General features: G+C 46.1%; 3 protein-coding genes, 3 non-coding genes and 1 pseudogene across 7 annotated transcripts; 2 read left to right on the top strand and 5 right to left on the bottom strand.

Moving 5' to 3' along the window:
* Window positions 1-185,377: 185,377 nt before the first annotated feature.
* RPL18A (ribosomal protein L18a) lies at window positions 185,378-194,935 on the bottom strand. Its single transcript, XM_078676064.1, has 5 exons — window positions 194,780-194,935; window positions 189,881-190,060; window positions 188,272-188,401; window positions 186,585-186,694; window positions 185,378-185,518 (listed from the first exon to the last, which is right to left on the bottom strand). The coding sequence occupies exons 1-5, from the start codon at window positions 194,795-194,797 to the stop codon at window positions 185,426-185,428; spliced, it is 531 nt and encodes a 176-aa protein (XP_078532190.1). The 5' UTR covers window positions 194,798-194,935; the 3' UTR covers window positions 185,378-185,425.
* LOC144780848 (small nucleolar RNA SNORA68) lies at window positions 185,750-185,882 on the bottom strand. The gene has a single exon (XR_013600807.1). It is a non-coding gene; the product is annotated as a small nucleolar RNA SNORA68 (small nucleolar RNA).
* Window positions 189,150-189,278, bottom strand: LOC144780846 (small nucleolar RNA SNORA68). The gene has a single exon (XR_013600795.1). It is a non-coding gene; the product is annotated as a small nucleolar RNA SNORA68 (small nucleolar RNA).
* Window positions 191,880-192,008, bottom strand: LOC144780833 (small nucleolar RNA SNORA68). Its single transcript, XR_013600785.1, has one exon. It is a non-coding gene; the product is annotated as a small nucleolar RNA SNORA68 (small nucleolar RNA).
* Window positions 194,936-195,411: 476 nt separating the features above from the next.
* On the top strand, window positions 195,412-329,315 carry HEMK2 (HemK methyltransferase 2, ETF1 glutamine and histone H4 lysine). The gene is made up of 7 exons (XM_078655871.1): window positions 195,412-195,492; window positions 249,058-249,187; window positions 257,690-257,776; window positions 260,447-260,537; window positions 277,449-277,532; window positions 302,227-302,368; window positions 328,837-329,315. Exons 2-7 carry the CDS (start codon window positions 249,063-249,065, stop codon window positions 328,944-328,946), a joined length of 639 nt encoding a protein of 212 aa, XP_078511997.1. The 5' UTR covers window positions 195,412-195,492; window positions 249,058-249,062; the 3' UTR covers window positions 328,947-329,315.
* A 101,087-nt stretch (window positions 329,316-430,402) lies between these two features.
* Window positions 430,403-968,775, top strand: XPOT (exportin for tRNA). 2 transcript variants are annotated; one of them, XM_078676087.1, is made up of 25 exons: window positions 430,403-430,579; window positions 498,915-499,054; window positions 512,333-512,415; window positions 515,574-515,630; window positions 541,389-541,458; window positions 573,907-574,125; window positions 653,672-653,856; window positions 660,879-661,047; window positions 661,840-662,076; window positions 676,025-676,063; window positions 679,458-679,520; window positions 688,726-688,850; window positions 700,029-700,173; window positions 743,718-743,837; window positions 744,559-744,653; window positions 777,719-777,788; window positions 804,798-805,036; window positions 817,159-817,444; window positions 823,228-823,417; window positions 864,389-864,505; window positions 878,108-878,223; window positions 887,985-888,032; window positions 921,000-921,071; window positions 938,185-938,241; window positions 968,126-968,775. In XM_078676087.1, exons 2-25 carry the CDS (start codon window positions 498,995-498,997, stop codon window positions 968,150-968,152), a joined length of 2,889 nt encoding a protein of 962 aa, XP_078532213.1. In that variant the 5' UTR covers window positions 430,403-430,579; window positions 498,915-498,994; the 3' UTR covers window positions 968,153-968,775. The 2 variants fall into 2 exon arrangements, with proteins under 2 accessions (XP_078532213.1, XP_078532221.1); XM_078676095.1 differs by having other exon boundaries at window positions 430,416-430,579; window positions 777,722-777,788.
* A 77,718-nt stretch (window positions 968,776-1,046,493) lies between these two features.
* On the bottom strand, window positions 1,046,494-1,047,215 carry LOC144771366 (homeobox protein Hox-D13 pseudogene; annotated as a pseudogene).
* Window positions 1,047,216-1,096,450: the final 49,235 nt, after the last annotated feature.

Consider the following 1,096,450-nt stretch of genomic DNA (forward strand, 5'->3'; position numbering starts at 1 on the left):
TATGTTAAAAAAAACATAAATAAAAATAATGTCAAGAGCAATGCCAATAGCTCTACTTTAACAAAGGCAAAACCATTGCATTGTAAATGCTTGTTTGAAAGCTGGGAATTCACCCTGACTCCTTAACAAGAGCGGGAGGGAGTTCCAGAGTCTGGCGGCCGCAAAACTGAACGACCGCCCTCCCATCCTTACCCTCTGTACTCTGGGGACCGTCACCAGACATGCAGAAGAGGAGCGTAGGCTCCGAGATGTAGAGTACCAGGAGAAAAGGTTCTGTACCAAAACTGGGCCCTGCCCATGTACAGCTCTAAAAACCAGACAAGATGCTTTAAAAAGGATCCGCTGATGAACCGGCAGCCAGTGTAAATCCTGTAGTGCCATGGTAGAAGAAGCAGCGTGCGGTCGAGAAAGTGCCAGCTTGGCTGCCATATTTTGGACCCTCTGCAGCCTGCCCACCAGCGTTCTAGGCGCCTCCAGGAGCAGTGCGTTGCAGTAGTCCAATCTGCTCAAGATCAGACCCCGCACTACCTCTGGCCTAGCCTGCGCTGGGAGTAGTGGTAGAACCTTCCGCAACATCCGAAGCAACATCATACAAGTGGCTACGGTTTTGTTCACGAAAAGGTCCAGTTGAAGGTTCGGGCCAAACATGACCCCCAGATTTCGAGCAGACTCTGCAGCAGTCACTGTCCCGGAGAAGGAAGGGGGCCAGAAATCATCTGGTAGTGCACGCAGTACACGGTCATTGGAGCAGTAGAGCCCCTCCGTCTTAGATCCATTAAACTGGAGGGAGTTGGAGCGCAACCAGTTCGATGTAGCAGTCAAACAGCGGTGGAATGTCTCTAAAGAGACAGCGTCTTTGCCCTCCAAAGAAAAGACCAATTGGGTATCGTCGGCGTAATTAAACACCGAGATACCGAAAGATTTTATCAATTGGATCAGAGGGCGGAGGTACAGATTGAATAATATGGGGCTGATGGCCGAGCCCTGCGGTACCCCCTGCCCAACTTTCCGCACGTCCGACTTAAAAGGCGGCAGAGTCACCACCTGCTGTCTGTTGCTAAGGTAAGAGACTAACCAGTCCCTGGCCGCCCCCATAACCCCGATCTCCTCCAGTCTCTCAATGAGGGTGGAGTGGCTGACCGTGTCGAACGCGGCCGACATGTCGAGCAGCACTAAAAAGGCTGCCCGACCTGTGTCGACCCGCGAACGAAGATTGTCTAGCACGGCCACCAGCGCAGATTCCGTCCCATGCGCTGGTCGAAACCCAAACTGGGCCACATCCAGCCAGGTGTTATCCTCTAGGAAACTGGATAGGGAGCGGGTAACCAACTTCTCCAAGATCTTAACCCGAAAAGGGAGCAGGGAAATAGGCCTATAGTTTGACAAACAGGTAGGGTCAAGTGTGGGTTTTTTCAGGAGGGGGGAAACCACCGCCAGCTTCCAACTCTCCGGAACAGTCGCAGTAACAAGCGACTGATGGCAGATGGAATACAGAGGGTGGAAGAGTTCGTCCTGAAATAATTTCCAGAATTTATGCGGAAGAGGATCCAGCGGAGAGCCTGATGATACAGTCTGTGCCAGTTTACAAAACTCCTCAAAAAAAGGAAGAGAGAAACAACTCAGCTGAGGATGATTGGGAGGTTCACCCGGGGTTCCCAGACTGAGGGGAGGACAGTTCTGCCGGGGTTGGCTAGGAAATTTCTCCGAGACCTCCAGACTAGAGGGAGGGCAGCTCAACAGGGGACCATTGAATGGTGCTCCCGGCGCTACCAGGCCAGGAGGAGGATAATTCAGTTGGGAAGAACTGAAAAGATAAAATGGCCAAAAAAGAAATATGGATAAATACAGACCAAAATGTTAAAAAAATAAATACCATAAAACCGGGAGCCCTAATTGTGACCCCGACAGTTGATTCACCAAGACCTTAGTCAATACCTTAGGTTCCATGTTGAGCAGAGATATAGGATGGTAGGAGCTGCAGTCCGTCGCCAGTTTACCCTTCTTTGGGATTACTACTATTGTGGCTGTCCTCTGGTCTTCTGGGAGAGCCCCCGTGTCTCTACCAGCCAGAAACATATTAAGGAGATAAGGAGCGATCCTGTGAGCTACGCTTTTAAACAGCTCGGGGGGGAGGCCATTAGGCCCCGGAGCCTTGTCCGATTGCTTCCCGAGTGCCCCTTCTATTTCCACAACCAACTGTCAAGTCCTCTTCCAGAGCATCTAGTGCCTCCCCTGGGAGGACACTTAGGGCCTCATTAAGATGCCAGTCGGAAAGCATTCCGACCAACTCCTTGTCAGAATCGGTTTTGACCGACTCACGTTCCGTGAGTCTGACCGACCGACCGATTACAATGCTACCGAACACCGTTTATAAAGTCTCCCATTGACTTTAATGGAAGCCTGTGTTCCGACTGACAGCACAGAGTCCCATTATAAAAAGCAGTGGTTGCGGAAAACCTTGCACCCTGTCGCAAGCACCCATGGTGCCTGCCACACTGTTCATGGGTTTAAATGGGGGGTCTCTTGGGTATCCCCACGGGCCCCAACCGGAGGCCTCCAGGTGAAGGGGGGGGCCTGCTCGGGGTCCCAAAGTCAGTTTCGAACAGCTTTTCTGTGTTGGGCAGACCTATTTGGAAAGGCTGTCCGAATCCGACATCGTAATACGTCAGTCGGAAACGCAGACCATAGAGCTGTCCGATAAATGCCAGTCAGAACCGAGTTGGAAAGACAGAATGGTTACCTTCTATCGTAAGTGGTCAGTCTGCAATGTTTCTGAGTCAGTCAGAAACATGGGTTTCAGCACGGGTTAGGAAAATCCAAATGCCGTTCGGAGCCTTTCTGACTGACATCGTAATCAGGCCCTAAATGTCATTGTTTCCAGGAGCTCTGCACACTCTGCCCTGGACTTACATGATTGTATATGTTTTTGTAGTAAGCTGCGAATATCTCAGCTATTTCCCCACGAAGTCATAGTAGACGTACCAAGTCCACCCCCTGATCTCCTCCCTTTTGTATCTAGATCTCTAGAAATTTGATCTGTCATTCCATGGTCTGGTATCTCATCATGTCTTCTTTTTGCTTTGCCCCAATTAGAGCCTGCAACTGCCCCTGTATCACCGCTTTGTATGCCTCCCAGAGGGTGCAGTTCGAAGCTACCAACCCATCATTATTTTGGAAGTATTGTTCTGTCTTCCTCTAGTTGGTCTTTTAGTTTTCTATCTTTCAGGTGCCACCCTGCTATTCGAGGTGGTAGGACATTGTCCACCACCTATCCTATGAACCAGGTGACCAGCGGGGAGATACAACTTATTTTCATAAATGTGTGTTGGATTTTTTTATTGTGTTGCAATTTCTTTTTATTCAGCTGTTATGGTACTTCTTAATGCTTTGCACTTATTCCTTTGATAAAGTCTGGCTGTTTTGAGCCACAGCTTTCGTGCCTGCCAGCCCAGCTGATCTCGCCGTGATTAGCGTGCGCGCCTCAGCAGAGGAGTAGTATACATCTCCCCTGCTCCCATACTAGAGCACTTTGTGTTCTAATATTTCAGGAGTTCTAGGACCCCTGCTTCCGGGCTACTCACCATTGCGTTTCTGGTTCACTGCGGGCTCTCTGAGTCTTTTCATTCATCACAGGTTTGGCGGTATCTCCTCCACAGCTTCCTGCCTCCCGGTCTCTGTCTGTTTCCTGTCCTCGACGCGGCTCCTGCTCCACTCCTCGTTCTGGTCCACGCTGCAGTTCCTCATCTGGTTTCCAGTAACCTAGAATGGAAAAAAGAAAGAAACCAAACAACCAGTGAATCAGCATTTACGGTAACGGTGCATCCCGCACCTGTGAACAGTTATTTTAAAAGGCAGATAAAGGAACACTTATCTGAGTACTGGTCTTTCATCACTGGAGATCTGTCTCTTCTTAATTTTTTAATTATATGAATGTCCCTGTGAAGATAAAAAATAGAATACCTCGTCACTCTTCCTGAAGTTAAGTATAAAACAAGGTGTTCACATTTAATCTAGCTAAAGTTGTTAAGTTGCTAAAGATGCTCTTTTGCTTACCTGATCACCGAGGGTTTCTCCCAGCTTAACTTAGCTGGGTACTATCCACGTAGGGGCAACACATATATAAGCCCTTGCCCAATGGACCCCCGGGCTCATGCATGGATAGCCCTACAACTGCGCTAGGCCCCCACTTCCAGTACGCCTTAGGAGTGTACCTCCTCACACGCGCCACCGATCCCCCCGTACAGATATACCCACTGCTGAGTATAGGAATCAGAGATATGGGCTACTGTACCACGGTAGACCCCTGCCTAAATACTAAAGAAAGACGCACTGCTACAGCCTGGGGAGGGATGCCCACTCCGCCAGATGCTGTCAAATAACAATAGAAGTTTGTACGCTTGGTTTTGGTTTCAGAAAATTGAAAACAAAAAAGTAGTATGTAATTACGGGATGCAATTGCAAATGGGCAATCATGATGCTGGTATATAAAGGGTCCCCAGAAAGTTATACCAGCAAAATAGACACGGTTGTACTGTAAAACCTATTCCTGTATGACACCTCCTACGGGAAGCGCTCCACGTTGTGGGAACGGCGCCAAGCCGGGCAACAACATATTGCATTATTGCTTATAATATAATGTCAGTACATTTATCCTTATATGCATACTACCAATAAAAACATTAAAAGTAAATAAAAAAATAAAAAACTTAGCTGGGTACTATTCCATGTCTTGTTTTATATTTTATTATAATCTTCGGGCATAGTTCTCATTGGTATTTTTTCCTTTCTCCAAAGCGAGAATAAATTGAGCTTTTCCCAGACACTTTAAGTTGCTACATAAAGGAAGAGGGGAACCACTCAGGTAGTAAGAGAGTCAAAACACTGTTGAAACATTACCGTCTCTTTTTACCTTATCATATACTCATATGCACCCTTTTATTTTGTTACATTTACGAAACTTCTCTGATTCACTGGCCCTATGTTTAACAAAGAGACATTGTGGGACAATTGTTTTCTTTGCCCTTATTTTTTCCCCTATTCCCCTGTTTACCATTGATCCGTTGATATTGTTGGGCACAACTGGTGATTAGGGGAAGTTGAGTACTTTTATCTTGCATGTTGCTCCTTGGGAAACATAGGTAAGAGCTTGACAACAGCTACCCAGGAATGAGCTTAGATTTGCAAACAAACATGATTGGGCCTGATACGGATTTGTGTGTTTATTACACGGTGAGGTCGCCCAACCACACTATATACTAAACTATATACTAATAAGCTATCATTGTAGTGTAGTATGTTTGCGCTCTGGAATCGGCAATGTTCTATCAGGTGGTATTAGCTTCCAGTCTTATCTTTCTTTCACCCTTTATCAAGGCTGTTGGTTTTCCGGTCTTCCTAGGTTTCGTTTTCTTCTTTTTCCTATTTTTGTGCCGTGACATTTTCCAGTCTATTCCCATTCCTGGTGCTGTCCTGTTTTTCTCCCAGTCTCATGCTACCATCCTATCAGTAAAAACCAAAGGGTTTCTGTTCCATCCAAAATACACGTTGGAACTACAGCTGCTGATTTGTAATCTGGGTATATTAGAACCTTGCTATTCCCAAGTGGTCCATTAAGGCTTGTTCAAAGAAGTTTCATACCGTGGACCTCAATCTTTTCTGGCAGTCGCACTATCCTAAGGTTATTTCTTCTCAGTCAACCAACAGAGTCCTCATGCCCAATAATTAAGGAATCTCACCATTCCTGCACATTTGTGACATGTTCTTTGACCTGTGAGATGCACTGAAACTAGTGTAGACTGTTTTTGCTTCTCTCCCAGAATGCACTGGTTGGCAACAATGGAGACATTCGTATTGCTCTTACAGTGCCACCCTTTACCCCATTTCTCTACCACCATGCACAAAAACACTTACAGAGCTCTTATGGCATACATATAACCTGTAAACCACAATAAATAGTTCAAGAGGGAACACATCCAACAGGTCGCCCTCCCCTCACAAATGACAAAATACAAAAAAGACCTGATTGAAGAGGGCAATAACAAAAAAATTGTGTGAAGGTGAGAGAGTCCCTCACGTGCACTTCACCAAAGGAGCTGCTGGTAGGTTCTCACCAGTTTGCCCACGTTTCTCATCATTGGTAACTCTCTCACCAGTGAGAAAAGGAAAAAGAACAATGGGTGTCCAGTCAAAGGAAAAGAGGTGAAGACAGTGATATACGTATGTCTAAAAAAGACCCCATAATGTGCATAAGAATAACGTTTTATCCCAAAATATAAATTGAGTTAGAACTCATGTGAATCAGGTTCCAATTTTATTTGCGATTGTGAGCCTACTCAAATTTTAAAAACAAGTTGCACGTTGTAGACCACTTAAAGATGGGCCAACATGTTTCATTGCCGGTCCACTGTTGCGGCAATTTTGTCAGGGCTCGAGGTCACAAATCACCTCACTGGACTCCAACTTTATACAGAGGGTGACTGATAAACACAAACCAAGAACATTAGTTAAAACCCCCCCAAGCGGATAGGCCATCCTCCATTACATTTACTAGATGTTAAAATTTATATAGCACCATTATTTATTTATTTATTTGAAAGGTTTTATATAGCGCTGGCTAGACCCGGAGGTATCAGAGTGCTTTCCATGAGTATAAGATAAATCGATTACAAAGGTTACACAGTTGTTGGAGGATAGCTACATAGTTACGTGTTAGGTAGAGAAACAATAAGGAAATATGCGTAAGGGAAAAAGCAGGCAAGGGGAGAGATTCAAGGGAGAGAGGGTAGGAACAGGAAAGTAGACCGCGAGGGAAAGAGGAGGTGGAGGGTGAGGGTGAGAAACACAGCATGAAAGTAGAGGGGAAGGGTGACGGGGTCACAAACCGGTAGACGAGTAATAGTTCCGTCCAAAGTCCAGTAAGATTATTAAAGTATAGTTACTATGTGGTAGCCAAGAGCAGTCACACCGGCTCCCACCGTGTCAGGGGGTATTGCCTTCAAAAGTAAGTCCCCCATCGGCACCTGCGATTGCCGTTAGTGTGCCTGCAAAGATGTACATCCCAAGTTCAGTGGCTTCTAATGGGGAATACCAGCTAGTCAGTAAGACCCATTAGGGTGTATCAAAACACAATAAGCAAAACAAGTTTCCATCGTCCTGCCACAACTCGCTTTTAGTATATCAAAGCCCGTCATACTTCCCAAAAGCACACACAGCTAACAAGGCAGAGTTACATCGTCCTGCCATGTCAGCCCATCCCCTTTAGGTTTTTTTAAAATCATGCTAGTCACTCACTTTTTGCTGGCCAAAGTACCACCCACATATTTAGGATTCCATTGAAGGGAGAATTCACTCATCATTCATCATGACCACAAGCACACCCTTACCAAGTCTACCCAATTGGTAGACTTTTCCTCATTCCAGCGTGCTTGTCCTCTGGTCCCGCTCTGTTTACAATTGTGCGTACTTGAAGGGAAATGCCACGTGACCTCATCACCTGGCACATCACCTTGGAGCCCCGATGTGGGCACCATCTTTGAATGGTATTGTTTCCTATTTAAAATCCCCATGATGTACAAAGCACATTGTTAACAAAGTGAGTGAATACCGCTGCACTCCAAATGTATATAAAGTACTGGGGGTTAAACCAATAGTCAAGTCTTATAGGTACTTCAGGTGTTCACCTCCTGGATCCCGAGGTGCTATGAACAAATAATACAGAAAATCTTACAGTGAGTAAGAATAACCTGGAGTACTCTTGAGCATGTTGATGCTGTATATTGTTAGGCGCAATTAATCCAAAATGAATCCAAAATGAATTGTAGATCTTACTCCATAAAGTTAATGATTGTTTCAACAGTTTATTTGTTAATCATCATATTCTATTCATATGACTGGATGATCACAACGTATATTCCATAATTAGTTCTCCATAAACAGTGTGTTAATGGTCCACATTATTTAGAATCCCCAATGCATTTCGCACAAAAGTGCGCTTCCTCAGGGGGTCTGTAAGTAAAATAGAAATGACACAAATGGGTACACTAGCAGGTATCCAGGAGCAAGGCAATACATGTGTGCACAAACCTATTCGGAAGGTGAATGAGGGTTGGTATCTAAAAAGTAAATAGGTCCCGCTCTGTTTTCAATTGTGCGTACTTGAAGGGAAATGCCACGTGACCTCATCACCTGGCACATCACCTTGGAGCCCCGATGTGGGCACCATCTTTGAATGGTATTGTTTCCTATTTAAAATCCCCATGATGTACAAAGCACATTGTTCACATCTACGGAAGGATTTCAGTTCGGCATAGATAAAGGTGATATTTCCTAGTTCATGCGTAGTAAGTAGCTCAACGCTGCATGACCTCATCACCTGGCCCAAACGAGAGCCCCATATTTTAATGGTGTTGTTTCTTCTTTAAAAATCCCCACGATATACATAGCACATTGTTCATATCTACGGAAGGGTTTCATTTCAACATAGATGAATGTGGTATTTCCTAATTCACGCGTAATCAGTCGTTCAATTACACAGCGATTTCCTAGAGGTTTTTAAATATGGAACACAGGCCCCTGCTATAGAGTCCACCACCTCAGCCAGTAAGCATCTACCCGTACATCCAAATCTTTACGCTCCCAATTCATAGTGCATTACCTTTTGACTGCAACTTACTGATATGTAGTCACGCAGGCCAAATGGTTTTACATGCATTTCTTACTATGCCTACAACCATACCTCAATGAACTCATATGTTCATATAAACACCTTGTATATGATTGTATAGAGTAACACGTTCAAATCAAGTACAGCGGGTATTCTCGCCGAGACCAGGGTTGCGGCCAGCATCTCTCAGGTGCAGTATTAGATGGACACGTTCCTCGACTATACTGGTTCATCTACTGATCTTGTTCCACTTATTAAAATCATTCATGCCGACCTGGTCCGCCCTCTCAGAATAAATCCAACTGGCCTCCTTTCTCGCTAGGCTCCCTTCTATATTGTGTGCCTCACAGATTACTCGTTCAAGCACAGTCCATTTAAAAGCTCCCTGAGCATGGCGTTGTACATTGAAATAACGTACCAAACGCGTTGTCAATTTTCCTGCCTTTATTGTACTCAGATGTTCTTGAATTCATACCTTGATTTTGCGTGTGGTTAAACCTATATACTGTAAACCACACTCTCAGGTAAGTCTATATACCACGTTGGTAGTGTTGCAGTTGCTGAATTTGTTCTGATGCCACATTTTACCACTCAGCAACTGCACACTGCTGCTTTTTCAGTCAAATCACAAACCGAACACAGCCACAAGGGTAGTGTCTGGGCGGGATAGTTGAGGTTTTTATGTGCTGCCTCGGACGAGTGTGGACCAATTTATCTTTTAGATTAATGGCTCGCTTGAAGGCAAAACTGGGTGTTGGCATCTTCAATTCAGTTGTAGATAGAAATGACCAGTGCTTCCTAATGACTTGTCGTACTCGAGTAGACAAGGGGTCATAAGTCATGACCACTGGCAGACAATCACTTCTCTGTCTGGTATTTCTTTGAAGATGAGCATTTCGAGGTGTATTTAAAGCCCTTTCATTGGCTCTCTTCACCATCTTAGTTGGATATGCCCTCTGTACCAACTTGTCAGCCAGATTCCTAGATTGCTCCAAATATGCATCCGTAGAGGAACAGTTCTTGTGGTATCCCAGTAACTGACTCACCGGGAGATTGTCCCTAGGACCTCGGACGGAAAGATTGATAGTGGAGCAATGAGTTTCTGTCTGTGGGCTTCTGATGGACAGTGGTATATAGTTTATTATTAACCACTGAGATGTCCAGATCCAAATATACTGCCACCTGATTGCTACATGTCCAGGTAAACTTAAGACAACTGTCTAATTCATTAAGCCAGTTAAGGAATTCCAAAAGGCCATCTCAGATCCAGACCAGATGCAAAGCACATTATCAATATACCTCTTCCAGAGGCAAATATTCCTCTGGAAGGGGTTTGATGCGTGGTAGATATAATTTTCCTGAAACTGGCCTACAGAAATGCAGGCCAGTCTAGGCACAAATGTAGCACCAATCGATATTCCGGACACTTGGAGAAATAGCTGGTTCTTAAAACTTAAATTATTTCTTGTCAGAGCCAACTCTTTAAATTGCACAACAAATGACTGGGTTGTATCATAAAACCAGTCTTGAGCCCCAAGAGCTTGCGCTGCTGCCACCAGCGTGGCATCTTGGGGTATGCTGGTGTAAAGTGACTCAATATCTATGGTCACCAAGATATTATTTGTGGGATCAAACTCTACTTCATCCAGGATTTTTTAAATGTCAGTTGTATCTTGGACATAAGAGGGCTGTTTTAACACTGACTCCGTCAAGGACAGACTGTACCCCCGAGACTATCGGGCGACCTGGAGGTGGTCATTTCTCCTTAGGAATTTTTGGCAATATGTAAAAAGCAGGTGTCCTGGGTTTAGGATTTATAAAAAATTCTGCCTCTTTACTGGTGATCCACTTCCTCTCTTTGCTTTTACCACAAGTCTTTTAATAAGAGATTTTAGTTCACTCACTGGGTCCCTCGGGAGCGTTTGATAGTTTTCACATGCCCCAAGTAGTCTTTGGACTTCAGTCTGTCTCGTAGTCGCTGGTATTCATTACAACCACTGCCCCGCCCTTATTGGTTGTTTTTATAGTAATTGCCTCATTATCCTGCAGAGACTTAACTGCCTGCCAGTCATCACGGCTCTTGTTGTTAAATGTACGTTGGTTCTTAGATTGCTCTTGTCTGCGCCATCAGACACCGCGAGAGTCTGCGACTGCGAACACATCATTCACCACCGCAAGAGAGAGCGTGCAATTGCGAACTCGTAATTTGGACGAGCCATCCGACATCCGGCGGAAGTGTGGTGACGCTTGCAATCCCGAACACGCAAAAATTTAAATCTGGAGAAGAATAATATCTCGAGCAGCATAAAACCTTCTGTAAATGATGATATGGATTAAAAAAACTCATCACATTGACATTTGGCTGTCTTGTTTTGTGAAAGGAGTCCTTTAAAAAAAAAAAAGAAAACTTTTTGGGGGGAGAGGGAGGAAGTGCCACAGAGTCTTCAACTTCCTGTTCCTGTCCAGAAGGCTCCTCCCAGTGCTTTGTCCATCTCCTGTTCATTCTGCCTTTGGATTTTGAGCTGGAAGGATCACTCTTTGTGTCTGTTGCATCATTATCATTGGATTTGAGGACTTTTGAATTTGATATTTTACAAGTAAGTTGGTGCTGTTGTTTGTTTGATTGGGGCATTGCAGTTGCTGCAACTACAATTTTGGTACTAATCATTATTATTTTTTTAAGTGTTGTGGGTTGCCCGTAGGCCCAGAGCAAGTCATGGGTGGGTGCATGATGTAGAAACTGTTCCTTTGGTGTGTGTTGAATTTATTTCAGACATCATTTAGGGCATGGATGTCATTGGATTGAATTGCAAAATGTGTTTTTTGTGGGGTATTTCTCTTTTTGGGTGTGTGTTAAATAAATGCCTTTGTTAGAGGGTGATTCAGAGCCGACCCGGAGCAGGCAAGGCCCTCGCCCCGAACCCACGACCCCATGCGGCGTTGCAACACAGTACCTGCTAATCCGCAGAGCACCAGGGCAGTCTGCTCCAACAGGAGTAGCGGGTATGGGCCCCATTGTTAGTGTCATTCGTTAAATAGTCCATCCGCCGTCTGTGGGGTGACCGCCGCCCCCCCCCCGAGCTGTCAGCGTCTGAAATATCTCCTCCAGATTTTCCTCCGTCCCCTCCAGAGTCCGAGCCTATCGGTGCCCTCTCCTGTTGTGAGCCCGTAATGATCGCCGTCGCGGCCAGTGCTCCTTTTCTGTCCGCCGCCATCTGGTCGTCCCGCAGCGCTCTCTTGAGTTTATTCTTCTTGCGGATGCGCTGTGACTTTCGCACCTGGACCGGTTTTTGTCTCTCCTTTCCCCCTTTACCCTTACGGTCCGTACCAGCACGATATAACTCGAGCCATGACCACACTTCATCAGGGGTCTGAAAGAAATGGGTCGTTCCATTCAGGATCACTCGCAGCTTTGCCGGAAAGAGCAAGGAATATTGTATGCCCTCATCTCTCAGTTCTTTTTTCACGGTCAGATAAGAGGCCCTGCTTTTTTGGACCTCCTGCGTGTAATCGGGGAAAACCGTGACCGAGCTGTTGCCAACCTGAAAGGTGCCCACTGAGCGTGCCCTTCGTATCAATAGTTCTTGGTCCCTGAAATGCAATAGTCTGACCACCATCGGTCTGGGTGGGCGGCCCTGCATGGGCGGGCAGGCCGGGACCCTGTGCGCTCGTTCCAGGGAGAAGAAGGGGTAGAGACCCTCTGGGGCCACAACCATTTTAAACCAGGTCTCCATGTAGGCTACTGCGTCATCCCCTTCAACTTTCTCCGGCAGGCCCACCACCCTCACGTTGTTCCTCCTATTGCGGCTTTCGGAGTCCTCTGCTCGCTTCTCAAGCGTCCCCAAGCGACCGAGGATATCAGACAGTTTGTGTTCTGCGGTCACCACTGCCGGCTTGAGCTCTCGAAGCAGTAGTTCATTTTCTTTCACTCTGTCAGTGAGTTTAGCATGATCCGCCTTCAAGAGGCCCAGCCCCGTGGCGACCTGCGCTATGTCTTGATGCAGGGACTCCTTGGTCACGGTTATCGCCTCCAGTATACCATCTAGTCGTATATTCAACCGCCGTTCCTGCGCCGAGCTTTCCGGGTCAATATGGGTCCCGCCATCCGTGTCTGGCACTTTCGCCTGGTCCTGCCCTTGTTGCAGTGTCAGTTCACGACCACTAGCAGTCATCTTGCTCGCCGCGAGCGCTGTTTCAGGTTCGCCTCTGGGGGACGTTCCGGTCCCAACTTCCATCTGCCAAGTGGAGGTGGCCCCCCAATCCCTCTGGCCGCACAGTAGCACAGTGTTCCCCTCAAGCAGTGATCACCACCTCGAGGAGTCAATTCGTCTGTAGCTCTTGGGCCCCACTCCCGTGTTCAAAAGGGCCGCCCACTGTCCAGCACACCCCACTCCGGATGGGCAGCTACCACCCCTGATAGCACTCCAGCAAACACCTCGTGGCCCAGGGGCCTCGCTTCACACCGTCTATTGTTGCTCTCAGCGAGGGCGCCCCATGTCCCCACAACAGAGTCGAGGGAGGTTCACTCCAGGAGCGTGGGGAAGCCAAGAGCATGCACCAGGCCAATCAGGCAAGCGCCGTGTGGAGCTGGGTAAGCTGTCTGTGCGGGGGCGCCGCTCCGTATCAATCCAGCCCACCGATCCTCAGTGGCACCCGACCTCCGCCCTACCGTCTCCTCTACGATCATGCAGCGCCAGTGGGCCGCTGCCAGTTGCGGATCACTCGCCGCCTCGGCCGACCCACGGAGCTTGCCCGGGTCCACTCCCCATGCAGCCCAGTGGTCGACTTCAGAGGCGGTCGCCCTGTACAGGGAGCCACGCCTTGCCGGGTCTCTTGCACTGGGCGAGCGACCAATCCCAAGGTCGGGTGCAAATTCCACCAACCTTCCGTCCTGCTCCGTCCTCGGTGTGTATGTCCTCACCGGCTCTCCGTGGTTCGGGGTTGTCAGGCACTCAACAGCAGCGGATGTCTCGGGCCGCAGTCAGGGAGCGAGACCTTTCTCGCAGGGCCGCCATGTTAGGCGACGGGGGAAGGGCGCCTCGATCGCAAGTCTCCGAGGTGGCGGAGATCGCTCCTCACCGCTGCCACAGCCGTCAAGCCGCGCGCGACAGGGACTTTGTTCCGCTCACTTCTTCAGGCGGCAGTCACCTCTATGCCCCAGCTGCAGTCCGTCACACCTCGGGGCTCAGCCTTCGCAGTCCGAGGCCGCCGGCCTCTTACTTCCCAAGACGCAGTTCCTCCAAGGTCCGAGATCGGGTCTTATCACCCCACACGGCCTCCCGCCGGCCCGTAACTACGCTCCTCTGCCACCCTGGTGCTCCGTGCAGGGCGCCCGCGCCGCGAGCAGCGCGTACGCTAAGATTTCCAGGATAATTTACGGAGCTACAGGCTCACGCCGCCATCCTGATCGGCGTCCAAGCCACGCCCACCAAGCCACGTCCCTTAATGACAATGATAGGGCCTCATTAGACCTACTCCTCATGGCTGCTGTGAAAGTTGTTCTCAATAACTGGAAAGATACCCGAAAATCTAACTTTGCCTGCTGGCTGAATTGAGTAATCAATCTTAGAGGCGCTGACAATATTTCACTTCACCACTCACCATGGAGACCCTCTCGGAGACGTCTGTGGGTCACTCTTGACAACTATTTTAGCGCCCACAAACCACCATGAGCCACCTACACGCACCCTCAGCCCCGGTCACCTTATCTGCATTTTAGATCGGCCTGTGCTCCGCTTTCTACATAGCTGGTTAACTATACTGTCTCTACAGAAACCTCAATAACCTGTGGACCAACTCACAGATACTACTGCTCCTATTGTCACGATTTGTACATTCAATTTTATGTTTATCTTAGTTACGTTGTGTTATTTTCATTAGGCTCCTGATTATTTGTACTTACTGGCTCCCATTCAATTGCCAATGTTATAGCCACTACTTTAATCCCATGTACCACAGCCGTTTCTTTATTGCTTTATGTACCCAATGTATGCATTGCTCGGCATTTTCTTCCTTTTGTTTATTTTGAAACTACCAATAAAAACTTTTGAAATCGAAAAACACAATACCATAACCTATTGGAAACAAATGTTAAGAATGGATATAGACATGGAGCATCTTACTGCAGGATAATAATTCCAGTGTTGAGAGAAATTATCATCATTAGTGGTAGAATTGCCTCATGTCCTTTTTATCATGTTTATGTCTATCTGGCCTTTCTTATTGTACATTGTATAATATAGGTCTTTTTCGAAAAACCTTGCATAAATTTATATATATAATTTTTGGATAGTTTCTATAATGTTTTTTCTAACTGTTTTACAGCCCTATTAGTCTTGTACAGGGAGAGTCTAGACAGAGGGAGCTTGCCTAAAGACCAGAGACTCGCCACCATAGTGGCAATACATAAGCCCGGTAAGCCGCCACATGAGTGTACGCACACAACAAAGGCATCCTATAGACCGATCTCCCTCCTGAATGCCGAGACTAAAATACTAGCCAAGACGCTTGCAACCAGGCTGCAACCACACTTATCAGTGGTGATCCATCCGGGTCAGTCCGGCTTTATGTCCCACCGCAACACAGTGCTAAATCTCAGAAAGCTACATGGCGTGATAGAATGTAAATCGACCATTGCGGAAGATGCAGCTATACTCTCCCTGGATGCACGGATGGCAAATGACTTGGTGGAAAGGCCTTTCTTTTCCGCAGTGCTTTGGGGTATGGGATTCGGACCTAAGTTCTGTGCATGGGTCCAACTATTATATACGAAGCCAGTGACAGGTAGTGGTGAACGGCTATTTATCGACAGAATTCCTTGAGGTAGAGGGACACGGCAAGGCTATCCTTTATCGCCACTTTTATTTGCGATAGTAATTGAACCACTGGCGGCATGGATCAGGCAAGACCTGACTATTCGAGGGCTGAAATGGACCGGCGGATGGGAAGACCGCATCTCATAAAGAAAAGGGTAATCTCTGGATACTAACGGCATAGCCCAGTTTCCTGTGTCTCCACCCAAATAGGACAAAACAAAGGCTACTCTGGACTGGGCATCTGGAAATAAAGTGGGGCGACACATAAAATGTAAGGAACATTGAGTTAAAAATAACTGGGCTTTCTGAGGATCTCCTTGAAACGTATCGGGAGCTGCTAAAGGTAATATTGGGGAGAATTAATGAATTATCTACGCTACGGTTCTGGGATCAGTATCAGGTGAAATTTTACTGGGTGCAGGAGTGCTATTGACTGGATCTCCCATGGCTAACCCATCAACCTTTTGTGATAATAGCCTGGTTTAAAATTTTTATTTTCTTCCCTGACCGCACCAATCTCACGCTGAATCCCAGCGAGCATTTCACCTAACGCCTTAAGATTAAACCCTTCTGCCATTCTGCTTGGGCAAAGTGACTTCTTGGGCACTTCAATCGGTCAAGAACCCTTCAGCCTTTGCAGAAGCAGAACAGACGCTGTTCCCTATGCCCGCCCACCGGTGCCGCAGCTTTGCAGATCAAGCAACAACACCAATAGGGGGGAAAAGGGGAATGCGAGAGATAGAAGAGACACTCCGTCAACAACTACCACCCTCTCAGTACTGCAGGATTCTTCTGTAGCAATGTTCCCGGTTGTGCCGTGGGGGTGCCTAATATGCAGATGGGAGAGAACATAAACACTATTTCCACTATTCAGTCAGAATATCTATTTAACTCTAAGTTAGATTTTCTCCTACCAGCTGTCTTTGAAGTTTTAGCCTCTCTTCAATATTGTGTGCCTATTGTGGTGGTGCGTTGAAGTAACTCAGCTATCTGTGAAGGAAATAACAGAATTAGAAAGGAATTATAACTATTTGACTCTATGTGGTGCGCACTATCTGGTTAATACCTTTCAGCTCCACAATACTCCGTTGTATTCTAATCCTTTATAATTCTTGGATAGACTTGCTATTTTCATGAAATGCAGAACAGTCTTTTGCCAGTTATTCTAATCTTCTCCTGAAGTGCGCAAAAGGGGACAGGGTAGGAGTGTGTGGGAATGGGGGTCGGGGGAAGGAGAGCCGTCACAAATATAGAGGTGTCTTTAACCGGGTTTTTATTCAGAGTTTCTCTACCACCGGTTGGGTTTACAGCAAAACAAGGGTAAAGTACAATGAACATAGGTCGTGAGTCCCTTTAGCGGCGAACTGTCGAGGTCATCACTTCCAGTCTGTGCCTCGAGGAGAGAGAAGGCCGGCTTGCTCCAGGGATGGTTACTCGAAAGAGAAAACAAAACAGAAAAGAGCCACGTTAGGGCCGAGATCCGATATATACAAAGAATGAGAGGGGGGTAGGGTAGTGAGGGAACACCTGGGTTCTACCACCATCTGTAGCTGTCTATTTGCGCAGGATGACAGGGTACGGCAAGAGTGTCCACCCTCAGGCTACCCGGTCCCACCCCGTGAGGAAAACAACCCTTGAAAACGCCCTCGTACCTTGTGTAGCCACACTTCTCCCTTGGAAGTGTGGCGGGGCGGCTCATGGAAACGTTGGCCTCCTGGCTTGTCGACTCTCGGCTCCAGGGGGCTCAACAGCGGTTCGACGACGGTTCCTCCTTCTTCTTCCTTGGCGGCGTCTTCCTCGTCTACTCGCTCCGTTTCCGAAGGATCCGCGCTGCAGTAGAGAAACGGGGTTTCCTTAAACGGCCCCAGTTCCCCTGATTGGCCATCGGAGGATGACGTCCAGGCGCCGGATTGGTCGGGTGCAGATGTAGTCGGCGGGAACGCCCCCAGCGTCATGGAGGCTGGATACTGAAGCTGACGAGCTGGAGGCAGGGCCGGGGAAGCCCATGAGACGTCAGAGGGATCCTGCGGACGGGGTGTAAAGGAAGAGACGTTAGCAGACACACCCCGTCCGACAGCGTCAGGGAGCTCGTCCAGGTCAGGAAGCCCGGCTCCGTGACACATCCCACCCCCAGGATTGACCCGATCGGGGGGAATCGGATACCGGGAGAGAAAGTCCACATTGCCCTGCAGGGAACCTTTCCTGTGACGGACCTCAATCCGGTAAGGCTGTAGGGCCAGGAACCAACGCAGGATGCGGTCATTGTTCCCACGGTTGCGTTGGAGCCAAGTCAAGGGAGCATGATCAGTATATAACACAAAGGGCCTCCCCTCGAGATAGTACCTCAACTTTTCCACTCCCCAGCGGACAGCCAGGCATTCCTTCTCGATAGTGGAATAAGCTTGCTCTCTAGAAAACAGTTTGCGACTGATAAAGAGCACAGGTCGCTCGTCTCCGTTCACATCCTCCTGGGACAGTACTGCACCAATACCCACTCCAGAGGCATCCGTCTGGAGTATGAATGGTTTGAGGAAATCAGGAGACACCAGAACAGAGGAGGAAGTCAAGGCGTCCTTCAAAGCCTGGAAGGCTGAAGACTGCGCAATAGAAGGAGAGGGGAGTGTAGCAGATTTAGTGGTTTTCCCAAGCAGGTCAGTGAGGGGTCCTGCCAGTCCTGCGAACTGGGCAATGAAGCGACGGTAGTAACCCACCAACCCCAAAAAGGCCCTGAGTTCTTTCTTCGTAGAGGGATAGGGTATTGCTCTGATCGCTTCCAATTTCTCAGTCTGAGGTTTAATCTTTCCATCCCCCAAGAGATACCCGAGATACTTGACCTGCTGGAAAGCAAATCGGGACTTCTTTGCGTTGATATGGAGATTGGCCTCCTTCAGACCGGTTAATATGTTCCCAAGATGTTGTAAGTGGTCCTCCCATGTCTTACTGAACACCACAATATCGTCCAGGTAGGCTGACGCATATTGTAAGTGAGGTGCCAGCAGTGTATCCATGGCCCTCTGAAATGTTGCCGGCGCTCCATGCAGCCCAAAGGGGAGTACCGTGAAATGAAAGTGTCCAGAAGGGGTGGAGAACGCCGTTTTCTCCCTATCCTGAGGAGCGAGAGGTATTTGCCAATACCCCTTGGTGAGATCGATGGTGGTTATATACCTAGCCTCACCAAGGCGTTCCAGCAGCTCATCGACTCTAGGCAAAGGGTAGGCATCTTGTTTAGACACCCGATTAACCGCCCTAAAGTCGATGCAAAATCTGATACTGCCGTCAGGTTTTGGCACCAGGACCACCGGAGAGCACCAATTGCTGTGGGAAGGCACTATGATCCCGGATTTCAGCATGCTGTCAACCTCGTCCTGGAATGCTTTGCGTCTCGCCTCGGGGATGCGGTAGGGCTTTTGTTTTACCACCACATTGGGAAGAGTAGGTATACAGTGTTCTGCCAAGTGTGTATGGCCCGGCTGATCAGAGAAGACCGCTGCATGAGACATGAGTAAGGCGGTCACTTCTTCTTGTTGGGTAGTGGATAACTCAGGATTGATAGGAGCATCACCAACGGTGTGACTTGTAATGGAAACGGGAGACGCCACATGGACATCCTGAGGAGGTGTACCTAACCATTTTTTTAATAAATTGATGTGATACATCTGGGTTTTACCTCTTCCCGTTTGTACTAAGTATGTCGTGCGTCCTATTTTTCTCAAAACCTTAAAGGGCCCCTGCCACTCCTTCCTCATTTTGTGGGTAGAGGAAGGCAAGAGGATTAACACCCAATCGCCTATGTCCAATACTCTCCACTTTGTACCCCGATCATAGATGGTTTTCTGTTTGGTTTGTGCCACTGCTAAGTGGTCGTGAGCCAGGGTCCGTAGTTTATGGAGCCTGCTCTGTAACTGCCTAGTGTAATCTAACAGGGCCTCGGCTTCCTGTGCTCCCACAGACTCCCAGCTGTCTTTAGTGATTTCCAGAAGAGTTCTGGGGGGTCTCCCGAACAGCAGTTCAAACGGTGAAGTCCCTAAACTGGATTGTTTCTGGCTGCGAAGGACAAAGAGAGCCAGAGGCAACAATTGGTCCCAGTTCTTCCCGTCACCTGACAACAGTTTTTTTAATGTCAACTTAAGGGAGCCGTTGTAGCGCTCAACCAACCCGTCTGTTTGTGGGTGATACACAGACGTTTTGATGTGTTTGATGTTTAACTGTTTGCACACCTGTTGCATTAACCGTGAAACAAAAGGAGTGCCCTGATCGGTAATGATCTCCTTCGGAAAACCCATACGAGAGAAGACCTCAACCAACCTCTGGGCTATTGTGGTGGTCGTAGCAGCCTTAAGCGGAAAAGCCTCGGGATATCTCGTGGCGTAATCCACTAGGACTAAGGCGTACTGATGTCCTCGGGAGGATTTCGGCAAAGGGCCGATCAGATCCATCCCTATTCGGTCGAAGGGAACACCTATAATAGGCATGGGCATCAGAGGGACAGGTGGAGGAGTGTACGGATTACGTTTCTGACAAATCCTGCACTCCTGGCAATATTTCTGGACTTGGCCATAAATGCCTGGCCAAAAAAAATGGCGTAAGATGGACTGACCAGTTTTTTCTGCCCCTGAGTGGCCAGCTAACAGATGCGCATGACCAAAGAACAGGATTTGATCACGAAAGCTATGCGGGACCAACAATTGGGGTTCGGCGTCCGCCTTAGCGAGTCTATACAGTAGACCATTTTTCTCAACAAAGGTGGGATAACTCCGGGTGGTCGGATCTTGTCTGTTTTGGGCAACCTGCCATGCATTGCTAAGGCTGGCGTCATTTAACTGGGCTGTTCTGAAATGAGTGTCCATGGCCCATGGCTCTACGGCTAACAAGGCTTCGCTAGGAAGGGAGAGGTGGTGAAGAGCCTCTAACAACAGAGTACTAAAGGTGGGGTTATCTGTCCCTATGATTACAGGTTCTGGTAAACTAGACATAACCCCCACCACTACGTCCATTGGTGTCCCTGAGGGCGTTGTCAACGTGACCTTTGCCACAGGATACTCCTTGACGTCCCCATGGACACAACGGATACTGACCCTTCTCCCAGGAAGGAGAGAGGCCTGTTCTACCAACTCCTTTCGTATAACAGATTGTTTGCAGCCGGAGTCCAACAACGCTCTTACTTTGGCACCGTTCAATAAGACACGTACGTAGAAAGTGGTTCCGGTTTCTTGTGCGTACAGGATGGATCTGGGGGCATAGCTCACGTCCATAGGTTCTTCTTCTCTTTCTTTTTTTTTCCTACAAAAGCGAGCGATATGGCCCCATTCACCGCAATCATAACATTGAGGGCCGGTGTTAGGCAGTTCAGGTCGTTGGAACCGTGTTTTCACAGGTTCAGGAATGGGTTTTTGGAATGTCTTTTTTTCAGGTTTGATGGGAGGCAACAGCTTGGTGTTCTTCTCTGGTTCCCTCGTATAAGGCCTACCCTGGGCTCTTGCATAACAAGTCGCCATTTCTATAGCGTGATCTAGGGTTAAACCGGCATGTTGTTTAAGCCACCTCTGGGTGCTATAGGGAAGGGACTCAATGAACTGTTCAAGATAGATCTTGTTCATTATGGCATCGACGTTTCCTTCCTGGGGTTTGAGCCACAAGTCTGCTGATTCTTTTAGTTTGAAAAACAGAGTTTTGGGTAAATCCCCGGGTGTACCCTTTTCGTGACGGAACCTGAGTCTATGGGTTTCTTCGTCCACCCCCAACCTGTCGAGGATATACTGTTTCACGACAGCATAAGCCGTTGTTCCATCACGGTTCACAGATTGATAAGCTGCCTGGGCCTCGCCAATCAACAAGGGCGCCAAGTAGAAGGGCCACCTATCCCCAGGCCAGGAACTGGCTCTTGCCGCTCTTTCAAAGTTCAAAAAGAAAGCCAGTGGGTCCTCGCCTGGACTGAATTTTTGTAGTGGTACAACAGTGCCTGGAGGGGGAGCTGAAGTCCTTCCCTGTCCTATCACAGTCATCAATTGTGTTTGTCCTTCCGCTAGTTTCATAAGGTTGTCGGACTGGGTCTGAATAGCTTGAGTAAACGCGGCTCTGTCAGCCTCCATTTGGGTCAACAGAGTCTCCATTCTGTTTCGAATGGGGGGGTTCACTGAGGGATCCGAGTCACGGCACCACTTGTGGGAATGGGGGTCGGGGGAAGGAGAGCCGTCACAAATATAGAGGTGTCTTTAACCGGGTTTTTATTCAGAGTTTCTCTACCACCGGTTGGGTTTACAGCAAAACAAGGGTAAAGTACAATGAACATAGGTCGTGAGTCCCTTTAGCGGCGAACTGTCGAGGTCATCACTTCCAGTCTGTGCCTCGAGGAGAGAGAAGGCCGGCTTGCTCCAGGGATGGTTACTCGAAAGAGAAAACAAAACAGAAAAGAGCCACGTTAGGGCCGAGATCCGATATATACAAAGAATGAGAGGGGGGTAGGGTAGTGAGGGAACACCAGGGTTCTACCACCATCTGTAGCTGTCTATTTGCGCAGGATGCCAGGGTACGGCAAGAGTGTCCACCCTCAGGCTACCCGGTCCCACCCCGTGAGGAAAACAACCCTTGAAAACGCCCTCGTACCTTGTGTAGCCACACTTCTCCCTTGGAAGTGTGGCGGGGCGGCTCATGGAAACGTTGGCCTCCTGGCTTGTCGACTCTCGGCTCCAGGGGGCTCAACAGCGGTTCGACGACGGTTCCTCCTTCTTCTTCCTTGGCGGCGTCTTCCTCGTCTACTCGCTCCGTTTCCGAAGGATCCGCGCTGCAGTAGAGAAACGGGGTTTCCTTAAACGGCCCCAGTTCCCCTGATTGGCCATCGGAGGATGACGTCCAGGCGCCGGATTGGTCGGGTGCAGATGTAGTCGGCGGGAACGCCCCCAGCGTCATGGAGGCTGGATACTGAAGCTGACGAGCTGGAGGCAGGGCCGGGGAAGCCCATGAGACGTCAGAGGGATCCTGCGGACGGGGTGTAAAGGAAGAGACGTTAGCAGACACACCCCGTCCGACAGCGTCAGGGAGCTCGTCCAGGTCAGGAAGCCCGGCTCCGTGACAGAGTGAAAGGGAAGGAAAGAAATTGGAAAAGCGCCAAGAGGGAAATTGCAATTCCAAGGTTGCTAAAGTTTTACTGGCACTGAATATTATTACTTTCTTCAGAAAGTCTTACTGTAACGTCGTTCAAATTCCTTATCTCGTTGCTCTGGTGTGCCGGTTTGAGGGATGACTGACAGCTTCTGTCCTTTTTATTAGCTGCTCCGTAATCTCCCTCTATGACTTCTTTGAACTGCTGCAATAGCGATTGAGTGACAAAGACGACTTCACTCATGAACTTCGGTTCTCCACAAACCTCTCTACTCAGAACGGAGGTCTTTTAAACTATGAAAAGCGGGTAAACTATTCCGCTTCCAAAACTCGGGTTTAATAACTGAAACTCCTGTTCAACATAAATGCGGAGAAACGGTTTCTCAAAGCTCACTGACTCACAACTCAGTTGAAGTGCGCAGTTAAAATCATGCGCGCTTCACTCAACAACTAGACTGTGTAGACATGTTCAAAATGTGCCCAAACTACCGCAAACGCAGCGGTCATCTTGGAATTCGTAATTGTCTATAGGATATTGTACCAGTGATTTACCACACTGGGTTTGATGATCACTCGTGTCTTTTTCTGTGAGGTATGTAACTGCTGGTGTAAAACTGAGGCTATAGTGTGTTTCCTGACCGTACCCCCTCTCAAAGACCAATTTATCGGTCTAGGTTTAGATGGGTGTTGTAAATGAAATCGTTTTAGTAACTGTGTGGCATGGATATTCTCTGCTGGCTCCCAAGACCTCTCTTCTGGACCATAGCCCTTCCAATCAACCAAACAATGGAGTTTCCCTTTTCGAAATCTAGAGTCCAAAATTCCTTTCACTTCATATTCTGGATGGCCTTGAATCTCAAGGGGTTCTGGGGGCCTTGCTATCCGAATCTGTGGTACAGTCTTTTTCAAAAGAGAAGCATGAAAGACAGGATGAATACCTAGTCTAGCAGGCAACTTTAATTTTACGGTGACAGGTCCCAAAACCTTTTCAATGGTATATGGACCGTCATAGCGAGCCTGAAACTTCCTATTCCCTTTCAAATGTAAGTTGCAAGAAGACAACCAAACCTGATCTCCCACCTGATATCTTGGTGCTGGTCTACGGTGTCTGTCAGCACATTTTTTATAACTCATCTTTACTTTAATCAAATTAACCTCTGCAGATTTATGGAGGAGGGCTAAATATCTTATTAAATTATCCACTGCGGGAACTTTCAAGTTTTCTTGAGTTTGAAAAGGATTAGGATGGCGACCATAATGGAGAGTAGCCTGTAGATCCACTCTTCGCATTATTACATGCAAATTCTGCCATCCACAAAATTTCTGACCAATTTCTGCCCCGATCAATGAAGAACAAACAAAGATATTGTTCCAATTCCTGGTTAACTCTCTCCGTCTGACCATCAGTCTCGGGATGGTAACTGGTAGAAAACCTAACCTCCACTCCAAGTCCCTGCAAAAAAGCCTTTCAAAAATGGGATACAAACTGAGAGCCCCGGTCTGATATTACCACCTTGGGAATTCCATGTATCTTCACTATGTGTGCACTAAATAGTTTTGCTAATTATTTTGCTGTGGGTAACCCAGATAACGGAATAAAGTGGCTCATCTTAGTGAAGGTGTCTACAATTACTAGAATGGTATTGTATCCTTTACTTAAATCTACAATTAGGTCCATTGAAATGGTATGCCAGGGATGAGTCGGGGTGGGGAGTGGCTGTAACATTCCCTGAGGGGTCTGTCGACTAGGTTTACTACGGGAACATAACTCACATGTCTGGACATACTGTTTGACATGAGAGGACAAACCAGGCCACCAAAAATAAAGTTGTAACAAATCCATTGTCTTGGATATTCCTTTATGTCCGGCTAACGGCAGATCATGACAAACTCGAAGAGCTTTCTGTTGTAAGGTTTTAGTGGGAAGATATAATGCTTCTTTGTAGTAAGGTAACTGTTCGTGAATCTTTCATTCGGCTCCTTGAGATACCCAAGCCTTCATCTCTTCTGTCGTAAGACTTTTCCGAACTTCTTCTTGGAAGTTGTCAACAGAGATGGTACAAATGATTTTAGATTCTGGAATTATTGGTCGTGAGTCCACAGGATGTTCAAATTCTTCAGTGTGTATTCGAGATAGTGCATCTGCCTTACCGTTCTTGTTTCCTGGACGATATGTAATAACAAAATCAAAATCTGCGAAGTATAAGGACCAACGCAATTGCCTTGAAGTTAAAGACTTTGCCGTCTTCAGAAATTGGAGATTTTTATGATTAGATAATATGGTGACAGTGTGTTTTGCGCCTAACAAAAAATGTCTCCAATCTTCAAAAGCATCCTTCACTGCCAGAAGCTCTTTCTCCGCTATAGTATAATTCATTTCAGTGGGACTCAATTTTCGAGAGCAATAGACTACGGGATGGGATTGTCCAGTGTCACGATGTCTTTGTGAAAGCACCCCTCCTATGGCTTGATCGGAAGCATCTGCTTCCACAAAGAGTGGTTCCATGGGATCGGCATGCAACAAGATGGGGGCTGAGATTAATTTTTTCGTAAGGCTTAAGAAGGCTTGTTCCGCTTCTGACGTCCACTGAAACTTCACTCCTTTCTTCAGTAAGCGAGTGATTGGAACAATCAATTGAGAAAATCCTTGAATGAACTGCCCATAAAAGTTTGCAAATCCAAGGAACCTTTGAATTTCCTTAACATCTTTTGGAGCCGGCCAATTTTCCACTGCCTGTACTTTCCCAGGATTCATAGTAAAGCCTTGTGGAGACAAGACAAACCCCAAAAACTCTACTCTTATGAACTGAACACACATTTTTCAAGTTTAACAAACAATCGATGGGTACGTAGTCGTTCTAACACCGTTCTGACATGTCCTGGATGGTCTCTTGGGTCTTTTGAATATATTAGAATGTCATGCAGATAAATGATTGCAATCTTGTCACTGCTGCAATAGCAATTGAGTGGCGAAGACGACTTCACTCATGAACTCCGGTTCTCCACAAACCTCTCTACTCAGAACGGAGGTCTTTTAAACTATGAATAGCGGGTAAACTATTCCGCTTCCAAAACTCTGGTTTAATAACCAAAACTCCTGTTCAACATAAACGCGGAGAAACGTTTTCTCGATGCTCACTGACTCACAACTCAGTTGAAGTGCGCAGTTAATGTCACACGCGCTTCACTCAACAACTAGACTGTGTAGACATGTTCTAAATGTGCCAAAACTATCGCAAACGCAGCGGCCATCTTGGAATGGGTAATTGTCTATAAGATATTGTATCAGTGATTTACCAGACTGGGTTTGATGATCACTTGTGTCTTTTTCTGTGAGGTATGTAACTGCTGGTGTAAAACTGAGGCTATAGTGTGTTTCCTGACACCCCTATCGCGATTCAAAAACGATGTCAAGCACTGGTGCACACTACCTCTGACACTACTGGGGAGAGCCATCCTCTTTAAGATGATGGCACTCCCACGGTTCTTATACGCACTACAGAATACACCGTTCTCTGTCCCCGCTGCCTATTTCGCTGCGATCAATGTGGAAGTGACAACCTTACTATGGGATGGGAAAGCGCCCCGCATAGCTCTACACAAACAAACCAGAAGATGGTATGATGGAGGAATAGCTCGTCCCGACATCAAAGTATACTATTGGGCATCCCAGCTTGTGGCTATTAATCAATGGCTTCACATCCCCCAAGAGGATCCAGCGTTTAGATTAGACAGACACCTACTAGCCCCATCAGGGATCATGGGGGCACTATACAATAAAAAGAATAGACACAACTTAACAGGTCCAACGTCACCCACAAAACGCAAATGGTTTGAGATGCAGAGAGCATTGGGCTGGGAGGGAGTAGTGACACAAGCGATGCCGCTATGGGGCACAAAGAGACTTGGGATGCTGGGCAATACCAAGGGTTTCCGCAATTGGGACCTAATAGGTATATCCACAGTTGGAGACCTATGGCAGAAGGGGGAAATGGTCACCTTTGCTCATCTACAGGCCACCTATGGCCTAGCACAGACAGAACTGTTTAGTTATTTGCAAATTAAGCATGCACTCCAATCCCTCCTACCGCCAGAGACAAGACCTGAAGAATCCTCACCACTGGAGGATAGGCTCTTAACGGATCATCTACACAAAAAAGCGATCCCACTGACCTACCGTAAGATAATTAATAATTCGGATCCCACAGCAACACTGAAGGCTACATGGGAACGCGACCTAGGAGACATTGATGAGGCTGATTGGCGGGAAGCACTTGCGGCCCCCAGAGACGATGCAATCCCATCGTGGCTAAGGCTAGTGCAGCTTAAAATTTTACACCACACATATTACACTAGGACACTCCTCCATAATACACCGTACAGACACACCACTCTGTCTCAGACAATGCGGAGAAGTGGGTACATTCTTCCATACTATTTGGCAGTGCCCCAGGATTGTCTCTTAATGGATGGTGGTGATGCGAACACTTTCACACGTCACACGTGTTACAGTATTGCCAGACCCGAGATGCTGCTTACTCAACATCTGAGAGCCTACAGACCTCAATGGGATTGCCCAGGATTGGGTAACTCTGGGCATGACAATAGCAAAACGTAACATCGCATAACGCTGGGGCTCCAGGGTTGGCCCTACTCTATGCCTATGGTGTAAAGATATGGACACTGCAATGTTGGCAGAAAAATCACTGAGGATGTCCGAAAAAGTGGGCGAAGGTCTGGGGAGGCTGGAATGTTTATAGGGGTAATATATGTGAACCCCCCCAGGTGGAGGAATCCAAGTCTGATACTACTAATATATGAACAGAGGGTGTCAAGGGTTCCTTTCCGAATGTATGGTTTCTGCAAAAGAGATGTACACAATAATGATAATAGTACTGAATAATCTGTCTTTTGAAGATTATGAGAAGGACCCTGAACATAATGCTGGATATATATCTGTATGCCATGTACAACTAGTGTCAATGCAATACCATGAGAAATGTTCAATAAAATTGATTTTAAAAAAAAAGAAAGTTGTCAGTGAGAAGAAGGAACAGAAAAAGGAAGCGACACTTACCAAGACTGATGTGCCGCCCCATGTGTTTTATGGGGAAAAAAATATTACGTGTGCAGCAGCGTTGTCTGAGGACCAAGATGGGAGCAGCACCTCTGCATCAGCAGGCCAGCCCCACCAACCTAGGCCCAAGCCTATGAGTGTCACAGAGGTAGCCAGTCTACTAATGAGCCGCAAAGTTGAAATGTCATTATCGCAAAGTAGTACACAATCAACGCAGGGGGAAACTCAGCAGATAAGTGTCCAGCAGCAGGCGCAGCAGCCGCTAGAACAGCAGCAGCCTCAAGAACAGCAGCAGCCGCAAGAACAGCCGCAGCTGCAAGAACAGCCGCAGCTGCAAGAACAGCCGCAAGAACAGCAGCAAGAACAGCCACAACAACAGCCCACACAAGTAGTTGTTCCTCCTGAAGAAGGGGCATTTCAGGAAATCGAGCTTCCTGCAGACAAAGTGGAGCAAGCCACTGTTTCAGAAGATCCATTGTCTTCCAGACCCCCAGCAAGGAAAAAGAGGGTTAGTCCATCATCTTCTTCTTCAAGCCCCGCTTCTGATTATCGAGATGCCACTTGGAAGCCACCAGCTCAGTCTGAGAGTGATGCACACCACAAGACAAGGCTAGTGAAAAGGAAGGTTCCAGAAAGCCTTAGAGTTATGGAGGTAGATGTACAAGAGAGGGATGATGATGATGATGATCCAGTCATCACGAACATCACTCCCGGCCCAGAGGAGATGGAGACCAACATTATTACCCTATCGAAAATGGCTGTGAGGGATGTAGCACGGATATCACCAACACAGGTAACACCACCACGACCTCCAGCTTCCATATTTGCATTTGCAAAGGCCCGGCAGGGTCCTACATCCAGCTCAACCACCACCTCAGTAGGTAGTGGTGGTGTAGCTGCACAGAATCACATTCCAAGCCCACCCTCCAGTTCATCTGGTATTGAAAGTGGCACATCAGCAGCGTCAGAAAGTTCTCCTCCCCAGTTTGGGACTTCTTTTTGGTTAGCAGTAAGGAGGAGAACATTGCTATATGCTCAATTTGTCGACATGCTGTTAGGCGGAGTAAGCTTGGTACAAACTATGGTACTGGAGGCCAAACAAGTCATCTCAAAATACACCACAGTATCCAGTGGGAGGCTCACCTACTTTGCTTAGAAAAAAATAAAACTCAATCCATTGCTGTTGTTGGGGATGAAGTATTAGGGGAAGATATGATCGCGGTGGAAGGTAAACAAGAGGAAGAAATTTCTAGCCCTGTCCCTAGCAGTGTAGTGGTATTGCCCACATCATCAGCAACAACTCAGTGGCATCGCAGAAAGAGCCATACTCAGAGTCAGACTGAGACACCAAGGCGACAGAGTACTGCAATGAAAAAAAGTGTGTTGTTGAGCCTAACTAGGTTCAAGAAAACAGCTGCACCACAAAGGCAAATAATCCAGCCTACCATTGAGCGCATGCTAACTGGAAGGTTCCCAGCCAGTCCTATTTTGCCAGAGTTACTATTGCAGCACCACATCACGATGTGCTGGAATTGGTTGGACAAGCTTTGCAGCAGAGTGCTATTCACAATATCCACCTGACGACAGACATGTGGACCAGTTACCAAGCCACTGATTACATGTGCATCACTGCACACTGGATCTATTTTGTGGGGGTTAGAGATAAGCTATCTGAAGTAGGTGCTGTTGACACAGCTGAGATTTTTAATGCTACTCAGAAACATGCAACTGTAGTCATGTTCACCATGGGGAAATTTCATACTGCTGTAAACATTTTGGAAGAGTTTCACAGCAAGGTTATTGAATGGCTGCGCCCAAGAGGGCTTAAGATTGGTTTTGTTTCCACACATAATGACTGTAATGCACTTAAAGCCATGGAGCCTAGTTCCTATTTCAGGGTCCCGTGTTTGGCACACTGCATTAACACTATAGTTCAAGACTTTCTGAAGAAAAGAAGCCATAGTCAGCAACTTACAGACCACCTGCCGAAGAATATGCAACCATTTCAGCCATTCTTTTAAAGCTCGGAAGAAGCTGAGGATCATGCAATGTGACTATAAAATGCCAGTCAAAGCACTCATCCAGGAAGTGGCAACACGTTGGAACTCAACTTATTACATGCTTGACCGTCTGTTTGAGCAGTACAGACCAATCAAAGAATATGTCATGCGAAGAGGGGATGCTACTGTGAAAGGCATGACCCTTCAGATGGACCAATGGTGCCTAGTTAAATGCCTGACTGAGATGCTTCTTCTTTTCAAGGTCTTCACACTTGAAGTCAGCAAGACGGACTGTACTATGGGCCAAGCTATCCCATTGTTGCACATGCTAGATCATAAGCTGAAGGAGGTGTCTGAAGCGTACAAAGGTGTAGAGGGAAAAAAAGAAGCATATGAGTTGGTGGAGAGCTTATCCCGTCGCTTAGCTGACAATACAAGGGTGTAAAATAAGATTTTGGCACAAGAACATTACATTTGTGCCACAATTCTGGATCCACGGTCCAAATCAGCACCGAAAAGTAAGACATTAATTCCTTTTTCAGAAGTGGATGTTGCCTGTTACAAAACTTGGATAGCTGAGGCAGCCAGTAAGTTGAAAAATGAACGTCTGGTAATTAAAAGCCTGCTACATAAACCCACAACAAGTACTTCAGCAGGGCATCTGGCGTCAAGTTCAACTTCGGAGCCTGAGGGCAGTGCGTTAGGCTCAGAACACTCACCAACACTATCGACAACAGCAAGAACCGGATCATCAGTCCCAGTAAAATCGTTAAAGGATTGGTTTTTACAGCAAGGACTTGCTAGGTCCAATGCTGATGCAAAGACAAAAGAGGCCCTGAGCATTGAGCGGATGGTCCAGGCCTATCAGGATGACCCAACAGAGGTGTACATTGATCAAAACCCATTGCTGTCTTGGTATGGGAAAAGGGGCCAACGGCCACTGCTCAGCAGGCTGGCGATAAACTATCTGGCGTGCCCTGCCGCAAGTGTCTCTTCTGAACGTGTTTTCAGTTCTGCTGGTTCCATTTTAAGAGTGAGAAGGACCAGTCTCTCGCTCAAAAACGTGGAGAGGTGAACCATGGTCAAAATGAATCAGCACTTTATACCACCGAATTACAGAATACATGAATCAACGCAGGAAGATGAGGACAGCGGCTCAGGTGACGGAAGTAACATGTTAGATGATGGTTACCTACTTCTGGTTGAACCCTCAGAGTTTGAAGACAAGCTATACTTCCCTGACAACTAGACTTCCACTTCTTACTGTCTTCCTCCCTTATTTACTTTTATTTGTGTGTCTGTCTTTCTGGTTGGAAACTTTGAATCACAACAAATCCATCACCACCGTATTCTAGTCTTTTATTGCCATATATGAGTTTCAGCTTTCTGCATTTCAGTCCTCTCCTCCGAGTCCTGCTCCACCATCCTCCTGAATCACCCTAAATATATTGCCCTCAAGCCAGATGATTAGCATAATAGAAGAAAAACGAAAATCTTGCCTCGTTGAGTCTCTCCAAAAGAAGTGGAACATGATGATGACAACTATAGCTATCCTCTTTTCTGAGCCAAGAGAGACTGCCCATTAACTGAAGATGAGAAGGAACAGGTAATGAATGATGACATGCATTGGACGCTGACTGAGTGATTTGTGTTGCTGTTGTTTGTAGTGCATGACAACATTGTGTACTATTATCAAATCTACACACTAAAAGTAACTCAAGGCAATGTTTGTTTCCCTTTTTGTTTTTTAATAACAAATTTGTACTTCTACTGCAGGCCGATTCATTGCATTTTGAATATGGAAAGGGGACTCAATCTGTACAATGCACATTGAGTTGGTCAACACCATGTTGATGACCACAGTGACATAATATCTTCGCAGACACTCAGTATGATTCAAGATGATAAATGAAATAACTCAGGGCGTTTCATGAGTGGCATAAAAGGTTAAAAAAAGTCAACAACAACCACTGCAGACCTACATGTCTGTGCAGTGGTGGAGTCGCGTTTGGTGGTATGACTGAGAGCGGTGCATTGATTTAGTCACTTAATTTCTAAAATGGCATGTTGCTGTATATTATGTGCTTTGTCTGCCTCTGTCCCAATAAAAAAGTACGCTAAATGGAGGATGGGTCACAGTGGGTGCCATGGGGCTGCTCTGTCCTGTTGTTGTTGGAGGTTAATGCTGGAAACAGACTAGAGTAGACATGATGTATCCATGCCACCACTGAAAGTGTTCTTGTTGCACTCCACCATAATTAATGCATTTTTTTTCTACCTGATTTTTCAATATCCCTTTTATTTTTCCATCTACAATTACAGACCGGCACTTACCCTGTGTTAAACTAGGAAAAATTACTCACACTTACCTTACCAATGAATCTACATCTGCCATGGAAGGGAGGACCAAGGGAATGCCGAGATGCAACTCTCAATTTTGACCAGGATAACATACAGTAAAAGTATCAACTTTCATCATATTTTAAATAATTTGATTAATTTTTTGTCTTCAATCATTACTACTGTGTGTTGTTGTTATTAGTATGTTTGCTCTCTGCTCATAATTCAGTTAATCCCTACAGCTATTTTTTAATGTTCTTTGCTATCTTTAATAGTAAGCCCAGGTCGGTACAACAGAACAGAAACTGTATGTAATTCGGGTCTCTCGGAGGGCAGACAGACAATGCAAATTGTATAATATACTGCTGCCCTGTACTGTCTAATTGTTTAGTAGTAGTTAGTTAGTACTTCATTAACCATCAAGTTATCATCATGCATGCATTTCCTTTTTCTCCCTTAACAAATTTATGGATATGGTTGTCTGCCAAGATTGTTTTTTCTTTTGTTGTTGTCCATGCGTACTGTTTTTCTTTGTCAAACCTTTCCCCAAACCCTCCTTCCCAACCATTCATCAAACCCTAACACCCCTCTTCCCCCAGGCTGTGGACTTATTGAGGTGTGACTACATTAAATGGACACCAATAATTTATTACACGCTTGCTGGGGCGGATGTGGCAAAAGCAACACTAATTAAATTTCAAGGCACGGCGAGGATCTTCTTCTGCTTGCCCACCCCTGAGCAGTATATTTGCAAGGTAATTTTTTTACCAAAGGAATCTAATCCATCAGCATTAATTGCTGGCATCGATTGGATTTGTTGTCATCTTCCTACACAGCACTTGTGTCGAACGTAATGTAGGCCGAGTCGAGTGACTCGACACAACTAGAGTTTGTTACTCTATGTACTAGGCTATCCCCGCCACCGTTATGTTTTATTGTATTTTTGCATATTATTGTTTGGCAGTAAGTTATGTACTGTACTGCGTTCTACTACTCCTCCAACAGTCTCTCTCAGGCGACTGACTGTCTCATTTTCTTTTTTTGCAAATGCTACTGCCAGTGTCTACTACTACCACCACAACCATGGCATGCTGGGAAAGAAAACCATCATCGCCATGCAACATCAAGCACAGGTAAGAGAAGCAGTTTGGGGGAGGCATCATTAATAATGGAAATGTTTTCTTTAATTCAATTTCACACACCCCTTTGAGTCCAGTTGCACAATGCATAGACTATGAGGAGAGACTGACAGTACTAGTAGGACAAGTCACTCAGTGAGGTGTACCACATCTATCTGTTTGTGTCTTACAAAGTCAGCCAATTACTTAAATCAAACACTGTCTGTGGCCCTTCACCAGCAAGGAAACAGTGTGACGTAAAACAGTAAACCCACCCACAAAACTTTAACAGCATTGTATGTAAAGTATAAAAATATAATTTAATCCCCTAACATAAATAAACTATGTAAAAAATCCCACAACACCTGACCCACCTCTCTCCCTAACCCCAGCCAATGTCTGGAACAAAAAAAAGTCCAACAAATTAAATGTCCATATGTTCAAATAAAATGAACCCCAACACCCGATTCCCACCCACCAAAAGAAGAAATTAAAAAGGGGCAATTAACAGGGTCTCCAGGAGGACACAAACGTGCTCCTCTAGACGGGCCAAGCGGCGGTTTAATGCGCGGCAATTGCATCCATGGGGGGGCAGCAGTGCTATTGAAAAAAGGGGTGGGGCGGCGGGCGGCTGCCAGACGGAGGCGCCGTAACACTGGAGTGGCCCGGCTGTGGCCCGGGGCATCAGATTAGGCTGCAGCTGCTGCCGTCCGCATTCTCCTCCTCCTCCGCCAGAACCACCAGCCGCCGGTATTCCCTTGGCTGCCAACTCCTTCCTGTCCGGTTTCCCTTTGGAAGGAGTAGCTATATCAAGAAGAAAAAACAAGACTATTGTAAAATATTCTCTTAGCAAAGCAGGAAGACACATTAATTCTACACATAGGGGCACGATAGCATTAGCAAGCTCAGTACATAACATTTGTGGTATGTATCTATCCTCCCACTTCCTCGGCCTCTAACAGTTGTGGGAGTTTCAGGCATTCAACCACCCAGGCATCTGATTCCTATAAGCCACCTATGCATGCATGCATCCCACTTATCCTTCTCTGCCAGTCATATATATTGAATCTCGCCCATCCTTCTTCCTTCCATCCTTCTTTCCCTTTTCGTTCAACCCATCCATCAAAGTCATCTGATCTGACTTTTAGATTTCTCCATACAACTTTCATAGCTGCGTTGAAGTCAGATAGAAGAGGTCATTGGTTATTCAACACTCCCGCCACTAATGCTTTTGCTAATCTATACTACTATAATAAAGGAAGAACTTTCAGCCTTTGAGGTGGGTAAACTCGGGAACCACAGCACCAATCCACACACCGATACACAGTTGGAATCGTCAGGGTGTGTAGATGGTTATAGGCTATATAAATTTAAAAAAAACGTTATTTAAAAAATTTTAAGTAAAAAAAGTAGTCCCTCCGTAGTAGCGCCGGCCGCGACGTGCGTGCTCACGTCAGGAGCGCGGGGAGGAGCGGCGTCCAGGAGCGCGACGAGGAGCGGCGGACATGGCGCGGGAGAGGAGCGGTGACGTGAGGAGCAGCGGACAGCCAGCGGCGGTGCGAGCAGCGGACAGGCGGCAGGAGTGGCGGCTCAGGTAAGGGGAACCATGTAGGGGCAGGCGGGGGTTGGGGCAGGCAGGGGAAAGGCCGGGCGGGGGCCCGGGCTGCTGCACAATGTCGGGGCGGGCGGGGATCGGGGAAACCTATTGCACCCGGACAAGGTCGGGATGGGCTGCTAGTGCTAAATAAAGGGTGTCTTCTTCAACCGTTCACAACAACCTCTTTCTTAATAAGTCTCAACAGTACAGTATACAGTACACCCTTGCAGTGAGTGTAATGTCAATAAGTAAGGATTAGGAATATAACTTACCACCGCTCGCCACTGCTGATGGCTCACCCCCTGCAGCTCCTCCTGCAACAGCCGCATCTTCTCCTTCCTCAGCAGCTGCGTCGCCTTAGCCACTGGCCCCGGCACTGGTAGTCGGTAGTACGCCTAGAAAAAACATTACATAGTTTTTAGATGCCATATACACCTCCCCATATTTCTCACCAGCAAGATTGAAAAAAAAGTTAATACATACATATACAACATGCATCACTAGTCCAAATCAGGTAGTAAAGTAGGCTCTAGTAATGTTATATGGTCCCTAGGGCCATTCTAGTCTTTGCTTAGTTAGCCCGAGCCATGCAACCATTTAAGCTTTGTGTCTTTTATTTTTGCGCACATTACCTCACAGCTTGTTGTGTAAGACGCCTTTGAGCCCACATGAGTTCATACTGCTACTGCCTGAGCACTGCGTACAAGGTCGAAAAACAAGTCACTTTGTTATGGAGTTCTGGTGTCAGTCCATATTGTTTATCCATAAAAATGCTACACGTTTTGGCACGACTGAGAAATGCTTGCAAAATACTAACACACACCATTTTCTCATAACAGACAGAAGATTCCCATCTACGAACCAGAGCTTTGCAGAGCTTATTATGTAACCAGTACTAGGTTCTTCTAAGGTGAGCGGTCCCCAGAATTCGCTCAGAGATCTTCATTTATAATTTTATATAAACTATATTACTACCAAGGGGAGGGTGGTGCTTCCGCCACTGTTCAGTTATCATGATTTTGCCTTTTGTCTTCTATGGACATGTAGTTGTTGTAAGTGTAGGTAAGTGTAACAATGTTTATTATTTTAATCTTATGCATTTTGCTGTTGGTGCGGCATTATAGAACAACGTATAGAGCTTGTCAGTTGAAAATAAACCTTTTGAACTTACATAGACATGGTAGTATTTGGTGTGGACTTACACGACTGAGTGAGCGAAAGGGTGTGCATTGCTTCCGCGACTGAGAGGTCGGGTGTGTTATGTTCTGGGTTGTCTACTCATTGGGTATCTTGGGGGGGTTCGGAGTGCTAATAGTAATGAGACACTATAACTAGTCAGGGGATTGTGGTGGGTTCTGATTGAGGTGTGAGGAAAGTCCAACCTCCCATCACCAATGTCCTATTTTCTTGTGCAAAGTTCTATAAGTGCAGAATCCCTACAACAGTGGTTGGGCATTTTGTTGGTGGGAATTGTCGTAAAGCCCCAAGATTAAGAGGACTAGAAGTAGTAGAAGAGGACAACCCAAAGGACTGGACTCAATGGCTAGAGCTATTGGTGAATCTGAGTTTTATTTAAAACCTTTTAAATAAAGAGTGGCCAACTGGGCAAAAGCTTAGCTACAGACAGATTAATAGTAGTAGTACAGAGAGTCATAGCAGAGTCAGTTAGAGGCAATGATTACAAGAATTTAGAAACAGAAAGTCTAGATCGAAGAAGAATTGGTAAAAAATAGCAATAGAAAACAGAAACAATAGCTTGAAAAAAATAAGGTGCAGTAAAAGTTAGGGAATAATAATTATTAATATTAACAACAGGAAGACTTACTGGGGCCAGCAGCAGAGCCCTCGATAGAGGAACGGTCCTGGTCCTGTCCTGTCCCTGGTGTTATCCAGCTGCTCACGCCGACTCCGACCCCATGTGGAGAAGTGTGGCTCACAGATTAGAGCGGTACAAAAGGGGGTGGTGATGGACGGAGCATCTGAATCAATCAAACACTCACACCCAGTCAAAAGATCTGGGTTTAATCCATCACCGTTCTTTAGCCCACTCTGCCACCCCAGTTCAGACATGGCTATATGCAAATCAGTCTGACCCTGTGCCTCATGGGAACAGTCCAGTCCGAACTGCCAAGCCATGTCTTCCCTGGACCGGAAACAAGCTTCCGAGGACCGGTTTCTGGCATTCCAGCCGTCTTCAGCCCGGCTTGCTTGAATCCAGTGGCAAAGTGAGCAAGGGACTCACGTCTGAGCATACCCTGCCAACTTATGGCGAACAAAGTGGCAGACCCTGAGGCAGAGGTCTGGCCCGGGACCAGGGTACAATTCCCGCCGCGGCAGGATCTTGGGCTTAATGTCCACGGACTTGATAATTCTCGCCTCGGTGCCTACTCTAATCATGGGTCCCACTCTGCAACTCTGGGCAATAGCTTGCTTAATCTCCACAACGGCCCCGAAAGCGCTAGGATGCCTGGCTTCACCTTGGGGGTGCCTTGTAGGGGGCATCTCACAGGGAAAGCCAGGAAGGGCTCCTCAGCGGTATACAGCGCCAGGATGCCTGTAAGGTGATAGTGCGCTTTACAAGTATACATACATTTACATTTACATTTACACATTTTCTTGCCTCTGGATGCTGATCATGACAGATATAAGAAAGAAAGAGACAAACATTCATGATTGATGTAAAACAAATAAAATATTTTTTAAAACGGTCAAAAAACATTTATGGAAACAACAATTGCAATAAAATTGACCTATCTAATCAGGTCGATTAGTAGTATTAGGGGATTTGCGGACCGACTAGTTATTTATTAACACCTAATCCAGTGTTCCATTCTGATTCCAGAATGCTAACTAAGCCTAAGTACCACCTGACCTAGCCCACCTATTCCAGACAGGCCAATTGTTCACTAAGTCTGCATTTGCATTTATTTTAGTCTTCAAAAATGCATAGATGGAGGACACATGCCTAAATTTTTGCATACACCAAATTGTTGGTTGGTTGCTGCTGATGTTCTGCTAGTGCTAAGCCTATTACCACACACTAAACAAACTCCTTCTACTAAGGACTGGGGTAAGCATCACTTAGAAAGACGTGACGTAACAGAGGGTGAGTCACGCAGACCACTAAAAAATTACCAACTCATACTAATAAGTAACTAAACCTATCAATCTACCACTATCTCTTAGTGACAGGAGGACAAAGGAAGAACTAGAGTCTCCCTAGCATTACCTAACTTAAGTTCTCTAAAAGAAACTCTCGTTGAAGCTGAAATAATAAAGGATAAATAATAACACAGAAACAATTCTCTCTCAGCACACAAGTTTGCAAGATTTATTGGGAACCCAATCAGAATGCAAAATAAACATGCAGCATGGAGACCTCAGCAAAGCTTACTGAGTGCCCAATTGGTATGACAGTGCAGAGACATTTTATGGATTCCAGCCCCGGAGGACGGGCATGACAAAATACGTAACACAGATCAGACTATGTCCTGCTGGACCAATCAGTGATGGCCAGTCCTGGTGTGATACCTTTTAAGGGCCGATATATGTCTACGACCTGGTGTTCCTGCTCACGTGTGATCGACAAAAGCAGATTTGGGGTTTTCCCGAAAAGGGGAGGTATGTGTTTCTGGTATACGTGGACATCGACATGGACGTGACCGGTCAGGTCATGTCGACACTATTATGAAATGTGAGGTTTCTGCAATAGCTAGCTGGAAGCTGGCACGCTTATTCTTGGAAAGCCTTGCGTTGTTTTGCACGTTGCAGCTGGCTGACACAGAAAATGGAACGTGTGACCATTTTGTGCATTCTTGCTGGTGTCAATTTTTAAGTAGATCAAAGAAAGCTACAGGCCTTAAAGCAAAGGCATTTGGTATCATAAAATATCAGCTTCTACATTGCCACATCTGATACCAAATCATATGCTAATCAGAAATCCTCTTAGTTCATCATCTCTTGTCCCTCATCCTCATGGGTGTGGTGTGGTGTAATACCATCCCTGGGTATGCAGCGGGCACAGGAGTTGGAAATGACTGTACAACAGGCTGGGCAGATTTTGACCAGGAGGCATAGTGTCAAAAGGACTGCTACCACTATTATAATGGCCTTTAGTATCCAAGAACCCCAGTCTGCAAACCAGTTCATCATGTCTACCCACAGGCCTCCCGTGTGTATACCATGGGCCTCATCTCTAATATCCTTGATCTTATCTATTGCTTTATTTATATTCCCACTGTTGTCTGGTATGAATATACAGCACTGAGAAGGTAACTGGTGGATGACGTTGCAGACTACGCCCTCTTTGGCCAGAATGATGTCTAGAGCAATTTATTCTGGATTACGACGGCCCTCATGGAGGTGAGTTCTTCTGTTATATTCCCTAAGGCGCCAGTGGTAGAGTCCGCTAGATCTTCAATCATTCTGGATAGCTGGTGTACCCTTACTGAGGTATAGACACTGCCTACCACTGGGATCATTGCCCCGAAACCTGTTAACATGTTGTCTACCCATGCTGCTGTTCTCTTGGCCCTAACCAGTGCCAACACTCTCTCTTCTGCTAGCGCTAATTTGGTGAAGTGGGCCATCTGTGGAATGATGAATGCTAGGTAGCAGCTTCCATACCATCCTGGGGGCAGATAGAAGTATGCCCATGGGCCACAGACAAAGAAAAGGCCCTTGTAACCTACCAGATCTGGTGACGACTCGTCACGGCTCCTGAGTCGTATCAGTCTCGTGGTGTGGTACAGCTGCTAGTGCCCATATATATTTGTTGAACTGTCTTTGCTGGTTGTATACCTTTTATCCTGCTTATCCTTCGCAGTCAAACAATCCCTGCTGACCCTGAACCAGTTCTTCTAAGGTGCATGAAAATGAGATGCATTCTTTCCAGACGTTTTTGTCCAGTAATTCTGCAAAACTGCATGCTCTACCTTTTTTCGGCAAAACTGGTATTCTTTTGGGTGTTATCCTTTGATCATAGAGGATGCAGGAGGGGGCGACACTTCACCTACCCTGAACCTTGGCACTTTCATGTTGCCTGTCTGCTCTGTCCCTATGTCATCCCAGCCTGCTCGGCCTTTCCACTCATCATTCCTTGATGTCCTGTCAAATCCTTTTAACATCTCTAGGTCTCCGTTAGTTGGCTGCATATGTGTGCAAGGGACCCTTTTAGGTATGGAAGGAGGCCTATTGCTTGCTTGCTATCGCTGGGAAGGGCCAGTACTTCAGATATAGTCACACCTACAGACATGCTGTGTTGGCTTAGTACCATGTCACGCATTAAGACACAGCCTACATACTTGGACACTGGCAGTATGTGGTACTTCAAACTATGTGTGGCATCTGTTGGCAGATATGTGCAAACATAGCAATCCGATATATTCAAAATTGTCACATATAGTTTTATCATCTCAACATATTGATTTCCTTCATATGTTTCCCACAATCCTCCTTTGTCCCCTTTATTCACATCCACCCCCATTTCATCATTCTTTGTGGTCATATTCAGTGGATGGCATGGCTCCAGACAAACCTGTCCCTTCTCTATGCTTTTTAATCTTCTTGTAAATGAGCCCTAAGTTTATTCTTGGTCCACTCGGGCTGGGGAATAGGCCCTAATTTTATTCTTCTGCCTCTTGGCGCTATGCTAACTAACCCTCAGAACCAGGTATTTTACCCATTGTTTTCATGTTCTATTCAATGTCTCAGATAAGTCTAGGACCAGTGTCCTCTATTGCAAAAACGGCACAATGGAGAATGTTCAAGGTCTTGGATGAGGCTAGAACCAGTGTTCTCTATCGCAAAAATCGCACAATTGAGAATGTCAAAACGTACATTTGTTAATTCTTGCTCAGGTACTTGTGCTGAACACGTTGGAAATGAAATGTCATGTAAAATCAGTCTTATTAGTTCACTGATCAACAGGGGATTTGGCACTAGTAATGTTAGTGTTGCATTTATTTCTATTCCTGGGCACAAAAGAGTTACTTGAATTCTCGACCATTGTTCACCGGCTTGTATTGACACAGATCGAAGTCTTGCAGTTCTGAATCATTGTATTAGACAGCGGTTAGTAAATCATCAATTTACATCTGCAGCTTTCTGTTTGTGGGAGTGAAGGTTATATCCACGACATACTTCTGATGTTGGTATTGGCATTGGTGGAATCTGTCCTTTGCTGTCCTCCGGCGTTGCCTTCTTCGTGTGTGTGGCGTGTATCCACGACGTTAGTCCATCACACTTCACCGCTGTGGCTGTAGTCAAAATAATCTGCAGAGATCCCTTCCACCTCTGCTGTAAGCAGTTACTTCTTGTATGGGCTTTTACCCACACCCAATCTCCGGGCTGTAGATTATGGGCTGGCGGAGTTGCTGCTTCAGGGAGGGATTTCAGCACCTGACAATGGAGGTAGCGTAAAATGTCTGTTAATTTCTTACAATAACAAAGCAACAGATCATCAGTTATTGACAGGGGGGCCATCGACATAAGTCCTGGAATATGCATTGGCCTGCCAAACACGATGTCGTGTGGGCTCAGCTTCGTTACCCTGTCTGGTGTACTTCTCATTGCCAGTAGTGCTAAGGGCAGTGCATCTACCCAGGAGAGGTCTGTTGACGCACAAATCTTCGCTATTTTATTTTTCAACACCCCATTCTTTCTCTCAACAGCGCCTGCGGCTGGTGGGTGATAAGCAAAGTGTAGTTTCTGTGTTATCCCAAGCCCCTTACATAGTCCTTTTATCACATGGGAGATGAACGCAGGCCCATTGTCGGACGCAAGGATGGAGGGTACCCCAAATCTTGGCAGTAGTTCTTTCAGCAGGCACTTGGCCACACTCTGTGTATCACAATGTTTAGTGGGGTAGGCCTCTGTCCATTTACTGAACATTCATACGACTACCAATACATACTTGTATTTCTGGGTGGGGGGCATGTCGATAAAATCAAGCTGAAGGCTTTCAAATAGTCCATGAGGGGGGGGGGAGTGGCCAGGTGCAGTTGGTGTACCTTTTCCTGTGTTATATTGGGCACAGACAGAACATTGCTTGCAACGTCTTTCTGCTGTCTGAAGAAATTTGGAGTTGTACCAACATTGGGAAAACAATCTGATCATGCCATCACGGAGGCCTCATGCTGGTGCTTCACGCAACCCTCTTTGCAGTTCATTGAAAGCTTTCTCACATTCCTGTGACCAAGGTACAGTGTTAGGTATGTCTTTGTGTGTGAGTGCCTGCAAGGGTTTCGCAAGGAGAGAGAAATTGGGTATCCAGTGATGACAGTATCCTGCTACTCCTAAGAATGCTCTAACCTCCTTCTGAGTGCGGGGTCTGGGAAAATGGGTGATGGTCGATATTCTGTCAGGCAGTAATTTCCTGGTGCCTTCTGTTAGTTCATGGCCTAGATACTTCACAGAGGTGAGGCAAAACTGTAGCTTCTTGGGGGAGACTTTGTATCCCTTTAGTGCTAAGTGGCACAGGACAGCGATGGTGTCCTTTACACAAGCCTCCCTCGAAGGCGAGGCCAATAATAAATAGTCAATATCCTGGATAAGTGTGGATCCCTTCTTAAGTACCAGGGAGTCTAAATCCATTTTTAAGGCATGTGTGAAGATAGAAGGTGACTCTGTATAGCCCTGCACAAGCCTCGTCCAACAAAATCTCTTCTGTCTGAAACTAAAGGAGAAGAAATGTTGGCTGTCAGGGTGCAAGGGGATGGTAAAGAAGGCGGAGCTAAGATCCATCACTGTAAAGGTGGTGGCTGTCACTGGGATGTTGAATAATATTGTTGCTGGGTTTGGGACCACGGGGAAAGAGGGCAACACTATTTTGTTCAATTCTCTCAGATCCTGTGTGAATCTATAGACAGGGGCCCCATCCGGGTCCTTCGTAGCTGTTTTCACCGGAAGTATGGGTGTGTTACATTGACTGTATTGAATCTCCCTTAGAATTCCTTGCTTCAAGAGGTCCTGTATGACTGGTGCAATGCCTCCCTCCCCCACTTTGGAAATCTTGTACTGTTGCACCCTTTGGAGAATTGCTCCTGGCTTTAGTTTTATCTGTACTGGTGGGTAGTTTAATACTCGCCCTACGTCATTGGCACTGGTGGCCCAGACTTCAGGCGTCACACAGTGGTGTAGTTCTGGCGTTATTGTAGGGTCAGTGCATGTCATGAAGGCTTGTAACATTAGGCCATTGGTCTTGCTCTCTAGAAAGACCCCTGTTGGTGAACAGTGTATGGTGCATTGCAATTTGCATAACAAATCTCTACCCAGCAAATTCACGGGGCAAAATCTGCTAAGGATAAACTTATGGTGCACTGTTATCGTACCTACTACAAACTGTAGTGGCTCAGTAAGGAATTCTGTAATGGGTTGTCTGGTCATGCCTACTGCGGTTACCGTAATCCTAGAAAGTGGAGCCTCGGGCGTGGTTAGTGCCTTCAGCATTGATCTTTGAGCCCCGTATCAATTAGGAATGGAACAACCCTACCCAAGATTTTTCCCTCTACATAGGGTCCGGATTGATCCACTGCTATTGCTGGGGCTATTATGCAGTTTTCCACTTTCAGGCACCCCTAGAATGAGATTGGAGGCGGTGGTTCGGGCCAGTCATTGCCTACTGGTGTCCATCCCTCCCCCCCTGTGCATTGTTTCTGGTGTTGAGGCTCGTGTTCTTGTTGCGCATGGTTCCGGTACCCTGTGGGCCGAGTGTAATTGGTGTGCTGGTGTCGGCCCTCCTGCCCGCTGTTCTGTGTGTACCTAGTGTCCTCATTCCTTTTCTTCAGTATTGGGCAATCTGCTTTCCAATTGTTTGGGTCCTTACAATAGAAACATGCTGTTCCTTGTGGTGGCAGGGAGGCTGATCTGCAGGGTAAGGAAGGTGTCGGGCTGGACTGTTCCCATGAGGCCTCGGGTGGTGTGCAGTGCAAAATAACGATGGATTTAGGCCCAGATCTCTGTACTGGGGTGAATGTATGACATTGTTCTGCATTCTGTCCATCAATTGTTGTTTTTGCATTTGTCACCCGAGTGGGATGGGTATGCTCAGACGTGAGTCCCATGCTCTCCACACCACTGGAGTCAAGCTATCCAGGCTGATGAAGGCTGATAGCCAGAAACCGGTCCTTGGATGCTTGATTCCGGTCCAGGAAAGACATGGCTTGGCAGTTCGTGCTGGACTGTTCCCATGAGGCACAGGGTCGAGGCTGATTTGCATATAGCCATGTCTGACCTGGGGTGGTGTGGAGTGCAAAAAAACGATGGATTTAGGCCCAGATCTCTGTACTGGGGTGAATGTATGACATCGTTCTGCATTCTGTCCATCAATTGTTGTTTTTACATTTGTCATCCCGAGTGGGATGGGTATGCTCAGACGTGAGTCCCATGCTCTCCACACCACTGGAGTCAAGCTATCCAGGCTGATGAAGGCTGATAGCCAGAAACCGGTCCTTGGATGCTTGATTCCGGTCCAGGAAAGACATAGCTTGGCAGTTCGGGCTGGACTGTTCCCATGAGGCACAGGGTCGAGGCTGATTTGCATATAGCCATGTCTGACCTGGGGTGGTGTGGAGTGCAAAAAAACGATGGATTTAGGCCCAGATCTCTGTACTGGGGTGAATGTATGACATTGTTCTGCATTCTGTCCATCAATTGTTGTTTTTGCATTTGTCACCCCGAGTGGGATCGGTATGCTCAGACGTGAGTCCCATGCTCTCCACACCACTGGAGTCAAGCTATCCAGGCTGATGAAGGCTGATAGCCAGAAACCGGTCCTTGGATGCTTGATTCCGGTCCAGGAAAGACATGGCTTGGCAGTTCGGGCTGGACTGTTCCCATGAGGCACAGGGTCGAGGCTGATTTGCATATAGCCATGTCTGACCTGGGGTGGTGTGGAGTGCAAAAAGCGATGGATTTAGGCCCAGATCTCTGTACTGGGGTGAATGTATGACATTGTTCTGCATTCTGTCCATCAATTGTTGTTTTTGCATTTGTCACCCCGAGTGGGATGGGTATGCTCAGACGTGAGTCCCATGCTCTCCACACCACTGGAGTCAAGCTATCCAGGCTGATGAAGGCTGATAGCCAGAAACCGGTCCTTGGATGCTTGATTCCGCTCCAGGAAAGACATGGCTTGACAGTTCGGGCTGGACTGTTCCCATGAGGCACAGGGTCGAGGCTGATTTGCATATAGCCATGTCTGACCTGGGGTGGTGTGGAGTGCAAAAATCGATGGATTTAGGGCCAGATCTCTGTACTGGTGTGAATGTATGACATTGTTCTGCATTCTGTCCATCAATTGTTGTTTTTGCATTTGTCACCCAGAGTGGGATGGGTATGCTCAGACGTGAGTCCCATGCTCTCCACACCACTGGAGTCAAGCTATCCAGGCTGATGAAGGCTGATATCCAGAAACCGGTCCTTGGATGCTTGATTCCGGTCCAGGAAAGACATGGCTTGGCAGTTCGGGCTGGACTGTTCCCATGAGGCACAGGGTCGAGGCTGATTTGCATATAGCCATGTCTGACCTGGGGTGGTGTGGAGTGCAAAAAGCGATGGATTTAGGCCCAGATCTCTGTACTGGGGTGAATGTATGACATTGTTCTGCATTCTGTCCATCAATTGTTGTTTTTGCATTTGTCACCCCGAGTGGGATGGGTATGCTCAGACGTGAGTCCCATGCTCTCCACACCACTGGAGTCAAGCTATCCAGGCTGATGAAGGCTGATAGCCAGAAACCGGTCCTTGGATGCTTGATTCCGGTCCAGGAAAGACATGGCTTGACAGTTCGGGCTGGACTGTTCCCATGAGGCACAGGGTCGAGGCTGATTTGCATATAGCCATGTCTGACCTGGGGTGGTGTGGAGTGCAAAAATCGATGGATTTAGGCCCAGATCTCTGTACTGGTGTGAATGTATGACATTGTTCTGCATTCTGTCCATCAATTGTTGTTTTTGCATTTGTCACCCCGAGTGGGATGGGTATGCTCAGACGTGAGTCCCATGCTCTCCACACCACTGGAGTCAAGCTATCCAGGCTGATGAAGGCTGATAGCCAGAAACCGGTCCTTGGATGCTTGATTTCGGTCCAGGAAAGACATGGCTTGGCAGTTCGGGCTGGACTGTTCCCATGAGGCACAGGGTCGAGGCTGATTTGCATATAGCCATGTCTGACCTGGGGTGGTGTGCAGAGCAAAAAAAAATGATGGATTTAGGCCCAGATCTCTGTACTGGTATGAATGTATGACATTGTTCTGCATTCTGTCCATCAATTGTTGTTTTTGCATTTGTCACCCCGAGTGGGATGGGTATGTTCAGACGTGAGTCCCATGCTCTCCACACCACTGGAGTCAAGCTATCCAGGCTGATGAAGGCTGATAGCCAGAAACCGGTCCTTGGATGCTTGATTCCAGTCCAGGAAAGACATGGCTTGGCAGTTCGGGCTGGACTGTTCCCATGAGGCACAGGGTTGAGGCTGATTTGCATATAGCCATGTCTGACCTGGGGTGGTGTGCAGTGCAAAAAAACGATGGATTTAGGCCCAGATCTCTGTACTGGTGTGAATGTATGACATTGTTCTGCATTCTGTCCATCAATTGTTGTTTTTGCATTTGTCACCCCGAGTGGGATGGGTATGCTCAGACGTGAGTCCCATGCTCTCCACACCACTGGAGTCAAGCTATCCAGGCTGATGAAGGCTGATAGCCAGAAACCGGTCCTTGGATGCTTGATTCCAGTCCAGGAAAGACATGGCTTGGCAGTTCGGGCTGGACTGTTCCCATGAGGCACAGGGTCGAGGCTGATTTGCACATAGCCATGTCTGACCTGGGGTGGTGTGCAGTGCAAAAAAACGATGGATTTAGGCCCAGATCTCTGTACTGGTGTGAATGTATGACATTGTTCTGCATTCTGTCCATCAATTGTTGTTTTTGCATTTGTCACCCCGAGTGGGATGGGTATCCTCAGACGTGAGTCCCATGCTCTCCACACCACTGGAGTCAAGCTATCCAGGCTGATGAAGGCTATAGCCAGAAACCGGTCCTTGGATGCTTGATTCCGGTCCAGGAAAGACATGGCTTGGTAGTTCGGGCTGGACTGTTCCCATGAGGCACAGGGTCGAGGCTGATATGTATATAGCCATGTCTGACCTGGGGTGGTGTGGAGTGCAAAAAAACGATGGATTTAGGCCCAGATCTCTGTACTGGGGTGAATGTATGACATTGTTCTGCATTCTGTCCATCAATTGTTGTTTTTGCATAAGGAAGGTGTCCTACTGTTCTGTTGCCTTCCTGTGCCTCGTGCCCCCCCTCTGCTCCTTTCCCTTCCTCTGTTATTGCTGTATACTCGTTCTTGTGCTACCATTAGCCTCACTTTTTTCTTCTTTAATTTTTCTGTCACCATTGCCTGCGTACTAGACTGAAAATCTGAGCAGTACCTGGCTGCTGCCAACACCTTTTCTATTGGCTCTTGCTGCCAGCAGACAAGAGAAGTTTGTAAGTGTGTTTTGATAGGTTGTGTGAGACCATGTACAAATGTGGTTACCAGGGCCGGCATCGCATCCCCCATAGGGTTTTTCAATCCACTGTTGTGCCTATATACTTGCAGGAGGCGGTCGAAGTATGTATTCACACTTTCGTCCTTCTCCTGTTTAGTACTCGTGATCTTACTCCAATCAACCCTATCTTCCAGCACCTTCTCCTTCAAATGTTCTACCACCTTCATGTATAATTCATCTATTTCTGGACCTGGCATCCCGCCCTTGCCCCTTGTTGGCTCCACATCTGGCCACCCAACCTTCCGTTTACAGTCTTCCCAAAGGTCCTTTGGTACAATTATATTACACAATGTGTCAAAATCCCTCCATAATAATACACCCAAGGCAGCCATCCGCTTTAATTCTTCGTACCACTTCCGTGGCTCATCCCTAAGCTTGGGAAAATCTTTAGTAAAACAATTAATGTCCTGCCTGGACCATGGGACATAAACATATGCTAGATCATTTGGCGCACTGCCAGGTGGTGGCGGTATTTCCAGTAGGGGCATGATAAGCGATGGAACTTCTGTTGTGTTGGCTGCGGTGGTAAAGTGGGCAAGGGTCTGGGCTACATCGATCACTGCACATGTGTGTATTAACTGTTTCCATTGTTGCAATTTGTCTACCGCATATCTAAGCGTGTCCTGCAACTTAGACTACCCCCATGTTATTAAATCTGAGTCTGTGAATCCGGACTTCCCTACTTCCCAGTCATATTGTGCTGGTAGTGGGGTATTGTTACCCGTGGATGTCTGGGTGTTGGCTTCCTTAGCAAATGCCAAATGAGCTTGTGGTGCCTTGTTTATTACCTCTGCTCGTGCTAAGGACAACGTTTTATCTACATACCTGCTACTCTGTGTTTGTATAAAGGAGTCCACTGTGAGTGAGCCCTCAATGAGCCGTTGTAGTAGTGCTTGACAATTTAAAGAATCGCTCTTCAGCATCAATTTTGATGAATTTGGAGTGGATGCGGAAGCGCCTCCCCCCCACACCCCATGCTGCCTCGTCTTTTGTTCTCTGGAGCTGCCAAACATTGCTCTAAAGTCGAAATGTCGTGTTCTGTGCAGTGGACATATTTAAATGCATCCCATATTAGTGAATGCCACTGTGACTGTCTGAGTGATTCATCCTGTGATTTATCTTCAAATAATTGCTGCCACTGTCTGTCAATTAATTTTGGTATTTTAACCTTTTTCTGAACACATTCTTTTAGAATGTTTTGTTTCTTATCGTTGTATTCTGAAGCTGCTTGGACAGCCGTTTCCCTCATTACTTTCATAGAAACCAGGTCTTGGACAGCGTCCAATTCCAATCACATAACCTTATCTTTGAGCGCTCTGTGTACAAAAGTTACTGCTGCCTCCCGCTCCTCGGGAGTTAGCTCAGTGTGTTCTGGCTCAGGCGCAGGTAGCGGTGAATTGCATCCCAAGCACCCTAAGAGAATATCTTCTAGGAATTGGTCCTCCACCCCTGCCTCACCCTCTACCTTCTTTTCTTCTGTAACTGGAACGCCTGGGAACACGCCCACTACGTCTAGCTAATATATTCTCCAATTGCCCTCCAGTTTGCCTGTAATACCCTTTTCTTAATATCCATGATCTCACTGTGGACCTTTGACTTGACCGCGTTGGTTGAACGCATGTCACTGAGAACCCAATCCCAATCATAAAACGCTTCCCATTCGACCCCCCTAACCTTCTTTCCCTTCAAATTCAACATCTAGTGCAAATATGATAATTTTGCCATGTCGTATGTGCCATTACATGGGAACTGCAGGTTCGGGTTCTTAGATGTGAGATCGTGCCATTTGTGGGTGTTCATAATTGAGCTTAAGCCTCTTTTTAAACCCACGATATAGGCAGGTGAGTTCTTGAGTGGGGCCGGCTGAGATGTATTTAAATTCTTTTTACTATTGCTGTTTCCCATGGTTGAGTTGTGTGTAGTGCAGCAGCTAGTCCTAAACGCCTCACAAATTACTGTTGAAATATACCAGACGGATGGGTTGCAGGGTGGACTACAAGACGGTAACATGTGATACAATAGGTTGACAAAAATACTTCATATATATTTCACCCACACACCAGTATTTGCAAGAGAGTAAGAAGAAAGCCACCCACCAGTCACCCCAACAGGTCACTTGATGCCAATTCACCAAAGCTTTTTCACAAGGAAGAAAGAAGCCAGATCCCGGTTGCTGTTGAGCCTTGATGGACCGTGAAATAAGTACGATAGGAAAAGAGACCCTGTCTGTGGCTGTGCCACAGGGTCCCGGCATCCAAAATAGAGCAAGAGTGGTGAATTGCTTCGTACAGTTCAAACAATCACATAAAACACTTAGGACAAGTTCTGGGGTTCCTACACGGCAGCGCTGTAGAAAAAACCCTATGTGCTGAGAATGTGTGTGGGTCTGCTGTACTAATCCCAAAAGAGTAAGGGGAGTAACAGAAATTCTTTTTAGCCATGGAAATTTAGAGAAATGCACATTAATAAATCTTTATAGCCAGTCCTTTGTAGAGGCAAGAGAGTATTAGGGATGTACGTACTAGTTGGTAACGTTGGTAAATGGGTGTTTCAGGTAAAGGTCCTTTAGCAGATCTCGGTCAAGTAACGTTCTAATACCCAGGGTAAATGAATAAGCTGACAAAGGAATTTCTCAGAACCTGACACCAAGTGAAAACACTCCACATACCTAACAGTATTTGGCCACTACATAGGCCAAGCACATCACAAGAACACAATAAAAAAAATGCAATGAAACCTACAATGATTGAGAAAAGAAATACCGGTGCACCAAGCGTCACCCCCCCCCCTCTTCGTGCCGAGAAGTATCCCGAATTTTCAAACAACAGTGGTCCCCAAGAATATGTAGAATCAGGTTTTCAAAATAAAACATAGTCCACAATGGAAGCTACATTGGCCACTGTCCAGCCGGACAGGGTATTTTATTTTCTTACAATGGAAAAAATATAACGGAATACGAAAACAGGCACAGTCCTGTACCGTGTTGGGAACAAACAGGGAAGGGGAATTTTAGGCAAGAAGGAGCATTATTGGCCACTTGTAATTCAGTAGAGGTTGAAAGTAATGCCAAACAAGTGCTAGACACAGCATAAATCAAACATACTAGTTGGGCTGTGAAAACACTTCAAACAAGTCGACGTTTCGATCCCGTATGCTCAATAATGTGGGATCATCATCAGGACTAACAATACATACATTTGCTTGCCTGGTATATACATTTTAACACACAACCGCCTGTTGGAGGAAAAATAGGGAGGAAGGTTGGGAAACAGAAAAAAGGAAATAATCCCACTGTATTAGACTCTGAATAATATTGGCACTGCACTTTATTCGTGTGACGGGGTGGACGCGGGTCCACCTGGCTTACCTGTCTCACCTCTCTTTGAACAGCATACAGGGGCCTGGCGGGGAGCTGAGGAACAGGACGACTCAGACTCGGACGATACTGGTGGACCCTGTTACTTTAACTGGGCGGAGCTGGACAAAGACATCGTCATTGGACACGCCCCCTCGACTCAGGTAAAGGACGCCCAGGAACACACTCAGGTGTGTTATGCACTCGGAGGAGGCGGAAGTGGGAGCGACGGAGAGAGCAGAGGAGAAGAGGACGAGCGGAGATTGAGGACGGCGACGGAGGAGAGGCGGGAGCGGAGGAAAGAAGAGGAGGCAGGAGGAGAGATGAGAGACCATCGGAGGCAGGAGGCAGGAGAGGAGACGAGAGAACATCAGAGGCAGGAGGCCGGAGAGGAGACGAGAGAACACCGGAGGCAGGAGGACGAGTTGGGACTGGAGGAGAGAGGACGACGGGGAAAGCCAGGAGGCCATCAGGAAGGCTCTTCGCCCAGCCACACTTCATCGAGGGAAGTGTGGCTACCAGAGGTACGGTCACGGCTTGCGGGCTGGGCGGGCTTTAAGTGGGCGAAACCACCGTAGCCTTATCACACTCACATCCTATGCACTACCCCCACCCTCACTACCCAGCACCCTAGAGCCGAGTTGTGCACGTGTGAGTCCTCACTCCCTTTCCCTGTGCTAACGGTCCGACCAGGAGCCTAAAACGCTGTTGTTTTTTTCTTCACCCCCTGACGAGACGGCCCGACACCGTGGAGGAGAAGGACCGGACTCCCAGTCCCAGAAGACACCGGGACGAGAGGAAAACAGCGTCGGAGAAACGCCTACAAAGACTGACGGAAGAGGCAGAGTCAGCACTTCCCTATTACCGGAAAACCATAAACCGCAAACGCACTTTCAAGTTAATAAAGCCAGCGTTACCCAGAATCCCGGTGTCTGTGAGTCTCCTTGAGGGGATATTACCCAGCGCTGCAGCCCCGACCACTCCCATACCTAAGGTACAAGTCCAGGGCGACCCCGAAGTGCCACAATTCGGAACCGACTTATCGTGCTGTCTAATTGCGTGCAAGTAGTGTCTGTAGACTTGAATCACGCGAGCAGTGAAGTACGTGACATGTGCTTGAAAAAGATATTACTCGACTTTTTGTTCCACACTTAATTGGAATTATTAAAACTTTAAGATTGAAAATTAGACCTCACTATGTACTACTCGGAAGGAGAGCTCCTCACACGACTGTTCAGAAAACCCACCGAGAGAAACACTCTCTTAAGTTACAAAAGTAACCACCCCAGGGCCCTGAGGGACTCGTTACCTTACTCACAATTTCTCAGGATCAGAAGAAACTGCTCCTGTAGAAAAGACTATTTCAGGGAATCTGCCACCCTTTCAAACAAACTGAAGGACAGGGGCTACCCCAAAAGGATCATAAAACAATCCTTGAAACGTGCATGGTACTGCCCGAGGGAAGTCCTACTATCCCCAAAGGATAAAACCCAAAAAGAGATAATTGCATGTGTAACAACTTTCTCACCAATCTCCAACAAAATCAGGAAGTCAGTCCTAAAACATTGGCCAACGCTAAATGTAGGTATCCTGAACATTGAAAAGCCCCTATTCGCTTTCAAAAAGAGTAAAAATTTAAGAGACCACCTTGTACGAGCGGCATTGCCACCCCCCGCTCAAAACCCAACCATTGACTTAATGTGGGGCTTGCCCCCAATTACAGGACATGTTAAATGTGGTTGTTGTAACGTCTGTGACTTCACGGTGGAGGGCAAAGATTTCACACACAATAGTATCACGTATGAAAGGCGCTCATTTTCCAACTGTAATACACATAATGTGATTTACGCTATTGAATGCCCATGTCCAAAACTGTATGTAGGGCAGACGACGCAAAAAGCAAAGACCCGAATCTGCCAACATCAAAGCAGAATCAGGTGCCGCACAATCAATGCCCCACTGGTGGACCACTACAATGCAGCAGGGCACAATGAAAATGACATTAAATGGACGATTCTGAAAGTCGTAAAGCCTCCACCAAGAGGCGGAAACTTACCACAGATGCTCAACAGAGAAGAGCTGAGAATCATGATCCAATTCAACACTATTCGTAATGGCCTAAACCGCGCTGAGGATTGGGCCGCATTACTATGAAAGGATCAATCTGAAATGAAATGAACAATTTAAAATGAAATATTGATGAACTATAAGCTGTGCAAATAACATTGAGAGACTGGGTCTGCTCCACCGGCTACCAATCTATTCCGTGTACAGGAGTATGCAAGCTAATGTTGTGTATATATTCGAACAATGTCTTGCTCACGCCTTTAATTGTATTCACAATCACACTGTCACTGCGCCGCTACACCTTAGCACAATCCCACCACCCGCTCCTTTTGTTCTGAAAGATTCCCTTAGTATTGAATATCACCCCATTCAAAGATGGCGCCCAAACACGCCTAGTCCTACCTCTCTTTCCCTGGTTGCACGCTTATGTGGCGTTCTCACCACGGTTCTACAGTGACTGCGATCGGGCAGAGCACCCAGGGATAACATACACCACGGAGGATCCACACTCCCAAGGTAAGCGTGCAAGCGAACCGAGCTAGTTTGGCCCCCTTTTTTAGTACAAACTTATTCTAAAACGAAGTATTTTTTACAGACTCGTTTGAGCCACCACTGGACCTCGTAGGCCATTCTCCCCTCAAGGTAAGCCCGAGCAACCGCTCTTAAAACTCGAGAGACAATTAATTTAACAAAATCCTCTCTGATACCTCCTTTTGTAACCCGCAGCAATTTTCCGACTGAAAACGAGGCGGAGCAAATGTGACAACCTGTAATTTTAAACAGGTAATAGCCTTACTCGCCACCAGAAACCTTGCACAATAAGCATAAAAGAACCCTTTATTGATCGCTTTCTCCCATTTTTCAGGAGACACTTAAATCCAGGTGTCTATTCCTATACTAACTATTCCCTGAACCCCACCGACCCACATGGGTAAGCATCTACCCTGAGAGGCACTGAATGAATGAGCACGTATGTGCACGTTACACGAGTGGATGTGAATGCCCACGAATGATGACTATATGCGTACTATGCATGAAAATGGTTAGTTATACCAAACGCCCTCTGTGTGTATTTTAATTTTCAATCTTAAAGTTTTAATAATTCCAATTAAGTGTGGAACAAAAAGTCGAGTAATATCTTTTTCAAGCACATGTCACGTACTTCACTGCTCGCGTGATTCAAGTCTACAGACACTACTTGCACGCAATTAGACAGCACGATAAGTCGGTTCCGAATAAAGTGCAGTGCCAATATTATTCAGAGTCTAATACAGTGGGATTATTTCCTTTTTTCTGTTTCCCAACCTTCCTCCCTATTTTTACTCCAACAGGCGGTTGTGTGTTAAAATGTATATACCAGGCAAGCAAATGTATGTATTGTTAGTCCTGATGATGATCCCACATTATTGAGCATACGGGATCGAAACGTCGACTTGTTTGAAGTGTTTTCACAGCCCAACTACTATGTTTGATTTATGCTGTGTCTAGCACTTGTTTGGCATTACTTTCAACCTCTACTGAATTACAAGTGGCCAATAATGCTCCTTCTTGCCTAAAATTCCCCTTCCCTGTTTGTTCCCAACACGGTACAGGACTGTGCCTGTTTTCGTATTCCGTTATATTTTTTCCATTGTAAGAAAATAAAATACCCTGTCCGGCTGGACAGTGGCCAATGTAGCTCCCATTGTGGACTATGTTTTATTTTGAAAACCTGATTCTACATATTCTTGGGGACCACTGTTGTTTGAAAATTATAGCTACCCACGGTCCCTGGATAACCGAATGGGTTCCCTTGTTGTTTAAAACAGAGAAGTATCCCGAGGCACGAACCTAGAACCACCCTGGCGCCTAGAAGGATATCTCCAGGGGGAGGGTGGAGGCGGAATCCAGGCAGGGCGACAGGCGCTAGCCAAAGAGCCAGTAGCGCCCGGAGCGTTCCTCCTAAAAGCCCAGAACTGAGGCCAGCGGCGTGGAGGCGAAAGTGCTGGACCCAGATCAAAGCTCATGAGAACAAACAAACCAAACACACCAAGGATCGAGAGATACACAGTAGAAAACGAACTCCGGCAGCCTACCTGGCCACCCGTATCGCGATACCTAACAGGCACAAACACTATGTGCCAATCTGGGGAGCAAAACTGCCACGCCCTAAAACGGGGGGCTACCTGATACCACCCACAGGGGAGCAAAAACCACCACATCCCAACAACGATGGGCTAACAGCTACAACCCAATACCGGAGGATCTGAATCCCCCCCAAGTGTACTCACCGGGCCCCGTCCCGTCTGTCAGAGCATACCGACGTCCGCTGCAACCAGTGGAAACGGTCTGGCAAGGGTGTCCTCCACTCCCAACGGCCGGCGACTCTCTGTTGGCGGGGAAAGGGTGCAGAACTTCGCCCTCAATGGCAGGCTAAGGGTCTTCCGATACCGAAATCACCAAAGAGTTACTGCCAGCCAGGAATCCTGCAGAAACTTGCTGTCACCAGCCAGGGAATGTCGAAGACCCGGGCCAGACCCTACAGGGCAAAAATTGTACGTGAGAAAAGGCAGCGGACAGCAGGCAGCAATGACAGAGGTGAACACACGCCCATGGCACAGAAACGAAGAAAAGCCAATATCGCAGAGAGCGAGAAAATCGGCTGAACAGGAGTGACCTCCTGGGCATCGTGATGGCAGAAGCAAAAATAAACCATCAGAGCCAACAACAGGAGAACAAAGAAAGTAACCAGAAAAGGGACCATGAAAGACATGGGGTCACAAGCAGTATAAATATCCCTAGGACATAAGCACACTGTCCCATACATAGGAAGCCAAGAACAAGAGGCAGAAAACAACACCAGCGCGCTGAGAGGGGAAAGAGCAGAACCAGCCCAAAGACAACAGAGAGGCAACAACCAGACCATCCACTGGCATCGACCCTCCACTAACCAGAGAGATCGGAGAGAGATAAACAAATGGAACATTATCTCCTCAAATCCCCTCCCTCAGAGGGTGCCGAAGAGGCCAAGCACCAGTGTCCGTCAATGGAGCTCGTCAGTTGTGATGGGACCGCATTCTTCACCAAAGGTTGAAGCTGAAATAATAAAGGATAAATAATAACACAGAAACAATTCTCTCTCAGCACACAAGTTTGCAAGATTTATTGGGAACCCAATCAGAATGCAGAATAAATGTACAGCACGGAGACCTCAGAAAAGCTTACTGAGTGCCCAATTGGTATGGCAGTGCAGAGACATTTTATAGATACCAGCCCCAGAGGACGGGCATCACAAACTACGTAACACAGATCAGACTATGTCCTGCTGGACCAATCAGTGAAGGCCAGTCCTGGTGTGATACCTTTTAAGGGCCGATATATGTCTACGACCTGGTGTTGCTGCCCACGTGTCATCAACAAAAGCAGATTTGAGGTTTTCCCGAAAAGGTGAGCTATGTGTTTCTGGTATACGTGGACATGACACGGACGTGAGCGGTCAGGTCATGCCGACACTATTATGAAATGTGAGGTTTCTGCAATAGCTAGCTGGAAGCTGGCACACTTATTCTCAGAAAGCCTTGCGTTGCTTTGCACGTTGCAGCTGGCTGACACAGAAAATGGAACGTGTGACCATTTTGTGCATTCTTGCTGGTGTCAATTTTTAAGTAGATCAAAGAAAGCTACAGGCCTTAAAGCAAAGGCATTTGGTATAATAAAATATCAGCTTCGACACTCTTACATAATCACGCTAAGCGAGCGCAAAGATGCAAACAAGTAAGATTAGTAGTGCCGAGCACCTGTGTCATAACAATCACAGAAGATTTTTAAACATAATTTACCTGCAATGTAAGCAGCAGCATTCTTGCTGGTAGGAAAAAATATATATTCCAAATATATAACACAGAGCAGAAGAACACAAAGTAATAATATTAAATAGCTACTCTCCAAGCCCCGGGGCCTCCACTCCTAGCAGGTCCAGCAGGTCCTGCTCCCAGTCCAAGATATCAGACCAATGGTGCGTCAACTGGTTATGGGTGCACTGGACACCGGAGCAGCGAAACACTGCCCTGCGCACCTTTCCCCATTGCTGCTGACGCTCCCGGAGCCCGTAACCGGACCCAGGCCTGCCACCAGCTGCCAGGGTTAAGTGGAGGTGGCGCTGCACCAAAAAAAACAGTGCGGCCACCTCCACCTCACCAAATAAGGCCTGTGGCTGCAGCCCGTGTTAGCGCCGATTTCCGCAAGGAAGGCGGTCGCGGCTCTGTCTACAAGCCCTGTGGCCCTTTGCCATGGTTCTGGGTAGGCGAGGGGGCCAGAAAGAAAAGGTAGGAATGAAAAAAGTAAGTAAAAGAAATGAAAAAAGCAGGTAATAGAAAAAGAGTGAAAAATACACAAAAAGTAGAAAAAACTCAAAATATAGAATCAGGAAAATAGAGATAGATAATAAATAAAAAGATTAACGGCTTTGGGCCAGTTTCTTTGGGCTGGTGGGCGGCGAGAGTGGCGCTCCGCACCAGCTTCCTCTCCACGTATTGTGGGGGCCTGGCGACTTCCGACATTTTATCCTACTATCAGGCGTCCCACCTGTTGGTACTGAATGAATGGTGGTATGGGGACCGAGATGACCCGGCCTATGCCCTTGAGAGGTACCTGATGGATCCAGATATGCTGCACACTATCCTATACTCGGCAGGTATAAGGAAGAGGCTCCCAGTGGTTACCCAAGTGGTTTTCAGAGTGTGGCGTGGAGCCCTACGCCGTATGGGGTAGAACAGGCGGCTACCGGCACTGGCGTCCTTACAGGGATTCCGAGGCTGGGATGCCATTGGTATATCAGCGCTAGGCCACGTCATGAAAGGCACGACCCTCAAATCGTTCCAAGCCCTGAGAGACGAATATGATATGCCTCGAACCCAATTTTTTAAATACCTACAGTTCCGGCACGCCCTGTCCCCCTCCTTGATAGGCCTAGACTCGTTGCCTGAATTTAGTCCCCTTGAGGCCAAGGTGTTTATGGGAGCATTGGGAAATAAGAAAATATCCAATATATATCAAACCCTGGTCACGCACTGCTCTTCTCCACTAGATAAGCTACGCACTGTGTGGGAGGGAGACATAGGTACCTTGGAGGAGGAAGACTGGAGGGAGGCCCTCGAGGCTCCGAGAGGTGCAGCAATTGCGGTGCGCCTGCGTTTCATTCAGTTCAAATACCTGCATCGAGCCTATTATACTAGAGATCGATTGTGGAGAGCTGGTCTGATTGCCTCCCCCGAGTGCCTGCGGTGTGGAAGCGCAGTGGGCACGTTTATACATACAGTGTGGTTGTGTGTGAAGCTGGCAAGGTTCTGGACTGGTGTATGGAATTGCTTGTCTGAGGTGTTGGGCTGGGACCTCCCCCGCTCGCCGAAACTAGGCCTCCTTCATGTTTTGGAACAGGTCAGAGGAAATATATACAAACGTCATCTGCTGCTTTTAGGCCTCACAGTGGCCAAAAGAGATGTAGCTCGGGCCTGGAAAGACCCCAGGGCTCCCTTGCTTGAGGTGTGGAAGAGGGGCTTGGACTACTGTATGGGGCTGGAACGTCTGATTTTCGAGGCCAGGGGCTGCCCCCGGAAACATTTTAAAATATGGAAGCGATGGGCGGACTATAGAGGGCTGTGGCTGGAACCACCAGCGCCACGGGATTTTGATGTAGAACACTTACTGGTTGACCCTTGGTGAAAAGGGGTACACACTGATTGTGATTTCATAAGCTTCTACGTTTGGACCGTGTAGACACTGTGCGGGGAGGGGGGCGGGACCCGGGAGGGAAGGTAAAGGAAGGGCGTGGGGGGAAGGGAGTTGGGGTGTATTCTTTTATCTCAAAATGTTGATTGCAATGCTAGTATGTGATGTCTATATATTTGCTCACCGGTCCTCCGGTTTATGGGGGGCAGTCTCCTTATTGTAATGCTTCATCGACATAATAAAATATGTTCTGAAAAAAATAAAAAAAAAGATCAAAAAAAAGTTTCCAGAAACAAAGGATTAAAAAGATAGAGGGAGGATTGAAAAGCAGGCCCAGAACCATAGTAATAGAGTGAAAAACAAAATTGCGACTGCATGGGCAAGTTTGTGCAATTTCCCCCCCCGAGCACGCAAAAAGCGGCGCGAACACGTAATACACGTTCCCTAACAGGAACTACTTATCGTGAATGGGCGGGAGCTTGCAATACGCAACCAGGAAAAGGAAATAAGTATCACGAGCGGGCGCGAGCATGCAATACGCGCCCCAGAACAGGAAATAACCATCGCAAGCAAGCAGGACAAGTAAAAAAACAAGATGGCCACGCCCATTAGCGACCGCATGGGCAAGTTAGCAATATATTTTCCCGCAAGCATGCAAAAACACATCACGAATGGGTGGGACAAGCATCTCCGCGTCTTCACAGAGATTCTGCGTGCTCGCTGAGATTTGTTACAATTTCGCAGAGATTTGCATAACGCGACTACGGAAATTCCACCCACCCCTAGTAAATTTGTTTAAAATAGTGAAGAGAGATCACAGTTCCTATTTGCAAAGAATTCTTTAAGCATGATCTTCCTCAAAACTTCTTGAAATTCCATCCTTAAAAGAGTCATGTTGAGGAGTGGGTACATATGTCTAACCTTTATTCAAAATGCGCAGTTCACTACAAGTTAATACATGGTCAGATATATTAGCCACTATATTATTCATAGTGGAGTTCTGCACCGGCTGCGAGTTATTCGTGCTGAATTTATTTATTTATTTTCTTATATAGCGCAGGATTCGATACCCAAAGGGGTATCTCCGCGCTTGCGCATAGGTACAAATGATAGACTGACAGCTGAATAGTAGAACTACCAGCAAACTATGAGGTCGAGTAAAGATGAGTTTTAAGGAGTTTCCTAAAGGATTGGAAATTTGAATTGGTCTTTAGGGCAAGTGGAAGTGAGTTCCACAGAATGGGACCTTTGTAGGAGAGGGCACGCCCTCCCTGTCTTGCCCTCTTAATCCTGGGGACCTGAAGCAGTTGCTAGTTACTTGAACGCAGGGAACGTCCAGGACTATAGGGGATGAACTTGTCTGTTAGGTATTTAGGGCCTGTACCAAAGAGGCATTTGTGTATGGTACAACAAATGTTGTATTTGACCCGCTGCCGAACAGGCAGCCAGTGAAGGCTGTCCAAAAGCGGGCGTCAAGGGGTCCTGGGCAGAACATTGAATACCAGTTTTGCTGCGGTGTTCTGGACCACTTGCAGACGACTAAGTTGTTCCTCATTGGCCGAGATGAGCAGGCCATTGCAGTAGTCCAGTCTACTGACCACCAACGTCTGGACCAGATTCTTGCGATGATAGTCAGGCAGGAGTGGAAAAACACGTCGCAGAAGTCCGATGGTGTGGAAGCATAGACCAGCAACTTGATTGGCATGTCCTTTAAGCACCAGTGTCTGATCCAAACGTACTCCGAGGTTTTTAACGGTCTGTTTTGGACTTGCCACTGGCCCAAGGTCTAGAGGCCACCATTCTGGGGACCACAGGAGCGGGGCCTCTCCGAATAACATCACCTCTGTTTTGCCTACATTGCATTGAAGGCAATTTGTAGCCATCCAGTTTGAGACTGCCCTCATACCATCCGCAAAAGATTTCCTTATTGCTGGAGTAAGGGACTGGAAAGGGAACAGAAGCTGGGTGTCATCAGCGTAGGATACCGGGGTGAACCCATATTCTCTCACAATGCCAGCCAAGGGTGCCACATACACATTAAATAGTGTAGGGCTTAAACATGAGCCTTGTGGCACTCCCTTGGTGAGCTCCCTAGAGATGGATTGTAGGGAGCCCAATCTGACACCTTGTGAGCGGACTGTGAGAAAACTCTCTACCCAGGACAGCACCACACCCCCTATGCCCACCTCCCGCAGGCGGCCGAGAAGAATCTCATGTGACACTGTTTCGAAGGCCGCGGACAAATCTAACAGCACCAGAATCATTGAGCCCCCTCCATCTAGTGCCATCCTGATCGTATCGGTCGCTGAGAGGAGGGCAGATTCGGTGCTGTGATTGGTTCTGAACCCCGATTGCGAGGGGTCCAGACCTCCCGCGGTCTCGATGTATTTTGACAGACAGGTGTTCACATGCTTCTTGGCCATCTTGCTAAAGTAAGGCAAGAGGGAGATGGGTCGGAGGTTGGAAAGATCCGTCCATGGGTGTGCCGTGTTTTTACGAATAGGGTTCACCACCGCTCTCTTCCATTCCATAGGTACCCGCCCTTCCTTGAGTGAAAGATTTAATACAAATTTGACCCCAGGTCCAATCAGAGTACTCAAGGGGGCGATCATTTTGGCGGGTAGAAAATCATCCGGAGACCCAGATTTTATGTGACTGATAAGATTGAGAAAATCAGTATCATTAATAGATGGAAAGGTGGTAAATGAATGGTCCCCAAGAATGGATGATTTAGATGGATTAGGAGAGCTGTTCATGTTGCTGGAGGCTATCATGATTTTATCATGGATCGTATTTATTTTGTTCTCGAAAAACAGAGTGACGTCGTCACAGAGAGGCTGAGAAAAATCATCCGAGCTTTCACAGGCCATCGGTTTTACAAAGGTCTGTAGTATTTTGTAAAGTTCTTTAGAGGAATTGCCTGCTTTATTAAGTTGCTGGATAAGACTGTTTTTCCTAGCCAACCTTATGTTTTTATAATAATTCGATTGAGCCTCTTGATATGCCCTTTTATTCACCTCCGTTCGAGTTTTCCTCCATTTCTTCTCTATCTTTCTACATCCGTTTCTCTACTCTAAGTGCTTCAGTGTACCATATTTCTTGCTTAGAGGTGGAATGTTGTTTATGCAATTTTAGCGGTGCTAGTATATCTACTGCCTTTATAAGCGAATAGGTTTACCATTGCTGAACCTGACTCTGACAGGCCCAACTTCTGCCTCTCTGTCCTCCCCCTCTGTTGCCTCTCTGAGTCTGTCCTAAAAAAAGACCTCAACTGAGCTCCTAGATCTTCGTTGGACCTATTCTGGCAATCAAATCTCACTTGGTTCTTATTTGAGGACTGTGCAGTTGTCTCTTCTTCCTCGCTACTGGTGTTATCAAATGTCCAGTTTTGAGGAGTTCTTCTAGCCTGTTGGCATCCACCCCTTTGATAGTTAGATTGTTGTGGTTGCTCGCTGCCTGGTTGGTAATATTTGTCTTCCATATAGGGGAATGCCCACTCTTGGGAGAATCGATTTAAATTGCATTTTAAGCCCCTTAATTTTTTGATTGACCATATCATTCTTATAGTCTGCAAAGGCCCCTGGAATGCGCAACACCTGGTCCTTGGTATCAGTGAAAGTAGTATCCCAATTGATCGCTTCCTCAAGTTCCAAAATCTCTTTTAATAGGTCCTCACTAAGTGTTTTAGCTGTGTTTATAATTAAAATGAGCCAGTATCGAGTACATTTATTTGTGATGTAACTCCAATCCACCCAGAACTGTTTGTCCTCCAGGAATATTTTGGGCTCAATTCTAACTATAAGACTAGATGGAGCGGCGCCTACTCGAAGGTACTCTGTCATTTCGCCCCATGTAGGGTGACCCATACTTGTCTTTTTTTTGTGTTACTCAACTTTTCCCACTCCTCTCTAGCTGATGTTGTACTAATCAGTGGGGAATCTGGGAAATTGCGAGACCTGTTGCATTGCAAATCCTTGTTTTTAGAGTGCCCGGGCCTATTTTTTATCCCAATCAACCCTGGTGTGCTGATGACTGCTGGCGCGCAATAGGTTGCACCACACAGTACGCACTGTATTACTTTGGACCAATGCTAAGGCCCTTCCACCGGCGACCGCTCTGAAGAGACGGAACTGGTGCAGGGGACCCTTCCCACACAAGCAGGAACATCTCAAATCACGCGTAAAACCCCGTAGGACTAGTGCCTTATAAAAAACGCATCACAGTCAGCACTATGTGAACATCCTAGCAAAGCCGCACCCCAGAGCTACCATTGGCAGCAATGAAGCCCTCCCCGCCACCCCACTCCTTAATCACAATTAGCAGCATTTCGCACTGCCCACCAACCGCAACCTTCGCAATCTATGTAGTGGCGCCTGCATCTCACACTACTTAAAGTGCTCCCACACTGCCCATCTACTACTAGTTTCCATACTGTCAACCCGTGCCAGCGCCTCACACTGCCCACTTACGACTAGTTACTCATGCTGCCTACCGGTGCCAGCTTCTCACACTGTCCATCGCTACCAGCGCCATGCGCGCACGACAGCCATGCATACCAGCATTTTAAAACAGGAAAATCAGAGACGGGGGAAGGAGGGAGAAGCGAAAGCACGCTGCCATGCGCGCACATTTGCACATCTCTTGTCCATACGCACGCCGCCATGCGCAAGCTATAAGACACATTGTGAGTGTGCACATCGGCTGTCCGGGCGCTTAGGTATACACAGAGATTCTCATTGAAAGTTTCTTATTCTCACATAGGTCATCTCTGTAGAACTGAGCATTTGTGGAGCATGCAGCATGAAGAACATGTACTACTTTTCAGCAAATGACTTGTGCAAGTAATACAGCATCACAGAGCTGTAATAAATGGAGTACCACCAATTTAAATAGCAGTAACACTTATTATCTATAGCAATGCAAACAACACAGAATCCTAGTACACCTTAACAAGCTACATAAAAATACAATATTTCGAAGGTTAGGATCATTGAGATTTAAGCCAGCCTTACAGTTAACAACATACTGTGCATTTTTGCTCGTTTCCATTTGCACCGTGGTTTGAACGGCGACAAACATATTATGCCGAGTATAAGGCAAGTTTAACCTGCACCCACCTTTTTTATTTTAAGAGGATCTGGTGCTAGAACTGTTTTACTGTGTTCTGATGAGATTCTGTATTGTTCACGGCCAATGTACAGCTACGTATGGATCCCCCGGTGCCTCCTTCCGCAGCCCTTCCCTCCCGGTACTGTAAAATATTCAGCCCATGGAGCTGTCACGAGTGCAGGGGGTGCATTGTTGAGCGCGCGAAACTGAAAGCGCGGTGGGAGCGCACAAGGCGCGGTGAGCATGCACATCGGCTGTCCGGTCGCAAGCTCAGGATCGCCAGAGAAGACATGCCGTGAGCGTGCACATCGCCTGTTTGGGCAAGGGCACATCTACTGTCCCCCTTCCGAGCCCAAGTCGACAACAATAGATCTCGCTAGCGATGGTGCTGCGTGCTGCGCCGCTAGGTGAGCCCTAAAATAAACAACCGGATAGGCCATCCTCCATTACATCTACTTGATGTTAAAATTTATATAGCACCATGATTAATGTACAGTTACCACGTGGTAGCCAAGGTCAATCATACCGGCTCACCACCGTGTCAGAGGCTATTGCCTTCAAAAGTAAGGACCCCACCGGCACCTGCGGTTGCCGTTAGTGTGCCTGCATAGATAAAAATTCCAAGTTCAGTGGCTTCTAATGGGGAATACCAGCTGGTCAGTATGACCCATTATGGTGTATTAAAACACAAAAAGCAAAACAAGTTTATATCGTCCTGACACAACTCGTTTTTAGTAAATCAAATCGCGTCATACTTCCTAAAAGCGCACACAGCTAACAAGGCAAAGTTACATCGTACTGTCATGTCAGCCTATCCTCTCTGGGATTAAAAACAAATCATGCTATTCACACACTTTTTGCTGGCCGGTATGACTGCCCTTGGCTACCACTTGGTAACTATACATTAATAATGGTGCTATCCAGTAAATGTAACGGAGAATGGCCTATCCGGTAGGCTCACAATCTCAAATAAAATTGGAACCTGATGCCCGTGAGTCCTAGCTTAATTTTATTTTTGGAGTAAATCTTTATTCTTATGCACATTACGAGGTCTTTTTTAGACATATGTATATCACTGTTTTCTCTTTTCCTTTGACTGGACACCCATTGTTCTTTTTTCCCCTTGCTGTGCCTCTATATTGATCGGCACAGTGCACCACTATCTACAGATAGCTGGCTGTTTTAACCCTTTAACCGCGGCGGAAATTCCGCCGCGGTGCGGGCGAAATAAAAGGTGGGCGTGGTTCAGACGGCCCCCGGCCGTCCTCCGCAAACGCCCACCGTAACGTCAGACGGCCCCCGGCCGTCCGACGCATCCAAGGGGTTAAAGATTATGCTATGCAGAAAGGTGTGTGACTGTAACGACTTGTAGTGTTCTTAACAGTTCTGGTGGGTTGGAGAGATTCTTGACTTCGGTTCTTGAGGGTTCTGGTCTGTCCAAGGTAAGGAAGACCCCTTCTGGCAGCTACGGTACTGCAGACAAGAAAAAAGGTCAATGCAGACCGAGCCTTCCAAAATGAGTCCCAAGAACAAAAAATCCAGTAGGGGAAAAACCTCTGATGGAAGCGGGACTCCAGGAATGAAAAGGAATGAAAGAAGCTACCAGTAAGGAGGAAACAGAAGGCAAGGAATTCAAACCGGAACAAAAGACTATAATCAGGAACAAGGAACACCAGCAGGAATCACAGATACACCAGGCAGGAGCACAGGATACCAACAGGGGCAAGGACACAACAGCAGGAGCAAAGAGTGTTGCAACGCAAGGAATTGGAGGATTCAGCCCTTTAAATACCCATGAATAGGAAGTGCCCAAACAGGAACAGGAAGTGACCAAACAGGAAAAGGAAGTGACCGAACAGGAAGTAAGTAACCACCATCTTGGATAAGGAAAAGGATAGTGGATGGAATAGGAAGGTATCCATCTTGAATTGGTAGAGCAGATACTTCCCAAGGCCTTCTGGGAAGAAGACTATGGATTCATGGGAAGGCAAGATGGCCCCAAGAAGAAATGAAGAAAGAAATATGTATCCAGTGAAAGGAAGGTAAGAATATCGTGCCCCAACATGTGAAAATAGGAAGTCGCAGTTCCAAACAGGACCTGCAGCATTGCTGTCATGCAAATTGTCAGATAATAGGCTGCCACGTAGGTATGTGGCGTACCCGATACAGAAACAGAGCAGGCGCCACGGGACATACCCGTGCAGCCAAAAGGCAACAGTGGGCCACTGCGCAGAACCGAGATGCGCCCGAAGAAAAGAGGGAGGTGCTGCCGACTGTATCGCGGCCTGTGAGGAAGAAGCGGGCAGCACTGTGGGCCGAATCACGGTCCGAGGTGCAACAGTTGGACCCCTCCCAAAGCCCAGAATTTGTTAGGGAAAAGCCAAAAAAACAGGGACAAGTACAGGGGCGTGGATTGAGTCAGTATCATCCTAGGAGCTATTACTGGGAGGATAGCCTTTTCAATGGATAAGGAATTGCAGGCGGTTTCTAAAAAACCGGGAGTCACAGATCTCCTGGACCTCGTATTCTGGAACACTGTTGAACAAAACAGGAGGTGGTCGAGAAGAAACCCTTGTGTACAATCCGAAACATAGGGTTTTAGCTGTGAAGTATAACAAGAAGGGTGTATCTTCTATGCAAGTGGTAGCTGTAGGTGGAAAGACACAGGGTTCACCACTTGAGTGATTACAATATGGTCCATAAACGTGTGGTTTGAATTTGCTACGTGACAAGTGGTGAGGCAAGAACTTTGAGGAAAGCCAAACTTTAATATCAGCCTGGTATGATGGAGACTAACATCAAAGAACGTCAGCGGTCTTTTTGGCTTGCTTGAAGATTAACATGTACTTTTTCTCTGATCTCTCATATATGTAGTATAAAAGTGGCTGCTGCAGGAATTGAAGTAACATCATGTAAAACAGATGGAAAGGTCCTAGGATGGTAATCATACAAGAAGAAAAATGGGGTGGTCTTGGAGGCACTAGGGACTGTGTTGTTATAGGAATATTCTGCTGATGGTAGATATGAGGCCCAACCACTTTAGGTAGAGTTGCAAAAATAACGGAGGTATTCGGTTTGACTGTTAGTCTGGGGATAAATACCTGAGGATAAGGCTACGTCAATATGAAGGGATTTGCAAAAATCTTTCCAAAACTGTGATATATATACTGAGGATCTCGGTCGGATATAATGATCCGTGGAAGACCATGAAGACAGTAAATTCTATTATCACACTAGTCAACTCCTTTAAAATTTACACAGGCTTGATTGCTTACGCAGTTACTGAAGTTGACATGAACCTCATCTCATGAACAAGATAACAATGACCATGTGGCTTAACATGAAAGGAAAACTCAGCAACTAGAACAAGAATCCTAAAATAACTTTTGGGGTCAGAGCTCAAACCCAGAAGGTAATAGTACTTTCTAATTTTCATGTTCATAGTTTTAAAGCACAACATACTTAACTGTAAATAATTCATTTGAGAATTGTAATTTACTTTTCCATGTCAGAAAGTAAATATTTTGGACTAGCAGATTCCACCCAATATGGTTTTTGGTTACCAATAGTATTTGTTCTTTTGATTATTTGTTACTGAACTTTGTTGATGATTCACATAGGTTTTGAAACACCTTTAACATCTTAGGAATTTTGACTTGAAACATTTTCTGTTTAGTTGAACTGTTTGGAAGAATTATATTTTGTTTTACTGCAACCTTTGTACAATTTGGTGTCCTTTACCAGTCTTTGTATTTACAAATGTTCACTTATTGCTTTATCTTGTGTGATCACCAGAACACTTTTATTCTAAGCATTGGTTTAAATGCCTACTAATGGAAATATAGCTATATAGTTTCATTTTCATGGGAAAGAAGAACATTCACTGTTAATTTGGGCTATTCATGAATCCAACCACATTTGTTAAGAATTGCATTACACTATTTTCTTGACACCACAGTAAACAATTGTTGTAGCCTTACAAGCTGATACAAGTTTTTGGGTGGATCTACCGGGTATCTCCTTTTGCATAATACCTGTGGGTTGGTCAAATGAATAGTTATGGGAAAAACTGATTTTGTGTATTTGTTTTTGGAACCCCTGGCAGATTTATTTGTATATACGTGTTCCTAACCGAATGTGATACACTGTTGCAACTTCAGTACAACAGTACACACGTGGTTTGTTACATTAGCTACTCGAAGAAGAGCTAGGGTGTTGGCCATCCTGGACAAGGATTTTTTGCATTTTTGCTTGCAGATCGAGATATCCCTAATTTCATAATCTCTTTCAAATTTGGCCAACATGGAAGCGGACCAGAACTCTACCTAGGCATTAAGGGCCATGACTGATACTGGGCAGGAGCATACTTCAGCATTTGGTAGTAGTACTCATGGGTTCTTTTCAAAGAGACCTGTTTGTGTCCCCACTTAAATCATCACTGGAATGCTCTCTCTGCTGCTGTCCGAATTCAGAGTAGTAAGCCATTGACACTTTCCATAAGGACCGGACATCAAGGGACAATTATACTTTCCCCCCTTTTTTTATTGATTATTGCAAGTGTGATCTCATAGATGAGAAGACAGATGTCATCTCAGGTATTGGCAACATTTTGAATATACCAAACAGGTTTTCTGACCCAGTCGGAATTTTCCTGAGATTCTTCCTTCCCACACCCTGTTTGTTTGATGCGTAAGACCTACTACCAAAGCAGGCTTTAGGACATGTTGGATTTTTTACACATGTTGGGTATGTCCATGTACTTTTGGAATGGGCTGCACATCTCACCCTGGAGCTTTGAGCCCCTGGAACATACAAGAGATTTTGGTGGGAATGATTAACTGGTGCCAGGAACAGAATTTTCTCTGGCTAAGCGCTTTTATTTGTATTTGTAATTTCCAGTGGTTAATTGGCATAGGTCAGCTATTTTAGACTGTCATGGTTCCATTGAGAGGTTTTCTTCAATATAATCCATTCTCACCTGCAAAACAAATTCCTACCCATCAGTTTGGAATGCGACCCAAGTCTGGCCTTGCATTCTCACACTACATGTCTAGCATATGAGCATTTGGTCCACAATACCTTTTAGTGTGAATTGTGAATTTCTCTTAAAAAATATGACAGCTGAATTTTACCATCAAATCATTTTGGGAAGTCACACCTGCCAATATTTACAGGGTGAAAAAGGCCAAGTAAATACCATTTGATGCAGATTTTGGTGCAGTAAGACCAAAATCTGCATGTTATACCTCATTTTTATGGGAAAAGTGGAAATTAATACTGATAGCCAGGTTTATCATTATTTATCTGATGTAATAAATAAGTCACAATATTGAAGGACTCATAATCAAGAGTTTTTGTGCTTGTTTTCGTCAAAGGTGTGTGGCTGGTGGGTCTCAGATGGAGTTACATGAATCATTTCTTGAAGCACCTTCATTAACACTGGGACCAAGAGCTCACCAAATGTTTTTTAAAATGCATAGTTGGGGAGGCGTGGTAAAGATGGCGGTGAGGTAGGACGCTTGTTTTCAGGCTCCCGCCCGTCGTCCGCCTAAGACAGCACAGCACGGCTCCGCAGAGGCCCGTTTAGCCTGGTTCCAGCTCCGTGTGTCGTGGTGCACCTGCCGACCTACCCGGGACTCGTGTTTCGACTTCTGGGGGCGACGGCGGCGAGGGTTCGGAGAGGCAGCCCCGGCCGCCCTCGTGGGTGCAGCCGCGACAACATGGTGTCTTCGCTCTGGGACATCGAGGCCAGCTTCCTTCCTCTCCAGCCACCCTACCGGTCTCTGCTCCCCCTGTGAGGCTGACGGAGGATTCCCGGGGACTGGAACTGTGACCCGACCCGGTTGCGATGATCGTTTGCAGCCTGCGGCGCCTTGGCGCGGGGGCGCTGGGCCTACCTGGCGTGCTAGGCCGCTTGGATGACCGGCCTCACCTACCCGCGTGCCGACCTGTGGCGCAGCAGAGACACCGGTGGACTACCCAAGCCCCGAGGTCAGTGGTGCGGTTCAGCGCCCGGATTGGACTGTAGCTGGGGGGGCCCTGCCATATGGGAGAGACTTCGCCCGCCCCGCTGCAACCCCTGCATATCCTGGGGCCCTGAAGGTGCAGTAACTTCACCTACCCACGCGCCGACCGGGGGCGCAGCAGAGACGGTGGTGGACTAACCACGCCCCGAGGTCAGTGGGGTGGTCTAGGCGGCAGCGCGGGTCAGCCCCCGGATCGGACTGTAGCTGTGAGGGCCCCGCCATATGGGAGAGAGCTCGCCCGCCCCGCTGCAGCCCCTGCACATCCCGGGGCCCTGAAGCTGCGGTAGTGGTTTGGCGCCAGAGGGCTGTGATGAAGCCGGGAGCGGCTAGGATCGGTGCTTGGCGGGCGGCGGCGGCCCTTGGCTGGCGGGGCTGACATGCGGTCCCGGGCCCGCTGGTGCACTGAGACGCCTTACTGCTGCGGTCCCCCTGAAGAGGTTGTGGGCCACGCCGCATGGGTGCACGAAGGTGCCTTCATGTTGAGGACCCCCTGGGGTGCTTGTAGTCCACGCTGTGTTGGGGCCCGTGTTCCCCCCATCTCCTCGTGGTGTGGCGGAGGCATCGCGGTCGGCCCGGTCCCCGGTGTGGGTCTACGTCTGCTGCGAGCTGAGAGACAGAAGCTTTGTATCCACCGCTGCAAGTGAAGGGCCCTTCCATGGCCTGATGAGGAGTGGAGCATGGGCGCCATTACCAGTGGCGGTCCCTTTGGTGTTGGAGAGGGTCGGGGTCGCCCCCTAGACCTGCTTGGTGGAGACGACTGCTTGGAGCAGCGGCGGCAGCCCTGTGGCCCCGACGAAGAGTCCCCACGGCCCCCCCGCCGGGCGCAGGTCGAGTGCTGCTTGCGGCCCGGCCCCACGAGTCACCGGGACGGGCCAGGCAGATCCCTGGCTTAGTGTGGGGGTGCCCCCTACAGCTCCACACATTGCGCAGGGGCACCGCCGGTGAGTCTGTGGTGTTAGGGGTGGCCGCTTCTGCCCTCCCGGGCTGCGAAGGAGAGGGCATTGTACAGTGGGCCTACCTGGCTCCCCTACAACTTTGAGGAGAGGCTTCCCTGAGCCCCCACCCCCCACAGACGGCTTGAGTGCTGCTTGTGGCCGGCCCGCTGCATTACTAGGCCGGGCCGCGCAGATCCCCGGCACTGGGTGGTAACGGACCCGTCAACGCAACACTACAGGTGAGGCCGGTGTCAAGGGGATAGCTGGAGAAGGTGCTGCTCCCCCGGGCCGGACATACCATCAAATCTGCCTAGACTTGTGGTCCACTCTCTTCTATCTGGTGCCCGCTCACTTGCCCGACACCGCATCCACGGGGTCGTACCCAGACTTGCCGCGGACCTGTGTCTTGCCTCAGTAGTATTCAGCACAGCGTGACTCAGGGTGGGTCACTGTGAGGACTCTTGAGGCCTGACCAACCACGACATAAGGTTCTGAGCTGTTCCCGGGTGCAGCGCTACGGGGTACGTCTGGGTCTCCCACGGACGCTAGATGGAGTACCCCCCAGGTCGGATGTGCCCAAGGAGCAGTGGCCCTCAGGAGTTTCGCGTCCACACTTTGGTTGCCAGGGCGACTCCAGTTCTAGTACCCGCCTCTAACGTTCAGTAGCACACTCTGGGACATATCTACTGGACCTCCACCGTCTGCTGTGGGCCCTCAGTTGACAGCGGGCCCCCTGCTGACGGTCCCGTGCCCATCAGGGCTACAGCTTCTGCCTTCCCAGACGCTTGTGGAGAGATAATGAGCACATCTAAAGCTAGAAACGGCAAGGTGAAACCAACGAAAGACCCAGACATGACGATGGCGGCACCGGCTGCCCAGGCGTCCAAGCAGCCTCCGGCCCCCGAGGATTGAGCCCATCACGAAGGCCTTCTTGGAGTCCCTATTCCACACACTACAGAAGGACATCCAGTTGGTGAAAGCCAAATTCGCCACAGAACTTAAAGACGTGCGCCGGGACGTTGACAGCATCGGGGAACGCGTGGCCATGCTCGAAGGGACAAGCGACACCACAGTTACGGATTTGACGACACTGCAGCAAGAAACCCTCCGGCTGCAGGACCAACATATGGATATGCAGATGCATCTGGAAGACATCGAAAACTGATCCTGTAGGCACAACATTCGCATCCGGGGAGTGCGGCACACCGACGACACTAGAGACTTGTTTGCTTTCACCACCAGCCTCTTCCGGCATATCCTGGGCGATTCCCACACGGCAGAAGTGGTCCTTGACAGAGCACACAGGATAGGCCAGCCCCGCGGCCCCCAGGCACCACCGGCGGATACCTTAGTGTGTGTGCAGGACTTCAAGACTAAGAAGCCATCCTAGCCAAGGCAAGGACCCTGCACCTGATCTCTTTCCAAGGGCCACTCTCCAGTATTGTACCAAGACTTGGCGTTGATCACGCTGCAGAGGCGTAGGCAGTTCCACCCAGTGACCGATCATCTGAGGCAACAAGGGATCTCATACTCCTGGGGACACCCATTCCACCTTATCTTCTGATTTGATAATAAACTACACCAGGTACGCTCGCTGATGGATGCCTGCGCTTACTAGGCCTGACGCCTCCAAGTGAGGAAGATGACGCCGACGGCCTAAGCATTGGGCCTGCTATCTCTCCGTTGGGTTGGCAGCAACCAACCAGGAGACGACGTCCTCGGAGATTGCCCGGAACCAACGAGATGCTCTGGCCATGGCTACAGAGGCCCTCGCTGGAGAGGGCGCGGAAGACAACTGACGATCCTGTGAACATATCCATGCTGGAGCCGCATCTTTGCTGGGTTCGGGCGGGCGGGGGAGGGGATGTTCCTTCTCACTGACCGACTATGGACCCCTCATGGTTGTCATTCCAGTTGTCTTGGGACGATGGACAATGTCTAGCGATTGTTTTCGCTCATACTGTGTGTGGGTTAGGGTGGGCTGGGTACTTTCATAGGTGGGGTTCTGGGACTTCCTTCTTTTCATTTTGGGGGTTTTCCTCTCTTCTCTTTTTGCATTTTGTTGGGTGGGTCCCCCTATCCACATTCCCCCTTGTTTGCTAGCGGGCACCGCCTCCAGGGCCACCACCGCTGCCTTCCCTATGCACCACTCCCGCACCAGGCCGGCTGGGCATCTAAGTCAGCCTCCTCTCTCTCCCCCACTTGATGGCACACAGTCCATTTAAAGTACTAACCCTCAATGTCTGAAGGCTAAATAACCCAGTTAAACAGCAAGCCATCCTGAATTTCCTAGAACAATCAACGGCCGATACTTAAGGACCATCATAGGATGAAATCCCGAGCTTTCCCCATACAACTGTTCTCCTCACTCTCTACCAAGTCAGCTGGGGTGGCAATCTTGGTTTCTCGCTCCTTCCCCGGTTGGGTGGTCCAGAAGGAGGCGGAGATCAGAGGCTGCCTGCTCACCTACAGATTCATGGTGGCAGGTATGTCCTTCATATTAGGTCAGTATATGCTCCCAACGAGGGTCAGGACAAGTTCTTACACAATGCCCTTGTAAATGCCACAGCCAACTCAGAGAGACACTTGCCGCTGGGGGGTGACTTGAATCTTGTCTTTGACAACCTCACTGACCGCTCTTGCCAACGCTCTAGCCAGGTGGGGGCCCTCTCACGGGCTGGGTTAACGCACATCCAAGATTTGGGTCTGTACGGGATCGGGAGCAGGAGGGGTAGAAGGGACTGAGTCCGACACGTGTAGTAAGGATTTCAAAGAAGGTTTTATTTTCATATAGGCTTTTCTTCTTCTACTAGTGAGTCTCAATCGTGCAAACTCGTCCGGCTCCGTCCTTACGCCCTTGGGGAACGCTGGTAGTTCCAGGGTGCTTCTACGACACAAGGGGTGAATATCCGCCAGACCGGAGGTTCAGATGTGTCCGTCGGAGGCGGTGTCCTCAGTAGGGGTCGGAAAGGCAAAGAAATGAGAAAGAAAACAGTCACGCTGATGTTCCGCGTAGGGCATTTGGGGCCGGGGAGTGAGGGACACCAAGTGCGGAAGTGTATTTACAAATGAGCGCTACTGTGCCTTTCGTGCTTGTGAGGGTAAAGGGATAAGGAGTCTGTACACTTATACACACTGGCTGTTAGATGTTCGGCTGGCCACTACGAGTTACCCAACCCGCCACTCTGCCCCGTACCTTTGTGAGCCACGCTCCTCCCGCGGGAACATGGCGGGGCAAAGCACCGGTACGTTGGCCTCCTGGCTTGAAGTCCACAGCTGGGCTCGTCAGGGTTTCTTCCTCGCCGCACTTCGGTTCCGCTCTCACTCTCCAGTCTCTCACGCCTTCTTCCTCCGGGGAAACGCCGTCCGCGGTCTTCCTGGTTCCACCTTCTTTTAGCTCCGTGACGAGCCAGGGGGCGAAGTTTCGTCTTCCTCAACAGCAGATTTAAAGGTGCCGTGTCTTTTCTCGTCTTCGTCTCCCCACCGGTGCTCAGTGTCCGCCAGAGGCCACTCCTCCGGCCAAGGGGAAGCAGGCTGTTTGACGGGAACAGAAAGGGGTGAAAAGGGAATAGCTGACCACCAGTCTTGTGAAACATCAAGTTCGTCACTGTAGGCGTCACAGTGGTGCTCCGCCCCGTCACAGGATCTCATTGACTTATGGCGACATTTTCATCCCCATAGCCAGTCCTACACCTATTACTCAGGGGCCCACAAGACCTACGCTAGGTTGGACTATTTCAGGTGCTCCACACCGTTAGTGGCCTTAGCTACAGACGCTGACGTTCTCACTGCGTCGTTATCAGATCACTCCCCAGTCACGGCTTCCTTTTCCCTCCCGTACACTAAGACGCCGCAGCGACATTGGCGCCTCCGCGACTCGCTCTTACACCAAGCCTCTAACACTGATCAAATTAAGGCCTCCATCTCCAACTATTTAGCCCTCAACGCCAACGCGGGCACTTCGTTGGTGACGTAATGGACCGCGCTCAAAGCCGTCTGTAATGATGTGCAGGACACCGGGTTTGTAGTAGAATATTTATTGGGAAGGAGAGAGCCACCGAAGCTGGCACAGCTTAGGCATCAGGGAATAACTGTCTCTTCAGAACATCAGAACATCAGTCACAAGACATTTCGAGTGACATCAGTATGACACATCACCACACCGTCCTAAGGGGAGAATTCATAGCCATTTCCACGGCCATCAATAGGGAGCAGAGTCAGAAGAGAGCCGAGCTCACACGTCGAATGGCGGAGCTGGAGCAGATGCATCAGCGCACTGGCGCGATTAGGGCCTGGCGTCAGCTCTGCATGGAGCGGAAATAGCTTGCGGCGCTAGATCAGGATAAAGCCGAGTATGCCGCCCTCCGCCTCCGCCACTCCTACTACACTGGGGGGGACAGATGCGGTTGCCTGCTAGCGCACAAACTACGGGAAATGCGGCAACGGCGGGGGGTGCAACATCTACGCACATATGGAGGCGCTCTCGTCTCGAATGATGTGGCAATAGCGGAAGCCTTCCGGGACTTCTACGCTAGCTTATACTCAGGCGACTCTCTTGATTCGCTCCATAGTCGGGACTACCTTGACGGCGCGCGGCTTTCCCCACTGAACCCGGCTCAGGCTGCGCACTTGGATAGGGCTATTGGACTGGAGGAGGTCAAGGGCTATTGGACTGGAGGAGGTCATCGCGGCCATCTTGCGCCTCCGTCTTGGGAAATCCACTTCCGAGCCTTCTATAAGACCTTCTGCCCCCAGGTGGCCCCTGTGCTGCGTGACCTTTTTAACACATTTGCCCAACTGGATGATATCCCGGAGGAGATGCTGGAAGCTTCCATCATAGTTAACCCGAAGCCCGGGAAAGACGCCAGCAGCTGTATCAATCAATCAATCAGAGTACTTGTAAAGTGCGCTACTTACCCGTGAGGGTCTCAAGGCGCTGAGGGGAGGGGGGTGCCGCTACTGCTCAAAGAGCCAGGTCTTGAGGAGTCTTCTGAAGGCGAGTAGGTCTTGGGTCTGCCGTAGGTGGGTAGGGAGGGTGTTCCAGGTCTTGGCGGCGAGGTAGGAGAAGGATCTGCCGCCGTAGTGCATACCGGCCGATTTCCCTTCTCAACATTGACATCAAACTGTACACGAGTATCGTCGCGACGCGCTTAGCCCCTTGTATGCCTCAATTGACCGGTTTTATCACGCAGCGCCAAACCAGTGACAACACAAAGAGGGTGCTATATCTTATAGAAACAGCGTCGTGCATCCACAGGGAATGCATGTTGTTGGCTATTGACGCGGAAAAGGCCTTCGACAGGGTCCATTGGCCCTACTTAGAAAGTGTTCTACAGCGATTCGGCTTTGGGGAGGTCCTGTGTACCCGCATCCTCAATTGTTATCGCTCGCCTCAAGCCACGGTGCGGGTCAATGGCCAGACGTCCTCCGGCTTTATCATAGGTAGGGGTACCCAGCAATGGTGCCCTCTCTCACCATTCTCTTTGCGCTCTACATGGAGCCACTCGCACAGAAGATCCGGCACCACTTCCTAATCACAGGGATCAAATTCAGGGGGATGTCCACAAAATCAGCCTATATGCGGATGATATTTTGCTCTCCATCACTGACCCGGCCCAGTCCCTCCGAGCCCTCTTTATTGAATTGCATAACTTTGCGCAGGCCTCGTAGTTCAAGGTCAATACGGACAAGTCAGTTGCCCTTAATATCTCATTGTCTGAGTCCACGCTGGCCCATCTGCGGGAAGAACATCCAATTCAGTGGTCGTATACCACGGTTCCCTATCTTGGAGTGCAACTAGGCCCTATCAATCAATCAATCAATCAATCATAGCATTTGTATAGCGCGCTACTCACCCGTAAGGGTCTCAAGGCGCTTGGGGGAGGGTCCCGCTACTGCTCGAACAGCCAGGTTTTGAGTTGTTTCCTGAAGGCGAGATGGTCCTGTGTCAGCCAGAGGTGGATGGGGAGGGAGTTCCACGTCTTGGCTGCCAGGTAGGAGAATGGATCTTCCTCCGGCGGTGGCTCTTCGGATGTGTGGTACGGCGGCGAGGGCGAGGCTCGTAGAACGTAGCTGGCGGGTGGGCCTGTAGAAGGTTAGGTGGTCGTTGAGGTACTTGGGGCCCAAGTCGTGGAGAGATTTGTGACCGTGGGTAAGGAGCCTTAACGTGATCCTTTTGCTGATGGGGAGCCAGTGCAGGTCCCTCAGATGGCCGGAGATGTGGCTGCGTCGGGGGATGTCCAAGATGAGTCGGGCGGAGGTGTTCTGTATGCGCTGGAGTCTTTTCTGTAGTTTGGCTGTGGTTCCCGCGTAGAGGGTGTTCCCGTAGTCCAGTAAGCTGGTGAAGAGTGCCTGGGTGACCGTCTTCCTGGTTTCGGTCGGGATCCATCGGAAGATCTTTCGGAGCATGCGCAGGGTGTTGAAGCACGATGAGGAGACGGCGTTGACTTGTCTGGTCATCGAGAGGGAAGAGTCCAGGATGAAGCCTAGGTTGCGTGCGTGGTCTGTTGGCTTGGGAGTGGTGCCCAGGGCGGGAGGCCACCAGGAGTCATCCCAGGCGGAGTGCCATGGTCCCAGGATGAGGACTTCCGTCTTGTCTGAGTTCAGTTTCAGGCGGCTGTTCTTCATCCACTCGGCGACGTCTTTCATCCCTTCGTGTAGGCTCGTTCTGGCGGTGGCGGGGTCTCTGGTGAGGGAGAGGATCAGTTGGGTGTCGTCGGCGTAGGAGATGATGTTGAAGTTGTGTTGGCGTGCGATGGCTGCAAGAGGTCTCATGTAGACGTTGAAGAGGGTGGGGCTGAGGGATGATCCTTGCGGTACGCCGCAGATGACTTCGGTGGCCTCGGATCGGAACGGGGGAGGCGGACTCTTTGTGTTCTTCCGGCGAGGAACGAGATGATCCACTCCAGTGCCTTTTCTTGGATACCGGTGTTGCTGAGGCGTTGAACTAGGGTGCGGTGGTAGACGGTGTCGAACGCTGCAGAGAGGTCCAGGAGGATGAGGGCCGCTGTTTCCCCGTTGTCAAGCAGGGCTCAGATGTCGAGGGATCCGTTCGTCTCGAGGAAGGCTGCAAGCTGTCTGTTGACGGTCTTCTCGATGACTTTGGCAGGAAAAGGGAGGAGCGAGATGGGGCGGAAGTTCTTGAGGTCGGTGGGGTCCGCTGTTGGTTTCTTCAGTAGGGCGTTGAGCTCGGCATGCTTCCAGCTCTCCAGGAAGGTGGCGGTGTTGAAGGAGGAGTTGATGACATCCCGGAGTTGGGGTGCGATGATGGAGTCGGCCTTGTTGAAGACGTGGTGGGGGCAGGGGTCGGTTGGAGATTCGGAGTGGATGGTGTTCATCGTGCGGGCTGTGTCTTCGGTGGTCACCGTGGTCCAGGTGCGGAGGGTGGCGGTGGGGGGCGTTGGTTCGGCGGTTGGGTGCGTGGATGGTGCGCCGAATCTGTTGTGGATGTCGGCGATCTTGCGGTGGAAGTACGTGGCGAGAGAGTCGCAGAGATCTTGTGAAGGAGTGATGTTGTTGTTGCCGGTGCTGGGGTTGGAGAACTCCTTGACGATGCTGAAGAGTTCCTTGCTGTCGTGGGCGTTGTTGTCCAGTCCTTCCTTCAGTGATTTCTTCTTGGTGGTGCGGATGAGCTGGTGGGGCTTGCGGGTGGCGTCTTTGAGGGCGGTCATGTTGTCTGTGGTCTGGTCGAGGAGCCAGGCTTTCTCGAGGGTGCGGCAGTTCTTCTTGGAGTCCTTGAGTTCGTCGGTGAACCAGGAGGCTTTCTTGCTTCTGGGTCTGCTGGGAGGGTTCTTTAGTGGCACCAGGTCATCGGCGCAGGCGGTCAGCCACTGCGTGAGGTTGCGTGCTGCTTCGTTGGGGTTCGTTGTGCTGGCGGGTGGGTTCTGGCTGAGGGAGGTGGTGAGCTGCTCGGCGGTGATCTTGCTCCAGCTTCTATGAGGGACCTGTTGCGGGTGGCGGTGGGTTGTGGTTCTTCTGAAGCTGAAGTGGACGCAGCTGTGGTCGGTCCAGTGAAGTCCGGTGGAGTGGCTGAAGGTGATGTGCTTGCTGGATGAGAAGACGGGGTCAAGCGTGTGGCCGGCGTAGTGGGTGGGGGTGTTGACCAGTTGCTTGAGTCCGAGGTTGGCGAGGTTGTCCAGCAGGGCGGCGGTGTTGCGGTCCTTGTTGTTCTCCAGGTGGAAGTTGAGGTCCCCTAGGAGGATGTAGTCAGCGGAGCGGAGGGCATGCGGGCTGATGAAGTCCGTGATGTCTTCGCTGAATTGTGTACGTGGTCCCGGGGGTCTGTAGACGAGGGTGCCTCTGAGGGTCGTCTTTGGGTCGGTGTGTATCTGGAAGTGGAGATACTCGGCGGCGGCGAAGGTGTCGTTGGAGTCGGTCGTGATGTGGATGGTGTTCTTGTGTACGATGGCGATGCCTCCTCCAGTCTGGTTGACGCGGTCTCTCCGGATGATCTTGTATCCGTCTGGGATGGCGATGGCGATGTCGGGTGCTGAGGAGGCGTTCATCCAGGTTTCTGTGAGGAAGGCGACGTCTGGTGAGGTTGTGTCGAGCAGGTTCCAAAGTTCGATGGCGTGTCTGTGGATGGAGCGGGTGTTGAGCAGGATGCACTTGAGGTGGCTGTTGTTGGTGCTCGGCTTGGTAGCTGTGGTGCAGTTCCGGAGGCAGGTGAACTTGCAGGCTTGACAGGTGAAGGGTCCGTGGGTGCGTCTCGGGGTGGCTCGGTGGCAGGCTCTTGGTCGGTCGGGTTTGAGTGCGATAAGGGTGGCGGCGGCGTAGGTCCGTCGGGGGCCAGGGGTCCTGGCACTGGGCGCGGTCCAGGCGCGGACGGGCGCAGACGGGCTTGCCTTTGGCGCGCCTTTGGCGCGCCCGCTGCGTGTCAACGCTGCGCGTGGGAGTGGGCATCATAAGTAAGGAGCCGGGAGGGCGGGTCAGCTGGGTGGTGGGAGCGGGGCGGCGAATGGACGGCGAATGGGCGGCGAATGGGCGGCGGGGGGCGGGGCCGCAGGGAGGCAGCGGCGGGAAGTAGGATCGAGCGGCCGGCTCAGCGGTGGCTGGGTCGCTCAAAAAATGGCAGTCGGCGTCAGCGGGAGCAGGAGGGGGCGACCAGGCCTAGGAAAGGCGCAGTGGTCACTCCAGAAGGCTGTCCGCAGGGAGGCAGCGGCGGGAAGTAGGATCGAGCGGCCGGCTCAGCGGTGGCTCAGTGGTGGCTGGGTCGCTCAAAAAATGGCAGTCGGCGTCAGCGGGAGCAGGAGGGGGCGACCAGGCCTAGGAAAGGCGCAGTGGTCACTACCACTCCCCTACCATCCCCGCTACCATCACGGCTAACTATGATAGGCTCCGCACCTAAATTCGCGGGGAATTGCGCAGATGGCAACGCCACTCCTTTTCCTGGTTAGGCAGAATAGCTGCCGTCAAAATGACAATCCTTCCCCAGATCCTTTATCTTTTCCAAACTCTCCCCTTGCGTCTTCCGACAGACCCAGTCGAAGCTAGCTCACATCATTTGGCGTGGTCGTCGGCCACGGTTTAAGCAGACGATTGCGGTCCTATTGCGGTCCTCCCCCAGAACAGAGCGGAGTCGGTATACCAGATCTGCAGCTCTACTTCTACGCAGCGCAGCTTCGCTATCTGGCAGAGTGGAGCCGCCTGGAATCCAAAAAGCACTGGCTGTTCACGGACCAGGCGGTCGCAGGCATGCCCTTGCAGGGTATCCCCTTTCTCTGGAAGAAACATAGACCACTCAACCTCTACGCTTCCCATATCACCAGTACACTCCTAGAGGTCTGGGGCTGCATGGCTCTCACGCACGGGTTGTCATCCTTTCCCTCTCCTATGACTCCATTGTTCAATAACCCTGACTTCACCCCTGGCATGGACCCCAAAGCGTTCATGCATTGGCGCCTCTCCCCTTGTCGATCACTTGGACACCTATTTGATTTAATGGGCATCATTCCGTTCCCGCAAATCAGAGCAGACTATGGCATTCCAACGACAGACAGACTGAATTACTTACAACTTCGACACTGGGCTCTCCAACCCCAAATTAAACCTGGAGCTCAGCGATTTCTAACCCCCTATGAGAAACGGCTGGTTACGAGAACATCAGATAAAAAATTAATCTCAAACCTGTATAAACATCTACTAGCGGCCAACACCCACATTTACAATGCAGGTCGGGCACGTTGGGAGCGGGACTTGGGTAGAGCACTTTCTCACAAAGAGTGGAGTGGCGTATATTACAGAGCACGTCACTCCGCTTATCACGCAGGACTACCGGAGACGCTGACTAAAATCGCTACTTATTGGTACCACACACCGGATCGCCTTCATTACTTTGACCCTCGAATCAGCGATCAGTTTTGGAGGGGGTGTGGGGAACTGGGCATTTTAGAGCATCTATTGTGGAGCTGTGATAGAATCCAACCACATTGGTCTACCATCCTAGACATTAACTCTCATCTTGACACACAACTCCCCCAATTCCCAGCTGACATCCTCCTAGGGTTGCCCAACTCGCTGACATACCCCCTGAAATCCAGGAGGGGCCGCCTGATTGCCATCGCTCTGGGGGCTGCTACCCAGAACATACTTGCTCATTGGCGCTCTCCCCAGGCTACTCCACACACAGGCTGGTTACACAGGCTATGGATGGTGTTAGGTATGGAGAAACTGTCTCTCACTTTGGCGGGAAGGGGAGCCAAATTCCCGGAGCTGTGGCGGCCTTTCCTGACCCTGCTCACGGCGAAATTTAGAGAACTGACCTGCCCTCAATACCTTTTGCTCCTCCGCTTAGCAGACACACACATACCTGGGAAGCGCGTTCTCCGGAGAGTACGGTAACTTATGCAACACTGGCATTACTTCTTCCCTTTATTGGTCTTCCCTTTTTAGTTTGTGGACAGGGGGGTGGGGGGAGGGAAGGGTTGGTTGTTTCACTTTCTCATTTGTTCCCTCGGTGCTGTTCATTGTTTACCCACTCACAGCGATTACTTTATAAGCTCAACAGCGCTGACAATCGTTTTCTGTATTGCACTGTCTTGATGGAGCACAAGGTCCTGTTTTCTTGTGTCATGTTTTGAAAGCAATAAAAGATTTAAACCATAAAATGCATAGTTGTGGGTGGTCACAGGCCTCAATTCACATGAGGTTACAACCAAAACATAAAGTACAATTCATCTCCCCACCTGTTCGTTTCCACTAGAAAACCTTTCAATTTAATGGATATTTTCGATTACCTAGGAGGCCGGCATCAAAACCTTTTGTTTTGCGGCACATTTGCTCATGTGTTCCAGGCCTTCTAAAGTAAACCTTATTTAAATAGATTGGAAGATAATCTACACCAATTTGGTTCTAACTTGATGGTTCAAAGGTTCTACTTTAGGTGGATTTTTTTTTGATAGGCAATCAGCGAACCAGATGGAATAAGCTATATGCATACTTCAGCAATTATAAACTTAGAACTGGTGAAAGCAAATCCATTAAACTCAAGTAGAACTTCCACTGTCTGACAAGGTATTCACTGGGTAGGTACACTCATAACAGTCTCAATACTAGCAGAGAGAGTACCAGAAAAGTGAAAGCAGAGTCACAAACGAAAATCAATCACTAAAGGAGATACTCAATCTAAAAACCTCACCATCTCTCTGGAAGTGACTTCCCCAGTCTGCGCATCAAGGAGCACCGCAATTCACATACCCTGGTCCAGTAAAGTTCATTCACTTCAGAGCGCAGTCCAGATTATCCAAGAACACTTGTCAGAGTGCACCTGGAAAAGAGACATGACTTTTCTTGATACTCCACTCTTAGTCTCACTGGGTACACCACATCATTTGTAAATCCTCTGCTAGTTCCTGCCAGACAGATATTAGTAGTTTTTTGTTTGCCAAGGGGGTTGTGGGCTCAGGTCCACAAAAATCAATACCCCGATTCTACCCAATTTTAATGTACTGCTGTGCTCAGGGCCATCCAGTGAGACAAATCCATCTCAACAATCCCTATTGTACCACAGTGGGCCAAGTACTCTAACCAATCATATATATATAGGTACCCAAAGTATTGTGAGATGCTGATTCACTCCTGCTCACCCACAGACCCACTGGTCTCGTCTATGGAGCTGAATTATACCAGCAAGGGACCAGATATGCCAACAGGGTTCAGACACTACATGGGTGCAAGTCACACCCCAGCCTCTTGACTGATACAGCAGCTCCTCCATTAGTGCTGACGAGTGTCACCCTCAGCTGCGAGCGCAGCAAAGATGAAAAATAAAATGGTAATAAAATAACTTTCTTACCATTTTCTGTTTCATGTTGACAGCCCAAGCCGAGTCTGAGGGTGGGGTGGGAGTAGGACCAGCCTGCCCCAACCAATCCTGGCATTTCTCTCATGCTGGTTAGTAATATTAACAGCATAAAGGCAGCTTCTGGATTGGTTAGGGAAGTTGACTCAGGTCACAGACTTAGTCCACCGCAGGCCACGGATGATCCTCAAAGCTGTGGAGCAGAGAAGAGTGAGGGGAGCCCGGCACAGCGTTCTAGAAAAATGCAGTCATATTGCTGGCCCCAAATATTCTACTTTAAAGGATTGGCAATAATTTGTGATGATGAATAAGCTTTGATCAGGCATAATAATTGATTTCTATTCCTGACATTCAATGGAGGTTTCCCTAACTATTGAAAAAAAAATGTTTTATTCTTTTTATTAGGCTCAAAGAGGCAAGGGTTGTTAGACCTCTAGAAAATATGAATTTTAACTTCATGTTATGGAATGTATACGTTGTAATAATTTTGTTTACAAGATTGCTTTTCTCTATATTTCTTTTTTAGGCAGTAACAGCGTCTTTATTTAACTTTAATACCTAATAAATGTGATATTTCAGTATTTTTTAAACTGAGTGATGTAGAAGGTAGATGGCTAATCTCAGATATAAAAAAATATAATATTGTTCTATTTGAAATTAACATATATGCACCAAAAATTATATCTCTGAATTCTTGCCCAACCACAATGCGTCTATGTTAAATCTTCAAATATATGATGAACTTATAATGGCCGGTGACTTTAACCTCCCTAGAGATGACACAGTTGACAGAACTTCATTCCAAATATAGGCAGAACAGATCATGTGCAAATATTACAATTATATAAATCATGTTACACAATCCATCAGATAGAGACTATTCATTGCACTCTTGATCATACAACACCTTCACTAGAATTGGTTACATTCTAACAGATTGATCACTGTCGGACTATCTCTCACGCTACCCCAATTCAGGTAGTGCCTCAAGACCTGGCTCTTCCAATGACCCAAGCACTTAGACGGATCTGCTCCCCACCTCCTTCCAGCACCTTGAAACCCTCACAGGTGTATAATTGTACTTTACCAACCCTTGATTGATTGATTACAGTCCTCCAAAGCAGTCAATCCTAAAATTGAACCAATAACTATTTTGAAGCATGCTTATATCTCAAGTGAACACAACTTGGTCAACAATGATTTTAAATATAAAGAATGGTCGATGAATGTCTGCCTTATGGATGACGTAGAATGTAGGAAGAATAAAGACACCTTCTTTTTCCTTGAGGAATATCAAAAGGATGGAACTCTCCAGAGCTCATATGGGACGCACTTAAAGCAAAAATTAGGCGATATTTAATTAATATCAAGGCCACAAAATTGAAAAGACAACTAAAAGCCCAATGAACTAGAAAACGGAATCAAACCCCTGAATATAAACTACCTCGCACTGAAGTATCAGATATACTACAAGAATTGATCAACCTCAAATACAAATATAACAAAATATTAAGGGAAAAAGCTAACAAATGGTTACTAGAAAACAAAGTGAGGAGGTTTTGCAAACTACTAATCCAGCCTCAACATCGTAGTGACAGTTCTTGTAGATTGTGGAGCCTCCAATATCAATATGATCATAAAATTTCAGTCTTTAAGAATGAAGTTCCAGTTGCTGGAGAAACGGAGGATGGAACTTTTGCAGCTTCTGGCCTAGTTAATAATGAAACTCAACCTTTATCTCTTCGGATTGCTGCTCATTATGAAAAACGTACCTTTGATTTAATTTCCTCCCCTTGTTATCCTTTTATGTGGGCATTAAATGGGAGCTTAAATCTAATGACTGTCAAGAACCCTTATACCTTTCCCCTCATTTCTGATATTCTAGAGGCTGTTCAATTGGCTAAAGTATTCACAAATTGAATAAATTGAATTTGAGGACAGTCTATCACTTGATCAGGATCTGATCAGGTGATGCTGTGGAAATCGCAGAAATTACAGTTAGCATTAGCTGAAGCCATTTTGATTGTGGCAGCCATTTTAGTTAGCCATGTGCACGCCATATGCTTCTCCCGTCTTCACTGTTGCCTGCCCTTGTATTCTGCTTCAGTCATCAGTTACAGTTAACCCCTTCCACGCTCATGACGAGCTGGGCTCGTCATGAGGTAGCCTCCTCGCACGCTCATGACGAGCCCAGCTCGTCATGAAACATGGGAATAAGTAAATCCCAGCACAGGAGGGGAAAATGCATAGCATCGATCTGGTTAATTCCTTCAGCACTGAGCCTGAGAAATGTATGATCAGAAAGGCCTGTAGCTGCCAGAATGCACCTGTTACAGACTTAACTGTCAGGCTATTTTAACTGATGTCAGAAACTATGTAACTCCTCCCACTCTGTTGGCTAAGTGATTCCCATGTACCCTTATAAATAAAATGCTATTTGTGTGTACACTCATCGCGCCAGGATACTTTGTAGTAGCAGAGCGCGTAATAAAATATTTTATAACATAACATAACTTGTATCACCTCTTTTTGAACCTCCATGCTTACACTGCAACTATTACAGTACATAAGCACCATGGTTTCTGTACTCTTTGGACTACCTCATTCAGTGGCCTGAGGGTACCATTTTGATGTAGTCTCCCTCATGAGAAGTTAATACATGTATCTTCTTTAATATTACAGCTTACGTGCCGATCTCTATTTTGTTAGTCTAAGGCACAGCTTTCCAAACTTTTCATGTTGGTGACACACTTTTTAGACATTCATAATTTTGCGACACGGTAATGCGAGCAAGCGTAGTGCGGAAGAACATTTTGAAAAAATAGTGGTCAAATGGTGTATTTTCAAGCAAATTTGAGAAAGCAGGGCGCTGCACATCCTTCGTCTCTCAGAGCCATGGCAGTGCCCTCCCATGAATTCTCTGGCTTGGCCACCTCTACAATTATGGCCAGGTAGACTCAGGTAGAGGATAGCTGACGGATCACTGGTGCATGGTGACTGTTTCGTGAGCCCCCTCCTCTGTACAATGGTTATCTGCTTCCTGCAGATGGGCGACTGGAATGCCAACTTGTGACTCAGATGAGGACTAGATCGGTAACCAGTGGGGAAGTGTGCAGCAGCCAATGAGGAGTGACCTGCCTAGACCGGCCCTTTCCACTCAAACAGTGTGTAATCACAATGCTGCGGTAGGCCAGAGGGTCTTCTAAACAGTAAGATGCAGATTTAAAATAAACTGCAAGCCAAACGTTCCCTCCCTACACAACCCCAAAATTGTATACAGGGAACCTAAGTAAGGCTGACAACCACTTTTTCTCCATTAAGCACTCAGTTTATCACCACTCAAAATTGTCTACCTTCTTTCAGCAGTTGTCTCTGCTTAATTATAATTTTTCTCTCACCAATCTTATCTCTTCCTCATCTGTTTCTGTCAGTATCACAGCTTCCATATTGACGTCACCTTTCACTGGTACTCTCCTTTGTCTGACGCTTGGCTGTGTCTTTGTCACCCATGTGTGTCTCTATCACCTAGTACTCTCACCTGAAGTGTGGCTAATCACGAAAACACCAGCAGGTTGTTCAATGAGTAATTCTGGAGTAATTGAATAAGTATAAGTTAAACAGATAATCTGCCCAGAAGTGCACATCCAGGTCCGTCCTACTTGAAATTCACAGCGTTGCAGCGATCAATTCAGCTCTGAGGCCGGTAATGGCAATCACTATATACCGGGAATGCACTTCCTGGAATTTCTTCCTAGCTTTGGTCTGATGTAATGTACACAGTGGCAGCAGCAACTGCAGTATCACCTTCTGGAGAGGACCTGACCCTAGCCACAGACCTGCCGACTCTAGCACCTTAGAACAAAATTGGAGTCTCTGAGCCCGCACAACATCCTGGGATTCTGGCCTAATCACATAATCTTCTCGTGCCTAAAAACACGAATGTGAACGTGTGTAATATAACATGTTAAAGCAATCTAATACATTTGGATCGAGTTCGCGCTATATAAAAGTGCAAAGTTAGAGCAGCTCTGTACCTGTGGTCTCGCTGCACGGTGCAATATCTCAGCTTGTGAAAAGAAGGTGATTTGGCAACAGTAACCTCAGACTGACCCTGTTAATTAAAATTCACGTCCGTTTTTTCTTCAGGCAAGAAATTACACTTTGGGTGCGTAGAGACGCTTAGAGCAGTGAAGGGCAGCAGGGATGATACGGGCAGTTGTAAAGGGAGAGAGGAGTAGGGGAAGGGGCAGGGCACGGGTGAAGGGCAGTAGTGAAACTGCAAGAAAGCCCGGGAGATGCTGGTGAGCCACGCAGAGACTGAAGATCAAAGAAGTGCATGCAAATTGGGGGCAGAGCAGTTAAGACACCGAATCTCAGCGACACACCCACACATGGCAGGCGACACAGTACCGTGTCGCGACACAGAGTGTGGAAAGCTCTAGTCTAAGGACTTAAGGACAAAGAAGCGAACCCCTACACCAGTGGGCCCATGAAAAGGCTTACTACCACAAATTGGCTCCCAACGTAGGAGACGCGGTCGCCCAAAAGAGTGGTGTCGATGGAGGATTGGAATCTTGCTGAGGAAGCACGCTGCACGATGAGACCCATGTCCATGCAGACCAAAGTGCTTTTCGGATTTTCCAAATTTGACCCTCCAGGTGGTGACCTGTCCCTGACTGAGATCCCTTTGGTGTTCGTCTCAAAGTGACCATTAGGTCGATTCAGAACTTGGCAATTGGAAGCTGGAGACTTTTGTTTGGTAAGGTCGCGATACAACACTTGTTTTGGAATAAGCTTGGCCAAGATTTTGGTTTGGTTGTTTGTTTGCTGCAGCAAATAAAGGCAGGTAATAAGGAGATTTTTCTCTACTGTTGGATAATTCTTAGGAAAAATACGCTTTGATTATAATATTAAATCACATTGTAATATTTTTGGCATGCCTGCTCCTAGCACACTTCGTAGAATGTGGTGCTGTCTTGATGGTACCAATATGGATTTAGAAAGTACTCAGCTGGCTCCCCTACAGGGGATACCTAATAGGTTTATGTACATTAAATATGGTATTTCTTCCATAATGTATAGTACACTGTGCAACAAATACACAAAAAAGGATCCTGATCCACGCACTTAGTAAAATTCATAAATGGTGATACAGAGCACTTTTGAGTGTTCCGCCAGCTCCATTGGTAATTCGGTGTATTTTGGAAAAGATTTGGGGCTAGAGCCTGTCTTTTTGAACATGGCACAGTCTTTCGGCTGTCTACTTGTCTTGGTGTATTCTGTGTACTATTTTTTTTTAGAGTCCTTTCGTTTGTAAATATGATTTACAATTGGTATATGAAAATGGTTTGGTTTGAGTACAGTCTGTGGTCTGCCTCTTGCTTTTGTCCTAAGTGTTGATTTGTGGGTTGATTGTTTTTTTTTTAGTGTCTATGTGGTTTGTGGACTGACACCGGAAGTGATGCTTGTGAAGTACTTGTTTGAGTGAGTAGCGATTGTGTTTTTTTTGTGTAAGAATGGCTTGCCTTAGCAATCAGTGTTGTGTGTTCTGAGTGTGTGGCCCCCTTCTTGAAAATGTCTGGAATGAGCTCAATTTGGTTTGTTGTCGTCATTGTGTTCTGCAGATGTCATTGAAAGAATTACACTTTAAAATGCAAAGAATAAATTATATAACATATGTTAAATTACTGCACGCTACCATTAAAAGTTAAGCAGTAACAAGTATAGATGTGTGAATATTGCCACAAGGGTAAAGAAACATTAGAATTAACACTCAATAGGGAATAAAATAGGCCTCACGGAAAGAAAAAATAAATACATTTGTGTGCTTTACACAACTAGGAAAATATACAAAATGTTGCAGCATTATCCTTAGATACATTATATTAAATATTAAAAAGCATTCACATTATCTAAGTAATTAGCTGCTGCTAAAATAAAAGCGCCTCTTTTATCACATTGCAAAATGATAAGATTTTGAATGGTTTGGAATGCCTGGGTTTTAAACAATCTGAACTGTGCTCTTTCCCGGCGCTAGAAAGAGAGCTTTTAAACAGCCGTTCAAAGCTGTCTGTCCAAAGGAAGCAGTCTGTCAGAACAGATGGAGGTAATCAATGGTTTACAAACTTTTTGAGGACATTAGAAAACAGCAAAGGGTTTTTCTCGTTAAAAAGCATAAAAGTTGACACCTCCTGGTTGTGAAACACAGCTGAGTAAATAACACATGGCTCACAAGCTACACTCCAACTAGTTAAAATATGTTGTTGCACCAAATTAAAAAGGTGAATATTAGTGTCTCTAGCAATGACAATATCACTGAATCTTAAGGACAAATTTTAAAACATGATTCTTGGTATGGCCTTCTGGTTGCAGTCTGAAATGCACTTACAAGTCATACATAGAGTAGCTGTTCAGACATGAGGATTACATTGCGCGCCTTAATGCGCGATAGTTCTGAGCGAACTATGGCATTCAGAAAACTTAAATTTTGAGCAAGTTCTTTAGGTGTTGGAACGCACATTTCACAGGAATAAAAACAAAAATAAGACAGCAAAGTGCATCCTACCTTTAAATTATCAGCACACAGGCATGGAGCAGGACTGCTTTTCAGCTGTGCTTCTCCAGAGTTACTTTGAATTGTAAAGGCCGCATGGAATAGCCTTGCTCCGACAGGGGACAACAGGTTTAAGGGTCAGAGGCCAAGTTCTATATTTAGAACTAACCAGCACAACTGAATGTAAAATGTCCACGCAGGAAGCCACTGTGACTGTGTATGATTTTCACATTACACTGTGAAACCTTGCAATGAGTTGTTTAATAAACTGATTTCTTTGTATTAATTACATTTCCTGGTAATGTAAATTTTGCTCTAATGATGTCTGAGGCTATAATGTGCCTAGGGAAATTAGGGTCAAAATTAATTCTCAAATCATGTTAATAATATTTAGGATATCATCATTAGTAATTTAACAACATTTAAAAAATGGAAGAATTTACTTAGTTGTTTCAATAAACTTATGGCCTTGATTAAGCCTTCCTGGAACCCGATTGGACACCACAGATCTGTTTTAGGTAACATTGATTTAGGTAACATACTGCATATTCTGTTAGGAATACAGGGGGATATCACTGTTTTCTTGAGAAATAATACAAGTGCAAGAGATATGCAGGTGGAGTTTATCCTATTGAATAACATTATCAAGGGGGTAGCAGTGTCTGTAGGCCATGTGCAGAGAATAGCTCTGCCACGCATACAGAAATACTGGTTTATATAATTGTTGCAATCCTTTTTTTCCGCTGCCTTTTTATTTAATGTGACCCAATTCTCTGTTCCCCATGTATTTCTACTTGTATCTCACCAGTTAAACGAAATGTTCAAAATGTAAATGGCCACCTATCAATGGATCAGGATATTAATAGATTTATGAGGATTGATGTGCGGGATAACTTCCATGCTTCTATTGATTCATAGCGGATGTCTTCAGTTAATGCTAAAACGGCCATCTGTGGAAATCGCAGAAATTACAGTTAGCATAACGGAGGGAACATATCGATGGGCAGTACTACAAGCTGTCAGTACTACAAGCTGCTAGACAGTTTAAGGAAGATGGAGAAGAGCGTGCGAGTGAAGTTTTAGATAGACAGCGTTGTATGGCCATAGATAAATGTTATCCGGCCTTGCCGTCTTCTCCTCCAAAAGTGATTGAAGACCTTGAAAAAGATCCTTTGATCTCTCATCTACTGAGATTGCCACCTCCCTATGTTCAGGGTACTACTGCGCCTCTATTACCCCCGGTTGTTCCACCCTTTGTTGTTCAACCTCCTGCTGTTGTTCAGCCACCCGGTACTCCACAGATGGTTTTGCCTCCTCCTGCGCAACCTATTCTAGGGTCGCAAGCTTTGCTACCAGCTTTGCCACAAACTCCTTTGCCTTCCGCTTCTGCATCTGAGACTTCTACTGTTCTTGTCCCTACACCTTCTTTGCCTCAAAATACTTATTCTCCTGTTCTTATGTCTGCTTCTTCTCCTTCTGTTCAAAAACGAATGACAGAAACGGTTTCTAATTTGTTGTCACCATTGTTTGGGTCACTGAATATGACCCCTGTTTCGGAGCGTAAGCAGAGTCGTAGTCAGCTTCCTGGTTCTGAGGAACGGGCTGTGTTGGATTTGTTGGCTCGTAAATGGATTATAAATGCCTCGAGGTATAGTTTGCCAGTGGTTATGGATGTTTTCTTTCAGTGGGAGCCGCTTAAGCAAAGGTATGTTTTTAATGTGATGTGTATGTTTTTGCGTCAGGAATGGGAAGATAATGATATGGGTTTGATCCCGCAGGAACTACTTGATGTTCAGTCGGATTTTGCTAAAGGGATGATAGTGGAATCTGATATTACAGATGCCGTAGAGACGATACTGGCTTTTAGATCTAGCCTTCCGCCTCAGACATTGTACGAACCTGATTCTTCTGTTAGAAGAAAAGCGAGACAGTATCCAATGAGAGAAGTTCCCCCAATTTGGAAGGAAGGGGACCCAAACGTTAATCCAGTTATTCTGCCGCATTTTCAGCGAGTATGGGTACATGTCCCTTGGAAGAGAGCAGAGGTCTTGGCTCTTAAGCAGACCTTACCTGACCCTCGTAAGAATCCTGCTGGTTATTACAAGGAGTTGTCCCAGACAGTTGAAGCGTGTATTATGAATTTAGCTGACATCGATATGTTGATGGGTAATGTAGTCCCTCAACCTTTGAGGGCGAAGATTCGTCATGAGAATCATGCTGCTAAATTAGGTGAAACCTGGGCGAATATTGTTGCAGCAGATGGTAGACAGGAGGGAGGTGCTAAACCTGAACTTCTAGTTTCAGAATTACCAGGTAGAATTATTAATCTGATGAAAACGATGATGCCTGCTTTACGAGTAAATTGGGATAAGTTAGCAGCATGTAAGCAGAAGAAAGACGAGAGTGTATCTGATTTCTTCACTAGGTTTGAAGAGACGTTTATTGATCATAGAGGTCAGGATATGAGTACGGAGGGTGGTCAAAGGTTGTTTGTGGATAAATTTGTCTTTAATATGCTTCCCGAACTTTCTAATAAGTTAAAGGACTCTGAGAGTTCATGGGCTGTCTCTTCGTCGGCCCCAGATATTGGCTACTGCACAATATTACGAGAATAGGGATAAAGATGAGAAGGATAAAGTGGAGAAGAAAACTAAAGAGTTAAAGACGAAAGTTCTTTTGCAGCAAGCTTATCCGCCTCGTCAGAATCAGCCTAAGTTTCAGCAACCTCCACAATTTCAGAGATTGTTACAGAAGCCTGAGCCTTATGTTCAGCGATTCTTTCCTGGCCCTAATCAGTGTGCTTATTGCAGAGAGGAAGGTCATTACAAGAATAGTTGCCCGGCTTTGTTACAGCGTGCGAATGGTGTATCTGGTCAGAGAGGTCGTGGTAGTTTTCAGCAAGCTCCTAGGGGTAGGGGACGTGGTGTGATCCCTCAGAATGAGCGTTCCTCTTCCCTACAGAATTCTGCGAATTATTTTGACAGACTGAATGTTCCGAGTGGTCAGTCTGCCCAGTACTATGTTGAGGATTACTATGTCGAAGGTGAGTGTTCAGGTTATAATGATAACTAGGACAGCCAAGGAAAAAGAGAGGGAGTAGTGTCAGTTCCAGTAGACCAGAGTGGACCTTATGTTGAAGTGATTACATCAGGTGTGGTAGAACCTTTTCTTTTGGATACTGGTGCGATGAAGAGTTCTATTATGCACTCTAAACTTCCTGGCGCACCTTTGTCTGGCTTGACCAATGTTTCAGTAGGATTTTCAGGCACCCCAGTTCGTAATCCGGTTTCTAGCCCTTTGTCCCTTTCCATTGGCCCTTGTGAATTGGAAGCTCCACTTATTTTAACGACTGGTTGTGGTGAGAATCTGTTGGGTTTGGACTTGCTGAAAAGATTATATGCGACATTACATTGTTCTCCTTCAGGAGTACAACTTACCCTTGGTAAGAAAGTGATTTCTCCAATGTATTTGTCTAAGGATTGTTTGCCACTGGCATTGCGTTCGCTTCCTGATACACTTTGGGCTACAGGTCCAAATGATGTTGGTCTTTTGCAGATTCCTCCGTATGTTGTTACCCTTAAGTCGAATGCTAGGCTACCTCGTATTCCCCAATACAAGATCTCGAGTGATGGTGAGAGAGCTCTTTTAGCGACTATCTATGATCTGGTTGAGAAGGGTGTAGTTGAGGAAACGAGAGGTAATGTGTGTAACAGTCCTGTTTTGCCTGTCCTTAAACGTACTGATGCTTCTCAGCCACCTGTGTACAGGTTTGTGATCGACCTTCGAGAGGTCAATAAGATAGTAGTGCCACAGTTTCCTGTGGTACCTGATATCACTGCTTTGTTGACTTTGATTCCTGCTTCGGCAGCTTGGTTTTCTGTCATCGATTTGAAGAATGCTTTCTTCAGTATTCCTATTGCTGAGGAGAGCAGGGATATTTTTGGCTTCTCATTAGGAGGCCGAAGCTTCCGGTTTAAGAGAGCTCCCCAAGGTTATTGTGAAAGTCCCTCCATCTATAGTCAAGCATAGAAAACTCAGCTTGACGGTTTTGTGTTACCTGTTGGTGCTACTCTTATTCAGTACGTCGATGATTTGTTGATTACTGCTGATGATGAAAAGATTTGTAAAGAGGCTACTCTTTCTTTGTTGCGGTATTTGTCTGACCTTCATCATAAAGTGTCACCTTCAAAGTTGCAATATTGTCGCCAAGAAGTGATCTACTTAGGTCATCTCTTGTAAAATACGTGGATGTTTTCTTTCAGTGGGAGCCGCTTAAGCAAAGGTATGTTTTTAATGTGATGTGTATGTTTTTGCGTCAGGAATGGGAAGATAATGATATGGGTTTGATCCCGCAGGAACTACTTGATGTTCAGTCGGATTTTGCTAAAGGGATGATAGTGGAATCTGATATTACAGATGCCGTAGAGACGATACTGGCTTTTAGATCTAGCCTTCCGCCTCAGACATTGTACGAACCTGATTCTTCTGTTAGAAGAAAAGCGAGACAGTATCCAATGAGAGAAGTTCCCCCAATTTGGAAGGAAGGGGACCCAAACGTTAATCCAGTTATTCTGCCGCATTTTCAGCGAGTATGGGTACATGTCCCTTGGAAGAGAGCAGAGGTCTTGGCTCTTAAGCAGACCTTACCTGACCCTCGACGATATTTTTCAGCAACGTTAGACCCAGTTGCTAAGGCATTGCCGAGTTGTCTGAGAGCTACAGCTGCAGCGGCTGTTTCTATCCGACAGTCTGCTGGTTTGGTATTGGACAATACGTTGATTGTGATGGGCCCACATGCAGTGGATACCTTATTAAGCAGGACTAAAACACAGCACCTTACTAGTGCACGTCTGTCAGGTTACGAGTTGACATTGTTGGCTAGTCATGTTCACATTAAACGATGTAATGTGCTGAATCCAGCTACGCTGTTACCGATCTCTACAGAGACGGATCCTCAGGAACAGCATGATTGTTTTCTTCGTACAGAGGAAGAAACGAAAGCTAGAGTCGATCTAAGGGATACTCCCCTTACGGATGTTGATGGTACCCTATGGGTAGATGGTTCGTGTTTTAAGCTTCCGAATGGTGAAACGACTGCAGCGTATGCTATTACAACTTTACATACAGTTGTTGAGACAGCACGCATACCACAGAATTCTGCGCAAGCAGCAGAGTTGATTGCACTGACTAGAGCGTGTGTGTTGTCAGAAGGAAAGCGAGTGAATGTTTATACCGATAGTCAGTATGCGTTTGGAGTTGCCCATAGTTTTGGGCGTTTGTGGAGAGAGCGTGGGTTCCTTACTTCGCACGGAACCAAAATACAGCATGGGCAGTTGGTGAATGAACTTTTGGAATCTCTCACTCTCCCAAAGCAGATTGCAATTGTGAAGTGTAGTGCGCATAAGAAAGTTGTGGACGATGTTGGTCGAGGGAATGCGTTTGCAGATGAAGTTGCGAAGGAAACGGCGAAAGACATGATGAGCCGTATGTATGTTGCAGGCCCAGCTAATTGGGTTATGGCTGGTGGAATGTGTGAAGACACAATAGAAAGTGTGAAAATGATTCAGGCTGAAGCGACTGAGAAAGAAGTGAGTGTTTGGAGAGAAACTACGGGGATGTTGGATTCGACAGGTTGTTGGATTGAGTTGTCAGAACACCAGCGATGGTTGTTGCCTGATGCGTATGTGCTCCCAGTGGTTACAATGGCTCATGGAATGGCTCACATAAGTTCGAAGGGAATATGCAAGTTGTTGGCTCCAGTTTGGCAGAATGCTGGAATTACGTTTATGCATCCAGAACTTCTCCACCGTTTGTGCCAGCTAAAGGTACATATTTTGTTTGTCACGACAGAGCCTACACTTGGTTGCCACCTGATTTTTCAGGAACGTGTTATGTGGCGTTTCTGCTTCCCCCGACATATACTGCCTCCTCAGACTATCATAGAACAAGATATGGTAGAGGTGTCTTCGATCAGGAAGATACTGCTGCACAGGAAGTAGGAGACTTCTTTAAGGATTTCCTGCCCTTTTGGGGTCCTATAATGAATAGTAGGCATATTCGACAGCTTGTCCGCGTAGTTGAAGCTACCATTAACGAAACAGCTGTAGCGTTGAGTAATATTACAGCGGAGCTTCAAGCGGACCGCCTTATGACTTTGCAGAACCGTATGGTTTTAGATATTATACTTGCAGATTGAGGAGGAGTATGCAAATTGATCGGATCCAGTTGCTGTATATACATACCAGATAATGCCCCGACAGTGTACCAGGCCATCTCTAGATTGCACAAGATCTCTGAGTCTATTCACGTAGACGATGGAGATTGGTCATTGACAGGATGGTTTTGGGGACTACTGTCCACATGGGGATGGAAGATCTTGACGTTCCTTGGTATGGTTTTGGCTATTCTCTTCTCTTGTTGCCTTTGCATCCAGTGTGGTCCCGCCATTTGTAGTCTTTGTGCTACAATCTGTGTGAGAAGACCCGTCCCGAGAGAAGTGAAGGCTAATAAGATGATGTTACAGCAACACCTTGATGACCTGATGAGAATAGATATAGACCTAGATTCAGATTGACATGAGTTTAGGTTATTGCCTACGTAATGGCAAAAGGAGGGACTGTGGTTCTGTAATTCTCAAACCTGACTCCATTTTAGTCTTGCCCTCACGTAGGCCTGTGAAGTAGGCCCAACGAACAAGTGGTCTGCCCTCCTGAGTTCGTGCATATATTAACTTGGGTTTTTCTGACTCTGAATGAACTGCAGAGAGAGTAACCCTTTTCACCTGAAACTGACCTTTTGCAAAACCAGTTTCACTAGCTGATCGTTGTCTGAGTTTTTCAATCACTGTTCAGGACCTCGTTAACCTTTATTTTCCTTGCACATATCTTATCCTAAACAATATCTAAATTGTTTCTTTCCTTACGACTTTCTTTTCTAAACATGGGTTTTTGCCATGCGTCGTGACTGACATCTGGTGTTGCCTTTTACTAGGCCTCAGAAGTTAGTCTGCGAGCAAAGCAGTCTGACCTTTTGTGGATCATATATACATTAACTAAGGTTTTGTTCGTGCACTGGAGTTAATTTCAGAAGCTGGCCTTTCACCTGGAATTGACCCTGCCAAGCCAATTTCCCTGCAAGATCGTTATCCACTTTCTCAATCACCATTCAGGACATTTGTTAACTTTTAAGTTTCTTTACGTTTCTGTTATCTTGCACATTATCTGAAACTACTTTTCTTTACTGTTCTTCATTTCATGGGTTACGCTTTCAATTAAGGGTTTGTCCGGGCCTTCCAGATTATTATTTAGATATGCCTAAATATTAACTTGTGGGTTGGGACACTGTAAAATGAGCTTTACTATATGATGCTGTGTGATGTCATGTATTTTCTATTGGTTGAATTTTGGTGCAGGGGCGTGCATTTTAAATGTACTTTTTTGTGTATAAATAGGGATGTCTCGCCTTAGTAAAATTGAGCAGTTTCTTGAGTTGTACACCGTGCTGTATTACGGGGATTTCTGCTACTAGCTGCAGCTAATAAATTTGATCTCTGACGCCACCTAGAAGTATTCCGTGTCTCTGTATACCAAGGCAAGGGAACCCAGAGGACTTTGGGCGTGTCCCTGGCGCCGCTGGGTACTTGAAAACCCAGTTCTTCAATCCTTCTCATTACAAGCAAAACCAGCAGCATCTGAGAGAAAACAAATTGCTGCCACACCCAAAAAGTGTCTGAAAAGAATTCTAAAGACTCTTTGGGTTATATTTTTTCCAATGAAGGAATTAACCATGGACACTCGGAAGGTTCAAGCCATTCTAGATTGGCCCACTACTACTTTGATAAAATAAAAGGAAGACAGAGCATTTTAGGCCTAGCAAATTATTATAAATACATTCTAAAAGAAATTTTCCAAGCTTATCTCAACGCTTACTGATCTGCTCAATGATATCAACTGCTTTCAATGGAAGAAAGTTCTTTCAGGCGCCCATATTACAACAATGTGATGACTCCAAGTCTTTTATTCTTGAAATGGATGCATCAGATCTAGCAAGGGAAGCAGTCTTGATCCAGCTCTGTCAAGATACATATGAACATCTAATCACCTTTTACTAAAAACAAAAATCTCTCCAGCAGAAAGGAACTTTTCCGTTTTACAGAAAGAACTTTTGGCTATAAAGGCAGCATTTTTCAATGGAGGCACTTTGTACTGTGAGCTTCATTTCATGTAATGGTTCACTTAGACCACAGACCTCTTTAAGTTCTCCAATAAGCAGAATGTTGGAATAGTAGGGAGGCCTGCTGGGCATTCTTTTTTCAAAATTGGATTTTTTCATTTCCTACATTACCAGCTCTAAAAATGTTATCACTCATTCACTGTCTAGGTGATATCCTGAACTAAAAGATTCTAGGGCCATTGAGAAAATTCATGCTCTACAAGCATTACGTTCTGTAACCACCTCCACATTTCTTAATCTCCAAAACCTGGAAAAACATTTTTGTTTTCAGATAAAGAATACAATGGTTTGCTTTTTGTTCAAAACAACCTCATTATTCCTTCAAAACATTCACAAACACATACTTCAACTTCAATAATCTATGGACACAGAGGTCGAAGAATTACAGAAGATCTCATCAAAAAGAAATTCTGGTTGTCTTCTCTTCACTGTGATGTCACAGTTAGCAAGTTTTGTTAAATCTGCGTTAAAAATAAATCTGAAACACAAGGAAAAGGCAAACTATTATTCTCAACCAAAATTCCCTCCAACCCCTAGGAAATAATTTCTTCTGACTTTACATTAGATTTGCCTCCCTCTGAGAATTTCACCATAAAAATGGTTACAAGTAAACTCATATACTAAGATGGCTTACTTTACTGCGTTTCCCAGGTTGCCACCTGCGTTAGTGATGGCTGAGATTTTCTACTCTGACATATTTCGTCTTCACGGTCTCCCATTAAAAATCATTTCTGATCATGGAACTTGAAGTCTAAAAATTGTGGCAATCCCAATGTCATAAACATGGCATCCAAATGGCACTAACGTTTTGCTTCCACTCTCAAACTAATGGGCAAACTGAAAGATGTAATCAAACTCCTGAAGAGGGTTTAAGGTGCTAACTTTCCACTACCCAAGGTTATTGGAAAACTTTTACCCGCAGCTGAGTTCACCTACAATACCTTAATACATATACCCAGAGGCTTCTCTCTCTTCTTGCCCTGACAGGACTCCATTCTTGAACTTCTCCAGATTCATTGTGTGAGAAAAGTGGTTTATCACATGGTGTGGGTGAGTGACCTCATCACGTATTAAAGGCACAATTCCGTTTCAGGCCCAGTCAGGTTCGTTTGTAAAACCTTACTTCAGTCCTGGGTAGCTGTGGCTCAGGGCAGTCAGGCTTTATCAAAAGAACAGGTGTAAAGCATTAAGAAGTGCCAACACAGTTGAATAAGAGGAAAACACAAAACAGTAAAAGTCTGACATCAATTTATAAAATAGGTTGCAGATGTATCTTTAAATAGACACCTCAGCAACAAAAACCCAGAGGAGGGTGATGGATATATGAATTTTTAAAGAAACAATAAATCACAGCTTTTCACGTACCACAATAAATCATTGTAATCTACTGCAACTCACTGTTTATGGTTAACTATGGCAAGTGACTTCAAAACTTCCACGAGGACATCATTTCAGGGACCAACTCCACAGGGAGTTAGTCACAGGGACCAGTAAGGTCCAGCTGAACATGTACCTTGTTATTAAAGCCGTCTCGAATCCCATTCCAGGATCTATTTGGTGAACCACAGTAGGAATCATTGAGGTGGTTCTGATGGACGAAATGCAGGATGATAAAGATACTCAAGGGTGCTGAGGATGCTCAGCTGGTGTTAAGGGTTCTCCTGTTGGCACCCCTTGGTCCAGGAATATGGAGGGGGGACTTTGGCCTGAGGCGCCGATGTCCCACTGAGTCTGAGTGAAGAGCAGCCCAAAACCAGTTGCACTGGTCTACTGGACTCTGGTAACAGCAAAACCATCCTTTCCCTTTAACTGGTATACACACAGAGAATTGAAAGGGGCAAAAAGAAACATTTATTCTTATGAATTTATTGTCCAAGCACAAATCTGCTGTTACATTTTTCATGATTAAAAATGCTTCAACTGGGCCTATATAACAGCTCCAGTAGTCCAGTAAATAACTAAAAACAACATTTAAAAAATGTGTCACCAATCAAACATATACAAAATCCAATAAAGTAATGGAAAGTCCTAAAATGTAAAAGAGATTAAAACACTCCTTGCTTCCTCAACAATATATAAATATAATTCCAAAGCACCCATCTAAAACTAAAGCTACGCAAAATATACAAGCACAGCACAAGCGCTGATCAATTCAACAAGACTGTTAAAAAGACTAAACACATAGTTGAAAACCAATGAGGTCTCTCCTATCTAAACTAATGTATGGCATTCAGAAAATATGCCTAACAAAAAATTCACACACCTCAAAAGTTTCCTTTAAGAATGTTCTTTCTATTAATTACATTTACTTTGATCAGTTATCACAGTACATTTAAATTATTCTACAACATTCTTTAAATAAATTTCATTTTTATCCATCAAATATCACAGTATAAGTCACAGTTGTATATAAGGTAATAAAACACATCAGTACATAGCCATTACACCAGAATACTTCCTCTAAAGACACATGTATAGTTACACACATGCCACAGTTAAAAACCATATTACATAAAATATAACATTCTGCCTTCCATTAAATATCACTCAAACACACCACAATATGTAATACAATAATTACCTCAATTTGTATTTTCAAAGAAGGATCCCTTTTTGCAGTGATGTACTCAAGTTTCAAATTATAGGCAGTTCTAAGATCAAAAAAAATTTAAGAAATAGTAACCATAACCATTCTAAGTGCTGACTGGAAGGAATTTACATAACACCTAAAACTACACCCTTTCCCCAAGAGACTGCGCCTCACCTAGTATAGCGAGAAGAGTAACCGGCATAGTGCAGTTCCACAATCAGTGTATCAGCAAATTAATTCCTGACAAAGTGGCTACTTTAGATAGTCTGACACTGCCAAAATGGAGGCCATCTCGCTTCCTACCACTCTATGGCTGAAAAAAAGACTATATGATCCCACACAGCATTAAATAACAAGAAAAAGGAATATAACCAAATAAACATAAAAATGACAACATTCAAGCCTAAACAGTGAACAATTAAAAACTCAATAAAACATAATGAACAAAGACTTTGAAACTAACATCTAAATACAAGTTCCACAATCATTTCAAGTCAAAATAAAAGCAAAGCATTGCCCATTCTTGAACCTACATCTTCATTCATTGCATAAGGCTTACTTAACCATTACTCTACCCTTTTTGTTACTGCACAACATAATCCTATAAAGTAAATATAAGAATGGCAAAATTCAACCATATACACCACAAACAATTAAAAACTCAGTGAAGCATAATGAACAAGTAGGTTTAATGTAACATCTAAATTCAAATTGATAAATCATGTCAAAGTAAAAAAAAAAAAGCAAAGCAACAGTCAGTCTTGAACATACATCTTTATTTATCGGATAAGACTTACTTAACCATTACTCTACCCATTCGCTACTGTTCAATAATAATCCTGTAACGTGTATAACAAGGGTTCCAAAGATCAATTTAACTAAATCCATAATATCAAAACAGCTAAACAACACATAATAATAAATCAGTAAAAAAGAAAAGATACCATACTAATTAATAATATACCACAAAAGATATATAGCTAAATAATATACCATTTACAGTATAGATGTATAGAGCTCAAGAAATACTTATTTCAGAGAGTAAGAACTACAGATTGTCTTGAACCCTAATCAACCACAAAGACTGTAGTAAATTGAACTCAATAAAGCATGATGCACAAGTAGGTCAACCTAATATGTGCATTCTAATTAATAAATCATGCCAGAGATGAACTAAAATGAAAGCAAAGCACGGTCAGTCTTGAACATAAACCTTCATTCATTGCATAAAACTTACTTAGCCATTACCCTACTCTATATGTTGCTGCTCAAACATAATTCTATGAGGTGTACAGCAAGGTTCTGAAAGATAAATGTAGCTAACTCCATAAAATAAAAACATCTAAAAAACTAATATACTAGTAAACCAGTTAAAATGAAAAGATACCATAAAAATTTATTACATCCCACCAAAGATATATAATGAGTAATAAAGAAAAGATTCCATAAAAATTGGTCACATCCCACCAAAGATATATAGGTAAATGATGTAGCATATAAAGAATAACTGTATAGATCTAAAGCAATACTAATCACAGAGAGTCACAACTACAAATAGTCTTGAACCCTATGGAGTTATTAAGGACACCTATGTAATGACCTAACATTTTATATGCTTATCATCTTGGCAAATTTTATCTTAAATACACTTGCAACTCTTCATCTATATTAATACCTTCCAGTACAGTCTGTAACTTATGGATCCAAAAGGACTTTACTTTATGGAGCTTCAATATTCTAGCTCCCTCCATTCGATGAGATTGCACAATGAGATCCCTATGGATTTTAAATCTGATAAGTTCTCTAGGGTATGTTCTTTCCAAAAATGTACTGCAATCGGAACCGATCTTTTTGGGGTAAGGAGAGAGATACTCTTATCGAGTGACGTCCTTGATGGATACACCCTCAAATGAGGCTAAAACGAAAATAGCCATTCCCGTATGGATACACAGGAAGAGACCACCGGGAGGCCACAGGATCACCTCCCCTCTGTGTGCTACCGGCCAGGACATTGTCTTCTAAACCCATGGTTCTTGGACTGACGCTGGAGGTCCTTTGCGGCAGACCATCTTTCTTATCCTACTGCGTGGCTGTTCTCCGCTTTCACCACATATTGGGACATCTTTTCGCTTTATACCTGGATGTCCCTGGATCCGTATTGCGTTAGATTGCCTTTGTGTAAACTCAGGCTCTCCTACTTTTCTCACCTTGTCATCATACTTTACTGCGCCCTGAAGAAGGTGAGACCTACCAATTGGGGTCGCACACCGAAATGCGCGTCGGCGTTGGAGTCCTCTGTTCTCTATGTCTCCCCCAAGATTATCTATCTGTGGCATTCATTGAAATGTTTAAACAAATTGAGTCAATAATTTTGCCTCATCCAATGAAATGATATTATGCCAGATTTAGTTGACGGTATTGCCATTATACCACATAGTACATTGTGGTTTAAAATAGGTACCATGTTGTCATTAGCTTTCTATGGGGGTGACCAACAGATGGGATTTGGAGACTGTAGGACATGTGTGATTTTTATGTATGTGTGAATGAATAAGTATGAATTGTTCTGAAAGAATGAGTGGTTTTTAGAATGAGGGTGCGCCTGGGTTTTTCTTGCATGGTATTGTATATTATTGAATATTTATCAGCTTTTTGTATTGTGGCTTTTCTAAGATTTGTTACAATAAATTTGATATAACTGTTTTTAAAAAACATGGTTGAAGTTTGTTAGTACCTTGCAACACATGTGGCCTCCTTGGCCTCTAGCACACTATACTGTCTATCCTGAGGGGGTGTGACATTGCTCTTTTTGTGTTGTATCAATGACGATTAGCATTTTTTTCTTAATACTTTTCAGGCAGTGAGGTTCTTGCTAGGTGTATTATATGTTTCTACCCTTGCTTCCCCTGCCTGTGTATTTGTTCAGGGACCCCCCTTCTGTGTGATTTTACTGTTTCCAGAGATAGTAGGTCATTCCTGTGCTCGAAGAAGACATATCAACCAAGACCTGCTGTTGACAAAAAGGACATCACATTATTAAAGATTTAGGCTCCAATGAGAAGCTAATTAGATATGCTGACTTGCAACTTCAAAATGACCTATCCAATTTAAGCTTCAACAACTTTCATAAACTTATGGGCTTTTTAAGTAAAATAAGAAACATGCTCTAGGAAGCTGGCTTTATATATATTATACCAAAAAGACGTATAGTGAGCACAGAGTCCAGTAAGTCCCCAAAAGTATAGCAAAGGATAAAGTAGATAATACCATACTCTCAATTTAGTGGTAGCTAGGCTGAGCAGTTAGGCTTATCAGAGGGTAGTGTGAATGCATTTGTTGTATATACTCATCCAAGGCAAGAACTCAATGACTAACTCCAGGCCAATGTTTGTAAAATATTACTTTAGTTACTTTCATTTTAGGAACCAAGTAATTGAAAAGGAGAAAGGCGCTAAGAAGGATCGAGAAAAAGAAAGCCCGGAAAACAAGGTTCCTGAACATTTCCCCTACCCCAACCCGATTACTAGAAAAAGAGGAAAGGTTAGAAATGGTTCCGAACCCAAAGGTAAAAGAGCAGAATTCGCCAGTTAAATACAAAGAGTCAATTCTAACCACCGTAACAAACTTAACCCATAGGCGACAAGTTTCTCATTAGTAGATCACGGACCGATGACCCCGGCATTTAGGGATATCCCAAAAAGAACTTTCACCATCGGTAAAAAGAACCCACATGTTGAGGAGATTAGGCCAAGCCATTTGGAAATAACAGATCTATTCCCTTCAGGTGATGATCCACTTAACCGTGACCGAATTATCAGCCTGTTACAAAAGATACAGCCGTTACACTCCCTAGCAAGAAATGAAATAAAACTAGTAACGTTTCGGAAAAAACTAAAACTACGACAGCAATTGTAGATTTCTGGTCTCCGGTAATACCAGGAATTATATTAAAGGAGAGTGAGATTCTCCACAAATACGGCTATGATTTGACTCCAGTATTAAATTGTGAAGTCCAAAAGATAGAATCAACAGAAGAATCTTTTAAAAGGCAGCTACTGAATCAAAGCATGTATGCCACGAACAACCCCCTAGACACCTATGTAGAAAAATTATTTGTCTCCATAAAGAATGGGGAAAGAGGAAATTGGAGTAAAAATACTCCTAAGAGGGAAATAAAAAAGAAAGATTATTCATGGGCCTGGATCTCGGAGAACCTGAACAGTAACAAACAACTCAAGGAAAATAAATCTTCTGTTTAACAAAGGCTTGACTATCTCTTCTTTGAATATTTCCGGAAAAACTCAAGATAAGATGGCTGAAATAACAAAAGACTGTCCAGTGGTAGTGGCCCTACAAGAAACCTGATCTACATCAAATTTTGATCAAGACAAATACTACGTATCTGATATCCCCGCAGAGCAGGTTGATCGGGACACGCGAAAGGTGGGATAGCAATTTTACTTGATGAAGACTACACGTGGGCTCAAGAAATAATCCCAACTAATTCAAAGAATTTTCAATGTATCAAGATTAAGTTTGGGATAGACCCACTAGAAACCCTAAAAGATCTTCTTATTTGTAATGTTTATATCCCACCTGGAGCAAAAATGGACGTACTTGCTATAGAAATCCTCGAGGATATCGAAAAGACAGTAGAAAGACAAGGTTATCCATCACTCTTCGTCACGGGCGACTTCAATGGGAAAATATCAAATGAGCTACTTCAAATTTGGGCAAACTGGGACAAAGATGAGGCCTGGCAATCTCCACTCCACTATTTCCCAAAGAAAACAAAGCTGATGAAAGAGGAACAATTCTATTAGCCTCACTTCCATTGTTAAGCGGAATAATACTAAATGTCAATGTAGAAGGAGACATTCCCGCATCAAATACAAGGAAAGGGACTTGTAGCTCCTCAATCCTGAACCACATGATTTGTAGCTCGGATCTGTTCGGAACAGTTTCACACCTCAAAATTAATTTTGTACATGGCAGTGACCATGCTATTCTGCAAGCAGATACAGAGTGGAAGATACAACGTTCTGTTTCAAGCCTTATCATGTACATCCATAGCACAGTTTTGGTAAATCAGGCTCAAAGACGGATTCAATGGAATTCAGTAGCAGGAAAAGCTAAAACAACGGAGTCCAACAAAGAATCAATACGAAGAACCAAATTTTGTTACAAATACAAAACAATTCAATAAATTGATGAGGTCGCAGTTTCTTGAATACTCTGCATCAAAACAGCTAGAAATTAACAAATTGAAAAATCAGCGAGGGAGAGAAAAGGCAAAAAACAAGGGAATAACCCAGGATAAAAACTGAGTACACATTCAGATAGCAGCAAAACAAAATAACCAACGCGCCAACTGGAATATAATTGATGAAGAAACAGGCACGAAAAAAGCATTACAAGCTATCCCGATGCCTCCAGCAGAATTTAAATCATACCTAGCCAATCTATATAAACTAAATACTAGTTCAGAAATGTCTAATAATCTGGCTAGAATTCCTTGAGGGGAAAACATGGCGGCCGCCGGTTAAGCGGTCGCAGTGCTCCGTGACCGGCTCCCCGGGAAAACGCCTTAAGCACAAGAATTCGTAAGAAAACTTTTTGCGCGATGTACCTAAAATCAAGGTGAGCGTTGGCGGTATCTATCCTCTGCCTCTCTGGGTTTGTTGGAGTTTTTTGGATTCGGGAGGTCCCTGTTTGTTTGCTCCTCGGTGATGCAGTGGAGCCGCCCAGCTTCTGACCTGGCGGCTCAGGCAGTCCGCTTTCTCTGTTCCTCCAGGGCTGCAGCGGTGATCGAGGAGAGCGCTCTAGACAGCAGAACAGAGCGGAGTGGCTTCCTAGCCTCTCCTGTCAGCTACGGTGGGCTCGGTTTGCAGAGGCAAGGCGGAGGTCGGTGTCAGCCGTTCTTTCTTTGTCACCCCCCGCAGTTAGAGCAAAGTGAGTCGATATTTTGCTGCAGGGGTGACGCGGCTCTCAGAAAAATTAGCCCCACCAGTCCCATAGTCAAAGTTAAAGGCCGGGGCCTGTACACTTTTTACATTCGGAGGTTCCCTAATTCTGAGCATCAAAGTCCTTACAACTTGCACGATCTTATCCACGGGTCGGGGCCAGAAAGTAGCAAACCACCACAATTGCCTCTCTGGGCAGCCGCGCTGGAGCTGAGGAGAGGGAGACTTTTGAGGGGCCTGGGGCTTCCCTATCAAGCTGTCTCTTCACCCGTTATATCTCGAGCTGCCCCAGTGGATTTAATCCCCCAGGAAAGACTTGAAAATACAGAAATAAACACAGAAGAAACAGAAGATTTTCTGAAGAAAGCTTCGCCTGCTGCATCCTCAGGTCAGGAAAAAGCAAAGCAGTTAATACCATCCCCTGAAGCAGCAGGAAGGGTCCCATCTTCCCATAGTAAGACTCACGCCAAAAGCTACGCCAAAAGAGGACGGAAGAAGCAAGCTAAGGTGCAAGAGCGAAAGGGTGTCACTCCAGATTTGGATAGTAGAGGCCCCGATCAATTTACAGCAGTGGAAGGAAAAAAATCATCCTCCTACCTTAACACAGAGATTAAAAGTAGAGGTACTAAGCATACCGCAAAATCAAAATCCAAAGCTAAAACTAAAATACAGGTATCAGCGATAGAGAAAGGCTCTAAAATCACGCCATCTCTACGATCCTATTTCAAAGCCATCCCCCAGATATTACATCTTTCAGGGGACCAAACAACATTATCTGGAATAGAACCGGAGCCCTCTCCTCTACCACAAGTCCGCAATATGGCCTCCTCTCTTCCTGAAATCGAGCCAGAGCATGAAGCTATTGAAGAGGGGGTCATTGAACGCGAAGATTCTATGTGCGATTCAGGAGGTGGGGGAAAAAATCAGCCTCTTCAACCAGATAAGGAAAAGGAGATTATTTCACAGGTTTCTTCCGGCCAGGCGGTCTCAGAGCGGGGGGCTTTACTGAACACAGCTCCAGGAGTCTCTGTCTCAGATCTCCAGGTTCTCACTATAAGTCCAGTCAGTGGATCTGGTGAAACAGCAATGGCCTGTGGGGGAGATCTCATTGATCAGATTGAATGCCCGGCTATATCTCATTTGGATCAAACTTTATTAACACCTAATGACGATATTACTTCAGCCTCTATTCTAAACATGTTCTCAGCACTCATGATGGAAATAAGGAAGGGGTTTGCGGAGTCATCAGCTAACCAAGCAGAAATAAGAAGCTATTGCGAATCCCTGGACAACAAAATTGATGGGCTCACAATTAGAACTGGAGTTCTTGAAGAGACAACATCGTCACTATCGGTTCATTTAGACCAGGCAAAATTAGATATTCAGAGGCTTACTAGAGACGAACAAGCACTCTCCGATAGAATGGAGTCGTTAGAAAATAACGCGAGGAGGGGGAACCTTCACATTTTGAATGTACCAGAGGGCTCTGAGGGGTCAGACATAAAGCAATACATAGCACTATTGCTCAAAGAATCCTTGAACTTGGACTATACATTGGAGGAGCTTGTTACCGATATCCAGAGAGTACACAGAGATCCCTTTAAACATAACGCTCAGAGAGTTAAACCGCGTAAGATCTTGGTTAACTTTCACACATACGTCCTAAAGGAGAAAATCCTGAACTTAGCACTTAGCAGAAATCCTTGCCTGGAAAGGGGTTTTCTTTCATAATAAGATCAGATCTCTCAAGAATCACTTTGGAGAAACAGTGGGAGTTTGGGAGGCGCCTTGAGGCCTTTAGAGCACTGGGAGCTACAGCTCAACTTGTATTCCCATCATGTACAACAATAAGATGACTAACATTAGATCAGTTCAGGCAGCAGATGATCTTTTGATGCAGATGGGTAGTAAAAATAAAATTTAATCATTAGCTGAATAATGTAATTAGAGACAGACCTTAACTCCTATGCTCCCTTATTCTTATCCTGATCTAAAAGTCTCTAACCAGAAAGAAGGAAAGAAGGAGAGGAAAGGGAAAAAATAAATAAATAAATAAATACATTTTTTTTTAAAAAAAGAAAGAAAGGAAAAAAAAAAAAAAAAAATAAAGATATATAAATATAATTTGGACAAGAAAATCTTAAAACCCCAAAAAGGTAGAAAGGAGACCAATATGATTAGTTCTTTATAGGTATTGTTTTGTATCTTTTTCTTTTTTTTTTTTTTTTTTTTTACACTTTGAGGTTGGCGTTCTTCCCGGGAGCTTGCGGAGGGGCGCTATCAACCGGACATTGTTCCGGTTAGATATCGCAAGGGTTTTCCAAGGGGTGGGAGGAGGAATAGGGCGGGGCACTTGCTAGGGAAGGTGTTGGGGGGTGAAAAATGTGTCAAAAAGTCCTCAGTAAGCCAAGACACGTTGAAATCTTATGGAAAGCTTTTCGGTAAAATGGGGTTCCATTACCAGGATATGATTGTATCTCTGTTATCTATGAACAGTTATGACAAAGATGGTTAACATAAAATACTTCTCCTGGAATATCAATGGCCTGCGCACCAAACCTAGGGCAAATAAAATCTTACAATACCTGCGAGATATCGATGCGCAGGTCATTATACTCCAGGAGACTCATCTCACATATTCAGAAATGGCTGACTTGACCAAGAAAAACAGATGGATTGATTTTGCAGTTTCCACCACTCAGACGTCAAATACAAGAGGTGTCTCCATAATTTTAAAAAAAGGGGCCAAAGCCAGACTAATATCTCAACAGGTCGACCCAGGTGGCAGATGGGCCATCGCATCCGTGGTGATCGCGGGATCTCAAATTACAATTTTGGGCTATTACGGGCCGAACCAGGACGATCCATCTACACTCGAGTCCATGTTTTCACAGTTGCTGTCTTTTTCAGAACCAACTATTATAGCGGGCGATTTCAATGTGGTACTGGACCCAATCTTGGATAAATCCCCCAATAGTAGATCCTTAGTTTTGTCAAAATCTAGGGTTTTACTACAATCGATAATGAAAACATATGGATACCTGGATATATGGAGAGAGAAGTCTGGGAATCAACAAGGGGTGTCTTTTCGGAATTATAAGTATAAACACCAGTCAAGGATAGACTTTATTTTAATTAGTCGGAGGTTGGCTGAGTATGTTAGATCCATTGTATATCTCCCAATACACCTTTCAGATCATTCCGCAGTGGTAATGGATCTAGCACAAGGAAAGGAGGGAGCGCTGCAAAGATGGTCCTTCGATCGTTCACTTCTCTCTTCATCTGAGGACACTGTACATCTCAATCTTGAAGCACACAATTTTTTTGGGATAACAATAACTCTGCATCTACTAGGATCATCTGGGATTCATTTAAAGCTTTTTTGAGGGGGGTCATAACAAAGACGGTCTCATATAAAAGGAAGCAGTACAGAGAGCAAATCATTTCAATTGAAGAAAATATAGTTAACCTTCAAAATCTCCTGGATGCTAGTAGAGGGGCAGATGAATCCATCATTGATACACAAAGAAAGGAAATGGCATCTCTGAAGGCTAATCTTAGAACAGTATTAGATCTTAGATTGCAGAAGACATGGCAGGCAAGGAAGCTAGCTCATTTTGAATACAGTGAAGGGGCAGGCAAAATGCTTGCTTGGAAAACCAAAACAGATCAGACCCGGAACAATGTAGCTAACATTAATGTGGGGGACAAATCTTTAACATCAGATGCTGAAATAAGGAAGGCCTTTAAAGATTTCTTTGAAACCATCTATAGGGAAGAAATTGCAACTCGCCCCGAGGAGGTTACGGAATGGTTATCGCAAATAGATCTACCTAGATTAACGAACGAACAATCTCTCTTTCTGGATAGCGCTATAACCGAAGGAGAAGTAAGGATCGCTATAAACAGAAGTAGGAAGGCTAAAGCCGCAGGGTCTGACGGCCTTCCTGCCGAAATATATAAAATTTTAGAAGTTGAGATAGTTCCCTTTCTTACCAAGATGTTTAATCAAATCCTCCTAGAAGGTTACTCCCCGCCGGCATCATGGGACAATGCATCAATCACGCTTATCTTGAAACCCGGAAAACCTAAAGATGCTTGCGAATCATACAGGCCAATTTCAATCTTGAACGTGGACTACAGGATCTTTACCACAGTATTGGCCTCGAGACTGGCCAAGGTAGCTCCATCAGTTTTACACTCAGATCAAAAGGGATTTGTAAAAGGCCGTCAACTGTATGAACTGACGTACGAGCTAATAGGGGCAATAGATACAGCGGTTTCACAGAACCTGCCCCTGTCTGTCCTCGCGCTGGACGCGACCAAGGCCTTCGACAGGGTCAATTGGGTTTACCTGTCGGGGGCCTTGGCTAAATTCGGCGTGGGTGAGGCTTTTCGTCGTACAGTCGGTCTGCTGTATCGAAGTCCGAGGGCAAGCCTTTTGATCAATGGAGAGCTATCGGATCCCTTTGATATAACTAGAGGGACACGGCAGGGCTGCCCGCTCTCCCCACTTTTGTTTGACCTCTATATTGAGCCTCTCGCACAACAACTTAGGAGAGAGAATACCATCAGACCTTTTTGTTATAATGGGTGGGAGAGAAAGGTGGCTCCATATGCCGATGACTTGCTTATCTTTACACCAGATGTCACTATAGCCCTTCCTGTAATATTCGAAATTGCTCACCGTTTTGGTCAGATATCGGGGTACCAGATCAACACTGCTAAGACCGAGATGTTGGTTTGGAATGAGGATGTCAGGGCTTTGGAAGTGCAACCGGGCCAGTCAATGCGCTATCTGGGTTTAAACATTGTAAAAGATCTTAATAAACTCACTATGGTAAACTTTACAGCAGTTGCCAAAGATTGTAAAAAGTTGATGCAATCGTGGTCCCATCTGCAATTATCCCTAATTGGGAGAGTTAATTTGGTTAAAATGTCCATCTTGCCCAAAATATCATTTCTGTTTAATACCATCCCTCTTCATTTTGAACAGACACACATATCCAAATTACAATCAGATATCATTTCTTTTATCTGGAACAAAAAACTTCCAAGAATTGCCTGGAAAAAGCTCAGAAGGCGATGGAATAAGGGGGGATTGGCTGCCCCAGATTTAAAACTATACGCTTGGGCATTTCAGCTGTCGCACACTCGAATGCTGTTAAAAGAACCAACAGACCATGGGGTGGGCCTGATGTTTTCAGCTATGTTGGAGGGGGGAAGGCCTTAGTCAGTTGGGGTACCTACTCAAATTTGGCAATCCGAAATTTTTTAAAAAGATTAAATTGAAGATCTTATTTGGATTAGCGAAAATGTGGAATGAGTTAACAAACTTCATAAAACAAGGGTATTTTTGTGAAAAGACACCGCTCTGGGGGCTACCTGAAAGTCCGGCCTGGTTAGAAGACACGCTAGCCATACCTTTGAAAGAGGCTGGCCGTAAAGTTTGGGGAGATCTCTTCCATGAGGGAGATCTACTCTTGTGGGAGTATCTCCAGAATAGGACAGGGTCAACAATATCGAGGTTTAAATATCTACAAATGACTAGTTGGTCACAGGCCTATAACTCTAAACCTTTAAAAAGAAATAGGTTCTCTCTTGGAGGGTACAGTCAAATAATAACGAACTTGGTGAATACTGGTCCCATAAAAAAGGAGGTCTCAAAATGGTATAATTTCCTGCTGGAGGAATCAGATGGCGAATTCAAATTACCAGTCCATCTGTGGGGAACCTTGATTGTGGGACAAGATCCACTAAACCTTTGGTCATCCTCTTTTGACCTCCTAAAAAATTTTGTAAAACCCTCATGGCTCCGTAGGAATCACTTATTTACCCTACATAGAGCATATTTCTCTCCTCAGAGATTATCTAAATTTTCTTTAGACAACCCAGTGGCATGCCCTAGGTGTGGATTCCAGGCAGCACCAGACACCCATATGTTTTTTGAATGCCCTCGTCTCGCTACATTTTGGGAAGCAATAGGGAAGACCCTTACAACATCATTGGGTTTCCCAGTTACCATCGATTTATCTTCAGTAATTTTTGGAATCCTGACAAGTGCACAAGGAGCAGCAAGAAGTCTTGCCTTCTACACTATTCTCTTGGCAAGGAGGGAGATTTGTAGAAAGTGGAAGGACCCTCTACCCCCCTCACATGGGGACTGGCTGGCATCTATTCTACAGACGGCCAGAATGGATCTAGCTAGATTGGGAAATAAGAATAAAAGAGCCTTTTGGCACATGTTGGTTTGGGCACAATAAAGATCCGTTTTTTTTTTGTTTTGTTTTTTTTCCCCGGGTCCAATGATTACACTACTATGGTGCCCATGCTTCAGCCTTTGATCCTGTAGATAACTGGTCAAGCCCGGTATAGGACAAGCTAAGGGTTTTCCTAGTGGCAGCCAAACACGACACTCAGCCATTAACAGCTGTGGGATCTCGGCCCCTCCCCCTCGTGGTATGATCCCATCCAGTAGAATACTGAGACATCAGTTCTTGGGCTTGTTTCTAGATGGCTTTCTTTTACCATGGTGGATATGAGGACAAAAAATAAATAAATAAATAAATAATCTGGCTAGAATTCCAGAAGTAAACTCATCAAATATCGGAGCACCAAGTCCCTTTTCAATTGAGCTATACATAAAAAAGGCGAGAACGACAGGAGGAACGAGTCCTGACCAAATCCCGATCAAGGTCCTCCAATGTAATCCTAAAGTATGGAGCAAGTTTTTATCTTCCCTTTTTAGCCATATCTTTATTACCAGGGAAATCCCTAAATCTTGGAAGGGGAGCATTGTAATACCTATACACAACAAGCATTGGCATAGCCAATAGGTCTAGCTTTTAGGACCTTATAAGTATTTAGTTATGCAGCACAATATCCTTGGTGCAATATCATCAACTGTTGCATGGCTAAAAACGTATAAAGTCCCAAAGGCGAGACCTATTGGCTATGCCAATGCTTGTTTTTAGAAACCTGGCAAGCAGTTTTAAATGTAGGCTGGTAAGAAAGGTGCCAACCAGAGGGGCAAGGTCTAGAGAGAAATAAGATAGGAAGAGGGGCACGTTATAATGAGATAGCACAAATAGAAAGGTGTTTCGCCTGGTTTTCTCAAACATTTTGGTTGTGCTACTGACCTCATGAAGATAGGGACTCTCACTCTTTTTATTTATACTCACTTGATTTGTTTGGCACTTTCCATTTATTTCAACTATTTGTAATGGAAAATAAAAAAGTGTGATTTGCATTTTAACTGTGCTACTGTAGTAACTTGAAATTAGTACCTTTGAATTTTCTATGAGTAACGTTTCACTGGGCCCCATATAGGACTATGTGGCATCGAAATTCCTTTCACAAAGTTGTGAAAAATTCACAACTGCATGAAGATGCTGTGTTTGGGGTTTGCTACACTGCCACCGCAAGTAAAAACGTTTGTGTAGGAGAATACTTCCATTAAAAAAAAATGATTGACAAAATGTACTATCATTTGTTTTTCTATAGCGCAGATGTTCAGAAAGGCTTTACAGAAAACAATAGTAATACTGGGGTGAATGTAGAGAATTCAATGGTGATTCGTAAACTGTGAGAAGGTAACGTTAAGTGATAAAATATGTGTAAAAGCTTAAGGGTTCAAAAACTAGTTGAATTGTAGATGAAAGAGATAATGTATCACTACTTTTCTGAAGTGCAGCAGGCTCGGCTGTGTTCTTATTTGAGGTCTAAGGGCTCCCACCTGTTGGGTGCAGGATCCACGAATGACTGATTCGGGGCCAGAAAATATGTAAAGGATGAGCCTTTGAGCCTCACCACCAAGTGTTGCTGTTTCTGTAAGGGGGAGGTGAGACCACAAAGGCTTTCACCCCATGAGGTCAGAAACCTGTCTGGTGGTGGCTGGCTGGCAGGAACCGGTCAACCAATACACTAGAAGTTGGTCATTTTTCAGGGGGCATCTCTAAAATAATCTCTAAATGCATTTTATAATAAATCCAACACTGGCATCAGTGTGGGTTTATTATGCTGAGAAGTGTCTTCGGTAAAGCCATCATGGAGCTGTGGAGTTTGTGTGGAGAAACTCCCAGCACATGTTCTTAAAATGGCTTCACTGCATTTACAGTGTCTCAGACATGCAGCTATGCCGTCACCTGTGGTATAGTGCACCCTGCCTTAGGGGTGACTTACCTATACCACAGGCAGAGGTTTGTAGGCATTTCACTTCGGATTAGAGGCCTGTCCATTGAAATAAGGTGATAAAAAGGAAAAACAGAACATCAAACGGAGTAAGATCTTCTGTTATATTTGGTAATGGGCGCGCATATATGTATATATATATTTCAAGGGACAGGTCTCTGCTTTGGCTTTATGACGACAAGTCCCGCCAAGACTTCACTCCAGCATGACTATTGCGTGCTTGAATATGAGATATTGTTCACAGCTCAATACATGCCCGATCCGAAATAGTTGGTGCACCTACCGTCAACAAGATAAATTTCAACTCAAAGGTATTTTTTAACTGCATTTACAAGTGAGTGAAGCGCTACTGTTGGTTGTTTGAACCCAATGCTTTTCCTGCTGCTACGCACATTTAAACTTTAACATTTTCACTCGCTTTTAATTTTCCTAAACTTACTGTGTTTTTAACCTGCCTGAATTTGACTGTTTTAAAAATATCGAACACACTGATTTCTCTTATGTTGCTTCTGTCCTCTTCCGGTGGTGTCCGTCTGTCAGATCGGGCCCACCTTGTTTCTGGGTTAGCGCTCTAGCGCTAATTAACTTTTGTGCTTAAATATTCACTCTGGGGTGACCGTGCAGCTGACTTGCGCAGCAGGCATGCCGGTGGCGTGCCGAAGGCGCTCCAAAGGCAAGCCCGTCTGCGCCCGTCAGCATCCCGGAAGCGTATGGTGCAGGAAATGCTGCTAGAGGGTTTGCAAATACTACCCTCTGACGGTTCTTCACCACAGAGAAGCTTTGGGAACTGCACAAGGGGGTGAGCTGCTGCTCCCCCTTTCCCCCTCACAGGGTATCTAAGGTAACGCTTTGTCCTCACTGCAGCTCGGCGACAATTATTCCCTCAGAACCTATCGGCAATCTTTTGATTCCGGCCTTACCAGCGCTATCTAAACCAAATAAGGCTACGGCGGACAGCAAACTGCTTTGCTTGCTCCTTAAAACTAGATCTATGTGTAAGCACGCCCTCAATATATTTGAGTTACTGGAAGAGGTTATCCCTGATTTTCTGTTTTTAACAGAGACATGGTTCTGTGACTCTTCAAATCCTTCAGTTGCCACAGCCATCCCCAAGGGCTACCAAATGGTTAGGAAAGACCGCCCGAGTGGCAAGGGTGGAGGTAGAGCCATTATTTTCAAAAGCCTTTATTCCTGCTCGTTTCCTCGTACGGAAGACGTTGCGGGTGCTGAAACCTTAGGGTTTCATCTGGTAGTATCCCCCCATCAATCCATGGCCGTCATACTTGTGTACAGACCTCCTGGGCCTCCCAGGCTGTTTCATGAAGCTATTAGTAATGCCGCGGCCCCCATTGTGCTAAAACACTGTCTCATATTAGGGGACTTTAATGTCCACATGGATAAAATCAACGATCAGAATGCTACCAGCTTAACGGACGCTCTGAATATTTTTAAACGGACTCCTTTTTTTCAGGCTCCGACCCACAAAAAGAGCCATATTCTCGACCAGGTGTTCTCCACATGGTACATAGATGCCCCCCCCCCGACCTCTGGTGTGGTCAGACCATTTTCTCCTGAAGTTTAGAGTCCACTTAGAGACCGTGCCCTCTGAAACCCAGGGCAAGACCCATATGGGCAGTTTTAGACCTCATCATTGCATCACTCCTGAAGCGGTGATGGGGGCTCTTGATTCCCACCCACTTGTTTTGAGTGGTAAAGCAGGAGTATTTGTAAAATACTCGAGAGAGCATGGCGGAAAAACTTCGAGATTAGGGAGAAAACTGTGTATAAAACAAGCACTTAAGTCGCATCACAAACTTATCCTCACTGAGAATCTTTTTTTCTTCTCATCAAGAATAGAGGCAGCCGGGAATACCAATAAAGAGATTTTTAAAATAGTAAAGGAATTCTCATCCCCCAAGGCAGTGATTAGGACATTCTCCCCCTCAGCACTTTAGGTGGATCAGATGGCTGCTTTTTTTGCTGAAAAAATCAGAAAGATCCAGGATACATTCCCTATCTTCCTTTGGGCTAACAATGTGGACCGGGTCCCCTCCCATCCTTCCCCTCAGGTCGTTGTGCCTTTCTTTACGGTGTTCCCTCCTCTTCCGCTGGTAACCTCATTAGGTATTCTGAAGAATCTGAAATCAGGCGCTCCATCTGATCCCTGTCCTGCGTCCATTTTGGAAGCAATAGCTACGCCCACTAACCCCAATGTCAATCAGATATTGGATACCTCCTTGCAGTAGGGGTTTGTCCCTGGCAGGTGGAAGGAAGCACACATACTTCCCCTCCTGAAAAAAGCCTAACTTGGATCCTGAGACACCCGCTAACTATAGGCCCATATCCCTCCTGCCTTCTTTTTCCAAAGTATTGGAAATATACGTTCACTCAGTCACCTCTGCTTTTCTAGAGACAAACAACATCTTGCATCAAAGTCAATCTGGGTTTCGCCCAAATTTTAGTACCGAAACGGCACTCCTGGAAATCTCTGTGTCTATCAAGGACGTTTTGGACAAGGGCGGCAAGGCTATGCTGATACTATTAGATCGTTTGGCAGCCTTTGATACCGTCCCCATAGCCGACTCCTAATGAGACTCCAGGAGTCTGGTTTTGGAGGGACGATCCTCAAATGGTTTGCCTCTTTTCTGTCAGGGCACAAACAAACTGTCTGGGCTCCCCCTATTTCAGCACTAATCCCCCCTTTGGAGGTGGGAGTAACTCAGGGCTTGGTTCTCAGCCCTACCTTATTTAATCTGTACATGTCTTCACTGGCTAGTCTCGCTGAGTCGCATGGAGCAGAAATAGTGTCGTATGCTGACGACACCCAATTACTTTTTACATGCGACAAAGATTCCAGAGTTTAAAGGGGAAGCGAATAAGACCTGTCTGTCGGCTGTGTTTTCTAGGCTCCAACAGAATCAACTTAAATGTAATTCCGACAAGTCGGAAATCATTTTCTTTGGCTGCCCATCTAACAACCTGTGGCAGAGCTGGTGGCCTCAGGATATGCACCCTCCGGCTAATGCGGTGTTGTCCGTAAAAAATATAGGTGTAAAGCTGGACAATTCCCTATGAAGCTACAGGTTCAGACTGTGGCCGGTCAGTGCTTTGGTTTTTTGAAAATGCTTAAACAATTTCTACCGCTATTTCAGATCTCACACAGCAAAACTGTGGTCCAGGCCCTGATTGGCTCTAGGCTGGACTATGTGAACATTCTTTATCTTGGCCTCGCAGAGTATCTGCTTACCCGCCTCCGAGTAGTGCAAAATGCTGCGGCCAGGGCTATTCTATCTCTTGGCCCCAGGACTCGGGTGTTTGTTCATCTGAACTCACTCCACTGGCTACCGATCCTTAAGCGGATACAGTTTAAGGCCCTTATGTTGGCTTTCAAGGCCTTACATGGCTCTGGGGCCCCCTACCTGAGGAAGAGAGAGTTCAATTTTACCATCCTCAACGCTCTCTTCGTTCCGCCTCCTTGGCGTTAGTCTGCACTCTGGTGGTGAAGCACTCTCGAATAGGAGGGCGCTCCTTTCAGCTTCAAGTGGCTAAACTATGGAATAACCTACCGCTTGCTTTGAGACTACTTCAGGATCTGCTTCCCTTCAGAAAAGCCCTTAAGACATGACTGTTTCAGTAATAACTTAGCACTATGCTTTCCTGCATACTATCCCTTCCCTTTTATGTTAGTCTTCACTCGCCCAGGGCCGGGACACTCAGTAGAGTAGCTGTGCGCTTCATAAAACCCCTGTTAACATAACATAACAAGTCAGTCTCTTGACACTTTCAGACTATCTTTAGTATTCTTATTATCTTAGTTTGACGTTCACAATCTGCTCCGTGGTTTTAGGGAGTGCTTCCAGGAATGCGGATTCGCCCCCTAAGGATCATCTATAGAACATGGTAACAGGTCTTAAAGACAGACCTTGTTTCAGGCTATATATTTTTTGAGCTAACTACGGTCTACTTTTGGATAAATCTTACCCACTCATTGCTACTTATCTTACTTTTTAGCTCATATTTGGACCATCATATGTCCCTTAGGCAGATTCATGAAGTAATCAACCTCCCTTTTCTTTCACTCTTGGTAAGCATTTCCACAATATTTACTATACAGGTTACTGGTGTTCTTGTGCCTCTTTGGCTGGGGGTGATATGCAAATATCACATCTATCTTCAGCTCAGAGATGAATAAGTTTTTAAATCTGTCGCTATTTCTTTTATGAAAATTAATTAAAAAAAATAATTGTTCTTTCTATAACAGTACTCTTTCCCTACTTAAAGCACAGACTGGGCTGTCGGAATCTGAGTTTTATATTTCGGTGGAGGTGCACCATTAAACTTATGTCTTCTTTTAAGATGTGTTTCAGTTAATGTACCTTGTATTTTATTTTTTGTGGTTTCCTGACAAAGGAGGCACATTCGCTGAAAGAAGCATAAATACCTCCGAGAATCAGTTCCGCATTTTTTATATTTAGAATACATGTATATAATCCTATTTTTCCAGTGTGGCAAAGCATTTGTTTGCAGACATTGTGTCCATGTTCTGTGAAATGTTTCATAGTGTATTGAACGTGGTACTGCATAGTAACTGGAGTTTAAGTTTACAAGACCATCTTGAGAACACAAAAATTACTCTCAGGCCTATAGGCCATGGTAATAGCCAGCAACACAATCATTTATTGTGGTTAAATGTGTAAGAATGTTATTTGATACTTTGCCACCTTTTTAAATATTTTTGCATAAATAATAAAGAGAGATATATTTCTACTTCTGACTGGTACATTAAGTAGTTTTCTCATCATGTTTTCAGTTTAGGTCTGAATATATTCGTATCTGACCAATTTGTTGCCTAGTGAATTTGTATTGCCAATTACAGTTTGGGGAAGAACACAGGCCCTGGGAACCTGATTGGCAGGGACCCAGGGCACACTCAGTCAAAGTGCATCAGGTATCAGGCATAAAGTTAGGGGGTAACCATGCAAAAAAGGGGCACTTTCCTACACATGAATAAACCAGACTTACCAAATCTGTTTAACAAATTTGCAAAGACAGGCCACACAGCATATAAGATATATTAAACCCCTGCAGTAGGGGTTTGTCCCTGGCAGGTGGAAGGAAGCACACATACTTCCCCTCCTGAAAAAAGCCTAACTTGGATCCTGAGACACCCGCTAACTATAGGCCCATATCCCTCCTGCCTTCTTTTTCCAAAGTATTGGAAATATACGTTCACTCAGTCACCTCTGCTTTTCTAGAGACAAACAACATCTTGCATCAAAGTCAATCTGGGTTTCGCCCAAATTTTAGTACCGAAACGGCACTCCTGGAAATCTCTGTGTCTATCAAGGACGTTTTGGACAAGGGCGGCAAGGCTATGCTGATACTATTAGATCGTTTGGCAGCCTTTGATACCGTCCCCATAGCCGACTCCTAATGAGACTCCAGGAGTCTGGTTTTGGAGGGACGATCCTCAAATGGTTTGCCTCTTTTCTGTCAGGGCACAAACAAACTGTCTGGGCTCCCCCTATTTCAGCACTAATCCCCCCTTTGGAGGTGGGAGTAACTCAGGGCTTGGTTCTCAGCCCTACCTTATTTAATCTGTACATGTCTTCACTGGCTAGTCTCGCTGAGTCGCATGGAGCAGAAATAGTGTCGTATGCTGACGACACCCAATTACTTTTTACATGCGACAAAGATTCCAGAGTTTAAAGGGGAAGCGATTAAGACCTGTCTGTCGGCTGTGTTTTCTAGGCTCCAACAGAATCAACTTAAATGTAATTCCGACAAGTCGGAAATCATTTTCTTTGGCTGCCCATCTAACAACCTGTGGCAGAGCTGGTGGCCTCAGGATATGCACCCTCCGGCTAATGCGGTGTTGTCCGTAAAAAATATAGGTGTAAAGCTGGACAATTCCCTATGAAGCTACAGGTTCAGACTGTGGCCGGTCAGTGCTTTGGTTTTTTGAAAATGCTTAAACAATTTCTACCGCTATTTCAGATCTCACACAGCAAAACTGTGGTCCAGGCCCTGATTGGCTCTAGGCTGGACTATGTGAACATTCTTTATCTTGGCCTCGCAGAGTATCTGCTTACCCGCCTCCGAGTAGTGCAAAATGCTGCGGCCAGGGCTATTCTATCTCTTGGCCCCAGGACTCGGGTGTTTGTTCATCTGAACTCACTCCACTGGCTACCGATCCTTAAGCGGATACAGTTTAAGGCCCTTATGTTGGCTTTCAAGGCCTTACATGACTCTGGGGCCCCCTACCTGAGGAAGAGAGAGTTCAATTTTACCATCCTCAACGCTCTCTTCGTTCCGCCTCCTTGGCGTTAGTCTGCACTCTGGTGGTGAAGCACTCTCGAATAGGAGGGCGCTCCTTTCAGCTTCAAGTGGCTAAACTATGGAATAACCTACCGCTTGCTTTGAGACTACTTCAGGATCTGCTTCCCTTCAGAAAAGCCCTTAAGACATGACTGTTTCAGTAATAACTTAGCACTATGCTTTCCTGCATACTATCCCTTCCCTTTTATGTTAGTCTTCACTCGCCCAGGGCCGGGACACTCAGTAGAGTAGCTGTGCGCTTCATAAAACCCCTGTTAACATAACATAACAAGTCAGTCTCTTGACACTTTCAGACTATCTTTAGTATTCTTATTATCTTAGTTTGACGTTCACAATCTGCTCCGTGGTTTTAGGGAGTGCTTCCAGGAATGCGGATTCGCCCCCTAAGGATCATCTATAGAACATGGTAACAGGTCTTAAAGACAGACCTTGTTTCAGGCTATATATTTTTTGAGCTAACTACGGTCTACTTTTGGATAAATCTTACCCACTCATTGCTATTTATCTTACTTTTTAGCTCATATTTGGACCATCATATGTCCCTTAGGCAGATTCATGAAGTAATCAACCTCCCTTTTCTTTCACTCTTGGTAAGCATTTCCACAATATTTACTATACAGGTTACTGGTGTTCTTGTGCCTCTTTGGCTGGGGGTGATATGCAAATATCACATCTATCTTCAGCTCAGAGATGAATACGTTTTTAAATCTGTCGCTATTTCTTTTATGAAAATTAATTTAAAAAAAAAATTTTTCTTTCTATAACAGTACTCTTTCCCTACTTAAAGCACAGACTGGGCTGTCGGAATCTGAGTTTTATATTTCGGTGGAGGTGCACCATTAAACTTATGTCTTCTTTTAAGATGTGTTTCAGTTAATGTACCTTGTATTTTATTTTTTGTGGTTTCCTGACAAAGGAGGCACATTCGCTGAAAGAAGCATAAATACCTCCGAGAATCAGCTCCGCATTTTTTATATTTAGAATACATGTATATAATCCTATTTTTCCAGTGTGGCAAAGCATTTCTTTGCAGACATTGTGTCCATGTTCTGTGAAATGTTTCATAGTGTATTGAACATTGTACTGCATAGTAACTGGAGTTTAAGTTTACAAGACCATCTTGAGAACACAAAAATTACTCTCAGGCCTATAGGCCATGGTAATAGCCAGCAACACAATCATTTATTGTGGTTAAATGTGTAAGAATGTTATTTGATACTTTGCCACCTTTTTAAATATTTTTGCATAAATAATAAAGAGAGATATATTTCTACTTCTGACTGGTACATTAAGTAGTTTTCTCATCATGTTTTCAGTTTAGGTCTGAATATATTCGTATCTGACCAATGTGTTGCCTAGTGAATTTGTATTGCCAATTACAGTTTGGGGAAGAACACAGGCCCTGGGAACCTGATTGGCAGGGACCCAGGGCACACTCAGTCAAAGTGCATCAGGTATCAGGCATAAAGTTAGGGGGTAACCATGCAAAAAAGGGGCACTTTCCTACACATGAATAAACCAGACTTACCAAATCTGTTTAACAAATTTGCAAAGACAGGCCACACAGCATATAAGATATATTAAACCCCTGCAGTAGCCAAAACTGCAATAAGCAGAACTAGGATAAATAAATAGAAAAGACACAGCTACAATTATATACCTCAGCCCATAACACCTGACAATTGATTCAGAATATGTAAATGTCCTTGTTTAGCTAGAATTGCCCCACCCATTTCAGAAGTTAAACTCTGGGCAACTTACAATACTTACTGGTTCCAAAACAAATTACATAAACTATGTCTACTAAGTAATAACCAATGCTGGAGTTGCTTGGAAGAAAAAGGTGATTTAAATCACACATTGTTATTACCGCTCTGTTTTTTCCCTCCAGGGACCTTCTATTTGATATGAAACGTTTGTTGGACACATATTAAAAAAATTAACAACTATGATTTCATCAAATATACATTCTGAATATGGTTTTTAATATTCAACTGTTTCATGCAAATAACTTATAATCAAACTTATGCAAAAACATTCATGTTACTTAATTATTTCTTTTGAAGCATATCATTATTATTTGTTACTGAAGGTTAGTGATTACGTGCTACACTTTATTTTCTCTCATAGAGCATTATTTTATCATTTAGAATAGCTGAAAGGTCATTGCATCACTTTGTGTTGATTTCTTATTCCAACAGTTGTTAAGGATCCTCCAAATAAGAACTATACAAATGTGTGCAGAAGTCTAAATGTTAGAGAGTAGATCTTTACACCAGTGCTATAGAGCCAGGGCGGGCACAATTTCAGCACCCACTTTAATTCAAAGTTGCTGTGGTGTGGCAAGCAGACTTCACCCGCTTTCCGAGCAACTGTGTTTGTTCTTTGATACACACAGCTGCTCTGCAACATAATTAGCAGGGTTATTCAGACAGAAGAATACGTCTTTTATGTATAAATCATGTATGGCGTGTGTACTACCTTTGAAACTCAAGACAGGATAGTTACTCACTAATCTCCTAGAGTTAGCGTAGTTCCTAGAAGTAGCAAATGAGGGAATTAAATGCTAGAAATATAATAATCATGTTTGAATATATTTGCTGTTTACAGTATTGACTTATTTCCTCACTGGTTTATTGTTTCTATTCTGTGTGGGTACAATTCATATCCAATGCACTAGTGTGGGCTTTTAAAATAAACATTTTAAAATGCACATTCTCTTTCTTAGTACTCCTTAAGTGTGCAATTCATTTATGAAAAAGGATTCAGGTTTCCACTATAGTGTCCAAGTCATGGGACTGATCATGAATTTGCTCAGTGGGTTGTGTATTGGTTGCAGACCAACTGATCTTGTGGTTCAGATTGGCAAATTGACTTGAGTCTTTAGTGGCAGGGGGGAAGAATATTGAATCCTGTTGTTCTAGAAGGCTATAGAAAATATATGAACATTCTATAGTTGCAAATATGTCAAATCATATTGGAATGAGATTCAAATCCTGATACAAAAAATATGTAATATACACTTACAGCTAAACTACCCCCACCACGACTATAGGTATTTAGCCAGTAACTCCAAATTCTCCATTTCAACAATCTGAATTTATGATACTCAACCTGCTCTGACATCTTGATATTAAAAGAATACCTGCAGAATAGAAATCACAAAACACCTTTCTTTCAAAACATAGTGGACATACATTTGATTCACAAGGAGTGTGGATAACATGCTTTACTCAAAAAAGGACAATATCTATTTTTCCAAACAACCTTGTTAACATTGATCTTTACCTACAAAAGAACAAACCACCGTGAACACAAAGTAGTTGTTACCTACTGTCATATATCATTGAGACAAACCCACCCTTATAAGTGAAAACCGTTATCCACTTTTCCATTCAACCTTGCCTAGACATCAACAAGCATGCTCTTGTCTTCTTTCTCAGATAGTATGGCAGTCTTCCAGCAGCAGGACAGGTCTTCTGCAATGTCCTTGGGAACAGGAGTGTTCTGATGAGTACCTCCGCTAATCCAATATTTATACCTGGTGTCAACCTCCTTTGGGTAGGAGGATTCCATCTCTTACCTCCACATCTGGTTCTGGAAAGTTCAGCCCCTTCCAAGGATCCAAACTGTCTGGGTGCGACAAAATTGCAAAAAACACAGTTGATGGACAGAATGTAGAACAATGTCATACATTCACCCCAGTACAAGGATCTGGGCCTAAATCCATCGTTTTTTTGCACTCCACACCACCCTGGGTTAGACACTGGCTATATGCAAATCAGCTCTGACCCTGTGCCTCATGGGAACAGTCCAGTCCGAACTACCAAGCCATGTCTTTCCCAGACCGGAATCAAGCATCCAAGGACCGGTTTCTGGCTATCAGCCTTCATCAGCCTGGATAGCTTGACTCCAGTGGTGTGGAGAGCCTGGGACTCACGTCTGAGCATACCCAGCCCACTCGGGGTGAAAATTGCAAAAAACACAGTGTATGCTCAGACGTGAGTCCCTTGCTCACTTTGCCACTGGATTCAAGCAAGCCGGGCAGAAGACGGCTGGAATGCCAGAAACCGGTTCTCGGAAGCTTGTGTCCGGTCCAGGGAAGGCATGGCTTGGCAGTTCGGGCTGGACTGTTCCCATGGGGCACAGGATCAGACTGATTTGCATATAGCCATGTCTGAACTGGGGTGGCAGAGTGGGCTAAAGAACGGTGATGGATCAAACCCAGATCTTTTGACTGGGTGTGAGTGTTTGATTGGTTCTGATGCTCCGTCCATCACCACCCCCCTTTTGTACTGGGTGCGACAAAAGGCAGGCCTGGAAGTGGAAAGGTGTGTGTGTGCGTGTCTCAGTCAGTCCTTTAGAGTATAAGTGCAGCTGGGGAGCTGAGTACAGCTCCTTCCACTCATCCTGCGAGGATGTCCCATCCTGTCCAAACCTAAACCCCCTTTGTGATACTGTTTGGAAGCAATACACAAATCCAGCAGAGCAATTCACAGTCTTGGGACCCAGGATACAGGCAAAAGACACAAATGGTTGTAACAAGAAAATGCCAACTTTCTAAAAGTGCAATTTTCAGAACTGTGACTTAAATTTTCATAACAGTGACTTAAAATTCCACTTTACCATTGAAAAGGCTTTACAATTACAATTTTTAGTCTAATTAGCATAAATCTATCTGCTCCCAATACCAGAATAGACTGAATTAAATTACTGGTTGGGTAGTGAAGTAGCAGCACCAAGAGACATGTGGGTCTTAGTAGGGTCATTGGTTGAGGTTTTTTTTTTTGAGGGGGGTACTAGCTGGTGAGTGGTGATGGGGGAGGGGTGCGACTGACGCAATCCAGAAACGGTCACATATAGGTCATTTGTTACCTATTTGCCTGTAGTGGGGTGGGACACAGAGGGGGAGGGCAAGGCAAGGGAGGGGGCTGGGGGTTTTAAACATGGTTAAAATTGTTGGTTTTTCGGGTGTAATAACACACATTTTCACCTAGTATCGGCTACAGTATAGGCAGTACAGGCAACGCATAAAGAAAGCAGAATATTGTTTTCATATTTTTTATATTTTTTCTGCTGTAGGATGGTTTATGAGCAGAGAGATGTTTGATGTTTCTTAATGTCTTGTAAGATTGCTTCAATTAATGTATGCGGCCTCAATGATTCTAATAAGAGATTGAAAGTTGCGGGATTGTTGAGAGCTCTCCATCTAGACCTGGTATGTCTCCAGGAGACCCATATTGAGACAACGCAGGTATACCTTTTGGATCAGTTGGGGTTTGTATTATTAGCAGCCAGTAAACAAGGAACTAGGATTAGAGGGGTGGCAATTTTGGGGAGGAATAGAGATGTGGTGGTTCATAGGAAGAAGGAGGATCAATGGGGTAGGTGGGTTATAGTGGAAATATGTTTTAAAGGGGTGAGGTTTACTTTGGTTACAATATATGGTTCCAACGATGACGATCCTGATGTTTGGCAGTTTATGGATACGGAACTTGCCCAGTGGCCAGAGCGCATTGTATGTTGTGGGGATTTCAACATTCATGACCCAGAAAGTTCTTTTACAATACCGGGGGGTAGATATGTAGGGAGAAAGAAAAAGACTCACAGGGCATTAGCCAACATGGTACAGCACAACTCTTTATCTGACCCGTGGGTGAAGCACCATCCTTTTTTGGATGGTAGTACTTTATTTTCTGCCCCTCGCTAAATTTTGGTCAGATTGGACTACTTTTTAGTTTCTAATTCTTTAATCCCTGGTGTGCAAGTGGAAAACCAACCTAGGATTATCTCAGACCACAGCCCCCTGGTGTTAACATTTAATATGCCTATGGTTCAGAGCAGGAACACACAGTGGACTTTTGAACGTGTTCTACTAAAAGATGGGGCTTATCAGAAGCATATGGAAGCTTGGATAAAGTTTTTCTGGGATATAAATAGAGGCTCGGCATCTCCAGGGGCGGTTTGGGACTGCTTCAAAGCGGGCATAAGAGGGGAGACGATGAGTTATGTGTTGGCAAGACGAAAGAGGGAAAGAAATAAAATTGAAGAAATTCGACAAAGGCTAACTGTAGAGGAAGAAAAATTAGCTACAGCTATAAGACAGAATATCTCAGTGGAGCCCTTCTTGCTTAAAATTATAGCCCTCAAAGGGGATGCTATAGAAGATTGTCAGCAGGAAAGCAGCTGAGAATTATTTGGTTAAAAAACAGGATGCGTACGAACTGAGTGAGAGAGTTGGTCACATCCTGGCAGTGCGAACCAGGCAGCGTACAGCTGCAACCGATATAAAGGAGATCCTAGATTCACAGGGGGCTTCTGTTACAGATCCAGACCTGATAAGGGAAGTTTTTAGGAAATGTTATGATGATCTATACTCCTTGGGTGATGCAACGAGCCAGAACGAGATAGATAGTTATCTTAGTGATATTCTTTCCCCTTCTTTGTCTCCTGAGGAAAAGGAGATATTAGATGCCCCACTGCGTTTGGAGGAGCTTACTGGGGCTTTGGGTAGCCTCCCCTCAGGGAAAGCAGCTGGGCCAGAGCAAATCCCGGTTGAATTTTATAAAGTGTTTCAAAATGTTTTGTTGGTCGACATGTTTGATATTATGCTACATACACAACGGGGTGGGTTACCTCCAGAGTCCTGGGGCGGTACGGATATTCTTGTCATCGCAAAAAAAGTGAAACCTGCAACACTTCCTGGTTCATACAGACCTATTACTCTGATGAATTCAGACGTTAAAATATATTCAAAAATGTTGGCAAAAAGGCTTGCAGGGAGTATTGAACATCTGGTAAGCACATCACAACACGGCTTCATACCTGGGAAGGGCACGACCCAGCATGTTGGAATGGTTGTCACTATGTTCGATACTGCAGGGGGCCTGGGCGACCCTATCGCGGCACTCTTCCTAGACGCCGAGAAGGCCTTTGATAGGGTCGCCTGGGAATTCCTATGGGCAGTTTTGAGGTGGAGTGGTATTGGTGAAGGTTTTATAATAGCCATACAAGCCCTATATAATGATCCTACCGCAAAGATCAGAGTGAACAGGGGGCACTCAGAGGCAGTTAAAATTTTAAGGGGGACGAGGCAAGGGTGCCCGTCATCCCCACTGCTCTTTGCACTATATCTGGAGCCATTACTACGAAGACTAGAAAGAAATGAAGGGATTCCACCAATGAAACTGAATGGCTTCACAGTCAAATCTTTAGCTTACGCTGACGGTGTGGCTATACTATCCCCGGACCCAGACACTGCTATCAGGGGGGTGGAAACAGAAGTCCATCTGTTTGGCCAAGTCTCGGGCTATAGTCTAAATAAATCCAAGACGCAAATCGTTATGAACCATTTCACTAGGAGTTTTGACAGTAGGGTGGTTAGTTCAGCAACATATCTTGGGATTTTAATTTCCGCGAACTTGGATACTGTGGTCGAGATCAATATGGCTCCGTTACTGGCTAAAGTTAAAAAAGACTTAGAGAGGATGAATAATTTGCATCTTTCTTTGGTGGGGTGCACTAATGTTCTAAAAATGATGATTCTACCTGAGTTTCTTTATTTATTTAGATCGATTCCCCTTTTTTTTTAGGCCAAATGGTTTAATATGTTGGAAGGCACCTTAAATAGGTTTATATGGGCTCATGGAAGAACTCGAAGGGCGTATAGATTTATGTCTCTACCAAGAGAAAGAGGGGGTTGGGGCGCGCCAGATTTTAGGCTGTACTATTTGGCGGCTGCACTGCAATATATGCAGGGATTTATTGGAGGGGGTGGTCTGCTACAGAAAATAACAACTATGTCCACAGAAATATATGCAGTAGTGTTAGGGCAAGAGAAAGAAAATTGTTTCTTATATCACACTGAGTTAGGTTACTTTAGAAGGAAACAATCAAAGACTATCAGTGCTGCCCATAAAATATGGAATGCCTTTCTGAAGAAGTCGGGCCTGGGTAGATACAATAGGTATATTAAAGTATATAATAATAAATCATTTCCTCCAGAAATATTTTCTGACTCAGTAATGGCTGCTTGGGAGGTTAAAGGAATTAGACAGATAGGCGACTTAAGGAATCATGAGGAAATAATGAGGGAATAATACAGTTTGGGGACCTTGTAAGTAAATATAGAGTAGACAGAAGAGATTTTTTTAAGTATCTACAGGTCAGGAGTTTCTTGGGTAACAAACAGGGGGGTCCAGCAGGGTATAATTGTAATGATTTTATGGAGAATATAATTAGCGGTGGTGAGCCTAAGGTTAGGTCAGTATATGCGTTTTTAGTAAGTGGAAACCGGACGATATGGTTAAGTATAGAGGTAAGTGGATAGAGAAACTAGGGGCTGATCCTGAAGCCTTTAAGGAGTCATTGGATCTGGGCCGCACTATCCTGTGTTCAGCTCCCCTGCAATCCCAGCTCTATAAGACCTTATATTCACTCTACCACACGCCAGCTAGGATTGCTAAATGGGGGGCTCTGAGGGGACCACTTGCCCCAGGTGTAATTCCCCTGATGCAGACATTGTTCACATGTTTGCTACCTGTCCACAACTTCACACTTTAATTAAAGACATAGAGGGTTTCCTGGATAGGTCATTAGGGATACAGATAATTTTAACCCCCATCTGGATTCTGTTGGGAATTGGACCAGAAGGAAGTAATTTTGCACAGGCCGACTTACTGTTTTTTGTTATGGCAGTCTACAGATTAACGCTAGCAAGGGCTTGGCTTGACAAGACCCCCCCACTGATACAAATTTGGTTGGCGAATTTAATAGCTGCATACAATCTGGAGAAACCTATATATGCTAGGAAGGGAAGGGTAGGGAGAGCCCGAGGAGTAAGAATTTGGGAGCCTTTAGCTCGATGGAGGGATGGGATAGGGTAACATGTCTATGATTAGGATTCTGTTTAATTTCGGATTTTGGTTTAAAATATGGGGATCTATGAATAATGAAAAGTACAATGGTGTGGTCATAATTTTGTTTTCCATTTCTTTTTATTTTCTTTCTGTAAATTGCTTATGCTGTAATACTATAAGGCAACCTTTGTTTGTGGTGTAAACAAACTGCTGAATGTATAATGTGTGTGATCAGAAGTATAATAAAAAAAATAAAAAAAAATTATAATACAAAGTCAGTACTAAATAAATGTAATAAGGTAATCCAGTGTTAACCAATGGGAGAGATAGGCATTACAATACTGAAAAACAACGTTATGTTTTTTTCACTACCAGGACAAGTAAAACTTAACCCCACATGTCCTACTTTTTAAATTCCATGAACTCTGCCCTTTGAGCATGTGGTAAATAAATAATTAAATACCGGTACTATTTTTCTATTCATTAACTAAAACAGATAGCTCAATAAATAAGAGGCAGGATCCGTGATATCTGAGTCAGAATGGGCTTTAATCAGATGGCTCGAGCCAATGGACCATCGGGTTCCATCACCTGCAAAGGCTCAGGAAGGGACAGACACAAGGGGAAGAAAATGGCAGCTGCAACGTCTCATTAACATCATACAGTATATATAGTAAAATAGTATAATTGCATTGCATACAGTAGGCGTAACAAGTGACAAACGAAAGATAAGAACATATGGGCGTACAAAGAAGGCGTGCACAGGGCGTGCACGGAGACATGTGATGTAAACGTCACAGAAGTGTCATAAATGGGTGGATACATGGAGGGGGCTACCTGAGCAGCTGGAACCTTTAACCTACTGGTGCGCGCAAACGGGCCATGACGTGTAACTAGGGAGAGCTGGGGGCTCTGACTTCTGGCACTAGAAGAGGAGACTAAAGTCTGGGATGTCAGGACGACATGTACCTATAGCATATCTGGTATCTTGTGTTTGGAGTACATGTTGCTTGAATCTAAATGTCATCAGGGCAAAGGCTACTTGACACTAAGGCTGGTGCATGCATATATTCTACATGTATTGCGTGTGCTATGAATCTTCTATGGATATTAATTCAGTAATTCTCTTGCATGGAGACAGGAAGACTAGACTATAGCTGAAGATGTTTATGCGGTTCGTTAGCTTAGGAATGTGAAGCCGGGGAGCTGAACTGATAACTAGAGGCATAACATATTCTTGGCAGACAGGCAGGCAGGCCAGGCCGGGCACCGCGCTGCTTGGCAGAGAGTAAGTGAAGGGTCAGGGATGCGGGAGGGGCTGCATCGCTCGCTCCTCGAAGTGGTGTCAGGAGACTGAAGCTCGAATCTGGTGTCCGGGCCCTACGAGGCCTAGAAACGGGGACAACTCGATGAATTAACGTGCACAATGTAAAACGTTGGCAACATAGGCCTAATACTCGTTGCTTTCACGAGGACTGGATAACTAGCATACTAACGTTGGACACAACTATAATTGCGTCTTTATTCGGTCAAGGGGGAACATATGTGTAGGAAGGTGGCTACCTGACTATGGATACCCCTGATTTTTTGCCTGTGTTTAGCTGGTTTTTTGACTTAGTTGACCTGGTTCCCTGCTAATCAGGGCCCCAGGCCATCTGCTCTCTCTGTAAAATGGATTCCATGTACCCTAGGTACATACCACAATTGGAAATGGACTCCTTGTCAGCCCCTGTATAATGCACTATAGGTGCCCAGGGCATAGGGGCCACCAAGGCCTACCAGGGGCTGCAGAATATCTTTTGCCACCCCTGGCTGGTTCTTAAATTGACACAACTGGCTGATCACTCAGCTGGGGTAAGGTGGTGTAATCACCCCTTACTTAGATATAGTATACCTATATCTAAACCTATATCTGGACACATATAAACCTGTGAGCCACTCCTATGGAAGTCTCATCAATCCTGGAGGCAGAGTGCGTGGTTTAATGTGAGATGGAGCTCTAGCATGAGCTGAGCCTGTCTGCAGCTGTCGGGAACAACTCCCTAAGCTGTTTCAGGATAATGCCATACCATATACTCTTAAGTGCCTTATAATCCTTGCGGTTATATAGCAACTTTGGTTTGGCTTTATCAAAACATGTCGTGTAAGGTGTCATACGATTTGGAATACTATCCCCTCGCCAGTTCTGGCGACGGGGATAGCATTCCACCCCTCTAGAGGGGTAAGACATGTTACTTTACTTAAATGCGGTTAATTTCTAAAAGGACCTTAGATCCACAAAATGGATGCCTCTGCCACAGACAAGAGTCTGGCCCCCTGCAGCTGACCGAAACTCAGCCAAATGGGGCCTGGACAAAGGGTTTCCTGTCGCAGGAGGGTGTTACCACCCCCCAGACAGGAGATAGTGGATTGTAGCAGGGAGGTTTGAAAGAAACCAGACACTGCTTGGGGCGCACAAGGCTGCCCCTTGCATAATCCGGCCAAACCGGTTCTGGGGCACTCCAGCCCTCGTGCCAGGGCGCCTGGATCAAAGGAAGGGGGTGTATCCACCCACTTCCTGGGTCCCACCCATAGGGGGGGACCTAGCAGGTAATCACGCCCCCCAGATTCGAATAAGAGTGGGAGCAGTGCCAATGCACTTTAGATCATCCTGAAATCACCTTTAAACTAAGAAGACGACTGGACTTCGACATTCTGATGAACAGAAGACTGAAGAGCATCTCCCTTGTGGCCTAGGAGGGGCCACCCTGTGAACACAGGCACTACCCAGCACCTCGACATCTGCTTTGCCGCCGCCTCCCGCCAGAGCCCGAGTGCAGAGCCTGACAAGACCCAGCTTCCCAGACTTCTCCCAGCCCGATCCACAGTCCCTGAAAAGAAGGGACCCGTGGAGGCACCGAGAGACGTGGGAGCGGACATCTTGAAAGACCCCCGAGACGCTGACTGCGCAGCACCCGAGGCACCCTTGACTTTGTGCTTTGGGGTTTAAGAAGCCCCACAATCGAGCAGCATTTGCACCAAAGATCAGCCCTCCAGCATCTCCACGATCTGCGTGGGGCCCTTTTGCTTTGTGCCACTCGACTCGCCATACCGGCCGCTTGTCACGTGGTCAGCGGCCATCTTGGCGACGCAACCTACAATTTACACTGTGGGTCTGGTTGCTCCAGACCTGCCCTCGCTCCTGTAGAAAGGAGTACCCGCTCTGACCTTGCTGGTCCGAGTAATAAGCCTTTTTCACTTTCCCCGTGGCTTGCATTAGCCAAGGCTTGTTTGCTTCAATCGAGTTGCCGACACCGCCATCAGCTAGAACCTTTAAGGGACAGCTCGTGATCGACTTCTGGACGTCCTTGACCTCTTCGTGTCCACGTGGCTGCAGAGAGAAGCAACACCTCATCACCTGTTTGCACCCGACTTTGCCTGGTTCCAATCTGGTTCCACGGTGGTCACTGGTCAGTGACTTTGAACACTGTCCCCTCTGCTTTCAGGTCTTCACCACTTCAGATCCACCCTTGGATCCACCGGACACTTCTCCTTCACATCGCCTGCAGCATCTTCAGCTTCAAGCGCCAAGAACCTGCGTGTCAAAACCCGACGCCACTTCGACCCTGTGCACCCGCTTCCTGTGGGTGAGGTAACTTTGCTCCGCCGGTGTTCCCACACTGGTACACATCTCTAGGGTCTGTGTCTTAAGTTTTGCTCCTCTAGGTTCAGCGGAAGTGTCCTTAAACTTAAACTTTACAACTTTTACGCACCATTGGTTAACATTGGTGCATGCATGCGCTTTCCGCACTGCACCCGAATCCCGCGGGCTTTTCCCGACTTCAGCACTGCTTGTCCTGACTGCTCCCAGCGATTCCCTAGGCCCTAGGCCTAACCACTGTTCGATTGGTATCTCTTATACCACTTGTTTAGTATATGGTTTGAGTGGCCCCCCGCCCTCATCCATAATTGTGCAACTTTGTATGTTTAAACTGTGCTTTTGATTTAACGCTTGTGCCCCTTTATTCATAAAGAATACTGGGGATTGTGTTTAGTAATAAATACATATATTTTTATAATATATACTTGTGTGGTGTCCTTTCATTTGATATTACAGGATTGTATGTGGTAAAACAGCTCGCTTAACACGACCTCTTAAGTTAAGCCTTTAGGCTGCTTAGTCCATGCTACCCCTAGGATAGCTTGTCTAATAAGGTTGACTTACAACCAGACACCATAAGGGATTGTTTGGTCTGATAACAGGTGGTTCCAGAATTGGAAACATCCCCTATCAGGCCAGCGGTGGTGAGCCTAAGGTTAGGTCAGTATATGCGTTTTTAGTAAGTGGAAAACCGGACGATATGGTTAAGTATAGCAGTAAGTGGATAGAGAAACTAGGGGCTGATCCTGAAGCCTTTAAGGAGTCATTGGATCTGGGCCGCACTATCCTGTGTTTAGCTCCCCTGCAATCCCAGCTCTATAAGACCTTATATTCACTCTACCACACGCCAGCTAGGATTGCTAAATGGGGGGCTCTGAGGGGACCACTTGCCCCAGGTGTAATTCCCCTGATGCAGACATTGTTCACATGTTTGCTACCTGTCCACAACTTCACACTTTAATTAAAGACATAGAGGGTTTCCTGGATAGGTCATTAGGGATACAGATAATTTTAACCCCCATCTGGATTCTGTTGGGAATTGGACCAGAAGGAAGTAATTTTGCACAGGCCGACTTACTGTTTTTTGTTATGGCAGTCTACAGATTAACGCTAGCAAGGGCTTGGCTTGACAAGACCCCCCCACTGATACAAATTTGGTTGGCGAATTTAATAGCTGCATACAATCTGGAGAAACCTATATATGCTAGGAAGGGAAGGGTAGGGAGAGCCCGAGGAGTAAGAATTTGGGAGCCTTTAGCTCGATGGAGGGATGGGATAGGGTAACATGTCTATGATTAGGATTCTGTTTAATTTCGGATTTTGGTTTAAAATATGGGGATCTATGAATAATGAAAAGTACAATGGTGTGGTCATAATTTTGTTTTCCATTTCTTTTTATTTTCTTTCTGTAAATTGCTTATGCTGTAATACTATAAGGCAACCTTTGTTTGTGGTGTAAACAAACTGCTGAATGTATAATGTGTGTGATCAGAAGTATAATAAAAAAAAAAAAAAATAATAATAATACAAAGTCAGTACTAAATAAATGTAATAAGGTAATCCAGTGTTAACCAATGGGAGAGATAGGCATTACAATACTGAAAAACAACGTTATGTTTTTTTCACTACCAGGACAAGTAAAACTTAACCCCACATGTCCTACTTTTTAAATTCCATGAACTCTGCCCTTTGAGCATGTGGTAAATAAATAATTAAATACCGGTACTATTTTTCTATGCATTAACTAAAACAGATAGCTCAATAAATAAGAGGCAGGATCCGTGATATCTGAGTCAGAATGGGCTTTAATCAGATGGCTCGAGCCAATGGACCATCGGGTTCCATCACCTGCAAAGGCTCAGGAAGGGACAGACACAAGGGGAAGAAAATGGCAGCTGCAACGTCTCATTAACATCATACAGTATATATAGTAAAATAGTATAATTGCATTGCATACAGTAGGCGTAACAAGTGACAAACGAAAGATAAGAACATATGCACAAAGAGGCGTGCACAGGGCGTGCACGGAGACATGTGATGTAAACGTCACAGAAGTGTCATAAATTGGTGGATACATGGAGGGGGCTACCTGGGCAGCTGGAACCTTTAACCTACTGGTGCGCGCAAACGGGCCATGACGTGTAACTAGGGAGAGCTGGGGGCTCTGACTTCTGGCACTAGAAGAGGAGACTAAAGTCTGGGATGTCAGGACGACATGTACCTATAGCATATCTGGTATCTTGTGTTTGGAGTACATGTTGCTTGAATCTAAATGTCATCAGGGCAAAGGCTACTTGACACTAAGGCTGGTGCATGCATATATTCTACATGTATTGCGTGTGCTATGAATCTTCTATGGATATTAATTCAGTAATTCTCTTGCATGGAGACAGGAAGACTAGACTATAGCTGAAGATGTTTATGCGGTTCGTTAGCTTAGGAATGTGAAGCCGGGGAGCTGAACTGATAACTAGAGGCATAACATATTCTTGGCAGACAGGCAGGCAGGCAAGGCCGGGCACCGCGCTGCTTGGCAGAGAGTAAGTGAAGGGTCAGGGATGCGGGAGGGGCTGCATCGCTCGCTCCTCGAAGTGGTGTCAGGAGACTGAAGCTCGAATCTGGTGTCCGGGCCCTACGAGGCCTAGAAACGGGGACAACTCGATGAATTAACATGCACAATGTAAAACGTTGGCAACATAGGCCTAATACTCGTTGCTTTCACGAGGACTGGATAACTAGCATACTAACGTTGGACACAACTATAATTGCGTCTTTATTCGGTCAAGGGGGAACATATGCATATCGATCATGCACATATAACATATAATGGGGAACACGTAGGGACACATGACAAGGCAAAATTCAATTTTCCTCATTCCCTCCTTGTTCCCTACGTTTCCTTCAGGAAACATCAATATTCATGATACCATCTATCTGTTCATATAGCATCATTTGCTCGTCTCGAATCTTCTTGGAACGGGACTTAGGACTTGGAATACAAGAGGTAGCGCACAAGCCGCAAATCGCAGGGCCACATTGTAAACATAGACAACAGCTGAATATGATCATTACTACTATTCCTAGGAATGACAATACTTTCCATCCCCAGGCAGATATTATACTCCAGAGCCAACCAGACCATGTCCAGGTGCCTGGATTCTGGTGTAACTGATGGGCTATTTTGTGAAGTCTGGTTATAGCTGAATAAACAGACGGTGCGTTATTAGGAATGAAAATGCAACAACTAGATCCGATGACTCTACAAGCTCCGCCCCTATCGGCCAGTATGACGTCAAGAACAAGGCGGTTTTGAAGGACAACAAATCTCATAGCAGATTGTTCTTCGGTTAAGTTACCTAGAGCGGAAGTAGTCTCATTCACTACTGCTTCAAGGGTTCTGGTTAGCCTACGTATTAGCTTACTATTCTGGACAGGACCTATGAAGAAGAAGAAACCTTTATTGAAGTCTGTATACTGTTCTAATGCAGTTTCAGTTTGATCGACAATTGGGGACTCGATCTCCCTTCTATGTCTAACGTGTACTAGATGTGTGTTTCTGTGATAATCGGATGGGGCTAGGAAAACTGGTGGCAGTAGGAAGGCAATGTAACATGTTCCATCCCAATCTAGGGGCAGACGTACATATGCGGTCTGACCACATACAAAATACGAATGACGTGAGGCTTTGAAATTAGATTTCCCACTGTCACTATACTCGACCACAGTAGTACAATCACTATGTCCTAGATGTATTGAACCATTCTTTCTGACACATAATTCGCCTTTCACTGGTAGGACTGTAATAGCAGGCAAGTCTGGAGTAGTCTCGGACTGAACATTCAAAACCATGAAATTCGAGGAATAATTACCTAGATCATATACTTCATTCTCTAGATCTAACCCTGTTCTATGGGAAAGACCTTCCTTGTCTGGGAAACATGTTCTATCGTCTGAGGATGATGTTATCGTAAACCATGCTCCACACGAACCATTGTGTGAAAACGGATAGGGAAAGAGTGGCAGAACTCCCTTCGGTGTCTGGAAAGGGGGGAGTCGACCACACACCCAACAATTAGTGGCATTGCTAGTCTGGTGTGAATAGTGTAACATTCGGATAAAAGTATTGTTGCGCATGGCAAGTCTGTAGGATAACTCGTGAGGAGGTAGTTCACTAAAAGTGTGCTCTACTGTATCATTAGATGAAAAATGTACATGTGAATCAATAGGAGGAAAATATACATGTAAAACATAACTTATGCATGTAACCATAAGACTCAGAAATAACATAAACATTAACGTGATTATACATCTGCTGCGCAGATTTTTACAATAACGTATTTTCTTAGAGTTTCGTCTAACTCTCTCACTATGGGGGTCTATCTCATACATGTCAGGAACCTGTCTAACCGCTTGACCCGAGAGGGACTTAGACAATTAAACTGTCTGACTTACTAGACCGAAGCTTAAGTTTATACTCCTGCTGCGGAGTTTTCTCTAACAAGGGGAGTTTAGAGTCAGTATCTGGGCAGTCCTTGAAAAAAGTCTTTGGACGGAGTCCATGAAAACGTTTGACGTGACTGGAGTGGATCCATCCCTTGCGGCCCTCCACTTTCACTGCTGTCCTTGTGGTCATCAGAACTAGTTTCGGCTCTTTCCAGCGGGGCTCCAGCGGACTTGAACGATCAAAGTTCCTTATGAGTACGAGGTCGCCTGGTATGACCTCGTGCGGTTTTACTTGGGTGTTGTCTGGAAAGGCAGCCGCGACCTGTGAACGACAAGAGAGTAGTGCAGACATCAAGGAAGCTAGGTAATCTGTCAGCATATTACTGTCAACATCAGTTATTTTACGTGGCATAGGTGTACCCCACATGTTCGGGGGACGACCGAAAACAACCTCGAAAGGTGACAGACCTGAACGGGAGTGAGCGAGCATTCTCATGTAAAAAAGGGCGACTGGCAGTGCTACCATCCAATCTACGCCTTTCTCGGCACAAACCTTTGCAATGCGGATTTTCAGAGTCTGATTATGTCTCTCGACGAGGCCAGCTGCCTCGGGATGTCGCACACAGTGGAACTTCCACTGGTACCCTAACAGAAGAGATACTTGTTTCATGAGTTCGGATGAGAATGGCTGGCCATTATCTGAATACACGACCCTGGGTAAACCATAGCGCGGGAAATACTCATGAACCAACTGCCTGGCAGTGGTCGCGGCAGTGTAATCTGGGACTGGATATGCTTCTGTCCTTCTGGACAAAGCGCATACTACTACGAGGACATACTTGAAACCTCGACATCGATCCATCTGAAAATAATCCATCTGGAGGACTTCAAAAGGGTGGTCAGGAGGATGGAATCCACCTTGTTCCACCGGAACACCTTTACCTGGATTGAACTGACAACATATCATGCAGGTACGTACTTTCTGTTTAGCTGCTGCTCGTAAATGCTTGTTAAACCAAATGTTCTGGATGCTGTCTACCATGGCTTTCTCTCCTAAATGTGCTGGACTATGTGCGGTGTTAATAATGACTTGAACCATAGAGTCGGGGAGAAACCATGTGGCTTTTCCCTTCGTCAACCATCCTTGATCTGTCTGGACCCCTCCTTGTTCAGACCATTTCTTGATTTCGTCTGGGGTAGCATGTGTCTGTATGTCTAGTACATCTCGTGTAGGGTCTTTAACTGTCATACAAGTAGTCTGATCGAGAACATCTGTCTTGATCGTGTTAACTGGGATATCTGGAGTCTGAGCTGTAAGCTTGGCTGTTCGATCTGCTAGATCGTTACCTTGGGAAATGGTGTCAGTGGCTTTCGTGTGTGCTTTGCACTTCATAATGGCAATAGCTTTCGGTAAATGTATTGCTTCTAACAGAGCTTGAATGAGGGGGCCATGCTGAATCTTGGCTCCATGAGAGGTCATGAAACCTCTTTCTTGCCAGAGTACTCCAAAGTCGTGAACGACTCCGAATGCATAACGTGAATCTGTATATATGTTGACTTTCAGGTTCTTGGCTCGTATGCAGGCTTGGGTCAGAGCGATGAGCTCTGCTGTTTGAGCAGACAGGGTGTCAATACGATGTGTTTCTATAACTTTAGTTTCAGTAGTCACTGCATACGCGGCTACTAGTTCTCCTGTACTTGTTCTCATACATCAACCATCCACGTAAAGTGTCAGGTCGGGATCAGGTAATGCAATGTCCGTCAAGTCTTGTCTTGGCTTTGTCATGGTGTTAATAACTTCCACACAGTCATGTGTGGCAGGATTCGATGTAATCGAGGGTAACAGTGTAGCAGGATTTAAAATGTTGCAGCGTCTGATTTCTATGTGTGGCTGAAACAGTGTCAGTTCATATCCTGTTAATCGTGCAATTGTCAAGTGCTGAGTCTGTGTTCGGTTTAAAAGAACTTCCACGGACTGTGGAACTTGTACTGTCAGGGAGTGTCCTAACACTATAGAATCACTTTGTCTGATAGCTAGAGCTGTGGCTGCAACTGACTTGAGGCACGCAGGCAGAGCCTGGGCTACTGGATCTAATGTGCTAGAAAAATAAGCACAGGGCTTGTGCTGTCCTGCTTGATCTTGTGTGAGAACAGATAATGCTGTACCATCACGTTCAGTGACAAAAAGTGTAAAAGACTTACTGTAGTTCGGTGTCGCTAATACAGGTGCATTACATAAAGCTTTCTTTAACTCATTAAAAACAAGTGTATGTTCCTGGGTCCAAGGGAGGACAGTCGATGTGGCTGCCTCCTGTGTCGTTAACTGTATCAGTGGTTTAGCTAGATATGCATACTGAGGAATCCATTGTCTGCAGTAAGAAGTGAGGCCGATAAAAGCTCGTACCTCCTTCTGTGTCTTGGGCTGTGGAAGATGTGCTATTAACTGGATACGGTCAGGTGTCAACTGTCTACCCCACTTGGACAGCAAGTGTCCAAGGTATACCACTTGCTGGACACAGAATTGCAGTTTGGAAGGGGACACCTTGTGCCCCATGTCTGCCAGAAAATACAGGACTGTCAGTGACGCACGTTCGCAGTCACGTTCTGTACGGGCTGTGATTAATAGATCATCGACATACTGGAGCAGGGCAGTGTCAGTTGGCATGTGAATACTGTCTAGTTGTCTTTTAAGTGCTTGACTGTAAATACTAGGACTTTCTGTGAAACCTTGAGGAGCTCGTGTGAATTTATAGCTTCTTCCATTTAAACAGAATCCGAAAAGGAACTGGCTGTCTGGATGAATGGGGACACTAAAGAATGCGTTCTTGAGATCAATAACAGTAAAGAACGTGGCTTCAGAATCAATGGCAGTCAGTAGGGAAGAGATATCTGGAACCACAGGGTACTGGGGTATGATACATTTATTAAGTTCTCGAAGATCAATCACTAATCGATAAACTGGAGGTGCATTTGGATCAGTACGTTTAAGAATCGGAATGATAGGAGAATTACATACATTGGAGTCAGTTTCTACAACCACTCCTTGAGCAATGAGCTCGTCAATAATTTTCGATAAGGCTGCTACAGCCTCAGGTGGCAATTTGTACTGTCGGATTCGTGGTAATACAACACCTTGTTTCAGAGTGACACGATATGGTGTAATGTGCATACAACCTACATCAGTTGGACCTTGCGCCCATAAATGCTGTGGTACATTCAGTAATCTTGGATCGAAATCTCGTAACACATAATGACCTTTAAAATCACGTAAAAACAATCTCACTCCTTCTGGAGAGCAGCATATTACCGCTCCTAATTCTTTCAATGTTTTAATACCAAGTAAATTTTCGGGACATGATTTCGTAAGTAATAAGTCTGTAGTTCGGGACAATGGACCAACTTCTAGGGAAACTGGTTTCGATATTTCATTAACAATAGGCTTTCCTGAAAATCCCAGGGAAACGTTTTTAGAGCCTGAGAGTGGAGCCCCTGGAACCTCGTCATGACTGATGGTAGTCCTACTTGCCCCTGTATCAATCAGAAACTTTCTGTCTTTCCCTAATACTTGACTGTGTACATAGGGACCCTCTTGATCTACAGGAACCTCGATGAGAGGCAAGCCAACCTCCCTCTCTAGGCTGTTTCATGAATACTGCTGATATTCTGGATAATCTGACTGTGCGTACTGGTACATCTGTTGTGTAACGTGTTGTGTGGCAGCTATAGGCTGCGGTACTGTAACTGTCTGTTGTGCGTTCTGCGGTGGCTGGGCATTCTGCGGAACATGTTCTTGTCTAGGAGGACGTGGTCTCTCTTTCGTCTTGCCTGTAGCTATGTTGTGTTTCAGAACTGCACATTCGTTTATATAATGACCTGGCTGTTTACAGTAATTGCAGGTCCCTTTAACAGGAGCTGCAGAATGACTAGTCTGGTTCGGACCCCTTTTCTGACTATCTGGTTGAACGGACTGTGCAACTAGTACTTTCATTTTCGTGTCTTTCATACGTCTCCTTTCGTGTTCTTGCTCTTCCCTGATTCTGTTCTGGTGATATTGTAACATCTGGAGCATTTGGGACGGGGTATTAGCTTGCCAAGTACTTTCGACTTTCAATACTCTATTCTTAACTTGCGGTAAAGAATTCTCAACTAGTTTGGTAACGAAAAGATGTGGATACGATTCACTACTTGTTTTCAGACCGCTATTTATAATGAAACATTTCTCAAATCTGGAATAAAAGTCACTAGTGTCTTCGTCTTGTTTCTGTTTACAGGCTGAGATGGCATCCCAATCTTCCTTTTTCGTGGCTAGCAATCTTGGCAAGACTTGTATTAACAGTTCGGGCAACTCTTTGGCTTTATCCCCAAGACCAGTACCTGGGACTCGTGCATTATCTTCGGTCTCTAACGTGGTCCAGTCAATCTTTTTCTCTCCCACCTCCCATTCTTTTTCTTTAAGTTTTTCATATATGCCCGCAGGCAACAGGACCTTTAACATTTTGATGATATCAGGATACGTGTATTCTCCCATACGGAGCATGTCTTTTAATTCACGGTGGAACCCTGCTGGATCCTTATCGTGACAGGGTATTAACTTTTTCATTTCTAGTAGTTCTATTTTCGTGATAGGGGTGTAAACAAATACTCGTTCGAGATTACCCCCCGCTCCCTTAACTGGATGCACTTCTCGTAACGGATTCTGTCTGTCTATGTAGAACGGAGGTGAAACAGGAACAAAATGTGGAGTCAGGAACGTTCTGTATTTGTGGCGCTGTTCTAAAATAACGCTAATTAGATCGGTACCTAGACCTTTCCATCTGTTTAGTAGTAATTCGTTCAATACATTATATAACGGACCTGGATCAGAATGCTGACTCTCGTACAGTGTGATGAGGTGCTGGATCATGTACATACCCACCAGTCGCTGCTCGGCTGGGGGCAGTTTCAGAAACATTTGGGCCACTACTTCGTCTGGAAACGTGGCAGAATCACTAACCCATCGGACTGCTGATCGGGCTAGTTCTTGTTCATGCATGGTACTAAGCTCACTGTAACCTATTCGTAGTTTCAGAACTTTATCGGTAGCCTGGAATACTTGTTCAAGAGAACACTGTTCTGGTACGGGAGGAGGAAAAACTTTCTTGTAATCTAGGCGTGAATGTCTATCAGAAGGTCTTGTTCTACCTACATACGCTATTCTGGTGGGATTCTCGCTGTCTACCTCTTCGTCTGAAGAGTCATTCTCTTTCTCGGCTACTCTCTTTTCTTCCTCCTTTTGGTGTATACTTATAATTTCTTTACGAATCTTTTTGTACATGGATTCTATACAATTTTGTGTTCTGTGTTTTCCTTCTGTTATATTGTCACTCCATCTTGTCAGGACTTTCATATCTTCCTTGTTTTTATCAGGATAATCTTGTTCTCTTATTAAACAATTTATCAGAAATTGCAAAATCATGCCTTGAATCTCGACTTTCCTGTGTGCCATAGCTTCGTGAATACTTTCTGGATTCTCCCCTGTTTGAATAAAGTGATATATTCTGTCTAGATGTTGTTCCATATTCGATATGGTAACCAAGAAGCTTGCAACTCGACGTAAACGTATGGAATATATTAACATGCTATCTTCGCCTGGTACTGGGTCATATCTACAATCAGGTCCGCACTCTGTAAGATACTTTCTGAGGGCGTCATACGTAGCCAGTTTTGGCGTACGCTGTAACGCTACATCTCTCAGCGTCCGTCGCCTTGTTTGAGGCGGGGTGATAGGAGTACCTCCCCCTGCTCCTCCTGAACTGGAATCGTCAGTTAATACTGAATGTGCGGGTGCTGGTAACGTGACTGGTACAGTAGGGGTACGTAATGTGGGTTGATCCTGGGGAACTGGCACATGAACAGGATTCCCGGGACCCACAACTGGAGGCACAGGAATTACATTATTAACAGGGGGCTGGACTTGAACTTGGACTGGCGGGGTAGGATCTGTATTAGCATATTCGGGAACAGTGTTGTCTAAATAGGAAGAAAGAAAAATTTCGGCTGCAGTCGGTTTATGACGCAGCTTAGTCGGGACCAATGGTGGCGGTAAATTACGGGATATTTCCGGGGTCGCCTTCGGCAAACCCTCGGCGAGAACGGGATACATACCTTTAATAAGGGCATTTCTCTGTCTGTCTGACTGTTCTGCTCTAACTCGTTCACCTTCTTCGATTAATTCCCTTTATTGGGCTTTTTCTGAGGATTCCCTACTTAATTCTGCTTTTCTGAATTCTTTCTCGGTTCTTTTATGGGATTCTTTACGCCATAACTCTATGGCATCCTTCTGGGACTGTCTGGCTTTCTTTTTCCATAATGCTTCTTCTACTCTCATGATGCACTCGGCATCCCATGTTCCTGAAACAGGCCATCTATATTTCTCTTCAAGATGCTTGGTATAATCAACCCATAAATCTAGATACAGTATGGCATCTAAGCCATGCTTATGGTACATGAAATGTCCAGGACTGTCCCTAGGAGGGACAGGAACTGATTCTTCGAGTAACCCTTTTCTGGTTTTTATCTGACGTAGTTTCGAAAACAGCGGCATATTTGAACCGTACTTGAACTTGAACACAATACACAATGAACACAGTAATGACTAGCAAAACAATCATTCATACCACGACATCAAGAACACATTAATAACAGTTCGAACAGAATACTACCGGGTACATCGAGAACATAATACTTGAATTTCTCTAGAGCGGACTTACTAGAATTACTGGATGCACTGCTAAAACAGTACAGAACATACCGGTCTCCTAAAGAGACACGTCATACCGTATCCACCTAGGTGAACACGTCGGACCGGATCTGTGTACCCAAACCCGTCGGACCGGGCACAAATTAATGAACACCCGTCTAGATACCCCCCAGCAACGGTACTCACCGGGAAGCAAAATTGAAGGCCTCGGACTGCACTGGACTGCTACGACGTCTGGTTACTGCTACGTACTACGCATGCGCTTCGGGCTTCGGTTACAGGTGGGCCTCCGGATACCTCGGACCTTGCTCTCTCGGCTTGGGCTCTGGTCGGAACGACCCGCCTTCCTCACCGCCTCGTCTGGATGCCGGACCGCAGTCTCCGTCTCCTCCGTGGGCCTGAGGGAGACTTGAGCAGAAATATCTGCAGGTGCGCAGTAGAGGTCCGTCACGGCTGTAGAAGGGTCAGGGGGCCTGCGTTACATCGCCGGCGCGTAGGGAAGGGGCTCGTTCCTGTTCGGGCGCCATTCTATGTGGTAAATAAATAATTAAATACCGGTACTATTTTTCTATGCATTAACTAAAACAGATAGCTCAATAAATAAGAGGCAGGATCCGTGATATCTGAGTCAGAATGGGCTTTAATCAGATGGCTCGAGCCAATGGACCATCGGGTTCCATCACCTGCAAAGGCTCAGGAAGGGACAGACACAAGGGGAAGAAAATGGCAGCTGCAACGTCTCATTAACATCATACAGTATATATAGTAAAATAGTATAATTGCATTGCATACAGTAGGCGTAACAAGTGACAAACGAAAGATAAGAACATATGGGCGTACAAAGAAGGCGTGCACAGGGCGTGCACGGAGACATGTGATGTAAACGTCACAGAAGTGTCATAAATGGGTGGATACATGGAGGGGGCTACCTGGGCAGCTGGAACCTTTAACCTACTGGTGCGCGCAAACGGGCCATGACGTGTAACTAGGGAGAGCTGGGGGCTCTGACTTCTGGCACTAGAAGAGGAGACTAAAGTCTGGGATGTCAGGACGACATGTACCTATAGCATATCTGGTATCTTGTGTTTGGAGTACATGTTGCTTGAATCTAAATGTCATCAGGGCAAAGGCTACTTGACACTAAGGCTGGTGCATGCATATATTCTACATGTATTGCGTGTGCTATGAATCTTCTATGGATATTAATTCAGTAATTCTCTTGCATGGAGACAGGAAGACTAGACTATAGCTGAAGATGTTTATGCGGTTCGTTAGCTTAGGAATGTGAAGCCGGGGAGCTGAACTGATAACTAGAGGCATAACATATTCTTGGCAGACAGGCAGGCAGGCCAGGCCGGGCACCGCGCTGCTTGGCAGAGAGTAAGTGAAGGGTCAGGGATGCGGGAGGGGCTGCATCGCTCGCTCCTCGAAGTGGTGTCAGGAGACTGAAGCTCGAATCTGGTGTCCGGGCCCTACGAGGCCTAGAAACGGGGACAACTCGATGAATTAACGTGCACAATGTAAAACGTTGGCAACATAGGCCTAATACTCGTTGCTTTCACGAGGACTGGATAACTAGCATACTAACGTTGGACACAACTATAATTGCGTCTTTATTCGGTCAAGGGGGAACATATGCATATCGATCATGCACATATAACATATAATGGGGAACACGTAGGGACACATGACAAGGCAAAATTCAATTTTCCTCAAGCATTTAGAGCCTAACCTAGGGGTCACTGATAAGTATTAAAAGGAAAGGTTTGGGCCTGACAAAGGATTACTTTGCCAGGTCAAAATGGCAGTTTGAAACAGCACTACAGGCTACAATAACAGGCTTGAGACTTGTTTTAATGTAATACATTAGTGGGTTGCAAAGTGAGTGTTGCAGGCCCACTAGTGGCATTTAATTTACAGGCCTTGGGTACATGTAGTACCATATATACGAGAGACTTACGAGAAAATTAAATATCCCAATCAGGTGTGTGCCATTTTACCATGTATTAGGGAGAAAGCATAAGCACTTTAGCAATGGTTAGCAGTGGTGAAATGAGTTAAAAATGTCAACAAAAAGGAAATCAGCAATACAGAAGTGAAGGCAAAAGGTTTGGGCAAATACCACGTCAATGATGTCAGGTTTAACAGCATGCTTGATTATACAGAGCTCAACCAGTTTCAAAATTATTGTTTGTCCCTAAAAGCAAAGCTACACAATGCCTCACAGAGCCAACAGTGTAGAGGATTTTGCAGTGAGGCAGATAAATAGAAAACTATTTTAATCTGCTGGTTTTGCAGAGTAACCATCCCAATAGTAAATGGAAAGACAGCAAATCTAATTTAAGAATAAATTGCATACAAGATCCACTCGAAGATTAAAGTCTGTCCTAGATTTGAGAGTGCACTGTGCTAAATATGCCTCCAACAAACAATGACCCACTTTAAAAGGCAAAGTGACGAAAAAAAGATTGTGTTCATGAGTTCTGTTATGTTTTAGTGAAGTCCCTGGCACCAGTTTGAGCCAATCAGGTGTTTTTCTGTGCTTGAGGCAGTGAATACCAGTGCATGTGCTGACCACTCAGAGACGTTCTCCTGAATGGTAAAGTAACAGCCAAGAAGTGTGAAGACCTTAGACCACACTTTGGTAATGAGGTTAAAAAGTGCAGTCTACCGCATCCATAACGTTTTTACAAGAGAACATGACTGTAGTATTTTCATTTTAAAAAGTTAGACTCAGAACCACATGTATATTGCAGTGGAAGTAAAACGCATAGTTGAAAAAAAGCTGGGGAACACTTTTAATGACTTTGGTACTGCAACATGCTCACTGCGGAGTGTTTGCCACTTGAAAGGCAAGAAGTGTAGATGATAAGTTCTGGACTTTTAAGCAAAAATTCCTGACAAATGACTAGCTATGATGTGTTACAATGTCCCCTCAAGTATGTTATTTGATTTTGATAGAGTGTTTTGTAATGTTTACATTTTAAATAATGATTGTTTAGCTGTTTTTAGGTTAGCATAACTAGGCTGCAAATGAACATTACTGGGTCTCGAGCTGCTTTAACTGATATCCATTTTAAAGATTTTGTTTCTCATGAATAAACTTTCACATTTCTCCCTAGTGTTTTCCTCTATCAGAAATTAAAACAAAAAATTTCATTTTCGCAGTACTGTAGAAATTGCAAATAAAATGAATGTATTTGTTCCTCTGAAGGCAGCTATGCTCAGGGGATGTGCCGCGCAATGTACATTTATAAGGCTTGCTGCCGTCCACGCCACAGTGTCATTTCCCTTGTTTGTTTGTTAAAGGGTGTGCAATAAATATTAATAATGTTGGTATTTTCGTCGATACTGTACACCCTACAGGGTGACACCCCAACCGCACCACGAAATTGCCCCATCGCGATGACCACTGAGGGGTTCCGCTATCTTGGGATCTTCATATCCAAGGATAAGACCACCAGATACGAGAGGAATCTCCTGCCGCCCCTGCAACGATTTAGAAGGGACTCTGCCTCCTGGCGACGGCTCCCACTGTCCCTCCTCGGGCGGGCGGGCGGCGCTCTTCAAAATGATGGTGTTGCCGAGATTCTTATATGCACTACAGAACCACCCAGACTTAGTTCCGCACTCGTATTTTAAGGCTATTGAAGCCACACACAGAGAACTGCTGTGGTATGGTACACCTCGTACATCCCTCCAGAAACTGACCTTGGGGTGCTATGACGGAGGCATAGCACTCCCGGACATCCGCAAGTACTACTGGGCTGCCCACCTAGCGGCCATCAACCAGGGTACGTATTGTGCTGGTGACGACCCGGGATACGGCATGGACCGCTGGCTCCTGCCCTGAGGAAATTTCGAGGCGGCGCTTTACTCTAAGCCAGGTAGATACCACCTTACTGGGCCTACGCAGCACTCGGTGCAGCTGTGGCACATTGTACAAAGGAAGTTGGGATGGGCCGACACCCTTACAAAGGCCACTCCCCTGTGGGTCTCGGAGAGGTTGGGGACGCTGAACCGCACCAAAGGGTTCCGCAGCTGGGACCTTATAGGCATCTCCCGGATTCGGGACTTGTGGGGCCCGGAGGGAGTGGTACCCTTTGCCTCACTCCAGAGCACCTACGAGCTGGCTCATACAGAATACTTCAGGTACTTACAGATTAGACACTCCCTCCAGAAGAATATCCCTGCGGGTACACAACTCCCTGACTACTCCCCCCTGGAGGACAGACTCCTCGATGGTCATCTTCCTGAACATGCCATCTCGCTTACATACAAAAAAATCATTAACAACTCTCCTGACCTCCTGCTCCCCCTTAAAAGGAAATGGGAAGCCGTCGGCCTAGATATGGATGAGGAAGAATGGGGAAATGCTCTTGCCTCCGCTAAGGAGGTGGCTTTATCGGCAAGGCTCCGATTGATTCAGCTGAAAATTCTGCATCGGGCATACTTCTCAGTAACCAGACTGCAAAACATGGGACGAAATGAGGACGGGCTTTGTCGGAGGGGTTGCGGGGAGGTGGGGACATACTTCCATATGCTGTGGGAATGCCCGCTGATCAGGAATTACTGGGTCAGAGTGACCCACTGTATGCAGGAGGTGTGGGGGGTGGAGCTTCGAGTGGAAGCTAAGAGGTGCCTCTTAAACATCTGGGAGCCAACGGATCTGCCGCCCCGGGGGAGGCTTTGGGCAACACTGGGATTCGCCATCGCCAAACGTAATATAGCTAGGCAATGGGGGGCGACTACTACTCCTAGACTGGGTCCCTGGAAGGCTGATGTTGATTGGTGCATGCTCCAAGAAAAAACGGTGTATGTGGCCCGTGGCTGCCCACGGAAATGGATAGAAGTATGGTCCAGATGGAATGAGTACAGGGGCAACATTTGCAAACCCCCCCTGACTGCCCAAATTGACGAACCACTCGAACTTTAATGACATTGTGATGCATTATACTGAATGTTTTTGTACAAAACTATACTGTATGTACTGCGACTGCCCTAGATGCAAATGTGACTGATCTCTGTCTAAACTGTGATGACTGCCATTTATTCTTGTTTTTCCAACAAAATAAAAAGATTTAAAAAAAAAATAATGTTGGTATTTTCTAAAAGTATCTTATTTTATGTTGCACAATTTCTACAATTTTGATTGGCTCATGTCATGCATCCTTGTTAATAGAGCCTTATGATGACAAATCTCACCATGTAAAGTGTGGTTTTTCACTGTCTAAAATCAATAACATTTTCTCGTTCTGCTAGGTGTGCCAGACTTTCTCGAAGACAGACTCCACAATAGTCTGTTGGCAAATGTATACTTCGAGGCTTTATCTGCCTTTCAAATCTGCTGATTTATACTTATACCTATTGGCTCTTTCCTCTTCATGTCGTTCTTGCTGATTTATATTTAGACTCTCCCTTGACTTACGAACTGAGTACACCATCTCACAATGGACTTAATCTAACACTAGGATGGTAGTCTACCCAGCTTTCCCAGACAACCCGAGATTCAGCCCTGCCAAATATCACACATCAGGCGTTAGCCTAACGCATTTTGGTGTGGTGATCCGCATCACCACACCAAAATGAGAAGTCACACATTTATAGCACCTCATGAAGTTGCTGACTAAACGAGATGGGAGCGCCGCTATTGGCGCTCATTGAACAAATCATGGACCGGACCGCAGGCGCGCACAGCTCTTGCAGCCCACAGTGTGTTAAAGACTGCACTGCTCTGTGCAGTGCAAATACTGCACTGTTCTGCTCCGGTGTATCTTCATTTGCCAGAAGGTGATTACGGTTGGGCCGGCCAGGCTGGCTCAGCTGTGCTCTCACTGGCTGCAGCACTGCGCATTTGCAACTTTGTCAATTTCCCGCTGAGTCAGAACTTAGGTATTAAGGGTACGCAAAGCTGCCAAGGTTTCAGATTGCTATGTGTGACATTTTTATAATATCAGTATAATTATGAGTGACATTCAAAGACCATGAGTGACATTTTACCACCGCAAGCAAAATCAAGCAATGAAGACGAGGGAAACATAAATATCAGAAATTAGACCCATTTGAGCAACAAGAAACTCTGAGATCATCTTAAAACAGCTACAAATCACCAGAAAGGGGAGGGTGCTAGCCAACTTGATACACAGAGAGTCTGTCCAGGCTCTGCACGTGGGATCTGACTGTCCCGAGACTGAGTCAGTCTATTGTGGGATATATGACGTTACAACGCATACTTTTACCACGCATACCTTTACAACGCGGTTTTTACATCGCAAACCTTTACAACGCATAGCGCTTAGAGGTGCTGGATAGTGGTAAGTATAATTTTCTATTCCAACTCCAGTCCCCGTGGACACTAGGGAAGGTGTTGGATAGAAAATTAAACGTATTCCCTATCCTAGAGCGCCCCCCAGCGCAATGCGTTGTAATGGTATGCGTTGTAATGGTAGTGTGTGGTAAAAGTTTCGTTGTAAACGTTGTATACCCTATTGTGGCTACTAATTTTCATAATTTATTAGCAGGCTGAGGCAGCAGGGGATTCAGGATGCGAGAGGCCTCCCACCCCAAAAAAAAGTACAGAGATCTTTGCTGCCTCAGCCTGCTAATAATTTATGATAATTACTAGTCACAAGACGTTAGAGCAGGTTGCAGCACCGGTAACGTGTAAGGAGGATAAACAGGTATGAAGGACACAGGATGGGGTTCTTACTTAAGAGCAAAGGATGTCCGACAGGCAGTCCATTATCCGGCAGAACTGTTTCAGCTCCCAGGCAGGAAGGTCCAGTAGCAGCTGGGGTGGGGGTCTTGAACTCCCCTGCCCATGACAGGGGCTAATTCCATTTGAGGTCTCTTGGCGCTGCCAATAAACACAACAGCCCATTCAAAGGGTTCAAGTCTGTTATTATTGTGTCCTCCCTGTCACATATTCCAGCATTGTGAGCACATCCACAATGCTAGAAGGGTTTGTTATCTGACAGTGGAGTAATGCCAAGTAACTCTGGCCCCACACACATGTGGGATCTGTGTCAACCTGGGGATTCTGTCATGCGAGGTCCAGCTGCCCACCCTTAGACACGCAGCCCCGAACGCCAAATAAAAAACTCAGTTTTACTGATCCTGACCATTACAACAAATTACCTATTCAAGTCACATGAAAACTGCACAGGTGTCATAATTTTAAAAAAAAGTAATATAATACGATAATGTTGGTAATTTTATTGAGAGAAGGGACTGCGATGGTAGAAAGTGAACGAGGAATAACTCGCAAACATTGGCAGAAGTTGTGTTACACTGTTTTAAAGCATTTCTTAGCTGAAAGGCACTGTTCAGAAAGTGAGTTTTGCAGTCTTTTCTATAGTGCCACAGGGCTCTTCCCTGAGCCCGACATTATTTAATGTCTACATGGCCCCACTGGAGGACGTGGTGGCCCCTTATAACATCAAGATCATCAGCTACGCTGATGATACTCAGCTGGTGGTCGCCCTTCCTCAACTTGTAGACAACCCTGACTTGCTGCACTCATGCCTGGTGGACGTCCACACCTGGATGGGCAGTTCAGCTCTTAAGCTGAACGGCTCTAAAACAGAGATCATGTTGCTAGGGAACAAAGCTCCCCCATTGCCTTTAACATGCTGGCCGAGCTGTATGGGCGATCTCCCCACCATGAAAGAGTAGATTAAGAGCTTGGGAATCTGGCTGGAACAAGATCTCTCCTTCAGAACTCAAGCCAAAAAAACTGCAGGAGTGTGTTTTGCCCTGCTGCGGGCCGCTCGTAAAATCTTCCCGCTTCTTCCTCTTCCATCGAGGAAGCTGTTGATTCAGGGTCTTATAACATCTCGCCTTGACTATAGTAATGGTCTTTTCCTGGGTGCCCCTGAATCTACCCTTAACAAATTACAGCAGGTCCAAAATGCGGCGGCCAGATTACTCATGGGCATCCCCAGAACAGAATCAGCTAGACCCGCCCTTAAGGCCCTGCACTGGTTACCGGTGCGGGAGAGAGTAAAGTTCAAGGCACTCTGCATCGCCCACAAAATTCTTCAGGGTAACGGACCATCTATCCTAGGAAATCTGGCAGTGCCTTACAAAGCGAACAGAGCGCTGAGGTCCGATCAGAAATGCCTGCTCCGTGTCCCGAGAGTAAAAAGATCACGCACGGGCGGGAGACGTTTTTCTGTGCACACAGCAACGCTTTGGAACTCTCTGCCCCTAAAACTTCGTGCCGAGACCTGCATCCTGCGCTTTCGAAAAGGTCTGAAAACACACCTGTTTCCTGCGTGAGTTGACCTAACTATCTCATGGTTTTAACTGTTGATGCTCTGTTCAAAGCGCCGGGATGCCCCAGGGTAGCTGTGCGCTATATACAATTTTAATAATAATAATAATAATAACATTGGTGGTAAGCCTTAAAACAAGCGTAATCCATCCTCAGGTCCGGACACAGAATGGAACATTTCTTAGCTAGCTTGAGGGAAAATTTAAATTCAATTAAGGACACCGAGGCACAGATTTCTCTCTGTATTCCTTACAGTACCCTCCCAAGGTCCGAAGAGGATGCAGGACCCACACTGGGTACAAGTATCTTAACATTATATTGTGTCTTATTTGTATTTGAATTGTTCAATTTCTGCCCATGTCATGGTATTTACTGCTTATTTTAAGGCCCTTGTTTAGGCACAGCTTTAATGTTGTTCCTTTCTAGTTACAGAGGATAAACAATGGCAGTTATTGTAGCTCTATTTAACCTCCTAAAATCACTACTCGAATGCAGCACAGCCCATCCCATCCAGGACATTAAAATAATGGTAATATGTCCTCACCTAAAGACAGAGTAAGACATAGATGAAAGATGACATTCTCTAGGCAGAGTTCTTCCATCTGTGGGGCACCCCCCCACCCCCGCCCCGGGTGGTGGGGCACGACACCATCTCAGGGGGGACGGACACTTCACCCTAAAATCTCACCTTTCATTGTTGTCCACTCCTACATGGCAAGTACGTTTGCTTCCTGTATTCAATCAGCACATAGGAACATCACCACTGACGTTCCACCAATGAGAGGGACAGCATCATATAAGGCAGGAGGTGATGCAAAATTTGCGTGCGTAAAGCTCCTGCACACTACTACCTTTTGGTAGTGTGGCGCTACTTCACTCCTGCCATTCTCCTCCTGCTTGCGGCCTTTTCCTCTTTGGATGCTGTCGAGCCTATCCTGCGTTTTACTGCCTCACTGAGAAGGATTCCGCTACTAGTGTTCAACGGGAAACATCATTAACAACGAAGGCAGTACTACGCGTAACGTTTACAACGAGGCACTTACCACGTAAACGTCTTTCCAACGCGTATGCCTTCAACGATCGTATTTACCACGAAAAAAAAAAAACGAAGGATTAAAAAGGGGGGTTGGGAAGGGTCTCCCCCCCCATAAAAAAACGATCCCGCCGTGCCGAAAAAAACAGTGTCATAAGAGAGGAAGCGGAATAAACTTCCGCTTCCTCTTTATGACGTAAGAACGACGTGGCAAAGAAGATGAGGGGAAAACGAATTCCGTGGTAACGCATGCGTGGAAAAGGCATGCGTTGCAACGGAATTCGTGGTAACAACATATAACCGTTCAACGGGAAACATCATTAACAACGAAGGCAGTACTACGCGTAACGTTTACAACGAGGCACTTACCACGTAAACGTCTTTCCAACGCGTATGCCTTCAACGATCGTATTTACCACGAAAAAAAAAAAACGAAGGATTAAAAAGGGGGGTTGGGGGGGGTCTCCCCCCCCATAAAAAAACGATCCCGCCGTGCCGAAAAAAACAGTGTCATAAGAGAGGAAGCGGAATAAACTTCCGCTTCCTCTTTATGACGTAAGAACGACGTGGCAAAGAAGATGAGGGGAAAACGAATTCCGTGGTAACGCATGCGTGGAAAAGGCATGCGTTGCAACGGAATTCGTGGTAACAACATATAACCGTGTTCAACTGCTGGACTCTTTACACCTCTGAACATTTAACATCGCCACCAGGTAAGTGAAAAGGGCTTTTTTACTAGAATTTTGCCGTGTTTACAGTCTTCGAGGCACACATTCAGTGCTGCTCAGTTTTCAAAGTCGGGGGGGGGGGGGGGCATGCAGGGGAAGGGAGGAGAAACCGATGGGGCACGACGTGCCCATACTTCAGTAATTTTGAAACAAAACCGTGATAAGCACGGCATGCCCATAATTTAATCATAATCTTGGTGTCCTTTCTGTTGAAAAGCGGTGCAAGTTCAGTGAACATTAAACACCAGAATGCTGCCATCTAGTGTATTCCTGAATAATGACTGACTCAAACCTTTATCGTGCTTATTTACAAGCAGGCCGAGTTTTAAGACTGCTGCTTTCTAGGAATAAGGCAGATATGATTTATAGAGGTGTTAGAAATTCGGGTAATTTGTTTTCGTGAACACGTTCGTGGTAGGGCACGAGACTCGGCCCAGAGCAAAGGCCTACAAGGGCAACGGAAGTGGCGCGAGGGTGAAGAAACATTTAGAAAACACCTATCGAACTTTTATCAGAACGCTACTTCTGCAGGTGAGGTGAATGAATTAAAATATTGGCTCTCAATTAATCCACCATCGATCGAAAAGTGAGACTTGTGATATGTGCCACATCAATCGAAATAATAAACTGGGGCAACACCACTTTTTCGGAGGGAAAGTACATTTTAACTAACAGTATTCGTCCGAAATTAAGCAGGTAAGATAAAAGAATAGATGTAGCAATTGTTTCAAGGGGAATGTTAAGGGCTGAGGTAGGCCTCTATTTTTATATGTTGCCATTAATAATTCGAACCCTTTCAAGGACACGTAGACCATCCATGAGGCAAAGGAAAGTTAGGCAGAAGAGCACAGTTGATTAACAAGATCATGATGTCTGCACGTCAGTCAGAAATGTGTTTATATTTTCCTGAAGTTGAAGAGTAGACTATGGGCTACGTTAATTTCTACAAGTGACTCCAATTTTACAACCCCTACAAACAGCATGTGACCCACTGCTCCAGTCTAGCGCTCATACAGTGTATTTAATATTATTTTGATAAATGCACATCTGATTTGCTGCTGCGAGTTAATATTCTGGGTACTGTACTGCGCCTGGCCGGAGTATTGTAGCATTTCACAGCTCTTTTATTGGAGCTTTCTGTAGAACCTGTATATCTTTAACCAAAGTATTTGTATAGTTGCACCTCGAAGTGCCTAGTATCTCATGAAATATGAAGCCCCTTGTTTGGAGGGGGGTCCTGGAGCAGATTTAAGCAGCTGGTATTAAAACAGATTCCTAGGATGTGTTTACTATGGGTGCCTTGCAACCCAGAAGCCTTTCAGAGGCACTACCCTGACTTGTGACTGATTCTGCCCCAGCCCAGCAGTCTTTCAGAATCACTGGGCAGACATGTAACTATGCTGACAACCTGTATTTCAGAGGTACTGACCTGACTTGGCTGACTGCTCCGACCCTTTACTCTTTCAGGAAGCCTAGCATGTGACTGCCTCTGGCCCAGCAGTTTTTCAGAAACATTGGGCAGATATGTAAATGGCTGTGCTGCCACCTGTATTTCAGAGGTACTGACCGGACATGGTTGACTTCACCAACACTTCACTCTTTCAGGTCTGGCCTGACATGCGACTGCCTCTGCCCCAGATCAGCAGTCTTCAGCTGCAGTGGCATTTCGTAACCAGTCCATATTTTTCCTAGATCACATGTCCAGGAATTAACTGTGTTAGAGAAACAAAACCAAACTTACCATCAACTATTTTCAATGTGTTTTAATAGGGAGTTATTAACCAATTACACGATGCAACATTCTAAAGAATAGAGTGCCAGGTTTCATATAATTCTGGAAACCTTTATCATTTGTCAAAAACAATAAGGCAATCAGCAGGGCACGACTCAGGCAAAAGCACAAGCAAGGGAAGGGCCCAGCGGAGGTAGGTGTGTTGTTTATCCTTTGCACAATTATTCAAAGTTTTACAACAGCTGCTCACTGCCCCATGTTGTGCACTCCCACGTGCAGCGCACGCATGTTTGTGAACATTATCAGCCGTTTGATCAGTGATAAGCATAGCTCACAAATTGTCCAGAAGCCTTGTGTTTATGTAGCGTTTACTGCACCTAGGCATTGCCTTCATAAATCACCAGAAACCTGTGGAAAAGTAAATTTTGTCATGTTCTGTGTCCCTACGTGTCATCCATCATATGTTATATGTGCATGATTAAATATGCATATGCATTCCCTATGTTTGTTTATAGACGCAATTACAGTTGTGTCCACTTCTAGTATGCCAGTTTCCAGTTCTCGTGAATACTACGAATATCAGGCCTATGTAAAGTTACGTTGCCACGTTTCTCAGTGTGCACGTTATTTCATTGTAAAGTCCCCGTTTCTAGGCCTCAGAAGGGCCTGGACACCAGATTCAGCTCCTGTCTCCTGAAGCCTCGCTGAGGAGCGATACAGCCCCCACCTGTATCCTCGACCCTTCACTTACTTCCTGCCTCGCAGTGCCCGACTCAGCCTGGCTCTGCCTCTGAGTCTGCCAAGAGTATGTTATGATTCCAGTTATCAGTTCAGTCCTCCTTCTCTGCATTCCTAAAAGCTACTGAATCGCATCAATAGTTTCCGTCATTTGTCTAGCCTTCACGTCTCCATGTAAGAGAAATACTGCATTTAATGGTCATTTAATATTCTTCCTCACGCACTACATGTAGAATAATGCATGGTCCAGTCATAGTGTCTGTTAGCCTTTCCCCTCCTGACTTCTAGTTTATATCAACATGTTCTCTAAACATCAGATACTAGATACTGTTTAGGTACATGTCGCCCTGACTCTCCAGACTTCAGTCTCTGCTCCTAGCACAGAGTTCGAAGCCCCCAGCTTCTCCTAGTAACACGTCATTGCTAGTTTGCGCGCACCATCAGGTTAGAGGTCCCGGCTCCTCAGGTAGCCCCCTCCATGGTTTCCGCCCCATTCATGACATATTCTGTTACGTTTGCATCACATGTCTATGTATACGCCCTGTTACACCTCTTTTCACCCTTATCTTTCGCGACTGCTACGCATCACGCCTATTGCTCCACCCACTGCTACGCCTATTGCAATGTAATGCTATGTGTTTGCGTTATGTATATATGATCGTGCACTGTTATTAAAAAGTTATCCTTCCTTAGCGCGCTCATCCCAGATCCAGCCCCAGCAGCTGCTGGGCCCTGCCTTCCTATTCCTGTGCAGGTCGTCCTGTTCCTGTCCTTATGCTGTATTAAACCTGCAAAACTCCTACTACCTCGAATCTTGACTCTTATTTATTGAGCTATCTGTTATTCATTTATTCATTCAAAAATAGGGTATTATTTATTTATTTACCACATAATGGCGCCCGAATAGGGACTTGCCCTTTCCCCACGCGTCGGTGAAGCCACGCCGACCCCCTGACCCTCTGCAGTCGTGACGGAACTCTTCTGCGCACCGGCAGATATTTCTGCTTCAAGTATCCCTCAGGCCCACGGAGGAGACGGAGGAGGCGGTCCAGCATCCAGACGAGACGGTGGAGGAACGCGGCGAGTCCCGACCAGAGCCCAAGCCGAGAGTCCAAGGTTCGAGGTATCCGGAGGCCCACCCGTAACAGAAGTCCGAAGTTCGTCCGTCCGACGTCGAGGCAGTCCAGTCCAGTCTGAGGCCTTCCGTTCTTGCTGCCCGGTGAGTACCGTTACTGGGGTAGTATCTAGACAGGGTCAATCTGATTGACTCTGGTCCGTGGGTTGGTGGTACACAGACCCACAAACGAAGTGTCCACTTCGGTGGATGCGGGTCCTGACGTGTCTCTTTATGAGACCGGTAAGTTTCGTACTGTTTCAGCAGTGCATCTAGTTTCTGTTCCAGTCAGTTCTGTTCTCGAGAAAATTCATGTATTCTGTGTTCCGTATTCCAGGTAGTATTCTGTTCGAACTGTTATTTTTAAATATTCTTCATGTATTTTAATGTCGTGGTATGAATGGGGAATAAGTATCGTGTTCATTGTGTATTGTATTGTGTCTAGATTACAGTCCAGTCATGCCCTTGTTTTCTAAGTTACGTCAGTTAAAAACTAGAAAGGGTCTGCTGGAAGCAGTAGTTCCAGTTCCGCCTAGGGACAGTCCAGGTCATTTTATGTATCAGAAACATGGCATAAGTGCCATACTATATCTAGATTTATGGGTAGAGTATACCAAACAGTTAGAAGAAAAGTATAGATGGCCCGTATCGGGTACATGGGATGCCGAGTGCATCATGCGAGTAGAAGAGGCATTATGGAAAAAGAAAGCCAGACAGTCACAGAAAGATGCCATCGAGTTATGGCGCAAAGAAGCTCATAAAAGAACCGAAAAAGAAATCAGAAAGTCAGAATTAAGTAGAGAATCCTTAGAACGAGCACAAGAAAAAGAATTAATCGAGATAGGTGAACAGGTTAAAGCCGAACAGTCAGACAGACAGAGGCATGCTCTTATTAAGGGTATGTATCCTCTTCTTGCCGAGGGCTTGCCAAAAGCGACCCCAGAGGCATCCAGTAATTTCCCGCCACCATTAGTTCCGACCAAGCTACGTCACAAACCGACCGCAGCTGATATTTTTATTTCGTCCTATTTGGACGACACAGTCCCAGAATATGCAAATCCTGTCCCCGCTCCACCAGTCCCTGTAAATCAGGCACTTCCCGTTCCTCCAGACACCGGGGTACCCCTTGCAGTACCTGCTACGGTCCCCCAGGTCCAGCCCGCCATACCAGTTCAGCCCGCATTTCAATTTCCTGCCACACTAGTACGAAGAGGATCAGTCGACGACTCTAGTTTAGGGGCCGCAGGGGGAGGTACTCCTCAAACCCCGCCGCCACACAAGCGTTTAACGACAGCCGAATTACATATGCAAGCGTCACAGCGTACGCCCAGACATCAGTCTGTAGCAGAAATAAGAAAAGCCCTTAATGAATGTGGCTATGATCCAGTCCCAGGAGAGGATAATATGGTTTTATATTCATTACGTGTAAGAAGGGTGGCCGAGTATCTAGTCACCCTACCGAATATGAAAGAAGATCTAGACAGAATATATCGTTTCATCCGTACAGGGGATGATCCAGAAAGCATTGGCGAAGTCATGTCTCAAAGAAAAGCTGAAGTCCAGCTCATGCTATTAAAGTTTCTGATTAATTGTCTAATACGAGAACAAGATTATCCGACCAAAGATCAAGCCGAAATGAGAACCCTGACAAAGTGGAGTGATAATATAGCCGAGGGTAAGCACAGAATCATCAGTGCTATGGAAAGTATGTACAAGAAAATTCGTAAAGAAATAATAAGAATACACGAACAACGTAAAGCAGCACAAGTAAGCGAGAAAGAAAGTAACTCTGATCCTGAAGAGGTTGAGGACGAGAATCCCGACAGAATAGCGTATGTAGGAAAATCTAGATTTCCAGATCGCCATTTACGCCTAGAACACAAGTCTATTTTTCATCATCCAGCACCAGAACAAGGTTCTCTAGAACAAGTGTTTCAAGCTACCGATCACATTCTGAAATCACGAATCGGTTACAGTGAGTTAAGTACCATGCATGAACAAGAACTAGTCCGATCAGCAGTCCGATGGACTACTGATTCTACCACTTTTCCAGATGAAATAGTGGCACAAATGTTTCTAAAAATGCCCCCAGCCGAGCAACGACTGGCGGGTATGTATATGATCCAGCACCTCATTACATTGTATGAGGGTCAGCACTCTGATCCAGGTCCGTTACACGATGTCCTGAACGAGTTACTCCAGTATAAATGGAAAGGTTTAGGTACCGATTTAATTAGTGTCATTCTAGAACAGCGTCACAAATATAGAACGTTTCTGAACCCGCATTTTGTTCATGTCTCACCCCCAGAAAGTAAACCATTTTACATGGAGAGACAGAATCCGTTACGAGAAGTCCACCCAGTTAGAGGAACGGGTGGCGAACTAGAACGAGTGTTTGTTTACACTCCGATTACAAAGATGGAACTCCTAGAGATGAAGAAATTAATCCCCTGTCATGATAAAGATCCAGCAGGGTTCCATAGAGAATTAAAAGACATGCTCCGTATGGGAGAATACACGTATCCAGATATAATTAAAATGTTAAAGGTTCTGTTGCCCGCAGGGGTGTATGAAAAGCTCAAGGAAAAAGAATGGGAGGTGGGAGAGAAAAAGATCGATTGGGCAGTTCTAGAAGCCGAAGACAAGGCACGAGTACCAGGTACCGGTCTTGGAGCGAAATGTAAAATATTACCGGAATTATTAATACAAGTTTTGCCTAGGTTATTGACAACTAGAAAAGAAGACTGGGATGCAATCTCAGCCTGTAAACAGAAACAAGACGAAGACATTAGTGATTTTTATTCTAGATTTGAGAAATGTTTTAGCATCAACAGTGGCCTCAAGACAAGTAGTGAGTCATACCCTCATCTTTTTGTTACTAAATTAGTCGAGAATTCAAGTCCACAAATTAAAAATCGAGTTTTGAAAGTCGAAAGTACCTGGCAAGCTAATACCCCGTCCCAGATGTTGCAGATGCTCCAATACCACCAGAATAGGATCAGGGAAGAACAAGAACACGAGAGAAAGCGTATGAAAGACACGAAAATGAAAGTACTAGTTGCACAATCTGTTCCTCAAGACAGTCAGAAGAGGGGTCCGAATCAAGCCAGTCATCCTGCAGCTCCCGTTAAAGGGAACTGCAATTATTGTAAACAGCCAGGTCATTTTATAAACGAGTGTGCAGTTCTGAAACACAACATAGCCACTGGTAAGACTAAAGAAAGACCACGTCCGCCTAGACAAGAACAAGTTTCACAGACTCCTCAGCCACAGAATGCACCACAGACAGTTACAGCTCCGCAGCCTATTGCTGCAACACAGCACGTTACACAGCAGATGTACCAGTATGCACAGTCTGAGTATCCAGAGTACCAGCCATATTCATGAAACAGCCTAGAGAGGGAGGTAGGCTTGCCTCTCATCGAGATACCTGTAGATCAAGAAGGTCCCTATGTTCACAGTCAAGTATTAGGGAAAGACAGAAAGTTTTTGATTGATACAGGGGCAAGTAGGACCACTATAAGTCACGCCGAAGTTCCAGGGGCTCCGCTCTCAGGCTCAAGAAATGTTTCCCTTGGATTTTCAGGAAAACCCATTGTAAATGAAATATCAAAGCCAGTTACTCTAGAAGTAGGTCCATTGTCCCGTACTACTGATTTGTTACTTACTAAGTCCTGTCCAGAAAACCTATTAGGCATTAAAACACTGAAAGAATTAGGTGCAGTTATATGCTGTTCCCCAGAGGGAATACGTCTGTTCCTACGTGACTTTAAGGGTCACTATGTATTACGAGATTTTGATCCCAGATTGTCCAATGTTCCGCAGCATCTATGGGCGCAAGGTCCAACTGATGTTGGTTATATGCAAATCACACCCCATCGTGTGACTCTCAAGCCAGGTGTGGTGTTACCACGAATCAGACAGTACAGATTGCCACCTGAGGCTGTAGCAGCCTTATCCAAAATTATTGACGAGCTCATGGCTCAAGGAGTGGTTGTAGAAACTGACTCCAATGTATGCAATTCTCCGATCATTCCAGTCATGAAACGTACTGATCCAAATGCACCCCCAGTATATCGGTTAGTGATTGACCTACGAGAACTTAATAAATGTATTATTCCTCAGTACCCAGTCGTTCCAGATATCTCTTCCCTATTGACAGCCATTGATTCCGAAGCCACGTTCTTTACTGTAATCGACCTCAAGAACGCGTTTTTCAGTGTCCCTATTCATCCAGACAGCCAGTTCCTTTTCGGATTCTGTTTAAATGGAAGGAGCTATATGTTCACACGAGCTCCTCAAGGTTTCACAGAAAGCCCTAGCATTTACAGTCAAGCACTTAAGAGACAACTAGACAACATTCACATGCCAACTGACACTGCCCTGCTCCAGTATGTCGATGATCTACTGATCACAGCCCGTTCTGAACGTGCTTGCGAGCGAGCATCCCTTACAGTCTTGTATTTCCTAGCCGAGATGGGGCACAAGGTGTCCCCTTCGAAGCTTCAATTCTGTGTCCAGCAAGTGGTCTACTTAGGACACTTACTGTCCAAGAGGGGTAGGCAGTTGACACCTGACCGTATCCAGTTAATAGCGAGTCTTCCTCAGCCTAGGACCCAGAAGGAGGTACGTGCCTTTATCGGCCTCACTTCTTACTGCCGACAATGGATTCCTCAGTATGCATTTCTAGCCAAGCCACTGATACAGTTAACGACACAGGAGGCAGCCGTACCGACTGTCCTCCCTTGGACATCTGAACATACACTCAGTTTCAATGAGTTAAAGAAAGCCCTATGTCAAGCTCCAGTTCTAGCGACACCGAACTACAGTAAGCCTTTTACACTTTTCATCACAGAACGTGAAGGTACAGCATTATCTGTTCTCACACAAGATCAAGCAGGACAATACAAGCCATGTGCTTATTTTTCGAGCACATTAGATCCTGTAGCCCAGGCTCTGCCTGCGTGCCTCAAGTCAGTTGCAGCCACAGCACTAGCTATCAGACAAAGTGATTCCATAGTCTTAGGACACTCCCTGACAGTACAAGTTCCACACTCCGTGGAAGTTCTTTTAAACCGAACACAGACTCAGCACTTGACAATTGCACGTTTAACAGGTTATGAATTGACACTGTTCCAGCCACACATAGAAATCAGACGCTGCAACGTTTTAAATCCTGCTACATTGTTACCATCAGTTACTTCGAATTCTGCCAAGACAAGATCTGACAGATATTCCGTTATCAGACCCCGACCTGACACTTTATGTGGATGGTTCATGCATGAGAACAAGTACAGGAGAACTAGTCGCCGCGTATGCAGTGACTACCGACACCGAAGTTATTGAGACACACCGTATTGACACCCTGTCCGCTCAAGCAGCAGAGCTAGTTGCTCTGACACAAGCCTGCATACACGCCAAGAACTTGAAAGTTAATGTTTACACAGATTCACGTTACGCATTTGGAGTTGTACACGACTTCGGAGTGCTCTGGCAGGAGAGAGGTTTCATGACTTCTCATGGAACCAAGAGTCAGCATGGTCTCCTTATTCAAGCTCTGTTAGATGCCATACATTTACCGACATCTATCGCTATCATGAAGTGCAAAGCACATACGAAAGTTACTGACATTATTTCCCAGGGTAATGATCTAGCAGATCGCACAGCCAAGCTCACAGCTCAGACACCAGACATTCCAGTAAATAAGACACCGACACACACTCCAGATCCGACTACATGTATGACAGTTAAAGACCCTACTCAAGATGTCATAGACATACAGTTACATGCTACTCCCGAAGAAATCAAGAAATGGTCCGAACAAGGAGGGGTCCAGACAGATCAAGGATGGTTAACGAAGGGTAGAGCCACATGGTTTCTCCCCGACTCTATGGTTCAAGTCATTATTAATACTGCACATAGTCCAGCACATTTAGGAGAAAAAGCTATGTTAGACAGTATCCAGAACATTTGGTTCAACAAGCATTTACGAGCTGCAGCCAAGCAGAAAGTCCGTACCTGTATGATATGTTGTCAGTTTAATCCAGGTAAAAGTGTCCCGGTGGAACAAGGTGGATTCCAGCCCCCTGACCACCCTTTTGAAGTCCTCCAGATGGATTATATTCAGATGGAGCGATGTCGAGGTTTCAAGTATGTCCTTGTAGTTGTATGCGCTTTGTCCAGGTGGACAGAAGCATATCCAGTCCCAGATTACACCGCCGCGACCACTGCCAAGCAGTTGGTTCGTGAGTTCTTCCCCCGCTATGGACTCCCTAGAGTCGTATATTCTGACAACGGCCAGCCATTCTCATCTGAGTTGATGAAGCACGTTTCCCTATTGTTAGGGTACCAGTGGAAGTTTCATTGTGTACGCCATCCTGAAGCAGCCGGTCTCGTAGAGAGACATAACCAGACTCTGAAAATCCGTATTGCAAAAGTATGTAAAGAGAAAGGTGTGGACTGGCTAGTAGCTCTGCCAGTCGCTTTGTTCTATATGCGCATGGTCGCACATTCCAGATCAGGTCTGTCCCCGTATGAGGTCGTATTCGGCCGCCCCCCTAACATGTGGGGTACTCCTAGACCCCGAAGTATTACCGATGTTTCAAGTAATATGCTGACAGATTACCTAGCTTCCTTGATGTCTGCCCTCAACTCTTGTCGTTCACAGGTTGCCGCCGCATTTCCAGACAATACCGAGGTGGCACCGCATGAAATCGTTCCAGGATCCATGGTTCTTGTCCGCAATTTTGACCGCTCAAGTCCGCTGGAGCCACGCTGGAAGGAGCCCCGACAGGTCCTCCTCGCCACCCGTACAGCCGTGAAGTTGGAGGGTCGCAAAGGCTGGGTGCACCTTTCGCACGTAAAGAAGTTTTATGGACTGAAACCCGTCTCAAAGAACATTTCCCAGGATTTGAAGGATTGCCAAAATATTGTTCTCAAGGACTGTCCCGCAAAAGACATTGCTACAAACCCTCCCCTGTTAGAGAAAACTCCGCAACAGGAGTATAAGTTGAAACTCCGGTCTAGTAAAATAAGTCAGCCAGTTTGATTGTCTAAGTCCTCCCCTAGGTGAAACGGTTAGACTGTTTCTGACATGTATAAAATAGACCCCCATAGTGAGAGAGTTAGTCAAAACTCAATTCGATGTATTGTTTTTCTATGTTTCATATTATTTCTCAGCATTATGATTTCCTGCACCAGTTACGCATTTTACCTGTATTTCCCAGTTCTTCATGTAAATAAGTCTGCTAATGCTACAGTAGAGCATACGTTTAGTGATCTACCTCCTCATGAGCTCTCTTACCGCCTCGCTATGCGAAATAATTCTTTCATCCGCATGTTACATTATTCACACCAGACCAGCAATGCCACTAATTGTTGGGTGTGTGGTCGACTCCCCCCTTTCCAGACACCGAAGGGAGTTCTGCCACTTTTTCCTTATCCTTTTTCACATAATGGTTCGTGTGGAGCATGGTCCACGTTAACGTCATCCTCAACAGATATGTCTTTTCTTAACAGTACATGTTTTCCAGACAAGCAAGGTCTCCCCCACAGAACCGGGTTAGATCTAGAAAATGAAGTGTATAAATTAGGTAACTATTCTTCGAATTTCATGGTCCTGAATGTTCAGTCTGATTCCACTCCAGACTTACCTGCTATTTCAGTACTACCAGTTAAAGGCGAATTATGTGTCCGAAATAATGGTTCCATACATGTAGGACATAGTGATTGTACTACTATTGTCAAGTATAGTGACAGTGGGAAATCTATTTTCAAAGCTTCACGTCATTCTTATTTTATTTGTGGTCAAACTGCATATGTTCGTCTGCCCCTCGATTGGGAGGGAACCTGTTACATTGCCTTCCTACTGCCACCAGTTTTCCTAGCCCCACCCGACTACCATAGGAATTCCCACCTAGTACATACTAGACACAAGAGAAACCTCCCGATTGTCGATTATACTGAAACTACTCTAGAACAATATATAGATATCAATAAAGGTGTCTTTCCTTATTTAGGTACAGTTGTGAATAGTAAACTGATACGTAGATTAACCAGAACACTCGAAGCAGTAGTAATTGAGACTACTTCTGCTCTAAGTAATTTAACCGAAGAACAATCCTTTATGAGAATTGTCGTGCTCCAGAATCGTCTCGTCCTTGACGTCATACTGGCCGATAGGGGCGGGGCCTGTAGAGTCATCGGATCTAGTTGCTGCATTTTCATTCCAAATAACGCGCCGTCTGTTTATTCAGCTATAACCAGACTCCATAAAATTGCCCATCTGTTACACCAAGATCCAGGCACCTGGACATGGTCCGGTTGGTTCTGGAATATAATTTCCGCCTGGGGATGGAAAGTATTGTCCTTTCTAGGTATTGCAGTAGCGATCATATTCAGCTGCTGCCTCTGTATACAATGTGGCCCTGCGATTTGCGGCATTTGTGCTACATCATGTATTCCTAGTCCCAAGCCCCGTTCTAAATCCCGTTCCAGGATAATTCGAGACGAGCAAATGATACTGTATGAAATGATAGATGGTATCATGAATATTGATGTTTCCTGATGGAAACGTAGTGACAAGGAGGGAATGTGGAAAAGTAAATTTTGTCATGTTCTGTGTCCCTACGTGTCATCCATCATATGTTATATGTGCATGATTAAATATGCATATGCATTCCCTATGTTTGTTTATAGACGCAATTACAGTTGTGTCCACTTCTAGTATGCCAGTTTCCAGTTCTCGTGAATACTACGAATATCAGGCCTATGTAAAGTTACGTTGCCACGTTTCTCAGTGTGCACGTTATTTCATTGTAAAGTCCCCGTTTCTAGGCCTCAGAAGGGCCTGGACACCAGATTCAGCTCCTGTCTCCTGAAGCCTCGCTGAGGAGCGATACAGCCCCCACCTGTATCCTCGACCCTTCACTTACTTCCTGCCTCACAGTGCCCGACTCAGCCTGGCTCTGCCTCTGAGTCTGCCAAGAGTATGTTATGATTCCAGTTATCAGTTCAGTCCTCCTTCTCTGCATTCCTAAAAGCTACTGAATCGCATCAATAGTTTCCGTCATTTGTCTAGCCTTCACGTCTCCATGTAAGAGAAATACTGCATTTAATGGTCATTTAATATTCTTCCTCACGCACTACATGTAGAATAATGCATGGTCCAGTCATAGTGTCTGTTAGCCTTTCCCCTCCTGACTTCTAGTTTATATCAACATGTTCTCTAAACATCAGATACTAGATACTGTTTAGGTACATGTCGCCCTGACTCTCCAGACTTCAGTCTCTGCTCCTAGCACAGAGTTCGAAGCCCCCAGCTTCTCCTAGTAACACGTCATTGCTAGTTTGCGCGCACCATCAGGTTAGAGGTCCCGGCTCCTCAGGTAGCCCCCTCCATGGTTTCCGCCCCATTCATGACATATTCTGTTACGTTTGCATCACATGTCTATGTATACGCCCTGTTACACCTCTTTTCACCCTTATCTTTCGCGACTGCTACGCATCACGCCTATTGCTCCACCCACTGCTACGCCTATTGCAATGTAATGCTATGTGTTTGCGTTATGTATATATGATCGTGCACTGTTATTAAAAAGTTATCCTTCCTTAGCGCGCTCATCCCAGATCCAGCCCCAGCAGCTGCTGGGCCCTGCCTTCCTATTCCTGTGCAGGTCGTCCTGTTCCTGTCCTTATGCTGTATTAAACCTGCAAAACTCCTACTACCTCGAATCTTGACTCTTATTTATTGAGCTATCTGTTATTCATTTATTCATTCAAAAATAGGGTATTATTTATTTATTTACCACAAACCCATTCCTCATTAATGTGAATGTCCAAGCCTGCCCTTAAGTTTCCGAGTAAGAAGAATAAACAAACATGCACAGAAAAAACACAAGCATTTGCAAAGTAATAGGTTTCGCATTTACGAGAGTTTGCGTTATCGGCATTATAAATGACAATGCCTTTTATTTGAGTGTTGTTTTTAAAACAAATCAAGAAATGGCATTGTTATTTACAATGCCAAAAGCTTAAACTTTCGCAAATGTGAGACCTATTGCATTGCAAATGTATTTTGATGCCCATGCTTTAAAGGTAAAAAAAAAAAAGCACGCGCATGCTGTGCCCCATCGCATTTTCTTTCCAAATTACAAAAGTGTACATTTAAATGCAATGCTGCCAGTTCACTGTGCAGCTGGACCCAGATCCTTTTGATCACCACAGAGTCTAACAGACAACATTGCTCTGAAGTACAATATGCAACATCATTCAGTTTTTATTAGTTTCATTTTTTAAACATAAGCCAGTCTTGTGTCCCAAAGCCCCACTGCTTCATGCAGGTACCTCATCATACCACTAAGGAATTCTCAATGAGGTGGAGAGCCCTCTCTGTGGACTTTCATCTTTGTCTTCTTATCCATAACTGGTAGGTGGGCAATTATCCCATTATAATGCTGCCTAGAAAGTTTGTTCAGGATTTCTACCAAAGTAGTGTACCAGATTCTAAGCATTTTCACTTCAACAAGACTCTGCAGATTCTTAAATAACTCCAACGAAAAAACAACCCTTTCAAGAGTTGAATTTCAATCTTGAGTGAACAGTTGCTGGGTCCTACGCAATTATGTTAAAATTGATTAAAATGCCTTTCCTTTAAAACCAGAGCCTCTGGTGTTGATGGCAAAACCCCAAGAAACTTTTGTACGTTAGTTAACATTAAACAAGCCGGACATTATTTCTCAAAACTTTATGTAAGTTTGTAAGTGCCAAAAGATATATAGAATGTTTTTTCCAGTTTTTGAGACTGCTGGTGCCACATAGGTAACTACATCACTTGCTTGTGCAGCTGTATTCCCCTATGTACTGTTCTCCCCAAGTCCCTATATTTTGGGGTTCTTGTTATCAATGAGCAGGTCTTTTAGGTATCACATGGTTTAAAGTATCACTGGGATTGACTTTGGGGTTGTAGGCTTTTTTGGAAGAAGGCAAATCTGTGATTATACCCGAGGAATACCTGGTCAGTAAAATGCACCATTTATAAAACCTCTCTTATTTAGTAAGTTCTCAAAATTTATGCTGTACAATGCATCTTCTGAACTCTTTTTTTCATTAGATAATGACACTTCGCAAATCTAACCCCTCTTAGTTTGCGCTCGTTCGCACACTGTACTTGGAATGATGCTTTCCGCCCCATCACATTTACCACGAGTTTGTTATGGTTTCACAGGTGGGGGGAAGGGTAACAGAGCCCATGTCAATAAATTCAATTGGAAATGTAACAACCTGGTATTTGTTAAGTTTGCTTAAAATACACCAGAGCTGCCAACTTATAACTGGGCAGCCAGGTTCCAGTCTCTGTGCTGGCTCAACATGCTGTCATTCTGAGCAAATCATTTAATCACCCTGTGATTAAGGACATGTGTCCTTCTGTAATGCAAGTAACTAGTGTTTGAGTAAAGTGCTCCAATATCTCGGGGTCATGTTTACACAAAATTGCAAAAAGAATAGAATACATAAAAATATATTTAGGGAGTATCTCGCCAAGCTAGTGGAAAATGATGAGGCATCCATTTCTTAAAACACCAATCCATGGGCTATAACGGTGCCTCCAACTGTGCCAAATGTTACTGCACACTTTTTGCAAACCTTAAAACTGAAGTTCAGTTTGCTGGAAGGAGTGACAGGCTATTGCCCACCTGATTGTGATTGAGCACCACATAGAAAAGATTAGCAGGTATTGCTATTGGTGCAACAGGTGTAGTGGCACCAGGGGGCAAAACACCGAGGGCCCCACTCATCCTTTGTAATTGCTCTATTGCACTACCCAAATAGCAGTCAACATTTCCCTTGCCTGCATCTTGCTATGCTTCAGGGTACTGCGGTCTCTGTGAGGACTCAGAGAGAAACTAAGCAGTTAGAAGGTGCAGACATTCTGCACAGGTCACCTCAGTAAGATAGTCCAGCAACAAATCTCTACACTGCCTGTTTGACACTGTCCATTCCATCCTGGGATTAGCAGTATTGGACTACATTTGGGCTACTTTTTGGTAATCATTTTCCCCAATTTTAGCAAGGTGGTGCCTTAACCAATGGAATCTAAGCATAGGAAATATTTATATTTTGAATACATTTTTTAAAAGGTACTGTGTGGTGGTACGAAGTATCCCAGGAGCCCTCCTTGTTCCTTTCCAAATGCCGTTCAGCAGCACATGAACCCTTTTTGATGCTGTAAAATGTTTTTCCCCAGTGCTTTTTTTGCCCTGGCCTTCAGTCTAATATGGCACAGGCCTATGCGCAAAGGCCAGGCCCCCATGAAACATATGTACACCCTCTTGAGTCTGTCGGGACTATCTTACCAGCCATTAGGACTCGAAACTAACAACTTCTACATCATAGCATATTTTATTTGCCCTTAAGATAAGGCAGCAGGTAACTTCTAGACAGGTCATTCACTGCCTTGCCCATCACTAGGATTTTGATCTCAGGGGAGCTTTCATGTCTCATGCGAAAGATACTGAGAACATGCAAGTAAGATTGCCTAAACATTTCCTCTTCATTGCAAGGAAGAAAGAAAAAAACCACTTGATCGCTAGGCAGGACTGCTTTTCAAGCAGCAGGAACATCAGGGGAAGGTACACATTTGTTTTTGAGTGATGGGTGAAGGGGCACTGCTGACGTTTGCACTCACTAACATTTGAACGATTACCTTGCAGCGCCTCATTGGTGGCATACAGCATATACATACTGCAGCAATTTTGGGAGCACCTACTTAAAGCCTGGATTTATCCATGTACCACGAAATTATTATTTTATCCAAATGTATTCATAAGATTTTTCAAAGGTTTTTTAGAAACTACAAAGTTAAAAACCTGCTGTACCTCACGCAGCTGTAAAATTGCATCCATGTACTATTCATTAACATGCAGCTACGGAATTTTGTATCTTCGGTTAAGCACACATTTCACATGGATCATTTCTTCCTGCCAAAAGATGGTAGAGTGCTCAAGCAAAAGGCTGAAAAAGAAACAGATGGAGAGAAAAGCTGCAAAAAGAAGGAAATATGCTGCCTCCTATTTGGACTTTGGCTTCACCTGCATTGTTAGTGGAGAAAGTAGACCGCAGTGTGTTTTGTGGTGTGATGTTAGCCAACGACAGCTTGAAGCCAACCAAACTATGGCGTTACTTTGAAGCAAAACATGGGTCTCTAAAAGGAAAAATATTTTTTTCCAGGAAGTTGCAGAGCGAAGCAGTAAAACAAGTGGCAAATACTAGAGCAAATGCATTAAAATCATATCAAGTAGCATTTAACATTGTCAAAACAAAAAGGCCTTTGGAGAGTGAGAAAAGGGAATTCGCCCAGCATTGCTCAACGTGGCTAGGACAATGCTCGGTGAAAAAGCAGCAGAGGTTCAAAAGTATACCCATCTCAGACAAATGTTTGCCGTCACATCTGCCATGCCAGAAGATATTCAGGGACATAAAAGTTTGTTTGCTTTGCAGTTGGATCAAGCAACTGATGCGTCAAAGAATGCCAATTTAATTGCATATGTTCGATGCTGTTATGAAACACTTATAGAATTGTTTTATTTTGCAAGCCAATCAAGGGGCGAGCAACAGGATCACATTTGATAAGACATTAATGACTTCCTGAGCATCCATGGCTTAAAATGTGAAAACTGTTGGAATCTGCACAGATGGTGCACCTTCAATGTGTGGTGCTAGGGCTGGCCTAAAAGCTACCTTGTTGAATTGGCTCCACATATACTGTGGACCCACTGTATGATTCAATACAAAGGTATATACCCAGGCCTAAAATTATACAAGCGCAACCAAAGGCTATTCAATGAATACAGTATATATAAGCCAACACACAAAATACTAGACTTTACTGGTATATAACAATTTAATTATATTGATAAAACAATTAATCAAATACATATAGGCATACACAACTAATGCATTAGATACACATGATACAATAAAAAACGTGTTCTCTTTTGTTTCCAGATCAGTTTTTTAAAAGGGACATTTGTTCTGATAAAAATGCAGGATTACAAATATGATCATCCCAGATTCTATTGGGAGGGCTGTTAGTCGACGCGTTTCGACACGTATTTGTGTCTTCATCAGGACAAATATTATACAGCCGGATATCTAAAAGGAACAAAACAGGTTTTAAATTCTTAAAACATCCAGTATTGTGTGTTACGGGCACAAGAATGTACATTTACATAGCCAGGTTACAAGATAAAACATGTCTGATGTTGCTGAAGTTTAGATTTTTATTGACATTAGTTCAGGATACAACTATCTGTCTAAAACCTTGTCATTAGTACATGGTTTTGCGATATATATGTCTTTCAGATATATTTAATAAATCCATTCAATCGCGTGTTAACATTATTCTATTTGAAAGCATCCTTATATGAAAAGAGGAGAGAGAAGCAAAAGGTAGAAGGGTGAAGAGTTTTAGGGTTTTGCAAGACCTACATTATTTCAGTTGCCAGTGCAGCCAATGTGAGTTTTAGTGTTCTCTGCATATTGTCTATTTCTATATTTTTAAAGTTTTTTAGCGCACCCACTCCAATGGCATTCCCTAGTATTAATCTCATACACTTATCTATCCATTTTCAACATTTCAAAGGACTCAAAAGGAGTCACTCATATTTCTTGGTGAAATAAGAATAGTTTCATACAGAGACGATATGAGCGGCTATATTTTTTAATATACTCGCACATTTATTTCAAGGCACATTTATTCATTTTTTTGATTATATTTAAGCTATTGTATCTATTTTTTCCTTCCGTGCCCTTTTCCTTATATTTTGAACAATCAGACTGAGGCTAATTCGGAGCATGTATCAGTGTTTTCACAATATTCGCAGTTCAAGTTGATGTAACCGAATATAACATGCAATTACTTTGATAGACTAGTTTCTTTTTCATCGTCTAACATCGAGTATAAGATGTCTTACCTAGACTATCCTTCTCAGCATTTTGAAAAATTCAGAACGGAAGAAGCGGAGAGTGAGGCACCTTTCTTTTCTTTCACTTTCAGTCTTGGTATGTGAAACCTATAAAAGGGACAGGATTCCTAGCTTTTAGTTACTCATTGCCAATGGTTTAGTGTAAAAGCCCTAATTTGCATAAACTCGTTCTATAATCTCATTCTATGATCAGCATAGTATCGCGTTACCTGTAGCTGACGGTTTCACTGCAAACATCCCACTCTTCGTTTCAGAAAATCTAAAACATGATGTGTTCTTTAAAAACAGATATTCTGCAACAAATGTAAATGTACAAGATTAACTGTGTAACCTTTGTTTTTATGCTTGAAACTTTTGTACTGTCTCTGAGTATGCTTACAGATTTCTCATGCCACTTCAGAATATAACTATCGTTCTTTTAAATGATCTATTTACTCGTAGCCCCATTGTGAAACGCTAACTAGGGAGGTCGAGTAACACTAAGATTTCTTATATACAACTAAAGATATCCACAATGAGAAATCCATTGCCCCTGAGAGCCATTTATATACATGCGGCGTGTATTACCTTAATGACTTATGCTCTCGGTGCTAATTTTTCCTCAGCTACCAAAGCTTTAGCAAACTGGAGACGCCAGCTTGAAACGTCGTGTGTGGATTAAGTTTGTTTCTCTAGATAACAAAAATCATGAGAAAACATAATTACGATGCAAAATAGTTTAGGATAATATTGTTGTTTTTCAGGGCATTTAATGAACACAGCAAGTTTGTACCTATATCGCTTCGTGGTTTAAAAACCTTGTTTGTTCGGCTCCACTAGCACGATAAAAATGGAAAGAGTAGTTTCTTGCTCTGTGGTCACAAAGTCTTCTTGGCTTCCCAATAGTTCAGGGCGTTTTTCAAAATGGGAATTCCAAGCTACAAGATAAAAGAGTGCAGCCGGGCTGTTAACAGGCTACCCTAGGGTCAATACTATTAAACAATGGAAGGGAAATAAGTATTTTAGCTCTCCTATTCTCAGAATCATAATATGACACTGAAGCTGCTTGGTATAAATACCAATGAGAAGGCCACTTACAACCCCTTCCTTTTCCTGTACACCAGCCGAGACGCCGTGAAGTACGAGCCAGTCATAAACCCTATCGGTAAGATTCTGAGAATAGGAGAGTTAAAATACTTATTTCCCTTCCATTGTTTCCATCTTATACTCGATGTTAGACGATGAAAAAGAAACTAGTCTATCAAAGTAATTGCATGTTATATTCGGTTACATCAACTTGAACTGCGAATATTGTGAAAACACTGATACATGCTCAGAATTAGCCTCAGTCTGATTGTTCAAAATATAAGGAAAAGGGCACGGAAGGAAAAAATAGATACAACAGCTTAAATATAATCAAAAAAATGAATAAATGTGCCTTGAAATAAATGTGCGAGTATATTAAAAAATATAGCCGCTCATATCGTCTCTGTATGAAACTATTCTTATTTCACCAAGAAATACGAGTGACTCCTTTTGAGTCCTTTGAAATGTTGAAAATGGATAGATAAGTGTATGAGATTAATACTAGGGAATGCCATTGGAGTGGGTGCGCTAAAAAACTTTAAAAATATAGAAATAGACAATATGCAGAGAACACTAAAACTCACATTGGCTGCACTGGCAACTGAAATAATGTAGGTCTTGCAAAACCCTAAAACTCTTCACCCTTCTACCTTTTGCTTCTCTCTCCTCTCCTTTTTTCATATAAGGATGCTTTCAAATAGAATAATGTTAACACGCGATTGAATGGATTTATTAAATATATCTGAAAGACATATATATCGCAAAACCATGTACTAATGACAAGGTTTTAGACAGATAGTTGTATCCTGAACTAATGTCAATAAAAATCTAAACTTCAGCAACATCAGACATGTTTTATCTTGTAACCTGGCTATGTAAATGTACATTCTTGTGCCCGTAACACACAATACTGGATGTTTTAAGAATTTAAAATATGTTTTGATCCTTTTAGATATCCGGCTGTATAATATTTGTCCTGATGAAGACACAAATACGTGTCGAAACGCGTCGACTAACAGCCCTCCCAATAGAATCTGGGATGATCATATTTGTAATCCTGCATTTTTATCAGAACAAATGTCCCTTTTAAAAAACTGATCTGGAAAAAAAAGAGAAAACGTTTTTTATTGTATCATGTGTATCTAATGCATTAGTTGTGTATGCCTATATGTATTTGATTAATTGTTTTATCAATATAATTACATTTTTATATACCAGTAAAGTCTATTATTTTGTGTGTTGGCTTATATATACTGTATTCATTGAATAGCCTTTGGTTGCTCTTGTATAATTTTAGGCCTGGGTATATACCTTTGTATTGAACTTTTTCCCTGACCCAGGATTCTTATCCTTACCAGGGGTCCCTGATACACTACATAACCCACTGTATGATTCACCGGGAAACCCTTGCTGTTCGAAACATGGCCATTGAACTAGAGGATGTGCTGAATTCTGTTTTAAAAATCGTACATTCCATAAAGACCCATCCCACAAGAGCTAGTCCATTTACAATTTCATGAGCAGAAATATGAGCGGAGCATCCTGGGGGAAAAGTGCAGACACATCTTTGAATTAAGGAATGAAATACGGCAGTTTCTTCTGTGTTTGGACCCCTGCAAAGCAAAACTATGCAATTCCTGCCGGCTTGTGCTTTTAGCATTCCTTGCTGACATTTGGGAAATTAAATTCTCTGACTTGGTCTCTGCAAGGAGCGGAAATCACTTCTTTTACCATGAATAAAATAACTGCATTCAAGAACCTGGAATTATGGAGAATAGTTAAAGATGGCCTGTTTGATCCATTTCCATGTATAGCAGATGCGAGGAGACTGAATATGAACTTCAAGAGAAACGATCAAAATTCTCTTGCCTTTCAGCTCGTCGTGCGAGATTGGGTTCTCAGCACTTGCGGCATAAAAGACTAAGTACCATTCAAGACTTGATATGGAGCACAATCTGAGGATGGCAGTAGCAGAATCCATCCAGATAGTCTGTGGCGAAAAACAGGCACACCTTCATTCATTTTGGTGGTGTTCTTATCAATCCATGTCAAATTAGGTGTTGTGTATAACAAAGTTTTCTATTAAAAAAGATTTCCGCACATTTTATCTTGGAACATTGTGTTAACTGTGTAATAAGCCTGTCATTTAACCACACCCACTCACAAACCTGCACTTTACGAAACCGTGTATTTAACATTTGCCTGATATGGCCTGGGATATGCGAATGGCGTCGATTATGTACTGTACAAGGTTCCAGAAATTTCTGTCAGGTGGTGGGTAGGCACAGACATCAAAAATAATTCAGCGGGGGAGCCTCAAGCTTACAAAGTTTGGAATCCTCTGCTCTAGGCACATGCATTGGCTACAACAATTAACAGTTTATCAGTAAATAAGTAGTCAAGCGGGGCGTGAGGTGATCCAAATGTTCGGATATAATTTAAGATATGGGTGCAGCTGCCTACTCATGAGGAATGGGTGTGGCTTGAGCTACATCATCTTTCATCAGCATTCAAAGCACTCCAAGTTTACTTTTGTGCATACTCTAGGTGGGAAACAAGAATTCTTGTACAGTGGTTCTCAAAGCAAAGAGAAAATGTTAGGGTTCTCCTGCAGTATCAAATTAAGGGTAGAAATTGTAAATAGTATAATGCAGAGCACAGAACTGCCAACTAGTGTCCGCTACTCAAAATATATTATTGCCAATTATCAGCAAGAGGGCGACTTGTATTGAGAATTTCAGGGCACTACATGGCCTCAGAAAAATAAAAGATTGAACATGTGGGAGCACAGGAGCAAATAAAAATGCAAAATTAAGTCCCAGGTAAGTGTGTGGTATAAGAAATGGGCATGCAAAGCCATGGTTCCAACAAAATATTGTGAAGATGAGAAACTTTTCAACGCTGGTCTCCTTCACAAAACGGCATGCAGGTGCAATATCTCAACAAAATTTGGCGTTGCAAGGTTTTACAAGCAAAACCATGTCACCCACTTTAAACATTACTGTACTGGCAACTTCAATGTCACATGCCCCTAGCTAGTTTTTACAGCAAAGGCATGGATGAGAGGGTATAAGTGAATTTTTTTAAAGCAGTAGACTTTCGATCTAGATCATAAAAAAATATATAAGCAAATGCAGGATCCTATGGTCACTACACTATGTTCAAACTGAACTGCAACATAACCATCTACTAAAAGACAGGCCACCAAATTATATTTGCTTACAAAACGGCACCCTGTGCCTAACCACTAACCCCGAATATGTTAGGGCGGGAGTTAGAAAAGCAAACTAACCCAGTCCTAATAAAAGGAATTTTATTCTACTCTATTCGGATTTATACACATGGCTACCAGAAGGATTCTCAGTGCTAGCATCCAAAACACTGACATCAGGGGATCTTTATCAGATGAAGACTAAACTACATAGAGCCATGCTTTTAGGTGCTTCATAAAAGTAAGTTAATTCACCATCAGACGCAGCCTAATGGTCATAGAATTACGGTCGGGAAACTAGATAAGAGAAAGAGCGCCCATCACATCTTGCATACTTGAGGTACTTTCATGAGTCGTGCATTTGTTGACCTCCGGGCCCTACTTGGAATGCAAGGCAACCCAAAAGACCTGTAACGAAGGAGGACCTTAAGCATGAAGTCATCTATCTGCCATACATAGAGCCTTAAACTTCACCCACGGATAAATGGCAAGCCAGTGAAGAGTAACCAGGGCATTCTTATCAGAAAGGGGTCCTGGAATGTTAAGCACAGCCGCATTTTGAACAACTTGTAACCTTCTGGTCACATATCAAGGTGCCCCCACGTTTAGGGCATTCCCATAGTCCAGACGTGAAAGTATCAAGGTCTGTACAATACCCCCTAACTCTCTCCACCCCCGAAGAGTTTGGGTGGCTTTAAAAATGCAGCTATTTTCTACATTTCAGTGCACTTTGCTACAATGTTTTTGCATATAACTTGGGATAACCCAATATTTTGCAAAGTGCACAATGCAGACACTAAAACGTAGTGCGTAGGAAGATGGCCGCCAGGTAGGAGCTCTTGGTAAGAGCTCCGAGTGCTGGAGATCCCAATTTGGACTATATCTCCGCTAGCACCCAGCTGCATCCCCCAGCATCCTTTGCAAAGCAATTACAAGTAACTGGAGTACGAGTAACTGGATTTAAAGGAACTTTAAGCTTCTTACCAGTCTGACGGAGGACGAAGCCTGCGGATGATCCCCGTCCTGCCCGGGGGCGACACATCGCGGGAGAAGACTGAGACACCCCCTCCTTCCTCATCGGACCCTGGGCCCCCCCTGGCCTGAGACGAAGGACGTCGACTCGGATGATTGCTGCCTGGATCCCGCGGCGGATGACGGATGCACGTTGTGGTTGCCCGTGACTGCCTGCAAGAAGAGCTGGCTGGCGGTGCATCGGAGGTGTCCGACCCACCGGCGAACACTGCTGCCGGTAACGGTCTGACCATCAGAGGCATCCGGTACGCCTGTGGGTGCCACCACCGGCAACGGCGGCAGAAGTGGGTTGACTGCCACGGAGGCGCCGAACGATCCCGGAGGTAGGCTTGAAAGACGACACAGGGTCCAGGAGTTGAACGGAGGCGTGTTGGCGCTGCCACAGGAGCAGCTGAGTGGAGCCCTGAGACGCGCGGGACCCGGAGGAACAGCGACGCATAACAGGAGCCTGCACTGCCTGCGACAGGAGTCGGAGGTGGGGCGCCGCCGCCCAGAGAGCAGCAGGAATGGAGCCATGAGGCGGTCGGGATAATGGGAGACAACGGAAAACGGTCCGACCAGAGCCTGCCCCGTCTGCACAGGGAACTGAGGTGACGGTAGTGTTTGCGCTACTGACGGAGGAGTTGGCGGTCTCCTGAGCCCTGAGGCAGACGGGAAAACACACGCCGCGCACACACATCAACCTGCCAGAAGGTGGTGCAGTAGCGGTGTGCGTTCTTTCCTTATGTCTAGAACAGATAAAGGCTTCACTTTGCACCACTTCGCTGGCAACATCTTGGGTCCGGATGGGCAGAACTACAAGAAGGTATTTATCGACCCTGCACACATTTCCTTTTTTCCTTTGTTCCTTTATTCAAAATGGCTGTGGCCATAAAACAGTAGTAATAAATCGCCTCCTGCATCCAAGAGGCCCACGAGGCTCCCAGGTCTGACTCCCCCACACAAGACCAAATTACAGATAAGACTCCCTCCAAGCAAGAGAGGATCTGGGCTTGCTCAAACAAACTAGAATCTGACTGCCCTTCCCTGTGCCTAAAGCAACAGCAACTAACTGGACTGCCGTAGCTATCTCCCCTACTTTGTCGGCCATTCTGGAGTGGTCTGACCCTCTCTCTCCTTGGTGGCCATCATGGACTTGTCTTTCACAATATATGACCATACCCTAAGAACTGGCCTCCTTAGGCTAATCTCAAGTACCGAGTGTCTGCAGTTTATTGCAGTATTATACCTCTACGTGTACTTAATGCACTGACTAATATCTCATTTATTTCTGGCTGCTCACTAGGGTCATTGTTGACTCATGCTGCTTTTGTTTGCAAATGTATTCTGTATATATACTTTGGCCCGGTATATCATTAATATTATACTTCTATGTGTATATTACACCCTTCGCACTTTCAATCTAGTATTGCACCGATAGCTACCTCATATTTCTATATCTCCATATCTCTTCACTCTGCACACCTGTATCTTGTTCTAGTGTATCACTAGTATTACACTTCTAGACTGTTCACTGTTATAAGCTGCACCCTTTTTCCTCTATTTCTGTATTGCACCGACTGCTACCTCATACTTTTATTATTACTATTTTTATGTTTATTTTATTTCCCTATATATCTTTGTCTCTTTTTCTTTGTTGTAAGCTGAACCCATTCCACTCTTCTCCTTGGACTGCACCAATTACCACCTCCTATATTCTGTTATTGTTGTATTTTGATTCTGATTATTGTATTTTGATTTTGACTATGTTTATATCGACTGCTCAATAGTATCACGTTTGGCTCCATGTAACGTACTGTTTGCATATGTTTTCTTTTGCACACGTGTACCACTTTAGTTCATCCTCGCCATCCTAACATGGATCCCATCGGCGAGCACACATAAAATAAACTACCCACCCACACTCACCAAAAAAGCCGCTAAACGCTATAAACACAACTTCCTGAGATCTCACCCTGAAACACCCTTTGCCGACACCTACTTCTCACCGGTCAATGGATCCCTGAACACTGACATCTTCCACACCACACGCAGAGCTCAATGGAGAAAAACGTTCCACACCTTACTCACAGTCTCCACCACCAGAAAATCCGCTCATGGCCTAACTCTCTCCATCACACCTTCACTACTCTTCCCAGGTAGAGCCACCATTACTATTTACAATAACGGGATGGTCCTATCTCAAGCCACAGACAGGAACTTGGAACTACTAGACAACCTGTTCCCCACTTTCACAGATCACCTCTCCAACCCGCGGTCAGACATTCACATTTCCCTCAGTTCCACCACTCCTGACCCCATAGCTCCCACCACACACAACACTTCTAACCTAGCACAGCACCAGGTAGCTGCTACACACTCTGCATTCAATGACACCAACCACCCCAGACTTCTCAGCTCCCACCCATAACACCTCTCTCCCAGTTCAGCACCAGGTAACAATCACTCACGCCTCAAACACAGACACAGTTCCTTCCAACTCACAACACTCACACCCCCACCCCTCCTTCCGGACCTAGGACCTCCACACATACCATTAACACGCCTCTCTCCCAGAACATCACAGCCAACATTAACACAGCTAACCTAGTTCCGCACCAAAATGACACGCACAAAGACAAATCCCACCCTCTATCCCCCCCATGCTCAGCCCCCACCCCCCTCTAACTACGCAGAACACATCTCTTCTCTTATTCTAACTCCCCCCCCCCCCTCACAACAGGACCATCCCCAATACCATTTCCCCACCCACTCTCAGCCCCCATTATCCTTCCTGCATCCCCAGCTCCACTAACATACACCCATCCTCCACTTTGATCTCTCCGCCTACCAACAACGCCCACACTCACGACCACACTCATACCACCAACCTCCTACCCACCTCATCCACACCCAACACACCCATACACTCTCCCCCTCCTAATACCATCTCGTACACTAACATAACGGAGTCCTGCACCAACATCAGCCCACTACACCGCCTGCACGACAACTCCTTGGTCAGTCAGCCACCCTCGACCTCCACCCCCACCTCCATCACTCACCCCACATTGGACTTGATTATGGCCACCCTCATCCAAATCAAAGGAGACATACACAGCATCAAAGATCTACTCTCCACACACCCCATACACCCCTCACTCACCTCCACCTCCACCCCAAAGATGTCCCCTACCCTACCGGCTGACACTCTCACTCAGCACTCCAGACCTCAATGCCTGTTCGTAATCGCTACAACCGCCCCCATCGCCCCTGCAACCCTTCACCCACCTCCACCTCCCCTCCCAACGAGTCCCCCACCTCTTCGGGTAACTCTCTCACTCGACACTCCCCACACTGGACTTCAATCCCTGCCAGCAATCGCAACAACCGCCCTCGTCGCCCCTGCAATGCTCTTTCGGACCTCGACACACTCACTCTCCTACGTGAGTATGACCCAACCCCCCAAAACAACACATCCACCACACACCTCACCATTCCTACGATACACTCAAATGCCCTTAGACCCCCCTCACTAAACAGCAGAACCTCCAACCCCAATAACCTTAGAAAAGTCCCTCTCTCTCTTGAACCCTCTACCGCCCCCAACACACCCCGTCTCAAATGCACTCTCCTCAACTGCAGATCGGCCTCGAAACATTCCGCCGCCATCGCTGATCTCCTCTTATCGCTGGACCTTGACCTAATCATTCTGACTGAAACATGGCTAACTGAAGCCTCATCACCTATAATGGACATTCTGGTTCCACCTAATTACCACATAATTAGACTGGACAGGCCAGGCAAAATAGGTGGTTGAATCGCATGCATCCACAGGAACAACCTCTCCGTTCTGAAAGGCAAGTCCACCTCTATAACATCCACAACATCCTTTGAATACATTTGCCTAGACATTATCAGTGGGGACAAACCGATATGCTCTCTACACTGCATTTACCACCCACCCAGAGACAACCTCACCTTTTCTCAACAATCATGGATTTGATCTCAACCAACTCCGGACGCCAGCTCACCCAAATATACCTTGGCGACTTCAACATCCACGGGAACGATCACAATGACGCAGTGGTAAAGTCTTAAAAGTTTCCTCAATGCCCTTGACCTCACCCAAATATGCAACAGCCCGACCCACGAGAAAGGCTCCACCCTCGACCTTATCTCCAAAGAGGACTCTATCCAACTAGAGTCTATCCAACCTTGTGACTGGTCAGATCACCATATTGTCACAGTCTTCATCAATGCAAAAGTTAAATCCAACCCAGCTCAATCCTCCAAGCCCAAAGTCTGGAAAAGAGACCTGAAAAAACTCAACCCAAGCTCTCTGTCTCCTAACAGCTGCAATCTCCTACCACCGCCCGGCGTGGAGGACGTTCAATCATTGACTGACCACTACCTCAATGCTATGTCCACAATAATAAATGAGGCGGCACCTATGCAGTTAAAAAGAGCCTCAACTAAAATGTCCAACCCATGGTATGACGGAAGTCTCAATGAGGACAGACGCGACATGCGAATGGCAGAACGCACCTGGAGATCAGCTCCCTCTGCAATGCACCTAAAAACTCTGAAGAAAAAGAGAAACGCCTATTTCAGGAAAATAAAACGCTCAAAACTAGACTTCAGCCTCCAGCTTGACCAAGCAAAAAACCGTCCGAGAAAACTGTTTGAGCTAATCAAAACACAATCCAAGGAACAACCCCAACCACTCAGCACTGTGCGCGAAGCTCCCTCCTGTGAAGACTTCTCCGCTTTCTTTATCCAAAAAACTGACAACATAAAGAGCGATCTCCTCGCGGACGCAAGCCTCTATTCCAAACCTCACTGCATAGCACCCATTGAACCAAAAAACAATGCTACATGGTCAGGGTGGTGTGGAGTGCAAAAAAACGATGGATTTAGGCCCAGATCATTGTACTGGGGTGAATGTATGACATTGTTCTACATTCTGTCCATCAACTGTGTTTTTTTGCAATTTTCACCCTAAGTGTGCTGGGTATGCTCAGACGCGAGTCCCAGGCTCTCCACACCACGGGAGTCAAGCTATCCAGGCTGATAGCCAGAAACCGGTCCTTGGATGCTTGATTCCGGTCTGGGAAAGACATGGCTTGGTAGTTCGGACTGGACTGTTCCCATGAAGCACAGGGTCAGAGCTGATTTGCATATAGCCAGTGTCTAACCCAGGGTGGTGTGGAGTGCAAAAAAACGATGGATTTAGGCCCAGATCATTGTACTGGGATTAATGTATGACATTGTTCTACATTCTGTCCATCAACTGTTTTTTGCAACATGGTCATCCTTTGGCACATACTCTGAAGAGGAAATTGGCAAACTGCTCAGCACCTTGAAACCATCCAATCACCTAACAGATCCCCTTCCTGCTAACGCTGTAAAAGACTTTGCCCCTTTGCTTCTCCCACTCTGGACTAGAATTATCAACGGCTCACTTCAACAAGGAACCATACCAGACTCCCTCAAAGTTGGACAAGTCACACCCTTACTAAAGAAACCTACAGCCGACCCCTCTGATCTGAACAATTATCGTCCCATCACTAATATCCCCACTCTCGCCAAACTGCTGGAAAAATGCGTACAACTACAATTGACTAAACACATTGAACAATTTGATCTCCTCAATCCTCATCAATCAGGTTTCCGAGCAGGACACAGTACAGAAACTGCTGACTCACATAATTGACGACGCACTTCAAATGCTAGACCAAAACGACACCTGCCTCCTCATCCTTCTTGATCTCTCTTCAGCATTCGACACCGTTAAACATGAGAACTTACTCGAACTATTAAGCACTAGAATGGGATTATCTGGAACTGTTCTCAAGTGGTTCACTTCCTTTCTTCACAACAGATCGCAGAAGTTCAAGAGCAACAATCTGATGTCATCGCCAATACCGGTAACGCTGGGCGTCCCCCAAGGATCCTCACTATCCCCAACTTTGTTCAACTTAGTGATGGAACCTCTCACACCTTGCTACAAGCATCCAACTTACACTTTCACATGTACGCCGATGACACCCAACTATATCTCAAATTACAATCCCCCAAAGACATTCTGCTCCTGAACTCAACGATCAGAAGCACCCAATCCTAGCCGGCCGATAATCATCTCAAACTCAACGCTCTGAAAACAGAGTTCCTTCTGATATCTCCTCCAGCGAAGATCTCCACCACTCAAAGTTGGCTTAAATACCGTACTCCACTCAATGTCCAACCCACCATCGTGGATTCAGCAAAATCTCTAGGCATAACCCTCGACACCAATCTCAACATGCAGCAACACATCAACAAGGCTACTAAGGGAGCGAATTTCCAAATCAATACCCTGAGGAAACTTAAAGCATTCCTCCCAGCCAATGACTTCCAAACCGCAGTACAAGCACTAGTCATCCCTCGAATGGAATATGGCAGCGTCGCCCTCTGCGGACTCCCGCTAACTACTACCGCACCTCTAAGAGCTTCTCTAAACGCTGCAGCGAGGCTCATAACTGGGTCAAAAAAAGCACTCTCATATTACCCCTGACTTGAAATCCCTGAACTGGCTGCCTTTTGAAGCCAGAATACTTCTGAAAATCGCCTGCATGACACACAAGGCGATACACCTGAACTCTCCTGGCTACCTCAGAAGTTGACAATTTCTGGCGGCGCTAGAAAAACTAGAGGCACAAACAATCTTCTGCTCAAACCTCGTTGATTCCGGAAGGAAAAAACATGAACGCTCCTTCTCAGGAATGGCACCCAGAATCTGGAACTCACTCCCCCCCGAAACTAGGCTCATCTCGTCCACTACACTATTTAAGAGAGAAGTAAAAGCTATCCTCATGGCAAAATACACCTGAACTGTTAAGTAGGTCACCTTAAGAATAGGCACCGATCTGTATTATTTGTTTGACCCCGTTGCACATTTGCATTATTTGTATTAGTGATTCACTGATTTACGTGTTTGGCTTGCCCTCATTTATTTGTACTGTATGCTCCCCTGACTTAATTGTTTTGACTATGTTCCCTCATGTACCCTTTCTGTGTAAAGCGCTCTGATATCTGCAAAGATTTTGTCCGCGCTATATAAAACTTTCAAAATAAAAAATAAATAAAACAATCCTTTACAAATCTTTAAGAATGGGGAGAATGATAAAAGCCCAAAACAAAAACTCTTTCCAACTAGAATTTTATTATACAGCTCCAATAGAAGTTTTCCTTTAGAAGAATGTATTTGGTCTCTTGGTGGTAAAACGTGGTTTGTGCTGGCGGCGTAGAACTCTGTGAGGCAGAGGGAACTTGATTTTAGAGTCCTGTAAAGGTTAAAAAAAAAAAAAAGAAAAGTTATTCTTGCAAAAGCATAAGGTTAAAGTTTATCACCCAGTCCATTGTTGCCTTTTACATAGCACCTACCCCTTGGTTCAGAGCTACTGAACAAATGATCACTGAATTACTGTATGAATAATTTATTATTTGGACGGTCCATCTAAAGCTTTAAATTAATACAAAAAGATCTGGTGAGAACCAAATTTCCATTTCTCAATTCTTGTAGCACCTTCTGTTTCACTTTCATGAGCACATCAGCCCATAAAAGGCGACAAGGTACAGTTTCAATTTATGCAACCCAGACAAGAACATTACAGGACGTAGTAATATTCTTTGGGTTTTGGGTGCAATGTTAAACAAAATTACACTTGTAAGCCAAGTACACAGAATATTCTACATCAAACAGACATGCTGGACTCTTTTTTTAAGAGTCATCAGTTGGATGTCATTGTTTTCTAGCCTAGCTTTCCCTTGTACAAGTCATTAAGTCAAAGTAGTTCAACTGATTTGGATCAAAGCTAGAACTCAGAATGCATTCAATTGTCAAAATCCAGGATAACATACCACCCACTAGCAGCCACCTGGTTACTATAAGCGTATGTGACAGTTAATCAAGAGTAACCCAAAAAGAAACTGCAGTCTTCATACATTTAAGTGCTTTGCAGCATTGCTGTCAGACTATCCGCCCTGTACCAGTGATTTTTATACCAAAGTACCTACCAATCGACAACTAAAGACAGTCATGACCAGTAACTGTATCCCCCCCCCCCCGAGTATTATGTGCATATCCCTAAAATGGTAAGCAAACTGGTGGCTTTCCAAGTTCAAGGTTAAAAGTATTTAAGACTCCCTTTTAGGACATGGACGAACCACAATATAGAGAAAAGTAAAGTTACAAATAGGTAATTTGTGTACTCTGTTGCAGATATGATTACGTCATTGCAATTTTCACTGCTGTACTAACCAAATACAGGACAATTGTGTGCATACTCCTTGGCTGCAGACCACAGCCAAGTTCTGATGACAGTCTTATCAAAATACAGTACTACTTACATGGAACTGTTTGACTGCAGGCCTACGGCACTTGCTCGCCGCAATCTCCTCAACCTTCATAATCTGAATAGAATGGGCTCTGGCACGATGGCGAGCTCCCATATCCCGATCTAAAGTAAAGATAATTTGTTAGCCTACTATCACTAACCACAAGTTTTCAAATCTAGTAATACCCAGTACTCCATGGGCTAGCCCCTTAGCGCCCCCCCCCCAAAAAAAAGCTTTTCACATGGATTACTCTACCAAACAAGTTGCAAAATTGGAAACCAATATTAGCTAGATTTATTATTCATCTAGACATGTGAAAAGTGCTACTAGATGTGGCAAACCATAAACTAAAGAGGAAATGTGCAAGTTTATCTATCCAATGGCAACAGTTACTCACATTTGATTTAGTGATTTTGGTTACGAGTACTATGGCTTCTAGTGAAGGTAATAGATTTGTCTTGAATGGTTTTATACCATATAAGGGCATTTCAAAATGGTGCGTCTGACCAATTCAGAGAAAGTTGAAAGCACGCAACTGAATAGAATATCAAGAGAGGCTATATAATACTAGAGCACTGGAATGGTGGGAGCCCCATTGAAGACAATGAATGGCTCAGGGCCAATAATGGCGGATGTAAACCACCTGCTCCAATATTCTATTGTTTGTCTTTCCATTGTTTCCCTTTTAGTTTAGAATACCCTACCCTCTGGGTGGTGGAATGTTCTTAAAGCCTTATGAATATTCTTAAAGCCTTATGGTCTCTGGCTATACTGGTTAAATGCCTTCACTTGCGCCTACGGCCTGCAACTCTGGTTCAGATACTTTTAGCCCATTAACAGCAGGCTATAGTAAAGTCCAAGGCTGAAAGCCGCTCAACGATCACAGCTATTTTATAAGGAGATCTAGGCTAGAGGGTCAGTGTTAAAACAGAAGAGAGCTTCCAAGCACACCATCTCTTCTGGGTGCCTCACATAAATGAACAGGCAGAGGCCGAATATGACGATTTACTAATAGTTATACTCCATAATGCTTTAAGTTGCATCCCTCACTGCATGTGTCAAATTACATTCAGATGGACAGGCACTAAGCGAGTTAGGCAAGGCTAGGAGAATGAAATGGATGGGAAATTCTTTGTGTTCATGCAGGATGAAGTTAAATTAAACAAGTAATCATGGAGTCGCATTTAAGTGCAATGCCTGAATAAGTATTGCGATTTTATCTCAGTATGGCGTATTAAACCAAAATACAAAAACAAAAAAAGGGGGGGGGGGATTGTGACGAGGCCATCCTGGAGATAAACACCTTTAAAGCAACCACAATGAGAAGACTCAAATATTTTGCTCATTCAAAACACACTATTTGCATTCATTGCAACGCTCTGGAATTTTTGTTCAGGATTTCCTTTTCAGATTATGGAGTTTGTTGCTTGGTGCATACACTGCCAACAATGTAGAAAACTTAAACACTACAAGGATATTTTGAAAGCCATTTTTATGTAATTTAAGTCAATTCCTTGGTTATGAATGCAAGCAATTCATAAACACATTACAGGTTGGGTGGTTAGAATTATATAAGATAGGTAAAATGGATATTAAGTCATTTCTTGTCAAATAAGTATAGGTGGCATTACATGTAAAAACTATCCATTTACATCCATAATTTGCACAACTAACTGAATGGTACACAAAATTATCTTACAGCATTGTGTCACAGCATTGGCAGTTGTTAAGTCTCTGTACTCCCTGTACATGTTGTGGGTGCCACTGCGGGAATCGTAACGCAGCCAAATACCAAAGTTCTTAACCTTCAACGGAGACTTATCAAACACCTATAAGACAGAAAGCAGGCAGTGAAATGTTTTAGTAATTGGACATCAACCATCTTTATTCTTCATGTCTGAATCTCTCTAGTCAAAACCTTAGTCACATTTAATTGTTCATAATTACTCCTGTGTGATTCCTTTTTTTCAAACAATCATTAACAGGCGATAGTTTATGTAGTCTCCCCTTACCCTGAAATGAGTAATGTAGTGCTGGTTACATCTGCAGATGAGGTTAAATTACTTTTCAAATCAGGTAAGGAGACCATATTCCTGACCTGTTACCACACCAAAAAAGTATGCCCTGCATGGCAACAAATAATTTTCCAGTGCATACTATCTAGACACTGTAGAATGATAAACCTGTTAATTTGACCTGTACTACAAACATACTAATGTTACATATAACCTGAATTAGCAGTCCTATCCGATTACATACATGAAACAAAACTGAATGATGCTGGGTCAGCAGATGGTACCATGATCACTTTTGTACGGGTAACCGTTACAACGCATGCATTTACCCTGCATGCAATTACAAGGAAAATGGCTTGCTGTAGGGGGTATAAGGTGTTGGTATGAACTCCATAACCTTCCCTATTGTTGCACAGACTGGAGTTGGAATAGTAAATTATACTATTCCAAACTCCAGCGCACCCTGACAGCAAGTGGAGGTAAAAAAATGCGTTGCAACTGCATGCGGGGTAAAAGCATGCTTTGTAACGTCATATAACCCTTTTAAACACCCTTAAATAAAACGTGTAGCACCTTCTGTTTCACTTTCAGGAGCACATCAGCAATTGAAAGGCGACAAGGTACAATTAATGTCTGCACAACAGACAAGAACATTACAATGAATTAATGCTCTTTGGGTTTTGTGTGCAGTTCCCTAAAATTCAGAAACATTTTGTGAGTGATAAAAAATAAATGGAAAAAAAAACAATCAAATAAGGAGGTAGTCATGTTAAAATCTGATAAATAGAAAAAGTAAATGATAATTGACTGCTCAGCACAACTGGACTGGGGGTTGGCAAGCCTTGCAACTAAGTAAATTATGTTAGAATGGTTCCTGCATATCTATGTGGTTCATAAATAGAAAAACTATAATAGATGAAACAGGATTACTCCTGCCCACAGACACGTTAGTATTTAAATGAGGATTCCTGAAAACCCATATTTTAAAGTATTCAGAATTTGAAATAAAAAAAAATATAACAGTGAATTATTAAAAGCATCCTGATTTCAAAAGTGTGGCATTCAATACTGCTGGTCATAGAGTAATGGGGATGTACCATTGGGACAGTGTTTGGAACTATAGTAGTCTATGTGACAAATTAGCACGTCTAATGAGCAATATCAAGATCTAGCTAAGGGAATCAGGTCATCTTTATAATGTAATCCAACTAGCTAAACTATACAAGGAAACACCAATACAGATTTTTACCTACGCAATAAAAAAGATGCACCAGTTACAGTAGGAAAAGTTACCTGGCCACAGTACACAATTTCTCCGGAAGCCTTCTTCATCTTCTTAAGTTGAGAAACGAAATACCAAAATCGTGACTTGGCAACAACATGGTTGGGGGCAAAAATCCGCATGCGGTACAGGGGAGGGACTTTAGTTTTCACTGTAGGCAAAGCCCGCCCAACAACCTTGTACTCCCGAAGCTGGAAAGAAAGGATTTTAACAATTTAAGTTTGTATATGAACCAGGGCATGCACCGTTTAACAAGTCCCTTTCAATCCTGCACTAATGGCAGGATAATGTGCTCTACATTGTGACAACCAATAGTATGCAGCTTCTAACGTGCACCAATATTAAATATGCTCTAGTTTGTGCAAAACTATAGTAGACCCATCAGAATCACTTCCATGAGCATGCTAGCACATCAGACCACGAAATTACAGTGGAACACAATTGTCTTTGGGGTGCATTTTATGGGAATGATTCCCTCAGTTGTCCATTACGCTGTAGACCATGTTTTTTTCTATACTAAAATATTTAACATTCCCTTCAGTTAATTATGTTAAACATGTTAAAACAAATTACACTTACATCACTGCAAAAGGAGTAAAATTAATCCCACACAGACATTCTTTAACACACCATAAAACAGGAGTTCTCTCCAAAAGTGTCTATTGGAACGTAGGCCAATTTGACAGCCAGGTTTCTGGAGAGCTCCAACTTTAATGGTCACCTGGAATACAGGGACAGAAATGGCTATTGCAACTATACTGCACGAACTTAACAACGCTTGGATCAGTGGTGCAAGACTTAATAGAACCCACACTGTTTTCAATAAAAAAAGGCATGTCAGAGACTCATCATGTGGCCCCAATCACTTCATCCAGCATACCATACCAACACCAAATCACATTGGCAGCTCAATGCGCAAAATAAAAAAATACAAATCTGCAGTACATATGCGGTGCAATGCCCGCAAGTCACACTAAAGACATGCAGGAAGTCGGAGCACCTTTTATTTTACTCATCAATGTAAAATAATGTAATTAAGATGTTCAACCTGTCGCCGTTTAGTGTCTTGTATGGGATGGCATTGATATGGACAGTAGATAGTCACATGTCACCCCTTACATTTAACATTATTCAATAAAGACATCCTATAACCTCATCAGCTAGAATTAACATGTGAATTGTATTTATCGAACATTGACTAAAAATCTGTAAAATTATTAGACACAAAGAACGGTCATTTGGTAATAACGAAGATGGCATTCAAATCCCAGCGTTCACACTACAAAATTGTGCACCCCTACATAAGCCACCACTTCAATATTCATTGTTTAAATAAAGCGTCAAATCAAAGACCAGCTTGGAATAGATTCAGCTCGGTGAATGTAGTATATAAAAACCTAATTTAGCAATGTATAGTAGACAACAATGTTGCTCCACTTACTACAACATTGCCTACATAAACAGCGCAAAATAAGCTGACATCTCTTGGCTAAAACATGGCAGTCAAAATACAGAGTGGGGAAATGTTTAAAAGTTATTATATGTAATATATATAATGTGGTGCAATAAAGTAAAATAAAACATTCACAAGTATGTGACTACGTGGATGAGTAAGGATGAATAAGAGTGCAACAGTCTGTGAGTGACTAACTGAGCGAGCATGCGAGTCAGAAACAAGCGAGTGGGTACAAGATGAAATTAATAAATAAAAGGAGTCAAAATGTGTAAGTGACTAAATGTATAAGACAGTGAGTCCGAAGTAATGAGTTTGAGCAAGAATGAGTGAACGCAAATGAATGTAAGAAAGCGGTGTTATGCTTGAGAGAGTCATTGGCCAAGGAACACTTACAGTAATTCTAGGTTTATATAATCACCCATGACCTGTACTACAACATCTATCAATGTGACATATAACCTGAATTAGAAGTCATCAGATTACATACTTCAAACAAAACTGAATGATGCCGAGTCGGCAGCTGGACCACGGTCACTTTTAAACACTCGGGTAAAATATGTAGTACCTTCCGTTTCACTTTCAGAAGCACATGAGCAATTGAAAGGCGACAAGGTACAATTAATGTCTGCACAACAGACAAGAACATTACAATGAAGTAATGCTCTTTGGGTTTTGTGTGCAATTCCCTAAAATTCAGAAACACAAACTTTATGAGGGATTAAAAAAAAGGCTAAACAAATATGGAGGTAGTCATTTTAAAATCAGTTTGAATAGAAAAAGTACATCTGCAAGAGGCATGTCCTAGATACAATTCATTAGAACATCCCACCACTTTCAAAGACCATCAGCACCCTAAAATGTGATAACTAGAATACACATTTGTTTTGTGTAGTTTATTAGTCATTCAGCTTACCTAGTATGGCACTTCAGCAATGCCTATTACGGTGATGTCAGAGTTAAAGTCAAGTGATATTACTGCCTGGGAAGATTCAGGGTCATAGGTCACCTCCTCCATCGATATCATTAGGTATTTGTAAAGTCCCATTATTTATCCTCCGTTTTGGAAGACATCTTGGACCCCCCATAATATGGTTTTCTGGCCCCTCATAGTACCGAATCGGCGCTAATATGGCCATGGAAGAGTTTAGGCAGACTCGATGGGAGGAGGGGGGGGGGGGGGGGGGGGGGGAGTCAACGCTGCTCATATCCTGTTAGATCTCTCAGCGGCATTTGACATGGCCAACCATGAGGAGTTGACGGTCTTGCCGGGGGATCAGAGATAAAGCGCTCCTCCGTTTGTTGGATAGATTTCAAACGGTGGCTCGCGATAAATTGGTCTCCCAGGCTTTTTCACTCCCATGTAGAGTCCCGCAGGGTTTCTTCGTGGAGCCCTACCCTTAACTTAGATGTCACCCCCCCTGGGTTTTCTCGCTATCATTCAGTTTCCTGGGCTCTCATGGAGCTACATTGGCTGCCCATCTCTAAACACATTAAATTCAAAGCCTTATGCATTCATCTAAAATCTAGACATGGCCTTGGACCGTGGCAACTGTCACAATTCTTTAAATCTTACATTACAGCCAGATCACTCAGATTTTCAGACAGTGGTAATCTGATCATTCCCAAGGCACGTAAAATTGGGAGGAAAAAGTTTTGGGAATGCAAATGCATTCGTGCGCCACCAAACATGGCTGGCAGAGAATCACCTTAAATTGAATGCCTCAAAAACAGAATTCCTCCTAATTGCCCAACCTGCCAAAGTCCCCATAATGCATGCGTGGATCAAACACCTTACTGCATTCAACGTTCAACCAACTATGGTGGACTCGGCAAAATCACTGGGCATAACACTGGACTGCAACCTCAACATGCAGAAACATATTAGTAACACTACTAAGGGAGCAAACTTTCAGATTAACACACTGAGGAAACAAACCCGTCCTACCGGCCAATGAATTCAAGATGGCAGTGCAAGCTCCAGTTCTACCTCGGTTGGACTATGGAAGTGTCCCGCTTTGCGGTCTCCCTACAGCTACAACGGCCCCCTTAAGAGCCTCTACCAATGCAGCAGCGAGACTCATCACTGGCTCGAAAAGAAGGGCCCACATCTCCCCTGACCATAAATCTCTAAACTGGCTGCCTCTTGAAGCCAGAACTCACCTGAACATAGCGTGCATGACACATAAGGCCATACACCACAATGCACCCAGCTATCTCACACAGAAACTTACAATATCCGGCAGAATAAGATCCACGAGAAGTTCAGAAAACCTATTGAAGCCACAAAGATTCAACAAGAAAAAAAAACATACAAACGCTCCTTCTCCAGAATGGCGGCCAGGATTTGGAATGCCTCCCCCCTGTACATGGTATCAATCTAGCCCACCTAAGCAATCTGTCGTTACCATGTCCCCTCAGCTCGTTATTGTCTGTCATCTTATGGCTCGGCTTTTTGTCACTCAATGATGTTATTTTTACTTGCGTACCTGTACTATATTACCATCACTCATCAGGTCACTTCCTACTGCCCTATGGCTTTATGTACTCTTCTTGGACTTATGTTACTGTTATTCCCATGTACTGTAAAGCGCTCCGAAACCCGCAAGGGTCTTGTCCACGCTCTATAAAACTCTGAAAATAAATAAGTTAAACGTTTAAGCCCTATTTACCAGCAAGGTTATGCCCTCGTATGTGCCAATGCGATCATTCGCTCATGTATTCTACATTGCAATGAAAAAAAGTGCACTTCTATTGGCCAAAAATTGTCTTACTTCAACCTTGTGGGAGAATTAGCACGTTGGGTTGTGTGAAGCTGTACAAACCGGTGACCAAACCGAGTAAAAATTCGGGGAGTGCTATGCACTACAGGCTCATAAATCATGGTTTCCACATTTCAGTAGCATAGGTCAAAAACAGATTCGAAATTTTAACTACGAATTCCAAGTACCAAGAAAGTTAAAGTCATCTATCCACATCATTAACCAAGGCTGCCGGTGCCAGAACATTCATCTCATTTAATGACAATCAGGAACAAGTTAAACTGGGACAAGCATCATCTCAATGACATTCATCCTAGTCAGCCACGTAGAACTGAGCCGGGGCACCAGAAACCCACCGAGCTGCCATACGATTAAACGTAGTTGGGCTAGCGGATGCATTGGATCACCAGATCAACTAGTGGACTGGTTTTCAGCAGCCAGTGCCGCAGTGTGTCGTAGTGAAGGCCACACAACATACAAGGCCAGTAGCTGATGAGAGACGCTACCACACCTGGCCCTCTCATGGTACGCCGCCATGCTGCAGACTTCTCGCCCGTGCACACAGCGTGGTCTGACGCCTTCCCTCCCCGGCATCTGAGAGAACACTCCGAGCAGCATAAAAGTTAGTCCACGCTCAAAGATACACTAATCGACCCTCAGCATTCGCAACACCATCAAAATAAAATCGCCCTTACGTTCCCCGATGCCTTCATGATGCCTCGTCCGCAGCCAGCGAGGAAAAGGAAGCGCGAGGCCCGACGGCGGCTAGACGTCACCCGAACGCAGGAAGCACACACCCAGCTTCTAGATCAAGAGCACCCATAGGTTGAGAGTCAACGATCATTGGCTAGCCTTTCTATCACTCAAGTTTTACGTCGGCAGGGCTACTGTTCTCTTACCAGTGAAGGGTGTAAGTTGCCTATTGTGGGGAAAGTGGGAAATAGAAACAGGACAGTAAAGCAGTCTCCTAGTTAAACGGAAGGACTTTCTAATGACATAGCCGCAGACATCTTCGAACGAAGTAAAACTTTTATCGCAAAGTATACTGGAAAGAAAACGCTATAATTCATTGCCTTAATTAATCTTTAGACTTCAACCGCTAATATAAGTTCTAAACCAATTTAGCTTATGTGGAGGTAGCACAAATTGAGCACAAAGAACATTGTTTCAGAATTGTAAAACGTCGCGAGTTATAATATATATATATTTTGTCAGTGGAATCCATTCTGTCAATTTCTTTTCCCCTGGTAGTCGTCACAGTTTTAGGTGGTATCTAGCCATGTGTACACACGCTCCTCCCCTCTGTCTAAGAACTCCAGCAGCATGTGACACAACTAACACACGGCCGATGAGCTCGAATCTGAATTGGCTGGGCAGCTGTTAACGCATCCATTCCTGTGTAAAGAGAGTAAGAGGAGCAGAATGGGAGGAGGCGCTGAACGAGGGGGGAGCTGCATGTATTGATATTTATGTATTAGAAATTAGTATTATGCTTTATTTTATTTATTATGTTTACTTTGGTACAGCCTAGCTCATTTCTCACATAATGATGTGTATAGCGTATTTTTGCTGAAGGGGCTGCTGCTAAACCATACATCTTGTGCACCGTGTTTCAGCTGACAGGCCACGCTGGTTGGCGTTTTCATATGAAATTAATACATACATGCCAACTGACCTGATCCAGACGGAAAACTCCCGATTTTTTAAGCCAACATTCGCTTTTTAGGTCTCGCCCTGCGATTGCAGGCCAAAGGCCTGCTGTCGCAGAGCGAGACTATTGTTATCATTCCGGCTTTCAAGGACTCAAAGGGAGCCGGAGAGGACAACAGACTGTCACGCGCACGCAGCAGCAGCAGCAGCAGCCTGCCGGGATCAGGTCGCGCGCATCAACAGGCTCTTCACAACACATGCACAACACACATACAGCCCCCCCACGCATACACACACACATACATACATACATACAGAACCCCCCCGCATACACACACGCACGCACGCACACACATACACAGAGAACCCCCGGCGCTTACACACACATCCCTTACCTCGTCTCGGCGTCTTCGCGCTCCCTTGCCCCCGCTCCTCTGGTGCGCGCGCACCACTAGTTTCGATTCCCGCGTCGGCTCCTCAGCCAATCAGGAGGCAGTACTCCTTTTAGACATGCTCCCTCTCTGGTCCGCTATCATTTCTAACTGCAGGGTGCGTCGTGGCCCCAGCAAAAACGGCAGCATGGGCCAATCACCTTTTTTCAAAACGTGACTGATATGCATCCCAGGGGTCTCTAACCTTTTCAGTAATGAGAGCTTCTTATGGCTAATGAAAATCATTCCAAGCTACTAATAATACCGCTGTAATTTTCGACGTAGACCCCAAGCGCCCAGATATGTCGAGAGGTGCTGCTCTCTATAAATTAATGTTTCACCTATTGGTGTGCTCAATGTTTTTTTAAAGATGTTGCACAGCAGCATTAACCGTGCCATGGTGCTTTTTTCTATGCACATTTTCCATCGTGTACACTGGGTCTGCAGCGAGTAATCTTTATCCCTCCTCCCGACAGGACCGTCGTGCCGTGATGCAAATGCGTGGAAGCCCCAGCACCGGTTTGCGCGCCTCGATGAGTCATGCCGGCTCCCTACGTGCTCAATTACTCTCCCCCAGGGACGGGCAGAGAGCAGTGGAAGACGCAGGCAAATGCACAGTACTGCACGTCCGTGCCGAGGCACTGGACTCGAACAAGGAAAAACACCAAAGCTGCCACGCCTCAGTTATTTCACGCTACACAGCTGCAACACAAACATATACATTGAAATGCCCTTAATATATTTTGCATTTTTGATGACAAAATGCCGGAAGTACTACCCGTGATCATTATTTGTTATGAAACCTAGCCGATGCTTGGCTAAACTTAGCGTTTAGAAGAAAATAGTAACTCAGAAAATGTAATTTGGAATTATGCCTTTGTTACAGAATTTACCTTGCAATTATCTACGATGCTCAATATGTTGTCTTTTGTAATGTGAATGCACATAAATGCACGCAGTAAACAGACACACGTTATCATGAAGTCTAGCAAAAATGCAGTCATCCGTGCACACAGTGCAGCAGAGATACAGCCAACAATGAACACAGCCAGGTATCCACCACACAGGGCACCAGAAGGTAAAGGGTTATGGACACAAGCTGAGCATCAGATGATTCATAGTGGAGTGCACAAGGTGATGTACAAGATGATGTGCATCAGGTGGTTCATGGCATGACAATATTACTCATGCATCTAAGGGACCCATCCGGCTGATATGTGACAGGGGAGTTCTGGCTGATGCACCTCATGAGAGCTCTGGGTACGTGCATCGGGGAACACTGGGTGTTGAATACGAGATGCGAACTGGGTGATGTGCAGTTAAGAAGTGCAGGAATGTGTGCATTATATGGAAACATGCTGATACGCAACATGGAACCAGGGTACAATGGTTTCACATGGTGTTGTGCAACAGGCGAGACACATTAATGTGCAATTGTTGGCAAATGGTGATGTCACACTGGATCAGGGTGTCCCTCATCAGGCATGAGCAGGTCATCCAGTCCTACTTTGTCTCTGTGTTTTAAGACTGGTAGTGTTATTCTCAAAAAACAAATTCTGAACTACTGCGGCCTAGCCCTGCATCTAACCCCCTGCAGGCAGCCTCCCCCACGCCAAGTTTCACACAGCCTTTCTACTATTAACGGCGAGGGGTTGGCTGCTTGCACCCCACCCCCCACGGACAGCCAGTCCCCCGGCAGTAGACAGCATGGGGTTGGGCTACAGGCAGCCAATGCATCACCACATATGGCTGCAGGCAATCAATCCCTTGGCATGCATGGTCTTTGGTCGTGTGCAGCGTGAGGTTGGCTGCAGAGCCTGACCTGCGCTCATCTCCCCTTCCGGGCACAGCCTTGGGCCATGAGCGGCATGTGATTGGTTACAGGCAGCCAATGCCTCAGATGGCTGAACCAACAAGCATTGGCATAGCCAATAGGTCTAGCCTTTGGGACCTTATAAGTGTTTAGCTATGCAACAGGTGATGTTGTTGCACCAAGGATATTATGCTGCATAACTAAATACTTATAAAGTCCCAAAAGCGAGACCTATTGGCTATGCCAATGCTTGTTTTTAGCTGTCTCCTGCCTAAATTGGCCTCTGCAATAATAGAAGTTAATGGGAAAAATACCTTTTCCCGATTTTCATTTCAAAATATCCCACTTGCCAGTTGTAAAATGTTGCAAAAAGAACAATAGATGGACAAAATGCTGCACAATGTCAAACATTCTCCCCAGTACAGAGATGTGGGTCTAAATCCCATCTTTTTTTCACTCCCCATGCCTTTCCAGTTCCGACCCAGCCATATGCAAATCGGTTTTGACCCTGTTCCTGATGGGAACAGACCAGCCCGAACTGCCAGGCCAGGTCCTCCCTGGACTGGCAACAAGCATCCTGGGACCGTTTTTTTTTGGGGCAAAGACTTTTATTAAGTGCTTAAAAGTTGTGATGCATAGTTTTTAAGGAAGTAGTACCTCCCCCTTAGGGAAGGCAGTCCACTTAACTTTTCAATCAATGCATTTAAAAATGTACAAGTCATCAGTTTGGGGTTCAGAAATGTTTGCAGATAGGGTTTGTGGTTTTAATGGGGCCGCCACTTTAAAGAGTACAGAGGGGAAGGAGGGTTTTGTTACTGCTCTTCTTCTTCCTCACTTTCCTTCTTGTCCATGGCTGCATAGACTCTAAGCAGGCTGAGCACCATCCTGTGGCACCTTTCTCTGTTCACCACCTCTCCATTGGTCACCAGGCGGGTCCTGGCGAACTGGAGAATGTCCTTAATACAGCAGAGGAGCCTCCAGCACCCCTGGATAGCTTCCTCTGTGTGTGTCCCTGGAAACAGCCCGCACAGCATGGACTGTCCAGTAATGTTCCCGTAGGGGATGAGGGCTACCAGTTCTTGTCGTAAGGCAGCCCTTAGTCTCTGGGCAAAGGGGCAGGCCCAGAAGAGATGGTGTGCAGATTCCTCTGCGGGGCATCCCCTTGGGCAGTTCCTGTGTGGGCAGGGCCGGACTGGCTATAGCGGGCACCGGGCAATCCCCCGGTGCGCCACATGGGAGGGGGCCGGTTTTGGGGCCCTGGGTGCCGTTTTTGTTACAGGGCCGTTTTTGCAGCATAGCTGCAAAATTGGCCCTGTACCAAAATCGGCCGAAAACCGGCCAGGCAAAGAGCTCGGCGGCACCTCCAACTCCCCCCGAGTGGGGGGGGGGGCGGCCGAGCACTTTGCCAGGGCCGGTTGTGGTTCCCAGTCCGGCCCTGTGTGTGGGCACAGGCCTCTGCTGTGCAGGAAGGACCTCACTGGCAAGCCCCCCTTCACAGTCATCCATGCTATGTCCTCGTGTCTGTGGGCCATCTTGGGACTGGTTTCTGGGCACCACACCTCACCAGCCAAGCTAGCTTGACTCCAGTGGCATGGAGAGCACGGGACCCACGTCTGGGCATACCCGCTCCACTCGGGGTGACAAATGCAAAAAGAACAATTGATGGACAGAAGGCTGCACTATGTCAAACAATCTCCCCAGTACAGAGATCTGGGCCTAAATCCATTGTTTTTTTGCTCCTCATGCCTTCCTAGTACAGACCCAGCCATATGCAAATCAGTCTTGACCCTGTTCCCCATGGGAACAGTCCAGCCCGAACTGCCAGGCCAGGTCCTCCCTGGACTGGAAACAAGCATCCTGATACCGGTTTCGGCTGGGGAGGACCTGGCTTGGCAGTTCGGTCTGGACTGTTCCCATGAGGCACAGGGTCAAGAAGAATGTAGCCTCTGGGACAGGTCAGTTGCACAAAGGAGTAAAAGGGCTTGTCATAGAGAATAATGCCAACGTAGACCCATATTGGGGTAGAGCTGTGATGAGAGTGGCTATGATAGCAAAATGCTATCCGCATCAGTGAGAGAATGACTATAAGATAAGTAGCTTGTACTGAAGCGTACCTGAGAGGATAGAGCAAGATAAAGGGGGTAGGAAAAAACACACCAGCAGTGGCTTGGTGAAAGAGAAGATGAACACGCAGCATGGAGGGTCGTGGGAGGGTTGGTAAAACAGGCATAGAAAGGGCTCGAGAGATTTGCAAGTTGATCTCATAGATATATTGAGGAATGTCTTGAGAAATCAGGTGTTTGGCTTCAGTACTGGAAGGCAGCCCGAGAAATTCCTCCCATCATATTTTTTTATTTTGTTTTTCTCAGTGGTATAGGGCTAGGACACAGAAGTAGGGATGACATATGAATCTCAGTAAAAAGTTAAGTGCAGTATTAAGGGCTGAGGCAGAAGTACTAGAGGGTTCCATAAATCCCTGCCGAGGTGTATGATAGCATGATTTAGGGTTATTTAATGTCCAAAGAGCTGTGCAGCTGCCTGGAGGGGACCAAATACAGCAGCCTTAGCCAGTGCCAAGATGTCCAGAAATGGGATGCTGAAAAGTCAGATCCAACACCAATTGGATTGAGATGCTTTATTCGCAAAAACGAAACACTGGACAGTAGAGCACAAGGATATGTACCTTCACTCGTCCAGCCCTCACGTCGTCTAACAAAACTCTAGAATCGAATGTAAGATGTGGTGCAGGCGCTGACTCAGAAAACATAATATACACAACACATGTTCCCCCTTCTAAAAAAATATATATATACAACTAGGCTTACCATAATATGTCTTCACAAATAAAATCCGACATTCATTTAGGTCTTGAACACAAACGCCTGTCGCAACCTTCTTTATCCTTATCTTCATTAACAACCATAGACTCTGAACATCCCTCAACTGCAAGATCTTCCATTAAACTTCCATCACCACAACCATCTCCTTCTACATCATCACTCCTTACAATCTCCAACTCTCTGTTATCATTGTTATTCGCATCATTCAAAAAATCACCAGTGTGGATGCCTGTTTTATCAACAGAACCATCCACACACTCATCAAAATCCATACTTGCACCTAAAGTAACATCATTGCAATTACCTTCACTTTTGACATCCACAATGGAATCAAATCCCTTGTGAAAGATCTCAATACGTCTTAAATTCCTAACATTAAAATCGCTTAGCTGAACAGCATTGCGTAACATGTTCGTCACCTTCAAGGGCTCAATACATTGACTTTCTCTCTTCTTTACCTTCCAGGTTTTTTGAACTTTAACCCAACAACCCTCCTGAATCTACACCTTGTGAACCATGTTTAACTTCATCCATTTCCTTATATTTCTAGTACTTATTTACAATTCAGGATCTCACTACCTCCACGTGAACCATGCTTTTTGACGTTGCCAACATCCACTTAGGGTTACATTTGGTTCTCGCACCACAACCCCTCGTAACCTCAAACGGAGATACTTCCATCACTTCATAAGTTGTAGTTCTGTACTTCCACAAGGTTTTACAATTTTAAGATCTCAATCACTGCCATTCTTGACAGCTATTTGTATGGAATTTTTTAGTACTCTGTTGAACCTTTCTATTATTACATTACCGCTTGGATTATACACAGAGGTAGTTCTGTGTTTAATTACCACCCAATTAAAATACTCCTTAGAAACATTCGACAGGAACTGAACACCATTGCTGGGTACAATTTGTACTGGTAACCCTTTCTCAATAAATACTTTATGCAAAAATTTCAAAACTTCTTCAAAAGTTATTTTGTTCACAATCTTCAAAACAGGCCATTTTGAAAACACATAAATGAGTTCGATAATATATTTAGCTTCCTCACCAATGGGTCCCATAATATCCACTGCTACTGTACGCACGGTTTGCTGTAAATGATTGGCTCACACATATTAGGTCTTAAGTTGACTCGTGATTTGTCCGAATTGGCACACCATATGCAATTCTGCAATGCTCGCCATGACACAACTTGACAATGTTAATTCTTAAAGAAGAGGGAGGTACTTTTCCGTCACCTTTATGAGCAAAACCATTCACCACAGATAGCTCATGACGTATTTCCAAAAAGGATCTAAATTCTTTCTGAATTCAAGATTTCCCAGGTCAGTTACGTTCCACCAACCCTATTAGTTGTTGCAATACTTTGTCTAAACTGTATTGTCTCTCCCAATCTTTTTCATTGATGTTATGTAAACCTTGATCATGTATTAACACGATCTGCACATCATCCTAATCGTGATCATAACAGTCTTGCAAATCTGTTGGCATTTGTGACAAACAATCAGCAATGACATTCTTCTTTCCAGGTACATATACAACCTTATAAATGAAATCTTGTACCTGCATTGCCATCCTTGCAATTCTTGCAGATGCTTTAAAAAGCCCTTCGGTATTCAAAAGTTTGACCAATGGTTTGTGATCTCTATGCACCACACACAGCTTCCCCCACAGAAATGAATGGAAATGCTCCAGAGCCCAGACACAGGCTAAAGTTTCTTTCTAAATTGCAGGGAATTCTCCTTCTGTGGGAGACAAAGCACGCAAAACGTACACTATTATGTTCTCTTTACCATCCACATTGATTTGAGATAGCACATCTCTAAGCCCCTTATAACTGGCATCCACAGTGACAATGTTGTCTAGTTCAGGGTCAAAACCCTAAAGAGCAGGTGCCTCAGCAAAAGCTTTCTTAATGTCCACAAATTCTTCGTGACACTTCTTACCCCACAAAACTCGTACTTTATTCTTGAGTAATTGCCTTATACAAAAAACTCTACTTGAAAAATAATTCACCAATTTGGAATAAAAATCGACCAACCCAAGGAATGATCTAACTTCTTCAATATTCTCTGGACTACGGGCATTCTGTATCGCATCCACTAACGAAGGTTTAGGAGAAACTCCGTCACCACAAAGTACCCAAAAATGTAATGGACTTCACAGTAAACTTAAATTTTCAATGCTCAACTGTTAAACCTTTTGCTTCCAAGACACCTAAAACTTCTTCCAATATATTCTCATGTTCTTGTCTATCTTCTCCAAAAATTAGGGTATCATCCTGGAAATACCTTACTTTCTTGTACTTGCCAAATAACTGGTGCATAAGCCTTTGGAAAATTGCAGCCTCAGAAGCTAAACTAAACGGTAATCTTTTATACTGAAAACACCCATAAGGCCTCAGAGTAACTCACAAGGAGATTTGGGATACCCGGCAAGATGGCGGCCGAGCGCTCGGTCGAGTGAGCTGGCGTCTCCCACCCGGATGAATCTCCCCCTCAAAATGCTTCAGTTACAGAATACCCTCAACAGTGATAACTGACAAAGTGAGTGGCATGATTAGAATCATTATGTGCTCACCGACCACTGAATCTGGCAGCACGTACAGGCTTTGGCATTCCCCGGTCCTGTATCTGCCGGCAGCTTATCGGTACGCTGCTCTCCTCAGCGCATTCAGCTCCTGGAGGCATTCGTCTAGCACCATGGCCCCGAAGATCGCAGCCAAGGCAGCGGCAGCAAGGGCTCGGTCTGCCGTCATTGCAGCCCAAACCAACAGTCCAGGAGAATCGGGTGATGCAGTGAAAGCCCCGCAGGCAGCACGAGGGGGAGAAGCGGCCGGAGAAGGAGGCATGTACTGCAACCGGACCGCCTCTAAAAGCAGCGGTAAGACTAAGCAGACAGTACCGGCTCTTTTCAAAAATGCAACTGTCAAATCCAAAATATCAGCTGATATTGAAGTGAGCAAGCAAACATATTTGGGCCCCATAAAAACTTTTGAAGGTGTGCAAACAGCAGGGGATGTGTTAGCCACACCAGGTCCCATGAGAGTGGTTAATGCGCTTTCTATTAATGGGGGGCCCGTGCAGGTATCCCTGACTGATCAAGGTCATCCTCTGCAACAGTGTTTTGGTATGGAATGCCCAGTGGTTATTGCCCACGGAGATGATTTGTAGACTAGAATCCTGCAACCCGCGTCTAACGGCCAGGTGAATGGGACTATGGGAGATGTAGTGCAGCCAATGGAAAATACTGCAATTCCTGTGTATCCCCTCCCAGCTGTAAATATTCCTGAGTCCAAGGCTACTAAGGTTACTACTATTCGTCCTGTCGATGGTAATGAATCCTCTAGGGAGCAGGAAGGGGTTACATTTTTTTCCCTATCGCAATACACTGGTTTGTCAATGGATGAAGAGGATGATCATGACCCAGAAAGGACTGACGATGGTAGTGACATTGGAGATTGGCGGCTAAAAGAAGTCCTCAGTGAGGTGTTATCGCCCCGTGGCCCCCGTAAAGAACGTAAGCAAATGGATTAAAGGCTCATGGTGCATTAAGAGAGTGGGCACATGTTCCTGGATTACCGTTTAGCGATAACTGTGAAGCAAGGCTCGGGGGGGGGTATGTTAGCTGGGGGCTCTATTACACCACATAGTCAGTCTGATCTGCGACCCGGAGAAATTACACTTGCTGGTATCTACCAGACTATCATGGCGCATCGTGAGGAGTCACGTCAGGAGAGCGTCCGTACACAGGGGGTGTGCCGTAAAGTCCAAAACTCAATTCGCAGAGTCGCTAAGACCTGTACGGACATTGCAGCAAGAATTGGAGAGGCCAAGGAGAGGATTTCTAAATTGGAGGATGCCCTAGCAGTACAGAAGGGTATAACGGATATGATTGGTGTACAAAAAGAAGACATCCTTTGGAAGCTGACCGACTTAGAAAATAGGGCCAGAAGGAACAATCTTAGGATCCTAGGGATCCCGGAAGGCCGTGAAGGAGGCGATGTGAGGCAATTTGTTGTCGAACTCTTTGCCGAGGCATTCCCTGACGTAAAGCAGTGGGATTGGCATCTCGAGGTGCTGCGAGCGCATCGATTTCCCTTCAAGCAGAGGCAAAAGGCTGAAACATCCGGGGACAAACCTCGTGCTATTTTGTTATGCCTCACTAACTTTTTGGCGAGGGAGAAGATCTATGATTTGGCAAGACCTGACAGAAAGAGGCGGGGCAAAGAGTGTGAATTCTTTGTCCGGCCGGATTTCTGTCCAGCCACAGTTGAGCGGAGGTGTCAGCACCGTCAGCTGATATCCTCTTTTCAGGCAAAGGGTGCCCAAGCTTTTTTGCTCTTTCCCTCCAAACTGAAAATTATTTATCAGGGACCGACAAGATTTTTCCTGTCTGCAATTCAGGCCATGGTACTGTATAGCTAAGGAGGGGGTAGCTTTCCTTTCCTTTCCTTTCCTTTCCTTATATGTCTCTATCTCTAGTTCTATGGGGTCCTACGGCCAGAGATGGGGTGAGTTCGATTGCATGGAGTATATACCCCTATCTTCTTTTTATTTTTTCTTTGTTAGATGTTTTATGAAAGCAATTGTCTCTAGCGTCCAGCCATTATTTATGAGGGGATGAGGGGATCCAGGGGAGAATGGGTAACCAGCTCATCCATCACAAGGACCTCGGTCCTGTTGCCAGATAAGGGTGTTGTAAGGGAGGGGTGGGTGGGGGGGGGATCTCCAGGGGGAAGAGGGGGACTGGTGAGGAGGGAGGGTTCACGTTCACGTTGGCTTGGGATATTTGTGGCAGTTGTGGCTTAAATTTTTTATCAATATTGCTATATATTGGCTCTCATGTCTAAAAATTTGGAAAATGCACAGTAGAGATTAAAGGATTTTCTTGGTACTGATGGGGCAGGGTAAACTTACTTTAAGTTCATGGAACATTTGTGGACTCAACGACGCTAAAAAGTGGGCACTATTCTCCAAAGTCGTACACGCTATGCAATTAGATGTATTATATATACAGCAGACACATGTACCTTGGGGGAAGCGCGAGTGTTTGAAGCTGCCCGGGTATGATCTAATAGCTTGTTCCAGACAGGCCTCCATGATTAGAGGTGTAGCCATCTTAATGAAGCGAGGAGTTGGTTTCTGTACAAAGGTCTGAGACGACAGAATGGGCAGATGGATCATAGCAGAAATATTAGTTGATAAGAAGCCGCTAACTATATGTACTATCTATGGGCCAAATACAGATGACCCGGAAGTATTTACATATTTGAATGTAGAACTAGCTACCTGGTCTTATCCACTGTTTGTTTGTGGGGATATGACTATCAACTTATCCAGTAATTTCAACTTGGCAGGGGATCATAACTATTGTGGTAGGAAACCCAGTGCTTAAGGCGCTTCAGACTTTAGTACAAGAACATGGAGTGATAGATTTGTGGCATCGGCATAATAAAGTGGATGATGGGTACACATACTATTCTGCTCCCCACAACAAACTGGTCCGGCTTGATTATTTTTTGGTCTCGTATCAGATGGCAGAAACATCCTCTATTTCTGCTCCTACTAGGATCCTATTGGATCATTATTCGTTGATTGTAGAATGTCCCTGGTCTCGTCTAAGCAGAGCTCCTAGGATGTGGACTTTTGAAAGGAAGCTTTTGTCGGATGAGGCTTATCAAACTCATATGAAAAAATGGCTTGTTTAATTCTTAGACATTAACAGGGGAACCGCATCTGATCATATGATTTGGATGCCCTAAAGTCTGCAGTTCGTGGAGAGACTAAGAGCTTTTTCTCCTTTCGTTCGAAAACAGGACAAGAGCTGGTGAAGGGCCTATTGAGGAACTTAGGCTCGCAGAGCTAGAATTAACCTCTAAAATTAAAAACGCCTTTAACATAGAGGAGTGTCAGCAGGTCATTGCTATAAAAAAGTCTAAACTCTTGGAGTCTTTTGGGCAGGACCTCGCCATCAAGTACCTTCTATATTGCACAATGATGTTTGAATATGGGGACAATTCGGGCAGGGTACTGGCAAAGAGGCTCCAACAAAAAAGTGTGCAGAGTTGTGTCACTAAAATTCAGGATGAAAATGGGATGGTTCAGGATACTCAGGGTGGAGTGAATGATGTGTTTCAAAGGTATTATGCCGCGCTTTATATTGAAGATATTGGGAGTACTCAAGGGGAGTCAGAGATTGAGGCTTTTTTATTGGGTTTGGATACTTCCAAGGTCTCATTTGAGCAGACTGAATTGCTATCTGCCCCTATCTCTTGGGAGACAGTTGAGTTAGCTGTTGAAGCCTTAGCCAATGGTAAGGCCACTGGCCCAGATGCCGTGCCTTTGGAGTTTTATAAGATATTTTTAGGGGACATTCGACAGGATCTTTTAACTGTTCTTAGGGCCGCACAGAGAGGTATTATTCCCGATTGATGGCGTCAGACTATAATTGTTTTGTTTTTAAAAAAAAGGAAAGCTTGAGTTGAGTCCATCATCTTTTCGACTAATTTCCCTTATTAACAGCGATTCTAAAATATTTTAAAAAATCTTAGCGTCTAGGTTGGCTGAGGTGATTGTTCCATTGGTCTCCCTGCGTCAACATGGGTTTATCCCGGGTTGAGACACAGCGGACCATGTCCGTCGTGTCATTGCTTTACTGGATTGGGCCCAGGTCACGGCCTCTCCCCTCGGGGTGATCCTGTTGGACGCCGAGAAGGCGTTCGACAGGGTCTCCTGGGGGTTCTTGTGGGCCGTGCTCCAGTGGAAGGGCTTCAGCACTGAATATATTCAGGCAATCCGGGCACTCTATACCTCTCCAGAAGCAGCATTGCGCATTTCGGGCCAGGAGTCTGGGTATTTTAAAATCAGTAGAGTACAAGGGTGTCCTTGTTCACCCTTGCTTTTTGCTCTATACATCGACCCGTTCTTGAGCAAAATCGAGGGGCACTCGAGTATCTTACCGATAAGGATCGATGATACAGAGAACCGGGCCCTGGCCTACGTGGATGACATCGTCGTGTTAACATCAGACGTTTCTTCTGCATTCCGGGCACTCAAGGCTTCTGCTGAACATTTTGGTCAGTATCGGGATACAAGCTAAATGTGGCTAAAACTCAGGTTGTACAAACATCAAATATGTTATACTCTGAGGCCCCAGTTGTCAGTGAGTACAAAGAGGAAGGGGTCCCAGCTTAAGAGTAGCAAAGTGTAAGTAATTCAAAAAAATTATTAAAGAAACACTGAATGTGTCCACATTGTTTTATTCACACTGGGACTCGGTATATTAGATATACTATGCATTGATTACATATCATAATCGGTAGTGCAGTGCCCGAGGGGGAAGGAGGAAGTGATTAGGTGAGGATGGTGTGATGGAAGGGAATTTTGTGACAGTAAAATCGACCAATTATCAAAAAATGCATTGATGAATTAATTATTATACACAAAAATATAAGACCGATGGTTCAATGCATAATTACACAAAAATCATACTTCACTAAACACATTCAATGTCAAGATATTGGCGTGAAGTTGACAATAAAGAGGACTGTTGTCGACGTTTCGACCCTCGGACATTCGCAGGATTTAATAGTGACCTTGCTGTGGGGTCAGTGAAGCAACTTATCTGGGAGTTAAGATCACGGCGGTGGTAGAAACTATTCCGGACTTGAACATTCTTCCGGTAGTGGACGCGGTAAACACCAAGTTAGAACGGCTAGATCATCTACATCTCTCTCTTTATGGTCGTTGCAGTGTCCTTAACATGTTGGTGCTCCCGAATTTTTTAAATCTTTTCAGAAAAATCCCTTTAGAACTTTCACAAAGCAGTTTGGTAAAGGCTGATAGGATTTGTCATAGTTTTCTTTGGGGGTATCGCCGCTCTCGCAAGGCTGCTAAGTGGATGTGCCTTCCTCGGAATCGGGGTGGCTGGGCGGCACCCAATCTGTTACTATATTACATCTGTGATGGTGCAATTTCTGGGAGTGCCACTTTTGGGGGATAGTGTTGGGGTGCCACCATGCAATAGACCTACTATTTTTAGGTCTCGCCTGTCGATGCGCATGCGCATCGAGCAAGCGAGACTATAGGGGCTCATCCAGACTTTATCTAACTTGCAAGGAATCGTGGCGATTCCTTGCAGTGCCCGTGACTTTTAAGCTCAATGCGCATGTGCATTGAGCTTAAAAGCGCGTGCACATGCCCCCAGCCGCCTGCCTTGCCTACTCTCTCACACAGCCTCCCCCAGCTCCGCCCCCTCACTACTTGATTGCACGGCCGCTAGGCCGTGCCTCCCCTACTCTCCTCCCCCCTCCTCCTCTCCTCCCCTGCCTGCCTGCCGCTAGGCCGTGCCTCCCCTACTCTCCTCCCCCCTCCTCCTCCTACTGCCGTGTCGCACCTCTCCCCTCTCCGCCCCCTCCCCTGCCAGCCGTGTTACGGTGAAAGGCTTGTTTGTTTATTTTACCCGCCGTGTCTCTGCTGCTTCCCCCTGTCCTGTCTCTCCTCCTCTCCCTCTCTATACCCTCCCCCTCCCCCCCACCACTCCCATCAAGTCCCTCTGGCCCTTCCCTCCTCCCCGGACCCCTCCTCCCCTGCCCCCTCCTCCCCTGCCCCCTCCACCCTTTCTTGTCTATTGCACTTCTCTGCCATCTGTCTTTTCTTGCGGAGTGATGCTGGCTTTCACAGCATGCCGAGCTGCTGCGTGCGTCCCTTCTACATTAACTGGCTCCTCTCTCTTCACCGACCACTTTGGCGATCGGCGTCCTGAAGCAGCAGGTAGAACAGTGTGAAACAAGCAACAGGGACCGATGCTGGGGATTAACCTTCCGCAGACCAAAGCCACCCGACCTGTATAACTCTGTGTCAGTGGTGCGTAGTGTCCTGTGGCCGCATCCAACACTTCCTGTGCAGTGCATATCTGCCCTGGTGAAAATACTTTCTCTGGGGAGTTTCCAGCAGTTTAATGGCTTCACTGGTATTTCCTAGGGAATGGGGCATTGCACAGGAGAGTGTGCCGTCGCCTTTCGGTATCTTTTTATGCGTCGTCCCGCCATGTACTATACTGTCCCCTTGCACACGTACAGTTATATGAGAAGGTGCTCAGCAGGGGTAGGCTGCATACATCCTTTTGCTGCCACTGCTCCGAATGCTAGTCTTCGTTCTCCCTGCTCCTCAGTTGCGGGGCTGTGCTCACACCGCAAACAGTGGTCATTAGAGCTCGGCCATACGTGTCAACGTTTGGGAGTAAGCGAGAGGGAACTTAAAGTTGTCCCAAATTGGTTTGCACGTTAACCTGCATTTAGCTAAATTCTTTGTTTCTTTATGGAATGCATTAAAATCGCCAATCAAAAGGATACACTTCTTTTCAACGTGCAGGCTTCAAGACAAACGAGCATTGGCCAGGTGATTATTTATGCAGCCCCTCACCCTCCAGGCTCATGCTGTGACAGCACACTCCTCCATCCCTATGGGCGCCCAATACTCTCCCCCTCCAGGCTTGTACTGCAACATTACACCCCTCCACTCAAAGACACTCCCACGCCCCTCCCCCCACGCACCCCCCATGAACATACTGTACCATTGCACTCTTCCATCCCAGGACACTCCCAGGTCTTCACCCTCAAGACTCATGTTGTGCATCACGCTCCGCCGTCTCTGGAGGTGCCCAAGCATCTCACCCTCCAATATGGCACTACGACGTCACACCCACCTTCCTCAGAAACTCCCTGGCCCCTGACCCTCCAGACTCTTACTGTGACTTCGTACTTCACCATCCTTGCAGGCGCTAAAGCTCCCCACACTGTGCCACCCCACGCCTCTATCCTAAGATACTTTCAGGCCCCAACTCTCCATTCTCATACAGTGTCATCATTCCCTCCAACACTGGACACTCCCAGTCCCCCAACCTCCAGTCTCATGCTGTGCCATCACACCCCTCCATCCACAGGTACTCACACGCCCCCCCACCCTCCAGTCTAATACCGGTGCAGTCACACACCTCCGTCCCCAGGCACTCACAGACCCCTCATCCTCCAGTCTCATGCTGTGCCATCACACCCCTCCATCCACAGGTACTCACACGCCCCCCCACCCTCCAGTCTAATACCGGTGCAGTCACACACCTCCGTCCCCAGGCACTCACAGACCCCTCATCCTCCAGTCTCATGCTGTGCCATTTCACTTCTAAATTCTCATTCAACTCTTGTATTGCATCCTCTTACTCCCTGGCCCTGTAATCTCCAGTCTCGTATTGTGACATCATACTGCTCTATCCCCAACCACTCACATCCCCCCCACCCTACAGTCTGATTTTGTGCAGTCATGCTACTCCTTCCCCAGGCACTCCCAGGCTGCCTACCCTCCAGTCTCATACTGTGCAGTAACGCTTCTCCTTCCCCAGACACTCACAGCCCCCCACACTCCAGTGCCAATCTGTGCAGTCACACTTCTCCTTCCCCAGAAACTCACAGCCACCACACTCCTCCTTCCCCAGACTCTCACAGCCCCCACACTCCAGTGCCAATCTATGCAGTCACGCTCCTCCTTCCCCAGACTCTCACAGCCCCCACACTCCAGTGCCAATGTATGCAGTCACGCTCCTCCTTCCCCAGACTCTCACAGCCCCCACACTCCAGTGCCAATCTATGCAGTCACGCTCCTCCTTCCCCAGACTCTCACAGCCCCCACACTCCAGTGCCAATCTAGGTGGTCATGCTCCTCCTTCCCCAGACTCTCACAGCCCCCACACTCCAGGGCCAATCTATGCAGTCACGCTCCTCCTTCCCCAGACTCTCAAAGCCCCCACACTCCAGTGCCAATCTAGGTGGTCACGCTCCTCCTTCCCCAGACTCCCACAGCCCCCACACTCCAGGGCCAATCTATGCAGTCACGCTCCTCCTTCCCCAGACTCTCACAGCCCCCACACTCCAGTGCCAATCTAGGTGGTCATGCTCCTCCTTCCCCAGACTCTCACAGCCCCCACACTCCAGGGCCAATCTATGCAGTCACGCTCCTCCTTCCCCAGACTCTCAAAGCCCCCACACTCCAGTGCCAATCTAGGTGGTCACGCTCCTCCTTCCCCAGACTCCCACAGCCCCCACACTCCAGGGCCAATCTATGCAGTCACGCTCCTCCTTCCCCAGACTCTCACAGCCCCCACACTCCAGTGCCAATCTAGGTGGTCATGCTCCTCCTTCCCCAGACTCTCACAGCCCCCACACTCCAGGGCCAATCTATGCACATACATATAAAACAACGCTTTTTTCCTTCCTCATTACCATCCAAAGTCAATATTTCCTTCCACTCCATAACTTTCTAAAAAACGCAGGGATTTCACACAAGCTTTTCGCCGTTCAGCACTTTTTACACCTGGATCAGCCCAGTATACATTTAAAAATATGTGAAACCGAGGGGAAGAAATTGAAAATGTTCATGCACATTGTGGGTGTTTACGGCCCCCTCAGTTTCACCCTCACACCCCCTCACCCTTACCCTCACACCCCCTCACCCTCACACCCCCTTACCCTTACCCTCACACCCCCTCACCCTTATGCTCACCCTCACACCCCCTCACCCTCTCTCACCCTCACACACTCACCCCTCTCACCCTCACACCCCCTCTCACCCTCACACCCCCTCTCACCCTCACACAACCTCTCACCCCTCACAAACCCACTCACCTTCACACAACCTCTCACCCCACACCCACCCTCTCACCCTCACTTACCCTCTCACCCTCACACACCCTCTCACCCTCTTACCCTCTCACTCTCACACACCCTCTCACCCCCTCACCTTCACACCCCCTCACCCTTACCCTCACACCCCCTCACCCTTACCCTCACCCTCACACACCCTCAACCCTCACACACCCTCACCCTCTCTCACCCTCTCACCCTCACACACACTCTCACCCCCTCTCACCCTCACACCCCCTCTCACCCTCACACCCCTTCCCACCCTCACACAACCTCCCACCCCTCACACACCCACTCACCCTCACACAACCTCTCACTGATGCGCACAGCAGCTCCATGCTTTCTTGCAGACTCGCACAGCAGTGCCCAGTGCAGACTTTTACGTTCTTTCGCTGACACGCAGAGCACTTTTGTACAAGTATTTGGTCGTCTACCCTGCAATCTTTTCGCTGATACGCACATCTTGATTTTAAAACTGCGTGTCTAGTTTACAGTTCACTCGCTGATGCGCACAGCAACTCTGCTGACGCGTTTAGCTGGATTTTAAATTGCGCGCCTACAGTACAATCGCACAACACTTTAGTACAAGTATTGCGTGTCTACTCTGCAATCTTTTCGCTGATGCGCACAGCAACTCTGAGTGCAGTCTCTTTCAATCGCTGACACACACAGCACGTTCCCATCTAATTGTGTGTATACAGTACAACATATTATATCCTATGTCTTCATTAACAATATAGTGTATCTGTACTGAATATATATCCAGCATTTCAGACTGCATTTCAGAGCTTTTAGAAATGTTTATGGCTTTTTTTTTTTGAAATTCTTTAGCATTGGCTACAGGAAACAAAAATGCTAAAGATTTACAAAAAAAAACCATAAACAATTCTAAAAGCACTAACTCTAATGCTGCGAGACCTATTGCATTTTCAATGCTTGTTGAGATTGGTCTGGGCACAGCGGCTAAGGGCATTGTGCTGGACGTTTTGAAGCCGAGTTACTTTAAGAGAACTAGATTTAAGGTGATTATAGCTATGTTTCTAATTTGGCAGAAAATTCGGCGGAAACTATCTATTCCCAATGTTAACATACATACTCCATTCAAAGCTGCCCGACTTCTACCCTCTATTTTTCAGGACCAGACTATGTTTAAATGGCAGGCACATGGAATGCATGTAATAGGGGATTTAGTGGGGGGTGGACAAATATCTTCTTTTGCGTTCCTGAGGGATACATTTCAGTTGAATATTCATGATTTTCTAAAATATCTTCAGGTTAGAAGTTTTATTTATAAACGCCTTATTGAAACTTCCTCAATGTTAGATAAACTAGTCATATTTAAATTGATTCAAAAGAAAGCCAGAATAGGGACGGTTTACCAGCATTTACTGTCCAGCCTTCCGGATGACTTGGAGGCACAAAATCTTAAGTGGGAAGGTACATTTGGGAAGACTGGGGTTGATCTAAGGCCTGTATTGGAGTTAGCCAGTGAGGTTCTGGTCTCTGGTAGCCTTCGGACCCAAAGCTACATGGCAGTGTTCGACCTTTATTATACGACTGCAAGAATAGCGAAATGTGGTTATAGAAAGGGTGATCACTACGCAAGGTGCGGGCTGTATGCAGCTGACTCTATTCATATGTTTTACTCTTGACCTAGATTGCCTTACTTTTTATCTGATGTGGAGCGTTTTATTAATTGTACGCTTAATATCCCGTGCACATTGAACTCAGAGATGGTGATAATGGGTTTCGAAGGCTCAGGGGCAATTATAAATTCGAGGTATGTCTCCGCATTTCTGTTTATAGCCATGTCTATGATTCGGCTGTGTATAACCTCACAATGGCTATCCCCTGAAGCACCTACATTTATGAATTGGAGAGCTAGGTTGCTAGCTATTTATAATTTGGAATTCTCAGCATTTACATTGAAGGGTAGGCAGAGGCGGAAGATGGCCTCTAAGATCTGGGCCCCGGACGAGGAATGGATAAAATAGTATGGATGTCCATTTTGTTTAAGGTGTTTACTGTAAGGTGCCGTAGTGCTATGATCTGTTCTTTTTACGTTCCTTCCTTCGCTCTCTTTTTCATTTATGTATTTTTCTGCCCTATCACATTGTAGATTCTGTTGTATTATTTTAATTTTGCTGTTTTTCTTTTTTTTGCTGTATATGAAATTTGATGTATAATTGTACTGATTGCCACAACTGTACTGCTTTATCTAAAAAATATTTATAAAGGAAAAAAAAAAGAAAACGCCCATAAGGTGTAATGAAAGCCGTATAAGGCTTACTCTCAGCACTTAAGGAAATCTGATGGTAAGCAGCAGATAGATCGGTAGACGAAAACCATTTAGCATTTTTGACAAGGGACAACAGCTCTAATATTTTAGGAAGAGGAAATCTATCCACAATGATGTTGTTATTAAGATGCCTCAGGTCAATGTACAACCTAAGTTTTCCAATATTATGTCTGGCCACTACGATCGGAGAAATCCATTCAGCAGATTCAATATGTTCAATGATATCTGCTTCCACCAATCTCTCCAATTTTTTTCCGCATCCTTCCTCAGTAAAACTGTACTATGTCTCACTTTATGGACCTTGGGGCATGCGTCAGATTTTAAAATAATGCGATGCTCAAAATCATTCAGATTGCCAATTCCATCATTAAAATCCTTAGGAAATGTCTTTAAAATTTCAGCACAAAGTATTTCACTGTCATTTAAAACCATGACAGGATCTGCGCTATTGGTATTCAAAATGATATCTCAATTCTCTTGGTCCCTCCATCCTAAGACTCAAACTATCTTCCATATCATCCATGAACGTGGCTCTCCTGCCCCCCTTTTTAGGTTTCGCCTCGCCGAAAGCTGCGCAGCAGACTTTCGCGCAGGGCGAAAACTTTTGAGAATAATATGTGGCTTGTGTCCCGCCTCTGTCTTCCATTGGCTAGCTCCATAAATGGAGGCTAGCCATTGGAAGATGGAGGCGTCCGTCATTCTGCGAGGCGACTCGTGGGCGTTCCTGAGATTTTTTCTCATCCAGCCCCTTGTAGCACGTCAGTGCGGCAGTGGGCGGGGTTTATTTTTTTGGTCGTCCATGTTTCTTTTGGTCATTCCGCGGCCGACCGCCGCCGGAGGAAGTCCAGGTCCAGGTTAGTGCTTTTGATTGTGGCCGTTCCCGCCGCCCCCCTCCCGCTGTCCGTGTGCCCGTTCCCGCCCCCCCCTCCCACTGTCCGTGCCTTTCCCGCCCCCCCCCCCCGCTGTCCGTGCCTTTCCCGCCCCCCCTCCCGCTGTCCGTGCCTTTCCCGCCCCCCTCCCGCGGTCTGTGCCTTTCCCGCCCCCCTCCCGCTGTCCGTGCCTTTCCTGCCCTCCCTCCCGCTGTCCGTGCCTTTCCCGCCCCCCTCCCGCTGTCCGTGCCTTTCCTGCCCTCCCTCCCGCTGTCCGTGCCTTTCCTTGTTCCTTAAGTCAGGCGGGGAGTGGTTTCCGAAAAGAAGGCCTGGCCGGGAATGGCTTCAGGCGCCATTATCCTTTCACATACAGCCTGGGGGAGTATACACATAGCGCCTTGAAGAAAGACAAATGCACACAGTGACAGACATCACACCTCCCGCTGTCCGTGCCTTTCTCGCCCCCCCTCCCGCTGTCCGTGTCTTTCCTGCCCTCCCTTCCGCTGTCCGTGCCTTTCCCGCCCCCTCCCGCTGTCCGTGCCTTTCCTGCCCTCCCTCTCGCTGTCCGTGCCTTTCCTTGTTCCTTAAGTCAGACGGGGAGTGGTTTCCGAAAAGAAGGCCTGGTCGAGAATGGCTTCAGGCGCCATTATCCTTTCACATACTGCCTGGGGGAGTATTATTATTATTATTATTATTAAAAAAGATTTGGTACCGCGCACATACACCAATTGGTTTCTTGGTGCTCGAGACCAGGTGGGAGGAGAACATTCAGGGACAGGGCCGCTAGCCGTGCGCCAGACGGAACAAGTAAGTTTTCAAGGAATTGCGAAAGCAACGATAGTCGGTGGACAGACGAATGGCAAGAGGAAGGGAGTTCCAGGTAACAGGGGCAAGGAAGGAGAAGCAGGCTCCTCCATGTTTCTTGCGGTTGAACCTAGGGGTGATCAGAAGGTTATGAGCCGAAGATCTGAGGTGACGGGAAGGGATATAGGCGTGCAAACAGGAAGAAATGAAGGCAGGGGCACATGAAAACAAAGATTTGAAAATGGTGCAGGCCATTTTAAAAACACACCGCTGTGCAACTGGGAGCCAGTGTAAAGTTTTCAGCAAAGGGGTGACATGCTGATGTTTAGGTTGCTGAAAAATTAGTCTGGCTGCCTGGTTCTGGACCAGTTGGAGTCGGGAAAGATGGCAGGCAGGGACCCCCACGTATAGACAGTTGGCATAATCTAGACGTGAGGTGATGAGGGCAAGGATAACAAGAATAAGGGCCTCTTGGGATAAGAACCTGCGAATCTTCCCGATTCGGCGAAGGTGAAAGAAACAAGCCGAAGTGACGGTGTTAATGTGTGGCCGCATTGAGAGGTCACTAGAAATGGTGACCCCCAGGCTCTTCACAGTATTCACTGGACAAGGAGGGGAACCCAAAGCTGCAGGCCAGAAGTTGGGAGACCAGGGAGTAAGAGAGCCACTGGTCACCACCAGCTCCGTTTTGCTTGGGTTGAGCTTGAGTTGACTAAGGTTCATCCACTCGTAGATGAAGAGCATGGCATTTTGAAAATTAGAACAGGAGGAGGGAGAAGAATTGAGAGGAAAAATAAGCTGCAGATCATCTGCATAGTTAAAAGCAGTAAGTGAGAACTGACGAAGAGAGACAAGAAGGGGCTGTATATAAAGATTGAACAAAAGCGGGGACAAAGCAGAACCCTGGGGAACACCACAAGAAAGAGAGGATAGAGGGGCAGAAAAAGAGGAGAGCCGGACAGATTGAGAACGGGAATGAAGAAAAGATACCACCCATGACAGGGCTAAGCCAGAAATGCCAGCATTTCTGACACGGTCGACCAAGATATCATGGTCGACCGTGTCGAAAGCGGCTGAGAGGTCTAGAAGTACAAGGGCCTGGGCCAAGTTCCTGTCAGCTCCCTGTTTCAGCGTGTCCATAACTGCCATACACATATACACATAGCGCCTTGAAGAAAGACAAATGCACACAGTGACAGACATCACACCATCCCGGGACAGTATACAACCAGCTCCTTTAGCAAGACACGTGCACAGTGACAGCCCTGAATGTGCACACTGATACTGACGTCAGACAGGGAGAAGGTTTACCAATCCTTGCAACGAAACACTCCTACATACGGGTGTGCTTCTTAACTGTGGAAAATGTTTCCAAGTGTACACCTTACTTTAAATGTGAAATGTAGTCATCGGCTCGCTCTGGCTGGTTCCTAATAATTATAACTGTTTTAACACAAAGCACCTATGTGGTAGCGTGGTGGGTGAATGCATTAGCTGCACTTACGTCGATGGAAAGAGCTGCAGGCGTCACTAATTACAATGGGGTCGTTGATCCTGTATCGATAACCGGCTCCGTTGTGTATTCCACAGGGCTAACAGATCGGGCGCAAACTCTGGCCAATGCAGGAGGTCGCCCTCTCAATACGCGCCCGGTGAAAAGTGGCGCAAATGAGAAGTGAGCGCAATTCTACTTTGCACCCCCTCGCCTTCCCGGGACCTTGCGAGGGGGTGTAACGCAGCACAGAAGGTGCCCAGTTAATACTGCTTCCTGGAGCTATGGTAATTAGCAGGTGCGCGGTTTGCATCAGTTATTTGCATTTGAATTGTAATCAGGGCTCCGTGATGGGCATTTGTAAGGCTTCAGTGAAGGCCTGTCTTCTAGAGCAGGGGTGAAGTTCAGGTCATGACTGCTGACTCCACTATCCTTCTGATGCGTGTTTCTCAGAGACCATTAACCAGTGCTTTAAGTGTGCCGGGTCTCGCCGGTGCTCAGACCCGGAAGTATTTATAAACAGACATCGACGCGAGTACTAGTCTGGCCCTATGTTGATGTCCATAGCATAAACGTCAAAAACTTTGATCGATTTCTGAACGAATGTAAATGTCATCGTCTATTGGTTCCTGTGTATTTTCAGGTCCTGTGTATACACGTGGGTGCAACTCAGTTTCAAGTGTGCACGATACAGGAATAGTATACTACACACACATACACAAAATACAGAACACAACATCCTGGAAATAGCTACTACTTTGTTCATCCCACGTATAGCCGTGCCATTAAAATTAGTAATTGCACCTCCTGCCAGTTACTGTTAGAAATGTCAGAAGCGTCGTATGAAGCATATGTACAACTATTTCTTATTTTTACCTGTTGGTTCAGCCTTACAAACCGGGGCCAGTGTGTCTGCTAGTTTTTGCAGTATTATCCTTCTACCTGTGTTTGATACTCGTTTGTAACATACACAAGCCACTTTTCTCTTGTAACACACTGTGTGCTACCTCTTACATTTTGTTTGCTTTAGATACTTGCACAAGTGCCACCATTGCCTACGTAACGTTTGTTCTTGTGCTTGAGTGTCATACCTCTACTTGTACTTTGGACGCTTTTGTAACCTGCACACATGTCACTTTCTCCTCCTGTAATGCACGGGCCCTGCGCTTAATGTCCGTCATCATTTTCCTACTGCCACTGCTCCTGCTCCCTTTGCCGTCACTCCCAGAGCAAGGTGAGACTTTTCATTAAAAATTGGTCAAAAGGCCGGGGGGATCTCTGAAAGCTGCCTACAATATAGCACTGCAGTAGTCTAACCTTAAAATAAACGTGCACAACTGAATTCCATGTAGTGAATTTATGTATCTCATGCAGTGTGGCAAGTTCTCAGTGCTAAGCGTTTCAGCTGTCAATGTCTGAAATGTCATTATTTTTAGCTTCCTGTAATTTTGCCATTTAATATGAGGTTACAGGAGGGAGCACTAGCTTCTTGGAGTTTCTTGTTGCTCAAATGGCTGTAATTTCTGATATTTTTAAGTTTCCCTCGTCCTCATTGCATGATTTTTGTTCATGAGAAAGTGTCACTCATAGTCGCTGAAATGTCACTCATAAATTCGCTGAAATTATGAAAATGTCACACATGGCAATCCGAAACCTTGGCAGCTATGCGTCCCCCACTCCCGCTGTCCGTGTCATTATTTTTTGCTTCCTGTAATTTTGCCATTTAATATGAGGTTACAGGAGGGAGCACTAGCTTCTTGGAGTTTCTTGTTGCTCAAGTGGCTGTAATTTCTGATATTTTGAAGTTTCCCTCGTCTTCATTGCATGATTTTTGTTCGTGAGTAATTGCTGTCTGCTGAGCTCGTCCGTAGGGTACAATAGGTCTCACATTTGCGAGAGATTAAGCTAATGGCAATGTAAATGACAATGCCATTTATTTATCTGTTTTCAAAACCAACACATAAATACAAATTTTGTCATTTAAAATGCCAATAGCTCTAACTTTTCTAAAGGCGAAACCATTGCATTGTAAATGCTTGTTCCTACTTACTTTGGCAAAATGACCAACTACCCCACAAATAGAACACTTTTGCTTGATAGCAGGACAGGACTTGCTGGGTGCTAAATGTGAGGCACTATCACAACGATAGCATCCGAAATTTCCCTTTTTGATGAACTCTTGGCTTCTAACAATTTCTTTCTTAGGTTTAACCAAGCTTTTAGCTTTGATTTTGCTAATGACTTCTTCTGTCCCAGCTTTAGCATCCTGTTTAAGAACTTTGACACTACGGCTAGCCATTTCAGCTTTTCTTATAGTGGCCAAAATATCCTTTAAGTCAGCGTCCAACATTGACCCATAACTTTCAGGAATGGCAGGGTCCCTAGCATGAATTACTACCTGATCCCTGATAAATTGATCCTGAAGGTAATCAAATTTGCAAACTCATCCGAAGTCTCATTTGGTTCTTGCTTCCTGTGAAAGAACTTGTACTTAACAATTCCAATACACACCTTGGGCGCACAGTAGTTCTCAAAATCATTTACGATGGCATCAAAAACATTGACATCACCCAAGAGCTTTTGTCAAATCTTCATAAGCCTTAAGACCACACAGACCCACAGAGTGCAATAACATCCTTTTCTTCCTTTCTGGTGTCATCTTTCCATCTTCATCGATATTGTATATGAAATTTAAAAAGTAAGCTTTCCACTCAATCCATTTCATACAAGGGTTCCCTCCGGCAGGGCAAAAGGTTTGGGGTGGCTGTAATGAAAAGTTCTGACTGGCCATACTGAAAGTCTGAAAGCTTAAACAATGTCCTTACTTCACCCAGGGAAGGGAGTAATTCACTGTTAAAACAGCGAGCAGTAAAATTAATGTAACCATCTAGAATGTACCTAACTAAATACAGGGTTCTTTCTTCACCAAAGAAGGACTAGTTCACGGTATATAGGCTTGATGAACAGTGAATCAATAACAAATTACTTAAGGTATATTCTGTAAAATATTCTGAAAATCATTCAGTAAATAATAAATTCCTTTAAAGCTTATTGAATACGTTAGGGATGATGATAGTGAGGAGTGTGCGTCACTGCGTGCTGTCGTTGAATCTCACAAACAAAACTAGTGTGTGAATGCAACACACTAGAAATCTCCAGACGAAATGCACACTAAAAATGTGCTTCAATATGGCTGCATGCAAAGGTTGTGCAACATTACCGTACCGCAATACAAATTTGCCCCAGTTTGCTGTGCGATCTAGAGGAACTGGATGGAGAACGTGTAAGAATTTGGAGACTTTTAAAATTCTGACTTTCCTATTCTATGTCCTGGACTTATGCGGTGTTGGACTGTAAGACTGTTGTAAGTTCTTTATTTTGTCAATCAATAAACACAAAAATCTGTTCATCGAAAAAAAAAAAATTCTGACAATCCCAATGCCAGAATGCCTGCGATGCTCACGGAATGCTGTAGATGCGATAATGCGTGCCCTGAGAACGAATAGAAACTGCATTCAAAACACGCCAAGAGTAACAGTCAACAGTGAAATGTGTAATTTATATTCCTAGGGGTCTGGTTAAATTGGACCTAAAGACGTAGAAATGCATAGATCCAATATGCACTGGGGCTGCTCCAATAGTTATACCGCTGCTATCCAGAAGTAAAAAGAAAAAAATCTTGTTCAGTAGACTTCTTTCAACTTCGAAACAACTCAAAATCCAGATAATGCGTAGTTCCTCCAGTGTTTCACAACTCGTTGCCACTTGAAAAGTCAGATCCAACACCAATTGGATTGAGATGCTTTATTCACAAAAATTAAGCACTGGAAAGTAGAGCACAAGGATTTGAATCTCCGCTCGTCCCTCGCTCATGTTGTCTCACAAAGCTCTAGAATCAAATATAAGACGTGGTGCAGGTGCTGACTCGTGCAGGTCCATAGAACATATGTAAAATACAAATTAAACACAAGGCATATGAAACAAAGAAAACAAAATATACACAACAGATGCCTCTATGTGAGACGGCTATACCTGCTCACAAGGATAAGATCCCAATCTGCAAATTGCACAGATCACTTCACAGGTATAAGTAGGGGATACTCTCCGTTCAATGTGATGCATGTATAGGTTCCGAAAGAAGCAGAGGAAGTTGAAAAACAAAAGCTAGGTACTTGAGCCAAGTGGATGGACTGGGGAAGAGAAGTGCTTGAAAAGGTCAGGCAAAGACTGCAGGCAGATGTGGATCAAGAATTCAAAGCACAGTGCACAAGTGCTTTTCGGCTAGAGAGCTGTGGATATGGAATAAAATCAGATCTTTCCCGGCTGGCAGGGAAGGACATTTAGACTAGGAGAATATACAGAGGAGAAGGCAAATGAAATACTGGGAGCTCAGATCACTGCTGACTAGCTCCCTGTGAATGAATTAGAGAGCACATTCAGTGCTTGTAAAGTTCAGCAAAGAAGATGTTTCATGCGTGCTGCCTGACTGTTTGGTTAAGTATTTCCGCTCCATCGATGTTGTAATCTTACCTGTGTGCTTGTTGTTATAATTACAACAAGCATTGTATTTTCCGTTTTCTAAATCTGCTACCAAATAAATATAGAAATGATCATCCAATTTCAACTTGCGGTGCAGGATCAGGAATAGCTACTCTCCGCAACTCAGCCTAGGGTGTAGCTATCCGTCACTAAAAAGCACAAAAAGACAAGCATTTACAATGCAATGGTCTCGGCATCATTAAAGGTAGAGCTATTGGCATTGCTCATGACATTTTTTTTTTTAAATCATAAATAAATGGCATTGTCATTTACATTGCCAATAGCTTAATCGTTAAATAAATGGCATTGTCATTTACAATGCCAATAGCTTAATCGCTCGCAAATGCATGACCTATTGCATTTACACCCACACAGAGCCACACACACAAAGCCACCCACACACACATACAGAGCCACCCACACAGAGCCACCCACACAGAGCCACTCACACAGAGCCACTCACACAGAGTCATTCACATAGAGTCATTCACATAGAGCCCCTACACAGAGCTACCCTCACACAGAGCCACCCACACATAGAGCCACCTACAAAAAAAGCTATCAACACAGAGACACACACACACACACACAGAGCCACACACACAGAGCCACAGCCACACACACACACACACACACACAGAGCCCCACACCCAGAGCCCACACACACACCCAGAGCCCCACACACACACCCAGAGCCCCACACACACACCCAGAGCCCCACACACACACCCAGAGCCCCCCACACACACCCAGAGCCCCACACACACCCAGAGCCCCACACACACCCAGAGCCCCACACACACCCAGAGCCCCACACACACCCAGAGTCCCACACACACACAGAGCCACACACACACAGAGCCACACACACACACAGAGCCACACACACACACAGAGCCACACACACACACAGAGCCACATACACACACAGGAGAGGAAGCACAGCGAGGGGGCAGGGAAGCAAGCACAGTGAGGGGGCAGGGGAGCAAGCACAGCCAGGGGGCAGGGGAGCAAGCACAGCCAGGGGGCAGGGGAGCAAGCACAGCCAGGGGGCAGGGGAGCAAGCACAGCCAGGGGCAGGGGAGCAAGCACAGCCAGGGGTCGTAACGCAGCACAAGCACTAACTATCATTACACCACCTTATCAAAAGGAAAAGGCAACGGGGGGGGTGAGGAGCTCACACACACACAAGCAATGAGGGGGGGTGGAGGAGCTCACGCACGCAGAAGCCACGAGGGGGGTGAGGAGCTCACGCATGCAGAAGCCACGAGTGGGGAGGGCGGTGAGGAGCTTACGCACACAAGCAACGAGGGGGGAGGGGGTGAGGAGCTCACGCACACAAGCAACGAGGGGGGAGAGCGGGTTGAGGAGCTCACGCACGCAGAAGCCACGAGGGGGGTGAGGAGCTCACGCACACAAGCAACGAGGGGGGGGGGTGAGGAGCTCACGCACACAAGCAACGAGGAGGGGAGGGGGGTGAGGAGCTCATGCACAAAAGCAACGAGGGGGAAGGGGGAGGGGGGAGGAGCTCACGCACACACAAGCAACGAGGGGGGAGGGGTTGAGGAGCTCACGCACACAAGCAAGGAGGGGGGAGTGGGGTGAGGAGCTCACGCATGCAGAAGCCACTTAAATGCAGCACTTTTAGTTTCTTATTCATCCAGAAGATGATTTTCATCTTAATGCTTAATATATGCCTTTCACTCTGAAGCTATGGCCCAAATGCTGTTATGACAATACCAGCCCAGTGTGCTGAGCAATAATTTTCACTGCATGTCCCTGTATGTCTCCCGAGAGGTGCACCTCTATGGCACAAAACATGTCATCGTTTAGCAACAGCCCTTACTAAGAGGCCTATAATTGTAGGAGCATGACCCTGCTCACTTTTGTGTGCCGATTTGAAGTGCGCAGTCAGAGAGCTTATGTTGCTGCACAAGACTTCAGATTCCAGTGTTCCCAATCTGTCACCTTTCAGGCACACCGAGAGTAAATGCAGCATATGAGCCTTGAGGGGAATCGTTAAACCTGCGCACTAAACAATCCCCCACATCCCCACCCACAAAGGCATCTGGGACAGTGTGCAGTCAAACGCCTGCCTGTCTGGGTAATCAATGTAATAGCCTCTTATAGTTGGCTAACAATAAACATCTGTTATTCAGCATCAAGATGCCCTTTTGGGGCTGAACGTGTAATTTACAAATGCACATGTTATGTTATGATCAGGTAAGTCGCTTAAATCATGCGCTATTTGCCCTGGCCTAACCTGCAGTAATTACCACTGCCCATAACTCATAATCAATGGCTCAGATGACTGAGTTATTAGAGAGTCCGCGTGACAGGCTCAACGTGACATTCATTCTTTTCGGTGAACACGCCTCCGTTTGTTGTCGGGAGCGGCGCGTTATTCCTCGCGTTCTACACAAGGATTAACAGGTGACAAGAGCTGGAGCGCAGAAGAAATACATTTTAAAGAAATATTTAAAATAAAGCTTTGTATTAATAAAGAATCGAATAAACACATGTGGGCGCAATTATTTACACACTTGACACTTCGCCACCCACACTTAATGCCTTCTCTCCACAATCTGCCGAGGGGCTGCAGCTTTTCACAAGTGTCACAAGAGGCCTCGCCTAGTCTGCTGGGGCAGGTCTGAGTGAGTGTGTGAGGGGTGAGTGAGTGCACTTCTGAAGCCCCCTTGCTGACTGTGTGTTGGTAACAGAGTGTATGTGAGGGGTGAGTGAGTGCACTTTTGAAGCACACCCACCATTAGTGCATGGTATTAAGCCATGTCCTGACCTCACTTTGGCCGCTCACACTGTGTTTTAGTGGGGAGCCCCCTGGCTGACAGTGTGTGGAGAGAGTCCCTACTGAGGTCAGCGTGAGGGTAAAGACCCCACAGTCCTGTGGAAATCACCCTGTGAGAAACCTCAAGAAAGCACTGGCACGGGAGGAAACTTGCCATTTCAATCAGGCAAAATTATAAGAAAACTCGACAGATGTCTTCTAAAACCTGTTTTTTTGGGAACAAAGGACGGGGAATTTGTAAATTGACTTCTGCCTCCTGCTTTTCAAATGCAGGCTTTCAGTTTTCATAACAGGCGCGCACTTTTAACACTAGCACCCATGCTCGTTTTGCTTTTAAACAGAAGGTCGTGCCCCTGGTTATGCTGTGAGTGCTGTCTCCATCCTGGATTTAAGGGTACCTAGCTATTAAGCCACAATACCCGCATGCACAACACTCTCCCCGTGCCATATGCTGTGCAATTACAGGGTGTGCGTGCCGTGCCTGGAAAGCAGCAGAACAGGGGACATGCACTTCTCCATCCCAGAGTCCAAGAGTCCAAGACCCATAACGGGGAGGGCGGCGCCGCCTACGTGGTGAGTGATTCGGTGCCCAATGTCTCTCACCCTCTACTTACTCCTTTCTCATCCTCATTGTACCCTTCATGCCCTTCTCACCTGACGCATCTCTTGAAGATACTATTATAGCGCTTTCGGACCCCTCCCACCTCCCAACTCAGCATGGCGAAGCGCCTTTATTTAATTAATATCACCAGCGCTTTCATACCCCTCTCGCCTCCAAACTCAGCATGTCAAAGCACCTTAATTTATTTAACATCACTGGTGATTTCAGACCACTCCCAACACAGCACATTAAAGCCCCTTTAGTTAATGAATATCACCAGCGTTTTTAGACCCCTCCCGCCTCCCAACACAATACGGCAATGCGCCTTTATTTATTTAACATCACTGGTGATTTCAGACCACTCCCAACACAGCACATTAAAGCCCCTTTAGTTAATGAATATCACCAGCGTTTTTAGACCCCTCCCGCCTCCCAACACAATACGGCAATGCGCCTTTATTTATTTAATGACACAGCGCTTTCAGACCCTTCCTGCCTCCCGAAAGCATGGTGGAGCGCCTTTATTGATGTACCATAACCAGCACTTTCAGATCTTTCCCGTCTCCCAACACAGCATGTCGAAGCACCTTTATTAATTTAACATCAACTGCACTGTCAGACCCCTCCCACCTCCCAAGACCGCACGGCGAAGCAACTTTATTTATTTAACATCACCAGTTTTCCCTATAGTTTACAAAACTGCGAGAAAAGGAGAAACTCAAGACAGGAGGAAGAAAACAAATGTCGTTATTCAATGGCAGAGAGCATGGGCTACAAAGAAGAGCAAAAGTGAGATACAGAGACATGAGGTGCAGAGTGGTGGAAGGAAAAAAGCTTGTGGTGGAATCAATGATGCAGAGTTTTCCTAAGAAACAACTTTAGGCCTCTGGAGTTTGTTTTTTTACAAGTTAGGCCCTGCTGACTTCTTCCCACTGACATGCCCGTCTGCCTCCGAGGATTCTGCTAGCGGTGCCCGGGCTGGCTCGAGGCCGGGGTGAACCTATTGCTGGGAGACGTGCCCAGGATTCAGGCCTCGGTGAACATCCAAGAATGAAACTGTGCTCTTGTGCAAAACTTGAACATGTGCTTCCTTGGCGTGTTGGAAACCCCTGTTGGAAATATAGGGATTGGCCGTTGAGTGACTGAGAAATCGCAAGGTTCCCTTTTGTTCTGTTCAGGGAACCGGAACAGCGACAGGGCAGGGCGTCCTCGGCACCATCGCATCATCGCTCCCTCGCGTATCAGTGGAACGGGCAACAAGAGCATCATCACTCCGGACACCGCGCGCGACTTTATGTCGGGGAGATTAGGACCGTTTCGTAAGGCGGACTTGTACCCCAACACTTAAACGCTCAACCATCCCGAGATTGAAAATAAAAAAACATGAGTCAAGTCAGACTAAACTGAAATCCCATCTGCAAGTGCAGATACGATATCTACATTCCACACTCCAGCCGTGCCACCAGCAGCCATTCTTCCTAGAAGGATCCCGCTCTCACCTTGGCTTGCAGCAGCAGGATTTCCAGCGCAGAGTCTGTGGGACTACGATCTGGCAGAGGTACGATTACGAATGCGGGAGGGAGGGGTGGGGGCCGGGGAGCGGCAGAGCACAACGGAGGAGAGCTGCAGCAGAGGGAGGGGGGGGCGAGAGGGCGACGGAGGAGGGAAGGGGGAGGCGAGCGGAGCCGAGCAGCTCCTAAAAGCAGAAGGGAAGGGAGGCGAGCAGCTCCGAAAACACCACCACGTTTCTCCGAGGCAAGGAGAAAATGCCTCGGAGAAACGCACGGCCATTTTCGGATTCGGGGGCGTGTTTTTCTGTTTTGAGTGACAGACAACGTCACTGTCTAAAGAACAGCAAAACTTACGCCCCCAAATCCGAAAAAGACGGAGCCTATTCGGAGGGATGGCACTCTCCTCTAATGGCTGGCCTCTGTTTAGGAAGCCAGCCAATGGGAGAGAGCCAAAAACAGAGGCGGGACAAATAGTCCACTCTAAGAAACATAAAATCTCGGCAGACCGGATATTACCTCGACCTAAAAAAGCAGTGGTGGCTACAATCCAACGCACCGGGTAGCAGTCCCAAGATTATCAAAAATATGGTGCTCACACCCCTGAGGTCCCACTGCCAACATATCCCATGGAATTCAACAAATACATACAACAACAAGCATTGGAAATGCAATAGGTCTCGCATTAGGAAAGTTTGAGCGATTGGTATTGTAAATGACACTTTTTTTATTTATGTGTTGGTTTTGAAAATAGCAAAATTAATAGCTTTGTCAGTTACAATGTCAATAGTTTTAACTTTCGCAAATGTGACACCTATAGCATTTGTAATGTAATGTGTGTTGTATTTACGTGACTTACATGTATTGACATTACAAATAACAATGGCTTTTAATTTTGTAAATAATTAATACTTAAATAAAATGTATTGTAATTTATTATGGCAATAGCTTAAACGTTTGTAAATACATTTTGTGAAGATTATGTTCAGTGTATTTTATTGTGACGAAAATCCAAGAACATTGCATTTGCACCTACACACACACAGAGCCACACACACACACACACACACACACACACACATATAGATGTGGTGGTGGATCTGGGGGATATGGTGGTGGTGGATGTGGTGGTGGTGGTGATGGTGGTGATGGTGGATGTGGTGGTGATGGTGGTGGATGTGGTGGTGGATGTGGTGGTGGTGGTGGATGTGGTGGTGGTGGAGGTGGTGGTGGATGTGGTGGAGGTGGTGGTGGATGTGGTGGAGGTGGTGGATGTGGTGGTGGTGGGTGTGGTGGATGTGGTGGATGTGGTGGTGGATGAGGTGGTGGATATGGTGGTGGTGGATGCGGTGGTGGTGGATGCGGTGGTGGTGGTGCATGCGGTGGTGGTGGAAGTGGTGGTGGATGTGTTGGATGTGGTGGTGGATGTGGTGGTGGTGGGTGTGGTGGATGCGGTGGTGGTGCATGTGGTGGATGTGGTGGTGGTGCATGTGGTGGTGGTGCATGTGGTGGTGGTGCATGTGGTGATGGTGCATGTGGTGGTGGTGCATGTGATGGTGGTGCATGTGGTGGTGGTGCATGTGGTGGTGGTGGATGCGGGGGATGTGGTGGTGGTGGACGCGGTGGTGGATGTGTTGGATGTGGTGGTGGATGTGGTGGATGCGGTGGATGCGGTGGTGGTGGTGGATGCGGTGGTGGTGGATGCGGTGGTGGTGGATGGGGTGGTGGATGTAGTGGTGGTGGGGGTGGTGGATGTGGTGGTGGTGGGTGTGGTGGATGTGGCGGTGGATGTGGCGGTGGATGTGATGGTGGATGTGGCGGTGGATGTGGTGGTGGATGTGGTGGTGGTGGATGCGGTGGTGGATGTGGTGAATGTGGTGGTGGATGTGGTGAATGTGGTGGTGGATGTGGTGGATGTGGTGGTGGTGGATGCGGTGGATGTGGTGGTGGTGGATGCGGTGGATGTGGTGGTGGTGGATGTGGCGGTGGATGTGGTGGTGGTGGATGTGGTGGTGGTGGATGTGGTGGTGGTGGATGTGGTGGTGGATGCGGTGGTGGTGCATGTGGTGGTGGTGGTGGATGTGGCGGTGGATGTGGCGGTGGATGTGGATGTGGAGGTGGATGTGGAGGTGGATGTGGAGGTGGATGTGGAGGTGATGGTGGATGTGATGGTGGATGTGGTGGTGGTGGATGCGGTGGATGTGGTGGAAGTGGTGGTGGAAGTGGTGGTTGATGTGGATGTGGTGGTGGATGTGGTGGTGGATGTGGTGGATGTGGTGGATGTGGTGGATGTGGTGGTGGTGGGTGTGGTGGTGGGTGTGGTGGATGTGGTGGTGGATGCGGTGGTGGTGCATGTGGTGGATGTGGTGGTGGTGGATGTGGCGGTGGATGTCATGGTGGATGTGGAGGTGATGGTGGATGTGGTGGTGGATGTGGATGCGGTGGTGGTGGAAGTGGTGGTGGATGTGTTGGATGTGGTGGTGGATGTGGTGGATGTGGTGGTGGTGGATGTGGGGGATGGTGGATGCGGTGGTGGTTGTGGATGCGGTGGTGGTTGTGGATGTCGTGGTGGATGGGGTGGTGGATGTAGTGGTGGTGCATGTGGTGGATGTGGTGGGGCAGCAGCAACCACATACCAACCTTTCAATACCTGGCTGCGCAAGTTAAGAGAGCACAACAATAGTCAACATTTAATAAAATCCAGTTAGTTGCGACTGAAGTGGCGCCGGACGTTAACGTGTGTTAAGAATGTTTTTATTCCTTTTAAATCACGGAGAAAGAAGAGACTTCGCATAACTAAAACATTGAAATACTCGCATTTTTAAGCAAGGATGCAAAAATTGTAAACATTGCACACACAAAACAAGATGCAGCGCCTGGAATCCAGAAAGTATGAGACGGGGGTGTGTTTCTGAAAGTTGTTGAAGGTATAGAAGTCTGATGCCCTGTCAGTTGGTGGCGATGCTTTAAGTCCCCCGGCCCTGGAAGTACAGAGGCTGCAAGGTAACTGGGCAGCAAGTTACTGGCTCTAAATATTATGGGATAAACTGTTCATTGTCAAGATCACACACATTTTCCAGCTGCACATACTGTAAGCTATATAGATAATTCGGTCAATGTTTATTTGTTTTGAATGCCAACTATGAAATGATGAAAATAGAAGTGGGTGAGGGGGCTGGGCACGAAGGAAGGAGAAATGCGAGTCACGGCCAGAGGCCGGCCGTGAAAGCCTTTGATGCCGCAGGGGGTGGAGCGGCAAACTGAAAGCACGGCCGGCCGGCCGTGAAAGCCTTTGATGCCGCAGGGGGTGGAGCGACACCAAGCTGGGCAACAGATGGCTGACGATTTGATGCTGTGCACGCGCATTTTAGGTCAATGCGCTTGCGCATTGACCTAAAAGCGCACGGGCACAGTATCAAATCGCCAGTTAGGTAAACTCTCGATAAGCCCCTATATATATCTCGCTCCCGCTGATAGGTCGCTCGACCTAAAAAGGACAAAACAGGTTCTAGGTTCCTTGTGTTCTGTTTCATGGAGGTCCTGGCCTGGCAGTCGGGCTGGACTGTTCCCATTGGAGCAGGTTCAAGACAGATTTGCATATGGCTGGGTCCAAACCGAAGTGGCACAGTGGCCGAAAAATGATTGACTGGGATGCGGCCCGAATGATTGACAGTGACCTGGATTAATTCATGCATTCCACCCATTATCTTGTTGTTTTTGTAGGTGACAACCTGTGTGTGTCGGGTATGCTTAGACATGGGTCCCGTGCTCACTGTGCACCTGGAATCAAGCTATACCTGGTTGATAAACCCTGATCAGGGAAAAACTGGTCCTAGGTTGCTTGCTTTCTTGTTCAGTGAGGACCTTGCCTGGCAGTTTGGGTTGGACTGTTTTCATTAGAGCAGGCTCAAGACTGATTTGCTGGGTCCAAACTGAGGTGGCATAGTGGAGAAAAATAATTGACTGTGGTCGAGGCCCTGTGCCAGTGTGCTGAGATTAATTCAAGCATTCCACCCTTCACCTGGTTGTTGTTGTTGCAATGAATCCTGACTGGAGGCACAGTGTGTATCAAAACACACCTTAACTGTAGTAGGGGTGAGGAATCCAGGGGCCAGATCTACAAATACATTTATAATGGCCGCAATGCTGCGATTCTTTAATCACCGGATTATCAACCATTAAATGCCTTTTTAGTATATATTAACTCCATTCTGCTATTACAGAGCTCTCGACTGTTGAACTGGGGAACCAGGTTTGAGTCTTAGCATCAGCTCAACTTCCTGTTATTCTGGGCAAGTCACTTAATCACCCCGTGCCAAAAAACAAAACAAAAAATGAATGTGCCTTTCTGTAATGTAACTGGTGCTCATGAAAAGTACTACAATACATTTAAGTCCAGTTTGGGCTATATAAAACTGCAAATAACTAAGTAAATATGTGCACAGCGAATCGCAAAAAAGGTTTTAGAAGTACCAAATAATTCGGAAGGGGTGTGTTTAGATTAGAACATCCCTTCCAAACTGCAATGGTTTGCGACCACAAATTCAGTCGCAAAACCTTGCTAGGCTAAAGACTCCTGAAAGGAGGTGGTAACTGATTCACAAAGGGCAAGGATTCCGCAGGGACACCTACTTTGTGAATGTAAAAAATTAAGTTTGTTAGCGAGTAGGTAGTGGTCCAGGGGACCACACCCACCTCTTGAACAAACTTTTTATTTAAATGCATGCCAGTTTCCTCTAAAACAAAAGAGCTGCATTAAAAAAAATAAGTTTATTGAAAATAAATGACAGACATGGTGGCATGCTGATTCTTGGAGGCCACTATCCGTGTGCTTGTGGTCAATTGAACTGAGCTGCAATTTGAATATTACTTAATTATAATTAATGAATATTAAGTAGGTCAAATTAGGAGGCAATCCAGTTTTTTCTTTTTACAATCCGACCTAATGGTACATAGATCGGTTCATAAAAATATTTACTGGTTACAAATTACTGCCAGTATTTCGCAAGCAGTGCACACACATTTGGCCCTGGATGTTTTTGCACACAGACTGCACGTACATTCACCACTTTTTGCCACCGCCTGCACTTTACTGAAAATCGTGTTTCATTTGCAAGTAGGGTTTGTTATTTGTTTATTTTTTACATGTGAATTGCATTATATACCACGTGCTCTCACGGCCCGCATAGTACTTGAAATGGTCCTATTACCCAACCTAAAAGAGTTATGTTTTATTTATCATGAAAGTATAGAAATTTGCGTTGGCGATCCCAGAAGTTAAACCATTAACCTATAGATTCTTTCAACAGGTAAATATATCCCACTGACGCATCTGGCCGCCTTCAATAAATTATAGAAAAGAAGCAGCTGTGCTGAGTAGGCCCCTCGAAGCGCTGGCTCAGTGTTGAGAAACGCCCACGTATAGCGCTCCAGGCCACACATTTACAGGTCCCACCTGTGTCAACAATCCCACCGCACCCATGGGGAGAGGCAGGACGTGCACATTCTAAAGTATCCTTAGACAGAGCACCCCGCCCCCACACTTTACAAATTCAAGGTCACAGGGGGCACTTCCGCCTGGAAACGCTTCTCTTGCATCTCTCTGAAAAAGTATGAATAGCCACAACACAGACGTGCATATGGAGCTCAGGAAGAGGGTTATTTTATACCCCAAGGCGCTGCCAGGGAAACCTAAAAGGGACAAGTTCAAGAACGTGTTTACATTATGATAATTCCCTCCACAACACCGAAATGTTGGCATATAGGAGAAACGGAGGCGGGGGGGTGGGGTTTATACAGTGGTTTCCCAGGATCACACCTGTAAGGCACCTCATGAAATGACATGTATGAAGATTGGGATTCTGTCGAGCACGTATGGCACAGAGATACTGAAAGAGTACCACAAATGTAAGTCGCAAAAAGCAAGGACATGTATAAACACTGAGTTATTGCTAAGAATGTAGGGCCTAACAAGCAAGGACATGTGCGCACTGAGATACGGCTACACCACGCATGTGTAGCAAAACATACAAAGACTTGCACAAACACTGAAAATGGTCAAAAATATAAACCACAAAATGAAAGTACATGTCTAAAATTCAGACACAACTAATACCGTGAGGCACAACATGCAAAAATATGGGTAAACGCTGAGATACTGACACGTATGTGAGACAGAACATGAAAATACATACATAAACTGAGATTATGCCAGAAATGTAAGCCACTACGTGAAAAAGACATGTATAAACATTGACATACTGTCACAGAAGTTAAGTATGCCGTACAAGATGTGTGTACCATGCACGTAAGGCAGAACATACAAGGACATTTCCACAAATATACGGTCATGGTATAAAACGTTATGTAGAAATCCTGGCATACTGCCATGTTAGCATTGTAGAACATGCAAGTACAATAAAAACCTCGATATCTTAGCCCAAACCAAAAGTAAAGCATACCAAACAACAACATATATAGGTGCTGAAGTACTACCAGGGGTGTAAGGCACAGCATGCCAGGATAAGTATAAAAATGCATAAATAACTAACTAAATACATACCGCAAATCACTGCCGTCACTCTGCCGGCCTGCGACCAGGAAGTCAGGCAGGCCGGCGCGACAACAGGAAACAGGAAGTAGGAGGGCGGGAGCCTACCCCGCCTCCCACGGAAGAGCCGCGATTGGACGGAGCCGCCGTGTTTGGAGCACCGGAGCAGGCAGGAGCCTACCCTGCGCCCCGGTGCAGAAGGAGGTAAGAAGAGTCCTGCTGCCGGGCCCTGCAGCTGAGGAGAGCCGCCGCACGAAAGAAGCCGGTGAGTGCGTTGCTGAGCGGGGAAGGGGGAGGCGGGGGGAGCGGGGAAGGGGGAGGCGGGGGGCGCGGGGGAGGCGGGGGCCGCGGGGAAAGCATGTGCGGGCGGGCGGGCTTTGTATGTATGTGTGCGTGCGTGTGACTGTGGGGGAGGGGGGTGTGTGTGTGTGAGCGAGTGTCTGTGTGCCTGTATGTGTGTGCCTGCGTGTGCATGCGCTCGCCTGTGTGTGCGTGCATGCAGAGGGGTGGGGGCTGCCTGCGTCTGTAAAAGCAAGGGCTGTGAGTTACTCTGCGCATGCGCGGGGGCAAGCCTGTTCATTCCAAGCCAGCCTCAGCCAGCCTCGGGAAAAACGAAAGTAATAAAAAAGCGAAACTGACACTGCCACTGCAGACAATGCTGCGCGCTCCCGAGGTGAAATCCGGCACTGAAAACGCTCGTAACACTTTGGTGTCCACTCTCCTAAAAACGGATCACATTAGTTGTCGAGCTGACAGCATTCATGCTTCGCATGAATGCTAACGTCAGCTCGACCTAAAAAAGGGGAGCAGTCTAAGAAGTAATAGTGAAAAAACACAAATTATTGATATCTAAAATAGAAAATATTTTTTAAAGTCCAAATATATTATTTGTTTCTCTGTTCAGTCTATTGGTTCAAATAGACTGGTGAATGGTGAACAATATTTCATTGTTATTCTTTCATCTTCGGACAGATAGGTTTTCAGCCCAGTGAACATGCTTCTTCCTATACAACAGGACTTCCTCAGGGCTGTAAGATGACATACATAAACACTACTGACAAAATAAAAAGGATTAATAAAATGCAATTACTTAAAAACATGTTCCCTGTATATACCTTCATATTAATAAAAAATGTATCCTATTTAATGGACTGTACAGTACAATATAACTTCACATATTTACAAATACATAGTATTCATGCTAGTTTCACCATGTTATCTAATTAATTATTATCATAACCACAAATTACATCATTTTCAGTTTATATACTATAATGCCCAAATATGTGTATCATCCTATACAATTCACAAATCATTCCCTTCATGGTGAAATTTTCATTTCTAATTGTCTTTGGGAGGTGTTTTATTAATTTGTGTTACTTGTTTCTCATTATTGTGTCCAAAAAGCTCCTTCGCCAATTTCTCATGATTAGCGTCAATGATAGACATATTTTGATAGTGTTTCCAACACACCATGCAGGTGAAGCCATACCAAGACAAAATCACAAAAAGAAAAAACAATGATGGCTACAATCCACTGCAATAAATACATACAAATATCTAATGCTCTAACAAGAGATAGTTGTGTAATTGAAGCTAAACACAACTAAGGTAATTAAATATTATCATCCTAATCGAGAAACAACTTAAACGCATTGATATCCTATAAAGACGTATACTAATGGGGAGTAAGGTTGGAAAAACATACTTCATTTAACAGTTGACAGATGAGATGGTGCTCACCTAGAGGTTTTCAATCGAATCAAATGTGTTTGACAGATATTGCCTCTCAATGCTTCTTTAAAACTTACCTTGACTTGCAAGGGAAGACAGAAAATTGAGAAGACGAGTTACATATACTGAAATGGGATCTGATAACCTTCCCACACACCAGCTAACCCATATTGACAATATGGATTGGTAAACTTTCAAAATACCTGTGAAATAGGATTTCTAAATGTATTTGGCAGCCCCTGACGATATGCCCGAGGTTCTCCAGCTCCCTCGAAACTCTCCAAGCTGTGATTGAGCATTTAATTGTGGAGTAGGCATTGGGGATTAGTTAAAGATAGGATGTGTTGGTATTAGTACTCGAAAATTGGACATCCAATAGAATTATAAACCACTGCTGAGAGTACCAAGGAGTAGTTATCCATGCTTGTTGATAGTGTGCTTGGATAAGGACTCTGAATATCTTTATGAAAGGGAAATAGCATAATTTATGTTTTGTGAGCAATCCTGTAGGAAGACACACCTGGCACTAGCTAACAGACCTGCTCTCCAACTGTAAAAGGAAGGGAAATGGGAATTTACATGATAAGCCAAAGGATCCAAAAAGTGTCGACACAGAGAAGAATAGTTTTTGAATATATTAGGATGGAGTCACCAATCACTGGAGTTTAGAAGATGTCTGGAATACCAATAAGCTATGGGCTTAAGATTTCTCCAGCAGGAATTCTGCTTTGACAGACATATATAATTGAATACAAAGCTCCCAAAGACCCTTTGCAAGCTTTGCTGAAGGTTTGATTTTTTACTGATATATCTAATAGCCATCAGGTATTGCATCATTAAAAAGATAACATAGTTAACTATGCACTTTGCAAAGGTCTGATTTGTAAATGAACTGGCAGGCTGTCAAGGGTAGGTCTTCTACGAGACGGTTCAATCTTTTCTTGGAACATAGAAATGGCTAACCTCCTTCTGAGGCTACCTCATTTTGCAACAGAAAGTCGTGAGGTGCAACCAGAGGTGGAATTTAGGAGAAAGGAAATAATATACTGGGAACAGTAAAAAAACAACTTTCCACCAAAATAGGCCAAGCAACAAGATGAGCAGAGAAGGGTGTCGAGGTAAATATCTGGAATCCCACGAGTGCAACGAGCAAGCAATACTGTAAAGCCTAATTGGGACACAGATTGAAACTAGTTTCAACTCCTTAAACAGTCCAAATTCAGAAAGTGAACCGGCGAAGAAACAGGCAGGAAAAAAACACATTCTTGCCTTGGGTATTATAAGAACTTCCTGTCAAACAAAATGAACACTACAAGTTTCCCAAAATATATATATCTAATGTGTGGCTCAGTATTCCTTAGTCTCAAAATATTTAATGTGTAGTGTTTTCGAAACCTGCAGCATTACAAAGACACTGAAGGCATATATTTTCCTGGCCGACAGCGTTTCAGAAACACTGTCACCAGGAACTAGGCTCGCCCCAGAATGCAATGCGCCAGGCCGCACAGAAGGTAAAGACAAAGAAGCAGTACAGCATTGATTGACCTGGAGAGTGAAGCGCAGACTCAGCACCCGCAATGAAGTAAGCTTAAAATTAGTATCTGTAAACGTATGTGCAGAGATGACTCCTGTGCTGCCCATGAAGCCACCAGTCAAGGCTCCACCACATCGAACACCACAACCTGTCAGACTTCCATCTGATTCTAATACAATACGAGGGTTAAGCGAAGATTGTATTCGTGTTCTAACACTCCAATTGGTCTAACCACCACTGGAGTTCTAGAAGTTCCAAAGAAATTGCATCAGTATAAGAAAGGTCTTTTTGAAGATGACACATTTTCGGTCTTTAAAGCACTTGGTAATGAAGGGGGACTAGAAAAGGAGCTTAGATTAGGGATGACATAAAGCAGACAATGTGAGCTAAGGTCCTCAGAAATAAAAGACTTGCAAAGGAGTAGTTGATATTTCCTGTGGTGCTCATGATTTGGTACTGTAGACCCAGGCAAATTATCCACCAACCACTAAGGAAAGAATATTTCAGATGCAAGATTGTTTTCATCTTTAAATGATAGTAGATTACAAAACAACTGATCTGTTTGAGGTTTATTACTGGTGACGTTATTGTTTTGCTTTTGAATCAGAAACCTATTGCTTAAAAAACCTGAGGGATTTGGAGGGCTTGCAAGAAAGCGCCTTTCTAGAGCAGGGTCCTGATCTGTTGATGTGTCCAGTGAGAAACCAAGAGGTTGCCAAATAAAAAATCTATATGGAATCACCTTGAACCATGGATAGCATCCATGGGTCTATTGTAATTGTCTCTAAACAATTAGATATTGTTGTAGACGTCCCTCTAAAATAAGAGTTCCAGAATACACACATACCAGCAATAGGGATTCCACTTTGAGCTCTTGAACCTCTGTTCCTGAAACCTCTTCCCTGTTGGGAAAAGAACTGTTGAAAATACTTTGGGGCTTAAAATTGAAACCTATGAAGGAGTTGCACTTGCTGTTGAATGGGCTGGAAAATGGTAACTACGTCTACCGGTCTTATTAAAAACCAGTTGCCCGAAGTCTCTTGTGAGAAAAGACAGCTTTGTCTTTGTCTTGGAAAGAGAATGTAATGACCTATTTTCTCAGTTCCTTTACGAGTTACTAAACAATAAGTCTTTGGCATGGGAACCCTCTTCTGTACTTGTAATAAACCATAACTTGGGGTCAGTTTTGAGTACGAGTCCTCTGCATCATTTGTGGGATATAGCGGCATTACAATTGACCAGTAAACAGATTGCTTTCTGGTTTCAATGTGTTGGTTCATTGGGATCATAATGTGTATCTTCCAATACTGCCTCTTTAGCAATATCCCGGATATTGGTGAAAAAAACAATAACATCAAGAATTGTATCCTAGCACATTGACTAAGCTCTAGTCACACCCTTGTTATGATTGTTTTGGAATTTGGAAAAGAAAGCTAACATATTTGGGTCAATGGAAGGAGTAGTTGTAACATTATCTGGAACAGATGGATGTGGACACTCTGAACGTAAACAAGACCTGGTGTGTTTGTCTAACTCTGTTTTGATTTTTGTTAGCACATATTGGACTATGTGGTCTGCAGAGGCCCACTCAATATTTTTAGTGTGGTAAATTAAGGCAGGATCAAACATTGGAAAACCTATGGTTGATTTATCACCACATTAAACATTCGGTGACAATGGCTTACACTTTTTCGAGGGAGGACCAAACCATTTGATAGTACTGGATAACAGATTATCCTTTTTATCAATATTTCCGTCCGTATCAGAAGCCTGGCTGCTCAGAGGTGAAATTCTCCCACCACTGTGCAAAACTACCTCCTAGCAAACACTGTTGCTCTAAGACAGCGTTGTCTACCCGTTGGTAGCATACGCCTGAGATGAAAGGCAACTTGAGAAAATGTGTGTTAAGGGTTAACAATACCAGCACAAGACTTGCATCAAGAAACTTCTCAGAAAAGCTCCCATAATAATTTAGTAAAATCAAAACGTATTTAAGGATTAAAATAAGGCATAAATGAGAACATTTGAATGGGTCACTTGAAAGTTATAGCTTTTTACAGTGACAGTTGCATTCCACGTGGTGTCGCCATTCTGCATGTGCAGTCAGTGTTCCTGCCCAGTACTCATAAGTGACCCCTGGAGGCTGCTCCCCCTTCCAGTCACCCACCATGACTCCCAGACTGCCTAAACCTTCAGTTAGGCCGGGGTAGCTGGATGAGAGTCAGCCGTCTTGTCCAAGTAGACATACTCCATAGCTTTAGAAGTTCACAGAGATCATGAGAGGTTGTCTCTGGCTTGTGTCTCTGCGGCTCACTGAGTTTCTGGTCTTTACGAGTCTGCCTAAGCCAGTAGAGAGCACACCCTCCTCCTCAGCTCCTAGCCCAGTGCTTAGTGTTGACTCTCAAGTCGCTTGGAGAGTTCTCGTCCCAGATAGCGGTTCACTGTGAGTGTAAGATAGCTTTGCCTCTCACATTCAAGTTCCAAAAAGGAATCTCTACTTTTCCAGTGCTGGACCAGTTACAACTGGTCGGCTGGTCTGCTTTACAGGAAGGGTCCTTCAGTGCTTTTTGGTGGTCCGGATGAGGCAACCTTACCTGCTCACATCAAAAGGTCTGTCTTGCCGAGTCTCTTTAGCAAACAACAGGTAGCAGTAGCGGCACTGCTCGCTCCAGTCTAATCGGACGCTTCTCACTGAAACGCCAGCAAATATAGCCTCTATCAGAGGTTGACGGAACAACACTATTGTGACTCCCAATACCTACAATATTCGACAATCCCTACTTTATGGTAAAGACACAGCCTATGAATGGTCAGTTTAAAAAAATCTAGAAGTTTACATCAATATTGTTGAATAACTAGCCCATTTACATTGGTTCCTTCCGTTGACTGCCAAGGCATGACTCCCTAAAACATGCTTGCTAACCTCTGATCTTATGCTTTAATTGAAGGCTGAAAATATAGTTTTTCTCCTCTTCTATCCCAGTCCTGCAAGTTATTTTGAAGATCGGGTAAGGTGGCTATCCCCCTCCTTTCCTCTTCTTTAGATACCTGTGAGGTGGTGCAAAGCAAAACCAGCAAGTCTGCAGTTCTCTCCTGCAAACAACAGCCAGGTTGTGCACCTGTGACTAACTAAATACAATCAGGTTATATACCATAATGGAAAAAATGCCTTTAATAAACAGCGATTTCTCAATGCATAGAATCAAAATACCAGCAGTGCCCACTAGAGTAAGAGGATGGAAACCAATGCGAAAAAGCAGATTTTCTATATATCCTCCATAAACGTCATCATGTGTATGAAATATCTGGTGCACTACAAATTGAGCGTGGAGTAAAATGTCCAGCCAAAAGTGATGAATCTTTCCCGGCCTGAATTGGTCTGCCACAAGAAATATCATTACTGCAAATTGAATGCCACTGAGGTTCGAACTAGGCTAATTTAAGCTATTTTGCTCAATCTCTGGCTTTTTGAGTCATGCAAGTGTCTGTTTTCTCATAATAGTTAATGTGTCCAGATTAAAACATCGTCTGGTCTATGAGAAGGAGTCCTCAGTGCTTCCTGTCAGAACTTAATTGGTTGAATACTCATGCTACTCCCATTCACAGACTGGCCTCCTTAAAATGTAATAAAACATTTCTTCTGAAGGTAAACCACATTCCAATGAATCCATGTGCTTGCTTACAATAAAAGAACGCTTTGCACTCTTATATTGAAAGGTCGAAAGACTTGGACATGGTATATTTCAAAGAAGGAAGCACTTCTTTCACATGTTAACATAGTTGGACCTTCACAGACAGTAGTTTGTACAAAAGCTACAGTATGTAATGTCCTTTGTAAAAACCTTAAATGCAGTCTCTAGGTTCTTCTTCACCTAGATTGCGGCTCTTCATGAAGTGATGAAAATCTTCTTACTGTGCTTGTGACTGGTGTGCAGACAGACTGGCTGCAGTAAGAATGGCGTCCTAAAAGAAGACATATTGTTTGCACCGCTAGATGATCGCTTCCAGTATGGATCTGCCACTGGGGCTGTTACGAGACTTCATCAGTTTCTCCCTTGTTTGCCTGAAGACACAAGAATGCCCTAAACATTTTTGGCCAACCAGACGAATCATCTGTAAAACTACCTGGGGAAAATATGCTGTGCTCATTTTTGCAGAGTTCCCATTCAGTGACTCTGCAATGCGTGCCTAGGTATCAATACTTGTTGACCAAGTAATACATGCCTTTCCCATCCATTGTGAAAGCCTATGAAGAAAATCTGTGAAGATGCTGTCCACTTAGATTGCCTGAAATGTTTTTACTTTTAGCTTGGCGCCCAACCTGATTGGGCCTGGATTATGGCTAGTCTCCCAGTTTTTAACAAAAATCTGCTGTCCTTCATATAGTAACTTGTTCTCGTTGGGACGTATGGATAAACTTTGGTGTACCAGCACCGAGTGAGTTCTAACAAGGAACAGTCCTTTAGAAATTGTTCTTTTCTCCAAGTCTGGGAACAAAGGATAGGACTTTCAATGAAGACCTGCTACTATGATCTATCCCAGAAGGAATGGAACCAGCACTACTTTCAGCGTGTAAGTGAGCTGCCTACAGATCATAGGGACAAGGCTCTAGGCCTGGCTCTTTGAAACCTGGCTGTGGAATCTTGCCATTCTGGAGCCACAATAACCTTGCAGCCTAACACTGTAAAAACTGAATGAAGGCATCTGGCTTGCATAAAAAATGTAGGACCTGCAAATGACATTCCAGGACTGCATGTCTGAAGAACCTGGACTGGCTTAACCCTCCCTGTGCAATCCAAGGCTTTGTGGGATTCCTTTTAACACATGTTTTAGCCTGAGAGGAAAATGTGAGATGTTTTTCCTTCTACTCCCCTACCCATCAGTTTGGCATCCCAATGGCAGAGACCAGTCACCCTCATTCCAGATTCATTTAAAACTTTTGTTTAACTCCATGCGATTTTGAAGATACAGCTTTTCAAATATAAACAGAACCCATTAAACTAAATCCACTTTCCAAGTTGCTGGTGGAACTGTTAAGTCCACCCAGTGCCCCAGATCACTTTGGTGTCTTCATCTTCTAATAATTAATGCAACAACCGGTAAACAAGACAAGGCGCCCAAAACCTGTGGGGAATTTCTGTGGAGACCAGCCAATTTCCAGCAGCAGAAGACTCTCCTCTTTTAAATTACTTTGGAGACAAATTAAAGCAATAACCGGGTATCTGCCGAACTATGTCAGTATCCCCTCCACAGTGATCGCGTAGCCCCAGTCTCATTAATTAAATACTGGAACTTTAACTTCAAATCAGTAATTTTAGACATTCAATAACCATGTATTTTTGAGTCTGGAAATCCCAGTTCACATTTTTTGGGGTGCGAGTTTTGGCTGTTTAAAATTTTTTAATGCTTTTTACAGGATGTGTTCTGCTCTCTTTTTTTAAAGTCAAACTGTGCTGCACTGATGCTGATCAGCAGTCATTTCTCATCGTGGCTCAGTACTGCGCCATTCCCCCCCAAATGAGATTCTAAGATTTCTAAGATTTCCTGTTTATTCCTGACAGAGACTTGGTTATCTGATTTGTCTGCCCCTGATTTGGCAAATGCCATACCCCCTGCCTATAATATATTTAGAAAAGACAGACCGTCTGGTAGAGGCGGTGGAGTGGCGATTATAGTAAATAAGAGCATACCATGTCGCACCTTTCCGGTTGATAATATTCAGGGCAGTGAAGCCCTTGGCTTCACCCTCCAGCTCTCGTCCTCCCAGGCTTGTACAGGGATTCTTGTCTATAGACCACCAGGCTCGACGGGGTCTTTTTTAGATGAATTACAGACAGCCCTCTCGATTCCTTGTCTCAGATCTAATCACTGCCTCCTGTTAGGCGATCTAAACATTCACATGGATGTCAGTTCAGACCCGGATACCCTAAAATTATTTGATATTACTTCTGTGCTCTGATTAGTTCCTTATGTGCTGGGACCATCCCATAAGAAGGGCCACACGCTGGACCAGATCTTTTCTACTCTCCCTATCGAGATAGATCTCCCTAAGCCAGTTTTGTGGTCGGACCACTTTCTTATTTCCTTTTCCCTCCCTAATATGGTACCAACTCGGTCCAAATTTGTGGGCACGTCAAACCATCGGTCTAAATCTTTCCATCTGTTTACCAGAGAGATGTTATTAAATACCCTAACTAACTTTCCTTGTCCTACATCTGATAATGTTGAGGACTATATTGCCTCCTTCCACCAATGGCTCTTAGAGTGTCTTGAGAGTTCGATTCCGACCAAGTCACAGAACTCGGCCAATAAAAGGACATCTGCCCCATGGTTTACTCCGCAGCTAAAAAAAGCCAGACAAGATCTAAAAAAAGCTGAAAGAGCTTGGAGACGATCTTATGATTTTTCGGAAAAACAGAATTTTAAGACACTGACGAGAGCTTACCATAAGTCAATCTGGGCGGGGAAAAAAGCCTATTTAGAATCTAGAATAAATGAGGCGGAGCATTCCAGTAAAGAACTTTTTAGGGTGGTAAAAGACTTTACTTCTCCCTCTGCGTACACCCCCATCCACACGCACTCTGAACCCTGGTTGAGGGATCTGGCTGTATATTTTGTACAGAAAATTATTACTATTCAAGATTCCCTCTCTTCCTCTTTCCAGCGGCAACCTGTGAGTCTGGGGTGTCCCATGTCAGTTCATGGTCCTTTGTTGTGTGAGTTTCCTCCACTGGACAATGCAAGTTCTCTTGACATTTTGTCCAACCTTAAATCGGGATCTCCACAGGATCCGTGCCCAGCCAAGTGTTTAGCGAACTTGGCACCTGTGCTAAATGACTTGGTCAACCCCATTTTAAATATGTCACTCTTATCTGGGGTAGTTCCTAAGGCTTGGAAGAGCGCCATGATCCTGCCACTCCTGAAAAAACCAGCACTCGACCCTCTGGTCCATGCCAACTACAGACCTATCTCCTTACTCCCGGCTCTAGCGAAAGTGACTGAGAGGTTTGTTCACAGATCGATATCTAATTTCATCGAGGAAAACGATCTGTTACATAACACCCAATCCGGTTTCCGTGCGAATTTTAGCACGGAAACTGCGCTCCTCGAAGTCACAGACGCTATCCGGGAGGAGCTGGATGCTGGAAGAAAGGCGGTATTGGTCATGCTTGATCTGTCGGCGGCATTCGACACCGTTCCCCATGCGCTTCTCCTTGCTAGACTCTGGGATTTTGGTTTGCAGGGAACGGTGTGGAGATGGCTTCAATCCTTCTTAGCCGACCGCCGACAGACAATCTGGGCTCCTCCGTACTCCGCTGAGATGCCGCTGCTAGAAGTGGGGGTTCCTCAAGGTTCCATCTTGAGCCCCCTCCTTTTCAACATCTTTATGGCTCCTCTGGCAGCGGTCGCGGAGTCTTTCGGTGCCCGGATTGTCACCTACGCTGACGATACCCAGCTCCTGTTTGTGAGCAACAGGAATGGCCTGTTTAATGACGAGCAGATCAGAGGTTGTCTGAGTGCGGTTTTCGAGTGGTTAGGATACCATGGACTGAAATGCAACTCCGACAAGTCGGAGCTGCTCTTTTTCGGGTGCACCTCCGAGCCAGATTGGAAACCCTGGTGGCCGCAGGAGATGTCTCCCCCAGTTAGCACATCCCAGAAGGCCAAAAATTTGGGAGTAATCATTGATAATGACCTTTCTTTTGGTCCACATATTTCCTCTCTCACGGGGAAATGTTTTGGCATTCTACGGATGCTACGTAAATTTCTACCTTTAGTATCCATTGAGCACAGGAAAATTATTGTCCAGGCACTGGTGGGATCCAGACTGGATTACGCCAATGTCTTATTTCTGGGGCTTCCCAAATACCTGGTCAGGCGTCTTCAAGTCACTCAGAATTCTGCAGCCCGAGCGGTCTTTGGTCTCCCAAGAAGAGCTAGAGCCACTGGTCTTCTTTCGACCTTACATTGGCTCCCGGTTGATAAAAGGATTCTTTTTAAAACTTTGACTACGACCTACAAGGCCTTACATGGCATTGGTCCAAAATATATTTCCAATCGTGTGTCTTGGTACCAGCCTTCCAGATCTCTTAGATCTGCCGCGCTATCCAAAGTGAAGGTTCCCATCATTAAGCGCGCCAGAGCAGGAGGTCGGTCTTTCCGCTATCTAGCTCCTCGTGCCTGGAATGACCTTCCGATTTCTCTAAGACAGGCTTCTAGCCTGATGTCCTTCCGAAAGGCCCTTAAAACATGGCTTTTCCCTTAGACCGCTGCTGTTTTTTTCTTTATGCGTATGTTGCGATTCCCTTCAGTGTTATGTTTCTCCCTCACTTAGTGGGTACCTTCGAAAAAGCGCCGGGATGCTCCAACTGGAGTGGCCGCGCGCTATAGAAGCACAAATATAACATAACATAACATATATTAAATTTACCTCTTCAACCTAATCTTCACGAAAACCGTCTAGATAAAGTTTGCTCCCTCCATGTCCACAGCAAAATTATTTTTAAGTCCTTGTGCATCGTACACGATGCTCTAGCTGAGTTGTTTCAAGCTACATTTGTTCTAGCTTTAGTTTCTAAATCCCTGGTCATCATCTATGATCTATCGCACCTAGGCCTTGATGAAATAACATAACACAAGGCAGATTGTTTTCTTAGTTGGGCTCTAATCCCTGGAACTATCTTTCTCGTGATCTGTGCCATCTGTCTGATCACCTAGAATTTACCTACAGCAGTAGACTCTGAAGCTGAGTTTCCTACACTCTGGTTTTTTCCCATGCCTTTAGGCCATAGCATTGTGAAAGGAGGGAGCAACAATACTCAGTGCTTAGGCACATCATGAAAATGGATTATTTTGAATGCATTGACTGCTTATAAACAGCAACAATAAGAGGCGTGAGGAATGAGAGCTCTCCTGGAGCCAATGGAGGTTACTGCCCACTGTTTGTTGAACCTGCTTAAGACCATCCAGAGCTCAAGGCCACTCTTTGGAAACTAGATTAATTCAATATATGTGGAGTGGAATCTGCTTCAAGCCAACATCAGGAAAGTTTCACACATGCTGCAAGAGAATGAAGCTGCAGTGGGACATAGGGCTCAGAGTCTGGAAGAAGCACAGACCTTTTATAAACAATTTCTGCACACTGGGAGGAGATTTGAGGCCTAGGGATTAAAGGGTACCTGAAAACGTTAAGGGTTAATTTGTGGAGCCTTTCCTCGAGAAATATATTAAACCATCTCGTCGACCTGGAGGCCTGTCTTCCTTTTTCTCTATTGGGAAAGTCCACAGGGCCATGGCATCTTATCCTATGTCGACTGAAGGCTATTGTAGTCATACTTCTCCACTTTCAGTATAGGGGTACTGTTTTGCCACTGGGCAAATAATCAAGACAGTTTCGTTTGAGGGCAGCACTCTCATGATCTTTGCAGTTTACATTCAGAAAGTGAAAGGGCAAAAAATGCTATCATGTTTTGCAGCTGTTGAAAGAAACTGAGAGAATATATGATGCAGTACATTACTATATATGTCCAAACTTCGGGTAATCAAGGATACAAAGATACACTTATTCATAAGATGGTAATCAGTCATGCACAGGATTGAAAAATGGGAAACGTTACGCATAGGAGCACCTGAGATATAATGTCAGTCCAGTTAAAAGCTGAAGATAAAAAATATTTGGTGGATGGGCGACCTGAGCCAATAAGCCTGAAAGTGATAGTATAAGAGGAAGGAACAGACTTTATGATCAAGGAAGTTAAATGCCAATGTAATTATTGAAGATATGTGGTGGCGGGTTAATTGAACCGAGTCAGCAATGACACACAAGTATACTTAATATCTCAAGTGATATGAGAATTAGGCAAGAGTCTTCTTCAGGTTGAATACGGCTGGTATCTAGTATGGGGTCTAGATTCATGTTGGTCAATGACTTTCCGAGCCTCAATACTAGGACAAATTTGTCCAGGTACTCCACCTAAATTGTAGGGAATTAGACACACTTGGTACAAGATAGGCATACCGACTGAGTGGCTGACATGTGAGGTGCCAATGCCCACTAACTAGAACACTGGTGGGGATTACTGATGTAATGTTAGTTGCTTCCACTGTTTAGGTGGGGCAAACTTTCATTGTTGAAAAAGGAAGATTTTAGTTTACTATTCAAAGGTGGGGTGGTGCATATACAGGGATATTTCACACATCGAGGCTCCCTCTCTTCTAACAGGTGGACATTTTTTTGATTGCCCAGTTGATAGTGGGTAGTAAAGGATTTGTTCTTTATTGAATCTTAAGTGTGGATGGAGATAACAAAACAATTATATTTGGATGGAACGTTGTGTGCTGGGGTGCCCGTTAGTACGCTATGCTTTATGGGATTTTCAGCAGCCAATTTGAGTATTTACCAAATATAAAGGAGTGTTTGTACATATTCATTTAATGGCGTGTAATGTCTGAGGCCTTAATGATTACCATAAGCTCCGTAGAGCCTACGCATTCCTTTACTGACACAAAGTGGGATTCGTTTTGGAATTGTACAGGTAGTTAGAGAATAGGGCTCGAAGGGGCTGGCCAGTTGGGTCTCACCTGGGTCACCACTATTAGTAAAATATACTTTCCAAGAAGTAGAAATTAGATATGTTCTGATTGATGGGATTCAGGATGGTCAAGATTCAGAGATTTGTCTTTCTAACATTGATACTTCTAACATTGAGGTCCTTCCCTTTATTGATGAACTGCTTCAGGTGTTGGCTACATCCCTGGCTGTGATGATAGTCCGGGCGAGCCACCTAAACTGTATACTTGACAGTGTATGGAACTGACTCTTGCTGAGTACCAGTGCTTTGTGTGCTGCTCTATCGGAGGTCCTCCGCAACACACATGTAGGATGTAGCAGAGAGGCCACACTGATATCAGGGTATAATTATTTTCCATTCTTCAGTTTGATCCTTTAAATTTATGTTTTTTTAATTTGACATTTTCAGCAAAAGTACTAATTTTGTACTTACCTTAAAAGTCGAAGTCTGGATGCAGTTGGGTAAGTAATAGTATGCCTAAGCAATAAAAGTTGGAATAATGGTAGGTAGAAGCAATGGGGGCTGAGGTAATGATCCGCTGAAGGCAATCAATTCCACTGTGTTAGCAAGTTTTCTGCTGCTCACACAGGCCACTCCCCACGGTGCTTATATACTTGACAGAAAGAGTAGAAAGCAAGTAAGCAAGTACAATTATTCAAGCAATCTACCTTACAATCTTGCCTGATAGGCAGACGGAAGCAGGAAAGATTTGAAATACTGAACTAAATTAAGCTGCCCTTCCGACGTGGGTTCTGGTTACCAAGTGGAGAACTATCTTCACACACCGGGAATTGTTAAGATAAAATTCTCATCATTGAAGAGGGTAAGGAGAAAGAAAAAAGCAAGAGATAATGAAGTTGTACCAAAGTGAGAGATGGTCTGTTCAGATCCGTATTAAACCAGGTGCCTAGGTAGGATTTCCAGATGGAATATGATGTGTGTGATGCAGTGGTTATAAATTGGTTAATTTAGGAAGATTTCTATGGAGCATGGATCTAACTGTGTTACAAAACTAAAGGTTCTGACTATTCAGATAGACCTTGAGTAGAGTTTTTGTTTTGTGCGTTTATTTAATTGAATCCTGGAAAACGTCCAATATCTCTTTTATGTATACAGTTATCTAACAAAGTCACTGTGAATGTTTTCCCTCATGGGCTAAAAGCATGTTCAACATGATCACAAACTGTTGCACCTATTACACTATCATCATATTTTCTCCTTCTATTCACAGGTACCATGTACCCTACTCCACTATATTCACATGTTGGAGAAGAACCTTTCGGTAATGTGTATGTGCCTTCTGAGGACACCTTTATCCTAATAGACGCTCTTGAAAAAGACGCAAAAGATCTACAGCACAGGTACTGAATGACATGGAATGGTTAAAATAAATAGTTACTTCTAGATGTGAAAATAAATCAATTTTTGCCCATTTCTATTTAAAGCAGGTAGACTGTAATGACAATGCACTAAATCATAAATCGTCAGGAACTACTATGTTGTGAGTTTTGACACCATACTCTTTCAAGCAAGTGCCTTCTAATGGCTGAGCTGAAATGCATTACAAATGCGGAAGTGTTCACTGAGACTCATCTCCAAATAAAATAAGGATGCTTTCTAGTAGGCATTTTTTTCAAATGCTGCCAGCAAATATTTAGAAGGACAAGTGAATACCATTAGATTTGCTTGTTGTAATGAATTTTTCTTCGGAGAGCACAATCCTAAATCCCCCATTTACTATGCTTAGCAGTGAAGAGTTGTTGTATTAACATTATGTTAAATTATTTCAAGTACAAATAAGCTGAGATTCTCTAACAACATTTCGTAGATTTAGGATACGTTGGCGTTGGGTGCAGACTCGTGGATTTGGCGGAGTCAGAGTCTATTTGGTGAGCTCACCGGAGACAAAGTCTGGTTGGGGAAGGCAGGGCAGGTCCTCCGAGTTCTGGGGGTCTGCTGGCTGCAGGACACTCCGGGATTCCGCTGGAGCAGGTTGAGGTCGGGACAGGCTGGTAGGGCTGGGATCAAGTCAGTTGGTGTCCTCCTCTTCTTCCTTCTGCATGGCTCTTCAGTCCTTCTTGTTTATTCTTGTCTGAGGAGGCAAGGGTCAGGGCTGCCCCAAAATACTAAATTTAGGGGCGTTCCATGGTATAGGTCAGGTCCCATCCTTGGGGTGGGTACACCCCCTATTAAGCCACTCTCCAGTGGGAGGGGAGTATAAGCCTCACTCAGGTTGGCTGGGTCTCCCCATCTCCAAGATGGCTTTACCTCGCCTCCCCCACCTGAGGGGTGGGGTTGGCAAAGGTGGGCTCCCATCTTTGTATTCCCGCCAATTCTCCCGACCAGAGTAGGGGTCAGAACCGGTGGGGCCAGTTGCTGGGAGCAGCAAAGGGCTGGGTCAGCTTACAAATGTGGCAAGCCTTTGCAGCTTTCAGTTTGTGGACCCTGCCCATCCTGGGGGAAGAGGCTTGGCACCTCGACCCAGGATGTACTTTGTTTCAGGACCCTGAGAGTGGCAGGCTCTCAACTCAGGTGTCCAGAAACATGTCTGGTGGTGGCAGCTGGCAAACAGCCACGACACTAGAGTCAGGTTGTTTTTCAGGGGCAACAATCACCCCCTCAACCTGACTTTACCTATCATCATTGCACTTTACTGTGGCTGCCTTCTTTGTGTTACCCTCCCTGCACTTTGAACTACCCGTCTGGGTGATGATACTGCTTTTCTAGTTTATTGCATCGTTTTTGCTACTATCCAGTATAGGAGTGGATTATTATGATTGTTTTGTTTTACCATATACTGTTTCTATTTGTTCCTTTATCCCAGGACTCCCCTTCCCCCTTGTTATATATTCCCCTGATTCTACTGTAAAGCGCTCGGATACCCTCATGGGTCTGGTTCGCGCTCTATAAAACATAAAATAAATAAATAAATAAATAAATCTCTAAGATGCCCTCTGAGTGCTATTTTCATGAAATCTCACCCTGGCATCAGTGTGGATTTAATGTGCAGAGAAGTTTGATATCAAACTTTCCAGTTTTCAGTAAAGCCATTATGATGCTTTGGAATTCATAATAACAAACTTCCATACCATAAACTTTTTATGGCTTTACTGCACTTATACTGTCTAAGAATCGACTTAGGCACTGTAGGTGTACAGGGCTCTTGCACCTGTATCCTCACCAGTGGTATAGTGCACCCAGCTAGAGGGGTGGCTTACCTATGCAATGGCAGTTGGTTGCAGGCATGGCACACAGGGGTGTGTGCTATGTCGACTCTTCACTTTGTTTTGCACCAAAACACACAGCCTGTACTGGCAGTGTGTGTGTGGCAGGGTACAGGGCCTCTAAGGGTGACACAATAAGTGCTGCAGCCCTTGGAGACCTTTCCTGGTCACAGTGCCCTTGGTAGACATGGTACCTTTTAAAAGGGTCTTGCATGTGGCCAGAGAGTTGCCAATTGGATCTGCAACAGTACAGTTTTAGTGAAAGAACATAGGCTCTGTGGACCTGGTTGTCAGGAACCCAGGGCACACTCGGTCAAAGAGCATCAACATTATGCAAAAAGTGTGTGTGAAGGGGGGGCAACCATTCAAAAAGAGGCCCTTTCCTACACTACTTTACTAGTTTGGTACTCAAGTGAGAGGGCCGAGTTGAAGAAGAGTCCCAAGTTTCTTACAGATTGGGCGCAAACAATCTGTAGCCAGTTGATGTTATTCCACTGTTCTAATTTCTCAGAAAACCCATTTTGCTGGAGTCAGCATTAGGAAACGGTTGGACATCCACCAGTGTCGTACTGGCCTACAGGGGAGTCTGGCAGTGTCAGGAGGCTGGTTGGACAGGTCAGTGAGTGGGCCATATCATGACTATTTGTGTGCCTCTTTTATGGTCTGGTCTTTACTGTTTACAAATATTGCCAGATGAATGCTGTTTCTCATAACTTGCAATACACCTATACAGCACATCTTTAGAAGTTCAAAACGGACCCAGTTTGCAAACGTGGGCCCATTTTTAGCTATCACATTTATTTTGTCGCTTGGGCCTATTTTCTGTCATACTACAGCCCAGACGTCCACCAACAGATGATTCCTAAGCAGTTGTTCTATCTGGTTTTATTAACCCCAAAGGAAGAGCTGTTGTGGGAACATTGAGTAGTGTTAAAATAAAGTTAATTTCTAAAGTGCATAGTTAATTAAAACACTTACAGCTTCAAACAATAAAATGAGAAATATGGGAACAGCCGATAACAAATGCATAATAATTGATCATTTATTTGAATTAAAAAATAATAAAATACAATTTAAAATGCAACATATTCTCGTTACACAGTGAGTCGTCGCCTGGCTGTGGAAATTGTATTTAGTTGTCAGTGCTCGGGCCGTAGGCAGCATAGCTGTGCAAAATTTATTGGAGGGCAATGCTCAGCCACTGCAGCCTATGCAGATTACAGCACAACTGACGGCCTCAAGCGTCAATAAAAGGACATCGGCCTGGCAGTGCCAGGATTATTACATTGGCAGTAATCGGCCATAAACGTGGCTATGCGGAATTTGGTAAGTGTCAATGTCCAACCACAGCAACCTTTGTTTCCCACAGCGCCACTGTTAGTCCCCTTGCAACAAATAGACAGAGAAGCAGATGCAGAGGAGAACATGCTCTTGTTAGAGTTTTAGTCATGAGTGTGGCTATACAAAGTATTTTATAGTGACCGTGCTCCACCGTGGGCCTGTCTGTGCAAAATTTATAAAAGTATCACAGCTCATCCACAGCGTCCTTTACTAACCACAGCACAACTATCACACTCCAGCATCAATGATGGGACGTAGGGCATGTCTGTGCCAGTTTTGTTAAAGTGACCGTGCTCAACTATGGGCGTAGCTGTGCAAAAATTTGTTAAAGTGTCAGTTTTCAGCAGCAACAATCCTTGCTGACTTCAGCATGACTATTAGCCTCATGGCGTCGAATGAACCGATAAGTGATGATCGACTGCATCGTTCTTTGCTGGCTGCTCCTGCCATACCCCTGTCAGTCTCCAAGAGAGTAGGTGTGGCCGTGGCAGCTGCTGTGCAAATTTTGCTAAGATACCATTGCTTGTGGTAGCCCCCAATATCCTGACTGTATGGCAGTGCTGAGAGGAGCCTTTCTGTTTTATAATTTCCCCTTGATTCCCCTTGATTGCCTTTGTTCTTGCTTTCCAATATTTCTAGAAACTTTGCCACCCAAATAAACTTGCACGCTATGTTTTCGGTGCTGAATAGTCTCCCTGACAATAAACAAAACAAATGCCAGTGCTGCAAGGTTATTTTTGCTAATACTGAAAAGCAATGATTGAAACAATTGCCTTCAAGAAACCACTTTTTCCGTTTCATACAAAAATCCAAAACTTTATTTGTTTTTGTTTCTTTTCTCTTTACTTTGAGATAATTTTTTTATAAAAGTCTATATTGTTCTAGTAACCGTCAATTTTTTACTTTTTGTTTTTTGGAAGCCCCTTTATATACACTACGAACCCATTCACTCTCTAAAGCCTCTGTGATCAATATACATCATACATACTGTCAGAATCATTCACCTATTCGCCTTATCCTCACATCCATCCATACACCTTATCACACTACACTCAAACATTGCCCACCCTGGTGTCCCTTTTTGAAAACAATTCTTACTTATGGTGAGACATACACAATTTCAACACGATATACAAAATCTATATACAAGAAAAACAGGTCATCTAGGCAATATACTGCGTTTAAAAAGCAAAGAGCAAATTCTATAAACACAGATTGGCCTAAACAACAAAACGGTCTACGCGTTTCGAATCACCCCTAATGCGGGGATTCTCCTCAGGATCAAGAATATTTCTTGTTATTCACACAGGAACACACTGTAAATGTTTTTGAATTGATTGTGAGGAATTCACGGGTGTATTATTCCAGAAAGAATGTCAACTGTATCTGAATACTTCTGGTTTTATCCTCTCTTTTCAAGATTCGTTTAAGAAGGTCATAGGGGCCCAGACCCTGTCTAACACGAAAAGCAGGGGCTTCCGACTTAATCCTCGCGGTTCGCAGTCCCGATTCAGACGCTTGTTTAATCGCGTGAATAGTCTCCCTGAGCATATCTGCTGCTGACGTTCTCCTGGATGCAGAGAAGGCCTTTGACTCCTTGGAGTGGCCCTTCCTGTGTTTGATACTGCAGACTGGGGCTACCATGTGGCATCATTGCGCTGGTAACGCATTCGGCCAGTCGTTCTGTTACCTCCTCCTTTCACATTGCCAGTGAGATGGGACCAAGCAAGGTTGCCCCTTATCCCTGCTACTCTTTGTCATTGCTATGGACCCATGGTACATGAGGGCCATTCATTGGTACTGCCGCAGGTGGTGGTTCCAGCATGAACGAGACATTTGGGACTCCATTGTGATCTTCTCGATCGCTTTGGCAGAACTGGCTTGGGGGGGTTAGGGGGGGTTAGAAACCAGGCGAACCTGACTCGCTGAATGGCCTTCACTGCCCCACCGACCATGAATATGGTAGTGACGTATACCTCCACCCTATGGTGGGGTGCCCTTCTAGAGGATCTGGAGATCAGGGGCCTCCGGTCTCCGGAAGAGCAGGTACGTCACATCACTGGAACTGTGGGCAATTCGGCAGCCTCTCAAGGACTTCTTCCCTCCATCATGAGTCAGTCTGTCCAGATCTTGACTACTGACCTCATTTGACTGCAAGGGTTGAGACTGTGGTCTTTGGGCCACTGCCAATGGATTTGGCTCACCGCCCATCACCTAGCAGGGCCTCTGAACGTCAGAGCCGACTGCCTGAGTCGCAATTATCTTGCATGTCGTGAGTGGCATCTTCTACTTGAGGTAGTCAAGGACATGTTCGCAGAGATGCATGCAGGGCGGCACGTGTTGTGCCCCTGTGGGCATGTACCTCCTTTCCTGCATGGCATGGACTTCAGAGCCCATGCCATGCATGAACAGGCTTTGGCTCTCCCACTGCGGTGCCTTTTTCAAAGGACTGCCCACCAGACAATATGAAAACTCGTAATCGGCTGGGTGGCAGGGGGCTTTGGTGGTGTAGGAGCAGGGAGGCGGCCCCACTCCCACACCACCAAAGTCATAATTAGGCCCTAAGTACTTGAACGAGGCATTAAATGACATAGTTGCCATACTCTATAAAAAGATACTGATGCTACCAGCATACATAGGTCTTGGGGTTGAGGATAGCGTTTACTATCTTCTGCAGTCACAGAGGGTTAAGCTGATGCCGATTCTCCTGTGTGCGGCTAAGCAAGTGATTCTGGAAGGTTGGGGAACCGCTAACCCGCGGGGCCACCGTCAATGGTTATGTAAGATATGGGACCTAATGGGAATGTAAATAATCTCTGTGACAATTGAGCAAAAGGGTAGTGACTTTGCAAAGCGCTGGAGACTTTGTCTGGAATTTCTCTCGTTTTAGTTTTGAGAACTAACCTGCCCCGTTCCCTTAGAGTTCTCCGATTAACCACACATGGGGATGTGGGAACACACTGCTGATAAGCTAGAACGTGACTAAACCGATGAGACCAATTTGGATCGCAAATATCTCCGAGATGGGCTGGGTGATAGGACTGCTTGTTAGGGGAGGATTGGATTGGGGGGGGAGGGGGGAGTTAAGTTTACAAATTTCTCATGTTTTTTAATCTCTTTTTTATGTATTTTCATTGACCCGATGGTTGTAAGAGGTGTATGTTGTATCTTTATTGCAGCATAAACTAAATTTGATTTTAAGTAGAAGGACAATCCCAACATTGCCGTGAATATTCTAGCAGTTTCAAATGGGTCATGTCTGCCCATTCATGTCAGCCTATTGTTTGCGCCTGGAAGCAGATTACACCTTACCACAGGGGAACCATCAGCTGCCAGGTGACAGTTCGAAGGCACTGACAGGCCTTACTTAGAAGCTTTAGTCAGACAAAAGTATCTTTTCCAATGTATATTTTCTATAATAGACAAAATTCAACTTTACCATTAAATTTGATTTTGTCTAGCTAATACAAAGAATCCTTGACAATTTCTCTCGACGTTTCCTAGGCAGAGATAACATTTATTAAATGTAACATTGTATACCAATGCTATCCTATAGTACAGCTAACCCTGCTGCAGTGAAAATTGCCCTTAGGGGATGTTTTACTGTAAGGACATGTTTAACATTAAACTTTTACTTGTCCTCCCCTTACCTACCATGCACCCTGCCTTAACCCCTTCGGGCTGATGACGAGCTCAGCTCGTCATGGGCATAACCTGCGCTACGCTGATGACGAGCTGTGCTCGTCACGTAACGCGGGTTTTTGTAAATCGCAGCGCGCAGCGGGAAAACCGCTAGAGCGCATGCGGTTAATGTGCAGTGAGGCCTACAAGGGGTTATTTTGACATTGAAAACTTGCACAACTGTGCTACACATGACGGACCTGCAGTCATGTTTGTACTGTCACTGCATTGGATGCCACAATATGTGCTGCAGCCCACTTTTGATATTTAACTTACAGGCCCTGGGTACACTTTAGGTAAAATGTACTAGGGACTTATAGTTAAGTTAAATATGCCAATCAGGAGTATACCAGAGTTACCATGTTGAAAGAAGGAGCACCTCTTGTTCGCAGTGGAAAAGTGCTGAGTTCTTTAGCCTGCGAAAATAGTGTTTAGCAAAAAGGCAAAAAATCGAAGTGACCCTGCAGAAAGGGCAATTTTCCAACAGCTCTCGCCTATGTAATCGTGACAGCACATCCTTTAGTAATCAATTTAATAGTGGAATATGTATTTAGGATAAGTGTAGGCCTATAAAGCACACTAATACCCAGTTTGGGTGTTCTGTCTCTAGCAGGGAGAACCAAAGAAGGCAAGATGGGTCCCCTAGCAGTTCTACAAAAGGGCCACATTATTAGTTGTTTGAGGAAAAAAGGCATGTTTGGTGCACTTACACAGACAAGAGAAGATCGTTCAAGAATTGTGGAGTAAGATAAGAGAACGATGTGCTCTCAATACAAGTGTGATGACATTTTTCAAATGAATAGAAAAGCTTGAAAGGCGGTTTTGTTCGCAGTGAAGCTCACTTATTACATAGCCTCACAGGTTGTAGTGTCTACTATGTATATTTCTTTTGTAGCCCTCTATGTGTTTTCCTTGTATGTATTCTATAAAATGTAAGTAATGGCTAATCATTTTCTACATATCAGTTTCTCTTTGGTGCAGATATGTGTACAGAGAGAAAACTCTGACTGTGATAAAGTGCCTTTGAAATTGTAAAAATGTCTTGGTACCTATAACATCATTTTGTGCAACAGGTACTTGCTATGATACATAATGTCAGATACTTGCTGCGACTGGTAAGATGGAATTATTTATTATTTTGCCTTTAATATTCTCCACCTTCAAAGAAACTATTTTGCAAGTAATGGGCTTACATTGACCTCAAATACAGACTTGCTTTACAGTCCTCATCTGTTTTTCCTTTACTGCTGGATAATTTCATAAATACTGAAAAACGCAGACTGCAAAACAATGTTGTACTATTATTGAATTGAAAAGTTTATTTATACTGTTTTGAACCTATGCAGTTTCTCTCCATTCTAATGGTCGTTTTGTGTTTTTAAATGCTACTTAAACTTTTGTATCTTGAAAGGCATATTTTCCACTGGTATGCTATTTATTCTTCTATTGCGTACACGTTCCTGCCTGCTAATAAAGTGCCCAGATACAGCTGAAGCTACCCTTTGTTGGCTTTTAGTTCCAAAGTGATTGGAAATGATTTTATAAGTTGAATACTAAAGTGTACCAGTTACAATTCTTATTATCGTCTGTTATAACAGCACATTGATTCTTTTTTAGTGTTGAAATCTGTCTTGAAGTTGGATCAGGATCAGGTCTGGTGTCTACCTTTCTAGCTACAGTTGTTGGACCTACTGCATTCTATCTGTAAGTCCTATTGCATGATTGTGCCTTATTTCAAAATGCAACAACAGTGTATGGTCAAAGGTCCAGTGCACAAATGCATTTCTGTTTTTAAATGTGTGTTATACATGTCTACAATTGCCCTTAAGTTACTGTCGAAACAGCGGGACTCCGTTGGTGAGGACAGACCAGCTAGTGTCTCCTATCACTATGTTGATTCGCTCAGAGACTGACATGGAATAGAAAGAAGAAAGGAAAACAATATCGGCAGACACAGTTATTACTCAGTTACTTTACTTGGAACCCTCGTTGCAAATAAATCAGCGTGTCGCAAATTAGATGCTACTGCTTGTGCCTTAATTCTAGATGAAATGTATCATTTGCAGTGTGTTACGTGTTTATGTTGTTATTCGTCATAGCATTGGGTTTTAAAAACACCAAATATAGACGACTTTCTAATAGCGAAAATAAAAATCCCACACAAATAAATTACACAATCTTCATTGAATAAATTGTCAATCCTAAGGCTAGCACTGACTGCGATTACCATATTAAGCTATAATGCATTGGCACCTTTCATTCATGAAAGGCATCATTGTTTGTAATAAAGATGAATGTGGGTGATGTTCCCAGATAAATATACAATTTGGGAAGACAGAGGTGTCAGACCGAATCCTACTGGAGGTCCTATGCTCACATTAAACCAACAGTAAAAAAGGTGCATAATCAGCAATTCTTAACAACTGGAGATGAATGCCATCATTCTGTTTAGAAGAAAGGTTCCACACCAGTGGAGATTGATATAGCTACACTCAAACACAGAATCCGTATACTTAAACAGCAAAACTGACTAGCGTGTGAAATGTTCACTTGGCCTCACACCTTTTCACTCAGCAAGGTATTAAATAGGAAAGTATGTTGGCGTGTGTGTGGCTTTACTTTGAAATTGGAGTAATTGATTCACCTGCACTACTTAAACAAACTGTGTTATATCCTGGATACTATGTGGCAGTTTCATATCCATAGGGAGCAACTAGAATTCCAGCTGGTGCTGTCATCTGCTGTAATGAGCCTAGGGAAAAAGAAGCTAAAAAAAATCGCAAGCTAAAGCTTCTGCATAATTAGTAAGCCTTGAATAAGTATATTTTGGCCAGAAAGGAAGGCAGTAAGTGTAGGGCTCTGTACCTGATGAAAACACAACATACGACTACTGTGATGTTCAAGAGATTTCAGTAGTTTACACAGTGGACATTTAGGGACTTGTGTAGACATACTCTGGTTTGTGCTTTGAATAATAAATATGAGCCCTCTTCTATTAGAAGATATCCACATGGACAGTTAGTGGTCAGAACATGTAGTGCTTAGCTTCCTGAAATATTATTTGAGGACATAATGTCTCTTAACCTGTAAGGAGTTAGAACTCTAAAGTATGCAAGAGAAATAATCTTAGTTCATCACCAGATTTGAACTTCATGGCAAGTTAGAAAAGATGGCTCTTTTGTGGTACTGTGCCTTAAAGGGAGCACAATGAGAATATATAGAAATGACAAATTTCCTAGATAGCATGAAGGAAAATGTTAATTTCATGAATGACTCGAAGGCAAGGATTATGCCTTCATCCTTTGCGTTTCATTTTTCACAATATTATGGAAAATGTGACAATATTGTGTTGTTGTTGGTTTAACTTCTGCTATTCAAAGTAAAGTGAAGGAAGAGGGCACAACCCTCATCTCTGGTCCCGAGAAGAATTCAACGACACTGTAGAGAAATATTTGTAGACATCTGTCAGTTAACTAACAGCGACAACAGATAGTGCAACATTTTGCAAGTGCCATGTTTAGAGGTGGTACACTCTGATAAATATCTAGCCAGTGAAGAATGCTCCCGTGATGGCCACTGCAAAGTGCTTAATTGGTTGTTCCAACTAGTAGGATCTTGACAGGGTGGAATGATACAAATTTCACGTATACATTGAGGGGCTTATGGGGGGCTGGCCTTAATTATGAACAACATTTTGACAGGAGGTAGTTGTGTGAATATTTAATTCTGAGCAGACATCATTTCTTGAAAGCATTGTATACTGAACACAATTTACAGAGAACACTTGAGGACACATAAAATGGCATTTCCAACAGACAAGGTATTACCCGTACTACATATAGTCATACACAGTAGGAAATTATAGTAAAAGGTCTATTGATCATGAATGGTAAAGACTTCTGGTACTATATTGATCTCGACAAATCCCTATCACATTGTCCCATAATAAGAATAGAAAATATCATCGAGATGCCCCTACTTAATTAAAAGTGTGAAAATGAAATAGTGACATTCTTAAGCACATGAAAACGGCATGTCTTCAGAATATAAGCCTTGGGAGGGAGGGAAGAGTAATATGTGCCCAGCATTCTAAAGATGCCCTCTGGATAGCTTCAATTTCGAAATGGCGTGGGCCATTGTTTCAATTCCTCGGTATTTAACACCATTAAAATGAGGAGCAATTATTACTTCAAGTGCAAAATACTTTTTGAAAGGTCTGATCAGGATGACTTACGTTGACATTTTCCTGTTTCTTTACTGATTTGAGTACTTATTTACTGATCCGGTCTTAAAAGGTGCTTGAGATGAATTATGAAATACTGATCCCATCTTACTGTGACTATGAAGTAAATAAATATTATTTTGCTCCTCTAGGTGCACCGACATCAACACCGAAGCAACAGCCTGTGTTGTAGAAACTGCGCTGCATAACAAGGTCCACGTTGAGCCAGTAGTAACTGATTTGGTGAGAAGCAAGACTATTTCATAAATGAGCTAATTCACAAGAAAATCTAAATTAGCAGCAAAGCTATATATCATGTGTATCTACAGTGCTAATATAAATCCTCTTTGCAGTTATTGTATCCCCTGTTAATGCCATGCTCAGCCATTCCTGGCATTTCAGGGCATTCGAGCCATGAAGAAGAATGGTCTCAACGGAATCACTTCTATAAAACTGCCATAAAGAAAGCTGAGGCAGCGTCTTTTCTAGCAACATTTTCAGTGCCTCAAATATGAATCAAGCCATTTTCTCTGTTGTTAATGAATTCAAACACTCTTACACCATTACAGTCCTAAACGCTTCAGAGGAGAATGCAATGCATTTTTTGATTGTTTTGTTAATATATTCTTCTCAAGACTTTCAGAAACATTTGAAACTAAGTCGCCGGACTGTCCTTGCCTTATTGCCTCACCTAAAGCCATGCTGACTGAGCAGTCTATCCCTGTACGAAGATTGTTTTCACTCTCCATAGCAGTATGGGTACTGGCTCACCTTTTGAACTACTTCGAATTAAACTGTACAGGAGCTGCTGCTTTCTAAACACTCCTTTCATTTGCCCGCCATTTTTAATGATTTTTTATCATCATATTTCCAATGCAGACCATTATTTTAAACTTACTTCAGATCCCACAAGAGAAATACAAAATATCATTCCGAGGGTAAAGATGACACAGAACAAATTTCTTTATCGCAATGTCAAGAATCCATGCAAACCTGTGATATTCCTTTTTCCCCAGGTACACAAGAATTTGGACTCTACTCCGGCAGACCAATTATGTCTAGTTGTGGTTCCATCATGAAACCCATGGACATACATTCATTTTTTTTCATAATATTTTTTTTCATAAAAGACTTTGTCCCACTGATCACAAGCTATGTCAAACATTGGATGGGCTTAGTTAATATAACTGATAATTCGTACTTTGACCCTGCAGCGTCCCTGTTGAGGACTCTAGACACTGAGGGGTCAATTAGGATGGCGGACGGACAAAGTCCATCCGCCATCCTGTCGGAGGACGGGACCATCCGCCACAGGGGCGAAGGTCCCGTGCCTCGAATTAGGATGCACCCGCCACAGCGGCGGGTGCATCCCGCATTTTTTTATTTTTATTTTCATTATCAGTGTGCAATCACAAATAAAACAGCACAACGAGCGACATCTCTGAATCAGAGTCTACACATGGGCAACGTACTTTTAGGAAAAGGGTTCAACAGCAGTGCATCATGGTTAGATCAAAGTCGGAGTCCAATCTAGGAGGCCAGCCGGAGCCGAGCCAGCAGTCTCGTGCACTAAAGGTTGAGCCCGTTGAAGGGTGCCATGATCGTCGCAGAACAGAAACGAACCTCCCTCCCATCCCTCCCCTCCCCCCCCCCTGTGGTGATGACAGCCATTCATTCATACAAACACACTACTCTCAATTAAAGTTGAAATAGGTGGAGCGCGCGCACCGAAGAAGGACAGACCGCCGAGGGCAATCCTCGTGAAAGGAATCGGACCAGAGGGCCCCAGCGAAAGATGAAGTTCTTAAAGTTCCCCAGAAAGATGTCCGCCACTCTCTCCACACTCAGGAATCCCCACAGCCTCGCGTGCCAGAGGGAGATCGCTGGAGCGGCCGGCTTCTTCCATGCAGCTGCAAGGGTAAGTTTAGCCGCCCCAAGACAGAGCCAGAGAATTTGCTTGTCGGCTCTCGTTTGGTGCTCAAGGCTTGGGTCCCGAAGCCCAAGTAGGACATGTTCTATTGAGGTAGCTATCGGGTAGCCCAGGATATCCTTAAGGTGGGACAAGATCTCCTCCCAATAAGGGCGAATGATCGGACAGTCCCACCAGATATGGCGGAAATCCCCCAAGAACCTGCAACCTCTCCAACAACGGTCGGAAGCAGATGGAAAGATGCGATGCAGCTTGGATGGGCATAAGTACCAGTCCATCATCGTCTTGAGGTGGGCCTCTCGCAGCGCTACCGAGCGGTTATGCGCTGAGACGTCCCGCCAGAGACCTGCCCAATCGGCATCGGAGATGTCTCTCCCGATCGCTTCCTCCCAACGTCCCATATAGCGTGGGTGGGTCGATGCTGCCGTAGTGAGCAGCAATTTATAGAGAAAGGAGATAGCCCCCTTCATGGTGGTAGTGCGCAGAAGGAAGGCCTCGAAGGCGGAAGGTGGTCTCGTAGCAGCATCCCCCGTCTCTGGGGAGGTAGCCCAGTGGAGGAGCTGGAGATGGTGGAACCTTTCAGACGTGGGAACCCCGTAGTCTCTCATGCAATTAGTGAAGGTGAGCGCAACGGTACCGTGGAAGAGGTGGGTAAGTGCTCGACAGCCTCCCTCACGCCACAACCGAAAAGGACCCTCCTGCATCGCGGGGGGAAGGCCGGGTTGAAATGAATGGGGGTAAAGGGCGACGGGAACGTCGTCCAATGATCATCGCTTGAGACTGTATCCCACACCTTGAGCACCGTGCTAGTAGGGGTACTGATATAGGCATTCCTGGGCCTAGCACTCTTGGGCTTCCAAGCGAGATCCCATATGGACCGACCGGCAACACTCCTGTCCATATGCAGCCAGTGTTTCTCCGAGAGTTGCTGGGACCATTCCACTATAACTCGCAGTTGCGCCGCTTTATAATACAGGTGCATGTCGGGAAGACCCACTCCTCCATCAGACCTCAAACGGCGCAATGTAAAGGAGAAGCGGGCACGCCCACCCTGCCAGATGAAGCGGAGCATCAGGGTTTTGAGGCATCTAAAAAAAGCAAGGTCCAGCGGGATCGGAAGAGCCTGGAAAAGGTAGAGGAACTTAGGGAGGAGAACCATCTTAATGGCCTGTATCCTGCCTAGCCAAGAGATGTACTTGGGCTGCCAGCGGGCTAAATCAGCACGGATGGACGACAGCAGCGGAGGGAAATTCGCCGCAAATAGGCCCCCCACAGTGGGCGTCAAACGGACCCCAGATACAAGAGGGAGCCGGACGCCCAGGCCAGGGGGGTCAAAGGCCGTACCCGCTCCACCTCAGTAGGTGATAGCGTGAGATTCAGGATGTATGACTTCCCAAAGTTCACCTTGTAGCCGGCTACCTCCTCAAATTCGGACAGGACTGTCTGGACGTTTGGGAGCGAGCGAGCGAGCAGGATCTCCTATGGACAGCAGGACATCATCAGCGAAGAGCGAGATTTTATGTTGCTCTCCCGAGAAGGGAAGGCCTCGTATCCCCTCCTGCTGCCGCACCACCAACGCCAGCGGTTCAATGCTAAGCGCAAAGAGCAGAGGGGAGAGAGGACAGCCCTGTCTGGTTCCGCGGGAGTGGGAGAAGAAGGGCGACAGATGGCCATTAACGGATACCCGGGAGCGGGGAGAGCTGTAGTTCGCCCGGATCATCGTGATGAATTTATCCGAGAAACCGAAGGCCTTCAGGGTGCTAAACTAAAACCCCCAGTCCACCCGATCGAAGGCCTTCTTCGCGTCCAACCCCACTAGCACTGCTGGGATGCGGAATCTATCGGCCTTTTTGATCAAATGGATCACCCGGCGTAAATTATCGTGGGTCTGGCGTCCCGAGATAAAACCCGACTGGTCCGGGTGGACGAGGGCCGGCATCAGCTCCTGGAGGCGTCGTGCAATAATAGACGAATACATTTTCGCGTCGATGTTCAAAAGGGCGATCGGCCGGTAGGAAGAGCAGTGAGCAGGATCCTTCCCGGGTTTAGGAATGACTGAAACCACCGCCTCAGCCATAGAGCCAGAGATGCCGCCAGACGCCGCCATCGCATTGAAGAGATCCGTAAGATGGTCGCAGATCTCGGTGGCGAAAGCCTGATAAAAAAGGGCGGTATAACCGTCAGGTCCCGGCGCTTTGTGAGGCTTCAGGGCCTTGATGGCATCCAGAATTTCCTCCCGGGAGAAAGGGGCCGTTAAGCGTTCGTTGCTTACAACAGAGACTTGAGCCAGCGACAGGTCGGCCAGGTATCGCCGTTGCTTATCGGGATCGGGAGCGTTACCTCTATAGAGATCGGCGTAAAAGCGGCCAAACAGGGCAGCCTTTTCCACGTCCCGGTGAAGGGGGTCCCCCGCTCTGTTCCGCAAGCCCCCAATGTATTCCCTCTCCCGTTTGTCTCGGAGTTGACGGGCTAAATGCTTCCCCACCTTGTTACCCTGGGCGTAGGAAGCGTGGCGCAACCGCAGCAGAGTAAATTCCGCTCTATTGTTGTAGTGGGCCCTCAGTTTCCCCCGCACCGCAGTTAGAGGGCGGAGGGTGAGCCGAGAGGGGTTCAATTTATGCGCCGCTTCCAGATCGTTCAGTTCAGCCTCCAGTTTCTCACGTTCTGCTCTCTGCAATTTGTTAAGATTGGCGTTGAGGGCGAGGCACGTGCCTCTCAATGAGGCCTTGCAGGCGTCCCAGGTTGTGAAAATGGAGGTGTCCGAGACTGGATTCATCGCCCAGAAGTCACGAATAGCCGTTCGTAACGCTTTGCAAGAAGTGTCATCTCGGAGTAAGGCAGCAGGGAAGTACCATTTGCGTACTCCGTCGCCTTTCGCCGACCAGCGCAACCTAAGGACCAGTAAGCTGTGATCAGAGACAGAGAGTGGGAAGATGTTGGAGTCGCGGACATCGCCCCGAAGAGCTTGGCTCAAAAAAACTTGATCGAGTCTGGAGTAAGAGCGATGGACAGCAGAAAAAAAGTGTAGTCTCGGGAGTGGGGATGCAGTGCGCGCCAACCATCAATCAGACCCATTTCACTCATCTTACGCTGCGTGGTGGAGGAGAATGTGCCGGCATCGGCTCTAAGGGTGCCTGAGGTATCCAAGGCTTTATCCCATACCATGTTGAAGTCGCCAAGAAGAATCAGATGACCCTCCACAAAGTCCCCAATTTTCTGTAGCAGCCCCTGGAGAAAACTATTCTGCCCTGAGTTGGGAGCATACACCACCACAAACGTACAAGTCCTCTCATACAGCAACCCCTTGACGAGCAACCATCGGCCCTCTCTGTCACTCTGCGTCTCTAGTGGCTGGAAGTGAAGGGCCGCTCGAAATAGAAGGGCCACTCCCCTGTGCTTGGTGGAAGCCGAGGACCTATAGATAAGCGGGAAGTGCCTATGCCTAAGGCGGAGCTCATCTTTACGCGCCAGGTGGGTTTCCTGCAGACCCACCACATCAAGATGATGGTCTATCAAGTATTTCCATATTTTTTGACGTTTCTGTGGCGAGTTCAAGCCCTTCACATTCCAAGTGGCAATATTAAGTGACATAGAGGTAAGGGAAAGTCACCCGCTCTGAGGACGAGACCCCCATCCGCCTCCCCGAACCAGTCAGTACATCAGTCCCACCCCCCCCCGCCTTACAGCTAACAGCGACCCACACATCCAAAGCAGTACGTACAATCATCCAGGCATTCCTGTCATCACCACCCCAACGAACAACCCCCCCAAACTCCCCAACCCCCCACCCCTCCGTTCCCCCAACAGTCCCCCCCGCCCGCCACACTTCCGAGCCTCCAGAATCCAACAGGCCCCCCCCCACAGAACCCCGCCATGTCCCACCCCGCCCCAACCCAAAAACAAACAAGAACAGAGAAATTGTACTTAGCAGTCCCATCGGGGAACAGTTCGGAGTGGTCCTCTCGGGCCAGGGGAGTGGCATCCAGTGCAGGATCCCACAGGCCACGGTACGGGGTGTCTTCTCCAAAAGTACACTGAAACCCTCAGTACCCGGTATCGGGAGCCCCCCCGGCACCAGCCCGCAGACGGCTCAAGGTTCAAGCGGCACCGGAGCTTTGATGAGACGACGCCAAAGTCGCCGAGGCCACAGAAGCTACTGCATCCCCTCTTTCTTGAAGGAGACCTGCAGGGTCAGGCCGCCCATGATCCGAGGCCGGGCCCACTCTCTGCCACGAGGAGGAACGTCTGCGCCGACGTTGCTGTGATCTGCCAGACCCCTGTGAAGGAGTTTCATCGTCCAGTCCCAACAGATCTTTGGCCGCCTGGAGAGATCGAATCTGTGCAAGTCTGTTCTCCCAACGGAAGATGATGCGGAAGGGATGACCCCACGAGTAGGAGATGTTGCGTTCTCGGAGGAAGGCGGTCACCGGGCGGAATTCCCGCCGCTTCTGAAGGGTCGTCACTGCTAAGTCCTGGTATAGCTGCGGATGATGCTCTCTGAATTGCAGGAGCGAGAGAGTCCGTGCCTTCCGTAAGATCTGCTCCTTCAGCTGGAAATCGTGCACACAGGCCAGGATGTCTGGAGGCGGCCCACCTCCCCGTCTAGGGAGACCGACCCTGTGCACTCTGTCCATCTTGATTTCCTGAACATCAGCGTCATCCAGAACGTGTAAGAAAAGTGCTTGGACATAGCCCCGCAGATCACCCGCTTCTCCGTCCCAGGGTACCGCCCGAATGCGGATGTTGTTCCGGCGGGAACGGTTTTCCAGATCCTCCTTATGGGCCTGAAGATCCAAGTTCTGCTCCGTGAGCCTAATTATGTCCTGCTGCAGCTGGTGGATGTCATTTGCCCCGTTTAGGTCATGGTCTTCCAGCGTGGCCACTCTCTCTCCGAGGTCATCCACGTCCCTCCGTACCTCCCGGAGCTCCGACGCTAGTTGGGCGCGAAGTTCAGAGATGTCTTCCTTGATGGAGGCGAAGAGCTCCGTCATGAAGGCCTTGGTGGCAGGGGCCTCATCGTCCGAGTTCTCCTGGGCGAGGCGCTTGGTCCAGGGGACCTTGGTTGCTGCGAAGACTTTGCCGCGCCATCCTTTCCGGCCTTCCCCTTGCGCAGCGAGGAGGACATCGCGACTCCTCCGGGGAGGGTAACCGTCACCCCTCCGGTATTCACAAGGGTGCCTCAGGACCCGCTTCGGGGAGCAGGACGTGTACCGGCCTCTTCTACGTCGGTGCTCCGCAAAAAAGAGGTCTCAGTCCGTAGTCCAGGCGTCTGCCACTAGCACTCCGCCCTAGGGGGCAGCGCCGTCGGTGATGCTTCCAGGGTCCCAGGAGCACGGCTCCCCAGCTCCCGGTCCCGGCCTCTGTGTGGCCTCACCACTGTCACCCTTCGCCGGACGGCACTCTCCACTCTCCACTCGGGCCTCGTGGTTCACTAGTCGGGCCCCCGCCGGAGGCACCTCACTACCTCTCAGCACTCCAGAGGCCCAGGCGTGGCACAAGCAGGGGGGCACCGGGTCTCCCCAGGGGGCTCCTTCCAGGCGGTCAAGTCTCAGGGGGCCCGCTCCCAGGAAGATGTCCCAGCCTCCCACACTCTTCAGGGACGGGGCCGGTGAAAGATAGCTCCGCTGCCGGGGCCCCCAGTGCTACTGGTCCCCCACCACTGTTCTCCCGCTCCACCTGTCGTGCTCCTCAACCTCTCGTGCAGAGCCGCACCCCAACGCCACGGGGGGCAGCGCAAGTCCAACAGGCCGGCGCACTCCCTACGCCGCAGCTGCACCACCACGATCTCGGCTGATCCCAGCAGAGCCCAGGGCCCGCGCCCGCCAAGTGCTTAGGGCTCGGGAGCACGAATCACCAGCCGCAGGTACTCCGGGGCCCTCTCCCAGGCCCCTCCCGACCGAAGGTGGTCAACGATGTCCCCACTCTAATGCAGGGCGCCCTCAGGAGCGGGTGCAGAGGGGGGAGGCCGCGGCCGGGCCGCCGCTCAGGTCCGTTGAAGCGTGGCCGGGGGGAGGGGAAGCAGCGAGGGCGCCGCACTCACCCGGGCCAGCCGGTCCTCCCGAGCGACGCTACGCTCCAAGCTTAGCCCCCGGTGGGGTGAAGGGGAGAAGCGCCGCAGGCCAAGGGCCGATCGCCTATCTCCGTTGCGGTTCCGGCAGTGCTAGCGTCTCGCACCGCGGATCGCAGACCGGAAGTCCGGAGCTCCTCCCTACGCAATGCCGGGGATTGCTGGGCCCCAGGTCGTTATCGCGGCAATGTCCTCCTCTGGGCTTCCACGGCCACAGCCGAAGCACCGGGCCGGAACCTTCAGTGCCAGGAGTCACAGCAGTCTCAAGCGGGTGGAAGAGCAGGCCGCCTCAGGTGCTATAACAACGCGTAGCTGGGCTCAGCGCCGGAGGGACACGAGAAAGCGTCTCACTCCGTCGCCATCTTCGCATCCCGCATTTTTAACATTGCGGCGGGCGGTGCTGAAAGTACCGCCCGCCGCAATGCTAAAAATGCATGTTGTGCGTTTCAAAGCACAACATGACAGGCACTGCGCGGTGACTGCCATGTTGTATTTTGAAACGCAGGGGGGTACCTATGTGCATCCTCCACCCCCCCCCCCCCCCCTTCACCCTGGGGGGCCTGCAACGGGCCCCCAGAGCAAAGACCGTATGCCTTTTCGTGGCGGCATTGCCGCCACGGAAAGGCATTGCCCACAGCACATCCTAATATGGCTGGCAGTGTCTGATAGACGCCGCCACCATATTAGACCTTTCGCGCGGCGGTCGCCCCCCCCCCCCGCCCTTGTAATATGGCGGGGGGGAAATAGGTGGCACGGGCACGGATGGCGGACGGATCGGATCCGTCCGCCATCCTAATCGGCCCCTGAGTCATTGTATACAAATATTTCCTAAAGGGAAAGGATAAAAGTTATCCATGACATACTTGTTCCAAAAACTAGGCCACACCAGCTTCCAACCTATTTAATTATCATTCTTCTGCATTTGACTCTTTCAAAAAAGATTTTTGCCTTTGAGAATGAATTCCACCAGCAAATTGAAGGGACACGTACAGGAGCTGTCTTTGCATCCAATTTTGCCATTTTGCTTATGGATAATATGAAACAGAGTATAATTCTGACAATATTTTACTCTGGAATCGAAACATTGATGATATGTTTTATAATTTGGCATGGCCCAGAGGTCTCCCTACATGATTTTCACAAATGGCTAAAGTTTAAAATAAATTCACACTCCAATGTGATAGGTCATAAATCATATTCTTAGACTTGAAAACTAAAACAGAAAATGACCTACTATACACTAGTTCCGAAAACCTATGGAAAGGAACACATTACTATTTTATTTTAGTTATCATCCACCAACCTTCAGGAACTCCCTTCCATATAGCCAATTTTTGAGGATTAGAAGTAACTCCAAATTCTGGACTTCATTTCTCTTATAGTTCCAGATAAGTTTCTTGAATGACCTTAAAATTATAATTGTGAGATTTAATTGTTGCTCTCTTTGTTCGATGTGTCAAACTTTACCTGTCACATCTGGGAAAATATAATATTATTATACCTAGTTCCTTCTGTCAGTAATAAGAATTTGAATGCTTAAAATGTATTGAACTCCTCCAACTATACAATGTATATTTTCTAGAAAGCATATATTTTTTTATGACCTTTTTTTGAGCTGGTTACTAAGTATACACTCCCTTTTAAAATAGCCGTCACGGTCTGACAAGAATGATGACTTCAGTGTCCTCTTTCTATTACCCCTGTTTATGTTTGGTCAGGTAAAATGGCTTCCTAAACGCTGTTATCTGGTTTATGCTCTTCACCGGGTGCTGCATGGAATACAGTTAATACAGCAAACACAAGGAGATGATGGACGCAGCGCTGAAACTTTTTAGACACTCGCCCCTAGTCACAGAATTGAGTCTAATCCATCGTTGTTCTTTAGCCCACTCTGCCACCCCAATTCAGATCCAGCCACATGCAAATCAGTCTTGACCCTGTTCCTCATGGGAACAGTCCAGCCTGAACTGCCAAGCCAGGCCTTCCATGGACCGTAAACTAGCATCCTAGGACCAGGACATGCCTGGACAAAAACAGGAGGGATGGCAACAAAACGTCACTGTTAGGTGAATGATAAGGGGGCTCGAGGTCCGAGCCAAAAATGATGGAACGGTGAGATCCCTGAGCCGGAAGAATATAATGTAATATCATGGTCCTCACAAACAGGACCCAGGTAGTGCACTGGAGAGCCTGAGGGTGGAGTGATCCCTCATAAGGGCCACTGATCCTCTCCAGAGTAGGACCCATGATTTGCATGCCTAATAGTCCTTGATTAGAAGAACAATGGACCTCATAGGATGACTACTATAAGTTCCCGTCCAATATCTCCTGCTAATACGGACCTCAGACGGGATAACAGGATAACGGCAGGATTCCAACATACTTGAGTGAGCAAGGGACCCATGTATGGGCATACCCTGCCAACTTATGGCGAACAAACCAAACACAAGGACATAGACGAAGCACTGAAACTTTTCAGACACTCACCCCCAGTCACAGATCTGGGTTTAATCTATCATCGTTCTTTAGCTCACTTTGACACCCCAGTTCAGACCCAGCCATGTGCTAATCAGTCTTGACCCTGTTCCTCATGGGAACAGACCAGCCCGAGCTGCCAAGCCAAGCCTTCCCTGGACCTGAAACAAGCATCCTAGAACCGGGAACACCCCATTGTGGATGTCCCACACAAGCAGGCTTCAAGGTTAGTTTGACACCCATTTCCGCCCTTTTTGGACCTCTATATCTTGCAGTTGTCTTTTAGGCCTCTTTGACAACTCGACATTTTCAATTTTTTCCACTCGGGAGCCTCTGTTGTCTGTTTCTACTTCCCCGCTCAATTTCTTTGAATATTGAGACACGCCACATTCTCATCTGCGTAGTTCCCCATACGCTCCGTCCAGAGAAGCAATTATTGATAAGCCAGGCCTTTGATTCCCTTGTTGCCTCTATTGTACAATATTTTAATTTCCCTGGCAGTGCACTGGGTTTGCAGCGGTGCTTTCTTCTTTCCCATCCGCTACCTTTTAGCATCACCTCGCTATCGGTAAAGTTACTTCGTGTTACTAATATAGCCTTCTGGTGTGGAATATCAGCATCATGACCTTACTTTCAGTTTAGTTTTCATGTTTTATTTTGTCATTTTAATTTCATTTTCATGTTTCCTTTTTTGTTTGTTTAATTAATTTAGCTCTGTCCCGCCCGTATTGTCTTGAGTCCTGATGATGATCCCATAATTGTGATGGGATCAAAATGCAGTTGACACTTGGCTCTTGACCTGTGTTGATTATACTTTTTAAATGGGCAGTTTCCATAATTGATCGTTCGTGTATTATGCGCTATGCGCCATTGTATCACTGTTTGGACACCTAGCACGTCCTCACCTCACTGAATATTAATTATTGTATTTGTTTTGATTATTTACAAAAAAAAATGTTATTAAATATTATGAATGTTTTGAAAAAGAAAATTATTTTCACTTCTTTGTCATCATTGTTTATCATAGGGATCACTGTTTCTAATAACACAACACACCCCAGGCCCCTACAGAACCTAGGGTTTTCCTTGCCTTGCACAGCACATAGGTTTCTTTTCAGGGGTCTGTTCCTGGTAATATGAAGTTCAGAACTTGTTCTGTGACCTGGAGGGGCAAACCAAGCATAAAGCCATATGGTGTATAAGAATATAGAGACCTGGGTGGAATATACAGAGTTTTTGTGAACTATTAGTTGTGAATTTTGTCTGTTTGAATTATTAGCTGTTTTTCTCTTTGTCACAGAGAATGTGGTCTTCTGACCACCCTCATGTAATAAAGTTCCTCTGTTATGTGAAACCCCAGACCCTTGTGCTGACATTCCAATCGCATGTTGAGTGCATGCAAGTGAATTGTGTATGTGACATATATAATACTAGGTCCCTGCATGTGGTGATAATCTGAGTAGTAGCAACAATCGGATCCATGGTGGATAACCCCAAGTTTAGCATGGCACAAGTAGGGGTGTGCAAACAGGTGAATGTATTGGATGCATTCCTGTAGCTGGAGCCAGACCCTGGATGGAAACAGGGTTACCTATAAAAATATAGTGTTCAAATCCACCTAATATTATGACATTGTGCTACTTCTCTCCTCCTTGCCCATGTCTCCTTGCCGCCTTCTAACTTTTCTGGTTTACTTTCTGGCTTTTTCGCAATTTTTGTTGTCAGTTCTTCTTCCTCCTGCTCTGTTGCCCTCCATGTAATCTGTCGCTTTTCCCTACTTCTCTAGCCCTCCACTTGGTTGTGACGTCCCTGCTCCTCATCTGCTGTCCTCCATGTTTAGCACTTATACCTACTCTCTTTATTCCTGGCTAACTCTTTAGTTAAAATATATATTTTTAATATTTAGTATTATTTCACCAAAAGTATTTATAGATTCATGATTTACGCAAAGTTGGCACCTCTGCTTAGAAAAGGATTTGCTAGTTCCCCTTGGGGTTGGTCTTTTTTCACATATTGTTGTAGCACTAAAGAGGTGTCTCTCCCCTAAAAGGTTGTTGCCAATTCCATCAAAGCTCCGGTAGCTACTGTTTATCCCCCAACGCCTCAGGTTGTAAAGTGTGTATAGTAGAGTTTCTAGACTTGAAACCATCTGCTGCATCATACACATTGGCAGGCCAAGTAGGGCCGCTGGGCCACATTCCTTTGGACAGTTCCTAAAATGCTAAAACATAAACCCTCGGTACTTAATAAAAGCAGAGTTGATGCAGGGAAAAGCTCGGATTGTGAAAGAGTGCTGTTCTCAAGGATTTGTAGGCCTGTCAGACTGAGGTTCTCCGAGGTGGCATTGGAGGCTGAGAGGCTGATTGAGAGATCTAGTGGCTGAGGGCACCAGCAATTCAAGGTCATGAATGGCAGTGCCTGCAAAAGAAAGTTGGCTGATGTAGGTCACTGGCAGAAAGGCGGCTGCCCTTCAGGTGATATATAAGCGCTTCTTTTCTAGACTGCGACTGCCATCTGTGAACAAGTAAAAAGTAAACAGTAAACTTTAGCTCTAGAGAGCATTTATCGCTTGGGACAGATCCTTGCTCTGTATTTGACGTGGCCCCTGAGGAGAGCTTCTATACTACATTCACTGCTTAAGTAGGGTAACGTGTAGAGATTACCAAGAGTGCTATACTGGATTTTGGCACCTACTACTCAAGAAGGACTCTCTGATCCTGTGGTACGTGTTGGAGACTTTCATCTAAATTGTTTTTGTAAGCCCCTGCTTACTCTGGTGGCTCTTTTGTGGTCAAGAAGTCTGACTGACTAGTGCCAGTGCCAGTGCCCTCATCATATATGGTGAAGGCATCACAACAGATAAAGCTTTATTCCTTTGTACTTCCTAAAGACACACATGCCTAGCATGCTTCGAAAGGAAGGACATGGAATTGGGGTCGATAGGGCCTTATCCGAGGGTCTTCTGAAGGTATGGCCATATCTGCCAATGGTATCATTGATCTCAGTAAAGACACGCAGAGACTGGGCTCAGTAGCAATCCTACATTCAATGTCGCGCTCTATCATGCGGTACTACCTCTGTTGTAACTGTAGAGACAAAGAAGCATATGTTAAAAGCCTGTAGAACACAGTCTCAATTACTGTTGCAAGGTAGCCAGGTAGCTCTTTATCACGATTTGGTAGCATTCACATTGTTGAGAAAGAGCCTGTATCATCCTGAGGCAAAGGTATTCTAATCCAAGCAAATTTAATATCGCAGACAGTCTGCAGCTTTGCCGGAAAGATAATGAAACAACTGTGTAATCAGTGGAAGAAGCAACAGAGCCATTGAAGATTCAATACGAGGAAGAGAAGTTCCATGAGCTGAACTTTAAAAAACAACAGATGGGAGTGCAAACATAACCAGTGCAAGAGCACAACGGAATAGGGATACACAGGCTAAATGATTTCCTTTTTTTCCCTAAGCTATGGAGGAGCTGGGGCAGGAGTGCTGATGATGGTGAAAACCAATTTAAGTATCGCTCGTTGACCATACGTGCATAAGAGCTTGTAAAGGCTGAGTTGTGTCCGAACCACATTTTAACACTCATTACAGTTTTCTTATTATCTACTTATTTCCCTCCTTTTGTCCTGACTTGTCAAATGGTACACTGGGGAGTGTCATAACTGGTACTGTTCAAGTGGGTGGCCAACTTAGGTCTTCATCTACTGGGGGAGAGGGAGGAAGATGACAAAGCCCCAATCTAGGTGTAAGTGGATTGTTCAGTACGGGAAGCTTTGAGGTAGAGGAGAAAAAGAGATCATGCATTCGGACACCTTAGCTATGACAGTTAAATGTGGTAGTGATCTTTAGAGTTATTCAATAGTTTTTCAAGCTAATTTCCCTAAACGTAAGAGAACTTAACTCGCCAAATAAATGTCAAGGAGCATGTTATTATCTGAGACAGCAGCTACAGACATAGACTTCCTGTTGGTATAGAGTACACCTTCTTCGACTTTTTGCATCAGATGCCTCTAAATCAGGAGGAAAAGCTATTTTTACAAACAGGGTGGCAGCTTCGTATGTAGTTTCTGTCCCAAAAGGATCTAGGTGTCAGTTTAAGTGCTCAAGCAGTGATTTCCAGTGCTTTTTCTAAATGTCCCTAATACAGCATAGGATAGGTTCCTTAATGACATTGTGCATTCTTTGTCCCATCTCTTGGATGATAAGGTCATAATGGTGGTGCTACAATGCGGCAGATTGCAGATATCAACAAGCCTAGACATCCTGGATGTATGTCCAGAGCTGCAAGCAAAGAGTTAAAGATAATGTTCAGTGATTTCGGTGTTCTAGATATTCTGTGACATTTCCATCCCACAGACGGGACATTTTCCTACGTTTTGTCGGTGCACAGTAGGTACACACACCTAGATTACACTTTTGTCTACAGCAATATGGTCTGGGTGCAGGAAACAGAGATTGGGAACATAGAACTTTGGAGGAAGACATATCTAAACAGGATGCCTCATAGATGGCAGATCTAGGATTACTTTTTGAGAGACTCTGTCTGGATGCAGGAGGTGAGGGAACACAAACTGAACTTTTTAGATAGACATAAATATAGCCCCATCTGTTATGGTACTAACGGGAGATGTACAAGGCAACTGTCTACGGTACCTTGATAGCCTTTGGTGCACATACAAATAGAGAAAGAAGATTGTAGACCGACAAACTACAAAACTGATTGCAGGAACAAAAAAAGGCTAATAAGGAATGTACAGCAGTGACAAACATCAGGAAAATTGGTAGGCTAGGGGACAGCTGAATCTTTTACAAGCTAACAAAGCGGAAATACATCTCCTAAGACTGACAAACAATTTAGACTTGGTCAATATGGACAACAAGCTACTTACTAGCTTATTGCCTTAAAGCAAAATAGAGTAAATCATACATATTTGAAATAAAGGATGAGTGGGGGGTCACCTGTCCTTAGAGATCATCTTGAACGATATAGGAGGGAGGCAGAATTAAAAATCCAAATTGATAATTCCGAGATTCTGAATCTGAATTTAGCAGACACCCACATTCGCTCCTCACAAGATAGGTGACCATTTCAATGGGCTTTGGGGTCATTCGGTACCTTAGCATTGACTTCAGAAACTCCCTCGCCATTCTTTTTAAAGCGCACTGGCTGTCTCTTAAGATGAGTGTTCAAGCAGTCTTGCCCAAATGACGCTCTATCTTGTAAACACGGCTATTGTACCTGTTCCAGAGTTGTCTATTCGAATCCCATTGAAGAAATATTTAGTGTGAAGAAAAAGATACCTTTGTCTGGTGGGGGGACAACAGAGAGGTCAAGGGGTGGAGAGTACGATTGTCCAGCAAAATTGTGATTGATCTTCTGCTTTGGGGGTTTGCTGTTTCCAGACATTTGGCGGAATTACTAGGCTGCGCACCTGTGCTGATTTGAGTTATGAAAGGCCTGAGAGTAGGTCAAGAAATGGTTATATATGGACCGTACAGTTGCAGGAAGAGCTGCCTGGGATCTGCTATGGCGCCCTAACCATTTGAGGCCCCATATAGAATATGTTTGTTCCGTCACAAGCTCACTACTTTACATGAGGGACAGCACGTCTACACAGTTCAAATTAGGTATAGTTCCTTTGCCCCTTACATCAATCCACTAGAACCTCGAATGTAAGCCAGCATTGCACATTTTAGCATGTTAGAAGTGGTGAGAGGGTGATTTTCATCTCTTGCAGGATGTTTGTCAAGGGCCAGATTAAGTAATTTTAAAAGTGTATTATTTAGCAAGACATTTGTTATACAATGCAGTGTACGTTAAATATGTAAATGTAAATTGATACTTGTATAGCGCACTACTCACCCGCAAGGGTCTCAAGGCGCTTGTACGAATACCGCTGTGGAACCCATCCTGGCTTTCCCTGTGAGGTGTCCACTCCTGGGCACCCCCAAGGTGGAGGCCAGGCATCCTTAGCGTTGTGGGGGCCGTTGTGGAGATTAAGCAAGCTATTGCCCAGAGTTGCAGAGTGGGACTCCATGATTGGAATAGGCACCGAGGCGAGAATGATCAGGTCCGTGGAATTTTTGAGCCCAAGACCCGCCGAGGTGGGGAATTGAACCCTGGTCCCGGGCTAGACCTTTGCATCAGGGTCTGCCGCTCCAACCATTGAGCCACACTTCTCCACTCCACTCCAATATAAAATATTTGTTCATAAAAGTACATATAATATAAACTCCATGCTTTAAGTACCAGTCATAACAGCAACTTTTTAATAAACGTTTCAAAAATGTTCAACAGTAATTTCTATATAAGGGTATGATGTGTGAAAAAAATTGTAGGAGGTCTAGTAATAGAATGTTATTTATTAAATATGGTCCCCAAAATATGTTTCTACTGACCTACAATAATCTAATAAAAGGTGTATCATATTACACTTAATTGCAGTATCTGTGTTTACTAAAACGTCAATAAAATACTTTAATCATAAAAATGTATGCTTATTCCAGTTAGAAAGGCATAATTTAAATTTGAATTGGATATCACTGGTCATTGTAAGCCAACAGTAACCTACCAGCAGTCCACTGTTTAACTCCATTTATTTCGCTGGCATTAATAATGTGCTGCTTCATTGTTCAATATTAAAAGTGTAAGAACATGGGTCTTCTCTTTTGCTCCTAGGTCAAAGGGTTATTGCCACGGTTACATGGACTTGTTGATCTGTTGGTTTTTAATCCACCTTATGTGACGACTCCCCCTGAAGAGGTAAGGCTGTGAACTTCGTGGGCATGCAGTTGAAAGGTATGTGCTACTTATATATTTAGGCTGTGGAGAATAATTTCAAGGCATGATACAAGGGCATTTTAGAGAATCTCACATTGGTTGTAACTCAGTTAAAACCAGGGGCCACTCATCAATGTACTTTGCAGGAGATTCCACAGTAAGTATCTGGCAGATGGAATACATGAATGTGTGCACCCGCTCGGTCTCCACACAATATACACTATGGCACAATGGTGTCAATTGTTTGCATACTTTTACATATGCTTTTTATTTCACTTGTATTGCATGTACTGAATGACATGATCAAAAGAGTACAGCAAGATCCTGCCACGACCTACCATTCCTGCCAATACGCATCGACACTTGACCTCCTCGCATCAGTTCCCATAATTTAATCAGAAATATTGGATGAATTTATGGTCTCTCAAGCTCGTACTTTCTCTCACAATCCCCAGGTCCAGGGAGGACATCACTATCACAAGTGTCCATCAACAGGAATGCCGAACTCCTCCCACAAGGAGGACGAGCCCAAGTATTGTAACAAGTCCCAAAAATATCTAAAACCGTCAACGGGGGCATTAACAAACCACACCTCCGATGTTTCAACTGAGAACCAGTTACTCCCCCAAAATGAGCACGTCCAGGACCCTCCTCTAACAATCCCATGAAGTCCCCTCTCAAAGAGGGAATGTAAGCGACTTAGAAAAGCAAGGAGAAACAGAGCAGAACGTCCCAACCCTTCGCAAAACCAAGTCCATCATAACAACCTCAAAAATAAAGATGGACCCGGCCGACATTAGGACGAAATCCTAATCCTCATTTAATCCGATATTTCCGCTGCCAGATGGCCATATTAAAGCTACCGAGCTGGTTAGGGCCCGCTGGAATAAAGCTATGTTTGTACCACAAGATCTAGTAATGTCCGAGCAACAGGAACACCTACAGGAGGCTTTTGCGTACAGAGCAACATCACCAGCACCTTTCTGGAATACAGCAACATCACAATTAGCCAGAGTCACGTGTGTCATCTTCAACGCTGAAACCTCGTATTCCCCTTACCTGAATGATCATCAATCCAGCAATCCACCTACCCCCTTGGGAAACAGTGCTCACAGATCATTGACCCTGGTGCTTCACCACCCACCAAATGAAAGAGTCCTCCGGGTCACTACTGCCACCACTCAAGGCACTGAGAGGCAAAATCTTTGTGCATCCACCACAAATTCAGCCACAGAACTGTTACCTGGGGTCAGTGGCTAGAACCAGGAGAATGGAAGGCTGGAGTTGAGTCCCCGTTACAAATCCAGGCAGCACCATGGCATTTTAAACAGGAGTGCAGTCCTAAGGCTGATTGGTGCACTATAACACCTGAACCACATAAGATCTAACAGCATAGAAGTGGTTTTATTTAAACCCATCACCTGGATGCATGAAAGTATTGCTGCTCTGCTTTGGCAGTATAGAGAACCATCTGCAGCATGCAGCACTGACATGAAGAAACTTGAACCGGTTAGTTATCCAAGTCCTGATTTTGCCTACACCGCTAGAGACATCCAGCTTACACTGGGGTATGTTAAAGAGGGCAATTGGTCCTGCACATCCAACAGCAGCCAGGGAGGATTTACAAATAACCAGATCGTGACTGTCAGATTATGGAGTACAACTCATAGTAAATCCCGGCATCCAGCCGCCAGTGCCTCATTCCAGCACGGGGGCCATCAGGGTCTCATGAGATATGCCATATGGAGCCTCCTCCTTGGTTCACCTTTTTATATTCTGCTCTTGGAATGTGAAAGGTTTTAGCAGAAAGGTGGGAAATGACAAATTCTTAAGCTTCCTACGAGAATTAGATCTCCTGTTGTTACAGGTAACCTGGACGCAGGTAATGACCCCCATTGTAGGCTTTAAAGAATATCACATTGAAGCCACAAAATAACCCAGGTTGGGGAGGGCGAAAGGGGGGCTTTCACTCTGTATTACCATGATATTCTGTGGAATCACGAACACCTGGACCTGGGCATATCTTGGATACAATGTGTCAAACTCTCCGCCTCATCCCACAAAGAGCAGCATCTGACATTATTCATCTTGAATCTATACATCAATACAGGCAAGAAGAACAAACATGCAAAGATCGAGACCATGACTGGCCCAGTTAAAATCCACCAATCCATTTGCTCACAAGCCCACATAATGCTGTCTGGAGACTTCAACATGAATCTACTCAAAGGCTCATATGTCAAGCCTCTCATCCAAATTCCACAAATAGTTTGCAATCATGTCAGGACAGTCCAGCTTGGCAAGACGTGCATCATTGCACTTGAAGCCTTGGGTTTTTACACACTAAACGGGCATCCTCTTCCGGGTCAGCCAGCAGCGTTTACCAGACTGGCAGATAGTGCTAATCCCATCTTGGATTGCATCCTGGTAGACTCCGACCTATTCGTGGGAGTCACCAATTTTTCCAAAGAGCGTCCATTCTGCCCAAACATTTGCACTCAAGATCACCCCCCTAAAGGCCCCAGTGACAAACGGTCTATGTTTACCCCCACCGTTGTTCAGTCGGAGGCGTCTCATGTGGAAAGACACAACGGCAGCTAGGATTATGGTCTTTGTCACCCTCTACTTTGAAATGGAGCCATTGAGTGCGTCTACCATCAATACGCCTTTACAGGCCTGGGAGGGCTTCATCAAAACTCTTATAATTGCATTTCCAACCATACCTCTTCTCAAGAACGGCCGAGGCCCGATTGGGGCTGAATGGGTTGCGCCACAGTTGCTGAAAATGAAAAGGCAACTCAACAGGGAGATCAGACGAGCGCTCCCGTTGGACTGTCATTTCAATAATGAAACAAAACTAAATTGCTAAAATGAAACAAGCCGATAAAATAGCGGTGTGGATGGCCATATCCAACGTCATGACGGGCATTTGGAGTAAATTGCTCCATGCAAGCAAACCAAAAGATTTCAAACCTTTCTGGGCCAAAATCAACACATTAGTAAATGGCCCCCACTGACATTACAACGCCGACATTAAGGAGTCTGCCTGGTCAACACACATAGCTGCTGTTTACACCCATGCCGATCTGGGCCAGCCACTAAGGCCACAAGTGGACGTCCATTGGCATAATTCTCAAACTCTACAGCCAACAGAGGTGTCTTACCCTATGCTGAACCACGCACAGGTAGCACATATTTTAGAAAAGGCTCAGGTCAGAGGGGGTGCCAGGGCCTAATGCCCTTCCAGATGTGCTAATTAAAAAAGATCCCACATTCTGGGCCACCTATTTAATGCCGTTATTCAACCACACGCATTTAACAAATGCCATCTGTGGCAGCATACTACAGCCAATTTATAAATCAGGCACACACTCAAATCCTTCAAACTACATAGTAATCACCCTAATCGATGTAGAAACAAAGCTTTGTGCCTTCACACCATTGGCTCCTGGCATCTATGGAGGGGGAGTGATGCAGGTGTAAAATAGTATAAAAAAATAAAACTTAATCTTCCGACAAGAAACTGGTTTCCGACTTATATATGCAAAAACAACAGTTGATGGACAGAATGCAGAACAATGTCATACATTGTGGAGAAGTGTGGCTCACTGGTTAGAGGAGGCAGACCTGGAAGCAGACGTCAGCCAGGGACCAGGGTTCAATTCCCGGCTCGGCGGGGTCTTGAGTCCTAAAAATGGTCATGGACTCGACAATTCTCGCTCCGGTGCCTACTCGATTCACGGGTTCACACTCTGCGACTCTGGGCAATAGCTTGCTTAATCTCCACAACGGCCCCTCGCGGCGGGATGCCTGGCTTTCACCTTGCGGATACCCTACCGGGGTTATCTCACAGGGGAATACCAGGACGGGTTCCCTAAGCAAGCGCTTAGAAACCGCTCGGTGATTTGCGCTATATAAATTCCTGTACATTTACATTCACCCCAGTACAGAGATCTGGGCCTAAATCCATCGGTTTTTTTTGCACTCCACACTACCCCAGTTCAGACATGGCCATATGCAAATCCGCCTTGACCCTGTGCCTACTGTACTGGGGTGAATGTATGACATTGTTCTGCATTCTGTCCATCAACTGTTGTTTTTACATTTCCGACTTATATAAGCATCTCCTTGCGGCGCCCACACACACCTAGAACGCCGGCATCGTTCGCTGGGAACGGGAACTGGGGAGAACTCTTTCCCATAAAGAATAGAGCGGTATATACTACAGGGCCCGGCACTCAGCCTACCATGCAGGCCTTACCGAAACACTGACCAAAGTAGCCACTTATTGGTATCATACACCGGAGCGTCTCCACAGGTTCGACCCTCACATCAGTGACAGATGCTGGTTGGGATGTGGGGAACTAGGCACACTAGAACACCTACTTTGGAGCTGTAATAGACTGCACTCATACTGGGCCACAATTCTTGAAGATATCGACTCACACCTGGACACCAAACTCCCACGCTTCCCAGCGTATATCCTGTTAGGGCTTCCCAATGCACTGATGTACCCTTTGAAATCTAGGAGAGGCCGCCTCATAGCCATCGCCCTGGGGGCAGCTACTCAGAACATTCTCGCACACTGGCGATCCCGTCAGGGCCCTCCTCACTCGGGTTGGCTGCACAGGCTGTGGATGGTGCTGGGTATGGAGAAAATAGCTCTCACACAGGCAGGTAGAGGTAGCGAGTTTCCGGAGTTGTGACGACTCTTCTTGACCCTTCTCACTGGGGAATTCCGGGAACTGAGCTGCCCCCGGTATTTACGGCTCCTTCGCTTGGCAGACACGCCAATCCCCAGACAGCGCGGGCCCAGGCGCTCTCAGTTCTCCAGACCACGCTAGCTTCCTTGATACTACCATCGTTATAATTTGTGGACGGGGGGGTTTATTGTTTAATTCACCACATGTTTCTGTGGGTTGTTCTTGGTTGACCAGCTCCTAGCAATTCCTTGGTAAATCATATTTGCTGACTTGCGAAGTCTGTATTGCACTGTCCTGAAGGAGCAGGAGGTCCTGTTCACTTTTGTTATATCTGAAATGCCAATAAAAGATTTAAACCATAAAGAAATAAAACTTACTGAGCTCAGCAATGTCCTTGCTCCGGACCTCTTCTTTCGCCGGCACAGGAACCGGATGGTGGAAATCCCTTGGCCAATCCTGGAGCTGCTCTCACCAGCATGAGAGCAGCACTAAGATTTTTGGGAGCGGCTTCATTTGGCACTCCACAGTGCTTTGGAGGCTTTGGCTTCCTCTAACCCTGCGGTCTCAAGAGAGCTGGGTTAGAGATGTTTAAAGTGCACGTGCCAGCCAAAAAGACATGCGCACTTTAAACAATTCAATACCAGCCCACCCTCCCCCTGCTGCTGTCACTTACCCCACCCCCGTCCTGACACTTGGATCAGGACAGGGGTAGTAAAAATAAAATGGTAAATAAGTGCCATTTTATTTTTTATCTTTAGGGCGATTTTTAAGTGGGGTAACGCTCCTCCGCTCAAACGGAAGAGCTGTCCCTGCTCCAAATTGATTCTAGATCTGGAGGCAAGTGTCAATCATTCAAACATCATTTCGCAAAAACACAAACCAGCTTCAGAGCAGGCAGGAGCACAATAACTAATCTGCTGGCGGTAAGTCTTTTTTTGCAGAAAAAGCAAAAGCCATCAAGCTGTATGCCTGATTTGTTGACTTCAAGGCAGCCTTCTACAAGGTCTTTTACAGCTTTGAGGAAAAATGGCTCTCTGGGAGGGTGCCACCAAGACTTTTGGATGCAATCATCAACCTCTATACTAACTACAAATTAAGATCCATGACAGCCGAAGAACTACATGAAAAATCAGCACCGACACAGGCCTGAAACAGGGGCGCGTTCCGCCCCCTGTCTATTCAACTCCTACATGGCCGACCTTAACAGTCATCTGGCCTAAGTGTTGAACGACATCCCCCTCCCCTTTCCCGGCTGGGCCAGGAAGTACTCCGATGCCTTCAATATGCAGGCGATATTGGTGGTCTGTTTCCCGGGCCCCTTCAACCAATTGCAGCTAAATTCTTATGGCGGGCAAATGGCAGTGCCTTAGAATCTGTGAAATCTAATAAGTTCCTTGGCATTTTCATGGATTCGCACTGAATCTTTAAAACTGGTCTTTCCTCCAGAAGAGTAATAACGAACGCGCTTTTGTTCACATTAAAAACGTTACAGCAAAAGACTCTTAACACTTTGACACACCATCTCCTCCAGGTCACTTGAGCAAAATTCATGCCATCATTACCTTACTGCTCTGAATTACTAATAGGGAAAGGTGTGTCGGTCTTAAATTCACTTCAGTCGAGCCTCTGCAAAAAGCTCTTTGTATTACAACTGTATGTCTAGCAAGCTCAAATTAGGTTAGAGTTTGGCCTTCACCACCAGGGCACAGTAAGGAACTGGGCCTTAGTCAAATTGTGTTGGAGGCTGAGATCGGCCGCATTGGACACAATCTCCCACCAGGATTGGCTGGAAATTGAAAAACAGGCCCACAATAAGATGTCATGGCACTTTGCCATCCATCAGTCAATTAAGTCCCTGCAACTTGAGGATGCATGGAAACCACTATGAAATACGCCACCTTCAAGCAGATCACCAACAGAGAAGTCAAGCTTTCATCACGAACCTTAGACAAGGTTGAATTTTCTTGCAAATGCCATGGATCAGTAGTAATGCCAGCATAAGCGGTCTGGGCGCCACAGCACTTACTGACTTCTTTTCCTTTCCGGTCAGGAAACACACTCTGCTGCTCAACCACCTTGATGTTTTCCCATTAAAGGAACTTGTCCCCTCTAGGAAGCAGTCTTGGTCCAACAACCAGTGCGTATATATCCACAAAACCCTGCTCCATCTACTGTGTGTGTGGACTATGTGTGTAACCCATAGGCGTAAACTCTTACGATCAGCTCTATTAACTGTGCAAGTTAGGTCATATCACCTAGCAGTAATAGCTCTACTAAGCGGTAACCCAGTACAATTATCCTGCAAGGCAGTGAGGTTCCTGACTTATGCTTCCAAAGAAGCTGGAAGGGATTGAAACTGAACTGCTGAGGCTCTCAACATGGACTTTTGGACAGAGGGATCTTTCACATTGGCCACTTTCATATTGCACTTGCAGCACTTCTGTCTAGCCCTAGTCTACTCCTAGATGTCATGGTCACATTAATGCACCAGCACTTTATTACTGGACTGGGTCACTATTCTCTGCATTCAACGCCTCAAAGAGACGTTTATCCTTTTATTGATTTTCATTCAGTTCAATACTGTATATTGTAATGATTTTAATTAATCAAACACTAAATTTACTCACACAAAAATACACCCACGATTCCCATTAACATTGCAACAGAAGCACTGAGGCCATAATTCTTATCCTCGAACTGTTGCTGCCTGAGTCCAGGGAGACCGTATTTTGAAATATTTCTTGTGTAAACCCCCCACCCCCGGTTTTATATAACAATTCCTAAATGGCCCCCCATTGGTTCATTTGATTTGTCTATTCCGAGATTGAGGGGCATGAGCCTTTCGCCAATGAATATGGCCACGAAGTATCCCATGGCTACCAGTGAGTGAGCCTCCCCGGGTCTCCCCAATAAATCCATCACACTCAGCGGGGCCACCCTGAGGTCTGGCTCTATCAGTTTAATTGGCACATTTCACAGTACGTCATTAATGACGTTCCAATATTGTGCAATCACTGGGCACTCCCAAACTGCATGAAAAGAGGCCCCGGGGCATGCCACACTTCCCCCATGCCAGAGTCTATGTGGACAGTAGTATAATTGATGTAGGTACTTAACCTGTATTAAGCGTAATCGCATTGATATCGCCATCTGACTGGGCACCATCTTGGCTTCAACCCATTCCTCATCCTAAGGGACCCCCAATTCTGCCTTCCATTGTGCCCTTAGCTTGAACAAGAGGTCTCGGAGATTTGCGTGCCCCCTTTCCCACGTGTATCGAGGATGAGGTAGCGTTGCAGAGGATTACTCCATGGGAGGGAGGCAAGTTTGTCTCGATGTATGTCCAAAGCGTGTCGTAGCTGTAGGTAACGATAAAATTGTGACCTAGGGAGGAGAAAATCTGCTGCCTGCTCCTTGAAGACATAATGACACCACCCCTCCACACATCTCCCAATGGGAATTGTCCTATTAAATCCTATTTGGTGAAGCCAGCTAGTCCTGCTGTTTCGGACAACCAAGTGCCCTGCTACAGCGGGGTCACCGCTGTCAATCTCCCATGCCAATGCATGTGCTTTATCTCTGTGTGCCAACAAAGGAAGGGAAGGCGAGTAACAAGAGGGAGTGCATATGGTGGTGAATTACCAAACAGTCAGTTAAGGATTCCATAGAGGTCAAAGAGTTCATGCTCTAGGCGATTGGCCGGGTCGTTTCTATCCCCATGTAGCCAGTCACCTACCGGCACCAGATGGGCCGCCCAGTATTATAATTTAACATCTGCCCATCCCAGTCCCACCTGATATGGGGACATTTGGCACTTAGTAAACAATACACACTGAGTTTTGTTGACCCCGAAAAAGGCCCCAATATGGGCTGAGAGGTTCGAGAAAAAAGTTGGAGGGAGAATGTATGTATAATGTTGGTGGAAGAAAAGGAAATGTGGGAGTAAAAATATTTTGAGAAGTGCTCCCCTGCCCACCATGGTCCGTGACAATGTTGCCCACTTCTCAAAGTCATGTAACATCCCACTAATTAAAGGTGCCACATTTAAGTCCCAATACCTCTTGAGTGAAAGCCTCATTCATATCCAGGTGGCAGAAGTGTCTCTCGCCAGCTTGAGTCCAGCGTCAATCCACCCCCTCGCAACTCCTCTCACTGGCACCAATACTACTTCCTCCAGTTCACCCAAAGCCCTGACTCATTATTACTATGAAAGATTTATAGAGCTCATGGCTACCCAGATAGGGTTTCCCAGTGTGAAGTACTTCAAGGTATATAGATTTGAACTGATGCCACGCACATCTGAAAATGATTGGCGTGATCCTTTAGAGGTAGGCAAAGTGTTCAACACCCGAGGACCCGGGTAGTAGAAGGACCGGCCCCATCACCGTAAAGCCGGAAAATTTCCATCAGGCAGGGGATATTGGTCTCAGGGCGCTGAACAAATAGGAGCATATCATCTGCATAAAGGAAGATCCTTTCTTCCAGTCTACTATGCCACCATACACACTGCACCCTAGTATCTACCCTAAGTACCTTCGCTAGGGGCTCCACCATAAGAGCCCCTAGCTCATAACATATTTTCCAGAAACAATTGAAAACCTGGCTCTTTGACCAATGACTTCCTTCAGCATGATATATGTCATTTGACAATCCTCTGCGCCGAGACACCTTCGGGTATTTGTGACAATACAAATCCAATAAACATAAGAGCAAAGAACAATGGGTATAGCGGGCATCCCTGTCAAGTGCCCCCCTCTATCTGGAAGGGAAAGAAGAAAATTCAGTTGAACCTGACCTGGGCCCATAGGTCCCTGTAATTGGTTTCTACCCAGCCAAATTATGTGGTGCCCAACTGCATTTTATATAGGGCTGCTAACAGGAAGAACCAGTGGACTCAGTTGAATGCTTTCTCCACATCTAACAGCAGAGTGCTGTCTTCATGCAGTTCGTCTCTCCCTGCCAGTGCCAGATGAAGGCGGCGAAGGAAATGTCTAGTGACAGGTGTAATGATGGTATTGTTGCCATGCATCAACTAAGCCTAGGCCTACTGCCCAGTCCGACAGGTGATGTGACAGCTGGCCACCGTTGACGAGTCTGTGTAGGACTCAGGGTGCATAAGGGCATTAAGGTCCCCCCCCAATAACTGTGAACCCGGGGGAGGTGGGGGCTTTGGGGGGAGGTTGCCAAATGTTGTGAGACCTTTTTCAAAGTTGAGTCCAGCAACCGGGGTGGGGAATACATGCTAAGAAATATCTACAGGCTGCCTTTCCAATAATCTTGTGAGCAAGACATAGGAGCCAAAGAGGTTAGTAGAGATTTGCTGCGCCACCATGGAAAATGATTTCCGTAGTAATATAGCCACCCCTGAGAGCCTTGTGTGAAGCCTGAGTGATATACCCTACTGTAACCATGTCTGCCTAAAAAGGAGCAGTTCATTGGTCAGGTGGTGTGTTTCTTGGAGTAAAAGAATGGCTGGTTGGAGCCGCTTCACTTACAGCATAACACCCCAGTTAAATTGATCATTTAGTACACTGACATTACATGAGAGGATGGTGTGTCTCCTGGTGGCTTTATGGGTGGGTGTAGTACGATTGAAGGAGTTAAAAGGTAGTTGAGGAGCCTGGCACCTTGAGGGAACACAAATGTACAGAACCTGTGAACAAAAAACAATGTGAACGAATAGTCCCCCTTCACTCTCTCCCACCCTACACTTCTCCGCACAAAGAATCTGCCACCCAAACAAGGACTCTAAGTGAGAGCCCCAACAATTACCCAAACAAAAGAAGGAGGTGCCCGGTCTGGCATCGACATTACAGTCATGTGTTTGGATCAGCAGCAGACTCCCGGCCACCGCCAGAAGCCCCAGATCCAGACCCAGTGTCAGGGACTGTCCGGGACTATATGCGGAACACAGTCAGGGACTTGGGCAAGGACTGGGAACTGGGTAGAAAACTTACACTGGAAGAGGAGTGCAGCGCTGCCCAGGATCCTACAGGGAGTCAGAGGAGAAAGAGGGATCCAAAGGAGAAGCCTGTACAAGTGAACAAGATGGGTAAGACTCAGAAAGGATGGGCACTCACAAGGCAATTTAGCATTCAGACTAACTACACCCAGGACGGACGTGCAAGACATATATATATAATACAACATTAACAATAAAAGGGGGTGTGGGGTAAAGCACTCAGGAGCTCCACATGGTAAGACTGAAGCTCAGTAAGTTTCTTACCCGCAATTGCTGTTACAGATACGGACTGCAAATACCCTCATGTAGGATATGCATGCAAAGGCAGGGTCTGTGGAGCTTATACCTATAGTGATGTTCTAAATGTAACTCAAAGACAAAACTCACAGTGAACAAGAGACACCACCTAGGTAGTCAGCTGAGCCCATGGATCCTGGCGATCAAACAGGAATGCGCAAGGCAGTAACAGCAAAGGGGAAGAACTAAACACAAGCACAATAGACAAGGAGCTAGCAAGGAGGAGTGCTTAACAGGAAAGGAAGGAAATGACAGGGCACACTTGGCACCCTAAGCGTGGAAGGGTATACTCAGACATGAGTCCCTTGCTCATTGCACCATCAGGATTCAAGCAAGCCGGGCCGAAGACGGCTGTAATGCCAGAAACCGGTCCCCGGAAGCTTGTTTCCTTCCCAGTGTAAGAATTGGCTTTTGTAGTCTGGTCTGCCCTGTTCCCATGATGCACTGGGCAAGGGACAGACCAATTTGCATACAGCCAGGTTCTGAAACTGGGATGGTGCAATGAGCTAAAAACCGGTGTTGGATCTAGCCCTGATCTCTTGACTGGGTGAGAGTATTCTGCTTAATTCAGAGACTCTGTCCCTCACCACCCCTTGTTGTAAATATTTGTGTCCACCCTAAGCGTGGAAGGGTATACTCAGACATGAGTCCCTTGCTCATTGCACCATCAGGATTCAAGCAAGCCGGGCCGAAGACGGCTGTAATGCCAGAAACCGGTCCCCGGAAGCTTGTTTCCTTCCCAGTGTAAGAATTGGCTTTTGTAGTCTGGTCTGCCCTGTTCCCATGATGCACTGGGCCAGGGACAGACTAATTTGCATACAGCCATGTTCTGAAACTGGGATGGTGCAATGAGCTAAAAAACGGTGTTGGATCTAGCCCTGATCTCTTGACTGGGTGAGAGTATTCTGCTTAATTCAGAGACTCTGTCCCTCACCACCCCTTGTTGTAAATATATATATATACACTTGGCAGAAAGCAGGTAACAAACATACAAGGTAACAGAAGTAAGACAGCAGAATAGAAAGGCAGCAAACTAGAACTGGAACCAAGGACATGGAAAGCAAGGCTGGAAACGGATCTACAGAAGGGGAGGCTACAAGGGTATACTAGAATAGTGCAGGTTAAGGAATCAAGAAAACAAAGTAGCAGAGAAGGCAGTGCTGGGGCAGGAACAAGAAGTGAGCTAAGGCTCAGGAGTCAAGGCAGCACTGCAGACAGTGCTGGTTCAGGAACAGGGAACTACCAAAGCTTTAGGAGTCAAGGTAGCACTGCAGGCAATACTGGTTCAAGGAAACAGGACATAGCTACAGCTCGGGAAACAAGGAGTCAAGAGAGCACTGCAAGCAGTGCAAATCAGGAACAAGAAATAGCTAAGCCCAGGAACAAAGAATAACTATAGCTCAGGAACTCAGGAAAAAAGGTAGCACTGCAGGCAGTGCTAATTCAGGTACAGGGAATAGCTATAGTGCAGGAAGAAAGAATAACTATAGCTCAGGAACTCAGGAAACAAAGTAGCACTGCAAGCAGTGCTAATTCAGGAGAAGGGAAACTGCTGCAGTTCAGGAACAAGGAATACTAAGGCTATGGGGTCAGGGTAGCACTGCAGGCAGTGCTAATTCAGGAACAGGGAAAATAGCAGCAGGTCAGGAACAAGGCATAATAAAAGCTCAGGGAACTCTGGAACCAAGGATTGGTCTCACCAGTAAACAGCTACTATGACCAACCTTTGCCTGAAGGGAGCTGGGGCTTAAAAGAGCTCACAGTAATCACATGCAGCTGGTGTGAGCAGGCTAGCAGCAGCCAGCCACAGGTGAGCTGAATTCCTCCACCCATCCTTGGCCTGCAGGGGTGGAGACAAAGCAGTGAGCAGGGAATTCTGGGTAATGGAGTTTCAGACATGAGTAGGCTGGCTTTAAGTCTAAGCAGACTGGCTTTCACAAAAACCGACATGGATTGCGAATGGATGTCAATTCCCAAATAGTGTCCAAATGGCTGGAAGTCAAGATATGCATGCAGGGGAGTGTCAGAAAGCATATTAGAACACTGTAGAGTCCCACAGTTCAGCCCCCTGGGGGTGGACACAAGAACATAGGGAGCGAATCGTGACACCCAGACCCAGAGAGGGCCTCCACAACCCCACTGCACCGCTGCTTCAACACCTGGACAGTCTTTGTCTCCGAGTCGTGCCTTTGGTCCGATGGGGTAACTGCCTCCAAGACACAGGCCTGTCCCCCCTAACTCACACGCAGCGGGGTCAACATCGACTGGCAATAACCAAAATCCAAGTGCTCCTCAAGCTAGGCCAAGGCACTTTTGAGCGTATCAATAAAGACGGTTTTTCCCTTACAAATCACTTTGAGCCAGGAACTGTAGAATATGTTGAATTTGTAACACCCTAAGTATTTCTTTAACAGCCAAGAAGGAGCAGCGCTGTTGTCGTACTCTTGAGTGTATAATCAGGGAAGAGCATACTTTCACAAGTCAACAAGCTTTGCGGAGAATGATGTCCTGGTCCACGCAGTTGAAGAGCTGGGCTATCAACCGGTGCAGAGGGGCCTCAGGTGGCAGCTGAGCTGCCAAGGATCATGACAAAGCCTGTGGAGAGCAGCTTTGCGGGGAACCAAGAGGCCAGCCATTTAGCAACTAATTGCGTTAGTCACCCTTCCTTTTTCCCCTTGGGGATCCCCACAATGCAGATGTCACTTAGTCTGCTCCTTCCCTCTGCATCCTCGGGCTCTAGCCGGCCCACCCTACTTTGGAGGGCTGTTATGATAGACTGAAGGGTGCGGATATTATCCTCCACTCTGGACAGGCAGCCCTCCTCCTAGGTAACCCAGTTCACCACATTTCTACGGTCTTGGAGAAGCAGCGAAAGATGCAGGCTGAGCTCACTATATTCCCCTCAAGGTAAGTTCTGGAATATTTGATTGCCTGCAGGATTTATGTTATTGAGTCGTTCATAGGCACAGCTCCAGCGGTGCCAGTTCCAGATCCTCTCGCTTGCTCCCCTCTGAGAGGTTAAATGAACTATTTTGCTCTGAGCAGTGGGATTAGCACACTTTCACATACCCTTGCTGGCCATGTAGGGCACATCGGCTTCCAAAAAGTTGGTCCACACAGAATACAGGACCGAGTTGCCCGAACACCAAAATGGGTCTATGAAAGTCAGCATGGGTGGCAGGGAGAGAAGGGCCACCAGTTACACAACTCACTCGGCAGCCAGCAATCACTACCCAGGTGTCCGGTCCTGGTCCTGCCCTGTCCACCTGCTGAAGCGCCCCGACGGCTCCCAGTCTGAGTAGTCCCGGGCACTGTCAAGTAGCAGTTATGGTGGACGCCTCCACTCAGGTTCTTCAGTGAGGGGACTTCACAGCTAGTCCATAAGGAGGGGCTGTTTCTGGCATCTCCCAGCACACCTCAAGCAGCTGTCAGCACAACATGCCCACCCCAATCCGAACCTGCGTCAGCTGCTCTCAGTTCTCAACACCCACTGGGGGGGGGGCCTGAGTCTTGCCCATGTACAAGTGCACTTTTAAAGGCTTGTAGTGGTGACATCCCCTGTGGGGCTCCGCGCTCTCTCCTCAGGTGTCAGGACAGGGCAGGTTCTTGTCCACCCACCATCGACCTCGAATGGTCCACATCTAGCCTGACAGCCCCAGGCCCAATGTCCTGAAAGGCCCTCCCACCGCGTCACGCAGGCAGCTGCCACTCCCAACAAGCGGAGCCTCTCCCCCATGATCATCCCAGCAGGAACACACCCGGATCAGGACTCCACCACCATCTGCTTCCAGGCCCGCAGCTCAACTAGGCAATGCCTGAAAAGTCACTCCAGTGGCACCACTGCTGGCAACAATCACAGTGGGGCTGCCCTGATGGCCCCTCTCCTGTCCATTCAATGTGGCAAACCCCAGAAGCATGGAAGGCCTCTCTATACTCCCCAGCATGTGTCTGTGCAAGTGAGAGTGCCAAGTCAGAGATTCGCCACGGCCCATCCCCACGTAGCACCATCAGTTCTGCCAGGCTGCGCCTGGCCCACCACACCTACGTAGTACAGCTCCACTCACCAATTCCTTCACTGGGGGAGACAGGGTGTTAGGACACCCATCTCAACCGCTCCTTGGTTTACTTGTGTTCTGGTTCAGGGAGGACCTGACCTGTCAGTTTTGGCTGGAAACTGATGTACGTATGGCTGGGTTCAAACTGAGGTGACGTGGTGTACGGAATAACGATGGATTGGGATTCGGCCCGAGTAATTACCAGTGGCTGAGATTAATTCAAGCATTCCATCCATCACTTCTTTGTATACTTAAATGTTTGCATTTAGCATATTTTGTAAATCAAAGACACGTGAGATGGCACAAAGTTAAATATATGGGTGTGTGTCCTCATCCTTGTCGCCATGAAATGGTGTCATAATGAAGGGAGTCCAGGCAGCAGAAGTACAGAAGAGATCCAATTTATTCAGGATATTATAAGACCGAACCAACTCAGTGCAGCTCAGCTCAGTCCCCCTAACCACGTACTGGAACATGCTTCTGGGTTCTATTATGGAATGCTACTTACACATTCTACAGTAAGGTTACATAGAGTGGTAAAACAATTCAGTAGACAATACACCTTAATGAAATCTACCTTGATATCACTACAGTTTTCAATAATTTCCCTCCATTATATAGTAAAGCAATACAAAGATGCAATATTCCTGTGTTTTGTTATTTATATATTTTTATTTTTAAATTGCTGGCGTCTTCTCTTTAATGCAGCTCTCTCTGTCCTGCCTGAAGCTGGTCTATGTGCAAGCAACACCTTCCCTGACAAACCAGTGTGAATTGTACCTGAACTAGTTTTTGTGCCCGTTTATGCCCTCCGAAACAGAAGCCACGCTTACGCTCGGCCTCCCATTAAAACAGTTCCAAACCATTACTCTTTTCTTATAGAACTACATCTTCCCTGTCCCAACTATACCTCAATCGCCTACTCCTTCCTGAATCTACACTAAGCTAGTTCATCTTGACTTAACTGTACACTTGAGCTTTTTAACATGTGTTTTTCCTCCTCTCTTCTATTTTAAAAAAAAATATGTTTATACATTATTCTTGTGTAAAACCTGAGGATTGCATGCAACAGTAAATGCTGAAACGAAAAATACTTGCTGGGACAATTTGACAAATGTCAGAAAGAGTCATGCATAGATGTGTGCACAGTACAAACGTGGAAGGTAATTATTACTTAAGAACTCTTAATATCTAGATTATGCATATATATATATATCAGTACAAACGGGAAGGTAATTATTACTTAAGAACTCTTAATATCTAGATTATGCATATATATATCAGTACAAACGGGAAGGTAATTATTACTTAACTCTTAATATCTAGATTATACATATATATATATATATATATATATATATATATATATATATATATATATATATATATATATATATATATATGCATAATCTAGATATTAAGAGTTCTTAAGTAATAATTACCTTCCGCGTTTGTACTGTGCACAGTACAAACGTGGAAGGTAATTATTACTGAAGAACTCTTAATAACTAGATTATGCATATATATATATATATATATATATATTTCAGCAAAAAATTGTTTCAATCAAGAAACACGCCGCACACTACTCCATAGGTTCAAATCTTAAGTTTATTTTCTGTAGGATCCCCACCTACGCGTTTCGGACAACAATCTGTCCCTGGTCACGGTACACTGGTTTGTACCGTGACCAGGGACAGATTGTTGTCCGAAACGCGTAGGTGGGGATCCTACAGAAAATAAACTTAAGATTTGAACCTATGGAGTAGTGTGCGGCGTGTTTCTTGATTGAAACAATTTTTTGCTGAAAAGTATCCTGCGAGGGTGTCCTGAACCTCGCCGCCGGCACCAGCTACAGAGCTCCTCTCGCTATTTGGGACATTTGCTCATACATATATATATATATATATATATATATATATATATATATATATATATATATATGCATAATCCGGATATTAAACTCTTAATATCTAGATTATGCATATAAATATATATATATATATATATATATATATATGCATATGCATAATCTAGATATTAAGAGTTCTTAAGTAAAAATTACCTTCCACGTTTGTACTGTGCATGACTCTTTCTGACATATATATATATGTTATTTCTATAGTTCAAACCTAGCCAAAAGGCAAAGTAGCGCCATACAATGTCAAATGACAAGCATACAGTAAACAAGTTAAAAGATAGGTAGCCAGTGTTTGGATTGTTAATGCATTATGATGTAGTGCTCTTGAAAGAGAAGTGTCTTCATTATTTTCATAAATTAGAACAGTGTTTGGACGGTCCTGATGAATATGGCGATGTTGCTCCAGATCCAGGGTGCATAAATGGAAATGTCCTGTTGCCTTGTTTTTCTTCTTTTTTTGACTTTCCTAGCCTGCAGTCTGAAGGTGTCCTGGCCAAGAATGTGTAATGTGTATAGAACCACTAGAGAGGCTGAGTTTGTCTGAAATATAAGAGGGAGTGCTGGTTATGATGGCTTCTTAAACAAGAAAACTGGTTTTAAAGATGGTGCAGGGCGGCAAGGAGAGCCAGTGGCTTTCCATAAGGCTACGGGTCATGTAATCCTATTTATTCAGGACTAGCAGCCCGTCCTGACGTTGTCCGGGTATGAATTGCTGCCGGCCAGTAGTATATTGTTTTGTAGGATTTCGTTTTGATAGCATTTCTTATCTGTGACAGGCCTGTGAAACGCTCCGATTCACAGTGTACTGCTGATGCACTTAAGAGTGCGCGTTCAGTAGTGTGTGAACTCGAGTTTCCCTACTTTATTTTTGCTTGCAATATTATATAGCGCAAACTCGACAACATGGCATAAGCACAATTTACATTACAGAAGAACACATTCATTTGTGGTAGGCACGGGGAGGCAAAGCGATTTGCCTGGAATCACAGGAAGTTGAGCTGATGCCGAGATTCGAACGTAGCTCTCCAGCTCTAAAGTTCGCAATTCTAGAACTTGTGGCGGGAGGTGTGTCTAAAAGTGTATGTCGGTGCTGGCCATCAACGAGAGAGACCTGTGCCTTTTTCAAATGGGTGGTGAAAAAATATGCGTATGTTGCTGGAGATGTGGGCCGCCGTGCCACCAAAGTACTTACCGGGGGAGGGTAAACACCCATTATTCCGCAACTTTCTTTCCGCATACCATCACTCTGCATACTTTCATTACGAAAGTACCATGACTCCGCAATGCCATTATAACGCATGGCATTACATTTTATATGCTTTTACCACGCATACATTTACAACGAAATTCGTTGTAGATGCATGAATGGTAAAAGCATGCTTTTTTTAAGGTTTGCATAAGGTTAGTATGGGTATAGGGGTATATGTTTTGGGGTACTGAGGTATATGTTTTGGGGTGTTTAGGTATTTTAAGGGTTCAGATATAGTTTTGGGTTATGGTGTACAGGGGTAGTTTTAGGGTTTAGGGATAGGTATGGGTTTTGGGGTACAGGGGTATTTTTAGGGTTCAGGGCTAGGTTTGGGTTTGGGGTATAGGGGCATTTTTAGGGTTCAGGGGTAGGTTTGGGTTTTGTGGTAAAGGGGTATTTTAAAGGTTCAGGTCTAGGTTTGGGGTACAGGGGTATTTTTAGGGTTCAGGGCTAGGTTTGGGTTTTGGGGTATAGGGGTATTTTTAGGGTTCAGGGGTAGGTCTGGGTTTTGGGGTACAGGGGTATTTTAAGGGTTCAGGGCTAGGTTTAGGTTTTGGGGTACAGGGGTATTTTAGGGTTCAGGGGTAGGCTTGGGTTTTGGAATACAGGGTTATTTTTAGGGCTCAGGGCTAGGTTTGGGTTTTGGGGTACAGGGGTATTTTTAGGGTTCAGGGGTAGGTTTGGGTTTTGGGGTACAGGGGTATTTTAAGGGTTCAGGGCTAGGTTTGGGTTTTGGGGTACAGGGGTATTTTTAGGGTTCAGGGGTAGGTTTGGGGTACAGGGGTATTTTAAGGGTTCAGGGCTATGTTTGGGTTTTGGGGCACAAGGGTATTTTAGGGTTCAGGGGTGGTTTTGGGGTACAGTGGTATTTTTAGGGTTCAGGGCTAGGTTTGGGTTTTGGGATACAGGGGTATTTTTAGGGTTCAGGGGTAGGTTTGGGTTTTGAGGTACAGGGGTATTCATAGGGTTCAGGGCTAGGTTTGGGTTTTGGGGTACAGGGGTATTTTTAGGGTTTAGGGATAGGTTTGGGTTTTGGGGTACAGGGTATATTTATAGGGTTAAGATGGGTTAGTGTTTAAGGGTGTTGGGGTATTTTAAGGAGTACGGGTGGGTTATGATTATGGGGTGCAGGGGTATTTAAAGGGAGCAGGGTGGGATTAGCACACGATATGAGACATGGCATGAAGGGCGGAACGTACCACACGCCCCCAGCGTTTGTCACGCCCCCAGCACACGCCCACAGCACAACGCAGACACGCCCACAAGGGACTACTGTGCTGGCACGGTTCTTTGACCTTTTAAATGTATATGGTGGGCGTCTGCATAGCCTATATCCTTCTGCTGCAACTGCCCTGTCCAACGCTGTATTGGGTGTTGTGATTGGTGCTCTGGTTCCTGAGATTACCCGCCTCAAAGGTTTAGGCTCTCTCTTTATTATATTAGTATAGATGAGAGGTGCCGTGGCATGTATGGTGCCCCTAAGGAGTGCATTATGTAGTCTGAGAGGCCATGGAGCATAGCATCATCACATCCAGATGCAACTAGCAGTTTTGAAGTCGGTTTCTGGAAGAAACGGTTTCATTTTCTTTAGAAGGGAGACCTGTTACCAGTCTGCCTTTTTTGTGGCAGTTTTTTAGTGTTTCTTGAGGGTGAGGTTGGTGTCCAGGTTGAATCCAAGTGACTTGACGCTCATTGAAAGTGGGATTCGAAGATGTCAAGTTTGAACTCATTGAGCCAGGGTTGTTCTGTTTCCTGTTTTTGGTGAATTATAGGAATTCTGTATTGATTTGGTTAATCTTCAGGTCGATGCTGAATGATGCTGAGGTCTGGATGTTGTGTAGACAGCGTTTGAGACATTGAATGTCTGAAGCAGGGGAGACTTTTAAGTAGAGTTATGTATCATCTGCATATTGGTGAATCTTGATACTATTGTCTGTGAGTAGAGCACCAAGGTGTTCCATGTTAAGGTTGAAGATGACTAGGGACAGTATGGAACCAGGGAGGACTCCATAGGTAATAGGGATCTTTTTTGACATGGAGTTGCTTGTGTGAACAAACCACTGTTGGTTGGAAAAGCCACTTGGTATACATGGAGAGACCATGCTAGTGGAACGTGTTCAACAAGAGTGGAAATTCAGCAATTCTATATCTGGACTACGAGAGAAAAGGTAAGTGTGCCCAGCAGATATGCTACCAAATGGGGACTCCCATAATGAAAATGGAACTTTAAAAGAAGTAGGAAGAGAAATGCAATAAAGGCTTCGCAAATGAGTTAGCAAAACCACAAATTAGTACATTACTCAACAGTCCTGATTGAATAAACCGTAGGAGGATCTATGCTCACACAGTGCTTCGGCCAGAGTGTTCGCATGTCACTCAATGAATGACAGCCATCCTGCACTGCCAAAAGTGCTCTGTTATCCAAAGTGAAAACAGATACATCTTCAAGTGCTTCAGTCAGTCCCCTAATGTGCACATGTGGGTCATTAACTCTTTATCGGCGTTGCCCAGACTTCACTCTCCACTAGTATTCTCTCTAACACTGGTCACTGCTTAAGCTAAATGTTATTTTGCACCCTCTGCAGCACAAACATGAATAGACAAGGAATATGGTTGATTATGCAAGGGTTTAAAGTGGGAATTTTTTTTCTACTAATGTAATTTGCTGTTGCCAAAATCCTTATCCTCCCTTAGAAAACAAGCTAGCATGGGGCTTAATTGCTCTCCTGGCTTTCCATGTAGCCAGAACTATTCCCTCAAAACCTCCTGCTTATGAGTGTGTTAAAACACTACATGAACTGGATGGCCTTGGCTCAGGGGATTGTAGGAGCCTGTGCTTGAGTAACAGCTTGTGATTAAAAATAGGTCTTAAACGTGGCCACCTGCAGTTGTTTAAAGTGTCAATGTCTTGGTATCTCTTTAAAAAGTTAATACAATATGTCCCTTGTCAGCAGTGATGGTCGGAATTGGCTCCAGGTATGCCAGTATGGCAGCGCTTGCTTTTATGGAATACATTCTCTTATTAGTTTTCACAGCAACATAACATGTTACATGCCTGCAGCCAATGGCCGGCAACGGATTTCAAATGCAACAGTAAAGACACAGCAATGTGCCTACAACTCGGAGGCCGGCTGCAAAAATATTGAATGGCAAAAGTCCACATATCAAATTACATGCGTATGCATAGCATATTGTTACACCATTCCTGATAAACGTAGAAGGGAAAATAAACAACATCAAAATGGGCTCGTAACCGGAAACAAAGGCCCATGACTCCAACGAAGGGCAACACCCCCTCTCCCTTCTCTCTTATCCCGTCTCCTCCGCACCCGGGAATGCTCATGTATTCCATCTGAAGTGTTGTCTCTAGTATGTTCCATGTCAACTCCTTTGGGTGTCAGTACTTTGAGTGTTAGAAGTGTGGCGCAAGATTTGTAGGAGCTTGGGGCAGGTTATCTCCCCAAATTCCTTGCTTAGAATTGAGAACCCACAGTTCCGTGTATGCTTCAGCTTTGTTGTCTGCCAGCATAGATAGGCGTTCCATTCCCAATACTGACCACAACCGCCTTAACCATGCTGCATGGTCTGGGACACCCTCAGAACCCCAATGGGCAAGTAGCTCTAATCTTGCGGTGTTAAGGGCTAAGGCTATCTGCCTCCCTCTCAGGGAGCGTAAGGGAAATGTAAACGGGTTGGGGAGACCCAATAGTGTGTAACTAGGAAAACGCGGGATATCCGTATTGAAGGCTACATTTTTTCTCGGAGTATAATGTCCAAGTATCTTACCAGTTTGGGGCAATGCCAGAGCAAATGTACTAAGGAGCCTGTCTGTTCGCAACCATGCTAGCAATAGACCGGGTGGTCTCTATTCCAGTGGTTCAGTCGGGCCGGTGTTAAGTACCAGTAGGAAGCTACCTTATTTGCTGCTTCAGTACCTGGAATGTCGTGGACCGTATGATGGGCTCTGAAATAGAATACTTGCCAGTCTTTGTCTGTGAGGAGCCTGCCTATTTCCTCCTCCCACCGTAGCTGACCCTTGGATTTCTTAGGTGAGGTGTAGAGTTCTGATATAAGTCGCTTGTCGTCACTTTTCATGATGAGCCATTTTTCAAGCTGAGTTAATTTGCGATAAGCACCTGCTCTCATCCTCGAAAAGGTTAACCAATTACATACTTGTCTATAAATATATTGGTCAGAAGTGGGTGCGTAGTCCTCCTGAAGTTGCTTGAAAGGGATAATTCCTTCCTGCTCCCCTTTTGCAGCCCTTCTCTCGCCACAGCTGAAATGGTTCTGATTTACATCCGGGCGGAAAGTCAGGGTTGCCCACCCACGGGGTCAGCCGGGAGGGGAATGAGGTAAAACCATGGCGGATCGCCATGGCATCCTAGACTTTTACAGAAGTCGCTGTGATCAGGGAGGAATAGAGCCCCCATGCCCTATGCCTACGTGGGAGCCAGATCTCACGCCAAATATTTATTCCTGCTATAGCTTGGTCCATGAACAACCAGTATTTCTCTTGAGAGGGGACCATTCCACTCCTGAATAAAGCATAGCTGGGATGCTTGAAAGTATCTAGACACCACTCGGATGCTCATCCCCCTCCCATTCTAGGCTTAGAAATCTGCGAGAAACTGAGTCCTGGTTGTTCCTCCCCACCATAGAAAGCGGTTGATGGCATGCTGCAGGTTCCGTAATGTGGTAGAGGGGAAGAGGAATAGTTTGGAAAATATAAAGTATGCGCGGCATGATCGTCATCTTGACTGCGGCAATGGGACCCGCCCAAGAGAGGCCCGACCGAGCCCATATGGATACGGTTTTGTTAGTCTGGTCCAAGAGCGGGCCGTAATTGGCTTTTAGTGTTTTGTCAGGGGTTCGCGCCAGGAGAATCCCCAGGTATATAGTATGTGGTTGCTGGCCCAGTTAAATGGAAATTTTCTAGATAGGGTCTCTACCGTATCCGGGCGGGTGAAAAGGTTCAATATTTGAGACTTGGGAAGGTTTACTTTAAATCCCGATACCTCACTGAAGCAGGAGAACTCGTCCACTAAGGCCAGGAGGTAGATTCCGGGATTCGTCAAGGACAGGACAATGTCATCGGCGTACAAGCTTATAGTGTGGGTGTCCGCCCCAGGCGGATCCTGAAATCATTAGGTTGTCTCTAACTCTCTGGGCCATCGGCTCCATATGCAGGGTGAATAGTAATGGGGATAGATGGCTTCCCTGGTGGGTTCCTCTGTATATAGGGAAGTGTCCGGAGGAGCATCCGTTGACTCTAACAGAAGCCCTAGGTGCGTTGTAAATGCACCTCTTCTAGCCAAGGAACCTCTCCCCAAAGCCGGGGCAGCAAAGTGTTTCAAATAGAAATGGCCAGCAAACCCTATTGAAGGCCTTCTCTGCATCGACAGAGAGCAGGAGGGCCTCCTTTCGGGAGCTGTCAATGAGATCTGTGAGGTGTATATACGGTTTGGTATTGCCCCCACTTTATCTTGTAGATATAAATCCGGCTTGGTCTGGGTCAGTGAGACCCGCCATATATGAGTTAATGCGCGCTGCCAGTATGCTCGTGAATATTTTAGCATCGATGTTGAACAATGGGATGGAACGATGAGGAGCGCATTCCATGGGGTCCTTGGAGGGTTTGAGGATCACTGATATAGAGGCCTCAGAGAGAGAATCAGGCAGCGCTCTGGTATCAATAAATGAGTTAAAAAGCCGAGCCAATATTGGTACCAATTGCTGACAGAATTTCTTGTAAAACAGAGGGGTAAAGCCATCCGGGCCCGTAGATTTAGATGTTTTGAGGCGGGCGAATGCTTCCCCTTGTTGACATGGATAGGACGATCGATGTGAGATGCGGTGTCAGTTGGCAGCGTAGTCAGCTGCATGTCATGGAGATAGCCAGCCAAGTCTGCGTGTGGAGAGTCTCCCCCACATAGAGTCTGGCATGGAAAGCATGGAAGGCCTCTGCTATTTCTGAGTCTGCATAGACAATTACCCCGGATGGAGCTTTAATTGCCAGCACAGTTCCGGATACCTCCCTCTGACGTAGTTTGTGGGCCAGCATGCGGCCTGTGCGGTTGCCGCTAAGGACAAATGTGTGCTGAAGGCATAGCAAAGCATATTCTACTCTATCCAGGTCCAGACAGCGGAGGATTAGACGTTTCTTTACTAATTCCCTCCAGATACGAGGAGCACCGGTGCGTTCGTGTATTGACTCTAGTTCTGCTACCGCTACCTCTATCTGCTTCCTCTGCTCCTTTCAGAGTCTGTTTTCGCCTGCTGATGTTGCTATTAGTTCACCCCTTATGACTAGTTTTAAAGCACAAAGAGTCAGGGCAGACCGCTTCGCAGTCGTTTGTAGCGCTTGCTTTTCAAATGGCTGCTTTTCTTCATGTATTCCTGCAAAAATATTTGGTGTGATGCTTTTGCTGAGGTGTTTATGAAAATAATGTTCTTACCAAGTAAGTACTACCCTCCTTTCCATCACAGCTTGGAATCTCCGGTTTAACGGCGGCCTGGGCTGGAGGCAAAAATGGAAGAGAAGTAATGGACAGGTTCTTTCCCTTTGTGCCAGAGCTACTTTCCGACCGAGGGTTATTCTACTTGGTAACTCTTGAAGAGAACAATCCAGGTAAGAATCGCATCACAGATACTGACTATATAATACATACATTTTGGTTTGTAGCAGTCTCGAAAATGTTGTAAGACATGCTGTTCATTCAAACGAAATTTGCATACACTTGTGCATTACATTGTCTTGGTAACTTGTAGGACAATCATAAACTGTGTGTGCAGCTTACACTGAGTGCTGTGCCCTGCACTAAGGAGTTTGTGTGCATCACTGGATATCTGTTGTGTAATGCAGCATAGATTGTGTGTGCAGCATATCTGTGCAACAAAAAGTGCTGTGTAACGTGACAGTGTGTGTGTGCACAAACTACAGAGCAGTTCAGGAAAAGATGTTAACAGCAGAGCGCAGTGCTTAATTTGAGTGGGTGGTTGCAGGTGGGGCCGATCAACACTTCTTTTTGGGGACCAGCTATTATTTTTCCTCATCGGACTTTGGCCCAGAGCAAAAGAGAGATGAAAAACACTCAAGGAGGGAAAAACGGATGGAAAGATCGTAACAAAGGGAGAAAACTGGAACCTAGAAGATTGAGATATAGAGGTAGGCAGTGTCTAGTGGATAAGGTGTAATCAAAACTACACAACTTTAGTATTTGGCATGCCGACATTCAATAGTGCTGGGCGCAGGTTACTAAACAAAACGTATTCTTCCACAGAATTAAGCTGCAGCTGTTCCTTATTCAGGGATTTCAGTGAGCAGCCCCTTTGCCTCCTGTGAGGCCTCTGCACATTTTTCAATGTAGCAGTGTTCATGAAAATATGAAACTCATGTTTGCTTGAAAACCACAGTTGCAAAGATCAGCCCTCTCTGCTTCGTCCCCAAGCTCCTGATCACAGGAGAAGATGAAGCTGAAGGCACCATACAAGATATGAGGAAAGGTATGGCAGAGCTTCAATCGTCCCATAAACAGCTATTGTGGAAAGTGGATGATGCCGAAAATAGGGCAAGGCGCAACAATCTCCGCTTTGTTGATTTTAGAGAGGGAACCGAAGGAACAAACATGGCGGAGTTTCTGCACGCTTGGTTACTGCGCATTTCCCCAAAGGATAAATTCTCTAACTGCTACATTATAGAAAGGGCCATTTCAGCGTTGCTGGCCAAACCACCGGCAGGAGCGAGATCTCGGCCAGTAATAGCTCGTTTCTTGAATTTTCTAGGCAGAGACATGATTCTCCGAGAAGCTAGAAAACTCAGGGAGATCCGACAAGACAATGCCCAAATAATGATCTTCCCTGATTATAGCCAGGAAGTGCAGAGGCAGAGACGCTCCTATGACTCGATAAAAGCCAAACTGAGAGCCCTCCAAATCCAGTACATGCTACTGTTCCCGGACAAACTAAAAGTAATATTCAAGGATAAAACCCACTTTTTTCAAAATCCAGGAGAGGCGTGGCAATGGCTGGAGGAGCGCCCTTCGTTGATGAGGCCCACGACCAGTACCCAAAAGATGGATGCTGCAGAGAGACCCATGGTGAGGTCCAAGGGGGCACCAAAACCACAAAGAACGCGGCAACGGCGCGGGGAGCGACTTCCAGGGGCAACTCCATACCCCAAAACTGGACCTGACAGAAGGAGGCGTCAGAGTGGTGGTTCCCTCGACTCTAACTTGCCGACGGGTTCGATTCCTTTGCCTCACAGAGAAATCGCGTTCGGATGTGGAGGAGGAGCCTCAGCTTTCCTCCTCGGAGTCGTACAGACAGTCGCTGCATCCTTTGGCGGTTGAGATAAATGCGATGGAGCACAAGGCTTCACCAGACACCATGGCGACCCAGGGGGAACCCCTGAACTCTAACTCCTGATGCAGGGACTGGTATGGCTGACCAATAATCTGTAGAGTTCGCTTGGAGCAAGCCAGTTGGACGCCCCTCTTTCATTGTTCGTTTGTTCTGTCTTTATTCTTTCTCGTTCTTGCTTGCTCTTGTTCACACCTTTATATGCTGTCACTTTAAAGGTTCAGAGCTGGTTTCTCCTATTTTGTGAGTTTGGGACTGGGTGGGCGACAGACCTCCATCACCCGAAAAGCTCATTCTCTACCATTCGGCCGGAGATGGGACAGCGGGGGGGAGGGAGGTGGGGTATGGGGAGGTTGGTGGGGGGGATTCAACTGTTTCCTGGGGGGGAGGGACTTGTTACATGTTTGACGAGGTTTATCGTTACGTTTTTAAAGCATACCAGATATGGGATCATTCCACACACCTGCATACTAGTCACCCGACTACTGGTACCACACATGCATTTCACAACTGATGTCTCTTGCGACAGAAGTTAGTTGCCAGCCTGCTTCACAAGGAGTGGCTGTTTCAAGATCCTTACGTGGAACGTGAATGGCCTGGGCAACAAAATAAAGAGGGGGTTGGTCCTGTCCTGCATAAAGAGGGTAGGTCCGGATATTGTCGTATAAAGATTTGGCGCATGCAGGATACACGACAGGCTCCAGAGGCGTTGCCATTTTGATTAAGGAATCCCCCCCCCCCCTTTGTAGCTACTCGGACATGGCGGACCCACAGGGGATGTACGTGGAAATAACGGGAACATGGGGACGACAAAAGATCACGATAGCCTTGATATATGCATCACCAAAACTTCAAGCCAGAACTCTTACTGGACTAGCTGATATCCTTCTGGACACACCAGACACACTACACGTGGTGGGCTGGAACTTTAACGACGTTATGTCTTCACATGTAGATGTGATTGCTTTAGCTGCCTCGTGCTTAACACATTTGATGGAAAGATCTGTTTTTGTCTAGCCCTAGTTTTGACTTAAAGTAGCTTATATGGTTAATGTGCCTCCTGCAAAGCACATCATGTTATATGAAGATGACAGATTTTATTTTATGTGGATAGGTAAGTAGGTTACTGCGTTGAACAAAGAGATCCTTTTGGGGACTCAGGGCAGATACGAAGGTATACTTCGCAGAAAATATAGGGTCGGTCCATTCGGGTGTAATACTCTGGGAAGCCTTTAAGACGGTTCTGTGCGACAGGGCCTAAAATAGAATAGCGTGGGAGAAAAGGAAGGCACAGGAAGAGCTTCACGCTCTGGAAACTCACATCATGGAGCTAGAACAAAGGCATATGTTAGAACGGGACCCACAGATACTTCGACTTCTAGTGGACAAACAACAACAATACAAGGCCCTAGTGACAGATGAAGCCAAAGCTCAAGCACAGGCGACCCCTCATAGATTATATGATGTAGGGCAGTGGTTCCCAAAGTTTTGGCTCCTGAGGACCCCCATTGAGTCAGCACTGAAAGCCGGGGACCCCTAGCAATCTGTATAATTTAAATTTTAAACAGTAATCCGAAAAAAATAAACACAGGTGTGAACACAAAACAAATAGTCGAATTACTAAGGATTTTAGTATTTTATATTGAAACAATCTGCAAAAAACAAAAAACTTTATTGGGAGGGTTGGTGCTGCATCTCCATGACTAACTTTTAAATGGTTGGATTTATTTAACACTGCAAGGCTCCTGCTCCTGCCAGGGCCAGTCTGGAAACCCAAAGCAGCCCTGGCAAATGTTTTCAGACCAGTCCCCACAGGGTGCACACCAAGTGCAGTGAGTGAGTCAAACCACTACAAAGGGGACTTTGGGAGGTTCTCCCCCCAAGACAATTTAGGAAACAATAGTGCATTCTACAACACATTTATCATTATATATTGAATTGTATTAGCTTTAAAAGAATAGTAAATGCTGACTTTACTATGCACCAGGATACAATAATCTTTGTTCGGGTTCTTCAGTGATTCCCTTTTTATCACACTCCAACAGTGCCTCTCGTCTCTCCTAAGTCCCTCTGTCACATGTATTTCATTTGTTTTATAGCATCTCTCATACCATTGTAGGATGTCAGAGCACTTTACAACACACACACATATAGGGCAGATTTACAAGACCCTTGCGCAACCGGTGCGTCACAAAAAGTGACGCTCCTGCGGCGCATTGTAGTGCCCCATATTTATAAGAACCGGAAAAGCCACCCTACGTGACTTTTCCTGTTCTTTTAAATATGGCCCCTTTGCACGCAGGACTTTGCGTGAAAGGTGCGTTTCATGGGTTTTGCTGTGAGTGTTCCCAAGCAACACCCATGAAACCAGATACATTTCCAGATTTACGAGAAATCATGAATCTGGAAATGCGTCCGAATGCTACACCTCCCCAAGGGAGGCGTAGGGAGGTGCAACAAGAAGAAATGTATTCATTTCTCCTCGTTGTTTAAGAAGATGAAATCCCCTCTAGTGATTGTTTATGTGCAGAAAGGGAATCCTACCTGAACATAAACAATCTCCCCACAACGCAGGCATCCTTGCACCATGGTACAAGGGTGCCTGTGCTGGCGCATGGCAGCAGTTTGTGCACTAGCGCAGGGAGAGCACTGAGATGCAACAAACTATGGTAAATATGTTGTATCCCTGTGCTTTGAAAGTGACTAAGAGCAGCACAGCCAAATGTCTTGCAGCACTCACTGAGTCACTTTCCTTGTAAATCTGCCCCATAGAGACAATGAATCATACATGTAATAAAATAAGGCAAAGGTGACTACTAGTTGTAGGATTCACATCATTCATACTGGTAGGCATAACACAGTGTTTTGCATTGACTTTAACAATGAAACTTTATTTCCATTCAAATAAACCTTTTTAGCAGCATCAGGACAATGAAAGACTGGGGAGAAACTTAAGTTACTATCTTGTACCATGCAGTTTGCAAACATCTTTTTGATGCCAGTTTATACGTCTCTGTGCTAGATCACAATTGTCACTTATAAACTGTACAGTAACTAAGGAATCTCTGTGACAAAAGCAGTAACCCATTGACCTATGCAGATCAAACACAGTTAAAAAAATAAATATAGGCACACTTTCTTTGCAAGAGGCATATTAACCCTCTGTGCTACATTAAATAAGTCAAGCTGCCACTGGACAAAACTCATCTCTCTCCAGCAGGAACATTAATCACTGGTGTTATCTTGGTCTTGACACTTTTATTGTTGCTCGAAAACTTCTAATTATACTTGGAACATTTGCAGTGCTTTTAAAACAGCTGCCTGCGGACCCCATGGGAATGTGTCACGGACCCCTAGGGGTCCGCGACCACAGTTTGGGAAACACTGATGTAGGGGATAAGTCTGGAAAGCTCCTTGTGTGGTTAAGCTGTAGAGAGCAGGATGCCCGCTGGGTAGAACAGGTGATTGATGGTCAGGGACAAACCTGGCAGAAAGATGTCCAAATAGTCCAGGTATTCGCCGCCTACTATAAGGATTTCTACAAGGCTAGAGACCTGGGCACAATAGAAGATATACTGCCGTACATAGACAGCATTGAGACTCCCACCTTAACTGAGGAGGATAAGCTAAGCCTTGAAGTGGACATGACGATCACTGAGATCAAAGAGGCCCTAACCAGACTCCGTCTGGGGAAATCCCCAGGCCCAAACGGATTTCCCGCTGAATTCTTTAAAAAAGCAGCGGATCTACTGAGTGGCCACCTCTTGGCCCTATTCACAGAGGCAGCCCAAGAGGGCATTCTACCACCTGATCTCCGTATGGCCACAATTATCCCTGTTCGAGGCATGTGGGCTGCTAAATTCATATCTGATGCATAGATCGCCGCCTAGTGTTGGGTCCGGATGATTGCACATTGTTGTCCTGGAAGAAGTCTTCGAAGTATCACGAGATAGGTGGCTCCTCCCCTGGACTACAGTGCGCATGGGCATCGGCTCCATCCCCAGATTGTTTTTTTCCGCCATTGGGTTCGGATGTGTTTTCGACGGCTCCTTGTCGGAATCGAAAAACCTTACTTCTTAAGGCCAAAAGGCCTTCGGTATTCGCGTCGGTATTGTATGCGAACGGTCCCGAGCATCGTCTGACTCTTCCGGTCAGACTTCGGCGGAGTGGTTTACCCTTCGCGCATCGAGGCCCTGTACTCGCAGCAAGACCCCGACGGCTTCATCATGGAACGGAGCCCGTTCAAGCGCTGCCCCGTCTGTGAGTCCAAATACCCACACATCGACGTGCATCCAGTTTGTAATAGATGTCTATCGCCGGACCACGGCGAAGACAACTGCATGGCCTGCTCAAAATTCAGGTCAAAGAAGACGCTCAAGCATCGGCGCGCGGCGCGACTTGAAGCCTTCCACGCAGCCCCGGCACCCGACGACATATTCGACGACCCCACAGAAGAAGGCCACAGCCATCATCTTCAGATCTCACCACCATCGACGGAGGTCGAGGCAGATCCAGAGGAATACATCGAAGGACAGAGCCAAGACCAAGAATACGTCGAGGAGGTAGGGGACGACGAAGAAGTCTATGGGGCCGCGGAAGATAGCTCAGAGAAGGAGCTATGCCCCGACAGTTACTCGACTCAGGCTCAGGTCACGGGATCGCCACACGGCCTTACCCACGACCCTGCACCGATATCCCCAGCCCCGCCTTCGGGCCCGGCTACGGATACACCGGAGGAGCCACCGTTGCGCGTATCGAAACCGAAACCGCAACTATTGCTGTCGACGACACCTAAAATGGCCGACATCACGCCAAAAACGAAACCGAAACCTTTGGTCTCCACGGCTCCGAAAATGGCCGCAGACTCAGCAAAAGCGAAACCGAAACTTATGGCTTCGACAACATCTAAAATGGCCGACGTCCCGTCCAAGCCAACAAAGCCGGCTCCGTCTTCAACTCCGTCGGCTTCAAGCCACACGAAGTCCAAGAAGACTGTCGACACACCGGCGCCACAAACGGTGGCTAAGGACAAGTCCTCAAAGAAGGTCGTCCATCCCACCTCGGCGTCTGAGGCCCAAGATCCGACGACCGGAGCCACTACTCATCGGCACAAGGATGCCGGATCGGCATCAACGGCGTCGGCGCCTACACCTACCGCAAGGCAGCGTCCCGTGGGAGGCCAAGAATCATCGGTGGCCACTTCTGCTACGCCGAAGTCCTCCGAAGCGGACAAACATGAAGCATCGGTTACCAAACCCTCGGCTTCCTTTACAAAACAGGTCACCGACTCCCTCAAGAGAATTCGGGAGAAAGCACAGACGTCAGCGTCTAACGCACCGTCGGATCCGAGACCGGTGGACATACCTGCGAAGTCGTCCTCCAAGCTTCTCTACGTCCTACCACCAAAGGTGGCGCCCAAAGCGTTTGTGGCCAAAACGGTGTCAAAGAACACCGAAACGCCGGAATATTCGACGCCCAGTCCCAATTTGCAGCGGCCAAAGGCGTCAGAGGACAATTTAGAGCATTACATCGATGCCAACACAGGGAAATTGACACTTTATAAAAGAAAGATCACTTCCCAACCTTTGGAAGCATTTGTTATTCCACTGAAAAAGAAAAAACAAGCACAGGACATACCTCCACTTGTTGAACCTCTTCTGCCTCCACCAAGGAGGAGTCCAACACCTTCCCCCCACCACTCAGGGGGTGAGGATGAAGAACAAGATGACCAATATAATTTCCCTACTGGCAATGACCCTGATGTACACCAGGACCCATATGATGACGCTGGGGACCAGGACAGCCATCAAGTAGTACAGGACCCTCAGGTTTTTGGAACACGTACATCACCTACTGAGGACTCAGCAGCATTCACTGCTTTAATAGAACAGGCAGCTGCAACTCATAATGTGGACATGCACTCTGACCCGGTGGAGGAAGATTTCCTGTTTGACACTTTCTCTGTCTCCGAAAGAACAGTCAAAACACTCCCCATGCTGAAAGGTGTCCTTAAACATGCACCAGAGATCTTTAAGGAACCGACAAGAGCAAGAGTGGTAAACCCACGTATTGAGAAAAAATACAGGCCAGCACCTGGAGACCCTGCTTATATTCGGGGACAGTTGCCTTTGGACTCATTGGTGGTCGCGAACGCCCGCAAAAGGGCCAACTCCCAAACGACGGGTGAAGCTCCTCCCCCAGACAAAGAGTCGAAAGTGCTTGAGGCTTCTGGCAAGCGGGTGGCTGCGCAGGCTGCCAATGTATGGCGTATAGCAAACACACAAGCACTACTGGCGCGTTACGATAGGGCGCATTACGACACCCTAGAACAGCTCCTTCAACATCTACCTGATGAGTATAAAGAAGCTGGCGAAATGCTCATTCAGGAGGGGAAGCTTATATCAAATGCTGCGATTAAGTGTGCACTTGATGTCGCGGACACAGCGGCTAGGGGAATTAACACTAGCGTCATGCTAAGGCGCCAAGCCTGGCTTCGTATATCTGGGTTTAAGCAGGACATCCAGACTACAATCCTCAACCAGCCCGTCAATCCTGACAGACTGTTTGGCCCTGATGTAGACACCACCCTCGAAAAGATTAAAAAAGACAACGAAACAGCTAAGTCTATGGGGGCCCTTCAGTCACAACAATTCCGGGGTAACACTTTTCGTCGCTCAGGTGCACGTGGTGTTACCCGAGGACAGATGGGTCAACAATCACAGTTCACTAGAGGCGGAGCACAGTCCTCGTACCCCAAGCAGAATAAAGGGGGTTATCGAGGAAACAGCACCAGGGGACGTGGCAGAGGAAACAACAACTCCCGTTCCTCTGCCCCGAACAAACAGTGACTCTCTGTCACTGCCCCCCGACCATTTAACACCTGTCGGGGGGGAGACTCCAGCAGTTCCTGCCAGTCTGGACCAACATCACCACAGACAGGTGGGTAAGACAACTTATCGAGTACGGTTATTGTCTAGAGTTAACGTCCACTCCACCCAACATTCCACCAAGGCAACGTCCTATGTCCGCAGAGCACTTGCACTTATTGCAGCAAGAAGTAGTGGTGATGCTGCAAAAAGGCGCAATCGAGCTCGTGCCAGTGGAGGAGGAAGGAACAGGGGTCTATTCCCTGTACTTCCTCATCCCAAAAAAGGACGGATCCCTCAGACCCATTCTGGATCTACGCCCTCTCAACATGTATATACTGTCAGAACACTTTCACATGCTGACACTGCAACAGATCCTTCCCCTTCTAAACCAAGGGGACTTCCTGGCAACCTTAGACCTCAAGGATGCTTACTTCCACATCCCACTCCACCCATCCCACAGAAAATACCTCAGGTTCACCATTCTCAACAAGCACTATCAGTTCAAAGTCCTACCCTTCGGGGTGACTACTGCCCCCAGAGTGTTTACGAAGTGTCTAGCGACAGTGGCGGCGCACCTCAGGAGACAAAACATACATGTCTATCCGTACCTCGACGACTGGCTCGTTCAAGCAAAGTCGGAATGACAGTGCGCCTCACACATGTCCCACACTATTCACCTCCTTCACAGCCTGGGGTTCTCACTAAACTACCCAAAGTCGCACCTTCAGCCAGCCCATGTGCAGCAGTATCTGGGCGCGACAATAAACACCCTGACTGCTATAGCTCAACCAAACACAGTCAGAATCAACAACATTCAGTCGCTGATCCAGAGGTTCAGACCGCAACACTCCCTGCCAGCGAGAGTGTTCATGCAGTTGATAGGCATGATGGCCTCCTGCATCTTCATAGTCCCGCACGCAAGGTTGCACATGCGTCCCCTCCAAGAATGCTTGGCAAATCAATGGACACAGGCTCAAGGACAACTGACAGACCTAGTGTTGGTGACCGGTCGGGCATACAACTCTCTGCATTGGTGGAATCCACACAACCTTTGCAAGGGACGACCGTTCCAGGAGCCTGTGCCACAGATTGTCCTGACGACGGACGCATCTCTCCAAGGGTGGGGAGCGCATGTGCTCCACTACACAGTGCAGGGACTATGGTCAACCCAGCAACAAAGGTTGCACATCAACTACCTGGAATTGATGGCAATCTTAATGGCGCTCAAGTCCTTCAAAGTGCATTTGTGCAACAAGGTCGTGTTGATCCGGACGGACAACATGACAGCCATGTACTACATCCAAAACTTCCTACTAGACTCTCAAAACATCCTACCTCCCTCAACTGCACTCCCCACAACAGGTCCTCCTCCCCGCCGATTCCGAGTCCCCACTACCTTACCTGCGTCCCAGCCACCCCTAGCCCTCTCCCATCCAGCAACTTCTCCCCCCCCACTCTCAGTCCCCACTACCACACCTGCATCCTAGACACCCCTAGCCCTCACTCATCCCTCAACGTCTCCCCCCCACTCTTAGTCCCCACTACCACACCTGCACCCCCGCAACACCCAGATCACACTCACCCCTCAACATCCCTCCCCCTCCCAACTCAACCACACCCATCACACCCAACCTACCTACCCTCCCGAACACTAACCCATACTAATACCACCAACATCTGCAGCAACACCACCCCCCGCTCCAATAACATTGATACCTACACATCCTCAGTACCCATTACCACCTCCATTCCCAATCCCACACTAGACATGATTATGTCCACCCTCCTTCAAATGAAATAAGATCTCCACACTCTCAAAGAGTTACTCCTCACACCACACAGACACGCCCTACGGACCACCACTTCCCCCCCAACATATCCCCCACCCATCCTAATCTTCCTCGCACACAAAACCGCCCACACTGGAACTCAATCCCTGCTCGCAATCCCATCATCCGCTTCAGACGCACCGTCACTCCACTCTCTGACCCTTCTCAGCTCATATGACCCACTTCCCCAAAACCACTTAACCACCACACACCTTTCAATCCCCACGATTCACCCAAACCCCCTTAGGCACCCCACTCAAAACAACAGAGGCTCCGTCCCAATTAACCTTAAAAAAGTCCCCCTCACCCTAGAACACTCTACCACCCCTTACACCCCAAAGCTCAAATGCATGCTTCTCAACTGCAGGTCGGCACCTAGACACTCCTCAGACATCGCTGATCTCATTATTACACTGGACCTTGATCTAACCATTCTGACTGAAACTTGGTTAACTGAATCTAGTACACCCATCATGGATATTCTAGTGCCCCCTAATTACAACATCATTAGACTTGACAGGACCAACAAGACAGGCGGTGGAATCGCATGTATTTATAGGAGCAACCTCTCCGTTACTAGAGTCACCTCCCCCTCGCTCACCTCATTTGAATACTTCTGCCTATATGTCATCAGCGAGAGCAAACCTGTATGCTCTCTGCACATCATCTATCACCCACCTGGGGACAACCTCATCTTCACCCAACAACTCATGGACACAATATCAACCAATTCCGGTCGGCAAAACACTCAAATTTTCCTTGGTAACTTCAACCTCCACTGGAACGATCACAATGACGCAGTGGTAAACAGCCTCAAAAACTACCTCAACGCTCTTGACCTCATCCAAATCTGCAACAGCCCGACCCACGATAAAGGCTCTATCCTCGACCTTATCATCTCCAAAGAGAACTCTACCCAACTTGGTTCAATCCAACCATGTGACTGGTCAGACCACCACATTATCACATTCTTTATCAATGAAAAAGTTAAATTTAACCCGGTTCAACCCACCAAATCCAAGGTCTGGAAAAGGGACCTGAAGAAACTCAACCCAAACTCTCTACCCTCCCACAGCTGCAATCTCCTCCTTCCCCCTACCGGTGCTCTAGACGTTCAATCCTTGACCGACCACTACCTCAATTCTATGACCTCCATAATCAATGAGACTGCCCCATTGCAACTGAAAAGAGTCTCCTCCAAAAACTCCAACCCATGGTACGATGGCAGACTCAAGGAAGAAAGACGGGCTATGCGTATGGCAGAGCGCACATGGAGATCAGCCCCTTCGGCACTGCACCTTAAAACTCTGAAGAAAAAGAGAAACGCCTACTTCAGGAAAATCAAGCGCACAAAATCAGATTTCTTCAGCCTCCAGCTTGACCAAGCTAAAAACCGACCAAGAAAACTGTTTGAACTAATCAATACACAATCCAAGGAACATCCCCAACCATCGCATAGCACTACTGGTGATACACCATCCTGTGAAGACTTCTCTGCCTTCTTTAATCTAAAGACTGATAACATAAGGAACGATCTTCTCAATGACATAAGCCTTTACTCCAGCCCCCACAGCATAACACCCTATGAACCAAAGAACCATGCCACATGGTCATCCTTTGACACCTATTCTGAAGAAACAATTAACAAACTGCTCACCACGCTGAAACCCTCTAACCACCTCACAGACCCCCTTCCTGCTAACGCTGTAAAAGACTTCATCCCACTACTTCTACCACTCTGGACCAAAATTATCAACAGTTCACTTCAACAAGGACGCATCCCCGACTCCCTCAAAGTTGGACAAGTCACACCTATACTCAAGAAACCAACAGCTGACCCTACTGACCTAAACAATTATCGCCCTATTACCAACCTTCCCACCCTTGCCAAACTGTTGGAAAAATGCATCCAACTCCAATTAACGAAACACATTGATCGGATTGACCTCCTCAACCCTCATCAATCAGGCTTCCGAGCAGGACACAGTACTGAAACTGCTATGACACACATAATTGATGACGCCCTTCAAATCCTAGATCAGAACGATTCCTGCCTCCTCATCCTTCTTGATCTCTCCTCAGCATTTGACACTGTCAAACACGAGAACTTACTGGAGCTATTAAACAACATAATGGGTCTATCTGGGACTGTTCTCAAATGGTTCACCTCCTTTCTGCAGAACAGGACTCAGAAATTCAAGAGCAACACCCTGATGTCTTCACCAGTGCCTGTAACATTAGGCGTCCCTCAAGGATCTTCCCTATCGCCAACATTGTTCAACCTGGTCATGGAACCTCTCACCACCTTGTTACAAGCATCTAATGTACACTTTCACATGTACGCTGACGACACCCAACTATATTTGAAATTACAATCCCCCAAAGACATCAAACTGCTAAACTCAACGCTCAGAAACACCCAATCATGGCTTGCCAATAATCACCTCAAACTCAATGCACTGAAAACTGAGTTCCTCCTGATCTCACCTCCCGCGAAAAGCTCCACCACTCAAACCTGGCTTAAGCACCTAACTACACTCAATATCCAACCTACCATTGTGGACTCAGCGAAATCTTTAGGCATAACACTTGACGCAAATCTCAACATGCAACAGCATATCAGCAAGGCAACTAAGGGAGCTAACTTCCAAATCAATACTTTGAGGAAACTTAAACCTTTTCTCCCAGCCAAGGACCTCCAAACTGCAGTACAAGTCCTAGTCATGCCGCGCTTAGACTACGGTAGCGTCGCCCTCTGCGGACTCCCTCTTTCTACAACTGCGCCTCTGAGAGCCTCTTTGAACGCTGCAGCGAGACTTATCACTGGATCAAAAAAACACTCGCATATTTCACCTGACCTAAAATCCTTAAACTGGCTCCCTTTTGAGGCCAGAATACATCTGAAAATTGCGTGCATGACTCAAAGGGCTATACACCACAGCTCACCTGGCTACCTCACTCAGAAACTGACAATTTCAGGTGGCTCAAGAAACACAAGAAGCACAAAGAATCTTCTTCTGAAACCTCGTAGATTCCGGAAGGAAAAAACATATAAGCGCTCCTTTTCAGGAATGCCACCCAGGATCTGGAACTCTCTCCCTCCAGAAACCAGACTTATCACCTCCACTACGTTTTTTAAGAAAGAAGTGAAAGCTATCCTCATGGCTAAATTCACCTGAACTTGTACTTCATTTTGGAACTATTTGAGACTCCTCACCTTTGTATTATTCGTTTTATCTGATTGTCTACTTGTATTATTGCTTTAGCTGATTGACTATGCTCCCACATGTGTATACCCTATTTTGCTACTCATCTATTCCTATATGTATTCTTTGCTCAAAAGCTTGTTAATCACTCTCTTGTTTTTCCTACCCCCTGTTTTTGTGTTTTTTGTAAAGCGCTCTGATATCTGCAAAGATCTTGTTCGCGCTATATAAAACCTTCAACACATAAAAGCAGGGCGGTACTCACTCACCACAGCTGTCTCATCTGGCTCAGAGCATGTGGAAGTGGGCCATTCAGAGGAACATCTTCCTCATGGCAGAACACATCCCGGGCAAGGACAATCAGATGGCGGATCTGCTCAGCAGATACAGCCATCAAATGCACGAGTGGGAGATACATCCATCAGTACTCCACCCGTACTTCCAGCAGTGGGGTCATCCAGAGATAGACCTGTTTGCCACAAGGGAAAACGCAAAATGCCAAAGCTTTGCCGCCAGGTTCCCTCACCCGGAATCGCAAGGGAATGCGATATGGATGAACTGGTCAGGCAAATTTGCGTACGCTTTTCCCCCAGCGCCTCTCATTCCGCTGGTGGCAAGAAAGCTAAAGCAACACTCGATGACTCTCATCCTGGTTGCTCCAACATGGGCACGCCAACCATGGTACACCACGTTTCTAGAACTTTCCGTGGTACCGCATCAAAGACTGCATCTCACACCCAGGCTCTTGACGCAGAACCATGGCGACATTCAGCATCCAGATCCGCAACAGCTCAATCTGGCGATCTGGCTCCTGAGGTCTTAGAATTTGGCTACCTCAACCTGCCTCCGGAATGCATGGACATTATCCGAGAGGCAAGAAAGCCCACAACCAGAGCTTGCTATGCAGCAAAATGGAAGCGGTTTGTCATTTACTGTACTGACAACAATATCAACCCGCTAGATGCATCCATCCCTAACATTATTTGCTATTTGTTACATCTTTACAAATGCAATCTAGCGTACGCTTCCATTCGGATACATCTATCCGCCATAGCAGCTTATCTCCAGAATAGGCAGCACCTCTCTGTTTTCAGGGTGCCTGCCATTAAAGCCTTCCTGGAAGGACTGAAGCGAGTCATTCCTCCAAGAACACCACCAGCTCCAGTGTGGAACCTCAATGTAGTCCTCACTAGGCTGATGGGCCCACCTTTCGAGCCACTGCACTCCTGCGAAATTCAATTTCTGACGTGGAAAGTGGCTTTTCTCATTGCTATCACATCGCTCAGACGTGTTAGCGAGCTGCAAGCGCTCACAATCCAAGAGCCCTTCATCCAAATACATTCTAACAGGGTAGTGCTCCGCACTAACCCCAAATTCCTTCCAAAGGTGGTGTCACAGTTTCATATCAACCAAACTATTGACCTGCCTGCATTCTTTCAAAACCCACAAACCGTGGCGGAAAGAATGCTTCATACACTAGACTTTAGGAGGGCGCTAATGTACTACATTGACAGAACTCAACACTTTAGAAAGACACAACAACTTTTTGTTGCCTTCTCACCACAGCACAAAGGCAACCCCATTTCCAAAGCAGGGATAGCCAGATGGATAGTTAAGTGCATTCAAATCTGTTACCAAAAAGCTAAACGCACTTTATCAATACCCCCAAAGGCGCACTCCACACGCAAATTGGGGGCATCCATGGCGTTCCTAGGGAACATTCCCTTAGAAGACATTTGTAGAGCAGCCACTTGGGCTACACCACACACGTTTACCAAACATTACTGTGTGGATGTGCATTCCAAACAGCAAGCAGCTGTAGGACAGGCTGTTCTCAAAACACTTTTTCAAGCTTCTGCAGCTGGCACGAGCAACCGCCGTTAATGGAGGGACTGCTATGTATTCTATGCATCAGATATGAATTTAGCAGCCCACATGCCTCGAACTGAATATGCTACTTACCAGTATGCATCTGTTCTTGGCATGTAGGGCTGCTAACATTCATATCGCCCGCCCTCCTCCCCGGTGCCCGTAGCGGCTGCAGACACTCTCTTGCATTCATCATTAGCATGGACATCATTTACACTATTTAACTCCATCTCTGCCACAATGGCTAAAAACAATCTGGGGATGGAGCCGATGCCCATGCGCACTGTAGTCCAGGGGAGGAGCCACCTATCTCGTGATACTTCGAAGACTTCTTCCAGGACAACAATGTGCAATCATCCGGACCCAACACTAGGCGGCGATCTATGCATCAGATATGAATGTTAGCAGCCCTACATGCCAAGAACAGATGCATACTGGTAAGTAGCATATTCAATTCATAAGCAGGAGGAATGCGCATCCTACCGCCCCATTTCTCTCTTGAATGTGGAGGTCAAGCTCCTGACGACGAATCTGGCACTCCGACTGCGCTGAGTAATCTCCAGCCTGGTCCACTTGGATCAGATAGGCTTCCTGCCAGACAGGGCGACCAGATTAAATCTTAGGAGAACCCATAACTGGCTGATGGAGGTACAAGACCGTCAGGAACCACATATGTTCCTGTCCTTAGATGCTGAAAAAGCGTTTGACGCAGTACATTGGCCCTTCCTTGAGGTAGTGTTAACCAAATTCGGCTTCGGTCCCATATTCCGGAATTGGGTGAGACTCCTTTATACAGACCCGAGAGCTAGGGTTAAATTGAACGGGGTTTTTTCAGACGATTTCCCCATAAGGAGAGGGACCCAACAGGGTTGTCCCTTATCCCTGTTACTATTCGCCCTTACCAGTGAAGTAGTGGCCTGTGAGATTCTACAGGAAAAAAAGATACAGGGGTTTAAATTCAAGCAGACGGATACGTCCGAGGAGAAAATATCGCTCTACGCGGACGATGTCACCACAATCCCAGTGCTGTTTACCCTTTTGGGCCTCTATGGCTCATATTCAGGCTATATGATAAATTGGCACAAGTCGACCCTATACAGCCCCAGGCAGGGAGAGGTTTGGCCCCTCTTGCCCGGTGCCCTTTGGGTTACAGGAACAGGGTTTACATATCTGGGGATATTTGTAACCACGGATAGAAATCTCTCCTACCAGAGAAACATCCAGCGAGTGCTCACAAACTTTGTTAATGACCCCATTAGATGGAAAACTTTCCCCCTCATGATTTTAGGCTGCGCCGCAATGTTCAAAATAATTACTTTGCCGCGCTTTCTCTATGCCCTACAAAATGAATATTTCCCCCTCTCCCAACAGGTTTTTAAAGATATAAATGCCAAGCTTCGGTCATTACTTTGGCTGGGGAAACAACCCAGGATAGCCCTAGATACACTGCAAAGGAATCAATACAACGGGGGATCTCCCTGTCAGATATTGAAGCATATTACTAGGCAGAACACTTATAGCCAATAAATGAATGGCTTCACGCTCCGGCCGATCACCCCACGTATAGACTAGAGAGAGATGCAATGGCGCACCGCACCTGTTTGCACTATATAAACAGGGGTAGGGGGAAAGAAAGACTGTACCCAACAACGCGGGTTACTATAGAGGTCTGGGAGAGAGCGACTAAGACGATTGGCTGGACGCACAAACCAACAAAACAGACCCCGATATGGGCCTGTTCTTGGTTAAAGGAGCTCCACAAGCTAAAGAGGTTTAAAGGGTGGGACGATATTGGAGTCTCTACATTGGGGACCTGCTACAGAGGGGAGACCTAAAGTCCTTCCAGACACTACGGTTAGAGTACGGATTGCACCACACTCAGTACTTGAAATATGCGCAGCTGCACCATGCATGGAGGGCGGAGACGGCGCTCTCCTCTCCCCTACCGGAGTACGCCCCGCTCAAGGGCCGCTTACTACAGGAGCAAATCCCATGCAAAATAGTATCCCTGATGTATAAAACTTTGATTAATAATATGCCTGACAGACTAGGGAAGCTTAGAGAAACGTGGGAACAAAACCTGGGAAAGATGGACACGGTAGACAGCCCTGATGAATCATAGAGAAGTCGCAATTAAGTCCCATCTCCGGCTTATTCAGTATAACATTTTCCATTGGGTATATTATGACAGTCTACGGCTGCATCGTATAGGGCGGGCTAGTGACACCAACTGTCTGCGGTGTGGGCATGCTCAGGGGGACTTTTATCATATTCTCTGGGAGTGCCATATAATTCAGGAATACTGGGGTGAGATACTGAGGTAACTTGGTAGGGTACTGGAGGTGGCCCTTCCGGTGCAGCCAAAACTGGTGCTGCTGGGAATAACCAATAAAGTCGACCTGAATCGCCCACTCCTGATTTTCGTAGCACTAGCCTTAGTGGTGGCTAAAAGAGACATGGCCCGAGCGTGGGGCGCTCCCATACCCCCTCATATAGGAGACTGGAGAAGAGGCATGGATATGTATATGGCAGCAGAGAGCGTCACATACAAAGCTCGGGGATGCCCCAAGAAGTTCAATAGAGTGTGGGGAAATGGAGGCGATGTCATGGCCTGGACGGAGGACTGTGAAAAGGGAAGAAGGGATAACCTTGTGCCTATAATGCAGACGGGGAGACAGTCACATGAACCTTGCAATGTAGAGACTTTTGGGGAACGATTTTTCAGATCTGTCGTTTTACTTGTTAGATTGATGGTCTGGTGGGAGGAGGGAGGAGGCTGGAGGGGTACCGGGGAATGGGGGATGATTACATATGTCATGCCTGCTATGTTGAACTTTAAAAAGCAAATACAAATATTTTAAAAAAAGGGCGGCCAAATGGGTCCTTAAGTTTGGCCTTTGTTATGGCCCAGCTGGAGTCTCAAATAAGAAAGAAAAACTCCCCATTTGCACATTGCTACTCGGAAGGAAAGCAGATGACGAGCGGGTGCTACAGAATGAATCCCAGTGTCTCAAACTTACACCAGGACGAGTTCAGCATAGTTTAGAATGGGAGAAACACAATGACCCGCACAAAGGCAATTATACACAAATTGTAATTTGTTGCTAAGTTGTGTAACAGTATTTTTCAAACATGTAACATAAACACTTTCCAACAAAAATGTAAGATGAAAGTCTTGAAAGTTGTGAAGAAAATCTTTTTATTTAAGAAAATTCGAAATTCAAACAATTGCTAGCTGCCAACGCGTTTCGTCACCAACGTGACTTCTTCAGGGCTCTAAAGTCGATAGAACTGTAATCAATAGAGCTTGCGTCATTTGATCAAAGGTACACCATAAAAGGGGATAATTAAAAACGTGTTTCCTAGTCCCCCTCGAGTTCGATATGGTTTTCAGATTTGTTCTTTTTTTATATAGTAGTTTTCAATATTTATCCTCCGCATCAAAAAAGGATATTGTCACAGGTAATATGGTATATCCCCAATGATATCTCTCTCTTTTACATATGTAGTGTAGAAGTATTGTATGGCCCATCAAGGTATCTTCAGTAAATAGCGGGCATTTTTAGCGTGCCGCCGACGTGTCGCACAGGGTCCTTTCCAAACAGTTTAGAATGGGGCTCAACTTCTTGGCAGGGTGGACGGCGTCCACCCTGTGAAAAGAGTGAGTGGACGCCGTCCACCCACGTGTACCCCCCGAAAGGCGATCTCTGTATGCATAATTACTACTGTGGGATAACATTATACCTCTGGTGTGTGCGGCAGAAGCAGTGCTTAATTTGAGCTGTGATTTCCGGTGCTCGACTCTGGCCTTAATTGCTAACACCGGGTCTTATGATAGTCTGCCACATGGTTGCGGTTTGTGTTTTTTAGAAATGAGCACAACAGTCGCTTATTAAATTAATATACATTAAAATGACTAATACCGGCACCCCAAGCCATTCATACAGCTTTGAGGGCCTGACATAGTCTGAAGTGCCAGACGTGAAGGAGTTTGATGTTCGTAAGTGTGTTTGTACTTAACTGGCAGCGCTGGCCGGGGCAATGGGTGGTGCAAGCGGCAGAGGCCTCCTGACGAGAGCCCTGCCACGTATTTTTTTTTACACATTTTTACACATTTTGCAATGGACAGAAGGCATCCACTGATGACAGTTAGTGAAAGCAATCAAGGCACCACTGTTTCAACACTATTTCACTTGTAGATACAAACAGCAGTCCACAGTAATGCCAAACTCTGCATTCTTTGTCAGATCTCATGTATGCTGCAGTGTTGCAGTTTCATTTTATCTGTTCAGCAACATGACTGTAGAATTTCTACAACTCAACGGGCAGCTAGAAGCCCTTACTTCAGTCAGAGTGTGCCTGAGTGCATTATCAACTCCTACCATTGTGACTGATGTCATCTTTTTATGTAGTTGTTATCTGTGGAAGTTGTTTATTGTCAATGCTGGGCTGTTCTGAACATAGCAGTTCCTTAAATTTTGTTCAGGGTTCATCATTTCAACTTGACAGTATTAGTTTGAGGAGTGAAAATGAAGTGTCTGCAAGGGGTTGAAAATGAGAGGTGGTGTGTGGAATGTAACAGCAGCATACACTGATTGTTCTATGTTCTGGGGGTGAGGTTCACTCTCTCAGATACTTCTTGAAGTGTTTTCAAGCAGTAATGTGGTATGCAACAGCTCACTGTTACCGCCACACAATCTCGTGAGATGGTTCTCAGAGGTCTATCTTGAAGGAGGATGAAGAGCAGAGATGGCGTCTGCTAATAATGTCCTCGTTAACAACCTCAGCTAATGCACTCCCCTGTCTGGCTCCTGCTGCGTTTCTCCTTTCTAGTATGTTAGACACTAGGACTTCTATGTCACACAGCTCAGCATCCCCAGGGCTGCCCTTTGCCAACCTATGCTGCGGCCAGACCTGGCTTGTGCCAACAACCTTTGCTGTTGACATGTATACATTTTTTATCGTAAAGTTACTTTTATATTTCCTATTCCGGTGTTTGATGTGAAACGTAGAAAATTGTGAAATATGCTAGTGAGAATGTGATGTACTGAAATGATATTATGGACTGATGGATATTAAGAAAGGGCAGAGTGCAAGGTCTCGTCGACGAAGACACCTACGACGCTCTTGTCGACGAAGGACGCGTCGACCAAGACTCCATCGACGGCCTCGTCGACGAGTCCTTCGTCGACGAGGCCGTCGATGGAGTCTTGGTCGACGGCCTCGTCGAAGAAGGACTCGACGTCGAAGACACCATCGACGGCCTCGTCGACGAAGGACTCGCCGACGAAGGACTCGTCGACGAAGACACCATCTTCAGCCTCGTCGACGAAGGACTCGTCGACGAAGACACCATCGACGGCCTCGTCGACGAAGGACTCGTCGACGAAGACCCCGTCGACGGCGAAATCATTAGTTCTATCAGCGTCGACGGTTCCGTCGACGGACATTCCAAATACAATGGCTTCGTCGTCATCGACGACAGCAGTGGCAGCTGCTCATCATTTACCCAGTGCTGCTCCTACGAAAATTCAGTATACACATTTTCAAATGAAAACGTATCAGCGAGATTATTCCCATATTTCTCCACTCTTACCATCACATCTATTGGAGACATATGTGGAGGATGAGTCAGATGATGGTGAAGAGGATGAGGGTCCTTTTGGGGTTGCCCGTCACCCATCACAATTGAATATTAAATGTCAGGAGGATGATGATGAGGATGATGACTATGGCCATTATGGGCAGGAGGATTTCTCGACACCATATCAATCACCCCATGCCAGACCTCAACAATCTGAGCATACTGCTCAATTGCCATCCACTTTAATTCAGGATTTACAAGCAATGTTGGCCGACTATCGCCAGAGGTTTCCTCCGACACCAATTGCACCTGTAGTGCCAGTAACTCCAGTTAACTTGCCAAGGCCTCCGTCGCCGCGAGCATCATTGTCTCCAAGACAGGATGCTGGTCCGGCACCTCAGCATGACACAGATTCTTCTTCTCATGAGGACGATGATGGCAGAGAAGAGGGCGAATTGCCAGATACTACACCTGTAGATCCATGGGAGGATTATGTCATTCCCATGCCTTCACCGCCTGCACCCCGCCCTTCAGATTCTCCACCTGAGGATATCGGCGGATTTCATAACATTATGCAACGTGCAGCAAATAGATTTGAGTTGACTGTCACAGTGGAACAATCTGACTGTTTTTTGCATGACTTTAAAGAGGGATATCGCAGAGTGACCAGAGCTATCCCCATTATTGAATACATATGGAAGGAAGGCCTCAACATTATGAAACCGCCTGCTTCCATTCCTGCAGTCCTTCCACGCATAGAGAAAAAGTATCGAGCACCATCGGATACTCCATCTTGCTTAATAGGTCACCCTCGGCCAGACTCTGTCATATCCCAGGCTGCACAACAGAAATCCAAGAATCCTTCTGTTCCCATTTCTACTCCACCTGACAAGGAGGGTAGGAGGCTGGATGCCATTGGCAAGAAGTTTTCTGCAAATGCAGCGGCCTCCATTAAAGCTGCTAATTCGTTAGCTATCTTGGCCCGTTACGATAGGCAGATGTGGTCCGATCTGTCTGAATACCTCGAATTGATCCCTGAAGATCAGCAACCAGAGGTGCGCAGGATTGTACTGGAGGGAGAAAGGGCGGCATCGGAGATCATTGATTGCGCCCTGGATATTTCGAACACCAACTTCAGACAATTGGCAGGAGCAGCAGTACTTAGGCGTCAAGGTTGGCTCCGGGCAACTACTTTCAGGCCTGAGGTCCAAACAAAAATCTTGGACATGGCATATGATGGAGATTCACTTTTTGGAAAGCACGTTGATGACGCTTTACTGGCTATCAAGACAGACACAGAAACAGCTAAATCCCTTGGTACCCTACAATACAAGAGGGGATCCTTTAGGGGAGCAAGAGGCCGTGGTTATTCCTCTAGAGGGAACTATTCCAATCAGCAAAACCGCCAATACCAATCTCAATACAAGCAGCCATACTATCAAGGCTCTTACAGACAGCCTGCCTCTGGATCTTTCTCTCGTCAGGGAGGGAAACGACGCTCAAACAATCAAGGGCGCGATTCCAACAAGCGCCAATGAGCTTTGCCGGACGTCAGCCGTTCATTCTCCCCTTCCCGTGGGCGCCAAAATTTCCGCCTTTTACCAACAATGGCGGACAATAACCTCGGATCAGTGGGTCCTAGATCTTGTCAAGATCGGACATACTCTGGAATTTATACAGAAGCCACCAACAACGCCGCCCAGGGGTCCCCCTCCCCCTCGTCTTCACTTACTCTTCAAAGAAGCCTTAAAGATGCTCCACAAGAATGCGATAGAACGAGTTCCTCTTTCTCAGAAAGGGAAAGGGTTTTATTCTCGTTTTTTCCTCGTAGAGAAAACTTCAGAGGAATGGCGTCCAATACTAGATCTGCGCAAACTAAACAAATATCTAAAGAAACAGAGTTTTCGCATGGTAACGTTGACGGACATTCTGAATTGTCTCAACAAAGGGGACTTTATGGCTTCTCTGGATCTGCAAGACGCCTACTTCCACATCCCTATTCCCCCAAAACACCACAAATACCTAAGGTTTCAGGTGGCTGGCGTCCACTTTCAGCACAGGGTTCTTCCATTTGGCCTCAAATCGGCCCCCAGAATCTTCACCAAATGTTTGGCCCCAGTGGCAGCAATGTTGAGGTCCCAGGGAATACAAGTTTTCCCTTACCTCGACGACTGGCTGTTAAAAGGACCATCGAGGGGCTCCGCAAAGGAAGCGGTTAGGAGTTCCCTATCCCTTTTTTCGAATCTGGGTCTGACTCTCAATGCAAACAAATCTCAGCTTCAACCTCGTCAGCAGTTGACCTTTCTGGGAGCGGTCTTGAACACTTGCCAGTGCAAGGCGTTCTTGACTCAGGAACGGCAGAACAAACTGCTGAAACTGGCAAAACAAATATTTGCAAGAAGGTCACTTTCAGTTCGGACATTTGCTTCCCTTCTAGGGATGTGCTCCTCTGCCATCAGCCTCATCCCTATGGCGAGACTCAGAATGAGACCATTGCAGGAGGAGTTACTTCGTCAGTGGAGGCAAGTCGACGGATCGTTCGACGACCGCATCAAAGTAACTGCCAAAATGAAACAAGCCCTTCTTTGGTGGTCAAAGGCGCCAAATTTGTCACCAGGCCTCACCTTTCTGCAAGACATTCCAGAGTTCACCCTGACTACAGACGCCTCCATGGAAGGTTGGGGAGGTCACCTCCAGGACCTTCAGATCCAGGGACGATGGCCTTGTCGGTACTGACAGAAACACATCAACAGCCTAGAGCTGAGGGCCATTTTTCTTTCCCTGCAAGCCTTCCTTCCCAGGATTGCAAATTTGTCAGTGCTGGTGCGTACGGACAATACCACCAGCATGTACTATATCAACAAACAGGGAGGAACAAAATCTCTCACCCTGTCACTGGAGGCTCAGGAGATGTGGGAATGGGCTATACGCCACGGCATATCCCTCAGAGCAGAACATGTGCAAGGAGTCCAGAACTCTCTAGCCGACAACCTCAGCAGAGCTTTCACGGGCTGTCACGAATGGGAGCTCGAACAACATCAAGTAGAAAGGATCTTTCGGACGTGGGGAACACCGGCGCTGGATTTGTTCGCCACGCAGCAGAACAGCAAATGCCGGTTTTATGCCAGCAGGTTTCCTCAACAGGGGTCAAGGGGAAATGCCCTTTTGATGAGATGGTCCGGAATATTTGCGTACGCTTATCCTCCGATTCCGCTCATTCCAAGAGTACTGCAGAAGATGAAGAGGGAGCATTGCACTCTCATCCTCATTGCTCCCCGTTGGCCGAGACAGTTTTGGTTCCAGGAACTTCTTCTGCTCTCTCAGCAGCCTCCACCTCGTCTCAAACCGACAGTGTCCATGTTGACGAGAGAGGGAGGCCAGGTCCAACATCCGGATCCTCAATCGCTGCACTTGCACGCTTGGCTCCTGACTTCCTAGAGTTCAAGGATCTTAATATCTCCTCAGACTGCAGGGCGATCTTATCACAGGCCCGTGCGCAAAGTACCATCAAAACATATCGTCTTAAGTGGAAACGATTTTGCGTATGGTGTGGAGAACATAATATCCATCCACTTCAAGCTCCTCCAGAAGACATCATTCCATATCTGCTGTCTTTAGCCAGGGCTGGACTCGTTTTTTCGTCCATTAAAGTGCACCTGGCGGCGATATCCAGGTTCAGGAAGAGTTCCAACAAACCATCCTTATGCTCATCGTCTCTGGCCAAACAATTCCTTAAGGGGCTATTTCGAGCTTTTCCACCAGTTCGTCCTCCTCCCCCGGAGTGGGATCTTAATATTGTTCTGTCTCAACTTCTCAAAAGGCCTTTTGAACCTATTCACAAAGCGGAGCTAAAGTTTTTAACTTGGAAAGTGGCTATCTTACTGGCTCTCACTTCAGCCCGCAGAGTCAGTGAGATACAGGCCTTCACTATTGCCCAGCCTTTCTTTCAATTCTCTAAAGACTTTGTGACGCTTAGAACTAACCCAAGATTCATTCCAAAAGTACCAACTCAGTTCCATATCAATCAACCGGTCAAACTCAAAACTTTTTTCTCGGATCCTAAAACTTCAGTGGAGAAGGTTTTACATTCTCTGGATGTGAAACGGTGCCTGAAGTTTTATCTTCAAAAACAAAGGACATCCGCAAATCCAATCAACTTTTTGTTGCTTATGGTCAAGCCACCTTGGGGCAAGCTGTAACGAAAGCAACTATAGCTAGATGGTTGTCTTCTACGATTATTTTCTGTCATGACAAAGCCAACAAACCTTTAACAAGAAAGGTTAAAGCGCATTCTACCAGAACAATGTCAGCGTCAACGGCCCTGTTCGCTGGAGTGACGCTGGAGAACATTTGCCGAGCTGCTACGTGGAAAAGTGTGCACACTTTTACCAAACATTACTGTCTGCAGTCAGCAGTTCATGATGATACAGCAGTTGGAGAAGCGGTTCTGCAGCATCTTCTGCAATAAGGTTAGACTTTTTACAGTCTTTTATTCTTTATTTGCCTGTTTAAAGCATATCTTTTCATTATCATGTTTTTGCATTATCAAATACTGTCATATGTCTAATGTACTTATGAAGGTTTAGATGCATATGTTGTGTTAATAAGTTTGTGCTCTATTACCTTCCTGGTTGTGTGGGGATGTATATGGTTTATTTTGTCTCCCACCTTCCTCTAACGACAGACATGATGTCACTGCTTGCTACTCTGATTCAGGCATGTGAATCTATGAAAGATACCCCAATACCGGATAAGAAAACAAGTTACTTACCTGTAACTACGGTTATCCAGTATTGGTATCTTTCATAGATTCACATGCACCCACCATCCTCCCCGGCAGGGCAGTTCTGTTTTATGGATACTCATTCTCACTTGTGCTGGGAAAATCTGAGGAGAACTGCCTGGGCTAGGAAGGTTCTAGAGGGTGAGGACAGCTGATTGGCTGAGGCTACTATTTCAGGTCTTTTTACATAATGATGTAGATAGGCTGCTAAGTTTTGAGGCCTAGTTAGGCCTTTAGGCTTTTCCAGCCTACTACAAGAAATTTTTAGGCACTGCTATTGTATATATTTTTACCGTGGGACTCCCGCCTCGACGACGGGGAATGATTCAGGCATGTGAATCTATGAAAGATACCAATACTGGATAACCGTAGTTACAGGTAAGTAACTTGTTTTCTTCCCATTCGTATGGACTTTCACCACTTGTGCATGAGCAGGCTATTCCCCATAGCATACTTTCAATTTCCTGATGTTTCTTGATGTTCTTAAGTGTAATTAGGCAGCAGAGAAACATAAGTGCATAGAGCTTGATACAGGGGAGTGCTGTTTTGCTATTGATGGATTGTACAGTGTTTACTAACTCATCTTCATTTATTGCAGGTGATGTTATGAAATGTATGAAGAAACTTGGGCTGCAGGGAACAGTGGTGCTCTGTCGACAAGCAGGAAGAGAACGACTTAGCGTACTGAAGTTTTCCAGATCCTCCTAACCCTAGTGAAGTTTCTGCATGTGGAAGATGCAAGAAAAGACTTTAACTTCATTGAACGATAAACAGAATCGCATAGAACCTATTCTGGCACATTACTGACATCTGAGTATAAAATACTCCTAAGCCAACCCAAAACCAGAACACTTGAGGTGCCCTATACACTGTTTTTGTTACTGTTCACCTGAAGCTAAATGTGCATTTGGTCTCAGTGCATATAAGGAACTCAGCCTTAACCTTTTTCATTTCTAGAAAACTAGGCTGGAAGGCAAACCGCCTAAACTGACATTTCAAATAGACAAAAGAACACATTTTGGATCAAGGAACATATCTTCTGAATAAATCTTTAATAGACACCATTGTTATAACTAAGGAAACAAGCCATTTAAATACTTCCTTAGGCTTAAAAAGAAACAAAATGAGGGACATTTCTGCTCTGCTTAACATATCTTCCTCGGTTCAATCCCATGCTTTGTGTCCCTACACCTGATGGTAATCTATATTTTTTCCTCTTGTAAACAATTGCCTCTTTCAGATTATTTATTCTCACTCTCTGGTGACTAACCTCTTTACTGGGTGTGAATGACCTATAATTTCTCCTCTGCCAACTTTGCCATTGTGTTTTGTTCAATATTCGGCAACTCATGCTTGGTAGCATGTCTGGTCCGAGGATCAAAGAACCCCAAATGCATCCTGCTTTTCTTTTACTTTTTGGAGACCTCTAGGGAAACCAGTTGGGGGGCATGCAGGTGATCCACTAACTAAAGTATACTGCTCTTCTGGCAGTGTCCATGCAGTTTAAATGTAAGAGCAAGTTCAAGTTTGGCATTTATATAGCGCACTACTCACCCATAGGGTCTCAAGGCGCTTGAGGGAGGGGGGAAATTACTAGTCGAATAACCAGGTCTTGAGTTGTTTTCTGAAGGAGAGGTGGTTCTGAGTGAGTCGGAGGTAGGAGGGGAGGGAGTTCCAGGTTTTGGCCGCTAAGTAGGAGAAGGATCTTCCCCCCCATGGTGGACCTGTGGATGCGTGGGATCGCGGCGAGGGCTTGATCGGATGATCGAAGATTGCGGGTGGGGGTGTAAAAGTTAAGGCGCGTGTTGAGGCATTCAGGTCCTTTATCGTATAGGGCTTTGTGTGCGTGGGTAAGGAGTCGGAATGTGAATTCTCTTGCTGACGGGCAGCCAGTGGAGGTCTTTCAAGTGACTGGAAATGTGAGCTCTGTGGGGGACATCTAGGATGAGTCTGGCTGAGGCGTTTTGGATACGTTGGAGTTTTTTCTGTAGTTTGGCGGTGGTTCCCGCATAGAGGGTGTTTCCGTAATCCAGTCGGCTAGTAACCAGAGCGTGGGTGACTGTCTTTCTAGTTTCGGTGGGGATCCAGCGGAAGATCTTTTTGAGCATACGTAGTATGTTGAAGCAAGAGGAGGAGACGGCGTTGACTTGTCTGGTCATCGATAGGGAAGAGTCTAGGATGAAGCCCAGATTGCGTGCGTGGTCCGTAGGAGTGGGGGCGTTTCCTAGCGCCGGTGGCCACCATGAGTTATCCCAGGCGGAGGGGGATGATCCTAAAATGAGGACTTCCGTTTTGTCCGAATTCAGTTTTAGGCGGCTGTTCCTCATCCATTCTGCCACTTCTTTCATCCCTTCGTGTAGGTTGGTTTTGGAGGTGTTTGGGTCTTTGGTGAGGGAAAGGATTAGCTGGGTGTCGTCTGCGTAGGAGATGATATTGAGGTTGTGTTGGCGTGCGATGGTCGCGAGGGGGCTCATGTATACGTTGAAGAGGGTAGGACTGAGTGATGATCCTTGAGGTACGCCGCAGATGACTTCGGTGGCCTCTGATTTGAAAGGGGGAGGTGGACTCTTTGCGTTCTTCCGGCGAGGAACGAGATGATCCAGTTCAGTGCTAATCCTTGAATTCCGATGTTGCTGAGTCGTTGTATAAGGGTGCTATGAGAGACAGTGTCGAAAGCTGCGGAGAGGTCAAGTAGGATGAGAGCAACTGTTTCACCATTGTCCAATAGTTTTCGAATGTCGTCTGTTGCTGCGATGAGGGCGGTCTCTGTGCTGTGTTTGGCTCGGAAGCCAGACTGTGAGGGGTCGAGGGATTTGTTGGATTCGAGGAATGCGGCGAGTTGACTGTTGACGGCTTTCTCAATGACTTTGGCAGGGAATGGGAGGAGCGAGATAGGGCGGTAGTTCTTAAGTTCAGTGGGGTCTGCTGTGGGTTTCTTCAGGAGGGCGCTGAGTTCGGCGAGTTTCCAGCTTTCCGGGAAGGTGGCGGATTTGAAGGAGCAGTTGATGACGTCTCGAAGGTGGGGAGCGATGATGGAGTCTGCTTTGTTGAAGATGTGGTGGGGACATGGGTCCGTTGGTGATCCTGAGTGGATGGAGTTCAGCAGGCGGATGGTGTCTTCAGTGGTGACTGGGTTCCAGGTGTAGAGGATGTTGGGAGGGGGGTTTGGTTCGGAGGTGGGTGGGGAGGACTGGTCTCCGGACTGGATAACGAAGCTGTTGTGTATGTCGGCGATTTTGTTGTGGAAGAATGAGGCTAGGGAGTCGCAGAGGTTTTGGGAGGGAGAGATGTCGGTGCCTGCTGGGGGGTTGGTGAATTCTTTTACGATGTTGAACAGTTCCTTGCTGCTGTGGGCGTTTTCGTCGAGTCGATCCTTGAATGCTGTTTTCTTGGTGGATCGGATCAGTTGATGGTGTTTACGGGTGGCGTTCTTGAAAGTGGCAAGGTTTTCTGTGGTTGGGTTTTTTTTCCATGCTTTCTCAAGGGTGCGGCATGTCTTTTTCGATTTCTTAAGTTCATCACTGAACCAGGGGGCTTTTTTGTGACCTTGTTTGTTGGGATTGTTTTTCAAGGGCGCTAATTCGTCGGCGCTGCAGGTGATCCATTGTGCAAGGTTGGTGGCTGCTTGGTTTGGGTCTGATGAGTAGGCAGGAGGGTATTGGTGTAGTGATGAGAAAAGCTGGTCGGTGGTGATTTTGTTCCAGTTTCTGCGTGGAATAGGTTGTGGTTGGTTGTGGGTCGTGGCCTTTTTGTAGTTGAAGTGAACACAGCTGTGGTCTGTCCAATGGAGAGCTGAGGTATGATTGAAGGAAATGTGTTTGCTGGATGTGAAGATTGGGTCTAGCGTGTGTCCGGCGCAGTGGGTAGGGGTGTTTACCAGTTGTTTGAGTCCGAGATTTGCGAGGTTGTCCAGGAGGGTGGTGGTATTGTTGTCGTTATCCTTTTCCAGGTGGAAGTTGAGGTCTCCTAGTAGAATGTAGTCCACGGAAGGGAGGGCGTGTGGGCTGATGAAGTCCGCGATGTCTTCGCCAAATTGTGTGCGTGGTCCTGGTGGTCTGTAGATGAGGGTGCCTCTGAGAGTGGTCTTGGGGTAGATGTGGATCTGGAAGTGGAGGTGTTCGGCGGTTGCGAGGTTGTCGTCGGAACTGGTCGTGATGCGGATGGTGTTCTTATGAACAATGGCAATGCCTCCACCTATTTGGTTGGTGCGGTCTTTACGGATAATCTTGTAGCTGTCGGGGATGGCTATGGCGATGTCTGGTGTTGATGAGGCGTTCATCCAGGTTTCTGTTAGAAAGGCGACGTCCGGCGATGTGGAGTCGAGTAGATTCCAAAGTTGAATGGCGTGTCTGTGGACTGAGCGGGTGTTAAGAAGGATACATTTCAGGTGGTTGGTGTCTGGACTCTGTTTGGTGTTTTTGGATTTGGTGAGGGTTCTGATGCAGTCAAACTTGCAGGAGTTGCTGGTGAATGGTCCATGGGTGTGTCCTGGGGCGGCTTGGTAGCAGTTTGGGAGTCGGCCGGGGTTAAGTGCTGAGAGGGTGGCGGCGTCGTATGTAATGCGGGCGAGTGGATTTTGCGGGGGATAGGGGGTCTGGCGCTGGGCGCGGTCCAGGCGCGGACGGGCGTAGACGGGCTTACCTTTGGCGCACCTTCGGCGCGACCGCTGCGCGTGAACACTGCGGGTAGGTCCATCTGTCTTAAATGGAGAGTGGAGGGGGCGGAGCGTGGGAGGGTCAGCTGGGAGGCGGGAGCGAGGTGGAGGGAGGGTCTGGGACAACAAACAAAATGGCAGCAACAATAACAAATGCTGCAAGGCAGGGCGAGATTGGGGCACAAAGCAGTGAGAGCAATGGAGCGCTATGGGGGAGAATAAAGTTTATGCAGCAGAGGCTAGCGGTTGAAAGCGCAATAGCAAAGTCAGAGCGCTACGATATTTGGCAGCAGTCGAGACAAAATGCACTCAGCAATAAATATTTAACCAATAAGCAGTCGAGACAAAATGCACTCAGCAATAAATATTTAACATTCAATACAATGCCCAGCAGAGCGCGAAATAACAGCAGTGGTTAGCGGTTGAAAGCGCAGTGGCAGAGTCAAAGCGCTTTACCTTTCCTTTGGTTGAACAGGTGTGTAGGGGTGCCCGACCTTCTCGCTTTCTTACCACATTCTTAAATATGGAACTTGCAGGAAGCATGCAGAGGCAACTTGAGAGGCCCACCCCTCAGCCATGGGTCCTGTTTCTTCTTTCAGCAGTTTTCCATCCATGCTTTCTTCCATATCCACCCCCTCTACTGCACTAGGGGCATACTGCGAGGGCCCTATCACAAACAACACTTATGATCCAAAGCCATGTGTGTCACTCACTCTGGGAAGTCCTTCTGTGCTCTCAAGTGCATTGTTAGCCGATAGAGGGAGTGCTTCAATCTGAGCATACGCAGGTGGGAGATGTGGTCCTTCGATTCTCTCAGACACAACATCAAATCCTTCTAGTGGCGAGCTCTCCCAACATACCTCCATGACTGCAGGACTTTGCCACCCTAAAACATGAGCCTGCAAATGGAGACCAGGCGGGAGCTACTTACTACAGGGCATAGCGGCCATCTTGGGCCGGAAAAGATGAGCCACTATATCAAAGCTATATTCTTGATTGCGTTTGAGAAAGGCAAATTACATATTCTGGCATTTCCATTGCTTTCTATCAGTGAAAGTAGTTTTTTTCTGGAGTTTTATATAGCACGAACTTGACCCGAAGGTATCGGGTATCAGAGCACTTTACATTAGCACCAGTTGCGTTACATAAGGACACATTCATTTTTGTTAGGCACAGGGAGATTGTTATCTGTCCAGAATCACAGGAGGTTGAGCGTTGTTGCCGAGACTCGAACCCGGTTCCCCAGATTTTAGGTCAACCGCCCTAGTCATTAGGCACATGTGGTAGGGTTGTGGTAGGGACTTGCATATGTCATGAAGTGGTGGAGTGAACAGCCAAATGGGAGACCAGGATAACAGAAGAAGGCTGAAATGGCAGTACAGCATGGCTATGGAATTTCAACACCTGAAATGTCAGCTAGAAGCCTTTACTTCAATCAGAGTGTGTCGGGGTGCATTATCAACTCTGCTATTATTACAAATTTCATCTTTTTATGTATTTGGGGTCTGCAGGAATGTGGAAGTTGCTGATTGTCAAAGCTGGGGTGTTTCTGAACACAGCAGTCACTTAAATGTTATGCAGGGTTCACCCCAGTCTCCTAAGTGACTTAGGAAGGGGGTAGCAGACATACGAAAAGGTGTTTTGTTCCAGTCCTGTGGTTAACCTAGGGGCGGAAGAGGGCACCAGCCCTTTAGATGATCGGGAGCCAAAAGAGAAAATCTTTGTATCTTATTTGCGTGTGACTCAGTAGAAGAAGGGTGTTTGTTGGCACCACAAGTGTCTCAGGACGAGGTGAGGACAGACCTTTTCTGCCCTGGTCAGGTGAACAGAGGGAGGGGCGTGCATTGACCATACCGGTAACAAAAGGAATTAGTGGTGTGTGTTACACTGAGTGCGACTAATTAATGAGAGGTGTTTCTCCATCCCACTGCTAAGATTAACTGCCTGCACTGTGGGCAAGTAGAAGGGGAACTAGACTTCTTATACAAACAAAAAGTTCTACCATTAGAAGAGAATGACCTTCCTTCTCCAGGCTTGTATGCTGCCCAGGGAATGTCCACTGAGCATGCCAAGGGAGTACCATGATGTGTGAACGTCTGCTGGAAAACCTGCATTGTTGTAGTGTGAGCAACAGGGCATAGTGACGGATGCAAGCTTCCTACTATAGCACTTAATTATTTGGTTTGTGGAACACAAAAAATAAGCTACATATGAATACAGATGACGGCTGGTGTATCCCATTCCCCACCTACCATGAACTCCAGTAAATATATTCTAATTTAGGAACACTTGTGGCATCCTCCAGTACCCCATGCTCATAGCAAATGTAATCAAGCACAATGTGGAACCATTGTCATTACAAGGTTACCATGGGCCCCAATGCAAGCTAGCAAATAAAATGGGACCATTACTTCATCTCCATGGCAAGCCCTGGGTGCTGCCTTCTTCAGCATTACTCCTCAGCATCCACAGCAAAGACTGCTCCCATCACTTTATCACCCACCACCACTACCAGTCAAGTACCCTCATTTCTTTGTGTAGTGAATTAAAAGCAGGTAACAGAAGGGATTCATGCTTTAAGTGACGCCACATGCATGAAAAGAGTTGCATGCTTATTGTGTCCTGCATTGTTTATATGGAGCTCTGTTACAAAAGTGACCCTCACATATTGACAGGACCTGTATTACTATAGGAATGACCTGCCTGACACATTCAGACTTTATCTTTATCACTGCAGTTGCATTGTTGTAGCCAACAGCCCTGCACAGAAGACAAGTGGCTGATTGAATGGCTGAGCCAGTGACGATATCAAAGGCCTAGTCTGATATGTGAGGTGTACTGAGTCCTGCTTCCTTTGCTTTTTGGAATTTGTAGAATCGGGTTTAGGTTTAAAAAACAAACAAAACAAAACCACAAGTCCCACTAGGCAAAGGAAAATAAGAGAGGAGCAGCTAATAGTAACACATTTCAGACTACTTCAGATATTTTAGCGAGTAACTCAATTCCAAATCTATTATACAAGTCAGTCCCTAGGACCTGTAGACAGTATAGAAAAGAGGGCTGATGATTGTTTGTGATCCTCTTAGGTGCAGAGACGGGCATAATGGTGATACAATCAATTCTATACACAAAGGAGGGTAATATTAGGGGAATATTTAATGACCTAGCATAGCTGTGGTCCCTACATGTAATACAAAAACTTTACACAGACAATGGGTCAGGGTTACTGGAAGCTAACTTGTAAACTGTACAATAATTGGGATACAATCTAGGAATCCATGGTTTTCGTAGTGAAAAAAGTGTATTCCCATCAGATACCCATCCTGTTCCGCCCTACATCATTTGGGATCCTTCACCCGAAGGAAGTGGAAACTTGTCCACTATAGATTGGGTAGATTGTAGCCCAATCCTTGTAGAGGATACTGAAATATGATGGTTGGAAAATGGTAACAGGTGGTAAATGACTAGCAGTGCAAAGAAAAAGTGACGAGTTCAAAGGAACTATGTGATGTAAGTTAATATTGGGTTGTGGGAATGGAAAAAAACTTTTAATGAGATCCTACCCACACCCAAAGAAATAAAAACAGTGCAAGTAGTGTAACAAATAACTACTTAGATGTTAAGAGGTCGACATGTTTCTGCAGTGTAATGGGGTCAAATGATCCCCGTCTGCTTCTTCAGGACCTTATTAATAAATGCTACTGCTTATGTGTTAAACAATGATTTGTAAATAAAATTCATATCACCCATTATTTGGGGAATGAACTCTCCACCTCACCCGGCTACAGCTCAGGTATAAATGGAGCACCGCTCTGTCCGTCGGTACTCCTGACATCCGTCTAGGCTGTCTAGTGGGAGATACAATCAATTCCCACTCCGGAGTTCCCAGATTATCAAGGCTTCTTTTCTTCACAGGTGGTGCCTGAATCCTCGCTGTGCTCAAAGCACAGCCACCTTGCCGGAAATCATGTTGTGTAAAGATAGACGGTTATCACTTTGAAGAGGCCTGGATGCCAAGCTGGTCAATGCTATTTGTGAGATAGTCAATCAAAAGTGTGTGTTTCTAGGCAACAGCACTTTGCGTTCTGGGATTTCCACTTATGTTTGAGCAACAAAAAAAACAGCCTTGAAAGTGCTGTTGGTTTTAAAACCTTTAGGTGGTTAAACGTATCACACATCACATGGGTCCACTTGCTAAAGGTCGTAGAGTCACTTGGCAAATATGAAACAAACGTGTGAGTTTGCCCTCAAGGTTTAATAACTATCCTGATTGTTTTGCTTCCCACTTTCCATAAGATGTTTATGTATCAGGATGTGATGACCAGAAGGTAGCAGAGAGAAAAGCCCACTTCCTGTATGGTTCACCAACACCACTTCTAAACGTGTCTTTAGGAGAACATATCTCTGTCTAGGACCTCAAAATATCTGTTTTTACATTTTAAACATAACATAAGCCCTGATGTTTTCAGAAGTTGGCAGTTTAGACACATTCATTAAGGGATCTCTTCGTTCTAGGATGCCTGGTCTCGGATCCAGTCCTCCAGTAGCACTGGGAGTGCAGCTGGGATCAGCCATTTTAGTGTTACCACCTCTGGCCTCTGTTTGTCATTCGTTTGGAGTCCTGTTCTTTATGTATGTGGAAAACAGTTAGGGCTTTCTTGCTTTAAATGATCAGTCGATTTGGTTCACTCTGGTATCTGCTCCCCCTTCCTGTGTAATCACTTAGTGGATGTGTGCGAATTAGTTAAACTAAGCATCAAAATATGAAATCCTCAGGTCGCCAACTTATTACTATAGGGGGAGGGAAAAGAAGATTTTTTTTATATACTTAGCCAGAATATACATATGTGTTGGACTTGGGCCTTAGGGCAGGTTCACCCCTAATCTTTTTGCCTTTATTTGTGACCCTGTGTAGTGATTTTTGGGTCTTGGCGCACTTTTTCCCTGTGTCCCAGAGTGAAAGTGCGTGCGTGTAGTATGGCTGGCCTGCCCTCCCATAGGAATGCATGGGGAATGTGTGTGCCCTGGTAGTTCCTGATGTGTGGGGAGTGCAGGCTCGAGTTTAGTATGTATGAACTCGTGAGAGTGAATGCTGCAAGATGGTGTCTGCGGCATGTATGTGTCTAGAAGGGAAGTGCTACTTCTGGACATTGATGTGTGTGTGCAGTGAGGATACTGGAGCGTGATTGGCTGGAGCTGGCTGGCATGCCAGGCTCCAGGAAGTCTGGATGGGTCTGCCCGGTGATGAGTGTGAGATCAGCATGAGTAATGTGTGGGAGGAGTGCACCTGGGTCCTGGATGGGCTGGGGTTTTCCCCACACAATGCTGGCTCCGCCCCCCTGTGGTTTGTCTAATGACCCTAGCCTCCCCAGTGAATGAAAGGGGTGGTTGGGCCATCAAGGGTACTCCCAAGCCAGCTGCAACTGGTTTCCCCCCACCCTGCACCTCCTAACAAAGGATTTCTCTGTATAAAAATGGGGCTGTGTCCCCACAGAAATTGTTCTACTTGTGGATCCTTGCCAGAGGGGGCTGTTGCTGCTGCTGGGGCCAGGAGGACCGCCACTTGGCTTGTCTCCCTGCCTGGAGACCCAGTGTGCTGGCTCTGGCCATGCCTTGCCCCCCTGCCTGCCTCCAGCCCTTGCTGGAGCCTTCTTTGACTTACAGCGCCTGGGAGCGCTGCCTTTCGTTGTTAGCGCTGGAAGCGCTTTATTTTTCCTCCTAGCGCTGAAGAGCGCTTTATTTTACCCCTAAGCGCTGGGTGCGCTTTATTTCTATTGGAGCGCTTTGCCTGGCATAGCGAGTGCCTACCTCGCTTTATCTGTAATTTGGAAGCCGGTGCCCACCCGGCATTGCCCCGTCCGTGGATATTTAAATCATCACGAGGGAGCCCACTCCTCGGATGCTGAGAGCCCGCCTGCCTGCCTGAGACGAGCCGCCGCGCTGCCCGCGGCGACCCGGAAGTATTGGGCCGGCCGGCCACTCACAGCGCGGCCCGGAGAGGCCGACCGGAAGTCCCGCCTCCCACCGAGCCGCGAGACGAAGGAAGCAGCCGGCGTGTCCTGCCCGAGGCTCCCGATCGAAGGGAGAGCCCCGGGACAAGAGAGACGAGCCGCCGCAGCGCCAGACAGCCAGTGAGTGTGGCAGTGCCGGTAGCGCGAGATCGCGCTAAGTGACAGAGTGAAGCCACGAGGGCTTCGTGCTGGAAGCCGCCTGGTTGGGTGAGCGGCCCCGAGGGGCAGCGGGCCGCTCCCACGCTTGCAGGGGCAGTTTCCTTTTGCCTTGAGCGGCCCCAGTGGCAGAGGGCCGCTCCAACGAGCGACGAGGCATTTTCTTGGTGGGAGCCACGAGGGCTCCAGAGGCCTCACCATTCCCGAGCCTGCGAGGCTCGAGGCGCCCACATTGATTGCGAGCCCACAGGAGGCTCTGGGGGCAGTTTGTGATTTACGAGCCAGAGAGGCTCCTGAGCCCTTTCATTGTTAAAGAGCGCTGAAGCTCTTTAGTGCCAGCATATCTGCTTTGTGAGCCCTGAGAGGCTCTGAGGGTGCCAGTTCCTTTGCGAGCCCTGAGAGGCTCGAGTGCCCATTCCTTGTTCCTGAGCCCACGAGGCTCCAACGTTTGCCTTGTGGTAAATAAATAAATTATTACCGGATCTATTTTTGACTATAATTAATAAACAGGTAGCTCAATAAATAAGAGTCAAGATACGAGGTAGCTGAAGTTGACAGGCTTTAATCAAGCATAAAGGACAGGAACAGGACAGCCTGTACAGGGATAGGATGCAGGGCCCGGCAGCTGCCGGGGGAATGATGCGCATAACTTTTAATAACAGAACATTAGTATAAATAGTTAAACAAAATACATTGCATTCAATACAGTAGGCGTAGCAGTAGGCGGGGTTTGTAGCAGTCGCGAAAGATAAGGGTAAAATGAAGTAACAAGAAGGCGTGTACAGGGCGTATACATAGACATGTGATACAAACGTAACAGAATATGTCATAAACGGGGCGGAAACATGGAGGGGGCTACCTGAGCAGCTGGGACCTCTAACCTAGTGGTGCGCGCAAACTGACAATGACGTGTCACTAGGGAGAACTGGGGGGCTATGACTTCTGCGCTAGAAGAGGAGACTAAAGTCTGGAGTGTCAGAGCGACATGTACCCAGAGCCTATCTAGTATCTAGTGTTTAGAGTACATGTTGATAGAATCCAAAAGTTATCAGGACAAAGGCTAACAGACTCTAAGACTGGTGCATGCATAATTCTTCATGTAGTGCGTGTGCGAGGAATATTCTATGAATATTAATACAGTATTTCTCTTACATGGAGACATAAAGGCTAGACCATGACGGAAACTATTGATGCGATTCAGTAGCTTAGGAATGCAGAGAAGGAGGGCTGGACTGATAACTAGAATCATAACATACTCTTGGCAGACTGGGAGGCAGAGCCAGGGCGAGCCGGACACTGCGAGGCATGAAAGTAAGCTAAGGGTCAGGGATACAGGTGGGGGCTGTATCGCTCCTCGGAGAGGGTTCAGGAAACAGGAGCTGAATCTGAGTCCGGGCCCTTTTGAGGCCTAGAAACGGGGATAATTCAATGAATTAACGTGCACACTGTAAAACGTGGCAACGTAGTTTTACATAGGCCTAATATTCGTTGTATTCACGAGAACTGGAAACTGACATACTAGAGATGGACACAACTGTAATTGCGTCTTTAATCGATCAGAAGGGGAATACATGCATATCGATCATGCACATATAACATAAAATGGGGAACACGTAGGCACATATAACATGGCAAAATTTACTTTTCCACATTCCCTCCTTGTGCCCTACGTTTCCATCAGGAAACATCTATATTCATGATACCATCTATCATTTCATATAGCATCATTTGCTCGTCTCGAATTGTCTTGGAACGGGACTTAGGACTAGGAATACAAGAGGTAGCACACATGCTGCAAATCGCAGGGCCACATTGTATACAGAGGCAGCAACTGAATATGATCATTACTGCAATACCTAGGAATGACAATACTTTCCATCCCCAAGCAGATATAATACTCCAGAGCCAACCGGACCATGTCCAGGTGCCTGGATTCTGGTGTAACTGATGGGCAATTTTATGAAGTCTGGTTATAGCTGAATAAACAGACGGCGCGTTATTAGGAATGAAAATGCAGCAACTAGATCCGATGACTCTACATGCTCCTCCTCTATCGGCCAGTATGACGTCAAGAACGAGACGATTTTGGAGCACGACAAATCTCATAGCAGATTGCTCTTCGGTTAAGTTACCTAGAGCAGAAGTAGTCTCATTCACTACTGCTTCAAGGGTTCTGGTTAATCTACGTATTAACTTACTATTCTGGATAGGTCCTATAAAGAAGAAGAAACCTTTATTGAAATCTGTATACTGTTCTAGAGTAGTTTCAGTTTGATCGACTATTGGGGACTCAATCTCCCTTCTATGTCTGACGTGTACTAGATGTGTGTTTCTGTGATAGTCAGATGGGGCTAGAAAAACTGGTGGCAGTAGGAAGGCAATGTAACATGTTCCATCCCAATCGAGGGGCAGACGAACATATGCGGTCTGACCACACACAAAATAAGAATGACGTGAGGCTTTGAAAATAGATTTCCCACTGTCACTATACTCGACAGTAGTAGTACAATCACTATGTCCTACATGTGCGGAACCATTATTTCTGACACATAATTCGCCTTTGACTGGTAGTACTGAAATAGCAGGTAAGTCTGGAGTAGTATCAGACTGAACATTCAGGACCATAAAATTCGAAGAATAATTACCTAAATTATAAACTTCATTTTCTAGATCTAACCCTGTTCTATGGGAGAGACCTTGCTTGTCTGGAAAACATGTTCTATTCAGAAGGGACATATCATTCGAAGATGACGTTAACGTGGACCATGCTCCACACGAACCATTATGTGAAAACGGATAAGGAAAGAGTGGCAGAACTCCCTTCGGTGTCTGGAAAGGGGGGAGTCGACCACACACCCAACAATTTGTGGCATTGCTGGTCTGGTGTGAATAGTGTAACATTCTTATAAATGTATTATTTCTCATAGCAAGACGATAGGATAACTCGTGAGGAGGCAGATCACTAAATGTGTGCTCTACTGTAGTATTAGAAAACTTATTTACATGAGAAATTGGAAAACATAAATGTAATGCATAACTTGTGCAGGTAACCATCAAACTTAGAAACAATAAGAAACTTAGAAAAACGATACATCTTATAGAGTTTTGACTAACTCTCTCACTATGGGGGTCTATCTCATACATGTCAGATACCTGTCTAACCGTTTCACCCGAGAGGGACTTAGACAATTAAACTGGCTGACTTATTTTACTAGACCGGAGCTTTAACTTATACTCCTGTTGCGGAGTTTTCTCTAACAGAGGAACTTTCAGTTCAGGATTCAGATCAGTGTCTTGTTTCAGGCAGTCTTTAGAAATGGAACAGTCCTTAAAAATGTTCTTTGCAAATGTTTTTTCTCGAAGTCCATGGAATTTCTTGATATGGGACAGATGGACCCACCCCTTGCGGCCTTCCAACTTCACGGCCGTGCGGGTGGTCAGAAGGACAAGTCGCGGCTCTTTCCAACGAGGCTCCAGCGGACTTGAACGATCAAAGTTCCTTACAAGGACGAGGTCGCCTGGAATGACCTCATGCGGTTTCACTTCGGTATTGTCTGGAAATGCGGCGGCAACCTGTGAACGACAAGAGTGTAGGGCAGACATCAAGGAAGCTAGGTAATCTGTCAGCATATTACTGGAAACATCTGTAATACTGCGGGGTCTAGGTGTACCCCACATGTTTGGGGGGCGGCCGAATACGACCTCATAAGGGGACAGACCTGATCTGGAATGTGCAACCATTCGCATAAAGAATAAAGCAACTGGCAGGGCAACTAGCCAGTCTACACCTTTCTCTTTACATGTCTTGGCAATACGGATTTTCAGGGTCTGATTATGTCTCTCTACGAGACCGGCTGCTTCAGGATGGCGCACACAATGGAACTTCCACTGGTACCCTAACAAAAGGGAAACATGCTTCATTAACTCAGATGAGAATGGCTGGCCGTTATCAGAATACACGACCCTAGGGAGTCCGTAACGGGGAAAGAATTCACGAACCAGCTGCTTGGCAGTGGTCGCTGCTGTGTAATCTGGGACTGGATATGCTTCTGTCCACCTGGACAAAGCGCATACAACTACAAGAACATACTTGAAACCTCGACATCGCTCCATCTGAATATAATCCATCTGGAGGACTTCAAAAGGGTGGTCAGAAGGTTGGAATCCACCTTGTTCCACCGGGACACTTTTACCTGGATTGAATTGACAACATATCATACAAGTACGGACTTTCTGCTTGGCTGCAGCTCGTAAATGCTTGTTGAACCAAAGGTTCTGAATACTGTCTAACATAGCTTTTTCTCCTAGATGTGCTGGACTATGTGCGGTATGGATAATGACTTGAACCATAGAGTCGGGGAGAAACCATGTGGCTTTTCCCTTCGTCAACCATCCCTGATCTGTCTGGACCCCTCCTTGTTCGGACCATTTCTTGATTTCTTCAGGAGTAGCATGTAACTGTATGTCTATGACATCTTGTGTAGGGTCCTTAACTGTCATACAAGTAGTCTGTTCTGGAATGAATGTCTGTGTCTTGTTAACTGGAATGTCTGGAGTCTGAGCTGTAAGCTTGGCTGTTCGATCTGCTAGATCGTTACCTTGGGAAATGATGTCAGTAACTTTCGTATGTGCCTTGCACTTCATGATAGCGATAGCTGTCGGTAAATGTATTGCATCTAACAGAGCTTGAATGAGGAGACCATGCTGAATCTTGGTTCCATGAGAAGTCATGAAACCTCTCTCCTGCCAGAGTGCTCCGAAGTCGTGTACAACTCCGAATGCGTAACGTGAATCTGTGTATATGTTTACTTTCAGGTTCTTGGCACGTATACAGGCTTGGGTCAGAGCAACTAGCTCTGCTGCTTGAGCAGACAGGGTGTCAATACGGTGTGTTTCAATAACTTCAGTGTCAGTAGTCACTGCATACGCGGCTACTAGTTCTCCTGTACTTGTTCTCATACATGAACCGTCCACATAAAGTGTCAGGTCGGGATTAGGTAATGCAATGTCTGTCAGGTCTTGTCTTGGCTTGGTCATAGTGTTAACAACTTCCACACAGTCATGTGTGGCGGGATTTGAAGTAACTGACGGTAACAATGTAGCAGGATTTAAAACGTTGCAGCGTCTGATTTCTATGTGTGGCTGGAACAGTGTCAGTTCATAACCTGTTAAACGTGCAATGGTCAAGTGCTGTGTCTGTGTTCGGTTTAAAAGAACTTCCACGGAGTGTGGGACTTGTACTGTCAAGGAGTGTCCTAATACTATGGAATCACTTTGTCTGATTGCTAGAGCTGTAGCTGCAACTGACTTGAGGCACGCAGGCAGAGCCTGGGCTACTGGATCTAATGTACTAGAAAAATAAGCACAGGGCTTGTACTGTCCTGCTTGATCTTGTGTGAGAACAGATAATGCAGTACCATCACGTTCTGTGACAAAAAGTGTAAAAGGCTTACTGTAGTTCGGTGTAGCTAGAACAGGTGCTTGGCATAAGGCTTTCTTTAATTCATTAAAAACAAGTGTATGTTCCTGGGTCCAAGGGAGGACAGTCGATACGGCTGCCTCCTGTGTCGTTAACTGTATCAGTGGCTTGGCTAGAAATGCATACTGAGGAATCCATTGTCTGCAGTAAGAAGTGAGGCCAATAAAAGCACGTACCTCCTTCTGTGTCTTGGGCTGTGGAAGACTCGCTATTAACTGGATACGATCTGGTGTCAACTGCCTACCCCACTTGGACAGTAAGTGGCCTAAGTAGATCACTTGCTGGACACAGAATTGAAGCTTCGAAGGGGACACCTTGTGCCCCATCTCGGCTAGGAAATACAGAACTGTAAGTGACGCACGTTCGCAGTCACGTTCAAAACGGGCTGTGATCAGTAGATCATCGACATACTGGAGCAGGGCAGTGTCAGTTGGCATGTGAATATTGTCTAGTTGTCTCTTAAGTGCTTGACTGTAAATACTAGGACTTTCTGTGAAACCTTGAGGAGCTCGTGTGAATTTATAGCTCCTTCCATTTAAACAAAAACCAGAAAGGTACTGGCTGTCTGGATGAATGGGAACACTGAAAAATGCATTCTTGAGGTCTATAACAGTGAAAAATGTAGCTTCAGAATCTATAGCTGTCAATAAGGATGAAATATCTGGGACTACTGGATACTGGGGTATGATACATTTATTAAGTTCTCGAAGGTCAATCACTAATCGATATACTGGTGGTGCATTTGGATCAGTACGTTTCATGACTGGAATGATAGGGGAATTACATACATTGGAGTCAGTTTCTACAACCACTCCTTGAGCAATAAGCTCGTCAATAATTTTGGATAAGGCTGCTACAGCCTCAGGTGGCAATCTGTACTGTCTGATTCGTGGCAAGACTATACCTTGCTTGAGAGTCACACGATGGGGTGTGATTTGCATAAAACCTACATCAGTTGGACCTTGCGCCCATAAATGCTGCGGTACATTGGATAATCTTGGATCAAAATCGCGTAATACATAGTGACCTTTAAAGTCTCTTAAAAACAATCGGATTCCTTCTGGGGAGCAGCAAATTACTGCACCTAATTCTTTCAATGTTTTAATGCCTAACAAATTTTCTGGGCATGACTTCGTAAGTAACAAATCAGTAGTTCGGGACAATGGACCAACTTCTAGAGTAACTGGCTTTGAAATCTCGTTAACAATAGGCTTTCCTGAAAATCCAAGGGAAACATTTTTAGAGCCTGAGAGCGGAGCCCCTGGAACCTCGTCATGACTGATAGTAGTCCTACTTGCCCCTGTATCGATCAAAAACTTTCTGTCTTTCCCTAATACTTGACTGTGTACATAGGGACCCTCTTGATCTACAGGTATCTCGATGAGAGGCAAGCCTACCTCCCTCTCTAGGCTGTTTCATGAATACTGTTGATACTCTGGATACTCTGTCTGGGCATACTGGTACATCTGCTGTGTAACATGCTGTGTTGCAGCGATAGGCTGCGGTGCTGGAACTGTCTGTTGTGCATTCTGTGGTGACTGAGAAGTCTGTGAAACTTGTTCTTGTCTAGGCGGACGTGGTCTTTCTTTAGTTTTACCAGTAGCTATGTTGTGTTTCAGAACTGCACACTCGTTTATAAAAGGACCTGGCTGTTTACAATAATTGCATGTCCCTTTAACGGGAGCTGCAGGATGACTGGCTTGATTCGGACCCCTCTTCTGACTGTCTTGTGGAACAGATTGTGCAACTAGTACTTTCATTTTCGTGTCTTTCATACGTCTCCTTTCGTGTTCTTGCTCTTCCCTAATTCTATTCTGGTGATACTGGAGCATTTGGAGCATTTGTGACGGGGTACTAGCTTGCCAGGTACTTTCGACTTTCAAAACTCGATTTTTAACTTGTGGACTTGAATTCTCGACTAGTTTAGTAACAAAAAGATGAGGGTATGACTCGCTACTCGTCTTCAAACCACTGTTGATAATAAAACATTTTTCAAATCTAGAATAGAAATCACTAGTATCTTCATCCTGTTTCTGTTTGCATGCTGAGATTGCATCCCAATCTTCCTTTTTCGTGGCTAGTAACCTTGGCAAAACTTGTATCAATAACTCGGGCAATTCTTTACATTTGTCCCCAAGACCGGTACCTGGTACTCGTATTTTATCTTCAGCTTCTAGAACTGTCCAATCTATCTTTTTCTCTCCCACCTCCCATTCTTTTTCCTTGAGTTTTTCATATACCCCTGCGGGCAACAGGACCTTTAACATTTTAATAATATCTGGATACGTGTATTCTCCCATACGGAGCATGTCTTTTAATTCTCGATGGAACCCTGCTGGGTCTTTGTCGTGACAGGGAATTAATTTCTTCATCTCTAAGAGTTCCATCTTTGTGATAGGGGTGTAAACAAATACTCGTTGCATTTCACCACCCGGTGTCCTAACTGGGTGTACTTCTCGTAACGGATTCTGTCTATCCATATAGAATGGTTTACTTTCTGGAGGTGAGACATGAACAAAATGCGGATTCAGAAACGTTCTATATTTGTGGCGCTGTTCTAGAATAACACCAATTAAATCGGTACCTAAACCTCTCCATTTACACTGGAGTAACTCGTTCAAAATATCATGTAACGGACCTGGATCAGAATGCTGACCCTCATACAGTGTAATGAGGTGCTGGATCATATACATACCCACCAGTCGCTGCTCGGCTGGGGGCAGTTTCAGAAACATTTGTGCCACTATTTCATCTGGAAAAGTGGTAGAATCAGTAATCCATCGGACTGCTGATCGGGCTAGTTCTTGTTCATGCATGGTACTAAGTTCAATATAACCGATTCGTGATTTCAGAATGTGATCGGTAGCTTGAAATATTTGTTCCAGAGAACCTTGTTCTGGTGCTGGAAGGTGAAAAACTTTCTTGTGTTCTAGGCGTGAATGTCGGTCTGGAAGTCTAGATTTACCTACATACGCTATTCTGGCGGTATTCTCGTCTTCTACTTCTTCAGTATCAGTGTTGTCTTCTTTCTCGGACACTTGCGCTGCTATACGTTGCTCGTGTAACCTTATTATTTCCTTACGAATTTTCTTGTACATACTCTCTATACTACTGAGTGTCTTGTGTCTTCCCTCGGCTATATTATCACTCCACTTTGTCAGGATTCTCATTTCGATCGGATCTTTAGTCGGACAATCTTGTTCCCTTACTAAACAATTAATTAGAAATTTTAATAGCATGAGCTGGGTCTCAGCTTTCCTTAGAGACATGATTTCGCCAATACTTTCTGGATCGTCTCCTGTACGGATGAAACGATATATTCTGTCTAGATCTTCTTTCATATTCGGTAGGGTGTCCAAATACTCGGTCACCCGTCTTACACGCAATGAATATATAACCATATTATCATCGCCTGGGACTGGATCATAACGGCATTCGGTGAGAGCTCGTCTGATATCTGCAACGGACTGATATTTGGGCGTACGCTGTAACGCACGTTCATGTAACTCGACTAATGTTACACGTTTGTGTGGCGGCGGGGTACCAGGAGGACCTCCCCCCGCGGCTCCTAAACTGGAATCGTCGACTGATACTCTTCGTGCTGGCAGAGTGACCGATGTAGCGGGAACTTGTACTGTGGGCTGGACCGGGGGTACCGTAACAGGGACTGTCTAGATTTCTTTTTCCATAATACTTCTTCTACTCGCATGATGCACTCGGCATCCCACGTACCTGATACGGGCCATCTATACTTTTCCTCTAATTCTTTGGTGTATTCCACCCATAAATCTAGATATAATATGGCACTTATGCCATGCTTTTGATACATAAAATGACCTGGACTGTCCCTAGGCGGGACAGGAACTGCTTCCTCGAGCAGACCTTTTCTAGTTTTTAACTGACGTAACTTCGTGAACAAAGGCATAACTTAGACTGGAATCTGGACACAATACAATACACGATAAACACAATAATAATTGCAAAACGAATCATTCATACCACGACATTGAAAACACATGAAATAACATTTATAATAACGGTTTCGGACAGAATACTACCTGAAATACTGAAAACAGAACACATGAATTTCTCGAGAACAGAACTTACTGGAACAGAAACTTTACTAGAATGACTGGATGCACTGCTAAAACAGTACGAAACTTACCGGTCCCATAAAGAGACACGTCAGGACCCGCGCCTACCTAGGTGAACACTTCGTGTTGGATCTGTGTACCCAAACCCACGGACCAGAGACAAATTAATTGACCCTGTCTAGATACTACCCCAGCAACGGTACTCACCGGGCAGCAAGAACGGAAGGCCTCGGACTGGACTGGACTGCTACGACGACGGATGGACGAACTTCGGACTTCAGTTACAGGTGGGCCTCCGGATACCTCGGACCTTGGACTCTCGGCTTGGGCTCTGGTCGGGACTCGCCGCGTTCCTCACCGCCTCGTCTGGACGCTGGACCGCAACCTCCGTCTCCTCCGTGGGCCTGAGGGATACTTGAAGCAGAAATATCTGCACGTGCACGGTATGGTTCCGTCACGGCTGCAGAGGATCAGGGGGCCTGCGTGGCTTCTCCGGCGCGTGGGGAAAGGGCAAGTCCCTATTCGGGCGCCATTATGTGGTAAATAAATAAATTATTACCGGATCTATTTTTGACTATAATTAATAAACAGGTAGCTCAATAAATAAGAGTCAAGATACGAGGTAGCTGAAGTTGACAGGCTTTAATCAAGCATAAAGGACAGGAACAGGACAGCCTGTACAGGGATAGGATGGCAGGGCCCGGCAGCTGCCGGGGGAATGATGCGCATAACTTTTAATAACAGAACATTAGTATATATAGTTAAACAAAATACATTGCATTCAATACAGTAGGCGTAGCAGTAGGCGGGGTTTGTAGCAGTCGCGAAAGATAAGGGTAAAATGAAGTAACAAGAAGGCGTGTACAGGGCGTATACATAGACATGTGATACAAACGTAACAGAATATGTCATAAACGGGGCGGAAACATGGAGGGGGCTACCTGAGCAGCTGGGACCTCTAACCTAGTGGTGCGCGCAAACTGACAATGACGTGTCACTAGGGAGAACTGGGGGGCTATGACTTCTGCGCTAGAAGAGGAGACTAAAGTCTGGAGTGTCAGAGCGACCAGTACCCAGAGCCTATCTAGTATCTAGTGTTTAGAGTACATGTTGATAGAATCCAAAAGTTATCAGGACAAAGGCTAACAGACTCTAAGACTGGTGCATGCATAATTCTTCATGTAGTGCGTGTGCGAGGAATATTCTATGAATATTAATACAGTATTTCTCTTACATGGAGACATAAAGGCTAGACCATGACGGAAACTATTGATGCGATTCAGTAGCTTAGGAATGCAGAGAAGGAGGGCTGGACTGATAACTAGAATCATAACATACTCTTGGCAGACTGGGAGGCAGAGCCAGGGCGAGCCGGACACTGCGAGGCATGAAAGTAAGCTAAGGGTCAGGGATACAGGTGGGGGCTGTATCGCTCCTCGGAGAGGGTTCAGGAAACAGGAGCTGAATCTGAGTCCGGGCCCTTTTGAGGCCTAGAAACGGGGATAATTCAATGAATTAACGTGCACACTGTAAAACGTGGCAACGTAGTTTTACATAGGCCTAATATTCGTTGTATTCACGAGAACTGGAAACTGACATACTAGAGATGGACACAACTGTAATTGCGTCTTTAATCGATCAGAAGGGGAATACATGCATATCGATCATGCACATATAACATAAAATGGGGAACACGTAGGCACATATAACATGGCAAAATTTACTTTTCCACAGCCTACCTGCTATTTACAACTGTCCAGCACTTAGTGGACAAGTTGCTACGTTTAGGCTTTTGTGTGCTGGCTGCCTGTGCAGCCTTCCCTGACTTTGAGACTCAGGGCATTCCAGCCCCTTTCGAGGCCAGTCGGCCTGAGGGACCATTCTAGTGTGGTGCTACGTGCACCCTGCGCATTGTGATTTACTTGTGAATACTGATTCCTGCGCAAATGTTCTACCTGCACCTCTGAATGTGTTTTAATGTTTCATGTGCCCTTGTTTGTTATTACCTTTGCTAAAAGTGACCTGCTTAGGTAATTCTTTGTTCTTTTATTCCCCTTTGCTAAAAGTGACCTGCTTAGAGGAATGTTTGTTTTTACCTTTGCTAAAAGTGACCTGCTTAGGTAATTCTTTATGTTTTTATCCCCTTTGCTAAAAGTGACCTGCTTAGAGGATTGTTTGTGTCATTACCTTTGCTAAAAGTGACCTGCTTAGGTAATGCCTTGTGCTTTTATTTCCCTTTGCTAAAAGTGACCCGCTTAGAGGAATGTTGATGTTTTATTGCCTTTGCTAAATGTTACTTGCCTAGGTGATTATTTTAGGTTTCCTTCCCTTTGCTAAAAGTGACCTGCTTAGGTGATAGGTTTTCCTTCCATAGGTCCTGATGATAAGGTCCTAGTTCCCTGCGTGATTTCCCTACAGTGTTTAGGGTGGCGTAGGAGGTATTTCCCCTTTACCAGTAGTTACTGGTTGTATGCTACATTAACTATTTTCTGTGTTACAGTCATTATATGTTTATGTGCCAAGTGTTATTTCTAAAAAGTGCATACCCCTGACAGTGGTCCAGGTGGCCCTGTCCTGTACATAATCCCTTGTAAATCTTGCCCGTGCCTGTTGGCACATTGTAAAGTGTGTGTGTTATCTAATGTGTTTTTATTATTATAATACAAAGGCTATTTTTGATATAACCTTGTGTGGAGTTTCCTTTGTGGTGGGCCTTTGGTTGTTGTCGCTGGGGTGCGCGCGCAAACACGTTACACATCGCCTCCGAGATTAGCCTTGCTGCTCGCGCCACGTTACCTAGAGGGTGAGCGGGGGTTATCTTGGTGTGTGACTCCCTTGCCCTGACCTTGGAAATGGTGGTCTCTGACTGACCTTGGCGCAAGCCTTGGCCAGCCAGAGGTCCCGTTTCTAACAATATGCATATCAGACCATCTAAATATTGCTGCTTCTATGTGCACATGTGTTTATGTATATATACATATATATTACCTACTGGTGATCACTAGTAGGTATTTATATTTAGGATCTAGTTTCCACTGAAATGTTTGTTTTGTTTTGTTAATAACTTTGGCACCATTTGCCGAATCTTCGTGAAATTCTCAAAACTAGTTTGCCAGCCATGCAAGCCGCAACACAGCATGTCCTGTCCTTGTGGGGCTCCACTACCAGACCCTCACATACGGGTTGGCTACATAAAATATGGTTTGTCCTGGGCATGGAACGCATTCACGCCACGCTCACACACTCCACTGCGGCCTATCAGAAAGTGTGGCTCCCACTGCTCTCCCTCCTGTCCAAGGAATTCAACGAGATCATGTGCCCCAAGTACCTGCGCATTTTACGGCTTACTGAGACTCCGAAAGAACCTGCGAACACATCTGACTGATGATATCGACCACCATAGGCCTATGACATTGTATGTCCCCTTTGTTCGGCACACTGGGTGGGGGCGGGATGGGGGGAGGGGTTGGGGCTAACGTTGGGGGGGTTTTCTTCCTATGATTTCATTTTCATATCAAATGGAGTGTTTTAACTCCCAGCACTGCGCTATGGCCTTACTGAATACAGGCAACCGCATAAGGGACTGCTGGATACTGCATAACCTCCTGCCTGATTGCTGTATTTGCCTGACACGTATTTCATGCAATGTTGTGTATATTGTTCCTAATGAAACCAATAAAACAAATTTAAAATTAAAACTAGTTTGCCAGTCACTTCAGCTACTGTCTGTGAAGTTTGAGGGTGATCCGTTAAGAGGGAGTTGAGAAAAAGGTGAGTTCCAAAACACTATTTCACCATGCAATTTCCTATAGGATTTATAAGCCCTAACCATTGAACAGAATTAAACCAAATCAGGCAGAAAGCTAGATCTTTTTCCAGAGAGAGTGCTTTTTGTAATTTAGTGTAAATCTGTTCAGTATGTTTCGAGTTAATAAAGAAAAAAATATGTATATCTAGAGACATTGATCCGACAGATCTCGAAATGAGATCTGATTGACTGCCACCATCAACAAGGAAGGTGGTGGCAGCCATCTTAGGGCTCAGGACCCAGTACAGAGCCCTAAAAAAAAAAAAGAGCAAAAAATAGACAAGGGGCCAGGATGGGGATACCCTGGCCCCGTAGGCCTGGTGGTGGGGTCCCCCCAAATTTTTTTTTGTTTGAATTTTGCCGCAAATTTGCTAATTATCCATGGCAAAATCATATATATTGTGGGGGTGGGAGGAGAGCGTGGCCCCCTCCCGGGCATATTTTGGCCCCAGGGACCCCAACCCCGGGACCCGGCCTTCTTATAATAGGGGGCCCAGAAGGTTAAAAGCAGTGCATGGTGCGGGCACAAGTTATATGTTGCTCTGCTACTACTACTGGTGAATTTCTTTTTTTATTTTTTGTTCAAACCATTAAGTTGACACTTACATATTCATCTAACTATAACATCACTTTAACCTTTGTTTGTTTTCAATGATTTTGTAAGGTAATGCAAAGTAAAATATAACAACAATTCCTAACAATAATGTTATCTTAACCTTTGTTTTTTTCCAGTGAATATATACGACACTTGGCAGGCGATTTTGATTTCGGACAGACCTGAGTTGGTACTGGGACAGACTGACCTCCTGTTGGTGGCCCCAAACCAGCAATTAGGATGCGGCCGAACACTGCTCGGTCGCACTCCTATTCTTTACAAAGGGAGCAAGCATTCCAAACTAAATGCATGCTCTCATTGTAAAGAGAAGTGGTGCAGTTTATCCATGCACCCCGTGGCAGGCACCTCAAGGTGCTTTCCACGGGGTGCAGGTATAAACAGGGGGGACCATAAGTGCCCCCTCGGCCTCCAACCGGAAGCTGTGCATCCATGAGAGCCCTGCTGGTGGCCCCAAAGTCGACTTGTGACAGCAAGGCTGACAGAATCTGACATTGTAATCCCTTGGGCAGAAAGAACTACCCATGGGATTACTGGAGGCTTTCCGAAGTGCAGATGAGCTCTCTGAAGACCGTCTGAAGCCATTCGGAAATCCGGTTCGGATTCCTTTCCAACCAACTCCATCCAAATGGGTTGGTCAGAAAGGAATCCGAACAGCCGATTACGATACCGCAGGAAAGGCTCCAATCAATGGTCGGAGCTGTTTCCTACGGCATGGTAATCGATGCATATTCATACATATCAGTACATATTAGATATGTGTGTATGTATCTCTATATATGTGTTAGTTTGTCATTTAAACACTATCTTCAAACCTTTATCCAATCCCTTTTCTCTCTGATTCAGCCCAAACCTTTTTGGCTACAATCACTTTCAAACTTTTCCATTTCATTCAGCACAAGCAAATAAATAAATAAATAGGCGCACATCTCGACTACTGCCAATTACAACAACCAACTTCCCTTTTCAAATCCACTTCCATTATCCCTACTCAAAACACTTCTAAACACATAAGCTTTCAGGAGCACAAGCCTACCACAACTAATCTACAAGGAAAAAAAGAAGCACATGTTAGTAATCTACCAAATATTTAACTGTAATCTTGGTCAATAGAGTAGTATGCTACTCTCAGCAAAGCTATTCAATGCCTCAATAGGGGTAGTAAGTGCTATATAAAAACCAGTTTACAACTTGTTCTGGGTTAGGCGTGAGTCCTCTCATCCAGTTCTGGGGTTTACTTTGCATATTGGTACCTAAATGTTCCGTTGCTTACTATGAAGGGAAAACTACAAGTGCCAAAAGCAAGTAAAAACTAGGACTGTCTGAGAGTTGTGTGCTCCTCCAAAATCTAATATTGAACCATTTTGCCCGGCCCCAGTATTTTCTTGTTTTCGTTTTTTATATTCAGATAACACAAATAATTACAGCGTGTTCATCAAAAGGTATAAGAGTGGTGAGATCACAAAATTTACATGAACAGATGATTGCAAATTACCAAATTCACCGCTGCTGATTGGATGTATGCCATGTGCGACACCAACCAGCATTGACTTTATAACCAGCATCACTTTGCAAGACTAGATTTTTAACCCTCATTGATGCCATGGATGAGCAGTTCACATTCATTCTGTAATGTAGTGGATGCGCATGGTACATTCTCCACACTAAAGCAGAAAATTCTTCTGGTGCGAGCAGCTTCCATCACATCCCAACATTTATTTTTCCAATTAGTGTGATGTGCTTTTTAATCGATACACAGGGGCATATCTCAGCTCTCTGAGTACTAATACAGTTGAGAGGGGTGCCTCTAGAAAGGGGAACATTTTATTTTTCCAAGGGTACCTCTCCCTAGTGGATTTTGGCTATGCACTAGACACCTCCAAACGGCCTTCTCCCACCTCTGGGGGCCAAAAGCCCACTAGTAATCAGGAAGACCAGGGGGAAAAAAAGGGATGGTGCAGTCCACTAGTCATCCGTTAACGCACCTACCCCAAAACAAGCCCAGCAGTCTTCCTGTCCCCCTCCCCCAATGGGGTACTGTTTTTTAGGGAGAAGTGTTGGAACACTGGATGGAAGGAATTTTGTGGAATACCACAGATTTTCGCACTTTCAATCACAGAAATGTGAGAAAATACATGATTTTAGCCAGTGTTTGCAGGAAACTCTGGGTGAGAAAATATTGTAGTATCCACACAAATCGCACTACCCTGCATACTACTGGATCTCTAGTTTTCAGAAATGTCTGGGTTTAGTAGGTTTCCTTGGGTGACAGCCAAGTCTAGGCCTAAATACTGCAGCTATCCACATTGCAAAATGGGTGAATTTGCAAGGGAAAATTTGTTTCATCCATTTTGCATTTTGAATCCTTTCCTGCAGCTGGCTTTAGGCCCATTTTCACAAGTGGGGTACCATTTTTATCACAAAAGGTTTGGAAATACAGAATAGTAGTACACCTTTTGTTGTCAATCGAATTTCTCTCCCATTTTATGGCTTCTAACTAGATGCCCATGTGCAAGAAAGAACATATTTTGCAAAGTGCCATCTGAATCACAAGATAGTATAGGTATCAACATTCAGAGTTGTACAAGTTACCACTATTCCTAAACCCAGTATCTTCGGTTCATTTAAAAAACGCCTAGGTTTTTTCATGCTGGTTTTATTCTTTATATTTTATCATAAGAATTGCTGCATAGTCAATGGCAATAAAATATAATTATAAATTGCAGCACAGCTTTTGGCTCTGGCTATAGCTTGTTTTGAACTACCTATACACACTATGTATCTCTCTGAACAGCAGGCTCTGACCGACTTTACAGTGTATTATGTTTGTAAAATAACCTTAGAGACACAAATATACAGATAAAATCATTATCGGCTACTTCTGTGTTTCCTACCTATCGGCATTATTTTTTTTGGTTTCAGTGATTAAATTCTTTGGGAAAAAACATTAGCTATGCACCCAAATGACCCTCTGCTGAATTTGGAATTTTGTCTACCTTTCAGAAATGTATAGCTGCCTGGGTAACCAATAGGCTTCACACCCCACCTGCTTCCACCACGCAGTGCAAGCATGTAAAAATCACAAAAAACAGGAAAATCATGTTCCATTTATAACAATTCATTAACTGTATTTGTTTTTTGTTTTTACAACTCTTCGTGTTCCTTAAAGCTAGGAAGAAGGTGATCTTCATTAAAAAAACATTTTCTATATTTTGGCTACATTCTCAGTTCCCTCCAGGGGAATCCGCAGACCTGGGAACCTCTAAAATCCACAACATGTGGGTTAAAAGGCACAAATTTGGCCATGATACCTTTTGTGTAAAAAAAAGTCATGGCGACTTAAATACCAACTGGCCCAAACATCAAAAAGGCTTTGTACTTGGCTGGGAAAAGCCTTAGGAGATTAACCTCACACTTCTTATTGTAAAAATAACACTACAAATCCCTGAAAGAAAAATGTACTCTGCTACACTACCGGAACTGACTGAAGGTATCCAAATCCAAATCCAAAAGTAACTTTATTCGATTGAGTTTACAATCATAAAAGTACAAATATAAATCATACAGTACATATACAATTATTTACAACAATTTGTTTTTCATATAGGAGTTGATTGCTATGTACAATAAAACGTCAGTTTAAGCATAAAATCAGTTTGCTTTATGTTGATACCCAGAATGACAGCAGTATAAAAATAAATATTTACTGTGCGGGGGCCGCAAGTTGGGAGCGGATTTTTATACAAGCTTTTAAATAGTAAGCGACTGTTTTTGCAACAAAAGGGGTGTCTAGGCATTGTAATGCCAGAAGGGCAGGTCTGCATCTTCTCAGTCTTAATGATCTAAGCAGAGGGATCAACCAACGTTTGCGAGGAATTTCATAAAAGGTACAAAATAAAGTTACATGTAGTGTAGACTGGGGAGTACAGTCGTCACAAGGACATTTGATCAATTCGCGTGACCAGTCAGAGGGCATAGGAAATGAAACAAGACGATAAAAAGAATTAAATCTAAATCGGGTTAAAACATATCTATCGTAATTAGACAAGTAGAAAGACAGATAAGGTTGCAGGCCATATGAGGATTGAATCATTGTTAGATGGATAGTCGACTGTTTGCCGATTTCAGAGCATAAACGTAAATCACTCAAATGCGAGACACATAGGTTCTTTAAAGACTTTCTTGATATGGTAGTGAGTGACATAGGGTTTGTAAAAAACTCAAGGCAGTTCAAGTCTTTCAGAAATTTAAAAATGTACAATAGCCAAGGAATCCTTTTCCAATGGGTCAGAGTCAGACAATCTGTTATTAGCGACCGGGTTAGGAGACATTGCTCCTTAGTCCATATACGGTGCCAGAGGAGAATCGGTTGGTACCTTATGATGTCAGATAGGTAGTCCCAACCGAGCTCTATATGGCTACCGTAATTGGAGGCACTTCTGGGGAGAGCTAATATGTACTTCAAGAAATCATTTTCAACTACTTGGAGCTCATGGACAGGGGCGTAGCCCCATACACCTGCTCCGTAGGTAGCCACACTCATGCACTTGGCTTGATAGACTTGCAATATTACTGCAGGAGCGGGCTTGCCCAGCTTCCTTGAGAATGAGGTCAGTGCTGATGTTGTGCGCTGGAACTGCAATTTCCTGCTAGATATAGCAGGTTTCCATGACATTTGGTGGTCAATGAGGATTCCTAAATACGGATAGTTCCTAGCGCTATCTAACCTGGTATTCTCAATGTAGAAAGGTTTACATTTCTGGGCTTTCTTGCCAATATGCATGACAAAAGTCTTGGATTTGTTGACTTTAAGACCAAGAGAGAGCATGTATTGGCAGTACTTATCAAGTTGCAACTGGAGCTGATTAGGAGTCCTTGCTAAAATTACCGAATCATCGGCATAAAGCAATGCTGGAATCGGGCGGGCTTTTATACAGGGGAGGTCCTTATTCCCTATCAGCATCGCTTGCTCCAAACCATTAGTATAGATGTTAAATAGGAATGGAGCAAGGACGCACCCCTGTCTAACTCCTTTTGTAATTCCAAATGAATCCGTTAGCTCTCCGTTGATGCCATACCTCACACAGGCTTTGGCATCCGAGTAAAGCTCTCGGAGAAACTTCAGGATTGGGGGGTCTACTCCCAGTCTACTTAGGATCTCCCATAGCTTAGAGTGAATTACGCAATCAAATGCGGAACTTAGATCCACATAGACCAGGTAGAGATTACCACCTTTAGCTCAGGCGTATTTCCCCATAAGTAAGGTGAGGTTAAGAGCCTGTTCCACCGTACCCAATCCCTCTTGGAACCCAAACTGGAGGTCTGTGATGATCTTATTCTCCTTTGCCCAGTCCTGGAGGCGTTCCAGGAGGAGTCTCCCAGCGACCTTACCCAGCGAGTCCAAGAGGGAGATTGGTCGGTAACAAGCTGGATTATCTCGGTCTCCCTTTTTAAAAATAGGGAGAAGCACAGAGGTAGACCAGGAGTCGATTAAACCGACCTGAGAGACTGCGGACATGACTTGGGTGACTATTGGGGACCATAATTCAAGGTTATTCACAAAGATGTCAAGTGGAACCCCGTCAGGACCAGGGGCTTTCCCAGTCTTGGAAGACGTTAGTGCTGTGTTCACGTCTCCAAGATCAAAGTGAATACCAATTGGGTAGATGTTATCACTATTGGTACGGGCCTCCCCAAGAGTAATATCATCAGTAGATGATGTTGGATCCCCAAATATCTGCGAGAAATGAGTTACCCATTTTTCAGCAGGTACCGCCACATCTAGATGGGGAGGAGCGGCGTCATCTGCCAAAAATGGAGACTTGACTGTTCGCCAAAATAGCGTGCTGTCCTTTGATTTTATGCTCTCATGGAGTTGGGCCCAAAGGTTGTTTTTTATTTCCCGTTTGCGGGATTTTAGGGCCAATTTATATTGTTTTCTTAAAAGTGAGATTAGGGCTACATCCCTGTCTTGGCTATGAAGGGCTCGTTTGAGTGCACTATGGGCCCTACGACAATCGGAGTCAAACCACCCTCGACTGTCTTTGTCTTCTTTCTTGTTGTGGTGGCAAGTAAGCTCCTGCCGCATGATTTCTAAAATCCTAGCAAAACTAGACAGGATCAGCTGGGGGGATGAGGTCTCCTCTAAGCAGGTATATATTTGAGGGAGGGATTGTTGGATGACCCTTTCGGTAACCTCTTTGGGGTTAATCTTGGACCACTTTACTGTATATCCGTTAGTTCTACCCATCTCCAGGGATTGCTGTGTTAGGGTACTGGACTTAGTACGAGATAAGGGAACAGAAGTAAGAGTAATAGAAATGCTGTTGGGAAAATGGTCACTAGAAGGGTCTGTGCCAGTAGAAAAGTTTTTCAATCTGGTTCCTAGAAACTGCGAGCACAAAATAAAGTCGATTGTGGACAACAATCCTCTACCATGGAATGTTGGCTTAAAGTCGACAGCAGGTATCACAAGTTCATTCGCAAATTCGAGTTCCAGTGAAAATAAACAGGCATTAAAAGCAGACCCTAGGCTAGAATGGACAAAGTGGGTAATGGGGGAGTCATGCTCATCTTGAAGGGCACATAAACCTTTGTTGTAGTTACTACATAAGTAGACATTAAAATCCCCACCCCACACAAAGTAACATTGCAACTGTGCATTTTTAGCTTTCTGATCCTGCAGAAATAAGGTGATTTCCGTCAATGACTTTACACAGTCAACAGGTGGCACATTATTATACATGTTTATGACATAATAAACGGAGCTTTTAACGGTAAACTTGAGGATTTGAAAAATTGCAGACACCTGGGATATTTCGGTCATAGTAAATGGAATTTGGTTGGAAACGTAGGTAGCCAGGCCACCCTTATGTCTTCCTTGAACAGATGGAATAGCGGCCATATGAAAGGTTTTAAAGCCCTGGATATGAATCGGCTCAATGGCCCAGGTTTCCTGGAGACAGACTATGTCATGTCTGTTAACCAGGTCGATCCAAGACTGAAGATGTGTTTTAGATCTAAGGCCCGCTACGTTCCAATACATGATTGTAAAATCCCTGGTTGGGGGTAAAAGGGGGGATGAGGTCGACAAGGTATCAGGGGGTATTGGAACACAGATACGGGGGGACGGGATAAAGGAGAAGGCAGTGTTATTAGATAGTCCAGGTGGTGAAAATAAACTATTTTGTTGCCTTTTATGTGACTCCTCAAAAATAATAAGAGGAGCAGAACTAAGAGCACAAACCTGTAAAAATGGCAGATGTGAAGAAGTCTTTGGCAAAGGAGAGAGAAACTCAATGCCAACACCGGGCGAGGGAAAATGGTTAGGCGTAGCCACACAACTTTTGCTGGAAGAATAAGAAGTAAGGGTCTGAGTTCCAGTAGTGTCTTGGGTGATGTCGGAGGGGACTGATGGTCAGTCAACCATGTCCAGACATTCATATCTGTTGGATAATGGTGGTCCTCTCCAATTGGAAAGATGACCGGAGGCAGAGTTGGAAAAGCCATAACCTGCCCAATGACCATGGTCTCTGTTCCCATCCCAATTGCCCACTCTCATCCAACTCCAGGGGGGACCGGTGTTGTGACGGGGAGCCGGGGGGTAGAAGTATGACAGGTTATGGGTGGCTATCCCTTCAGTGGAAGTACGGTCGCCCCAGGAGCAGATGTGCTCAACCGTATTGGGGTCGTCGAAATTCACTATAATGCAGTCGCCCTGGATGTTTTTGGGCACAGTGCCGAGCCATGGCACTCTGCGGACGGTGGTAACTCTGTTGTCCAAAAAAGGTGGTAAAGGTCTGTTATTGGACAACCAGTATATAACTTTATTTTTTAGTGACCAGATTGGCTCATCTTGACTGGGGGGAAGTTCCGGGACCCCTGTCATGATTACCACATAAGGGGATGCCTCAGGTGGAAGATGTACGGGACGACCCCCTCTCTTTCGGTTTCTCGGGATGTTGTTAAAGCCGACCGATTGTTGCTTCGGGAGGGAGGGGGCTGGAGTGGGAAGGGAAGGCAGAGGAAGGGTTTTTTGTTGGTTGGGCAGCTGTTCGTTTGGAGTGGTCAGAGGTTGGAGTGATAAATGCTTTAACGTCTTCGGTGGGGCTTGGGGCTTAGGCTGAACTGATGGTGGGTGATTTTGAATGGGTTTCGGCGGGGCCTTTTGGTTAGTGTTATTATTGGGTAAAATAGTTTTTGGCAAGCTAGGCTTACTGGTTTTAGTGTTATTTGGTAAGGGTTTACCATGAACTAAATTGGGATTTTTTGTATTGCCCTTACTTAGATCAAGAGCTGAGGAAAGTTGGGTTAATTGAGCTATTTGAGATTGCACCTGATGTAGTACCTTTTCGATGGGGGTTAGATATGACTTGAATAGTTCACCTATCTTGTTGAGCAATAGATTATCATTACCACAAATATTATTAGTTAAGTTACCATTATCATCAAGGCTACTGTCACTATCATAGCTACTAGAGCTGCTAAGATTTAGATGATCATCAGTAAGAATCGTTGCAGATGCTAGCGCGGGAGAGAGTGGTTGGTGGGAAGTTAAAACAAGATTAGTGGATTGGGAGGGGAGATGCGTATTAGAAGGGGTTTTAGGGATAGTCGTAGATGGAGAAGTAGCGATGTGCTGTAGGTGAACAGTTTTCCTTCTTTTAGACTTTCTTTTTGGAATGGCACCTTCGCGTATAGCCCTATCTGTAAGTGGAGAGGGATCAGGGGCACTGTGGGAAGCAAATATAAGTGGGGATTTTTCAAGTGATAAGTGAGTATCTGATAAATTCAAAGTTGCCGAGAGGTCCACCATGCTGGGGACCGTGTGTACCTCTGCGTGCGCTGTCACTGGTAGGGGTAAATCTACTGAACGTTGAGGAGTTACTGCGGTGGCCAATAGGCCCATAGAAGAGCGTCTCGCTATTGCCAGGTCCTGGGAAACTCGACGATTCAGTAGAATAATACCCTGATCGATGGCATCATTGGCCTTAGTTATAAATTGGTCTATCGGGCCGATGACCTCGGCCGAGGCCAGGGCCTGCTTTTTGACAGTGTTTCTAGTATTTCTAGGAGACATGCTGAACGTAAATTAAATGCCTCACTACTGTTGGTGAAATAGAAAGGAGCAAATTCAGGGTTATAAATTAAAATACTGTTATAGAAGCATTAAATAGGAGGAGAGTAGTAAAAACCAACCAGAAATAAAATGGCCCAGTCCTGTCTTGCACAGGCTTGAACGGGCTTAAACGGGCCCGCCCTTTGCCCGGGCTTCGCCCCGCGCTGCGTCCCGCGCTGCGGGAGGGACAGAACTAGTTCTTATGTTGTACCAAGGGAGCGTGGCCGCCGGGGGAAGAGGCACCAGCTGTAAGAGCTAGAGGCTGCTGGTCCTCGCAGTCCCCCCGGTGTGGTCAGCGGTAGTTTTTCAACAGTCAAGCGCACGCTGGGAGCATGCAGAGTATCCGCCGAATGCGGTACTGCTCCCACCAGCAGCGCAACCTGCCAGAAATCCCTTGTGGTCCGTAGTTCCTCCGTAGGCAGCAAACAGCTTTCCTCAGCTAAAATTCAATGCGGGTAAGAGCAAGTGAGCGCCACCCGCGGAGCGGGTGTCGCGAAAAGTAAGTAGCCGGTAATGAGGGGGCGTGGCCGCCGGGGGAAGAGGCACCAGCTGTAAGAGCTAGAGGCTGCTGGTCCTCGCAGTCCCCCGGTGTGGTCAGCGGTAGTTTTTCAACAGTCAAGCGCACGCTGGGAGCATGCAGAGTATCCGCCGAATGCGGTACTGCTCCCACCAGCAGCGCAACCTGCCAGAAATCCCCTGTGGTCCGTAGTTCCTCCGTGGGCAGCAAACAGCTTTCCTCAGCTAAAATTCAATACGGGTAAGAGCAAGTGAGCGGCACCCGCGGAGCGGGTGTCGCGAAAAGTAAGTAGCCGGTAATGAGGGGGCGTGGCCGCCGGGGGAAGAGGCACCAGCTGTAAGAGCTAGAGGCTGCTGGTCCTCGCAGTCCCCCGGTGTGGTCAGCGGTAGTTTTTCAACAGTCAAGCGCACGCTGGGAGCATGCAGAGTATCCGCCGAATGCGGTACTGCTCCCACCAGCAGCGCAACCTGCGAGAAATCCCCTGTGGTCCGTAGTTCCTCCGTGGGCAGCAAACAGCTTTCCTCAGCTAAAATTCAATGCGGGTAAGAGCAAGTGAGCGGCACCCGCGGAGCGGGTGTCGCGAAAAGTAAGTAGCCGGTAATGAGGGGGCGTGGCCGCCGGGGGAAGAGGCACCAGCTGTAAGAGCCAGAGGCTGCTGGTCCTCGCAGTCCCCCGGTGTGGTCAGCGGTAGTTTTTCAACAGTCAAGCGCACGCTGGGAGCATGCAGAGTATCCGCCGAATGCGGTACTGCTCCCACCAGCAGCGCAACCTGCCAGAAATCCCCTGTGGTCCGTAGTTCCTCCGTGGGCAGCAAACAGCTTTCCTCAGCTAAAATTCAATGCGGGTAAGAGCAAGTGAGGTGCACCAGAAATGACATGAGCTGTTTGTGTGCTTGGGACATTATGTAAATGGCGACAATATATATTTCTTTCTCTATGGGGAGATGTAAACACAGGTGTTTTGTACATAAAAAATGCCATTTGGCTTTAACAGAACTTCTAGTACCTGCTGCAGTGCTTGTGAGACTGTTACGGATAGAACTAGGCAAGTATTAAAGAGCACTTCTGCTAAACAGCTTCATATCATGCATGACCCCTTCAATTACCCTTGGATTTTTAGCCAATGGTACTTTTCAGTCAGTTCTTACAATGTTAAAATGACACTACAAGTATCATAATGCAATGTTTTATTAGTTGTGTCTTTTAACACTGGCAGATGTCATATGTGGCTTGCGGCTACCTGGCAGCAGTAAAAACGAGTGAAACATTGCAGCGCCTCTTGTCATCTATTTGGCTATTCCTCGATCACCAAAACCAATCGGAATCTCTTGGGAGTACTTTCATTACAGCTAACCCAGGCATATTTTTTAATTGTCAATGTATATTGTTGTAGGATTGAGGCAGAAAACCTCAGTCTTGCTTGCTTTTTAAATAAACTCTTCGATCTCATGCTGCACATTGTCACAGGTGTGCAATCCTGGACTGCGTGAAATGAATGCCCCTTGAGAGAGTGTATTTTTATGAACAGGCAGCCATACATAGTTCCAGCACTTTCCTTTGCCCTGTAAAGTGAGCACCTTGCTGTGCTATTTTTTTCATAAATCAATGTGTATTAGAATGTGCTTCTTTCTTTCTTGGCAACTTCCTTAGTAGAATCCCTGGCCTGTTTTTCCGATTAACTAACCGAATACACTCTTCTTTCCTTAGCTAAGGGCAGTGTTTGCAACAATGCTCCAGACAAACCTTATGTCACCAGCCTATATATGCTACTGACCCACATATCCTCGGGTTATGTGCTTGGAATGTGTATTGGATTCTATTCTGTATTGAACCGCTCTTGATGCGTGGAGTGATCTGTGGAAGCACAGAATACTGCAGGCTGAGAATCTGTTAAGACGTACCATCCATTCGTATGATGCTTAATAAATACTGGAAGTTATATGCTGTGTAGCCCAGTATTTTACACAGCATCTACGTATCTCCTCTTAAAGAAACAGTCATCTGGTCCACAACTTTATTACTTGTACTCCGATGGTGCAGGGTCCCTTTTGAATCATCAGCCAGACCAGAACAGAAGATGGTGAATATCATCATTAGGAAGACGAGTCAAGTAACATTAGGAATGGGGTAAGTACAACCATTTTTCTCGATTTGGTCTGTTGTGCCAGGGTATTTCTTGTTGTGTTCTGTCTGTAGACCTGAAAAGATGCGCTGGACACTGGAAATGTTCATAGGAGTTTATTCCATAGAAGAGAGCCGCCACAGCTGGCACAGCCCAGGCATCCCAACAGTAACTGACTCTCACAGAACACGTCCCCAGCAACATTCTAGATGACATCACTGACTGATGTCATTCAACATATCACCACACCTCCCCCTCAATAACTAAAAAAAAAAAATAGGAATGACAAAATAAAAAAGAGAATACAACATTGCATAAACTTCAATCAAATCTTCATAGAATCAATACATTTGACTAAACATAGTCTCTTAAATACTGTGGTCTGTTATGTACTCTTGTGCTCATTCTTGTGTTACTACTACTTTTCACATCCTTGTTATTACTTTTAACAACCTCAGAAGGAAGACCTGGATCTCTAGCAACACGAAAAGTGCTCCACCAATTTCCATTTGACAATTTGACTGCATTTTTACGAATATCCACAATCTGTTGAGAATCTAGAAATTTTGACAACCCTTTTCTAACAGAAACAGGATTCTTGATTTTAACCCAGTCACCAATACAAAGTTTGTGGGGTATCTTCCTTGAAATGGACTCACAATTTTTCGAACACATTTCAGTAGACTTTATATTGGCAGAATCCCACATACACTTCATATCGCAATCCTGATGGAATGATTTCACCATCCAGAAAGGGTAAACTTTTGATGGAGCTTTTCTTCCCCTCATAAGTTCAAATGGACTAAACTTAGTACTGACATGAGGTGAAGTGCGATACGACCATATTAAATCTTTAACAGCCTGAAATACACAGCATCCTGACCTATAAGCTGCTTGTACACATTCCACCACAACTCTATTAAACCTTTCTGTTTTACCATTGATCTGTGCGTCGTATAGAGGAGTTCTAGTGTGCTTTATTCCGCAAGCACGTAGAAAAGAATTCATTTCTTCTGAAACGAATTGCACACCGTTGTCAGTAAGAATCTCTTCGGGATAACCTTCCCTGAGAAAAATTGAGTTCAAACAGTTAATAACACTTTTAGAATTAGGAATGTTAATAGGTTCTACTTCAACCCATCTAGACAAATGATCTATCAGGACTAGAAAATACTTAGAGTTTGAAGGTAGAACATGAAATGGTCCCAAAAAATCCATACCTAATTTCTGCCAGGCTCTTTCAGGAGGAGGAACAGGAGAACTGGTCACACCTTCAAGTACCAGTACCTTATCACTGGTATTACATCGTGAACATTGTTTCACTAAATCATCTATCTGTGAATCCATTTTAGGCCACCAAAAGTCAGTTCTAACTTTTCTCTTGGTAATGGTGGAACCAAGATGACCAGAATGTGCAGCTAACACAATTCTTTCATGATAACATGAGGGTGGTACAAGTTTATTACCCCTGACAACTTTTCCACCTTCTACTGAAAGTTCATCATTCACTTTCCAAAACATTTGTAGATCTGGTGAAAGGCATTTTTCTTTTTGCAATCCTTTTTTAATTAGAAAAACAACTTCTTTGAGTATAGGATCTTTATCAACCTCTAGTACCCAGCTATCCTCTGCAAAATATAAACTATCCTGACTTATATGAGCTACAAAACATTCTTCAATTTCATTCTCCCATTCCTGCTCTTCTGCATCTTCAACTGGCAGTCTAGATAAACAGTCAGCCCTAGTATTTCTTCCACCAGGAATGTATTCTACACTGAATGTATATTCTAAAGGTTTTGTAGATAATCTAGCTAAACGAGCCGTAGTGTGTTTCGCATTCTTTCCAGACAGAATGTCAACTAGGGGTCGATGATCAGTCTTAAGAATAAATGACCTGCCCCATAGATAAGACTTACATTTTTCAATGCTCCAGACACAGGCTAGAAGCTCTTTCTCGATAACAGAGTATTTTCGTTCAACAGGACAAAGTGTCCTGGATGCAAAACCTATTGTATGTTCTCTTCCTTCAGAATACTGTGATAAAACTGCACCCAATCCGTATTCACAAGCGTCGACAGTGACCACCGTCTGTTTACCTTCCACAAAAGCTTGTAAAGCAGGAGCTTTGACAATATGCTCTTTGATGGACCGAAAACCTTCCTCACATTTCTCAGACCATATGTATGCACTTCCCTTTTTTAGTAACTCCCTGAAGCATTCTGTGGTCTTTGCAAAATCTTTCATGAATTTCGCATAAAACTCACAGAGACCCAGAAAGGACATGAGTTGTTCTTTGTTTTGCGGGGCAGGCGCCTCTACAATGCTTCTGATTAAACCTGGTCTTGGTTTGATGCCTTCCTCAGAAATAACGTGACCTAGATATTCAATCTCCTTTACTTTAAAAATACATTTGCTTTTCTGTAAGGTAACTCCTCTATTTTCTAAAGTGTTAAAAACTTGGTTGATTGCAATATCATGATCACTTTCAGTCTTTGTAAAAATAAGGATATCGTCTTGAAAGACTACCACATTGGGATTGTCATTAAACATTTTGGTCATAAGTCTCTGAAAAACGGCGGCTGCCGAAGCAAGCCCAAAAGGAAGCCTGAAGAACCGAAAAACTCCATCAGGGGTGACAAAAGCAGTCAGGTGTCTGGACTGAGGATGCAGCTCAACCTGATGATAGGCTGCTTTGAGATCTAATTTTGTGAATCACGAAGATGACCCGACTTTGGCAATGAGTTCTTCAATGCGAGGAAGAGGAAAACCATCAACCCAGATGGCTTCGTTGAGGCTCCTCAAGTCCACACACATTCTCAAATCTCCTGCCCTCTTTAAGGCTAACACAATGGGACTAAGCCAGAGAGTGGACTCCACTTTTTCAATAATTCCCTGATCACACAACATTCGTAAATGTTTCTAAAAATCATTCCTGATGCTTAAAAGAACATTGCGTAATTTATGTTTAACAGGGCAGACATTCTTTTTTACTTTAATAAAATGTTGAAAATTGGTTATTTTACCCAGGCGATCCTCAAAACATTTGCTAAATTTGTGCTCCAAAACACTAGAGATATGTGATTTGGATATTACATTGACGTTTTTCTGGTAAATCATAACTGGATTAGCCTGACCAGGTTTAATGGTCAAGGGAAACTCAGCTTGATGCAAAAGACCCAGAACATTTATACCCTTTTATGCTACATATACTTTCCCTTTGATAGTTACTCCAAATACTGTAATGCTATCCCAGAAATAACCTAGCAACTCAATTCTGCTGCCTTCGAAAGCTACAGTAAGAACATCTGGTGGTAATAGACTTTTGTCTTTCCAAAGTTTAAAAAACTTTTCTAGAGACACAATAGTAATGCGTGCCCCAGTGTCAACAAGAAGCTGAATATGACTATTGCCAATACAAACATCAACTTCAGGATCAGGAGCATGGGATGTTTCTTCTTTGTTAGATTGTTGTTTGACTACAACAACATAATCTTAATTAGTGACATCTTGTTCATTATCATTAAGCTAATCACTTTTATTAATAACACATCTTACATTATTTTTCCTACCACTCATACAAATCTTTGCAAAATGGCCCATTTTTCCACATTGTCCACATTGCTGATTAGAAGCCGGACAGTTCTTGAAAGAAGAAACATTCTTTAATTGAATTGTTGTCTACTTTGCACGAAATTTCTGCCACCTCTAAACCCATACGGTCTTCTGACAAAACCTCGAGTGGTATTCTCATTTAAAGGAGTAGGAAGCTTGGTATTAGAAACTTGTTGCTTAGAAGAGACAGCGCCAGAAGCAGTAGAATTAGAAAATGCAGTTTCAAGTTGTTTGACATCATCCATTGAAGTCTCAATACTTTTCGCAATATCCACAGCCTTATCTAGTGTAGGATCTTTGCATGTAAACAGTCTTTGTTGTGTCTTCTTACAATAACACCGTGCAACAAGCTGATCCCTTATAAGTTGTGATGTGAAATTTTCGAACTCACATTTCAAAGCCAGAACTTTTAAAGCTGTAATAAAAGTGTCAATATTCTCATCAGGTTTTTGCATTCTTGTAAAGAACTTGTACCTATGTACTACCAAGTTCTTAGTTTTAGTAAAGTACTTATCTAACTGCGCAACAGCTTGCTCAAATTCATCCGGGTTCTGACCTTCAGGTGGTACATATGGAGGTAGGTGATCAAAAATATTTTGTCCTTCCACACCTAAGTGATAATACATAAGGTTCTTTTTTCTTTCCGGTCTATATCTTAGTCCGTCAATAGCGCCTAAATATGCATTAAAGGATCTAAACCACAATTTCCATTCCAGAGGTGGATCACCTGGTTCTTGTAGAAAAGGTGCTGGGGGTATATCACTCTGCATTTTAATTTTTACACTATTAGCACCTGTAGATTGAAAAACTCCAAATGTTTAAACATTGAAGAATATTCCTAGAAGTTGGAAAGTTATAAAATGTAAAATTGAGAATAGAATGAAAAAGAGAAGGAGAGAGAAAAAGAAAGAAGAAAAAGATAAATAATGTAGAAGAGCTATTACTCCAAAATATCCAAAATGTTGGTCAATTAATAAATCAACTGTGTTTTACATACATGTAAGTCTTTGAACATAGATATCTTTTAATCTTATGCTTAATGGTGTACAGTCATAATATCGAGTCAATTATTTCGACTGGACAGAATATCGAGTAAAAAATATAGAATGGACATAATATCGACTAGACATAATATAGACAACAAAAATATCGACTAGAGAAAATTAATATCGAATAGAATGGACATAATATCGAATCAAAAATATAGAATGGACATAATATCGACTAGACATAATATAGACAACAAAAATATCGAATTTAAGGTAAGTTAATAATAATTTTTATTTTTTGTGTAATATAAGTCTGTAGCGGGTTGTGGGTTTATAGGGGAATAGGGTGGGAAGTAATTTAATTCTAATTAATTAAATATGTTAATTTATTTATTGATATATATTTAGAATTAATTGTTAATTAATTATTAATTGGTAATTAATTAAAATATAATTGGTAATTAATTATAATTGATTAATTGATAAATATTTTAATTTTAGTAATTTATTTTCTGTAGCGGGTTGTGGGTTTATAGGGGAATAGGGTGGGAAGTAATTTAATTATAATTAATTAAATATGTTAATTTATTTATTGATAATAATTTAGAATTAATTGTTAATTAATTATTAATTGGTAATTAATTAAAATATAATTGGTAATTAATTATAATTGATTAATTGATAAATATTTTAATTTTAGTAATTTATTTTCTGTAGCGGTTGTGGGTTTATAGGGGAATAGGGTGGGAAGTAATTTAATTATAATTAATTAAATATGTTAATTTATTTATTGATATTTTTTAAAAATTAATTGTTAATTAATTATTAATTGGTAATTAATTAAAATATAATTGGTAATTAATTATAATTGATTAATTGATAAATATTTTAATTTTAGGGTTCAGGGTCAGTTTTCAGTTTTTGGGTAAAGGGGTATTTTTAGGGTTCAGGGTCAGTTTTCAGTTTTTGGGTAAAGGGGTATTTTTAGGGTTCAGGGTCAGTTTTCAGTTTTTGGGGTAAAGGGGTATTTTTAGGGTTCAGGGTCAGTTTTCAGTTTGTAGGTAAAGGGGTATTTTTAGGGTTCAGGGTCAGTTTTCAGTTTTTGGGTAAAGGGGTATTTTTAGGGTTCAGGGTCAGTTTTCAGTTTTTGGGTAAAGGGGTATTTTTAGGGTTCAGGGTCAGTTTTCAGTTTTTGGGGTAAAGGGGTATTTTTAGGGTTCAGGGTCAGTTTTCAGTTTGTAGGTAAAGGGGTATTTTTAGGGTTCAGGGTCAGTTTTCAGTTTTTGGGTAAAGGGGTATTTTTAGGGTTCAGGGTCAGTTTTCAGTTTTTGGGGTAAAGGGGTATTTTTAGGGTTCAGGGTCAGTTTTCAGTTTGTAGGTAAAGGGGTATTTTTAGGGTTCAGGGTCAGTTTTCAGTTTTTGGGTAAAGGGGTATTTTTAGGGTTCAGGGTCAGTTTTCAGTTTTCGGGTAAAGGGGTATTTTTAGGGTTCAGGGTCAGTTTTCAGTTTATGGGTAAAGGGGTATTTTTAGGGTTCAGGGTCAGTTTTGGGTTTTTGGGGTACAGGGGTACTTTGTAAAAATAAAGTAAAATTACATTTAAATTACATTTATTTAATAAAATAAAATTATATTAAATTATATTATAATATTTTTTATTAATTTATATTCAAAAAATTATTATATACTTACCAATACTTATGTTGTAATGGTATGCGTTGTAAAGGTATATGCGTTGTAAAATCTTGCGTTGTAAATGTATGCGTTGTAAAAGTTTTTGCGTTGTAAAAGTTTTGTTGTAATGGTAGGCGTTGTAAAAGTATGCGTTGTAACGTCATACATCCCTGGAGTGGGAATAGTAATTTTAACCTCTACGCTATCCAGCGCTTTCCCTACTGTTGCACCCACTGGAGTGGGAGTAGTAAATTTTACCTCTACGCTATCCAACACTTTTGCTAATGTTGAACTCACTATAGTTGTAACAATAAATTTTAAACATTTTCTAAAATGTTATATATGTTTATTTAATAATATGTTTAAATATATATATATATATATATATATATATATATATATATATATATATATATGTGTGTGTAATTTTTGGTGATATAATTTTTTTAATTAGATAAATTATTTATTAAAATTATATTTTTTTAATAATTATTTCTAAGTTTATATTAAATATATTTATTACTATATTAGTTTTAACTTACTTTTAAGACATTTTAAAAAATCGATATTTTGACAGTCTATATTTTTGTAAGTCGATATTTTGGAGTCGATATTTTGGTACTTACCTGTTTGAAGATAGGGAGTCGATATTTTGTCAATCGATATTTTTGACTCGATATTTGTGTATCTCGATATTTGTGTCGTCGATATTATGTCAGTGATCCATGCTTAATATAAACTTCATTCACTAGATGGCACTGTAGGATAAACAAGCTTCCTTTTTAAATAGAAAATTGCATGCTAAACAAAAACAATATGAAAGAATGTGACTTGTAACTGCTGTGTATGTCAGCGCGGTATATGTAGAGATAATAAAGTAATGCTAGACAAACACTTGTAGCTGCTGTGTGTGTGAGCGCGATGTTTGATAAATGCTTGGCAAACACTTGTAGTTGCTGTGTGTGTCAGCGTGATGTCTGTTAATATGCCAATTGTGATGAACAAACTGCTAGAGAAAGCGATCGGTAATCTCTGAATGCTTCTAATACACTGTGCAGAACAATGGCGAATATCTTTATAAAATCCGCAGCGTTGTTATGACAACCTGCTCGACGACTAAGCCAGTGCGCGTGTGCGTCAGCGTTGCTAATAAAACGAAAGTTGTGTGCATCAGCGCTAATTGGACGAAAGCAAAGCTGTGCGCATCACCGTTAATTGAACTAAAGCTGTGCGTGTTAGAACAACGAGAATCTCTGAAGCGTCTGGAGAACGGAATGACGCATGCGTGTTGGCTTCCACTGAGTAAGAAGTAAGATTCCACTGCGTCATCAAATGTGTCGGGAAGCCAAGGTAAAAGGTGCTCGTAACAGCGCAGCAGCAGGGGAGCGTTGGGCACAACAAGGCAGAACAGGTTGAGCAAGGCAGCACAAGTTGAAGAAGGAATCTCACAACGCCTCTCACAGTGCAGGTAGCAATCCTATAACGCTTCTGACAATGCAGGGAACGCTTCAGAGGAGTAAGGATGCGGTACAGATGAGTGTGAGAAATACTAGCCAATGCGTTAAATGGCTGGCAGCACAAGTAAATGAAAGTGGCGGCTCTCTTTCAAATCAGCGCATCGGCACATGAATAAAATAAATGTACTCACTTGAGTGTCGAGCATAGTAATATCAACAGTCACAAGAGGGTAAAACGCGAGTTTCTTTAAACAGAGATAACACCTCTGAATTTCAGTGACTATTTAAAGTTGAAAGATGAGCCAAGCATCCTCCGTCACCAGTGAAAAGATGCGCTGGACACTGGAAATGTTCATAGGAGTTTATTCCATAGAAGAGAGCCGCTGCAGCTGGCAGAGCCCAGGCATCCCAACAGTAACTGACTCTCGCAGAACACGTCCCCAGCAACATTCTAGATGAGATCACTGACTGATGTCATTCAACATATCACCACAAGGGCTCCCTAGAGGGATCTCCGACCACTCCCCCCTTACGGTGTAATTCACACATCACCGCCAACAGACACGCGGCCCCATAATAATCGCGCCCTGGCTCCTAAAACTCCCTGACATACACAATAGCTTGCTTGAACACACCGAATATTACTTTGCCGAAAATGTAGGGTCAGTGACTTCGGCCATAACAATATGGGAGGCATACAAAGCCGTAATCAAGGGTAAGGCGATAGCTCTCAAGACAGGTTACATCCATAAACAGAGTGAACTCTTGTTACAAGTGGAAACAGATGTACTTAACCTGGAATCCCTCCACAACACGAACCCCACGGATGAGACAACGACCCGCCTTCAAGCGAAACAAATAGAATATAGGGCACTGGCGTTGGAAAAGGCGCAAGCCAAGCTCTTGAAAACCCGCCACCGTGTCTACGAGTTGGGGGACAGGGCGGGCAAGATGTTCACGCGGCTCGAAAAACGGGAGCAGGGTTCCCGCTGGATTGCGGAATTAACCCTTCCAGATCAATCTACTGTCACAGATCCGGGCGATATAGCGGAGGCCTTCGCCACCCACCTGGAGGGGGTCTATTCCGCCAGAGCCCACTACAACGCAGAAGAATCCAAACTGCTCTTAGCCGAAATGAGGCTCCCTTCTCTCTCAGAGACCGAGAGACAGGAGCTGGAGGCGGACCTCACAATGGAGGAAGTGAGAAGCGCCTTATTCGCCATTCAATCTGGCAAGGCAATGGGCCCTAATGGCATCCCTATTGAGTTCCTGAAGGGCATGGTGGGTGAGATCCTCCCACATCTCAAGGCGATGTTCGAGGAAAGCTTCGAAGTCGGCTGCTTGCCACCGGACCAGCGACTGGCTTCGATCGTGGTTCTCCATAAACCCAATAAGCCAACTGCTGACTGCGGCTCCTACCGACCTATTTCTCTCATTAACACTGAAGTAAAAGTCCTTGCCAAGCTCCTAGCCACCAGACTCATGACAGTTCTCCCAGCCCTGATACACGAAGATCAATCGGGCTTCCTGCCGGGCCGCAACACTGCGCTCAATCTCCGCCGTGTCCATAATATCATGAGTAGGATACCGCACCTCCGAGAGGACGCGGCCATCCTGTCCCTTGACGGGACACTAGCCTTCGACTCTATCGAATGGTCCTATCTCTTCGAGGTGCTCCTCCGCTTTGGCTTTGGCCCCAGATTTGTACAATGGGTTCGCTTACTCTACACTGACCTTTGGGGACAGGTTTGTGTCAACGGGCATACGTCCAGGCGCTTTCCCCTACATAGGGGCACACGGCAAGGCTGCCCGCTGTCCCCCCTGTTATTCACCCTCACTCTCGAACCGCTAGCCCACTGGATACGAACCGACAACTCCATCCGAGGCCTCCGATGGAACGCTGACACGGTCGACAAGATTTCACTGTATGCGGATGACATCCTAGTATATCTCTCCTCCCCTAGATCCTCCCTTAACAGTTTGCTGCACGTGATCACCAATTTTGGTAAATACTCGGGCTTCATCATCAATTGGTCCAAATCGGTGCTGTATGTTCTCCGTGGTCCACCCCCGCCTCTCCCGAGAGGCTACTCCGTTGAAATTGCTCAAGGCGGTTTTAAATATTTGGGAATCTTTGTCACTCCTGACCCCCAGCTGTTCCATGACCGCAACCTTCAAGGCCCACTCCAGACACTCCATGCCGACGTCTCACACTGGAGAACGCTCCCCCTCTCTCTCCCTGGCAGAGCGGCCCTGTTTAAAATGCTTGCGCTCCCTCGGTTCCTGTATGCCCTTCAGAACTGCCCATTCCCCGTACCTGACTCCTACTTCAATTTAATCGATGGAGATCTCCGCCTCCTCCTATGGGATGGCGGCTCTCCGCGCATTGCTCTCCTCTCTCTCACGCAAGGGTGGTACGACGGAGGTATCGCCCTCCCCAACATCCGCCTCTATTATTGGGCAACCCAATTGGTCGCCACCAACTCATGGATCTATGGCACACCCACAAACCCTGCCTTCCACTTGGAGAAATACCAGACGAGCTGTGGCGGCTATCTCAAAGCTCTTTACGGCAAACACTCCCGAGCTCGGTATATAGGCCCAATGTCTCACACACTGTCAATATGGCACCGCGCGAACAAACGACCCGGATGGGCCGACACCCTCACACTCTCCACCCCACTCTGGACCTCATACAGGCTAGGTACCCTATGCCATTACAGAGGCTTTGATAAATGGGTCACATTGGGCATCTCCACTATTGGCGACTTGCTCCACAAGGGCAAACTACTGACATTCACAGAACTGCAAGACACGTACAATTTGGCTCAATCTGAGACCTTCCGATACCTCCAAATTAAACACGCCATACTCACCAATGTCCCAGATCTCGCCTCCCTTCCACAATCCTCGCCCCTCAAGGACAGACTCTTTTCTGAACCCCTTCAAGCCAAGGCGATATCTTACACATACCGCAAATTGTGCAACAATATGCCAAACACTTTTCATCTCCTACGGGATAAATAGCAAACTGACGTTGGCACTCTAGATGATGTGGAATGGCAGTCAGCGCTGATGTCCCCGCGCGAATCAGCCATTAATCACAGGTTCTGGTTAATACAGTTGAAAATACTACACAGGACGTACATGTCAGGCTCCCTTTTAGCCAAGATAGGCCGACGCACCTCTGACCTTTGCCTCCGTCACTGTGGCTTAATAGGTACTTTCTATCATATCCTGTGGGAATGCCCAGTGGTCCAAGACCTTTGGAACCGGGCCGTCCTGAAAATGACTGACGCCCTGGGGAAGCCGGTCCCTCTGACTCCCAAATGTGCGCTCCTCAATATATGGGACCCTACGGACTTAACTGCAATAGAGCAACGCTGGGCGGACCTAAGCTTCCTTCTATTGAAGCGTGAAATAGCCATGCAATGGGGTTCACCGCACAAACCGCTCCTGATTAGGTGGGTGGCCGCAATGGACGTGTGCATGCTGTCCGAAAAATCCGTTTACAAAACCAGGGGATGTCCCGGAGTCTGGGATAAGAAATGGGGTCGAAGGAATGCCTATAGGGGCGAATTATGTACTTCCCCAACGGCTGATATGCATATGACCAGGCGTATCATCCCTCAGGGAGTGGGATTGTGCTTGCTTCTGAACCGCGCGCGCTATATGGCGAGAAGGCTGTCTGCTATTGTTCAGATTAATGTTTCCTCTGCTTCGAACAACCACGTTTTGTTTAAAATAGAAAATACCATAGACCTATGGATTATCCGGAATAAGACTTTGGCTGCTCTATGCATACCTTGATATCACGCCGCCGGACCTCCGGGGTGTCGGCTGAATGGCTGTGTTTACTCTGGAATTGTTGCTTGGTACCTGTACATACCGCAGCCGGCCCTCGGGGTTGTAGGCTCTATGCTGTGTCAATTCATGATTGTGTAATAAAGGTCTTGGAAAAAAAAACAAAAAAAAAACATATCACCACAAGACCCAACTTGACAAGGCCCAGCCATCTCTTCGTGCCGCCTCCATCCATTTAGTTGAGCCTAGTTCCAGCTTGGTGCAGGAGCCTTCTAGTAAGGTACATCTTCTGAGTCCATCAGTAAGAAGTATTGTTGCAAAAAAGAAATAAAAGAGGATTGCGTTGTCTAATGCTTCTGTGAAATCTTGCTCCCCTCAAGGCACAAAAGGAAGCACAGTTATCAACAGACACAGGCCCTAGTCAGGTTGCCCCTCTGGTTGCCCAAGTTTCCATGTCCTGTTGGAAGGTTACTACAAAACTGGAGTAGCACCACACTAGTAGTATGTGACACCACTCTCATCAACCTCATTCCAGATCTAGGAAAGACAAGAGTTCATGTTGTAGTTTTAGGTCCCAACCCAGGTTTTACGCTTTTATAGGTTGCAGTTTTTTTTAATTGGCATTCTGTTTACAATATAGGCTGGCTTTTTATGTATTATCGACATGACAACCGTTGTGAAAGACCTTCTCAACAATTCACTGTGGTATTGAGAGATTTACCTGGTAGGTTTTCATAAAATTTATTCATTTGCGATTACATTTCCATTTCTGTGTAAGCCTGCGCCCAAGGAAGCATCAAATATAGTGTGACCAAAGGAGTGAACTTAATATCAAAAGTAATAAACCATTTGAACAACCCCCAAGAAGTTCAGACAAATGAAGAATAGGGGATACTTAGAGCATAGAAAGCAACTAGGCATTTGTAGGGTAGAGGGGGTCAAATCTCTGAGGATTGTGATATCTCAAACCGACCTGTTGGAGTGACTTGGAATCATCAGGTGCAGAGGGATTGTGGTGGGGATTACCTTTTTAGGTCAGAATTGATTTTCTCCAGGTTATTTGTTTCTGAGAGTTCTGAAAATCAAGAAAAGACCCACATTTCTTGTGGCCACAATCAAGGTTTACAGAGTCTTGATGCCAGGCATTTTACACCTTCATCACAAGATACTTATCCACTTCCCCAAGGGATCTGTAACTCAGGGAAGGAATAGTCCTACTCCCATTCCTACCATGGCTCACTAAAGTGCACAATTTCTAAGGCGCCAATGTTTGTCTATCTTGGTTTTGCTAAAGATAAAGTCAACATTCTGATGGCTGCCAGGAAGCCACCATCGCAAGTGACTAAGACACTGGGCATTGCCAGCGAATACCAACCTGATGGTTGACCTTATCTAGACATCTGGTGCCCTGGTGATAGCTGCAAGATTTATATGGAGGTCAATACAAACAACGCAGAACAAGCAAAGGGGATCTTTCTCCATAGTCAATATGGGTATCTGACAACATCCGATTAGCCTTTCATGGTTGATCCCTCCGGAACCAGAAACATTTGTGATTTTAACCTATTTTAACCAATCGCTGCACATAGCAGATACTCAAACCAGTGTCTGAGCACATGCCACCTAAAGGTAAGGCACCTTAGTTTTAGTTCTCTGACATGTACCTGTCAGAGAAATATGTTAGGCTGCAAAGGGACTACCACACACTGCTCGCCTGAGGCTTTCGCCCATTGTATTGTACAATTTGGACAGGAATGACTATGGAACCTTTTTTGACTTAGTATTTTATACTCTAAAGACTTTTTCTAGTTGAAAATTAGAGGATGTGTAGGATTAGGAAAATGTTAACTGTATGGTGATCCTGTTCATCTTAGGCCCACTTTACGAGTAGCCTCTTAACTACTACTACATAACTATGCATGGCTGCAAAGGGACTACCACACACTGCTCGCCTGAGGCTTTCTTCCATTGTATTGTAAAATTTGGACAGGAATGACTATGGAACCTTTTTTGCCTTAGTATTTTATACTCTGAAGACTTTTTCTAGTTGAAAATTAGAGGATGTGTAGGATTAGGAAAATGTTAACTGTATGGTGATTCTGTTCATCTTTACGAGTAGCCTCTTAACTACTACTACATAACTACTGTTACCAGCCCTATCAGAATTACGAGGTCACCTATAATGTGGGCCTTAGAGTAACTGAATCAGAATTAGTCATGTGTTACTTTAACACATACATTTCAGCTGCTTACAACAGCAGAAATCTCTGAACATCCAGGGGAAACGAGGCAATTCCAGGGGAATCAGACCATGAATTACCAGTCCCCCATCCAGGTAATTCCTATTTTCTTATTGGACCCTCAGAGTCCAATTCATAATTGACCAACTTTTGCCAAGGAATTGCTAGTAACCCTGGTATTGCAACTATCAGGGTTGGCGAAGTACAAGACATTATTTAGGACACTTCTTATGAGTGCCTTAGACTGTCTCCATTACCAACAAATTCACTCCAACACCACTGTCAAAGGACACACATAAAATAATAATTGTCTCTTTTGTAGATCAAGCGTACATGAAATGTTTGATCTACAAGCAAAAGACTTATTGTAGGCATACCAAGATTTTAGAGCGGGCTTACTACTTTTGGCAAGCTTTATTGTCACTTCCTTGGTTCTTATTCGATAACTTGCATTACCCCAGCTTGCTGTTGTCCCTTACCTGAAGCATAGCCTTTTACTTGTTTGCTTCCACTACTAACCTGTAGGGAGCTACGTTTTTGTTTTAACACTCAGTGAGAGTTCATGTATTTTTTGCGATTTGCTTTCCTTCCTCACCATATCCTACTTTTTCTCCATCCATTATCCACGTTTCTCTCCCTGCACCGCCTTCATTGTGTTATTTTCTTTTGTGTTCCTTATTTTGTACAAACCTCTCCACTACCTGTCATTTCTTTCCACCATTTATTAACACTATATTATTTAACTTTTGCCCCTATGTGCTCTGTTGCTTTATTTTGCTGCCTCACTCACTCCCTTAGTTTACCTTTTCCTTTGTGACCTATGTTGTTGTACAGATGCTCCTTATACACTTGTATGTGCCAAGGTCCGTCAAAAATCTATAATTGCACATATGTCTGTATGACTGAATTTATATCTAAAAATATTTCATTTAAAAATAACTTTGTCTCTATTGCTATATCTGCCATTTAACATATTTACCTTTTTTCTTTAATCATACTAAACCTTCCTGTAATTCCATAGCTATGTATTTAAGTCTCACATTATCAAATTGTTTATCATCTAATTCCCTTTTTACTACTCTACATATTTTTATAGTCTCCTTGAAATTCTTTACTCATATATTTAATATCTCACTAGCTAGATCTCAAATCAGTATAACACCTTATTCTACAGAACTATTCAGTGTCACAATTGCAATATTTATGTATGCTTTATGTATTCTCACTATCCTTTGTACTTCCATTTTTTTCTATTGCACTCAATTATTCAATGTTTACAAATATATTTACATATCCAAAAAGTAATGTACATATACGTACACACCAGTGTAATCTTGAAAGTACAACTTGCATACAAATTAAGGCATTCTATCTATCTAATGCATTTCACTATTTAACAACATGTAAGCTAAATCATTCTGACAGCTATACAGGCAAACTATCACCAGAGTTATGAAACTTTTTCAGAAATGTATATGGTCCAAATGGTACTTTTGTTATATTGCATAGTTAATATTAGCTTGGTAATACTTGGAAGAAGGTTTATATTAGGGATATAGGAGATCACCGCTATACAAAAATGCATTCTCTGTAATAGCACTGGCATAACGTAAATTGAGGGGGCCCACCTGCAAGGTACGGTGAGGGGCCCGCTCTGGACTAATTCGGGAGCTCTCTGGCCAGAGTTTTTGTGCTAAGGGGGCCCCCTGGAGCTTAGGCCCCCCTGCACCACGGGGGCCTGTGTTATACCACTGCCCACTAGTGAAGCTTATATGCATTCAGAGGATTTGCCGCCATTTGTTCAACATTATAACAACACAGATTATTTGATACTTAGAAACCCTCAATATGGTGATATACTAAAATCTATTGGCTCTTTGTAACCAGATGTTAAAACTGCCTTATACATAACAATAAATCTTCAGGCAGGCATAATAATAAATGGCGGTTGGTATTTTTCCTGCCTTGCTCCCCTCCGCTGGAACAAGTTCCCCTCCAAATTCGCTTCCATTCTGAGTTTGATAGGTTCAAACAACTTCTGAAGGCTTGGCTATTTTGACTGGTCATCTTGTCTTAATTTTGTGGAGTGCCAAAATACCCCTTCTGGACTAAGTCATATGCGCTATATTAAGTTCTGGTAACATAACATAATAATATGTATGAAATCATACACTATTTCATGTATTAAAAATAACCCTTTTTACTATATTCTTGATTCACACAGGCTAGATAAAAAAAATCCTCATTCAAATGGAACCTCTGTTATACTTGTAGTATACTTTTTCAGGTGAACTAATTAACTTTGTACAACAACAAGGCTAACAAAGTAATAAAAGAGCATTATGTTTCTCACAAATTAACTCTGAATAAATTTAACAACATTTTAAAAAATTGCAACCTGCTATGCTAAAATGCAAAAACAAATGTCTAATACTACTATAATAAACATGCTTTTTCTATTTGAAATACATACCACAATTAATAAAACACTGTTGGCCTTATTACCCTCTCACCATTATTTGTAACATTCAAAATTAGCTTTCAACATAGAAAAACATTACAAGCAACATTACAAACACCATTTACAAACTACACATCAATCCAAAGTCACAAACATAACATACACTTAAAAGCAATGTTACTCAGTTATACATATAAAAGAAAAGGTAGTAGTATTTTAACAGAACCTGTCAACAAAAAACATGTCAGAACAATTAATCTATACATTAACAACTGGAATACTTCAAAAACACATCAACAAACACTAATAATAAAAGTAATTAAATAACTACACATGTACCTAAGCAGATTTTACAAAACGAGTACGTGTACTATTTGCAATCAATAATGGCATGAATAATCCTTAAACTATTAAACACCAATTCAAGAACATTCCATTGGTTTTTTTTTTTGTCCTCATATTCGCCCTTGGTAACCATGTAATGACGAAGGAGTGTTGAAGATGACTGAGGCACTGGCCCAGATAAACTGGGGGGGATTTAGATGGTACCTAGGAGCGTATCCCACAATGCCACGCCTCCAACTTTATCCTCATCCAATGGTACCGACAGGGTTAGTAAACTGCTATGTACAACCCACTTTATAGCTGGAGTCGCATATATAGGGTATGTAAAGCAAAAAGACGAAAAAGGGATCAAGAAAACAAATGATCCATCCAAGCAGCATAATCATAGGACTTGAGGGAAAAAAAAAACCCTCAATGTTCTGGCCTGTTACCAGTTCAAAAGTAGCCAAAATCTCCTTTTATGTTGGTTGCCTCCTCTAGCCAGATCTAGTTTAGACATCTGTAACATCGCTGCTCGCCAATCTGTATAAAGAGGAGGGATCTTGTCTTTCCAGCGTTTACAAATTTCTCTTCTAGCTAATAGACAACTATAGAAGACCAGCTTTTTACTTAAATGTAAATGTAAATGTACAGGAATTTATATAGCGCAAATCACCGAGCGGTTTCTAAGCGCTTGCTTAGGGAACCCGTCCTGGTATTCCCCTGTGAGATAACCCCGGCAGGGTATCCGCAAGGTGAAAGCCAGGCATCCCACCGCGAGGGGCCGTTGTGGAGATTAAGCAAGCTATTGCCCAGAGTCGCAGAGTGTGAACCCGTGAATCGAGTAGGCACCGGAGCGAGAATTGTCAAGTCCATGGACATTTTAGGACTCAAGACCCCGCCGAGCCTGGAATTGAACCCTGGTCCCGGGCTGACCTCTGCTTCCAGGTCTGCCTCCTCTAACCAGTGAGCCACACTTCTCCACTTATACCTTCGATCCCGGGTATAATACCAAAGAAAACTAACGTGGGGCAGAGACTTACTTGTAGTTCAATTGCTAGTGAAAGGGAGGCACAAATTTCATTCCAAAAAGATGTTATATAGGGACACTCCAAGAACATGTGTGTATCTGATGCTGCTACTAAACCGCATCTGGGGCATACGACCTGAGCATTATTGGAGAATTTTGATAGACGTAGTGGTGAGTAATACGCTCTATGCAGTGTCACCAAATGGTTCCGACGAAGCCAGGAAGGCTTTACAGTTTCGCCTAGAGTCTTGAACGATTTAAGCCATAGGCCCTCTACATCAGTATTTGGTATGTTTCCCAAAGGGATTGGGGTAGCAGGAATTCGCCATCAATCTCATCTAGTATAAGGTTATACCAAAATGTTATCTCTTTTTTAAATGGGGGTCTGTCCATCATATAGGATACTAGGTTGTGATCAGCTCCTAATTTATGCCTACCCCTTCCAAGGCTGTAAGCTTGGGACCAACTCTGGATTTGAAGATATTTGAAGCGTGAAAAGCGAGTTCCTATTATTGAGCTCAAGGTCTCCCATGGAAGTAATACTCCATCAACAAACAAGTCCCCCCATGCTGAGATCCCGGCCTCTCTAACTGGGAGGGCTAAACTGTCCAAAAGCCAAGATGGGGCACCTGGCGAGTCCCATAACGGGGCCCGACTCTGATAATAATCCAAATTAAGAGTGCGTCTTAAGTTTGTCCATGTTCTAGCTAAATCCCTTAGCACCTTTAGCTTGACCTTCTTAAAGTATTTTGGGTCCCCAAATTTTAGCAAAAAGTTTGTTGGCCCAATTCTTTCCCCTTTGAGAAGTGCTACAAATAGTTTTCCGCTCCCTACGTTATTAGGGGTCTTTAAAAGCATCCTAATGTGAGAAAATTGAAACGCCCACCCATATATCTGGAGGTCTGGTGCTGCGAGGCCTCCTTTTTCTCGGCGCCGTCTGATCTTCTTCCAAGATAACCTGGGCGTACGGCTATTCCAAATAAATCTATTTAATTCCGTTTGAAGTTTGGCAGTCGAGGATGGATCAAAAAAAAGAGGAATAGTGTTAAACAAAAACATAATCTTGGGTAAGATGGTCATTTTGACCAAATTAGATCTACCAATCAGGGAAATAGGAAGAGCTGACCATGATCTCAACAACCTTCGGGCTTCCTTAGCCACACGGGCAAAATTTAACGGAGCGATCTTATTAATATCCGTATAGATATGTAACCCGAGATATCTAAGGGTGGCGCTCGGCTGTACTCCTATAACCGGAGCAGATTGATTCCAAACCATGATGTCGGTTTTTGATGCATTTACTTCGTAACCAGATATTGCCCCAAACTCTTGTGCAATAGATATAACCGTAGGGAAGGCTGAGCTTAACTCTGATGAAAAAATAAGAACGTCGTCCGCATATAGTGCGACTTTCCGCTCCCAACCTTCAAAAATAAAAGGTTTTATATTAATATTGTCCCGAATTAGTTGAGCGAAAGGTTCGATATATAAATCAAATAAAAGTGGTGAGAGGGGACACCCTTGACGGGTTCCTCGTGTAATATCAAATGGCTCCGTAAGTTCTCCGTTAACCAGTAATGAAGCAGAAGGATTTTTATATAGTAGTTTTTCAGGTGAACTAATTAACTTTGTACAACAACAAGGCTAACAAAGTAATAAAAGAGCATTATGTTTCTCACAAATTAACTCTGAATAAATTTAACAACATTTTAAAAAATTGCAACCTGCTATGCTAAAATGCAAAAACAAATGTCTAATACTACTATAATAAACATGCTTTTTCTATTTGAAATACATACCACAATTAATAAAACACTGTTGGCCTTATTACCCTCTCACCATTATTTGTAACATTCAAAATTAGCTTTCAACATAGAAAAACATTACAAGCAACATTACAAACACCATTTACAAACTACACATCAATCCAAAGTCACAAACATAACATACACTTAAAAGCAATGTTACTCAGTTATACATATAAAAGAAAAGGTAGTAGTATTTTAACAGAACCTGTCAACAAAAAACATGTCAGAACAATTAATCTATACATTAACAACTGGAATACTTCAAAAACACATCAACAAACACTAATAATAAAAGTAATTAAATAACTACACATGTACATAAGCAGATTTTACAAAACGAGTACGTGTACTATTTGCTATCAATTATGGCATGAATAATCCTTAAACTATTAAACACCAATTCAAGAACATTCCATTGTTATACAATGTCATTTGGCACCAAATACTACAAAATATATATGCAGTACTTATTTTACATCCGTTCTTTTGTAAATAAAATGTATTTCCATTAATTGCACCAAAAATGCCATTTATACAAATGAAACGATTACTACAAGTTTCTCAGTTATCATTGTGTGATGCAGTAGTTAATATACCTGTTAATGTTATGACGACTGTTAAACTTTTACCTAGACAAATAACATATCAAATGACTAATCTTATTAAGTTAAAAAGAAAAGTGGCATTCGAATCCGATACACACTTCCAAAATGTTACACCAAAGTAAGTTAAACATGGTGCTCAGTGGTTACCCCTATGTAGTAAACTTTCAGGAGTATGAAATTACAGTCAGTCCTTACTGGATGTATAGTCTACAAAAATTCAGATGATAGTAAAACTTTACAAACATCAGACTGTTTTGATATTTCAGCAGGAAATGTAGGCATCATGTTGGCAAATGAAACTATTACTACTGATAGTCGCAATATATCCTGCACAGCACCTGTAGAATATAATACACCAAGAGGTTTATATGAAGACAAAAACTCTGAATTTCTAGCTTTTCCGACAATATGCTATTGAGAATGCTGAGCTAATAATGAAGAAAGGCATACACTGATAGATTACAGTACAATATACCGATGGGAATTAAAAAGCTGTAATAGAGGAGTTGGAAATTTTATTCCAACATTTTCTTTAACCTAAAAAAAATGACAAATGAAGAAATTAACATTTCATTATTTGAGCATTTTACCTGTGTAAAAATAATACAGAAGATATTATACACAATTTAGAAATCATCCTCAATTACAATGAATTATACTAAATACTTAAAGCAAGTCACAGTTCTCCATCACAAAGGGAATATTATTAAAAAAATATATTTTTGCATTGTTAAGGCAAATTGGAATATAAACATGTTTCTACATTTATCTGCAGAAACCAAATGGCACAATTTCTTAAATATATTACTAATACACCAAGACTTTGTTAGGCATTTTGATTTCCAATTCTTTAATTTCATTTAACTACACAACAGTAATCCCATTGGAAAAATTATTGACTTATTTTTCCGTGTTGAATGTCAACAAAGAGGGACACCACATATATATGCATTATTTTGGATTGAAAGTACTCCACTAAATAGAAAAATAAACCTTAAAGACGCCATAAGATTTATTGATAAATATGTTGATTGTTAAGTGATCAAATTTTGAAAGTTTAATGTCTTTACAAAAACACATACACAAAAATATGGTGCCAAAAATATAAAAAAATGTGCAGCTGTCTGGAGGGATGGGTGGAAATAATGTTTAGGAGGCGTGTCTGGTAAGGTTTTTATGAATGATGGTTGTAATATAAGCAACAAAAAAAACATTATGATTGCAGGTTTTTAACAGTTGTTCTCTCACATTCCATTTCTCAGCGCCTATGTCTAGTAACTCTTTCCGCTTTTCATTTTGTTTTAGTATCTTCGTAGTGTTGCCACTTAAATTCCAAGGTAGCCTAGCTCACCGGGGTTGAGGCAGACTGGGACTCACCCATCAGGTGATGGCATACGCCACTGTTCCATCCACCCCTCTTTCTCCTCATCATCCTCGTCCTCTATGGTTCCAGACTCACTGTCTCCACTGGTTACACCACTGCTCTTTCTTCTCCAAAGTTTGCAGACTCCTCTGCCATCTCCACCCTCTTCTTTCACTCCCGCAACTCTTTTCTGCGTCAACTCCTCCTCCGCCAAGTCCCGCTCTGCACCGTCCTCCGTCTGGCTTTTCCCTTCTGGTGCTCTGTACTTTCCTGCCACAGCAAGTCTCTTTTCAGTTTTTCCTCCTCTTGTTAATGTTGTGTCCGCCCTTTCCCTTCCCCAGCATTGCTTACTTGTCTTCTTTTCTCTTTTCAGGTTGCCTGGAGCGTCCGTGACCAGCATTGTGGGAACCCTCCACTTTAACCCAGACAAGTCCTGCTCCCTGGTTCCTGATCCTCTACAACATGAATGAATGATGAAAATTAATTAATAGCGCGCAATGGCTGTTTTGAAAAAAATGTCCCGGCGCTGTACAGAAAATAGAAAGCAGGACTAAAATTACATCTTTCCAAGGTCATCAAAATGCTTTGCTTAGAGATTAACCGGAGACAGTCCAATAAACTGTTCCAGAGACTAGATGCTGGAAAGGTAAACGATCTGCTTCCTGCTCTGGTTTTATGCACTTTAGGGTTGCTCAAAAAATTTTGATTTGCAGAGCCCTACCAAAGAAATTTTTTTTGACTTTTTCCTGAATATGCCGAGGTCGGTTACTATGAAATGCGCTATGAGAAATCATCGGTGCTTTAAATGTAATTCTCGGCTTGATAGGCAACCATTGCAATTGTTTCAGACCTTGCCGAAGAGATTGTCTTTTAGGAATGTTGAAAACAAAGCGAGCCGCTGCATTCTGCCGCTAAAGCCAGATTACCAGCATCCATGGGGCTCCCACATAATGTACATTGGCATAATCTAGTCTGAATGTTACTAATGCATTTACAATCCTTAAGGATTTGTGGAGCAAAAAACAGGTGGTGGCAGTAGTTGCACCTGTGGTTTAAATGATAACGATGTATCCAGTTTTACCCCAAGATTCTTAACAATTGTTGTCGGGGAGGGGGCAAACCCCAACTCCATAGGCCATAGTCTTGTGGTGCGGTAGAAGCATCAAAGACTAACATTTCCAATCAGACAAAGTTTAGCTTTAAGCAGCTTCTATGTATCCAAGTGGCGACTGGAGAGACACCCCCTCAGAAGTTATCGAACTTCGTATTGTCAAGCTGTTGGAATGATAGCATAAGTTGTGTATTGTCTGCATATAAAACGATATTAAAACCCCAGCATTGGACTATGGAGGGTAGAGGGGCCACATAGATGTTGAACAGAGTTGGGCTTAATGCCGAACTTTGTGGGACCCCATAGTGCATCTCCCTAAACCGTGAGGTAAAAGGTGATTGAACAACTGCTTGGTGCCTGTCTGGGAGATAGGACCTGAACCAGTTCCACGCTTTACCCACTATCCCTGCCTTCTCCAGTCTCTGTAGTAGTATTGCCTGGACACCGTATCAAAGGTGTCAGACAGATCTTAAAGAATGACCACTGTTTTTCCCAAGATCAAGATTACAACTGATACTCTCAGTAACCTCTAAGAGCGATGACTGATGACTCTGTACTAAAATCCAAGCGAAACCCAGATTGAGACAAGTGGAGAATGTTGTTCCTTTCAATGTGACTGGAAATCCGGACCTTCACCAGAGTTTTCAGCATATTCCTCAGCACAGGGAGTAATGAGATAGGCCTATTGATGCTCGGAATTGAAGGGTCAGCATTATTTCTTTTCAAAAGTGGGACCACCAATACCTTTTTCCAAACTGCTGGCAAAACCCCTACTGCCAAAGATAAATTGAATAAGGAGGTGAGTCTGTTGGTCAATAGAGGCAACTGTCCAAGTCCAAATGTGTGGGGACAAACATCAAAGGGGGAGCCAGATCTAACTTTATGAATAATTAGTTCAGACTCAGCTAAAGTAATCCTCTCAAAGAATGTTAGCAAGGGTCCCTCCTTCTAGGGCTTCAAGTCGTGGCTTGCCCTTAAATAAGGAAGCTACCTGGGCCGTTTGAAAATTAGAATAAATGTATGCACTTTATCATGAAAAACATAAATAATCCTGTCTCTTTGTTTGCCTCAGGATTCAGATACGTTTTAACAATTTTAAAATGTGTTCTTGGAACATTCTCAGCAGCAGCAATTTGTTTGGCAAATTGATGTTTTAGCTTTTTTAATATTTTTGCGGAACTGCTTTAGAGCAGCTTTGTAGGCCCTCTTTTCTTCTGCATCATAATTCCGCCTCCATTTTCTTTCAAGCTGTTTGCATCTATGTTTATTCTCCTGCACTGCAGGTTATGTGAAAACCATGCAGCATAGAGCACATCTCTTTTCCTTGTATCTCTGTTTAAGTGGTGCCAAATATTTAAAAACCTTGCAACAAGGAGGAATTGAAGGAATTAACAGCTTCATCTATTCCCTCGGACATGTTTGCAACAACTTGCGAACACCTCTCACGTCAGGGATAGACTGCCATGGCTAGAATCTCCACCTGACCTAGCTGGAACAGTCTGAGCTGCATTACAAGACAAATGATCTATCCAAACTAACTGGAGGGGTTTTTCTGTGGACCAGAAAAAGAAAATTAGAGAAGATAAAGTCACCTTAATTAGAGAAGATTAGCTTGTGGCCTCCTTCACCATCACTATCCAGAGTACCCCATACAATGATGCTTGGCCCATTGCTTGTTGAACCAACATGCAATGAATTTCAAAACCATATTAAAAAAAAATAAACCAATATGAACCCAAACTTTAACACTTTTACTTATGAACAATTCTAAATATAAAGATTACGGGGGTATCCCCCCCCCCCCCGTCGGAGGGGAAATGGAGGAAGGAACTTGACAGATGCATGGGCGCAGATCTGGCAGTATTCCAGGCGCGTGGCTGCCCCTGGAAAAACAGGAAAATATGGTCCCGATGAGCTACATACCGGGGTGTCGACCTTCCCTCCCTCCCTTCTCAGACCCCCTGATGGGTGTAGTTACCGGCACTCCCCTAACCATGCCGGGCCGCACACTACGTATCATTGCTGCATGTTTGAGTACCCACCTACACTTCCTTAAATGTATGGGGTTTGTAACTGTCTGCACAAAGTTCTTGTTGTTTATATGTCAATTGCAGTTACTAATATATACCAGCTCTGTACATCCGGACTATCTCGGTGCCCATGTATGTATGTAGGGCTACGGCCCAGCTGGTATCACAAAAATTCAATAAAATGTGTTGTTATAAAAAATACAGATTATATGAAGAACAATATATTGCATGTCTCAGTTTACTTATAGAAAATCCAGCTATTTTTCTAAAAAGACATCCATTTAATTATTTTATTAGCTGTAATTCTTTACTTTTGCAAGCTTGGAAAGCAAACTGTAACTTACAATTTATTTTAGATGATAATGCGTGTGCAGTGTACATAATATCTTGCATCAGTGTAACAGTTCGATGGAGCAGACACCACCACAGGGCTCACGTTTTTAACTACATTTATTTTCCCATATGCTGAAAATAGAGAATAATAGTGTGCAGCAGTAGAGGACACTGTAAATTAAGTCCCTTCCTTGAGTTCTTCAGTTGGATTTCATACTTTCTAACCTTGGCACGATGATCCTTGGGACAAAATTAGAGGACAGGCCTTTGATTTGTCTGTAGGTTAGTACCTTCACCCACTGGTGCTCAGTTTTTAACAAGGACTTCCACTCTACACACTGTGTTTGTGGTACACGTATAACTTAACCCCATGTGCCATTGTGTAGTCTCTCTTCAATAGTATGCTTGGAGAGTGCCCCAATTGTGCCTTCAAACAAGTAGACAGCCGAAGCGCTATAACCACAGTCGAATTTTGCTTGCTATCTCCCACCACCATATAGTGCCCCAATCCCTGTGGGTCATGTGCCTGGTGCCACAGCTCTGTGGTTGAGCTGCTGCGCTCTCATCTGTAGTGCATCTCTCCTGTGCCAATGCCTCCTTCTCCAGTGTCTCCGCTATTGCCAATTCACACCAGCTCCTTTCATGACAGGGTTCTCCCGCTTCTCCTGCTGACATCCTTCGGACCTCTGTCTCCTTTCCTGATTCTCCTGTTCCCACCGGAGTCCTTTAGTTCTCTGCCTTCCCATCTTTCATCGACATTACTTGCTTCCATTGCCCTCTCTCGTCTACTACGTCTCCTTCCTCTTCTGGGTTTTCATTGCCATCACTGTCATCTCTTTCCCTCTTATTCTGATTGGCTCCCGCTGCATGTACCCAGGGGCGGCTCTAGGCTCATGGCGGCCCTGGGCAGGGAGCGTAGGTAGGGGCCCCTGAAGAGGGGGTCCGGGCGGGGTGGAGCGTGGAGGCCAGTGAAGAGGGGGGTTCAGGGTGTTTGGAAGTGGAACAGAGCCGGAGGCCGCCAAATCCCTGCCAGGGGCCGCCACGCAAATATGTATCCATCCTCAGAGGATTATTTTATTTAGGATATATATTGGCATGGTGGCCCCTGGGGTTTGGTGGCCCTGTGCAGGTGCACAGCTTGCACATGCCTAAGGCCGGCCCTGATGTACCACTAGAATGCTCACTGGTTGTTCTTTGGTGCCCCTGGGGTCCTGGAGAGTCTGTGATGCGGTTTGTTTTTGTTCGGCTGTTCATGATTTCTTTCATATTGCCCCCCCCTCCCCCCAAGTATGGCAGACCAGGCCATGAAGAGGTACCAGTACACAAAAGGTAATCAGCAGTCCCTTGCATTTTCCCCGGAAGGTGATGAGCCTGAAAGGCAAAAGATTGAATGTCTAGAAACCATTGAAGGACCATGGCATTAGTGTCTTTATGTCTAGAGAACAAGACCAGAGGTGCTTAATCGGTGAGCAACAGAAAAGATCAACCAAGTAAGCAATATTGGAGGTACTTTATTACCCATTTGATGGCTAAACGCTCCTTTTCAATTGTATGATAGTAAAGTTCACGCAGCAGTAGTTTCCTACTAATGAAAACAACAGGGCGTAAACACTCGTTCTCATCAGGTTGGGACAGAACAGCACCTATGCTGCTATCAGAGGCATCTGTTTGGAGTACAAACAGGAGTTTCAAAATTGGGACAGATGAGAACTGTGTCAGAACACAAGGCCTATTTTAGATGATCAAAACTATCCTCGTCGAACTTAAGTTTGAGGCCTTTTCTAGCTTGGGAACCGGGGCCTCGAGTGCTGGCATAGCCGGGTTCGAATTGAACAATATCGGCCATGAGGGTTCGATAGGGTCCGGCCCACCGTTGTGGAGGTTGGTTCATGCCCGATTTAGACGGCAGTCTCCTGAGTTTATCTCATCGAAGGAGTGGCGACGATGCAAGACTGAAGCTGCGGGCGGAGGCCCTTTCCCGGGGACGCTGTCTGCCCCCTCCGGTGTTCGCTGGGTTGGGGTCTTAGCCCGCGGTAGCGAGTGCGCATAGCTGCAGTGATAATTGACAAGTCGCCCTTCATAGATGTCCGTACCTCCTTGAGTACCCAGAGGGACCAAGCTCTCTTGGGGAAGTACCCATGGTCGACATCGTGTGCGGAGAGATGGGACGGGCCGAAAGTGAACCATCGCTGAGAACTGTAATGGCGGCCATCAGGGGCGGCTCTAGGCTCATGGTGGCCCTGGGCAGGGAGCGTAGGTAGGGGGCCCCGGAAGAGGGGGTCCATGTGGGGCGAAGCCCCCCGGAGCTCATGAAGGGAGTCAGGGTGTTTGGAAGTGGAACAGAGCTGGAGGCCGCCTAATCCCTGCCACTGGGGCCGCCACGCAAATATGTATCCATCCTCAGAGGATTATTATATTAAGGATATATATTGGCATGGTGGCCCCTGGGGTTTGGCGGCCCTATGCAGGTGCACAGCTTGCACATGCCTAAGGCCGGCCCTGCGGCCATCGGGGCACTCCAATCGTATGTGGAGGCCATTATGCATAAAATGATTGATATCACTTTTGAGAAAGGGCAAGTTGGACCGGACTCTACTCCAGTGGAAGACCTATTGAGTGCTGTACCATCCGCACTGGCCATGCCATCGGAAGAGGATGGTCTTGTGCAGCGTGAAGTGTCGCAACTACTATGTGTTGTGGCAGCCGACAACTGTGCGCTTGATGCTCCGATCGGATCGTTGTACATATCATCGCCTTTTATTGTGGACCGATCAGTCGGTGCTCCCTTCCCGGAAACCCCAGTCTGGAATAATCATGGACTTGAGACAGTGTCTATCCCCTCACCGGCAGTCTTATTACGATTGCGATGGAACCAACGTTGGGATCTGAGGTCGGTGAGGGGTATTCTTAATGGAGATGGGGTTCTCAATGCATTCACACTATTGATTCGTCTCCAGATGTACTTTGTGGAACTCTATGCACACTTTAACTCTTCTGTGGAGGTGACTGTTCAACTGGAGGGGTTTCGCACGACTGATCGTACGGGCCAAGGCTGAAACTGATGGACTAGACCTTGAATTGTGGTGCCGGTGAAAGTGGGACTTGCTACTATTGTACCTACAGGAGGGTGGGCGCTGTTTCTTTGAGCTTCCCCAGTGTTCAACTGAAAATTTTTATTCGTAAAATGTAAATACTGGTATAGGAGTTGCTCAGCTCTGGTGGGGGGAGGGGGGACCGGGGGCCCTGACGGGAATGCTCCTCCTCCATTTTCTACGTTTAGAAACTTAGTTTAGATGGGGCGACAGGCACACTGCTAGTTGGGGTTAGGCGAAAGCTACATGCAGGGGTGCAGGGTGGGGGGAAGGGGTGTTCGTAATGTGTGTTTTTTTGTTTTTTTAGGTTCTTACAATCCTATCAGAATCCTGGAGTCGGGTGCCTTATCGAAACATATTTTTGTAATGTGGATAGACGGGATCTGAGTTCCGTACTGATTGAACTGCCCCTAGCAAGGAGTTGAGTTTTATATTGTTGCGAATTTATTTCAGTCGTTGCCGAGCTCCGTTGAATTGCTGCACTTCAATCTCCCCCCCATTCGAACTATCTCCCAATGATAATCCTGCTTTCTTGGGGGGTGGAGTAAGTGGACTTTAATGCTCGCACTGGGCTTTGGCGAACGTTCACACTTTACACAGCCGCGAAGTTTTTACAATACATGACAGTTCTGATCTGTTTGATTTTCCGTTTATTCTGCTTTATATATTCGTATAATATCCTGTTGTTTCATGATGTATGGCACCTGATGGTGATCCTTGCTTTATGTTTTTTCACTTAATAAAAAGAAATATAAAAAAAAGGTAGAGATTTCTAAAATGTAGTGACTTTGTAAATAAAAATGCATACCGATATTTAAAGATTGCTTTCTATGGTGTCTCTATCAAAAGTACGCAGCACACAACTGTTATAGCATACATACAGTAAGATAATTACTCTAACATTCTGTACTAACACATACATTCCCTTATACTCATTCAATCACTCAATCATTACCAGAATAAATTAAATTTAATTAAATATCTATATATTACCTTGAAAAAATATGAAAATTGCTCAAACTATAAATAATTGCCTTAAAATACCTTTCTTTTATTTACTAGATTCAAAAAAAGTTATATAAAACAAAATGTTTAAGGTGTGACCTATTGGCTTTGCCAATTCTTGTTTAAGAATGAACTGGTGACAATACCCATCCACCTGGGGGAAGATGCGCATGTCTTTGTGTGATGTACACCTGTGTGTGAGACAGAGGGTATGCAAAGCTCTAGTGAACAGTTTTAAAAGTCCTGTCATTAGATGGTACCATTACAGTCATGATAATAATATAATAATAATAATAAGAAGAACAACAGAAGAGAGCATAGGTCCTGTTCGTTACAGAGTCAATGTAAAGGGTTATATGTTGAAATATAGCACAAATACCATCTGCCAGAAACATTGTGTCACTTAGCAAAATATTGTCTCATTGGGTATATATTTTCTTAGCAAAATATTGTCTCATTGGGTATATATCTTCTGTTATTAACTCCAATTGGGTGATTTTTTTTTCACCCCGCCCCCATCCCTGGAGAACCCTCCCTACTGTCATTGGACAACCTAGTTGTCCGTTTGAGTTCCGTTGTCATGAGATTTGTATATTACTACCTCTCTGGCCCTTATTTTTTAGATTTCCTTCGTTCTAATAGTGACTCCACTTCCTTTGGTTCCCTGCTGTTATATGTTTGAATATTCCACATTAACCTCAATGTAGCAGGGAACTTCATTTGGACCGTGGCTCCTAAGGATCTCAATTCTTGCATGTAACTCCCTAGAGCCCATTGTCTAGTGTTGTCCTAGATCTGTCGGAACAATTTTAAAATTATGATCGCCTTTGGAGAGAGTACCTGCCTTTAGAGCCTTGCTTATTATATTTTCTTTTACGGTATAAGTTTTAAAATGAACAAGAATCCTCTGTGCATTTTTCTTTAAATTGTTCATCCTGAAAGGCTCTCTGTGTACTCTTTGAATGTCTTTATTTAAAGTGTTTTCTACTACCTCCGGAAAGGTTTCTTTTAACAATTTGACTACAAAGTCCTTTATATTACGACCTTCCACTCCTTCCAGGATATTCAATATTCGTATGCTGTTTCTCCTTGAATTATTCTCCAAAGTCTCGATCTTGTCTCTGAGGTCCTTTTCGCTTTATCTTAATTCGGTGATATCATTCCGACAAGATTTCACTTCTTCCTTGGTCTGTCCACCGTACCTTCCATGGCAGATACTCGATCCATTAAAGTGTTGACCTTGAACTCCAAAGCTTCACAAGTTGCTTGTATCCACTCAGTTTCATTTCTTTCATTAATGATCCCATCAGGTCCCAAATTCACCTTGCACCGATGGTTCTAAGCCTGAACCTGGTTCAGGTTCAGGTTTAGAATTGGGTGATATTTTTGTATGCAATACATAGAGTACAATACTTCTGTCAGTCGATAGGTTGGTTAGGATGTTCGGGTACCTTATCCATTAAAGGTAACTTTATCCTTCCGACCTCACCATCGGTGCCAGGTCCCCTGGTTTGTACGCAGACGTCTACGTGTGCATCAAGGACTGTTTTAAGGAGAAACTCACACAACCTGGTTCTACATAAGCGCTATTTAAAGAGTATAACCCTTCCTGTCTCCCAGCAACTTCAATTACACCATCCTAGAGTTTGTTATACTCCACATTGACGGTGCTAAATACCCTCAATGGTGTTTTATAAGCTTCCCCCTGAAAGATACATCCTGCTGTCTGAGTAATAAACACAGGAAAGTGTATCCGATCGCATTTACATTAAAAGTCACTTCATTGGTTTTCCTTTCTAGCGCATATCGTATTTACACCCTCTTGTGAGATCTAAAAGGCCAGTCATACAAAGAGTAACTGTCACTCAATCAAGCTCTGCATACTTTGTAGATCTGCACTGCTCACATCTCTTCTCTTGTTCTGAAGACCCAAAAATAATACATGAGTAAATCCTCCTCCTTTGCCCATGGCCCACAACTCTGGAACAAGGCTCACTTGTATCTTAAATTCTCCTCATTGTCCTGTTTCATTAACGAGACAAAGGCTAACCTCTTTGTCATAGTTAGGCTGTGGGGTTTTAGGTATAAACCTATAATAACCGATAAAACCCCACTGAAAGAAAAATAGCCCTCACCGGTGAAAACATATAAACACTGAAAAAACACCTGCACGACCACAAACTAAGTGCCATTCAAAGAAAGGAAAAAGAAAGGGAAAGAGTAATTTTGTTCTTACTGAAGGGGTCAATAAAATGTAACTTTGTTATACAAGCTAGCAGTAAGAAAGACTGGCTAACATTATTCTGCTTGAGTTTTGTTCTTTAGGGATGTCACTAAAATATTGTTTCTTCTTCCTTTTACTTTTTTCAGTTTTATGGTCTTTGGTCTAAAGATGCAGGGTTTAGTCTCACGTTTTAGGTTTAGTTTAATTATGTTATAAACTGTAGAGAATCAGGACATATCAAACTCACATTTGATATTTTGGCTGCATTTGATTCTTTCACTGATATGTAAAATGGCTAGTTTCATAAAAATCTTTTCTAATATATGTCATCACATTTACCCACAGAGAATGGGTAAAACCCCTTAATACATCAGACCATAGTTTCTAGTGGGTCATTATTGATAGTAGGTGAATTGCCAACACCTCAGGCTTTAAACATTAAATGCAAGGTATAGTGACAAGTGTATATATATCACCAAGCATCTGGGATAGTGGTGAAAACGTGACACCAGACTTTTGGAAAACATGGAACGCAGCGTCACTTGTTATGCTCTGCAAAAAAGGTTCTTTCCCAAGTTCAACAAAGATTGGAGTGATATTTTTGCATTTGTAGTGATTCAGATACGTATATAAAAAATTTGTGTGGTAACCTGTCAAAATTGATACCCGAGCTGAAGTGATTCCCTGTAGGAGATCCTTGCCACTTGTTAGATGGTATGCTGAAAGCATCTTTACAATCTTCAGAGTTAATGAGGGATGCTATTGACTTTTTAGTCCATTCTGGTGCACTGTTTTCTTATGCCCAGGAACTAAAACGCAAATATTTATCATTTCATGCTTTATGTGGCATCAAAGAAGGAGTCATCCCAACTATGTCCCTTAGCTGACGGTTCTCAGCCCAAGGGGCTATGAATGCTGAGAGGGTCTTTTCACAGAAGTTTACATGGGAAGGAAAGCACGAGTGCACATGACCAAAGACTCACTGAAGAAGTATTGTATGGTGTACTACAATAAGATTAATTTGCAAAAATCTATTTGGACCTCATATACACTATACGTACACTGTCTATATACCATGTTCTTTCAGTGCAGAAAGCAAGCAATGATAAAAGCAAAACGTTCCATAAACATTGGAAAAACACTTTTTCTGTTGTTTTTAGTGGCGTGAAAATGTGTAACCACTGATAACAACTGTTTTTTAAGATATTGAAAACACTGAAAAAACCCCACCAGAATTTACCAAAAATAGAAACTGAAAACAGGACAGCCTAGTCATAGTCCTACAACCCACTGGCTGACGCAGTCCTACAGACCTTCCAGTCTCAACGTACAACGACTTCATAATAATATTCCCTTATACATAGGCTATATGAGCCTTCTTGCTTTTGTATTACACAGGAAACATAATGTACAACACGCCATTGCCCCTGCGTTAGGCCAGCTTAATGAATACCTCAAATGAAACAAAAGCACAAAGTAAATTGACATTGTTATGCCTTAGACATTTCACCAAAGCACCTGCTTTTCCCTCTCCCATTATTCATTTTGGTGCCAAATGAGTGCTGGACAGTTGAAGCTTGCTCTGCCACAGAAGAATTGCACTTAAATGACTTATGTATCTGTCGCACTCTGTTTATTAAGGTACCTACTTTGCCTTCAGACAGTGAGTGCAGCTTCAAAAACTAAAATAATGTTTGAGGCTGCTGCAGTCCTATTGCATAGTGTGCTACCGGCTAAGCTTGAAAGGTTTGTATTATTGTAAAATCAAAATGTTATAGGCTAAATGTGTACAAGTCAGAATTAGGAAGATGAATAACAATATGGGTAATTAGTATTATTGCATGGTACACTACATAATATTTGTCATTTTCTGTACTGTGTATGTAAAACTGGTACTGCACATTAGCCACACTTAATTGATTTTAGGTTAATACTGTGTTATTTTATAAAGTAGGGAGAAAAAGCTGACATGTCTTTGAAATTTAGCTACCAAGTATTAGAGTGTTTTAATAATGGAGGTATGAAAATGTGTAATCCAGCTATATCCATATAGCTTCTTATGTTATGCAGCAAACACCATAAATCTCACTGCCTGCCGTGGACAGTTTAACTTTTCTGTCCTAATCCCCCATTCACTAAAGTGCACTCTCTGGAGAGTACCATGAAACTCGGATTTTTTCCCCCATAACACCGCAATTCTTTCATGAATAGAACTCTATTGCTTAACAGTGTCGGTTAGAGACTCACAAAAATGGTGGGTAGACAAAAATACAATTTAAATACATAAAAATAAACATTTACATTTAAACATTTAAAAAAAAGTTTCACTTACCTTCTTAGCCTGCAGCACGTCCTCTGTGTTCTCAGTTTACTGACTCCAGACTCCTCCGAGCGGGAGGTCCTACAGCTCACACAGGTTCATATCCAATCAAGACACTTCTCTCATTCTGTATGAGTGATGTGTCTGGATTGGCTGGAGCAGGCTACCTCAGCACTCAGAAGAGCACCGAAGGCCTGTGACTGCTCTCTAATCCGACTGTCTAAAACAGCCGGGTTGGAGAGTTTGGATTGTGCATGTGGGTTTGGCCCTAGCAAGGTAGCCGGCCAAACCAACATGCACAATTCGTAATGAAGGGGCCACTCTTCATTGCTGCCAATCAGCAGCAATGACACACTGGTCCCACCCTGCCCTCTCAGTTCGGCAGAAAGCCGGAAAAACAAAACGGCGACAAAATCATTTTATTTTTTCAGCTTTCTGCACAGCAGTGTTGGGGGGAGTGGGGCGGCGCTCCTCCATTCCCATGGAGGAACGGCTGCTGTTACTTCATTATCTTGTCATGCAATATGAGCTTCTCAGTGTAAGCATTTAGAATTCTGGAGATATTTTGGTGATTAAAGACATGATGACTACCTTTGGATAGATATTGTAAATAAACCGTAATTCTCTTGGGAGGTCATGACTGTTGGGTTGGGCCAGTGGTGTGCAATATTATTTATTGTCTTACCATCATTTACACCATCAGAGTGCTTAAAATGGCCACCCAATTGTGAGGTAGGGGTGGTAGTGATATTTCTGTTTTGCTGAAAATTTCATGACAAATTCTATCCTCGCCATTGGTAACCTCATTCTTATCCAACCATCCTGTTCTCCGGATGACAAATCTGCTAATTGTTTACATTATCATATGTAATCTTATCCAACACTGTAGGTAAAAACAAAGATTTTTGTAGCAGTAATTGTTTCCTGGTTCTTTGTTAGATTATTTCTTATGAAGCCCCTCCCTTCCAGTGATTTTATCAGCTCCTTAGGTTTGACAGCTTCAAAAGCCATGATTCAGCATGTTCACCCAGTTTTTGGAGCTACTTCAGTGGAAGACTTTTATGTAATATATGGGTGTGATTTTAACTGAATGATTTCTTGAGCTTTCGCATTTGCCTCTTTTACCTCGTTGACACTGGTGTGAGCAGACTTGATTCATGAAGTTACCTAGCTTGGTGTCTATCAAAATTGTGTAGAAAGCTAATGTTTGTAGTATGTCCACTTGTGAATCACGTCTGATAGACTGCCAGTTTAAGGTGTTTCCATAGGCTTCAATGCTTTACGTAATATCTGTAAATCTTTGGGTGCCAAGGAAGGTCCGGGTTTGAATGTATACATTCTCATAGATCATGCAATTCAGACTGTTTAGGTGGGTATCTCTAGCAGCCTTTTATCAGAGAATTCTCAGGCTTCTCCCCTCCTCAACTTGGCCACTCTGAGGCACCCTTGTGCAGGCTTTCAGGGGTTAATTGCTGGTGTTTTCAGTATTACAAAGCTCCCAGGAATCTTTTGGTGATGTTGCAGTACAGGGTATGTGTACAAACATGATTCATTTGGGGCCTCCATGTTCTGCTTAGGGACTATTTCTTCTTGCAACTGTAGGTGTAAAATTCTCGATGGTCAAAGGTCTTGCATAGCTGAAGTATGAGATATCAATTGTGGTGAAAGTGATTATTGCTGATCACCACTTGATTTTACAAACACAGCCTCATAAGTACCCACCAATAACCTTTGCTACATCTAGAAATGAACCTCAATAGGGTGTTCTGTGCTAGGTCTGCCTCGTTCTGAAAAGATCCCATATGAACAAATACTTAGTGAAACATTTCTCACAAGCTGGTACTTCCAAGCCAGCATCACCTGCTCCCAGCGGTCAAGATGAAACTCCACTAGCTCTCATTGGCAACCTGCACCACCTTCAAAACCATATGAATCATCCGAAACCATCACAACTATTGCCTGTGTCTAAGACCCTCACCATCTCTGGTGGCTCTTGACACACTTGCAGCCAGCCAGTACACCATCCGACTGGAGACAAATATGTGCAAAAAGGAAAAAAAAGGTCTTGCTTAATTTGTAAAAGAATAAGTGCTGGGGCTCTCGTTGGGAGGCCACTTCAGGTTGCACCACACATTGCCCCTGCCAGCTGCCAATGACAGTACAAAAACAGCCACTAACCATCACACTCTTATAAATGTGACCGTTCATACTATTCCAGCCCCCCCAAAGCTATAAGAATGGGTTGGGAGGCAGGTATCAGTCATTGAAAATGTAAATTGAACTAATAAACTGCTGTTGTTGTGCTCATACCTAAATTAGCAAGACAGCAACACCATGTAGCAGACTGTCATAAGCCCCGGTGCTGGTAATTAGGTGCCGGTCCTGAGCCCCGGAAACCACTGGCTCAAATTAAACACTGACCTAATGCTGTTTTAAACAGCGGGTCTGAAAGGGCCTCCGATGGGAACCACAACATTGGTACATGTGGGCATTACTGACACTAGGTAAATAGTAAATTGAAAGGGATGTGGTCAGATAGCATGTGACCTGAATATTCTACATCTACCACCTGCAGTCCAGCCTCATCAATACATTAAAACAGGTCTATTCTGGTAAGGTGAGTGTGCAGTTCTGAGTAAAATTAGCATTCCCTATTTAGTGGGTGTAACCTTCTCCATAGCTCCGTCACCTGATTATTATACTGCCCATTGCCTTAAGCACTGAGGCCCTAATTTGGATGTCAGTTGGAGTTGCCTCCGACTGACTTCTCTGCGGTTTCAGAACCGACTGATCTCGGGTCAGAGAGACCCCAAGTGGAGGCTGTGGAAGAATGGAGGCCCTGCTAGGGGCCCACAAAGTCGCTTAACCGACAGGCTTTCCATGTCGGAATGCTCTACAGGGAAAGCCTGTTGGGAAGCAACATCATAATCCCGAAAGCGTAAAAACATTGTCTGTCAGGGATTATGTTGTGGTTTGGATTGGCCGATGTGCTCGTTGAGCCCGCTGCAAACCAGCTGGATTGACCGACTGGTTTGAATTCCAACCGTTTACGGCAGTCAAGATTCAAACCAAGGATGTCGTTGGAAAGCCTCTGACCTGCGGACAGAGGCTTTCCGACCGACATCCAAATTAGGGCTTCAGTGTCTATTATTGAGTGTGCTCCTGGAAGTGTTGGAGTGGAACTAGCAAGATTAATGTCTGGGGCACTATTGAAATCTCCACCCGAGATAAAAGCTGCATGTGCATTTTTTAACAGTGTTGGGGTCATAAAGGCCAAAAAAGCAGCCAAATTGGTATTAGAAGTATATACCACTATTAATGATAATGGATTCCCATCTAGTGCACACTTGGCAACCAAATATATCACCTTCTGGTCTACCTGAGAGTACTGAATCATGAATGGAATCCCTGGGTCAATCCACACCAACACCCGATAGAAAATCCACAATATGTAGTCCCCACTATGGTACCCCTCCGCTTTTTCGAAGTTTAGTCAGCTCCGGGGCCGTGAGGTGGGTCTCTTGTAAGAATGCATAATGAGTGGGATGACGCTTCAGGTAAGCTTGGATACTGTATCTTTTAGTGTTTGCTGCCATTTTCCGTGCATTCTAAGTTAATACATTATATTGAACGGGAGCCATTTTGAGGTTAGTGTCAAGTGGTATCGGGCACATTTGCTACTACTACATAGTGTAATTGTCATGAAGTCAGTATTGTCCCTGAACTGCCCTGGCATTAACTCCGTCTCCCTGGCTAAGGCATTCAAGAAACCTTAGCCAATAACTTAGCATTGCAAACTTGTGCAAGCAACACTTCCACCTAGGGGAAGCCAACTTGTTACTCATTCTTATTTGCTGAATTACGTAATATTGGTACTGGCCTGCCATTCCATACCCAAACTATCCACCCCCAGAATTCACATTCTTTCTGTGAGCGCATTTTCCCTCCTATCCACCCCACCCAGCAAGAAGCAAGACAACAAAAAGGATATATGGACGTGGAGTCATATTATACAGTCTGAGGTCATTGGGGTAGATTCTGGACCATCCTTAAGCCTCAGAGGCATGTCCTAATTCTTAGCTCTTACGTAGTCTGACATGGGGGAGCTCCTGAAAAAGACATCCTGCTATTCCAGATCAGCTACTGCGTTGGCCCTTTCTCCAGCTGCCTTTTCCTTCATAGGCCTAGCCTGGTATGTTGCGTAACCATATTCAGGCCTTTTTGGGGTCCGAAGGAATCTTGTCGTCTCGCTGTCTGATATGTTTAATTTAGCTGGGAACATAAGGGCATATCGGTAATCTAATTGTCTATGTACTTTTTTCACCTCTAGAAAAAATTCATGCTACATGTGCACTTCCGACATGTAATCTGGGTAGACAGTAACTTTATTGTTCTGGACTACCCAAGGGCCTTAAGTTGTAGCAACCAGCAAGATATGATCCCTTTCCCAATAATTGGACAGTCTGCCCACTAATACCACATTCTCCAGTGATTCCTCAATGAACAAGTCCATACTTGGGCCCTCTGTTCGTTCCAGAAGGCCTACAATTCTCGCATTGCTACGGTGTGAATAACCCATAGCACCATCCATCTTCTATTTCAAAAAACAAACTTCTTGCAGGTCTTTATGCTGTGAATGCAGTCCTTCACCGAAGGTTATATTGACAACAGGAAACACTTGTTAGTGTCCATTCGCTCTTTGAGCTTCTTTTGATCAGTCCAAAGTAATCCCACATCGATCGCCAGGGCATCCATCTTAGGTTCGAGGGCAGATCTGATATATTTTACAGATTGTACAGCCAGATTACATGTATTTGTATGCTCTTGCAAGGTTTTCTCCACGTTGTTACCTTGCACTCATGTGCCCACAGACTTGCCAATCTTGGCCGTTGGTTTGCCAGGGGGATTCCTAGCTTTCGATTCCTTAGGCTTCACCATGTTCCCACCTCAGAATTCGATACGTGGACCTCCCAGCCACCCCCACTGGCTTGATTAGTAGAGAAATGTAAGGGGTTGATTTGAAATGTATAGTAACTAATTGCTGCTGCTGGTCTAGATCCTCTTGTGGGTAGTCAAGCTGTTATCCAGTTACGGTGCCTCCATGTCAAAATACACACTTTGTGTGAGACACAAGAATTACAGTGCCAATAGTAAACTCAATTTGGAAAAACAGGGGTGACCCCCCCACTCTCTTTAATGCGGCCCAAATGGTGCCAAAAGCTGTAATGCAACAAAACAATGATCTGTGATGTTGCGGTTTAAGAGCCACAAGGCATGCTTGTTATGTCCACTGGGATGTGGGATTTGGGGATTCCTGAAAAATTTCACAAAGTCATTAGTTCGGACATCTAGCCCTTTCCCAATCCAAAGTGAACATCAAAGACTGCAAATCAGGTGAGAGTAAAGGGGGTGCCCTCGTACCTATTCACTGTGTCCAAGTCGCCGGCCAGCAGTCAGGGATGCCTCAACATGAACCGTTAGCCACACAGCCAAGGTCAGCCCCTGTATGCATCCACCAGGCTCTACTGCAGAGCTGCTCATTTGAAGCTCCCAATAACAAGGCACTCCTATTCTCCATTTTCGCCACGTCAGGATCCGGTCCACAGGCACTGAGGGTCTGAAAGGGCGATGCACCCCAAGCCTGCAAGTGCTCTCCAAAACGCTGTGGCTTTCCAATCAATTCAACCTCTTCAGTCTAGGCTGTCACACGCGCCAGTAGTCCACAGAGTGTGAGCTAGTGCTAGTGAAGGTGCCACATCTTCTTCCTTCCACTAGAACCTGTCACCAACTGGGGGGGGATGGGGTCAGTGCTTTATCTCTAGGCTTCAGAGGGTGCTTGCTTCCCATCCAACCAGTGTGGCTGCCCCCATCCAGGTCACCCAGTATGTCACTAGGCCACGTGGCTGGCATTCCCTCCACTGGAGTTGGAGCATCTTCTTCCTTTCAGTCCTTGCCAGGGCAGGATGGTCCCATGCCTTGCCTAGTGCACACCAAGCTCCCCTTCATTTGTGGAACAGGGCACTGTTTGGGTTATTGCTGTACTGCAATGAGTGTGGCTGCCTCGATCCAACCTTTCAACTCATCAGCAGGGAGCGCAGCACGAGCTCTTTGCAGTGGGCGGCTTCGTCCGCCTTATCTCCAACCAACGAAGTCGGTCATCAACCGGTGTGGCGTCATCAGCACACTTCTTGCGGTTGCCGATGGGGCTCATATTTGACACATAATCATTACAAGGGGGGCATCTGCAGCAGAGCTCATTAACGTGCAGCTTATTCCGCCACCATCTTGGCCATGCCCCTCTTTTTCTAGCCATCTGAGATTGATAACACACACTAATCCGGGACATACTATGGCTAAAAATACGTTTGTGTGTAAACTGAATGAAGCAGACAGTGAATTTATTAGAAAATATTATAAAAAAGAGTGACATTTGTAGATATTTCAAAGTCGCAAGGAAGTCTAGAATGCAAGAAGAGGTTGAAGAGAAATGAAGGTATTCGAAAGGACATTCTAAGCTGAAAGTTAGCAAGAGCAGAAAGAAGCGTCGTGCATGGTGCATGAAAAAGCTCAGAATGACGAGCTAATAGAAAAGGTTGGAAAGATTGAGTGTGATCAGGATATGTGGTTGAAGATGAGTTTTTTACTGGTGAAGAACCAATATTTAGAGGAATTTATTATGTTTGTGGTAAAACTACTTATTTTAACATCCCACATGACTGGGCAAGGAGGTGGTATCTTGCTTTAGTTGTTCCTTGTGTGTATCATGTGACAACAGAAAGAATATATGGACGTGGAGTCATATTATACAGTCTGAGGTCATTGGGGTAGATTCTGGACCCTCCTTAACCCTCAGAGGCATGTCCTAATTCTTAGCTCTTACGTAGTCTGACATGGGGGAGCTCCTGAAAAAGACAACCTGCTATTCCAGACCAGCTACTGCTTTGGCCCTTTCTCCAGCTGTCTTTTCCTTCATAGGCCTAGCCTGGTATGTTGCGTAACCATATTCAGGCTTTTTTGGGGTCCGAAGGAATCTTGTTGTCTCGCTGTCTGATATGTTTAATTTAGCTGGGAACATAAGGGCATATCGGTAATCTAATTGTCTATGTACTTTTTTCACCTCTAGAAAAAATTCATGCTACATGTGCACTTCCGACATGTAATCTGGGTAGACAGTAACTTTATTGTTCTGGACTACCCAAGGGCCTTAAGTTGTAGCAACCTGCAAGATATGATCCCTTTCCCAATAATTGGACAGTCTGCGTCCTCCCCACTCAAAAGAATGTTGTGGTTTTACCCACTAATACCACATTCTCCAGTGATTCCTCAATGAACAAGTCCATACTTGGGCCCTCTGTTCGTTCCAGAAGGCCTACAATTCTCGCATTGCTACGGTGTGAATAACCCATAGCACCATCCAGCTTCTATTTCAAAAAACAAACTTCTTGCAGGTCTTTATGCTGTGAATGCAGTCCTTCACCGAAGGTTATATTGACAACAGGAAACACTTGTTAGTGTCCATTCGCTCTTTGAGCTTCTTTTGATCAGTCCAAAGTAATCCCACATCGATCGCCAGGGCATCCATCTTAGGTTCGAGGGCAGATCTGATATATTTTACAGATTGTACAGCCAGATTACATGTATTTGTATGCTCTTGCAAGGTTTTCTCCACGTTGTTACCTTGCACTCCTGTGCCCACAGACTTGCCAATCTTGGCCGTTGGTTTGCCAGGGGGATTCCTAGCTTTCGATCCCTTAGGCTTCACCATGTTCCCACCTCAGAATTCGATACGTGGACCTCCCAGCCACCCCCACTGGCTTGATTAGTAGAGAAATGTAAGGGGTTGATTTGAAATGTATAGTAACTAATTGCTGCTGCTGGTCTAGATCCTCTTGTGGGTAGTCAAGCTGTTATCCAGTTACGGTGCCTCCATGCCACAATACACACTTTGTGTGAGACACAAGAATTACAGTGCCAATAGTAAACTCAATTTGGAAAAACAGGGGTGAAGCCCCCACTCTCTTTAATGCGGCCCAAATGGTGCCAAAAGCTGTAATGCAACAAAACAATGATCTGTGATGTTGCGGTTTAAGAGCCGCAAAGCATGCTTGTTATGTCCACTGGGATGTGGGATTTGGGGATTCCTGAAAAATTTCACAAAGTCATTAGTTCGGACATCTAGCCCTTTCCCAATCCAAAGTGAACATCAAAGACTGCAAATCAGGTGAGAGTAAAGGGGGTGCCCTCGTACCTATTCACTGTGTCCAAGTCGCCGGCCAGCAGTCAGGGATGCCTCAACATGAACCGTTAGCCACACAGCCAAGGTCAGCCCCTGTATGCATCCACCAGGCTCTACTGCAGAGCTGCTCATTTGAAGCCCCCAATAACAAGGCACTCCTATTCTCCATTTTCGCCACTTCAGGATCCGGTCCACAGGCACTGAGGGTCTGAAAGGGCGATGCACCCCAAGCCTGCAAGTGCTCTCCAAAACGCTGTGGCTTTCCAATCAATTCAACCTCTTCAGTCTAGGCTGTCACACGCGCCAGTAGTCCACAGAGTGTGAGCTAGTGCTAGTGAAGGTGCCACATCTTCTTCCTTCCACTAGAACCTGTCACCAACTGGGGGGGGATGGGGTCAGTGCTTTATCTCTAGGCTTCAGAGGGTGCTTGCTTCCCATCCAACCAGTGTGGCTGCCCCCATCCAGGTCACCCAGTATGTCACTAGGCCACGTGGCTGGCATTCCCTCCACTGGAGTTGGAGCATCTTCTTCCTTTCAGTCCTTGCCAGGGCAGGATGGTCCCATGCCTTGCCTAGTGCACACCAAGCTCCCCTTCATTTGTGGAACAGGGCACTGTTTGGGTTATTGCTGTACTGCAATGAGTGTGGCTGCCTCGATCCAACCTTTCAACTCATCAGCAGGGAGCGCAGCACGAGCTCTTTGCAGTGGGCGGCTTCGTCCGCCTTATCTCCAACCAACGAAGTCGGTCATCGACCGGTGTGGCGTCATCAGCACACTTCTTGCGGTTGCCGATGGGGCTCATATTTGACACATAATCATTACAAGGGGGGCATCTGCAGCAGAGCTCATTAACGTGCAGCTTATTCCGCCACCATCTTGGCCATGCCCCTCTTTTTCTAGCCATCTGAGATTGATAACACACACTAATCCGGGACATACTATGGCTAAAAATACGTTTGTGTGTAAACTGAATGAAGCAGACAGTGAATTTATTAGAAAATATTATAAAAAAGAGTGACATTTGTAGATATTTCAAAGTCACAAGGAAGTCTAGAATGCAAGAAGAGGTTGAAGAGAAATGAAGGTATTCGAAAGGACATTCTAAGCTGAAAGTTAGCAAGAGCAGAAAGAAGCGTCGTGCATGGTGCATGAAAAAGCTCAGAATGACGAGCTAATAGAAAAGGTTGGAAAGATTGAGTGTGATCAGGATATGTGGTTGAAGATGAGTTTTTTACTGGTGAAGAATCAATATTTAGAGGAATTTATTATGTTTGTGGTAAAACTACTTATTTTAACATCCCACATGACTGGGCAAGGAGCTGGTATCTTGCTTTAGTTGTTCCTTGTGTGTATCATGTGAATGAAATAACTGAAAGGCTTGATACTAGTTTCAGAGGAGTATAACTTGGTTTTGGATGAGTGATAATGGATATTTTAGATGCTTTTTAGGTCTCGCTGAACCAACGCGCATGCGTTATTCTGCGAGATTATAGTGGGCAAAACAGCTCTTGAAACCAGCGAGGATTTGCCACAATGCATGTGAGTTACTCAAGCGCGACGCTTCCCCAGCCCGCGCTTGAGCTCACTTCTTAATCACACCCCATATGGTGTTCCCTCCCACTCGCTCGCACATCAAAGGCTGCTGCTCCCCCGCCAATGCGCTCCCGCCCCCCCACAGCAATGCCAAGAGCTTGTTTTTTTTTTATTGCTGCGTTGCGCTAATGCTTGTTTTTTATTCACGGTCAGCCTGCAGTTTCGTTTTCAACGCCCCATGTCCATCTCGTGAAGGACAGAAACTACTTAGGTTGAAGTGGGCATACGATACCAACCAGCACAACAGATTTACTAAGCCGCGGCCACGTACAAACACACACACAAACTGTCAGAGCAGCACATTCCAGACTCATGTCTACAATGGCGATGAGAACAGGTTGGAGCAGCTTGAGCGTCGAAACCAGTTACCAAAGGTGCACTCTGCAAGGAGGCGGAGTAAGTAGGAGCAGGCATCTGCACAAAAGACAGTCTTTTACAAACGTGTGAAAAGCTGCACACCCTGCTTAGCGCAGATTACTGACCAATATACCTTTATGCACAAGACAAGAACAGACATCAAGTTTCCAACCGGGCGATGCCACCTACATAGACAAACAGACGAAATGCAGGAGCAGGGAAGTAGCTAAAAAGCTGACGTCATTTATATTTTTCTCCATTGTTAGGAGTCAATCACGCAACGGTCCCTTCTCTTTAGGGCGAGCGGTAGTGCCTCTTAAGGGTTCAGATGGTCGCATGTCTTCAGAGGCACCAGTCTGACTTCAATAGAAATCTGGAGGATTCAAGACCATCACATCAACTCGGATCCCACGATAGTTTAAAACAGAAGACACAAGAAATCATTTGGCAAATCCTATCTCAATTTTAGTTGAACTAACTCCTTACAAAAGTAGGCATTACATTATGGTAAAAGCAGACCACCACATAACGATCTGTATTCGCATCAGACCCGCCACAGCAATGCCGAGAGCTTCACACTTCAAAGGAATGCTCTCCCCCACCCCCATGCCTCTTCTCTCACCCTTTCGCTATCTCCCCCGCCCTCCCACCTTCAGCCTCTTCCTCTGCAGTCTCCGCTGGACGTCTGTCTTGTTTTCGTCTGTCAGATTCCTTCTGACAGTGGTGAGTTTTTTTGGATACCGAGGCAGTAGCCTCATTACTCCACATTCATTTTGAATTTTTTTTTAAGTCGCTGTTTAGGTTGTCTTATTGATGTGTGACGCTTTGTCACAGTTGAGGTTGTATCACATGGTCAGCTCAGTGATGGGCCACGGGTAGCGGTCAATTGAGTATGCAGAATTGTCAGCATGTTTTCTCAGAGAGTCTCGTCTTTGTCTATTTAGTGCCTTCTGATAGTGTTGAGTTTTGGGTGCCTGCCGCGGCGATTATGCCATCAGACAGTGAAAGGGTTTTGGTTGCTTGCCAAGGCGATTATGCCGTCTGGCAGCGGTGAGTTTTGCGTACCTGCCGGCATTTGCCTTCAAGCAGTGATGAGTTTTTGGATGCTGCGTTACTGTTTCAGTTTTGCAAGGTTAGCGCTTCAATGGGACGCGGGTAGCGGTCAAATGGGTTTGTAGAGATGTCTGCGAGTTTCCTGATCAGTGGGTTTTCCTTTTGATCTAATCCTTTGTAGAATTTCCTGTTGAGTTTGAGGAGATGGTCGTACAACATCTCAATGCCCAGGTCTCTGTGGAGGTCTGCTGTTCGTATGAACATAGGTGCACCTGCTGCAATCCGTAAGGCCTTGTTCTGTAGTCTCTGTAGGTCTTCCCGAAGCTGCGGACGGCAGCCACTCCAAACTGGTGAAGCGTATGTCATAGTTGGTCGAATTATTGCGGTGATTGCTCGCACCTTGCTCTGCATGGGCATTGACTTGGTCTTCAGGAGTGGGTATAGTGCAGCCAGTTTGGCTGCTGCTTTCTGGCAGGTCTTCTCTATTGGGTTTCTCCAGCTGAGTTTAGAGTCCAGAGTCACCCCTAGGTAGGAGCTGCTGTTTTCCCATTTGATCTCATCCCCATTGAGGAGGATCTGTGGATGTTTCCTGTTCAGCTTCCTGGTGAATAATGTTGCTGTGGTTTTGCTTTTGTTCAGGGTGATCTGCCTCAAGGTTCTTAGCCACTTTTATTTCGCTGAAGGATTGAGAAATGACTGCAACATCATCAGCGTAAAGAGCCAGATCAGTCTTCTTTAAGTCTGTGGGGATATCGTTGGTAAATATATTAAAGAGAAAAGGTCCGAGAATTGATCCCTGAGGCACTCCAGCGAGTATAGGGTGTGTTGACGGGCATTCCTCCCGTACCGTCACGTGGAAGGTCCGTCCTGACAAGTAGTTGGAGAGCAGTTTAACCAGGTAGCTTGGGAACTTGAGTTTGATGAGTTTGTAAATCAGTCCCTTGTGCCATACTCGGTCGAACGCTTTAGGGAAGACAATGACTCTTGCCTCTTTCCAGGCTTTGGGGAAGTACTGCTGCTGCATACACGCATTGAATATCTCTGTAAGTTGATCCACTGCAGCATCTGGGAGCATCTTGATGGCTTGGTTTGTTATTCCATCCTTTCCTGTAGCCTTGCCATTTTTTAGTTTCTTTATTAGGGCTAGGACTTCACCTGTTGAGCATTCCTCAATGGTTGAAGCTTCGGTTTCTGGCGGGTGCTCCAGGTGGTGCTTTGTGACCTCTTGTTCGACTTCTGCTGCTATTTTGCTTGCCTGGTTGGGCCTGAAGGATGCCTCCAGTGTCTCGGCGAGGACCTCTGCCTTGTCTGTTGCTGCATGCTAGGTGCATCTTTCCTTGTATGGGTGGGTTTTGTTCTTTCTTTCCAGTCAAGCGTCGGGTCATTCTCCATAGAGAGTTGTCCGAGTCCTTCACGTTGGCTGTTGCTGCTTCCCAATTCTCACCTCTGTGCTGGCTTATTTGCATCTTCAGCTGTCTTGTCAGTTCGTTGTATTTTTTCAGCAGGTCAGGGGTGCGGTACTTTTGCCACTCTCTCCGGGCTTTGTTTTTGACAGCTATTGACTTCTTGATGCTATTCGGAAGGTCGTAGATGGAGCAACGTTTGGGCTTTTGCTGGGGGATGCTGCGTTCGATAGTAGTATGGACTGTAACTGTGAAATGGTGGACCGCCTGATCAATTTCTTCAATGCAGCGTTTGGGGCCAGGGGCCAGTGTCTCCTCCAGGCTTCTCTTGTAGAGACTCCAGTCCGCCTTCTTGTAGTTGTGCCTGGTGCCCTGTTGTTAGTTTTCAATCACATCTCCAACTGTGATCAATACTGGGTTGTGATCAGATGTCAGCGCTGTCAAAGTCTCAAGCTCCATAGATTGTGATAGGTTCTTCATGACAACTATGTCCAGGACGTCGGGATTGTACCGTGCAGCACCCGGGTAGTGTGTTGGGCAAGTTGGGCCTGCCACTACAAAGTCCTTCTTCCTGGAGTGGGCAGAGGAACCTGATGCTGGTGTCTGGATCTGTATGCCAGTTGCTTCAATGCTCCCCACTGGTGGTAGTACAATCTCGTGGTGCTTCACTTTTGTGCTGACAAGGACTGCTGTTCCTCCGCCCTTGGCTCCATTGGGGCGATCTGTGCTGTACACCCTGTGGTTTGCTAGGTTAAGCTTCTGGCTTCCTTGGAGATGAGTCTCAGAGATAAGAGCAACACTCACATCCTTAGTTTCCATCAGGTGTAGGAGTTCATCTGTTTTCTTCTGAATGTTGTTAGCATTCCACATCAAGAAGAGAGAGTTTCTTTTAGTTTTTGCTGCCATGGGAGTTGCTTTCTTCACCTGGGAAAAGTCCGGCGATGATATTCGCCACCATTGTCACCACGGGGTGGATGTCCATGTCTGCGACTACTTGGCAAATTTCACAATGAGTTCCTGCCAGTTGATGGTTGAGCCTATTCCACAGGATGGTCCCGGTGTGGTTGTTGGAGGTGGGCTGACTTGCTTAGGTGCCGTGACGTCCGCGTATGTCCTTGCATCCACGTGTGCATCACTACTGCTGTCGGTTGTATTGGGGGTTGGGATCCGGTGTGCCAATGCCGGTCTGCGGTTGTAGGTCTTCCTTTGATGCTGGTCTGTTGCTGGTGAGTGTTGGGAAGACCTTGGTGGTTGTGGGAGTGGCTTGCGTTGTTCAACCTTCTTTGCCTTCTGCAGGTAGGGACAGCCGCGATAGCTCGCTGGGTAAGGTCCTGTGCAGTTGGCACATATTGCTGGTTCGGTTGCCCGGTTCCTGGTGCATTGGTTAGAGGTGTGTTCGCCTCCACAGCGTACACACTTTGGCTTCTGTTGGCAGAAAGCAGAGGTGTGCCCCAAGCGCTGGCAGTTGTAGCACATGACTGGTCCTCGTTTCCCTCTAGGTGCTTCTGTGGTAACGATGCAGCTGCAGAGCCGTGTGACTGCTGAGAGGTCTGCTGGCTTCCCATCCTGGCTTGGGGACAGGGTTACAACAAAGAGGGGAAATCTCTTGTTCTTGTCCGCTGGAGAGGCAATCTGTGCAATATTTTTGACTGGGAGACCAAGTTCAGCTAAGTCCCCAGTGATGTGCCCAAGTGATGCATTAGCTGGGAGCCCCCGTATTACAAATCGCTGGGCTTTTGCCGTGGTCATTGAAAAGGTGTGGTACTCCATTTTCTGTTCCGTAAGTATGGTGGTCACAATCCTGTAGTCATCTGGGGTGGTGAGCATAATCTTGGAGTGGTCTTGCCTGGGCTTGATTGTGTAGGAGGAGTTGCAATGTTCATCCAGTAGATCCACAAGGTCCTTGTGAGTGGCTAAGTTCTTCAGGATGATGGGGGGGATCCGTAATCTTTTTGTGGGACCTGAAGAGGTCCCTGGTTCGGCTGCCCCGTGGTCCTGAGTGTTGGCGTCGCAGTCCTGGGTATGTTGGAGAACCTGATAGCGGTTTGCGGTTGCAATTGTAGGGCTAATGAGAGGTGCGCGGGCAAGCTTTGTATGTTTTTCCGGTGAGCTTGGAATTGAGTCGCGCCCCTTTCACTTTGACTGAAGGCGCCATTCCATGTCGTCTCCGGTGTTGCTGGGTTGAGCCCCGGCGTCTGCATCCATGGTTGATGCTGCTTGGTATGGGGGCTGTGGGTCGCCTTGGGCAGACATAGGGTAGTAGCTATGGGGCTTCTACGGATATAGTAGCACTCAGTTTTTGCTGAGAAAAACCTGAAAATCACAAACAGTTTGCCAGGGGAGTCGCAAGATCCAGAGTATCACAAAGTCAATTGATACAAAACCACAGAATCAGCTGATGTAAAAGTCTCCGCTGGACCTGCCCTCCCTCGCCATTTGTATGCACAGCACACTCTCTCCCCCCTCCCTCCTCCTCACAGCGCTACACGAAGGTTGGCACCCCGGCTTATTGGAGAAGGGTGCTTTACACTGACATCTCCAAACTTAAGTTAAGCGCCCCTAGACTGTACTTCCCATGCTGCGGATGTTTATATTGATTTGTTTGTACTTTGTAAAGTAAGCACGTGTCTTTCTATATGTAAGAAAACCCCTTGAATACCAGGTACTTCTTCAATCTGCACCCGAACAAGAGTTTCGTAAGTTAATATTAAAAAAATAAACTCCAGAGTGTTGTAAGAGAAAGGAATTGCAGGCACAGCTAAACATTTTAAAATATTTAGCAGCACTTTATCAAACAAAGTTGGCTGCCGTGAAACATTTTGTAGTTGAACGCATAGTAAATGTGCTTCAGGACAAAAAAATTAAGGTGTTTTCATTATTAATTTTACATCTGAACGCCATCAAGGATTTATAGGGGTGGGGGCTGCAGCACATCCGTCTCCCCTACTTCCAGTGCATCTGCTTTCAGACCCACAATCCCTTCATGAGATCTAGACACGCACACAATTTTTTTTTTAAAAGTCTCTGACTCTTGGACAGCTGATAGCGACCTTTCATTCTCCTCTTGCATCCCCCCTTACTTAGTTTCACTTCCTTTCTAACAATACTATAACATCTCCTCTCCTCTCTCTCCTGACTCTCCTCTCCCCTCAGTCTCTCCACTCTCCTCTCTCCCCTCCCCCCTCCGCTCTCCTTTCTTCTCCTCTCTCCTTTCTCCCCTCTCCCCTCTCCTCACTCTCCCCACTCTCCCCTCTCACCACTCTCCCGTCTCTCACCACTCTCCCCTCCCTCTCTCACCTCCCTCTCACTTCAATCTCCCCTCTCCTCACTATCCTCACTCTCCCCACTCTCTCCTCTCACACCACTCTCTCCTCTCTCTCCACTCTTCCTCTATTTCTGTCTCACTCTCTCCTGCCCCTTCACTGTCTTGGCCTCTCCACTCTTCCTCTATTTCTGTCTCACTCTCTCCTGCCCCTTCACTGTCTTGGCCTCTCCACTCTTCCTCTATTTCTGTCTCACTCTCTCCTGCCCCTTCACTGTCTTGGCCTCTCCACTCTTCCTCTATTTCTGTCTCACTCTCTCCTGCCCCTTCACTGTCTTGGCCTCTCCACTCTTCCTCTATTTCTGTCTCACTCTCTCCTGCCCCTTCACTGTCTTGGCCTCTCCACTCTTCCTCTATTTCTGTCTCACTCTCTCCTGCCCCTTCACTGTCTTGGCCTCTCCACTCTTCCTCAGTTTCCAGCTCACTCTCTCCTGCCCCTTCACTGTCTTGGCCTCTCCACTCTTCCTCTGTTTCCGTTTCACTCTCTCCTGCCCCTTCACTGTCTTGGCCTCTCCACTCTTCCTCAGTTTCCGTTTCACTCTCTACTGCCCCTTCACTGTCCTGGCCTCTCCACTCTTCCTCTATTTCTGTCTCACTCTCTCCTGCCCCTTCACTGTCTTGGCCTCTCTACTCTTCCTCAGTTTCCGTTTCACTCTCTCCTGCCCCTTCACTGTCCTGGCCTCTCCACTCTTCCTCTATTTCTGTCTCACTCTCTCCTGCCCCTTCACTGTCTTGGCCTCTCCACTCTTCCTCAGTTTCCGCCTCACTCTCTCCTGCCCCTTCCTTGTCTTGGCCTCTCCACTCTTCCTCAGTTTCCAGCTCACTCTCTCCTGCCCCTTCACCGTCTTGGCCTCTCCACTCTTCCTCTATTTCTGCCTCACTCTCTCCTGCCCCTTCACTGTCTTGGCCTCTCCACTCTTCCTCTATTTCTGTCTCACTCTCTCCTGCCCCTTCAATGTCTTGGCCTCTGCACTCTTCCTCTGTTTCCATTTCACTCTCTCCTGCCCCTTCACTGTCTTGTCCTCTCCACTCTTCCTCAGTTTCCGTTTCACTCTCTCCTGCCCCTTCACTGTCTTGGCCTCTCCACTCTCCCTCTATTTATGTCTCACTCACTCCTGCCCCTTCACTGTCTTGGCCTCTCCACTCTTCCTCAGTTTCCGTTTCACTCTCTCCTGCCCCTTCACTGTCCTGGCCTCTCCACTCTTCCTCTATTTCTGTCTCACTCTCTCCTGCCCCTTCACTGTCTTGGCCTCTCCACTCTTCCTCTATTTCTGTCTCACTCTCTCCTGCCCCTTCATTGTCTTGGCCTTTCCACTCTTCCTCTGTTTCCGTATTACTCTCTCCTGCCCCTTCACTGTCTTGGCCTCTACAATCTTCCTCAGTTTCCGTTTCACTCTCTCCTGCCCCTTCACTGTCTTGGCCTCCCCACTCTTCCTCTATTTCTGTCTCACTCTCTCCTGCCCCTTCACTGTCTTGGCCTCTCCACTCTTCCTCTATTTATGTCTCACTCACTCCTGCCCCTTCACTGTCTTGGCCTCTCCACTCTTCCTCAGTTTCCGTTTCACTCTCTCCTGCCCCTTCACTGTCCTGGCCTCTCCACTCTTCCTCTATTTCTGTCTCACTCTCTCCTGCCCCTTCACTGTCTTGGCCTCTCCACTCTTCCTCTGTTTCCGTATTACTCTCTCCTGCCCCTTCACTGTCTTGGCCTCTACAATCTTCCTCAGTTTCCGTATTACTCTCTCCTGCCCCTTCACTGTCTTGGCCTCTACAATCTTCCTCAGTTTCCGTTTCACTCTCTCCTGCCCCTTCACTGTCTTGGCCTCCCCACTCTTCCTCTATTTCTGTCTCACTCTCTCCTGCCCCTTCACTGTCTTGGCCTCTCCACTCTTCCTCAGTTTCCGTTTCACTCTCTCCTGCCCCTTCACTGTCTTGGCCTCTCCACTCTTCTTCTGTTTCTGTTTCACTCTCTCCTGCCCCTTCACTATCTTGGCCTCTCCACTCTTCCTCAGTTTCCGCCTCACTATCTCCTGCCCCTTCACTGTCTTGGCCTCTCCACTCTTCCTCAGTTTCCGCCTCACTCTCTCCTGTCCCTTCACTGTCTTGGCCTCTCCACTCTTCCTCAGTTTGCGTCTAACTCTCTCCTGCCCCTTCACTGTCTTGGCCTCTCCACTCCTCCTCTATTTCCGTCCCACTCTCTCCTGCCCCTTCACTGTCTTGGCCTCTCCACTCTTCCTCTATTTCCGTCTCACTCTCTCCTGCCCCTTCACTGTCTTGCTACTGTTTATTGTATTTGCACAAATCTAATATCTTGGTCTATTCCTTTTCAATAATCAGGCATTTTTGTTTATCAGGTGTTTATGTTTTTGATTGGTTTATTTATAGGCACTTTCTATCTATCTATCTATCGCCCTCACTCTATCTATTTATCGCCCTCACTCTATCTATTTATCGCCCTCACTCTATCTATCTATCGCCCTCACTCTATCTATCTATTGCCCTCACTCTGTTTATCTATCGCCCTCACTCTATTTATCTATCGCACTCTATCTATCTATCGCCCTCACTTGATCTATTGCCCTCACTCTATCTATCTATCGCACTCACTCAGCACCACCACTCAGGGGCACCACAGCATCAATCTGTGCAGCCATTCAACAACAACAGTTTCAAATATGTTCTCTCAATGTCTCAAACTTTATTACAAATGTCACAAAAAGTTATTTACAAAAGTTTAAGCTATTGCTATTATAAATTACAATAACTTTTATTTAAGTATTAATTATTCAAAAAAATTAAAAGCCATTGTTATTTGTAATAGCAATACATCTAAGTCACGTAAATACAACACATATTGCATTACAAATGCTATAGGTGTCACATTTGCGAATGTTATAACTATTGGCATTGTAAATGACAAAGCTATTAATTTAGCTATTTTCAAAACCAACACAGAAATAAAAAAATTGTCATTTACAATACCAATAGCTCAAAATTTCCTAAAGCGAGACCTATTGCATTGCAAATGCTTGTTTACATCCTATTTGTGTAGCTTTGAATGATGTGAAAATAAGATAGCTGTCTACTTTGTTGGACCGTTTGGCTACTAACACTGCAAGTGCGTTAACCCATATTAATCAAGAGACAATGACTGTGCGTGCTGTGGTGATGCAAAATTGTCTTGCTTTGGACATTTTTCTAGGTTAAAGAGTCTGTCATGTTTTGAGGCTCCAACAGTACAGCACTTTTATACCCGACAATGGCCGGCAAATTTGTAATTATATTAACAAAATTACTAATGTTTTGTGTGAGACAGAAGTTCTTGTAGAGTATGGTTTGTGGTAGACAGTTAGTTCATGGTTTAGTGTGATTGGAAATTGGACTGCAAAGGTAGGAGAATGGTTTGGTGCTATGGGTGGAAGCATAATTTGTAAAATTCTACCCCCACTAATAATTATTCTTCATCGTATAATCAGTCTCATTCTTTTAATTAATTTCTAGAAATAGTTTGTTTTAAGAGGGTTCTAAATTGTGGGTGAGCACACAGCTCACAGGTCAGCATAGGTGCTGACAACAAAAAAAAAGGAAGAGAGGTGATACTGAAATGGAGAACATTAAAGCATGTGCCTATGAAGAGATCAACATTTTAGAAGAATCGAGATGCAAGAAGCTGAAGGTGATGGAAACTGTGTTATAAATTGATTTAGTGGGAATCGTGTGAATGGTGATGATTTGTTCATTATCAGAGGGTGGACTTGTTAGAGCAAATTCTTAATTAATAATTAATGATAACATGAATGATTTACATATTGAATACATTTTTCTCCAAAGAACTGTGTTTCCCTTAAATATGCCAAACTATCCCATTCTCCGTTTTTTTAAATTGTAAATAGAATTGTTTTCATTATTATTTTCTCCAAACACAGCAACATTTGCACTGAAACATTATTAATCCAAAATGTTTTGTTATGCTGTCATTTCCTTTCAAATGAAGTGCTATGGTGAGCTCTGGAATAAGCTCGCCTCTCAAAATGTTACTATTCAAGATTCTTCCAGCTTGAAGCTCAGTGAGCCCATTCATTTCATGTCCGTCATTGTTATATTTGTAACAAGATTTGTACTATCACATCCGATGACATTAGGGAAAATGGGGACTAATTGTTATTAATTTGGGAGATGGTTTTGGATATTGTTGCATTTTATTTTGTTTTGTGATTTGCTGAGTCTATGTATCTTTTTGCTCACTTTATGCTGACTGTATGATTTTACTGTGCGTTTTGCTAAATAGAGGGTTGATTTTGGAGCTGAACCTTGTGGAGTTTCCTTATTCTTAGAGAGCTACACATGCAAGTCTGTCTCATGTTTAGACCTTAAAATAATGTTCATATTTTTCATGCAAATATCCATGTCAGACCTCTTGCTGCATCCATTAGCTTCATGACAGACCATATTAGGTTTTTATGTTTGACGGAACTTTATGCTAAGTCCTTGTAGTTGAGATTATTAAAACTTTGACCGACAATATTTTTGCCTTAACTTATATCCTGTCTCAAGAAGGCTTGGTTAATTGATTGTTACTTTATTTGTTGAATGAACGCCAATCTGTTAATGTGCACACTACTAAAGAAGTCCTTCACTGCCCCAGATTCTCTGTAGGCACTTAGGGCCACATGTACATACCTTTCTTCATGATGCAAACTGAATCGGGCTGTTTGCTACCGGAAAAAAAAAATTCAATGTACAAAGGCCCATTTTTCAATTCAGTAACCTATTACCGAATTGCAAAATGGGTTAGCGATTCGGTTTTAGGAAGGGGCGTGTTAAGGGCATCCCAAACTAATAGCGACTCGCAGTGGTATGTACCAATGATTTGCACCCGAAAAGCGATTGCTAAACATTCACATTTTACCGCCAACCCATTCACAAAAAGAAAGTGCTCCGCAAGGAACCATTGCCTAGTCTTAAACAAGCATTGGCATAGCCAATAGGTCTCGCCTTTGTGGCCTTATAAGTATTTAGTTATGCAGCACAATATCCTTCCTGCAACAACATCAACTGTTGCATGGCCAAACACTTATAAGGTCCCAATGGCGAGACCTATTGGCTATGCCAATGCTTGTTGCTTTATTTCGGCATCAAAGTAGCACTGACGAGGTGAAACATTTGCATCATTACCATGGGTAAAAATGACAAAATAATTAATTAATACTATTACAAAATATGCAACGTCACGCCGCATAATTTGCCTTTTCTTGCCGTATAATGTAGTCATCCCTGCAGCATGATTTGGTCCTCTCGTGCCTCATAGACCCAGTGGCCCTAGACTAAGGGCACGCATCACGTGAACTGTTTCTTTCAATGCAGACCCTTCCAAAGCAGTGATGGCCGGCACTTCGAACATAGACGAGAAGTACAGACTAAAAGGAAAAGGTTTCGTTTTTGGTCTTGGACCGCTTTTACATATTAACTGCTTGTTCGCTAGAGGGGCACTAGAGGGGCACTAGAGGGCGCGCTGCGGGATGGCTGCTTTCTGAGGCAGCTTCGCAGTTCAGAAACTTATATTTTAATACCACTCTGCAGGTGTTAAAATATAATCATTTTCATTTCGTCTTTATTTCGACAAAAAAGATGTCATAAAAGAATACACAGTAAAATTCATCATACATCATTACAATTGTTAAAAAGAGTACAGAAGTACACAGACCATAAAAGTCATTCTAAATAAAAACATTGTCTAAAATTTAAAGGCCAATCAGCCAGGAGAGCCTCTGGTCACCACAACCCCCGAAACACCTGAGCAAATTGCGTAATTACATTTCATCTCATTTTGCCACATATTTTCTTCTGGTGTTCCACATGGCAGCCAGGAATTTCGTAACCGCAAAAACAATTATTGGCGATAAATCTGTTTTTAATATTCGGTAGGAGTGAAAACACTGCCTAATGCCCAGGTTTTTGCAGATAGGGATGATCCACTTCTTCCTTGAAATCTTGTAGGAAGGGCAGAAAAAGACCATGTGTAACTCAGTCTCTAATTCAGCACTACACGCAGGGCAGTTTCTGGGGGCATTGGGGTGCCAACGAGTGGTCAAGGCTCTTATTGGTAGGGAATCATATCTCCATTGGAGATACAGCTTCCTATGGCCATTAGGGCTGATGATATCAAAAGCCGACTCAAGTTTGTAGTGATCTTTTAGACCCAGGAATGATCTCGTCCCTGTCCCAATTTGGGCATTATAATATATAATCAAACAACTGTCTGGAACGTCGGAACAAGGCTGCAGCAGGTATAAATGACTGTACTCGCTGATTAAAGCACCGAAACCGAGAAAATCGCAAGTTACACCAGACACACGAAACCGAGCAGAGACACTTATAATGGCGGGTCCCTATCTCCCGATCACCCGGTATGGAGGAGGCTCGTACCGCCACAAACCATAGGATATAGCAGCAGACACTGGGCGGCATGTCGCAAAGGATAGGCTGAACATAAGAAGGCTTGAATATTGTGGTGAGTTGGGAGCTGCAAACTGCTGTTTCAGATTGTTCCCCACACGGAGGAGGCCGAGACCCGAGGTAAATGAAATGGCAGACTGAGGCAATGTGCGCGGAGCGGCGGGGAATATTAAGCGAGGCAGACAACTGTGCTGGCTGGCGATGAGACGAGATGGAGGGGTCTTCATGAGAGAATTTGGCAGTATGTGGTGAAATACGAACATGTAAACTGTCGAAGTGCCCTGTGTCCGCGGTATGAGCTGTATAAAAGACGCACTGTAACAGACGCCTGCAGATAAATTGCCTGAGCATTTGTACTCAGGCTGCCACTTGTGGATCTCGGGGAGAAGTTATTAGGAAGCACCAAGAGACGTCAAAACGGGAGAATGCGCTGCTGCCAAATGAGTGAAGACAGTCTGGCGTTAACACGCAAAACTGCCACATTACATGGTGCATGCTGACAATGCTGATCTCCTGCAAATGGTGCTTCTGCCGCTTTGAGCTGACAGCGCTTGTTCTCATACTCACATGCTGTGACTCTGGATGGTGCGCTGAACGGAAAAGTGCCAAAAACGAGATGTGCTCCTAAGAGGTAAATTTGCAGACCAAGAATGAAGAACACGCAAAAGGGCACGATGATGTTTATCCACTGCATTGCAAAGAGACACTTAAATACTGACAGGGAGAGCTTTTAAAAGTGCCATGATCCTGATACAGTGGCTGCCCTCCTAAAGACTGTAAACGCTTGCAAATAGATCTATTGCACTACTTATGGGCGGGCAGATGTAGATATAGATCCCAACTAATATACGAACAACAGGACATTGACATAACATTACATTGTAGGGGCAAGTAGGCTCTGCTGGACGACGTGAATAAGCCCAGGGAACTTCCTGTGCACAACTGGGCGATATCGGATAGGCCTCAAAATTCCAGCCATAATGGGAAAACCTGATAGACAACAGCCTAAGTTAGCTTTTGAGATTAAACGCAGCAGTAAGGGCGCGACTGCGCATTTGGACACAGAAGTGGAGGAAGAACACACATTGGGCAAGGCCATGGAGAACGCCCTCCAAGCTATACAGCAAAGTCTCCAGGCTATAGATGGTAAGCTGGACTCGCTCGCACAAAGAGTAGATAACATATCTGCTAAATTAGATAAACAGGGTGAACGGCTAGATGCAGCTGAAGAACGCATAACAGCAGTGGAAGATAAATCGCAGGGCACAACATAAAATGCAATGATATGGAAAAGATTCTAGAGGTCATAAAGAGGATTTGGAGGCGGGGTCACGCCGAAATAATGTTATAATTGCGGGAATTCCGGAAAGCACGAACACGGGAAAGATGGAAACATATGTGGAGGACATATTGCGAGATCTCTTTGGTGCCAACAATTTTTCATCTGTACTGAGGGGCCAATTAGGATGGCGACCCCAGAGGTGGAGGGACCGTCCGCAGGGGCAGCGGCGGTCCCTTCGTGCAAATTAGGATGTGACCGCCACCCTGGCGGTCACATCCTGTATGTTTTAACATTGCGGCGGGTGCTGCTTGAAGCAGCACCCGCCGCAATGTTAAAACTGCATGTGTTACATTTACATGCACGAAGCGGCAGGCACCGCGTGGTGCCTGCCGCTTTGTGCATGTAAATGTTGGGGGGTACCATAGGTACCCCCCATGTGCACCCCCACCCCCCGACACCCTGGGGGCCCGCAACGGGCCCTCAAAAGCCAAAGTCCACATGCTTTTCCACGGCGGAAAAGCCGCCGCGGAAAAGCATGTGTTCGTGCAATTCCTAATTTGGCTGACGGTGTCTTGCAGACACTGTCACCAAATATCCCTCCTCACACCGCGGAACAGCGGCGGACGGACCTGCCGTACGCCGCTGGTCCAACCACACTCCCACCGCCATCCTGATCTGGCGGTGGGTCTTCTATTTCACTGCGGCGGATAATCCGCATACTCCGGGCCGGCGGTAGCTTCCGCGGGCCCGGAGTATGCGGATTATCCGCAATCATAATGAGGCCCTGATTGTAGAGCGGGCGCATAGATCATTGGCCCCCAAACCTCCACCGGGTGCACCCCCGAGGCCCATCATCGCCAGGGTTTTAAACTACAGAGATCGGGATGCAATCCTGAGGATGGCTAGGGAAAAACAGCAGATCACTTACCAAGGGAACAGCCTGGCATTCTACCCGGATTTTACAATAAAGGTGCAAAATGTACGCAAAGACTTTAACCTGGCCAAAAAGAAACTCCGCGAGATGGGTATTGAATATGCAATGGTATACATGGTTCGGTTGCGGGTGTCACATGACGGACGTGCCACGATACTGCAGACACCAAAAGCGGCACAAGACTTCATAAAAAAGATGACCACTAAACGGAAAGAGTAGAAACACACCGAGGCGGCCCAAGACTCTGAATAAATACAGCGGACTCATCCTCTTCTTGAACTAACTCTGTTACCGGATGCAGAAATGGACGGACTATCTCAAAGACACTGGTCTGTGCCATGAGCACCATGTTCGGTATATCGAATAGGACGTGACTGGCGCAACGCTGTACAGAGCGAGACAGATCATCTTTGATACCGACATGGAGATGAACTCTTTTGCACAGACCTCCATTACTGAAGATCCATTCATGTTAGCCTAGTTGCTAGAACGGAATGAAAGCTGCACGACACTGGTGGTAATGTATGAAACAAGCATGTATAACAGCGTCCCTTAAAAGAGATAATGACATTGGATACGCAGGCAAACAGGACTGAGTATTATTACTGTTTGCATGTTTATAGTGTATGATAAGTTGGTGATGGGATGTAGCGATATTTCTCTTCAGATACCGCTGGCAAGTGACTCTGTGTGAAAACTGTAGGGTTGCAGCCACATCACAGTAAAGAGTTAGATCTAGATGGTCATGCAACCTGGATGTTGATATGACGGACGTAAATGTGCTATGATGGAAACTACACGATGTATTGATTTATGATGTACATAGGCCACTATTATATGGTACGTTACATAACAGATTGAACTGCATGGGGACTGTGTATGATGCATTGGACTTAAGTTATAGAGTGAACTGTACACCTGCGCGCATACTGTTAATTTCGACCACATCCATTTAGATGGATGGAATGACGCGCACTTGGCGGATCCCCCCAGACGGGTGCTCCCCAATACGGATTTAGTTATGTTGGCATTTTTGTTAAGGGTATGTCTTTGGCGTGGTTGGGATGCCAAAGTGGGTGGGGGGTGGGTGGAAAGGTGTTGGGGTTTGTTTTACAGATTACTGTATTTGAACAACATTGCAGACATCCAGATTGCCACTAGCCAAGTTGTTTTTATTAGATCACCAATAACTGTTGTGATGAAGCACACTGAAGGCAAGGGACAGCAACACATCATGGGTATAACTTGCACCGAATATTATGGATAGAGTACAGCCAGCACAACTCAATTTATTAACATGGAATGTTAGAGGGATTAATAACCCGAAAAAGATATGCCAGGTCTTTGATTATCTAGACAGACTACAGGCCGATATTGCCCTGCTTCAAGAATCCCATTTAGCTCCTACACATATGAGTAATATAGGGAAAAGATGGGCAGAAACAGTGTTGAGCTCTTCATACTCTTTTTATTCCAGAGGTGTGTTAATCTTAGTAAAGAAAGGAACACAATTCCATATAGATAGCACCATTACGGATGATCTGGGTCACTATGTGATTGTAACAGGACATATCAGAGGTCACCGTCTAGCCTTGGTAAACACTTACAGCCCGAATGTGGATGACCCTAACTTTTATAAACTGATATGGCGTAAAATCATGGAACTACCTGAAATGGCGCTACTCTGGGTGGGGATTTGAATCTCTCCTTAAACAATAGACTGGACAGATCAGGCGTTTCCAGGGAACCTCATAAATGGGCGGTGGGGGTGATGCAAGATATTTTGAATGAATGTCACTTAGTTGATATCTGGAGGCTGCGAAATCCTCAAACTATGGAGGCCACACACACTTCTATGATCCATAACAGTTGGTCTCATATGAACTATTGACTGGGGACGGAAGAGATAGCCACCTGGACACGAAACATAAGACATCTGCCCAAAACTTTCTCGGACCACAACCCAGTACTATTAACGATAGAACTCCTCCATTACACAGCTCCACCGTATATGTGGAGATTCAATGCAAAAGCACTACTAGATGCCACTTACACTGACACTATCAGCCATGCCATTACGGACTACTTTATGTTGAATGAATGATCTACTGATGACCCTTGTTTACTATGGGAGGCTTTTAAAGCCGACATATGAGGAATCTGTATCAGCACACATGCTGGCATATTGAAGGATATTCATAACCAACTCGCAGCACGAGAAGCCACATTGCGCGCACTGGAGAGCGAATACGAAAGAACGCAAAATGCGGCTCTATTAGGTGATATTCGTAAGGTTGTATCGGAGTATCAGACATTTGCAGATGACGAACTTAAATATTTAATTAAACGCCAAACTGCCCGGTCCTATGGGGAGGGGGGTAGACCAGGTCGAACCTAAGCGAACAAAATATGCTCTAGCTTTCCATAAAGGATGATAAAGGAAAACCCCACTACAATATGGAGCACATATTGCGTGCATTCATGGACACATACAGAGACCTGTACAAGTCACATGATACTGCTGAATCAACTGAAATATTGACATATCTGGAAGATGTGGCAATAGCATGGTTATCGGATGCATAGAGAGAATATCTATCACTGCCGGTAACGGTGGAAGAAGATATTGAAGTAGTTAAATCACTTCCGAATGGTAAGGCACCGGGCCCAGACAACTTCACATGTGAATTTGATAAGGCATTTATTGAACAACTAGCACCTCATCTTGTTGAAATGTATGTGGACGCTCATGATAAACAAATATTACCACCCTCGTTACGGTAAGCCATGATCATTGCTTTATTAAAACCAAATAAGGACCCTGAACAGTGTGAATCATGTAGACCGTTATCCTTAATAAATACTGATACTAAAATTCTGGCCAAGATTCTCGCAAGTCGGCTGCAGCCATTGATGGCTAATATTGTCCTCCCGGATCAATCGGGGTTTATACCTGGGCGATCAACAGCTCAAAACACCAGAACACTGTTTGCACTCTCACACTACCTTACCCCCAAAACAAAGGCTGCTGCAGTCCTCTTAGACGCAGCTAAAGCCTTTGATTCAATCGAATGGCCCTATCTCCACATTACACTACAACTAATGGGATTTCCCCCAATCTTCCTACAATGGGTTCGGATATTATATACAGCACCGACGGCACGAATTAGAGTTATTAAATATGTCTCTGATGTCATACCAATAGCAAGAGGCACAAGACAGGGATGTCCATTGTCCCCTCTACTATTCGCGATAGCTCTTGAACCATTGGCATGCAAAATTCGACAAAGTCATAAATATACTGCGCTCCAATTCCCACAACGGCCTTTAAATATATCACTCTATGCAGATGATATGGTGCTATACATGCGTGACCCTGATGTAAACCTGTCCCCACTTCTGAGAGAATACATTAAATTTGGTCATCACTCCGGACTCCAAATTAACTGGTCTAAATCTATCATCCTTCCCTTGACAGATGGCACACGCCCGCACCCAGCAGCAGAGTTCCCGCTTGAATGGCAGACTGACCCCGTCAAATATCTTGGGATCTGGTATCATCGAGATCCAGACATATTAATTCGCACAAACTATGGGAGGGCAATCAGTGCTATTGAGGACAAAATAGAGCGCTGGATCCATCTCCCATTAACATTGGCGGATCGATTGGCCATTGTCAAGATGGTCATTTTACCTAAATTTCTATACCTTTTTAATAATATTCCTATCACACCTCCGGCAACTGTATTTAAAAGGATAAAGACTATGGTGACTCAACTAATATGGGCAGGTAAACAAGCCCGCATCAAGCTACGTGTACTTACATTACCTTTCTCCGGGGAGGGGGGGGGGTTTAAGGTCCCAGATTTTCTACTATACTTTTTGTGTGCTCAAGCACAATATGCGCATCACTGGTACCACCATGTTCCTTACCTACCACATGTAGCGATTGAGGAAGGGAATGCGCACCCATCCCGCTAAATGCTATATTACCACATCAGCGACCCCTGCTTCACTTTCAAGACATTAATACAATTGACACCACGAATGCCGCATGGCGGAAGATGGGCAAACTGGCACGCAAATTACTGCTTTATGCACCTGTGTTGCCTTTGCAACATCACCCAGAACTGTCAGTAACCCAAGAAAAAGTGGGTGCAGGGCTGTTGAGACAAGTGGGTATCACTACAATGGGGGGTTTGTATAATAATGGCACTTCATAGAACCTAAAGAACTGTCATATATCAGCAATCAGACACTACTCTTCCAGTTCACATATTATAGATTACAAGGGGCCATCACAAAACTCTACCCCTCTTACCCTAATGAACCGACACAGCTAGACGCATTACAACTGATACTCACCGAACCTCGAAATACACATATGGTATTGAAACTATACATTAAACTGCAGGCAGACATTGATGACAACGCGCACAAAGCACTAGAGGGATGGAATAACACATTGGAGAACCACCTCACAGAGGAAGAATGGGCAACATGTGGCACCATAACCAGCATGCTTACACCGAATGGCAACCTACGCATCTTGCACTATAAATACCTGCATCAAACGTATCATACTCCTGCCAGACTCCACAAATATGGTCTCCATTCGGACGCAAGGTGTAAACGCTGTGGGGCAGAAGGTGCACATTTTATACATCTTGCCTGGGAGTGTGAGTCGGTTCACATCTACTGGGAAGAGGTTGTGCGGATGCTGGGTGAAATGGTGGGTGTTCAGGTTGAATGCACGATACGCACCTGTCTGCTCGGTCTCATCAACAATGTACGAGCTACCAAGCGTAAATTCTGTTTGATTGCACTACTCCTGGCCAAACGGAGGGTCTCATTATGTTGGGGTAGAAGGGAAGCTCCAAACACCAAACAATGGCTTAAGGATATGATCTATTGCAAAAACACTTTACAGACGTATGAGGAGGAGCTACCCACAGGTTCCAAACCAAGAGATTACTGGATATACCTGGTTACCTATCTGCCAGTAACTCAAACTGCCTAAATGTGCATTGAGATGTAAAATGTAATTGCACGTTTAAAGGTGACACTAAACGTTATGCAATCTACTGGATGATGGACATAACTGTACTGTAATATATATGTGGCTAATATGTTTTTGACCATTGTAAGACTTGACAAAATGTTAATAAATGTTTTTTCTTTTTTTTTTAAAACTGCTTGTTCGCTCATGCATGGTTCCCGACCATGCCTTCCTAATCTAGCTGCAAATTGAAAACAAATGTTTTCTTAAGCATGGTCATGACATCTTTCAACAAGCATTTTAATAAGTTAAATTAGGAATTATAAACAAGGCCTTCCTGTTTTGACTACTGCCAGTGCCGTACGGGAAGGAAGGAATGCCGGAGACCTGTTTCGATTAGCGCCCAGTATCCCGCACGACATGTGGTGAAGCCGATGAGTTCACCTTGGAAGTGCGCCGATGCGCCAGCAATAACGCTGATTTACAAACCAGTAGAGGGCTTCCAATAAACGATTGCCATAGCAATGGATCAACTTTCTTTGTTTATTCATATAAAAGAGCACTTACCTTTCAACGAGGAATTGTCCACTCTCAGGCACACTCTATAAAGACGCCACATTTATGAAGACACCAGGCAAGGGGCTGAAGGGAGAGAGTTCATGATAGCTGCGGGCTGTTTTGCGCTTTGCCATCTCGCGCACTTGCTGTGCATTGTTACTGCCATTTTATGGGCAGATCATAACTCACCAGGCATTTTTCTGAAAAACCATACTGGGTGGGAAGCATTGTTGAACAAAACGTTGATAAAAGCCGCAGCGCGGGAGGAGGAATATCTGTCTACAAGACGTGTTCCTTTCATTCCACGTCTCCAAAATGTGACGTATGCAGAAACTGTCTGAAACAAGCACGCGAGTGGTGTGCGCCACAGCGAGCCATCTGATTTGAATTATCGAGCACGCGTCTGGGCACGATAATTCAAACCAGATGGCGCTCATGCGGGTAACCGCAAGCCTTAGGCCGTGGGCGGAGCAAAGCCGCCTTTGCCCAATTGCGTGCTGTCTTTCTTAGAAAGACGTACGCAAAGGTCAATAGCCTGTGGCCAAATCAAAAATACACGCAGCGTGTGGTCAGATTTATTAAGCCCTTACATAAAGCCTCGCAGGCCAACGCATGAGCGATGGCTCAGGCTCGACCTAAAAAGGAAAAGCAAACTTTTCAATTTTGTTTTTTAAATGCATCCTGTTTTCCTTTAAGGAAAAATGGCTGCATTTAAAAAAAAAAAGTTGCTTTATTTAAAAGCAAACACAGACATGGTGGTCTGCTGTCCCTATCCCCGTGTTTTTAGCTATTACCAATAGGTTGCAAGTTGCGACCTATCTCATGAATATTAAGGAGGTATGTCAATTGGGACCCCATTAGGAATCTCTAACTGTGTCAAAGGCACATTAGTACATAGGTGTTTGCGATTACCTAGTAGCGCATCACAAACATTTGCCATTAAGTAATCGCAAAATTAAACTTATGTACACGCGGCCTTTTATCTTTAATTTATCTTAATAAAAAGGTGTGATCGCTACTGTAATCTTTGAACATTCCTTATAACAAAATATTTAATACGCAATTAAAGGATCTATTATCTTTAACGTGCTTTACAAAGAGAAGACATAAATAGATGACAGATACATTAAACCAAAATACAAAATGTAACTTTAAGCCTGTCTTCTAAACAATGTGTTTGGGTGTTATGGGTAAAAATAAAAAATAACAATGTACTTCACCAGCAGTTTAGTCTGTTCATTTGCATACGTTGTTTGTGCTGTCAATAAAAGTATATTCCTTCTTCCAGAACTAGAGGGCCAGTTGGATCCCCGGAAGAATTCCTCATAGTAGATCTAACTGTCTCTGTTAAAATATTTCCTTTCATCAACAGATTTCTTTATTCCATAAAGTTTCAATTACATCATATTTTTAAATGAATGTTGCCTAACAGGCAGAAGGGATTATGTCAGATGTGAAGTCACTACTTATACACTGATCAATACGTACAATATGGCAGCTACCGAGATGCTGATTCGAATTACGTTGCCGCAGCATCGGTATCGGTTGCAGCAAAAGAGCTTCCTATCAAGAGGTCCCAACCAACGTAGCGTCAGCAACTGCCGTACACCCGGCCGCCATTTTGAACAAGACTATTTTAGAGTGAGAAGTTGAATACCATACACACATCTTAACACACCTATGAACTTTCTGGTGGATTAGATGCATGAAATATAATTAGAGTAATTGCAAGGGCGATTCTTTTTAAACTGTTTTCTAATAGTTGTGCAATATTAGAGCTATAATTATTTTAGTATCGTTCACAAAACCTTACATACGCTTATTCGTCTGATCATTTATTAGGTATGACAACCTAATTTTTGTTTTAAAGCTATCCAGAACAGTATTGGATCTCGCTATGGCTGATCGCATGCTGCCCGTGTAGTCCTTCTTCTGTGTTGGTAGATGGGTCGTGGCCGTGTGGTGAGAGGTGGCGGACCTGAAGCTGCTGCTGCTTCTTTACCACACGCTGTTCTCTTTGCCTACTGCCCTTTCAAGCTGGCAGATCGCCCCGTTCTCGTTCGTGAAGGTGCACGATCTAGAAATGGAGTAAAGGAGAAGGTAAGATGCGGCTGGGGAGTCAGGGCTGGCAGCAGTCGGTGACAAGCACGTGAAGCCGGGCAGGCTGCTTTGAGAAGACTGTCTGTGCAGGTAGCGCACCTTGAGACTCATAAAACCTTCTGGTTGAAGAGCCTACTCACCCTTGAACATGAGAGTGCTGTCTTTTTATCTTTCCAGATGCACTGTGTTGCCAGGTACCATGAATTCCAGACCAGTGCTTTTCGTTCAACTGCTAGATGTATTGGGAGTTGTAGGCTTGGTTTATTTTATTTGGAAATAATGGCTAAACATTCCTGAAACCAATGATTTGTAAAAGTAAAATCCAAGGTAAAGCGCATGGTTCTTGGATTTATGGGGTACCTGGAACAGGGTGTGATTCCCTAAAACACAGACAAGACAATGGGTTATTTTCTGCTGCTCTACATTGGAGGGCATCAGAATGATCATGGGGAAGGCAACCCTACTTTTCAGGATTGAGAGGTCAGGCACATCAAAGCACTAAGAGATGACTGACTTTCAAGGAGTAAGGTAGTACCCATATTCAATATAGTCTGACAAAGTCTGTGACTTTATTTCTAGGACCAACCGTTTGATCCTTTGTATGTGATAAGGGCAGGTATGGGGAAATACTGTGTCAATACTATCTGTCGCTTCAGTCTTCAGATTGGACAGGTGGTATCATACTACGGAAAATGTCAAGTTTTGTGCTTTGGGAATATTTAAGGTGTTCTGAAGAAAGGATTTTGGAGTAAGAACTCAGATAAAATGCAATAACCGTCAATGTCCGCCAAGTTCCAGCCTACAACTGAATATGAAATAAAAGCATTGAAGTTCCCCATGGCATAAAACTAACTTTGTGATCGACCGAACTCTGGGGGCAAAACGCAGGTTATTGCGGTCGGGAAATAGGATAAAATAGGCGTTTGTACACTCAGTCTTTTAAAAGTACCAGCCATTGGTCACTAGAGAGATACAGTTTACTTCTTGTAAACAGATAGTCCTCGTTCCCTGTTTAGCCCTTGTTCTGAATTAGCGGGGTGAGGGAGAGCGGGGAAAAAGAGGCATATTCCTGCTTTACTATTGTTTACTGGTCTTCATGAACAGCCACCAGCAAAGGAAATCATTGCAACCTAAGCCCATGGTTAATGGGTGCGTGAAGATTGGCATAAGCGTTCAAGCCACTTTCCCGGCATGGCTATGGAGCTTAAATTCTTCATTGAGCCATGTCTTAAAACTGGTCAAACACAGCCGGGCGATCAAAGGATCCCCTGACTGCAAGGGACACCCTCCCGAGTATGGGTTTCTCAAATAATGGGCTGCTGCAATCATCATCTCTCACCACCCCTTTTAGCTGAGGTGATGTTAAGATCCGGTTTACCACATAGTTGTGGTTAACATGTATGTTTATTAAAATGACTTCGATGTATCATATTTTTGACTTAGGCAGTACCACTCTCACTCAGGGCACAAGAAACATGAACTCGCAGTTGCTGCTTTAGGACACAATTATTACTGAAACAGGAAAGATGGCAGTCTTGCTAAAAGCACATACTAACCAATACTACCTGAGACAAAGGTGCTTCATTCGGTTTATTTGCTCTGCAAACCCCAGACTTAAGAAGAAAAATATCTTACAGTACTCTGATGTACTAGGAACAAGGCAGCACCAGGAATCTAGCATTTACATTTTTGGCCTTGATAATATCTAGCTATTAGTGATTTCTTTTGGCTGGTCTGCTCCTTAAATTGAAAGGGGAACCGAAGAATAGCTGCACGGCAGTAGCATTTATCTCACATTGGAGAAAAGGATCTCTCCGGTTTGACTAGGAAGGACTGGGATATTCCTAGCAGCCCATATTGAAGTATATCTTTGTCCGGGTGTTTCCTCTCCCTACCAGTTTTCTGTAGGGAAAGTTGGCAGGAGAAAGAAACAAAGGGCATATTATGATTCTGCGGACTACAATGTCACAGAGGTAGGGTGCTTGGCTATCTTGCAACAACCAACCTAACTACTACTACCCGTGCTACTAGAAATATGTGCAGCGGCTCAGATGAGATCTCTAGAACATTGACTACTGTTTTATTTTATTATCCCAGAAATCTACTGAACATCAAGAGAGACATTCTGCTCTCAAGCTAGTTGATGGACTAATATTTACTATTTATTCATTGGGGAAGATGGCTGGATCCAATTACCATTCTTCCATTTTTGATCGTGCGAGGGATGAATATGTTTTTGTGGTAGGATAAGCTTGATTTATATCAGGCTTGAACACTACCATCAGCTTGTGCAAGGTGTTGGTAATGAGCGAAGCCACAAAAAAACCTAAACAGACAGAGACTGAAATTTAGATGGTGAAAAAAAAACACAGAATGCTTTGCCCAGCTATGTATACATCAGTTTGCTTCAGAGGTCTAGAGGTATGGTCGTGACTTGGAAAATGGTTTGTCATCTACATTAATCTGCAGGCACAAATTATAACCGATGTGAGTGTTGGTATATATGGGGTGGGAGAAGGCACACAAGTAGACCTATCAAACACAGACAACCAACTATCATTATTGTATTATATGTGGGTGACGTGTTGATAAATTAGACATGTAGTGATGTATGTTATCCCATCCTCGGTTGTAAATGTTGGTTATGACTGAAGAAATTTAAGACTTTCTGAATTGGCAGATAACACGTTGGTGAAATCTATTCTCTTCGACTGGCTACACAGCTCTTTTGTTCAGCTTATTCGGTGTAGCTAGTGGGTATCTTGGTGTACCAAGTAAACTTGGAAGTGAAGACAGTCCATACATTAAATATAATGAACCTTCTGTGACATTTGGTTTTTATTTCCATTGGAATTGTTAGAAAGGATTGCATTAGCAAAGATGAAGATTCTCCTGATGGTGCTTTATCATTTCGGTATGATAGAATGTCTGATCATGAAGGGTGATCTAGACAATTGAACAAGGTAATTGTTATGCCATACTGGAAAACACGTTTGCTTACGATTGCGCTTCAGACATTGATGCTCCCATACTAGCACAATGAATTGGGGATCCAGAGTTCGTATGTATTCTTGTGCTACAAAGCTATCAACATGTAATACAGTGAGTGATAAGAGTCGTATCTTGCTGACAGTGACCGCGTCAAGCGCATATGTTATGACCTTCCAAATGCTGTGCCCCAGCCAAACACCATTGACTTTTATTTAGAGTGTTGGGAATAATCTAGGGCAAAACAGCCTTCTGGGTAAATTTGCTTACTCTGATGGTGTGCCACTGGTGGACAATAAGATCTATAAAGTCTCCTGACAAGCCAATGGTTGCAGCGAATAACAGGAAAACGGCTGCTTCACATTTCGGGATCTATATCTGAATCAATGTCTTTTTACATTTAAACAGTTCCTCAAGATTTGGGGATTGGGATGGACTGGGGTCAAGGCTGGGAAATATCTACATTCGTAGGACCATTTGCTGGTGACTAATATGGTAATCTGAGCTTTGGCTCTGAAGAAGAAGATATGAGGACATACTCTGCAGATATTTATAATTTGATTTCAGTCCGGGCTGGTATTTCCCACTCTCTGAAGTTACTTATACCAGTAACTCCAGGGGATGAGGAAAAGCCGTCCCATTATGAGTTGGACTGTGAGGGTCCACTAAACAATGCAGAATTAATCGGTGAATCTAATTATGGATCTGATTTCCCCCTTCCCCCGTTTCGACCAATTTCTCAAACAGAGATTTTTGCTGCTTATAGCAGCTAAAGTCTCTGGTTGAAAGTAAATGGATATGTGGTGTTTCTCCACATCTCATAATTCTGATGGGTCTGGTATCTGCTTTTACCAGCCATAATGGAATTATTTGCCCAATAGTAATGTTTGCCTCAGGCATGGAATTGATCGATGCTAAAGGGAAGATGATGTACACTCACGTGAAACTGGAATTCTCCTTTCAAACCAATACATTTCAATTTAAATCCTGTCCTTATAATACACCTAGCATTACTTGTAAAATGAAAGATGACGCAAAAGGAAAATACTTTATGCGTGAGCTCCGTGGGGATGGTTTTCTAAATATGGTGCAAGCATGCCTAATGATAATGCATGCATTTATGTGAGGGGAATATCACATCACAATGCTATAACAGGTTGGACTATTGTGACCGCTTGCAAAGTCTACCTTTTATTAATTTCTACATTTTTAAAAGCGCATGGGAACTTTCAAGCTTATACACATAAGTTTGATCTTATGGTTGAAATATCTTTATTATTTTCAGTAGACAGAAAAGGAAACCTAGGCTCCCTGCTCCATAACAGTGCTTGTAAGCCCAGCTGGGCGCTAGGAGATGTATTACCAAAGGCAAATAGCAAGGAGCGGGCCTTCAAACAAAAGACAGTAAAAGACCACCCTAATAAGTTTGATCTTAAAAGAGAGACTGATAGCTGTAGGAAATGCCAGTCTCATCGACAGGACCATATGCAAGACACACATAATGGGATGGTTGGCAGGTGAATGAGTTATGTAGATGAAAGATCAGAATAGAAAAATGGGCTTCTAAAAAATGCCTGATCCAAGTTCGCATTGCAATAGGGATTTTGCCTCATGAGAAACCATCCAGAGATCTTAGTGAGATAGATATTGACATTTGTATACGAAAGTCTACACTAGTGAGCAGTGTGTTAAAGTTAAATAAAGGCATGTTAGCCTGTAATCAGAGGCATATGCATTCAGATATTTTGTACTGTTCTTGCACTTTTGGAGGGTGTCATCTGTTTCAGTCACTTTCTACAACTCTTATCTTATAGAGACCTTTACAGTTTCATTACAGAGGATTTAATGGAGTTGCTGGGTGGACAATATCCCACCTCAAGTATCATAAGAGTATGGAAATTGATTACATTATATTATAGTGTGGTATTGTTTGACAGAAATTATACATCAGGATAAGGAGATAGTTGTTTGCAATTAACTATTGATCCTTCATTGAAAAATAAATAATAAGAAACAGTAACTGACCTGACTTTAGTTCTCTGTATGTAGCTTTGGACATGACTGACGTATGCAGGATAGGTTTAATCTTATCCGTCTAGGCAACCAGCTTCATCCAACCAGTGAGGTGTATCCTGTTCCCTTTGAGCTTTGCCCTACCTCATCTTTACACTTTTCACCACTTGGTTATGGAGCGAGTGCTTCTCCATCTTTCATTTCTCCTTTTGTGCAGTTGATAGGATGTTTAACTTTTTCCACCAAGAGCTAACAGGGTGGCTCCACAGAAAGCATGTGGCATTTGCTTGGCTTTAGACCCGAGGTTAAATCTCTTAGGTCAAGGTCGGGTACCCAAAGTGACCACTCTTTGAGACAGTGCTCTCTCAACCTTGGCCTTGTGTGCCTGATGGATGTGGCAACATAATACATAGTGAAGGGTTTTTAAGGGCTCTTTACCGGAGGCCTACCAGTCTCCCCCTTTTAAAAGGTTCTGCCAGTCTCTCTTAATCTAGATCTATTACTTCATCTGTGTGGGTAATAACCAGAGCGCATATATGCAGTGTGCTTGTGTTCATGTATAGCTGGGTGCAAGGGTATACAGGTCACTTCTAACCTGTGAACCTTCACCACCATTCATTCATTCCTTTCCGCAGTGTCCTGCTCTAGAGGGTTGCAGTGTCCTGTGTTGTGGGGCGGTTCATCCCTTACTAGTTTGTCTGTAGTTAGATATCTTGCCATAGTGCTCTCTGATCTGCCTTAAAAATGTTTTGATCTATTCTCAGCGCCGTCACACACATCTGCACCTGAACTGGTTGGAGCCAGCTAAGGAACACCTTTGAGTGTCTGTATCCCTTGCATGGGCTGATCATGCAGTTGGCCCTATAATCTCTGATTGACGAAGCCTTCTAAAATAAAAAAAAACTCCTCAGGAGCTGGCTTGTCAGCTCTGCAGCTACAAATTGGTGCCCATGGTCAGTTCAATGTTCCAGGATCCATCACTGGTCAAGGAAGGCGCTGTACACCAGTACATTTGATTTGTTAACGAATTACAAGGCCAGAGGCTGCTGACTGATGTACCTCTTTTCAGACCGGGGTTAAGTTTGGATCAAGACACCTGGTAGAAGCACTGCTTGAAGAAAGGAAAAGTATCCTGCCGGAGGTAGAAAGAGGCACTTGACTGCACCCTACAGAAGAGAGCCTGCATGAAAGGAGTTAATCAACCTAGCTACCAGTGATCTTTGTAAGTTGTGTTGGAAGGAAAGTGTCACCTGCCATCTACACTACTTATAGTATACTTGGAAAGACTGTTTCCTGCAACATTTCATGATACCTACTCCCCACACCCAGTCTTGACTCTGAAATTTTGAATGAGTCATTGAGGATCACCTCATTGTACTCTCCTGTACAGGATATTTTAAGATAGTTAGCTAGAGAAGGCTTTGCTCTTTGTGGAGATATCAGTTTTTGAATTCGTGGGTTATGAGAGCCTATGTGGTCCCTGCCTTTGTCCATAGAGCTGTGGCAGTGGTGCAGGAAAAATCCTACTGAACCCCAAGGTTTTGCAATGTTGGATCCTTTTTTGAAAATCCAACTACAGTTGGCTAGTATTGTGTTTTTAGTATGATCGTTGAAAGCACAGCATCCTGTAGGTATGGACATGATATTCATTTTTAGGCTTGGGGCTCTGGGTGTTGCGAATTGTCATGGTCCGACAGATAATGAATGGATCTCAGATACTCCTATACTTTAGACCTTGGATCGACAAGATCCCTACAATACCTTTTTAGGTTCTTGATTGTGAGTGTCAGGCAGGTACTATATAATTGTCTCTGCTACTCATGACTGAAGATTGGCCACCAGCTCTTGAAGTAGAGTATGATAGGAGCAGCGAGAGAGGAGGACTGTAGAGATGTTTGAACAGTAAGAGGAATAGACGGAGAACACGGACACTCACCGCCTAGATCCGGAGGATGAGAAGGAGAGTATGTCAAGAGATTAATGCTCACTCTTCACTGAATTCTTTGTCATGGCCACTCCAAGAAATTGGAAATGCCAACCAGTAACCCCCTTGCTCTTGAAGTATGTCACATAGAAGAACTAGTTAGCTAAGAAGTTATCACTGACTATGAGGATGGGTGGAGATTTTCTTATGCCACTGGGCATAAATAAATCTCCTGATAAGATCTTGATTGTAGAATGGCAGTAAGTAGGTTTCTGGCTTCAGGCCCAGTATCAATCAATCAATTAATCTGGATTTATATAGTGCGGCTAATTACCCAAGAGGATATCCAGGCGCTGTTAGTAATGCTGCAAGGGATTCAGTTAAACATCCAGTTCTTGATTAATTTTCTGAATTCCAGCAGGGATGATGTGGTCCATAAGTGAAATTGAGGGCGGGGGTGAGGGGTAGGTCGTTTCTGGCTTTTGCAGCGAGGTAGGAGAAGGAACGTCCTTCCCTGTTGCTGCAGCATATGCTGGGGTTGCTAGCCAGGTCTGGGGAGGCAGAGCACAGGTGTCTGGTTGGAAGGTGGAAGTTCAATCAGTGTTTGATGTATGCTGGTTCCTGATTGGGGAGGGGTTTGAAGGAGTAGATCAACATCTTGAACTGGCATCTATCCTGTATTGGTGGCCAGTAGAAATCCTTGAGGTGGGGGGTTGATGTCTGTCCTTTTAGGGAGGTTTAGGACGAGTCTGGCCGCTACGTTCCGAATCGTTTGCAGTCTCTTAAGAAGGTACGAGGTGATTCCTACATAAAATGTGTTGCTGTAGCCCAGTTGGCTGGTGACCTGGGCTTGTGTAACAATACATCTGGTGGCGATGGTGAGACACTTGAATCTAATGCAAAGAGTGAGGTAGAAGGCAGAAAAAACTGCCTTGACCTGTCTTCTCATGGTGAATTTACTGTCCAGGATGATGCTGAGAATGCGGGCATGGTCAGTTGCAGTGGATGAGGGTCCATGCTCGGGGGGGGGGGGCACCAGGCGCAGTTCTGTAGTGAGGAGTTGTTTGTGAAGATCAGCCCTTTCTTCTTGTTTGTGATGAGTTGTAGGTAGTGGTCTCTCATTCAATCCGCAATGTTCATCATACACCTGCGAAAGTTGGTTACCGTAGCGCAGGGGTCTTCCGATAGTGAGAGGATCAGCTGGGTATCGTTTGCATTGGATATAATGTGAAGTCCAGGCGATCTGACGACATTAGCCCAGGTAGTCATCTAGGTGTTGAACGGGATGGGGTTGAGGGACGAACTTTGAGGGACGCCTCAGATGGTGTGCCTGGGTTCCAAGGTAAAGGGCGGAAAGTGGATTCTTTGGGTTCTGCCTGTGACGAAGAAGGCGATCCACTTGAGGGTATCTCTTTGGATTCCAATGTTGTGATATCTTTTGATCAGTGTGTGGTGTGATACTGTGTCCGACGTTGCTGAGAGGTCGAGGAGGATTAGGGCCTCTCTTTTTCCTTGGTCGAGGAGGGATCTGAAATTGTCTGTGGCTGCAATCAAGACATTTTCGGTGCAGTGGTTGGTGCAGAATCGGATTGGGAAGTGTGCAGTAGATTGTTCGCCTGGTGTTCTGTGAGTTTTCAGTTTGATGGCCTTCTTGAGGACTTTAGCAGGAAAGGGGGGCAGAGAAATGTGGCGGTAGTTCTTGAGTTTATTGGATTCAGCGGAAGTTTTCATGAGGAGGGCTTGACTTTTGCGTGTTTCCATTGTTCGAGAATATGGCCGTGGTGATAGATGTGGCGAGGATGGTGATGAGCTCGCTGCTGATGGTCTTGCTTCCAAGGTTGAAGACGTGGTGGGGGCAGTTGTCAGAGGGTGCTCACAAGTGGAGGAGATTATGATGACTGTGCTGTCTTGAGTGGTGAGCTCGTCCCAGGTGGTGAGTGGGTGATAGTGTTCCTCATACGTGGTTTTGAGGAGGCTGAGGGGGTTTGTAGGTTGAGGTTCGAAGGTTTTGTAGATGTGGAAATCTTGTCTTGGAAGAAGTTTGCCAGGGAGTCACAGAGTTTCTGTTAAGGTGTGATGACGTTTTTCGGTGGCTGCAGGGCTGGAACACTCTTAGACAATATTGAAGAGTTCCTTGCTGTGGTTGGAGCTTACTTCGATGCGGTTGGCCGGGGTGCATTTCTTAGTCTTTTTCAGGAGTTGATGGTATTAGTTGAGGGCTGTTTTGAAAGTTGTTCCACCCGGGGGCTCCCTGCTGGTGAGCCATTCCTTTCAAGTCATGAGGTATTGAGGCCGTTTGTCCATTGGCTCTCAGAGATCTTGTTCAAACTGTGATGTGACATGTTGGGTGGTTTGGGGATGATGAAGGGGAATCCCGAGATGGTGAAGTAGATGATGACGTTGTTGTTGTTGCAGGTGAGTTTGGTGATATGGCCGTACTTGACTCTGTCACTGACCGCGAAGATCGCGTTGAGTGTGTGTCCTGCGATGTGCGTGGGGTTTTGACCATTTGGGTGAGGCTGATGTTTCTCATGCTTTTGAGTAGGTTGGCGGTGTTAGTATCATTGGGATCATCGAGGTGAAAGTTGAACTCACCGAGGAAGATGTAATTTTCGGAGTTGATGCAGAACAAAGCAATGAAATCTGGAATGGCGTTGCAGAAACTTGGGTGAGGTAGAGGCGGTCTGTAGGTGAGGGTGCCTCTGATGGTGGTTTTGCTGTCCGTTCAGAGTTGGAAGTTGCGATGTTCCATGATTGGGGTGACTACATCTACTGTGGAGGTTCAGTGGATGGTTTCTGTGTGAATGACGGCGATTCTACCTCCGTGCGTGCTGATGCGGTCTCGGTCTGCAATCTTGTAGCCATTAGGCATGGTTGAGGCGATGTCGGGTGCAGATGCAGGTTTGAGTCAGGTCTCTGTGATGGGAGGTGATGGTGTTCCAAATCTCGGTAGTGTGCTTGCAGAGAGATCGTGCGTTGAGCAGGAGACAGTGGAGATGGTCTGGAGTGGTTGTGGTGGGCGTGGTGGTGGTCGAATTGCATGCTGGAGCTTCGGTGTAGCTGGAGAAGAGGCAGAGCTGGCAGGTGAAAGGTGCTACTAGGGAAAGGGGAGAGGTGTGGCAGCAGTTTTTGTTTCGCATCCTCGGTCCAGAGCTTGAAGCTATGCGGTGGTGTGTCTTCGGGAGGTGGTCGGGTCAGGGTTCCAGGCGCTGGGTGTGGTCTAGCCGCAGGTAGGCTCAGGTAGGCTTGCCTTTTGCGCACCCGCTGCAATCTCCATATATTATCCTGGGAGGTGGGAAGGGCTGCAGAAGGGCATGAAGTGGGAAAAAAATGTCAGGCGTGTTGAATAAAAAATTTGCTAGCATTCGCGCCAAGAATTTTCAATTCTATTAAGGACACGGAGGCGAAGATTATGCTTTTTCTTTCTTTACTACAAATTAACAGCAGCCAATAGGAACATCTTTAACATATTGAAAAAACTACATTCCCAGAAAGTTTAGCGTAACCATACCAACAACCATAGAGACTAGCCCTATATATGACTCCACACAGGAACGCTCCTCTTTCTTTGCCCAATGAGCAGTGTCCCAACTTGAATAGTCCTTAGTCCAAATAACACCAACAAACATAACCAGATCACAACAGACCATTGGAAAAAAAAGGAACTGTAGATCTTGAACGTGAAGGCCGTAGACAACACCGTCCTAGGGGACCACCACAATGGCTTATTCACTTTTTTGGTCTGCGCCTGAAACAGAAATTGTACTCTAATAACTGACATAGACCTGTTATCCAGGGAGGGTAAACATGTCAAATTATGAATCATAAAATGCACTTTGGGTCGGATAATCTTCGCCTCTATGTCCTTAATAGAATAGAAAATTCTCGATGCGAATGCTAGCAATTTTTTTTTTTTTACAGAACCGGAGTGTAACACTTATCCAAAACTACAGAAACAACATCGCCCACAGGTTTATAGTAAAACTGTTCGAAAGTAGAGCTGGAAGATCAATCAGCAGCTTTCATGATATCATGTATACTGGTACCCAACATTAATGATTTTGAGGCCATATTACCTCTGACTGAGTGCGCTCCAAATAACTCTGTGTCAATGCCCGCCTCTGACATTACATATCTAAGCCACCTGGCAATTGTAGCAGAGGTAACGGGTCTGAAAGGTTTCTGCAATGCAATTAGTAACCTTGAGCAACCGGCCGGCCTAAGAGGCCATGCACACTCTTCATACACCTTAAGAATGGAAAGGCATTGTAGTCAATAGATTTAGAAAAGGTTTTAGTTCGAGCTGTAATCACAAACGACACACCTTCAAGGTAAAATATTCTACCCTCCAACATCAGACACCCTGTGACAGGTAGATAAACACAGCAACATGGCTAACTTGGCAGACCATTGTGTTCTGGATAATAAGTCATTATTAGGCCAGTTCTCAAACAAATTCAGCACTTTAGAAACATCCCATAAAGAGGAATACTTAGCCTTAGGAGGGTTCGCTATACCTATACATTTTAAACGTTTACACACCACCGGATGCCTACATACTTGTCTTCTATCCAGGTGCGCATGACCCGCCGGGATGGCTGATCGGAAACTATTCACTGATCTATATGTTAAACAATTTGAGAGAGCTCTGCTTCCACGGGATCCAGGTGTTTCTCCAAGCACCAACCCAACCATGCCCTCCATGCGGAGCCATATCGCTTCCTGGTAGAGGGGGCCCAGGCTTGCTGGATGAAACTGGAAGCCTGCTCCGAAATTCCTGGTAACAACCATTGCTGCCGGAAAGCCTCCAGGCCATCAGGGATAGCTGCCCCGCGAGGACCAGCGGATGCTACTTTCCCTGAGGGCCTTGGAGCATCATTGGAAAGCACAGGAAATGAATCGGAAAGTCGCACGCCATCTCCAGCAGAACTGGAAACCATGGTTGAGACTTCCAAATTGGGTTGATTAACACAATATCCGTTCCCTGCTGAACCACCTGATTTGCCACTCTGGATATCAGGACAAACTGGGGAAATGCATAATGGAGATTCTGTGACCAGTCCTGTGTGAAGGCGTCTGTCGCTCTTGCCAGGGGATCTGGTCTCCAGCTGAAGAAAGACTCCAGCTGATGATTCAACCTGGAGGTAAAGAGGTCTTTGTGTAACGGAACCCACAGAGACTGAAGCTTATGAAACCGGGACGGATGCAGTTTCCAGTCGCTGTAGTCCTTCAGATGGCTGGACTGCCAGTCCGCTACCGCATTGTCTCGACCCGGAAGGTATTCTGCAATCACTGTGATTTGATGTGCTAGGCAGTAATGCCAGAAGTCCTTGGCGATCACCGCCAACATCGGGGATCTGGTGCCCCCCAGATTGTTTATATACCTCACAGCGGAAATATTGTCCATCCTTAATAGAATGCAACACAACACTTTCCTGGGAGAGAGTGTGCGAATCGCAAATGACCCTGCCAGGAGTTCGAGACAATTGATCTGCAATTCCAACTCCTGAAGAGACCATCTGTCCCCTGTGGTAACCTCCTCGCAGCGGGCTCCCCAACCTGACCTGCTGGCATCGAACTCTATGATCAACTCTGGGCGAGATCCGATGATTGCTCTTTCATTCCTGGCATCTACGTGGGTTAACCACCATTGGATCTCTACCTGGACTTCGCCTGTAAGAGGAACCTGATCCGAGTACGAGAGGCCCTTCTGGAGATGTCTGATCTTGAGCCGCTGAAGGGCTCGATAATGCAACGGTCCCGGAAATATCGCCTGTATGGAGGAGGCTAACAGGCCTACCAAACGCGCAATCGCCTGTAAGGACATCAACTGCGTGTCCAAAGTCCTCCTCAATTCTTTTTTCAAATCCCTCAGCTTCTGTTTGGGCAACTGGATCTGGGCTGTCTGGATGTTGATCACAAACCCCAAGAATTCCAACTATTGCGTTGGGACCAAAACCGACTTCGCTTTGTTTATGACGAACCCCAGACTCTCCAACAAAGTCATCATTATCTGCAGATGAGGAGCTGCTAGGGGAGCAGAAGGAGCCATGATCAGGATGTCGTCGAGCTAAATTATTAAGCGCATACCCTGCTCTCTGTGGTGTGCGATTTCCAGCTTCAATAACTTGGGGAAAAACCAAGGAACAAAGGAAAGACCAAAAGGCACGACCAAATATTCCAGGCGCCTGCCTTGTCGTTGTAACTGCAGGAACCTGTGATGAGGAGGGTAAATGGGGACCGCCAGATATGTGTCTTTGAGGTCGAGACGGACCAACCAGTCCGCTTGTCTCAGGACGTCTGCTAGAAGATGGATCCTCTCCATCTTGAAGTGACGGTAGAGTACAAAGTAGTTGAAGTCTTTAAGGTTCAGCACTAGCCTGTAACCCCCACCCCTCTTTTGTACCGGAAAGACGTAGCTGCAGAAACCCACAGGCCCTTCGTCTCAATAGGCAACGCGTGCTTCTCCAGCAAGTCTTCAATTTTGTGATCTATAAAAGCCCGTCTTGTTGGGAAAAATATAGAGGAGGCAGGGGGACATTCTGCCAAGGAGTTTGAAAGAAATTGATTTGAAATCCCTGTACTGTTTGCAGGACCCAGGCGTCCTGAGTTATGGTTTGCCAGTTGTGAAGGAAATGACTAATGCGACCTCCCCAGAGGACAGAGAAACAGAGGGCTTACCTGCTGTGATCTGAGGCTGGTAGTTCCCCCTCTGACCACCTCGGGGGGGTAGCGGCGACGGCTATAGCGTCTCGTGGGGTAGAATGTGCTGCCTCTGGTGGGGTCCTGATAGTCTCCTCGACCTCGGCCGTAACCACCTCTCAGAGGGCCTTGCTTATAGTGGCGGCCTGGCGAGCGGCCACTGCCTCGCCCGACTTATCCAAAAGGCCTGTGTGGAACACACGCTTGATGTTTGATTGAGCCTTATCCAGAGAGGTGAAAGTTTCCACATATTTGGAGATGTTTTTGACAAACCTCTCCCCGAACAACAAACCGTCCGACAAGGGACCTGGTTCCGCGGACGCCAGTTTGGTCAAGTTACTGTCCATCCCCATCAGGAGGGATTTCCGGCGCTCAGATGAGATGGCACAGTTCGCAGTACCCAAGAAAATGTTGGCACGATGTGTCAACCCAGCGAGGATATCAGGATCAATTGGATCTCCAGTCTTTCTGGCTACTAAGGTCAATTCCAAGATTTTGGCATGGGGCCGATGGTATCTAACAATTTATCTTGGCACCCGCGCCAGGCTCAATCTATACCTTTTTTGGGGTCTTTCAGATTTTTTTTCAAGAATGCCAACCTATTAGGGTCTATGAAGCCTCCGGTCCTGTAATAGAATTACTGGAAAGTCCAAGCAACAGTGAAAAAAATGAAATAGTACAGTAGCGCAGATAGTTACAGTAGCAAGTGGGGGACTGTGGTAGTCCCAGATCCACACAAGCGGTCCGCATTAGCGGGTGAGCTGCAATTAACCAAGAGGAGCCACTTTGCGGCCTTCATATATAGTCCTGGGAGGTGGGACTGGCAGGAGGGCACGGAGCGGGGAAAACACGACGGGAGCAGCAAGAAGAATACGAAAGTGCAACCTACAGTGAAAAAAAACAAAAAACAACCAGTACAATGGTGCAGATAATTGCAAGAACACGTGGGGGACTATGGTAGTCCCAGATGAACATAAGAGGTCCGCAGCAGCGGGGAACGGCAATTGACCAAGAGGTCGGGATTATCACAGAAGAAAGGGCTAGAGTACAGGAACAACTGGAGCAAGGACCAATATGAACTCGCAAAGAGATTTTGACTGCATTAAGATGCAAGACATGGACTATTTTGCAGCCTTCACCATCTGAAAAGATTGGAAATTGCCCATCTGAACATGAAATAATTTGCCACCATGTTGGATTTTCAAAGTTTTAAAATATATTCGTTAGGCCCCATCTTAGGTTGGTTAAACTGGAGAAATTAAAAATCTGGCACAGAAGAATATCGGAAGTCAGTAACACCTCAAGACCTAATTCTGATGGGTTTTAGGAAATTTCCAGGAAAAGCCAGTCGGCAGAGGCGTGCTGCCAGCCAGCTTGGAGGTGCAGTGCTGGGCCACAGGAAACCATAATCTGTGCCACATAGCAGTTCTTCGATGCCTGAAGATAAGAAGAGAGCCTGTGGAATGAAGACCATCTGAGATGACTAACTGCTCGCACCCACATGCCCTGGACAGAGGATACGCTGTGTCTGAAACTAGACCTGACAAACTGGTAAACTCCTGCTGGCCATGAGTGACCACAGAAGTGCAGTTGTGACTTAGATTTGCTAGGTCTCTAACAAGAAAAGCTGATAGACCTGGCTCCTATAAGAGCCAAGACCCTGGTCACTGATTTCCTTGGAACAGCTGCAGTCTCAGGCAAGTGTTTACTCTGTGATAGGGAAAACTACAGACCCCTAGAAAAGGGAAAGTATCGGTGAAGTCAAAGTAGCATGCTCTGCTTATCCCTCGCTCTTTGGTACACCTCCATCCTTGCTATCACTAACAGAGGTTATTAACTCAATGATATTCCTGAAACCATCACCTGTGGTGTGGCGGGGATGATTTCATTTTTTTTAAAACAGATTTTATTTGTCTGGACACACATATGATGCACTGCCCCAGACACCGGAGACTACTGCAAGCAATAACATAGCAAAAATACAATAGACAGACTTTTGATAGAAAACTTCACCCCAACCCCCCCTCCCATCCCTCCCCCCCAAATGCGCAGCTGTTGAAATAAGGACAACATAATTGTACAGAAAACATACGGAGTCGAAACAGGACACAGCACAATGTTATCAAATGTCTGGGTGTCAAGGTGACGGGAGTGTGGCTCCATCAGGCGGAGGGTCCAAATCCAGCCCTCGATAATCGGCCCACCTTTTCCAAATCTTAAAATGCTTGCCCGGGCAACCCCTGGCCAAAAATACAGGCTGCTCCAGACCCATACAAAAGTCCATACCATTCCTCCAGGCAGCCAGAGGTGGGGGCTGGGGCGCCTTCCAGGCTCGTGCAATGTCTCGTTTGGCCAAGGTGAGGCCCAGCAGCAACAAGTGATGTTTATACCTGTTACCCCCAAACCCCTCCATGACATGCAGCAGCGCCAACCTGGGATCCCGAGGAAGCACCCAAGCCAGCACCTCCGACAGGCCCCAGAACACTCCCCCCCCCCCCCCCCCCCCCAGAACATCTGCAGTGCTGAACAGCTCCAGACAGTATGTAAGAGTGTGCCAACCTCTGAGCCACACCTGAGGCATTCCGGGGAGCCCACCATTCCCGCCCGCCACAGGCGCTGCCGTGTGACGTATGTGCAATGTAAATATTTAAATTGGATCAGGCGCAGACGAGTGCATATTGCGGCAGTCCGCGGACTTGCCAGGGCTTCGTTCCAGTCCTCCTCCTCTAGGTCCACAACGTCCTCCTCCCATGCAGTCTTAAGTTTAGATAAGTCAGATGAGCAGTAGTGGACCAGTGTCTGATAGATGCGCGAGAGTTTCTTGTCTGGTAACTCACCCATAAAAGTCGGGGAGCTGCTCCAGGGCAGCTAAATAGGGCGTCAGGGCGTGCCGAATTTGAAGATATTTAAAAAAATTGGGAACGGGGCATTCCGAACTCCTCTTGCAAGTCTTGGAACGACTTCAAGGAGCAACCTGACATCACATCCCCCAGCAAGGAGATGCCGATGGCGTCCCAGCCCCGGAAGCCCAGGAGCGCAGACAGGTGGGGCAGGCGACCATTATGCCACAGAGGGGTTTCCTGGGTAAGCACGTTCCACCAACCCATTCTGCATAGCGTCTGCCTCCAGACATAGAATACCACCTGAGTGGCCGAGGGAAGGCAGCGCCGGAGTGCGGCTGAATACAGCAGCGTAAGGACCGAAGCCGGGCCCATGAGAAGTCGTTCAACCGCATATGCAGGGTCTCTCCGGTCCCCGTACCACCAGTCGTTTAGGACCAGTAAATGTGCAGCCTGATAATACGAGAGAACATTAGACGTGGCCAGTCCCCCCGTGTAGGTAGAGCGGAAGCAGGTCCGCAATGCCACGCGCGCGATCCCACCCTCCCACAAGAACCCACTCAGCGCCGAGTTGACTAATTGGAACCAGCGCGGCGGAATCTGATAAGGATGGTTTTGTAGCTGGTACACTATACGAGGGAGAGCCACCATCTTAAAGATGGCCGATCTGCCATAGATGGTCAATGGCATGCGGGACCACACCTTCATGTCCTCACGCGCACAATCCCAGACAGGGGTTAAGTTGCGCTCCCGGGAGACCACTGCCTCCTCCGACAGGTACACCCCCAAGTATTTCACTCCGCCCGACGCAATCTGGAGGCCAGAGGCCCACTCCCCGACCCGTGCCCGCCAAGCACCCACAGCTTTGACATTGCAGGATTCATATAGAGACCCGAGGTTTCACCAAAAATTTGCAAAATGCGCAGCAGACGCGGCCCCGAACGATCTAAGTCAGTGAGAAAAAACAACACATCTGCGTAGAGCGCTATTTTGTCCGCAAGGCCCACTGACCATCGGAATCCCTTGAGTTGGGCATCTATGCGCACCCAAGCCACGAGAGGCTCCATAGCGAGCGCGAACAAGTAGGGGGACGGGGGGCAACCCTGACGCGTCCCCCGTCTAACGGCGAAGGGGTGTGAAATCGCTCCCCCGACACGCACCGAGGCCGTAAGGTCCGTGTAAAGAAGCTGCACATACGCCAAGAAGCGCGGACCCAGGTTAAGGCGTCGCAATAGGGCAAACAGTTAGACCCAGCTCAGGGAGTCAAAGGCGCGGTTCATATCTGCAAGGAATATCGCCGCCGGCTCCCCCAGGGTCCTCCATGCAGAGACCGCAACATGAGCGCGCCGGATATTATGGCGGGTAGCCCTCTGGGGCATGAAGCCCGCCTGATCCAGGTGGACTAGCTCCGTGATGTGAGGCTTAAGGCGATTGGCTAGGACCTTGGCTAGAACCTTAGCCTCGGTGTTTAACAACGATATCGGACGGTAGGACGCATGACTCTCCGGGGGCCGGCCGGGCTTCAAAAAGACCAGCACTTCCGCATGACGCCAATCCGCCGGGAGCGCTCCCCACTCCCGCGGCGCGTACAGCTCCTCTGTAGTATCCGCGATTGCCGGGGGCTCGAGTATAGGCCCGCCCCCAGGGTCTACTATTCGAGGCAATGGCTGGGCGTGTAGTGTGCCCTGACATAGGCGATGTAGCATTTTACACGATTTGTCTCCCCACTGGTACACCCGACTATGAGTGGCCAGCCAAGCCTGTCGCGCCTCGTCCATCAGCATTGCAGCATATTGTTGCTGGGCCAGGAGCAGTTGTCGCCTGTTAAGGCCCCCGCCCGCTTCCCGACAACTGCGCTCTAGGCCCTCCAGCTCCGCCTCGCGCCGCACAAGTTCTTTCCGCCGCTCCCTGCGGGCAGCGGTGCACCAGGAAATATCCACGCCCTGCATAGTGGGTTTTAAGGCCTCCCAAATGCTAGTCTGAGAGTCAACCGAGCCTACATTGGACTCTAGATATCGATCCAGTTCTAGGGCCATGTGATCCCTATATTTTTCCTGCATCAAGTGCCATCCCGACAAACGCCATCTAAACGGCTGCCTGGCCGGACCTATATGAAAAGTGAGGGCTACTGGTGAGTGATCAGACAAGGCTCTCGGCAGAATGTCCACCGACCGAATTCTAGACGTCAGTCCCCGTGGAACAAATATATAATCGAGTCTAGAGAACGAGTCATGTACAGCAGAGAAATAGGTGTACTCCCTCCCCGAGCCATGCATGTATCGCCATGTATCTGTCCAGTCCTGTCGCCAAGGCGTGTAATTTGGTGGTGGAGACTCCCGCAACATCCCTCCCAGCAGCTGCCCCACTACGCTACCTGTCACCGCTTAAGTCCATAACATCATTCCAGTCCCAGCCCACAATGGAAAGGGTATCTGGCATATCGCCCCAAAGGGACATAAGCTTCTCAACCAGGTACCACTGTAAAGGTGGCGGGGCGTAGACGCTACCCAGGGTCACCATGTCGCCCCCATCCTACCCTGCACGAAAACATACCTGCCCTGTGTGTCTGTCCAAAGTCGCCCATGTATGTATGAAACCCTGAGGTGTATCAGGATGGCAGCCCCCCTAGAGCCCCTTGTGAAGCCTGAATGGTATACATGTGTGAATCCAAACCGTTGGAGGCACAGTATCTTCGTGCCCAGCAAATGTGTATCCTGAAGAAGTAGGACGTCCGCCCCCACCCTCTTAGCATACTGGAGAACAGCTCCCCTCTTCACCTTGTCTAGCAACCCACGCACATTCCAGCTCACTATGCGCAAGGAGCCAAGGCCTACTCGTCCCTCCCTACCCCGCGCAGACATAAGACCAAAACATTACATAAATTACGAATGTCCCGATGACCCAACATGTACCGTATGCCACCAACAAACAACAACATAGCTAGCGCAAACAACCCCCTCAACCCCAACCCCCATCTCCCCAGCCCCTCACCCCCCACCCTGCACCTCCCAAACATGGAAGCACCTATTGCGGCCGGACCGCGGCCCGGGCCCCAACAGGGGACCCTGGACTGCCCCCTCCAATGGATCCCCGAGTGGCATCCCATAATAACGAGAACCCCACTCCCCCCAACCCCTCCCTCAACTAGGGCAGACTACCAGCCCACGATACCTGAGCACCTGAGCGTCCATAGTGTTCATCAGCAATATCCCAGGTGAAATGTCAATCGTTCAAGTCCCCTCTCCGCTGTCGATCCGGCGCTGGACACCCCTGGCGCCGTAAAGAGCCCGATCTCGAGCCCCTGCCAGAATGCGATCTCCTGCGGCGCTGCTGACTACGGAGGTCCCCCCGGGCCATCCCACTCGATGATGAATCCGATTCCCCCCTGGGGCCGTGGTGACGCGGAGTTTCACTGTTTCATCTGTCCACTGGAAGACCTCCTCGGGGGAATCGAAGAACAGCATGCGGGACTGAAAAATGACACACAGCCGTGCCGGGTACAACAAGGCATGCTGGATATTGAGGCCCCGAAGGCGGCCCTTGGCAGCGAGGAAGGATTGACACTGCTGCTGTACGAGGCGCGTGTAATCTGGGAAAATGAGAATGGTGGCATTATCGTGCGTGAGAGATTCCTTCGCCCTTGCCTGCCGCAAGATAGTGTCTCGGTCGGCGTAATTCAGAAATCTGGCAATAAAGGGCTGTGGGCGCGCTCCGGCAGGGGGCTTCTGCATAAGAGCCCGGTGGGCCCGCTCCACCACAAAGCAACGAGATAGAGCGTCCAAGGGAAGCCAGCTTTCCAGCCACTGGGCCAAAAAGTGCTCCGCATTGTTGCCCTCGCATCCCTCCGGAAATCCCACAAAGCGCAGGTTGTTCTGCTGAGCGCGCCCTTCAGCATCTTCGACCCTCATGGCGAGGTCCTTTTGTGTGTTTTCCATGGCTGCTACTTTCTTCTTGAGCACCGACACATCGTCTTCTACCTCGGATATACGTGTTTCCGCGCCAGTGATCCTCTCCACCGCATTCCTTAAATCTTGATGGAGCAGCATCGCGTCGGAGCCGACAGCCCCAATCTTGGCATCCAACACGTCCCTCGATTGTGTTATGGCTCGACAGTAGCGCCGCGTTGTCCGGCACTGAAGTTTGCGGCCCTCCAACGCCACCCGCCGCTTGGCCCACCTCCGTAAACTTGTTCAGAGTCCCTTGTTTAGTATGGCCGCCCGAGTCATCGTGGCTGCGAAGGATATATTAGGCGGCTGAGCCCTGCACACCAACACCAATAAGCACCGGCCAACCAGGGAGCGGGCGGGCGGGCCATGAGGTGGGCCCCAGACCTGGTTTCCCCCTTCAGCAAATGTCCCACTTACGTGAAACTCCGGCTGCCCTTCAGCGTCCTCATTGGCGTAGCAAACTGTCCACGGCGCTAAGAAATGGCCGCCGTCTCCTTTGGCAACACTACGGCGCTGTCTGCTCCCTGCCGTCACCACCTCCAATCCGCCAAGACAGGGGCCCACAGCGAAGTTACACAGGATCGGCAGCGCCGTTCCCTGCGCTCAGCCAGGTCCAACCTGTGTGCCGCCGGGATCAGAGCCAACAGCCCAGGGCACCGAAAATGGCCACCGTCCCTCCAGGGCCGGCTATCAGCTCGCGCCCTTGCTCGCGCGGCACCTCCCGGCCCACACAGTCACTCACGGACACTGCCGCCTCACCAGGGGTCACAGCCGTCTGTCTCACACTCCCGGCTGCACAGCCCCCCTCCGGTCCGGGGATGTGTAGGTGAGGCGCTCGGCTCCAACCGGATCTCGCCCGCCGGTCCGAGGTCCACCGCACCGGCCAGGCCAATCAGGCGAGGCCCGGCTCCGGATTTTCAGGAGAACACAGGCCGCCCGCTCACCACCAGGCGCTCCGCAATGCTCCGGGAGCCCCCGCCGGTCTCCGGGGGCAGCAATCGATGGCGGCAGGTCTCTACACACCGGACAGCGGCAGGATTTGCACAAGGATAATTGCCGGCTGGCCGGAGCAAGCATAACACACAGCCGCCATCGCTGCCGGCCAAGCCACGCCCCGTGGCTGGGATGATTTTTAATATTATTATTTGTCTGCTGAGTCCTGATTTTTGTTTTTGCCCTTTTGTTGGGCCGTTATATTATCTTCTCAGCGAAGGCAGAAGTACCAGAGTGAAGAATAAAGAAGAAACTTGAACAGAGGAAAAGGACAGGACTATCTACTACCTAATTGAGTATTTAGTTTCTGTTTACCACTTCATCATTGTGAATTAACAAAGAATAAAAGCTCAAGGCACAAGCTCTTAATTGTGATTACTTGTCTTCCTAAGTATCGGCCTGTGACCGGTCCGAAGTTTGTGTGGAGGACTGTCAGACCTGGTATTCACATTCACCAATATAAAAGCATTGTCATTGACCGAATATTGTGATCTCTTTAGCTGTGTAAAGACATTTGGAATGCGACCTTTGGACAAAATGGTCTGTTTTTCTGTGGTAACATTCATTTTATGCACAGTATTTAGTTTTGTGTGCAATAAAGTAGTTTACTTATAAAAACAAAAGCACAAAGAGTCCCTGTCACAAAAGTGGTTTAGCGGGCTACAGAGGGTCTGAAGGATTCCAGGCGTAATTCCTATTACATCCCCCTGATGACTTGAAACTTTTTAGAAGGCCCTAGTTTGTCATGTAACATTTACTCATTTGTATTGGTTTTGCAATTCTGTTTGATGGCCTACATGATACATCATGTTTAAATATTTTACTATACATATTAGGAAGATAATCCTCCATAGAGTCTTCCCCTGATACTGTTAGAAAATCTTGCTTGTAAAGTTCCATTAGCCATTTTTGTCCTCCTGCAGTAAACTCAGTGGTATGTCCAGAAGGCCTGTTAAGCAGTTTAATCATTCCCTTTTACGTTTTTTTAAACTTGCTTTTATTGTATTTTTTGACAAATTAGACAGAAAAAAGTAGTACTTTGTTCTCATAATGTGGATTACATGAAGCACAAATTGACAGGTATTGATAAAGAATTATTCACGCAGAGCGGTAATAAGTCCAGCGTCATTAAATATAAAGACAACAATACAGGTTCTTGTAATAAAGACATTTTTACAATCCCGATCCACAGGACCGATTTGCTGATCCAATAGTTACTTCATTCTATGTAATACTTCAATCAGTAAGTTGCGGATGTGACAACAAATAGGAGCGGAGTGGCTGCCAGACGTTTTTTGGGGTGCGAGGTTCGTGGTAGTAGGGACGCATAAACATCACTAGTCTTATCACAATACATCATATCCTCGAGCCATGCCCCCACCAAGGGCGGTGCAGTTCCTCCCCAATTCAGAGAGAACTGTCTTTTATCCAGCAGTAACTCAATGGCAGTAACGCGCCTAATCCCTCCACTCAACGGAAGTACATATCCCAGTAGAGCAAGCAAGGGTGTGTCTGAGAGCTCGATCTCAACCATTTGTTCAAGATGTCCAAACACCGCTTCCCAGTAAGCCAGCACTGCAGGGCAGCTCCATGCCGAATAGATAAAATCAGCCTGCTTCATCGCGCATCTCTGACATTGGTCTGGTTTCGAATGGTCCATCTTTGCGAGTAACACTGGAGTAACATTAACTCTAAGTAAGTATTTAAAATGTTGAAGTTTGTGTTTATAGTTTTTGGACATTAGATGTGTCTATTCATAACAATATGCCCACATCTTGTCAGTCATAGGGTGTGCTAGATTCCTCTCCCAGGCTGCGCGGACCACACCCCCCCTTCATCGGTCGCATTGCTTGTGCCTGTTGGTATAGGCTGGAGACTAAATGCGTGCCATTTGTCGCCGCAATAATTGTTAGGTAATGGGGGGGAGGTCCACAGGTTCACCAGTCTCGGGGCGAAGAACAGCAGCCAGTGTGGTCCGTGTTCTATGCACCAGAAAGCGGTCAATCGTGTTTACTTCTCGATCCGCCGTTATATCTGCCACCGTACGAAGTTGACCGTTTTTGAACATGCCACCCATATTGTACACTTGACAGTGGCTAAGTACCCGCTGCGTCAATGCTCAGTCATGGGTGCTATCCAGGGATTATTTAAAATAGGTAAATGTGGAGAATACAGGTGTTCAGTCCCCAGGTACATCGGCAGGTGCTCCCAGGCTCAACTCATAGTTTGTAGGGTGTGGATTTCGGCCGCAGTTCTCCTAAGCCCTCGCGGAAGGATAGTGGAAAGTGTATAAGGACGAGCTTGTGTGTGCTCTGGTTTCAGATACTGAAGGCGTGCATCTGGGTGATAGCAAAAACAGGCATAGTGCTCCTGTGCCACTAAATAGTACAAGTAAAAATCAGGTTTCCCCAACCCCCCTCTCCCGAAGGGTTGAATGAGTGTTCTCCAGCCCTCTCGCGTTGGTCTCCCTGCCCAAATCAACCGGGTCAGCATCCCTCGAAGGGTTTTTAAAAAAGTGACAATGAGTGGGAAAGGAATGTTAAAAAAATACAAAAACCTGGGCAGCACAACCATCTTAATTAATGCAATGCGCCCCGCTATCGATAAAGGCAATGCAATCCGGCAATCTACCTGTCCATAAAGTCTTATCAATAGCCGGACCATAAGTTAGACGCACTACCTCCGAGGCGACGCGATGTATAGTTACCCCAAGGTATTTGAGGGGGTTTATCGCACCATCGCAACAGGAACTCCAGCGTGAAAGGCGTGGTGGCGCCCGTCAATGGAAATATTTTTGGATTTTTTCCAATTGATGACCAGCCCAGAGAAGACCTCAAACCGCACCACCTCTCTCATGATAGGAGGGAGATTTTGAGCTGGCTCGCGGACGAACAAAAGAATGTCGTCCGCATATAGTAATGCTAGTACGGGACCCTGATGAAACCCTATCCCCCTCTGTTAGTACCGTTCTTACAAATGCCGCACTAGTGGGTCCATTGCGATATTAAAAAGTAAGGGTGATAATGGACATCACTGCTGGGTGCCCCTCAACAGCTCAAATCTATTAGACAATACCCCTTTTATACGTAGTTGTGCGACTGGGCACATGTACAGAAGGTGGACCAGTGACCGAAAATTTTGAGGGAAGCCAAGTTTACTCCATGTCGCATGAAAGAAATCCCACTCCAAGGAATCAAATGCTTTTTCAGCATCTAACAAAATCGCCGCTGCAGGGAGATCAGGATTAATCTGGTTAATGACTGCGAATAACGTACGTAAATTTACTAATGTGGACCCGTTTGACATAAAACCCAACTGGAAGAGGCATTTGATCTGCCCGATTATAAGCGAAATACGCGTGGCCAGTACTTTAGCTAATATTTTGTAATCCTGGTTTAGGAGGAACAATAACCTGTATGAGGCACAGTTGGTTTACTCGATTTTAATAGTGGAGTTACTATCGCCTCGCGCATAATGGGAGGAAGTTTACCCAAGTCCAACACCGCTGCATAAACCTCTAGTAACTGCGGGATCAGTTACTCCTTGTAGGACTTATAAAACGCACCAGTGAGGCCATCCGTGCCAGAGTGCGCCCTGGCCTTTCTCCCTCTCCATATACCCAGGCGCAAGCATATTTCCCCAAGTATGTCGTGTCCCGCTGCACCAGCTCCTGGAATTCTCCCAGTAGCCTGGCGCGCTGATGCAATGTAGTGGGGCCCGTAAGCGACTGGGCATACAAATCCCTTAGCTCCCACTCAGTTGCATCAAGCTTCAGGCAAATCGCGAGAAGCACCCCGGATTGTTTGGCAATGCAAATACCCCTGATGTACAACTTAAAAGCCTCCCACAGGGTGGCATAACAAGGCACCGAACCAGTATTTGTCTAAAAGTATTCTACTATTGAGTCTTTTTTTTTTTTTTTTGCAGAGTTTTATATAGCGCGAACTAGACCCGAACCGAATCGGGTATCGAAGCGCTTTACATAGCACCAGTTACGTTATATGAGGACACACATTCATGTTAGGCACGGGGAGATTAAGTGATTTGCCCAGAATCACAGGAGGTTTTTGGCGTCGTTACCGAGACTCGAACCCAGCTTCCGAGGCCGAGCGCCCTAGCCGTTAGGCCAACTCCTCTCCCCTAAGTGAAGTGCGTCTTGCACTTCACTCCTAAAAACGGTATCCAGAAGTGCTTCATGTGGCTGGTGGTCCACTTCCTGTATGTTGATGAGCAAATCAGGGGTAACATAACATCGATCTATGCAGGACCAGCTACTGCGTGGCGCCGAATAAAATGAATACCCCAAGGATACGGGCACCGGCCAGAAAGTATAAGTGTAAGTGTGTGTCTGAAGCTCCCCCGTGGAGCATTGTTTAGTGTTGTGCCCAGTGCCCGTGGTGTCCGTCCAAGGTTGTAGAGTAATGTTAAAGTCCCCACAATATATTATATAGTCTATTGGTATGGAAGTGATGTTGGTTGAAATGCTGGCGAAAAAGTCCAGAGCATCTACATTAGGGGCGTAGACATTTATAACAAGCATTGGCATAGCCAATAGATCTCGCCTTTGGGACCTTATAAGTGTTTCGCCATGCAACAGTCCATGTTGTTGCACCAAGGATATTGTGCTGCATATAAGGTCCCAAAAGCTAGATCTATTGGCTATGCAATGCTTGTTTTATTTTGCACCTGAATGTTTCTGTTATAATTACCGAGATCTTTGCCTAATATTTTCATCTTTTTTTTCGAGGCCACATAACAAGGACCCCCTCTTTGCGTTGTAAGCACATGCACAAGGTGACAATGTGATTCATATATGTGTTTTATGGTCACAGTTTGTGATTGAAGTGAGTAAGCACACGCACAAGGTGATGATGTGATTCCAATGTTTGATGGTCACGGTTTTTGATTGATGTGAGGAAACACATGCATAAGTGAAGCAATGATACATGTGCATTATATTGTCACGGTTTGTGATTGATATGGGGAAGCCTCACACAAAAATGTGAGAATGTGATTCATATGTGTTATAAGGTCATGGTTTGTGACTGTTGTGAGGAAGCTCTCATTGACTTGGAATGTGAGGCCACTGGGGCACAGTTGAGTGCCAACTTCACACATATATTTGCCCCCTGATGCCAAATATTAAAGAATGAATGATCAGCTTTGTGGCACTGCTTGTCACCTTCTGGTCTCCCCAGTACTAATGCTGCTGCAAATCGTGGTAGTTCGCTTCCGGTTTGCAAAATACGTCACCTGCTGTTTCACATTGCAGGTCACTTGACTGTGCACGAGACGGGTGCAGTGTGTAAAGATCAGCAGAGCAGCACGGACTGGGAAGGAGCAGACACTGAGGCAGCTTAGAATGACCCGGGGAGCTGTGTTCAGACCAACAAATGTGTCTATTTGTACATCTCGCAAGAAGCCAATAATAGGCGCTACCGAGCACTGGGCTCAGATCCAGGACACGTGGGGATGGTTTAGTGAGGCAGGACGATACAGAGCTCTCGAACGGAGAGGTGCCACTGTTACCATGGCAAAGCTGTTTCCACAGCCAATTGTGAATCACTAGCTTTGCTACGTCATGGAGAACACTAAAGAGATTAACAAACAAAATGTGCCACTAAATCAAAGCATGCGCTGTAGGTGACATTGGCGGCCACACGTTAGCCATGGGCAGTCACAGCCACGAAGAACCACGTTTGAACCATAACATACATGTACACAGAGCTTAATTGTGGTCTTTCATTGTTTTTTATGAGGGAAATAGTACTTGCCAGGCAATAGGGGTTTGTCAAATGCAAACGGAAAATGGTTTGCATTTTCTTGATTGTATAAGAAGAAAGGAATAACCGCTAGCAAGATACTGAAAGTGACCGCGAGCAGGCAAATGTAAAAAGCGCACGAGGCCACGCTAATTGGAAACAGATGGCCCCTGCGAGCTCCCGCAAGGTGGATGCCGCCACAAGCACGAGTGTTTCAAAAGTGCAGACCGATTCTAAAAGGTCATCACCTAGAGCAGCGCTTGCGCACTGCTCTAGGCTTGACCTAAAAAGCAGTCGCTGTACACCTATAGATCCTGCCACTAGCTGATAGCGGCCCTTTGATCGCAGTCTGAGCAGCGAACAGGAGTGTTTTATGAATCAGTAGACAGACTCCCCCGGAATAAGTATTCTATCTGGTAAAAAATTGGTCGTCTCCCCAGGCGGATGCAAACCTATTGTCTGATTTTGAGGTGTAAGGGGTCTCCTGCAACAATGCAACATGTATGTTATGCTTTGCTAGGTTTGCAAGCAACTGTCGACCCTTACGCTGGTTTGATAACCTTTCGACATTCCGTGTCATACACTGTAATTCAAACCCTCCAGGCCGCCCCACCCAAACCACTTCAGGCGTATTGCTATGTAGATCAACGTAACATTATGGTTATGATTGGATAGCCACTTATCGGACCTGTCAATGACATGCGCACAAAAAACCAAAACATAAAACATCAACCGGAACTCCCTCCCACCGGATATCCACCCAACCTATATCCGGTGAATCCCAGCACATTTCAATTTAATAGAACCAACAAATCAAAGAAATAACCAAGTGTGAGTCGTAGGAGGTCTCCTAGGGGGACAGCAATGCCTAGAGCGAACGACTAATTATTATAACAATACACCATCAGTTATATGCAGCTGCATTCATGTAGAAATAATATAACCATTGTGTCACTAGTGGAAGACAAGAAAACAAGGAGAAAAGGCATCACATCGGCCAATTTGTTGAATATGTCTGAGTTTGTGCCGAAGACAATGTTACCTCAAAGGAGTGGACAACACTCGGCTGCTCATCCCATACCTCCAGTCCATGCGCGCTTCTCTTTTTCCAGGGGAGGTGAGTCAACCCAACCGATGGCGTTTCCAGTGTTACCTCTGCTGGAGTGTCGAAAAACGAAGGTTTTACCTCCGAACTGTACACATAGGCATGCCCGATACAACATAGCGTAGCGGACATTTTCGTTTCTCAAAGTTCGCTTGATATCTTGAAACTTGCTCCCAGCCTCCCGCACCATAGGCGTGAAGTCCACGCAAAACGAGAGAGTCATTCCCTGGAATTGCAGATTTTCCATCTCCCAGGCCTTTCTGAGCGCAACGTCTCTGATGTGGTAATTCAACAGTTGCGCAATGACAAGACGGGGAGGTGCCACAGGAGCAGACCTGAGGGCCAGGGAACAGGGAACACTCTCCACCGCAAATTTTGGTTGAGAAACTATCTCTGCCGAAGAGATCAGTCAGAGCCAGCTCCACAAATGCTTCCATGGGACCAGTATTGGTGGATTCTGCGATCCCCGCAATTCGCAAAGTATTGCAGCACGATCGCGCTTCAAGATCCTCCGCCTTTGCCGCTGTCATTTTCAGAAGGTGCTCTTCGCGCTGTAGTCGTTAGTTCATTGCGGCGTGTTTGTCCTCATTATCAGAAATGCACTTCTCAGCAGCATCTAGGCAGGACTCGTGTTCCTCCAGGCGGCCGTGCATGCCATCCATCAGCGTGCCCTGCTAATCAAAACAGGCCTTAAACCCAGCACGCAGTTCAGCCATAATGCTGCGGTTCCCTCCACCATAGCACCACCCTCTACCGGTGGATCTTCGCACTCAGATGGTCCTCCTGCAGCACGCCATCTCCACCAATCTATCTTGGGGTCTTGTAGGCCTCAAATGTGAGCTGCCTCTGTTTAAGGCCACTCCGACCCATGCTGCTTGATTATTTGCAGTGGCAAGGTAGGGAACCTGTTATCAAATCCAAGCAATATCGTGAGGCACAGAGTACAGGGCGGGGGGAAGCTACAGCAATTCCTTCATGCCCCAGACCAAGATTCTGGGCATAGGCCGCAAGTGTCTCCACCACCTCTCCACACAGGCCACTTCAGCCACAGGTGCAACAGCTTTCCGGGCACATATTGCTGCGTGCTGCATTGATTTTATCGACCACAGGAAGTATGGGGGTTCATATCATCGCATCGCTTCTCAACTAGTTTCCATAAATTTCAGGTGCTACCCCCAGTACGAGATGGACCGCCGGCCCCAGCCATTATTCATTCAGCCCTCCGCTCTTATCTAAGGTGCTTATTTAATCTTTGGGGGGGAGGGAGGGGCCCCCATACCCCAGCGCGAAGCTCACCAAGCCATCCGATGCCAGGATCCAACAGACGCAAGTCCCTCTCGGCCAGGTCGTGGTAGGCTACAGCTCCACGGGCCCCACCCTCAGGTACACCTGACGTCACGTTGCCTCTGAAGGGTGCATCAGGCCGCAGCCACGAGGAAGCTGCTCCGGGTGCCTCAGGGCCTTCTCACCGTCCCCGCAGCTCTCCCTGCATGCCAGTCAGTCTCCGCTCGCTGATGCCACTAATCAAGACTTCGCACTTCCTGTTAGTGCGCATGTAGCTTTATCGGTGCGGCCGCTTGGGAGCTTCACGGTCAAGCCACCATCTTGGTGCTTGACCAGGCCACGCCACCTATTCCCTTTTACGTTTAACATTTGCAGCCTTATCTGGTATCTGTGTTCCACACTCTTCTCTCTCTTCTCTCTCTTCTTCTCCTCATCCAGTTGAACCTTAATGCTGCTTGAAGTCTCAGCTAGGAAAGGTGTTATTGCATGACTCCAATCTGACCTCATTAAACCAAAAACTTTATTAGATCAACGTTTGCTATTGTTAGCCTGGTTGGATGCCCAATGAGCCACTCAGATTTTGGGGGGGAAATGGGAAGCTGTGGGTGACCTGAGCTTCTGAAAGGTATGGGGCTGGGTCACCCCTCATTGGCCTTTAGGTTCTGCCCGTCGACTTTCTTTACCATGATATTAGCAGTGCCGAGGTGTCGGTTGTTGATATCAGTTTATTTGCCTGTTTCGTGTTTGTTGATATCTTAGGCCCAACCATGAGGCTGATATGGATCTGGGCATCTCGCTGTGGGAATTGTTTTCCCTCTCCCTGTTCTTCTTTGATACAAAACAGTTCTGCGACCCCTGAATCTTTGTCGCAGAACACTTGCAATATATCAACAGTAGACCTTAGACTTGTGTCCTGGCATCATCATCTGCACAGCCGGCCTCTAAGCGAATCCTTTAGTATAGTGTTTACCACTTCAATAACACATTCAGATCTGGCAATAGTTACATACTGCCCAATAAACAGAGTAAACATTAGACCCATATCCTGTCACATTCCTACACACAGCACAACTCCAAGCCATAATGTTGGCTAAATGCGTTCTTTCTCAACATGCAGCTATAATCCTATATCACATTCCAGCAATGATGTACTTTAGACAACTCCTGCTATCAGCATGCACACAACACAGCATTATATTATGCATCTTCAGTGGTACATTTATTCAGGTTATACTGACACACCTATACTTTCTCACAAGTCTACATATTACCCATTCTGAATAAGTTAATTTATACCTACCACACCCTCTTCAACATAAGATATCAACGATCCTTCCAAACATAACCCCAACCTAAACCTGAAGAACCTTACACTATAGTATACTAGCACAAATGGAAATTTCATTTGTCAAACACATCCACTCTCATAATGCCTCTGATTTCTAACCTGGTCAAGCTGGCTACTATGCGGTGTAATTTAAATTTTCGTAGCTTTAGTAATGGTAAGTTTCAGTTCTGGTAAGGACACTGAGGCAAGAATTATGCTTATCCTTTTTTCCCTTTGTCAACAGTAGCCTTTTAACAGTAAAAACACCCATTCCTGTGAGACCCTTGGGAAGGGTAGACCAACAACAGCAAATCATAGTCCTTGCTCCTGAACATAGTCCATCTTAGATATCTACGCTCTCTCTTTCTTCATGTAACAAGCTTCTCCAGTTATCTTTTGTACATTCTTGTTTAGAAGTGTCATTCCCCGCAATAAAAGGAGATCCTCGTAACTCATCTGTCCAAGTACCAACTGAAAACATAACCCTGCACCGAAGCAATACAAACAGAATAAAATCATCTGATAAATAGCAGAGTTCGCCACTCCAAATGAATCCAGAAAGGCTTTATACTTTACCATACGAATCTCAGATGCTGACCTTCCATCATTTCCATACAAGGGGAGGAAAAAACATGATCACTCCGACTCGGTGGGAATAATCCTTGCCTCTGTGTTCTTAGAATTAAAACTTTCCATCACTAAAGCGAGGAAATGTTCTATTCTATAGCAATACCTGAGGCGAGGATTATGCTAGTTCAAAACTTACTGATAACCAATGTAGCCACATTGACTACAGCTTTGTAGTAGCACATCTTGAATGTAGAGTCTGACGACCAATCTGCAGCATTCAAAATGTCTTCAAGTCTAGCTCCCAAAGATAAATCTTTGGAAGCCACAGCATCTCTCGCTGTGTGTATGATAAAAACCGCTGTATTTATGTTAGCCTGATGCATGACATACCTTACCCATCTGGCAATGGCGGGAGAAGACACCTCTTCAAATGACTTGCACAAGGCAATTAGGAGCTTAAGCTCCCCCAGCTGGACGAGCATCTTCCGTCATGGCTTCGTAGGCCGTACTTAATGCATCTCACCATGCACAGTTTAGGTGTCTCGTAGAAAGCAGGATAAGAGACCACACTGGAATTACACTTTGTCCTTCTAGAAATGTAAAAAAGTAAACCTGGGATGAATATCCTACTTGTAACATCCAGGGGCACTAGTTTACAAGAGATTGGGCATATCAGCATGGTCAATTTACCTAATAAGAGAGAAAGAGGTTAAGGACCACCTAATTCCCCTCATCAGTTTCCTAATCAAAAGGTTTTCTCCCACCGGGGAGCTGGAAGTAGGAAGGTGCCCTGCGATAAAGTAGACCTAAAGGTTTTTATCGACCTATAATCCAGCTCATCCGACACCAAGGACTTTAAAAATGTTTGGATGCGAACCACGTTGGACTCCACAGGATCTTTAATCCTCTGTACATACAAACGTAACCATCGTCCCCAAGCAGATCTATGCCTCTTTGTTATGTTATTCACTCATGCCTTTGACAAGAGACGCTCAGCCTCCTCCGAAAATCCTCTGATCATCCATCAGCTCCTGTAATCCTCCATGCTATTAGGTGGAGTGACCCGTCCTGGATCATGTAGTGGGGATTCCCCAGATTGTCTTGGAGAAGATTCAGCCTGTGGGGTAGACCAATTCAAAAATCCCAAGAAAGTTCCATCTTCACTGAAAATTATTCCTGAGATTGCCAGAACGGAGTGATGACCACCAGATCTGAGTTCTGACCCTCATGATCATGATGAATGGAAAAAGGAATACCCTTTTTCTACACTCCATTCCTGAAGAAAGGTATCCATAGCCACCGTTTGCGGATCCAGCCTTCAGCTGAAGAACCTGTCCACTTAATGGTCCAGGCGAGAGGCTAACAAGTCAACTGTTAATGACGCCAGTATTTCGTTAATAGTGTGAAGACCTGCGGTGCAGTTTCCATGCGCTGAGGTCCCGTAGATGCTGAGCATGCTAATCAGCCACCTCATTGGATTTCCCTGGGAGGTACTCTGCTGTCACAGAAATGTGATGATGATGATGATCCAGGAAATACTTCTTTGCGAGCTCTGCCAACATCTCAGACCAGGAACCTCCCAGACCATTGATGTAGCGGACTGCCGAGACATTGTTCATCTTCAGCACCACGCAACAACTTGCCTTTTCCTTTGTCCAGCAATGAACCGCAAAGGAGCCCACCAGAAGTTCCAGGCAATTTATATCCATACTCTGTTCTTCAAATGACTACTTACTCCTGTGGACATATTTACACATCTGGCTCCCTAGCCTGTTTTGCTGGCATCTGATTCTATCATCAAATCGAGCCTTGAACTTAAGATTGCTCTCTAGTTCAGGCCTCCATGTGTGTGAGCCACCACCGCATCTCCTCCTGGACTTCCTGTGTCAGAGGAAAAACCTCTGAGTACTTCAGGCCTCTGCGTAGCTGGAAAGCTTTGAAGCGTTGAAGCGCCCTGTAATGAAGAGGGCCAGGAAAATTGCCAGTATTGACGATGCCAATAGGCCTACTCAACTGGCTAGTTGTCTGAGGGGCGTGTTCTGCTGTGACAGGGTCTTTCTGAGCTTATGTCGGATCTTGGCCTTCTTTTTGAAGGGTGGACTTGGAGTCGATTCTGTAGAGTCTATGACAAAACCCAGAAACGTCTGTTATGCTATGACCAGTTAAGACTTGTTCTCATTGATCATGAAGCCAGTTGTTCAAACAAGTCGACTGCTGTGTGAAGCTGATGATAGTGCATGTGGACACTGCTTCATCAGTAGGATGTCGTCCAATTAAGCACTCGGGCGAACCCTGCGGCTGAGAAAGAGCTCCACCGCCGGTTTGAGAACCTTGGTAAAGCAGGATAGGGCGGTGAGACCCATGGGAATGGTCTGAAACTGGAACATGTGATCCCGCCAGAGGAAGTGTAGGAATCGGCCGTGCGAAGGAAAATGTGGGACCATCAGGTAAACATCCTTGAGGTCCAACCTTGTCAACCAAACCTCCGAACTCAACAGATCTCGCAACTGAAGGATTCCTTCCATCTGGAAGTGATGATACACCAGCCACTCGGAGAATTTCAAAGGTTTATGACCTAGCAGTGTTCTCCATCCCTTTTTTCCACCAGGTATAGATTGCTCACAAACCCGAACGGGGTAATACCATATAGATAATTGCCCCTTTGTTCAACTGTTCCAGCACTTCTCGATCCACAAAACAGAGTCCTTTTGGAAAAAGATGAGAGGTTGAGATCTGGAAGTGTGGGTTGGCATGCCCTAGAATTCTATATGAACTCCTCAACTGTCTGCAGCACCCACGCATCAGACATCTGAGCTCGCCAGTTCCCCAGAAACAGTGCCAACAACCTTCCCACTCTTAGTTGGGAAGAAAGTAGAGTTCTCACCTTGGGAAGATCTCTGGGTACCACAACCTAAACCTCTGGCCCTGCAGTTCTGTTGGAAGCGTCTACATGGGAAGAATCTACCGCACTTTTACTGATCTACGAAAACCTTAGTGGAGAAAATCTTCTTGATAGCGGCCTGTGCCTAGTCAAGGGAATTAAAAGTGGCAAGGAATTTGCCCACCTCCTTAATGAATAGGTCACCAAACAACCCGTCTTGTGCCATGGGGCCAGCTTCTGATGATGCCAGTCCACCCAATTTCAGGTCAACTTTGAGGAGTAGGGAACGGCGCCACTCCATTGACAATGTGCAGTTCGCATTGCTTAGAAAAATGACTGCCCTTTGCACCCCACCTTAATGGACCTCCAAGGCGATTTGAGATCCAGACTGTTTCGCCTCCTCTGCCATGTCTAAGATCTTGGTAAGGGGCCCTGTAATATCTGACAGTATTTCCTGAAACTACAGCCAGGAGCTCTCAGTGCCCTTCCTAGGGTCCTTTATATATGAGGGTCAATGTCTGGAGTCATAGCAACCTTCCCTCCAAGGATGGGCAAGGGCATTCCACCCGTGACCAAGCTCAAATCTCCTTCTCTAGGGTTTTTTGAAGCTGATCCGCCATGTAAGCTGCTACCTTGTCACTAGGGGACCACATGGAAGCCCTGGGACTCTATCAGAGAAAAGAGTGCAGTCCGGGTTTTTCAAAGCTGTCTGAGTTAGACAATTTGCTTTTCTTTCCTAATCGATCCCCTAGTATTTGATAATCCGATTGCTTCCTTTGTCTTAGGAATCAAGATCCTACAACCTTTTGAATAGGTGAGTGCAACACTCACCTTGGATGCTATTTAGTACTGCATGCTTTTCACTAATGGAGTGATGCCGGGGCAGTGCATTATTGACGTCCTGACGAAAGCCCTGGACCTAGGAGGCCTGAGCATAGGGACTGAAGCATGTCAACGATGAATTAGGGTCATATGTCCATAATATTCTTACCCCGACTATGATAGTTTTAACCCATACCCAAACAACTGCAAATAAAGGAGAACCTGTGGTTCATTTGAGGTATTTTTTTATCTTTTTTAGGTAACCCAGTCACAGTGATATTTAAAGTACTCCCTGGAATATGGTCGAGCGCATCCTGTTTTTTAGGGACCAGGCTGAAACCTGGTGATGAAACATGCCTCTACTAGAGTGGGTGAGGGTCTAACATATGAAAAAGATTTATTTCTCTTAGAAATATCAGACAGGGTATCTAGTTGGGAAATGTTCTTTAAGGGAAGGGGATACCCTTTTGTTGCCAGTGACTGTCATCTGAACAACAATCAAACAGAACGTCTTACAATAGGGACAGACTGTTTTAACTTTGTCAATGAGAATAACTGGACAATATGGAACATTCAGATTCCGAGCACTCTTCAAGACGTTAGAAATGTTGGTAATGGGCTATACAAATACATGTATCATGTCATTAGCTTGCTTTGGTGCTTTTCTGCTACCATCTGCATGTTTAACAAATCTGCAGCCAAGCCTATTTCCCACCCAAACAACCCTTGCTATCAAGGTATATAGTTGAGAAATGTGATTTACTGTATGTCTATTGCAAGTGAAGTAATTCATTGCTGGTACATGGTTCTTTATTTAATGGAAAAGAACAATTATCACCATTTTGTTAGTTTGCCATACATGGAACTACATTCTCTTGCAGAAAAATGGGGCAACTGAAATTTTTTCGCACAATCTTATTGAGCCTTGGCACATATTTGTTTCTCAGCAACCTTACTGGCCACAGGCTTTATTTTGTCTCCCACTCCTGTAAAGTTTTCTTTGTAATCCACTACAAATACAATTTTTACACTGGATCTCTTCCTCTGAACCACCTAAATAGAATTAGGGCGAGATGTACGAAGCACTGGTTGCAAAATACTGATCGCAATTTGCGACCAGTGTGCTCTTTTTGCAAAGTGACCTATGTACTAATAGGTTAGTTTTTAAAATACTGATTTGTTGTGTGTCGTAATATGACCTACCTCATGAATATTAATGAAGTAGGTCACAAATTGTGACCCTCCCTCTATGAACTGCAGGCATTCATGCTATGGAGGCCTGCTGAGGACAACAGACCAATTGTATATATTTTCTTTTAAATAAAGCAGGTTTTTAACGCTATCTTTTTCCTTATGTGATAGGTCTGAAGTTAAAAAAAGAAAAATTGTAACTAACATTTTTTAAGAGTAGGCAGTGGTTCTTGGGACAGCTGCCTATTCTTCAAAGATATTTCTTTAAATATTCTCAAGGACAATGGGTTCCATGGTGACCACTTCCATTTTCCGAATGGCTTACCACTACATTTGTGTAGTCGGTAAAGCATTAATGTTTTGCGATGGGATTTCGCTTCCAAAACATTAATACATACCATTCCGAATTAGTATTTGGAAGGAATGTCTTAAACATGCCCCTTCGAAATAATGATTTGGTATTTGATCTTAAACACAAATCGCAATTTTGGTTTCATACACACCAAAAGGCATTTTTTTGCTGTCACAAACAGCCCAATTCTGCGAGTCGGACCTTTGGCGAACACAAATAATCTTTGTACATCTGGCCCTCACTAGTACTATGGGGAGTGACTCTATACGACCACAAGTTAGACCTAAGTAAATCCTTCCAATCAACTCCTTTTAACCTCAGCCAGTAAATACCATCTTTGGTAATGGTATTAATGTTAATGTGTATCTTAAAGGTCTGTAGTAACATGCTTGATGCCAAATATTCTTCCATCAGGCAGGTAACTACACACTGTTGGTTGTCAGTTACTAACCTATAAGTTTCTCTTCTCCCGATTAAAAACCTCCTCAAGGAACTCTATCACAGGGATGTAGAACATGACTTCCAAGCCTTACCTCAGGTAATTTTCGAGTGGTAATCGACCAGGACCAAAGCAAAGCGTGAGTTTGTGATATGCTTGATACTTCGGTGCATATCACAGAACTGCAGCTTTTTAAATTTGATAAGATGGTCAGCATGCTTAGTATGTGTCTGTATCACAGATCAGTAGGTAGATATCGAACAAGTAGTAGTCTCTGAGTAGTGTCACTTGTGGCAAGAAAATAACCTGCAATTTCCCTCACAATATCAGCAACACAGTACAGTGTAAAGCGAAGTTACTGGTAAAGTACAAATGTACTGTACTATACCACTTTTTGGACAGCAGTGTTTGATTCCTGTGGAGGCTGTTTCTCACAAAGTGGAAGATCCATTCTCCAATCTGAGGCAGTGTGCATGTTGAAGGACATACACCACTTCCAATATTCCCCACAAACTGTTGCTCCCACACTGCAGACGCAGTAGACTCTATTTCCAATTGGAGGAATTTTGCATGTGCAAATGGCTTCTCGATGCTCAAAAAAGCTCCTCAATGTACTTCGTTGGCTAAAAAGCACTTCTCCGTTGGGATGCTCCTATGACTTAGAAGTTCTCGATGTCTATATGGTGGCAAGGAGGTGGTTCTGGGAGGCGTATCAGGGGTTGGTTAGGGAGCTAGCACGAAGAAAGACCAGGAACGAAGGAAGTGGGTTCAAAGTAGTCCATACCCCTGGCCGTGCACACTTGAGTGTATAAAGGTACTGAGTGTGTTTGTCGCCAAAAACTTGAAGGAACTTCAATGAAGTAAGCAAAAGCAGCAGGAACGGGAGAAGCTGGTATGTACTTAATTCAGCATGGTGTACGCTGCAGTAACAGTGACACCTTTCTGTCCAGATAGAAAAAAGTCATTACATATATAACATTCTACCTTTAGAATAATGCAGAAAGGTGCTTCCAGCCAGTCCTTTTCATCCATTGGTCTGGTGTTCTGTCATTCACATTTTTCTTTCTCACAAATACTGCAGCCTACAACATGGGACAGTGGAACAGCACAGTCCAGCCATTGGCTATCTTTACTGTGAATTATAGCTTTCTGCTCTTTCACAAGGAGCGCATCCTCACGCAAAGCAGTTCCATACCAATGCTTAATTTGGAGTGGCCCCCCCCCCTCCCAAAAAAACCCAACATATCTAAGTCTATATCCAGTCAGGCACAGAAAGTACACAGAAGTTCTAACATTGCTGGATATCAAGGTGTAATGTCTGATTTATTTACATAACAGTGTATTTTATATGTAGGAGAGACATTTAGATTTTTATGTAAAACACTACGTAACATAACTTGTAAACAGTATTGACTTGGGCTCTTTGTAAGCAACCTAACACAGAATCAGGAGCCATAATACATGAGTCTTCCTAGGTAAGTTGTCTAGTGTTCCATTAATGAAAGCTAGATATCATACATTTTTTGTGAAATCAATATGTAGCATTGAGGGACATCCGTGTACAGGCATCTAAATATCTAAAATGGCTCAATTACCAAGTAGGTTTATTGAATTGCATACTAATAGTACGTCTAATAGTCAGAAATGACAAAACAAGCATTAACGAAGCCAAAAGGCTGTTAACGAACAGAAGATCTATTGGTTTTCTCAATGTTTATTATGTCTTGTATTCAGTTTATTGAGGCCCTGTTGGACCTGGCCCTTTTCTGGCAGGTTCACCCCGAAACTTTTTGCTTTTTCCTAGCCTGTTGCTGGAACCCGGTGTTGGTGATTTTAGGCCTTTGCGCACTTTTTCACTGTGGTACAGTGTAAAGTGCGTGAGCTCTCTGTGTATGTGTGATGAGTGACCTGCCCTCCCATAGGAATGAATGGGGAATATGTATGCCCATGGTAGTTCCTGATGTGTGGGGAGTGCAGGGTCGAGTTTGGTATGTGCGAACTCGTGAGATTGAATGCTGCGTAATGATGTATGCGGCATGATTGTGTCTAGTGTAGAAGTGCCACTTCTAGAAGTTGGCATATCTGTGTAATTTGTGCCTGGCGTGTGATTGGCTGGAGCCTGGCTCCCGGAGTGCCTGGGCCAGCTTGTGGATTGACTGTCTGGTTTGAGGGTGACAGGGGCTGAGGAGCCCCAGGAGGTTGTCTGAGTCAGCCCTTGGTTGAATGACTGCATCTGCAACTAGGGAAGTGGGAAGAGGTAGCACGTAGGAGTGAATAGGGCTGTGCCTGCCTGCCACAATGCTGGCTCCACCTCCTGCTGGGCGGCTGTCGCCTCTGCCCCTCACACTGAAAGGAGTTCCCTATAACCAGTTGTAGCTGGTTCTCGCACTGCCTGGACCCTGCTAGACAAAGGTTCTTGTTTCTGACTTGAATCCTGCCAGGGGCGTGCTGCTGCTTGGGCCCAGGGGAAGGCTTGCCTCCCTGGGCCCTGCCCAGCCCCTGGATGCCCTAGAGGACTCTTTGGGACCCTGCTACCCTTCCTAGGAGGATGGGGGACTTATCTTTGCCCTGGAACCCCCCTTTTTTTTGGCTTTGTCCCTGGGAATCTCTGGGACCTTTGGCAGCATGGAGAAGCTGCATTTTACTTCAGAGATATTGGCCCCCAGCGCTTAATAGCGCTTTAGTCGGTCCACTGGCGCTTGGGAGGCGCTGTAATTGTCCCTAGCGCTTGGGAGCGCTTTGTTGCCTGTTGGCGCTCAGAGCGCTTTGCTTGTACTTTCGCAGCTGCCCACGCCGCATTTTGCCGCTGGTTGCCGATTATTGAAGACCCTGGCAGGTGCCCACCCCGCCAGGGACCTGGTGCCGTTTGTGACCCCGAGCGAGTGCCCACCTCGCTTTATTGTGAATTGCAAAGGAGCCGGTGTCCACCCAGCATCGCCCCGGAGTCCCACCGTAGGAGCTGCACCACGGGCCGCCGCGCTGCCTGCGGCGACCCGGAAGTCCTTGCACGAAGGACCGGAAGTCCCGCCCCCTCGGCCGCCGAATGAGAAGGAACCTGCGCGGCGTGTGCATCCAGCGAGGCTCCCATGGTGTAGGAGAGACCCGGCCCGCTGGCTGAAAGGCGGGAGGAGAGGGAACCGCCTGTCCCGCAGCGAGGCTCCCTAGTGAAGGGAGAGCCTCGGACCCCTCGCCAGCACCAGAGGAGGACGGGAGCCCACCCCGCCTCCACAAGCAACTGCCAGCGTCCCCCAGAAGGTGAAGAGAGCCCACGCAGGCCGCCGCCGCCCCAGGAGCAGCCGGTGAGTGGGGCTCCGTCTTTGTTGCTGTGCTGGGGGCATCGTTAAAGGGCAGAGCGGCCCCGGCTGACAGCGGGCCGCTCCCCCAGTGCTGAGGGCATTTTGTTTCTTGCCCACGAGGGCTCAGGGGGCATTTGGCCATTTAGAGCCTAGGGCGCAGTCTGCAGTGCGAGCCCAGAGAGGCTCAGGGGCACAGTTGTTTTGGTTGTGAGAGCCTGCGAGGCTCCCCCCTTGCCCCACCATTTGCGTTTAGAGCCCAGAGAGGCTCCCTGCCCACATTGTTGGTGTGCGAGCCCAGAGAGGGCTCTTAGGGGGCAAAGTTATTTACAGAGCCTGTGTGGCTCCAGCTTGGCACAGATTTTGTTCTAGGGCCAGTGAGGGCCCTGGCGCAGTTTTGTTGATTCACAGCTGCCCAGCAATTAGTGGGCAGCTGCCACGTTTAGGCCCCTGACATTGGGACACAGGGCGTCCTAGCCCCAACAAGGCCAGTTGGCCTAGGGACTGCCACAGGTGGTGGCTTATGTGTCTTTGCGCTATTGAGTTGTGTTCTGGCACCTCTGAATGTTTTGATGCATCATGTGTCTTCCTTGTCCTTACACCTCTGAATGTTTTATGCATCATGTGTAACGTGTTCTTGCTGATACCCCTAAATGTATTCTATTCTTATGTGGTTGTTCTTTCCAGTACAGGTGGTCCTAGTGAGGTCCTGGTCCCCTGCGTGACATTCTCCCAAGGTGGTTAGGGTTGCGTAGGTGGTACTTACCTGTTACCAGTAGTTACTGGTTGTGTGCTGTATTTGCGCTACAGTGATTTTATATCCTATATTCTAAGTTCTAGAAGTACTATTTTTAAAAGTGTTGATTCTGAAAGTGGCCCATGTGGCCCTGTCCTGTAAATAATCCCTTGTGAATATTGCCCTTGCCAGTTGGCACAATGTACATGTGTGACTTCTATCTGATGTGTTTTGACAATACAGAAGTTATTTTTATATAACCTTGTGTGGAGTTCCTTTTGTGGTGTGCCTAGGATGTTGTTGCTGTTGTGTGCTGGCGCAAATGCTTTACACATTGCCTCCGGGATAAGCCTGTCTGCTCGTGCCAAGCTACCAAGGGGGTGAGCAGGGGTTATCTTGGCGTGTGACTCCCTTGCCCTGACTAGAATGGTGGTTTCTGCCTGGCTTTGGCGTCAGCCTTAGCCTACCAGAAATAGCCAGTTCTAACATTGTTCGTCAGCAGTGCGGATTAGGACTTGTGTTTGCGCAGTGCCACAGCGACAGCTGGCTACATTACAAAACTCTGCATTTTATAGATAGTCACATGTTTGGGATTATTGTTTGTGATTTTGTTTTTCCTCGAGTGTCATTTTCAGATGGTGTTCCTGCGCTTTTATGTTTAGTGGCAGAAGAGAGAAAATGACAGGGCGGGACAACAGTAGAGGGGGAGGTTCCCATAGATTAGGAATCCCTTGCTGGGTCCAGTGCCCAATCCCTGTTCCTGTCCCTGTCCCTGTGTGGGTAGATGGAAGAGAGGGAGTGTGGAGGAGGAATGGCTTGCTCGGGAGGGTGGTTATCCCCTGAGTGCAGTGTGTGTGTCTGGATTCCCCAGAATGGTAGGATCCAGTGGTGGCAGCTAAAATGTGTCCAGTGCGTGAAGTCCCATTCCCAGTTCCCAGAGTATGGTGCCTGGTGCTCAGTAAGAGGGGTACAGGTTGAGAGTCAGGGGCAGTGAGGAACTGTCTCACCAGTCTGGAGGGGGAGTGTGTGGATGAGTGGTGTGTTGAACTGGAGGAGTTTGTGTGAGTTTTTTTTGTGTGATCAAAGAAGCTTGCATGGGAGGTGTACCTCTGGTGGTGTGCAGGAGGTCCTGCAGAGGCACTGGACAAGAAGGTGGATGTCTGGCAGTGTGCTAGATGTCTTGCAGAGGCATTAGGGAGTGATTCTAAAAGTAGTGGCTTGTGTATCTGATGATCCTGTGTAGGGGAAGAGGTTCATGTGTAACCCAGCTGGGTCCCAGTAGGATGGTAGGGGTGTAGGGGCTCACGTCCTGTCTCAGTGGAGGCGGAGTGAGTGTGGGACGGTGTGTCCCACGTTGGCCCGAAACCCTGTCTCAGGGCCTGGAGGGTTCCCTAAGGGAGCGCCAGGTCAGGGGCCTAGGCTGTACTTACACGTCATTTGAGGAGGATCTTCCTGTGTCTAGAGGACGGGGAGTGTCTGTAACCAGAACTCCGGCGGTCCTGGTGTTGGATAGTACCGCTCCTAAGTCGAGGGTGCAGAAGTCCTGGTTCGCTGGGCATTTGACCGTCTAGAGTGCTTGACCATTTGTGGGGCCTCTGGAGGTTGTTCCCCGAGGAGGGGGGAGGCCAGGTTCAGGTTCAGCCTGACCTGGAGGGAAGGGCATCTGTAATCAGTGTCCTGACCGGTGTTGGCTTCCAGGGGTACCGCTCCAAGGTGGGAGGGTGCAGAACTCTGGAAGGGGGTGCAGAGGGACGGTGTCCTTACCTCTGACCCCGGTGCAACCTGAGGGTTTAGATCCTAGGTTGGGAGATTAAGAAACTTCCAGGTCAAGAAGGAATCTCTGCCAAAGTAGATCAGCTGAAGAGACTGAGGGGGCTGCCCTTGCTGTGTGATCTGGGGCTCACCTGCAGTTTGCTGTTTCCACTAAGGTAGAGGAAGGGGATTTTGCTGTGTGCTGTGTCCCCCCACCTGCTTGAAGAGGGACTGTGCTGTGTGGTTTGTACCTCAGAAGTGAAATAGTTTCCAGATCACAGGTGGTAGACCAGTGATGGAGTGAGGTCCTGATCTGGTGGGAGAGTTGTGTTCTGGTGGGTGCTTCCCTGGGAGGGTGCGGGACCCCAGAAGTAGAGGTAGGGTGGGGCATGCTTGCCCGTGACCTCTGGTCAGCCTGAGGGTATGGTCCCCAGGTTGAAGGATCAGTGGTAGTTGTAGCTACACTGAGAGGGAGAGTGGAGAATGGCTATTGTGTGCCAGGGGTTACTGCCCCCCACTCTGTGAAGTGGTCAGGACCTGTGACATTTGGATGGCCTAGGGCCTGGTCCTGGCCGTGGATGACTAGAAAGTACCAGTGGGGTATCCTAGTTGTGCCAGAGAGCTCTTGTTGAGAGAAATACATGTCGGTTCAGAGTGGCAAAAAACCGGAGGGTGTTCCTGCCGTGCGGGCCCGTGTCCGTGTTTTGTCGCCCAAAGCAGGGAAGCCCATCAGTGGAGTGATTGGTCTACCCTGCGTTTTGGCTGGAAGGGGGTTGTGTTGGACCTGGCCCTTTTCTGGCAGGTTCACCCCGAAACTTTTTGCTTTTTCTTAGCCTGTTGCTGGAACCTGGTGTTGGTGATTTTAGGCCTTTGCGCACTTTTTCACTGTGGTACAGTGTAAAGTGTGTGAGCTCTCTGTGTATGTGGGATGAGTGACCTGCCCTCCCATAGGAATGAATGGGGAATATGTATGCCCATGGTAGTTCCTGATGTGTGGGGAGTGCAGGGTCGAGTTTGGTATGTGCGAACTCGTGAGATTGAATGCTGCATAATGATGTATGCGGCATGATTGTGTCTAGTGTAGAAGTGCCACTTCTAGAAGTTGGCATATCTGTGTAATTTGTGCCTGGCGTGTGATTGGCTGGAGCCTGGCTCCCGGAGTGCCTGGGCCTGCTTGTGGATTGACTGTCTGGTTTGAGGGTGACAGGGGCTGAGGAGCGCCAGGAGGTTGCCTGAGTCAGCCCTTGGTTGAATGACTGCATCTGCAACTAGGGAAGTGGGAGGAGGTAGCACCTGGGAGTGAATAGGGCTGTGCCTGCCTGCCACAATGCTGGCTCCACCTCCTGCTGGGCGGCTGTCGCCTCTGCCCCTCACACTGAAAGGAGTTCCCTATAACCAGTTGTAGCTGGTTCTCACACTGCCTGGACCCTGCTAGACAAAGGTTCTTGTTTCTGACTTGAATCCTGCCAGGGGCGTGCTGCTGCTTGGGCCCAGGGGAAGGCTTGCCTCCCTGGGCCCTGCCCAGCCCCTGGATGCCCTAGAGGACTCTTTGGGACCCTGCCGCCTTTCCTAGGAGGATGGGGGACTTTGCTTTGCCCTGCAACCCCCCTTTTTTTGGCTTTGTCCCTGGGAATCTCTGGGACCTTTGGCAGCATGGAGAAGCTGCATTTTACTTCAGAGATATTGGCCCCCAGCGCTTAATAGCGCTTTAGTCGGTCCACTGGCGCTTGGGAGGCGCTGTAATTGTCCCTAGCGCTTGGGAGCGCTTTGTTGCCTGTTGGCGCTCAGAGCGCTTTGCTTGTACTTTCGCAGCTGCCCACGCCGAATTTTCCCGCTGGTTGCCGATTATTGAAGACCCTGGCAGGTGCCCACCCGGCCAGGGACCTGGTGCCCTTTGTGACCCCGAGCGAGTGCCCACCGCGCTTTATTGTGAATTGCAAAGGAGCCGGTGCCCACCCGGCATCGCCCCGGAGTACCACCGTAGGAGCTGCACCACGGGCCGCCGCGCTGCCTGCGGCGACCCGGAAGTCCTTGCACGAAGGACCGGAAGTCCCGCCCCCTCGACCACGGAGTGAGAAGGAACCTGCGCGGCGTGTGCATCCAGCGAGGCTCCCATGGTGTAGGAGAGACCCGGCCCGCTGGCTGAAAGGCGGGAGGAGAGGAAGCCGCCTGTCCCGCAGCAAGGCTCCCAAGTGAAGGGAGCGCCTCGGACCCCTCGCCAGCACCAGAGGAGGACGGGAGCCCACCTCGCCTCCACAAGCAACTGCCAGCGGCCCGCAGAAGATGAAGAGAGCCCGCGCAGGCTGCCGCCGCCCATGGAGCAGCCGGTGAGTGGGGCTCCGTCTTTGTTGCTGTGCTGGGGGCATCGTTAAAGGGCAGAGCGGCCCCGGCTGACAGCGAGCCGCTCCCCCAGTGCTGAGGGCATTTTGTTTCTTGCCCACGAGGGCTCAGGGGGCACTTGGCCATTTAGAGCCTACGAGGCTCAGAGGGCGCAGTCTGCAGTGCGAGCCCAGAGAAGCTCAGGGGCACAGTTGTTTTGGTTGTGAGAGCCTGCGAGGCTCCCCCCTTGCCCCACCATTTGCGTTTAGAGCCCAGAGAGGCTCCCTGCCCACCTTGTTGGTTTGCGAGCCCAGAGAGGGCTCTTAGGGGGCAAAGTTATTTACAGAGCCTGTGTGGCTCCAGCTTGGCGCAGCTTTTGTTCTAGGGCCAGTGAGGGCCCTGGCGCAGATTTGTTGATTCACAGCTGCCCAGCAATTAGTGGGCAGTTGCCATGTTTAGGCCCCTGACATTGGGACACAGGGCGTCCTAGCCCCAACAAGGCCAGTTGGCCTAGGGACTGCCACAGGTGGTGGCTTATGTGTCTTTGCGCTATTGAGTTGTGTTCTGGCACCTCTGAATGTTTTGATGCATCATGTGTCTTCCTTGTCCTTACACCTCTGAATGTTTTACGATCATGTGTCTTCCCTTGTTCCTACACCTCTGAATGTTTTTATGCATCATGTGTTCTTCCTTGTTCTTACACCTCTGAATGTTTTTATGCATCATGTGTTTTCTTTCCTTACACCTCTGAATGTGTTTTGATGCATCATGTGTAATGTGTTCTTGCTGATACCCCTAAATGTATTCTGTTCTTAGGTGGTTGTTCTTTCCAGTACAGGTGGTCCTAGTGAGGTCCTGGTCCCCTGCGTGACATTCTCCTAAGGTGGTTAGGGTTTGCGTAGGTGGTACGTACCTGTTACCAGTAGTTACTGGTTGTGTGCTATATTTGCTAATTTGTGCTACAGTGATTTTATATCCTATATTCTAAGTTCTAGAAGTACTATTTCTAAAAGTGTTGATTCTGACAGTGGCCCATGTGGCCCTGTCCTGTAAATAATCCCTTGTGAATATTGCCCGTGCCAGTTGGCACAATGTACATGTGTGACTTCTATCTGATGTGTTTTGACAATACAGAAGTTATTTCCATATAACCTTGTGTGGAGTTCCTTTTGTGGTGTGCCTAGGATGTTGTTGCTGTTGTGTGCTGGCGCAAATGCTTTACACATTGCCTCCGGGATAAGCCTGTCTGCTCGTGCCAAGCTACCAAGGGGGTGAGCAGGGGTTATCTTGGCGTGTGACTCCCTTGCCCTGACTAGAATGGTGGTTTCTGCCTGGCTTTGGCGTCAGCCTTAGCCTACCAGAAATAGCCAGTTCTAACATGCCCTTTCCTCTAGTTATATGTATGTAATTATATGGTATTTCTATAGTGCTGTACATGGTCACAAAAAAGCATAAAATCAACAAGTAATAGAAGAGGAAGCTGGATTGTATACAATTAATGCATTTTGATTTAGTGTTCTTTAAAGAAGTGAGTCTTCAATTCGAGCTGCGCTGGGGCAGTCTTGATGGACACAGGGATGTTTTTCCAGATCCGGAGCCCATAGATAGAAAGGGCCTGCTGTCTTGTTTTTAAATTTTTATACTTCTTATTCTGTAATCGGATGGTGGTCTGGCTGCTGGTGTGATGACAACCACCAGAGATAGTAAGCATGTCTTCAAGATAAGCCTGGAGTGCTGTTTGTGATGGCTTTGTGAATGACGCAGCTGGTTCTGAAGACGGTGCAGGCAGCAGGAGGAGCCAATTGTGTTCCTGTAGAATGGTGGTGATGTGGATGTATTTCTTCAGGCCCTGGATGAGATGTGCTGTAGGATGCCCCCAAGTGGTGCCAGTGTGGATTGTGGAGACCATAAAGTAGGGCTTTACCATCATCCAGATTCAAGAGTATGAGGGGTTCAACAGAAGCCGCTTTCTGGAAGAAACTGTTTGAGTTTCTATAGAAGACATTGTTGCTATCCAGCTGTCTGTGTTTTTTGGCAGTGTATTCCTTAAGGGTGAGTTTGGTGTCCAGGGTGAATCCAAGTGTATCTACAGAAGTAAAAGGCTTGGAGTAGGAACATATGGAGCAGGTGTGTGGGGTTACAAAGCCCCGGAGAGACTACAGGCAACCAAAAAGGAGTTTCTCTGTAGGCACACATCGAACTGCTGGGCATGGACTTTTTGGAAGACCTTTTAAAAATGGCTCCTCTTTTTCACTTTGCGTCAAAATATAGAGTACCCCTGAGGCTGGTTTATCCAGGTGAGTCCTGAAGGATTTTCTAAATTTAAGTAATAATAGTTCCATCCCATATTTTGGCAAAGTTAGTAACACTTTTTATGGATCCGGAACTAAGAACACTTATTAATTCCCCAGACAGTATTGGACGACAAACTAAGGTCTTAGTAAAGCAAAAATCCCTCTCACATAGAGAGGAGGCTAGACTAGAGAGAGCTTTAGATATGACCTCAGTCCTTCACTATCTCTACCAGCTCTGGGATGGAACCTTATCCAACATGGGTCGAAAATCCGGAATATAGATTGTCTAACAAGGCTAAGAATAAACACTATTAATTTTTTTGTCTTCTTTAACTTTTCAGACTCTGGTTTACATCTCTACCACGCTGCCCAGGTGACGGTACCCCCCCCCCATACATGGTGCACTTTATGCTATTTTACACTTTGTATCTCACTTTGAGAGGCCGTTTCTTATGTCCAATTTTAAAGTATGAGCACTTTCCATCTTACCAAGAAGGGATTTTTAGGTCTCGCCTGTCGATGCGCATGCGCATCGAGCAAGCGAGACTATAGGGGCTCATCCACACTTTATCTAACTTGCAAGGAATCGTGGCGATTCCTTGCAGTGCCCGTGACTTTTAAGCTCAATGCGCATGTGCATTGAGCTTAAAAGCGCGTGCACAGCCGCCCGCATTCCTCCGACACCTTTGAAGTGAAGCTTAGCTTCACTTCAAAGGCCCGGCTTGTTCACACCCACATGCCGCTCTGCCCCGCTCCGCCCCCTCCCCTGAGTCATCCTGCCTGCCCTCGACGTTCCCCCCGCCCCCTCCCGCCACGCAATGCCGAGAGCTTGTTGTCACTTTGATTCCGGCTTAATGCTGAGGCTGCTGCCCAACGCGTGACGCATTTGTTAAATGAACCTTGATTGAATGCGAGTTATATTTAATTTAATTTGCAGTGTATTGGTTTAATTAAAGTGACTGTCAGAAGAGAAGGGCGCACACACACGGTGTGCCTAAACTGGTCTCTGCCCTCGCGGCCCTGGCGTCTCTTTTAGGATGTTACCTCGCTGGATTAGTCTTTACACTGATCATGCTTCGAGGCGCCCCTCTCTACCTCATGTCTTAAATTTGGCGCCAGTCCTCGTCCTGTTCTACAAATATTATGACTGCTGCAATTTATACCACACTCTACTGTCTTTACTTTATATGTAGGAACATTTTAGGAATATGTAATATGTATGTCTTCTGTAAAGCGCTTTGGAACCTTTGGCTAATGTCCGCGCTATATAAAAATGCTGTGCGGTTGACTCTCCACCATCCCCGCCATTTCTTTTATGAGAGGCGTACTTGGCCCGCCCCGGGGTCCATTCTCTGCTGGAAGAGGCCCACCTTCTTCAAGTATGGCAGCGCGCCTTTCTTTTGTCATGGACATCGAGGCTTGCCTTCAAACACACTTTTACTCTCAGCGCGGTGCTCAGCAACGTTTATGTGACACTTAATACACTTGAGGAGTTATTGTAGCAATTTACATCCGGCAGTATACTTAACTACATGCAGCCCTTCAGCATCAAGAAATGTGACTGGCTCTGCGGCAGAGCCTCTGCCCCAGTCCATTAAGCCTCATAGAGACACCAACCTGACCCGTGACTGTTTATGCTCCAGGCCAGAACCTCCATTGAGATGTCAGTCATGAGACTACCTTCCCCACAGCCCCTCAAGCCCCATGGAGACATGAGACTGACGTGACTTACTCTGTCCGGGCCCTAACGCAACAAACTAACATACAAGTCTTGAAGCGTTCCCGTTTTCCGGACTATACTGCAGTTCAGCTGCTCAGCAAACCGAAGGATCCTATCTTGCACACTTGTATTTTGCAGGTTTTTTTTTTTTGCAGTTTTGATATAGCGCAAATTCAACTCTAAGCTATTGATTGGAACGGTTAACATGGTACCCGTTACATTGCACAAGGACAAATTTGGTTTTTGTAGGTACGGATAATGATGCGATTTCCCCAGGATCACTGGATGTCGAGCCAACCCCAAGATTAGAACCTGGTTCCCCCGCTCAGAAGTGGTTAGCCCAGACTGATGTCACATTCTCTCCCCATGGCCTAATCTTCACAAACCCGTGTGAAATCTCGAGGGGAGCTGCGAGGTTTAAAGGACCCGCTTTATCTTTCTGTAAAACGCGCTCATTCATCTTCTGTTTGAGCTGTAATTGTTTTGTACGATTCTTTCCTTTTAATAGTAGCTTCTCCTCTTTCTTAGTGACCTTTGGAATTGTAAATGTATGCCAAGGTATCTATTGCTGTTAGCGTGGGTAATACAAGCAATCTCATTTATTCATTCATTCAAATATAATATTGCGCATCCCCAACTTGCTGACCCGTCCTGTGTTTAATGGCTGTAGAGCATCCCCAACCGGCTGAACACGTCCTGTGTTTAATGGCTGTGGAACTATTGATCTCTGTGTTACACATATAGCCCCTGCATCCAGGTACATGGTACATTCTACAAATATTATGACTGCTGCAATTTATACCACACTCTACTGTCTTTACTTTATTTATATGTAGGAACATTTTAGGAATATGTAATATGTATGTCTTCTGTAAAGCGCTTTGGAACCTTTGGCTAATGTCCGCGCTATATAAAAATGCATACATGCATAAACTTATAAACAACTCGCACTATGTATTAATGCCTAAATAAACATACTCCATGTCGGACAAACTGGTACATGACAGAAGAACGGAGCAAAGCAAGGCAAAGCCCGGACTAGCACCCTGACACCGCCCGGAGTGTATCGTACGCTACAAGTGCCTTAAAGAAGAACAACCATTCGTAATAGTATTGTAATTCAACCCAGCGCATCGATGACAGCGCTCCTCAGCAGAGAATTACAGAAGAGACAGTAAGAACATTCATAAAAAGCCATAAACACAGCAGCTTGCCTGTTAATTAGATTGCTTTCTTATAACAGCTGCTAACTATCCATGCTTTGCAAAACATTAAAAGGTACCTCCCACTGTTAGTTCAGCCGACCGTCTCTAAAAACCGGGACATGACCTTAATTTCCTGAAATCTGCAGGGAAGGCTGGAGAAAAACCGGGACTGTCCGGGCAAATCCGCGACGCCTGGTCACCCTATGCTATTGAACGAGGCTATTCTTTGTAAATTGCATAAAACTGAGCTTTCTCTTTCAGTGCGTGCGTTTACTCCACATAGGTATCAGTAGGTGCCACTGTGGAGGAACTGTGCATAGATGCCTGTCAGACCCCGTCCGTGTACATTGTGTGTGCTTGTCAGTTTTTGACTCGAATGGTGTGTTCTGGGTGTGCATTAAGTGCACTTGTACATGTTGGCTGTGCCCCAATCTGTGCGTGCGCTCCTTATGCGCGGGCGTCTCAATATACTTTATTTGTGAGTGCGCATTTTGCATTTGAACGTAAGCACGTGTTTGTGACTGACGCTCGCAATCATCTAGCCCTGGAAGTGCCCCTGCGTGACTGGTGTCAGCACAAGCCCTTCCCGAATCCTTCTGTTTCTGTGTTTATATCTCCTGCGTGTGTGGTGTTACTAGGCCCTGGCGGCTGCGTGTACTTCAAGCTACCTGCGCCCTGGCACATCTGAGGTATGCAAGTACAATTTCTTGATTGAATTTAGGGCAACCCTTCTTGACCGTCACACCAATGGCGAATCCATCCTCACCCTCCACTCCTCACCCTCCACTCCTCACCCTCCACTCCTCACCCTCCACTCCTCACCCTCCACTCCTCTCCTCACCCTCACTCATCCTCACCCTCCACTCCTCACCCTCCACTCCTCACCCTCCACTCCTCACCCTCCACTCCTCACCCTCCACTCCTCACCCTCCACTCCTCTCCTCACCCTCACTCATCCTCACCCTCCACTCCTCACCCTCCACTCCTCACCCTCCACTCCTCTCCTCACCCTCACTCATCCTCACCCTCACTCATCCTCACCCTCAACTCCTCATCCTCACCCTCACTCATCCTCACCCACCCTCACTCACCCTCACTCATCCTCACCCTCACTCATCCTCACCCTCAACTCCTCATCCTCACCCTCACTCATCCTCACCCACCCTCACTCACCCTCACTCATCCTCACCCTCACTCATCCTCACCCTCACTCATCCTCACCCTCACTCATCCTCACCCTCAACTCCTCACCCTCACCCTCACTCATCCTCACCCTCACTCATCCTCACCCTCAACTCCTCACCCTCACCCTCACTCATCCTCACCCTCACTCATCCTCACCCTCAACTCCTCATCCTCACCCTCACTCATCCTCACCCTCACTCATCCTCACCCTCAACTCCTCATCCTCACCCTCACTCATCCTCACCCTCACTCATCCTCACCCTCAACTCATCCTCACCCTCAACTCCTCACCCTCAACTCCTCATCCTCACCCTCACTCATCCTCACCCTCACTCATCCTCACCCACCCTCACTCACCCTCACTCACCCTCACACAGTGCAATAGGTCTCGGAGCATTTGAGTTAGAGCTTTTAGAATTGTTTATGGCTTTTTTTATTTGTAATTCTTTAGCATTGGCTACAGGAAACAAAAATGCTAAAGATTTACAAAAAAAACCCATAAACAATTCTAAAAGCACTAACTCTAATGCTGCGAGACCTATTGCATTTCCAATGCTTGTTTTTTTAAAGTGTTTATCTTCTCCCAAAACTTGTTTTGCCATTCTTAATTATATTTCTGCTGCTATTAAACTGAGAAGGCGATATGCTTTATAAAAATGGCAACCATTTTGCTTGCACATTTGAAAATGTTTTTTCTTTTGAATGAGACTGGAATTTATCAGCATTAAAAAGATTCACAATTGGTAACCAGGTATAATGCTGGGCGCTCAACTCTCATCTCGGGTAGAGTACACAACTTGTTATAATATATGTATTGCTCTAAAGGTGGAAAGATTGGTTACCACTTTAATCTTGAATATACCCTCGTAAGGAGAGTAAAAAAGCAATCAAATTCTACCTTGATCACACTAATGTAATATCAATAGTACATACAATATCATTAGTCCTCGTACTACTGTAAGAGTCCAATCGTTTAAGATTTAATGTCCATAAATGTATTCAGTCTTAACTCAAATTTACAATTTCTGGTAATTCTTCTCTAGGCACAGCTAGATACCCAGTTCATAGGAAGCACAGTGCAGGTTCCTTAGATCACCTTATCCTTTCATAGAATATGTTTTCTTTTTTTCTGCCAAACTATTCCAATACCGGGTATCTATAGCAGATGTTTGTGCCCTGGCATCAATATTGTCATCTAGATTAGAGTCTGTTGCCCTTCACATAATCAGTGGTGACTTTTACACACCTCGATTTCAAACAATCTCTCATTTGATGCGAACTTCAGTTGCTCTGCCATGTGACTTCACTATGCCAGAAGCACTTGTTCTGAAACCAGAATATGTCTACATTCAACATGTTTTCAACAGCCATTGACATGACGTCTTGTCCTAGTGACACTCTGAGGTACAACTTGTCTTTGACTGCTTTTAAGAATAACATGAAAGAGACGGCTGGAAAAAACATGCACTCTGATTGAGTGCTTAACTAAAAGGAAAAAAGTAATGCTTGAAAAGCAAGCAGTGAAAGCATAGAAGCCAGCCAATCAAAAGTAATGGCAAAGAGGAAATGCTCCATTAGAGGGACAAATACCAAATTGACAAGCTGGGACACTAATATGAAGCGGGCAAATGAGTTACAGGAAAGCCAACCAATGGTTAACATTGAGTGGGTTTAAAGCCTCTATTTTTCGTAAGCCCATAATATATCTCTGAGCAGAGAGTGCTTGCCTTATTTTTAGGTCTCGCCTCTCAATGCGCATGCGCATTGAGCGCAGCGAGACTATAGGGGCTTAAACAGAGGTTTAACTAAACTGGCGATTTGATGCTGTGCCCGTGCGCTTTTAGGTCAATGCGCAAGCGCATTGACCTAAAATGCGTGTGCACAGCATCAAATCGCCAGCCATCTGTTCCCCAGCAGCTCTTCCGCTCCGCCCCACAAGCTTCCCCCGCATGCGCTCTGCCTCAGCCGCACTCCTCCCACACCTTTGAAGTGAAGCTTAGCTTCACTTCAAAGGCCCCTGCTGCTTCACACTATTCACGGCCGCCAGGCGTGTCTCTCCCTCATCGCCGCTCTCCCCGCCCCGCCCCCTGCTGCGGCCGTGTCGCATTTCTCCTCGCCCCTCCCCACAGCAATGCCCTCTGTCTTGTTTGTTTAATAGCACTGCGCACTCTTAACAATGGCACCTGCCATACACACACCCCCTCCAGCGCCTTGCTTTTATGCAGCGCTCTGTTTCTTCACTAGACTCCCAGTCCCCCCACCAAGGTCTGTACACCGTTCCACCCTCTTGTGTTGTGTACACAGCGTCTGCTTGCCACTTGTTATTGAGGGGGCATCAGTTTCTTTTAACCCGAAGCTGGTGGAGGCTTGTGGGTGTCCGTATTGTCACCTCGGGCTCAGCAGACGGTCGTGCAGAGCAGCCTTGGGGCATTTAAAACTGTCCACATTACTAGTTCCAAGCACTGTCGGGTTTGCAAAGGGTGGAGCTTACGGGATGACACTAGCATGAAAGACCCCTGCTTAAGTTTAGGAACAGACACCCATTAGGGAATAGTAGGCGTTCGGTTTCCCAACAACAGAGATCGGCATTAAAAACAGTAATTCCTTATGGCATGTTTCTTACAAACCTGGCATTTTCAATGTGAACTATTTACAGTTCATAAACACAAAAAAGTAGACGATGAACTATTCCAGCTTGCCTGTATCCCCGATTATTTCGATAAGTGATTTCATTCGAAAACTGCCCATTTTCAGGAGCGGTCTGTTCAACTAACAAAACAACGATTTCCTAGATTAATGTGGCAGCAGTTTTATTTCTAATTTCCTAAATGTTTAGAGTAACATTTGATGTACATCTTTGAAAGAAATGCGGATAACTTCCAATATCAGGTTTAACGCATGATGTGTGATGACCGTTTTAATAATAACTTCTCGCCGTAAACCTGATCTGTTCTTGTTCAGTGATGACCATGAGGTTAGTGGCGCTGCGAGCCGGAAAGCAACCGGCTGCTCTGACCGGATTAGTATTAGATCTATTTCAGTGTAGCTGTTTGTATTCAAATGCTGGTGCAAAGAAACCGAGGCTTGAAACAACATTTTTAGAAGAGGCTTTTAGCAAACATTATAGACTTGCAGACTTTACCTTGCATGGTAGGAATGATGCCGCATGCGTACTAGATACAAGGCGTTAGCACACCTATAAACTACACATTTACCCGGTGGCCTAATGGATTAGGCATCGGTCTTCTGAGCTGGGGATTGTGGGTTCGAGTCCCAACTGGGTAGTATGTCTCACATGTTTTGGATCATATAAGGAAGATTTACAATACTGCAAGCCCTTTCGTATTAGCGCTGCTATGCGGAAGAAATAAGGATGAAAGCTAAAGATGAAAGTTATCATCTTTTATTTGGTGTAGATGTTGCGAAACACATTTTGTGGATCTTGCATTTGCATAAAATAAAGTAACTTTATTTTTCTAACATGGAATGCCGTGTACGTATATACTAAAGGCCACAACCCCTTCGAGCACTGTTATCTTAACATTTGTGTTTCTCTCTGTCTTATGATGTCTGCCTGGCCACCATTTACTTCGGACCCTCACACACCCTCACCCTCACACCTCCTCACCCACCCGCACACCCCCTCAACCTCACACCCTCACACCCCCACACCCCCTCTCACCCTCACACACCCTCTCACCCTCACACCTCCTCACCCTCACACACCCTCACCCCCCTCACCCTCTCACCCTCACACACCCTCTCACCCTCACACACCCTCTCACCCTCACACACCCTCTCACCCTCACACACCCTCTCACCCACCCTCTCACCCTCACACACCCTCTCACCCTCACACACCCTCTCACCTTCACACACCCTCTCACCTTCACACACCCTCTCACCCTCACACACCCTCTCACCCTCACCCACCCTCACCCTCACTCACCCTCACTCACCCTCACCCCTGTCACCCTCACCCCTGTCACCCTCACCCCATCAACCTCATACCCCCTCACCCTCACACCCCCTCACCCTCACACCCCCTCACCCTCACACCCCCTCACCCTCACACCCCCTCACCCCCTCACCCTCACAAACCCGCTCACCCTCACAACCCCACACCCTCACCCTTACACACCCTCACCCTTACACACCCTCACCCTTACACACCCTCACCCTTACACACTCTCACCCTCACACCCCCTCACCCTCACACCCCCTCACCCTCACACCCCCTCACCCTCACACCCCCTCACCCACCCTCACCATCACACACCCTCACTCTCACACACCCTCACTCACTCTCCCTCACTCACCCTCCCTCACTCACCCTCACACACCCTCACCAGCTAAGCATAACAAAACAAAGCATAGCATAACAAAACACAGCATAGCATAACAAAAGAAAGCATAGGATAGCAAAACAAAACATAGCGAAACAAAACAAAACATAGCATAGCAAAACACAATACAACATAGCATAGCATAACAAAACATAGCATAACATACCAAAACATAGCATAACATACCAAAACATAGCATAACATACCAAAACATAGCATAACATAACAAAACATAGCATAACATAACAAAACATAGCATAACATAACAAAACATAGCATAACAAAACACAACAAAACATAGCATAGCATAACAAAACACAACAAAGCATAGCATAGCATAGCATAACAAAACAAAGCATAGGATAGCAAAACTTAACATAGCATATCATAACAAAACAAAGCTTAGGATAGCAAAACAAAACATATAATAGCATAGCATAGCATACCAAACACAACAAAAAATAGCATAGCATAACAAAACATAACATAGCAAAACAAAGCATAGCATAATAAAACACAGCGTAGCATAGCAAAGCATAGCATAACAAAACATAGGATAGCAAAAAAAACACAGCATAGCATAGCATAACAAATCAAAGCATAGGATAGCAAAACATAGCATAGCATAACAAAACAAAACATAGGAAAGCAAAACAAAACATAGCATAGCATACAGCATCACTCAGCACCACCACAGCATCACTCAGGTGCACCACAACATCACTATGCGCTACCACAGCATCACTGAACGCCACAGCATCACTCGTTCGCCATCACATCACTCAACGCCACCACAGCATCAATCTGTGCAACCATTCAACAACAACTGGTTCAAATATGTTCTCTCAATGTTTCAAGCTTCATTACAAATGTAACAAAAAAGATGTTAATATTTCACTTCTGTTCTTGGATTTTCCTCACAATAAAATACATTGAACATAATCTTCACAAAAGTTATTTACAAAAGTTTAAGCTATCTCCATTATAAATTACAATAACTTTTATTTAAGTATTAATTATTTAAAAATGAAAAGCCATTGTTATTTGTAATATCAATACATGTACGTCACGTAAATACAACACATATTGCATTACAAATGCTATAGGTGTCACATTTGCGAAAGTTATAACTATTGGCATTGTAAATGACAAAGCTATTAATTTTGCTACTTTCAAAAAGAAAACATAAATAAAAAATGTGTGATTTACAATACCAATAGCTCAAACTTTCCTAATGCGAGACCTATTGCATTGCAAATGCTTGTTCTAAGGTGGAGGCATTTTTAGCCAAAAATGTAAGCACTTTGTATTGCATAAATCTGGACTTTTCCTTTCAGTGTGAATGTGTGTTGAAAGATTCTGCTTGTTGTGTTTCCCTATAATTTTCTTGCTTGCTTCCTTTCACTTCCGGGTATTTACGATGTGCTACTGGTGAAGATATATGGTCTGAAGGACATTTATACTTTGGTACCGGAGGTCTGACTTAATTGATTGATTGAATTTGATTTTACATATGCCACCAGTGGCTTCTTGGTACTAAACGACCTGGCTTCATAATGAGTAAGAGCAAAAGAAAATAACTAAATTGTCAGAACAGGAAAGTTTTGATGGCCGTCCAAAAAGTGAGAAGTCGTCAGTTTTACAGATCTGCAGTTGGTGGCACTATTATGCCGCTCTCTCGATTGTAGAAGGAATGATGATGAACCTAAAAGCCTTTTCCGACCTGTGGCTCTACCCAGAAAAGTTGATGACTTTTATCTGATAAACTTCTAGCTGCTGATCCTTTACCTTAGAAAAATCCCCAGGCGTTAAACTGGATACGGAAATGTTCGAGCAGTACCCCTGTGCACCGGTAGGTGGCATTGTTCTGCTTCATGTCAGTGTTGTCCGCGCTGGAAGTGAAGTGCACGGTACCTATATAGGCACCACCCCAGCGCTCTGATCTCAGTTCTTTTCTTTCAGTGCAGGAACCGAGAGAGCTACCCCTGGTCATTTTTTAACTGACTTCTTCTTGACTTTTGTCTAAAAGCAAACTGGCTATAAACCATGTGGTGCTTGTTACAGGAAGACTCCTGTGACACTGTAATCTGGTTTGCCTTTAGTGTTTGGAGTGGGACCACAAGTTCAAGACCTGGAGGACTGCTGCGCCATGAACCGAAGCCTCTGAGGGAACGTTTCCTGAAGCTCCTCGCCACCTGACGACAGATGATCCTACAACGCTCATGATCCCGATTGCGTGGAAGATCCCAGGACTGCTCATGGAGTCACTCCAGACTGTCATCGTCGCACTCCAAGTACTCGGGTAGGTCCAGCAAGAGAAAGAAGTCAGAAGTCTTCAACTTCTCTGCGCTGGTCGAAGACATCAGACGAGGCATGGGACGCTGCACATTAGGCCTCTCTCTGCTGTGGAGCATGTGTCGGGGTCAACTCCATGTCTCCGGAGTTTTCCAGAGCTACCCTTTCACCCAACGCAAGAAATTCTATGAGGTCCTGCACTTCATATTTGGGTGACCCAACCCCTGTGGAGCGCCGTAGGAGCCCCAAGATGTTCAGGAGGGGCAGATCTGCCCTTGGCACCACTCGGCCCCTTGATTCTATTGTGGAATCTGAAGCGGCATTGCCCCAGAGACTGCCACCTTCCTTGGCACCTGCTCCAGTGCCGTCGCTCCCGGCGCTCATACCCAACTCTTACATGGTGCTGGGCAGGCATCGTACAACGCAGACTCCAGCCTGACAGGTACTATGCCCTCCAAGTTGAAGCCACTGCCTTTGACAGACCAAGATAGTGTGACAGTTGGGAGGGGTTTGAGGACCCTTATGGTTACCAGTATCCCCTAGATGAATATGAGGGACAGCTCATATGAGGAATTAGTGGAGCTAGTGCTTTGGACACCTCACCAGACGCTGGCCTAGTCTCTTCCCCCTACCGTGGCTCTGGGGGAGGGTGCCTCTTTCGCAGTGGTTGTACATAGGGGGACTGCTGTATTGGACCTTCTGTTGTCTTCGGAGACAGTCAAGACAAATGTTTTGACAGAGGTGTTTCAGCTGGGAGTCCCTCTCTCTTAACCCTTGCTCCCAATCAATGAAATCCTTATAGATGTTCTGTGTGGGGCCTGGTCTAAGCCCTGCACAAGGGTTTCTGTGCATAGGGCATTGCCCACTGCCACCCCCCCATTCCTAGGGACCTCAGTTTCCTCACCCAGCCCCCCACCCCAAAGAGCTTGGTCCAAGCCTCCCCTATAAAACCCAACGCATTTCCAACCATTCAACCGGACTGGGAATCCAGACGGCTGGATACCTGTGGTAAGAGAATGTTGTCTTCTGCCGGCCTCGCACTGTGGTTGGTGAAACCTGCATGCCTTTTGGGCCTATACACCCACACTGTGTGGGATTCGGTTGTGCAGGTGCTGCCCATGGTCTCCGAGGAGGCCCAAGCCATTCTCTTCCAAGCTATTGCTGGCAGGCGAGATGCAACAAAGTTCACCATTAGATGTGGACTAGACATGACTGACTCGCTGGACAGATCGATTGCATCATCGGTAGCCATTAAATGCTACACCAGCTGAGAACCACTTGCTTTTCAGGGGATGTCCTAGCTTTGCTCATGGGCATGAACTATGATGGCTGTCGTCTTTTTGGCGAGAAGACAGAATCTGCGCAGGAGCACTTTAAGAAAATCAGAGCTACAGCCTGATCCTAGGGTCTATTCATGGCGCCTCACCAATACTAGTCTACCTTTCGCCCCTCCTGTGGCTACTAGAGGGGCTACCAACCACGTCTGTTCTGTCCAGGCACCAGGCTTCCCAGCATTTTCGTGACCGTGTACGTGTCTCCCACAAACCATGTCGGAAAACCAGCCAGAGGTCGGGCCAGTCAGCCACAGCCTCCTAAACCCCTTAGTTTGTCGTTATACCAGCATGGACACCCAGTGGGAGGCAGAATTCGCTATTACTTGGACCACTGGAAGTCTATAACATTGAACAAGCGGGATTTGTAAATTGTACAGAGGGGCTACTCCATCTACTTTCTGGAAATCCATGGCACTCACATGCGACCGGCTGACGGAGGACCATCTGTCTTTAGTGTTTGCTTTTTTTGCCCAAAGGAGGCATCGATTTATGCCGGTATCAGAAGTAGTACACGGTTGCTTTTCCTGCTACTGTTTGGTGCCCAAAAGGATGGAGTCCTTCGTCCTATTCTACTCCTGTGCCTCCTCAACTTTTTCTTGAAAAGGAACTAATTCACGATGCTCACCTTAGCTAAGGTTCTGTCTGCCCTTGACCCTGCAGATCAAATCATAGCAGTGGACTTGCATTGCCCATATTTACACATTTCTGCCCTGCCTTCCGACAGCCGTTATCTGTGGTTCACTGTAGACCAAGAGCACTTTCAGTTTGTCGTGCTCCCTTGTAGCTTAACCAGTGCCCCTCGGTTGTTCACCAAAGTGATGGAAGTGGTCAACATACTTGCTAACGTTGAGGGTCCCAGTTGTAGGAAAGTGCTCTTTTGGAATGGTCATCCCCCCTCACTTTTTGCCCCAATGCTGATGGTTATAATAACTCTGAAAGTGCCCTGGAGCCTACTAACCAGGCCCAGTGCCGGTGCGCTCTCCCTGAATCTGATACATGTGAATTGGTAAACCCAATTGGCAAGGACTTTAACCCCTTATACTATCCTGGTAAATGGTACCAGTGGTACCTAGAGCATGGCAGTTAATGGGGTTACCAGGGCCTGAAGCACTGTTTGTGCGACCCTGAGTGACTTGCAACAAAGGACAAAGAAGAGACCAGAGTCTGCAACCTCAGGGCCCGCACAAAACAAGACACAATACTCTCCACCTGTGGCAACCCCCACTGCAACTGCATGACTGTGGCTTGTCCTGGACCAAATGCTGGATCCCCCAGAGAGAAGGATCTCTTTAAGATGCAAAGGCGACTCCAGACTCCCTTGGACTAGTGGCACTAGTCCCCTGCAGCCCGCCGGTAAATGCACGCTCCTGGAACCAAAGAATCGCTGGTCATCGGTCCTTCTGAGGGATCGCTCAAAAGTGGATGTACTAGTGCAGTGGTTCCCTAACTGTGCGCTGCGGCACCCCAGTGCGCCGTAAAGAGGTGCCAGGAGCGCCGCGCGCATGATCTAGTCAATTGCATGCTAGCGAGTAATGGGCAGGAGTGAGTGGGTACGTATGAAAACGCAGTGCTGGGAGAGTGAATGTAACTGGCTGGTCGAGCGTTGTGTTGGTCAGGCAACTGCTGCTAAAATCTGCGTGCAGTGTGAATGGTTCTCATTTCGGAGAAAGAGAAGACTGAGCCACAGTATCAGTTGGTAATGGCGGTACTTGTGATTTATAGCTGTACAAAGCTCCAAAGTGTGACTGTGGGGTAGAAAGCGCTTCATGATAAAGTGCGTTGATATTTATTTGAGAGGTCGTCTTCATGAATTTTAAGAGTACAAACAAATGCAAGCGAATGGCAGAATTACGAGGTTGGGGTCAAGCTGAGTGTACATTGCAAGGTTTAGAGGCAGAAGTCTGACTACTCTAGGCCGCAGGGGTCAGGGTGGTTGCTAGAATTCAGGCTTTAGATGTAAATGTAAATGTACATGTAAATGTAGTATACTTGTAAAGCGCACAGCTGTCCCAGCAACGGGGCGTCCCGGCGCTGTATAACTCTGGGGAACCCGTCCTGGCTTTCCCTGTGGGATGGTCCCTTGCTGGGAGTCCCCAAGGTGGAGCCAGGCATCCCCGGAATTGGTGGGGCCGTTGTGGAGATTAGGCAAGCTAATGCCCAGAGTTGCCGAGTGGAACCCCTGATTAGAGTAAGCACCGAAGCGAGAATTATCGAGTCCGCTGACCAAGGTCCACGACCCTGCCGCGTCGGGAATTGAACCCTGGTCCCGGGCTGACTTCTGCTCTCAGGCCTGCCGCCTCTAACCAGTGAGCCACACTACTCCACAGATGTGTGCAGGGGCCCGGCTGCGGGCTCCACAGTGCCCAGGGGCCATGCTGGACGCACCGAGCTGCCGGAGTTAGAAGCCTGCAGGAGTCACGCTGAAGTGCTACAGCCTGCAGGAATTTGATGACGCGGGGGTCAGGCCAGGCAATCCAAGCTGCATGAGTTATATTTATATTTGTCAGAAGCATAGGTTCCAGAAGCTTCGAGCAGTCCTGGGCTGTGTACACAGTCTGTCCCCGGTGGGAGGGAGGTAGGGGGGCAGCAACCGGCAGTCATTTGACCGTGATGGGGATTCTACTGGAATTGTTAAGGGTCGCCTCTCAAGCAACTATTCATGGATTCTCCTGAGAATGAGATTCAAGTTCTAAAAGGCCACACTGCGGTGATGGGCCTGTGGTCTTTGCGCTTGTAGAAAGCTGCCATGGACCCTAGCTCAAGCACGGAAAACGGTCCTGATACCTTGGGTTGGCAGTTAAAGAGCACCTACAGTTGGGGTCGGAGAGCAGTGGGTCCCTCAGAACTCTGGGCCCTGGTGCCCCTGCCCCGGCTGCACTATTGAACGTTATGCCCCTGCCGTGGCATCTGAAGGGCAGGAGGAAGGACACATTGCCTCAGCTCCTCGAAACAAAGCCAGGAATACAGAGAACCTGGAAGGTGAATTAACTCACTAAACAAAAGTCAGAAATGAGAACTGATGTACACATTCGACGTTGTTCTACAACATGGTGATAGTGGCAGCACATTATAAAGCGCGGGAGGGCTGGGGTTACCACAGACACCAGAGGCCTCTTCGTACGAATGGAGGGGTTTAACCAGTGTTTTAAGTGGGATCCAGAGGGTGGCTGTGGATTGTGGGGGGAGTCTCTTATAGGGGCGTGGTAAGAAAATGGTGGGGCATCACGGCCAACTGCCGATTAGGTCAAGGGAGCCACAGGTCAAAAAGGTTTGGGAACCACTGGTCTAGTGCCTTGTGGGAAACGTAGTCCTGAACTACAGCAAGTTTCAGGTGGCTACCGTTTTCCCACAGTCCACTGGATGTTGAAATAACTTCACACTGACCTTACCGCTGCCAAGGCTTGTTGGTGGCCAGTCCGGCTACCACTACCTTAATTCGAAGCTGCAACCGAAGGATACTTCGCAGCACCTTCAACCGACCACCTCAGTAGCAGTTGTTGACTTTTAGTATCCTTTTCCTCACCAGCACCGTCTAATTGGTAAGACCAGCTCCCCTGCTGCTCCTGTTTCAGCACCGGGGACAGCCAGTGGAACTCTGCACCCGGGACCTATGAGCCAGGTCAAATTCAACCGGCTGTCATAAACTGGTCCTGGGACCTGCATCACCTTACCCGCTAGTGTGTTCCACGCAACTCGACCTGCCAGTGACTGATTTTCACTTGTACTTTTTAGCATTGACTGCAATGCTAAGGTTCTGCAGAATTGAACTACACTGGTTTATTTTTCCTTCTAAAATCCATAACTCTGGTTATACTCATGCTTTATTTTTGCAAATTGGTGTCCGATTTCTATAGAGCTATGCCAGTTACTTATCGTTCATGTTGGTACTCTGAAATGCTAAATGCATGTTCCTCTAGTAAACTTTACCTCTGCATTTAAAAACCCAAAACCGCGTAGCTCTTTTTCGGAAATCCCGTAAAATCTGGCTATTTTCACATTTTTAGTCTCAAGTGATATCCTACTATGCCTCGGTCCTATTTCCGTTTATTGCAGTCTAATATCTTCACTGTCTCAATAGTGCCAAGACGTCTACTGTAATTTGCGCGCTTTATAACATTTTCATTCATTCAAAGCCTGACTGCTCTCTGCCACACTACCAGGACTGAGCTATGGATTTATTAGTGTGAATCCAAAGGACCTCCTTTGGGGCATTGTGAGAGTATTGCATAGTCAAGCCTAACCAGCATCACTGCATAATATTCCACTTTCCTACACCAGTCTCTCGCCCACCTTGATGATTTGTTGTTGAATGCTTCCTCATTCCAGGGAGTCATCTTCTACCTCCAGACTATGGCAGACCTCCTGCTTTCGCTGGTGTTCACTATCAGCATGCAGACATCACACACAAATCTCAGACGCTCCCTGTAATCAGAGTTGTTGTGGGCACAGTTCAGTTTTGGGACTATCCTCCCAAATGGTGAGTCCAGGATATTCAGGCTATGATACCATTGTTTCAGGCTGTATCCTGGATTTTGCCGAGACTGACTCTGGGGCATTTAGGCCTCATGGCCTCCTGCATCCTGCTAGAGACACGTGCCTGTTGGCATGTGTGGACTTTGCAGTTTGACCTGAAGTACCAGTGGGTACACCATCAGGGAAATCTCTTCGATATGATCCAGATCTCGGAGGGAACTGCAAAAGACCTGCAGTGTTGGCTGGCAAACCACGATTGGGTCTGCGGCAGATCCCTTTCCCTCTCCGTTCTCCAGCCCAAGCTGACTGTAGTAACAGGTGCATCACTCTTGGGCTGAAGTGGCCACCTGAGAAAGGTGGAAATCAGAGGACTCTGGTCTCTGATGGAGTTTGGAATCCTCATCAACATGTTGGAGCTTCGGGCGATCTGATTGGCATTGAAAGCTTTCCTTCTTTTTTTCTGTTAGAGGAACGGTGGTGCAGTTGTTCACACAACATCACCGCCATGTGGTACTGCAACAAACCTTATGGGGTGGGGGGCGGGGGGGGTCGTACACCCTTTCTCAATAGGATCTGCATCTCTGGACATGGCTGGGACGTCAGGACATTTCCCTGGTCGTTTAACATCTGGCGGACTCCCTGAACGCCTAAGTAGATAAACTCAGCCGTCAGTGTCTAGTGGATCACAAAAGGCTGCCTTGAGATGGTGCAAAGTCTCTTTCAGGAGTGGTAGAACCCTGATTAAGTCGGTTTGCCATCACCAATATCACACAATGACAGTAGTTCTTCATGCTGGAGTTTTTTCAAGGCAGCTCTCTTTTTCTCTGTCGGAGATGCTTTTCTTCTCAAGTGGAGCTCTGGCCTCCTATACGCCTTTCCGTCGATACCACTCCTGCCCATAGTTCTCTAGAAAACCAGGAAATACCCTGTCCAAGTTATTCTTGTGGCTCCAGATTGGGCACAGAGCGTCTGGTATCCTCAACTTCCGAATATGAGCATCGGTCCTCTTATCAGGCAACAGGAGAGGGATATATATATATATATATCAAAATCGACCTGAAGGTATTGGAGCGCTTTACATGAGCACCGGTTACGTTACACAAGGGCACATTCAGGCACGGGGAGATTAAGTGATTTGCCCAGAATCCCAGGATGTGGACGCAACCCAGAGGCTCTAACCTTGGTTTCCCGGAACAAAGTCGTCAATCTAGCTGTCTGACCACATCCTCTCTCTCTAGGTTCCGAACCCAAACCTGTGCAGCCTCCGCCTTCATGCCTGGAGATTGAGTGGCAACAATTGACTGCTTTCAACCTTCCGCCCGAAGTCTGAGTTTATTCTGGCAGTCAGATGTCCCTCCATCAAGACACTATACACCTACCAGTGTTATAAATGTGTAGCATGGTGTGCATCTAGAAATGTTAGCCCTCTTCCTGCACCTCTAGCCCAGGTTTTACTGTTAGTTCTTTTTGTGGCCCAGCAGGGCGCAACTCTTGGCACGGTTAAAGGTTATCTGTCTACCATTTCAGCATTCTTGCGGTTGCCAGACCATTGTTCTTTGTTCTCAAGTCACCCGTTGTGATTAGGTGCCTGAAAATACAACAACTTATGTCCCGCCTCCCCCCAAGTCACCCATCATGCCTGAGTGTGATCTTAACCTGGTCCTCATCTTCCACATGTGCATGCCCTTTGAGCTGCCGCACAACTGCCCACTTCACTTGCTTACTATCAAGATGGCTTTTCTAGTGCCCCACAACATTGCCAAGAGGGTCAGTGAACCGCATGCGCACTCTGTGCACCCTCCTTTCACCCAAACAAGCTAGTTCTTAGGACCTGTGCGTCCTTCCTTCCAAAGGTTGTGACACAGTTTCAAGTATGGCAAAACAACACCTTGCCTACTTTCTTTGAGACTCCACTGCATCGACCCAAAAAGAGTGCTGCTGTTCTTCCTTGATCACACACAAGAGTTCCAAATGGACGACCAGCTCTTGTTAGGGTATGGTGGATCTAAGAAAGGGAAGGAAGTGTAGAAACTGACCTTCACATGATGGATAGTGCTCTGCATTAAGATCTGCTATGTATTGGTTGAGAGTAACCCCTTGAGGGTTTGCATTCTTATTCCAACAGAGTCAAGACTGCGACAACTGCATTAACTCGCGGAGTCCCTGTCCTGGACATCTGTCAGACAGCAACATGGGCTTTTTCACAAGCAGTCACAAAGCATTTGCACTTTGCTCATTCAGTTCTGAAGAACTCTATTTAGTTTAATCCATTACTCAGACCCACCTCCACGGAGGTATTGTCTGGGTATCTTTTCTAAGGTAAGGAATCTGCAGCTAGAACTTTCTATCAGATGAATGAGTTACTTACCTTCAGTAACACCTTATCTGGTAGAGAGACTGGTCTCTACAGATTCCGTACCGACCCTCCCATTCTCTCTGCTCTGTGAACGGAATCATTAGGGTCACCCTTCTGAGGGGCTTAACAATACACACACGTGTATCAGCATTCTTCGGGGCTAGGCACTCCTGGCATGGAAAGTCATGAAAAGAAACATGTAATCGTACTGGGGTGGTGCCAATATAGGCAGTGCGGAGCTGAACACCGACACCTCACGGCATGCAGTGGTATTGCTCGAACATTTCTGGATCCAGTCTGACACCTGGGGATTATTTTAAGGTAAGGAATCTGGCTAGATAGGGTCTCTACCAGAAAAGGCGTTACAGTAGGTAAGTAATTTGTTCTTCACTGCCCTGTGTCAGTATTTCACCTTGCGCTGCCAACAAACTCCTCACTGCCCAACACTGCATACTCCTATTTCATGAATCATTCTGCATATTCATGCAGACTCTAACATTGCTTACTTGTGCTGCCTCCTTCATAATAACTGCAAGTGTCAACTCCTTAATGTGCCCATCGGTACCTCTTATAGTACGCCCTATATAGCTATTTCCTAACACTACCCAAGTATGCAAACTCCTTAGACTGCTGTCCACTTTGGCTAGGTTCTTTCACTGGCCACAAGTGGCATCTTCTCTCCCAGTCCATCAATGCCGGCACCTCTACCTGTTCACCAGTACAATTTTCTCACATTCCCCTCATGTGTGCATCAGGTCTTCTGCCTCTCACGTTTTCTGCCCTCTTTCATTTCATTCTTTTATCCTCGCTTTCCTTTCACTCGCCCTCCTTTTCCTCCCTGCCCCGATCCCTGTTCTGCCCGGCGCCCATCCTCTTTCATCAGCAGAAGGGCATCTATTGATGTTGTTTACCAGCCAGAGAAGCAACCAGTGTGGAGGGATGAAGTGAGTTGATATCGCTAAGCCCTTAAGCATCCCCTGCATCTCTTGGAACTGTGTAGGACAGACTCTATTATGAGAGAACTAGAGTGTACTGTACTGACACCCCTCTATCTGTATTCTCTATTGAGTCTTAACCTTATTACCACATCTATACTTTGAGAATGCCCATTTCCTACCTTAATGCGCATCTAGCCAGCCAGTGCATGTTAATGTACGGGAATCATGGCGAATTCGGCAACAGAACACTGTACATGATGTGCCTAGAAGTAGTTTGTATCCTATTCTTTATGAATAAACTGTGAATAGATGTTTTAGATTTATATTGGGTCTTTGGGTGCTGGCTATTTACTGGGTTCCGAGTATGTGCTGAAGGACAATCATAATTATCCCTCCTTACGCAAAATAGTTATTTTCAGGGCTAGGATGAGTACGACTGTTTGGAGTATTTTGGCAAATAAAAACAATGGGAATATATATTAGCAGTATTCATTCTAATTCGACCAGCTACCATATTATATAGCATTGGAAGTGTCTACAGTTGTTGTGCTTTTTTGTGTCCTGATCTTGATACTCAAAAGCTTTTTGTCTAAACTCTTCACAAAGAACCCTATAAAGAGTGCGCCCACTGCTTAAATTTAATTATGAATGCACGATTGTTAGGCCCTATTTGTCTGCTCCTCGTACACTTACCAATGCTTATTTGGATGACCCTCGGGATTTAGAAGGTTAAATACCAATCATTTCTTATCTGTGTGTGCATTTTAGTAATACTGGCATATTTGCTTGATTCACTTCACCCTGCCTGCGTATTTTCATGTGGACAGGCTCGCGCACACGTCGGTAAGCGCGACCGCGTGCGGCCTGTTTCTGCTGACCTGCATCGTCATTGTGCTAAACAGAGATTGTATTTCTCCTAACGTTGCTTTTCTGCTTCTTTTGTTGGCAGATGTCCACAGTCCATGCAGTGAGAGAATGGGGAGACGCTGTTGAGAAAAATAGGAAACTTGAACTCTAGCAGTTGCAGCTATGGATGAACAAGCCCTTCTGGGGCTAAACCCAAATGCTGATGCGGATCTGCGGCAAAGAGTAGGTTTTCCCTTATTTCATAATCCGGCTATGGTCATCCAGTAGCACCCCTCTCTGGCCACCATTTCCTGTGAATATTTGTACGAAAAGTAGCTGTTCTTTTGCTTTGAAAGATAGTTATCCTTATCCCCGCAACTAATCCTAATGGTCCGCTTAATCTAATAAATGCTCATTTTGTGGCAGTTTAAGGGCAAGTCTGGCAGACAGAAAGTGAAGGTGTGTTCTTCCATTTTCCTTGGCCCTCTTTCCAGCAGGTTGTGGGGATGTGCTTAAACTTGCTTTGTTGTACAAAGACATAACCCAGACTAAAAGGCCAGTATTCTGCATTGAGACTTTCAGGCAATACAGATGTGTTTAAATTATAAAACAATATGTATTTGATGGTGCTTTGTTGGGTAAGTGATCTAGCATGCTATCGTGTTTAAGTGTTTCAGGAGAATTCTGCAATACTTGTAGGTGTTGGTCAGTTCCACTGAGACTTAAGCAGAAATTGTTGCATTAGTGAATTCTGATCATTGGGGCTTGTGCATGAAATTGTTTGATAGTGACGTAAATGCTTGTTTCTGAAGTAGCTTAATGGGCAAAACGAAAAGCCTTCAGAGTAGGCATGAGAGGTGAATCGTGTATAGTTCCTGGGTTGTGTTTTCATAACCACCCTGCTTTCTATTGTGACTACTGGAAACACACTTGTAGGGTCATTTGGGCAGAGCTATTTATAAAAAAATAATTTTTTAGATATTGGTTTGACAATTAGCCAACATGTGCATGGCTTTGGAGCCTTTAGTTAAATTAGAGACACTGAGGAGAAACAAGGGCAAGAAACACTTGGACTCCCACTGATGGTTAATAGTAAAAGGTTGACATTGTAGGAGAGCATGGATCCAGCCTGGCACTGGACTCTATGGACCTGTTCTTAATCACATATATCAGAATGGCTAACAGAATGCTGGTTGGACCAGTGCAACCACTCCAATAACCTAGTTGTGTCAACAGACATTCTTCTGTAGCATTTCAGGGCGCAATCGACGATCTCAAGGGGTTGGAGTTCGAAAAACAAGGGGTATGTTTAGACTTTTGGGAGTATTGCTCATAGCTACAAAAATGGTATGGAGTGGATGTTTGATCATTCTAGGCAGAAAGCAGATTGCCAGGGCCTATTATTCATTGTGGTGCAGTGACAGTTCGTGCATCTTTGACTAAGAGTTGGAGCTTCTGACTAGAACACACTTAATGTTTTGCCAGTGGCTAAGGCTACAGATTTTTTGGTTGAGGTGAAATGAAATGAAAGGTAAGCAAATTGGTAGGAAGGTCAATGGCTACTCAATAAACTGATCAATCAAATGATGCAGATTGAAGGTGATTTTATTGATTTTTAGAACTTGAGAAGCTCCTCTCTCTTCTGATATAAATGTATAAACCATTTTTAGGTCGAGCCTATCAGCGAGCATGCGCTGCTCTGCGAAGCATGGTCTATTTAGTTAGTACATGGGCTTCAAGCCGGCCCATGATTTGTCATTGGTTGTTCTGGGTGCCTTTCTAAATTCCTTACTTTTGAATGGTAAATCATGCCCATTTGTCCCTCCATTTGGCCTATCTTTCCCTCCCATAGCGACTGGCACTGTTACAGGGCTTATTTCAATTCTGTCCATTTCAGTTCATTTTGCACACAATTTTTTCTGATTGTCTGTTTTGTGTTCTCTAAATGTTGCAAACGCGAGCAGCTGAGCAGTGTTACTGGTTTCCCCTCCCACCCACCATTTCTCTGTGTATTCTCCCCTTTGCACCTCAGCTTTCGCTTATGATCTACAGAGTCTGGATCACTGAAGATCGAGTTGAGCAGTCACAAAGTTAGAATGTTAGAAATTTGACTTTACTCGCTAGCTTGCCTTTACCCAATCTTTCGTTTTTAGCATTAATTATGTTTCGCTCACTTGGAGCTCCGTGTCTGTAAACAAGGATGTAAATCTTGCTCTTTATCTGGTCGTAAATGGGACAGCTGTATCTCTGTTCCCAGTGGTAATTCCTCAATCTTAGTTCTCTGCGCAGTGCCGCAGCTGTGCCTCTGTTCTCAGTGGTGATTTCGTATTCTAAGTCCTCTAGACAGTGCTGCTAGCTCCTTCTCTGTTCTCCTTAGTAATTCCTCATTGTAACTCTACACAGTGCTGCTTCTTCCTCTATTCTGAGCCCGCTAGACAGTGTTGCTGCTGCGTCTCTGTACCCAGTGTTAATTCCCCCTTCGTAGTCCTCTAGGCACTGCTGCAGCTGCGTCTCTGTCCCCAGTGGTAATTCCTCATTCTAAGTCCTCTAGCCAGGGCTGCTAGCTGCTTCTGTGGTCCAAGTGGTAAGTCCTCATTCTCAGTCCTCTAGACAGTGCTGCTAGCTGCTTCTCTGGTCCCGTCTCTAATTCCGCATTCAAAGTCCTCTAGACAGTGCTGCTAGCTGCTATTCTGGTCCTGTCAGTAATTCCTCATTCTAAGTTTTAACAATAGTGTGGCTGGCTGCTTCTCTGGTCTCATCGGTAATTCCTCATGCTAAGTCTTCTAGACAGTGCTGTAGCTGCTTCTTTGGTCCCATTGGTAATTCCTAATTTTAAGTCCTCTAGGCAGTGCTGCAGCACTGTTCATACATCCACTACACTCCAAACCAAAACACATAGATAAAAGACATTGTCATTTACAACACCGATAGCTCCAACTCTGACAAATGCTGGACCTCTTGCATTGCAAATGCTAGTATTGATATTGTTCTCTACCCTTTTCATTGTAGGAGGAAGGAGACACAGTGTGGTCAGGGGACTTAATCCATTTAACAGTGTGGCTGCTCATTGTGGGCTGGCATAGATCTTGTGTGCAGGTGCAAGGGAAGTCTGTTAACAACCCAACTCGTTTCCAAGTCTTTTCTTAGTGACATGTAGTTCTGGGTCATCATCTCATGTGAATTCCTTGGGGGTGTCAAACATTAGGGACCCATGTCTTTGATAGTGGCAGTCAACTTCTTTAGGTAATGGTGCCCCTATGGGAAACCTGGTTGCTCATTGATACACACTATCTGACTCATAACACCACCAGCATGCTCCACTCTCCATCCTCCTCTGGAGTCTTCTACTGTGATTGCTGCTTTTGTTGAAAGAATAACATAAAGCTGGTTGACAGAGTTTAACCAAGCTATGCAGAGTACTTCTGTCCCTATGCCTTTGTATTGTGCGCATGATATATGTGGGTCAGCATACACTTGCAGATAAAATGTAATCGTATATGTAGTTGTGTTTTTTGTAATGCTGTGCAACATATGAGAGAGAGGGCTAGATTAATGTGTTTTTCTTAACTTTTTTATATATTGCAGCTGTGTAAAATCTAGTCCCTTGTGGTAATCCATTATAGAAATTGTAGTGTTGTGTATTATCAGGCACATTGCTGTATTTCCTTTCGTAATATGAACTTTGTTTTCTTTGAGTATTTCATGTACATTTTAAAGCTGCTGAATTGTTCAATCAATCAGTTGGGGATTTCTAAGCACGCTACTCACCCCTGAGGGTCTCGAGGCGCTGTTGGGTGGGGGTGTGGGGGTACGCAGATCAGTTTCAGCCGAAGAACCAGGTCTTGAGGGGCTTTCTGAAGGTGTTCAGGGAGGGGGCGGGGCGCGTCTGATGTCTGTTGGTAGTCCATTCCAGGTTTTTGCCGCAATGTTGGAGAACAATCTTCTGCCTGCCCTGTGGATGCGCGGGGTTTCAGCTAATGCGAGGTTGGCAGATTAGAGGTTTCTTTTGGGTACGTAGAAGTTTATTCTCTCGTTGAGGTATTTGGGTCCGCTGTTGTGAAGGCATTTGTAGGCATGGGTGAGGATCTTGCGCTGATTCTCTTCTCCACGGAGAGCCAGTGGAGTTTCTGCAGGTGTTGGCTGTAGTGTTCGTGCCGGGGATTGTTAGGCTGCGAATTATGCAGTAGAAGTAAAACAAATTGAAGGGAACGAGAAGAATTTTCAGTTAATCAAACTTTCTCCCTTATTATATCATACATGAAATAGCATGAAGTTCTGCAAAAATATGTTACAATCAGGCAAGGTTCTTCAAGTCGTTCTGTCAAACTGCATGGGGTATGCTTTTTAGGTTGCCCCCCCTCTAAGGTGGCATCCTTCATCATCAGGTTGTGCTCCTTGTTTTGAGGGCGGTGCAGTGCCCAACAGGCTTTAAGAATGGGCACTTTGATAGAGAACTTTCCTCCATGTTTTGTAGTCCAGCCAGGCCACAACTCTATGCCCTTGCTTGTCTTTAGCAGGTTGGTGTAGGGTATATTGGGAAGAGTTTAAAATTGGCTGTGGGTTTCCTCAGTATTATTTATTCCTGGAAGTAATCCATGTCAAGGGTAAAAACAGAAGCGTCAACTCGTATGACAAAAACTGTCCCTGAGTTTCATTTTGTGGACAACCTGATTCTTGCCTTTATAGCCGAAGAAGGGTCATTGGCTATTCATCAGGACCTATATAACCCTAATCTACTGGAGTGGGCACAAAGTGCTGTCAATGTGGGTCATATTCCCCATAATTGGGAACTTAATTGTAGTGGCCTGAAAAAGAAATGACACAAAAATACAAACAGACATTTAGCTATCCATGAAATTCAACACGTAAAGCGTGCACTCGGGGATTTCAAATGGCATAATCGCAGAACATCACAGGGCTGGTGGCTTCAACTTATCTCACTACGTCTCATACAGAAATGACATTGTGTTAGCTCACCGTTAATAAGGTTGGTAGCACTGCTTGTGATAGAAAGACATGAAGCACCCCTTGCGGCTTCTTGACTGATAAAAAGAAATACATAGGTGTATATAGGTAGCCGTTTAAGAGGAAGTGCGTCGGTTGTCTTACCAGTCAGTATGTGGATGACCAATAATCACCTCCTTACCAGATGAAGATGTCCCTGTGATTTGTCTACTTGTGAAAGTATGACGTTAAGCCTGGCTTATGAATGGTTAGTTAATGCCTAAATCTTAGCTTATTGTTAACAAGTATGCAGTTGCCAAGCTAGGTACCCTACATTTGGCTATTATGGATTTACACTCAACATCCTATAGTCACTAGGGAGAAGTTATGGGGAACTATGATGCGTGTGGGAGTTGAGGACAGGATGTCGAATTATGCGAGATATGCACATCAATCTGTCAACCTCAGTCAGGTATATGATAAACGGGTAGTTCATTTCGCACTATAACCTAAAGCGGGGAGTGCGACAAGGCTGTATTTTTGCACCTTTTTAATTTCACTCTATATATCAATCATCTGGAAATGGCACTTTTTAATGGAAGGATATATGCCCCGGATCGGGTTCCGCATGTTTATGGTCCTGCTCTACGTCAATGATTCTGTCTTAATGTCTAGGACAGCATTTGGGCTTGAGCTTCTAATAAATTGCTTTGTGTGCTTCAGGGATAGTTAAAACCTTAGTACCAACTTTGATAAATCTCATGTAATGGTCGTTGGCCAAAACTAGGACCTTTTGTGTCGTAGGCAATACCATCAGCCTTGTGGTAACTTTCACATACCTAGGAGTATTGTTCGACTATGCCATGACCTGGTCTTCTTTGGTGGCTTTTAGGCACAACATCTGTGCTAGCAATTTTTCCGGAAAGCTGGGTTGAACATCCATTGAGGCCATGTTGAATGTTTATACGGTCAAATGTGTCTACGTTGCCGCCTACGCCAGCGAGATCTGTGGTTATATTAATGTTTCTACCTTATCTGTTACTGAGAATAAGGTTTTAAGGAGACTCTTATGCCTTCCTCAAAGTTCACCTTTATTAAATTTGTTTTTTTTTGTCTGACACTTTGCAGTTGAGGCCTTTGTTACTGTGGCTGTCTCTGGCTGAGACCTGATTAGGGCCTTAATCTTAAGGGACTGTATGTCCCTTTACCAAGCCCATAGAAATGCCTGACTAAAGTACTTTAAAACATGTAAGTTGGAACCTTCCGAGATCTTTGACCATCCAGAAGCCATTGTTAGAAGCTATGTCGCATGACCTGGACGTTCATTGAGAGAGACAAATGTGAAATTAATAAATCTTCAGTAAGATATTGTTGATAAAAACATTTCCATCCATAGAACCTTATTTGTTAATTCAAATGCCTAACTATCATTGTTCTCTGCTGACTTGGTTTAGACTTAACATGATTCAGTTTTAGTTGGCTATTCCCAAGGGGAGTACATTTGATTCTTTCACTGTACAATGCAGATGTGATGGCTTTCTGACCTATAACATGATGTACCTAGATTTGTTCCTTTTACAAAAATTACAGAAATCTTTTATCTTTCCTTTGTTGGTTGTCAAATATTTTAAACTGGTACATCTCGCCCTGTTGCATTTACAGTGATGGTTTTACATACATAATCTGTTTTCATATGACTTGTTTTTTTTATCTGGGGTTGTCAGACTAAGGAAACCTTTACTATGTGATTGATTATATTGCATTTTGTTACTACTTATGTCTTCTATGGTTTTAACTTATTGAAACTGAATAAGGAACGAACTTGGACTTGGGCCGACCAGTGTCCATGTTCCCGGATATTAATTTGTAGGGCTAACCGGGCTTCATTTATATCCGCATCCATGCTTGCGTCGAACGTGCATAGTGCACGTTTGATTAGACATCCCCAGATGTATGCAGAGGTGACCGCCATCTTGTGTGATGTTTTTTTTTATTATTTTAAATATCTTTTTATTAGCAACTTAGAAAAGGTGGTGGTCAGCACAAGTATAGGACATAGTAATCACATTGCACCGTAGGAAAACACAGAGCATACATTAACTGTTCAGTTGTAGAGTTTTCATGGGCAGCATGTAAACAAATGCAGGTCACAAATCAGGCAGCTTATCAATGTGGGAGATTTGAGGGGGTTCACATATGGTACCTCTATATTCGTTCCAATTTGACCATACCGCTACCCATTTCCGTGGGCACCCTCGCTCCACATACAGCCTTCTCCTGGAGCATGCACCAATCCATGTCCGTCTTCCAGGAGCTGAGTTTCCGAGGCGCTACTGCCCCCCATAGCCTAGCGATGTTTCGCTTCGCGATTGCCAAACCTAGCGTCACCCAAAGCCTCCCTTTAGCTGGCAGATCTGTAGGCTCCCAGATATTCAAAAGGCATCTCTTAGCCTCCATACGCAGCTCCACCCCCCACACTTCTTGCATACATCGGAGTACCTGTTTCTAGTAGATCTGCAGCTCAGGACATTCCCATAATATGTGGAAGAAAGTCCCTACCTCACCGCACCCCCTCCTGCAGGTTCCGTCCTCACTACGGCCCATCAGCTTCAGTCTAGTGCCCGAGGTGTATACCCGGTGGAGAATTTTAAGTTGGATCAGTCTAAGTCTGGCTGATATGGCTACTTCCTATGGGGAGGCAAGCGCACTTCTCCACTCCTCTTCTTCTATTTCGAGTCCGTCAGCCTCCCACTTTCCTTTGAGAGTTAATAACGGGTCTGGAGAGTTGTTAATTAGTTTTCTGTATGTGAGGGAGGTGGCCTGTTCCGGGAGGTGTCCATCTAACAGTCTATCCTCCAGGGGGGAGGATTCTGGGGGCTGGGTCCCTGGGGGGGGGAATATTCTTCTGAAGGGAGTGCCTGACCTGCAAGTATCGGAAGTATTCTGTCTGCGCGAGGTCGTAGGTGCGCTGCAGTGAGGCAAATGGCATGACTCCATTCGGACCCCATAGGTCTTTAACATCAGGAAGGAGCCACCGATCCATTCCATATCCCGGATCGTTCCCGTCGCAGTATGTGCCCTGATTGATGGCCGAAAGGTGTGCAGCCCAGTAATACTTACGGATGTCTGGGAGCGCTATGCCCCCATCAAACCATCCCAGTGTCAGTTTCTGTAGAGATATTGGGGGTTTTCCTGACCACAGTAGATCTCTCTGTGTGGCTTCGACGGACGCAAAGTATGACTGCGGGACCAAGTCAGGGTAGTTTTGTAGGGCGTATAGGAATCTTGGTAGTGCCATCATTTTAAAAAGCGCTGCCCGGCCCAAAAGGGACAGCGGGAGCTTCTGCCAGGTGGCGGAGTCTCGCTTGAATCGCTGTAAGGGCGGCAGAAGATTTCTCTCGTACATAATGGCTTTATCTTTAGATATGAAGATTCCCAAGTATCTAAACCCTTCTGTGGCCACCTTAATCGGGCAATCTCGAGGGACGGCTGGGGGGTCGCCATGGAGGACATAGAGGAGGGACTTACTCCAGTTGATGCTATACCCTGAGTTCCTCCCGAAACTGGTGACGATGTCCAAGGCTACCATGAGAGACCTTCGAGGTCTCATAAGGTAGAGGAGGATGTCGTCCTCGTAAAGCGAAATCCTGTCCTCCCAGCTATCAGCCCACCTGATCCCCTTCAGAGATAGATCCTGTCTGATCCAGGCAGCGAGTGGTTCCAGAGAAAGGGCAAATAGCAATGGTGAGAGGGGACACCCCTGTCACGTCCCTCTTCCTAGGGCAAAAGCCTCCGAGGTTTTATTATTAACTGTGGCTTGGGCCAGGGGCTCGGAATAAAGGAGACTCACCCATGCAGTAAAGCTAGGGCCAAAGCCCAATTTCTGAATGACTGCCATCATATAGGGCCACTCAAGCGTGTTGAATGCCATTGTGGCATCGAGTGACACCACAACCGCATCTTCTTGGATAGTGTGACAGCGTCCCATCACTCCGTGAAGACGGCGGAGGTTGAGCGCTGTGTTACCGTGGGGCATAAAGCCTGATTGATCCGGGTGGACCAGTGTGTGTAAGACTGGCTTGAGCCTGTTGGCGAGGACCTTGGCCAGGATTTTGAGCTCTGCATTCAGTAAAGATATGGGCCTGTAGGAGTCACAGGAATCCCACGGCTTTCCTTCTTTTGGGATGGTCACGATTGTGGCTATACGTTGGTCTCGTGGTAGAACACCCCTCTCCCTACTTTCCTCAAACATACGTTTTAGGTAAGAGCTCAGGCCATCTGGTTTGAGCTTGTATAGCCATTGGGCCCGAGGGCTTTTCCCGGTCGAAGATCCCTAATAGCCCGACCCAGCTCCTCGAGTGAGTGGCGCCTCCAAAGTGTGTCGTTCAGCCTCAGAGAGAGTAGGCAGCCGAATGTCGGCCAATAAGGCAACAGAGTCCTCCTCCGACCGGTCAGACCCTCTACTGTAGACCCTCTGGAAGTGCAGTGCAAATTCCCTGACTATCTCGCGGGGTTCCGTAATTACGGCCCCTGACTCAATCTTGAGCTCGGCTACCACTCTCTGCGCCTGCTGTTTTCTATCGAGCCAGGCTATGAGCTTTCCCGCCTTATCGCCCTGGTCATAAATTCTGCCCTCCCTGTCTTTGGCTAGAGTCTTAGCGGCGTCAGTAGCCAAGGCCCTGTATTCCGCCGTTTTGAGTTGCATCCGGTGAATAGCCCCTGGGTCACCGTCAGTCTGCGCCGCATTTTCCAGCACAATAAGATCTCTCTCAACAGTTACCATCTGCGCCTCCCGTTCCTTGCGACGGCCAGCGATCGCCGATAGGGCCTCCCCCCTGAGCACAGTCTTGAAGGCCTCCCACAGTACTACCGATGATTCAACAGAACCGTCATTTCTCTCGAAGTAACAGTCAATTGAGAGAGTCAGAGTCTTCCTAATTTCTTCGCTACGAAGGTACCAGGCGTTGATCGGCGCAATACACCCTTCTCATCGATCACCGATTGTGAGGTGGCCAATAGCGGGGAGTGGTCCGAGATGCCCCTTGCTAAGTGTGTGACTTCCTGAATTGTAGTGTCCTGGCGCCTAGGTGCTAAATTATAATCTATACGTGAGTAAGAGCGATGTGGGCCTGAGAAGAAGGTGTATTGTTTGTCCGTCAGGTGGCGGAGACGCCAGAGATCAGTCAGGCCAAACGCCTCAATGAAATCAGTTAGAAACAGGCGTCCCAACGGTACGTCCCTAGATGGCTTCCTGCTTCCCTGCTCCGTAGGTTTTGAACAATTCACATCCCCAATTAGCAGAGCGCCTTTCGCCCCAACCTAGAATGGGAAGAAAACTAACAACAACCTCCCTCCTTCCCTCCTGATAGTTCCTTCTCTATGAGGAGCGTGCACCAGCCCCAACTCCAGCCACCACCCATCCCCACCCCATTCATAATCACGTTGTACTAAAAAAGCCTACACTCCATTAGGATTAAGTCCCTTCCATTTAGAGTCAGAGCCGTGTCCTGGGCAGCCAATGTTGCAGCCCGCCGCGGGCCCGTGCGGGTAGCCTCATCAATTAAGAGAGGAGGGGATCAACCGCCATCAATGCCAGTCTGGACTTGGGCCCCCCTCCCTTTTAGGAGGCATCATTCCCCCCCCCCCTCCATCTCCTGAGTAAATAGACAAGGCATACATTTCCCGCCCTCCAGCACAATGTCCCGCAATACGTTACATTAAGTAGAAGTTCACGTCGGCAGTTCTGTCGCCTTCAATGTTCGGCCACCTCTCGAAGGGTCCCCCGTCGAGGACTCACAGATCTCAATCTCCAGGAGCGTTGACTATCCATCCACTTCTGACCTCCTGTCCGTAGATGCTGGCGACTCAGCCTGATTGTCTCTCCAGTTCTCACCGCCAGTCCGGTCCCGAGCTCTTGCTGATTCCCGATCAATCCAATCTTGCACGTCTGATGGTGAGGTGAAAAACAAGGATTTGCCCCCGGCAATGACTTAGAGTTTGCGGGAAAAAACATCATGTATTTGGCTCCTCTCTCCCTCAGTGCTGCCTTGACACCTGCGAAAGAGCGCCTCTCCCTCTGCACTTGAAGGGTGAAGTCCGGGAAAAACCGAATTGTGGCATTTTCGTACCGTAGGTCCCCCGCCTGCCTGGCTGTCTGTAAGATGGCGTCTTTATCCATGTAGTTTAGCAATTATTGTCCTGGCCGGAGCCCCTGGTTTGGGTTTAGGGATAGGCGCACGTTCAACGGTGAAGATTTTCGACAGCCGTTTAGGCTTTAGGTGGTTTAGGATCAGGTCTTCCCGGAAGAGTTCCACACTGGGCCCCTCCAAATCCTCCGGCACACCCACCACGCGAATGTTACTTCTGCGGGCTCTCCCTTCCTGGTCCTCAAGTCGCATGGCCGTCTGTCGGTGTTGGAGCACTAGTTCGTTCACCCGTTGTTCCATGGCCTTTGTAGATGTTTGGAGCTCCCGGATATCTGCTTAGTTGGTTTTTGCTTTTTCCGAGGTTTTACTGAGGTCAGCGCATAGGAGGTTGACCTCGATAGAGACCTTGTCGATCTTAGTCTCCAGATAAACGCCTAGTGTTTGTATTGCTGCCACGATGGAGGCCAGCGACGGTTCTTTTTGTCCGGCCGTGTCCCCCGTCGCTCCCTCGGCCTGCTGTGTCCCCATCTGTACCGTATATTTATCCAGTTTGTTGGACTGCGAGTTGGTATTCTGTTTGGGCCTCATAGCAGCAGTGCACGACCGCCCTCTCGCAGCGGGGGACCCTCGTGCGACACTACTGTGCTTCGGCGCACCACGGGGGTCTGACACTCTCCCTCCGCGTCGTCGACCACGCCGCCAAGCCAACCGGGCAGGCCAGTCAGTGTAAGTGGAGCTCCCAGTGTTATCTCTGCCGTCTATTAATTTATGTATCCTGCAGCTGCCTCCACCAGCCACTACTTTCAATCGACCGTCTAAAAGGAGATACGCAGTTCCCGCGTCAGCCAGCATGTAATCGGCCCAGTACTCAGAGTGGGCTCCCAGCCTGTTCACAGTTCTGGTAAATGGCTGCAGGCGCCCCCAGCTCAGAGGTCCAGACAGGACCTCCAGGGGTCTGCGATGACCTCCGTTTCCGTCTGCTTCCCCTGGCCCTCCTCCGTATCACCAATGAGCTCCCGAGGTGCAGTTGGCTCCCGGCAGGAGCGAGCACAGCGCCCCCGCTTTGCCCGTCGCTTCTGTCTCCACTGGGCTCTCAGCCGCAGGCCGCTACAGTTTTCAAGGCCCTCCGCCGGTCTCACCTCCACTGGGCCGCGCTCCACACCCCACACCCGGCAGGGCTCCTCGTCGGCTCCAACAACTGGTACTGGGAGCCAGGGGCAAGATTGGCCCGAGTCATTGGCCCATCCGATGTCGAGCCTCACCTCAGAGGCTCCGCATTTGCGGCACCTGCACAAGCGCAGCCCCGCCCGAGCGCCGCCCCGACTAGGCCTCGAAGCCGGGGCCTCTTGTGGCGCCGGGGCCGCTCGCCAAGCACCAGCGCTCCTCTCCGGTGCCCGGCCCCAGTCAACAGGCACGTAGCGCGGCCCCGGAAGCAGGCAGCGAGACTGGAGTGGGCTCGCTCAGCTCCGCTCCGTCTCAGCGATGCAGGTGGAGTGTAGCCCCAGTGGATTATTCCGGATTTAAGTGGGGTGGAGGGTTTAGGCACCGAGGAGCTCCCGGGCTAAGCGGCCATCTTCGTCGGCGCCTGGCCCATCTTGTGTGATGTTAATCTTTCATAAGCCTGAACCAAGCTGCTCTTCAACATTTCCCGGCATCATCTTTAAACTGATTTAAGTGCAATTTTGAAGTTATTTTATTCACAAATTATTGCTGTTGCATATTTTAGTTGGGGGTCAGAGTCGATTGTGTGCTCACATCTTTAGTTTAAGACTGGGTATTCCATATGTTAAGATTTCATTTCAGGATCATAACATTGTTTGAATTACTTTATTGATAAGAGTCTATGGGATTTCTTCATTGAGACTTTTATCGTATGTTCTCTGTAGATTAATCTGTGATTTTTTTTTGTAAAGGAGCTCTTTTGTTTGCTTGTTCATTTCAGAACTGTGTCCAAGACCATCCATGCCATAATATAAGGTTTATGATTTTCTCCAGGTGATGGGTAACTAGTTTAGTAGTGATAGTGTTTGCATCGTATTGCCCTCCTATGTTTGATAATTTGAACCTTAATGGGCTTCGTAGTCATGCCAGCATACCCTATATGGCACAACCAGTTGATTCTGTAAATACTATTCTATGTATTCTAGTTGGTGTGTTTAAGCAGTATCCACTTGAAGAAAAAAATGGATCAATAAACTGAACATATAATGAAGGCCTCAGTGATAAAATCCTGTGGATCCCATTTTGAACAAAGTAATTCCTAAGGGAAGTAACTTTCTTGTACTCATTTTCAAAAACACTTTTCTTTTATCAGAGAAATACCTTTTAAATTACGGAGTATAAACTTTAAAGGTGAATGTTTCTGCGTGATTGTATTGTATTCTTCTGTTAATCACCTTTTGTTAATGATTTTGTTTTAAAATTTCTTTAGGCATTAACCTATTTCGAACAACTGAAGGTTTCCCAGGATGCTTGGCAAGTGTGTGCAGAAGCTTTGGCAAAAGGTGTTTACAGGTAACAGTAATTTGCTAAGCATTTCAAACATTTGACTATGTGTTTGTTTTGGCAAAAGCCTGTTTTTTTATGGCCGGATCATCATTGACAGTCATAAATGTTAGAATATTTTCCCAATTCATTCCGTTATTTTGAAACACTTTTTAGCCAATGTGTAACTTGGAGAGGGTAAAGAGTCCAGCATGTCCAAATATGTTATTCTATTCACCGGTATTTGTAGAGCGCATGGCGACCCATCCGGGCTTCCCAGCGCTGTAATAACTTGCAGATATCCTTCCTGTCCAGTAATTTAGTTAAATAGGGCAGTGTTTAGCAGTTTGCGAAATTGAAGTTCTGACTGTCTTCCTTATTTGGAAGGAAAGGGATTCCAAGGTTTTAGGGCCAGATATACAAAAGAGCGTCCTCCACTCCTAGATCTCTTTATTTTTGGGTACTGTGAAAAGTCGCTGGGTAGTAGAGCACAGTATTCTTCTAGGATTATAGACTATAAGTAGTCTATGGATTACCTTTGGGCCCTTCTTGTACATAATGTAGTGCGCAATACATAGTCTTAAGCTGAATTCTCTTGACTATTGGGAACTAGTGCAGGGTTACCAGAGCCTTTGTTACAGACAGATATTCAGAGATTTTCAGTAATATACACTAAGAGGTGTTTTGAATGACTTGGAGTCTGTGGGGGACTGTTTTGGTATACAGTGTTTCCATAGTCGAGATGTTAGAGGACTAAACCTTGCACTACTGCTCTGCAAGATGGTTCAGGTAACCATTTCAGAAGCTTTCTCAATGACGAAATCAAGTGGCGGATAGGTATTTTGCCTTTGTCATAATTGAGAGCTTGTTATCTAGCCAAAAGCCTAGGTTCTTGACCTCCTCTCTAGGCACGGGTTACTCACCCATAAAAATTGGCCAATTTAGCTCCATCCACCTGACAGTATTATTTTGGACCACCAAGACCACTATTTTCTCCCCATTAAGTTTACGACTGCTCGATACCATCCTGTCTAAAACTTATTTTAGGCAGTTGTTGAGCTGATTGGGGGCTCCACACGCGTGTTGAGAAAGGGAGAAGATAATCTGGGTGTCATCCCCCTAGGATACTGAGGAAATGCCAGGGGCCATTAAAATTTCTGCCAATGGACGGACATCAAAATTGAACAATGTGAGGCTCAAGACGGACCGATTGTGGTACCCCAGCATCATAGAGTAATACGCCGAGAATTAAGTTGCCTCACATACTTGGAAGGTTCTATTCTGGAGGGGCAAGGTAATGTCTTTTTTTTCTTTTTAGCAGTGGCTTAACAAACGCATGTTTCCATGTTGGTAGGACTATTCCAGTTTTAACTGCATTATATCTGCCATCCAAATTTAAAGCTCAAGTCATTAACTTTTGTTCAGCTCAGTATATGCTCATAGGTCCATTATTTTGTGAGCCAATTACCAGTACAAGGCATAATGGAATTTGCAAATACCTGGGCTTTTTTTAAAACTAATACTAAGGGCTTGTAGGCTGTGCTTTCCTTCATGGTTTAGACACATTAGATGCAGAGTGTCTTGAAGGTAATGCCGTGAAATTTTGGGAGGGCTTTTTTTTTTTTTTTAAGAGACTTTCAATTTGAGAAAATCTTGCCTCTGATGGAAAGGGTAAACAACTGTATTTGGACATGCTGGACTGTTCACCGGTTCTGGGTTATGTGTTTGGGTAAACAAATGTTCCAGCGTCCTCACATGAATACTTAATCTAAATTTTATGACTTCACTGTAGGGTCCTACAATGGAGAGTTACGACACGTATTTAACCATTTTGTTTATGGTAATCATTGCAAATTATTATTACTGGGCATAATGATGTGTGATTTTTCCAAATGGCAGAATGCTTCACCCTAATTTGGAAAATTAACATGTGAACTGGGTAGTCTCTTGTTTTGATTAATCCCACCGCCATTAGCAACTGCAAATTGAGGTCCCTACCATTATGTCTGGAGGGAATCTCTGGGGTTGGGTGCTCCAATCTTGACAAAGCAGCAGATTCACTTTTGCTGCTCACTTCAGAAGAAGGATCCTGGATCTTTTTAAACCAGTGCACAGATAATTCTGTGAAGTTATAGGCTTAAATCTTGCTGGAGCTATATGGATGCATCAATAGGAGGTTGTTCGGATGTGGTTGTTTGGAAGTCTGTGCCAGGGCCTCTTGCATGTGGCTCTTTGTTGAGGAGTGGACAGTGTTTGAAATGGGAGCCTGTCCTATTCAAATTGGTTATGCTTCCTATGAACATTCATGGTTTGATATCATGGACACACGTGAGCCCTCTCCGAATACCACATATTGTATAGTTTCAGCAATGGATAGCAATCAGGGATATCCTGTGGTGACAATTTGAAACACATAACCACCGTCCTTGATTATTTCAAATTGCTTCCTTAAATAACATCTGTGAACCTATGTCCAAGGTCACTTTAACCTATGCTACACATTGTTTGTGTGACATGTTGACCATTTGTATGACCTGGCACTGTGGGTAATGTTTAGGAGCATGGCCACACATGCTGGGGACATATAAGTAGATTTATTGTGGCCATGCAGGACTTTTCGGCACATATGTAATTCTTGTGACATTTTAAACGTGTTTGCAAGATTACTATCCTCCTGCAGAATTGAGATTCTCTTCGTTAGTAATGTAAGAGCATCTGATTTGGGATTGATAACCAATCACAATTCTTCTGAAACGGCTGTTAAAGTCCAGAATTCTTTGCAGTGTTCATTATTTTATTTTGATACTCTTTTAGGGGAATTCATTGTATCTGAAAACACTAACTTTCTTGCAGCTGATTGGAGCACTAAGCCAATTTTGGCATTTAATTGATCTGATCGTTTTGCATATGGTAATGTTAAGACACTACAAAAATAAATTATTAAACTGTGCATGATTACCTTGTAACAAATCTTGACTGCTAGGGTAAGAGCAGCATAAACTGAATGGATGGATCTCCTATAGGTAAGCAAAAATGTATTCCAGTCAGAAATCTAAACAAAAGATGTTAGAAAAATATGTGCTTGATTAAAACCGAGTTACATAAAGCTGATTTCAATTTTGGGCAGTTAGATGAAAGGATTATATATTCAGAATCTTTCATTGACTTGACATATTGCTCTATTTCAGTGATGATCACGCGAAGTTCTTCTGTTTTCAAGTTCTGGAACATCAAATTAAATTCAAGTAAGTTCATTCAAACATTGATTTCGTCTCATAATGCTTCTATTTTAGAAAAGGTAGGAACTTCATAGAGAAGACGCTTTCGATCTCCTATGTAAATGATGGTAACCGACAGCACAGGTAAGAGGTTGATATGCCATCCAAGCAAATCTTTTAGAGCTGGTATTATTAAATGTAGCAACATTTGGCAACCTTATTATACTTAATAGAAGACTTTCTTAAGAACTGATCAATAGTTCCTAATTGGCCGGAAACGTGCCTGATCTCTTGCCTGACCATTTATAAGAAACTGCTTTGTCTGGCATTTGTCCATAGCAAATAAAAATAGTGAATTGTGGGATGCTTACATTATTTTCACCCACTAGTAAGTATCCAGCGCTGCATCCAAGTCCATTGTTATTTTGCCAACAATGCCACCTCAGATTACGCCTAATCCTATGCAAATCAACCTTGATCCTGCCCTAATAAGAACAGTCCAACATGAACGGCCAACTCAGATCCTCCCTGAACCGTGGCACAAGTAACCCAAGATCGGTTTCACCCTAGTCGGGGCTTCAGTTGGGTGAAACTTGGTTTGCGTGACACAGTGAGCACAAGACCCAGGTTTCGCTGGGCTGCATCCTAATCCATTGTTTTATGCCCCCCATGCCATCTCATATTAGACCTAGCCATTTGTAAATCAGCTTTGACTTTGGTTAAGTAGGAACAGTCCAGTCTGAACTTCCAAGTCAGGTTCTCCTTGAACGGAACACAAGCAACCCAATTCTGGGGTCACCCTACCTTCAGTTGGATGCAGCTTGGTTCCAGTGGCACAGTGAGCATGGGACAAATGTCTTGGCTTGCCCATCACACCTACAGGGCTGCACTGAAGTAAATAAATAAACAAGCATTGGAAATGCAATAGGTCTCGCATTAGAAAAGTTGTAGTTATTGGTCTTGTAAATGACATCTTTTATTTATTTGTTGGTTTTTAAAATTGCTAAATTGATGGCTTTGTCATTTACAATGCCAATAGTTATAACTTTCGCGAATGTGACACCTATAGCATTTGGAATGCAACATGTTTTGTATTTACGTCACTTAGATGGCAGCTCTGGTCGTTAGGCCACATCTCTAGAGAGCGGGAGAGAAGCACAGCAATGCAATAGGTCTCGCATTAGGAAAGTTTGAGCTATTGGTATTGTAAAGGACACATTTTTTATTTATGTGCTTGTTTTGAAAATAGCGAAATTAATAGCTTTGTTATTTACAATGGCAATAGTTTTATCTTTCGCAAATGTGACACCTATTGTAACACAATATGTGTTGTGAGGGGTTGAGGGTGAGGGGTTGAGGGTGAGTGAGGGTGAGGGGTTGAGGGTGAGTGAGGGTGAGGGTGAGTGAGGGTGAGGGGTTGAGGGTGAGTGAGGGTGAGGGTGAGGGGTTGAGGGTGAGTGAGGGCGAGGGGTTGAGGTTGAGGGTGAGTGAGGGTGAGGGTGAGGGTGAGTGAGGGTGAGGGTGAGTGAGGGTGAGGGGTTGAGGGTGAGTGAGGGTGAGTGAGGGTGAGGGGTTGAGGGTGAGGGTGAGTGAGGGGTTGAGGGTGAGTGAGGGGTTGAGGGTGAGTGAGGGGTTGAGGGTGAGTGGGGGTTGAGGGTGAGTGGGGGTTGAGGGTGAGTGAGGGTGAGTGGGGGTTGAGGGTGAGTGAGGGTGAGGGGGTGAGGGTGAGGGGTTGAGGGTGAGTGAGGGGTTGAGGGTGAGTGAGGGTGGGTGAGGGTGGGTGAGGGTGAGGGTGGGTGAGGGTAGGTGAGGGTGGGTGAGGGTGAGGGTGGGTGAGGGTGAGGGTGAGTGAAGGTGAGGGTGAGTGAGGGTGAGGGTGGGTGAGGGTGAGTGAGGGTGAGTGAGGGTGGGTGAGGGTGGGTGAGGGTGGGTGAGGGTGGGTGAGTGAGGGTGAGTGAGGGTGAGTGAGGGTGAGGGGTTGAGGGTGAGTGAGGGTGAGGGTGAGTGAGGGTGAGGGTGAGTGAGGGTGAGGGTGAGTGAGGGTGAGGGGTTGAGGGTGAGGGTGAGTGAGGGGTTGAGGGTGAGTGAGGGTGAGGGTGGGTGAGAGTGAGGGTGAGGGGTTGAGGGTGAGTGAGGGTGAGGGTGGGTGAGAGTGAGGGTGAGGGGTTGAGGGTGAGTGAGGGTGAGGGTGGGTGAGAGTGAGGGTGAGGGGTTGAGGGTGAGTGAGGGTGAGTGAGGGTGAGGGTGAGTGAGGGGTTGAGGGTGAGGGGTTGAGGGTGAGGGGTTGAGGGTGAGGGGGTGAGGGGTTGAGGGTGAGGGGTTGAGGGTGAGTGAGGGTGAGGGTGAGGGGTTGAGGGTGAGTGAGGGTGAGTGAGGGTGAGTGAGGGTGAGTGAGGGTGAGTGAGGGTGAGGGTGAGTGAGGGTGAGGGTGAGTGAGGGTGAGTGAGGGTGAGTGAGGGTGAGTGAGGGTGAGTGAGGGTGAGTGAGGGTGAGTGAGGGTGAGTGAGGGTGAGGGTGAGTGAGGGTGAGGGTGAGGGTGAGTGAGGGTGAGGGGTTGAGGGTGAGTGAGGGTGAGGGTGAGTGAGGGTGAGGGGTTGAGGGTGAGTGAGGGTGAGGGTGAGGGGTTGAGGGTGAGGGGTTGAGGGTGAGGGGTTGAGGGTGAGGGGTTGAGGGTGAGGGGTTGAGGGTGAGGGGTTGAGGGTGAGTGAGGGTGAGGGGTTGAGGGTGAGGGGTTGAGGGTGAGGGGTTGAGGGTGAGTGAGGGTGAGGGGTTGAGTGAGGGTGAGGGTGAGTGAGGGTGAGGGTGAGTGAGGGTGAGGGTGAGTGAGGGTGAGGGGTTGAGGGTGAGGGTGAGTGAGGGGTTGAGGGTGAGTGAGGGTGAGGGTGGGTGAGAGTGAGGGTGAGGGGTTGAGGGTGAGTGAGGGTGAGGGTGGGTGAGAGTGAGGGTGAGGGGTTGAGGGTGAGTGAGGGTGAGGGTGGGTGAGAGTGAGGGTGAGGGGTTGAGGGTGAGTGAGGGTGAGGGTGAGTGAGGGGTTGAGGGTGAGGGGTTGAGGGTGAGGGGTTGAGGGTGAGGGGGTGAGGGGTTGAGGGTGAGGGGTTGAGGGTGAGTGAGGGTGAGGGTGAGGGGTTGAGGGTGAGTGAGGGTGAGTGAGGGTGAGTGAGGGTGAGTGAGGGTGAGTGAGGGTGAGTGAGGGTGAGGGTGAGTGAGGGTGAGTGAGGGTGAGTGAGGGTGAGGGTGAGTGAGGGTGAGTGAGGGTGAGTGAGGGTGAGTGAGGGTGAGTGAGGGTGAGGGTGAGTGAGGGTGAGTGAGGGCGAGGGTGAGGGTGAGTGAGGGTGAGGGGTTGAGGGTGAGTGAGGGTGAGGGTGAGTGAGGGTGAGGGGTTGAGGGTGAGTGAGGGTGAGGGTGAGGGGTTGAGGGTGAGGGGTTGAGGGTGAGGGGGTGAGGGGTTGAGGGTGAGGGGTTGAGGGTGAGGGGTTGAGGGTGAGGGGTTGAGGGTGAGGGGTTGAGGGTGAGGGGTTGAGGGTGAGGGGTTGAGGGGTTGAGGGTGAGGGGTTGAGGGTGAGTGAGGGTGGGTGAGTGAGGGTGAGGGTGAGTGAGGGTGAGGGGTTGAGGGTGAGTGAGGGTGAGGGTGAGTGAGGGTGAGGGGTTGAGGGTGAGTGAGGGTGAGGGGTTGAGGGTGAGTGAGGGTGAGGGATTGAGGGTGAGTGAGGGTGAGTGGGGTTGAGGGTGAGTGAGGGTGAGGGGTTGAGGGTGAGGGGTTGAGGGTGAGTGAGGGGTTGAGGGTGAGTGAGGGTGAGGGTGAGGGTGAGTGAGGGTGAGGGGTTGAGGGTGAGTGAGGGTGAGGGGTTGAGGGTGAGTGAGGGTGAGGGTGAGGGTGAGGGGTTGAGGGTAAGTGAGGGTGAGGGGTTGAGGGTGAGACAGACAGAGCAGACGGCGCAAACACACACAGGAGGCTACACGTACGGCAATCGCAGAAGGCTCACGCACACAGCGTGCATAAGGTATACCTACATAGCAGATGACGAAGTGAATGTACACACAAACTGTGCCTACAACAGTAAATGCATTCCTTTAGAGAACACACACTTAGAGTATACAAAACATGGCGCACGCCTGCGGGCATAGTCACAAATAGGCACCCATACAGTCTGCGAGTACAGCAGACGCATGCACACAGCAGAAGGCAGCCTGCATAGAAAGACACGAGTGGAGCGCACACGCAGGGACATTCACAGCGTCCACATGCACAGAGCGGGGTCACAGCTGACGCGGCGCTCGTGCAGGATACAACACACATGATTGAAGAGAGAGACAACTTGGAGGAATGCTTGTAGGTGTGTGTGTAGACGATGAGGGTGTGAAGCAGCAGGAATTTAATCTCCTATTTTTTTATATGAAATGTTGAGTTGCCCATAAAACCGTGTCTTGTTAAAAGGGTTATAAAAATAGTTATGATTAAAATCCGTGACTCGCTCAGTTTTCTGATTGACATTGTATCAGCTGGGATAGATAGTCAAAGCTGTCTAGTAGAAACTTCCAGTAAATTAGTATCGGGAGAGGCGGCATAACATGATTATTCGCTCTGCATAGGAGCTCTTTAGATGATGCAGTCTAATAAAAAAAATAGAGGTTTGCCAATGACATTTTGCTCCAAATTCAAAGATACAGCTAACTGCTGATTTACCTTAATCAGTGACACGGTGAAGCATGAACGCATGCGGTAATGACGGAGATGCAGTTCTTGACCCGAGTTACAGTTTCACGTTTCTTACTGGGGGTTGTTTTGCAACTTTACAGATTGGAATAATAATAATCCACTTTGCTGAACAATATAACATGTGAATTCACCACGAACCTATTGCAACTCGGTGTAAAAAGATAAAATCCCAAATCAAGACACAAGTATTGTTGCAAAAGGTGGTGTGAAGCAGCATTAAAAGACAGCACCAACCCTAACGAAAACGAGTCAAAAGAAACACGAGAGACGGCGGAGGGCATTGCTGTGGGGAGGGGGGAGGAGAAATGCGACACGGCGGGCAGGGGAGGGGGCGGAGCGGGTAAAAAAAAAAACAAGACGGAGAGAAGGCAGAGAAGGGGAGGGGGGAGGAGAAATGCGACACGGCGGGCAGGGGAGGGGGCGGAGCGGGTAGAGCGGCATGTGGGTGTGCAGCAGCTGGGGCCTTTGAAGTGAAGCTAAGCTTCACTTCAAAAGGTGTGGGAGGAATGCGGCTGAGGGAACAGATGGCGATTTGGTGATGTGCACGCGCATTTTAGGTCAATGCGCAAGCGCATTGACCTAAAAGCCACGGGCACAGCACCAAATCGCCGCAGTTAGGTAAACTTTGTTTAAAGCCCTATAGTCTCGCCTGTCAATGCGCATGCGCATTGACAGGCGAGACCTAAAAATGATGGGTGGAATGCTTGAATTAATCTCAGCCAATGATAAATACTCGGGCTGCATCCCAGTACCTTTTTTTTACCCACCATGCCACTTTAGTTCAGACCTAAACATATGTAAATCACCCTTGATCCTTCTCCAACAGGAGCAGTCCTGTCCTGATTGCAAAGTCCGTTACTCTCTGAACTGGTCTTGGGTTGCTTGTTCTGTTGCAGAGAGGACGTGGCTAGGTATTTGGGACAGGACTATTCCTATTGGAGCAGGAACAAAGCTGATGTGCATACAGCTGTGTCTAATCGGAGGTGGCATTGTGAGCAAAATAATGATGGACTGAGATGTGGTCCGAGTAATTACCAGTGACTAAGATTAATTCAAGCATTCCACACATCGCTGTTTTGTTTAGAACATTTGTTGCTAGGGCAGACCACTTATTTAGGCATGTTAACAATGCTTATGCAAGGTTTCGTGTGTGCTTGGAAATTGAATGGCGGCATTGAGGCGTCTTTCCCCAAAATCAGTGTATTCCAGTTTTTGGGACAAATGTGGTGATTGGTGCAACTCACCAGACAAATCGATCTATTGCGAGCAAAGTTTTCTCAAGTTTTGATGTTTGTTTTGTTCCTGGTCCAGCAAGTACTTCCTTTAGGCACTATTAAGGGATACTTATTGGCTCTTTTGTTTTTAAAGTTTGCAGCATTTATTTTCTCTAAAACCCTTTGTGATCTTACATTGGGACTTGAACTTAGTCCTCACTTTTTTGATGTGCGCTTTTGAGCTGCTGCACAGTTGTCCATTGAGACTTCTGACGTTGTTTCCCATCACCATAATAGCGGCTAGACTTGTAAGCAAGCTGCAGTCTCTACCTATCAACCTATCTTATACAACTTTCTTTCTGGTTAAAGTGGTGTTTTTCACCTGAGTTTCCTTTCTGCCTAAAGTGGTCACTCCTTTTCATGTTGGGCTTTCTTTGCTCCACCTCACCTCTCTAAGGGGAAAGAGAGACCATCATTTGGACTCTAAGAAAGCACTAAGCTTTTTTTTATTTGCAACATTTCTTTATTGATAAAATAATATACATGAATGTCATCATCATATAGAGCAAACATAAAAGCTTTTATATGTCACGAGGTTTTACAGGGCTCTACACTTTTATATTGATGGCATCAAAGAGCATCGGGTTGACGATCATCTCTTTGTAGGGTTTTCCAGGGGAAAGAAGGGCCACGCAGTACAAAAAGTTACCATCTATATTGATCTGTATAGAGATCTGCTATTTGCTGGCTAAAAAGTAGCCCCCTAGTAGGCTTATTGGCTCATTCCATCAGAGCTAAAGCTGCTACCACTGCAGTAGAACATGGAATGCCGATCCTGGACATTTGTCATGCGGCCACATGGACGTTGGTACACACGTCAACAAAGTACTTCACCCTTGACAGTCAAGTCTGTTGAGATGGTCATTTTGCCCACCCTGTCCTGCAGGACTTTTTGGTAACAAATCCACCACCTGGGAGGTATAGCTATGGTATCTAGTAACAAGGTGAGGAATCTGCGATTAGAAGTATCCATCAGAAGAACAAGTTGCGTATATTCGGAAACTATCTTTCTGGTGGATACCCTGTCTTACTGCCGATTCCTCCCTGACCCACCTGCCTCCCCATTCTGTATACTGGACTCTTTTCCTTCTAAAAAAAAGCTCCCAATCTAGAGTTTTGCTTACTAGCAATGCCAGTCTGAGGGCGCAAACAGTCCAAGCAAGCAACATACATCAGAATGCATGGATGCCCCTTACGGCTGCCCTTGTCACTTCTGGAGCGGAACAAGACCATTGTGAAACCACAATGCCACTTGCCGACACCTTGAAGTGCTGCTTTAAAGTTTCTGGATCTAGGTGGTGTCTGTTGAATAATCACAAGGTGTGGAATATGCAATTGGATCGAATATCCACCAGAAAGATCATTCCCCAAGTAACTCGTTCTTCAAAAGAAACAAGTCCAAGACTGTTGGAAGGTGTTTGTCATTTGGCTGAAGTGCCATTTAATCTTTCTTTTCCCTCTACGTAAATGAAGATTAGATAGACATTTTCTCCAAGGGCATTATTTCTTTAAAAAAAAAACAGTGGATCAGTATCTACAACAGATACAATTCTCTGCAACATGGCATCTTCAAGTTGTATGACCTTAATTTATTCTCTAGTTTTCATCCGTATAACATAATGCACATATTTGTTGACCCCAAATAACTTGCTGCCCAAATAAGCAGTGAGTATGCTTAACTCTGTGTCTGTATATGCTTGTAATCCCTCTGCTTGACGATGCCCTCGGTAGTGAGATGCACTTCTCAGAATAATCTCAACCATTGATTTATACATTGAACCTGAATTCACTACCTCTGTGGCTGCATTCTGCTTGGATACAGATTGTTTTTTTTTTTTAGTAGCCAGATATGATCACTAGACAGTGGTATCTACTTTGTCAGCAGAAAGAGAAAAAGTGGCTTGTATCGATACTAAGCAAATGTAAAGGGTGTTTTGTGTAGCAGTTTGAGCACTTTAATACATTTAATACTGTGTTGTGATGGTATTGTGCTGATTTGGCTTGCTATTGAGGTTAATGTATATTTGTTTTGAGGAATTATTCCCGTCTGTTTAGCAGTGTTTTGCTCGATCTTGTACAGGAGGATAGTGGTTAATTGAGCAGTGTTTCTTATTTTATAACTCATAACAATCTTATTTATTTATTTTGAAAGTTTTATAGAGCAAGAAACATGATCCTGACGGATATCAGAGCGCTATAAGTTACTTATGCATGAAATGTAACATATCCACACACATGTACAAAACATATTGTAAAAACGGCATAGTAAGATGTAACATCCAAAAAATGTCTTGTGGTTGAGTGCGCGTGTGTATCTCGGCACAGGGTTTCAAAAGGCCATACTCGTGTGAATTTGGCCATGAGGATGGATTTTACTTCCTTTTTTTTTTTAAGGGTTTTATTGAAGAAAACAAGAGAAATTTACATATATCGGGTGTCATACATAGAATACAATATTGCGATAGGTGAGCAAATAAATCAATGTGGAAAATTCAATTCAAAGGAGTATGCAATGTCAACTTAGTTCTGTACATCAATAAGGATAAGTACGATCAACAATCCAGCGAAGTAGCCGCCAGCAGGGCTCACCCACCCATAGTTCAGGATAATGAAGACAAATCGGACACCCCGATACATAAGAAATCAATACAGGATAAACAACCCGTCTCTCGTAAAAGAAAAAAGGAAAGAAAAAGAAAAAAAAGAAGAAAAAAAAAAGGCCATAGAACTAAACTAAGGCAAAATAACAAACCCCTCCCCTATCCCCCCACCCTGCACCCCTGTAATGGCTACGGACCATCCCCACTAGCAGTGTGCCTGTCGCCCCGGAACTGGGCCTAAAAGAAGGAAAAAGAAAGAGTGGAGGAGGAAATATCAAACAGGCCCCCGGTCTCCCTTACCCCCCGCCAGCAGCAACCCGCCCCTACACGTATCCAGAATAATAAAGTGCAACAATTAAAATCAGACGGGGGGAGCTTGTAAGAACCACCCAACTCCCGCGCTAGTTTAGGTTACAAATCCCGTATCAAATGAAGTCATTGTTCAAACCCATCCAGTCAGTCAACCCTGGCCACTGCGATTTTTCATGCAAGCCCCGTCTGCTCGATCCGCCATCCCAATGAGAGTATCAAAATGTTGAGAAAGTTCAAAGTCAGTACGGAAGGATTGAGGCCAGGATAATAGTACACAAAGTCTAAGAGACAAACGATGTCCGCTGTCCACCAAAGATAAATCGCTAGAGCGTATTTGAACCATCCAGGAGAAAAAGGGTGAGGTAACAATCCTACAGTCACTGGAGAACTCGCTCTGAAATATAAGATCATCCATGTCCATCTGGGGCGGTATTGACACAGGGCATGATGTAGATTCGATAGTCTGGGGCTTGCTAGCAGTCGTTCGGGGGTCGATAAAAGATACCAAGTCTGGCTTCAGCGCGGGGCCCTCCGTCTCAGACGCTTCTTGCTCCTCGGGTAAAACAGCTTGTTCCAGGACCAACAAAGGGTCGGTGTCCGGTCTCCGGCAGATGATATCGACCGTTACGACCATCCTCCGGATGATGGCGGTGACCTGTGAATGGAGCTCCCCAATGGCGGCCATTACAGTGTGCAGCGACGGTATACATTCCACCCGCTCCATCACCCCTCACGAAGCGACCAAGCAGGTCTCTGAACCCCGGAGGTCGACTACTCCGGGGCACCAGGCACAGGCAAATCCGATGACAACTGTGGGCACTCTCAAAAGCGCGATCTCAACACCGTCGCCGCCAGCGAGGAAACAAGCCCATCGACCCCGGGATCTCAACGGGGCCTCCGGGCAGCGGCCCCCCGACCACAGCAACCGATGTGTCACGCCGCCGTAGCTGCGAGAGAAAACTGCCACCGATCCACCATCAAAATCGGACAAGAAACACTCCACTTCGGGAGACTGGACGCCACCCACGTCCTGCGGCCGATGTTATTCAACTCCAACCCGGCTGGGTTAGAAATCGAGGCCCCGGCTTCAACTCTGGGTTAGGCCGAGAATGGAACACGGCGTATCTTCGTTATTCAAGCAGCTAGAAATTCCGGGATTGCACCTTTAGAGTCAGGAACACATCAGCTGCGCGAGAGGCCAGTGAGAAATCAGGATAATCGTCAGGATTTGTGAGCAACTGGCGGAGGTCGGCGGAGCCGGGAGCTTATGCGGCCATCTTGGTTGCTAGCGTAGCTCCTCCTCCATACTTCCTTTTTAAAAGAGGTAGTGGACGGGTTAAGTCTGGTTTCTGGGGGTAAGGCATTCCATATTCTGGGCGCCATCCCAGAGAAGCATCTGTTATAAGTTTTTTTTCTTATGGAATTTTTGTGGTTTCAGTAGTAATTTTTCTGCATTTCTTGAGGATCTGGATCCACCCAAGGTCGTCAATTTCTGTGCCAGGTAGCTGGGTGTCTTGTGATGCATGGCTCTGTGCGTCATGCACGCAATTTTCAGTTGAATTCTAGCCTCCAGGGGTAGCCAGTTCATGGATTGTAGGTCCGGGGAGATGTGGGAGCTGCGTTTAGACCCAGTAATGAGTCTTGCTGCGGCGTTGATAGACGCCCTTAGTGGTGCAGTTGATGCTTTGGAAACCAGAAACCAGAGGTGTTGTAATCTAAAGAACTGTTGAAAGATAATTATTATATATAATCCTTTATAAAACATAAAAATAAGTGACATGAATACTTCTGAAACCAGAATAATGACCATCACAGGCCTACCTGTTTCTCTCCAAGAGGCATCAAGGCACAGAGTCTCATGTCTTGAGTTTCTTGCTAGAGTGATTTTGGCAGAGTTGGGAGAAAGCATACATTTGCTGTTCAGTAGAACCCACAAATAATTTCACATGAATAATCAGTCGATTATTGTCAAAATAAGTTCATAAGAGATATATAAGATAGTTTAAAATAGTCTTTCCAGGTTGTGTCCTGTGGAATACTGCATTTGTATATTTTACTTGCCTTTTGGGGTGACCGGCACAACTTACTTTACTATGCTTGCCTGACTGAAACATGTAACCCTTGCCTCACATAGCTCCCAGTCTCCATAACACCCTGCCCAGTAGCACATAGATAGGTTTACTGTTAGTCACATTTCTACTTCCTCTTTCAATTGAAGCCCCACTCACCCAATGCTATGAATTCTGTTCACCTCTCACTGAATGTTAATGGAGGTAAGCTTTCTGCCTAGACCTACAGTTCCTTGTGTCATGGCTGGTGAACTTCTGCAGATACAGGTGAACCTTCCTATACACTACAATGTCAATTGGTGTAAGCTGTGCTGGGGTTTACTTGGAAATAGTATTTCATTGTTATGAGTGTCAGCAGGAGTAAGGTTAGAGGAGGACTCCTCGTATATGCCTCAGAAGGTCACACTAGGAAGTAAAGTTTACAGTTGTAAGGTGATGGTGTGATCTGTAACAGTGTTTGTATTGCAGGAATTTCTGAATTAAAGACCTGCAAGCACTACTTTTTTTTTTACAAACATTTCATTGCAAATTCCCACTTACAATATAATTCATTAAGACAGGGCACATTTACCTAATCAAATTCTCTAGTATAACTGAGTTAATTTATTCCACCATAAAATACTGGTCCTTTTTGTTGGAACCCTGCTGCTGTTTTCATGCCACCGATGAATATTGAATATACTCAATCCATATCACTTTTACATTACTCACACTATTTTCCTCATATCTTGTCTAGCTTGTCTAAGCAACCTTTTTGTTGTGTACCTCTCTTTCAAGCACCATTTACCTATGCATTCTGTAGGCTGGTTAAGGATTTTTTATTGTCGCGCAATGACTTTCTTTGATGTCACTAATGTGATGAATGCCAAAGAGTTACCTACTTTTTACATCTCGAACATCGATTCTATCACTATAGGTTGGATTGCTTGGACTTCACTCTGATATTGGACTAGACTTGATCCTCTTCTGGATACTTCTGACTTGAGTTCCTTGCCTTTTGAATTGTTCCATGTCCCAGATTTGATCCTAAAACTTACACAGTGGGTCCCATGCCAATAGCTGGCGCTTTCATCCTCTGAGCAGACTGCACACTGCCTCTGGATATGACAACAGGAGCCGCTCTTGTGCACTGACATAGCTTCCTCTTTCGCCACACCTTTTGTTGTTAATCCAAAGTTCTGCTTCTGATTGCAGCTCTTGCCATTTTTCACTCTAAAAAATATTTTCCAAGAATGCGGATGAGATGTCTTCCCAGAAAGCTTGGGTTTCAATTTGTACTGTGACTGCTCGAAGCACATGTCTGTCATGGATCTGCTCAAAGTTTGCCTTTGGTGTCTCAGAAGTAAGTGTGACTTGAAGTCATGCGCTAAATTCTCCCTAATGCACCTAAAGGCCATCAAGGAATGTGAAGCTAAACTCACATTGATGAGCATAAGAAGAGGGGCTGATCCTGAGGTCACTGCCGTTGCCGGCCCAGTTTGCTGTCATCTGGGAAGTCTAGGATTAGGTCAAAAGAAAGGTTGAGCTATAAGCAGAAGATGTCCATGCAGAGTGTATTTCCTTGCTGCTGTTCCGCTTCCTGTGAGAAGTTGTACGCTCGGGGCTCTGGTCTCGAGCCAATGTGACCTGAGTTTTTTGGTCTTTCTTCGACTTTGGTGCATATTGAATCCTTCAAAGGACCATGCTGCAGTTGAGATGCAGTCAAGATGGTTCTGGGTCACTCTAATGTGCTATTGGCCCACGTTTCCTCTGAGCCCTATGGTTGAAATCTGTAGGGAAGTGCCTCTTTTTGACATGAGCACTCCCACTTTTTGCTTGTTAATTGGTGCAATTTTGACTGAAGTGCACTGGTAATATGCTAACCAGTTCCCCAGTGCCAGTGATCTTTCGCTAAAGCACGGTAACTGTTCAATTATACCCCAGTTGGCAAGACCTTTAGCACCTCTGTGAGTCCATTGTAAATGGTAACCCTGGTACCTAAGGAAAGGGTACTAAAGAGAGTCTCTAAGGGCTGCAGCATATATTGCGCCACCCTAAGGGACCCACCACCAAACCAAGCAGACTGCCATTGCAGGCTGCGTGAAATGGTGCAAACAAATGTAAAAACATAACATGACTCTGTGTGCCATACCCACATACACTTCATGCATTATATGTAAGTCACCCCATATAGCAGGCAGTACATTCCTAAGGCAGGGTGTATCATATTACATGTGAGGGCATATCTGCATGAGCAGATACACCCTTGTGCTGTCTGGTTCAATTACTAGATATCACAAGTGAACAGTGAAGCCTTCTTAAGTATTTGTACTTGTCATTACAAGTTCCCCAGCAACACGACGGCTTTTCTGAAACCCATGGTGTCTGTTATCAAACACCTTGTCTTAATCAATCCATACTGATGCCAGCCATGGATGTATTAAAGCATGCTCCCCGGGAGCACCTTTGAGGTGCCCCCTGAAAACCTACCAGCCTCTTAGTGTGCTTACTGACTGTTCTCACCCAGCCTGGCACCAAAGAGATGTTTCTGACCCCCTGCAGGTGAGAGCCCACGCTCTGAGGTGCAAAACAATGCCTTCTCCGGAGGAAGGTGTTCACGCCTCCTCCAGCAGTATGCCTAGTAATTTAGCATATCAAGACCAGGAGCTTCAAAGCCCCTGCCGCATTTGATATGCGACCCTGATTTTCCCTCTAACCTGGGAAATGCCACCCTCTGCCCTTAGGCCCATGTGGCACCAGGAAATGTGGGAAATTAGCTATGCAAGTAGGCGTGTTGCACCACAAGGCTACTTACACCAATAAGGTTGGCTGCCTGATGTACTCCATGAAGGAAGGATTCCACCATCTTGATTTTGGTGGAATTGGGAACTCTGGGACAGGGTTTACCCACTCCCCATAGGAAGTAGTCATATAGGGGGTGTAGTGACCCCAAGGGTAAGTAGCCCACTGGCTATCAACCTACACCCCCCTTAATGCCCCTAAATTCAGTATTTAGGTGGCCCCTTGACACTAGGAACTCCGATTCAACTGACTCCAGAAGAAGGAGGACAAAGAAGAGCTGAAGAACATGAGAACAGAGGACTAGCTGTGGACTATGACGCCAAACCCTGCCTGTCTAATCCTGTACTGAAAATCACAAAGAACTTGCTCGTCCTGCAGCTGTGCATCCTCTAAAAGCCTCAGAAGGCTGTCAGCACTTTGTCCACGAGCCAGCGACTCCCTTGAAGTGGAGGACCCACTTCCCTGCAGGCACTGACTGCGATGTATGGTGCACCAATCTGCTGACCACCAGGTCCAATGACACAGCAGCCACCCAGGAAGAGGATGCCGTCAGATCTGTCTCCCCTCCAAGTTCTGAGTCGCCAGGACCTTTCCAACATCAATACCTGAGTTACTGGAACCTGTTGCAAGCACCATGGCATGTTTGTGTTCAGTCTGAACACCACCACCGCCAAAACCAACCTGCACATCAAGGGACTTCACCTGAGACACCAGAATCCTTACAGGTACCAAGTCCAGATGCTCGGCCAAACCGGCTCTCAGAAGTCTCCACTGGCTCCCGATCAAAGAAAGGGTCACTTTCAAGGACTTATGCATTACACATAAGCTAATGCAAGGCAAAGGCCCGCCAATCCTGAAATCCCTAATCAAACCCTACCACCCTAACAGACAACTCAGGTCTGACTCTCTCTCCCTTGCCTGCATTCCAAGAATAAACAGAGCATGATCAGGGGGAAGATTGTTTTCCTACAATGCCCCTAAACTGTGGAACTCTCTTCCGCTGTCCATTCGAAGAGAATACAACTTACTCACTTTCCGCAGGCAACTAAAAACTTGGCTCTTTCCATAAATCTAGCTCTCCCCCTCTGGAATAATAGGTTGTATGTCAGCGCTGGGACACCCCAGGGTAGCTACGCGCTTTAGAAATCTAAAAATAAATAAATAATAAATAAATAGACCAGCTCCACGGCAAAAGTCGCCTTGTTGATTTTCTTCTTCCTCCTCTGCAGGTGCACCGTGAACTGTGGGAGCCTCAAACTCAACGACCCACTGGGCAAAACGCCTATGCACCCGAGCCCCCCAGTCCAAATCTATTGATACCAATGGTTTCTTTGTGGCCCTGAAACCCCTAAAAGTGGAACCTCCCTTTGAGTTCTGCCAGAATGGTCTCCCAGTCCTACCTTGCAGCCTCTTTTCTACAGGTACATTTCTCATTGACTACAGTGCTTCGCATCTGAGGCTACCATCGCTGAAAGCCCCTCTGCACCCGGACACCCCAGGGCAGGTAAAACTGAGCTATTTGTGCTTTCTTGGATCTTGGCCCCTACTTACCTTAAGTTCAGTAGATAAGTCCTGTAAGTCATTTGCAAGTGATCCTATACAGTGAATGTTTATCCCAAAGGGTAACATTACCGCGTTCGAGTCTCAAGCCTCAAATCTGACCGCTGTCAGTTTCTACTGTTTCTACTGTAAAATTTGATTACGTCTAAAGTCCTTACCAGATTATGAAGTTCTTGGTGTTGAAAAAATCTTTAAAAATGTTATTTTTCTAAATTGGTCCTGAGTTTCTTCTTGAGCGTGTCTCATTTATTGACTGTGTACAACAAATGCTTATCATAAACCTAAACTGCTATCCCACATTACCACAAAAGAGGGAATGTTTGATTATTAATTTAAGCCCTGTACGCTAATAAGAGTCATCTGAATCCTACAGTCGGGTCCCTCCACAGCAGTGCTTTACCCCTTCCTGCCTGCACCTTGTCACCTCTGCCACAAGCTGTGTCACTTGTGCCCAGTTCTGGGCCAGTTCTAGACTCCACATTTGTTCGAATGTCAGATCCGGAGTTGATTTCATCCCAATCCGTCATATGTTCCAAATAAAATTTAAAAAAAGCCCAACCTGTGTTTTTGTATGATTTCACTGTTGCTTTCCTGCTTAAAGAGCGATATTACCAAAAGTAGTAGGCCTTGTTTGGCTCCGGCACTGGTCCAAGGGCCTGACCTAGTATCTTATATCGATGATGATGATGATGAGGAGGATGATGGGGCGGTGGATCAGCTTATTCCCCCCTCACTACACTGATAAATTCCTCTATTTGGATTTATTGAAAGCTAGTAGCTCAACACTTCTCCTGAAACTGACCTTTATTCTCCCTGGAGACACCACACTGAGAAGAGTGGTATACATAGTGCCTTGGAGGTCTTTGATTAACAGTTGCCATCTATGTGGAGTGAGACTAATTTATTAACTGAAGTTCTCTAACTTAGACCATCTTTCACGGAACCCTTGCTGCCATTTAATGACCTCTCACTGACTGTTTTTCTCCACGGGTCACTCCTTGTTCTGGTCTCATGGTGAGCAGCCAGATTGTATAGCACCATTCGCCTTCTCATGGTGCCCACACATTCTCAGCAACTGAATCTGGAAAGCGTTTACCGGCTTCCACCAGCAAGTTCGTTCTGAACGCCATTCTCATGGCTCCTCCAGATATAAAGTCCAAATGAATAGATTCTTTAGGTAAATGTGTTTTTGTCTGAGATTTGCCTGCCCTTCCTGAGGATTTCAGCGCCAGGACACCGCCCGGTAACAGTGCGCTTAACAAATGGTAAAAATAAATAAATAAATAAATTTCAGAAATTACTTTACAAAGACAGTGCACAGCAGATACAATGCTGCCAGATGTGTGCTTTAGGCTGGTTAGAACATCACATATTGTCTCTTATAACATAGGCACAAGGGTGGGCTTTCACCACCACAACTGGATGCACGCCACCGGCTATCCTGGTGATGTCCAGGCTTCCTTAATAGATATGCAATTCGATGGAGCCAGGCGCTTTGGTGAAAAGGTGGAGTCGGCACTAGAGTGCTTTAAAGATTGCAGGGCTATGGCACACCCTGGGTCTGCTTTCAACTGTTTGTCAATTCCACTAGCAGTACCAGACGTTCTGGGGCTATTAAAGATGCCTTACCTGTCTGACAAAGGCAGCCCTTCCGGGCTGTCCAGCTTTTTCATGACCTCAAAGGACAGAGTGGTGGCAGAGGCTATAACCATCAGTAAACTTAGCATTCTTCTACCTCTTCCTTGTAGCACCAACCATATATCTGCTTTGGTTCCCACTCCATTGATCATTTCCGGCTGGTAAGGGGCAGAATTTTAGTCTGCATTTTGGTCTGGCCTGTTGGTGTCTGGTTGCTTTGGGCCAGTTAGTCCTTCATGGTTGTTGAAGTTGGTTACTTCCTTCCCTTCGTGTATGTTCCAACAGTTGCTACTCAAATATCGGTGGTCCATGCAGCCATCCTCTCAAGGGAAGGTCAGTTCCTGGTTGCCAAAGGTGCGATTGAGGGGGTGCCCAAGGCGGAGAGGGGTGCCCGAGGCAGAGAGGGGCACAGGATGGATGTTACTCCTATTAGAAGGACAAGAGGGGGTGGGGTTGAGGCCTATCTTGAATGTTAGACTTCCGAACGCCTTCCTAAAGTAAGACAAATTCAGACTGCTGATACAGGCCTAGGTTCTGTCGGCCTTCGGCCTTGGACTTTGGAGACTAGAAGTGTACTTAAATATGGAAATCCTGCGGTCCCATGGGCTTTCCCTCTGGTTTATGGACAAGACGGATAATAATCAAATCATCCTGCCCTTTTGCCTTACCACAGCCCCCAGGTGTTCATAAAGGTGATGTCCGTGATTGTGCTCCATCTTCACAGGTCAGGGATACATGGTTTTCAATATTCCTCAACAACTGGCTTCTGAAGGCAACAGTACTACAGATAGTCTCAGACCAACAACAATTGCATTACTGTCCACACTGGGTTTCCTTATCAACGAACTGAAAACCCATCTTGGACCGTGCAGTACATTCCCTTCATTGAGGCCATCTTGAATTTGATGGCTATGAATGCCTTTCCACCTCCCCAGTGAGTCATGGATATACGGCTATGATTGCAATATTTCTGGCGCACACCCTTGTTCCAGCAGCATGTGTTCTGAGCCTTCTTGGCCTCTTGCATCCTGCTAGTGCATGTGGGCTCTGCTGTGGAACCTTCAGCTACAGTTGGCCCAGTACTCGGAATGTCTGTCAGATAAAGGAGCAAAGAGCTTCACTGGTGAATAATGGGTGCCATTCTGATTCGCGGTAGACCACTATCCAGAACTCACAGTTGTGATGGATTTATAAACCCTTGGCTGAAGGGACACCTGGATAACATTCAGATAAGAGGACTTTGATCTCTGATGGGGCAGCAGAATCCTATCATCATCAGGAGCTTATGACTTCTTGCTGGAACTCAAGGCCTTTCAGCTTTCATCAGGGCAGATCTGTCCAGTTCATGACAATCGATGATTGATCTTTTGTGCTTTGGCGTTTTCTTTTTATGTTTCCTAGTGAATGGATTCTGCCTTTGTTGGGACATTGTCCTCCTTTTCCACCACTACTGCTTATCCTTAAAGTTCTGAGGAAGGTCCAGAAGGACTGAGCACAGATCTTCGTGATAGTCTGGTACCAGTCCCGGAGAGTCTTGTACTCTAGTCTTGTACTCTGACCTACTGAATCTGAGCATATGCCCTCCACTTTGGCTCCCTCTTTGGTGGGAGCTGTTGTCTCAGCAGTAGGATAAGGTCCTGCACCCGGACCTTCACCATCTACACCTCCATGCAAGAAGTTTAAGCGGAGCCAGTTGATGGTTTTAATTTTCTGTTGTAGGTCCCATGGGATCCTGGTTGCTAGCTGGCCATCCACCAGTCTGTCCATGCTGACCATTGGGATAAATGTGTGGCCTGATCTTAGAGTTGACAGGTCAGCCCTCTTCATGACAAATATTTTGAAGTCCTGTTTGTTTTGTCTTTGCCTGGAGATTAACCTTTCTGGGACAGTGTTAAAGGTTACTTTCTGCGCTTTCTGCATTTACTGGATCAGCCCTCTTTATTCTTTAAAAAAAAAAAAATTTAACATTTATTTTACTTTTGTTAACAAACAAAGAATTCAGACAATGACCAATGTTTTTCACATCAATAAATATCCACCTTGTGTCTTGCATCTATATCGACTTATTGATAATGATGGTATCTATTCATCAATTGGTATCGATGAGGATATCTTTAGAAAACAGTGCCCAGAAGAAACAAGCCCAGAGGGAGCCAAATGTCCTTCAGTCATAACGTAAAGGGAATTTTTGGGGTATATACATCCATTGTTTCATTACAATAGTTCAAGTCTTCAATCCAGTTTTTTTTTTTGGATGGGGTCCATGTCCCCAATGTATTGTGACTTGTCTCTTCAGCCCTCCTTATTCAAATCACATGTTGTGATGCAGTTTTAAAAGCACTTATTTATATGCTGCTGCCTTAGCCTTTTTATGACACAGTGGGACCTTAATTTTGCTCTCAATTTTAGATGTGCACACTCTTTGAGCCCATTCATAGTTATTCCCTGAAGGTATTGACTCTTAAAATAGGCTTCCTTATTGCAGTTACATCTGCATGTCATGGCGGTGACCTGCAGGTGTATTCTATGCAACCACCTTATACCTTCTTCTTTCCAGACAAATTGGTGGTTGGGACCAGGGCAGCCTTTGCTGTAAAGCTGTTGTCACACTTCAGTGTGGGAAAGTCCATCATGCCCCCCCCCCCCCTCCCCCCTCCCCAATTTGACCCTGGTTGCCAAAGGTGCAATGGAGGGGTGCCTGAGGCAGAGAGGGGCATAGGATGGATGTTGCTCCTATTAGAAGGGCAAGGGGGGGGGGGAGTGGTAGGGGCCTATCATGAATGTTAGACTTCTGAACACCTTGCTAAAGTGAGACAAATTCAGACTTCTGATACAGGCCTAGGTTCTGTCGGTCTTGGGTCTCGGAGACTGGATGTTGTCCTTGTTGGATGTGTACTTGCATATGGAGATCCTGAGGTCCCATAGGTGTTCCCTCTGGTTTCTGGACAGGACAGCTTATAATCAAATCATTATCCTACCCTTTGGCCTTACCACAGCCCCCGGGTGTTTATTAAAGGTGATGTCATTAATTGTGCCCCATCTTCACAGGTCAGGGATGCATATTTTTCAAAATTTCTCAACTACTGGCTTCTGAAGGCACCAGTACTACAGCTACTCTCGGACCAACAACAATTTAATTACTGTCCTCACTGGGTTTCTTCATCAACAAACTGAAATCCCAATCCTGGGCCTGTGCAGAACATTTCCTTCATTGAGGCCATCTTGAATTTGATGGCTCTGAATGCCTTTCCGCCTCCCCAGTGAGTCTTGGACATGCAGGCTATTTTCGCAATATTCCTGGCACCAGCCCTTGTTCCAGCCGCATGGTTCTGATCCTTCTTGTCCTCTTGCATCCTGCTAGCGCCTCATTCCTCTTAGCACATGTGAGCTCTGCTGTGGAACCTTCAGCTGGCCCAGCAGTCTGGATGTCTGTCAGATAAAGGAGCAAAGAGCTTCACAGGTGAATAAAGGATTCCATTCTGATGCGCGGTAGACCATTCGCCTTACACTATCCTGGATACTATTCAGATAAGAGGACGTTGATCTCTGATGGAGCAGCAGAATCATATCATCATCTGGAGCTTATGACGTCTGGTTGGACCTCAAGGCCTTTCTGCCTTCCATCAGGGCAGATCTGTCCAGTTCTTGACAGAGAGCACCACTAACTTGTGGTACAGAATCAAGCAGGGTGGTGTGGGGGTTCTTGTTTTCTCTGTCTGGAGGCTGTGACAATAGTTGGTTCCTCATGGTATTTCTTTAGTGCTCAGACACCTAGCTGGCTCTCAACAGCAGGGTGCATACACTTAGCAAGGGTCCCTTTGCTGACCACAATTACCATCTGCATCCAGAGGTGGCGAAGGCTGTCTTTGGCCAGGTGGATGTGCCCTTGGTAGAACTGTTCGCTTTCTCCATGCGATGTCTGATCTTTTGTGCCTTGGTGTTTTCTTTTCGTGTTTCCTAGTGCATGCATTCTGCCTTTGGTGGGACATTGGCCTCCTTTTCCAACACTGCTGCTTATCCCTAAAGTTCTGAGGAAGGTCCAGAAGGACTGAGCACAGCTCTCCGTGATAGTCAGGTACCAGTCCCGGAGAGTCTGGTACTATGACCTACTGAATCTGAGCATATGCCCTTCACTTTGGCTGCCTCTTCGGTGGGAGTTGTTGTCTTAGCAGTAGGGTAAGATCCTGCACCCAAACCTTCACCATCTACACCTCCATGCATGGAGTTTAAGCGGAGCCAGTTGATTGTTTTAATTTTCTGTCAGAGGTCCCATGGGATCCTTGTTGCTAACTGCCCAATCAACCAGTCTGTTTATGCTGATCATGGGGCTAAATGTGTGGCCTGATCTGAGAGTTGACAGGTCAGCCCTCCTCTTCATGCCAAATTTTCTGAAGTCCTTCTGTTTGTTTAGTCTTTGTCCAGGTATTAGCCTTTCTGGGACAGTTTTAAAGGTTACTCTTCTGCCCTTTCTACATTTACTGGATCAGCCCTCCTTATTGTTTAATATTTTTAATTTAAATTCTTTTAACTTATGTTAACAAACAAAGCATTCAGACAATGGCCAATGGTTTTCCCATCAATAAATATCCACTTTGTGTCTTGTATCTATATTGACTTATTGATAATAATGGTATCTATTTATCAATTGGTATCGATGAGGATATCTTTAGAAAACAGTGCCCAGAAGAAACAAGCCCAGAGAGAGACAAATGTCCTTTGGTCATAACGTAAAGGGAATTTTTGAGGTATAGACAGCCATTGTTTCAATACAATAGTTCAAGTCTTCAATCCAGTTTTTCTCATTAGGAGGGGATCCACGTCCCCACTGTATTGAGACTTATCGCTTCAGACCTCCTTATTTAAATTATATGTTGTGATGCAGTAGCCCTTATTTATATGCTGCTGCCTTAGCCTTTTTTATGACACAGTGGGACCTTCATTTTCTTCTTACTTTTTTGATGTACACAGTCTGTGAGCCCATGCACAGTCATTCCCTGAAGTATTGACTCTTAAAATAGGCTTCCTTATTGCAATTATATATGCATGTCATGGTGGTGACCTGCAGGTGTATTCTATGCAACCACCTTATACCTCCTTCTTTCCTGGCAAATTGGTGGTTGTGCACAGGGCAGCCTTGGTTTTAAAGCTGGTGTCACACTCAGTGAGGGACAGTCCAATATGCTCCCCCCATTTTTAAGTCTGCTGCATCTCTCTAAAGAGGAGGAGATAGTAAATTGTCTGGATCCTTAGCAGGCTCTTGGTTTAGATACTGCTTGCATGAGGAGCATCATATGGACAATCAACTCTTTGCTGGACTGCCAGACTGAAGTAAGGGCAAGCCTTCCAAAAACTAACCTTATCACTGTGCATTGTCTTCTGTATTAAGCTATCCTATGCCTATGTTTGTAACATCTTCATCACGTTTTACTGCCACTGTTTTGGTATTCATTGAGAAGTTGAGGAATATGTAGTAAGAAGTATGTTTCAGAAGAATAAATTGCTTACCTTTGACTGCACTCTTTCTGGGTGATATTCAAACCAAATGTGAATTTATGACTGTTTATGGCTTAATATGTGATAAAATCTGATAAGACGCACACTAGACCACCTTAGGACTCGTTGGAAGGGTTGGCTGGATCCCCTTGAAGAAGCAGACTGGCGAGACACACTGAAGGCAAATAGGGTTATTATAATTTTCTCAGACTGCGTCTGGTTCAGACCTATTATTTTTACTGTGCCTATCTCATTCCAGCCATGCTGCACTGGGTGGATCTCCTCTCTGAACCTACTTGCCCACCTTACGCCTGTGCCCCTTCCAATTTCGATCACATAGTGTGGTTGTGCCCCAGGACCCATGAATTCTGGACTTCCATGACGGGGGAATTAACTGGTGTGTTCTGACGTGAGGTCGACCTTTCACCTTTGATGCGCTTGCTAGGGGTCATAGAGGGCTCTGGGGACTCAAGTGCGGACTAGGCTTTTCTAGGAACAGCTCTTTTGATGGGCAAACAAGACTTCACTGCCCGCTTGAAAAATCCTGCCCCTCCAACCCTTTCATAGTGGAGACGGAGGGTGGACTGGTGTGTGCAGCAGTAGCGATCAATGTACAAGGCACAAGGTTGGCCCTCGAAACATGGTCGAGTATGGGGGAAGTGGCTGGGACAGTTGGCCTGAGACTGCACTCAATTGTAGTTCCACCACTGTCTGTCTGCCTGACGATGATACTATCTTATCCACTTGTCCTGTTAACTGCTATAACCACTGTTGTTGTGGTATCCGAGTGTCATGCTGTGCAAATTGTGAAAAAATTTAAAGTTCATCTGTTTTTTCATTTATCCTGCAGATTAAGTGTAGATGAGTTATGAATCGGTAGCTAGCAGTGTAGTTAGTTAGAGTCTTGGTTGTATTTCTTCATGCATGAATAGCTTGCCTGTCTTTTGAACTTTAGGGGAGATGTCATGAGTAAGAGTGGCATTGAGTAGGGGTGTGAGAGTTTCTTCATTGAGGGCTTTGATGAACGATGAGCGTAAGATATTCTCTTTATAGATGTTGGCTTTGAGAGAATTGAAGAGGTCACTGAAAGACCGGGTTTAAATGTTGACCTTTGTGCTATGCAGCTGGGAAAGCTGTTGGATCGTCTTGAGGAGGATTTCAAACATATGCTCCCCTTGCACATGGGAGAGTTGTATGTTTTTTCTGCATCCGTTTCAAGCTGCTCTGGTTCATTACGCTGTTGGAATAATTTGACCAGCATTTACTGTTCTATGTTGATAAATGAAATTTGTGCACAGGACTGCCTGTTCTCACACATATTAACCTACTTTGTAATACCTGTAAGTGTTGCTTGTCTCAGATCTCCTGTAGTTTTCCCACTTTCAAGGTTTTCTGGACCATATTTTACCTAGTTCTACCACCATTTTGTGTGCCTCAAATTCCCCCCACTGAAATGGTTCCAATTATTTGTAGGAATAGCCTGGATGAATTACTCTAGCTCTCCACTCTATTTGGCAGTACTTTAATCCTTCCACAGATCATTCTGTTGTGCAAATACTGTCTTTGTCTCACGCAGAGATTAATTCTCTGACTAGAACTAGCATGCATATCTGTTTTTGTGAGCTGTGGTAGGAATGTAGGGGACACTTATATAGCGCATCTATCACTGTATGCTCATGTGTGCTCCATACCAAGGCCAATTGAATCAGTTTGGTTTCTGCTCTCACCAATTAGTGTGATTTCTGTATAGGCTTCTACTTTGGGATTCATATAGATAATACATTATTATCTAACAGTACGGTGGCAACAAGATCTGCAAAACCTAGAAAATAAAGACCAGTGATACATATAGTGCATTATTAAGTGCTTTCACATGTCTATGATATCTCCTTAGACATATTATAGGTAACTAGGATCCCAAAATGAGCTCACTGATTGAGCCTATGCTTAATTTAACACATTCAAAATAATATGAATCATAAAGTCATACGTAAGGTTAACTAATAGTGTCCTTTTAGTGAGCATTGTAGAGTCCATGAGAATAGAAACCAAAATCTCCTTTTGTATTTGCAATTGATCATTCAATTGATAAATCACACTTAATGTGATGCTGTTGTCATGGCCTCTTTCCATTCTTTTGATTTTGGGGGTACATCCATTGTCATCCAGTCTCTCAGAATGCAGAGTGCAGCTATTGCTACAGCAAAGTATATTCTTACTTTTGTATAATTGTTCAGCCCATCAGTGTCTTCTGTATCATAAAGTAGTGCTAGTTCCAATGCCTAGGTTATAACCAAGTCCCTGGACTCCGTCAGCTGGCGCTAGCTAGAGTTGCAATACGCCTTCCCTTTTGACCGAAAGCTAAGGGAACTAGACTGGATTTCCCAGCATGGACCGAACACCTAAGTAGACATTTCTGTTCAGGGCGCTCGCATTTGTGGCGCCTTCCAAGCACTTGCTGACTTGTATGCCTTTCCTGTAGTTACCCTAATGTTTGAAGACATATGGTGTGCTGAAGTACATGGTGATGTTGATGTATCATGTATACTAACGTTTGCTTTGAACACTATATCAGTGATGTAAATTAATCGCTCCTTAGCTAAACAGGAAACCTCTAGATATATGTGATACTACTATGTTGTTAAATGCAAACATCTGATTCATGCTGTTGTGCATAACCTGTTGTCAAAGTCAATCACATTAATTATGGGGAGATGTTGGTGACAACCAATCCTTGGTTACTTTCATTGTATTCTTGTGTAAAGGTCTTAACTGTATTGATCACATTTGTGTTGACAAAATGTTGTGGGTGCCCTCACTGCCCCAGGTCTTGGCTTCTCTCCAACCTTTACTTATCCTTATAATGATGTGCAAGTAATCTAATATACACCTTATAATTATTTCTTTGTCACTCACAGTATGGGCCTCAGTTGGCACGAGAAAGGAATATATTTAGTGATTAGTATGCTACAGGGAAGTGAGGGGGTGTTCCATCCTGCGGTATTGGTCTCTGAAGGTGTTTTAATTTAATTCCATTGCCTCTACAAAATTGGTTGACGCATCAGCACTTCCTATAACTCTATTTAAGATTGGATTACATTCCCTTTACTGTTGAAAGTAATAGCTTTGTGTATGTCACCACATAAATTGAATTAATCATTTGTGTTCATCCACACACTCATATGTATATTCCTGTAAGCTGACTCTGATCCATAAAAGTCAAATGAGCTTTATTAAAAATATCTGTCTTTCAGTTTACTGCTTTTGGCTGCTTTCTTTGTTTTCATTTAAAACATATATACCAGAGCAAATGTTTTAATTGCTAAGCTGTTTTCTTTCAGATATTCTGAACTGACTGAAAACCAACAGCAACTAATTAGGGAAACACTAATCACTTGGCTTCAAGCTCAGGTATGTTTTTCTACAAAATAATGTGAGCGTTTAAAATGTTTAAAGGATGAAACCCCTCCTAACTTTGTGTATTAACCCTGTTAAGTACAATGGATTTATCATATGACTGGCCCTCTGCCACATTATGCCTTTGAACAATTAGTGTCATGAATTATTGTGAGCACAGAATTTGAGACTTGCATTCAGTGTCTGCATACCCACCCCTGTGGCGTCGGTAGACACAATTTGTAGTAGGGGCATACAATAGGCCACAGATAAAACTTGGGGGGAGGCGGGGGCACCTGCAAAAGGCACCCATGAAAAGAGAGCATGTATGTGTATCTATTCATATACATGTGTGCTGAAATGTATAAATATGGCTTTGTACACCTACTGCCTCAAGAGTTGCTGTATCTGCTCAACTGCATGGCCATTTGTGCTCAGCAGGAGTGGCGCCTTCTAACATCATACGGGACATTGTTTCTTCATAAGCTATGTGCTTAAGCGCTGCTCTTTCATCATGCCCAGAGACAAGTAACCATCAACCATGGAGGGTGATTGACAGCCAGGACCAGACATTTAGTAAGCTGTGATGCAATGTCTTTAAAAGAAGGTCAGGACGGGTCACCAGAGGCAGTGTCTATCCATCACTGGTCTCAGGAATGAAAAAAGCAGAATGAACAGGAAGTAACACATAAGATAGCTGTTTATTGTCTGTTATTTCCACTCATTGCCCTTTACGTAGCTCCTCAGCTGCAAACAACAGGCTGAGGAGAGGCTACCGATGAAACAAGGGGCCAAAGCTTTGATGTCAAGGGTAACGCACAGCCAGAGACTGCCATAACTAACCTGTTGGGCCTTTTCGGTCCAGAAAGACGCCCATAGCTCTTCTAATGCGGATTACTTGTAGTAGTGTAATTCTGCTACTGAAACTACATTGACCTGTCTTGATGACTAATACTAAAACACTCCACAATGTAAATATCTTCCTAGACAGTTAAATAAAAAATAAACCAATGCAAAATATGTCTCATAATACATACATAAAATGTCAAACATGCATAATCAATAAAATTGAAACAGTTTAAAAAAAAAAGGTTCTGTGATTATTTTATTCAATACTTCGTTCATAAAGATAAAAACAATACAAATATTTAGTACAATTCTATTCCATGAGATACAATACAATAGACAGAGCTGTGGCGGAGCTGTATGTTGTTCGATGCTCGTTTCATCGTTTCTTAGCGCCTTCGTCAGGAAAGTAAGGCCAAAAATCCTAAAAATCATAAAAACACATTGCTAAACAAATAATCCTAAAGATGTTTGACATAGTAATAAACATTATGGAGTCTGAATTTAGTTAAAAACAGACAATCATGAAATTAGACACATATATGTATTGATGTTTAGTATGCCTTCAGTCATATAGACATTCAAAAATGAAGATGATGGATATATTTCATAGATATTGTTATCCATATCTGACTATAGTATTCACCCTGGTGTATACTGCAATATCAGCCAAAAATACAGAGTACATGGCATGATGGTATATGGATAGTAATCGAACCACAAGATTGAGTAGATAAAGAGCAACAGGATTTAAGATACCAAGGACTAGTTGAAGTTTTTTGTTAAAAGATAGATAGCTTAGTAAAGGAGTGATGTGTTGTCCTGATAGCTGTATTGAAATGACATCACTTATAGAGGAGATCGGAGTATGTCGCATATAGTAGCTATTGAGGTTAAAGTAGTCCGATAAGAGAAAAGTGGTAAGTCCCAGATGACCCAAGATAATATGTGTTGCGAAGAGGGTTTTATGAGAAAAATTACTTTTATATTTAGTACCTGTATAACTGCGACAGGAAGCCTGAGTATTTTAAGGCTGCTGAACCTCTTCTGTATTAGGTATACCTAATATTTTTGGATAATAGACAGATATAAATACTTAAGTATACGACAAACTTTTGATAATTTTTATTTTAGGAGAGGGAATATAATTAGGGGACAGATTATTATATGTATGAAACCAGACCATGGATAGGTCTTCGGGTCAACACACAGTTGCAAATAACTTGGTATATTTAAGCTCCAAAATAGTGGTGAGATATAATATCCTTCGTACGTTACCAATGAAAGGAGATATAAAAATTTAAAATCTAAAAAAGAAAAAATAATAAAAGTAATAAATGTCATATAAAAGCAGATTAAACGTAGAGTGTTTTCTCTTAGTAGCTAAGGGTTTAGGTAATTTACCTTATCATTGATGGATAAGATCATGCATCAAGTACATGATATACAAGTCTTAGACTTGATTAGTAAACAAGTAGGGCGCATGAACGGCAATTGATGCCCTGTAATGGAGAAAATATCTAGTATCAGGTCAGTAGAACTTTTCTTTAAGCCAAAATATCTAATCTTAAATCAGTAGAACCATCTACTATTGATCAATCTAATAATTACATGTTTACTCTAGAATGCAATTCATGGCAGGATCAGAGGATCATAAAAATACGAGATTGCCTATATTGTGACAGTCGAGGTAACTATTTATACTTAAATGGGTGAGTAAAGCACAACAGAGTCTCTTATGTTGTTTGACAAAGGGAAATACCTCAGCGTTGTTAACTACTACGACACCTCTATTGGTTTTAGGGACATGATATCGAGGGAGCTAATACCTCCGTATAGATTTATCTGGTTCTGTTTTGGTCTTGATATGGGGCGTGGGTGTTTACCTTAATAAATGATTCCAGCGCACCTAGCAGACTGTCATAGGTCGATTGCAGTCTGGCGTCCTTCTAATAAAGAACAGCTGTGCTGTTAAGCCGCGGTTATAAATGCTGGTGAGAGCGTGAGAACGCCATTAATCAGTGGCGTCTCGCGTTATTCTGTGCGTTACTGACGGCTTCCGTGTCATGTGACGAGCTTCATCATAGACATAGAAGAGTCTACGGGTAGGGCATCTGAATTTGCAATCATACGAGGATTATTTACTTGATAGTTACAATATTGCAACAAAATAGAGACCGCACATATGAAAAACATACTATTACTTTTTTTACAATGTTAGAGCTGGTGATGCATTATGGCTCATACGATAAGAATCGAAAAATGAAAATGACAAAGAATCATAATGGGCATTTTATGTTCGACTATCGTCATGTAGTCGAATATTGTCAAAGGATGAGTAAGATGAGTATGATGATACTGTATCTCATTCCAAATTTTGAACCAAATGGGGAAGCAGCATGAAGCATTCTAGAATTATTACAGTGGTATATTAAATGAAATATGCACTCATATCAGGAGATGAGAAAATCATCAATCAGCATGGGAAACGTATTAAATAAAAATAAAGAATATATAGCAAAATAGTTACTGTAAGTAACTATATGGCAAAAATGACACTTGATGGAGATTGAGAACCTATATTTATATCTATCCTTATCAAGAAAAGTACTTTAGATATTTAGAAGGTAGATAGACTAAATTATTGCGTTTTCCCAGGGTAAATCACTATTGAGGGCATTTTTGAATGTATTGAGAGTAAATATACAAAAGACCTCACGTTTTTTCCTAATGTTCTTACCATTAATGGAGTCTGGTGTGTTAATTTTCTCCAGGATGCACCAACGTACATCTTCTGGTTTGTGATGAAACTCATGGAAATGGTTTACTAAAGGGGCCATCATTTTCAAGGTTTTTATTGATGATCTGTGTTCGGTGATACGAATATGTATAGCTCTGGCGGTTTCCCCAACATAGCCTAAATTACAGGGACACAAGATGAGATACACTACATTTTGTGTCTTGCAGTTCCACATACTAGTCGATTGGGTTTTAATGCCATTGTGGCTGAATGTTTCTCCTGGAATGATGGAATCGCAGGATTTGCAATTGGCACATTTAACAGTACCTTTGATGGGAAGCTGATTATCAATTGATTTTTGGATGAAAGGTTGCCTAGGATTCTGATTTTCAAACCTGGAATGAACCATGATGTCTTTTAAGTTCTTGTTTCTTCGGTGGGCATAAAGAGGCTTCTCCAATCTATTTGTTGCATTAGTGTTGCTGTTCAAAATATGCCAATTTTTGTTGATGACATGTTTCACCATGGAGTTTAAAGTGGAGTGTCTAGTTATGCAGACCAGTTGATCTTCTTTTTTTTTTTTTTTTTTACGTGTTTGTTTTAAGTAGGCTATCTTTTAGCCTGCGAAAGCCCTGATGATTTTACACAAATCTTATGCGATTACATCTCCGCATTTTTCCAGAACAAAATTGAGTCTATATATCAGAAAATAACACAACCCTCAAACTATAAGAGCAATGCTGACTCTTTTTCTTCTTGGAAACCAAAGAATGAAAGCAGCCGATTTACTACGATCCCGGAGGTTAGTTTGTCTGAGGTCACTGCTTTGTACAGTCAAATTAAATCAGGGTTCCCAACCGATCTCCTGCCCGCTAAAATGATAGCTTCTCTGGGAAGCCTGCTCTCCCCAGGTTTTCGAACATTAATCAACCTCTCTCTTAAAGAAGGGCAAGTGCCCAGTGTCTGGAAAAAGGTGATTGTGAACCCCATTCGTAAAAACGCGGCGTTGCCATGGTCAGACTTCAACAACCTCCGCCCGATCTCCCTCTTGCCCCATCTGAGTAAGATGACTGAGAAACATGTCAATACACATGTGTCCAAATACATCGACTATTATAGGTTGGTTACCAGTGATCTCACCCCATTTTTAATATACCTGACTAGGAGCAAAATAAAGTTATTGAGGCCCACTAATCACAGTATTCTTAATTCACCCACACCCACTCCAACACCTTGCACTACACATAGTCTTTTCACATGAAAGTGCTCCTGCGTAGTTCGCGAGTCGTAGCACGCCCCTTTTCGTAGAGAACTGGGAGGGCCCCAATGATGAAGCATGTCACCGTGGGGAAACCCCGGTGAGTGAGGGGACACTAGAAAGAAATTTTTCTTTCTTGGTAGGCACCACTGACCACACAGGCCAGTTGCCACAACTTGAGCTAGGTCTACGAATTCAGCAACTTGGATTCTTGGTTGTATAGTCAGTATTTGGAGGACGGCCTAGTCTCTTATTCCTCCTTCTCCCCATGTACTTTGCTCCAAATACATCGAGGCAGCGGACGGTCTGGACCCATCTCAATCTGGGTTCAGACCTAGTCACACCACCGAATCAGCTCTCCTCTCCGTGACCGATACCATCCGGATGGCACAGGATAGAGGAGGATCCATGATTCTGGTGCTGTTGGATTTGTCCGCTGCCTTCGACACGGTGTCACATGACATTCTTATCAGTCGTCTGAAGAGGGTAGGGATAGGCGGAACTGCTCTGGCATGGCTAGAAAGTTTCATTACTGGCCGCTCACAAAGTGTTCGACTGGGCTCCCATTTTTCCATCTCTAGGGAGCTAACCAAGGGGGTTCCACAGGGCTCATGCCTAAGCCCCACATTGTTCAATGTGTATGTGGCCCCCTTGGCTGAAATTGTGAGAGAATATGGATTCACACCGATATCATACGCAGATGATACCCAGCTTCTGTTCCCTTTTCAGACAATGACGCCAGTAGTTAAAAACTCCTTCGCTGCAGGAATGAGCGCTGTATCCCACTGGATGACCTCCAATTGCCTGCAATGTAATGTGGGCAAGACAGAGGTCATGCTCTTCGGAGAGGCCCCGCTCCTGTGGTCACCTGAATGGTGGCCTCCCGACCTAGGCTCTGCCCCCTGTCCCAAAGAGATAGTAAAAAACTTGGGGGTCCGACTTGATCAATCTTTGATACTCAAAGATCATGTTAATCAGGTAACGGGATCTTGTCTTAGAGTCATTGGACTCCTGAGAAGGGTGTTGCCCTATCTAGCAGATAGCCATAGGAAGACCTTAGTCCAGGCATTGGTAATCAGTAGACTAGACTACTGTAATGGGTTGCTTATTTCTGCCAATGAGGAGCAACTTGGCAGGCTACAGGTAGCCCAAAATACAGCTGCTAGACTGATCCTGAATGTTCCATCTAGATCCCCCTCTCGTCCCCTGTTGAACAAACTACATTGGCTGCCTATTCGCCAGAGGGTGAAATTCAAGATATGCTGTACAATTCATAAATGCCTGGTTGGCATTGGTCCAAAGTACCTATCAGAAAAATGTAGACCTTATGAGCCAGGTCGCTCTCTGCGCTCTCAGAACCAATCTTTGCTCCAGGTACCACGGATCAAAAAGGAAAGACAGGGAGGCCGAACTCTCTCTTATAGAGGCCCCACCCTCTGGAACTCCCTGCCCCTCGCCCTTAGGCAAAATCCCAATTTAGCCATTTTTAGGAAATGCTTAAAGACTCATCTGTTCCTGACCATGTAGACATTTTCTCTACCTGCCCTGATTGTCTTTATTTGGATATAGCTTTGGTAAGAACACAAGCGCGGAGATACCCCTCCGGGGTCGTATTCCTGCGCTATACAAGCGAATAAATAAATAAATAAATATCTCTATCAAAGAATCTAGCTCTAATTCTAAAACACTATCAGAGTGCTTACTATGTATCTACACCGCGACATGAAGCACACTCCGCTTTTTAGCTCTGGCATAAAGACAGCTTTAGGAGTCTTTAACAGTCTCAAGTTTTCAAAAAAATCATAACAGAAACACGTACATGAATACAAACATCCACATGTTTTATGTCAGCCACCATTGAAAAGATAACAGCTCAGCTCTGCCATACACATAAGATAGAAGGGAGAAAAACATAACGCGTGGAAACAGTGTGCTTGATTGGTTTCTAACTGACACGCTTAAGTGTGGGACACTGCTCTGTAGTGGTTGGGTCCTTCAATCGGCCGGCATTGTGGTAACTGAGTCGTTAACCACCTGCATCTGAGCCTAGTCAACACAGGACATCATGTGATGACTGGATATGCGTTGCGGCAACTGAATCACTATCCAACAGCTCCTGAGCCAACTCAGTGCAGATCGTGCGGATGCCCTGCACTGACTAGGCTCAGAAGCAGGTGGATAATGTCTCACCTACCAGGACGCTGACCAGTCTGTGGAACCTACCACTGCAGAGCAGCGTCCTGTACTGACTCGTTTCAGTCAGACAACGATAGGCAACAAGGAACTGAACACTGTGTGAGGATGTCTCACACTAACTAGGCTTAGACACGAGAGGGAAATTACTCAGTTACCACGACACCTGCTGCCAACAAATGTCACTTTGGCAGATGAACTGCTAGAAATTGTTTTTTTTTAAAGATGGGACATCAACTCATCTTGAGGAGACCCTAAAGTCAACAACAGTCGAAATGAGTCTACATCTCTTCATGGTGGTCCAGGTCACCAGTGATGATCCGACAGAGGCACAATATGAACTTTTGTAGATAGTATTGCTCCTAAGGATTTCTTTTGTCCCGTTCCCCAACCAGCGCCCAAATATTCTGTTGCATTGTTACCAAGCTGATTGACTGGTGTTCTGTACAAAACATTTTTGAAAAATTTTGTTGAAGATGTGCATAGATGAAAATGTAATGAAAATTGGTTTAAGAACCAACCACTCACACTGGTTCCATGCGTGCTGGCGTTTTTCTCCCTTCTATTTTATGCATCTGAAATAGTTGTTATCTTTTCTCTGAAAAAATAGTTTTCGCACTAATATTTAAGCTTGAAGTGAATAGACTCGTTTTAGAGAATGCTCAAGATGTTTAGCAACTTTGTGATTTTTTTTCACTTGGAATTACTGATTGAGTGGTTTGATTAATGTTCGAAACAATACTCATGAGGTATTTCGATGTTACTATGTCAGTAAATAAGCATGTTAAGCCTAATCCTTGCTGTCATTTCTCCTTGCTACACTTTTCCTTCGCTCTCTATCACACTCCAGCATCTTAAAGCCTTTGACTTGCCAGGCCCCTTTAAATATTTTAAATTGACAGCTGGTATGCCTTTTCTCGTTCGGATATTGTGTGTTGCGAGTACTCTCCTCCACAAATACCTCTCCAGAAGACTCAATCATCCAACCCCACCCCACCTACGGCTATCAGAACTTCCAGATAATATGTTTTTAAGGCCCTGAGGCGAACTCCCTCTTTGTCAATTATTAAAACACACCAGACTACTTTTACCTTAAAACACTAGTCTAAATTTGGACAGACATGTTACCACAGATCATGTTTATTAATTCCCCAATTTTATCACGGAGAAATAAAAAAACTGGATTTGGTGCATGGCTGCCTGCTGTTTAGAGCTTCTCTCCATACAATCATTTCTAACTCGACCAAACTCCAATTCTTCTGCTAGTCCCCTCTCACCATCTCCTAAAGCATTCACTCCTGCCATTTGCTCCACTCTTACCTCTTCTGCTTTCTCCCACCTTACTGATCCACCCAAGGTCATTACAAATCAACGCCTTATTGCTCTGGCCATCTAGACAAGCGTGAATTGGGAATGACCACAAGCATCCACGCTCATGCCCTACATCTTACCCCCTTCTGTCATTACACCTGGTCCCTTTTAAGGTTTCACCTGCACAGCACATGCTGCCTTCTAATTGGCCAGCACATGCTGGCGTCATTTCCTCTTCTTTCGGCTTGAGCATAGACCATGTATCAATTGCTTTGGCTTGATTGCTGTCCATCTGCTGATTGCGCATGTATTGAAGCCCTACGTTTATATTTAGGTCTCGCCTAGGCAGCGCTTGCGCTGTCTCTTCGAGACATGCTGTATTCAGGATATGGGCATAAAGCTCTGCCTACTTTCCGCCCATCTTTTTAATTGGCTCCTGTCCCTGACCTTTGTAAATCGTGGCTTTACATTGGTCAATAGGCTTAGTAGTCGTCCCTCAGTACCGCTGTCTCTTCTTGTAACCTCCCATGAGGATACCCCCTGTTACACGTGTTTTGTTCTCCATAGGGTGTAATTACAGCCCCAGAGCACAATTTTCGTGAAGGGCTTCAGTCAGGATACATGCATGGTCCTAAGCAAGGCTGGCAGTGGTTACTTTACTCACTAGCACATCTCACATTTATATGAAACCTTCAATACATTTCCCTTCATCAGCCCCACACTGAGTACAACCTAATCTGGAATTAATATAATTCTTTTTCCACATTTCATGGCTACTAATTGTATATATGGACATAGCTATTTGAATGTACTCGTGGTGCTGTCTGGCATGCACTGCATTATGGGTAGGGTGGATTTACCATATCTTCTGCAGGGTGCATTACCTTATGTGACCAAAATGAGGTTCCATGGGATGTCTTTTAGCCACATATGGTACTGAACCCTGCAACTTGGCTAGGTAAAAAACATTGGCATTTATAATGCCAATAACTCCAACTTTGCAGGGTGTAGTACTATATGTGGCCAAAAGAGGCCCCAGGGGACCTCTTTTGGACACATATGGTACTGCATCCTGCAACATGGCTTGGTAGAAAAACATTGGCATTTATAATGCCAATAACTCCAACAATTGCAAGAACGTTTGCATTTCCAAAGCAATATGTCTCGCATTTATTAAAGTTAGAGCTGCTGGTGTTAAAAATGACTGTTTTTTTACTTTCGCGTTTTATACCATTGACAATAGTGCTAAGCAAATATAACTCCACTGCAAATAAAAAAAAACTAAAGTAAAAAAACATTATTTTCAAAGCCAACAGCTCTAACTTTCACAAATCCGAGACCTATTGCATTGCAAATGCTTGTTTAGAGAGAGGCCCCGAAAACAAAGACGACCCAGGAGGGGCAAAAGAAAAAGAGAAGGAAGGAGAGCGAGACACGAGTAGCACAATGGCATCAAAGAAGGGATTGAAAGGGAAGAAGACCGTAACAACTTAGTGATCAACATCTCTTCATACAAACCTAGTGACAGTGAAATGAAGACCTTACAAAAAGGCACATACTTCGTACCTACAAGTAACACCAATGAACTCGAACTAGAAATCAGCCTTTTCAAGTTCATGCGTAACTTCTACTGGAGACATTTCTTTGAAAATGTGCTTTCTGACGTTAATCCCACCAAAGAAGATCAATTATGAAGATTACGTTGTAAAAGCACGTACATGGCTCCTATAAGCCACAAAAGTTTTGATTCTTTTGAGAACCTTGTTAAATCTGACCTACACAAGTTTCATTATAAACGTACCTCCAAACATCGCAATTTTTCTAACAAAGAATTTGCAATTTTTAAGAATTTGGCTGACAATCCTCTTATCATTTGCCAGATTACTGACAAGGGAGGAGCACTGGTTATAATGAACTCCAGTTTTTATCGTGAACAGGTGATGGAACATCTTTCTGACCACAACACCTATTGCACCATTGACTACAATCCCACAAAACAATTCACTGAGATTTTACAGAGCATAGTGAAGAAATCAGTTGATACAGGAATCATCAACGCCAAAACAGCAAAATATCTCATTCAGACTGATCCTAAGACACCAAGTCTATACATGCTACTGAAAGTGCATAAAGATACGATACACCCTCCGTTTCTTTAGACCTATTGTGTCAACAAAGGGTAGCCTTCATGAACCTGTTGGAAAACTAATTGACAGATGCTTACAACCTTTCATGGTCAAAATGAACACCCACGTAAAAGACACCACTGATTTTCTTTCTAAAATAAACACAATATTGTTTTCCATCAATGATGAGATTTTGTTATGTTCTGTAGATGTGAAATCTGTATTCAAGTCGATTCCTCATGAACTTGGGTGGAGGCCATCTAAGACACCTAATTACACACTGATATGGAACTAGATTTTCATGTAATTTTAATGGAGTTGGTACATTTTACTCTAGACCAGAGCTATTTTAAGTGGGAAGATCAAAATTATCTGCAAATGTCCGGTACATCAATGGGCAATTGTGCCACTCCTTCGTACGCCAACATCTTTATGAAATACTTTGAAGAAAAGAACATTTAAAACCACACCACATGGTTGACACATGCCACTACCTTTCTCAGATACATTGACGATATAGTCGTCATATGGAATGGATCTCTCCAGGATCTTTAAGAGGCATTGTCCACCTTGAATAACATAAATGAAAGGGCACAATTTACGTATGAAGATGATGCACATTCCATGACCTTTTTGGATGTTCAGATTACTTGACTAGGCAACATTCTGGAAACTAACATGTTCAGAAAACCTACTGATCTCAACAACTTATTACACTACCAAAGTTTCCATCAGACCACATTAAAGAATTATTAGCCATATTCACAGCTACTGAGGGTAAAAAGAATTGTGTCCAACCCCGACCAGTTTGATCAACAGACATCTGAAATGTTACACAGATTTCAACAAAGAGGTTATCCTCCTGACATCCTGAATCTCGCCATGGAACGCTGCAACAAAACTAACAAATCAGATTTATTCACCCTTAAACACAAGCAAGTTTCCAAACGACCCGTAGTTGTTTCCAAATTCTCCACAGTGAGTTACTCTTACAAAAAACGATCAAGAAACATTGGCCCATTATAGTATCTGAACCTGACTTCAAGGGTATTTTCCAAGGCCACCGATTTTTGCATACAATCGTGGAAGAAACATCAAAGAAATAATCACAATACCATTTCATCTAATAAAGCATCCACTTCAAAAGGCAATACACCCTGTTACAATTGCAATAACTGTGTCGAGTCTCGGTAACGACGCCAAAACCTCCTGTGATTCTGGGCAAATCACTTAATCTCCCCGTGCCTAAAAATGAAAGTGTGTGTCCTCATGTAAAAACGTAACTTGTGCTATGTAAAGCGCTCCGATACCTTTTTCGGTTCGGGTCTAGTTCGCGCTATATAAAACTCTACAAAAAAAAAAAAAACATTATCAAAGGAACCACTATCACACATCCTATGAAAGGCACAAAGATTAAACTCAACCTGAATGGCAACTGTGACACCAAAAACGTCATTTATGTCTTCAAGTGCCCTTGTGGATTAGTTTACACCGGGAAAACGGAGAGAAAAATCAAAACACGCATTAACAAACATAAAAGTAACATTCGGACTGAGAACACCAAATCCACTACAGCTGTTCATTTCAAAGAACATAGTCATTACATTTGTCAATTACAGTTCGCTGTCATTGAAGTGGTGGAGAGATGAGAAGGCCGCAACAACAACAACTTTCTTCTAAAGCGAGAGAACTTTTGGATCAAATAACTGAACTCGATGAAACCCAAAGGTCGGAATGATCGGATGGAGTTCTCTTGTTACCTATAACGTTTATTTTTAATGTTTTTGACACACATCAAGATCTATTTGATGGATGCCAATTTCCGGCAGCATGCTCACACTTTTTACATCTCTCCCATAACCCCTTGTTTATGGCACATCCCGCATCTCATTACATTGTATCACTTTATTTTTGATTGCGCGCGTCTTATCGGTTTTTACCTTTTACATCATCTTCACTCACATCCTTTGTTTTAATTGCTTACTTCTCAGACTCTTTCAGACATTCACATTTAGAGATTGTCTCTTCATGTTCCTATTCACCCTCAGCTCGTTTGATTTATTTAATCATTATATTTTATTAGCCTTCGTATTGTTTTCAGCAGCCTTTCAGCTTTGGCCCCATTTGAAGATGCGCTGATTAATCCTTTCCCGACACAGTAATTTAGTTGATTAGTACTTTTTCTATGCCGTGTATCTGGCAACGTTATATGCGGCAATTTTTTCAAGATTCGGCTTCTTCACTCCAAACCGAAGTTTTGCATCCACTGTTACTTTCCGCTTTTTCTCTACGGGTTCACCCGACCTCTTAACTCTCCTCATTCCATTAATTCTGTTTGTTTCATAGCACAACTTTGGGTACTTTTATACTTATTTCACCGAGCCACGTCCTTGCATGTATCCCGGTTCACATCTTGTACGCTTTTATTTGCCTGCTTTGTGTTCATTACCTTTGACACTGTCCTCGTAACATGCATCATTTCTGACCATTTTTGCATTGCGTATTCTAATTCACACCTTTGGCACTTATATCATTATGATCACAGGCCTCACGTTGTAAGTTTTATTGTGTAAACTTTTCTGTTATGAGGTAACATTAAGGCATCGAATGTTTTTTGTTTTTGTAGGAAAATCCCCTGAAGAAGGGCGCATTGCCTGGAATGCATAGAGTACATTGTGAATTTGGAGATTATTGAAGATTACAAGTTTGATGGATTGCATTCAAATATGTTGTTTTCAAGAGGGAATTAATTAAAATATCACATGTGATTTCAAACTTAAAGCATTGGATATATATTTTTCTTTCAACCAAGAATAGCTCACTGTTCGTGAGCAGAGATGTTGTGCCCAGGGGGCCGTCGCTGAATTAAGCGCTGCTGCTTTCTCTTACTTTAAAAAAGGACTGATTTATCACCCTTTCCTACCATTCCTGAATGAGAGAGCTTTATTCCTGAAAAACTTGCTAGTGTATATCAGAAGTTCTCTGAAGAAGCCTAGCTGTCTGTGATGCTAAAAGGATTTCCACAACAAGACAATACAGAACTAAAAAGCTTTAAGTTTGTGACTGGCCCTTGGGAAATAGGCTAATTCCTCTCAAGTGTTTATTAAAAGATGTCACTTCTTTATTTATGTTGTATGTAACTGAAAAGGGATTTAATTTATTCCCCTAAAGATCATCGTTAGCCTATGAGGTGTATTTGAAACCTCACTAATTTTTGTTTAATAATTTGTTTTAATTGTGACGTAATTATGATGGATTCTTTCATCTCCATCATCTAGTTAGATCATCATCAGCCTGTTGTATAATTGGAGCTTCATCTAATAAAGGTTATGTCATGCAGAGACCCTTCAAAACTAGAAAATATTGCAACCTTTAAAATGCACTTACTAACTTTAACTAACTCACGAAAATTGCTTCAAATTTCGTGCCAATAACCTAGGCTAATTTCATATGGTCTTGCACAGAAATAAAAGTTGTCTTTAAGGCGGAACCGTCCAGTAATCCTGCGGTGACAACAGACTTTGATTTTAATAAGGAAATAATTGTTCCTGTTTTTCAACAGCACCCTCTAGCTTCCACAGTTGAAGATTTATTACACAATGTGTATGTTTCTGGTGAACTAACGCTTTACTTGACAATAACTGCTGTTCTTGGAGTTTCTTGACATCTGTTTGTTACTCTTATGGGTCTTTTAACAGTCAGTAAAGCAACTAAAGCTATTATTGCCGTGTAGATAATTTCAATCGATGGAATCAGAGGAGGTTTGTGCTTTTTTGAAACATTATGCCGATTCCACCAGAACAATGGCTATGGCAGCGTCAGTGGCCTTCCAAAGAGGGAACATACATTTAGCGGACCTACTCACCTTAGCAACATGGACTAACCAAATGTGTTTTGCGTTTTCAAAGGCATTATTCAATGGATGCCTACTCTATTAACGACGAAGCTTTACAGGCAAGAAATTATGTGCAACATTTTGGCTGGTTGCATTACCTGCTCCACTTTTCCCCGTCAACCACCGCTGTTAAATTCTGTGGAAACCGTTCCCAGTGGAAGACTAAAATGACAATGTAAGGAAAATTTACGTTTGTGCCCTTTCTCTTCCATAATTCTCACCCAGCCATCCCCTTATTTAGCATATAGTATGCTACAGTCTTAAATGTTTGGAAAACATGTTATGAATGTGGATGTGGCAGTTGGTGACAATATAGTAAAGGAGAAACTCATGCCAATGAACTGCTCTAACACTTAGTGGGCTCAAATTCTTTTAAAGAGTGCACAGTCACTTTAAAGAACCTTTCCTGATCTTGCCTGCTGTTGCAGGCAATTCACATCCAGTTTTAAAGAAAGGTGAACAACTAATACCAGAAGTCTCTGGGAAGGAAGTTATTCTGTTTTTCCTTTTCAGTATCTTTTTAATTTGATAACCTGTTACTTGACTTACAAAAAACACGTTCTTAAGAACTTATTTTCTTCATGACAAATGCAGTTACAGTGAGAATATTCACATGCAAAGAGAAACACTGCTGAGAAAGCTCTCCATTGTTGGACTTTAGACCTGACGTTATTTTCCCATGGCCAGAAGTAGCCAGATACCGAAAGGTTTGGGGAAGGCTGAAATTGTTTGCTTGTGTAGTGCTATATTTCCACTCTACTGTTTAGTTGTTCGCGTAGTTCTTTGACAATTTGTACCATTATTAGGTCTCGCCTGGCGTTAGCAAGCGCGCATGTGCTGCTCTCGCCGTGCGAAGGCCTCTTGGAATCAATATTGTTTTAGACCTCTTGTCTCTGCTCCACCCGTAATTTTCATTGGTGTGCGTCTTTTTACGCCACTAATTATTATAAAGGGTGTATTCTGATTGTAAAGGAGGCTTTTTAGTCCCTCCTGGTTACCACCCTGTCCACCTATGGCCCTGCCCACTTGGACTGGATGCTTTACTCCACGGCGTGATTGTGTCTTGAAATTACTGGGTCAACACTTTCTTTTTTCATTCACACAATGGCGTGGTGACGGCTGTTTGTGTTCTTCTTTACTTACATTGTCGCAGCGTCCTTTTCAGGGACACCATGCTCTGTTTGTTTTTTATTTACTTTAAAACTGAGCACGGAGCACTGCTTCACGGACACCGCGCTCGGTTTATTTATATGTTTCTTAGCTTTTATACTGAGCGCAGCGCCCGCTTCAAGGACACCGAGCTCAGTGTTAAAAAGTTAAAAACACTAGCGCAGTGTTCTTCAAGCGGACTTAAGCATTTACAGTGCAATCGGAACTATTGCATTGCAAACGCTTGTTTTAATAGCGCAAACCGGACGATATCGGGCAGCCCTTCGTTAATCTCTCCCCCAACTCTGCACACACGCCGCAGCCTCTCCTCCAGTTTCAGTCTATGCTCCTGCATCTGACCAAGACCCGCCTTCGCCACTTTCAGGCTCGTGACCTGGCCATTTGTGAGGTGGAGGAGACTCTGTGAACTTCCCGGGGCGCGGATCAGAAGGCAATTAAAACAAAAAGTACATATACGTGGAAGAGATAGTAATGCATATCGGGTATGTTTTATTAAAAAAATTAACATTTTGGCGTACGCACTGGTATGCCATACCCTTTGCCCGTTCCTCCCGTCATGGTTTTCTAAATCAGCGCGACGCCTGCTATGCGCCCTTTGTTCCCCCTCCCTCCCCCATCCATGCCCTTCCTGTGGCATGTCTTTTTTTTTCCGACACGGTGTTCGCATTATGGTGTTTCCTGCAGGCGGGGCAGTGAATGTTTTGCCATTGTGCAACATTCCGTCCATCATCTTGTGTGTTTTGCTGTTCACCCTATGTGGGGAGGGTATGCCCAGACGTGGGTTCCTTGCTCACTAAGCCACTGGAGTCAAGCTATCCTGGCTGAAGACGGCTGATAGCCAGAAACCGGTCCTAGGATGCTTGATTCCGGTCCAGGACAGACATGGCTTGGCAGTTCGGTCTGGACTGTTCCCATGAGGCACAGGGTCAAGACTGATTTGGATATGGCCATGTCTGAACTGGGGTGGCTTGGTGAGCAAAATAACGATGGATTATACCCAGATCTGTGACATTCCGTCCATCATCTTGTGTGTTTTGTGTTTCCTGCAGGGCGCCTTTGTTTTCTTAGCTCTGCTGGCCAACTGGTTTAATTGGTTTAACTGCCTTGGTTGGCGAGCTGAACAAAGCTCACCTCTGAACGTTTACGTAGCAGTTTTTGCTTCAAGTTCAGCTACACACACTGCCAGTCACAGCTTGGTTTGCTTCAGACGTGAGCTGCACAGTACCGCGATGCGTGTTCTTGTTGGAACTGGTGCTCATGTACAGCGCTCCGATACCTTTGGGTCGAATTTGCACTATATTAGACTGCAGTTACATCGTCATGAGCAATCCTTTTATTTTAGAGGCAAGCTGAAGAGAGCTCATCTCTGACTGTTGACACAGCAGTTTCTTCGTAAATCTTCACAACAGTGTTCAGCAACACACGCTGCCAGTCAAAGCTTGTGTTGCTTCAGAAGTGAGCAGCACAATTCGTGGATTTATGTTTCCTTGTTGGAACTGGTGCTCATGTACAGCCTCCAATTCCTTCAGGTCGAATTTGCACTATAAAACTACAGGAGAAACAAGCAATACAAATGCAATAGACCTCGCCTTTCATTAAGTTAAAGCCATTTTCTTTGCTTTACAATACCATTAGCAAAGCAAATGGCTTTAACTTAATCCAAGGCGAGACCTATTGCATTTTCAATACTTGTGATTCTTAACATCAATGTGCTGATTTCTCTTGCATTGTGACCCGGGCCTGTTTCTCCGACACACTTACCCCATGGTTTATTTTTTTCCAGTGCTCTATCTTTGGATGGTTGTGCTTCTTTTGCTCATTGCATCCAACTCCTCTATACCTCTCCTCTCAAGCTGTCTAGACCAATCTTCTAGGGAAAAGTTGGATACGTCAAGGGTGTCTTCCTGTGGCTTTGTTTTTCAAACATTTAGCCTATTAGTGCAAGGTGGTGCCTATGGCCAGGAGGTCCCATCTCACCCCTTAAAACCTTGTCTTTCTGCACTCCTCTCTCCTTCACCCCATCTAGTCATTAACAACTATTTCCCTCCACAGCATTATGTTATGTTAAAATTATTTAGTAAGCGCACATACACCAGTTGGTTTCTTGGCGCTAGTATAGGAGTAGTTGAGCCCTGGTAGATTTTTTCATAAATAAACAACAAAACTGGTAGGGGAGGGTCTGAGGAGTATTTAAAGACCAGCCTAGGTAGAACTCATCTCAATCATTACATTAACAACACAAAAACCTAGGGGTCTAACAAGAGGGAAAAGGGGGGACCTCTACATCAAACAATCAAACAGCTGGATGTCTAGATTAGTACAACCAGGTTATGTCAGGACTCACTAGTTCAGACATGAAAGACACAAGAGTAAACTAATAGTGATTGTGTTAGAAACGCATTAAGGATTCCCATCAAAGAATTGTATGATCAATATTATCATTTGGTCATCCTTCCAGGGTCATGTGTCTCTAGATCATTGATACAAGGATCGTACCCACATCTGGGAAAAGGGTTTCAAAACCACAATCACTTATCGACCAAATGGTATAGATCTGATGAGAATAAGTGCAGTGCAAACAAAAAAACGATAAAGTGGTGAATCTAAAATAGGATAGAGAACCGATAAAGGAATTTTTTATTAATGAGACAGCCTCTTCCTATTAAAAACAAGAACAGTGCAAAAACTAAATGCAGTTTAACCAAATACCTGCATGGGGGCAAACATGTTTCAGCCTCTTGGGTATAAGACCCTAGGCTTTCTTCAGGGCCTCTGTTCTATCTAATAGATGCTACTGTGTGTGATTGGAAAAACATGTGAGAGTACATAATAATGACATAAAAAGGATATAATTTCCCGTCATCTGTTAAGTGCTTCTCCGTGTCAACTGGTGTTTCTTACATCCAGTTTGTCCGGGGAACAGACCTCACCTCTCCTGGACCTAACTCAGGAACTGTGAGACCCCGCTCTGTCCGTCGTTGTCTCGAGCCTGTACTGAGTCTGGGGGAGACTTCATCGTTTTTTTGTTTGCACTGCACTTAATCTCATCAGATCTATACCATTTGGTCTATAAGTGATTGTGGTTTTGAAACCCTTTTCCCAGCTGTTTGATTGTTTGATGTAGAGGTCCCCCCTTTTCCCTCTTGTTAGACCCCTAGATCTATTCATAAGCCTGGACAAAGAGCCCTATCTTAAGGAGTCTCCTGAATACAGGTAGGTCTGTGCAGGATCTGATTTAATGGGGAAGAGCATTCCAGAAGTATGGAGCCAGCACAGCGAACCTGCTGCCGCCTAGTCTCTTCCGTTTATAGGAAGGAATGACCAGTAAATTCAAGTGGGCTGATCTCCGATTACGTGTGGGTACATGTCTCTTGATAAGTTTAGAGACTAATTTAGGGCCCACATTCTGTAAGGATTTAAAAATGAGGAACCCAATTTTGAAGGGGCCGCATTGAGATATTGGGAGCCAGAGGAGCTGCCGCATAAGGGGGGGGGGGTTGGCGCGTTGCCATCTTGGCTGCTGGAAAAAGAGCCTGTCAGCCTGGTTCTGCACCAGCTGTAGTTTCCCAACTAGATACGGAGGTGACCCGAGATATAAAGAGTTTGCGTAATCTAGGTGAGAAATGACCAGCGCTAGGACAACCTGCACCTGTGCATCTCTAGTAAGGAATCTACCAATCTTCCTGATCCTCCTTAACTGAAAGAATCCGGTAGAGACTACATTTCCGATTTGGGACTTCATAGATAGATCATTATTTATTGTGACCCAGAGGCTCTTAGTTGAGGGCGCTGGCACTGGAGGGCAACCCAGCTCCGTAGGCCAAAAGTGTGAGCTCCAGAAATTCTGAGAACCACCAGTCAAGATCAGTTCAGTTTTGTCCGGGTTTAGCTTCAAATGGTTGCTATTCATACAGTTACTGAGGTACAGCAAGGTGGTCTAAAAGTCAGAGATAGACCCGGGTGAGGTGTTAATAGTGAATATAAGTTGTAAGTCTGTCATCTGCGTAGTTAAAGGTGTTCACCTTCCGCTCCCATAGGGAACGTACCAAAGGTAGTAGATATAAGTTGAACAAATGCGGGGATAATGACGAACCCTGTGGCACTCCACAATTGGTCTTGACCTCAGAAGCGGTGAAGTGAGACAAACGGTCCTGCGTCTCTGACCCGATCCACCGGAACTCCATGGTCGAACCTGTCAAAAGCCGCAGAAAGATCTAATAGCACCAGGGCTCGAGTGGCGCCCTTATCAGCTTCCTTTCTCAATTCGTCCAATACCGACAAAATGACCATCTCCGTAGAGCAAGATGGGCGAAATACCACTTGATGAGGGTCAAGAAACTGCAATTGTTCAATGAACGAACATAAGCATTTTGCTATGTGGGATTCAAGTATTTTAGTCAAATTAGGAAGCAGAGCTATGGGGCGATAATTAAGTAGGTCTAAGGAGTCTGCCCCGGGGTTTTTTCAGAAGGGGGACTACGGTAGCTTTTTTAAAGGCTCTAGGAACACAACCCTGCGTCAGCGATTCATTCTGGGATGAAGGGCAGGGGTGGGATTAGCATTGAACACTTCCTTGAGGATGCGGGGTGGACAGCTGTCTGTGGGGGAATCAGATTTACCCTTTCCCAGGAATTCTAGGAATCCTTCACTGCTGATCAGTGGGAATTGATCTAAAGAGGTAGGGTTCCTCGAGGCAGTAGGCAAGGCCTCGCATGCAGGACTTACGTTGATACTGGATTTGATGTTAGCAATTTTATCAAAGAAATAAATGTTCAGTGAGTTACAAAGTGACTGGGATGGTGCTGGTTTTATTGTGACTCTATCAGGGTTGGATAGTTCATTGACAATAGTAAATATGTCTTTGGACTTGTTAATGGAATTCATAATTTTGGCAGAAAAATAACCGGCTTTAGTGTTATGAATCGTTTGTTATAATCCTTTAGTTGAGCTAGGTAGGGGACTTTCTTATCTGGAGAATAGTTCCATCTCCACCTACTTTTTAATTGGTTCAAGATCAGTTTTTGGGTCTTTAAGTTGTCAGAGAACCATCTCTGCGCCTCATGGCGCCTGGCAACTGTAATTATCCTGACGGGCATATTTATTACTGGCTGCAGTTAGCTAGTTGGTCATAGCTTCGGTACTCAGGTCATGATCAACAGATGGCTGATCAATGGGAGCTGTATCCGTCAGTGTTTTGCCATTGTTCCATTTCCTTGCCTTCAAACCTTCTTTGGCTGAAGGTCTACCTGTGATTACATTACTAGTAACGAATTCTATTCCCCTATTAAGAACTGGTCAGACCAAGTGCATGGGGACATTGTCAGATCGGTAATTGCAAGATTGCCTGTCCAGATTTAGTCTAAAATATGTCCTCTAATGTGTGTAGGGGAGTTTACATGCTGAATACAATTCAGCCCGTTAAGTTGATCCGACATTTCAGCAGAATGTGGTCCGCCCTCCATGTCATTGGCCCAATAATTAAAATTGCCAAAGAGCAAAGTTTTTGTGTAATTAATAGTTAAATGGGCATTTTTTTCACCCAGTTTTTGAGGACAGGGAGGCATATTCTGGGGGGGTCTATAGAGCAGTACACAAATATAAGGTTCAGAGGCCAAATCTAGTTTGATAACTGGACCTACTACTAAGGATATGTCTAAGATGGTAAGCCTAGTAAAGTTGATATCTTTACAAATTATGGCAGCTACCTCACCACTTTTTTTTATTGACTGGTCGGTTTGCCTGCAGGATGTTGTAATTATTTGGGAGAGCAGTCAAAATGTCCAGAGTTGATTCAGGGGTATGCCAGGTTTCAGTATCCGGCTTTGTAGAGTCTAGAAGAAGGAAAATATTCAGTTTGTGTTTAACCAGGGAGCGTTTGTTTAAATACGTGATTTTTAGATCATGTGTTACCTGGCAGTGTTGCCTTTGTGTGAGTGTCCTGGCAGGGGGGCGATTATGTAATTCAGGAAAAGCGTCCCTAAGCCTCATGATATTAAAATTAATCAGTTTGTCCCACGTATGAGGATTCAGATGAAGCTTTGTGGAGAGGAATTGCTTAAGTTCCTGCGAGGTATAATTCAGAAAATGGGCATAGTGACTGGCCCCTGGCTCCGAATGGGTGCGGATGGGCTTGCCTTTGGTGTGCCCGCAGCGCGCGTTCCCCCCTACCCCGCGCTGCGATCGGCATCAAATGGCCGGATCGCAGCCTAACTCCTCCTCCAGCTTTGCTGATTGGCCAACCCCACTGGGCGAGCCCTCCGAAGTATGCTTGGTACACGGCTGAGTCATGGAGCTACCTAATCCCAACCAGTCAAGCAAGAATCGACTTTAAAATAAAATGGAACTTTTGAGATTAAAACAAATCAAATTCAAACAGTTAAAAACAACAATTTGGATTTACGCGAGGCCGCAGTTGTCTCCTATATTCCTATGAATCCCTATACTACTTTGTGTATAGATGCCTGAGTTTTAGATAGCTCAGTGATTTACCCATCAAACTAATTTGTGGAGTTTGTAAAATCTTACCCTTGGTAATTTGCTCATCCTTTACTCCTGGGCGGATTCTGTAGAGCATTGTCTTTTCTAGGCCTCTTCTGTCCCTATTTGTGGACCACATTCCTCCCTGTCTTAGACTGGCATCGTTCTGTGGGTAGCTACTGTCTTGCATGTGGGTAAACCCGTACAGCACTTTCCCCTCTGTCTTAATGCTCACAGAAAGATCTTGCTCAGTAAATTCTATTCAATTCAAGTAAACAACCACGTTTCTGAACTGCTTTGCAACCTGTTTTTTACTTCTAGGCTATGTTAATTGCCAGTTCTTACGGCATCTACACTACTATTGATTAAAATAGAGTTTACAACAAAGTGATGAAAGGAATGCTTGAATTAACCTCAGCCACTGGCTATCACTTACAGCCAAGTTCCAGTACATAATCTTTCATGATGGGTTGACCCTGACATGGGTCTGGTCTGTGTTCACTTTGCCGACTCAAGCTATACCTCACTGACCAGGCCTAACTAGGTGAAACTGGTCTGGGGTTTCTTGTGTTGCCGTTCAGAGGGGGCCTAGCAGTTTGGGCTGAACTCTGCTGTTGGAACAGGAAGAAGGCTGATTTGCAGTAGGCTTGTTCCTATATGAGGTTGCATGTAGTGCAGAAAAAACAATGGACTGGTATCAATCCTCCTCTCCTGAGAAACTGCATCTGGATCCCTGCATGGGTTGAGCTATAAACCCGTGTAAAACCCATTTGAATTGAGCAAGCTGATCATCAATGAAAATGCCTACAGCATAGGTCTCCATTTGTTATTTCACCATTGTCCCAGAGACTCAATGCAGTACAGCAAGAGCCACTTCCCAATAACGAAAAGCATTTACAGAGGTTAAAAGTATACAGGTCAGGTTTTTTGTACGCGTAATTTGATGTTCGGCAAGTGTCAAAACTCTCCCTGCTGTGCGCAACACCGCACATTTATAGGTTTGTAAGGATAACCCTAGAACACACTGTATCTGTAATATGCACACCTTTTGTCCTTTAAGAGTCCTTTCCTATTTCCAAGCAGTGTGTAGCAGGAACCCAATCAGGAATTGCCTTGACTCTTCAAACTATGAAATAATCTACTACAAGAAGCTCTTGACTGTATCGGGTTTATCCTTCATTGTCGAACGGCAGTCCTGCTTTACTGTCTGTCCGGCAAGAGAGTATGGGTTTTAGTAGAATGTGTTGTCTGATTTACTGCTCCTGGTTAACGAGGGAGTGCTTTCGCAGGCTTGGGTTCTGTTCAGTTACAGCTGATATTTGAGCCTGTATGAAATATGAATATATTTGTCTGAGCTAGTGCTTGTATGAAATATGAATATATTTGTCTGAGCTAGTGCTTGTACAGAGCTATGTTGTATGGAGCAGACATACAGTGAAAATGGGAATAGCACTGCACATGGAAGGGGCGCCTGAACTATTGAGCCTAATCGTCCGCTTACATGAGGACACTTTCGCCCGGGTTCGGTGGGGTCGTCCGGGAGAGGTAACGGAAACCTTCCCGGTTGAGCGGGGAGTGAGACAAGGCTGTGTCATGGCACCGACCTTGTTCTCGCTCTTCGTGAACGGGGTGGCTGAGTTCCTCTCCCTGATCCCTACCGATGCCCCGGCTATGTGTGGTGAGCGGGTCCCGATCCTCATGTTCGCGGACGATACATTGATCATGTCAAAAATACCAAGTGGGCTCCAGCACGCTTTAAAGCGCTTTGAACTTTTCTGCCTGAAGAGAGGCCTAGAAATAAACACGGCAAAAACCAAGTTTATGGTCCTTAATGGCCGTATATCAGCTGGGCATGCTAAACGTTTCAGAGGAGTGATGTATATGAATGGCGCCCCACTAGAGCGGGTTGATGCCTTCACTTATTTGGGGGTCACACTCCAGAGAGATCTGGGGTGGACCAACCAATTAGATATCGCAGTACTAAAACATCATCAGCAGGCTGGTATCCTTCTGAAAAAGTTTAGCCTATCAACAACAAAGCCCGTTAGCCCACTATTGGAAATTTATAGGATGATGGTGCTAAGCTCGACATTGTATGGTGCTGAGCTATGGGGATTCCAGAATTTGAAAAATCTGACGCTAGCAGAAAACTAATTTTTGCGTAAAGCAACTAGCGTCCCTATAAGTACTCCATTAACACCCCTAATTGGGATCTTGGGCAAAAAGCGGTCCAGGACCTTGCCGCTCTACGGCCCTTGCTGTATTGGCGCCGATTGTGGACTACAGAGGAACTCCAACATTATGCACAGGGCCTACGGGAGATTATGACAAAAGATGGCTCCCAAAAAATTCACTGGCTGAAGTCCATTCGGTCCCTACTAATTAGGTTGGGACTGCGAGAGCTATGGGACGATCCGACAAACGCTTTATTCCCTTCCAAGAAACTTTTGAAAGTAAGCTATTGGGAGATGATAAATGCAGAAGTATGTATAAGGGGTGCCTCCTCACACCTAACAGGCTGTTTCTTAGAATTTGAGGCCCAACCGAAACTGGAATTGTATTGGGACGCCATAGAGAAAAATCAGGACCGCAAACTCTATTTTCAATTCAGAGTTGGCTTCCTTCCAGTTAGGTCTTTTACAGCCAATTGGGCAGGGGAAAATGGTAGGGATAAATGCCCTAAGTGTGGTGAAAAACGAGAAACAATAAGTCATCTTCTCTTTTTTTGCCCCTTATATTCTGCACCCAAAGCCATGTGGGTTAAGCCTATCTGCAGAGTGATTGGTACACGATGGTACACTGAGGCTTTAAGAATTTTAAGTAGTGATCCCAGCCCTCCAAATACTATTGCCATGGCTAAATTTCTGAAATGGGCTTGGGTAATCCGTACGAACCTTGTTGCAGAAGGGCTCCGATTGTGTATAAATATGTGGGCCTACTCAATTTGTGTAATTTATGTGCAATACCCTCTGTACTGTTAAAAATTATGGATTTGGTTTTATGAACTTAGTTTTTAAGTATTCAAATAATTGATATTCTTCAATTGTTTACAGTTGTTTAATTCAAATCTTAGATATTTATTGAATGGTTTTTTTAATGGAATTTTACACTGAAATATTGTGATTTTATGTATGTTTTTTATTTTTGCTTTTATGACTTAATTGTCGAATAAAGTATGATGATGATGGGAAGGGGATATAAGATGACTTGTTTGTAGTACACATTCATGTTTGGCCTTTACACATGTTGGAGTCTATTTTAAATATATACACATTTTGTTATGGCCATTGACATAGTCTATTGTTTATTGCCTTTGCCAGTATAAAATGCTATTTTTTCCCCAACAAGACGTTTTTCATTTCCAGTCTGTTCTTCCTGACCTTTATTGTATGACTCCCTCGTATTATCATTACTAAGGTAACAAGTCAGATCTGCACTAGAAAGAAACAAATATGTGCAATTTTCAATGTACTTATGACATATAGTGAGGTGATGGCTTACGTAAGCCAACCAGGCCACTTTTCAGATGCTTAGACAGATTTATCATAAACGTCTTATGGCCGGACTCAAAACTTCCCTCGCTTAAATGATTGGTTACCTACCTTATTTGAGGCACACTGAACACAGCTTTCTGGATTGGCTCAAACAAATTCTCTGTGAATGCATTTAGTAAAGGTTGTTTGTTTTCATTGTCCTTATATATAATGGTGAAGAAGCATGGGAAACTGGGACTTTGTTGCATTAGTCCCCCCCACTTTTTGCCCCCTTTTTAACTACTGGATGCTAATTTCCGATTCTGACAGTGCACTGAGGCCTGCTAACCAGACCTCCATGCCAGAGCTCTTCCCCCAAAACAAGGCGTTTTCTAATCGTGCTACAATTGGCTAAGTACTTTAGAACCCCTGTAAGTCTCTAGTATATGGTACCCCAGGTACCTAGGGCATGAGTGCTAAAGAGGGTCTCAAAAGTCTGCTGCATAAATTATGCCACCCTGAAGAACCCTCACACAAATTCCACACAGACTGCCGTTGCAGGCTGCGTTACATGGTGCAAACAATGAGTGAAAACATAACATGACACGCTCCTGTGTGTCATGCCGAAGTAAATGCATCTAATATATATATGTCACCTCTACAGCATGCCTTTGAGCCCAAAGGCAGGGTTCATTGTATTTTATGTGAAGATATCTCTTCATGAGCAGATATGCCCCTGTGATGTCTAGTTCTATTACTAGATATTGCAAGTGAGCAGGGAAGCCATCTTAAAGTACATACTGGGCACTGGGCACTGGTCAAAACAAGTTTCCCAGCTACATAATGCCTTCACTGAAACATATGGTGTTTTGTATCAAACACCTCATATTAATAAACCTACACTGATTCCAGTGATGGATTTATTAATACAAGCAACCAGAGGGTGCCTTAGAGGTACTCCTGAAACCTACTAGCCTTCTAGTGTGCTGGCTTACTGGTCTACTCCACCCTGCTATTACAGACTTGTTTCTGATCCGCTAGGAGGTGAGAGCTCTGCTCTCAGAGAACAGAAACAATGCCTACTTTGGGGAGAGGTGTTATCACCTCCTTCCCCAGGAAAGCTGGTAAATCGTTATATCAAGGCAGGAGGCTTTTGCCACCTTTGATATGCAACCCAAAGCTTTCCCCAGATAGAGGGAACGCCACCCTCTGCCCTGGCCCATCTGGCACCAGGACAGGTGGGAAAATGAGCTATGCAGGAGGTATGATGCACTGCCAGGCTGGACGCACCTCTATGGTGACCAGCTGGAAGTGAATAAGAATTTAGGAATTCCACCATCTTGTGTGTGGTGGGATTGGGAATTCTGGGACAGAGTGATGCCCACTCCCGAGGGACGTGCTCATCTAGGGGGTGTAGCGACCCCAGGGGTTAGTAGCCTATTGGCTACTACTTCGCACTCCCCTTAACTTCCCTAAATTGATTATTTAGGGGACTCCCTGATACCAGGACTTGAGATTTCATTAGACACAAAAAAGGAGTGGACAAAGAAGACTGCTGGCCTGAGAACCAAGGATCATGACTGGCTTGGCGCCAAGCCTGTCTGCTGCACACGATCCTCATGGAGCAACTGATTTGTACTGCCGCTATGCGAACCTCATGAAACCAGGAGAGCTGCCAGTGCTTTGAAAATTGCCAAAGGAACTCCCTTGGAGTAGAGGAGCTACTCCTCTGCAGCCGCAGGCACCAAAGAAACAAGACCCCAGTTCACCGACCTGCAGCTCACTGAGACTACTGATGCAGCAGCCGCCAAGGAATAGGTAGCAATGCTTCTACGGGTCAGATCCGTTTTTCCTCCAAGTGTGGAGATGCTAGGATCAACCGGAGCCACACAGTGCCAATACATGGGGTATTGGACCCCTTGCAGCAGCCAAGGCTTGTTTTGTCCAGTCCAAACACCAATGCGGAGGAAGACCGACCTGCATGTCGAAGGACTTCAAGGACAGCGAGACCCACATCGAGAGTGGCCCAGCTGTCGTGTTTGCCACTCTATAGCAGAAACGAAGGCTACGAGTGAGTCTGTGACCGCCACCACCCGACGCCTCAAGGTATCTTTGCACAGGCCCTCCACAGCCCTTGTCCAAGGGAGGTGAGGGTGCCACCGGGGTCTCCAGCCCCACAAGAGCTCAGCCCACCCTTGGGTTTGTCCAGACTGGACTTCCAGTCGCCGCCTGCAGCCTCAATAGACTCTAACACCAGATCCGATGCCAAAAGACACCAATTCACCCCAGCTCCATAGCCCAGTGTACTAAGGGAGTCTCTGCATGCCTGAAGATCTCAAGGGTCGAGACCCCCTGTGGGTTCCCTCAGACTGATCCCCCAGTCCCAGCTTGCAGCCTCTTTTCAACTGGACTGTGCCCAGTTGAAGTGAATGGGACACCCAACGCCTTAGCACACCTCTGCACCGAATGCCCCAGAGCTCCCGAGGTGACCTGCTGTTGTGGCCTCGGACCTTGCCACACACTCCCCTAAAGTCCTGGAGAACCGTCCCGTAAGTTGGTGTAGAGGGCCCGAATGCAGTATATGTTTTTCCCCATAGGATAGCATTACCGCTATCGAAAAATGCACTGCCAACTTTTGAAAACTGTAAAAATTTGTGACTCAAAAAGTACTTATCTGTTTCCAATGATCTTGGTATCCTAATTTATATAAAAGTGTGTTATTTTTGTAAATTGGTGTCGAATTTCTTTGAGTGTGTCTCATTTACTGCCTTTGTGTACGCAATAAATGCTTAGCACTACCCTCTGATATGCCGAACTGCTCGTCCCACTACCACAAAGGAGAGCCTTTAGGTGGTCATTTCGGCCTCTGTAATTCCTTTGGGGTTTGCCTGGACTCTGTGCACAATGTACCTCATCTCATGTTGGTGCACTATATAGAGAGCCAGCTTCCTACAAGAGACAGTTCATGCATCTCTTCAGTTTGCTACTCTCCTCCCTTATGGCATGCTGTGTTGTGTCTGTATTGTGTTGTCTGACGTTTCTCAAAAAGCATTCACAGTCAAGTTATTGGTTCAAGTGTAGTTAGCTTACAAACAGCTGAATATCTGTTGCCTTCCATCGTTCCTCTGCCAAATGTTCACTTTCTTTACTTTCACTTACAAGACCTGTCGAATTGGCAATTACACCTCGTGTATCAAGCGCATTCCATAACTCACTCTTATTAATTCCATTTTACTTTGTAATTTAGGTATTTGATGTAATGTAATATGCAGCTCCCTTTCTCATATTTGTTGTAAATATCTCCTTTTATTAGGCATGTTAAACATATAAAAATGTAAAGCAACAGGTACGCATAGTTACCCTACCTTAAAAGATGCATTTTTCTGCTCCCTCATACTTACTATCATTATATGGCTATACATCCAAGCCATGTGTATATTTAGTGTTGTCATTGGTTGCATTGTTATTTTTGCTTGCCCCTCACTCTTTTGCTGTATTGGTTCAAAGCACCTCAGAACTCCTGTTAGCCATTCTCAAATGCAGATTGCTCTTGTTCCCTATTTGCCCATTGTTTGACTGTAAAGCTTACTGGTGTATACACCGCTTTGTTATGATTAACAAAACAGTAGGTGATACCTATCAGCCTTTGCCATTGCCATGGCTATGAACACATCTGCAGTCTGAAAAATCGAAACTTGTGTGAGTGTTCACAGGACCAGTAGCTGAGGGTGAGCGGTAAAACCATCTTTTACTGCTTTGAGTTCCTTACCACTAGTAACATTGATCCATCGTGCTGTAAGATCGTCTGTAGACTTTGCACCTCATCAACACTTATGTGAATCAGAGCTAAATACGAGCCCGTGCCTACCTTAATGAAGATGATAAACAGTTGCGTGTCCCTCTCTTCATCTCTACTGGGCTAGCCTGAACCTTTGCTAAATCCAGTGGTCTAGACAAGGACAACATCAGAACACTCCATGCATAACTTTTGTGGTGTGTGTGACCCGAATTGCAATGTAGTCCTTGGACTTGTCCTGTGACTTTGTCCGTTCATTGTGATGTGGATTATGACTGGTTTTGCTGTACACTGTGTGCTTTTGGCGGGTAGGTTGTGTTGGTACTTGGCATTCATTGTGGTCACTGCAGAGTTAGCGTTGCTGGCCAGATGAATCCTGTATAAAAGCAGAAGAAATGTTGGGGTCAACGCTATCTGTTAAAAGCCTTTCTTTTTTAAGCCTCATATTTTGCTTTTTGCCTTTAATTCTTTTTTTCTTTCTCCTCTGTTACCTGCCTTTAAAGTGGAGGTAACATTTCTTATTGTGACTGGCTTTGTCTGTGATATACGGAATCATCGCTGTACCATTGCTGGGATGTCTGGTTTGTATTCTATGGATGCCACTTTGTTTGCACTTGGGGGACCCTCACAGGCAGCCGTTGGGAATGGGAAGTGTTATGATTGTCTGTGGATTATACACAGGGCACCAATCTGCTTTTCCCTTTTATAACTTTGCTTAGCAAGGTGTTATCAAGGACTGCACCACATGCACATGTATCTGGTGTGTCGTTTGCATCAGTTTCTTCTCATAGAAAAGCCTGTGTCTTGAGCCCCTCACAGGTGAGTTGTGCGCTTTACAAATCCCGGATTGATAGAACATGTGGCAGTGCATCTTCTAATGTGAGTCAGTCACCTTTTTCATTCCTTTCTTTAGTTTGTAATTCATACTCTGTATTTTTCCTGAACTCTGCGGTCTGTAGGGGATGTAGTACTCTTGTTCTGTTCACACATATTTTACACAGTACATTTGAGTGTCATTGCACCTCACCATATTTTCCTGGAAGTTTTGTGATGTCAGCATCTTTACTCGGCTTTCTCAACATTTGAAACTTTTCTTCAGTCGTATGTTGTTTAGATTAGGCTTGCGTGAAGGCGTGATTCTGGTGCATGTTTATGTGGCCGTTCTCTTGTGTGAAAGTTATCCCTCGCTTGGCTCTTTCTGCAGTGAGGGTATTTGCCATTGTATACTCTGCTGCAAATGGACCTTGTTTGCGTTGCTTTTTTATTTTTCTCTCATTAACCATGTCAAAGTGGAGTACTGTATCAATATTTCCATATTTGACTAGCTCCTGTCTGAACGTCGGAATCCTAAGGTGTGGCCCAGTCATTGATGTACACTGTGCAACTTCGAAAAACAGAGTCTGAGTCAGTGACAGTGTTTTATATGTGTTATATATGTGGCATGTGTTAAAGCTATTACGAGTGCTGCTAATTCTTCATATTTTGCACTTCTGTTTGTCCTCTTTGCAATCAAAGTGCAGTGACTGGAGCACATTATCCTTCTATGGGAATATGATGTATATTCCTGTGCCTCCAATATACCTCTTGTCCTGTAAGTTTGACTGTCCATCTGTCACACAAGTTGTGTATATGTGGAGGACTTTTTCTTGCATTACTCTCAATTGAATACCAACGTGCTACTGCATGACTAGTTCTAACAGATTCATAATAAGGTAAGAACGTAACAAGTAAGACCGTGACGCTCAATTGAATGTAGATTTATATCAAGGCAATCCGAAAAACTAGGGACCCTCTGTATCTAACTAAGCTTTGAAAAAGCACAAGGCTTGCAAGTAAAGTGTGGGGCGAAAAGCATTTTCAAAGAAAAAGACAGGATACGAAGTCTATTAGCGAATATTTATTGTATCACGAATAAAAGGATAGTAACGTATTTCTTAGGTTCAGTTACACTCTTTATCTGTTATGACTTCTTGTAAATTCAAGTCTTAAATCTTTAAGCATATTTGTGACAATTGATGTTTGCTTAGTGATCTGGTGGTTGCATCTCATTATGTAAACTTTGAACCCACTGGAAAACAGATAGGATGCACATATACATCATACTTCAACCCTCAGTCTCGCAATAGATTATGGCTATGAAGCGGTTGATTAGGAGAATGGAGACCCCACCCCCCCATGCATTTATTCGCTTAATATATCACATTTTGCACTAGGAGTAATGGTGCATGTTGGTCAGGGGATGTGTGCGAACTGTGTCTGATCCTTTCGTCTTCAGATTTGGGGGCATAGTTATAAGCTGATGTGAAATGGTACTCTTTTAAAGAGTCTTCCGAGTGTTTTTCTGGCATCTTGGGGGATTCTTCATGGTGTCTACTAATGCTAATGTTTTTTCTGCCTACTGGAATACCTCTCGTAATAAATATTTTCTGTTGTGCCTCTTTAATATCCTCTACATCTATGTATATTTGGTCTTTCCCTTCTCTCTTCTGTTCTGCATAACGCCTCCAGAGATTTAGCTGTGCTTCTTGAGGGTAAATAGGGTCAGGGTTTCTCACACGGTGCTGGAGCAGTTTGTAATATTGTGGCAGATAGCATGCCACAATTCTGTTTACAATATTTGTATATTATTTGAAGTTTAATATGAGCAATAGGCTAATCGGAAGAGCGTACAGGGGGGTTGAAACAAAATGTTTACATTAATATTCAAAACATCATTCAGAAAACGTAATCCCATTCTACTGGCATCGTCTCCACTGTGTAGTGTGATCGGGCTTGATAAATAGATTCCTATTTTTGCTTGCTTTTGAGTGTTATTTTTCGCTGGGCATATAATACATGGAATCCACCCAATGTTTCTTTACTTTCATAGTTCTACTAGATGCCAGTTCAACTAATATTTTCTTACCAAAGAAAACCTATTTTGAGCATAAATGTTTAAAATATTGTAAGATTATCATTTTAATTTTGTTCCAAAACATTTAGTTATAAATCAGTGATTATTTAAATATGCACCCAGGTTATATGTGTAATTTCAGGTGCGCTGTTGCCTTTCATATCTGTGCCTTTGAGTGATGTTGCAGTAATTTCAAAGTCATGTTATTACTTTTTTACTTTTACACACTATATATATTTTAGTGCCCTACTGGAAGTATGTTAAATTACATTTTGCTTTTTGCAGACACAGAATACGCATGCAGAGAAGACTTTTATTCGAAACAAAGCTGCTCAGGTTTTTGCTCTCGTGTTCGTAACTGAGTATCTTACAAAATGGCCCAAGTTTTTCTTCGATATTTTATCAATAGTTGGTCTAAACCCCCGAGGGTTGGATCTCTACCTCAGAATCCTCATGGCTGTTGATGCAGAAGTAGTGGACCGCGATGTAGTTCATACACAAGAGGTAAGATAGATTTATCCTACAGATATGTACATGTTGTAGCATTTCATCTGTGATGGTGGATTTCTTTCCGGTATTGTCATTTATATTACCTTAAGCACTTAAGTCATCAACTAGTGCTAATCAGAAAAACAAATACAATACATTTCTGTGTACATCAGTCTCTTATAGTAAAATGAGTGATGATTGTCATAGTAGGGTCACTCATTTTACTGTGCTGTTTAATAAATAACAATAACGTTTCCAGATTAGCACCTTTGCTTTGCCTTCATTTATTTTTGATTTAAGCGGGTTGAAACAAAGTTTGATTGCCAAAACGTTTAAACAATAGGGAGGAAGTGAAGAAATTCACAAGACCTGACGTTTAAAGTTGCTTTTTAATTTGAAGCTAGGTATTTAGGAAACAATTGTGACTTAAACCTAAAGTCTACCTCCAAAGTCTACCTCCACAAAAGATTTTAAAGGAACTAGAAATTTATATGGCTGCATCAAGCCAAATTAAGTAATAGCTGAAAAGAATTTTTTTAATTTTTTTAAAAACATATTTGTATTGACAGATTGCACACATAGCGCAGCACCCCGCACTCCGGAGTTAACTGTCAATCAAATACACAGCATCAAAGAATTGGCAATCTATGCATCATTTTTAGTCCAAAAATAATATCAAACTTAACAATTCTGCATTCCCCCCCCCCCCACCGGATCCCACCCGCTCCAGTCGCACGACATCGTCTCACAGTTCCTACGAACCAAGCTTTGGCCTGATAATGTACACACACCTTCCTTTTGGCCCCTTTATGCCACCTCCAGAGCAACCTCCCGTTCCACCGGCGGCTGCAGCCACAGGTCCCGATAGTCGGCCCATCGCTTCCATATCCGGTAGTGCTTTCGTGGGCAGCCTCGGCCAACAAAGATTGGCTGTTCCAGCCCCATACAAAAGTCAAGCCCCTTCTTCCACACCAGAACCGAGGGAGCTTGGGGATCTTTCCATGCATTGGCTACGTCTCTTTTGGCCAAGGTTAGGCCCAGTAACAGTAAATGCCGCTTATACACGTTACCCCCCACCCCTTCCAACACATGCAGCAGACCTAATTGTGGTGTGCGAGGGAGTTACCACCCTAGGACCTCGGACAAACAATCCCACACCCCATTCCAGAACCTAGCCAGTGAGCTACAACTCCACACCGTGTGGATCAACGTCCCCACCACACCGGAGACAGTCTGGGGATGCGATGAGGCCTGCCCGCCCCACAATCTCTCTTGTAAAGTAGACCCTGTGCAGGTATTTGAATTGGATGAGCCGCAAGCGTATCGCTATGGCCGCGCCTCTAGGGCCGCCAACGCCTCCCGCCAGTCCTCCTCCTCCAGTGCCCCCACATCCCTCTCCCAGGACTCCCGGAGCTTCTGCAGTGTTGTGGAGCAATGTGTGACTAATGTCTGATAGATACGAGATATCTTCTTATCCCCTAGGTCCCCCATAAAGACCTTGGCCTCTAATGGACTAAATTCTGGGAGGGAAGCAAGACCTTCCAAGCTTGGTGTAATGGCATAGCGGAATTGCAGATATTTAAAGAATTGGGACTGGGGCATATCATACTCTTCGCGTAGATTCTGGAAGGATTTGAGTGTTGTTCCCGACATTCCATGTCATGTCCTAGTGTCGAGATTCCAATATCATCCCAGCCCCTGAAACTCTGGAGAGACGCCAGAGCAGGCAGACGTCCATTATGCCACAATGGGGTCTCCTCAGTCAACGTGCCCCACCATCCCATACGACGTATTGCCTGCCTCCAGATCCAAAACACTACCTGGGTGGCAGGCGGCAACCTCTTTCGCAACTGCGCCGCGTACAAAACCGCATGTAGAGTGTTAAAGCCCATAAGATGTCGTTCCAGGGGATATGCTGGGTCCCCATTACCACCATACCACCATACCACCATACCACCATTCATTCAGGACCAGGAGATGGGAGGCTTGGTAGTAGGAGATATCGCAGGTCGCCAAACCACCACAGTATGTTGACAAAAAACAAGTGCGCAGCGCCACCCGCGCCGCTCCTCCTGCGCAGCGCCGAATCAACTTGCCGGAACCAATGGGGTGAGATCGGGTTGGGGTGGTTCTGTAGTTGATAGAGCAATCGGGAAAGGGCCACCATTTTAAAGATGGCCGACCTGCCATAGATAGTAAGGGGCATTTGGGACTACGTCTTCATCTCCGTCCGGACCCGATCCCAAACTGGCACCAGGTTGCGCTCCCAGGAGATCGCAGGAACCTCAGAGATAAACACTCCCAGGTATTTAATACCCCCAACCGCTACCTGTAGCGTGGATGTCCAGTCCCCCACCCCGGGATTCTCCCCCAACACCCATAGGGTTTCAGGTATAACCCGGAGGTTTCTCCAAATATCTGCATTATCTCAAGGAGCCGCTGCCCGACCTACTAAGATTTGTGAGAAAAAGCAGGACATCATCAGCATAAAGTGCAATTCTATCCGATGGGCCCGCTCCCGTTCGAAACCACTAAGCTGCTCATCCATGTGCACCCAAGCCGCCAACGGCTCCATGGCCAGGGCGAACAGGTACGGCGAAAGGGGGCAGCCCTGCCTAGTGGCACGCCCAATGGAAATTTTAGAGGAAATGGCCCCTGCTACCCTAACCGAGCGGTCAGGTCCGTGTACAAGAGTCGCAGATATGACAGGAAACGAGGCCCTAAGTTAAGCCGAGGCAAAAGCGAAACCGGTAGACCCAGCTCAGTGAATCGAAGGCCCTGTCTATATCCACTAGGAGAAGTGCCGCTTGCTCACCGGTATCTTGAATCACCGCCACCGCCGCATGGGCCCTGCGAATATTGTGTCTAGTTGCCCTATGCGGCATGAACCCGGCCTGATCCGGGTGGACGAGCCCCGCAATGTGGGGTAGGAGACGGTTAGCCAGCGCCTTAGCTAGAATCTTAGCCTCTACGTTAAGGAGAGAAATGGGCCGGTATGACGCATGTTGCTCCGGGGGCCTACCCAGCTTGTGGAACAACACCACCTCAGCATGCCTGCAATCTGCGTGGAGGCTGCCCCTTAAAAAGAAATTTTGCGTGCATAGATGCTTGTAATACTTTTTCTGAACTTTACTTATCTAAAATAATCTAAACGCTTCAAGCAGCAGAGGTTCTGCACCATAATTATGTTCATTGAAAACCATCCCCTAAAAGCAGGGGGTGGGGGTCTATTTTATGTGTAACTATTAATAATTAGTCAGACATGTAGATTTTGTAACTATACTGCTGTAGTTAAATCATCCTAGTGCCAACACCCACAGTGTATATATAAATTAATGTTATTTGGCTCACTGGCCAGAAGTTGGTGTTTTGTTGCTAGAAAGTACCATTTCATCCTTCATTTAGAGTTTGCTAAATGTATTTAACTACTTTTTGGGGAATGAGAATACAACGTCCAGAGAGGGTGTGAATTCTAAATTTGCTGTGAAATGGAGAGTGCTCTATAAAGTGGTAAAATTGGTCATCGAATGTTTAACAAACACATATTCCGATGTCTTGGCCACTTTGTAACAAGATATGTCCATCCGGCAACATTTTGTCTGAATGGGGTACGCAGAGTATTAATGGCTGAAAGATACCATACAAATGCTTGCATAGCACACATAAATACCTTGTTCTTAATGGGTCTAATGCAGCTGGTCTAAACCCTAGTGATGCGGAGACCCCCTAACCATATAGTAAATTTATTTCGGAATTTTATTATAGTGAGTGTATTTGACGTGTAGGGTTTATACTGGGGAATGAGAGGTACATAATTAGGGCATTCTTCTGGTCACCCCACTCCTAGCTCTTGCAGCATTCTTTCAATGCAGACTCCTGCATTTTGTTCCTGCACACTTGCACACTGTCCCTACCTACCTCCTACTTTCTCCTACATTAATCCCTTGCCTCTTAGTTCTGTATCATTCCTTCTCTGCCTTGTTTCATCGTTCCGGGCAATACATCACATCCTCTCTCTTGGATTTCACAGCATTTACTGCTTCCAGGCTCCGACAGCGGTTCCTTATCATCCCTGTCAAGCTATCCAGGCTTTTGTGACTAGCTGCTGCAATCCAGCTTTTTTTGTGTTGCATTCTGGGACTTGAAGTCCAGCTTTTAAATTATGATCTAAATAGGAATTCAAGTTCCAGAATACAAAAGTCAAAACCTGGATTGGAGCAGCTGTTTGATCGTGGACCTGAGAAAGTTGGCAGGGCTGCTTACCCCATGGTCCTCTAGTTCTCTCGCTCCATGCTCCTGCAGTATTCCCTCCTTCCTAGAATATGCCGCTCTTGCTCAAGCATTTCTCTCTAACTGTATTATTCCATGTAGACATTATTCCATGCCACCCCACCTACACTGGACCCTGCAAAGCTCACTTCCTTCATTCTCCTCTAGTGGGCCTTCGCTTGAGGCTCCTGCAACACCACCTGCTAGGGTTGCAACCTTTCACGGAGAAAAATGTCTGTCCTTTACACACGTTTTGGGGTACTGAAACAATAGCAAGTGTACTTTTATATTTTAATTATGCTACTGTTTAATATAAAGTCACATTTGGGAAAAGTCTAAACAGCATTAACATTATTTAGACACAATATTTAACCTGTATTTGTTGTTTTTCCGTTCACATATAAAAGACGAAAAATACCCCATTTAGTTCCTTTTCTTGATCTGTTTACCTGTCTGTGCTTAAGAATACCCGCCAGGCCAGTAATATACTGATTGGGTGACAACTTTTCCAAATTCCTCCAGGGTCTCTCTGGACACCTTCGATCTCTGCATTGCTCCATTGCTCCATTCTTTATGGGGGTTTAGGCCTGTTTGTTTATTACACCATTGATTCATTAGCGGTGAAAAGAAAACTAGTTTCTTAGATGTTGAAGCGCTTTTCCCTAAAGATGAGATAAAAACTGCCCACTTGGAGGTAGAGGGAGGGAGTCACACCTCTTACAGATTGAAAACCACTGATCTAAAGTCATCTTAAAGAGACTTAATTTTCAACTTGTTGGTATATCTTTGCTGGTAATCCAAACGTTCTTAGGTACTTTCTGATACCAGAGAAAGATTTGATGTTGGAACTGTCATCTGTTTGGAAAACAGTTTCATTTTTATGTATCTGGAGATGGTTACTTCCCCTTGATGGAAATTAATGGATTTTCTCAATTATGACGATACCTAAATTGTAGACTGACAGCCTGATGAATCTCCATTTTTGGAAAAAGTCATATTGGCAAAATAACCTTTTTGTCAAAATCAATTGATTTTTATGAAAAAAATGGATGAGACAAAAGGAAATGCAGGGGGGGACAAGGGAGAACACAAATCAGAAGAAAAACAGGTAGAGTACAAACAACTAGAAGGAAGAGGGGCCGAAGGTGCAACATCTTTGGGAGAGAAGGAGGAGGAGTTGGTGAGGCAGAGAGAATAAGCAGGAGATAACTGGGGAATGGAAGGTACATGGTGCTGGATAGAGAAAATAGGAAGAAATAAAGAAAAAAGAAGGACTGAATGGGGAAAGCCCCTTAGAAAGAGGAAGAAGCAAAAGAAAAAAAGGAGAGAGAAGGTTTGGGGGGCTTTCCTTTAAAAAAATAATCAATAAACCAACCAGCTGGAAAATATTTTCTGCAAGAAGGGCATTCACCAGGTCAACATGGTGACCATTGTTGGAGAAACATTTGTCATTAAAAGTGTGATGCATATTCTTCGCCAGAACCCAATCTCTGGGTTGGCTATATTATAAACACATATAGCCAAATAAACACCATATAGCATGACTAGATAAAATGAACCAGCTCAAGGCACTTTAAGTACATATTCACTAATGTGTCAGAACTTCAAGTTGTTTAAATTATATTCCTTCACTCTGTTATTACAAAGAAAGAATGGTTGAAGATGATGTTAATAAATCCTCGTTAGTTCCCAAGCAGTGTGTGGTTGGACAGATGTTGCAGACTACTGAAAGATTCGCTTTTAAGTAACATATAGCCTTTGTTACAGAAAGATGACGATTCCACAGGCTGCTCCACCATCTGCACAGTTATTCCTGTTGTGACTGCAACATAAGATGAATGTGTAGTATCTTCCTTGCGTTCCACAGTTTGATGTGGATGGCTAAGACCAATCTGAACACCCCCACAAGTGTTGACAGGTCTTTTACCACTGTGCAGATGTTAATGCACTCTCCACGGAGTGCACTCCCATGAATGTGATTGCTTGTGTTGCAGCTTGATTGTCATGCCTAAATGGTATTAGAGCACATTACTATGCTTTAACACCTCCTCATTAGAAGCAGTACAGGTGACTTTGTTCTTTTAGTCAATGTTGTACATTTGCACAGGAAGTAAAATGTCACCATACCCAGGAATACTCAGAGATGACTGGTGCTGCCGTTTCTGCACCTCTGTGTACCGCCACAGTATTGTTGGTTCTATCTTCCTGGCTTCTTAGGTATTCACGATCCGCTCATCCTGAAGGCTGGGCCATTGTGCAGCACGTATTCAAATTCAGTCGCAGTACTTCGGCAATGTAGATGAACTTGCTCAATGTGATTCATTTTCAGCAATAAAATACAGAAGAAACGGTCTCAAGCCTTGTTTGAGTTACTCACTGTAAGAAGGTGGGTTATTAGTAGGTGCAGTTAGGTGCCTACAGCTAATAACTATACCACAGTCACTAATAAGGTCTAGTCAAGTGTCAATAAATGAATCCTTGCTCAACCGAGGGTAGCTTGGCAGATGAGCCGTCGGGCTTGATTTAGGAGACAGGTGTGTAAAGCATTTAATATCAACAAAACAGTAAATTAATAAACAAGACAACACAATAAAAATCCAACACCAATTTATAAATATTGAGAATATTTTTGTCTTTCGAATGACATAAAAATGCCAAAAATCCAATGTAGGGAACCGGAAAAAATGAATTTCTAAATATTAAATTGCAGTATAGCTCTTAAGAGCATAAACCCCAACTGTGGCTATCTGGTCACACTTGGCCAGGTCAAATCTAAAAGTTCAAGATGACTGTGATGGAGTGCAGGTAGGATACAGTTCCAGATTAATCCCACTGAAGTTTTGGTGCCAGGAGACCCGTTTGCGCGGAAGACTTTCGCAGGGAGCAAGGAGAGCGTCGCTAGCGGTGGGAAGCAAAGAGCCGCCGGGCGTCACGATCAGGTTGGAGCTACAGCTGTCGGCAGCGGCAATACTTGCTGTGTGAAAAGATACACTTGCAGCGACTCGTGCTGGTTCTTCAGGCAAGCGGCGCTGGTCCAGTGTGAATGGGCGAGTTAGAGAAGAGCCCAAATGCTCAATTTTAAGAGCTGCAGACTCACCCAAGTGCCCAGGACTTAGGAGGCGCCTCTTAGGGGTCAGGAACCTGTTGCAGATGTGTCCAGGAGCTTTAGTCCAGTTGCTTCTTGGTTCCATTGGAGAGATCAGTTTTGTCTAGCACTGGCCAAGGGCTCAGGAGTTCAGGATTGCTACTTGGGGGCTAGGACACAATTTCCCACAATGCACCTGTGCCGTCCAGGAAAATACAGGGGTAATTTGTCAGCTGGGTAGTCCTCTCTTTGGGATGTTGCAGGTGGCTTCTTCCAGCACTAGTCTATCTGTCGCTGCTCAGGGATTCCACTCCTTATCCTTTAAGACGGGCACAGTCCTTTCATGTGTGGAGCCTTGAGAGTGCAGCAGGTGCAGTCTTTCTGAGTGCAAGCCTTCTGCGGTGCAGTCCAAGGGTCCAGCAGGGCAGTCCTTCTCCAGATGTCTCAGGCAGGGATCTGAGGGGCTCCTGCAAGGGAAGAGGGCACCCCAACCAATGGGGTTCAAGTTTCCACCCTCTGCTGTGACCATTTCCTGGGAAGTGTGGAATATTAGTCACCAAAAATGCACAGTTCTCATAAATCCAAATTGAGAATTTCTTTCCTTGAAATGGAAGTCTGACTAACAATGCCCTACACTCCCCTTCAAGGCCCTTTCCTAATCTAATTAGTGGGGGGCTCCCATCTGGCTGAGGATCAAGTAGGTTAGGGCTGCGTTTTTGGCTGATACAACTTCGTATCCTCCACAGATCCTATTAGTTCAGAGCACTTATGCCCAGGTTAGGACGTTCCTCTGATCATTGTGCCAGAGGTTGTCAGGGAACGGGCTCCTTTTTCCACATCCTATCGGCCTGTTCTAAAAATTCTGCAATACTGGGTGGGTGGTGGTGGTGGTGGTAGTGGTAGTGGTGGTGGGGTGGGAGGGAGTGCTGCAGCAGCAATGGTGAGAAAAAGGAATATTGCCAGAGCAGGGGTAGTGAGTCTTCCTCCGAGGGTGGTGGACTGCGAATCCAACCACGATTGGTGTTGTGCATCTGAAATGGTAGTCTATGAAAGTCAGGAATGTCCACATTAGTGAGAAAAGGTCTAGGGACAGTGGGTGGCATATAGGGCTTTTTAATGTCCTCTGGAAGCAGATTTGGAGGGGAGAGTTGTGGGATCTCCCCACTGAGTTCGCCTCTCTGCACATGTGATACAACTAGTTTTGTATACAAGGTGTACCGGTTGTAAATGCAGACCTACGGTAAATTGTATTATCTAAGGCTCAGATTGTAAACTTGTCACTGCTTTTTGTAACTGAGAACATGTTTAATAAAAAGATTATTTAAAAAACAAAATAGGTGGGGGCGGCCTGGGTCACGTGACATCTGTGATTATACCTTTTGAAGTCCAATTTATCTCCCCTCCCTGTCCCTGCCTTCTCCAGGAAGCAAATCTCCTCCCACCAAATGGCTGTATGGTATCAGCCCCAGGCCTTCTCACACCTACTCATGGAGCAACTTGGCTCAGGCTGTCAAAATCTGGCCAATCAGAAGAAGCTGCTATAGAGCTGTTTTAGGTAACTTTAGGATAGTAAGTTCTAAACTACTTAACTCCAATAGTTATAATAAATCTGACCATGGAAAGTAGTTGAATTTATTTTAAGTATTATTTTGATACATTGAATTATGTTGCTAGTTACCTTGAATCAAAGGTTAGCCTTTATTGAAGTATGATAAAGCCTTCCCAAGTTAGCCTTTGGATCAGGCAGCATTACAATGGGGGAAAACGAAGTTGGCTGTTTTCCCCCGCCAGGGCATTTAAACATATTTTATAATGTCCCCATGTTATATAACAAGGCACACTACCCTGGGGCCACCTACCGCAAAGCTTTAGGGGTGACTTGTAAGTAATAAAAAGTTCGCTTTGGACTTTGGAAGTACTTATAATTCCAAAGTCGAATTTGGATACAGTTGTATTTTAAAACCAGCCTGCAAGGCAGGGCTGGCTTTACAATGACACCAGACACCACAACAGTGCACACTTAGGTGCATTAGGTCTGGTGGGGTCTACATGCCCTACCATATACCAGGTAGGTTGTCTTAGCCAATTATAATTACATCAGTTACCTTATACCTTTTAAGGACCGAGCACTGGGCCTGGTTAGCAGGGCCCAGGGCACCATCATTGTCAGTGACCACCAGTGTCAGTCAAAAAATAGGGGTGTTCGGGGGAGGGGCGGGGGAGGGGAAGTATGACGTTCCTACACTCACAAAATATGAAACAAATATCTACAATGGCTAGAAAGCGTTTTTGTAGTAACAACATGTAACACATTTGTGTTATTTAAAATATTAGCATACCATATAGTATGTATACTGATTAAACGTGTTCCCGACACTACAGGATATGTAGATATGGATTCCCAAGACCAGCATTCGTATAAGGAGAAGTTAATGGTCTTCTTTCAACCATTTGACTCGTAGTTACTCAAAAATCATTAAAAAAAAAATTTAATAGCATTTTTCTAAAAAATCATTAATAAAGAAGCATAAAACATAGTGAGGAATCACTGTACCTTAATGACCGCGCCGGACTGGCAGTAGCGGGTTTGAAGAATGGAGGTCGATTTTGGACCTGTGAGGGCTTGTTTTGCAGCAGTATTGCAAAGTCGGCCCCCTGTAACAAAGGCGCAGCAGCAGTGTTTTCACCAGCCCTCCCCAGAGTCCTCCTCAGTCTGTCCGACATAATTGCCAGGGCTGGTTTGTATTCCCCTTTCGGCCCTGCTTAATGACAACAAACCTACAATTGCTATCTTACAGAAGCTAAATACTAATATCCAAAATGTTGCAGACCTTTGCACAGCTATTGCTCAGTAGGTTACATGCTACACCAAGAGGTAAAAAAGAACAAAACTGAGAGAATCATGGCTGCCTTATCAGCAAACTTTGTGGCAAATGTTTTTAACATAGCGATAAAGAATTTAGTGCACATGAATGTACTGATCATCTTACAGGCAATACTTTCACATTTAATAGGAAGAACTTTAATTGACTGTTACTGTCCAGTTGATTTCCTGTAATAAAAGATGCATGCATAAGTGAAATAACACTGAACTTTGACTCCCAACCAAATATCACACTAGGAAAATAAACCTTAATATGTTACAAAAGATACAATGCAGCCTTTTAAATCTTAAAATACCAAACTGTACATTAAGCTACGAAGACGCACACTACAAAAAACATTATAAGCACTTAAGCAGTTGAAACCATGGTGAGATGGAAATTCATTAATTACACCAAAGATATTTAATGAATGCAGGTGTTAGGTTGCCTTATCTCAAATTTCTGAATTAAACAGTTTTTTTCTTTTATTGTTGAATATAACCAATAGTACAACAATAACATGCACCAAATGTTTGAAAGCATTGTAACATCTGCCAGAAAGCTAATACGCAGTTTTCCTCCAGTATGAATGAAGGTAAAGGCAGAGATCAACCTTATAGTAATATGCACCAGAATAAGATCTCAAATATGGAAGTTTGTTCTCTGACCCAAACAATACAACAATATGTACTGCAAGTAAGGAAATACAAAGAAATCTCCGTCTCTAGTAGAGATAGTTCCATTGTGATAAATCAAAATTTCACATTGTAATATAATACCAAATACAAGTTGTAATAAAATTGGCAGTGTTAAGAGCGATGGAGAGGCCTTAAGGGGTTAAAGAATGGATTGTGGCGAGTGTTTTTGTGTGATGCAATGTAAGGGGGGGTCACTTACAGCCAACCTCACAACCACCTCCTGTCGCAAGATGATACCGCTAAAGTGCCAAAGGCATCAAGACTTATCTCTTTCTTGTTTGAGGAATGTGAACCATGTTTTGTCTAGAAGTTGGTAGACAGCCTCTTACATTTTTGCCAGTCACTTGTGTGTAGGCAGTTGTGGCAGTCATCTGTGCGGCAATATGCAGGAGTTAGTTGTGGCGTTATAAGCAGTCTGCATTCGTGGTCCGAGAGCTTGGTGAGGTTTTGTGTAAATATATTGTTTCCAATTTATATTGCTAAATAAAAAGACAATGCAGGTATTCCATTCCTAGAAGAATATAATCAGTTAACATTTCTGTACACACTACACTTACATCTGTTTGAGATCCCAAAAATTGAACTTTAAAAATAAAATATTGCAGTTCTACAATTAAACAATCTTTAAATAGTAAACCTGGAAATTGAAAAGTTGCAAGATTCAATAACCTAAAAGTAACAAAGTGTGGATTACTTGCCTTTAAAAATAGTAATTAAATTAATTGCCTCGCCAATCCTACTTTAACACTACTTTTTGAAATTAATGAGATGTTGAAAAAATCCTCAAAAGCAAAGAGAAAATTCTTCATGCAGCTCTTTCACACATGCTCGAAAATACCTGTCAAGAAAACAGAATTGCGACTGCCTCAAGAATAATGGACATAGTTTAAATTGTAACAAACCATATGCACAGTCATTTTAAGGCATGGGGAAAGTGAGCAGTTGGCCACGGCCTCCACTTTCCAGAGGGTCCACGGTGTGTGATCAGAATAAAGCAATAAAATAATCAATGTGCATTAGCTAAAGCCTTTTAATTTCTTTACCTGCAAACTGCCTCCTGTTGCCGCAGTAATTAAGGTTGGCTGGTCTGCATTGATGTGGTCAGAGCAATTAGCTGAAGCCTGGTCATAGGGATTGTTAGAGATTGACGATGAGTTTTGCAAAGGTTTCATCTCCTCTGTGCCAGATAGTATATGATATTTGGAAGGCCTTAATAGAATGAAGGGCACAGTAAAGTTTGCCTCCAAGGAACCACATGTACTTCTCCAGCTTCTGCCTAACAACTGAAAAACGAAAATGCTAGTAAGTTGCTTTTCATATGCTTCTGCACTAAAAAACATCTTGGAGATCCCTCGGAGCTTTCATTATTTTCATGACAGAGTGGTGTGTCAGCACCAGCTTGTTATATTATGGGTCACAGTGACTAATGGTTCCACTGCAGACATTTGAACCAGGAGGCTTCAGCACATTTGAAATTGTTATACTGGGCAAATTACTTAGTGGCAGATATACACACGTGCCTGAAAAATGGCAAACTAATCCTGGCTCCTTGACAGTCCTATAGAACATCATGCCAATTTTTTCCAGATCAGCAAACGGAGATTAACTCTGTTGTAACTGGCCTGATTTTATGAAATGAGTCATCGGATATGTAGCTTTGCTGTCACATCCTAAGCTTGTCCAACACTTGTTGACCTAAAGGATAGCTCCTTTTTCACTGAAATAGGCATGTGCAACCCAGTGATAGCTCTAAGGTAAGAAGTCTAGACCTATAGGATCTTTATAACCAAATGGATGGCTCCGTTGCCAGGGGCCTGAGCATGTAAAAGGTCTGTAACGTTGGAAAGAGGTTCATTGTCAGATATCAGATCCTTACAGCAGTTTATTTTAATAAACGTTATTGACATATAGGGATATTACACAAACACCACATACCATAAGGAGTCCTTCTACAAAGTTCCAATGTCCCACTGTCCCCGCCAACTCTCATATAGGCAACAGAAGTATTACTGCTCATGCGGGAACTACAGATGTATCCAATAGATATAAATGCAGAATAACACCACAAAGTTCTCGTATATAAATCTAAAGTAGGCATTAATGTCCAACAAGATCATAGAATTCAACCTCATAAAAAATGTAATGATACAATAGTAAAAGGCACATTTCACAGTCTGCGTATCTCCCAAATCAATATATAACAGTTTAAATCCCCCCCCCTCCCAACCTGCTTTCGTGTTCAGATATCGGATCCTTATAAGATCTGCGCAGACTGAGAGATAACTTGCTAAATGCCTGGGCTTTTAAGTATTTCAGACCTGATGGACTGTTGTTCTTTGTATATTCTCTCTAATCGGTCTACCTTCCTTTTTCTGAGTCTCTAAGAGCTATGTTACTTGAAGGGTAGCTCTTTGTGACATTCGGGCAAACATTGCTGGACTATGCCTAAGCGTCTAAGATATGTGTTATCTAAACATTATCTTTACTGACTAAGCCAGTGAAATCTCTGTACGTTAATGGAATGTTCTTCTGGATGAGTCGTTCTTTAACCTTTAAAATCTTTGTAAGCTGATGGGTGTGCCTGAGCAGAGACCGTGCAGGACGTGTCTCCCCAGAGTTCCGCCGGAGGTCTCCCAGTGCGAATAAATGCAGTTCAAAAGAGCATGAGTCTCAGCAAATAATGCCTGTATCCTCTAGAGGCACCCGAGGCGTCTAGTGCTTACACCAACAAATAAAATAGCCCAGAACAAGCATTTTCGGTGGTCAGCGACTTTCCCTATACCGACTCGATGGAAGAAGCAACAGTCAAGATGGCCGCCTAAGTGCTGGTGTGTCTGCCCTATTGGTGGCAGCGAAACAATGAAGCGATCTGCCACATGGAAGAAGAGCGATGAGCAGGGCTATAGGCGGCGGGTAGAGGTGTGTAGATCAATCCCATCAAGAGCGGTGATTGACTGGGACTGCAAGCTGTCCTGAGCCTTGAATCAACCTTGAAGGGCCTAGTGGGCCACATCATGCCGGTGGGCTAGACTTCAACATGGGATTTCAGAGCCCACCTACACAATCATCCCACATGTTTCAACTCGGTCAGGCTCATGTAACCCAAATCCAATAAAACAATGTCCATTGGCACAGTAGAAGAGTCCTGGTCGGGGGTCTCAGATAACATTTAGTTTCCCCACATTTGCAGTTTGTTGTTACCCTGACAACGGTTTGGACACCCACCTATTATCACATTGTCCCCAAATTAACACCCTGTGGGACGCAGCGACCAAATTTATAACCCCTTCCCCTGCATAGATGACATTAACGAAATGCATCATCCCAACAAGAGCCTAGGTAGATAATTCCACATACCAGACGCAGCATGCCCCAGATGGGGCGCTGTGAGGGCCCATATTTTACAAATTTTCTGGACTTGCCCCAAGCTACACTTTTTCTGGAAGGGAGTGATAAGGACGCTTGAGGAGTGCATTGGGAAGGAGACCACGCGAACCCCGGGGTACTGCCGGCTGAGTTGGTTTTACCACCCCACAAGGACTAAGATCACAGGGAGGTTCCAGGACTTACCATATATCATTGCAAAACGTGAGTTAACTAGCAACTGGAAGGCAACGGGTGGCCGCTAATTGCAGTATGGAAGAGCGAGCTGCTCAAATGGGTGAGCTGCGAGGGCAAGATACTTTTGAGGGAGGCATAGAGAACTTGGACGGAGCTCAAACCTGGGGTACACTAGTAGATGTCCTGGTCAACCCGAAGCTGGACTCACCAGCGGACTCCCCTGTAGAATTCCTTAGATGAATTGAAAGTTACATAGCTGTTGGCTCATTTCCAGATACCACCCTTTAAGATTCACAAAATACGCAGAAGCGGCACATGGCAAAGGGGACCCTCTGGCCCGAGCCCCACAGTTAGAGTGCATTACCTATTCCTTTTCCAATATGCCAACTGGGTTGTCATTTATGAAGTGATGTACTGACCCGCGGGGTTGCAGGGGGGAATTGGGGGAAATGTTTGACTTATGTTTTAGATTTAATGAAACCGATTTGGTTGTGTACTATACTGAGGTCCCATATGCTATATGCAGGTGTGCCAACAATGCTCAATGCTGAATGCATTACATGCATCTAAAAGCACAATAAAATCCGTTTAAAAAAAACAACAAAAAAAACAAGAGCCTATAGGAAATTGAATTATGTGCTGTGGTTGTGAGACTTCACCATGTATTAATCTTGCAGTCTTTATTTTTCCTTGTTAAATTATTTTACAAAACCCTTAGCTCCTTACTGGGTACTTGTCAGAACCTACGGAGCTCAAGTGGCCACCATTCAACATAAAGGGTCAAGTTGTAAAAGAATTAGCCCAGTAAAGAGTACATGGTCTGAGCTAACGCGAATTCGGTATTCTAAGATGTCTGCTCGGGTTAGCAGTCTAGTCTTCGGTTTAGGTCATCGCTAGAGTTCAGGTGACGCACGCGCTAGATTGAAGCTGCGCACTTCACCAAGGATTCTACCCTGAGAGGAAGCGACACGGAAGACCGGAGAACATAACTAAAGTATAAATCTAGTGAGAGTTGAAGTATTAATTTCCCGAATCTCTAACGTTTGTTAGAGAAGACAGTTACCGTAGTCAGAGCACAGAATTCAACGGAGGTTGGGTTCCTCAGAAGACTTCGAGCTGCGAAGTCATTTTGAGTTCCTGAGGAGAGAGAGGACATCATACCATGAGAGCTAAGTCAATAAACATTTCAAATATTAACAGCAAGAGTTAAATAGAAAAGGAATTAAAGAATAGTTACCATATTTGAGACAACGAATTATAGTACTGAAGTAGCAACATTTTGGAAGTGTACCTTCTTTAGAATGCCTAGAGAGTGAAAGAAATAAAAAGAATTAGAAAGTTAAGTTCAAACAAAACAACAAGTAGCAATACACGAAAGAATATTTATCGAGGAAGAAAGAAAGACAACGATTCACCTGATAACTAATAAGTGAGTACTAGGACATATTAGAGGATAATAAGAGTCAAGGTTCCTAAGAGAAGAGAGAGTTTAAAAGTGTTAATTTAAATTGTGCAGAGTTACAGACTAGAAGAGATAGAGCCATTAGGAAGAAGACTACAAGTGAAGAAAAGACTGAACCTAATGCAAGCAATAGAAGAGAGGCTAGTTCTTGGAAGTAGTAGGTAAGTGTAGATGGAGAAATTACTAGAACATATATAATAGAGAGAGAGAGAGCTAGAGTAGGAAGATTAGAAATAATAATAATTCTTTTCCCTTCAGGTACAACAGAACCGTCTGCAGGACGGGCTGGACGAATTGGACCACCCAAGACAGTCTCTTCTCATCTCTTTTCTGTTTATTATTTTATCCAATATCCCCCTTCCCCCAAGATAATAATTCAGAGACTCATTTACTTCGAGCTCTGGATTGTTGTTAAGGTGGATTTGGGACAAGGCATCTCTGTTCCTGTGCGACCAAGCCAAATTGAGTTTTCTCGGATCTGACAGTACTTGTGGCACAGAGCAGTCAAGCAGTCATACTTAATCAAAGGAACAATTGTAAAGCATTAAAAAGTACCAAAACAGTTAATAAGTAAGAGATGCAAAACAATTAAAAAACACCAATTTATAAAAAAAGAGTGTATTGTTTTAAATCGGATACCAAAACAACAAAAATGTATTGAATGGAACCTGTGATATGATTTTTGAAATGTAAGTAAAAGACTTTAACTTTAAACTCTTGGGTGCAATAAATTGTTACAAGTGGCAGTAGCTAAACGGACCAAAACACCTATTAGAATCCGCTTGGAGTGGCCATAATAGGCAGGGACAGTCACAGGGACCACTCAGGTCCAAGGGGGCAGTTTTAGTGTCCTCGGTGTACTTTCTCCCTATAATGCAGTTCAGCCAAGAATTGATCCTGAAGCTAAAGTTTTTTTGTTTTATTTTTATTATTTTTTTTATTTTCCAAAGACAAAAAAGACATACACATCAACAATACGATCATGTATCATATCATCCCTATGCGTATATAATAATAAACAAAAACATCCCCCAAATCCAACAAAAATACAAAAAGACAACAAATTATAATTCTACAACAAAACCATCCTCACATCATACCTGAGCAATATCTTCAAAGTCGCATTGAAATGTTAGAGCATCCTCCCTCCATTCACCCAGAATGCAACCCCGTGTCACTCGCCACATCCCCTCACAGCATCTAACTCATGTCACCCTGCTCTGCTTCCGCCGCGCTCTTCTGAAGGAACTGTCTCAGGGGCTCTCATATGTCCTTTGGTCTAGAAACTGTGGTCAACTCTTCTGCGTAAGTCTCCATGTTACCTTTGCAGTAGACCAGGTCCTTGATCCAGTGTTCTACTTTTGGGCTGCGTCCCCTGCCCCACATAATAGCCACTCTTCACTTAGCCATGAGCAGCGCCAAGCATACAAATCTACCGCACACTCCCTTTATCTGCGGAACGCAAGACAACAGGCAGACCAGCAGGGTACACTGTAGTTCAATCAATCAATCAATCATAAAAATGTGTATAGCGCGCTACTCACCCGTAGGGTCTCAAGGCGCTGAGGAGGGGGGTCGCTACTGTTCGAACAGCCAGGTCTTGAGTTGTTCCCTGAAGGAGAGATGGTCCAGGGTCAGCCGTAGGTGAGTGGGGAGGGAGTTCCATGTCTTGGCTGCCAGGTAGGAGAAGGATCTACCTCCGATGGTGGATTTCCGAAAGCGTGGGACGGAGGCGAGGGCGAGACTGGCGGATCGGAGCTGGCGGGTGGGTGTGTAGAAAGTGAGGTGGCTGTTGAGGTACTTCTGGCCCGTGTCGTGGAGAGCCTTGTGTGCGTGGGTGAGGAGTCTGAACGTGATCCTCTTGTTGACGGGGAGCCAGTGCAGGTTCCTCAGGTGGGCAGAGATGTGGCTGCGGTGAGGGATGTCCAGGATGAGACGTGCTGAGGCGTTCTGAATGCGCTGGAGTCTTTTCTGGAGTTTGGCTGTGGTTCCCACGTAGAGGGTGTTCCCGTAGTCCAGACGGCTGGTGACGAGGGCCTGGTTTACCGTCTTTATGGTTTCGGTGGGGATCCACCGGAAGATCTTTCAGGGCATGCGCAGGGTGTTCAAGCAGGATGACGAGACGGCATTCACTTGCTTGGTCATCGTGAGGGAGGAGTCCAGGATGAAGCCCAGGTTCTACCCCCGCCATGTCCTTTGTCTCTCACAACAAGCATCCAAAAATCATCCACCCCACGGCAACCCCAAGCAAGGTGCAGAAAGTCCTCATCAGTCTGGCCACAACGCGCACAGCAGCTAGATTCACGCAACCCAAATCGATGTAGGCGTGCCGGCGTGTAATACACCTGGTGTATGTATTTTAAAATGTATGATACACTATTTCCCATTCATGACAAGTGTACCCGTTAATTCACATATATACTTCCAATCTTTCTCCAATATCGTAGCAGGCAAACAGAAATTCCATCTCTCCCAGCTTCTGTCAGGTTGACCCATACACTCCTCCTTTATTAACCTGTATAACCTGGAGACCAATTTTTTATTAGAGGGGGTTGTGAGCACGAACTGTAGGGACATCAGTGTAGGAGGCTCAAAAGGGTAGGTGTCGTAATGAGCCTAATGGCGTGTCTGAGTCTGTGCGGCGCAAATCGAAACAGCCCCTCCAGGTAGAGATCCCGCATCAGCTGGAAACCCGCCTTATAAAGCAGTCGCATCGACGGCGCCTCCTGGGTCACTGACAGTGCTGCGTGGTGTCCCCCTGAGCTGTTGGTGGCAAGCCTGGCTAATCTCGCATGTACCTCCACCAGGTTCTCTCGACAATTTTAAATTTGAATTGTGATTTTAGCATCACGGGGAATATTTTTTAACCAAATAACGAAGGCAGCGCTGAGAGGGTACTGGGGGGCAGACAGCACTTACTGGAGGCCTGAGCTCGGCGTTCCTTCCTCCCCGCCCTGGTCCGACGTGGTAGCCAGTACCGTTGCGCGGAGGGCGGGCAGGTAGAGCCAGGCACTTCCGGTTCTAGAGGTTAGCGCTCTAGTTGTTGGGAGCGCTTTAGCTTAAAGGAGGCAGAGCTTGCGGCCGCGGGACGGCGAAGGTGGGCGGTGGCAGTGTCCCCCTGAGCTGTTGGTGGCAAGCCTGGCTAATCTCGCAAGCACCTCCACCAGATTCTCTCGACAATTTTAAATTTGAATTGTGCTTTTAGCATCACGGGAAATATTTTTTAACCAAATAACGAAGGCAGCGCTGAGAGGGTACTGGGGGGCAGACAGAACTTACCTGGAGGCCTGCGCTCGGCATTCCTTCCTCCCCGCCCCGACGCGGTAGCCAGTACCGTTGCGCGGAGGGCGGGCAGGTAGAGCCAGGCACTTCCGGTTCTAGAGGTTAGCGCTCTGGTTGTTGGGAGCGCTTTAGCTTAAAGGAGCCATGCCCCAGCGACCGCGCAGCGGACGCGCGCAGCAGGCGTGAGTGCCGTCTGCGCGCCAAAGACGCGCCAAAGACAAGCCCGTCTGCGCCCGTCCGCGGCCGACCGGGGCTAGGGGCCAGACCCCTTGTCGGTTCTCCTGGCATACTGAAATATAGTGCTATACAACTTCTGGCCCTAAGGCAGGGAGTTGGGGAGGAATGCAGCCATAGCATAACGCTGGTCTCCAAACAAGATCGGTGTAACTACTGTCCTTACACTCTGGTTCAGCAGCGCAGTGTGGCGAATGCTGGGGAGAGAATGAAATTGTCCCTCATCAACTGTCGTTCCCTAGGGAAGCACAGAATGGAGGTCCCTGACCTACTAATAGATGGACAGTTGGACACCCTGTTTTTAACGGAAACATGGCTTAACGAAGTCTCTGCACCTCACATAATAGATGCACTACCACCAGGGTATGACATCAATAGGATTGACGGACCCACGGGGAGGGGAGGCGGACTAGCTATAATCTCAAAACTAGAAATATGCTGCATCTTGGAGCCGGTGGATATTTAAGAGAGCGAAGCGGGCTTCTTCTCTATTACAGGCCAAGATAGTCAGGTTATGAAAGGGTTCCTGATTTATAGGCCCCCAGGCCCAGGGACCAGATTTACGGAAAGTCTGATGGATTGTCTGATACAGCCTGCCCTAAAATAAGAGGCTGTTACTTCTGGGGGATCTAAATTTTCATTTCGAAGATCCCACCAACACAGAAGCCCTGGAGATTCGTAATGAGCTAGCAGCAATGCAAATGATGCTTAAATCGGAACTCTCCACCCATAATCACGGGCATTTATTGGATCCGATTTTTTCTAATTGGGAATCGCTGAACATAGATACCCCTGTGCCTGTGGTATGGTAGGACCACTACCAGATTCCCTTTCAGATTGTGGTACGGAGGGGGAAAATACATAAGGTTGACGAGATAACTAGACGCAGGAAATGGCTTCTCTAGGGCTAAATTTGATGAGCTTCTCGAACAGGGTGGACCCCCAGTAGGTCAAGAGATAGAGGCAGCCTGCGAAACGCTGGATAACCGCATCTTGCAAGCTCTCGATCATACAGCCCCCTGGACCAATAATGGACCATGGAGGCAATCTAAATCGGCACCTTGGTTTGGGCCAGAACTTGTCAAGGAAAAGGCGGCCTGTAAACATCTCGAGAGACGCTGGAGGAAAGGTTATTAGGCGGTAGACAGGATGACCTATAAAACTAAACTCGAGGGCTATCATGCTCTGATCAGGAAGTATCGGACGGCTCACTATAAGGACAGAATAGAGGGTGCGGATAACTCAGCTAAAGAACTGTTTGCTGTGTTCAAGGAAGTTGGCTCCCTTTCCAGCATCGCCGCCCCGTTGGAAGGATCGGTAGAACCCTGCGACCGAGTGGCCCAATTCTTTGCTGATAAAGTGGGGAAAATGTATTCCTCATTTCCAGTGGAAGCTAAAACAAAGGGCATGACAGAAGATGCTACTGTAAATCCCAAAGGAACTGAGCTACTAGTATCCTTCAGTATCCCCCAAGAGGACATCTTAATCGACATAGCCTCTAAAATTAAAACAGGCTCCCCCAAGGATCCGGCGCCCGCAAAAATACTTAGGGAAAGCATTAACATATTGGAACCTCACATACGCCATCTGCAGGATCTATCTTTTGGTTCAGGGAGTGTCCCGTCAGCATGGAAAGAGGCAGTGGTACTCCCGCTGAAGAAAAAATCCAATATCAGTGCGGAGCAACTAGATAACCTACGACCTATCTCCCTCTTTTCCTACTTCTCAAAAATTTCAGAGAAAGTTGTCAATAAGCAATTGACAGAGCACATCGAGACCTGTAAACTTCTACACCCAACCCAATCAGGTTTTCGGGCATCATTTTTGACCGAATCGGCCTTACTCCTGTCAACAGAAACCATACGTAAGTTGGTGGACGAAGGCCATACCACAGCACTGATCCTTCTGGATCTGAGCGCGGCTTTCGACACTGTAGTACATCACATCTTGCTGCAGTGTCTGAAAAAAGGAGGAGTGAGGGGCAGAGCTCTGGAGTGACTAGAATCGTTCCTTTGGGATCGGAGTTTTCGAGTCGCCCAGCGCCCACATCGGTCAAAGAGTATTAGGCTAAATCAGGGAGTGCCCCAAGGGTCTAGCTTGAGCCCCACCCTTTTTAATCTCTATGTAACACCTATAGCAGAGATTACTGAAAGGTTTAGGGTTCAAGTAGTAACCTATGCCGACGACACCCAACTTGTGGTGTCCCTTGCACAGTTAGATGGGGCAGCAACAAGCAACGTTTCGATGTGCCTTCAAGCTATAGCAGCCTGGATGGCCAATAATTGCTTAAAATTAAATGGCAGCAAGACAGAGGTGCTGGTGGTGGGACATGCACCATCTGTGTGGACATCGGCATCGTGGCCGCAAGTGCTGGGGCCTTTACCCTCACCCAGCGAACAAGTGAGGAATTTAGGTAGACAGCAAAATCTCCTTTGAGCAACATACTACTCGGGTGGCCGGCCAATGCTTTGGCATTTTGAGAAATATGCGGAAAACATTGGATCTACTCCCCACGACGGCCAGGAAGACCTTGGTCCACGCTCTTGTCACCTCGAGATTGGATTATGGGAACGTCTTGTACTTAGGAGCCAATATCAGATGTATCACCAGGCTTCAGCGGATACAGAATATGGCGGCCCGCATGATCTTGAAGAGCATCATCTAAGAAAGCCCTGGAATCTCTCCACTGGCTTCCGATCAAAGAACGGGTGCTCTATAAAACCTTGCTGATCAGTCACCGCATCATGCAGGGAAAGGGGCCATCTTATCTTCTGGAACTACTGAGCCCATATATCCCTGGACGTGAATTGAGATCTTCCGGGAAAGGGCTGGTGAAGGTTCCTAGGTTCAGAAGAGCTCGGATGGGTGGGCGCTCCTTCCGAGTACAAGCTGCTCAACATTGGAATAGACTCCCACTTGAAATGCGCTCAAAGACTTCGGAGCGCATCTTCCGGAAGCAACTTAAAACCTACCTCTTACTTCTGGCTAGAGAATGAGGCGGTTAGTAGGGGAGAATCGGTGGGGATGGATTGTCTGTTGGACCAGTGCCAGCCATATTTAGCTCGGTGACACACTGTTCTCAGTGTAACCAGGCGCTCTATAAAACTTAGTATTATTATTATTATTATTTATATGCATGGCTGGTGCATATATAGTTAATTTACGCGCCAGTCGCCCAATCTCCTGCCAAACAGCTATCGTCGTGTCCACCGCATTGATTTCTGTTCTTTGAATGCCACGTGTCCGGTGCGTGATCATGCTGCGTAACGAAACTGGTCTGGCATCCCCCCGCCTCCACTGCGACATGTGGAGTGAACACGTGTGGTCTCACCCAATAATACACATACTGGGCCTGCACACTAAGATAATAGACATAGAAGTCAGGTGCCCCGAACCCACCCTCATCATAATCGCTAGTCTAGACAGACCAATTCACCCGGGCATGTTTGCCTCCCCAGACCAACCGGAGTAGGGTCCCATGGAGGGTGCGAAAAAAAACCTTTGGCAACACAATCGGGATGTTTGTGAATAAATACAAAAACCGCGACAAGACTACCATCTTGAGTAACGCAATACGATCCGCCAAAGAGAGCAGTAGCTCTACCCATATATCCACCTGCTGGTCCAGCTTGGTGTTGGCCCGCCCATAATTCTCGTGAATAACTGTATCCGGGTCTTGGTGGATCCAGACTCCAAGATATTTAACTGGGTCTATGGACCATATCAACGGATATTCCATTACTGGTTGAGTCGTGGATTCCGTTAAAGGTATAACCACAGATTTTTCCCAAGATTCCCGACAGGCGGCCGAATCTTACATATTCTCGCAAAAGCTGAGCCAGATACCGCGAGGGCTCACGAAAAAAGAGCACCATGTCGTCCGCATAAAGCAGAATGGCAACTGGGCGATTATTTAAGGTTAGCACCGTTTCCCTATGTCTCTGCCTAATAACGCACGCCAGAGGTTCCAGTGCAATAACCACAGATTTTTCCCAATTTACAACTAGTCCCGACAGGCAGCCAAATCTTATATATACTCGCAAAAGCTGAGCCAGATACCGCGAGGGCTCATGAACAAAGAGCACCATGTCGTCCGCATAGAGCAGAATGGCAACTGAGCGATTATTAAAGGTTAGCACCGTTACCCTATGTCTCTACATAATAACGCACACCAGCGGATCCAGTGCAATTGCAAAGAGTAGTGGAGATAAGAGGGCAGCCTTGATTCTTGCCCCGCTTAATATCAAATGGGTCTGATGTCAAACCGCCAACACGCACCCTAGCGGACGGATCCGCATACCGCACCTTGATCCATTGTATAAATATAGGTGGAAATCCCATACCTTGAAGAATAAAAAACATATATTTCCACTCCACCGAATCAAAAGCCTTGGCTGTGTCCAGCAGGACCGCCGCGACAGACATACGTGGCTCCAATAAATGAAACATGGAGAAAATAGTCCGTAGATTGTGACGTTGATCGGTCAGGTATAAAACCCGACTGGTCCGGTAAAACCAGGCAAGGTATCAGGGGCTGTAGCTTAACGGCCAGAAGTTTGGCTAGTATTTTGGCGTCTATATTGATCAGTGAAAGGGGTCTATAAGAATCACATTTATCTGGGGGCTTGTCTTTCCCGAGAAAAGTTATAATCAGTGCTTGCCGAAGCGACGGCTGTAGTGTTCCCGAATCATGCGCCTCCGCATACACTTCCAACAGATACGGAGTAATCAGATCTGTGTATGTCTTATAAAATTCGACCGTAAGGCCATCCAGCCCCGGCGCCTTCCCATTGGGTACAGTCATGATAGCAGCTTTGATATCTTCCGCCTCAATCTGCAAACTCAGATATTCCCTGTGGGCATCCGACAACCAGGCGCACGCACGTCCTCCAAGTAGCTGTCCATCTCAGCCACTGTCGCCTCACCCCTAGACGTGTATAGATCAGCGTAGAAGTCACGGAATTGTTCGGTAATAGCAATCGGGTGATAATGTTCCTCCGCGTGGGAGTCTGTGATCTTGTCAATATGGGGTTGCTCCATACAGGCCCTAATCTTGTTTGCCAACGTACGGCCCGGCCTCCACCTCTCCATAACGTATATAACGTATTTCCGATTCAGCTAGGGTGTCGTATTCCAAGACCAGCTCGTGTATCCGGGCTAGAGTGTCGACTGAAGGGGCCGTTGTGTAGTTTCATTCTAGTGTCTTAAGTTCAGCTTCAACTTTAGAAAGCTGCTCCCTGATGTCTTTCAATATGCCCTTTGCGGTGCCAATGCACACTCCCCGAATTGCTACTTTAAAAGCCTCCCACGGAGTGGCAGCACTATCCACGAATCCCTTATTAAATAGGAAGTATTGCTCTATAGCGTCCCGCACCGCAGCCTCATACACCGGATCAAGCAGCGCCTCCGTCCGCAGACTCCACGTGAAGGGGCGACATTTGACCATCGGAATTCTATTGTCTAATTGAACCAGATTGTGATCTGACAAGGTGCACGTTAGATTCGTGATCGCCATTACCCAGTCAAGCGCATCTCCACCTAGCAGCCAGTAGTCTAACTGCGACCAACTGTTGTGTAATAGTGTTGCATGTGTACCCTCTTTCACTAGTGCATTGTGCACCCTCCACACGTCACTTAATCCAAATTCCAACATAGCACTCCGTACACTCTGGGCCACTCTGGGAGTTCAGTACGTTAGTGGATTAGACTTCTCCAAATCAGGGTTCAAGTATGTGTTTAGATCGACTCCCCACAAAATATTTGCTTCCGGCCATTCCCTCAGTTTTGCATACATTCGCAAGAAACACTCCGGGTTATCTACAATAGGCCCATACGTACTGACTATAGACACCAAGGAGCCACCCAGCTTCCCTTCTACCATTGCACATCGTCCCGCTCCATCCACACATGTCCTGGCCGGCGTGAAAGTTATACCTCGTTTATTCAAAATCAGCGACCCTCTCGCATACGATGAATAGGAAGACGCGAGCTCATACCCCTCCCACCTGCCAGCAATGCTGCGCCGCGAATGTCTACCCATATGCGTTTCCTGTAACAGAGCATTATGAGCGTCATGTCGAGACAGATATGCCAACACCTGGCGTATTTTCTTTGGGGAATTGGGACCCCTCACATTCCACGTTAAAAACCTATATCTCTCACCCATAATGCAGTTGGGTACTCCATGACAACCCAGCGGTTGGGGTGATCCAAGATAGGAGGGCGGACTTGGCAACACTTGCATCTAAGATACCATACAACTCAACTCTCATTCCAAACGACATGAAGACTACAATCACACAAATAAAAAACAATACATTTTTCCAATGCCCCTCCCACCTCCCCCCACCCACTCTAACCTCCCAATTAGGTCGAGACCGTCTCCAACCCCCCTCCCGCATATTTATCCCATCATCCATACAACTTGTCAAGAGGGGAACACTCGCTCGGAGGGAGGAAACGGCAGCGAACACTCACTCTGTGGTAAGATTGCAGCCGTGCGGCACACCTGTGTGCTACCAACCATGAGATCAAGCAGCGTCAAGACGCTGAGCAAGTGTCAAACAAAAACTGCATGCAAACAAAGACAAAAAAGGGGGAGCAATCTCCCATCTATAGCATTTAGCAAAAACCTTATCCATCACCACCCGCTGCCCCGACATAATCCAGCCTTTTCCATCAAAAATACAATGACATTATCATCAATCTGTGTCCTCAAGCTCCCCATCTCGCCCTATCGAGGTTTAGCCTTGCAGATATGCTTCGAGAACTTCAAGGCTGACTTGGAGTCCGTAAAGAAATGCGCCTGTCCCTCATGAGAGATTTTCAATTTAGCAGGGTACAACATAGCATGTAGTGCAGAGGCAGCCTGAAGTAACTTCTTCACTGGTACAAACTCCCTGCGTGCCGCCTGCACGAGGGGGTATAATCTGGAAAAAAGGACAGGTTATCACCCTTGTAGTTTATGGGCCTCTTAGCCCTGGCCTCTGGCAAAACTGCATCCTTGTCAGCATAGTTCAGTAGGCACACAAGTATCGGACGAGGTGGAGCGCCCGGTTTAGGTCTGGGGCCCAAAGTGCGATGCGCTCTCTCCACCGTCATTACGGAGGATAACACAGAACCAAATAGTTCGTGCAGCAAACCAGCTACGAAAGTTTCCATTTTGGAAATGGCGTGGACTCTGGCAGGCCAATTATACGAAGGTTATTGCGCCTGGATCGCGCCTCCAAATCCTCGTTCTTTCTTTTATGACCTCCAACACCTTTTACATTTGTAGAATCTGGGTCTGGGACTCCGCTTGCGAGTCCTGCGTGTCCGATAGTCTGTTCTCAAGGACATCAAGCCTATGCTCATGGATGTCCACCTTCTTCTTCACCATATCTAGGCTGGTCGCAAGGGCGTCTATTTTACTGTCTATGGATTTCATCCCAGAGCGCAATTCAAGCAGGATAGTCCTTGTGTCATCCTCCGAGTCCGCCACTACATCTGGCGCACCCTGCGTTAATGGCTGATCTCCCATGGTCTCATTTGCACGTGTATTGCGCTTACTTTCAAACTGAAGCTTCGGTTGCTTGGGGTCAGATTTCCCCATAGTGGAATGGTATGCGAGCTGAGTGCAGGGTTCACCTCTAGCAGTACCTCTCCTCACTCTCAGATCCCAGGTGTTCAGATTCGCTATAGTCTCAAACTAGCGCACCTGCAGGGCGGCAAGAGGTCAGCACCACGCAGCAGTCAAGCCAATACAACCGACAGGGGGTGCGTGTCCCCTAGTATGATTCAAATGGTCAGCGTACCAGCAGAGTCTCAGGTCGCCGCTAGTAGATATGGCCACTCGGGCAGCCTCAGGTAGCCCCAAAACTCAGAATGCCACTACTATATGTTCTGCAGGGCCCTGGCCAGAGTCGAATGGCTCCAGAACCGCATACCCCCTCCTCCTGCCAGGGGCCCAGCTTTATCACGCCACTTGTCCTGCGCAGGGAGGTCCTCTGTTCAGTGTCGCAGATTCAGTCTCCCTGCCAGCTCCAATGTCACGTCAGCACCCTCACACGTGCCTGGGGTTCTTGCGAGCCCATGGCCTAGGGGTACCAGCCGAACCCTAAACACCCTGGCCCGCAAAGGCAGTTTGAGCCGTGAATCAGGGCTGCAATCCGGTACCGCCACTCCCCGGGGCACCAAACTGAGAGATCCCTCCACTATTCGAGTGGCAGCAACCGCCCCCCAACCCCCACACACACACACAGCGCCCAGGCCGGTCAGCCCGCTCTGGCCCCCCCAAAACCGCCCGCGTTAAAAAACAAAGTCATTCAGGCGGAGCCACGCAGCCCAACCCACCCCCAGCACCGTGCGAAGCGTCCGCCTCACTCACCGCACATCGGTCGATGCCTCTGGCGTTCTGGGCTCCGTCTCAAGCCAGATCCACTATCAGCCCGCAGCGAGGCTCCTCCGGTGTCCAGGCGGCGAGATCAGGCCTCCAGGGCACTCTCCCCGGCAGCAGCTCTTCCAGTCACAATGTGCACAGTTTTGTCGCGGGGGCCCAGCACCGATGGCCGCAAGTGATCCGGTGGGGCAAGCAATGCGATGATAGCAGGTGTCAATTCTCCAGCACCAGGTACTGCGTTCCTGCAGCTCTACAGCAGCCTTTTCTCCCCTCTCAGGTGCTGGCGGGCGCCATCTTGCCAGCGGCAGGCCTGCAAGTCTGACACGGCACTGGGAGGGGTCCGCCGGTCGATGAGGCTCACAAAGCACATCAATCGTTTCAGGGGGGAGTCATAATCTCCGTATGTAGTTTTCGACGACACAGGTGTGCCAAAACGGTGGAATTTGCAGAATGTTCGGGTCTGGCTGACGGAGCTCCCTCAAGAGGCAGCCATTCCGCCTCGCGCCGAAGCCACGCCCCTTCCCTGAAGATAAAGTTGCAGAAGATATGCAGTACGTTTTCATTAAGTTAAACAAACTTAAGGGGTCAATTCTGGCCTTAAGACGCGATGTCCACTTTGCGGCAGGGTAGTCCAGTGCAGTTTTAGTTGATTGTGGACAACTGGTCTCCTGGTTACAGCAGGTTCAGCAGTTGCTTACAGGTAAGCAAATCATTGTCTTCGAGGGACTAGATTTGCCTTAAACTTATACTATGGGTCCCACAGGTTTGGGGGTATCTCAGGACAGTTTGAAATCTGTCACCCAGCAGGCGGGTAGGGGTTCTTGGCAGCTTTGCTTTGCTTTGCTCTCGACAGGTGCAAATTGCTTTAACTTTTGGTGACCACTTTTAAGCTGTCTTCTCGTTTGTGAGATGGGAGGACTCACTAACCAATGGGGCAATAGTTACCCTGCGGCTACCCTTCCCACTTTACATTAGTTATTGGGCGCTTGCCACCAAACATCTGATGATAACTCTCTCCACTCAAATTCAAGATTGCGAAGCCGTCTGTACCTGTGAGGTGCCCTGGGGTGTACCCAGCATAATGAGGTGCTCCTCCTGGGAAACCGGTTTGGCAACTGATTTTTTCCCCATCTAGAGAAGATCCCAGCCTGTCTGCCTTCACAAAGGAACAGGCAGGCAAAGATGTGATTGCCATTTGCTTTTCTGAGGCAGTGGCCACTTTGGAGCTGGCCCATCTGTGGTCACTGTCCCCTCTTCATCCTATTTGAAGAGGTCACACCTCCTTCCTTCAGCACTTCTCTTTTTCCCTGTACTTGGGAGTACTTCACGCTTCCATTCACAGTAAACAATACTCGCAAACAGTTTATAGAACGCTACAAATTGCAACGGATGATCTATAACAGAGGAAGAAGTTAAAATAGCAATATCGGTGAAATATGGCAGTATTAAACATGGTGCTACAATATTTGCAAAGATTGTGATAGCAGGACAGAATTTTTTTTGGCCTGAAATTGTTTCCCCCTATTATTCTGGCCTTGTCCATTAGAGACACATATTAGATAGCATTAGGCTAGCTGTTAACATAATAGGCATGGCTGAATGCACCAACATTAAAAGCACCCTACTAGCAATAGAGTACATAGCTAGGGTGAGACTCCAACCCGACATATCAAAATGGTTCTTGGCATCATAGAAATCACCTAGGGGAAGATAAAGATTAACAGCATGCTCTTCACATATTTAATATTAAGCAGAGGAACTAGGTAAATCTGTCCCCCTCTTTTCTTATATTTGCATTGACAATTGAGCCACTTCTTCGTAGAATCAAAAATAAAAGCCATTAATACTAGGCCTACAGACCAATATCGGTTATCACAAAACAGCCCAAAATTAAAATTACATACAATCAACCAAGGCATAGATAAATATTAATGGCATGCTATCCATACATCTAATATTAAGCAGAGGAACTAGGCAAGACTGCCCCCTCCCTTATATTCACACTGTCAATTGAGCCCCAATATATAAAAAAAATATTAAGCCTGCAGACCATTCCCTTTCATCAATGCTGACTAAGTGCTGTGCTACATCACCAAAGCAGGAGAATCAAATAGTCAGCTATCCAACAAGCTGAACAAATTCTCAAAAGCCACAGCCATCAAGATTAACTGTAATAAATCTGTAGGAATCAGCGTGGCAGACCACTTAGAATTAAATCAAATCCCCTATGGAAAGGGCAGAATTTACTTACTCCAGTGAAACATTTCTTAGTCCTCCCTCCACTCTAGCTAACTTTGATAATTTTAATATACCAACATCTGTGACGCATTGTTCAAGGATCATTATAGATGGGGGCATCTTGATATTTCCTGGTTAGGGGACATGGCCTGTATCAATCAATTTTAGCCCATAAACTGTGTATTCCCCACAAATGCATCTGCTCAAATTCCCCAATTCAACAGCAAATTAGATTAAACATAAACTGCTCACTTTTCTATGGCCCAGTAAGACCCTAAGAATATCAAACATTATGCTGTTTCCCCTGCCACCACCACATCCCCCAACACCGCCGTTGGCTCCCCATCGAAAGAAAAATAACCTTCAAGCTCCTCACCCACACTTACAAGGCCCTCCACAACAGCAGGCCAACATACCTCAAAGATCGCCTCTTCTTCCACGCACCCAAGAGATACCTCCAATCAGCTGACCTCTCTCTAGCCACCATCCCTCGCATTTACAAGACCTGAACAGAGGGAAGTCCGTCTACCTCGCAGCCTTCGCCAAACCCCCACACTGCCCCAGTTCAGCAAAGACCTCAAGACTTGGCTCTTCAGGTGACCCCAGCACACTACAGAGTCCCCCCACCCCCTTGGCACCTTGAGACCCTTGCGGGTGAGTAGCTGCGCATTATAAACCCCTGATTGATTGATTGATGCTGTCACTCAAAAGTGGAGAAAAGGTTGGGATTTCACAATGTTTGCTAATACCTTCTATCAACCTTAATAAAACCTGCTCTGGTGTAGACAGAGAGACCCTACACTAAACCCTGCATCCAACTAAAACTAAAGAATATCGCCATCTACTTACAGAATTTCTATGGTTAGATCTCTCACCCCCAGCCCATTAGTGAGAGAACTTCTCATTTCAAAAGTGTGTTGTTGGTCAATTGGGACAGGATAGTCAGGCAAAACGTCACCTTGTTTCCAGCTCCATTGAGGCTCCTAGTGCATAGTCCAAATTCACGCCCCCCCCCATATCCCACCAGCATGACCAACCTCCGCTTTAAAACATAGAATTAAACTCACATCCCCTTCTGAAAGACCTAAATAGTAAGAGTGAATCACTAACTGACTCTTCAGGGATTCGGTTTGGCCTCATTCAACATCATCTGATTAATCCAGCTCTTATATTGGGTCTAATTGGTAATTGCAAAGAAAAGGGCAGTAGGTATCTTGCAACATTTTAAAATCTCTTCAATGAAAAGATGGTATGCAAAGGCATCAACAACTTTTGGTTGCGTCTAAATAGCATAGTCACCCAGACTAAGCAAAAAGATATGCGGAAATACAAAACAGAAACATGCTGTGAAAGATCATTAAAAGAATGGGGTATAATTTGGGTGGACCCTACAAATTTTCCATTTGCACCCAAGTAACTATGAGATGATACCATACCATACCCTGCCAGGGAATAAAGCATAGTGTACCACACGTGGTAGTTCTGCCTCAAATTTCAGAATACAGGATTATTGGGGTAGGTTGATGCAAATAATGGCTGCAATCCTACAAATAGCAATAGAACTAGATCAACTTGCAATGCTGATGGGCAGTAGAGGTGAACATTAACAATATACCGCTACCACTTCTTGACTACTAACACATAAGTTTCTAGTAACCAAATTATCCACTGCTGAATTTTTGAAACTCCCAGAATCACCTCCTTTAAGTAGTTGATGGGCTAATTTGTGGTCGATACATGCGATGAAATTTACCACCACGATACATGATTGATTTTTTAAAATTAGACCCTATTTGGATGCCTTCCTACAATGTTAATGAATGTCATGCCCAAAGATAGATATATATATATATATATATATATATATATATATATATATATATATATATATATATATATATATATCCGCGCTCACTCCTCCTGCTAGTACGATGAACAAATGGTACCACGAGGATTGAGAGTATACACAGTCCTGTCATACGAGAATCCTGATCCACAACTATTGACGGACTGGGAGGAACTCACCTCACATTATTGTAAAGGCACCCTCGGACTCCTAATCAAGTATGCTTGGAGTGACCGGGACAAAGCGTTAGCAGAAATAAAGATCATGGAAGAAGAACTAGCGAAGTTGGAGGAAAATAAAGAGGCCATAGAGAATATCAGGATACAGATGAAAGTGAGACTTGGCAAATATGAACAAAAGATAGACGCGGAAACAAGAAAAATTTGACCGCGACGAAAGAGACTATACCCACGGAAGGATTCTGACGTTTGCGCGGAAATTCGACGCTCCCAGAAAAGAGTTGAACAAAAGAAGCGGACAAGAACCGGCAAGGGCAGCGGAAACCTCTGAATCAAGCGCAACGGAGAATGAATCCGCAGATGAAACCGCAATAAGGGATAGAGGCCAAGTAAGAACCACTACCAGGACACCTTTTCAGGACGAGTTCCAAGTTATCAAACAGGCATGGTTACGGGGTGGCAAGAACAAACCCCCAGAACGAGAAGAAGAAAAACCAGAAGAGGAGGTGGGGGCAACAAGAGGAAGAGGACGCGGAAGACCCAAGAGATCCAACTGGGTGAACCGGAAGAAATAAATCAACTCCAGAAGACAACAGAAGACATCACTGTCATAAATTTGACACCCAGAGTTCTAACTACTACTGAGGAAAAAGTTTTAAGTTTAGGACTCACATTTTGCCCCACCAGTCACCTCGAGTATACACAAACACGTATAGACCAGTTCAACATTGTTAGAAAATTAAAATTACACAAATATTTCAAAGTGAGATCAAATTTGAAAAGCACGATTGGGACACCTATGAGAGTCACAGTGACAGATGCACTAAGAGGACGAGATTTACCAGCTGTAGAAACTCGAGGAATACACGAGCCAGCTTTCATCAACTACGGATGAAGCATCAACTAGAGCAGAAGCTATGGGTATTGAACAACAACGAGAGGAAAGTGGGTACAAACCCAGATCTCAATTTAATCCCCAGTTAACACCAGACGCTATTGATGTGTTCTCAGAGGCAATGACAAATGACCTGGTAAAATACAGACAGAGTAAATCGAAAGAAGACAGAAAGGGCAACAACAGAAATAATATCAATCAAGATGAAAGAAAAGTAATTGTTGATTTAATGCAAGATAAAAATGTGGTAATCAAGCCCTCTGATAAAGGCGGCAACGTCGTCTTACAGACCAGAGATAATTATTGTAAAGAGGCAAATAAACAACTTTCGGATACAAAAAACTATGAACTATGCACGAAGGAACAATACTTAACCAGCATACAACAATATGATGAATTAATTCACAGTTGGTATCGAAAAAACATGCTGGGGAAGGAAGAGTATTTATTTCTGAGAAGTGACAATCCGATAACTCCAACTTTTTACCACATCCCAAAGATACATAAGAACTGCATTGATCCCCCTGGGAGACCTATAATCTCATCCCAAAACAGCTTAACCGAACATCTTTCTGTCTTCATTGATCATTTTTTAACTCCCCTAGTGCAGGAACTGGACTCGTACATAAAGGACACAAAAGACTTCTTGTCAAAAATTGACAAGATAAAATGGGACCCAAGTGACAGATTGCTAGTGTTAGATATAACTAGTCTGTACACGTGCATTAGTCATGACAAGGGTATTGAAGCAGTGATGCACTATCTGAATAAAAGACAAATGAGGTTTTTGGAACATAACACTATGCTTATAACCTTTGTGGAATTCTGTTTGAGGAATAATATCTTTATGTTTGGAGACACCTATTACAGACAAACGTCCGGGACGGCGATGGGCACCTGCTTCGCCCCCAGCTACGCGAATCTATTCGTGGGCTGGTGGGAGGAGCAGGTGTCCAGGACGCTGGAAATGGATGGAGAGAAGGGCTGTGTGATTGAATTGTGTCGATATATAGACGACCTGTTTATAATCTGGCAGGGATCAGAACAAACCGCCACGGCCTACATCAATGTCCTCAACAGTAACAACATAAATTTAAGATTTACTGGGTCTATAAGTAACAAGTGTGTTGAATACTTAGATTTGAAAGTGTTTATTTTGGATGATAAGATAGAAACGTCTCTTTTTCGTAAAAGCACGGCAGGGAACTCTGTATTGTATGCAACCAGCAACCATCCTGGCGCATTGATACAGAGCATCCCCTATGGGGAACTGCTGAGGCTGAAACGGAATAGTACTAGAGATTCAGACTTTCAAATTGCAGCATCTAAATGTGTCACCAGATTTAAAATGAGAGGGTATGCCATGTACACGTTGGAAAAGGCATTAAACAAAGTAAAATCCATACCAAGGCAAAACCTGCTAAGAGAAAAAGACACAACTGCTAATGCTAATAGAGCTGAGAAGGGCAAGTTCCGGCTGGTAACCCCCTAATCGGCGGAAGCTAATCATCTCAAATACATGCTTAGAAAAAATTGGCATATACTAAAAACCGATAGCATCATAAAAGATGATATTCCAGCTTTTCCACTGGTGACTTTTAAGAAATCTAGATCGCTAAAAGACATGTTAGTGCAAAGTCATTTAACAAAAGTGGAAAATAAATCCAATACACTTGCAGATTTGAAGGGTTTTCATCCATGTCACAAATGTAAAGCTTGTGCGCACAGTAAGAGAGTAAAAAGTTATGAGATACCTGGAACAGGAATAACGAAAACGATTAATAAATATCTTACCTGTAGTACCCCGTATGCAGTATACTGTCTCAAGTGCCCGTGCGGACTATCCTATATTGGGAGTACAATCAAACCTCTCAAAATGCGAATCTTGGAACATCTAAGAGCAATCGACAAAAACGACCAGGCATATCCGGTTGCTCGGCATTTCCAGGACAAACTCTCAAGTAATAGACACCAACTGCAGTACTTCGGTCTAGATTATATAGCTGATAGTCCCAGGGGAGGTGATAGGCTGCACAGATTGAGAAGATTAGAGTCCCGATATATAATAGATTTAATGACAAAACATTCTAAGGGACTGAATGCGGGAGAAGAACTAGCATCTCATATTGGGTTCTAGAGTAAAAGCAGAGAAATAAACAACACGACCTGAGAACCTATAACAATGAATTTGCTGAAATGTAAATATTGAGAAGTACACTGTGTGACACTTACATGGAGAAAACTGAAACTGATGCTGTTTTAATTCGATTGAATCTTGTAATTTTGTGTTATTTTGCAATTTTGTACTGTATCCCAGAGATGAACAGAAACGCATGAACTCATTGGTATCTCTTGGAATTTTTCAGTATTGCTTTGGTTAAAAGGTGAATGAATTTTTTAGAAATCTGATTTTGGGCGAACCCTAAATGAATCGTGGAAAGTATGAGAAATGCAATTTATGAAAACAAATTTTGTCAAGGGAAGTTGGCCGATCCACGGCTTAATAATATGAGAGAGGTGCATATTGCCAATAGCAATCTGGTTAAGCCGATACACGGCTGTATTTTCCTGTCAGTCACGGGTTGAAACTACCAAAATGGCGTTGCCTGTCTTGACACAAGTACGAGGCATTATAAGATATTCGACCTATATGACGGGTTTATGTGTTGCCGATACACGGCTTCACAAAGCTAAACGCATTTTTTGAAGAAAGTAGGAAATGTGTTTAAAAACAGATTACGCGTATGCAATGTAATCCTCCAATATGAAGATTCATCCAATGTGGTGTTTTCGATTGTAGTCCCTTGTTTGTTTTCATTATTAAATCACGTGGATGCGAGTGATAAAACATGGCGCCAACCAACAATGTTTGTAACATTGAGGAAGACGGAGCGCCGAAACGCGTCTGTTACGAACCGAATAAAGACTGTTTGGAGAAAATTACCCTTTGAGTGCGTGGTTTCCACTGAAGTGGGTGGAAACCTTGAGCTATATATATGTATGTATGTATATATATATATATATATATATATATATATATATATATATATATATATATATATAATTTTTGTAAATTGTATATACTGATAAAAAATATATGTACAGCATTTAAAATGTATTATAAACACTTGGAGAAAATCTTTGTAATTTAACATGAGAGGCTTATAGTAGCCACTGGCATCAATGTAAATTGTTCAATGGTCCTTGTTTTAGTAAGCCTGAGCCTTCACATTCTCTGTAACCAAAAGCGATGGGAGGCTTGAGCCTGTAAGCTCAAGGTTTACTGAGAGATTGCTGTCTGGATCATTAAGACTTGTTAGCTGAAGAGTGGTTTTCATAAAGAAGCTCTACTTATTGGGTTACCCAAATCCCATTAAGTAGAGCTTTTTTATGAAACCTTACCTTGTATGGAAAATAGTGATTTACAGCTTTGACAGGGGTAAGAAGGGTTAATTAAATATGACAATACACTACAGCCTATGAAGACCTAAGATTAGAAGTTATAAGTAAGTTGCATAACCCTCTAATATGTTAGCTCTTTGGTGTGATCTGCAGGCCACCAGTTTTACTTTTACGGTCCCAAGTCTGTACAATATGTGGTTCTAGAGAGCCACCTTCCCTGAAGATCTGTGTAAAGTGAGAAATTGCTCTGCTGTCTAAAGATTACATCTGTATGAATTTGTGTTGCCTGTGCACGTCAAAATCGGAGATTATGACCTCTGTTAAGTGTAACTAATGTTAAATTCACTTTCTTTGTTTTGGGAAAGGAGGCCTGATGCTGTTTAGGACACTAGTGTAACTTCCAGGACTATCAGTGGGTGTATGTCTCCCTTATAAATAACAATGCAAAGTCTGTAAAATTACATGTGTATAGTATGTATTTTTTTAAATATTAACAATCTTCAGGCCAGATCATTGCAACCATGCATGGCCCCAACAAATCATTATAGATAAGAAGTTCCTTCTGTTGTAGCACCATGATGCAAATAAATGTTGAGTTGCATGCTTTCTGAATATGCTACGACTGATCATCTGATCATAATGGGAAAATACCTTGTTATGTACAGTTCATAGTTTAATATCGTAGATGGAATAGCTATGCCTCAAGACTAACAGCTTATGGTCCCAGACAGAAGAACTGCCACTTGGGGTACAGCAATCTTGGAGTTTAGGCAGCACACGTCCTTTAGAATGCATCAATCTTGTATAATAATACATAAGCAGTAATGCTAAAGCCGTAATAAACTATCAATATAGATCGTAAATATCCTTCACACAAGTCATGAAATAGCAGAAACTGCAGTCATGTACCAAAAAAATAACTTAAACAGTATCCATCCTCCAACTCAACATAAATTATCACTTAAATATCAGCTGTAAATATAATGTGGAAACACACTCATTTTCTTCAACCATCAGTCAATATATAGTTTTCTAAACATGCACACAATTTGCTCTCAAATACGTATTTACTTGAGCAAATGAACTAATTTTCAGGTTGCAACTATCCGCAAACATTATTTTCAATGAAATATCCGCTTTACAGGTTTGTTGATATTCTAGCTTTCTCCCCAAACATTAGCTTGTTAGTTACAATAAATTCTCATATTTACTAGTAGCCCACAAGCCCAAATATAGCTGATTTATGAACCACTCATGTTAGGGATGTCCGTTATTCCAGAATGTCTTGCCATAGGGAGGGGAGGCCACAAGATGCCAGGGCTTCTCACCTTATGCCAGGGTTCACAGCAGACATTGGGAATGGCCAGGAATGCACACTGTGCGACAGTAGCGGTCACAAAATTGGTAGTGGTGACCATGCAGAAAACTCTATCTCATGTCTAGAATGGCCACCAGATATCAGAACCACCCCACCCCATCCCTTCACTCTCTGTGAAGGGTGATCAGCCTATACTAAGTATCCCACTCCCTTTTCCCGGGGTGATGATATAGTAAGCATGATCACCAGATTTCAGGTATAAGCCACAAAACACACACTGATTGATTTAAAACTAGTCGGTTAATGCACATAAAGCCATGCTGAGATTTCTCTTTCTCAGCCCGCCCATGCATCAGAAATGCCGGCTGTGTTTGGGAGTTTGGAGCCAAATGAGACTTTCCTAATACTCAGATGCTCAGTAAGTATGCGTGCGTACTGCTCTGCAGCTTTCCTACTGTCAGATAACACACTGAGAAGAATGCATAGCAGCTTGATGATCTCCTTCTCTTTTCTCCATGTTTCTCCCAATGGCACACTGCCTTAACCCCCTGAGACCACAACAGCATTCCAGCCTTCCTTCTGCAAGTAGGGTCATACTTTTGTCCATTTTATATTTCTTAATTTTTCTTTATTATTTCTAACACATATTGGGCCTCAAAATAATTCTTCGCCTATGGCTCCATGATTACTTAAGAAATGCCTGCATACATCCCGCCCCTCCATACTCATCCCCAAGCTTGCATCGTATTAATGTTACTGTGGTGTACTACAGATGGCACACAAATTCCTATAACTGATTTTTATTTAAGTAGTTTTTCAGGTACGAAAACATGTACAGTAGGTATTTATTTATTTTATTTAAAGGCTTATAATAGCGCAGGACTCGACCCCCGAAGGGGTATCTCCGCGCTTGGTTCACCCTATGTGCTAAGGACCGCGCTCTCATGGGTACGCAAAGAATCATGCTGTCTGAAACAAAAACGTCTTCAGAGCTTTCCTGAAGGCAAGATAGTTAGTGTTTTGGCTCAGATTAAGAGAAAGTTTGTTCCAAAGACTGGGGCCCAAGAACGAAAGCGCTCGGCTTCCCAGTCGCGCCTTTCTGATTGACGGAACCTGTAGCAGAGATTGATTACTGGAACGGAGGGTACGTCCAGGTTTATAAGGGGTGAACTTTTCAGCCAGGTACTGAGGGCCTGAGCCAAAAATACTTTTATGGATGACGCAGCAGGTTTTAAATTTGACCCGTTGCCGAACGGGCAACCAATGAAGTTTTTCCAAGAGGGGGCGGGATGGAGTTCTGGGCGGGGCATTAAGAACTAACCGTGCCGCGGTGTTTTGAGCCACTTGTAGCCTGCTCAGTAGATTGTCATTAGCAGATAAAAGAGGACCGTTACAATAATCCAAACGGCTGACTACAAGGGCTTGGACAAGGGTCTTTCTAAAGATGTCTGGCAGAAAAGGGAACACGCGTCTCAGGAGTCCAATTACCTGAAAGCAGGACCCAGTCACCTGATTCACGTGTTCCTTAAACGATTGTCCTTGGTCCAGCCGTACGCCTAGGTTTTTCACTGTCTGTTTGGGACTGGGGACAGGCCCCAGGTCCAGTGGCCACCAATCTGGCGACCACAGAAGAGGAGCCTCCCCAAATAGCATGACCTCGGTTTTCCCTACATTACATTGCAGGAAATTGGAGGCCATCCAGCAGGACACCGCTCTCATACCTTCAGCAAAAGAGTGTTTAATTGCAGGAGTGAGGGTCTGGAAGGGAAATGAAAGCTGAGTGTCGTCAGCATACGACACCGGAGTAAATCCATGCGCTCTCACAAGGTCAGCTAGGGGGGCCACATACACATTGAATAGTTTAGGGCTTAGGCATGAGCCTTGTGGGACCCCCTTAGTGAGCTCCATAGATGTAGAACGAAAGGAGCCCAGGCTGACACTTTGTGAGCGGCCTGAAAGAAAGGTCTCTAGCCAGGACAGAGCCAAACCTCCTACTCCCACCTCCTGCAGACGACTGAGAAGTATATCATGTGATATCGTGTCGAAGGCTGCGGACAAATCCAACAGCACCAGAATCATAGAGCCCCCTTTATCCTGTGACATCCTGATGGTATCAGTCACGGAAAGGAGCGCTGATACTGTGCTGTAGTTGGATCTGAATCCCGATTGGGAATGATCTAAACCTCCCGACGCCTCGATGAAATTCGACAAATGGGTGTTAACATGCTTCTCAGTCATCTTGCTCAAATATGGCATAAGGGAAATGGGGTGGAGGTTGGACAGGTCTGTCCATGTCAAAGCAGAGTTCTTACGAATAGGATTTACTAAAGCTTTCTTCCATTCTTGTGGAACCCGGCCCTCCCCAAGAGAAAGGTTCATCAGCGTCTGAATCATAGGGAAAAGTAAGTTGCCTAAAGAGGCAACCATTTTAGCAGGCAAAAGATCCAGAGGGGACCCTGTTTTAATTTGGCCCATCAATGAATAGATGTCACTCTGACTGACCGCCGGAAAGGCGGTAAATGTGCCAGAAACATGTATGGGAGAGGAAGGAGGGGTAATGAGAGAACTACATCATGATGGATACCAAACTATTTCTGGACATTGTACTATTAATATAAGAGAAGGGAGTTGTTATGAAATAAATGACACTAGTAAATCCCCAAAAAGCTACTATGAAACCTAAAAGAATGCTTACCTCTTGCTGCCTAAAATTGAAAGATTTAGAAAAAGTTCCAAGGAGAAAAAGGTAATTGTAACTTGTTTCCCTTCCTTGCACAATTTTGTCAAAAATAATTCAATTGCATATGTTGGTTATAATATCAATGATGTCATAGAAGATATATTGAGTGATGTAATATGTGGAGCAGTTAACAGTGTGGGGCGAGGGCGCGAGTTACCTTAGGTTACGAGTTATAGTTACTTGATATAATTATAACTATTTTTAGTTATTATTTTTTGTTTTAAAAGTTACGTTGTCACTGAAAATTTCACCTAACTATAATGTTACTTTAACCTTTGTTTTTTAGTGAATTTCTAGTTTTTCTTAATTTAAAGTAATATTTCCCAACCATACTTAAAGCTAACCCCTGCTGCGTCAAATGTGGAATGCACCACCAGTTCTAGATTAAACAAGCATTGGAAATGCAATAGGTCTCGCATTAGGAAAGTTTGAGTTATTGGTCTTATAAATGACTTTTTTTTTTATTTATGTGTTCTTTTTTAAAATATCTAAATTAATAGCTTTGTCATTTACAATGCCAATAGTTTTAACTTTCGCAAATGTGACACCTATAACAGTGGGGAAGAAAGCAATGCAAGAAAGTGAGAACAACAAAAGAAAGGAGACTGGGAGAAAGGGAAGAGAGAGAAAGAGGAATAGTGAGAGATAGGCAAAAAGAGAACTGGAGAGTGAGAATAAGGATGTAGGGACAGGTGCAAAGGAGAGAAGTAAAGAGAGGTACACAAGAGAGTGAAGACAGTGCGGACACTAGTGAAAGAGAAAGTAAAATAAAAACGGAACACGATGTGGAAGGTATGGGAAACACCGAGCCAAAAAATAAATGGGGGCACGGAAAAGGAGAAAAAAGACTTATCAAGAACAATTTAGGTTACCTCTGTCACCTTGACAGCATGCTTCCTGTATGCAAATGCCATCTAACATATCAGCGCATTCTGGGAGATGTAGTCTTTCCTTGGTTGAAAGGAAACCATACGATTTAACGAACCTTATAATGATGCCACCTAAAAAGGAAAGGCCAGGGCTGCGACAACGTTGGCCCCTTGGCGTGTTGCTATCCGGGCACCCTAAACATACCTGCACTGAGTCATGCGTGTAGAACTGGAGGCAGGCGGTGCCCTTTGATGCAAGGCATGCAATAAAAAAAATAAGGCTGTGGTTTGAAATGCCAATAAAGTTTATCAAAATGGATCAATTTGTTTGCTTTGGAATTCCCAAAAGTCGACGTAATGCATCCCTCGCTTCAAAGAAAAGTGCACTCGCAGTTGGAGAGCTGAGGGACTCACAATAAGATACAGCGTGCCAAATTATAATAAATAACAAGACGGAGGGAAGCCAGAGAAGGGGAGGGGGGAGGAGCGCCTGGAGAACAGGAAGACAGAACCGACTGCGAGGCACCGGGTAAGAGAGGAACGAACCGCTTGTTGTATGCGTCTGTTTTGCCTGCATTTGGAAAAAAGTCCGATACTGAGTGCCTGGAAGCGAGTAATAGCGCCCCGTATAACAGTGTACCAACACTGCCTATTTTCTCTCACTTAAAAACTGAATGTGTTACCAACGACATAAAGAAAAAACGTGCCACATTGAATAAACAGTGCACTCACAGTGGGAGAGCTGAGGGACTCACAATAAGATACAGCGTGCCAAATTATAATAAATAACAAGACGGAGGGAAGGCAGAGAAGGGGAGGGGGGAGGAGAAATGTGACACGGCGGGCAGGGGAGGGGGCGGAGCGGAGCGGGGAGAGCGGCGATGAGGGTGTGAAGCAGCAGGGGCCTTTAAAGTGAAGCTAAGCTTCACTTCAAAGGTGTGGGAGGAGTGCTGCTGGGGAACAGATGGCGATTTGATGATGTGCACGCGCATTTTAGACCTAAAAGCGCACGGGCACAGCACCAAATCGCCAGTTGGGATACTAGTTGGGTAAAGTCTGTTTAAGTCGCTATAGTCTCGCTCTGCTCAATGCGCATGCGCATTGAGAGGCGAGACCTAAAAATGATTATGTCCATCCAATTGCAAAATGTCTTTATTCTTCACATCAAAAATGTGTTCAAACAGCCAACACGTTTCGTCCAACTTCCGTGGACTTCCTCAGGGAGTAATATCTAGTTATGTTCTTCCATGATTCGTGTCATTTAAATCAACACTGTTTATTTCCTGTACCACAGTGTGTGTCTTTCATTTGAACTATTCCCTCCTGTATCTAGGGTAAGTTCAATATTACTCGGTTCCTGTGCAGCGCTGTGTATCCATTTACACTGCCATGGTCCGCGTCTTGACCGACTGTTGCCCTGCTTCCAAACCCCTGCAGGCAGCCAAGCCCTCGCTGCACATGGCCCTAGGCTGTGCGCATTGGGGAGGACACCAATCCCTGCGGCTAACCCACCCAGAGGCAACCCAGCGGTTGGTTGTGTGCGGTGAGAGGTTGGCCACAGGATCTGGCCGACCACTCCGCAGGCAGCTAACCCCACGCTGCAGTTTGCCAGGGTGTTGGCCACAGGGCTTACCTGAAGACCGACAACCCCGCAGGCTGCCAGCCCCATGCCCTGTCCATATTTTGTTTTGCGCTCTGTAGGGTTGGCCTTCATGCCTCATGGACCCCATCCCCGGGGCCAAAACATATATATTAAGGGTAAGGGGCCGTACAGAGCCCCCTCCTCAAGCCTTAATAGACCCTTGGGCTGAATTCCATTTAAAAGAGGAAGTGGTCCCCTCCCTGAGCCTATTGTGACCCTAGACTCCCCATTCCACAGGGCCTCTCCTTCCATAAACAAACTAGCCAAAAAGTAGCACCATATTTGTGTGTGTGTGTGTGTGTGTGTGTGTGTGTGTGTGTGTATGTATATATATATGCAAAAAAGAAGGAGAGAACTCTGGGTAGGTCTCAGTTTAGGTGGAAAGCAGCTCCTGTTAGAGCACTCAACACCAGCGACCCTCTAGATCTGCTCACCTCAAATGTCTGTTTTTCTATCAAAGTTTTTAAGCATGGGATTAGCACAGTGCTATCCACGCCGAGATAGAAAATGACAAAGTCTTTTGCCATTTAAACAGCAAAGTCTTTAAGCATAGGACTAGTACAGTGCAGTCCTTGCCGAGCTGTAAAATAACAAAAGCCATTTATCACTCCATGCACAATATTACAGCTTTGAATTGGTAAAATACCAACTCAAGCCAACCTGAAATGAGTAAAAGCAACCCCTGACACAGTGTTTCGCTCTAATTAGAGCTCTTCAGAGAGGTATAGCTTTGTCCAGACACAAGGGAGCACCCAGTATTAAGTCAAAACAAAACCCTTTCAGGCATAGAGTGACGCATAAATTATGCAAAAAAGAAGGAGAGAACTCTGGGTAGGTCTCAGTTTAGGTGGAAAGCAGCTCCTGTTAGAGCACTCAAAACCAGCGACACTCTAGATCTGCTCACCTCAAATGTCTGTTTTTCTATCAAAGTTTTTAAGCATAGGATTTGCACAGTGCTATCCACGCCGAGATAGAAAATGACAAAGTCTTTTGCCATTTAAACAGCAAAGTCTTTAAGCATAGGACTAGTACAGTGCAGTCCTTGCCGAGCTGTAAAATAACAAAAGCCATTTATCACTCCAGGCACAATATTACAGCTTTGAATTGGTAAAATACCAACTCAAGCCAACCTGAAATGAGTAAAGGCAACCCCTGACACAGTGTTTCGCTCTCTCTATATATATATATATATATTACATTACATTACCTACTGGTGTTAAAATCTGGATTGTGGCGTAAACATTATCGGCGCCATCTTGTCCTTTTCAGATCCATACGTGCGCGTAAGCAGCAGCCATTTTGATTGCCATGGCCTCTCTGCCCACTGCCAATAGCCTGCGCGTCTCTCCCCCTCACTCCCCGGCCTCGCAAGCATTCCCCCGCGCCCCGACAGCCCCTGGTCTCTCCTGCTTGGGCCATAAACGCACCTCTAACGCGACCCTGTCTCAGAGCCACATCCCGTGCTGAACCCCCTCGCTCTTTCATCTCATTCAAAGAACAGGCCCTTTTGATAACCTCTTCCGCCCTGCCCGATTGTCCGGCCTGATCCCAGGCCATCACCTAGCCCAACAGATGCAGTTTATTGCCCCCTACAATAGGACCTCGCCTCACATCAAAGGAGCGGGTATTAATCAATGCCTTCACACCCCTAGATCCGACCGATCGCCCACATTCCTGTTCCCAGCGGAATGTCCAGCTGCGCGATAGCCATCATGCTGAGATTTGGGTGGGGACCTCTACTGTAGATATGTGTGAGAACGGGCCTGAACCGGGGATTCCAAAGATGCCTTTTTAAACTTCAAAGCAATACCACGGATGTCATAAATGTAATAAAGTCATAAACTTGTGTATAAGAGGCCAGGCCTCAGAGATACGGGTAGAGCACCTCGAGAAGATACCCTGTTGTCTGATTTGACGTGTTCTGCTCCGTCGGAATAAACTCCTGTTTCCTGCCTTCCAGTCTCCAGCGCCTGCCTCTTTGTTTGGTAATATTGAATGGTATGAGAGGCGGCTAACGCCGGGCAAACACTGAAGGTTCTTGGTCGACATCGGCCCTACCTTTTCACAATTGGCGTCCCAAACGTGGGGCCCATCAGTGATACGTGGATCCAGTGGGAGAGGTCCTAACGACAGAGTGAACGACTGCAACGATCGGGAAGAGCTCCTGCCCGATAGACCCTCGTCTGGCAGCCGATCATCCGAACTTCACCGGTTCCGAGCAGACCTCTCTCGAGTGATCTACGGTCCTGAATGGGAACCATCAGGAGTGTCACTTCAATTACGGACAATAGAGGACGATCGGGCGCTGGAAGCGGAAGACGAGAAACCGTCCATGCGGTCCGGGTAAGGTCGTGTAACACGACGAATTGCGAATTGATTGTTTGAAAATACTAGTATTACTCATTTGATTGTTTTCTGAGAGATTCTCTATTTGCAAACAAGCACAGAGTCGCAATACTCTGTTTAGTCTTTGCAGATAGTGAAGGGTAGGTAACGCAGGCTTTTACCCCCGTTGTAATCCGTCATGCCTGCTTACCTCTCCATTTGATTGATTGTTATCCAAGCATTTACTGTTTTGGAATTGGTTCTCTTTGGATCATTCTCTATTTGCAAACAAGCACAGAGTCGCAATACTCTGTTTAGTCTTTGCAGATAGTGAAGGATAGGTAACGCAGGCTTTTGCCCCCGTTGTAATCCGTCGTGCCTATTTTTATCCCTCATTTGATTGATTGTTTATCCGAACATTGATTGTTCGGAATTGGTTCTCTTTGGGTTATTCTCTATTCACAAATAAGCACAGAGTCGCAATACTCTGTTTAGTCTTTGCGGATAGTGAAGGATAGGTAGTGCAGACTATTGTCCCCTTTGCAACCCGTCATGCCTATCTTCGCCCCGTTTGTTGGTAGTTGGTTCAGCCCGGACCGCTTATTAGAGGTGAACCATCCGGCTCCACTGGAGGGCACCCCTAATAAGGACATGTTTACTAAATATGGACTAGTCACCGTGGCTTACAGTAAGCTGTGGCATAAATACACGAGAAAGGATCGGGAAAGTCAGTGGCCACTGATAGGATCCTTTGATAACGATAAAATAAACACGCTGGGAACAGCTCTTTATAACAATAAGACAACACCCACTATGCTCGATAGCTTCGGCATGTGGCGCAAAGAAACAGAACAGCGGAAGAAGAGAAACGAGGTCAGGTTAGAAAAGGAATTACGCAAAGCAGCTCACCTAGCCGCTAACAAATTGAAGGAAGAAATAAAAGAAAGAGAGGAAACCAAGCTAAAACAAGATTCCGAATCATCGGGCCAGTGTCCCGTCAGGACACCCTCTACACTTTACCCCGAGCTACCTTCAAAACAGCGAACGAACGATGATTTACTACTAGGTCCCCCGATCATCTACATGCCCCCTCCATATGCCCCTTCCCAACCCTTAGCGCAGCACCCACAAACCCCAACGACAGGCGAGTAGTGCCGGAGCCTCGGTCCTCATGGCCTCTGCGCCGACCGAACCCCTCGTACTCAGCGCAGCACGAGCAGCGACTTTAGATGATCCCGAAGCTGGGAGGAAAGACCCCGCTAGATCGAATAGATTAAGTAAGGATGAACAAGCTGGGATCGATAAGATTGTAAAGACACTGGTGGTGCGAAAGGAAAGTGAGGATTATGTAACGGATATGTACAATACATATGCAATAGCCACAGACGACACTTTGTCGTACGCTTTTGTTACCATACCCTTAATGCCTATGAAGACCGATACCAAGGAAAAGGCCCTGAAAACTTAACGACTCTGTATAGGAAAGTTGATGTCGGAGATGGAGGCGAGTGTGATGTGACGAACCTCTTCACGCGTATGCTTGAAGTTTTTCGCCACCTCACGAAACAGAAACCAGAGACTAACACCACGACTCCTGCAGCGACTGAAGCCAGAGTAGAAAAAATTGACACGATGATGCCCATAAAGGAGGCCGCTCCCTATTGGGTTCCCCCACGAGGACAGGGAACACACGACGCTATTAACCACCAAGATGCGAGAGGGAGGGTAGTTTACAACTGGGTTTACCAACCATGGGATCGGCAAGACATCCTGACTTTCCGAAAGTCCTTGCCTGATCTGCGAAAGAACCCCACAGCCTTCTATACAGAATTAGCCACCGCTTTGGGTTCGACGATTATGACCCTAGCGGATATCGATTTGTTTTTCGGGCTATGTCTGCCAGCTGATGTGTGGAAGCAAATCCGGAAAGTCGACCACCTTGAGCTGTTCGGACATACCTGGATACAACTCGGTGATGTAGACAAACAGCGAGAGCCGGGACAGAAACCTTTGAAAGCCATTCTAGACCTACCAGATAAGATCGTGCAGAAATTAAACACCCTAGTCCCAGAAAGGAAGGTGGACTGGTCGATAGTAACGGCCTGTCGCCAGAAACCCCAGGAAGACGTATCAGAATACTTCTCCCGGTTTGAAACAGTGTTCTCCGATTACAGCGGCCAGGACATGACCACTGCAACCGGACATCACTTGTTTGTCCAGAACTATGTGAAAGGCCTGACACCAGAAGTCTCGCAGAAACTACAGACTAGCGAGAGTAGTTGGGCGGCCTCCAAGCCCGCAGCTATCCTTCAGATGGCTCAATACTATGAGCGACAAAAGAACGAGAACGATCAAGCGACTGAGAAAAAGAAAAAGGACTTGAAAGAGAGGGTGATGATTGCTCAGTTGCAAGGGGTGACTATAGGAAGGGAACAGTATAGAGGAAACTACCAGTCGAATGCTCCTAGAAATCCACCCCCTAGAGACCGCACACCCGCACCCGGCGCTCCACGAACAGACCTCGATGAGGACCAGTGTGCGTTTTACAAAGGATTTGGCCACTGGAAGTCTCAATGTCCAGTTCTGCAAGAAGCACTCAGAAATAAAGACACGAGAGACGTAGCGGGCGGGCCGAGAAATAGAGGACAGGGACGAGGGCACACAAACAACACCAACAATAACAGACCTGGCAGACCGAACACGTTTGACCGCCCCCGACAGAATCAGTGCCAACAGTCTGACTGCGACAATGCCCACGACTTTGCATAGGACTGCCAAGGGCAAGGAAGGGATCCAGTCGAGCTCTATGTTGACCAGCAAGGTCCTTATGTCACCGCTAAGGTCCTAGGTAAGAAGTCTCCATTTCTGGTAGATACTGGTGCAACATGTAGTGCGTTGTCTAAACGATTGATTCCCAGGGCACCCTTGTCTGGCTCACATGTGACATCAATAGGTTTTGATGGAACGCCCTCCACTAATCCCTTGTCCACACCGATCTCTTTTAACTTGGACAATAACACCACTGACACAACATTTTTGCTCTCCTCCAACACCCCCGACGCCATTATGGGACTTGACTTGTTGAAACATTTTCGAGCTACTATTAGGTGTTCACAAGACGGAGTTCGAGTCATTCTGTACGACAACCCAACGCTGCTCAGATCTTGTCACACACAACGCATGTTTTCCATCACTGACGCTGACTTGTCCTTACTCGACACCCTACCTCTGTACCTATGGGCAAAGACTGACTCGGACGGATGATGATAGACCCTGTACACATTACTGTTTGACAGGACGCAGTGCTCCCAAAACTCCCACAGTATCGGATATCGCCCGAAGGCGAGAAGGCATTGGTAAAAATCATCCAGTCCCTGGTAGACGCAGGAGTGGTAGAAGAAGTAGTTAGCAATGTTTGCAACAGCCCTATCCTACCCATTGTGAAGAAGCAGGGTGAGGGAGATGAAAAAGCGTACCGCTTCATCATCGACCTACGAGAAGTCAACAAAGTAGTTGTACCTCAGTACCCTGTAGTCTCGGACATCACCACCATTCTGACCCTGATTCCTTCCACTGCCACCACCTTCACGGTAATCGACCTCATGAACGCATTTTTCTCCATCCCCATCCACTCAGACAGCCGCTACCTTTTCGGCTTCACTTTAAAATCCCGCTCATATAGATTTTGTAGAGCACCCCAGGGCTACACTGAAAGTCCAAGCATCTACAGCCAGGCCCTCAAGAGACAGCTGGATGCAGTCCAGTTACCGGATGGAGTGGTGTTGATACAGTACGTCGATGATATCCTTTTGGCGGCCGACACCACTCCACTTGCAGTCACAGCCACCATCCAACTCCTGCACTTCCTCGCGGAAAACGGCCACAAGGTCTCCAAGAAGAAGTTGCAATTCTGCCAACCTCAAGTCACTTATCTAGGCCACCTCTTGTCCAAAGATGGGAGAAAACTCACACCCGATCAAATTCAGGCTATTCTAGAGACCCCTATCCCTAGAACCCCGAAGCAAGTTCGCTCTTTGGTAGGCCTCACCTCCTTCTGTCGGCAATGGTTGCCAAATTTCAGCCTCACTGTGAAACCACTACTTTCCCTACTGGCTAAGGATGTCCCCTTCCCGCTCCCTTGGACCCCTGAATGCCAATCCTCCTTCAAGGAACTACGAGACGCCCTTTGTTCAGCACCAGTCCTAGGAACCCCTGATTATACAAAACCCTTCTCTCTCTACACTCACGAAAGGGAGGGATGCGCTTTGTCTGTCCTGACTCAAACCATCGGCCCCAAACAACGACCATGTGCCTATTTCTCTGCCACTCTTGACCCTGTAGCGAGAGCTTTGCCTGCCTGCCTTCGAGCAGTAGCTGCTGCTGCTGTCTCTATCCGACAAAGTGAGGGGATCGTACTCTCGAATTCCCTCACGGTACTAGTGCCTCATGCTGTTGACACCCTCCTAAACCAGACCAAGACACAACACCTGACTAGCGCACGACTGACTGGATACGAACTGACTCTGCTAGCACCCCACATCACGCTGAAAAGATGCACCACGTTGAACCCAGCCACCTTGTTGCCTCTGACCGAAAATGACCCAAATGTCCCCCCTATACATGACTGTGTGACCCTCACGGACGAACAGACTAGGAGTAGAGTTGACCTCCGAGACACTGCCTTCCCAAACCCTGACGGAGAGCTATGGGTAGACGGCTCTTGCATTAAACTCCCCGACGGCACCACCTCAGCTGCCTATGCAGTTACCACAGCCCGAACTGTAGTTGAAACCGCCCGCATCACGCAACGATCCGCACAGGCGGCAGAACTGATTGCCCTCACGCAAGCATGTATCCTAGCAAAGGGGACGACAGCAAACATTTACACGGACAGCCAGTATGCCTTCGGGGTGGTTCATCATTTTGGGCTCTTATGGAAGGAGAGGGGATTTCTGACATCTCATGGCACACCCATCCTGCACGGAGATCTAGTCTCCGCTCTGACTGAAGCGGTTTTCCTCCCCAAACGGCTTGCCGTAATCAAATGCCAAGCACACAAAAAGGTGACAGACATCATTGGTCAGGGAAACGCACTGGCCGACATCACTGCCCGAACCACAGCTGAGAATAGGACGACGACTCACATGTACGTGACTAGGTCACAAGCAGAAAAATGGACGGACGCTAGGGAAACTATTAGGGACATCCAAATGGCCAGCTCACTACACGAATTGACTGAATGGGCACGGGTGGGATTAAAAGACGATGAAGGCTGCTGGCGGACAAAAGACACGAACAAATGGTTGCTACCCAACTCGTATCTGATCCCCATACTGACGATGGCTCATTCCCCTGCACACATAGGATCTGCCCCTATGACTGAACTTGTCTCCCGAGTTTGGCATAACGATAGAATTGCAGACTCAGCCAAACGATTAGTCCAGCAATGTCTAGTCTGCCTGCAACACAACCCTGGGAAAGGAACTGTCGTACCCCGGGGAGGGTTTGGGGTCCCCAACCATCCATTTGAAGTCCTACAGATGGACTATATCCAGTTAGAGAGATGTCAAGGACTGAAGTATATACTTGTTGTTGTATGCGCTTTTAGCAAATGGGTGGAAGCCTACCCGACGCGTGACAACACTGCCATTGCCACTGCAAAAGTACTACTGAAAGAGTTCTTCCCTCGCTACGGCCTTTGCCGTATTTTATGGAGTGACAATGGCCCCCATTTCGTAGCCGAGGTTATCCAGCTTATCCTGAAAGGACTGGGGGTACGACAGAAATTCCACGCAGTTTTTCACCCCCAATCTGCTGGACTGGTCGAGCGGCACAATGCCACATTGAAATGAAAACTGGCGAAAATAGTGGCTACCACAGGACTAAAATGGCCAGACGCTCTTCCCCTGGCATTGCTGTCAATGCGTTCCACCCCCACCAAACACCACTTGACCCCTTACGAGGTCGTTTTCGGCCGGCCCATGAGTATCTGGCCTGCACCAAAACCGACATCTATTCACGACGTCCCGGACGTCCTAATGTCTGACTATCTGTATAACCTAACTAAAACACTGTCTGTTATTCATCATCAGGTGCTGCAGGCCATCCCCGATGCTTCCAGAGGCCCCGGACATACCATCCAGCCTGGAGATTTCGTCCTAATTCGGAACTTCCAGCGGGAGAAGAGTCTGGAACCCCGCTGGACGGGCCCCTGGCATGTCTTGATCACTACCCGAACAGCTCTTCGAGTGGAGGGGAAGCGAAATTGGCTGCATGCACATCACTGCAAGAAAATCTCTCCGACCCTGACGTCGACCGAAGACGTGACCACACAAGAAGAGCTCCTGCACAAAGACCGACCATCCCTGAGCTGCTACCCTGAAACAGAGACACTCGAATTGGCGAAATTCCCTGATCCCACCGTGCCATCCAGAGAAGGGTATAACCTGCGACGAAAGGAGGGAGCTTCGGCTAAGTAGACCACTGACTAAAGTTACAATTCTCAGAGCGGCGGCCTGACACTACAAAGGCTGCCAGGAGAGAAACCAAACGAAGTCTGTGGTTCTGCCCACTACCGAGCACCTTGAAGATGATGGAAGCGCCCGATACGAAGATGATGGAAGCAACCGGACATCCGAAGACCCACTACAGAAACCCGAAAACTGACAGGTTGCACAGCTCAAAGACTATTGCTCTTCTTATCGCTCTTCTCTTTTGTCTCCTCCTCATGACTACCTTCTGGATCGTGGAAGAGAACGCACCGGCTCATAAGACATTTCTAAAGACTGCACGGCCTACCACCATGAAAGAACATTACCTGGTCTCTCTTTCACATCAAATCCAAGAAAGGCGTAACGAGTTCTGGAACAACTCCTTCGTACAGTTGCTGCACCAACACAACCTTGCTGCCAATGCCACGAATTGCTGGATCTGTGGGTTAATACCGCATGCCACCGGACATTCCGTCCCCTTCATCCCTTCACCTTTCTCTGTTCATGGCTCCTGCCTTGCTTGGCTGATCCTCTTGCAAGAGAGCTACAGAGACAATGCCACTTCCAGCGAAACTATGTCACACTTTTATCATGGAGTCTGGCTGAACAAAACTGGAAGAACTGCTGCTCCCTTTTGCCCTCTATCCTCCAATGCCTCTGTTCACATGGACATCCCCGCCAAAGAAATGGTGGAGATGCAAATATTCAACAATCCAGCCAGACCCACCTTCTCCTACCTCCGGAAACGAACAGCTGCCACCCTGACTGTGGCCCTATCTGTCGTCAATGTCTCGGGCCTTGTATGCATCACAGGCCATGGGACACAAATGGTGGGCCACAGCACTTGCCGCATCACCAGAACTTTGGACTCAACCGACCCACCCTCTTTTGTCACCTCCCCAAACATGTACTTCGTCTGTGGTACAAAAGCCTACACCTGGCTCCCAAAGGGCTGGGGAGGTACCTGCTACATTGCCTTCATCCTTCCTCCAACCTATGTGGCTCCGGCAAACCATCACCGACAGAGACGAGCAAAGGACAGTGAGCAGGCCGACTCCACTGGAGCACAATTCTTGGATGCAATGAAAGGACTTGTTCCACTTTGGGGTCCGATGGCGAACAGTCGTGCCATTCGGCATTTATCCCAGGCAGTCGAAACAACGATGAACATTACAGCTGGTATCCTCACAAACAATACAGCCGAGCTTCAGGCGGTCCGTCTGGTGGCTCTTCAAAACCGCCTTGTTCTAGATGTGGTTCTGGCGGACCGTGGAGGAGCATGCCGTATCATCGGGTCCAGCTGTTGTACCTACATACCAGACAATTCACCCTCAGTCTACAAGGCCATTGAACACCTCCACAGACTCTCCTCAGAAGTTCATCAGGAACAAGAAGGATGGTCGCTTGGGAGTTGGTTCTGGAGTGCTGTAAAGGACTGGGGATGGAGGTTGTTCATGATCGTACTGATACCAATCGTCGTAATATGTGGACTCTGCCTGGGTATTCAATGCTTGCTGCCTCTGTGTTCACTGTTTGCTAACTGTATTTGCCCTAAGACTCCAAACTTCGAAGCTGAACGTATGAAAGCTTTGTATGATATCGAAATACGTAATATAATGGGGATAGACATAAATTGACAAGCTGGCTAGATATGTTGAAAAGGGAGGACTGTTAAAATCTGGATTGTGGCGTAAACATTATCGGCGCCATCTTGTCCTTTTCAGATCCATACGTGCGCGTAAGCAGCAGCCATTTTGATTGCCATGGCCTCTCTGCCCACTGCCAATAGCCTGCGCGTCTCTCCCCCTCACTCCCCGGCCTCGCAAGCATTCCCCCGCGCCCGACAGCCCCGGGTCTCTCCTGCTTGGGCCATAAATGCACCTCTAACGCGACCCTGTCTCAGAGCCACATCCCGTGCTGAACCCCCTCGCTCTTTCATCTCATTAAAAGAACAGGCCCTTTTGATAACCTCTTCCTCCCTGCCCGATTGTCCGGCCTGATCCCAGGCCATCACCTAGCCCAACAGATGCAGTTTATTGCCCCCTACAATAGGACCTCGCCTCACATCAAAGGAGCGGGGATTAATCAATGCCTTCACACCCCTAGATCCGACCGATCGCCCACATTCCTGTTCCCAGCGGAATGTCCAGCTGCGCGATAGCCATCATGCTGAGATTTGGGTGGGGACCTCTACTGTAGATATGTGTGAGAACGGGCCTGAACCGGGGATTCCAAAGATGCCTTTTTAAACTTCAAAGCAATACCACGGATGTCATAAATGTAATAAAGTCATAAACTTGTGTATAAGAGGCCAGGCCTCAGAGATGCGGGTAGAGCACCTTGAGAAGATACCCTGTTGTCTGATTTGACGTGTTCTGCTCCGTCGGAATAAACTCCTGTTTCCTGCCTTCCAGTCTCCAGCGCCTGCCTCTTTGTTTGGTAATATTGAATGGTATGAGAGGCGGCTAACGCCGGGCAAACACTGAAGGTTCTTGGTCGACATCGGCCCTACCTTTTCACACTGGTGATAGCCAGTAGGCATATATAGTTAGGACCTAGCTACCATAGGAAATTCGCAACATTCTATTGGGAATAACTATGGCGCCGGTTGAGGAATTTGCGTGTAATTTTCCAAAATTTAGGCCCGCTCCGCTCCGCTTCTTCCATGGAAGTTTCGGGGGGATTCGTCATGCGGGGGCCGAGAAAAAAGGGGGGTCCCAAAACGTTTTTCCCCATGTTAATTTCCGTAGGACGAATAGACAAGGCTACAGCCCGAACCGCTGAATGGAATTACACCAAACTTTGCAAAATTGTAGGGACTGGTACGCAGAAGTGCCTTTTCTATATTTGGTGAAAATTGCTCCAGTGGTTTTTATGAAAATTAACTTCAAAAACACATATATATCTATATAATCTTACTGTAAGCTTACTGTACTTTGTACCTTCCCGAGTACGAGCTGCATTCTGATTGGCTGCCAATGTCTGTCAACACTCCAAAACAGAAATTGTTGGCAACCATCTTGTACCTCGGTAGACTGAGGCACAGGAAAGCTGAAAAACAAACGTGTAGAACTCAAAAAGGGGGCAGGGTAGAAGCACCCTGACCCCCTAGGCCTGCTCAGAGGGTCCGACAAGGACCCCCGAGGCAAAAAAAAAATTCAAATTCTTCATCCAAGAAGTGTTGGCAGCCATCTTGGGACCAATATACACGATAGCACCTCATTAAAAAGCATTGCAGTTAATGGAAGGTTTTAGGACTTTAGTTACATTATAAATCATTTGTTGATGGTACCATACTCATTTTAGGAATTGTGGTGTGTTCTAAGGTGATTTTACCATGTGAAAAAGCCTTCTGCTGGGATATCATGAATCATGTTTGAAAGAAAACTATTATCTCATGCTTTTCCCACAGTGGTTTGGAAGGGGATCTATAAGCTAAACTGAAAGCATATTTTCTGTAAATTCACATTATCTTTCTCAGTCATGTGAGAATCAAGTCTGACATTCTCAGTAAAACATGTACATCCAACAAGGACAGAGACTGTCAGTTGATTCCTTTGTGTTCTACAGCAGCTTCCCAGAGTGTTCTAAAGAACAACTAGAGCGCTAACAGTCCTACTTATTACAAAGGTATGGCATGCCTGAAGCCATCTTGATTGGAATAAAGTGGTAACTCTTTAAACATTTAATTTAAAAAGGAACAAAATGAGGGGGTCTATTTTGCCATAGAAAGTATGATTAGTGCTGCAGAAAGAAAACTTAGGGCACATTTTGAGTGACTTCTCAAATCCTCTTCTATTTCATTAAAAAATTCTGACATGCAGTCTCCCAAGATGGCCACCAGAGACAAAAGAGCCCAAATGTAGCCCAAATATCACCCAGATGTAGCCCAAGTATAGCCCAATAACAGAATGTCCCAGAGTGTTCTAAAGAACAACTAGAGCGCTAACAGTCTTACTTATGACAAAAGTATGGCACACCAGAAGCCATCTTGATTGGAATGAAGTGGTAAGTCTGAAAAAATTTTATTTAAAAAGGAGAAAAATGAGGGGGTTCATTTTGCCATAGAAAGTATGATTAGTGCTTCAGAAAGAAAAATGAGGGCACATTTTGAGTGACTTCTCAAATCCTCTTCTATTTCATTAAAAAAATCTGACATGCAGTCTCCCAAGATGGCCACCAGAGACAAAAGAGCCCAAATAGCACCCAGATGTAGCCCAAGTATAGCCCAATGACAGAATGTCCCAGAGTGTTCTAAAGAACAACTAGAGCGCTAACAGTCTTACTTATGACAAAAGTATGGCACACCAGAAGCCATCTTGATTGGAATGAAGTGGTAAGTCTGAAAACATTTAATTTAAAAAGGAACAAAATGAGGGGGTTCATTTTGCCATAGAAAGTATGATTAGTGCTTCAGAAAGAAAAATTTGTGCACATTTTGAGTGACTTCTCAAATCCTCTTCTATTTCATAAAAAAATTCTGACATGCAGACTGAAACATGCACTTTGAATACCAGCAGCAGACCTCCCTGGTGAACAGTAGCTTTACTACAGTGATATAATGAGCAACTAAAGTGCTAACATTCAGAATTTATGGCAAATGTGTGACGCATCTGAATGCCTTCTTGATGGAATCAAAGTAAACAAGCATTGAAAATGCAATAGATCTCGCCCTCGTTTAAGTTAAAGCCATTCTGTTTGTAATGAGGTGGCTTTTTAGCTTTGCTTTTAATAGTGTTTTTCAAACTTTCATGTAAATAACATGCATATGTATGCATATATGTATATGTATGCATGCATTTATGTTTGTATTTATTTAGATATGCAGATTATATATGTTTATATATGTATGTATATATATATATATATATATACACATACATATATATAAATACATATGTCATCAGTGAAGTAATTTGAGATGTCATCAGTGATGTCACTGACCATGTCATGAATGATCTAATATGTGACATCATCAGCCGTGGATTGCGGGTGCGCGAAATATAGTTAGTACAACTAACTATATAGGAGCAATTTCAATGGTTTTGTATGAGTGAAATGTCCAGCTAACTATAACACCCCTAAAACGTATAGTTTTTTGAGTGAATTTCAAAGGTTTTTTAAAAGCTAATTCCTAACTATACAAGGCCTGAAACCTATGGTTTTTCAGTGAATTTATATATATATATATATATTATATTATTTTTTTCCTTTGAAAAAAAACAAAGGTTACAGGGACGTTATAGTTCGGCTCAGATTTCACTTTTACAAAACCAGTGAAATACAGCAATTATAGTTACCAGAGCTAACTATAACTTATGCGTCCTCAATGCTCTGCTTATGACCGCACATATTACATAACTCATGACATGGTCGTTTGCAGAGTGGTTGAGAACGGGGGTGGGGTCTCTGAAGAGTTATGAGTAGTCCCACTGTGAGGGACTTACTTTTGGCAACAATAGGTCTTTTCGCCCCTAATGACCCTCAGCAGCCAAGGGGACTTAATCCCCCAACCAGTAGTGCACCAGGAGGCTCGTTTGCAGAGTGGTTTAGAAAGGAGGCGGGCCCTCTAATGAGGTCTGAGCAATTCCGTTGTGAGGGACATACTTATGGCAACAATAGGGGTTCTTGTCCCCCAGTGACCCTCAGCAGCCAAGGGTACTTCATCCCCCAATCAGTAGTAGATCTTTGAACAGGAAAACATCTAACCTGGGAGGGGTGGACCAGTTTCGAACGGGGCCTCTAAGTTGTACTCCCACCGGGGAATGGTCAGATATTCCTCGGGCTTTATGATAACTGTTGTGAAAAAGCCCCATGTGTCCCACCTGCGTAATGATGTAGTCAATCCTGGACCCGACCCGTGTTCTGCGGATATGTGTGTGTATTGTCGAAGGTGCGGGTTATGTGCCCTCCACAGGTCCACCAAACCCAATGCATTTGCAAAGTCTCCAATCTGGTTTCCCCCCCAGATCAGGTGGGGCCCCTGACCTGTCCATGTCTCTCACCATCACAACATTTATATCTCCCCCCAATAGCAAGACTCCGTCCGGCATCTCCAGGAGTAGTCCCCCGAGGTCCGGGATTGTAGTGCCGTGCAACCTCGGGGGGGATATAGACCGAGCAAAGGTTAAGTGTGCGTCCTTCCCATCGCCCAGAAGTAGCTAGATACCGACCCAGCGGGTCAGACCACCTGCGGTTAATCACTAATGGGAGAGAATTTTTCACCAGGATCCCAACTCCCCTGGAGCCCGTGGTGAAGCCCGCGTGTGCCTGTAGTGTGTATCCAAACTGGTTAAAGGCTTTTGTAGTGATTGCCTATTAGATGTGTTTCCTGGAGGAAAACTATATCGGGAGCATGCCTATGGAGGTATTGAAGGACCATGGTGCGTTTGATTTTGTTTTGCAGACTGTTTACATTCCACGATAAAATGTTAATCTTCTGTGTCGTCGACATATGTGTCATAATGTATTACCAGTAAACAGCTAGGAAACAATCGCTCACCCCTACTACCCCCCACCACCCGCAAGTCTGTCAACATTTCTGCCGGAGCCTCTGGAGCATAATTCTGTAGAAACTAAAGTTCAAAAATTATACAACTAGCTACACCCCCCAACTCCCCAATCCCACCCCCTTCCCTGCAACCCTGCTTCTCAGGCCAACGTGACCCAATTCACCCCAACCAGCAGAGCGCGAGTCGCCCATAAAAACGAAAAATTTGGGGAATGTGAGCTACGACCAAATCGGCCTCCTGGTGATCACCCCCAGCCCACCAATCATGTAGGTAGCAACCGTAGCATCCCAACCCCGGGAAGGTCAGACAAGCAATAGGAACGGATCAAATCAGAGTAGTAATGCAACCAGTCTTGCCCTTTCTTCTCCATTGTCTATATCCGCTTTAGGAGCCCATAGAAGTCCAAGTGTCTCGCCTGTTAGGCAGAATAAGTTCCCACACAGCCAGTTCCCAACATTGGAATGTTCATGTCTTACGTGCACTTCCACACGAGTTCTCGGCCCGCAGCTCTCACCATAGTTTCAGCCAAGGTCTGGCGAGGCCGACAGGCTCCGGGCTCCACACCGCCCGGCCTCCGGGCCCCGCCATGTCGCCGTTTCCCTCTCTCCGCCGACCCTGCGGAGGAGGCCGGAGAACGCACCGCTGTGTCCTTCTAACTATCTCCTGGTCATTGAGTATCAGGGCGCGGTGTCTGCTCCTCCAACCATGCGAAGACGTCCTCCGGGGACGTGAAGAAGAAGGATTTCCCATCCATAAGAAGCTTAAGACGCTTAAGAAAGAACATCATGTACTTGATCCCACGGGATCGAAGTTCTTTCTTGACAGCATCAAATGATCTGCACTCCTGCTGGACCTTGATGGTAAAGTCCGGGAAGAACCGGATAGTAGCATTGTCAATACGTAGGTCCCCATGTTGCCGGGCGTCCTGCAAAATGGCGTCGCGGTCCCTATAGTTCAGGATCCTGGCGATAATTGTCCTTGGAGGAGCCCCAGGGCGAGGCGGAGGGACCGGAGCCCTGTGCGCTCGTTCAATCACGAAGAACTTAGAGAGTCTTTTTGGCTTGAGGTGTTTCAGGATAAGGTCCTCCAGGATTAAGTCGACACTCGGCCCTTCCATTTTTTCCGGCACCCCTACCACTCGCACGTTGTTCCTTCGGGCCCTTCCTTCTTGGTCCTCCAGGCGGGCTTCCGCCTGCTTCTGTTGCTGAGTTAATCGCTGAACCTGGCCCTGCAGTTCTTTGGTGCTTGTTGAAGGTCCGTGATCAGCAGCCACAAGCCGGAGAGCGGGACTCTGCATTCCGGTAGGGAGCGTCCTCTGAACAAGAGAGTATGCCCTAGCGTCCCGCTCACTGAGTTGCCTGTGCCCAACATAATTTGGATGGAGCCTGGCATTACTCACTTGTAGTACCACATAAACACGAGGAGAAGCTACTCTTCCCTCGCCACATTGATAGAGTAGGGAGTTCCACCTCTTTAGTATCCCCACACATAAGGGGGTCATTGATCATTGAACAACTGAAATAGCTCCCTCTTGACCTATAAATACATTTTTCATTGGAGTGGTCTCTCAAACACAGGGCATATACCAACGAAATCTACACCAAATGTGAATTATTTTTTCATTTTATTCCTTTTCAATACAAAAAATCACTTTTTTTCATTTTGTCATAGGTTTCAGATATGTCAAATTTAAAAATATATACATATTACATTAAGGCTTCACAAAAAATTATCCTTCATGTCGAAGCTATGCATATATGTCTAATCCAATTCATAAAAACATCATGAAATATATACAACACAGGTAAAGAGCCACACACACACACCACATGTATACTTCCCAAACATACATCCTATCACATAAACAACAGAAATATCGTCCTATAGCATGGAATCTGGTGTCCTCTGCATGACCCAAGTCATGTGATTTTAAAAAAGGAAGGGAGAAGGTTGACGCGTTTCGGTGGAATTAGCAGGAATGCGGACCACCTTCATCAGGACCAAGACAGATACAGTGCGGGATAGGACCTCTAAACCTGGGATGTAATTCTGAAACAATATATACAAAAATGACATTTAGTTTCTCATATAGTTATGCCCTGTAAACTTAGTCAGTGCTAGGTTATATTTGAAACGACAAGCTGGAACTGGGCCCACACTTCAAATCTCACATCTCATCACCCAGTGAACCTTATAACCCGTTCAAGAAAGTGTGATACATAATTTATTGAGAATACAAAGACGAATCTATTTTAGCACACTTGTTTGGTAAATACCTCTGTAGTAAACGACCATATATATAGAGATGTTTTTGGGAATGAAGGTACTCTAACACGTCATCTAAATAAAGAAGGTCAGAAAATGACTCATTGTTGGTCTTTACTGTGTTTAAAGAATGATCTAAACATTTGTTTATCATTCAAATACAAGATAATCCACCTTTATTACCTGACGGATAGGCGTTGACGGATATGATCCTTTTAGGTAGAGTAAAACAAGCAGCTGAAAAAATATATCATGAGAGAACCTTTTGTTATACAACCTTACTATGATTTATTTTATAGAAGGTGACAGATTAACTACCCAACCTGCTATTTACCTTTTTAATATAGAAAAATAGCTGACCACGGCAGGGGACGGCTTTTAATAGTCAATCAAATACATTTTTTCTCCTTTTTCTTTTTTCAACGGTAAGGAGGGGACGCCACCTCTGAAAGAAATAATCAGAGGTACCTCCGATGATCATTTTATCGAGTTCACAAGTATTTTCTAGGTGTGCAGTACCCATTTATCAACTTACTTTTTTATGTCAAACACTGGCAGTTTTGATTCTCCTAATCGTCATGAGGGTATTCCAGTGCCTATCAAAAAAAAGGCATATGGTGATTGGGAACCGCTAGATGTCTCATATATTGGTCCAGCCTTATATTCACAAAATTATAGAACTATGATAAATAACCAACGTCTAGCTATCGTGGTTGATGGAACAATTATCATCCATCAACTGCCCAGTTAGCAAGGTGAAAGACGGAACACCCATGCAGCTTCCGTTTGACTACTTTCGTGTCACATCACACCCTAGTTCCCATCTTTAGCTTGTGATGTTCGAATTTGGTAAACACCTACACTTTTTGACATGGGGCATCCAACAAACTGGCTGTCCTAATGGTCGCACATGTATGCAAAATTGACATCACCCCGCTATGGGTATTAGTAAGTAAATCACCGCGCTGTCTAAACAAGTACAAAAAGATTTTTATTTTCAGCACTATACCAACTTATAGTTTAAACTTCAGTTGGGTATCTCTACGTCCTAAACCGGGGCGTGCTAGCGTGTCTTCGCCTTAGAAGGAATTTACTTACAGAAAAAACCTAAAGGCACTTACGTTCTAGCCGTTCACACTGTCTGATCCCCTTCGCAAGCCGCCACCGCCGCCGCCATCGTCCTCAGTCTCATCGGTGTTGTGGAGTCATGAACGCGCCTCGTTTTAAAAAGCCCGCGAATTAGATGATAAGCTGTTGCAGCTGTGATAGTATCGTCCCATCCTAACTACGTCACGTGCGACAGTCTAATGGAATGACACTAAATGACGGACTCTGCAAAGTATCGCCATCTTACAGTTGTCTTACTATCTGAGCGGAGCCTGCTAGTTTCTTAACTCGCTTTCAGTAATCATCGCAGCGTGCAGGGATTGCTGCAAATCTTTAAGGTAAAGAACCAAACACCGGACCGCCATGAATTTAAGCAAACACAGTTATCCCAACCCAGGGAGAGAGTTCGTCAATCACTCTATAGACATCTGTAATCATTAGAGCACCAAGCCACTGTCCCAGGCCAACCAGTCCTGCCCATATGTTGAAAAAAACGTTTTTTTCATTAGTTGGACATATGTGAAAAATACGTTGCCAGTCTATTTATCTGTACATCATTATTTTTGACATTGAATGTTCTCCAAACCTCTAGCAAAAGAGAACTCATATTTATTCCAATCCATGACAATCAATAACGATTGGCATGTGTATAGCAAACACTGAGTGTCATTGCAGATACTCCAATCTGACCCCCTACTAGGTGACATGCCGTCCGAGCATTGATCATTGCCCTGAAGAAAGTCCGGGACCTTTATGGCCTTATCAGGACTGAAACATGTCGGCACTTCACTAGGGTCATAGGACCATCAAAATCCTAACAGACCCTCTTTTTACTTATTTTTTAACGACCCAACCAGACCCATGAATAAAGGGATACCAGGGGTCTGATTGAGGTATTTTATATATACCCCTTTGCCTTCATTATCATAAGAGCTTCCCAACACAGTGTAGTTCCTATTATCCCAATAGGCTCTGCGCATTGGAATAATACCTTCAATAGTATAGACCTAGGACGGAGGTTAACTAGGTCTTTTACTGACGATATTAGACTTAAAGTTTTGGGTTTGCCAGCTAGCTCAGAGTTCACTAGAAACTTTCTCGAATAGGCAAGGAGGAGTTGAACCTCCCTGGATAGACAAGAAGGGATTTAGTTTCTGACAACCATAGAACATGACAACTTTGCTCTCCCCTAATCAAGAGTGTATCTCTAGAGTCGTGTGAAAACAAAAGACAACTTACTTTACTCAGTCAGTACGTGCATTCTTAGTCTCACCAGATTGTAGAGAAAAGGAAGAGACGGGCGTGTTCAATAAAAGATGTTATTTATTGATCAGTCTCTTTTCTCGTACAAGAGAAATGAATCGATATTATTGCAATACTTATGGTTAAGTAAAGTGCATACAATAAAAGCAGAAGTATAAAATAATACTGTAAAAACATTGATATGGTTTCTAAGCCATATGGTTGTTTAAAATGGATAAAATAGATACATACATATATACATTTGACTAATCGTACTCAACTGGTGCTTCTAACTACGCCTACCCCAGTGTACCTGACCTAAGCCTAATACGTGGGCGGGAGTAGATAAGTAGCAGTTTAAGTTAAGTTTGTTTTGCCAAGTGACTGATTCAAGAATTCTCTGCAAGGGGTTATTCAGTTCTGTACCTGAGATCTAGAATGGTTGAGGGCTGGTATCTCTCGTCTTTGGTCTCGATATTCCAGGCTGCCTGCAAGGGCTGCTTGGAAGCGCTGGAGCTGGATTTCTCGGCAGGAGAAAGCAGCGTCTCGTTCTCAGCGCGTCAGGAAGGCGGGGCAGCGCCAGCGGGGTCCGCTCTGTGCTGGCCTCTTCGGCAAGTCTCGCTGCTCCGATCTCGTCACCACCGCGTGTGTTTGCTTAAGGCAATGTCGGTAATATTTATACCTGTAAGGTGCCGAGATTGACGTAAGGATGGACATAGATAAGTCAATAAGGATGTCATACGAACTGGTCGTTAGCACATTCTTTACTGAAGTTCTCGGTGGAATCAAAACAATGGCCGCAGGGATTTTCCCAGGTTGTCATAGGTTTGATTTGTTTTGAGAACTCCGTATGCCTTATCAGGGGCTGTAGGAATAGTGCTTGCCTAATTAGATGGCAAGCGTTATGACCTAATCAGATAACGCGTTCCTGTGCCGTGGTGTGGCTTAATCAGATAACGGTTTTTGCATCATGGGATGGCTGCTAGTTAATTGTTAACCAGAACAGGGTCAGGAATAGGGGGATCGATACAGAACCTATAGGAATACATCACAGCATGACACCACTAGGGTGTGTGAGGGTAACTAAAAACAATTAGTGTTGCCCCCCCATATACACAGATATGGTTAGCATATTAAACTCATCCCTAGTTGGTTAGTGTTTAATCCCACCTTGCACACAGATACGATACCTACATTGAACTATCTGTTCTTTCAATAGGTTGCTTTTGGAGTATTTATTGTTGTATAGTATTCGCTGGGAGGACATACTCCATATATCCTCTTAAATCCCCCAGGACCCGTGAATTAAATTATAGTGGTCCTTTGTTTTGAAGGTCCGTGATCGCCACCGCATTTTGAGTCGCTTTTTCTGAGGTTTTATTCAGGTCCGCTCTCTGGAGGTCCATTTCAATTGTGACGGCGTCTATTTTGGCTTCCAACGTCATCCCCAGGGACTGAATCGCCTGTAGGATAGAGGCCAGGGACGGCTCCGCGGTACCAGAGTTTCTGGGGGGGCCGGCCTCCCCTCCCCCAGTCAGCGGCGTGTAGTTATCCATGGTGTTGGTCTGCGTGGTGGAGGATTTTTTGGGGCGCACTGTAGTCCCCGTGATGGGCCCCTCGTCCCAGGACTTCCCCGCGATCTCAGCGTCTCTCCGGCTGCTTATGTCAGCGAAGAGGGAGCGCTTGTGGTGCGCACTATACTTTCCAGGAGGGTCCAGTCCTGCCGCAGTCGTGCCAGACTCACTAGGTCCACCACTACTTTCGGCCTTCCTCAGCTGGGTCTCACGCCTTACGCTCCGCCCGTGTCACCGAGACCAGCACCAGCGTTGGCCTCCTGCCGTGCCGCCTCTCTCTTGTGCCCCACCGCTAGCGGTCCAGGCTCGGGGAGCTGCTAGGATAGTCCGCTCTTCCTGGTCACATGCGCTATCCAGAGACAGTCCAAGGTGGACCTCGATCGATCCCCGGTCAATGCCAGCCTTCCCTCGCCGCCTCTTGGGTCCGCAAACTTTCACTACTCGGGCCGCCCACCCGGGCCGCCCGGGGCACGGGCAACTGCGGAGCCGGTTGGCTCAGTTTAGCCTCTGCGAGGGGGGGTCGGCAGTGGGGCAGATCTCCCTGGTTCCTCCGTCCCTGGTCAGCACGGGCCCTCCTCCGCTGCCGCCTTGCGGGTCCGCGATCTCCCGCCTCTCGGGCCGCCCACCCGGGGCACCAGCAACTTTGGAGCCGACCGGCTCAGCACAGCCCCAGCGGGGGGGAGGTCGGCAGTTGGACGGACCTCCGCGGACCCTCTGCAGGGGTCTCACGCTATCCGGGCCGGTTGCGCCGGCGCGCTCCCACCTTCGCCGGCTCGCGCTGTAAATTGAGGACGATGCTTTGAGCCGCGATCAGGCCCTGTGGACCTGTAAACTGCCGGGCGTCATCACGGGGCCATCCGGGAACGCGGAGAGGATTGGAGCGTACCTCCCGACTCCGGAACACTCGGTGAGTCGGGGGACGCTAACGAGCCATAGCTACTGCATGATTTCAGGCAGATATTCAGGGCTTTTGGCGAGTCACCAGGCGCTCGTCCGTGTTATGCGGCCATCTTGCTCGCCGCTCGGCCACGCTCCTGCGCTTGTTTTAAAAAAAATATATATTATTATTGTTTTTGCCATGGATTTGCAGCAACTTTTTTTTTAAAAAGGGCTTTTTGGCCCAGTCGGGGTCACAGTGGGACCCAAACACCACATCTAGGGGGTAAGGATATTCTTTCTCTGCCTCCTTTTCTTTTATTTACAAAGTTTTGTGGGACTCTGCTGAAGTTGCAAGATGGCTGCCAACACTTCCTGGTTGATTGTTGGCATCCAGTCAAATCTCACCATGAGATCTGTGCTTAGGCTCTGCCCAGATACCCTTACTTGCTTTCCCCTAAATTTCTCAACAACTAATGAACAGATTTACACCGGATACCTGAAATCGTGACCTTTGAACCAAAATCTAACTTCCTGCCAAAAGTGGTGTAATTCCGACCAGCGGTTCAGTCTGTAGTTGTATTCAAAGCTCCTATGGGAATTAACATGGGAAATCATATTGTTTTCGACCCTCCCCAAAACTTTCCATGCACAACAAGACTCACTATAACACTTTTTGGGGAAAATTTCGTGAAGATTCGGCAAGCGGCGCAAAAGATATAGGCAAGTAAAAAAAAAAAAACTTTGTTCTATATAATCATGGCTCTAATTATAACTAAATATATATATATATATATATATATATATATATATATATATATATATATATATATATATATATATATGATTTTAATAATTATTGAGATTATTTTTACTAACTGTTTTATCTATGTACATTGATTATTGTTAAAGGAACTGGGATCAAGAACGTTTTGAACATCTGTGAGAAAGGGCCATCTTTCTTGTATGGTATGCCCCCACTTTTTGCTGAATTGCTGATGTGCTTTGACTGAGTGTGCCTTGGGCTCCTGACAACCAGGTGCCCAGGGCCTGTGTTCCTTCCCTAAGACGGTGTTGAAACTAAAACCCAATTGGCATCTCTGATCACCTGCCAGTCCCTGGTAAATGGTACCCCAGGTACCCAGGGCATGGTGACCAGAGAAGACCCCTAAGGGCTGCAACACGTATTGTGCCACCCTTAGGGGCCCTGCACCCTGACACACACAGACACACTGCCTTTGCAGGCTGAGTGTCCTGCTGCAGAACTAAACAAAGAGTCGATATGGCAGACATCCCTGTGTGCCATGCCCACAAACTCACTGCACTGGCATACATCATTCATCCCTCTAGCTGGGTGCCCTATGCCAGTGGTGTGGGCACAGGTGCAGGAGCCCTGTACCCCTACAGTACCCAGGGCCATTCCTGGGCACTGTTAGTGCAGTGATGCCATTAAGAGTATATGGTGCTGGGAGGTTGTCATTACGAACTCCACAGCACCATAATGGCTTCACTGAAGACTGACAAGTTTGATACCAAATGTCTCAGTACATTAAACCCACACTGATGCCAGTGTGGGATTTAATGTAAAATGCACCACAGAGGGCATCTTAGAGATGCCCCCTGAAACCTAACCTACAATCCACGTCTTGTCTGAGAGGCTGCCTAGGCTGCCACACAGCAGTCATGTTGCTGGACCCCTGGCTGGAGAACCCCCTGCTCTCCTGGGCCTGCAACAATGCACATCCTGGGCGAGTTGCTAGGTCTCCTCCCCCAGGATGGGCAGGTGGAATCTTCAAAGGCATGCCGCCTTTGTGAGCTTCTCCAGACCACTTGCTATACTAAGCAACTGGCCCCCATCAGTGCTGACCCCCACTCTGACGGAAAGACTGGCGGGAAACCCTACGTGAGGAAAGGGGGTGTGTCAGCCTGTACCAACTCCACCCCTCAGGTGGGAGAGGCGAGGTGAAGCACTTTGAACAGATTAACATCTATAATGAGATGGCCCCCGTCCATGAGAGTGTTCGAGCTTGGTCTCGATTCATTGACGACATCTTTTTTTTATGGAAGGGGGATCATGGTTCTCTAAATGAGTTCGTTCTTTGGCTCAATGCTGCGGACAGTAACTTGAAGTTCACTGCGCATGCCAGCATTCTCAGAATTGAATTTCTTGACATCTGGATAGAACATCGCAACAATGAGATCTTCGTGTCCCTTTTTACCAAACCTACTGCAAGGAATTCCTTATTGCAGTATGGCAGCTTCTATCCCTGCTGCCAAAGGGACAATATCCCTTTTAGTCAGTACCTCCGGATTCGGAGGAACTGTTCGGATATTAAAGATTTTCTCATCCAAGCGGACATACTCAGAGAAGTTCGCACACCATGGCTACCCCTACAAACTGATCAAAGAATCCTTCAAGCGAGCCAGGTATTTCAACCGTGAATCGATGTTTCTACCTAGATCCGCGGAACATCAGGAGAAACTGGTATGTATCAGCCGCCACTCCAACCTAGACCACAAACTGAGACAAAATATTAACTCATGCTGGCACCTCCTGAACCTAGGCAGCAGAGAAGATCATCTACCTAAACCTATTTTTGCCTTTAGGAGAAACAAAAACTTGAAAAACTACCTGGTAAGAGGCAAGTTGCAGGAACCACCAGGTTACAACAAAAATCGATCTGTGGGCTGGATCCCATCAATGGCAACCACCGATGTGGCAACTGCCAGGCTTGTCCCAATGCCCTCATCGGAGATACAATTCGAATCAGTGAAGGGCACTATCTCTCTGGCGAGTGCTAAAAAAATGACCAATTGCCGCACTTCGAATGTGATATAGATCATTTTATGTCGTGTAACCTCCCCTATGTACGGGAAACTGGACGAGAATGTCACACTAGGATAAGAGAACATAAGTCTAATATACGCATCTAAAAAATGTCAGCTCCCGTAGTGATCCATTGGCTTGAGGAGAAACATACTGAGGACGACCTTAAATGGTCCATACTTGAAAAGATCCAGGTATTCCCTGGAGCAGACCCCGTTGCCACATTTAAAAAGAGAGAAGTCTTTTGGATTTACTACCTAGACTCAGTGAAAAAGGGATTAAATGAAGAGTGTCCCTGGGAGAATGCCGTCATATAAGATCTATGTCTGGCCCCCAGATTCTCTCCCTGTTCTGATACGCGGAGCCTGCTTTGAAGGGTATTCCCTTCCTTCCGTGATTGTTTTTAACGGGCTCATTTATCTGTGCCTAACTCCCGGGTGCCTACCTATACTCCAAGATCCCAACTTACCCCTCGAAGTGTTGATCGCTCCTGAGGATCCTCCGTCCCCGAGCCTGCAGCCTTTATCCACTTTCCAAGATCTCCATTGAATAACATTGAGCGCCCGACAGCTCAAAAGCACCCTGCACCCAGCCATCCGAGCTCCCCTGGCAGTGCAACCTTTGTCCTCCTCTACTTCCACATTTGCCCTGAGCAAGTGACCAGGAGCCCAGCTCCCAGAGCCGCGTGGCCTGCTAGCCAGCAGCCACCAACCACAGGCTGCCTGCCTCATTGGATAACATTTGGGCCGAACTACCTCTGCACCCGGCTGCCCCTGTGCAGCTGAGGGTGTAACAACTGTACCTACCTGACCCTGGGAGACCCCTGAGTCTATGCCCAGAACATTAACTCTGCCAGTCGAGTACTTACCCAAAAGCCGATAACTCACTTTCCTTCCATAGGATAACATTGACTGGTTTCACTTGAAAATTCTTCCAAGTGTGGAGTTCTGGAACTTTATCATATTCATCTAAAATCAGCCAAACAACGAATTCCGATTTACTCACCTGTTATCAGGAGAGAACCCAGTGCTGCATCTTTTAGCCCAGCACTGACCCTGAAAAGTAAATTTAACCGTACTTACCAGTAACTTGAATTTCCTTCCATAGGAACCTATTGTCTGGCTTTCATCAAAAAAGTTTCTACGTGTCGATTTTCAGAAACTTCAAATATTCCTTAATCGCCTGTTTGACTTAAACCCGTTCTTTTAACTGTTTGCAGGAGATGCACCAGTGCTAGATACAGGATCCAACACTGATTAAGAAAAAGTAATCATAACACTACTTAACTGCTAAGTGAATTTCCTCCCTTAGGATAACATTGGTGATGTCAACTTTTAAAATGCAATAATATTCCTTAAATATCACTACTGTAACCAAAACGCTTTTACCTAACTGTTTACAGTGCATGTGGTTAGAAAAGTAATCTACAAAGTAACTAATTGCGTTTAACTAGAAATTCCCATTGAGCTCAATGTTGCATTGTGTTTGAAATTGTGTTGCCTATTGCAACAACTGTAGCTATTGTAATCTAAAAGTCTATTGCCTATTTGAAAAGTATTTAACTAAAGTAGTTCATTCTGAGAAAGTATATTTTGATACCTTATTGGTTGTAAAAACAAAACAACTATATCGTTTGATACAAAACAATTGGCCTAGAGTTCATTTCTTGAGTGTGTGAGACCATTTGCTGAATGAGTGTGTACAACAAATGCTTTACACTGTCCTCAGATACTGCCTTACTGCTTGACCAAGCTACCACTTTAGAGAGTAAGGTTATATCTAACTTTAGCCTCTGCCAAACCTCTGGGGACTGTGGACTCAGTGCACACAGTACCTTACTTTGGTCCAGTATATACTGAGCCACTTACCTGCATCATCTAAATTATTTAACTAATTTTTCACAAATAAGGACCCTTATAGACATAAAATAACGATTGATACCTATATAGAATATGCAGCACAAGCACTTTACTGGTTACTATTAGAGTACAAACACTAATCAAAGATCTAGTCAGAGAAACATAGTACACCGCAAGCAGGTATGGAAGTGGACAGGTCAAGCGGTATTTATACTAACACTAAGAAAGCATGACCGTGAAGAATAACCTATCGAACAGGCCTCATCCGTATTAGCGAGTAATTTGGACCAACAATAACCTATAAATCAGGATCCAAATAACCAATACCTCAAGACACACTAGATATTTAGCAAAGTGGTCAATTTGCCCGGTGATATATTACCTCAAAGATGCAATAAATAGTCCGGATACCCACATAGAAATGAAACTAAACGAAATGAAGTGATGCTCGTATGCGCTAACTGTAATTAAATGAAGCACAATCATATTTTAGATCAGATTAACTTTTGCACTTATGAAACGGGAGACTAAGCACGTTAAATTTTAAACACATATAGCACTTTTTCAAAATAATTTTCAACACATAATAGATATGCATGAACAGAAACAGTGGCAAATATAGGAAGTGGCAACACATAAATTGAGAAATAAATTTACCTTCAAGATGAGGGTTACAAATGTTATGAATTTTTGCAGCAATGTATAATCATTAATTATGGATATTCTTCCTTTTATTTGTAATAATGCCCTTTTGTGTGTATATATTTTAGCCACAATGTGTACAGGATTGTCCGATTAGTATTTTGTTTATATCTTCAGCGTAATTTGCACATGTGACCACAGTCAGGCCTGCACCAATCACTTTAAATACGTAAAAATAATGCCGAACAATGTCATGTGATCAAAGCTCCTGCGAGAGCTGAAAAGTGTTATGCTGCCAAGCATGCAATAAAGGATTAAAATTTGCACCAAATCGTGGTCCGGATATATATATATATATCTATATCCGCTGAGAAAGGCGGAAATATTGTGCAAGATCTGGAACAATATATAGCAGAAGCGAACAGACAACTGGGGAACCTAGATCATTATCAAAAACTGGAGACATATCCAATGGAGTTATGGACTAAAGAATACCGCATGCAGCTACAGATGTGGAAGGAGAGGGGATTGATTTACTTTGAAGAATACATGTACCTTAAAGTTGACCCCGCCGGGGAACCCAATAGTGAGCTCCATAGGATCCCTTCTTGAGAAAACCTCTCATTACATAGATGTCTTCCTAATGTATATGTCACATCGCTGAAACAGGTAGCATTCTTAGATGTGGAAGTATTTGTCCAAGATCAAAGAATATGCACAAGGATGCACAGGAAACCGACCGCCAGCAACCGCATCCAATCGAATAGTGGGCATCCACAACATCTTAATTGGAGCATACCTAATGGAGAGATGCTACGCGCCAAATGGAATTGTTCTGAGACTACAGACATCAAGCAGAATCTTGATGAAATGAGTACACGATTCTTGGAGAGGGGTTATCCGCCCGGAATAATCAAAAGTGCCAGAGCCAAGGTAGAACTTAAAATCAGATGAGAACTACTGGAAGACAATGAGTACCAGGAAGATGATGATGTAACACGCATGATCATTGACTTCAATGTCGAAAATAAAAACTTAAGAACCTTCATAAAGAAGCATTGAACATTTTAATGCTTGATGAATCATTGAGGAGGAAATTACCAGCGACACCAAAAATCACATACAGGAAATCAGCCTCCTTAGGCAATCTTTTAACACTTCCCTGGCCACCATGCATGGGAACCCCGCCATCCCCCAAACCCGAAGTAAAGAGCCTTGGGATATGGCTGGACCAGGAGCTCAGTTTTAGGACTCAAGCTAGGAAAACCGCGGGAACCTGCTTCGGCCTTATAAAGATGGCACGAAAGATTCTTCATCTACTCCCCCTTCATTCCAGGAAACTCCTGATGCAGGGGCTGGTGAACTCCAGACTGGATTACGGTAATGTCCTTTATCTGGGGGCCCCAGCCTCTGTAGTCCACAGACTTCAATGTGCACAAAATGCGGCCGCTAGAATCCTCACAGGAACCGCCGCAAGGAGCTCGGCCAAACCAGCCCTTAGAAGCTTGCACTGGCTCCCGGTAAAGGAACGGGTCAACTTCAAATCCCTGTGCATAGCTCATAGAATTATGCACAACGAAGGCCCTTCCATCCTTAGGCCACTTGTGACAAAACAACAGTCTAGTAGACAATTAAGATCAAACTCCCTTTCCCTTGCAAACGTCCCCAGAATCAGGAAGTCCAGAACAGGCGGTCGCCTATTCTCGTACAACGCCCCCAGACTATGGAATGCCCTTCCTCTCTCCCTGAGGCAAGAACACAATCACCTCAGGTTCAGGAAACAACTAAAGACCCTACTCTTCCCCTGAGCCCTTCCCTCTTGCCTCTTCACCCCTCAGGACAGTGGTCGCTAGCGCTGGGATGCCCTAGGGTAGCTATGCGCTCTATAAAACCCAAAATCAAATCAAATCAAATCAAATCACATAGCCACCTGGAGATACAAAAAGCAGGGATAACATCATGGCTAACTACACCTGGATTTTGGAAGTATTCCAAATGTAATGCCTGTGAACATGGCCGAAATACACGATCATAGCGACTGCAGAATGGGAAGGAGGAGCGGATCACTGATCATATCACATGCGAATCCAAGTATGTGATATATATTCTAGAATGTCCCTGCAAGAAACAGTATGTTGTGAACACCATCAATAAATTGAAATTATGGATACTAAAGCACCTCAGAGCGATAAAGAGTAAAGATCTTTCTTATCCCATGGCAAAACGTTTTGTGGAAAAACACTCGGGAGACAACCAAGTATTAATATACTTTGGTGCAAAAGTGGTGAAAGAAAATGAAAGAGGAGGGGACAGAACCCTGGACCTGAGAATCAGAATCCAGATTCATTCTAGCCCTTGGGAGGGAAAATCCATGTGGTCACAATCTGGAGGCAGAGTTGCACGTACATCTGCAATAAGACAACAGAAAAGTGCAAAACAAAGAAGAAATAGAGAAAAAAAAAACAACGAGGTGCCTCTCACAAAAAAAGGACATGCCATAAACATGAGCCAGAGAAGGACTTAAAATGCACTAAAAGGAGGAAACAAACTGTTGGGTGGCAAATTAGAAAATGGAAGATAAAAGAAAAATTAGAAAAAAAGGAAGACATAACATGCTGTGCAAGTAAACGGAATGTGAGATGGGACTAAATTAATTGAATAACTTTATATGTTTTTACTGACCCCAAGTTTGGTAGTAACCTAGTAAACAAAAATGAAATTCTACTTCGGAAGACTAAAGACAGAAAGGACAAACAAGAATATAATTTACACATTGCACTGAGCACTTTCTTTCACAGAGTTGCTGTACACAAACTTTGGGTGAAAAGGACCAATATATCATCTTAACCAAATCAGAAAGGACCTTCACCAAACACATGGTCTGAGCCATCACACACTTCACTTTAGTAAACCGCATTCTTTTAGAATTGTAAATTAATTGATGATAATGTACTTTACAGACATTTAATTATTTATATCATGATGCCTCGGAAGATCTTTGTTCGCTATTGATATTCCCCTTCTTCTAAGATACACATACTCCCCCCTTTTCTTTTAATTCTTCCAAATCTGAGAAAAGAATGATTGTTCCACCTTGCACATGAACAACTAATAATGCCTCCTTTTTTTAAATTGCTTCTAAAGAGCAACTATGAATTTGAGAAAAATTACTGCTCTCTACTGCCGTAATGGTACTTCGCCATAAGTATTGCGAATAAAAATGGTAACTATCAATAACCAGGGTCTGTAACAAGAATGAGGGTCAGCAGTCTAGTCTATTTCTAATTCAAACAAACAAGGGATCGTATGCACAATGTCACTTTGAATGGATGTTCTTGACAGCGGGACTCTATGGTCCAGTTGAAGTCAGAAGCTGAAACGCATGGACTGTCCATGCTCGCACTAATGGTGTACTAAATAAAGCACTTTTTGGGTAAAAAAAAAAACCTGTGTGGGGGACACACACACACGCACACGCACACCGCACACCACACACCACACACACCCCCCCCCCTACTTTTGAGAATTCACACAGGTTAGTACCAGTTGGTTGGCAAAGGAAATTTGCATATCACAACAGTCCTTTTCTAGTGCAAATATCTCTAATAGAATGGTGCGCTTTAAAAATGTTAAAAAGTGAGTTGAGGGGGGCGTGGCCAAGATGGCGGAGTGAGTGGTCGCACTCTCCTCAAGCTCCTCCAAGCCTGGGCCCTTAGACCGCTATTCTGCACTGATCTCCCCCCACGTTGCTGAGCCTCAGCAGCGGGAGGTAGGGGGACCCCAGCGACGTCGACTGCGGACCCCGTGGCTGCGGTGAAAGACTCCGTAAGCACTGCCGGGAGCGACGGCGGCCCTGTGCGCGGGCCGGAGACGGGATCTGTCTCGTGGCGGTGGCGCTGCCTGGAGGTGCCTTGGACCTGCTTGGCGGTGACGGCGGCGCCGGCCCGACCTTCCGGAGGGTCTCGGAGGTCCGAGACGACCGGCACCCGGGAGCGGAGGAGCTGAGGTGCGGGCCCCGGCGTGGGACGCTACGTGAGGCCGGGGCTGCGGCCTGTGCGCCGGACCTTGGTGGGGTTCGGGTGCGCCCTCGGCCTGCCGCACTCTACTGAAGGAGCCAGGGGGGGCCTGCAGCATCCCTGAAGCAGCGGGTGATTCCGGCGACGGTGTATACACCCAGGGGGGTCAATCAAGGATTACAACACCGCTGGTCGAGTGGTGGCTGGACGTCCACTTTTGTAACTTTCCACAGACTTGTCTGCTGAGGACCGGACTGGGACAATGGGATCTTGGGAACAGTTGGGGAACCATGGGGGGTGGGAGGGGGGTTGTTGGGGTGGTTCCGGTTGCGGGTCGGGGTTGGGGGTGGTTGGGGACACATACACTTCCTTCTATGCCTTGCTGCTTCTGGTAACGTTATGGGCGCCCATGCACCCCGCCTTATACGGGCGGGACCCTCACGTCTTCTTCCACATTCTTTTCTATGCCCCCTGACACTCTTAAAGTAGTTACCCTGAACGTCCGGGGTTTGAATAATCCTGTCAAGCGGCGGGCAGTGCTCTCTCTCCTTGAGAATACACACGCGGACATATGTCTACTTCAAGAGACGCACCTGCTGCCGCAAGACACACATAGGCTGCGCTCCCGTAAGTTCCCGTCACAGTTCTTCTCATCCTGCACCACTAAGATGGCGGGGGTAGCAATACTGGTGGCCAGTCGCTTTAAAGGGGAGGTCCTCCACAAGCTCACCGAACAGAGGGCAGACTGTTAGCATATCGGTTTAGGATTGGGGGTCTTATTTTTACAATTGGGTCTCTGTACAGCCCTAATGAACGACAGGAACGTTTCCTGCGATCGGCGGTTGAGGATATTACTGCCTCGCAGGACAGACATATTATCGGAGGAGACTTTAACATGGTCTTTGATTCTGCTACGGACAGGTCGGCGCAGCGCTACCCGCAGGTCGGGGCGTTCTCGGCCGACTTTAAGGAGTGGCTGGTGGAGGTGGGCCTCCTTGATCTTTGGCGTCACCTGCACCCCACGGACAGAGACTATTCGTACTACTCCCACGCACACAAGACGTACGCGAGGCTGGACCACCTGCTGGTCACGTCTCCGGTGCAAACGCTGGTCTCGGGATCGGACATGGGAGTGTTGTCCTTATCGGATCATGCCCCGGTCGATGCTACGTCGGGTCTGCCTCCGGCAGCTCTTCCCCCCAGGACGTGGCGCCTCCGTGACACCCTGCTGCACAGGAAAGTGGTGGTGGACCGTATTGAGGACACGATCCGGGAATATCAGACTCACAACGACAACTCTGACACCGCCCGGGCCACACACTGAAGGCAGTCCTCAGGGGGGAATTCTTAGCAATCTCCTCTGCCGAAAATAAAGAGAGGCAGGCTAAGATGGAAGAACTCACCGATAAGGTCCGTGAGCTTGAACAGATCCATCGCAGGACAGCGGCCCCTAGAATATGGCGGCAGCTCAAGGGTGCGAGGAAGGTCCTGGCGGCCCTGGACTTGGACCGAGCGGAGTACGCTGCACTCCGGCTGCGCCACACCTTTTACACAGGGGGGGACCGCTGTGGCAAATTACTGGCCAACAGACTCCGGGTGGCGCGCCAGAATCAGCTAGTGAAGGAGATCTCTAGCCCTACGGGGACGGTGGAGACGGATGATGCTCATATTGCAGCTGTCTTCCGCGGGTTTTATGAAGATCTCTACACTGGGGAGCCGCCGGACGAACCGGCCATGGCCGCATATTTAGACTCGGTCACCTTGCCCTCCCTAGACCCCCTGCAGGCGGAACACTTGAACCGGGATATCAGGATAGAAGAGGTGATCTCGGCCATCGCCAGGCTTAAACATGGCAAAGCGCCAGGCCCGGATGGATACACCACGCTCTTCTACAAAACGTTTTGCACGTCACTGGCCCCTATCCTTACTCGTCTTTTCAACTCGTTCGCTGCACCGGGGGCCATTCCGCCTGATCTTCTACGGGCTTCCATTACAGTGATCCCCAAACCTGGGAAGGACCCGAAGCATTGTGGATCTTACAGACCGATATCTCTTCTGAATGTTGATCTAAAATTATACACGGGGATCCTAGCCGCCCGCTTAGCCCCTCACTTATCCGGTCTTATAGATCCTGATCAGGCCGGTTTTGTCCCGGGGAGACAGTCGGTTGACAACACAAAACGGATCGTCCACCTGCTCGAGAAAGCATCCCGGATTCCGGGGGAACGAATGATGTTAGCGGTGGATGCGGAGAAGGCGTTCGACCGAGTGCACTGGCCTTACCTGGAACAAGTGCTGGTGAAGGCGGGCATAGAAGATAAGTTCCGCTCCATGATCTTTAACTGCTACAGACGGCCGACTGCTGTGGTTCGCGTGAATGGGTATACCTCTCGGGACTTTAACATCGAAAGGGGCACTAAGCAGGGATGTCCACTTTCGCCCCTGCTCTTCGCTCTTTATATGGAGCCGTTCGCCCAACGAGTGCGGAGCAACCCGGCGGTGGCGGGGGTACCGATGGGAGGTTTCACACACGCCATAAGCCTCTACGCTGACGATGTCATCCTGTCGCTTGACGAGCCCCGGACGGCCTTACCGGCCTGCATCGAGGAGCTGGCCTCCTTTGGCGCGGTCGCGGGGTTTAAACTGAATATGGGAAAGTCGGTGGCTCTAGATGTCTCCCTTGAACCGGCCACTAGGACCTACCTACAGGGCCGATTCCCCATGATTTGGTCATCAGGGGCGGTACCCTATCTGGGGATCCAGATAGCTCCCACCTTACCGGCCATGGTATCTGCCAACTACACGGCACTGGGTGCAAAAATCAGGGAGGAACTGGGCCGTTGGAATCGCGGCACCCTCTCCTGGCTGGGCAGGATAGCCGCCGTTAAAATGACGGTTCTGCCGCAGGTGCTTTACTTGTTTCGGGCCCTACCGCTCCAGCCGCCGGTCGGGTGGATCCCGCAACTACAGGCGGACATCTCGCGCTATATCTGGCAGGGGAAAAAACCCAGAATGCGTAGAGCCCTCTCACTATTGGCTCCTGAGGCGGGTGGGTTAGGGATACCTGACTTTCGTAGGTACTTCCGGGCAGCGCAGCTGCGTTACCTTGTGGAATGGAGTAGGTGGGAGTCCGACAAGCACTGGCTCTTCCAGGATCAAGCAGTGGCGGGTAGGCCCTTGCAGGAAATCCCATTTCTGCGCCGGATTCACCAGCCCTAAAATGTGTACGCCTCCTTTGTTACAAGAGTGCCACTGCGGGTCTGGGATGCCACTGCCATTACGTGCAGCCTCACCTCTTTCCCGTCGCCACTCACACCGTTAGTGGACAATCCAGACTTCACCCCGGGAATGGAACGGGGAGCATTCACACACTGGAGACAGGCAGGATGTAGAGCCCTGTGTCATATGTACGACCCGGAGGGGGTTGTCCCCTTCACGCAGTTTCGCCAGAAGTTTTCACTCCCTGAGACTGAAAGGCACCGCTATATGCAAGCTCGCCATTGGGCTCTTCAACCGCAGGTGAGAGAGACGGCGGATAGGCGCTTTCTACCATATGAACAGTGGCTGCTAACGCGTACGTCGGACTCAAAATTGATTACGGATCTCTATAAGTTGCTACAACCGCCTTCCACACACCTCTATAACCCGGGGAGGGAACGTTGGGAAAGGGAGTTGGGGAGGACACTGAGCCCTAAAGAATGGGAGCACATATCCTATAGAGCAAGGCATTCGGCGTACCACATGGGTCTCACTGACACACTGACTAAGGTCTCCACCTACTGGTACTACACACCAGAACGGGTTCACGAATTTGACCGTAGCAAGGAGGACACATGTTGGAGATGGTGCCGGCACAGAGGTACACTTACACACATTCTATGGGATTGCCCACTCCTGGAAACATACTGGAGGGAAGTGTTGGATGAAATTGATGCCCATTTTGGCATTGAACTACCACGCTTCCCCGCATACACATTGCTGGGGCTCCCGAATGGACTAATGTATCCCCTCAGATCCCGTAGGGGTAGGCAGATTGCCATTGCGCTAGGTTCAGCGGTTCAAAATATCCTGATACACTGGCGCACTGCCACGACGCCCTCTGTCACCGGTTGGCTCCATAGATTGTGGCACGTGTTGGGCATGGAGAAGTTGTCGCTCACAGTGACGGGGGATATAACGCAATTTACTGAGCTTTGGCAGCCATTTCATTCCTTGCTGCTAACAGAATTTAAAGAAATTACCTGTCCCAAGTACCTCCGCCTCATGCGGCTCACGAGCCCGGCAGCACAGGCCCCGTGACTTGATGGGAGAATCACTTCCCCTGTAGGAGGTGGCTTTGGTGTACACTTTGGATAGAGTCTGTGCACTGGACGTAGGGTGGGGAGGGGGTAGGGGGTGGGCTGGGATCCGGGAGTTGGGAAGTTGGGGTTTTTGGGGTGGCGATTGCAATGGAAATGTTCTCTCATACTGCGACAATGCATACCATGTATGGCTATGGTGGACTGGTACACACACACTGCACTTGACAGTTCCAGCTGGGGATGGGGCTCCACTCGCCTTAACAGGATGCTCCGTGATGATGTATGTTTGTCCTTGTATGTTGTGCTGAATAAAATACTTTAAACTTAAAAAGTGAGTTGAGTAGAATCTGAAGGATGGTTTCTTTCTGCATTCAGGGGCTGTTTATTATAAAAGTGATTTATTCACAAATGTTGGTTTTTCTGGATACTTAATGGAGAGTCACATTGAAGTATTGTCAGCGACCGCTTGCTGTTTCTTAATATTGAAACATGCAGAGCTGTACTTTGACTATTATAGTGATGTAAAAGTGAAATGTATTTTGAATCCTTCTTTTATTTTCTAGGAATCTCGTAGGAATACTTTAATAAAGGACACCATGAGAGAACAGTGCATTCCAAATCTGGTGGAATCTTGGTACCAAATACTCCAGACTTCGCAACACACAAATTCAGAGGTGACCTGCCAGTGCCTTGAAGTGATAGGTGCTTATGTCTCTTGGATCGATTTAACTCTCATAGCTAATGACAGGTATGAATCTATGCTATGCCTAAGCATGAAGAAAGGGGATTTAGATAGAGAATGAGTGAAGAAATGATGTAGAGATCAGGTTACTAAATGGCATGTGAATTTTAAGCAGGCACAAGTTATAATGCTATTCCACGCAAAGAACCCAGGAAATCAAACTGAGCCTTCGGTGCCTAATATTTACACTCCTTTTTCATTGTTTGAGTTGTGTTTACACACACGAGCTTCGTTTAAGTACCTATAAAAATATGTATTAAACGTCAAAACATCGGGAAAGCAATCCTACAGCTCGAACTTTGGTAAGATAGCTGTTGAGTTGCAGTGTTGCTCCTGAATTGATATTTCACCAGAAGAGAACTAAAAGTAGTATGTGTGTGTATATATATGTGTGTGTATATATATATATATATATATATATATATATATATATATATATATATATATATATATGTGTGTGTGTGTGTATATTTATTTATTTTTAAATATTAAGTGTATAGGCCATTGCTCACTTGTGGTCCATCTGATCCAAAATGTAGTTGCCAGGTGATCTCATTTATGACTGTCTCTAAATTCACAGTAATCAAACTCTAGCAATTACAGAACTACAACAATCCATATATCCACTCCCCATATGGAAAATAAGATCTACCATAAATATCTCTTTAACCCATAATAAAACATCTCTTTGGAATTTGGATACTGCTCTCCTAATTACAGTAAGTGATGGTAGTTATTTTACTAATGGTCGGTGTGTCCGATTGGATCCTCGTAAGTTAGAGCTTTACATCCATTAAAGATTGAGAACCTTCAAATCTCATTGGTCTCCCCAATGAGTCATGAAGCCTTTCGCAAAAATTGTTTACTGTTCTACATTAAAACAAGTTACTAATAGGTTTATGTAGAACGTTGTTGAGTCTAACACATTTTTGGTAAATTGTCTGCACATAGCTAAGTCTGATATTTGCTTAAACTCTGTCAATATTCACATATGTTTCATTTTAACATTTAGAAAAAGGCTTTGGCTGGCACTGTTTTTTTTTTTAAACTACTTTTTATTAATGAAACCTGGGAAAGCTAAACAAAGCCTGTCAAAGGCAATTCCATGACATAACACATTAAAACACACAGAGATGGGGTCTCTGTAGCCCCTCTAGCCAGAATCCCCACAGGTCAGTGGCAAATAAAGGTCATGTCAGTAATCTTTAAAAACCAGGGTGTGACCATGTCCCGAACCGCCCAGCGGATCTCCGTCCACCGTCGTGGGGCGAAGATACCATTCCTGCAGGAGGTTCATCACACTCTCGGGCATTGTCTCTTGAGCCCTTCCATGGACCCTACACTTTGGTTAACTCTTGGGGATGTCCACCAGCCCAGTTGGTAGTCTCTTCCATTCTCATGCACCAATCCATGTTTTGTATCCAGTGTTTCTCCCCCCAGGAATCTTTCCACAACCCCACAATTGAACATTGTCCATTTTCACCATCATCAAGCAACATTGCACAACAACAGTGCATATTTGGGAGGTGTTTGGTCACTCCTAGTCCCCAGGGCCCCTAACATTGGTCTAAGTTTCACTTATTCCCCTATTGTGTATGACATTAGCTGCCCTGCTTCAAAATGGTTTTGATTATGGGGCACACCCACAGGGTGTGGACCAAAGAGGCCGACATATGGCATCCCCAGAGACATTTATCACTGTCCACTCTTCCCAACTTGTGTAATCTTATTCTGGTAAAGTAGGCCGTGTGCAGAGCAAGAGCCTGATCTAATTTGGCCTCTCTGTGGTACCTACAGGTTTCACCCTAGTCAGTGTTATCTAGTGTTCCGAGAGCCACTTCCTACTTTTTTCTAAGGATTTGAAGGGGGCCATGGCTGTTAGTTAGCAGAGTCCTGTAGATTTGAGAAACCGCATGTTTCAGAAGTGGTGCCGCCAAGAGTTTAAATTCCAAAAGGGGCTCGTCCTTAACAGAGGTAAGGAGGGTTCCATATTGGGCGAGGGTGTGTTTAAGCTGCAGATAACTGAAACTCTGAGTGTCATGGAACTTGTATTGTTGCTGGATTTCCTCAAATTACAGCAGGTTTGCAGGACCCCAGATATCCCCCAGCTTGGAGTTGACCAGGAGACCCCAATTTTGAAAGCCCTGCAGCCTAGTCTGATCCGGCATTAGGGCGGAGTCCTACAGTAGTGTTTCTAATGTAATTTTGCCAGCCATCCCAGTACTTGAACGTCCTCTTAGCAGATTTGATGGACTGTAGTTCCCTGGGATTCCCCCTGGCTGTCATGGCTCTTTTGTCCCCTTGCAGTAAGGGTTTCTATGGGCCGCCACTGTTGGTTTTACTTGCTGATGTCAAGGGCTTTTGGAAGGGACTTGAAATATTAATTCTTCCAATTTTCATGAAATCCTTACTACATTTCTTAATTTGGTACTGGAAACTTGTAATGGTCCCTTTAAAGTTTAGATTCATGGCCCTTAACAGTACTTCTTCGAAAACTGTTTTTCTGATATCCGTGTTTTCAGCCTAAATAGGTAGGGATTGCCCTTAGATTTCTTCTGACGCCTTCCTTTTAAGTTGGTGGTTTTGACTTTTCATTCCTAAGTGAGGATTCCCAGTTCCATCTCAATCAAACTGTATCTATTGATCTGATTTCCTTAGGTTTTCAGAAATGTTTCAGGTGCATTTTATAAAAACTTTCATTTTTGACTAGATAACAAAGCAGACAAACTTCATTTCGAATGTCTGTTATGGTTTCCAGCCAATGATAGGAAACCCATCTAACCATGGATTGTACATTACATAAGGGAGTGTTACCTATCGTCCAAGAGAAGGCCTATTTTGCCAGAGGGAATCCACCCGTTTTTACTTTCCTGTGGAGATCTGTGTACACGGCTGACTGGTGACTTTGTAAATATGAACCCCATTTTACAGATCTCATATAATCAGAAATGCCATATTTGGCAAAGCAGTTTTGCTAAATCAGTGTAATGCTTCTCCATCCTACAAAGAGGCTTCCTTTCCTCTTATTGTACTGCTTTGATGTTTCTTTATTTCAAAAATGTTTTGATCGGTACCATTGTATGGTTTGGCTAGGTTACTTACATTGGTAAACTGTAACACCAAATGAAGTGTTCTTGCACCTTGCCATCTTTTCCCATCCATTATGGAGCTTTGATCCTTCAGCCTCAGTTTGAGAAAAAAGGAGGCCTTTTGAGGAAAGGTCTAGAGGGGTTTGCTGTTGACTGAATCGATAGGTCAAGTAGCAATAGTGTTCAAAAAGAATGTATGAAGGCCCGTTAAAACATCAGAAAGAGTTATCTTTTACCTGATATTTCTGACACCAGTGTTATTACAAGTGATACAGGTCTATGGCTGTTTTCTATGGAGGAGCGGAATTTTGTCTTCAAAAGTCTTATGTAACTATTCTCTCTCATTTTTCACTGATGGCAGTCACCTCATGAGATGATACCTTGTAAGTGCTAAACTAATGTGTCAGAAGTTGGAAAATGCAATTCAAAAGATGCATAAAATTATTTGAATTTTTATGTTGAAGTTGATCGGAGAAAAAGGCTAAAAATAAAGAACAAACCACCCGTAGATCGCAACACATGGTTTGATTTTGGAACATTGTGAATTGATAAAAAATAGTTTTGCAATGCTAACTTGTAAGCAAGTTTAAAAGTAGATCAGTATGACCAGTATAGTGGCACCCAGATCATTTCTCTGTCCAGTATTCATCTCTACCTTCAATCACATTGTTATAACATAATGTAATCTAAGACAGGGTTTTGCATTAGATGCAGTGAGAATAAAATGAAGTGCGATATGTTAAAGCAAATAGGGTAGTATTAAATCAACCAATACGTACATAGCGCAGGCTATCACCCTTGAGGGTATCCAGGTGCTGGGTTGCTGGGCTTAGTCAAAAAGCCATGTCTTGAGTCTCTTTCTGAAGTCAGTCAGTGAGGGTGATGTTCTGAGGTGGAGGGGGAGGGCGTTCTAGGACTTGGTGGTGAAGTGGGAGGAGGAGCGTCTTCCACTGGGGCTACGTATGCGGATGATACGCAGATTGTCTTTTCGCTGTCCACCACTAAAGACACTACGACATCTGCCCTTCAGTACGGCCTACGGCAAGTGACAGAGTGGATGCGCCTTAACTTTTTGAAGTTAAATGGGGATAAGACTGAGGTCCTTATCCTGGCCAAGCACAAGGACCTATGGGGCCCTCACCACTGGCCTCAGGAAATGGGTTCCTTTCCCCTACCTGTCACCCATGTCCGTAATCTGGGCATCATTATTGATGATAGTCTCTCTATGAGACAACAGGTGGCGAGTGTTGCTGCCATCTGTTTCACGATCTTGAGGTGGCTTCGTGAGATCATTTGGATGCTTAATGACTCAACCCAACGCACTGTAGTCCAGGCAGTCATCACCTCTCGCCTCGATTATGGCAATGTTCTCTATCTCGGTAGCTGCCAAACGGTATTGAGAAAGCTACAGGTACACCTTCTTTGTCAAGTTCCTAGACATGCTTCCATCTCGCCGTATTTACGTGACCTTCACTGGCTTCGAATTGATCAAAGAATTAAATTTAAAACCCTGTGTTACATCTTTAAAATCAAACCAGGTGTGGCACCAGCGTATCTGCAAGAGCTCATCCATCCTTACATTCCTTCTCGTCCCCTGCGCTCTACAGCCCATGGAGACTTCGTGATTCCCAGATTTAAACTTGCAAGAATGGGCGGCCGTTCCTTTTCTTGTCTTGGCCCTAAAATCTGGAATTCTCTTCTGGTGTCCCTGAAGAATGACCCGTCCTATCTCAGTTTTCGAAGAAATCTTAAAACCTGGCTTTTTTAGTAGCAAATGGTTCTTTACTGCTCTTTTCTAGCAATTTGTGTGCTAGGCGCCGGGAAACCCTTTTTGGGTAGCTGCTAATTTAATAATAATAATAATACGGCGGATGTGCGGGGTCTGTGCAAGGGAGAGGGAGGTGGAGCGAAGGTTTCTGGATGGTTGGTGGACGTTCAGGAGATGGCACATGTATGCTGGTCCTTGGTCCTATAGGGCTTTGTAGGCATGTGTCAGTAACTTGATTTGGAGTCTTTTCTGGATAGGGAGCTAGTGGAGTTTCCTCAGGTGTTGGGTGACGTGAGTCCATTTGGGCAGGTTGAGGATCAGTCTGGCACAGAGTTCTGTATCGTCTGGAGCCTAATAATGAGATCGTGGTGGTTCCTGTGTACAGTGCGTTGCCGTAGTCCAGCCGACTGGTAATTAAAGCTTGCATGACTGTGTACCAGCTGTCTTGTTTGTTGGATCAGCAGGTTTTGGCTGGTTTGATGGGGGCAACTCGGTCATCGGTGTTGTTGGTGATCCACATGTTGAAGTTCTGGACTGCTTGTTCCAGATTGGTTGTGGCATTGGGCTGGGTCGTGTTGAGGGCGTCCATGCATTGGCTCTGTGTCACTTTGCTCCAGCTGCGGAAGGAGGAGTTGGCGGGGTTAATGGCAGTACGCAGTGATCCTGCGATGGTGAAGTGGACAATGGCGTGATCGGTCCAAGTGAGTTCTGTGGCATGGCTGTATTTGACTCTGTTGCTGGACATGAAGATAGGGTATAGAGTGTGTCCTGCTTTGTGTGTGGGGGTCTGTAACCAGCTAGGTGAGGCTGATATTAGCCATTCGTTCCAGTAGTTTGGTGGAGTTGGTGTCTTTGGGGTCATCCAGGCGGAAGCTGAGGCCTGCGAGGAAGACGTAGTATCTGGAATCTATGGCATTTGGGGTGATGAAGTCTGTGATGGCGTTGGCGTGGCTGGTTCGTGGTCCTGAGGGGGTCTGTAGGCGAGGGTGCCTTTGGTTGTTTTGTCATCTGTGTGGAGTTGGAAATTGAGGTGTTTAAGTATCAGTGTGGTGTCGTCTTTGGTGGTGGTGCAACGGATTGTTACTTTGAGGATTAGGGCAATGCCCCCTTGGAGTCTGTTGGTGCGGTCGTGGTTTGTCATCTTACAACCTTTGGGCGTTGTGTGGCCATGCCGGGGTGGAAGAGGGGTTGATCCAGGTCTCTGTGAGGAAAGTTGCATCAGGGGCGAGGGTGGAGATGGGGTCCCACTCATCGGTGGCGTGTGTGCAGAGATCTCTCATTGATCAGGAGGCATTTTAGTAGTTCAATGGTGGTACCGGTCGACGGAATTAGAGTGGCACAGATTTCTGTGAGAACAGGAGGTGCTACGTTGCTGGTGAAGAGGCTACAGTGGCAGGTGAATAGTCCTGCTGTAGAACGAGATGATGCGAGGCAGCAGTTGTTGCGGCGTCCGAGGTCCAGGGCTTGGAAATCTGCAGTGGAGTACCTGTGGGTGCCCGGAAGGCTAGGGTTCCTGGTGCTGGGCACAGAAGGGCTAGCCTTTGGCACGCCCGAGCTACAGTCTCCCTTAGGTAGGTCCTGGGAGAGATGTTGGGGAGGCGGGAAGCAAGTGGCGGGAAACGGTGCCAGTCAGGCTAAGGAAAGGCAGAAAAATAGACTAAATACTAAAACTAAATTAACTAAATAAGAATACAATAAAACAAAAAAAACTGTCTGTCAAGGCTAGCTACCCAGGATTAATTTACAGCAGTTCAGAGGTTGGAGGCGCACGGAGGAGGAGGCAACTGACGAGCAGCGATGGGGAGCTGGGGAGTCTTGGAGAAGACTAGCTTTTTTTTTAATTCCTTGATAATTAAAAGTTTAAAGTAACTACGTGGATATGAGAATGTGCTAACTTACGTGGAAAGACAAGAGATAGAGATATGTCTAACAAGCCTTTTCTTTTGCATTGCTTCTTTTTAATATCAAACATGAAGGCAGGATCATTTACAAGCCATTGTTTTTATTTTCATTTGACTTTTTTATGGCCGGTATGTAGTCAGTGTTATAAACTTCTAGATTTCACACAATCTGTATTAAATACCTAGCTCACATGCAAATCTGTTCAACAAATAGTTCAAGTACTTAAGTGACTCACTAAAAACAGAAACGTTGGTATGCTTTATTTGCAGGTTTATTAATATGCTGTTAAGTCACATGTCCATAGAAGTTCTACGTGAAGAAGCGTGCGACTGCTTGTTTGAAATTGTAAATAAGGGAATGGATCCAATTGATAAAACCAAATTGGTGGAGTCTTTGTGTCGAGTGCTGGAGTCATCTGGTTTCTTCAGCATTGATCAGGTTAGTTTGATACATTTCTCAGCCTAACAATGCAAAAAGTCACTCAGTCCCTTTTCTTCAAGACCTCACAATTTTATGAAATTGATATGAAGAGGTTGCTGAAAGTACATATGCAGGACTGGATTCCTTTGGACAACACATGGAGGAAACTCCCTTTCAGAGCCCTAGGTTGTGATGATTTGATGCAGATCTCAGGTCTGAAACAGTGCCACAATGTGAAGCAAGCAATGGGGAATGTTTTTTTCTGTTTCAAGGTTACATGGCAGACGCTTCTTATGATACTCTTCTATAACTATTAAAATACTGATTAAAATAAACATAGGTCATGATGGGTTCCTCTGTTAAACCGGACACAGGCTGGACAGGACAACACTAAGCTCTCTTCACAACCATAGTTTGGTAGGACACTGCCACAAAAAATACGTAGTTCTCAACCCATGCCTCTTGGCATTATTCCCTGCTGGGGCCTGGTCAGTGACCCTTAACTTCAAAGTTTCCAAGTTTGCTTTCAGACAAGTATGATTGAGAAGGGTTGCGATGTGCTTTGTGACGTTTCAAAAGCTGTCATTGATTTCTACAACGGTAAAACCCTGTATTTTGTGCATAATGTATTGATGTAGTAATTGTTATTCTGCACTTGTTTCTTGGTAGACTGACATACTATGTAGTATTCACATGCTCCAAATAGTTTTCTGCTCTGGCCTTCCTTAACTTTTCCTAGATTCCTATTCTTCTTATGTATTGCTTTTATTTCTGTGAACCTCATATTTAAAGGTAGCTATTGTGTTGCAGGAGGAAGATGTGGATTTTCTAGCCAGGTTTTCCAAACTTGTGAACGGAATGGGACAGTCACTGATAATTAGTTGGACTAAACTGATTAAAAATGGTGATCTGAAGAGTGCACAGGAAACCCTACATAGTATTGAAAGTAAAGTGCCTCTCATGCTGCGTTTGCTTGTACATGAAGACGATGACATCTCTACCAACATTATTGGTTTTTGTTACGATTACCTGCAGATCTTGAAGCAAGTATGTTTAAAATTTTTAAAACCAAGGTGAAGAAAAATGTTACAAATAGTTATCTTTTACTGATAGTAACTGTTTTAGGTCCTTTTAATTTTCTCTTCCTTAATAATGCTTGCCTGTCATCAGTATTCTATCAAATATTTTGAAAACCACATTGTATATTAATTTTATTTACATTTTCATTGTGCCATTCTTTGGCACGATAAAGTTATTTTAATGAATAGGGATGATCTGGGTTCAATGAATAAGCATAATGTGGGTTCACACTATTGAAAAATGTGAGTGTCAGAAGCTTGGCTGTGACTTGGTGTGATGCCTTAGCACTGGTTTTGAGCTGGAATGCATCTAGCTGCTGCGAGGTTAGTGCTGGGAAAATTGGATATTTTTAATGTGGGGATTGGAAAAATATCTGAAAGAATCTATGTTTAGCTCTTGTAACCGCATTGAAGAATATTGTGGATTTAAGTGACTATTGCACCAAAGATATATCTTGTTGTGCATTCTCCACTTCCTAACACACGTATAAAAGCTTCCAAAAAGATCTGAATCCTTAAGAGTTTTGATGCCTTCAAAGTGTGGGTGATAATCGTGGTAAAACCAACTCCTACATGTATATCTCTAACAATAACACCCAATTCCTGTTTTCTTCCTCCACGCATGTAAGACTCCAGACTTTGATTCTATGGTGTGGTACCTTTATTTCATTTGCTGTCTCCCTTTCCTGGAAAGTGTATTTTTGATTCACAGTAGGTAACAATAGAAGAATTTGCCTTCCTCTGTTGCACATGTTGGAACTGTCTGGTTCTAGGCAGTTTATCGAATGCCAGTGCCGATGGATGACCCACACATCATGCATTTTTTATAAAGGGACCCACCATCTGCTAAGTTCCTGTTTCCAAAGTGCTATAACGCATTTGTGGATTTGAAGAACTCACTCCTCTTAGTGCCCGAGTAGGGACCTTTAATGGAGGCTCCCTTCGGCATCCAAGCAGGAAGTAAATGGACTAGCTAAAAGGAATTTGGCACCAGCCTATTGAGAGTTGGCAACTCCTATTGCTGCTAGTACGAGATCACTGTTCTTGGACTCTGTACATCACAATCAAGAGGGAACCCTATGATTTCACCCATGTTCTTTGTACTCATCAGTGGAAACGCACCATGTTGGAATCGTTGGGTTTCCATTGTCCCAGATGTTCTTTAGAAATTGTATCGGATGCCAAAGTTACCTCAAATGGGTGATCATACTTCAAAACTCAACCATACAGACATGGAGCATTTGGGATGGTTCCGGATGCTTCCGGATCCCTGAGCCCAATGGCAAAGATGCATATCAAACACAATCAGTATTGTTTTGCAGCGTGAATCTTTTCTGGGTTCACATGTTGAGCTTTATTTTGCCATTTAGAGGTTGGCTACGAAATTTTGCACTCTTTTGTAGCTGGTGGGCGTTGACGGACCCCCAATTTATGCTTCTTCTGATGTTGTACTGCTTCTCCAGAAGCTCCCACCTTGCGCCTGGATGCCCTACTGAAGGATCTCCAATAACAGGAAGAAGTATGCGAAAAGTTCACCGAAATCAGATAACAAAACCGGTAAAGAGATACAGAAGAATTCAGGAGAATGAAAATGCCCGTTTACAGGACTCCCTGTGCGGCTTAATCAAGAACACCCCATTCCTGCAGGAATTGGCACCACAAGTTCTCGGTGGGACAAACACCTGGTCTGCAACTTCTGTCTGCCTGTAGGTGACTGAAGCGAAGATTGCAATGCTTGATCCGTGTTCATGTCAAAGACACTGAGGGTGAGAGAGAGCGAGCGAGAGCACGTGCTAAGCCCGTCACAACATGCAGGGGCAACATATGTCTCCAAACCTAAGAGACCTGGTTCCCTCAAGTGAAAAGGAGGAGAACGTCGCTGAAGAAGCCGAGGGTGAAACAGTCCTGATCATGCTTCAAAACTCAACCATACAGACATGGAGCATTTGAGATGGTTACGAATCCGAGCCAAATGCCAAAGATGCATATCAAACACAATCAGTATTGTTTCGCAGCGTGAATCTTTTCTGTGGTCACATGCTGTGCTTTATTTTTCCATTTAGTGGTTGGCTACGAAATTGTGCACTCTTTTGTAGCTGTTGGGCGTTGATGGACCCCCATTTGATGCTTCTTCTGATGTTGTACTGCTTACTCCAGAAGCTCCCACCTTATTTATTTACTATTTATTTGAAGAGTTTTATATAGTGCTGGCTAGACCAGGAGGTATCAGAGCGCTTTACATGAGGAACATTGAGTTACAAGATACAAATTACATCTGTTACAAGAGCATAGTAAAAACACAGGCAAAAAACAATTTTAAAGTTGTTCGTCGGAGGGAGGGGGAGGAAGGACACACAGCTGGGAGACCAGGAGAACTGTGCCCAATGTCCGGCTGGTTAGGTGACGGCCGAGGGGTAAAACCAAGGCCAATCTCCTCTATAGTTGTCTAGCAGCTCCACCGGGCATCAGCCATGTTGCTCAGGTCTCCGAGATCAGGGATAACAAGAATAACAGTTTTGCATGGTTACAGTTAGTTACAGTTGCATAGACAAAGATATAAGGACAAGTCCCCAATGGTGGATGGATGAAAAAGGGGAGGGGAGTAGAACCAGATGGATGGGAAGCAGATCAGTCCTGGCAGACCAGCAGGGGAAGACAGGTACCTCATGGGAGCCCAAAAAGATTAGAGTAAGCTGACCCAAACCCAGGTGGGGTCACATAATCACTAAGTCCAATGCCAAATTCAATCACTGCGTTGGGTCATCTCGGTAATTTGGGGGACCTCAAGGTGGGGGTGAAAATAAGGGAGCCTCATTAGTGTCCATTAATGTCTGGTGGGGAGCGAGCATCCCAGAGGTGGCCATCCAGGGGCAATGGAGAGGCAGGCGACCAGAGGTGTGGACCGGCGGGAAGCAGTGATCCAGGAATCGGTTGAGGCCAACAAGATGGTGGGCCCGGAGTAAGAGTCACAACAACCTCAACACAAAATGCGGCCCCCAGATCAACAGAAAATGCAAGCCAAAGAACAGCTCCAACCTCCCCCACAACCAAGCACATCCCGTGTAGTCTATTATGTGTACCATCTTCACCACCACGTTCTTGTGGCCCCTAGGAACAATGTTGATGCCCTCCCCACCAGGCCGTACACCCAGCCATCACCAACGTGGGGGAGGCAGTCTTCAGCGCCCACAGGCTCAGTCAGCTGATCCACGTCACATAGCAGCCCATGCAGCAATCCCCCGGCAGCACATCCAGCGGCCCACAAGTACTGCTCGGTCCCTCCTCACATTCCCAGCAGCTCCTACACGGTCACCACAATCCACATTGCACAGCAGGCGAAGGCCCCCAGTCAGTGCCAGCTCCTCACAGAGTCCGCCCGCCTCAGCTCAGCTCCTCTAGTGCCCGCAGCGGTCGCTACAGCCAGGATGGAAGAGGGGTTCACCGCTCACCTCTGCTTTCATGAACGGGTCTGGCAGCCCTGCTGCGGCTTCTTTTTGCGACCGTGCCCCACTAGCGGACGGAGGCTCCTGTACTCCTGTCTCACGTTGGCTGCAGCCACGGTGTTCTTGCCTGGCACCCTCACCACTCCAGCACCAACCGCTCCCGGTATCGGCGGGGTGGGGGTCAGGGTCTGCCCTGCCCCCGCCGGAGACCACCCGTGCCCTCACAGGACCCCAGCAGCCTCGCCGATTATGCCAGCTGCCATCTTGCAGCTGCGAAGCGCCCTCAGAACTCCGGTGTCGGTCACAATCTACAGGCCCAGGAGGGCTGCCCGCACATCGCTCCTGGGACCAGGACGATCACTACAGTGTTCTCGGTCCAATTCCGCTGCATATATCCACGGATGGGCCGCTGTGGATGGGATTGTAAGCGGATGAGCAGACTCGCTTTCAGAGCCGCTTCAGCAAGCAGCCATCTTGCCGCCGCCACGTCATGTCATCATTGCGTCTGGATGCCTTCTGAAAGATCTCCAATAACAGGGAGAAGTTTGCCGAAAAGTTCACCGAAATCAGATAACACCGGCAAAGAGGTACAGTAGAAGTCAGGAGAATGAAAATGCCCGTTTACAGGGCTCCCTGTGCGGCTTAATCGAGAGCACCCCATTCCAGTTCTGCAAGAATTGGCACCACAAGTTCTCGCAGGGACAAACACCCGATCTGCAACTTCTGTCTGTCTGTAGGTCACTAAAGCGAAGATTGCATCGCCTGCTCCGTGTTCACGTCAAAGACACTGAGGGAGAGAGAGTGAGAGAGCGCTAAGCCCATCACAACATGTAGGGGCAACAGATGTCTCCAAACCTAAGAGACATGGGTCTCTCGTGAAAAGGAGGAGAATGTCGCCGAAGAAGCCGAGGGTGAAACAGTTGACACAGACCTACGGATCTTTGACGTATAAAGCCACCCGGCCAAAAAGATAAAGAGATCAGAGGTAAGAGAATAATTGTACTTGAAGAAAATGACGAAAAACGGACTCAAGAGTGCCGAAGCACTTGCCGTTCGCAGGCAGCCTGAGACAAGGAGCCCCTAGCCCCTGCAGTCTCTCGAAGGAGACACTGCAGAAGGAAACACTCCTGAAAAATCCAAGTTGTCAAAGGATGGAGCAAGCACGTCGTCTAAATCTGACTGGTCCCGATCAGAACATCGAAGCTTGATGACTGAAAAATCTTCGAAAGACTCTGCGACCCGAAGAGAGAAGCAGCAAGTAATCGAGAAGAAGAAGAAGAGGCTTCACAAAGCCGATATGGTTGCCCTTTTACAGAAAAAGGACTTTGATGAAAGTCTAAAGGGTTTTTGGATAGCTCCTAAAACTTCAACGCCTCAGGACCAGAGCGAAAAAGAGGTTGAGGAAATCGATCCAGCATGTATAAAGGGCACAGTACCTGCTGAGTCGGTTATAAAATCAACAGCGCAGATGAGGGCCAACATCCCATTCCAACATCCCATCCTACATCAGGCCCGCTTCCAGACAAGGAGAGCAAAAGGATGGACTTCATGTGTCGAAAGTTTGAATGTAGTGCAGCTACTGAACTGACATGCCCATCAACACTTCGAGGAGATGGTAGAACATATGAAGCACCTCCCTGAACAATACAACAATACAGAAAAAGGGCTGCACACTTGGCTGAAAGTGGTAAGAACATCACCAACACATGCCTAAAATCTGCATTGGACGCAGCAGACACATCAATCTGCCAAATGATGATGGGCATCACCCTCGGACACCATGCTTGGCTGAGAATTTCTGGTTTCAAGCCAGAAGTGCGTGCAAACATTCTTAATATCCCTTTTAACGTGGAGCAGTTGTGTAGGAGCGCAGTGGATGAAGCACTAAACCAACTAATGAAGGGCAACAAAATGTACATTCTAATGAATGCAAAGCACATAAATACCTCAGATTTGTGATGAACAAGACTCACTACCAGTTTACAATACTGGCGTTTGGGATAATATCTGCACCAAGAGAGTTTACAAATTGTCTAGCAGCTCTACCTGCAGACTTAAAAAGACAGGGCATACATGTCTACCCTTACTTGGATGACGGTTAGTAAGAGCAAACTCATACAGCAGGTGCAAAGAACATATACAACAGGTAATGAGGAATCTATTCACATTGGTGTTCTCCGTAAACATGTGGAAGTAGTCTCAAGAATCAGAACAAGATAACTTATTTCTGGGGGCAAGGATCAACTCAATCCATGGAAGGTCTTTCCCAACGAAAAGAGAACACAATCACTATTGATGGAAACTCTCCTTTACCGGAAGGGGCAAGCTCTGATAGTAAGGACTGTGGGGCAATTATTAGGGAAGATGGCATCATGCATCCCTTTAATCCCATATGCAAGACTTCACATGAGACCAATACAGGAATGGTTACAGAATCAATGTTCACGAGCAACAGGGAGTTGGGAAGATCTAGTGGTTGTCGCACAAAAGGTACAAGAGGAGAACAGGTCACACATAACACAAGGGAGAACATATGCACAACCAACTCCTACTCTTAAAATTACAACAGGCGCCTCACATATGGTTGAAGAATGGGGGAGTCAGGTCCAGGGACGTGGGGCTAGCTGGACCATTAATATAAATTCTAAGTACACAAATTGCCAGCCACACACTTACTCAAATCCTCTATTTTTGAGGGAACAAACCATAAGAGACTTCCTGGTTCGTTCGGGTATATCACTCAAACCCTTTTATTATTTATTTGTTTTTTGTCTTTTTTTTAAAGTATTGATGTATGAAAGGGACACCTTATCGTTTGTACACCTTATATACAATTATTTACAATTCGCGATTATTTACAACACAAACACATACACATACATATAACTAGTTGTATTATACAAAGTGAATTGCTCTGATATATATACACTCAAATATTCATACTATGAAGAAAAAATCATCCGTAATTCCATAAAGACCAGAGTCAAAAGTATAAACTTGATGACAATCATAAATCAATGAACTACAGCTGAATGTAGGCAGTTCAAATAAGGAAAAATAGATTCCAAATTAATTCATTCAGTCCATTCAACCAATAAATGGCTAATCTTTTTACGCCAACGCGTTTCGAATCCGGTATGTCAACTCTACGGATTCTCATCAGGGTTCTGCCTTAATATGGGATATCTGCAAGTGTATAAAATAAGACTTGTTTTAGCTACATTTTTGACAGTTGTTTAGCTTCCAACTACATTTAACTCGGATTCCTCATATTACCTGTTGAACCAGCAGCCGCCGGTCAAGGGTAAGGTATTAGTTCTGACTGAGTTTCTTTTCTTTTCGGGATCTAAAAACAAACGCAGGTATCATGACCTGTTCTTGCTCACTTTTTAAGACCAGAATGGGGCACATATGTTATTAACATACCTTACTGGATCATGCGCGTGATCCTACGTTTCCACCAAATGGGAGTTAATTTTCAGTCTTGTGTTACAGCCTGAAAATAATGAGAATAACGTTTTACGCGCTTTTTATGCACAGACGGAGAGAGTATGGCACTCGTAGCTCTACTCGGCATACCTGCTCTGAGGGATTCCTCGCTTGGGCTGTTCGTGTTCTAATCGGTTGCAGTGGTAAACGCTTTCTGACCATGTGGGCACCGCTTTCCTCAATCCTTATTGTTTGCGCTCGCTTTCCCTAGAGGAAATGACAGCGTTTTATTAGGTATCAGGGGCTACTGCAATATTAGTGGCAAATTGAACCCATGTTAGCTCTAGACTTACTTGAAAAAGCTGTGACTCGGCATCTAGCTCTCATTCACTTAGTTTGGCAGCCATGTTGTAACATGGCTTTGGACCTACTTATAGCTACTTACTTGGCGGCCATCTTAGAGTGGGGTCGCTAAAGAAAGCTCTCATTCACTTAGTTTGGCAGCCATGTTGTAACGTGGTTTTTGACCTACTTGTAGCTACTTGCTCGGCGGCCATCTTAGAGTGGGGTCGCTAGAGAAGGCTATCATTTAGATGTAAAAAAAGGTGAATTTAAATCACATATGAGAACATACGCGCAATTACCATCGACCCTTTCTTTTAGAGGCACGTTACTAGGTAAAGCTCACACTCTAGATATTTCAGAAAGCGAGTTAAGCCCGCTGAGTGCGCTATTAAACTTAAGTATAAGGTAGGCCTCTTTTTTTAGTAGAAGTTTATCATGGTCGATGGATCTAGACTGTTGCAGAACATATAGAATTGACCACTTTAAGTCATTCTCAGTGTGTTTATTTTCAATGCAATGCTCCACCATAGGTGCTGTAAGCACTTTATTCTTGATTCTAGACTTATGTTGCGTTATGCGCATATTCACTTGTTGTGTTGTCTTGCCTATGTAAATCTTATTGCATGGGCAAATGACTACATACACAACATTTCGTGTTTTACAATTTGAGAAACTTAAGTGTTTCCACTTAATATTCCCATGTTGGAATTCCTTCCCTTCCACAGTAGTCCCACAGGCCACGCATGTCCCACATTTATGATGTCCCTCAATGGGTTTCATTCTCCATTGAGACAATAGGTCACTCTTAGGTTTGGGTAATGCTATCTCCGCTCGGACAAGATGTTGTCCGATGCTCCTGTTCTTACGATACTCAAAAAGCGGACGGGGAAATGGACAGTCCAGGTTTTCTAGTAAGTGCCAATTTTTTAACACGGTTTGTCTGAATTTGTTTGTGTCAGGCCCAAATGTGGTGACACAGACCATCCGGTCTAGTTCAGCCTTTGATTTTGTTTGTAGCAAACATTCGCGTGGTGTACATCGTGCCCGCTTGAATGAGTTTTTTAACAGTTTTTTAGGATAACCACGGCTTTCCATTTCTTGACAGAATGTGTCACCGTGTCTTTCATACTCTGACAGCTCCGTGCAGTTTCTCCTAATACGGAGCAGTTGGCCATAGGGCAAGTTAGCCTTCAAGTTCCTGGGGTGGTCACTTTGGTGGTGCAGTATTGTGTTTTTATCAGTCTGCTTCTTGTATAAAGAGGAGACCAACTTCCCGTTTGAACATGTGATTTCCACATCCAGGAACGTCATTCTTGTGTCACTAATCTCAATAGAAAATTTAATGTCTGGATGTTTGGAATTAAGCCATCCATGGAATTTCATCAACTCCGTGTGGCTCCCCTGCCACAGGAGCCACACGTCGTCGATATATCGTAGCCATTGCTTAATGTGACTGCAATATGGGTTATCCTTTTCAATAAATTTCTTCTCATATTCTGCCATATATAATATGGCCATCTCAGGAGCATAGGGGCATCCCATAGCAGTCCCTTTGGTCTGCATAAAGAACTGCTCATTGAATCGGAAGTAATTTTTGCGCAACGCTATTTCTGCCAATTTGAGAATAAAGCTGGTAGGGACTCGATGTGGTCTGGCACGAGCTTCTAAATAAAGCTCAATTACTTCCAATGCCTCTCCCTGGGGTATTTGAGTATAAAGGGACGTGACGTCCATTGTCACAAGCAATTGTGATGCAGGATTAAAATCAGTCCCTTCAACTTTGACGAGGAAATCCATTGTCTCTCTGAGATATGATTTAACGGAGCTAACAAAGGGCTTCAAGAATAAATCAACATATTTCGCAAGTGGTTCCAGGCAGGAATCGCTCCCAGAAACAATGGGTCGTCCTGGCGGCTCATTTAGACTTTTATGGATCTTAGGGAGGAAGTACAGGATTGGAGTCCTGGGATATTTTTTGATTAAAAATTCACCTTCTCTCACACCAACATAGCCTTCATCTAACCCTATTTTAACAGTATCTGCTATCAGTCCCTGAATGTTTTTGACCGGATCTTCCTTTAGGGTTCTATACCAAACAGTGTTGCTCACCTGTGTATTGGCTTCAGCAAGATATTGTTCTCTTGGCCAAAGGACTACAGCTCAGCCTTTATCGGCCTGTTTCACAACTATCGACGTATCACTCCTCAAGTCATATAGTGCACTTCTCTGTCCTTTACTCATATTTTGTTGGAAATATTTTTTATTTTTCTCTAGTTTGTCAATTGAGGAAAGCATGATTTGTTCGAAGGCATAAACCTGTTTAGGAATTTTTTGACTAGGTATGAAGGTTGATTTATTACGTAACCCTGTAGTTTCTTTTTCTATCATAGGTGGCTGATTGGCAAAAAAGGCCCTCAGTCGAATTTTGCGACAAAATTCTATGGTCTCTAGCTTCATTTGGGTAAAGTCTGTTTGTTGACGAGGTACAAATTTTAATCCAAGATTTAGTACGGATTCCTCATCTTTTGTAAGTGTTTTGTCTGATAGATTGACTATTGTGGATGGCGCCTTTATGATTTGTAAAAATTCCTCCTTGTCCGCATCTCCCATAGCACCTTGAATCTGGTTTTTCCTTGCTGGTCCTTCCCATTTGGTGGAAACGTAGGATCACGAGCATGATCCAGTAAGGTATGTTAATAACATATGTGCCCCATTCTGGTCTTAAAAAGTGAGCAAGAACAGGTCATGATACCTGCGTTTGTTTTTAGATCCCGAAAAGAAAAGAAACTCAGTCAGAACTAATACCTTACCCTTGACCGGCGGCTGCTGGTTCAACAGGTAATATGAGGAATCCGAGTTAAATGTAGTTGGAAGCTAAACAACTGTCAAAAATGTAGCTAAAACAAGTCTTATTTTATACACTTGCAGATATCCCGTATTAAGGCAGAGCCCTGATGAGAATCCGTAGAGTTGACATACCGGATTCGAAACGCGTTGGCGTAAAAAGATTAGCCATTTATTGGTTGAATGGACTGAATGAATTAATTTGGAGTCTATTTTTCCTTATTTGAACTGCCTACATTCAGCTGTAGTTCATTGATTTATGATTGTCATCAAGTTTATACTTTTGACTCTGGTCTTTATGGAATTACGGATGATTTTTTCTTCATAGTATGAATATTTGAGTGTATATATATCAGAGCAATTCACTTTGTATAATACAACTAGTTATATGTATGTGTATGTGTTTGTGTTGTAAATAATCGCGAATTGTAAATAATTGTATATAAGGTGTACAAAAGATAAGGTGTCCCTTTCATACATCAATACTTTAAAAAAAAGACAAAAAACAAATAAATAATAAAAGGGTTTGAGTGATATACCCGAACGAACCAGGAAGTCTCTTATGGTTTGTTCCCTCAAAAATAGAGGATTTGAGTAAGTGTGTGGCTGGCAACTTGTGTACTTAGAATCACATATGGTTGAGGCGCTCACATGGTCACACTCGAGGTACGAGCAGTCTGGAAGGAACAGGATGCTGTAAAACATATCCACATCTTGGAATTGAAAACCGCTTTCCTAGCCTTAATATCCTTTCAGAAAGAGCAACAATATTAATCCAAACTGACAATACAACTACCATGTTTTATATCAACAAATGGGGGGAGACTCCATCTCTGCTCCTGTCGAAGCTAGCCCAAGAACTTTGGAAGGGGGCAGTTCAGAGGAAGATTGAAATCATAGCAGTTCGTCTGCCAGGGATATACAATGTTAAGGTGGCCAGTCTGAGCAGGCCAGCTTCATGCTCCCACAAATCGGAACTAAACTAAAAGTTAATTGAAAAATCTTTCAGAAATTGGCAACACCAGAAATAGATCAGTTTGCTACACCACTGAACGCAAAATGCCAAAGCTTTGCCTCCAGACAACCACACCACCGATCCCTGGGGAATGCACTTCAGATCAATTGGTCGGGGACCTTTGCGTACACTCCCCCTGATACCACTGGTACACAGGGTGATAGACAAATATACAATAAGCAGGATGACATGAATACTTTTCCCCCGCAGTGGGCAAGACATACATCGTTCTCGGAACTAATAGAACGGGCAAAAGGGAACTTTCAGGATTTACCAAATCAACAGCTCTGTTGACAAAAGGAAACACTGAAGGGTACTACACCCAGAACCAGAGGCTTTGAGCCTAGCAGCATGGCTCTTGAGGACTTAAAATTCAGACACCTAAAGCTGCATGTAAACACAATCGCTGTGCCAAGAGAATCAAGAAAGCCAACTGCAAGAAAATGTTATATGGCAAAGTAGAAGAGATATTTGCTTTGGTGACTTAATAAAGGACCTGCAGGGAAAATACAAATGAGCAAATGGTGTTAAAATATCAAACACATCCTCTAGAATGCAAGCTAACATATACATCTTTAAAGGTACGTTTAGCAGCACTAGTGGCTTACACAAGATGACATATTGGTAGAAGCTTTTTTCCCCCCACAGCACCAGTAATAAAGTGGTTCTTGGAGGGAGCCAAAATAATAGCACCACCAAAAAAGGTACCTGCACCCACATGGAATCTAAATGTGGTACACACTCAGTTAATGAAGGCACCCGTTGAACCTTTGCACAAGGCTTCATTACAAATGCTCACCTTGAAAACTGCATTCCTGGTGGCTATAACTTCTCTGCGCAAGGTGAGTGAATTGCAGGCCCTCTCGGTACAAGCGGCCCTCTTGGAATTGCAGGCCCTCTCGGTGAGCCATACTTTCTGGTTCACAAACACAGGATTGACATTAGCACAGACCCACAGTTAATGGCAAAAGTTATCTAATTTTCACATGAATCAAAGTATTCAAATTCCAAGTTTTTTACCAAAAACCAAAGATGCATGCATAAAGAACGTTGCGCACATTAGAGTTAAGACGAGCCATACTGCACAACATTGAAAAGACAAAGCACACCAGAAAGACTAAGCAACTATTTGTTTCATTTGCAAACAGTTTCCAGGGAAGACCAGTAACTAAAAGCACAATCGCCAGATAATTAGCACAGACTATTCAGCTGTGCCACACATAATGCTGGAGAAAAATTTAGTTAGGCGCCTAGAGCACATTCGACAAAAAGAAAGGAGTAACCATTGCCTTCTAGCAAATACACAATTGCAGGAAATTTGTACGGCAGAAACATGGTGATCTGTGCACACTTTCAAAAGACACTACTGTCTAGACATGCATGCTGGACACACAAGTGCCACACCCACCTCCACCAAGAAGATGAAAGGAAGGAACAACCTACCAAAAAAAAAAAAGAATCTGAAGATGGGCACCAAAGGTGGGAGCTTCCGGAGGAAGCATTACGATGTCACAAGAGTCACCAAATGGGGGTCCGTCGACGCCCACCAACAACGAAGAACAATAATAGAAGAAAAACTACAAAAGAGTGGAAAATTCCGGACCCAACCAGTAGATGGAGGAATAATGTGCAGCATGTAAATACAAAAAGTTCAAGCAGCAAAACTACACCCACAGGTAAGAAACTATAAATGTATATATTATCTTGTTTACCTCCTGTAGCTTCTCTATGTTTAATGGAAGTTGGTACTTTTCCAATGTCTTCATCAGAAGAGGAAGTATTCATGCTTGCTTAGATTGCAGGCCTCACAAAAATTGTCCCAGAAGTCATTGTGCAGTCTTTGTCATCTGACCTATTTCTTAATGCGGCCTACTTCTGTAAAAAAACGATTGCTGTTTCAGAAACAGAGGCTGTATTTCTTAGCTCCTTCTGAAACCGGTCTGTTCTCAAAACTCACACTCATTGTAGGGCAATTCGATCCTGCTCATCTCTCACCTACTAAGAACTTAAAAAGGAATTCTGGAATTTGATTCTCCAGCTGTGTTTTTGAACTGCAACCTCTTCAGCATGCCATAGCCATTTTCATTCTGTGATGTCTAATGTTGCAAATCCTTAAATGTGCCATGCTTCTTATTCTGTTTTTTTGTGACTTTTTCCAGATTGTCTTGACTACTTCTGTTTTAGTGCAATATTTTCTCGGATTTAAGTCATTTTTCATTATTCAGTTCTTTACTACATGACTAGGCCGGATTAAGAGCCATCTTGACAACATTGTTTTTTAAAGAAGTATTACCGGTTTTAGATAATTGATGATTTTCCCCTAGTGTTGGGGAAGTAAATCATGTTGTTCTTGTGAGGGGTAAGGAGCTGCTGGTTTTTTTCAGAAGCTTTGTGAGGATTGGATAAGTGTTGTGACAGAAGGGTTTGAACTTTGCAGTAGTATAATAAAAATTCAGACTAGGCGATTTGCTTCGAGTCTGATCAGATTTTGGCCAATTACACAAGAGTGTTGTATCTTGAACGGGGTCATTTTGTGACTGGGTGAGGGAGAGTTGAATATTTTTTTCTTGCTCCTGAAAGAGTCGTGCAGGGAATGACTCACATTTTTTGTTGTTTGTGTTGTTGATGGTAAGTGGTATGCATGGGTTTGTAAGTTTCCCAATATCAGATAATTGTCTGGGATTTTAACCAAGTGGATTTCCGTTAATTAGAGAGGATTAATCCAGAATTGAATTTTTGTATAGTTTTTCAAAGCTGGAAAATGTGAGAGCATCTTCTGCATTATCTGAAAGCTAGAACAGGCAAGTTGTAAATAATGTTGAAAAATATTTTCTTTGTAGCTCACCTTGCTGTCGGATGAACAGAAAGTGCATGTGGAGGTAAGCAACAACTGTATAAATGTATAAAACTACATAGAAGTCTAAGAAAGCAGTAAGGGATCTTCCAATTTAAACATTCTAATAAATTGAAGCCTTAATATATATCTAAGCTATTTGTAAGTGTTCAATATATTTTTCCTGTCGAAAATCTCTTGTGCTTTTTCCCTCAACATAATGGACTCAGCTTTGCCGTGAAATTGTTTCTGTGTGTCTTTACTATTGATATTGCTTCAGTCTTCATAGTGTGGGGTGTTGGACTTTGTATTTTTCCTGAGGGTTATTTTAATTTGGGGTGACATCACTATTTCTATCAGGCTGCCCTGCGTTGTGTTTGGACTTGAATGAAGAACTGCTTTTCTTTGGTATGAAAAGTGTCCTTTGCAAATTTGTTGGAGGCAGCACACGTTGAAATTCCAGGTACTAGTTAATGCCAGTCCTGCTTTTCTTTCCTTACAGCAGATACCAGGATGGCCCTGTCTAGTTTCAAGTCGCAAAATACATTCAGCCCAGTTCTAACATGGAACACAATAGACAGGAAACAAAAAGGTTCTGCCACTTGGTAGTTATGTCTGTAGATCTGCCTTGGCTTAAGCAGATCCCATTTCAGAGTATTTCAGCCTCATCCCTTTGAGGCTTGCAGAACAGTACCTGGAATCTATAGAGACCTCAGTTGGAGCCTTACATTTGCTGGGATTAAGATTATCTTGTCTGTACAGGCCTCTCTTTCCTTTGTAGAAGCCCTAGAAGAAAGACAGAAAAGGTATGGTCTAACTCGGGTTGCTGGGAATACGATTTTTTCATTTGGAACCTACCTTGAGTTGTCCTCATTTTCTGTCAGTGCCCCTAGGTTTAAATAAATATTGCACCCATATCTGCCCCTCAATCCTGTTGTAGTAGGTTATGTTCTTCAGGATGTTTGGAGAAGCTCTGCTACACCAGCACAGAAAGATGTCTCACAAGGAATAGGATTCTAGATGTCTCAAGTTTTCCACAAGGCTAGGAAACAGTCTACGATTCAAGACCAGGACATGCTGCTGTGACCTGTACTAGAAGAAGTTATCCTGACCAGACCATGGGGAGAAGCGGACTCTCGTAGAGCTTTCAAGCTTGCAGTACGTTGCGTCAGTAGCTCATCCAGTCCAGTTTTATTTGCATTCTGTATTTTGTAGTCTTGTTGATCAAATTGTATAGAGAGGTATAAACCTCCTAAGAAGCAAAGAAAAGCCTGGGCAGGACGTGGTAGTGATGCGTTGATCTGGGAAACTGGACAACTTCACCCCTGACCAGATGGACAAGGAGCATTGCCCATCTCACTGTGGCAAGTGTGTGCCACTATGACTGTCGGTACTCTTGTCACCAAAACATTTTTCCTGTAACCACCCATTCAGGAGATGGAATATCTGGTACTTTTAGGGAGCCTACAAGGTTTCTTGTCCCTTTCCATTGCCAGTAGTTCCCCTGCTTTCAACTTTGACGTTGGGAGTTTCCCCTTGAACTGTGCCATTGCCCTTTGCTTGTTTTACCTTTTTCTTCAGTCTAAGGATGATGTAAGTGCCATTGATACGTTTGTAACATGTGAGATCACAGGAGTTAAAAGCTTTTCACTGAATGCACAATTGGTGTAATCTGTTGGTGGGTGTGGATTGATGCACTGTTTTTCAATGGGGGGACAGCTGGAATATAACCGCTACTGCTGCATTTTCAACCATGGTTGTTTGAAATCCTACCATAGGAATAGGAGAATGGACCACAATGCATTTGCGGGTGGTTGCATCCAGCGAGTAGCAGTTTAAATCCTCTGCGCACAAAGATTGGATTATGTTTTCAGTGATGAATGGCAGTCTTTCCTGCCTTGTTTCTGTGAATCCAGTTTTGTATCCTAGAGGAATAGCTTTATTTAACACTGAGCCATTCTTATTCCTAGCTAGGTCTAGGTTTCCATAATGCAGAGCGTCAAGGTTGTTGTCCGTCACTAAGTGGTTGACATGATACCTGTTTTTAGAGTGTTCTCTTGCATTGAAGAGGGTGGATCTCTCAGTGCCTGTGAAGAAAGCCCTTTGTTATTGTAAGCGTGCAGTGAAGGTGAGGTGGAATATGTCTGTAAGGGAGGAATAAAGCTGAGAGGTTGAGATAGGAGTAAAGGAACAGAGGGGTTGGGAAAGACACTGATCTGGGAAGGTGTTAGATTTTGAGGTCTCTAGTCGGCACAGGTAGGTACTTGTGACAAATAGGGACCCTTGCCTCCCTACCATAGGGGTGTCTGATATGAAGAAAAGGGAAGGTTTAGGGACTGGCAAGTGGGTGCACTCGCCCAGTCAGCATGGCAGTACCAGACTGCACACAGCCTCTGCAATGGCAGGCCTTAGACACACTTTTACAGGCCGCTTCTGTGGGTGGCATACCCAGTGCTGCAAGCCCACCTGCAGCATTTGGATTTACAAGCCCTGGGCACACTCAGTGCACTGTACTAGGGTCTGACAAGTAAACCAAACAAGCCAATCGTGGAATCACTAATTCATACAGCAATTTACAATAGGGAGAGCATATGCACTTTAGTACTGATCAGCAGTGGTAAAGTGCCCAGAGTTATACAACCAACAAATACAGGTTAGACAAAATACAGGAGGATGGCAAAAAGTTCAGGTCAGACCCTGCAAAAAGGACCAAGTCCAACAGAAGGGTATGTTGGATAAGGTAGGTATTGAAAGGGAATTACAAGGAGAGAAGAAAGACGTATCATAAGTGATGATAAGGGTAGAGGGAGGAGGTGCGTAGGGAAAAAGACAAGGATGGCAAGAGAAAAACTGGTAAGGGAACATTGTGATGTTGAGGGATGAGCTGTACAGACTAAATAATTTAAAAACACGTGTGAGAGACAAAGGTTGTTTGAAGAAGATGTAGGGGGATGCAAATAATGCTTTGAGGTGTGAGAACCTTACTATTTAATAAAGTCATGTTGAGAATGGTAGAAGTATCTGACAGTTGTGGCGAGTTGAGCATTGAAGCATACCGTGGGCATTGTGTTGGAGAGGAGAAGGAGTATGAAGGTTGGTGAAGGATGTAAAATGAGAGGGAAGAAAAAGAGGTTATGATACGTGAGGTAGAGATATGGGTAGAATGGCACTTTGGAAGTAGAGAAGGCAATGTAAAGAAATGTCCAACTATTTCTAAAACCACCTCCCTCTGAAATCACTTTAAGCATCCCACACATGGGTTTTAATCAAGCGTGCTCCATAGAGTGTTGCCTGTATGTATAAGTAAGGTATGTTGTTGGGGAAGGCCTGATAGGGTGTGGTGCATTGTTTCTTTTTTCTTTGTATTTCTGAACATGTTCTAGTATATTGGCAAGCAATGCATCCTTGTGGACTCGCTGAAATCTTCATGTTCCATTTAGGGAATCATGCTGGCTGTTATGAAAAAACTGACCTTCGATGAAGAATATAATTTTGAAAATGAGGTAAGTTGTTCATCGTTTTCTTTTATGTATTTTTCACAAGTGGAGACTCCACTTCTAAGGAAGCACATTTTACAATGGACAGGGCAAAGGTGAAAGGGAGTAGTGGCTGGAGATCTTTCCCATAAGGATGTCATCTGGATTTAGAACCTGACTCAGCCTATCGAATAGCAAACAAATGCTCCTCGTTTAAGTGGTATTGCATACTTAAAACTAAATTTAGTCTTTTGGTGGAATAACTAATTTAATTGATAATAGCCAACGTTTTTCATTGCTTGGTTTCTGTGATTTTCTTTTGAGCATAGTGACTTTGTAGTAATTATCCCAATGCTTTATTGCAGAAATAGCGTAATTCAAGACATTACAAATCTCAATATTTTTTTTGTGTTCCTTTTAATTTGTATTTTCACAACTGAACCTCTGAGCACTAATTGCAGGAGCAATCATGTATATTGCCATCATAGAGTTTTGGTCAGATCGATTACTGTTGGGATGCACTGCTTGCAAGTATTGGTTTTGAATTACTCAGAGTTCCAGGCAGTGTGCAATATTTTCCCAAAGGGAAAATGAATACAATATAAGCCCTGAGAAATTACCCCAGTTTTGAATAGTTTGATTGGAATTCCAAGTTGGTAGTAGGCTGAGTTGTGGTATCTGCCAGCTCCTGCTTCACCATTTGGATTCAACACTTAAACACTCCAGCCCATCCAATTGAGTGAGGAGCTGAGGGGCAACTTACTGAAATGCTTTGTCGCCATTGGAGCCAGCCATATCTGCCAGCATAGAAAACGGTACTCCGAAATCTGGAGGCTAGAAACCAGGATGCCACAGAAACAAGGGTGGTATATTTTCAGTGTAAGGCCTAAATAACAAATGCGGGCTTTCAAACTACACTGTCATGCACCCTCAACTGGTACCATTTTCGTCTCATCATACTCCATTTAACCACTTTAATATCAATGTGTTGCTGCACCCACTTCCTTCCCGCACTTATGCACGACATCTACAACTCTGCTTCCCCCCAATTTACCCTGCGTTACCCCCCATACCTCTTGCTATCGTCTCCTCCCATTTCTTTTCACTAATAGCTTCCCTTCTCAGCATAATTAACTTATCCCTGTAACATCATTTCCCCCCACACCTATTTAACCCCATTTCACCTAAATGCCCATCTACCTTTCCTAACTTTACGACTCACAGTATACAACTCTTGAAACAATGTTTAATTCTATCTGTAGTCTGACTCACTCCTTCCATTAACTGCTAACCCATGAGCCCGCAACTTTAAAACTCAAAAATACATTTCAACATTCTTCTCATTCAGAAACACCTTACCCCATCACACTCATCCCAAAAGCAATCTCTCGCTTCCCTCAACTTCTTTGAGGACTGAGCCGTGGACCACAGCACCACTGAACAAAACATCTACACCCCACACTCTATCCACATTTTACCAGTCACTGTCATTGCACTCCCCTATCAAACACTAGAACGATCCAGTACACAATGATGTGAGAAAGTGACATCTTTCTGGCATGGTATGCCACCACTTTTTGCTGAATTGCTGATGTGGGTTGACTGAGTGTGCCCTGGACTCCTGCCAATCAGGTGCCCATGGCCTGTGTTCCTTCCCTAAAACTGTATTGAAGCTAAAACCCAATTGGCATCTCTGGCCACATGTCAGCCCCTGATAAATGGTACCCTAGCTACCCAGGGCATTGTGACCAGAGAAGACCCCTGTGGGCTGCAGCACTTATTGTGCCACCCTTTGGGGTCCTGCACCCTGACACCCACACACTGCCTTTGCAGACTGAGTGTCCTGGTGCAGAACTAAGCAAAGAGTCGACATGGCACACATCCCTGTGTGCCATGCCCACAAACCCACTACCCTGGCATAAATCAGTCACCCCTCTAGCTGGGTGCCCTATGCTAGTGGTGTGGGCACAGGTGCGTGAGCCCTGTGCCCCTACAGTACCCAGGGCCATTCCTGGGCACTGTAAGTGCAGTGATGTTATTAAGAGTATATGGTGCTGGGAGGTTGTCATTACGAACTCCACAGCACCATAATGGTTACACTGAAGACTGACGAGTTTGATATCAAACTTCTCAGCACATTAAACCCACACTGATGCCAGTGTGGGATTTAATGTCAAATGCACTACAGAGTGCATCTTAGAGATGCCCCCTGAAACCTAACCTACAATCCACGTCTTGTCTGAGAGGCTGCCTAGGCTGCCACACAGCGGACACGTTGCTGGACCCCCTGGGTGAAGAGCCCCCCTCTCTCCTGGGCCTGCAGCAATACACATCCTGGGCGAGGTGCTAGGTCTCCTCCCCCAGAATGGGCAGGGGGAAGCTTCAAAGGCATGCCGCCTTTGTGAGCTTCTCCAGGCCACTTGCTGTGCTCAGAAACTGGCCCCCAGCAGTTCTGACCCCCATTCTGGCAGGAATGACTGGCGTGAAACCCTACGTGAGGATGACCCCGACGACGCCTGCAGCCTCAGAACCAGGGACCCCTCCAACCGCGACCAGCAGAGGGTAAGACTTCCCGACGTCAAAAGACATCCCTGCACCCCGCGGCCCCCTGTGCCCTACTCTGGGGTGCCTACCTATCCTCCAAGATCCCAACTTACCCCTCGAAGTGTTGGTCACTCCTAAAGATCCTCCATCCCTGAGCCTGCAGCCTTTGTCCACTTTCCAAGATCTCCATTGAATAACATAGAGTGCCCGACGGCTCAAAAGCACCCTGCACCCAGCCGCCTGAGTGCCTCTGGCAGTGCAACCTTTGTCCTCAACTACTTCCCCAGTTGCCCTGAGCAAGTGACCAGGAGCCCAGCTCCCAAAGCCGTGTGGCCTGCTTGCCAGCCGCCACCAATCCTCTCATTGGATAACATTGGGCCTAACTACCTCTGCACCTGGGTGCCCCTGTGCCGCTGAGGGTGTACCAACTGTACCTACCTGACCCCGGGAGACCCCTGAGCCTATGCCCAGAACCTTAACTCTGCCAGTCGAGTACTTACCTAAAAGCCGATAACTCACTTTTCTTCCATAAGCTAACATTGACTGGTTTCACTTGGAAATTCATCTAAGTGTGGAGTTTTGAAACTTTAAAATATTCATCTAAAATCAGCCGAACAACGAATTCCGAGTTACTCACCTGTTATCAGGAGAGACCGCAGTGCTGCATCTTGCAGCTCAGTACTGACCCTGAAAATTAATTCTAACTGTACTTACCAGTAACTTGAATTCCCTTCCATAGGATATCATTGCCTGCTTTTTGCTGAAAAAGTTTCTAAGTGTTGATTTTTGAAACTTACAAATATTGTTTAAAAATCGTGACAAAGATAAAAACGTAATTACTTGCCTGTTTCAGATAGATGTCCCAGTGCTGAACCTAACAGCCCAGCACTGTATTACAAAAGTAACGCAAACATACTTTAACCCGTTTCTTGCTTCGAACGTTCAGCGTCAGTGCTGAACGTTCAAAGAAATGGGTGGAGCCGCGTCGGCCGTTGGACGTGCGCAGTACTACGGAGGTAGTGCTCGCAACGTTCAACAGCCGACGGCAGCACTAAAGGGGTTAACTGCAAACTGAATTTCCTTCCATAGGATAACATTGGTAATTTCATCTAGAAAAGATTCAGTGTCAACTTTTAAAGTACAATAATATTCCTTAAAAATCACTACTGTAACCAAAACGCTTTTACTTAACTGTTTACAGCACATGTCCTGGGACTGCATCTAGGATCCAGTGCTGTGGTTAGAAAAGTAATCTACAAAGTAATTAATTGCATATAACTAGAAATTCCCATTGAGCTCAATGTTGCATTGTGTTTGAAATTGTGTTGCCTATTGCAAAAAACTAACTATTATATTCAAGAGTCTATTGCCTATTTGAAAAGTATTTAACTAAAGTAATCCATTCTGAGAAGGTATGATACCTTGTTGGTTCTAAAATAAAACAACTATATCTTTTGATACAAAACAATTGGCCTAAAGTTCAGTTCTTGAGTGTGTGAGACCATTTGCTGACTGAGTGTGTGCAACAGATGCTTTATACTGTCTTCTGATACTGCCTGACCAAGCTACCACTTTAGAGAGTAAGGTTATATCTAACTTTAGCCTCTGCCAAACCTCTGGGGAATGTGGTATCTGTACACACTGTACCTTACTTTGGTCAAGTATATACAGAGTCACTTTCTTACAAATGACTGATACTAAACCCCACCCGTCTCATCAAGTAGACCCTTGCGCTCTGACATGTTTTTACCAGTGCACTTGTAAATACAGTCCAAATCGTTTTCCAGGCCCTTGGCAAGCATAGGAACGAGTCAACTTAGCAACACGGGCAGGAAAGACTGACAGGCTGTGACCTCTGCATCTCCCACAACTTAACTGGAGACCCTGCGTATTGAATAACACTTATTTCTGTCAGAGACGACCAGGATAATATTAATTGTTAGTGAGATCTGGAACCACTTTCCCCAAACTATGGACACACACGATATCTTACTATATATTTTAAAAGGCTTTATTAGATATTAAAGCCCAGTTTTGGAGCGGATTATATAAACAAGTGTTATTGCAAAAATAAAACTAATGGTGAAATAAAAAAAATACAATAAATGTAAATATGAGAAATAAATGGCAACTTATCAGATGGTGACCTTTAAATCAGTTAGTACTACTACAGATGTAGCCAACAGAAATAGAGTAGAAGTGAATTGGATAATCTGAACCGTAGCATCCGTGGTACTTGTAGGTGTCAGGATAGGAAGGCGATGTAGCCTTCCATTATCATTCTGCCTTCCACTTGCAAATATGATAAGATCATAAAATCAAGCTATTGATGGAATCAATCTTGATCAGAATCTCTCCCTTCGTAGTCACTAACTAATGGCTACATTAGTACCAAAAGTGCCCGAGACGAGTTTTCCATTGCCCTTTTACACACACAGCTTTTGTTATCACTTAAACAATGTTTCCAGCCTGCAGTATTCCTTCCAAAAGCCAGGCAAGAATTTGTCTTTGTTTTGTCATGCTTTGACTTAGAAGGTACAAAAGGGGGTGGTGATGGACGGAGCATGTGAACCAATCAAACACTCACACCCAGTCAACAGATCTGGGTTTAATCCATCCCCGTTCTTTAGCCCACTCTTCCACCCCAGTTCAGACATGGCCATATCAGTCTGATCCTGTGCCCCATGGGAACAGTCCAGCCCGAACTGCCAAGCTATGCCTTCCCTGGACCGGAATCAAGCTTCCTAGGACCGGTTTCTGGCATTTCAGACGTCTTCAGCCCGGCTTGCTTGAATCCAGTGGCAAAGTGAGCAAGGGACTCACGTCTGAGCATACCCTGCCAACTTATGGCGAACAAAGCGGTACAAAAGGGGGTGGTGATGGACGGAGCATCTGAACCAATCAAACACTCACACCCAGTCAACAGATCTGGGTTTAATCCATCACCGTTCTTTAGCCCACTCCGCCACCCCAGTTCAGACATGGCCATATGCAAATCAGTCTGAAAATATCGTTGTCTCTTGCCGGTTCTCAACATGTGGGGTCCCATGCCACCCGCTGGTTGATCCAGAAACTGCTTTTAAGATTGGAGCTTTACTCACTGAAACTGCACGTGCATGTGGCATATGCGGGCAAGCCCCTATTTTTAGGTCAAAGCCTGCCAGACTGCAGCTGTCTAGTTGTGAAAGACTAACCTGGGACGTCATTTCCCCCCGCTCTGTTTTCCCACTTCTTCCAGCACATTTTTCTAAACATTATAAACATGTCGTTTTCCACAACTTTGTCCTTCGTGACGCTCTTACGCATGCTTTCACTTTTATACAGCTTCGACCTTTCAGTCGCCTCCCTTGCGCTGCACCTCCACGTTATGCTCTCTTGCTCGTTCGCCTCCACTCTCCTTCATGTTCTAGTCTCCCTTTGCTTCCCTCCCTGCACCCTCTGTTGCGTACTCCCTCCCGCTCCCTCAGTTTTTAACAACTTTATTGTGCCTTTATGAATAAAGAAAACGGACACACATTACAGTTCTGCCTTGAGAATCACTAAATACAATAAAAGGGAGGACTCACCCCCCTCAGAATGTAAAAGTTAGCCTTGGCGAGACCTATAGTCGCCGCTTTCTCTGCCGAAGGGAGACAGAAGGTGGCACGCTTGGACAGGAGATGTGCACTCCGTACACGTGCACATCTCCTGTACCCGCATGCCAACTCCTGTCTCCCTTTGGCAGAGAAACCGGCAGCACAGCGCGCGCATCTCATGCTTTCACTTTCCCTTCCCCCGTCGGCTCAGCGTTCACTGTGCTCTTTCTGCATTCAGTCAATGACAGGCCTGTCTGGGTTGCCTGTTTGGCTGAAAGATAGCAGACGGGGGTTATGTTCCGGCTGCAGCGATCTCCGTGTCCTGGCGGTCACAGAGTTCTACCTATCATGCCACCTCCTCTTCGGCAGGTAGGGAGTAAGTGATGTGTGCAGCGCACTAAGGCTGATCTGCTCCGAGCGCCTGGAAAATGTGGCGTGTGGAATCGGTGCTGGTGATGAAAGGGTCAGACCGAAGTAACCGAGGCGAGAAATGATGCACAGCGGCCAGAACCGGTGCTGCCCAGCTCCGATAACTCAGTCAGGACTGATAACTCTCCCAACTCCACCCACTTCCTCTTAATGCCGCTTTCTCACACTCCCAGTGGTGCCAACACTGCCAGTGGGTGCAAACTCGCCTTGTGTCAGCACTTCTCATGAGTGCTTGCTCCTCGCACTGTCCTCTCATCATCATTCCACTTCCTCAGACTGTCCACCCGACCCGTGGCATTTTACACTGCCCGCGAATGCCAGCTCTCCAACCTTTCCACCGGTGCCACCTCCCTAAACTACCTGCAGGTGATAATTTACACTTCCCACCGGTGTAAGCTTCTCAAAATATTCACTCGTGCTAGCTGTTCTTCCCAAGGTCTACTGGCCCACTATCTTACAGCGTCCACCAGTGCCATAGGGGCGATCTCCTTACATCAACACTGCCACCTTTAACAGCTCCCAAAAATGCTCAGAAGTGTCCTTTTTACACACACCTGTCTGCACCTACTCACACAGCCCAGCCATTGGTGCCTCTCCTTACTCCTCGTTTGGTACCAAAGCTTCCCTCTTCTTCGGCGCCAGCCTTGCCAGTTTCACATACATCATAATGCCAACTACTCGCCACCCAATAGTGAAAGCCACACTGGTCACCGATGCAAGAACTGCTCCCTGTTCCCTAGTGCCACCTTCCTATCTTACTCTGACTACAGAGCCCAGCATCCTGCCTTTCGCAGGTTTACAACTTGGAAGAGTTGTAAATCCCCGCTGCTGTTATCCCAGTTTAGCGGTACTCTTTTTATTATTTCGAAACAATAAAAAAGATGAGTGGCCCCTGCTTGACGTGAGGGGAGTGCCTTCCGGTTTCACATAACTTTGCAGCGGTGCATTAACCTACTGTACTATCTTACCAACAATCACATTTATTTATTTCTTATAACATCAAAAAGTAGTGAGTCCGCAGAAGCACTACATTCTTAAGAGCAATTAATCACAATAGAAACTGGTAGGGGATAAAGATACAGAATACATAAATAATACATGATACAAAGAACATAAAACCCTCCCTCCCCACAACCCAAGAAGCTATTATTAATTTGTTCCATTATCGAGGTCACTCCAAACAGCAAATGCAATTAACTGCACATGTCAAGTGCTATAAGGAACTATTAAAATGGTCCCTGGTTATAGTTTTAACAAGCATTTGCAATGCAATAGGTCTGGCATTTACAATTCAATAGGTCTCGCATTTACAAGAGTTTGAGCTATTGGCATTGTAAATGACAATTTCTTTTATTTATGTGTTGACTTTTAAAACATAAAAAAAGGCATTGTCATTTACAATGCCAATAGCTTAAACTCTCACAAATGCTAGACCTATTGCATTGCAAATGCTTGTTAATGCTGTTATTGTGACAGTAGTACTGGCTTAACAATATGCTGCAATACAGCAGTACTTTTTTTTTGTTGCAAGAGATGTTCCCTTCTTTCTGCCTTTGTGTTTACACATGGACTTCATCCAATGATAATTATTCTAGCTCAATGTTTAACTTGCAAGAAAAAAAGGATTGATCACTTTTGTTTTCGAGCAAACAAATGAAGAGGGAAAGAAAAATAATTAAGGTAAAGAAAACAGTAAAGGTACATATCTTAGGAAAATTTCAAGATACCTTGCCGTTTGCATACTGTTTGGAGAGTAAGCAATATGAGTCCATGTCTGGAGGCCACTTTGAACTAGGGGAAAAGCAAGGGTAAGCAAGTAAGATGAGCCTTGTGAGTCGATGTAGTTTCCTTCTTTACTGTTATAGCCTTGCTCCCTACTACTTTGACTCTTACTAATCTATTCCGCCTGTTTGCAGACAAGTAATATACTTATTAAACTTTAATTTAGGACATTGATCGAATTCCAAGTGCATCATTATTTGCTGTATCCAGTAAATAACGATACCAAGAGTTCAAGTATTCACCACGTGGTATTTTCCAGTTTCGCACATCAAATGGTAATAATGTGATACCGCATGATTCTCCCTTCTGATGCCCTCTGCCCCAAGGACTACATACGAATAACTAACATCTAGGCTCTTGTTGTGGTGTTCATAATGCTTCATTAGACTTCTTATGCAAATGTTGCAATATTTTTAGTAGCTCCAGGCTCATAATGCCTGTTGTTGTACACAAAGATTTGGGTGGATGTCAGTTCTTTTCAGAACTGTTGTGCATTTACAAAGATTAATCCACTCTTTGGGGTATACAAACTAAGTTTTTATTATTACTAAATAAAGAGACACTTAGACCTATACCTATTTTCAGGTATCTGGGACCTTTCTAGTGGGTATGTCTTAGAAATCTTTATATTTGGGAAAGTGGTTTTATTAGTAATCATCCTTTACTTGGTTAAAGCTTTCAAGGTTTTAGGACTTCTGGTTCATTATGAGTGCGGGTGTTTTTTAGGGGCGATCACATAAGCAACTATTATTATTATTTAAAGGATTTGTGGCTTGAATTTCTATTTACCATTTTTTTTTAACGGTTTTCATACTTAGTCCTGTTTTTGTTTTGTTTTCTCAAGAGAAAGTTTGTCAGGCAATTCTGTTTAATCTAATTTGATGAACTTTAACATTTTACAGGGCGAAGATGAAGCTATGTTTGTGGAGTACAGGAAACAACTGAAATTGCTGTTGGACAGAGTGGCTCAGGTCTCCCCAGAGCTGTTGTTGACTTCTGTTCAGAGAGTATTTAACACTACAGTTCAGTAAGTCCGGAGTTTTGCTTTTTTTAGTTTTTTGGGGGGTAAGCTGATCTTTTCTTTGATGCATTGTATATGCTAGGTGCAGACCGTGAGAACAGTGGGAATTCATTATTGTTTTGCACTCCTAACCATGTTGCTCTATAGGATTCTAATTTGTTTAATGTAAGCATTCTTCACTATGTTCATAGAAAGAAAGAAAGATATATATTTCTGCTAACGTTCCTTTCTTGTATATGTTGTTTGGTGTATGTACATATCTTGGTGTGTGGATATACAATATGAACGGGACTAAGTTCTTGTTTTATTGGCAGCGTGTAAGTATGTTGTGTTGGTTGTGTGAACCTATAATGATGTGTCTGTGTGTTAATTGTGGCTGATATGGAAATATGAGGGTGGACAATGCGAGTGGTGGTATAGCACCATTTAATTTACCTCACATTTGAGGAAGGGGAGTCAGAGGCCTCCCTCACCTGCAAGGAGAAATTTGTTTTAACACACTGTCACCCTTGCGGAAGCTGGGTGTGTGTCAGCATATAAAACACACAGAATGACCAAAAGGCTTCTTCGCCAAAAATCTGATAATTCTCTGTTCAGTGGTTTCAGCATACGCGCAGATAAAAATCTCTTATAAGTGATCCCATTTTAAGAGTGTGAAAAATCATTTTGTGACCACTCCCCCATTATTACCTTTGAACGTTTGACAAATCTGCACAAAATATGTTACTTTGTGAGATGTCCTTCTGTACATTTTCCTCTAGATTTGAAGATTAAGTGTTGTTACTTATTAGTGTAATTATATGACGCCATAAACATTGCATTTGGTGTGTGAGCTAGCATGGCTATTGTGACCTGGATCACGGACTTCTGGTGCCACACTGGGGCTGCCAACCCAGCCTCAGGATTCATTAACTTTGCGCAAAATCAGCACATTTTTTATTTTAATTGCAGAAGATGTCTTTGAGTTCCCCCACCTGAACCAGGGGGTCAGGTGATGCTCCTCCAATCATCTTATGCCTCCTTAGTTTTTATTTTTCAGGAAATGGGGACCAATTCCTTGAATCCTGAGTAGGAGTTGCAACATTTTTCTTCAATATGCCATCAGCTGATAGGGAAACGTTGGGTCTGCGGACCTGGGTTTGGATTGGCAGCTGAAATGGATAGCTGGAGAAAAAGCTCACTCATACAATCAAGATAAAGTATTTTGTTTAATTTGGATTCACAAATGGTCTGCAAACCTAAGTTTGTGGACTGGTTTCAGAGCAACATTCCAGAACCTGATTAATAGGTCACATACATTTGAACCCTCTCAAGACACTTTTTCAATGCTAATTTATCAGTAACTTCTGAACTGATTGACATTAAACCAAGCACTAACTTAAAAAATATCTACTTTTATGTCAAGTTTGCTGTAATTCCATTCAGCAGCTTTCTGTGTAGTACAGAGCAAATGTGTCTATTAGAGTTAAAATGGGGAAAATATGTATTTTCTTGACACCTGCTCCTCTTTTTATGTCCCCCTATACCCAGTTAGTGAAAACAATCATGTTGTTTAGAGATGATCATCTGGAAATACGCAAAAAGGCACTGTGGTCGTCCTTGGCCAACTTTGACCCTTTATCCAACAACACATCATTTTCAAAACCTTGCACATTGTTCATCAAGCTCTTTACTACAAGACTCCTACTTAATTTTTAAACATCTGTTAACACGTCATCCCCCTAGAAACTTGTGCTCCACTAAGCATCTGCTCATTCAGGCTACCTGATACTGTAAAAACATCATTGGGGACCAGTCTTTCTCTGTATGTGTCCAAAGCTCTTCTCAAGGACCTCCAGGTGTGCTCTGAAAATTTCTGCTTTATACAAAGCTCTGCAAACATTTCTCTTTTGTTAATCCATTGTTAACCGTCCAATACTAGCTTTAAGGCTGCCTTTATTATTTAGTGCCAGGAGACCTGGTGATGGTGTGCTTCACAAATTATATTAACGTAAAATAACATTGAGGCAAAGAGTGCAATGTATGGTGCTTCTCTGCGTAAAAATAGCTGGTGTGTCACGATAAAGAAAACACCAGCCTCCTATAGGCAGTAGAAAAGAGAGGCTTCACCTGTCACTCAGCTTATAGTGTGAGAATAGGCACTCTGGAATCTAATAGCACTCACAATTGTCTTTTTACTAGGTGTAGTGAAAAATTGTTTCTGCTGAAAGTAACCACAAAGCTCATGGGAAATGCTATGTTAAAATAAAACTTGGATTAAAGGCTCAGCAGACCCCCATTCTCCTGGTCACTGTTGCTCAGTCTGAGGCCTTCTCTACAGGATATTACTCCGTACTGTGATTGAAAAAGGCATGCTGGACTGCTGTTTCTTAGCATGGTTGCAAACTCTGATTCAAGAGTATGTGTGAAATCAGGTACAATCTAAATTATGTAGTTGGGATAGGCGTTACTGTCTGGATGAATAGAAGGAAACCTGATTAGAACATTTATTGTAATTCCGTTTTAGGTGCTTTCAAATTTGTGGGAAAACTTTTGCAGTTCTGAAGATGTAGGGACTAGGTATTCCATAGTGGGTGGGTGAATTGACTGTCACTGGACTACCTTTTTGAGTCGCAGGGCAGAAGAAAATGGACACTTGCCTGATAATCAGAAAATTTGCTGGCCTTCATGTGGAATAGTTTCTGATGGTAGTTTTGGCTGAATTTAAGGATGGGTTTGTATGCAGAGTGGAAGCTTTTAAACTGTATATGTTGATGTACTAGGAGCCGTAACAGAGCCTGGACAGTGTGACTGACCATGGTTTCTGTTGCGGAGGATTTCTGGATAGCAAAGTTCTAAATCGGTTGATGTTTATTTTATTGAAACCAAAGTTGATTTAAATTTCATTGATGTAGCCATGCTACTTCTTATGCAGCTCTCCTATGCCCTTTGGCTTTGTAGCTGAGCAGGGTTAGTGTTATGATGTGCTACGTAAGGGTGTAAACTTCTCACCCCATATAGCTTTAAGATAAGATTCAACCAATTTAGTCAATTGTTTCCCAGGGAGAATTAGTTTACCCCCTTCATTCAAGAATGGCCGGGGTTGTGACATGCTTGCTGCCGCAGTGTTAAGTCTAATACAAGCTAATATATATAGAGAAAAATGCTGGATATTATTTCACTTACCGTAGAAATGCAAAGAGGTAGGGTGGTTAAAATGTAAGATAGTGTAAGTCAATTGCAATTCATACAAGGGATTAACACAACTGTTTAGCAAGGAAATGGTGGCATATTGATGAAAAAAAATCACTTGTATAGAATGTCAGTGAAGTTAAGGAGGCTAAACTTTAATACACTATAAGCTAATTGCAATTTCAATTATATAGGTGAGGAACTTCACCCGCAGAAGTCAAAAACCTTTTATTTCTCCAAGTAAATAAGTCAATGTTCCTGGAAAGTAATTACAATCCCTTTTTTCCTGCACTGAGCGAAGGCCAATCTCCAATTTATAGAAAACTACAACAGGACCTAACAGAATGGTGAGGGCAAGCCATGCCTATGAGGTTGTCTGTTGTAGAGAGCGAGGTAAACTGGCCTCGTTTGAGTCTGTGTATATTTTTGGCTCCACCTAGTGCGAGTCTTCTTTTCCGCCCCAAGTGGGTTTCGTTGACTCCACCCACAAGAAGTGTCATCCTCTGCATGACACAGCAGAGTTCATCGGCTCTGCCTAGTGGGAGACTTTCTTTTGGGTTTAAAACTAACTTGGTCGTGGTCAGTCAAATATATGGGTGAAAGGAGTTCATTCTGAGAGGAGGAGGTAGTGGCAGATCAGGTTATGCAGGCATCACAAAGGTGTTGGTAAGTTCACAAATTCCTGTTTGCTGTTGGCTCTAAGATCTATCATATTGTGGAGACCCCTGCTCAACTGTGAAAAATTAGGGTCAATTTGAAAAGTTTAGAGAATGGTTTATCGAGCATGGTAACATTTAATGCCTACAATTGTCATGTATCTTTTAGAATGGGGAACAAGGGAAGATGAGAGTACAGAGACTGAATTTGAGGTTCATCTTCAATGATGATGTCAAAATAGGTCTTCAGAATGACACATTGTAGAGTATTGTGTGTGCTGTCAATGATCAAATGGAGAGGTGTACCCAACAGAAAAGGGGAAGTGGTGACTGCACTTAATACTTCATTAATGAGACTTGAATACCGTTTCCAGTTCTACAGGTATTCTCTCCAAAGCAACGAAAATGTTGATTCTCAGAGGTTTCACTGCATAGAGAATCGTGATTTTTTGTATTAAAGACTAGGAGACTAGCATTATGCATTAAATCTTTATTTCCCACTTCCAAGCAACACCTTTAAAGAATCTCAAATAGAACAGTAACAACCTAACAATAGAATAGAACTCCAAAACCAACTCAAGCCTCCTGTCAGCGATCTTCTTCCTTTTTTGTGCAAATGCTTTCCATAGAATCTTCTTCTTTAGCCTTTAATCCAAACTTGAACTTTAATTCCCTGTATGAAATGAAAAGAAATCCCCAAAACATCCTCATCTTTGGTGACTAACACTTTCTCAACTTATACTTAAAATGCTATATCTATATCCCTCTACCCCTGGGTGGGTAGGAGGGATAAAGCTAGCTTCCTTGTCTTTGAAGTGAAAGCTCAGAGAATCGCCATTAATGGCATTATAACACTTTGTTTGAAACATGTTATACTGGTCTGAAATACAATTTCTAAACACTTCAGCATTGTCCCAATCAGCCACCTATAAGATTTCTTCCAATCTACCTCCAAACATATATGCCTCGCTAACCATCGCACCTCTAACAGAATGAGGTTTAAACTGGGTGAAGTCAGTCTCTTTCATGACTGACTTCACCCATCTTGCTATCGTAGCAGCTGTGACACCACAATATGGTTTCACATGAGAAATCAGTAACTGGTCTGTTCCATGACCTGTATTCTCACTCACTGTAGACTCATATTCTTGCAAACAGTGCACAACATATCATTTTGGATTACCTTCATATCTAGGATAGAACATTGACTCCAACGTTGTTTGATTATGTTTCCAAAAAAAAATCAAACATAATTAAGTGTTTTACTTCTAAGTCAGCTTCTTTAAACCAAGATATATATTACCTTGCCATCCCTAAAACAATGTGAAATTTAAATTGACATCCCTTACTGAATCATATCTCACCACAGGTGATCTCTTTAAATGAATCCCATTCATAACTATACAGATCAGAGGACTTCTGGAATTAGAAATGTCATGTACTAAAGAATGATCTGCAGCAACTGCAGATCTGTAATCATTCACAGTTCAGTATGAAAAACCTCTTTCAAGCTAATCTGCCAAATATTTTGCAACCATTACCTCGTCAGCTTCTACAGGATCCAAATCCCTTGCACACACCAGCGCAACTAGGCACTCCATACACTTCTATATTGTTTGCATGTCCCTGAAGCCCAAGACGCCATTCTGAAGCGGTTTCCCGAAAGATCAATGAATCTTCCTGATATTCTCCATACTAGTAGGTCGAGCGAATTCACCTCTACTAATGGATGTTGTGCTCCATCTGCACCTTTCAGCAACTCCCTGCAACAAGGTTGAGTCATCCAAAAACGGAGTTACCAACTGACATCTTAGCCTTCTCACTTGAACAGACACTCTATGTATCATTGGAAAATGAAGGAATGCATAACCCCTTATTATCGACTAATCCTGTGTAAACGCATCCACTGCCAGAGCCGCTGGATCCGGTCTCCAACTGAAATAACTCCCTAACTGACGTGTCCACCTGGATTCAGAGAGTTCTGTATCCTCATGAAATAACCTTCCTCTAACTTCCAATTGCTGAATTCTACAACATTCCTGGAATTCTAATCTGCTATCCAGTTCTATTTCCCTGGTAAATACTGGGCCCCCCACTCAACTTGTGCTCAAGCAGAATTCCCACATGTCCTTTGTTAAATCTGCAAACCTTCTGGGCCTGCTGTCCCTGCTGCCCCCTAATCTGTTTATATATGGAACTGCTGTAATATTGTCCATCTTTAACAAAACGGAAGCTTGCTGGGACTGAGATCTGAAACTTTGCAACACAAACATTCCTGCCTTCATCTCCAAACAATTTGTGTTATTTACGTTTGTTCAAGCTCTATACACCAGCCGTATCCTGAGCTGAACATCTGACCCTCCATCCTAAATTGCCCGCTTCCATCTCTAATTCACAAATCTAGTTGTATTCTAAAAATAGCTCATCCATTCAAGTTTCTAAATTCTCTATCCACGGTTCCAACGTTTTCAGACGCTGCAAGGCCCTGTAATAAAGTGGCCCTGGGAACACTTGATCTGAAGATAAGACACCCAGACTGTTTCTCAATTTGACCAAGTCTCTCCTCATAACATCCTAACTTCTTTCCTTATCTTCAGAATTTTCTTTTCTGGCAACACGGTGTCTACAACAAAACCCAGAAACTCTAGACTCTGCGAGGGCTTCAGAATCTGCTTCTCCTGATCTATGACAAACCCTAGGGATTCTAAAAGTTCCTTTACCATGCACATCTGAGTCATCACAATAGTTGAACACTGATTCATTAACAAAAGGTCATCAAGATAAAACTATCAGACGGCCTCCTCTCTCTCTCAAATTACCTACAAGAGCCCTCATAACCTCTTTAAAGTATCCAGAATTTCCACTATCTGGATATTCCATTCTGGCCCGGGCAGCGGCTACCGCCATTACAAGACGTATCCACAGAAAAACTATCTCGATTTTTATCCTCTCACGGTTTCTGTAAAGCATCCCTGCCTACCAGAAAATTATTTTTTGGCGGGCCTCTAATCTCCAACAGAATCGGCCAACATCAAGTCCATCTTACTGGAGAAAGGCACCATATTACCAACACATTACGAAGTAAAAGAATATCCACTGTCTACGCCTGCTAAGAATATTATTATATATAGAATAATTGAAGGAAGTACCTTTATCCCTTCACAGAATATCCACTGTGCTTCCATCCTAATGATCAGAAGAGTTCCATATCCCTCATAACTCATCTGCCTCTACAGACTCAGGAATCTGTGGCTCGATTCCCCAGAAGAAGGCGCTGGTATAGCGCCGAAACGCGCGTCAGAATTAATCTTAATCTCGCCACATCCTAGACAATATAAAATTATGCACCGTCTGAATAATGTACTTTTTTATGATGCCTTTTTTTACATTCATTTAATGCATATTGTATATTATGATTGAGCAATCTATGTACTGCACAAGGATTTTTAATCTGGTCTGTTTTTAATATAAATTCCTCTGCTTTTTTATAAATATACAATAAATCAAGAACTTTTTGCATTTAGCTTTGTTTGTTTGTCAATTTACTTGCTAGGCCACTGCATGACAAATCTATGTATTGTTTAGACTGTCTAGGGAGATACCCACACAATGTTTGACCCTGCCCTAGAATTCTCTATATAATCAGGGGATCCTTGTTAACGTATGCTGTTTTCAATGATTGCACAGTGTGGACAAGCATCCGGCACTGTGCAATCATTGAAAGCGGCATCTTGCACAGTGCGAGCTGTAGCTGTCTGCCGCTCGAGTAGATTTTTCTTGAGCGGCAGCTTTCTCAACGGACTGGTAGTTTCTCATCGCGAGCGGTCGCGAGCATACGCGACCACTTGCAATGAGAAACCTGACCTCCCCGCGTTGAGAATCTTGCCGGGAGGTTTATTTTCCACACTGGCGATCAGCAACTTGATGTTGCTGATCGCGGACGAGGAAAAAGTCTCGCCGTCATTTTGCTTGCTCATGGTCGCCAACTTGACGTTGAGGACCGCGAGCAAGCAAAAAATGACCGCTGCTCTACGCTATGCGTGTTTGCACTGTGCTACGTGCAGTTCGCATAGTGCGAAGTAGCACAAACTTTGCAAACTACGCGAGCGTAGCGTAGTGCTTCGCCCAGGCCTAGTTTGCACTGAACTGTATTTGATATCCTGTAACCATGGCTACATCCCACACATCGTCTATGATCTGCTTCCATCCCTCCATGGGGAATCTCAACCTTCCTCCCACCTTTAAGTGGATAAAACGAGAAATACTGTTTGTACTCACCTGTTCCCAAGGAAGACGACTGTCTACCCCTTGTTATCCTTGTTCTAGTCGCTCTCTCTCGATGACGGTAAAAACACTGACTGCACAATCCTTAGACCCCTCTTTATATTCCTCTCCCTGCATATTGGACTTGAAAAAACTATGGCTGCGAGGTTGCCCTCCCAACCCATAATCTATTTGTTCCTGAGCAGACCTTGCACATTGAATAATGCTCCCTTTCTAGAGCTGTGAATGTATTTTCCCAATGCCTTGACCATTTCTTCTCCAAACAGTAACTCATTTGCCTCCTCACTTTGCTTCTTTCTGGCTGACTCGCCTAACTTCAGGTTAAATCGAAGGAGTACAGCCTTTCAACGCTCAGTAATCAACCAAGCATTAGCATTGCAAAGCAAATTGTCCACTGGCACCAGCCTCTTAGCAAATGTATGTCCGAGTCTGTACCTTTAACATATGCTTCCTCCACCATATCAAACATCCTCGCCAGAGGACCTAAAACATCCAGCAATTTAGTCTCACATTGCTTAAGTGAGCGTTCCAAACCTATGCGAAAATCTCATCCTAATTTATAAAGGTACGTAATTATCTTAGGGTCCACATTTCTGACACAGGATGAGAACCTTCTGCTCTCCTAAGACTGCGTTCCTTCTTCTCTAATGGCTACCTTATCCATTTTTTAATGTAATCAGCCACATGATCTAGTGACCACCAGTCTGATCCTTGTGAATGCCTAATCTCCATTGGATCAAATAAGTTTTGCCCCAAAGGGTGTACAATAGACCTCTTATTAGTTTACCTAACCAAGGTGCTTCCACAAAATTCCTCATCCGAGGAATCCTTGTAATCCAGGTCCAAGATGTACTCATCTATTTGCTCATCCTACACCGGATTAGCCTGCCCATCTATAATGTTGCTTCGAATGCAAATTCTATGCGAGCTTCTTGGGATTCCTTTCTCTTCATGTGGATCTACCACATTTCCTCTTTTTTGAGCATTTTTCCCAGGACCTCTAAAAACACTGTCCTCTCCTTCTGAAATTGAAAAATGCTCATCCTCTTCCTCGATGGGTCCTTTTTTCCTCTCTTTTAGCACTATCCTCACTGACTCCTGTACAAACTGACTGTCTTTTAACACCGTCCTCATTGACTCTGACTAGACCCACCATCCACCTGCTCAGTCATGTTGCAACTAACTGCCTGTACCAAAAATAATTCAAACCTAAATCCTATTTAAGGATCCCAGTAACAATAATTAAACAAGTACTGTTAACTAAAGAAAACTTTTCAATCTGTTCAACCCTAATCACTCTTTAATGAATCCCAACAAAACTCTATCAAATACTGATGAACACATCACTTTCCTCACTCCTACTCGTAGCCCTGACTGGAAAAACGCTGTAGTGACAATTGTCAGCAAACATTGCTAAGCTGCAAAACTCAACAGCAATTTCCATTAGCAACTCCTCCAAATGTTTTCATTTATGAAAAAGCTTGGTCAGGTTAATTTAAAACTTGATTTCGTAAAATATTTTGGAAAAATGCTCTTTTCTCAAAACTGGCTTAGTTTTCATGTTTATTTAATTTCTTTTAGGCAAAACTGGTCTTTTCAAATGCAGCGCTCAAGGAAATCCTCTTCTAAACCCCTGTGTACCAGCAGAATACTCCAATTCCCATAGTAAATGCTGTCCCACGTGGTGCTTGCCCTTAACAATGATGGCCGCCTGCTCCAACCATTTGCTGAAGCTTCTACGGCCAAAGTTTGCCCTTACCTCAACGCATGTTGGCAAGTGCAAGACACGCTCCTTAACCACTGCTCATAGTGACCTCCGATCCACATACAAATACTTAAGGTGTCACTTGTTTTAGTAATAGCAACTACCTAAAAACTGTACTATATTATAAAAAATTAACCATGCAAAGCTTTTTGGGCAACAAAAACACCAATCATTACTGAACACCCTTAATTTTCGTAAGACATATAAAAAACGACATATCCACAGAAATAAATCCATACATTGGATTTTCATTTACACACAACAAACATAATAATACATTCCCTTAAAAACTTAATATACAAATAGTAAAATCTCAATTATGAACGTATACTTAACTGCTCAGAAGCCGTAAACAAAAAAGGAAGCAGGTGGCTGACAGGAGGATTATATTGGACTGTGGAGTTTTGTTCTTTTGTTAGTGTTCTATTTGAGATTCTTTAAAGATGCTGTTTGGAAGTAGCAAATAAAGGTTTAATGCATAATGCTAGCCTCCTGTCTTGCCATAAAGTCAGCAAATTCCAGTTGAGAGACTGACTGAAACAATGCTGTGTAGTATGAAACACGAGGTGAAGTTTCCAATCTAAACTTGTGAGGGCAGAGGGCATACTGGGGATATAATTTGCTACAGAAAATACAATAAGAGAAACACATTATTTGAACTGGGGTAGTCTTGGCATTGTGAAACTGGAGGAGTAGTAAAGTTAAAGCATATTTATTTGCATAAATCTTAATGAACATGTTAAACACTCTTCCATCAGAGGCGCCAGACAAATACTGTAAAGTGTTCAAATTCAGTAGAAAGACATGTCAGTCCTAATTCTGACATTTCATGGGTAAACTGAAGACAGAGCAAAGTCTGTGGTGTTAAGAATGGGCTAGAAGGTGAGCAGGCTGTAGGTGCATGATGACATCAAATTGTTCATGTGCACATTTGACCTTTTATAGTACCAATTGAGGCGACAACAAGGGAGTGAGGACATTAATTCTGAGAGACAATCAACCCCCAGAAAGTTGTGATAATGTACCAGGCAAAGCCAGCTATTAATTTCCTAAAACGTCCACCCACATTGTACCTTCTTCACCTCACCAACTATGTCCCTTTAACCTACTAGGTAAAAAAGGAAGTTATCTGATTCTCTAACAGCACACACATTTGAGATAAAGAATTATTTAAATATATGTATGTACATTTTGTAATAGAGAACCTAGACAAAAGGCAGAGAAGTGTTGTCTTTTTGCTTCTTAAAATGTAAATAAATTGGGGTTCTTTCTTCGCCTAAAGAAGTGTTGTTTTTATTTTATTTTTAGAAATTGCCAATCTAAGCCATTCATGGAAGTAGAAGTAGCGATACGGTTGCTGTACATGCTTGGTGAAGCGCTCCCAGTTGCCCACGGAGCTCATTTCAGTGGTGACATTGCCAAAGCCAGTGCCCTACAGGAGATGATGAGAACTGTAAGTAACAAACACATCATGCTGCTCTTGCAGTGTTTAAAATCTTCTTGTGGTGAAAGCTGATCTGCACGACTTGTTCCAAGACTGAATTATAGCGGATATTAATTTATTTCATTTTCTTTAGGACATATTAGAATAAGGTATCAGACAGTAAAATGCCATATACAAGCATATATGTGTTTCATTTTTTTAATCAGGCGACCAATATACACTTGCAGTATACTTATCAGACATATTATGGATGTCCTTCAGTGAGATGAACCGCAGATTTTGAGCTCTATAGAAAGTCTCAAGAGAACGCGTTTCGTAAAATGCTTTGACCACTAATCATGGCTGCTTACTTTGTTCATGATGTTTTAACTTCTACATTTTTTTGCACCCCTACCTCTACTGCTCCTTCTACCAGTGCAACCTGTTTTTCTGGCATTTTCTCTTGTCTGTCAAATATTTTAAAGCAGCCTCTAACGGCAGTTAGTGCTAAGAAAACAAGACATTCTAACATTCACTTCATTGCTTTTGAATCCTATCCTTTTGTTTGTGTTGCCATGGTAGAACATTTACTGTAATTCTCTTGTTTTTCATTCGAAAAATAGTTTGTACATTTTTAGAAGTAATTGACACAGTGTGGTTCTAATTTGCATTTCAGGCAAGTATGCCGTTAAAATTAATAATTGGAAGTGTTAGAGTTTTGTGCATTTTATATTTTTGTGCATTAACAACGTGCCGAATGTGGATTTACTCTTGAGGTTACATGTACACAATGGGATGGTACTATTGTATTTTAAACAAATTTGCTATGACTTGTTGAAGTGCCTTTCTGTTTTTTGCTAACTCGACCTCACTCAGTTAGGCCTTGATGCCACCTTGTTCAAAATGGATGTCTCCTCTTGCAAGCTCACTGTTCATTTCTACAGCACACATGGTCTTGTTTGTTTATTTCCATTGACACTGTACTTGCTCTTCTTGAGGAAAACTTTCCAACGTGGACACAGTAATGTTGCAGTTTCACAAGGGCCTTCCACTAGCTCAGTGTACAGCATTCAGTCACAAGAGTGTGCTGCTGTTCTTGTAACTAGTTTATTCTGCCATCTCCGGATGACATTAACATTGAATGGACAGAATCAATATTCATGAAGTGGGATAATGCTTGGTTGGTAAGGCAGTATGGTGTTTAATAGAACTGTGCTCTGATTTGCTAAAATTATTTTGCTCACACCATTACTATTTTGCAGAATTTAATGTTTTCCTATGCAAGAAAACTGTATTCAAACTCCAGATTGGGGGGTGAGCCAGAAGGTTTTCTGATCCTACTATGGATGCTGCCCAATTTCTTATGCCAAAAGAACAATTGATGGACAGAATGCAGAACAATGCCATACATTCACCTACATCCATCGTTTTTTTGCTCCCTATACCATTTCAGTTTGAACCCAGCCATATGCAAATCAGTCTTGAACCTCCTCCCTATGGTAACAGTCCAGCCCGAACTGCCAGGCATGGTCCTTCCTGGACTGTAAACAAGCATCCTATGGCCAGTTTCGGGGTTTCACCCCATATCAGCCAGGCTAGCTTGACTCCAGTGGGATGGAGAGCACAGGCCCACGTCTGGGCATACCCGTCCCACTCGGGGGGACAAAATGCAGAACAATGTCATACATTCACCCTAGTACAGAGATCTGGGCCTAAATCTATTGTTTTTTTGCTCCCCATGCCATTCCTGTTTGAACCCATCAATATGCAAATCAGTCGCATGGCCTTAACCTGGATTTGTTCCTTCCTCCATCAACGCTCCCAATCGGTCCAGCTATCTACCTTCTCGGCCCCCCCAATCATCACTCTCCTGTGGTGTCCCCCTGTGGAATTTTAGTTCGTGTACTGAACATCATCTACGCCATCTTGCAGACTCACACATGAACACACACGACAGCCATTTTAGGTACCATGGTCTCCCTGTTCACGATCACCCGTCAGCGCACTTCCCTGAACCTTGCGTGCCTCCCCCACGCACCCTGACTGTCCCCGCTCTCACATGCACAAGGCATAAGCTCTCCCCTCCCGCATGACTCTGTCTCTGAGAATCACACCCCGCGCCTGACCAACACCTCCTTTCCGTCCATGAATACCTCTCCTTTGATGACCCCTTCCTCTGAACCCGATTGCCTGCACGAACCGCTGGTCATCCCTTAGCCTGAGGATACAGTTTATTGCCCACTACTGTATGCACCCGCTTCTCTTGAAAGGAGCCACTATTGATCAAGACCTCCCCACCCTCTGAGATTCGATCAGGCGCACACATTCCGAAGGAATCGGCAGAACACTCAGCTGCGTGATAGCCCCCTCCCATTGTATGAGGGGAAAGGGCCTCTACTGTTATGTGTTGGAGGGGGCCGGAACTGGGGGGTGCCGGGGATGTCATCCTCATACTTCACAATGTCTTTGTTGTAATAAAGAGCGTTCACATGTCTTGAACCAGTGTATAAAAGACCAGGTCTCAGAGAGGTAGGGAGAGCACCTCGAGACGATACCTTGTTGTCCGATCTGACGTGTTCTGATCCGTCGGAATAAAACTTGTTTCCTGTCTTCCTGTCTCCAGCGCCTGCCTCTTTATTGGATAACTTCGTATGGTATTAGAGGCGTTTAACGCCGGGCAAATTTAACTTAGGAAACATCAACTAAATCGCCTGACCATTTTGAATTGATCTTGATCAATTGGCGTCCCAAACGCGGGGCCCATCAGCGACACGTGGATCCAGTGGGAGATGTCCCGACGACAGAGTGAACGACTGCAACGATCGGGAGAGCTCCTGTCCGATAGACCCTCGTCTGACAGCCGATCATCTGAACTTCACTGATTCCGAGCAGACCTCTCCCGAGTGATCTACGGTCCTGACTGGGAACCACCAGGAGTGCCGCGATAGCAACAGAGAGTAGAGGACGATCGGGCGCTGGAAGAGGAAGACGAGAAACTGTCCATGCGGTCCGGGTAAGGTCGTGACACACGACAAATTGCGAAATTGATTGATTGATTGTTTGAAAATACTAGTATTACTCATTTTTATTGTCTGAGAGATTCTCTATTTGCAAACAAGCACAGAGTCGCCATACTCTGTTTAGTCTTTGCAGATAGTGAAGGGTAGGTAACGCGGACTTTTGTCCCCCATTGTAATCTGCCGTGCCTATTTTTCTCCCCATTGATTGATTGTTTGATCGAGCATTGAATTGTTCGAAGTTGGTTCTCTTAAGGATCTTCTCTGCCTACAAACGGGGAAGAGTAGGAATATTCTCTCTCCCTTTGCAGATAGTGAAGGGTAGGTAACGCAAGCTTTTAACCCGTCGTGCCTATTTCATTCCTCATTGATTGATTGTTTATCCAAACATTGACTGTTTGGAATTGGTTCCTTCTGGAGGTATTCTCTGTTTGCAAACAGCGTAGAATAGAATATTCTGTCCAGTTTTTTTTGCAAGTAGTGAAAAGATAGGTAGTGCAGGCTTTTGCCCCCCATTGTAATCCGTCATGCCTATCTTCTCCCCATTGGTTAGTAGTTGGGTCAACCCGGACCGCTTATTAGAGATGAACCATCCAGCTCCATTGGAAGGCACCCCTAATAAGGACATGTTTACTAAGCAAGGACTAGTCGCTATAGCTTATAGTAAGTTATGGCATAAATATACAAAAAAGAATCCCGAAAGTCAGTGGCCACTGATAGGTTCTTTTGATGAAAATAAAAACGTTAGAAGCAGCTGTAAAAATAAATAAGGCAACGCCCACTATGCTCGATAGTATTGGCATGTGGCGCAAAGAAGCAGAACAGTGAAGGAAAAGAGAAGAAGCAAAAATAGTGAAAGAGTTACGAAAAGCAGCCCATCTGGCTGCAAAAGAACTAGATGAAGAAATAAGAAGAAGAGAGGAAGTTAAACAAATACAAGAATCAGGACTGGCAGGCCAATGCCCTGTCAGGACACCCCCTACGCTCTACCCAGAGATGCCCTCCAAACAGCGGGCAAATGACTAGTTACTGCTCGGTCCTCCAATTATCTACATGCCCCCTCCTTATGCTCCCTGCCAGCCTCTAGCACAACATTCACCAGTTCAGAGTGCAGTCGAGGGTAACCCTAGCGCTAGTGCCCAGACTCTTAAAGCCTTCGCACTGGCCGCATTGGTAACAACACCAGATGAACTCGAGGCTGACAAACAGCTAACAGCCAGACCAAATAGGTTGAGCAAAGATGAGCGTGATGGAATCGACAAGATAGCAAAAACACTGGTAGAACGGAAGGAGAGCGAAGAATATACGATGAATATGCACAACTCACATGCCGGTAGTCATAGACAGCATTTCATTCTGCGGTTCAGCTACCACACCCTGAACGCATATGAGGATAGGTACCAGAATAAGGGTCCTACAAAACTGACGACTCTATATAGAAGGGTCGATGTTGGAGATGGGACTGAGAGCGATGTGACGGACCTCTTCATGCAAACGCTTGAGGTCTTCCGCCACCTCGCGGAACAGAAACCAGAGGTCAAGATCACAATCCCTGAGACGATTGAGCCCTCATTAGAAGCAGCCAACACTATGATGCCTATCAGAGAAGCCGCCCCCTACTGGGTTCCCCCAAGAGGTCAGGGAACAAACGATGATATCAACCACGCAGATGCGAAGGGAAGGGTTGTGTATAATTGGGTTTACCAACCATGGGATCGGCAAGATATTTTAACTTTTAGGCAAACCCTGCCCGATTTAAGAAAGAACCCTACAGCATTTTATACTGAACTAGGCACAGCCTTGGGCTCAACTATAATGACTCTATCGGACATTGATTTGTTTTTCGGGTTGTGTCTGCCGGCCGATGTGTGGAAGCAAATCCGGAAAGCCGACCACACGGATCTGTTCGGACACACCTGGAAACAACTCAATGAACTAGATGGGCAGCGAGAACCCGGAAGGAAACCTGTAAAAGACATACTGGAACTCCCAGACAAAATAGTGCAGAAACTAAAGACATTAATCCCAGAGAAGAAGGTAGACTGGTCGGTAGTCACGGCTTGCCGTCAGAAACCCTAGGAAGACGTATCCGAATATTTCTCCCGATTTTAAACCGTGTTCTCCGACTACAGTGGCCAAGACATGACCACCGCAACCGGACAACACCTCTTCGTGCAAAACTACGTAAAGGGGCTATCGCAAGAGGTCTCCCAAAAGTTACAGACGAGCGTGAGTAGTTGGGGAGCCTCCAAACCTGCAGCTATCCTTCAGATGGCTCAGTATTATGAACACCAAAAGAACGAGAACGAGAGGGCGAATGAGAAAAAGAAAAAGGACTTAAAGGAACGAGTGATGATTGCTCAATTACAGGGAGTGACTACAGGAAGGGAACGGTATAGGGGGAACTACCAGTCGAATGCCCCTAGGAATCCACCCACTAGAGACCGCAACCCCACACCCGGTGCTCCACGAACTGACCTCGATGAGAACCAGTGTGCATTTTGTAAAGAATTTGGACATTGGAAGTCTCAATGCCTGGCCCTTCGGGAAATGATTAAAAATAAAGACACAAGGGACATGACAAATGGCCCCAAAACTGGAGGGCAGGGGCGAGGGCAGACCCACGACACCACCAATGACCGACCTGGCAGACCAAACACATTTGACCGCCCCCGACAGAATCAGTGCCAACAGTCCGACGGCAACAATACTGACACATTTGCATAGGACGGCCAGGGGCAAGGGAGGGATCCAGTCGAGCTCTGTGTTGACCAGCAAGGTCCTTACGTCAACTGCTAAGGTCCTGGGTACAAAGTCTCCATTCTTGGTAGACACTGGAGCGACACGTAGTGTATTATCAAAGCGACTGATTCCAAGGGCACCCTTGTCTGGCTCACACATTACATCGATAGGTTTCGATGGAACGCCCTCCACTAATCCCCTGTCTGAACCTATCTCCTTTGACCTAGGAAACAATCCCACTGACACAACATTCCTGCTCTCCTCCAACTCCCCTGACGCCATTATGGGTATTGATTTACTGAAACATTTCCGAGCCACTATTAGGTGTTCCCCGGATGGAGTCAGAGTCATCCTGTACGACAATCCAAGCATGTCCAGACCCTACCCCACACGACATATGTACGCCATAACAGATGCTGACCTATCCTCGCTCGATACCCTACCCCTGTACCTATGGGCCAGGAACGACTCGGATGTAGGACGAATGATGATCGATCCCGTACACATAACTGTTCGACCAGATGCAATACTCCCGAAACTCCCACAGTACCGGATATCGCCCGAAGGCGAGAAGGCATTGGTAGCGATTATTCAGTCCTTGGTAGATGCAGGAGTGGTAGAGGAAGTGGTTAGTAATGTCTGCAATAGCCCTATCCTGCCCATTGTTAAAAAGCAAGGTGAGGGAGATGAGAAAGCATACCGCTTCATCATCGACCTGCGAGAAGTCAACAAAGTGGTGGTACCACAGTACCCCGTAGTCTCAGACATCGCCACCATTCTGACTCTCATCCCGTCCACCGCCACCACCTTCACCGTTATTGATCTTAAAAATGCATTTTTCTCTATCCCCATCCATCCAGACAGCCGCTATCTCTTCGGCTTCACTTTAAAAAACCGTTCATACCGATTTTGTAGAGCTCCCCAGGGCTACACTGAAAGTCCCAGCATTTACAGCCAGGCCCGCAAAAGACAGCTGGACGCCGTCCAGCTACCAGATGGAGTGGTGTTGATCCAAGATGTCGATGATATCCTTTTGGCGGCCGACACCACTCCGCTTGCAATCACAGCCACTATCCAACTCTTGCACTTTCTTGCGGAGAATGGCCACAAAGTCTCCAAAAAGAAACTGCAGTTCTGCCAGCCCCAAGTAACATACCTAGGCCATCTCCTGTCCAAAGAAGGGAGGAAACTTACGCCCGACCGAATCCAAACCATCCTAGACACCCCCATTCCCAAAACACAGAAACAAGTCCGTTCATTAGTGGGCCTTACCTCTTTCTGCCGACAATGGTTACCGAATTTCAGTCTCATCATAAAACCCCTACTTTCCCTGTTGGCCAAAGATGTCCCTTTCCCACTCCCTTGGACCCCCGAATGCCAAGCGTCCTTTAAGGAGCTGCGGGATGCCCTTTGCTCGGCACCCGTTCTAGGAACACCAGATTACTCCAAGCCCTTCTCCCTCTTCACTCACGAAAGGGAGGGATGCGCATTGTCTGTTCTAACTCAGCCCATCGGCGCCAAACAACGCCCTTGTGCCTATTTTTCTGCCACTCTTGATCCAGTCGCCAGAGCTCTACCTGCCTGCCTTCGAGCAGTAGCCGCTGCTGCTGTCTCTATCCGCCAGAGTGAGGGAATTGTACTTTCGAACTCTCTCACGGTATTAGTACCCCATGCAGTCGACACCCTTTTGAACCAGACCAAGACTCAACACCTGACTAGCGCACGACTGACAGGGTACGAATTGACTCTACTTGCACCCCACATCACCCTGAAGAGATGCACGACATTGAATCCTGCTACACTGCTGCCCTTGCCTGAAAATGACCCCGATGTGCCCCCTATACACGACTGTGTGACCCTCACGGACGAACAGACGAGGAGTAGAATTGACCTCCGAGACGTTGCTTTTACAGACCCTGATGGAGAACTATGGGTAGATGGCTCTTGTATCAAACTCCCAGACGGCACCACTTCTGCTGCCTATGCGGTGACGACAGCTCGAACAGTAGTTGAGACAGCTTGCATCACACAACGATCCGCACAGGCAGCAGAACTAATTGCCCTCACACGAGCATGTATCATAGCTGCGGGAACCACGACAAACATTTACACGGACAGCCAGTATGCCTTCGGGGTGGTTCATCATTTTGGGCTCTTGTGGAGGGAAAGGGGATTCCTGACGTCCCATGGCACGCCCATCCTTCGTGGAGATCTAGTCTCCGCCCTAATTGAAGCAGTTCTTCTCCCCAAACGATTAGCAGTAGTCAAATGCCAGGCACACAAGAAGGTGACGGACTTAGTTGGACAGGGAACGCACTGGCCGACATCACTGCCCGAACCACAGCTGAGACTAAGGCAATGACACACATGTATGTGACTAGGTCACAAGCAGAAAAATGGGCGGACGTTAGGGAAACGATTAAGGGCATCCAGTTGGCCAGCACACCTCACGAACTGACTGAGTGGGCACGGGTGGGTCTAAGGGACGATGAAGGCTGCTGGCGGACAAAAGACACGAACAAATGGTTGCTGCCTGATGCATACTTGATCCCCATACTGACAATGGCACACTCCCCTGCACACATAGGTTCTGCCCCCATGATTGAACTCATTTCCAAAGTCTGGCACAACAACAAGATCCCCGACTCAGCCAAACGTCTGGTCCAACAGTGCCTTATTTGCCTACAACACAACCCCGGGAAAGGAACTGTAGTACCCCGGGGAGGGTTTGGGATCTCCGACCACCCCTTTGAGGTCCCCCAGATGGATTACATCCAGCTAGAAAGGTGCCAAGGCTTGAAGTACGTATTAGTCATTGTATGTGCCTTCAGCAAATGGGTGGAGGCCTATCCGACCCGAGATAACACTGCCATGACTACTGCCAAAGTACTACTGAAGGAGTTTTTCCCTCGCTACGGCCTTTGTCGAATTTTATGGAGCGACAATGGCCCCCACTTCATAGCTGAAGTTATCCAACTAATCCTGAAGGGGTTGGGGGTAAAACAGAGGTTCCATGCGGTCTTCCACCCCCAATCCGCTGGCCTGGTTGAGCGACACAACGCTACACTGAAACTGAAACTGTCAAAGATAGTGGCCACCACAGGACTTAAGTGGCCAGATGCCCTCCCACTGGCATTACTATCGATGCGCTCCACTCCCACTAAGCACCACTTGACCCCCTACGAGGTTGTGTTTGGGCGACCGATGAACCTCTGGACTGCCCCCAAGCCGACTTCCATTCACGACGTCCCCGACGTCCTGCTGTCAGATTATTTATACAAGTTAACTAAAACGTTGTCTGTCATTCATCAACAGGTGCAGCAGGCCATCCCCGATGCTTCCAGGGGTCCCGGTCACGATATCCAACCGGGAGAGTATGTCCTAGTCCGGAATTTTCAGCGGGCAAAGAGTCTGGAACCCCGGTGGACGGGCCCCTGGCAAGTACTGATCACCACTCGGACGGCTCTTCGAGTGGAGGGGAAAAAGCACTGGCTGCATGCACACCACTGCAAGAAGGTCTCCTCGACCCTGGCCACGACAGACAACGTCAGCACCCAGGAAGAGCTCCTGAACAAAGACCGACCATCACTGAACTGCTATCCTGATACCGAGGCACTTGAACTTGCAAAACACTCTGATCCCACTGTGCCATCTCGAGAAGGGTATTTCCTGCGTCGAAAGGAGGGAGCTTCGGCTAAGTAGGCCACTGACTAAGTTAAAAATCTCAGAACGGTGACCCAAAGCAACCAAGGGTTACCCGGAGAGAAGCTAAACAAAGTCTGTGGTTCTGCCCACTACCGAGCACCTTGAAGATGAAGATGATGGAAGCGCCAGATAAGAAGATGATGGAAGCGCCAGATAAGAAGACGTCGGAAGCAACAGGAAATACCCACTACAGGAACCCAAAGACTGATAATTTGCACAAATCAAGACAATCGCTTTCTTCATTCTCTTCCTCTTTTGCCTCCTCCTCATGACTTCCTTCTGGATCTTGGAGGAAAGCACACCCGCTCACCGTATGTTGCCGACCACTGTACAGCCAACCACCATGAAAGAGCACCACCTGATCACCCTTTCACCTCAGCTCCGAGAAAGGCGTAAAGAGTTCTGGAACAATTCCTTCGTGCAACTGTTGCACCAGCACAACCTTGCTGCAAATGCCACGAACTGCTGGATCTGCGGGTTGCTCCCGGACACTCCATCCCCTTCATCCCTTCTCCTTTCTCAGTTCACGGCTCCTGCCTCGCCTGGTTGATCCTCTTGCAGGAAAGCAACAAGGACAACGCCGCTTCTGGTCAAACAGTATCGCACTTCTACTATAGGTTCTGGCTGAACAAAACAGGAAAGACGTCTGCCCCCTTTTGTCCTGTGCTTTCAGGTTCAGCCTTCCTTGCGAACATCCCTGCCAAAGAAAGAGTCGAAATGCAAGTACTCCACAATCCAGCCAGACCCACCTTCTCCCACCTGCGGAAGCAAACAGCTGCCACCCTGACCGTGGCTCTGTCTGTCATCAATGTCACAGGACTCGTGTGTCTTGAAGGCCAGGGAACACAGCTGGTGGGTCACAGTTCCTGCCGCACCACCAGAACACTGGTCTCAGTTGATCCTCCTTCCTTTGTTGCTTCCCCGAATATGTACTTTGTTTGTGGCACCAAAGCTTACACTTGGCTCCCAAAAGGCTGGAGGGGTACGTGTTACATCGCCTTCATTCTTCCTCCCACATACGTGGCCCCAGCCTACCATCACCGGCAAAAGCACGCCGGAGACATTGGACAAGCCGACTCCACCAGGGCACAGTTCCTGGATGCGGCAAAGGGACTTGTTCCTCTGTGGGGCCCAATGGCAAATAGCCGCGCTATCCGACACCTGACACAGGCAGTAGAAACAACCATTAACATCACCGCTGGCATCCTTGCTAACAACACGGCTGAGCTTCAGGCAGTCCGCCTGGTGGCCCTTCAAAGTCGCCTTGTTCTAGATGTGGTTCTGGCCGACCGTGGAGGTGCATGCCGCATCATCGGCTCCAGCTGTTGCACCTACGTGCCAGATAACTCGCCTTCAGTCTACAAGGCAATCGAACACCTTCACAGACTGTCCTCAGAGGTTCGCCAGGAGCAAGAAGGATGGTCGCTTGGAGGCTGGTTCTGGGACACTTTGAAGGACTGAGGATGGAGATTGTTCACGTTTATATTGATACCAATCATGATACTGTGTGGGTGTTGCTTAGGTATTCAATGTTTACCATCTTTGTGTGCACTCATTTCCAACTGTATGTGCCCTAAGACTTTGGACTTTAAAACTGAGCACATGAGTCCCCTATACGAGATAGAGGTACGGGGTCTCATGGGGATCGATCCAAACTGACAAGCTGGCGAGACATGTTAAAAGGGAGGACTGTGGATACAGTTTATTGCCCACTACTGTATGCACCCGCTTCTCTTGAAAGGAGCCACTATTGATCATGACCTCCCCACCCTCTGAGATTCGATCAGGCGCACACATTCCGAAGGAATCGGCAGAACACTCAGCTGCGTGATAGCCCCCTCCCATTGTATGAGGGGCAAGGGCCTCTACTGTTGTCATGTGTTGGAGGGGGCCGGAACTGGGGGGTGCCGGGGATGTCATCCTCATACTTCACAATGTCTTTGTTGTAATAAAGAGCGTTCACATGTCTTGAACCAGTGTATAAAAGACCAGGTCTCAGAGAGGTAGGGAGAGCACCTCGAGACGATACCTTGTTGTCCGATCTGACGTGTTCTGATCCGTCGGAATAAAACTTGTTTCCTGTCTTCAGCGCCTGCCTCTTTATTGGATAACTTCGTATGGTATTAGAGGCGTTTAACGCCGGGCAAATTTAACTTAGGAAACATCAACTAAATCGCCTGACCATTTTGAATTGATCTTTATCACCCCAGGGCTCTGCTCTATCACCCCTCCTGTTTAATCTTTATATGCAACCTCTTTTAGTCTTCCTTCGTCACACCCCTGCCACTGTTTTTAATTATGCAGACGATCTACAGTTAATTTTCCCTATTGACTCCTCTCCCTCCTCCCGCACCAACTTTCAATCCACCATGCTCACCATCTCTGAGTGGATGAATTTCAGCCAGCTAAAGCTTAACCCCAGCAAGACGGAGCTGGTCCTGACAGGAGGGCCTTTAAATCCTTGGAGCTCCAGTTTTTGGCCTCAAGCTCTTGGCCCTCCACCCTGTCCGGTCAAGTCTGTAAGGAGCCTTGGCGTCACTATTTCTAGTGATTTATCGTTGAGACCTCAAATTAACACCGTGACCTCGGCCTGCTTTTACCATCTACGCAGAATTGGCAAAATCCGTAGGTTTCTTTCTACAGAGGCTCTCATACTTGTCATCATGGCCCTTGTCACCTCCCGCATCGACTATGCCAACTGCTTGTATGTGGGGATACCGGCGTACCACCTCCACCGACTTCAGCTGGTACAAAATCAGGCGGCTAGACTGGTTTTTCGACAGCCAAAGCACCAACATGTCACCCCCCTGCTGAGGAGACTGCACTGGCTTCCGGTTGCTTCCCGCTGTATCTTTAAAATGGGTTGCACTGTTTTTAAGTCTTTTCTTGCTCTCGCCCCTGCCTTCACTATCCTCAGTCTCAAACGTCACCTTCCCTTGAGGAACCTTCGGTCATCTTCTCACAACCTTCTAATCATTCCCAAATTTAAGCGCAAAAAACATGGTGGCTCTTGCTTTTCTTTTCTTGCTCCCTCTGCCTGGAACTCCCTTCCTCTCCCTATCCGACTTTGCCCCGACTACACTGCCTTTCGTAAACTCCTAAAAACTCATCTTTTTCAGTCAGCCTATTAATAATTGTTCTATTCACACCTCCCTGCTCCTATCTCTGCTTTGTCTGTGAGCGCCATGAAACCAATTGGTGTCCGTGCCCGGTAACAAGTTTTTTTTTAACATAACATAACAGTCTTGACCCTGCTCACAATGGGAACAGTCCAGTCCGAACTGCCAGGCCAAGTCCTCCCTGGACTGGAAACAAGTATCCTAGGACCAGTTTCAGGGTTTCACCCCCTTATCAGTCACGTTAGCTTGAATTCAGTGGCACCGTGAGCCCGGGACCTACGTCTGGGCATACCCGGCGCACTTAGGACGAGAAAGCAAAAGACAGACAAATGATGGGCGGAATGCAGAACAAATCAAAACATTCACCTCCAGTTAAGAGATTTGGGTTAAATCCATTGTTCTAATGCTCACCATGCCACCCCAGTTTGACCCAGTCATATGCAAATCAGTCTTAACCCTGTGCCTCATGCAACAGTCCAGCCGAGTGTCAAAACTGATTTGAGGTGTGAAACCCCAAAACCGGTCCTGGGATGCTTGTTTCCGGTCCAGGGAGGACCTGGCTTGGCAGTTGGGGCTGGACTGTTCCTGTGAGGCACAGGGTCAAAACTGATTTGCATATAGCTGGGTCTAAACTGTGGTGGCATAGTGAGCAAATGAATGATGGATTTAACCCAGATCTCTTGACCAGGGGTGCATGTTTTGATTTGTTTTGCATTTTGTCCATCATTGTGTGTCTTCTACCCATTTTCTTATTGATTTTGCTGCTCATTTGCGACTTACATTTCCTTTTGATTTAGGACCTTAACTGTATTGCTCTATTTGCTAAAAGCCTTCATGACAATAGCCTTGTGAATTTGAATTTACAGTTTTCTCTACTGCATGTTTTGAATTTGTGTAATACATCTTTATAATTCCTATAACTGACATAGAATTTCAATTATTGAGTCTGTCCCTAATTCTTTTTTTTTATATATATGCTAATTAAACAGCTTGCATATAAAGGTCATACATCACCCCAAGCACAGGGGAATCAAGGCACTGAGTACAATAGCTCAATACAAGCTGACTTTTCCTTGGTGTTACAACTTAAACTACCTTCGAGCCCCAACAAACAACCCTCCACTCATCCCCCCCAAAACCCAGGCACGGCTCCACATTATTATTACATCATCTGACAGTATATGGTTAATATGACAATGCTCTCCACCTAGCCCAATAGTCCCATTGCACCCAATAGCCTAGAATGCACAATGCCTCACTGCAAGTCTGGTTTCCCAAGGAGATACCCCGTCAGGGGGGCTCAAAAGTCCTTTGGACGCGAGGCCTCAGGCAACTCTTCAACATATATACCCAGCTGATCCTTGCAATATATCAAATCACGAATCCACCTCTGGACTGTCGGAACAGTTTTTGCTCCCCAACATTGTGCAACGGTCCGCTTATCAAAAAGAGTAGAGATAGCTAACAGCCATCTTTTACAGGGCTTGAGCCTCTGCACCCATCCCAGCAGACACACCTCCGGTACACACTCAACAGTTTCTAGAACTACGGCCATAAATATGCGCATGATCTTCACCCAGAAGTTGTACACACCCAAGCAGCTCCAAGCAAGATGCATAAAATCTGCATCCGCCTGTCCACAACGCACACAGCAAGCATTGTCCCGCAACCCAAACCTTCGCAACTGTATAGTAAAGCTAGTGTATGTATTTGAATTGAATTATGCGAAGATTACAGTTAGCCGTCAAGCGCCCAGTTAATGTACAACGAAACTTCCAGGAGTCTAAGGAAAAAGCGTCGCCCAAAATTGTCTTCCAGTTATTATAGGAAGGGGTATCGGTAAGATCTGTTTTTCTTAGGGATTCAGAGTCTGTCCTTAATTGAATGTATTTATGACATGTTGTATTGTTCCATACCTCGGAGTCTATTTGCCTGATGAAATTGAGTTTTAACGCCATCTCTGATTCATCTACATGGGGGCGTACTGTTGAGATCATTTTTTGGGGTGTACAATATTAGGGATTCCCGCTCCCACAGAAGCTTACACAGTAGGGTAACTGTGTTGCCTGTCTGTCTCTAGGTCCATTTATTTGTTGGAATGTGGTTACAACATATGTATATTATTGCATATGTTCTTTTGGCATTCGATTAGCATGTTCTACAATCAGACATTCCGTTTTCACAGTGCTTTAATGTGTAAAGACACTGGTAGCATCTAGGGCACTTAATTCCCCATAATCAGCCAACACCATTCATTAGCATCAATGGGGTCATAGTTTGTGGACACCATATTTCTACAAGGCTCACCTGGATGCCCCTACTGTACAGCTGTGAAATTTTTCTGCTTACCTGACCAAAGCTTTAACCTGACTAAAGCTCCACTCCAACCCAAGCCACCTCTGGTTTGCAGAGCTTACGGTCTTCAGATCCATTATTGGATCCTAGCATGTCATGGCAGCGATAGTTGGGGATCTCCATTGACATAGAGGTGACTTTCATGGGTCCTTCCCTGAACTGTGACATCACCTAAAGAAGCATAAGGTCATAAGACAAAATGGCTGGCAGCATGAAGACTCCTTTCCCTGACTCAGAACATTACTGTAACTCTGGTAAACCCTTCAATTAATGTTTGGGACTCACAGCAGCACAGGTGTATGTCACTTTATCTTTGGAATGTTTTCTAGCCGTTCTGTTTTGAGATACTGTCTTGTCCTAAAGAAGTTCAACTACCAACCTCTCGCTCTTCTCATTTCATTGTTCAACTTTCTACATGCGATCCTCATATGAATACCTCAGCCATTTGTGTAATATAGTGGCATTACCTTTTTTAAATGAGCTGCACTGTTGAACCTAAAACTTGACTGTATATTTCAATCATAAATTCATTTACCCCTTAAACACAGACAAATCTGAGGTAGTTGTTGCCCAGAACCTGCTGTGTACCTTCCTACATTGAGTCGTTACTGTGTAATAGTATGTTCGAGGCATATGAGCTGCAGATTGTACACTTAGCATTAGATCGCCACCTGGTGTTGGGCTCGGATGATTGCATGTTGTTGTCGTCTTCGAAGAAGTCTTTGTAGTCACAAGATAGTTGACTCCTGTGGACGACAGTGCGCGTGCGCATGGGCATCGGCTCCATCCTTAGATTGTTTGTTTCCACCACTGGGTTCGGATGCAACTTTTCCGCTCTGGTTCGAAAATCTACTTTTCAAAGACTTCGACGCGTGTCAGAACCACAAACCTAAGTACCGAAATTTGCGGAGTATGTTCCGTGATAAAGGATCAGGTGTTTCCTAGTCGGAATGCATGGACCAGTCTGGTCCGCAGATGGAGAAGCAAGATGGCACCTAAGATGGCCACCGAAGATCGAGCAGGGGTGAGCGGTCTAGCTTATGTGCCCACAGCTGCAGGAGAGTAGAGGAGCAGCGCGAGCGCCTTCGTGACGACGCACTTCACCAAAGAATCCCAGTCAGGAAGGTCGCATTAACGCTAATTCCCTCAGAGTTCTTGGCCCGTATTATTATTTAGTTTTTCCCCAATTGGTATCCGGAGAGCAGAAGTTGTGCCATAGTCGTAACTCGCCTACAGGGTCTGACGCGAGTTGCCCAGGAGCTGAATTCCCAAGCGGTGTCTCGTGTGACACGGAATTCGACGGAGACGGTGTTTCCTAGTAATTGCTCGAGCGAGAGGGAGCGGCTCCGATCACAGAGCTAAGTGGATATTATTTCGAAATTAAAGACTGTATAAGAAACAAACGAGCTTACCTGGAATGAACTCGGTAGTTGTAGAATTTGAAAACGGAAAGGACTAATTAGTTCTAAGGCATAAAGACAATTTAAGGATTTTAGAATTGTTTGAAAGTCTGTAAATATTTACCTGAACACTGTATGCTGCGTCATAAAGACAAACCCTGAAACAAGAAGAAGAAGTAAAAGTTGGTCATTAGGAGTTCGTTAAAACCCAAATTATTGTGAATAAATGTACATAAATTACTGAGCTAGGTTGAGTACAATAGAGAATCTGTGAGACAAGAACAGGTTTAAAAGAAAAGAAGACAATAAAGATATTAGTTAAAGAACAGAAAAAGAAGAAACACAGAAACCCACTTAAAGAGCCACTCTACAGTTAGTGAAGTAAGTGCACTTACATAAAAATTCATAGACCAATAGGTTTAAAAGAAGGACAGAGGAATTAATCACTATTTTCTTTATTAGTAACAACTAGCTGGCGAGGAAGACAGAATATCACTCAATAACCAGAAGAGAATCAAGGTCCAGGAGATTAAGGGTGGGTGAGATACACAGTAGAGTAGAGCAGTAGTATAGGTAGTAATGTTGCCTTAAATTTGCAGATTCCTGAAAGAAAATAGAGAAGGTGTCCGCAGACAGCTGACAGAAGGAACCATTCCGGACCAGTCTCTTCTTTGTTTATTATTTTATCCAATTCCCCCGTCCCCCAAGGTAATGGTTGGGAGGTTCTCGTTGAGACCTACTGGCATTGCTGAGCGGGACTAGGGACCTAGCATCTCTGTTCCCGTGAAAGAACTGGTAAGTCATTAAAGTGAATAACTAGAGTTCTGACAGAGTGAAGTGCCCACGTTGCCTTCGCACCTGAACAGAGATGGCGGAAGGAATCGATGCACAGTCCCTAGGAACAATTCTAGATGCGATACAAAAAGAGTTAGGAGCAGTCAGAGAAGAAAATCGAAACCTTAGGCAAGAAGTAGTAAGTGCCAGGAAGGAAACTGCAGAATTAGCATTAAGGCTTAGGCCCACCAGTAGTCTGGAAAGAGAAACTATGAATCCAGTGTTAGAAGCCACCAATAGATCAACCACCCAGGTAATTCATTTCCTATCCCCTGTTATTCCACTAGCGGCTCCAGAAAGATTTAACGGGGATCCTCAGAAGGCGCAAATATTTCTTTCACAATGCTCTTTGCATTTTATGTGCCGCCCTTCGATCTTCCCTGATGCGCAGTCCAAGGTAGCTTTCATACTCTCGTATTTAAGTGGAGACGCAGCTTCCTGGTCAATGCCGTTAGTCTCCCGGGATGATCCTCTACTTAGGAACTTTGAAGGATTCAAACAGGAATTTCTTCGAATCTTTGACAGGAGGCGGATTTCCCAGGTGGTGGATAACGAATTACTCGACTTGCGACAAGGAAATCGAGACCTAATAGCGTACCTGGCTCAGTTCAACAAACTGGTGGTCGAGACTGACTGGCCAGAAAGCAAAAGAGCTGCAGTATTTTATCGTGGGTTAAGAGATGAACTAAAGGATACATTGGCTCAAATTCCAAATCGACCCACAGAGATTTCGGCACTAATAGACCTAGTTTTGTAAATAGACTTTTGTCAGGGAGAAAGAAGAGGAGAAAAGAAGAAGGATTTTAGAACAAGTACTCCAAGATTCGATAGAGCTCGATCAGAGGGCACAAGAAGTACGGAGATCCAACAAGGAATCGAACCAATGCAGATTGGAACAATTAGAGGCCCCCTATCGAAAGAGGAGAAGGACAAAAGAAGAACTGGAAATTTATGTATGTACTGCGGATCCGGAGGGCATTTCGTTAGAAATTGTCCGAAAAAGCCCAAAAACACCTACAAGCCGAAGGAAAACTAATGGCACCACCTGTGGGAGGAGTTGAACGGGTGGATGCGAATCAAGAAAAAACTCCAACAGAACATCGAGTTGCGAACACACTACAGTCAGCGGCTCCACATTTGAACCTGTCCATGGAAGCAAGATTTAGAGAGACCATTCTGACAGAGGTGTCGGTTATGATAGACTCCGGAGCCACAGGAAACGTTTGTGACTTAAGGTTTGCGGCAAAGGTGGGCATCCAAGCGATTAAGAAGAATAAAAGTGAGCCCGTCCGAGCGGTAGATGGGACCAACCTTTCGTCAGGACCAATCGTAAGTCACACGGAGGCGATCCAGTTGATTTCAAGAGATGGGCATAAGGAAAAGATCCAATTTAATCTGATAGATGCGCCACAATTTCAATTAATTCTAGGTCTTCCGTGGCTTACCGAACACAATCCTACAATCGATTGGAGTTCTAGAACTATTGAAATGAACTTGACGTATTGCCATTAGAATTGTTTTGGTGCAGAGGAGAAAACCTTGGAAAGTAATCCGGCCTTATCACTGTGTTCCACTGGACATTCCATGTGTGTAATAAACACTACTGAAGTCCCCGAAGAATACCAAGAGTTCCAAGACGTGTTTAATGAAGTGGAGGCCGAACAGTTGCCTCCACATCGAGTGTATGACTGCAAAATAGATCTGGAACCAGGTTCAAACTTGCCATGCAGTCGCGTCTATGCACTAACTGAAAAGGAAAACCAACATTTAAAAGAATACTTGGATAAGTATCTGGCAAATGGATTTATTCGGCCCTCCCAGTCCCCCGTCTCGTCTCCTTTATTCTTCGTGCCAAAGAAGGAGGGAGATCTGAGGACGTGTATTGACTATAGAGCAATCAATAAGATCACGAAGAAGAATCGATACCCTTTGCCATTGATTTCAGTACTTTTGGACCAAGTCAAGGGAGCCAAAATTTATACCAAATTAGACCTGAGAGGGGCCTACCATTTAGTCCGAATGCGCGAAGGTGACGAGTGGAAGACGGCATTTCGGACTAGGTTTGAGCTTTTTGAATATCAGGTAATGCCCTATGGGTTGTGTAATGCCCCGGCTGCCTTTCAGCACTTCTTAAATGACATCTTGAAAGAATTTATAGATCAATGTGCAATTGTGTACATAGATGACATTTTAATTTACTCATCTGATGTGTCTAAACACCACGAGCAAGTAAGAGGGGTTCTGAGGAAACTACAAGAGCACAAGCTATTTGTGAAACTGGAAAAATGCGCCTTTGATGTGTCACAAGTGGAGTTTTTGGGGTTTGTCCTTTCGCCTTCCGGAATATTGATGGATCGGAAGAAGGTGGAAGCAGTAATGAGCTGGGAGTCACCTACGAGCGTAAAAGAAGTCCAGAGCTTCATTGGCTTTGCCAATTTCTACCGGAGATTTATTAGTGAATTCTCCAGGAAGATTCTCCCCCTTACCAAATTGCTGAGAAAGGGAATCAAGTTCGAATGGACAAAGGAAGCCGAAGAAGCCTTTCAATCTTTGAAGACTGATTTCACCACAGCACCTGTCCTGTTGCATGCTGATCTAACAGAACCCTTTTATGTTGAGACGGATGCATCTGATCAAGCTGTGGGTGGAGTACTGTCTCAACGACACAAGACCACGGGTCAATTGCACCCGGTTGCCTATCGCTCCAGAAAATGAACCTCGGCTGAGATTAATTATACCATCACAGAGAAGGAGTTATTGGCCATCAAGGATGCCTTTAAGGAGTGGCGGCATTATCTGATGGGGGCCCAACATGTAGTGACTGTGTTTACGGATCATCGTAATCTAAAATTTTTAAAGACAGCCAGAACTCTTACGCCAAAACAGTTGAGATGGTTATTTTGCGGACTACGATTTTGTGATCACGTATCGTCCTGGGGCATGGAAAAGCAGATGCGTTGTCCAGAATCGGCACAGAAGCACAGAAAACCCTTACGGAAAATCAACCAATTATTCCGAGTACAAAGATTATTGGGGCTACCACCTCAATCAGTTTAGAGGAAGATGTTGCTAAGGTCATGAGTCCAGAAGCCATGCAGGATTGGGCAAAGGAAGATCCAAATAGAGAGATTATCCAGCAACTACCCTATTATCGAAAGGCCCTGTATGTTCCCACTGTTGAATTGCAACAACAAATAATGCGAGAATGTCATGATGATAAATTAGCCGGTCACAAGGGAGAAGCCAAAACCGAGGAGTTGATCAAGAGACACTATTGGTGGCCGAAGATGGCTTCAGACATCGAGAGGTATGTTAAGTCCTGTGAGATCTGCGCTCAGGGAAAGTCAGAACGGCAGGCCCCAAGAGGTCTTTTGCAACCACTGCCCACTCCCCCGTATCCATGGCATACAGTCACCTTAGATCTTATTACAGATTTACCAAATAGTCAGGGGTTTGACACAGTTCTAGTAGTGGTGGATACCTTTTCCAAGATGGCCCATTTTACGGCCTTAAAAGGGGTTCCCTCTGCAAAACAGTTAGCCGCCCATTTCAGTTCTCAGATTGTAAAGATACATGGAGTACCGAAGATAGTGATTTCGGACAGAGGTTCTCAGTTTGTGTCTCACTTCTGGAAGGCCTTTATGGAAGGTTTAGGAACGGAAGTTAGATTCTCCACTAGTTATCCTCCTGAAACTGATGGACAGACAGAGAGGGTGAACCAAGAATTAGAACAGTATCTGAGACTGTTTCTTCTAAAAGAAGAAGGAGATTGGCCAGATTATTTGTGGACGGCAGAGTTCGCCCAAAATAATGCAAATAACAGTTCGACAGGTTACTCCCCCTTTTACCTAAATTATGGCAGGCATCCAAATGCTACTATTCGGCAGACTGATATCTCAGTTCCAGCAGTGAAAGAAGTAGTATCACATTTGCATCAGACACAGCTAAGGGCAGTAGACAATCTTGCGAGGGCTAAGGAAAAATATAAGGGCTATGCTGATAGCAAAAGGAGAGAAGGACCAACTCTGAATATAAGAGACCCAGTCTGGTTAAGCACTAGGAACTTGAGATTGAAAGGTAATCGTAAATTTCAGCCCCGATTCATTGGCCCCTATCCGGTTGAAGAAAAAGTCAATCAGGTCACCTACCGAATAAAATTACCACCTAAACTAAAAATCCATCCAGTTTTCCATGTTTCACTGTTAAAGAAAGCTTCCACAGACCTTAGAACTAAAACCCCTCCAAAACCAATTCAATTAGAGACAGGAACTGAGTTTGAGGTGAAAGAAATTTTAGATTCCAATAGATCCAAGGGAAACTGTACTACTTGATTGACTGGAAGGGCTATGGGCCAGAGGAACGGTCTTGGGAACTGGAAGAGGATGTCCATGCTCCCAGGTTAATTAGGTCTTTTCACCAACGATTACCCTCAAAGCCAAGAAGGAAAGGAGCTACCTTGTTGGGGGGTACTGTCAGAACCACAAACCTAAGTACCGAAATTTGCGGAGTATGTTCCGTGATAAAGGATCAGGTGTTTCCTAGTCGGAATGCATGGACCAGTCTGGTCCGCAGATGGAGAAGCAAGATGGCACCTAAGATGGCCACCGAAGATCGTGCAGGGGTGAGCGGTCTAGCTTATGTGCCCACAGCTGCAGGAGAGTAGAGGAGCAGCGCGAGCGCCTTCGTGACGACGCACTTCACCAAAGAATCCCAGTCAGGAAGGTCGCATTAACGCTAATTCCCTCAGAGTTCTTGGCCCGTATTATTATTTAGTTTTTCCCCAATTGGTATCCGGAGAGCAGAAGTTGTGCCATAGTCGTAACTCGCCTACAGGGTCTGACGCGAGTTGCCGAGGAGCTGAATTCCCAAGTGGTGTCTCGTGTGACACGGAATTCGACTGAGACGGTGTTTCCTAGTAATTGCTCGAGCGAGAGGGAGCGGCTCCGAGCACAGAGCTAAGTGGATATTATTTCGGAATTAAAGACTGTATAAGAAACAAACGAGCTTACCTGGAATGAACTCGGTAGTTGTAGAATTTGAAAACGGAAAGGACTAATTAGTTCTAAGGCATAAAGACAATTTAAGGATTTTAGAATTGTTTGAAAGTCTGTAAATAGTTACCTGAACACTGTATGCTGCGTCATAAAGACAAACCCTGAAACAAGAAGAAAAGGTAAAAGTTAGTCATTAGGAGTTCGTTAAAACCCAAATGATTGTGAATAAATGTACATAAATTACTGAGCTAGGTTGAGTACAATAGAGAATCTGTGAGACAAGAACAGGTTTAAAAGAAAAGAAAAGAAGACAATGAAGATATTAGTTAAAGAACAGAAAAAGAAGAAACACAGAAACCCACTTAAAGAGCCACTCTACAGTTAGTGAAGTAAGTGCACTTACATAAAAATTCATAGACCAATAGGTTTAAAAGAAGGACAGAGGAATTAATCACTATTTTCTTTATTAGTAACAACTAGCTGGCGAGGAAGACAGAATATCACTCAATAACCAGAAGAAAAGCAAGGTCCAGGAGATTAAGGGTGGGTGAGATACACAGTAGAGTAGAGCAGTAGTATAGGTAGTAATGTTGCCTTAAATTTGCAGATTCCTGAAAGAAAATAGAGAAGGTGTCCGCAGACAGCTGACAGAAGGAACCATTCCGGACCAGTCTCTTCTTTGTTTATTATTTTATCCAATTCCCCCGTCCCCCAAGGTAATGGTTGGGAGGTTCTCGTTGAGACCTACTGGCATTGCTGAGCGGGACTAGGGACCTAGCATCTCTGTTCCCGTGCAAGAACTGGTAAGTCATTAAAGTGAATAACTAGAGTTCTGACAACGCGCAAAACTTTCTAAAAACAAACTTTAACTTCAATATACATAGACTCGACCTCATCACTTTAATTCCGGTCGTCGCGCGGCCCATCTGGCCTACCCACGTGGTGAGGCCTACACCTCATGGAAAGGACACCATTCAAAAGATGCCCCAAGTGTGGAGCAAAATTTCCACACAGCAACCATCACGAGGTGTGTATCCTGTGTTTGTCACCGGAACACGACGAGTCGAGCTGCACAGCTTGTGCGTCCTTTCGATCCAAGAAGACCATTCGAGATCGGAGGGCCCGTCGACGCGACATGCATCAGCTCCGGAACCGGTGGATATCTTCGACGAAGGTCCATGTGTCCCCGAGGAAGATTCTGATGATCTCCAGATCGTATCTGAGGCAGACTACTCCGATGACTCCGTACCATCAGGTCAATGCGTGAGTACGACTGCCCCAACCCCAGCACTAACACCTAAACCAAAGGCTAAGGTCAAAACTCCTGGAAATATCAAGGACCCCCTGTACAGTGTATGAAACTCATCGGACAGGGTAATACTACAATGCGAAAAATTCCTAGGCAGTTGCTACAATTCAATTTACATTAATCTTGACATAACAGAATATATGGGGATGACCCAAACTCAGTGCAAAAGAGTGACAACTATTTAAAACATATAGAGTTCTTTTATTGAGATTTTATCTAAAATTAGAAACATGGTAAAAAATACATAATACATATAAGACACATTGGTGCAATATACATCTGATGCAATGTATTCACAATAAGTCACGATGGGTGAGCACTTATTCACAAAAAGAAATATATATGTATATATAATAGTCAGGTATATACACACATAACATCAACAAATATAAAAAACAAACAATTATAACACAAAATAGATGTGATGTGGCAGGGGGATGAAAATTCTAAGGTCAAAACTCCGCCTTTGGGGCCTAGTCGAGACCGAGACATTGCTTCGAAAGCCCCACCATTGAGCTCGGCTCCGAAGAAAATATTAAAGCCTTCCGGTAGCTCCATACTGAGCAAACCACACGTGCCGATACCACCAGCTCCCTCGGCACCGAATCCGAAAGAAGTCCTGGTTCCGAAAAAGACCCAGAAACCGTCGACTCCTAAAGACAATATGGCACCGACACCAATGAAGCCTGTTTCCGACGCTTCCAAGCCGACCAAAACAGCTTCCAGTCCCAAATCTTCGGTGCCGAAACCTACAAAGCCTGCTACCGATGCCTCCAAGCCCTCGAACCAGGCCTCGACACCGAAAACAGTACCTTCGGTGCCGAAAACTACGCCAAAGGACTGTACAACAACTCCTAAGGTTAAAGACGAGCATAAACCAGGCCCTGAGCTGAAAGAATCGGCGCCGAAAGCAATTTCAGAAGAAGAGCTTTTTAGACCTGATCCTCTGCAAAAGAGGATATACATAGACCCAGAAACAGGACATGTTTCCACCACACCACACAGGAAGAGGAAGTCAGATACAGCACCTACACCTCCAGTGCCTGTCAAGAAGGACTCTGCCACATCTCCTATGCACCTTTCTTCTCCTGTATCTCCCTCTCCTGCTGTCCCTTTAAACAATTCACCTCAAAATCCCCCACCTTCATTCTCCACAACATACACCTCCTCAGGATGCTGATGATGATCAGTATAGCATGGGGGGAGGGAAAGACCCAGATGACCCCTTTCCCTACCCAACAGGTTCACCAGACTGGGAGTATCCAAACCCACAGGATATACCAGGTATTTCTGACCCACATATATATTCAAATAAACCTTCTCCTCCAGAAGACAATATTGGGTTTGGACACTTAATTAATAGGGCTGCCATCTATCACAATGTCACCATGCATTCAGATGAGGCAGAAGAGGACTTTTTACTAGACACTTTTGAACATTCCCAAAAATCTGTGCAGATACTGCCAATGATTAAAGGAGTTATTAAACATGCCCCAGAAGTGTTTAAAGATCCTGTACGGGCTAGAATCATAAACCCAAGAATAGAAAAAAAAATACAGAGTAGCTCCTGGAGATCCTGCTTACATCAAGGGACAGCTACCCTTAGACTCCCTAATAGTTTCAAACGCTAGGAAAAGAGCAAATTCACAAACATCAGGAGAAGCACCACCTCCTGATAAAGAATCCAAAATCATAGATGCTTCAGGGAAAAGAATAGCTGCCCAAACTTGTAATGCATGGCGCATTGCTAACACACAGGCCCTCCTCGCAAGATATGATCGGCTGGGCTCACTATGATCAGCTAGAGAAGCTATTACAACATCTACCTGATCAATATAAGGTACAAGCAGATGGCCTCATACAAGAGGGTAAGCTTATATCTAACGCCTCCATTAAATGCGCACTAGATGTAGGAGACACTGCATCCAGGGCAATAAACACCAGTGTCCTTCTTAGACGTCAAACGTGGCTACGCATTTCAGGATTTAAGCAAGAGGTACAGACTACTATCTTAAATCAACCATTCAACCAGCACCAGTTGTTTGGTCCAGAAGTAGACACAGCTCTTGAAAAAATGAAAAAAGACACTGACACCGCCAAGTCCATGGGAGCTTTGCAGTCCACCAAAGCAAGAGGCTCCCTTCATCGCTCCTTTTATAGAGGAGGCTCCAAACAAGCTGGAGCAGACTATTCAACTTCCTTTAAAACTAATACACAAGCATCCTCTAATAAAGGATACTTTAGAGGAGGCTACAGAGGTAATAAAAATAAGGGAAGAGGTTGAGGTAACAACAACAATCGATCCTCTTCCACCACTAAACCGTGACTTCATTTAGCTCCCCCAACAGCATACCACTCCTGTAGGTGGGAGATTAACACAGTTCCTACCTGTCTGGAATTCCATTGCAACAGACAAGTGGGTAAGACAGATTATCCAGTATGGTTACTGCCTAGAGCTTACAGCTAACCCTCCAAATATGCCACCCAGACAGCGTCCAATGTCCACAGAACATCTAACAATGCTCCAACAAGAAGTTCTCTCATTGCTACAAAAAGATGCAATAGAGCTAGTTCCATTGCAACATCAAGGAACAGGGGTCTATTCACTCTACTTCCTAATACCCAAAAAGGATGGGACACTAAAACCAATTCTAGATTTGAGGCCTCTCAATCTGTATATACACTCAGATCATTTTCACGTGATCACTTTACAACAAGTGCTCCCATTATTGCAACAAGGCGATTTCCTCACTACACTAGACCTCAAAGACGCCTACTTTCACATTCCCATACATCTTCTCACAGGAAATATCTCAGGTTCGTGCTAGAAGGACAACACTATCAATTCAAAGTCCTTCCATTCGGGATAACAGCACCAAGAGTTTTCACAAAGTGCTTAGCAGTAGTAGCAGCACATCTTAGTAGACAACATATCCATGTCTTCCCTTACTTAGACGATTGGCTCATAAAGGCCAAGTCATTCAACCAGTGTGTTCAACACACATCTCACACAATTCAGACACTGCACAACTTGGGGCTTACAATAAACCACACCAAGAGCCCTCTCATGTACATCAATACCTAGGGGCTACCATAAACACCAATAGCTTATCCCATTCCAGCCAGGATACAGAGCATTCAAGCCTTAGTCACAAGGTTTCAAAACCAACACTTTCTCCCAGCCAGAGTGTTCATGCAACTAATAGGCATGATGGCATATTGCATTTTTATTGTACCATTTGCAAGACTGCAAATGCGTCCATTGCATGAATGTCTAGCACATCAGTGGAATCAGGCGCAAGGAAAACTGACAGACCTGGTGTTGATAGACAGCCGCACACATCGCTCTCTGCAGTGGTGGAACACGAAAAATGTGTCCAGAGGGCGGCCATTCCTCGAGCCTGTTCCACAAATAGTGCTGACAACAGACGCATCCCTGACAGGATGGGGAGCACATCTGCTCCACCACACAACTCAGGTAAGATGGACTGCTTAACAAAAGGTGCTTCACATCAATCACCTAGAGTTGCTGGCGATTTTCCTGGCACTAAAGTCCTTCCAAGTACACATACAGAACAAAGCTGTCTTAATCTGGATGGACAACATGACAGCCATTTACTACATACAGAAACAAGGAGGCACACATTCCCTGCAACTGTCCCAGCTCGCACAAAACATTTGGAGATGGGCCATTCCACAAAAGATATATCTGCTTGCAGAACACCTCCCAGGAGTTCACAATCAGATAGCCGATCTGTTAAGTCGACAGACACAACAGATTCACGAATGGGAACTACATCTGCAAGTTCTTCAACCATTCTTTCAAAAGTGGGGTCATCCAGACATGGACCTGTTTGCCACACACGACAACGCAAAATGCCCAACTTTCGCCGCCAGGTTGCCACACCCGTTGTCCAAGGGCAATGCGATATGGATGAACTGGTCAGGCAGATTTGCGTACGCTTTTCCACCAACCCCATTAATACCACTACTGGTACGCAAGCTCAGACAACAGTCTCTCAAACTGATTCTGGTAGCTCCCACATGGGCACGCCAACCGTGGTTCACCACACTGCTAGAACTCTCTCTAGTTCCACACCAAAAACTGTCTCTCACACCATTGATGTTAACGCAGAACCATGGAGACATCAGGCATCCAGATCCAAGTCAACTGAATTTGGCGATCTGGCTCCTGAAGTCTTAGAGTTTGGTTAGCTTAACCTGCCACCAGACTGTATGAATATCATTAAAGAAGCCAGAAGACCTACTATTAGAGCTTGCTATGCTGCTAAATGGAAAAGATTTGACATTTACTGCAATAATAATCAAATTGATCCCTTAGGTGCTTCCATCCAAAATATTATGTGTTACCTTCTACATTTACAAAGATGTAATCTAGCTTATTCATCTATTCGTTTACATCTTGCAGCCATTGCCGCATATCTGCAAAACAGACAACATATGTTGTTGTTTAGAGTACCAGCAATGAAAGCTTTTATGGAAGGATTAAAAATAATTATTCCTCCTAGGTTACCACCCTCTCTAGTGTGGAACCTAATTATTCTTCTTACAAGGCTCATGGGACCCCCTTTTGAACCTTTACACAAATGTGAACTACAATTTCTCACATGGAAAACAGCTTTCCTTGTTGCTATTACCTCTTAGAAGAGTTAGTGAAATTCAAGCTTTCACTATACAAGAACCTTTCTTACAATTAAAGTGGTTCTAAGAACTAATCCAAAATTCCTTCCTAAAGTAATTACTCCTTTTCATCTAAACTAATCAGTTGAGTTACCAGTGTTTTTTCAAAACCCAGACTCGGTAGCAGAAAGAGCTCTACACACACTAGATGTCAAAAGAGCTCTTCTCTATTACATAGATAGGACCACATCCTTTCGTAAAACAAAGCAACTGTTTGTAGCTTTCTCTCCACCACATAAAGGCAACCCCATTTCTAAAGCTGGAATTGCAAGGTGGATTGTAAAATGTATACAAATATGCTATCATAAAGCAAAACGTACATCAACAGTTCCTCCTAGAGCGCACTCCACACGCAAACTAGGAGCCTCCAAGGCTTTCTTAGGAAACATTCCTCTAGAAGACATATGCAAGGCAGCAACATGGTCTACAACACACACCTTCACTAAACACTATTGTGTTGATGTGCAACCCATGCAGCAAGCTGCAGTAGGCCAAGCTGTCCTTAAAACTCTCTTTCAAACTACTGCAACAGATACAGGTGACCACCGCTAGGGGAGACACTGCTGCACAATCGATACTAAGTGTACAATCTGCAGCTCATATGCCTCGAACGGAAAATGCTACTTACCAGTATGCATCTGTTCTTGGCATGTAGAGCTGCAGAGTTGTACACGCCCTCCCACCTCCCCGGGACCTGTGTCTGTTCAAGTTTTATCTTAATTAGATATACACTCATGGACATACTTTCTTCTTTCTACTAACTCCATCATTTCCCATCCTGGCGAAAAACAATCTAAGGATGGAGCCGATGCCCATGCGCACTGTAGTCCAAAGGAGGAGTCACATATCTCGTGACTACAAAGACTTCTTCGAAGACGACAACAACATGCAATCATCCGAGCCCAACACCAGGTGGCGATCTAATGCTAAGTGTACAACTCTGCAGCTCTACATGCCAAGAACAGATGCATACTGGTAAGCAGCATTTTCCTTTTTAGCTCACAACCTTAACCATTCCCTCTCGCTGTTTTGTTGTCTACCAGCAAAGCTGAGAGTGAACTGTTTTGTTGATTTATAGGCTGAATAGCTGAAATCTGCACACATCTTTGTTCAAAAACCTCATTCTGACTGGCCTATGCTCTTTTCCATTTTAAGCGCATCACCGATATTTATGAACGCTGAATATCTCTTCCTATTTATGAGGTCCGTGTGCAGTTTACACAATGTCATCTTTTTCAAAATATATGTGTACACATGCCTTATAAGGAAAAACTAGCTACTTCATCCTAACAGTACATTGGCAGCTGTATCAAAACGTCCCTAATGTTTTTTCTTTTTAACTCAATTCATTAAAAAAAAAAGTAGGAAGATCGATAAGACCGCCATAAAGAGAGGAAAAGGAACACTGTACATGTAAGCCCGAAACTGACTGAATATTGGGTGTCGATTTTGTTTTCCTGATAGTCTCATTTTGTTTGCTGCAACTCTGTTAACATCTTTTCATATAGTCCCCTTGAAAGTGGACTTGGTTTTCAATTATTTTATCGCACATACTACATATACATACACACACCATTCAGTGGGGAAAATAAAGAAAATTTTTCCATATATCCAATAATAATGGTACCTATTGCATCTCTTCTACTGTGATATGGCATATAATTTTGTTGCATTACTTCAACAACCTTAGCTCCCAAAAATCTCTAGCATCAGGAAGGGAAGATCAACACTATCCCTTTAGAATTATTTGGCCCCAAATTATATCCCTGTTCGTAATCCTCCTACAGGTTTAGTCTCCAGAGAAGCAATGTTCAGGCACCAGGGCAACCGGGTTTAATCGAAGTAACATTGGATATCCTCATTAGGGATGTGAAGGATGAAGAAGCAAATAGCTGTCACCATACCACTGTAGATGCAGGTTTATCACGGTTATCTACTTGTACTTAACCCCATTATTTTGGCATCAGTAGCGTGATGATTGGCAAAACGAGTCGGATTTTGCGTCTATCTTATCAACCCATTCACCCTGAAGCAACATATCTGATTTGCTCAATTTTTGCTCTTCAAGGTGTAGGTCAAGTTTAAACTACCACATAGTGGCGTAGATTAACATGTCATGACCAATCTCAAACTAGCTCTTGCAAAAGGCTATGCTTAATGCTTAAACCATGTGAGCTAGCAAGGACTCACAACGTCCGTTAGACTCTTATAGCTATTTGTGTTTATGTTGAACATGGTGGCAGGTCTATCAATGAGTACAGTTGTTTTTTTTTTTTTAGAGTAGCAGGTTAGGGAAATCCAATATTTAAACTGTCAATTCTATTATTTGTGTTCTTGGCTATACTATCAATAGCAGAAGTAAGGAATACCTTCTTCAGTTCAGCTATAGCCTGGCACATTGTTAGCTGAATGGGGATGTGGATTTGTAATCATACTTGCCTTTACTGCTATGCCAGTCCTTCAACTAGCTCATGACTCATTGGGTGCACCCAACTTAAACAAGCATTGGCATAGCCAATAAGTCTTGCTTTTTTGGGACCTTGTAAGTATTTAGTTATGCAGCACAATATCCTTGGTGCAACAACATCCACTGTTGCATGGCTAAACACTTATAAGGTCCCAAAGGCGAAACCTATCGGCTATGCCAATGCTTCCTTTGACTTGTTACCCGTGTGTTTGATGATCTCGACAGTTTGTCTTGAGATCTGAGCTATTACCTGTTCTGCTGATGTTTCTGTGTGGTTGGTTATTGTCTGTTTCCTGTTGTTATTGAAGCTGCGGCTTGTGATTTGGCTCTGAGCTATGTATGCAAATTGAGTAGCGTGTGCTCTGTCCGTTTATCCTGAGGTGTCGGAGAGTGTACTGACCTCTTCTCTTTAGGTGTCAGTGGGAGGGCTGCCCCATTCTCCTGGGGTGTCATGACTGACTAGTACTCCTGAGGCATCAGTGGGAGTTCTGACCTGTAGTCCTTCTGTTGTTATTGCTAACCTCGGATCCTCTGGTATTAGTGCCAGTGCCGTATGGTAGTCCTCCGGCATCAATTGCAGTGCTGGCCTTAGTCATGAGGTGTCAGCAGGAGGGATTACTTCTCCTGAGGTGTCAATGGGTCTTTCTAGCCTGTTGTCCTAAGGTGTCTGTTGCAGTGCTGACATGTGGTTCTCAGCCATCAGTGGTAGCGCTGACTTGTTTGCCTGTGGTGGCAGTAATTGTTATTTCCTGCTTTTGTTGAGGGGAGAGTGAAGATTATGAAAGTGGCACTAGGACTTCAAATTTGTTAGCTTGAAGTTAGGCTGCAAAACTGTTATCCTGAGGTGTTTTAATACTCTTGTTTGATGATATGTTGCTGCTCCATAGGCTCCCATGTCATGTTTACCATTACCAGCGGCTTTTGAGGCACTCACTTTGAGCAACATGCCACACACATTGCACCTGTTCGCTGCAATTAATGGGTGACTGTCCAGATTGTTAGGAATGGTACCTGTTCAGTGTGGTCTATCCATTTAGTGACAGCGACCTTAAGGTTTCTGTAAGTGCCTCTGTAGCTGTTGTGAAGTACCCACCGAGGAGCATCTGGCTGTGACTGCGGTGGCTAAGAATCAGTCTCCCATGGGAAGTGTTTTAGTGGAAACAATTCTCAGAGTTCCAGGGATGCCCAGCGCCACTTCCAGGTGTTCAGGCCCGATCTGTGACAATGTTCTGCTTGTGGCTCAATCACATGCCGACAATTTAACAAGTCTCCATAAACGAACATCGCTTTGAGCTTGCGGCTAAGTGGCCCTTCTTATTTATTCATAAAGTTGGCGTTATTGCCTATGGATAATCACGTGTTGGGTTATCCCCTATGGATAATCACATGTAGGTGGAGGTAGCCCCTGTAGAAGGAGAGCTGCCTTGTAAAGACTGTCGGCTTCATTAGGCAGCGCTATTGCTGCTGAAGACATCCTCACTGCGATGGTCAAATAACACCATTTGCAGCCTGTAACACCCATGTGTGCTGCTCACACGGGGAGGGCCTTGCCCCTATCATTACCCAGTGCTTCCTCGAAAATCTGAGCACCGGGAGGGAAGCTTGCTCTGCCAATGCTGCCTGCTCGGGGATTGCCGGCCCTAGCCTCCGCTCCCATGTGTCCCAGATCCCCGGGTGGAGCGATCAGTCTTGCACACTGTGTGCGCGGCTGCAGGAGCTGCTCTGATCTGAGCGGTGGGGGCGGGGAGGGGCGACAGTGCCAACACGCTCCGGTGATTGTCATTACCACCCTGGGAAGTGGGGACAGGTTGCACAAGAACCCTGCCAGTCGCAGCACGTCTGATGGCGACATTTCCCTTTTTGAAAACAAACATCTACATTGTATCATTTCATGGTTTCTACGAAGCAGATCTGCGAAGCAGAGAATCGCATTTCATTTCTTTCTTGATTGACTCCTGTTTATAGGAATGTGTGTATAATGTATGGCTCTGTTTTAATTGCCACTTTTTGACCTCTGCTGATTATATAGTATGCCACCAGCAGAAGTATGACCCAGTCCCAAATTCCACATCTGTGCACAAATTGTGCATGAGTAATCTCAACTGCGGCGTTACCGTTTGACTCGCCCCTGATTGTTTTGTTTTTCGTAAGTGTTATTTTTGCTGGCCGTGTCCTCTGTTGTACCCCGTGCTCCAGTCTCCTCGGATTGTTCGCTCGCTCAGTGTTTACAGTTGTTAACCGCTGAGCCCTCCCGTGTGCAGTGGAAACACAGTACACTGTTATATGTATAGTTCCATGTGGTGTCCAATGCACGTGCACCCCAGCCTTTATACCCTGTGTAGGGACAGTCAACTGCAGCATGCGCGGGTTGTCCCAGTTTGTGTCACAGAAATGGATGGACTTGCGTTTTACTGCAGCAGTACAACATTTTCTCAGTGCGCAGAATTCCCTTGTGATCGGGCGTAGGTTTTTATTTATTTATTTTGAGGAGGGTGCAACATTCGCTTTACAGGCACGCACACGTTTTGTTTGTAAATGCCCCCAGAAATGATCGTTGCCTTGTAACACGGTTACAACAATCTTGTTTTACGGCAGGTGGGAGGAACTGCTTAGCAGACAGAACATGTAAGAGTGGGCGGCCCCTGAAGGCTGGGTCTGTGCCTCACAAAGCTGAAGTAAACATTACGTGTGCTGGGAGTGTTTGCAGGCTGCGCTCAGCCTCGTACAGCTGTTAATCAGGCAGGTGGGGGGCAGCGCAGGGCTTTAATGGGTTCCGGTGATGCAGTAATCAACTCCTTGGCGGTAACGCTCACAAGCTCCTTAGAGTTAGCGGGCACGAGACCCATGGATCCTTGAACTGGCACCAAAATGTTTAATAAAATAAGAAGCACAAATCCTTAAAAAGTGCAGATGCGCGTGCGGCCACGCTAATTGGATACAGATGACTCCTGCGCACCGCTGTTCGCTCCTGCAAGTTGGATGCCGCCACCACAAGCACGAGTGCTTGAAAAGTGCAGACCAATCCCAAAAGTTCATCTCCTAGGGCAGGGCATGTGCGCTGCGCTAGGCTCGACCTAAAAATGAGGTCTGTGACTTTATTTGAACTGAGGCATTCAAAGGTGTGCAATTTTTGTAATATATCTTTAACATATCTATTCCTGCCCTAGAGCTCAATTATTCAATCTGTCCTTAATTAGTTGTTTGTATTTCTGACATGCTGTATGATGCCTTATCTCAGGGACACATTGTCTCATGAAATTGAGGTTTAACACCGTCTTTGATTCATCCACCCCTGGGCATGCTGTTAAGGTTTCATATTTGGGGTATACAGTTTTAGGGGTTCCCCTCAAGTTGAGGCTGCAAGTTATAGGGTGCACGTGCAGAGCAAAGGCGGTTCCTTCACTGTGACTATGCATCACATTATCACTCACTGTTGAATCGTCAACCTTTGAATAGTCCATACCAAACTTATGACTCATTGGCAGATTTGCTGGCAGAGCTGCAGGGAAGAGGCACATTCTGCAAAGTCTGTAGAACAGTGCAAGAAACCACATTAATCTATAAAATATCCCCGTGCTAGAGAACCACTCTTGGAGGTAAGTAACATATTATTTTGTTAATGTATTATTAGGCAGCACACTGGTGGTTGTCTGGAAAACAAAGAGGTTCAGCCATGAGTGCAATGTGGTCATGCAGCCTGCTATCACTCATTGCGTCTCAGTGAATACATTTAATGAGGTAGTAGTGGATCGGAATCACTTGTGTTCTATTGCCATCCAAAACAATGTGCTCATATTAGAAGTTTTTGTGAAAAATTAAGCGTATAAACTTGGGATTGAGCTGAGCATCAAATGTTCAAAAACAGAATTGCAGGTCGGGTATCACTTTGCACCAATGAAGTAAAACAAGTTGTTTTCCTTATAACCAGAAAGCTTTTTAGGAAAATGAGGTCAGCCAACATTCTGTACATTTCTATTGTTATATAGCAGTCGCAGTAATGCATGCTGGTGTAATTTAATGTTTGCCTCAGCAGGAAAGTCATTCCAATCCTAGAGCATAGCTTTAGTTTCAGCAGCAGTTTCAATGTTGTCTAGTCCCAACATGGCTGTTTTAAGGACATGGACATATTTAACATAACTTGTAAACAAGACAACCACTGCAGACCATTGCTATATTCAACAAAACTGTGTTTGACACGATGTGTTAAAGAATAAAAAGAAAAAGAATCCTAATTGCAACCCCAGAAAAAAACGTTCTTTCTGCAGTTTGTATGAAGCTTCTTATTGGACTGGCATCACATTAGCTCAAAGTCCTAACAGTGTTTTATAGCCACACATTATTAGTCATGTAAAGCTGATAATAATGTGCCCAAAATTCATGCTATTAATGAGCTATTTCATATTTCTACAGAATCTATTGAGGGTGGTTTGCAAATTCATTTTTAGGTCTCGGCTAGCCGCGCGAAGCGCGTCTCCGCCGAGAACCTTTTGTCAGCGTGTGAGCTTCCCAGGAGACAATCCTGGCCGCGCGCATCGCCTTGGAGGCCATTTCAAACTGACATGCGCACGCGAACGAGCGCTGTGGCCAGGCGCTGTCTCCTAGGAAGCTCAAAACACCACACACGCATGCGCATACACACACACGCACGCACATACATACAGAGACACCCACCCCCCGCACACATACACACACACGCGCGCGCACACACGAGCTCCCCCCCTCTCCCCCGCCGTCGCACACATGCATACACACACAAACACACACGAGTGCACCAGTTCAATTTAGAGGGACTCCGCTCTCCTTCTGGCGTCGCGAGATGCTTTCCCTCTGCCTGCCTTCTTTTCCGGTCCAGACGCAGCCCCGCCCCCCTCACAGGCGACTTTGCCTGACTTCCGGTGAGGCTGCGTAGAAAATAATGCTGGGCTCGTGAGTAACAGTGACTTCCTTGTTTTGCTCTGGGATTCTAGTTGACTAAAGTGTCAGAGTGATCTGTTGTCATTTTTAGGTCTCGCCTGTCGATGCGCATGCGCATCGAGCAAGGCGAGAGTATTGGCACTTATCCGCTCTTTATCCACACTGCAAGGAATCGTGGCGATTCCTTGCAGTGCACGAGAAATTTAAGCTCAATGCGCATGCGCATTGAGCTTAAATGCGCGTGCACATGCCCCCAGCCGCCTACTCTCTCTCACAGCCTCCCCCAGCTCCGCCCCTCACTACTTGATTGCACGGCCGCTAGGCCGTGCCTCCCCTACTCTCCTCCCCCCTCCTCCTTTCCTCCCCTGCCTGCCTGCCGCTAGGCCGTGCCTCCCCTACTCTCCTCCCCCCTCCTCCTCCTACTCTCCTCCCCTGCCTGCCTGCCGTGTCGCACCTCTCCCCTCTCCGCCCCCTCCCCTGCCCGCCGTGTTACGGTGAAAGGCTTGTTTCCGTTTGTCTCTCTCCTTTCAGGTATTCCCTTCCTGTATTCTTTTTCCTCGAGCTTTACAATATTTCTCCCAAGTGCCCCCACCTTCTACCTTTGTCCCTCAATTTAAACATTTTCCTTCGGCCTCCTTTTCAATTATGCTCCTCAATTTTCTGCCTTGAGGTTCAGTCGCCCCCTTCAATGGCCTTCCTCTCCTCGTCCTTCCTTCCTCTTGCCTCTCTCCTCTGTTCCCGGTTCCCACGCTGCCTGTCCCTGCTTCCTGCCTGTCTTTGGGGTCTCCGTCTTCTTTGGTTGTCCCTCCCCTTCCCGCCGTGTCGCATTTCTCCTCCCCCCTCCACTGGTCCCCGCAGCCTCCTCGAGTGAAGCCCCTGCCTGCGCCAGCCCTGCCTGTGAGTACCGCGTGCCTGCAGCAGCTCTCCGAATTCGACTGCCTCCTGCAGGCGACCCCTCCCTTACATGTTACTGCTCCATGTCTGTGACCGCATCGTTTCTCTCCGCCTGTGACTGCTCCTGCCTGCGATTGTTCGTTGACTGTAACTGGTCTCCAGTTCTGTGTGTGCGCTCTGTAACTGCTGCACACATGAGCCTGCTCCTGCGATTGCTTCCTGTCCGACTGTTTCTTGTGTTTGTTTAACAGTTTATTCTGACCAATTGATTTACAGTTCACATTCGGGATTTCACACGGTTTGCGAAGTTACCTGGAAACTAAGTATATGCTGGGGCTTTGTCAGGTACATGCAAACGAGAGCAAACTTACTCAAACACAACTCCAGACCTTCCTGAAGTAAAATCCTTGTCTGACTGGCGCAGAGTTAAAAGAGGCGAACGCGCTGTCGTCGTTTGCGTTCCAACTTAAATATATCGCGCCAAAAGATTAAAAGCAAAGAAGAGCTCACTCACGCGCACACACGCAAATAGTTGTAACTTTTACAGCCTCTTGAATTTACGTAGCAAATCTCGCGTCATTGTTGATAAAAAAACACGTGCTCAATTATACTATATCCAATCCTGGCTGCCCCGCTACAGTATTTGCACTGAATTATTGCTCGCCCATGTCAGGCTTCGTTTAGCGCTTGCAAACGGATGTAGATTTAATATAATGTTACCCGTCTTCAGCCATGGTTCTTTCCTTCGCGTTTTGCCTCGTTGACTCTGCGAGAACCCCTTTAACTTCCACGGCTCAGAACCGGAACGCAGCAGCCAGTCGGATACCAAAAGCAAACGAAGCCATAATCGTTGTCGCCCCACCGTCGCTCTCTTCCACAGGTTTCCCATCTCTTCGGACATCCGCTTCCAGGAACATACAGTTTCCTCTTTTGGTCACCATATAGCAGTGGGAGTCTAATGCTAAGCCTGCCGCTGCGTTTGGGTTTGAAGTCGAGCAGGCTGTGATGTCCTCGCTTCCAGGCACTGTATCTGACCCTCGGTCGCTCTCTGCTAATAGCCAGTCAAGCCCCAGCACTGTCTGCTCTTATTTTTTTCTCACTCACTCACCCTCACTCACCCTCCCTCACCCTCACCCCCTCACTCACCCTCACTCACCCACCCTCACTCACCCTCAACCCCTCACCCTCAACCCCTCACCCTCACTCACCCTCACTCACTCACCCTCAACCCCTCACCCTCACTCACCCTCACTCACCCTCACTCACCCTCACTCACCCTCACTCACCCTCACTCACCCTCACTCACCCTCACTCACCCTCAATCCCTCACTCACCCTCAACCCCTCACCCTCACTCACCCTCAATCCCTCACCCTCACTCACCCTCACTCACCCTCAATCCCTCACTCACCCTCAACCCCTCACCCTCACTCACCCTCAATCCCTCACCCACACTCACCCTCAATCCCTCACCCTCACTCACCCTCAATCCCTCACCCTCAATCCCTCACCCTCACTCACCCTCAACCCCTCACCCTCACTCACCCTCACTCTCACTCACCCTCACCCCCTCACCCTCCACCCTCACTCACCCTCACCCTCACTCACCCTCACCATCACTCACCCTCACTCATCCTCACCCTCACTCACCCTCACTCACCCTGACCCTCAACCCCTCACCCTCACTCACCCTCACTCACCCTCACCATCACTCACCCTCACTCATCCTCACCCATCCTCACCCTCACTCACCCTCACCCTCACTCACCCTCACTCACCCTCACTCACCCTCACCCTCACTCACCCTCAACCCCTCACCCTCACTCACTCACCCTCACTCACCCTCACTCACTCACCCTCAACCCCTCACCCTCACTCACCCTCACTCACCCTCAACCCCTCACCCTCACTCACCCTCACTCACTCACCCTCAACCCCTCACCCTCACTCACCCTCACTCACCCTCAACCCCTCACCCTCACTCACCCTCACTCACTCACTCACCCTCAACCCCTCACCCTCACTCACCCTCAACCTCTCACCCTCACTCACCCTCAACCTCTCACCCTCACTCACCCTCAACCCCTCACCCTCACTCATCCTCAATCCCTCACCCTCACTCACCCTCAACCCCTCACCCTCACTCACCCTCAATCCCTCACCCACCCTCAACCCCTCACCCTCACTCACCCTCAACCCCTCAGCATCACCCTCACTCACCCTCACTCACCCTCAACCCCTCACCTACCCTCACCCTCAACCCCTCACCCGCCCTCACCCTCACTCACCCTCAACCCCTCACCCTCACTCACCCTCACTCACCCTCACCCACCCTCACTCACCCTCACTCTCACTCACCCTCAACCCCTCACCCTCACTCACCCTCAACCCCTCACCCTCACCCACCCTCAACCCCTCACCCTAACTCACACTCACCCTCACCCTCACTCACCCTCACTCACCCTCAACCCCTCACCCTCACACAGTGCAATAGGTCTCGGAGCATTTGAGTTAGAGCTTTTAGAAATGTTTATGGCTTTTTTTTTTTATTCTTTAGCATTGGCTACAGGAAACAAAAATGCTAAAGATTTACAAAAAACCCATAAACAATTCTAAAAGCACTAACTCTAATGCTGCGAGACCTATTGCATTTCCAATGCTTGTTTTAGATGTCGTTTTCATGTATTTTGACCTGTGGCTGCCACACTTTTTTTTAAAACGCCGTTTGAAACAAATTGTATTAACAAGGGGTAACTTTACACATACAAAGAACAACCGGGCTTTACCCCAAGGGCTGAATGATGACTTTTGCAAATTACCCGTCCTTAATTTGCAAACTTTCTTATGTCAAGGAAACCGGTGAATAGAAACCTGGTATTACCTAAAACAGGTTGGGCGTGTGTGGAGTGTTATGAAACACTGGCCGAGCGCAAAATAACAAGTTTGGGGTGGAGAACGAGCTGGGCGTGAGGTATGCTGGTCCGTGGAGGGAGGGAGGAGTAGGAAGAGCCTCTGTGGGGTGGCTGTCATTAGGAGAGCACAGGGTGTGCCCACCTCATCTAACGAGGCCTTTAGTGCCGGCTCTCTCGGCCCACGCCCTCAAAGAGATCAGAGGGCCGTGGCCTGCTGCCCATCACAAAGGGAGCGCAGACATGGCGGGGGGATGCTAGAGCCCTCCCGGCCAGAGCGTCTCCAGCAAGCTGGGGCTGCTCCCCATGACAAAGGTGGTGCAGACTCGGGTGAGGGGAGGACACGGCCCCCCTCCGGACAATGTGTCTCCAGTGAGCCCGGGACTGCTCCACATCACAAAGGTGGAGCAGACTCGAAGGGGACAGGGCCCTGGGCTGCTCCCCCGCCCCCACAATGAGTCTGCAGAGTAAGATTGGAGCCTGCTCCCCATCAGAAAAGCTTTAGAAACCAACTCCCGCCGAGCACTCCTGGGATATGGCTGGGATGGGGGTCTGTAAGGGGCAGTGCTTAGCATTGGATCCGCAGTGCTTACAACCATCTAGCTCGGTGGTGGATGCGCACTCACGGTAACCTGTGCTTCCCACAGCACAACTGTTTCTACGAACGTGTCACCTTCACTAAAGTCTGTTCTCCCCGATATACTGACAGGTCCCCGGAACCAGCTGCACGGACGGACAAGTAGAAGCAGCTTGGATACATATATGCACTGCATTATAGAAGAGGGGATACAGCAAGATCTGTCACGAGAGCGCTGCACCCTACAGCGAGGTTTAAACGGGGATCTCTGCCTATCGGGTCCCCCTGGGATATTACAAGATCATCTCTGTTGCGTGGGACACGGCAGGATGGCGAACATGTGCCGCCCCGCTGCACACACGAGAGAAACCGTAATTTCTGCCGCTCACACGAGAAAAAAAATCACATGCAACCCCTACTGAATATACTGACAGGTCCCCGGAACCAGCTGCACAGACGGACAAATAGAAGCAGCTTGGATACATATATGCAATATCTGCAACGCATAGGGACAAATCAGCTAGACACGGAGAAATACCTCAAAGCGATGCTACACATATGTACGCATCCCTGCAACAGTAGAAAAATACCGTGATATACAGACAAATACGTTTAAGCCACGGTACAGATAGCGTCACTACCTGCAAGGTCTGCTGTGCCCACAGATGATTACCGGTCACAGACTGTCGCGCGCAGGGTCTACACATAGCATCGATGCACGGGCGCGCACGAACTGGCCCGCTCCGCTGCACGTGGGGGCAAATACAAAACTGTGCTACACATATGGACGGACGCTCCACACTGGGACAACCCCCTGTATGCTTCACATAAGAAACGACTGCAAGATCCGCTACACACATGAACGGCAACTCTCTGCTGCACTTGAAGTTTAGCAAATATCACACAGCATTATAGAAGAGGGGATACAGCAAGATCTGTCACGAGAGCGCTGCACCCTACAGCGAGGTTTAAACGGGGATCTCTGCCTATCAGGTCCCCCATGGCTCTTTAGGGAGAGCAACGAGCGGCGCCAGCATGCGAGAGCCCTGGCTGTGCCAAGCTGTAGGTGTGTCTGTGTGTGTGTGTGTGTGTGTGTGTGTGTGTGTGTGTACACAACCATTGTCCGTAGGTGTGTTAATGTGTGGGAAGTTGTGGGTGCTTGCATGAGCGTGCCGGTGTGCAAATATGGGTGTGTGTACAAGTGTCAGCGTGTGAATAAGTGGTGGGTGTGAGTGTCCCCTGTGTGCAAGTTGTGAGTGTGTCCGTAAGTTGTGTGTCGGCATGCGTGTAAGCACGAGTCAGTGTGTGCAAAAGTTATGTTGTGTGTTTGTGTCAGCGTGTGTGCAAGTTGTGTATGAGTGTCAGTGTGTGTGTAAGCACGAGTCAGCATGTGTGCAAGGTGTGGTGTGTGTGCCAGCCTGCTGCGCTGTGTGTCTCTGGGCCTCGGCAGACCCCGGCTGTTCCCCAGTCCAGGCGAGGAATGAGCCCTCCTCCCATATCCTCAGCCAGCCTCCTCCGTCACTCCCTCCCACTCCCTCCTCCTGCAGCCTCTCCCTCCCCAGGGACAGCGGCCCTCCCCTGGCCCATCCAAAAGCCCGCCCCACAACTTCACCCATCCTCCCCCGTCACTGCTCCCCACCAATATCAACAGCACAAACTAGAACAATACCCTACAGTGCATTTAATTCTTCGTGTTACTATGATCGATGCTGGCCTGGACTGTGCGCTCTTTATGTTTTTAATGTGAACATATTATTTACTTTTGTGATTTCATATAGCGCTAACATGGGCCGGAGGCATCAGGGCACTTTACGGTAAAGCAGAACATGTGAATAACAACCAGACCTGGCCTTTACATAACTGATTAGTTGCCCACATGACTCGCGTTACTCCTGACCTGTGCTGTATCTGCTCTGTGTTCCTTTGAACATTACTGACAAGGCCTCACCTTCTAGCATTTATTTTTAACAATAATTGCCAGTAACCCCCCAGATCTCTGCCGATATGAATAACACAATTATTACTGCCCAGTACTACACCTTTGCAAATACATTTTGTGAAATATTGGCCAGTAGGTCACATATTTTTAGTTTATATGAACAATATTGACAGGTAAGGACCAGTGCACGACTGACCAGCACACAAACATGACAATAATGGGTGCAGCTGTGTACGAGGACAGTGTGCTCCCGTTGGTGTGTGCGACTGTGCAGTGAGAACACTGTGCTCCTGTTGGTGTGTGCATGAGGGCAGTCAGTGGGCGCGCACGCTGGTGAGCTCAAGCTAGGGTCACACACGCAGGTCTGTGAGTCTGTCCATCTATGGAGCAGTGCACTCAGAAGAGGTATGTGTGTTTGTGTTATTGTTGGTGTGGGTTTGTGAACTATGAGAGTGGATTCGGCTACGGTATGCCTGGGTGACTGACTGCATGTAGTGATTGTAAATGGCATTGTCATTTACAATGCTAATAGCTCTAACTTTTGCAATGCCGAGACCGTTGCATTGTAAATGCTTGTTATATAAGTGTGAGCGCAGGGTAGTCCTGACATCAAAGCCAACAACTCAGAAGACACCTCAATGGCATGCCTATGAGTCGGTGGATTGGAGACCGTGTTAAACTCAATTTCGTGATGCAATATGTCCCAAGATAAAGTGCAAACCAGCATACAAAAATGCAGTTTTTTTTTTAGAAAGGACTGACTCAGTAAGTGAGTGCTCTGGTGGAAATTCAAACAAATGTATTGCAAAAAATTTTAAGGCTACAATACAGGATAATTAGAATGCAGGTACATAAAATCATTGCTATGAAGGCTTAGGCAATAAGACAATTCATAATAATAGGAAAAATCTAAACTATTCTTAGTTCCAAATGAGCAGCAAAATCAGTAAGACGTTGGACAGCATCCCTAGTAGAAAATGTATTATGGTGAGATAAAAAAAATACAATTTCAGCAAATCAGAGCATTGAATTAATAAGTGTCGAACAGCCTTACCACCTAAGCACCATCCCACTATTTGAATATTGATTCACCCCCTACGGAGTTAATGTCATCCGGAAGTGTCAGAACAAACTAATTACAATAGTAGCAGTGAACTATTATGAATAAATGCAATACCCTGTGTAAGCGGAAGGACCTTGAAGAAAGTTACAATATTAAGCTTATGCTTCTTTGAGAGCAGTGTCAAACTGAAATTAACAAACATGACTTGCTTGACTGCGTGCAGCAGAAATACTAAACCGTGAATGTGACACCCATTTTGAACAAGATGGCCTTGAGGCTTACCTGAGGCCTAGTTAGCATGAATCAGGAAAATGCCTTCTAACCTGTCGTATCAAAATTGTTTTAATGACAATATCATCATGTCAGTGTACATATGTGAATTTTAGTGTAGGTTAATATTCTGTATGTTGTGAATAATGCACAAAAACACTTCCACATAAGCAATAAATCCACACATTTCGTTTTCTCTACAAAAGTTAGTGTTTAACAAAGTTGAATGCTGAAATCCTAGATCACTGCAAATTTAGTAGATAGGTCATATATTTTGTTAACTTGAATACAATGATAAAACTGCACTGACAAGTTGTTTTAGCTAATAAACAGAACTTTGTTTCCCTGTATTTTCCTTCTTTGCAGCTGGTGACTTCTGGAGTCAGTGCTTACCAGCACACATCAGTATCACTTGAGTTTTTTGAAACTGTTGTAAGATATGAGAAGTTTTTTGCCGTTGAACCTCAGCACATTCCTCATGTTCTTGTAAGTATTAGTATTATTTCTTTTTGTGGGAATTAATTTGGGGAAAATGTTGGTGCTGTACTTTTAAACTTACTGACCCTTCCCTCCAAAGGCGGTATTCTAGTGCTATGTTGCCTGTTTTAATTATACATTCCTGGCGTAATTTTCCTAAATGATTTAGGGAGCTTAAAATGTATCTTGATGAAACTCCATACGGCTTCCCTTTCCAGCCATACTCATCTTCAATATCAACAGCAGCATTTAGAAATCCATCATGACCAGCATCCCCACATATCTTGTGAACTAGCTCACCATGTCGAATGGTTCTCTGCATACCCGCAGTCAGGACAACATCAGACTGCAGACTAAGAAGTGTTAAAAAGAAAAAATAAGACATATGGGTCTTTTTCCATTGATGCTCCCAGTAACAGCATCCCTGTTTCCACCAGGACCCCTGCCCCCTCCCCCCAACGTGCTGCAATTTAGAAAGAGTTAAAGACTCACCTTTTTAAAGAACACTGCATCACAGAACATTAACTGTCCACCGCCCAGCTTCCTCTCTTATTACACATTGATTTTGAGGTTGTCTTTGATCATGTACAACGCTCTGCTATCCTTTTTGGCTGGATTTGCACTATAGGAGTACCATATACATACATACACACACTAAACATTTCTGTGTTTTAGCTTTTATGTGTATCACATTTTTAAAAATTATTAATGTTTTTTTTTAAACTTGCAGATGGCATTCTTGGATCAAAGAGGCCTGCGCCATCCAAGCCCGAAAGTCCGGAGTCGAACATCATATCTTTTTTCAAGATTTGTGAAGTCCCTCAAGTATGTTTTGAGTGCGAAAACATATGTGCCATTCTAATTACTTCTTTTCATATAGCAGCCAGTTATAAGCTCACTGTTGTCACAAATTAGGTGTGTTTAGCAGTGCATTTTTTTAGGCTAATCCATTTGTCTCACATGATAGTCGTCTTGTTATTAGTTAGGATGCACAGAGTGCTGTTGGTGAGTGGGGCAGCGACAGAAAAGATAATATTGGAGAGTAAATAGAGATGCTGTATTTTTCCACTAGCTGGCCCTTCTCCTCTTCTGGTATCTGAGAAGCTCTTCTGTTACCCACTGTGTTATACTATTTAAAGGCTCGGCAATCAGTCCTTGTACATTCTCAGTGCTACTTTCCTCATCACCCATTTCTAGTTCCAGCAACATTTGAACCCTTGTCTTGAGCTCACATAGATTTCATAATATTTCGTGAATAATGTGTGGTTAAACGACTTTTTTGAGGCATGTGTGCTGTAAATACACCTGCTTTACATAAGTTTACCATCTAGTGTTGGGCTCGGACGATTGCAAGGTGTTTTTGTTCTAAGAAGTTTTCTTTGAGTCACAAGGCTGTGTGACTCCTCTTGGTAATACTGCTATGGTTATCGATGCCATCTTCAGATAGTTTTTTTTCTGCAGACTGGTTTGGCTGTAATACTCACGTTCCGCTTAGAGACTCCTTCTGGCTCCATTTGGTTCTTTAGTATCTACACTCGGCGGTATTGTCTGAATCGGTTAGTTTATTTTGTTTGAGAGATCATCCTTCTGCGTAGCGGGCCTTCGGTTCGCTCCCTCAGCCTACGGGCCACGCCTGGCTGGACGTACTTTTGACTACAAAGTCCTTCGGAGAATGATCTACTCTTGGAATGCATACCGTTCCGTTCCAGTCTGATTTGTCACCAAGTATCCTCATACCGACCAACACACCGTTTGCAATCTATGCCTTTTGTCCGATCATCATTAAGAGAGCTGTGAGGCCTGGAAGTCTCAATACAAAAAATTTCAGCGCAAGGTAGCAGACGATGGACCGAACATCTTTGTTCGACAGCAGCAGGAGGAGGATGAAGAAGCTTCAGCGGCACAGGAGGGATCACTTTCCATACATGATTCCAAGACCCAATCCGAGGACGACTCTCCCACTCTTAAGCCGGCACAGAAGCATCGGACAGTGAGTATCTATACCCCTTATCCTAAGCCCAAAGCATCGGTCTTTACTGAAAACACTGCTCACCGTCCGCCACTGCCAAAAAGCCATGGCGCGTACCGAAAAACTGATTTTAAAGCCTTGCTCTGCACTGAAAGTTCAGCTTGCAGCATAGGCCTCCACCTCCATTACACTTAGCCTACAACCCCTCAATCTTCGGTCTCGGCACCGAAACAATGACACTCAATTTCGTATCTGTACACAGCTCCAACCAAACCGAAGCTTCTGCCACCGAAATGCTTTGTTTTCGGACCAAAATCTCCACCTGTGCCAATCCTTGAGCAATTTCAAGAATGGCTTGACCCAAAACAATAAAGACTCCATAGTCAGCCTATACCGGAAAGAATAGTGTTCCAACCAGCAAAAAACAATCTTCAAAAAAGCAGTTGTCTTTTGAAGAAGCTTTGGACGTTCCTTTTCAACTTTTAAAAAGAAAGAGGAAGGATGCTGCTACTAGCCCATTTCACATCCTTATTCCATCTTCACCTACCCCTCAAACACCACCTCCATCTTCTTCTCTACCTCCTCACCCCTGGTAACGGTTATGGTATCCGGCCTCTGGCCCTAGTAAGACTAACGGCTCCTTCTCTTTCTCTTACTGCCCTCCGAGGAGCCTTCCCGCTCATCTACGGACGTCTACACCCAAGACCCGGAACACCACTGGATCCCCACAACATCCGGCGGTGACCGAAGAAGACGGTACAGCCCTTGAGAAACCATATCTCTGTTCCCTCTCTTGTTATAAGACCTGTTCAGTGTGCACTAAAAGAACACTATTGCCCATTATATCCGGCCTCCTCGCCTGCTTTTCCAGCCCGCCGATAGCCCACGATCACATCTGGTGTCAGAAGTGGGATTCCCTGGAGGCATGGAGGCCGTGATGAAGAGGATGGCCGAATCCCAGGAACAATTGGGAAAGCTCATGGAGCAGTTCCTGAAGACCGCTGAGGACGACCGAGGCCAGCTCCATGATGTACTGAAGGGACAGGGGGACACGCACGAGCGCAAGCCATGGGGAAATTGACCGACGTACTGGGACATCAGAGGCCCATGGCCTCCCTGCCTTCCGTAGTTCTCCAGAAGTATGTGCCGGGGGAGGACCCGGACTTCTTCTTTACCAATTTTGAACGGCTAGCACAGGCCGCCTCCTGGCCTGTCGACCGGTGGGGCCACTACCTGGGTCCCTTGTTGACCGGAGACCTGCAAGCCGCGTATCAACAGGCAAACATACAGGGCAACAATCCTTATGCAGATATCAAGAAGTGTATCCTTGAACGGCTGGGCATAGACGACGAAACGTACCGTGTAAAGCTACGCCAGGCCAAAGAAGGACCACAAGACACCCCCAGAGCCCTTTCGTTTAGGATCAAAGACTTGACCAATCGCTGGCTGAGACCCGATGCCTCCACCAAGGAGGAGATCCTCGAGAAAATATACCTCGAACAGTTTCTGATGTCTTTGCATCCAGCCACTCAAAGATGGGTGCGACAGCATGCCCGTCTTACACTAGAAGCAGCTGTGGAAATCGCAAGTGCCTACAGCCGTGCACAGGAGGTGCAGCGAGGCAGAGAGGAACACCCACATAAAGCACATCCCTCCACGGGCATCCGGCCTCCCCGTCCGCCTCTACCGAGAAGACCGCAGCCGACCGCTGTGTTTCCCACCCCTTTGTTGCCGCGGCCTCCCAACCTAGGACCCCAATGTTACAGCTGTGGGGGTTTTGGTCACATCGCTCGGGTGTGCCCCCACAAGGAAGAGCCGATGGAGGTTGGCCTTGCCCGTAACTATGTATGCTCGATTCCTGGTGCTAAACCACCCCCATTTCATTGCCCGGTGAACATTGATGGACAGACCCTCATGGCTCTGGCGGACACTGGGTGTCGACAGAGCGTTCTCAGACCTCAGGACTTGAACCACCCTGTTAGCCCTCCGTCTGGTATGGTCGCCATTCAATGCGTCCATGGCGACACGAAAAGATACCCAACCACCCAAGTGCATGTCCGACACCCTAAGGATCCAGGAACCACCCTCACCGTAGGTCTTGTACCAGCTCTTCCGGAACAGGCCAGATTGGGGAGTGACTATTCCGGCCTACCGGGACTTCTTTAGGACACAACCGATTCCCTGACCCGATGGTGGGAAGAAGCTGCTTTCCCTCAGGAACTCTCCTCCCCTGCGAAGGAGCCCAAACCCCAGAAAACCAAAACACAAAAGAAGGGAAAGAGAGAGCACGCCTGTGTCTTCCCCGTGATCCCGGATGACCACCCCTGGCAGACCGACAGGGAATTCAGGGCAGCATAGCAAGAAGATCCTGTCCTGCAGGAAGCGTGGGAAAGGGCGTTAGACAACGAGGATCCCCTAATCGTAGGTCCTTATTTCTTCAAGAAACATGGGTTGCTATACCGCAAGGGAGGGTCCCAGCAAAAGCCCCAGCTTCTGATCCCTGGTCCCTTCCGAGATAAAGTCCTGTTCCTTGCCCACAGCCACCTCCTAGGGGGTCATTTTAGCGACGAAAAAACCAGCCAAGCGATCTTAGACAAGTTTTACTGGCCCGGGGTACACCAACAAATCAAGACGTATTGCAGAGAGTGCCCCGTGTGCCAAAAACATAGCAGGTATCGACCCCCTAGGGTACCCCTATTGCCCCTTCCTGTTATCGATGTCCCGTTCAGCAGAGTAGGGATGGACATTATAGGGCCCCTGTTACCCTCTCGTAGCGGCTGTCGCTACGCCCTAGTCATCGTGGACTACGCCACGCGTTTCCCTGAAGCCCTACCTCTACGCCAACCCACTACCCAGAACATCGCCAAAGCCCTAATTTCTGTGTTCTCTAGGGTGGGGTTTCCCCGGGAAATCCTGGCCGATCAGGGCACTCCTTTTGTCTCAGCTCTGATGAGGCAGGTCTGTTCAGAACTAGGGATAAAACAGATCAGAACCTCGGCGTACCATCCGCAAACAGATGGGTTAGTAGAGAGATACAACGCCACGCTGAAACAGACACTAAAGAAATTGCTGGGATTAGAAGCAAAAAGGTGGGAGGATATGCTGCCCCTTGCATTGTTAGCTATTCGTTGTACTACTCAGAGCAGCACCGGTTATTCGCCCTATGAATTACTGTATGGCCGACCCCCTCGAACCTTATTGGACATGGCCCAAGAAGCCTGGGAAGCAGAAACAGACCGTACGCGCCCTCTCCCCGAATATATGGACAACCTAAAGGCACACCTATCGGTGATAAGGGACATTGTCCGCCAAAACCTAGAGAACGCACAAAACAAACAGAAGGGACAATACGATAAGGGCACAAAACCACGGGCCTTTACCGTCGGTGATTGGGTTCTTTTGACGATGCCGTCCTCGGATCAGAAACTCCTAGGGCAGTGGCAGGGCCCTTATGCCATCCTTCAACAGGTGACCCCTGTCACCTACAAGTTAGACTTGGACCCCACACGTGGTACTACACAAATATATCACGTGAACCATCTAAAGAAATGGGAAGGCCCTCGTCCCGTCCTGTCTGGCTCTCTTTCTCGTGCTCCCCTCTCCTTTTCCCCCTGTATAGACACTGACTTACCCGCACAGCAGCGTCTTGAACTAGAGGACGTCCTATATCCATTACGCCAGGTGTTTTCCTCTGCACCCGGACATACCACCATCACAGAACACGCCATACAAATGGTACCTGGGAAGGTGGTCCGACAAAGACCGTATAGGGTCCCCGAAGCCCGCAGGGCGGTAATACAGAGGGAAACAGAAAAGATGTTAGAGATGGGCATAATAGAACCCTCGGTGAGCGATTGGAACTCCCCGATTGTCCTCGTACCCAAACCTGACGCGTCTGTCAGGTTTTGTATTGACTTCTGTGAAGTCAACAAGATTTCCTCCTTTGACACCTATCCGTTGCCTCGCGTCGACGAGATGGTCGAACGCATAGGGAAGGCCCGGTATATCTCCACGCTAGACCTCTGTAAGGGGTATTGGCAGATACCCCTCAGAGAGGAGGACAGAAAAAAGACGATTCAGAAAAGGGGGTGGTGATGAACAGAGTGTCTGAATTAAGCAGACCACTCTTACCCAATCCAAAGATCAGGGCTTGATCCATCACCGTTATTTATCTCACTGCCCCATCCCAGCTCAGAACCTGGCTATATGCAAATTAGTCTGTCCCTGGCCCAGTGCATCATGGGAACAGGGCAGACCAAACTACCAAGCCAATTCTTCACCAGAAAGGAGACAAGCTACCGGGGACCGGTTTCTGGCATTTCAGCCTCTTCGGCCCGGCTTGCTTGAATCCTGATGGAGCAGTGAGAAAGGGACTCATGTCTGAGTATACCCTGCCACACCTATAGTGGCCAAAAACGATTCAGAAAAGGGGGTGGTGATGAACAGAGTGTCTGAATTAAGCAGACCACTCTTACCCAATCCAAAGATCAGGGCTTGATCCATCACCGTTATTTATCTCACTGCCCCATCCCAGCTCAGAACCTGGCTATATGCAAATTAGTCTGTCCCTGGCCCAGTGCATCATGGGAACAGGGCAGACCAAACTACCAAGCCAATTCTTCACCAGAAAGGAGACAAGCTACCGGGGACCGGTTTCTGGCATTTCAGCCTCTTCGGCCCGGCTTGCTTGAATCCTGATGGAGCAGTGAGAAAGGGACTCATGTCTGAGTATACCCTGCCACACCTATAGTGGCCAAAAACGATTCAGAAAAGGGGGTGGTGATGAAAAAGAAAAAAGACGGCGTTTTCCACCCCTGAAGGATTGTACCAGTTCCTAGTCCTCCCTTTCGGCTTCCATGGCGCACCCGCTACATTCCAACGTGCAATGAACCACATTTTACGACCCCACACCCTGTATGCGGGCGCTTATCTGGACGATATCGTCATTTACAGTGATGATTGGACACAACACCTGGAACACCTTCACAAGGTCATCTCTTCCCTGGGGTCTTATGGGTTCACGATTAACCCCGCCAAAACCACCCTAGCAGCCCAAACAGTTAAATATCTGGGATACCTCCTGGGTGAGGGTCTAATCCGACCCCAGAAAAGTAAAACCGAAGCTATCCAATCCCTCCCTTTTCCCCAGACCAGAAGAGACCTTTGTGCGTTTCTGGGCCTCTTAGGCTATTACCGGAGGTTTGTACCTAACTTTTCGCAAAGAGCAGCGCCACTCACTGACCTGTTAAAAAAATCCTCCAAAACTGAATCAGTCCTTCGAAATCCAACGCCCTTGTTGTGGCATGCTTTTTCCGATTTGAAAAACGCCCTGACATCCAGTCCCGTGTTGGTGAGTCCTGATTACTCCCAACAGTTCCTGCTCCAGACAGACGCTTCGGAACAAGGACTAGGGGCGGTACTGTCCCAAAAAGACCCACTTGGGAACGAGAAACCCATCCTCTACCTCAGTAGGAAACTATTCCCACGAGAAAAGAACTATGCCGTGGTGGAGAAAGAAGCCCTGGCTATCAAATGGGCAGTGGAGAGCCTCCGATACTACTTGGAGGGTCGGGACTTTACCATTTACACAGACCACGCTCCCCTGGAGTGGATGGCTCGGAATAAAGGACACAATGACAGTCCTCCGTTGGTTTCTGTCGCTCCAACCCTACCACTTCAAAACAGTACATCGGAAAGGTGTGGACCAGGGTAATGCAGACTACCTCTCCCGCTACCCCATGTCCCCACCCTGTGCAAGAAGGACAGCTAGGGGAAGGGGATGTGATGTTTCCCCACGGGTCGCGAGAACCCTAGTCACCCCATCACGAATATCACCCCTCCTCTGTTCTCCCTTCCAGGACACACAAACCGAAACAACCACAACAGCGTCCGTGACAACGGAACACCCGCCCCTCTCTCTGTTGCAGGACCCAATCAGAAGAGACGACAGACCGGAAGGACCTCCCCCTGACCCCGGAAGTCCCGCCTCCCTGCCGACGGCCGGACACAGAAAAGATGGAGAACGAGAGACAGAAGACGTCGGAGTATCGTGGCAGGAGATTTCGACTGACGCTACGACGGAAGGAGAAGACGGGAGCGGAGAAACCGAGGAGTGGTCAGAAGACTGGTGGAGTCCCACGGAGGTGGCTGAAGAGCGGCCGTAACTCGGAGGAGAGTTACGGCGGAGCGCGTGAGTACCAGCTTCCTTCTATAAGCACGCTAGGTGGTTTGTGTAAATAGTACGCCCCCTCCCATGTAATTACTCCCTTTATCTTAGACACGTCCATTGTAGTAAGTAGACACCTTGTATATAGTATACAGCACCTTGCACTGTAAAGACACCGTCCCCACATGAACCCAATCAACCACCATTTCTGTACTCTACCTTTCTTTGTCCTTCCCACTCCTTCCTCACGGTCCTTTTCTACCTCCTCACCCCTGGTAACGGTTATGGTATCCGGCCTCTAGCCCCAGTAAGACTAACGGCTCCTTCTCTTTCTCTTACTGCCCTCCGAGGAGCCTTCCCGGTCTTCTACGGACGTCTAAACCCAAGACCCGGAACACCACTGGATCCCCACAACATCCGGCGGTGACAGAAGAAGACGGCACAGCCCTTGAGAAACCATATCTCTGTTCCCTCTCTTGTTATAAGACCTGTTCAGCGTGCAATAAAAGAACACTATTGCCCATTATATCCGGCCTCCTCGCCTGCTTTTCCAGCCCGCCGATAGCCCACGATCACAGTCTGTTAACCCAGACTCCTTCGTAGTCTCAAATGTAAGAAAGAGGGATAACTCCCAAACATCAGGTGTTGCACCACCTCCAAAAAAATAATTACGCGATGCTTCTGGAAAACGTGTTGCTGCACAAGCAGCTAATCATTGGCGTATAGCCAACAGTTAAGCTCAATTAGCATCAACTCTTTGAGGAGCACAGGAAAAGGGGACAGGAAATTGTTAATGAGGAAAAACTTGTTTCCGATAATTCTATGAAGTGTGCATTAGGTGTGGTGGACACCAGTGCCAAAGGTATAAACACCAATATCCTCTCACGTAGGCATGCATGGCTAAGGGGCGTCACAATTGAATCCTGAAGTACAACAGGCTGTTCTAAATCTACCTTTTGACAAGGAACTTCTTTTTGGACCTCAAGTAGATACAGCTCTTAAGAAAATGAAAAAGGACACAGGTCGCAAAATCTAATGGGGCTCTACAAACACATACTGTGGTTCTTTTCATAGACCTAATTGCAAGCAAGGTGCAAGATCTGCTACCTCAGACACCACTGGGCCAGCATAAAAAAGCACTAGGCAAACCTCTACTTCAAAAACCTAATACAGGGATTCTTATAGAGGGAACAATTTTAAAGGAAGAGGCAGAGGGAACAAAACATGTTCTTCAAATGTCAATAACAAACAATAACTTCCTTACTATTCCCCCAGACCACTTAAACCCTGTCTGGCCATCTTCAACAAATTCTCACCACTTGGAAATCAATTACAACAGATCAATGGGTGTTGGATATTATCCAACATGGCAAACACAAACTGTCGAGTCAACATCAAATTCTCCTGCAACAAGTAATATCAGCTCTATTACAAAAAGGAGCAATAGAACCAGTTGATACGGGTTCAGGGAACAGGAGTTTGTTCGCTATACTTTCTTATTCCCAAAAAAGATGGGTTGCTACGACCCATTCTCGATCATTACATCGTATCAGAACACTACCACATGGCCACCCTTCAAGAGATCATTCCTTTATTACAAAAGGGAGACTTCATTGCTGCATGAGATCTAAAGGACGCCTACTTCTATAAACCTATTCATCCCACTCACAGAAAATACTTTAGGTTTCAGTTTCAGGGAAAACATTATCATTTCAAAGTTCTTCCCTTCGGGATTACCACGGCACCAAGAGTATTCACAAAATGTCTAGCAGTAGTAGCAGCACATATACGCAGAAAGAACATTCACATCTTTCCATACTTAGACGACTGGTTAATAAAAGCAAACAGCCTTAGCCTTTGCAAACAAAATACTCAACAAACCCTAACCTTACTATATCAACTAGGGTTTACTATCAACCTACAGAAGTCTCACCTAAAACCAGCCACCACACAATTGTACCTAGGGCCCATTTTCAACGTGCATTCAGCATTGGCATACCCAAATGCAGACAGAATACGAAACATAGTAACACTAATTAAACAGTTTCACATAAGGAGTCAAATCTCAGCAAGAACATTTTTGTGATTTCTCGGAATGATGGCATCTTGTATTTCAGTAATCCCACATGCCAGACTACACATGAGAACTCTACAAGAATGTCTGTCTAACCAATGGAATCAGTCACTGGGTCTACTTCACAATCTAGTGTTGGTAGACAGCTGCACACATCACTCTCTGCAATGGTGGAATCCACAAACCTATCTAAAGGCCAGCCGTTTCATGACCCGGTTCCGCAAATATTTTTACAGCAGATGCTCCCCTAATAGGTTGGGGTGTACCTCTCCAAGATCTCACAATTCAAGGAGCATGGAATGGCACACACAAGGATCTTCATATCATCACCGAGAGCTACAAGCTGTTCACCTAGCAGTGAAAACCTTCCTACCTTTCACCTACAAACAAAGTTGTCTTCATTCGAACAGACACTATGACATCTATGTATTATATACATAAACATGGGGGACACACACTCTCCAATTGTCTCAGTTAGCACAGAAAATATGAAGATTAGCAATACATCACAACATTCACCTTGTAGCAAAACATGTCCCTGGGACAAGCCATTAAATTGCAGACTTTCTAAGCAGGACACCGCTCGGTTCTTCTACTGTACTTTCAATGATTGGGGTTTCCACAAATATATCTATTTGCAACAAAACAAAATGCATAGTTGCCCACACTTTGCAAGCAGGTATCCACACCAACAGTCCAAAGACAATGCTTTATGGATCAACTGGTCAGGAAAATTTGCATATGCTTTTCCACCTCTCCCACTATTTCCATTAGTAGTCAGGAAACTCAGGCAAACCTCTCTTATTATGATAATAATAGCTCACATTTGGGCTTGCCAGCCATAGGTTTCAACACTGTTAGCGCTATCTCTTAGTTTCACATGAGAAGCTTCATCTCAACCCTTACCTTTTCACACACAACCACGGGGCACTAAGACAATCCAATCCCAAGCAGATGAATCTTGCGATTTGGCTCCTGAAGTTATTTGGTTACTTGAATTTACCTCTAGAATGTATGGGCATTCTTAAAGAAGCACGCAAACCTACTACAAGAAAATGTTATGCACTCAATGGAAACAATTTGTTATATTCTGTCACAAATAAAAGCTCAACCCTCTCCATGCAAAAGTACAAATAATAATTGATTACTTATTGCATCTACAAACTACAGGGTTAGCATAAACTTTTATACGATTACACCTTGCTGCTTTTGCAGCCTATCTTCAAAATAGAGAGCACGCATCTTTATTCAAAAACCCAGTTATCAAAGCCTTTATGGAAGGACTTAAGAGTCATTCCTCCTAGACTTCCACCTGCACCAGCATGGAACTTACCTGCACCAGCATGGAACTTGATCATTGTATTAACAAGACTAATGGGTCCTCCTTTTGAACCACTTCACTCTTGTCAACTGCAATACTTCTCATGGAAACTTGCCTAATTTCTATTACTTCACTTAGAAGGGTCCGGGAAATTCAAGCACTAACCCTTGAGGAGCCAATCTTCCAACTACATAGAGACAGGGTTCCTACCAAAGATAGTTTCCAATTTTCATATTAATCAGTCCAGTGGCTTGCTTGTTTTTTTCTCCGCAACCACCCTCTGTTGCAGAAAGGGCATTACACACTTTACATGTCCAAAAGGGCCTTAATGTATTATATAGACAAAATGAAGACATTCAGAAAAACAAAGCAATTGTTAATTGCCTTCGCACCTCCTCGTATGGGAAAGGTACTTTCTAATTTAGGCATAACAGATTGATAGTTCAATGTATCCAAACATGTTACACAAAACCTAAAAGGCTTTCTCCTGTTCCTTCTAAAGCTCACTCCACTAGGAAAATAGGAGCTTCCATGGCCTTTTTAGGGAACATTCCTATTTTTGATATTTGCAATGCAACAACATGGCCTACTCCACATACTTTCACAAACATTATTGTGTGGATGTCTTTGCATGACAACAAGCCAATGTTGGTCTAGCAGTACTAAGAACTCTTTTTCAAACAACTGCGACTCCCACAGGTTAACCACTGCCTGGCAAGAGGGACTGATTTATATTCTATGCAAAACATGTGTAGGAAGGTAAGATCTGACTACAGGGTTACCCCCACTTTTTTCCTGGTGTTGTGCTGGTTTTGACTCATCGGACTGGGATCCTGCTAATCAAGACCCCAGTTTATCTGCTTTCTCCCTAAATTGTTATATGTACTTTAAGTACACTCCAGATTGGATACTGGGGTACCCTTATCAGTCCCTAGTATATGGTACACCATGTACCCAGGGCATAGGTACCCCAGAGGCCTACCATAGGCTCTGGCATGTATTATGCCACCCTGAGAGGCCATTCAAAATGACACTACAGGCCTGCTATAGCAGACCATGTAAGTTGATGCTTACTGAGATATGGGTTCACTATATCTATCTAAATCTCTACACTTAGAAACCTATTAGTCACCCCTATGGCAGGACTTCTCAATCCTGAAGGCAGGGTGCTGGGTTTTACGTGAGAGGGTGCCCCAGCATGAGCAGAGCCCTTCTGCAGCCTTCGGAGACCATCCTCTGGACTTATCTATGAAGCAGCCAGACATATATGTTTAAGTGCATTATAACCTCACAGTAAATGCTAACTTTAAAACGGCTGCTTAGAAACATGTTGTGTTTGGTGTCAAACACCTTGGAATCATACCTCCACACCAGTAACTGGTGTGGAGTCTATTTAGTACAAGCTTTCTCGACCTGGGCAGCACAAAATGGATGTTGCCAGCCACAAACACAATTCTACCCTCCTCCTGCTGAGCCAAGCTCGAGCAGAGGAAGGCATGACAATAGGCATCCTGTCACATGGAGGTGTGACCACCTCCAAGACAGAATTTAGTGTATTGGGGCTGGGTGGGTGCACTTCGAGAGTGCCAGAAAGTCTGCACTGGGGGCACATTTGGTGTCCCTGTGCATAGTCCAGCTCAAACCAGTTCTGGGAGCCAGATGCTCCTGCTCTGGCACAAAACTGGACTAAGGATATGGGTATAGCCATCTCTCTGTCCTGTCCCTCCCCTAGGAGGGTCCACATAATCGGTCAAACCCCTTCCCATGGGTATAAAGTGGGTTACCTGACCACAGGACTCTAGATTTTACCTGGACAAGATTCTGCTAAGAAGAAACCTAGTACTTCAACTGCCTGCGCTACAATTGCAAGACTGAAGAATCTCCCTTGGAGTAAAGGAGTTACTCCCCTGCAGCAGCAGGCACCGCAACACATCTGACCGGTTTGCTTCTCCAGAGCTCCTGCAGACTCAGAAGATTTCAGCAACACAGGAGGTGGATTCCAGAAGGTCCCTGAGGTAGATCTGACCTCTCAGCGATTCTGAGACCAGTATCCGTTGTGGGGACCGTGCAACCCGAACCCCTGTGCACCACATACATTTGCAAGTGCATATGCTTTTTGGCGATCCCTGAGCCTGTGCATTGGACTCCGTGTAGTCCTGACCCCGAGCAGTATTTGCATTGAAGATATCCGGCCTCCACTCACTGAGTGCTCTCTGTGCTGGTATTTTGCACACTTGCTTGAGGTCTCCTTGCGATTCCTGGTCCGTTGGCCTGTGTGTCCTGGCGAGGGTCACCTTGTTTGTTCTTGGGATTTCCTGGTTGCTCCAGACATGCCCTGACTCTCCATTGCTGGGAGAGTCCCCTGGACCTTGCTGGTACACACCATAACCTGTTTCCTCTGACCTTGTGGGTTGCATTTGCCAAGGCTTGTTGGTGCTCCAGCCAGACACTGACCCCTCAGCACTCGACATCCTTCGTGGGACAGCTCACCTCTGGATCCTGGTCATCCTTGACGTCTCCTGGTCCCCGTGGCTGCAGAGTCAAGCATCTCTTCTTCACACCTGAAGCACCCGACATCAGTGGGCATTCGACTACCGAGCCCCTGGTAACTTGTTGTGACCCTGACTCTGTCCCGTCTGCTTTCAGGTTCCTCTCACCTTGAATCCAGGCTTGGATTCCACCGGACACTCTTTGCCTCACTGGTAGCAGTACTTCTTTGCAGTTCTCCATTGAAAACAATGAAGATTTCCAACACCACTTGACCTCTATGTACCAAGCTCCTCTGGGATAGGTAACGCGGGTACCTCAGTACTTTCTGGTGGGTTGGCTCTAGAACCTCCTAAGTTCCAAAGGGTTTGCTTGAAGTCCTCATAAAAGTGCCCATAAACTCTAACTTTCCAACGACTTTCTTATAGAGTTGTACAGAGCACGCAGTCGTGTTTCCTCACTGCACCCGTCCTCCGTGGGCTCCCTGTGTCACTCCTCTGGGTGGTTCCTTGGGGTCCCAGCGATTCTACGTGCTCTAGGCACTTTGTCTATTGAAGTCGTGATTGTTATACAATTTCTTTAGTGTATGGTTCGGTCTCCCCCTGGATCCCGCTGTGTATTTTGCTACTTACGAACGTTCTCTCGTTACAGTATTGTGTGCTTTATGTTCTAATTTCGTGTAGTGATTGTAGAGAGTTCTATTATGAAATACATATTTTTATATAATTACTATGCAGTTCTCGTTTCCTGTAGTCATTCAGGAGGTGATATTCTAGTAAAACCAGCTGCTTTACATTCCTTCAAGATTAAGCCTGAAGGCGGCTCTCCACAGCTACCACTAGGATAGCTTTCTAAGGGTTATCTTTGACCTCATAAGGGTCGTGTGGCCTGGTACAAGGTGCCCACTTTAACTAGTGGACAGCATATACCAACCCAACTTCCCACAACATGTATCTGATAGAGACTACTCGCCGCAGATTCCTTAATGTAGAATTACCTCAAGGCGTGAGACTGGATCCGGAAAACTTTTGTGCCACAGCATCACTTCGTGCCGGGGCGACGGCACCACGTGACTCCACCCTGACGTCGTCCGCGTTTGTGACGTCAGTGAAGATACATAAGTCCCACCTCGGCGAGCCTATGTCAGTTTTTTCTCAGGATCCGGATTACTGTCCTGGCCTGTCTTCAGGCCTTCCATTCTCTTTTTACGCTTTGGCGTTTAGTGGAACAGTGTGCGAATAACTTCAGGCTTCAAGACCTGTGCCTCCTGTGCACGTCCCCTGTTGGCGACGGACCCTCACCCGATTTGCATGTGGTGCCTGGGTGAGCACCACGACTCGGAGAGCTGCGATGACTGCCAACACCTTAAGCCTATATCACGGCGGGTGTGCCGGATGAAGTTGCTGTCGGCGTGCTTGTCCAGGTCGGTGTCGTCCCAGGGTCCGTCCCCTACCTTGGAGGCAAGGAACGGCCGGTTTCGTCTGCGGAATCGCCTTTGGACGTGGATCACTGGCTGGTAGGTCTTTCAGTATGTCTCTGAGGCCTTGTCCTCCTTCCGCGGTGGGCGCCTGTTCCCCTGGGATGTGCACCCCCGCCTGTCGCCTTCCTACCCGCCGTTTCCCGGCACGGAGGCGACTAGGACCCAAATGACAGCCTACGCTGCGGCGCTGCAGGCTTCTTTGGCCCTTCCTCCACCTCCTGTGACGTCTGCAGATCCCTTGCCTTGCGCGGCGGCTCCTGCGCCAAAGGTTTCGGCTTCAGGTCGTAGGAGGGTGATGTCGTTGAGGTGTAGTCCTTTGGGGCTTCCCTCGTCGGCGCCTAGCGTCCCTGCCTCACCGCAAATTCCTACGGGGCTCCCTGTGGTGTCGCAGGTGATCACCGGGACTCCGGGCTTGTCCCCAAGAGCCCCTCTATCCTCTGAGCAGGCGGCTGCCTCACCAGAGATCGAGCCGGCGCCGTTTCGGCGCTGGGAGCCTTCCTCCCCGGTGGAGGTGGAGGTCTGGGCCTGGGGCACCTCCTGGGTCCCTCTAGGTCCTCGGCGCGGGCAGCTGCCCCGTCTGAGGTCGAGTGGGCGCTGTTTCGGCATAAGCCTCGCCTCATTCTCCTAGAGAGCACGTGGTGGTAGGAGTCGGCCAGGCGCCACGTGGGCCTGCTGCGGCAGATGCTGATCAGGCGCCGATTGTGGACTCTGGTTTCTGGATTCGCTCCTGAGGTCCCTTCTTCTCCTGAGGTCCGTCACCTGCTGGTGTGTTCCTCCCCGGAGTCAGGGCGCCGTGTAGTTGCCTTTTCACCAGCATCTTCCAGGGAAGGCTCTAAGCCGTTCCCACGGCCTAAATTCTCAAACCCTTCCTTCCGTGGCTCGCGGCTGGCTTCTCCACTGGCATCTCCGCCTTCCCCTGGGGCCCCTGGGGCCCCATAGATTCCCCATTCATCTGTGGATCCCCCACTATTCCGGGGCTGGCCGCTTCCCCGTGACATGGAGCCGAATGGCTCAGTCTGCAGCTGTCACCCACGGAGGAATTACTTTCGCCTCCGCGGCGCCCTACTGAGGACGGTGTTGCCCTTGTTCGGGCTATTTCCACGGCTGCTGGTATTCTTAGGATGGGTGAACCTGTCACTCCATTTCCTACAGACAACCTCTTGGAGATTCTCCACCAGGGCTCTGGTGGACGGGAGTTGTTCCTTCCCTTTGAAGCGTCACTCCATAATTCTCTTATGGGGGCTTGGGTGCACCCTGCCACAGGCGATCCGGTGCCTCAGGCACTACTGCACCGTGATCGTCCTACTCCACACGACCCGGTTTGTCTTTCTGTCCACCCTTCTATTCAAGGCGCTCTACTGCACAATGCCTTTCCGTGTTTGCCTGTGGTGGTGTTCCCTCCCTCTCGGGAGGCCTGGTGGTTAGACTCATGGGGACCTAATGTCTTCACTTCTTCCATTGCTGCCTTGAGGGCGCTTAACACTTTGGGGCCGATTAGGATGGCGGTTTTTCCGCATCCTCCGGGCCGGCGGAAGTGTCCGCCGGCCTGGAGGATGCGGAAAAACCGCGGCGAAGACTCCAAAGACCCACCGCCAAATTAGGATGGCTGGTGGGTCTGATAATCTGTCCGCCGCTTTTCCGCCGCGGTCGGAAGGCGACCGCGGCGGAAAAGCACTAACATGTCTGGCGGTGTCGTTCAGACACCGCCAGGCATATTAGGATGTCTGAAAATATATGCTTTTCCGCGGCGGCTTTACCGCCGTGGAAAAGCATACGGACCTTCACTTCGGGGGCCCGTTGCGGGCCCCCTGGGTGAAGGTGGGGTGGGGGGTGCACATGGGGGGTACCTATGGTACCCCCCTGCATTTGCGTGCACAATGCAGCAGGCACCGCGCGGTGCCTGCCGCTTTGTGCACGCACATGCTGTGCATGGATTTTTTACATTGCGGCGGATGCAGCTTGAAGCTGCACCCGCCACAATGTTAGTGATAGAGGATGTGACCGCCACCCTGGCGGTCACATCCTAATTTGATCGGAGGGAACGCCGCAGCCCATGCGGACGTTCCCTCCTCCTCAGGGGTCGCGGACGGACTCAAGTCCGTCCGCGATCCTAATCGACCCCTTTGTGTGTGCTGACCTGGGCTATGTCTAGCCTGTGGGAATCTGTAGAGTCCCTTCTTTCTCATGTCTCTCATGAGGGGGCCCGTGCTGATCTGGGGGCCATGTGTTGAATGGTAGAGAGTTGGCCGCCTTTATTCTTCGTGCAGCTTTTGATGTTGCCGATGATGTTGGCCGTGCTCTGGCCACTTCATGCTTGGCTCCATGATGCTGTTTTCCCTGAAAATATTAGAGAGCGTCTGGTCGACCTCCCTTTTGACGGGGTCCTGTTGTTTAATACTCATGCAGACTCCGCCATTCAGCCTCTTCTTGCGGGGCTCCGCCCCCCCTCCTCCTCCTCCTCCTCAGTAAGTTGTTTTAGTGATCCTCCGGGTCTTGGTGGGAGACGTTATCCCACTTGCTTCTGATATTTGGTTTTGGAGGGCTGTTACACTTTCTGTGAGGGATACTGTGCCCTTGGGGTTCTTGGTCGGCCCCGCTCTTCAGTTGGCTGCTGGTTTATCCCCTTTTTTGGTACGAATGTGTTTTCTGGCTGATTACTAAGCCTTCAGTGGTTTCTGCCGCAGGTCTATGATTTTGTCCTCTGATGCAGGATTGTTTTTTCCCTGAGAATGGTTCCCATGCTTCTTGGGACGTGTCATACCCTATGTGGGGTATATGTAGTTATCGTATAGCTCTGTCTTATGCCGGGAAGGCGTGGACTTCCCCAGGCGGGTTCATCGCCCTACCTTGTGTTGCTATACTACGATGGTGCTGCCTTTGGTCCTTACGGGTGCGTGGCTTGGCCATCTATGGCGTTGTGACGCTGTGTTTTTCCCCTCACCTGCCATTTGGTCTGGGCCTTTTTCTCATGTTTCTGAGGGCATAGTTTCTTGTGTCGACGGTCTGGTCTGTCCTACTGTTACGCCTCTCACCTTCTAGCTGCTCTCACTACTTAGTGGATCGGTTCTCTCAGGGTAGGTCCCCTTTAGGGGTCGTTAAGGACGATTTACTAGCCTTGCCCTTGTTCTAGCCCGACGTGGTCCGGGCGTTTAGTTTCGTGGCGTTGTCAGCGGCTGGCTGCTCCCGCCTGCTCTTCTGTTCTGTGGCTGGCGGTCTTGGCTGGGGCCTGGCGCTCCTGCTTTTTGTCCTACGGGGCCATTGTGAGATCTCGTTCTTTTTCTTCTCCCTGCCTTCTTGCTGAGGCGCTGTTCTGTCTTGCCTTCAAGCTGTGATGGGCTCAGTTGCGCTCTGCACTGGGTTGTTTCCCGGCGGAGGGCTTTTCTGTGCTTCTGCCCCCTCTCCTTGGAGTCTGCAGGTAGCTCTTCTTCCTCTGCGTTGTCTGTACCTTAGGGCTTCTGGTGGAGGTCCCTGGTACGTTGTCTGGGCTTGAGGTGGTCTGACATCCTTTGTATTACCCTTGCTTCTCCTGTTGGTGAAGGCTGGGTTGCCTTGTTGTCGTTATGACACATCCCCTGTGGGGCTGGTGTTCCTCCACAATGCTAGGGTTCTCTTTAGCTCAGGGTCTGTGTATCATCTCCTGTTGCGGTGGTCGGGGCTATTTTCCCTGTCCCTGTGACTGGTCCCCTGTTGGGGGTCTCGTACTCGTCTGAGCTGGAGAGGTCCTCTCGCAGACCCTCCTACCCTTTGGATATGGCTAGGGTATCTATTCTACGTTAAGGAATCTGAGCCTAGTAGTCTCTATCAGATGTACGAGTTACTTATTATTTATTTATTTATTTATTTTGAAGGTTTTATAGAGCGCGAACAAGATCCTTGCGGATATCAGAGCGCTTTACAAGGATAAAGTTGGTTATACAAAATGAATAACATGACACAATATAAATGCAGTAGATTGGGAGAAGGAACAAATATGGGCTACATATAAGAATACACACGCAAAGTCGTAAAGTACCGAAGCATGGGAAACCTAATACAAAAACTCAGAAAAAGTAATCGAAGAACGAATCAGTCGCTTCTCGGTTGGCAAAGATTCAGGGCCTGGTGGTGTGGTCAAGTAAATTTTGCCATGAGAATCGCTTTTACTTCCTTTTTGAAAGATACTGTGGAGGGATTCAGTCTGGTTTCAGGGGGAAGAGTATTCCAAATCCTAGGAGCCATCCCAGAGAAGGATCGTTTATATGTTTTTTTTTACTGAATCTTTGAGGTTTCAGTAAAAGGTTATCTGCACCCCTAGAGGACCTTGAGCCACCGGAGATTGTCAATTTCTGTGCAAGGTACTTTGGGGTTTTGTGGTGGAAGGCCTTATGTGTCATGCAAGCTATTTTTAGATTAATTCTTGCTTCAAACGGAAGCCAATTCAAGGATTTTAGGTCAGGGGAGATGTGGGAGCTTCTTTTCGAGCCCGTGATGAGTTTTGCTGCAGAGTTTATAGAGGCTCTGTGGGGGGCTGTATTCCCTTTTGGAAGGCCGCATAAAGAGACAGTACCATAAACCACACGAGGGATAACTAGCGCTTGTACAGCCTGTTTGAAGTCGTTGACTGGCAAGAATGGCTTCAACTTCCTTAGAATGTTTATCTGGCAGTTAGCTCCTTTTGTAGCGTTGCTAACGTGTTTCTGCATAGTAAGATTGCTGTCCAGAGTTATTCCCAAGGATTTTGCTGAGACTACAATAGTTGTTCGAGCGTTGAGTACAGTGAAATGTTGGATTACATTTTGCATCAATGGGATTTTAGCTGGGGGGCTATAAGGAGGAATTCGGTCTTAAGAGCGTTCAGTTTGAGATGATTTTCTGCCAACCAAGTTTGGGTAGACATAAATGTGGAATTAAGCTGTTTAATGTCTTCTAAGGTATTAATCTTTAGATACAGTTGTGTATCATCTGCGTACATATGATATTGCACGTTAGCCTCTTGTATAATTACAGTGAGTGGCTCCATGAACAGGTTAAATAGTGTCGGGGATAATGAAGATCCTTGCGGGACGACCAGCCTTACTGGTACTGGGTTGGAAAAAGTGTTGTTGATCTTGAATTGTTGTGTTCGGTTATGTAGAAAGGAGGTGAACCAATTTAACACTGAACCTGAAAGACCCATTCTAAGTCTAAGAAGGTCAAGCAGACTCTCGTGTTTGACCATATCAAAAGCTGAAGATAGGTCCAGCAGGATGAGAAGGCATGATCCATTCTGGTCCAGGATTTGAAGCGCATCATCAATAATGTGAGTCATGGCAGATTCCGTACTGTGCCCTGCTCTGAAGCCTGATTGATAGTTGTTAGGAGGTCAAAGTGAACGATATGTTTAGAGAGTTGGCGGTGCACACATTTTTCAAGCAGCTTGGCCAGGGTAGGAATATTGGATATCGGGCGATAGTTGTTGAGATCAGTGGGGTAAGCTGTTGGTTTCTTTAGGATGGGTGAGGCCTGACCGACTTTGAGGATGTCTGGAATACAACCGTGTTGGAGTGAGCTGTTGATGATTTTGGTCCAAAGCGGAAGCAGCCATGGAGTTAGGTCTTGAACAACGTTAGCAGGGAGCGGATCGATGAGGTGGTTTTAAGGTCTCAAGGTATTTAGAATCTTGCCCAAAGCCTCTTCCGAATAGGTGTCAAAGGACGACCAGGCGGCTTCGTTCTTAAGGTCACACTTTGAAGGGATTTGGTGTGACGTAGTTGGTAGTGCTGGGGAAGTTTGTGAATGTGGCACAGAGTAAAGTAATCGGTTCTGCGAGTGATCGTTCTCGATGTTGAGGGTCTTCTGAGTAAAAAAGGCAGAGAATTGGTCACAATTGGGTTGCAATTGGGCGGCTTCTAGTAATCGTTGAGGTGCTTCCTTGGATTGAGATTTGATTATCTCAGAGTTTTTTGGGGCGATTTCTAGCTTGGTCTAGTTGGTGTCTGAAGAAGTCTGCTTTGGTGCGCTTGATCTTCTTGTAGTATGCATTTCTCTTTTTCCTTAGTATTTTCAGGTGAATAGTCGATGGGACTGATCTCCAGTTACGTTCGGCAACTCTGAGAGAACGTCTGTCTTCATTGAGTAGGCTATTGTACCACGGTTTTGAGTCTTTAGTGGAGACTCTCTTTAGTTGAAGAGGGACTACCTCATTGATTATTGCGGTCATCGAGTTGAGGTAGTGGTTGGTGAGATCATACATGTCTACGGTGCCAGCAGGTGGCAATAGAAGGTTGTAGCATGAGACAGGTAGTGTGTTTGTGTTGAGTTGTTTCAAGTCTCTTTTCCAGATCTTTGGTTTCGTGGCCTGAACCGAGTTAAGTTTTACTGTTTCATTGATAAAGAAGGTCGATACTGGCTCTGGCTCTGATACTAGTGCAACAGAGTGACCATGACCCAGCCCGGGATGAAACTAGGGGAGGTAGGAGAACTGTACGGAGAAAGAAAAGGACCCACCATGGTGCATCAGGACTATTGTGGGATTATTCTCCAGCATCTGCACCAGCCCTTAATTCTCAGGAGCATGCCTCCACATCTCAGCCTGAGTCATCCGTCTCTCTAGATCAACAAAGTGCTACACTGACTACTGTAATGGATACAGTTCTCCAAGCGATCGCCTCCCATCGGGAACAGACCTCAAGGGATGGTCGAAGGGCACAACTAGCGTTACATAAGGTACAGGGCGTAGTCCTAAAACTTTCAAAATCTGTTGCAGCTTCTAATGTAAGGATGACGGAGATGGAAGATGGCATAGTAAGCAACGAAGCAGAAGCCACAGTTACTCAGGAACGAGTGAAATCCCACGAGGAGGAACTAAAGGATGTAAGATGGAAGTTGGAGGACATGGAAAATCGTCTTCGACGCAATAATCTTCGCGTCCTTGGAATTCCTGAAAAAAGTGAGGGCGAGGATATACGTACTTTCATTATCCAGTTATTTAAAGATACACTCCCGGAGCTTGCCTCTTGGAATTGGGATATGGAAGTGCAACGAGTCCATAGAGTTCCATCTACCTTGAAGGCCTCTTCACCGCAGGGGAGATATCCCCGTGCAGTGTTGGTATATTTCGGAAACTTTCTTCTCCGCCAGGCCATTGCAGACAAAGCAAAGCCGAAGCTCGGCGCACCAGAAACTCTATCTCTTACTTTGTTAGGCCTGACTTTTGCCACACTACTGTGGAGAGAAGATGGCGCCTTCGCCAGATGATCAAACCCTTTTTGGACAAAAAGGCTCAGGTGTATCTTAACAACCCTGCTAAGCTGAAGGTTATTTATAATGGCCAGGTTACATTTTTCACCTCAGAGATAAAAGCTAAAGAATTCTTAGATAGTCTGACCTGAGTTTTGACATTTTCTTGTAACAGTAGAGTAACTGACTGTGTAGAGTATTCTGAGACTGAGCAGCGATAGAGATTTCACATGGAAGTAGTTAGTTATCTGGCATATGTCAGTTATATACGCAGATATAATTGTGTGAATTATGTTATTAGGATTATAGACGTTAAAATAATCATCTCACTTTCTTACTCAACTTTTTTGATCTGTATTTCTTTCTATTTTTTTGAGTTACTATTTTTTCACTATTTATTGCACTTCCTCATTTCTATCGGTTTTTGAACACACAAGTTTAACATTAGTGGTACTGGTCAGGGAACGTCTCACCATCACCATAGACTCTTTTTTAGTCTAAATGCCTCGGTGGTTGGTGTGTGGGGGCAGGGGGGTGGAGGGCAGGGGGAGGGGAAAAATTATAAAAATGAGCAACTTCAAACAAATAAGACTATGTCAAGCATTTTTTTTTGTGTATGGGATCAAATGATAGTAAAAAAGAAAGGTCAGATTATGAACCAGCGGCTCAATATATGTGCTTACATGTTTTACCGTGATGTAATGACTAGGTCTGGGATCTACCATCCTAAATGGGGAGAATAAAACTCTGCAGCTGGAATATCGCAGGTCTTAACGATAGAAATAAAAGGGCGCAACTATATCAACTACTGCGACAAGATCCTGTTGATATTCTATGCTTACAGGAGACCCATATTACAGAATCTGATAAAGAACTGTTAAAGATCCCAGGTTACAATGTGATCGTAGCCACTTCTCAAACATCTAAAACAAGGGGGGTTGCTATTTTAGCAAAACCTGCGCTTGGTGATCCTAGACGCAAATTGGCCGACAAACATGGCAGATGGGCTATAGCTCAATTAGAATCAGGTCCCACTATATGTACAATATACGGATCAAATTTAGATGATCCCTTATTGTTTAGCGATCTAGACATAGAATTAGCCTCCTGGCCTGGTCCTCTCATTTTATGTGGAGATTTTAACATTTCTTTAGGGACCTTTGTAGATACCCGGTTACCTCAGAAATACAACGGACGTAAGCCTAAGGTATATAGGGCTATACGCCAATTGATGGATAGCCACAATTTGCTAGATGTTTGGGACTTGAGGAAACACCTGGACTCTGGTTTTACTTTTTTTTCATATCCGCATAACAAATATGTTCGAATTGATTACATTATGACTTCTTTGGCGGACTTGGATTTATTGGATATAATCAAGTCTCCAAAAACAATCTCTGATCATAACGCACTTACCCTTATTTTTGATTTACCTAGTTTTATTAGACCTAAGCCACAATAGTCCTTTGACAAAAAGTTACTTGTCAACTTGGAATATATAACCCATATAACATCTTGGGCCCAGGGGTTCTTTGACTGCAATCAATATAGCGCTCCCAGATTGATTGTCTGGGACTGTTTCAAAGCAGCATTAAGGGGTGAAACTATATCATTTGTTGCCAAAAATAAAAAGATAGAGGATAACAACAACCTTGAGCTCAAGCGGGAATTATCTAATCTTGAGGCTTATCATGCCACCCAGATCCACCAAGGAGAACTAGCTACTGACACTCTTCATAAAATATTAGTGTTGAAGACTGAAATCAACAGCTCTTTAATCCGGAAAGCCGCAGAAACTTATCAAGCAAACAAAAGCAGTTTATATGAATCCGGAGAAAATGTAGGTAGGCAGTTAGCCCTCCGTACACGCCAAAAACAATCCTATAATAATATAAAGCTGATTGAGTATGAAGGCCAGCAATACACGTCCTCACAGGATATAGTAGAGGCTTTCCGGAAGTATTATCAAAAGTTATATCAAAGTGAAGATTTATATTCCGGTAGAGATTTAAAAACCTTCCTTAACAACTGGTTGTCAGAGATAGACCCCAATTTAATGATTGAGGAATCAGTCAAAGAAGAACTTGAAAGGGAATTCTCAATTACGGAGCTGGAGCTTGCATTGGCTGAGCTCGCAAATGGTAAAGCCGCAGGTCCTGATAAAATCCCCTTGGACCTATACAAGATACTGGGTAAACAAATACTTCCTTATTTATTGGATCTGTTTCTAGGGATCCAATATCATGCAATACCGCCTGAGTCCTGGAAACATACCAATATAGCGATTTTTGCTAAAAAAGGTAAACCGCCCCAGCTTCCATCTTCTTATAGGCCCATATCTCTTATAAACTCCGACTCAAAACTATACGCCAAGGTCTTAGCTAATCGGCTCAGTCGGGTCGTCGAGCGTCTTGTCCCCCCGTGGCAGCATGGCTTTATTCCGGGAAAGGCCACCACAGATCATACCCGTAGAGCCATTACCCTCTTTGACATCATGGGTGCCACGGGGGGCAAGATGTCGATGATCCTTCTCGATGCCGAGAAGGCATTCGACCGTGTCTCTTGGCAATTTTTGTGGAACATCTTGGAACGTAATCATTTTGGTTGTAAGTTCATCAAAGCCATAAAAGCCTTGTATGTAGGTCCAAAGGCAAAACTTTCCATCTGTGGTTCTGAGTCGGAGTTTATTGAGATACAAAGAGGCACAAGGCAGGGTTGTCCCTGCTCCCCGATAATATTTGCCCTTTATATCAATCCTTTTTTCACCCGTTATTCAACCTATCACGGTGGGCCAATTCTCGACTAAAATTTTGGCCTATGCCAATGACGTGGCCGTTTTAACAACAAATCCAACAGAGGCAATCAATGAAACTGAACTAATCACTCACACGTTTGGCACTTACTCAGGCTATTCCCTTAACAGGGATAAAACAATGTTCCTATGTACAAATAATACGACATTTGAGAGCCCTTGTAAAGTGAAACAGGCAACATACTTAGGTGTATGTATATCCTCTGATGTGAATGAAATCAACCATCTTAATTACACTCCCTTGATTAACAAAATAAAAGAAGATCTTAGGAGAGTGGATAACTTACATCTGTCTATAATTGGAAGGGCCAACTATCTAAAAATGAATATCTTTCCAAGAATACTCTACTTGTTCCGAACAATTCCGCTATTGGCTGGAGGAAGCTTTATTAAGATTCTTGACTCCTCCATGTCTAAGTTCATCTGGAGTTTTGGGAAGGTTAGAAGAGCCTTACCATTCCTAACTTTACCTCTACATAGGGGGGGGTTAGCTATCCCTAGCCTAACTTTATATCTATGGGCAACACTCATTCAACACATGGGTCCTCTGTTAAATTGTAAAATATCCACTCCAACTACTAGAGCATTTTATATCCCTTCCATTTATGAGTTGAGTCTGGGGGCCAAATGCCAAGGGCTATTTTTAAGGCAGGTTGAACCATCGTACTTTAAAAAAATTAAGTTAAAGGTAGTTACTGATGCTTGGAAGGTTTGGAAATCTGTAGCTCAACAGCTGGATATTCCAAAATTTACAAAATACACCCCCCTGTGGAGTAGTTCGATCCTACCGGCCCGCCTTAATGATAGTACCTCTCGGAGGTGGGAAAATTTAGGCATTAAGACAGTGGCAGCCTTTTTTGCCAAGAAAATACTACCACCTTTGATTGGCTTCAGCAGAAGTATAGTATTCCTGCTACCGATTTTCTTAAATACTTTCAGGTGCTTACGAGTATTCGCAATTGTGTTCCCAGAATTGAATTGGATAATATTCATCTTTTCTCAGTCATTGGAAAACGTTCTACTAGTATAGGTAGTCTATATCGGTTATTGATTGAAAATACTAAGGATGATGTAGAGCGGGTTGAACAAGCTTGGGCTCTAAGGCTTGGGAATCCAAATATAGATATTGATTTCTCTATGGCCCTTTCATCAAAACTGTTCATTGCCTCCAATCTTAAAGCCCAATACTATAGAGTTATATACAATCTTTACTATACACCGGCAAAATTGTTTTCCTGGGGTTTACGGGCTGATGACAACTGCCCAAGATGTAGACAACCTCAAGCGAATTTAATTCATATGTTCGCCGAATGCCCCAAGCTAGATCTATTAAAAGTAATGATTATGAGATTCTGGACCCAGGTTTTTGGACGGAATATACGAGATTCAGTAACCCTCTGTGTTGGGCCATGATGATTCTCTCGGTCATACTATTGAGGAGCAAAGGTCCATGTTTTTAGCTACTGCCATTTTCCGTATTATTCTTGCCGCCCGTTGGAAGGACCTAGAGCCACCTACATTTCAGATGTGGCTTAGTCGATTTCTGGCCACTTATAAACAGGAGATCTCAATTTATGGCACTAGAGGTAAAAAAGCCAGACGTCTTGGTACCCATATCTGGGCCCCAATCTCTAACTGGTATTCTAATGTGAGGCCTCCTGCTCTTATTGTCTCGTTTTGACCTGATCGGATTACACTTTCTAATTTACTGAAATATATGATATAGGATATATTTAATTCTGTTTTTTCTCTCTTGCTATGCTATTATATTCTTTCATTGAGTGATATGGTTATTAATATGCTTGTTTATTCTTTTGATGTCTTAATATGTTTGAAGTACTTTTTATACATTTGATGAATATGTATTGCTGTATCCTTTGACTGAATGTTGCTCAATAAAAAAAAAAAAAAAAAAAAAAAAAAAGATAAAGAAGGTGATGATATGGTGATCAGACCAGTCGCATGGTTGTATCGATTCCAGTTGAATGACGTCCGTTTTGCAGATTATTAGATCCAGGGTTGCACCTTTCTTGTGTGTAGGGCCCTTGCAGGTTTGGGTAAGGGTTAGATCATCCATGAAGCTTTTGAGGCAGTTGACAACTGCGTTGTTATTGTCATTCCAGTAGAGATTGAAATCGCCAAGAAATATTTGGTTATTTTGCCTACCGTTGTTAGTTGAAATCAAATCCATGAGGTGTTCCGAAAATGAGATTGTCACCTGGCGAATGATAGACGATGTGCAGAGAGCAAGCTAGTTTGCCGTTGCTGCTAATGTCTAGGCAGAAGTATTAGCAGAAAGGGAAGACCGGGGATGAGGCTCTATTTACAATGATGTCACTCCGATGAATACAGGCTATACCTCCCGCTATCTTATCAATTCTGTCTAATCTGATGATGTCGTAGTTCGGGAGAACTAGAACGTCCAACAGTGGGGTGGAGGAATCAGTTAGCCAGGTTTCGGTTAACAAAAGCAGGTCTAGTTCCTGTGAGATAATGAGCTCAGCTATATCCGCAGCATGTCTGGAAGCAGATCTACAGTTTAGGAGTGTGCATTTAAGACGGGGTGTAATGAGGGACCGGGAAGGGTCTTGGGAGAGTGGGACGCTTCTAAGGTTGCTAACGATGATCCCTCTATTGTTATGTCTGGTAACTCTGAGAGGGTTGGGGATAATAGTAGGTATGGTCAACTGAGTAGCGGTATTGCAATTAGTGGGAGAGGGTTCGTAGGATTGTAGAAGAGATAACAGATCGCTCTCAGAGAACGGGTTGACGCTTCGCTTAGGGCGGTCAAATGTATTGTGGAGCGGAAATGAATTCCAATTGGGTGGTATGGGTTTAGAGGTGTGAGTTATGTTGTGTGATCGGCAGTTTGGGTTAAAAGCTTTAGCAGAAAAATTACGACAAGGTTGGTAAGATATCAGATCCTTGAAAGATTGGAGTTCCTTTTTAATATGGAGTAAAGCCAACATTATTTCCTCAAATCTAAGGTCGGGTTCAGTTGTGACTGCGGTAGGAGGCTGCGTTCTACATGTGGGTGGCTGCAGAGGTGTGGGTAGGGATAGTGTTGTCGGTGGTGTTGTGCGAGAGGGAGGATGAATAGGGGCTGTAGATGTCTGAGTTGAGGGGGTGGAAGAGTGGAATGTGGTTGGAGAAGGAGAATTGGGGGGCGGGGGGTGCTCGTCCGGTAGTGGATTATCATCGCAGTAGTGTGAAGTTGAGATATGTGTCAACCTAAGACTTCTGAGGGGGTGGATGTTGTTGGGAGAGTAGGTGTGAGGAGTATCCTTATAGGGTAGTGATGCGGAGACCGGCGGACTGTTGGAGGATGTAAGTGAGAGCAGGTGGAGCTCAGGAGGAAATGCGTGATTATTAAGTCCCTGTATTGACGAGACATGTGGCAAGGCATGACCTCGCATGGGGTGAAGTGTATTAGTGGGAGGGGTAAGTTGGGTGTCCACGTCGGAGACCGATGTTGGAAGAGGACAGAGTGGTAGCAGGCAGTCATGCGAGTTGTTAGGTTTTAGTGCCGTGACATGAGGTATGTTAGCTGTGTGGGAAAACTAGGTGGAGATCTCATACGATTCCAAGGTCGGAAGGGGGCGGGGAGGTTGGGGGACCAAGGTGTCAACCTGATTGGGTGAGGTGACTCCCTGTGTGATGGTCCTGGATGGAGATTTGGCACCCACAAGGGGTTTGGACACTAGGTTTTTGATGATAGGGAAGATGTTGTCGAAAAGAGTAAGATTGCGGTCTGTGGCTTGGATGAGAATAGTTCCGTTATTGTAGATGGTGATGGTTGCTGTCGCATGGAAGAGCTGGGAGGGCGAAATATATAAACCAATACCATGTGCAGTTTTCCTCGAAGAAGAGATCGAGAGTGAGGTGAGGAATGCTTTCCTCCATTGGGCTCTTCGCTTTGTATGGAAAATGAGGTCAGAGGTTGTAGTCCCGTTGTGTGTTGAGAAAAAAGGATCGGCAAAGAGTGTTTCAGGGTGCTGTTTTATAAAATTATGTTTGAACCGTTTGGCTGATTTTTTTTGTGAGGTTGGAGGGGTAAATGATGCTGTAGGAGTGTGTGCCTGCAGGTTCCATAATAAGGGCAGTACAGAGGGTGAGATGATAAAGAGAGAGATGGGAAGAGAGTGTAAGCCTCGTGGAGGAGCGTGGGATGAAGAGAGGGGTGGTAAGAGGAGGGTCGGTGCGGAATGGGGAGGACAGTCCCTGAGGAGGTGGTAGAGGGTGGGTAGAAGCGGGCTGGGTGGGGGCGTGGGTATGGTCTCAATATACATGGATGTAGACCGAGCTGTGAGGTGTAGAGATAGACATTTAGGAGGTGGTTGTGGGTGGGGTCTAGGGAGATCTGGTTGTCGACCAAGCTGAGGGAATTAGAGACAGTCACTGGTAGAGACGATTCTAGCCGCAGATTCCTTCACGACACGCCCTTCCTCCCCGTTCTGCGAGGGCCCACTTGGTCTTCTGCACTCGCCTGCCTCCGGGTGGTTGTCTTTTGCGAGTGCTTTTTCGTACTCCCTCCTTCGGGGGATGCTCGCCTTGTTGTTGCTCCATTCTTGACTTTTATAGGCACTTCTGCATCCCTGCACCCTGGTCTCCAGTGTGGGGTTCGCTTGTGCTTCTTCTTCTTCCCTTTGTTATTTGCACTTCTGTCTTTGACAGTCCTTGGGGTTGAGGTGCCTTGGCTGGTCTCGACCTTGGCTTTCGGGAGACTTTCTCCCTGCTGGTTTTGTCTGAGGTTGCATGGTCATTGCTCTCTGTTCTGACCTTGGTGTCCCTTTCTGGTCCGGGCAGTGGCTGCAGACTTCTTGGTCTGCTGTGTATTCACATGCTTCTGCCCCGGGTGGGCTGTTGTTTTTGTTGCAGGATTGCTATTCAGTAGCGGTGCCCTGTTCTTTCATTCCAGATCTTGGTGCCTCAGTACCTGGCTCTATTCTGGATGGTGCTGTTCTTCACCATTTTTTTCTTTCCCTTATGTATGGCTGGGTTTTTGCACACTGTTGCAGTATTCTCACAGTTTTGTTTGTGAACAGTCCGCTTTGTGGCACGGAAAGTTCTCCGAAGAAAACGGACGTAGGCGCGCTGGGGTGGGACTTATGTATCCTCGCTGACGTCACGAACGCGGACGACGTCAGGGCGGAGTCACGTGGTGCCGTCCCCCTGGCGTGCAGGGATGCTCTGGCAGAAAAGTTTTCCGGATCCAGTCTCATGCCTGGGGGTAATTCTACGTTAAGGAATCTGCGGCTAGAATCGTCTCTACCAGATACATTGTTACCGAAGGTAAGTAACTCGTACATCTGCAGCACACATGCCTCGAATAGATTGTTACTTACCCTACAAGCCTCTGTTCTTGGCATGTAGTACCTTGTACAACCTTGTGTAGGTTGCAGTTCAAATACTTTATATACTCGTAACATCCTACTGCATGGACATCTCATTGCTCATATAGATAGGGTACGTACATTCTCGCCTACCCACGGCAAAAAAACCTGAAGATGGTGTTGATACCATGTGCCATATTACCAATAGGAGGAGTTAACAACCTTGTGACTTGAAGAAAACGTCTTGGAACAAAAAAAAATGCTATCATCTGAGCCCAACACTAGATGGTGGACTTATGCGTTGCTTGTGAATCTACAGCACTACCTGTCAAGAACAGATGCTTACAGGGATCCTTTCTTTTTGTGAGCAGGGAAAGGTGGACCAATTTCAAATATAATTACTGATGGTGCTATACTCTTACTACTAGGAAGTGGCGCTCATTGAAGTAAGCTTCATCTTTCAGGTCCATTGTACACGCTGATGAAAAACAGCCCAGGCACAGGTTGACTCAGACTATCGTACTTTCTCAACACTGCAACGTGTTTTGTTACTTTAAGGTACCCATTTGATGTATGTCAATGTAAGGCAATACTGGACAGGAAGGTATTGCAAAAGCATGAGGGATTTTTATAATTGATTTTTGAGCAGGAGTCTCATGAGGGATATTTTGGGAGAGAAAGTAAATATATGTTGAGGTTTACAAATATTTTAAAAACTCCGCATTATTGCTTTGAAGACGTGACTAATGCAGCCATTTCATTCATCAATGACTTCACAAGTTACTGCAAATTGATTTAATGTAAGTTGGCGTTTGGAAAACTGGGCAAGCCCGGTACTTTGCAGTGATTTGAACTATAAGTTCATTAACTCGCATACTCATTGGTTTGATTCCTAGAAGTTACTGGAGGCTATCATTCATTGATTACTATGATGCCATAAATACTCACTGGATAGAGATTGTCTCTGGGCAGGAGTGATTGTATAGCTTTTAAAATTGTAAACTTGTATTTGGAGGCATTCAGAACTTAAGTTAACTAATTTGAATTATTCCTGACGGACAGCATCATTTTTTGTTTTCTGGTAATTTACATTTTTGTACGTGGCAGGATGTTACAGTGAAATGCCTGCATTTTACTTGGACACTCTTGTGAACATGGTCTTTTAATGGGTTTGTTCATTTATATTTAGTTGAGTATAGTATAGTTTTGACAGGAGTGCCTGGCATGACAGATTTTATAAACATTGGAGGCTCTGCCTGCTAGAATAAGCAGTTGAAGTGAGTGTGTGCTGGAATGTTGGATGTGCAGTGTGTAGACGAGCTAAACTGTGATTTTGTAGTGCACTAACGATGTCATATGGGTGCTTCAGAATGTAAGTAGCCAGAGGCATATGAAATGGCGCCAGAAGGAATGGGCAGCGAGACATGCATGCAATCAAGAAGATGGAAATCTGGAAGAAATTCATATTTAGATTTTTAGCACTTGCAGCGACTCACTCGAGAATGTATATTGGGCAAACACTTCTGTGGCTATAGTACAATCATCCTTTTATGTTATGCTTTGTATCGTACAATAACTTCAAGATACGATTGTAAGCCAGTGATTCAATGTAACCATTCCTGTGATGTAATCATCCATTTTAGATTGTTTATCAGTATGCCTAACTACAAAGACCTGAAGTAAGCATGTGCAGATCGTGCTGCTATGGTCCAATCTAGAAAGAGCAACTGCTCAACCCAGAAATATCTTCCATTTTGTGGTGGGAGAATGGCTAATGTTTCCTTTCTGGCTCTGATAAATTACTTGATTTGATTTGTCGGGCACAGTAGAAATTAAAGATTGTGAAAACTTTCATGTAGTTAGTTAGAAATCTCCTATTGAGATAATGTCATCAATAGAAATTTCTGGCAAAGGTATGGGGTATTGTAAGACTGATAATGATTTACTTTAAGAATGGGAGTCGTTTTTAGGCCTGTGCACATGAATCTGTATTTGTGCATTAATGCTGCTGGACACCGAAACTAGGGAGTTGGTAGACATGTAGGTTTTTGGATGGTTTATTTAGTGTGCACTTGTCATCGTCCTGCCAAATTGCAGTTCTGGTTGAGGTACAGGAAACAAAGGAAAATGTGTGTTTTCACTTGCGTATCTACATGAAGACCTTATTGTGATTTTACTAGACCAAATGCTTCAAAGGTCCAAGTTTTAGCCATATTTCAATTAATGTTAAGTGTTTGAAATTAAATTCAACATTGATTTCACAGAAATTGGTGTAGCGCATAGCTGAATGAGTATCATTAATTAACAAGAGCAGAAGCCTTGGTTGTTTAGTGTTCTCTTTTCATGATACTCTTTTATTAGTCGTATGGGGAATAACAAATTTATTTATACACAAAAAATTACAGAGGTGCAGTAAGACATATATAACTGACACACATAGCAAACAATATATAGCACAACAATCCAACATGCTGGGTGACTTTGCCTCTGATGGCATGAATACATTTCACCTTTCTTTTACATGCTATGCTGTTTCTCTTTAAAAGGGCGAACTAATGCTGTGGTGCATCATCTAGTAGCACCGAAATGGGCCAAAAGCATAATTATTTTGATGGTCTAAGGGGGTTGGGAGTGGTGTTGGTCTAAATTAAAGACAGAGGCTTAAAATTATTCTATGGGAATAGGACTGCTGGGAGTGGTTTAATGGTGTAATTAACCCATTGTATTACATATTTTACATTATTTGCTATTAAGGTGTCTCAGGCAATCTGGATTTCTTATAAATTGTGGCGAATACATTTTAGTCAGTAATATCAGATTGCTCGGAAGTGTAATTTCCCTTGCCTTCTCCGGTAGCAAGTTCAAAGTCTCTGTTATTACTAGGGCAAGATTATAATGGGAATATTGTGACAAGTGTGCTGTGCATCCTTGTTGGACAAGTTATTTTAGAGGTATTCAAGGACATCAAAGACGTATCCAAGATTTCCTCTTTGTCTTTATCTCTGTAATTGGCAATAAGTTAACCTTTCCGATGTTTTAAATATTTTTTAGCAGACAAATGAATGCTTTCATTGAAGATATTTTGAACAGGATTCAAGATCTGCTAGAGCTTTCTCCACCTGTAAGTATTTTTTAATAAACCTTGTGTAATGTTTGAAATTAACCGTTTTCTATTTATTGTGCATCTTCCTGCTAGTTACTTTGTCACATTGTTGTGAACAGTGCTGCAATTTCTTTGGATACATTTGTATGAGTGCATGTGAAATTGAATTTTGCTGAAAAAGATATTTAAATAAATGGGATCAAGCTGTTGCTATTTTTGATAAATGCTGTGGTGTTTGTTTTTACTTTGATACTTTTTGTGTAACACTTATATAGTGCTCACAAACGTGTAGATCCAGCGGGTTGTTATCTGCCAACCTGACAGTAAACTGGGGCTCAATCCTAATGGAACAGCTGTGCATTTATCTGTCCTGATTTTTAGGAATTAGTCTTCTAAGCAAAGGGTTGGAAGCAGCGGGGCATAGTCCAACATTTCTGACACATAATTGTGTTTTACATCTGTTTGGAACTAATCATTGTATAAATGCTACCACCAGGAGTTGGGATTAGAACTAAAGTGTTTACCTGTAAAACCCATGTGCAGTAAGTTTGTCAGGATAAGATGCCACGAGTCTCGTACTGCAAGCCCAGAAGCTTATCCCATAATGAAGTAAGTTTTGGTCGTCTAAGACTTCATTCCTTAGTGGTCACTACTGATTATTCAGAGAAAGCTGTTTCAAGCATACAGCGTCCGTGTCTTGCCATATTTTCACGTAACATTACTGCCTGAACTTGTTGTTGAAGAAGAGTACATGTTTCTTCATGCAAAACTCTAATACCTATTTACACACAGTCTTTTATGGAGAAACCCAAAATAATAGGAACTTCCCCATTCAATAATTTAAAAACCTTGCCAAGAGACTGTGCCTATTATAAAGCATGGCTTACCTTCCAGTAGTTTCTGATTATCATTCTACATGTCCATATAGCACTCCGTTGCTGTGCAGTTGTGTTCATGCTATATAAATCTGCATACATTTTATTTTCAGCCTTATCTCTTAATATTCATGGTGTGGGACAAAAGTTCCAGTGAAATTCTGGTTTGGTTTGAGGAGTAGGAGGTTACGGGTGGGATGTATATTAAGGTGGCAGCACCGTGTGTGAAGTAGACAGCAAGTAGTGCTACTGTGCATGTAGACCCGCTTCACTTTACAATCATTTGCTTGAGAATACCTCAAAAGAAGAAACCTTCAGACACAGAATGAGGGTGGGACAATGAGGATATAGAAAATGACCACCTGATCGAACTAAGGAAGGATAAAAAGTCGGAGCCGTTCCTCATTCCTTCAACGGACAAGAACGGCAAGCTTGATATTAATCCCCTCAAAGCATCCCCTCTAGATGAAACATCAACATTCCATGCCATTAATCAGAGGGTCGCACACCAGCATGGAGTACAATTCAAATAGAAGTAGAAACTTTTCTGATAAAAACCTTGTTTAGAGCACTGAGAAAATTATCAATCTCTACCCATGCTCAAAACTGTGCTTAGCTTATTCAATAAAGACCTGGGTGGCATCCCCTTGGATGAAGAGTAAGTTTAAGCTAGTCACACAGAACCTATGTTATGTTAGAAGTCATTGGCCAACAGGCTTCCTAGTATAATTCTCCACACAGTAAGGAAACAAGCTCTTGTGCAGGACAAAAGCGGTGGTCTACTGCCTTGGAAGGCAAACACAACACTAGATGCAGCTCGGTAAAGGGTTGCTGTAGAGGCCGCAAGACAATGGCACTTTGCTAATTCGCAATAGTTTGTAAGATGCATGACATTGACCAATGGGAGAAGATGGAATTCTCCCAGGGCAAAAAAGGTCTGAGACATTGTCTGGGACGGCAAAACCATCTCACATACTAGCAAGGTGCTTTAAATAGAGCGGACGCTGCAGTTAGACAAACCAACATGCCTTGCTCCGCGTTTCAGGATTCTGTATTGGAAGTATAATAACATCTGCTACCTTTGCCTTTTGATGGTAAATATCTGTTTAGCATGCACCTTTTTCGCTTGCATCTCGTATGGTTAAAAATGTGATTTTGTTTTTTTTTACTTTTGGATACTTTTTTCTAATAATACAAATTTCTGAAGTGTAACAGAGGTATAATAAGCCACTGAACAATCCTTTACTGTAGGGGTCTTGGATAGCCGGTGAGTAAGCTGGATAGTCTCAGGTTGGTCTAGGAAAAACGCTTTCCAATGCAATCTTCTAATCAGTTTATAGTTCAGAATTTTAGTTTTAAAATAGTGCGTAATTTGTATAGGGACAATTCTAATTTGTATAGGGACAATTCTAAACCTGTTTGAAGTGCTTGAATTATTTGTTTGGAATTTTGTTTCTTTAGCTGATAAAATCGAAGTTTTCTTTGTTTGATTTATTCTATTTAAATTTTCAAGTAATTTCTTACAAAATAAGCCTATTCATTTAATTTCCCCTAACAAAGGGAATCTTTTTCCGTAGAGGTGTTGGGATTCATAAGATAAATATAAAAAAATGATACGCTTTTTCAAAATAATGTGAAGATAAATGATGGAAATGTTTTTTAATATACTTTTGAAAATCCAGTGAACAAAAGAAAGACTACCTCTCTTTCATAAAAGGAGTTAATGTCACAACAGAAGTATGTGGACATATTGTGTTGGAATATTTGTTTGTTTCTAAACTAGATGAGCAGAGACTGCAAAGTTTATGGCTGGTCCGAACAATATCCCTTCTCGCAGGAATATCACACGTAGCTCTCCACCAACTCCATGACAGCTCTCTCAGACATGCCACACCTACCAATATCAACTGCAGCAACAGACCAACCAACCCCAAGAATATGCACAATGCACTTTTCATGGGATGCTCTATCCAGAGCAAGAGGCCCTCAAGGCCTTCTACAACCAAATAAGAACTGTATTTGTTATACTTAATTTTTTATTGATTTTAAAACAGTCATAAACCAACAGTACAAGGTTACAAACTTACGTAGGGCAAACATGGATATTGTAGCATTCTTGAGTCATAAATCCCTCATCACTCACACAGTCAGTTGTCGTCTCCATAGTCCCAAGGAACAGAATCCTATCAAAGAGAAAATGCCCACTCTACGTGAGCCTGCCCCCAAATTTTCACATGCTTCTTGGCAGAGCCTCTCCACTTATATATCTCTCTTTCGGCATTACAACAGAAGTTCATACCTTTCCTCCAAGTAGCCAACTGGGCAGATTTGGTGACCGCCAGTTCTGAGCAATGTCTTGTTTAGCTACCAGATATCCAATACCTTATTTAACCAACTGTCCATTATGCCTATCAGTATTCCTTTATGGTCCAGGTCCGCCACTACTTGCAATGCGTGTGTAATCTGTGCGTGCACTGAGATCCAGTAGACTTTTAATAACTAAGCAAGACCAAATAACATGGTAGAAGCATCCCATTGGATCACCACAACTAGGTGAGCGTGCTCGCCCCATCTTCCAGAGCTCATCTGGGCTTTAATGTATACGGTGAAAATAGAAAAATTGAATGGGCTGGAGATTAGAGGGTATGGCCAGTGTGCGTGACGCCATCTTTGCAACCCACCGTTCCTTGTCATCTAGCGCTCCTAAATCAGACGTCCAACTTTTGAGCATTAGGATATGGTTTGGGGCATTAAGAAAAAGTGATCAAAGGAAACATCATCCCTTTCATCTTCAGGTGTTTAGCCTATGGGACCTTCATAAAGAGCTCTTTAGATGTATCAAGGGCATGTCCCACCTGTAGGTATCTGAAGAATTGCAAGGTATGGAGTCTGCAATCAGCTTTGAGATGGTTAAAGGACACAATGTGGTCCTTTTCTCACAGGTCCCCCAACATAGTAATTCCTATCAGCTCCCATTCCCGGAAACCTGCCAGGCATGCTATTCATACCAGCCATGTTTCTGCCCACAGTGGAGTCTGCGTCGTCGGTACTCCCAGGCAGTTGTTATTTGTGAGTGCTGCCCTCCAGCACAGGAGAGGGATTTTGGAGATCTGTGGATGGGAAGTAGGGGGTTTCCTCTCAAAGTAGGTTGTGAACACCCCAGTTCTCAAACATGTGTAGTTCAAGGTGTCATTGAAGGTTGTGGCAGTCGCCGAACAGTCAATCATTGACCAGCACCATTTTTGCTGCATAATAGTTGAGGTGGAGATCAGGGGCACCTTTAACCTCCACATTAGGGGGAGGCGAAGCACTTACTGTGGAAGACTCTCGGGGATTTGGAGGCCCAGTAAAACCTCATAGCTATGGATTGTAGATCAGAGAAAGGGAGAATGAAAGGGTTGTTTTGCAATAACCATAAGAATCTGGGCAGAACAAGCATTTTGTAAAAAAGCAATTTGGCTAGGTGGATTCATTGGAAGAGTGATTCAGTTGTCCAGATCTGTGCATGTGCAAGTCAGGATTGGTGTAATGTTGAGGTCCCATACCGTCTGTGGATCTGATGCAATGATGGATGCAAAAGTACTTGAAAGGGACAGAGGTGACCCTCAATCTATTTTCCAGTTAAGGGGGAGAGGTGGACCCACAAGGTGTATGTATTGGGACTTATCCCAATTAACCCGCAGACCACTACGTCTCCATAGACTTCCACCATTCTGATAAGTTGTGGCAAAGCCGCCTGAGGGGGATTGCAGGTTGAGCAGCATATACTTATCGTATAGTGGCACTCTAGCCTTGCAATGTGGAAACCAGGAAAAGCCTTGGACCTGGCTTCCGCTCTAATCCAATTTGCCAGGGGTTCAATCACCATGGCAAGAGTAACGGAGATAAGGGGCATCCTGTCCTTGTTCTGCGCTGGGAAGGGTGTGGAAAGTATCCCATTGGCTTGGACCCTCGCTGTAGGGTGATCATATAATGCCTCAGCTAGAGCAAGCAATTGGGCCCCGGAATTCGTTCGTTGGAGTATTTTAAATGAGAATGGCCAATGGACCATGTCATATACTTTTCATAATCAACAAGGAGGGGAGTAGCTGGGCCTGATAAGAGGTCAGTGTGTGAAGCTGATTTAGAAAATGTTGTACTCCTGCTGGGCATGAAACCATTTTTGCATATTAGCGCCTCGCACGCGTAGCGCTTCTGTTGATTGCCTGACTCTTTCAGCGCTTTTGGGATCATTGTTGCTGTGATTGTATTTGGACGCCTCACACGCGTAGCGCCTCTGCTGTCTATCTGCCTCCGTCAGCGCTATTGGGATCATTGTTGTTGTATTTGTGCCATTGACGCTGTATTTGTGTAGCGCTTCAGTTTTGATTGTGCTTGCAGCTCACTCGCTATATCCTTGTTACTGTTACCCCTGTCTGCCTCCCCTCGGACCCTCCATTTTGTTATTGTTGATCTCCCCAGGCCCGCCCCTCAGCCTCACTACCGCCTCCCTGCTGCCCCTCCCACGCTCCGCCCCCTCCACTGCCCATTTATGTCTGATGGTCCCACGCGCAGCGTCCACGCCGAAGGTGCGCCAAAGGTAAGCCCGTCTACGCCCGTCCGCGCCTGGACCGCGCCCAGTGCCAGACCCCCTGCCCCTCGCGCTTCCCAGCCCTCCCGCATTACCTACGATGCCGCCACCCTCCTAGCCCTTAACCCCGGCCGCTCCCCCAACTGCGTCCAAGCCGCTCCTGGACACACCCATGGACCTTTCTCTTGCTACTCCTGCAAATTCATCGGCACCGACAACTTCTCCGCTATGACCACACCACAGATTCCCGACCCCAACCACCTACAATGCATCCTTCTCAACACCCGATCGGTCCACAGACACGCCATTGACCTATGGAATCTATTAGACACCATCTCTCCAGACGTCGCCTTCCTAACAGAAACATGGATGAACGCTTCCTCCGCCCCAGACATCACCATTGCCATCCCAGAAGACTATAAGATCACACGCAAGGACCGTACCGGCCACACAGGAGGAGGAATCGCTATCGTCCATAAAAAATCTATCCGCATCTCAACCAGCTCCGACGCCAACCCCACCAACTCCGAACACCTTCACTTCCAGATTCACATCGACCCCAAAACCACACTCAGAGGCACCCTCCTCTACAGACCACCAGGACCCCGTGCAAAATTCAGTGAAGACATCACGGACTTCATCACTCCACACGCGCTCCCCTCCAAAGAGTACATCCTTCTGGGAGACCTCAACTTTCACCTTGAAAAGAACAACGACCGCAACACCACCACCCTCTTGGACAACCTCGCCAACCTCGGACTTAAACAACTGGTCACTTCCCCCACCCACATCGCAGGCCACACACTCGACCCCATCTTCTCCTCCAGCAAACATGTCTCCTTCAGCCATACTACGGATCTCCTCTGGACTGACCACAGCTGCGTTCACTTCACCTACAACAAGCCGAAACCCATCAAACACCTCCAACCAACTCTACAAAGAAACTGGAACAAAATCACCATCGACCAGATCTCCTCATCGCTCCTTCTAAACACCCCTGCCCACTCTTCTAACCCAGACCAAGCCGCCGCCAACTTCACCCTATGGCTATCCAACACCGCCGACACCTTAGCACCACTGAAAAAACGTCAAAGCAAACCTGGCAGCAAGAAGGCCTCATGGTTCAACGATGATCTTAAGAAGTCCAAGAAACTCTGCCGCTCCCTTGAAAAGGCCTGGAAAAAGGACCCAACCACCAGCACCAAGGACGCCTTCAAAAACGCCACCCGCATACACCACCAACTAATCCGAAAGGCCAAGAAAACAGCATTCAAGGATCGACTAGACAACAACGCCCACAACAGCAAGGAACTTTTCAACATCGTCAAGGAATTTACCAATCCCTCAGCCAACTCCAACGACATCACCCCCTCTCAAGCCCTCTGCGACTCCCTAGCCTCATTCTTCCACAACAAAATTGCAGACATCCACAACAGCTTCGACAAACAACCCGGAGACCAACCCACCCAACCATATGATGAACATTCTCCCCCCCTGAACACCCTTAACGACTGGAACCCAATCTCCACTGAGGACACCATCCGCCTGATGAACTCCATCCACTCAGGATCCCCCACAGACCCATGTCCTCACCACATCTTCAACAAAGCAGACTCCATCATAGCACCACACCTCCGAGATGTCATCAACAGCTCCTTCAACTCCGCCACCTTCCCGGAAAGCTGGAAACACGCCGAACTCACCGCCCTTCTGAAAAAACCCACAGCGGACCCCACCGAACTCAAAAATTACCGCCCCATATCACTCCTCCCTTTCCCGGCCAAAGTCATCGAGAAAGCCGTCAACAACCAGCTCGCCGCTTTCCTCGAAGCCAACAAATCCCTCGACTCCTCACAATCTGGCTTCCGAGCAAAACACAGCACTGAGACCGCCCTCATCGCAGCAACAGACGACATTCGAACTCTACTGGACAATGGAGACACAGTCGCCCTCATCCTCCTCGACCTCTCCGCTGCCTTCGACACAGTCTGCCATAGCACCCTTCTACAACGCCTCAGAAACATCGGAATACAAGGAAAAGCACTTGAATGGATCACCTCGTTCCTCACCGGAAGAACCCAGAAAGTCCGCCTTCCACCATTCAAGTCCGAGGCCTCTGAAGTCATCTGTGGAGTACCACAAGGATCCTCACTCAGTCCCACCCTCTTCAACGTATACATGAGCCCCCTCGCGGCCATCGCACGCCAACACAACCTCAACATCATCTCTTACGCGGATGACACTCAACTGATCCTTTCTCTCACCAATGACCCCAACACCGCCAAAACTAACCTACACGAAGGAATGAAAGAAGTGGCCGAATGGATGAAACACAGCCGTCTGAAACTGAATTCAGATAAAACTGAAGTCCTCATCTTAGGTACATCCCCCTCTGCATGGGACGCCTCTTGGTGGCCGGAAGCCCTTGGAAAAGCACCCATCCCGACAGACCACGCACGGAACCTAGGCGTTATCCTGGATTCTTCACTTTCAATGAACAGACAAGTCAGCGCCGTATCCTCATCCTGCTTCAACATTCTTCGCATGCTCAAAAAAACATTTCGTTGGATCCCCACCGAGACCAGAAAAACAGTCACCCATGCTCTGGTCACGAGCCGACTGGACTACGGAAACACCCTCTACGCAGGAACTACCGCTAAACTCCAGAAGAAACTCCAACGAATCCAAAACGCCTCAGCCAGGATCATATTAGACATCCCGCGTAACGAACACATCTCTGGTCACCTAAGAGACCTCCACTGGCTACCCGTCAACAAGAGGATCACTTTCCGACTGCTAACCCACGCTCACAAATCACTCTACGACATCGGACCAGAATGCCTCAACTCACGACTGTCCTTCTACACCCCCTCCCGCCAACTGCGTTCTTCCAACCAAGCCCTCGCCACTGTACCTCGCATCAACAAGACAACCATGGGAGGCAGATCCTTCTCATACCTGGCTGCTAAAACATGGAACTCACTCCCCACTTACCTTCGCCTTACCCAGAACCACCTAGCATTCAGAAAGCAACTTAAAACGTGGATATTTGACAAATAATCCTCTTCCCCTCCCTAAGCGCCTTGAGACCCTCTGGGTATGTAGTGCGCTATATAAATTCTCTGACTTGACTTGACTTGATCCTTGCAAATTAGTGTTTGTACTACGGTAGTTAACCATGTGGCCAGCATTTGTGCCAAGATTTTGGTTTCAATATTAAGCAAGGAAATAGGCTGGTAGAAGGCACAGGGCGTCGTTGGTCTACCTGGCTTAAGGAGGTGGTAATAGTGGCCGACCGAAGACCAGGGAGCAGAGTTCTTGTATGGCCTGCCTCATCATAAAGGGGGAGCAGGTGGAGGGCTAGAATCTCTTAAATAATTCAGCCAGGTAGCCGTTTAGGACAGGTGTTTTCCCCAACGAATTAGCAGAACTGGCGGTTTAACATTGATAGCATGACAATGGGTAGATTGGGAGGTCCGCAGCTATTGGGGGACTAGATTCTAGCAATGGGGAAGGTTTGTGGCTGTAGATTGAGCGATAGTACGTTGCAAACATGTCTGCGATTTCAGTGGGGTCGGACATGAGGCGTCCCTCTGGAGTCTGGCCGAGAAAATTGGGATTCCTATTGTTTTTGGGATATCTAGTAGTGCAAGTTGCCAGCCTTATTACCATGTTCATGGAGATGGTACTATGATAGGGAGACAGTAGTGCGGGCCAAATCCAGGAATCTGCGCCTCAGTGTCTTGCGGAGGTCATCTTTGTGTTGCTTGTGAGACACCTATTGTTTTGCCTCAGCAGATTGTTCAAGTACAAGGATCTGGGACTCTGAGTGTAATTTCCCGTTCCTATCCTGTTCGCCACCAGTGCTTTTTCCTTGAATGCCTCCTGTAGACGCACAGAGGAGGTCACTGTGTTGGTTTTAAGTCAAAATATTCTGTAATGACAGCTCTCAGGAGGTTTACTAAGCCACCAGATGTTAATTCTCCAAAATCCCTATGCCACTGTGTGCCCGGTTCCCAACTGTACCTCAAAGAGGCGTGGTCATACAGTTCCCTGGGAAGGATATGGGTGTGTTGGACGAGTAGTAAGGAGTCTGTGGGCATAAAGAAATAGTCAAGACAGGAATGTATCTTGTGTGAGGCAGAGCAATGTGTGAATGTGATGTCCCAGTGGTTCCATCTATGCCATACGTCCACCAAGCCTAGGGAGCGTGCCTATATAGAGGAGGATTTGCAGAGGACTTGTTGAGTGTTTTGTTCATAATGGCATTAAAGTCTCCACCCAGTATGAGGGTACCCGGTTATGTCTACAGTAGTATTCTGGAAAGGTCTGCTAGCGTGGCAGTGACGAACGCTGGAGATAGACATATACTACCTATGGTCCACGGTTGTCCTCCTAGCGTACTCTCCAGGAGGAGATATAGTCCCTGCGCATTCCAATGAGAGGCAACAACAACAAAATGAAATAGGTGATGTAAGAGTATCACTACTCATCTAACTCCCCTAACCAAGCCGGTGTGGAACACTCTAGTATAGCCATGGTGGGCAAGAAAGGGGCAGTTGTCTCCCATGAGGTGGGTCTATTGGAGCAGTAAAATGCTGGCCTGCTGTTTCACGTCTCTCAGGACAGCACCTCTCTTTATTTTGTCAAGAAGGCCGTTAACGTTCCAGGTTAATATTTAAAGTCAGGGGCCCATCAGGAAAGTGAGATTAGCTTTAGGGACAGGTGACACCTATATTCATGAGGGTCTGTCGCATGTTACTTGTAAAAAGAGAAACAGTGAGCAATACAAAACAGAGCACAAAGGGATAACAAAAACTTCAACTACTCCACTCCCTGCGCTCCCCCGAACCATTTTTCGCCCATCAGACATTACTAACTATCCCCATAGTAATCAAACAATAAAAGATTGAGTGCACCTTCGCTCTCAATCACTGTGGCCCAGCCGACTTCTGAGTAAATTGTTCCGGCATGTCCACATCCAGTCTGGTCTGTGAGGGTCCACTGCTGGTGTTTGAATCTGGTTAAAGTCGTAACCTCTGGGCCTCTTTGGATGCAGAGATCATGCTAGGCCATCGTCCCCGGGTCCCACCCCTATTGTGCCTGTGAGAGCCTCTGCCTGACTTGCGCCAATCGGGCCCCTCTCCTAGGACGTCATCTACGCCGTGATGAGATACAGTGAGGTCCATACGTGGAGACCGCTATTCGACTCATTCCCATACTCTCTCTGGGTGGTTGAAAAATAGTGCTTTTCCTTGGAAGAGCATATTCAGTTTGGCAGGAAAGAGAAGCATGTTGTGCAGGCCCATATCACAAGGATTTTCAAAGAGTCAGTGCCAAACAAAGGACCAGGTCAGGTTCGCGACAGTTGAGTGATCTTTCAGCGTTTGCCCTCAGCGGGATCCCAGGCTGTGGCCACCATGAGATCACCCTCTGTGCCCATTCGATGAGAAAGCAGCGGGGACACTTGGTAGGCAGGTTTCGAGGAATGTCTCTTAGTTGGGCTCCTTCGCTTCCTCTGGGAAGTCCACAAATCGAACATTATTGCGACAGGCGCGTCCCTCTGTATTGTTGAAACGCAGAGCCATCTCCGCTTTTGCAGGTTGTGGACCATCCTCTGCAGCACCTGCACTGGGCCTGCTAGGGTTGAGATATGCCCTTCAGCTTCCATGACCCAGCCCGTCGTTTCACACAAGTCCTGGTGGAGTAGGGAGATGTCTGACCTGGCCTCCACAATTTTAGTCTCTATGGCCAACCTGGACTCCTGGAGCAGTAAGGCTGCATTGTCCACGGTTGACCCTGCGCCACAGTCTCCATGGCTGAGGGTTCAGCATTTTGGTAGACACCATTTTGGTGACAGGGATTTGGCGTAGTTGTCCAGTTTTCTTTACCCTTTGGCAGGTTTATACTTAGCCATTGTGAGGGAGTTCATATAATTGGCCTGCCAGTCCCCCAACTGGGGTGGCACAAGTAGCACAAGGGGCAACCCCCACCATAGAGGGTTGCCTGAGAACAGCCAACTCTGCACTGTGCCCTCACTAAGACATGGCATGAGTGGCCCAGGGCACACATGGCACTCACTAGTGGTGGGGGAATGGGTTGAGCAGACAGCTGGTTGCAGCTCCTACAAAGATATGGAGACCTGGTCAATCCAGCAGCACTTAGACAGAGGCCACGCGAGCCCCGAGAGGCAAGGGGGCGAAGTGTACAGTACCTGCGGTTAAAAAGGCACTGCTAGGAATGCTCCACGCGGGTCCAAGTTCCCCAGACCTAGCACTGTCCGTGGCCGACTGTACTCAAGCGACACCCAGAGACAACCGCTGAAGCACTCTTCCCCTGGGGCCGGCTGACTTCCTCTTGGTGCATCAGCCACTGTTGTCCGCCTTGTGCTGGAAGAACCTCCCAACTTCAGGAAGGCCGCAGCAAGTCCCTCCCCCTTTTGTGCACAGTTGCAAGCCATGGGCTGCCCTCCTCCCGACCATGGCCGCAGCCGTTCACCAGATTGTGGAGCGACCCCAGTTGACCCCCCCCCAGCACAAGGGCCCCTTCTGTCTCAGCAGGCTGAGCCCTGGGTCACAGCCAGGGGAAGTAGTCAGAGCACGCGACACCCGTTTCGGCTCACACCAGGCCCGTGCTATTAGAGCACACTCCACTAGGAAGAAGGGAGCTAAAGATGTAATTTCTCTACAACATTCCACCAGCTGACTTTTATACAGCGTCAACCTGAACTTCAGTTAATACTTTCATTAACCATTATTAGCAGGTACTGGCAAGTAGAGAAGCACTCACTAGTAGTCCAAGCATTTCGTAAAACACTTTTCACCACTGCCTCTTCTAATTCTCAGTAATCACCGCTATAGACAATGAGCGGCACTGTTTTACAATTTATGCATAGCATGTGGTCTACAACAACCCGTTCAAAATGTAAAACTTTACATACCTGTAACACTCAGTTTGCAGCTTGTTGTATTGTAGATTGGCATGCACCCTTCCACCTCCCTGGAAGCAGAGACGTTCTCAAAGTTACTTCTAACTGCATATTCCTCAACTTAGAGTACCCACCAGGGGCCAGACTAGATTTAGAACCTTTTCTTCAGCAGTGCTCCTGAACTGGGTCCGTATCAGCTCTGTACAGGCCTGCAAGTGACTCAGCCAAGCTGCATATATAAGCGCCACCCCTGCGCACTTATGATGCAGATTCAGAGTTCCGATCCCAATTTTCTTGTTTTCCGATGATTTCTAAATCAAATTCTAGTGTGCTAGGGAAGAGTGTCCCCTAATTGCAAGCTGTGCCGTGACTCCAGAAACCAAATGTTGGTAAAAGACCCACACAAGGTTTGTCTCTGGCGTCTGCGCTCAGGCCTCAATTTGAAGTTATGCGACAGATGTGCCCTCATGCACCCTAAAGCAATCTGGGAGGTGAAGCTGCATGTTGTCAAACACAAGAACTTCCAGATTTTATGCAAGTTCTGTTTCTGAGACGGTTCCCGCGAGTGGTCAAATTCACGCTCAAAGTCCTCTTGTAATTCCAAGTTGTAGTACAAGCGCAAACATAAAAAAATCAAAGCAGGACTCGACCCCATCTTGCCACTCTAAACCAAAAGCGAACGCTCAATCGTGTCATTAAAGTTGTTTACCCTCCATGTCTCCAGTTGCAAAGCTGATTCCTCAGCTGATCCCAGTGCGCCCTGTGTTTCCTGGGCCATCTGCAAAACTGCAGCAGATTGAAGCCTTTAAGGAGGCCATGCTGTCTCCAGCTCCCTCTGTTTGCCTTCAAGTACCAGGAATCAAAGGGGCCCTTCGTCTGGTTAAGGATTGCAGATTCTTCCTCGAGCGGTCTGACTCCATTGGACCCACCGAGGGTCCCTTACGGAGTCTGGTACCAGCTTCCATTCTAGCTCCAAGACATGTGCCAGTCCCTTCGATGTTAACACAGGTACTGGCACACCAGCACTGGAAGAGGCTATAGTGCTGATTCCGATGTCAGACTCCGAACCAACTTTGGCTTGATCTCAGTGGTTGTTGTGCTCCGAGATTACGAAATGTCGACCAATTCTCATACAGCCTGATTCTGATCCGAAGCCTCTGCCTGGGCTGATGCAACAGCAGAGTGACCATTATCGGTTTGGCCGTGACTGTCAAAAAACACCCCAAGATGGGAATGGTGATGATGGTGGGGATGGAAGTGGTTATCTCTCCCCTCATTACACCAGTGATATTTTTACATGGCTTTTCAAGAGGCCAGTGGCGTTAACACCGCCCTTGAGGCAGGGTTTGACTCCTCACTTGGGCCTCCAGTAGAAGAAAGCCCCTTCTTTGCACTGATAGTCCCGAGGGCAGTTGAGGTCCTTGAGTTACAGCTGCCCTCAGTTGCGACCAAAACGAACACCCTCACAGAAATCTTGCATCCTGGTCCAGCCATGCCCGAGTCTTTACTTTCTTTTAACAAAGCCCTCATCTTTACCTAGATGGCCCCTGGCCAAACCCTATTCCTGTCTACCAGAGAACAGGCTGTTTGCTAGGCATCACAGACCACCTACTGGCGATCCTGATTTTCTTACTGAACATCCTACTCCAGAGAGCCTTGTGACTCGAGATTCAACTAGTTAAGTGAATCCCAGTTCTTTACATATGACTCAGCCGGATAAGGAGTCCAAAATGACTGAGACTTTTGACAACCATGTTTTCCTTCGCCAATCTAGCATTGCGGTTGGTTAATGCTGTTTGTCTTTTGGGCCGCCACACACATGCCCTGTAGAACATGCAGCAAGATTTTCAACTGGTCCTGGAAGACCTTAGGGTCTCCCTGGCTTAGACAATTTATGATTGACAAGATGCAGCCAAATAGGTTATCTATGCTGACCTAGATACTACTGATTCCTATGAAGGACATTTTTCTCCAGCCTTGTTCTTCACCGACATCATGGATACAACCTGAGGGATTTCCCAGTAATTTGCAAGCCTATCTTGTGGATATGCCTTTTGATTGATTACGCCTTTTTGGTGAAAAGGCAGATTCTGCATTGGAGTGCTGTAAGGAACGGCACCTCACTAGGTCTGTTGACCCCGGCCAAGCAGTTTCCAGACCAATTAAAAAAGTTTAGAGACTATTCCAGAGGGTTTAAGTGTAGGCAAAGGCAGTCCAACTAGTATAGCAGTTAGTCCAGGCCTTTGGAGGCTGTAGACATGTGTCTGGCAAGCAATGTGCAGGTCATCAGAGCTACCAGTCCTCTTTTTTCCTCTGTTGTGGCAACAACCATCTGAAAGAAACTCGTAGTGATAGATTCCTTACCTTAGAATTACCCCGAGGCGTCAGACTGGATCCGGAATTTTTTTGTCAGCAGTACCCCTGCGTGTCGGTAGACGTCATCGTGCGGCTCCGCGATGACGTCGCTGGAGCTACTTAGACGCACCCGCGCTGACGTCAGTTTTCTATTTTTCTGCGCCAGCAAGCGCAGATCCAGGAAGAGCAAGTACCCCCAGTCACTTTTTGACTGAGTTTTTCAAGGCCATTTTATCTCAATTCTTTCGAGTCGATCGACTCCTGGTGTTGTAAGGATGCTCGGCTTCAAGAACTGCGGGGACTGTCACCGCATGATGTCAGTGACGGACCCGGACCGCGTGTGTCTCTACTGACTGGGGCGTGACTACGACTCCAAATCGTGCCCTGACTGCCAGGCTATGGCACCGAAGGCTTTGCGGGAGTGGCCCTGAAAGTTGCTAGAAGTCCGGCAGTCGGCTCCGCGCCGCTCCAGGTCCTGGTCCCGAGGTCGAGGGACCGGTCGCGGAGCCGTCACCATCGTTTGTCTGGATCTAAGACTTCGCACTCTGAGTCAGGTAAGTCAAAGCATTCCAAAGAGAAGTCGAAGAAGCGTCGTCGTTCCTCGACTTCCCATTGCGCGATGCGGCTGAGGGTGCGGGTGGTGCCACCCCCACGACTCCAGCAGAGCCAGCGACGACGACGAAGGCCTACCCATCCTTCCCGGGTCCGTTGGCAACGCCTGCTCAGGTGAAATAATTTGCTTGCTACTATGGCCCGACTCTTTGGGCCGTCGTTCTCCCATCCCTGCCGGCTTCTGCCCCGCAGAACCCCCTTGGATTCAGGCTCGGATCGCGGGCGACACCGGTTGACCTTGTAACACCTCCACCGGTGTCTACCACTCCGACGTTGTCCTGTGCTACCACCGAAGTCGACCCTGGTTTCAGCCCGGACACGGCGTCGGTCGACACCGATTCCGACGTGTATGGGGCCTTTTTACCCCTATGTCCGTCGTCCTTATTTTGAGCCTGTTTCATCAGACTTCGGAGGACTGGGAGGGGTCTGAGGACCCTCTCACACAACAGTGTGGTTATGATCCGGACTGGCAGAGGATTTGGGGGATGCTAGTGGTCTTGACACTTCACCTGACCTTGGCATACTGCCTCCTCCTTCCGCGCGCTAAGGAGGAGGGAGCAAGTTACGCAGTGGTGTTGCTTAGGACGGCAGAGGCCCTCCACATCGAACACCCTACAGTGGCCGTCAGGACTAACCCGACAGAAGTGCTCAGCCGACGGCTACCTCTGCGGAGCCACTGCTGCCTTTCAATGAGGCACTTTCTGACTTTCTTTTGGGCACCTGGTCGAGGCCCAACACAGGGGCTCCTGTGGACAGGACATTGGCCCCTTGCCATCGCCCAGCTTCGGGAGACCCGCTTTTTCTCTCCCAACACCCTACTCTTGAGAGCTTGGTTGTCCAAGCCTCTGCTTTCCAGAGCACGTTACCTTCCGCCCCTCCGGATAGGGAATCCAAGAAGCTGGAGCAGCTTGGCAAGAAGCTTTTTTCATCTGCCAGTTTAGGGCTGTGGTTGGTGAACACCGCATGCCTCTTGGGCCGTTATTCCCACTCTGTGTGGGACACTGTTGTGCATTTGCTGCCTAACTGTCCGGAGGAGGCCCAGACAGTACTCCCCCAAGCTATTGCTGCTGGGAGAGACGCAGCTAAGTTCACCATCTGTTGTGGGCTTGATACCGCCGACTTGCTGGCCAGGGCGATTTCCACAAGGGTGGCGCTTCGGCGCCACGCCTGGCTGAGGACACCTGGCTTCTCATGGGATGTCCAGAACACTTTGATGGACATGCCCTTTGATGGCATTCGCCTCTTTGGCAATAAGGCTGATAGTGCGTTGGAGCACTTTAAGTACTCCCGGGCAATGGCCAAGTCCTTGGGCCTTGGCCAAGACCTTGGGCCTTTCGGCCACTCGACCTTCTCCACCTTGTGCTTTTCGCTCTTTCGTGGCCACGGAAGGGGTTCCCCAACACGTTTGTTCCAGAGACACAGGCTGCGCAGCAACAACCTCAGCGTGGCCGCGGACATGGGAAACGTCGAGGTGGTTCTGGGGGCCAGCGGGCGGGTCAGTCCACCTCCACCCCGTAAGCATCCACTGCAAAACCTTCCTAGTCCGAACTTTCAGGGCCATCAAACACCAGTGGGCGGCAGAATTTGCCATCATCTCCCCACTGGTGCAACATCACATCGGACAAGGGGGTGCAGCAAATTGTCTGAAGGGGCTGCACCCTCCCCTTCGAGACTACCCCTCCAGCCATGCCACCTCAGTACCACCGCATGTCGAGGGACCATCTTGAGCTTCTTCAGCACAAAGTCACGGCCCTCCTTGCCAAGGGGGCCATGGAGCGCGTTCCTGGGCCAGAAGTAGGTTGTGGTTATTATTCCCACTACTTTCTGGTCCCCAAGAAGGACAACGGCGTTACCTGCGGTTCACGGTAGGCCACGAGCACTTTCAGTTTACCGTGCTCTCCTTCGGCCTTACTAGCGCCCCTCGGGTGTTCACAAAAGTGATGGCGGTGGTCGCAGCTCATCTGCGCAGATCCGGGGTTCCAGTCTTCCCCCATCTCGGCTGTTGAAAGCAGGCTCGCCCCAGGCAGTCGTTTCTCACCTCCAGACTACGGCCGACCTCCTGCATTTGCTGGGGTTTTCCATCTACGTGCCGAAGTCACACCTGATTCCCTCTCAGATGCTCCTCTTCATCGGAGCGGTTCTGGACACAGCGCAGTTTCGGGTTTATCCTCCTGAGCAGCGAGTCCGGGATATTCAGGCTATGATTCCGATCTTTCAGCCTCTATCCCGGGTTTTGGTCAGGATGACCCTCCGGCTACTGGGCCTTTTGGCCTCCTGCATCCGGCTAGTGGATCGTGCCAGATGGCATATGTGGGCTCTACAGTGGGACCTGAAGTTCCAGTGGGCACAGCATCAGGGCAACCTGTCTGCTCACGTCCAGATCTCGGAGGGCACTGCACACCAACTGCACTGGTGGCTCACGAATCGCGATTGGGTCAATGGCAGATCCCTCTCCCTTCCCCAAGCAGAGCACACAGTTGTGACGGACGCGTCCCTTATGGGATGGGGAGGCCACCTGGGAGAGGCAGAGATCAGAGGACTCTGGTCTCCGGTGGAGTCCCGGCTCCATATCAATCTTCTGGAGCTTTGGGCGATCCGGCTTGCACTGAAGGCATTCCTTCCCTCTGTCAAGGGGAGAGTAGTGCAGGTGTTCACAGACCACACCACCGCCAAGTGGTACTGCAACAAACAGGGCGGGGTGGGGTCGTGGACCCTTTGTCAGGAGGCTCTGAGCCTCTGGACATGGCTGGAACATCAGGGCATTTCCCTGGTGGTTCAACACGTGGCAGGTTCTCTGAACGCCAGGGCGGACAAACTCAGCCGCCGGTGCATGATGGATCACGAATGGCGTTGGAACTGTGACGTGGCGCAAGGTCTCTTTCAGCAGTGGGGAGAGCCTTGGTTAGATCTATTCGCCACCAAAGAGAACACGCAATGTCATCAGTTCTGCGCATAGGAATTTCCAAAGCGGCACTCGCTAGGCGACGCTTTTCGTCACGAGTGGAGTTGCGGTCTACTATTCGCCTTTCCACCTATACCACTTCTACCCAGAGTGCTGAAGAAGATCTAGCACGACCGGGCCCAAGTCATTCTTGTGGCTCCGGACTGGGCTCGAAGAGTATGGTATCCTAAGCTGCTCAGCATGGCTATTGTCCCCGATCCGACTGCCTCTTCCGGAGGATCTTCTGTTGCAGCAGCAGAGGACGGTCCTCCAACTGAACCTGTCCAGCCTCCACCTCCTTGCATGGAGATTGAGCGGCGGCAGTTGACCTGCCTCCCGAAGTTTGTGATGTAATCTTGGCAGCCAGGCATCCCTCCACTAAGACTGTATATGCCTGCAGGTGGAATACATTTGTGGCATGGTGCACAGCAAAGGATGTGGATCCCCTTTCTGCCCCTCTTACAGAGGTCCTTCTATTTATCCTTTCTTTGGCCCAGCAGGGCTCTACTCTGGGCACTGTCGAGGGCTATCTCTCGGCCATTTCAGCCTTTTTACGGCTTCCCTTTTCTTTTCAAGTCCCCTGTTGTGAATAGATTCTTAAAAGGCATTACTCCTCTTTTCTCTCCTGCTCCTTTCATAATGCCTCAGTGGGACTTGAACCTGGTTCTGACATACCTGATGCCACTTCACAACTGTCCTCTTCGTCTTCTCACTTTAAAGACCGCTTTCCTGGTGGCTATCACCTTTGCCAGAAGAGTGAGTGAGCTCCAGGCCCTTTCTTCTAAACCTCCTTTCCTCTCTGTCCATCCTGACAAAGTTGTTCTAAGGACTCGTCCTTCTTTTCTGCCGAAGGTTGTCACTGCCTTTCACATTGGGCAGACCTTCACATTGCCTACCTTCTTTCCTCCTCCGCATCCCTCAAAAGAGGAAGAGAGGCGCCACAGTCTGGACCCAAAACGTGCGCTCTCCTTCTACCTGAACCGCACACAACTTTTCCGGGTGGATGACCAGCTCTTAGTGGCTACAGGGGAGCCAAAAAAGGTCTGGCCGTGCACAAGTGGACCATCTCTCGGTGGGTCGTTCTGTGCATTAAGGCTTGTTATTCTTTGGCTAAAAAGGAGCCTCCGGTGGGACTGCGCGCCCATTCTACCAGGGCAACGGCAGCCACTACTGCTTTGGCACAGGGAGTTCCCTTGCATGACATTGGTCAGGCAGCTACGTGGGCCTCGCTGCACACGTTTACCAAGCATTACTGCCTGGACAGCCAAGTCCGGAGAGACGGCTTATTTAGCGTTTCTGTTCTCCAGGACTTACTGGTGTGATCTTGGTTCGCAGACCCACCACTGGGGTTGGTATTGCTGGGGTATCTATTCTAAGGTAAGGAATCTATCACTATGTGTTTCTTTCAGATGCACAAGTTACTTACCTTCTGTAACGATATATCTGTAGTATTAGTACTGTTAGTAGTGATAGATTCCTTACCACACCACCCATCCTCCCCGTTCTGCGAACTGATTTCTAGGGTTAAGGTCATCCCTTTCAGGGCCCTAGTTTCATGGCACCAGTGGTCAGTTTCTTGAATGGCTCTGCGTTCCTGGTGCGGAAAGTCGTGTACAGAACTGACGTCAGCGTGCGTTGGCGCGTCTAAGTAGCTCCAGCAACGTCATCTCGGCAACGACAACAACGACACACGCGGAGCCGCACGATGACGCCTACCGACGCGCAGGTGTACTGCTGACGAAAACTTTCCGGATCCAGTCTGATGCCTGGGGGTAATTCTAAGGTAAGGAATCTATCGCTACTAATGTTTCTTACAGATATATTGTTACCGAAGGTGAGTAACTTGTGCAATAAACTTCTTTAATCTGCCTTTAGTGGGGCAAGCCCATGCAGTGGGGATGGGGGCCGGATCCAGAACTTATCCCAGGCTGGTGAGCCATCATTCAGATGCGTTTTACAAATCTTTCTGCATGGGTATGCCCTACTTTTTCTTTTTGACCCACCAAATATTCCCCCCACATAGAGAGAATTTCAGAAGAGCACCTGTTCACCTGCAGGAATTGCTTAACTTACTGTCCAAGGGTGCTTGCGAGAGGATACTGAACTTGAAAAAAGGAGAGGGTTATTACTCTCATTTTCTTGTGTCAAAAAAGGATGGCTCTCCAGCCTATTTTATACCTCTCAATGACTTCCTGCGGGAGGGCAACTTCAAAATGCTCACACTGCCAGATCCTGTGTGTCCCACACCTCAGCAACTGGACGGTGTCCTTGGACCTATAGGGCATGTATTTTTAGCTACCCGTCATGCAGCCCCCACAGATGTTACCTGTGATTCACAGTAGGCCAGGAGAATTTTCAGTTTCCTATGCTCCCTTTTGGCCTTACGAGCACACCTCAACTGTACACGGAAGTGATGGCTGTGATTCCTTTGCAGAGACTTTCATTCACTGCATCTGTTTTGGACATGGTGCAGCTCTAGACATTCCCTATGCTGGAACAAGGCCAGGACATTAGGGCTATGATCCCAATGTTTCAGCATCAGTCCTGGTCCATGCTGAGAGCAGCTTTGAGACTTCTTGGCCTCTTAGCCTTCTGCATCCTCCTTGTAAGCTGTCTCAGGTGGCATGTGCAGACTTTGCAGTGGAATTGTACATTTCAATGGGCCAGCGTCAAGGAAATCTCAGAGGGGATGGCTCAAGATCTGCAATGGTGGTGGTTGATGGTGGTGGTTCTTCCTGCGGAAGACCCCTCTCCATTCACCACCTAGAGCTGACTGTGGTGACAAATGCATCCCTGCTGGGCTGGAGATGTCATCTGGGGAAGTGAAGATCCGAGGATTCTGGTCTTCATCAGAAGCACGGTTCCAAATCAATCTGTTGAAATCGCCGCCATTTGTCTGGCTCTGAATGCGTTTCTGCCATTCATCAAGGGAAGGCAGGTGCAGGTTCTCACAGACAACACCACCGCCATGTATTATTGCAACAAGCAGGGCAGAGGGGGCTTCTGGGTCCTGTGCCAGGTTGCATATGTGGTGTTGAATGGAGTGCCAGGGAATTTCCCTTTTCGCTAACTACCTAGCAGGGATCCCGAATTATAGAGTAGATGAGCTGTGCATGCAGTGTCTGTCAGATGACGAGTGGCTTAAACATCCAGATGACACAGGGCGTGTTCTGACAATGGGACAAACCGTGACTAGATCTTTTCACCACCGAATGTACAATATCAGAAGTTTTGCACATTTGAGTTTCGTAAGAACGCTTGTGAGGAGATGCATTCTGGCTGGAATGGAACACCGGACTCCTGCACACCTTCCTCCTGTCTCTCCTGCCCCAAGTTCCCAAAAAGTCCTTGTTCGGTCAGGCCCAAATCATCCTAGTGACTCCGGATTGGGCTAAGGAGAGTGCGGTACCTGGAACCTTTTGGCACAAGCATCTCTTCTCCGATTAGGCTACTACTTTGTGAAGATTTTCTGTCATAGCAACAGGGCAATGTCCTCTACCCATATCTGTGTAATGTGCACGTACATTCATGGTGATTTAAAGGTAAAGTGGCAGTTGACTGCTTTTGATCTGCCTCCCGAAGTGGTGGATGTCATTACCAGCAGGCGCCCTTATACGAAATTCATTTATTCTGGGAGCTGGGACAAATTTGTGGCCTTGTGTGGTGCTCAGTAGCAGCTGCTACTGAACGGCTGGTTGTGAGGCGGGGGGATAAGAAGAAAAAAAAAAATCACCTTGAAACAGCCAGCCACCACCTCTCTCCGTCCTCTTCCTGTCTCTCAGCAGGAAGCACCCGAGCCCTCAGGCTCCCCCCAGCCAATCACAACGCTGCAATGCAGTGTTGTGATTGGTCTAAGCGCCGTTGGTTTGATGCTCAGACGGGGATAGGTAGACTGTGCAAGTTCCCCACCAGGCTGTGCATTACAGCCCGGTGGGAAGCATGCAAAGTGTGCGTGACTGTTTGGCTGGCCCGAGAGGGCCGGCAAAGCAGTCATGCACACTTAGGGAGTGCAAACCACTCCTCCCCTGATCTCGCCAGCCCTGCCACGCATGAAACAGACTGCAATTGGAAAAATAAAAGGATAAGTTATTGTCATTTTATTTTTCCTTTTGAGCAGTGAGTCGACGCTCCTCCGCCTTAGCGGAGCAGCTACCACTAACGGTGCTTGTAAGATTGATCACCTATAAATAAACCTGTGGGACATCTTTTTGTTTGTTTTATCTTTGGCCCAGCCAGTCCATGCAGTGGGCACTATTAAAGTTTAATTGTCAGCCCTTTTGGCTTTACTGCTTTTACTAGGCTAACCGTCCTTGTTCATATCACCTATTGTGATTATATTTATTAAGGGTTTGGCATACCTGTTCCCTACCAAGCCATTTGTGATGCCACAGTGGAACCTTAACTTGGATTTGACGTTTCACTTGTGTAAGCGCTTCATGTCGATGCATAGTTGCTTGTTCCCGACTTTGAAGACTGCCTCCCCATCGCAATTATTTCCGCTCATCATGTGAGTGAATTTCAGGCATTTCCAGCGCAGACTACCACACACCAGCTTTTACCCTGGCAAATTGGTGCTGAGGACTTGAGAGACGTTCTTTGCCAACAGTCATAATTCACTTTCACATAGGGCAGTACATCTCCCTGCCTGTGTTCTTTTCTCCCCCTCATCCCTCGAAAGAAAAGGAAATGCTCCATCTGCTGGAACTTAAACCGGCTTTAAGCTTTTACATTGATTGTATCAATCAACACCGTGCAGAGAATCTGCTTTTTTGTGGGGTACTCCAGGATGAAGAAAGGGAAGACTGTGCAGAAAAGGAGATTTTGATGTAGATAGTCATGTACATCAAGATGTGTTATGCGCTAGTCAAAAAACAGCACCTGAAAGGTCTGAGAACCCATTCTATCAAGGCTAAGGCTGCTATCACTCCATTAGCTCGTGGAGTGCTGGAGCTTGCCTTCTGCAAGTCTGGGACTTAAGTGTTAGTGCATACCTTCATGAGGCACTACTGCATGGCCACGTCAGGCCGAAATAACACTTTGTTTTTGCGGTCCTGCAGGACTTTTTCGGCTGATTTCCCTCCACTGATCCTCCATCTTTGAAGCTACTGCTTTGATATCTATTCTAAGATATGGAATCTGCAATTAGAATTGTCCATCAGAAGATCAAGTTGGTATACCTTTGGTACTGCTCTTTCTGTTGGTACTCTATCAAACCACACATTGCTCACAGACCTCCAACTTTCCTGTTCTGTGTAGTGGCCTCTATTTAACATCTAATAAGATCCAGATTTAGAGGTCAACTGACCCAACAATTGTGTATGTTTCTCCCCTGAGGGTGCAGAAAGGGAACTTGGAAACTGACATCAGTGCGCAGCGATGGTGCTTCTATGTTTCAGGGGATACTTCGTCTTGAAGCTTCCAAGGCCGAAAGTCGTTCTTTCTGCTATGTTTACAGAGGCAAAATGCACTCAAAGATCCCCTAAGCCCCTCCAACCCTCACTGGATTGTAAACATAGGGATGATTGTTTGAGCCGAGGGAAGATGATCAGGACCAAATACCAAATTAAAATACGAGGTTGAAATAAGAAAGGAGAAACAAGTTGTACATCTTCCTGTGAAAAAAACAAAGGTTAATGTCAATTGGGTTCCCAACAGTTTACCTTTACAATACTCTGCTCGTTACTGGAGTGCCTGGGTAGTTCTGAGACTGAGATCCTGTTCTGGTCTTGAGTTATGGGATTGTATAATTGGCTGACTGGTACCTGTTTTGGGGAAAGAAGGGAACCGTTAAACATTTGGAGTTAACCATTGTTTATTTCGGTTCCAAACAGCTTATTTTGTCATATTAGGGATATTTTCCTTCATACCCAACAAGTTACTTTTTATTTCACTAGTCAACATTAAGAGTGCAGGTTCTCAGTCTTAGTCACATTTTTAGTCTCAGTCCAGTTCTTCATCTTAGTTCTAGTCGTAGCCTGTGTTGCTGTAGATACACATGCTCTGCATACTGATGGCCAAAGTGTTGGGCTCAGTTGTTTGCAAGTTGTTTTTCTTCAAAGAAAGTCTTTTCTTTCACAGGATGCCCTGTGACTCCACCCTTAGCTGGCAATGCACATGGACACCGACTCAAGGTGTTTTTTACGCCATTTGAGTCAAATATGTATTGATTGGGCTCTGTAATTCGTTGTGTCCATCTTGTTTCTTCTGGCCCACATGGTAAAATTTGATACCGATAGTCGAAACCGCTTGCGGCGCCTGCGGTGTTAGTGACATCCTTCAGAGACTGACCTTAGTTGATTGACTCCCACCCCTATGGCCGCTTGCCCATTCCGTAGTCACGTGCCCCTAATTTTCAATGACTCCATTGTAGTGAACGGACGTCTTTCCAGAACTGTCCTCAGTACAATGCATAGTACTGGTCTGAGCAACACCAGGTTTGTAATCTATGCCTCTCCCCCGACCACAACACTGCATGTGAGGCCTGCCTCCCCTTCCATTCGAGTGGCGTTGGTCACATCAAAAGATGCTGCGGCAGTCCCCAACATCATCCCAGACATCTCCAGATAACAAGCCCTGCTTGATATCGAAGTGGGTGAAGACGCCACTGCTTTGGGCGTTCCGCCCCTGCAATCATTGCCTAGCCAGAGGGAGTTTTCTCCTCAGAGTCTGACCAGAAAGCGGAAGAGGAGTGACCGTGAATATGGCCTGCACAAACACTAACATGACGCAGAGGCAGCGCACCATTTGCGCATTCTCTTAAGCCCATGATCCAGGACATCATCTCTTATCTGCCCCATCTACAGAAATCAGGCCTCGCATACACCTCCCCACGGCTGCATTTTGGCAGCCACAGCTGCTTACATGCAAAAACTGGGAACATTCTCTCTTTTTCGCATGTCTGTAATTAAAATGTTTATGAAGTGTCTCAGAGGACTCCAGAGTTCCCCCTGCTCCAGTGTGGAATCTGTGTGGTCCTTACCAAGCTCATGGGTTCCCCCTTTGAGCCCTTACACTCTAGCCCTCTCCATTTCTTTTCTTTGAAATTGCTTTTCTCACCTCTAATGTAAATTGACAGAATGCAGCCCTTTCACAAAGTCGACCATCTGTCTGTATGTAGCTTTTGCCCAAATCCCATAAGGACCAACCTATTTCTAAGACTGGTTTTGCCAGATGGATAGTCAAATGCATCCAAACTTAATGTCACAAAGCCAAAAGATCATTACATGTTATCTCCAGGACACATTCTACATGTAAAAAAGCAACAAACGTGGCCTTCTTGACAACATCCTGATAGCTGATATATGTAATATGTATATGTAAAGCAGCTACTTGGGCAACCCCTCACACTTTCATCATCACTATTGTGTGGATATCTTAGCCAAACAGCAAGCAAAGGTTGGCTAAGACCGTCTTAAAGACCTTATTAAAGACGTCTGCATCATCTTCTTGCTAGCCGCCACTTGTAGGGGGATACTACGTTGCAGTTCATGGAGAGTATGTGTATCAGCAACACATATTACAAAGGAAAATTCTACCTACCCTGTAAGCATCTTATCAAGCGTGTAGTGCTGTGAATTCACACGAGCCCACCCTCATCTGGGAGCGTGACTTTATTTGCAGGTCTCTTCTTTGCTAATTAATTGTCGTTTCACAAGCCATGTGCGCCCCCAACTGCCTTCACTGACCCCTCCATATTCATCCCACCTGCTGTCTCAAAAACAATATAACATGAAGTCAGCTTGCAATGTGCATGAGCACTAAGGGTGGAGTCACAGTGCCTTCCATGACACAAAATACTTTGTGAAGAAAAACAATTTGCACAGGTCGGAGACCAACACTAGATGGCAGGAGCATGACAAGCATGCGAATCTGCAATATTGTATGCTTGGAAGAGATGCTGAGATGGTAAGCAACATGCTTCTGTTCTTCCATAATGGCCCAGTTGACTTCAGAATCCTGCATACAGAAGAGAGACAGAAAGTTTCCTTCAGGATCCAGCCTCCAGTGTTTCCTCCCCTCTGACAGCTATTGTCTGAGCCTTTTCTTTCCCTCTTCTATTCACCCTTTCCAAAACTTGCTTAGGAACAGAAAAGAGAAACCTACCGTCAGGATCCTGCCCTCTGTATCCCCTCAATAAAGGGATCTCCTGTTCTGCCTTTCATAGTTCTAGGAGTTGGACACCCCTCCCCAGCCGTGCATCCCTTGTTTCATAATTGGCCATCCCACTTTAGAAAGTCTGCCTTTTTTCTCCTCGGATTGGTGAATCTCATCAGTACTCGTGCTTTCTATTTGCTGCCTGAAAATAAAGAATTGTGACTCAGTAGTATCCCTTTGTCGATATAAAAAAGGCAGCCAAAACGTTATTTTTTAAAATAAATGTATTCAGATGTGATATCACTTACTTTTTGCATGCATATTTTGCACTTTAGCACCGCAGCTTCACCGTGCATGTCTCCTTTAGCAAGGTTTGTTCAAATAGAAAAACAAGTAATGAAAGTTTTTTTAACAAGAGCTTGGGATGAATATGGAGTCAAGATTTCACAATATTGTTCTCCTGAAAAGACTGTTTCATATGCGTGTATTATTAAGTGTGTCATAAGTTAGTGGAAGCTTTAATTTTTTCATTAACGAGTTTGAAGGAATAATTGTTTTTCTGGGTTGCTCCTGTTTTTCCTGACATGTTTATAATTTGTGTTAAATTGTTGTTTCATGTAGGGTTATAAGCACATTATTATTTTTGTTTCAGGAGAATGGTTTTCATGGCTTGCTAACTAGTGATGATCAGCTCTTTATTTATGAGGCAGCTGGAGTGTTGATTGTTAACAGCGACATCCCAGGAGAACAGAAGTGGCTTCTGATGAGAAAGTTGTTAAATCCTTTGCTGGAAAAGTTTAAGATTGTATTAGGAAAGCTGATGACCGAGAAAAATGAGGAGCGACAAGTGGTACTGGCAGACTGCCTTAACCATGCTGTTGGCTTTGCCAGGTGGGTTGGACCACATATAATTATTCAGTTATTTGTTTGTAATTTTATTTTTTCATAATTTTCCATTCCTTTTTTCCCATTTGAAATGCACTCCTCTTAACACTCTGGTGTCCTTTGGGGCTAAAGACAATTAGTATTAAAGGAATGTTTAGACTGTCTCCTGATGGAGACTGAGCCAAGTCTCTTCCACATATGCTAGATCCATGCTGTTAGACCCTTTCTAGATTGCTCTTATGTCTAGGTTACGAGCATTATTTGCTTAATACAGCTGTCCGCATCCTAACAGAAGCCCATTCGGTGGTCTCTATAGTGGCACACTTATCAAACCATTGTTATCTTTTTTTTCGATTTAAAACAAGACTTTCTCTGGGGTAAAGCTATACAGAACAAATCAAATTGGTACATATTGAAATACAGTAAAATTAAACCAATTAATTTACTGCGGAGAATAAAAGGCGGTGGAAAATAGATCATGTATTAGCCAATAAGCGTAGAGTAAGCATGTAAGATTATGTGGAGAGGCGTCCAAACCGCCACAGCTGCAACGGAGGGCCCATCCTGGCAGTGTCAGATGTACTGTCCTACTCAGGCAGAATGACCTCATCTGATCATATAAGACTCTAGTGCTCAAATATCTGCTGAACTAAATGGGTATGCAGCCTTGATCCTTTAACCGCATGCGCGCTAGCGGTTTTCCCGCTGCGCGCTGCGATTTTAAAAATCCCGCGTTACGTGACAAGGTCAGCTCGTCATCCGCGTAGCGCAGGTAACGCTCATGACGAGCTGACCTTGTCATGAGCATAGAAGGGGTTAATCTCGTTAATTGAAGCTTGAACTGGATAATGATGGTTACAAGCTAGCAGCAAAGATGGCACAGGCATGAAGTGAAGATGGCAAAACATGGGCGTTTTAGGTTCTAATCGAGAGAATAATCTTATCATCTGAACTGCATTGTTTGCCTTAAGTTAGAAATTACTTTACAGTGAGAAGGGAATGTTTGCATCCAGCATTATTTCCCCTAGATTATTCATGTGAACACAAAGGCTTGCACTCATTTCTGTTGATGTGTAGTCATTAAGAGTACTCCATTGTCAAAGTGCCCTTTAATATAGTAAACATATTTACAGCTGGTGTGCTTTGTCAACAGTTGGTCGTGGACTGCTGACTCAGGAACTGTGTTTGAAGATACCAACAAGCTGGGTGTCAAATCATATATTAGTCGAATTATGTGCAATGCTTTTGGATGACATCAGCCAGCTCCTGCACATATAAAGTGAAAAGAATGTGCAAAAATATGGAAAGGGGCAAGACTGCATTGCCCTCCTGTGACTTTCCATGTTTTTTGGTTGCTTTTTTCTGCAGCGTAAATCTCTCGCAGTTCATAGTCCATCAACAAGACCTGCAGTCTACATGTAACACACCTGTCTCCCATTATCTACTGTTTAGGCAAGGCTATATAGGCTGTCTCCTTAGCTGCCATGGCCTTCCAGGCTTCCAACGACCTAACCTCTTGTTGCCCCAGTATTGGAACTTTCATAGATTCCCATGCTTTGTATCATTCCCCGTCGTCGGAATGGGAGCCTCGGTAGTATAAAAACCATAGAAACAAAAGAGAAAAATAGGCCTAGGCCTCATCTCATTTTGTATCCTATCACCCTCTTTTTGTAAAAGAGATCAAACTTTTGCCAGGACCAATCAGAGCAGCCTCACCCCATAGAACCTTCCTGAGAGAGCTCAGAGCCTCAGATTTTTCTACCGCACGTTGTGCTAGGGAGTCTCCACTGAGCTCTCCTCAGTTTTTCTCAATTTTTCTGGTTATTTCTTCAAGTTTTCTGCTAAATTCGACATGTCTGACAAGGAAAAGAAGGCCTTATTCAGGTCCTGTGCCTCTTGTGGGAAAAAACGACTTTTTGTGGAAGATAAGCATGAAAACTGTATTTATTGCTTAATCAATCAATCAATCAATCAGGAGTTCGTTAAAGCGCGACTACTCACCCGTAAGGGTCTCAAGGCGCTAGGGGTGGGGGGGGGTTGAGGGGGTGCAGGTTCCATTCCATCAAGGAGGGGGTCTGTCGAAGAGCCAGGTTTTGAGGTTTCTTGCGAAGATGGGGAGCGATGTTGTCTGTCTGAGGTGGAGCGGAAGGGCGTTCCATGCTTTGGCCGCGAGGAAGGAGAAGGAGCGGCCTCCCGATCTGGTCTTTCTGGTGCGGGGGACCACAGCGTAGGAAAGCTGGGCTGATCGTAGGGTCCTTTGGGGTGCGTGGAATTTGAGTCGGCTGTTCAGGTATGCTGGTCCGGTGCCGTGGAGGGCCTTGTGTGCGTGGGTGAGCATCTTAAAGGTGATTCTCGCCTCGACGGGGAGCCAGTGGAGTGTGCGCAGGTGCTGGGAGATGTGGCAGTGTTTTGGCAGGTTGAGGACCAGTCTTATACCCTGACCACAAGGCCACAGACTGCAAGATTTGTAGAACCTTCTCTACCAAGACTCTTCGTGACAGAGAAGGTCGGCTTTTGACCTGGCTTCAAAAGATGAAGACTCGGAAGGAGGTGCTCTCAACGGATGAGGAGGATTCCATATCTTTTGCATCCTCTCACAGGTCCAGGAAAAGGGGTAGGTCTCCCCCGGGTTCTTCTACATCTGAGGCCCCTCTTAAGGCCCCTCATGAGATCTCTGAAAGGTCTGAGAGGGCTGGTCCCCTTCAATCTCCTCACGGAAGTGAAAAGGAGAGGCAGGGACAGGCTGCTGGAGTGGTTACAGCCTTAAAGGACAAAAAGGAGGTTGCTATCTCTTCTCCTCCGTCCAAAAAGGAGAAGTCCAGTGACAAATGCTCTTCTGTCACTCCAGGATCCGGGCCGGAGAAAAAACAGCGTCCGTCGACGACGAAAACACCAGGTACGTCGACGACGATTGCATCTGTGAAACTTCCCGCTGTTTCCTTGGCTCAGTCGACGGGCTCGTCCGCGGCAGCGATCTCCACGTCGACGACTTCGTCGTCATTCAAGATTCCGGGTTCGTCGACGCTGACATCTTCCACGTCGACGACGACGAGCAAAGTGGTGTCGACGGCCTCGACGACGACGAAAACTACGTCGAAGACGACGACAACGTCGACGCTGATGATGATGACGACGAGTTCGTCTACGAAGACGTCGACGATTATTCCGTCGACGGTAAGAATTGTGTCGACGACGACTCCATCGGCAAAACCGTCGACGACTGCTGCGCCGTCGACTACGTCGACGGGTCAAAAAATGCATTTTCCACTACAGAAGATGAAAATTACGCCGGAGATGACGTCTCCGCGACGAGTTTCTTCACATCCACCAATAATGCTTCTAGATGATGAGTCTGAGGAGGATGAGTATGAGAGTGGCAATTATGGTGATGCCTATAGTCCCTCAGACCTAAATGTAAAGTTGCAGGAGACGGACACGGGGGAGTATTACGAACATACAGGTGGCCAACAGTTGCCTCATTATGTTCCGGAAGAGCGACGCCCTCCTGGTTTGGGACAGGACATGGTGGCCATGCCCTCCTCTCTCATATCTGATCTACAAATGATGCTGCAGGACTATCGGAACAGGTTTCCTTCGGAACCTTCAGTGCAGTCTGCGCAACCTCCACCTCAGGTGCAGTCGCAAGTGCAGCCAGTTGGTCTACCTCCGTTACCAGTGGTGCCCCTCTCACCACCACCAGTGATACCTATGATCCGTGCCCGGACACTGGATCACGAACCGGCTCAAGCTATTCAGCAGGATACCTCTTCGGATGAGGAGGCTGCACAGGTGGATCCCTTGATTGATCCATTGCAAGACCCAGACTTGGATCAAGGTGACAGTGGGCTACAGGATCCGGACGCTACTGGTCGTGATACTTCTATCTCCCCTCCTGTTGATATAGGCGGTTTTCATAACCTGATGGAAAGGGCAGCGAAGAGGTTTGGACTGCCGATTACCAGGGAAGAATCTGAATGTTTCCTTTATGACTTCAAGGAACAATACAGGAGATCTGTCAAGTCCATTCCCATCATTGAGCATGTGTGGGAGGAAGGTATGAAAATTATGCTAAATCCGGCCACGGTTATTCCGGTTCTCCCCAGGCTGGAAAAGAAGTATAAGGCTCCAGAAGGCAGTCCAGCTTGTCTTCTTGGCCAGCCGAAGCCTGATTCGGTGATCTCACAGGCCGCCCAAAGCAAGTCCAAGAACCCGTCCACACCTTTGACGACTCCTCCGGACAAGGACGGTAGATGTCTGGATAACGTCGGGAAGAGATTTTCATCCATGGCCAGCTTGCTTGTTAGAGCGGCAAATGCTCTCGCCATTCTAGGCAGATATGACCGCCAGATGTGGTGCGACATGGAACCCTTCGTGGAACAACTACCAGACTCCACAATGGATGAGGCCAAGAGAGTGCTGATGGAGGGAGAGAAGTCTTCCGCAGAAGTTATCGACTGTGCTATAGACATTGCTTCCACGGCGTTTCGAGCCTTAGCAGGGTCAGCAGTGCTACGTCGCCAGGGCTGGTTAAGAGCCGCCTGGTTTCGGCAGGAGGTCCAAAATAAAATCCTGGATCTCCCATTCGATGGGGAAATGCTTTTTGGTAAGCATGTGGATGATGTCCTGCAAAATATAAAAAAGGATACGGACACGGCGAAGTCCTTGGGATCACTCAACTACCGTAAGGTCCCCTTTAAAGGCGCTCGTGGCAGAGGATTCTCTTCGTATAGAGGAAACGCCCAACAGAGATATTCCTCCCAACCTTCGCAGTCTTATAAGACCCAGTACTCAAATCAACGGCAGGGACAATCGGCGTCTTACTCTCGCCAACCTCCGCGGGGCCGTCAGAACCGCCAAGGACGTGACAACGCCAAGCGGCAATAGCGGCCTCCTGGCTCTACCTACTGTTCCTCCCCTCCCAGTCACATCAGTGGGGGGCAGGATATCCTTTTGTCTGAACAGCTGGAAATCTAAAACATCGGACCAGTGGGTCCTGAATATTGTAGAGAGTGGCCATACGTTGGAATTCCAAGATCTTCCTCCAACAAGAGCTCCGGGCACCATCCGCACATGACATCTGGGACTACTCCATCTCGAAGCCCATCAATTTTTCCTCAAAGGAGCGATAGAATCGGTACCTCTCTCTCAGAGGGGCAGAGATTTTTATTCCAGGTTCTTCCTCGTGCGGAAGATGGCAGAGACTTGGCGCCCCATTTTAGACCTCCGGGAGCTCAACACTTATATCATCAAGCTCTCCTTCAGGATGGTCACTCTCCAGGAAATTCTTCCTCTCTTGAATCCAGGCGACTATTTGGCGTCTCTGGATTTAGAAGATGCGTATTTCCATATTCCTATACACCCAGCTCACAGACAATATCTGCGCTTCACAGTGGGCAAGAGCCATTTCCAATTCAAGGTGCTTCCATTTGGCCTTCGGTCGGCACCAAGGGTGTTCACCAAAGTGTTAGCACCAGTAGCGGCTTTTCATCGAAAACGATCCCTAGAAGTTTTCCCTTAATTGGACGACTGGCTCGTCAAGGCTCCATCTTTCAAGGAAACTTCTCAAGCCGTTTCAACTTGCATCCAATTGTTCCGTCACCTGGGCCTTCAGCTGAACGAACACAAGTCAGTTCTGCTACCCTCCAGATCCGCAAGATTCCTGGGGGCCATTTTGGACACCACACAATGTACAGCTCGTCCTTCGGAAGAGCGACAACAGAAGTTGATGGTATCAGCTCGACAACTGTTCCACAAGAAATGCCTTTCTGTCCGTCAATACAAGTCCCTTCTTGGGTCGATGTCATCCTGCATACCATTGATACCACATTGCAGGCTGCGAATGCGTCCTCTGCAGGAAGAACTAGACAAACAGTGGCGCCAGGCAGAGGGGTCATTCAACGACAAGGTATTGGTGACATCTGCAATGAGAAAGGCGGGCGGATGGTGGCTACTTCAGGAGAATATCGCGCAAGGTCTGACATTCAGGATTTCACCTTCCCCCCCTGATCATGACCACGGATGCCTCTTTGGAAGGCTGGGGAGCGGTGCTCCGAGAGCTTCAAGTCAGTGGACACTGGAGTCCAGAACAGCGCCAGTGCCATATCAATTTTCTGGAGCTGACGGCCATTCGGTTGGCGTTGCAGGCTTTCCTCCCCAGAGTTCGCAACCATACAGTGCTGGTCCGGACGGACAATACGACGGCCATGCACTACGTCAACAAGCAAGGGGGTACGAGGTCGCAAACTCTGTCCACAGAGGCTCAACGGATCTGGGATTATGCGATTCTGCACAGCATCACTCTGAGAGCCGAACACCTGGCAGGCTCGCTCAATGTCAAGGCGGATGCCCTGAGTCGACAGACAGGAGTGACTCACGAGTGGGAATTGAATCAGTCCATTCTGGAGAAGGTGTTCTCGGTTTGGGGGACGCCATCCATCGACCTGTTTGCTTCTCCGGTGAACGCCAAATGCCGGTTTTACGCAAGCAAAGTTCACCATCAGGGATCCCTGGGGAAGGCTCTTTCGATGGCCTGGTACAGCGCATTCTTTTACGCTTTTCCTCCAATTCCCCTCATTCCTCGAGTTCTCAGGAAAATGAAGGCAGAGCCCTGCAAAATGATTCTCATTGCTCCAGCATGGCCCAGACAATTCTGGTACACAGAACTTCTGAGGCTCTCCCAAGCTCCTCCAATTCGCTTACAACCCATTCCGTCCCTGTTGTCCAGGAGTCAGGGGCAGGTTTACCATCCGGATCCGAAATCGCTACACTTGACAGCGTGGCTCCTGAACACAGAGAGTTCCGTCATCTAAAACTCTCCCAGGAATGTAGAGAAGTTTTGTCACAGGCTCGAGCACCGAGCACCAATAAAACTTAAAAAGCAAAGGGGAAGAGGTTCTGCCTATGGTGTCAACAACAAAGTCTCCATCCTTACAAATCTCTACCTCATCAACTGTTGCCATATATACTATCTTTGGCTAAATCTGGCTTGGCGCGTTCGTCTGTGAAGGTACATCTTGCAGCCATATCAAGGTTTCGGCGCAGTTCTTCAGGTCCTTCCTTATGGTCCTCTAGAATTGTTAAACAATTCTTAAAGGGCTTGTTCCGGATGTATCCTCCAGTTCGTCCTCCTCCACCAGTTTGGCAGCTCAATCTTGTCCTGGCTCAACTCATGAAACCTCCATTTGAGCCTGTGCACAAGACGGACTTGAAGTTCCTGTCTTGGAAACTTGCGCTCCTCTTAGCTCTAACATCAGCAAGAAGAGTTAGTGAGCTTCAAGCCCTCTCCATAGTGCATCCATTCCTGCAATTCAAAAAGGATGTTCTTATTCTTCGCACCAATCCGAAGTTTATTCCTAAGGTGCCGTCTGAGTTCCACTTGAATGAACCTTTAATTTTGAAGTCTTTCTTTCCGCGCCCTTCTATGGCTGCGGAACGCACATTACATTCTTTGGACGTTCAGAGATGCTTGAAATTCTACTTAGAGCGCACACGTCCCTTTCGGAAATCATCCCAGTTGTTTGTGTCCTACAGCGCCCCACGGAAGGGGTTTCCTTTGACAAAGAGTGGCATTTCCCGCTGGATCTCCAGTGCGATTCAATTCTGCCATCAGGAGGCGGGCAAGCCATTGGACAGAAAAGTCCGTGCTCATTCCACAAGGTCTGTGGCATCGTCGGTGGCTCTCTTCTCTGGAGTCGCCATTAAGAACATATGCAGGGCAGCAACGTGGAGCAGTACTCATACCTTCACGAAGCACTACTGCCTGGAGTCTGCAGGACGAGACAACGCGGCTGTTGGTCAGGCAGTCCTGCGGAATCTTTTTCATTGAGAGGTGAGCCTTCCCTACGATCCCTCCATCCTGGTGAGCACATTTTGTTTATTGTTTTGCTATGCTATATGTATTGCTGATATGGTTATGTGATGCCATGTATCTACAAAATGTGTTCTTGGTGATTTACTGCTAGCTACTCTGATACAAAGCATGGGAATCTATGAAAGTTCCAATACTGGGGCAAGAAAACAAGTTACTTACCTGTAACTTTGGTTCCCCAGTATTGGTAACTTTCACAGATTCCCATGCGCCCACCCTCCTCCCCTGGGAAAGCTCAGTCTTTTGACAGAGATGGTGGCGGTTGGCACAACGGCTACGAAAATCTGAGGCTCTGAGCTCTCTCAGGAAGGTTCTATGGGGTGAGGCTGCTCTGATTGGTCCTGGCAAAAGTTTGGTCTATTTTACAAAAAGAGGGTGATAGAATACAAAATTAGATGAGGCCTAGGCCTATTTTTCTCTTTTGTTTCTATGGTTTTTATACTACCGAGGCTCCCATTCCGACGACGGGGAATGATACAAAGCATGGGAATCTATGAAAGTTACCAATACCGGGGAACCAAAGTTACAGGTAAGTAACTTGTTTTCTTCTTCTAGTACGTCTGCCCTCTAGTTTTTAGCTGGCTCAAACAAGCTGGATATACTCATCTCCTTGCCTGGTACATCCACAATAGAATGTACAGGTGGAAACCCTTGAGAGTTTAGGACGAGCAGGTGGCAGTAAGTTGGAGAAAATGTCACTTAGGAGGACTAGGACGGAAAAGGCTTGACTAAAATGTGTTGATTAGATAGTGGAAGAAAATGCCACCATTAACCGCAAAGAGGGTGATCCTTTGGTATATTAAAGGTTGTAAATCTGTTATGAAACAACGATATTAATTTGATAGGAAACTAGTGGTGATCAGAGACAATTGTGCAGCAAAAACAATGGGAATGGATGTATTTTGAGTACACCCGGATGAGAGTCTCCCATGCTGATGTGCCATCCATAGCAACCTGCAGTGTTGTGAACTCAGCACAACACTGTTTCACAGTTTCACTGAACATTGAGGCAGCTACCAATGGAGAGGGTCTGGTAGAGACCGGCCTTGTTGGCACTGCAGTGTGGCCTATGGAGGTTGTGCTCAAGGCAAGGGAGAGGACAAGGAGATTCAATTGTCCCACAGGGAAGTGGGTCTGCACCAAGTGGTAGACTTGCAGTTAGTTTGCTTGCTGGTGCATATACAGATCCTGTACAAGAGATTTTGCAACTCTGCCAGATTTTCTCCACCGTTACAACAGAGGTACATTCCATAATGAAGGCACAGGTGCTACAGTTGGAGAAATGCCTTGGCTTTAAGAGGTATAAGGGTGTAGGATTGTTGCAGACGTTTTTTCTGGGTGGGGAGGCCATCAGGGGAAAGATCTTCTAAGCAACCAACTCCTCCCTCCAAACTCCCCCATAGCTATATCCTTATGGCTTTTTCTCCCACAGAAGATGAACATTTTGCTTTTGATACAATTGCTATAAACAAACTCTAATTCTATGTTCAAGATAAGTGGTTTCTTGTTTGGAAGCTTAAGTTGGCGAGGGTTGTTCATTGTCACCACTTTTGTTTTATTTGACTTTGACTCTATGGCTTGTTGGTTCTGGAAGGAGTGCAACTATAAACGGCTTTCATTAGTAAGATGATACAGAAGACAGAGTGGCTCTGTATGCAGATAATATCCTTTTATTCATTGTGCATGTTAGCGCCTCCATTCCTAAGATGCTGATGTTGTTTGGAGAGGTTGGTGCTTACTCTAGTTTCAAGTTTAATCAGGAACGCCTCCCTTTTTCTCATACAATTTAAGGCCTGCTTTCATGAACCTATTAAGATTTATGAGGATGGATTCCCTTACCTGTGGATAGCAATCTCCAGGGATCAAAACACCTTTTACAGGCATAACCTCACGGTTCTGCTTAGGGACTTGAAAAATGATGCAGTACAATTGGCTTCTTTATCATTCTCTCTGTTGGGCAGGGCAAACCTATAGAAAATGATCTTTTTGCCAAGATATATATATATATATATATATATATTGGCAAAACGATAATTTTCTACAAAATACTTCATTCTTGGCCTGAGACGTATTTTTCTTTCAGGCCACTGACATGATGTGCACGTTCCTGTGGAGCCTAAAGGGCCCTCGTATTGCTCTATCGAAGCCTTCGTGCATTGTGTTGTCCTACTTGAACAGTCTACGCTCCTTTTGATGTGTTTGTCATTAGGCTGGACAGAATATACTTGGGGACGCACAGGTATCTTCACTTTAGTACAAGATGGAAATCGCCCAGGAATGTGTCCAGGGCTATGATAAAAATGTTACTGCTTGGTTCACAGCATTGAAACCCATTGGATAAGCATAGTAAAGTGAGGAGGGAAGCCCATTATATAGGGCATGTACCTTATTGAGAGAATTAATGAAGCTGGGTACTAGCGGGTCTGGAACTTCTTAGTATTTCGAAGCTGGGGTATTCAGTTTGAGACACTGGATAAAATCCCTTCCCCCAAGCTACCAATAGAATTTAGAGTTACACAGGAGTATGTTAAGTACCTCAAAGTCAGATCTGCTATAGAGGCTCAATGGATGGTTTAGATGAGCTTACAGGATCACTCCCTCTAGAGGCTAGTATTTTAATGGAAGAATTAGCCAAATGGTCTACTTTAAAGCTAAACAGTAACATAGTTTTGTTTTGCTTGACAAATAATGAGTCCGAAGGAGAAATAGAGGACAGATCCGGTCCAATTTGGACTGGGACAAGGCCCTTTCTTACCTCAAGGAGATTGTTACACAGCCTTTCTTCAGATTAACATCTTTTAAAATCCTACATAGGGGTTTTAACTACAATACGCTGATCTAAGCAGTGGGTTCAGTGAATAGTCCTCTGTTAATGATTCTCCAATGATTCTGGTAAACTTTACACCATCCAGAGCTGCGGATAGTCACATTTTCTGGGAATAATTTCATGCATAATCATTTGGAATTTTGGAGATGCAAATAGAGACGATTTTTAACATGGCCTTCTTGAGAATGAGGGGGTATAACACATTGTCATAATATGTGAATCCTGTATAATGGTTGCCTGTTGATTGTGCTCAGAGACATTGCATGTGAATTGCTTAACATTGTTGCAACTTTGTCTACCTCATATGTAAAGGGTACCGGTGCCTTAACGAAAGATTTGTGCTCCTGAAAAACATTTGAGGTAAAGACTTCATAGGTGCACTCAGTATTTTATTTCAGGTTCTGATGTTGCTCTCACCGGAGTGTCAATAACCAGGACATGTCTTCCAATTGGGATGTTTCTTTGCTGCATAGCGAGAAACTGCACAGTTATGCTTTCACGAAATGAATGATCTGTAATATTATGTGTTTAAGGAACAATTATTGAAAATGTCAAAACTTCAGAAGATAGTAAGAAAAGAAAATGGAGCAAACCAAACCAGAAATGGATACAAAGTTGAAGAAATTGAATGAGGCACTTTTAATAGTGTAGACACAATTGATTAAGGTGAAGGGCACTGCTAAAGCAGCAGTTACACACTGTTGTACTGGCCTCAGAAATTAAGAAGATAAAAGAGATGAATTGTGTTCATCTAAAGGAAAATTAAATGCAGGTGGACCGCATGTAGCAGTTGTAAAACTGGGTCCTTGGAAGAAGATGAGTTTGCATTTGAGATTTCAGGTTTGGACTCTGGTCAAAGGCAGAGACAATGGTACCTGGCTCTGTTGGTTCATATCCTCATAGAACGGCTCCATTGAGAAGGTGTTTACTAGATGTTCTGTGATACTTTTTGGGTTATATGGGCAGTCCAGGTATTCACCATCGATTGAGATGTGTACTCATTAAAACGCTAATAAAGATAAATAGACCAAGATAAATATTTGGTAGACGGAAGTCTGTGTGTGTGGGATGCATTTGAACACCTATCGAATGGAGAGGACAGTCCAAGCACTGCATTTGTAAGTTGCACAGCTTTCTAAAGTTAATTATTAGATTTTACTGTGACTAGAGTCTCCTTCTCCCTAGTGTTATCAGACTGAGTGTCTGGTAACACTTAGTTGAGCCTTGCATTAAGGGAACACACATTTCCTGTTTGTTACAGCACCATGAATCTCCTTTTGAGCTCTTTGTGAATCGTCATGTCGCTTATTTATATTTTAGGATGGCTTTAAAGCAGGGGTGACACAGTAAAATTGTGAATGAATATGCAGTAGGGAGAATATGTTTTGGAGAAGATAAAATATATTTGTTTAATTTTGTTTTTCTTTCATGCAGCCGAACCAGCAAAGCTTTTAGCAATAAACAAACAGTGAAACATTGTGGGTGTTCTGAGGTGTATCTTGACTGCTTACAGACATTTCTGCCAGTTCTCAGCTGCCCCTTACAAAAGGAAGTCCTTCGAGGTGGTGTTAGAACCTTCCTTCATCGCATGATTATCTGCTTGGAGGAAGAAGTTCTTCCATTCATCCCTACTGCATCAGAACACATGCTTAAAGATTGTGAAGCAAAGGATCTTCAAGAGTTCATTCCACTGATAAACCAGATCACAGCAAAATTTAAGGTATGAGCGTAGTTTTCTTTAAAAAAATAAATACTCTTCTCACTGTCTCTTCTTACATATTGCATGTGTGATGGGCATGTTTGATGCTAAAATATTCTTATGCCTTGTACAGTGTTCATAGCTTTGTACCTGATGCTGTATTTGGCACCAATCTTCACTCTTCATTACATTCTTCAGTGTGAAGACCCTCCTCTACCACCCCAATTTTGCTTTGTCATGAGGGCATCTGTAATGACAAGCAATCACTGATTTCCTTGGGTTCGAGAGAGAAGGTTTTGTACCTAATCCATTCGTTAATTAGACTTCCGATCAACATAATCAATCATCCAGTAAAGGTTCGCTCAATATTCCTCCTTTTAAATACACAACCTGATGAATCAGGACACTTTGGGGTTTGCAAGTGACCTACAGGACTTCCTCCCCAAAACCTCCAACTATAATTAAACAATATTTTCTTGAAAGCTTAGAAAAACACTTCACCAAGACCTGATCTCCTCTTTCCTCCACTGATAAGTGTTGATCAGAGCTAGAGGTGGTTAATTCTGTAGGATGCTCAGTACAAATGTTTGCACTCTCGCATACCAGTCCTTGATCCTCCATACTCTACTTCTCATCTTTCCAACACTCTACTTGTGTGTGTGTGTTTATGCATATATAAACAAAAAAAAAAAAATATATATATATATATACACACACACTGTTGTGTTTCTATCTAGGACCCTAATTCGTTATTCCCGATTTATGCCCTTATATGGCTATAACAAATAATATCCTTATAAAGGCATAAGAATCATATCCATATTTAGTAATAGCCCATGCAGTCCAAATACGGCAAGGCTACTCCCCTAGATTCCTAGAAAGTACAACGCGTTCTTTAAACAAACCAAACCTCCAGCAACCTGGGAATTCCCCATGCTTTTGTTTTGATTTGTCCTAGAACTCCTGCGAGCACTGAAAGAACGGCCAGTTCTTAGTGACATCTTTATTGACGTCTTATGTCCAACCTTACGTCAAACCCGGCACCTTTCAGGTATAAATATACCAACGTTGCCTTAAGCAAACACACGGTGGTTTGGAGCAGAGCGGCTATCTACTTGCCCGAGAGCCCAGCTGATGCGAGAGCCCACGGACGCCGCCCATCCCTTTTGACGCACTGAGAAAGACGCTGTCTTTTTCTCCAGCCGAGAAAATCCAGCTCTGGTGTTTCCAGCCGCCCTTGCGGGTTTCTGGGATATCGAGTCCTGAGAGAGAGATACCAGACCTCCTGCTTTCTATTACCCAGGTACGGAGCTGACTAAACCCTTAAGAGAATTCTTGATTCTGATTCCTTGGCAAAACACAACTTTACTTAAACTGCTACTTACTTACTCCTTCCCACGTATTAGGCTTAGGTCAGGTACACCGGGGTAGGCTTAGATTAGAAGCACCAGTTGAGTACGTTAGTCAATGTATTTATGTATGTATATATTTTATCCATTTTAAAGTATCATATGGCTAAGAAACCATATCAATGCTTTTACAGTATTATTTCATAATACTCCTTTTACTGTATGCACTTTACTTTATGTTAAGTATTGCTATTGTGGCAATTCATTTCTCTTGCATGAGAAAGAAGACTGCTCAATAAATAACACCTTTTATTGAAAACGCCCGTCTCTCAATTCTCTGCACTCTGGTGAAACTAAGTATGAACAATTGACTGAGTGAAATAGCTGTCTATTTTTTTCACACGACTCTAGAGATACACTCTTATTCTGAGGGAGCAAAGTTGTCATGTTTTATGGTTGTCGGAAGCTAATCCCTTCTTGTCTATCCAGGGAAGTTAAACTCCTCCTTGTTTATTTATTCGAGAAAGTTTCTAGTGACCTCTGAGCTAGCTGGCAAAACTAATTAAGTCTAATATAGTCAGTAGAGACCTAATCGACCTCAGTCCTACGTCTACACTGCTGTTTATATCATTCCAATGCGCAGAGCCTATTGGGAATATAGGAACTACACTACAACACACACACATATATAAGAAATACAAGAAAGAAGAAATACAATATTACAATAAGAAAGCCACAAAGCGGGTGGTGCAGTGAAACAAAGCCTCATTATCTTTTGGATATATAGGTATATATATATATATATATATATATATATATATATATATATATATATATATATATATATATATATATATATATATATATATATATATATATATATATATATATATAATCAGCTCCGATTATCTCTCATTCCAAAGGAAAGAAAATCCGGCACTCGCAGGGGAAGTGTTCAAGTTAGTTTTAATATCAAACACTCAGCAGACAAACGCGTTTCGGTTTTCCTTCGTCAGTGTCTACCATCGACACGGAAGGAAGCAAGTTTAAAAACATTTCATCGCGATTTGGCATGTGTATAGAAAGAGGACTCACGTTAAGCCCCGTGAGAAAGTTATTTACATAGTATATTACTATTTTCTTTACATTTCGTAAAACACGTAAAACGGCAAAATGAATGAAATATCTTTTACGATTTCATACGTTAATTTCAGACAAGTTCAATACACAATTCCCGAAATTATTTATATTATATATACATTTTATTAAATTGCCTTTTACTGTGTTGTGGGTATTATTAAGCCGTGGATCGGCAATGCTCACGGGGTATGATGCTTATGATACTCATAGCTAAACATTATTTCCAGAGTCTATGCTTTTCCCAAATGAGATGCTAATTCTTCATTCTTATTTAGTCCCAAAGGGGCCTTTGTCTGGAGGTCTATTATATAACGGGATTCTAACCTTCTTAATCTCCGTAATCTGTCTCCGCCCCTTGGGTCTGCTGGTATGTGGTCCAAAGCATAATATTGCAAAAGTTCTCTGTTGCTATTATGCTTTAAGGCAAAATGTTTTGCTACAGGATAGTTGAAGTCTTTGTTCATAATTGCACGTTGGTGCTCTAATATACGTAACTTGACATTCTTTACTGTGCTGCCTATGTATTTCAGTCCACATGGGCACAATAGGCAGTACACAACATGGGTGGTAGTACATGTGAGAAACTTAGATATTTTTCTTGTCTGTCTTGACCCTGGTATTTCAAATGTTGTTCTCTTTTTGCTTTTTTCACAGGCTTTACATTTTCCGCAAGGGAAAAATCCTGGCATATCCTTAATCCTTCCTGTCACTGTTGTTTTATCAGGAAGATGGCTGTGTACAATTTTATCCTTAATGGATCTCCCTTTCTTGAATGTAATTAAAGGAAAAGCTGGGATTTCTTTTCCTATAATTTGATCCGTTTTGAGGATATGCCAACTTTTCTTCAAAATGTTTCTCAGATGATTTGAATCCTCTAAGAAAGTGGTGATCAATCTGAATTTTCCCTCATTTTTCTCATTCAGCTTAGTTTTCTTAATCTTTTCTTTTAATAGTTGGTCTCGGGGTATTCTCTCAACTCTTTTTAGAGTGTTTTCTAAAAGGATTTTGTTATATCCCCTTGCTTGAAATCTGCTGATGCTATCTCTTGCTGCCCTTGCAAAGTCAGAATCTTTAGAGCAATTTCTCTTGATTCTTAGAAGCTCTCCATAGGGGATGCTTCTAATCGGGGTCGGGGGGGTGGCTGCTTTCGGCATGCAAAACCGAATTGCCAGCTGTTATTTTCCTGAACAGTTCTGTTTATATTTTAGTACCCATCAAGTTCACTTTCAAATCCAGATAGTTTACTGTTGAAACGTTAATATCAGCTGTAAAGTTCAGATTCAATTCATTTGTATTTAAGTATGCCACAAACTCTTCTGCCGAAGTTACTGACCCCTCCCAAACTAGGAAGAGGTCATCAATGTACCTGTACCAGACTTTTAGGTTTCCAGCCCATTTTTCGAAACCTGGGCTCCTGGTTACCTGCTCCTCCCACCAGCCCACGAATAAATTCGCATAACTGGGGGCGAAGCAGGTTCCCATCGCCGTACCAGTGACTTGTCTGTACAATTGTCCTTGAAATAAGAATATATTGTTGAATAGGCAATATTCTATAAATTCTAGTAACATTTTACTGTGTTTCACAAATTTCATTGGTCTTTTGTCAAGGAAGTACTTGATGGCTAACAGTCCCTGATAATGATCTATGCTCGTATAGAGACTGGTAATGTCCATTGTTATTAATATGCAAGATGAATTACATTCCACATTCCCAATCTTATTCACAAAGTCTTTGATGTCCCTGATGTAGGACTGTAGTTGTAAAACACTTTGAAAAAGGAAATGGTCTATGTACACGGACATATTCTCAGATACACTTCCTATGGAAGAGACTATTGGTCTTCCAGGTGGATTTTTATTGTCTTTGTGAATTTTTGGTAACTGGTAGAAGGTGGGCACAGTTGGGTTGTTATTTTTCAGAAAGAAATACTCCTCAGTATCCAGCATATAATTGCTGTGCCATTTATTTATAAGTGTTTGGAACTTTACAATACTTTCATCATATGTCTGTCTAGTTGTTTTCTCATATGATGTTTGATCCTCCAACTGTCTATATACTTCTTGGCAGTATTGTTCTCTCGACATCACCACGATGTTACCACCCTTGTCTGATGGCTTGCAGATAATGTCTTGATCATTGTCTAGAGTTTTTAGAATTTCTCTTTGTTCCTTTGTCATATTCGGTATTTTCTTCTTCATCTGTCTTTGTCGTGTTCTGAATTTTACCAAGTCTTTTATCACAGCCTCTGAGAAGGCGTCGATCGCATCATAGGGCATTATCGAATAATGACGGAGGTTTGAAGTGTGTCGTCGGTGCTTCTTGTTCGACACCTATCCTTCTGGTTCTTTGCGTGATAGATTCTAGTTCTCCTTCACCAACATTTTCCTCAGTTCTTAATTCCTCCAAAATCTCCCAAGTTGTGATATCGTCTGTTGTAAGGATGTCAGTTTCTCTTGTTTTTAATTGTCTGTTTTCTTTCGTTGTCGGTTTTAGTTTGAAATATTTGTGCAATTTTATCTTCCGCACAAAGGTATAAAGGTCAATCCTAGTCTGTGTGAATTCGAGTTTTTCATTGGGGCAATATGATAGACCTAGTTTCAAAGTTTTCTCTTCTAGTGGTGAGAGAGTCCTATTAGTTAGGTTTATGATTGTTAAATTGTCCTTGCTCTCTACCATTTCGCTCCTTCTTTCCTTTGGAATGAGAGATAATCGGAGCTGCAATTTGTGACGTGGTGCACCACCACGAAGAGGCACCCGTCTGCGAGTGACCCGGTTTTTGGTGCAACGGAGCTGGAATATATATATATATATATATATATATATATATATATATGTATATATATATATATATATATGTATATATGTATATATATGTATATGTATCTATGTATATGTATGTATATATGTGTATATATGTGTATATATATATGTATATATATATGTATATATATATATGTATATGTATATATATATATGTATATGTATATATATATATATGTATATATGTGTATATATATATGTATATATGTGTATATATATATGTGTGTATATATGTATATATATATATATATGTATATATATATATATATGTATATATATATATATATATATATATATATATATGTATATATGTGTATATAGAGAGAGAGAGAGAGAAAAGTTGGATACAGTGACAAAAACCCATACACCACTGAAATATGTAATGGAACACTTTAATGAAACAACTATAGCTTGTGTTCCCATCATGCACTGCTTTTGAACATACTTAATCTGTTTTTAATGCCTTTATGTTGTACCAAATGTATTTTTTCCAGACCCAAGTTTCACCATTTTTGCAACAAGTATTTATGCCGCTTCTTCAAGCCATCTTTGAAGTGTTACTCCGTCCTGCAGAAGAAAATGACCAATCTGCTGCCTTAGAAAAGCAAATGTTGCGGCGCAGTTATTTTGCCTTCCTCCAGACAGTGAGTGGAAGTGGAATGAGTGAAGTTATAGCTAATCAAGGTGAGTATAAAGTATGTAAAAAGATGCTCAGATACAGATTTTATTACCAAAGTTATGAGTAGATTTGAGTGTATGATTGCAGTACTTTTATAGTTTTGTTTTACTAAAAGTGTACCAAGAAATGTGAACTCCTGTAAATCTGTCGTATGAAGAAAACAACAGGATGATTTTTTTAAAACATGGAGGCCATCAAGGGTTTGATAAAAAAAGCTCAGCTTATAACATACCCTGATGGGATATACTCAACCTGGCTGAACAGTTTACTCAGTACAGCCTTCGGAAAGTATAAATATATATTGGTATACACAGTTCTCCAAATACCATGCTATCAATTCAATATAAGAGTAAGGTGCAAAATTCATTGCATTTCATTTTACCATTCCACCAGACAATGTTATGCGAGTGGCTTCTTACCCATGCCATGATCTTTGTTAATTATTCAGGCTTTGGTGGTGTGATGTTTTTTCGCAACCTTTTTTTTATAACTAAGTTTGAGTTTTAATATAACAAAACACTTGGGTTTGACACAAGTAGGTACAAATGAGGGACAGCACATGACCGGTTCATAAAGCACTATAAAGGTAGTACATGGATATAAGCTATTATCACAGTACTCAGTAATACAGGAGACTCTACTCCATCTATCCCAACCATTTCCCTTATATATATATATATATATATATATATATATATATATACATATATACATATATATATATATATATATATATATATGTATATATATAATATATATATATATATATATTTTTTTAACTGTTTGTATTTATTTTCTGAAAAAACAACACAATAAGTAGCAGGTTTATCTCGCATAGCTTCAGTGTGGTACAATAGCTGACAATCATAAATGGTAAGGATAGCGAGTTTACATTATAGCCATTCTTCTTCCTGAATCCCCTGTCCCATTCCCTCCCATGTGTTAAATATGTCTCCTGACCCTCAACCATTTGTGGGTTCTAGGGTATTAAGTCCATCTCCTTCGTGTCTCCATGTAATAAGTTGCATCGTGTCTGCTTCCTCCTCCTGAATCTCTAAGTTGTAATAACATTTCCCTCATATTTGCCCATGCTTCAAGGGACACCCTCTGGCTTTGTACACTGGTCACTCTTGTTGTGCACACCGATCCACCCCCCACCTCCACATCGTAGGGAGAGCAGGGTTTTTCCATCGAACTGCAATGTCCCGATTATTCGCCATGGTGGGTGTTTCCAGGGTCGCCCTGTCTGCCCTTGAACCCCCGGAAGCCTCCAGGACCCCCAACAGGAGCATAAAAGGCGAGAACTGAACCACCCACCCCAGCAGGTCCGTCTGTTCCCTCACCACAATCAAAATCTCTGAATCACCGGGCAACAATACACATGGAAGTCAGCAGGGGGTGTGTGGACAGCGAGGACAGGAAGAAGGCCTGCTTGATATAACCTGGCTGGAGGAAGGTAGGCACAGTAGAGTTAATAGGTCTGAACCAGATGCAGCCTGGGGAAAATTGCTATGACTCGCAGTGCCATTTGAGCATCTTGCCAGCCGTCATCCTCGTGGGGGCCCAACACACCCTGAGGTGGTCTAGCATTCCGGTTAAGGACTAGAGTATGATAAATCAGAGAAATGCCTCCCCTGCCCAATTTGCCCATGAGGAGTTTAGCATCCAATGGGTTGAATTCAGGGAGATGGCTGTTTAGTGGTGTATGGGTGTGGAGCGCATGTCGTAATTGAAGATAGGTGCCTTGGGGCTTTTGAAAGGAAAATATGTGGGCCCCAGACCATACGTCGCTCAATGGCGTTATGGCAATAAGATCCCATTCCCCAAATCTCTCCCAGCGTCGTCAGCTCCTGCAGCCATGTGCCACGCCATAAAGTAGTTTGAGGTGTGGGCTTGATATCCCAGTTAGTATGATGAAGGGCAGCTCTCCAGGTGAGGGAAACCACCCAGGTCACCACAGGGATAGTGACAGGGACTGGGGAGCCAAGCAACATGGCCATAATCTGTGGAAACCCTAGAGATACCAGCTCCACCTTGTAGGCCTGGTCAGACCAAACACCACTAAGCTAGTCGTTGACCACCAGCAGTTGCGAGGATAGGTAGTAGAGGTAAAGGTTAGGCATCAGCAGACTTCCTTCATACGGGCCACACTGGCAGTGTACACGGCCAATTGTGGCCTGGAGTTGTGCCAGAGGAATGATGTTACTGACTTATCCAGTTCCCAGAACCATCGACGATGCAGGTGTATTAGGAGATTCTGCAACACATAGAGGAACCTCAGCAGCACCATCATTTCTATAAAGAGCAATCCTACCCACCACATTTAGCTGTTGAAATGCCATGTCTTGAGGTCCTCCTTAGCTTTCTGCCAGGTGAGCTCAGGGTGATGCGCAACACTTACCCCAAGTAACGGAAGCTTAAAGTTCACACAGGGATGTTAGTTTGCCAGGACACACAATCTTGATTTGGGTCCAGAGGAGCTAGGCCCAATTTAGCCGGGTTAACATGAAGGCCTGAGACTTCCCCAAATAGCCGTAGTATCCGGAGGCACCCTGGCCATTTGCTGCCGGATACGCTAGGAAGAGATGGACATCATCCTTGTAGAGTGGGATGTGGTTCTTGTGTCCCCCATCCCAACGCCACCCCGCACCTGTTCGTCACTGTGGAGGAGGCGGGCGAGTCGCTAAATTACTAACAAAATAGGAGGGGAGACAGGGGGCAGCCAGATAGGGAAGACCTTGGAGATCACACCGTTGCTTTGGACTCACGCAGTGGGGTTGGAGTAAAGCATACAGTAGTAGTCAAGAAAGCGTGGCACTCAACAGCACCCAGTCCAAGTTGGCCCATTCCACCGTGTACAATGTTTTCTCAGGGTCAATGAGTATTAACCTAGTTGGGGTGGGAGCAGAGGATGATGGACTAGAGCAAAGTGAAACCTCCATTGGCTATGTGCCGTGCTCCTAGCCGGAGTGTAGCCACATTGATAGGGTTGTATGAATGCATGGATGACTTGTTTGATCCGGGTGGCTAGGATTGTGGCAAAGTTCTTGACCTCCTGATTGATAAGGGAGATCAGACGATAAGCTGTGCACGCCGCTTACGGGGGCTGCATCTTTGGAATTACTGCAATGGTAGCAGTGTCAATTTCAGGGGAGGAAGGCACCATTCTTTTACGCCTTTGTGTAGAGAGCGAGAAGTCGAGTTATAATGTTTCACAAAAAGCAGTGTAGTATTGTGTTTGAAACCCGTCGGGACAAGGGTCTGCCCGGAGGCCAAGCCAGAAATGGCCTCTCCAACTTTTTTGGGCCGATAACAGCTGATCCAGCATCTGGGTTTCGGAGTGGGACTTCCGTGGCAGTGGCATTTTCTGTAGGAAGTGAGAAACGGGATCAGCCTCCAATCTAAGGGCTTCCATATGAAGGTGGCTAGAGAAATCTGCTAATGTTTGTGCAATATCTCGAAGGGTACAACTCGTAGAACCACGGTCATCAGTTATTTCAGGTATCACTCTATTTACCTGTGAGGCAATACAAAATCTTATCATTTGTTTTCCTCACCCATAGCTGTTAAGGCGCTCCATATTTGTTTTGAAGCCTCAAGCGACAGGAGGAGGCTCTCCTTGCACACTAGGTCCAGTTGCCAAGGTACGTCTCCCTGAGGGTCCACGACAAGGCATGCCTCAACGTGAAAGGTACAAGCCTCCAGTTGAGTTATGTTGGGAGCAGCATGCTCAAGCTCTCGAATGCCGCCCTTAGCTTATCCCCAAATGCTTGCAGCCCAATGAGGTGCCAGTAGACAGTCCCCTCGTTGGTTTGAAAATAGGCTTTCAGTTTGCCCTCTAGTACCAGCTTGTTGGTCTTGTCATGGAGGTACCAGGCATTGAGACGCCACATTTGGCGAGGGTCATCTGTTGGGGACCCAAGGTAGAGGAGAAGAGTTTTCTGAGATTTCATGTTAAGGGGTCTGGAACTGGGTTGCTGCGCAGCAAGTTAACGGCTGGCAGAAAAATAAGGTCAATACGGAGTGGTTAAAGAGGGTTCCACACTCTCCAGGCATTGCAAAGACCGAGAGCAGAGGTCCAGTTTGATAGACGACAAGCACCATCCCAGCAGGAGACAGATGGTGCACCTGTTACATCCATGTCTGGGACAGGACCTACATTGAAACCGCCCCAACCACAGTAAGTCTCCCTAGGAGGGCCAATAACATTCCAGAGAGGTCGCCAATGAGGGCATCCAGGGTCGTGGGAGTAGCATAATCACATACAAGATTAACAGTACATCCCTCAGCAGTCCCCATAAGAGCAAGGTAACGACCCTGGGGGTGTCTCACGTCCTGATATAGTGGAAGACAATTTTGTAACCCTAGCGAGGCAGGAATGGACAGTAATACCTCATCAAATGTGTTTCCTGAAGCATCAGGATGGCAGGGAAGAATCAGCGTGTGTATCACAAGACCGCGGCTCGCTTCACGTGGTCCAGCAGCCTATTAATATTCCAGGACAGTACCTGTAAAGGCCCCATGTTTTTGGGACATTTCCCACAATCAGGGCCAGGAGCATCCAACTTAGCAGGGCAAGTCACCCATGCTGATTGACAAGGCACCCAAAGTGCAAGTCTTAGTATGGCGCAGAACAAAAGGGCATAAAAAGACAATCAAACCATAACAGTATGCAAACCCACTCCCCCAACAACCCCTCCACCCCAGAAGCATTTGTCGCCCATAAACTCATAACATAAGCACAAAACAGTTTGAAACCAGGAATAGAGTGGTTAACGCCTCCTTGGGGGTTGCAAAGTATTGAACCCAGTTGCTATGTGCACCAGAGAAATTGAGCAGGTCCTATCACAGGCCTCTAAAATAAGTTGTGTCATCCACATGCTCCACACGAGTAGGAGAGTCACCATGCAGAGGCACCCTCCCGGTTCGGCTCAATCGTCCCCGTGGTGGTAGACCGGGCCGGGCATGAAGGGGGTGTTTTTTTTTTTTTTTTTTTATTTTTTTTTTGAAAAACCTTTATTTGAGTAAGCAAAAAAGTACAAGGAAGGGCCTACAACCACACGGGCCGGCCGCTAAAAGAGGAGTGGACACACATCATATATGCCCGCAGAGGTAAAAGTCAATCAACAATGCAATACTCAGCTCTATATACAGGACAAAAACAGATTTTATTTATATGAAGAACAAACACACACAAAAGGCGAAAGTATAGTACCGAAGGTCAGCTCAATGGATGTAAGGGGGGGGACAGCAACAGAAGTACAGTAGCAAAACACCAAGCACCGAGGAGCTCGGAGGGAGGGGGGGGGGAAGGGACCCAGAAGTCAGTACAAAAAAGGGAAGGGGGAGGGCCGGAGACACCAGCACAACCCCTATATGAAAGGTTCCAGGAACGCCTGCCTATGGAGACAGGGCAAGCCCAACAGTGCCCACAAGGGGAGGAGTACAAATGTCGCCACGGTAGTCGTTCCAGTGACCCCACATCTTCACCCATGCCCTGGGTCTGCCCCTGGCCACATAGACAGTTTTCTCACGGAACATGGACCAATCCATGTTATCCTCCCATTTCGAGAGGTCAGGGGGCCTGGAGGCCCCCCAGAGTTGTGCAATGTCTCGCTTCGCAACCATATATCCCAGGGTGGCCCATCTAGTCCGCGCCACCGAATAGTCCGTGGGCTCCCAAACATTCAAAAGACATCGACGAGGTTCCGGACACAAGGACACACCTGTCACCACAGCCATCACTTCAAGCACAGCCGCCCAATAAGCAGCCACCATCGGGCACTCCCAGAGAATATGTAGGAAAGTAGCACGCAATCCACACCCACGCTTACACAGTCCATCGGAGGAAAAGCCCATCACCACCAGTCGCGGTCCCGTCACGTACACCCGATGAAGGATCTTCAATTGAACCAGACGGAGACGAGCCGGAATAGCCACCTCCTTCGGGGAGGAGAGGGCTGATTGCCAATCCTCATCATCAAGTTCCAACCCATCTCCCATCCACAATTCCCGAAGTCGGGCCAATAAGTCGGACCGATTGTTAATCAACTTTTTATAGATCAGGGAAATAGTGCTATCAGGAAGATGTCCATCAAGGATACGGTCCTCAAGGGGGGAAGAGTCAGGTGGAATCTCACCAGGAGCAAACACCGAAGTCAGGGCGTGCCTGAGCTGTAAATAACGAAAGAATTCCCGACCACTCAGGCCATAGTCAGCCTGGAGGGCCTGAAACGAACGCACAGAACCCTTAGAGTACACATCCCCCACCTTGGAAATCCCAATCATGTCCCAACGGTCGAAACCCTTGGAAGACCAAAGACCGCCCAGACATTCTGAAGCATAAAGCGGCGTCGCCAACGTCAAGCGATCCTCCCATCCCAAGCTCACATTCGCGGCACGCCACACCGTCAAAGCAGTCAATGTAGGTCCCGCAAGATGGCGCCCAGCGGAGCGAGAATAAAGCACTCTGTTAAAGTCACCTCCCGGAAGCTGAAGTTTATCCATTTCAAACGCCGGATTACGACCTGGCGAAAACATAGCGTGATTGATAGCGGACAGATGGGAAGCCCAGTAATATCTCTTAATATCGGGGAGCGCCATGCCCCCATCATACCACGGGATGGAAAGTTTCGCGAGAGCAATGCGCGGACACCCATCCCAAATAAGCTGCCTCTGAAGGCTCTCAATCTCCCGAAAATAGGACCTAGGGATAGGATCAAAATAATTCTGGAGAGCATAGAGAAACCGTGGCAATGACATCATCTTAAACAGGGCCGCCCGACCCAGGGGAGACAGGGGAAGTCTGCGCCAACGGGCAACGTCCAAACGTAGCCTAAGTAACGGGGGAAGGAGATTACGATCAAAACGAAGGGACGAGTCCAAGGTAACAAAAACCCCCAAGTATTTGAAGCCATCCCTGGCCACCTGAAGAGGAAGTCTGCTCTGCAACGGAGGCAAGACACCAGACAAAACATACACACAGGATTTAGTCCAATTGATGACGAGGCCTGAGTTAGCGCCAAAGGACACAAGAACGTCAAATAAAACAGTTAAAGACTTGCGAGGGGAAGTAAGGTACAAAAGGATGTCGTCCGCATAAAGCGAGACGCGGTCTTCGAAGTCCGGGGCCCAGCGAATCCCTTTAAGGGACGGTTCCCACCGGAGCCAGGCCGCCAATGGTTCAAGAGCGAGCGCAAACAACAACGGGGACAGGGGGCAACCCTGACGGGTACCCCTGCCCAAGGAGAAGGGAGCCGACACTCTACCGTTTACCACAACTTGTGCCAGAGGTTCCGCATACAACAACTGAATCCAGCTAATAAACTCGCACCCGAATCCGAATTTCTCAAGAGTCGCCCATAGATAGGGCCACTCCACAGTATCAAAGGCCATAGAGGCATCCAGGGACGCCAAAATGGCCGGCTCAGTCAGAAGCCCCGCCCTCGCCATCACGCCGTGAAGGCGTCGCAGATTCAAAGCAGTGTTGCGATGCGGGATAAAGCCAGACTGATCCGGATGGACCAAATCCCCGAGAACCGAGAGGAGACGAGTCGCCAAAAGTTTTGCCAAAACCTTGGGTTCAACATTTAACAGGGATATGGGTCTATATGAGGAACAGAGGTCACGTGGTTTACCATCTTTAGGGATGACGACAATTGTCGCCAGGCGCTGATCATAGGGAAGGATGTTACGTTCACGAGATTCTAGAAACATGGCGCGAAGATACGGCGCCATCTTATCGGGGCGTAGCTTGTACAACTCAATGGGCAACCCGTTCGGGCCCAACGCTTTGCCCGAACGGAGCGAACGGATAGCAGTCGCTATCTCATCATTCGTAAAAGGGGAGTCCAAAGCAATACGGTCCAGGTCGGTGACACAGGGCAAAGTGATATCGCGCAAAAGTAAGCGGGAGTCGGCCACGTCCCTCTCAGACACGGGAGCATACACAACACGGAAATATTCCGCAAAACGATCAACAATGGCAATCGGATCAGTCACATTCTCACCACTCGCAGACTGAATCACAGGCACCACACGATTAACTCTTTCCTTCTTGTCCAACCACGCTAGGAGTTTGCCCGCCTTATCACCCACATCGTACAATCTGCCTTGTTGCTCACGAAACATCACCTTAGCAGCGTCTGTGACCAGGGATTTATATGCAAACTGTTTTAGACCCAGGGCATGGAGCTTCTCAGGCGTGACACCAGATTCCAACTCATCCTCCAAAGCAGAGATCTCCCCCTCAAGGTCCACCACCTCCCTCCTCCCGGCTTTCTTGGCTTCAACAATCAAGGAGAGGGCCTGTCCACGAATCACAGTTTTAAAGGCTTCCCACAGGGACACAGCTGAAGGGACCGACCCCTCGTTCTCCAGGAAATATGCATCTATGGACTTGAGCAAGAGGGTACGAGTCTCAGGAGAGGAAAGATACCATGGGTTAATTGGAGCCACTCGGCCCGCTGTCTCCACCCCAACCTCGAAACGAAGCCAAAGCGGCGAGTGATCAGAAATACCCCTTGGCAAATGCAAAATCTCGCGAACCGCTGACGACTGGGCCGCGGGCATCAGGAAATAATCCAGCCGAGACAGACTGCCATGAGCCCCAGAATGGAAAGTGTATTGGAGCTGAGTGGGGTGCAAAAGTCGCCAGCAGTCCACAAGGCCAAAGGTATCCAGAAACCCACCCAACCACTGCTGAGCCTGCGGAGTATCCCTAGGGGGATGGCGATCGTGAAGGCCGGAAAGCACCGAATTAAAATCTCCGGCCAGGAAGAGAGTACTTTCAGGGAGATCTAACAAAACACGGCCCAAATCAATGAAAGTAGAAGTCTGTAAACCCGGGGGAACATAAACATTAAAGAGAGATAGGGTGCGGCCCTCATATCTACCCACCAAGACAGTATACCTCCCACGGTCATCCTGAATCACCTCGTCAATCGCCAGGGGGAGGGAGGTTCGAACAAGGATACCCACACCCCTAGATCCGGAGGTAAACCCCGAGTGCGCCACAAGGCGGTAGCCCCATCTATTCATCGCATTACAAACATTACCAATCAAATGGGTTTCCTGCATGAAAACAATATCTGGCGACAAACGTCGTATACAATTCAAGACCACACTGCGCTTAATACGATCTCCCAGGCCATTAACGTTCCAGGAAACAAATTTCAACCCCCTACCCCCCATCCCAACCACCCGAGCCCAGACCCCTCATCCACGAGCAAGACACCAGAAACAGCAACAGACACAGGAGCAATTCGCCTTGAAAACAACACACAAAAAAGAAAGAACTTCCCAGCCCCCCTCCCCCAAACTGAAAGGAAACACCCCCCACCCTGCACCCCTGCAAAAAGCTAAAGAGCCACCCCAACCTGCAGTGTGCCTGTCGCCCCATAACCCCTAGTCTACACAAAGACCCCGGAGGAGGAAAGGTCTCCGCTCCACCCGCCCCTGACAAACATCAAGAACGTAAAGTAACAAAAGAAAGATGAAATAATCACACTGCAGAGGAACGCCGGTCAACAATCCTGAAAATGTGTTCAAAATAAAACATGTGAGCCAAACAGTCAGATCTCCACACCACCCTCGGCACCACCAGGGTGAGCGGCGGAGTCAGTCTCAGGAGCACGGTCAGGCAAGGAGTCTAGCCAGTCATTAACAGCATCTGGGCGATCAAAGAAAAGGGTACGCTCATTATACTCGATCCGAAGTCTGGTGGGATAGAGCATAGCATAACGTAAGCCCCGATCCCGAAGACGTTTCTTGGCCCCACGAAACTCCATCCGTTGTTTCTGAACTTGTTGGGAAAAGTCCGGGTAAAAGTTCACCGTAGCATTCTCAAAGGCCACCGGGCCCTTCACCCGTGAGGCCTGCAGGATAGCGTCCCGGTCTCTATAGTGAAAAAGTTTCGCTACAATGGGTCTCGGCGGGGCTCCCGGCCGAACCCTGCCCCCTGGAACACGATGTGCGCGTTCCACCGTGAAGAACTTCGTAAGGCCGGAAGGGGCAAGATAGTTCAAGACCAGATCCTCAACCAGGAGATCCACCGAGTGGGGTTCAGGGTTCTCCGGTACACCAACCAGGCGAACATTGCAGCGACGTGCCCTATTTTCAAAATCCTCCAGACGTCGGGTCATGAAGTCGTGCACCCGACGGAGATTGCCGATTTCTGTCTGGAGCTCCGAGACGTCCTTTGTGAGGCTGGACGATTTAATGTCCAACGATTGCACCCTTTCATTCGTCTTGCCGAGATCAGCACGAATAAGATTAACCTCAATAGCCACGGTGTCAAGTTTATGGGCCAAGGCCTCGTACTGTTGGCCGGTGGATTCCCTCACGCCCGAGATGGCGCCCATGATGTCCTGTAGGGAGGGCTCCGCCGACTCTTCCAAAACTCGTTCGGACGCTGTACTAGAACCAGGCAGGGCAGCTCCGGGGGACCCCTTAGAATGAGTATAGCGGTCCATGACATTTGATTGAACCGGGGCTCCGCGCAGTGGTGCTTTCGTCTTGCGCGTCTCTCTGTCCCCTCTGCCCGCCATTTTGAAGATGCGTCACAGGACAAGCCACCAGGGCCGACGGGCCCGACACCCAAAGCACAGGATCAAAAGTACACAAAAATGAGGGGCACAACTCGGGTAGAGGTCGCCAAGCCAGCAAATAGTCCGCAGGTAAACCCAACAGCCGATCCGCCTCCAGGTCTCAGCCGCAACTCGATAGTCACACCCGTGGCCCAAGTCGGAACAGAATCGAAACCGAAACTTAGGAAGGGGGACCCACAAGGCCAGATCTCCTGCCGTTGTTGTTCAATTCCAGGACGGCTACAGAACCGCACCCCGTCCCGGGCGCACCTCGAGGGCGGAGTCCAAAAGTTCAGACCATCATATCTCAGGAATAAGAGATCAAAATCAATTTCTGAAAGGTGCCAGGCTGATCAGCTAAACGTCCTCCACACGAATTCTTGTAAGAAATCAGGATTTAGTCAGGATAAAATGCCGGGGGCGGCGAGGGTCCGGAGAGCGCTGTGCTCAAGCGGCCATCTCGGATGCCCGCCAAGCTCCTCCCCCCATGAAGGGGGTGTTGATGGTCTCCTCCCTCGATGAGAGGGAGAGAGTCAGTCTGCTCTGGCTGCAGCATGACCCATATGAGAGTGAGTGTAATGTCTTTTCTGCGGGGGGAGGGTTGGTGAAGGGGGGGTGGTAGTCTTGTCCAAATTGGCTCGGGGGAGGCCAAGAAGTGGATATTGCCTGCATGTACGACTCTAAGTTGTGACAGAAACAGCAGCCTGTAGGAAAGGTTGAGTACCTGGAACTTTTGTTTGAAAGCTGCATAGGAACGGCATTCAGTTACACCTCTCTGGTTTAGTCTGTAAAGAAGAGTATCTACGCATTGCGGCATCTGAGGTTTGAGTGGGAGCGGGCTGCTCACAGTATGTAGTCACTGTCCTTGAAATTGAGGATGCGAGTGATGCTGGGTCTTTGCAGAGCCCCATGGGTGGCTTATGTGTCAAGGTCCTATGTTCCCCTTCAACTGCAAACTAGGGGGATAGTGTATCTGAAGGCATCCAGGCTCACACTGCGCAGAGTTAATGAATTCACTAGCACTCACTCTCCAAAAAAACATATTTCCAAGTACATAAGGACAGAATTGTCATGAGGACTGATCAACAGTTTATATCAAAAGTTATATCATAGTTCTGCATGAATCAAGGAAACATACCATGTTTCTTGCTCCCCGCTGGTCCCAGTTCAAATCCTGACTGCCATTTTCCATCTTTTCCCTGGTTCCTCTACAGGAATACAATATGCTTCTGCCTTTAGGCACCTCTGTGCATCCTTTCCCCACTGCTTCTTGGCGATCTTAATATGTAAAAGGACGTTATTTGTGAGAGGAATCCTAAAGGCCAGGTTCTGCCCTAGTTTCGTAAAGATCACAGTGTTGTGGACTGGTATGAAGTAAGTTGTAATGGAATATATCAGCAACAAGAGAGGGAGGGTATGAGTAGACACTCCTGGACCCCGGGCTAATTCATACACAAACAACAAAGGAGTGACTAGGCACAAGCATTTGAAAAACAACAACCACGGTTCTCTTAACGTGTGGTGAAGGTTAAATAAATAAATAAATAAACCCCCATGAAAAGTGCTCTGTCTTCATCTAAGATAAAATGGTACTGCCAGTTCCGTTAGTATACCAACTGGTACGCCTCTCACCCTCTAGAGCTAGTAATCTACAGTGGTGAAGCTCTATTCATTTAGAAGGACCCTCACTTACCACTAGTTGGTGACATGCTTCATCATCGGGTCCCCGCTAGGGTGACCGAGTATCACCCTAGCGTGCTACAACGCCTGACTACAGCGGAGCAGGATGTGGTGAGTGGAACAGTGCCCAAATCAAAAAGTGACTAAACGTGTGGTGTCAGTGCAAATTAAAAAATGCAAAGGTTGTAACCAGGTCAAAATTTTTTTAATGATGGTCAACCCGCATTGATTAAAAATTGTGAGTGGACTAGACAAGGTTCTGAGTTACGGAACCCGAGTCCTAAAAATCGGTCGACATGTTTCTGCTGTTTTTTTGCATTTTGCTCAGCTTTCTTCAGGACCTAATAATTAGTCCTCCGGTGGTGTGCGCGCACTAAGGCGTACCCTCCCGGGAGGCTCTAAATGTGAAAATTAATAAAATATAAAAATGTGTGAAAAAAATAATCACACAACAGTTAACCATGTCATCTCATGCCATTTGCAGAAACAATCATAGCAACCTATGGGAAAAAAAGGGACAGAGACAAAGACAAACAATGACACATAATTAGATCTCAATTGTGGTCCAATATCTCAGAATAAGCTGCATTAATGGAGCTGACTTCGTGTGTCATACTGGAAACAAAGCCCATCCAAATGTGACGGTGCAGTGTAATATCATTTCTATGAATGGGTGCCTCAAAATTATAGATCAGCTCCCAACATGCCCGACCAATTCTGCCGGTAAAGTGCGGGGCAAATCGCATGTATATCCTGCTTTCAAATCAAGTCAGACTTGCCTCATACATATGGCTCATTCGTCCCATAGTAATAATCATAGTCGAGTGAAGGATTAAACGTTCCGTTTTTAACGTCATATGTACAATACAAAACTCAAGGGCTTTGAACCTCTCCATAACAGAAAAGGAACGAAAGTGCTATATTTCTTAATTACTCACAAAAAGCGGGACATTAAGATGCCCCTTCGGTGAGGGTGGCGCGGGTGTACTTCACGCGGTGGCTTTCTGCAATGGGAGAAAATAAAGGGCGGAGGTATGTATCAATTTCCCCACTATCGAAAATAATAATAGCGCGGAAATCCAGGGGCCCCGGGAGAATGTTTAACTGGTCGGGTGTCACTTACTTCTGCACTCGCGGCTCCCCGCCCGTGACCTGCTTTCTTGTCCAACCCTCCCGGAAGCGGTAGTTTCACCGGGAAACAGCCTGTGTTTATTGAACGCCCTGGGCGGATCAGAGTACACCACGTGGGATGCTGGTAGTCACGTGGTGTCGTCCGCGGGAGCAATCTTAAAGGGATACAGTGCAAAAAAGAGGGTTGCTAATGCCAAGCATCGCGAGTTCGAGCCCCCGCATTGACCTCAGTAACCACATTGCCCTGTAAATTATAGTAATATTCTCAAGTCAGCAGTTAATCAGTTTTCATTATTCCAAAAAGTATCATTTGGAATATATAATGGGTGATACTTATCATGTCAAGGAAGCAGAGTATCAAGATGCTGAATACATATCCTGCTTCTTCATACAAATGGAGCAATTAGTAATAATATTGATACTAACAGTGCTTCCCTTAGTCGAACACTCAACATACTCCCTACATAGGTTTATTGTTCAGAGATGATAAAAAAGGCGAGTTTATCAACTGTTATATGACATAGGGAAACAGAACAGGACATGACAAATCATGGACATAGTGTAATCCTCTATCTTCGCAGGACACTGCCCCATGGGATATCATCATTGAGACCAACCCTATTTGTTCCAAGGCGATACACCCAACGTTGTTCACGTTCAAAAAGCGACGCTTCAGACCCATATTCTTGATGTTCTAGAATGGTCCACTGTAAGTCATTGGGGGTATGTCCAGCCTGTAGAAAGTGTACGGTGAGTTTTGTGGTCATCTTTTTACACCGTATATTACTTCTGTGTTCACAGATTCTGATTCTTGTACGCCGCGTTGTCATTCCCACGTATTGGAGGCCACAACTGCACGTAATGAGATATACCACGTTAGTGGTGTTACAATTCGTATGACCACGCTGCTCCCAACGGGTGCCATCTGTCAAGTCTAGATATTTGGTATTGGAAGTCAGGTGGCACACGTTGCAATTACCACATGAAAAATGGCCTTTAACCGGTGGAAGGCCCCATGCGTTGAGAACGCTTGGTGTGGGATCAGTTGTCCTTTCAGTTCTGGGTCTTGTGTGGACCAGCGAGTCCTTCAGGCTAGTTGCTCTCTTGTAGGACAGTAAAGGGTTCTTCCAATCTGCTTTATTGCTGGTTATAATCCTCCAGTTCTTCATGATACTTTTACTCACTGCGTTGGACAGCGAATTAAAAGTAGTAACGCAGGTTAAAGGAATTTCCTCCTTCTCTTTGGGGGGATTTTCATCCAACAGAATATCCCTCTGCTGGTTCCGCGCCCTCTTGTGACTCTTGTTGATTATCCTCTGCGGATATCCTCTGTTTTGTAGTTTGATAGACAAAGCATTGGCTTGTGATTTATTTATTTATTTATTTTATTTATGGAATTTTTAATGCGCACTACTACCCTGAGGTGTCTAGGCGCAATGAGATACTCCAAGATACAGAGGTCAGGACACGATATTATAAGAAAGAGGCTATAAGCTCTTTTTGGCAGATGGTTAATATTAATAATATTATTGATTGAAGAGCCAGGTCTTCAGAGCCTTGCGGAAGCTAATCAGGGTTGGCGCAGTTTTAATGTCTAAGGGGAGTGAGTTCCACAATATTGGAGTTGCTACCAAAAATCGTCTGAAATCAGTGAGGTTACTGCAGTTGCGACGTATCCTTAGATTCATAAACGGAAGTTACCCCCACCTGGAAGACCGATAGTATCAGGTCTAGGATCATTGCTCGAACCCCTTTCAAAATATTGTGATTTTTTCTTGCGACCCATCATCCAATCCACATGTACCTATCTGAAGGACACGAAAAGTTTCTTGTCTTTACTGAGATCCATTACCCTACCAGATGATCAATGCTTTCTTGTCTCAATGGACATTGAGAGTCTATACACCTGCATCCCGCAGGATGAGACCATCAAGGTGGTGAAAGAAGCCCTCGAGAGAACACCTTGGGAGTATGCCACATCAAAGGTATTTGTAACGGAATGCGCTACCCTTGCCCTGAAACGTAATTTCTTTGAACATGATGGCAAGATTTACTTACAAGCTACGGGGACATCGATGGGCAGTACCTTTGCTCCGTCGGTGGCGGGCCTCTATGTCTTCGATTTTGAGGCTAAGAATATTTTGAGCGCCCTGAACCCGTTCGGTAACAACATACTCATGTGGCAGCGCTACATAGACGATATTTTCTTGATTTGGCAAGGCGATGAAGCGGTTCTGTTGAATTTTTTTACATGGCTGAATAGACTTGACGATCATTTGAGATTCACCCATGAATATTCCAGAGATGATTTGACCTTTTTAGATGTCCAAATCAGGAGAAAGGAGAATCGGCTTGAGACAACGACATTTTACAAGCCTACTGCGAAAAATAATTTATTGCACTTCACCAGCTACCACTCGAGAGCCCTACGGGAAAATCTCCCGTATGGGCAGTATCTAAGGATACGTCGCAACTGCAGTAACCTCACTGATTTCAAATCACAAGCCAATGCTTTGTCTATCAAACTACAAAACAGAGGATATCCGCAGAGGATAATCAACAAGAGTCACAAGAGGGCGCGGAACCAGCAGAGGGATATTCTGTTGGATGAAAATCCCCCCAAAGAGAAGGAGGAAATTCCTTTAACCTGCGTTACTACTTTTAATTCGCTGTCCAACGCAGTGAGTAAAAGTATCATGAAGAACTGGAGGATTATAACCAGCAATAAAGCAGATTGGAAGAAACCTTTACTGTCCTACAAGAGAGCAACTAGCCTGAAGGACTCGCTGGTCCACACAAGACCCAGAACTGAAAGGACAACTGATCCCACACCAAGCGTTCTCAACGCATGGGGCCTTCCACCGGTTAAAGGCCATTTTTCATGTGGTAATTGCAACGTGTGCCACCTGACTTCCAATACCAAATATCTAGACTTGACAGATGGCACCCGTTGGGAGCAGCGTGGTCATACGAATTGTAACACCACTAACGTGGTATATCTCATTACGTGCAGTTGTGGCCTCCAATACGTGGGAATGACAACGCGGCGTACAAGAATCAGAATCTGTGAACACAGAAGTAATATACGGTGTAAAAAGATGACCACAAAACTCACCGTACACTTTCTACAGGCTGGACATACCCCCAATGACTTACAGTGGACCATTCTAGAACATCAAGAATATGGGTCTGAAGCGTCGCTTTTTGAACGTGAACAACGTTGGGTGTATCGCCTTGGAACAAATAGGGTTGGTCTCAATGATGATATCCCATGGGGCAGTGTCCTGCGAAGATAGAGGATTACACTATGTCCATGATTTGTCATGTCCTGTTCTGTTTCCCTATGTCATATAACAGTTGATAAACTCGCCTTTTTTATCATCTCTGAACAATAAACCTATGTAGGGAGTATGTTGAGTGTTCGACTAAGGGAAGCACTGTTAGTATCAATATTATTACTAATTGCTCCATTTGTATGAAGAAGCAGGATATGTATTCAGCATCTTGATACTCTGCTTCCTTGACATAATAAGTATCACCCATTATATATTCCAAATGATACTTTTTGGAATAATGAAAACTGATTAACTGCTGACTTGAGAATATTACTATAATTTACAGGGCAATGTGGTTACTGAGGTCAATGCGGGGGCTCGAACTCGCGATGCTTGGCATTAGCAACCCTCTTTTTTGCACTGTATCCCTTTAAGATTGCTCCCGCGGACGACACCACGTGACTACCAGCATCCCACGTGGTGTACTCTGATCCGCCCAGGGCGTTCAATAAACACAGGCTGTTTCCCGGTGAAACTACCGCTTCCGGGAGGGTTGGACAAGAAAGCAGGTCACGGGCGGGGAGCCGCGAGTGCAGAAGTAAGTGACACCCGACCAGTTAAACATTCTCCCGGGGCCCCTGGATTTCCGCGCTATTATTATTTTCGATAGTGGGGAAATTGATACATACCTCCGCCCTTTATTTTCTCCCATTGCAGAAAGCCACCGCGTGAAGTACACCCGCGCCACCCTCACCGAAGGGGCATCTTAATGTCCCGCTTTTTGTGAGTAATTAAGAAATATAGCACTTTCGTTCCTTTTCTGTTATGGAGAGGTTCAAAGCCCTTGAGTTTTGTATTGTACATATGACGTTAAAAACGGAACGTTTAATCCTTCACTCGACTATGATTATTACTATGGGACGAATGAGCCATATGTATGAGGCAAGTCTGACTTGATTTGAAAGCAGGATATACATGCGATTTGCCCCGCACTTTACCGGCAGAATTGGTCGGGCATGTTGGGAGCTGATCTATAATTTTGAGGCACCCATTCATAGAAATGATATTACACTGCACCGTCACATTTGGATGGGCTTTGTTTCCAGTATGACACACGAAGTCAGCTCCATTAATGCAGCTTATTCTGAGATATTGGACCACAATTGAGATCTAATTATGTGTCATTGTTTGTCTTTGTCTCTGTCCCTTTTTTTCCCATAGGTTGCTATGATTGTTTCTGCAAATGGCATGAGATGACATGGTTAACTGTTGTGTGATTATTTTTTTCACACATTTTTATATTTTATTAATTTTCACATTTAGAGCCTCCCGGGAGGGTACGCCTTAGTGCGCGCACACCACCGGAGGACTAATTATTAGGTCCTGAAGAAAGCTGAGCAAAATGCAAAAAAACAGCAGAAACATGTCGACCGATTTTTAGGACTCGGGTTCCGTAACTCAGAACCTTGTCTAGTCCACTCACAATTTTTAATCAATGCGGGTTGACCATCATTAAAAAAAATTTGACCTGGTTACAACCTTTGCATTTTTTAATTTGCACTGACACCACACGTTTAGTCACTTTTTGATTTGGGCACTGTTCCACTCACCACATCCTGCTCCGCTGTAGTCAGGCGTTGTAGCACGCTAGGGTGATACTCGGTCACCCTAGCGGGGACCCGATGATGAAGCATGTCACCAACTAGTGGTGAGTGAGGGTCCTTCTAAATGAATAGAGCTTCACCACTGTAGATTACTAGCTCTAGAGGGTGAGAGGCGTACCAGTTGGTATACTAACGGAACTGGCAGTACCATTTTATCTTAGATGAAGACAGAGCACTTTTCATGGGGGTTTATTTATTTATTTATTTAACCTTCACCACACGTTAAGAGAACCGTGGTTGTTGTTTTTCAAATGCTTGTGCCTAGTCACTCCTTTGTTGTTTGTGTATGTAAGTTGTAATGGAACATACAGAGTTATAGGGTAATGTGATACTTGAACAATATGCTCAGTGGAGTGCTCCTACAGGCTAATATACTGAAAGTGTATAAAGATGTATGCCAGAAGCCCCATTTCTGTAGGTATGAAGATGATCAATAGCAAAAATAGAGTTGAGCTGTAGGAGATTCAAATTATAGCAAACACCAGACTCATTTACCTACATTCTCTGCTGCTCCTGCTGGATTTGGTAGTTTAAACATTGGACTCCATTGCTAAGAATGGTTAACACAATGTGTAGTTTCTTGTTAGAGATTATTCCACAGTTGTAAAGCAGGAACTTATCATCCCTAAAGGTATCCAGGCGCTGGGGGGGCCATCGGGGTGATTAAGTGAGCTATTTCCCAGAGTCCCATGATGCTGAGCTGAGCTAGCGCCGGGCATTGAACTGTGATCCCTGTGCTCCGAAATCAGCCGCTCTGGCTGCTGTGCCACACCAGAATTGCCCAAAGATCACAGGAAGCAGTTTCAGGCAGCCCTCATTAAGCAGAAGCAGGCCTTTTATTATGCTGCTCATGTTTGTCATCCAGCATGTTGATATTACTGCCTGTGTTATAAACCTGAATATGGCAAAAGTTCACCTGGCTTTTCTAAGATCAACTTGCTTATTATGAAAGGCTCAGGAAAGTGTTTACCCTACCTTTGTTTTGTTTTTTTAAAACATTTTATTGTCAAACTGCACATATGATGAAGGGCCCTGTACTCCAGGGACATCGGCAGGTGTCTAAAAGGCAATCGACTTTTACTGTGCAAGCACAAACAGGCTAATGGAAGGCCAAGCAATACTTAACACCCCCCTCTACCCACAACCCCAGCCCCCCCAACTTTCCCCTACCTTTTGATAGTAAAATGTTTACTGTGTTCACTGAGATAACTAGCAAAATTTGATTATGGGCAACTCCATCCAGATCCCTGGCTATCGTTTCCTCTGAGAAAGCCACAAAACTAGATTGGGCACCTTAAAGGAAATTTACTTGAACCAATAATTGCAAAAAACATCTGGACTGCTGTAGCTGCTGCCATATGGGGGAAGCTGTGTAGGTAACAATTATTCTTTCAGATTCATTTGAAATCATATCTTAAAAACCATATTCAAGAGGCCAGACTGGTCCTCTCAGTGTCAACAAATAAGACCAGCTTGGACTTAAATCCATTAGTTTTTCAAATTTTTTAGTTATACATCCCAAAAGGTCCAACCATGTAGTGCCAAGCAAAACCTTATATCAGAATACTTTCTACTGTGTAAATATTTTCTTCACATCTCGCGAGGACTACGAAGCATCACAATCTTTTTACATGGGAGCACCTTTAGAAGTGTATAATAACCTGTGTTTTGAATTGTGTAGAGGGACAATATACGTTTCAACATTTTCCAAATTTAAGTCTAAGCCTGTGTTTATACAGCTGGCATGCATCTCTCACATGCTTTGAATCTCAGACAACTCATCATCAAATAAATCTTTATTTGGTTTTTATTTTTTATTTTATTTTTATTGTTTTATAGAGCGCATACTTGCCCTAGGGTATCAGAGCGCTTTACAAGGGAACATAGCAGTGTACAATAGGCAAGAAATCACAATAGTTTAGCCGACACGTATTTATTTATTTATTTATTTTTTAAACTTATAGAGCGCAACAAATACCACGAGAGGTGTCTCGGCGCTAAGCAGACAGAGCAGACAGAGGGGCACCTCTTATGCATTATTGGATAAATAGCCAAGTCTTTACTTGCTTTCTGAAAATCAACAGTGATGAGCTGTTTATTATATAGAGGGGCAAGGTGTTCCAAAGCTTCGAGGCGGCCACCAAGAAGCGTCTGTCTCCCCATGTGACTGTTCTCACCCGTTGAATGCATAAAGATGCGGATGAGGCAGATCTTAAAGCTCTGTTTGGGGCATACATCGGCAGTGATTCCCTAAAAAAAACAGGTCCTAGGCTGTTCAAAGCCTTGTAGATGATACATAAAGCCTTAAATTTAGTTCTCTTTTTTACTGGAAGCCAGTGTAGTTGATAAACGATGGGAGAGATGGATGAGAACTTGGGGGTTTTGGTCAGAATTCGCGCTGCAGCATTTTGCACCATTTGTAATTTTTTTAAAACCTGCTCCTGGGCATTCAGCAGAAGCCCATTACAGTAATCCACCTTGGATAACACCAACGTATGAAGTGGTTTACATATAATTAACTCCAGATAAGGCCCGTGATTTCTTGAAGAGGTAGGTCGGTATTCCGAAGGGAAGCGCTAGTCCGTATTTGGTCAAGTTCTGTGTATTGGTCAAAGACTGAGAATCGGCAACCATAAAAGAGCGTAACATCATAAAAACATATGCTTATCAAAACTGTAAAAACAAGTAGACATTCATTCTTGTACCAGCTTTGAAAGTTAAAGGCGATGTAGTTGAGTCAAAAGTAAAATACATCAAATGGTCTCGGGTACATCAAGGTTAATCAGGTCTATGATCTCAAAGTGGCACGTAAAAAGCATGAGACAGCAAAGAGAACATGCTCATTCGACAGGAGCTGCTTATACAGAAGCGCTTGAAGTGCTTGTGAGAAGTTCAAGGCTTTCAGTAACTGGAGAAGGAACCGCTTCCTAGACAAACTAAAATATTTTCAAAACACAAAATGTAGGCTGGAGTCCTATTGTTGTAGCCACAAGGCCCTAAAGTGCCTGGACGAGACCAACCACAAGGAGTGGCCAAAATATGGTGTAGAAAGTTAAACCTGAATCTTACCACCTCAAATGTATCCCTCTCATTAGGTAAGAGAGAAGGATAAGGCTTCATCCCCTGAACGGTTTTTAATAACGCATGCCCCTGTATCATGGGTTTCACAAGCTCCGTCTGTTCGTGTTGTAATGAAGCACATTGAAGAAACAGATCCCTCACCCTTTTAAGCTCCAGGGGGCATAGGGAGTGATAATTATGGTATATGTCTGCCCTTCCCTTGCTGGTAAAAGCTGCCTTCATATAGGCAATCCAGGGGATTTTATGCGTGTTGTCAAGGGACAAGCAATCCAACAAAATCAGTCTGTTTAGTTCCCTCCCTGGTCCATACCTTGATCATGCACAGCAAGGGCCTGGGAGCAACAAGATCGGTAATGTATCTAATGCCAAACTCCTCATAAACAGAGACGGCCAGGGTGCTTTGTGGTACCTGCAGTATACATCTTAAAAACGCATTTTCTGCAACCTGAAACTTATCGGCTGTTATGTAGCCCCATATTTCACTGCCATATAGCACCTTAGAGACACTTGGACTAAAAAAGGCTAACTAGAGTGTCTGGTGACCATGATCCCAGCCTTTGTGCGAAGTTAGCTACAGCTCCTGTGGTCTTCCAGCTCATATTCGCATCAAATAGCACTCCCTAGTAGGAGAAAGCTGGAACCATTGCCAGGGTATAACACATTGAAAGTTTTAGAACAAGTAGACCTTGGGCCAACTTCCAAAACATAGAAGTATGTGAACTGGACTGCCAGGTCCAAAATGTCCTTAAAGGAGACAAACTTATACAGCAAAGACTGCTGAGCAACAGCAGTACGAGCCATGAGCACCGCATCACCAGCATACAGTAAAACCAGCAACAATCTTATCCCACCCTGGGGCAGTCAACCTACACTGAAAGGAGGTCTTGTTCCAGTCCATTAATATGAAGGCGCAAGTATACAGTCCTTTGCTCACTCGCCTGGTGGTTCCAGAGTGCTCATTGAGAACCGGCCCCTGTGAATACCTCACCTCAGCTGAGGTTCTGGTATGTAAATTTAATGAGAGGAGTCCGTACCCATCACATGGAATCGGTCCCATAACTTCTTGTGGTTAACCCTATCGAATCTGAACGCGAGATCCATAAATGCCAGGTAGAGAGATCCTGGCTGGGCAACAGTGTACTTGTTTATAAATAAGTAAAGGTTTAGACAATTCATTCAGACTACAATGGATTGTGTATTTCAAAATCATAGTTGCTTCTTTTTGAAGTTATTCTCGTATGAGGTTCGCTCCTCTGGGATCCTTTTGGATTACAGGTAAAACATACCATTTCAAGTTCTGTTTGTTATGAGCATGTTTAATGCAGTGTTACACTAATTGTGCCGTCACAACCTTACACCAAGTCCGTGATTTGTATTGACCCATTCGTTGCTGAACTTTTTGAGTGGTTTGACCAATATAGAGTTACTTACAGAATACGTCATAGATCCCAATTTTGCAATTAGAGAAGCTATTATTGATGATGTTGACCCCTCAATGTTCAAATACTAAACCCTCAATCTTTTGGGCACAGTAAGTATAGTCTCCACACTGGTGATGATCAGTAATGGGAGGTAGATTCCAGAGACTTCGAAACCAACTCTTCAGGTACTCATTGGGTGTAGGCTCTAATGATGCGATTTCTAATGTTGCGCCTTCTTTTTAGAGCAAATATGGTAGGAGATCTCATAGTTTTTAATGTAGCTAGTATGTGCCAGTTTTGAGTGGCTAATTTATTTTAATTGTGTAAAAGGTTGTGACATATACTATGTTCTCCACATTGCTCGTTTTAGTAGAGCATTGTAATAATGTCTCTCTCCAGCATAAACTATGTTCTCTTGAGTGAGTTCTTGACCAATTTGTTAGCTGAGCTTCACTTTCATAATTTAGCTTTGACATTCTCTGCATGTTTGAAATATTCATATTTTCTGGTGTTGGAACCATCCTGCGTGCAATGTGTGGGAAAATGTACCTTATGACCAGTTTTTGAGAATGCAGAAATTGCACCAACAAAGATGAATATTTATGTCAAGGTATGGGGAACAATGCACTCTTAAATAAGTTTGAGGACTGACTGACATTTGTGGTTGGCCTTAGTATCTCTTGAAATTAATTTCAATAAGGTGAGGCTCTTTGGTGTTTCTCTTTTATGGCCCAACGTCCTCCAGCTTTATATGGGCTGAACCCTATTTTGGTGATTGAGTATCAATGCACCAAGGTCACTGCCCTGTGGTGACTTTAGAGGCTCGTACTAGGTAGTAGAGCTCAGCTTCTTCTTTGGGCATTGTCTTACTTATTCCCAACCTGACCATACAGATTCATGATCTGACTCTTCCTTGCCTCTACTGTTAGCCTTGCTCTCGCAATGTGCAGGTGGTGTTTGAGAGACAGCATGAGATTGGGAGAGAGGTAACCATTAGGCCAGCAAGTGGAGACCTCACTACATGAAATAGTGTAGGAATCTGGTATAGACTACTTTTTGTTTGGACACATGACATGTTTCATGTTTCTCTCCTGAGAAACAGATGACATAAGAAAAGAAGACACTGGATTTCTCGTAGTCAAACTGTTAGGCCAGCCACTTGCAGCAGTATTGTTCGTAGATCATCTCAACACCAAAAGTGGTCTGGCCCCTGGAATACTTGACTTCACCAGCCCCTCAGACTAAAAAGGTCTAGCAGGAGCAGGTTTCATCACCAACCTCTGTAGAAAAACCTTGGATTTGTGTCTCTCTGGAGTTTGGTGATACCATTGATCCATCTCTTTTGGGCATCCTTAGGGAGTCAAGGAAAGCTCACCAAGTAGCTGGGATGGTGAAGAACCTGCATTCCGCTGCCACAGTTGCAGCTCACCCACCCAATTCTCTGGTCTCTTATGTTTTAGCAGGGATCTGTAGGCAAAAATGTTTCACCAATGACAAGTGTACTTTTTGTTTAAAAGACAAAAAAATCAAATAAAAACTGCATGATTAATCACCTGATCTCCATTTTGCACATTTTCAAAATACTACCTGCCAAAAAGAGGAGCTCTTTTTTGGAAAAATTAAAAAAATTGTTGCTGACATACTGTAAATGTCTTATCAGCGCTTTAGAGATATTGCTGGTGTTTTTCCTGCTTGGAGCAGGATGGCTGTCCTGGGAAGGAAAAAAAATCAGATGTAACATTAGAATGAATTTTCAGAATACACAGTCTGCAATAGCTCCATCACTTCCAAATGAGGCAGGGAGCCAGGAATATTTTGGACTTGAACTTCCGCTCTTTGTTGACAGATTCCCCACCAAACTTTGAATGACCCTCTCCTCATTCTCTTCTAGAGTCATCCCTGGCTATCTCTCTGTCACAGAAAATAGACTTCACGGCGGACAAATTAGCTGTTTTGCCATTGGACCAAGAGTGGCTAGATCAATAACTGTTCAACCCCTCACATTTCCCCTCAGGCCCTGGTGCAGGCCGTGCTTCCATACTGTCCTCCATTCTCATTTCGAACCCTTTTCTGTGTGCTCTGGGTTCAAAGAAAAAGGCCAGGGAGGCCTTTATTCCTCCTTTTCATGAGTCCATGGAGAATAAAGCATTTGAACTCCCATCCTCAGGGGATGAATCTGAGGCTATCTCCTCTAAATCTTGAGGAAAGAAAGGAGAGAAAAGACAGCCTGGTGATTTGAAATCTCAAAAGGCCTACACTAGGCCTAAGGAATTTTCCTCAGAAGAACGTAAGGAAAAATGGCACAAAAAAGCTCTTAAAAAGTCAGCAGGTACGTACCTACAACAGAGAAAGAAATGAGAAAAAGGTACTTTCCACCATCATTGCATCCAACATCATCACGAGGGACTAAAAAGTTGCAAGTAATGCTGCTGTTGACTATTCCTTGTCTACCTACACCAATGGGGGAAACAGTGGCACAATCGCCATTGACTAAGACACCAGCAACTAAAATCCATCGGCGGTGGTCCCATCGACAACTGACCCATTGACGACTCACTTCTTGACAAATGAATAGTCGACGGAACAGCCACCATCGATGAAGCTTACGTAAGTGACTCAGACAACGATGTTGTTGTTGATGATTATACCATCAACAGCTTCACTGCATGAGGCCCCATTACACCCAGAGCATATTTCTCCAAGCAAAATTCCAACCCCAGCCTTCAGTGAAGCTTCTAGAAATGGAAATGAAGGAGGAATCTGATCTGGATTATCTCTTTGGAATGGCTTACAGTCCAAGGCAGGTTAATATCAAATGCCAGAACACAGAAGAGGAACAGGCATATTGCACCGAAAAATAGACCAATACGTTCCTCTCACAATTCACTCTCCAACACTGGGAGGCCAGAAAATATTTTGACCCCCACTATGACCCTTAAGAATCTGTGTATGAAAACAATTAACAAAGGCTTATGATGGAGGTACCAGTTGACATTGATAAAAATCTAAGGCATATGATGTTTGACTATTACTCTCATTTTCCGATTGGCAGGTGCCTTCACCTGTCCCACCTCAGCAAACTCCTGACTCTCCAGCACCTGCACCACAAACATCACTAGAAGGCGAATACCATCTGCCTCAAATACCACAATTTGTAGATGTACTTCAACGGCCCATCTAGGTAGACCAGTGATGATAATCAATATATAGACCCACCACGGGGAGGCGAATGGGATGAACACTTCCTACCTTTTGCTAACCCACCAATTCCTCCACCTGTGGATTCATTGTCAGACTATATAGGCAGGTTTTATTTTTGGTCGTCATGGATACCAAAAGGTTTGACTTGCCTATAACAATGAAAGAAATGGACTGTTTCTCGTATGACTTCAATAAGTCAGCAAAAAGGTCAGTCAAGGTAATTCCCCTGTTGGATCACATCCAGCAAGAGAGCATACAACTTATGCCAACACCACTGGCTGTAGTGGCAGCGGTTGTACTGTGAATCAACAAAAAAAGACAAAATCCCGGAGAATTCACCTTTGTGTCTCATGGGCCAACCCAAGGCAGACTATAGCGCGCTCTTCAAATCTTTGAGCCTCAAGTTAAAGACAAATCTTCTTTGATATCCTAAAAACAAATAGTAAAAGACTACTAGGCATAATGTCTTCCTGCATAGTGCTAATACCATTCTAGAGACAGCACATCAGGCTCATACAAGTGGAGATGGACAAACATTGAACCCAGATATCCGGCTCCTTCAAAGACAAAGTAATGGTAGCTGCAGGGATAAAAAAAGTACTCCACCCCCTCTTCTCCTTCCTCCCCCTCCTTGGGAAAACCAACAATAGACCTCCTTGCAATGAAGAACAAGAAATGATAGTCTTACTTAACCAGACACCCACAACTGCATTCCTGGTGGAATGATCTTTTTATAGGTTGGTACAGGGAATTTGCTTACTCCTTTCTAATGATTCTTCCTCCTAGTAAAAGTAATATCCAAAATATAAAGCGAACCCTGCAGATTCAGGGACTTCTTAAGAATTTTAGGGCCCAGGGGCCAAACGTATCTTGTGGGCTCTGTTCAGAACAGCTTCGAATTTATGATCCTATTTCAGCTCTTTCATGCCGCCTTTGTCCAGGTCACTGATCTGCCGCTGTCCGTGCAGGTAACAGCAGTGGGGCCTTGTAAGGGGCGATTTCTAGGGATGATGCGAGGGAAAATGTATTATTTATTTAATTTTCACTGACAGTGCACAAGCTCATTCGTCCACTTTCTAAATATGTTCACATCTAATATTCAGGGATAGTGATGTGTGTTTCAATATTGTAACACACCAGCAACTCTCTAATATCACTGCAAATAATCTCTGATAACCCTTCCATTACTCATATGTGAGATCCTGTTTTGATCTAAAATAATTTTTATTATGAATGTTGCATGAGACTCTCTCATATCACCCAGGTACAAAAACATTAAAGGGAAATTATATTTAATCTATTCAAGAATCAATAAAGTTCATCATGGCAAGACTATGTAGAATAGAGCTGGCGCTTTCAGGGGGGCCCCCTGAGAGGCTGGGGCCCTGGGCCAGAGCCCACTTTGCCCAGGTCTTAAAACGTCTCTGTGCAGACTAATTCTTGTAGCCCCATTCTTAGCTGAGACAGTACTGGGTTTCGTACCTACTACGAACTAGCACCAGAGCATCCCATTCTGCTAATGTAGATGTGTAGATACCAGGGTCAGATACTACATTCCAACTCTGTCTCTCAAATTAGCAGCCAGACTCCTGAGCATCATGAATTTGGACATTTTGATATCCCACAAGACTGCAAGGTTATCATGTCACAAACCAGAGCTGTGTCAATGAATAGCACATATACTGCAAAATGGAAAAGATTTTGTGTGTGCTGTCCACTAACGGATTACATCCCTTTCATATCCAGGCCCATAAGACACTTCCATACAAAGTCGCGACACAGGCATATGTCAAAATCGAGTTCACCAGGCACCCATAGACGTTTCCAACAAACAACTAGTAAGTCATCTATATGGTCACACAGAATAGTCAAGTAGTTCCTGAAAGGAATATTCAGAGTGTTTGCACCATCTAGAACGCCTCCAACAGCATGGGAACTGAATACCGTGCTTTTGCAATTTATGTGAGATCCATTCAAGCCTATTCACAAAGCAACCATAAGGTATTGAAACTGGAAAACTGCATCGCTTCTGATCAAAGCATTGGAGAGAAGAGTTAGCGAAATTCTGGTCTTTACCGCCAAAAACCTTTCCAGCAGTTTACAAAAGAGAAGGCCACACTAAAGACTTAATCCCAAGTTCATACCTAAAATACCTACTGAATTTCATCTTAATGAACCAGTAATCCTCCTAGCATTATTTCAAAATCCTACAAGCCCAGCTGAAACAGCGCTGTCTTGGAACTCAGAAAGCGTCTTGAATTCTGCCTAGACAGAACTAAACAAATGTGAAAGTCTAACCAACTTTGAGTGTCTTTCTCCTCTTCATGACGTAACTGCTTACTATTATGATTCAAGCATGAGAATCTATGGGAGAGCTAATACTGGAGAACATTTTGTATTACTTACCTGTAACTTTGGTTCTTCAGTGTTGGTACCTTTTATATATTCACATGCAGCCCTTCCATCTCCCTATATGAGGCTGACCTCAGATATTGCCTCTATGGTTAGTATTTACACTCTCATGCAGGTTTGAGCTTTTTAAAATGAGGGGAATATGCTAACAAAGTAGGCACTGCCTGCGGCCTTCTCAGCTGTCAGTACCTTGTGTTGCTATTTTAAAGTTACAGAGGGACTACCACTTTCATGCCTGGGCATGATTCACGTCTGTGAATCTATGAAAGATATCAAGAATGGAGAACCACAGTTACAGGTGAATAGCTTGTTTTATACTTAACGTTTCCTGAAGACAAATGAAACAGGAACATTAACTATGATCTGTTCATGCATACGAAAGTCTGGCCTGAATCCTTAGACCTCAAGCCAGCAGCCCAGAAAAATAGAGAGAAATTGCCCTCCCTATTGATGATCTAGTTTGATCCCTCAGCAGATGTAGACCTACAGTAATATGAAACTGAAGAAGTCACTGCCAAATCACTTATTGCTGTCCAAGCAGTGGTGCAGAGATTAGCAATTTTCTTGTAATTGGCAAAATCCTTAGTCTTTCAAAGTCAGAGTGTCCCTTTGATCAAAACCCTAGAAGTAGCCAGTCCTGCTCATGGTCCAACTACCACTCAACATGGAGATATTTTAATTGAAGAGCAAGCCCATTCCCTCAGCAACACCAGTGGCTAAGATATCCCATTGACTTCCCCGTGGTTTTAGAACCCTCATCACTATCTCCAGAGACTGCAATGCGTGGGTCTTGTTGGTGGTCCTGATACTATACAGTTTTCTTTTTTCAGTTAGGGTTGTCTATACCTTCAATATGAAATATATTTTATTTGTAAGAATATATATAATATACATTATATATAGTAATTCCGCAGGAGCATTAAAACCGGCCTCTCTGCGAAATAGTGCATTGTTTTTACTCCCAATGTTTTGTCAGGAAAAGTTTTACAAACTGCACGATGTTTACTTCTGTGTACCTGTTCTGCAGAAACTTGACACGTACTTCGTATTCACAGTGTGGAGCGGTCTAGTCGTCACAAGGACGCTAGACCGGTATTTAAGGCAGGCAAATTAGGCGCCGGATCCTTGGAAACTGCCTTTGGCTACCTGGTAATACAGAGAAGCTTTGCTGGATTGTAGAGCGTAGCGCGCTCACAAGGAGCATTATAGCATATTTTTAAACCCCCGTTTTTTCTGATTGAGTTGGAACTGTTTTATTTTCACATTGTACCTTGATTTTAAAATTGATCAGCCACCTGCCGCATACCTGCACATTAATCTGTAAAAGCACCGCGTTTGGAGCGGATCCCTTTCCCCCTCGAAATTGCATTACACCGCCAGAACGGCGGACATCTTGGGTGAGGGCTAAGGAGTGGAGCGGTCTAGTCGTCACAAGGACGCTAGACCGGTATTTAAGGCAGCCATGCTGACGCGCAGCGGGCACGCGCGGCGGGCTCGCCGGAGCATTGCCGGAGTCACGCCAGAGTCCAGCCCGTCTGCGCCCGTCCGCGCACGGACGGGCCCGGGCACAGGGATCTCTGGCCAACGGCGCACCTACTCCTCGGTGGAGCTGCGTAATTTGGATAATAGGGAGGTACGCTTGGATCGTGCAACCCTGTTGAAACTCAGGAAGTATGCGATATCTCTCCCCCATATTGTGATCCCCTCAGGGTTGCACTCCTCACTGAAAATAGCCAGCCTAAATACCCGCTCGCTCCACTGCCACCATGTGGAAGTCTATAATTTGTTGCAGGACAATGAGATAGATATATTGACCCTATCAGAGACTTGGATGGGCGATAATTCGATGCCGGATATCCTTGCCGCTCTCCCCAGCGGTTATGACGCTATATGGCACAACCGCCCAGGAAGTGTACGGGGAGGAGGGGTAGCGGTCCTTTTTAAAAAAGCTCTGCTAGTGGAAAAACTATTGTCAGAAACAGTTGATCTAGCTGACTTGCTTGGGGTAAAAGTTACGGTAAATAACACATGCTGGGTGGTGCTAGCTGTCTACCGCCCTCCCAATACAACCCCACTGTTCTATGACTCCTTTGGTCCCATTATGTCGGACTTATGTACCCGATATACAAAAATCGTAGTAACAGGTGATTTTAACCTACATTGGGATAATAATAATAATAATAATCCACATTTGTAAAGCGCACAATCACCCGTTAGGGTCTCTAGGCGCTGGGGGCCGTCGGGAAGATTAAGCAAGCTATTGCCCAGAGTCGCATGGTGCTGGGCTAACCTGCCGCCGGAGCTGGGGATCGAACCCTGATCCCCAGATTCCAGCGTCAGTCGCCCTGGCCGCGGCGCCACATCTCGGGATGAGTCCCATTGGGACCTGCCTACACGCCAATTGGACACTATGATGTCAGCTCTAAGTTTTAAACAACTTGTGGAGGTTCCCACACACAATAAAGGTCATGTTCTTGACCTTGTGTGGACAACAGATACAAATGTGGCCCTTAAAGATGTTGCCCCATGTATATGGTCTGACCATCACCTAATATCCTGTGAGGTGCACATCAACGGCCCTATAAATAACTTACCACCGGAAGTCAGGAGTATCCGTAAATGGGCAGAGGTTGATTTACTAACCCTGACCAAGGTGCTCCTGCCAATGGATCGGTCTCTGAGCCCAGGTCGTAGTTTGGACCGGGACTACGCGGATTTAACGCGGAGCCTGACTCAAGCCATAAACCAGTTAGCTCCTATAAGAACGAAGCTAATAAAAGGACCTGGTAAAGGGGCCCCATGGTTTACGCCATTACTAAGGGACCATAAAAGGAAACTTAGAGCACTGGAAAGAGGATGGAGGAAAACCAAACTGGACTCAGCTAGGAACCTCTACCGAAACTCTCTTAATCAATACAAAAAGTCTATTACCCTAGCTAAAGCTGAATACTATGACTCCCGCCTAAGTAAGGCAGTTAATGTACAGAAAGAGACGTTTAAGATCCTGTCGGAGCTGAGTAAAAAATCTGAAAGCTCTCAGCCTCCCATAAATTGCAATGCCTTCCAGGGATATTTTTTGGAGAAAGTGAGATCTATTATCCAGGAGATAAAAAGTGGCATGGCAAAGGGGATGGCCTTGTCCACAGTCCCTCATAAGCCGGTTGACTGTTCCATCGCACTGTTTCCAGAGATTGATACACTGAGTCTGGAGCAATTGATGGGCAGAATCAAATCTGGATCTCCAGCAGACCCATGTCCTCCCAGGGTCTTTCAGGTAGCTCGCCCCTTATTGGAGGAACGTATCATCTCCCTTCTTAATAGATCTCTGGAGACGGGGTATATACCAGCTGAACTTAAGGAAGCACGTGTGAGACCCCTATTGAAGAAACCAGGCGCAGACCCCGCTGTGCTGAAGAATTATAGGCCTATTTCTCAACTGCCATTTCTCTCAAAAATACTGGAACAACATATATTAAAATCTTTGTCCATGTATTTGGAGGGTCACCATCTACTTCATGAACGACAGGCAGGGTTCCGAGCCCATCACAGCACCGAGTTGGTGATGCTCTCGGTGCTTGATGAATTGAGAGGCTTAGCTGACGGTAAGAAACCGAGCGCCCTGATTTTATTAGACCTTTCAGCGGCGTTCGATACCGTCAGCCATGCCCTGCTTCTGGAGAGACTGAGTGACTTTGGGATTAAAGGCCTGGCGCTCAGGTGGTTGCAATCCTTCCTTTTGGGAAGGACCCAAAGGATACAACTTGGGGATGAAATCTCTGAGGTGGGGACTCTAGAATGTGGGGTGCCTCAGGGCTCGGCCCTGTCCCCACTTCTATTCAATCTCTACCTGCAACCTCTGATTGCTTCCCTGGCGTGCATGGGCTGTACAGTATTTAATTATGCGGACGACACACAGTTGTTGCTGAGTGTCGATAACACCAACACCGCACAACTCCAAGCCCAGAACATCTTGAGGTACACTGTTCAATGGATGACGGAAAATCTTTTGAAAATTAATCCAGATAAGACCGAGGTACTGGTGATTCCATCTGCCACCTCACCATGGTGTGACCTCTATTGGCCTGCGGAGTTGGGCCCGGCTCCCAAACCTAGCCTGAATGTAAAGAGCCTGGGGATCAAGCTGGATTGTGACCTATCAATGGTTAGTCAGATCTCTTCAGTGGTCTGAAGCTGCACCAACATCATTAGACAGCTACGGAAGCCAGCCCCCGTTCTCTCTCAATCGATGATGCGCTCCATCGTAGCGGCCACGGTGATCTCGAGGTTAGACTACGGGAATGCCCTTTATCTTGGCCTGCCAAAAACTTTAACAAATAGGCTACAGGTCGTCATGAATGATGCTGCACGTCTCATCTTCAGACTACCAAGACGATCTAAAGCATCCCCACTGTTAAAGAGTCTGCACTGGCTCCCTATCAAAGAGCGTGTGGAATTTAAGAATCTGTGCACAGCTCATAAGGCAATATATGGTCTGGCTCCCGCCTACATTAAAGATCGTTTGGCGGTGTACAGCCCAATGAGAGCTCTTAGATCTTCAGACTCTCAATTATTGGTCTGTCCTCGGTACAAACTTGTAACCAAGGGAGGGAGAGCCTTCTCTGTGTTAGTTCCTCAGTTATGGAACACACTACCTGAGACGCTGCGCAGGGAAGGGAATCTCCTACGGTTCAGAAAGGTGCTAAAAACACTGCTGTTTAGAAGATCTATGAGTGCGATATAAGCTAGTGGATGCCTCTTTGTAATTGCCAAGTTGTTGTTTACCATCGATTTCCGAGCGCCTAGAGACCTGCAGGTGAATGGGCGCGTTACAAATCAAAAATAACAATAACAGTGGAAGACCAACATCACCAGTAAAGAATGCGGTCTTTTCGTCTTGGTGTACATGGACTTCACCTAGATTCAGGCCCAAAAGCCATACCAAGATCCATGTGCTCTTCCCGCAGCTTGAATATATATTATATATATAATATTTGATTTGCTGGATAAGCAGTCTTAGCCTGTCACAGTACTTCTATCCTTTTTCCCCCAACTTTTTTTGTGGAGGACTCATGTACTCAGCCTTTGGGTGTAGGGCCAATTTCACACAAATCCTCCTTAACTTGCCATCATGAAATGAAATGAATTTGTACTTGTAAAGCGCACTGATACCCCAACCGGGGTTTCCTGGCGCTGTAACGCATACCGCTGTGGAACCCTTCCTGGCTTTTCCCTGTGAAATGTCCACTCCTGGGCACCCCCAAGGTGAAGCCAGGCATCCCAGCGCTGGTGGGGCCGTTGTGGAGATTAAGCAAGCTATTGCCCAGAGTTGCAGAGTGGGACCCATGATTAGAATAGGCACCGAGGCGAGAATTATCGGGTCCGAGGAAATTGAGCCCAAGACTCGCCGAGGCGGGATTTGAACCCTGGTCCAGGGCCAGACCTCTGCATCAGGGTCTGCCGCTCTAACCATTGAGTCACACGTCTCCACTTCTCATAATTTACTCCTCAGGATACAGGTGGGACTCAATGCTAGGGGCTCTCCACCAGTGCCTTCTGTAATAGTTCAGATATGTTACTACAAATAAATGAATGTTTTTACCTGCCTAGACCTTTTTTTAAATCCTATTGGGTGCGAGACTTAATCTGGAAACACTTGCAGTAGCTCGTCAGCACAGCCATGTCGTGTCACGTGCCTCTGACTTTGGCTCCAGGTCCACCCCCTGATGTGACATCACGTAGCCATATATATTGACATCAGTATCTTTTTTCAATGGGGTCCATAGCTTGTCCCAGTTTGTGTTTTATTTTTTGGGACAAAACTCTGTTTTAAATTCTAATTTCTGTACTTTTGGGCTATTTGAGGACTCAAGATAGATGCAATCTCGAATCTCCATGAGGTCTCCTTGGTGTTTAGAGCTCAAATATATCTCCATTTCCTGGGAGACTGGACATCAAACCCTCGCAAGAGTCTTAAAAAAGCATCACATACAGGAATCCAACAACCCCATCCCTCACACCTTCCTGCCAATGTCGTTTTCAGAAGAGGTCTGAAAATTAGCAGTACCTTTTCCTGACTACAACCTTGACGTTGTCATTGAATCAGATTCGAGGAGACACAAGCTTGGAGTTTCTGGTGGTGTCAGCTGACCACATGCAGGGTTGTGCCTTCATGCAGGCTGTGTTCAAGATCTTCTGCTCTGTTTCGCCTTCTCTTCAATGCCTTCCGGCCCCATAAGTGTACAGATAATCCAACCTCTCCTCTGCTGAGAAATCCTGACCCGGCGCCTGTCGACCATGATGAGAGTTGCCTTAAAGCTGACCTTGCTTCGGATCCACCCTTGGCAGTTCTGCCAAAGACCTTGACTCATGTTGTAATACAGGTGCCTTTTGGAGCCATGCTGCATGATACCAGCACTAACTTTGGATCTGACCACTCAAATTCTTAAGGCAGAATCAATTTTGGTCAAGACTAGGCAAAAGGTCAAAGCTTGAATTCAGGATGGAGCCTAATGTGAGCATCTGGCTCAAGTGCGAGGATTTGCTAGGGTAGAGGAACGTTTTGGTTCGGATTTGGATTCTTTTCAAATGCCTTCCAATGTTACAGGCAGGCACAATACTAATGATGGCCTTTATTTGGCATTGTGAAATGCTTGTGTTCCGAACACCTCTCTTAGTGTGGAATTGGATTATCTGTCCTCCCTCTGAAGGAATTGCTTCCTTTACAGTTGTGATCCATAGATCAGACACATTTCTTGAACTTCCCGCTTTTGTTGACAGGTCTACTTTAGTCTTCTTCCTCCTCCTCTGAGCCTCTCCAGCCTTTTACTAAGGTGACCGGACGCCATAGACTAGTGATCGGTAATCCTACATTTCTTTTCACCCATCCCCTGTCCCAAAGCCTGGTAGTACAAACATTCTTTTCAAGCAGAACCCCAATTCTTTCCCTTGCTGCTCCCGATCCGGAACTCCAAGTGCTCCAACGCTCTGGGGAAGATGACTTGCTCCTTTCTGAGTCTATCCTTGCACTCCTTTAACACCCCATGCTTGCTGGTGCACTACTTCCCTGCACATCATGAGATGGCTCAATTGATGATGGATAGCCTCTTGGGTCATATGAGGGGACCTTTGCTTTACTTTCAGAGATACCCAGAATACAAGCAGTCAGGAGTGGACTTGGGCTCATTGCGTGATTTAATTGATGGGCACTTTCACCATCTGTAGACACCTGGAAGCCATCCACTGTGCTTTCTGGTGACCTACAGATATCCGTATGAACTGCAGCTTTAAACTCCTCAATGTTTTCCCACCCATTTCACTGATTCCTTATGTTCTCAGGAAGCGGAGGCAGGACTGTGTGCACAGGAGTGGGTCTGGAGGGTGCGTTACTCTGAGCTACTCCACCTGTGTTTGTCCTCCTCGTTTGCTTCTGCTCAGTGGTCTTCCCTTTCCAGTAGATGATTCTTCAGAGCCTACACTTCTGTGTTTGGTGATTGAACAGGGTAGTGTCAGTGCCTTCGACTTAATTTTGGAGGTGGCGAATGTCATCCTTTCTGCTAGCCACCCCTCAATGAAGACTGTTTATTTCGGCCCCTTTTTCTGTTTTGTGATGTGGTGTCCTGGAGAGTAAATGTACCCACTCAAGGCTTAATTACCTAGTATTTTTTCATTTTATGCTTATTTGGCCTGTCAGGGTTTTGTTCAGATCTCCAAGAAAAGCTGCCTGTTAGCTACGAAGTGTTGTACAAGAGCTCACTAAAGGAGCAGATGTATGAGGTTCCATAACTGGGCAGTGTCCAAAGAGATAATTTGTTCATTTGACGGTATCATGACTTTTATTTGTCCTTATCAGTCTGAATGAGGTGTGTAGATGGGAATGTGCAAAATCCACATAGGGCGCACAGGTCCCTCTCCGCAGTAGGACTAGGGAATCCTCTACAGCCAGTGAGTTTGTCAAGAGATGCTAGATTGCCCTTGTTAGAAATGGGATTTTTGGTGGGCTAGGGCAAAGCAAGGCAGAAACCACCATTCTAATCAGGATAAGGGAGTTACACTCCTACACTCCTAAAATAACCCCTGCTCACCCCCTTGGTAGCTTGGCACGAGCAGTCAGGCTTATCTTAGAGGCAGTGTGTAAAGCATTTGCCCATAACCAACAGTAATACAGTGTAAACACTACAAAAGGACACCACACCAGTTTAGAAAAATAGCCAATATTTTTATATACCTAAAACAAGACCAAAAACGATAAAAATCCACAATACAGTACTTAAAAATCTTCAGTTATCAAAATAGGATTGAAAACCAGTTCCTTGATGTTGATAGCTCTATCCGTGCCTATCACGGCATTGTGAGCATACAAATCCAGACAGTTCTTGCTGACTGTTGCGTTGTGGGCCAGCTACGGTGTCGGGAAGACCCACAAACAGTACCTTTTAGAAATTCAGGGAGTCTGCGACCTCTTGTTGAGCTTCCAAAAGCACGGCATCTGCAGGCGTCTTTTCCAGAGGTCGCTGCAGGTGTCGTCGGGGCCCTCGAAGTCACGTGTTGTAGATCGAACTCCTCTCTGTTGAAGTCAGGAGCGCTGGCGTCGGTAGGCGTCTGGTGCTGCGGTGTGAAGTGCAGCAGTGTGGCGTGCGGTGCCCTCAGGTCGCGGTGCGAGCAGCGGCTCTGTGGCGGCGTCAGATGGTGCCGTCGTTGAGACCAGAATGCAGTGCTCGTCGCGGTGCTGGCAGGTTGCTGTGCAAGCAGTGGCGTCGTCGTTACCGAAGCTCTGTCATTGGCTGATGTACTGGAGTCAATGGCACCGGCATCGGTAGGCCAAGGCTGCGGTGCGCGATGAAGGGCAGTGCGTCTTGTAACTTTACGAGCGGTGCCCTCGAACCTCGGTGCAAGCAGCGGCGTCGATTTTGGCGTGGAGTGGCGGCGTCGGGGAGGCCAAGGCGTCGTCGTGAAGCAAGGCGGTGTGGAGTGCGGTTCCCACAGGTCGCGGTGCAAGCCGCAGCTCGGTGACGGCGTCTGCAGGCGTCGTCGGTGAGACCAGGGACGCAGTGCGGCGGTGCCCTCTGCAGTACCTTCAGGACAGGGAGTCCACAGCGGCGTCGTAGACGGCGTTGGGTTGCTTTTTCTTCTGTTGCACCACAAAACACACAGTCCCCAGTGCTGAGGGCAGAAGAGCTTGAAGTCTTTGCTGTTCGGGATACTTCTTGAACAGGGGGCAAGCTCTACCTCAAACCCTTGTAGAAACTCACAAAAGTAGATTGCAGAAAGTTCAGTCCAGTCCTTTCACTGCCCCCAAGACAGAAGCAGCCACTGCAGGCCAACACAGCAAAGCACACAGCAAAGTTGTAGTTGCTCCTCACAGCTTCTCCAGCTCTTCTTCTTGGCAGTCTTCTTGATCCCAAAGAGTTTTAAAGTTCAGGGGTCTGGGCCCCAATATTTATATCCCAAAATCCTCTGATCTCTTAGGCAGAGAGTGTCTGTGCCCAGCCAGAACCAGTTCTGCCTTCTATGTTGTGACTTCTGGCAGGAGGTGGAGACGGCATGGTCAGAGGCTGACCAGGCCCTTAGAGGTGCAAGGAAATCTCCTCCCCTTCCCCAATTGTACTCCAGGTCTATTCAGCTCTTTCCTGACCCACCTAGACTATCTGGAGCCACTCCTGCTTCCCAGCCTTCTGTCATCCAAAACCCACACAGGCAATCCACATTCCATCAGAGAGACACTGGATGACTGAGCAAGAAAATACCTACTTTCTAAAAGTGGTATTTTCAAACACAGAATGTAAAAATTACCTTCACTAAAAGATGGATCTTTAGGTTCTGAGTTCAGGCATACTAAACTTTATTTTCCTACCTAATTCCCCGGGCCAGTTATGTTTAGTAGATGTTATAAACAAACTCCCCATTCTGTCCTATGGGGAACAGGTAGCTTTGCAATAGCGAAAAACGAAATTGGCCGTAATTCGCTATCAGGACATGCCACACACACCAGGGAATGTCATACCTTTCACATACACTGCACCCGGACCACAGGAGTACCTTGGGCCTACTTTAGGGGTGGCTGACATGTAAGAAAAGGGATGGTGAGGGACTGGCAAGTTTGTGCCAGTCCCTCACGCAGACTCCGCAATGGCGGGTCTGAGTTACCTTTTAGGGCTACTCACATGGGTGACCACTAGTAATTACAAAAAACACAAGGGAAACCCTACTCACAGAGAATCAGGGTAAGTACTGTGTATCCAGAAACAACGGTTCTTGTGGCAAAAATAATGGAATATAATGGTTAAAGTAATGCGTAATGGCAAAGAATGTTGGGTCATATGGATATCAGACAAAGAGGAGGCCCAATACAGTGTGATTGAATATTTACACTTTTTATAAATTGTTTCAAGAAAATTGCAAGTATATACACCAATAAGTGCTTAGTGTCCCCAGTTGGTTTTGGAACCAAATGAAAAAACAGGCTAGTGACATTTGTGACATTTATAACTTGGTTTCCATTGAACAAAAAAACAACCATTTCTGACTATAACAATATGTTACAAAACACTGTTTGCAGTGAACAGTGCTGCTGCAATGATTCGTTTCTCAGTAATGTCAACGGCTTTTCGACCCTTTGTGGGGTGTAGGGTCTCTTCAGGACCTAATAGTATAGGGACATCTGGAAATTTAATGGAGAGTGGCGTAAATTTAAGATCAAGGAAAGCGTATATATTCTAAAAATTAAAAAATATATACGGGCCAGGATGTACCTGAAAGAGTATCATTAGTTATGCGCAGCTACGTGCATGAAGTAAAAAACACTGGTCAAGTGAAGAAATAGAGAGGGTACTCACATTGGACCCAGACGGGAAAATGGCAGCAAACACGTATAGATATTGGGTTTGGAAAATGAGCGTGTGGAACTGCCAGAGCCTGTGTAAATAAGCGGCGTTTCAAATTAGTGTTAATCGTGTTTTTCTTACGACGGCCGCGTACACGTGTAGATCTAAATGAATAGGACGGTGCTGGTAAAATGGCTTAGTCAGTGTAATGTAACTGTGCGCGGTACTTTAAATCATGCAAGTTGACCCAACATTCTTTGCCATTGCGCATTATTATTACCATTATATTCCATTATCTTTGCCACAAGAACCGATGTTTCTTGATACGCAGACCTACTAGTAGCATTTGATTCACAGACCCTGGCACACTTTACTAGTGACTAACAAGTAAATCAAATATCGAATCATGGAAACACCAATCCATAACACAATTTACCACAGGAGCACTTGCACTTTACCACTGATCAGCTGTGAGAAAAGTGCTCAGAACCACTACGCCAGCAAAAACAGAGTCAAAACCAGGAGGTCAGAAAGCAAAAACTCTGGGGAAACACGCCAAAAGATGCAAAGTCGAACAGCCCTGTTGACTTGTTTCCTTTAATCTGGTGCCCCATGCCTTCCTGTGACGTCCATTATTTTTTTGGGGGCCAAGACAGATGCTTAAATATTTGAAGCCATTGGCATTGTGTGACATGAAGTTCCTCTCACTGATGATTTCTTTCTTGGTGTCAATAACAATATGAATTCTTCCTTAAGTACTTTGCTTTGCAGACATATTCTATCAGGTAGGTAGGCAGGCACGTCCTGATTATTCATGGCACATTTGTCCAGAGGTACTGTGAGAATTTAATTTGAACAAGGAGGTCATCTCCCAGCATTATATCATGGCATGCACGCTTCTATGATTGAGTAGGAACTAGAAAACTTGGCAGTCTGGCACATTTTGCTCCTTTGTCTCTTTAGAACTGGGGACCTCTGTCCTACCTATCAATTCGTGAGGACCTTTGGAATTGCTTCGGCCAAATGGAATACATTTTGTGGCACTCTGCATGCGATGCTCTAGCAGACACCAGCCGGCCGTTTTGGTTGCAATTACTAAGAACGTAATTCAGAGACCTATATCACTGCTTTCTGCCAACTTAATGCTTTTAATGATAACTTCCTAGCCAAAGTTAGCACTGCTCCAGGAGTAATCTACAACCGAGGATTAATCTGCCCAGTGCTGCCATATTATCAATTGTTTTCTTACTTGCTGTAGAACATACCTGTAAATTGAAATTGGGAGAGTGTCAAGATATATATGTAGAATACAACTATGGTGACTCCATTAGTCTGTAGGCTCTTTGCCATTATTATCTTCTTGTAATTTAATGCCATTTAAACAGTTTTCATTATAGCCATCTTCAGATTTGAAGGCATTTGAAATAGTTTTCAGTCCTACTGCGATGTGCCCGAAATATACCCACATTGATAAAGGGAAAATAGCCTTGTGACTCATTTAGCATAAATGCAACGTCACCCCTTTTGCATTCGTGCTTAGGAATTCAGGACTCAAAGGTAAGTGGGTTCATGTAATTTGCAATAACCGTTTCCTGTCATTTAAATTGGATTTCTATTTGGATAGCTTCATTAACAGATCGTAGTTGAACCCCATGGTTGCAGGAATGCTATTGATATAATTGCCTGTCATTGTTTGTGTGTTTAGGTGCTGAGAATGTCGAGCGGGTATTGTTCACCATCATCCAAGGAGCTGTTGACTACCCTGATCCGATTGCACAAAAAACCTGCTTCATTATCCTTTCCAAATTGGTTGAACTTTGGGGTGAGAATACCTTAATGTATTTTTCTTGCACTGAAAACATTTGTATGCTTTAAACCACTGTATTTCCCTAATAGAGAATCCTACTTAAAATGTATGTATGCTGAATATTTCCATTTCTTTGGGGTTCCAAAACAATTGTGCAAGAGATGGAAAGAGAGGAAAAATAAATGGCAATCTGAAGGCATTTTTTCTACCGAATAGTACATAAATATGACTATTTAGGACAATGAGACGAGGAATAATTTTCATCTAATTTTGACTTGAAGAATTTAAACCTGTGCATGCAGGGGCGCGGCATGGGAGGGTGGAGGATGAGTGCTTTTGCACTCCCTAAGTGCTCATGTGTGTTTGATCGCCTTTCTCAGGCCGACCAAAACACACAGGCACACTTAAGTTTCTCCACCCCAGCTGCATTCAGCAGCCAGACTTGAGAAACCCCCAAAGACTCCCTGGTTTGAACAGGGCGTCTTTCGAGCCCGCTCAGACCAATCCCTGCACTGCTCTGGAGCACAGGGATTGGCTGGGAGTCTGTCCCAGGGGCTGCTGGCACACAGGAAGAGGCCAGCAGGAATGATGTGATGCAGGAGGCGGACAGCGGAAACAGGTATGGTTTTAAAATGATTAACCCTCTTCCCTCCCCCCGCGCTCGCTCCATTTCCCCCCTACGCTCCCCCACCCACCGCTCACCCTTTGTTAATGGTAGCCGCCTCTGTGATATTGCCACTAAGTTATAATACCATGCGCAGAGTCCAGGGGTTCTCTAATAGTGTAGAGCGCTCAATGTGAAACCCAAAGTGCTCTATTAGTGGTATTGTGAGCGAGTAGCCTTAGGCCTAACACAAAGGAGTGCAAGACATTTATTGCACAACAGTGATCAATAATGGACACACAACTCAAGAAGGAGATCCAGACCAATTTTAGAAAAGCATACTTTGTATTTTATTTTAAGACCAAGATCTTCGTAATGAGGTAAGCAAGTTTTTAATTAAAAATACTTTTCACTTTGAAAAATCAACACATTCCAATGTTATCCTATGCGGAAAATAATATTGCGGTTATACTGGTAAGTATTAACTGCTTCGCTACTAGCCGCCCCCCCCCACCCCCGTGCTGAGCCTTTTTTTGGCTATTTGGGATAGTTTGCGCTTAGCCCCCTGTAATTTTTTGTCCACATAAGGTATCTGTGTCAAATCTGCACCCTTTTTTTCCAACACCCTGAGGATTCTAAAGGTACCCAGGGTTTGGATTCCCCAGGAAGGAACCCAGAAATCAGCCAAAATACAACAAACATTTTTTTCCCAATGGTACAAGAATTGCTGCAGAAGAAAGCGTCTGCTTTGTTCCCTGCAAATGGCATCAACAAAGGGTTTGTGATGCTGAAATCACCATATTCTCAGCTTTCAGGGACAGGCAGACTTTTGTCAGAAAACCAACATTTTCCACACAGTTTTGTCATTTTACTGGGCCTATTTGTCCTAATGTTTGTGCTTTCAGCTTCCTTCCAGTTAGTGGTAGAAATGGGTTTGAAGCCTATAATGGATCCCAGAAAGCTATATATTTTTGAAAACTTCACAAAATTCTGGATTCAGCAAGGGTCATTAGTTTAGATCCTTCAAGGTTTTTTAATAGAAACTAACAATTGAAAATAGAAAATATTAAAATTGAGTTGAAAAAAACAGCCATTTGTGCCAGCGTTTTCACCTGTAACTTCTTCTAAGTATGACATATTTATTTTAGCAATATACCATTACATCCGCTGGACCCTTCAGGTTGTGCGGATATATAGGACTTGTAGGTTCACCAAGAACCCGAGGAACCCAGAGCCAATAACTGAGCTGTGTCATGCAATGGTTTTTCATTGTTTATCGGGTATATCGCAGTTCATTTGGTAAAATATAAAGAGTGAAAATAGGTACCAAGGAAACCAATATATTTCTGAAATGGGAACAAAAGATAGAGTTTAGAAGCAGTGGTTTTTGCACATCTCCAAAATTGTGGGTACCCATACAAGCAGGTGAATTAGAGGTCATTTTTTCAGAATGACTTATTTTTTTAAAATAAATTATCTTGCATTTTGAAGGCAGAAATGCAAAGAAAGTCAATTGGTAATAACACTTGTTCTACTATTCTGTTTTCCCCTTAGTCTCCTGATAAAAACGGTCCCTGACTTGTGTGGTTAGGCCTAGTGCCCGTGACAGGAAACGGCCCAAAGCGCAACATGGACACATCAAATTCTTCGAGTGAAAATTGACCCTTTTTTTGCAATGTGCCTAGCTGTGGATTTTGAACCCTAGCTCATCCTGGAACCTAGGGAAATCTAGCAAACCTATACATTTTTGAAAACTAGACCCCTATGGGAAACCAGAATGGGGTGACTTGTGTGGCTCTCACTAGGTTCTGTTACCCAGAATCCCTTGAAAATCTCAATTTGTCAAACAAACACATTTTCCTCACATTTCTGTGATGGAAAGTTCTAGAATCTGCATGGATCCACAAACTTCCTCTTACCCCGCATCGCCCAAAGTCTCCTGATAAAATGTCAAAATGGACCCTTTTTTGCAAAGTGCCTTGCTGTGGATTTTGAACCTTAGCTCTGCCTGCACCTAGGGAAACCTAGCATGCCTTTACATTTTTTTAAACCAGATACCCAGGTGAATCCAGGATGTGGTGACTTGTGTGGCTCTCACCAGGTTCTGTTATTCAAAATCCCATGCAAACCTCAAACTGTGTAAAAATAAAAAATTTTCCTCATATTTCTGTGAGGGAAAGTTTGGAATCTGTGTGAATCCACAACTTCCACCTACCCCGAATTCTCCAAAGTCTCCCGACAACAATGGTACCTCACTTGTTTGGGTGGGCCAAGTGCCCACAGCACGTAGGGGCCCAAAACGTATTGTGGGGACATCAAATTTACCTATCACAAAATGACCTGGTTTTGAAAGGGGGTCACCTGGGCTTTTGGTCCCGGGTTTGGCGGCAATCTAGGGAAACCTACCAAACCATCACATTTCTGAAAGCTAGACACCCGGGTGAGTACGTGGACCCCCAATGTTTTCCTACCCAGATTCCCCTGAAAAACCTTCGATTTAGCTGAAAAAATTAAATTTTTCTCAACTTTCTGTGTGGGGAAAGCTGTGGGATCACGGGGTTGACACAAATTTTCTACCACCCAGTGTTCCCTCAGGTTTCTCGTTAAAAATGGTCCCTCACTCGTGTAGGTGGGCCAAGTACCTGCGACAAGCAAGGTCCCAAAACTTATTGAGGAGACATCAAAATTACCTATCACAAAATGACCTGGTTTTGCAGGGGGGGCACCTGGGTTTTGGGCCCCGGGCTCGGCGGCTATCTAGGGAAACGTCAGTCCACGCACACCGCCATCCAAGCGCCAATCCATGCACACCACCAGCCGAGCGCCATTCCACGCACACCGTCATCAAATCTTTTTTAACAAGGTAGAAAACACAAAGCAGGTGGAACTAGATACACAACTATAACCACAAACACAACAGTAGTAACTAAAGACATAATTCTAATGTCAACCGTGAAACTGAACAACAAATATAAAACCATACAGACCAGGCAGTACACTATTACTCACAGTTGCTCCCAAAAACTCTTTTGAGTGTGATACAATCTAAAACACGTGGACACACACAGCCCATTATTAAAAGGACAATCAGCACAGTGCATACAACTCTCCTTCCACATACATCTTCGCAAACAGACTCTACATCTCTTACAGGGATTGTTTTTTTGGGCCGTGGGAGGAATTCAGTTGGGAAATTGGCGATCTTTCAATCTAGCCACATCCTCCACCACTTCAGCTCTAGGAACACTTGCTTGTTCCACTACAACAAGGCTGCCTATCACAGACTCCTTGAACACAACAAAAGCATTAAAAGTTGCTAAATTGAAAAGATGGATGACCAACTTCTTATATCAAATGTAAGCCTTACACACAGCAGTGTAAGGTTCCAACCTCTGATCCACTCTATCAACACCACCCATGTGCTTATTGTAGTCTACAATGCGCACAGGTTTGTGCACCTCAGCAACCTGACCCCAAACAGTTACAGGTGAAGTACTATCATCATGGATAGTAGTCAGCATGTACACATCCCTCCTGTCCACAAATTTCACAGCTAGCAGTTCATCACTACGTAAGGCACTGCACTGTCCCCTCTGAAGCTTTTTGCAAACATGCTCTTTTGGGTAACCTTTACGGTTAGAGCAAATTGTGCCACACGCAAGAGTGTCCACTTTGAACAATTCCTTAAACAATTGCACAGCTGTGTAGAAGTTGTCTAGGTACAAATGGTGACCTTAGTTAAAAAGTACTCTAGCAAGTTCCCACACAATTGTCTCTGAAACTCCTACAGTGAACAGACAACCAGGGTGGTCAATAGTGGAATCCTACCAGTGTACATCCTGAAATTATAGACCTATCCTGTCCTACTCTCAGGCAACATATACATCTAAATTCCATAACGAGCCCTCTTGCTAGGAACGTACTGCCTAAAAACCAAACAGCTCTTGAACAGGACCAAAGACTCTTCAACTGTTATTTCTTTCCCTGGGGTATTGATCTCTGAAAATCTGTCCACAAAGTGATCAAGAACAGGCAGAATCTTAAAAAGACAGTCAGTCAGGGTGATCTTGTGGTAACGCCGAAGCATTATCAACAAAATGCAGCACCCGAAGCAAAAGTAAATACCGATCATGACTTTTTATTGCAGGAAATATGGCCGTTGCCATCAGGGGACTGGTAGAACAATATGAAGCCTGGGACGGCTTCCTTATCAAGCCCATCGAAACTTCTTCATCTCATCCTGATTTGTGGTGGTCCTATGGGTAGCTGTAGAGCTGGGCCTAAGTCTGGCACAGTTGTCCCTCAAATATTGTTCAGTATACAAATGAGTCTGCTCCACAATCTCAGCCAAAAATGCATCATCCATAAACAACTGTAAAAACTGTAAAGGCAAAAAAATTCACAATTTACTCTACACCTGGAATCACCACAAAAGGCAGGCAGCACCGGCTGCACCATATTTGTATCAACCTGGAGTCCAGCACTTCCATTGGGAAGCCTTGTAGCCCCAGGCTGCCCTCCAGATGTCTCTTGCTGCACCATCGACACATCAGTGTCCTCCTCTAAAACAGGAACTTCATCCACACTGAGAGTAACTTCATCAGATGATGATTCCTCGTGGACGGAAAACTCATTGCCAGAATCTTGCACTTTCTCCTCTCCCTCAGATGCACTGTCAGTCTCATAATCATAGTCAGAGGAAGATTCAGGAAGCATACCAACCACATGCTGAGCAGTAATTCTGCGGCTAGCTATAATCCTTACTAATGAAGGTAACTTGTGAAACAAGTCAACAACAACAAACACTTTGTAAAATAAATAATAAACAAAATGTGGCTTTATCACAAAGACCTATATACTCCAAAACTATACCACTCAATTGCCAGAAGCAGCTAGACTCACCGCCACCTATTCTGCACAGACAAAGCAGGGACCAACAGTATCCCACCAAAAAAAAAAAGAAAATTTTACATAAGACAACGCAAAACACATTGCAAAGAATTTCACGCTCAAAATACAAACGAAATATGAATGAAGCAGCATTTATAGAGCGCATAGGTACCCGTGGGCATCCCAGCACTGGAGAATAACTGAAGCTTCCGAGAATCATTTAGGGAAGAGCCATGTTTTTAGCATCTTGCGGAAGGCCAGGTGATTCGTTCCCTTCGTATCTGGAGAGGGAAGGAGTCCCAGAGTTTGGCAGCATTGTATGAGAATAGTTGACCACCACTTCTGACTCTTAATTCTGGGGACGATTGCCAGATGTTGATCCTCTGAGCGTAGGTGCCTGTTGGCTCGGTAGGGCTTGACCATAGAGGAGATAAATCTCCGGTCCTTTCCCTCCTATAAGCTTATGAGTAATGCATAGAGTCTTGAAGTGGACTCTCTCCCGGATGGTGAGCCAGTTGAGAGCTTTCATGGCGGGTTTAGCAGATTGCCGATTCTGAATCCCCATGAGGATCCTTGCGGCACAGTTCTGTACTATTTGAAATTTAGCGAAGACCGAGCTTGGGGCACCAAGGTACAGTGCATTGCCGTAGTCCAGGCGAGAAAGAATAAGTGTTTGGACAGTGAGCTTTTTTGCCTGAAAGTGGAGCAGGGGAAGCACTTTGCGAAGCGTCCTTATGATGCCAAAGCAGGAGGCCACCACCTTTCTGGCCTGGACTTTAGGGCTGAGGTCTAAGTCCAGCCAGAAGCCCAGGCTTTTTATCTCTGGCTTGGGGACGGGTACCGAGCCCATCGAGGATGGCCCCATCATATCTGCTCTGAAGAGCGACGGATTGCCGAGGAGCATGAGCTCTGTTTTGTCGCCATTTAATTTTAGGTAGGAGTGTTTCATCCACTTAGCTACTTCTTCAAGGCAGGTGCCGAGGCAGGTGGGGGCCATGTCTGAGTGGTTAAGTGCAGCCACCAGCTGGGTGTCATCGGCATACGTCATGATGTTCACTCCATAGGGACGGACGATGTCAGTGAGGGGAGCCATGTAAGCATTAAAAGGTGTGGGACTCGGGGAAGATCCCGGAGGCACCCCGCAGTGGTGGTGGCCTCACCCTCGAAAAGCTGGATGGATCATCCCTCCAGGAAGGATCGCAGCGAAGTCAAGGCTACTCCAGACACACCCAGATTTCTGAGTCGATGGACCAGGATGCGGTGATTCACCGTATCAAAGGCCGCACTAAGATTTAACAGAATCACGGCAGAGGAGCCTCCTGCATCGAGAATCTTTCTGGATTCTTCCACTACAGCTAAAAGAGCCGTATCTGTGTCTTGGTGAGGGTGGAGGCCATTTTGAGAGGGATGGAGAAGATTATTAGATTCCAAGTGGGCAGAGAACGCGGAATTGACATGTTTCTCCAGTATTTTGCTAATTCCTGGGAGGAGTGAATTAGGACGGTAATTGGCCAGGCAGTCTGGGTCCAGGCTAGGTTTTTTTCACGAGGGATTTGACCATGGCTTTTTTCCATAGGGGAGGAATTCCCCATAGGATATGGATGAGTTTATCAAATCAAGGATGGCCGGACCAACTGCTTCTGCCACCTGGTTCAAGATCTTAGGCGGGGCAGGGTCTCTGGGCAATCCGCTTTCAACAAATGCAGAGATGGTCTGAAGTGAATCATGGTTCATTAAGGGGAAGGTCTTTAAAGAAAGTTCCTTACTCCCTATGTGTAAATCCTCAGGGTGGGGGATAGCATGGCTATCGGTTAGGGCAAAAGATCCGTAGATTGTTTGGATTTTGTTATAGAAAAATTCCACATGTTCTTTGTAGCGTTGGTCCGTGGCTAAGCGAGTATCAGGGAGAGAAGGGGCTATCAGTAGTTTCTTTGCAATTCGGAATGTTTCACGGGGGAATTTGCAGCTGAGTATATGATTTCCTCAAAATAAGCGGCCTGGGCTTTTTTAATTTCGAGCTTGTAAGTTTTGATACCCTACCTGTAATCCTTTTTCTTGTTCAGGGAGAAGTCCCTTCTCCAGACTCTTTCAGTTTTTTTACAGGTTTGTTTTAATTCTTGGAGTTTAGGGGTATACCCGTCCGTTCTGTTGGGCCCTTTGTGTAACTGAGTGGTTGTTTTAGGAAGGACTTGGTCTAGTGTACCTTCAACCCAGTTATTGAATGTAGTATTAATAACCACCACCGGATCGGTGTCGTGGGGGCTTAGAATTTTCTCAATTTTTCAGTGGGAAGTTTTGACTAGCGGCGGGACTTAGTTTGTGTAAGCCCATGTGGTAGAGTAGCATGGGTGGTAGACCAACTGAAAGGGAAGAGGAGGTGATCCGACCAGGGAATAGGGGTCGGTATCTGACAGGAAAGCTCCTCCAGACTGGAAAAAAATGGGGTCTAAAAGGTGCCCTTTTGAGGGTGTTGCATGTAGTACCTTCTGGGAGAGCTGTAAGGCTGCTAGGTCCAAGGCCAGCAACGATGCCACCTTCGATGTTAAATCATCGAAATGGACATTGAAGTCATCCAAGATAGTAAAGTTTGAGGCGGTACTAGCCAGTTTGGGGACCATTTCAGAAAGTGACTTGCTGATATGCTGCTAATATGACACCACTTACAAAATTTCATACATGCATGACGATAATACTCATTTGGGGTAAACACAACCAAATAAAATTCTTACCAAATGCAACTACGCAAAACTACAAATCAACAACTGCTGAAACTGCAAATAAGAATCAAAAGATTTGCACTAGAATAAAACATTACAATCACATATGCAAATAATGCACCACTACACACACAATCTACCAGCCAAGTTGGGGGGTAAGTGGGCCAAAAAGCATAAGGCCGTCTGCCCCCAGGGGGGCAGAAACAGCAAAAATATTCACCCCCGTAAAAAGGGATCAACCCTTACCCAAGGGGCCACTCCCCAACACCAACATTTAAAAAGCCTTGATGTCTAGTGGCTTCTGCCCCCATTGGGGACAGATGGGCCTAAAAACATATGGCTGATCTACCCCCAAACAGGGCAGAAATGTTCACAATAGTCACCCAATAAAGGGGCCACTCCGCAACACCAACATTTAAAAATCCTGGAGTCTAGTGGACTCTGCCCCCTTGGGGACAGATGGGCCTGAAAACATATGGCCAATCTGCCCCCAAAGGGGGCAGAAACAGCCGCAATAATCACCCCATAAAGGCGAGCGACCCTTGCCCAAGGGGCCGCTGCCCAACAACACAAAAACACTCCCTGGTGTCTAATGGCTTCTGCCCCCTGGGAGCAGATGAGCCTGAAAATATAAGGCCGATCTGCCTCCAAGGGGGGCCAATATGGCCATAATATTTACCCCCAGAAAGGTGAGTGACCCTTGCCCAAGGGGCCGCTCCCCAACAACACAAAAACAATCCCTGGTGTCTAATGGCTTCTGCCCCCCTTGAAAGCAGATAGGCCTAAAACATAAGGCAGATCTGCCTCCAAGTGGGGCAGAAATGGCCAAATAATTCACCCCCGTAAAGGGGAGCGACCCTTGCCCAAGGTGCAGCTCCCCAATATAAAAAAAAAAGAAATCCCTGGTGGCCTAGAGGGGCACACAAAACAAAACAAAATTCAGCCGATCTGCCCCCCAGCGGGGCAGAAGCCATTAGACACCAGGGATTGTTGTTGTGTTGTTGGGAAGGGGCCCCTTGTGTTCTGGATACACAATAAAAAATATATATTATTTGGGCCGATCTGCCCCCCATCTCTCCCCCCGGGTGGGGGAGGGGGGCAGAAACGGCCAAACAAAATACTCCCCAAAGGGGAGCGACCCTTGCCCAACGGTCTGCTCCCTGCATTACAATCCTCAATATAATATAAAATAAAAAATCGTTGGTGTCTAGTGGGCATTCCTGCTGCACGATAGCACCCATCCGCGATCGTGCAGCAGGAATGCTGAAAAGAGACATAGAAGGAAAGAAAACCCCTTTCCTTTCCTCCGATGCCTCTTTTTTAAATCCTCCCAGAGGTGAAACTCATCTGTTCCTCCATGGACGCACTGGAAGCAAATGGCTTTCAGCGCACCTGGTATCCCCTAATAACGTTGGCGGGCAGTGTTCGATGACGTGGAAGGGGAGGGGCGGGGGACAGCAAGAAGGTCGGCCCACGGTGGGAGCGCCAGCGCTTCCACCGTGGGTGGGTGCTAGGACGTCCTGGAGCCGTTCGACGCACACGCCCACCGTAACATCAGACAGCTCTTGGCCGCCAGACGCATGGAAAGGGTTAAACATGCAATCCCACTCTTTGGTGCCAAAAGTCAGCAAGGGCCAGGGGTCAGGAAAGTACCAATACTGCACCACCCGCGGCACATGGGCGGCCGGGTGCAAAAATCGGTGTTAGCCCGAATGCTTCCCAGTGGAGACAGGGGTTGCCTGGAGCCACACTGCTTGCAGGTAAGTTGATAGAGTGCAGGGGCTAGGCTGGGGGTGGAGGGGTGTTGGCCACAGAGCAGTACCAAACATACACCACCAGCGGCACATGGGCGGCCGGGTGCAGAGTGCAGTTTAGATTTCGGGCGCCCAATGCTTTTTAATGAGGATTCTTCTGACGGTAAGGAGGCTGCAGGCTTGGCACTGGAGGTTACAAGAGGAAGATCAACGTCAGCAGTGGTAAGTTGGGATGTAGGGGATCTGAGGGGCACCTTCGTTTCAGCTCACCAAGGTCCAGGGGCTTCGGGTGCAAGGGTACCTTTTGACGTCGGAGTCTTCTTACCGGAGCCGGTCACCGTGGGGGGAGCCTCTGGATTCACACTTCAGGCGCCGTTGTGAAGGTCAGGGGTGGTCTTCCAACGCTGGACATGAGGTCAGGATCGCTGGGGAGACTTCACTGCACATGTGAGCAACTCAGACTCGGGTCGTAAGCGTTGGGTGTAAAGTGGGCAGGGGACGCGGATCTGCCTGGATCCAGAGTCTTTGGAGTAGGTTTCTTCGGGACAGGTATGTTGTCCACAGTAGATTAAAGTATTTGTTGAAGGCTGCAGTCCTCCCAGGGATTTCAGAGGTCGCTGGCTGCAAGACAGGTCTCAGGGACGTCTACGTTGGAGACAGGCGATCAGGCTTGGGCCAAGGCAGTTATCGTCTTCAGGAATATGCTGCAGGGTGTCTTCTTTCTATCTTAGGTCATCGTAGATCTGAGTTCTAGCTCTGGAGGAGCCACCTAAATACTAAATTTAGGAGATATTTTAGGGGAGTAGCAGGTAGGGCCAATGGGCCCCTCACATAGGGCGACCACACCCTATATTATGCCACCCTCCTGTGGGAGGGGGGCATAGACCTAGCCCTGATTGGAGGGGTCTCCCCATCTTCAAGGTGGTGGGGACTGAAAGTTGTGCTTCACTTCGCCTCCCCCACCTTAGAGATGGGGTTGGCAGAGGTGGGCACACCTCCTATTCGTTTTAATTTTTCCTGCCGGTTTTCCCACCCAAAGTGCGGATCTAAACCAGGGGCTGCCATCTGCTGCTAGCAGTAGATGCTGGGGGTCGCATTACAAAGGCGGCAGGCCTTTGAAGCTCCCCTCTTCGAGCACTGTCCCATCCTGAGAGAGGAGGCATGACACCTCTGTCCAGGATGTGCATTGTTTGTAGTCCCAGAGATATGGGGTTCTCTACCCAGAGGTCCAGTGGTAGCTGGCTGCCTACAGCCGGTCAGAGACCACACCAGGGTGGGCAGGTTTTCAGGGGGCACCTCTGAGGTGCCCTCTGAGTACATTGTGCAATAAATCCCACATTGGCATCAGTTTGGATTTATTGAGATGAGTAGTTTGGTACAAAACACCCCTGTGTTCAGTGAAGCCATCATGCTGCTGTGGAACTGCGGTTGCCGCGTTTCTAGCCCATGTACTGTCTATGGCTTCACTGGCACTTACAATATTAGGAAATGGGCCCCAATTTTGTAGGGGCATTTCTGCTCTTGCAGATATGCCCTCACCTGTGGTATAGTGCACCATGCCTTAGGGTAGTGAGGCCTGCTAGAGGGGTGACTCATCTATGCCTTCAGGCAGTGTTAGTTGGCATGGCACCCAGCCATGTCGACTTTGTCGTTTTCTCCCTCACAAGGGCCTGCCAGCTACAGATTACAAAAAGAAGGATCCAAATTAGCATTTCTTTTCATAGTTCCCTGGTGGTCTCTCCAATGGAGCATTTTAGGGTCATCACCTTCTACTAAAACATCGAGACCAGAGCCCCTATGCTGAGCTAGAGAGGCACGCTTCCAACTACCTCAGGATTAGCTTTTAAACACTTGTCCACAAGGTGTGTGTTATGTGCAAAAGAAAAGTAAAGTTTTTAACCACCTCTATAATAGCTATATAAACACTTGCCCACAAGATGTGTCCCTTGGGAAAAATTAACTTAAAAGATCTTGCTGCGTCTTCTTTGTGCACCTTCCAGACTCAGAACTAGAATTCCAGCCAAGCAAAGTCTGCTAAAAAAACATTGCCACTAATTAATAAAGAACATTATATAAAGGATGTCTCAGTGAGCTAAAATTAGATAATCATCGAGAAGCAAGGATATGGACACCAGCAACATAATTGATCAGTAAAATAACAAGTAAACAATACTCTTTCATGAAAGAAATTAAAGGATGAGTGTATGTATGGTATCTAGAATGCAAGGAGTTTGAGAAAAAGCAAAGACTGAGGAGAGCTCTCCTTCCTAAGCTTTAAACCAGATATTCTCTTAATAAAAGAGGCTTCTTAAGCTGGTTTACTCAGACAGAGTTGGATAATTTATAACCTGCTTGAGATTTAAAAGGAAGTATAGCTAGACATCTCATGAGATCAAAATTGGAAGTTCTCCAGTATGGGTGTCTTCAACATTGGCCTCTATTGCATTCTGGAGTGCTGGAACAATATACCTGCCTTACTGGGAAAGTGTGGTGCCTCTGTTTATCTGCAAGTTTTATGTCCTTGAGTTATATTTACAAAAATGTTTTTAATCAAAAATGAGGTTAAGAATATTTTGTCATCTTACATTTTTTTAAAAAGCCAAATATATTTCCCACTTAATTATAAAAACAAGAAAAAATGTGCCTTTAGATATGTCATAATGTTTTATGTTAAAACTTTTACATTTCACAAGTATGCTACCATTTGTTTGAATTATGTTGAATAAAATTACATTCCCCTGACTGGAGTCCCAAAGTTCTTGTATTTGTCATAGGTTCCTTGTAGTACTCTCTTACTGCAAGTTTGAAAAAGATGTTGGCTGTATATTTGCCTGTATGGGGGTATTGGGTGAGGTATATGAGGTTTGGACACCGGCTCTAAACAAGTTGCAGCAGTGTACGCTGCATTTAAGCGCAAAGTGTTCATATCTTAGATGTGGATCAGTGGGTCCACAACTAATACATGATATTGTCTAGCCTGTAGTTAGAGGGGCCTAAACCCAGGGAGTACTGTTGGGCAACCTAATAATGCTCTATGGCCTTCAGTGGAATGACTCAGGCCAACTCCCAGATGAAGCGATAAGTAGCCAAAGAATACTGTATCAGGACCATCCGGGACCAACATTGGCAAAACCCGCAGAAGCATGGTAGACAACCAGAGAATGCTATTGGAAATCCACTGATTTATAAGTGACCCGTTCCGTGGATACAGAGATGAGCAGCTTGGGAATACTTTGACAGTGACAAGTTAAAAAGTTCTCTAGGAAGTTCACCTAGGATTGCGAGAGGCTCAACTTCTGCAAGAACAGACATACACATAAGCATACGCATAAGAGTTCATTGTGGATGAATTAATTGACTGTCACTGTATTAGGATTACTATAAAAAGGTTTACCTTCCTTATTTGATGAAACTTGAATGTAAATGTTGATCATTGTTTGCGCACTATCTCTCTCAAATATATATATATATATATATATATATATATATATATATATATATATATTATATACAAGTATGTGTGTGTGTGTGTGTATATATATAATATAGCAGTACTGTCCATTATACAGAAAATGATGTTCATATTGGGAGCTATACAATTTAAATTACTTTTGCAGATCTCTGCATGAATACAACATTTTGCTTCCCTCAGGTGGCAAAGATGGACCCACAGGATTTGCCGATTTTATCTACAAAAACATTGTTCCAGCATGCTTTTTAGCACCTTTAAAACCAACCTTTGACTTGTCGGATGCGCAAACAGTATTGGTATGTATGGCAAATTTCTCGATGTGTTTTGCACTTTATAGTTTACATATTTTTTTAAGGTCAATTGGTCTTTTTTTAACTACGACCTGCACACAGAATGCCTTATTTTTAATAATGGTAACTCAAGGGTGTTTGTATCTCTGGATTAACTAACATTTTCTTGCGGTGAAGATCTAGTCCTTTTCACATTTTTGATATGCAGTGTTGCCAGGCCCTTAAAACAAATGAAATTCAGAACATGCATTGGCAAAGCCAATTGCTCTGGCTTGCTTTTTGAATCCTGCCTAAAACATTGTTTAAAGCTTTCTGCAGTGATAGAAACAAAACAAGAAATGGTTGTTTTATGTATACTATGCATCCGTTACATAAAGAAGTTAATCTGTGATTCAGAGCATGTTCGAAATGTAAAATGGTCCCTCGTTGGCTAATTTAACTTATTTATAAACCACTAATATATGGTACAAGAGGTGCCAAGGGCTAGTAAATTAAATGTCACTAGTGGGCTGAAGCACTTAATTGTGCCACCACTACAGTGCCAAAATGAAAAGGTCACTCTCTTCCTACAAATGCAGCCTATTCAGGCATCTTTAAATTGCCTGTAAAAATAATCCCTTTTTGCGAGGCGAAAACATACTTTTTTAATATTAGTAAGCTACCTCAAGGGAAGGCCAGGGTAGCCTACCAGGCAGGGCGCTTAATATTAAAAAGAAGGTCATGTTTATTTTGTATAAAACATGCCCTGACCGTGAAAACACAAATTTACAATTTTCACTGAAGCAAGGACATTGATCCGATTGGCTAATATGGAGTTTCACTAGCCACAGTGTTAAGTGCTAAGTTCTATTGGGGACCACGAAAGATATTACTCCAGGGTATCAAATTAATTGTTAGATTAAACCTGACTCATTGCTTTGATGGATTTAAAAAAACCTTTAATAGAAAGGCGAGTTTAGAAATTCACCACATTGTTGCCCAAACCTTCAGTAGCGTTTCCTGTTGATCTGCAGTTGTGTGTGAAGCAATCCCAGGAACAGGGAACGAGAATTGCGGAAGGGAGGAGGTGTGTCTTCCTCCAACAGGATGGGAACCAGGCAGTGGCCTCAGAGGGCACAGCTTTAAAGCTTCTACTGCCTCAGTGACCCAAATGGCAATCACACCTTCGCCTGCCCACTCCTATATCTAGGCAGATAGGCTCGCTTCACCTCCAGAGGAGGAAAACCTGTTTCAGAACCAGTTTTTCAGGAGGAGTGCCTCATTATGCTGGAGCGCCCATGTGGTGTGCCCAGGGCCTTTCTTAGGGATAAAAGGTTTGCTCCATCCTGGTTTCTGGTAAAGAGGGGTATCCTGGGATTATTTGATGGCCAAACCTTCCAGGAAGTAACGTAAAGTGGGATTGGTAGCCTCATGGGTACTATTGCCCCATTGGGTAGTGAGTCCACCCCACCCACAAATGAAAAGATGGCATAAATGTGGCACCCCGGACCCACAGTCCTCAGATCAATGCTGGACTGGCAAGAAAACAGAAGGATTGCTCTTCTGGTCCCTGACCTCAGTAGAGAGAAGCTGCTCCAAGAAAGAACTACACCGGCTGAATTCAAAGAATTGTCAAAGAGGACTGTGCCTGCTTAGCCCACTCGTGGTAGAAGAGCTCTACTTGTGCTCAGAACTGAAGGTAGTCTGCCCTTCTGCTCCCTGGACCCAACAAAGAGATGCTGTACCAAAGGCTGAAATGCATTTGCTGAATCCGAGGGACTCGCCAAGAAGGACTGTCCCTGCAGTGACTATCTGAGGGGGGGCGGGGAATGGGGAGTATCCACTTGTACAAGGCCAGAAGAAGTGACTCCAAGGGTTAGGTGGATAGCCCTCCTTTTCAGCACCTGGGACAAAAAAGCTTCAGAAGCTTGCACTTGTGAGAGCCCAGCTACTCAGGATAAACTGGCTGCCGCTGCAATCCAGAGTGCCTGGTGGGAGACCTGGCCTTCCTGACATGTCCCCAAGTCTGTTTGACACGTGGCTGTCATTGAAGTGGACAGCGTGGAAGTGGAAATAAAGAGACACTCACCTCTGTACAACTCCTGAAGACCAATGTGATTGGACACCAGTAGCCCATTGGCAACTTCACCTGCACTAGACTTCACTGGGACATTGTGGGAAATCTAGTTCTGAGGCTGTACCCCACCCCTGTGGGCTCCAGGCATGCCCTGGAATACTCACTGCACCTCTTCCACTGCTCTTGTATCTTCAGCATCCTTAGCATCTCCTCAGCAGCCTGCATCCCCAGCTTGAGGACCACTCCTTTGCTGGAACCACGATCTCTAAAATCTTCTGCGAGTATTCTGAAACTGCTGGGCCCGACATGTAACTGTCTTCCTGGACCTTGGTGGTCTCTCTGACTCGCTCCTAACCTGTTGTGGCCAGTTCAAGAGAGGATTGGTTGTCGTGCTAACCTGTTGGCTCAGCAACCGCGATGCCGATTACACAGCTTAATTGAAACTTAAAAGAATTTACTTACTTTCAAAAAATCATATCTCCAGTTTCCTCTATAGGTTTTTGTCATTTTGCTATCTAATTTAAGATAAAAATGCCCTCCATTTTTATAAATTGTTGTTGGGGTTTTTGTGTGTTGTGTTTCTTACTTACCTTTTTGTTTTGGTACTTCTAAATGCTTTACGCTTGTTCCTTTGACCAAGCCTGACTGCGTGGTGCCACAGCTACCTAGAACTGAGCTAAAGGATTTATAAAAGAACCTAACTGAACCCGATCGAGATTGTCACATTGTTACCTGGTGAGGTCTCACAACCCACCACATAATAATTCACTTTCCTACATGGGCATGAGGAGTAATACTCCCCTGGACAGCACCACAGCCCTCTGAGTAAATTGTAAGAAAACATAAGGAGATGATGGACAGAGCGCTGAAACGACACTCACCCCCAGTCACTATTACATCTGGGTTAAATCCATCATTGTTCTTTAGCTCACTTCACCACCCCAGTTCAGACTCAGCTATATGCAAATCAGTCTTGACCCTATTCCTCGTCGGAACAGTCCAGCCCGAACTGCCAAGCCATGACTTCCCTGGCCCGGAAACCAGCATGCTGAGACTGATTTCGGGGTAACACACCTTATAAGCCAGGCTAGCTTGAATCCAGTGGCAAAGTGAGCAAGAGACCCATGTCTAGGTACACCCTGCTAACTCGGGGCGAACAAAGCAAACACAAGGACAGAGCGCTGAAACTTTTCAGACACTCACCCCAGTCACTATTAGAGCGGGGTTGAATCCATCATCATTATTTAGCTCACTTCGCCACCCCAGTTCATACCAGCCATGTGCAAATCAATCTTGACCCTGTTTCACATGGGAACAGTCCAGCCTGAACTGCCAAGCCAGGTCTTCACTGGACCGGAAACTAGCATCCTGAGACCGGTGTCGGTGTAACACCCCTCATCAGCCAGGCTAGCTTGAATCCAGTGGCAGAGTGAGCAAGGAACCCACATCTTGGTAAACTCTGCCAACTTAAGGCGAACAAAGCAGTTGGGGAAAGATATAAAATCATGTCATAATTCAAAGCCCAAATTATTACGTGTGCAAGTTGACTGCGTTTAGACCTTCATGACTTGAGCTTTGAATTGACATGATTTTATATCTTTCCCCAACTGTATTGATTCATGCATACCTTCAGTTTGAATTCTGGTCCAATAGGCTGTAGCAATTTTCTTTATATTTCTTCACTTGTTTCGCTTGCGCTGTTTTTATGTTTTCACGAGCACAAAGTGTTCATTATTTCACTTTAATACACAACTGTAAAAGCATGGGTAAAGCTGCTACTTGATTTTGCAAAGCAGATCTGATTGTCCTTTTTGACAATATTACTGCATTAAATGATATGCTTGGTATTATTCTTGTTATCATTTAGTATGATAATTAAGTTACCTTTCAAGTTTATCCCTTCATTGATTCCCATCAAGACATTGTAATGTTACCTCATAGGTCCTTACGGCACAATCTTAGGAAGCTCGTTGGCTGCCTTGCTAGGAGGTCTTGGGTGTAGGAGCCAGCGATACTCCTGCTACTAGACGCCGAAAAAGCGTTTGATTCACTTAAATAGCCTTACTTGATTACCTTTCTGAAGCATATGGGCTTCAGTCCAACAAACTGGGGATGGGTGCGGCATCTCTATTATAAATCTATGGCGAGGGTGCAGGTGAACATGACATTGTTGGCAGATTTGATCTCAGGATGGGTGCGCAATAGGAATTTCCCTTTTGCAGCTGTTTACTGTGGGGAAGGAGCTGCTGGCGTATTTGTTCTTGCAAGATGCTTTGATGCTGGGTCTCCATTGGGACAGCGACTGGAAGGATGAGGATGTGGTCTCGCAATATGTCAACAATATCTTGCTGACCCGGACCAGTCCCTTCTGAGGGATTTGGAGATGCTAAGACTATTTGGTCAGTTCACCGGAATAGCCATTAATTGGGGAACTCTACAATGTTTCTGCTGTCCCTTGGACACCACGGGTGTGTGGACTGAGCGAGTCATGTGGACCAATGACCGCTTCACTTACCTGGGAATATACGTGACCAAGGATCGCAAACTGTTCTATGCCAATAATGTAGGACGCATCCTGCAGAACTTCCACAGAGATGTGGAGCACTAGTGTTGGTTCCCTCTCTCATATACAAGATGATCTACCTCTCAGAATTTCTCTATGTGCTGCAGAATTTTTTATTTGAGGACCCCAACAGATTCTTCCGGACAGTGGAGGCGGAAGTTCGTCCCCTTTTGTGCATGGGGTGCTCCGTGGATAGCCCTCAGAACGTTGGAGAAGAGGCCAATGGATGTGGGGGATTTGCCCTGCTAGACCTAAAGCTGTACTAATGGGCAGCCCGTCTCCTCATAGTTAATGACTGGTCCTTTGCAGACCAGAATGAGCCTCCCTGATGACAGACTGGCCTGCACTGGTGCCCTACGGTTTTAACACAATGGCTTTATGATACAGGGAGATTGATGACCCTCCCAGAGCAAACTGTCTTAGTACTGGAGAAGTACAAACATGGAAACTGGGTTGGGCGGATCGACTGATGTAGATGCCACTGTGGGACTCAAGAAGGCATCTCTGGGACAGGATTGGGATCTCCAAGGTGAGCAACCTATGAGGGGAGAACAGGGTGGCTGGCGTTTGTGTAATTGCAGACTCAATATGACATGCCTGGGGATCAGATCTTACACTATCTGCAGGTCCGCTCCCTACTAAACCGTCAGATCTCTTGCCCTCTGGACCTGTACGACAAGTACCCACTGAAATATTGGGGGCTGGAAGTCCCACTCCACAGGGACGCCATGTCCCAGTTGTATTCCACACTCCTGTGTAAAAGTCAGGCACCATTGCAGAAGCTGAGGGAGAAGTGGGAGGGAAACTTTGGTAAGATGGAGGGTTACGAGTGCCACTATAGGTCGTAGTGCCACCGATGGTTGTCTGAGGGGATGCAGCCAAAGGGGGATGTTCGTTCACACACTGGGACTGCCTGGAACTGAGAGTTTTCTGGACTGGGGCGCAAATGAAGTTTTCCGGGTGCTGGAGGAGGCTCTGGAGCTCACCCCTCGGCTGACCCTGTGTGTGAGGGGGAGATCAACTTGGACAGATGCACACTCCTGTATAACACAGCACTGATGGTGGCAAGAAAGTGATGTGATACACTATTGAGGAAGCTCTCAGATCCCAACTTTGAGAGACGGTTTGCACCATTCTATATTTACTTGTGGGACACCCCCGCGCCGCACGGCCACCAGCTGCTGCGTGTGCCCCTTGCCTGCCCTCTGCCTCGCTGCTGCCTCGTTTGCCGGCTGCCGCCGCTGCGAGTGTTTTTTCCGTTGTTTTGACGGTTTTTTGTGCTTGCTTTGTCTAACTTGGTTTAACTCTCTTTTTCCCCTGTTTTTTGCGTGAATTTGTGCCTGTTTTGATCGTATTTGCATTTTCCCCGTGTTTGCCGCCTACCGCGCCGCCCCCCGCCCTCCCTTCCCGCCACCGCCGCGTGTCCCCGCCCCTTTTTTGTCTTCTGTAACCCTCCCCGCTCCCGCCTCCCAGCTGCTCCGCCCACCCGCGCACTTCGCCTTAAATGGCGACCGTGCGAACGCGCAGCGTTGACGCGCAGCGGGCGCGCCGATTGTGCGCCGAAGGCGCGCCAAAGGTAAGCCCGTCTGCGCCCGTCCGCGCCTGGACCGCGCCCAGGGCCAGGACCCCTGGACCTCGACGATCCCGACCGACCCGCAGGACGTACTCCGCCGCCACCCTCAGCGCACTCAACACCGGCCGACGCCCAGAGTGCCACCAAGCCACTCCACGACGCACCCACGGACCTTTCAGCTGCCACGCCTGCAAGTTCGCCTGCATCCGGACCTGCCTCACACCAGCACCCGCCAAATCGAACACCAGCAGCACACACCTCAAGTGCATCTTGCTCAACACCCGCTCCGTCCACAGACACGCCGTAGAACTCTGGAACCTCCTAGACGCCACAGCCCCTGACGTTGCCTTCCTCACAGAGACCTGGATGAACGCCTCTTCAGCTCCCGACATCGCCATCGCCATCCCAGAGGGCTACAAGATCGTCCGGAGGGACCGAAACGCCAACCAGATGGGAGGAGGCATCGCCATCATCCACAGGAACACCATCCGTCTCACGACCAGCACCGACAACACCCTGACCAGCGCCGAACACCTGCATTTCCAGATCCACACCAACCCGAACACCACCCTCAGAGGCACACTGATCTACCGACCCCCTGGACCACGCACACAATTCAGCGAGGACATCGCCGACTTCATCAGCCCGCATGCCCTCCCCTCCGCTGACTACATCCTCCTGGGAGACCTCAACTTCCACCTGGAGAACAACAACGACCGCAACACCAGCACCCTGCTCGACAACCTCGCCAACCTGGGACTCAAGCAACTGGTGTCCACCCCCACCCACCTCGCCGGACACACACTCGACGCAGTCTTCTCATCCAGCACAGACATCGACTTCAGCCACGCCACAGAGCTTCAATGGACGGACCACAGCTGCGTCCACTTCACCTTCAAGAGAACGACGACACACCAACACCAGCAACAGACCGCCCGCAGAAGCTGGAACAAGATCACAGCAGACCAGCTCGCCACCTCCCTGAGCCAACACCCTCCTGCCAGCTCAGCGAACCCCAGCCAGGCCGCCGACAACCTCACGAAGTGGATCAGCAACTGCGCGGACGAACTCGCCCCGCTGAGGACCCCGCCTAGCAGACCCGGCAGCAAGAAGGCCCCATGGTTCACCGACGAACTCAAGAGCTCCAAGAAGAACTGCCGAGCCCTCGAGAAAGTCTGGAAAAGGGAACCAACACCGGACAACAGGACCTCCTACAAACTTGCCACCCGGAAACACCACCAGCTGATCCGCGCCGCCAAGAAAACAGCATTCAAGGACCGGTTGGACAACAACGCACACAACTGCAAGGAACTCTTCAACATCGTGAAAGAGCTTTCCAACCCCAGCGCAGGAAACAACGACATCACCCCATCGCAAGACCTCTGCAACTCCCTCGCCTCTTACTTCCACAACAAGATCACGGACATACACAGCAGTTTCAACAACCAACCAACGCACACCACTACCGACCAGCCACCCCCCCCCACCACCACCCTCCACGCCTGGACCCCGATCAACACCGAAGACACCATCCGCACGATGAACTCCATCCACTCCGGATCACCGACCGACCCCTGCCCTCACCACGTCTTCAACAAGGCCGACGCTGTCATCGCACCCCACCTGCGAGACATCATCAACACCTCCTTCGACACCGCCATCTTCCCTGAAAGCTGGAAACACGCCGAACTCAGCGCTCTACTCAAGAAACCAACAGCGGACCCCACCGACCTCAAGAATTACCGCCCCATCTCGCTTCTCCCGTTTCCAGCCAAAGTCATCGAGAAGACCGTCAACAGGCAGATGGCCGCCTTCCTCGAGACGAACGGATCCCTCGACCCCTCACAGTCCGGCTTCCGAGCCAAACACAGCACCGAGACAGCCCTCATCGCCGCCACCGATGACATCCGAGCCTTGATGGACAATGGAGAAACAGCGGCCCTCATCCTCCTAGACCTCTCCGCGGCATTCGACACGGTCTGCCACCGCACCCTAGTACGGCGCCTCAGCAACATCGGAATCCAGGACAAGGCGCTGGAATGGATCATCTCCTTCCTCGACGGAAGAACACAGCGAGTCCGCCTACCACCGTACAAGTCAGAGGCCTCCGAAGTCATCTGCGGCGTCCCCCAAGGATCATCCCTGAGCCCCACCCTCTTCAACGTCTACATGAGCCCCCTCGCGGCCATCGTACGCAAACACCACCTCAACATAATCTCCTACGCCGACGACACCCAGCTGATCCTCTCCCTGACCAACGACCCCGCCGCCGCCAGAGCCAACCTGCACGAAGGGATGAAAGAGGTAGCCGAGTGGATGACGACCAGCCGCCTGAAACTGAACTCGGACAAGACGGAGGTCCTCATCCTGGGCTCCTCACCCTCCGCCTGGGACGACTCCTGGTGGCCTCCCGCCCTAGGCACCGCACCCAAACCGACAGACCATGCACGAAACCTGGGCTTCATCCTGGACTCCTCCCTCTCCATGACCAGGCAAGTCAACAGCGTCTCCTCGGCGTGCTTCAACATCCTACGCATGCTACGGAAGATCTTCTGGTGGATCCCCTCAGAGACCAGGAAGACCGTCACCCAGGCCCTCGTCACCAGCCGACTGGATTACGGCAACGCCCTCTACGCCGGGACCACCGCCAAGCTCCAGAAGAGACTCCAGCGGACCCAAAACGCCTCAGCCAGACTCATCCTCGACATCCCACGATCCAGCCACATCTCCGGACATCTGAGAGACCTTCACTGGCTCCCCGTCAACAAGAGAATCACCTTCCGCCTCCTCACCCACGCACACAAAGCCCTACACGACCAAGGCCCGAGCTACCTCAACAGCCGAGTCAACTTCTACGCTCCCAAACGCCACCTCCGTTCAGCCAACCACGCCCTCGCCGCCGTCCCCCGCATCCGAAGAGCGACTACAGGAGGAAGGTCCTTCTCCTACCTGGCCGCCAAGACCTGGAACTCCCTCCCGTCCGACCTGCGCCTGACCCAAGACCACCTCTCCTTCAGGAAGAAGCTGAAGACCTGGCTGTTCGAGCAGTAGCGGCACCCCCCCCCCCCCCCAGCGCCTTGAGACCCTACGGGTATGTAGCGCGCTTTATAAGTGTCACTGATTGATTGATTGATATATTGGATACCCAGACAGAGGAGCCGATATACCGGGCTAGAGGCTCTTCCCGGAAATTTTCTAAGATATGGGATCCAGGTTAGAGGAGTAGGATGGGTGAAAGAAAGGGCCACTATAACGGAAATGTCAGATGGAATGGAAGTTGGTGTCCTTGGACCACATGGGGGGAGGTGGAAAGTCCTCTGAGTTCTGATTCTTGATGCTGATGCACCGAAGATTGGACTTGCAGTGCCTACGGAACTGAGTATTTTTTCATTAATATTAAACTGACATTTGCTATACCTTGTAGATTGGTGTGCTGCAGAGGGGTGGGGCTGTTTTATTTTATGTTGAATATGTTTTATATTTAGGCAATAGCAAAATTAACAAAAAAATTATGTAAAAAAAAATTCAAACACATAGCACTTTGTAGTTTACATCTGTTTCATTCTTTTCAACAGGCCTTATCCGAATGTGCTGTGACAATCAAAACCATTCATCTCAAAAGGGTAAGAGTTCATTAACATTTTTCTGCAGTTAAGGTCCATTAGGTGGCATTACAATTCTGTCACAAATAATTTAAGCTTGATTTAAGTGATTTCATGATCTGTAGCCTCATTCCACTTTTCTGAAGCTCTCATGTACAGTCTGTCATTTTGATGTTCCTCAGCCCCAATCAACATTACTTAACCAGAAAAGCTGCTTGAAAACTTCGGATAGTTATGTGCTAAATATTTTCCCTTACCTATCTGAATGGTCATCAGTGACCAAGATTAAAGAATTACAGAATCAGCCTTGACACTGCGGAACTCACTGGGAAAGAGTAGTACCTCTGGAATGTTTTTCGAACCACAGAAATCCGACTTGGTGACTGGTGCCTTTGTAGTACTGCCTACCGTTTCTGAACTTCACAGTTCTGTTGCATGTAATACTATGAAAGGAAGGAGTGGAAGGTGATTCGTAGCCACAAACACCATTATTGGCAAGAATTTGAAAATAAGAGGATGTGGCAGCAATATGGCCAGATAGACTGCACCCTTCCAAAAGCTGGCAGAACTGACACAGTTGCATTACGAAGCACAGACTACCAGTGTCTCCCCATTCCCTGTCAGTGGCAGTTGCCTCAGTTCTCTTTTCTGGATGCTGCTGCTGAGAGAAAAATAGCTCAGAAAAAAACTTTACAAAACTTTCAATCTTGATGCTACTCAATATCGTTAAAAGTGGGTGGGGCTGTATTTTTTGTCTGTTTCTGATTGAAAACCTTTTTCTTTTTGTCTTTTAAATGCCTTCGCTCTTTGACACGTGTCGATCCTGTGGCCGATAGAAGGTCAAAACAGATCCTTAGAATCTGCATTTACAGTGGTAACAGAAAAACAACAAAAGATTTGACAGCAAAGACGAATATCAAAAATGCTAGGAATCTCTGGAAGGGGCAGTGAATAATGAAAAGAGGCTAATTTTAGCTTGGCTGAACTGCTGTGTCGGTGTACTACCCCACAGGGAAATCCAGATAGAGATCAGAGCACCATGGATATTGTGACAAAATGCCCCTTTTTTGTGTGCTCACCACCAAATATTTTTTTAACAGTTCTTGGAAAAATAAGGTCAGACAACATCTGCATCAATGGCAGACATGACAATGATTCTGCATAAATTGGGGGAAAAAGCGACTCCCGTTATCTAAAGTTGAGAAAATGGTTACTCCCATTACCTAAGATGGAGTTGGGTCTACTTAAAATTTAGTCCAACCTTAAGGGCTTTACGTCAATGGGACTTTGAGGTCAAACTTTGCGTTGCCAAATTCAAGGGTGCTCCACGTTGCACTAGGGCCAAGACAAAAGGAAGATCCTGTTCCTGCTCCCAAAGACGTCCGTTCAACAGATCTTCATCATGGTTGAAGTCTTTGGGTAAGTCCAAGAAAAAGCATAAGAAGTCAAAGGCGGAATCACCCCTTTTCCGACACTCTAGGACTTGAGAGAGGGCGCAAGAGTGTTAGTGTGCCTCCCAGTCTTACTCTCGATCTCCATCAGAGCTGATTCTGAGTGTTGGTCCTGGCACACCCTGAATTTCCAGGTCCGTTGGGGACACCACAGCAAGTAGAGGCCTTCAGAGAAGCCATGCTGCTCAACTTCAGCAATTTACTGACTCCCTCTGGTGGGGATTTGGGCCCCAAGGATCTGCAGGTGCCTCAAGTCGGACTTTTGCTGGCACCTTCAGCACCATCTGTGCCCCTTAAACCTGTAACAGGTCCAGAGCCAACTCAATGCTGACCTCAGTTCCAGAGCCATCATTCGCAAACCATTTTTCACCTATGTGTCTTGCCCCGAGGCCAGTGAAATCCAATTGCCTTCTAGGCCACTGCCCTCATGCTCTTTAGGACACAGTTATTTATATTTTAATAGAGGTGCACTCCTTTGTATTCCTGTTAACCCTATTTTTGAATGGGGTGCTGCAACCAGCAAGGTCTGTCAACCCTTGTTGAGAATGAAACCTGGTTACCACAAGCTACAAGGCTTGAATTAGTTGTGCACGTTTCACCTGCTGTACTAACACCACACCTTAATAATCACAATTTTGACAGTGTTCTCTGAATTTATTTGCATTATTCAACAAGTATACTCATAGATCTGAAAGAAACAGGTTAGTATTAGATTCCTTACCTTAGAATATCCCCAGGCGTCAGACTGGATCCAGAAACATTTGTGTAGCAGTACCCTTGCGCATCGGTAGGCGTCGTCTGCGGCTCCGCGTCTGTCATCGGCATCGTCGTTGCCGGGATGACGTCGCCGGAGTACCTAGATGCTGCCCTCGCGCGCTGACGTCAGTTCTTGTTTTTTCCGCGCCGATCCGGAAAAAGTTGTACCCTAGTCGATTTTTGACTAACTTTTTCGATCCTTTTTGATCGTCCTTCGAAGTCTCTCCACTCCGACAGTGCCGGTAGGGATGCCCGGGTTCAAACCCTGCGTCGATTGCAGCCGACTGATGTCGGTTACCGACCCCCATCGCCGGTGCCTTCACTGTCTGGGCCCCGACCACGAGGACTAGTCCTGCTCCGACTGCTGGGCCCTGACGTCCAAAGCTAGACGGGAGCGGTCCCACAAGCGACTCGAGCTCCGGCAGTCAGCCCCGCGCCGCTCGAGGTCCCGGTCCGAAAGGAGGTCGAGGGACCGTTCGCGGGGCCGGATTCACCACAGTTCCGGGAGTCGTCATCAGTCTTCGGGCTCGAAGTCCTCAGGAAAGAGGCCCAAGAAGTCGAAGAGGCGACAACGCCCCTCTGACTCCCCCCGACGCGGCCGGGGGTTAGGGCGACACCGTGCCCGCGGCTCTGCCGGAGCCACAGGCGTCGCGGCCTGCTCCATACCCGCTGGTCCCTGGGCAGCACGCGACGCCGGAGGAGATAGAGTCCTTCCTCATGGCCATGAGGTCGCTCGCTCCTCCGTCGGGTTCCGCGGCACCTTAGGGCCAAGCGGCCCCGACTGGGTCCCCCAGCGGGCCGGGTGCTTTTGCCCCGGCGCCGTCGGGTGCTTCAGCCCCGTTGCCTCCGGCGACTTCGGTCCCGGTCGACCTCGCTGGCGCCGGCCCCTAGGGTATCGCCTTCGGCGCCGTCCCAGGACGCCGCCGTCCCCGGTCCTACCCTCGATTCGGGTCCGGCTCCGGAGCGGCGCCGCTCGGCGCCGTTCTCAACGCCGATGGGAGACTTTTACTTCTACGACCCGGCCCCATCCTTTGAACCCGAGTACCAGGCGATGGGTGACGAGGGGGATTGGGAGGGGTCCGAGGACCCTCTGGCACGTGTGTCAGTCTTCTCTGGACTGGACAGGTGAGGTTGGGAGGTCGGTGGTCTGGACACTTCGCCCCACACTGGTTTTGTCTCCCCCTCCTACCGTGGCTACGGAGGAGGGGGCTGCCTATAGTGTGGTGCTGACGCGGGCTGCCAAGGCCTTGGGCCTTGAGCGTCCCGTCGCGGCCGTGAGGACTAACCTCCTCACCGAGGTCCTTAAACCGCAGGCAAGTTCGGCCAAGCCCCTGCTGCCTATTAATGAGGCCTTGTCAGACGTTCTTCTGGGCACTTGGTCCAAGCCCGCTACAGGTCCGCCTGTAGATAGGAACGTGGCCAGGTGCCACCGCCCGGCTCCGGGCGACCCTTGTTTCCTGTCCACCCACCCCACCCCCGAGAGCCTGGTCATCCAGGCCTCTAACTCCCAGACCGCATTCCCGACTGCTCCCCTGATCTGGAATCTAAGAGGTATGAGCAATACGGGAAGAAGGTATTCTCCTCTCTGAGTTTGGGGTTGCGGTCAGTCAACACCGCATGCCTCTTGGGCCGTTACACCCACTCTCTGTGGGACACGGATGTGCTGCCACAATGTCCGGAGGAGGCCTGGACTAAACTCGCCCAAGCCCTTGCGGAGGGTCGAGATGCGGCACGGTATTCCATCCGGTGTGGGCTGGATACCACAGACTCACTGGGCAGAGCGATGGCAACGACGGTGGCGATTCATCGCCACGCCTGGCTGAGGTCCGCCAACTTTTCGGCTGATGTCCAAAACACCCTTATGTACATGCCGTTTGATGGCCGTCGCCTCTTTGGCGACAAGGCAGACCATGCGCGTGAGCGCTTTAAGGACTCCAGGGCTACGGCCAAGTCCTTGGGCCTCTCGGCCCCGCGCCAGCGAACGGCTGCCTTTCGCCCCTTTCGTGGCCAAGGAAGGGGCACCCCCACACGTCCTGCCAGCCACGGGCCGCAGACTACCATCCAACGCGGTGGCGGACGTGGAAACCGCCATCGTGGCGGTCGGGGACAACGGCGAGGCCAGTCCACACCTGTCCCTGCAGCATCCGCCTCAAAACCCTCCTAGTCCGAACTTACAGGCCCATGTGACGCCAGTGGGGGGGCAGGGTTCGCCATCACCACCACCACTGGCGCACTGTCACATCGGACAGGTGGGCGCTGCAAATCATCCAAAGGGGCTACTCCCTCCCCTTCGAGGCGTCCCCTCCAGCCATGCCACCGCAGTACCACTGCGTGTCGGGGGATCACTTGAAACTTCTACAAGAGGAAGTTACGGCCCTCTTGGCCAAGGGGGCCATCGAGCACGTTCCTGGGCCAGAAGTAGGGTGTGGTTGTTAGTCCCACTACTTCCTGGTACCCAAGAAGGGCAAAGGGGGCCTACGCCCGATCTTGGACCTGCGGAACGTTAACGGCTTCCTCCGGAAGGAGAAGTTCAAGATGCTGACACTGGCTCAGGTCCTGGCTGCCCTGGACCCAGGAGACTGGATGGTAGCGTTGGACTTGCAGGACGCTTATTTTCACATACCCGTCCTGCCGACCGACCGGCGTTACCTGCGGTTCACAGTAGGCCACGAGCCCTTTCAGTTTACCGTGCTCCCCTTCGGCCTTACCAGCGCCCCACGGGTGTTCACGAAAGTGATGGCGGTGGTCGCAGCTCATCTGCACAGGTTAGGGGTTTCAGTCTTCCCCTACTACGACGACTGGTTGTTGAAGGCGGGCTCGCCCCAGACAGTCGTCAGCCACCTCCAGACTACGGCCGACCTCCTGCACCTGCTGGGGTTCTCCATCAATGTGCCGAAGTCGCACCTGTGCCCCTCTCAGAAGCTTCTCTTCATCGAAGCGGTTCTAGACTCGGCGCAGTTTTGGGTTTATCCTCCCGAACAGCGGGTTCGGGATATTCAGGCTCTGATTCCGATCTTTCAGTCGTTATCCCGAGTCTCGGTCAGGTTGACGCTGCGGCTTCTGGGACTGATGGCCTCCTGCATCCTTCTGGTGCATCATGCCCGGTGGCGCATGCGGGCTCTGCAGTGGGACCTGAAGTTTCAGTGGGCCCAGCATCAGGGCAACTTGTCCGACCATGTCTTGATCTCAGAGGGCACTGCAAGACAGTTGCAGTGGTGGCTCACCGACAGCGTTCGGGTCAGCGGCAGATCCCTCTCCCTACTCCAACCGGAGCACGTAGTTGTGACGGACGCGTCCCTCCAGGACTGGGGAGGCCACATGGGAGAGGCGGAGATCAGAGGACTCTGGTCTCCGGCGGAGTCCCAGCTCCATATCAACCTTCGGGAGCTGCGGGCGATCCGGCTTGCACTGAAGGCATTCCTCCCCTCTGTCCGGGGGAGTGTAGTGCAGGTGTTCACGCACAACACCACGGCCATGTGGTACTGCAACAAACAGGGCGGGGTGGGGTCGTGGACCCTATGCCAGGAGGCTGTCCGCCTCTAGCAGTGGCTGGAACATCAGGGCGTGACCCTAATGGTTCAACACCTGGCAGGTTCCCTGAACGCCAGGGCGGGCAAACTCAGCCGTTGGAGTATGATGCATCACGAATGGTGTCTGAACTCGGACGTGGCGCAAGGCCTCTTTCAGCAGTGGGGAGAGCCTTGGTTAGATCTATTCGCCACAGAAGAGAACGCGCAATGTCATCAGTTCTGCGCGTTGGAATTTCCAAGGCGGCACTCGCTCGGAGACGCTTTTCGTCGCGAGTGAAGCTGTGGTCTGTTGTATGCCTTTCCGCCTATACCACTTCTGCCCAGAGTGCTGAAGAAGATCAGGCGCGACCGGGCCCAAGTTATCCTTGTGGCTCCGGACTGGGCACGAAGATATTGGTATCCAGAGTTACTCAGCATGTCTGTCGACCCCCCGATTCGTCTGCCTCTTCAGGAGGACCTTCTGTCGCAGCAGCAGGGGACGGTCCTCCACCCGAACCTGTCCAGTCTCCACCTCCATGCTTGGAGATTGAGCAGCGACAGTTGAGGCCATTTGACTTGCCTCCTGAAGTTTGTAATGTGATTCTGGCAGCCAGGCGTTCCTCCACAAAGTTGGTATACGCCTGCAGGTGGAACAGATTTGTGGCATGGTGCACAGCAAAGGCTGTGGATCCACTCTCTGCCCCCCTTTCTGAGGTTCTCCTCTTCCTTCTTTCTCTTGCCCAGCAGGGCTCTGCTCTCGGCCCTATCAAGGGCTACCTTTCTGCCCTTTCCGCCTTCTTGAGGCTACCTGATCAGCCTTCTTTGTTCAAGTCCCCGAGTGTTAACAGATTCTTGAAGGACATCACTCATATGTTCCCCCCTGTTCCTTTCGTGATGCCCCAGTGGGGCTTGAACCTGTTTCTGACTTACCTGATGTGTGCTCCTTTTGAGCCGCTTCATAACTGTCCTTTCCGTCTTCTTACACTTAAGACTGCTTTTCTGGTTGCCATCACCTCTGCCAGGAGAGTGAGTGAGCTCAAGGCTCTTTCCTCTAAGCCTCCTTTCCTTTCTGTCCATCCGGACAAGGTTGTGTTGCGGACAAGACCCTCTTTCCTGCCCAAGGTAGTCACAGCCTTCCACATCCGGCAGTCCATCACCTTGCCCACCTTCTTTCCGCCTCCGCATCCCTCTAAAGAGGAAGAGCGGCTCCACTGTCTGGACCCAAAACGTGCGCTGTCATACTATCTGGATCGCCCACGCCAGTTCCGGGTGGATGACCAACTCTTTGTTGGTTACGTGGGCGCTAAGAAGGGACGGGCGGTGCACAAACGGACCATCTCTCGGTGGGTCGTGTTGTGCATCTAGGCATGCTACTCTTTGGCTAAGAAGGAGCCTCCGGTTGGGCTGAGGGCCCATTCCACTCGGGCCACGGCGGCTACTACTGCCCTGGGCCGGGGAGTTCCTTTGCAGGACATCTGTCAGGCAGCTACGTGGGCCTCGCTGCACACGTTCGCAAGACACTACTGCCTGGACAGCCAAGTCCGTAGGGATGGCTTCTTTGGCCGTTCCGTCCTCCAGGACTTTCTGGTGTGATCATTGGTTCACACACCCACCACCGGGGTTGGTATTACTGGGGTATCTATTCTAAGGTAAGGAATCTAATACTAACCTATTTCTTTCAGATGCACAAGTTACTTACCTTCGGTAACGATATATCTGTAAGAAACAGTAGTTAGTATTAGATTCCTTACCGCCCCACCCATCCTCCCCGTTCTGCGAACCAATATCTAGGGTTAAGGTCATCCCCTTTCAGGGCCCTAGTTTTTATGGCACCAGTGTTGGTTTTTATCATGGCTCTGCGTTTTCTGGCGCGGAAAAGCTGTGTATAAGAACTGACGTCAGCACGCGAGGGCGGCGTCTAGGTACTCCGGTGACGTCATCCCGGCGCCGACGACGGACGCGGAGCCGCAGACTACGCCTACTGACGCGCAAGGGTACTGTTACGCAAAAGTTTCCGGATCCAGTCTGACGCCTGGGGATATTCTAAGGTAAGGAATCTAATACTAACTCCTGCTTCTTACAGATATATCGTTATCGAAGGTAAGTAACTTTTACAATGCTTACACAATTATTCACCATTGTGCATTGCTCAAATAGTACATAATTGCTTTCATACATCTATACAAAAATAAATGATAATCATTTTTACAAAATCATTTGATATTCAAGAATAGGTGTTCAATGCATTTCAGAACTTTTGAAAGTTCCTTCTTCAGGGGCTCATCTGTAAGTAAAACATAGAACAAATATAATCACTGTCCAGATTCGGCTCATAAATCACTAGCAGTATCTCTAGAATTCTGTGTATGTGTACTCTACCTTCTTTTTTTATTTTTTATTTTTTATTTAAAGGGTTTTATATAGCGCTGGCTGGACCAAGAGTATCAGAGCGCTTTACAACATGTTGGACACAATAGAATTACAAACAGAATAAAGATACAATTTGGTAATGAGGCAGGGCACTGTGGAGAAATTTGGGGGAAAAGGGTACAATAAAGGTAGACCAGAGGAAAAAACGATATAGCAGATTAAGGTATGGGGAAAATAGATGGGAGAAGCGATTGTAGAGTAAGAGCGGAGAGGGGTGGAGCGGGAGAGAGATGAAATATAGAGGCAACTAGTAAAAATAGGGGGAGAGAGGGGAAGGTGGTAGCTGGGAAGGGAGAAACCAGGAAAGAGCAAGGGAGTAGATAATGACAATGAGGGAGAAAGAAAAATTAATAGAACAATGAAATAATAGATTAGGTGCCCCAGTATTTATGTAGAAGGAGCAACTTGAGGTCTTTTTTGAAGCAGTCGTAGGAGGGATTGCAACGTAAATCTTTGGGAAGGGCATTCCAGATGGATGACGCATTACCAGAGAAAGAGCGAGATTTTGTTGATTTCTTTTTGCATAAAGGAGGAACCAGTACAATTGCATTAGTGCTTTTCAAAGTTCTAGAGCAGCCTGCTTTGTGGAGTTTGTCAGAGAGGTAGGAAGGGGTATTTTGGTGGAGGGCTTTGTGAGTGATGCAAGCAGTCTTGTAGGTAGAACTGCCTTCGATCAGAAGCCATTTCAGGTTTTTGAGTACGGGGGAGATGTGATCAAAGCGTTTGCAGTCAGAGATATGCCTGGCGGCATGGTTAAGGATCAATTTGAGAGGGGCTAGGTGGATTTTAGGAGTTCCAACGAGCATGGCGTTACTGTGAGCCTGTGTGAACTGCCGCTGTATCTGTAGAAATATAAAAAAAAACAACCAGAAGGCTCATGGTCAAAACGCTGATGTGTTTAACTGTCCACGCACACCATTTGTGCTCAACCATATAAAAAATAGATGCTTACCCAATCCTGTTCTCAAAAGTGGTTCCTAAACTGCGAACAGATATAGAATGATACCATTAGACACAATGTAACTTCCACGACTGTCTGAAACGACTTTAAGAGCCGTTCTTACCTTTTAATATCATGCGCTCATGTCAAAATCTGAAAAAAAACAGGAAGATCGGAGAAACCATAAGTAACCTTAAACGAATCTATGCTGACTGTGTATCCCGCATACTCGATAAACGTTGGTAAATGTACCTGACAAACCGTTGAGTGCCGGTATTGAATCGAAACTTCCGTGTTTGATAAATGCTACGCGGGACCTCTCGCGAGATAAATGGAAAAAACAGACACTAAAAATGGACTAATGGTGGACACCTACGTGGTCCTAGTTACTAAAAACGGACTGCAGGGCGCTATGGTTGTGATGGTGTAGAGCTGATGGCCGCCATCTCGAAATATAAGTGAAAAGATCGTAAAAAAATGACATATGCGCAATATGACCGCTCTGGGAAACAAAAACTCATACCAATAAGACCCCAGACACGACTCATTCTACAAACTGATGATAACAACAACGATCTATTTTACACAAATATTCTCTACCAGATAAAATTGTGCAGCTCTGGAAAGAGTCATTAAGTCATTAAAAATGCCGTGCTCGTCATGGGTGTCTGTCCGAAACTATGTGTCCTGATGTATGTCAGGTGTGGTTACTAGGAGCAATGTTGGTTACATGATAATGGTGACATAAATAGTGGTAGGTATCAATTATATCTTGTTGATGATATACATTTCAAATGCAGTTGTACATAAACGGTTGAACCCTGTGATATGGCTAAATAAAACATGACATATCAAGCCTGTCATTTAACCCCTTCGGGATCAATGTGTCAAGATATTTTATCCAATAAATCTCATGCTGGAGGAGTTTCTTATGGTTGTCTACCCCAGGTTTGAGGTGTACCTGTTCAATTATTTGAAAACGTAACTGTGATATCGAATGGTTCTCCTCTACCCAATGGACAGCTAGGGGTGAGGTGGTATTCTTTGTTCGTATACGACTTTTGTGTTCAGTTAACCGTATTCGTATTTTCCTTTCAGTTTTGCCCACATATGTTTTTCCTCATGGACATTTTATGCAGTATATCACATTCTGTGTGTTGCAATCACTGGAATGTCTTAGTGGAGTTTGAGATCCGGTGGTTGGATGCATCAGTTTGTTTTCCAAGTGTTACATTGTTGCAATGAGAACAATTGTAGCATTTCAGGGCTCCCTTGTATTCCTTTTCTGAGGGCGCTTCCATCGGTCTTGACAACAACTCCCGGATGTTTCTACCTCTAGTGTATGCATGAGTTGGCAACTCCTTGAAGATATTATTGAAATCAGGTTTGTTTGATAAAAGTTCCCATCTAGTATTAATTATTCTTTTAATGGCAGTTAATTTAGTGGTGAACCTTGAAACAAATACTATATTATCCTGTACTTTTTTTGGTTGAGGTGTGAATAATTCTTTGCGATTAGTATTCGCTGCTCTGGTCTCACAATCCAGTAATACTTTATCGGGGTAACCTCTTTGTCTTAGGGACTACACCCTTCCATTCCGCTCCACCACACCCCTTCTACCACCTTCAGTATGGCTGACCAAGGACCATCTATCCTTGCAGCAGAAAGGTTAGGCCCTTTTGCCCAAAGGGGCCATAGAGAACGTTTCAGCATCATAAGTAGGAAATGGGTGTTACTCCCACTACTTTCTTGTGCCTTAGAAGGATGGAGGCCTTTTTCCTATTTTAGATTTTCATCCTCTCAATGCCTTCCTGTGGAAAGACGAACTCAAGATACTCACGATTGCCAAGTCCCCTCTTCTTGAAACAGACGTGGAAGGGAAGCGTTGTTGGCCGTAAGGAGCTGATTGCTGTATAGCGCGACACATATGCGCTCTAGTTCGTGATCCTACGATCGATGAACTCTGCGCATTTTGTTGACATTATTAGATATCGTGAGACTCAGACTTATGAATTGCAACTGTATCTTATTCCTGTTTTCGAATGCATACCCTTGAATATACTTGGTTTTTAATTCACCCTGAAGAAGCCTGTATGGGTGAAATGCGTTGGCTGTGTTGCACATTTCATTTTTTTAAATGATGAATAAAGGGGTTCACGAGAAAATTAAGGAAAACTTGCCTCTGCCATCGTGATTTTGCATTGACCTTTGGATTAACCTAAGGACTGTGTTTCAGAAGTCTTTGTATATGTGCCTCTCTTACTCTTTGTGTGTTGATTTCCCTCACAATGTACTTAACAGCCATCAAAAATGCATCTGGTCTAAATGCTACTTCCCTTGCCGATTCTATGGAAACTCCCCTCACATTCGCTGAAGAGGAAGCTGTGTGGGTGACTGGTCACTGAACTGGACGTTCTCACACCATGAAGCATCTAGGTTAGATGAAAGCGACCTTAACAGACACAAGCTTAGAATTTCCCCTGATCACTGCAACTCATGTTTACAACCCCCTGCCCTGTGTTACTTAATGAAACTAGGATACCAACAGGTGCAGTTTTGACCAATTAGAAGCGAGGTCTGCAACAAAAATCCCCAGCTCTGTGGGGGGGACATTTTGGTTTATAATGGACATGTACCTGCTCACTTTTGAAATTAATTAGCACACAGAAGTAGTGTGGGGCAGAGCAAAACAGGAGCAAGATGGTTTGTTTCATACTGGCTGTTATGTCTTTGTTTGTTCACCCATAAGGGATGGATTGAACTGTTGTGAATCCTTGAGACTTTGCCTTATCCAACCCCATTATGAAAGTGCAAAAAGACAAGCGCACGTGATCTGTTCCCTTCAGCGGCACAGCACTGATTTCCGAGTGTTGCTTGTGACGCACAGTGCACATGAGGATTTAGAGGGGGAGAAAGGAGTTTGTCACTGTGATAAGACACTTTTACTAACTAGACATTCAGAGGACATCGGCTGCTCTGGAGAAAGAAGCTATGTGGCATAAAAGATTTGTAGTTCCAGAAGACCAGTGAGAGGGCAGCCCTTAACTAGGTGGGTTTATAGAACTCCTTGTGGCTGAAAACCTTTACTGCTCTAAAGTGACCTTAAGCTATGAACAGAAATATAAAGGTAGTGCAGTTTGTACCTTTTTCCAAGAGACAACAGAAATAAAAAGGGTAAATCGCGATCCCATTCTTTGACAATATGATTCCTTTAGTAACAAGCTGTAGGTGGTTATTAGATCACTGAAAATACAAGAATGGCAATTTAAAGAGTGGATTTATTCTCCAATCTTTCTGCATCTGAATTGGAGATCGATCAGGTGTGCCCAAAAACAGAATGGCTCTCCTAAAATGAGAAATGACACTACAAATTGTCGATAGGAAAGGAGGATAACAAAGAATGTTGTTATGGCAGGGAGAAGGAAGGAATCTGACTACAAAGTGTATGGTGGAAATAAATGCGTGCATCCAGTGACTGTACAAGAGGAAATAGCTTTGCTTTTGCAATTGGTCTCTTAAACGTTGTTTGGTTTTTTACAGTCTTTAAGTTAAGCTCAAGAATTATAATTGGGTCTTGGAAATATGATAGAGACTTCTAGCCGCGGATTCCTTAGCTTAGAATGTTCCCTAGGCGTCAGACTGGATCCGGAAATATTTGGTGAGCAGTGCCCCTGTGCGCCAGTAGATGGTGTCATTCGGTTTCGTGGAGCGTCGTCATCCGCTTGTGTCTATATTGGTGCCATCCCAGCATGCTGATGTCAGTTCATTAATTTCCGCACCAGTCAGTGCAGATCCGGAGCAAGCTACCCTCAGTTACTTTTTGACTGACCCTTTTTCAACCATTTGTTGAAGATTTTTCGTGGGTTTGTCTTCAGGTGTGGAGGATGCCCACCAGAAAGGCAGGTTTTAAACCATGCGGCACCTGTCACCAGCAAATGTAGGTGACAAATCTGCACTTGGTTTGTCTTTTGAGTCTGGAGCGAGGTCACGACAGCAAGACATGCGCGGATTGCCGTGCATCCTAAGGCGCGGAGGGAGCTCTCCCTCAAGCTGCTCGCCGCCTTCCGTTGAACAACTCCACGACACTCTAGATCTAAGCCATGAGGAGGGTCCCTAGATCGCTCGCAAAGTTGTACCCTGTGATCGTTGTGCCACTCCAAGTCGTCTGGTAAGTCCAACAAAAAAGTAGTCGATGTAGAGGTCTTTAACTTCGTCAGGCAAGTCTTCAGTCAAGTCACTGAGCCATCGGCACTCAAAGGTTAGCTCTGTGGTGGAGCCTGGATGTTCTCTGCACCTCCCTGAGTTTACCGGAGCTGGAGTGACCCCCTCCCAACTTAAAGAATTTTATGAAGCTATGTAAGTCATCTTTGGTCAGTCTGACCCCTCTGGACACCCTCAGACCTCACAGGCGAGAAGGGGCCCTACTCTCTTTTGCTTACGGGTTCGCCCTTGGTGCCAGTCTAGCCTCAGGGATCCATTGATGGATCCAGAGCGGCACCGGTCAAGTGACGTCAACCTTCCCTGGTGCCCGGTCCAGTGCAGTTGGCCATGGTGGTGCTGCCCCATCATCATTCCAGACTCTGATACGGAGCTGGATGTGCATTGTCAGACGCTGGTGGCAGCTGGGGCAGACTCCCCATATGGAGCCAGTGTTTTATTCCTATGACAGGCCTGGATTGGGTGATGACTGGGATGGGTCTGCGGACCCTTATGGCGGTTAACCACTAGAAGATCCCTAGTACACCTGGTATGAGGATTCCTGCGGTTGTCAGTGGATTGGACACCTCCCCAGACACTGGCCTGAACTCTTCCCCCTACCGCGGGTATGGTGGAGTTACCTCACTTGCAATAGTGGCGTGGAGGGTGGCTGATGTTCTGGGCCTTACGCTACCCTCAGTGACAGGCAAGACAAACATCTTGACGTAGGTGCTTCAGCCAGGAGTTGCCACACCGTGACTCCCACTTAATGAAACTCTTGCAGACGTCCTACTCTGGGCATGGTCCAAGCCCTGCACAGGAGCTCCTGTGCATAGCACAATTGCTTGCCGCCATTGCCCTACCCAGGGGGATCCAAGTTTTCTCACTGAACACCCCACCCCTTAGTGAGCCTAGTGGTCCTTGCATCCACTTCCAGACTCACCGCTGGCGCATTTACCACTCCACCAGATAGGGAATCCAAAAGGCTGGATACCTTTAGGAAGAAGATGATCTCTTCTGCCAGCCTGATGCTACGATCGTTGAACACAGCATGCCATCTTGGGCCTATAATCCCATGTGTTCTAGGACTCTGTTGTGCAAGTGCTTCCCATGGACTTTGTACCTTTGGGAAGAAGATGATCTCTTCTGCCAGCCTGGTTCTACGATCGTTGAACACAGCGCGCCATCTTCGGGCGATAATCCCATTTGTTTAAGGACTCTGTTGCGCAAGTGCTGCCCATGGACTTGGAGAAGGCCCAAGCCATACTCTCTAAAGCAATTGGTAATGGGAGGGATCCAGCCAAGTTCACCATGCAATGTGGGCTGGACACCACAGACTCGCTGGGCAGAGCAATTTCATAGTCGGTGGCCAGTGGGATACAGCCAGGTCCTTGGGCCTTTTTCCATGGCCCCTCGCCAACCCCAATCTGCCTTCCATCGATTTTGTGGTCACGGAAGAGGCTTTCAACCACGCCTCTACACTCCGAGCCACAGTGGACATCATGTTTCATAATCCTTTTGTGGCCAAGGTCCTACAGACCACGTGGGACAGTCGGCCAGAAGTCAGGCCAGTCCACCAACCCCCCTCCCTCCGCAAGCAACCGCCAAACCCCTTTAGTTTCTCTTTCTACTATCATGGTCATCCAGTGGGGGACAGAATACACCATCACCTGCACCACTGGAGGTCAATAACCACCCACCTTTGGGGTTTGCAGTTTGTCCATAGGGCTACTCCCTCCCCTTTGTGGCCACCCACCTACTACAGGCTAAACCGAGGACCACCTCTTCTTATTCAGGAAGTGTTGGCTCACCTGGCTAAGTACCCTGTAGAGAGGGTGCCAGCATCAGAAGAAGGTTGTGGTTGCTACTCCTGCTACTTTCTGGTGCCCAAGAAGGGAGGAGGCCTTCGTTCTATCCCAGACCTGTGCCCCTCAACTTCTTCCTGAAAAATGAGAAATTTACAATTGTGCAAATCCTGTCTGCCATGGATCCGGCACACTGGATTGTATTGTTAGACTTGCAGGAAGCTTATTTTCTCATCCCCGTCCTGGCCTCCTGCATCCTCCTTGTAACACATTCCCGCTGGCATATGCAGGCTCTGTAGTGGTACCGGAAGTCCCAGTGAGCACAGCTTCAGGGGAATTTTACCAACATGGTCCAGATCTTAAAGGGAACCCCAAAAGACCTGCAGTGGTGGTGGATGACGAACCCCAATTGGGCCAGTGCTGACCCCTCTCTGTGCCCCACCCAGAGCTTTGTGACTGATACGTCACTTTTAGACTGGGGCAGCCATTTGGGAGAGGTGGAGGCTCTGGTCTCCGACGGAATTCGGGCTTAATAGTAATCTGTTGGAGCTTTGGGCGGTTCGGTTGGCATTGAAAGGTTTCCTTCCTTTCAATCAACGGAAGGCTTGTACAGGTCTTCATTGACAACACCACCACCATGTAGTACTGCAACAAACCAGTGTATGTGGTGTTGTGCACCCTCTGTCATGTACTGATAAACATGTTGATGTCCTATCTGCACCCCTTTCCCAGGTTCTTTTGTTCATTCTCCCCATGCCGGGCGCTGTGTTGGGTACGTTAAAAGATTAGCTTTCTGCCACTTCAGCTTTTTTGCAGATGACAGAGTAGCCATCCCTTTTCAAATCCACTATTGTGCATAGGTTCCTCAAAGGTCTCCTGCATATGTTCCCACCAGCGCCATTTATTATGCCTCTGTGGGGCCTCAACCTTTTTCTCACATTTCTGATGTGCGCTCCCTTCGAGCCACCCCACTACTGCCCACTTAGGCTTCTGACCATAAAACCAGCCTTCCAAGTGGTGATAGCAAACGCCTGAAGCGTCAGTGAGCTACAGGCACTGTCTGCACATCCTCTGTTTCTTACCGTCTACCCAGACAAGCTGGTCGTTTGGACTAGAGCATCCTTTTTACTGAAATTGGTAACTCCATTTTACGTAGGCCAATCTATCACTCTGCCTACCTTCTGCTCTCCGCCTCACCCCTCTAAAGAAGAGGAGAGACTTTATTGGTTGTACCGTAATAGAGCGCTGTCGTTCTACCTTGACTGCACAAGAGAGTTCTGGGTAGACAATCAACTCTTTATGATATATGTCGGGGCCAAGAAAGGGAAGGCGGTGCAGAAGCAGACCATCTCTAGAAAGATATTCCTCTGCTTAAAAATCTGCTACACATTGGCCCAAAAGCAACCTCCTGAGAGTTATGTACTCACGCCACTAGAGTGATGGCAGCGACCACTGCGTTAACCCATGAAGTTCCTGTCATGGATGTCTGTCCGGCAGCAATGTGGGCTTTCTGTACACGTTTAGGAAGCACTACTGCCTAGGAAGTTTGATACAGCATTTTATTTATCATTTTTTAGAGTTTTATATAGCGTGAACATGACCCATGGGTATCCGCGCGCTTGACATTAACATGTCGTACGATAGTTTTCATTCCAACATATATAGCAGTATTATTATACAGATGTTTCCGATGCGTACCTTTCATATTGGTTACAAAAATAACGAGTATGATCTATTTATTGTAGTACTGTATTGCCCAAGTGCCTTTGTATCTATCTGGGAAGTTTATCCTTACATATGTTACTTCCTGATTAAGGCAAATTCCTATATCAGATCTACTTGACACTAACTCTTCGATCATTTGTGAGGATTGTTATGATGTCTCTGTGATCTCTCTTGGGCAGGATGCACCCATAACTGCAAGGGCAAGGCAGCGCTTGGACCTCGATGTGGATTATGATCAGTTGTTGTTTTAGGGTAGGAATTTACTCATTAGGAAGATCTTCGCTTCCCTCTTGAAGGTTGATGTGTTTGGAATCTTTCTAATGTTTGGAGAGAGTGAGTTCCAAATTCTTGGGGCAGCTCCGAAGAATGCTCTGTCATACGTTTTCTTCTTTTGAAAGATGGGAGGTTTCAGCAATAGGTCTCTGGCACTTCGGGATATTCAGCCTCCACCGGATAACTCAATTTTCTGGGCTAAGTACATTGGCGTTTTGTAGTGGAAAGCTTTGTGGATAATATATGACCGTTTAAATTGAATTCTGGCTTCATATGGTAGCCAGTTTAAAGCCTTCAAGTGTGGAGAAATGTGGTCCTATTTTCTTGAACCTGTAATGAATCTTGCGGCCGCATTGGGACAGGCTTTTGGTGGTGCTGTGGAGATCTTAGGAAGTCCTGTCAATGTCGTACAGCCATATTCAATCCTTGATATGACTGATGATTTAACTGCCAATTTGATGTCTGACGTAGTAATGAGTGGTTTTACTTTTCTAAGGTAGTTCAGGTGAAAATGGGCACTCTTCGCCATTGATTTGATGTAGGCTTGCATGTTTAGGTTCTTATCCAGCGTGATTCCTAGTGATTTGGTCGAGTCGACTAGGACAGGGGTGCAGTTTAGTGCCAGAATCAGTTTAGTCCACTTCTCCACATCTTTGTAACATTTAGGAGGGGATATTAGTAGTAATTCCGTTTTTTGTGCATTTAGTTTCAAATGATTGCTAGTTAACCAATGTAATGACATCTTTAAGGCATTATTCAATGTCTCGATCTCCTCCAGCGAAGAGATCTTAATGTAGATCTGAGTGTCATCTGTGTACATGTGGTAGGATATTTTGGCGTTCTGGATAATTTCTGTAAGGGGTTCGACATATAAGTTGAATAGTGATGGAGAAAAAGTAGAGCCTTGTGGAACTCTAATTAAATTTGGGGAAGGCGGGGATAGCACCTGATTGTCCAGGAATCTTTGCGTTCTGATCTGGAGGAAGGATTTGAACAATTTCTGCACATTCCCAGATATTCCCATCCTGTCTTCAATCTGTGCTATTCATTTTTCATGATTTATCTTGTCAAAAGCAAAAGACCGGTCAAGCAGAACTAGTAAACAAGTTAGTAAACAAGTTTAATTGTGATCCAGAGCCTGTAATGCATCATCCACTATATGTAGGATTGCTGTTTCCGTACTGTGGCCTGGTCTGAAACCAGATTGGCAGTCGTCCAATAGACTGAAATTAGTGATGTGATGGCTCAGTTGTTGTTGCACGCATTTTTCAAGAAGTTTGGCTAGTAGTTTAATATTGGTCAGTGGGCGAAAGTTGTTTGAGTCTGCTGGGTTCCCTGTAGGTTTTTTTATGGTGGGGAGGACTTGACCTGTTTTAGGCAATCTGGTAAGGCCCCTTGGGACAGTGAAGCATTGATTATTTTTGTCCATATGGGGACGACGATGTGGTTGATTCTTTTCAGGCATTTTGAAGGTAGGGGGTCATTGTAGTGGTTATTTGTTTTTATATTTGAGAGAATTTTGAAAATGATATTCTGGTCATATAACTTGAAAGATGACCATTGTGCTTTATATGTCGTCATTGCTTGAGTGGTGTGCATGGTAACATCATTCTGTACTGACAATGGGCTAGAGAGCTTGTCTGCTGCCTTCCTGAGTTCCCTTTCTAGCTAGAGAGTTGGTTTTTCTGTAAAAAAGGATGAGAGTTCCTCACAGTTCAGTTGGGTTTTTGTTGATTTCCTGAGCAGATTTGGCCAACCTATTGGATTGTTGTAACGGTCACTTTGCCCATTCGGTCCAACAAAACTTTCTAGTTTAACCCATCTCGGAGCCCCACCTCCGGAGAGGTATTTCTTGGGTATCTGTTCTAAAGTAAGGGATGTGTGGCTAGAAATCTCTATGAGATCAACAATTTGCTTACCCTCTGTAACGCCTTATCTGGTAGAGAATCTATATAGCTGCACATTCCTTACTGATCTTCCATGCTCTGCGAACGGATTATAGTGTAAGAGACTCTCCCTCAAAGGCCCTAGTTTCACACACCAACAAAAGAAACTGATGTTAACGTGTTGGGTTGATTCCTTTTTTTTTATTTTTATTTTTTTATTGTTTTTCAAAATGATGAACAAAAAAATAAAATACATACATCTTCCTCACAGTCGCTGTTACATGTATATAAACATCATTAGAGCTTCTTCAATTATCATCATTTAAGTCTTGCATCATCACTGTATGCCGCAATGATTTCGCTTACTGAGCTAACAAATAAACACCAGAGTCCATAATTGAAGAATTGAAGAAGAAATACAACGAAGCCCAAAATGAAATAAAATTAAACACATATAGAATCTTAAAGCAGCGTCAACTATAAGTCATAGGTATTGTGCAAGCCAATTATCGATAAATCCTTTCCGTATTGTCACTCCTATTAAAGGATCTCTTCTGCCACGCGCAACACTTGCCCTGACCCACAACGGAGTCTCCACGCCAGCACATATCTCACTCAGCTTTATCAAGCAGATACAATCTCAATGGTTCCCATATGTCCCTTGGCCTCAACCTGGTGGGCAGTTCCTCCGCATAAACAATTAGGTTATCACGACAGTACACCAGATCAGACAACCATGCCTTAATGGCAGGCCTGCGCCCCCTCCCCCATGTAATCGCCACCCTGCGAGCAGCCATCAGTAACGCCAATCGCACGAAGGCGCCTCTCGTACCTCTCACATGCGGCACACAGCACAAGAGACATACTAGGGGGGTGCACGGAAGGTCCACAGCAACCATATCACGCAAACATTCTACCACCGCAGCCCAGAAGTCCGCCACCCTCCCACAGCTCCAAGCCATGTGTAGAAAGTCTGCATCGTCTTGTCCACACCTATCACATCTCACCGACTCTCGCAACCCATAACGGAATAGTCGTGCCGGAGTGTAATATACCTGATGTATGAACTTAAAATGTATAATCTTGAGATTGCCATTCATACAAAGCTTCCCCGTTAGTCCACAAATATGCTTCCAGTTATCCTCAGTGATGGCCGCAGGCAAGCAGTCATTCCATTTAATCCAGCTCTTATCCTCTGCATCTACCATTTCATCTTTAATAAGTGTATATCATTTGGATATTAGCCTCTTATTGGTGGGTACTGTGATAACAGATTGCAGAGACTTTAGTGCCTGTGGGTCAGCCGGGAAGGTGGTGTAGTGCGCCCGGGCCGCATGTCTCAGTCTATGTATCGCAAAACGAAAAAGAAGCGACTGATTTGTGATATGCTGCAGATCCTCCCGTGGAACAAAGGCGCCGTTAGGTTAGACATCGCGCATGTGCGAAATACCCGCCTCCTTTGGCACTCTCATGGACGGGGCTTCGTGCGTGACCGATAGGTGTGCATGATGCTCGAGACGCATATCCGGCGCATATAATGGCAATTTCTGCGCTAACTTCCCGATCCTCTGCCAGGCCGAAACCGTAGCATCGACTGCGTTGATCTCGGATTTCATAGTGCCGCGTGAGTGATGAGTAACCACACTATGTAACGGGATTGGAGCTGCATCCCCCTCTTCCACTGCGACGTGCGATGTAAATGCGTGCGGCCTATACCAATAGTAAAGATATTAAGCCTGCGCACTGAGGTAATATACGTAGAAGTCCGGCGCCGCGAAATCCCCCTTCTCGTAGCTCTTGGTGAGAGTCAAACATTGCACACGAGCAGCCCTGCCCCCCCCCCCCCAGACCAACCTGAGCAGGTGACCTTGGAGAGTCTTGAAGAATGCCATATTAAGCACTATCGGCACGTTGACGAACAAATAAAGAAACCTAGGGAGCACGAGCGAAAGTGGTAACGAAATCCAGGTCTCAACCATAGCCTCTAGCTTCGAGGGGTCCTGGTGTACCCACACGCCCAGATACTTAACCGGTTCTGTGGACCACATCAGCGGTTACTCCAGTCCTGGCCGTGTAGTCCTAGCTGTTAGCGGTATTATATATGACTTCTTTCAGCTTATCTATAAACCGGAGATAAGACCGAATCTTACATATTCCCGCAGCAATTGCACCAGATATCTGGACGGCTCGTGCACTAAGAGGACCATGTCGTCCGCATATAGCGATATTGCGACCGGCCGGTGATTAAAATTCAATGCAGTCTCCCTGTGTCGTTGCCGAATGACGCAGGCCAGTGGTTCCAGGACGATCGCGAACAGCAATGGCGAGAGAGTACCCCGCTCAATACGCAGTACCTCAGATGTGTGCCCGCCCACCCTCACTCTTGCCGATGGCGCCGCGTACAGCACTTCTATCTATTGTATAAACATTGGAGGAAACCCCATTCGATGCAGCACCTGATACATATACCACCATTCGAACGCCTTGGCGGCGTCCAAGAGCACCGCCGCAGCTTCCAGAGTGGGTTCTAGGACATGAAACATAGAGAAAAGTGTGCGGAGATTATGCGAGGTGGATCGTTCCGGCACGAATCCAGACTGATCTGGCAATATCAGCCCTTGAAGCAGTGGTTGTAATTTGGTAGCAAGGATCTTTGCCAAGATCTTGGCGTCAATGTTTATTAGTGACAACGGCCGATACGACTCACAGCGATCTTCCGGTTTACCTTTCTTGAGCAAGGTAACGATTAGTGCTTCCCGCAATGACAGGGGAAGCGTCCCCTCTTTGTGAGCCTCCGCACAAACCTCCAGCAGTTGTGGCGCTATCCGGTCCGCATATTTTTTGTAAAATTCCACTGAGAGCCCGTCAGGCCCTGGCGCCTTTCCATTGGGCAGCGCCGCTATAGCAATTTTTATGTCTTGCTCATCTATGGGGAGACAAAGATATTGGCGCTGCACATCAGACAGCCAAGCGCACGCGATGTCCTCCAAATACCTATCGAAATCTTCCGCCGGACGCGAACCCCTCGTGCTATATAAATCCGCATAGAACACTCGGAACTGCCCCGTGATATCTTCCGGCGCATAGTGCTTATTTCCCAAGTCGTCTACGATCCTGTCTACATGCTGCTGTTCATGACGCTCTTTGATCTTAAACGCCAGCGTGCGCCCGGGCTGCCCGCCTCACCATATCGTCTGGCTGCATGTCTGCGAGACAAATATTTGATCTCCGTCTCAGCAAAGGAGTCCTAATCCCGAAGCAGTTCTTGTATCCGAGCTAACTTAGATGTCTCCGGCAGGCTCGCATACTCGCACTCCAAAACACGTAGTTCATTTTCTATTCTCTGCAGTTGTTGCCTTATATCTCGGAGTATGCCCGCTGCCGTCCCAATACACCCCCCCCCCCTTATGGTGACCTTAAAGGCCTCCCAAAGTGTTGCAGCCTTATCTACGCTACCCTTATTTAACGCGAAGTATTGCACTATAGCCTCATGGATGGTCTAGGAGCGCCTCGGATCGCAATCTCCATGTTAACGGGCGGTGCCCTCCTTTCGGATATCGCAAAATCAATCTCACCGTATTATGATCTAAAAGCGTGCGCGCCAGAGGCACCACCTCATCAATCCATTCCATCAGTTCACCATCAACCAGACAATAATCAAGCCTGGACCACCTACCATGCATAGGTGTCGCGTGCGTGCCCTTCCTTTTTTGTGTGTTTCGTATTCTCCAGACATCATACAGACCAAACTCCTCCATAGCCCTCTTCACTTTCTCGGCGACTCTCGGGGTACGATGTGTCATAGGGTTAGACTTGTCTAACTGTGCATTCAGATAGGTATTCAAATCACCTCCCCAGACTATTGGTGCAGGCGGCCAATCTCTCAACCGTCCGCACATCCGGTGCACACATACTGGGACAGCCGTGTCTGGCTCTAGAGCACACCGAGATGTCCGACAGTTAGAGCCCCTCTGGCCCCGGAGACAGCCCAGGACCCAGCTGGTAAGGGAGAGACACCGCCTAGACCGCGACCCTCCAAGGTCCCCGCCGCGCAGTTCCTGCCAGGCACCGCCTCACTCAGTGGGCAATACACCTCGCTGGTCCCGCGCCGCCCAGCCTTCGAGGCCCGGCTGCCCCCGGCGCCACACTCACCTTACAGCCTCTCTGACTTCTCGCCCGTGTCTCTCCACCGCCTTCCGTGTCCTCTGATCGGGCAGCTTCCCCTTCACGGACCTCCAGATTTGGGAATAATTCTCCAGCTCTCGGCCAGGCAGCATCGGTCTTTTCTCACCGGCAGGATGGTATGACGCCCGCAGTCTGCCCAGGCCCTCCGGCACCGCCGGGCCTCGTCTTCCCGGCCCGCCGCCGCACCTCAGCTGTCTGTCCGCTCCGTACCAGGGACCGCCCGCTAGGTCTTTCCGGGCCGTGCGAACATACACGCAGGTCACAGCCACTCAGGGGGTCTTCGCCGGCAGAGAACGCTCAGATCGCCGGTCCCACCACCGCCATTTTGTGTCATGTCGCTCTGGCTAAGTTAGAGGCGAAAGCGCAGTTCACCAGCCCTCAGCGCCACCTGTAAATCTTCCACATGCCGTCTGCATTCCCCGGAGGGGTTTAGTTGTAGGTCCCAGCGGGATTCAGGATGGTATTCGCCCGGTTTTCCGTTCCGGCGCGCGGAGCTCCCTTACTAGGCAGCCATTCCGCTACTCGCCGTAGACGCGCCGTGTTGGGTTGATTCCTATATAGGCACTGCATACATCACTTCCGGTGTCGTCATGCCATGTGGAGCCAAACGAGGCCACCTACCAGCGTACAGGGGTATTGTGCCCCAAAAGTTTCAGTTTGACGCCTGGGGAATATTAAAAGGTAAGGAAGATGCGGCTAGATAGTCTCTACCAGATAAGGCATTACCGAAGGTAAGTAACTTGTTCAACACTATCTTGCTGCTTTAGAAACCTATCTCTTTCGGCAGTGTGGCATCCTGGGAATGTGTCTGTCTGGAGATAATTTGTTTTGTTTCTTCATTTGCTGTTAAAGATCCAGTTTCCCAATATCATCATAATGTCCTCCTTTCCTATCTCTTGCATAAGCTGTTTTAATTTCTGGCTTTTGCAAAAGCAAACTTCTTATTTTGAAAACTGGTTATTCCAAATGATTAGATTCCCAGTCTCTTGTAAAGCTTCTATATAGTTTTCCACAGGAATACAGTCTTTCTTTTATCCATGAGGTCTTAACTGATTTTCTTTGATAAACCAAGATATTTCCGGGTTTTTAGGTTTCGTCTGGGGCCGGAGCTCCTAGCTCCGCCCAGGAGAAATCTCATGTCCCTACAGTGTGGTGCTTAGTCCTGCCTCGGTCTCCCATAGGCTAGCTCCATAAATGGAGGCTAGCCATTGGGAGACAGAGGCTGTCAATCACGCTTTCCCCTGAAAACGCGATTCCGGGCGTTTCTCTGACTTTTTTTAAGTCCCGCCCCTTTGTCCTGGGCCGCGCTGTGATTGGCTGCCGGCCGGGACACCCCCGTGACGTCATTCCCGGGGCCGCGCTGTAATTGGCTGGCCGGCCCGGGACCTGACTTGTTTTTTTTTTTTAGCAGTCAATTTTATTTTCTTCATAATGGACTGTCCTGATTTCAGAAAATGTCTTGCCTAGACGGTTGACTATTGCTATCATTGTAAGGTCAAAAGTGGTATAATTTTCCAGGGAGACTGCAGCATGTCTGGAATTTTTGGCACCACTGTGCATGCCGCATATTGATCGGTCTTCATTTGCAAATGATGACGAGCGGTATTAATGCTCGTCAAGCAGCCTGCTCTTTGAAACTGTGCACCCGGCACATAGGAATATTACACGCAAACGACATTCTGGGATATTAATTCACTGTCCCATCTTTAGCAGATACACACGCACTATTAAACGTGTGAAAATAAACGACATTAAATCGAATCTGCAAGTACATTTACTTTTTGAGCAGCGAGCGAAAACGCAATAAAGATGGACTTTCTGTCTTGTCTACTAAAAGGCAGGAAGGTGTGGTGGACGATCGAACGTGTGACGTCGTTGTCATTCGAGAGCAGCAACAAATCCCTTACGGCAGCACGCGGCGACGCCATCCGGCCTCGCGCCAGGCTAATCACGTTGAAACCGGAGCCCGCCGGCAGAGAGGTTTCACCCTCCGAGGCCTACAGTTCACTCAGGAAGAGCACGTAATGCCCTCCACAAGCTCTTCCAGAAAATAACTTTGATATTATCTAAGGGTCAACACCATTTCCCCCCCCAAAGACAATAATCGAGTACGTAGCAAGCCGACTGCCGGTGCTGGTGGAAAGAAATGAACATGGCGGTGCTAAACGTCCTTGAATGGCCTTACACTCTGGCGCCCCGCCATTTGTGCTGATTTTTCAGAGCTGCTCACCACTGCGAGCTCTAAATTGCAGTGCGACGTGCAAATTTTCTGCCCATGACGAAACTCCATGGAATCTCGCAGAGTTTTAATGTAACTACACAGAATTCTACAGAGCGAAACTCCGGGAGTTCTGCCCACACCTACTTAACATATGATTAGTTTGTGAGCATTGAAGTAAGTGTGCATCTCCTTTATTGTGGATAAATGTTGTTGTTTCTTTGAAAATAAAGGAGACATTGACTTCCCCCTTCATGACTCCGCCCCTCTTGCTCCTCCTTTCGCCATCCCCAAAGTGTGCGTTTGTGTAGTACATTTATTTCCTATTACCATGCCTATTCCACTGAAGCGAAGGGCACTGAGATGTGAACTTGTCGTTCATCTTCACGTTGCACACTCTTCTCTGTTTTTAATGCATTACACCACTGAGCAATCTTATGAGCTGTGTGCGAGATACCACTTCTGGATGATAATTCGCAGTGTGTTCTGTGGGGTGCTTTAAGTAAACCACTTGCACAAGAAACCAATGCAGTTTAGTCCACGATTGATTCCGCCTTATGCCGGAACAGACATCACACACAGCCCTTAAAGTTTCGAGACACATTTGACTTGTTTTCTGCTCATCCTAAGATCGGTGGAGTACATCGAAAAGCAATTAATCATCGATCAGCCGTGACGTCAAACTTTCCAGAAAACCAGGAACTTGCTGCCTGATCCCTACAACAGCATGAAGGCCTTAGAAAAACAATAAACTTGAGTTGTCTGCAGGCTCCTGCACACATGAGATTTAAGTGTACACTTATGAATAATCCAAATGTTCTTTACAGAAAGGGCTCCGGCATATTTTATTCATGGCTGGTTTTGTAAGAGGCTTATAACTCTTCCTCGCTCCTGGCGAAGGAGACCGGCGCCTTCTTTCTGCCTCTAAACTCAAGCTGATTGCATGAGGCCTCGTTCATTTACCATAAATATGTTCTATGAAAGACACACCTGGTAACACAGAGACATCATATTAACATGACTCTGTGAATGATCACTCAGAAAAACGAATGAAGGCAGAATATGACCATGAAAACATGATTCAAAAAATTAAAAAAACGACAACACTTTTCTATCTCATCCCATACAATAAATTGACAAGCAAACCAGTGGTATTAACAGTTCTCCATCACTATTGCTGCTTTTGTGCTTTTCGAAGGGGGTGTAGGCCAGCACTTCCACCTCAACTGCTCCTTTTGGAAGGTTCATGTGATTTCAGTATGTGTCTAGTTACCCTAACGGAAACGCTGAGATTTTATATTTTGTGTATTTACACATTTTTTGTATTTAGATGTATGAATATAATAAGGTCCATATGGACATCCATAGGGAATACTAATCGCTTGTGTGCCTTTCCAGTATTTTTTAAGTGCCCGGCACTACCAGAAGGTATATAAGGCCTTTCTATTTCATCTTGACATCCTAAGCTTAAAGGAGGTTGGTCCTTACCTCTGTTGCCTGCTTGTGACCCGGTTTTGTGTGTGCCTCTGTTGCCTGCTTGTGACCCGGTTTTGTGTGTGTGTGTAGGTGCAAATGCAATAGGTGTCGCATTTGCGAGAGATTAGGCTATTGGCTTTGTAAATGACAATGCCATTTATTTATGTTGTCAAAGCCAACACATAAATAAAAATGTTGTCATTTACAATGCCAATAGCTCTAACTTTTCCAAAGGCGAAACCGTTGCATTGTAAATGCTTGTTCTGATATAGTCATGCTTGTTCAGGTGTTGAGACAACCTTGTTGTAAGGGCTTTAAAGTTTTCTTTTGCAAGAACAAGCTGTTTATCAGAGTCAGACCATCTCTTCATTTTGTGTGATGGATTTACCTCGAGCAGTAAGGTGGCAAATGCTGTTTTTGCCATGGGCGTAATCTCCTGCGTAATATATCAATGGGTTGCCAAATGCATGCACCTATCAGGACGGGCAGCTTTACAAGCCACTCCTTATGCTTATTCCAGGTAGCATGTCTTTGAAACATCCTTTTGCCTAGAAGCCCTTTACAAATTATGTTGCTTGAAGTATTGAGTGGTAGTTGGTGACCTCCATACCTTCCCTCCAGCGATTTATGGTAAAGGAAGCGATTAGCGATTTATGGTAAAGGAAGATGCTAGTGTATTACAAAACTCTTTTGAGGGAGATGTTGCTGATTTTAGGGTATCAGTAGTTTTGAGTTCCTGCATGATTCTTGAAACATTTCATTTTAAGAAAATGCTCTGTGTATTGGGCTCGCTCTCTTTTCCTAGTTAATTTGTGTGTAATAAGGACGAAGCTAGCATAGATATTCGAATAAAGTTCCAAGATTATATTCCACAAACCATTTAGTTCAGTGTGTAACTCAGTTTTGCCTCTGCCAAACACATAAACTGAGCAGTTTATCTTTGAAAATGTACTGTTTGCAAATTTCGAAGTACCAGTTGCTCCAAAGTGGTAAGCAGCCAGGCATTAAGATTCATGAATAAATATGAGATCCAATGCATGGCATTTCACACCAGTGCAGCTAGTATTAGTCACAATCTGGTCTAGCCGCAGATTCCTTACCTTTGAATTTCTCAGGCGTCACACTGGATACAGAAGAATTTTCTTAGAGCAATACCCCTGCGCACTAGTAGGTGGCATTGAGCGGCTCCGCGTGACGTCGTTCGTGTCACCTATACAAGCATCACCTCAGCGCGCTGATGTCAGTTCTTTCCGCGACAGCCAGCGCTGATCCATGAAGAGAGCTACCCTCAGTCACTTTTTGAAAGGCTTTTTTCGATGTTTTGTCGACCCCTTGATGGTGTGTAGGTTTTTTTCCTCATGTCAAAGAAGACTTCTGGTTTCAAGCCATGTGGCACCTGTCACCACGCCATGCTGGTGACACACCTACTTCTGGTTTGTCTCTAGTGCCTGGATCACAACCACGACTCAAAGTCATGCTCCGACTGCCGGGCCATGCCTCCGAAAGCTTTGAGGGAGCAGTCCCTAAAGCTCCTTGTGGCCCAATGCTTGGCACCGCGTTGTTCTCCCCGTAGGTTTCGTTCACAGTCACGGTCGAGAGAAAGGTCCGTGCTCCATTCCGGGAGTCCCAAGTCTTTGTCCTCTCACTTGAAGTCGTCGAGTCAGTCAGGTAAGAAGCACAAGAATTAAAAGGGTGCTTCGACCTCTCCCCGTCCATTGGCGTACGCGATGGAAGAGTCTCAACGTGCTAGGCCTCGTTCCTCTGAACCTGCTCCTGGATCAGCTCCACGCTTCCCAGCCTTCCTGGGAGCCAAAGCAACCCCCACCCAGCTCAAGGAATTTTATGATGCCATGTCCCTTATACTTGGGTGGCCTGAGCCTAGCGGTGCGCAGGCTCAAAGGGGGCTCCTTCGGGTCTCTTCGTGCCGCCCCCTCTCCCGATCTGGACTGAAACCAGTTAAGCGGCTGCGGTTGCTGTCGGCAGAGTGAACTGGAGGTTTTCCGAGTATGTTGCCTTTTCAGGAACAAACTGTGAGCCATTATCATGTGAGGCCTATACTTGGTGAATTTTCTTCTACGTCGTGAGCTCACTAGCTCTTATTTTTCGACTGCCGTTTCCCGACATACTTCGCGATACATTGTCAAGTGAGGCACTGACTTTGGTACGTTTTCCCCACAGCGTGGGCCTACTAACTCTTTTGAGTTGATGTCCAGTTTGCTCATCTACTAGAAACACCGGAGTTTGAACAATCTTATCTGTGCCCTGTGCGCTATCCTGAGAAGCCATAAGAAGCTTTACCAAATCGCAATTGTTACACAATGTAGTTTTTTTGAGCCTTGAAAAAGTCATCTCAAGACGAACACGTGTCGGCTGTTCTTTTGTTGTTTCTACGTGTCAACAGTGGTGAAGATCTGCAATCAGAAAAAAACTTCTTGTTATTCATACTATTGGAGTTGTGCTATTGTTGCTAAACTAAATTCTGACTTGTTAGAGTCAGTTGTGTAACTTTTTTGTGCTGTGTTCTGTCAACCCATATACCAGTTGTACCACTGCGACCAGTGACTGTCCCAACGCTGCACGACGACCCAAAGCCAGATGGGCGCCTACTGGTTTAGGTTCTAGGTTGCTTCTTTAGCCCTTTTCTGAAGGGCTAGGAACGGAGGAAGCATGGGAGGGGTCGCTGGACCCTTTACAATACCAATCTTATCACGAAATAAACTGGTAAGAGGAATTGGGTGAGGCCAGGGGGCTGGATACCAATCCAGATTAGATTCTGGCCTGCTTTCTCCCCCTACCATGGCTATGGAGGAGGGAGCATCCTACATTATGGTGGTGCGAAGGGCAGCTGAGGTCCTGGGCCTTCAGCTCCCTTCTGTAGCAGTCAAGACAAACATCTTGACGGAGGTCCTGAAGACTGGTGTTTCCTCCTCTGAACTCTTGCTGCCTTTAAACAAGGCCTTAACTTATGTCCTACTGGGAACCTGGTCCAAGCCCAGCAAAGGGGCTCCTGTGAATAGGACAATTGCGCACTACTGTCGCCCTGCACTGGCTGACTGAAATTTCCTCACCAACCGCCCTACCTCATAGAGCTTGGTGGTCCAAGCCTGTACCTCCCAAGGCTTGTTCCCTTCGTCACCCCCGGAAAGGGAATCTAAGAGACTGGACAGTTGGGGTAAGAAAATTGTTTCTAATGCCAGACTTTCATTGCGGTTGGTGACCACTGCATGCGTATTGGGCTGTTATTCCCACACTTTGTGGGAAACAGTTGCACAAGTGCTGCCACAGGTCCCGGAGCAGGCCCTGGCCATCCTCTCCCAAGCAGTATCAGGCGGCAGAGAGGCAGCAAAGTTCGCCATTTGTTGTGGTCTTGACCCAAACAACATACTGGACTGAGCAATTTCATTGACGATGACTGTGGGATGCCACCATCGATGGTAGAGGTCTTTTGGCTTTTCAGGGGACGTCCAGGCCTCTCTCATGGACATGCCATTAGATGGCACCAGTCTATCAGAGACAAGGCAGACATGACACTGGAGCGCTTTAAGGACACTTAGGGTACGGCCAAGTCCTTGGGTCTCTCAGTGGCCACTCGTCCCCAGTCTGCCTTTCGGCCCTTTCATGGCTACGGAAGGGACTTTCAGCAGCTGTAGCCATACCCTAACCACAAGACCGCTAAAGTTCAATAACCTCTGCACTGACGTGGTGGCGTCTCGTTCCAACCTCATGAGTCGGGCAGCCAGAGGTCGGGTCAGTCACCACCCCTCCTGCAACCTCAGTCTCCAAACCTTCCTAGTCTGGCCCTTCAACATCATGAGGTGCCAGTTTGTGGCAGGATCAGCCATACCCTACACTACTGACAAAACATCACCTTGGACAGGTGGGTCCTCCAGATAGTCCAAAGGGGCTACTCCCTCCCCCTCGATACTGCTCCTCCCTCCATGCCTCCAACTCATGACTGGCTGATGGAGGATCACATGACTTTGCTTGAGGAGGAAGTCATGACTCTTTTGGCCAAGGGATCCATAGAGAGTGTTCAGGCACCAGAAGTAGGCTGTGGTTGTATTCCCTCTACCCTCTGATCCCAAAGAAGAAAGAGGGCCTGTGCCCTATCCTAGATGCTCAATCTAGCTCAGGTTGTGTGTGCCCTGTACCCAGGAGAGTGGATGGTAGTGTTAGACTTGCTGGACACTTATTTTCACATTCCCGTACTGCCTGCTCTTCAGCGCTACCTGCGGTTTACGGTAGGCCACGAGCACTTTCAGTTCATCGTGCTCCCCTTTGTCCTTACCAGCGCCCTTCGGGTGTTCACCAAGGTTGTGGTGGTCGCAACTCATCTGCGCAGAACAGGGGTGCCAGTCTTCCCCTATTTCGACAACTGGCTGTTGAAGGCGAACTCTCCACAGGCTGTCACCTCCCATTTCCAGACAACGAGGAACCTCCTGCATTCGCTGGGGTTCACTAACAATGTGCTGAAGTCACACCTGACTCCCTCTCAGACTCTCCCTTTCATTGGAGCTGATATGGACACAGTGCAGGTTCGGGCCTATCCTCCCGAACGGTGAGTCCAGGATATTCAGGCTATGATACAGATGTTCCAGCCTCTATCCTGGATTTTGGTGAGAATGACTCAGAGATTGCTGGGCTACCTGGCCTCCTGCATCTTGCTAGTGACACATGCCAGATGGAATATTCAGGCTCTGCAATGGGATTTGGAGTTCCAGTGGGCGCAGCATCTGCTGAATTTCTCCGACATGGGACAGATCTCAGCGAGAATTGGTCAGGACCTGCAGTGGTGGCTAACTGACTGCATTTGGGTAAGAGGCAGACCCCTTTCCAACCAGACTACACAGTAGTGACTGATGTGCCACTTCTGGGATGGGCTCGCCATCTGGGAGAGGTGGAAATCAGAGGACTCTTGTCTATGGCGGAATCTGGACTCTACATCAATTTGCATGAGCTCTACCCACCTCTGCACCCTGCTAATGAAGACAAGCTACTCCACCACCTGGACTCAAAAAGAGCATTGTCATTCTACCTTGACCGCCCTAAAGAGATCCGGGTGGACAACCAACTCTTCATGGGATACATTGGATCAAAGAAAGGTTGTGCGGACTGTCTCTCGATGGGTCATCCTCTGCATCAGAATTTGCTATGCTGTTGTCAAAAAGCAGCTTACTGAAGGCTCCTTCCACCAGAGCCAAGGCTGCTACCACGTCATTGCAACATTGAGTTCCAGGCCTTGAAATTTGTCTGGCAACAACATGAGCATCCCTGCACACGTTTACCAAGCACTACTGCCTGGACAGTCAAGTCCGCAGGGACGGCCTTTTTGGCCACTCTGTCCTGCAGGACTTCCTCTTCTAAACTTGTCCGCAGTCCCTCCGCCAGGGATGGTATTGCTTGGGTATTTATTCAAAGGTAAGGAACCTGCGGCTAGATGTCTCTATCAGATGGACATGTTACTTACCTTTGGTAATGTCTTATCTGGTAGAGATATGATCTAGCCATAGATTCCTTACCGACTCACCCATGATCACCACACTGTGGTTAGGTTTTCAGGGTCAGGGCTATTCCCTTTCAAGGCCTTAGATGTTCACAAAACACCAATGTCAGTGCAGTTCACGGCTCTGCGCTTCTTGCATGGAAACTTGTGTAAAGTAACTGACGTCAGTGCGACGAGGTGGTGCCTATATAGGTGATGCAGACGTCACAATGGCACGGACGATGCCAACGACGTCACGCGGAGCTGAGCGACTCCACCTACCAGCGCATAGGGGTATTGCTCGAAGAAAAATCTGCTGGATCCAGTCTGCTGCCTGGGAAATTCAAAGGTAAGAATCTGCGGCTAGATTATGTCTCTACCAGATAAGGCTTTATCGAAGGTAAGTAACTTTTCCGTCAAAATGTGTCTCAAAAGGCCTTTTGTTACCGTTATGTCTGCCAAATAGGCCTAGATATTTAGGTCACCTAGAAATGTTGGTTGTGAGTCCTATATAAGATGCTCAAACTGCTTGTTAGAAATTACTATTTGGCACCTCTGAAACATAAATTAAAACTTAAAGTTCAGTTTACATGTACAATCATGTTTCTTTAAAGAAAGGAATACTTCCTCATTGAAAATATTGATATTTTCTAGGGACTTGAATGTATTCAGTATCTTCAGCAAGAATACCTACCTTCGCTGCAGGTAGCTCCTGACATTATTCTGGTAAGTTTATGATCTCATTTTGCTGTCTAGGTTCAACAATCTCCATATATTGATGCCTTTACTGCAGACAAAAACGATTTGTACACCATCCATAATAAGTATAATTAATTAGAAACCCCTACCATTCCTAACTCTTCAGAACTATGCAAGTAGTATGTCTCAAGTTTTAACTTGAATAGATTTTCAGGTTAGGAACCCAATCTGGTGAACGCCCTTTTCTGTGATTTATTTTGTTTTCTAAAGGTTTGTTTTTTGTCTTCCATATGTGTATTTGTCTATGACTCCTCATTTCAGCCACATGAGCCAGCCCACCTACACCTTTCTTGCTTCCCTTCACCCCAACCCCCTACTTTTCCATCATCTAAATAGTTTTGTGCTGTTTTTGGGGTGGTTCCCCTTCCATTTTGTTTCACCCAAGTCTTGTTTCTTTTGTTGGGGATGTTTTGGGGCTTTTCCTTCTAAATCTACGTCCCTCGTCCCTTAAAGCCACGTTGCTGCCCCTTGCCATAGTTTCCTCACATGTTAGCCCTTGCTCATTCTGGTTCTTTTCCTGTTTGTATCCATCAGCCCTCCTGATTCTTCCCCTTCACACACACCCACAGGGTTTGCTTTCTGATCATTTCTACTTCACTCTTGTGGTTGTTACATATCACACTTTTGCTGTCTTTTCACAGCATTTACTCTTCCTCTTCTGCCCCTTCAATCTCCTATTGCTCCCCCCCTTCTCCCCCACACCTTTGCTCTTTATATGGTTGTGGAAGAACTAATTATTTTCTAATAAAGAAAGGCTGTTACCTTTTTATACATTTATAGCTGTATTCTTTAGAATTATAGGAAACGTTCTGTACCTTTATTCTGTGGAATTATAGGAACTTTTTTTCAGTTTTTTAATTAACAAATGGGTTCGGCAAATTGTGTAGCGGCCCTATGCCTTACCATTTTTAGCTCCCCTGCTGCACATTCTACCAGCCTCAGAGTGGCCAACTGAGGATCATTTGTTCCTTTTGCAGCAGGAAGTGCAGGCCCTTAGGTCCAAAGACGACATAGAGAGGGTGACGGCACCAGAAGTAGGCTGTGATTGCTATTTCCGGTACTTTCTGATGCCAAAAAAGGACTGAGGTCTTTGTCCTATTTTAGATCTTCGTTAATAAGGGGTGGGCGGAATTTGCGGAATTGCATTACGCAGATGTCTGCGAAACAGTAAAATATCTCTGCGAACACGCAGAAATTCCGCGAACACACGGAATTGCTTGTTCGCGATGCTTTTTTATTGTTCGCAATCGCTGTTTGCGTGCTCGGAGGAAATATCTCGCGAACACACATTTTGAGAACGCAAACAAATTTAGCGAAGTCACGGAACGCAGAATTTTGGGCAATTTCGCGCTCTCCGCAGAACACGAAATTACCCAAATTCCGTGAGTGGAACAGAATTTACCTCCCAGGCCTACTCTAAATGCCTACCTGCAGAAAAATGAATAGAAAATGCTCACCTTGGCCCAGGTTTTGTCTGCTCTGAACCCTGGAGACTGGATGGTAGTGTTAGACCTGCAGGATGCTTATTTTCACATACGTGTCCTTTAGGCCCACAGGCGTTCTCTATGGTTCACGATGGGCCGAAAATATTTCCGGGTTGCTCTACTCCCCTTTGTACTTAGCAGTGCCTCTCAGGTGTTTACGAAATTGATGGCTGTGGTTGCATCACATCTTCGGGGGTTGGAGGTCCGTGTCTTTACCTACCTTGACGACTGGCTGCTGGAGGGGGGCTCGCCACAGGCAGTCATCACCCACTTTCAGACTATGGCGAGCCTCCTAACATCATTGGGGTTCACTATCAACAAGCCAAAGTCACACTTGACTCCTTTATAAAAGCTCTCTTTTATTGGAGCCATTCTGGACACAATGCAGTCTTACATCTTTCCCCGGGAGATAAGAGTCTAGGAGATTTGGCTGTGATCCTGATGTTTTAGTCTCTGTTCTGGATTTCAGTGAGGATGACTGAGGCTTCCGGGACTGATGGCCTCCTGCTGGTGAAGCACATAAAGTGTCAGTTGCAAGCTCTGCAGTGAGATCGGAAGATCCAGTGGGCACAGCAACATGGGGATCGATCCAATCAAGTCCAGATTTTGCAGGAGACTACATAACATCTGCAGTGTCCTCCTTTCAGGCTGCCTCTTGTAGCAGCAGCAAGGCAGGGTCCTGTATCTAAGTTTGCACCTGCTCTTCCTCCACTCTCAGAGATTGAGACAGCAGTTGACTGCCTTTGATCTTCCTCCTGAAGTTGTTGATGTCATCTTAACAGCCAGGCATCCCTCAACTAATCTGTATACATCTGTTGTTTGGACAAGCTTGTGGTTTGGTGCAGCACCCATCAGATTGACCTAATTCAGGCAACGCTTGCTGAAGTGTACCTAGCCTAGCAAGATTTTTCTTTGGGCACAGTTATAGGGTACTTGTTAGCTCTTTCTGCTTTTTTACGGTAGCCTTCTTTGTTTCAATCACCTGTTGTGAGGAGATTTTTTAATGGTTTACAACATATAGACCAGTGCAATTCTATCAGACACAGCCTTAACAGCCTAGAGGTGTGGTGCAAGTTTATCACTCTGAACTACTAACAAGACTCATCCACTACTTTAGAATGAGAGTGTACGCCTCAGGTCCACTCATAAGATAGGGCCCCTTAAACGTATCTCACTATTTCCTTAATTGAATTATGAAAGAACTATACCCAGGCAAATTGCATAACAATCAAGAATCAGTAATCATATACACATTAGATAAACAAATGTAAACTTGTATAATTTTGTGTACGAGAATACCTGTACAAGAATTAATTTTGTGCTAGATGGAAACATGTATATATATATATATATGTTCGAGGCATATGGGCTGCAGATGGTACATTTATGTAAATGTAAATGTAGTTGAGCTTATATAGCGCACAGCTACCGCAGAGGGTTTCCCGGCGCTTGCTTAGGGAACCCGTCCTGGTATTCCCCTGTGAGATAGCAGGGTATCCACAAGGTGAAAGTCAGGCATCCCGCCGCGAGGGGCCGTTGTGGAGATTAAGCAAGCTATTGCCCAGAGTCGCAGAGTGTGAACCCGTGAGTCGAGGAGGCACCGGGGCGAGAATTATCGAGTCCGTGGAATTTTTAGTCCAAGACCCGCCGAGGCGGGGAATTGAACCCTGATCCAGGACCGATCTCAGCTTCCGGGTCTGCTGCCTCTAACCCCTGAGCCACACTTCTCCACTAATGAATTATGAATAGATCGCCATCTGGTGTTGGGCTCGGATGATTGCACTTGTTTTTCTCTTGGAGAAGTCTTTTGTAGTCACAAGACTGATGACTCCTCCCTTGGGTGCTAGTGCGCATGGGCATCGGCTCCAGCCTTAGATTGTTTTTTTCCGCCATCGGGTTCGGATGAGGATCGAAGCGCTCCGGATCGACTTCGAGATAAAAGTTATATTTCGGCGCGGATTCCCTTTCCAATTCGACGGTATTGTTATCGAGCGCGAGTTCATTTCCATTTCGACGTGCTTCGACTTCAACAACAAAAAATTTCCAACGTCGACCAGACCGGGAGGCCTATCTCGACGTAGTCCAGCCCGGAGTCCATGGAAAGGACTCCATTCAAGAAATGTCCAACGTGTGGTGCTAAGTTCCCACACAAGGACTTAAACGAGGTGTGCAACCTCTGTTTATCACGTGAACACGAACCCAGGGACTGTGAAGCCTGTGCGGCATTCTCCTCCAAGTCGACGATTAGAAACCGTCGAGGCCGAAGACACGAGGCGTCCAGAATGCAGTCAGATGCAATCCCGGAGTTGTTCGAGGCACAACATCCAGAAGAGGAAGAAGAAGGTGAGGACGAGTCGGGGTCGGAAGTGGACGAGTCCGACGTCGAAGAAATCGACGTTTATCAAACCGTGAGTGACGACGTCCCTTTACCAAAAAACCGACCCCGTTTGGTGTCGACCCCGCCTTCGAGCCCGGTCAGACAACCGAAAAAGTTTCCGACGCCCCGCCTTTAGGCTCGGCAACGAAACGAAACACTCGGCCTCCCATCATGTCGGATCCGAGAAACGGTCGGCATCGACATCGACACCGAAGCTCCATAACAAGGAAAGCTCGCAGTCGTAACATTCCATGTCGAAACCGAAACAACAAGCTTCAACGTCGAAGACTTCCTCGATACCGAAAAGATCAGACTCGAACAAACTCTCGGTGCCGAAAACATATAACACTGAAAGTCAAAAGCAAAAGCACCTTTTGGAACCAAAAACTTCGGTACCAACACAGGAGCATCAGACAGATCCAAAACAAAAGACTTTGTTTACTGATCCGCAAACTGGCAAGGTGGTGACAAAACTACCTAAAAAGAGGAAGAATGAACAGTTGGACGACAAAGCTCCTCCTCCTAAGAAGAGAACAATGGGGACAAATACAACTCCTCCCCTTTCTCCACAACCTAGAGACACACCCTCTTCGCCTCTTCCTCACACTCAGCCAGCTATTCCTGCTACACCACGTCCATCTACACCTCAAACAGATGTAGAAAGTGACACAGGGGAGGGAGAACTTCCTAGGGATGATAACGACACTATCCCAGAAGATACAGACCCATGGGAAGATTATAATGCAGGATCAGATAATGATAATGATAATGACCCTGACCTGTATCCCTCAAAACCTTCACCACCTGATGATAATACAGGTTTTGCCCAGTTAATTAATAGGGCAGCAAAATACCACAAGGTAGACTTACATGCAGAACCTCAAATAGAGGATTTCCTTTTGGAAACACTACCTGCTGCACAAAGAACCTCAGGGACCCTACCAATGCTTAAGGGTCTCCTTAATCACACATCTGACATATTTAAAGACCCAGTGAGGGCTAGGGTATTAAATCCAAGAATTGACAAAACAATATTAGGCAGCCCCAAAGGACCCAATATTTATTAAAGGACAAATACCTCTGGACTCGCTAGTTGTCACAAACGCTCGCAAGAGAGCAAATTCATTAATTACGGGAGAAGCTCCTCCTCCTGATAGGGAGTCTAAGTTAATAGATGCCTCTGGCAAAAGAGTAGCATCCCAAGCGGCAAACAGCTGGCGCATAGCTAACACGCAGGCGCTAGTTGCACGTTATGATAGAGCTCATTATGATGAGTTAGAAAAAATCATTACACATCTCCCTAAAAAACATCAAAAAAGGGCAGATCAGCTTATACAAGAAGGGAAGATAATAACTAACACTTCCATTAAGTGCGCCTTAGACGCAGCAGACACTGCAGCAAGATCCATAAACACCAGTATCATGTTAAGAAGACATGCATGGCTCAGAGTCTCAGGATTCAAACAAGAGGTACAAACCTCCTTGTTAAATCAGCCTTTTGATGGGAAGACACATTTCGGCTCAGGGACAGATGAGGCCTTAGAAAAGATGAAAAAAGACACAGAAACGGCTAAATCAATGGGAGCATTGCAACAGCCAACTCAAAGGGGTTCCTTTCGTAGGTCCACCTATAGAAGCGGATCCAAGAATACAGGCACAAACCAGCAATCAACCTCTTTTACACCAACATCACGTAATTCTAGAGGCAGTTACAGAGGTAACAACAACAAGGGTAGAGGTCGCGGAAATAACAACAACCGCAACTCTCCAACCCCAAAACAGTGACTTCATAAAGCTCCCCCCAGACCATGTAACACCGGTCGGGGGACGTCTATCACAGTTCCTACCCGTCTGGGAAAACATCACATGAGACAGGTGAGTGAGACAAATTATCCAACATGGTTATTGCCTAGAACTGACAGCTACCCCACCAAACATCCCCCCCAAACAGCGTCCAATGAGTCAAGACCATCTAACATTGTTAAAACAGGAGGTACTATCACTACTACAAAAGCAGGCCATAGAGAAGGTTCCACAACATCAACAGGGAACAGGAGTATACTCTATATACTTTCTAATTCCCAAAAAAGACGGGTCCCTAAGGCCAATACTAGACCTCAGACCTCTCAATGCATACATAAATTCGCAACATTTCCACATGGTCACGCTCCAACAAGTACTTCCTTTACTGAAGAAAGGGGACTTTCTTTCTACACTGGATCTAAAAGACGCTTACTTTCATATCCCAATGCACAAAACCCACAGAAAATACCTCAGGTTTGTGGTAGAAGGACAACATTACCAGTTCAAAGTCCTTCCTTTTGGGGTTACAACAGCACCAAGGGTGTTCACAAAATGCCTAGCAGTGGTGGCAGCACACCTAAGAAAACAACTAATACATGTCTTCCCATATTTGGACGACTGGCTAATAAAGGCCAAGTCACAACAAGAATGTCTTCAAAACACACAGAAGACAATTCAGTTGCTGCACCAACTAGGGTTTACGGTGAACTACACAAAATCCCACCTGCAACCAAACAGGGTTCAACAATATCTAGGGGCTACTATAGACACAGAAAAAGCTAAAGTATACCCCAATCCAGTCAGGATTCAAACAATGCTCACATTGATTCAAAGATTTCAACCAGAACACTCACTAACAGCTTGAGTGTTCATGCAGCTATTAGGAATGATGTCATCCTGCATACTGCTAATACCATATGCCAGACTACAAATGCGTCCGCTTCAAGAATGTCTAGCAACACAGTGGAATCAGGCTCAAGATCAGATTACAGATCTGGTGTTGGTAGACGACCGCACACATCGCTCTCTGAAGTGGTGGAACACAACAAACATTTCCAAGGAGCGGTCGTTCCTAGAACCAATTCCACAAGTGGTGCTAACAGCGGATGCATCGCTCACCGGATGGGGAGCACATATGGACAAATATACAGTACAGGGAAGATGGAGTGTACAGCAAAAAAGACTGCTCATCAACCATCTAGAACTACTAGCAGTGTTTCTAGCATTAAAAGCTTTTCAAATGCAGATTATCAGCAAAGCAGTCCTGATCAGAACAGACAACATGACAGCAATGTATTATATTCAAAAACAGGGGGGGACACACTCTCTCCAACTATCCAGACTAGGGCAGGAAATTTGGAGATGGGCCATTCCTCAAAACATCTATCTGTTAGCCGAACACCTTCCAGGAGTTCAAAATCAGATAGCAGATATCTTAAGCAGGGAGTCAGAACAAATACACAAATGGGAACTGCACGACCAAATACTGCAGCCATTCTTCCAAAGATGGGGACAACCAAAGATAGATCTCTTTGCCACTCATCAGAACGCAAAATGCCAAAGCTTCGCATCCAGGTACCCGCACCACCTGTCGCAGGGCAATGCATTATGGATAAATTGGTCCAACAAATTTGCATTCACTTTTCCCCCTCTCCCACTAATTCCATTAGTGGTTCGAAAACTGCAACAGCATTCAATGATCATGATACTAGTAGCACCCACGTGGGCACGACAGCCGTGGTACACCACGCTCCTGCAACTCTCACAGGTGCCACATCAAAAATTAAGAATCCTACCCATGCAGATTACACAGAACCATGGAGAAATAATGCACCCAGATCCCAAACAAATGAACCTAGCGATCTGGCTCCTGAGGTCTTAGAATTTGGATACTTAGATTTACCTCCAAACTGTATGGAAATCATTAAGCAAGCAAGACGTCCCACCACCAGAGCATGCTATGCAGCAAAGTGGAAAAGGTTTGCTGTATACTGTAACAGTAACAACATCAACCCTCTGGACGCACCACAAAAAATATTATTTGCTACTTACTACGCTTACAGCAATGTAACCTTGCTTACACCTCCATTAGAGTACATCTTGCAGCTATAGCAGCGTACCTGCAAAACAGGCAACATCTATCCCTGTTTAGAGTGCCAGCAATTAAAGCCTTCACGGAAGGCCTCACAAGAGTCATTCCACCAGGACTGCCACCTTCCCCAGTCTGGAATCTCAACATAGTACTCACCAGACTAATGGGACCACCCTTTGAACCTATGCATAGGTGTGAAATACAAGTCCTTACATGGAAGGTAGCCTTCCTTATAGCCATTACCTCCCTCAGGAGAGTGAGTGAATTACAGGCATTGACAATACAAGAACCATTCCTACAGATACACCAAAATAAAGTGGTTCTTAGAACAAACCCAAAATTCTTGCCTAAAGTAATTTCAGCATTCCACATCAATCAGCCAGTGGAACTACCAGTCTTTTTTCCAAAACCACAGACGGTAGCAGAGAGGGCCCTACATACATTAGATGTCAAAAGGGCAATATTGTATTACATAGAAAGAACACAAACTTTCAGGAAAACCAAACAACTATTTGTAGCTTTTTCCCCCAACACATAAAGGCAAGCCTATCTCTAAAGCAGGCATTGCCAGGTGGATTGTAAAATGTATACAGATATGTTGCATAAAAGCAAAGAGAACATTAACTGTTCCTCCTTGAGCTCATTCTACACGTAAACTAGGGGCATCTATGGCATTCTTAGGAAACATTCCCCTAGATGACATATGCAAAGCAGCAACTTGGTCTACACCGCATACCTTCACAAAACACTACTGTGTTGATGTGCAAGCAACACAACAAGCAAGAGTGGGCCAGGCTGTACTAAAAGCTTTATTTCAAACTGTTGCAACAGACACTGGTGACCACCGCTAGGGAGGTAACTGCTGTATAATCTATTCATAAATGTACCATCTGCAGCCCATATGCCTCGAACGGAATATGCTACTTACCAGTATGCATCTGTTCTTGGCATACAGGGCTGCAGAGTGGTACATACCCTCCCTGCCTCCCCGGAAACCTGTGTCTGTTCCAACATTATCTTATTTAGATACACTTACATGGGCATCACTTTCTGTATTCTATCATACTACTCCATCTAACCCTACTATGGCAAAACAATCTAAGGATGGAGCCGATGCCCATGCGCACTAGCACCCAAGGGAGGAGTCATCAGTCTCGTGACTACAAAAGACTTCTCCAAGAGAAAAACAAGTGCAATCATCCGAGCCCAACACCAGATGGCGATCTATTCATAAATGTACCACTCTGCAGCCCTCTATGCCAAGAACAGATGCATACTGGTAAGTAGCATATTCCATATATCTGCTCTTTGTGTAGACTCTGATCATGATCATGTGACTATTGTGAGGTGTACCTGGTATATAATGTTATAATATTCCAAAATCTGTTGCTTACTGATATTATATCACGTACTGTAGATCATGGTAGGCATTAACACGTATATTAGTTATTGCAAATGAATATGGTATCCATGTACATGACTGTCGATAGCACTACTGTATATGGTTAATGGATTATAGTAGTAACTGAGACATGTACAACAAATTTGGTTTATTTAATTCAACATTCATGACTAATAAGGATGGACAATAACACTGTCTGTCCCTATTGACACAATATGATCAACAACATGAACCACCCACAAAGCAGCCTCCTTACAAGAAATCCTGTCCTAGTAGGTGGTGTTTTTCCTTGTATACGAAATATTGACGGTCCACATTGACCAAACAAGTTGACCTTAGCCATCGAATCAATAACTATATTAGATTTTTTTGCCCCCTCTAATACACCAGAGTGATCCAAGATACGAACAAGCCCCGATGACAACACCGTGTCACTCGATACTATGTACAACTGTAATAATTCTTGAAATAAATCCTCTTCCCCGTACTTTTCCATGGAAAACGATTTGATTCCACCATCCGATTCGTCTCTATCATGAGCCTATTTTTGAGTTCTTGGTGGCTGATAAGTTTACATTCTAGCTGCAAAATATCACTCCTGCAGGCGACCATGTGATCGCAACACAGGACACGCCTCCCCACGTTCAGAATCGTTACCTGATCCCACAACCTGGAAGACAAGGTCACGAGTGCGCGGGTTGCTATCGAGTACCTCGCTTCATCCCTGTCATGCCGATTGTGAAAATAGATAGACGGCTGAGCTTCTAACCCTAGTCAGTACCATCCTGATCGCAAAGGGTACTTCTGGTATTTACCCTTGATCCTCAAACAGCCCTGTTAACCCAGATACGTATTCCTCCCCAGATATCCCTTACACCTCCACGACGAGCTGTTCGAAAATGGAAATTGATGGAAGTTGGGTGATATTCCGATACTCGCAGACCTAGCTGCTATCTGTATGATGTGATCTCTTGAACATCCTGTTATTACTTCATAGGCATTACGATCAACTGGGGGTTGTCTCCCTTAGGAGAAATTACTATATTCCCTCGCTAGAGCTGAACAGAAAATTGACTAGCAAAATTGCTAGTCACCGTGTTCCAACAATTATGTCCGGCGTTTGGTCAAATTATAATACCATCCCCCCTCCCTCTCTTAGGTTATCCAAGACTTGCCATATGAGAAGAATTGATCCAACATGGTTCTGTACTTACCACCAGGAGCTCAGGTGCTCCATGGGTAAGCCTTACCAGTTTTCCAATAGTAGCCCCTGCCACATATCTGACAACACTATTATTAATTAATTTCTAATTCGATGCCTTTTTGAAGTCCCCAGGATACTCTTGTCCTGTAGTGACTATCCCATTGCAAGTAGGATCAAGATGTCATCGGCAGCACCTAAGGATAGGTGAATAAAGCACCATAGCACAATTTGGTCCTTTGTCTGGAATACTAAAATAGAACCACATAGACATCCTAAGACATACCAATAACCTGTTGTTTGATTTTAAATCACTGTATGCCCTTTTAAATATATTGTTGGTTATGGTCCACTATTTTCCTCTTTTTTTTTTAAACCTACTACTCACTGTTTTTTGTACATTGTATTTAAAATGTATATGTGTCTATGATATGTACTATCTAATGAATAAATGTATTACCCATTTCGGATGAATTGAGTATAAACTACTATATCCCTTCGGCTAATTTCTTCTCAAAACAAATAACCACAATTTCTTATTGTAATTGATTTATAGCAAATAGATTCTGCCTTATTGTTAATCTTTAACCTTTTTTTTAAATCTATGACTAAACCAACGCAGAGTAAAAACTTGTGTTAATAAAGATTACTCTTGAAAATGAGTTCCATGTGAACTATTGTTGCTAGTTAATAGTCAGTACCCTTTTCGCATGGACGTATGGGTCGCTCTTGTTCCTTTGAAATATGTCATGGTTTTGGGCTTGTGCCCTCAATGACTGTCATCGGATCATTATTGTAGACTATCGACCAACCCCACTAAAGAACTCCAAAGACTGATTAGACAAATTACCCAGGAGGCATATGACACTGGCTTTCTCAGTAAACATGAACTCAACTTCCTCGATGTAACCAACCCCAGTACACCGGTAATCTATACCCTGCCCAAGATTCATAAAAGACTGGATTCCCCACCTGGAAGACCGATTGTATCCGGTTGTGGGTCAGTATTGGAGCCGTTAAGTCATTACGTAAACTTTTTTCTTAAAGACTTTGTGGCTGGCACTTGTTGCTTCATTCAAGACAGTATGTTTATGATTAATTTAATTGAAAATCACCCTTTTGACCCCACAAAAGAGACTCTATGTACTCTGGACGTAGAGTCTCTTTATACTAACATCCCCCAGAGAGAGTCACTCTTGGTCATGGAAAGTATATTGAACAGCAGGACCCGTCCTCATACGGTGCCAACTCTATTTATCATCCAGCTACTGGAAATCTGCCTGACACAAAACTTCTTTGTGTTTGACACCCAATACTACCAACAAATGAGGGGGACCTCTATGGGTGCCATTTTCGCACCTACCCTGGCTATCCTCTATATAGACTGGTTGGAGTGTAACACCATACTCCCCGTGACCAACCGCTTCCATCAAGGAATCTCAACGTGGAAACGTTATATAGACAATATTTTCCTCATTTGGGAAGGCCCTGTGGAATCTCTCAATTCTTTTTTACACCGGCTCAATATTAACTGTAGTGGCCTTACCTTTACCCTCACTCACAGTAAAATCAGCATACCATTCCTCGACCTCTGTATCCAACACAAAGAAGGACTACTGTTCACCTCCCTTTTTCGTAAACCTACCGTAAGGAATACTCTACTCAGTTACAAGAGTTACCATCCTGGAGCACTCAGAGACAGCCTACCATACTCCCAATTTCTTAGACTAAGAAGGAATTGTTTTCAGAAAGCTGACTACTTTGATGAAGCACATACTTTATCAACTAAACTGCAACAAAGAGGCTACCCTCGACGTCTGGTCAAAAATGCAATGAAAAGAGCTTGGTATTGCCCTCGTGAAACACTGCTAGAACCAAAGCCCAAAAAGTCTACTGAAAAACTTGTATGTGTTACAACATTCTCCACAATTTCAAATAAAATCCGCAAATCCATTAAAAAGAATTGGCACATCCTTAACTCTGGAACACTTGATCTAGAAGTACCCATGTTTGCCTTAAAAAAAAAAGCAAAAGTCTGAAGGATCAACTTGTTAGGGCAGCCCTGCCCTTAAACGTGACCGTAAACACCACTCTGAATTATCATTGGTCTCTACCACCGGTAAGGGGTCACCATAAATGTGGTTCTTGTGTTGTCTGTGAATTTTGTATTGATGGGAAAGAATTTATCTTTGAAAATGTAAAAAATGAGCGTAAGACCTTCACGAACTGTAACAGCTGCAATGTCATCTACGCCATTATGTGTCCCTGCAACAAGATCTATGTGGGACAAACAACACAAAAGATAAAACTACGGATTTCCCAGCACCGGAGCAGGATCCGATCTAAGACAGCGAATGCTCCCCTTGTTGAACATTTCACTGACAAAGGACATAATGAAAATGATGTCCGCTGGACTGTGATTAACCAAGTAATCCTCCCCCCGAGAGGTGGTGATCTCACTAAACTACTGAATAGAGAAGAACTGAAATGGATCCTGAAAACGGACAGTCTGAACTCCGGACTGAATCTTCAGGAAGACTGGACAAATCTGGTCTGAGTGATGTCTTCAACTTACTTCCACAACCAGACTTGCTGTATCCATTTTAAACAACTTGGTACTGGTTGCTTCTGGGTGCCAGAATGCTTTGATTACTCTTTTGGTTTAGTTACTGTATTCTAATTGTTTACTTTCTCTCTTTTTAATCTTTTTAATCTTTTCACATCTCACCGTCCTCTTCACTACTCACACCCCCGTCACCTTCTCACCTAGCCGGCACCTCCATGTCAGTTCCCCTTCCCCAGTCTGATCGTCACCATACGAGCCGACTAGTTCCAATATGGCCTCCGCAATTCCAACCCTTTCCCAACCCATTACGAGGAATCCTTTATTTCCATGCCCTCTTCCCGGACCAATCAGATTGCCTTTATCATTATAAGTAAGCAACAGTGCTTTCAGCCAGCGATCGCACTGCCGAGCGGGACCTGATACTGACTAAACCGGTAAGCTCTGTACAACTTCCTCCCTTTATGCCTTTATGGCCAGCCCGTGGGTTAACAGCCCGTAACCTCCATCCCTCCCTTCCCTCCCAGGTACTCCCAGCACCCTATGCGATTGGACTCCCGACGCTACGCGGTGGTTCCCGGTATTGGTAAGCTCCTTGTTCACCATCTTGTTCCTCTCCATGCACTTATTAGACTTGCTCGCCATACCCTGATCACCTTCCCCTCTATTTCCTATAGGTGACCACTTGAACGCCTTATGCCTACCCCCTAGCCATGGATTTGAAATGGTAAGCCCGTTTTCCCCACTGCGCCGTTCTATTTTTTCACTCTCCCTTCACTCGGCGTCCGTGAAGCTGTAGTAGTCTTCTGTGCCCACTCTCGGCATGATTATCACGGCCATTCCGCGCCATGACTCCCGTAAACTACACTACCACGAGAGTCTTGTTTATTCTGTTATGGTCACGTTCACTGCAGCTCCTCGCTCACAGGGCACTGTATTTACTCACTGGATTCCCAAACAACCTTCAATTCTCTACCCTGGTAGCTTCCCAACCAAGGGAACTACTAGTAGTCACTAAGTCTACAGGCACATCTTTTAATCTACCCTATGGGTACATGTCGTTCTATCCATTGCCGTACTCGCACTATGTCGCTACAACCTTAAGTAACCTTAAGTTACTTTGAAATAATCAGCCCGACCGAATAATTGGCTGAAGTCCAACTGCAATCAATTTCACTTCTGTTTTTAGCCCAACCGTTAAGGATTGACTTGCCTGCTTTGTTTTTACTCCACACCACTCCTCCACCCATCACCACGTTGTGAGTCAATGTCCACAAATGTTGATTTTTTATATATCTCCCTATATTTCTTACCTCCCCACATTCTCCTTTAGGTTTTAGAGGCTTGAAATTAATTAGGCACTTACCAAATGTCCTGATGATGATCCCTTTGATTTAAAAGTGGGATTGAAACGCCGTCTACCAGTTTATGTGCCTTATACCTTGTTTATATCATGTACTATGTTGATGTAAACGTGCATCTTGAAATTCTTGTTCTAACTGCGATTTTGAGAACACTTAAGCTTTTTGCCTAAAAGCCCTTTCCTGTTCACTTTGAGTGTACTAAGGTGTATGTGCTTAATTGGGGTACAGGCTTGTGCCCCACAACGTGAAATTGTCGAAGGAAATTCTCTGTGTATTCCTGCTTAAGTAAATGCATTTAGACCTTTGTCCGGCTGGACAAGTCACTTAATACAGAATCGACTGTGTCTGTATTCATCTTTACGTTTGATTCTTTGATGCATGGTACCATTGTTGTTTCTAAAAAAAACTCAATGACTGTCTGCCTTTCTGAGCCGTATCACATATTCAGAGCAAGAATTACAAATTTAAATCAACTTTAACTTACACCAAGTTAGCCTAGTAAACCTGGGTAATATTAATCTATTACCGTCTTTGTGATTTTGCCTTTAAGAGAACGATTTCCTGGAGCTCCACCAGACAGTTTTTGAAGCTCCTATCATTTATTGTTAATAACTGTCTAAGGTTTGATCTAAAGGCAGGAAATATACTTTTAGACCAGGAAAAAATAAGAACAATTCATGATAGTGAATTCAGCCCTGTTCTTGCGTTAGTTATAAGAGACTAACTTTGTTATATCTTTAAACACTACCTTAGTTCCCCCATTTCCAAGCCATCAAAGGTTTGTCATGATGGTTAATGTTGAAGTTGAGCAGGAAGGAACAGCACTACCAGTGCATTCCTTTTATCCTGCTGATCTAAAGCCTAAATACTAAAGAATAGCAGGGGGATACATGTGCGTCCTTCTTCTTTTTTGACTAATTTGAGCTTTGATGCACTAGTTGTTGCCCTCTAACAGTGGTTCTATGTTAACCAGTCTTAAGCTTTTCTGTTTTCCAGTTCGAATTCCTGATTAATATTGGCTGTTATAAACAAGGACATAAGTATTGCTCCCCCCAGATTTTTAATATTATTTTACCAGTTAGGAATGTCTTTACTTTGGACCAGACAAGTAGAGGTGAGTGCCAGACCTTTCAGGGCAGTGGGATCCATTAATGAGGAGCATAATGATTCAGTTTGTAGATCTCTTGGTAGAGTGGTTGAGTGCTTAGGCCAGGCTGAAAGATTGTGACTGTGTCAGCTGTTCCAATGATCGGTACAAGGGTAGTAGACCAAGAGGCTGCATGCTCTTTTTGCAGCATCTGCTAGGATGTTGAATAGCCCTCTAGCTGAGGTACACCTGTGTGCCCAAGAGGAATTAAAAAAATGTGGTGAATTATTTCCGTATCCCTGGCCGTATTTGGTAAAGATGTAGACTACAATGTTTGTACTCAATAGAACTTCATGAGTTCTAGCCTTGGCAGTGAGATGTAAAAATCTACCCGCGTCATGGCATACACTTGAGGCTAATGGCCTAGACTTTTCATTACATGTTCTAAGAAGTAAGTACGTTTATTAATTGTTCTCAGCATAAGCCTTAAAATATAAATGGTACGAACAGTAAAATCACTACAATACCTTTTTTTTTTTTTTAAAGATTGTATATTCACTAGACAATACAATCAAATACACAAACTATAAAATCAATGCAAATTAATCTGGTAACCAAATACCAAAGAAGTTGAAATAGAGTTAAATACTAACTTCCACAGCCCTGTCTACTCAGTCATAGACTACAAATGCTGTTTGACCAGTTTGATAATGTACACAATACAATAGAACTGTTGTTCATCAGCTCTAAAAGATATTGAACGAGCTAGGATTAACCTGATTTACTCTTATTCTGAAGTCTACCAATCACAATCCAAGCGGTCCAGATATACATAGAGACTGCACGATAAGTCACAGGCTGATTCGTCCTATAACACCTGACTAGGGCATCTGCCTCATTCGATATTTTAAGCATCGCATAAGAGGACAAGCTTTTTCATATGGGCAATCAAAGTTTTTGGAATTAAATAAAATGCATGATGGATTCTTTATCTCCCCTGGCACATTTGCATAATTCATCATTACACTTGCCATTTTTCCATCTGGCTGTATAAGTTTAGTGAATGTATACAAAGAGGAAACTTAACAAATAACATATCTCAGAGAAAATATCATCTAGGTCGAATTCAAAACCAACATGGTCTTTGTTTAAGAAGTTCATGTACTGCAGTAAATGTGAACCTACATCATTCAAAAACACTAAAGAGCTAATACGCATCCTTGGTGCACATCTGTGCTCATTGGGAAATACTCTGTATTTTCCTCCTTAGGCTTATGGTGTACCCGAACTGTCTTGTCTGTGTAAGCTTTGCAGAGCTATTAACCAATACTGGCCCAGTCCCTGATGGTCTAACGCTAGCCAAAAATAATTCTCTATGTACCAAATCAAATTCCGACTTGAGATCAGTAAACATTAAATAAAGGTACTCCCATTTGCCTTACAGATTTTGTGCAAATTAAATATAGGCGTACGGACTGATCAGTCATCCCTTTGCGCCCTCCTAAAACCTGCTGGTTTAAAAGTGAAGGGTGACAGTAAGATGGTGGGGTTTGGAGGTATTGAACTGCTCAAAAACTTGAGTTTTTCAGATTAGCATGGGAGAGTCTCGCTTATTTCAGGTTAGTGTCCCAAAAGTAAATCATAAATGGAATGAATTTAAAATGTAAATGGTATGATTGAGTTGTGTGCCTTTCTTCTGTATTGCAGGAGTTCTGTCAAGTACTTCAACATCCAGATGTTAAAATGTTTAAAAATTACCTAAAGGTAAGGCATTTTTACTGATCTACTTACTACAAGAGGATATGGAATTATATGTATTCCTACCTGGGATTCACGATGAAATTAAGCATATTAACATGAAAAAAGAATGGTTTGTCTGTAGTCAAGGATACATAGGCACTGGTAAGAGAGACAAGCAATATGAACAGTTTATGTCAAGCTATGGCTGGTTATTTTGGAAGTGGTAAACCCAATGAGCCTTGAGGTTGAATGGGATACTCCTTGAGCTTCAGCAAACATGTTTTTAAAGTGAGCACCTCTGTAAATGTACAATGTATATGACTTTTATATTTTACAGTTTTAGCCCATGCAAAACAATACTAAAGAAGGGCTTAACAACGTAAGTTCTGGAATGAATAACAAAATAAAAAACTCAATACATTTTGTTCAAATAAAGATAATAAACAGGATAACAAATGTCCTCAAATCAAAGCTTTTCACTTAATTCCTCTTCTAAAACATTTGTCTTATGCCAAGTTGAGGTGTTGCTTGTAACTTACAAATAGCTACATTCCGAGAAATGGGAAACGATGTGGGGGGCCTGGCAAGTCTATAGGAGGTACTGGCAGACATGAAGCAGTTGACACTCAACACTGGATTGGGGAGGGAAACTGCGCATAAAGTCTGATGGGCCCTAAAAGAGCCACTATTGATTATGATCCCGGTCATGTTTGGCTGCCATCACTTCCTAACTGCTATGTATGCAGCAAGCTGTTTGTTATGTCTTGATAAGCTGTATGATGAGCATGGGTCAATAAAAAGAGTTAAAAATAAATTTAAAAAATGGCTAAATTGATATTAAGCAACATTGACAAATGTTGCTTACGTCATTGTTCCTTATATTTCCTCAACAATTATATTATAAATTCAGTGTGATCACATTATATTTGCCCAAGAATTGGAACTTTCATAGATTCCTATAGCTTGTATCATTCCCCGTCGTCAGAATGGGAGTCTCGGTAACAAAATAACATAGCAGTAGGTACAAAAGAGAAAGAACTAGGCCTCATTCCCTTTTGTAGCATGTCCACCTCTTTTTGCAAAAGAGACCAAAACCAAGCAACAGCCAATCAGAATAGCCTCACCCTATAGAACCTTCCTGAGAGAACCTCAGAGCCTCAGATTATCTACCGCTCGTTGTGCTAAGGGAGTCTCCTTTGAGCTCTGCTCCCTTCAACTCTATTTGAGGATTTTCCAGCATTTTTCCTTCAGAATTGTTAGGTGTTTTATCTAGTAATGTCTGACAAGGAGAAGAAAGCACTTTTCAAGGCTTGTTCCACCTGTGGCAAGAAAAGGCTGTATGTGGAGGACAGGCATAAGGACTGCATTTATTACCTGTACCCTGATCATAAGGCTGCGGACTGCAAGATCTGCCGCACCTTCTCTACGAAAACCCTCCGGGACGTGAAGGTCGCCTCCTCACTTGGCTCCAGAAATTGAAGTCAAGAAAAGAAACTGTCAAGTGACAGTGAGAATTCTTCATCTGCAACCTCATCCAGAAAGTCAGTCAAAAGGGGTAGGGCTTCCCCTTCACCTTCTTCAGAGCGTCCAGTTAAGGCCTCAAAAAAGACCCCCTGGGAGTGTCAGAGCCGGAGTCCTAGCAAATCTCCTCGCCACGGTGTAAAGGAGAGGGAAGGACTATCTACAGCTACGGCTAAGGCGTTTAAGAAGCCCTCTTCTCTGTCATCTGAGAAAGGTTCCAAGTCGTCGACGACTCTGCAGAAGACTCCGTCTACGAAGGCTTTTAAATCGCAGGTGAGGAAAGTTACACCGTCAACGGGCTCGTCGACGGTGCAGTCAGCGGCGACGGGAGAGTCGACGACGGTTACAGCGACGTCGACGAGGATGTCGACGAAGGTATTGGCGATGACGACGACGGTGGTGAAGACGGTGTCGTCTACGAGCGCAACGACGACGCTGATGACGGCAGGAGCGTCGACGGTCTCGTCGACGGCAGTGTTGACGACGCTCATCGCGTCGTCGACGATTTAACCATCGACAGTAGATCTTCCAACGACGTCCTCGTAGACAAGCTTTTCTCTGGCAACACCATCGCCGATGGAACCGTCTATGACGTCTTCGTCGACAGAGAGGATTACAATTTCCTTGAAAAGGATAACACCGGATATGACATCTCGAAGGAGGGTTACCCCCTTGCTTCCCGCACTGTTGCTTGAGGAAGAAGAGGATTCTGATAGGGATGATCAGGACTCTTTTGGCTATGCACATAGTCCTTCTCAGTTGTTGGTGAAATGTCAAGAGACTGATTCTGAGGGCGAGTACCTTCATGAATGCTCTTACCAGCAGTCTTATCAACGTCAAGAGAGCTCAGGCCAGGAGATGGTTTCAGTTCCTTCTTCCCTCTTGGCAGATCTTCATGGCATGTTGCAAGATTATAGGGCCAGGTTTTCTCAGGCTCCTCCTCCTGTTGCCTCTGTCCCGGCAGTACAGGCTGTATCTGCTCCAGCGGCTTCAATAACGGTTTCTCCGGAAGTGCAATCCCAGGTGCTTTCTCGGCCACAGACACCTGTTCCAAGTATACCTCCAGTGATCCAGGAGGTTCAGGATGATTCCTCGGACGAGGATCAGGATGATGACAACAGGCCTAACCAAGGTCTGGAATGGTATGATTATGTGATCCCGGACCCAGCGTCACCTAGTCCGGACCCAGTGGACTCTCCCCCGGCAGATATTGAGGGATTTCACAAGTTGATGGAGAGAGCCTCTAGTAGGTTCAAGCTTCCTATGCCTTCTGTGCAAACGGGGTGCTTCCTCTATGATTTTAAAGAGCCCTATAGGAAGGTAATCTGGTCAATACCCATCGTCAGGTATGTCTGGGATGAGGGTTTAAAGGCGATGAAAAACCCAGCTACGGTAATTCCAGTTTTGCCACGCCTGGGAAAGTACAAGGCCCCTGAGGATGGTCCGGCGTCTTTGACTGGGCAGCCGAAACCGGATTCAGTAATATCACAGGCAGCACAGAGGAAGTCACGTAATCCTTCGGCACCCCTGACAACTCCTGATAAAGAGGGCAGGCACCTTGATAATGCGGGGAAGAGATACTCCTCTATGGCAAGTCTTCTGGTGCGAGCTGCTAATGCGTTGGCGATCCTTGGCAGATATGATCGCCAAATGTGGTGCGATCTGTCACCATATTTGGACCAACTTCCCCAGGAGTCCAAGGTGGAGGCCAACAACTGGAAACAGATAACATCAGACCGTTGGGTACTCAACATCATTCAAGAGGACCATACCCTGGAGTTTATTCAAATTCCACCTTCCAAGCCCCCTGCTGCCATGCCTTCGAAACATCTGCGTCTCTTGCCGCTCGAAGTTCATCAGATGCTCCTCAAGGGAGCTGTAGAGCTGGTTCCTTTTTCTCAAAAAGACGAAGGATTCTATTCCAGGTTCTTCCTGGTAAAGAAGACGCTGGAGAAGTGGCGCCCCATTTTAGATCTCAGGGAGCTAAACACCTATCTCATTTCTCAATCCTTTAGGATGGTTTCGCTCCAGGATATCTTACGTCTCTTCAATCCGGGAGATTTCATGGCTACTCTCGATCTTGAAGATGCGTATTTTCACATACCCATTCATCCAGCCCACAGGAGGTTTCTTCGATTCACAGTAGCCAAGAGCCACTTCCAATTCAGAGTTTTACCCTTCAGACTTGCCCCGAGGGTCTTTACCAAGGTGCTGGCAACGGTGGCAGCTTTCCTAAGGGAACACCATTTTCAGGTCTTCCCATACCTGGACGACTGGTTGCTGAAGGCCCCGTCCAGGGGGGCTGCGGAGGAAACGGTCAAGGCATGTACGAACCTATTCAGGAATCTGGGTCTCACTCTCAACAGGGAAAAGTCGTCTCTCTTCCCTTCCAGAACAGCACATTTCCTGGGAGCTACCTTGGACACGACTCTCAGCAAGGCCTTTCCATCCTTCGATGCCGGAAAAGCTGAATCCATGGATCATTTGTTCAGAAAAAGAAAGTGTCTTTCAGTACGCCGTTACAAATCCCTTCTAGGAGTGATTTCTTTATGCATTCCTCTGATACCCCACTGCAGATTGCGGATTCGATCTCTTCAGAAGCAACTAGACAGGCAATGGCAACAAGTTCACAGCTCATTCGACAACAAGGTGGTGATTACTGCGGCAATGAGAAGGGCAGCCTTGTGGTGGACGAAGGAAGAAAACTTATCCCAAGGTCTATCCTTCGTAAACAATCCAGCTCCTCAAGTGGTAACGACAGATGCCTTGCTGGAGGGCTGGGGTGCGGTGCTTCACAATTTACATGTCAGCGGGCATTGGTTGCCCCAGCACTGTCATTTTCACATCAACCTCCTGGAGCTCAGAGCGATGCGGCTGGGGATGCAGGCATTTCTTCCACGATTGCAAGGGTCGGCGGTTCTCGTCCGCACGGATAACATCACGGCTATGGACTATATAAACAAGGGGGTACCAGATATCTTCCGTTATCTCAGGAGGCCCAATAAATTTGGGAGTGGGCAATCCTACACGGACTATCAATACAAGCAGAACATCTGCCAGGAGTACTAAACGAAAAGGCAGACAGACTCAGCAGGCTGTCGTCAGTCAGCCACGAATGGGAACTGAACCAGACGGTTTTGGAGGAGATTTTCCATCGATGGGGCAAACCCTCAATAGATCTCTTTGCCACCCCGATGAACAGAAAATGGCAGTTTTACGCAAGCAGGTTACACCATCGAGGGTCGCTGGGGTATGCGCTTTCGATAGCTTGGTCAAGAGCATTTGTGTACACCTTTCCCCCCCATTCCTTTGATTCCAAGGCTTCTCAAGAAGATCAAGGCGGAACCGTGCAAGATGATCCTAATAGCTCCTGCTTGGCTGAGGCAATTCTGGTTCACGGAGCTGCACCTTTTTTCTCTGGCTCCTCCACTTCCTTTGCGGATGATTCCGAATCTTCTCATGTCCCAAGGTCAGATTTGGCATCCGGATCCTCGTTCCTTACACATGACAGCATGGCTCCTGAGCAGCGAGAGTTCCTAAACCTTCACCTCTCAGATGAGATAAGAGAGGTTCTTTCTCAAGCTAGAGCCCCTTCCACTAACAAGACTTACCGTCTGGAATGGAAAAGATTTTGCATCTGGTGCCGGAAGAAGGGTGTTGACCCTTACTCTTCTCAGCCTCATCGGGTTCTTCCTTATCTCCTGTCCTTGGCTAAGGCAGGATTGGCTCATTCATCCATAAAAGTCACTTAGCAGCTCATTGGATCCAATGCCAGAAATCTGCCAAGTCTGTTCCTCCGCACACCTTGGCTGCTGCATTTTCCAAACCCCTTTAATGGGCCCTCGCACCATCGGGGGAACTGGTTGGCGGCAGGATCAGGCACCACATGCTCCATTGGCAAGCCTTAACTTTAAACAAAGGTGTGCTCCAAATTGTTCAGTGGGGTTATGCCCTTCCATTCACTGAAACCACACCACCTTCCTCAGATTGGCTGACGGAGGACTATCTCTCTCTATGCTGTGTCAGGTCAGGTGCATGCGCTTTTGGCCCTCAAGAGAGTGCAGACATCAGAAGTAGGTTGTGGTTGCTAGTCCCGCTTTTTCCTAGTGCAGAAGAAGGATACTAGACCTGTGCCCTCTAAGCCACTTCCGGAAAAAGGAGGAATTAAAGATGCCTTGCTCAGTTCCTGTCTGCCCTGGATCCTGGGGACTGGATGATAGCTCTGGAGGTGCAGGACACATATTTCCACATCTCCATCCTGGAGACCCACAGACATTACCTGTAGTTCACGGTGAGCCACAAGCATTTACAGTTTGCTTTGATCCTCCTTGGCCTTTGTCTTTGGGTGTTCACTAAAGTGATGGTGGTGGTTGCAGCCCATCTCTAGAGGTCAGGGGGTCCCATTCTTCTGCCTCGACAACTGGCTGTTGCAGGCAGATTTGCCCCAGGTAGTTGTTGTCCACTTCCAGACTCCTCTTTTCCCCACCCAGCACTCACAGTGGAGACAGATGCGTCACTCCTGGGTTGAGGCGGCATCTGGGAGAGGTGGAGATCAGAGACTCTGGGCTCCGACATAGGCCCTGCTCCTAATAGTTTGTTGGAGTTGAGGGCGATTCGCTTGGCATCGAAAGTCTGCCTTCCATCCATTGAAGGGAGGCTGGTCCTGGTGTTCACAAACACTACTACAGTCATGTGGTACTGCAACAAACAGGGCAGGTAAGGTCGTGGACCCTGTGCCAGGAGGCCCTGCATATCTGGACATGGCTGGAATCTCAGGACATTTTCCTGGTCATACAACACCTCGCTGGATCTCCGAATTTCGGGAGGATGTAATCATTCATTGGTGCCATGTGGATCACAAATCACATCTTCATCGGAGGTGGTGCAAGTTATTTTCTGCGACTGGGAAAAAGCTTGGTTAGATCTGTTCACCACCGAGACTGTGCAATGTCAGCACTTCTGCTTGTTGAAGAGTCCAAGTCGGAGCTCGTTTCGAAGACACATTTTCTCTTGAGTGGGACTTAAGACTACTGTACGGCTTTCTGCTGATACCACTCCTTCCCTGAATTCTGAAGAAGATCAGGACAGACCGGGTCTAAGTCATCCTTGTGGCTCCGGATTGGACATGAAGATTATGGTATCACAAACATGAGCATCGGTCCTCTGATCAGTCCCCTTTGGAAGGATCTCCTGTCACAGCAACAGGGCAGGGTCCTGCACCCGAACCTGCACACTCTCTGCCTTCATGCATGGAGATTGAGCTGCAGCAGTCAAAAGTCTATTATATCGCTTCCGAAGTGCATGAGATCTTCTTGGCAGCCACACGTCCATCAACAAAACTGTGTTCTCCTGTTGTTGGGACAAGTTTGTAGCTTGGTGCACTGAAATGCAAGTTGATCAGCCTTCCTGTTCAAGTAACCAGTTTTCTGAAAGGTCTTTAACAACTGTTTCATTCCAACCTTTCCTTATGCCCCAATGGGACCTTAATTTTATTTTAACCTACCTAGTGTGTTCACCCTTTGAACCCATGCCTAGCTGCTCTCAAGGACTTCTGATGATCAAGGCAGTCTTCTTGGTGGCCAGCAATTTGACCAGGAGGGTTAGGGAGCTGCAAGGGCTTTCTGTTTAATCTCTGTACACCAGCTACTTCCAAGACAAACTGCTTCTCCTTACCTCTTTTCTGTTCTGAGACCTTCCCACATCGCCAAAGCATCACGCTACTAACTTTCGCTCTGCCTCACCCCTCCAGGGAGGAGGAGAGACTCCATCACCTGGACCCAAAAACAATATTGTAAGTCTAGAACAATCGCACCAAAGAACACTGGGTGGGCCAACAGCTCTTTGTAGGGTTCACTGGAGCGAATAAGGGGAAAGCAGTGCAGAATGTGACCCATCTCCAGATGGATTGTGCTCTGCATTAAGATTTGCTATGCATTGGCCAAAAAGCAGCCCCCTGAATGCTTGCGAGCTCATTCCACCAGAGCCAAAGCTGCAACCACTACGTTCGCTTGCAGAGTCCCTGCATCGGACGTCTGTCAGGCTGCGACATGGGCATCCTTGACCACATTTACCAAACACTACTTCCTTAACAGTTAGGTCCGTTCGGTCCTCCAGGACGTTTTTGTCTGAGCCAGTTCCCAGACCCTACTCTAGGGTGGTATTGCTTTGGTACCCATTCTAACGTAGGGAATCTTTAGCTAGAAGTTTCTATCAGACAAACAAGTTAACTTACCTTCAGTAATGCCTTATCTAGTAGGTACTCTATCCAGCTACAGATTCCTTACCGACCCTTCCATCCTCCATGTTCTGCAAACTGGCTACTTTTCCTAAAAAGGTCCTTGCAGGCTCTCAGTATCTGGTCAGTCAGCCTTCTGATGTGACTCTGTGCTTCTGGTGTGGAAATAGTCATGTATATAAACTTATGTCAGAGAGCCGGGGTGGTGCCTATACAGGTATTGCACACATCACTTCCTGGTGCATACAATGCCTATGATGCTAATACGAAGCCAAATTGAACCGCCTTCCATCACGCAGAGGTACTTAAGATAGTAGGGATTCAGTCTGACAATTGAGGAATATTCTAAGGTAAGGAATCTGCGGCTAGATAGTCTCTACCAGATAAGGCATTACTGAAAATAAGTAACTTGTTCTTCAAGGTATCAGAAATTTTCTTCTACCGCTAGCTAAATGATGGACTGCTAAAGGAACACTTTCAGCACAGGCAGGTGCAGATTTAAACAAGATCTCCAAAACCATGTGTGAAGAGAGCCTCCACATAAGCTACAATGTTCGCTTTAGTGCAAAAATCAAAAGCCTAAATGAAACCATGGAAATGCCATAAAGAATAATTGCAATGCATGAGAGACATTGCTGATCACTATTCTGCATGCCTAAGAAGCCTATTTATCTGGACCCTGAGATGCCACTGAGTAGGCTTGAGGGGTGAGCACTCTTTCTTGCATAATAAGGCAGTGTTTTAGTAGATACTTTTCTCTGCATAACAATCAATGTTACCTTGTCAACCAACTGCATCATATGAGTCTGTCGAAATCAGAGGCGGCATGCTTATCTTTGCTTCAACCCTAAACACCGTACCTTGGGGCTCCGTCAGACTTTTAAAACCTTTGAGGCCATACAATCTTCGTGATGAGATAAATTTCCCAAATTCTAATAATGGAAACATGTCTCAATTTGATGTATCAGATGAGAAAGTGACGAGCTGCCATGATTTTAAAGAGCCTTCCGGAAAGAACAAAGGTTTGCGTCAGTCGCTTATTCCTTATGTAGTTTTACAGTTTCACAATCTTCATGGTCTAGGTGAGAAATGCTTTTAGCTTTACAATCCCAGAGTCTTTTAATTAGCTATATTAATGAAGAAAACTTGCAAGTATTCCTGCGCCATTCCCATTCTGGATAAAGTTTGGGCCCGATATCCTGAACATGGCTGCCATCTGATGTAGTGACTAAGCCAGAACAATAATATAAGACACTGAATACTGCTCAACTATTCTTTTTATTCTTTTAATTGTAATCCGATATCGGTGGCTGCAGCAGCTAGAAAGCACTGCTCCGCTGCTTGTTCAGCTACCTCAATCTCCCCAGGTTGAGAGGGGGGAAACTAGATGCCTTTTATAAAAAAAATTATACCAAAGTGTTCATCACAATCTGTGCTAAAACGTCCTGTTCTATTTTGAATCCGTACAAGGGAAAAATATTGTGCGGGATGAAATAACTTCTACCCAATTTGCCTTGAATGAAATAAGTGAATGCAGTTGCAGAGAGGGGCTCTTGGTCGCCTATCAAGTTATTAGTATAGCAGTCATTATTGTGGATTCTGGATACAGACAACTGGCACATACAGCTGTATTAATTACAAAGATAAAGATAGTTGTAATGCCCCAATTTCTTTCCCAAAATGCTACATCATGTTTTGTGGACCTAAAAAGCAGGATCTGTTTGATAAGAAAGAAAACCTGTGACTATGGTCTATAAAAATGGATGTACAAGAACACAAAGAAAACCATGGTGATTACGAATCAGAAGAGGCCATTTGAGTACTTATGCACATTTGCAATATCATGAGCACATCGAGTAATGTACACAAAGTTTTCATCATACCACAACTAGAAAAGCAGAACATCTTCTGCAAACTACTGCGATCAAAGAGGACCAGAGCACTTCAAATCAATCAGCGGAAGACAATGGGGTTTACAAAATTTCAAAACCCATGCTTCCAAGTACGTCTGACCCTGTGTACCCAACCCTAGCAGTTTCACACTGTGGAGGTGGAAAGTATTGCTTGTGTTGAACTAAAATTAAAGATCATTTTGATGGACTAGATAGTATTCCATGTTATCCATTCAAGAAACACATTGAAGTTCACAAAACACCTTGTCTCTACACCTCCGAAAGCACAAATCAAAACATCTAGCTATCAAGGTGATGGTGGTACAGCGCTTCTTCGGAAGGGAGTGATAAATTGCTTAAGAGAAAATATATCAAACACACAAAAGGTAGTGAGAAGAAGGGTATTTGTCTAACCATTGGCAATCACTCAGGGTAGCATTCCAGCCCATCCTAAGCATTTTTAGAATGCAGAGGCTATCCTAGGATAGAGGGTCCTGGTGCTATTTACAGAGAAGCAGGAAATTAAAAGTTTTCAAGAACAGAAGAAAATAAGATCACAGTTAATCAAGAGAGGTGATGAAGGTCTGTTCCTAAAGCAAAATGGATCATTAAGAGATGTGAGTGAAAGAGGAAGTTAACTTCCAGATTTTGCCCTTTAGGAAAGAAAAGGCCTGGATGGAAACCATGTGGCGTATATATTGTGTTCCGTAACCAGGTTAGAAGTAGAGGAACATAAACTCTACAATGGCAGGTACTGTTATACAAATGGTATTTAAAGGCAGGTCTCTCGTTCCTTTGCTGACTCTGTGGGAAGCACACTTGAAGGTAGTGCTCTTTAAAGTGTCAACAGGTTTTTAACCGGGCAGTATTTGTGCCTGCTTTTATGTACAAACATAAAAAGAACGAAATTACATAGAAACAACAAAAGATTTCAAAATGTATTTATGCATGTGTGACTTCTAACAGAAGATGCCTCTTATCAAAAGTAGTAATTGCAAACACAACAGTGATGGACAGAATGTGGATCAATGTCACACATTCACCCCAGTCCAAAGATCTGGGCCCAAATCCATCGTTTTTCCACTCCACACCACCCTGGGTTAGACAAAGGCGATATGCAAATCAGCGCTGACCCTGTGCCCCATGGGAACAGTCCAGTCCGAACTACAAAAGCCATGTCCTTCCCAGAACCGAATCAAGCATCCGAGGACCGGCCCGGTTTCGAGGTAACACCTCATCAGCCCGGCTAGCTTGACTCCAGTGGTGTGGAGTGCCTGGGACTCACGTCTGAGCATCCCCAGTACACTTAGAGCGGTAATTGCAAACACAACAGTGATGGACAGAATGTGGATCAATGTCACACATTCACCCCAGTCCAAAGATCTGGGCCCAAATCCATCGTTTTTCCACTCCACACCACCCTGGGTTAGACAATGGCGATATGCAAATCAGCGCTGACCCTGTGCCCCATGGGAACAGTCCAGTCCGAACTACAAAAGCCATGTCCTTCCCAGAACGGAATCAGGCATCCGAGGACCGGCCCGGTTTCGAGGTAACACCTCTCATCAGCCCGGCTAGCTTGACTCCAGTGGTGTGGAGTGCCTGGGACTCACGTCTGAGCATCCCCAGTACACTTAGAGCGGTAATTGCAAACACAACAGTGATGGACAGAATGTGGATCAATGTCACATTGATTCCGTTCTGGGAAGGACATGGCTTTTGTAGTTCGGACTGGACTGTTCCCATGGGGCACAGGGTCAGCGCTGATTTGCATATCGCCATTGTCTAACCCAGGGTGGTGTGGAGTGGAAAAACGATGGATTTGGGCCCAGATCTTTGGACTGGGGTGAATGTGTGACATTGATCCACATTCTGTCCATCACTGTTGTGTTTGCAATTACCGCTCTAAGTGTACTGGGGATGCTCAGACGTGAGTCCCAGGCACTCCACACCACTGGAGTCAAGCTAGCCGGGCTGATGAGAGGTGTTACCTCGAAACCGGGCCGGTCCTCGGATGCTTGATTCCGTTCTGGGAAGGACATGGCTTTTGTAGTTCGGACTGGACTGTTCCCATGGGGCACAGGGTCAGCGCTGATTTGCATATCGCCATTGTCTAACCCAGGGTGGTGTGGAGCGGAAAAACGATGGATTTGGGCCCAGATCTTTGGACTGGGGTGAATGTGTGACATTGATCCACATTCTGTCCATCACTGTTGTGTTTGCAATTACCGCTCTAAGTGTACTGGGGATGCTCAGACGTGAGTCCCAGGCACTCCACACCACTGGAGTCAAGCTAGCCGGGCTGATGAGAGGTGTTACCTCGAAACCGGGCCGGTCCTCGGATGCTTGATTCCGTTCTGGGAAGGACATGGCTTTTGTAGTTCGGACTGGACTGTTCCCATGGGGCACAGGGTCAGCGCTGATTTGCATATCGCCATTGTCTAACCCAGGGTGGTGTGGAGTGGAAAAACGATGGATTTGGGCCCAGATCTTTGGACTGGGGTGAATGTGTGACATTGATCCACATTCTGTCCATCACTGTTGTGTTTGCAATTACCGCTCTTATCAAAAGTAGGGCACAGAAAAACAGGCTGTTACCAAACGCATGCGTGCCAGAGGCGGCCGGTGGAGCGAGCTGCCATCTTGGGGGTAGAGAAGGGTGGCGGGCTAGTTGTGGAGCAGCGCGGAGGGTATAAAAGCACATGTCTGGGCGCACGCGCAGTCCTAGCATCTCCTGAGGCGGAAAGCCGGGAGAAGTGCTGCTTGAATACTGAAGGTGCTTTGTTACTCTAATTTTTAACTCTACGTTTTTAAATATTGTGCACGAAGCTCTAGGTTGTTTTCTCACTCCCCCCACTCACTTGACTGAGCCGATTGAGTCGCTGGGCAGTGGAGACACCTGACTACCCCAGAGGCGGCCGGTGGAGCGAGCTGCCATCTTGGGGGTAGAGAAGGATGGCGGGCTAGTTGTGGAGCAGCGCGGAAGGTATAAAAGCACATGTCTGGGCACACGTGCCAAATGCAAGCCTGTCTGCGCTCGTCCGTGCCAGACCGGGCCCAGAGGCCATAAACCCTGTCCGTTTTAAGGTAAACTCATCTCTTGCCCCTCGAATTTCATATTCTGGTAATGCCCTACGGAGGTTCAGAAGGAGGGAGTAGATAAACCCCAAAACCACTGGAATTGCCAGCAGAAATTTCCTAGAATACTGGAGGGCCCTATGGCCTGTAGCAATTGTCAATTCCAAAGTGTCCAGATGTCCGTCAGCCCTCCGATTAGAAACAACTTAAGGGAGCAAAACGTCTGTGGCCTAAAATACATTTTATGTAAGGTAAGGTCACTAGCTAGGCACCCTTTTGAAATCTGGGATATGATTTCATCACATTCCCCAGATATTTGCTTTCTCACTGAAACCTGGTTAAACGCCAACAACTATCCACTTATTGAAGCGGCCATCCCCGATGAGTATACTTTTCTACATCTGGATAGGGAGGGAAAGACAGGCGGTGGGATAGCAATAGCCTTTAACACTATCAATGCTACAGCAATTCCTGCTTGGTGCTGGACTACTTTGAATCCCACACAAGCACACAAGCAGTGTAGTGCATGACAAGCTGAGCTCGTCATGAGCATGGAAGGGGTTAAGAATCATCTTTTTTTTATAAACTGGATTACCATACTAAGAAATGATAGCATGGAGTTAGGAATTTTCAAGAGCACAACCTCACCCACAGATAGCTGGAATGGTGCTCTATTATATCGACCTCCGGGCTTGAAGACAGATTTTGTAGATAAACTGACAGAATTAGTTGCTATGCATGTGCTTGCTGCTAACAAATTCCTCCTATTGGGGGATTTTAACTTCCATGGTGAAAATCCAAAGACCTTGGAGGTGAATAAACTCATGTCCACTCTTGATCTGTTGGGTTTGTCCCAAAGACTGACGGGTCCTACCCACATTGCGGGGCATACGCTAGACCTTATTTTCTCCAATATTGACCATCTGACCTGCAACCCCCCAGAGCCTCTTACATGGTCTGACCATGCGCTGATCAGCTTTTCCATCAAACTGCCCTGTCCTAAGATCACCACATTAAATACGGGCAAGAAGCAAATCATGCTCAGACCCTGGCGCAATCTCTCAGTCGATGCCTTTGAGGAGGTCTTGCAATCAGAAGTGGGCAATAGGGATAGGGAAAATGAGCTAACATTGGAGGGCTTCAATAAGGCGTTCGAAATTGCATTGGATGTAGTGATCCCTAATAAAAATGTGGTCCAGTTACAAAGCCGCCTATCTGCCCCCTGGTACACCAGTGAACTTAGGACGGAAAAATCCAAATGCAAAAGACTGAAGAGAGTCTGGCGCATCAGTAAAGCAATACCTGAAAGGACGCAGTACAAACAAGCCTTGACCATCTACCACTCTAACTTAAAAATGGCAAGACACCGATTCATTCTCAACCAAATTGAAGGTGCTGCCAATGCCCCCAAAGCCCTCTTTAACATTGTAAAGGATTTTGTGTCTCCTCATACTTGCAGGCAATCCCCCTTAGAAACTCAAGACTCTTGTGATCAGCTTGCTAGCTACTTCCAAGAAAAAATTATTAGAATATATGATAACTTTCCAGTGAAAATCGTCCATGCATCGGATAGCCTGAGCAGGCATGGGGATCTGGATAAAAGGACAGAACACACCTTGGGCTGTTTTGACCCAATTACCCTAGATGATGTCTTAAAAGCACTGGCCTCTGCTAAATCGGGTTCACTAACGATATCTGTCCTCCCAAGATTATGGCTCTTTTAGCCACCAGTTGTGCGCCAGTCTACAGGCTCCTGCTGGGAAGAATGATGGCTTATCCATCCAAAGACGTGGCAGCCTTTCATGTGGCTACTGTTCTTTAAGAGACTTGCAAAGTGTTGACAGAACATTGCTGCCTTGATAAAGACACTAGCACTTGGACACAAATGGGACAAGCTGTATCACAAACACCTTTATTTTGAAGCCTCATAGTAATACTTGCTGTATTAGCCACTATCCTGCACTCTATTAAAATTATGTAAAGCAGAAAAAGAAATACTTATGTTTGAGGACTTGTGTGGCTGTAGATACACATGCTTAGCATAAGTCTGCCATCTAATGGTGGGCTCAGAAGTGTGCAAAATGTTTTTCGAGTTACGAGGTGTGGTGACTCCTCCACTGGTTTGCAATACAACGTAGGGTTCAATCGTGTACTCCTTTGCTCCATCTCGACATCGTAGAAAGACTAGCATTTAGGCCTCAAACATCTGTATTGTTATCGATCATCGTTATATATAGTTTACATCGGTCGCCTATCGACGCGTTCTAGCTGACCAAAGCTTGGAGGGTCTTCACCCTTCGGGCAGATCCTTCTTTTCCAAGTTCCATTCACGTCATGCCCACCTGGAGATGGAATGGAGACTTTTTCGGTTTTGCCCACGCTGGCACACCAACTTTCCACACACCGACCAACACCTAATATGTAGCTTGTGCCTGTCACCAATCAGCAGGAATCCATCTGTGAGGTGTGTAAGTGCTTCCGATGGAAAAAGATGCTGCACTGTCGGTGCGCATGATGACTCGAAATGTCCAGACGTACAGATAACGACACTGTTGATATTTTTGGGTCCGAAGAATACCAACATGGTCCATGGTGAGAGTTTGCGGTCCAAACTCAAAATCGAGGACATTCCACGGGGTCGGACCGTGAGTACTGTGCCCCATCCATCCCTTCCACAGTCTCAACAAAGTATCCCAAAGGGTCAGCTGTCTGGTTTAGACCAACCAAAGCCCTTGCATAGGCCACTACTTCCTTCGGGCTATAGTCGACACAGCACAGCTGTACCGGAAAATGCCTAGCGCCAGCTTGGCACCCAATCAACAGCATAAGGCCTATGCCCACCAGTCATCGCCATCCAGTTGAGACTCCACTCGAAAGCCCCGCACCGAAACCTTGGGGCACTTGGCACTGAAATCAAGCACCTCTACACCGAGACCATCTGCATTGAAAACTGCTCGGAACTGAAGTTACGTACTTTAGCCAAACAAAAGACTAGCTCAGAAACTGTGGAACTGGTACTGATAAGGTTACAAGAACCTCTCGACGTCTGACAAAAACAACTGCTGATTTACCCTGACACTGGTAGAATCATGGCTGTGCCTCCACAAAGCGAAGAAAAACCAGCAAAGAGACAGTTTACTTTTGAGGATGCATTGAACAGCCCATACCCACCAAAACAGAGAAAAAGAGTGGATAAAGCCACCAGTCCACCATCCATTAGCCCATCACCACCACCGCCACTAGGGACCCAAAGGGCACCCTCCCCACCACATTCACCTCCTGCAGACTTTCATTTCTCCCCCGGGGTTCCATTCATTCCTTTCGGGAACATGGAGACCATGTGTATGATAGGGACCAATATTCTTTTCCCCCTCAAGACTATATGTGGGACACATATGATACAGACCCCCCTGCGGCATGGAGCCGGGTCTGTATCCAGCCTAATGTTCCCCTTCAGATGATGCTACAACATACCAAAAGCGGTACAAAAGGGGGTGGTGATGGACGGAGCATCTGAGCCAATCAAACACTCACACCCAGTCAAAAGATCTGGGTTTGATCCATCACCGTTCTTTAGCCAGCGGTACAAAAGGGGGTGGTGATGGACGGAGCAACTGAACCAATCAAACACTCACACCCAGTCAAAAGATCCATCACAACATACCAAGACATCATAGGTAGAGCAGTTAGTTTCCATAAGGTTCAGTTCAAACAGTGTAACTAGAAGAGGATTTTCTATTTGAAACAATTTAATCCACTCAACGTTCGGCACAATACCTGCCTCTGCTTAAAAATATGCTAGACATACCACAGATATTTTTAAAGACCCCTTAAAAGCAATGGTCATCACACCACAAGTGGATAAAATATATAAGCCCTCCCCTACAGATACAACATATAAAAAAGGTAAACTACCACCAGATTCTCTAGTGGTTGCTACAGCAAGAAAGAAGGTGACTCTCAAACATCTGGCGGGGCACCCCCACCAGACAAAGAGGCAAGAAAAATTGATTCGGGGGGGAATAGAGTGGCAGCACAATGACCCAACCATATAGCCAACTCCTTTGGTCTCCCTTCCCGTTATGACAGTGCACACTGGGATGAAATGGAGGGGTTCTTCCAACATCTCCTTGAACAATGTAAAAAAGGGCACTTGAAATCTCTTCAAAAGGTAAACTAATAGCTATCCTCCATTAGCTGTGCACTGGATGCAGCTGTTACAGCTGCGAGTGGTATTAACACCAGTGTCCTAATAAGAAGACATGCCTGGCTGAAGGTTTTAGGCTTCAGACCAGAAGTGCAACAAAATATTCTGACACTTCCCTTTGATGAAGAAAATGTCTTTGGCCATCAAGTAGGCACCTTATTTGTGAAAATTAATAAAGACTATGAAACGACTAAAGCCATGGGGGTGTTACAAACATCTACCGAAAGAGATAATTTTCATCGATCCCCCTATCGTGGAGCAGCAAAAAATACATCTGCACACTCCTCTAAAACATATCCGCTTCCCCTTTCGCAAAATACACCCCCCAGGGGGCTATATTAGAGGATCCTACAGAGGAAACCATTCCTGAGGTATAGGTGGTTTCAATAAACCAGCAACTAACACCACAAAACCTTGACTTACCTGCCATTCCCTCCGATCATATTACACCTGTCGGAGAAAGACTACAACAGTTATCTCCCACATGGCGGACTATCGGTTCCGTCCAGTGGGTATTAGATATTATCCAACATGGATATTGCCTGGAGCTCACTTCAGCACCTGCAGACATTCCACCCCGGATGCACAGACTGTCAGCAGATCATCAACAGCTGCTCAAAGAGGAAATAAAAGCTCTTCAAAACGGCACACAAGAACCTGTACCACTCCACCAACAGGGCACAGGCGTTTACTCAATTTACTTTCTCAATCCTTAGAATGGTCCCTCAAGCGAATCTTAGATCTCAGACGCCTAAACAGGTACATTCTCTCAGAGCACCTCCATGTGGTCACTCTACGAGATGTTATTCCACTACTACAACAAAGCGACTGCATTGGATCTAAAGGACACCCACTTTCACATCCCAATTCACCCAGCACATCTTTAATTAAAAGTACTTCCATTGGGGGTCACTACAGCACCCGGGGTGTTAACCAAATGTCTAGCAGTGCTAGCAGCTTATCTACGCAGGCAAAACAAACACTTTTTTTCATACATGGACGATTGGCTCATTAAAAGTCCAAACTTTTCAAACCTGTTTTCAGCACGTTCCAATTACTATAAACCTACTTCATTGTTTAGGTTTACAGTCAATGCAGCCAAGTCCCATCTGCAACCTCTTCAAATAAAATATTATCTCTGAGCCATCCTCCATTTTCAAACAGGGATGGCTTACCCAAATTTAGCAGAGGTTCAGTCCCTTCAAAAGCTTATCCCATAGTTTCAGCCTCATCAGCAGATACCAGTAAAAACAGTAATGCGCAGATTAGGCACCTTGGCATCATGTATAGCCATATGCCAAACTCAATATGTGCCCGTTGCAGCAATGCTTAGAACATCAATGGTCTCAAGCAAACAATCAGATGGAGGATCTAGCGATGATCAGTCGTCAGGCTTGCCACTCTCTGCACTGGTGAAATTCCAGCAATCTTCTACAAGGACGACCTTTCCTACACCCAGTGGCGCAGAGGGCCATACGGATACATTACTCAAATGTGGGGAAGCACATTCACAGGAGTTAATTGTTCAGGGCCACCGGACAACCAGTCCTACTCATCTCCATATCAATCACCTAGGGCTGCTAGCTGTTCATCTAGTGCTGAAAGCATTCCTTCCACACCTGATTACTACCATCTATTAACTGCAAAAATGGGGGGTCACCTCAACTATCTCACTTAGCGCAGACCATCTGAGGTATGCTTTCCGATACAAAATTCACCTATTAGCGGAGTACATACAGGGTGTGGACAACAACTTTGCAGATCTCCTCAGCAGAGGACGATGACAAGTTCACGAGTGGGAGCTCAACCCACAAGTCCTCCACCCATTCTTCTAACAATGGGGTCATCCAGACTTAGACCTAGAACTTTGCTCCAGGTTTCAACACCCACAGGCAATGCACTATGGATGAATTGGTCAGGGATATTTTATTACGATTTCCCACCTTTCCCTCTGCTTCCGTTTGTGATTCGCAAACTGGGACAGACATCTCTGACCCTCATCCTAGTGTCTTCCACATGGGCCAGACAACCATAGTTCACCCCACTACTAGTGCTGTCAGTAGTCCCACACCAAGTACTTCCCAACTGGTAGGACCTACTCACCCAAACCCAGGGAGCGATAAAACACCCACACCCCAGATCTCTTAATCTAGCAATCTGGCTCATGAGGTCTTAGAGTTCGGATACTTGAATCTACCTCAGGCGTGTATCAATATTCTTAAAGAAGCAAGAAGACCCACTACTAGAGCATGCTAGGCACCAAAGTGGAAACAATTTGTTCCCTATTGCCGTTCAAAAGATATTAACCCATTAACAGCAAAGCCTCAAGACATTGTATGTTGCCTTCTACATTTACAAATCTTAGGGTTAGCCTTCACTTCCATAAGACTACACCTAGCAGCAGTAGCTGCATATCTACAAAACAGGAACAAACTTCTATTATAAATTCCTGTTATTAAAGCTTTTCTAAAGGGTCTCAAAAGAGTTATCCCACCTAGAGTTCTTCCAGCGTGGAATCTCAATGTTGTGTTAACAAAGTGAATGCGTCCCCCATTTGAACTTTTACACTCATGCCCTCTACAGTTCATATCTTGGAAAGTTACTTTTCTCATTGCAATCACTTCACTCAGACATGTCAGTGAGCTTTAGGCATTAACTCTAGAATAACCATTCTTCCGGCTTTATAGAGACAAAGTGGTACTGCTTACCAACCCTAAATTTCTACCAAAGGTGCTTTCACAGTTCCACTTACATCAATTTATTGAATTGCCAATATTCGTTCTGAAGCCTGATTCAGTCGTGGATGGAGCTTTATACACACTGGATGTAAAAAGAGCTCTCAAGTATTATATTGACAGATCTGATAGAGACTACTAGCCGCAGATTCCTTAGCGTAGAATTATCCCCAGACGCTAGACTGGATCCGGAAACTTTTTGCCCAGCATCCCTGCGCGCTGGCGGCACGGCATCACGCTGCACCGCCCAGGCGGCGCCCGCCCACGTGACGTCCGCGAGGTCACATAAGTCCCACCCTGGAGCGCCTATGTCACTTTTTTCCTTTTCCGTGTGCAACGCGGATCCGGTTCTTGCTCTGGGCCTTTTTTTTTCATTGTTCTTTTGTGTCTTGTGGGAACAGTGCGCGGATGCCTTCGGGCTTCAAAACGTGTTCGTCTTGTGGGCGCTTGATGTCAGCGACGGATCCTCACCTCTTTTGCATGAGGTGCTTGGGGGAGGATCATGGCTCCACGGACTGCGAGGCGTGTCAGCGGTTGAAGCCGAAGTCGCGGCAGGAACGCCGCATGAAACTCCTCTTGGCTCGCAAGTCCAGATCGGCTTCGTCTCCTCGCTCAGCTTCTGGGGAGGGTTTTCGGAGTTGCCAGAGCGTCGCTCCCCTGTGGGTAAGTGTCACAGTTTGTCCCCGAGGGCTGGTTTCCGGCCTGTTGGGGGTGTGGGCTCCCCTTGGGTGATGTGGCCCGCGTGTCGTCCCCCTATCTGCCGTTCCCCGGTGAGGGGGCGTTGAGAGCCCAAATGGAGACAAATGCAGCAGCTCTGCAGGCCTCGCTGGCTTCGCCTTCTCCTTCTCTGCCTCCTGGAATGTCGGCGGATCCCTTGCGCCACGTGGGGCCCTCTGCGGCGTCGCCGGCGGCTTCAGCCCCAGCGCCGACTGGTTCGGCTCCAGGTTTGGAGGATGTGGTGCCATTGGGGTGCGTCCTTCGGGGGTCCCTTCTTTAGACCACGGCACCTCTGCCTCGCCGCATACTCCTGCGGGAGTCCCTGTGGTGTCGCGGGAGGTCGCCAGGGCTCGGGTCGCATCCCCGAGCCCCACTCGGCCCTTTCGACAGGTTCTGTCTGAGGGCGAGGTGACGCCGCTTTGGCGCAGGCAGCTGCTTGCCCGGACGGCGCCACAGGGTCGGCGGACCTCTCTCGTCCCGTCATGGGTCGAGGCTGGAGGGGGCTCCCTCGTCCCTCCCCGGGCCCTTCTTGTCCCTCCACGCAGGCGGCTTCCTCGGTGGAGGTCGAGTCGGCCTTGGCGGCGCCACAGGGGTCGGTGAGCCCCTCTTATTCCCTTATGGGGAGAGGCTGGCAGGGGGGCTCCTTGTCGGTCCCTGGGTCCCTCTCGTCCCTCCGTGCAGGCGGCTGCCTTGTCGGAGGTCGAGTCGGCCTTGGCGCCGCTGTGGGGGTCAGCGGACCTCTCTCGTCCCCTCACGGGTTGAGGCTGGTGGGGGACTCCTTGTCGCTCTCCAGGTGCTTCTCGTTCCTCTGCGCCGGCGGCTGCCTCGTTGGAGGTCGAGTCGGAGCCGTTTCGGAGCTGCCCCTTGACCACCTCGGCTCCAGTCCAGCCCGGCGCCGTGTGACGGGATGGAGGCCTGTCCATCTCCTGTGGTGTTGGATGACGATGATGCCCTGCTCCAGGTAGTGGACTCTACTGCTCCGGACAGGTGTCAGGTGGTGGATTCGTCCTCGGACGTTCCCTCTTTCCCAGAGGTTGGGTGCCTGCTGGTATCGTCCTCACCGGAGACAGGCTGCTGCATCGTGGCTTTTTCCCCGGCGTCGTCGAAAGACGGATCCGTGCTGTTGCCGCGGCCGCGGTACTCGCCGGAGGAACCACAAGTCCCCCACCCTTCGGCGCCTCTTTCTCCTTTTCGGGCCTGGCCCTTGCCCACTCCGGTTGGCTTCGGAGACGGCCGCCTTAGCTTACAGCCGTCGCCCACGGAGGAGCTGCTTTTACCACCACGGGGCCCTACGGAGGCGGGTGCGGCCTTCGCTCATGCTGTTTCCACAGCTGTTGGAATTTTGCGCATGGGAGATCCGGCTGCCCATTTCCCCACGGACCATCTTGGAGGTTCTTCACCAGGGGTCTGGTGGGAGGGAGCTGCTGCTCCCCTTTGAAGGTTCGCTCCATTCTTCGCTGACTGGGACTTGGGGGTGTCCCGCCACGGGGATCTGGTGCCCCATCACCTTCTGCACCGGCACCTTCCGGTGCCGCCTTACCCGGCGTGTTTTTCCCTTCACCCTTCTGCCAGTGACCCCCTTTTGCAGACCGCCTTCCCTTCTCTGCCGTCGCTGTTGGCTCCACCTTCCCGGGAGGCTTGCTGGCTGGACTCCTGGGGCCGCAATATGTTTGCCTCGGCCAGTGCGGCTCTCCGGGCCCTTAACACCTTATGTGTGCTGGCTAGGGCCACGTCTTGCTTGTGGGAATCGGCGGAGTCCCTTGGATCTGCAGCTTCGCAGGAGGGTGCTGGGGGTGACTTGCGACACCATGCACTAGATGGCCGGGAGCTGGCGGCGTTTATTCTCCGCTCCGCTCTAGACATCTCGGAGTTGCTGGGTCGTGCCATGGCCTCTTCAGTTGCCCTTCGCCGCCATGCTTGGCTTCGGGACAGTGTGTTCCCGGAGAATGTGTGGGAGCGGCTGGTGGATCTTTCTTTTGATGGCACCCTCCTGTTCCACGCACCGGCGGACTCTGCCATTCGGAGGTTCTTGGCGGGGCTCCGTCCTCCTCCTCCTCCTCCCCTCCCTTAGTGACCTGTGGGTTGGTCTGGATTTTGTGAGCTGTTCTTTGGTAGGGGCGAGTTGCCCTGTGCTCTGTGTGCTTTCTGTGCCTGAGAGTCCTCCTTGCTGGGACTGTGGCTTTGTTGGCTGCTGGCCGGCCCTTCTTCTGTGTGTGGTTTGCTGACATCTGTTCATACCAGGTTGGCACTGAGATTAGGCCTCCTGTTCTTCGCTGGCTGGTTGATAAGCCTTTGCCGGGGATTTTATCCCCTGTTGCTCTTTCAGTTGTCTTCTGCTGCGGAAGTTTCTTCCTAAGAGGGTTCCCACGTTGGGACTAACATACCCTATGTGGGGTACTGGTAGCTGTTATATGGCTTGATATGTGCTGCGGAGTTGTGTTCGCCTTTGGGCCTCTGCCCTCCATGGTGTTTATGTACTGCAGGTGCAATTCCTTGTGCTAAATGTGATTGCCTGGGCGGCACCCTGAGGTGTCCTTCTCTGGTGTTGCTGCGCTGTAAGTCTGGTCTGGCCTGCTGTTTGCGGCCTGGCTTTGTGTCTCTGGTCTGCTCCCTTTGGGTCATGTGTGCGTACCCCTTTTTGTGGTCTGTACGGGCAGCTCCTAAACGGTTCCCTCAGCACAAGTCACAGAGACTTCGGCAAAGGTGGCAAGGCCTCCGGAGGCCTTCCACTTCCCAAACTGAGATCGAGCGGCGGGGAGTATTAGATGCAGTGTCTGAATTCTCGGGTACCCAGGGGATACACTCTCCGGAGAGCACTGGTTCAGAGAAAGACAATGACCATTCCGAGACTGAGGCCTCAGAGGCGGGCAGTGTTCAAAATACCGTCGGTCACACCAGGGACAGCAGATGGGCTACTGGACGAATAAAGGCGGAACTCTGGGAGCTTAATGTGGAGCTGATGGGGTTGGAGGGAGAGATGCTGGCCGCTACTGATGAAATGACACGCTACGATTGAATGAGGAGCTGGGGGAGGAGAGTACCTCCATGTTAGATAAGCTGAGATGACTCTGCAATATTAGGAGAGAAACATTGGGGTTAACGCTGGCGATTGGGGGGCGGGGGGGGGAATGCATGATGTATTCTTAGATCGGGTTTTCAGGGCGGGGGGTGTATAGAATATAAGCGGCGACCAGTTGGCACCGAGCTCCTCCCGTTTCCCATAAGGCGTGCCCGCAGTTACTACTGACGGGTTTAGGCGTGTGCTAAATGTTACAAGTGGTTTGGATGGGGACTAGCTGTTTTGTTCTAGGTCCTGTTCTTGGGGGGTGGGGATGTTTGGTAGTTGGGAGAGGGGAAGGGTTTGGGAATCCACTGGTGTGGTTGCTGAAGCACGAATTGAAATGTGGAAACTGTATGATGGCGATGGGGGCGATACCTGATTTATGCTGCATTACCTGGAACGTGAGGAGACTACATACTATGTCACGGCACCACAAGAACCATGCATACTTAGTCAGAAGGGGCATACACGTAGCGTTGCTGCAAGAAACTCACCTTACCAAGGCAGAGGGGTTAGCTTTACAGAGAAGATGGAGAGGACCAGTATTTAGTACGGCCTATTCTGCATTCGCAGGGGGTGCATTGATATGGATTCGGGCCGGGGTTCCGTTCCAGGTAACAAACCAGACCATAGCTCCAGAGGGCAGGTTTGTAGCTATAGAAGGAAGACTCCACGGAAGGGAGATAGCGCTTTGCAGCATTTATTCCCCCAATGTTGACCAGGTGCGCTTCTTAGACCGCTTATCAGGTACATTGGCACATTATCTTGCAGGCCCTGTAGTGCTGGGAGGGGACTTCAACTCCATAGCGGATACTTCACAAGATAGGTCGCACCCCCGCTGGCAGACTCACCAGTGCATAGATTAACTAAAAGTAGGCTGAACTGGCAGAATAGGTGGACTCTGGTGGACATATGGGGCACACATCACCCTCATGATAGGGACTACTCCTATTTCTCTGCGATGCATGACCTGCATGTCCGACTGGACGCGGTTTTATGCTCCACAAGCATGGTGCCAACCATAGTGCACACTGAATACCTCACCAGAACATTGTCTGATCACAATCCATTGCTGTTCTCCATGCACTGGATGGCAGAGAAATCTGCCATCCCCACCTGGCGACTGCGCCAGAGACATTAGAACACCCGATTTTTCAGAGGGAAGTGGGTGAAGGAATAACGCATTACTTTGCTGAGAATGCGGGCACAGCATCCACAAGAGCAGTGGAGTGGGACGCCTTTAAAGTAGTGATAAGGGGGTTGTGTATTGGTAAGCATGTAGGGGTGAGTAAGGTACTCCTACAGGATGTGGACAAGGCTGAGATTAGATTGAAGAAGGCGGAGCTATCAAGGCCGGGGCACCCTGAAGTTCAAACAGAGGTAACTGAAGCTAGAGAAGAGGTGGCAGCAGCGATAGAGAGATTGCGTTGCTTCGATTATAAAACTTATATTACGAAAGTGCATGTTGAAGGGGATAAGGCAGGGACATTGCTGGCCTGGTGGCCAACCCGACGATTCGGAATCACCCATATTAGCACTGGAAGGTAGGAACGGCGAGGTGGTATTCACTCAGAACAAGATATTGAACAGATTCTTGCAGTACTATGAGGTATTATATAGGAGTTCGCTGGTGGCGGGGGACTTTGAAATCGACTCCTTTTTGAGTGGATTAACCATTCCGGAATTGGAAGAACAACAGGCGCAATGCTTGGGCCAAAACATAACGATGGAGGAGATTAGAAGTGCCATTAAGCACATGGCCCGTAATAAAACGCCAGGAGTAGATGGGCTGCCGATAGAGTTCTACTGGAGATATGTAGATTTGTTAGCTCCAAGACTATTAGCGTTATATAATGAGGCGAAAGAACAGGGCAACTCCCGGTATCCATGCGGGAAGCACTCGTGATTCCACTACTGAAGCAGGGGCGGGTAGGTACGTACACAGCCTCTGACTACAAGATTCTGAGCAAAATTTTAGCTACTCGCCTCTTACAACACATGACTGCGTTGATCCATGAAGATCAAGCTGGGTTTATCCCGACAAGGAACACAGCGTCTAATGTGCGAAGATTGGTGAGGATAATGGAAGAGGAACAACAGGAAGCGCAACATCCTATGGTGCTATCAGTGGATATAGAGAAAGCCTTTGATAGCTTAGAATGGCTGTATTTGTACAAGACCCTGGGACGCTTCGGAATAGGAGACGACTTTGTGAACTGGACGAGTGTGTTATATACTTCCGCGGTAGCCAGAGTAAGGGTGGGAACATTGATCTCACCCCAATACCCAGTGGCCCGGGGGACGAGACAGGGGTGCTCGCTCTCCCCTTTATTGGTTGCCCTAGCAATAGAACCCCTAGCGGTAAAAGCTAGAATGGGAGAGAAATATGATGGCCTGGTGTATAGTGGAGATCAACAGTATATTTCACTGTACGCTGATGATCTGTTGATGTTTCTGGAGAACGCTGGGGGGGCGCTGGAGGGAGCTGCAGGATTGCTGTCAGAATTAGGAGGTATTTCGGGCTTACGGGTGAATTGGTCCAAGACATGTTTGTTCCCGGTGAGATTGGGAGGAACACCACCCGTTGCGCCTAGGGAACTGAGATGGGAACCGACCTGCCTAGCATACCTAGGTGTATATATCTACCATGGGGCCAAAGATATGCTGGAAGGAAATGTGGGGAGATGCGTGCGAGCTCTGAAGGGAAGCATGACCTTTTGGGCTACTCTCCCGCTGTCTGTAACGGGTCGGATAGCTTTATTAAAAATGGTGGCATTGCCTAGGCTGTTATATTTTTTCAGAACACTGCCAATCTGGATACTGTGTTCGATGTTTAAATCATTACGATCTTTGATTGTAGGTTTCTTATGGGGGGCTGGCAGACGAAGAGTAGCCCAGGCGACGCTGATCAGACCAAGGGCAGTGGGGGGATTAGCGGTTCCCGACTTTGAATTATAATACTTGGCAGCCCAACTACAGATATTGACACAGGCAGTGGCGAGAGAATTCAGGGGCCCTGAGCACCTGCGAGGTAAGGGTATACCACGCCATGTCATATCCTTTATAATCATGCAGCAAAAAATGGACATTAGAGATCTATCCATGGAGGAAAAGACGCTGAGGTTGTGCTGGAATCGCTCAACCCAAAATAACACAGGCATGCCAATACACGATGATGGCAGCAGGGACCTTTAAAGCGGTCACATGTCTCTATGCCAGAATGCTGAATGAGGGACTACCGCCACTAGACGCACTGAAGGCGAAATGGGAGGTAGGCATAGGCAAACCCATACCAGAGACAACATGGGAACAGTCAGTGCGTAGAGCCTGGAAAAGCACAAGGAATGCACGATTTCAGCTAGTACACTTCTATATCCTACACAGGGCATATTTAACTCCGGGTAGGATTAGGAAGCATTTTAAGGTGGACGACACAGTGTGCCCCCGATGCGCGAGTGAGGGAGCAGAGTTGGAACACATGTTGTGGGAGTGTTCGAAACTAGGGGACTACTGGGAAGAAGTAGGGTACATATTGAACATAACCACGGTGCGCCAGTTAACTTTTGACATAGCAACATGCATACTGCACTGGTTCCTCACACAAGCAGGACCAAAGTAACGAGCAAATTCATAGACATGGGGTTACTGCTAGCAAAGAGGGAAATAACAAGACTTTGGAAATCAAAGGAAGGCCCCAGTAGCAAGAGATGGAAAGCCGAATTTTTTAAATGGGCAAGGAGCGAGATTACAATCGGGTATCAACAAGCACGACAATTAAATAATGAAAAAGCGCTGGACTCAGCGAAGGCATGGGAAACTTCAGTGCAATCTTTATCTGATCCCCTTGACGAGGAAGAGGAGGCACAGGGAAGTGGATCACACGAGAGCCCCTGGCGACAAAGGGTATACTGAGGAAGGAGTTTATTGATGGCTACATCGTGACATGGGACTAACACAGGGGCTTGGGCAACACACACCGGTGGGGAGGGGAGGGGAGGAGGCACTAGGGGGTGGGGTAAGATTTACAGTGGAAGTTATTATATGTATCTTGAATCCATTAGGGGATATGGTTAGATCGGTTACGTACTATGATATATCGTTGAGATGTTATTGAGTGATCCTGGGATACAGATGGAGGGGAAATGATATATTAGTCATCATGGAAGATTGAGAGGAATACTGAATACTGTATGTTGTGGATTTAAAACCAATAAAATGTTTTTTTTTAAAATGGTCGCTGGCCTGGGGGTTGGGAAGGTTCTTGCATTCATCCTCTTTTTGGGACGCAGCCTACTGGGCTTCCTGGGTAACCCGGGCTGTTCTTTCTTCTTCCTTCCTTCCTTGCCTTGGCTGGCAGTTCTGTAGCCATGTAAGGACGTTGGGTGCTTCGACCTCACCTTGCCTTGTTTCCTCTGTTGAGTGGAATGAGCTCCTCTTTTCTCCTTTTCTTCTTCCCCCGCCCCCCGGTTCAATGGCGTTCTGCTACGAGAGTTTCCCCTTGTCTGTGGGGACGAGGCTCCTGCCTTGTCCGTTGGCCTGCTGCCATGTGGGGTCCTCGGTAATGTCCAGGCCGGTGGCCCTTTCGCAGACCATCCTTCCCTGTGGGTATGGCTAGGGTATCTATTCTACGATGAGGAATCTCCAGCTAGTAGTCTCTATCAGATGTACGAGTTACTTACCTTCGGAAACGATGTATCTGGTAGAGACGATTCTAGCTGCAGATTCCTTCACGGCCCGCCCTTCTTCCCCGTTCTGCGAGGGCCTTTGGCTTGGTCTTCTGCACTCGCCTCCCGGTAGGTGGCTGTGTCTTTTGTGAGTGCATTCTTTCGCTCTTTTGACAGGAGGTTTTTTTTTTGTTCTTGTTCCTTCCTCCTCTTGCATGTTTGGAGGATGGAGTTCTATGTTCTCCTGTGCCCCTCTGCTGTGGTCCAGATTAGGGGCTTGTCTTCACTTTCTCCCTCCCCTCCCTCTTCCCTTGGTTACTGAGGGTTCTAGTCCCTCTGCTGCCTTTTGGGTTGACATCATCTCACTGTGCCCTTGCCCTTCTTCTTTGGGGGGGGGGGGGGGGGGTTGTCGCACTCTGTGCTGGGGTCCCCCTGGAGAATTGCTGCTCCTGTTTGTCTTGAGTCCAGTTTCCCCTTCGTTGTTCCTGGTTGGGGTTGTAGTCCTGCTGTATATTGTTGTGACAATTTTGCATGTGTTCCTTTTCTCCAGAGGGGGCTGTCTACATGCTGGCAGGGTGGCTGTTCTGGGCTGTACTATGTTCTTTTTCTTCCCTGCCTTTGGCTGCTGCAGTGTTGACACTGCTTCTTATGGTGTAGTTCGTCACCATTCTTTTTCCACTTTTTCTGCTCTTTTGCACACTGTTCCCATAATCCGACAGTTTTTGTCTGATGGCTCTGCGTTGTGGCGCGGAAATATTTACAGGAAAACTGATGTAGGCGCCGGGGTGTTACTTATGTGACCTCGCTAACATCACGTACACGGACGTCGCCTGGGCAGAGCTGCGTGATGCCGTCCCCCCGGCGCGCAGGGATGCTGGGCAAAAAGGTTGTGCCACTGGCATGCTGTGCCATTTGGCCTCCATCCGGGAACTTTCCGGAAAGAGGTTGCCGGATAGAGTACATGCATAGTGCTGACCCCCCCCCCCCAATTCAATTCACAGATTTTTACCACTTCTAGGAGATTCCTTATATCATGAACTGAAAAATGAAAACGGTGAATGCTAACAAATCTGAGAAAAATTCTTTTTGGGGTGCATTAAAGCCAGTGATACCAAAGGTAACATTTCCTCTATAGGCCCCAAATTATAATGTATAAGGTATGCCCTCTTTGTTCTCTAAACATCTGTTAGACTCTGAGACTGATCTGTCCTGCCACATGCTGCAGGGGCAGCAGAATTGAAACATTTTGCCCTGTCCTCCACCTTTTGCAAAGGATGTGGTCGGTATGTGAGTTGCGGCTTGTTTTCTTTATTATTAATGTTTATTAATATATTGATCCTGCAGTTCACTATACTAACCGCTCCTCGAGAAAGTGTCCTCTGCTGGATATTGAATAATCCCCCTAGCATTGCAAATTGGATGGTGGCTATATCACAGTAACACCAAAGATACCTTCCGTGAAATGTTTGCAAGACGTGATGCACACCTAAAGATATATGGCCAGAGTTACACCCCTCTATGGACGGTCTGCACGTTACACTGATGCTGCATGCTGGATCGTGGCAGACTCCCCCATTGCTAGTGTGTCTACTTAGATTTCCTCCTTATCATTGACTGTAATTTACTGCTTCTTGTCTATTCAGCCAATTTCTGAGATTACATTTGTGATGCATGATATGTATTGGGTAATTGCCAAGATTACATTCATTAAGTTCTGAGTTGTTGATTTCTTTTTTTTTATTGTCGTGTTAAAAAATGGCTGAAAGAAATGTTCTTTTTTTTTTTTCTTTTTTCACAGGTTTTCTTTCAGAGAGCCAAAACTTGAAGAACTCACCGGAAAGTATGGGCTACTGTCCTTGTTATTGGACTCCAGTTATTAATTTATGTAGAGTTCTAAACTCTGTGCCATACAATCTGGTGGTCCCAAAATATATTGCTTTGCAATAAACAGTAGTAAATATTTTCATTTGTTTTATGGCCTAGAAGAACATATGTCTTCTATATTGCTTTAATAAGGGATTTGACAGTGTTCAAGATTGTCTGTATTCCTTGCAATCCTGCGCTATTTTTCTTTATTGTGTAAGTAAGTCGTGCTGCAGTTTCGAATGCAAAAAAAATGTCAATTGTATAATTAATTTGATTTTATTTTAAGAATGAAAAACCTTTCAAATTCAAGACTGAAATTGTTCCTTTCTATGTACATAAAATTGCTATTTAGTAAAAAACGTAACTGTAAATGAAAGATGAATTTCATGTATTGCTCATTTATGGCTGCAAATAAACATTCAAATGAATTTTTGTAGATAGTCAAGTGAAACATTTCTAACAGGAATCGTAAGCTATGTATGTGTGCCTCCTGCAATACACAAATCGGTTAATTATGCATAGGAAATGGTTTTGAATACTTTTTATGTGTAAGAAAGAGAAATAAATTTTATGTAGTAAAAACAGTGTTTTGTAGCTTTGTTGTATGTATAAAGCTTGAACAAAGATGAGAACAAATCACACCAAAAAATAACTAAATTCGATTTGAGGATTAAACATCAGAAACATTGGTGCCAAGGGTTATGCACAATTATTTTGCTCAAAATCAAATTAAAAAAGTTTTGGCCGAAACTTTGCTTAGCAATTAATTTTTGCATTACATAGTTTACTCAAATACATTTGTCACGTTAAAGTAGCGATAACAAATGGACTTTAGAAAAATATTTCCCCACCCCAAAAACAATTTTTGACTCAAAAGTATCTCGATGGTTCAGCACCCCTCCTTGGCTAGTTCGTTTTAACCATTTCCCTTTACCAATACCTTATATGCCATTTCATGGCTTAGTGTCCAATGGTACGAGAAGGAGTGGGTACATGAGGAAGAGGTGTGGCGCCGCGGCCAGGGCGACTGACGCTGGAATCTGGGGACCACGGTTCGATCCCCGGCTCCGGTGGCAGGTTAGCCCAGCACCATGTGACTCTGGGCAATAGCTCGCTTAATCTTCCCGACGGCCCACCAGCGCCTAGAGACCCTTACGGGTGATTGTGCGCTTTACAAATGTGGACTTTACAAGTCGAGTTTCTTTACATGCTCGGCTCCTGTATCACCATACAGGATATTAGAACAATGCTTTTTGTTCAAGAAAGTTCATGCGTAAACTTGCTGCTACTTTCCTTCTTTTTTCAAATTGGACAAAACACACAAACACACCTCCTTGGCAGCCATCTGCAGCTGCAACATTTACAAACAGCGCATGCACCACGGAATTACAATTTTGCTTCTTGGTCCCCTTGGCATGATTAAAGGAAAATACACATCTATCCAAGCACACTTTTGTTAGCTGCAAAAACAGAGACAAGTTAGCCTGCTTTCTAAGGAAGCCTTTCACTTGCTCTACATGCACACAGAGTGTATTTTAGTGCAAAGGCAATGTTATGTTAGACCACGCTGCTTGGAACCAGGCTTGTATTGTATGCAATATGAAAATTAATTAAACATAGAGACCTTGCCACATATCACTCCCTTCTTGTTCAAGGATCGTCATAGTTGATGGTCATTTGACCCTTTTAGTGTGCATGTTAGTACCTGAACAGTTCCTTTTATCTTCATAAGTTTTGTGTTTGTAATGCGAAGTCTGTGCACTTAGTCCAAGTATATGGCTCTTTGACCATGAACAACAGTGCTCAGTTGTGTTTTCAGTATACTCCGCCCACTGCTTCAGAACATAATTTCTTCTTGGTGCTATTCTCACTGAATCATTTCAGTGTCAATATTGTGCTGTGGCGACGCCTACATAAAGCGACTAAGGAATCTCCCATTACCAATATATATTTATTGGCTTAAGCAGACTGAAGTGAACGATATGAATGGTTCCCTTGCTTTTATAATGGTGGCCCCACTATATTCTAAAGATGTATCTGCTGTCAGATTTCACACTCTAGTTCATTCTGCAGAGTTGATTGAGACATAAATGGCCACCAATAACATTCTTTCTGTGTTTGCAGAGTAGCTAAGACTCCTGCATGTGCTCGACCAATCCCTTTGCTCCAAGTAAATCTAAACTACCTGCCTACCTGATTAAGTTAGAATATCATGATCACCTGCTCCTGGTATTGAAACTTTAGGGAGCCCATCTTGTCTAAGGGAGCAAATATACTTTGCTAGAATTTCCAGAGGTGGGGCTGTCTTTGTGTGATAATTGTACTGATGAGGGTTTTTCTGGGTCGACTTTAGTTTGTAGTTGTTTACTGCTGTGACTTAGCGCATATGCACTGTAGATTTTGCAGTTTGATCAGTGGCTGAATTCCCTTTTGAGTGGGTCCCTCTCACTGTTGACCCAGTGTAGTCTTTGTAACCATTGGATTCCCAATGTTTTAAATCTACATTGTACCCCTGTAACAGAGAACCGAGAATGAAGAGTCAGATGATCAATATTGATACCCAAACATTGGCTTTCTGTGGTGCCAGGAGCGCATTTAATTCACCCATTTGTATTGAAACATCTAAGGGGTTCACGTTTTACATGCTTTCTTTTAAATTTGGAATTCTCAAACATCCCTCTAGCTGTGCAGGCAGTGGAGTACATCTCTTTGCCTAGCACAGGTTATGCTGGTTCGTCCACACCAAAAAAATGGTGCATTAATTACTCCGTATTTTCAGTGATGAGATGTATGGAGTTGCTTGCTGATTCCTGTGTTCTTTTGGTTGATCATACTAAAATTGGAAGTCATATCTTGCTTGGCTCGTGGCCCAATGTACCCAGAGCATATGTTAAGCTCTAGAATTTGGTATGGGCATCTCTATAATCAATTTCTTGACTTCCTTTAAGTATAGCCCTCTGCCTTTAGGTCGTTATTTCTATCGAGCTAAACACACTCCTGCTGTTGATAATAAATGTGGTTTCTGCGCCATCAGTATGGTATGGTCTTCATTGGAGATAATGTAAGTAAACCCTGCCTGACTAGGAGCTATTATACTTATTAGTAAGTTGCATGTATTATCCTGTGTTTACATATGTGCTTGTGCTCTTCTTGCTAGTACTTCCCTGTAAATGTAGGGATGATGAACTGGTGCAATTGGTTCACTCTTTCCACGTAATGTGGCAGATATGTTTGCCCGAAATTCAGAAATCCAATATACGGTAGCTGTTTTTTTTAGACTATTCAGAGTGCTTTCTGGGCAGCTTATATTTTACAATGTTAGTTTAAATTACAATAGCCCAGTTCTAATTTCCAGAACTTATCTGGTTTTAAAACTGAAAAAATAGAGGTGCTCTTGGGATGATTATTCCCTGATATTGCAATTCATCTAATATGTGTTCGCTTTGCCTCCAGTTTCATTAGCTACTGCCTCTGAACCTGTGGTACATCTTACAAGATCATCCCATATGTAATTGATCTTTTCTCCCAACCCACTTTTTTTTTTAGGTCTCTCCTAGGCACACTTGCTCTGTCTCTTCAAGACATGCTGTATTCAGCCCTAAGTGCGCCAGGTATGCCCAAACGTGGGTCCTAGGCTCACTGTGCCACTGGAATCAAGCTATTCTGGCTGAAGAGGTGTGAAACCGGTCCTACGATGCTTGTTTCCCGACCAGGGAGGACCTGGCTTGGCAGTTCGGGCTGGACTGTTCCCATGAGGCACAAGGTCAAGACTGATTTGCATATGGCCAGGTCTAAACTGGGGTGGCATGGTGAGCAAAAGAATGATTGATTTAACCCAGATCTCTTGACTGGGGGTGAATGATTTGATTTGTTCTGCATTCTGTCCATCAATTGTGTGTCTTTTGTATTCAGGATATGGGCATAACGTTCCATCCATCTTTTTATTTGGCTCCTGTCCATTTCCTTTGTAAATGGTGGCTTTTCATTGGTCAATAGGTTGGGTAGTCCCTCCTTAGTACCACCTTGTCTCTTCTTGTAACCTCCCATGAGGATATCCCCTGTTACATGTGTTGTTACTCCCTAGGTTTTAATTGCAGTCTCAAGGCACTATTTTCTTAAAAGGCTTCAGGCAGGACACACTTGGTTCTAAGCTAGGCTGGCAGTGGTTATTTCACTCACTAGAACATCTCACATTGTCACATTTCAAAGCTACTAATTGTATATATGGACATAGCTATTTGAATGTAATCGCACTACTGTCTTGCATGCAATGCATTATGGGTAGGGTGGATTCACCATATCTTCTGCAGGGTGCAGTACTATATGTGACCAAAAGAGGTTCCCTTTTAGCAACATATCTAGGTAAAAAATTGGCATTTATAATGCCAATAACTCCAACTTTGTAGACATGCAGTGCTGGTGCCTTGCTCACTAGGGACCTCTAGGAGCAGCTTGCGGCACTGCACGAGACATGCAGTGCTGGTGCCTTGCTCACTAGGGACCTCTAGGAGCAGCTTGCGGCACTGCACTGAGACATTCAGTGCCGGTGCCTTGCTCACTAGGGACCGCTAGGAGCAGCTTGCAGTACTGCACCTAGACATGCCGTGCTGGTGCCTTGCTCACTAGGGACCTCTAGGAGCAAATTGCGGTACTGCACTGAGACATACAATGCTGGTTCCTGGCTCACTACGCAAGCATTTGTAATGCACTAGTTCTCGCATTACTGAAAGTATGAGCTAATGGCGTTGCATTATTATTTGCAATGCCACTACCTCAAACTGTCAGTTATGCGAGACCTATTGCATTGTAAATGCTTGATTATAGCGATGCCGCTATTTGTTATTCCTACTTCATGGCATTTTAGTGGCTAAGGCACGAACAAAGAAAAGGCTCCCATTATAATTTCCTCTCTAGTGAAAGCTTATTTTATAACCTGTGAGAACTGGACTTGCTCATATGGTATAATATCATAGGAACCTCTCAGTTGTGTTAGAAAACCTCAATATGTCTGTCAATTAAAAATTAAATCTGGTTTATTCAAATGGCCATCAGGAGTTTCTATCTAAACACAGTTATTAGTCTCCTCCTTGATCAGGAGCGGTTTGAGCCTCAGGCGGGCTGTTGGGATTTCTGCTGCAGTATGTAGGACAGCCACCCATTCCGTGTTCTTAAGCAAGACTCTCTTTGGCGCGAAGCATCCTGTGTTCTGGTCACTTCTACTTTTTGTTCTGATGGATACTTTTAACCGCAGAGTCCTCACCTTTAGAATATCCCCAGGTGGTGGACTGGACCTGGAAGATTTTACATCATAGCCCCAGCGCACCAGTAGGTGGCGTTGGCAAGCTCTGCATCAACTCTGCTTGCCCTAAAAATGACTGGAGCCACATATAGGTACCACCCAGTTGTGCTGACGCAAGTTCCTTTCTTTCTGTGCCTTTGTACACCGATCCAGACCCAGCTCCTACTTTTAGTCACGTCTCTCTGTTGACAAGCTTATTTCTCAAACTTCTTTACCAGTGTGCAATGGAACAACCTGCAGGGTTTAAGCTTTTTAGGGACTGTTAAAAGCAAATGTCTGACAGATCCCCACAAGGTGTGTCTCTGGTGTTTGGAGTCAGTTCACAACTCCAAGTCATGCCAGGAGTGTGCCCTGATGCACCAGAAGGCAACCTGGTAATGCAAAGCCAAGCAGGACACCACTGAGTATTGACGGCTGCTCCAGCTCAAAGTCAAGGTCATGATCGATTCCCACCTTGATGCTGGTCCCTGGACAGGTCTTTGTCATGTTCCAAGTGTTTAGGTAAATCAAGGTCAAAATAGAAACACAAGAAGCCCAAGCAGACCTCGTTTCAGCCTCACCACTCCATCTTAGAAGATGCTGGCGCTATTCAATGCCCGCAAGCCGAATACCAAAGCTGCATAGTCTTCTGTTCACCTCATACCTTCTTAATGCTATTCCAGACAATCCCTTCCACTTTATCTCACTCTTGCAGGCTTCTGCTTTCTCCTTTGTCTCGGTTTTTCTATATTCCTCTTTTTCCTGCTGTTTTTCCCTTTGTGTATTTTTCTCTCTCATACTCTCAGTAAATGTCCGATCAGGAAAAATAAGAGCCAGTCTACCAAGCATTAGTGCCGGTGGGCTTCACCAGCAACCACTGGGACAAATTAAGCACTGTCTGCATTCATACCATCCTACCTCCCTTGTACACTGGCCTTTTTGCTCCTTTCCTCATTTGCTCAACATTGGTGACCGCTGATCTTTTTATTTAATGGGGGGACTAAATGCTTGCCCTAATTCCTACCTCCAGTGTGCCAAGCCCAACAATTCATTACTAGTTCCCCTCTGCCACGTTATCAGCAAACTTTATCCTAAGAATTACATACAATAAGCCAGTGAAACAATTTTCCTACGGATGCTACCCAAACACATTAGGAGCCCCCATTTGTCAAAAATTACATCGAGAAAGCAAGAGCCAGTATTTTTCCACACACGCCCAATACCATCAGCGGCCCTTCTTATACCAAAAAGTACCTCCAACATGCCCACAACCGTCATTTTGTTATGGGCACCCTAACATACCATGAATTATCTTTAGTGTGTTAGGGGTTGTATTTTGGCATGGGTAACTCCTCCCCTATATGCCATGGGTTCCCTCCCTCATAAACCAAGAAGTACTGGAGTATGTCGGGCACAGCAGCATACTCATAAGCATAACATGTGCACACATACATTCACTCGCACACTCACACACTTGCATACACTCACTCCCACACAATCTCTATCTCACACACTCGCACTCTTTTTTACACTGTCAAAGAAACACACTTGCCCACACTAAAACACACTCAAATGCACTCTTTCACGATGTCTCACACATGCACACTCACTTTCACATACTCTCTCTCAGACACTCTCACACTTACTCCTGCACACTCATACTCTGACTCTCATATACTCACTCTAACACAATCTCATTTTCTCTCACACTGTCACTCCCATATTTCTGATTCACTTATATTTTGTTAGAAAAGCTTGCACTGCTGCTGTTTCTGTAAACTTAAAACATAGAGTGCAAATGGTATGCAGAACTGCTTCAGGCAATTCTGGCTTTTTAGCCAACAACAATCTAATTTTGTGATTTTCAGCCACTACTTATGTCATAAAAACTACAAATTGCAGCATTATTGTGCCTGAAAATCCAGGACTGACTGAAGATGGCACACAGGACAATTGATTACTTTTCAACTCTGCAAAGGGTTTAAAACATCAAGTTTGTGATTGTCAGCCTTTATTCTTGGAAGCAATCACAGGTAAGTCAGTAAAGTAGTGAAAGTACTCAGACTGCATTTCATGCACAGCAGATGTCAAAACTCTAGCGCTTGTGGGAAAACATCCACACTCCTCTAAAACAGCGAAGCTTGCTGATAACCCTACTGCCTACCAGAATGAGAGCCGCTGCGGTTTGTGGGCCCAATGTTACATACAGCATCAAATGTAACCCCCAGTCTCCTGTGGTTTGCTGTGTAGCCGAAGCGGAAGAAACTGAATGAGTCTGAACTGAGAAAATGAACAGGAAGCCTTACTGCTGGGGCCTTAGTTCCCATGCAGAAGCCAGTCTATTCTGAATTCTTCTGGAGCCCCAGGTAGTGGCTGGGCTGTGTAATGTTCTGGGCATGCAGGTTGTAGTATGCCCATCTGAAGTGATGATCAGCCCGCTCTGCTTTGATTTCAAATTCTCCTTGATAGTTTATCCACAAAAAAGGAATCGCAGTCAGACGGATTCTGGGCGAGCTGTGATGATCTTCCTTGCTACTGTCAATATTGTGGGCCGGGGTCGCCGTGTTTGCAGGTTTTTCTATGGTTTTCAAGCACCTGCTGCCGCGTTCCTTTCCTCCAGCAATTTCCAGGCAAAAAATCAATGTCAAGATAAGTTAACTCCTGTGATGAATGTTCTTCCTTGTGTGAGAACAGACTTTTGTCTAGTTTAGGTTTTGACTCGCTTTAAAGTAGCGTAAAGGGTTAACATGCCTGCTGCAAAAAACGTGTGCCATTCAGATTACAAAGTGCATATTATATAAATTGATCAGTGGGTTACTGCTTGTGTCCGAGAGATCCTTTTGTTAATTGCAGTTTATAAGTTAAAATCCAAATATAGAACAGTGAGCTATTAACGTTCACCAAAGAACTGCAGGCACACTGCAAAGTATAGATTAGCGCATAGATGAATGTTGCAAAAAGGGTTAATTTGGGTAGAAATCGATTCTTATTCTCAAAGAAAACCCCTGGCTATGGTGTTCCTTTTTAAATTCTGAGTTTGTGCTTCTCTAGACTAAGCACTCTTAAACTATACTTCTTACAGTATGGATGACGTCACTCCTACATCTTGTAAGCCTCTGACTTATGTAACATGTTCTATACGCTGATTTACAAACGTATGATTGATTGTCTCTGTGTAATGTGTGTGAGATGCAAAGTACCCTGACACCCTACACTGGTATGAGTGGCGCTATAACTTATTAAATGCATCAGAGAGACCGTGGTTATGGAGATTTGGGCACTGTTAAAATGTGGTGGCGAAGGAATCCATGATGGGGGGGTCATTTGGGGGCGCCAGCAAACCTTGTTGCACTTGGTGCCACCAATGCTAAAGCTGGCCCTGATTACATAGTTAAAAGTGCAAGAACTTTGAGCGGAACTAACAGAAAACCGTAACTATATGGTTAGCATAGAGATCCCACAGATGTTTTGGTACAGCAGGAATCCTGATGTGAAGCAGTTGCAAATATTTTTAGAAAGTTTATGCAAGCTCACTCCCTATAATAATTACATGGAATCTGTAGAATATATTATTTGTCCTATATTTTGACATATATTTTCTTGGAGGCACTACTTGGTATTTAGGGGAATTTCTGACACTCCTGGGAGATAACGAACCACCTAGAACCTTCTTTATTCTGTCGGTTGTTCAATAATATTACTGACAATATGCTATTCATTTTTATTTTTGCTTTTGAGGAAAGTTCTCAAATCTCCTATACAGTTGCATTTTAATTATATCCAGTGTTGGCTACGGTAAATGTTCCAATTATCTGTGTGGCGTTTAATCTTCCACAACCTTAGACTAAACTCCTATGGTGGCATTCCCAAAGTTGCTTTAAAACATTCTGGCCAGGGCTGCTAACCTCACTGCACAGTCATGTTCCCAAAAACTCTTGTGGAAAACCTGACCATCCTGTCTCACCCTGTAATATTGTAATGTAAATTATCGTAATTTTTACTTAACATGCTTTAAAATACATAATCTGTTGCACATTTTCGCCAAAAATCATCAGGGAAGTGCATAATATAATCAAACAAATGCAAATCAAAATGTGTCATCTGCTTTGAAATAACATTTATATGGCAGATTTTTTTCCCAACCCGTTAAGGCAATATAACCTGGCTGGAACTAAATGATGTTGTCATTAATTACAGGGGTCATGCCCCCCCCAACCAAATATTCCTGGCTATGGGCCTGCTGTGGATGCGATGCGGTTAACTGGGGACTTTCTGGGGCTACTCCTCAGTCCACAAGCAGGGAGCGGCAGCCCTGGCCACAGGGTTCGAAGTCCCTCGAGGTACTCTCGCTCCTCTCGGTCCTGATAGAAGTCCAGTCGTCACACGGTCCTACTACCAGTCGTCTGGTATTGCCGTTATAGCCAAATTCTATCCTGGGTGATAACTATGCTTGTGTGTGACCAAGCTGCACTTCGATGACTTGCGGGTACAGCAGAATCAGGTGCAACTTTGAACATTGGGTCCTGGTCTATGGTACTGGACAGAGGCAAGTGGCAATGGTGCAAATACCTGGGCTACCAACTTGCCCCAGCAGTCTTCTTCAGCTTTTGTGACACTGTGCTGTGAACATGTCAGCCAACTGAACCTTGAAGTCTCTTTACTTCAGTTGGGCTCAGGAGTCATCTGCTCCATGGACTGGACACCGAAAGCACAGTCCCTTCTCCTTTGCTAACCACTAACTTCCATTGGTGGCCAATGGGCTACTAGGGTCCCTCCCTCCTGATGACCACTTGCTGCGAAGTGTGGCATCTGGCTATCCTAGGATGCACCATTTCGCCCAGTCTCAAGATGGCGAGACCCCTCTCTTGGCATACAGAGCACCCTCGCCCCAAACCCAGGGGTGTGGCTACCAAGGGGGCTACACGCCCCTGGAAAACTGGTTTTGAAACTGGTTTCTCTTTCCCTGCCCCAATTGACGATCTGTATACCTAGACAATAGAGCAGTCCCTCTCTCAGGTGTTGACCATTTGCCCTTCAAAGGCAGCTTCACCTTTGAAGTTTGCCTTTTGGGATAACACACGTGTGACTTTGTGCAAGAGAGAGGTAACACTTCTCTCTGACAGGACTTCTGTGTGCCTTACTGGCATCACCTCTCCTGTCCTTAGTTCCGAAGAAGATCAGAAACAACTAGGCCGAATTCATTGTAGTGGCTCCCAACTGGGTCAGTAGAGTGTGATACCCATAACCTCTGGGAATGAGCATCCATCCTCTGATTAGGCTGCCACTTCAGGAGGACCTACTGCTTCGGCAGCAGGGCAGGTTCCTGCACCCGAGCCTGCACAGCCTGAACCTCCATGCATGGAGATTAAATGGTGACAGTTGTTTCCCTTTGATCTTCCTCCAACAGTTGTTGTCAATTAGGCTGCCAGGCTTCCTTTAATGAAACTGTGTGTACAGAATGCTGGGACAGATTTGTGGCTTGGTGTGGTACCTGCCAGTTGGACTCAGCAGACACAGCACGGTTTTTCCCTGGGCACAATTGAATGTTACCTGTCAGCCTTTTTACATTTCCTGGACCAAACATCCTTGTTCAAATCACCCTTTGTGTTGTGTTTTCCAAAACATTTACAGCATGTTTCCACCTAAGCCTTTCATGCTGCCACAGTGGGACTTAAATTTGTTTTTCACCTTTCTAAGAGTACTGCTTTTGAACCACTGCAGAGATGTCCATTACACCTACTCACTCTAAAAATGGTCTTCCTGGTTACGATCATATTCAGACCCTGTATTATTTAACGTCGGGTCCAACCTCCCTATACTACCTTTTTCAGGACAAACTGGTGTTAAGGACTCGAGCTACGTTTTTCCCGAAGGTAGTAATGCCTTTTCATGCTGGACAAAACATCACCCTACCAACCTTCTTTACTCTGCTTCATCCCTTGAAAGAGAGACTCCATGATTTGGATTCCAAGAGCATTCCGTTTTTTCCACTGTTTCAAACTACACCAGGTGGACGATTAGCTTTTTGTGTGATTCTCTGGGACCCAGAAGGGAAAAGTGGTGCAGCAAAGGACTATCGCTTGATAGATAGTCCCCTGCAGTAAAATCTTTTACGCACTGGCTAAGAAGCAGCTTCCACCAGGGCCAAGTCTGCTTAAACTGTGTTGGTACTCGAAGTGCCTGCCTTGGATATCTGTCTGCCAGCTAAGTGGACATCCATGCACGTGTTCATGAAACACTGTTGCCTAGATCGGATTGTTAAGATGGACATGTTGAACACTCAATCATCCTGGACCTTTTAGTCTTAGCCATTCCACAGACCCACCACCTTGGACTACTATTTTGGTGTCTAGTCACAAGGTAAGGACTCTGCGATTAGATAGAGTAGTCACCAGAAAGATTGTTACAGAAGGTAAGTTACTTGTTCTTCTGATGAGTAGATACTTCTAACCACAGATTTCTCACCACCATCCCACCTCCCCATTCTGAGATATGGTCTCTTCCTTCCAAAAATATCTCACTCTAGGAATCTGCACAATTGTTCATTCAGTTTTGCAGATAGGCTCCGTATTTGAGGGCATGAATGAGATTATGGTGGAAACTGATGTTAGTTTGCATGGGTGATGCTTATATGCAGCTCAGTTTGCCATTTCCGGAGCAGAACGTTATCGATACCAAGTCACACGTCACTGCCTACCAGCGCACAGGAGCACTGCTTTAGAGTTTTCCAGATCCAGTCTGACTCCTTGGGAAATTCACAAGGTGCAGAATCTATGGTTAGATAAAGTATCCACTAGAAAGAGCATTATGGAAGGTAACTAGCTTGTTCTTCAGGACGGAATTTGCATTCCAAGGACACTTATTAGGATACGTATTCTTCCTACTTGAGAGTAGGATGATTTGGAATAATTTGCAAATTACTGGTTGTTCACAATTGGTTCTCCTGCTATGTAGCAATGATGTAAGCATATGGCAGGCCTGTGGGTATTGACTTGTGTAAAACTTGCTTGCAGTTGCTAAATGGCTTAGCACATTGGCTGTCGAAATAAATATGATTTGTGTTTGATTTCAAACACTAGCAAGACCAAGCTGACATTTAGTCTCTGACTTTTCTCAGGCCCTGGGATTTATTAATGAGTGAGAGTTTCAGTCGAAAGCTGGGACGCACAAGGGTGTCACAAATATTCCATGCCATGAGCTGTAGGTTGCCTGAAGGTGCTGAAAACACAGAATGTGAAATTGCCAATCCCTGAAATCTCTGGGACGGCTGGAATAACAAACTGCTACTGAATTCAGATGAACCAGAAGATAGTCCGCCTTCACTGAGTTGTGAACTTGAAGGCAGTATTCCCAAAATGTTTTCACCAGATTGGCTAAAATCTGTGGCAGGTGATGCAAAGTAGTCTGGCCCTTTTCAGCCCATTTCTGAAACTATTCCATCACTAGTGGAAGAGAGTTGGATATCTGCACTTGGTGAGGCTAGTAGCTGGAGTCTTCCCCAGCCTCGGTGCTACTTTCACCTCCTAGTCTCACTACTGAGGCAAGTTTCTCCTTTGCATATGTATTGAGGAGAGTGGCTTCAGTTTTGGACTTGTCACTGCTTACGGTGGAGAAGTCCACCCACCCTCTGATTGATATCTTTTATCGAGGACATCCTCACCCCGGGGAGAGCCTGTTCTTCGATACAGTGTGGCCCTGTGTGACGTATTGTTGGGTACATGGGCCAAGCCTGCCACCGGGGTCTCTGTGGACCGTGCTATATCTCCAGTTTCTCTCCTCAGACATCCTACCACTTGCAGCCTGGTGGTTCAGGCGGCTACAGCCTCAAGATATGGATTCTCTGTCTAACATTTCATTAAACAGGGACTCTAGGAGTCAAGATGCCTGTGGCAAACAAATCTTTGCTTCTGCTAGTTCTGCATTAAGGTATACCAACACGTCTTGTGTTCTGGGACGTTTTTCCCGCGCTCTGTGGGAAATATGGCAGACTATGTTGCCATCGCTTCCGGAAAGCCTCCCCCCGATATCGAAAACTTGGTTAGAGATAGGCAGCTAAGCTAATTATGGGATGGATACTACTGATTCGGTAGGCTGGGCCATGCCATCTTTTGTGCCCCTCTGGCATGGTTAAGAACTTCAGGCTTTTCAGAGGCTGTGCAGGCGACCTTCGTTAATATGTCCTTTGATGGCGTCCATCTTTTTGGGGCTCAGGCCGAGTCAGCATTTTGATTGTACCATGATAGAAGTGATACAGAGTCTTAATTACTCTTTCTTTGTTAGGTTATTTAATGTTGACCCTGTGCTAGGGTTGCCTAGGTGTTATTGGATGATATTTCTCAAAGGCCTTACTTTATTGGGGCATTGACATGTCCCTCTTTTGATTACACCTGGTTGGTGTTTTTGCAGTGTGCAAATGTTATTATTTCAATACTGTTCTTAACAGTTTAAGTGGTATAAGTATACCTCAGGGGTATTTTTTTTCTCCTCTCATAATGGGCTTCATGCTCAAGAGGTTATATACAGGTGGTGTATCTTCTGGTTGAAAAGTTTACCTTTTCACATGCTGATTTGAAGCAGTTAGGTATGCAGGTATGCATTACGGTTGACTTCAGTATTTCTTAAGTAGAGATTTTACTTATGCAAATGTGAGGCCTTGTATACGGAGTGTATTCTGTTTTTTGCAAATATTCTGAATTTCCATTTCAGGGTAATTATGGTTTGCCCAACGCAGTTCTTTTTGCTAATTTGGCAGAATGCACTTTTCATTGATTTCAGGTTTTGCACAGTTTGCCGTTTCGTTGGATAATTTTTGGGTTATGTTCCCCGGTGAGGGGATCATGTCCACTTTAAATGCCTTACCTGCACATGGGAATTGTTCCATGGGTGTGTGCACCTCTTTGCTGGGGGCGTTACGTCTGGTAAGCTCAAGTTGTATGATGTGTATTTTTCTGAATACTTATAGTCTTTGTTTCCTCCATTGTTGGAGGTGATGTATATTCTGATGGAACATGGGTGACACGTGGGCTCTGCTTCAGAGATTATCTGAGATGCAGTATCTGAATAGTTACAAGACTTCTGTTTTTCAGAGACACTTCGTTTTTGATCTTTCTTCTTTTAAGGATTTGATGGATTGTTTTTACATAGCCTTTAGCACTGGCACTATTGATAGCCATACATTCCTGTCAGGAAATTGGGTGTTCTCTGTCTCCCTTGGGATATTTCCTTTCTCTATTAAATATTTGTCATGTCTGAGGAGGAGCGACGCGGGCTTCCAAGATGGCCGCGTAGGCCGGTAGCTCCGCGAGACCCGCTCCCCGCCGCAAAATCCTGTCAACATCCTGCTAAGCCGTCGGGAGATTTGCCCGGTGGAAGAGTGGCGGCGCGTGCTGGTGCCGCTCCGGGCCCGAGAGGTGCTGAGGGGCGGCGCAGTGAGCCTCCGAAGTTTGGGCCTCCGCAGAATATGGAGCCGGCGGCTCGCGTGGTGGTGGCGGCCGGCTCCTAGTGTAACAACATCGGGAGGCCGACCCGGAAGTTGCCGGCCGCGCATTGGTCCGGATCTGGTGGCATATTCTGGGACCCTGAAACGCCGCACTGATGCTCCGGACGCGGTGTCAGACCCCTCCTGACCAGGTGTGGCCGCGGTTTGGTGAGCTGGTGGGCCCGCGATCCCGAGTTTTGTGGAGATAGCGGCGCATTTGGACACCTGCGCTGGGTTGTTGATGCCCCCCCTGGACTGTATTGGCATTTACCTAGCTGTAAGCTGAAATCTGCCGCTTTCCAGCCCTGAGTTGTGCAGTGTGGCAGATCTGCGGTTGGAGAACGTAACAGCAGGGCTGAGTGCCGGTATATTCAAGGCTTGGAATTGTCTGCGGGTGCCCTTTCGCTACACTGTGTGGCCGGCAGAGTTGCTTTTGAGACTGCCTGAGGCTTGGTGGGCTGGACGTGAGAGTCCTGGGCCGCCTTGACGCTGGCCACGAATCTCAATTGCAGGCCCGTGGAGTTGACTGCAGGGGTATATTGTACATTTGATGACTGCTGCGCGGAGGTGCTTCCTGCTACTCCTGCGGTGCCCAATGTGGGCGGGTGGGATTGGCAGCAGTTCACTATAGCTATTAGCCCCACCGACGGGCGCCTCCGGTGCTGCTGAGGTGTCTGTGGCGGCATTCCACATATGTGCAGAAGCAACACCCGCCTGTGTGTGATGGAGGGCTGACCTCAGAGCTGAGGAGTGACCGGGTCTGTGGTACCTACCTGATGAAATCCGGGAGAAGTTGTTAATCCTGACAGGAGAAAGGACAACGCTCCTGGAGCTGTGGGTGCTGTCCTGTCTGGTGAGCAGTACGTGGCGCAAGTACGGAATCAGTGGCATACGTGCTTCCCAGCGGATCATCGTAGCAGCCGCGGTAGTTGTGGGTCTATAAACCCCAAGTGCGGACTTACGATGGCGGCTCGGCCTGAGGGCGAGAAACAACCGCCCAGGTCGACTAAGGGATCCCGCTCCGTTCAATCCAACAAACTGGACCGGTATACGCTGCTCAGGGGCTCACCTTCTGGGTCGGGGCAGGTACTAGATGGAAACAAGGAGTCCACAGACTCGGCACCGGAGCCCACGCTGCAGGATGTGATGGCCGCCATAGATGGGTTCAAGACCTCCCTGGGGCAGCAGATGCAGTCGCTGGATCATAAATTGGACACTGTCTATTGAGGTGAACCTGATCCAAGCCAACCGCACCAAAACTAGTGAAAAGGTTAAATTGTTGGATGTCAAAACTGCGAGCTTGACAGATGATGTGTCACAGTTGCAACAGGAAGTTTGTGCTCTCAAGGCCTCCAGTGACTTGGCGAACCGCAAGCTCGATGAATACGAAGGACGGGCTCGGAGGAATAACATATGCATAATTGGCGTCCCGGAGAAAGCTGAAGGGTTGGCCCAGATCTCTTTATTGAAGATATTATCCTTAACCATCTGAAGCCGAAAGGGTAGGAAGTTTCTTCACGATAGACGATGAGCATAGAATTCCGGGGGGTAGACCGAGGTTGGGAGCCCCACCGCGTCCGATGATTGCACGGGTGCTCAACTTCAGGGACAGAGACGCTATCCTGCAGGCCTCCAGATCGGGGGGCCCCCTGAATAACGAGAACTCCACCATCACTTTTTTTCCGGACTTTACTCAGAGGGTCCAGAGGCAGCGGCAGAGTTTCCTCGGAGTCAAGAAGCGGCTCCGAGACAGGGGTTTGAAATATGCTATGTTGTTCCCTGCCAAGCTGCGAGTCGAGGCTGCGGGGAAAGTTTGGTACTTCGACAACCCTGAAATTGCTTCGGACTGGCTAGAAGGTCTTTCCCTCCAGGAGGAGCTCCGGGGAGGTGGCGGCGACGATGGACATGGAACACAGGAGCAGGAATGTTAAGTATTGCTGTTTCTCGAGCAGCGCGAGCCGGTGGGGAGAGGGACCACTAACGAGACATTCCTATGGAGCGGCCCTCTTGGACTGTTTGCTGCACCAGGCGCAAGTTATAATTCCTATCGGCGGGGGCGGGGATGCGGGGCTCTGACATCCTCCTCTGATCTACATTTAGATAGTTGGTTAGTTAGAACATGGGGCGACAGGCACACTGCGAATTGGGGGTTTGCGAATGCCGCGAGCAGGGGGTGCAGGGTGGGGGGAGGCGGGATGGTAATGTTTTTGTGTAGTTGTTTTTTTCTTTTATTTCCTTTTCTATGTCTTTTTACGCCAGGTGATAATGATGTAGTCAGATGTCTTTTCCATGGGTTGAATGGCACAGAGTAGTCTAGGATCGGGGATGAGAGTGCTGAGTTTGAATGTAAATGGCTTGGGTGACAAGATCAAGAGAGGGATGGTTAGCCAGCTCATTAGGAGGCACTCCCCAGATGTGGTATTGCTGCAGGAGACACACCTGGTTGGTAATAGGTGCATGGCCCTCCACAAAGGGGGGTATAAGTTGGTGGCGCACGCTGGGTTTACCACCGGTTCTAGGGGGGGGTCGGGATTTTGGTCAAGAATTCCTTCCCCTTGTCTGTGCAGGCCACTTGGTTGGATCAAAGGGGCAGATATGCGGGAGTATGGGGACAGGTGTGGGGCAAGACGGACACATTTTTATCTATATATGTACCCCCGGGCCTCCAGGCTGATACCTTTCGTGATTTGAGTCCAATTTATTTTTATTTATTTTTTACAATTTATTAAGCGCAACGTATACCCGTAGGCGTCTTGGCGCTAGAAAGATTCCCTAAATGTCTTTGGCGGCTCATAGTGGTGTTGTCACGGTTCGCGGCATTGCCGCGGCCGGCCATTCCCGCAGACACACACGGGAGGCCGGAATACTCACTTCCGGCCGGAAGTCGAGTACCCGGTCTAGTCCCGGGCAGCAAATCACAGAAGCACTTCCGGGGGAAAACGCTTAACTCTCGCGTTTCCCGCCGGCTTGGTGCTTCGGATTCCGGATTCCTCGCTGAAGCCCCGCTGTTTGAAACCTGCCGTCCCTGCTGGAGACAAGCATCTTTGGAGCGCAACTCGGCATCTGGAGACAGCGCTAGTCAGGAGCGCTTGGTTGAACTGCACCTAGGGTTTTCCTAGGACTACTCTTGAAAGTTACTGTAACCCTTAACGCGCAGGAGCGCTTTGAGGGTATTTCCTGAAACCAGGTTTTGTTAGGGATTTGCACTATTGGTTTCCACTCGCGCTGGAGCGCATAAGAGGGAGAAGCTCAGCCTGCAGACTTGGGCTGAGAGACTACGTACATTTGCCGCTTTATGCGCAGGAGCGCTTTTCTTTTTTCACTGGGGTGCAACGCGCAGGAGCACTTTCTTTTGTTATAGCTTTTGTGAGACGCGCAGGAGCGCTTTCTTTAGTTGGAACTCGGGGATAACGCACAGGATCGTCTTACCCTCACCATTCTTCGGAGCTGAACCCATCTGGGGACCTGTCTTCCCGGAAGCATCGGTGAGTCCACAGAAGGATACACGGTCCGTGTGTGTATGTGGGGGGTGGTTCCTTTTCGGGTCTGTTCTTGATCTTGCTTTTTTCTTGGTTTCCAGTTGACACTGGAACGCCCCGCCAGCTCCGCGCTTTCCTTACCCTACACCCTGGCTCCCATCCCTGCGTCCATCTCATCCCTGCTGGGTATTGCCATTCCACGAGGGTCAGGTGGGTACAGGGACGGGTGCTTTTGTCGTCTCTGCGGAATTGCGTCACAAGCAAAGGTAAGACTTGTGGGGCACACAACAGGTGTTAAGTACATTTATTGATCGAAGAGCCAAGTCTTTAGCCCCTTACGGAACTGAAGGAGTGAAGAGGACATCTTAATGTGCTGTGGCAGAGTTTTCCATAGTTTGGAGGCCGCCACTATAAAGCGACGGTCTCCCCATGACACAGTTTTAACACGAGGGACCACTAGTTGGTTCAGGCTGGCCGATCGAAGCTGTCTACCAGGTTTATAAGGTATCAGCTTATCTTTGAAAAAAATGGGCCTTGATCATGGAGTGCTTTATAAATTATGCAAAGCAATTTAAATTTGATCCGATTTCGGATTGTTAACCAGTGGTATCTCTTGATGGTGTCAGATATCGGGGAGAACTTAGGTGTTTTAGAGAGCAGACGAGCTGCTGCATTCTGTAGAGATTGCAGCTTATTCACTGTCCTAACTTGAGCATTTAAAAACAGACCATTACAGTAATCAAGAGATGATAACACTAAGGAGCTTATCAGTGTTTTCGCGGCGGTTACAGGCAAATACGGAATGATTTTCCTAGTCATCCTTAATTTGTAATGGGCTGTTGCCGCTACCTTGTTGGCGTGTGCCACAAAGTTTAAGTCTACATCAAAAATTACTCCCAAGTTCCTTGCCTTGGTAACTGGGCATGGGGGGTCTCCCATGACGGATGGCCACCAGGTTGTTGACCACTCTGGTCGGAGGGGTCCAAAGATAAGCACCTCCGTCTTATCGGAGTTAAGCTTAAGGCAATTGGATGCCATCCACTCCCTGATTGCGATCATTCCATGCCTGAAACTGTCTGCCACCTTAGGTCCGTTATCTTTAATGGACAAAACCAGTTGAGTGTCATCAGCGTAGGAGGTTACGCTCATCCCATATGCTTTGATGACATTAGCAAGGTCCGACACATAGATATTAAATAGTGTCGGACTTAGGGATGAGCCTTGAGGCACCCCACACGGTAATGACAGTTTAGCGGATTGATGTGGGCCCAAGGGGACTGCCTGGAATCTATCAGCAAGGAAGGATGCAATCAGATTTCTCGCTAGGAGGAGAATACCCATCTTTTCGACACGGTCGACTAGAATCTTATGGTCGACCGTGTCGAAAGCGGCTGATAGATCTAGCAGTATAAGTACTGCTGTCCCTCCTTGATCACGAATTGCCCTGATGTCATCTGCCGCCTTAATTAAGGCAGTTTCTGTGCCATGATATCTTCGAAAGCCAAATTGAGATTCATCCAGTAATTGATGTTTCTCTATAAACTCGACTAACTGTTGATTCATGGTCTTTTCGATCACCTTAGCTAGAAATGGTAAACTCGCGATAGGCCTATAGTTCTTTAATTCTGCCTTATCTAAGGTTGGTTTCTTCAACAGGGGCTTCACCAGCGTGTTTTTTAGGGAATCGGGAAATATACCAGAGCCTAGTATCAAGTTGCAAACTGGAGTAATGACTGGAATAAGGGTGTCCATCACTGGTAGGAGGACTGAGACTGGACACGGGTCTAGTGTTGATCCAGTTTTAATAGAAGATACGATCCCTTTAATCTGTTCTTCAGTTATCGGCATGAAGCTATTCATGACCCTGTCCGAAGGCAGATCAGAAGGAACTGGTGTTAGGGGATTTGGAGAGAAGGCCTGATAAATATCATTGACTTTTGAAAAAAAGAATTTAGCCAATGCGTCACAAAATGATTGGGATACTGGCGGGGTCAAGTCAGGGGCATTACCAGACAAAAATCTTGTGATATCGAATAATTGTCTGCTTGAGTTTTTAGCTTTTTCTATTTTAAGCGAGTAGAAAGATTTTTTTGGCTTCAGTAATCATCGCTTTATACACCGTCAGAGACTCTTTATATTTGGCCTTATCCTCAGAAGCATAGTTTCTTCGCCACTGCCTTTCCCGATTTCTGTTCAGCTGTTTCTGCCTTCTTAATTCCTCAGTATACCAAGAGGCAGATGGTGTAATTCTGTTCCTAGATAATGTTTTAATTGGTACTAGCTTGTTGGTGGCGTTACCTAACCAATCCTAAAATTGTTGGGTAGCAGTATTAGGATCAAGGGACAGCTGAGGACGCGTGTCATCCAATAGATTAGTTAGATCCCTCTGGTTTATATTTTTCCAAACTTTGATTGGTGCTAAAGTAGAGATAGTAGCCTTTTTCATTAAGGTATCCTTTATGGTCAGTTTGCTGAAAATGACATGATGGTCAGTCCAGGGCATAGGCAAGATTTTAGAGATCTGTAGGCCCTCCTCATTTGAAAAGACGGCATCTAAAATATGCCCAGCTTGGTGGGTCGGAGAAGTGATCAATTGTCTGAGCCCGACTATGTCCAAATCCGCAATAAGGGCCTATGTGTCCTTATCGTCAGCTTGGTCCAGATGAAAGTTCATGTCACCCAAGATTGTGAAAGAATCCTCCATAGCTGGGGGGCGCTGGAGGGCGCACTGCGGGATGGCTGGCTAGATCGTCAGCTCCGCTGGACGGGTGCGTAGAATAGAGAAATTGACCCTCTCCCGCTGCTACCCGGACACCGAAAAATATACTACGGGCGATCGGAACGAAATGCCTGTAAAATACCGGTGAAATGACCTCCACAGGAGCATCGGAAATAAAGGAAAAGGAGAAATTAACATGAAAGCGTGGTGAGACCTAAGATGGCCGCTCCCGACGCTGGACTCTCGGGAACATCGGGACCCGACCGCAAGCTGTAGAAAGGTACATACTGCCTAATATGCATTGAGAACTACCTGCTGCCACAGCGACATGCTCCCGACACTGCGGCCGCGGGCTGCTAACAGCGCGGAGGGGCTGCGTTCCACGATACACAAGATGGCAGCGGCAGTGGAACGCAAGCAGTAAGGGGCCATCGGGTGCTTTTACGAGTCTGCGAGGAAGCTTGGCGGGCATCGGTGCATGGATAACGGTGGGAGCTGCAGTGACCCACGGCTGCGGGACGGCATAGACGGGCGCAGAACCCTGGCTGAGGTGCGTGCGGCGCTAGCTGGCTGTGGTGAGTGACGGGCCTGTGCACACTGTGGCGCCTGACATCAACTGCTGCTTGGCGCGAGAAATCACTCGCAACCCTCGAAAGCTCCTACACTGAGCACGACGGAGGCCACAAAAGTGCGCGCAAAAGTGCGCTGCGCTCATGCACGTCAACCACTGATGCCGCCACAAAAGATGTCGAGGATTGTGCCGCAGATAGTAACTGGAGACCAGCGGAACGGTGCAAGGGGCCTCACATACTAGATCTCAGCGCCACACTCAGAGAAGTGCAATGAGCAGGCATCACAACATAAGCGGATAACGGAAAGAAGACGCGAAGGAGCGCTGACACGACCAATCCTTACAAGCAGCCAGAGTGCTGCCCAATGCTGGGGAGCAAGCTGATGAACGTGGTGGCAGATGCATAACTCGGCATCACTGAGGACGACAAAAACACCCCAACGACGACACCAGCTGGCCGAACAAGACGCGTCGACGGTAAGCCCGGGGACGGCGCATCACAGCCCCACACGGAACGCAGGTAACATGGGGAAACCGGATAAGCAACAAACTACCCTACCATTTGCGACACGCAAGCAGACGAAAAACAACGCCACTGCATCGGATGCAGAAGGGGAACAAGTCGTGACGGAAGGATCAAGCATGGAGATAGTACTGAGAGCGATCCAACAGAGTCTGCAAGAGATGAATAACAAACTGGATAATGTAGTGCAACGTGTGGACCATATGGCAGCGAAGATAGAAAAACATGATGAGCGGATCGTGGAGGCGGAACAAAGGATCTCCAAAGTGGAAGATGAATCTAGAAGCACGTCGAAAACATGTGGTGGCATGGAAAAAACGTTAGAAGTGCTGAAAGCAAGGGTGGAGGACCAGGAAGCGAGATCGAGACGTAACAACGTCCGCATATAGGGACTGCCAGAATCCACCAACACGGGCAAAATGGAAAGCGACATCGAAAAGTTGCTGACGGACATATTTGGAGCGGAAAATCTATCCACGGTGTTCCTCGTCGAGCGTGCGCACCGCTCCTTGGCGCCTACACCGAAACCAGGTGCAACTCCTCGCATGGTAATAGCCCGCCTACTCAACTATAGAGACAGGGATGCCGTCCTCAGGCTGGCCAGGGAAAAGGGTGCAATTTCATACCAAGGCAACACTCTAGAATTCTACCCTGATCACACGATGGCGGTACAGATGGCACGTAAGGAATTTGCGCCTGTTAAAAAGAAGCTGCGAGACCTAGGCATTGAATATGCAATGCTCTATCCAGCGAAGCTCAAAATTACGAATGCTGGCAAGCCCGTGATTCTACCGACGGTACAGGCAGCACAGGAATATGTCAAGAAATTAAGCAAGCACCGCAAGGCACAAGATCGAGAAGGTCGCACAAGTGACAATGACTGAGACACTGGAGAGAGAACTGTCGCAAACATGTAGAAGGTTCAGTGAAGACATCGGCACCCTTCAAAATGGGCATGGACAGTACGGATGGCAGCCAACGTTGGGGTGCTTACGGGCTCACGAACAAATATAACAGTTTAGAACGGCTGCCACATCAGAACAAAAATGGCCACTTTCACGGACAATATTGATGAGTGGCACATGAGCGCGGGAGTTGCGCCACAGAGCAACAGACGCTGGGTAATGTACAAGCGGTATCGAGACTGCGGAATTGTGTCACTACAAAGCATGAGAACTGGCGAACACTGGGCCTAACCTGCCCGCTGGAGCAGGTGAGACAAATTGCGCTCCAAAAGGGGCGAGAATGCAAGAGAATGTACTCCTATGGTGCGCCTGACCCCAGGGCTGCTGCTGCGAAATGGGACGCTATATAATTGCAGATGTGGGTTGTTGGGACCTGACTAAACTCAGAAGGTGAAAGAGAGGTGTTGAGTTAACAGCGATTAAAATAATTAGTGTACGCACCCGTCCACATCCACCATGTGGATGGAGACGTGTGTACCTGGCGACACCCCCAGGCGGGTGCGCCCCAACTCAAGTTCTAATATTAGTTTTGTTGACAGATGGGGATGGCTTTGGCAAAGTTGGGGTGCTAAAGTGGGAGGAGGGTGGAGGGGGGGAATGGGAAATGTTCGTTATAACTCACTGTGTCTGAGAAGCATTGCAACCTCTATGGGAAAAAGAAGCGCTGTTTTACAGAATGAACTCATCGTTAAAATGTGTACACTCGAATGCGGGACAGATAACAAGGGGGACCTAAAGCGTGGGGTGGAGGGCTCTGCCACAATTCATTGCACCTCGCGTTTGTTAAGATGACGCATTCAGCAACACTGAAATGCATAACGTGGAATGTCAGAGGTTTGGGCAATCCAAAAAAGATTAGGCAGATGTTTGCATATTTTGACAGATTACATGTTGATGTGGCTTTCCTACAAGAAACACACATAGCTGCTACAGACTCTTCCACAATAGGGACTAGATGGGCAGAATCAGTCACCAACTCCAATTACTCTTCATACTCACGAGGGGTTAGCATTTTGATAAAAAAGGGAGTGCATTTCCAGATCTCGGACACACATAAAGATGCTGAAGGAAGGAGTGTAATCGTGGTGGGCACAGTGAGACAACACACGTTGGCACTGGTGAACACTTATGGCCCGAACGTGGACGACCCGGGTTTCTTTGAGAGGATATGGGACACATTAGCAGATATCCAGGTTGAAAATATACTGTGGGGAGGAGATTTCAATATAGCGCTGAAGGAGGGGCTTGATAGGTCCCCAAACACACTGGAACCACACGTAAAGGCGAGAGCGACACTATGGGAGGCTCTAGAAGACTTGCGGATGGTAGACGTATGGAGTGTTAGACACCCTGGGGAGCTGGTGGCGACGCACATAAATGCAGTACACAAAAGCTGGTCTAGGCTAGACTACTGGCTGACCACACAGGGAATGACGTCCTGGATGACACGCGTACAACACCTCCCGCGAACACTCTCAGATCACAGCCCAGTAATATTAGAAGTGGAAATGCCGAGATATGCGCCACCACCATTCACGTGGAGATTCAATGCTGTAGCCTTGCGCGACCCAGTATATGCAGACATCATACATAAAGCAATAATAGAATACTTTGACCTGAACGGCCCCACAACGGAAAACTCAAGCCTATTATGGGAAGCTTTCAAAGCGATATTAAGAGGGGTGTGCATCAGTACGACGACGGGCATCCTAAGGGACATCAGACAACAATTAAAAACACGTGAAAGCGCCATACAAAAGCTGGAGCACAGATATACGCAAACAAGGGACACAGCGATACTGGGGGAAATACAGGTTCTCCTCGCGGAACACCGGCAATTTGCTGCAGACGAACTTCAATATATCCAAAAACGTAAAACGGCTAGGAGATATGGTGAGGCAGGTCGACCAGGCAGGGCCCTAGCTGAGAAGATATGTACAGGGCGAGCGCCACAACACATTACAGCAATCAAAACACGTGCAGGACACATGACACATGACATACAAGGGATAATGGGAGAATTTAGGGACACGTATGGTAAACTATATGAAGCTCGCCCCTCGTTCCCACAAGAGGAATTACTGTCTTACATGGCGGATGTAGAGCTGGCGTGGTTATCTGATGGCCATAGAGAATACCTGGCTCGCCCTGTCACGATAGAAGACGTGGTGGACACTATCAAACGTCTGCCGAATGGCAAAGCACCGGGACCCGACGGGTTCACGACAGAGTTTTACAAAACGTTCGCAGACTTATTGGCCCCACACTTAGTAAGACTATATGGGGAAGCACACGAGGCGCAGATGCTTCCGGCATCCATGAGGGAGGCTTTACTGATTGCATTACTAAAACCGGGCAAAGACGAGGAATGCTGCGACTCATATCGCCCGCTATCCCTCATAAATGTAGATACCAAAATCATAGCCAGTCTCCTAGCGGATAGACTAAAACCGCTTATGCCGCTATTGATAAGGCCTGATCAAGCTGGCTTCATACCGGAAAGGTTGACGACACATAATACGCGCACTTTATTTGCGCTGGCACACTATTTGGCACCGGAAGTGAAGGCTGTGGCTGTGTTATTGGATGCAGCCAAGGCATTCGACACAATAGAGTGGCCTTTCTTGCAGGCTGTACTAGTGAGCATGGGATTTCCTCCTATCTTCATGGGATGGATCGCGATGCTGTACACCGATTTGACAGCACGCATTAGAGTGAACAAACACATCTCGGAACCAATAGCAATATGTCGTGGTACTAGGCAGGGGTGTCCACTTTCGCCGATGCTTTTCGCACTGGTACTGGAACCCCTAGCCTGCAAAATCCGACAGCATCATCACTATTCGGCAATTCAGCTACCGACACGCCCGATTCATATCTCACTTTACGCGGACGATATGGTGCTGTATGTAAAAAATCCGGAGCAACACCTCAATCCACTGCTGCGCGAATATATTAAATTCGGCCAACACTCTGGGCTCCAGATCAACTGGAATAAGTCCCTCATACTGACATTAACAGACGGCACGCACCCAACGGTCATGGACTACCCGCTCGAATGGCAGGATGAACCGATCAAATACTTAGGAGTGTGGTTTCACAGAGACCCAGAACTTGTAATCAGGACAAATTATGGGAGAACGATCTCGACTCTAAACGACAAGATTAAACGGTGGAATAGGCTGCCGCTGTTGCTAGCGGACAGAGTTGCAATCGTGAAAATGGTAATACTCCCTAAATTTTTATACTTGTTTAATAATATCCCAATTAAGCCCCCTGCAGAGGTATTTCGAAATATCAAGACACTGGTGCTAAATATAATCTGGGCGGGGAAACAAGCGAGATTGGATTTGCAAACGATGACGCTGCCATATGCTAAGGGGGGTTTCAAGGTACCAGATCTTTATCTGTATTACTTATGCGCGCAAGCGCAATTTGCGCATTACTGGTATCACGAGGTTCCCTTCCTGACCCACGTGGCGGTGGAAGCTGCAGATGCAGACCCGATCCCCCTAACTAGCATATTAACCCACAAGCGAGAAAGATTACATGCACAGGCCATAAACCCGGTGAATACCACCACAGAAGCATGGAGACAGATGGGAAAAGTAGCAAGGTGGCTCCCATTGTACGCGCCAGCTCTCCCCCTAGCACATCATCCAGCGCTATCAGTCACACAAGAAAGGATTGGGATGGACCTTCTAAGAAACGTGGGCATAAGCAAAATGGGAGATCTATATAAAGAGGGTATCTACCAAACGCTAGAAAAATTAGACTACATTAGCAACCCTACACTATTATTTACATTCAACTACTATAGGTTGCAGAGAGCGATCAAGGAGCACTATCCTGAGTTTCCGGAGGAGCCCCGGGCTCTGTCTCCCTTACAACTACTACTCACCACACCGACTGCTACCCACCTAGTGTCCAGACTCTACGCAAGCATACAAACTGACATTGGGGGGAACACAGACAAGATGAGAGATAAATGGGGCGGGGCACTGGGTGGGGAGTTATCGGACAAGGACTGGGAAACCACGTGCCTCCTCACAAGCATGTTACCAGCAAATGGGAACTTGAGGATGTGAGAAGTTGGCCTGATGTGCAGTGCTCACTATTCTAGTGATCACTATATATCAGTCCAAACAACCCTTATTGATGATTGGTTGTAAGTCAACCTTATAGACCAGCTATCCTAGTAGCATGGATACGAGCAGTCTAAGGCTAAGACTCTAGAGGGCGTGTTAAGCCAGCTGTTTTACCATCACATTACCCCTTGAACACCCAGTGAAAGGACACCACACAAGTTGTTATGAAAATAAACAGTGTATTTATTTATAACAAGACTACCCTGGCTCTTTATGAGACAGGGAGCTAAGCACACAACAAAACTCTTACGAAAATACTTTTAAGTTAGCACGTTACACAAATGCCCGAGGGGCACGAAAAACCATATACGCTAAAAGTGGAATGCGAATTACTAGCAGGTAAGTAACAGTTCTAATAGGCTTTGGAATCGCTAGGACTGGACTAGGGAATCGTTAGATTACTACTAGGAGGCCCAGGGGACTCGGGTGCAGAGTGTGCACTCTCACGCGGGATGCGGGACAAAGTCTATGGAAGCTAGAATTCACAAAGTTAGTGTTCACGGGCGAACCCGACCTGGTAGGGAGAAAACGACAGTGGATCCTGACCCTTGGATAGTGAGGCTATGCTGGGACACCGGAGTGCCGAAGTTACCTAGCCCAGGGGCTGCAGCTGCATAGGTCTGAAAAGACGTCGGGGATCTCGTTGCCGGACCAGGAGCCTGGAAGGAAGAAGTTGCTGGCAGGCGACCAGTGAAGGAAAGTTCGATGGATCCAAGCCTGGATCAAGGAAGAAGAAAACCTGAAAGCAGAGGGGACCAAGTTCTTGAATCACTAGCCAGTGATTAAGTGGGCACCAGGATGGCACCGGGCGAAGTCACCGCAGTCAGGTGAGTGGGCGCTGCTGGGCTCTGCAGTCTCTCGGACCAGGAGGCGTTGTCGGCGACCAGGATGGAGGTGCGAGCTGTCCCACGAAGGATGAAGTCGTTGGCGTCGAAGTTACCCAGGATTGGGCAACAAGCCTTGGCTAATTCAAGCCCACGCGGTGGACTCAAAATGGCGTCTTGAGTGGACCAGGAGGGTCCGGGGTGCTCCTCTTCTGGAAGGGAGCAAGGGCCAGTCTGGAGCAACCAGACCAGCAGCAGAAATGTCGTCGGGCGTCGTCAGGAAGGCCACAAGCCAACGGGCTAGTAGCCAAACAACGCGGTGAGCAGCGGAAAGCAGAAGGGCCCCACGCAGATCGTGGAGATGCTGGGGGGCTGCACTTCGGAGCTGGAGCTGCTCAGAGTCGGGGCTTCTCGGACCCCAAAGCACTCACCAGTAGATTACTCGGCGGGCTTGCTGGAAAGAAGTCGTGCAGTCTTGCAGATGGCCGGTCCCTTGAGGTCTCGTCGCACCCACGGTTCTCAGCTGGGCTGTAGAGGTGGGTAGAGGTCAGAGGTGCCAGGGAAGCCGGTTCTCGTCGAGCTGGGCAGTCGGATTCCGGAGGAAGGACTTACAGCAGACCGCAGTGTTCTTGGATGGTGCCTGCGGATGCAGGGTGACTACTCCTTAGTCACAAGGGAGAAATCTTAGGAAGAAGTCTTGAGTTCCTTTCGCAGAAAGTAGTTTCAGGATTCAAAGATGATCTGATTTGGAAGGGGGCCAGTCTCTACCTTTATCCTGTAAAAAGGGGCTGGCACGCGACTAAGTCCTGCCCTATGGGTGGGACTAGGAGGGGGGTGGTTACACCCACTTCCTTGGCGGGCTTTTCCCCAGCACAGGGTCTGGAGTGACCCTGGAACTGGTTCCAGCCAGCCTATGCACAGTGAGCACCGGGGTGCCACGTGCAGTCACCTTCCTCTAAAGCCCTGCCTACCTACAATACACAAAACCCTGTCTGGGACGGTGCTGGCACCGCCCCTGGCAGGAAACCCTTTGTCCTTATCTCCTGCTCTGGGAGGACTCCCAGCAGCAGGAGGGCAGACTTGTGTGTCGGTGGCAGCATCCATTTTGTGGATGCTAAGGCTCTGTCTGACTTTAACCGGGGTTAGGGGTTACATACATGTCGTGTCCCTCTAGAAGGGTGGAATGCTAACCCCGTCGCCAGAATTGGCGAGGGGTTAGTATTCCAATTCGTATGACACCTTACTCGACATGTTTTGATAAAGCGATACCAGAGTTGGCACATAACCGCGAGGATTATAATGCACTTAAGAGTATATGGTATGCGATATCATGGAAACGGCTAAGGGATGGATCCCGAAAGCCGCAGACAGGCTCAGCTCATGCCAGAGCACCATCTCACACGATTCCAAGCACTCTGCCTTCAGGATTGTTAAGGCCTGCCATAGGAGTGACTGATAGGAGATCTGTGTGTCCATTTTAGGGTTAGATATAGGTATACTATATCTAAAGCAAAGGGTGTTTACACCACCTTGCCCCAGCTGTCGTGCAGCCAGTTGTGTCAGTTTTAGTTAGTCAATCCAGGGGTGGCACAATACATGCTTCAGCCCCTGGGAGACTTCTGGGTGCACCTCAGCCCTGGGTACAGGGACTTGGAGAGGGCCCAGGGCCAATTCAGTACCTGAGTACAATTTGGATAGAGAGAACAGCTAGGCTGTGGGTCTGATTAGCAGGCCCACAGCCAGGGAAAGTCGTAAACCAGTGCAGCAAAAAGCAAAAATCTGGGTGATCATAGGATTGCAGACCCTACTCTCCTACAGAGGATCATCCATTACAAGTACATACATCAAGTATACTACACGCCTCAAAGACTCCACAGATACGGGTTGCGGGATGACTCAAAATGTGTGCGATGTAAGCAGGAAAATGCGGATTTCATGCATTTAGCATGGAACTGTGGTTCTGTGGCTGATTACTGGAAACAGGTGACGCGGGCCATAAGTAACATGTTGGGGGTACCGCTAGAATGCGACGCAAAGATCTGCTTGTTAGGCATTGTCCCGCACTTGCGTGCAACTCGGCGTAGCTTTTGTGTGGTGGCGCTCTTGATGGCGAAGAGGAGGGTCTCACTGCATTGGAATAGTAAGATAGGGCCGAAGATGACAAGATGGCTGGAAGATTTGACTTACTGCTGTGATACGCTGGCCACGTATGAAGAGGAGCTACCGATTAGATCACGCCCCAGGGACTATTGGATGTATTTGCGTGACTACCTACTGACACATGTTACGGAGAATCCCACACAGAGTGACTGAATATGATAAATGATAGCATAAATACAGATGAGTAATAAATATCTAACAGAAAAGAGGAAGAATGTTGTGACACAGTGGTTGAAGTTATGGATTTTTAAGTTGTTGTTATTCCAGGTTTATGACACAAGTACAAAATTATAAAATGTAAGACTGTGGACATGCCCTGAACGTATACAGCTCTATTTTCTAATATAAATGATTATTCATGCTACGCCGCCGATCCTAGTGATGTCGGCTGATGGGCTGTGTACGACTCTCAATGTATTATATGAAATGCACTGCTATGTAGCCGGCCTAATATGGTTGTAGGCGCAAACTTGTTTACTACTCCTGTGAACTGTGCAATACACATCTTACTACAATAAAAAAAAAAAGAATCCTCCATAGCTAGGGATTCCATTATAATACTTAGATTGTTTAGGAACGCAGTCCTTGTGCCCGGCGGTCGATATATAAGGAGTCCCTTAAAATTATAAAGGGCACTAATCCTTATGCTAAACTGCAGCACTTCACAAGTCGTGGAGGAGATAGATGTCATTCTAATAGGAAAGCGTCCTTTGGCTATAATAGCCAATCCACCTCCTCGTTTCCGTACCCTATCCTGACGATATATTTTATAGCCTTGGGGTACAGCAATTACTAAATCTGGATCAGAAGCCTCATCCAGCCATGTCTCAGTGATAAACAGCACGTCTAAGTTGTTGTCAGTTATAAGGTCAGCTATTTCCTGTCGATGTTTGCATGCTGAGCGTGCGTTTATGAGCGCCATGAAAAGATCGGTTTCTCTAGCGAGAGTTGCTGGCTTGGTTTGAGTATTGGAAGTATTGGAAATGTATATAGGAAACGAAGTATTGCAGAAGAGGCATTTAAAGGTGGAATTATGTAGTATGCTTGACGGAGCATGTACCGTACAACTAGAGGTATGAGGTGATTGAAGCTCCAGCAAAGCGGAGCGTGAGTAGATCCTCCTATGATCTGGAAAAACCTGACCAGGGGTCATGGCCCTAAGCCCGGACACAGCGCAGACGGGCTTGCCTTCGGCGCGCCGCCGGCGCCGCCGGCGCGCCCGCTGCGCCCGTCCGCTGCGCGGACGGGTAGGCATGCTTTTTTTATACGTGGCACTGATTAGAAATGGAGGAGGGTGGGAGGCGTCCAACAACTGGAACGCGAGCCGTTCCTCGCCCCAAGATGGCGTCTATATTGTGTGTAACACGGAAGTCAGCCCGCAAATCGGCTGCACCGTGCCCTAGCCAGTGAAAGTTTCGACTTCTGTGCGATGTAATCTCGCACTTAGGTCAGTGAGTACAATTTTAAAATAACATCGGTTAAAATATATACAATTTTTAAAAATATCATGTGCTCCGTAATCAATATACTAGCTGCCAACAATTAGCTGTGAGCCCCCGGCTTCCGCCTCAGGGGTAGATTTTAGGGAAATCACCGAGTGTCTAAAAGCCTGTCCTTAAGTAGGCTGGGAGGGCGGGGGCGTCCAACAACTGGAACGCGAGCCGTTCCTCGCCCCAAGATGGCGTCTATATTGTGTGTAACACGGAAGTCAGCCCGCAAATCGGCTGCACCATGCCCTAGCCAGTGAAAGTTTCGACTTCTGTGCGATGTAATCTCGCACTTAGGTCAGTGAGTACAATTTTAAAATAACATCGGTTAAAATATATACAATTTTTAAAAATATCATGTGCTCCGTAATCAATATACTAGCTGCCAACAATTAGCTGTGAGCCCCCGGCTTCCGCCTCAGGGGTAGATTTTAGGGAAATCACCGAGTGTCTAAAAGCCTGTCCTTAAGTAGGCTGGGAGGGCGGGGGCGTCCAACAACTGGAACGCGAGCCGTTCCTCGCCCCAAGATGGCGTCTATATTGTGTGTAACACGGAAGTCAGCCCGCAAATCGGCTGCACCGTGCCCTAGCCAGTGAAAGTTTCGACTTCTGTGCGATGTAATCTCGCACTTAGGTCAGTGAGTACAATTTTAAAATAACATCGGTTAAAATATATACAATTTTTAAAAATATCATGTGCTCCGTAATCAATATACTAGCTGCCAACAATTAGCTGTGAGCCCCCGGCTTCCGCCTCAGGGGTAGATTTTAGGGAAATCACAGAGTGTCTAAAAGCCTGTCCTTAAGTAGGCTGGGAGGGCGGGGGCGTCCAACAACTGGAACGCGAGCCGTTCCTCGCCTCAAGATGGCGTCTATATTGTGTGTAACACGGAAGTCAGCCCGCAAATCGGCTGCACCATGCCCTAGCCAGTGAAAGTTTCGACTTCTGTGCGATGTAATCTCGCACTTAGGTCAGTGAGTACAATTTTAAAATAACATCGGTTAAAATATATACAATTTTTAAAAATATCATGTGCTCCGTAATCAATATACTAGCTGCAAACAATTAGCTGTGAGCCCCCGGCTTCCGCCTCAGGGGTAGATTTTAGGGAAATCACCGAGTGTCTAAAAGCCTGTCCTTAAGTAGGCTGGGAGGGCGGGGGCGTCCAACAACTGGAACGCGAGCCGTTCCTCGCCCCAAGATGGCGTCTATATTGTGTGTAACACGGAAGTCAGCCCGCAAATCGGCTGCACCGTGCCCTAGCCAGTGAAAGTTTCGACTTCTGTGCGATGTAATCTCGCACTTAGGTCAGTGAGTACAATTTTAAAATAACATCGGTTAAAATATATACAATTTTTAAAAATATCATGTGCTCCGTAATCAATATACTAGCTGCCAACAATTAGCTGTGAGCCCCCGGCTTCCGCCTCAGGGGTAGATTTTAGGGAAATCACCGAGTGTCTAAAAGCCTGTCCTTAAGTAGGCTGGGAGGGCGGGGGCGTCCAACAACTGGAACGCGAGCCGTTCCTCGCCCCAAGATGGCGTCTATATTGTGTGTAACACGGAAGTCAGCCCGCAAATCGGCTGCACCGTGCCCTAGCCAGTGAAAGTTTCGACTTCTGTGCGATGTAATCTCGCACTTAGGTCAGTGAGTACAATTTTAAAATAACATCGGTTAAAATATATACAACTTTTAAAAATATCATGTGCTCCGTAATCAATATACTAGCTGCCAACAATCTTCCTCACGCTGCCCCTCGACGGCCTAGTCTTGGGAGGCGACTTTAATGCTGTACTGGATGGAGAGATTGACTGCAGCCCACCGTGAGCGCTTAGACAATCACAGAGATGGCTTTCAGAATTCCTGGATACGCTAGGGTTGGTTGATAGATGGCGGGTACGCAACCCCACGCTGACGCATTTCACTCACATTTCAGCGGCGCACTGTAGTCTGTCTAGGTTAGACTACATATTGCTGTCGGCGGCGATAGCGATCATGATCCAAGAGGTGAAGTACCTTGGTAGAGGTATTTCTGATCATTCTCCATTGTGGTTACAGCTTGCCCTCGGTCGACCGGCAGTGGGTAAGATAGCTCCTATTAGTGCCTGGCAGTTAAAGGACCCGGCCATCAAAAAAGAGGTGCTCCGGATATCAGATCACTACTTCCTGGAAAATGTGTGGTCCGTTGACTCGGCACAGTCCCTTTGGAAAGAATATAAAACGGTAGTGAGAGGTGAGGTCCTATCCTTAGTGATGGGAAGAAGAAGAAAAGTCAGGCAGAGGTTGCTCAGAAGGAGGGTGAGGTTCTACTTTTGGAGGAAAGGGTTGCTAAGTCGCACACGCCTGCGGAGCTCCACCTTCTGAGACTCCGTCAGGAGGAATATAAAGGCCTTGTGAGGGAAAGAGCGATTGCCCAAAATAATGCCGTGCAGAGCAATATATATGAGCATGGTGATGATAAAGCCGGTAAATTGATTGCATGGCTTGAGCACTGGGAGCGGGCGTCCAGGTTGGTACCTGAATTAGAGGGATTGGAGTCATGTAGTATCACGGATCCGCAGGCGGTGGCAGACAAGTTTTCAGAATACTATCAAAAGGTCTATACCACCGGCAGCGCCTTCACGGAGGCTGAGAACAGCGAAAGGATTAAGGACATTGTTATGCCGAGTTTGTCGGAAGAGAACAGGAGCTATCTTGACTCCTCTTTCTCTGACGATGAAGTTGCGCAAGCTATCCGGCTGATCAAATCCGGTAAAGCGACCCGCCCTAATGGGATGCCGATTGAGTTGTACAAATTAAATGTCGGCAGACTCGCCCCGCATGACCGTGCCATGTTTCTAGAGAGCAAGGAGATGGGTCAGCTTCCATATGACCAGCGTGTGGCCAATATAGTGGTCATACATAAAGGGGGTAAGCCCAAGACACAATGTTCCTCGTATAGGCCTATTTAGCTCGTTAATGCAGAGCTCAAAATACTAGCGAAACTCCTTGCTACTCGGCTAGTTAAGGTGATCACGACGCTGATTCACCCGGACCAATCCAGCTTCATGCCTCGTCGCAACACGGTGCTGAATTTGCGGAGGTTACACGGTGTCCTTGAGGGTTCTTCGAAGATCCATGAATCAACAGTGTTGGTTTCCCTAGTTGCCACGATGGCCTTTGATAGAATGGAGTGGCAATACCTATTTGCGGTGTTGGCGAAGCTGGGCTTCGGAAGTGAATTCATTGGCTGGGCGCGACTATTATATGTAAACCCCCTCGCTAGGGTGGTTGTCAATAATTGTAAGTCCAGTGACTTCCCGCTAGAAAGGGGCACAAGGCAGGGATGCCCGCTGTCCCCATTGCTCTTTGCACTCGCAATGGACCCCTTGGCGGCTTGGGTCAGATGGGATAGATCGATACGGGGCTTACGATGGTCGTCTGACTGGGAAGATAAGATCTCGCTATATGCAGATGACGTTTTGCTCTACCTGACTAATCCCACGGTATCCTTACGTAACTTTTTGGATGTGCTAGCCATTTTTGGTAGGTACTCCGGATTAGCCATAAACTGGGCAAAGTGTGTGCTCTTTGTCCTTATGGGAGACCCGCCGGTGATCCCGCAGTCGTGCCCAATTCAGATTGAGACGGTAGGATTTAAGTATTTAGGCATATATATTACGCTTGATCCGCAACTGTGGTACGCCAATAACCTAATTTCCCCATTGAACAGGCGTAAGAAAGATGTGGAGCGCTGAAAGGCTCTTCCACTATCCCTGCTCGGGAGAGCCGCTCTCTTTAAGATTATGGCTTTGCCTCGGTTCTTGTATGCCCTGCAGAATTCGATGGACCCAGTACCGATCTCCTATTTCAGGGGGATTGAGACTCACCAGAGGCAGCTCCTGTGGGACGGACAGCCCCGAATATCGTTCGCAAAACTAACTCTCCCGTGGTATGATGGCGGGATCGGACTCCCGGATTTAAAGAAGTACTACTGGGCTTCGCAGCTGGCTGCTGTGAACCATATTGTCTACGGATCCCAGGGGGATCCAGGTTATGCCATGGACCGGGGTCAGGCCCCTGGTGGGGTGATAGATAGAGCTCTGTATTCTAGGCCGGGGAAGTTTCCACTGACTGGCCTGACCGCACACGTGGTCCAGGTGTGGCATGCGGCAAACAGATATCTAGGCTGAAAAGACCGATTAACGTTGGCCACTCCCCTGTTGAACTCGGAGAAGCTGGGTAGCCTGTGGAAAACCAAGGGGTTCGACAAGTGGGACCTTATTGGCATCACTCAGATCAAAGATGTTTGGGAGAAAGACACAGTGCATACATTCGAGTCCCTTAAAAAAGTATATAGTTTACACGATAATGAGCATTACCGATATCGACAAGTGAGACATGACCCCACCACTCACATCCCTGAGGACACAGTACTACCGGAGGTGTCGCCTCTGGAGGACCGGGTATTGGATGGACATATTCCTGAGAATATGTCTCATATGGCGGTCACAGCTAGCGCTGTGACCGCCCTGTGCTCCACAGAATCGGCCGCTCCTCACGCTGCTCCCTGCCCTGCCCCGACAGTGTTATCGTTGCGCTTTACTGGAAAACTGCTCTTTACCTTTTGAGAACAACTGCGCTCTGATTACACTGCTCCTGCATTTATCTATGTGCCTGAATGCAATTGTATCGTAGCGCTTTACCATTGAGCTGCGCTTTCATCGTTTACTCGATTGTACTTTGCTGCCTTACCTGCGTGTGTAATTTGTGCCTGTGTGCTTAATTATTGCCTCTGCATAGCGTTTTGGGGTCACAGTATAGCCGTGTTTGGCTGTTGACTCGCTGCCATTTTGTTGTTGTTGATTGCGCCTCCCAGCCCGGCCCTCCACCTAGATCCCCCCTCCCAGCTGCCCCTCCCTCGCCCCACCCCCCACCACTATCCACTTATGACAGATGCATTTGCGCGCAGCGTTCACGCGCAGCGGTCGCGCTCCATGCGCGCCGAAGGTGCGCCAAAGGTAAGCCCGTCTACGCCCGTCCGCGCCTGGACCGCGCCCAGCGCCAGACCCCCTGGCCCACGCAAACTGCACCACTCCCACATAACGTATGACGCCGCCACCCTCCTAGCCCTTAACCCCGGACGCACACCACAATGCTACGAAGCTGCCCCAGGACGTACCCACGGTCCCTTCGCCTGCCACTCCTGCAAGTTCGCCTGCATCAAGACCCACACCAAATACACCAACTCCAAACACCTGTGCATCCTGCTGAACACCCGCTTGGTCCACAGACACGCCACTGAACTCTGGGACCTACTCGACACTGCTTCACCGGACATCGCCTTCCTTACAGAAACCTGGATGAACGCATCATCAGCACCCAACATCGCCATTGCCATCCCGGACGCCTACAAGATCATCCGAAAAGACCGCACCAACCAAACAGGAGGAGGCATCGCCATCGTCCATAAGAACACCATCAGAATCACAACCAGCTTTGACGATAACCTTACAACCGCCGAACACCTCCACTTCCAGATCCACACCGACCCCAGGACCACACTTAGAGGCACCCTCATCTACAGACCACCAGGAACCCACACACAATTCAGCGAAGACATCACTGACTTCATCAGCCCACACCATCACCTCCCAGAACTACATTCTACTGGGACACCTCAACTTCCACCTGGATAAGAAAAACGACATCAACACCACCACCCTTCTGGACAATCTAGCCAATCTCGGACTCAAACAACTCGTTGACACCCCCACCCATGTAGCCGGACATATGCTCGACCCAATCTTCACCTCCAGCAAACACATCTCCTTCGATCACACCACAGCTCTCCATTGGACGGACCACAGATGTGTTCTCTTCAGCTACAAAACTACCTCAACCCACAACCCCCCACAACCTATTCCGCGAAGAAACTGGAACAAAATCACCACCGACCAACTCCTCACATCGCTCAAACAAAACCCTCCCACCCTCTCATCGAACCCAAACCAAGCTGCCACCAAACTCAAACAATGGAACACTCACAGCGTTGACAAATTAGCACCCTTGAAAAACCACCAAACCAAACAGGGTAGCAAAAAGGCCCCCTGGTTCAACGATGACCTTAAGAAATCCAAGAAACTATGCCGTACTCTCGAGAAAACATGGAGAAGAAACCCAACCACTGACAACCTGACCACCTTCAAAACAGCCACCCGCAAACACCACCAATTGATCCGATCCACCAAGAAATCAGCATTCAAGGATCGGCTCGACAACAACGCCCATAACAGCAAGGAACTATTCAACATCGTCTAAGAATTTACCAACCCCACCGCAGCCTCAAACGACATTACTCCCTCCCAAGACCTCTGCGATTCGTTATCCTCCTTCTTCTACAACAAAATAGCCGACATACATAACAGCTTTGAGAACATCTCCAAAGAACAGCCCACTCCTCCCACCTCCGAACCTAAACCGCCCTCTAACAACCTTAGCACCTGGAACCCAATCAACACTGAAGACACCATCCGCCTAATGAACTCCATCCATTCAGGTTCGCCAACCGACCCCTGTCCCCACCACATCTTCAACAAAGCAGACTCCATCATCGCACCCCATCTTCGTGATGTCATCAACTGCTCCTTCAACTCCGCTACCTTCCCAGAAAGCTGGAAACACGCCGAACTCAGCGCCCTCCTGAAGAAACCCACAGCAGACCCCTCTGAACTTAAGAACTACCGCCCCATCTCCCTCCTCCCATTCCCTGCCAAAGTCATTGAGAAAGCCGTCAATAGCCAGCTCGCCGCCTTCCTTGAATCCAACAACTCCCTCGACACCTCACAATCCGGCTTCCGAGCCAAACACAGCACCGAAACAGCCCTCATTGCAGCGACAGACGACATACGAACGCTTCTGGACAACGGAGAAACAGTTGCCCACATCCTACTCGACCTCTCAGCAGCCTTCGACACAGTCTGCCATAGCACCCTCATACAACGCCTCAGCAACATCGGCATACAAGGAAAAGCCTTGGACTGGATCATCTCGTTCCTCGCCGGAAGAACCCAGAGAGTCCGACTCCCCCCATTCAGATCAGAGGCCACCGAAGTCATCTGCGGAGTACCACAAGGATCATCTCTCAGTCCCACCCTCTTCAACGTTTACATGAGTCCCCTCGCATCCATCGCACGACAACACAACCTTAACATCATCTCTTACGCTGACGACACCCAGCTGATCCTCTCCCTCACCAAAGACCCTAATACCGCCATAACCAATCTTCACGAAGGCATGAAAGAAGTAGCCGAATGGATGAAAAACAGCCGCCTAAAACTCAACTCAGACAAAACGCAAGTCCTCATCCTAGGTTCATCCCCCTCTGCCTGGGACGACTCATGGTGGCCATCGGCCCTGGGCACGGCACCCATACCCACAGACCACGCACGTAACCTAGGCTTCATCCTAGACTCCTCCCTCTCAATGACCAGACAAGCCAACGCCGTCTCATCCTCTTGCTTCAACGTACTTCGTATGCTCAAGAAAATCTTTCGTTGGATCCCCACCGAAACAAGAAAGACTGTCACCCAAGCACTGGTCACTAGCCGACTGGACTATGGAAACACCCTCTACGCCGGAACCACAGCCAAATTACAGAAAAAACTCCAACGCATCCAAAACGCATCAGCCAAACTCATATTGGACATCCCTCGCCAAGCTCACATTACCGGTCACCTGAAAGACCTCCACTGGCTTCCCGTCAACAAGAGAATAACGTTCCGTCTCCTCACCCACGCACACAAGGCCCTTTACAAACTAGGACCCGAATGCCTCAACACACGACTGTCCTTCTACACACCCACCCGCCAACTAAGATCCTCCAATCAAGCCCTCGCCGCAGTTCCGCGCATCCACAGATCTACCATGGGAGGAAGATCTTTCTCCTACCTGGCGGCCAAGACCTGGAATACTCTCCCCACTCACCTCCGCCTTACACAGAACCACATCTCCTTCAGAAAGGAACTCAAAACCTGGCTATTCGATAAATAATGCACCCCCTCCCCCAAGCGCCTTGAGACCCTCTGGGTGAGTAGTGCGCTATGCAAATTCCTGAACTTGAACTTGAGAAAAACTATTTCTTTGATATATAGGAAGTTGATCAACAACATGGAGAGCCCGTTGGAGCGAATCAGAGCCCAGTGTAGTGCGGATGGGTTAGAACTAGATGATGATGATTGGGTGGAGGCGGTTTCCTCCCCGAAGGTTGTGGCTATCCAGATGAGGCTCCGGTTTGTCCAATTGAAGATATTACATTGATCCTATATAACTGGGCCCCGTTGGGTGCGAATGGTACAAGGAGGGAGTGGTGAGTGTAGGAGAGAGTGTGGAGAAACTGACACCTTGATACATATTCTCTGGCATTGTGTGGAGATACAGATATTTTGGACGAAGATTCATGCTGAACTGAGGGACGTTTTGAGTGCGGAGATACGACCAGAGGCCCGGAGATGTCTGTTGCATGTGTGGGAGCCTACAGATATGAATGCGTACCAGAAGCTATGGGTGACACTGGTGGCCAAACGGAATATAGCACAGCTCTGGGGAGCCAGTCAGCCGCCCGAGTCACCAAATGGGCGGAAGATCTAGACTGGTGTATGTTTAGAGAGAGATCAGTTTATGTGGCCAGGGGTTGCCCGAAGAAGTAGGAGAAGATATGGGGGCATGGAATACTCACCCAGGTTTGATCTGCGAACCACCTACGCCAGGATTGGAATTGGAAGCGCAGGAATCCCCATGATCCAAGTGTTGAGTATTGTTCCGTTTGATTCTGTACCTTGCCATAATAACCCATGGGATGAAAACTGTATGTGATCACCTGCGGTTTGTCTCCTTTTTGTAATGTCCCTTTTTGTTCCCTTAATAAAAAGAGTTAAAAAAAATATATATTTGTCATGTCCTGTTCCTTACTGACTTTTAGGCGATCATAGTGTGAAGTTATGATCTGGGCTTCATTGTTCATAGAGAACTAATTATGACTATATGGGCCCGTCTGCCTTAAGGTCAGATTAGATTTCAGTTCATATGTCTTGTGGGCAGTTATTCCAACTTGGTTCTCTTTTAGGGTAATTTTCAGGGACTTGGGCCAAGTGTTGTTGTAAGTGCTTGATACTGGCAAGGTGTCATTTTCATATAGGTTTTCATTACATAATACCATCCTGTTGAAAAACTTTTGGCAGGCAACATTATATTGACGTAGAGGGCGAGAGTGTCATATCTCTCAACACTATATCATATGGTATTCTAGAGGACAGGTTTTTCAGTTCCGTTTATCCCTGTGTGTATACAGAGTATATATAGGGGTGTTGCATAAGGGTTTACGTATGCTGAGTTATGCTTCTGCTACGTGTAATAAAAAGTATTTTCATTTACAAAATATATATATTGTGAGAAGTGAGAAGTAATTGCATCTCTCTTCTCTGTAAGTTTGGATTAATCAATCAAGGAATTTGTAGAGCGCGCTACATACCCGTGAGGGTCTCAAGGCGCTGGAGGGGGGTGGCTGCTACTGATCGAAGGGGCCTGTCGTAGGTTGGTGGGGAGGGTGTTCCAGGTCTTGGCGGCGAGGTGGGAGAAGGATCTGCCACCGGCAATTGTTTTCCGGATGCGTGGGACCGTGGCGAGGGCGAGGCTGGCTGAGCAGAGGCTGCGGGTGGGGTTGTAGAAGCTGAGTCGTCCGTTGAGGTATGCTGATGGTGTTGTGTAGGGCTTTGTGTGCGTGGATGAGGAGTTTGAAGGTTATCCTCCTGTTGATGGGGAGCCTGTGTAGATCTCTCAGGTGGGGGTCGATGTGGTTGCGTCGGGGGATGTCGAGGACCAGTCGTGCCGAGGCGTTCTGGATGCGTTGCAGCCGTCTCTGGAGCTCGGTTGTCGTTCCTGCGTAGAGGGCGTTTCCGTAGTCCAGCCTGCTGGTGACGAGGCCCTGGGTGATGGTTTTTCTCGTTTCGGAGGGGATCCACTTGAAGATTCTGCAGAGCATTCGGAGGGTGTTGAAGCAGGATGTGGAGACGGCGTTGACCTGCTTGGTCATGGAGAGGGTGGAGTTGAGGATGACCCCCAGGTGACTTGCCTGACTCCGTGTGAGGCGGCCGCTCCACCCTCCCTCCTGGATCCATAGCGCTGATTGTGGTATCTTAGCGCTGCTCCCCCACCTCTGGCATAATTGATTTTGCATTTTTTTGATCTGCACCCGCTCTGTCTGCGTAGCGCTCAGCATTACTCAGCTTAAAGTGTGATTACTACGTGAATTGTGTTTGATACCCACTGTTTAGCCAGATTTGCATATAGCATCCAGGAAAGCTGCGCACTGCTTTCACTTAACTGAAACTGCTATTGTGCCCGTGCTCCAGCGCCAGCTCGCATTTCCCGGACCTGTTGTTGTGTATCTCCCCGTCCATTTTGTTGTGCCTGCAGCCCGTCCCTCCCCCTCCGCTCCCGCCTCCCAGCTCACCCTCCCACGCTCCGCCCCCTCCACTATCCATTAATGCCAGATGTCCCAACGCGCAGCGTCCACGCGCTGCGGCCGCGCCGAAGGTGCGCCAAAGGTAAGCCCGTCTACGCCCGGACCGCGCCCAGCGCCCGTCCCCCTGCTCTATGCCACTCCCAACCCCCCAAAGTAACTTATGATGCCGCTACTCTCCTCGCCCTCAACCCCGGACGCACCCCACTTTGCTGCGCAGCAACCCCAGGACGTACCCACGGCCCATTCTCTTGCCTCTCCTGTAAGTTCAACTGCTTCAGGACCCTCACCAAACACACTTCCTCCACACTCAGCTCCGAACCCAACGACTTGAAATGCATCCTACTGAACACCCGCTCGGTCCACAGACATGCAACCGAACTCTGGGACCTAATCGACACCGCGTCACCTGACATCGCTTTCCTCACTGAAACATGGATGAATGCATCCTCTGCCCCTGACATCGCCATAACCATACCGGACTCTTACAAGATCATTCGGAAAGACCGCACCGATCAAACTGGAGGAGGCATCGCCATCGTCCATAGAAACACCATCAAAATTACAACCTGCTCTGACGACAATCTTGCATCCGCCGAACACCTCCACTTCCAGATCCACACCGACCCCAGGACCACACTTAGAGGAACCCTCATTTACAGACCCCCAGGCTCCCGATCTCAATTCAGCAACATCATCACTGACTTCATCACCCCGCACGCCCTCGCCTCAGAGAACTACATTCTTCTAGGAGACATCAACTACCACCTTGACAACATTCTCGACAACAACACCACCACCCTTCTGGACAACATGGCCAATCTCGGACTCAAACAACTTGTTAACACCCCCACTCACACAGCCGGACACACGCTCGACCCTATTTTCACCTCCAGCAAACACATCTCCTTCGATCTCACTACAGCTCTCCACTGGACGGATCACAGCTGTGTTCACTTCAGCTACAAAACAACCCTGACCCACAACCGTCCACAACCCATTCCCCGAAGAAAATGGAACAAAATCACCACCGACCAACTCCTCACATCACTCAGCCTAAATACTCCCACCCCTGCAACGGACCCAGACCAAGCGGCCACCAACCTCAGGCAGTGGATTACCCACAGTGCAGACGAACTAGCACCCCTGAAAAAACATCAGTTGAAATCATCCAGCAAGAAGGCTCCCTGGTTCAATGATGACCTTAAAAAATCCAAGAAGACATGCCGCACCCTGGAGAAGAATTGGAGAAAAGAACCAACCTCAGACAACATGACCTCCCTCAAGACAGCCACCCGCAAACACCACCAACTGATTTGATCCGCCAAGAAGTCAGCATTTAAGGACCGTCTCGACAACAATTCTCATAACAGCAAGGAACTCTTCAATATCGTCAAAGAATTCACCAACCCTCCCGCAGCATCCAACGACATCACTAACTCCCAAGACCTCTGCGATGCGTTATCCTCCTTCTTCTACAACAAAATTGCCGACATCCACAACAGCTTCAAGAATACTTCCAATGAACAACTCATCCCACCCCCTTCAGATCCCACCCTTCCAACTAACTACCTTAACTCTTGGAACCCAGTCACCATTGAAGACACCATTCGCCTCATGAACTCAATCCACTCTGGCTCACCTTCTGACCCCTGTCCCCACTACATCTTCAACAAAGCTGACTCCATCATCGCCCCCCATCTCCGCGACGTCATCAACTGCTCCTTCAACTCCGCCACCTTTCCAGAAATATGGAAACACGCCGAACTCAGCGCCCTTCTGAAAAAACCAACAGCAGACCCCTCAGAACTGAAAAACTACCGACCCATTTCCCTCCTCCCTTTCCCGGCCAAAGTCATCAAGAAAGCCGTCAATAGCCAACTCGCAGCCTTCCTTGAATCCAACAACTCCCTGGATCCCTCACAGAACGGCTTTCGAGCCAAACACAGCACCGAAACCGCCCTCATTGCGGCGACTGACGACATCCGAGCACTCCTGGACAACGGTGAAACAGTGGCCCTCATTCTACTCGACCTCTCCGCCGCCTTCGACACTGTCTATCATAACACCCTCATACAACGCCTCAACAACATCGGCATTCAAGGTAAAGCCTTGGACTGGATCATCTCGTTCCTAGCCGGGAGAACCCAGAGAGTCCGACTCCCCCCTTTCTACTCAGAGCCCACCGAAGTCATCTGCGGCGTACCTCAAGGCTCCTCACTCAGTCCCACCCTCTTCAACGTCCACATGAGTCCCCTCGCCTCCATCGCACGTCAACACAACCTCAACATCATCTCCTACGCCGACGACACCCAGCTAATCCTTTCCCTCACCAAAGACCCCAACGCCGCCAAAAACAACCTTCACGAAGGTATGAAAGAAGTAGCCGAATGGATGAAACAGAGCCGCTTAAAACTCAACTCAGACAAATCGGAGGTGCACATCCTAGGATCCTCCCCCTCAGCTTGGGACGACTCCTGGTGGCCTTCCGCTTTGGGATCAGCGCCCTCACCCACAGACCATGCACGTAACCTTGGCTTCATTCTAGACTCCTCTCTCTCAATGTCCAGACAAGTCAACGCCGTATCGTCCTCCTGCTTTAACGTCCTTCGCATTCTCAAAAAGATCTTCCGCTGGATCCCCCTCGAAACGAGAAAAACTGTCACCCATGCACTGGTCACGAGCCGACTGGACTATGGCAACACACTCTACGCCGGAATTACAACAAAATTGCTGAAAAAGCTCCAGCGCATCCAAAACGCATCAGCGAGACTCATATTAGACATCCCGCGCCAAGAGCACATCACCGGTCACTTAAAAAACCTCCACTGGCTTCCCGTCAACAAAAGAATTACTTTCCGCCTTCTTACCCACGCACACAAGGCCCTTTATAATCTAGGACCCGAATGCCTCAACACCCGACTGTCCTTCTACCATCCCACCCGCCAACTAAGATCATCCAATCAAGCCCTCGCCGCAGTCCCGCGCATCCGAAAAACCACCATGGGTGGCAGATCCTTCTCCTTCCTGGCTGCCAAGACCTGGAACTCACTCCCCACCCACCTCCGCCTTACTCAGAATCACACCTCCTTCAGAAAAGAACTGAAAACATGGATATTCGACAAACAATGAACCCCTCCCTCTAGCGCCTTGAGACCCTCTGGGTGAGTAGTGCGCTTTATAAATGCCTGAACTAGGTTGCGTGCGTGGTTGGTGGGTGCTGGGGTGGTTCCCAGCGAGGTAGGCCACCAGGATTCGTCCCAGGCTGAGGGGGTGGAGCCGAGGATGAGGACCTCCGTCTTGTCAGAATTCAGCTTCAGCCTGCTGACCTTCATCCATTCGGCGACGGCCTTCATTCCCCTGTGGAGGTTGGCTTTGGCGGTGAGAGGGTCTTTGGTGAGGGAGATGATCAGCTGGGTGTCGTCGGCGTAGGAGATGATGTTGAGGTTGTGCTGACGGGCGACGTGGGCGAGTGGAGCCATGTAGATATTGAACAGCGTTGGGCTGAGAGAGGATCCTTGAGGTACGCTGCAGATGATCTCAGTGGTCTTGGAGCGGAAGGGTGGGAGGCGGATGCTCTGGGTTCTGTCTGAGAGGAAGGATGTGGTCCAGGCCAGGGCCTCCTCTTGGATTCCGGCGTTGTGGAGGCGTGCTGTTAGGGTGCGGTGGCAGACCGTGTCGAAGGTGGCTGAAAGGTCCAGAAGGATGAGGGCGGCTGTTTCTCCTTTGTCCATCAGGGTCCAGATGTTGTCGGTGGCGGCGATGAGGGTGGTTTCGGTGCTGTGGTTGCTGCAGAAGCCGGACTGGGATGGGTCCAGGATGTTTTTGTCTTCGAGGTATCAGGACAGTTGTCGGTTGACCATTTTCTCTGTGACTTTCGCCGGGAACAGGAGCAGGGAGATGGGCCGGATATTCTTGAGGTCCTTGGGGTCCGCCTTGGGTTTCTACAGTAAGGCGTTGATCTTGGCGTGCTTCCAGCTTTCCGGGAAGGTGGGGGGCGATGGCTGTGCTGGCTTTGTTGAAGATGTGGGCATGGGTCAGACGGGGATCCGGAGTGGATCGAGTTCATGGTCTTGATGGTGTCTTTGTAGCTGACGTTGGACCAGGCGGCCGGTGCGGATGTTGGTCGCAGTGGTGGTGGGCTCGGCGGTGGAAGTGGGGGTCGTGGCGGTGAAGCTGTCGGCGATCTTGTGGTGGAAGAAGGTGGCCAGCGAGTCTGACCGGTCTTGAGAAGGGGTAATGTCGTTGGTGTTGGAGCTGGGGTTGGAGAGTTCTTTCACAATGCTGAAGAGCTCTTTGCTGTTGTGTGCGTTGGTGTCCAGTCGGTCCTTGAAGGCGGTCCTCTTGGCAGTCCTGATAAGTTGGTGGTGTCTACGGGTGGCGATCTTGTGGGCCGTATAGCTGTTTGGTGTTCGTTCGCGGAGCCAGTTCTTCTCCAGTTTTCGACAGGTGCGCTTGGAGGCCTGGAGGTCTAAGGTGAACCATGTAGCTTTTTTGCTGGAGTGGTTGGCGGGGGTCCTGAGTGGAGCGAGGGTGTCGGCGCAGTCGTTGATCCACTGTTTCAGGTTGAGGGCGGTGGTGTCGGGGTCGGAGGGGTCAGGGGGTGGTCTCAGGGCGAGGGTCAGTTGGTCTTCGGTGACCTTGCCCCAGCAGTGGCGTGGCATCTGTTGGGTGTGGTGGTGCGTGGTGGGTTTCCTGAAGGTGAAGTGGACGCATCTGTGGTCGGTCCAGTGGGGTTCGATGGTGTGGTTGAAGGAGACGTGGGGACTTGCGGAGAAGATGGGATCAAGCCTGTGTCAAGCGGCGTGGGTGGGTGTTGTTACGAGCTGTCTGAGTCCAAGGTTGTCGATTAGGGCTGTGGTGTTGGCATCGTTGTTGTCCTCGAGGTGGAAGTTCAGGTCCCCGAGGAGGATGTAGTCCATAGAGGCGAGGGCGTGGGTGCTGATGAGGTCGGGGATGGAGTCGCTGAACTGTGGTCGGGGTCCGGGTGGTCTGTAGACGAGGGTTCCTCTGAGGGTGGTGTTGGGGTCGGTGTGTATCTGGAAGTGCAGGTGCTCGGCGGTGTTGAGGGTGTCGTCGGTGTTGGTCGAGACTCTGATGCTGTTCTTGTGGATGATGGCGATACCCCCTCCCACTCCGTTGGTGCGGTCTCTGCGGGAGATCTTGTAGCCTTCTGGGATGGCTATGGCGGTGTCTGGTGCTGAGGTGGTGTTCAGCCAGGTCTCCGTCAGGAAGGCGACGTCGGGGGTGGTTGAGTCAAGGAGGTCCCAGAGTTCAATGGCGTGTTTGCGAGCAGAGCTGGTTTTGAGGTGGATGCATTGGAGGTGTTTGGGATCTTTGTTTGACGGGCTGGATGCTGGTGAAGCTGCAGTTCTGGCAGGTGAAGGGCCCGTGGGTGCGCATCGGTGTGGCCCGGTAGCAGGCGTGTTCTCGACCGGGGTTGAGTGCGTGGAGGGTGCTGGCGTCGTAGTGCAGTCTGGTGCAGAGGTGTCTCCGGGGGCAAGGGGTTCTGGCGCTGGGCGCGGTCTAGGCTCGGACGGGTGCAGACAGGCCTGCCTTTGGTGCACTTTTGGCACGCCAGCGGTGGTGCCGCGCAGCGGACGCCATAAGAAGGGGAGGTGGGAGGGAGGAGCAGCTGGGTGGGGGGGAGTGGACCAATGGGGGGCGTGGAGGCAGTGCCGCAGGGGACGCAGCGGCGGGGAGTGGAACAGCGAGGGAACGGGCACAGAGGGAGGAAACAAGCACAGGCAAAGGCAGGGAACAAGTGGCACAAGGCAGATACAGTCACAAAGCAATACAAAAAGCAATACAAAAAACAGCGGTCACAGGCAAAAAGCGAGTGGGCACAGAGCAAACCTAAGGCCTACCACTGGCCACCAGGGATGAGGCGCAGGTGGTGTCCTGCGGGTGGAGGCGGGCCTCGAACACCCTCAGAAGCAGCGGCTGGTCACAGGAGCACGGGCGCAGTCATGTGGAGCTGCACGGCGTGGGGAGCGACCTGCCTGGAAACAGTGTCACGGGTCGCGCTCACTGCCGCTATAAAAAGGGGAGGTTGGAGGGAGAAGCAGTTGGGTGGGGGAGTGGACCAATGGGGGCCAGGCCGCAGGGGACGCAGCAGCGGGGAGCGGGATCGGCGAGGGAACGGGCACAGAGGGACGAACAAGCACAGGCAAAGGCAGGGAACAAGTGGCACAAGGCAAATACAAGAAACCACAAAGTTTCCCAGGCAGTAGCCCGAGGAGGGAACAAGAGGCAGTAGGGTGCTGGTAGACGGTCAGCCTCCAATCAATTATAGTGAACACAATAGAGACCGTTCCCAGCTTAAGACCAAAATAGAGTGAGGTGCCTAATGATGGTGGGGCATCTCACAAAAAGTGATAGACTGGCATCACACACCACCAGGTGTCATGCTTCATCATCTGCCAGTCCTCGCCCTCCAGAAACCGTGTTTGGTGGAGGACGGGCATGCACCTGGAGACAGGGATGCACTTCTAGGTGAGTGGGGGCCCAAGAAGAAAAGTGAATATTAAAAAGCCATCACAGTACACCCATAGATCTTTTATTGAAAAGGTAAACTGTGTGGGGTTAAAATGGCAAGTGCAGTGAATAAGGATCCTATCATCCGTTCACTGCTGTGAAGTTTTAAAAAAAAAAAAAGGGTCAACATGTTTCTGCCATTCGTCTTTATGGGTACATGGCATTCGTCAGGACCAGATTAAGGAGGGGCTCCAGTCTTACCAAACGTTTTGGCAGTACCACTCTATGGGAGTAATCACTGTCACTCTCCACTGGCTGGGTCCTTGGACCTGTAACAATATATACAATAGAAATGTGCATATTTATTGACTATTTGTGATCAATCTATTTGGTCTGTAAATATTTTAATCCACACTCTAATTTGTGGAATGCAATAGTCCCAGTTCTGAGTAATTATGCTGAAAGCTGGGGAGATTCAAATTAGATGTCTTACCCTTCAAGAAGTACGACTTGCCCCATGGGAGGTGGGGTTTTCAGGAGGTCCTTGTAGTCACACTATGTCTGAGTAAGAAGACGAGGTATGGTCAATGTTTAGATTAAAAACATATTTATATGGTCAGAGAACCCGTCGTGAGCCCTTAACGGAGCAGCGTTTCTGGACGCACCGATAGCAGAGACAGTTCCCGTCTAAACACCTACAATATGCGCCTCTCCGCCTCCCCGACGTTAAAGTGGCTCGGCGGTGGGCGGTTTATATAGTCATGCCCTGAGCTGAGAGAGATTACCGCTGATCATTAAGGAGCCGCACCTGTGTGCACGCTTGCTATTGACGTCGGGTTTCCTGTGTCCAAGAAAAACTAAACCAGGAGACTACCTGATACATTCATGTGCCTGGACCTGGGCGTGAGCAAGACCTACCATAAACTCGCGCTCTGTCGCATAAAGGTGCCGTGAATCAGTATCCGGTGTCACGTAGTTGTATGCCTAACGTGCCTGATTTCGCATACAACTGACGTGTTTGGCCTTCGGTGACCACGTGGTGTGGCTCGTGTTTCTGCTTGTTGTATTAGCTACGGTAACCAAGAGACAAAATGCCGCTATGTGATAGGCTGAGGGGGGCTGCGGGGTGTATATGCTATGTCTGACACCACACAGGAGCTGTTTGCAAACACTCGTGCTCGGGTGGCGATTTAGATATTGCGCTCTAGTAGGACCTGTCCCGTCACATGCGTTTCTATTTAAAAACACTTGCAACCGGGTGGTGATTCAGGGAGACAATTCCAATTATGCACTAGAGCAGAACCGGCACAAAGGTCGTACCCTCATATATTATTAATGGCGAGACTATAAAATTTTGATTTACCACGTAAGATGTGTGGTCACGGGTTGACCCAGACCGTAGATGAGTCAAAGCAGGATAAGATTGTTTTTGCTCATTATTCATCTCCGCATATTCCCACATAGACAATGATATGCCTGATTGTGCAAGCCATTAAGTGAATTTGAGATAACCTCGTGTCATATCATGGTGGCCCAGGGTATGTGATCGCCCAAATGTTCTTATACTATAGGAGGTTGCGTAATGAAACCACCTTGCGCTACCTCATGCATTGTACTTGCAAACCCGGATATCCAGTCGCTTGTAAAGGCTGCTATCATGCTCCACATCTGTTCTTTTACTCTCCACCTATGTTTTTTGGGATGAAGACAACTATAGTGATGGGTACCTAGCATCATTTCAACTACCAGGCATCTATGTCAGACTGCAAGTCTCTTGCCATAGTGTTCGTGAATACTGTTCTTCAGTTCATTTGGAGCCAAGGGATGTCATCATTCAGGCCGGTTTTTGCGGTATTCAGTCTATATACCCACCGTTGTTCTCTTACATGGAGGGCATGCGCCAGATTAGTTTCTCTTATTTTTAACACTTCTAGAATTGTCCATTTCAGATCACATTCTGTGTGTTGCATCTCCAAGAAGTGTCTAGTAAGCTTGGTGTTCTCTTTCTTGCACTTGAAGGTGCTGCGGTGTTCATTGATGCGGAGACTCACTTTTCTTGTAGTCATGCCAATATACATTTTCTTGCATGGGCAAGTTAACAAGTAACAAGAAAATGTATATTGGCATGACTACAAGAAAAGTGAGGCTCCACATCAATGAACACCGCAGCACCAAGCTTACTAGACACTTCTTGGAGAATCAACACACAGAATGTGATCTGAAATGGACAATTCTAGAAGTGTTAAAAAGAAGAGAAACCAATCTGGCTCATGCCATCCATGTAAGAGAACAACGGTGGGTATATAGACTGAATACCGCAAAAACCGGCCTGAATGATGACATCCCTTGGCTCCAAATGAACTGAAGAACAGTATTCACGAACACTATGGCAAGAGACTTGCAGTCTGACATGGATGCCTGGTAGTTGAAATGATGCTAGGTACCCATCACTATAGTTGTCTCCATCCCAAAAAAACATAGGTGGAGAGTAAAAGAACAGATGTGGAGCATAATAGCAGCCTTTACAAGCGACCGGATATCCGGGTTTGCAAGTACAATGCATGAGGTAGCGCAAGGTGGTTTCATTACGCAGCCTCCTATAGTATAAGAACATTTGGGCGATCACATACCCTGGGCCACCATGATATGACATGAGGTTATCTCAAATTCACTTAATTACTTGCACAATCAGGCATATAATTGTCTATCTGGGAATATGCTGAGATGAATAATGAGCAAAAACAATCTTATCCGGCTTTGACTCGTCTACGGTCTGGGTCAACCCGTGACCACACATCTTACGTGGTAAATCAAAATTTTATAGTCTTGCCATTAATAATATATGAGGGTACGACCTTTGTGCCGGTTCTGCTCTAGTGCATAATTGGAATTGTCTCCGTGAATCACTACCCGGTTGCAAGTGTTTTTAAATAGAAACGCATGTGACGGGACAAGTCCTACTAGAGCGCAATATCTAAATCGCCACCCGAGCACGAGTGTTTGCAAACAGCTCGCGTGTGGTGTCAGACATAGCATATACACCCCGCAGCCCCCCTCAGCCTATCACATAGCGGCATTTTGTCTCTTGGTTACCGTAGCTAATACAACAAGCAGAAACACGAGCCACACCACGTGGTCACCGCAGGCCAATCACGTCAGTTGTATGCGAAATCAGGCACATCAGGCATACAACTACGTGACACCGGATACTGATTCACGGCACCTTTATGCGACAGAGCGCGAGTTTATGGTAGCTCTTGCTCAGGCCCAGGTCCAGGCACATGAACGTATCAGGTAGTCTCCTGGTTTGGTTTTTCTTGGACACAGGAAACCCAACGTCAATAGCAAGCGCGCACACAGGTGCGGCTCCTTAATGATCAGCGGTAATCTCTCTCAGCTCAGGGCATGACTATATAAACCGCCCACCGCCGAGCCACTTTAACGTCGGGGAGGCGGAGAGGCGCATATTGTAGGTGTTTAGACGGGAACTGTCTCTGCTATCGGTGAGTCCAGAAACGCTGCTCCATTAAGGGCTCACGAGCTCACGACGGGTTCTCTGACCATGTAAATATGTTTTTAATCTAAACATTGACCATACCCCGTCTTCTTACTCAGACATAGTGTGACTACAGGGACCTCCTGAAAACCCCCCCTCCCTTGGGGCAAGTCGTCCTTCTTGAAGGGTAAGACATCTAATTTGAATCTCCCCAGCTTTCAGCATAATTACTGAGAACTGGGACTATTGCATTCCACATATTAGAGTGTGGATTAAAATATTTACAGACCAAATAGATTGATCACAAATAGTCAATAAATATGCACATTTCTATTGTATATATCGTTACAGGTCCAAGGACCCAACCAGTGGAGAGTGCCAGTGATTACTCCCATAGAGTGGTACTGCCAAAACGTTTGGTAAGACTGGAGCCCCTCCTTAATCTGGTCCTGACGAATGCCATGTACCCATAAGGACGAATGGCAGAAACATGTTGACCCTTTTTTTTTAAAAACTTCACAGCGGTGACGGGATGATAGGATCCTTATTCACCGCACTTTCCATTTTAACCCAGGGAGCAGTGACAAGGAGCAAAGGCAGAGGCAACACTCCATCAACGAGCCGGGTGTAACTAATATCGTGAATCTGAGTAAACATCAACTCTCCAAGGGTGAAGAATCCATCCTGCAGAAGGGATTGGGCTTTGTCTCGACTCCAAAAAATGATCCTTTCATCCTTCATGCAGAACTGGCACAATTTTTTCGAAAAATCAAACTTAAAGCCTTCTTTGGGGATGCCGAAATAGTCCAGGACGGTGGACATACAAATCTAAGGAAAAAGTCCTCTTTCTCCCCACCAACCCAAAACATCCCATGCAATGTCCTCGCGTTTGAACAAGCAGTCCTGACTGAAATCGAGAAAATCAACTTCCAGGATGTAAAAGGATTCCAGAACCTAACCAAGGAAGAAAGATCAGCCCTACACGATTTGAAACAAAACAAAGAAATTGTAATCAAGCCAGCGGACAAAGGTGGGGCAACAGTGATACTGGATACCACCATGTATCAGGATGAGTGTCTAAGACTACTGGCCGATACAACCAGCTATGAGATTTATCAGAGAGACCCCACCCCGAGCCTTCTGAATAGAATTAAGACGATCGTCCAGGAAGCAATGACAAATGACTGGATAACAAAACACGAAGCAAACTTCCTTGTGAACAATGAGCCCAGGATGCCGAGATTCTATACTTTGCCAAAAATCCATAAAAATAAGTTCCTGTCAGGATGCACTCCGCAGGGTCCAATCGCAGCAATAATGGCTCCACCTCCTGACCTCCCCAACACCCTGATAATAATTACACAGGGTGATCGGGCGAGGGAAAATAAAGAAAAAACAGGGAGGGACGGAAGGGAACAGCAGGGAAGGGATAGCTGAGAAAAAAAACCACACCACTGTTAAACTTCACATATGAAATCCTACTCTCATTTCATTCTCGCTGACGCCTCTCTAGTCACCTGGTTTAGTTTATCCAAAAGGTGCCCTCCTGCTGCAGTAGACATCTACACACTCATAACGATATGTGATCCTGAACCCTGATGATAGAAAACACAAGTTATTCCTCTAACTCATACATATGTGTGTAATGCTAATGGGAGCATAGAAAAACTGGAACATTAACGCACCCCCTTGTATTGTGTTCATACAGTGTAGAAAATCCTTTGCAAATATTCCCTTAAAAGTAAGGGAACCTTCTCCTTTATCCTTTCCAAAAAACAAGTACATCCAAAATCAAATGGAAAAGGGCTCCTTCACCCGATCCGGTAAACATCCAAGTAAGTAAATATCAAACGGTAAGATGTAGCCTCCTACTACTATCTTCCGCTGCAAAGTTCAGATAAAGAGTCTTCAAGCAGAGAAAGAAAACAAATAACCAGCAACCAGTCTCCAAACACGGTAAAGTGTAGAGCCTTCTACCACTTTCCGCTTTGGCACTTGTAAATGAAACAACTCCAAAACTCCCCACAGCTATGGGGGACTTCGTAGCGGTAACGCGCAGCCAAGCCACGGCGCTCCGCTCTCTTATCAAAACAGCAATTGTACTTCATAGTATGTAAAAGCTCACAGTAACTCAGCGTTTACTCACGCTTAGGACGAATCAGGATTCTTCAACACAGAAACTCCAGAACTGCCTGCACGCCAGCCGGCAATGCAGGACGTCGAAACCAAAGACCCGGAAGCAATGGTCTAGAGGAAAGGTGCTAGGCCAGCACCTCGCTCGGAGCCCCGAGCGAGAACAAGGAATGAAGCAGGGGAATTCTCCGGGACAGAAAAGGGGCAGAGAGCAGCAAAGAGTCCTTCCTCCACACACGGGAACTTCCGGAAAACAGGTACAAGACAAAATCACGCACAAGGACTCCTGATCCCGCCCCTATATATATAGGACAAGGAACCACACTGTGCATTGTGGGGGATGTAGTGTTAATGATCAGGTAGGCGCCGCTACGTGATCCTGACAGTATGTCCCTGTCCCTAGCGCCTCCTAGGACCAGGCCGAGCAGGGTACCTTGCATGAAAGGACCTGACCGCTCTCGGGGCATGGACATTCGTAACCGGCTCCCAAGAGTCATCCTCCGCGGAATAGCCCTTTCCAAGACACCAGATACCATAGTACACCCCTACGCCACTTGGAGTCCCTGATGCTCCTCACCTCGTATTCAAGTCCTCCATTGCCCACCACAGGCGGTGGAGCCACCCTCCTAGAGGACAAAGCCGGTTTCAGGAGCTGCACATGAAACACCGGGTGTATTCTCAGAGACCCTGGCAGCTTCAGTTTATAGGCCACAGGATTGATTCTTTTCACAATTGGGTAAGGGCCATTATACCTGGGGTGGAAAACACTTCGCAGTTTGAACTGTATATTTCTAGTTGACAACCAGACCTTGTCCCCCACTTCATACTGGCGACCCATCATGCGGTGCCGGTCTTCCCATCTCTTGTACACTTCTTTTGCCTTGATCAGGTGCGCCTGAACTCCCTTGTGTACCTTTCTCAGGATCTGCACCTTTTCCTTCACTGCAGGCTGATTCCTCACGTCCTCTGGTATGTCCACAGGCAAGGTGGTAGCATCATACCCGTAATTGGCCTTGAAAGGAGACATACCAGTGGAACTGTGCCATGCGTTATTGTAGGCCAATTCCGCCATCCACAACAGATCAACCCAGGATTCCTGAGCCTCCTTTGAATAACATATCAGATATTTCTTCAGCGTCTGATTAAGCCTCTCGGTTTGGCCATCAGTCTGGGGATGGAAACTTGTGGAAAGAGACGACTCAATGTTTAAAGCACGGCACCACATGCGCCAAAAACGGGCTATGAACTGGGGCCCACGGTCTGAAACCACAACTCTCGGAATCCCATGTAACCTTATGATGTTGCTGGCCACCAACTGAGCTGTCTGTCCGGCTGTGGGAAGGTTCCTACTAGGAATAAAGTGCCCCATCTTCGTGAGGCTGTCTACGACCACTAGGATGGCTGAGTATCCCTGATCGGAGGGCAAACCTGACACAAAATCCAAACTAATTCTCTGCCAAGGTCGAGTAGGGGTAGGCATAGGAATGAGCATCCCGGCTTTCCTGGTGTTCACTCCTTTTGCTCTAGCACATACATCACATCTGGACACCCACAGTTTTACATCCTTGGGCAACATTTCCCACCAGAAATGTCTTTGCATCGTAGTGATAGTTTTACGTACGCCAGGGTGTCCTGCCACCCGCACATCGTGGCGAAATGCCTTTTGCTGTAATTGGACGGTGGGCAAGAACAACCTATCATGTTGGAAAGGCAACCCTTGTCTCACTGTTCTTTCTTGTTTTCCAGCTGCCCAGCTGCTCCAACCCCCAGGGACTGGATGTGACTTTATCACTTCTAAGAATTGATCGGCTCTCACTACACACACCACCTTAGTTGCTGGAATGATGGCCTGAGTGTCCTCAATCTTGGGCATAGCTGGCATGATTTGTCTGGACAACGCATCTGCCTTGCGGTTTTCGCTACCAGGCCTGAAAGTGACCACAAAGTCATATTCCGCAAAGAACAACATCCAGCGCATTTGTCTTTGTGTAAGATGCCTTGCAGATGCCATATATTGGAGATTCCGATGGTCAGTGTACACCGTGACGACATGACGGGCCCCCCACAAGTACTGTCTCCACTCCTAAAACGCTCTCTTGATGGAGAGGAGTTCTTTCTCCGCTATTGTGTAGTTGAGTTCGGCTGGACTCAATTTCTTGGATAGATAGGCTACCGGGTGGAGCTGGCCTGTACCTTGGTCTCTTTGTGATAGCACCGCCCCTATGGCCTCATCAGAAGCATCCGCTTCAACCACAAATGGATGTTCTAGGTTTGGATGGGAAAGCACCGGAGCCGTGATGAACGAGGTTTTTAGACTTCCAAATGCCTCTTCCGCCTCCTTAGTCCATACAAAAGGAACCCCCTTCCTCAGTAGCTTAGTGATGGGAACTGCTATCTGTGAGAAATGTAGAATGAAGCGGCGATAGTAGTTAGCGAAGCTCAGAAAACTCTGGACCTCTCTAACGTTTTTAGGGGTAGGCCATTCCTGAACCGCTACCACCTTGCGCTCTGACATCTGTAACCCTTTTGGGCTAAGCATAACACCCAGGAATTCCACTTTTGTCACTCCAAATTCACATTTGCTCAGTTTCACATACAGTTGGTGCTCTCTCAATTTGTCCAAAACTTTACACACCTGTTCCGTGTGACTAGACACCTCCATAGAGCAAATCAAGATGTCGTCGATATAGACAACAACAAAAAGGTCTATGTACTCCTTCAATACATCGTTTATAAAAAACTGGAAGGCCGCAGGGGCATTACATAGTCCAAAGGGCATGACCAGATATTCATACAGGCCATACCGCGTCTTGAAAGCAGTTTTCCACTCGTCCCCCTCACGGACCCTGACCAAGTGATAAGCACCCCGCAAGTCTAAGCGGGTATAGATCTTTGCTTCCCTCACTTGATCAAGCAGAACTGGTATGAGGGGGAGAGGGTATCTGTTACGGATGGTGTTTTTATTCAAGACGCGGTAGTCTACACACGCCCTCAAATCCCCATTGGCCTTCGCTTTGAAAAATAAAGGAGAGGCTGCAGGAGAGCGGGACGGCCTAATGAACCCTATGCTCACATGATGGTCCAAGTACTCTTTCAAATGGGAGGTCTCGGGAACAGATAGGGCATACACTCTGCACGAGGGAATAATGGCACCATCCACCAGGTCTATTCGGCAGTCATACTCCCTGTGAGGGGGCAATGTTTCGGCTTTGCTTTTGCTGAATACGTCATGATAAGACGCGTACTCCACCGGGAGTACGACCTCCTTCTCAGCGGCCGTGGCCACTAAGAAAGGACTGGCTAACACCGCCACTTGCAAAAACACACAAGGAATGAGATGTTCCTGACAATATTCTGGCAAAAACCGTACAGTTTTAGCTTTCCAATCAATGGAGGGATTGTGGTAACTCAACCATGGCATCCCCAGTATTAGCTCATATTGAGGTGCATCTATGATATTCAGTTCCAACACCTCCTTGTGTCTCTCCTCCTGTACCTCAATAGACACCACTACTTCCCCCGTCTTTTCAGTTATGAGCCCTGATTTGATAGGCTGACCATCTACGGCTAAAACCTCTTCTGGGTTTTCCCTGGGCACTTTGGGTAAAGCCAAACGGGATACCAATCCATCATCGATAAAATTACCAGTAGCCCCTGAATCGAGCATCACTAGCACTTGATGGGACTTCTGCTCGCATTCCAATACCATGGTGAGCACCAAATGAGACTCCGTCTCCCCTATCCCTCTTGTGGACAAAGAAGTAAGCTTCCAGTCCTCAGACCCCTCTTCTCTCTGCTGTACAGCAGCGGTATTCCCTGACTCTGGTACTGTTGAAGAGACTGCCCCTCTCTTATTTCTATTCCAATTAATTGGACCCTTAGTTTTCGCAGGACATTCTCTAACATAGTGGCCCTTCTTGCCACAGTACATGCATAACCCTTGTACTCTCTGGCTTTCTCTCTCTTCTCTAGACAAAGGTGCTCTAAGAGCGCCTATTTCCATGGGCTCAGACCCTGTTTCAGCGGGGGTCGCCACCTTACGGGGGAAGCGATCGAATCTGAAAGAGCTTCTCTCCCACTTCCTCCTGTCTCCTCCTCTCTCTGCCATTCGACTATCTAGTCTGAGTGCCAAATTGACTATGTCCACACACGTGGAGGGTTGAGGATCAATCTGAGCCACCACATCCTTCAATTCGTCTCGTAACCCTTAATAAAAGAGAGACATGCGCTTCTCTTCTGGCCACTCAGTTTCAGCTATCAAGCGATTAAAAGCAGTAAGATACGTGATCAGCTCCCCTTTTCCCTGCTTTAGCCCCAGTAATTCTTTATCAGCGCTAAAAGTAGTAGCTCTACGATCAAAAACACGTTCAAACTCAGTTCTGAACGCCAACCAATCCGACAATATGGCGTCATTATTTTTTACCAAGGGCACTGCCCAGTTTGCCGCATCCCCCACTAAATAGGATATGGCAAAGGCAACACGGGAACGATTAGTCGGGAATGAGGCAGGTTTGCAAGAGAAGTGGAGTAACACCTGCGCAAGAAAAACCTGAATTTTACGGGGGTCTCCAGCATAACGTTCAGGGTTGGCCAAGGGGATGGGGGGTGGGACTGTGACTTGGATTTGTGAAGAGCCAGCCGAAGCATTAAAGGGGTTTTTGAGAGTTGTTCTACCCTATCCTTCAAGGCTGCTGTCTCAGCCTTGGAGGATGCCAATTCCTGCTGGACTAAAACCAGTGCATGTAACACATCCTCCATGGACGCCATAATTGCTACAACTGGACCAGGCAAAATGTGATTCTTGGGTGCGTGATTCTGTCAGGATGCACTCCGCAGGGTCCAATCGCAGCAATAATGGCTCCACCTCCTGACCTCCCCAACACCCTGATAATAATTACACAGGGTGTTCGAGTGATCGGGCGAGGGAAAATAAAAAAAAAACAGGGAGGGACGGAAGGGAACAGCAGGGAAGGGATAGCTGAAAAAAAAAAAACACTGTTAAACTTCACATATGAAATCCTACTCTCATTTCATTCTCGCTAATGCCTCTCTAGTCACCTGGTTTAGTTTATCCAAAAGGTGCCCTCCTGCTGCAGTAGACATCTACACACTCATAACGATATGTGATCCTGATCCCTGATGATAGAAAACACAAGTTATTCCTCTAACTCATACATATGTGTGTAATGCTAATGGGAGCATAGAAAAACTGGAACATTAACGCACCCCCTTGTATTGTGTTCATACAGTGTAGAAAATCCTTTGCAAATATTCCCTTGAAAGTAAGGGAACCTTCTCCTTTATCCTTTCCAAAAAACAAGTACATCCAAAATCAAATGGAAAAGGGTTCCTTCACCCGATCCGGTAAACATCCAAGTAAGTAAATATCAAACGGTAAGATGTAGCCTCCTACTACTATCTTCCGCTGCAAAGTTCAGATAAGGAGTCTTCAAGCAGAGAAAGAAAACAAACAACCAGCAACCAGTCTCCAAACACGGTAAAGTGTAGAGCCTTCTACCACTTTCCGCTTTGGCACTTGTAAATGAAACAACTCCAAAACTCCCCACAGCTATGGGAGACTTCGTAGCGGTAACGCGCAGCCAAGCCACGGCGCTCCGCTCTCTTATCAAAACAGCAATTGTACTTCATAGTATGTAAAAGCTCACAGTAACTCAGCGTTTACTCACGCTTAGGACGAATCAGGATTCTTCAACACAGAAACTCCAGAACTGCCTGCACGCCAGCCGGCAATGCAGGACGTCGAAACCAAAGACCCGGAAGCAATGGTCTAGAGGAAAGGTGTTTGGCAAGCACCTCGCTCGGAGCCCCGAGTGGGAACAAGGAATGAAGCAGGGGAATTCTCTGGGACAGAAAAGGGGCAGAGAGCAGCATAGAGTCCTTCCTCCACACACGGGAACTTCCGGAAAACAGGTACAAGACAAAATCACGCACAAGGACTCCTGATCCCGCCCCTATATTTATAGGACAAGGAACCACACTGTGCATTGTGGGGGGATGTAGTGTTAATGATCAGGTAGGCGCCGCTACGTGATCCTGACATTTCCCACCACCGGGCAGACCAATTGTCTCTGGTATCGACTCGGTGTTAGAACCTCTATCTCAATTCTGCGATTGGCTCCTCAGACCAATAGTCCAAACATCTAGGTCTTACCTCCAGGATACTAAAGATGTCCTCTGCCATCTCCGAGATATGGAAATTAACCATGAAGAAGATATCCTCATTACTATGGACATAGAGGCACTTTATACAAGTATTCCTCAAAAACGCATATTGGAGGTGGTCGAACAAATTCTTCTTGACCCGGAGTGGAACTTTGTAACACAACAACATTTTGAGATGGAGAGCGCGGAAATAGCACTCAAAGAGAATTACTTCGAATTTGATGACGTGATTTACCATCAGATACAAGGCACGTCGATGGGGAGCACGTTTGCTCCCAGTCTGGCGTGCCTCTACGTTCATCAATTTGAAGTAAACAACATCTTCACGAATAATAATCCATTTTTCACAAAATTGAAAACCTGGAAAAGATTCATAGACGATGTTCTCATAGTATGGAATGGCACAACTTCAGAAGCAATCCTGTTTGTAGAATGGGTCAACAATATCGATCCTCATCTGAAATTTACACACACAATAGATGGAAACCATGCAATCTTCCTGGATTTGGACATCGTCCTTACCACGGAAGGCATACGAACTACAGTACACAATAAACCCACAGACAAGAATAGTCTGCTACTGTTTGAAAGTTACCACCCCAAGGCTCTGAGACAGAATCTACCTGTAGGCCAATTCTTGAGAATACGAAGAAATTGCTCGGAACTAACAGACTATAACAGACAAGCAATGGATCTAGAGAAGAAACTTTTGGCTAGACACTACCCAAAAAATTAATCACCAAAGCAAAGAAGAGTGCAAGAAACAATCACCGCAAATCTCTTTTGGAAACTACACAGAAAGAGAAAGCGGATAGACTTGTGTGTGTGACTACATTCAACCCGGCCTCAAACACAGTTCAAAATATCATCAGGAAGAAATGGCACATCCTGAACACGGGCCAAAAGGAATGGGCACAACCACTCTTTGCTTTCAAAAGGAGTCGCAATATCAAGGATGAACTAGTTCACACCAAAAAATACAACCAAAGAAAGAGAAAGCCAATTAACACTCTGGGGCCATCAACGACCTGTGGGTCATTACCCATGCGGGGACTGTGTTGCGTGCCAATTCACCAACGCAATGAAAGAAGTTGATATCGGCACCAATAGACCGTGGGTGCTAAGTAACTTCAGTAACTGCAACACTGACAATGTGATTTACTTGTTAACTTGCCCATGCAAGAAAAAGTATATTGGCATGACTACAAGAAAAGTGAGGCTCCGCATCAATGAACACCGCAGCACCTTCAGGTGCTAGAAAGACAACACCAAGCTTACTGGACACTTCTTGGAGATGCAACACACAGAATGTGATCTGAAATGGACAATTCTAGAAGTGTTAAAAAGAAGAAACCAATCTGGTTCATGCCCTCCATGTAAGAGAACAACGGTGGGTATATAGACTGAATACCGCAAAAACCGGCCTGAATGATGACATCCCTTGGCTCCAAATGAACTGAAGAACAGTATTCACGAACACTATGGCAAGAGACTTGCAGTCTGACATGGATGCCTGGTAGTTGAAATGATGCTAGGTACCCATCACTATAGTTGTCTCCATCCCAAAAAACATAGGTGGAGAGTAAAAGAACAGATGTGGAGCATAATAGCAGCCTTTACAAGCGACCGGATATCCGGGTTTGCAAGTTCAATGCATGAGGTAGCGCAAGGTGGTATCATTACGCAACCTCCTATAGTATAAGAACATTTGGGGGATCACATACCCTGGGCCACCATGATATGACACGAGGTTATCTCGAATTCACTTAATGACTTGCACAATCAGGCATATAATTGTCTATCTGGGAATATGCGGAGATGAATAATGAGCAAAAACAATCTTATCCTGCTTTGACTCATCTACGGTCTGGGTCAACCCGTGACCACACATCTTACGTGGTAAATCAAAATGTTATAGTCTCGCCATTAATAATATATGAGGGTGCGACCTTTGTGCCGGTTCTGCTCTAGTGCATAATTGGAATTGTCTCCGTGAATCACCACCCGGTTGCAAGTGTTTTTAAATAGAAACGCATGTGACGGCACAGGTCCTACTAGAGCGCAATATCTAAATCGCCACCCGAGCACGAGTGTTTGCAAACAGCTCGCGTGTTGTGTCAGACATAGCATATACACCCCGCAGCCCCCCTCAGCCTATCACATAGCGGCATTTTGTCTCTTGGTTACTGTAGCTAATACAACAAGCAGAAACACGAGCCACACCACGTGGTCACCGCAGGCCAATCACGTCAGTTGTATGCGAAATCAGGCACGTCAGGCATACAACTACGTGACACCGGATACTGATTCACGGCACCTTTATGCGACAGAGCGCGAGTTTATGGTAGCTCTTGCTCACGCCCAGGTCCAGGCACATGAACGTATCAGGTAGTCTCCTGGTTTGGTTTTTCTTGGACACAGGAAACCCGACGTCAATAGCAAGTGCGCACACAGGTGCGGCTCCTTAATGATCAGCGGTAATCTCTCTGAGTTCAGGGCATGACTATATAAACCGCCCACCGCCGAGCCACTTTAACGTCGGGGAGGCGGAGAGGCGCATGTTGTAGGTGTTTAGACGGGAACTGTCTCTGCTATTGGTGAGTCCAGAAACGCTGCTCCATTAAGGGCTCACGAGCTCACGACGGGTTCTCTGACCATCTAAATATGTTTTTAATCTAAACATTGACCATACCCCGTCTTCTTACTCAGACATAGTGTGACTACAGGGACCTCCTGAAAACACCCCCTCCCATGGGGCAAGTCGTCCTTCTTGAAGGGTAAGACATCTAATTTGAATCTCCCCAGCTTTCAGCATAATTACTGAGAACTGGGACTATTGCATTCCACAAATTAGAGTGTGGATTAAAATATTTACAGACCAAATAGGTTGATCACAAATAGTCAATAAATATGCACATTTCTATTGTATATATCGTTACAGGTCCAAGGACACAACCAGTGGAGAGTGACAGTGATTACTCCCATAGAGTGGTACTGCCAAAACGTTTGGTAAGACTGGAGCCCCTCCTTAATCTGGTCCTGATGAATGCCATGTACCCATAAGGACGAATGGCAGAAACATGTTGACCCTTTTTTTCAAAAACTTCACAGCGGTGACAGGATGATAGGATCCTTATTCACCGCACTTTCCATTTTAACCCCACACAGTTTACCTTTTGAATAAAAGATCTATGGGTGTACTGTGATGGCTTTTTAATATTCACTTTTCTTCTTGGGCCCCCACTCACCTAGATGTGCATCCCTGTTATGTTAGGATTATTTATATAGCGCCTATCACCGCCGGTCTCTAAGCGCTTAACAGAAAGAACATAACACACTAATGCTCTTGAAAAAACCTTCAGCTGTTACACCGCCTGGGCTGTCATAAAAGCCTTCCTAAAAAGATGGGTTTTTAGTTTCTTTCTGAAGGGTAGGAGCTGTGATTCTTCCTTCAGGATGGACGGAAGCTCATTCCACAGTTGTGGAAGAAGCACGGATAAAGCCCTGCCTCCTTTGGTTTTTAGTTTAAACCGAGGTTGAATTAAATTGGAGATTGTTCCAGAGCGCAAGGGTCTTCCAGGAATATATCGCTTCAAACGTTGTTTAATGTACTCTGGGGCTTTTCCAAAAAGTGCCTTGTGGGCCACACAGAGACATTTAAACTGGACTCGAAATTTCACTGGAAGCCAGTGCAGCTTCTGAAGCAGGGGAGTGGCATGCAATTTTCTGGGCAGGGAGAAGATCAGTCTAGCTGCATCATTCTGTATTACCTGCAACTTCCTCAGCAGCTTCTGTGGCAGGCCTAAATACAGAACATTGCCATAGTCGATTCTTGAAATGACTGTGGCAGATACGACTGATTGCAAGGTAGTGGCAGATAAAATAGGGGCTAATTTACGTAGTTGCCTCAATACACCAATACAGGATCCGACGACAGCCGAAACTTGGGGGGCCATTGAAAGCTCCGCGTCAATCCTGAGCCCTAAACTTTTGTCTCCATATGCATGCCCGTCCTCCACCAAACGCGGTGTCTGGAGGGCAAGGACTGGCAGATGATGAAGCATGACACCTGGTGGTGTGTGATGCCAGTCTATCACTTTTTGTGAGATGCCCCACCATCATTAGGCACCTCACTTTATTTTGGTCTTAAGCTGCGAACGGTCTCTATTGTGTTCACTACAAGGCAAATACAGTCACAAAGCAATACAAAAAGCAATACAAAAAACAGCGGTCACAGGCCAAACACAAGCGGGCACAGAGCAATGGGGGTGGGGGGGGCCGCAGGGGACACAGTGGCGGGGAGCGGGATCGGCGAGGGTCTAAATACATGTGTAGGACGCGGTGATATAGATCTGGACATAATTGTTCACATTTTATGACAGACTCATATCTGTAAATTGCCATCTTTCCATTTCTACGGGCACTAACATTATGTGAACCTTCGGGTGGTCAATTTGGCTAAAACATGTTCCTGCTTCAAGGATGGACTATTATGTTAATCTACCCTGATACTTGGATTGGTCACCCCGACCTTACAATGAATGAGGTATTCATCTTGGTTTTAATGGGAATGGTTCTGAAAGCGCTTCCTTTCTGGAGTTAATAGGTTAGGGTTCCTTCAGATATTTTGTTTATTGATTCTGAGAATGCAGGTTACATGGCATTTGCTTGGCTCTGGCCATTCTAGTTCAAGTGCTCACTTACTTTTGGGGTGTTAAATGTTATTGTCCAAGAAGGGGGTCATGGACTACTGTTAACTGTTGTCTTCTGACTCGATGTTATTCAACTGCCCTTAGGGAATGGTTTCCGTGCCTGTAGAGTTGCTTTAATTTTATTTACATTGCCTGTGGCCATTGCCACAGTGTTTATTATACTATATTTATTATAATAGAAGACATGGAGTTAAAGAAGTACACTAAAGGAAGGTGATTGGGTATGTACTAAGTTGGACAAAAAGGCGAAGAAAGTCATTTTTCTGAGCCATTTCAAGTGAGTAAAGTGTATTCTTGTTAAGATAAATTAAGCAATGGTAGTGTTTGGCATCTCAGTAAACTATAAAAATGCAATAAAATGTCCTGGAAAAATGATAAGAAAGTATGGTTGGAGTCAGGGAGTCCCAAATTGTCGTTGTGGAAAGAGGAGAGTGAAGAACGCCCTGAAATGTAGTTCCATTCATTCATGGAAATGCTCCTAGTGATTTTTGAGAACTGGAGCAAACGTCTTCTGAGCAGGGACAAATAACTTGTCACAACTACTCCTGTGATGACTGCCAGGATAGCGAAGAAAATACCGATTGTACCATGAAGTCCACTGTGACCTTTGCAGGAAGTGCTGCTGCACTTCCTCCAAATCTAAAAGATTTTGTGATGGGTTAGTGTGATATTTATTCGTATTGATACATTTAGTTGCCCATGTATTCTGTCAATTCTTTGCAAGACTATGCAAGTCAAGTTCCGGATGCTATAAAGAAATATTTTTTTTTTCTGTTCTTTGCGACTTTTCTTAATTATAAAGGGGGGAGGTGTGTGGTGTTGGTATGTATTATAACATGCAATGCTGCAAGGTAAGGTGTCCCAGCAATCATGCCATTCTAAAATGTAGAGCTTACCTGTGTCCGTTAGCCGAGCGATGAACAGGGAAGATACGTATGCTTGCGCTCCCAATAAATGGCAAATTAACCTCCCTTCTGGGAGCTATCTTCACTACACTCTTCCTGTGTTTACTTGAGGACCTTAGGTAACACAGCAACAGTGTAACTAGCCAGAATCATGGTTCCCCACGACGGACATGGCTGTAGGTTTTGCATGTTTGGGTGGTTGAATAGCACCTGTAACCTCTGTGCCCTGCTGCTGTAGTGCAAACTGTGTCAGCGGTCTATATGTCACTGTTACTTTGCACCTTTCTAGGTGAGGTGTACAGGTAGCTGGTGGTGCAGGCCACATCTGTCCTGGCAATGTTAGAGATCCTAGGTGCACTGCTTATATTGCGAGCGGCGGCCCCCCTTTACACAAAGTGATGTGTTCTATGCAAGTTAACTGCACCTCAATGTATTGCATATTGTGTGAATTGTCATGCTTCCTCTCCAGCTTCCATTTAGATTGTCTTATTTATATCTGGTTTACTCAGACCACTTTTGTAATTTTGACCCCGTGTATTTGGGGTGTTATTGCTGTCAACCAGTGGGGTTGGGGTGCAAGTTCTCCCATATATCCACTGTTTCTAACTCTGCTTCCTCTGTTTCTCCTGCTCTTGCTTTCAAATACTCAGAATCAGTATTAGTGATTCTGCAAGATCCCCCCTTTTAGCTGTTATGCCCTCAATAAACCTTAGTTGAGCAAAGAAGGCTCACCTTCCCTAGTACTGAGGAGGATCGTAAAAAACCTTCGGAGTTCTCTGGTTTAATCTGAGTGTGTGACTTATCCTAGGGTACCGGGCCCTTGGGCACCGTGGGGTTATACCTGGGAGATCCCAAAAGGTAAATACAACCTTTTCAGAGAAAAAGAGAACCGTCCGTCGGGCCCAAACCGAGTTAGACTTGAGTACAAGGGAATGTGGGGGTCAGACACACCCACCAGAATTTCTCATCCACAGGTGGTGTACATAGAGGCTTGCCCTGTACCTCCCAAGTCAGTACCTACACACAATGCTTAATATTTTACTAAATTATTATTGTTCACATTTGTCTCCAAATCGTGTTGATTTAAATATTATAAACAGCTCAGCAACAAATATTTGAGTTAGGGCAAAGGTTACATAGGGCCCATTCACATACACCTCTATCCTACTAGTTTGCACGTAAGCTGGTTGTAACCAGCCACCCAGAGTCATGGTTGAGTGAATAACATGCCGATATGCCATGTCATGCATTGCTTAACCTTCTGGTGCCTTCAGTTTCGTAAATTGGAACACCATAGTTCAGTATTCCATCCAGCAACTGCCTTGTGTGTGTTTCCCCCCCACCTCTTTACCATTACCCTATATACCTGTCTATACATGGTGGTCAATGGAGTGAGGAGGCCTCGCCTCATGCTATACTTCAGGATTCATTTGCATGGAAGTGCAGATTTATTTATTTGCAGCGGTTCCAGGCTGTCTTCATTTACAAGCAGCAGCTGAAGTGCATGGCAGGGTCGAAGACATGATTGAAAAGAAGAAAATATTCTGTAACTACGCATAACTTAAATGAAAAATAATTTCAGGTTAATTCTAATGAATCCTCAATTGGTCAACGCAATCACTGCAAATGTGTGTGTGTGTGTGTGTGAAGCCAAAGGGTTACCGAATTAAATCCTGGTGGGCATAGTGGGGAAAAGGGGCTTTTGTATATATACTGCAACGAAGTCCCAGCCTGTAACAGAAAGCACTGTGAATGGGAATTTGTAAATTCGTTATTTTAAAAGTGTATTACACCCAGTATAAGATAGGCTTCTGCAGAATAGTTTAGTCAGAGCCACTGGAATTATGCAGCTGGGAAGAGCCAAATTATGCAGCAGTGTTGACTAAATTATGCAAGACGAAAAGGCAAATTATGTGTAAAATGTAGCATATTTTTTATAGCATTACTTAATTATTTTCTACTTATTACACATGGTAATACTGTTTGAGCAAAGATTTTACCTCCTTAGTACCAGTTTAACAACCAAATACAGAAATAAGAAAATAAAAGGTGAACAGTTATGGTTTGAGAACAGCCTTCCACTATGTGGGAACATGTTGCCACATTTGAGTAATTTTTTATCCATTTGAGCTGGAAAAGGTTTTTGGCTAATATCTGCAGTTTATGCACCAGATGATGGATTATGTGGCAAATATGGCAGATCCATATTATGTGAAAAAGCCACAAAATAGAAATTGCATCAGTCTACTGGTTCTGGGTTTAGTGTTTAAGATAAAAACAAGTGCCCTCAAAGCATATATTTAGTAATGGGTAATCAAACTGTCCCTAGTGCAAGCATTTTTATAAGTATCCATTAAAAGGACCTTTTCCAGAACTCAACACCCTTATGTCACAAAGTGCAACTTAAAGGGACTCCATAAATTAAGGCTTATACTGGGTCCCCAGTAGCCCTTACATTTGGTGATTACCAATTGCACACATTTACATTTCTTTCAGGTAGCAGGTTGTGAGAAAGAGGCTCTTTATATACTGGACAATAAGGCAGTACAGTGTGTATAGAGTCCACAATCCCCAGAGGTATAACAGAGGTTAAAGTCAGAACTGACCTTACTCTCCAAAGTGATAGCTTGGTCAAGCAGTAAGGCAGTACCAGAGGACAGTGTAAATCATTTGCTGTACACACTCAGTCAGCAAAAGGTTTCACACACTCAAGAACTGAACTCCAGGCCAATTATGATTATATCCTCAGATATAGTTGTTTTATTTTTAGAACCAACAGTTATAAAAATATACTTTTCGAGGTACGAGTACTCTCATGTAAATACTTTGCAGAGGAGCAATACGTTTGTACACACAATAATTACAGGATAGCTAATAAGTAATACAGTTCTGAAACACACTCTAGCATTGAGCTCAATGGGGTTTTCATAGGAAAGTACAGTTGGTTACTTTATGGATTACTTTGGTAGTTCCAGGACTAGATCTTAGATTCAGTCCTGGGGTCTAAGCTGAAACCAGATTAGCAAAAACGTTTTAGTTACTGTGATGAATTTTCCTGAATATAAAGCTCTTTTAAAAGTTCACACTTTGAAACTTTTCAAGGTGATTCTGACAATCTTATCCAATGAGAGGAAATTCAGGTTACAGGTAAAGTACGATTGCGTTACTTTTGTAACCCAGCACTTGTCTCCTAGAGCCAGCACTGGGGGCTTAACTCAAAACAGGTAGGTAATTGTGTTTCAGTATTTTGTACGATTTTTAAAGAATATTTGCAATGGGTTCCTATGGAGAAAATACAGGTTACTAGTAAACCTGCTAGGGATTACTTTTGGGGTTCAGTACTGGGCTGAAAGGTATAGTACTGGCTTCTCTCCTGATCACAGGTGAGTATTTTCGAATTCGGACTTTGGCTGATTTTATAGGAATATTTTCAGTTTTCAAAACTTCACAAATGGACTCAAAATGGGTCAATGTTATCCAATGGCAGGTAAGTGAAATACCGGTTTCCAGGTGAGCACTTGGTTGGTGAAGTTAGGGTTCTGGGCGTAGATTCAGGGGTCCCCCAGGGTCCGGTGAGTACAGTTAGTTCAGTCCCAGCGGCACAGGGGCGGCCGGGTGCAGAGGTAGGTAGGCCCAAGGTTATCCAATGAGGGAAAGGGGGCCTTCGGTTGGTTCCTGCTGGCTAGCAGGCCACGCGGCTCTGGGAGCTGGGCTCCTGGTCACTTGCTCTGGGCAAGGGGGGAAGAAGTATAGGGCAAAGAGGTCACAGCCAGCGTCACTCGGGCGGCTGGGTGCTGGGTGCTTTTGAGCTGTCTGGCGCTCAATGTTATCCAATGAGGATCTTAAAAAAGGAACAAAGGCTGCAGGCTCGGGGACGGTGACTCTCCAGGGGCAACCAGCACTTCGAGAGGTGAGTTGGAATGATGGAGCACAGGTAGGTACCCCAAAGGGAGGCACAGGGGGGGCGCGGGGCGCCGGGTGCAGGGGTGTCTTTGGGCATCGGAAAAGCTTACCCTCGGCTGGTCGCGGTTGGGGTGGCCCCTGGTTCCGAGTCTGCAGGCGTCGGCTGGTTCGTCGAGGAGGGTCTTTGGGCACTGGACTTTGGGTCCCAGTCGCCAGGGGGACGTCCTCGTGGTCTTGGTTCGGGTTGGCCCGGCCCGGGCTTGGCTGGTGCAGAGTGGGCTCCGGACCAGCCCACTCTGCACCAGCCGAGCTCCGGAGCATCCTGGTGAGCACCAGGTGGGGTGTTGCAGCAGAGCCTCTGCTGATGGGAGTCCCAATCTTCGAGAGGGTCAAGGCAGGCAGGTCCTCTGGGTGTCCCAAGGTTGCTGTCCGCGGAGGTCGCCGGGATTAGGCAGGAGCAGGTTCCAGGATCAACAGGCCGGTAGGGCTGGGGCCAAGTCAGTTATTGTTGTCCGGTTGTTAGCAGCTGCGCGGCGGGTCTTCTTTTTGATCTTCTTTCTTCTTTTCATATCGGGATCTGAGGAAGGAAGGTTCAGGGAGCCCCTAAATACTAAATTTAGGGGCGTTATAGGTAGGGCAAGGGCAGGGACCAATGGGTCCCTGTCCTGGGGTGAGGACACCCCCTAGCCTGCTCCTCTCCTGTGGGAGGGGGGCAGGAGCCTGGCTGGGATTGAGCAGGGCTCCCCAGCTACAAGATGGCCGGCGCCCGGGGTCGTGCTGCACCTCCCCTCCTCCACCTGAGGGGTGGAGTTGGCAAAGGTTGGCACACCCTCCTTTCTGACGTATTTTTTCCCGCTAGTCTTCCCGCTTGAGTGGGGGTAGAACGGGTGGGGGGGCCAGTTGCTGGGTACAGCAAATGGTCTGGAGAAGCTCTCGGAGCCTTTGAAGCTTTCCCCTGTCCATCCTGGGGGAGGAGACATATCACCTCGCCCACGATGTGCATTGTTGCAGGCCCAGGAGAGCGGGGGGCTCTCCACCCAGTGGTCCAGCAACATGTCTGCTGTGTGGCAGCCTCTGCAGCCACTCAGCCCAGACGTGGATTGTAGGTTTGGGTTTTGGAGGGCATCTCTAAGATGCCCTGTCATGCATTCTACATTAAATCTCACACTGGCATCAGTGCAGGTTTAATGTGCTGAGAAGTTTGGTACCAAACTTGTCAGTCTTCAGTGTAGCCATTATGGTGCTATGGAGTTCGTAATGACAACCTCCCAGCACCATATACTCTTAAATGGCATCACTGCACTTACAGTACCCAGGAATGGCCCTGGGTACTCTAGGGGCATAGGGCTCATGTACCTGTGCCCTCACCTCTGGCATAGGGCACCCAGCTAGAGGGGTGACTGAAGTATGTCAGGGCAGTGGGTTCTGTGGGCATGGCACACAGGGATGTGTGCCATGTCGACTCTTTGTTTGGTTCTGTACTTAGACACTCAGCCTGCAAAGCCAGTGTGTGGGTGGCAGGGTACAGGGCCCCTGAGGGTGGCACAATAAGTGCTGCAGCCCTCAGGGGTCTTCTCTGGTCACCATGCCCCCTAGGGTACCATTTGCTAGGGGCTGACAGGTGGCCAGAGGTGCCAATTGGGTATTTTGTTTCAGTGTAGCTTTTATTTTTAGGGAAGGAACACAGGGGGACCCAGGGCACACTCAATCAAAGCACATCAGCAGTTCAGAAAAAAGTGGGGGCACACCAAGGCAAGAAAGATGGCACTTTCTCACACAGGTACCTTGGTGAGCAGACCTATTTCTTCTTTACCTCGCTGTACCGCCTTCAGTTCAGCTTCATAACACGAGAGCCCAACCACTTCCCTTTCACTTTCACCCAGAGGCACCCCAAGTTCCACATTAATCATTCAGGGATGGTTGGTCTTTTTTGCTTAACAAAAAGTATGAGAAATTGTTTTGTGAAATGAAAAAACATAGGCACATCGGTCCCCACAAATCCTGCCCACTTTGAGATGCTAATGTCCTTTCAGGTAAGTTGAAGAGTGGACTACCATAGCATTCAGAAGCAGAGCCCTGCTCATCCGGAACCCTGGTGCTTCAGAGTAATGGCCCAGGAAAAAGAGGAAAAGAGCGATATCCATGGATAACATCTAAGACACGGGGCACAGGAGGAGTGGTATCTGGGGGCTAATTTTTCCATCTACAAATGGACAGACATTTGACCAACATATGAGGGCTGCGAGGGGGCGCTAGGTGGGGCACGACCAAGATGGCCACACAACGGTGAGGCTTTGGCAGCTTGGCGCCATCATGCTACATTAATCCTGCTTACTAGAAATTCCTCCTTCCTTTGAAGCCTGCCTCTGATCACCCATTTCCTCCGCTACCTCCGGTGTGAAATTCGGGGCTCTCCACTCACCTCCAGTGTCTTATGAGCCGGACTCTTCCCTCCCCGGGACGAGCGTGTCTCGTCTGGAGCCTCGGGCGGTCACAGCCACAACTCGAGATCCGAGGATCCCACGTGGCGCTGGGCCTCTGTACCCGGCGTAAGTCTACAGCCCTGCCTGTCCTGCCAAGCTCCTTGCTGTTCTCCTGCAGTGGCTGCAAGAGTATGGGTGACTTTCTACGTGGACTGGCAGCGGGAGAACAAATCCTCTGAGGCGGCGGCACCTTCAACCGCGATCCCGTCTGCCCGTTAAAGCATTGGTGAGGTACGTGAGTGCGACATCCCTCCTGCGCCAGCTGGCCCATCGGCTCTGCTGTCCACCACCTTATTGCGGAACCCAGCTGCCCCTATCTGCTGCCTTCAGTGACCCTCGTCAATCCTTGACATAGCGGGCGGCAGTGTGTGAGCCGGCCCTCAGCGCCTTGTGGCATAGCTGTGCTCCACCTATGCAACGAACCAGCTGTCGCCTGCCTAAGTAGCCGGGGCCCTCAGGAAACGCAATGCTCCCCTATCGGGCCTGTCAGGACTCATTGTCCCGCCAACTTTGGAGGCCTGCGTTTCATCTATAGCGCTGTGCTGTGCTGCGGCCTGCAGCCTGCTCTGCCTCTTGGACTCATACGGCGATCATGTCTCCATGTTGCGCACCCACAGGAGGTTGTCACTATATTTTGGTGCATACTAGTGACTGCGACAGCATGACCTAACTGCGGGCACCTTACTCCGGACTGGTCATTTATTACTGATTGGGATCGCTGTCCTAGCATTCAACGCATCACGTTCCAGCCAGCTTTGTGGGTATGTTACGTCACTCTTGTTTCAAGTAAGTAATGCTTGAATCTGGACGCCCATGTTTTACAGATTACGGCGGGCTGTCTGCGTTGCACACCGCAGCAACTTGCACTCTGCTCTGAATCCTACTCCCACCCGGCCTGAGCGATATCCTTGCTGGCATCCCCCAACCACTGTTTGGCACATACGACTCACATTGACTGCCACTTCAGCGGGGGCCATTTGGCGTTCCCGGTCTCTGGGCTCCCACATTGGGCAACTCATTGCACATCGCGCTGCCATTGAGGGGGTACCTTCCGGCACTACCAGCCCCGCTGCACATTTGCCCTCTCTCCACCTTCTGCAGTGATGGGGAAACCGGATGGCCGTCAGCCCAAGCTCGTCTTCGTTGCTAAAAAAGACTTGCACACGCTCAGGCTCAGGTGAAACCAGCCAGCCAGACGACGAATGTCCACTAGCACCATCCTTGTCCTCTGATGATGAAGTTAAAACGCTGCTGCTGGCCATGCAACATAGTTTAACAGGCCTTTCCAACAAAATGGACTCCATGAACAGCCGCCTAGACTTCCTTGTTCAAAAAGTAGACAAGTATGATGCACAAATTAAGGAGGCGGAAAAACACATCTCGGATAATGAAGATACCACATCTCAGGTGCAACAACAAGCTGCCCAGATGGACAAGCTGTTGAAGGTGATTGCCGCTAAAAATGAAGACTTGGAGGCTCGCAATCACCGCAATAACATTAGAGTTGTGGGCATTCCAGAGAGCACCAATACAAGGTGCATCGAGGACTTTGTAGAGCGACTATTGCAAAGCACATTTGGGGCGGACGCATTCTCCCTGCAGCTCATCGTTGAACGAGCGCACCGCTCCTTGGGTCCCATACCTCCTCCGGGTGGCCCTCCGCGTCCCATCGTGGCTTGTTTACTGAACTATCGGGACCGGTACACTGCTCTCAAATTATCCAGTGAGAATAAATCACTCCACTTAGAGGGGAATGAATTCACAATATACCCAGACTTCACAGTAGCTGTACAGGAGGTGCGGCATAAGTTTTTACAAGGCAAGCAGAAACTCTGGAAGGCACAGATCGAGTATACCTAGGCTGTGGGGTTTTAGGTTTAAACCTATAATAACTGATAAAACCGCACTGAAATAAAAATAGCCCTCACCGGTGAAAACATATAAACACTGAAAAAACACCTGGACAACTACAAACTAAGGGGCCGATTAGGATGGCGGTTTTTCCGCATCCTCCGGGCCGGCGGAAGTGTCCGCCGGCCTGGAGGATGCGGAAAAACCGCGGCGGAGACTCCAAAGACCCACCGCCAAATTAGGATGGCTGGTGGGTCTGGAATTCCGTCCGCCGCTTTTCCGCCGCGGTCGGAGCCGACCGCGGCGGAAAAGCCATAACATGGCAGGCGGTGTCTATGAGACACCGTCCGCCATATTATGATGTGTGTGTAAATATGCTTTTCCACGGCGGCATTGCCGCCATGGAAAAGCATACGGACCTTCACTTCGGGGGCCCGTTGCGGGCCCCCTGGGTGAAGGGGTGGTGGTGAGTGCACATGGGGGGTACCTATGGTACCCCCCTGCATTTGCGTGCACAATGCAGCAGGCACCGCGCGGTGCCTGCCGCTTTGTGCACGGAAATGCTGTGCATGCATTTTTTACATTGGGGCGGGTGCAGCTTGAAGCTGCACCCGCCGCAATGTTAGAGATAGAGGATGTGACCGCCACCCTGGCGGTCACATCCTAATCAGATCGGAGGGAACGCCGCAGCCCATGCGGACGTTCCCTCCTCCTCAGGGGTCGCGGACGGACTCAAGTCCGTCCGCGATCCTAATCGACCCCTATATGCCATTCAAAGAAAGGAAAAAGAGAGTGAAAGTCATTTTTTTCTTCCTGAAGGGGTCAATATAATGTAACTTTGTTATACAAGTAGCAGTAAGAAAGACTGGCTAACATTATTCTGCTTGAGTTTTGTTCTTTAGGGATGCCACTAAAATATTGTTTTTTGCTTTTTCTTCCTTTTACTTTTTCAGTTTTGTGGCCTTTGGTCTAAAGATGCAGGGTTAAGTTTCATGTTTTAGGTCTAGTTTTATTATTTTAATTATTTTATAAAACTATAGAGAATCAGGAAATATCAAACTCATATTTGATATTCTGGCTGCATTTGATTCTTTCACCGATAGGTAAAATGGCTGGTTTCATAAAAATAATATGTGTCATTACATTTACCCACAGAGAATGGGTAACAAGCATTTACAATGCAACGGTTTCGCCTTTGGAAAAGTTTGAGCTATTGGCATTGTAAATGACAACATTTGTATTTATGTGTTGGTTTTGAAAACAGATAAATAAATGGCATTGTCCTTTACATTGCCAATAGCTCTAACTTTTCCAAAGGCGAAACCGTTGCATTGTAAATGCTTGTTCTTCCTTCCTTTGTTCTCCCCTCTCTCCCGTCATTCGGGGCGGGAGAGGACACGGACGGCGGGAGGGGGCGGGAGAGGACACGGACGGCGGGAAACGTGCACAGGACAGCGAGGGGGGGGCGGAAAGGCACACGGAGGGGGCGGGAATGGACAGACTTTCAGTGAAAGGGGAGGGAACGGGAAAAAACGTAACTCCGCCCTGGGAAAAAATCTCGGGAACGCCCCCGAATCTGGTCCGGCCTTGACGGACAGATCCGGCACTCAATGGCTAGCCTCCATTTATGGAGCTAGCCAATGAGAGCCGGGGGACGTCCCCGAAGTCCTTATGGTCAACATAGGATTTCAGCTGCGCAGAGCGCAGCCTTCGGCAGGCGAAACCCAAAAAGCATATTGGGTGTATACCAAGACCAAGTATTGAACTGCTCTAATGTATAAAATACATGTTATTGCTTCAGTAACAACCATCCAACACCACTAACTGTTGCACAATATTTAGCTTTTTGCTTGAGAACACACACCTCCTAAACTGCACAAAATGTATACAAAAGTCAATTTACTGTTTCACTAGTAACACCTCAACTGAGCACCCACTGAAATAATTGTACATGAAATATAGTTTAATACTGCAGTGGCAGCTACCTCCTCTGTATAAACTGCACACATGGCAGCAAAATGAATATGATTTTTTTTCACTGGCACCCAACACCTCATCATAAACCGCACTAATCGCACCAAAATGTAATTTCTTAGTTGACTGACGTCTTCGCCTAATAATAAACTGCACGAATGTAAGCAAAATATTTAGTTTTTTTGTTTTCACTAACTAATATATAACAATTACGTGCACGAATTGTTTATATGTTTCATTGCCAACCAAAATGTGAGAATCAGAATACCAGCAGCTAAATGTGTCAGGACATGTCAGGGCCTTTTCAGTGCACACAGAGAGGTAGGAAGACCTGTCCTGTTTCTTGGTTAGGATTCTTGAGTTGTATTTTACACACTCTTACTGCCTCTCAGCACCAAGATACTGTCGAAATACCCTGATAGCAACCATAACCTGCACCCACTGTAACCAAATAGAGTGTATTGTTCCACTGACAACTGTCACCGAAAAGTGAATGGCACAAACCAGAACAAAGCCGATAATGTACTATTTCACTGACGACCATTTCACAGGGTGCACTGCTTGAAACAACAAAGCAACATATATTCCTTAGTGTTTCACTAGAAACACCTAATAAAATGAACGGATTTGAGTAAAAATATAGTTTATATTTTAAGATAAAACGAGGCCCGAAATCAAACTTCACAAATTGGAAGAAACCCTGTGGATTACCGTTTCATGGACAGCCATCGTCTGCTTTTAATTAAACTGCACTTTTTAAAAATTAATTTAGGGACACTATCTTGGGCTATTTTTAATGCTCTTACTGCTAAAAAACAGATAAATTGAACTGACTTTTATTTCAGCGATAGCTAAAAGCAGGAAATACTAATTTACGTAAACATGTGTTGTATTTAATAACGTTCGATGTACATGTGTTTTTTTATTTCGCTCAAAGTCATATAATGTAATAAACTTGGCTAAACAGAAATGCGTGGTCTGCTATTTCAGTGTCCACTAAGAACAATAAATTGCCCTTATTCTGATATACATACTTTATTCTTTCACGAATATCCGGTGTCTGAATAACTGCAGTTACGCAAGAAAATGTACATACAATATGTATTGATTGCCATGCAACAGATGCGAAAGAACTTCGGCTTTTCTAAGAGAATCGCATTCACATTCATTTCCAGAAAATGTCAGAGTGACATTGCTTTCTTACACCAGATCCACTGATAAAGGTTGCCCCGGAACAAAAGCCCAAAGTAAAAGCAATTGAGTTCCAGAAAAGTCTTGTAATATGTGTGGCGGTCGCAAAGTTTCAATGTTTGAATTTGTCAGTAGCGTGTAGCACGGGCGAGAATAGAAAGGCGCCTGGGAGGGCATATGGGAGATCAAAGGCATGCCTCCCTGCACATAAATCGCCGGCACTTAAGCGAGTTGTAGTGCACATAATTTATACTTGATGAAATTCAGGAATCGCGGCGCAACCCCTGTTGTTACCTCCGTGGCGTCTGACGACATGTGCCAGTGTGTGGGGAGGCTTCTCCAAGCACATATTAACCGAGGCGCTGTTTGCATGTCAAGCGCAGTGTCGTGGTGTGCACTTGTCAAACTTCACATGGGATTCAGAAACCCTCAGCCCAGAGGAAAGCTCTCCGGACGCGATGTGATTACGGGAATCATTCTGAGAGTTGCAATGAAATACGCCGAGTGCGCGCGCATGTGTGTTCCCGTGGACGTTTTGGTGGCCCACAACTTCCATTATTAAAACATCCCCCTTGACAGACAGACGGACATAAACACCATGCACACATACACATGGCATGGCATGGCACACACATCATGTCCACACACAGCTATAATCACACACGCGAAACACACATACCATATAAAAACACAAACCCCACACATACCATGCACAAACACACACACTGCGCACACACATATCCCATGTACACACCATGCACACACCACGCAAACACGACCATTTCATACACACACCGCACACACATACACACAGACACACCCCACATCACGCACTCACATACCGTGTATACAGCCTCCATGTGAACCCACGCATCTGCCTTGCTCGTCAGTTTCTTACCATGAGCTGTAATGGGATTTGGCAAAAGCGCCCCGTTCTATCTTCCAGACAGATGCAGCTGCCCCAGTCATGTCCATGAGAAGGATAAAAGCCCTCACCTGCGAAGGATGACTTCCAGAAGTGCGCGCCCTGAGGCTGCTCCTTGGCGCAGTACACGCCGCCGCTCCAGCCGTTCGCCAGGGTCCACGACTGGTAGCCGTCCATGGGGATGTATGCCTCGTGCCTGGGCTCGCCCGGCCCGAAGCCGGACACCACGTCGATGTACCCGGGCATGGGCTGGTAGGGCCCGGGGTACCCCGGGAAGTAGGAGACTTCCTTGGCCCGCGAGGATCCCTCGCTGCCCTGCGCGCTCGCCCCGCTGCCCAAGGCGGGCACGTCCATGTACTTCTCCACCGGGAAGGCGCCATGAGGCGAGGGCTTCAGGGCGCTTTGCTGCACCCCCACCCCGTGCGACATGCGGCAGCTGTAGTATCCGTTCCCAAAGTGGTAGCCATAGCCCAGGGAGGGCGCGCCGGCCCCATCCTTGCCGGAGTCCAAGCGCGCAGCGCCGGACGACCTCCCCGGGCCGGAGAAGGCGAAGCCAGATGTTGCTCGGCCAGCGGTGGGCCCGAAGACGTTGGGGGAGGCGAGGAAGCCCCGGGCCTGGCCGCTGGAAGAGGTGCCCTCCGCTCGGAGCCCGTCCATCTCCCTCTCAGGGGCCTGCGCACGGCTCTCTCCTCCACCCCCGGCCAGGCATGGCAGAGCCAGGCATCCCCCCAAGCAGGTTAGGTCACCGCGGTGCGGTGATAAAAACTAACCTCCAGCCAGAGGGAGGGAGAGGGGAGTGGGAGGAATGTGTGCGCAGCGTGCCAAGTGCAAGGCCATTGGCCGTCTGAGGCAACGTGGTCCTGGAGCGCTTGGGAATCTCTGCCCTCAACCCCCAACACAAGGTGATCTGGGCCCACTCCCCTGCGCACAGGCCCTCCTGCAAGAGGAGTCTGCCCCCAACCCACTATCCAACACTGAGGCCTCCAGCACTCTGCCCCCCCCCCTCGCCCCCAACCACCACCCGCCATCACAAGGAGGGCTCTTGCCTCCAGCACAAGGACTACCCACATCCGGCATATACTTCTGACGATTTTATCAGATTTCAGAGCCTATTTTCCCTTCACTGTAAGGTACGAACCCTTGCACGAGCTACAGATACATCTACGTGTTTCCCATCAACTCACTTTCTACACGGACGGCGGGAGAGGACACGGACGGCGGGAGGAGGGCGGGAGAAGACACGGACGGCGGGAGGAGGGCGGGAGAAGACACGGACGGCGGGAGGGGGCGGGAGAAGACACGGACGGCGGGAGGAGGGCGGGAGAAGACACGGACGGCGGGAGGAGGGCGGGAGAAGACACGGACGGCGGGAGGGGGCGGGAGGGGGCGGGAGAGGACACGGACGGCGGGAAACGTGCACAGGAAAGCGAGGGGGGGCGGAAAGGCACACAGAGGGGGCGGGAATGGACAGCGCATCTGAAATCACTTTCAGTGAAAGGGGAGGGAACGGAAAAAACGTAACTCCGCCCAGGGAAAAAATCTCGGGAACGCCCCCGAATCTGGTCCGGCCTTGACGGACAGATCCGGCACTCAATGGCTAGCCTCCATTTATGGAGCTAGCCAATGAGAGCCGGGGGACGTTCCCGAACTCCTTATAGTCAACAAAGGATTTCACCTGCGCTGAAAACCTGCGCAGAGCGCAGCCTTTCGGCAGGCGAAACCCAAAAACCCTTAATACATCAGACCATAGTTTCTATTGGGTCAGTATTGATAGTAGGTGAATTGCCAACACCTCAGGCTTTAAACATTCAATGCAAGGTATAGTGACAAGTATATATATATCACCAAGCACATGGGATAGTGGTGAAAACATGACACCAGACATTTGGAAAACATGGAACGCAGTGTCACTTGTAATGCTCTGCAAAAAAGGTTCTTTCCAAGTCCGACAAAGATTGGAGTGATATTGTTTGTATTTGCAGTGATTCAGCTACGTATATAAAAAAAAGTTGTGTGAGGACCTGTCAAAATTCATACCCGAGCTGAAGTGATTCCCTGGAGTAGATCCTTGCCACTAGTTAGATGGTATGCTGAAAGCATCTTTACAATCTTAAGAGTTAATGAGGGATGCTATTGACTTTTTAGTCCATTCTGGTGCACTGGTTTCTAATGCACAAGAACTAAAACGCAAATATTTATAATTTCGTGCTCTATGTCTCATCAAAGAAAGAGTCATCCCAACTGTGTCCCTTAGCTCATGGTTCTCAGCCCAATGGGCTAAGAATGCTGAGAGGGCCTTTTCACAGAAGTTTACATGGGAAGGAAAGAGCGAGCGCACATGACCCAAAGACTCACTGAAGAAGTATTGTATGGTGTACTACAATAAGATTAATTTGCAAAAATCTATTTGGACCTCATATACACTGTCTATATACCATGTTCTTTCAATGCAGAAAGCAAGCAATAATAAAAGCAAAACGTTCCATAAACACCGGAAAAACACTTTTTCTGTTGTTTTTAGTGGCGCGAAAATGTGTAACCACTGATAACAACTGTTTTTTAAGATATTGAAAACACTGAAAAAACCCCACCAGAATTTACCAAAAATAGAAACTGAAAACAGGAAAGCCTAAGTATACCCTTCTCTATCCGGCACGCCTGCGAATCAACCACCAGGGCAAACATATCTTTTCAAATCCGCAGCAAGTTGAGGACTTCCTAAAAACTGTCCGACGTGCACCACGAGGAGACTCAAGTGATCACATATCCAGATCTTCATCTCGCAATATAGCTGAACTCTGAAAGAATTAATGCTACTATAGAATTATCATACCCGGCTCCGGATCTTAACACTGGCCCACGATTCTTGGTGGGGCGGGGGCTCTTGTCAATACCTACTGTAATATTCACTGTGACATCTTCGCCCGGCCTCGATCACAGACAGCTCGGTGGCGGTGGTCCTGCGCTCTGTCTTGTCTGCGTGCTCTTTTGAACTCAGCTGCAGGGAAAAATTCCATCAGCTGGGGTTGACGTTCTGAACATTTCTACAGCCCGAAGCTCCTGTTGGATCCAAGCACATGGTGGTCAGATAAGTGATCTGCTTGATTTCAGACTGTTGCATGTTGTAGATGCGGGCTTAATACCTGCTCGGACAGGTTGAACTGAACTATGCCAAGCCCCCCTTATCTACCCGTTCCATTGGGTAACTGCTTACAGTTCGAGTGAGCAGGGAGGGAATCGTGACCCACCGGCGATCCCTGCACTTGGGCGATCCCCACTAGTTACTTGTATTCTTCTCTGTTGGACTTTCTAGAACCTAGATGGCAATATCAGGTCTTCTTTGGGTGGTGGGTGGGTCATGTGATGCCGGCACAATTGGGGTGCCGTTGTGGGTGGAGGTGGGTTGGGATTTGATGTTTTTGAATTTTTTTGGGGAAATTTAACAGCAGATAATCATAATAACGCGCACTGGAACGGGCATGCACTACACCAGCCATCACGATGTATCCATTGGCCACTTGTCCCTCCTCACGTAATACATTCACCCCCTGACACACTCCGTATAAAATTGCTTACATGGAATGTTTGAGGACTTTGTGAACCCCGCGAATGTCGGCAAATCCTTGCCTATCTCGATAGGCATCAGATACATATTGCGATGCTCCAAGAGACGTATGTCGGTCCACGCCGTTCCCCCTGTTTTGGCAGTAAATGGGCTGCAGGGCAAGTGTTCTCTTTTTACTCTACGTATTCCTGTGGAACCTTGATTTTAGTACAAAAGAACACGCCCTTTATCCTAGGCGGCACATTTAGCGACTCTTCTGGTAGGAGTTGCAGGCTCTGGGGCACACTGGGTACACAGTCAGTTACACTTATTTGTTGCTATGGACCTAACACAGACAATACAGACTACTTTACTACATTATGGGGACACATTCCTAAAATAGGCTCCACTCACGTCATTTGGGGAGGGGACTTTAACACTGTATATGCCCCTCCATGGACACTTTCAACCCACTTCCCCACCATTACACTAAAACTCATGACGCGCTAACGCGCTTACTTCCTGATCATGGCCGTATTGACGCCTGGCGCTACGTTCATCCCTTTGACAAGGAAATTACCTACTATACAACGGCACATGGATTGTCTACTGTGGGGTTGCTCCTTGGATTCTCTTGGTGGAACACATTGCTATAACCCTATCGGACCACACACCGGTATGCATGACACGACATCGGGACAACGTCTAAATCTTGCAGATGTTCACTGACTTCTACACCAATCTCTATCATTCACGCAGTCCGGAACCCCGGATTTTGCTCCATTCCTTCAAGACATCGCGCTGAGGTCGTTGGATGATAATCAACGGGAATGTCTAATGGCCCCCTTTGAAGAGGATGAATTAAGAGCGCCATTATGCAAATGAAATCAGGCAAAGCCCCTGGGTCCCACAGCCTCCCCATTGATTTTTATAAGGTGTATTTTGAACAGCTGCTACCGGTGTTGAAGGAGGTATACCTCGAAGCTCTGGAGGTGCAGATCCATCCCGGTACAATACGTGAGGCGTTAATCACCTGCCTCCTGAAGCCGGGAAAAGCTGCAGACCATTGTAACTCCTACCAGCCCCTCTCCCTCATTAATACGGACGCAAATATTCTCGCCAAATTCCTAGCCAATCACCTCAGTTTACTGATGGAGAAGCTAGTGTTGCCATACCAAGCAGGTTTCATTCCCTGGAGGGCAACCTCCAATAACCTACGTACTCTATTCTCCATTCTGCAAATGGTCGATCCCCAACTGGCTCTCATGGCTGTTTTTCTAGACGCTATGAAGGCCTTTGACTCTGTGGAAAGGGACTACCTTTTCACCGTCCTCCAATGCATGTGGTTACCAGTTGACTTTTTAGCGTGGATACGCCTTCTATATGCCTCTCCTACGGTGCAGGTTCTGATGAACGGTCATACAGCCCCCCCCCCCCCCTTTCTCCTCACTTGTGGTACTCGACAAGGCTGCCCTCCCTCCCCTCTCCTTTTTGCCCTCACCATAGAACCGCTTGTGGCAAAAATCAAGCAGCATCTTCAAGAAAAAGCTCTGTGTTTCTTTGACCGCCCGATCCTAATTTCCCTGTATACTGACGATGTTACCCTTTATGTCAAAGACCCTCAGCAGAACCTCAACCCACTCCTTTGCGAATTCGTTAGATTCGGTGGGCTCTCTGGTATTCATATCAATTCCTCCAAATTTCAACTTTTTTCCACTCACAACATCTTTGGTGCAATTTCCCACAGACTATCCTATGGAATGGTGTGACGCTGAGGTGAGGTACCTAGGTATACATGTTACAGTCGATCGTGCAGGGTTAATGAGGCTCAATTACGGGCGTACACTAGCGAATCTCACCAGCAGCATTTTTCGCTGGAATGCTCTTCCCCTTACTATGGCAGGTCGTATTTCACTCATAAAAATGGTCATCCTCCCCAATCTTCTATATTTGTTTTTAAATGTTCCATATGATCAAGGCAGACATTTCTTCTGCCAGCTCCGCTCTGAGCTAATCAGACTGATGTGGGGTGGTAAGCAGCCACTTTTACAGTGGGATACACGTACACAGTCAGATTTGATAGCCCTGATTTAGAACTGTACTATATCTGTGCCCAAGCACACTATACTCACTATTGGTTTCACCCTCCCAGATACACACCTCACGTGGCAACTGAGCACTGGCTGGCAGACCCCATCCCGTTGGACGGGGTTATATTGACTACACCCTTGCCCCGCGCACCCTGCCTGACCTCAGAAAAATTGTACGGTCGCGGCATGGCGCTGCATCGCACGTCTTTTGCAAGTCCCCTTTTTATATTCCCCGCTGCTCCCAATTATATACCACCCAAAGATGCTGGTCCTGCAAGAAGGAGTTTTTCGAAAAAGTCAAATTAAACATAACATGCATCATTGGGGCGACCTGTATGCTGCTGGCACATTCAGCACTAGGCAGCAGCTCTATCAGGATAAACAGCCCTCTCCCAGGGACATTTTTCTCTACATACACCTGCAACAGGGTGTTAGAGAATACACTCCCTCATATCTGCATAGAACCCCCAATACTTGCCCCCCCTGCACCATATACTACAAGCTATCACCGTGTCCCACTTGGTCTCCACACTCTATCACAACATATACACAGAAAAGGTATATCCCTCTTGTCAATCACGGGAGAAATGGGAGGCTGATATTGGACAAGAGGTCACTGACCAACAGTGGTTGTATTGATGTAAGAAGACGGAGCTAGTTTCTTCTAGCAGTCGGCTGCGTATCACTTATTACAAGTTTTTACATCGTATTTATTACACTCCTGTCAAGCTACACAAATACAAATTACGCGAAACAAACCATTGTGATAGGTGTGGGGCTGAAGCCGCTGACTTTCTTCACCTGGCATGGGATTGCAGTTCAATCTTTACCTATTGGCAACAGGTATTTACCGCTTTAGAGTTGATGACTTCATTGCAAATCCCCATGTCCCCGATTCCTGCGTTGCTGGGGTACACAGAAGAGATACCCGCTGCGCATCGTAGGTTTGTCTCGTTTACCCTCTTACTGGCCAGGCAGCGTGTAGCCTGTAGATGGGGCCGTGGGTGTGCACTCAAATGTAAGGATTGGATTGGTGATATGACACTCTGGCAAGAACAAACATGGTTGTATGCTGAAGTTCTCCCGCTCTCCCCCCGCCCCTGCGACATTTGGGGCCCATTTACAGCATATCTCCTTGAACATCCTGAGCAGTCCTCTCAAGCAACTTAGATATCCTTACCAATCTCCATTTTATGCTCTATATATATCAATGGTCCATGTTTGATCATGTTCTTTGTTTGCATTGATAATCTGGTTTACTGCCTACCTATCTTACACTGCTATATATCTGTATCTGTATATAAGGTATGGCTGCAAAGTACAGTTTTAATGTCTGTTGTTTTGTTCCAAGGCAAATGTGTTACAATCTAAATTATTCCATGGTCACTGTGGTACGTATACAGGTCTCTGTAATGTAAAGTGTCATGCTACTGTGTGCATTCTCATTGATTATGATTATGAATACTCTGCTTGTTACTTTGAAAACCTTTTAATACACAAATTTAAAGAAAAACATAGGGGGGCTGTTTTTTCATGAAAGAGTCATAACTACCATTAATGTAGCTGGTGCAGTGGCACTGGGACCAAGAGTGTGATGAGGCCACTGCACCCCAAGTATGACTGTCTAAATAGCAATAAGTGGAGTGGAGGCCCATTTAATATTCTAGTATTAGGGCCCAGGTCACCCTTTATGCACACGGAACAGGGTCCCAGGGGAAGGGGATGTGGGACTTTGTTCCCTTATTTTATTACACAAAGGGGCCGACAGCCTATTCTGAGCCTCAGGGCTAGGAGTAATAGCTCTGTGTAATGGGCAGAGGATGAAACCTGTTTTGTAGGGCTGTAGGTATCATAGGTCCTGAAGATGCAAGGGTACTGGGGCCCGTGGTGTGAGGGGCCAATCACACCCCAATTATGGCTGTTTTATTATCCTTCCTTGTTTGCATTTGGCCCCAGTGCACCCTTGCTGTGCCAGTATTTTTTGCCTCATACCAATAGCCCATGTATGGTGAATATTGCAGCAGAGGAGACATCTTAGTTTGGACCTCAGAGAAATGATAGAAGGGGTATGGCTAAGCTCAGGGCCCAAGTTTTTAACAAACAGCAGAGGAGACAGCCTGTTTTGCAAGGCAGTAGCTATCATTAGTGAATCAGGTAAAGTGGCACTGGATCCTGGGGGATCGAGAGGCCCACTACATCCGAATCATGGCTGTCTTACTTTCCTAAAGAGGCATGTGGTCTTGCTAGCATTAGAGCCGAGGTAACGGTTGCAACAAAGTGGGGGCAACACTTGGGGGCTCATTTGTTTCTGAAAGGAACAGAGACTCTGTTTCAGGACTGGAGTGATGGCCAGGTACTGTGGGAAATTCAGAGGCAGAGAGGCAGTATGATAACCAGGGCTGCTGGTGTCCTTAGAGCAGCAGGTACAGTTGCATTGAGGCCAAGGAGTGTTCGGGCCTCACAACACCCTAAGTATGTGGGGCAGAGTTTTTTGGTAAATTTTTGTTTTTGTGTGACATATTTGCTCTTTTATAATGCTTACATTAGGTGCAGAATTTGAGCTACGGAAAAGCACTCCTAAAATGCTCTCATACTCCCAGCCTTCTGCGCTCAGCCTTCCAAACCCTGCTCCCCAAAGTCTTGCTATAAAGTTTTAGTGGGGGACCCAACTTCAAAACATTTTCCTTAGGTGGGCTCAGAGCAAAAATGTTTTAGGACCTCTGACATAGAGGAACTGGGGTAGAGCCCTCATTTTGAATAAAGCTATCCTTCCAAGGGTCTGAAGGGGCCGGCGTGTTCAACAGATACATTCCCTCAGCCTCTACCGTATAGCTCCAGCAGCTGAGGAGTCAGGAGCTTGCCATATTTTTAACATAATTCAACAGGGAAGCTTTCAGGGCCCGGAGTTTTGCTCAAATTCATATCGGATAGGTCTCATTGGTTTCCTCTATTGTGATGAGGGAATCCAATTCCCGCCGTTGGGACGTGGAGTGTTGTGTAAGGGGAATTTTTCCAAGGTTGGACCTGGATGATGTTCGAAGCGTCTGCACTGGGCGGCTGTAGAGGGTGCAGTAGCAGTAGTACTCTTCAAAGACAGCTGCTATGGCATTCACAGTGTGTGGCTTCATCCCCTAGGAGACGAGGATTTCAGTCACTATTCTCGTAGATAGATCTTGGGTGACTAACCAGTAGAGTAACTTACTGGATTTATCGCCAAACTCATATATTCGATGGAGGGAAGCACGTCAGCCATGCTGGCCTTCATGAAGAACAAGTTGGCGGAGTGTGGTTTGGTCTAGATCCAGCTGCTGAAGAAGGCTCCTCCACATAGCCGGTCTCAGGTTGTAGGATCTGGGCCTCCAGGGCTGCCACCTGTTGGTGCCTTGCCCTTCCTTGGGTGCGCAGTATAGATTTAGCTATGATAGTGGCTTTACCAACTGCCCATAAGGGACCCGCAGAGGAAACAGAACCGTGGTTAAGAGCAAAATAGACATTGATCTCATCACCTAAGAGGCAAGAGTATCTCTCATCCTTTAGGAACCAGGCTTTAAGTCACCATACAGGCCTGTGAGCCAACTCCAGATTACCCTCATAAAGGAGGACAGGAAAGTGATTGGAGATGCCTCATGGAGGATCTTAATCCCGGTTGTGTGAAGGAGATTGGTGGCAGGGAGCAGTATCTGTTCAATAAGGGATAGAGTTTTGTGGTCCACTTATTTATTTATTTATAAAGTTTTATATAGCGCGAACAAGATCCCAAAGGATATCAGAGCACTTTACAAAATGGATGGAAGGAGGGCAACACACAACACCGACATCAAGTAGGAACAAAAGCTGATATCTCTTAATCTGGTTGTGCAAGTTGCTTACACAGTGCAGAGTCAGCCTTTCTGGTCTGCCCATATCTGGCTGCTTATAATTTGCATGATGCAGACATTGCACATCCATGTCAGCCATACTTGGCTTGGTGCCTTATTCTAGTTCCGCTGACATGGCATTTCATAGAGAATATAACACCTAGAAACTTGTCACTCTGGGAAGAATCAGTCTGAGAGCCCCTAAGGTGGCAGATCTGACTTCTTCCTTGCTAATTAGCAATGATGCATGCTTTTGGTACCAATAAATAAATGTCACTCTGTTTCTGAGCAAACCTGCTATTTCTGGTGAGTTTCATTCATTTGCTCCTGGGAGGGAGCCAGTATTTCCCCATCAAAATGGTGTCAGAAAGTGGGACATATTAGAGGACTGTGATGTCATCAGTTGGTAAGTGAGATGTAAGCTAAATAACTAACTTGCCATGCTGCAAGTGACCTTTCCGTCTTTCAAATATGTATTTAACACACAGTATTAATAAAAGGGGCATTGACTGGCATTTAAAATAGACAGGGGACTGTAGAGAATGTTTTTAAAAATATTCTCTGTATCAATACGCTAATTGATATGTGGCATACACTGCAGGAGAGCCTGGGTTAGAGAATAATGTATGTGTACCTACACATATAAGGAGTAGTGAAGCAGGTCATAGATAAGTAACTAAGTTACTTTATGTCAATAAATATTGACAAATGGCTAGACCCTTTGGGGGTTTTATAAAATCTATTTTCAGGAGACCCTATGCTAGTAGGGGCTATTGATTTTACCCACAAAAAGAAACCCTCCCAGAATATAGTGAGTGGAGCTTCTGTGGCGTGTGTTATCAGATGATGTGGAGAGAGGATGTGGTGTGTGTTATCAGATGATGTGGAGAGAGCATGTGGTATGTCTAATTGATGTGGAGAGAGCATGTGGTATGTCTAATCGATGTGGAGAGAGCATGTGGTGTGTGTTATCAGATGATGTGGAGAGAGCATGTGGTGTGTGTTATCAGATGATGTGGAGAGAGCATGTGGTATGTCTAACTGATGTGTAGAGAGCAGGTGGTGTGCGTTATCAGATGATGTGGAGAGAGCATGTGGTGTGTCTAACTTATGTGCAGAGAGCATGTGGTGTGTGTTATCAGATGATGTGCCACGTGGAGGATTTATATGGTAGTCATTGTGCAAGAGGACGCGTGTGAATAACCCGGAGGGCCACAGGAAGGATTTATATGGCAGCCATTGTACAAGAGGACGCGTGAGAATAACCCGGAGTGACATGGGAAGGATTTATACGGTAGCCATTGTGCAAGAGTATGCGTGTGAATAACCCGGAGTGCCACGGGAGGATTTATATGGTAGCCATTGTACAAGAGAACGCGTGAATAACCCAGAGTGCCACGGGAAGGATTTATATGGTAGCCATTGTACAAGAGGATGCGTGTGAATAACCCGGAGTGACACAAGAAGGATTCATACTGTAGCCATTGTGCAAGAGGACGCGTATGAATAACCCGGAGTGCCACAGGAAGGATTTACATGGTAGCCATTGTACAAGAGGACACGTGTGAATTACCCGGAGTGACACGGGAAGGATTTATACGGTAGCCATTGTGCAAGAAGATGCGTGTGAATAACCTGGAGTGCCACAGGGAGGGTTTATATGGTAGCCATTGTGCAAGAGAACGCGTGTGAATAACCCAGAGTGCCACAGGAAGGATTTACATGGTAGCCATTGTACAAGAGGACACGTGTGAATTACCCGGAGTGACACGGGAAGGATTTATACGGTAGCCATTGTGCAAGAAGATGCGTGTGAATAACCCGGAGTGCCACAGGGAGGGTTTATATGGTAGCCATTGTGCAAGAGAACGCGTGTAAATAACCCAGAGTGACACTGGAAGGATTTATACGGTAGCCATTTGGCCTCTCTCCTCCATTACATGGCCTCTCTAACAATCTACTTCTTTGCTCAGACTCTATCTCTTGGCCTCTGTGCTCCGTTACATGGCCTCTCTGTCAATGTGCTTCTCTGCTCTCCTCAGACCCTATTCATTGTCCTCTCAACTCCGTTACATGGCCTCTCTAACAATCTACTTCTTTGCTCAGACTCTATCTCTTGGCCTCTCTTCTGCGCTACAGGGCCTCTCTATTAATGTGCTTGCCTGCTCTCCTCAGACCCTCCCATCTCTTGGCCTCTCTGTCCATGTGCTTCTCGGCTCTCCCTATGCCCCATCATTTGGCCTCTCTCCTCCATTACAAGCCTCTCTAACAATCTACGTCTTTGCTCAGACTCTATCTCTTGTTCTCTCTGCTGCGCTACAGGGCCTCTCTATCAATGTGCTTCCCTGCTCTCCTCAGAACCCATTGATTGGCCTCTCTGCTGCGCTACATGGCCTCTCTGTAAATGTGCTTCCGTATACAGCACTAATGCTTTTAGTCTGGCGCTTACTGTACAAGGGCTGAGGCAATGAGATTTAGTTTCACTTCATGTGCCCTCATATTACAACTAGTATACTTACTAAAGGGATTTGAGGTTGGGTATTCATGTTTTTAGCTCTCAACATACTATTTACCTCCTTAGAGTTTGTTTATGCCCAGTTTCTATAAATAGGGGTTGATAGCGTTGACAGAAGTGAAACCTGTTTCAGGTTTCCTACTGTCAAAATGGGGGAAGGAGGCTAGCTCCTCTACAAATTAAGGGTAGGAAAAAAAAATTTCTCTCTCTTTTTCTCAATCTCTTTTGAGCCTGTCTAAACTGTCTATGAAATAGCCATGAGACATTTAATTGGCTATTCAGTAATACTGTTTTTTTCATCATCATCATAAGCTTTTATTCGATATGCAAGATATCTTATAAGCACACATACAATACAGCCATTTACAAAAAACAACAATTTAAGAAGGCAATATGGAATCTCATTAAAAAGGATAAAAAGGACATAGAATGCCCGGAATAATTTAACTAAAAAGAGAATTAAACCGCTATTGTCAGTCTCTTGCAACGAATAAGCCAGAACTGTTTTAAAAATTTAGCTATGCCACATACAATAGAAGGGGAAGTGTCTGTCATTAGAATGCGCAAAGCTACTAGGTAACTACGAGTACCCATATTTTGGCAGAGAGGTTTAAGCCAAAAGCTCCTGGGCTTTGCATAGTCCGGGCATTCGAATAGGATGTGCGTGATGGACTCTATCCTACTAGGACAACATGCACAGTTTGGGGACGTATGAGCAGCTGATTTCCAATTTGATGTCAAGGCCCAAAGCGGGAGCAAACCTACTCTAAATTTTAAAAAAAGTGCTCGGTCAAAGGGGAGGGTGATAAGGTCCAGGTAAGGCCCGAAAGCTACAACATCTTTTACTAATAAAAAGGCAGCAGTGGACTTGCAATGATCTGGGTTTGTAGCTAATTGTTCCGCAGCCCATTTCCAGTAAAGTCTCTTCACGGCCTCTTTTGGTGGAGCTGAACGTGATGACCAACAATCCCCCAGTCCGATTTTCTCCAGAAGGTTTTTAGTGTCTCTCAGCCATCTTATTTTTGCCCAGCCTCCCAAACTCATTATTTCCGCCAACCCATCAGCGTACGATTTTAGCTCTTCACCCCTCCAAATCCGTGTCCATAAAAGGAGAGGGAGAAGCTGGGCTTGATCTTTGATGTTTTTGCAGCCTGTATCCAACAGCACAGGTACAGTTGGGGTGCTCAAAGGGATGGCGATGAATGCTTTTAATAGCTTACTCTCTGCTGTAGCCAAGGCGTCCAGACGGCAATGTCCCCAGAGTTCTGCCCCATATAAGGCTGATGTTACTACCTTAGCCTTGTAAATGTCAATTACTGGGGTAAGCGATCTCCTAGGTGAAGCCCAAAATTCCCTCAGGAGCGCTACTCCTACTCTCTTATAGTTGAGGACCATCTTTTCAATGTGGGGTAACCAGGTCATTCTGTCCGTAATCCGAATTCCAAGGTAGTCAAATTCGGATACTTTCTCCAGGGCAACAGAGTTAAGAATAGGTGGGCGGCCCAGTTTCTTTGGAGGATTTAGGACTAGGTACTTGGTTTTATCCACGTTAATTACTAGTCCCTTTGCAGCACAGAAATCCTAGAATCGAGTTAGCAGTTTCTGGAGGCCTTGCGGAGTCTTGGAGATCAAGAGCGTGTCATCCGCAAAAAGCAGGGTGGGGATCCGTATTCCTCCGAGACTGGGGGCGTCGGCTGGTTCTTGTTGGAGATGTTCTACCACCCCATTCACATATAGTGAGAAAAGGGTGGGCGCCAGAACGCATCCCTGCCTCACGCCCCTAGACACTGGTATTTTCTCTGTTAGCTCTCCGTTTTTACCCCAGCGGACCTGAGCAAAGGTATGGGCGTGGAGGCTAGTGAGGAGGGATAAGATGTAAGGAGGCAATCCCAGCTCGTAAAGCACCCTCCATAGCTCCTCCCGGGGAACTAGGTCAAAGGCAGTCCTTAGGTCTATAAAGGCCAAATATAGACTGCCCTTGCCTAGCTCCACCACCTTCCACCCCAGGAGTGCCAACCTGAACACCTGCTCTATTGTCCCCATTCCTGCCCGAAAGCCTGCCTGGTAGTCCGAAAGTATTTTGTTCTCCTCCACCCAGTGTAGAATCCTTCCAAGTATAGCTTTGCCTGCTATCTTTTGAGTGGAGTCTATCAGGCTTATTGGGCGGTAGTTCCCCGGGATTTCTCTACACCCTTTTTTATAAATCGGGACCACTACCGCTCCCTTCCACGATTCTGGCACTGGCCCTCCCGTCATGATGTCATTAAGGAGAGCTGCAATAACCCTTCCCCACTCCACTGGGTATGCCCGCATAAGATCCCCCGGGAGGCCATCTGGACCAGCTGCCTTGCGGGGGGCTACCCACCCTATTACTTTTTCGATCTCTAAAGGGGTGAAGAGATCATAGGCGTGAGGTTCTAATACTAGTGGGGAATTCACCCTAACATTTAATTCCCCATCTGCCGGGAGATATAAATCCCCAAAGTGTTTCACCCAACTTTGAGGGGGGATATTACAGGGCCTCATAGCTGCCTCGGGCCTATTCCGGGAGCCTACGAGGTTCCAAAAAGCCCTTGAATCCCTACTTTTGCTAGCCTGGAGTAGGTCTTCCCAGAATTTATCTTCCCACTCCATCCTAGCAATTCTTAGGGATCTGCTGTAGGCCTTCCTTGCTTCCTGAATATCACTGTGGGATTTGTTCTTTAATGCCTCAACAAGCCTAGACTTGTGTGCCCTGCATGCTTGAGTGTACCAACCATCTTCTAGCTTTTTACCTAGCTTGTTTCCCAACTTACTAGAGTGGATGGTAAACACATTTGTCAAGGCATCTACTAAGGAGACAAATAGTCCACTCACCCTGCCCACCCCTTCTAAGGGGGACCCCAGGGTTGTCACTGCATGATTTAAGAGAGTTGCAATTTCTCCGACCCTAGCCTCCGAGAGGACCAGTTTAGCCCATTTTATTCGTCTTCCACAGGGCGAGACTACAGACTCGTCGGGGGGAGCTAATGCGGGGTTATTAAGACCCTTTTTTACGGGGCACCACCACTGGTCCATGCTTAAGGAAAGTGGGTTGTGGTCACTTTCAATCGTGGGCACCACCAACATGTCCCTCACATGGTTCCAATGATATACATCTACTAGGATGTAGTCTATCCTAGAGGTGTGTCCTGGTCTATTGTACGTATGGGCACCCCCCCTATCCGAGGTTGTCCTCCCATTAACTGCCCTTAGATTTAGTTCAAGGCTCAGGGAGTATAGCTGTAGCGCCACTTCTGTCCACCTCCTGATGGGTGGGATTTCCAATACAGGGATCCCTGTCCTAATGTCCTCCTCGTCTTGGTCAAGGGCAACGTCCGAGCCCAGAGGCTCGAACGTACAATTCATGTCACCAGCAACCAGTGTGCACGACTTGTAAAGAGTTTTATTCAGGAGGGTCTCAAGAAGAGATATTACAGGTGACTTTCTCCCACCCTTAGTCCCTCTGGCATAAACATTATAGACATTTAGGACTAGTCTTCCCCTTTGGTCTCTTAAGATGATATTTTGGATGTCCGGGCTACCTGTGTGTATCACCTCTATTCTGCAGTCTAAGGAGGCTGCTACCCAAATAAGTAGACCACCTGAAGGTCGCCCCCTCCCTGTTTCCGAGATTAGCGCAGGCACAAAGTAGGAAGAGAATCCCGCCCTGTGTACCGGCACCAAGCTCCAGGTCTCTTGGAAAATACATAAGGAATGCTCATCAACCCATGCAGTCCAATCAGGGAGAGCCAGCTTTCTTGCTATCCCTGCGACATTCCAGCTGAAAACCTTGAAAACTAGGTCCGTCACAACTGGAGTGGCGCTGGTCGCAAGAATACTATGGTCTGTGGCCCCCACAAAGGGTGCTTGGAGGGAACAATAATCTTGCGGAATGTCCTTTAAGACTCCCATCCCACTAATATCTACAATTGAGGGAAAGTCAATTCGGGTGGATGACACTGCCATGGGATCTACTCTATTCTCAGTTTCTTGGTCTGAAGCTACATCCGTACATACCCTGGGGTCAACCTCCTCCAGTCAGTAACACCCTGGCACCCACGGAGGGTTCATCCCAGTACCACCATGTGCCCCAGCCCAAGATGTCTCCCTATTTTGACAAAAATCAGGGGAGGTTAGGCTTTCCCCAATTAAGCTAACAATTTGCCTGGGGTAAAAGTAGGATAGGTCTACTACTTTCACCCCTGGAACCCCCATATTTTTTATGGGAGTACAAATGGAGTTCACTACTCTGGGGTCTTGAAAGTTTATTATTATGCAGTCCCCCTCCTGATTTTTTTTACCCTGCCCTACCCATCCTACTCTGCGGACACTTAGAATAATCCCATCCATACCCAGCGGAATTGGCTTATTTGACTTTAGCCAATGGATGCATTTATTCTTGAGAGATTGGTGATTCTCCTGCTGGCCTTCCTTTAGTGGGGGAACGTTTACCAGAACAGCGACAAAGGGTTGACAGTCTGGCGGGAGGTTTACTGGAGGGATCCGGCGTATTGGATTTCTAGGGGCCACTGTGGTAGTAGTTGAGGTTATAGGTTGGGGGGGCAGCTTTGGTGACCTTCCCTATTACTAGTCCCTGAGCATTATCTCGTGAGCCTGGTGTTTGAATATCTTTCACTTTACCCCTGGCTGTCTGGGGCTGTTTTTGTGGAAGTGGCTTAGGCTTAGTTTTAGCGGCCTTTATGTGTGTTGGCGGTCCCTTGGGTTTCGGCCCTGCTTTAGGTAAAGGAGAAGTTTTGGAAGCTTGGGTTTGGTCTCTATTAGTAACAACCTTATTTAGGCTTTTTTGGGGGATTGGGATCCATCTGTGTTGGTATTGAAACTACTGGGCGCTCGCTCCCCTTTAGGCCCGTGTCCTGGTTATCACTCACTCTAGATAATTGTTTAATTGTAGTTTTAAGTGAGTAGAACCCATCGAGGGTTGATTGCTCTAGCTTATCTAATCTCGCCCCCAAACCCTTAACCTGAGTTAGTAGGGGCATCAAGAGATTATTTACCCTCTCCAAAATATTTTCAATAGTCACGGGGTCGGTGAGCTTTGGGACTTTAACGGTGTTGTCATTAGTAGGTGGTCCCTTGGGGGAGACCACTTCCTCCCCCTCTGCCTCGGCTTTATTCTCGGTGAACATGCCCTTTGCATGTTTCCCATCAAGTCCACAGGGCTTTCTTATTCTTTGATAAAGCGCGGCCTGTCTCACCACCCTACCCTTTTTACGGTGTCCCGCCTTTTTACTTGTAGACCTCTTATCTTGCCTAGTTTCGACAGTTTCAGTTATAGAGGGCGCCCCATCTGGCACCCCATCAAGTATGACTATAGTCGGGGTGGGCGGTTTTGGCAATGAAGGCTGACTGGTGGCTTTTTCTAGGTGAATAGGCAATACAAATGGAGATGATGTACTGAGACCATCCTCTTCCTCAATACCACAGGGAAGAATCGCGGCCAGATGTTCCAACCTGTCTAGATTTTGCCCTATTTCAAGCAGCTGAGGGGGGTCTATAGAATCGACCAGAACACCGGCAGGGGGGACGATTTGAACCCGCTCACAACCCGGTGAAGCGCCTGTGCTGCGGGCCCCAGGGATGAGCGTCTGGAAGGGAGGTAGACCTCGGATAGGCGCCGCTCTGACATAGCGAACTCCTTTTCTATTACAGCTGCCACCCTGGTAATGAAGCGGTCCATAGTTCCAATCACAGGGCTCCCGGCAGCGACTCCCCTTTCACCCTCACTCCTGAGAAGTTTACCAGAGCGGGTGGACATGATTGTAGGAAACCCCGAGGGTGCTCACACAAACCGCCTGTACACACTGCTGTGGGAGTGGAAAGGGACGTGGCCCAGCCCAGCCTTGACAGCCCCTGACTGCCACAGACTGCCCGCCCTTTCCTCGGGCTTCGCTCGGCGTCCCGCTCGCGTCCCGCTGAGCGTCAGGTAGAGCGTAATGTAGGCACGTTGCAGGCGGGGGGCGTGTCTGTTGGTGGGCGCGTCCGCTGGGAAAGCAGGGACTCCTGGACTTGCGAGTCCCTGCTACAGCGCCGTCTTGTTGGTCCTTCACGCGCCTCCCAGTACCCAGCACTTGCAGGTGACTCTCCCAAGTACTGGCGCCGCGAAGCGGCACCCGCGGAGCGGGTGCGGCGAGGGGCAGCGGCGAACAGCAACACAACACAGCAGATGGATCCAGAGATCGGAGGGACAGACAGCAACCTCCAACGCTCCCAGGTGTGTCCCAACGGGGAGAGGAAACACCCGCCTTTTCACTCTGGTCAGGCGGGGGGCATGTCTGTTGGTGGGCGCGTCCGCTGGGAAAGCAGGGACTCCTGGACTTGCGAGTCCCTGCTACAGCGCCGTCTTGTTGGTCCTTCACGCGCCTCCCAGTACCCAGCACTTGCAGGTGACTCTCCCAAGTACTGGCGCCGCGAAGCGGCACCCGCGGAGCGGGTGCGGCGAGGGGCAGCGGCGAACAGCAACACAACACAGCAGATGGACCCAGAGATCGGAGGGACAGACAGCAACCTCCAACGCTCCCAGGTGTGTCCCAACGGGGAGAGGAAACACCCGCCTTTTCACTCTGGTCAGGCGGGGGGCGTGTCTGTTGGTGGGCGCGTCCGCTGGGAAAGCAGGGACTCCTGGACTTGCGAGTCCCTGCTACAGCGCCGTCTTGTTGGTCCTTCACGCGCCTCCCAGTACCCAGCACTTGCAGGGGACTCTCCCAAGTACTGGCGCCGCGAAGCGGCACCCGCGGAGCGGGTGCGGCGAGGGGCAGCGGCGAACAGCAACACAACACAGCAGATGGATCCTGAGATCGGAGGGACAGACAGCAACCTCCAACGCTCCCAGGTGTGTCCCAACGGGGAGAGGAAACACCCGCCTTTTCACTCTGGTCAGGCGGGGGGCGTGTCTGTTGGTGGGCGCGTCCGCTGGGAAAGCAGGGACTCCTGGACTTGCGAGTCCCTGCTACAGCGCCGTCTTGTTGGTCCTTCACGCGCCTCCCAGTACCCAGCACTTGCAGGTGACTCTCCCAAGTACTGGCGCCGCGAAGCGGCACCCGCGGAGCGGGTGCGGCGAGGGGCAGCGGCGAACAGCAACACAACACAGCAGATGGATCCAGAGATCGGAGGGACAGACAGCAACCTCCAACGCTCCCAGGTGTGTCCCAACGGGGAGAGGAAACACCCGCCTTTTCACTCTGGTCAGGCGGGGGGCGTGTCTGTTGGTGGGCGCGTCCGCTGGGAAAGCAGGGACTCCTGGACTTGCGAGTCCCTGCTACAGCGCCGTCTTGTTGGTCCTTCACGCGCCTCCCAGTACCCAGCACTTGCAGGTGACTCTCCCAAGTACTGGCGCCGCGAAGCGGCACCCGCGGAGCGGGTGCGGCGAGGGGCAGCGGCGAACAGCAACACAACACAGCAGATGGATCCAGAGATCGGAGGGACAGACAGCAACCTCCAACGCTCCCAGGTGTGTCCGAACGGGGAGAGGAAACACCCGCCTTTTCACTCTGGTCAGGCGGGGGGCGTGTCTGTTGGTGGGCGCGTCCGCTGGGAAAGCAGGGACTCCTGGACTTGCGAGTCCCTGCTACAGCGCCGTCTTGTTGGTCCTTCACGCGCCTCCCAGTACCCAGCACTTGCAGGTGACTCTCCCAAGTACTGGCGCCGCGAAGCGGGTGCGGCGAGGGGCAGCGGCGAACAGCAACACAACACAGCAGATGGATCCAGAGATCGGAGGGACAGACAGCAACCTCCAACGCTCCCAGGTGTGTCCCAACGGGGAGAGGAAACACCCGCCTTTTCACTCTGGTCAGGCGGGGGGCGTGTCTGTTGGTGGGCGCGTCCGCTGGGAAAGCAGGGACTCCTGGACTTGCGAGTCCCTGCTACAGCGCCGTCTTGTTGGTCCTTCACGCGCCTCCCAGTACCCAGCACTTGCAGGTGACTCTCCCAAGTACTGGCGCCGCGAAGCGGCACCCGCGGAGCGGGTGCGGCGAGGGGCAGCGGCGAACAGCAACACAACACAGCAGATGGATCCAGAGATAGGAGGGACAGACAGCAACCTCCAACGCTCCCAGGTGTGTCCCAACGGGGAGAGGAAACACCCGCCTTTTCACTCTGGTCAGGCGGGGGGCGTGTCTGTTGGTGGGCGCGTCCGCTGGGAAAGCAGGGACTCCTGGACTTGCGAGTCCCTGCTACAGCGCCGTCTTGTTGGTCCTTCACGCGCCTCCCAGTACCCAGCACTTGCAGGTGACTCTCCCAAGTACTGGCGCCGCGAAGCGGCACCCGCGGAGCAGGTGCGGCGAGGGGCAGCGGCGAACAGCAACACAACACAGCAGATGGATCCAGAGATCGGAGGGACAGACAGCAACCTCCAACGCTCCCAGGTGTGTCCCAACGGGGAGAGGAAACACCCGCCTTTTCACTCTGGTCAGGCGGGGGGCGTGTCTGTTGGTGGGCGCGTCCGCTGGGAAAGCAGGGACTCCTGGACTTGCGAGTCCCTGCTACAGCGCCGTCTTGTTGGTCCTTCACGCGCCTCCCAGTACCCAGCACTTGCAGGTGACTCTCCCAAGTACTGGCGCCGCGAAGCGGCACCCGCGGAGCGGGTGCGGCGAGGGGCAGCGGCGAACAGCAACACAACACAGCAGATGGATCCAGAGATCGGAGGGACAGACAGCAACCTCCAACGCTCCCAGGTGTGTCCCAACGGGGAGAGGAAACACCCGCCTTTTCACTCTGGTCAGGCGGGGGACGTGTCTGTTGGTGGGCGCGTCCGCTGGGAAAGCAGGGACTCCTGGACTTGCGAGTCCCTGCTACAGCGCCGTCTTGTTGGTCCTTCACGCGCCTCCCAGTACCCAGCACTTGCAAGTGACTCTCCCAAGTACTGGCGCCGCGAAGCGGCACCCGCGAAGCGGCACCCGCGGAGCGGGTGCGGCGAGGGGCAGCGGCGAACAGCAACACAACACAGCAGATGGATCCAGAGATCGGAGGGACAGACAGCAACCTCCAACGCTCCCAGGTGTGTCCCAACGGGGAGAGGAAACACCCGCCTTTTCACTCTGGTCAGGCGGGGGGCATGTCTGTTGGTGGGCGCGTCCGCTGGGAAAGCAGGGACTCCTGGACTTGCGAGTCCCTGCTACAGCGCCGTCTTGTTGGTCCTTCACGTGCCTCCCAGTACCCAGCACTTGCAGGTGACTCTCCCAAGTACTGGCGCCGCGAAGCGGCACCCGCGGAGCGGGTGCGGCGAGGGGCAGCGGCGAACAGCAACACAACACAGCAGATGGATCCAGAGATCGGAGGGACAGACAGCAACCTCCAACGCTCCCAGGTGTGTCCCAACGGGGAGAGGAAACACCCGCCTTTTCACTCTGGTCAGGCGGGGGGCGTGTCTGTTGGTGGGCGCGTCCGCTGGGAAAGCAGGGACTCCTGGACTTGCGAGTCCCTGCTACAGCGCCGTCTTGTTGGTCCTTCACGCACCTCCCAGTACCCAGCACTTGCAGGTGACTCTCCCAAGTACTGGCACCGCGAAGCGGCACCCGCGGAGCGGGTGCGGCGAGGGGCAGCGGCAAACAGCAACACAACACAGCAGATGGATCCAGAGATCGGAGGGACAGACAGCAACCTCCAACGCTCCCAGGTGTGTCCCAACGGGGAGAGGAAACACCCGCCTTTTCACTCTGGTCAGGCGGGGGGCGTGTCTGTTGGTGGGCGCGTCCGCTGGGAAAGCAGGGACTCCTGGACTTGCGAGTCCCTGCTACAGCGCCGTCTTGTTGGTCCTTCACGCGCCTCCCAGTACCCAGCACTTGCAGGTGACTCTCCCAAGTACTGGCGCCGCGAAGCGGCACCCGCGGAGCGGGTGCGGCGAGGGGCAGCGGCGAACAGCAACACAACACAGCAGATGGATCCAGAGATCGGAGGGACAGACAGCAACCTCCAACGCTCCCAGGTGTGTCCCAACGGGGAGAGGAAACACCCGCCTTTTCACTCTGGTCAGGCGGGGGGCGTGTCTGTTGGTGGGCGCGTCCGCTGGGAAAGCAGGGACTCCTGGACTTGCGAGTCCCTGCTACTGTGCCGTCTTGTTGGTCCTTCACGCGCCTCCCAGTACCCAGCACTTGCAGGTGACTCTCCCAAGTACTGGCGCCGCGAAGCGGCACCCGCGGAGCGGGTGCGGCGAGGGGCAGCGGCGAACAGCAACACAACACAGCAGATGGATCCAGAGATCGGAGGGACAGACAGCAACCTCCAACGCTCCCAGGTTTGTCCCAACGGGGAGAGGAAACACCCGCCTTTTCACTCTGGTCAGGCGGGGGGCGTGTCTGTTGGTGGGCGCGTCCGCTGGGAAAGCAGGGACTCCTGGACTTGCGAGTCCCTGCTACAGCGCCGTCTTGTTGGTCCTTCACGCGCCTCCCAGTACCCAGCACTTGCAGGTGACTCTCCCAAGTACTGGCGCCGCGAAGCGGCACCCGCGGAGCGGGTGCGGCGAGGGGCAGCGGCGAACAGCAACACAACACAGCAGATGGATCCAGAGATCGGAGGGACAGACAGCAACCTCCAACGCTCCCAGGTGTGTCCCAACGGGGAGAGGAAACACCCGCCTTTTCACTCTGGTCAGGCGGGGGGCGTGTCTGTTGGTGGGCGCGTCCGCTGGGAAAGCAGGGACTCCTGGACTTGCGAGTCCCTGCTACAGCGCCGTCTTGTTGGTCCTTCACGCGCCTCCCAGTACCCAGCACTTGCAGGTGACTCTCCCAAGTACTGGCGCCGCGAAGCGGCACCCGCGGAACGGGTGCGGCGAGGGGCAGCGGCGAACAGCAACACAACACAGCAGATGGATCCAGAGATCGGAGGGACAGACAGCAACCTCCAACGCTCCCAGGTGTGTCCCAACGGGGAGAGGAAACACCCGCCTTTTCACTCTGGTCAGGCGGGGGGCGTGTCTGTTGGTGGGCGCGTCTGCTGGGAAAGCAGGGACTCCTGGACTTGCGAGTCCCTGCTACAGCGCCGTCTTGTTGGTCCTTCACGCGCCTCCCAGTACCCAGCACTTGCAGGTGACTCTCCCAAGTACTGGCGCCGCGAAGCGGCACCCGCGGAGCGGGTGCGGCGAGGGGCAGCAGCGAACAGCAACACAACACAGCAGATGGATCCAGAGATCGGAGGGACAGACAGCAACCTCCAACGCTCCCAGGTGTGTCCCAACGGGGAGAGGAAACACCCGCCTTTTCACTCTGGTCAGGCGGGGGGCGTGTCTGTTGGTGGGCGCGTCCGCTGGGAAAGCAGGGACTCCTGGACTTGGGAGTCCCTGCTACAGCGCCGTCTTGTTGGTCCTTCACGCGCCTCCCAGTACCCAGCACTTGCAGGTGACTCTCCCAAGTACTGGCGCCGCGAAGCGGCACCCGCGGAGCGGGTGCGGCGAGGGGCAGCGGCGAACAGCAACACAACACAGCAGATGGATCCAGAGATCGGAGGGACAGACAGCAACCTCCAACGCTCCCAGGTGTGTCCCAACGGGGAGAGGAAACACCCGCCTTTTCACTCTGGTCAGGCGGGGGGCGTGTCTGTTGGTGGGCGCGTCCGCTGGGAAAGCAGGGACTCCTGGACTTGCGAGTCCCTGCTACAGCGCCGTCTTGTTGGTCCTTCACGCGCCTCCCAGTACCCAGCACTTGCAGGTGACTCTCCCAAGTACTGGCGCCGCGAAGCGGCACCCGCGGAGCGGGTGCGGCGAGGGGCAGCGGCGAACAGCAACACAACACAGCAGATGGATCCAGAGATCGGAGGGACAGACAGCAACCTCCAACGCTCCCAGGTGTGTCCCAACGGGGAGAGGAAACACCCGCCTTTTCACTCTGGTCAGGCGGGGGGCGTGTCTGTTGGTGGGTGCGTCCGCTGGGAAAGCAGGGACTCCTGGACTTGCGAGTCCCTGCTACAGCGCCGTCTTGTTGGTCCTTCACGCGCCTCCCAGTACCCAGCACTTGCAGGTGACTCTCCCAAGTACTGGCGCCGCGAAGCGGCACCCGCGGAGCGGGTGCGGCGAGGGGCAGCGGCGAACAGCAACACAACACAGCAGATGGATCCAGAGATCGGAGGGACAGACAGCAACCTCCAACGCTCCCAGGTGTGTCCCAACGGGGAAAGGAAACACCCGCCTTTTCACTCTGGTCAGGCGGGGGGCGAGTCTGTTGGTGGGCGCGTCCGCTGGGAAAGCAGGGACTCCTGGACTTGCGAGTCCCTGCTACAGCGCCGTCTTGTTGGTCCTTCACGCGCCTCCCAGTACCCAGCACTTGCAGGTGTCTCTCCCAAGTACTGGCGCCGTGAAGCGGCACCCGCGGAGCGGGTGCGGCGAGGGGCAGCGGCGAACAGCAACACAACACAGCAGATGGATCCAGAGATCGGAGGGACAGACAGCAACCTCCAACGCTCCCAGGTGTGTCCCAACGGGGAGAGGAAACACCCGCCTTTTCACTCTGGTCAGGCGGGGGGCGTGTCTGTTGGTGGGCGCGTCCGCTGGGAAAGCAGAGACTCCTGGACTTGCGAGTCCCTGCTACAGCGCCGTCTTGTTGGTCCTTCACGCGCCTCCCAGTACCCAGCACTTGCAGGTGACTCTCCCAAGTACTGGCGCCGCGAAGCCGGCACCCACGGAGCGGGTGCGGCGAGGGGCAGCGGCGAACAGCAACACAACACAGCAGATGGATCCAGAGATCGGAGGGACAGACAGCAACCTCCAACGCTCCCAGGTGTGTAATACTGTTTTAAGAATTGTTAGCATTAATAAAATTAATATATATATGCTATGTTACTGCCCATCCTGTCTGATGTTTTAATGAGAGGATGAGTAGTCTACATTGCTGTTCCCTTATTTTACCTTTAAGGGTACTCTCCATATGTCGCAGAGGCCTAGTGAGTTCCTCGAGGACGTTAGCACCTTCGTACTGCCGGCCCGGTGCGTCATGGGGCTTGCCGTAGAGTCAAGTATGATGAATGAGAATGCATTAAAATCCCATTCTATGACAGTAATCTGAAGGGGGGGAGGTGCAGAATTCATCCAGGGCTCCACTGGGTGCCTTCGGTGGGATATAAATACTCAACACATTATGGAGAACTCCTACAAGGGAACCCTGTATGCCCAGGAACCTGCCCATTGGGTTTATGTGGGTCTTTGTATCTAGTAATAGAAAGGACTTATGGAGGAAAATCTCCATACCTTTGGTGAAGCCAGCATAGGATACCCTAGTCATAACTGAAGCGGTGAAGAAAGAGGCAATGCGTACCCAGCAAGTGGGTCTCTCGGAGCATGAGGACCCCCGGAAGTTTGCTCTTAGAGTATTGGAGGATGGCAGATCATTTGATCCTGTCTAATACTCCATTGACATTCCAGGACAGACCCGGGAAGTTAACCATTATGATTCAGTCGGTTGTGGAGTGTATCTAAGGGACTCGTAAAGAGCCCCATTTTGTCCCTCTGGAGTGTGAGATGGGTGTTAACCAATGTGTAGTGTGAGGCAGAGTATGGCGAGCAATCCCGGAACTGGATTGGGCTACCTCAAAACAAACAGAAGAAAACCCCAACTCCCCCACCCCATATTTCCCACCCAGAAGCATCTGTCTGCCCTAAAATTTCAAAGCACCCACACACTGTCTCTAATGCAAGAGAGTCTCACTGGGGACCTCTAGTAACTGAGAAGTGGGAAATCAACCACGGCATTCCGTGGCAGCGAGTAGTGCTAACCGCCTTAAGGCCTCAGTGAGAAAGTTGGGAGCCACAAATTCCTATACCTCATTCCTTGTCCATGGCTGAGTGGTCCTCATCGTTGGAATAGTTAGTGGTCTGCGCTTCTGCTTTGGGCACTGTAGAGCAACCCAGGCCGGGAGAGTGCCCAGACATGTTGGGTCCACCTCCACGTCGGACAAGCCCATGGATCTGTGCGACATATTGCAAAGTGTCCGTGATCTAGTATTATGGCGTGAATGTGGGAGTGTATCGCGTGGGTATCAACGACCTAGGCCCCCCCCGGATCTCGGGTCCATCCCAGCCGTACAGCCAAGGGACCCTCGCTTGGTTGCCCAATCCTGGGCCTTATCCGGGGTGCTGAAAAAGTGGGCCCATGAGTTATGAAGGACTTACAGGGTGGCTGGGAACACCAGCATATATTGGAGGTACATTGCCTTAAATTTTTGTTTTACCTCCACAAAGGACTTTTGCTTCTGTTGAACCAACTATGAGTAGTCAGGAAAAATCATGCTGCGTGTGGACTGATATTTAAGGTCTCCAGCTTTCCGTGATTCACATAGTATTGCATTCCAATCTCGAAAGTTAAGTATTTGGGCAATCATTGGTCACGGAGGTGCTCCCGGTGGTGACTTAGGCACTAACCATCTGTGGGCTCACTTCAGTACGAACCAGGGCAAGACGAGGTCACCAAGGATCCAGGATTTCAGCCAGGTTCTTAAAAATTGCAGGAACCGTTCCCACCAAGCCCTCCAGAAATCCTATAAATCTGAGGTAATTCCATTGTGATCTATTTTCTGCGTCTTCCGTTCTGGTCTCAAGTTGCTTCGTTGTATGCAGCAATTCACTGACTGTTGACTTGAGCAAGGTCATCTCATCTCCTAAGGTGGAGACCCAGTCCTCGGCCTCAATCACATGATTTGCCACATTCCAGAGGTCTTGTCTGAGCAAGGTCACATCCATCCTCACTTCCACTAGCTTGGTCTCCTCAGCCTCCCTTATTGTTTAAATTGCTTGTAGGATGGCCCCCGTATTGAGTGACTCCATCTGGAGTTGGCTGGTAGATGTGTTCTGGTTCCCTCTGATGTTTACAGGAGACATGGTAAAGTGGTCTTTCTTGGTTTGGGCATGCAACGCATGGCCTCTGTCTTTGCCCATTGCCGCTCCGGAGTGTGCAGAGAGCTTTAGGTATCACTCGTCCATGAGGACGAAATGCAGTGCGTCTTGATGGGTACCATGTGGTGCAGCCCTCGTTATGTCAAGTTGTCTCTCCTACCCGCTTGCCTCGTCCGTAGGTGCCAGGATAGGTATGGGGCATAATCCAAAAAGGGGATTCCCTATCTAACCCAAAAAGCATCTGGGTAAAACATGCAAAAGCCAAACTATGATTCTGTGGGACCAATTCAATGAAAATTACTCAGACAGGTTTGTAAATTACCTATCTGGACCCATTTCTTATTCTGGAATAAATCCTTCCGTTTTTGATGTGTCAGTTACCAACCATTACCTCAATAACTAATTGTATTCACCGGATACGTCTCCATTTTCTATACTTTATTTTGTTTTCAAATGTTTCATATATTAATTTTTTACTTCACTTCTTTTCTACAGTATACACATATATACATCAATATTTACAAACATATACACTCAACATATACAAATATTTACGAAACACTGGACAAAATAGGTTATACATTCATTCATTATTTCTTGTAGCACCTACTGTTTGACTGGATGCTCTATCCTCTATTGTCAAAAGAGCATTCCTAATTAATCAGGTACACCTTATCACCGCAGTATTCAAGAGATCATAGGATAGATATGGGGCAGCACGAGTAGTTGAAATTCGCGGGGGTGTCACAGAGCAGCTTCGCAGATGTCTCTTTGATCCCCTCTGAGGGTGGCATTCTGGTCAAGTATTGGGACCCGACCTGCTTGCCCATTCCTTAGTTCGCCTGGTGTAATACAGGACCAGGCACAGGACAGCACGAGCAGTCGGACAACTAGCTGGTATCAGCAAGGCCAGGCTCTCTTGGACCCCCCCCCAGCAAACCAACGCTGATGGCGACATGCATGTCCACAGGGACCCAAGATATTTAGGCACCATGAGCCTCTATATAGTACATCGACAGGGGCTTCTCTGTCATACCTCCTTTTCCTGGCCACCCACCGGAAAATCACTTGTGGCCCACCTGGGGACAGGGGGTGGTCACACTCTCCGCAGTCCCCAGACCAAAATCAGATCCAGGAAGGGAACCAGTCTGCACTCCCTCCTGAAAGTTCCAACAGCTCCAGTCGGCAAGATCTGCCCACTTCAATGAGGGACCCCAGGTGGGCAATCCAAAACCCTGGGGTGTTGCTCCTGATACCAGGGAGTAGGTAGCGGTAAGGGCAGGCTCCTCACCCCCAGACTCGCCTCAAGGCCAAGGGCCGTCTCCAGCCCACAAAGCAATCGGCCAAAGCGATCAGGTGCAGGAATGGCCTTCTAGTCCAAGCCATTAGGCTTCAGTTTCCAGGAGACACACCTGTTAAGGGGGTGTGGAAGAAGCCCCAACATTGGTAGTGTGGGGGGCGTGGCCTAGGGCGTCAAGAAGGCGGTCGCACTCTAAGAGGGCTCCGGACCCCCCTTCTGTCATCCACCCTGTGTCCGCCACCAACAGCATGCATCGCTCGACCTACCTGCCATAATTACGCTCTCCTGGTCGCTGGGCATCTCCTGCCGAAGTTGGGGCTCTCGCAGAGGTCCGTGGGCGCCTCCGCTGTCCCGTCACCACACTGTCGCGAGGCCCGCAAGATGGCAGCCCCCTGAGGGTGCTTTCATTGTCTGGCTCCCGGGTGGCGGCGGTGGCGACTCTTGAGCAGCCCTACTGCATGTTGAGCTCCGGCGGGCAAGCGCCGACGAAGACACGGTGCCTGGACCCTCCACCGGACCCTGTACACCGCCCGGAGCCATTGTGCCTGCCGGCCTGCCTGGGGTTGCGGCGCGGGCCCTGGGTGCCCCGAGGACCTGGTGAGGCTGATGAGGGCTTGTCTGGGCGGCTGGTGCGTGGAGCGGCCCCTGCCGCGCCCGGTTGCTGGGCCCTCTGAGGCGCGATCTTGCTCTGTCCCCCGCTTACGACTGAAGGACTGCCGGGGCTGTGGCGCGCCTGGTGGCTGGGACTGGGGGCCTGTTGGGGGCTCGGGACCCCACCTGACCTGCGGTGACTGGCGGCGCCCGCCTGCTGAGGCCCGGAGGCCTGTGGCGGGAGCTCAGAGCGGCAGCTGCCCGGACTGTCCCCAGAGTTCCCCGCAGGAGGAGTGCGCTCCAAGGGGGAGGATCCCGCTCGCCGGAGCCGAGGACCCGGCGGACCTCGCCCCAGGCGCACCGGAGTGCTCCTGAATCCCCACCATCGACTCCGTCCCTGGTTGACCTGGGCAGTGCCCCCGGACCTGCAGACGCCCTACGACGCTCAATGTCGGATACTGACCTCTCCAGGAGCCCGATGATTCGCAGATCCGAGGAGGACTCGGACCCATGACTGGCGGAATCACCGCAATGCAATGCTCTGATCCGGGGACCGAAACCCGCACCCATGTTCGAGGTGCCGGGATTGAAATCGGCTGGGGCCTGATTCCCGGACCCACTGAAACTCTTTAGGCCCTGCGGCTGGGGGCTTGAGATTTCTCCTGCACCACCCCAGAGACACAGGCCTATCTCTAGAATGTAACCCTTCTTTTCTCCTATCTTTGAAATGTGATGACTTTTTACTTGTCACTGTTGGTAAACATCCTACACCATGGAGGGGGGTCCTCCCTAATGGCTTGACCACTGTTCCTACCCCTTGCTAACCGTTTTAGATTAGCACCCTTCCCCTTCCCCTTCTAGGGGCTGTTTCTTGTTGTGGGAATGACTTTGGGGCGACAGATGCTTCCTGTTTTGAAGTGTAGGGTGGGGGTGTTGGGGGATGTGGGTGGGTAGGGAGTCCATTGGCTCCCCTTGGTTGGTTGTTGTTTTTGGCCGCCTACGGGCCGCCCTTTGCCTTGACTTTGCTTTGCAGCTCCTCGACCCATGTTGTTGCCACTCGCGGGTGGCAGGTTGCAGCTCTCCCCCTATGCATGTCGCAGTGGAAGGGTCTCCGTCTGACTCCCAGTCTCCATGACTCACTGGTTTGTTATTTTTGGCCGCCTACGGGCCGCCACGGGAGGCAGCCGCGGGCGGCTGCCCCCCTGCCCATCCTCTCCCTATCGGCCCCTGGCACCTCTGGTCCGCCGGAAGGCCTGGTCTGGCTCCCCCTGGTCCCGCATGGTGCTGACTCGCCCCTCTTCCTGGGTCTTCCCCCCAGAGTTCCTCCGCCTTCCCACAACTGCCCTTTCCCCTGATGGCTTACACCCTAACTAAACCCCTCCACATCCTCTCCTGGAATGTTAACGGCCTCCTGGACCGCATTAAGCGTGCGGCCATCCTCCGAGCGGCCCACCGCCATGCGGCGAATGTCCTCCTTCTCCAGGAGACCCACCTCCTAGGCACGCAGTGTAACTTCCTGGCCCGCTGTGGGTTCGCAATGGTCTGGCATTCTGGGTTTGCGCGCGGGTCCCGGGGGGTGGCAATCCTGCTTAGGAAGAACCTGCCGTTCACCCTCACCCGGGTTGACACCGACCCTCAGGGGCGCTATGTGGAGAAGTGAGGCTCAATGGTTAGAGCGGCAGACCCTGATGCAGAGGTCTAGCCCCGGACACGGGTTCAATTCCCCGCCTCGGCGGGTCTTGGGCTCAAAATTCCACAGACCTGATAATTCTCGCCTCGGTGCCTATTCCAATCATGGAGTCCCACTCTGCAACTCTGGGCAATAGCTTGCTTAATCTCCACAACGGCCCCCACAATGCTAAGGATGCCTGGCCTCCACCTTGGGGGTGCCCAGGAGTGGACACCTCACAGGGAAAGCCAGGATGGGTTCCACAGCAGTATTCGTACAAGCGCCTTGAGACCCTTGCGGGTGAGTAGTGCGCTATACAAGTATCAATTTACATTTTTTACATCTCGGGTGTGCTGGAGGGGTGCCCCCTGAATATCCTCAGCCTGTACATCCCGCCTGCCCTTCTTTCCATAACGCTCCGCTGCTTTACGGGAATCCTCTCCACCCTCCCACAGGGCATGACGGTGGTGGGGGGCGATTTCAATGCTTTCATGCAGCCCCATGCGATACGACCGGGACCCCGTCCGCGGCCCGGATCTCCTCCGCTGCGGCCCTTTCAGGATGGGGCTCTGCTCTGGGGCTATGCGACGTGTGGCGAGTCTGGCACCCTCGCAAGGCGCAATTCACCCACACATCGGCCTCCCACCGTACCCAGTCCCGAATTGACCTTCTCCTCCTTCCGGCTACTGATTATCACTCGGTTTCCGGGCTGGCTATTCTACCCCGAGGGATATCGGACCACTCCCCCATCTCCCTCCGACTCGGTTCGCCTTCGGCAGGTCCGAGAGTGGTGTGGCGTCTTAACGCCTGGTTGCTCCAGGACCCCGAGCTGGTGGAACTCACTCGATCAGGAGCTAGCCCACTACTTTTCAACCAATGAGGAGTCGGTCCCGTCGCCCGGTACCCTTTGGGAGGCCGGTAAGGCCGTCATCCGCGGGGTGGCAAGAGGATTTGTACATTCCAAACGAGCGAACCAGCTGGCCCGACTCGTGGAGTTGGAGTCCAGGGCGGCGCGGATGGAGGCGGAACAAGCACTCGTCGAACGTGCGGACCCTGCCCGGCAACTAGCACTAATCCGAGAGGAAATCCGGCAGATTTCCCTAAACTCGGCCCAGATGCTCTGGCGCTCTATCGGTGGCGCGCATATACGGGTGGGGCGACAAAAATGGTAAGCTCCTCCACAATCTCGTGTCCTACCCCAAAGTCCACCGTATCATCCCAGAGATCCAGGCGCAGGACGACACCCTGCATACGACCTCGGATGCCATAGCAGGCGTCTTTGCACGCTTCTACGCGAATCTATACGCGGCACGACCGGCTGAGAACTCCCTGGCAGCCATGCTGGGGGAGACGGGTGCTCTGCTTCCCTCGCTGCCGCGGGACTCCAGGGAGGCCTTGGATCGCCCCATCACCCTGGAGGAAGTGCTTGAGGCTATTCCCCTCCTACACCCCGGCAAGAAGCCTGGCCCTGATGGGTTCCCACAGGAATATTATGCCGCCCCTCAGCTACTGACCCTTTTTCACCATGTGGCAGACACTGGCTCTTTTCCCTCCGAATCCGACCTGGCCACAATAGTGGTCATCCCCAAGACCCACCCACCCTCCACGAGCTGCGCGGAATACCGCCCGATCTCGCTCATCAACACAGAGTTCAAGCTCTACGCCACCATACTAGCCCAGAGGCTCAAGCCTCTTTTGCCGGACCTGATTCACCCAGATCAGTGCGGATTCATGCCTGATAGGGGCACTCGCCATTGCATCCGGCGCCTCCACTTGGCCTTGGCCCACCGTGCTCGACTCTCCCCCTACCTGGCCCTTCTTTTCCTCGATTTTGAAAAGGCCTTCGACACGGTGAACTGGGACTACCTACAGGATGTGCTGGAGACGATGGGATTTGGTTCCTTCTTCCGCCGTCTTATCGGGGTCCTCTACGCCAACCCCCGGGCCCATGTGTTGGTCAATGGAGTGCTCTCTGAGGCCTTTCCAATTCGTCGAGGCACGCGCCAGGGGTGTCCCCTTTCACCTCTTCTATTCGCACTGGCGATGGAGCCCCTGGCAGCGATCATTCGACAGGACCCCCTTGTCAAAGGCTGGACCTGTAACGAGAGCCACAGAGATAAAATAGCCCTATACGCTGACGATGTGGTCCTGTATCTGGCAGAACCGGCGACCTCGGGCCCCAAGAGCTTGCTGTCCATCAAGGCCTTCGGAAAGGTCTCTGGACTCCAGCTCAACACGGCTAAATCTACTTTGGTCCCATTACACCCCTCGAGAGACTGCTTCGACTGGTAGTCGGACATCCCTTTGCGGCGCCAATCAGTCAAATACCTAGGGATATGGATATCCCTCCTGCCGGAGCTGGAGTGGGCCCTGAATATTTCCCTCTTGGTTGCCCCAATGAAGGCTGATCTTAATAAGTGGCGGTCGCTCCCCCTCAACCCCTTAGGGAGGAGCGCACTCTTTAAAATGATGGTCCTCCCGTGCTTTCTCTACGTCCTACAGAACACTTCCCTCCCCTGCGCTTGGTTCCGCGAGTTAGACAGACTTCTGACCCGCTTTTTATGGGGGAATGGTCGCCGCGTCTATCCCTGGCACGCACCCGAATTCCCCCTTATGATGGGTGACTGGGGGTGACCCACCTCTTCCTATACTACCTTGCCTCCAAACTCCTTGTTGTCCATGACTGGTATGTGGGTGGCTGGTCCAACCCAGCTTACCGGGTGGAACTCGAGGAGACGGACTCCCCCCGAATCCAAGCCCTCTTGTGTGGCAGCCCTGTGCCGCACTCTATGGCACCTATTACTAGGGCGATCTTCATGGCTTGGCGGGCAGCTCTGCGCTACACGGGCTGGAACCACAAACTTACTAGACAAACACCAATGTGGCATGGCACTTGGCTCCAGGAAGTGGCGGCCTTGGAAGTGGTTCCGTCGATGGGATCTGGTTGGCGTCTCGGTTCTGGGGGACGTTTGGGTCGGGGATCACATCCGGGCTTTCGCGGACCTACAGCGGAACCATGCCCTTTCCCACACCCAGCACTTTCGATACCTTCAGCTGCACTATGCGCTCCAGACGCATCTCCCACTGCCAGTCCCCCTCCCGGAATTCAGCCCGCTGGAAGCCCAGGTGATGATGGGGAACTTGGGGAGGGGCGGGGTATCCGGCATCTATCGTTCCCTAGTCAAGAATGGCCCTGCGTCCCTAGACACGCTGCGCGCTCGCTGGGAGGGGTGGGTGGGTTCCCTGGAGGAGGCGGAATGGAGGGATGCCCTCATGGCACCTAGAACCCTAACCACATCGGCCAAACTACGCCTGGCCCAAATTTACTATCTGCATGCGGCCTACCTCTCCCCTGAGCGCCTCTTCCACGTCCGCCTACGACCCTCCCCAGATTGCTCACGGTGCGGCTTGGCGCCCGCGGATTTCTATCACATGGTGTGGCTCTGCCCCGGGTTGGCCGGTTTCTGGAGGGGGGTGGAGCATGAGCTCACGCGGGCCCTGGGCTGGGAGGTGCCTCACGAGCCATTGTGGCTGCTGTTGGGGGTCTTTGACGGTCTGGATGGATCCAGGTCGGACAAACGCCTGCTGGGGACGGCTATAGCGGTGGCCAAAAGAGACATAGCTAGGTACTGGTCCCGAGCCGCGCCGCCTACCGTGGGGGGATGGAGGAGGGGAGTTGATTGGTGCGGGACCCAGGAGGAGGCCCTCTTTGAAGCCAGGGGGGCAATGGAACTGTTCCACAGGATTTGGGGGAAGTGGTTCAATCTAATTCCACCGTGACTAGAGATATACTGCGCGACTCCTGCCTTTTGTCTAACGATGCAAGATTTGTATACGGACTGGAGAAGAATGACCCGACCTATACGGCTTAATGATTGTCCATTACTGTATGTGTTGAATGAGCTGCAACTAATGAATTTCCTTGGTTGTTTTAAATGCCTAATAAAGTTGATTATCAAAAAAAAATTGGTAGTGTAGGTATCCGCCCTGGCCCACCAGACTTAGGGGAAGGCGGCAGCCGCCCGCGCCATCAGTCGCAGCCTGGGCCAGGCCACGCGCCAGCCTCATGTGCATTGCAGATGCACTGATTGGCGGAGCCAGCAAATGTCAGAGTCAGCGCCTGTCATGGGACTCTCAGGGGAGAGGGTCGTTGGCACGCTGGATGAAGGAGGATGGATTGGAGGTATGAGGAACCCTCTAAAGAAGCACCCGCCATCTTGGTGAGGCTAGCCAAGCACCCTGTTCTTTGTTTTAACATTATGCAAAAGAAAAGCTTTTATGTGTAGACATGCTCTTCTGTTCGGGATTACAGCAAAACGTATGTCGACGGTAGCTGTTTACATGATGATTGAGTTACAGCTATTATAATGCTATTGACTGAAAAGAGGCTATATAGGAATCTACTGGATAAAATGAAGAATAGGTAAGATCTTTAGTGAAGTTAGCATGATGTGAATTAATGGACTAGTTCCTTACCTTCAGTAGCTCCTTCTCTTGTAGAGACTCCATATAACCATGGAAACAGTTAACATCAAAGTACAAATGTCATACATCAATCAATAACCAATGTTCACTATAATCCTCTCAGCAAACTACTCATCTTCTTTTTTTTGTGTTGATCCTCCGCTTCCATCAATCTCATTACCATTCTTCTAACCATCCCTAGAGGAGGCAACATTACACTGTTACCATGCTCTTTAATAGACCACATACGTAACTTCTGCTCAGGAGTCTTTCTCTTAAAGCTCTGTCTTCTATCTTCTACTAAATGAATGAACTCAATTTCCTCTTGACACAAACTACGTTAGGTTGTTTCTATGCACATATACTATATCTATTGTTTTGGTCGAATGAAAAAACTCACCCTTTAAGTCTGCATCTCTAGCACTAAACACTCTATTCATATTTCCTCTAATTGGAGTTTCAGAAAACACTAGATCCTTATTTGAATAGTATTATTGAAAACAACTCCTCTCGTAAAACATACTCGTTAAAACGCTACAAGACACTCCATATTTTTTAGGTTAGTGATGGTATTTCACTTCATCAGACTCAGACCTGGTAGTTGCATGCACACATAATAATCTCTTGCATCCATCGTATCAACATATTGATACAACAATTTTGTAAAAACATTTACCGAAAAGCCATTAATAGAATTATCACGATGATAGACACTATCATCTACCATTTTCTCCATGTTAGTTTGTGAATTTTCTTTAAGGTTATCCACATTTACTTTCTCACTGGACACACTACTAGTATTGTTTTTCCCATGAGGGTACATAAAGTAAAGCACAACAACAATTAATGTTAACCATACCAACATTAGTAAGAAAACACTAATAAAGCAAGCATTAATATATCTACGCTTAAAACTATGGTTTTGATATCCAGTCTCCGCGATATTTGCCTCAGCCATTCTAGAAAAAAAAGTATATTGACTAGAAAAAAATGGAAAAATAAATAAAAATAGTGTATGCAAACACTTGCTTCATACCTCTTTGTTTTTTTAATATCTCTTCACAGCCTGTGACTCAATGCCAGCTTTAATTTTCCACACTCCTTCGAGTGATCTTTCAATGTTCTGCACCCCAATTTTTCACAGTTCATTTAGGGAGGCTCATAACTGATTGCGTGGCTCAATTCTGCACTAGTAATTTCTCTGCACTGATTTGTGTGCTCAACTTCTTCAGACACCACATATGTCCACAGCCACATCACCGCTCTAATGAAGGACCTGCACTGGCTTCCCGTCAACAAGAGGATCACCTTCAAGCTCCTCACTCATGCTCACAAGGCACTCGACGACGCTGGACCAGCGTACCTCAACAAGCCACTCACCTTCTACACCCCCAACCTCAAAATACGCTCCGCTGACCTCGCCCTCACCACTGCCCCACGCATCCACCAAACAACCACCGGTGGCAGATCCATCTCCCACATCGCCACTAAGACATGGAACACCTTCCCCATCCACCTATGACAGACCCAGGACCTGCTGACTCCTCAAGACTGGCTGTTTGATCAGTACTTGCTCTCGCCTCCCCCCAGTGCCTTGAGACCCTCACAGGTGAGTAGCGCGCTCTACAAATGTTTGATTGATTGATCAGAGGTGAGCTGGGCGGCTGAGATGTGCTACACCGCCTGTGGGCACACCCTGAGGGCCCCCGCGGCGGTGGGGAGTGGAATGGCGGATCGGCCCTGTGCAGCGGGCTGCAGTGAAGTCCCGGGAGGGTGTGGCCCTACAGCTCATCCAATGCGTCTTGTGTCTGGGCCCCCGGTCCCCTCTGGAATGAGGCCAGCATAGGGTTGGGAGGGACTTTAAATACTTTGAGCTGCCCCCGACCTTGCCATCATAACGTGTGGGACTGGCAAGGCTTTTGGCCACGAGTGAACAGGCTAGTGGCCTTCATTGCCCCTTCTCGATCTGCTGGAGTGGGTGGGGGCCCCCAGGAGCAGAACGTGGCTGTAGTGCCCAACTGAAGCGGAGCCCCCCTTCTTTAACTACCCTGTGTTGGACGGCTCGGTCCAACCTTGAACCCCTCTGTCCCTGTAGAGGTGGTGAAGTGGACTGCCCCCTGCCTTGCTTTTCTCCTCGGCCGCTGGCCCTAGATTCTTGACTGTTTGGAGGGGGCTCATACTGCCTGAGCGGGGCCGGACGGCGCGTGGTGGGGACGCCATGAAGTTCCGTGGGCTGGAGTCATGCCTGGGATTTGTCCCGCGGGAGGGCATAGGAAGCTTGTCCCTCCCTCCCCCTCCGCTTGGGTGCCAAGGCCTGGCCTTGCCGCTGTGCCCCCTGCGACCCATGCCTGCCTCCCTGGCCATGGGCAAGGACAAAGACCCAAAGCCACCGTGCCAGGGGAAAATGGAACACTACACATCAGTGATTACACCTCCCCCCCTCCCCGGAGGACCGACCGACCCCCCTCCTTACCAACACAGACACTCTCCTGCAGGCAATCCAGTCCTCCAGGACAGCATTGGAGGGGAAGATAGGAGAGGTGGGCATGGAGGTGATGCTCCTGAGGCAGGTTCTACGCAACCAGACTGGGCGAGGAGGACTCCCCCCTCCAGGACCTTCGTAAAGGCATGGCGGAGCTCCGAATAAAGACCTCAGTGGTGCGTTGATGACGCTGAAAACAGGGCAAGGCGCAACAAGCTTTGCTTTGTGGGTTTTAGGGAAGGCATTGAGGGAGCAAACTTGTCGACCTTTAATTACTCCTGGCTCCAGCGCACATACCCGACTGATAAATTCTCTACCTGCTTCTTCATTGAAGCACTTTTGGCACGACCTTCCCCGGGAGCGCAACCGCGTCCCATCATAGCCCGTTTCCTGAACTTCCTAGAGAGGGACATGATCCTTCAAGAGGCAAGGAAGCTTGGGAAGATAAAGCATGAGAACACCTGCATAATGATCTTAACGGACTACAGTAGGGAGGTTCTGAAGCAAAGGCGCACTTTTGATTCTGTGAAGGCGAAACTCAGGGAGCGTCAGATTCAATACATGCTTCTATTTCCTGCAAAGCTGAATGTCCTATTCATGGGAAAGACACATTTCTGCCAAACACCGGAGGATGCGTGGCACTGGATTGAGGAGAGGCCTGTGATGAGGCGATTAGAGGCCCGCTATCCCACAGTCAGACATTGGAGAGGAACAAGCTGAAGCCCGCTGGCTCCCAAAGGTCACTGAGATCCCTGGGAAACAGAAGAGACCGTATCCAGGGGGCAACCCATATGCAACGCGGGGTAGTGGCAGGGTCCGACCGCGAAGTGGACACTCCTTGGACTCCCACCTGTCGACGGCCTCGCACACCCTCCGCCTTCCTGACCGCCGAGAACCTGGCACAGAAACGGACACAAGAGACAACACATCCGGTGAGAAGGGAGAGGATGAGCCCTCTCTACATCCGTTGGTTGCTGAAATAGTTGCAATGGAGCGGGACGCAGTGGCAGACACTCTGGTATCACAGGGGGATCCCTCTGACTCACATTCCTGATTGATGAGCCTCAGAGACTTACCGTAGACTCAAAATACATACAGCGGAGTCTGTTGATTGAACCTCTGCCCCTGTCATATTCTCTACTAGTCCTGCAGAGCAGTTGAAGAGCGACCTTACATCGCAGGCGAAAGGCCTGGACTTTGGAACTGGATAGCCCTTTCTCTTTCTCCTTTCTGCTTTTCTTCTCCCCCTTTTGTCCTTCCCTTCCTCTGGCATTTTTTGTTCTTCGGCTTCGCTTAGCCCTTTTTCATCTTTGGTTTGCCCCTTTCTTGGAGTTATTTGGGGCTCTGCAGGAGTTTGAACTTGTAGCATAAGTTTGGGGTCAGTGTGGGAGATAAACCTCTACCACCCTAATGCGCAACCCCGACTGTTTGCTGGAGGGTATGGTACTGGGGGAGTGGGAGGGGGAGGTGGGGTGGGGGGATGTGGGCAGGGGGGATGTGGGCACGGGGTTCCAACCAGTTGTATTGTGATACTGCCTTAGTAAGCAGCTGTTCCTGCAGCAGACGTCCCTCTAGTGGTCCATATTCTGGCAGTGGGGCTGATAGTGCGCTCTCCACCCGCCATGCATGCCTGCAATTGCAGATATTTAAAAGACTGGGATGTGTTTATCCCAAACTCTGTCTGCAACATGCAGAAACTTTTAAGTTTTCCTTTAGCTACCACATCCCCTATGACTGATATGCCTATGGTGTCCCACCCTTTTTTGCATTTATCTTTTACTTCTAGGTCTCCTTTAGCAGTAGATCAACTAATTAGTTGGAGCGGAGCTGCAGTATTCACAGCCCGCGCTCGCTCCACTAATACTGGGGGCTAGCATACCCCAGGCACTTGCACTTTTTCACTGCATTTTTCACTAGTTATCACTGGTCCTGATGAAGCGCAAAGGATCGCTACGACCGTTTGAGCGCAAAACATGTCGACCTGACCATTTTAGTTACCAGGGGTACATTACTACCCATAGATGTAACTCACAACCTTCTGTTTTTTTAGCATGACAAGGGTACCTACACCATTAAAGATGTCCTTTTCTGGTATCCCTTAGCCATTTGTATCTCATCACTCACACACACCTTCATTGTGTACATAAGATCCTCTCCACATACCGTCATTTATCTTAAGGCTGTTCTCTTAAAAAGATCTCTGCCAAAGTGACCATTTGGGGGACCTGTAGGGCATTGCAGCGCGGGCCCGACAAGGAGCAACTGCCCGATGATGAACCATGACATCCTTCGGGGTGTTTGAGGGCAACAACAGACAAGAAGTGTCTTCTCCCCCCTCATGAAGAGGGCCCTAAACCTAGTTCTGTCTTTCTTAACTCCCAATTTTCCTACTTACTCACTTTTTGATGGCTCAAAGACGCCATCACAGGGGGATTAATGGAGCAGGGTTTTCGCAAAATGAAACCTGCTCAGATTGAACCCCCATGATGAAAATGACTAATCGTGTGGAGTGTAAACTAAATGCGAAAAGAGGCTAACATAAGGGAAAATGAAATTGTGCAATTGCGAACTAAAATGCTGGAGTAAGCCGCAAGTGCTTATGACTAATGGCAAATAAAATAACTAATTTCGAATACACATTATATGCCTGTGATTTCATAACGACTGCCTCTTTTTAATGATCGGTTTCCTTTTACCCTTCACAATGCCCCTCTCCGGTTCTATTTTGGACCGGTTTTAATGCTTGTTGTCCTTTGCGCGTGCGTGTGTTCAAAGGACAACAAGCATTGGAACCGGTCCGAAATAGAACCGGAGAGGGGCATTGTGAAGGGTAAAAGGAAACCGATCATTAAAAAGAGGCAGTCGTTATGAAATCACAGGCATATAATGTGTATTCGAAATTAGCTTAAACATAAAGCATATAGCAGACACATAAAGTATACAATAATTAATAAAACATGCAGTAATTGAGCCTCTGTGATTTTGAAGGGAGAGGTTCCCAGTCTAGTAGCTTCTCTTATAAGGTAAATATACTATCAAATAAGAGGTAATTAGTAAAGTAAGTTAGAGGATAAGGAAGAGCTACTTATCTTTCTGAGCAGCAGCAACAAAGAAGAATGAGAGATGGTTTCCAAGGAACTTTATTCTTACTCAGAATGTTCATTGAAGTTCTGTATTCTTCAATTGTTGCTACTGAGCTGTGGTCTATCTGCAAGGCTTCAAGTCTTTTGTTAATATTTTCATCAATGGAGTCAAGGACCTTCTCAAAGGCCTTGTTAACTAATTTTTCTAGTTGTCCCTCAATATTAGGGATAGGGTCTGACATGATAAAGTCTTACCCTGATGTGTATAATTAAAATAGTATTAAGTCCACTATTGGTATAAGGAATAAATCTCAAGTTATTAGAGTATTAGGGTCTGTGCAATGAAAAAACGCTGTTGTTTGTTGAAATCCTAGGTGTATGTAGAAGTAAACTGTCACTCGATCGAGGCAGTAAGTGATCCCAGCACCGTAAAATGGCCGTTTAATAGAAAATCTATACTGGGTGCCCAATTACCTAAAATGGCCGCCACGCACGCAATACGCGTGCGTCGACCGTTGCCAAGGTCAAATTCTCTAATCCGGCCCCTCTCGAGTAATGTTATCGAGGGGCCGGAGAATTAGGAAGAAATGCGGGATGTGTGGCATCGTAAGTAAAATACAAACGAGTGAAATACAAGCGAGTGGAAATGGATTGTCCCAGTGTGTTCAAGAGGTGAAAGGATCGCGGGGGTGAGTGTGTTTAACCGCGATGCGCGCGTGTGTGTTCAAAGGACAACAAGCATTGAAACCGGTCCGAAATAGAACCGGAGAGGGGCATTGTAAAGGGTAAAAGGAAACCGATCATTAAAAAGAGGCAGTCGTTATGAAATCACAGGCATATAATGTGTATTCGAAATTAGCTGAAACATAAAGCATATAGCATACACATAAAGTATACAATAATCAATAAAACATGCAGTAATTGAGCCTCTGTGATTTTGAAGGGAGAGGTTCCCAGTCTAGTAGCTTCTCTTATAAGGTAAATATACTATCAAGTAAGAGGTAATTAGTAAAGTAAGTTAGAGGATAAGGAAGAGCTACTTATCTTTCTGAGCAGCAGCAACAAAGAAGGATGAGAGATGGTTTCCAAGGAACTTTATTCTTACTCAGAATGTTCATTGAAGTTCTGTATTCTTCAATTGTTGCTACTGAGCTGTGGTAATAAAGGAGATTTGCATAATATGGCCTCCGTGTCGCGCCATGAAATGAAATTGTGCAATTGCGAACTAAAATGCTGGAGTAAGCCGCAAGTGCTTATGACTAATGGCAAATAAAAGAACTAATGCTGCTTGATTATTTTATACTAATATATGTTAGAAATAGTATTAATTCAGGGTGCACATGAGTAAATGCAACACACGGGGTGGGGGCATTTTGATACAGCATTATAAGTGGTTAATAATGATTGTGTTTGTTTTCCGTAGAAGTATGGTTGTCTGCTCTGCAGAAAAGGCCCGAAACTCATTTTAGAAATAAATGCGAGTTTAAACTTAGAGGAGTGGAAAGGTGGAAACTGTTAGTCCTTCATGGGTCCTGTGTGCCCGCCAAAGTTTTCGTGGACAAACAAAATAATCTTCAGAGGAGGAAAACTTCCTCCGAGAGCGGCGTAATTGAACAATCAAAGCACAAAAGTTGTTACATGACCAAGATGGAAGAAACGTGTACTATGACGGCAGTTTGGAATTGTATTTCCTGGGCTGGAAATTGATAAAATTAATAAAAAGAACAATGGACAGTCTTACCTAAGCGACATGACGAGAGTGGTGTGACAGTACACCCCCTTCCTTAACCAATAGAATTAAGAGAAATTATGTGTTATGATACAAAGTGGGTTGGTGTTTTGTGTTTTAGAGTATAATATTAGGTACCCAGTTGGAGGGCTTTAGGAGGTTGCATGATTTTCTACTTTGCAAGAGGAGAGGGCTGCCTTGCTGTCTCCTATTCTTTATTGGGCTGGCTGACTCCTGTTTGCTGTTCTTGACTTAGTCTTTGCTCTTCAAACTCTACTTGAGGAACCTCACTGCTCTCATGGCCAGAGATTAGTTTTCCTAATTTCCTTTGTGGGTCAGTGTTAGAATTGGGGGTCTCTAGTTGGCTGAGGCAGTTGCCTTAGTTCAAATAGGGACCCTTGCTTCTAGTTAGGGAAAGGAGGGACGCCCTCTTTGACAACCCTGCTCACCCCCTGGTAGCTTGGCACGCGCAGCTAGGCTTATCTTTAAGGCAATGTGTAAAGTATTTGCAACCACACTTCCAGTGATAACACCACAAATGGACACCATACTGATGTATGACAATAGCGGTATCTTTATCAAGAAGAAAAGTACGATAAAAGTCCAACATATGCGTATTTGTAATATTTCACTTTGCCGGTTATTAGGCCAACAAACTCTTGTAGGTTCCTGCGGTATTAATGATCAGTTCACGATGTTCAAATGCACTCCTAATGCTATGCATTTCGTAATGAAGTTAGTATTGTCAGACCAATGCAGTTCATAATGGAAGAATAATTCAATCCTCAAGGCACATAATCAGGCAGTTCGTAATGCAAGAATAATGCAATCCTCAATGCACGTAATCAGGCAGTTCGTAATGCAAGTATAACTGTTAGATTTGGGGGTCTCTAGAGTCTAGTTGGCAGAGATAGGTACTTGTGACAAATAGGGACCCTTGCCTCTAGTCAGGATAAGGGGATTACACACATAAATAAATAGTGGAGAAGTGTGGCTCACTGGTTAGAGGAGGCAGACCCTGATGCTGAGGTCAGACCCGGGACCAGGGTTCAATTCCCGACGCGGCAGGGTCTTGAGCTCAAAATGTCCACGGACTCGATAATTCTCGCCTCGGTGCCTACTCGAATCATGGGTTCACACTCTGCAACTCTGGGCAATAGCTTGCTTAATCTCCACTACGGCCCAACTGTGATGGGATGCCTGGTCTTCACCTTGGGGATGCCCAGTAGGGGTTATCTTGCAGGGAAAGCCAGGACGGGTTCCCAAAGCAAGCGCTAAGAGACCTGTCGGTGATTTGGCGCTATATAAATCGAAATTAACATAACATAACAAATAAACCCTGCTCACCCGCTTGGCACGAGCAGACAGGCTTATCTTAGAGGAAGTGTGTAAAGCATTTGTGACCACATACAGTAACCCAGTGACAACAGTACAAATGGACACCACACAAGGTTTATATCAAAAATAAGTATTCTTTATAGAGATTTAACACAAGTCCATAATGACAAAAATACACAATACTATACTTAAAGATGGTAGTTTTAGCTTAGTTCAGTTCAGTTCTTAAGATGCGACACTTTGCGTCAATGTACATTACGATGCGTTGCGCTTTCACAACAAGTAAAGTTGCAGCGATGGAAATACGGCAAAGTTCCGGTGCAAAGAAATAAAGACGTGAAGACCTTCCAGATGCGGCACGCCTCTTCGAGGATGTGAGAAGCTTGCGCACGATGCGACAACTACAGCGCCGACATTCAAGATGCGACAGCAGCAGCTCTGACGGCGGCGCACTTCTCTGGGGATGCGGGAAATCTCGGTTCGATGCCTCAGCTGCAGCGGCGACACCCTTGTTCAGCGATGCGACGGCAACAGCCTTGGATGCGGCACTCTTCTCCAACATTGCGAGGAGCTCCCGCAAAATGCGACAACTACAGCGCCGACATTCAAGATGAGACGGCAGCAGCTCTGACGGTGGCGGGCTTCTCCGGGGGATGCGAGGCGCTTATCTCGATGTGGTGCAATACGACAGCTACAGCGCCAACATCCACAATGCGACGGCAGCAACAGCGACGGCGACACACTTCCCCTTCGTTGCGAGTCTCTTCTCCTTGATGCGGTGCAATACGACAGCTACAGCGGCGACACCCTCCTTCCGACATTCAAGATGCGACTGCAGCAGCAGCGACGGCAACACGCTTCTTCTTCGATGAGTCGCGCTTCCAGCTCCTTGCAACATGCAGTCCCTCAGAAGGCCCAGAACAGCAGCAGGCACTTCCAAAGAACTCTGGGGAGCTGGGGGGTGAAGTCTGTTGTCCCTGAGACTTCAGCAGGAGGCAAGCTCTGTTCCAAGCCCTTGGAGATCCTTCACAAGTTCAAAGCAAAGTACACACCATTCCTTTCTCCTTTCCTTGGCAGTAGGCAACCACTGCAGGCCAATCCCCTAAGCAGCACTTCACCTTAGGAATAGTCTCTCCTCAGTTTCTTCAGGTTCCTCTCCTCAGTAAAGGTTTCTTCTTGTAATCCAAAAGTGATCTAATTTCATGGGATCAGGGTCCCAATATTCATACCCCAAAATCCTTTGTTCTCTGAGGGGAGAGCGGCCTTTGCGTAGTCCGAACCAGTTCTTGAGCACTCTGTTTACAAGACTCCTTCTTTCCTTTCACAGTGCAGGGCAGAAACATCAGATGCCCCACAGGAGGTGAAGCCAGCATTGTGGAAGGCAAGCACAGCCCTGGAGCACTTTGTAGACAGGATTCCTTCTCTTCTTTCAGTGTGTAGGGCAGAGACATCAGCCACACCCCAGGAGATGGAGCCAGCATTGTGGAAGGCAGGCACAGCCCTATTGACATTCAAGGTTCTGGTGCAACTCCTCCCTCCCATCTAGATGCAGATCTCTCTATTCACCACTGGGCTGACTCATCCTGTCTCTTGGAATCCTCAGCCCTGTCACTCAAGAACACCAGACAAGGAATACACAACCTAGCAGAGGCGGGCTTGAAAGGTTAGGCAACAAATACCTACTTTCTAAAAGTGGGATTTTCAAACACAGAATGTTAAAACCAACTTCACTAAAAGTTGTATTTTATCATTCTGAGTCCAGGCATACTAAACTCGAATTTCCACCATGTTCTCTGAGTCAGTTAGGATTATAAGAATGTAATAATCTAACTGCCCATTCTGGCCTATGGCGAACAGGTAGCCTTGCAATAGTGAAAAACGAAAATGGCTGTAATTCACTATTAGGACATGCCACACACACCAGGGCATGTCCTACCTTATACTTACAATGCACCCTGCCCTTGGGCCTACCAAAGGGGTGTCTGATATGAAGAAAAGGGAAAGTTAAAGGACTGGCAAGTGGGTGCACTTGCTCAGTCAGCATGATAGTACCAGACTGCACGCAGGCTCTGCAATGGCAGACCTTAGACACATTTTACAAGGCTGCTTCTGTGGGTGGCACAACCAGTGCTGCAAGCCCACCAGCAGCATTTGGATTTATCAGCCCCGGGCACACTCAGTGCACTGTACTAGGGTCTGACAAGTAAACCAAATAGCCAAACATGGAACCACTGATTAATACATCAATTTACAGTAGGGAGCACTTGCACTGTGGCACTGGACAGCAGTGGGACAGTGCCCAAAGCATCTAACACCAGCAAAAATACATGAGGCAACAGCAAAAATGGAAGGGAGACCCACGCCAATGGTGCCAGGTCTAACAATAACGCACATTTTAATGCAAGTAATAAGGCAGTTCGTAATGCAAGAATAATACCAGGCTAATCGACGCAATTAGCGCGGGCACCACTAGGCCCCAACCACAGACAACAGTCCTGAACTTTCTAGGGAGGCCCCGGTCCTTGCCGGGCAAGTCCGGCCGCTCGAGGGCTCAGCGCGTCTAATGCGATGCAGTGGGAGACAGACGGGAGCACTCCTGCACGCCTCCCCAGGTCACACACGCTTGCAGCTCCCAACCGGAGTCCAAGCCTTACCTGGGGGATGCGCTGCCTCACACTCTCTCTCTTCTCGCTCGTCGGACGTCCTGCTGGGCTTTCCTGATGTCGACGCAGCTCCAATGCAAGGGAACGCTGGAGCCAGAGAGGTTACGGCGCTGCCTTCTCCGTTGTTGATGATTTTGGGAAGATTCCTCTTACGAACAATGATCATGATTACCTCACAATTTCCTTAGCTTTACTAAATCCTTCAGCACGTTGCGGCTCGGGCCAGCGGCGGCGATCTTGATCCGCAGCCTCCGTTAAGATGATGGCTCGGGCCACAAACAGCTACACAGCAGCGTGGATGATGATTCATGCTACGGGGGCACTGCAGTCACGAGGCACTTTCCAACCAGCACACGCGACTCCATGCAGTCTCAGGCTGCACAAAGCACATGCACACAGCCTCACTGAGACTCGGTTGGGTTTCGGGTCCTCAGTCCTGGTGCAATGCTTACGAAGGTCTCAGGCTGCACATGCACACATGCACACATTGTCGCTGAGACTCGGTCGGGTTTCGGGTCACACAGTCCCGGTGCAATGCTTACGAAGGTCTCAGGCTGCAAAAAGCACACAGCGTCCCTGAGACTCACTTGGGTTTCGGGCCTCACAGTCTCGGTACAATGCTTACGAAGATCTCTGGCTGCAAAAAGCACACGCACACAGCGTCGCTGAAACACACTTGGAAACTTTGATATTCCTGAGTTTCCACAACAGAGAGCCAGCTCTCCTCAGGCACTTGGAGACAGGTTGCCTCTGGACACAGCACACAGCAAAGTCCTTCAAGCAGGGGAACACAGCACACAACAAAGTCCCTTAGCCTTTCCTTAGTTGAGTCAGCAAACTGCAGGCCAGCCCCTGAACACACAGCAAGGGCAAGTCATTCTCTTCAGTCTCTTAAGCTGTTCTTCCTTGGTAGAGTTTCCTCTTGACCATGAAGCAGTTTCAATCCTTTTCAGTCTAGATCAGTCCAACGTTCAGGGGTTTCAGCTCTCATAGTTATATCCCTAAATGTGGCCCTGACCCCTGTCCAAACCAGTTCTGGGTGTCTCCCTGCCAGTGACACCTTCTTCCTTTGATAGTGGGGGTCTGGTTCCTCAATAACTCAGCAGGAGGTGGAGCCATTCATTTATGGCAGCAGCCAATGCCTCTTCACATCCAGGGGGCTACTCCTCCCTCCTACACTCCAGATGCAGGTCAGCGTGTTGCTGTCTCACCTACTCCTCCCCTGGGTCAATACATTTCCCAGATCCCATCACATTCAAATCCAGACAGTCAATCCACAACCAGGCAGAGACACACAGAATTGTTAAAACAAAACAAACCAGCCACTTCCAAAAGCGTGGTTTCTATACACACAATTCAAAAACCATCTTCACAAAAAGATGTGTTATTAAATTGTGAGTTCAGGCACACTAAACTTCACCTCTCCATCTTAAGCCTATGGGAAGATAGGCTGGGAACATATTACACAGCCTTCCCATTCTGTCCTATGGGCAAGATGGCCTTGCAACAGTGAAAACGAAATGGAGAGTATTTTACTGTTAGGACATGGTACACACCTCAGTACATGTCCTACCTATCACAGACACTGCACCCTGCCAAGGGGGATACCTTAGACCTACTATAGGGGTGTCTGATGTGTATGGACAGGGAAGGGTAAGGCCTGGCAAATGGGTGCACTTGTCAGGACAACATGGCAGTTAGCAAAATGCGCGCAGGCACTGCAGTGGCAGGCATGAGTTCTCTCTTTAGGGCTACATGTGTAAGGGGCACAATTAGTGCTGCAGGCCCACTAGTAGCATTTGCATTACCCGCCCTGGCATACATAGTGCACTTTACTAGGGATTTTACTAGTAAAGCAAAAATACCAATTATGGACAACCAATTACCATAATACTTTATACAGGGAGCACTTGCACTTTGACACCGATCAGCAGTGGCAAAGTGCCCAAAGCATCTAAGCCAGTAAAACGCAATCCATCACAGGATCAAAAACTAGAGGAGGTAGAGGCAAAAAGTCAAAGGTAGCCACGCTAAGAAATACCAGGTCTAAAAGTATGATACCTGAATTTGCATAATTGTTTTGCAAATGACTATTATCTCTGATCTTTTGTATCTATGCCTATCCACTCACTCATTACATTGTTATTGAGATGTTCTTTTGTCATTCTCATTTATTCTTCTGTATGATTATCTATGATTTGTGCTCTGTTGTATTGATGAGCATTCACATTATTTTGGATAAAGCATTATAACTTTACAAGTTCGTTTTTCTTTATTATAGTTATTGATTGGTTGTGATGAGCATTTGGAGATTCTGGTATTAGTTTGCCAAACCCTGATTACATAAAAAAAAAGATTGCATCGCCACAACGATAATGCGAGGATGATTTGGAAATCCATATTTGGTAAGTTTAGTTATCACTCACCCAGAGTGAAGGGACTTTCTGATAGGTTATGAACTGGGCCCAGGTAATGGAAATGTGTTAGTACCAGATCGCTGGATCAGGTGCCATGCAGAATTTAATGTCATAGCTCCCTTGCTGAAGGGAGCATTACGACCTATGACTTAGAGAACTTCATACACATATTCTGTCTGGCCCGACTGAACCACGTGAAGTAAAATCAACAAATGGAGTGATGGAGCAGGATTTCGCTAAAGAAACCTGCTCAATCGAACACCCCTATAATATTTATTAACAGTAAGCAGTGTTAAAATAAACTAATGTGCACAATTACACTACACGCAGAAAGCTTGCTTCAAAATATGCATGAAATAACCAGAATTAATAAGTAAATAACCGTAAATTGAATAACATTGTGCTTAGAATGAATTAAGAAGGTCTGCATGGCAAGGCCGCATGTGCATTCAGTAAAAAGCATGACGTGTGTTGCTTTATCCTAATAAATAATGCAGCTTTTCTGCTTGTGCTATGCTAGGCTAACTGTTAATATGAAGTAGATCTAAAGTGGGTGGTAAATAGTGAAAATTGCATTGTCACATAATTAATAAATGTCTGTTTCCTGTTCTTTTAGTAATGGACTAGTCCTCCATCTTTAAAAGTTGGCCTAACAGAGGGCGGGGGAGTTAGGAGCGAGCAGGAACCATGTGACCACGTGGCTGAACTACTGAGCACAGCTGAAAAAGCCTGACCTGGTGAAGGACAGAACATTGAAAGCCAGCCAAAGCCAGTGTCATCGTGGGAACTGAACCTGTAGTCGTTGAATATATTAAAATGAACCATAAATTATTACATGTGTACTCATGAGAGAGAAGATGTATTGATGACTGTATAAAAAATGTATTAAGACAATGGGGTAGTCAGAACTAGCTGACGTCAGCATGAGGTGACATCCCACCCCCACAATTCAACCAATCCCTTAGCTAGAAAATGTGAATTTAGTTACTAATGTGGGACAGACATGCATTTTTAGGGTATAAGAATATGTACTTTAGGGGTGTGTTTAGAGAGGGTAGGCTGGAGGTGTTCGGCAGGGAGATATGTCGCTGTTCATCGCTTTGCAGAGAGGCCTAACTGTTCCTGTCCTGTCCCATTTCCTGACTCCTGAGTCTTTGATCCCTGACTCTCTTTCAGGGGTCCCCCACTACTGCCTAGGCCTGGGTGGTGGTTTTCCTTACAGATCCCACAGGTTGGTATTACACTGATCAATACAAATGTATTTTTTGTCTCTGAAACTTTTGTCTCTTCATCTATCCC

This window comes from Lissotriton helveticus, chromosome 1_1, assembly GCF_964261635.1.
Source record: "Lissotriton helveticus chromosome 1_1, aLisHel1.1, whole genome shotgun sequence".
NCBI lineage: Eukaryota > Metazoa > Chordata > Amphibia > Caudata > Salamandridae > Lissotriton > Lissotriton helveticus.

Excerpts from the sequence above, each read along its gene's own strand:
- RPL18A (XM_078676064.1), bottom strand. Across the intron at positions 186,695-188,271 it reads CAATGCTGTGACACAATGCT|ATCGGGATATGGGAGCTCGC; the intron begins GTAAGATAATTT and ends TCTTTACTTTAG. Across the intron at positions 185,519-186,584 it reads CTGCAGTCAAACAGTTCCAT|GACTCTAAAATCAAGTTCCC; the intron begins GTAAGTAGTACT and ends TAACCTTTACAG.
- XPOT (XM_078676087.1), top strand. The coding sequence starts at position 498,995 with ATGGATGAACAAGCCCTTCTGGGGCTAAACCCAAATGCTGATGCGGAT. Across the intron at positions 661,048-661,839 it reads GTTTCTTCAGCATTGATCAG|GAGGAAGATGTGGATTTTCT; the intron begins GTTAGTTTGATA and ends ATTGTGTTGCAG. Across the intron at positions 888,033-920,999 it reads AAACCATTCATCTCAAAAGG|GGACTTGAATGTATTCAGTA; the intron begins GTAAGAGTTCAT and ends GATATTTTCTAG.
- HEMK2 (XM_078655871.1), top strand. The coding sequence starts at position 249,063 with ATGTACCCTACTCCACTATATTCACATGTTGGAGAAGAACCTTTCGGT. Across the intron at positions 257,777-260,446 it reads GGACCTACTGCATTCTATCT|GTGCACCGACATCAACACCG; the intron begins GTAAGTCCTATT and ends TTGCTCCTCTAG. Across the intron at positions 260,538-277,448 it reads AGCCAGTAGTAACTGATTTG|GTCAAAGGGTTATTGCCACG; the intron begins GTGAGAAGCAAG and ends TTTTGCTCCTAG.